At 36.5% G+C, this 1,153,433-nt stretch overlaps 3 protein-coding genes, 1 long non-coding RNA gene and 1 pseudogene across 12 annotated transcripts; 2 read left to right on the forward strand and 3 right to left on the reverse strand.

Annotated features, from left to right (window-relative positions):
* VCAN (versican) lies at positions 2,191–131,688 on the forward strand. Of its 4 annotated transcripts, none has more exons than XM_021081073.1 (15): positions 2,191–2,260; positions 30,805–30,880; positions 38,493–38,870; positions 42,259–42,433; positions 42,519–42,646; positions 58,903–59,196; positions 66,379–69,318; positions 88,034–93,271; positions 96,811–96,924; positions 98,225–98,338; positions 102,735–102,893; positions 104,704–104,786; positions 123,977–124,121; positions 129,373–129,555; positions 129,701–131,688. In XM_021081073.1, the coding sequence occupies exons 1-15, from the start codon at positions 2,213–2,215 to the stop codon at positions 129,826–129,828; spliced, it is 10,203 nt and encodes a 3,400-aa protein (XP_020936732.1). In that variant the 5' UTR covers positions 2,191–2,212; the 3' UTR covers positions 129,829–131,688.
* LOC100515881 lies at positions 145,056–151,255 on the reverse strand (annotated as a pseudogene).
* Positions 177,509–255,499, reverse strand: HAPLN1 (hyaluronan and proteoglycan link protein 1). 5 transcript variants are annotated; one of them, XM_005661538.3, is made up of 5 exons: positions 255,197–255,499; positions 216,620–216,745; positions 190,883–191,254; positions 183,156–183,458; positions 177,509–181,165 (listed from the first exon to the last, which is right to left on the reverse strand). In XM_005661538.3, the coding sequence occupies exons 2-5, from the start codon at positions 216,717–216,719 to the stop codon at positions 180,876–180,878; spliced, it is 1,065 nt and encodes a 354-aa protein (XP_005661595.1). In that variant the 5' UTR covers positions 216,720–216,745; positions 255,197–255,499; the 3' UTR covers positions 177,509–180,875.
* Positions 222,479–442,374, forward strand: LOC102165705. Its single transcript, XR_002341804.1, has 4 exons — positions 222,479–223,256; positions 241,735–241,802; positions 272,822–273,056; positions 441,152–442,374. It is a non-coding gene; the product is annotated as an uncharacterized LOC102165705 (long non-coding RNA).
* Positions 442,509–874,365, reverse strand: EDIL3 (EGF like repeats and discoidin domains 3). Of its 2 annotated transcripts, XM_005661542.3 has the most exons (11): positions 873,671–874,365; positions 755,593–755,721; positions 730,149–730,178; positions 680,423–680,551; positions 626,745–626,858; positions 593,955–594,136; positions 560,363–560,518; positions 558,388–558,532; positions 553,989–554,173; positions 470,408–470,563; positions 442,509–446,855 (listed from the first exon to the last, which is right to left on the reverse strand). In XM_005661542.3, exons 1-11 carry the CDS (start codon positions 873,735–873,737, stop codon positions 446,706–446,708), a joined length of 1,443 nt encoding a protein of 480 aa, XP_005661599.2. In that variant the 5' UTR covers positions 873,738–874,365; the 3' UTR covers positions 442,509–446,705. The 2 variants fall into 2 exon arrangements, with proteins under 2 accessions (XP_005661599.2, XP_020940173.1); XM_021084514.1 differs by lacking the exon at positions 730,149–730,178 and having other exon boundaries at positions 873,671–874,280.

Raw genomic sequence — 1,153,433 nt, forward strand, 5'->3', positions numbered from 1 at the left:
CAGCTTCTTTTTAAATCCAATTTAATGAGAGTTGCTCGATAAACTGCATCAAATGTAAAGGATAATAAAGTGAAAAGTCCTTCGGGGTCTCTCTTGTAGTCCAGCTGATGTGTAACTGGGTTTCTAAGTGACCCAAACTGAATCAACCCAATCTTCATTTTTTGAGATCTTACGGTCGACTGGGGCAGTGCTTTTTCACCTTCCAACTCTGGCCCCATTACTTTGTTTGTCACTCATAGTTCAATATAGCTGTTAGAGGAGGGGGAAGTGGAGGAGGAAGAGATGGGAGAGAGGAAGATGGGAAGGAGCCACCACAAAGTAAAGGTTTTGTTTCTCAGCTTTTAAAAATGAAAATGGACTGTTAGACACTAGTCTGGTAATTGTCATTTATAAAAGCCGTTTCCATGTGCTGGGCCTTGGGCACAGTCCTTTGTGTACATTATATCCGTCAATACGCACAAGAATCCTATGAGGTAAATAGTATGATAATCCCTATTTTACAGGTAGTAGATTGAAGACTACTCTTTTGAGGAGAGGGTAGAATTCAGTTACTTTTCCAAGTTTTTTTTAGCTAGAAAAGAGTGAAGTCACATTGCAAACCCAGGCAGTCTGTTGCTATTTCAACCTTTATGTGTCCATGAATAAGTTTTTAAATGATGACAAAATAGGTACACTGAGGATTTTATTTCAGTTTGAGAACCAAGAAGGAAACAAAAGTATCTCTGAAATAGAGATCAGATGCATTCTTCCTCACCAGTAATTTTTCGGGATATCTAGATGTCAAACACTGCTCCAGAAATCTGGGATACAAGGATAAAACAAAATAAGACAAAACAAACCAAAAAACCACAATCCTTGCTTTGTAGCCTTGTGTAATGCATGAATTGTAGCCTTCTAGGATAAATGTAAAAATGGAAGTACACACAATTTATAATAATTACCTCTTCTGAAAGGCAAGAGGAGAGTAAGGTAGGGGTGAGCAGAGGGACCACTTCAGAAAAGCTTCATGGAATACTGTAAGCTTAATCCAGGTCTTGACATTTTGGTCAGTTTTTTTCCCAAATAAGCCAAGGTAAGAATCAGACAAAGCATACAGGGTATAGAAACAACATAATCAAAAACGTCTTCAGGAGTTCCTGTCGTGGCGCAGTGGTTAACGAATCCGACTAGGAACCATGAGGTTGCGGGTTTGATCCCTGCCCTTGCTCAGAGGGTTGCAGATCCGGCATTGCCGTGAGCTGTGGTGTAGGTTGCAGATGCGGCTCAGATCCCACGTTGCTGTGGCTCTGGCGTAGGCCGTGGTTATAGCTCCGATTAGACCCCTAGCCTGGGAACCTCCATATGCCGTGGGAGCGGCCCAAGAAATGGCAAAAAGACAAAAAAAAAAAAAAAAAAGAAAGAAAAGAAACAACATATATGAAGGCAGGCTGGGTGTTATAAAAAAGCAAATGCTTTCAAAGGTAGAAGCCTCAGGGAATTTCACTTTTATGTCAATTTGTTATAAGAAAAATTATCTATATTAGAGTTGGAAATTTCTGAAATGTGAAAAGTGTCCATTAGGCTATTGTAATTTCCAGAAATAAACATGAAACTCATTGTCCTTTGTGGCCAAGTGGTTTAAAAAAAAAAAAAATAGATGAACTTGAGGAGGTTAGCTGTGATAGACACTTAAGGTCACAATGTGTGACCTAGGATTGCTAAGTGCATGGTATCTCTAAGTGGTATATCAGTAAAAAGAAAATAATCTGAGTCTGAACTAAACTTTTCCTGGTAAACTAAATTTTCCATGGCAACAAGACCACCTCAAAGATATTGAATAAATGAGCTAATGTTTATTTAAACATGTTTTACACACTTTATACTTTGCTGAAAAATGTCATAAACTACTTTTCTAAATCCCACTGTCTCTTTCTTTAGGAAAACAGAGCACTTGAAACACCAAAACTTTTAATGTTCATTTTCCCGTTACAGAGTCTTATTCTTATGAAATCGCTGTCTTTCTTTTGTTGGAAAATTTTAAGTCTATAATTTTTAGGACCATATAAACAAATGTTTCTTACTTATATTCTTAAATAATTTCTGGTTTTACTTTTATAGATTATTGACTTAGTTTGTAAATGTTATATTAACTTTAAAGAAACCTCCAAAATAGTTGCTTTTTTTTTTTTTTTTTTTAGGCCAGAATTTCCTGAAGATTTTGAAACTTCAGTTCATGTTTATTATGACTACCTCAGGGCCTGATAGGAGTCTGAGAACATGGGTAAGTTATTACAAAAAGTCCTATTGAGCTTATTTCAAGAACATTTCTATCTGTGATAGGGCTAATACCCAAGGCTGATGCTATCACGTCATGTTACTTTGAAGCATGGGGGAGAAAAAAAAAGGTAAAAAGAAGCATTTAATTTTGCAAAAGCGGTGGAACAAAACACCAATTGATTTTTTCTGTGTTCTTGCGTAAAACTAAATGAGGTAGAAGACAAATTATCAAAATCAAAATAGTATGTCCCAGAACAGAGTTTATCAGAATGTTCAGGATGGTAGGATTTACAGACCACTTAACTAATTCTGAGGCCACTTAAATGTGATAAGTAGTTTTGCCACACAGTTTCCTCCTTCTTCTTCTTTTTTTTTTTTTTTTTTTTTTCTTTTCTTTTCTTAAAGAGGGGGGGAGTAGGACAGTCCCTGTTCTGTTCAGCTTCAGTTTAGAAAAGGAAAAGAAGGTGGGGAAAGTGGCCCCCTATCTAAACAGTAAGAATGTCCTAGGAAAGTTAAAATAGGAAATTCACTTGCAGCCTTTTTCTAGAGCAAGTTTTGCTTCGAACAAGATGATGTCTCAGATCTGAGAATAAAAACAAAATGTGTCACAATAAATCCCCATTGTCATGTTCTCATAAGACATATAAGAGTTTGCTTGCTGTAATCTCACACCTGCTCTCTCTGCCCTCAGCCCCTTTCTCTAACTCCTCCAAAAACTGTATAAAGATTTATATGGTGTGTTGTCCATGGAATTAGCAAGGGGGATCTGTCGTATCTTGATTGCCTGAAGTAGTGTCTTTTCCCTCTGAACTTCAGTTTTCCCTTCTATATAGCTAGAATAATAATACCTACTTTTCACAGTGATTATGAAGATGTGTGTGGCTTATATTAAATGATCAACAGTTGGTGGGCATTACTATTTTTTTATTATTTTTACTATCATAATCATTTGGAGAATGAATGAAAGAAATTTAGAGCACATCTGAGATTGTAGCATCTTTTGCATCTTTTATGCAGACATTACCCTGGAAACCAAATATTTTGGCTTCCATAAAGAAAGATAATATTGTGATTAGATTTGTGACCAAAATAGAAGTTAGAAATCAGTGCCAGCCTTACACATTTGCTTTAACCAAGGAGGACATCCTTTTTCAAACTCATGGTGGTTTTCCTAACCAATTTAAAAACTATGATTAGCTGCAAACTTTCTGAATGTTATTTTACCCAGCATTTTAGGTTATAGTTGTTCCCAAATCATTATTTCAAGATGGCTAACAGAACTGCCCCATGCCAGCCATGTGAATCAAGCACTCTCAGAGGCCTTCACATCAGTCTAGGAGTCTTTCTGCTTCCCTTCTTGCACTTAGGAAGAACTGGAGACCATCTCAGACTTGCAAATGCAAGGCTAATTTTCAAGCAGTGTGAGTGTATTTGAAAGCACTTCTGCTAACACCTCGAGATATAGTAGATATGGTAGTAATATGATTATAGTAATACAGCACTAGTAGGGTCAGAAAACTTCTGAATCAGAAGTTCCCATCGTGGCTCAGAGGAAACGAATCTGACTGGGATCCATGAGGAGGCAGGTTCGAACCCTGGCCTTGCTCAGTGGGTTAAGGATCCAGGATTGCCATGAGCTGTGGTGTAGTTCACAGATGTGGCTCAGATCTTATGTTGCTGTGGCAATGGTGTAGGCTGGCAGCTACAGCTCAAAATCACCCCCTAACCTGAGAACCTCCATATGTTGAGGTTGTGGCCCTAAAAAGCAAAAAAAAAAAAGAAAAAAAGAAAAAGAAAAAAGAAAACTCCTGAATCAATAAAGAATGCTTGCTTTTAAGACTATTTCATTTCCTATAGAAGCTACTTGCACAAGAGGAAAAAATATGACTTTCCAAGGAAGGTGAAAACTTGTAATTTAAACTATGAATTTTAGGGTGTTTTTAGAAAAGTATCTCTTCGGTCTCTGGAGACAAAATTCCATTTTGCAATTGCTACTCTTATACACATGCGATTTAGAGCAGCTGGAAGATAACTGCAGAATATTGTTACAATCCATATAAAATTTTGACACTATTTTTCTTATGGCTGCAGAATTGATATGATATACCCTACCGATAAAAATGATACCTAGTACTTGTTTCCTTGTTACAGATTATTTATTTCCATCATCCCTTAACTACATCTTCCAGTTAAAGTGCACTTTTAAGTACTGAAAATCAAATTGGACCCTTCAAATAAATGAATCCCCAAATATCACATGTTCTAAATAAACCGAATTTGAATCCAGTATCTAAGCTTCCTTTCATAAAAAGTCTCCAGTCATTTATGTCAAAATTGGACCTCCCAAATGGAGTTCCTATGTACCTATTTCCATCCTGAAACCACTCATTTGGTTCACAAATCACGTAATTATGAGTACAAAGGGATCTTGGGAAGTGCAATCACTTCACTGGCACATGTAAGTAAAATATGGATGCTCAATTTCCATCTTAATGCATGCAAATGATAGACCTACACTTCCAGGCATTATCACTGTCCCTGTGCACAGCCTGTCATGTTGCCTATTGAATTTAAGGAGATAATCCTGTTACATGTTGAACAACATTCCGCAGAATTCTCTCCAAATCTATTTTTGTTTAAGTGTCTTACTTTCATTTCTAAGTACGTAAATATTGAATTCTAGTACTTAACGTAATTTTATCTTTTGCCTAAGAAGGTTGGTGTGTTACTGCATTTTATTTTATAATGAAACTATATTGTCCTCTGGAAATTCTATAATCTTGTAGGGCTTTGGATCTAGGCTTTGCTAAAGATGTGGCTTAACCTCCTGCAGCTTTCCTGTCCTCACTGGAGAAATGGGACTGTATTTGGGGCCAGCGTGTACAGCACAGAGGCCATGCAGTGTGCAGTGTGGAAGATGCTTACACAGATGAACACTATAGCTCATCTGTCTGGGTTAATCTTTGTAACAGAACCTCAAAATTAAAGTGGTAACAGAGCCTCAAAATTAAAGTGGTAACAGAGCCTCAAAATTAAAGTGACTTAAGAAGTCATAAATTGATTTCTCTCTCATGGGACAATCTGATTAACTGAATGTAAGCAGACCAGCACTAGGGCATGGCAGATACTTAGGACCCATGCTCCTTCTCCCTTGCTTCTCTACCACCACTGGGCTATTGTCCTTACACAGCTGATCCAAGAAGGCTAACTGTCACATCTACATTTCAGGCAGCAAGTTGAAGATAGGAGGGAAGAAAGGCCATGTTGCTGTTCTTGAAGGATATATTCTAAAATTGCTCACAATTTCCCCTCCCATCACAGTAGCCAGAATTTGGTCATGTGGTCCTTCTTGATTGCAAGAGAATTGGGGAAATGTTGTCATTTTCTCAGTATTAAACATCTAAGTATGCTATGAAAGAAGGGGTGACCTATTAGAGAGACAATTCGTTGGGGGGGTATACTCACTGTATTTCCTTCTTTCCTATGTTTTTGATGCTCTGGCATTTGGGACCTTGATCCTGGAGAGACTATCCTTCCTGGAGCTAGTTAATTCTAGAGATGAGCATGCCTTCAATTCAGAAACCAACTAATCCAAAGCCTATATGCCCACCCATATCCTTTATAAAATTATCACTTATCAAGCTAACACTAGCCTAAATCTTCTAAAAGCCAGAGGCCAGACAGCTATAGGTACCTCTACAGCCCAGAACCTGCCAAATCTATTCAAATGATCCAATCCCAAAGTCACTCAGTGTGCATACCTTGTCGTGCCCATACCTTCCCCCTCCCCAAACCACAAATAATAATAATAATAATAATAATAATAATAATAATAATAATAATAATAATAGTGGCTTTGGGCCATGCTCTGCTCTCACTCATCAGGCTTTCACTCATCCCTGATCCTTCCCCATGCGGCCCCGTGTGACATGCCACGCATCTATTTCTAGGGATCTATGAATACAAATTTCTTCCTTCAGGACAATCATTTCCATGTCGGCTATCTTACCGTACCTGACTAAAACAAGTCATGGGTACATTTTTAACATCAGGAGCAACTAGAAGTCCCTGCCAAGTCCCTAACAGGGCCTGTTACTGTCTCCCACATATATACATGGGGATAGTTCAAGGATTAAGTGACTAGTGAATACTAACTTTGTAACTTTGTAAATGCTAATGCTACAAATACTAACATTCTATACAAATATAAAGATAGTTATTCCACCCAAGGATGAAAGATCTTTAATAGGAAATTTTGATATTTACTGTGTCATGCAGTTGAAATTAACATCCCTCACTACTAACTTTTATTCCGATTTAGCAAATACTGTTAAAAAAAAAAAAAATGGCTGGATTTGAAATGTGGAAGATGAAATCTCACCCCAGTGGTTGATGGTGGAAGGGCAAGTAGAACCTAGATCCCCCCAATTTTAGACGCTTTCCAGAGAGTCTTGTTGTCTTCATTTTGGTTGATTGTGAGGATGATGATAAAAGAAATTTCTACCATGAATTACCAAAATTTCTTAGTTTTCCTTCTATGGTCTTTCATTTCTATCATTGAGCACACTAATGAAAAAACTTGAAAGACAGATCTCCCACTTAGTTGCCTTTAACCATTAACTGAGAAAAGGGTTAGGGTCTTTTTGTTTGTTTGTTTGTTTGTTTGTTTAATCCAAACTATTTCTCAACTGTTGGACTTCAAATGCACATGCATTGCAAGGAAAAATCTCCCAGCCAAAGCTACAGCACAAATCTAACGTGATTCATTGGTAGGACAAACTGGTTGTGTGGTTTACAAACAGTACAAATGGGAATGACCCAGTGTACTTGTTTGTATTGAACATTCCTGGATTACACTCATAGAAACTCCAATTTAGTAAGTTTGAAGAAAGGCTCAGACACCTGCAATTTGACAAGCATCACAATAATTTTTTAATATACATTGACTTTTTTGGGTGACACCTTTTGAAATATAATTCACACACCATACAATTCCCCCATTTAAGTTGTACAATTAAATGCTTTTTATTACATTCACAGAGTTATACATTGACCAGCATTAACATAATCCAGAGCATTTCCATTACCACAGAAAGAAACACCCTACCTGTTGGCAGACGACCCCATTTCCCTATACTCTTCAGCCCTAGGCAAATCCCTAGTCTTATCTTCTATCTCTATACATTTGCCTATTGTGGGCATTTCATGTAGATGAAATCATACATTGTGTAGTTTTTTGTGTCTGGCCTGGCTTGTTTCCCTTAGTGTAATATTTTCAAGTTCATCATGTTGTACCATGCTGTATCAGTATATCAGTCCTTTTTACGGCTGAATAGTATTCTTTTATATAGACGTGACATATTTTTTAATTTATTCTTCAGTCAATGTAGACTGTTTCTACTATGAGCTGTTTTGAGTAATGTTTCTATGAGCATTTGTATACAAGTTTTTGTGTGGACATATGTTTTCATTCTCTAAGATATACACCTAGAGTGAAATTGCTGGGGCAGTTGGGTAACTTTATGTCTAACCTGAGAAACAGCCAGACTATTCCCATCTCACATTCCCACCACCAGAATGTGAGGGTTCTGAATTCTGCATATCTCACCAAGACTTCTTATCTGACATTTGGATTCTGTCACCTTGGTGGTGTGAAGTGGTATTTCATTAGTATTTTGAGTAGTATTTTCCTTATGGTTAATGATATGGAGCATCTTTCCATGTGTTTACTGGTTATTTGTATACATTTGGAGAAATATCCATCCAGACACTGCTCATCTTTAAAAATTAGGTTATTGTTCTTTTCACTATTGAGTGGTGCAAATTCTTTATATAGTCTAGATACAAGTTCCTTGTCAGACAGATGATTGGCAAAAATTGTCTCCTAGTTTGTGGCTTGTCTTTTTACTTTCTTTAAGCACAACAGTTTTCAATGGTGATATAGGTCCATGTTTTTATTTTTCTGCTATTGTTTGTAATTTTGATGTTAAAGCTACAAATTTCAAATCATTTTTGGCAGTGGCACAAGATACACCTTGAGAAATGCTGACCTAATTGCAGATGGTCCTCGACTAGTTCCTTATTTTGGAGCCTGCTCTTGTGGGTGTATTGAGAGCTATCCTCAACGGTAGCTAGGAGGATTAGACTAAGCGCCCCTCTTACAAGAAAGTCTTCCATTTAATCATTCATCTAGTGGCTATTAAAGTGTTTCAGACATTGTGAAAATTAGAAAGAGGTGCCAGCTGTGGGAAGATAGAATCTTTGGTTCAAGTCTCAGTGTTCAGTTTGTTTCAGAGGTGGAAGATAATTTGCCCTGTCTTCCTGTCCAGTGTAGCCCCATGCTGTGTCAATGGCTTACCTAATAGACTTTGGGCACCATTTCAACATCTATTGATTCACTTGACTGGACACTTACATAGTGCACAGGTTGCACAGCTGTACCTGATGGTCTTGCCACTGTATTAGGTGCTTGTTTTACTATCTCATCAAATCCTGACATTAACACCTCTGTTGTGTAGATCTTGTTACTCTCATGTGGCCAGTGAGGAAAATCGGGCAGGTCAGTTGGCTTCCTCAAGTTCACAAGACTTGTACATAGTACAATAGAGATTTGTGCCCCCATCCTGTGACTCCAGTTCTAACAGTCCTTCCATTATGCTACTTCCTCATTTTCTGTGTGTCACTCAAGTTTTAAGACCTTAAGGCTTATTAGATTCCTCCATCTGAATCCAGATCAGGAACTATCTGACATGTCGGGAACTCATTTACCTCGCCAGAGTTCACACTCAGATCACTGCCACCATCCCAATGCTCTCCTGCATGAAACACCTGCCTTTTCAGTTCAGAAATTCCAAGGGCTTGGCAGTGTTCCTCTTTCCTTACTGCTGAATCATAGCAAGATCTCTCCTATCTTCATGAAGTTGCCAAAATGCTATGAATCAAAAGAAATTCTGGAATTTGGTATGAGATTGCCTAACCACTGGAAGCCTGGAAGATTTTTGTTCAAATGAGATGTAAAGATCTGGAACAAGAAGCTCAGGAACACACACAGTACATAAAGGCACAGATAGAAAGCCACCAGGTGATGACAGAGGAGGCAGGAGGAAAGGATTTTGTCATTCCTTTCTTTGCAGGCAAATCTTTTCTCACTGGTGACATACATATTTCTACATCTTTAGACAACCTGGCAATCCATTTTTCTCCTCACCAATATCTCTCATACTTCCTTCCACCTATACTATATTTCACGGGTTTTTTTGGTTGTTTGTTTTTTGGTGGAGAGAGCTGTTCATTTTCTCTCTTTCCTCAAGGGAGAAGTAAGAAGGAGGCTACAAGAGAATAATTCACAGAAATCGAGTATGTCTATAAGATGTGGAACTCAGGGTAGCCACCCAGGAAGTAGATATTTTGATCATTCTTATACCTACCTGAACAGGAACAAAGATATTTGGAGAGAAGTTATTGTAAGGACAGAGGGCACAGGTAGCCTTGTTCCCATATGTGATCTGGCAAGAATTAGGGGTGTTCTGATGGGCTTAATGATCAAACAGAAAGTAGCTGCACTAAGCTCTCTTGCTTATGTCCCAAAGGTGCCTGTCAGACTAGGAGACCACAGCACCAGGGGATATAGGCATATCCACCACGGTCAAGTAGAGGAGTGAAGGAAGCATGGTTGCATCTCCTATAGGATTGCAGCTGGTGGTGGTGATGGGCGGGGGGCGGGGGCAGAGGGTTGTCCCTTAAAGACCCTTGGAATGTGTATATGTGTCCTCTTAGTGGCCAGGTTTGGGACACCTGCCACTCCAAGGGCATCACTGTTATCCAGGGAAGCTTTAATAATCCCAAAGAGGATTATAACAGCAGCCAGTTAAGTAAGAGGGTCTTGTCTCTGTCCTTCGCCTAGGAAAGAACCTAGGAAAGAGTAAGAGCAGAGGTCCCACAGCAGCCTGCTCAGCCCCATCCTGTGCCTGAGTCAGGGAGAAGCAGGAAGACTAAAAAGGCAGACATCTGTTGTGGCTCAGCGGGTTCAGAATCTAACATAGAGTGGGTGAAGATGCCACTTTGATCCCTGGCCTAATTTAGTGGGTTAAGAATCCAGTGTTGATGCAAGATGTGGTGTAGATTGTAGATGCAGCTCAGATCCAGCGTTGCTGTGGCTGTGGTGTAGACCTTAGCTGCAGCTCTGATTTGACCCCTAGCCTGGGAACTTCCATTTAAAAAAAAAGGCAGGCAGACATCCTCCCCGCCCAAGTTAATGTCCCTTGAGCCACAGAAATAGAAGCTTTGATAGAAAAAAGCCTTAATTTGTATATGAGATTAGCACTTTATACAAAATTGGGTATAATTAATGAAAAGTATACAGGTAGTTATGGAATCTGCCAAGATTCAAGACATTTATTTATTCAGAATAGAACATCTGATATAGTAAAAAACAAACAAACAAACAAACAAAAGACAACCAATAATTTCCAGGTTTTTATTTTTTAACCTCACTGAGTAGAATCTGCCAGATAACCTGGTTTCAAGCAACCTCATTTTTTTACTCACCTTTGCTCTTTACTTCTCTCCCACTATTTTCCAAACATAATCTACTTATCTTTTCCCAGGTTAACACTGTTCTCTCTCAGGTTCTTTAGTTTGTAATCTGTACCTTCTGTCTGCTTTAGGCATCTCTGGGTCACCTCAAGAAATAATTTCTGATTGCAATCAAGGTTCTGGCTTATTCCTCAACTACGAGCACTCTTGGTCTCTACGTCCCCACTTCTTCCTCTTTAAAGATGCAGTTGGCATTCCTACAGTAGGTATTCTTTCCCATTTCATTTACAGCCCAATGTGCCAGTCTCTACTTACAAACAGAGTAAAATTATTCTTTTAGATCTCAGAATACATTGTCTCAAAGATTTAAGATCATGTGGAACTTACTAGATGGGAGTGTAGATTGAGGAGTGCAGAATTAATGGTATTAATTATTGCTTACAATCCCCTTAGGAAAATGCAATTACCGTCCTACTTGGTTTGCTGGGAATTTGGATTCCCTCAACTGCAAACGGAAAAGAAACTCTCTTGGCCCCTGGACCTGGGACCCAGGACCTGGGACCCAGGTGGGTCAAAGCTCTGATGGCACTTGGTGAGGGCAGATGGCCTGAAAAAGGGAAGCTGGGTAGGGATGGGAAGTTTCTCCCGCCTGCTACATTTTGGTCCCAGCCTTCCTTGTTTCTTAGCACATAGAACACACTCAACAAATGTGTTCATTCTACATCTATTCAACACATATTTGCACCTACTCTGGGCAAGTGCTGGGCTAAGGAACCACATGCATGGTATAAACTTGGCATCTAAAGACCCTGCTCTTACAGAGTTTCCACCAGTGCCTACCTGTCTGAAGCAAGAGGACTTTGCAGAAGGTGAATATACAGCCCTTCTAGACCTAACTTCCTTGAATTTAAGATTCATTTATGATTCCCAGGACAGTAGTTTTCAGGCCTCATCTGGCTAGTTCTTCCTGGCCATTGAGATATAGAAGGGAATTAAACTATATGGGAGGGAGAAAAGGCACTGAGATTCAGGCTGGGGATCCTGTTGATGAGGCAGCACTGGTTGTGGGAAAGGTAGCAAGAGGGATGATGCTAGTGTGGGTGGACAGTGGCCCTAGAAGGAAAAGTTGCTGAGTGCATTTACACTCCTTTCTGATGTCCTAAGACTTGTCAACTCATCTTGCCCAGCCAAGGTAGGAAACCCGTTGTTGCCAGCCCTGCACTCCTAGCCAGCCTCAGTGATGATTAAAATATTGAGAATGACAGCAGCTGCAATTGGTACCCCACCTGTATCTCTTCACCTTTATTATTTCTGTGTATGCTGGACCAACTTCTCATTGCAGACCCTGCATCATTTAGCCTGAGAGCTTTCTCTGGCCACCAGAGCCCAGCGGCCTGCGCACATGCAAAAGTGGCAGAAGAGTTATACCCCTTGGAAAGTTACACCTCTAGCCAGCAAAAGGTGTGTAACTACTCCAGCTCCCTCTTTCTCAGATAGGATACCTCTGAGGAACAAGCTCTCCACAGTTTCTCAGCATCCCTTAGGGGGAATAAGCTCCACTTGCCCATAGTGGCAACGTGCCTAAAATGCACCCTTAACTAGCCTCCTTCCCTGCCTTGTCTCAATCCCTACTTCTCTACAGATGTTTCTTAGCCTTGCCTCTCAAATAAACTACTTGCATTTGAGTCTTATCTCAGGGATTGCCTCCAGGAGAGCCCAAACTAAGATAGACATTGTGTTTTTCCTATTTCTGTGAAAAATGCCATTGAAACTTTAATAGGGGTCACAATGAAGCTATAGATATTTGGGGATAATATGGACATTTTAACAATATTGACTTTTCTAATGCATGAACACAGGATATCTTTCCACTTATTTGTGTCTTCTTCAATTTCTTTCCTCAATGACTTATAATTTTGAGTGCATAGGGGGTTTGATTAATTCTTTGGTTAAATTTATTCCAAATTAAGTATTTTATTATCTTTGATGCTATTGTAAATGGAATTGTTTTCTTTATTTCTTTTTCAGATAGTTGTTACTGTGTAGAAATGCAACTGATTTTTGTGTGTTGATTTTGCATCCTGAAACTTTTAAAAAAAAATCTGTGTATTTATTTGCTTTTTATGGCTGCACCCACGGCATATGGAGGTTCCCAGGCTAGGGGTTGAATCAGAGCCATAGCCTCTGGCCTACACCACAGCCATTCCAACACCAGACCTGAGCTGCATCTGCAACCAACACCACAGCTCACGGCAACGCTGGATCCTTAACCCACTGATTGAGGCCAGGGATTGAACCTGTGTCCTCATGGATCCTAGTCAGATTCGTTTTGCCGCACCATGACAGGAACTCCTCCATCCTGAAACTTTACTAGTTTATTAACTTGAATCATTTTTTGATGAAGTCTTTAGAATTTTCTATAAACAAGATCATGTCATCAGCAGACAGAAACAATTTTACTTCTTTTCTGATTTGGTTAACTTTTATTTCTTTTTCTTGGCTAACTACCATGGCTGGACCCTAGTACTGTTTTGAATAAGAGTGGTGAGAGTGGGTACCTTTGTCTTGTTCCTGATCTCAATGGGAAAGCTTTCAGCCTTTTACCTTTGAGCATGATGTTAGCTCTGGACTTATCATATATGGCCTGTTTATTATGTTGAGAGTAGAATGGTGGTTGCCAGGAGAAACATTGGGAGATATTGGTCAAGGTACAAATTTTCAATTATAAGATGAATAAGCTCCAGGGATCTAATGTATAGCATGGTGACGATACTTAATGATACTGTACTGTATATTTGAAAGTTGCTATTAGCATAGGGCTTTAATGTTCTTACCCTAACTACAACAACAAAATGGTAATTATTTGAGTTAAAGGATGTGTTAACCAACGTTATTGTGGCTAACATTTCACAATATGTACATGGATCAAATCACATTTTATACCTTAAACTTACGCAATGTTATATATTATTATTTACATCTTAATAAAGCTGTGGTGGGGAGAGAGATAAATACTGTGTCACATGATATGGAGGGAGGATGTAGTCAGAGGCAGCTACCACCAGAGAGAAAAAGAGGACCCACCCCCCAAAAACAATCCCCAAAGAAGTTGCAGAAATAGGGGATAGGAAGGGCCATTATACATTCTCAACTGCATTTTTGAGGGAAGCTGTATGTTCAATACTATATTTCACATCAAATTTTTTCAACTTTCTGATTACTAAGAAGAAAAACAATGTTTAGCACATTGTTCTTTTCTCTAATTTTCTACATTTGATACTTGTGCCCGGCAGCTAGAGACCCTATTATTCTTGGACTGATCAATTTCCTTGAGCTTCTTTTCTTGTTAGAATGACATTTAATGCTTTCCTTCCACCATTCAAATTTGGTTTGATTTATCAGCTCTGGAAGACTTTCGAAAACTTAAAATGATCTGAGTACATATCATTTAACCACCTATTTTTATTATGGGAAAATAAAAAGCACAATTTCCTCATCTATAACAAGATTAATGCTCAGGATTCAATATCAGTAGAATATGCTCATGGAAGAGATTTTCCAGTAAAGAAAATAGAGTTGTTGCGCTACCATTCTTTCCTGATCCATTTGTAGTTGGTGGCATGGTTTTAAAAGATGACTGAATGGACCAGCCAATGGACACACACACACAAATGTGTTTTTCCCTTTTAAGTTCACTTGTTATTATGCAGATCATAAACTTGACTATTCCAATGCATTAACTATTTTCCATAGAAATTATAAATTTCCTTAGGATGAGACTAAATTCTGACCTTTTGAATTATGCCTGAATACCTAAGGTCTAAAACAGTACATATAGAAAGTGCTCAAAGTGAATTGAACAAAGAAAATAGAAAAGAAATTGAGAGCAGTCTGTGATGAGTATTTGCTTATAGATATTCTTCTCTTCTTTCTTGTTGATGAGTTATAGCAAATATTTGATCCCCTTTGTATCACAGTGTTAAAATGTGATCACTCATATTTTGTGACAGGAGCCTAAAGCCTCTGACATTCACCTTGCCCTGGAATTCTTTTTTCTGATAAAATTAAAGTAGTTACTACTGTTACTTCTATGTCCTGTTCTGATACATGCACTGGAGTTCTCCAAACATTCTTCTCACTGTGCAGAACTTCCTTTGTTTCCTGTCTTGCTTCCACCTTTGCTCACAGGAGACACCAATGATGCCATATTGCTTTTTTGCCCCATCCATGGTGCTTTCATTAAGCTTCATGTCTCTGGGTCCCCGTCCACTCTAATTAAATAAATGGAGCCTAGTACTCGCTGAAAGTAAACACCACTGCTATAGTTTTGCCTCTTAAGAAAACCTCTGCATTGTTCTCTGTCCTGCCACTAGATTCTAAGATCTCTACCGCTTCCTTGTGTTCAGAAACCAGACTCTTTAGTTTGTCTTGGTTCAGTCAGACAAATGCTTTTTAAAAAATAATAATAATAACTTATGTTTTTCAGGCTGTGGGGAGAAAAAGAAAAGAGTTTGAGAAAGTGACTAAGGAGAGGAGTAAGTTTGCTGTCTTTGATTCAATTCAGTTGGACTGCTTTATTTATACTTTGATCTTTTCCTTTATAAAAATGATGGCATTTTTGATACTCTGCTCCAGGCAGCCTCCTCAGGGCGAGTGCAGATGTGCTGAGCCATTTGGCTGCTGTGTGGACCGACGCACAGAGCCTCTCTTTTCGTAATGAAGTCATCTCCTCTCAGCAGCCCAGCCTTTCCCATCACTCCATGTTGGAACTTGGCTTTGGCTGCATAGTTCCGTCATGATGTAGATGGTCTTCCAGTTAAGTTCTGGAGAAATCTGCCCAACCATGAACAGAACATTTACAGCAACGAGAAAAAAAAGATCTCTTTTATTGAAAGAAACATTTTACTGTAACACTTTGATTTAGAGGTTGGGGAGGAAACGCTTGGTATCTGATTTCTGGAGAAAATCACATTTTTCATGGCTTTCTAAGAATATTCATCTCTGTTTAATTTCTCTGAGTAATTTGTATACTTTAGGCTAACATGTAATGAGATTGTCACCAGTCCTTTGCCTTTGGTGGTGTTTCTTTTATTTTTCAAAGAAGGCAACAAAGACCTTATATTACTTAGCATTTCCTAGAAGCCAAAGAAGATATGAAGTGTTGGATAAAATGTCTGACCCTATCTGTAGAGTCAAAAAAAATTTTTCGTTTGTTTAAAAAGTGATCTTAGAGGGTTGGCTTCCTTTTTCTAGGGTCTTTGGAATTCACTAAAGGTACATTTTTAATCTCTCACCATCCAGAAAGGATATTTCCTTCATTGTGCCTAGGCTCATCCAGATCAGGGACTTGAAATGTGAACTCTGTTATCTGAATGTGGATGTGACTGCAACCTTGTCACTCTTCGTGCAGCAGCTGATAATGTGATGTCTAAGAATACTTCACCTAATCAATACAAAAAGGAGAAGATGGAAATGTGATCCTAAAGGACCTCAGAAGGGGGTTTAGATAAAGATAGTGAAATTCCCTGGAGGCCTACCTGACATCTACACCTTTCTTCTCTAAGTCATTGGCTGGCTGCCCCTAACCTCAGCCAAGTTCCTAAAGACCAGATCAAGGCAATGAAGCAAGGCACATAGCTTCTGGCTTCCGGTTTCTTGTAGACACCAGCAGTAGGTGTCTACACCCAGGACCATGGAGTTTACATACAGATTATCCCTAGTACAAGAACATGATGTAAAAGAGGATGTACAAAATGATATTTCAATTAGTGTTTGATTCAGAGGAGTGTATTGAGCAAGTATAAATTTAGTTATAAAAGCTACAAATATACATTTTCTCCTCCAAAAAATTCTGATAGTTTTTCAGACATGGAAACATCAGGAACAACTGCTCTCTCATTGTCTTTTTCTTGATGAAAGAGAGAGAGAAAAAAAAAAAATAGAAAGAGGGAAAGAGAGAGAGAGAAAGAAGTCTTCAAGGACAGATACTTAGAAATAATACAGTTGCAGACTCTATCCTGAATGTACCAGATATGCTTTTCTTTTTCTTCCTTTTCTGTTATAAATAGCCAGAGAGGGAAATCTGCCTTAGAGAAAGAAAGCAGATATTCAGGGGTGTCATTTTATTCTGGTTATTTGACAGCCTGAAGAAGTGTTTAATTTTCTAAATAATAATGTTACAAGCCAAAGTAAAGAAAAGGCATGTGGTATAAAGCAGTTCAACATTGTCCATGTTCTGACTAGCTATGTCTGCTTGAGAAAGTGACTTTGCCCTGTAGAACTGCTTGGTCAAGAGTTGTAATGTCTATGGATGTTACAAGGAACTATAAACGTTGGAGGGCTGGAGAAACACATTTGGCAAGATAAAAGAAAATATCTCAAGATGTAAGGAGTAGCTGACCCATAATTTTAATCATGCTCCATCATGCACAGATGGTATTATTTATAGTGAATGTTAACTATTAACATTTCCTTGAAAATAGATATTAATCTGCTATTAGTTGCTTGTCTTTGCTCTAGGTCTCCTTTGTAGAAAAGTTTTACTTAACTGTATCATGAAGGGAGAGCAGGGTAATGGAGAGATAATAAGCTTTTCAGATTGGTGGATCTACACTTAAAAAGTGGCCTTGGGCAGGATACTTAAAGTCTTTGGAACTCAGCTAGTTTTACTCAAAGTTGAGAATAATAATACATCCTTGAAGTATTTCAGATAAAGATCTAACCTAATGCCTCAGGTATACATTTCAATAAAGATTCTTTTATTTCATTTTTCTCTCTTTCTGAGTGAAGTTATCTTGATCATAAAGTTGCTGTGAGGAACAGTGGAAATACCAGTATACCAGGAGTCAAGAGTTGTATCTGGTAATAGCTCTGCTATTATTCATGTGACTTTAGGAAAGTCACTTTCTGGGCCTTCATTTGCTTATCCATTAAATGTAAAGTTTGAAATTTGATTCTGTTCTATGACTCTGTTACTCTAAATATAAATTTAATGGGATAGACTTTCAATGTTAAAAATGGTAATATAGGAGTTTCTGCTGTGGTGCAGTGGAAATGAATCTGACTAGGAACCATGAGGTTGCAGGTTTGAGCTCTGACCTCTCTCAGTGGGTTAAGGGTCCTGCGTTGCCCTGAACTGTGGTGTGGGTCACAGATGCACTCGGATCTGGTGTTGCTATGGCTGTGGTATAGGCTGGCAGCTGTAGCTCGATTTGACCCCTAGCCTGGGAATCTCCATATGCCGTGTGCGCGGCCCTAAAAAGCAAAAAAAAAATTAAAAACGGTAATATAATAACTATACTAAGAATAAATAAATCATTGTGAAAACAAACAAGATTTCCAAATTCTGCAATTAATAGTTACATCATTCACTGTAGTGAGCTGCTAAATAAAGAGAGAGAAAGAAGGAAAGAGTGAAGGAAAGAAAGGAAGAAAGCACATTTTGAGGACCAAAATTCTGACAAATCTTGTACATGTTTATCAATTAAAATCTATGATCATGCAGAACACAACTTGCAAAAGAAACATTATAACAAGAATCTAGGCTACTGTAAAGTGTGAGTTTAAGCCAACTGACTCAAAGAAATTCAGGGTGAAAATGGAATTTATCCTTTAATCATCACTGCTGTGATGTGTTGTGTTTGATATAATTTTATAAGTAGGGACTTCAGAGAGAAGAATTATCTCATTTTCCATATTTGGAATACTTCCATATTTGTATCGAAAGAAAATTTGCTCTTCCTTCCAATATCCCCAGTGTCAAATTAATGTGCACCTTGGATTTATTTTGTTCCCATTGTATAAACTCATACTTGACTTCAAAGAAAAGGAAGATACAAAGTCTCTCTTTTCTAAGGGGCTGAAATCCTTTGTGTCAACTGGTTGACCCCTGCTCTGTAAGGTCCCATTGGAAATCTTTTGTAACACAATGCAGGGGACTCTTCCAAGTGCTGATGTTGTTTACATAGTTGGGTGGGCCTGGCTGAAAACAAAAATCACATAAACTCGTGAAAGAGTATGGTCCCATTTCCTGACCACAAGGAAGATGTTTGATACATTCAAGGAATCTCTGTTATTCAGGGAAAAAAAATTAAATATTCTACCATAGGGGACACTTAGAAAGACTGAAGGGAGAAAAAGAGCAGAGAAAGCAGAATCTAGACTCCTGTAGGTTTGTGGTAAAGAAAGAGAATCTGTTTGAATCCTACAAGGGATTTGCTTCGGGGAATTTCCTGTCCAGCCCTTTATTCCCAGGGTCTTTGTAGATTGCTCAGTGACGTTGGGCTCCCCATTGGGCAGCTCCTGGCGAAGGCAGTGGGGGATTCCTACACTTTCCCTCTACGTCTCAGAAGGATCTCGTTTTCTAAGTGTCTCTTTCAGATTGGCAGAAGCCAGAAGACTGACACTTCCCTGAGATGGGACAGGCAGGCTCGGTGGCCGAATAGGCACTCTGTAACCAAGTTCTTCGCTGATTTTACAGAGTTTCGTTTGCTCCCAAGAAGAGCTGATGGTACTCAATTGTCTAGTGCTGGCTTGCCCCACCAGAGCCCAGGGGCTCCTTTCCCCTAACCCAGAACTAGCAGCACGGGGGGCGGGGAAATGGGGGTGGGGAGGGGTGGAAGGCAGTGGTTTCCTGGCGCACAGCACGATGTTACTTAGTAAGTCGCTGAATGGGGAGTGCTGCTGTCCCCAAGCCGATTGGTACTTCTTGTCAGGAAGAAACGCAGAGAGGTGGGAGTGCCTGGGGAGGGAGGCAGGCGGTCCCTACTGCAGGCGCGGGGAGCTGCCTTTCCGCCCCTCTGCCTGCTCTCCAAGCCTGGGCTTTTAGGAGTGGCTGAAGCTGCGGAGCGCTTCAGGAGCCGGTGAATGAACCCTCCTCCTCCTTCCTCCTCCTCCTCCTCGCTGAGTCTCCTCCTCGGTGCTGACGGTACAGTGATATAATGATGATGGGTGTCACAACCCGCATTTGAACTTGCAGGCGAGCTGCCCCGAGCCTTTCTGGGAAAGAACTCCAGGCGAGCGGGCGCAACAGCCGTGAACATTAGGTGCTGTGGACAGGAGCAGGGACCGGGATCTGCGGTCAGCCCCGCATCCTCCAGCACCATCCCGCACCCTCCGCACCCTTCCCCGGGCCACCGCGCTTCCTATGTGACCCGCCCCAGCAACGCCGAGCCCATTCGTGCAGCGCTGAGGTGAATTTTCCCCCCAAACTGCCATAAGCCGCCTTTCAAGGTAATCACGTTTCTTTTGTTCCCCCTTTAAAAAGAGAGAGGGAGGGAGAGAGAGAGAGAAACTTAAAGAACAAAAAATCGAGTTTAGAAAAAAGAAGTACATTGTAATTGGTAGAAGGCTTTAATTAAGGCAAAGAGAACTAGCTCTGCAGAGAAGTTAAGAAAATATATGCACTTTAAAAAATGCAGGTAACTTTTAAAAGGACGTTTGGAGAGAGGAATAAGGAATACAGGAGGGACCTTCGTGCTGAAAAAGATCCAGACAAAAGAAGCCCGGGGTGGGGTGGGGGTAGAAGGACTAATGGAATTGGGGGAAGGGAGGGAAGGGAATGCAGAGAACCCCTAGAAACGTCGTGGGGTCTCGAGAGGAGGGAGGGACCCGTGGCACCTTGATCTTTTATTTGTTGTTGTTAATCTGCTTGAGGCAAAAGTTTGAATGGGGACTCCCGAGACTTTCCACGTACAAGTCTCCGAGGCCACCTGGTTCCCGGCCCCTGGTGTGTGGTCAGTGCCCGGCGTTCCTGGAAAGCTGCTCCTGGGCAGCTCCTGACAGGGCGATGCAGGACCTGCGCGGACGTGACCCCTTCAGCCCGCAGGCGATCTGGGAGGAGGTCTGGTCGAGGGAGGTGCAGGGTCCCCGGTCCGTATCTCTTTGGCGACTTTGGGGCTGTCAAGGCTCTGTCTCGTGCCCCCTAGGTTCTTTTGTCCAGCGCGCGGTGCGCCAGAGCCGTCCAGGAGGGAGCAGGGAATGGGGGGTGGGGTTGTTGGAGCGCCGCGGAGGTCTGTTAAGGCGCCAGGGCGGGAAAAGCTTACCCCTTACCAACAGGGATGTGCAAGAATTTTATCTCATCCTGAAGAGCGAGGTGAAGGCTTTAGCTCCCCTCTCAACGAGCAAACCAGTGCTCAGAGCGCTCTTCAGACAAAGGTGGCGCGGGGACCCGAATATGGGGCCTCTAGGACCAGTCCTCTCGCCCGGACTATAACACTCCTCGTATTCCTTCCATTTTCCCACCCCCTCACAGCTCTTAGCCCTAGTTGAGCAACTTTACAGGCGGGTCTTGCGGCTGCGGAGAGCGAGTGCGGGTAGCTCCGGGGGACGCCCTGGGCTGGAGCGCCCCACCGCCCTGCAGAGGCGTGGGCGCCGCCGGGCGGCATCCCTGGTGCGTGCGGGCTGGGAAGCATCTGAGTTGTCCCGGCTCGCTGTCTGTGTCACTGGGCGTGGAGCGGTCAATGTGTTAGGCAGCGGAGAGCAAGGAAGGCAAATAGTGTCATAGCTTAAACTATTTGCTCTCGGATCCAGATGCGCCCCCAGAAAGTCCGACATATCCTGGGGAGATGCTACGGGAGGGAGATGCTACGCGGAGCCTGGAGAGCTGTCCTGCGGTGCGCACACCCACAGGCGGAAAGACAGTCTTGCTGTCCGTGGCCCTTTTCTCATCTTTGTCTCTTCCTCTCTGTCTCCATCTTCTCTGCCTCCCTTCCCCTCTCCCAGCCTCTGCTCAGTCTCTTTCGCTCCAGCGTCCCCTCCCCCACGGCTCACAAATGAATGGCTAGTGTGAAATCCCTGCCTCCCCTGTCTTTGGAGGCAGGCTTGGAGGGAGGAGCGAGGGAGGCGGTGCGCTCCTTCGGTTTTGCCCCCAGTTGGCGTGCTTAGGTCTTGCAGAACCCTGATGTCTAGGAATAGGGCGTTTTTGTGGCGGATGTGGGCGCCCCCTGATGGAGAAATATAGCACAGGCGGAGGAAAACGAGCCCTACCCCCCAAAAGCAACTGAGCCGCTTTCACAACCATGTATTCAAGGATGGAAGACCCTAGTTCCTTGGTTGTTAGTTCTCTACTTTGGAATCTGCTACGTAAATCTAGCGGTTTGGAGGACCCAGGAAGGAGATTACTCTTTGCAAAGGGTGGTGGAAGCGCCTTCTCCGAGTCAGCTGGGATGTGAGCGGCACTCTGGGCCGAGTCTGAAGTTTGGTGGACTGACACATGGTCAGGAGAGGATTCAGGTTTCCAATTTGGGGCGTCATTTTAAGAAAGATCAAATAGAATGCTTTATTTCTGGAAATTTTACTAAGATCCATGACCACTCGAAACCAATGCTGGGGCCCAGCCTCAAAGCATTGCCTAAGAAGGGCCCCAAATCCAACATTTAAACTTCCTTAGTTTCGAATGTGAGAACTTGGGAGGAGTGCGCCGGGGAGGTAAACCAGAAGGGAAAGAAAGGGGCAATGGGGAGAAAGGGAAGAAGAAAAGAACAGAGATGGGGTACATGCAAGCAAACAGCCGGGATCCGACCGGCTGGGTTCGTTTCAAGATTTTGGACTGAATTTCGCGTCTGCCACTGTTTTAATCCCCAAAGCGATAACAAGCCCCACTAAAGCAAAGCGTTGGGAGGGAAGGAAGGAGGAGCAACTAGCCCGGGGCTGAGGGCCCCAGCTGGCTACGCCCGCGCGGAGGGAAGAAACGAACCGGGAGCTTCCCGCTGCGCTGGGCTTCTCCAGCCGCCGCCACGTGGGCTGAGGCTTCAGCTCCCCGCCCGAGACGGGTGTGACTTCTTGGGCTTAGAGACAGCTGCACTGCTGGACCGGCAGTCGCACAGCGCGGACGCTGGCGGGGCGCCTCCTGGGTCCCCGCCCAGAGGCCAGTGGGGCGTGGCTTTACTCCTTCCGTGGGACCCGGGTGGAGGGGGCGGGAGATCCGAGCTGCCGCGCACCCCCGCCCCAGCTGCTGGAGCCTACCCGACTTCGATCTAGGCGCTAAGCACTCTTACTAAATAGAAGACCGTTTGAATTTTCTTTTCCTTGTTTCTTGGGAGTGGTAGGAGGAGTTATTGCCTTGCCACAGGAAAGAAGTAAAAATTTACTCTGAGAGAATTTTTTTTGGCAGAAATACCAGATCCATATCCTGTGATCCATATATTGACTTTTTACAGATCATCTTTAGTCAGTTACAGAATAATCACGTTCCAGACTGTCACAAGGAGTTTGTCTAGCATGACAATTGCTGTTGACAAGACTGATACAATTCTATGAGCGTACATCTTTTGCATCAGGAGCTTTAGCTCGGCCCGGCCCATAGTGGGAGCTCAGCTCATATTTATGAAATGACTGAGTGAGAGACCTGGGGGAATGTGGCACAGAGTACACACTGCCACTTAGAGCTGCGTTTTATACTCTCCTACTTCTTCTCTTTATCTTGGAAGAACAGAGTTTTAATGATCTATTCCATCTCCATTCTGACATCCAAGTCATCCACTCTCTCTTTCTTTTTGATTCCTTCTAAAAGCTATGACCTAAATTCTTTACTGCTTGGCAATTGTGGCGAACCCTGTGGTGAACATATTCATATTAAGACCTCAAGTAAGATGTTGTGAGTTTAATATAAAAATAGGAAGGTGCCAGTGGAAGAAGCAATTAGCTTTCTGAGAGAAAATCTATTCCGGTTTGGGGAATATGTAACTTGGAATGTGAGAGCATATGGAGCAAAAAGTCTCAGAGACTGACTTCTAGTTCTGAGCTCTACGTAAAGAAAGGATGATTTTATAATTGTATGCGCCTGTCCCAACTAACACTGCAAAGGGTCCAATGGATTTCAAAGTGATTGAGCAATTACTTCCTCCTGCAGGAAGTCCATAGTCCTTAATCATCTTGTGAGTGGTGGGAAGAGGGGTGAGATTCAAGGCAGTGGCTAAAGATTTGTGTAAGAACCCAAAGTTCTGTTTTGTTTTTCTTTAGTAGACAAAAAAGAAATTTCAAGTTTGCCCTAAATTCCCGCTTTTAAAATAAAGTTTGAAAAGAATACACCTAGATTTAGGCATATTTATAGAGAGAGGTTTTGTCTTTTTCCCTGTGCTTACTAACTGGAAGGAAATACCTCTGATATCCTAAGATAGCTATATCTGCGCCCTTGTAAATTCTGTTTGGAAAGGACTTAACAGAGTTAATTTAAGCCTGAATGTGATTAATCTTAAAGATATAGTCATTGTTCTTTCTTTCCTCACATTATTATGCTTAAGTACTTGGTGGTTAATGATTGCTCAGTAATTGAGCCTTGGAGGCTTTGAGGGCACAAAGAGCAACCAAAACTGTCTCCCAACAGCCATGTAACCAAGCTCTCCTTTTTCAGTGGGGTTTAAACATTTTTGTTGACTTTGTTCATGGGCAAACATCACTAGACGCTGTATTTAAAATGGGGTATTGCCCTGAGACTGAACAGAATTTCTCAAGACACATGGTTCTTTTGAGGAAAAGAATGAATGAATGCAGCAGGCTATTATTTCACCACCCACCTAGAGAAACCAGTTAGGACTCACAAACCCTCATTGTTGAGGGTTACTTGCTCTGGTATGAGAAAGCATACTGATTGTTGCATAGGTCTGTACTTTACCGGAAAACACAAGGCCTGTACTCTTCTGATTTGGAATCAGAACAAGGAGAAGTAGAGATAAATGTCTTGGCCAAGCTCCACTTTGGTTAGTGAACTCTTGTCAGTTTTCCCTGGTAGCCTAGACATGGTTAATTACATGTATATGTACACATTTATACATTCATATTATGTATATATTCTCTAGGGTTTTTTGACTGCCAGGTTCACTGAATGTGCCAGGGGTGATTCTATTTCAGTGGTCAGTGCAGAGCATCTTTATGTAATGCAGTTATCTGTTATGTTTCCCCGAAACTCCTGTGGATAAATCTATCATCTTTAAAATAGTATAAGTGCAGATCTCTGTTTAAATTTACCTTTTTTTCCTGTATCTGTATACTTTCTACCTCATTCTTCTAAGAATTTTAAGAGATGTTTATGTCTATAAAAATGAGATTACATAGTTTATGATAAACACATATATAATATGTAAGTTATAATTACTGAGTTGATATTACCTGTGGTATAGTGGAATGAGCACCAGGCTTGGAATCAGAAAGCTTGAGTTGCATTTACTTACTGAGAAAACCAGGTTAAGACTCAACTTTTAGACATTTGGTGTCAAAATCAATTCAACACATGTGCAGTTATAAATATCAAGAGGGTGAATATCTCCAGAAGGGATTTGATAAAGGAAAACTTCACAAATAAATATTCCTGGGTCTCATATTGGTCTAACTAATCATATGAAAGGTGGTTCAGCCTCATTTATAATTAAAGTATAACAGTTAAAACAATAATGATATTTTGCATCATTTTTCATCAACCAGAGCAGTAAAGACCAAAAGGTTCAATGAAAGTTTGTGTTGGTCAAATTATGGGGAGCCTGGATCTCTCATAAATAGATTCATTTTCTTTAGAAAGTAATTTGCTAATAGCTATCAAAAAAATTTTAAATGCATATACCTTTTGACCCAGAAATTCCTCTTCTAGATATTGTCATACAGCTATTGGTACAAATGTCACCCAAAACAAATGGTCAAGGAATGCCCTTTGCAGCATTATTTCTAGTAGCAAATATTTAGAAACACCGTAAAGGCTCATTCACAGGAACTGGAGAAAATAAAATGCTATATTCCTCTACGGGAAAACTATTCAGCTGTTAAAAATAACAGACAAATTTTATTAGCTGATTTGGAACATTCTCTGAGATACACTGTATTTTAAGTGAAGAAAGTAATGTACCAAATAGTGTGTGTGTGTGTGTGTGTGTGTGTAGCCTGATTACATATGAAATAGACATATTCATTCATTCAACAAATATTTACTGGGTGTCCCAGGCATTTTGGGTAGAGCAGTGAACACAACATCAAAGACTACTTTCCCAGAGCTTATATCATGGTGGGCAGAAAAAGGCAATTCCCAAATGTACATATACAATGGGAGATGTGCTATGATTAAAAAGAGAGCCTGAGAAAGGGAATAGAGGGTGCAGTGTGTTTTAGATCAAACAGGAAGGGGTTCCTAGGCAGGGAACAGAGCAATGACATGAAAAAGCTTAGCCAAGTCCAGGTACAGAAATCCAGTCACAGGTTGGTGGTATATTCACATGATGCTATTATTCTTGTGAAGTATATTCATGACACTTGATGTTTAAACCATATTTCTTGCTGCATTCCTCCTTTTAGAAAGCATCCTGTAGCAACATGATGGACAATGCTCTTTACATCCAGTTTGTGGCTGAGGTATCTTAGACAATTGGTTGTCTAGGGTAACTAATTCAAAAATTTTGGAAGACAAACCACTGTGTCTGCATCCTTAAGTCACCCTTTGCTCAGTGGAGCTTCCCCAAGATCAAGGGAGAATACTAAATATCTGTTTACTAGAACCTTGGCGCTCTCTTTTTCTGAGGCAGCCCATCCCTGGCATGACTCTTATCCTCTCTGCAGACACTTCTCACAATAGGAATCCTGTTGACCTTGTCTCTTGTGTCTCCCAGGCAATTAAACAGCCTCAGTCAGCTGTGACTTGATTGTTCAATGACTTTTTCCTCTTCTCATTGACTTCACTGGGGTAGAAGACTAAATATAGGCACTGGCTCCCATATCTCCCAGGTCTTTCTCTGCAGACAGACTTGTTATCACTAACAGATAATGCTTATAAGACAGATCCAGAAGGGCAGAAGAATAGAAATGGGGGTCAGAGTGGTGCTAAAAACAAAGAAGCTTCAGAAAGTTTCTCATTTAGTAAAATCAAGGAAGGCATGTGGTGTGCTTTATTAGCAACCATGAGCATGAACACAGACTTAGGAAAATTAGAGAAATGAAATGTATGTCCATGGACTCTAAGGAAGAGGCAGTGGAAGTGCAATTCTGAAGCCACAACTTTGGGCATTTGAGTTGCAAGCTCCGGTGACTGTAGGGAACAGGCATGGAGTGGAAATGGATGAGAGGCAAAGTGGGGCCAGTGATAATCCTGAGTGCACAGAATCAAGGCCAGAGGCTGCCACTTGCTTAGTGCTGATGATTGGCCAGCCAGAATATGGACCTAGAGCTGCTAGATCTGACTTTCCATATGAAGTCAGAGATCTGGGACTTAGTGTGAACACTCTGATTTTTAAATGTTGGCAGTTTACTTAAACATATTTGTGCAAATGTGTTTAAAACATAAGTGATCTTCTCATGTTCTTTTAATGCACTGGCTTCCTCCCCTAAGCCTTGTCTTAGGGACAGTCTTTCTTGGGCAAGTGATGAGTATACTTGTTATTTAGATGAAGGATTATCTCCCCACCCCATACCCCCCCAAAAAAAGAGGCACTTTTATAAGGAGAAAGTATGACACAAAGAGTTAGACTTTGGAGTATCTGTCTTGGATAGGAAATTAGGATGCTGAAGACTCATTCCTGGTTAGGATTACACCTCCTCTGGTTTTGTTGCAAGATCTGACACTCTAGATGTCAACAAACATCAGATATTATTGAGTCACAGTAAATACCAAATATATTTCAGGTGTTATTTAGCCTACTCACTCATGTTTAAAGAGTTTGTTGACACTTCAGAGAATGTTTCTAAAGAGGAAATGGAGGATTGGTCATTCATTTGGTCAACAAACCTCCCTCAATGGTTTACTCTGAAGTCAACACTTTAGAAAGATTGTAGGAATTAGTAAGTTGAATATGATACTGGTTTTGCCTTCCAGAAGCCTACTGTTCCATATAGGAGATAACATACATTTCTAAGTAATGATTTAAAGGACATAGCAATAACTTAAAGAGTGATATACTGTAAACCCAAAGTTATACACAACTATAGTGGTAATTCAGTTATTATTTTCAAATCCAAGAGCTTTAACTACTTTTCTTTTTACTGTTAATGATATAAAACCAGGAAGAGAACAGTGGTAGAAAGCTTGAGTTCAGAGTTCCCGTTGTGACTTAGTGGAAACGAATCTGACCAGCATCCATCAGGACATGGGTTTGATCCTTGGCTTCGCTCAGTGGTTAAAGATCCAGAGCTGCCATGAGCTGTGGTATAGGCTGCAGACACAACTCAGATCCTGTGTTGCTCTGACTGTGGTGTAGACTGACAGCTGTAGCTCTGATTTGACCCCTAGCCTGGGAACCTCCATATGCTGTGGGTAAGGCTCTAAAAAGGCAAAAAAAGAAAGAGAAAAAGAAAAAGAAAGCTTGAATTAGAAATTTTAATAGTAAATATTGAGTATTGAATATAGAGTGTGTTACAGAGCTATAGTTCAATGTATTATTTTATCAGCTCTCACAGTTATGCCAATAATTAGGTTATGCTTCTCACTATTAAATTGCCACCAGAAATGAGAGTTAGTAACTTACCCAAAAACCACAGAGTATAAGCAGAGGATTCAGAACTTGAATTCAGGGTTATGTGGCAATGGAGCCCAGACTTTTAAAATGATGGTTATAAAAATTTCCTGAAAAAAAAGAACAATTTTTCTTGAAGGACAATGGGGAATTATTGTTTATAAGCATAATTAAAAAAAGATTTCTTATTTGGATTCAGTTAGTAATCATGGAATGCATTGTCTTTAATAGCATTGTATAATACAGTCTAAAATTTCATTTTGCTGGAAACTTTAGGATATGTGAAATTGATATCTTAATTTTTCCCTGAACTAGTGTAATAGTATTGAGGTATAGGTATATACTTCTGGCTTGCTGTATATCTTACAAAAAATCCAGAAATGTATAAACCTAATTTCCCAGTTTTTAACAACATCTGTAAGCTTATCTCAGTAATTATATGATAAATAATAAACTTAATTATCTAGGTTAATTTAGGATTTTCAATTATATTCTTTTCATTGTGAGCTGTCAAATGGCCTATTTATGAAAAATGTGACATATATAATATATTAAGTAAAAAATGGTCTTCAAGAAATATATAGAAATTTATAATTTTATTTTAAAGGTTCTAACACTTATTTCAAGACATGTAAAATAATCAAATGGGGAAGAATATCAAGGAAAAAGAAATAGCTGTCATTACTTAGGAAATTGAATTTGAGCCCGTATTGGACTTGGATTGTTATAGCATTTACTTCTTTTTAATCTGGGTTTTCTAAATAATGCAGAATGTAGATCTTTTCTTTTCTTTTCTTTTTCTTTTTAGCGTCACACTCATGGCATATGGAAGTTTTCAGACTAGGTGTCAAATTGGAGCTACAGCTGCCAGCTAACGCCACAGCCACAGCAACACGGGATCCGAGCCACATCTGTGACCTACACCATAGCTCACGGCAATGGTGGATCTCCGATGCACTAAACAAGGTCAGGGATCGAACCCACATCCTCGTGGATACTAGTTGCATTTGTTTCCACTGAGCCACGATGAGAACTCCCTAGATATTTTCTAAGGAAGTTACTTAGAGTACCAACTCAAATATGTGTCAGTTAGGATGCCTTTAGATACAAATAACAAAAAGCCCTGATTTTATTGAGTTTAAATAATAGAGGAATTTATTATCTCATAGAAAAGGTTTGAGGATATATCTGGCTGTGGGTCTAATGCCTGAGCACTTCATCCCTTCCTCTCCTGCTTCTTTCTCAGCTTAATCCCAGAGGCTAGCTTATATATTCATGGATGTAAGGTGGATACAGCAGTTCCAAGAGATATATCCTATCTTGATAAAGTCCTGTGAAGAAAAGCAACCATCTCTTCCTTTTTTTTTTTCCTTCTTAAAATGCGCATAGTTTTCGCAGGAGCAAACCCTCCACCCCCTGCGAGATCCTCTCACATTTCACTGGCCAAAATTGCATCGTACACTCACTCCAAAACCACTCATTGGTAGAAGAAACAGGATCAGTGTAACTGACTTAGAATAATCAGGATCATCCCCTAGGGCTGGGGCTTGACCCAGGTTCTATGGCTTTGTGAAGGAGGTAGATGGCAGAATGGAATCAGAGTTTTGTTAGAAAAGAGAGGAATGGCTACTGGGTAGCCAACCAGCCATGGCTGTTATGGAGCAGTTCTAAATGTAACTGACAAGGAAACAAGTATGGAGATCAAATAAGTCTTCTGCATTTCTTTCGAGGCTGGCTCTTTGATTTCTAGATGGTCCCCCAAAATGGCACTTATCCTCCCCATAATGATAGCTATATAGAAATCTGAGCTGGAAGGGACCATTCAGAGACCTAGATTTTTAAATGTCTTCCCCCAAGTCACACAACAGATTAATAGCAAAGCCAGGGCAGAGTTTTCTTCACTCTCAGTACAGGGTGTTTTCTTTCATTCTTTACCCTTCAGACAGTTGGAACTGCTTTAAAACTCATGGCAAGCCCTGGCCTTTTCTGTAATTAACAACTCCTTATAATACATTTGTTTTGTTTGTTCAGCCCCCTAGAAACTAAATTGAGTCTGTGCTTTAAAAAGCCTGCTGAGGACCTTGGTCTCTGTTCTGGACCATGTGCATGAACCACCAACCACTTTCCTCCTACCTCACATTTGATGCAAATCCCTTGCTTTCAACATTTCTCCCTACTGCTTCCCTATTTTCTCTTGTTCCATCTATGACCAACTTCCTGTTTCTAAATAGATTTTGTGGTCGCCCCTCCCTCCTTGTGAAAGCTCCTAGCCACTAGTTACTTAGGCTGTGGTCTATATTGTTCTTCTAACAGCCTACCCCGTTGTGGTTGCCCCACACATTCGCATTGTTGTATGTCCCCAAATTGGGTTCTGGAATTATTTTGGTAACTACCACATTGGGCGAGAGTCAAACTAATAATTAAAGTGTTGGGACAACTTCTCCTATTGCAAGTTTCCTCCTGTTTTTACAATCTAAGAGAGCTGTGTCTTGTACTCTTGTTGCATATGATGCCCAAATAAGCATGTGATTTTTGGCCTCCCACAAACCTGAATGCCTATGATTTACTTTGTGTTTCTCTTCACTTCTAGGACAAGATGTTGATAACTATAAAGAGCATCTTATGGATGTGCTCTACCTTAATAGCAGTTCATGCGCTACATAAAGGTAAGTGTGGGAGTTCCTGGTGGCCTACTGGGTTAGGGACCAGTGTTGTCACTGCTGTGGCTTGGGTTACTGCTGTGCCACGGGTTTGATCCCTGGCCTAGGAAATTCTGCATGACCTGGGTTTGGCCAAAAAAAAAAAAAAAAAGTAAGTGTGGTAACAATTTCGTTAAGAGTAATTGAAGTAAAAATTGAAGTACTAAGGGATGGGATGGGAATATAGAATTATAAAACATAGGGTTAATTCTTCATCTATTCATTTCTGAACACTGTTAGCTAAAGTATTATTAGGCTGAAAACAGTAGTTTTTAAGTAAATCAATCATAACAAAATAATGAACAGCATATTAAAAAAGCAAGTGGGGAGTTCCTATCATGGTGCAGCAGAAACAAATCCAATTAGGAACCATGAGGTTGTAGGTTCGATCCCTGGCCTCACTCAGTGGGTTAAGGATCTGGCATTGCTGTGAGCTATGGTGTAGGTTGCAGATGCGGCTTGGATCCAGTGTTGCTGTGGCTGTGGCATAGGCCAACACCTGTAGCTCTGATTTGACCCCTAACCTGGAAACCTCCAGGTACCATGGGTGTAGCCCTTAAAAAAAAAAAAAAAAAAAAAGTGGCTTTCAGTAACTTCCCAGATTACTTTCAGACTGTGCAAAAAGGCTTATATGTGGCATTGGGCATATTTTTAAAAAATTTTGTTGGAGCATAGTTGACTTACACTGTTGTATTCATTTTAGGCGTACAGCAAAATGATTCATTTATACATATACATATATCCCTTCTTCTTTCCCATGTAGGTTATTACAGAATATTGAAGATTTTCCTGTGCTTTACTGCAAGTCTTTGTTAATTATCTATTTTATATACAGTAGCATGTGTATGTTACACCCATCTTCCCAGTCTATCCATCCCCCGACAGATTCCCCTATGATAATCAAACATTCAATTCCAACTTCCCCATCTCCACGCAAGAACTTTCCTACACTAAAAAAAAAAAAAAAAAAAAAAAAAAAAAAAAAAAAAGACTATCAAATATTCAGGAGGATAGAGTTTGAAAAAAGTCAAGAAGATAGAGGAGTTCCCTGGTGGCCCAGCAGTTAAGGATCCAGTTTTGTCTTTGCTGTGCCTCAGGTCACTGCGGTGGCACAGGTTCAGTCACCTGGCCCAGGAACATCTACATGCTGCAGGTGCATCCAAAACAAAACAAAGAAAAGTAGATGGAGAAAAGACTGAGAGCCAAGTTTTAGCCTCCATCTCCATTTCTTTTTTCCCTCTTCATTCTACCCCCCACCCCTTTTGTAACTGAATACATACACATGCACTGGGTTTTTTTTTTTTAGCTTTAAATTATATATCCACCTAATGAGTGTTCTGCGATTCCAAATTCGTGAACTCTGGTCCATAAGAAAGATACTGTTGAGTTTCAGTGGTCTGCTCCCATCTGGAGTCTCTCCAGACTCAGCTTCTACCTCTTTGTTACACTTACTCTGTGCTTTGGAATCACTGAAATAATTTACAATTCCATTCATAGACCTTCTTATTCCCTGTTTTTTCACATGCAGTTCCTTCTGCTTGGCAGTGCCTTCTCTTTTTCTTTACAGTTCCACTTCAGTTCATTCTTAAGAGTCACAGGTTAAGTTTCACTCCATCTGTTCACTCATCCATCCTTCCACCTATGCAGTCATTTATCCATCCATTGACAGTATTGGTTGACTACATTTGATGTGCTAGATACTAGTCTGGGTCTCCGGAGAGAGATCAGTGGATGAGTCATATATTGTCTTGGATGTCATTAAACTTAATCTCCTTAGTTACACGAGACAGGCTATAAACAAGTAAACAATCCAAGTGCTTTTGGATTGATGAAAATAAAGCAGAGTGACATCATAGAGAATGGAATAGGGCGGAGGGGTGGTGGTAAGGTCTCTTTTAGAAAGTAATACTTAAACGGACATGGGAATGAAGAGGAGGAGCCAGCTAGCCCAAGTTAGCCCAAGTTAGGAAGAAATGTAGTGAGTTTGAGCAACAGAAAAGTCACTGTAGTTGGAGAGCGATGATCCAGAAGAAAGCAGGAGGTACAGACAGAGAGGCAGAGATCAGTTCATGTAAATAGTAACAATATCTAACAATTAGAAAAGAGCTTCCTATGATGGGGAACAGTTTTCAGGGCTTAGCATTAGCTTTTTGAAACATTCATTACCAAGGTGCGATATAGAGGAAACTGAGGTACAGAGAACTAAAGCAACTTGCTCAAAGTCACACAACCAGTGAGTAGCAGAACTGGGAAAAAATTCACACTGTCCTGGGAGTGTGAGAGCTTTACCACTGTTACATCTCTTATCCATCTAGGGCTTTGCAGGCTTGAAAAATGACTAGATTTTATTCCCATTTTAACAGGAAACACCGAAGGAAATGCAGAAGGGTTTCACCAGGTGAAAGACAATTGATGAATGTCTTCAATGTTTGCTGTTCTAAGTAGATTTGGTTGTAGGAGAGCAAGAGCAGCAGCAGGAAGGTCATTTAGGAGGTCATTGTGGTCCCCAATGTGTGAAATGGGGAGCTTGTATCAGGTAGTGACAGGAGAGCTGGAGAGAAATGAACTGGATATGTGGAGATGGAGGATTCAGACCAATGGATGGATTGGACATGGTGTGGTGAGGGCAAGAGAGGAATTCAGGATGAGCTGACTTCTGAGACATCTGACTTCTCACTTCCCCACCTCTCATTCCATTTCCAGCCAATGTGGAAGCCCTTTCTCTATGTTCCCATTGTACCTTGTGCTATTATAGTCCATACCACTCACTTATGATAAGTTGTTCTTCCCAAATAGACTGTAGCTTTAAGAGAACTGTTTTTCATTTTCTAGCAGAGTTCTTGACACACTGCTGGCACTTAATTACTTGGGTGTTGAGTAAGTGAATAAATAAACAAACAATGTGTGAATACCATGAGTGACCTAGATGGTCATCAGAGTGTAGGCTTCACCAATCTAACCTCCCAGGAGCTATCTTCTTCAGCATTTTCAGGAAGTAAAGGTGAAGGTCACAGAGAGGAAAGGACAACAGCACCAAGTGAAAAAGAGGAAATAGAAAAGAGATAGTGAAAAGGGACTTGTTTGGGGTGGGTAGCAGTAGAAGGAAATTACAGAGAGAGTAACGGGAGAACCTTGAGGAACAGGGCAACCATCCCTCCACTTAAAGAAAGAACCCATACAAACCGGGGACACAAACATTCATAGTATGGCTCCTTGGTGGTATTTTAAAATAGTAATAATAGCTAACAATACTGAGTGATTTCTACATGTGAGACCTCTTTCTGAGTATTTTATTTACTTTGTTACTTTTCTTCATCTTAACTCTCCAATGAGACAGACGCTTTTATTCTCCCCATGTAGTAGATGAGGAAACCGAAGCACCAAAAGGTTTGAAGACATAGCTAAGGTAGAAGATCAGACAGCAATTTAGTGATGGACCCTGGAATTGAACCCAGGCAGTCAGGCTCCACAACCCATGCTCTCAACCACTGTGTTGTACTTTACCCCAAGCATCCAATTCTTTGTAAATCTGTCATTGCTATTAAGAGATGCCATTACTTTGGAGCTAAATTCAGAAGAATTTTTACTTTTTCATATGAAGGGTAAACACTGAAGATGTAAGCTCCATATGAAAGAGATTCACCAGGTTCACAGTGAACTGCAGAAGAGTAACTTGCTGAGTCAACACATGTATTTGCATCTTAAGGTTTTCTGTGTTTCTGTCTAGGCATTCAAAAGTCAATAACTAACTTTAATAAACACCTTGTCTCTTGGTTATTGGCTTTATTTTAATGCATAAAGAGCTCTTTGCTTTAACTATACACTTTATATTGATTATCTAGCATTGATCCTAGTTAGTTGGATAGTCCCCTAATATCTAATATCGATAAACAGAGTCATGCATAGTCATAAGCAAATGAATGAAGAAGAGAGTGATAGTTATCACTTGAGATGGTGATAGATCCCCATTTTTGCTCTGACATTTATTTGGCCAAAGTCTTTGTATGTGTTTGATCAAAGTGTGTAGATAGGATTTACATCATCTTTGCTCTACGGAATTTACCAACAGAGAATAAAAGGTAATTTATCATTTATTATTTAGAGATTTCTGCCTTACTATATTCATTTAGACCACAAACTATCTGGCAGATATAGTGAACTTTTTGTTAGCATTCATTTTTATTTCTTGTATTGTCAGAATTTGAGACAAATCTTAGATGTAGCTGAGTTTTTTTAAACATGCATAATCTATAAACATTATCCTCTGAGCTACGAAATTTCTTTCTTAAAATATTTGGATTTGGTAAACTTACCCAGTGATTAAGACCCAAGATTCTGTACACAAAAGACTTGGTCACACAGCTTTTTGTTAATCCTGTTGTTAGGACTGGATTCTAAATGAGATGTGTATATATTTATATCCAACTGAAGCTTTTAATTTTCTTGTATCTATAAACACCCAGAACAATAAATAACCCTTGGGAAATTACCTTTTGACATAATTTTCTTCAACTATATCTTTTCATTACAACACAGTTATTGAGCAATTCTCTAAGTCTCAGAAGCCTCCCAATTGGATAGATTGGTCTGAATCTCATATCTGCCCTTATTCCCCTAAAATTGTGAAAAGAGCTATATTTTAGTAAAAAATATTAAAGGATTAAAACTCACTTATCCTAGGAGTTCCTGTTGTGGCTCAGCGGAAACAACTCTGACTAGCATCCATGAGGACACGGGCTTGATCCCTGGCCTCGCTCAGTGGCCTAAGGATCCAGTTTTGCTGTGAGCTGTGGTGTAGGTCACAGACATGGCTCAGATCTGGCATTGCTGTGGCTGTGGTGTAGGCCAGCAGCTACAGCTCTGATTGGACCCCTAACTTGGGAACCTCCATATGCTATGCTGCGGATGCAGCACTAAAACAAACAAACAAACAAACAAAAAGTCACTTATCTTAAACTCATTTTTAAGGAGGTGCTAAAGAGTCTTATAATTTATACCATAATTAGGGTTGATAATAAAGATGTTTATCTGCCATTTAAAAAGCAGTATTTTATTTGTAAAGCTAATCATCTAATAATGCCTCAGGAAGGAAGGGAAATGGAATTTCCTAGAACATATGATGAATATAAATTAGGAGATTTTTAGATCATAGAATTTCCACACCTTCTCAGGACTCCCTTTCTTGGCAAAAATGCATATTTTTGTGTTGTCTTCATCTCCCTAGTGGGATCCAGTTTTTTTGAAGTTGAATTTTAATCTTCAGCAATAAGGAACATTTTTTTTTTAAAGAGCATAGTATCTTCATAATATCTTCTTGTGGTTTTCAAAATGACTTATCCCCAACTGAACCTATAGGGCTACACTGACATCTGTATCATTTCTGATGTGTGTGCATATTGAGATGCATGTTACTAATACTTTTGACCACTAACACACTAAGTGTTAGACACACATCATTTTGTTAATTAAGAAACATTATTTCTGGAGTTCCCGTCATGGCACAGAGGAAACGAATCCGACTAGGAACCATGAGGTTGCGGGTTGGATCCCTGGCCTCGCTCAGTGGGTTAAGGATCCAGTGTTGCCATGAGCTGTGGTGTAGGTTGCAGACTCGGCTCAGATCCGTTCAGACGTGGCTGTGGCTTTGGCTAGTGGCTACAGCTCCAATTAGACCCCTAGCCTGGGAACCTACATAGGCCGTGGCTGCAGCCCTAAAAAGGACAAAAAAAAAGAAGAAACATTATTTCACTCCACTTAGGAGTTACTATTATGGTTCATTGCATATGCATGAACTGAGAGTTCCTTGTGCATTGCATTAATAATTGTTTCTATTAGTACCAACAAATTGTCTGGCCAACTAGTAGAGACTAGACGATGGTATAAGAAGGAGAGGAAAGGTATAGATTCCTGTAAGAGTGAAAGAATGTTTCTTTTGCATGTAATGGGGTTAAGATGTACTCAGTATACTCTTATTAAAAGTTTAAGGGCTTAGGAAGTTCCCATTGTGGCACAGTGGAAACCAATCCATGAGGTTGCGGGTTCCATCCCTGGCCTCGCTCAGTGGGTTGGGGATCTGGCATTGCCGTGAGCTGTGGTGTAAGTTGCAGACACAACTCAGATCCCGTGTTGCTGTGGCTGTGGCATAGGACAGCAGCTGCAGCTGTAGCTCCAATTCAACCCCTAGCCTGGGAATTTCCATACGCTGTGGGTGTGGCCCTAAGAAGCAAAAAAAAAGAAAAAAAGAAAAAAAAGGTTTAAGGGCTTAAACAGAAAGCCATTCTTGGACTAGAATTTTAGGATCTGGTGTTGTCACTGCTGTGGCACAGGTTTGATCCCTGGCCCGGGAATTTCCACAGGCTTGGCACAAAAAAAAAAAAAAAAATGCAAAAAACAAAAAAACAAAAAGGCATTCTGTAGATTAACACTTCAGGAGGGTTTAGGGGAGGAGAAGCCAGGTTTTCCCCCAGGATATAATTGAAAGGTAATATTTCACTGCAGAGAGACTGCAGGAGGATTTGTCGTTCTGGTGATAGTCTTCGGTTCAAACACTGAACCATAGAGGGTCCTTCAAGTTGGACTTACTTCTGCTCCAGTTTACTGAAATCCTTTTTAAAGTTTCACTTCCCCTTTGAGTTTTGTTTTCATTTCCTCTAAAGTAATGTGGCAGTTGCCCATTTTTCCATCTTCTGACCTGTAGACTTAAATTTGTATTTCACCTGCTCTTTGGTCCAGTCTTTTAAATCTTTATTGCTGAGACTAGTCTCTTGCCCTTGATGGCTTACCTTCCTAAACTTGCCCTATTTTATCACTTATTTTGTTTGTATTAAATACTAAGTTACAAATACTTTAACTTGCTATTGGAGCCATTGGCATTCTTTTTTTTTTTTTTTTTTTTGTTGTTGTTGTTGCTATTTCTTGGCCTCCACGCATATGAGGTTCCAGCTAGGATGAATTGGACTGCAGCCACGCCTACCCAAGCCACAGCAACGCGGATCCGAGCCTCGTCTGCACCTACACCACAGCTCACGCAACGCCGACCGTTAACCACTGAGCAAGCAGGAGACGCAACTCATGGTCCTAGTCGATTGTTAACACTGCGCACGATGGAACTATTGGCATTCTTATTATGGCTCAGTAGGTTAAGAACCTGACATTGTCTCCATGGGGATGCAGGTTCCATCCCTGGCCTCACTCAGTGGGTTAAGGATTGGCATTGCTGCAAACAGCATGGGTCACATATGTGGCTCGGATCTGGTGTTGCTGTGGCTGTGGTGTAGGCCTACAACTGCAGTTCCAGTTCAGCCCCTCGCTTGGGGATTTCCATATGCCTCAGGTGCAGCCATAAAAAGAAATAAATAAAATAAAATAAATGCCATATTTTTAACACATGAAAAATGTGCATTATTAATCCCTGTCTTTGTTATAAAACATCACTGAAATTGTGTACTATTGTTTGTATATACAGCCATTCTAATTATTTCACATATTGAAGATGTAACCAAATCCTTCTAAGGCTTCTTATCCTTTCACATATTTAATAGACTCAAGTTGCTAATTTGATATTTTCTCTTTCCTCTAGTCAAAGTGGAAAAAAGCCCACCTGTCAAGGGCTCCCTCTCTGGAAAAGTCAACCTACCTTGTCATTTTTCAACTATGCCTACCTTACCACCCAGTTACAACACCACCAGTGAATTTCTCCGAATTAAATGGTCTAAGATTGAATTGGACAAGAGTGGAAAAGATTTAAAGGAGACTACTGTTCTTGTGGCCCAAAATGGGAATATCAAGATTGGTCAGGGCTACAAAGGAAGAGTGTCGGTGCCTACACATCCGGAGGATGTGGGTGATGCCTCACTCACCATGGTCAAACTCCTTGCCAGTGATGCAGGCCTTTACCGCTGTGATGTCATGTATGGGATAGAAGACACACAAGACTCCGTGTCATTGGCTGTGGATGGTAAGGCTTTGGGAATCTGTAAGAAGCTGGCATAACATGATACCTGGTTCAGAAGTGTGTTGAAACAATATTCAAAAGTAGCCATTGTTGGAGTTACTGTTGTGGCTCAGTGGTTAATGAACCCCACTAGTATCCATGAGGACGCGGGTTCAATCCCTGGCTCTTGCTCAGTGGGCTAAGGATCCGACATTGCCGTGAGCTGTGGTGTAGGTTGCAGATGGGGCTCAGAACCCGCATTGCTGTGGTTGTGGCATTAGGCTGGCGGCTAGAGCTCTGATTCAACCCCTAGTGTGGCCCTAAAAAGACCAAAAAAAAGAAAGTAGCCATTGTTCAGGGTTTAGACAACGGGGAAAGACATCACTCACCTCAACAGTCCATGTCTTCCACCAAAAATGAACTGTTTTTTGTTCTGGTGTCAAGGAAGGTGCCTTTTTATACTAGATATAATGAATACATATATATATGTGTGTGGGGGGTGGGGTGGGGGGGTGTATGTGCATATGTGTTTGTAGCTCAAGAATCATTAGTTATTTCATTATTGAGACCTATCAGTGATTATTTTCTAAGACTGTAAAGGCTGATCTACATTATGCTTTAATTTTTATAGGAGTGTGTATATGCATATACATGCATACATGCACACACGCACACACTTTTCTTCCTTTTTCTCATTGTTCTCATATGACTATTAAAATGGTTGAATTTGCTTTTAAGAAATATAAATTATATCAACTTACATTGAAGAAATAAGGCACCTGATAAGTTTCATGGTACATAGAGTGCCTTGAAAAGACTAGGACTCAATAAATATTTGAATTAGATCAAAAGAAGAACTTGGAGAATTTTTTTAAGGCCAGTACACTGGTTGTTATCTATTAAGTCTTGCTATGAGACAGTTTTCACCCCCTTTCAGTGGTGGTTTATATGTCATTTGAATTTAGGTTAGGAGACAAAGCAAAGAAAAATTGCTTTAATTGGGTACACACATAAGGCCATAGCTCTTGGAAGCAGAATATTTTGGCAAGTTATTAAGCAAAATTCTAATACCCAGACATGATGAAACAGATTTTTCTTCTAACCCTCCATTTCCCTATAAAATATTTACCTTTCAGAAATATATACAAAGGGTTTTATTGAAATTCTTTCTTGTGTAGCCAAAAGGAAATACTTTGAATTTCAGATGTGACAAATTAACTTTCTGAACATCCTTGTACATTCAGAATCTATTGTTCTCTTCTGTAAATCTATTTTTATGTTTTCCAGGCATCCACTAAATATCCTGAGCTCTTTGCTCTTTTCACCTGTTTATTGTTTACTTTGGTTAGCTTAGGATTGCTTTGTTTTACTGATCTCTCTCTTTTTGTATGCTGGAACATACATACATACATACAGATAGATATAGATAGATGTATATAATTCTTTGTATAGTGTAAAGTACATGTATATGTAGTATTAGATACATATTATATATAATTGTTTATAAATATGTATATATTTTTAAAATCCCCAAAGGAGTTTAACAGCTCCTTACAATTTTTATCATTAAAAAAATAGCAATGGATTTGCCTCTTTCCCCTCTGAAACAATGAAAATCCTCCACTTAATCTCCTTAGCCCCAGGAGGTCTTCAAATTATCCCAACAATTGCAGATACTTATACAGCCTGATACTCCCTGCCCTGGTCCCGGAGGCCCCTTTGTGCCCCCTGACTGCCAAATCTTCAGTGCACAAGGAAGATTTTTAATTACCAAGAAGGCTTTTTGAAGCTTTGATCAACATAAGACTAATTTCAAACCACTCAGAGTCATTATAAACTCTGTCTCATACTGACTAGATAGCACCATATATACTTCCTAGTAATTTTAGAGTTGTTCTATCAAGATGCAGATTTTCTAAAAGGGCATTTGATCAGCTTTTTTCTTTGCAGTAGCAGTAATGTGAAAATGAATGACAGATGTCAGTGCATCTGCTTGGTGCCTGTGCAGGTCTTTTTGTATTGACACTGATGAGAGGTGCTTATTTATTACATGGCTGGACTGTCCCCCGTAGATACTTTATTGACACTTGTTTTGGAAGAGAGAGACAATCTAAGGATAAGCATGTGGGAGACAGGCTTACAGCTAGAAGTCAGGCTCTGAGAGAGAAAAACTGTTGTCAACTCCAGGAAATTACTAGGAGTAAAAAGAGAGTGAAGGTATTTTGGAAACCCAAATTAACTCCTCATAACCAAAACATGGTCTTAAGTACATGATTCAATAAATTCTCATCCATAAACCCCAGTTACCCCAATTTCTATTTTCCAGTGACTGCCCAGGTACATTAGCTTGACTCACTTTGCTGTCTTATGAAAATCAGTCACCATATTTTCTCCAATTAAAAATGGAGACACTCTTGCTGAAGTGGGAAAGGGGACCAATGCTCCATCCCCTCAGCTGCTCTTTCCTCAGGCCTGTGACAGTTCCTTGACCCCCCTGGAGCACACAGTTCAAGGACCACTAGTTTATGCAACTCATAAAATACACCAAAATGGAATTTGAGGCACATGCCAGGATGTCTGGCTTCTATCCAGGAATCTGGAGGACTTTATTTCAGGCTGTCTTTGGGGTAAAAATCATACATTTTAACTGCCCTGCCAGAGACCCTAAGTTATGCAGATCAAGTAGTGAAGATGATAAACACTTATCATAGTAGTCTATCCAACATTTTAAAATCCTTTCCCTAACTTGACCTACATATCCATCAAATAACAAAAGAAATATTAGTTTCACTTTATGGGGGAGGAAATGAAGGCTTACATATGATTGAGGAGTAAGTTAAGGATTGGAATAAGCCTTCTCACTTATGCATAGTCCAGTGTCTTTTTTCCATTTCAGTACATTGTCTCTGAAAGTCAGTCTCTCCAAGTTTCATGTTTGGGAGATGCGGTATTGGTGAAGGTTCCTTGTGCTGCTGAGTTGGCCCTGAGTAAAAACATGGAGTAAAAGTTGATTTTGTGGCCCCCTGAATGCTTTGTATATTCTGAGGCACCTAATCCCTTTAGTTGTCCAGGGTCCCTATGATAGCCTGAATACTATCTGTAATTGGGACAACTAGTCACCATTTGGGATTCAGTGGCCTAAATATTTTTCTCAGATGGTTTGTGTGGGAACAGAAAATTCCCAGCTAGGAAACTCCCTAATGGGCCAGAATGGGACACCTGAATGTACAGTATTTCTGGACCTCCTCAGATCACCATCAGCATGCCTAATGCTATATAAAGTCCCAATAAAGAAGTATCATGATGTTGTTACCACGTTGGCGAGTCATTTGACCTGTTGCTCCAGTGAGAAACTGCACAGTACAGTAGGAGACTTGGCCATGCCCATAATGCTTTGCTCCTATCTTTGCAGGAGTTGTGTTTCACTACAGGGCAGCGACGAGCAGGTACACTCTGAATTTTGAGGCTGCGCAGAAGGCTTGTCTGGATATCGGAGCAGTCATAGCAACCCCAGAGCAGCTCCATGCCGCCTATGAAGACGGATTTGAGCAATGTGATGCAGGCTGGCTGTCTGATCAGACTGTTAGGTGAGCAGTCTGAGGGCAACCAGCTTTATTTCATTCATTTGAGAGTGAGAATAAAGTGCTACTTCCTAGTCCTTTGTTTCCCCAGATATCCCATCCGGACTCCCCGAGAAGGCTGTTACGGAGATATGATGGGGAAGGAAGGAGTCAGGACCTACGGATTCCGTGCTCCCCATGAGACTTACGATGTGTATTGTTACGTGGACCATCTGGATGGTAAGACGTTCAAATTCCTATAGCTTCATTTGGACTGAGAAAAACTGAGGTGAGACTGGGAGCATATTGGATAGAGTAAGTCTTCCTGTTTGTTTGAATTCCAAACAGCGACATTTAGTTTAAATGACTGTACGATTCTGTGGTGAAATAGGCTTAAATTAAAGTGGAAAGAGAAGGAGGGCCGTGTAAGTGGTTATGTAGGTTCGAAATGTCTTCAGTTAATGGCAGGTTTGCTTTCAGTCCTGCTGCTATTGGACTGTTTCCAATACACTTTTAGAGCATTAAGAATAGAAATCTGTAAGGGTGGTACCTATTCTTGTAAGAACTTCAGGTAAAATCCTGTGATGACAAACCACTCCGAATCTAAGAGCTGATAAACACCCCAAAGCAAAACTGAATAACACAAACCAGCCCAGGAAGGATTTTCATGCTTTGCTTCACCTCATGTTCACTTTGCTACCCTAATATTTAGAGCAATCATTCATTCATTCAATCAATCAACACATTAAAAAAACAAAACAAAGCTGCAGTAGGTACTCTGCTCATTGTAAGGGCTGTGAAGTGAGGTAAGATACAAGCCTTGCTTTAGAGGTGCTTAGAGTCTGGTTGATTCTGACACTACCATTTCTCACTCAGCATCAGTTAGACTCTTATTTAGACACCATTTTGAGTTCTCTTGTGGTGACTTTATCTAAGGACAAGATGCAGTTTTATTATAAGACAAGTGGAATGGAAGTTTCTGTGACTTTGGAAATGGAATTTTATTTGTAGCAACAGGTATCTTAGAAGCCTAAATATATAAATACAAGTTTTGTTTTTTTGAATTATACTTTTAATTTTGGCTGGGTGCACAGCAAAAGAATGATCTCAATTTTCTTTCAAAATGAGGAGGTTGGACTAGATAATTCCCATAGTCTCTTCCAACATTAAAATTCTATGATTCTATGAATTGAGTAAACAACCTCAGAGACTGAAAGCTAGAAAATAAGCTGCTTATATTTGCCGAATGCTCTGGCTAAATTTGAATAGGAAGGGCTGCTTCCAAAGAGGCTGCTTAAGTGTGCTTCTCTTGCATCTTAACATTCTTATTATAACTATCATTTAAGAATGATAAATTTATTTTCTAAACCAAAACTTCAGATACTAGTAATTTCCATTTTTTTCAGACAAAGGGAAAATATATGTAAAATGCAAGCTATGAGATATAAATAGATAGATAGGTAGAGTGAGCTTATCTCCTTCTCTTAAGTTTAAGTTTATTTCAAGTTTAGGTAACTTTTCGCATAGAAAAAGAGATAGTTGCTAGGGGAATCTGGTCCTAGGAAATAAATTTAGTTACTGCTATTTCAGTAAGATGGAAATTTGTATTCAAATTCAGTAAGGTGGAATTTGTTTTTTCATTGGTATTTTAATTTAGAATAGTATCTATTAGAGCGATAGTTATAAAAAAAAATCCTGGAATTCTGGTAATACTGGAACTAAACCAGAGATCATTTTTGAAAAGGTATACATAAGTTATAATTACCAAAAATATCTTTACCAAATATAATTTAAATAGAGGCTTTCAGGTACAAATCCGTGGCCAATCTGATCCCAATAAAAATAAGCATCGCCAGCCAGCCTCCTGATGGAGAGAGAGGCTTATTCACTTACAGTGCTACCAGAAGGAGCACCTAGGAGCCCCTGTGTGTCTTCTCTTCAGTTTTATCCTGATGGAGCTACCAAACCTTGCTCTCTAAGGCTACAGAATCCCTAACTTCGTTGAAGCTCAGAGGACTTTCTGCTTCTGCAGAAGTTCCAGAAATTCCATGCCCTCCACAAATACTGTGTGAGATACTTTTGGCAGGTCTTGGTGGTAGAAGCCCTGCCAAGGATCTCTCGCCATATTGTACCATTAAGAGCTGGCTCCCCACAACCTGTTTGGAGTATCATGTCTAGAGTTTGGGGAAAACTGAGCTCTGTCAGAAGAGCCACTCTGAGGATGTGCACATACAGCACAATCCAAAGGATTTCCAGTCACGTAAGAGTCCTTCTCCACCGCTGTAAACATCATCACTTCTAGGACAACAGTTATTGGTAAAGCCAGTCTCTGTTCCAGTGTAACCCAACTCTGTTTCATAGAGTTGTACATTTGCTTGGGATAAATGGTCCACAGATTTGATAACTGAAAACTTGTGATGTGTAATAGAGCATACTTTGGTTGGAATATTTATAACCTAGAAACAGAATTTGAAGCTTTTCATCTCATCACGTAAATGTTGAAAGAGAAAGATAAAGGAGTCAAAGATAAAGGAGAAAGGAGAAAGATAAAGGGTAAATACCAGTTCAAACACTGGCTGAAATTTGTGTCAGTGGAGTAACAAGGCTTTAATTTGTTTCATAGAAGGACCTTGACAGTTCCGGAGGATAGTTAGTATGTTTGCCATGACATTGTTCTAGAAATAGTTTCCTCCTCGTTCACTGTTCATTGGAATAATTAGCCAATTTTTGGAACCTGGTCTTTTCTCTCCTGACTTGAAATGGAACTGGTGAGGGAAGTGGGGTTAAAGAGACCTCTTCTGACTCTTGATGTGAAAGGAAAATCCCAAGGTGACACTCCTAAGGTCTCTTTCCTTACTTAACTGAAGTGTATGTCCTCCCACTGGCTAAACTGTGGTTTGATCAAAATTCTTGGGGAAATTTGACCACATAAAATTACATCTGATGTTTCAATTCCCATATTGATAAAAGGTTTTTGAAAGGGAGCCAGAGTTCTTCATAAGAGATGTTTATTGCTACATTCATGGGTATCATTCCCACCTATAATTCATTGTATTTTTGACAGCCAAGTGTGTATGCGAGAAGTGGTGGAGGCAGTGAAAATTAGAGCTATTGATGTATTCAGAATGCGTGAGGTGGAACATATATTCAGTTAGGAACCAAAGTTCAGTTACGTCAGATCAGAAGCCGTATTACTCTAGGAGGTCTAGTGAGAAAACCAGCTAAGTATAAAATGAAACCTCGTTCAAAAAGACAATTAATTTTGTCTTTATTTCGTTATTTATTGTGAGAGATGTTTAGTCGATGGAAAAAACCTTCTGGTTTTCTCCTTTTTTGTTTCATAATGTCGTATTCATCCTGACATACGTGATTTTAATAAAATTCAAATAACTCTACTAAGTTAAATCCAGCCAGTATGAGGGGGAGCAAAACTAATCTGGTTCTTATTCTAAGGTGTTGCCTATGTATACAATATTCAATTTTATCTGTGAAAGTAACCTAGTAAGTGTAAAAGAGTGTGAACAATAACTATATTCACTAGCAAGCATTTCAGTATTAGTTTATGTTCTTGGGAATGGTCTAGACATTGTGGAGGCTTATTAGCTATAATTTAGTAACAGAACACTCTTGCTAAGAAATTAATGGAATTAAGATTCATTCTCAAGTAGGAATTTAGATATTAAGATCCATAAAATTATCCTTATTGGGAAGTTTAATCTGTATTTCTTGGTAAGGTAGATTTGGAAAACATTGAGAGGATTTAAAGTAAAGTTGAGGAGTTCCCGTCGTGGTGCAGTGGTTAACGAATCCGACTAGGAACCATGAGGTTGTGGGTTCCATCCCTGACCTTGCTCAGTGGGTTGGGGATCCTGCATTGCATGAGCTGTGGTGTAGGCTGAAGATGAGGCTCGGATCCCACATTGCTGTGGCTCTGGTGCAGGCCAACAGCTACAGCTCCAATTAGACCCCTAGCCTGGGAACCTCCATATGCTGCAGGCGCTGCCCTAGAAAAGGCAATAAAATAAAATAAAATAAGATAAATAAAAATAGCCTTTAAAAAAATAAAAAAGTTGAGGTACTAACTAGTTTAGAAAAGTGGGTAAAGAATTGGAGTGGTAAAGACAGCACTAAGGGAGGATTCTAGGTAGGTAGTTAATTCTTCATAATTAAGAAGAAGAAGAAGGACATCAATTGAGTCCCAGTTCTGTCACTTATTAGTTATGAGATCCTAGGTAAGGCTTTACTTTCGTAAGCTTCAGTTTTTTCATCTATGAAATGGGGACAATATGAAAACTTACCTTTTAATCATGGTATGAAGATGAAATCAGTTAAGGTGTAAAGCTTTTATTACACTATATGGTGGCAAAGTTAAGTGCTCAATAAATAATAGCTATTAATATAAATATATTATAAATAATAGCTGCTATTATAGCTTATGAGTATATGAAAGGTTCTCAATTCCACCAAATTCGGAAAAAGAAGATGAGATAAATTTGCAACTCTGAGAATTAGGTTCACTATAAGGACAATTTTTCTGACCATGAATATTGTTAAATGTAGAAGGAATGAAGACAGATGATAAAATTTCATCTCTGGAAGTTTCTTAAAACAAGAATTGATCTGAGATGTTATGAGTGAGGGCTCTTCAAAGTCTCAGTCATGGCACTTTGGAAAATATAGAAAAAAAAACTGGAAATGTGTCACTCTCAGAAGAGGGGTAACTTTTATGTCAAAGCATTTTGAATACAGGTTGCTTCAACATTATTGAATAATTGAAAATAGCACTATGACAAAATAAGAATTCCTGTATTATTCCTCCTGAATTGTATGAAATCAGCTTGTTCTCTAATTAGAACATTATCTTCTTGAATCATTGTGTTTAGGAATTAATCTGGTGTCTGACTTCCTACAGAAGGTCATGGGCATATAAGCATATAATCCTGTTCACTTTACCACTGGAAGAGTTAAATACTTCTGAAAGTGCTTTGTGAATTCATGTATTTATGTGCCGAAAACTGGCAATTTAGTAGGAAGTATGTGTGTCTGGTTATATCCATAGTGACAAATAATCCCTGGATAAGATAGATAAGAAAATGTTGGAAAGAATGGACTACAATGCAAATATTTAAGCTTGAAAAAAAAAAAAGAACACTTAAATGTTTAAAAAATCCTCGATTATTTTTAATTAATAAACTGTTTATTTGGTTTCTTTATGATAGCAGGTACTTGTAAGAAAATAGTTTCTTTTATATAAGGGTTCAATTCTCCCTGAAGATACATCAGAGTGTAGATGAGGTCAGACTACCTTCTTTCTTCATTCTTTCTTTCTTCTTCTTCTTTTTTTTTTTTTTTTTTTTTTTTTGTCTTTTTTGAGGGCTGCATCCGTGGCATATGGAGGTTCACAGGCTAGGGGTCTAGTCAGAGCTGTAGCTGCCGGCCTACACCACAGCCACAGCAATGCAGGATCTGAGTCATGTCTGTGACCTACACCACAGCTCACGGCAACGCCGATCCTTAACCCACTGAGAGAGGCCAGAGATCGAACCCGCAACTTCATGGTTCCTAGTCAGATTCGTTTCCTCTGCACCATGAAGGAAACTCCCAGACTTCCTTCTTTGATGGTTGATCTTCTTAGTTCTCTGCAAAGGAGTCTAATCTTGTCCCCAGATCTGACAAACGATTGATGTAGAATTTCCTTGGCCATCACATGGGCAACTCAGGGAACTTACAACCTATCCTTCTATGGCTCGTGTTCTCTATGTAGCCCTACCCTTTGGGTTTTTTCTTCACCTGAAACACTACCACCCTGACTTTCATATAAGCTTCCCAGCACTTGGATGTGTCTGTATGGTGGGTCCTCACATTCATCCCATATCCCCTTCCTAAGTCCTCGTTGGTTTTGCTCACCTTTACCATCTCTGACCTTTGAGTGTATGACCATAAAGACTCTCCTGCAAATGTTTGCCTACTCCTCCTTCTCCTTCTCGCCTACTAGATTATGATTTCTGGAAGGAAAGGAATCATGTGTATCCCCACCATGTCCTTGGCACATAGTAGGTGCTCCATAGATGGAGTTGAATAAATGAGTGAATTAGTAAATTAACATCCAGACTATAAGTACCCACTCTATTTGCATTGGTTGACATTTGCCCCTTGGGGATCTTTACACCTCTCCAGGCTTCATCACAATTCTACTTCCCAGTTTTTCCTCGCTCCAATTTCCTTATTAGTTTATCTGACTTCATCTTTGCTCTTTTGTATGTAAATAAGTCAAATGCCTTGTGGGATGAACAGGGCACAAAAGAACAATCAAAAAGAGAAAAATGAAAATGGTAATGTTTAGCTGTACAGGTCTAGTCCCGAACTTTCTTCTGAATTCCATGCCCACATTTCCAGTTTGAGAATCATTTTTGTGTCTCTTCTCTGGTTTTGTGTCTCATCTCACAAATGCCTTTAACATGCCTTTAACAGTTCTTTGAGGGACCTGTTTTATGACCATCAGAGTACTTAAACACCCTGGCCATATCATTCCCCTACTCAACACCGTGTAGTGAATTTCCTGCTGCCTTCCTTCACAAGCACAAACTCTGCCTCAGAGCCCCTCAAACCTGGCTTGGCAGTAACTTATTCACCTGTGTTTCCCCCTCTTCTGTATGACCCTGCACATGTGCACCCGTCATCCACAGACACTCTGTTAGCTCCTGCCAGCTCCTGCCAGCAGTTCTGCTTTGATCTTCTCAGAGAACACAAGCCTCTTATCTTTTCAGCATCCTACTCTTCCCTGTGTCTGAAAATGGACTGCCTCCAAGAGCCCATCTTTAGCTCTTCCAACTTGCACTGACATTTCCTGGTTCTGAACTCCCACTTGGGGTTAGTTCCACATGTCTGATATTTAATTGTTCTCTGGTTGCTTTATATTTATCAGATACAAACTCTCACCTGTTATTTTTATTTCTGAAAACTTACATAAGCTCCTGGTAGAGATAAGGCCATAATCATCTTCTGAAACTCTTCTAACCACAATGAAGAAGCTATTCCAGTAACAGTCACATAATAGTTACTCAAGAAATATTTGGTGGTAATTGCAGTATTTCTCCAAACTTTGTCATCCTATCATTTCCATAGTACTTGGCAAATAATGCCAAGCTTTGTCCACCAAATTTACTAAGGATCTTTTTTTTTTTTTTTTACATTTATTGGATCACCATAATACTAGTTTCTCTCTTTGAATTCCTCCTCTCACTCTTTTCTGTGGCATCTCTTAGAAAAAATTTTTTCCTAAAGATAATCCTTTCTTTTTTCCAGCCTCTCATAGTCATTTCCCTTTCTTGCCCTCCCAGCCAGTTGTCTTCTCTGGGATTGGTTTCTTAGTACCTACTCACAAATTACAGGTTAATTTTTTTTTATTGCTTCCTCATGTCAAAATCCAGGATAGTTCTGTCACCTTTATAAAGTGTCTAATGCCTCCATGTCATCCTTGTGTCTGATCTAGAACTAAAAATAACCCTGCCTTTTTATCTAATGAGCTCCTCTAATGATGTCGAACAACCTGTCCTGTGTCTATTGGCCACTTAAATACTTTCTTGAAGAAATGTCTTTTCAGAACCTTTCCCCGTTTTTAATTGGATAATAACTTTTTTGTTACTGAATTGTAAGAGTTCTTTGTATACAATAGATTCTGGTATATGATTTGCAAGTATTTTCTCTCATTCTCTGATCTGCATTTTTTTACTTTTTTAATAGGATCTTTTGAAGCACAAAGTTTTTAATTTTAAGTCCAGTTTATCTTTTTTTTTCTTCTTTGGGAATTTGTGCTTTTCGAGTCATATGTAAGAAAACATTGCTAAATCTCCAGTCGTGAAAACTTTTGTGTTGTCTTCTGAGAGTTGTAGAAGTTTTAAGTTTTATTTTTGTCTTTACCTATTTTGAGTTAGTTTTTGTGTATGGTATAAGGTAAGAGTCTAGATCCATTCTGTGGCATGTGGATATTCAGTTGTGCCAGCACTCTTTGTTGAAAAGGCTATTCTTTCCGCATTTAATGACCTTGGTACCCTCTTGAAGTTCAGTTGATCATAGATATATGAGTTTATTTCTGGACTCTATTCCATTGATCTATATACCTATACTCATGTCAGTACCACATTATTTTAACTATGGTTGCTTTGTAGTAAATCTTGAAATTGGAAAATATCAGACCTCTCACTGTGTTCTTTTTCAAAATTGTCTTCCCTCATCTGGATCCCTTGAGTTCCGTATGATTTTTAGGATCAGCTTCTTAGTTTCTGCAAAGAAGCTAGTTAGATTGAATTGAAACTTCAGATCAATTTCAAGTATATTACCATCTTAACAATATTGCTTCTTCTGATTCATGAACATGGGATTTTTTTTTCCCTTTTTTTTAGGACTTCTTTACTTTCTTTCAACATTTTATAGCTTTTATAGCTTTCAGAGTATAAGTTTTACAGTACTTTTGTTAAATTTAATACTAAATATTTTATTCTTTTTGATGCAAATGTAAATGGAATTTTCTTTCTTTTTTTGGTTGTTCATTGCAAGTATATAGAAATATAATTGATTTTTGCTTATTGGTTTTATGCCTTGTATCCTACAACTTTGCTGAAATTTTTTATTATGAGTTCTAATAGTTTTTTTTTTAATAGAAAACTTAGTATTTTCTACATATAGTCCCTTTGACTTTATAATAGTACCTTAAATAAGTAGAAATATCTTGACATAAGCTCCTGGAAACATGTGATAGTCACTTGCTTTAAGATTTTAATGTCAACTTCTCTTGGAATTCTAAATCAAAAGAACTTCTTTAGAAATACAGTGGCTATTTACCTGTCAGGTCTGAAAAGTAAAAAAACTAGACTGACCCTCTTTTGTTGACCTGCAGCCACAGTGTGCCTGTCAAACCAAATAACACATTCAATGTCTTATATATTTTGAAGACTCAGACATCCAGAAATTTTTTAGAACCTTTTTCTCACTCTAATTAAAATCTTACTCCTCTGTCAATAGGAAAGAAGGAGATCTGACATCCTGAAAACCATAAAAATATGTTTAAATTTTAGTGGGATTTCCTTTGTCTTTGAAACTTTCAAAAGACATAATACATAAGATCTTAGGTATAATATATTGACAAATATGTGAATTCCTTTTCCTATGAATATTATCTGATTTAGAGAATGTTAACTATCACAGCAGACTGATGACAATTCTCTAAAATTAGTTAGAGGTTAAAATTTTCAAAACCCAAATGTCTATGCTTTAAGCTATACTATGATTCTTCTTCAGCCTAAGGCAAGGAGAAATTTGAAGGGTGCTGACCTGACTTTCTAGTCAGTCCCATTACCCCCAAAATTAGAAACATTGCTGGCCTAACACTAAAAATGGATGAAGTTACACCAGAGGTTTTCTTACCACTGTTAACAGAAAGTTGGTCTCTGTGCAAGTTCAGGACCAGATCTTAAGGGGGAATGACATGCTTTTGAGTTATCTATAGTAGCCATCAAAAGATTATATAACAGTGTATGTTAACTATTAACCAACCATGTACAGGCTTTGATGATCCAGAATAATGAGCATTAGTCTTTATTGCTTTCATCTTGTGCATATAGACACAGGCAAAAAAGAGGGAAAGAGGCAGAGAGAGAAAGAAAGAAAAAGAAAAAGAAATTTCCTTTGAAAAAACTTAAATGTCCAAAACTTTAAACTGAATAAGAATTATGTTGAATTGTCCTTATCACTATAATACTTGCCATATACTGTAAGTGGTTTTATCCAATGGGCATTTCATGGTGACTGCTTCTATCTATCTACCTTTGAATACGTTTATTACTTATAAATGTATCTACTTTTGCGTACATTTATTACTTATATACCATTTTGACCCAAATAACAAGGAAAGGTAATAACAATTACAAATCTTGAACTTCTTTATAGTGAACAACAACAAAAAAATCAGGAAGTTCTGTTTTCATATGGGCAAAGGGACTCATGATTAGCTTAAAAGAACTAATTTTTAGACCAGGCAGTTCAGGTTAGAAAGGTTATGAACACAAATAAGCAGAAGAAATATAAACAGGTATCACACTACCCATGAAATAGACACATCTAGATACTTATAGTGAGATCTCAGCTTTGTCTAGGGCAGAGAGAGGCCCATCACTTCTTTTCTGCAGTCCAGGAAAGAAGTGAATAATTATCTGTGATCTGCTGGTACCAGTTCCCCTGTTCACCTTGTGCTCTCAGGGAATTGCCAGTGGAAGAACAAGGTCCTATCTTAGCTTTGCTTTGGAACCAGGTGCTTTCATAATTTTTTTGAGTTACTCCTGGGCATAAACTCTAGCTTTTGAACAGTGTGGGTCATTTTCATGTTTTGATTTGTTTTCATCATTGCTTGCCATTTCAGTATGTGTCATTTTAAAGTCTGCCAAGAAACAGCTTTTCCACTTAGCAATCAGAAGTGTGGAAAAAGTATACGCATGGTCTACTTTCCAGGGAGTCTTTTAGCAGTTACTTGTCAAATTAAAATATTTTTTTTCCTTACTATTTCTGATGATGTTAATTCCCATGATTAAGACAAATTTAGATTGTGGAGTGTCACCAGATATTTTAGTCTTACTAGCCGCGTCTTTCAGTTTCTTCTAGGACATGCCTGGAAACTTGGAATAACAGGAATAATTCAAAGCCACAGCCTTTAGCTTGAAATTTTGGAAAAATAGGGATTGACACCACATATATGTTTTCCATGTGAACATGCAAATTATCCTATGTGTGGAATCCATTGTTCTGCATTATATTTTGTATGTGTACTAATATGAATGTATGTGTATTCATATTGATGGATTCTTTTTTTTTTTTTTTTTTGTCTTTTTGCTATTTCTTTGGGCCGCTCCCGCGGCATATGGAGGTTCCCAGGCTAGGGGTTGAATTGGAGCTGCAGCCACTGGCCTATGCCAGAGCCACAGCAACGCGGGATCCGAGCCGCGTCTGCAACCTACATCACAGAACACGGCAACGCCGGATCGTTAACCCACTGAGCAAGGGCAGGGACCGAACTGCAACCTCATGGTTCCTAGTCAGATCCGTTAACCACTGCGCCACGATGGAAACTCCTGATGGATTCTTATTTATAACAACTTGACATTTTATCCTGAGTCATGTGTAGTTTTGTGTATAAAGGATCTTTGTACACTTCTTTCCTAATATTTTATTCGCTCTCTGTAGTTAGAGAAAAATGAAAATGTTCTCTAATAGATAAATAACACTTAGAAAAATGTTCCAAATCTGTACTCTTGTTATAAATTTGATAATTAATGTCCTATAGATGTAGCTGCTTTGATGAGGCAACTTCTGGAACTGAATAGTGGACTCATTGTCAACTTTTAAAAGTGATGCTTGCGTTTCTGAAAGTAAAGCTAAAATAATTTCCATTGTTCAGTCACAGTATCCAAAAGTAGACCTAGAGTTTTGATCATGAATGGATGTTGTACATTGTCAAATGCTTTCTCTGCATCTATTGAGATGATTGTGTGGTTTTTGACTTTTCTTTTGTTAATGTGGTGTATGACGTTGATTGATTTGTGTATGTTGAACCACCCTTGTGAACCTGGGATGAATCCCACCTGGTCGTGGTGTATGATCTTTTTTATATGTTGTTGGATTCGGTTGGCTGAAATTTTTTAGACCACAGCCTTGTCTGATGCTAATAACAGACGTTTTCTCTCTCAAGGAAGGCTTTGCTCTCCCTTCCTCTTACTCTGAAGGTGATGCTGATAAAATTCAGAAGGAATTTTTATTACTTACATCAGAGGCTGAAAGGTGCCTTTAAGATACCTTCAGGGTGGGAACTTATGCACCCTGACCAGTGAAGTTGCATTGGAGCAAAAGGGAGGTTAAGCAAATGCACCGAGTTGCTTTGCTCGCCTTGTCCCGTTTTCTTTCTCTTTCTCTGTTCCTTTGGTTCCTGGTTTGGCTTTGCCTCTGGACTTTAGACTTGAACTCTTGATACATCCTCATATGATCATTCATCTTTGGACTGAGGCTAGATTTACATTCCTGTTACTGTCTCACACTTAGTTTCTATCTTATATCATTAATGCAATTAATGACTAATGTTATAGTTTAGACCATATAATTTGCCCTGTATGTAATTCCCCACTGTAGATTAAAAAACTGAAAGTAAATGAGTAGAATCTTTGAAAATCTTAACATCTTCCCTGGTTTTCTCAGTGTAAAAATGGGCAGTGTTTAGCCTAAAACCTGCCTTTTTCTGTGGCATGTGGGATTGAAAGACTAGGGCCTACAATTTATGACTAAGGAGAAAGCCTGCTCCTTTTATCTCCGGTACCTTGCTTGGCTTTTTGCAAAGTTAGTTTCTTACTTAAGAAAAGAGACCCTCCTGTGTTCAGCTTTAATACAGTCTTGGATACTTCATCAGGGTCCCTGCTGTGCCCTCTGCTTCCTTCACTTGCTTCTAGTCTTGGATAGAACTCTGGGAGGCAATGGGCTTCATGTTCCCCTTGCTTTGTACTCTAATTTTTTGGGTTCCCCCTTTGATTCTGATTCCCTGGTCTACTTACTCTGCTTCTGTCTTGAACAAGTTGATGCATAGGCTACCAGAAACTTAATGCTAAGATGATCAATTGAGATTCCTCTTCTTGATTGAAACACACATGTCTCTAGAGCAGTGTTTTCCAAACTAGTCCCTGAAACAGATCCATGGACTACTCATTAATATTCTATGGGAAAAAGAGATTATTCTGGTTAAATAGTTTACAAATCGTAACTTCCTTATGGGGACTCCCAGTAAATACTATAATATTAAATGCTCTGAGAAGTCTTACAGAAATGAAACCTGGTAGACAACTTGCATTGGTTTTCTCTATGCCGCTGTCCATGAAACCTCATTTCTTTGGAATATCTAATCATGTCTCAGGGATTACCAGTTTTCTGTAGAAGCCTTTTTGGAAATTAGAAGCTTTTAATAATGTAATTCTGATTTAAACAGCAGATCACCTATATTTGTGTTATGTTGGATAAAAAATATATAATGTAAAGATTATTTAAAACCAGGAAGCTAATGAACCAAAAAATACTTGACATGAGTTAGTTGTGTGTGTGTGTGTGTGTGTGTGTGTGTTTTGGCCATACCCAAGGCATATGGAATTTCCCAGGCCAGGGATTGAATCCAAGCCACAGCTGCAACCTTAGCCACAGCTGTGGCAATGCCAGATCCTTAACCTGCTGTGCCATAGCAGGAACTCCAGAAGGTTATTTTAGTTTTGTCAATAAAAAATAAAAAAGGATGTCTTAGAAATCATGGACACAGTAATATAAATTAAGTTCACTTATTACTATCTGTGTATTACCTATTAATTTAATCTTTCTTTCTGGTTTGGGTTTGAGTATGAAATGGATGCCAGGATATTCTGGCATTTTTGAGAAAAGTATTAGATGTCTGGCCTTAACATTTTGAGATGGATACATGGGAAGTATAAAGTTGGGACTTTCAGCTTGCTGCTTTTGGTAGAGATTGAGTGTCAATTCTAAAAACTTCAAAACACAGTAAGATAATTCCATAGTATGACTGCTTCACTATACCAGTAGATGCTTGAAGTGAACAAGGTAATGTTTATGTTAAACAATTATGATTTAGGGAGGCTTAGACATTTATTTTTGGAACAGAGTTAAAGTACAGTTTTTTTTCTTTTTCTCATTATTTTGAGGTAAAACAATTATGCCATATATGGTGACAAGCTACAAATTACCTTTATAGATGAATTGTTTTGATTCTCACCTTAAGGTAAATTCAATTAGCAACAGTTAAATCTTCCTTTCTTCATCTGAGTTACATGAAACCCAATCTCTTTCAATAAGGTTTTAAAATTTTATTTGCAATGTTGGAAAATTTTTACGTAGAAGTGAAAAGGAAAATAGGTGACCTTGGAGATAGCAGAATTTGATTAAATAAATAAAATCATTATTTTGTCGAGATTGGATAGATGAACGTTGTATCCTCCAAACAAGTGAATTAAATAATTATTTTGATATAAATTCAGATTTAACAAGGGTTTTTATATGAACAGTTCTATATAAGGAGATCTTAACTGATTTAATAATAGTAAGAGTATTCTCTTTTTAACCTGCCAGCACCTACTGAAACCTTTCCTTTAATACCCCAAACATGTTTGTTATTTAAACAGTTACCCAGAAAGTCATGCCGTCATTTTTCTTTATTAACCCTTTAGTCTGGCTGTATTTGGAGAAGGTGAATTCCCTTATCAGATGGACTAAAATTGCTGTTTGGAGATGCAGAGTTTTAGTCAATTAATTATATTTCTCTGCCCCGCTCTGCTTGGCTGATCAGTCTTGTTACTGAGCAGGACCAATAGTTTTGCCTTTATGTAGAAGTGCCTCGCGATGCAGGGAACGAAGGCCACAAAATTGATATTCCAGCTGTAATAACAAATCCGAGTATTCTACCTTGGAGGAAAGGGTGCTGGCACGCTGCCCTCTTTCACACTTACAATCCTTTCAGTCCAAATGCAAGTGTAATGGTGAGGTGTAAGAGGCTGCTGAGGCTGCTTGGGGCGACACAGTCTCTCTGTCTGCCTGTCCCCAGGTTGCCATGGGCCAGAACCCCAGGAGAGATGGATTGCCTATCCCAGCCAGCAGCTACCTAGAGCTCTGCCACAGGTAGTGCTCTGTAATGTGCTGCTTGGGAAGGGTGGAAGAAAAAGGGCACCTTGCTTCTGAACAAAAGCTTGAAATGCTTTTCATTTAATGGCAATTACTGAACACGTACTATGCAACTGGTACTTGACCCTTATGCTCTGAAAATGCCTTAAGAAGGGAGACATTGTAGGAATGATGAGGGAGAACTTTTGTTCTGAGAGTGTATTTTTGCATTTGAGATGACTGCTTTGCCAGCCTAGGTAATTAAGGACAAAAAACCCATGCTCACCCCTACTTTTTTTCAGTTAGGTAGAAGTCATTTTTCTTTCTCTTCTTCAGATAGCTCTTATTGGGATTTGGCCTAGTTTCATTGGTAGAAATTTTAGATTTACAGTGAGAAGAGCTGATATGTGTGATTTGGCCTTTTTCCCCTGCATAATTTTTCTTATTTTATAAGGCTATAACACAGGCACAGAGAGTAGTGGCTTTATTCATTTCAAACAATCACTTGTTCCATCAAGATTTAGTCAGGTGAAGAATCGCATCATGAGAGCTCTAGCAACTTAGTTGTCTAATACATCATAGGATCAGAGAGCAGCCTCAGTGAGGTGGAAACAGGACCACAGCTGCAGTTATAATGGGCTATTGATATTTTAGCTTCCTCTCCACTTCATTTTGTACTCCTGTTGCCTTTTGTATGTGCTTGGGTAGTCTCTAATTCTGCCTTATTTAGAGCCACTTAGGTGCTCATATGTGAAAAGCACCATTTAATTCACATCGCATTTATTTCAGCCCATTGCTATGTTAGTTACGCAAGTAAAATTCCAATTTAACAGACTCTCTGGCATTTCTAGAATGTTTTATTGTGACATGTTAACTGATAATGAACATACTAATTGGGTCTAATTGGGCCTGGCGATGAACAAAGCAAATGTTCAGAGTTTCTTTGTTAATCAATAAGAGTAGAGCCCCTGCTAGCACAAGTGGCGACTTTGTGAGAACCAGAAGAAGGTGCCCCTTCTGGGCAGACACACTGCAGAAGGTATCCATCCTGGGCAGTAAAAGCAGGAGAAGCGTGCCCCTTCCTCCAGGTGGCTTCAGTCCCTTTGGCCAGTTGAGTGGCAGCTGATGTTGGCCCCTGTGCACCCTATGTGCAGGCCATGACCTCTCTAACTATCAAGGCAGCCCTGTGCCTAGGCCAGGAAGGCAACAAACAGTGTTCCATTCTGCTTCTCTCCCTTCCCTCTCTTCAAACCTTGGAGGTTTTCTTGTTTCATTGCTTGCTTTGATGGGAGTTAATCCGTTTTGATGGTAGTGATAGATGAGAGGGTCAGAGACTTACTATTTAATTTTAGGATAGACAAAGAAAAATAACCTTAGTGACAGTTCAATGCAGCTTTCTCTTTCCAGCATGCAATGTTAATAAGTACACCACAGCCTCTTTCATTCAAGAGAAAACCTGTTTCCTGGACAGTACATCAAAGAGTCAGAGTTGGAAAAGTTTTATTCATTGGAAAGACTTCCTTGTAACTTTTTTTTTTTTAAATCAAGTGACTGCTTCTACAGCCTATGGGAATATATGTATATAAAATGAAACTTTCCTGATGTGTGTTATTTCTGTTTTTTTAATTGTGTTATTTCTTATCATACACTAATAATTAAAAAAACTAGGTAGCCACTAGGTTTTCTGTTTTAAAATACCAGAAGGCACTACCTTGTCATAAAAAAAGAATTATGTGCTTCCCCTCTCCCCCTGTAAACAAGGAAAAGATTGAATAGTAAAATTTAGACGCTTTTTCCTCTTCTTATTCCAGGTGATGTGTTCCACATCACTGCTCCCAATAAATTCACCTTTGAGGAGGCTGAAGAAGAGTGTGAAAACCAGGATGCCCGCCTGGCAACAGTGGGGGAACTCCAAGCAGCGTGGAGGAACGGCTTTGACCAGTGTGATTACGGGTGGCTATTGGATGCCAGTGTTCGCCACCCTGTGACTGTGCCCAGGGCCCAGTGTGGAGGTGGTTTACTTGGGGTGAGAACCCTGTATCGTTTTGAGAACCAGACAGGCTTCCCTTCCCCTGATAGCAGATTTGATGCCTACTGCTATAAACGTAAGTGTTCGATACCTTTTTAATCATTACAGATTTTTAAAAAAAAATGCTTCGAGGGCATGCAATTGATGGTCAGCTAGCCATTGGAATGGATTCCATGTCTTGCAGTGCGTGCATGGAATGGAAACAGTTCGGTGACTTTCAAAAACAAAGAAATGGAATGGCAGTGATATTACAACAACAAGAGATTTAACAAATTTTTTTTCTAGCAAAGATGAGGAAATGTCAGGTGGAGGCCTTCACTGTGCTATGTTCTGTTTTGAACCACAGAACATGTTTCTGAGTACTTATTTTATGTGAATTGCAGTCCTTAAATTCAATTAGCTTGTTGGTGCTATAATGCTGGGGCCAACTGTGGCTGAACTGAATCCTTGAATTTCGTTCATTTCTTCTTTCTTTGGTATCACCCTTTCAAATGGTGGAGGATTTGAATTTCAGTAATTGCAGGTGAGTACTGGGAGCTGGATAATACCTAAAAATGAACCATGCTATAAATAAAAATCTCATTTTATATAATTTTCTTTCAAGTAATGGAAATAAGTGTCCTGTAATGATTAATTCTCTAGTAGCACCCTGAAGTACAGTAGATGTTTCTTTTCAAGCTGTAACGTAAATAAGCTATCTTCAGTTAGGTTTACTACTTAAAATGGATTTTAAGTAACATTTCTTAACGTTCATGATATTAATTATTTTAGTTTTTCAGATGTCCTTAAATTATTTCAGCACTAGGAGTCACATATCTAGTGTCACACTTATAGAATGCTTAATTAAACAAGCAGGTATTCCAGAGTCTCACTGTGATATTTACCATAGGATCTATATTGTGCCAACAAAACGAAGTTCTCCTAGAATTTTGTGTGATCTTGAGTGCACTCAAGATAGAGCCATGTGACATTGAGATACAGTGAGAATTTTTTGCTAAGTTTCCTACGTATCTTATTACAGCAGTACATATACTCATCCCTCAATTTCCATGGGAGATGGATTCCACGATTCTCGGGGTTACCAAAATCCACAGACATGCAAGTCCCTTATGCGAAATGACGTTGTATTTTCATGTAACCTACACACAACCTCCTATATACTTTAAATCATCTCCAGGTTCCTTATAATGCCTATACCATGTAGTAGTATACAATACCAACTATGTGAAATAGTGTCCAGCACAGGACAAATTCCAGTTTTGCTTTTTGGAACTTTCTAGATTATTTTTTTAATCAGGAGTTGATTGAATCCTCGGATATGGACCCCGTGGATATGGAGAGTCAACTGTAACTGAAATGAGTAGAAAAATACACTAGCATGTTTTATAATTGGTTTCTGAAGTGAAATATACAGACATTCTTACTCAACCAAAAAGATAGAGACCTGGGATGTCTGAGTTGTTAGCAGAATAGATGTTAGTACCGTGGAGATATGTGGTTTCCCATACTGCTGTCTCCCAGCTAAGATGCCTCTGTTAGATCTCCTGTAGACTCAACTTTCTGAGTGTGAAAGCCACATGTTGTATATCAGTGTGATATGAGCTGGCCACGAAAAGCCATTGAAAATATTAGTTTTTGTTCCTAGGCCCTGAAACCATAGAAAAAGTTGTGATCATTTTCAGCAAAACAAACTACCAACAACAATAATAACAAAACCTTATCTCTAGAAGTAGAAAGACATCATTCCTTTAAAAGCCACATACCCATAACAGTGATTTTCAAGTAGTTCAAGCTTTAAAGTCAATTTTACATTCAGTGACTGGTGTAAGGAAGAAAATCAAATTTGTGTGTGTGTGTGTTGGGGATGGGGGGGCCCGAGCGGGTTAGAGAGGGTATGTTAAGGAAGGGGTTGAGTTATCCAATACGGCTACCTAGCTCGATTGTATTTTCTTGTGCTTTATAAACTTGGGACTAGAAAACTTTTGAACATTTTTCCCCCAAGGGTAAAATTTAGACAAAAGCTTGTATGTAGCCACAAAGAATTTATCCTGATGTGTTTTATATTATTTATTTAAATAAGGAATTCACATGAATGTATAGGGGGAAAAAGATACTTAGATTCAAGTAGAACAATCACTTACTACAAATCTATAAAAAATATGAATAAAATTGGAAAGTTTAGCAGTTCCTGTCATGGCTCAGTGATTAACGAACCCAACTAGTATCCACGAGAACGTGGGTTCAATTGCTGGCCTTGCTCAGTAGATTAAGGATCCGGTGTTGCCAGCGGTGTAGGTTGCAGACGCGGCTTGGATCTGTCTTTGCTAGGGCTCTGGCATAGGCCGGCAGCTGTAGCTCTGATTTGACCCCTAGCCTGGGGACCTTCACATGCTGCAGGTGCAGCCCTAAAAAGCAAAAAACAAAAAAAGATTTTTTGAAAGTTTAGGTCCATTTTTTCTCCCTAATTCATTTGAATCTATGTAACTTGGAAATATATAATTTGCAAATAAAATGGATTCAGATTTTTTATTTTTTCCCTACATAAGCTAAAGGCTAGATTCTTATTTAGTTCTTCCCTCAGACCCTACCATGCTCAAAATTTATTTAGCACTTAAAAGGTTAAGAAAGTTTAGTCATACATAAAAGCCTTTCGTTAACCACACACATGATGCCAGTAGCCTCCCCCAGATTTCTAATTCATTTTTCAAAGATTCTTTTAATATATATTTTGTAATTTGAAAAATATTCTCAAAATGACTTGCCTGCCATCCAGTTTTACCACATAGTTGAATAGTGACTAAATTCTGTAGAGATAAAGTTGCTAAGAGTTGAGGCCTTACAGACAATTCCAGAAGTGATTTTCAGGGTTTGTTAAATAGAAAAATTTAGAAATTTAACCATATTTTTCTTGTTTGTTTTTAGCAAGTGAAGAAAGTGTTTTAAAGGCCACTTCTTGGTGAATAAACAATATAGCTAAACTTACTTTGCTGTAATTCCCTTTTCCTTCTAAAAATCACTGAATAGAATGTTAATAATGACTTTCCCTTTTCCTTCTAAAAATCACTGTTAATAATGGCTGATGATAAATGTAATTAGAATCTGTTCTTGTTAAGTAGATTTGAAAAACAAGTTAAATTAATGGTCTTGTGAAATCAAGTTTTCCTGTCCATTCCCCCTTGATGATTAAACTGGGCACTTTTGCCTTTTCTTTGACTTCAGAGTTAAGCAAGTTCTGTGAAAGAGAAGGTTTTGAAGGCTCATCCATACTCCCCAAATTTCCCAAATTTAAGTATATCAAAACCATTAAAGACACATAATAACCTCTCATTTAATATTATGCATAATCTTCAGGAGAGGAAGATAGGGAATGTTTCCTAGAAAACCCATTCCAATATCCCATTACCATTAGTCTCAGATATTTTTTTTTTCTAATTGTCTAAGTCCTTTGCGAATGAGTCTAGGTTTCCTGCTTAAGTTGGAGATCAAAATCTAAATAACAGCATTGCTACTATTGAGCACAACTGTTGACTTATCTCTCAGTGTCTCCCTCAACTGAAACAATTTCCTTGTTTTGAAATTTTAATTTCTAGACCTCTAACCACTTGGGCCATCTTACTTCGAACCCACATTTTTTCTCATATCCCTCTGTTCAAATAAACTTGGAACTAGAAATTATAGGGCTAGAGAAGGCTAAATGAGTACCACTACTTCATATGCTATCTTACTTAAAACACTTGATCACTTGTACCTGCCCTTCTAACCTATGGTCAGTTTATTATCTTTTTTTGAGCCTTAGATCATAATCTGATCATAGGTGTCAAAACTTACCCTTCCCTAATTGGTGTTTTAAAATTTTTTCTTTTTATTGAATTTGAATCAGTTAGTATTCAGTTACTCATAGAACTTCAACAAATAGTTAGAATTCTAGTCCCATTGTTCCAAACTTACTCTTTTCCCAGCTATTGAACCCAGAAGCAACTTATTGAATATCTGCTCTATTTGTGAAGTCCTTGGGTAACACTTATTTACCTGTAAAAAAATTTTTAATATAAAAGAGCTATTTTAAACTAGTCATTTCCCTATAACATAGGCAGTATGGGTATAAGTTAAATCGACTATCATGCTGAATATCATTTGGAAAATCTGCCTTGTGACTCACAACAGAAGTGCTGGAGAAGATAGTCCATAGGATCTAAACTACCATAAGTACAGTGATATGAAACATCTGTGTGGCAGACAGCTGCAAATGTTGGAAGGGAGCTTTTGTGGGAAAAGAAGCCTGCTGATTTCTGTTGGCTTCCTCAGTAACGAGGTTTGGAGGGACACTGGTAGTTTTCCAAGACCAAAACTTCTCCATGTGAATTCTCCTTCTGGAGAGATACTTTTAGCATAATCTGGAGTTGTGTTTTCACCTTTGTAATAGTCAGCTTTGATATAGTGGCATTTATTCTGATGATGTTTCTTTGTAGATATTTCTGTGTTTTAAAAAATTGTTTCTTTTTGGGGAATGGTTGAACCAAATAGCACAGATGATCAGATATACTGAGCTATGATGGAAATCAGCTGTTAAGTTGACTAAAAAGCCACCCAACCCCAAAAGGAAGTCTGAGGTTTTCCATTCCAAAGAGTAGCATTAATCAACTTAATTATAAGCAGACTTTGAAACAGGGGTCTAAAATTATTGAAAACCCTTGTTTTTGAAAAAAAAGTCACATAAATCATAGCTTTGTTAAGGAGAGTCTCTGAGACATGTTGCTGTCTATTACTATGCTCTAGGGTTAGAGGAAGGCAGTGCCAAACAGTACAGTAATAACTGATAATGGCATCAGTTGTTTCGTTTTTGAAATCTGAGTCCTTCATTTTTAAGACACTATAAAAGTATTTTCATAGCGCTGTAGAAAGCTGTTAGCATAGAGCTTGGACTGGAACATAGGAAGACCTGATTCACAAGCCCTCTTTTGGCCAGAATGCATATATCACCTCCATTTATGTAAATTTCATCAGCTATGGAAATACTCAGAGGGAAAAAGCAAAATTAGCTTTTTTGTTGTTAATAATAATATGATTAAATTTTATCTAAGATGCAGTGTGCTAAGTGTTTATATTATGTTTCCATGGGAACTTTCTCTGTAGGTATGTTTTACTATTTCCCCAAAGAATACAGTTATAAAACAAGCATGATATTTGGCAGTTAAGTGAGTTAACCATTATGGAATTTCAGAGGATAGAGAAATGAATTAAAAAAAGAAAGAGTCAACTTCACTTTGGTTCCATAAGTTGTTCATGTCAATCAAAAGAGACCAAAGTTTCTTCCAGGAAATGAATGCAGAAAAAGCTTTTCTTAAAAATTAAAAAAAAAACAGAAAAAGGTTATTTAACATGTTTTTGAAGAGTCTAATTCTTTTATTGTTTACTTTTGTTTTAATATAAAAGGATAAATAGTGACACACTTTAAAGAATATTTAAATACATCGTAATATAAATGGACACCAAGTTTTCATTATACAGTTGATGAATCTGAGCTTTAGAATGTTCTGGGGCACAACCACAGCTAAAAACAGCTCACACCAGACAAAAAACAAGGAACTTATTACAGCTCAAGTCTGATTTACAACAAAATAACATCATTTTATCATTACATTTTTATAGTAGACTTTATTTTTTTAGAGCAGTTTTAGATTCTCAGCAAAATTGAGTGGAAGTTTCAAAGATTTCCCATATACTTTCTGACCCCACTCATGTAGAGCCTTGCCCCCTGTTCGACATCCTCCACCAGAGTGGTGCATTTGTAACAACTGGTGAACCCACATGGACATATGATAATCAAAGTCCATGGTTTGTACTAAGGTTCATGCTTTGTGTTGTACATTCTGTGGCCTTGGGCAAATATATAATGACATGTATTTACCATTCCAGTATCATACAAAGCATTTTCACTGCCCTTATATGATTAAGTTTTAACAGAGTAGGTGGAGTTAAAAAGTATCCAGGTTTGTTTTCCAAGGGCTCTGGTTTGGGAATTATTAACAGTAAGACATAAGATATTATAGATACTACCCATACTACAACTCTTATCAGGGGGAGGGGGCGTGCAACTAGTTTTAAATCATATAGGATGTAACAAAACAACTACAGATTTCCTTTGATCAGTTCCTTCTGAGTTTAGTGGCAACTTGATTTTAATATTTGAAAATTTAGATTTTTTAGAAAAAAAAGTCTTTATTACTAATCTGCCACATTTTCCCAATGTTGATCAGGAATCCTATCTGCAACATTCTAACTTTTGTACATGTTAAATTTCTTTAAAGAGGCGAGGCCATTCTCTGTCAATCTGAAAGCATTATAGTGTAGCATTTTATGATGACATGTTACTTTTTATTGCCTGAGCCCATTCTTTCTGATGCTCTGGGTTGTTTACAGTGATTTGTAATTACAGAGCTAAAATATATCTTGTGGGTACTTTACTTCCTGTTCTGTGTTTGCATTTCCTGCTAATGTAAGCCTGGAACCAAGACCCTTAAGCGTGTACAGAACATAGAACAAGACATAGAACTATAACAAGTGCCAAGCAGCCCCTGCCAGAGACATTTTATTATTTATTATAAACAAAGCTACACTGAAAAGTTGAAAGGAAAAGGAAGACAAATGTCTAACACCTGGGACCAAGTGAATTAGTGGTATTAAAAAGTTTAATATCCTGTTTTTATGAAAGCCTCTACATTATGGACAGTGTAATCACTGATATGTCACTCGGGTACATTTGATGTGGCTTTTTTGTTGTTTTGCAGTGTGAGGCACTCCCTCTCCCCTGAGACATTATGCAGTTAGAAAAGGAGGGGGAAAACTAGAGACAGCAGCCTCCAGAATTGTAGTACTATGTTCTACTAGGCTTCAAGTTGGTGCTATAGTTTCTGATAAAAAAACGTGTCTACTGCTTCCACATTTTGCATGTATTTATTGTTGTGAACTTCTCTTTGTCTTAAAAGAACATAATATTTTCCTCGACCAAGAGCAGTCATTCATAGCTACTGGTAAAAGCAGTGGTAACCCTTATAATATAAAACAAGTGATCAATTTGCGATGATTAAATGCACAGTTGTCTGACTTTGGCTTAGCTTAAGCATAGTTTTTAGACTCTTCTCCATCACAAAACACTTTTGGGTCACCCCAAAGGTACACAGAAGCACTTAACAAACACTGGACATACAACTTTTCTTTAGTGACTTGTCTAATCAACTCTTTGAAATTATTTTTCTAGCTAAACAGAATGTATCAGAGGCTACAACCATCGAACTGAATATGCTTACAGAAACTGCCTCACCCACTTTATCAGAAGAGCTTCAAACAGTACCCGACAGAACTACACCAATCGTCCCTTTAATCACCGAATTACCTGTCATTACAACAAAATTCCCTCCTGTGGGAAATATAGTCAATTTTGAACAGAAAACCACAGTTGAACCTCAAACTGTCTCACAGAGATTAGCCACAGAATCACTCACACCTACTGGGAGTACCAAGAAGCCTTGGGATGTGGACTATTACTCACCTTCAACTTCAGGACCTCTTGAAAAGCCAGACATATCTGAAATTAAGGAAGAAGAGTCACCGAGTACAACTGTCATCTCCCATCATGCTACAGATTCATGGGAGGGTGTCAAGGAAGACATACAAATTCGAGAATCAGTTACGCAGATTGAACAAATAGAAGTAGGTCCCTTGGTAACATCTATGGAAATCTCAAAGCATATTCCTTCCAAGGAATTCTCTGTAACCGAAGCACCATTTGTGTCTACAACAGTGACCCTGGAGTCCAAAACAATAAGCACTGTCTCTGAATCCGTGACCAAAAGCCGCTTTGGATTCACTTTGGGAGAAGATGATAGCGAAGACAGAACATCTACAGTTAGATCTGGTCAGAGTACCTTGGTCTTTAGCCAAATACCTGAGGTCATCACAGTGTCAAAGACTTCAGAAGACACCACCCACACTCAACTAGAGGATGTGGAGTCTGTCTCAGCTTCGACCATTGTTTCACCTGTAACTATGCCTGAGAGTGATGGGTCATCCATGGACAGCTGGGAAGAGAAACAAACTAATGGTAGGATAACTGAAGATTTTCTTGGCCGGTATATGTCCACCACACCTTTCCCATCACGGCATCATACAGAAGTAGAATTGTTTCCTTTCTCTGGTGATAAAAGATTAGTCGAGGGAACATCCACAGTTATTTATCCCTCTCCACACACAGGAAGAGAAAGTGTAGAAACGCTAAGACCAGAGATGAGAACAGTTACTTATGCTGATGAAGAAACACAGGAAAAGATCACCAAAGATTCATTTATAGAAAAAATAGAAGAAGAAGGCTTTTCTGGAATGAAATTCTCAACAGCTTCCTCAGAGCAAGTTCATCTTACAAAATCTTCAGTGGAAATGACAAAACCTTTTGACTCCCCAGCACTGACAACAAAAATAGGTATGGCACCAACAGAGGCAGCAGATGGGGATGAAGACTTTACAATAAGTCCAATTGGATTAGAAACACATGGCTATCAAGATACCACAAAGTACGATGAGGGTATTACAACAGTGCCTTTGACCCAAAGCACTTTAAATGTGGAGGTGGTCACTGTATCAAAATGGTCACTAGGTGAAGATAGCACAACATCAAGGCCTTTAGGGTCCACAGAACATATGGGCTTTCCAGAATTGCCCCCTGCCTTCCTCACCACTACAGGAGTGAGTGGAAGGGATAAAGAAATCCCAGGTTATACTGAAGATAGAAGAGATGAATTTACCCGGATCCCAGGTAGAACTCCAAAGCCATTAGAGGAGTTTACTAAGGAAGACACAACAGACCTTGAAAAATTTACACTTAAATTTCAGCCAACTCCTTCAATTGGTATTACAGAAAAGTCAACTTTGAGAGATTCTACAACTGAAGAAAGAATTTTACCTATCACAAGCACAGAAGGCCGAGTTGTTTATGCAACCACAGAAGGAAGTGCTTTGGATGAAGGAGAAGATGTGGATGTCTCTAAGCCTGTATCTACTGTCCCCCAGTTTGCACACACTTCAGATGTGGAAGGATCAGCATTTGTTAATTACAGTATTACCCCAGAGCCTACTACTTATGTAGACACTTCCCATACCGTTCCTCTTTCTGTTATACCCAAGACAGAATGGGGAGTGTTGGTACCCTCTATTCCATCAGAAGGTGAAGTTCTAGGTGAACCTTCCCGAGACATACATGTCATTGATCAAACTCATGTTGAAGCTACTATTTCTCCTGAAACTATAAGAACAACAGAAATTACACAGGGAGAAACTCAGGAAGAATTTCCTTGGGAAGAACAGACTCCAGAGAAACCGGTTTCTCCTCCTAGTCCTGACACAGCCAAGGAGACAATACCACCTTTGGATGAACATGAGAGTGATGGGTCAGCATATACAGTCTCTGAAGACAGACTGGTGACCAGTTCTGAGAGAGTCCCAGTTTTAGAAACAACTCCATTTGGAAAAATTGAGCAGAGTATGTCTTATCCCCCTGGTGCTGTCACTGAGCACAAAGCAAAAACAGATGAAGTTGTAACACTAACACCAAGCATGGGGCCTGAACAAAAATATGAAACAGAACGTACCAGTCCAAGGGAATTTGTATCACCTTTTAGCACTGGCATTACCCACCTTATAAAGGAAACTGCTGCTACTGAAAAAAGAGAGAAAACATCCCTAGATTATATGGATTTAGGCTCAGGATTATTTGAAAAGCCCAAAGCTACAGAACTCCCAGAATTTTCAACAACAGAAGCCACGGTTCCAAGTGATATCACTACTGCCTTCAGTTCAGTAGACAGACTTCACACAACTGCAGCATCCACTGAGAAACCGCCTCTTATTGACCGAGAACCTGGTGAAGAAACAACCAGAGATATGGTAATCATTGGAGAGTCAACATCTCGTGTTCCTCCCACTACCCTTGAGGATATTGTAGCCAAGGAAACAGAAACAGATATTGATAGAGAATATTTCACAACTTCAAGTACTCCTTCTACTACACAGCCAACAAGACCACCCACTGTGGAAGGCAAAGAAGCCTTCAGACCACAGGCATTTTCCACTCCAGAACCCCCAGCAGGGACAAAATTCCACCCTGACATAAATGTTTATATTATTGAGGTCATAGAAAACAAGACAGGTAAGTCTTTGCTTTCTAGACATACCAGTCAAGGCAATCAGCATTTTTATCTTGCAAATTACTTTTGGAAAAAAAAAAAATCAACATGCCAAATGCTGCCATTAGAAGATAACTGGAGTGTGAAAAAATTCTGTTATAGCTTCATATATTTGTACAAGAATTGGAAGAATATGGTAAAACAATTTGGAAGAATGTTAGATACGATTTTTCTTTTAAAAGTCATAAGAAGCCCTGCTTTGTCATCTAATATAACCAAATCATCACTGTTACATCACTTCAGAACATGCAGAACAAAGTGTTTTAATTTCAGTGTCTTTCCATGCGTTACTACTCAAGTGTAGTACTAGACTGTGTTAACATTCCATTGGTCTTTAACTATTAACCTGCAGTACTTACATTGTGAACCGCTCAAACCATATTGCATATCCTAGGGCTGATAGAAAGACGTCTAAAGGTTTGTCTTGGTTTTTCTCTTCCATGATTTACAGGCTTATTATACAACTTGTGGGATGGGTAATAGGTCTATAGTTTAAATGTTATTTTAAAGAAATTTCAACATATTTTTAAGTGGATATCCTTGGGCATTTTAATGAGGTTTTAAATATTTAGAGCCCATATGATCTAGCTCAGTGCTAGGATATGCTATAATTTATTGTATCAAATATAATTTCAGAAAGGGGATATGTCGGCATTACTTCTGTTTCCGAAAAACCAGGCTGTAATGTTACTTATTTTATGATTTAATTATTTTATCTCTGGGAATGTTCGTGGTACCTAGTATTCTGCTCAAATATTTTGTTTATTTCTCCAGCAAAATTCTTAAAAGCTGTTGTTTTACATTGATTAATACTGGCAGTTTTCATCATGAAACATAACTTATTCCTTCCTAAAGGTTAGACCACACTGTCTTCTAAATTTGGTAAGCTGAGTTGTGAATACACAGCATATACAGTTCAGTAGATCTATTCGGGTTTGTTTGTCTTTTTTTTGTTGTTTTGTTTTTTAATTTAGAAGTTAAGATCATTGATTTTAGTTAAGTTACCATATTTTAGTTTTAATATGTAGATTAAAGGAATAAATACTCATTTTTCTTTGACCTGGCTCTAAGAAGTTGGGCTAGAAGAATGTTTTTTTGAGCAGGTTTTCTTATTGCTGGGATAGTCCCCTCCATGTACCATTTTTCTCACGGGTGATGCTGTCCTCATTAGTCGGCTCAGGGGTGCACCTGTTGGAAACACAGGTTGCTCCAGTGGCAACTCAGCTAGCTTCCAGTGCTGTTAGATGCTAACTTGGCTTCTACTCCCCAGAATTTTCTCAGGGTAAGAGCTCTTGTGGGGCAGTGAATAGTAAAGAAGAGAACACAGTCCCAGACTATTGACATTAATCTCCACTTCCCAATACAGCTGAGCAAGGCCAGGACTGGAGCATTATTTTCCTGCTAATGATGCAGTTTCTTGGAAACCATAACATTGTTCCTCTCTCTTGTATTCCTCTTCTTCTTGGAACTGGAGTTGGAGAGAGGAAACGAGCTGCCAAGTAGTAGGGATGAGGATTGCTGTTAGTAGGATTGGAAGAGTGACAAGAAGATATGACTATGAAAAATAAAGAAGTCAAGAGAAGCAAAAAGGGATTACTATGCACGCTTAATCTGAGAATTAAAAAGAAATACTTGAATGATTAACTATACAGTTTTTCCCAATTTAGATTACTCTCTTTAGTGTAGAGACTAAGTTGAATTAAATAATGCAGAAAACAGTTAACAAAAAAAGTTCTTAAAAACTCTTCGAAATGGGAAACTGTGCATTAAGGTTAGGGTGATCAAATTACAAAATGGAAAAAGTGAAACTCCCTCTCTCTGGAAGAACTGGCAGTCACGAGGAAAAAAAAAAAAAAAAACACCTAAGTTTATAAATGGTTACTTGAAATGGAGGGTCTGAGTAACCTACCTCAGAAACCATTTATACAACGTGCGTATTTTTATTTGAGTTGTGACCTTAATTCAGCTGGATCTTAGAAACACCGCAATGAGGCGTTTCCTCTTCTTTCTTCCACTTTTAAGACATGTGACCATGACTTGTCTTCAAACTAATTTTTTATTCAGCATTGATAGCAATGGGTCAGAAAGCTCTGTGGATAGGGAGTACTTGTTACTATAGTAATGTTATCTCCATTAGCAGGGGATTGTAGTGAGTGTGTGCGGGAGAAGGGGAGGATAGAACATGTATCTGTCTAGTTCCCTCTCTCCATCTCTCTCTCTTTCTCCCCCACCCAGTCTATCTGTCAATCTTGTGTGCTTTATCTGTGCCATTCTCCTTAAGACTAAAAACACTGTTTATTGTCTTGATAAGACAATGAGGTTGACTCAGATCCAACTACTTACTGATACTAATGTTACTTGTTTTCTATGAGAAATTTAATTTTTCAAGCACTTTCACTTTGGTAAGGGAAAACCCTAAAACAGATGTTAAATTAATGAGTTTTAAGGCAGGTGTACATTAATAAGGAAATATATCTGCGCCTGGAAAAATCAAGTTTTTTATGTATCAAGGCACATTTTTCCAAAGTGGAAAATCCTTGGTACATATATGCGTGTGTATAAATCTATTCACAAACATAAAATTGACCTCTACACACACTATATATTCCCGTAAGCACAAATACCACCCATGCTACACTACACCAAAGTATTCATGGTTTTTTTTTTGCTGCATTCAGCAAGTCATGTAAATCTTGACTTTCAAAAAAATTTTTACTACTGTGAAACAAAACATTCTGTGCAGGACACGTTTATGTTATAGTTGCTCAAATGAATCTTAATAGCAACTTAGGGTGCTATAGCTGGAGGGCAAATGTAGTTAGAAGTTAAAAAAAATTCTGAAGGAACTTTTCAGCTCATAAAACTTTTATGAGCTGAAAAATGCTATAGGGTGTGTTTAACAGTGGTTCAGGGGATACTGAAAACATGCCTTCTGTCTATTTCAGGAGTAATTTGTACACCTGCGTTTTGAAAAATTATTGAAAGGTTTTCTTTGTGAACATGTATGAAGTCTACAGGGTTTAGAGGCATAGGGAAAGTTTGATCAATTATGGATTTTTTTCCTTTTTCTTAAAGCATGCGCCTTCTTGAAATCATCTGAAATGTCACAAGTTAGTTTAATAGGATTGTGAATGTTTTTAAAAACTAATGTATACTGGTAAATTTAACTTAAAGAATAATTTGGAAATGTATAGATAGTAAATTTAGAAATTATTATGCAAATGCTCACATAGTTATAACCTTAAAATACGCGGCTTCTTGATTTTATTTTAACACCATAATAGTGTAGTATAATAGTATGCATGTATAGTGCATACTATTTGTCAGGCCTGCTTGATGTTCTTTGTCTTGTCAGATGTATGTTTTTGCTAGTTTTGTAATTTATAGCTATCGAAATCTAAGTGTAAGACAAGAGTTAAGTCAATATTAAACTAACATGATATTAGTGAAATGACATTAAAGATAAATGACTTTTTAAGAAAAATAACTTTGACCTCTAAATTAGAGTTCATTTTGCTCTGTTTCCGTATTGACAATTATAGCATCTTATTGTTTACATCATTCAGAAACAGTCCCCATATGATTAATCCCATCTGCATTTTTGTTTGTACATTCAAGAAATGGACATAAATCTAAAGATTTATTTTCTGAATATGTTGATATTAAGGAGAGGGTAAGGAAGGAAGGACTTTGGCTCTAGGAACAGGATGTATGTGGTCAAATGCCAACATTTATATCAATTGCACCATCATCATTTTTTAGAAGGTAATGTTAGCACAAGATAGTTTCATAATTTTTAATTACATATTTTTATAGAGTTTATTATGTGGAAAAAATTACTTTCAGATTTCTTTATTATAGGATCAGATTTCTTTCTTTCTTTTTTTTTTTTTTTTTTTTTTTGGCTTTTTGCCATTTCTTGGGCTGCTCCTGTGGCATATGGAGGTTCCCAGGCCAGGGGTCAAATCGGAGCTGTAGCCACCAGCCTACACCACAGCCACAGCAACAATGGATCCGAGCCGCGTCTGCGACGTACACCACAGCTCATGGCAACACTGGATCCTTAACCCACTGAGCAAGGGCAGGGATCGAACCCGCAACCTCATGGTTCCTAGTTGGATTTGTTAACCACTGAGCCACAACGGGAACTCCCTCAGATTTCTTTCTTCAAACAGATTCTTACTCAGGGCCTCCATATTTTGAGTGGATAAAAGAGTGACTTCTCTGGTTAATGTTTGAGAGGGGAGAATAAGAACCCCAATTTCTTGGGACTTCTCCCTCACCTGCTGTGGTTGTCCCTAAAATAACGTGTCCCTCAGAACACAGAATGATATCATCTAGATAATTCAAAATAAAATAGCCACCTTCACATCATTCCTGAATGAACTGATTTTTTTTTTAAGTAAAAACATTTTTAAAATTGGTCTGATTATCCCTCGATATAGATATATATTTATATGTATATATAACAAATTAAGCAAATCTAGTTCAATTTTATTGTTGCCTATGTGTAATCAAGATCACATATAATTACATTTCAGGATATCATGTGAATGCACAGAGTGAAATCATCAAGCACACATTTAGGTCTTCGTACCTCCAGATCACTTCTTGCATATTTTATCGTGTTTAAACCTCAGAGATAATTTGTGAGACAGCTAGGGAAAGTATCGCGGGAGGGTAAATGGAGGCACACTGGGTCTGACACTTTGGCACTGGTCTGAGTCTTGGCGCTCCTTAGAGCATTTTTGCAGTGAGGCAATGCTCTCCCTTGATGAATTCACAAGAATAGTGACCCCCATTGTCTGAGGTGCTGTCCTGTCCATCAGTTTCTAAAGAACATGGACTCTGGAAAGACTGGCTTCTCTTGGGCATTCTATGGGCTTGTTAGGAGTAGATGACTTAGGTTTAGTTTGCTGCTACTATGAATATGCTATTCAGATACCTGCCTTGGCAAGAGAACAGCACGCTGAAATCAATAGCTCTGCTTCTGGGCTGCTTCTTCCTGCAGAATTTTGGAGCACATCCCCGAAAGTAGACGGGGCGGGTGCCTGCACACTTGAGTGGTTCCCTTTGCTGGGCTCCAGCCGAGGCTCCCTGCCAGAGGAGCACATTTTTTTTTTTCTTTTTTTTTCTGCAGGGAATTAGGATGACTTCCCCCATTCCTCCTTGGCTGCCCAAAGTCTAGAAAAGGATTAAGTTCTTCTGTTAGTCAAATAATGAAAAAAGAAGAGACGGTCTGTTTTCCTTCACTTCTATAGTATGAAAAAAAGAATTGGCCTTAATGTTTCTAAATTATTAATGCACCGCATTAATATATATTAATGCATTGCACCACAGACCAAAGGTTATCTTTTTACGAAGTCCTTCTAAGTGAACTATTTTGTATGCATAACACATACGCTCACATACAGACACACATATAAGCACACATAGAATCTCAACTTTTAAAATGCTCTATAAATGTTTTTTAACCCATTCATCTTAGGAAAAATGTAAGAAACTGAAATTGTGTTCCTCACAGCTTGAGGTTTACTAACAAAAGAGCTGTTCTTTAGATAGCTAAAAGGAACCTTGTTATCTTCTTCCTAACATGAATCAATGCCTATTCTTTCTGAAAATGGCATTTGCAATTACAACTTGCTGTTATCAAAACGACTCCTGAGGTGGGGCATTATCCAATGACAAATACCACTTAGTTCTCACCGACAGTGACCTTGAAAATAAGGCACACACTGTCTAACAGCAGAGTACAGTCCATCAAGGGTTACCTTCAGTTAAAGCTAGAACATATTTGTTCTTTGACAGATACTAAAAGGGGCACAAAATAGGCATAAACCATAGGCCCTGCTCCCAAGGACTTTGAATGCATTTGGGGAACCAGTATTAACACAATCAAAGATAACTGTAGTCCAGAAACACATCATTACACGCTAGGTATGAGGTACTGACTGAATAGCAGATGAAGTCAGCAAAGAAGGAATAAATGAAGGCAGAAGATTCAGAGAATAGTTCATGAGAAGGGAGAGATGTAATCCGGACCTTGTTGGAGAAGTACATCAAAAAAACTACCAGAAACTGTTAGCCTGCTTCCCATTAAAGGCTCACCAGTGGGGTAAGGAGCCCCAAATATGATCAGGCAAACATAGGGCTGGGATGACAGAGAGGGCCTGGCCTGTTTCAGAAGATGAACCTTCTTAGGATTCACCTGGAAATCTGTACAGATGTATGGAAACCAGAGAGATTCAGCCAACTTCCTCAGGAGGGAGTGTTCTCACCCTTTTCTCTTCTTCAGTGATTGATACTTTATTAATTAAGAGCATCTTCTGTAGGTTAAGTACTTTTAACTTTTCAAAATATATCCCCATGAAATATCGTGGTTTAGAGTTACACACCTGTAAAGTTAAATGACATAAAACTACTTTTTAAAAAGTGGGCTGTGTACTCTAGAAGGTGATTTCGAGGTTTATTGACATCTTAATTCAAGTGAAATTTGAATCAGTGGAATTAGAGAAGCAGGTGTTTTAAGGTGGGGAATCTAGAGTTAATGTCTCCTTTGATTCTCTGCCATGTGGACCCCTGGATTTCTTAAACCTCCTGTCAGAATCTTTTGGCAAGTAAAATGGATCTAACGGTGATTGTCATATGGAAAGAACAATATTTCCTAAACTCTTTTTTCAAAATCACAGGGATTATGAAACAAACATAAAAAATGACCATATATGTATGTGTATATATATATGTGTACACACAGATATATATCCAAACGTATATTTATATACATTTTTTTAATGAATACTCAAATATTTGCCATGGCCTAGATACTGTACTAGACCTGGATTTCTGAAGCATGTTCTGCCTGTTCTATTCTGAATAACCCTGGCGAGGTAGTTGATTTGCTCCATACATGGAAAAGGCAGTTGGTATAGTGGAAAGAACCTTTAGAAACAGACCTGGGTTCATGGTCAACACTATCATTTGCAGTCTGTTTGGTCTTGGGTCAACTGCTTTATCTCTGTAGGTCTCAGTTGTTATAACACTAAAAAATACGTGCTAATACTCCAAGCGTACCAGATTGCTTAAAGGAGAAGGAGATCTTTTCCAGGGCACATCGCACATCATTTAACACTCCTTAAGGGACTGGAAAGCACTGAGCACCGTGCCTGGCACTTGGCAATGACAGTACAAATTAATTCCCTCTCAGCTTCAGCAGTTAGTTCCTTCTGAACTTTTAAATGTAGGACAGTTTAGATTGTTTGGTACTAAGTAGGTAAAAATGGAATTATGTTAAAATTCAAGATGATTTATACCAGAGGGAGACAAACATACTATAGTATCTGCTCAACAGCAAGAGCTTGTTAAAATTTTAATCTTCTGCGGATTGTGTTTGTCTAGGGTGATGCCATTTTGGGTGCAAATCAGAAGCAGCTGCAGCCCTTATTTAAAATTTAAATATAGTTATAGTATTGGTTCTATAGTATCTATATGTAGAAATCATTAGCTTTCTGCTTTTTCATGTGTGAAAATTGGGCTCATGATTTTTGATAACTACCAATTTAATTTTCTTTTCAAAGAAAAGATCTTTTTACAAATTCTTTATAAATTTTTCCAGGTGCTAGGCCAGGCCTCTTCTTGCATATTCATAGAAAACATGGACATTCCCTGCTGTCTTTTTGTTGTTGTCAAGGAAACCCCCCAGTTCTCTACACAGGGATTACATTCTTCTTTCTTAATAGCTCTTAGATCATTCATTTGTGCAATGAATAAAAAATGTATTCATGGGCCCAGACAGTGTTCTGAACTTTTGGGGGGGAGGGGTGTAGCCAAGGGGAGAGTGGGGTGGTGAGAGAAGCAATGGGGATTTAAAAAACAAAAACAGAAAAAGACATGCTCTCTGAGGTTTCCTTTTAATGAGGTAAAGTGATGGTTTTATTTTTACGAAGGCATGGCCTATTTTTGTCAGTTTACACAATTTTTAACATGACACCTCAGTGAGGCCAGTTTGTCACGTACAAAAAGAAAAGCTGGTTAATACGTGGCTTTATTGATAGAAGATTTCCAAGAATGAGGTCCTGGTTGAGGGGGTGGAGTGTGTTTTGGTGAAAACTTGTATATTTTTTTCATTTTTATTGAAGTACTCTTTTTTAAAAAAAAAAAAAACACAATTGAGGCGATAGAAAATGTAAACTATTCTTTTACCCTGAGGCATCATGTGGACAGTTGAGAACCTGTTACACTGCATTAAAATTTGTGTTCCTTAGAGAGATAAGCCAGTGTTTAGACTGTCTGAGTAGGAATCAAGAGGGAAATACCTGTCTATTGGCATGAAGGCTATAATTATTCTTAATGGAGTGGCTTGATTTGGGGGAGAAGAATAAATTACGGTGAACCTTCTAAATACTTGCTGTAATTACTGTGATAATGTAGAAAGCATATTTCCATACATAATTTAAAGTCTAAGTAAGAGATTTTAAACTGGAAAGAAAGAATCTCTGGAGTGAGAGGAAAATTTAACTGTACTTCAGCATCCAGGTCTACAAAAACTTGACATAGTGTGTCACATTACCATACCCAGATTTGCTTGTACCTGCTGTACAATCAGAGCACGCTACCATGACTGGCTACTAGTGACTTTATATTTTCATTTCATATCACAGTATCCTTGGCTTCTAACAGGGTGAATTCGTTTATTCGGACATATGCCGCATTGTAGGTTTTGGTTTTTCTAAGTTGAGAGAGGGGAAAGAAAATACATTAATTCTGTAAAGTATAACGGAATACACTGTAATTATCATTTTTCACTATGTTGTAATCTTACTTTGCTCTGCTCTGTAGGGGAGCCATTTTACCTTCTGCAGATAAAACCTCTACCCATGTCTTCACATTCAGTCCCAGGAAATATGTTAAAGGTTTGTTGAAATAAAGTCATTCACTCAAACTACTCTGTGGATGGGGAAAAGAAATTACTATCATCTATAGTTTAGGTGGGAAGGGAACGTGAAATAACAAGTAAGCAAAAAGAGTATGTAATAAATGCCAGTTGCTGGCTTTTGTGAAAGGAAAAATGGAGGTAATATGCAAAAGTTGCTCTAAGAATCATTTTTGCAGGCATAGCCTCAGAATTGGCCTCACAAGAAACTCTAGGCATTCATCCCCTCACCGAACCACCATCCAGTTTCCTCAGGAGGACCCAAAGCTGCACCAGCCAGACCCCAGCCAGCTGACAGACAATGATGCCATTCTGGTGTAGGGGGCGGGTGTTGGTGGCACCAGCAAATTGCCTAGTGCATAAATATTGCTTACACTGTTCAACCTTGGCTCTGTATCAGAATCACCAGGGAGCCTCCAGATAAAAATATCCATTACCCCATCCCCCACCAGATAACTCGAATCTGAATTTCTAGTGGTGAGGCTCGGGCATGGGTATTTTTGGTTTCTTTTCTTAAATAGGCTTTATTTATTTTATTTTTTTAATGTTTATTAAAGTATAGTCGATTTACAGTTTTGTGTCAATGTCTGCTGTACAGCAAAGTGACCCAGACATATGTATACACACACATTCTTTTTCTCATACTATCTTCCATCATGTTCCATCCCAAGAGATTAGGTATCTCTATTTTTAAATGCATGTGATTTTGATGCCTAGAGAATGTTGAACACTACTGGTAAAATAAAGGCTTTCTGACCTACAGACAGAGATAGAAATGTAGACATTCCTGGGCAAGGGGATGCTTTAAACCTCTGCAAATTTAAACTGTACTTTACCAATTAAGGAGATAAAGAATGTGTTTAAATTAGTCTCCCCTGAGTGAAATGGTGGTCTTTGATCATGTTTTGGGAAGTGTAGTTTTTCTCACAAATGTGAAATGAACCTTGGCATCTGTAAGGAAGAAAATAGAATTAATATTTAATTAATTAATCTTGGTATCATTGAGATATATGTTTTTTAAAGTTTCAGAGTATTTGTAATTGAACCCAAAGTCATAGTGAAGGGTAGAGGATATGTCTTGAATTATCCACAACTGCGTGTTTCATTTTGTTGAACCCATATTTTTTCCTTCCCTCTCTCAACATGGACATTAAAAGGAATTAGCTCATAGCTTAAGGATTCTCTTGGCTATACTGCCAAAGTGAATTTGTTCATTTCACATTTGCATTTGAAAAAAGACAATGATTACCACCCTGAGACAAGCCTATATGGATTCTAGATTTGGAAAGAAAAAGAATGATAAAAAGAATATTGAGACTGCCTACACATTTAGATTATCTGGACTGGTATAACCATAAAAGTCTTTAATATTTGAGTTATCTGTATGCTTCTTTAGTTGTATCTAGAATTTAAGCTATTATCACGTACCAAAAACCCCACAATTTTTTGCAGTCCAAAAAATGTACATCTTTCAAAGGAAGTATCAAACTAGTAAATGTAAACTTTTCCATTCTTGGTGATAAATAACTGCATAGACATTCTTCCAACTAAATTCCCAAAGATGGGCTAACTGGCTAGAGTATGAAGAGCATTACATGTTTAAAGGATCCCTTCCCTTTAATTACGGAATATAGAATTTAGTAAGGTGAGTCAAGAATATAAAAACAACTAGGGAAATTATAAATAAGAAACGCCATGGAGTTCTTGTTGTGGCTCAGCGGGTTAAGGACCCCACCTTTTCTCTGTGAGGATGTGGGTTCCATCCCTGGCCTTGCTGAGTGGGTTAAGGATCCAATGTTGCTGCAAGCTGTGGTGTAGGTCACAGATGCAGCTCTGATTTGACCCCGGGCCCGGGAACTTTCATTTGCCACAGGCGCAGCTATAAGAAGAAAAAAAAAAAAAAAAAACACTATGACATAAGTCCTACGGTATACAATTAAAGATACAACTAGTTTGTGCTAAGAAGTTTTAGTGAAGACAGATTGGAGGATTGGAGGGCTGAGGGCTTTGGCTGGATCATGCAGAGGTGAAGTTCAAAGGAAGGTTTATGAAGCACTCCAAGTGTCGACAGGAGGAATCTTGTTGAACTGAAGTCTGAGATGGGAATGAGGAGGATATTTAGATGGGGGTGTGGAGCCTCTGGGCTCCAACTCAGAGATGCAGAGAATAAGAACAGAGAACGAAAGAAAGAGAATAAATGTGGGGAGCTGTTTGAAACACCCTGTTAAAGAGGTCAGGTAGAAGAGTTGAAAAGAATGGTCTGATTAAAATAAAATGGTGTTTGGTAGTTTAGTTTAGTAGCTATAATTTGGGGGCTTAGAAGTATATATATATATATGTTTATGAGAAGAATTTGTTTTACTTTAGTCAAAGGTTTTTACTTGAAATTTAAATCCTTGATTTTGGGAGTTCCCTGGTGGCATAGCTATTAAGGAGTTGTTGTCATCATTACTTTGGCTCAGGTTCGATCCCTGACCCAGGAACTTATGCATGTTGTGGGCATGGCCAAAAAAAAAAAAAAAAAAAAATCATTCGGACCATGGTATTTTTCTGACATTAGGACATCTGGTAATTATCTATGTGCCCGCCTATCTATCTATCTATCTATCTATCTATCTATCTTTCTATTGTCTATTTATCTATCTGTGAAAAACTTTGATGATCTTAGAGAACTAACATGAAAAAATGAGAAAATTACTGCATTCTGGTTGGTTTTTATTTGTTTTGCTTTCAGGAAAACACTTAAAAACAAAATAACCTAGCCTCTCTTTCATCCAGCTCTTTATCTTTCTGTTCAGAAATGCTTGAAGGGCCCAACATTACTTGATTAAGCTCTTCAGGAAAGCCTCTGCTCTTTAAAAATTGGAAGTTAGGAAGTCCCTGGGGCCTCTTCTGTAAGCGAGAAGAGCCGATGCTCAATGCTATCTCCTTAAGCGCACCTAGCCCCGATGACTGTATCTAAACACACTTTTTCCACTTGAGAGAACAGCATTATTAGAGGATTATCTGAAGTTGGGAAAAGAGATGATTCCCATTTATCATCCTCATAACATGTCTGCCTCAAAAGTGAGGTCATCAGAAACGCTTATATTGTTTATTACCCTTTCCGAGTGTAAAATTCGTGAATTGAGAAATACTGAGCTCCTTGCTCAGCAAGAGGGAGCTGTCAGTGTAAGATAACACGCTTGGGTGGTATACCAAATGAACCTTGGCTGGCAGAGCTAACAGGGAAGTGTGGGTCACAGAATCCAATATTGATCTCCCAGCCTTGATCTCTCATCTCTGGGGGTCGGGGGTTTTGATACAAATATCACACGATTTTCAATTATTAAGGTAATTAAGGATGCAAAAACAACTGACAAGATTTGAGAAGGATGCTTATATCTTTGGTTTTTTTGGAGGGGGCCCACTCGTGGCATATGGAGGTTCCAAGGATAGGGGTTTAATCGGAGCTGCCGCTGCCTACACCACAGCGACAGCAAAACCAGATCCAAGCCGCGTCTGCGACCTACACCACAGCTCACAGCAACGCCGGATCCTTAACTCACTGAGCGAGGCCAAGGCTCAAACCCGCAACCTTATGGTTACTAGTTGGATTCGTTTCCCCTGAGCCACAACAGGAACTCCCTCTGAATGCTTGTGTCTTGATCATTCATGTCAATTTTTTTCAACATCCTGAGCTGACACCATTTTTTTAGTGTCTCAGATTTAGAATTTGGGATGTCTGAGACAATCTAGTTGAAATTCACATTAAGTGGTTTTCTTTGCTTCATAAGGTGCCAGTTAGCCATTTTATTTTAAGAACATTTCAAAAGTGAGTGAAATTGAAGCATTTGTTTGTGTCTGGTTATTGGATTCATCGGTATGTGTCAGAAAACTTTAGTATCTTGGAGAACCTCAGTTTTTCTCTATTTAAATTCTATAAGCATTTCTCAAGTACTTCAGTATGACTGTCTATTGTATTTTTAAATAAGGAAACAAAACCTTTTTTGTTGCACATTAAGATGAAATCTGGAGTTCCCGTCGTGGCTCAGTGGTTAACAAATCTGACTAGTAACCATGAGGTTGCATGTTCGATCCCTGGGCTTGCTCAGTGGGTTAAGGATCCGGTGTTGCCGTGAGCTGTGGCGCAGGTCGCAGACGCAGCTCAGATCCACATTGCTGTGGCTGTGGCATAGGCCAGTAGCTGTAACTCCGATTCGACCCCTAGCCGGGCACTTCAAATGCCACTGGTGTGGCCCTAAAAAGCAAAGAAAGACAGAAAGAAAGGTGATCCTAATATATCTCTTCTGAGTAGATTGGTATACGCTTACATTTAATTAAAAGTTCTTGGAATTCCTGTTGAGGCGCAGTGGTTAACAAATCCCACTAGGAACCATGAGGTTTGGGTTCGATCCCTGGCCTTGCTCAGTGGGTTAAGGATCCGGTGTTGCTGTGAGCTGTGGTGTAGGTGACAGACATGGCTTGGATCCCGCGTTGCTGTGGCTCTGGCGTAGGCTGGCGGCTACAGCTCCGATTAGACCCCTAGCCTGGGACCTCCATATGCCGAGGGAATGGCCCTAGAAAAGACAAAAAGACAAAAAAAAAAAAAGCTCTTAAACTTAAATTGTAAAAATTCCCTATATGGAACATGAACTTGAGCCAACTGCCTGTGCATCTTATCAACTGTGTTTTGTGTCTGCCAGCAGTAGGACCCAAAGACTTGTGCTGCGTCTTATCTGCCATGAAGTAGTTAAAAGTACTTGGTGAATAATTCGAGGTCAGCTAGCAGTCAAGCTTTGTGTAAAATACCATTTTTAGAAAATCTATTAACCGTGATACCAGCATATTCAAGTCAAGCTGTTAAAATACATTCATATAAACATAGGAAAGATGATACATACACTGTGTAGCGTTCTGTGGCTTGACTGTTGCAATCCAAATAAAAGTTGTATCACCCTTAGAGCAAAATTCTGAAATAGAGCCATCTTTTATTAGGACTTGTTCGTCTAAGAGATGGAAACATTAATTATTCCAATAGGTTGCACCGTTAGTACAAAATAGAGCAGATCACAATTTTGTAATGAAATACCTGATTTTACAATAGCACAGGTGTCTCCTTGTCGCACCCAACAAAGACTTTTTCTGGTTTGCAGTCATTGTAGCTCTTGAAACTCTAACAACATGTGTAGTGGGTGGGATGGTGACAAGAAAGGGGGAATGAAGAAGTAATTTCAGAAACTAAATAAACAGAGAGGAGAAAATAGGAATATGGGTGAGATGTAGGTGGCAGTGGCAGGAGAGGATTCAACTGTCCATACCAGGTAGATTTCATGAAATTATAAAAGTATGGAAACAAACTAGCACTCTGAGAATAAAATGGAGATTTATCTGTAGAGGATCTGTTGGCAGAGAAAATTAACTTCAAAGCCCTCAGCAATGAGCGTTTTCCTCACTCTCAAACCAATGTTAAGAAACCTGAAGAAACCAATTGGAAGTTAACACGACTTATTTCAACAATAAATATTGGTAATTTAATTATGACAATATTCCTTTCAGAAAATGGAACAATAATTTTAACTCTCATTTTGTGTCATTTTATTTAAGAATTCCCATTTAGTAGAACATTTTTACCCTATATATCCCAAGAGCACTTTTTAAAACATATCTTTTCAGTCACTGTTTATTTTGATGCACTGATAGTTCTTTGGTCATTGCCAGCTTCAAGTTTCAATGAAAAGCATAAGATGAAATATCTTAAAGTATTTCTGTATTTTCTACTATTCTGAAAGCAAGTCAGATCAGATACTTTGGGAGGCAGGTGGAGCAGGAATCCTAATTTAAATTTAATGACTGGTACATTTGTAATATGTAAACTCAAAAAGTGTCCTTTTAAAATACAGAGAAAAAGTTTAGTAAGGCCATTTCCCTAACCTATTGGCAAGAGCACTTGTTTCAGAGAGAAAGAGAGAGATTTAGAAAATACTCTTGGAGGTGTTGAGTCTCTATAAAGTTGGTGAACATGTCTGCCATATAGTCTGATAGATAACAGGTACTCAGTAAATTTTGTGCAATTGCTTGGTCCTGGGGACATAACTTGTTTGGTTGGGTACCATGCATGGTTGTGGTGGTGAATTTAATATTATGTGCCCAAACCGGAATAATGCCAAGCCCTGTTTGTGAAGTATATGCAAAGATTACCTCTGCTGTGTTTGTAGCTGTTGTGATTGAAATATTGTGGTATTTATTTAAGTTAGAAAATGGAACATGCTGTATCTATAGTTGAGTCTTTTGGTGAAATAATCTAATATGATGGTCCAAAATGCTAAGGAAGTCCTCTTCAATGTATGAGCAATAAGAAATATTAGCATTCCTTATCCAAGCATAAAAGACTGAAATAATGTTATATTTTGTTCCTTGAACTAAAATTAGAGAATATGAAGTGAACATCAGAGTCTTCAACTAATGAATTAAGTAGACCTAACGAGTTGATAGTCAATGCAATTATTATTTACATTGTTGACTGACAATTAAGAGTTCTTTGTTTTCCTTCCTCGAAAAACATTTTATTTTACATTATTCATTCTTTTTTAAAACATGTAAATGAGCATCAGAGTGTCAGTTCCTTCGACAGGCTGGCATTTGACACACTGATATGCCTCGCTGTCTTCTCTCTGCTTTTTTCCACCCCACTTGTTTTTCGAGCTGTTAACATCAGGCTTGATGGACCCTCTATCTATAGTTATTCACTAAGAAGATCATGGGATACGTTTATTTTTAGAAAATAAAGATCATGGGATATGTTTATATCAGTTTTATTTTTAGAAAATAATTATTTTTAAAAGTAAGGCATTTATTTAGAAATCCACACACATCTACAATAGCATTGTTTTTTTACCCTATAGAGATTAGAAATAAGAATATTTATAAATAAAGAAAAAATTCTTTATTTATCCTTGTGTTTGGTTGGAAAAGCTTGGCTGAATTGTTAGTTTAAACTCTGCTACTTATAAAAAGGTACAAAATGTGTTGGGGATTTTTTATATGCTCGACACAGACTATGGCTTCTTATTGAAATTCTTTCAGTATTTAAGTGCAAGATGCTGTGAGGATTTAGCATCTGTGTGTGTGTGATACTTCTTAATAGTGAATTCTCATTTTATTTATACTTAATAAAACCCAATGAAAAGGGGTGTGTGTAAAACTACACTATAAGAAATTTTAAGATAGGCCTATCTTTGAAGTTCATGTTAAATCCTCCAAAGTTGTAAAGAATAGTGTAACCAAGTCTGGCTTAATTCAAATACATGCAAATAGTGTTAACAGTGAGGGACTACTTGATTTGGTGATTATATAAGATTATTGATATGATAGTTCGAGAGATTCATTTGTGCAAAAGGCATTTAAGGTGCATTCTCTCGTGTACCTGTATAAGTATATGCATCTATTCTCTCACATTCTTTTTTCTTAGTGAAAGGTAGACTTGAACATGGGCCATGTTAAAAGGTGTTTATTATCTAAAGATGTTTTCTTTTAAACCACATCACCACTTCAGTGATATAATATTTAACAAACTTACTCTTTTAGTTATCTTTTTATTCCTAAGAAAAGCTAAGGCATTGTTCATTTCTTTCAGTTTGACAATTAGGAAGAGTTATAACATCTATTGCAGAAATCATCTGTATTCATTTTATATTTTTATAATATACTAGAGTTATGCATTGATCTCCCCTCTCTTTATGGTAGAATATTTTTCATTTATTTGCATACCTCTACTTCTTTGTTTTCACAAAGAAGACATTCTTGAAAGGCCGAATGTCTGAGGTGGAGATATAAGGGATGAACTATAGTCTGTGAGAGTCAAACAGGGTGGTCTTATAATGAAGGCAGAACAATCCACTCCAGCATAAACAGTATTTTGTGGAGATAGTATGGTGAAGATGTGACAGGATACAGAGAACAAAGTGTTTTCTCTTTTGAATTTATTAGAGTGAAATGGATCAAGGTAAAGACAGTGTTATCTTCCAGTTACACTGAAATCTCGTGGTCTTTGTTTGCAGCAAACTATAGTTAAAAACAGAAGGAACTCCATAGAGTTTTTATTAATAGTTGATATACTTCTGTATTTATGTTGACATAAAAAATACAAACAATACTCTTACCTTTTCAGTAGCATTTTTTTTTTTTCTTTTTGGACATTAGTAAATGCTAGATGTGGATGCTTTTGTATGTGGAAAGGAGTGGTTTCTTGCAGCAGGAGCCATCTCCCTGCTGATATGAGGTAACTCTGTCATAATTTTTCTCCTGTAAGTTCTCACATTCAGCCTAAGAATGTGCACCATGGGTCAAAGCTAGGTTGAAAGCTAATTCTGTAACAGTATTCCTGAGCCAGAGGGTGAGACACTAGGCACCCTCTGTGCTTCTCTTTGTCTTCTTCCTGGATCAGCACACTCATTGGCTTCTTTTCACATTGCGGTGATACTGTGACCAGGACAGCTGGGTGGCAGGACCTTCTCCTAGGACAGCTGAATTCCACTCCGATAAAAGTGAGGATGGAGAATGTCCTCCTTTCTGGTGTCCAGAGAGGGACCTTTGCTAGTGGATTTGTGAAGGCAGAAAAGCCAGTTGGGCTGAGTGGTTGGTACCCTGTGCCAATCTGCAATCTAGGAAATGCTCTGAGCAGAGGTGTTATTTAAAATATATTAGTTCAGGGAGTTCCCGTCGTGCCCAGTGGAAATTAATCTGATTAGTATCCATGAGGACGCAGGTTCGATCCCTGCCCTCACTCAGTGGGTTAAGGATCCGGTGTTACTGTGAGCTATGGTGTAAGTCACAGATGCGGCTCAGATCTGGCGTTGCTGTGGCTGTGGTGTAGGCTGGCAGCCACAGCTCTGATTTGATCCCTAGCCTGGAAACTTCCATATGCCATGGGTGCAGACCTAAAAAAAGTTCAAATGTTTAGAAGTGACTGGTGAACTTCCTTTGGAGAAAATGTTAATTAAAAAAACAGTAATTGACTCAATCCAGATCATCTCTCATGAAGGGTAAAAGTGTAAAAGTATAGAGGTTTCTTCCTTCCTGATGCTTTTTGTGAACCATCCTTAACTGAACCCCTACCGCCGCCACCCCCCCTCCACCTCCAGCATGTCCTGCCCTTGTGTGTGGGAAGTGGCTGCAGCCTATACAGCTAAGTGTTATCTCACTGTTGCGCCAGGGTGGGGCTGTCATTGACTGTGTAGGGGCAATAAAAGAAATCTCTTAATTTTCTAAAAACAATCTTTTCTAGGACAGATTGTGACAAGAGGTCAGAAAGAATCTCTTCTCATTTCCTTATTGAATGGAGGGTATCTAAGCATCCCCCTACATAAGGAATAACAGTTACTCTTTAGGTATGATCTGGTGAAGTGGTCTTAACTTTTAATTTTTTTTTTCAGTTACACAAAGACGAATTCCTACAACTCACGATTACGTTGTGTGTACATGATTCCTTGTTTTATTTTAAGACCATTGCTTTGTTAAACATGTTGAAGGGCTTTCATAACCTGTGGCTACAATCTTAAATTGGATTTGTTTTTCCCATTGTTAGCATAAAACAGCAAATGTGAAGGATGAGAACCACATGTAGGAGGGTGGTGGCTCTTAATGTGAAAAGATTTGAATCCTTCTTTGTGTGTTGAGAGTGTGATCATCCAGCCTTGCTGTCGATTTCTTCTGTCATACACTGCCAAATCTTCTATTTAAGTATTGTGAAAACTCTTTGTTTTTTTCAGGTCGAATGAGTGATTTGAGTGTAAGTGGTCATCCAATAGATTCAGACTCTAAAGAAGATGAACCTTGTAGTGAAGAAACAGATCCAGAGCATGATCTAATTGCTGAAATGTTGCCTGAGATCATTGAAATCGGTATATACCACAGTGAGGAAGATGAAGAGGAAGATGAGGAGTGTGCCAATGCCACTGACGTCACGACTACCCCCTCAGTGCAGTACATAAATGGGAAGCAGCTAGTTACCACTGTGCCCAAGGACCCAGAAGCCGCAGAAGCTAGGCGTGGCCAGTTTGAAAGTGTTGCACCTTCTCAAAATTTTTCAGACAGCGGTGAAAGTGATAGTCAGCAGTTTGTAATGGCCAAAACTGGCTTGTCTACTGCCATGCAACCTAATGAATCTAAAGAAACAAAGGAATCCCTTGAAATTACGTGGAGACCCGAGATTTACCGGGAAACACCAGAACATTTTTCAAGCGGTGAGCCTGATATTTTCCCCACAGCCCCAGTCCACAAGGGAGATGCCACAGAGGGGCCAGAATCAACCACAGAGACAAGCCCTGAACTTGGTGATCTGACGCATGAGCACACTGAGTCTGTACCTCTGCTTCCTGAAGAGTCTTCAGGAGATGCTGCCATTGACCAAGAATCTCAGAAAATAGTCTTTTCAGGGGCTACAGAAGTAACATTTGGTGAAGAGGCAGAAAAAATAATCTCTACCACATATACTCCAAGTACAGTTCCAAGTCCTATATCGGTATATGTTTCAGAGGATGAATCAGTTACCTTGACAGGAAATCCACAGCCTGATGAGCCGATGTCCACGATAGAAAGCTGGGTGGGAATGACCTCTAGACAAGTTGTAGAGTTCTCAGGGAGTCCTTCAATCTCAATTCTAGAAGCCTCTGGGGAAGCAGAAGAAGATAAAGATAAAATGTTTGTCTTGGCCACTGGTTTATCACAGAAAAATACTACCGATGTCCTCGTTACTTCAGACACAAGCAAGATAATGATCACAGAAAGCCTTTTGCATGTTTCTGCAACCACCTTGCATTCAGTTTCTGAACCACCTTCTGCAGTAGTGCCTACCAACTTTGTAAGGGAATCAGACACTTTTGAGGGGGTTTTTAGTACATCTCTTGAGGGGAAGACAAGGGAAGATGAGGAGAAGGGAACTACAGGTACAGCTTCTACAACTGAGGCACATTCACCTACACAGAGATCAGATCAATTAATTTTACCCTCTGAATTAGGAAACCCAAATGAAGCTACATCTGGTGATTCAGCATCTGCTGCCACGAAAAGTTTTACGTTCTTGACGACACCCACAGAGTCTGAAACGGAAATGACAAGTTCTACTCTTGTCTTTGCAGAAACAAATGTCTTAGATAATCTAGGGGAGCAGACCACAGAGCCCAGCAGTAGCGGTCAACCTGGGTTTGAGGAAGGGCTGTCCACTATCCCCAGTAGCCCCATCTCTCTCTTTATGGAACAGGGCTCTGGAGAAGCTGCTGATGACCTGGAAACTACCACTGTTTCTTCATTTTCATTCATCGTAGAGCCTGAAATTCAAACCAAAAAGGAAGCAGCTGGCACTTTGTCTCCACATGTGGAAACTATATTGCCTTTTGAGCCAACTGGACTAGTTTGGAGCACTGCAACAGACACAGAGGTTGCTGAAATTATAAGCCAGACATCCAAGGCAAACTTGATTTCAGAGATCTCAGGAGAACCAAGTCAAGGGGCAGAAATAAAGGTCTTGTCTACAGGTTTTCCTATGGAGGAAGATTTCAGTGGTGACTTGAGCGAATACTCAACAGTATCTCAACCCATAACAAAAGAAGAAACAGTAGGGCTGGAAGGCTCTGGGGATGCAGCATTTAAGGACACCCAGATTTCACCATCCATAATACCTCCTTCAGACCACACTATTCATGTAGCTGACTCAGAACGACCTGACAGCACCTTGGTCAGCACTTCAGCCTTCCCTTGGGAAGAGTTCACAGCCTCAGCTGAGGGTTCGGGTGAGCAATTGGTTGCAGTAAGCAGCTCTGTTGACCAAGTGTTTCCCAGTGCTGTGGGAAATATCTCTGGTACAGATTCCCCATTTACTGATCAAGGACTGGGAGAAAAAGGTGCTATCAATGAAACTGAAGAAAGAGCCACCATTTGGCCGACAGCAGAAGCCAGAAGTACTAAAGCTTCAACAGAAAAAGGGGAAGTGATGGTCGATGGCACAGTTTCAGTGGACTTCCCCCAGACCACGGAGCCAGACAAATTATGGCCCCAGCACGAAGTCAACCCTGTAACTCAAGGAATTGAAAGTAAAATAGTGTCAGAGGAAAAGATTCAAGAACAAAGATCTTTTGAGTCCCCTCAAAGCTCTTTAGCACCAGAACAAACAATTTTCGATTCACAAACCTTTCCTGAAACTCACCTCCGAACCACAGATGATTCTGTACTGACAACAGAGAAAACTTATGGTACTGATGAGGAAATGGAGGAAGGCATTCCTTTAGCTGATGTGTTCACTCCAAATCTAGATTCAAAGGGCTTGGAGTCGTATACTGTTCTCCCTGAAGTTACTGAAAAATCCCATTTTTCCTTAGCTACTGCCTCAGTGACTGCATCAGTCCCAGCTGAAAGTGTAATTACAGATTCAACAACCAGAGAGCCAGAAAGTGTAAAACCCATTCCCAAAGTTATGAGACCAGTAATAAAAGAGTCGGATACTGATCTTTTATTCTCTGGACTGGGATCAGGAGAAGAAGTTGTGCCTGCTACAGTATCAGTGAATTTGACTGAAATGGAACAAGTCATTAGCACGTTGTCTCCCCAGACTTCTCAAGGGGAAACTTTAGAAACCAGTATCTTAAACAATACAACTGAAGACCATGAGGGAATGGAATATGTGACAAAGGAACTTAGACCACTTGTTTCCAAAACAGACAGCAGTTTTGAAGATAGTGAGACAGCATCCGGCACAACCTCACTGGAAATTTTAAGTGACAACAGAACAGAAGGACCCTCAGTGGCACCTCTCACTTTCTCCACACACACTGAACATCCTCAAAATCAGACACACAGTTGGGCAGAAGAAATCCAGACTAGTGGACCACAGCCTATGACGGATCAAGTCTCCAATGAAGATTCTCCAACAGAAGAAATGAAAGAAACCGCAACCCCTTCCACTGATTTTCTGGCTAGAACTTATGGACTTGAAATGGCGAAAGGATTTGTTACATCAACACCAAAACCATCTGACTTGTTTTATGAACATTCTGGAGAAGGATCTGGGGAATTGGATATGGTGGATTTAGTCCACACTTCTGGAACTACTCAGGCAACTAGGCAAGAAAGTGCCACATTTGTTTCTGATAGATCCCTGGACAAACATCCTGAGGTTCCAAGTGCTGAAGCTGTTACTGTTGATGGATTCCCAACAGTTTCAGCGGTGCTGCCTCTTCACTCAGAGCAGAATGAAAGCTCCCCTGATCCAGTTAGCGTGCTATCAAGTACCATGTCATATGAGAGGTCCACAGAAGATGCTACAGATAGTGTCCAAGACCATTTTGGGGGATTTGAGGATTCCACCTTAAAACCTGACAGAAGGAAAGCCACTGAAAATATTATCATAGATCTGGACAAAGAGGACAAAGATTTAATATTGACAATTACAGAGAGTACCATGCTTGAAATTCTACCTGAGCTGACATCAGATAAAAATACTATCATAGATATTGATCACACTAAACCTATATATGAAGATATCCTTGGAATGCAGACAGACGGAGATCCCGAGTTATCCTCAGGACCACATGGCAGTAATGAAGACAGTACTCAGGTTCAAGAGAAGTACGAGGCACCTGCTAACCTCTCTTTAGCGGAGGAAAACTTTGAGGCCTCTGGTGATACTCCTCTGGCTAACTACATTCAGGCAACACACAACGAATCAATGACTTCTGAACACACAAGTCACTTAGATCACGTGAGCTCTGTCTTCACAACTGGGATCCCCTTCCTTAGCGCAGAAACCGAAGGTGATATCTTGCTTCCCACAGCAACATCCCTGCCCATTCCTAGTAAGTCTGCCACAGTTACTCCAGAGACTGGAGAACCAAAAATTGAAGCCAAATCCCTGGATGACACCTTTGAATCAAGCACTTTGTCTGATGGTCAAGCAATTGCAGACCAGAGTGAAATAATATCCACGGTGGGCCCTTTGGAAAGGACACAAGATGAGGATGAAGAAAAGAAATATGTGGGTCCTTCCTTTCAGCCAGAATTCTCTTCAGGGGCTGAGGAGGCACTGATAAATCCTACCCAGTACGTAAGTGTGGATACTACTTACCTGATGGCTCAAAGTTTAACAGAGGTACCTGATAGGCTGGAAGGACACAGTCCCCCAGATTCCACTGATCCTTCAGCAGTTTCAGCTTTTGCAAGGCTGTCCTCTCAGACACCACCATCCCCTCCATTCACTGTCTACTTAGGCAGCGGAGTCTCTGAATACTCAGAGGGTCCCCAGCCAGGTGTTCTGCCAAGTATGGATGCCAGCACATCTCGAACACCTCCAGGAAGACTTGCGGGTATTGAAACGACTTCCCAACCCTCAAGTGAAGAGTACTTTCATATAACTGAGCTCCCATCCTTATCACCTGACTCAGAATTAGAGCCTTCAGAAGATGAAAGTAAACCTAAATCATTAGAGCAGCTGGAAGCTTCTGCCACAGAACTAATTCCTCAAGAAGAAATTGAGATTCCCCGAGATTCCCCAAACAAAACCAGTGTTCACCTTTCTGGAGAAACAATCAAGGTATTTACCAGTATCAAAACACCTGAGGCTGGGACTGTTGTCACAGCTGCAGGTGAAATTAAGTTAGAAGGTGCTACACTGTGGCCACATTCTACTTCTGCTTCTGTGATTTATGGGGTTGAGGCAGGTGTGGTGCCTCAGCCCAGCCCACAGACTTCTGAGAGGCCCACCATCCCTTCTTCTCTGCAAAGAAATCCTGAAACACAAGCAGCTTTGATCAGAGGGGAGGATTCCACAGTAGCAGCACCAGGACAGCAAGTATCAGCGAGAATTTTTGATTCTAATAATCAGGCAACACTAAGCACCGCAGAGTTAAATACTGAGCTTGCAACACCGTCATTTCCCCTTCTGGAAACGTCTAATGAAACCAGTTTCCTGATTGGCATTAATGAAGAGTCAGTGGAAGGCACAGCAATCTATTTACCAGGTAAGGTCACAACATTGATAAATCTGTTTCCAAACTTGGAAACAGTCCCTTGGTCCTAACATATATATGTGTATAGTTTCTATTGTGATGTTCAAATCAGTGAAGATTTTTAAGTTGTTCACATAACAGCAGGATAGGCCATAGTATTGAGTCCATAGTGAGATGCAAAGAAGTAAGTATAGACTCTTTGGGAGCTTTACAGGTATTCTTTGTATTTTTCTGTGTTTAAGAAATAACTTATAGTTGCAACATGGAAATCATGGAAATTGTTAATAGTGTAAAAATTCAGTTTGGTTTTACTCACAACTAAAGTATTGCTTTGCTTATGTCCTGTTGTTATGCATCTTAGTTTTAAAAACAGGAAAAAAATTGTATTTTTAAAAATCTCTCATGAATGAGTGCTATTCTGGCAATATCCGAATCTGTCAGGTCTTTAAAATTTGACAGTAGCAAATAACCAAGAAACATTTCACATAGCGTATGCAGTATTGTTTATCAGTTCATATTTTTATGCAATTTCCTTGCCCCAGAAAGTCAATGTAATGTTTCTAACACAGTGGCCTAGCCATAATGAGTATTCATTTGGTATGTATTCGAGCTCTGTCTGTTGAAAGAAGATTTTTTTTTTTTTTTTTTTAGTGATTTGACAGAAATCATGAATTTGATACAGATTCATATGAACTATCTCATTTAAGCTTCACGAAAAGACTATAACACACATAGTATTAACTCCATTTAAAAGGGCAGGACATGGAGGTTCAGAGAGCTTCTGCAGTTTTCCCAGGGTTTCAGCCACACATATGATGGCAAAAATGGGACTTGAACCCAGGTCAGCCCCAGAAAACCAAAGTATGTGATTTTCTCACTGCTCTTTGGTGGTCTCCTATTAATATAGCATAAAATGAATAATTGATATTTAATGATATGTCAACCATAAACCTTGGAATATTTAGTGGTAGAATTTATTTTCCTCCTAATCTTGCCTGATAATGTTGAGAAATTCATTTTGTGTGTGTGCGCGCTTTTTAGGGCCGTTTGTGCAGCGTATGGAGTTTCCCAGGCTAGGGGTCTAATCGGAACTACAGCTACTGGCCTACACCATAGCCACAGCAATGCAGGATCCGAGCGGAGTCTGCAGCCTACACCGTAGCTCAGGGAAATGCCAGAACCTTAACCCACTGAGCGAGGCCAGGGATCGAACCCACAACCTCATGGTTCCTAGTTGGATTCGTTTGTGCTGCACCACAACGGGAACTCCGAGAAATTCACTTTAGTAGTGTTTTCCAAGAACATTATTTAAATAACAACATCAGTGAAGTCTACAAGTAGCTAACGCCACCTCATTGCTACCTAGAAAAATTAAAAAAAAAAAAAAATCAGTATTCTAGGGCTATGTTGATTGAAAATATGTTTTATTTTAATGAATATGTTTTACAGCATGGCTACACGTAAAATTATTCTTCTGGTCTTTTCAACCTTATGTTTTGTGCTACCAATGCTTCAGTTTGTTGTGCTTCAGATAGAGTGAAATAGTCATAAAATGTAACTTTTATAAATGACTTGGAGTATTTCATGAATAAAATTGAGCGAAGGTGGTTGATGGAATCTTTTTTGTTGTCACTCTTTATTTAATCTGTAATGGTAACCTAGTAATCTGGCCAGTATTTATTCTTTTGTCATTTAGTTGAAATATACTTCAGGTTAAAGGAAATATGATAGAGAAATCACTGGTAATAGCTATACACAGAGAGAGAGCAAGGTTTGACAAATGAATGAGAAGTATGTACCAGTTATCCACACCAGTGTTTACTTAGAATCAGAGCTTGCGTCTCCATTGCAAAACAAGTCACTTTAGGCCAATTCAGTAAACAGCAGCTCCTACTGGATTACCTGATCTCTCTGTTGAAGAGTCAGCTTTCAGAGATGAATACCAACTGTTCAGGAAAGAACCAAATGCATAAAAATAAAACTGTTCTTCTAATCTAAACTACTTTAAATTCACAGAAGGACCCCCTTTCCTTGCCAAGTCCGTGTCCCATACGCTCGCATGGTGTCTTGTGTCTGTGGTGGGAAGAATGCTGTACTTCACATTTGTGTGGCAATGTCACAGTTTACCAAGCACTTTCACATGAGCGTCATTTAAATTTTGCACTGAAAGCAGCATGCAGATGTGTTGTTGATGAGAGCCTTGTCATCCAGGCAGTGTGCTTTAAAGAGCAGAAAAGTGAAATGGCTAAGGAGATTTTAAATATTTTTAGAACTGTAGGAGAAAGAGTGTTAGCAAAATCGGAATCGCTTTTGAAGAAATAATTGTATGCATCTGAATTAACCTAAATCATATCGAACCCACACATGCGAATGTGTATCTATCATGTCTTTCTAGTAGTCCAGAGTTTCTTTAACACTCAGAAAGTGTGACTTTGACTTTCCTGGGTGGGAAAGGTTCAGTTATCTTCTGTAGCAGTATCTGTTTATCTAAATATTCATGTTTCAGAAGTAGATATCTTTTCTTCATGTGCAATTATTTCAGACTTTCAGGACTTAAAATTTGTGAAAATATGGTTTTTATTCCATTTACAACCTATTTCTTTCAATTCTTTTGTAAAACATTTCACTCCATTTGGATTCTTAAACATTTGAAACAAACAATTCTGGAAAAGTATTCAAATAATATATATAAGCTGTTAGTGTAAATACAATTATCCAGGCAATATTATGGAATAATATATGTGCTTCAAGTAGTGTAAAAGCATTTGCATTTAGAAAATATATACTAAACTGTTTCTCCTCAGAAATTTGTATCTCTGGCCTTTATATTGATCTTCTAGGAGTGTCGATTTTATTTCGTGTTTTAATAAGAAAATTGTCATAAGAATTGGGGGTTTCATTTTAGGTGAGGTTTTTGTATTGGGGTTTGTTTTTATACAGTAGAGTTTAATCCATGTGTTGCTTTTCTTCAAGTATAGTTTAAAGGAGTACATTTGGAACGTGTTTTTGGAAAAAGCATATTAATGTAGCAGAAGAGACTTCAGTGCACACTTTCGAAGAAAAAGTTTCTGAGCATTAAGTGGTAAAAGGCAATAATAATTCAAATGATGGTAACAAGCCAATGCTAAAAAGAATGCATGTTCTGTGTATCCAGCCATTTCACATGAACTAACCTCGTTTAAAAGAATACATTTTCCATTCACTGTGCACATACGTGTAATCATTTTGACTAAAATCAATTGCCATTATCATGCCAACTAAATCTGCAGTAGAATATATTAGTTGCCAGATGCCATACAAAATACTGTTTACAAATAATGATGACTGAATCCCAGAAATGAATAGAATGAATAGTGCAATTTGTAACAATTAGTTATAATGCCAAGAAACACTCCAGAGAGTAAAATTAATGTTAATTTTTTATGTGTAGTACCTCTAAATTGCTATGGGAAAGCTTGTGTTATGGTAGCAAGAAGTGGCATTTTATGCTAAAATATGTGGAAACATAGAGATGAGTCTAATTGCTTTTCTTACTTCCCTGAATGTGGTAGGACCCGATCGTTGCAAAACCAACCCGTGCCTTAATGGGGGCACCTGCTACCCTACTGAAACGTCCTATGTGTGCACCTGCGTGCCAGGATACAGTGGCGACCAATGTGAACTTGGTAAGATGCTTCCGCCTGAAAGGCCAGAATACTTTTCCAGAAGATGTACTGGGGGAAATTTTATATTGCTTGAATCAGTCAGAGGGTTTCAGAGAAACCTATGTTTAGGGGAATTATATGTTAAATGAAATTAAAATCATAGCATAATTTAAGTAAGGTCTGGGAAATAGGGAGAAATATTTACTGAATTTTGTTAATATACTCAACTCAGTGATGCTTATGGAGGTCAGCTGTATCTTTTTGTGGTTTCTACTGATAGGCTTTACAAATGTGAAGTTGCATAAATATTGACAAAAAAGTTTAATCTACTCCCCCAAATCTGCACATCAATAAACCAATTTACATGCAAATTTTTTTTTTTTTTTTTTTAGAAAGCTTTTTAAAAGGTTGTGAGGGAAAAAAAAAGAGAGAGTGAGGTTTTGGTTTGGTTTTTGCTTTTGTTTTTGTTTTTGGCCTGTGACTGCAGCATGAGAAAGTTCCCAGGCCAGGGCTCAAACCTGCTTACCGCTTAGATTTGATTCCTGCCCCGGGAACTTCTATATGACTTGGGTGTCAAAATTATCATGATTATGTCTAGAGGATGACTGTCAACATGGTGAAGGACAAGAGTGGAGAGGGAGGGACCAGAGGCCATGAGCCCTGTTAGATGTTTTCGTTATGTCACATGTGAGGTCAGCAGAGCCTGAGCAGGATGGGGGTGGGAAGGCTAGGGAGATTTTTTTTTTTAAGGGCTGCGCCTGCTGCATGTGAAAGTTCCCATGCTAAGGGCTGAATGGTAGCTACAGCTGCTGGCCTGTGCCACAGCTACAGCAACACCGATCCAAGCTTCATCTTCAACCTACACCACAGCTCACGGCAACACCAGATCCTTAACTCACTGAATGAGGACAGGGATCAAACTGCATCCTCATGGACACTAGAGGTTCTTTACCTCTGAGCCACCACGGAAACTCCCTGGGAGATTCTTTATTGGTTTTAGGGATCTTGTAACTCATCTGTTACAAGATAATGGGGATAATGGCCCTACTCTATATGTATTTGGAATTTTCTTAGGGAAGATTTAGCAAATAAAAATATTGGAAGGTTAGTTAATTTTGAATTTTACATTAAAAAAAGAATTTTTTTTTTTTATTACAAGCATGCCCTCAAGGTAGCAATGGGACATAATAAAAAAAAAAAATTTTTTTAAATCTAAAATTCAAATTGAACTGGCTACCCTGTATGTTTCTGGCAATCTTACACTAAATAAGATCCCTTGACCTTTTTTGAAAGTACTTTTGTGGCCTTTTCCAATTTTCAGATTTTGATGAATGTCACTCTAACCCCTGTCGCAACGGAGCCACATGCGTTGACGGTTTTAATACCTTTAGGTGTCTCTGCCTGCCGAGCTATGTAGGTGCACTTTGTGAGCAAGGTAAGAGTTCTTACAAAATTTGTATGACAAACAGTATTGATACTTCATGTCAACTGTTACTTCTGAACATCTCTTTGTGATAATGATTTTAATGTTTTTTTTGGTTTGTTTTCAGTTTACCACACTGCATATTCTTTGCTGCAGAGGAAATTCACAGGTTGCCTAAATACATTAGATTTCCTGATGTGTCCATAGCTCACAACATTTGAACAATGATGTTGATTTGATCATCGTTGTTTTGCTGATAGAATGGAATTGCAGACAGGGCGCACTGAGCCGAATTTAAGGACATTTCTCCACAAAAGGGACATTATGTATTCTTCCTGGGGACAAACTAGGCATGGACCTTCACCCGTGTAGGGGCTCATACCTAGGAGTGTCAAATTTATTGTTAGTCGACTTTATTTTCTCCTCCTACACATGTAAGACTTAATGGGCTCATTGTTCATAATCATCTCTGGAGAATGACTTAATACAGTTGTGTGAATATGTGAGCCTTGGCTTGGCAAATACTGCAGAAAAGATACTGTGAATCAGGGTTTTTTTCCCTACCGAAGAAGCATCTACTTTTTCAGAATGAAAGAAAGGCCTAAATTCACTATGGCTTGCACCCCGTGATCCCTGTAGTTTGCATTTTATAGCCAACCTGAGGGTGTATGTTAGGGGGTTAATGGTAGCATTTCTGAGCCCATCCATCAGAAACAGCATAGTCAGCACACTCAGTTTTGGAACATCGATTTCCTCTGCTTAAAGTCATATGGCGGTTTGGCTTTGACAAAAGTGCTTAATGCCAAACTTCCATTCCACCAGACAAAACGAAAATGAGTGTCTATTGACTCAGACACATTGGTCTGGCCCCACATTCTGTTTTGCAGCGTTAATCTGCATGTCACCACAATTAAAGCAAAACTAAAATGTGCATGCATTGAATTGCCAATAGAAGGGGATGGGTAATGGTTGGGATTGGAGGGGTGAGATTCTTTCTCTTCATTCCATAGGATGAGTCTGCTTTGGAATTTTAAAAGATAAATATGATAATTGACCAAAGAGATCTATTATATGATATATGATATAATATATACATGATAATTGACCAAAGATATTCTGTTGAAAGATGCTATTTGTTGAAGAAAACAGAGTGAGATACTGGAGACATTCCTGTATGTTATAATGCTTCTGGCTTCCCTTAGTTCCAAGTACAAGGAATGATTCAAAAAATTATTTGTTCAACAAGTGTTTACTGAGCACCTACTGTCTTCTAGGCACTATTCTAGGCCCTGGAAATAGAGCTCTGAACCAAACAAAGTCTCAGAATTGGGTGACTCAGCATAATTCTTGGCAGGGAATAAAAAGAGATACTATTTGTTGGATACTTTTCAATTTACTATATGCTTCCAGGTTTCCAGGTACATCATTTCCTTTGGTTGACACAGTATTTCTATGGGTTAAGTGGATCAGAAATTGAGGCTTAGGAAGGAAAAGTGATGTGTTCAGGGTCACATGGCTAGGAAATCAGAGAGTAGGAAAAATGAACCTAAGTGGCCTTGGAAGCAAGCCCAGGTTTTTCTCAAAATCTTCACAGTTCTAAAGTAACTCTTAAAGATAAGCATTTTATGAATCTGATGGATTCAATGGTAACATCCCTGCAAGGGACTTAACCTTTTTCCTTCTCTTTAAAAGAATATTAAAAAGAAAAGATTTTCATTTTTTTCTTTCATTTCTGGTACCACCTAACCTTCAGGTACACGCTATTTTATCTTAAAGCAAAATTAACTTTCATCCAAATTGTTTGCTAAGAAACAGTTCTCCCAGTCTGTTTACCAGATGCAGCTGTGCTCCTGTGATTTATTGCCAGGACACAAAGATTTTTTTCTCCTCCTTTCAGGTTGCCTAAGAACAAATGTTTTCTTCATTAACAGCAGCATTATTGTCTAAACAGTTTTCTCTCCAAATTTTGGTGATGACTGTGTCATTGTTTCTTCAGCTGACCTTTTCTGTTCTCTGCTTTAGTAACTTCCTAACTCTCAGTGTCTGTGGAGTAGGGGATACATTTGGTGGAATGATGACAGATCTAAAACCTAAAAGGGGGTCTTAGAACATTGGGAAGACAGCTCTATACACACAGTATATACACACAGTATAGAGCTGTGTGTCAAGATACAGCTTGGCAAGATACAGTTTGCCAGCCAGAAGTGTGGAAGTGTTGACTGCTTCCTAAGGCTTGAGAGCTCTATGTCAGAAGTGTTGAAAACATTACCTATATAGCATAATGAGAATAGATTTTTGGTGAAATTGTTTAAAAGTGATAGTTTCAGTCTCTGTGGTCATAAGTGTTGTCATACCCTCCCTCACTGCTCTCCACACACACTGCAAAGCTAAACCTGGGACTTCGTAAGGCACTATAGGGGTTTTAAAGCATAAGAAGTATTTTGATAGGTAGATGATACTTAAGAGAACATCATCCAAAAGGATTGCCTGGTTTTTTTTCTTTTTTTTTTTTAATTTTATTTACAGCCACACCTGCTGCATATGGAAGTTCCCAGGCTAGGGGCTGAATCAGAACCATGGCTGCCAGCCTACGCCCAAGTAGCCAAAATATGCTTCCTTCTTGGGTGCTGAGTGCTACTCTTCTACCAAACCACCTAGCTGTGTCCTGGGTCCTTTCCTGGGAGATTTGGTTTCCAAACAACTCTGTAATACAACTCAAAACTTCCGGTGCACATCATTTAAATCAATTAGTCAGCTGGCTCTAACTAAACAACAGGCCTGATAGACTAAACTGAAATAAAGACTGCTTTCAGAGATAAGCTGCATCTGTTGTATGATGATGGTCCTAATTACAGAAGCCAGGAAAAAATTGTGTTTCACCGTGCATGCTTTCCCACAATTCCAGGAGGAGGAGTCAGTCTGTCTGTCAACTCGGCCACCAAGTCAGACATGTAAAACAAGCATTTATTTTATCTCCCAGAGTTTTGGTCTCTTTATGAGTCAGTAAAATTAAGGGAGGGGAGAATGATCACTAGGTAATAGAGAGTTTTCTCAGTATCTATAATTTTCTAAACTTGGCAGTTTTGTTAGCTTTTACACATAACTAGTTCAATATATTTGTGAGATGTTGGAGTTCCCGTCGTGGCGCAGTGGTTAATGAATCCAACTAGGAACCATGAGGTTGTGGGTTCGATCCCTGCCCTTGCTCAGTGGGTTAAGGATCCAGCGTTGCCGTGAGCTGTGGTGTAGGTTGCAGACTCGGCTCGGATCCCGCGTTGCTGTGGCTCTGAGTAGGCGGTGGCTACAGCTCCGTTTAGATCCCTAGCCTGGGAACCTCCATATGCCACGGGAGCAGCCCTAGAAAAGGCGAAAAGGCAAAAAGACAAAATATATATATATATATATATGTATGTGTGTGTGTGTGTATTTGTGAGATGTGTTTTGTGAAAGTGAAAATTATTTCCGCTGATCATTAGTTAATACGTAAAATTTAATCTCACCTGTGAGCAGGCGAGTCTGAGGGAAGATTGCCAATGAGGATGTAGTTCTGTGAGCAAGGCTACATTCCTATGAAATATTTAAAAACTTGCAACCTAGAAATATAGGTGAAGTTTACTGACCGCATAAAATTGACACACTTGAAAAGTGTTTTCATCTCACCAGATTATGGTGCGCTTGTTGCAATGGAGAAAAAAATATATACATATGCACATATACATGTGTGTGTATATGGCTTGATGGAGTGGGGTACTAAGTTAAAGTTAAGTCATTCTTGATAAACTTCAGGTCCTGATGTTTTTGCACTGGGAGTTACCTGTATTCCTCTCCTTTTAGGAAAAATGCTCACAGTCCTAGCTATACCCCAGAAGCTGCCTACTGATGAAAAATTGTTTTCTCTTAGCAAAGCTTACCTGAGAGCCTATGGCCATCTAGCTCTCTCTCCTGAAAGTGGGAAAGGACTACTTCCAGAGCCTTTGAAGTCCTTATATAAATAGAGCATTCAGAATGCTTTTAGCCAGAAATCTTATCACTTGCATGAAGCTCTTTAGAAAAGTTGTGTTGGTGAGGAGTTAGCCCCAATTCCTTCACGAATGAGTCCCTAGACAATGCTGCCTATGAGGTTTCTCGACTGGCCCCCTTTCCAGTTTTTCTCTGGCTGAAACTGGCTTTCATCAAGGAAATTGCATTTCGTGCCCTTCGTATCCTGGGATGCACTGCCACCCCACTTGGCAGGAATCAGTTAGACTCTTTACCATAATTTCTTTCTCATCGTGGCCAAACTGTGCCTCCCTAGCTTAGGAGATGCGGTATTGGTGTTGGTTTGGGTCTTCTATGAACACTGAGATGGGTGAACCAAGTTTGAATGAGGTAGGTGAGTTTAATAAACCCCTGCCTTGTTTATTCCCAGACACGGAGACATGTGACTATGGCTGGCACAAATTTCAAGGGCAGTGCTACAAGTACTTCGCCCACCGACGTACGTGGGATGCAGCTGAACGGGAGTGCCGTCTTCAGGGTGCCCATCTCACCAGCATTCTGTCTCATGAGGAACAAATGTTTGTGAATCGTATGTATACATGGGTTTTCTGAAGCTTCATTCATTCTCACCACCTTCTTAATTTTTCCTTTATCTAACTGAAAACAATTAGTGTTCTCAGTTGTGACTCAACTGAATGCATCACTGTAAACTACTTAAAATCATCTCTCCTATCTGAGTCCCCACTTTGAGAAACATGCACCTGTAACATGGAAGACATTTCTTGTTTTGTTTTGTTTTGTTTTTTGTCTTTTTAGGTCTGCACCCACGGCATATGGAGGTTCCCAGGCTAGAGGTCGAATCAGAGCTATAGCCAGCGGCCTATGCCACAGCAATACCAGACCCGAACCGCATCTGTGACCTGTACCACAGCTCATGGCTATGCCAGATCCTTAACCTACTGATGAAGGCCAGGAATTGAACCTGCGTCCTCATGGATACCAGTCAGATTCATTTCCCCTGAGCTACGACAGAAACTCCAGAAAGGCATTTCTTGATTTGCCATCAGTAACAGCTGAAATAGTATACCATAGTTTGAAACATATGCAATTGTTATTTGGTCATTTTTTTGACTTTCATAAATAAACACCTCTTATGTTTTCCATCTAATTCTTCCCATGCTTGATGGTCTCTATTTTGAATAATTGTCTAAAGTTAAAGAGAAAATTGCTTTCAGTTATTTTTATTCCACTAATTAAAATTGAATTGTTAATAGCACCCACATCTTATCCTCTGTGGATAATTGGTCCTCATCCAAGTTTCTAACTATTTTAGACCATAGAAAGGGGGCCTCATATTAAGAACATGAATAGGTGGAGACTGAAAGCTAATGAAAGTTACTATACTTTATAACTCCTTAAACTATAGCAATGATGAGGGCAGCTAGCTTTAATGTAGCAAACATATAGACATTTTTTGCTCATGAAGCATTGTTTAATGCTCTATTAAATATGCTCTCATGGGAGTTCCATTGTGGCACAGCAGTAACGAATCTGAATAGTATCCAAGAGGACAAGGGTTCAATCCCTGGCCTTGATCAGTGGGTCAAGGATCCAGCGTTGCCATGAGCTGTGGTATAAGTCACAGACATGGCTGGGAGCCTGTGTTGCTGTGGCTGTGGCATAGGCTGGCAGCTGTAGCTCTGACTCGACTTTTAGCATGGGAAATTCCATATGCCGTATGCTTTTTCTGGCCCCAAAAAGCAATAAATAAATAAATGAATAAATATGTTCTCAAGATGCCCGCCATGTTTTAGAAGTTTGATTCTTAATTTGCTGTCTGGGTAGAGGTTCATTTTAAGTTTTTCTCATGGTGTCTTTGCCTGTGATTCATTTTATGGTAAAAGAAATTATTTTTGAGGATGTTTTTCAAAAATGTCCAGTGTAGGTGTTCCCTATTTAATATTTTGAGAAGAAACATGTGGCTTCCAAAACGAGGATGATGTATCCTTGTACATGGATATACATGGATGAGATGTATCACATTTTATTGGTTCACTGAATTTTTGCCAGTTGCACAGCTTAATAAAAAAATAAATGGCAAGTGTCCATCATAAGTAAAGATGGAAAAAATACTTAATTGTAGTAAACTGCTAGGGAAATAATTGTCCATGTCTGATATTTTAATGTTTCACGATGTTTGCAAATTAGCTTTTTAGTTGAAAACACATTGAGCAGAAGAACAAAACATAGTTAGACCTATGAAAGATTTTTATGAGAAGCTAGACAAAAATCCAGCCAGAAAAGAGGATGCATGTTTCACTCCAAAAATAATTTTCTTTGATGCATTTCATCCATTTGTGGGAGTGGTATAAAAATGTCTGCGTTGTTCCCTTTCTCAGGTGTGGGCCATGATTATCAGTGGATTGGTCTCAATGACAAGATGTTTGAGCATGACTTCCGTTGGACCGATGGCAGCACACTGGTAGGTTGCTGATGAAAATGATAACGCTTCTGGAGCTTGGTACCATGGGTTGATTGCATGTTGCAGAGGCATATTGGACTGGAAACCAGTTAAACATCTTGCTCAGGGTCACATTGTGAAAGTGAACCGGGGAATTGAAATAGAGTTTGTTCCCTGAGAACCAACACAATTAGTGATGTTCCCATCACGGTGGCTCTCTTAAAAGAAGAGTGTATCCAATTTCCATTGAACCAGTAAACCACACCAAAAGCAGAATTGCCTCAGGTCTGTCTTTTAGATGATTATCTTTGCTTTTTTTAGCTTCAAAGCAAAAAAGGGCAATAATAAATGTAAGAGAAAGGGTCCTTTTAAAAAATACTTTTTCTACATAAATACACTGGGAATCTGCTATAAGGAATGGGTCATTTTCAACCAAGCCAAAATGCTCATTTCTTTATGTCTTAAAAAAAGACTGTGGAATTCTGATCTCATAAATTTCCTTCCATTCAAACTCTGATGACTAGTTTTATTTATTTATTTATTTTAGCTTTTCCTACTTAAAGAAAGGAGTGATTTGATAATATTAGCCACATCCTTGAGTAGGCCACAATAAGGTTCTTAAGTCAGGATAGGTGAAGCTGTTTTGAGTCACAACTGGTGAGTAAACATGAGTCTAATTCCTTAGAAATAGTTCAAGTACGCTTAGCTATAGTGATGGTTCTGGTATTGGCTATTCATTAGACTCACCTGGGGAACATAATTAAAAACCAGTGCTTATGGAGTTCCCGTCGTGGCTCAGTGGTTAACAAGCCCAGTTAGCATCCATGAGGATGAAGGTTCTATCCCTGGCCTCGCTCAGTGGGTTAAGGATCTGGCGTTGCCATGAGCTGTGGTGTAGGTCACAGATGTGGTGGCTTGGATCTGGCGTTGCTGTGGCTGGGGCTTAGGCCGACAGCTGTAGCTCCGATGGCACCCCTAGCTTGGGAACCTCCACATGCCTCAGGTTCGGCCCTAAAAAGAAAAAAAAAAAAAGAAAAAAAAAAAATGCAGACAAAGAACTGGGATCCACTGGGTTAGAGAGGTAAGTGTAAATTAAATTCCAACCTAGATAAATAAGAGGAAACCTTGAGAATAATGTTTAAACGCTTTTTGTGTGTGCTTAAATTTCATTCATTGTTGCCACTCATCTGGATTTAATGATTTGGCAAAATGTGAAATTCATCCTGGAACAGTTGCTGAACTAATCCCTCTCTTTTCAGAAGTCCTCTCTGTCTGTTCAGGAAAGCTTCTCTGTGCTCCCCTGGACATGGTGCTCAGTTCATCTCTGTGTCAGTCATTGTACTCAGTGCTTAGCATCCATTTATTCTCCGCAGTAACCTTTAAGAGAGGCATAAGGTGGTTTATAAATAAGGAATCAAATTAGGCTGAGCTAAATGCCCACAGTCACAGTGCTATTAAGTGTGGAGCCAGAGCTGGTACCTCCTTGACCTGAAAAAAAGTATCCCTGGAGTTCCCTTGTGATGCAGTGGGTTAAGGATCCAGCGTTGTCACTGCAGTAGCTTGGGTCACTGCCATGTCGAGGGTTTGATCCCTGCCCCTAGGAACTTCTACAGGTCTCGAGCGTGGCCAAAAAAAAGGCTATCCCTTATTACATTTTGCCTTTGGGAATCCTAAAATAAAGCCTGACTTGCCTTCTCTCTATCATTACTCCTTATGTTTAATCAGCATTGGTCATTTGTGTCATAAGTAGGTTCTTTGGTAAGATGCAGAAAAAGTAGAGAAAGTAGATTGTTGTTAAAATATATTCCCAGTAAAATGTATAATCCCCCCGTCCGTAGTCTCATTTTTTTCTGATTGTCCTAGATGGATGGTGTATCTTCAGTTGTTACATCCATATATTTTCACTTTGCTGAAATGAATAATAATTTCAGGGGGAGTGATTTTGGTCAGATTTAATAGTGATTCTATAGCATGAGTTCTTATATACTCATTTTAATTGAAATAGTTTTGTTTTTATCAATTTACTTTACAAGTGAACATAAAAATTGAAAGGATTCTGTATATAACTGTATATTACAGTTAAAACTGTTTTTCATAATTTGGTTAATGGATATTAGATAATATAGGCTTTTAGTGACTTTTCCTTGTTGAATGCACACTTCATTCCTGTAGGATAAATTGGATCTTGAATATAAACTATTAAGTCTTCCTCCCATAAACTTTCCCTTATAAATGGCCCAGTGAAAGTGCAGGTTCTTGTGAGCTCTGTTTCAAAAGCTAGGATGCCAAGGACTCAGGTGGCCTGTTCCTCTTTGTACTCACTTTCATCTTGCAGACCCGGACCACAGCATATCTCAGAGTGTACCTGTTGGCTGGGTGCCTTATGCTCCTGCTCTTGTGAAATCTGTCGTCTGCAACATAGGGACTTGATTGGACCAAGTCCCTGTTTCCAATCTGTTGTTGGTTATATAGAATTGATTTGTATCTCTCTTCATTCTTAACATTTATGTGTATTACTAGATGTTTGTCCTGGTCTGTCCATTAGCAGTTCAGCTCTTTAAAGAAGTGATTCTCTTATCTGCTTTTTATTTCTCCAAGGGTCTAGGATGAGGCCTTATACTCCCTGTGAGCCTGGTTAATGATAAAATATTGGCTTATGGCTGGCAGATAAGTGAGGTCTATAAAGTGTCTTAGGGAATTTATCTTGCCTATCAGGTGCCATTCAGAATAACTTGATTCCTCAGATATCATTATTCCACTGTGCTGAGGCAAGCCAACGCAACTTTTTTTTTTTTTTCCCTATATCCACTCATTTTGAATGGACCGTACTGTGAAAAAAATAACCTAATTGCCATTTCCATAGTCCAGATCGGTCCTAAACTTGGCACATAAGCAGCCATTGATTGCACTTTGTCAAAGGAGAAATATTGATCTTCCTCTGAAATTGTGCTAGGAAGATAACACGTAACATAGATAACTCTACAACATCAACAAGAACCTTACTCTTAATTAACTCACATTTTTTCATTGAAACCTAAGGGTTTTGGAGAGAGCCCCAAGTATAAGGGCCTCATTTTGAAGAAGGCAGCAAATGAATTACATTAACATCAAAGTTTCTCAAAGAAATGACACAAGTAAATCCAGGAAAAACTTCGACAGCCCCCTGGTTTCTTCTTAATTCACTCTTTGTGTAAAATAAAAGTGTGCTAAGGAGTGTCCCTTAACTTTGAACATTTTGGAACAGATGAGACCATCTGCCCAACAGCCTGTCTCCCTCCCATCTGACTGATCTCTGGCCCACTTTCTGCTTTTCTAACCACCCTTGCCTCCATCCCTTCCTTTCGGAGACAGCCTAGGTGTCTCTTAAACTCGTTTGTAGTTCTTTCTACAGCCACCGTCCCCTTAACAGGTTCCATATGTGCTCAGGCCTTTGAATAAAATAGTTCTCCTTTGTTTCACTGTTTACTCCAAGTGTCTTGCTTTTGAAAATATCCCTGATAGTAAACTCTTCATGGGGAAGAGCAGTATCTGCTTACACTTGGGAACAGTGTTAACTGTGTGCAATTTTAAGGACTTTGTTTATGTTTTAGAGTGATTTCTCCCCTCCCCCCACCCCCATTTTTTTGTTTGAAAGGTTTACTAGAGCTTATCCTTCTTGGGAGGTAGCGCAGTATTAAAACAAAAAGAACCTTTGATATGTACCATATATGATCTTTTGTTATTTAGTCTTACAGTAAAAACAAACAAGTTTATATTAGGCCTCAATTTCAATCCTTTCTTTTCTTGAAATAGTTGGACACTGCTTCCAATAACCTTTCAGTATACCATGTGTGATATGATTATGATTTATAGCTAGGCTAATTCAATTTATAGGCTTACACTAAATGAATAATGCTGTTTCGCCAAGTTATCTACATTGCCCTTATTGAGATTCTGGTAGATTTCTTCCACATTATTGGTTTCTATAATAGGAGTTTGATATCATTATATAAAATTCCAAATTCTTATTTTTGTTTCATCTTTAAAATCTTTTTTTATTATTTATTTGGGGTGTTTACCCAATCAGTTTCCCAAAAGTGTTGCTCCTGAACAAAACTGAGTCTAGGCTTACCCTGTGATTTCCATTAAAGCTATTTCCTCTGAACACATTTCAGTTTTCACTCTGTCACTCAGTTGCCTACTAAGCAGTCACATTCTGGTTGGTTTTCTCCTCACCAGTCATTCTTTAACTTGGCTATTGATCTCTAACAGCAAAATGCCCCAAGTGCTTATTAGAAACCCTGACAAATAACTTCAATAATGAATGACTTTACTTGCCACCCAAGTAATGTCTTCAAAGACGCCAAGTTAAACCATCCAAGTTAAATACACATTAAAGCTGGCGAACTTAAACAAACATTTCTTATCTAGCCTCTCTACTATTAGCTGACTTTTAAGTTCCTTCTTTAACCTATTGTTAAATGAATGACCAGTCTGAAGTGTTCCCCCCATCTGTTTTCCAGTGTCTATGACCTTCCTGTCCCCTTGTTCTCAACTAGGGTTACTCCCTTTTTCATTCTGCAACATCTTCCTCTAGCCTTCAGTATAAAATTCTGTAATAATTAGTGGGGCATACCAAGCCCATCGGCCACTTCCCAAGGTGTGTCATCTCAAAATACTTGCAGTTCATGGAATAAGCCATGACGTTTTTCACTTCTCCCAGGGTTGCATCCATTAGCCCTTAGAATGTTTAGAATACTTAGAATGCTACGCTAATTTCTTACCCTCTTACCCTAATTTCATTTGATTTGTGTTTGAATACCTTGCTTAGTTGAGTCTTCTTCTTCCAGGAAGCCTTCCTAGCTGGATGTGACTGAAAGCTCCTACAGAGCCCTTTTGGTGACCTCTTCCCATTCTACCACTGACCCCTGTGGTGTTAATTTCCTGACCCTGAGCTTTCTGAGGCAGGAATTAACTTCCATCTCCATTTTTTCAGCACCTAGCAGAGTGGTTGACAAAAAGAGATATGTGAATGATAATCAATATCCATACATTGCTCAACCGACTCACTCTGTTACCTTTTGAATCTTGAAATGACCAAATAAGTCTTTTGGATGAATCTCTATATGACAGTTCTTGTTTATCTAAATTAATATTTTATTTATGGGATGATATGAGAAAAAGAATGTATAGACAACTGGGTCACTTTGCTGTACAGCAAAAATTGATATAACATTGTAAACTATACTTTAATTAAGAAAAGTAATTTAAAGTTGTATCAGTAGGAAAAACAATAAAACATAATAGGTGGCATTTCAAATAGGATGAAAAGAAAAAAAATGTTTCTCAGAAACTAAAATATGTAACTGAGCATAATGCATCTTACAAAAGTTATTAACCCAAAGGAAAACAGATGTTCCTACTGGAAATGATGATACATTTGTCCATGTGGTTGTCCCAAGAACATATACGCTTTGTGAAGAAGAAAGCAAACTTTTTGAAGGTTTGAGTTATATCAGGGCATATTTTTCATGCAATTTTAGGAAACTGACAGTTACTCAGATCTTTAGCTTTAAAAAAAACCTCATCATCCAAATGCAAAATCCAAAAGGAAACCTCACTCCTGAATGTTATCAGTTCGTTTCATTTTTTAATAGATTGCTTGACTCAGGGTGACTTGGTTGCCTAAGGTTAGACAGGGCTTCCTTCATTCATCCACTGTCTTGAGTCTGTTCTTTCAAGCACGGAGGAAGCCAGACATTAGGGAACACTATGCAATCATTTATGTTTCCCCATCTATATGCATCCTGTCAAAATCATTTTCACTATAGTCTATGGTCTTTTCAGCTACAGACTATAGGGTGTCCATGGACAGCACAGTTAGGAAGGTACTAGAAACTGTTAGGGATCTTAATCACACTACTTTTTCTAACACACCACCCTAACCAATGGTTTAGAGTAAATCTGTGGAGCTCAGAAATTTTAAAACTTGCTCCCTTCTCTCTCTGACCCCCAGGAATAAAATTCTCACAGGGGGAATTTTCCTGTGGCCTGTGTTGCTCCTTTCTGGCTTCTCTTAAGTGAGTTCCTGTAGCACTGTCAAAGCTCACCCCTCACCACTGGGACCGGATGCTTCAGTGGATCAGATGCAGTTACTTCAAAGGAAATGTCACCTTAGATTGCGTTGTCCAGAGGTTGAGGGTTGAATAGAACTGACAATCCAGTTCCCTTTTTAACATGTTGAAGAGCTTTAAAAACATTTGATTTGTAAGAAAAAAAAAAAATCCTAACTTTATCCTTATACATTTAAAAAAAATTTTTTTTCTACATCTTTCACATTTTCCTTCTGTCATCTCTGTTTGTGAGCACTCCATGTCACCCTGGGCAAGGCTGCTGGCTTGTCACCTTCCTGGAAAGTAGTCATAGCCTCTGACTCTCCTGCATCCTGTTTGGGGAAAACAGAGAGATATCCTTTCCTCCTTTCCTCTGCATTTGTCTAAATCCAGTCAGAAAGTTCTCAACAAGTTACTCATTCACAGATCCAGAAATGTTTTCTTTTCTAGCTCTAACTAACTTCTCTTGCCCCTTGATAATTACGATGAAGGTAGATTACAAAGGCTACAAAGGCTAGTTGATAGCCTTTTGTGCTTAAGTCCTACTTGAAAAAAATATTTCTGGGAGGTAACTGAGTTTTTTTTCATTTTGATAAACATGATCCAGCATTGGCAAACAGGTATACTTACCCACTTGCCCTCCTGGTCATGATGCAGAATTGATGCAGGAAAATTACCCACCTGCTAGTGGATTTGACTTTAAATCCTGACACCCCCCTCCCAGCCCTTTTCTTAAATAAACACATCAGCCTGTCAAGCAAAGTATTGTGAGAAAAAAAAAAAAACAGCTTTTAAAACCAATAGAAACAATAAAGAAATAGCCCTTAACCCAGGAAGAAACACTTAAAAGGAACAGAGAAAAGGAGTAACAAATCGCAGGTCATAAACCATTATTCTCTTTTCTGCAGGAATGTATCATTATTACCCTTTTATAAACACAAAGGTTCGCGTCCTCCTCCCTCTCCCAGATGTCCTGGACATTGAAAAGAGAATCAGGAGTATGAACTAATTCCCTGTGTTTTCTAAGCTTCTTTGTAGTTTCTTGGGTTGAAGGGATCGTGCATGATTTGGCTGAAAACAATGATGCAAAACAAAACCCCTAAACCGAAAACTGAAGTTTTACTTTTTCTACCTGAAAATCCTAGAAGACTTTCTGTAAAGTGTTTGCAGCTGGATGTGTGTTGGCTGTGGTGTGGTTTTAGCTCCAAGTCAAATGCTATTTCTCTGTGAACAAGTCACACTGCATATCAACATTAATTTAATTATATTAAATCTCACAGGCTTCATTTGATTAACCTACAAGCCAAGGAAAACATAGGCTGTTGTCCATCCTTTAACACATTATTCAGGAATAGAAGCGTTTTCAGTTTCTTTTCCGAAAGACCACTCAGCTCTCGGTGAAAATTTTCACTTGTGTTGCGGTTCAGTTTGGTTGGAAGTTAAGAGCTGCTTCTTCTGCTTCTACACATGACATGGAACGAGCCGTAGAGTCATTCTAGAACACAAAACCCCTCTCCTCTGCCCTTCCCTTACTTGAATGCAGGTGGCTGGTGACAGGCACACAGCTGGAAGAACATTTACCTGCCACCAGCAAATCATTTCATAATTGAAGAGATCATCCTTAAGAAAAAAGAGAAGGATTTATCAACGCAGTAGTTCCTTCTCACAGATGCTTCTCCACCAGTAGAAACTTTACAATCACACAGTTACTTAAATTTAATTGCTAATTAAAGGCAATGCATAACCATGGAAAAGGCCAAAAAAAAAAAATGTTGAATGGGTTTGGCAGTTTCGCGTTGCATTTGGATAGTTAGCACTTCCTGACTGAAGACCTGTTCAAAGGAACTTGGGGGTCAAGGAACCCTCTGGCACCGTTCATGGTGGGGATTAAATGCAACTGGCTCGGTGGGACTGTGCCTGGGGCCCGTCTCCAAGTGGTCTCTCAGTGGGTGGAACTCACATCCTTTGGAAACTGCTGTTGATAATTACTACTTTGCCGGGCAGTGAGCTCACGCTATTACACAAGATTAGCACTGTGCTCCAGACCTGGCAGATCGTCTGTCCCCAGTGCAGAGATTTGCCAGCTAAGAAAATCATGGGCATGTTGCCACTTTAACAACTATCAGGAGACCCCAGAGTTAGTTTTTCTTCCCTTCGGCATATTCATGTTTGTAGGATCTGACTCCAGGCTGCCAGCCTAGGGCAGTGACACCGAAACAAATGTCTCTTTCTCCTTTAAAACAAAAGCTTCTCTTTTCCTTTTGGTTGTTCAACTCAAAGACAACAGCAAAACCATAACCTCCTTTAAATGTAAATAAACAAGGACTCAAACCAGAGTAACCCTAAGCAAGTACAGGGAGCAGAGGAAGGTCTATCTGTACCTTGCAGGGAGGTCATTTGCCCCAAGTTAAATACAACAAAATTAAATATAACTCCTCACAGACTGAAAACAAATGCCTATTGTGACCACAGCCATCTAGGGAAAAAAGGCATTTTCAAGTTACCAAATGTTTTGATTTCTATAATAAGTAGTCCTTCTAAGCTCCCAGCAGATAACCATTTGACCTGTGTTCTGAAAGCTGAGGTGGTGGTGGTGGGGGAGGTTTACATAGAGTGTTATTCTGAGTTCTTTATTTAGTGCAAAGGTGGTTTCTTATCAGTATATGTTCCGAGAGTGTAAGCTGGCCTCTTGGGACAGTGTTTTCTATTTGGAATTTGCTTTTATCCTGTGGTGGTTATCTGCCTACCCTTGGCATCAGCTGCATTTGGATGTTATTTGTGGCTGTTGGGAATATGACAGTGGCATCTCGGTCCAGGTGATAAAAGGAGTTTGAACCCAGAAAAGCTAGCTTTTAGCACAGGCTACATGCTCTCCACCCCCTGCTCTCCACCCCCCAAGCACTGTTACCTAAAACATGAGCTTTTACTTAAAAACAGACTAAATCCCATGCAGATTTGTGTGCACAGGTGTTTATTTATGATCTGTCCTGTTCTGAGAATTTTAGATGACTATTACAAATTTGGCTTTACCTCTGATGTAATTTCACCATTGATGTAAATCAATCATTTTAAGAGGCAAAATGGAGAAAAATAAACTACTGTAGTTGAATGTTTTAGTCAAGTAGAAAATTCAGATTATAGCTACATTGGCCTGTAACAGAGTAGAATGTAATGAGATTGGTAAATACTGTTTAGCTGAGGTCCATCTTTTAGCCAAGTGTTCTCTCTTTACTTTTCCTCACAAAACCGAAAGGACACATCACAAATAATCCTTTAATCTTTTTTTTTCTTTTTTTTTTTTTTTTTTTTTTTCTCTATATGGAGTACCTAATCATGGTTTGGGGGGTATTCTGAATTCTGTTAACAGGGACTTAGTTGGTCATTGGAAATATAAAGATGGGTGGATAGCGCCACCTAGTTGCCATATAGTATTTTTGTATTTCAAAACTTCATATTCCCAGAACTCCACTTAAGGTCTTTGCAGGAAAAATATTCTGTGAATTGGGTTCCTATCACTTTGAGTTCTAAAATTCTAGTATGAATTGAATTATGTTGTGAACTTGAAAGTTAAATGTGAAATGAGATGATTTTTCAAATGTAGCATGAAGCTAACGCATGGAGTCACATGCTTAGTAAAATCCTAGCAACTGAGGCAAATATTAGGGCCAGTCTTTTCCGTATCTTCACTTTATACACAATAATAGCAGCAGAGAGTTTTCCTTGGCCAGTTCCCTTGGCATGTAGACCTAGATGATATTTTTGGTTTTCTTATGAAAAATTTTTTTCTAGTGAATTAAATTAACATTGCTTGGGGGGTAGAGCGCAGTGATTGGACTGTTCATGGAAAAAAACCTCCAAATTATAGCTTGAAACCTTGATAAATTCTCCCAACAATTACAATAATATATTATGTCATAGAATGGCTTTGCTGAACAAATATCAAGAACAGTTTTTATCAATGGAATGTGTATGTGTTTAATTGTTTAAACATTCTTGGCAAAACCCATAAAAATTCTAAAACATAGAGGCTTTAACTGGCCATATAAGACAAACTAAATTATAGTGAATATTCAAGAATAAAAGGTAATTCAATCTAAGTTGAAAAACTCCAGGTAAATCTGTGGGTGGGTCAGTGATAGAATAGGCTCTGGGCAGATAGAGAGTCAAGATTTGTAGTTTCAGATGTACATGAGAGACTTTGAGGAGCCACAACAGGAAATAATTAGTGCATTTCTCTCAGGCACAGAGTTAACTGTACCCTGTGGCTGGCTACTGTGTAAAAATTGTCAGATGAGCTCTCAAGTTTGTCCAGTGGGCAGCCCAGTTTCCCCAGCTCAAGAGGTCTGCTGTTTTTTATTCTAGTAACCATTTAACCATTTGGGATCTCCTCAATTGTATGCATGGTGGAAACCTGTCTACCATAGGTCGGTGTGAATAGGGGCATTCCTGAAGTTCTTAGCGATACCTTTCCCTGGTGCCAAGAAATACTGTTTGTAGGTGGGTGTGTGAGAGAGAGAAAGAGAGAGAGAAAATCTCAAACTTAGGTCTTACAAAAAATTGACCTTTAATTGTATTGAGTGTGTGAACATTCTGTTTTCAAGAGAGAGGAAGAGAAACTAAAAAATTCTAAAGAGAATTCTTCAGGAGAACTAGTTAGTGCCCACTGATTATTCTTTGTAGTTACTTGACTACAAGTTAAGAAATCGTAAGATCTCAATGAAAAGAATTTGAAATGGGGCAAATATTTCAGAGAAGGGCTGGTTATCAACTAAGTTTTGATAAGGCCAGTTGCTTTGAAAATGTCTTCGTTTTAAAGATGCTGATAAAGGAGATTTACGGAAAAGACTCTTTCACGTTCTGGGAATTCTTTCTCTGCTGGAGATTGGAGCCTGACCCTGTTATCTTCAGAGTTTTGATTTTTGAATCAACATTATCTTTTAAAGACAAAAAAAAAAAAAGCGGGAGGGAGTGGGATGGACTGTGAGTTTGGGGTTAGTCAATGCAAACTATTGCATTTGGAGTAGATAAGCAATGAGATCTGCTATACAGCACGGGGAACCCTGTCTAGTCACTTCTGGTGGAATATGACTGAGGATAATATGAGAAAAAGAATGTATGTGACTAGGTCACTTTGCTGTACAGCAGAAATTGACAGAACATTGTAAATCAACTATAATATAAAAAAAAATCTGGAGTTCCCGTCGTGGCGCAGTGGTTAACAAATCCGACTTGGAACCATGAGGTTGCGGGTTCGGTCCCTGGCCTTGCTCAGTGGGTTAAGGATCCAGCGTTGCCTTGAGCTGTGGTGTAGGTTGCAGACGCGGCTCGGATCCTGCATTGTTGTGGCTCTGGTGTAGGCCGGTGGCTACAGCTCCAATTAGACCCCTAGACTGGGAACCTCCATATGCTGCGGGAGCGGCCCAAGAAATAGCAAAAAAAAGCCAAAAAAAAAAAAACTTACAAAAAAAGACAAAAAGTATCTTGAAGTGGAAAAAAAATACTAGGTTGGAATGGTGCATGCAGGCATAAATGTAAGTCATTCTACTGCACAAGAACCTTCCTCGCTCCAGCCTTTCCTTTTCACCACCCAACTGCTTGCGTATTTTCTCATAAATCCATCTTCTTATATATGTATCATGTAAAGGACCAGCTGGGATGTGACTATTACAGCAGTTACTAACTAATGCTAGATGATCCTGTTTCCTTACTTGAACTGAAAGCAGTGCTCATAGCTGAACCAATAAACCCCTTTTGTAAAGCAAAGCAAAGCAGAGCACCTGGTTTATTTCTAAATCTTGTGTCTTTCTGAAATATTGCTTTTTTAAATGGAAGGATAGTTTATTTATAATGTTATGTTTCAGTTATACTGAATTTGTTCTTTTTTTAGATTCTTTTCCATTATAGGTTGTTCCAAGATATTGAATGTAATCCCCTATACTGTACAGTAGGTCTTTTCTATTTATCTATTTTATATGTAGTAGTGTGTATCTTTTAATCTCAAACTTCTAATTTATCCCCTCTGCCTCAGTAACTAGCCATAGGTTTGTTTTCTATGTCTGAGTCTATGAAATAATGCTTTTTTAACCTTAGAAAAAAGATAGCAATCTATCTCTCCACCAGGAAAGTTTTATCCTCAGTTTAGTTTGTTCCTGCTCCCTGATGCTAGTTATCTGCTGAGATTTGGGCCACTGATCATGGTGTTGTGTATTTTAATGATAAAAGATCGTCTGGTATCTCTGAATGACAGTCAGGACTCCCAGACACTATATAAGCAGAGAGTCACCTTGAAAGGATGTAAACCCTGTCTGACTTCTGTAGGTTGCTGATAACTTTCAAAAGCAGAGACCCCACCCCATGCCCGGAACACACACATACTTTATCACACTGGGTGTGTTGATTGAATCAAGTTGGAGACTTGTAAAGAGCTGGGAAGGGGAAGATAACTCTTCAGCCATCCTGCCTGAGAAAACTCAGTGGAATCCCTCTTAAAGCTAAGTTGAGGTCACTCTGAGAGTGGAGAATGTTGGCAGGCAGTGGAGTCCTCTGTGCTTCAAAGACCTGCAGGATAACACCCTACTTTTATGTTAATGCAAGACAGAAATAAACTTTTGACAATAATATACAGATTATTTGGAACAAAATAATCTAAGCATTTGCAAAGTTTGATAGATTGTGATGAATAATTTCAACCCGCCCTGAGTTTGTCCTCTCAGTATTAGAATTAGTTCAAAACAAATTCTCTAGTTTGTGGAGACAATTTTCATTTGCAAGAATAGTACTCAGCTGTTGGATTTTGGCCAGGGATTTTAGAATCATTTTATGCTTTTGGCAGCTAACTTGCTTGAATCTGAGTGGTGGTGGAGTGGGGGTAGAGAGATGGAGAGAAACAGAAAACAGTAACTGAAAAGTTAATAAATCCAATTTAATTGAAAAGGTTGTCTTTGGGGCACTTTTTTTTTTATAGATATAGAGAGTTAATCATTAATTAGAACTGTAAAAGTAACTTTTTCATAAAATGTACAGTATTAAAGAGTTCATACTAGTTATGAAATAATTACCTCTGAATAAAATGCAATTTTGTTATAGAACATGCAGAAAAGTTTACAATCTGGACTGGCTTTCCTCTGCATCACCTGTTTGACTTTTATGTCATAGCTTTCTCCACCATCAGAAGAGAACAAAAATACAAATAACTTAAGGCTTTCTTTTCAGACACAAATTTCTTTTCAGAATTGATTGAATTCTGGTCTATGGAAGAAACAAGAGTTCAAGGTTTGGAATGGGGGAGATGAGCGTCTGAGACCCAGATAAACAGGCTGAGGTCTGATTAGCATTTATTTTTGCCAATGGTGTTAAAATGAATTCTCCCCAAGCCATGCTGCCTTTTTGGAATAATTTTTAGTTTGCCCATCTAGCCCTCGAAGAGGGTGGCTCTGGGCTCAATCACCCAGGATGTTTGCTTATAATCCCAGTGAGGAGAAAAAAAAAAATCCGGATGAGAGGGGGGAGTTTTTCTCTGCTTATGCCAAGAATCTACGTTTCTGTGTGGTTGAGACCCCATCCATGTGAGAGAGGCTCTATTACATTCTTATAACTCAGAATTGATTTCCTAAGGAGAGACCTTTTCCTAACATTTAATTTTGGTGAAAAAAAAAATACATTCTTAAACCTAAAAATCAATGATTTATTTCTTTCTACTCTTTTCCCCTGCAAGTGATATTAAATAAGGCTGTAAAGAATCCAGGAGGAAACAAAGAACGTTGTTCAGAAAACTGGAGTTTCCTTTGCTAAGTCAGTTTGGCAGTAACATGGAGCAAAATCAAAGCACCCTGGCCAAAATAAATCTGCACAATGGAGCAATCAGATATGAGGTCATAGTGTGACATGCCTGTGGGTATCAGACATTCTTGTAAAAACCACAGACCTAAAATTTGGTCCTGCACCATTTAAGCCACAGTTCTGCCAAGCAACAACACAGAACACAGGTTTTAAATCACTGTTGCAAGCCAAATGCAATTCCCACCCAAAACAATTAAATCTTTTACCAGAGGTCTGAGTCTGGGCAGCTTAAGGCCTGAGAATTACTTTGGTGGCATGGAATCAGAATCTCATTTCAGTGCGAAAATGAGATGGTTATTGTTCAGAGCAGGAGGAAATGTCAGCTGCAAAATACATGGCGATCAAGGGACTTTGGTGCCTTGAAGTGATGCTTGTTGAGGTTTGGTTAGAAAAGTGTTAGCTCAGAAACCAGTCAGTTTTTTCTGATTGCTCCATAGATCATTTTATAATGTTCATTTTTACTGATTAGAAAAATAATTCTTGCTTACTCTAGGGAAGTTGGAAAATGTGTAAGAATATATAGAATAAAACAATACCTTAGCCTCCTATCACGCAGATATCAGCTTTATGACCTTTTACTGCATTTCCTTTGGGTCTTTTGCATACACATACTCGTGCACATGTGTGCCCCGCCAGACACCTGCATCTGAGAGTATGTATAAAATTTGGATTATTGTACATTTTTAGTTCTTTGCTTTTTATTTTAATTGAACACTTCTTTTAGTATTTCCTATCTCCTTATGTAGTCTTCAAAGACACAATATCTAATGGTTATAATATTTGCTTTGGCCATACTATAATTTATTGAACCTATGTTTATTGATTTTTCGCACAGCTGGTATAAGCAATCTTTTAGATAAACTCTTGTTCACGTCTCTGATTATTTTTTAAGATAGCATTTTTTAGAAGTGGAATTACGAGGTCCAAGGGCTGGAACTTTTTTTTGTTTGTCTTTTGTTTTTTTTGTTTTTTGTTTTTTGTTTTAGGGCCATACCTGTGGCATATGGAAGCTCCCAGGCCAGGGGTCAAATTGGAACTACAGCTGCTGGCCCACTCCATAGCCACAGTAATTCCAGATCCGAGTCACATCAGCAATCTACACCATAGCTCACGGCAATGCTGGATCCCCAACCCACTGAGGGAGATGAGGGATCGAACCCAAGTCCTTGTGGACACCAGTCAGGCTCATTGCCAATGACCTATGCTGAGCTACAATGGTAACTCCCAAGGGCTGGAACTTTTCAAGGCTCTTAATATGTATTGTCAGCTGTTTTCCAGGACGGTTATTTACTTCCGCTGACTTTATGACTGTCTTGCTTACTGTTTGCTAGCAGCAAACAACGTCCTTGATTGGGGCAGGTGTAGATGGGAAAGAAGGCAGCACATTCTGTGGTTAGTTATTTCTAAATAGCACATTATATATTAACCAACACAAGCATGTGCCAGGCATAGCTGCTGGCACTGAGGATATAGGAGTAAACAAAAGAAGCCAAAAATCCCTGTTCTACATGAGCTTATACTCTACTAAGGAGATAAAATACAATAAGTAAAATGTATAGGATATTAGAAGATAGTATATGTTATGAAGAAAACTAAGGCAAAGAGAGATGGGAAGTATGGTAGGGACAAGGAAAGAGGGGCTTTGCATAGTTTACCCATGGCTTTGGGAGGCTGGAAAGTTTTTTACTTTTGAGAACATTTACTGGTTTCCTGGAAGAGGTTAGTTAGAAAGTAAGCTGCAGAGTTCCCTTCATGGCTCAGAAGCAATAAATCTGACTAGCATCCATGAGGATGCAGGTTCTGTCCCTGGCCTCGATCAGTGGGTTAAGGATCTGGTGTTGCTATGAGCTGTAATGTAGGTCACAGATTTGGCTTAGATCTGGTGTTGCTGTGGTTTAGGCCAGCGGCTACAACTCTGATTCGACCCCTAGCCTGAGAACCTCCATATGCTGCAAGTGCAGCCCTAAAAAGACCAAAAAAAAAAGAAAGAAAGAAAGCTGAAAAGTATTGAGCTCCAAAATCCAAATTATGAGGAACTCTGCAATCTTTTGCCGTAAAACATTACATGTAGATCTTTGTTAGTTTTAAGGAAATCTTATTCTTTTGTTTATTATTTTAATTTGATTTTTATTTTTATCCTACTTTAATTCATCTGTTAAAGAGAGCTTAGTTATACAGCAGCAGGCTGACGGTGACTTTTGTCACTGCATTGTCACTCCATTTCCTTTTCTGTTATCTGTTAAAGGAGAGTAGCAAAAAGAAAAAAAAAAAAAAAGGCTTGGTGGGTGGAGGGTGAGAGATGATAAGGAAAGGGTAGTAAGAAAAGAAAAGGAAAATAAAGAAATAATTAGAAACCCAGGTCAGGGAGTTCCTTTAGTGGCACAGCCGAAACAAATCTGACTAGTATCCATGAGGATGCAGGTTCAATCCCAGGCCTCACTCAGTGGGTCAAAGATCTGGCATTGCCGTGAGCTCTGGTGTAGGTCACAGACATGGCTTGGATCCCATGTTGTTGTGGCTGTGGCATAGGCCGGCAGCTATAGCTCTCATTTGACCCCTAGCCTGGGAACTTGCATATGCTGTGGTGCGATCCTAAAAAGAAAAAAAGAAAAAAAAGAAAAGAAAAAGAAAAGAAACCCAGGTCAGATCAAATGTCACTTCCTGGTCGCAGGAAGACCTTCCAGGCAGAGTGCTTTGGTGAGCATCTTCTCAGGGCCATCTAGCGGGTAACTCCATGGTACCATTCAGGCTACTGCAGTTGGGTTTAAATCCAAATAATTTCTGAATTTCCACCAGAGAAATAAAAACACCCTTAATTCTGTGTTTTAGGAAAAAAATCTCTATTAAGCTTCTCTTGGTTCTTTGTAATTCTGTCACTTTTCAAAAACTTCTTGCATAGCAGGGGTCTCTTTTCTCCTATATTAACTTTGGCATGATTTAGATGCATTGTAAAGCAAAGCTAAGCAAAAGATTGAAGGAAAAGTACAAGGTCTTGGAATTCCCATCGTGGCTCAGCAGTTAACAAACCCTACTAGGATCCATGAGACTGTGGGTTTAATCCCTGGCCTAACTCAGTGAGTAAAGGATCCAGCGTTGCCCGTGAGCTGTGGTGTAGGTCTCAGATTCGGCTTGGATCTGGCATTCCTGTGGCTGTGGGGTAGGCCAGCAGCTGCAGCTCCAATTCGATGCCTAGCTTGGGAACTTCCCTCTGCTGTGGGTGTGACCCTAAAAAGAAAAAAGGGAAGAAAAGTAAGAGGTCTCTTAATCTTGAGGTTTTCACAGTTTAGGTCTTCTCACAAATTATCAAAGAGCTAGGTTTTTACTCTATTTTCAAGTTTTGAGGTCCACATCTTTTTCTGAGAAGATAGAAAAATTAGAGCCGTTCTCTGGTATATTTATTATATATTTTTAAAAGACATAAAAATAGCTATGGTGCTTTGGCAGTAACTAGCAGGGCATGCTCTAAATTGAGAACAATTGCCTTAATGACAGTTAACCATTGTTTTATATACAGTATTTCTTCTAACTTCATCATTTTCAAATGAACTTCTTAACTCCTTGTTTCAGCCACAGACTTATTTTAAATTTAATTTGAAATGAAAGACTAACAGAACCCTAGGCCCAGAAGAGAGAGTCACATTTGTCATTGTCACATAAATATGAATCTGTATTTCCTCCATAGGAAGGCAGATTGTCTCCACCAGTCTAAACAGCATTAGACGTGCTATAAAATATGACAGTAGGCAAAGTGTATTGGGAAAGTGATAGTCAAGTTGAGACAGAAAGACACTGAACAAACGTGTTCCATTTGACATTCTAGTTAAGGGACAAAAGGCTAGGAAACTGTTGTCTTATTGTAAGCCAGTATTATTTTTATCTCACTAAAGTTTATTACTTTTGAGTAGGTCTTAGAATTTTTTTTTTTTTTTTTTTTTTAGGGCCCCACCTGCAACATATGGAAGTTCCCAGGGTCTGGGGTCAAATCCAAGCTATAGATGCTGGCCTACGCCACAGCCACACAGCCACAATGCAGGATCTGAGCCACATCTGCAACCCACACCGCAGCTCATGGCAATGCCAGATCCTTAACCGACTGAGTGAGGCCAGGGATCGAACCTGCACCCTCATGGTTCCTAGTCAGATTCCTTTCTGCTGTGCCACAACTGGAACGCTGAGGTAACAAAAAATTGAATGTAAACCTAAAGTGCTGGATGTTTAACCTTTCTAAGGTCCAAGTTACCCCAAGTTTTGCTGGATTCTTATAGAAGATATGCATACCAAGTACTTAGAAGAAGGCTCTATCCATTATAGGTGCTAAATAAAAGACATATGTTATTGCGATGGAAGGCAAAGCTATTTCTGGTTGAGTATCGCTACTCAATCTGCGGAATCATTAAGCATCATCTAACAATACGGATAGAAAGGTAACCAGTAGAAGAACAACAGATCAAAAAATGCTTTCAAATTTTCTGAATGTACATTACAGAAAGGAAAGCAAATAGGTATTTATAGTAAGATATATTTTTAAAAGCATTATCTTGTATATTAATATGCATAAATGTGGTAAATATTCCTATTAAGAGAAGACAATTTCCAGATTAGAGCACAAAGCAAAACACAATTGGATGATGCACGTAAGAATCACATCTAAAACAGAATTACTCAGAAAGTTTGAATATAAAATGACAGGTAGAGGTGTATTGGGTAAATACAAAAAAATAAATGTGGCAAATATAACAATATATATGTCATGTAACAATGAATTTGGATGAAAATGGTTAATTAGTTAAGGGAAAGAAATGAACTTTATAGTGGTAAAAATGTAAAAAAACATTTTACTGCACTATAATCACAATTACATAAAGTTATACATGCATGTAAGGGCTGGAAGAAAACATAATAGAATGATGAGGTGATGTTTTTTCTCTAGTTTTACTGCCATTAATGCTCTTAATAGTAATGACATGGTTAAATTTCTTAAACGGAGCATTGATTATACATTTAGAAATCTGGAAAAACTAGCACAAAATTCTTCAGATTTATCTCATTGCCAAAGGGGACAAAATTACATTACTCATTGAAAAGAGACTTTCAGATACATGTGTTTTTCCACTAAGAGTATAAAAATCTTTTTCTTTTCCACCAAAATCATTTCAGCTAGATGGTTCAACAGAAATTGTTGAGTCCATTCTCATTCAATCGTGATGTGATATTGCTGTCACTCTTATAATATGCTTCTCTTTGACTGTCAATAGTTATCTTCTCCCTCCATTTTTATAGCAATATGAGAACTGGAGGCCCAACCAGCCAGACAGCTTCTTTTCTTCTGGAGAAGACTGCGTTGTGATCATATGGCATGAGAATGGCCAGTGGAATGATGTTCCCTGCAATTACCATCTCACCTACACCTGCAAGAAAGGAACAGGTAATGATTACCCCATTAATAATGTATACTTATCCTGCATTTCAATTATCAAGTATATTCAGGAGGAATAAATATCGTTCTTTAGGACATAAGCTGGATGTCCTGATTGCCCTGGAATAGTTTACTTTTTCAATATAATTGAAAAGTTTCAGTAATGTTTTCACCTTAGGTTTCAAGTGCTTACGGTAACAATGTAGTATTTATGTAGAAAAACTACTTGGCAGTATTTTTAAGAAAAACAACTGCCGGCCCCAGGGCCTATGCACTTCTTTGTTTTGATGGGTAGCGTGTTAAAAAAAAGCAGTATTCAACATTAAAAAATTGGGATATATCATAAAATAATTTGTATTTTTTTTACCTTAACAACGACAACACCTGGTACCATTTGGCACATGTTCAAATTTATCTGTGGTTTGAACTCTTGCAGCTGAAAACCACTGCCCTCCCCTAGTGGGAATTGTGGTCTCCAGATCATTGCAGTCTTTATCCAGACCTTCCTTCCTTTTTGGTTAAGCTCCTGATCTTACAGGCATTTGAGTTTTTCTATCATTCCCTTAGAAGCTCAAACTATGCTCATAAACCATAGAACAAAAATGCCCATTCCTATATCTATAGTTGAATACCTTTAAGATGTGATAAAATAAAAATATTTATGTTAAGTTCTATAATTAGGAGAATGCTTAGTTGACATTAAACAGATAAAATTAAGAAATCTGATTTTAAAAAATGTTTATTGACCACTATGTTTCTATCCTAAGGCAGACTGTGTATACCTCTTCCTTAAAAAAATAGGAATTCCATAAATTTTTTAAACCTGTTTGCAATTGATAATGGTGTTAAAACATGAATAGTTAACCTCTAGGCCCAGACTTTAGCCACCTCAGATAAGATTACCAAGTACAAATGCAAAATACAAAATCCATTTGGCTTATTTTTGAGTATAAAAATAATAAAACTAAAAACACTCTATAAATATTTTAGGAAAGACTTAAACACCATTGTGAAAGTATCAAATGAAAGAGAACACTAAGATACACACACAAATCTCAGATGAAACTCAGCTGTTATCCGTGTCTACTCTGCTATTCTCTTCTCTAAAGTAGAATTTATTCTGAATAGCCTTTCTATATGAGCAGCTTTCCCCACTATGTACATTACTTCAGCATTTATGTGATGGAACTTGTGAAAATAGCAAATCAAGTTATTTGCTGTTTTCCCTGTTTCTAGTGTAAGAAGGCTTTAATGAACTGTTTGTCTTTATCCAAATGTCATGTTTGCCTTCTTAGATCTCCACGTGTTCCCTGGAGTCATGCTTTTCATTTTGTGATCCAAACATTCTTAAATTTCATATGTTATTTTTTCCTATATCAGTGTTTCTCAATGGCAGCACTAGTGACATTGTGCCTCAGATAATTCTTAGCCGTCGGGGGCTGTCTTGTGCGTTGCACACAATGTTTAGCCTCATCTCTGCCCTCTATGCACCAAATGCCAGTAGCATTCTTCTCTACTCCACATCCTCCTCCTTTGCTCTGGGATAATCATCCATATATCTATTGCCAGCTATCCCTGGGGAAGGAGGGAAAGGAGAAAAATTGTGCCAAGTTGAGAACCACTGCCCTATAGCTAGAAAGGATTCACAAAAGAAGCATCATGCTTGGCATTCCCCAGTGAAGAGGTTTATAGAACATTACTCTACCTCATTAAAGGAGAAAAAGCAAAACAAAACAATCCATATATTTTATCTCCTTACTGTCGTATTCTTTGTTAATCAGTACTATGGAGAATTTTATGAATTTTATAAACGTCTATAGACGTTTATAAAAGATAACCCTTTTCTCCTTTCAGACATTTTAGACATTTTTAAAGTTACAGACCTATGTAGTTTTAATTAAATACTTGCAAAGAAGGGTTATATTATATACAAAAGACAATTTAAAAAAAAAAAAAAAAAAAAGAACACCTTGGACTTTTCCTGTGACACAGTGGGTTGAGGATCCAGTTATGGCTGCTATGGCTCAGGTTGCCACTATGGTGCAGGTTGAATCCCTGGCTCCCCAACACTTCCACATGCCATGGGCATAGCCAGAGAAAAAGAAAAAACACCTCAAAGCATACTAATTACACATCTTTGGGGCATCCTGCAAGTTCTTTCCAATCCCATCTATTTCCTTCCCAGTTCCAGCCATAGGTAATGACTTAATGCCTTTACTTTTCCCTTTAGCATTATCACATATGCTTGTTTCTGTAAACAAATGGTTTAGTTTTGCATATTTTTGAACTTCAGGTAGAATCATACTGTTTGTATTGTGCCTTGCTTTTTTTTTTTTTTTTTTGTTCAGCATTATGTTTGTGAGATGTATCCATGTTAATGCATGTAGCTGTATGTCTTCATTTTTGCTGCTCTGTGGTATTACAGTATATGACTGTGCAACGTCTTATTTATCAGTTCTCCTGCCAGTGGACATTTGGGTTATATTCAGTGTTTTTGCTATTATAAGCAATGTTTCTATGAATATTCTTGAACTTATTTGTGGTAGATGTTTGCAAGTTTCTATAGGGTGTTTTTCCAGGAGTAAAGTGCTGAGTCATAGGATATACGTACCATCAAATTTATTAGAAAATGCCAATTATTTTCCAAAGTGGTTGTACCAGTTTGTACTCCCACCAGCAATGTGAGAGGTCCTGTACACCACATCTTCTCCAGCATTTGATATTATCGGACTTTGAAATTTTTGCCAATCTGGTGGGTATAAAATGTTATCTCTTGTGATTTAATTTTCATTTTCTTGGCTATATTTCCCTGGGTATCTTTTCATATATTTATGGCTTTTCTTTTGTAAAGTTTCTGTTCATGTCGATTGCCTGTTTCTAAAAATTTAAAAATTGATTCCTGGAGTTCCTGTTGTGGCGCAGTGGTTAACGAATCCGACTAGGAACCATGAGGTTGCGGGTTCGGTCCCTGCCCTTGCTCAGTGGGTTAACGATCCGGCATTGCCGTGAGCTGTGGTGTAGGTTGCAGACGCGGCTCGGATCCCATGTTGCTGTGGCTCTGGCGTAGGCTGATGGCTACGGCTCCGATTCAACCCCTAGCCTGGGAATCTCCATATGCCGTGGGAACGGCCCAAGAAATAGAAAAAAAAAAAATTGATTTCTTCTCTTTTGCATATTGATTCATAGGAGGTTTTTTTTTTTTTTTTTTTTTTTTTTTTAATGTCCTGGTTACTACTCCCTTGACAATTAATATACTGCAAATATCCACTCCCAGTTTGTGGCTTATCTTTACCCTATGGCTTTTTTTTGATGAACAGAGTTCTTCATTTTGTTGATTTTCCTTTATGGTTTAAACCTTTTTTGTCTTAAGAAATCTTGACCTATCCTAAAGTCAGAAAGATATCTTATGGTGTTTTCTAAATGTTTTATAGTTTTGTCTCTTGTAATTATATGTTTAAACCATCTGGAATTGATCTACCATGGATTGTCTGAGGTAGGGAACCAAGTATATTTTTTTTTCCCATATGAATACCCAATTGTCCAAGTGAAAAAACTACCTTTTCCCTACTGCTCTGCCTTGTTGCTTCCGTCAAATATGAAGCATATATATGTGGATGTATTTCTGGTCTTTTTGCCTGTCCTTTCCAATACCACACTCCCTGAATATTTTAACTTTATTATAAGTCTTCATTTATAAATAGTTTTAAAAGAAATTTGTACACTGTTTTCCTCTCAAATTTAAAGACACCTTTTACTTTGTCAGAATCAAGTATCAGAAGTTATCTAGTTGATCATTTTTAACCTTCTGTATCACTTTTATTTCATTCTATCCAATACATGTTAGAATATGGAGTCTAGTATAGACTCCATATTATAATAAAAGAAGTATAAATATCCAGATTTGGGTTGTCATTGAACAGTATACATAGGATAGATTATTAATTGAAAATGACATATTATTATCGAAGTCTCAATTTATCGTGTAGGAATTTGTAAAGATCAAATACGTGCACAAACACTTCCGATTTCTTAGTTATAAATAGTAGGACTTTAAAATCTCTTTTTAGGTTATGTCTCTCTGAATGACAGTTTCTTATGTGAATGAAAATATGTGCTTGGATTGTGTTTAATTAAAGAAAGTTTTGTTTGCTATGGGGTCAGGACATTCCAAGCTGTTTTGTCAGGCAGAAGTAAATTAAAGGAACTAAATATTGAAGTTAAACCTACATTTATCATTGCGAATGGATATCGTTGCAAACAGCCTTCTGAATATGTAAATAAATTTAAATTTGCAAACTTTTAATATTAGGATGTTTGTACCAAAGTTTCTGGTAATCATTCTTCCATTAAAGATTTGCATTGTTTCATGAGACAATATGACATGCTCTTGTAGGTCTTAGGATGGAAGTCTTAAAAGTAAATTATAGATAGGAAATGTCATTTTGGGAAATTAGATGCTGATTAAAACTGCAAATTAATATAAGTTCAGTTGAATCAATTTTCTCAGCTTCTTCAATTTCAAAATTGTAAAGCTTCTTTTACTGCTATTTCCTTTTTATTTTTTCTACCATTGCTAAGTTTGTTGACATTCAAAATTTTTACTGTAGGTTAAGAATGATAGTTATATATTCCAAGATTTACCTTCATTTACCCTTCTCAAGCATTTAAATTTATATGTATGAGGTAATTACAAAATTGAGGCATGAGTACTATGTCCCAACTGGCTCCCTATCTCCATACAGAAGACAGAAAAGAGCAAATAAACATAGCTGAATCTGGCATTATTTTCTTTATACTGAGGAGTCCATATTTTAAAGCTATGATATTATTATAGATTGTAAGTTTTTTCAGGGAGGTGACAGTAATAGTTAATTGTTACAAATCTATTATTATTTGAAGTGAAGGGGGATAATAAATAAAAACATTGAGATAGTGATGATGATAATACCAACAGGCCACATGATGGTATGAGACAGGTGGCATTCAGTTTGGAAATTTTTTAGTAAAGCGGCCCTTCCAAGTGGACAGATGAATGTATGACCCTAAAACAATACATTTCAAGGTGACAAAATCTGAGATTCAAACTAGGCCCAGAGCCTCAATATTTAGTTTTGTCTTGAAAGTTTTTAATGCCTTAATCTAAATGATTGAGGGAGGTGCTTGATTGGGTATCATAAAGAAGAAAAGAGGTAAAAAGAGTGACTCTTACTAATGTAAATATTTAGGGTATTTGGAAATAACCCAATTTACTTTCCTTTAGTTGCTTGCGGCCAGCCCCCTGTTGTAGAAAATGCCAAGACCTTTGGAAAGATGAAACCTCGTTATGAAATCAACTCCCTGATTAGATATCACTGCAAAGATGGTTTCATTCAACGCCACCCTCCAACTATCCGTTGCCTAGGAAATGGAAGATGGGCTATGCCCAAAATTACCTGCCTGAACCGTAAGTGGTCCTTTAGAAAGAATGGACAACCGTGCTATAACAACCACTAGACACCCTCATTTTACGGCTATGGTATTGGTAGTTTAGGGTATGGAGCAAGTAATATTGTTGTGTTTTCTTTCTTTCTTTCTTTCCTTCCATGTAGCATCCGCATACCAAAGGACTTATTCTAAGAAATACTTTAAAAATTCCTCATCAGCAAAGGACAATTCAATAAACACATCCAAACATGATCACCGTTGGAGTCGGAGGTGGCAAGAGTCAAGGCGCTGATCCCTAAAAATGGCGAACATGTGTTTTCATCATTTCAGCCAAAGTCCTAACTTCCTGTGCCTTTCCTATCACCTCGAGAAGTATTATCAGTTGGTTTGGATTTTTGGATCACCGTCCAGTCACTTTGGGTTGCTGTGCTCCCAAAACATTTTAAGTGAAAGTATTGGCATTCAAAAACAAAGAAAACAAAAATGAAAGCACATGAGGGCAGACAGTAACCATTTCCAGCCTATCTAATGTCTTTAGTTTTCTATTTGCCTCCAGTGCAGACCATTTTATAATGTATAACCAGCCTCCTGTACTATTTAAAAAGCTCCATTTCAGCACCAATGGCAATGTAAATAAGATGATTTAATGTTGATTTTAATCCTGTATATAAAATAAAAAGTCACACTGAGTTCCGGCATATTTAATGATGATTATGGAGCCTTAGAGGTCTTTAATCATTGGTTCGGCTGCTTTTTTCGTAGTTTGTTTAGGCTGGAAATGGTTTCATTTGCTCTTTGTCAGCAGGACTTAGGATGGCTTTTCCTGGACAACTAACAAACACACAGTTTAGTAGGTCTCTGCACCATCTCCAACATAGGCGCAGTTGGCTTCCACGTGATGCCGAAGCCTGGCTAATGGGATCCCAATGGAACTAAAGACTGCAATGTGGAACTCTTTTTTGCTGCATTCCTTTTTCTTCACTTACAAGAAAGGCCTGGATGGAGGACTTTTCTATGACCAGGAGCATTTTTTTAGGGGTCAAAGTGCTAATTATTAACTCAACCAGGTCTCCTTTTTAATGGCTTTCGTAACACTAACTTGCAGGATTACAGAACAACACGTTTCCAATGGATATAGACCTAGGGCTCGGGAGGGAAGGGGATTGTTAAAACAACAACACACATTCAAAGAAAGAAATTTTGTATATATAACCATTTTAATCTTTTATAAAGTTTTGAATGTTCATGTATGAATGCTGCAGCTGTGAAGCATACATAAATAAATGAAGTAAGCCATACTGATTTAATTTATTGGATGTTATTTTCCCCAAACCTGCAAATTGACCTAGTATGCTAGTTATTTTTCAGTGTTAGCCTTTATACTCCCTCACACAGTTTGGAACCATATAATCTAGATACTTTGTCCCTGATTAAACAATGTGGTGGATAGAATACATCAAGTGTTTATGATAAAAAGAGTGGAAAAGTGTATAGCTTTCAGCAATTGGTGTTTGCCCATTCTAAGCAAGGTGCTTATATACATAAATAGTGTGGGCATTTCTTCCTATTAGGTGGAGTGTATGTTTTGAAATTTCTCCCTATCTCTTCCTACTCTGTTTTTGCCCTTTAATTTGAATAAAGTGACTGCTGAAGATGACTTTGAATCATTATCCACTTAATTTAATGTTTAAAGAAAAGCCTGTAATGGAAAGAAAGCATTTAGGAGTCTTTCCCTAATTTTCGTTAGAACGATACTAAGAAGAGAAGACAACAAATAAAATGCTGATAGAAAAAGAGCAGACCCAATGTGGATTCTCTTTCATGAAACTTTTTTGGACTTAGAAGGAACTGCAGTGGCTACAATCATACACAATGTCTTTAGTCAAGTTCCTTTGGTTGTTGAATTAAACGTGATTCACCTTTAGGGGTTCTAGAGCACAGAACAACTCTGTGTCTACCTGTTAGGTTTTCATTTTTCCTCTTTTTCATTACAATTAACGTAATGCATTCCTGTATTTATATTATAACATGTATAGTGTAAAATGTGAATGACTGTTTTTTTTTTTTTTTTGTGAATGAAAATCTAAAATCTTTGTAACTTTTTATATACCTGCTTTTATTTCACCAAAGAAACCTAAACTCCTTCTTTTACTATACTGTGACTGGTCTGGTTATTTACAACTTTAAATCCTGATGTGCACAGCGTTTCTCCATCCTAGTTCTAGCATGGAAGTACAAGCTGCTGCCTTGGATGAAATAATTCTGTGGCTAGCAGAGAAGTGATTATCAGTGTCCCTGCGAAAGTTGAGATAGTAATTCTGATGATGTTTACATCTACATACTTACGGCTTAATCTCAAATACGAGAGAAACATGCAATAGGAAAAGTGATAGCTCACAGTTACAGAATTCTCCCTATGAACCAGGCCAAGTGTTTCATGTACATCATCTCCATATAAACCTAAGAGAGAGGCTATTACTTTCTGATTGATGAAGAATCAACTATAGAAAATTCAAGTCATTTGTCCCGAGTCACATAGTTTGTAGTGGATGCAGGCGATCTCCAGGATGCAGGATGCCTATATATACATATATAAAATATCATGTTCCCAATTATTATATACTTAGGAGGTTAATTTACTGGCTAGAAGCTCATATCTAAAAAATGATCAGAAGATATCAAAAACACCAAGTTCCTATCCATCCAGATACTCATCCATCCCTTTATTTTCATTTGTTCACTATTACTTAATACTCACTATGTATCAGGCACTATAATAGGCCCTGGAGATTCAGCAGTCAATACACTAGACAGATCTCTGTCAATATAAAATTTTTATACTGGAAGCATCCTATGGGAGTTATTTTCCAGCACATTTGATTCAATATCTTTATTGGTAATTTGGAAGAACAAATCCATTATATATCCTGCAGTTGTATAGAAGATATCACAAAGCAAAGGTGAGTGGAAAATTATTTTGAGATTTCTTTCTTGGAATGTCAAAAATATATGGGAAGTCGGGCATGAATAGATGCAAAAGAGATTCTTTTCCTTGCTGAGATTTTTCCTTTCATTGTGTGATCTGTCTTATCTTTATCCAGAGCTGTAAACAAATAACCCAAGGGAGTATATAAGAATTTGTATTACTTACACCTGTGTACCCTTATTTGATGTTTATAAATCATCAAATAAATTCTGATTGATCTAGGTGCAAATAATGAAGTCTATAGGATGTTCCATTATCCACAATTTTGGAACCATGAAAAGTTAAAGGAGACTTGGCACTACTCAAAGTCAGCCAGAGATGCTTTCCTAGTAAATTCTAAAGGATAGGTTGCATTTCAGGGGAAGAACATGCCCCTACCATAGGAGGCTGTATACAAAGGGGTGGTCTTCTGGGGGTGGCTGAAATGGAAAAGAGCTGTGAGAGATTGTATAGAGAGGAATACATCATTTTAATGTGAAAGCAAGTAGAACTTTGCTGATCTTAGGTGAAATTTCAGTACTGCACAGGAAATAGGAAATGGATTAGTCTTGAGCTAATAGTCCAGAAGTCACATATCATGCAAAATAAAATTATAGAATTTGAAAATGGACAGAAAAAATATAATAGTTTACAAAAAAGTTCAGAGTTGATTTTGTGCATGGCCTGTCCGTGAGTGTCTCCCAAGAAAAGAATCTCCGAGAGAAAATAAATTTTAGGTAAAAGCAAAATAGTTTTTTATCAAGTGGCTAAAGACTTATTGATGACCTCAGCATTTTTAATGTGTTTCTTTTTACGTTTCTCAGTATTACAAATGCAGTGAAGTGGTTTTTGAAGAAAAAGGCAGGCAGTAATGTTTTGTACTATTTGCGCATCTTTTTTTTTTTTTTTTTATTGTGCTGCAATTCCCATTTGCTAAACAAAACAGAATTCACCCAAATGACTCTTTTCTAAAACAAGTCTATATAGAGTGTTTATAAAAGTCTTTGAATGAGTCATTCATGATTGTATAATCTTTTCTCATTATTACTCATTTCTGTATGTTTGGATCCCAGCTGGACAAGAAAGAGCAAATGCCAAACAAGAACAAGAATGGTTTTTGTTGAGATGTTTACAGAATAAGCAAAACTTGGGTTTTAATAGGAATTTAATTCAGAATTCTGTATGAGTCCATCAGATGATCCCTGCTTAAGATGAAAAGGTGATTGCCTTAAGGCAATAATTAAGCCTTAAATCATTTTTGATAGTGTTTAAAATAAAATTTTAAACTATATGCCTATCATATTTTAAGTTGTCAACCAAAATATATTTTATCATAAAAGATAACAATTGTAAAGTATTTCATTTTGGCATTTTAAAAATATTTTCATTCCTAAATAAACATATGACACCACTCTTAAATATATTCATTGAGCTCTAAATGTCATACTTGTTTGATTTCCACTAACATCCATCTAAAAAAAAAAAACTGAAGAAAAATACTCTTTTAACAGAAATTTTATGTTTTTCTTTTCTCATTTTTGGACTTGTATTTTTGTTTCAGTTTCCCCATGGGATAATTTCCAAATATTATGCATTTATATGCTTGAAAGTCTTATACTGATTAAGCTAGCAACATATATACATCAAAATATGTACTTTCAAGTTGAAAATTGTTTTTCCTATAAATATGAACATAAAGGTGTAAAGTTAAAATCTTCTCCTGGCTTTGCTCAGTGGTTTAGGGATCTGGTGTTGCTGTGAGCTGTAGTGTACGTCGAAGATGTGGCTCGGGTCTGGCATTGATGTGGCTGTGGCATAGGCTGGCAGCTGTAGCTAGGATTTGACCCCTAGCCTGGGACCCTCCATATGCCACGGGTGCCGTCCTAAAAAAAAAAAAAATTCCGATTACCTTTTAGTTGACAGTGAAGTCGTTCTTAAATTTTTTTGATAAACACCTGACTTTTTTGGATTTGATTTGTACACTGTCTTCAGAATCATTCATTTTGATTTGTCCTTTTGTTTGCGCACAGTTTTTACATGTCTTGTCAATGTATCCTAAGGCTCAGGATGGATGAAAGTAGTTCGATGTGGTGGTTGGGTTTTGTAAAGTGGAAGTCTAAAGCCTTTGGTTTTCAAAACTTCTTCCCTGAAACGACAGCATTAGTGTCACCTAGGAACTTGTAAGAAATGCAAATCCTCAGACCCTACCATACTGAAATGGAAATTTGGGGAATGAGGAGAGCAACCTGGGTTTTTCACAAGCACTCCAGATGATTCTGAAGAATTCTCAAGCTTATGTGAACTGGTGTAAAGAAAATGCAAAAGTAAATCCAGTAACTTTCACCACAGGCATCTTCTTAGATGAATTTTATAGGAGAGAGGCCAAATAAAAGTTGAAGTTCTGGACATTGCCTCTTTTGTGTGCTCATGTACCACCCTGGAAAGTCTTGGGTACTCCCAGGGTAAGCAACCCTGATTTGGAGACCACTGCTTTAAGATCTACTGTCCTTAAAGTGTTTTTAGATTTTTTAGTACATTATCTGTGTTTATGAATATGTTGATGTTTATTTTCCAAATTTCGAATGGGCCTCTGGTTATACAAGAAAAAAGTAAGAAAAGCTTTCTCTACAGCGAAAACTGAATCAAGCAGTATGGTTAAAAACAATCATTTCTTAAAGGACAGTCCTGAAACAAAATTTGAACTGAAAGAATTAAGTCAAATTTGAACACTGAGAAATTGGGGCAGAAAAGATATAACTTCCCAGCAATAGCTAGCCAAAGGGAACTCGGATTCAGTGGGGAGACCTATGTGGGAGAATCCTTTAGAGTGAATTGGTCTCTAAATCACTGCAGTTCCTAAGTCAGATCACCCTCTCCAATGCCGTTAGCCAGACTGAACTCATCATTCATTCATAATATATATGGAGACTTAACCATGTGCCAGGCACTATGCTAGATATTGGGGATGCTATTATAATAAACAATGTAGGCCAAGTCCCCATCCTTCTTGGAATTTACTGTCCAATGGGAAAGATTATCAATGGCACAAAAGCAGGAAGTGATCTGATTTCTCAAACTTGTGCTAAAGCCTCTATTCTTGGCATCTCTTTGCTCTGCTTTCCATCTTCACCTGATTTCAGTCACAATCAGGAGCCTTAACTCATTCCTACATTGTAATTTACCATGTCTCTTTCTTTTGTGTGAAGGGTATATATCCAGCTGGTTGGATTTCGAAGGTACATTAAGTTCTATATGTCCCAAATTGAACTAATCTACCACTTCCACTAATCATCTACACATTTTTTTTTTTTTTTTAACTAGGAGTCTAAGTGTCATCCTGGACTCCTAATTTAATGCCCTAATTCAATCAAGCACTAAATTCTATCCATTCTACCTCCAAAATTTTCTCACATCTGTCATCTCTATCCCAACAGTCCTCAGTATCTCACATAGTATTACTGTCTCTAGATAGATCACTTTGAAATTAATCTTTTAAACTACTACAGTTTAAAATTTGTACATTCTTTCAAAGGTACTAATCAGAGCTTGGCATTCTACAGCTCAAAATTCTTCAGAAGCTCTTGCTTACAAAATAAAAGTTTTACATGCCTAGCAAAATGCTTTGGGGGGGACACAACTATTCTAGATGTTACATACTTGAGAATGGAAGAATTGATTTAGAAATGTTAAGTAAATCAATGTAATTAAATTTAATTAATTTAAGTTTTAATCAATTAAATTTGAGTTTTAGTTTTTGTCTTCTAATTAGATCAGTTTGGCTTTCTATGCAGTTGAAGATTAGAAGTCAGGCTCCCCTTGTAGCAATTGTGTACAAGGTAAAAATGGAAGACCAGAAATATTCTCTGATTTAATGACATTTAGGTTTACCCTTGTATTCTCCGCCCTTCTCCTGCTTCATACCCTTGGAGATTGACTGTAGTATAGTCTATTCCTCTTGGATTCAGCCATGAGGAGCAATGTAGGAGATCAGAACAGCTGGAAAGGAGAGTGACTTCATTGCGTGTGTCCCCTTGGTTCCCTCCACATCCTATGGAATTGCCCCTGGCTGCCTTTCTCCCTATAGCAAAGCCATTAGCTCCTTTCAGGCACCCATCTCCACATAGCCCTCTCTGCCCCTGGTTCCCTAATGCTCTCTCACCTTGACCTTTCCAGATTGAGGTAGGAAGAGCTCTCCACTCTCCTGGCCCAGAGGTACTGCACTGTAAATTGTGATTTCCTTGGACTGCCCACCTGTGCAAATAACCTTTTGTTAAACTCTCTTCAACTTATCCAGTTTGATTTTGTCATCTCTTTATTGCTGGATTCCTGACTAAGTGTTTTTAGATCCATTTCTTCAGGAAAATTATGGAAATAACCCGTCTGTATCAATCACGGATGGGCATGCTCTATTACTGTCTGGAAGCAACCACATTGTTTCTCCTGGTTTCTTCCATAGTATCTTATTGTGGGTTTTTATAAGATTACATCTTTAGTCCTTCCTTAACCACTAAATGCTAAACATGTGATTGTTGCAATTGCCAGCCTTTTTTTTTTTTTTTTTTTTTTTTTGGCATCAGCTATGCATAATCATACCCACACTGCAGACTGCTTGGTCCTGAGGCTGTGTTCTCTGGCTTGAATTTCCAAAATTAAATGTGATACTCCTCAGCTTGAAATCACAAGTTCAGTATTCAATGCTTGTCTTATTATAAGAAGCAAAGAAAAGAAGAGGTGACAAGTTGTATATGTACATGACTTTCTTGGAGACTAAAGGCCAATGTTTTTGAAATTTTATGATCACACATGCAGAAAGTGGGATGAGAAAGGAAGGGAGATTGTTTTTTCAAAGCTGCCAGACCACTTTGTTTCTCTGGATAGAGATACGACTCTCTCTTTCAGAAAAGCCTCCCCCACCCCTTTGTTTTTGGAGGAACCATTCCTGGGGGTCTGTAAGTTATGCAAATTTAAAACCAAACTCCTACTTTGGAATGAATTGGTAAAAGGAGGAGCTGAGTTGATCTGCACTAAAAAAGTAGATGTTATCTTCTCATACAAAATGTTCTATTGTTACAGTAAATTTTTACTTTAAGAAACATTCTGTTTATTTTCTCTACGCTCTTGATTCCAAGGAGTGGAAAATTATCGACAGAATTTTCTTGAAGAAGGAAGCTGGTTTCAGCAACCTGGTAGCAGATGTGCTGAAATGAAGAGAAACCTATACTGGTGACCCGTGGAGGGGCCTGTAAAGGGTATAAGTGGTTGATACTGTGCACAGTTTAAAGGGTTACTTAGCTGTGTTAGAAATCTTGACATTTTTCTCTGGTCCTCAGCATAGTTTTGTTAAGTTAGGGCTTAACTGAGCTTTTCAGAATTAAGGGCTGGGCCACGCCCTCCTGTGGGATGAGGGCAGATCAGTGGCCGTCTTAGTAAGTCAGGTACAAGTGACATGAGGTGGCCTGGAGTCATAGGCCTGGTAGCAGAAGACTGGCTGGGTCAGAACAACAAGTAAGGTGGATTTATGGAAGAGGGCATGGTGCCAGGAACATTTGAGGAAAGGAGCCTGCTAACGTTAAAAATTGTTTTATCAAGGAACAAAAAGTGGTAGTCTTGGGAATATTGTTTAAGCACTACAGGAAGTGCAATTTCTTAAAACTAAACTTGGGGACATCTATTTACAGAGGCTGTCTTATAAAATCTTCATCGTCGGAGTTCCCTTTGTGGCTCAGCAGTTAACGAATCCGACTAGGATTCATGAGGTTGTGGGTTCAATCCCTGGCCTTGCTCAGTGAGTTAAGTATTCAGTGTTGCCATGAGCTGTGGTGTAGGTTGAAGACGGGGCTCAGATCTCGCTGTGGCTTTGGTGTAGACTAGCAGCTGTAGCTCCGATTCGATCCCTAGCCTGGGAACTTCTATTTGCCACAGATGAAGCCCTAAATAGCAAATAATGATAATAATAATAATAATAATATCTTCATTGTGTAATATGTGGCTATACTTAGTTTTAACATGGCATCTTTTCTCCTTAGGATGTGAGGTGAATTAACAGATTTTTTTTTTTATTTTGTATAAGGATATATAGAGCTACATGAGTAATTTGGAAATTAAAAATGAACAACATAAGCAAGGGGTAAAAAGTAACCCAGTAAAACAAATAGAAAAAACTGAGCTGAGTAAATCTGAAAGAGTGAGAATAATACAACAATGATAAAAGCAAGACCATGCTTTTTGGAAAAGGTCTTAAGAAGAAGACTTGCTGGTGCTTTAGAGGTTGTACTAATCTTGGTAGAGCCAAAACATGTTATTAAAAATCAGGAATTGGGATTTGATGCTGCTCTGATTATGAAGGCGCATAAAAGGAAAATACTAATTACAACCTTTAGTAGACAGCATGAGGGGAAATAGAAATACTACAAACATACATGCTAAAAAGACAAGACAAGTTCACCTGGAACACCAAGCAATATGTGAAGCTCACCACCAATGGACAAAGATCAGTTGCTTGGGACCTTCTGATTATATAAGAATGAAAAGCATTTAGAATGCTTTTTAATTAAATGAGGGCTTGATAACACAAAAATAATGGTCCTATCCATCCACAAAGGAGGACGCTCAGGATAGAGACTGGACCAAAGGGTGAGAGACGCTGAAGTTATTGAGCATGAATGGGATATGGTGCTGAAACTGGAAAATATGCCTCTGGGCTGAAAACAGTGTAGGCAATTCATGTTTGTTGAATCATTACTTGAATCATAATTCTATCTATTAGACACCATGAAAACCCTTTTTAGGTATTTGTTAAATTATGTCATTGCTCCTTTGCTGTTAATTTACTACCTAAATAATCCCTGCTCATTGTAAATGCGTGGGAAATTTTCAAAAAACACAAAAGGGAAAGTAAACATTTAAGAGAATATTTGCTTGAGGTCACTATGTTTTTATCCACATGGCCCCAAAGGGTGCTCAATAACTATGTGTCGAAGGTACTATTTATTGGGTGCCAGTCACTCTCATAGGTGAATCCCCATCTGTTTTCTTTCATGAGAACATAAGCTCTGTGAGCACAGGGACTCCTCTGTCTTGATCATCACCATGTCCCTAACACCTGCAATAGACCCTGGCGTGCAGCAGGCACTCAATACACATGTGCTAAATGAATACCTAAATCACCTCTGTTAATATTCACATCGATTTCATTGTCCTTCCTATTTACCAAGGGCAATACAGAGGCACAGGGAGAGTGCACCGAGAGCCCCAAATCTAGGACATAAGCAGGATGTGCACCCAGAAAGGATCTTAGTGATGCATCTGGTTGTCTCTCCTTAGGTAGAGGGGGAGCCTGTTGAAACCATGGTCAGTGGGATGATGTTAACAATGCCATAGTGAAACTAGGACTGAAACTCCTTGTCTCCTTGCCTGAGATACCATCCAGAGCCTGTTCTGTTCCTTGGGCAGTTCTACTAATTAGCAGCATCAGAAGCTGAGAACAACAAAAGAAAAATGTGAAGCCATTGGTCTCTCTGTCTCTCACCATTCTTTGCTCCAGAAATATGCCATCTGCTGTTGTCTACGCCCTAAGTTAGTGGCTGAATGGTTTAGCAGGTGACAATTTAGACAGGCTGTTGGGATTTCTAGAAAATCTCATGAATGTTTAGAAAAATTCAGCTGCAATTTATGTCTAGCTAAGCCTGCAGAGCCAGAGTGAATGTCAGCATCATTTCACGCTGAATGTCAGTCCATTGTGACTTTCACTCTTGGCTATTTCACCAAAGTAAATATTTGCTGTTAGAACAGAACTAGAGGTGGCTTTCCAGCAATATGTGAACAAATCTCCATGCAGCCATTTAACTTGATCCCGGAGATCAAGAAATTATTGCATTAAATTTGCAGATACAGCCGGTATTACAGCATTCATAGTAGTCACTGATACACTTTTATCACGTGTGCTGAGACTGTTTATGTAAGTATGTGAGTCTGAATTTTTGAAGTGAATGTTGAGATTAAATAAAATATCTAACTTACCCAGCTTCTTGCTTCAAAGAAAATGTAGCAGAAAAAAAAATATGGAAATAATGTACTCCAAATTTTCACAACCCTTAAACATTTATTTACATTTAGGCTACAAATGTAAAAGCATGCATTTATTTATCTGTGTACTCACTTTTACATTCATTCGGCAAATATTTTCTGAGCAGGAACTATACTCCAGGAACCATCCTAGTTAATTTCTTGGATTCATTTCAGATTTTATTACGTTGTTCTGACAATAGCACAAGGCTTTCCTGGTTTTAGTAGTTGCTCCTGAAACATGAGAGTTTTCAGCTGTTCAGAAATGACCTGAGAACATCCTACACCTCTACTGACACCCTGAAGGCATATATGATCTGCCTCAGGATTAAAGATGTTTCAGAGTAAAGCAAGTTGTGTTGGCAACTAGAAATAATAGCCTGTGAGTTCAGAATGGGAAATAACTGTTTAGGGATAGGAAGGAATATTTGTACTCAAGCAATAAGTAGTTTATTCTGTGGTAAATAAGGATCCTTCTTCTTGAATATATTGCCTCAGATCCTTTTTTGTTTTTTCTTTTTTTGCCATGGTGTCTAGCAGCTTAATGTGGGATCTCAGTTCCCAGACCAGAGATTGAACAGTGAAAGCACCTAACCACTAGACCACCATGGAACTCCCTGCCTCAAATATTTCTTTAAAGTCATGTCTTCTGCCATATTGTAAGTAGATTTACAATGTTTTGGCTGAACCTTCTGTTCTTATGGCTCCCAGTTAATTGTTTGGGAGTTGGGAACTGAGTGCTTATGCTCCAAGTGGATGGGAGGGCCCCTTGCATATCCTGAATGCCACTGAAAGATCCTGAGTTGACCTTGAAGAGGATGCATTCATGAGGAGGAGTGATTGTCAGTCCATGAGAAATAGAGGCGGATGAGGTGCCTGAAATCCGAAGGTGTAAGATCAGGCCCCAGCAACTCCTTCTACCATCTAAGGGGCTTCTTGAGACTTGGTCCCTATGGGACTCAGTTTGTTCATGCAATGTCACTGGCTCCTAACTGGACCTAATTAGTGTTTAGGATCTGGGGATGTCGGATACACCATGAAGAGATAATTCTTAGGAATCACATTTTATGAATACATTTCTGTGGGGTTTTTGGTTTAGCTGAAAACTAAGGCAAAACTTTTACCTTTTTTTTTTTTTTCCTGGCGAGAAAGTGAAGTGACAGGTACCTACTCCATCCATGCAGTGCTCTCCATGGTTAGGGGGAGAAAAGCAGGGAAAGTTGAGTGGTCCTGGCACAGTGGGGGTGCAGGGGACAGACCAGACAGCAGTGTGATTGTTGAGACACCCAGAAAGATGACTTGAACCCCTCTAAGCATAGATAGAGGCAGAAGTCAGACTATTGTTGTTGTTTCCGCTGTTGCGATTCTCCCTGAGGCTGTTCCAGTGAAAAGGGCAGTTGATGAGGTAACTAGTAGCAGAAAAGTCCTTCTTATCATGAAGGCTTATTCCAAACCAAAGAAAAAAGAGGTCTCTGTGTTAAAATAGGGAGAAAGAACCAGGAGCTGCCTGCTCAGCTCACTCTAGGCATCTGTGTTTTTTACAGCTTCTCCAACTGCTTCTGGTTTGCAGCCAAGGCTGGGAACTGTGTCTTAGAGTAGGGTTTCCCAACTCAAAAGCGCCTGCAGATCACCTGGGGATTTTGTTCAAATGCAGATTCTGCTTCAGAATGTCTGGAATGGGTCTGGGATTCTAACAAGCTCCCTGGTGATGCTGATGTTTCCGGAAGGTTAAACCCACTTTGAATATCAAGAGCTTGGAGCACGGGTTCTCATACATTAGCAGGCATCAAAATCTGCCAGAGTCCTTATTAAAACAGAGTATTGTGCCCAGCTCCCAGTTTCAATGCAGTAGATCCAAGATAGGGCCTGATCATTTCTAATAAGTTCACAGGCAGTGCAGCTCTGGACATGATTGTGCAGGGCAGTGGGTCTTGAACCCGACCACACCTGTCAGATTTATAAAGCGCACTTAGGCTGGACTCCTTCCCCGTCCCAGTTTCCCCTGCTCTTACAGAATCTGACCTAAAGCCCCCTGGGTGATCCTAACATGCCCTCATTTGAAAACTATCAACAGAAGTCTTCATGAGTCACATAAAGAGTTCAGATTTTATTCTTTAATACCATGCTTTAGTTGTCCCTGCTTTTAGAAATAATTTGTGACTGGCTATAAAGGTGTTTGAAAGCAGATCACTGATAAAATCCTGACAACTGAACTATATGCCTTTATCTCGAAAGGTGAGGTGAATGAATAATCCCTGAGGCAGACACTGTCTTCATTATCTTTTATTTCATATAAGAGAGACTCAGAAAGGTTAGCTAGACAACCCTTTAATTTCTGTAGAGAAATATATTAAAAGGTACACAAATTGGCTAATTTTGAAATCTACTCATGTCCAACTAGCTGGATAGTTTTGCTCTCACTTTCTATTAAAAGTCTCTTCTATTATGGGTTATGTGACAGAAACTAATTATTGGGCACCTGTAATTTGAAGTGACAGATAATTGAAACCTAGGTTCTGTAGGAATATCTGTGTAATGCATAATACATTATTAAACACGAATTATTTAAAACACAAGTCAAGCCAGCTGAAGTCTGTTCCAGCAATTGGTGGTTCATAATAAAATGGAAAGTATGGATAATTAGCATCGGTCCAAAAGAGCTCATTTCAAGTTAGTCTGCAGAAATTATTTTTTGTCATTTGATGTTAATTATGACATGCTAATATGTCTAATTTTATTTAGCCCATCTATATTCACCTCATGTACTCAGAATAAAAGGCAGAACAAAATTCTAAATCAAAGAAAGAATGAAAATTATCTATCCCACACTTCTCTTAATATTTAATCTTCTTTACTGAATTAATACTCTGAGGCTGCCAACACAAACCTTAGTGGAAATAGTCACCCTTTTTTTTTTTTTTTTTGACCTTGCTCAGAGCATGTGGAAGTTCGTGGGCTAGGGATGGAACCCATGTCACAGCAGTGACAACACTGGATCCTTAACTACTAGACCACCAGGGAACTTGCAGAAATGGTGACTCCTTTTAAAAAATATAAAATTGGATTTTCAAATGGAATGTTATAAAATTTGATCACTTGATTTTTTTTTATCTAAATGGAAAAAAGTCTCATTAGAACAATAGGATTGTATCATCAGTGGTTTATGTATTACACACTATAATAAATATATAACATTTAAATAATAAAGTAATAAATACATATAAAATAAGTTGTCTAGCTTTAAATATATTTATCAATATAGATATTTTTTGCCTTTTTGGGGGCCACACCCAAGGCAAATGGAAGTTCTAGGGGTCAAATTGGAACTGTAGCTGCTGGCCTATACCTCAGCTACAGCCAGAATAATGCCAGATCCTTAACCCACTGATCAAGGCCAGAAATTGAATCCGCATCCTCATGGATATTAGTCAGGTTGGTTATCGCTGAGCCACAAAGGGAACTTCTTATCGATATAATTTCTCTCCTAGTCTTTTCTTCTAAAATTGTCCATCTGAAGCCTTGGATCTTGCAGAGTATCACTTACAATGATGCTTGTACAAGAGTAGAAAAAAAGGTGCAGATTTTGAAAAGTATAGTCTAATATCTATTGGTGAATGCGCCACTGTGAATTTCAGAAAAGACTGCCGAGTTTTGCCGTGTGCATTTCTCCAGCACAAATAATGGCATACTGCTTTGAAAATAACAACTCTAACTCCCTTTGCAACTTGAGGCCTGGGTGGTAAAATCCACTTGTACATATATTTACACCTGTAGTAAATTTGTTTTCATTACAAAGAAAATTGGCTTTATAGATTTTTGGTCTTGTAGAAAACGAAATACTGTGCTCAGGGTTCTAAAGTCCCTACAGGTGTGTTAATAGTTAAGAGATGGGCGTTCTAGAGCTAGATTCCTGAGGTCAATTCCAGGCTTTCCCTCTTAATTGCCTGTAATATTTGACAAGTTACTTAACTACTCTGTGCCTTAGCTTTTTCATCTCATAAAATGGGGGCATTTATAGTGCCTACCTCATAAGGTTATTGTGTTATCAAATAAGCCATTGTATGAAAGTACTTACAAAAGGATCTGCAATGCAGCATATACTTTAGCATAAATGTGAATTTTTTTTGGTCTTTTTGTCTTTTCTAGGGCCACAGCCGTGGCATATGGAGGTTCCCAGGCTAGAGGTCTAATCAGAGCTACAGCTGCTGGCCTAAGCCACAGCAATGTGGGATATGAGCCGCGTATGCAACCTACACCACAGCTCACAGCAACCCCAGATCCTTAACCCACTGAGCAAGGCCAGGGATGGAACCCACAACCTCATGGTTCCTAGTTGGATTCGTTTCCGCTCTGCCACAAGGGGAGCTCCAATAAATGTATGTTTTGAAGTCAATTACTTCTCAACACATCTAGAGCTGTTATTCTGCTCTACCACCATTTCTGCCTCTACTCCTAAAACTACCTACCATGTGGTCTCTAGGTATTCATTCTTACTGGGATACACAATCCATTCTCCACACAAAAGTCACGGTGAATTTTTTTTTTTTTTTTTTAAGGAAAGTTTGTGTCTTTATTGGCCGGCAGGCTACTCGATGGGGTTTATGAAGCCGGAGGAGTGGGTGGCCGTGCTTCTCCGGCTTGCAGGTGATGGAGAACTCGCTCAGGTGGTGGCCGATCTTCTCAGGCTTGACTTCCACCTGGTTGAAGGTCTGGCCCTTGTTGACACCCACAATGCTGCCCAACATGTCAGGCAGGATGATCATGTCACGCAGGTGTGTCTTCACCACCGGGGGCTTCTCCGTGGGAGGCACCTCCTTCTTGGCCTCGTGAAGGCATTTCAACAGGGAGTGCCCCTCCCTCCGGAGGCTGTGCGCCAGCGGCCAACGCCACGTTCAGCTGCTTCGGCAACTCATAGGACGATTCCAACAGCTGGTCGAGGTTCAGGCCACGGTAGGTGAACCTGAAGAAGGTCCACTTCTTCTCTCCCCCTTCTGCCTTCTTGTTGGGATGGGGGTGGGAGTGGGGCTTTGGAAAGCCAAGGTGAATTATTTTTTATAGAAATTTAATGTCACTCACCTGCTCAAAACTTTCCTAGATTTAAGGTAAGTTCATTCAGAATAAAATACCAAGCTTTTATCATGGCCCTCAAAACTTTTCATTCTCTGGCCCTTCCCTGCCATCCGAGACTCATTTTCTCGCTATGTTTTCTGTCTCGTTCTCATTCTCATCGCATGGCTGTTATATGTCATGTTTTCTATACCCATAATGTTGTTTCTCTAGCTTTCCACCCCTCATTTTTCAGGTTTCTGCTCAAATGTCCTCTAAAAAATTACTTTACTGATTATCACATCTAAACAGATGCACACTTTGTCCTTGGTCTCTAAGAAACATTTACTGTTTTATTTTTTACTTTACACTCTTCACCAGCTGAAAGTTTATGACTTATTTTGTTGTTTACTTGTTTCTTGCTGTCTCCTTTCCTAGCTCTCAGTGTTCATAACTGTTCCATATTGGAAACTCAGTGCTGATTTGTTGAATAAGTGGATGGTTTTCCATATTCTGAAAAATCAAAGAAGAGTGATTGAGGATGTTGGCTTGGAGAGGGCGAATTATCAGGGATTCAAGTGGAAAGGTGGTTTTTTGAGTTCCTTCACCTGTTCTTCTCTCTCAGGGATTGCTGTCTAGCACTGTTACCAGATATTTAAAAACCATTGTTTTAAATAGCTTATGATTTTTTTCAGTTATTTAAAACTGAAAAGTAAATCTGGTCCCCATTTCTCTATCTTGATGGCAACTAAACAATTGCACATATATGATTTTTGTGAGTCCAAATGGTTGTACTTTGTATGGACTTTTACAAATGGAGAACATCTTACATAAAGGCAATTCATACAGGCTATTCTGTACTTTTTTCCATTTGCCTCCAGGTCTTAACACCTAAGTCATTATGCTACCATCTTGAGATACTATGGGTAATGAAATTCTATGAATGCAAATTTAGAAGGGTCTAATAGCATTTCCTTAGTTTTTTTCCCTAGGGCTCATCTCTGTTATGCCATATCTGGTTGGTTGAAGATCCAGGATGGATCTTAGAGGAGGTGTTTCTAGGATACCCACAATCCACGACGTGACTGAGCCCTACATGGTGCTTTGAACAATGCTTGCTTATTTTTCACTAAACCAGAGAGGTCGTTTCAAATCTGAAAGCTAGAAAAGGGAACATGCTAAGTTAATATCTGTAAGAATTTAATTATTCTAAGCATCAATACAAGGCTTTTATTGTAAGAAGAGTTCCCCCTCCTCTTTCTGGAAATATTTTTAAATAATGAAATTGGATATATTTGGAATTTGGTTAAGTAGATGTGTACTTAGAAATTTGGAATATAGTTCAGAACAATAAGAAATATTTTCTATAGAAAATCAAGCCTCATTTAGATCAATTTCTAGGCAGAATATTTCAACTTAAATATCCTGGGGTTGTTTTTCTACAGACTGAAAAATGGACAATTAGATATGAATTAATCTACTAGCACTTATAGTTTCTATTTTCATTTCAAACAAAACAAATTTTCTCATGAGTTAGAAGACCAAAAATGGATGGCTTCATTACAGCATAGAAAATTCTGTTATTTAATCCTTGGTGTAATGAAAGGGAAAAACATAAAGAACTCTGAAAAAGACTTTGCTGTTGGTGATTGTACTGATGTGATGTGTGATGCCAGTATCTGCATTCAGACCTGATCTGAAGCCAAGAAGTTATATATGGATACTCAGTGTATTTGTATTATACTTATAGAAGTAAGGCATGAAAAATGTAATGATATCCTTGAAGGAGAGAAAAAACTAAGACTGAACAACCAGTTCTAATACAAATGAGGGATATCAACTTGTGAATTTTTTACACTGTAACTTGAGTTTAGATATACATGCATTATTGTAAGGTAGTATTCCACACTACTAGGTTAACCACAGTGGCTTGACATCAATCTCCAGCTTTTAGGTGCTAACTTGGGTTAAAAGTTTTGTTAAACTATATTGGTTAATGAATATTTAGAAGACTTGACTTGTGAAAATCTAATTCACTGGAAGTCTCTGGGAGATAGTTTCTATTCATTGGGTGGGAAAGAGAGGAACAATTATGGCAAAGAAGGAAAGGAAAAATGACTTTCTTAGTCAAACTTACATGGACCAGTCCCCAGATGATAAGTCCAAATTGCCCTAAAAATATTTTCGTGACACAGAAATAAGATGTGAATTTCACCCATTCATTCAAAAAATGTATAAATATGTGATATGCAGGAACTATGTTTCAGTCACTCTTCTAGATATTTTGAAAACATCACTGAACAACAACAAAATTCCCATAATTCCTGCCCTCTTAAAGCCTCGGTCCTTTTAGAAAGTAGACCCAAAATAAAGATAAACATAATAACTGAATATATTACAAAGTAGAGAAAGTGATAACAACTTTGGGAAAAGTAATAGGAAATGGTGTGGGGGCAGGCAAGTGGAATGTGCTGTCAGTAATGTCGGAGTAGGTCTCACTGCAAGAAGTAATATTTGATCAAAAACTTGTAGGAGATGAGGTCCTTAGGTAAAATGATATTAGAAGAAACAGTGTTCAAGCTGAGGAGTGGTCACTGCAAAGGCTCTAAGATGGGAAATTCTTTGAAGTCATTCAGAAAGATCAGGTAGGGCCATGTGCACAGAGGAGAATGGGCAAGGGGGAGGAATATTGGGAGATCAGAGAGATGAGGGAGCTAGAATTTTGGATTTAATTCTGAGGAACATGGACTGTGTGAACTAATCACCTCCCCATTCTTAAAACTATCCCAGGAGACCCTTTTTGTTCTATGGATCTAAAATTATGTATATCAGTCATTACAGCTGAGGCTGTCCTACTGCTGGTTCCAAGCACCAAACATTATCTGCCTTCCCAGAGCACCAGCACCATCACTTACATTATGTTAAGAAGTGATGTTAACTGTACTTAACCGGTTGGTTGATAAAGAAGTTAATAACCATGAGAGCTTCAAAAATTGCCATAGTCAGATTCCTTTTTGCAATGAGCTAAGACATGTGTCAGCAAACTTTTTTCTGTAACAGGCAAAGAGTAAACACTTTTTGCTTTGTGACTGTGTGGTGTCTGTTGCACATACTCAGCTCTGGCATGGTGGGGCAAAAGCAGCAAAAACAAATATGCATGACTGGGTTTCAGTAAAAAAATTATTTGCAAAACCATGTGGTGGGCTAGATTAGAGCCAGAGGCTGTAGTGTGCTTACCCTTATGATAGAACACAGAAAATATGTTAGCTTTGGAGCAAAGGCTGTTAGGTGAGGGAGGATGCAACATGGTGCAGGAGAAACAGCAGTCATTAAACTTTGGAATCAGACATACCTGTCCTTCAGGCTCAACTCTTCTACTTTACCTAGTGCACATAGCAGATGTAAAGAGGTGAATGCTTGTATCCCACCCTTGCAGCCAGCACCCCATAAAAAAAGCTTGTCTGTTGAAACCCTAACTCCTAATGTGATGTAGTGGGAGGTGGGGCCTTTTGGAGATAATTGGATTCAGATCAAGTCATGAGGGTGGGGCTCTATGATGGGATTAGTGTCCTTATAAGAAGAGGAAGAGACCAGAGCTTGTTTCTCTCCATGTGTGAGGCTATAGCAATAAGGCAGCCATCTTCAAACCAGGAAAAGGATTCTCAGTAGAAAATGAATCAAATCTGCAGGTGCCTTGATCTTGGACTTTCTACCCTTTAGAACCACAAGAAATAAATGTCTGCTGTTTAACCCAGTCTGTGGTATTTTATCATAGCAGCTCAAGCTGACTAAGCAGGCATTCAAAAATGCAAGCGAATATTTACCAGATAGCAGATTTTGGGGGAAAAATCCATAACTTTAGGATATAATAATGACTTCAGAAACAAGGGAGAATGGTAAATAGACCATTATCTTTCTAAATATTGATTCTGCTCCATTTTTTCACTCTTCTCCTTCCAGTACTTCAATTATGTAGCTTTGTACATTTAATTATGCCTTACCTCTCTCTTTTTGTTTCTTCTGTTTTTTTCCCTGCCTATGATTCTCCTCTTGCATATTCTCACTCACCCATCTTCTAGTTCACCAATCTGTTATACTATGTTCAGTCTGCTGGAAAACCCACCTAATGATTTCTTAATTCCAAATATTTCCATTCTAAAATATCTGCTTTTTAATAAATAACATTTTTGCCTAATTTCAATCTTTTCTACTATTTGACCAACTTTTTCTCTCTAATATCTGAGTCACTTCTGCACTTCTGCTTCTTTTTCCCCCTCCTGTTTTAGCAAACCTAGTGTATCCTCATAAGTTTGGATATTGTAGATAACAACAATAAAAGAAAAAAACAAAAAACTGAAGGGGTTCTGCTGATTTTTTTTTTCAAAGATAAATATTTTTTTATTTTGCCTTGTTCTGGAACCACTGGAACCTCTTTTTAAAAAATTTTTATTAGAGTTTGTGAGGGTATAGAGGCTGTGAACCTTTAAATCTCACTGTGCATCACATAGGGTAGATATACATATTCATAGACCGGAGCAAAGTAATCAAATAAAGATGAAGTTATTTTCTCTATGCTTTAAGACATTTAGGACATTTACGGTCAATTTTAAAATAATTTCTAGGAAACGCTAGAAATTTGGAGGCTAATTTTCTTATGGAAGATAGTCACTATCTCATAGAACTGTATTTACAATTTGTGGAAATGATGCTAGCTAGATAATTTATTAATTTATATTACACAGGCTGAAATTTTAGGCTGTTTTGTTATGGCTACCTGGAGATTTTTGGATATATGCATGCCATCTAGTCTATTAAATGTCTTGAAAATTAAAATACTTATTAGAAAGAAAAATAGGTTGTAATTAATTAATGAGTTTTGTGAGAAATGGTCTAAGTAAAATGATACTCCTATTTTATATATTTTCTTCAGAACCCCTAGTCATAACACAGTAGCCGTTGACCCTGAGTGACCTTGGGTATGTCACTTACCTGCTCTGTCTTCATTTCTCTCACTTATAAAATGATGATAATAGTGCCTGCCTCATTGGTTGCTATGACGCTTAAGTGACTTAGTCTTTTTAAAGTGCCTAGAACAGTGCCTGGCCTAGGACAAACATGATAACTATTTGTTAAATAAATTAAATAAAGTATTCCTAGCTTCTCCTTTTTAGTTTCTCTATTGTTTTGTGAAAGAAGTAGACAGGAATCCTTGATTCTTACCTCAGAGGTGTTATTGCTTAACTATGTGCCCTTGGTACGACAAATTTTTTAGTGTCATTTAGCTTTGGTTCTGCACCTGTAACATGAAGTACTTCATGAAGCTCATTTAATTGTCACAACTACCTCAAGACAGGTGGTGAAACAACCTCATCTGAGGCTTAGAAAAAATAATAACCTGCCTGAAGAAACACAGCTAGTAGATGTGGCATCTGGGAAGCCCGTCCATTTCCAGAGCCCAGGGCTCTGATTATTACTCTGAGACCATGAGCCTCACTCTTCATTCTTCCCCGGTGGATGCTTGGTTCTTACTTACAGTGTCTTTAGGCATTGAAAAGCAGGCAGGTCTCTGCCTCTGCATACCATCTGCAGTTTTAGCTGTGGGAGGAGTCCTTGAGATTGTCTCCTTGACGTAGTAGTGAGACATGGCCCATGCCTTCTGGTGCAGGCTGGGATCCAGCCCACTTTAGCAGGTCACTAGTCCTTTCTGGTGGACCTTTGTTTCATGGCTTTTGGCTCTTCTCTGTCATAGCTTTCTTTCTAGGAGGCATTTGCAATGGTAACAAAGAAATCCTGCAGACCTTCATGTCTCTTGAGCATTTTCTTTTCTGAATCAGGTTCTGGTTTCCCGTGGCAACCATGTAGCTTGACCCTCCACAAAGCAGATCTCCCTGTGGTATTAGCCTTTCAAAATGATATCCTGTTGTCAATGTAATTGTTTGTTGTCCAGAATCCAGACACTATCCTTTTAGTGGCCTTCGGGAGACAATATGTATGTGTGTCTTTGTGTCTTTTAATACTTTTGTTACCTTAATGGTGAGAGGAGCAGGCCAGGAAGGAAGCAAGCATCGCAAGAGGGCAGGGTAGCTTCTCACACAGCAGAATCTTGTGATACCTCTTAAGCCAAGCTGTGTGTGTGTGTGTGTGTGTGTGTGTGTGTGTGTGTGCGCGTGTGTGCGCGCGCACGTGTGTGTATGTTGGGAGCCGAGTGGCTTTTTCTATAATCTAGTCCTCCACTCTGGGCCAGTAGAATCATTAAATGTCAATGCTGGAAAGGATTGTAGACCATATTCTGGCCACCATAACGATGAAGAAATCCAGGCCATTAGAGGCGAATTGCCTTGTTCAAGGTCTCATGCCATCTTAACATTGGACTGGGACCAGCCTTCCTTATGCCAGTGCTCTTAACCCTGAGTGGTGTAACCTCCTCCACACCAAACTCATGAGTGTAGCAGGTGCAGATCCCAGACCCCAGATTCAGGTGTGTGGTGGATTGAGTTGTGTCTCCTCAAAAAGAGGTGATTCTGGTATCTGTGAGTGTAAACTTATATGGAAATGGGTTCTTTTCCAATGTAATCAAGGTAAGACAATATCATATTAAGGTGGATCCTGAATGCAATGGCTGATATCCTTCTAAGAAGAGAAGACACACAGGGACACAAACATAGAGCAGGCCATGTGACGCTGGGGATTGAAGTGATGCAGGAAGGCCAGGCACAGCCCAAAGCTCTAGAAGCTGGGAGGAGGAAGGGAGAGCTACCCCTAGAGGCTGTAGGGAGGACAGGCCTGCGGCTACCTTCATTTTGTGCATCTAGCCTTGGGAGCAGAGAGATGAAATACCTGCTATTTCAAGTCATCCACTTTGTGGTAACTCGTTATGACAGTCCTAGGAAACTAATACAAGGGGGCTATTAAATATTCTTTTAGTTTTCTATAATTCACTGTGATGTTTATTTTGTTCTTTATTTCTTCCAGGGGGTAAACACTGAAACCTGGTCCCTTTAGGTGCCTCCCGCCTCCCAGGGCTGTGCCTCAACTACAGTTGGGCCTATCTGCCTAGCCAGGTTGTCCAGGACCATGCCCTGTTTCTGTGCCCTTGGCCTCTACAGCTCTGATGTTGCTAGCCACTTCCAACTATTGCAAGGCATGAGGGTCTCAGGGAGTTTATACTCATGTGTGCACAGTTGGGGTACTTTGGACATTTCTGCAGTGAGTGCTCCATTGTCAAAATGGCTCTGCCATGGAGAAGAGCTTTCAGGCTTCTCTTACCAAGACCCACCTGTGTCTCTTTTCTCACCTTTACCCCACCTGCACAGTCAGGGAAAATTTTACCTGCTTCCCTCTACTCATTTCCCGACACTCTTCCTCTACTCTTTATCTATGTCTTGATGCTCTAACATCCTTACTTAGACTTTTGGGATACAAGAGCCCAAATACTTGCTGGCTCTTTCAGCTTTCGGTCTTGCCACATCCCTCCCCTGAGACACTGAACCCAGAATATTTGCTGCAAGGGAGGGGGCAAGGGAAGTGGAAAATAGCAGTGGAAAAATAAAGAACTTTCGTGGTTTATCAAAACTATTATCTGGATGAATGTGATATGGAAGAAAAATGTTCTCCTGAAGCCAGAGAGACATGAAATCAAATGCCAACAATACTACTTTGCGGCTGTAAATAGGCCAAGTTATATTTAGCCTCTGTGAGCCCTTGTACTCTCACTTACCAAAATAGGGAATTAAAAGACCTACCTTCTGAAGATGTTGTGAGGATTAAATTTAATGAGATAATACGTGCAAAATCATTGCATCTCCATTTAGCAAAAACACAAAGACAATACCAACTAGCCAAGCCAAATGAATGTCACAGAAATGAATTAAGATGGTGTTGATGTCCTAGTTCTTTCCTAGGGAGCCAGCATCCATGAAGACACCAGCTGTTTAGCCTGAAGATTCATTCTGAGTATGGCCTCCCACTACTATGCAACATGCTACTGTGGAGGCCCACTGGCTCCTTTAATTGTCTTTCTTATGCTAAGGAATAGCCTGAGGATGGGAACTAGCTTTTCCATTCTTCCATATCATCATCACTTTCAAGTTTTGGTGCACTTAGGTTTTTCTGTTTTCCTGAATCTAGATGAATACTCTGCAGACAGACAAATGCTTTTTATTTTAATCAACTTCGTTCTGAAACTGGAACACTGCTGAACCCTTGTGGGGAATGAGTGCTTTTTTTTTTTTTTTTCCCCTTTAGGATTTGGAGACATCCAGCAGAGCCTGGTTGACGCTGCCAGTTTTTCCTTCTCTGGCTAAGAGGTTGTCATTCAGATGTAGAGCCACTAGATGTCACAAACGGGGAAGGGTTCTTCCCTGCTCCCTGTGGTTTCTCTTGCAAGGAGAGATAGTGATGTACTATAATCCTTCTTTAAAAAAAAGTATATATATATATATATATATATATATATATATATATATATGCTCTAAAAGATAACTTTTTAGGGAAGTTTCAGGTTTCTAATGAAATTGAGAGGCAGGTCCAGAATTTTTCATGTATCCACTATTCCCAAACATATGTCGCCTCCCCTATTATCAACATCACTCACCAGAATGGTACTTTTTTTTTTTAATCAAAGATGAACGCACACAAAAGTCCATAGCCTACCTTAGGGTTTACTCTTGTTGTTGTACATTCTTTGGATTTGGACCAATGTATCATACATAACATCATCCATCATTCTTCTCTAGTTGCTACAGTCAGAATATCTGGGTATCCTTCCCACCCTACCTAACCCCCTGCACCCAAATTCACATGTTGAAATCCTAATCTTCAAAGGTGATGGTTTAGGAAGTGGGCCCTTGGAAGGTGCTTAGGTCATGAGGTGGAGCCCTCATGAGTGGGATGAGTACTCCTATAAAAGAGGCCCCACAGAGCTCCCTGGCCCCTTTTGCTATGTAAGGATACAAGGAGAAGTCAGCCACTCAGAAGAGGGCCCTCACCCTGCTGGCACCCTGGTCTCAGTCTTCTAGCCCCCAGAGCAGTGAGAAATACATGTCTCTTGCTTATAAGCTACCCAGTCTGTAATGTCTTGTTTCAGCAGCCCCAACAGAATAAAATGGTCATACAGAGTATGTTCACTGCCCTAAGGATCCTCTATCCTGTCTAGTCATCTCTCCTTCCCTCCTCGAACCCCTGGCAACCACTTAGCTTTTTGCTGCTCTGCATTTTCCAGAATGTCATATTGGTGGATTTATATAGTACTGTAGTCTTTTCATATTGGCCTCTTTCAATTAGTAATGAGGTTACTCCATGTCTTTTCATGACTTGGTAGCTCATTTCATTTTAACCCTGAAGAATATTTCATTGTCTGGACAGATCATAGCCTACTTATCCATTGACCTACTGAAGGACATCTTGGTTGCTTCCAAGTTCTGGCAGTTATGAATATAGCTGCTGTAAACATCCATGTGTAGGTTTTGTATGGGCAGGAATTTTCAGCTCCTTTGGGTAAGTCCTAACATGAGTGATTGTTGCATCATCGGTAAGAATATGTTTGGTTTTGTAAGAAACTGCCAAGCCTTCTTCCAAAGCAGCTGTACCATTTTCCATTCCCATCAGTAATGAATGAGAGTTTCTGTTGCTCTGCATCCTTACTAGCATTTGTTGTGAGCACACTGGGTTTGGGCCATTCAAGTAGATGCATGGTAGTATTTCATACATCCATTAGATGTTTTGATTTACATTTCCCTGATGACATATGATATTGAGCATTTTTTTCCCCACATGCTTATTTGCCATCTGTATAACTTCCTTTTTTTTTTTTTTTTTTTTTTGCCTTTTTGCCATTTCTTGGGCCGCTCCTGCAGCATTTGGAGGTTCCCAGGCTAGGGGTCTAATTGGAGCTGTAGCCGCCGGCCTACGCCAGAGCCACAGCAATGTGGGATCCGAGCCGCGTCTGCAACCTACACCACAGCTCACGGCAACGCCAGATCGTTAACCCACTGAGCAAGGGCAGGGACTGAACCCGCAACCTCATGCTTCCTAGTCGGATTCGTTAACCACTGCACCATGACAGAAACTCCTATCTATATAACTTCTTTGGTGAGGAGTCTGTTAAGATCTTTGGCCCAGTGCTGAAATCAGATTTTTTTTTTTATCTTTTTTTTTGTCTTTTAAGGGCCATACCCGCGGCATATGGAAGTTCCCAGGTTTGGTGTTGAAATGGAGCTGTAGTCGCCGGTCTAGTCCACAGCAATGCAGGATCTGAGCCTTGTCTGTGACCTATACCACAGCTCACAACAATGCCAGATCCTTAACCCTTGGATCGAGGTCAGGGATCGCACCCGTGTCCTCGTGGTTTGTAGTCAGGTTCATTAATGGATGAGCTACAATGGGAATGCCCAGGTTTTTTTTTTTTAATTGAGATTTAAAAGTTCTTTGTATATTTTGAATTAAAGTCTTATTATACATGTCTTTGTAAATATTTTCTTTAGTGCGGCTTAACTTTTCATCCTATTAATATCGTCTTTCACAGAGCAGAGGTTTTAAGTTATAAAGTCCGGCTCAAGAATTATTTCTTTCATGAATTATGCCTTTTATGTTGTATCTGAAAGCGCATCACTATATTCAAGGTCACCTGGATTTTCTCCTATATTATCTATAGTTTCATAGTTTTGCATTTTACTTTTAAGTCTGGTCAATTTTAAGTTAATTTTTGTGAAAGTGTAAGGTCTTTGTCTAGATTCAGTGTTTGCATGTGGATGCCCCATTGTTCCAGCACCATTTGTTGAAGAAACCATCTTTGCTCCATTGCATCCTTTGTCAAAGATCAGTTAACTGTATTTATGGTTGCCTATTTCTGTTCCATTGACCTGTTTTTCTGTTATTTCACCAGTACCACACTATCTTGATTACTGTAGCTTTATAGAATGTTTTGAAGATGGATAGAATCAGTCCTCCTTCAATACTGTCTCTTGCCCCTCCATAATGTTAGAATCAGTTTGCTGATATCCATTAAGTAACGTGTTGGAACATAGATTGCATTGAATCTATGTATCAACTTGAGAAGAACTAATATTTTGTGTTTTATGACAGTCTCAACTGTTAGATAAGCAGTGTTGTAGGTGGACCTGCCCTTATGGTTCTTATTGTGAATGCAAGATTCCCTCAGCTATAACCTTGAGGAAACTTAAAAAAAAAAAAATGGTTTATTATTTACAAGTCCTGGAAATTACATGGCACATCATGAGGTCACAGGAAGTGAGAGAGAGATCATGAATCTGAGTTTCTACTTCTTTTGTGGTAAAGGGCATGGGCTAGGGAGGGGGCCTAGGATTTTGAGGGTCTCACTTTACATTGGTGGATTTAAAACACAAAACTGGGAATTTAAAGCACAGGAAGAAAAGAAATACAAGTAGTACACACATGGCCAGTTATTTATATCAACCAAGATCTCTAAAACAAAGGAGTGTGGAAGAAAGTTGGGGGAGGGGACAGCCTGGTTCTTTATCTCCTCCTGTGGTTCTTACTTAAACCAAATCTGTTAGTCTAGTGGTTAGGATTTGGCACTTTCACTGCTGTGGCCTGGGTTCAATCCCTGGTCTGGGAACGAAGATCCCACATCAAAATCTACTGCACACCAGAGCTAAAAAGCCAAAACCAAAACCAAAACCAAACAAACAAAAGATGACTGAATGCTGAAGGAGTCAAGAATATGATTAAATGAGGGCAAGTGGCTCTAGAATGATGATAGGGCAGAAGGGGGAGAGGGCTGAGCATTTCAGGGCTTGGACTGGCTTCAGCTTGGTATTCCCAGGACATACCTTCCTTGATGTGCTCCTACAGCAGTTGACATCAGTGTCACACGAAAGGGATGAGGGATGGGGAGGGAGGGAGGGCAGTCTGCGATACATTGTCTGTGGAGAATGTTAAAACAATAATAAAATGGACTAAAGGTCAGCCTGCTTTCTATTATGACCATGCCTTGGCATTTCTAAACAATGTCAGTAACAAAATACTCCTTAATTTCCTGAGAAGTGCTTTCCCCTCTCACCTCCAAAACCCATATCCTTCTTTCTGCTTTCTGCTTTCACAGCTCAGTGTAGACCTTAACGATGGCACCTTGTATGACATTGTTTACCTCAGACTATGAGTTCTTTATGTCTTATTTAAGTATGGCTGATCTTTACCCCTCTCTGTCATCCCTTACTATCCCTGTTATACTTATTGGCCCAAAGTAGTCTACTGTTATTTAGTTGAGTAAATAAAAGGTAATAATTTAGTTCTTCTACATGTGAGAGTAGCAAGTTATTACAGAGATAATAAAGTCTTCTAGCCTTAAAGCTCAACCAGTGTCCCAAGTCAGTTATGATCCCCTCAAACTTGATTTTCTTTTAATTTTCCACAGTTATTAAATTAAAATCCTTGGAGTTCCCATTGTGGCTCAGTGGTTAACAAACCCAACTAGCATCCATGAAGACGTGGGTTCGATCCCTGGCCTTGCTCAGTGGGTTAAGGATCCAGTGTTGCCGTGAGCTGTGGTGCAGGTCGCAGATGTGGTTGGATCCTACAGTGCTGTGGCTCTGGTGTAGGTCGGCAGCTACAGCTCCCATTGGACCCCTAGCCTGGGAACATCTGTATGCTCTAAAAAGAAAAAAAAAATCCCACTTTTCTTACTACCACCAGCCTTTTGGAAAGATGAAGTTATGTGACAATAATAACTTAAATGTCACCAGTCCTGGTCCCTCCTTGCCTGCTCAGGGCTGCCAACTCCATTTATTCATGTATTCAATTGTGCAATGAATAAGTGTCCATGTAATGAATGAATACTGACTCTCATGTGCCAGGCTCTGGGCCAGCATGTCTGACATCTCGTTCAGTTATGTCAGAGAGTTCCAAGTAGATGCCTTAGCCTTGATCACAGGCAGAGTGAAATTGAAACACCCTTACATTTCTCTTGCTATTACTATTATTTCTCCCATAATGCAACTTCAATGTGTTATTTTATAACATTGTCTCTGACTGTGAATGAGTCTTTGCAAAGACTCCTTTCAGGGGGTGAGGCGAAGAGGGCCAGAAAAGAAAATTCTCCAGCCACTCATCACCCATCATTTTCCCAGTCTGTTCTTTACTAAGGTAAAGAACAGACTATCTTCAAATGTCTATAGAGAAGTTTGAGTCACTGTCTTCATCAAATCTCACCAGTGATTTCCTATTACCACAAAGTAAACCCCAAATCCCATGACATTTAAGGCTAGTTGAAGGATTAAAAACATGCAAATAAATGTCACGGAACCAAAATGACAAACATATGGGAACTCTCGGGTTTTTTATTTTCCCTGCCAGCCAAAGCATGGTCTGGCTTTGCCCTGCTTGGTTTTTTCTTTTCCTTTTTCTTTTGAGGAGAGTTCTCCCAGTGTCCCAGCACAGCTGCTTGTTGGTGGGTATAGTCTTCAGGCAAGAGGGAGGGTGGGCCTGAACTTCAGCATGTGCTCAGGTTACCTAGTGGTGCCAGATGACAGGCCTGTCTGCAGGTGGCAGGTTTAACTTATTTGCATGCAACTCCTACATAGCTGGCCTTTGTGAATCAAAATTGGGAGAAATGGTAAGAAGTCTGAATAAGAAAAAGGGAAAGGGGCCAGAGAGGATGGCTAGGACCAAGAAAGGAAGTTTTTAGGGTGGTTAGTGTGAGAAAGAACCAGAGCAGCTGTGGGTTGGGAGGGAAATGGATGGAGGAGAAATGGGATTTTAAGAAGTATTGCTTAAATAAAGAACCTGAGTTACTTTGAAATTTCTTTTGGTTGCTGGTCTCTGTTTGCTTTGTCTGCCATAGTGTTAGAAAAATCATTTTACACTCCTGACTTCACGTCTGAGTTTCACTAGTTAATGCAGGTCTGCAACTGCCCTCTAGGTCAGGGAATGTTGGGAGAAGAAATCCTCTTGTCTTTGCATTCATCAGCTGTTTGACTTTTTGAAAGTTAACACTTTTCTTAACTTGCACTTTTTCATCTGCAAACTAGGGTAGTAACAGCACCTGCCTCATGGAATGGTTGTGTGAATTAAGTGAACTCACACACGTTCAAAGTCCTCCGTGTAGTATTTGGAAGAGTGTGAATGCTAAATGAATGATAACATCCTGTTATTATTTATGTCGTTAGATAGAGAAACTCAAGCAGAATCTTTGGAAGTCCCCATGAGGAAGTTATGTGTCCTGGCAAACTGGGTGGGACAGAGTAACCCCGGGGCTTGCTCAATTACAATGACTGGAAGGAATCAAAGCATTCTAGTCCTTGCAGCGGTTCCTGTAGTCTGAAGACACAGCAGATTTTTATTTCTAACTAACATGTCAGATTTCCTCTAAGTAGTAGTTTCTTATGGTAAGCCTTCATATAATTTTAACATTTTTCTGCATTCTTTTGCTTAAGTTTGTTTTTCCTTTATCTCCCATATTCCATTTTGTTTGCTTTCTCCAACTCGATCCCACTTTTTTCTTTTTTTCAATCCCCCTTCTAATAGAAGGATTTAAGGATTGCAGAGTTTCTCCAAATTTGAATTGAAAAGGTGAATATAAGCCTAAGATCTCAGCTCTCTTCTCTCTAAGCCATTGCCCTCTTCCCTTCCGGCTCCCTACCCCGCCCCTTAGACACTTCTCCCAGCAACGAATTGCTCCTCAAGGTCTCAGCTCTTCCACCTTCAGGGGTGAAAAGGACAGAGGCCTTTAAGCAGCTGTATCTTTTTGTTTCATAAGGAAACAACAACAATAACAACAACAAAAAAACCACATTACTTCAACAGCTGGTTGTAATTATAAGCTGGATACAGAGTAAAATAAAATTCAAACCAGCAAACACTGGGACAAAGCTCTTTGAGCCAGAGTGATCCAAAGGGCCTATCTGTCCCTCATGGCTTTCTTTCACTTTCTCCTAAGGGTTTGCTCTTTGGCTATTGAATTATAGGAACCTGTCCTCTAGTGCCATTTTCAAAGGCTCAATGTTCTTAATCTAATACTCTGAGAATACCAGAATAAAAGCCTCTCTACTGGTATCATCCATGGAAGGGCTTCAAAGGGAAAAGACTCTTTATAACTCTCTTAAGGATGTGTGTGTGTCCTTGTACACAAGCTGAACATTTTCTGGGAGAAGGATCCTGTCTATTAGTAAAATCCCAAAGACCCCTCCAAAATTAGTCACAATTTGTAGGACTTTAATTGTTCATTCGAATACTTAAGTCCACTTATTTCCATTTTGTTCCTGCTTTTGTCGTTGCACTTATATTTTCTTTTTACACTAATAGTTCTGTGCAGGCATTTTAGATCTTGGAGCAGAAATATTTCTTCCATATTCACTAATTCTGTTGAGAGGATCCTTATTCACTCTCATTGGAGAGGATTAACTCCCAGTTTAGGGCCTATGTAATAGACTTTTCAATTAAAATGAAGTATTCAAAGAGTGTGGATGTACAGGAATACAAAAGGTCATTAAGCTTGGCTCCTGCTGCCCAGAGTCTGTAAGTATAGTGGGAAGACAGATATACTTAAAAACAATAACAGGAGCTCCCATTGTGGTATAGCAGAAATGAATCCAGCTAGTATCCATGAGGATTCGTGTTCGATCCCTGGCCTTGCTCAATGGGTCGGGGATCCAGCATTGCTATAAGCTGTGGTGTAGGTCACAGACATAGCTCGGAGCCTGCATTGCTATGGCTGTGGTGTAGGCTAGCAGCTATAGCTCTGATTTGACCCCTAGTTTAGGAACTTCCATATGCTGTGGGTGCAGCCCTAAAAAATAAATAAATAAAATAAATAAAAACAATAACACCACCACCACCACCAGTCATAGCAATGCAGAGTCATACAGATGAAGGATAGATGAGGGATTTCTTTTGGGGCTGCACCCACAGCATGTGGAAGTTCCCAGGCTAGGGGCTAGGGGTTGAATTGGAGCTGCAGCTGCCAGCCTACACCACAGCCACAGCAACGTGGGATCCAAGTTGAGCTACGCCACAGCTCACGGTAACGCCAGATCCTTAATCCACTGAGCAAGGCCAGGGTTCAAACCCATGTCCTCATGGATACTAGTTGGGTTCGTTAACCACTGAGCCATGACGGGAATTCCCATGGTTTCTAAACCTATCTGGAGAGTTAGGATAGGCCTGTTGAGGTAGGTAATATTCAAACGTATCTTGAAATGCTTTGAGGGATTTTTACAGGGAGAACGAGAGGAAATGAGCATTCTTGGCAGGAAGCGGAAGAGCAATTAGTTTGGGTGTACCTGGAGCCTGAGGTGAGTGGGTAGTTGTGGTGAGGCCTGTGATGGGTAGGGGACATTGGAGTCAGGTGAATGATCCCAGGTCGATTACTTGGGATTTCAGGTTAACTCCTTGATACCTATATATGGGGGGAAGGTGTGTCTTTATATATACATCTGTTGAGAGAAAATGTGCTTTGCCAAAAGTCTGCTCTTGCAGACTTGTTGAGAACTTCCAGGTTGTGAAAGATGTGGAGACAGAGGGTGAACACATACCATTTGGGAACTGAGGAGTCCAGGATCTGGAAATGCAGGTCCAGGTCCAGGGTGGAGGCGCGGGGACAGTTCCCTGAGACATGAAAGAGGACCTGGATATGCCAGAGGGGAAGGAGCCCAGCGCTGCTACATACACTATTCAATTCTATGAGCACTTTAAAATTTTTTTTTTTTTTTTTTATTTTTAGTGGTGGACTCATGGCATATGGAGGTTCCCAGGCTAAGGGTCAAATTGGAGCTATAGCTGCCATCCTACGCCAGAGCCACAGCAATGCAGGATCCCAGCCTCGTCTGTGACCTACACCACAGCTTACAGCAATGCCAGATCCTTAACCCACTGAGCAAGGCCAGGGATCGAAACCTTGTCCTCATGGATGCTAGTCAGATTCGTTAACTGATGAGCCACGATGGGAACTCCCTATGAACACTTTAAAAGGAACAATGAATATAGACCCTTAAACACTTCAGTTTGCTTGTTTAAACTGGGACCTTTCAGCTTATTTTATCAAGAAGAGTCTTATGTTTTATGAAGGGCATTGTGAGAAGTGCAGTGGTTTAGGTCATGCAGTTATGTTCCAAATAAAACCCTATTATCCACTGGAAAAGGTCAAGTGTATGACTGTTTTTGAAAAGGTGACTCTCACATAGTTCCTTTGCATTTTAATCTACAGTATGTTCATGAGTACTTTAGTCAGAGCACATCTTTGGTGTGTTGGCAAATAAGGCCATGTAATATTTTCACCGATAAACACATTAGTGATGGCAGAGCCTATAGACCACAAAAAGCAAGACTAAACATTGTAAAGTTGTTCTGAAAGAACTAGATGTTTGTATCTTTTGCCTAGGGCTGCTTGGAGACAGTTTAGCTGTCAAATAAAGTTACTGAATGGGCTTTTAATTTACTATGTACGTCAGAACAACAGAGGATAATGCTGCAAGTATCTGGAAATTGGCTTGTGGAAGAAGCTAAATTTGGCTGTGATCACTGCTAAAGGGGCCGTATTTGATGGATTCTTTTAGTTTTGCAGAAAAGAAATGGAGGTGCTGAGATAAATGAATTAAATTTAGTGGGCAGAGTAACTATGGAATTTTTTTTGCTCTGAAATGGCCTTTTTCATGATAAAGATAGAAAATTTTATAGAATGATATTTTGTTTTGTTTTGGTCTTTTTTCCTCCGTCAAATAATGTTTACTATTTATCTTTCCTGATGACATAGGCCTTGTTTCTTCCATTGTTACTCTTGATGATTTTGGCTTAGTGTGTTCCAGTCTTAAATTGAGAAACTCCAGGAATTCCTGTTGTGGTGCAGCGGACAAGAATCCTGCTAGTGTCCATGAGGATGCAGGTTGGATCCCTGACCTCGCTCAGTGGGTTAAGGATCTGGCGTTGCTGTGAGCTGTGGTGTAGGTCACAGGTGCGGCTCTGATCCCTTGTTGATGTAGCTGTGGCGTAGGCTCTGATTTGACCTCTAGTCTGGGAATCTCCATATGTCAGAGGTGAAGCCCTAAAAAAGGGGTCGGGGAAGAGAAACTCCAGGGTTCCAGCAGGGAGGAAAAAGGTGATGACATCATAGGGTATAGGATTTGTTAGAAGTGAGGTGGGAGGCGGGGGTTGAAGAAACGCCACCTGTAAGCTGCTTTCCTCCTCCCAAAGCCTGCAGCAGTTTGTAGAAATCATGACCAGTACAGTCACAAATAGAAAGGCCCCCATCCTGAGTCCTCCTAGGCACCTCCCGGCAGACATATTTACAGATGGGAATTAACAGACAGTGAACCTCTTAAAGTCTGGCCCCGCAGGGCTCTGCACATGCTATATACAGACTTCTTCCAGAAAAACTGAAGTGTGTTCGTAATGAGTGACGGCATTTCTCTATAGTTGGTCCTTAATAAAGGCTGAAAGATATTGAAAAAACAGTTTATTAGTCCCATCTGACACCTTGCTGTAACCACTTAATGAAGTTGCTGATACTCTACTTTGATTTTTAAAGCTTTACATATCCTTTGAATATGCAGTTGTGAGCTAAAAACATTTTGTCCAAAAACTTCACCAAGGTGGCAATTTAATTCTTTCCCAAAGTGTCTCTTGTTAAATATGAAACCATAGCTTACACTTTTATCTAGGAACTGATTATCTTGAACACATCATTTTAAATTTTTTTAAACCATGGATAGGTCTAGTCACGTAAAATTGTAGAGTATTATATACTTCAAAATGTTATCACTGTCTCCTAACAAAATTTAGTGTCAGCAATGCTATTGCACTGTATGTTTAAGATAAAACAGCCCAGTCTCTTGTTTAGAAAAGTTTTTCTCCTAAAGACTAAGATGCTGTCAGTGCTGGTTCAAAAGGATCAATTGAACAACTGGCATGTGGCATCCAGTGCCTAGACACTTTTGATGTAAAGATGATATGAGCCTAATAAATAAAAATTATTCAAATGAGCATATTTTTAAAGGCAATTAAATCGATGTATCTGGGTACATCAATTCTCTCTTCATTCATAGCCTGATTGTGGGTTGTTACCATGTTTGTTTTGAATCTCTGACTGCTAAACTTAATCCCATTCCTTCAACTTTCTGCTCAGCAGTAATCCTGTATTGTCATGAGGTTGTCACCACAATTCAAAGTTTAGAATTTGCTTTGAAATTTCAGTAAGTTTTCTTGCCCGCAACACTTAAAATATATATGGAAAGAAAGAAGATTTTAAGTTCCTCTTCAATGCATACAGGGAAAATTGTTTACCTGAGGAAGCCCTGGGGGATGGGAGTGAACAAGTTCAGTGTTTGATAAAAAAAGACTCCAGCTGATAGATACTTCAAAATATTGCACCGCATCGCGAATGTCTGTATTGTTTGGTCAGGTGGCAGAACATGGTTTGAAAACTGCTGAAATGCGTAGCACTGTCTGGTTAGACCAATTAGGAGACATTTCAGTCAAACCTAGAAGTGGGTCTGCTTTTAAAATTCGTAGGCTCTCACAAGTTCCAGTGGGACAACTCACACGCATTTTCACCCCTTTATTTAGCAAGCAGAGGAGCACCTGTGAATTTGCTTTTTTTGTTGTTGTTATTCTATTAAAGTTTTATTTCAGACACAGTGTACAAATAAAATCCATTCTAATGAATTTTCTTACATTTTTAAAGCTGCTGGATTCATTTTCTCTCACTAGTCATGCTTAGGTGCTTTCTTGAGATACATAATTATGTAATCTAAAAATAAGTGACATTTTGGATATTCTTTCCTACATGTCTTCTTTGATGAAATATGTGTTCAAAACTTTTTCTGTTTTTGTAGTTTGTATTATGCCGTTATCTTTTTTCACTGTTATTACTTCATTTACTTATTTTTATATATAATGATTTTTATTTTTTTCATTATAGCTGGTTTACAGTGTTCTCTCAATTTTCTACTGTTTAGCATGGTGACCCAATTACACATACATGTATAAATTCTTTTTTCACACATTATCATGCTCCATCATAAGTGACTAGATACAGTTCCCAGTGCTACACACAGCAGGATCTCATTGCTTATCCATTCCAAAGGCAATGATCTGCATCTATTAACCCCAAGTTCCCTGTCCATCCTGCTCCCTCCCACCCCTCCTTGGCAACCACAAATCTACTGTCCAAGTCCATGATTTTCTTTTCTGTGGAAAGGTTCATTCGTGCCGTATATTAGACTCCAGATATAAGTGACATCATATGGTATTTGTCTTTCTCTTTCTGACTTACTTCACTCAGTATGAGAGTCTCTAGTTCCATCCATGTTGCTGCAACTGGCATTATTTTGTTCCTTTTTATAGCTGAGTAGTATTCCATTGTGTATATATACCACTTCTTCCTAATCCAATAATCTGTTGATGGACATTTGGGTTGTTTCCATGTCTTGGCTATTGTGAATAGAGCTGCAATGAACATGTGGATGCATGTGTCTTTTTTAAGGAAAGTTTAGTCCAGATATATGCCCTAGTGGGATTGCTGAGTCATATGGTAGTTCTATGTATAGTTTTCTAAGGTACCTCCATACTGTTCTCCATAGTGGTTGTACCAGTTTACATTCCCACCAGCAGTGCAGGAGGGTTCCCTTTTCTCCACACCCTCTCCAGCATTTGTTATTTATTAATGATGGCCATTCTGACTGGTGTGAGGTGGGGTATCTTGTGGTGTTTTTTCGTTTTTTTTTTTTTTTTTTTGTCTTTTTGCCATTTCTTGGGACGCTCCTAGGGCATATGGAGTTTCCCAGGCTAGGGGTCTAATTGGAGCTGTAGCTGCCAGCCTATGCCAGAGCCACAGCAACACAGGATCCGAGCTGCGTCTGCGACCTACACCACAGCTCATGGCAACACCGGATCGTTAACCAACTGAGCAAGGGCAGGGATCGAACCCTCAACCTCATGGTTCCTAGTTGGATTCGTTAACCACTGCACCACAATGGGAACTCCTCTTATGGTAGTTTTAATTTGCATTTCTCTAATAATCAGTGATGTTGAACATTTTTTTATGTGCTTATTGGTCATCTGTATATCTTCTTTGGAGAAATGTCAATTCAGGTCTTTTGCACATTTTTCATTGGGTTGTTGGGTTTTTTTGCTGTTGAGTTGTATAAGTTGTTTGTATATTTTATAGATTAAGCCCTTGTCAGTTGCATCATTTGAAACTATTTTCTCCCATTCTGTAAGTTGTCTTTTTGGTGCACCTGCGAATTTGAAAGTGTGTCTCATGACCCTAATGTGTTTCCATATTTACCAGTACCAACACGTATTAAATTGCCCAACAAAACCTGAACAGGCATCAATAATGTTCTCCTGTTAAACAATTTGCTTTTCATTAAAAGCTACATGAAGAGGAGAAACTCAATTATTTTAAGATAAAACATTAGATCAGGTGGAATTCTGCAGATTTTCCAGCCATCTGGTTCTGCCACAAACTCCCCAGGGATCCTGAACATATTTGCAACTGAAAAGAATTTGAACTTGAATGACTTTTATTTTTTTATTTATTTATTTATTTTTTTTGGTCTTTCTGCTATTTCTTGGTCTTGGGTCGCTCCCGCGGCATATGGAGATTCCCAGGCTAGGGGTCCAATCGGAGCTGTAGCCACCAGCCTACGCCAGAGCCACAGCAACTCGGGATCCGAGCCGCGTCTGCAACCTACACCACAGCTCACGGCAACGCCGGATCGTCAACCCACTGAGCAAGGGCAGGGATCGAACCCGCAACCTCATGGTTCCTAGTCGGATTCGTTAACCACTGCGCCACGACGGGAACTCCTGAATGACTTTTAAATTGGGACATAAAATGTGGCAACCCAGACTATGCAAAGATACTTAGCAAGAACTGATGAATAGATCTATTTCAAGGTTTATCCTCCATGATGTTTTCTTTTCTTCAAAGATGCAAACATTTGTTAATAACTGAGTAAAAACTCTTTCCCTAAAATTAAACCATACCTGTGAGATAAATTTTAAATTCATCCAGAAAGTCTTCTGCTCTGAGTGACTTTTTTCATTTGCCAGTTTCCAAAGAAACACATTGTTAGGAGTTAAATTCTTAAGTAAAGGAAACTCTAGGAAAGAAAATCCAAAGTGTAATGTGAACTGGAGTTTGGCCTTGCTATCAGCATCTACATGGAGTAAAACATGAGCCACTGCAGCTCCCAACATGCAGCACCCCCTGAACAGATCTCAGGGTGGAGACCAGGAGTGAGGCACTCTGTGCTCTGGGAAAACTGGAAGAGCAGGTCTTCAGATAGTTAGATATTTTTAGAAGATTTTATGAGCCCACTTTTTGCATCTCCTCATGTCTAGAAATGGTGATGTCTGCTTCTTGTGAGTAGTAGCAACCTTCATGCGATTAGCAGCGAACTTTGCATAATGTGTACCTGGCTGCATGCCCCTCCCCCTTCACGTTTCTCACATATACACTGATATTATTTCCCCCTCCCTCTGAAATATCTCCACCTGGGCTATTCTTTTTTTTTGAAGATGCCATGGTCATCTGTGAGTGCAGCCACTCCCAAGGGTGAACCGGTGAGCCCTGAGGGAACTCAGGAAAGAAACAAAGAATACTGGACCATACCTGAAGTGCATATCAAAGGAGTGATTCCATTAATCCCAGACTTTTGCATCCTCCCATAGAATCACCATGAACTCCTCAACTTGAGGTATTGCTGCCAGAATTTGGCCTCTGTCTGCCTGTGCCAAATTGAAAGACAGAGACAGAGGTTTGGGTAAAGGAGAAAAAAATAGCTTTATTACTTTGCCAGGCAAAGAGGGGGGGTGTCACAGTAGGCTAATGTCTTAAAGACTGTCCCCCCCACCCCCTTAGAAAGAATTGCAAGGAGTTTTATAGTAAAAAGGAGAAAAACAGGTTTGCAGATAGGAATCAGGATTGGGACAAATATGCATTCTTCTTTCTTTGGGGGAGTCTTAGTCTTCAAAACTGCAGTCAGGTGATCTTGGCCTGATCATGGTGGTGGTCTTCCGGGTTATTGCCTAGAATAACAGTACTTGCAAAAGAGGCATATTGATCAGAAATTGTAGAACAAATTAGAAAGTTCCTAAAAAACATCATATGCTAATAATCTTTAACCCATAGGCAATTATGCCCAGGGTGCCTAATCCATAGCTTACAGGTGATTGTGTTTAGGGTGTAACTAAGTCAGGGAGAAGGACAAGGAAGAACTCTAGGCTGTTCAATTTTAAAGTATTCATTTCAAAAAGAAGCATAAGGAATATAACTTTTCTCTCGGGGCGCCTGCATCAGTATCTGGTTTTCTGCAATCTTTTTATGTGCTACCTGCCTATGTATCCTAGCTTCCCTCTCGCCTCCTCAGAGCTGGGACTCTAATCCAGCCAAAAGCCAGTTGGTTTTTATTTTTAATTTTTGCTTTTTTTTTTTTTTTAGGGCTGTACCTGTGGCATATGAAAGTTTCCAGGCTAGGGGTCAAATAGGAGCTGCAGCTGCCAGCCTACACCACAGCCACAAATGTGGGATCCGAGCCACATCTGTGACCTACACCACAGCTCAAGACAACGCCCAGATGCTTAATTCACTAAGTGAGGCCAGGGATTGAATCCCTGTCTTCATGGATACTAGTCGGGTTCGTTACTACTGTGAGCCATGACAATAACTCCAACCCACAGTTTTTAAATTAGAATTACTTAGTGTCTGGACTTACTGAGGCCCAGGTTCTTTGTCCTCTAGCACAGGAGTTTAGTGAGAGACAAAGTGATAGGCAAGAAATAGATTTATTAAGATAAGACGCTTGTGAGAGATGCAAGCAGGCAGGCAAGGAGGCTCTGCCGCAGGATTAGGTGGGGTGCATTTTTATAATGCAAGGGAGGTGGGGAGTGGGAAAAGACTGAGTCTTCCTCTTTTTTGGCGTAGTAGCTCCTCCTTCATATCTAGTATGAGAGTATTTGACCCTATAAGGTCAGACTAGGACTGGTAAGGTGCTTATTCAAATCATTAGAAGGACAGTCCTTAAACTTCTGCCCTTGGTCCTAAGAGTAATGACCTGAGGCATATCTTGTGCTTTTATTTGTGGTAAGCTTGCTTTGTTCTGATGGCTTTCTCAAGCGATTATTAACTTACAGTGATCTCACAAAGTTCCCTAGGTTTCCCTCTCTATCTATGGTCCCCTATTGAGATTTCTCCAACTACCCCGGTAACTATTCTACTCCATCCCTATCAGTTATATACATGACTTTATAGACTCTCTAATAACCAATCTCATTTTCATTGTGGCATTTTCTTCTTTTTTGTTTTCTTAATTGATAGGTATTTGGCATATAACACTGTACATTTAAAGTGTATCACGTGTTGATTGATACACTTTTGTATTGTAATGTGATTGTCATTGCAGTGACAGCACTGCTATCATATTGCATAATTGTCATTTCTTTGTGTGTGTGTGTGTGTGTGTGTGTGTGTGTGTGTGTGTGGTGAGAAGAAATTAAGATCTAGGAAGGGAGTATTCCCATGATCGCATCGGACTCACCTCTTCAGCTATCTCCCCCTCAGGCAAGTTGCACCTTTTTTGGGATCTGCAGTGAGCCGTATATGAGAACTTGGTGGTTGGAACCATGAAGGAAGTGGAGAGTGTGTAGGATATTTGATCTCAAAAGACTTGCAGGGTTTCTGTATCAGAATGTCACATATCAGAACACAGCTGGCCAAGTCCTATGTCAGAACACACCTGACTTTTGCTTTATAATTGTTTGCCTGGCAAGCATCAATTTTAAAGCTTTTAAGAATTGTTAATAAGAACCTTGCCCCCACTGCCTGCTACAACTCCTCCTCCCCCATTAACTACCAAAGTTGCATTTACCGCCTCTGAGGGACTTTAGTCCATACCAATACAGGCCCAGACAACAGGTGTTCTAGATGATCAGGTGAAGATGTTGCAAACCTTTTATACATGCGATTGATAGTGAATCATTTTCAGACAATTGATGCTAATTTTGAATCCTAGAAAGGTGATCTTTGATCAATGAAAAAAAAAAAAGCTTCACTTGTTGCAGGAAGATTTGCTAAGCTAGGAAAAAATATTTTCGGTTCAGATGTCGCTAGAATTAAATATTAAGAAAATCCAGTTAGCTCAGCCCATCCTGAAAACTTCCCCAACAACATATAGGACATAAGTTTTACATTGTATTTGATTTTTCAGTTTAATAAATGTCTTGGTATTTGTGAAGAACTTTGGTAAATTTTTTGAAAGCTACGTTGTTGTCAAGGACATAATCATTGTGTCTATTAGAAATATGGGTATGACTTGCAAGGCCCAAATTTTGACTGTGAGGCAAGAACTGTTTAGGTCTTAAATTGATTATTACCAGATTGAAGAAGGAATAACTTGCTTTATATAGAGCACGGCATGTAATAGACTAAAGGATACTTATTATAAAGTTGCAGCCTTGGACCTTTGGTCAAAATTGCCATTCAATAGACTGTGTTTAAAAAGGAAATCACTAGGAAATCACAAATGATGATAATGATGACTGATAATGAAGACGGCATTTATTGAACCTTTACTAGTGCCAGGTACTCTTAGAAACACCTAATTCATTTAATCAAATAACTTCAACCAAAGAGTAAATGCGAGATGAGTGTCTCTTGTAATCTCAGGTACTCATGAAAAGACTGATAAGATTAGGACGCGTAAGATATTAGAGTTGGATAAAGTATCCTGGGGCTTCCTGGAGAAAGTCAACCTTGACCAATCCCCTGAGAGGTTGTTGGTTTACAGAGGAGCACACCCATCCAGCTCAGGTGGACGTAAAGTCAGGAACTTGGTTGTGGCCACCTTAGCGCAGATATAACACACAAGGGGGCTTAAGGTCCCCTTGTATTCTGATCATCCACCTTGTAATAGAAAACTCAGGCAGTTCCTGTAAAAGGCACTGTTGCCCATCCTAGGACTGTAGGGAGTTTATTAAATTGATTGTAAGGGAGTAATCACTAGTAGTGAGTGACTGGAAGAGTGCAGGATGTTAAATGCCCTGAAAGATAAGATAATCTTACATAGCAAAGAATCATTTTATCCAAAATGCATATGGCACTCCTTGAGAAACACCACAGGTGACTCAGGTCCTTACCAAGAGGGATCCAGGGTGGCTTTATTGTGGCACACCTGGAATGGTGGATGATGCAGTGGGGAGGAGTTCATAGAATCAAATCTAGAACACTCTTTCCAAGGTTTTAGAAATTGTTATGTGAGAGTGTACTGATATTATGATATGTTAATTTGTTAAATAATTTTTGTATAATGCATCTTTGCTGTGAAAATTTCTGAAGTGGAAGGAAAAAGGACACCATCTCATGAGTAAGTTAGTGTATATCCTTCCAGGCTTTACTATATGTATTGATTAATTGATTGCATAAAGATAAGATCATAAAAACAACATTCAATTTTTTTCATCGCCATTTTTCAGTATTTGCATGGAAGGGAGTAAGTTTTATAGCCTCAGATCAATACCATATGCTTGTAATTTTTTTCTTTTTATGATTGCACCTGCAGCCTGTGGAAGTTCCTGGACCAGAGGTCGAATTGGAACTGCACCTGTGACCTCTGTCATAGCCATGGCAACACTGGATCTGAGCCACATCTGTGACTTCTACCAAACTTATAGCAACACCGTATCCTTAAACCACTGAGCAAGGCCAGGGATCAAACCACATCCTCATGGACATATGTCAGGTTCTTCACCCATTGAGCCACAGTGGGAACTTTTGTAGTTTTTAGAAGTTTTCAAAAGAATTCCATATGTGAAGAGACATTAAATATTTACATTTCAAATAGCAGTAATCTTTAATGATATTTTCAGTGTTTTATTTATCTTTGCGTTGTTCCAAACAAGTTTGGAAGTGGTTTCTTTACATTCTTTGTCAAAACTGACTTGTGCAGTAGTGCTTTCATCCATGAGATGAGGGGATTTCTGCAGACCTCTGTCATAACTATAGCTTTCCTCTGCGGACTCTTGGAGGCATTAGGCAATAGCCTCCAGACACTGCTGTGCTGCCTACTGCTTTGAGAATGTCTCAGTTTCCAAAGTCCATCCTGAACAGTGCTCTCCCACCAAACCCTCCAAACCCTAATGCCTGACCACTCTCCTCCAATGACCCTTTAGTAGGAAGCCAGTTCACAAGGGATTTGTCGTACTTCAATGATTTCCTCTACCTTTTTGGTGGCAGCTAATTGTTATATTGTTAGTGCATTTTTCTATATATATATATATTTAATATATATATTTTTTAATCTAGTCAGTTAACTTTTTCTCTTTTTTCTTTAGAATTTAGGATTATTTTTCTCAGTGGGGAGAGCACAAAATAGAACTTTATTTATTTATTTATTTTCCCCCCAGGCAGTATTCTGATAGGAAGCCTCTGTGCCTTGAGCCTGTAGTCTAAAGCCAGGGAGGGAAGACGCAGGTCCTACTAGCTAGGCTCTGTCAATGTCAGGCCATTGGCCTCTGTGTTCTGTGGAGGGGCTAGAGAACTATGGAATCTGATGGATGGCTAAAGGACATTTCCAGCTAATTTATTATTAAACTGTATTGTTCATGTCTTTCACTTGCCTCAGGGTAAGTTGTAGCTGACTCAAATAGCTCTATCAGATTCATAGGCTAATTTAGGAAATCACTTATAGTTGTATTAATGACATAACTTATACATCTTAATTTTTCTAGAATTGACAAATCAATTGTTTTAGCAAGTGTTTAATTAAAATCTATAATTTAATTTTTATTAAAAGCTATGATCTATTTTCATACATAATGGAAAATAGGACATTATAGAATTTAACAGTATTTTTTCCTCTGATTATGAGTAATTTTCACTTCCTTCTTCTCTATTTCATCAGCATTGTGTTGGCTTTTATTTTTTTATATATATATTTTGTCTGAGGGCCCATGTTGTAATGTCAAGTTCATGTAAGCATAGGCCATCATTTTTTCCTGAGATGTAACTAAATCTCATAATTCACTGACTTCAGTGTAGAATTTGAATTCTTGTCCCCAAAATGTTTTATACAATTACTGTTGTAGCCCTTGGATTTTGGTGCTTTAGATGGGAAAAAGTTTGCTATCAGGATAATACATATGTGGTTTAAAGTAGTTTTTACAAGAGTTCCCATCCTGGCTCAGTGTAAATGAATCCGACCAAGAACCATGAGGTTGCAGGTTTGGTCCCTGGCCTTGCTCAGTGGGTTAAGGATCCAGCGTTGCCATGAGCTGTGGTGTAGGTTGCAGATGGGGCTCAGATCCTGTGTTGCTGTGGCTATGGTGTAGCGACTACAGCTCCAACTAGACCCCTAGCCTTGGAATCTCCATATGCTGCGGGTGCAGCCCTAAAAAGAGAAAAAAAAAAAAAAAAAAAAAAAAGAAGGAAAGAAAAAAGAAAGAAAAAAATAGTTTTTACAGACGTGACAATAATAGGGCAGGCAGGCAGATAAATAGTTTACTAGAACACATTTGCTAATATAATGGAAACTATCACTAGAAGAAAAAGAGCAAATCAAATGAATTAAATATTTACATTTGAAGAATATTCTAAGTTTGATCAAATTCAAACCAATCACATCGTTTTTACAAATTATTTTTAATTGTGAGCTATGTGTATCAATCCAGTCTGTTGCCTGTGTATGCGGATAGAAAAAGAATTTTCCAGCACATCCAGGTAAAGAGAAATAAGAATTTATTGAGATAAGAGATGCTGCTAGCACAGCAGGACCACTTGCTGATAATCAGGGAGAGGTGACCCCAAAGAGAAAGAAGAGTTTGAGATGAGAAGTCCCACTAGCACAGCAAGACTACTTCCTAATGATCGGGGAGAGCCTAAATCTGGCATGTAGTCATGTCTGTTTTTATAGCCCAGGGAGAGAAGAAGTCTCAGGATACATCTGCTGACCTGCTGATTGGTTGGGAAAAGATGGTGTCTTCTGATACACTTGCTGGTTGGTTGGGATGTACCTTGCCCCTATAGGGGAGGGGTGAGGAGTGGGTTACATACCTTTCCTAGTAGGGAGTAGGAAGGAGTAGACCAGGTTGCTCAAAGCGGTGGGGTGCGTGGCAGTGTCAGGTAACATTACAATGAGAGGTCGGGCGATGATGGGATCTGGTAATTTTGGTCTTAGCCAAGGGCTTTGAGTTCTGTATCCTTGAAGAGACCTTGAAGTCCAACATAGTCATATATCAATGAAATGGCTTTGATTTTTTTTTCCTCCTAAGTCCATTAAGACCAGTGTTTCTCAACCCTGGTTACATATTAGAATTGACCAGGGGTCTGTGGGGTAGGTGTAAAAAATCCTGATGTCCAAGTTGTACTCTTGACCATGATCCACAAGGAAGAGACCCAGGCTTCAGTGTTTTTCTAAAGCTCCCTAGGTGATTCCACTATGCTTACAACTGCTTTAACAGGTTACTTAACTTTCATAGATACTGAGCTGAAAGGTTGGCTTTTAAAAACCATGCTTTTTTTTTTTTTTCCTGTTAGAATAGCAGAATTTGCTTCTTGGCCACTTGAAGTTTGGCTCTCATCACAAGAATAAGTATCTTCCCATGGAGCAAGGATGTTCAATTTGGCAAACCTCAAGTACAGGGAGAACCACAAAGGACTTTATTTATCTTTTCCCTGGGCTCAAAACAATCCTTACATGGGAATATGTTTATTTATCAGAATAATAAATGTGTGGGTTCTGCAGCTCTGTTTCAGATTCACATGCAAGATTCTCAGCATCTTCAAAGAAAGGCCTTTCAAAGCTCTAAAACCTAAAACTCACTTTTTATCTTTTTTTGCTTTCTGCGTATATGTGAGTTTTGGCAGGTAGGGTTTTCATTGGCCAAAATCAAAGGGAGAAACATTAAAAAAAAAAATTTAAAACAGCAACAAAATCCCAGATATTTCAAGCAGGATAGAGAGCTGGCAATTGGGCCCCTTTCTTAGAAAGAAAAATATGGAATACAGTATTCTTAGAATTTTATCACCATCCAAGAATCTTGCATTTGTTGATATAACTAATAGTTTCATTGTTAGATAATGGAGAATCTAAGCTTTCTCACCACCTTGGGGATACTCTTCTGAGTAAACAGAGCTCAGGCTACCGTCAGATATCAACTAAATGAAAGAGCCACCTTTTATTTTTATTTTTATTTATTTTTTTGTCTTTTTGCGTTTTCTGGGGCTGCTCCCGCAGCATATGGAGGTTTCCAGGCTAGGGGTCGAATCGGAGCTGTAGCCGCTGGCCTACGTAAGAGCCACAGCAACATGGCATCTGAGCTGTGTCTATGACCTACACCACAGCTCACGGCAATGCCGAATCCTCAACCCACTGAACAAGGCCAGGGATTGAACCCACAACCTCACGGTTCCTAGTCGGATTCATTAACCACTGCGCCACGACGGGAACTCCGAGCCATCTTTTAATAACAGAGGCATGTGACACTGAATAGCTCCAGTGGGGAGAGAGAAGCTGAGAAGGAAAATTATTTGATTTCAAAAAAGACATGGAGTTACCCTCTGGGCTGACCCATGTTATTTCAGATGATGAGTGGCTCTGGAGGTGACAAAACTTTATTGTTTTGAAAGAAATACGGAGAAAATAAATAGATTTTGTTTGCTCTTAATGAAAAAAAAAAATGTGTGTACAGTGAATTTCCTCAAGTTGGAGCAAGTTGCTTACTGTCAGCTTTGTAAATCCATCACCTATAGAGAAGCAGAGACTACAGAGCCATCTAAAGTTATGCTCCTAAATAATCCTACATGAAGGGCCCAAGAAATCGAGACAGGAAAACAAAGATCCTTTTCATGCACTTTTGGTGTTATTTTCTTTTTTAATTCCTCCTTGTCTCCCTCAAACTACCCAAAATGCTTTGCTGTTTTGTTTTGTTCTGAAGCTATCTTTGCATATCTGACCATCTTTGACAGGGGACAGGGTCTGTTTTATTCAAGAATAGTCTTGGTTTTAAGCCTTGTCACTTGGTAGGGAACTAAGGTCATCACATCTGAGTGGTTTAACTTGTTTTTATTTAAGCACTAGGAAACCCCATAGGACCCTTCAATATAGTACTAAGCATGTTTGTATATGACCAAGCCTTAATAATACAAGAAATCTGCTGGCAAAGGAAGATGATACCTTTTATCTGTATGAGATCTTAAACACTAAAAGTTGATTTAATTCCATATTACCCTTGGATATCCTTCTCCAAGGTGGTTCAATGCATTCCATATAAGTATGGAAAACTTTTAAAGTACGCTTTTCTGTTTGAATGTCAATGACTCAGATTGTCATAGATGTGATTGCATTCAGGTCATTGCACCCGCATAAACTTTTGCACCCAAGAATCCATTTCTAAATACCTGGAATGTATAGAAACTATTTTCCACATCGAAAAGTCAGGAAAGGATGGAAATAGTGAAAAATAGGTTCCTTGTTATTGGAGTGTAAAGTGCTAGAGAGAAGGACTTCAGTAAGAGAATTAAAATCTTTCTTTTAATTTTAGTACTACAGTACTGAAGTCCTACAGTATCTCAGGTATATTAATCTAATCAATGACACTACAAATTTCTGGATTGCTAACATGGGGTATAAAAGAAAGTATACTTTGAACCCTACAAAAAGGAAAAAAAAAAAAAACCCAGTAGATTTTGGGATAGTACTGTTGCTGATTTAACAACACCATAGGTATACTCCTTTTTGTTAACTTCCTTGTTGTTGTTGTTAACTTTGCAAAATACCAGGAAATGGGAATTGCTATATGTTTACAATTTGAACTCACATATATCAGAGCAAGGATGAATTCATTATCTTTTCTTGGAATAGTGTATTTATAGAGTTTGACACAAAGAAAAATAGCTAAGATTCTACAACTCAGAAGAATCAAGAGATACTGCAGTAACATAAAATTGACTTTTAATGTTTGTTTACCAGTTCATTGTATCTTACAGAAAATGAAAACATTTTTTTTTTTTTTTGGTAATACAGATTGGTTCTTCTCCTCAGATTTATACTCAATAGGTATTAAATGCCTTTAAATACTGACTTCCTTTTAATCAGGTGGCTTAATGACTTTTGTGTTTTTCATCTCTTTTGTTGTACATCATTGCTACACTGGCAGTAGTGAGCTATGATACAGTTGACTCTTAACAAAACCGTGTCAGTTATCCGTCGATATTTTTGATGTTTTCTGTTCTGAGAGCTGATGCGTAATTCTCTTTTCATCCTTCTCTCCTTAGTGGTCAGCTACTCCATGAGACCACTGTATTCTTTGGAGCACTGAAATCAAGAAACCCAGTATGGCTGCCAGCAACCAAATTGGAATCTCCTTTGAGTCTACTTCTAATTGCCAAAATAATAAGCAACTATATTATTGCATAAAATAAAACTTTAACAGGTACCTGCCCCCTTTCCATGAGAGAAAGTTTAAATGTACAAATACCATATTTGACTAGAAATTACTGTGATGAAATATGGCAGCAATCATTAAAAGATGGCTTCCAGTGTTAAGGTGACTAACTTGTTTTCATTCCTGTGCTATCTTCTATATGATTCATTTCTTTTTGCTTAGGTTTCCACATGTTGGTGTGTTAGTGAAATATGCAGATGTACTTTGTTCCTTAAATGGGCCAAGTGTTATTAGGGACAGAATGATCAGAACAGAACAAGATTTCCTAACTTAAGACTCCCATCTCATCCCTCTGCTATTCTTGGTAACCAAGCCTGAGGAGCAATTTCTGAACTAGCCAGTGTTGTACTGACTTTCTGTTAGGAATTGTGTTAGGCCAACCTTTCTTTTTCAGACGTGCTCAGTGAGCGATCTTAATGAAATAGGAAAAGTAGATATTTGGTGAAAAATGGCAAAATAAGAACATTAAAAAGAAATCCTTATTCAAGGAGAAGTCTAAAAGAGTATGGGAATTCTGATCTTTTTGGGGAAGTCAGAAGATAAAAATTCTGCCCAGCAGTATTCATTTTATTAAGATATATATATATATATATTTGTTTGTTTGTTTGTTTAACAAGCGTGGAAAAATGGTGTGCCGTCAGTATAGATTTTATCAGCTAACAGTCATTCCAGAGATTTTTGATCAGCACCAATTCCTATACTAGTAAGTATTCAAAAGTTAAGAAATGCTCCTATGCTTAATATTATAAAGGTAGAGTTCTGCAGCAGTAACTGAAAATTATATATCTGATTCAATAGAAATTTATTTCCACTTGCAATTCCAATAATATTGTTGTAACGTGGGTAGTAATCATTCAAGTATGGGCTTCCTCCGATGACCTAACCCCCATATTTAAGGTACTAGAGTCACTATTTTGGAGATAGTTCCTCTTTAAATAATATTTTCATTTTATCCTATACCGTTTAGGTATTTTTAATTTAGAAATTTGAGTTCTATTTGTATCAGCAGTGTTTGAGTTAACTCTCACAATCTCTTTGGATTTATATTTTTGAAGTTTGCATATATATCCAACCTAGTGTAAAAATGTGCATGCATACATTCTCCTCTTTTAATATTAAAGCATCTGAAAATTTACAGATATGCTTTTGATAAAAGAGATAATATACTTTAATTTACAGTATTCTGTCTAGATAATGTATGAATATAGTTATGGTTTCATGGACTTCCAATTGTTCTATACCTTCCACACACATAACTCTACATTTTATAGAGTGAATTTATTAGAGTTATTACAGAGCTTTGAATGCAACCACAATCAATTCAGGAAACAGATTTATTTGCTCATGTTCATGGGAGGAAAATCTACATAAAAACATTCATGAAAGCATACCAGCTATGTCATACTTGGATTATTATACTAAATCCCATTTATTAGAACTCATTGTGAAACAATGGGAAACCATGAAATGTAATTTGAATACAAATATTGGTCCCTGTGGGGTCTCAACAGTCATAAAAATATAAGAAAACCGAGCTTTATTTAAGAGTGAAGCTGCTAATGGGGAAAGTTGTTTTTTCTGAAGCTGGTCTTACCTTGCTTTTAAAACCCTGAAGATTTTAGTGTAAACTCTTTGATGACAGCTTCAGCATTTCATTTAAGCCTAATGATGATCAGCAAGGAAAGTGGCATAACTGACCACATTTTCTATATGGAGAAAGGTTTAAAACTACTTTGTTGACTTTTTTCCCCAAACACAGGCACTAGTTGGGCTTTCTAGTTTGTATACAAACAGGAATAATAAGAATTTTGAAAGTTGGGTTCTTATTTCTTGGTGAGGCAAGTGTATAGTTATTCATTCCTTTTATGATTTAAATTTTTTCACGTAATTGTAAATAAGAAGGAAATATTAAATACTTTAAAGTTATTTAATAGGACAATAACATTTCATAGGCTAACATAAAATCAAGCTGCTAAATTTTACAATTTTTCTGTCCAGCAGTTTATCTATATAACTGCCCTGAGTAAATGCTAAATGCTGCTTAGCAAATGACCCTTAGAATTTAAATAGAACTCAGTAAAGCTACTCAAAAGATAAAACAATGCTTCTCAGGCCTGTGTAATTTTAATTAGAAGAAGGTAGGAATCTCTCATTGGTTAAATATTATTGGCTTATTTTAGTTTCATGCTTCGTATAAATAGGGTCATTAAGAGGTTTTGACTGTGCTTGTTATTAATGCATTGGAGTCCATATGAATTTTTGTTTGTTTGTTTTTTGGTCAAAAAGGCAGGATTTTAAAGAGAAAAATATTCTGTCTATTGGAGACTTGAAAGATTGACTTTTAGAAAAGTGTAGATTGTTCCCTTGTGAAACTAAGTTTTGTGCCACCTCTCACAATCTCAGTTTATGTAAAGAAGCCTGTATTTCAAATCTGCTGCTCAAATTTGCTTATTATCATGCATTTCAAAATTGTACAAATGTGTAAAACTTGTGCTTGTGGCAGCTGCTGCTCTGAGTAGCTTTACTTTCCTGCATTTAATCCTAGCGATCCTCAAGCTATATTGCATGCCCCGCTCATGAAAGGATACTTGGTTGGGGTGATGTAGCCTAAACGGTTTGGCTCTAAAGCCTCCTTATGTCATGTTTCCCTTAAAATTATATTAATTTATAATATATATTGAATGATAGCTTTACAAAAACAAATTAATGAATTGGTCTTTATGAAAATGACTCTTTACAGTAAGTAAAAAAGGGTTCATCACAGTTTTGGTAACTTGCATGAGTTCATATTGAAAAAGAAACCTTTCACATGTTCTTAATGACTTTAAAACTGCCGTGCTCTAGGGGCACGCTCAGTTGTATGCTCTGAAGCAGTAGACACCATACAGCTTATGCTTTTTGTCTGGGAAACCCACAAAGCGCACTGCAGCCTCCGTTGGACTGCAGCGCCTTCTTGGCCTAGAGATGGGGTAGCGGACGCTGCCGTCCGCCAGCCAGCCCGCATCGCAGCGGTCATATCCCAGAAGTTTCCAGGCAGCGAATATCTGGCCCACTTTTGCAATCTGAGCACCATCATTGAGACAAGCTTGCACCGCCTCATCGTAGGTCAGCTTGGTGGGGTGGATCAGGTAGTAAAACCGGCCTGCAGAGGAAAGGAGAGATGGTCAGTGGGCCTGTCCGTGGCTGAGCCCCACAGAGGAGGATGAAGCCCCGAACAGAAGCTTTTCTCCACAAAGGGGGATGCAGAGCAGTATCTGTCAAGCTCCTGGAATGTAGGACTGTCAGTGAAAGAGAGTGACCCTAGGTCTCTCTCCCTAAATTAGTTTTTTCCTTGCCCCTTAATATGTGTTCAGACATGCCCTTTTAGAGCTGGGAAAAAAAAAAAAAAAAAAAAAAAAAAAAGAAAAGGGAAATGACAGATGCGGTTTCTCTTAGCTAATTAGTGGCTAAAAGGGCCCTTCTGTGGCACTAGAGAAGGCTGAATTCCATGTTAAAAGCAAGAGCTATTTAAATTCTAGCTGTAGCAAGACTGAACCCCAGCACAAGTTTCTGGAGAGGCAGAATTTGAATGTGAAAGGATCAAAACACATTCCTGACAGAAAAGTCCATTTAACAAAAAAATCAAAAGCCCTCAAGTCCTTTTCATTACAGGTATCAATAAGACATTATTCTTACTCAAAGACTACAGTATGAGAATGCAAAACATACAGGAAGTCACTTGCCATAAATAATACGGACTCAGAATGTGAACCAAAGTCTGTTCACTCACTGTTTATTTTCTGCCAGCTTCCTCTGTGGGAGCTCTGACACCTGACGGTTTCCGGATTTCACAAAAAAGAGCGAGTTAGTCTCAGCCACATATGGACTAATGTTAATGACTGAGATTCCTTCAGTTCATATTAAATGTGCATAAAATGTATATGATAGGACATCAACTGACTGAAGTGATGCATACCCATCAGCGAAAGATTTTCTCAGACTTTTAGTTTCAGGTAGAATAGAATCAGACTCTTAACCTGACTGTACATTGTAATGTGTTATCACCCTGTCCCTCATTAAATATAGACTATTAGACTATATAGACTATTAAATATAGATTATTAAATATGGACCATTGAAGCCTAAATTAATGCCAGTTCTTTCTAGACTAAGAGGATGGGATTTGGAGAAAGAGTAGAGGTCACTGGAACAGTAGAGGTCCCAGACACAGCTGAGATCTGGTATTGCTGCGGTTGTGGTGTAGGCCAGCAGCTGTAGCTCCAGTTCAACCTCTAGCCTGGGAACCTCCATATGCTGCCGGTGTGGCCCTAAAAAGCAAAAAAAAAAAAAAAAAAAAAAAAAAAAATCCTATCAGGTAGTTGCAACAAAGGCCATACAGCCCACAAAGCCATAAATTACTGTCTGACCCTTTACAGAAAGTTTGTGATCCCTGATCCCTTGTTTTTTCCCCAGGGCAAGACACCAGACCTAAAACACAAAATAGTGGGGCCAAGGCTTGCCTAATCGGCACAGTAACACAAGGCCTCACTCTTCATTTAATGCTCTACTATCGTCATTTTAAAATTCTTAATTTTTGAACAAGGTGCCCATATTTTCATTTTGCACCAGGTCCCACACATTGCATAACTGGTTCTGGATGGAGCAAGATAGGGTTGGGATCTCTCCCTTCCGTTTTTGCCTCCAGTGCTATTTCTACTTAATTTCCTTGCAAAGCTCTCTTTATCCTGAGCTTTCTGTTTATCCCAAGCTTTGGCGATCATCTGTGAATATACTGACATTGTAATTGAGAGAAGGAGAGAAGCCATCCTTATTTCAATGGAGAGATCTATATCTCATGGAGGGCACATGATGGCAGCAGCATCTTGGGCAGTAAGAAAAAGACTCCCTGCAACATGACAGTCAAACTGTTTCATAATAACAGTTGGATGCAATAAAACCTAAGGATGATGGAAATATGTACTTTTGCTCGATGTCTCTGGATTTTTAAAAATTATGACACTGAAGAACTTCTTACATCTGGAGCAACACTTCAAAGCTTTTTTTTAAGTAGATAAGATTAAAAGTTTAACGTCGTATCTTAGTACGTATTGGTCTGTGGGATAGGAAACGAGGCAGTGTGGTTAATATCTTACCATTGAAGTTGGATGTAAAACAGAAAACATCATATCTGCTTTTATCTTTGTCCCAAAACCCGTAGTTCCTGACGCCGGGCACTGTGTTCTGGCCTCCACAGGGTTCTCTCGGTTTTGTGATGGGATATTGCACAGACCCATCACTGAGCCAGCCAGCGTTGCACCAGTCCAGCCCACCCCGCCAGGCATCATACAGCTGGTCGAAGGAGGCAATCACAGCATCCTGGTCCAGACAAGCCTGCTGTGCTTCATGAAAATTGAGGTTGTAGCGCCCCAGTCGTGGAAAATAGGGGAATACCACACCTGGCCAAGGGAGAAGGCAAGGAATTGTTAGTGGCACAAAAAGTAAGAACTGTAAGCAGATCCCACTTGATGGGGAAAGATATAGTAAGCTCTCCATCAGATGAAGTACCAGTTTTTGTTCAACTTAGTTTTCTCATGGTCCCATTTCTTTTCAAAGAACCTCTCAGCTCTGAGCATCTCACAATTAGCCATGCTTTCTGGGAACTTCAGAGATTTACCTCTTTTGCTAATAGCTCAGCTCAAGCCTCACAATTCTCCTTTTTGGAACGATTCATCCACAGATTATAGTTTCCATGTAGTCCTCCCTGAGAATCTACCTTCTGCGCATCTAACAAAAACCTAGTAAAGCAGTCTTATTTCACACGAATAAGCTAGTTTTTTTATAGCGAAGCACCTCCATAAAAAGCACTGTGGGCTCTCTTCCCTGTTTGAACTTTTGTAGCTCTTACTCTTACTTTTTTCTAGCCTTGAACAGTGCAATGAAAATAAGGGCTTTCATTTTTAAATATTTCCATTACTGTTTTTCAGCTTCCATATTCATAGATTGCAAACTGAAACTAAGCTTTTAAAAACATGTTTATTGTAAATAGAAAAAGAAAAGCCTCCTGACGGTTGTCTTGTTCAAAGTAGGTACAAAATGCATGTCTGCTGATTAAGTAAAGCCCAAGAATTAAAATTAAGTAATTTAGAGGACAGAAACCCTCAGTAACTGTAAACTTTGTGTCTTGGCACTTGACTTTGGGAAGCTGCAACAGCTTTCCAAAGTCTTTCTTTTGGTCAATAATCATGGGAGGTGATTGAGCTTTCTCACGGCTTTCTGCAGCTTCTTTAAAGGATAAGGGTTACATCATGAGAAAGTAAAATGGTATCATTTTGTTGGACTTAATGAAGGACGACAGCATCAAAATGTCTCCCCTACTGTTGCTAAAGGACAATTTCAAGTGATTATTCAAGGCTTTGCCTTGGTTTTTTTTTTTTTTTAATATCATTAGAAATAATTCATATTTTATGTGGAATGTAAGAATTGTCCGACTGACACAGTAATTTGGTGGATTTTACCAAATGGGCTCCTTTATGAGTCTGCAGACCCTATTCAAGGCGGATGCACAATTCGCGAAGAGTATAACCAGTACACAGGAAATGTTTTCCTTTATAAATTGTCTTGGAAGACTCTACGAGAAGAAATTTCAATAGCCTAAATCAAGTCGCGTCCACTGAAGGCCTCTGCAGGACACATTTGTCCCCCAGGGGCAGTCCAGCTGGCACTGTCCACTAGAGGCTGAGATCCAGGAAGGCTTCCTGATCCCATCCTGCCATCTCAGGTTCTTGGCTGAGGGATCTGTACACTGAATCAGAGCCAGAAGTAGGGAGGAAAAGACTCTCTGGGTTGTCTTTGCCCCCCTGCAGTGATGGAGTGGGGGTGGGGAAAGCCTGGAGAAGGCTCCTTCTAAGAAGGACAGGGTGCCTGGGCATCCAGCTAAGGACCCAGTCAGCGCTGGGAAGGAGCTGCTATAGTGCCTCCTGTCCCTCAAGCCTTCATCCTCTTGCTATAGCACCCCCAGGAAAGCTGATGAAAAGGAAAATATTTAATTTATCCAGTAGAGATTTCTTTGGCAGCTAGACCTTATGTGAGAGAAAAATCACAAAGTATCTAAACCTAAATTCAACTCTTCAGGTTGAATTCCATTTCCCAAATGGCTCAAGATGGTAACAGCAGAGTATGTAGGATATTTTATAATCATTTTAAAGACCTAAAGACTGCCTTTGGTGGACTCCCATAGGTACTGGGAAAAGTTTTTCTCTAGTAATTTGTCCTTGATCAACCATTGAGTTATGTTTGATTCAGTTCCAAATCCAGTGTAATGTATTTTTGAGTTCCTTTCAAGTTTAACATAATTTCATGCAACATTTCTCAAAGTGAAACCCTATATTAAAATTTCACTCTTTTTCAATTGTAAGAATAAATGGTCAACTTATAGTAACTCAAAAGATTTACTTAGCATATTTTAATAAATGTTTGATGATGCTGGACAGAACACATTTCAAGTAAATCAAGATCAAGTTCTATGTCTCCACCAGTGTTTTAAAAGTTTCACTGCATTGTACATTTGGTACACACATTTCAACAATCAGATGTTTTGTACAAGTAGGGGCATTTCTGGAACTACATGTTTGTTAGTATTTATTTACTTATTTTACTTCCAGCTAGTTAAGATTTCAACATCTAAGACCAAAATTGCAGAAACCTTCTTGGCTCTGTGGAAAACTATGCAATTCCTACAGCTGAATTATGGAACAAATGGTGATTGCTTTCATCTGCGGTTACAAAAATAAGAAAATTTAAGCTTTCATGGGTGAGAAATAAGGGTATTATTATTTTCCAAGTATGATTATTTTATATTTATATGTCAAAATGTAATCAAAAGCTCTTTACTTTTCCATGAAGGGCTGGTATGCATCACTACCAAGGGGATTTATTAAGGCTGATATATCACACCACAGTATCAAATGATGTGAGTAGTGAATCAAAATATGTTTTAAAAACACATTTTTTAAGACTTAATTGCATAGTCCAATTTATCCTAGTTGTTGGCAAATATTAATCTGTCAGACATGGAAAGTATTTTTTTTTTTTTGGCCATACCCATGGCGTATGGAAGTTCTCAGGCTGGGGATAAAACCTGCAGCACAGTAGTGACCCACGCCACTGCAGTGACAATGCCAGATCCTTAACTCACTGCCCCAGAGGGAACTCTGAGGTTTTCATGTCATGGTACAAATAAAACTAAAGGAAATTTCAATCATTCCATAAAATAAATATTTTTAGTAATAAAGATCATGTAGCCCAAATTTACCTTCCTCAGTGCCTTTCATAGTGCCTCTCAGTACTATGGACATATCTAAAATTAGTTCTCTGTTTCTCAAGTTCTCAGACTGTATTTTTGTGTATTTGGCCCTATTTTCATCAATGGAAGACCAATACAGTGGAAGATTAGAAGAACGAATACCATGTTTTTCTTATCTATATCTTCATATCTTGCTGTGTTCATATAAGGCTTTCCTCTGGCTAGGTTCTATTTCTATAATATGGGTAATTAGTAGTAATCAGAGGGCTTTACTCTATTCAAGATTCTATATATTAAAAAATTGCATTTCCGGAGTTAATTCTAACTCAGTCTTTCAAAAGAGTTTATAATTTTTTTTATCAGTGTTATTTGAAAAACAATTCTTAAATCACAACTGAGAGCAAGGCATTGTGCTCAGTATTCTAAGATACCTTGAGTTTGTGGTGTGGCCTCTTCCTGAAAAGAGACTATGATTACACACGCACACACACACACACACACACACACACACACACACGCACGTATCTGAATCCAAGACAGAATAAAATCTTACATATACAAACCATACACTATTGGCATCTTAAGGAAGAACGATCTTTTTCCTAATTGGAAAAATTCTTTGAAGGACATAGTATTTAATCTGCTATTAAAGGGCCAATATGATTAAAGACATTGTACAATTACAGTTAGAAAGGCAACTTAATCATGACATTTAAAATGATAGGCTTGGAGTTCCCATATCATGGCTTAGCAGTGACTAGTATCGGTAAGGATTCGGCTTCTATCCCTGGCCTTGTGCAGTGGGTTAAGGACCTGGCATTTCCATGAGCTGTGGTGTAGGTCGAAGACGTAGCTTGGATCTGGCATTGCTGTGTCTGTGGCCTAGTCCGGCGGCTACAGCTCTGATTCAACCCCTAGCCTGGGAACCTCCATATGTCTTGGACTGCAGCCCTAAAAAGACAAAAAAGACAAAAAAAAAAAAAAAAGATAGGCTTCCCTGGTCTTATATATGCATGTTACAAGATTGACAAGGAGCTTGAATGGAACTTGCCTGACTGGTAGATGGTTTCATGTAAGGATGTAATTGATAATGAAAAAAAGTCACAACCTGGAATAAGAGCTAATAAATGGTAACCACAAGGTATCTCTCATGCTGCATAGGGTTTATTATAGCCTTCAAACTCTAATGTAGATAACTGCTGCACCTGGAGAATCCATCCCAGACTGTGTGGAAATTATCCAGTTCCTCACAATGCCCATCCTTAGATTAGCGGTCAATATTCCTCAGACTTTATTTTATAATGGTACCGTGGCTATCTTCCAAAATTTTGTAATTTTATTTTAAAATATAATTCGTATCTCATGTTGAAGTATATACAGATAAAATCCTGAGGTTTTCTTGAAGATTATCCAGTGACAATAGGTGTAAATAAAGCAAAATAAGATATAATTGGCTATGTCATGACATTTTTTGAGGCTGAATGATGATGTATGGAGATTCATTACACTAGTTTTTCTACTTTTCCAAGTGTTTAACATTTGTTGTAATTAAAGTTAAAAATTTTTATCCCATCCTATTGCCAAGTTGAGCCTTAAAGCAGTCAAGCTGGATGCTAGCTGTAGCATCCGTTGTTCACATTTGGGCCTTTGAAGAGTTCCTTCCTTCTACCTGTGATGCTGTCTTTCCTGCTTTCTCATGTTCTCTATCCTTAGAAAGAACCAGATCCCCCTTTTGTGATCTAACTCAAGTGTCTCTTCCTTTAGCATGCTTTCAACAGTCCCTCCATTGCGTGCAGACTCTTGTATTTGAAAGTATAAATTTATTGTAGCAAACCTGACTCACCTATAAACTATTTACTGAGTGCCGACTTTGTTTTTGGCATTTGACTGCATTCAAGTAGATCCTATTTAGCACGTGAAGACAGACAATTTTGCAAATATTTACAAAATGAAATATGATTGGCATTATAATGGAAATCTGTATACAGTGTTCTTTGAATATCATAGCTGGCGGAGGAGGGAGAGCTCAGGGTAGAGTTGGTCTTTGCTTTTATTCTTAAAGGATTGTTATTTTCTTCAGTTGTTCAGAAATGGATTCATATATGTCATATTAAATATTGAAAATGCCATTTATTTCAAGGCAGAACCTCTGGTGAATGGCTGCTTCTGCAGTACATGAGAAAGATGGAAAAATGCTCTCTGCAGTGAGGGGGATTTGAAACTGCCATGGGGACACCAATTCATACACTATATCTAAAGGACAGTCTCTAGGTCACTTCCCAATAATGTTGGGGCCTTTAAGAATCTTCAGAAAACATCAGAAGAACTGTGGCTGCCAAACACCTCTGCCTTCCCGCAACCTCCACCCTTCTCCCCAGCACACTTTCTCCTTCTTGCAACTCCCCAGATCATAGCACATAAACACCTAGGCTTCATTCACTACCCTTGGTGTCAAATGCCAGCTGTACCTCTCACTCCTAGCCATGTTACCTTAAAAAAGGAGCTTTCCCTAAGAGTCTGCTGTTAAGGGGGATTACTGAAAGTGAGCAAAGTAAATAGCACAATGATTAGAGCAATTTGTTTGCATCTACTTACTTTGCCCAATCCTTACCTTATTTTAAAGTACTGACTTTAGAAAGTATCTTAGAATCCTTAATGGACTATGAGATTGCTGAATGAAAGGAATCAGGATTTGGAAGTTTTCGTTTCTCATGTTACCAAAACAACATCTGTAAAAATATTTACCAATTAAATTGGTTTCTTGGACACATTTACTTGGCTCATTTGCATTATGTGTTATATGGTAGAGAACTGTTCCAAAAAGATGGAGAATTTGGAAGGATGCAGGGACTAGAAAGGAAAAATTACTCTTCTTATGTAGTTCTCCCTCAGCATCTCTAATTGTGTCTCAAAGTCTCAGTTTGACACTAGAGTGCATTTTCCTCTATCATATGCTAAATCTCTTTTTCCAACAAAGGGAGAACTTGCTTCATGCTCAAAGCCATCAGCAAGCAGGCATCCAGATCTAATTTAGAAATATCTTATATTCATTGTACCTATTTTCATCGTTTCTTTCTATTTCTGTCAAGTTATACTGGTTTCTATTTATTTAAAATTTATTTTAATAAATGTAGGGAGATAACAAATATAGCATATGAATTATTTTAAGTTTAGGAAATACTGTGGGGTATGAACATAGACTTTTTTTATGGAAACATAGACTTCTAGAAGAAGAAGTAACTTAACAGATAAGGTAGTTCAATTTATTATTCATAGATGAGGAAGCCAAAGTACAATAAGGATAAGTAACTTGCTCGGGTTACCAAACTTATACTGGCAGAGCTGGGACCAACAGAAGCATTTGGATATTACTAGCTCCAGGCTCTGTCCATTGCCTGATGCCCCTTTGACAAAAGAAAGTGATCCTCAATTAATATTTGAGGATTAACTATCTTCTCTAAGCCAACTACTTCTTTCATCCTGAATAATGCCAATGTTCATGGATGTTGAAGTGAATCAATAAAAACTTAAAAAGACAAGGTGATAGGCAGTCAGGAGCTGTGACTGAGAGAGACAAGGCCACAAAAATGTACTTTACAGCATTGTGCAATGTATCAGATACATAAAGCTCATAACCCTCATGCATGTGCTGGTGCTCTGTGAGATTCAGAGGGTGAGATCTTCAGTGATGTGCTAGTGCACCAAATAGATATTTTTCCCAAAGCTGCAAATCTGTCCTAGAATGTGGAAGGAGCTTCTAGTAAACATACACTTACAGTTTATGTGCATAAGGAAAGACAGTATTCTATTAAGGAGTCAAACTCCATCCTTCAATGTAAAGTAACACTGAGATTCATGAATATCTTGAGACACATGAGAAACTAAGGAGTTTCCCACTTGTGGAGTATAGAGGTTAGACTTTGGGCAGAGGGGAAACAAGATGGCATGGACACATTTTATTGTTTCGATTTATATGCATTTTTGTCTTTGAACCCACATATTTAAGAAATAAAACTTCCTTCAAAACACCTTGACCATTTGGTAATCAATTTCTAAGAGACTCTGGACTATTTTAAAAAATTACTTCTTTGTAAGAATATTTACATAAATCTAGAGGTTACTTTTTTGTTAAATTAAATTTTCACAGTTATTTTACAGAATAAAATTAAATGTATTTAATTAGCAGATGTCCTTCACAAAACTTGCCATTATTTTGAATCTCATAATTTTAGAACCATCATAAAAAAAGCCTCCACTCTGAATTTCCTAATAACTGTGTAATGAGATTTAAATTTTGAATGGCATAAGGCAGTTTTTGAATATTGTTAATTTAGTTCCACTGCACGTTTCTACTTCCAATAGCTTCGATTTTGCATATAGCCATTGTGTGCACATTTCAAATATGAGAGCTGGAATCGTAGAGTGCAAAATACAAAAGAACAGGAAGACATGCTTTATGTGGGACTTTTGGTTTAGCACATCAGCACTATGGTAACCAGTAGATATTACGTGTCATGAAAAAAAAAAAGCAATGATTAATTATCATTTCTAATTTTAACATGATTTACAGATACGTACCTTGTAAATCTAATGCTACCACAGCTGTATCATCTTCTAATCCTTCAATCACCTCACACTTATATCTCCCATAATCCTCCAGGGTAAGGTCTGTGATCACCAGAGAAGCGTCATTATCACTGCCTCCTTTCAGAAACACTCTACCGTGGTAGCCTCCATAGGTTTTCTTGTGGTATCCCATGGAAACAAAAACGTCCACTTCCTTGAGGTAATCTGAAGTTAGCTTGGTCCACTTAATTCGGATTTTATGGGTTCCTGAGCCAAATGCTGTAGGGTCTCGGAAAAATTTACACGGCAGTGTAACATTGCCACCTCGGTGTGAGAACACCTTGGCTTGTTCTGCTTCCACGAGTAGACGGGGGCCATTTTCTGCTGTAATTAAAAAGAAAAAAGAATGATTCATGCTTTTAGACTTTTTTATAAAATGAAACATGCCATGTACACAGGGTACCTGACAAAGAGTAGCAAGGAGTGATAAACATTTCTTCATGATTGAGCAGTGACCGCCTGTGACCACATGGCACCTCTGGTACCTCAAGGGCATCTACAAGGTAGTCGTGTCTTTCAAGCCACTGAAAAAAGGAGGGATGTGCCTTATAATCCATGTGAGACACTGGCTATAAGACTCTGTAGTCATGTGAAGTTTTAAGATTTCACCATAAACTCTATTTTCTTCTACATTTAAATATCAAAATTATAGAAACAAGACTAAAAGAACTGAGAAGAACCATGACTATTTCATCAATATAAACCCAAAAATTCAAGCTAGGTAAACTGATCTCTTCCCAGCTGAGCTTTCTTTTTTTTTTTTTTTTTTGTCTTTTGTTGTTGTTGCTATTTCTTGGGCCGCTCCCGCAGCATATGGAGGTTCCCAGGCTAGGGGTTGAATCGGAGCTGTAGCCACCGGCCTACGCCAGAGCCACAGCAACGCGGGATCCGAGCCGGATCCAAGCCGCGTCTGCAACCTACACCACAGGTCATAGCAACACCGGATCGTTAACCCACTGAGCAAGGGCAGGGACCGAACCCGCAACCTCATGGTTCCTAGTCGGATTCGTTAACCACTGCGCCACGATGGGAACTCCCCAGCTGAGCTTTCTAATACCATAAGTCTGTATTGAAATCTGTCCTCAAAACTTGAATGTTAAAAGTGTATCCAAAGTCACACTTATTTCCTAATTCACCAAATAATTATCTGTGTATCTCCTTAAACTTCTTTTCCACTGCCCTCCTTGCTTTCCCACTTTCTGCTGTGCCTTGTGTCGCAGAATCTTACCGCTTTATGTCTACCTTGCCTTGCCTTGCCCTTTCATTTCCCTCCTCCCTTCTCCAAGGACTTTATTGCCTTCCTGAGAGCACTGTGATATTCCTGGCCTGCCAAGTCAGCAGGGCCGCTAGGCTCTGGCAAGCCAGCTGTTATTTTCAGATCTTGGCTTTCCCTGGGGCTTCCCCTGGTTCACTCGTTGTGCTTTTGACCTTGATGAGGTCTTTTGAGGATGTGCAAGCTTTGAAAATGAGAAAGTGATATGGGAACTTCTGGATGCACACAACTTCTCATCCACACACGGCTTTCTAAGGCTGCCAAGGCTGTCTTTCAAGCAGCTCTTTGTGCTTCACGCCTAAGGTCCTGAGTAAACCTTGGTCACGAATCATTGAAGGTTCACAGGTCATCAGGAAGAGGAGCCAGTCAGCTCCAGACAGACCTCATAACTTAGTTATTTAATGGCATACATAGGATTCGGATTTTGAAGTGTCCAAGAATAGATGGAGTAGTTATATTTTTATAAAATTAATATTACAAAATGAACTTATTTATGTAAGCCCCAATCCTCAGAAACTGAAAAGTTTAACCATTTTTAAAGACATCAGTGCCCCCACTTTGAATAGATCATAAGATGAGAGGATAAGGGCTTAATTAAAATGAGTAACTAATCCAGCTCATTAGGAATTTCCTTTAGAGTCTATTCTATCTTCTTATTTAGGACCATAGAATTGTAAGACATAAAAGGTAAATCTATCCAACTCTATGCTACATATAATATGCCCCGTGCAATATCCCCCATAATCAAACCCATGTTCTACCTAAATATTTCTAGTGTCTTCTTTCTGGGAGGAGGAAGAGGTGCTGTTGACAAAATCTGCTCAGTGATGCCTGAGTCCCCAGGGAACATCTCTCTGCACAGCGCCTTGGGAGGACGCTTGTAACTGGGCCTTCCCAGCCTGGGACTTGAATTTAGACCTGACCCAAGAGTTCTAAGAGGTTACGGTTTCATGATCCTCTCAAGCATTTTTACTTCCAAGACAAAACTAATGTGCAAATGTCCTGGGCTAAGGAGATCCTACATTAGTTAGGAACAAGGGCTTTGATGTGATAGAGACCTAGCTTTAACCTCACAAGGTTAGAACTTGTGCTAGCTTTGGAGCCTTGAGCAAGTTGTGTACCCCTAAGCCCCAATTTCCTTAGACATGAATTAGGCAGAGTAACATCTATTATGTATAGTTAACCTAATAGATACCTAAAGCACTTAGAATAATAACGGACCCAGTGTAAGTGTACACTCACTGCTAACCTACTATTGCGTAGTTTTTCCCACTGTTCCTCATATATGATACTCTCTGATATTGAGTATAGTTTTTGACATATATTAACCTTCCATGGATGCACTGATTTATAACGTTTTGAACCATGTGGAGTAAAATAACACATAAAATGCCACCTGTGTTATGTAGGAAACTTGGAAATTATTGTGTGGTTTAGCATAATCATAAGGTTGTCCAGAATGAATACAAGGCCCGCATGTTTTTTAAATTAAAGAGTTAAAGCGAAGATCAAAACTCTTATATAAGGGACTGAGGCTTCTAATTTTTCTCTGAGGTTGACTGTAAATCATCCCGTAGTATTTTAGAAGGAAAAGCTTCTGGTGGTTTTTTTTTTTTTTTTGTTTTGTTTTTTCCCAGTTAGTTACTTATACTCCAGCATTGTGTATAGATGATGTCTTGTATGGTATAATGTTGAGAACTGAATAGACACCAAAAATCCACTGGCTTCCCGCAAAATAATTTTTCTAACAAGTCTACCAGAATGTATAAATTTTCACTATTCTTCTTTTTGGGGTAGCTGGGGTGTTGAGGTAATAGATGTCAGAAGGCCCTGCCTGAAATTCAAAGAACCCTAAGAAAGATGTGTAATGTGTAAACTTTGCATAACTGAGGACCACTAGTGTTCCTTAACTTAAATCCCCAACATGGCCTTTAGAACAGTCCTTAGTTCACTTGCTTTTAGAAGATCATCACTGCAGATGATAGAGCACTGAGCACTGCTGGTAGGAGTGGCCTGTTGCAGAACAGGTAAGATGTGGAAAAGAGCCCTGGCCAGAGAATCAGGAGCACTTGTTCTGTTGCAGACTCTAGCAGGGCTTTGCTGTTTGAGTGACAGGTCTACGCCATAAGACCACTGAGCTTGAGATGCTTATCCTGCTTCTGATGGCAGATTGTCAAGATAGGGATCAGCCAGGAAGCACATTAAGCTGAAAAGGGGGGAGGCCAGGGACAAGAAGCAGAAAATGGAACCGAGAATGTTGATCAAAAACTTGGCATGATCTTGCCTGGAGTCAGTCTTGAATCTGATCATTAGATTCAAAAACCTGGATCCAGGAGTTCTCATTGTGGCTCAGTGGAAAGGAATCTGACTAGCATCCATGAGGATGCAGTTTCGATTCCTGGCTTTACTCATTGGGTTAAGGATCTGGCGTTGCTGTGAGGTGAGCTGTGGTGTAGGTGTCAGATGTGGCTTGGATCTGGCATTGCTGGGGCTGTGGCATAGGCCAGCGGCTATAGCTCTAATTAGATCCCTAGTCTGGGAACCTCCATATGCTGCAGGTGTGGCCCTAAAAAGACAAGAAAGAAAAAAAAAGGATCGGTTTGATATTAATATTTAAGTCAAAACTGTTCAATCTATAGGGCAGTTGTAAGGCAAATAAAATGCAAAAGATAAAAATAAACTTTGATCATTAGAATGAGTGTTTCTTGTTTTCTTTTTCTAGAATCTTTTTTTTGTATTGAAATATAGTTGATTTACAATGTTGTGTTAATTTCTACTGTACAGCAAAGTGATTCAGTTACACACACACACACACACACACACACACACACACACATATATATACTTTAAAAAAATGCTCTTTTCCATTATGGTTTATCACAGATTGTTTTCTTTTTTAAGAAAAATATGGAAGATTAGAGAAAACTAAGCAGCATATATGTGCTTATTTTGGGAAGACTAAATGTTTTAAAAGTTCAATTTGTAAGTTACAGGAATTTCATTATTTCTATTAGTGAGTGTCAGTGACAGTGACTTGAAAAATTTAATGCCCTTCAAAGACATCAGTTGTCTCCAGGGAAAACAGCAGGGTTTAATTATTATTTTACAAATTCTGCTGTGAAACCTAGAGGACATCATTCAGCTTCACCAAATTATGAGAGTAATGGCATGGCGGAACAACTGGTCTTTGTATCACTCTGTAATTTAGATGAAGTCTTTTAAATAATAGGACAAAAACATTTGCAGAAAAACAATTTAAAAGTATAGTATTGAACTGTTACCTATTGTTCTTAATTTTATTGAAAGTATAATTATTTTTCAGGGGGTGGGCGGTTCATTGCCAAATCGAGGTGACAGAAAAAGAAAGAAAGTGCTATGGATCAAAGTTTGTCTTTTTAAAATAAATTGTGGATTGTGCAAAATAACCAGTTTTGGTGTTGGTTACTTTCTCACTGGTGTGTAATGAAGGAGTCTCTAGACAATTAAATTTCTAGACAGTTAAAATGTAAAAAGAACCCAAGCAAACAAAAATGAGGAATAGGATGGGGCAGGGAGAATTGAGAGTTTGGGATTAGCAAAGGCAAACTATGATATATGGGATGGATAAACAGCAAAGTCTTAGCATATAGCACAGGGATCTACATTCAATAGCCTGTGATAAGCCATAATGGAAAAGAATATGAAAAAATGTATATACATATCATAGCATAAATTAACATTGTAAATCAACTATACTTCAATAAAATTAATAAAGAAAAAAATACTCCCCTCCCAAGAAAAAATCCTACCACTGTATTTTTTTTTTTTTTATTGTGGTAAAATACACATAACATGAAATTTGCCATTTAAACCACTTTTAAGAATGCAATTCAGTGGCATGGATTACTTTCACATTGTTGTGCAGCCACCACCGTTATCTATTTTCTAATATCTATTTTCAATAATTTTTTTTTGGCTGCACCCACATCGTATGGAAGTTCCTGGGCCAGGGATATAATCTGAGCCACAGCTGTGAGCTACGCCACAGCTGTGGCAAGGCAGGATCCCTAACCCACTGCACCACAGTGAGAACTCCTCCAATAGCTTTTCATCACTCCAAACAGAAAGCTAGTTCCTCCCTTACATTCCAAACTGGCACGAAAGTGCCAGGAGACTCGCAAGCACCAGCTCCATGATGAGTCATTTGAAAAATCTGCACAAAGTTTTCAAAAAGGATCCTTATTTTCGTGGCATTCGTTATCACTTGGGTTGGTTGGGATGTGTTATGACTACACTTTGGAAGCTGTTACTTCCTTTAGGGTAGCCAAACCTGCTAGAGGGTGAGCAACCAGAATGGACTTGCCACAGTCTACTGAAAACAATCCTGTGTCTCCCTGGTCCACATCTTGTTAAAATGTTCCTCCAGCATCAGCATAGCCCCTGGGATGTAATAAGTATCCGTGACTGAAATAGACTGGTGCCGCCTAGAGCCTGCGCTCAGCTACGGCAGTAGACATGGATCCCTGCACTTGTTTTAGACCATAATACAGCTCTAAAATGAAAATGCTTTCTAAAAAACAACTAAATAAACACATTAAAGATACAGCATTTAAAAAGAATATGGGGAGTTCCCATCGTGGCACAGTGGTTAACGAATCCGACTAGGAAGCATGAGGTTGTGGGTTCGGTCCCTGCCCTTGCTCAGTGGGTTAACGATCTGGCGTTGCCGTGAGCTGTGGTGTAGGTTGCAGACGCGGCTTGGATCCTGCGTTGCTGTGGCTCTGGCGTAGGCTGGTGGCTGCAGCTCTGATTAGACCCCTAGCCTGGGAACCTCCATATGCCGCTGGAGCGGCCCAAGAAATAGCAAAAAAAAAAAAAAAAAAAAAAAAGACAAAAAATAAAAATAAAAAGAATATGTAATGTCAACATTTATCTCATAGCGTGTACATGACATTTAGGTAGGATACATAATTTAGGAAAAAATTAAGTATCTTACTCATTAACCTTTAACTGTTTATAATTACAGTCAGTCCTCCATATCTGTGAGTTCCTCATTTGGGGATTCAAAGAATCAGGGATGGAAACTATTTGAAAAAAAAAAAAAAATCCCAGAAAGTTCCAAAAAGCAAAACTTGGATTTGCTGCATGCCCAGCAACTATTTACATAGCATTTACATTGTATTTACAACTATTTACATAACATTTACATTGTTTTAGGTATTATAAGTTATCTGGAGATATTTAAAGTAAGGGGAGGTTGCTTGTAGGTTATGTGCAAATACTGTGACATTTTATATAGGGATTTGAGCATCTGAGCAGTCTAGAATCCGAGGGTGGTCCTGGAACCAATCCCCAGTGGATCTTGAGAGATGACCATATTTTGTTTCCTTTGGACTGGAATAAACCTAATTGTTTCTGAAGTTGCTTACTGGGAATCAGAAGCTCCCATCATTTGGTCATGATTCTGATGTTAATAGCTTTGCATGAGAAACTTTTATAAGAGCCCTCCCCACGGTCCTTTCCTTCTCCCTCCAGCCTTTACTGTCCTTTCAGAGGGCCAATTGCTTTTAATTTGTCAGAGACGGAGCTTCACTTTCTTCCCCAGCTTTTCCTGAATGCAAGGATTCTGAGCCTCTCCTCTTTGACTTAGCACTTTAGGAAGGGCCAACCTGAAGAGGGCAAGGAAGAAGCTTTAAGGAGTACCCATTTCTACCCTCTGCCCTCAACTAGACGATTTGAGTTTTGAACTCTGTTGGGTTTGTCCCTAGCCCATCTTTGCTTTCACCTGAAAACATCTGAGTATTGTGCTTCTTACCATTTGTGTAAATTCAAGAGAAATATGTATATTTGCATAAACTGTATCTGAAGATATCACTAGAAATCCTAGAAACCAGCAACTGTGGTAGCCTGTGGGAACATAATGTGGGTGTCTGGGTGGAGAACTCTTGGGAGATTTTCACTGGGTACACTTCCATATTTTAAAATTTTGGGGAGTTTCCGTTGTGGCTTGGCAGGTTAAGGACCTGATGTTTTCTCTGGAAGGATGCAGGCTTGATTCCTGGCCTCGCCCAGTGAATTCAGGATCAAGTGTCTCCACCAGCTGTGGTGTAGGTTGAATAGGTGTAGGCTGCAGATGTGGCTTGGATCCAGTAGTATAGGATGCAACAACCGCTCTGATTCCACCTCTGGCTCAAGAACTTCCATATGCTGCAGGTGCGGCCATAAAATTTAAAAAAAATATTTTTTTGGAACCATATGAATGTATCACCTATGCATGAACTAAATAGTAATAGTATAAAAATAAATAGTTGAGGGAATTTAATTGGCAAAATAGAAAACTTTTTAGTCTCTAAAAATAAACATAAGAAACTAGTATCCAGCATTGCAGTATAACATTGTCACTGGAGGTTTATCTTTTTAGAAGACCTATAGCTCTTTTAATAAAAATGTTATATCTTTAAACAGGTCTTCAAAAGTTGAGTTTTATCTCTCTCTCTCTTTTTTTTTTTTTTTTCAATTCCTTTAAGATACCAGTAACAAAGGTGCTGATTGTCATTAAGTTGTTTTTTAATTTTTTTTGTGTGTGTGCGTTTTAGGGCTGCACCCATGGCGTATGGAGATTTCCAGGCTAGGGCTCAAATTGGACCTACAGCTGCCAGGCTACACCACAGCCACAGCAATGCCAGATCCGAGCCGCATCTGTGACCTACACCACAGCTCATGGCAATGCCGGATCCTTAACACACTGAGTGAGGCCAGGGATTGAACCCACAACCTCATGGTTCCTAGTCAGATTCGCTTCCGGTGAGCCAAGATGGGAATGCCTTCAAAAAATGCAAATCAAGAAATACAGAAATGTTCAAACCTACCATTCTGTCACTAAAATTTTTGGAACTCAAAAACCAATAAGTTTTACCCTGGTTTCAAATTAGTGCTTAGGCTAGCTTTTGTGTAATTCAGTGTCCTTGTTTATTCCTTTTTTTCCCCTTTTATGTATTTATTTATTGCAATATATATATATTAATTGTTATTTCTCCAATACAATTTTTTTTCTACTATACAGCATGGTGACCCAGTTACACATACATGTATACATTCTATTTTCTCACATTATCTGCTTCATCATAAGTGACTAGACATAGTTTCCAGTGCTACACAGCAGGATCTCATTGCTAATCCATTCCAAAGGCAATAGTTTGCATCTATTAACCCCAAGCTCCCAATCCACCCCACTCCTTCCTCCTCCCCCTTGGCAACAATAAGTCTATTCACCAAGTCCATGATTTTCTTCTCTGTGGAAAAGTTCATTTGTGCCATATATTAGATTCCAGATATAAGTGATATCGTATGGTATTTGTCTTTCTTTTTCTGACTTACTTCACTTTAGTATGAGAGTCTCCAGGTCCATCCATGTTGCTGCAAATGGCATTATTTTGTTCTTTTTTATGGCTGAGTAGTATTCCATTGTGTCTATATACCACATCTTCCTAATCCAATCATCTGTTGATGGACATTTGGGTTGTTTCCATGTCTTGGCAATTGTGAATAGAGCTGCAATGAATATGTGGGTGCATGTGTCTTTTTTAAGGAAAGTTTTGTCCGGATATATGCCCAAGAGTGGGATTGCTGGGTCATAGGGTAGTTCTATGTATAGATTTCTAAGGTACCTCTATACTGTTCTCCATAGTTTAACTGATTAACAAATTCAGCAAAGTAGCAGGATATAAGATTAACATTCAGAAACTGGTCATATTTTTGTATCCTAACAATGAAGTATTAGAAAAGGAATACAAAAATACAATACCTTTGAAAATCACACCCCAAAAAATCAAATACCTAGGAATACTCTTGACCAAGGAGGTAAAAGACTTACATGATGAGAACTATAAAACATTAATCAAGGAAATTAAAGAAGATGTAAAGAAATGGAAAGCTATTCCATGCTCCTGGGTTGGAAAAATTAATACCATAAAAAAGGCCATACTACCCAAAGCAATCTACAGATTCAATGCAATCCCTATCAAATTACCCAGGACATTTTTCACAGAACTAGAACAAACAATCCAAAATTTTATATGGAACCACAGAAGACCCAGAATTGCCAAAACAATTCTGAGGAACAAAAACCAAGCAGAAGGCATAACTCTCCCAGACTTCAGGCAATATTACAAAGCCGCAGTCATCCGCAGTCATCAAGATAGTGTGGTACTTGTTTTTGGTACCAAAGCAAACATACAGACCAATGGAACAGAATAGAGAACCCAGAAATAGATTACTGCTATTTCTCACCAGGAATAGACCCTGCCTTTTGGTCTCACAGTCTACAAGAACCAACACCCCTCCACTGTCCACCAGGGCCTGCCTGCTCTCTATAGTCTTTATGCCCTGTTACTTCCTATCAATCTACAGCTGAACCAGACTACCTAAAACTGTGTTTTCAGTTTTCTTAAAAGGCATATGACCTGCCTTATCTGATGTGAGACATGCTGTGGAGCATTCTTTTAGGTATTGAGCACATCCATCTGATTGCTGTGTGGTCAGGCCACTCAAAGTGGTGGGTACTTCCCCTGCCAGACCGGTGCCTGCTTCACCTACCTCCACTTGCATGATTGACCTTCTGCCATACTTGCCCCCAAGCCTCAGTTAGGGGTTGTTCTGGCTTTAGATCAGAACATCTCTGCTTCCATAGCTTATCAAAGGCAAAGTAATGGGTAGTCCCCCTTTGCTGGTTTCCCTGGTAACTGGTGAGCCAACCTGACGTCAATTCCCCCTATGACTGGTAACCTCCCCCTCCCCCTGGAGTGAAGACCAATGCAAGTCCACACATACTGGGATGTTGCTCCAGGACCTTGTTTCAGACGTGTACGATGCCCTGTCCTTTAACCACTGCTGTCTCTGTTGTTGACTCCAGGTTCTTTGGTCTTGAAGCTGGGCAGGTATAGGGCTTTAGGCCTGTGTGGGTGAGCCCAGCACTTGCCTTAGAGCTAAGTTGATTCTGTGAGGGAAAACTGCCCAACATCAAAGCATGATATTATTTTGGCCAATGGTGATCATGAATGTGTACCATGTTATTATCATATCCAAGTTTCACAGTAAAAATGAGGATAAGTTCTAGTACTATTTTATAGCCTGGAGGTAATCCATAGCAATATGAAAAAAAAAATGTTTTTCAGGAACAATGGAAATTTTTCCCCCCAAAGGATATCTTAGACAAAACTCTGCCATATAAAAGGTAAACTTCTCTACTGGAAATGGGCATCAAGAGCCTCCAGATAGCTCTTGGAGGTCCAGTGAACACAGTTTAAAAATCTGTGTTCTGAGATATGAACTTGAAACTGTGTTACTGTCTTGAAAAATATTGTCTCTTTTTAATTCCTTTTTCTTCATCTTTTTTAACAAGGAAGAAGTAAAGTGTGGTGAGGGTGTTTGGTTCTGTTCTACTAAGTTCTTTGTGGGCTTTTGTCTTTCCACATTCATTATTATTTCATGTATATTATATTATTATCTACCTTATTCTCCATTCTTTTTTTTTTTTTTTTTGTCTTTTTGCCTTTTCTAGGGCCATTCCATTGGCATATGGAGGTTCCCAGCCTAGGGGTCTCATTGGAGCTGTAGCCACTGGCCTACGCCAGAGCCACAGCAATGCCAGATCCGAGCCACGTCTTCGACCTACACCACAGCTCACGGCAACGCCGGAGCCTTAACCCACTGAGCAAAGCCAGGGATCGAACCTGCAACCTCATGGTTCCTAGTCGGATTTGTTAACCACTGAGTCACCATTATTCTTTATTATATATAGTATAATAAAACTCAGCAGCTATAGTTTATTGGCTAAGCACATTGTGTCACTTAAGCTGTAGTTCTCAGTTTCCTCATCAGTATAATGGAGGTAAGCCTCCTTTTCCCAGGCTTCTTGTGAGGGTTAATGGAAGCAATATGCTGAGAACTTAGCCTTGTGCCTGGTACACCATGAGTGTCAGTAACTGTTGACTTTTACTAACAAACATTTACTGAGAGTCCAAAATGTACGAGGTGTACTAACCAGCTTCTGTCTTCTACATTGTCTTCTATCCTGTGCTCTTGCAGAAGGTACTTCCTGGAAAGTACTGGTTTCTGAAAATTCACATCTCATCAACTTTTGATGATGCTTCTAATTTAATGGTTCTTAACAGGACAGGAGCTCATTTCTGTATCACCATCTTAGAGCCTTTTCTAAAAAACCCTCTATCTTTTCAAGCCAAAAATTTCCTACCTCCTTTTCAGTTTCCTTGGGGGTTCCAGACAGTCTTCATTTGAGGGTGGGGGTGGAATGTGTGTAGTTGCAGCTGCCACCCCCACTTTGCTTCTCTAACTCCTCTTAAGAATCACCACAGTGGCCCGTAGGAAAAGTTTCTCCAAAGCCCAAGTCCAAATCTTTTTTTCATAGTGATTTGATTTCTTCTGGAACATAGTTATGTCAATTGAATGGAATAAAATGGGAGACATTTTTGCTCACTGCTTCACTCAAAAGTTTTCAAGAGAATGCCAAAATTCAGGCTATGTGGTTCCTATGTGTGTCAGGAGCCCAAGAATCACCCTAAGTTTGAATCTCAGCTTTACCACTTGATAACCATATACCAGGGGCAAGCGATGGAACCTCTCTCAGCTTCAGTAAGGATAACTATCTTTATTCTGGATGATGGTGAGGACTAAATGAGGTGGCTTAGGCAGTGCATTTGCTATTGTGCATCACACGTAGTAAGTGGTTTTGAATGTTAATTTATCAGTATTATTGCTATTAGTAAGTCCACAAACTAGAGACAACCATATTAGCTTTGACAACTCAGAGATGTCTGCTCTTGTTAATAATTTTTCAGAAATTAAATTTATCAATGTTATCAAAGATTTATGGGTAAAGAAAGAGCATTTTATTTCTATTATTTTAGATTTAGAAAAACCAAGGTGAACTATCATAGATATAGACAAATTAAGAAATATAGCATAAGAAAATAAATTTGAAGATTTCACTAATATAGGGAATGACAGTCTTTGTAGAGACATACTTGCCTGGATTTTAACTGTAATGCAGACTTCTTTCAAAGGGTCTGGGGAAACTGAAACATTAGCATGTGTCTTTCTTCTTCATTAGGCTGTAATTAACAACATACTCCCTAATTACTGGAAATGTGTCTTTATGTGGTAAAGGGGTAGAAGTCTACCTGTCTCTGCTCAGCCTCTGTCCACTTTGTGATGAAACGTAAGGTCAGGTTATCTGTAATTTGTAGAAAGAGCACTGTTGGTTTTATACATTCGTGTGGTTAGTGTTTTCACTTAGCGTGAAAGACATCAAGATAGTACTGTCACAGAGTCATCCTGGAGGCAAAAAGGTTCTTAAGAATCTTAATCAGCAATCATGAATTAATAGTGTATAATGTGTCAAGTATTAAGTTTAGTGCTGAAATGAAATGAAAGGTAAGTGGAACATAAATGGCCGGCTGGGCAAGGCTGAGGGAAGTGAAGGGAACACCAGGGTTCCTGGAACAACAGGGAGTGGAGTGGACCTCCCACTGTGTGGTACACAAGCTCCACATTAAAGGTGGGGCAGGTGCTGGTTCCCACAGATGCTGTCCAACAGGAATACAGACTGAAAAAACAGCAGGTCTTTGGATTTTTCAACAAATGCCAGAAATGCACATTTTAATGCAAAAATTTCCTCTTTTTCAATGGTTGCAATTAACTAAGTTTTTCTAAATTCTTTTTTTTTCTTTACTTCTTTTTTTTTTTTTTTTTTTTTTTTTTTTTTTTTTTGCTTTTTAGGGCCTCACCTGCGACTTACAGAAATTCCCAGGCTAGGAGTCCAATTGGAGCTACAGCTGCCGTCCTTCACTACAGCCATAGCCATGAGGGATCTGAGCCTCATCTGCGACCTACACCACAGCTCACGACAACAACGCCAGATCCCCAACCCACTGAGTGGTGAGGCCAGGGATCGAACCCACATCCTCATGGATACTTGTTTCTGCTGCACCACAAAGGAATGCCCAATTGAAGTTCTTTTAAAGTTACATGAGAAAAAATAAGTACCATAGATCATTGATCAAGATTTAGACTGTGAAGTGAGTATGTGGCTTCTGACTCCTCCTTCACCCCATCTGGTGATGCTGAGAGTTTCCAAAGCTCAGATGAGGGCAATCTCCTTGTCTCTATCTGCATTTCCTCCTGCTCCAGAAAGAAATAGAAATAGAGTCATCTAGTTTCATGGGCTAAAAATATTTATGGGCTGGTGATTCCAAAACGTTCTGGCAGTGCACTTTTTTTTTTCTAAGCACCAAGCTAGTAAATCCAACTACCTGCTGGTCAGCTATTGGATGCCAAACAGGTGACTTGAGTCCCTCTCTCCTGTCCAGACTTGCTCTCCTAATCACCCTCAATTCATTTTATGCCTCCATCATCCATCTTTTTGCTCAAGCCAAAATCTAGGACGTGTGTTTGATGTGCCCCTTTCCCATTTTCCCTAAATCTCATCTATCACCAACTGCTGTCTTGTCTACCTCCATTTCTTTCTTTCTTTTCTTTTTTTCTGAATTGGTTCATCTCCATCTACCTCCACTGCTACCATCTTGGTTGCCACCACCATGATTTCTTGCCTCAACTACCGTAAGATCCTCCTAAAGTCTCCTCACTTCTAGTCTTGACCCACCATAATCCAGTAGTCCTGTGGTCTTTTGTACATGGAAATCATATCACGTCACCTTGCTCACAATCTTTCAACTATTTTCAAGCACTTTTAGAATAAAATCTGAACCTCGTATTCTGAGCCACATAAAAAGTATGATGGCCTCACTTATGCCTCCTCTTCCAGTCTCATCTTAAACCACGCCAGGCTACCCATTGCTTTAGCATCTTTCTAGTTTGAAAATACCGTATTTGTTCTCATCCCAGAGAATTTGCATGTCCCAGTCTTCCTACCTGGAATGCTTTTAATGTGACTGGCTTTTGATGTGACTGGCTTCTGATCACTATTCAGGACTCAGCCTACAGAGCACTTCCACATCCCCCTCTAATGAGGGTCATCCCACTACCCCCAGAGACCCTCTCACAACATTTTCCCCCTTAGAAACACTTACATTTACTGCCTATGTATTAATTTTTTTAAATTAAATCAATTACATATGCACACCAAATAAATAGTTGTAAGAAAAGAGGCCAAAGCTTGGTTGGGGAGCACATTTTGATTTTAATGTATTGCGGGCAGTCTGTAAATAGCTGTTATTTTATTCATTTTTTAAAATAAGGTATTTTGTTTACGTGGAAACATCTCAGTGAAATATTAACCATCTAATCAGCTTTTCAGTATTTGAAGCTAATGAAGACCCTTTGTTAATGATTCTGTGATAAAAGACAAGGCAAAGTGAGGACAAAGAAATAATCATATGCAGATTTTGGAGATTTAAAACTTGTCAGCAAATTTTTGATACTTGACAAGAGAAGGCAAAAATTATTCATAACCCACATTGTACTAGGGAAGAAAACTTTAAAATTTACCTCTCTAGTCTTTAAAAAAAACAAAAAGCAGGAAAAAATAGAGTGTTATTTTTTACTAGCAATATTCTTTTTTTTTTTCCTTTTTACAGCTACACCTGTGGTATGTGGAAATTCCCAGGCCAAGGGTCAAATTGGACTGCAGCTACAGCCTACCCAGCCTAACACAACTACAGGCTATCCAACAGCTACAACAACACTGGATCCAAATCACATCTGCATTCTATGCTGAAGCTTGCAGCAACACTGGACCCTTAACCCACTAGGCGAGGCCAGGGATCGGACCCATATCCTAAGGGACACTCTGTCGGGTTCTTAACCTGCTGAACCACAACAGGAACTCTTTACTAGCAACATTACTGAGCCCAGACAGGTGTAAACCCATTGTGAAAAAATGTAGCCATATAAATGAATAAATAAAAAATGTATGTCATACATATTTTAATTTATAAGGAAATGTACCTATCTTAACTTACATTTCTTTTACCTGTTTCACCTTTGTCTTCACTACCATTCAGTAACTCTGAGCCAAACAGACAAATGTCATTTCCACTGCTTTCCAGGAACAAGGTAAAGCAAGGGAGCACGCAGACACCATTACAAATAGAATCATCGAGAAGTGGAAATCGTCTCATTTCAAGGATATGTTTTCAATGGTTTTTCTATTTTAAACTCACAATCCCTTGAAAGAGAATGGATGTGTGTATATGTGTAACTGGATTACTTCTATACAGCAGAAATTATTACAATCTTGTAAATCAACTATATTTCAATAAAACTTTAAAGAAACCATAATGGGAAATAATATGAAAAAGTGCATATATATGTAAAACTGAATCACTTTGCTGTATAGTAGAAATTAACACAACATTGTAAATCAACTATGCTTCAATAAAATTTTTTAAAAAGTGTTTTCTGAAAAAAATAAATTCACAATCTCTCTTTATTTATTTATTGGATATAGTGCTTTTCTTTTTATTCATTAGATCATAGTTGATTTACAGTGTTGTGTCAATTTCTGCTGTACAGCCTAGTAACCCAGTTATATTTATATACATTCTTTTTCTCATACTATTTTCCATCATGTTCTTTCCCAAGAGATTGGATATAGTTCCCTATACTGTGCAGTAGGACCTCATTGATTATCTATTCTAAATGTAGTAGTTTGCGTCTACCAACCCCAAACTCCCTGTCCATCCCTCTCCCTCCCCCTCCCCATGCCCCTCCCTCTTGGCAATCACAAGTATGTTCACTATCTGTGAGTCTGTTTCTGTTTTATAGATAGGTTCATTTGTGCTATATTTTCCCATGTAAGTGATATCATAAGGTATTTGTCTTTCTCTTTCACTTACTTCCCTTAGTATGCAAATCTCCAGGTGCATCCATGTGTGGAAAATGGCATTATTATTATTATTATTATTTATGGCTGAGTAGTTTTCCGTTGTATATATGCACCACATCTCTTAATCCATTCCACAGAATGGGAGAAAATCTTTGCAAATGATACAACAAACGAGGGCCTAATCTCCAAAGTATAAACAACTCATACAACTCAGCAACAACAAAACAAATAACCCTATCAAAAAATGGGCAGAAGACCTAAATAGACATTTCTCCGGATAAGATGTAGGTAGATGAAAAAATGCTTGACATCATTAATTATGAGAGAAATGCAAATCAAAACTATAATGAGATAACATCTCAAACTGGTCAGAACAGTCACTATTAACATGTTTACAAATAACAAATGCTGAAGAGGGTGTGGAGAAAAGGGAACCCTCCTACACTGTTGGTGGGAATGTAAATTGGTGCAGCCGCTATGGAAAACAGTATGGAGGTTCCTGAGAAAACTAAATATAGAACTACCATATCATCCAGCAATCCCACTCCTAAGAATATATCTGGACGAAACCTTCATTAAAAAAGATACACGCACCCCTTTGTCCATTGCAGCACTATTCATGATCCCTCTTCATAAACAAGATACGACTCTCTTATTTCTACCTCCTTCACCTAGTCTACATGCTTAATTGTAGTAAATGTTAATTTTATACATCATAGACTGTGGTATTTCTGTGTTTTTATCCATAATGTCCTTGTCTTAATTGAGCAGACCGTGTTTGGAAAAGGTAGCAAAAATTCTTGTTTAATATTGTCTAGTACATTTCATAGCATAATCCTCGAGCATATAAAGTACTTGGAGCTTGTACATGTGGTAATTAGTAGAGAGTAAGCTCTGAAGTCAAGTAACCATCAGGTTTAATCATTACAAGATTAAAATGGCTCCTAGTTGTACGGACTACTTGATAATCATTTTTGAGAACACACGTGTTTAGTGCTAATACATTGTCGTTAATATAAAATACACAAAAGGTTTTTGAAGTGATTTGTATAGAACTTTCACATTTCTTATACTTTCATTGCCTTCATTTTGAAATGAAAATATTTCTGTAACAAAGATGCTCCCCCACCTCAGATGTTATCACTTTGATAACCTCTTAATTAAATATTTTAAATTCTTAGCATTTTGGTAGATTTTTGTATTCCAGATTATATCCCTAAAAGAGTAATTTCCACCTTACATTTAAAATAAAGAGCACAAGCAATAAAGAACTCTAAAGCTATTCTTTCTTGCTATCTGGAAAAGTCAGAGAAACATAGCATGTTGAAATTATTTTAATATTAGGCTGCTAAGCTATAGGTCAGTGCTTTAGCTGAGTCCTGCAAAGCTGCACTGGAAGAAAAAGGCTTCTCTATTTAATGGATTTTTCTTGGGGGGAAAAAAAGCTTTGGGAAAGTTTCCAAATAATCATTGGCTTCCTGCATAATTTGCTGATTTCAGCATCCAGGATAGAACAGAAAGCAATAGCTGTTAGTGTGAATATGTTGTTACCTGAAAATGTTGTTAAATACAGGTATTTATACCTGGAAATGGCCCAAAATTCATTGTTTTAACAAATGCTTTATAGAATAAATAGAAGTCAGCATTTTAGGTTGCTCAATAATAAGTTCAGAAATGTTCTTAACCTGTATTTTATGGGTTTAAAAAATGAGTATGAATACAAAATTCTAAATAGTAAAATTTTTTTCTTTGGTAGCTGTTCCTCATATTTTCACCTCCATTTAAGACTATTTGTTTCTTGTCACCTTTGTCACCTTTGTCACTGTCATTAAGTTCCCTGGGGAGATGGTCTGTCCTTATACAGACAATAACTCAGAGGAGGGTTTTTTTTGTTGTTGTTGTTTTTATTTTTTATTTTTAAAATTTAAAAAATGAAAATATAGTTGATTTACAATGTTGTGCCAATTTTTTTCAAAATAGATTTGTTTTATTTTTATTAATGTATAGTTGAACTCAGTGTTTTTCACAAAGGCCAATATTCAGCAAATGCCTGAATGAGTAGATTATTGCAAAAAGACACAAATGCAAAGAAGACTTTGTAGATGCAAAGTCAGTATGAAAATACATATATTTCTGAATATAGATCAAAGGATTTATCGAAAGTATATATCAGCCTACAATCATTTCATTCCTTGCTTTTCCCTATGTGCAACCAGTGTTTGTGTGTATAAATATATATATGTGGGCGTATCTAGTGTAGCAGCTATATAGCTGAGGAAGATTATTGCCATGTTTGACTTAACATCTCTTATTTAAAGAAACTGTTTTGTTGAATGGCGGATACCACAATCATTAGCTCTGTATTCATAGTGATGCCTGCCTTGCATTAGACCATAACCTTGAAGAAGACAAAGATTGTGTGTTTTGTTCATAGCTAATAATAATTGTTCTGTTCCCAATGCTATTTAGATGCTTGCTGTAGAAATTGAACATTTGTGTCCCTTTCAAATTCATATGTCGAAGCCTGATCCCCCATGTGATGATATTTGGAGGTAGGGCCTTTGGGAAATGATTAGGTTATGAAGTGGAGCCCCCATGAATGGGTTTAGAGTCTTATAAAAGAGATCCAGGAGAGGTCCCTTGTCCCCTCCTGCCACATGAGCACACAGCCATCTGTGAACTAGGACCTTACTCTCACCAGACACCAAATCTGCCAGCACCATGATCTTGGACTTCCCAGTCTCCAGAACTGCAAGAAATATATTTTTGTTGTTTATAAGCCATCCAGGCTATGGTAGTCTGTTGTAACAGCCTTAGTAAATGTATATATGTTTGTGTGCAATATTTTTACACACACACACACACACACACACACACACACACATATGCCTATATATACATTTTCCTTTTTCTCTTTTGGGATTATTTATTATAGTCATATGGTGATTATCTTATGTCGATCAAATGACACGTCTGTGTTTAATGCAGTAAGTTCTTATTAGCATGTTTGTGTTCATGTCCTACAGTAAACTAATAAGAGTTCTTAGAATTAGGATGTTGTTAATTTTTATAATTTCATGATGAAATTCTCTGATATTTCATAGCCAATAATTTCTAGATAGAATTATCATCAATGTATGTAGTTAACCAAATGCAAGTTGGAAAATATACTTGCTATTCATGGATTTTACATATGTAGCTGCAAATGGTTTACTCTCCTCAAAAAGTAAATTATAATTTAACTTTTAATTTAACTTTTAATAATAGAGTCTGACTCCAAATGAGTTTTAAGCGGAAGAGAGAATACTAGATAAGTTCTCCCACTAAACTTTGGCTCTGTAGATGGTTTATGATCATACATTATTAAATTCACTTCACTCCTTTTAATCCTCTCTGCATCACCAGATCCCAACTCTGCAGATATTACATAAGGAACACGATAGCATTGCAGTGACCAAATCTAAATCAAATACTCTTCAAAGCTTTGTGCACACATTAGGGAGATTGCTGCACCCTGCCTCTGCGGATTCTCCTAGAATGTGAGATCTATGTGCAGTGTGGGAGCAATGAAAATGACTAAACCAAATTTGCTACCCAAATTCAGAATCCTCCTTATCTGCTGCCTCTCGTCCATGAACTGAAAAGTTTCCTGAATTTTGGAAAGTCTGACTAGGGCTTGATTAGGAAAAGTACCTGGATCTTGGTGCTGAATTTATTCAACAAAAGTATTACTCACTTCCTATGTGCCCAGAAATTGTTTAAGTGACTGGGATACAGCAGACAAAGATGCCTACCCTTGTGAACCTATGTTCTTTGGCAAAGATGGACATAATCAAATAAAAATGAGTTAAGAGCTGGGGCTACAGAGAAAAAGAGAAGAAGATAAGAGCTAGATTGGGGGGTGCAAAGCAGGTGTGGAGTGCAGTAGCCAGAATGAATTCATTAAGAGAGAAATGAGGAGTTCCTGTTGTGGCTTGGGGGTTAACAAACCCGACTAGGAACTATGAGGTTGCAGGTTCAATCCCTGGCCTCGCTCAGTGGGTTAAGAATCCGGCGTTGCCATGAGCTGTGGTGTGGGTCACAGATGCAGCTTGGATCCTACGTTGCTGTGGCTCTGGCGTAGGCCAGGGGCTACAGCTCCGATTCGATCCCCCCCTAGCCTGGGGACCTCCATATGCCGCTGGTGCAGCCCTAAAAAGACAAAAAGACAAAAAATAAAAAAAAATAAAAAAGAAAGAAAGAAAGTGAGAAATGAACCCAGATTGAAGAAGGGGAGGGGATTAGCCAAGAGAAACTGCTCCCCATCAGCCATTCAGTCTGGGGCAAGCAACATTTAAGTTCTGAGTCTTGATTTGCTCATCTGTAGGGTGGGATGTGGATCTAGATGCTCTGCACAAGTCCTTTAGAGTTTTTAAATTCTGTAAACTATGATTTAGCTCATGCCAATATTACAGAAGGACAGCAGTCATCTAGTTCATGTTCATTAGGCGCACACAATGTGTCATGTGCTGCTAAATGCCATGGATGCCATAGGATTTGAGAAATTTCATTATGATAGTGATAATTTGGAAGAATCTTCTTTACACTCTTTGATTTATTCAACACAGATACATTAAACACCTGCACTGTGCCAGGCACTACTGTATAGCTGGAGGGTTACAAAGCTACCGGTCTGATGAGGAAAGGGAGTCATATTAGTGAAAAGTAACACAGCGGGGATGGAAAAGTTATTTGAGACACAGGAAGGAAGAACCAACCACACCAAAAGGGTGGTCTCCACTTCTGCCAGGGGTCCTAGAGTGACAATATTTTTTTTATCCATAAAGATGAACTTCTGACAATTCTTTCTTTAAAAAAAACTAATTGCTTTATCTTTTGAGAAAGGTGACCTAAGTTTTACTTTTTATAGAGGGGAACTGTTTTCCTCTCTAAGATTTCCTCTTCTTATTCTTAAAAAAATTTTTTTAAAAAGCTTATTTATGTTCACCTAATAAGTATGTTAAGGGGTATGTTACTTAAGTTGGAAAGCTTCAGTTTCCCCCAGGAGAGTAAAAGTGATCAGATAATATTTGATACTATTTGGGGACTTTTTTTTTTTGTCTTTTTGGGGCTGCTCCTGTGACACACGGACGTTCTCAGACCAGGGTTTGAATCAGAACTGCAGCTACCAGCCTATACCACAGCCATAGCAACACAGGATCACAGCTGTGTCTGCGACCTACACCATAGCTCACTGCAATGCCAGATCCTTAGCCCACAGAGCAAGACCAGGGATTGAACCTGTGTCCTCATGGATACTAGTTGGCTTCGTTAACTGCTGAGCCACAGTGGGAACTCCCTCTTGGGGGAATTTTAAATTGTAAAATTAAAGAGGGAAAAGAAGGCAATTTATAAAATGTTTACCTCATGAGAACTAAGGTAGAGATATGGTTCTGCTAACGAATGAATTTGAAAAGCATGAGCTTTTCCCACCCATACATATTCTCCTTTTTCTATTTAAAAATCAGTTTTCTGTGACAGTAAGGAAATAATAAACATGGCAATAACAACCATCATCTACTGGGAGTGTATCATGCACTGAGTACCAAGGATTTTTTCATATATTATCTAATTTAATTCTCACAAAGCTCTGTAGTATAAACAGTGATGTTGCCTAATTTTATAGATGAGATGCCTGAGACTTGAAGAGGTTAAGTAAATTGTCCAAGATCTAAAGCCAGTAAGTGGCGTTAAGGGAAAAATTCTTGAACTTTACATCAGAAGACGTGCACTTGAAACACCAGAGACAGAAAACACTGGATCTCTGATGTGGAAAATAGCAAGGGGTTATGGGTTCAGTATAACTGTAACTGTTTTGCAACTGTTTTGGCTAACAGGAAAACAGTCATAAAATTTCTTTGCTGTCCATGTAAATGTTTTCTTAAAAGTTGAATCTTAAAAAGTACATTCATCCTCTCTGAACTTCAACTGGTAATCGAAAGTCTTCAAAAAGTTTTTAAACCAGATCCAAATAGTTTCAAAATTTTGTGTGACTTAGTACTCCATAAAAAATTCTTCCTAATGGTCTCCAGTTTCAAAGGATTTAGAAGCTGTTTGACTAGGCACATCATGAAATGAGGAACATAATCCATTAGTTGAGACTGTTATAGAGACACTATTAAGATCAGCTGTCTCTTCCTTTAGAAATATTTGAGGAAATTACTATTTCTCCACACTGCAGACAGTATATGATACATAAGCTAACACCGTGATTGCATATTTTTAGCATACTCCACGGATAAGTGAGGTTTCTTTTTCTTTTCTTTTTTCTTTTCTTTTCTTTCTTTTTCTCTTTTGGCTGCACATGGGGCATATGGAAATTCCTGGGCCAGGGATCGAAGGATCAAATCTGAGCCAAAGCAGTGACCTATGCCACAGCTGCGATGACGGTGGATCCTTAACCCACTACAGCGGGGCCAGGGATGGAACTGAACACTCACTGCCACAGAGACAATGTCAGATCCTTAACCCACTGCGCCACAGTGGGAGGTTTGCTTCCTTCCTTCTTTTGTTTTCTTTTCTTTTTTTTGGCTGCACATGGGACATATGGAAGTTCCTGGCTTAGGGATGGAAGGAACGAAACTGAGCCAGAGCAGGGACCTACGCCATAGCTGCAATGATGTTGGATCCTTAACCCACTGTGCCAGGCCAGGGATGGAGCTGAACACGCACTGCTGCAGAGACAATGCCAGATCCTTAACCTGCTGTGCTGCAGTGGGAACTCTGATAAGTCAGGTTTGCTTCCTTGTGTAAGCAATTGAATCAGTAAAAAAATGAAAGGAAATGAATTAGTACAGGTTCAGTGTTATCTAAAGGCATGACTTTTTCCATGGAAAGGTGGGAGATTTTCCTTTTTTACCCCTAGAAAAAGGCTTTTCAATAGAAATAATTGGCATGGGAATCTCTGCTCGCCATTTTTTCCCTTGGTAATCTCACTTTTTTGAAAAGCCAAATTAAAATTTTTGGCCTATATTTCGATAGAATCTCCCACAACAAGATTAAGAGGAAGCCTTCAGAAAATATAACTAGGGAGTTCCCATTGTAGTTCAGAGGTATCAACCCTGACTAGTATCCATAAGGATGTGGGTTTGATACCTGGCCTTGCTCAGTGGATTAAGGATCTGGCATTGCTGTAAGCCGTGGTGTAGGTCGCAGACATGGCTCGGATCTGGCACAGCTGTGGCTATGGCTGTGGCTGGCACCTGTAGCTCTGATTTGACTCAGACTGGGAACTTCCATATGCCACAGGTATGGCCTAAAAATAAAAAAAAAAAAATTGGTAAATAACTCAGCATGTTGTCAAAGTGTTCAGCATCTTTATCAAGGCAGTCAAGGAGAATTCTAGGATGATGTGCTTTATTCCCCTGGTGTTATTTAAGCCTGAGAAACTTAAAGTATAGAAATAAAAAAAAAATAATGAAAAATGGGAGATAGAAAAGATGTTTTTGTGGTAATATCAATTTTGAATAATTTTCTGTCCCTAACAGAAGCTCATACTGCTTATCAGTACAATTCAGGAATTTGAGATTCAGATTACTAATTTAATCATCTGACTGCAAAATTCTTATAAAATTTTATGAAAGTTTTAGCTTTCTTAATTCCTTCTGGGCCATGTTTGAAGTAAGTAGTATTTCAGGTAAGTAATGAAAGCTATCTGCTTAATGATTATCTGCTGTTGTATGTGGTTTATTTTTGTGTTGTGAAAGAAGACTGATATTATGGCAGGACGTTTGGACAGGTTTCTCTGAAGGACTGAAGAACATGAAAGTTCAACCTGAATACCATAATAAAGTAAAAAGGAAACTTTCTATTGGATAGAAATAATGGGAACAGATATTTGGAACAATTTTAAAATAAATGTCAGCTATGGTCATTGCATCATTTTAGTATTAACTTCCACAAACAAAATGTAGGTCTTGTAGTTTTATTACTTGAAAGCTCAGAGCAACTTTCTAAGAACATGAATTTACAATTAAAATGACATGGACGGTGTCTTTTTTAAAAAAATCGGACAGTATAGGCAAATAACCTGGATTATTCTGATACCTTGTGTCAGAAATTCCTTTGCACTGAATTTCAACAGATATGTGGGAATAAAAAGGCTGGAGCAACAGACATTTTCTTGCTGAGAAAACTTTAGTCTGACGCAGGCTTTTCCCAGGAGTAACTCTTAAAATGTTAATATACTTTTAAAATAATATTTTCATACTCTGGGTGAAATTTAGACAAAGTGATTTGCACAGAGTTAATAATAAAACAGAAATCAAACCTAGCAATAACTTGAAACTACTGCTTGAGTTTATTCTACATCAGATTTAAAACCGCTCTTGTTCACAATGACTAGATATTACTGTTTGGCTGAACTGAATTCCGCAACTTGACATTCAAAGAATGTTATCCTTCATCAGAAATCTCTACGTGTAAATATCTTATAGTCTCAGGGAAACAGCTTTGATTCTACTATACCCATTAAAAGAAACAGCTGAGTCAGCAGATTGCATAGTAAAATTTATGATTATATAATTCCTTTTTTTATGGTCCAACAGTGAAACGCATAAAGCTGTTAGAAATGAAGAGAACTGAAAGAGGTGTCTAAAATAGCCAGATGTCCAATTCATAATTCTGTTTGGGTAGTCATCACACATACAGCAGAATACTTTTGGCCAGACTTATGCTATCATTTGACCTTCACAAGTCACACTTTTCAATAGTGGATGCAATTTTCTGAGACTACCCTCCCGACCTTGAAGACAGAACTTGATCTTTTAACAAACTTAGAATGCCTCTGGTCCCCAAACTGAGTTCATCTAAAATTAATGTCATCATATGTTTAAACTGTTAAATTCCATAATTCTTATTTTAATCATTCAGCATACAAGGGCAAAGAGAGAAGCGCCAGCTCTTTTAGAACTATCTTTTTTTTATTGCATGAGTCTCTGAGCTTTCTTAATGCAGGATGTCCCTCATCTGAAGCCAGGATTGAGGAAATAGCTGCATTGTACTGCAGCCTCAAATCTTGCTACAGCTCTCAGGCTTAGCATTTAGCTGAGCTGAAAGGAAATATGCAGGGGAAATATGCATTGGTCTATGGGAACTAAAGCTTCACTGAAGGAGACTTTAATAGGGTAAGTTAGTTTTTTACTGAACCTCAGCTTGTCTGACTTTCATTTTCACACTGTTTTTCTTAATGATGACTCTAACAGAATGACCTTATATCCTAAGTTTTACTTCCTATTTCTCCCCCCTTTTGCCTTGCCTTTAAGTAAACTTTTTGCCCTCCATTCTACTTAGAAGGTAGCAACTGAAAAGCCTTGAACCATTGCATCAACACTCTGCAGTTGGACCTTAATTGTCTCCGATTTTTAACTGTACTGTAGTGCAAGAGCATTCGAAAGCCAGGGAGCATGTTCACCAATTAGCAGAAAGGAAAATAAAAAGTCAATGCAGCAGAACTAAAATAACACTAACCAAGCATCTCAACTCAAAGTAACTTGAAATGAATCAGACTTTCATAAGAGAAGCTGTGTTTTCTTACCTTGGATGTGAATAACTCTGTCATGATCTAGAGTATAGTTGTTTGAAAGATGATCAGCCCAGCAGACTGAAATCAGCACCAGAAGAAGTAGACTCTTCATCTTTATAGCCCAAAGAATCTTCTTCACTGTGAGAGCATCACATACAAAGAGGCTTGTGAGATTTGGAACCCTTTGGAGTGTTGCACTGCACAACTTATTACCGCCTTATCATCATAAAATGGGTCTGTAAAAATATTTAACCCAATCTGCTCAGAAAGTTACTGTAGCTGTCTTTGGGAGCTGAAGACTGCAGCTTTGAACAATTCCAGTTTCCCTTCTGTAGCCTGAGTCCAAATAGTGTTTAACTCTATCTTTGCAGAATTGTAAATCTAGCAATTTAGAACAGTAGAGTTTTGCTCTAGAGAGTTACAGCATGTCACAAAGAGATGTGGCAAGGATAGAAACAGACTTTTTAAAAAATACTTAAAACCTCTGAATTTGAAAGATAAGTCAATACAACCATTTGATATAGCTGCAGATGAATATTTATCACCTGGTTTGATTCAGAATTGAATCTTAAACCAGGGCAAATAAAGCATATTTGCCTAAAACTTGATATCATCATTCATTTTACATATGGCTTCCTAATAAGCAGGTTAGATTTGCTTGTTCTAAATAGAAAAGAAGACCAGAAAAAAAAAAAAAGCCCAATTAAACAGAAGCAGCACATTTGTTATAGATTCACTTACCATCTTAAACACTGCTTGGGTCTATGGTGAATAGTTGAAAATCATGGACAAACTAGATTAGAGTTGTGCATGCTACCACTGCAGTCATCCTGATTGATTTTTCATTCATTTCTACCTAAAATGCTGACGCACCAACTTGGAGTGCCAGGTAGGGTCTCTGCAGTCAGCAGAGCCACGGCTGCAGGGAGCATCCTTGCCAGCCTGGCAGGGCAATTAGGCAAATAAAGAGCTGAAATAGACAGCCAGGCTCAGCTCTGGTCCCGAGTAAAAGAGACAGAACCATCGCCTGGCTGTCCTTTATTGCCAGACCGATTGGATGAAAGGGGACACAGTGCCCCCCAAAATTTTGTCATTGTAAGACTCTGAAAGTGATTCTAAATGATACAAACCAGACGACCTTTGCAGTATTTGCCAGGCAAGAATTTCGGTGTCGTGCCTCTGTTTCAATGTGGAAGCTGAGGCAAATATTAACAAGGACTTTCTTTTTCTCTCATGCACACAGCAGCCTTAACAATACTTGGCTATTTTTAAAACTGAAATTGCACAGCACTGGCTTCTCACACTAATTTGTTTTTTCCAGGAAAGCCTGACTCTGTAGAATACTTATTAAAGAGCTCTTAGTCTGTTCCTGGAGGTCCTTGTGGGCCAGCCGCTTCCCCAGAGCCTAAGGCAGTACTCACAGATGGCCCCCAGGTCTCTTTTGGGACCACAGGACCTCTCTGCCTTCTCCCCTCTAAAAATCAGCATCATTGTGATTCTTATGGCTTCAGTCTCTCCTGTTTGCTTTAACCCTTTTCTTTTTCTTCATTATGTCACAGAAAGAAGATGGTGAATGAGCAAATTGAGAAACTTACTTCCCCAGGAAAGTAAAACTGTCACCTTCAAAATTCTATTTGAAGTTCACTTGCTTGCTCCTCTGAGGTTGTTTTCCAGAAAATGATAATTTTTTTTTTTTTGAAGCTACTGACTTATGTCCATAGAAATACTATTTACAAATATTACCTGTTTTCAGCCCAGAACTACACTTTGATGAACACTTATAATAAAGGTCACCTTTTGGAATTTGGAATATGCTTGGCACAGTTATAGACAAACACATCAGACAATGGGCAAACGGGCACATGAGGTGTCCTGTGCTTTCTGCTTGCCACAGGATTGGGAGGGGAGGGGGAAATGTGGATGAGAGAGTGTGAGAAAAACATAATTTTGACTGTTAAAGAAAGGGGTCAAGAAGAGCGGAGGCAGAGAATTTGCTACATTATTTTTTACATTAGGGTGGACATCTACTTCCCTCCAAACACACACACACACACACATAGATGCACGCACAGAGTTATGCATCCTACCACAGGATCCACCCTAACTTTTGCTTACTTTGACCTAAAATATATCACACGCAAATGTATCTATCTATTTTAATTCCATATAATAGTATTAAAAACTGTATCACTAAGGATTCCTTCTACTATGTTAAGGTGTTAAATATCCCAGTTTTAAAATGCAAACTTGGTGGGGGGTAGCTGGACATAAATAATAATAATCACAGCAGTTCCTTTTAACTGAATGTCTACACTCTGCCAAGGAATATGCTAAGCGCTGTGCAGATAATGGCTCATGCATTTCTTATAATAATAGTGTGAGACAAATATTTCCTTTTTTCCTGACACAGTCACCTTGCTGGAGGTCACACATCTAAGAACGTGGCCATCTTTGTATTTGCTTCAGGCCAAATCAACACCGCTTTGAGTTGTACTTATTTTTTCTGAAAGAGAATCTTAGTTATTTGCTTTGTTGCCTTTTTTATTTAAGCTCTAACTTGAACCTACTATGACCTTAAAACTTTGACTTGGAGTTCCCGTCATGGCTCAGCAGGAATGAATCTGACTAGCATCCGTGAGGGAAGGGTGCGGGTTTGATGTCCAGCCTCGCTCAGTGGGTTAAGGAGCTGTGGCATAGGTCGCAGACTCAGCTTGGATCCTGCGTTGCTGTGGGTGTGGCGTAGGCCTTCGGCCACAGCTCTAATTTGACCTCTAGCCTGGGAATCTCCATGTGCCTGGCACTTTTCTCAGAGTGGTTGTTGCCTTACCATGCTGGTGCCATGAACACTGCCGTGGTGGCTCACGTGTGGGCACACACATGTGTACTCATGCACACCTTCTTCAATTTAAAATAGCCGAGAACCTTCACATTGTTAGTGATTTGTGATTAGAATAGAGGCATGTATCACTAAACACCTCCAAGGACTCCACACTGGCATTAATGCAGGCCAGGCAGGAGACAGTGGAAGTGATCTTTGCTACCCTGGCAGAATAAGAGCCATCTCACCAAAAGATGTGGCATGGAAAAGCAAACTTTAGAGACACAGTCTTCTGCTATTTAAGAAAAGTAAGTACCTACAAGGTTCTGCAGACTAAATTGAGGTCTTGGAGGACAAAGGCTGTGCCCAGCTGTCTGTGTGCTGGTCCTCAAAGGAGAAAGCTGAATCCTACTTACTTGTATTTGTAATGATGTTTTCTCTGAATATCTAGGTATGTTGGGTTAAACATTTTCAGGGTTTTTTTTTTTCTTTTTATGGGCACACCCTATAGCATATGGAAGTTCCCAGGCTAGGAGTTGATCTAAGGCCTACGCCACAGCCACAGCAACACTGGATCCCAGCCGCATTTGTGACCCTTGCTGTAGTTTGCGGCAATTCCTGATCCTTAACCCACTGAGCAAGGCCAGAGATCCAACCTGCATCCTCACGGACACTATGTCAGGTTCCTAACTCACTGAGCCACAGTGTGAACTCCAAAAATTTTCAGTTTTTGATAGGAGCAAAATTTAGGAAACTTGAGGGCTTTTATACACCAGCTATTGCCAGCCTTGAGTTAGCACTCCTAGTTCACCTGCAACTCACATATTGAGGGTCTCTTTTTATAGCCTTGCATACCCCTCTGCAATGATGCTGTAGCCAACTTCAAGGTGACTTCAAATTGCAATGTCTGTGTTCACAGTCAAAGACATGATAGGACTATAATTCTGCAGTTCTGCTTTGCTGACAATTGAACCACTATTTGGAAGCAAGATATCTAGCCAACTTACAAGTCTAATTACTTGATAGACAGAGTAAATATACACTAATACCAACAATCATAGTGCCAAAGTGGCCAATTGCTATTCCTTAAACACCCATTATGTTAAAATTATTGTATTAGGCAATGGGGAAATAAAACCAAGTGGAAGGTGCAGAAATAGTAACACCATAAATCAACTATACTTCAGTAAAACTTTAAAAAATGAAAAAAAGAAAAACCAGGTGGAAGGCATGTATCTGATTTTCTGTGTCTTGAGAGCTAATGCTGCCTATGTCCTGAACTACTTACTATTAGTCATCCCTCCATATCCATGGGTTCTGCATCCTTGGATTCAACCAAACTTAGAACAAAAGTATATGGAAAAAAATTCCTGAAAGTACCAAAAAGAAAACCTTTAATTTCAACTATTTTTGTAGCACTTACAGTCAGTGTATTAGATATTGTAAGTAATTTAGAGATGATTTAAAGTATACAAGAGAATGTGCCTAGGTTATATGCAAATACTGCACCATTTTATATAAGGGATTTGATCATCTCTGGAGTTTGGTATCCACAGGGCATCCTGGAACCAGTTCCCATGAAGACCCTTGGGGATGAATGTACTTACTAGGTACTGTCCTTGAATCTTCACCCATTTAATTGCTACTACTCAGAACAAGTCAGTTGAAGTATATAAGTATACACATTTGACAGTTTTACACTGTCCAAGTGGTGAAATCCCCCTCATGTAAGGTGAGAAGGTGGGGATCTGGGCAGCCTGAGGTGACCCCAGAGCCTGCATCACTAATATCCTGTGTACCCTGAGGAAACCATCAGTTCTCACAACTCTTTCAAGCCTTCACACAGCTGGAATGCTTTTCCTCATCCTTCTCTCACTAGGGTATAGGTATAGTATCAATTACAGCTTCATTGTTTAAAGACGTAGAGTTCTGAGGCAGAATGCTTTCCTCACTACACGCCCAGCACCCAGAACCATCCTATGTCCCCCGAGGAAGGGTGAGTGGAAAAATGACCTGGGATAAACAGTTACAGGACCAAAGGAGCCAAGACAGAGTCGAGGTTTTACACCATTTAAACGTCCCATGTGTTACATAGAGGATGGTGAAAAATTGCTTTTTCCTCCATTGAGAAAAATAAACCATGTTTCAATTTAGCACTTGAAATTTAGTTCACAGACTATGAAAATCAATAATATAAAGGCTGCTAGAAGCAGAATGAGCAAACCATAGAATCTCATTGGACAGAATTATTTCACAATAGACTGAATCCTCCCCTCCTTGACATCTTTCCAATCTGATCTAGTTATTGGCAGAAGAGGGTCCATGATCAGTGGTGCCATGAAATGAAAAAAGACAAAGCACTGCAAAATTATGCTTTTTCATAAGGTTAAATTAATTCAACTTCTAAATATTGTTCTTTTTTCTGAAGTAAATTTTCTTACCTTTTTGCTGTTACAATGGCTTTCATTTCATGGAATTAGACTTTTTAGACATTTAAAAATTGTAGGTTATTTTATCCTTACTTAGCAATATTTTTTTTAATGACAGCCTTATGCTGGCTTATCACTTGTTTTGTTGTTGGTGGTTTGGCTTTGTTTCCTGTTTTGACTCTGCAGGTGTGTCAAATCCAGAAGTCAGACCGCTGACCCCAATCATGGCAAAAGAACTCAAACTATTGATGGATTTGAATTGTTCAGTGTCTGGAGGGACCACTGGGTCTTAACCTAAGCCCCAGGATTTCCTGCACACAATGGGGCAGAATGCAGAACTGCTTGGAATATACCCAGTGCTCAAAAGAGAAGCCATGACTGAAAATAAAATCTTTGTTCAACTATACAACAGCTCCCCTCAGGGAGTGAGTCTGTATAAACTTCAAGTGAACAGAGCATCCACTCTGTCATCTTGCATTATTCTATGAAAGTGCAAACTGGAGTTCCCTGGTGGCTCAGCAGGTTAAGGATCTGGCATTGTCACTGCTGTGCTGTGGGTTCGATCCCTAGCCCTGGAACTTCTGCATGCCCAGATCACGGCCAAAAAAAAAAAAAGAAGAAAAGAAAGTGCAAACTCCTGGAGAAACAAAAGGAAATTTATGATGCTCTGAATTAGATGTCCAGCCACAGACATTGTGATGACTTCCTACTCAGGCCGTGATCAGTGTCCTGCTTCCTTGGCATGACCCTTTGGCAACCTGAGAAGCTGGGAAAGGTCCTAGGTCAGGAGGAAGAGAACATGAGTTGTACTCCAGGTCTCATGATCAACACATCAGGTCTCAATTTCTTCACCTACAAAATGGTAATAATAATTTTCCCTAAGATGAAAAGTGTTTTTGAAAAAGTATAAAAACAGTGCAAACTAAGGCACTATTATCAAGCAGGTGTGCCTCACTTCAAACCTAAACAATTTTTATGGATAAATGTAAGAAAAATAGCAAACTAAAGACATCTCTGCCACAGAGACAGGTGAGTTCTAAATGATGTACTCTTTGGAGTGAGTGCACGATTCAAAACAAAGCAGGGGGCCTAGAGCAGCAATAGTAGCAGCACCAAGAAACGTATTAGAAAAGCATATTCCTGGGGCTCCACACCAGATCTGACTCAGAAACTGAGGGCGGGGCCCAGCCGCCAGTGTTTCACAAGCCCTGCCCCCTCACCCAGGTGAGTCTGACTCAGGCTCAGATTGGAGAACCACAGGTCTAAGCCTGTAACATTACCCGGCATTCTTCCTCTTGTGGTTGAGCTCCAGGAAGCCAAAGCCAAGCTGCCCAAGGATCATGCCAACTACCAGGAAGCAACAGACTGACCATGCCAGATGAGGAAGTCACCACGATGTCTGGTAAGCTTAAAGGCTTAGACTGGTTGAACCTAGAATCCTCTTGACTCTCAAGATAAGCTGCAATTTACAATTTATTAATGTTTCTTCTTCCTCCTCCCTACTTTGAAATGAGCCGATTTTATTTCCATTTCCCTCTACATTTTTCATTCCAAAGGTGTTTTTCTCTTTCTCGTGCTTTATGTTTTTCTCCACTTCCCCATTTGCTACCTACAAATCTTACTCATCCACTGTAACTTCATTTTTCTCTTCTCTTTCCCCTCTAGTTTATTATATTTATTACATTATTCGAGATCTGACGTGGTCATATGGTTTATCATCCAAACCAGGGCACAGAATGAACAGAAGAACGATTTATAGCTACATGGAACACCCATATCCTGTAAATTGGGGCTGTCCTAGGGAGATGGGGCACTGTGTAATTAGTGTAATGAAGAAAAGGCAGAATTTAGTTTTATTCTTTGCTTGGCCACTTTCTAGTTGTGTGATTCTAAGAAAAGTCATTCAACTGCTTCAGGGTCAAATTTTTTTTTTATCAGTAATTGGAATGGTTGATGAAAAATGTCAAAGTCTTTCACACATTTAGTGGTGTTATTATTATTTTCTAACTGGAGACATCAGGCCCTCCATTCTACTCACATTGCATTTTAGGACTTTCCTCCTCAGCAAACAAATTCATGGGTTTTTAAGGGGATGCTGTCAATAAGGCTTGTTGAAGTAGCTTTTTGATTCACTTTTTGCTTTTGGCTGGTTATTCTTTGCTGGCTCTCTTTTAGAAAAATCATAATAGCGCTTGGGAAAAACTCGGCGACTCTTCCCTTAATCAAAGCATATTTGCTCCTGCTGCTCATTGGCCCATCTGCACCTACTTGAGCTAATTCTTGAGGAAGGAATTAGACTTCTCCAAAACCAGCTTTATGAAAGGGTTCCACAGTGGTTTTGTTTGTTGATTGCCTTTCTAAAACAAACATAAAAGGCATATGTAAATAAAAATGCAAATTCTATGTGGTGTTTATGGTGTTCAGTCCTACACATTTTTATTGCATGCCTGGGGAATGTGGAGGAAAGTAGTGCATTTACACAATAATAAGCACAGTGAGTTATTTGGAACTTTTCCAGTTTCTGAGTAACTAATAGTCTGGCATTTGCTGCATGAATAAATGAATGAGGCACACACAGTAGGTTCTGACACTCCCAGGTTATAAACTCTGTGAAACTGTAGCCTTAAAGTGATGCTTAAGATCTGTGAACATTTCATCTAACATTAATTTACATGCAATACCTTCAACTGAAATTATATTCTCCAACCCAGTTCACATTGAGGTTCGGGATAGGATTAGTAAATATACAAAAGATAGTAGTGTATGTATATATATATATATATATATGTATGTATATATATATAAAACATCTTATTTGACTCATTTTCTCATTAGGAAGAATGTATGCAGCATAAACTATGCCTCTCCAGTTTTATGGGATAATACCCGTGGGTGAGTAGATGTCAGCATCTACTCATACGACAAGAAGGAAAAAAATAAGTTGTAACTATAGTAAAAATGGACTCTCTTGTCATTGTATGTTCTCAGTGCCTTTTGCATGTGTAGCCATATCACATGGGTGAGATGGCATGTGTACACAGAAACATCAATTCATTCTGACCTGACATACCTAAAAATATCTTTTCTCTGCATTTACAATGAGCAGTCAATAAGACTAAATTCCAGACTTGTTCTCAATGTATTCCAGTATTCTAGTCCTAACGCTACTGGATAATTCACAGTCTTTTGGAGAAAAAATTCTGTGAGAGCTGGTCAGGACGTGGGGTTCTCAAGCTGGAGTGTGATAGTCATTGGTGAAGTAGTTTGGGCTCTGTCTATGCGCCGTCTGCAGGCTCCTCACATCTACTCAAAAGCCTTTCAGTTAGAGATTTCTAGGTTTTCAGGGTGGGAGCGTGTCTTCCATAATTGATAGTCTGTTTCTTAACCAGATAGTTGTTAAGCAATACATCTTGATGATATTGTAAGATTAAAAGAAAATAAATCTTCTATTTTCCCTTCTGTTTATCTTTGGGGAACTTATCCTACTTTTGCCCCCCCCCCAATCATAGTTTTATAACAGAACTTTAAAAAATAGACTATAACCAATATGAATATCACATTGCTATGCAATTAAAAATGCATCCTTTATAGATGCAGAAAACATTTTCTGTCATTACACATAAAGAAAATTTTCAGAAATCAAATCACCTCAAGGGCAATTCTTAAAAGATGATTAAATATGTGGGTATATAAATTTACAATGCTGTCACTTCCCAAACTAACTCATAATTTCTTTTAGAGTTTTTTTTTTTTTTTGTCTTTTTTAGGGCCACACCCACAGCATATGGAGGTTCCTGGGATAGGGATCGAATCAGAGCTATAACCGCTGGCCTACACCACAGCCACAGCAATGCAGGATCCAAGCCACGTCTGCAACCTACACCACAGCTCACAGCAACGCCAGATCCTTAACCCACTGAGCAAGGCCAGGGATGGAACCTTCATCCTCATGTGTGCTAGTCAGATTCGTCCCCACTGAGCCGCAATGGGAAATCCAATTTCTTTTATAGTTTAATTGCTAAATGCCTCCATGGCGTATTGGCATTATAATTACGTTCAAGTTATGGGAATAATATGTCCACATGATAGAGGTAATTTTGACTAAAATTAAATTTTCACAAAAAGTTTGTTTCTGGCCTAGAATAATTTCCTCAAAAGCCAAACAAAAAAAGGGTGTAAATACTTTAGCATTGCTCTGAAAAATTTTTTTTTTTTTTTTTTTTATTTACCCAGAGTATACTTCCTAGACATACTTGTACAGGAAACATATCATTTTACAGATTCATTCTTTCTGGAGTCCATGGTCAAAATTCTCGGTAGTATCAACAACAAAGCATTATACTGAATAACATAAAATTAGACTTTGAATTTTTTTCTTAATGGATAAAATCAAATAACTGAATTGTCATTATCAGTAATACTAAATGAATTTCGAACACTGACAAGCTCTTAACACTAAGATGTCTACAAAGGTAGAGATTTCTTAGCGAATTGCAATTCAAATAGAACTTAAATGCAGGCATTTTAAAGAGACTGGAAGGCCGTTGTAACCAGTGATGTACGGTAACCAGTTTTTTTTTTTTCTGAAGTATTATAAAAGAATGAATATGCGTATATGAATATTAAGAGCTTAGATTACCATCTCCTTGTTTCCTAACTAGCATATAAAAATTCCAAATCAAACAAAAGTGAATAAAATAAAACAACTTCCATTTTTTATTGCTCTTTTACATCATTTTAAAACCATGGAAAATAACTCTCCCCTTCGTATTTTAATATGCAAATACAAATAAAATGACGTGTTATGAATGACTGCTTTTAAATGTAGGTTACATAAAAACAAGTTAGACTCTAACTCATATTCATACAACAAAATAAACACAAAACTCTTAGCTACAGGTTTTATAACTTGAAAGAAAACATTTTTTAAAAATAAGATATTTAGAAGTAGGGTTTACACAGATAGAAAACTGATCATAACATCCCTTTCAACTAAACTGCTTTTGGAAGTGTTCCTAATTTAGCTTGTAAAACTGTATTTTAAGAGTCTTGTTTCATTTAAAGTTTTAGCATTTCTTATAAAGTTCAAAATTTTAGCAGCTGTCGGTTAAACATTATACTAACACTGGATCTAAAAATACAACTGCAAATCATCTACAAGATGGCTTTGATGGCATCACAGATGTGACAGTAACAAGTTTTTATCATAATGCAAAATCCAACTCTTAAGCTCTCCACCGCATCCCACATGTAATTCTAAACTACTTGACAAACAACAAGAATTGAGCAACTCACAGATATTTTAAACGATGATCAGACTCTGAGAAGGTGTAGAAAGATTTTAAATATGTGTCAATTTGATTTTTTTTTTTTACTAAATACTGTGAAGAATTTTAGGATCAATAATTTCCTGAGGTATCTGATGGTACCAAGTCATGATAAAAACAAAAATAAATCCATCAAAGATCTGAAACTGTAGAAACTTTCTTCTCTCCTTTCTGCTTGATGCAGTCCCCACCTCTTTTGGCTGTCACTTTTAAGATATCTTCCAAGACCCTGAGGCAGGTTTACTATTGGTCTGTGTCAAAGCATGAGCTCATCAGAATTGAGTTCATTGGCCTTTGAGTAACAAAGCCTGTTCCAGCCCCAAAGGCTGCATCTACACTGCACAAAAAGGGGGGAGAATCCAGTATGCTGATTAACTTGGCAAATATTGACAGCTAAGCTCATTAAATAAAGTTTCCAAATTGGTTTTGTGATGCAAGACACAACCCAAGAACTCACCTTAATAGAAGTTTTTTTTATTAGAGTATAGTTGATTTACTTTGTTGTGTCAGTTTCTGCTGTATGGCATAGTGACCCAGTCTCATTCTTTTTCTTATACTGTCTTCCATTATGTTCTACCCCAAGAGAGTGGACATAGGTCCCGTGCTGTATAGTAGGACTTAATTGCTTATCCATTCTAAAGGTAATAGTTTGCATTTACCAACCCCAAAGTCTTAAGTTAGAGTGATATTTGAATGTTTTTTTAGCTTTTAAAAGTAAAAAAAAAAAAAAATCCTCATTTACATCTTCTTTAGCTGAGGAATTTGTTCATTCTGAAAACTAAGATCACTTAATCCACCTTTTTTAAAGGCACTGAAAGCTGCCTATAAAGCTTAAAACTGATTACACTAGATTACCCTAGATCCCAAAATTACCTACATAGAGTACAACTTTGTTTCATAAAGAACAACGGCATTTAAAATTTTATGTTATGTAAGTATTAGGCTTAACACTGAATTAGAAGTAAATAGTCATTATGAGTATAATGCACAAAAATCAGGGCAGTATTATTACAAGAAATAGGGAAAGGAAGTATACCTAAGTTTCCTTTTTTTTTTATACCCCAGGGCATACGGAGTCCCCAGGTTAGGGATCCGAGCCTTTGTGGCCTATGCCGGATCCCTAACCCACTGTGCTGGGCCTGGAATCAAACCCATGTCCCAGTGCCCCAGAGATACTGCAGAAACTCTTCAAAGGTTTTTCAGTGTACTAAATACCATGAAATTATCACCCCAACCCCCCACAGACTCTCCCTTTTAATCTGCCTGCAAATTCCCACTATTAGCGTTAGCAATGCAAAGTCTCCCAAGGTCTTTTCCACTTCAAACTTGACCAGAGTTTTGTAAGATATTTTGAAGAGCCTTAAGTCCATGTTAGTGAGAGCAGTGTAGAGGTGGCAGAGTTCCTGGGTGGGTACTGTCACCATTAAGAGGAAAGGTGGAATCTAGTTTCATAGAAATAAAGGGACTTTCCATGAAAAATTATATAAAAACCTGAAATCTTATCAGTGCAGGAAAAATGACAATTGAGGATTATTTTTGCACTAATGAAACTTTAAATAATCTCTTTCACCTTGCTAACCTTAGCAGGTGCACAGGTAAATCTCTATCAGTGATGTAATATATCTTGAGAGTAAAGGATCTAGAAAGCAAGGGAAGTGATAACGTTGCTCAACCCTTCAAAGAATAAACTGCCATCCAAAAATTGTAGAAAAACCTCACAAATTCAGCTGTCAGTCATCAGCTCAGGTGTTGGTAATAACTGCACACCTGAAAATAATTTCTAGCGCACACAAAGTCATGGGAAATGGATTATCAGTGGCTGATTTAGCGATTGGCTTCTAAAACGTATGCATTTGCAGACAATAGTTTAAAAGGCAAAAGCCCCTGCCTCTGAGAAGTGGAAAAGAAGAGGAAGAGGAAGAGGAGCAGCAGGAGGGAAATGGGGAACTAGGGGAGGAGGAAAAGAAGGAGAAGCAGAGGAGGAGGTGGTGGAGGTGGAGGAGGAGGTGATAGAGGAAGAGGTGGATGGAGAAGAAAAACACAGAAAAAAACACTGGGTGAAGAGCAGTGTTCCTCCGTGTTAAAGGACTCATGACAAAGGCAGCCAGCAGCACAGCCACTGTCAATGGGAGGAATGACCTGAAGGACAGGTAACCCAATAGAGGAAAAAACAGCCAGAGAGGCTAAAGGAAAAATCTGAGCGGATCCAGGAAGGGGAAAACCAGCCTGACATATCCTAAAGGTTCCTAAATCATGCACTGTGCCATGTGAAGCCGCAATTCAAGTAATGATCCATTAAGCACCACTTCCTGCCAGGCAAATAGAAAGTAAGGTTCAGCTTTAGATCCCAAAGCTGTCACCTTTTGGGAGGCTGTGAAGCAACAGACAGCAGGATGTGAAGTGCATCATGGCATCTCTGTAGGATACTATTGGAGAAAGGAGGACAGCTTTACTGTGCAGTGGGAACAACACCCCCTGATTGTGAAATGCAGCAGCCTGTCAGCCACCTAACCCTGGTGACTGGGAGGAGCTAGGAGGAATGGTTTCACAAAGAAGGTGATTGCTCAACTGGATCTGAAAGACAAGAGGGGGAGAGAGAAGGGAGGCACAGGTACTGCTCTCTATTAGAATAGCATAGGCTGAGGAAATGAGCCGTGAGAGGCCTTGGGCTGCCCATGGCCTGCATGGAGAGTAGGACAATCAAATGGACTGGCTGGAGATGAGGCTAGACAGGCTGGCAGAAGCAGGGACAAGAAAGCCTTGCGTATCGTGTTTGCATTTTTCCTGATGCTAGCAGGAAAACAAAGTGCTGCAACCACCACTAGTTATTTATCTTTACATATCTCACAATAATATCCTAAAAATAAACCTTATTAGAAGACGTTACTAAGATGGGTTTTCTTTTACTTTTTTTAAAGGATTAGTTGATTATAATATTTCAGGTGTAGAGCAAAGTGATTATTTATGCTTCTTCAGATTTTTTTTCATTATAGGTTATTACAAGATACCGAAAATAGTTCTTTGTGCTATATAATAGGTACTTGCTGTTTATTTTATATATATATATGTAATGTGCCTGTTTATCCCAAATTCCTAATTTATTCCTACCCATTCCTTTCTTGTAACAATTCGATTTTTTGTCTGAGTTCCTGTTTCATAAATAAGTTCATTTGTATCATTCTTAATATTATTATTATTATTATGATGATTTTGTCTTTTTTTAGGGCTGCACCCATGGCATATGGAGGTTCCCAGGCTTGAGGTCCATTTGGAGCTGTAGCCGCCAGCCTATGCCACAGCCACAGCAAGGTGGGATCTGAGCTGCATCTGCAAGCTTCACCACAGCTCACGGCAATGCCGGATCCTTAACACATTGAGTGAGGCCAGGGATCAAACCTGCATCCTCACAGATGCTAGTTGGGTTCGTTAATCGCTGAGCCACAACGGGAACTCCCTGTGTCATTTTTTAGATTCCACTTAGAAGTAATATGATATTTGTCCTTATTCAGTATGATAATCTCTAGGTCCATCCAAGTTGCTGCAAATGGCATTATTTCATTCTTTTTTATGACTAATATTCTATTGTGTATATGTACAATATTTTTCTTTATCAATTCATCTCTTGATGAACATTTAGGTTGCTAACACATCTTGGTTATTGTAAATAGTTTTGCTTATAGATATTGGAGGACATGCCTCTTTTCAAATTAGAGTTTCATCTTTTCCAGATATATGCCCAGGACTGGGATTGCTGAATCACATGTTAACTTTATTTTTAAGGAACTTCGATACTGTTTTCCATAGTGGTTGCACCAATTTATATTCCCACCAGTGGTGTACAAGGGTTCCCTCTTCTCCATACTTCTAAGATGGATTTTCTTAATCCATATCATGTATTCTCTGTTTACTGAGGGAGATGCATGCATAACACAATTTTAAAATTTCCAATTTTTTAAGAAAAATGTGAAAAATTTAAAGTGTAATAGGTTAACTTTTAGTATTGGATTTTCACTTACTCTTCAGGAAGGCCAGATTAACATAGATAGTGCTATAAATTCAATGGTCAGTGTAATTGTGGAACACATAAAAAAATTAATACATTTTCATATTGGGTTATAGCAAAAGACTGTCAAGCCACATACTTTAAAGTGGCTCTAGGAATACTTTATGAAATTTGAGAGCAGAATCCAGCCTATTGCATACATAATGGCTGGAATACCAGTCCCTAGAAAGTAGAAACTGTGTCCATCACGCTGTCCTCTGGCACATAGTAAGAGCTCAGGGGCACTGGTTTTGCTCTGTGCACTGTAGGATGAATGGCAGCCCCCAGTGTTGTATAGTGCACAATCTGCACAAGCGTATGCTGTGGCCACACATACGCACACACACCTACACCCTTTCTACTGAACAAATCGTAACATTTCATGCAAATTTAGACAACAATCATTTAATTTTCAGTTGATAAATGAAGTACCTAAATGTGTCTGATTCCATCCTAATGTTACAAGAGTTTAAACCTCTGAGGATAAAACACCATATTGTATTAGGCTTTATACTCCTGGCATGTAGTGAGTTTTTAGTGGGTGTTCAATGAATTATTTTTTAAAATTAAACTCAATGAATGATTTTAAAAGATTGGCCTTTCTGGATTTTCCTTCGTGGCACAGTGGTTAGTGAATCCGACTAGGAACCATGAGGTTGCGGGTTCGGTCCCTGCCCTTGCTCAGTGGGTTCAGGATCCGGCGTTGGCGTGAGCTGTGGTGTAGGTTGCAGACGCGGCTCGGATCCTGTGTTGCTGTGGCTCTGGCGTAGGCCGGCGGCTACAGCTCTGATTAGACCCTGAGCCTGGGAACCTCCAAATGCCGCGGGAGCGGCCCAAGAAATAGCAAAAAGACAAAAAAAGAAAAAAAAAAAAAAAGATTGGCATTTCTGTGGTTCTAAATACAGCTGATAGAGGGTGGATTAGGGTTAGCTAAGTAATTATTAGACTCAGTCACTTCATTTTTTTTGTGTTGATTGTGACCCTTTCTGGAGTGCCTCATCTTCAGTCATCTTTCAAGTTTGCTGCTCATTTGAAAAGATAATCTACTCTGACATTAAAGGACCACTTTTGGCTAAGAGCATACGACTGTCTTAACTTTCCTGCAAGGTTCTTGAAGAATTTCCACACAAGTTCTTGAAGTCCACGGTAGAACAATATAAGATTTAAAGGCATTTCCATGGACTCTAATTGCTAACCATCTACCTCTCTACTGTCATTTCCAACCCCCATCCCATGTTATCATTTGAATATTTTCAGACTGGAGAATAAACACAGTACAAGCCCCCGAAGGCTTTGTGGAAGTGGAAGTGATGTTTTATCAGCATGATATATCAAATATATCCTATTTGATATATTCATCTGGTACTTTGGAGATTCTTTGAAATTGTACTACTACCAATGGCAGAGTCAAAAGAAAAATTAGGAATGTAAAAGGAAGTCAAATGGGGGCATAAAAGGGAAAGAACAAGACCTGAGGCCAAATCGTCCATCTCTTTTCCTCTTACTTGCTAATTTAAAATTTGCTTAAGGATCATGACTTTGGACGGACTCCTTGCATGATTATCTGACCTCTGTCATGAAAAAGGAAATGTATGACAGGTAAAACAAAGCAGCAGCTGTTGCTAGTGTGAAAAGGTGGAAAAGGGAGCAAGATCAGTCTGTCAAATATAATTACCTCAGAGAGGATTTCTGAACTCTGCTGTCCTTTTCTGCCAAGCTAATGGAAGCCTCCCTTGGCTTAGAGGAGAGACAAAGATAGTGAAATGCATGTACTTTAATTCTTAACTGAGTTGGCAATAATAATAGCAGCCGTGAAGTAAGATGTCATGCTCAATGTCATTGGACTTCAGATGGTAATTTCTAGCAATGAGTGAATTCAGAGGGAACCATGTCACCTGTACATTCTGCCAATATTGACTGAAATGCATCAAATCCAAAGCCAGAACAGGCAGGGGCCCCATCCCCCACCCTACCCTGCCATTTTACTGGGTCTGAAAGTGAACTTGGGAAAAAAAGCTCACTCTGTCTATGATGCTGAGCCAAGGGGTGGGGGAAGATTGTAAAGCAGGTGGGGTGCAAAGTGACCCAAAACAAAAGAAGGTCATTTAAATTTCAGGAAGTTCAAGGGCAGGATAATGTTTGTTTTCTTCATATCTGGAAGGGTGTGTTGTTTTTTAATTCATTCCTGAATTTCAAGGGAAGAATTTCATTCTGTAAAAATGCCATTGCTTAAAAAAAAGTTAATAGGTTAAGTTGGCTCTTTGAAAGTTAAGGTAGTTAAGGTGACAGGTATGTTGGAATATAAAACAAAAAAGGAAATGTACTTAAAAATAATAAAATACATACAATAAAAGTAGTATAAGAAAGGCCACTGGTCATTAAAAAGTAAAAATAAACAAAAAACCCTTAAAACCAAACACAGGAAAAGAAGAAAAGACAGTGATCTCATTGAATCATTAATTTCAATGATCTGGTTTAGTCAGAATCAAATTTTAAGAACTGCACAATTGGCATATAATCTCTTAGTACATAATGAATGGCCTAAGGATGCATCTACTGTTTGTCCAATTGAGAAGAAGAGCGTGTCTCTCAGAAACCTCTTGACCATGATTTACATTTTTTAGTGATCATTTAGGAAGGTCTTTGCAAAATAACCCTTTCAGCAAAAGCATAAATTTCTATCTAGGCAGAATAAATAGCTACTAACTGGCATCATGGGCAAAGCAGTTGTTCAATAATATTTTTGAGGGAAGGATATAAAATGCAATCTATAGCCTCAAATGTCTCTCACCAGTACGGAATCCAAACCAATATGGAATCAAAACCATGGATTGCATTTGGTAGCATTCTGATACAATTGGACACTCAACTTCCCCAACTAGAATGCAATGGCCTTGATCACAGCAGTACCCACACTGTGTAACAGTCCTTGAATCTCCAGCACATAGGCTGGAAGAATACCCTCACGACTATTTTCCAATTTGCAGGGATCAATGTTAACATTTGGGAATGCCCATTTCTTTAATCTACACAATGTAAAGAAGGAAAAGAGAGGACTGATAAATTTTTATTTGTGCTCTCTGGTGTTGGAATATTTAAATTCTGGAAATATGTTTATATAGAACATTTACAGTTATTTCTCTTCAGCTAAAACACTGAAAGAATATTTTTATCCCCTTGGTTTTCTTAAAGTACAAATACGGATAGATAAGAATTTCTATGTCACAAAATAGGCCAAATGAAACAAGGTAAATTTGCTTACACATCCCTCCATATTTCTTCTTTTGTTTCTATTTTTTTTTTCTTTTTCTTTTTAGAAGATCTTGGTGTCTGGGACATTTTAGCTGCTCATGGATCTATACTTCCAGACCCCATCCTCAGACCTGCTCTCCTGACTCTCTCTTCCCTTGAAACCAATTCTTCCTTTGCCTTTAGTCTTCTGTTAATTTTTGATTCTTTATTCATGCTTTATATTCAAGGGTTTATCTTTCATAACAAACACACTAGGCAATAAGAGTAATATTTAGCCCAAGAAGTCATCCCAAAGCCCACTGAATCAAACCATCCACCTTGGCTCCCTGATTTGAGCCACAGACTCCATTTCTCTATATGCAGCAGCACAGTTCCTGCCTTTCTTTATTTGGTTCTCTTCACAAGTTAAACTTTTCAGTGCCCACAATGGATCTGGCATGAGCTCACTGGCATCGTCCCCTTTTAAGAAGTTCTCATTCTCAATTGCAAAATGAAGTTGCTTCAAAATACTAGCATACTTGGCGAATCAAATTCTCTCCAGTAATGAAATGCACATGAAAAGCAAATGGTTGCTGACCTCTTTTGTTGGCATCCATGATTTTGGATAATTTCCTGGGATGGTATTTGCCAAATGCAGATTTCAGTCTTTTGTGGGTTTTTTTTTTTTTTGGTAGTGGGTATTTTAGGAAAGCTTATTTAAATGGGAGACAGACAGTATAGCCTGGGGAGACAATAGCCCTGAAAAATGATGCATTCAGGGCAATGGTGGACAGAAGCAGGAACCTTTCTGTTTATGGGCAGTGAGAAATAGCCACTAACAACCCCACAAATAAAACCATAACCCAAGAAAACTAAGCTGAAGGCCCTGACAATATTCATTTGCTAGCCAATGCCCATTTGGCCAATAGCTGATGAAGCTTGGCAGCACCACAGGGAACTTAAAATCAATGTTCTGTACTCAGGCTTAAGTATAGTCCTTAGTGCAGACATTGTATTTACAGTCAAAAATGCCTGAATGAGCTTGCCTGAAGGATTTGCAAAGTCTGCAATAAATACAACGTCTACCTTATTTAAATTTGTCTAGTCCACTAGCCAACCATCCCATTTAATAGGTCCTTGCTTATAGAAGATTTTCTTTTTTCAGGACAGAATTCATTTGTCCATCCTTCCTCTTTGGGGTGGTGGGTGGAGAGAGTTTGGGGTGGTTGGATTCTGCCGTGGGCCAAATTGAACACTCTGAGCACTAAGTGGTGACAGTGTTCATTGTCAATCGTTAAACTGACATAGCCAGTGTGGTACTGAAAACCAGAGTCATGGGCATTTGAGTCGTGAAGTGACTCATGTTGTCAGCCTGTCCTAGGTTTCCCTGGAGGAAACAGCTGCCTAAATGGATATTCTTCAAGGAAATAAAAGGCTTCACAACTGAAACATAGTGTATGTGGTTTTTTTTTGTTTTGTTTTGTTTTGTTTTGTTTTTTACTGACCGGCCAAGAAGAGAAAAAAGGAGTCTCTGGAAAAGAATGGAGTGCCCGTAAAAGCAACTTCAGCTGCTTTAGTATTGTGCCCAAGGCGAGCTGTAATGGGGGATCACATCTAGAGAACACACAGGGTTGATTTTAGACCTGAAAGTGGATTCAAATGTGCAAACAAATGCTACGTAATGGTCAATTTTCTCAGAAGTGCTTAAAGTTCTTTATTTACCACATAACCCCAGATATTTCAGATTTATTATACACTGATTTTAATACAGATTGAGAGTATGTGTGTGTTTATTCATCTATATACATCTAAAAATAAGCACACCAAGTAGTTTACACAAACATGCACACACAAGGTAATAAATTAAACTTGGCTAATTCTAAGCCCAAATTTATTCATATCTTTTAAAAAACTTTTCTTCCATTGGATTTATATAGAATTTTTCCCTCTGCAAAGTTAGAGATAGAAAATTCTATATGAATAAACAAAAAACACTGTTTCTCTTCATCCTTTCTTAGCTTCAAAGTTAAAGGATTCAAGTTATTTTACATTTACAGTATTATTAGGTCGTTACTTTCTTCAAAGAACTATTTTTAAAAAGACCACCCAGAAGTTGCAACTAATTGAGGAAGCAATCTTCAGCTCAGTTAAAAAGAGAGGCTCCATGGGACACATTCCTGGCACCAGTACTCTGCCATATCTGTATGGGCTGGATAGAATGCAAAGGACAATCTTAAATTTTGAAAATACCCTGGTCTTTTCTTTTTGCCCCTAAAAAGCAAGAAAATGGTGAAAAAATTTTTAATACTTTTTTCAGAGGATTGTTTCATTTATTTGAGGTTTAGAAATGCCAGGGGGAAAAAAATTAGCCACCCAAGCAGATCATAAAAGTCAAAGTCACAGATGTAGAAACAGGTTTTTAGTAGTGTGATGAATTTCTGAGGTTGGGGAAAGTGTGAGATGTTATTCAAAGTGGAGCATTTGGGCCATGGAATTCTCATTAGCTGTTTGGTCATGAGAGAAACATCTGTAAAAGGGGACTAAAAGGTTTGAAGAAAAATATTTGAGGAATACATGGGAACATAGAATTAGAAAAATGATGGGTAATGCTTAGAATTAAGTTGGAAATCAATAAACAAAAGATGTGGAATATATACATATATTTAGAAACTAAGCTACAAGCCTCTAAATAACACAAGGGTCATAAAAAATCAGAAGGGATATTAAAAATTATTTTGAACTGAATGAAAAAGAAAACTCGACATATCAAAATTTGGGGGATGAAGCTGAAACATTATGCAGTGAAAGTTTTGTAGCCTCACACTCTTTTATTATAAAAGAATCAAGACAAAGTCTTCAGATCCCACCTTAAGAAATTAGAAAAAGAAGAGCTTATGAAACCTGATGTAAACAGAAGAAAGAATTATAAAGATCAGAGCAGAAGTCAATGAAGTAGAAAACAGAAACAATGAGAACATCAATGAGAACAAAAGATGGTCCTGTGAAGAGATCAATAAAATCAATAAATGTCTATCCAGGCTAATCTGATAAAAGATAAAAGACACTGGTTACAAATATCATGAATGAAAGGAAACACCACTACAAATTTTATAGATAAAAACCATAAAAAGAGATGGTATGAAAACTTCACCCTAATAAATTCAATGATCTGAATGGCCAAATTCCTTGAAAGATACAGATTACTAAAGCTCACGTAAAAATATCCATTACTTGAATAGCTCTATATCTTTTATAGAACTTGAATCTATAGTTTAAAACACTCCCAAGAAAACAGCAAAAAGAACAATAACAAAACCTCCAGGCCCAGAGAACATCACTAGTGAATTCAACCAAATATTTAGAGATCAATGCAAACTTTACAAAAACTCTTGGAAAAAAACAAAGAGATATGAGTATTTATCAGTTCATTATGTGAAGCCAGCATTAACCCAAAGACATTGCAAGAAAAGCAAACTACAAACAAGTACCCTTCCTGAACATAGATGTAAAAATTCTTAACAAAATGTAATCAAAGCTAATCCAACAGTATACAACATGAGTTATACAAAATGATATTTATCCCATAGGTTCAAGGTTTATCTTACATTAGAAAAATCAATTAATATGTATTAACATATATATGTAGACTAGATACGTAGATAAAAAATAGATTTAGACGGGTTTATATATGTGTGTGTGTGTGTATATTGTCAATATATATAGGAAAAGCATTTGACAAAATTCAAAATCCATCCTTAATAAAAACTCAATAAACTAAGAATAGAAAGGGCCTTCTTCATCTAATTAAAGACTTCTATGTACAACCCACAGCTTAAGGATGAAAGGCTAAATTCTTTGTTCCTGAAATTAGAAACAAGGCAAACATGTATGCTTTGACCATTTACTTTCGACATCGTACAATTGGTGTCTAGACAATGTTGGAAAGGAAAAATTAAAGCTTTATATCCAGATATCATGATTGTCTACACAAAAAGTCATAATGAATCTGCAAAAAAAGCTATAGTGGCCAATAACTGAGTTAGCAAGGTTGCTGGACACAAGATCAATGGGCAAACATCAATTCTGTGTATACATATGGGCAATGGATATACAGAAACTGAAATTTAAACCTGGGTGATGAACATTTTTATTAATTATAGTGATGATTTTATAGGCATATATACATGCAAAACTTATTTGTGCACTTGAACATGTATTGCTTATTTTATGTCAATTGTACCTTAATAAATGTTAAAAATAAATAGAGCTGTCTGTAGTTCCATCAGAGATTATTTTTTTCCATTTTATTGCATACCCATCCAAATATTTTAGTAAAATATAAATGCTTTTTATTTTTTGTTGAAATGGAATCAAATTACAGTGTTTTTTAAGTGATTTTTTAAAAATTGAGTATATGATGGGCACCTCTATTTCATTAAATCCTCTTTTACATCATTTTAATGGTATTACACTAAAATATTTTAATGTTTTTGGATATTTAAGTATATTGTTTAACTATTAATAAAACAACATTGTTATTACATAGCTATACATAAATATTTTTTTCAGCTAGATTCTACACAGACTACCAAATTAAATAGATTTATCTACAAAGTTGTGCAACTATTACCACTATCTTATTCTGAAACATTTCATCACTCCTAATAGAAACCCCATACTCATATGAGTAGACACTCCCTTCCCCCCCATTCTCTGGCAACTACTAATCTACTTTCTGTCTATTGTGGATATTTCATATAAATGGAACCATATAGTATGGGGTCCTTTAATGACTGGCTACTTTCACTGAGCATAATGTTTTCAAGTTTCATCCATTCTGTAGCATGTATCAGTACTTCATCTTTTTATGGCTGAATAATAATCCATTGTATAAATATACCATGTTTTGTTTATCCATTCAGCAGTTGATGAATATTTGGGTTATTTTTCCACTTTTTGACTCTAATAAATAATGCTGCTATAAATATTGATGTACACATTTTTACATGAATATATTATATACCTAGCAATGGAATTGCACTTCACCATTTTATACTGTACCAATGATGCATGAGTATTCCAATTTCTCCATGTCCTCACTAGCACCTGTTATTGTCTATCCTTTTAATTATATTCACCCTAATGGGTGTGAAATGGTATCTTGTTTTTTATTTGCCTCTCTGTAATAACTAATGATGTTGAGCATTTTTTTCATGGGCTTATTGGTCATTTATAAATATATATGCATATTTAGGAAAAATGTCTATTCAATCCTTTGCCTATTTTTATTTTTTAATGTTTTGGAGTCTAGTTATGGACAATGTTGTATTAGTTTCAGGGGTACAGCAAAGTGAGTAAGTTATATCTTATACATATATCCATTCTTTTGTCCCATATAGGTTATCACTGAATATTGAGTAGAGGACCCCGTGCTATACAATAAGTCTTTGTTAGTTATCTATTTTATATACAGTAGTGTATATATGTTAATCCCATCCTCCTAATTTATCCCTCCCCCTCACGGTTTCCCCTTTAGTGACCATAAATTTGATTTTGAAATCAGTGAGTTTGTTTATATTTCATAAATAAGTTCTTTTGTATCATTTTAAAATACTTTCCGCATATAAGTGATCTCATATGCTGTTCATCTTTCTCTCTCTTTTTTTTTTTGTCTTTTGTTGTTGTTGTTGTTGTTGCTGCTATTTCTTGGGCTGCTCCCGCGGCATATGGAGGTTCCCAGGCTAGGGGTTGAATCGGAGCTGTAGCCACCGGCCTACGCCAGAGCCACAGCAACGCGGGATCCGAGCCGCGTCTGCAACCTACACCACAGCTCACGGCAGCGCCGGATCTTTAACCCACTGAGCAAGGGCAGGGACCGAACCCGCAACCTCATGGTTCCTATTCAGATCCGTTAACCACTGCGCCACGACGGGAACTCCATGTCTTTCTCTTTCTGACTTCACCTCTTAGTACTATGGACCTTCACTTAGGTGCATCCATGTTGCTGCAAATGGCATTATTTTGTTCTTTTTTATGGCTAATATTCCATTGTGTATATGTACCACATCTTTATCCTGTCCTTTGTCAATGGACGTTTAGGTTGCTTCCATATCTTGGCTATTGTAAATAGTGCTGCAATGAATATTGTGGTGCACGTATTTTTTTGAATTATGGTTTTCTCTGGGTATATGCCCAGGAATGGGACTGCTGGATCATGCAATAGTTCTATATTTAGTTTTTAAGTAACCTCCAAACTGTCCTCCACAGTGGTTGCACCAACTTATGTTCCCACCAGCAGTGTAGGAGGGGTCCCTCTTTTCCATATCCTTTCCAGCATTTATTGTTTTGCAGACTTTTTATGATGGTCATTTTGACCAGTGTGAAGTGATACCTCACTGTAGTTTTGATTGGCATTTTTCTAATAATTAGTGATATTGCCTCCTTTATCATAGATTAATTGGCCATAGGTGTGTGGGTTTGTTTCTGGGTTTTTATTCTGTTCCATTGATCTATGGTGTGTGTGTGTGTGTGTGTGTGTGTCAATACCATGCTGTTTTGATTATCACATTTTACTTTATACTAATTACAGGAAATTGGTATTTTCCTTTAAAGTTTAGATTTCATAGTCTTCAAAAATATATTATTTTACCTTGAGGCAATTAATGCATTACCACTAATAATAACTATTAGACAAGGTAGGTTTCAGTTTTTGGTATGCCAAAACAGTTTAAGAATGCAAATATTCAATGATGGTACAGCGCTCTTTTCATTCTGCTGTCTGAAGATTAATTTGAAATTGTAACAATATGTAATGAAACAAAATCCCAATAAAAGACTGCAGATGATCAATGCCTTCTATTTTCAAAAGAAAGGTTTTCAAATCTGCTTTGACATTTATTTTCCATTCTCTGGTGCACTGGCTATTTGTTTAATAAAAGGAGACCTTTCCAGTGACAAGGACATTATCTTATTCATTTCAATAATTCTGTGAGCACTATCAATCAAGCAGTTTTCTTTCAAGTCATGTTAATGTGAATGAGGTTTTTCCTTTTACTCTTAGAATTTTGAGACTCAAAGCCTGTACAAGGACTATAAAGCTAATACTAAGAGTAATTGCATTGTAGCTTGGAAGCGAGAAGAAATAAAATGATCTACAGAGTTTGGAAGGATATGCCCCAAATAAAATTTTACAGAACAAAACATAGTGTTTTGCAGTGGAAATTAAATTGGTCAAATATGAACTGTGGAAGATATTAAACGTATTCAATGTAACTTCACAGGGCAAACTAGAACAAATGGATGGATGTTAAGGAAGCCGATTTTGCACCATGTCAGGAAGAACTTTTTGGTAAGTCCTCTAAAAGTGAAATGAACTGCCTTGTGAAATATATTGTGCTTTTTGCCACTGCAGGTGTTGAAGCAGCTCAACAAACATCTGTCAATTACATTACCCCAGAGATTTGGTGAGTGGGTGGACCACTGGAACAGATTAGGTCCTTTGAACTGTGATTTCAAATCTAACATTTCAGGTCAGAGTTCTTTAGGACATCAGATGGATAAACAATCACCTAACAAGAAAGCAAGCCATTTTGACAGTTAAATACAGCATAGCTCATAGGAAAGTGTGCTAAGCCATGGTGATACAAATAAAATATTGAGAAAGAATTGAAAGAAAAGAGTCAAATTCCAGCTAGCAGTACAATGTCGGGTTGCCTGGAGGAAGTGTTATATGAAGGTTCCTAGCAGGAGTCATATTTGTGGGGGTGGGGAGAGATAATAAGTTAGGGACTGCCATCTGAAAATAGTGTTTGAGCAAAGAATTAGAGGAGTAGAAGTCCATGAATGTCTGGGAAGAGAAGAGAAATATTTTGGAACTTTTGATTATCAGAATCTTTGTGATAAATTTGTATTTCCTTTGGCTACCAAGACCGTTTGCTTTTTAATGCTGTAAGCTAATAGTTATAATGTGGTAAAATATCCGAAAGAAGTCATCAACTTCTCAATCATTGTATTTATTTCCCCTTTGTAATTTAAAATAACATTAGTGATAAAGATAGATAGGAGCCTTCCAAATTGCTTCCAGAATTTTCCTAGATAGCAACAGGACTGTACAGCATCTGAGAACAGCCTGCAGGAACTGAGTCACCACGAAGGTTTATCTCAGCCCGGCTCCTTGGGGAACCAGGCACAGTGCTCTCCCTCTTGGTTTGAGGATTTTGCTCTCAGGGAAAGCAGGACAAGGAGATAAGACCCACCCAGCATATATCAAGCTAGCCCACTCATTTTTGATATTTTCCCAAAGTGAAAAGAAAAGCAACATTTCCAACTAGCTAATTTTCCTGCTTGTTAGTCTATCTGAAATTTTTGATTTTGGAAGCTTTTAATATTCTCTTTGTTTTTGTCAGCCGTTTTTCTGTACCGTGCCTGGCTGTGAGTTCTTTTATTTTTTATTTTCTGGTTTTCATCATGTTGGGCTTTGTAGTACTCCTTGAATCCATGACACAGGCCGTCACAAGCTTGTATTTCTAAAAGTTTGTTTCTGTCCCATTTGCTGTTTCTCCTGCTGGGATGCCAATGTCTATGCCCAACACAGCTTCTACTTTGCTCTCCTCCAGCATCTTTCATCTTTTCTCTATCAGGTTTCAGTCCAGTTATTTTTTTCAGAACTATTTTCCAGTGTACTAATCATCTCCTCAACGCATCTAAGCTTTTCATAAACTCATGTATTGAGTTCTTAATTTTAGATACTACATTTTCTCAGTTCTGGAGTTTCCATTTGAATGAGTTTTTTTGTAGTTTCCAATTCTTTGCTAAAGTTCTTAGGACCTAATTTCTTGAAATTAAACACATAAAATCTGTATCTGATAACTTTAATATTTAGATCCATTGGAGTTCCTGCTGTGGCTCAGCAGGTTAAGGACCCCATATTGTTTCTGTGAGAATGTGGCTTCGACACTTGTCCTTGCTCAGTGGGTTAAGGTTGCCACAAGCTGTGGCGTAGGTTGCAGGGGTGGCTGGGATTCAATCCCTGGCCTGGGAACTTCCATCTGCTGCAGGTGTGGCTGTGCAATGAAAAAAAATGTTTACATCTATTGATCTGTTTCTTAAGACCGCACTCTCAGCATATGGAAGTTCCCTGGCTAGCGGTCGAATCGGAGCTACAGTCACAGTGTAGTGGTCAGCTTATGCTGCAGCCACAGCCACAGCCACACCAGATCTGAGCCATGTCTGCAAACTGTACCACAGCTCACAGCAATGCCAGATCCTTAGCACATTGACCAAGGCCAGGGATCAAACCTGCATCCTCATGCGTTCTAGTCAGTTTCATTACTGCTGTGCCACAATGGGAACCCCTCTATTTTCTGTTTTATGTCTTAATTTTTCTGGTCATTTGATCCTGTCAGGTGGGATATTGGGTCATTTTAGATGAGAAGTGAGGCTGGAATGGCAAGCTAGAGTTGGTCACTAAGAACCTTGCCAATCATAGTAAATAATTTGGATTTAATTTTCACAGCAATATATAGGCATTAAATGGGTTTAAGCAGGCAAATCTTTTCTAGTTCACTTTAAAGGAGTACTTTAGCTTCAACATGAGGGAAGGCATTAGAAAGCAATAAGACTACAGACACAGAGACCAGTGGGTAAGGCTTGCAGGCGTTTGAGCAAGAGAGGATGATGATTTGGGGAAAGTTTATGCTAATGGAGATACAAAAGAGTGTGTACATTCAAGAGATATAGTTATGGGCTAGAATCCACATGATGGTTCCCATGTTGCTATTTCTGGAAACTCAGTAAAGAGGAAATGCTGCCATTTGCCAAACTAGATAGAAATAGAGGAAATTCAAATTCACAAGAAAGAAAAGGCGTTCATTTGGGACCTCTGGAGATTGAGAGGTTACAAAGACTTCCTAATTGTGAGAGGTTTGGGGTCTGGACACTCAGGAAAAAATTCTGAGACAGATAAAAACCTCTGGGAGTCATCACACAGGTGAGAGTGGTATTGACACAGAGGAGTAGGTGAAAGAGCACAGGGAGGAAAGGGAGGGTGAGTGCAAGGCATCCTGGGCAGACACTGTCAGAGCACAGAGCTGCGGAGGGGCAGGTGGGCTCTCGGAGGCTTGAAACAGAGCCTGAGATGGAGTTATCGAAGTAGTAGGAAACTACTACTCTGTCACACAAGCCAACAGTAAAGATCTTGAAGAGGGAACATGGTCACCGGCATTAAAGGCCACTAAGAAAACAATGGAAACAAATCACTGGTGACCCTGGTGAGGAGTGTTTCAGTGGAATTGAGGGAGAAAGCACATCGCAATAGGTTGAGGATTAGATGGGAGAAGGGTGGAGGGTGGGCACCAGGAGTTTGTGAAGTTTGGCTCTGAGAGGAAGGAGAAAGATTGGTAGATAGAATGAATGTGAGATTAGGGAAATGTGTATAATTTTAGGACAAGAAGAGTTGAGTGATTAAAGGCCAAGAGGAAGAAATAACCAGAGTGGGAGTGGCTGAAGAATACAAGAGAGAAAAAGACTAATTCAATAGGGACTATTTCTGAAAAGACTGGAGGATTTGTGTCCAGAGCTCAGGGAGCAATGTCTGCCTGAGACACTTAGAGGCAAAGGAAGTCCTTGCATCTTATTATTTTCTCTAACAGAAGGGGAAAAGGGTGCTATTGGTCAGAGATTAGTTTTGGTGGCAGGACAGTGAGAGAGTTCTTTGCAGATGGTTTCTCCTTTTAATATCAATTAGGGAGGCTTGGGTACCTGTTGCAAGGAATTTGAGAAGTAAAAATTAGGGTGAGGGGAGGGAGAAGGTGGCCTGGGAGTTTGGGGTTAGTAAATGCAAACTATGGCATTTGGAGTGGATAAGCGGTGTTATCCTGCTGTATAGCACAGGTAACTATATCTAGTCACTTGTGATGGAACATGATGGAGGATAATGTGAGTAAAAGAATATATATATATATATGTATGACTGGGTCACTTTGTTGTACAGTAGAAATGGACAGAATGCTGTCAATCAACTTACATGGAAAAAATAAAAATCATAATAAAAAAAGAGAAGCAGAAACTTTTAAGAAGTAAGGTAGGACTACCACATAGCATTAAAGAGCCAGCTGAAGTCATACACCATGAGGTTGTGCAGTGGCCCCATTCTGTGGGGTGATGGGGTGTTCCTAGCAGTTTCTAGCAGTTTGGGGCAACTGTGGAGGAAGTGGACTATTAGTTTTTTTGGCCATGCCATGGCATATGCAAGTTCCTGGGCCAGGAGGGGAACCTGCATCACAGCAGTGACTGGAGCTGCAGCAGTGACAACGCTGGATCCTTAACCCACTGGAACACCAGGGAGCTCTGTGAACTGTTAGATTTATCCTGAAGAAGGATTTGGGGCTGGTGGGTCCCTCTTCAGACAGCTGGACAAGTACATGGCTAATGAGAATGTTGGAAAGTGTGATGGATAATGGAGAAAAATTGAAGATAAAAGGGAGAAAATAGATGGATGGATTATAGAGAGTCTAAGATGGAGGATTCAGGTCAATTTGATGAACTGGCAGTCAGTGACTCCAAATTTTCTGGTTTGGGTTATTGGATTATGGGGATTTTCAGCTTACATATAAGAAGACCAGTTTGCTTCAGACTGTCTTGGCTTATTCCTGTTTTGCTGGATTATTTAGTAAGGCACTCCATTTCACTTTCAAAAGTATTTTATAATAAACTAAATAACTTGGTAGATGGATCAGACTTGGTAGAAGGAAGATAATGACCTTAATTTGGGACATGATGAGTTCAAGAGTTTATAGGAAATCGAGGTTAAAAGGTCAAACATAAAGGCAGATACAACCTATATTCACCCCTAAAACATACATTATAATTTAGTTATTATCTCTAGAGTGATTTACTCATCTGCAGATAATACATTAAATTCCTGAAAAGTATTTGCATTAAATACTTGAGGGCCTTTTCTGGGTAGTGAAATCTATGGTATTTCTGAATAAGTGAAAAATATTAATCACATAGGAATAATTTTAACATAGACCAAATTATCAGTCCCATACAATGTAGAGTTAAATTGGGTCATACCTCCAGACATCGCAAGGTGGCAGCACAACTACAATACGATGTAGTTAACAAGGGAAAAAATTCTTTTCAGATATTCTACAGTTAAAATATGAGTTTATAGCCATTGTACATTATATAATTTTTTCTAAACCTATGGTCTTTTATTTAAAAATAATTATTTGTTTTATCACTTTGCCAACTTGAAAATGTGAAAATTAAAGTTTTATTCTTTTAACATATACATTATTTTTAAGTATTTTAAATAAACTAAAACACATGATCACTGATACACATTTATGGCATTCTTAAGATAGCTATTAGTATATCACACAGTAGTTATAAGTATTTTATAAATTTGCATCTTGATCGGCATATTGTAGTCAGATAATTTTATTTACAGTTTGTTTTTAATACATTTATTAATATATTAGTGAACATACACTCAGTAATTTCTCTTGTTGACCTTTACAAGGAAAGTGTTCATAGTCTCAAGAAATTCTTGCTTCCCATATTGTAGCTATAGTAACACAATTTGTGTGTGTGGGGTAGAGTTATCTGATTTAGCCAATGGAAAATACAGAATATCCAGTTAAAATTGAACTTCAGATAAACAGTGAATAATCTCTTTAGTAAAAGTAGTACCAGGCAATATTTGGGACACGCTTATACTAAAAAGTACGCAGTTTGTTGATATGTGTTACAAGGCAACTCTAATAATGAGCAACAGGAAGGAGAAGAACTAGGAGAAAAAGTGAATTGCTGAGAAAACCTAAGAAATCCAGGATTCTGGGCTCCAAATCCAACCTAAGGTTTAGAGGTCTTCAGGACCAAGGAACTAGGAAAAGAACTGTATGTGGACTTGAACTAGGCTGCATTCTGTGGCGAACTTATTTATATGTTAAGCTAAACAACATGGGCTAAGGTTAATCAAGTACTCTAGTGAATTACCATCTACACCACACATTGATTACTGATTTTTAAACAACAAGATGCAACAACATATATTTAAAGCTAGCTCAGTATTGGACCAAATTGAATGAATAACTACAATTCAGACATTTTGGGGTCTTACCCATGTTCAGGGTTATCATTATGAAAATCTGTCATTAGAGCATGAAGTCTTAGAAATGCCACTTTAATTTGATTTAATTCAACAAACATGTCTGGCACCTTCTCTTTGCAGAGGACTAAGACCACAAAATATAAGAGTTATGAAAACATTGATGTCATCCATCTCAGTGGACATTTATAGCTGATAAAATGAAAGTTAAAATCGTGTATAAATAATGGGAAACTGATTCTTAGCAATTTTCCCCTGGGTTTTAGTTCTTGGTTAACTGTTTCTCCCTTTGTTCCTAGCTGGAATGATCACCTTTCTCTTCCATATGCTTTTCAGTTACCATTTTAATACCAAAGATTTCTAAACCTCAGTTCTAGCCATGACTTCCCCACTGTGCCTAAATATATACATTCAGTTCATATATAGGATCTTGGCTGTCCTATGGGTGCTTCCTAAATTAGACTCACCATTTTCTCCCAGAAACTTTTATCCTTCCTTTCTTCCCAGCCTTAGTCAGTTGCATCTCTCTTCATGTTACCTTCTGCCCTTGAAACATTCACATTCTCCTCGCCTTCTCCCCCCCATCCAATTAATATATCCTTATTAGATGGTGCCTATACTCTTTCAGGTCCATTCTAAACTCATTTTTTTCCCCCTCCAATCTCAATTTCCTTAAAGTGAGAGATTTATTAAAATTATCAATTAATGTTATTTACATCATTAATTTTATACCAATAATTATTATTTAAGTCTGAGGAGAGTTCATGAATTTGATGACACTGAAAGATACGAAGACCAATAAGGAAACAAAGGCAGAGTCAGGGACCAGCCTGGGATTGAGAGGTGTTTAGACATCTGAAATAGAGGCACTTGGAAGAAAAGGCAGGGAGACCCCCCTCAAGCCTCCTGTTTGCACAGCACTAGGCACTGATGAAACAACAGTAAGCATTTAGAGGGCACCTACTGAATGTTAGGCATGCATATCCCCCAGCTGGGTGAATAATGCAGAACAAAGATTCCTTTTTTCCAAGCTTCCGGGAAGTAGGGGAAGGAAACCAACTCTCTCAACCTAGGTCATTAGCCCCAACAATTTAAAGAGTGATGAACACATCTTTCTAAAACCACTGTGCTAGCTCTCCATGCTGGGCCCTTCTCTTTATACCATAAAAATTGATTCTAAATAAATCAAAAAGGCCACAGTGATGACAGTGAATATACAATGTTGCAAGATCCTGAGGTACCTTTTGAGTAATAGAAAGGACCACAATGTTCTCACCTCATGGTTTTTGCATTAGGAGTATTTTGAGCATGCATCTTTAAAATCATTTTCCCTCGTTGGCCATCTCCTCTCAGCCCTTCATTACCATGCCTGTGTTGCTGAGCCTGGACAGATAGAATACCTATAGCTTCTCATGTTAACTGAGCTGAGAGGACCCAAGCAAAGAGATCAGGAGGGTTAAGCAGACCACCTGGGAGACTCCTTGGGGTGGGAGAGGGGATACTCAGGGTAAAGCACTGTGGGGAGGGTGGAAGGACAAGTTGATCAGGCCCAGGTAAAAGGAGCCATGGGGTAACAGGACCCAAGGTCCTGCACATTTCTGGAACCAGGCCTTGAGGGAGTCTCTCTGGCCTCACCTGTAGAATGGGGATAGCAGAGACTGAAGACCATGGAGAATGAAATGGGCTTAATGCGGCACTGTGGGGGAAGGATGTGACAGCATCCCTCCACCAGATGCTTGAAATTCTTTCCACTGAAAACAAAACATTTACTTTAAAGAGATAAACAGCTTGACATGCAAATGCATGAGTGCAGCTCATTCACACGTAGGTGCAATCAGTCAGTCAAGAAGTCAATAAACAGAGAAGTTTCAGATCCTCTGGGGTGGGGGGTGCTTGGAGTGTCCATGTTTATGAGGTAGAGGTGAGTGGAAAGTTTGTCTAAGTGCACAGGAAAGAGACCCAGGGGACTTAGGAAGGCGAACTTCACCTACTTGGCACATTTTACCTGTGATTCATGACGTGTGTCTATCTGCCTTCTCCACTGGCTTGCAAACTCCTTCAGCCAGTTTGTCTATAACACCTAGCATGGAGCCTGGTGCAAATGGTCAGCACTATATCACTCTGTGCTCAGTTCGAATTTTAGTTCCAGACTGGTGGACAGCAACTGTGTGCAAATGAATTTTTGCTTTTCCTGCTCATCCATATAGGCAGATCATTGGAACCCTTGTCCTCCTGGGGTTCTGGAGTGTCAGAGCTGTCCCCACAGGCCCATCTGTGCCCACATATCCAAGAAACAAAGCTCTTATTCACTCAGCAAGGAGATGGCCAACAAAGGAAAATGATTTTAAAGATGCATGCTCAAAATACTCCTAATGCAAAAACCATGAGGTGAGAACATTGTGGTCCTTTCTATTACTCAAAAGGTACCTCAGGATCTTGCAACATTGTATATTCACTGTCATCACTGTGGCCTTTTTGATTTATTTAGAATCAATTTTTATGGTAAGGGCCCAGCATGTAGAGCAAGTGCAGTGCCTAGCCAATAGCAAATATTCAATAATTAAATAAAAAATATTTGTTGAATGAACAAATGCACGCATGAATCATTGATTGAGGTGATTCCCAAATTCCAAATAAGAGAGCAAAAATGAGAAAAATTCACATCGCATAGGTGGAGCCTAAGCTGAAACATCCATAAAACTTGGAGAAAAGTTTAGAGAAGTCTAGATTTAGCATAAAAATAATTGAATGGTATTTAACGTAACTGGATTTTGTTTAATACAGTAAATGGAATTGGAATATGGTCGTTAGAATTTAGGAACCAATCAAGTCAATTGTGTTCTCTTTGGGTTAAGCTAGGTTGGACAAAAGAAGAGATTTCCCCAAATATTTGTGTCTGGAGGAACAGAGCAATGAGAATCCACATATTTGGTCCTGAACCCCTTTAAATCAAGGTACTGAAGGCAGAAGACAGGGAGTTGCAGAGGGCAAACACAGAAATTAGCCAGCATGTTCAACATATGGGACAAAGATGACATCTTTTAAAAATGTGTGCTCAGGTACTTTACAATTGGTTTCACAGAACTTTTAACATCAATGCCGATTATAGATTTTGGAAAACTAACTGGAGGAAGAAAAGCAGTGAAAATTCGCTTTGACTTTATAAAAATAACACTGATCAAAATCATTCATTTAAATGTTTCCCAGTATATGTTTGACACACGACATAAGGATAGGCATGTTTTAGTAGTTGTTTCAGATTTATTTATGTTTTCTTTGATTACACTCCTTTGATATGCCACCATGATGCTTTGTGAAGTTCAGGGATATCTAGATTTAGCATAAAAATAATTGAATGGTATTTAACGTAATTGGATTTTGTTTAATACAGTAAATGGAAGTGGCATATGGTCATTAGAATTTAGGAACCAATTAGGTCAATTGTGTTCTCTTTGGGGTAAGCTAGGTCGACAAAAGGGGTGATTTCTGCTACCCTTACAAGACTCAGAACCCATTCCTGAACGACTGTGATTTTTCACTGTTTGTTTTGTTGGTTTTTGTTTTGCAAATAGCTTCCTGGCCTTCTAGCAATACCCCCACCTCAGTTATCACTACCCTATCCCCTACTGAGCTATATAACAATAGATAGAAGCTCAAAATAGCCAGCAACATTTGGCATTTTAAACAAATCTGGCTTCATCTGAACCTAGCTAGGACTCTTAAGTCCCAGCCAGCCCCCTCTAGGGCTCCACCACTGGAAAAAGCCTTTTTGTGGAGCTGCAATAGAGCCATGAACCCAGTAGCATCAGAGCCTCTCCCAGAGCTTGGCTGGATCTCTCTTGTAGAGTTTGTTCTTCTCTAAGATCAAGTCATTTGAAACCATTAAAACTTCTTGTGATGGTTTTCCAAGCCAGGACTAAATCTCTACTTTGAGGACCTCTGACTTTTAGGGAGTCTCTCACTAGAACAAATCCGTGATTCATGCTAAATCACAAGGATGATCAGATGAAATTGTTAGCAGAACGGTGTGTGTTTCTGGTGGATAATAACTCCAGGGAAATGAGAATGAAGATAATGTGCTTTATTTTACATGATTGTTGATGTTGATTCCAGACATTACCTCTGATCAATTCAGGCTATAATTTTGTGGCATTAATGAAGGAAGGCTTAATGAGCAGCTCTCTTTTCCCAGAGTAGGTCTCACTGCTCTACACAAAACCAGAGTCCCCTAAACAGGAAACTTTCATTCCACACGAGCAGGCCTAACTCGATTTGTAGATTACACCTCCAGGGCTCAGCAAGTAACAAATTAATTTTTTTCCCCTACTGAGGCATTTTTCCTTTCAATCTGAATTTCACACCTCTGTCTTGATTAATGCTGATGGGCTGGGCACTCCTGCCATTTAGTTATATATCTTGCAAAGAGCCACTTGGAGTAATAATTCATATATTTCCTGGGGAAAAGTTTTTCAAAAGTCTCAGGGCAATATTCTGATGGATTAGTCTTTTAGGATACCCTGATGCTTCTTTCAAATAGTGGGGTCCCTTGTAATTGTTCTTGCTTAAGATTTTTTTTTCTCTTATATCAATTTAATAGAATTGATGATCTTGCTTCAAAACTGCACATGAACCACAGGGATAGATGAAGTTTTTCCACATGCTGATTCTTAGTGTTTGAGAACAATATTTTGTAAAACATACTTCATTACCCCAAAGCAAGTTTTACTCCTCTCCTTTTATATTTAATTTTTTTTAAATCTGAAGAATATGTGATAATAAGTGCCAGTATCTGTGTGCAAATCATTATTTATCCATATAAATTAGTAACAGAAAATTTTACAGTGATTTATTTCCTTTTAAAAGTGATTCAAGATGCAAACTCTTCCTGCACTTTTTTGAGCTAGGTCCTGACATCTCTGTAAAAAACAAATCTTATATTAGAAGCAAGTCACAGTTATTAAGCCATATCCTCATGGAGGCAGAAAGTTGATGATGAATTATCAGTAAAGAGTAAACTGATTTTAAATGCAACCACTGGGAATTTAATCAACTGTTAAGTGGTGCCTTGGTTTCTAAATAATATAAAAGTCACTTGCTGTATTTTCTACTCTGAGCAACTACCCCCAAATCAGGACTGCAGTTAGTGTTCTGTGTCAGCAGAACGGAAATCCCAGAATTTTTTAGTAAGAGCCTGGTGAGAGAGCGTTCTTTGACTCATCCACTAGGTGGCACACAGGGACCATGTTTCACACAAGGAACCTCACAGACCCTCCCATTCATAGTGTAAATAAAGAGCTGCATTATTAATTTATACCATCGCATCCACTCTACACCTAATATTTCTTTAAGCAGCTGTTTCCTATAATCCTCCCTAAACACTATTGATTAAATCCTAAGACTATTCAGGTTTCCATTTTTCTGTAACAACATGTCAGTTACCTTTAAATAACATACTAAGTACATTTAAATAACATGGACTAAGTACTGTGGTTACTTGATGGATACAGGAGATTAGAAAATTAACTAGAGGCAACAGAAGAGTATAATGCAAAGCTTATTTTCAATTTTGCTTTGCATTTCGCTGGAATTTTAATTGGTAGAATACCACTATCTTAAAAAATGTAATCTGGAAAATAAAACACACACAGGGCAAAAGGAAAGGAAAAGAAACCAGTCCTCGTATTTTGTGAAAAAGGGAGTTATTTTCTGAATATGACTCTTGTTTCTCTTTACAAAGATGAAGTGCTGTGCTCCCTTAAGATGCAAAGACTTCTTCAACTCCTCAGAAAATACCGACATTCCACCTCCAAGATGCTAAAAGGCAGGACTGTTTAGCAGACCATCTATTCATAAAGCATCTTTCTGCGTACGCTGAACATATTTATACTGGATGTGTTACTGGCCCCAAAGGAAGGAAAAGGAAGTGAAACCACTAGGGATATAATGAATTGATTCTTCTCTGTGAAAGTATCTTCAGTTCTTCCAAATCACAGTGTCAGTCATTCCTCTGAGAGACAGGACCTAGCCAACAATAAATGGCTCACTTTATAGGAACATAATGTTCTCCTCTTGCTTGTTTCTCCTAGAAAGTCCAGGCCCACTGAACGCTTCTCTTTGCAATACTGGTTTCTGGGTACATTATCTTTGGAGACCAGTTGTCTGGAGGTTGTTGGTTTTCTCCTGCTCCTTTAGTTACATTTAAACAAAACTACTTCTCCTTATCTAGTTTTCTTATTTTTTTACGGTGTTTCCAACATTGTGAAGAGGTTACCCAAACATATAATCATTCTCTTAGCTTAAAAATTAAATTATTAACACCAGAGAGCCCTAAAGTGACTAAAGACTCGAGCTTGAATGCTCAATAGGCTGTTTGGCATACATTCCCTTTTTACTGAATGAAAGAACAACTTCCTTATTTGTAAAAATAAATGGAACTCAAGTTAGAAATTGATGTAAGGATTAAGAAATACCACACTAAAAGTTATCCAAAGAGAACTGCTATGGTATATTTTTGGTAGAACAATATTCCCACTTTAGGATTCCATTAAAATATTGAAGTCGCTGAGATGTGTATAAAATTATGGCAAATTTAGTACACTGAAATAATCAAATAGAAATGGTTACCAGAAACTACATTTGTAAAGGATAAATATTCCATTTCACTTAGAAATTAATTCACAGGTTTTATTTCTTAAGAACCGTTAGCTTCCAAGAAGCCAGCCAGTATGTTTGATTTTATGACATCACGCTGGAACATGTACAGGAACACTTTCCACCCTAAAAAACTCCCAAATGTACTGGCCACTTTGTGTATTTTTCCAGGGATAAATGAAAATAAAACAATTTATTTTCAAAATAACAAACCATCATATTTTGAACACAACAGTCATATTCAGTGGAAGAAAACAACCTCATTAAGGCCCCAAAGAGTTCAGATTTGCTCAGGGTGGTGAACAGTCTCAACATAAATAATTCCTTTGAGCAACTTTAAAAAAAATAATCTTACCAATCGTGACTTAAAGATTTTTAGTGTGTTAAAATTATCCATCAACATCATTCTATTTCTGAAAAGCATCATCATTCTATGATCTTCATTTCATCATTTAGATGAGAAGCCTGGACCAAATTGGTAACCCATCTCAAAGATTATCAATCTAACAGGTATTACCTATGATTACAGTAATTTCTTTTTCACATAAACCTACATATTCTCTAAAAGGAAATTCATAAATCTGGAATAGACATCCCCGCTTCACTTCTGAGCACTTCCTTCAGTCTATACTTTTTTTTTAAATCTCAGGTGCTATAAAAACACTTGTTGAAATATAGATGGAAAAGCCGCCACTTGGAAACCACATATCAACCAGATTTATAGTAGCACCAGCAAAAGAGAGGATACTAGACTTAATACTTGCCCCAATCTAGACTCAGCTTGCTAATTAGAGTACAGTATTTTATCTGACACTATGAATTTTTTTTAGGTTGAGGTCATGTTAAAATCAAAAGAAAATTAAAATAATAAGAAAAGTTGCTTTAATGTATACATATATTATGATATGTACTGCTCTCTGAAACCTTAGAGGCATCAAGGGTTGACCAAAAGAGTAAAAGATTTGTGGAAGTTTTACCTTGTCCTAAAATCCAGAAGTTCAGATGCTCTCAAGTCCTGCTGAAGTTGGAGCCTGGAGATCAAGTGAAGCTAGCGCTCTTTCCTCTCACCTTAAGTTTGTCTCTGGGCAAGTGTGTGTGCCCGTGTGTGAGTGTGTGTGTGAGTGAATGTGTGTATGTGCGCGCGCGCGCGCGCGTGTGTGCGCGCGCAGAATGTCTCTTTGTGGCGTTGGATGGCAGAGGTCCTGGTCCTGGGAAGAAGGAGGCACTTTCTCACCAAGAGCAGAAGAAAAGCAAAGCGTCACCAGGAAAGTTCTCCTCCCAGATCCCCTAATTACAGCCTAACGTGCACTTCATGCAAACTTCAGGGAGGAAGGGAGGGGCAGCTCTGTGCCCATACCCTGTGAAACAGCAGCCTCTTAGATGACTTTCCCCTCTGCTCAGATCCCAGAGTAACCCGCTCGAGGGTTCAGGCAAAGCGGCAGCTACAACCACAAGCCCCCACCCACACCACACCTCTTGGGTCGGTGTAGAGGGGATGGCGCAAGGGGCTTGTGGAATGACCGTGGGGGCAGCGGTGTGAGGCAGACAAGCTAGGGCAGTGAGTTTGCCATTTGCTTTTTTAGCCTCTAATTAAAAGGAAAATTCAAATGTAGGAGAGGTCCTTGCTTTCCCGCCTCCCTCTCTCCGAAGTAGATCCAGGGTAATCAGGTAGAAAGGTTAATTATGACAACAGCGGATAAATCTTCCTAAACTTGAGGTGCTCTTTGACCAAACTGCCAGAAGTGTACTTTCTGGACTCAGTCGATATCAATATTGGCTTTGAATCTCTGTTCGCAAACAACTGCTATTGTATTCCTGGATGCCAGATCTCAAAGAACCTGGATTTATTTATAGAGAGAAGAATGCGAGGGGCAGACAGGATGGGTGGGGTTGGCTTATAGATCCTTACCCAGGATTAGAACCAGATGGGCACAGGGAACGCGCGCGCGCGCACACACACACACACACACACACACACACACAAGCCCCTAAAATAACGACTGGGGAAGATGCTGGGACACGCGGGAAAACGCCTTCTGAACAAATAGACATTTATTTATAACTCCTGGGAGAGTATATAGGTCCATTGATTCCCGCCTTGAGTAACCAAGGGTTTTGGAGAGGAAATGGCTTCATATTTCAATAACAGAGCCACCTTTGATGGAGCCTAGAAGGGGAAAAAAAGAAACACGCCGCAGGAAGCAAACGGCTGTTGCAGCCGCCGGGAGGAGGGAGTGGGGCTGGCCCCGGGATGAGGACAGGCAAACAAGCTCGAGAGGCCCTCAGCCAGGGAGGAGGCGAGACGTAGGCTGGCCAGCTGGAGAGCCAGGAGTGCAGGGCACCCTTCGGCGCCGGGCGTGGGGCGCGGGGAGGAGTCAGGGCATCGCAGCCCCGCTCCCTGCTCTCGCCCGTCTGCTTGAGAGGCGCAGGCAGGACTGCGGGCTGGCTGGTCACGACTGCCACTGCTCAACTGGTGGTCTGGAGAGGCAAGGGGACAGGTGGGGCAGAGGTCTCGCGGCACAGAGGACTGAAGGAGCAGAGGGATTGGTGGGGCAAGGGTAGAGGCGCCAATGGGACAGTGGTGCAGGTGAGCCACGCGGGACTAGTGAGGCAGGGATGCTGGTGGAGCTGGTAATTTAGGGCAGACGAGCTCGTGGGGCAAAAGCTTGGAAAGGCAGGGGCAGGAGCTGCGCCCCAGGCGGCGAGTGGCGCTATTGTCTTGGAGATAAAACCCAAGCCTTGTTGGCTGCTTCCTCACAGAAGAGAGGAGGGAGAGAGGTGGCTTTTTTTTTTTTTTTTTTTTTTTTTTTTTCAGGCTTCTTTCCAGTTTCCCCTGATGTAGTTCACCGGTTCCTGCCCCGAGGCTCACCCTTGCTTTTCGTGTCTTTGGTAAATTAACACGTGCCTCTTGGAAAGATTTTATTCCAAAGACAAACCAAACACCCACAGTCTCGCTAAATGAAGACAGAGTCGAAATGAAATAATTAAAAATGAATCCTCCAACAGGCAATTCAACACCTTTCTTGTAATTCCAAAACCCTGGCAGGGCGCCCCTTTTCATTTTTTTCTGCTTGTCTTCACAGGGAACAGGCTCTCAAGGCTTTGCAATTTTAGGTCGTTAATTTACTGGCTATTGAGACAGCTGTTATACTGTAGGCCCCCACATTAACTGCTGATAAAATAAGATACATCTCTTCCTTTCACCTGCGAAGATTTTTTATGCTGTTTCTTGTAAATGTTCAGGATGGTTTGTATTTTAAGGAACATAAAGGAATTAGATTTAAAAACAAATATCCTACTTTTTTATATTAAAGCTCCATAAAGGTGGTGAGACTGGTGGTGTGTGGCTATGAAATCATATAAATAGAATTTAAGTACTGTTCTTGTTCCCTTGGTTTATACACTTAATCTGTGGGAGTTGCCTGGGAAGTAAATCAGATCAGCCCACTCATGGATGGCACTTGTTCTTTATTTTGTGGTCTGCTCCATCCACTTATTCCAGCAGAACATGAAGAGATTGAAATGCATTCTCTTCAAAAATTGTTTATTAGCCGTGTAAAACCACCTGTTTTGTGATTTTGTCAGACCACAGTGAGTTACACTAGGAAAAAAAACTGTATATGTATATATATTTTTAATTTCAGGTATAAAGCCTACCAATTGAAACAGGCTTCCAGGGTTATCTTGTCAGTCCTCCCTTACTCTTATTTCCTACTTCCCCTTTCCAGTTGTCTAGTTGCAAGTTGCTTGGTCAGGCCACTCAAGATGTCTGTTTTCTTGCTCTCTGTACCTCCCCTGCCTGACCAGTGCCTGCTTCACCTATACCCACTCACTTAACTGACTTTCCTACACGCTTGCCTCTAGACCCAGCTGGTCATTGTTCTAATCTTTACATCAGAACACCTCCACCTGGATAGCTTATCTGAGGTGGTGAGGGGTGTGATCGTTGGATGGTTTCCCTGGTAACTGATGAGCCAACCAGACTTCAATTCCCTCTATAACTGGTAATGGCCCCTTCCTCCAGGAGTGAAGATGGCTGCCATGTCCTGCCAACCGTCTGCTGCTCAGGCTGGGGTGTTGCTCCATGACCTTGCTTCCAACATGTAAGATCCCCCCCCCACCCCCGTGCATTAAACCCTTGTTGTCTGTGATGCGGACTCCAACCTCTTAGGTCTTGAGGCTATTCAAAGAAAGGTTTGCAGGCCTGTGGGGTGCAGCCCAATACTAATTTTTGTTGAGAGCTCTAGCAGTTTTTTAAAATCACAAATCCTTAGCCTGTTGACAGTGTGTGTTTAATTTTATTGGTATTGATATATTTATTGATATTATACACATTTCTACTCATTTTGGAGCTTCATACGGTGTATGATTATCTTAAATTTACGTTGGAATTAGCTTTAAAGTCTTTAAAAAAAGATCTTTTTGATTAATTAATGTACTTTCAACATTATAGAGGAATACATTACTTTGATCAATCATTATAATTATGCATCAGGGCAAAGTCATTACAATAAATTTTGGTTAAAAAATCAAATCGGGGATTCCCCTTGGGGTTTAGCCGGTTAAGAACCTGACCAGTATCTATGAGGATGCCGGTTTGATCCCTGGCCTTGCTCAGTGGGTTAAGGATCCCGCGATGCCATGAGCTGTGGTGTAGGTCACAGAACTGGCTCATATCTGGCGTTGCTGTGGCTGTGGTGTAGGCTGGCAGCTGTAGTTTGATTCGACCCCTAGCCTGGAAAGTTCCATATGCCATGGGTGTGGCCCTAAAAAAAAAATCAGGTAACTAAGCAAATATGAATCTGTTTTTATGACTAAATAATTATACAAAGGTGTAAATTGTAGAAAAATATTAGAAGATCCAATCTTTTTAAGGAAAACCATATCAAAAGGGTATTCTGTGTATGAAGATTCCTTCAATTGTTAACAGTAATGATTCATGTGGCAGTGTTACTTACTGAATGCAAGTTCATGTGCCTGATGCACAGTGAAGCCAAATAAGTATTAGGAGTTTGGAGCAGAGAAAGTTTATTGCAGGCCAGGAAAATGGGTAGCTCTTGGTTAAAAAACCTCAAACTCCCCAATGGTTTGCGGGGAGATTTTATAGGCAAAAGTTGGGGTGGGGGCTGTAGGATGTGTGATTGGTTGGTAGTAAGGTAGAGGGCAGCGCTTCCAGTAACTTTGCGCTCAGCCTGAAATTACCGTCCTCCACCTGGGTGGGGACAGGAAGAAGAACTCAAAGATATTGTTGAGGGGGTGGGGGGAGATGCTACCCCATTGCTACACTCTTGCCTTTTGACTGTCTTGACTGAGCCTCCTTTGTTTCTGCATTCCCTTACTTCCCTGGTTAGAATCTGCCCTTCGGAACTCAGAGAAGGTCTAGGAGGCTGAGTGAAGCCTATTTACTTCAAAGAAGAAACTGGGAACACAGAAAGGATTTGTACCCAGGAGGGGCCCACAGGGTCCTGCTCTGTTTCAGAAAACAGATCTTTGCTGGAATAATGAGGTATTTTGTCCGGGTTCTGGAGAAAGCAGGGAAACCAGCTTTCTTAAGTTTCAAGAAAAAAAAATGAACATTTTCTTCAGTATTAATTTTTAAATAACTTATGTGCTTAAAATGCGTGTAAGGTTTTACCTCAAATTACCTGGCTAAGTGCTAGAGACAGAGAGCCCAGAAATTAAAGTGGAAAATCAAGATTCTGGAAAAGCAAATACCAATTTAGAGCTAATGGATATTGAAAAGACCTTTAGCATAATGCAAAAGTATTTTTTTAAGAATGAAAAATTGGCCAGAATGGTGTTATAAAATGTAACTGCATTCTTTGGTTAATTGTAGGCAATTTGAGTAACCAAGCTGAACTGGACAAAATGGAATATTCAACCATTTTTGACTTGCCAAAAAAGGCAATTTCATTGGGCTTAACCTAATACCAACTTAAATATGTGCATAGTATAAACACAGCAGGAACGTTTTCAACATTTAAAAAAATATCCATATAAAATATCATGAATCTTTAATATGTAATACATTTGCAAGCAGAGTGGTATTCCTTCTGGCATATTACACTTCTAATGAAATATACATTTATATTCAAATGGAGATTACCTAAATTCATCTCCTTTTCAAACTCTGAAGAGGCTGCTCTATTATCTACCAAATTTCAGAGAACTTCCCTGTGAGTTTATATTTCCTGGAATTTTTGCCTCAGGCTAGTATCATACCTGGTTGAACATCTGCTAGGGAAAAGGTGCAGCTGTGTGCACTACCAGGATGGGGGTAGGGAGGAAAGCCATTTGACCTTCCCTGTCTGAGGGCTCACAACTTCATTAAAGCATCCCTTGGGATTGTGGGTATAACCATGAGAAAGACATCATTTGTAATTAAGTCCTTCCCACTGGCTATAATCCTGTTGAACTCCATGATTAAAATACAAATTCAATATTCTAAATGGTCACAAAGCATTTGATAAAAGGTTATTTTGCTTTTAATGCAATGGGGGGAATGCCTTTCCAAGGGCCCACTTTTTGTACTCTCACTCTCAAAGTGTCCTGCAGAGAGACTCCTCCAAAGGGCAAGTGAAATAATTAGGCAATAAATTGTTCAAATGTTAAGAGCGAAGCTGTTCCAAAAGCTAGTGAGGCCACATGAATATCATAGCAAGTGATAAATATCCTTGACTCCTGAGAAGTTAAGTGCCTGCATGTTCTTCCCCTGGTCTGTTGGATTGGTTTTGGTTTCACAGCACCTTTCCTGTAATCTATTGTTCCCACATTGTGTTTCTTTTTTCCAAAATGCCCAAACTCTTTAGTTTTTCTTCAATACATTGATGTTTATTTGGTTATTAACTAGGTTCTACTCATTTTCTAGTAGGGTCCAGATTGAGTTGTCTCTCCTTTGTTATGCTGTCTTTGATGCTCCATGTGTTTAGAGACTTCTTTGCGCTTCACAATCCCATGTTACTTTAAAACAAAAAACAAACAAACAAAAAAAAAAACAACAACAAAAAAAACTGGCTGCACCTTCAAATTGCAGGTGGAAATTCCCAGGGCTAGGGGTTGACTTGGAGTTGCCGCTGAGGCCTATGCCACAGCCTTGGCAAACCCGCATGCGTGCTTCATTTGCAGCTCCCTACACCACAGCTTGAGGCAATGCCAGATCCTTTCCCCACTGAGCAAGGTGAGGGATCAAATCCGCATACTCACAGAGACAGTGTCAGGTCCTTAACCTGCTGAGCCACAACAGGAACTTCCCATATTCCTCTTAAGGGCACTCATTGGCCAGTTTATTTTGCCTTCTGTTTTATTTACATTTTCATGTATTTACTTTTCTTTTTTAATCAAGTGTACTTTAAACTCTATGAAAGTTACTATATCTTTACATCTTCAGCTTCTAGCACATAGCATGTTGATAGTAACTTATCAAAAATGTTTATTGCTGATGTTAAAGATGACGGTATCTTTTACTTTCAGGAGAGAAAATAAGAACAAATGAGGAAAACTAGTTATTGAAAAAGCTAGTTCAGACTATTATGAACTAGCCAGTGGCATAAATAGTAAATCATCAGAGGTTGATTAATAATTTGTATCATTGTTATTGATCTCACGGAATTAAAGGAAACATAATACATATTTTTCTTCCATGCTCAGCTAATGAATGATTATATAAATGATAATCAACAGAGGTAAAATATTTTTACTCTTTTAGGAAACTAGGTTGAGCTTAGTGATAGAGTTACCATCTTAGAATTATGATAGCAGCCACTTGAATATTGATTTTTTTTGCTTGTATTTATAGTTACTTTAAAGTTAGACCAATTATAACTATCAATAAATGTAGTCCTTACTGTATTTTCTTCCTGCTTCTTATAACCTTGAGAGAAAGAGATGTCAAGTCTAATTGGGCTAGAGTGATTTATAGATAGTTCTTCTTAGGGTAAAATGGGTGAATTAGCTAATGCATCAAGGTTGACATAGGGCAAGACTGCTCAGGAGAGAGTAAAGTATTGGGATTATTGGGAAGTGAAGGACAATAGTCCGGCTTTGTCAGAAAGATGGAGAGAAAGACAGAATATATTGTATCAGAAGCCCATGAAGAAGTATCTCAAAGTTAAGTGTCAAGCTTAGAGGCAGTTCTACCAAGAGTGGAGAAGAATGTTAACTTAAATACTCAGAATAGCATGCCTCTTAGTAAATTTTGACTTAAGTGTTTTGGAATAAACATCGGGATGTTTTTGAAATTTTATACACCAGTCTATGCTAAACTTAATAGGTCACATCTATTTTTTTTTCTTAATATCACCAGAAATCCAGAATTAATTCTTTATTTACATCCAAGTTTTAGGCAAGTACTAGGTAATACTTAAAGCAGCCGATGTACCCATCTATATCTGCATATATCTGCCTCCATCATATGAGTGTCTTTTTTTTTTTTTTTTCCTTTTTCACTAAGGTCATTAGAAAGCTCTCTCGTAGTTTATTTTAAGCACTGAGGAAGTAAAAGTATTTTGGAAGTGGCCTTTGAACAGTGCATGTGGAAATAGCTTCACATGCATTTATCTTGTATTTCCTTTCTCAGGCTAACTCAGCCAATTGATGCTACTGTAAATAGGAAATCTGCCCTTCTTCCTTTACCAAAATCTAGGTTTTCCAACTTACAGCTAAATTAAGGCATGAAAGGTTAAATCGAAAGGAAGACTCTTATGGGTAAACAAAGAAAGGAAAAAAAAAGAAAGTATTTCTCCATCTTGGGTCTAATTGCCACCAGCCTTGTTGCTGAATGTGTCACCATTCTTCAGTAAGCCTTCCCTGATGTCAACTAGAATGTTCACTTACCGGTGCAAATGCCTGGAGGTGGATCTCGTTGGAGCTTAAAGGCCAGTGATTTGAGAACATAAAAAATTCTGAAAACATGCAAAGTTCAATTGACCCTATCTTAGCTTGTACATGAGAAGAGGAATGCCAATAACTTTAGAATCTGGTCATCTCTAGGAATTTTTTTCCCTATTCATGTTTGCTATGCTAAACTCTCCTTCCCCCCCTCTAATAGCACTTAAGTAAAAATAGAAAGTTTTTAGAATAAAAGGCAAGCTAAAATGATTTAATCCAATCCTTTACTTTCTGGATTAGTAAACTGAGTCTGCTGAGACTAAGGAATTGTTCCCAAAGTCACCCTTGTTATTTGCTATAAGACTGTGAAATGTCACAGCCACCCATTTTTATAAATCAGAATAGGACTTAGGGTGCAGTTGTAATTAATGTTCTTCTTCTAGAACATAGCTAAAGATTAATTATTCCTTGATTTATTACCTTATATTTCTTATGGAACTTTTGCATAGTTCAACTCATTAGTTGGGTATATATCTATCTCTTTTATTATACGAAGAGCACATTGCTTGTTCATGTCTAATTCATTCTTAAATCTTCCAGGATTGCCTCCCACCTCACCCCAAGGACAGTGCCTTGCACCTGTAGAGGTGGAAAAAAGTTTGTTGAATTGAGTCACATCAGCACCATAGGGAAATCAGGTTAGCAGGGGGAAACTGGAAAGTGAGTTCTAATAGAACTTTTCCAGTATATTGTCTATAAAAAAATAGTCATATATTTTGATTTAAAACCTGACTTGATTTATTTTTATATAGCCGTTGGTTCTTCCCTCTTCCTTACTCTCTTCAGCATCTTAATGCCTTGCCACACAAATGCTTGATCGTTCTTCTTAGTTGGAAATTACCATATCAGGAGTCTGGCTCTGGAGGGAAGTCTGAAATGTTTCTCGCACCCGTCACCTCTTTATTTGGAACAGTTATTTCTTGTTTGATCCCTCCTCTTTTTGTAGTATTATCCTGGTGCCTTCCTTAATTCAGCTCTCCCATGTTAGGGTCCACCTCTACATGCCCATCATACTACTTTCTTCTGTCAGTAGCTCTGAGCTTTGGCACTTCATCATCAAAAGTAATTTTGATAAGGCTTCCTGGAGAGCCGAGCTCTAAAAACCCGAGATGTATATTTGATTTTGTGACCTGTACACTAAAATCGACACTGCTTTTACTATACTTGGCCTGAGAGTGGCATTCTTTACTCTTGGAATTAATTAAATTGTTTGGAGGCTGTAGAAACTATCTTGGATCAATTTGAGTGAATACAGTCGTTCATCAGACTCTGAAAACTTCTAAAATACGTATTTTTTGATGATTAAGTTACTATGCATGAAAATTTCTTATACAAAACATCTCTGCTGAATGGAATTTTGTACTTCCATTTCATAGAGAGTCACTCTGCTCCATTTATGTATATCTAGCCTTATAAAATAATGGACAAATATTTGTAGAGCAAAAAATATACTTGATAATTTTGTATTATGGTATGATCACTTTGTGGATTTTCTTGTGGATAAAAGGCTTTGTGTTATTTGAGCATTACTTCTTATATGAACACTACTATTAGAACTGTGTGCAGAGAGTTCAGAAGCCCCTTCCCTCAACTGGACTATTTATGAAAAGGATCAAGCAAACAAACAGTGCGCATTGCTTTCTTGAGATTCTCTTTCTTTTAAAAAGACAATTTTTTTAGAGCAGTTTTAAGTTCACAGCAAAATTGAAAGGAAGGCATAGAGATTTCCTGATACTCCCTGCCTCCCCATATACATTGCCTCCCCCATTGTCCATACCCCCCACTAAAGTGGCGTAATTGTTACAAATGATGAACTCACGCTGACACATGCTTATCACCCAAAGTCCATAGCTTACATTAGGCTTCTTGTGTTGTACGTGCTATGGATTTGAACAAATATATAATGATGTGTGCCTGCCATTTTAGTATCATGTAGAATATTTTCACTTTCTTCACAATCCTCTGTGTTGCACTTACCTATTCCTCCTTCCACCTAACCCCTGGCAACCACTGACTGATACTTCATTTTTAATGCTTCTAGATAATTTAAGGAGCTAACAGTGAGCTTCTGAGAGATCCTATACTGAATGAAATTTATCTCCTTAGAAGCCACTTAAACAAAAATCAGCAAGCTTTAAATACATGTTATTTATTTTAAAATATGTGCTAATACTGTCTAGTTTGATATAGAAGGGGATAATAGAAGTTTTGAGGTGAAATGATTCAGTACATCAGGGTGTATTCCTGGCTCTTTGATAAGAGTAAAGCTTCATTTCTGCCTAGTAGCCTGTCACAGAGGCTGCCTCACTACTACTGACATTCCACAATTAACTTTCTTTCAATCTCAGTTAATGGTATTATTTCTATTTTGTGATTTTGCTATTAAAAATCATGAATTATACTTTAATCAACTACATAATTTAAAGTAAAATTAAGGTTTGTGCCTTTATTTTCATTTCAAATGTTATATTTAATATATGTCATTTGTGATTGCCCTTTTAAAAGCTAACTTTGAAAATGAATTCTTCGTACCACCATTTTTTTAAAATAATGAAACTCGAAGCACATTTTGTCTCACCGATCATTCAGTTTTGACTGTCAAAAGATCTTTTTCTCTTTGAGTTTAGAGAAAAAAAGACTCTTAAATAATGAAGTACTTCATTTTTAATTCCTGTAATCTTTCTGTATGCTGATATTATCAAAGAATAAGAAAAATTATAGACCCATGACTTTAATTTCCATTCTTTTCTTCACTTGACCTCTAGGAAGGGAATAATTTGATGCAATCCAAGTTTATTGTTTTGATGGGGTGACTGTTTTAGTTAAGGTTTGTTGTCTTCATTCCAAATGAAGTAGATTTTACTCCAAACCATAGACTAACCATAATTAATTGATCAATAAAATAAAATAACAGTAATTTATTCTTAATGCTTTAAACCATCTATTTTATGTTCTTATATCGAGATATTCATCAACAATTGTTTAGGCTATTTGCATTATTCAGTCATGCAAACAATGGAAATCATATTTATAGAGCAATATTATGCTATATGTAGAGTGTATTTGTGTGTGTGTATGTGTGTGTGTGTATATATATACAGTTTTATTCTGTGATTGGAACTTGAGGCCACAAACTTAGTTGGGCTTGGACTTTATATATTGGTGACATGATTCTCCATAAAGGTCTCTGTGTCTTCCTGTCCAAAAGAACACCTGTTCTGTTGAGGAAAGTTTTATACTTCTGAATCTTTTTTTTTTTTTTCCCTTGCTTGTGGTTTGTGAAAGTTCTAGACCAGGGATGGAACTCAAGCCACAGCAGTGACAATGCTGGATCCTTAACTGCTAGGCCACCAGGGAACTTCTGCGAATCTTCAGTGCTTGAAAAATATTACAATTGGGCAGTAAGTTTGCATTTTTTTTTTCCTTTTTAGAGCTGCACCTGTGGCATATGGAAGTTCCCAGACTAGGGGTTGAATTGGAGCTGCAGCTGCAGTCTATGCTACAGCCACAGCAGCACTGGATCCAAGCTGTATCTGCAAACTTTGCTGCAGCTTTTGGCAACAGTGGATCCTTAACCCACTGAGCGAGGCCAGGGATCAAACCAGCTTCTTCATGGACACTATGACCTGCTGAGCCTTGATGGTAACTCCACTATTGTGCAGTAATTTTGGAATCCTAATTGTCTTTATAGATAAATTTCTGTTGGTTTTTCTCAGAGACATGTTATGATTCTCTCTCACTAAAAAGTGTTTACCAACACATTGATAAAAGTGTTTTTTTTGCATTTGAGGAACAGATTTTGGAACAAACCACCTACTCCACCTGCCCAAATAGTGAAAGATTTCTGCTGTGCACTTTTAGAATTTCAGTCTCTATAAAATACTTTAATTGGATTAAGTTGCTATCATTGCAATATATAAAATTGCTGCCTACTGAGATCTAAGCATTTTTAGAAATTGAGTACAATTACTTAAGAATGAGAAGCAGGAAAGGGTCAGAATTAAGCTCTCTTTTGCTTCCGTTATTTTCTTAAGGTTTTTTTTTTTTTTTCTATGAGGAATAATAAATTATGGAAAATAAATTTGGAAGTGAATGATATCCAGATTTTTCCTCTTAAGAATGACAGCCAGCTGTGGCACAGTGGGTTAAGAATCAGACTAAATTGGTTCTGGTCCCTGCAGAGGCAAGAGTTCAATCCTTGGCCCAGGGCAGTGGCTTAAAGGATCTGATGTTGCTGCAAGTGTGCCTTGGAGTCAATCCCTGGCCTGGAAACTTCCATATACTATTGGTGTGGCCATTGAACAAAAAAAGATTTACAGCTTTAGCTCCTAGGTCATATACCCCCTTAGCATCCTAAAACCCTTTACATCATATTTTTATGACTTCCTTGATATCTGTCTTCCTTGGTAGAGTTGAAGCAACCTAGGGACGAAACTCAGTCCATTTTGTTCACTGCTTTATCTTCAGTGCTAACATGTGGTAAGTTATTGACAAATATTTGACAAGTATTTTAAAAGTGAAAAATAGAAAAGTACAAAAATGTCTTACCTAAAATTAGATTTCATGCCCAGGATATCTTTAATTGAATCTTTGAATGACATAAACACTTGAGAGAGAAATGTTTCCCTACCCTAATTTATATATCCCTCTTGACAAGTCTTCTTCCAGATCTATTAATAAAAAATGGTATTAAATTCCTTTGAGCTGGGATGTTCCTAGTTATAAACAGAGTGGGAGGCAATGTCAGTGGTATAATTTGAGGGACAGTAAGAGGGAGGTTTGTTCAAAAATAGCTCCCACCTGGTGGCCACAGTATTTGAAATCCTCATTGCTGGAGCTGTTCTGTTGTGAAAGGGTCTCCGGGAAGCCCATTTTAAACTTATTTATTCTGGTGGTTGTCAAAACAAAATGGCATCCTACCTCCTTTCTGGGTTAGGACTTGAAATGAGGAGTTAATATGTGAAAAGTCTCAAACTTTTGGTGAGTAAACTGACATATGATGTGCTATCATGCAGTTGAATAGGCAGAAATTTTCCACCTCAAAAACTGAAGAGAAAAAAAAAAATCTCTGGAAAGATCTGTTAAGCTCAGGTAAGGATTAGAAGCTACTCCTCTAAGGAGGGTAAGAATTTAAACAATATCAGCTATAAAACTATTTGTGCAAAATTTAAGGGAAAAAAGAAAAGGTCCTGAAGCATGGAAGAACCTTTGAAATGTGGACCTTCAAAATATTATTTATCTCTTTGAGTTATGACCCGGGTAGTTATGACAGGGACAGAATGGTGAAGTGCAGCAATGGATAGGCTATGTATGAGGGGAGGGAGAGGGGTTGCTTAGCAACACAAAGTGCATCAAGGCAAGGAGAGCTTTTCAGAAGAGATTTCCTTGCTTAAGGAATTGCCTTTTGCCCATTCACCTAAGCCAGGAAACAAAGGAGAGGTGGGAGATTTTACTTGCTCTACTTTTCTGTGATACTGTCATTTATAACCAATAAATCTTTGGTATTGGTCCTTATTTCCAGCCCAGAGCTCCTAAAATCCTTGGAATTTCCCAAGTGATAAGAGAGACAGAGATATCTTTTGTTATGTTAATGAGGCAACCTGGACCACAGCCAGGGATGGGGGGCTGGTGGTCATGAAGCCTACCAGGTAATTAGAGGTTGTACTTTGAGTCCCATCCCCTGACCTCCTGGAAGGGGAGAGGGGCTAGAGGTTGAATTAGTTGCCAATGGCCAGTGATTTAATCCCTCATGTCTTTGTAATGAAGCCTCCATAAAATCCCCAAAGGAGAGAACTTGGAGAGCTTTCTGGTTGGTCAACAGGTAGGGTTTGGGGAGAGTGGCATAGTACTGAGAGGGCATAGAAGCTCTGTGTTTCTCTTCTACCATACCTTGCTCTGTGGGTCTCTTCACTGAGTTAGATCCTTTTAGAAGAAACCAGTTATCGAGTAAGTAGAATGTTTCTCTGAGTTCTTTAAGCTGCTCTAGAAAATTAATTGAACCCAAGGAGAGGGTGTCAGGGAACCTCTGATTGACAGTCAGTCAAAAATGCAGGTAACAATCTAGACTTGGGACTATAGTTTGAAGAACAATGACAGGGTCACAGATAAATCTAGTCTGAAGGCCGTGAGTCACAAGGACAGATAACTACTTGTCTGATGTGGGAGGAGAGGGGCAGTCTTGTAGGACTGAACCCTTAACCTGTGCAATCTAATGCTCTTTTCAGGAAGATAGTGTCAGAAGTGAGTAAATTTCAGGACTCCCTGCTAGTGTCCTGGGCATTGTTTGGTAATGTGGGGGAAAACCTTCCCTTTCCACAACCATAACTGAATTGGATACTATATGTTGTGTGTATGTGAGTGTGTGTGTTGTGGTGGTAGGGGAACCTCCAGACATTTGGTGACTGGCAGTGAAGTATTCTGTGTGGATGTGTCAGTAGTGTGAGAGTAAAAGAGAAACATAGGGAAGGATGGGGTTTTCCCTACCCAGGTAGACTGAATGGAGTTTTTCCCATTCATCGACTTTCTTGTTGGACATTTTACCTTTTCTATTTTCTGCTTTTTTTTTTTTTTTGCTTTCTTTTTAGTAAAGTTGATAACTGTGTTCTGCAGTGGGTGGACGGCAAACTCAGGAAAGAAGGAAGGAAAGTAATTCATGACTTATTCCCATAATAAGTAGTCAGGCTCTTGAATCATTAGGATGATGAGTCATTTTGCCACTGTTTTCTTAACCCCGGTTTTTCTCCACTGAATAAATGAATGGTGGACAAGGAGAGGAGAAGCCACAGGATGAACCCACCACCCTTTTATAAGTTGTAACTATTTACATTCAAACCTGGGCGCCCCCTTCCCTAACAGTTGTCCCTCAGGCAGGTTATCTAATCTTTGTAAATTGAAATGTCGTCTACTCTAAGATGAAGATAATCATGGCTTCTGACTGCTGGGTTATATGAGGGTTAAATGAGCGTGAAAAGAGCAGAACCTGTGTTCACAAAGTGCTCAGCAAATGTCAGCTGTTACTCCTCAGGGGACAGACTGCCTAGCCTGGTCAGGCTAGAGTGACCTCCAAGTTGAAGATGACCCTGAAATTCTTGATGTATTTGGAGATTCCAGTTTGGACATCTTTCTAGCCAAATGGGGGTAATGACAGAAAAACAAAACTCCCCGAGGCTCCAAATTGAATGAGGAAGTAACTGCCTCCTTGTCACAAGTATGGGGAAAAGGAAACCTTTGATCTCTGACAAAAGCGATATTTTACTGAACCAATTTTCTCCCTAGAAGATTTGAATCATGAGTGGTTTATGTTTCACATGAAGTTAATGCTAACTCATATCTCAGTAAACAGAGAAATGCTCTGAACTGGAATCATGGGGAATTGAAAATACTACAGGCTAGATAATTGACTTGACAAACAAGTCATGCTGGGCAGACTAATTAAATACTCAACCTTTTGAACTTCCCTCTGGCATTTTACAACTGACTTTTTTTTTTTCCTTTTTTGGTCTAAACTCTGTCACTGTTTCACAATTTTACTTGAGAATCTTCTGACAGCAGCTTCACTTTTACAGCTTGACCACCTGTAAGTCTGGCTGCTGCCTTATCCACTATACTCTTGTCCTAAGGCATCTATAGTGTCTGCCTTAAAGCCAACAGATACTATTTGGTCCTCAGATGCTACTTTAATACTGTCACCCATATTACACGTTTTTCAGATTACTTATTCCTGTTGCCTTTATGATGATACTCTCTTCTTGTTATCACAAATTTCTAACCGCTGCTGCTTTTTTTTTTTTTTTTTTTTTTTTTTTTAAGGGCTACACCTGAGGCACATGGAGATTTTCAGGCTAGGGGTCAAATCAGAGCTATAGCTGCTGGCTTAGGCCGCAGCCACAGCAATGCCAGATCTGAGCGCATCTGTGACCTACACTGCAGTTCACAGCAACACCGGATCCCCAACTGAGTGAGGCTAGGGATCAAATCCGCATGGATACTTGTAGGTTTTGTTGCTGCTGAGTCACAATGGGAACTTTAACTCTGCCTCTGCGTTTTGCAGCTTTTTCCTCTAATGCCATCCCTCTATTGTTTCCAAGCTTCAGTCCTTGGTCTGTCACTCTTTTGTTTGTTTCTTTTTTCTTTTTTTCTTTTCTTTTTTTTTTTTGTAGTTGATTTACAATGTGATAATTTCTGCTGTCCAACAAAGTTACTCAGATATGCCTACATATACACATATCCATTCTATTTTAGATTCTTGTCCCCTGTAGATTATCACAGAATACTGAGTAGAGTTCCCTGTGCTATGCAGCAGGTACCTATTGACCATCTATTCTATATACAGTAGTGTGTATATGTTGCTCTTTTCTTTTTACATGCTTTTCTTAAATGATCTTGTTTCACTACCATCAATGTGTCAATCATTCCTAAATCTGCATCTCCAGAGTATAGACTCTAATTTCCATACTTAGGTCTGATTGTATGTCCTAAGTGAGTATCTCCACTTAAACCAGCCCTGTCACAAATATACTCCTCTTTATTTCCTACCTTGGCTTAGGGAGTCACCATCCCCCATTCACCTACAGCAAGAAGCCTAGGAATTGCTTGCAGCTATTCTTGCATATTCACCCATATCCATATCCAGTCTGATTTATTTCCTAGTATTCCTTTTATGTTATTTTCTATTTTTTTTTTTTTTTTTTTTTTTTTTTTGCTCTACCCATGGCATGTAGACATTCCCGGACCAGGATCAAACCTGTGCCACAGCAGTGACCTGAGCTGCTCCAGTGACAACTCTGAATCCTTAATCTGCTGAGCCACAAGAGAGCTGCCCTAGTATTTCTCATTTTTACCTAAATTCCTTAGTTGTTACTGACGTGAGTCACTGTGTATTATTTTAGTAGCTTTTAAAAATGCTCTTCATTCTTACCTTTTAAATAAGGATGATAACAAACCGTGAAGATGCAGTTAGGACATGCCAATCTCTCTTCCAAGTGCTTTACTCACACTAATTCATTTAATTCCGAAGCTAAGCCCCTAAAGCAGGTATTCTTATTATCTGCTTTTAACAGATAAGATCATTGAGGCATAGAGAGGTTCACTTGATCACAGAGCTGATGGAAGCAAGATGTAAACCCAGGCAGTCAAGCTCCAGAGTTCTCCTCACTGTTATCAGATTAATCTATACACAAGAAAATTTAGTATGTTTTACTCCCTGTTGCCCATAGCTCAAAGAACAAAGATAATGTCTTCTGTGGGACATAAAAGTTTTGGTCTCTGCTCCTCTGAATGGGTTCATTTGTTACTTTGCATTTAACACCGTGTTCTAGCCACATTTCCCTCATGCTGTACTTAACAATAAACTCAATAGCAATGATAGATTCTATGTTTGCATATCAACCATTCAGTTTGGCATTCATTTTCTCTGTTCTCTTTTGATACCTTTCTTAAACTCACAGTTGCTAATGCCGTAACATTTTAGCCAGTTTGTTGCAAGGACATTGTACCAGGTAGAATTCCAAGACGCCCCCTGACTCCCCATTCCTGACCCTTAGTGTACATGTACCTTCGTCCAGTTATTCAAACAAACACTAATCTAGGTATTACTATGAAGGGATTTTGCAGATGTAATTCAAGTACCACATTGGTTAACTTTCTAATAAGGACATTGTCTTAGTGGACTTGACCTAATCTCAAGTATCCTTTAAAATCTTTTTTTTTTTTCCCAGCAGAAGGAAGTTGAGTGATTCAAAGCATGGGAAATATTGAATGTGTTATCGCTGGTTTGAAAATGGAGGAGACCACATGGCAAGGAATGAGGAAGGCCTCTATGAGGTGAAACAAGCCCCTGGCTGAGGGTCAGCAAGCAATCGTAACATCAGTCCTACAAAGGCAAGGAACTGCATGGTGCTAACAGTGAGAATGATCTTGGCACTATTTTTTAAAGACAAGTTCAAGTCACCTGTGAGTAAAAATAGTTTTACTTTTTCCTTTCCATTTTTTTTTTTCTGCCTAATTCCCCTGACTAGAACTTCTAGTACAATGTTGAGTATAAGTGGAAAGAGTAGAATCTTTGTCTTGTTCCTGTACTTAGGGGGACAAAAGTTTATTTTGATTTTCCCCATTAATTATGATGTTAGCTTTGGGATTTTTTATAGAAGCCTTTTCTCAGGTTGAAGAAGTTCTCAAGTTCTCTTCTTAGTTTGTTGAGTTTTTTTTTTTTTTTCTAAATCATGAAAAGTTGTTGGATTTTGTGAACTTATTTTTTGCATTGATAGAGGTGATCATGTGTTTTTGTCATTTATTGATATGTTGTATTACTCTAATTGATTTTTTGATGTTAAGGTTACTTATTTCATTCCTGGGATAGTTCTCAATTGGTCATGGTGTATAATCCTTTTTATATGTTGTTGGATTCACTTTGCTAGTTTTATACTGAGGGTTTTTGTGATTCATAAGGAACACTGGCCTTGAGTTTTCTTTTGTTATCTTGTTTGGTTTTGGTATAATGATAGAATAGATCACAATAGAATTACATTGGAAATGGACAAAAGAACGGAATTCAGAAAATTCACAAGTATGTGAGGATTCAACAAAACAGTTGTAAATAATCATTGGGTCAAAAATGAAATTACAAGTGAAATATCATTAAAGATGAATGAAAACTAAAAACATGCTACAATGTATGTGAAGCAGCCAAAATAGTGCTTTGAGGGAAATCAATGCTGTATACTCCTATATGATAAGAGAAAAATCTCAGATCAATAATCTAATCTTCCAACTTAAGAAGCTACAAAAAACTATAAACTAAACCCAAACAAAAGAGAAGGATGGAAATAATAGTGAATGAAAATAAATGAAATTGAGAATAAAAAAACAGAATGAATACAATCAGTGTTGGTTCTTTGAAAAGAGCAACAGAATCTATAAGCCTTTGTTGGTAGAATGACCAGTAGAAAAAGAGAGAAGGCTTAATTTAGTGAAATTGGGGTGAAAGAGAGAGCATCACTATCTGAGCCCTAATTTCCTTATCTGTAAAATAAAAAATGATGATATATGCCTCATCAAGTTATTATAGATACTGAATGAGACATTACTGATCACCGTGCCTGCAATGTAATAGGGTATTGATGGGAGGTTGTTTTTCACTTTCTCTTTTGGACTTCTACTTCATTTTACAGTATTGAATTCTTTCTAAAGTCTAGTTTAAAAACCAGAAGTGATTATTCATGCTTTTAAAATCTACTTCACTGCTTATCTTCAGTGCCTTCCTTATTCTAATCCCAATTTACCTTTCCATTTATAGTCCTCCCTACACTTTGGCATTGAAGCTGAGCTTCAGCCAAGCTGTTTCACTCACTTTTCCTTGGGGTGCAGATGATGTAGGGATTTGTTCTTATGTATTTATCTCTTTATTTCCTGGCTCTGGCTTTCCCTTTATCTCTGCTCTTGCACTGGTATTCTGCAGGCTGTTCTTTTCCGCTCCAGCCCAAACCAGAGCAGAACCAATGAATCAAGACATTTCTTACTTGAGTGAAAGGCAGAAGCATTTGGCTATTGCTAGCAGAGCTGTTTCTGGCTTCCCTACTCCTTATATAAACAGCCTTTGGACTTTTCTCTGACTCTGTACTATATACCTTTCACAGGATCGCAAATCTTGCATCCTCCTTAACTTTTCTTTCATGCCCAGTTGGAAGTTTAGTCCATTTCTGCATGCTATGGCAATTAACTTACTCAACTATTGTATCTTTTGATGTGTTTAATTGCTTCATGACCAAAGCTTTAGCAAGGTGTGTATACCAGCAAATTGCTATGGTATGACCTTGGGTTGAATTACGAACATCAAAAGGAAACTCTCAAAATTTAAAAATGTCTGAGTATAAAAGGAAATAATATTTCAGAGAAGGGTTAATAAAAGAAGTTTTTATGCAGTTTATTCCTGAATAATTTTGCCCACAGCTTCTAAAATAAAAATAAGGCATCTTTAAAAAAATGCCATTGAGAAAATGTTCACTTGAGATGGAATTTACTGAATACCTGTTGTAAAAGGTTAGGAAATTAATGTACACATATTTTCCCACTTCCTATCAAACGACTTTGCCCTTTTTTGTCAGACATACTACTATTTTTTTTTTACATTTTTTAGGTTTATAGTCTTGACCTAACACAAATGGACTGCCAGTTATTTTCCCAGCAATGGGTTTATTCAAGATTAAAAAAAAAAAGAATTGTAGTTTGGGGTCTGCAACCATGGTGAGCCATGTGTAAGTCCTTGGGCAACAAGGAGAGAAGAAGTCTTTTAAAGGGGAAAAGGAATTTGGGAGGTTTGTAGCAGACAAAATGTCCCTTCGCAAAATTGAGAGTTCGAGGTATAGTGGCTTTTTATTGGCCAAGTTATGACAGTCTCTCATTGGCTGAGCCTTTGCTATTGCAAGAAGAAGTCTTCCTGTTGGCTTCTGCTATCATAATAGGGCATGAGAGTTCCCCCTTCTAGCCTCTTGACTTTAACATAAATTTCTGTTTATTAATCTTTATAAGCATATATAATTTTCTAAACTGGCCTTGTTTTGGGTCTTTTTAGGGCCACACTCATTGCATATGCAAGTTCCCAGGCTAGGGGTCAAATTGTTGCTGTAGCTGCTGGCCTATACCACAGTCACAGCAATGCCAGATCTGAGCTGTGTATGCCACTTACAGCACAGCTCATGGCAAAGCCAGATCCTTAACCCACTGAATGAGGCCAGGGATTGAACCTTCGTCCTCATGGATGCTAGTCAGATTCATTTCCACTGAGCCATGACAGGAACTCCTAAGCTGACCTTTTAAACTGAGCAACAGAATGTCTACATCTTTTTCAGATGGTAAATATATTTTTTAGCATTTGTTCTATACATTCATAAGAATTCTGTTGTATGGCTGTACATAAGAAATGAAACCTATGTGAAATTACAAGATATGTATGATGATTTCCACTTTTGTTATATAAGCAGTATTCTGATCATTTTCATAGCTATTTTACTTGTTTATTTTACGAAGATAAAACAAAGGTAAGTTTAAAAATAGAAGTCTGTGTAGTCATTGGCTATCATGTTGACCAGACATACAGGAATTTCAATTAATTCATGAAAAACCTACTGTAGTTCACCCGTAAAATTAAAATGTAATGTCTTTTTCCCCAGGGTTTTGAAAGTTGCATTTAGATAACATCTGTAAAAGATATGCTATCAAACAGTGCAGTATATTACTAATTTCACTGTTGAGGCAGTTTTATGAAATCACTGCCCCCATAGCACTGCTTTTATGCTTTATTACCTTTTGACATAAATGACTACTTACAAAAACTGAAAACACTATATAAATGTCAGAACAGTCCTGGGTTCCACATATCCCCGGCTTTACAGACTTTAGCAGATCCTGAGGTTTCCAAGTGTACTATCATTAAGAATTCCTAACACATACCTTTTTGGAAAAATACACGATAATGACTCTTGCAAATATTTCATTTACTGACTGTTGTATTCTAAATTATGAATCTAAAATTTTCACATGCATATTATTGTTCCCGAAATTGCAGTACAATTGCACCTGGTGTAGTGATGACATTTTGTGTACTTAAGAAAAAAATTGCCAGAGGCTTTGCCCATAAATGGCAAACAAAGAGATTAAAAGAATCATTCTTAGCTAGTTTGTTAGACCTTTCATAATATTTCTAAATAATAGACTGAAACATATGACTTCACAAAATGGGTTAAGGTTGGAGGAGATTATTTTTAAGCATCTGTCTCAATGTGTACTTAGGTTAAAGGAGAGGCAGTGTACACTGATAATTCAAAATGCAACCATTTATACTCGCCTAATTAAAAAAGGCTCTTCACTGCATCTGTTGAGTGGAGTGTCTGTATGTTACTAAAGTCTCCACATCATTGGCTTTGTTCTTCTTACTAGAAGAAGCAAATGCTATTGTAAATAAGCCACAGATTTGCAAGCGATAGACAGTTAAACACTTATTGAGATCCTACTATGTAGCGGGCACTCTGTTAGGTACAAGAGGCCCCAAGATGAATGCTTTGTGATTTTTGGTCTTGGAATTTACAGTTCAGAGGAAAAAATAGGCACACAAAGAGGTCATCTCAATATGATAGCTTTAAATTAGTATTCAGACAGAGGCATTTCAGGTATGTGGGGTAAGAGTATTGACTCTGTTTGGTAAGGTAAGGAAGATAATACCTGAGCTGAGTGTTCAAAGTTAAAAGCTAGCCACACAGAGGGCAATCGGGTGGACAGGAGCAACTTCAACTTGGTGATCTAGTCCCGCCTTAGCCAGTATGCCAACTGCATTGGGCAGGCTGTGCATGGAGGTTCAACCTAGGTTGCTCTGACTTTGCTCTTATGCCATTTTATAATTCATCTGCCTAGAGGAGGCACCTTTCTGCCATTGCTCTGTCCACAGTAGTACCTTTTTATATTTGTTCACTCAGAAGGGCCACTTGTCTGCAATTTTACAAAGGTGTTATATTTTAGCCTTATACTGTTGGTTAGAGAGCAAGGCTTTCTCTGCATATCATCTTTAACTCAGAAGTTTTCTAAACATCTAACAGTCCCTTATCCTCTCTTCTGAAAGCTTCCAAGCATCCTGAGCTTTCTGTCTATGGGTTGTCGACAGCTAGCTGATTAATAAACAGACAGGGATGTTGGTCTGCACTCTGGGCTATCTCTCTGTGGTCCAGATCAAAGTCAAAACGAACCAAAAGAAATGTGGACAACTGGCTGACTACTCAGGGAGTGGCTCTCAAAAGGGAACAACTGAACACTCAGTTAATTTCCAGAAGAGTGAGCTCCTGGGGGCTTGAGATTTCTCCATTATCTTTGCATTTTTACAGGTGCCTCCCTTTCTTTTTATTCCTTCCTCCCAACTAGTTGCTTCCATAGACTCTGCCAGTGGAAAACTTTCTCAGTCAAAAGCCTCTGAGTTGAATCTCTCTGTCTTACCTTGTTCTCAGGCTCTATCTTTCTGCAGTAGGTGATTCTGGTCTACCTGCCCCTGTGCAGGCAGATGGAAGAGGTCCCTTTGGGGGTGGGGAAAGGAAGAGCTCACTAAGTTCAGAAAAGGTGTATATGGAGGGAAAAAGCAGGTTAAAATTTAGAAATATGTATTACTATATGTGTATATGCTGCAAATCACTCTCCAAAGAACTTTTATGGAATACCTAGGCTATGATCAGTACATACAGCCACTTGCCACTAGTTTTATGACTCTTTCACTTGCGTAAACAAAGTTTCTGAGAACTAGGTCTGGCACTGGTACCAAACAGTGTCCAGTACAATATCAGAACCCCAATAAGCAAAAAGATGACCTTGGTCAGTTAGTATCATTGAAGTCATTGGGTAAATATTACAGCCATAGGTAATAAGGATGATGGTAAATTGTTTAAATTCCTTTTCTACTCCTTTGCAGGGACATCAGGAGGCCCCTAAGTGTATTCAAAAGCCTTTACATTTCTAATTTAGTATCTCTGAGATGCTCCTAGGAAAAGATCGCAAACTGGGAAGCATGACTTTGAACAGAAGTTGTGTGATCTTCTGGAAGTCCCAACTCAGCAAAGTCCTGCTTTTACCTAGAAATTGCACACAAAAGTCTGATTTGTAGCCAAGAAAACTAGCAGTAGTTGTTCAGCAGCAATCGATTGGCAAGTAAAATAGAGATTTTGGAGGGGAGAAGTGCTGGGATAGAATTATCTGGACAAATGGGAAGATGAGTTCATTGGATCAAGGCTCCAGGAGGATGTGAATATTGAGATGTGAGTGTGACCTAGAGAGATTGAACAGATAATGCCCCTTGGAGTAGGCAGGTTTGAGGTAATCTTGGGCTGGGTGGCCACAACTCTGCAATACTCTGATATCACCCTGTCCACAACCTTATTGCAATGCTTCATAGGTGTGGGGCTGAGGACCACTGGGGGCACGGTTTCCTGGGGTGCAGCAAAATGCCTGATTCCCAGATGCTAACCTGGTGTGACAGCATTGATGTCTCAGAGTAAAACTAGAGAATTTGTTTTTAATGACCCTGAGTATTTTATAGGTGTTGCCACTTAAGAATCATTGAGTAGATCAATCACTATGTCCTATATACTGAATTAATAACAGCATATAGGTATACGAATAATATGTAACAATATATACTAATAATATGTAGTAGTAATAACAATTGTATATGTACTATGTACTGTACACAATACTAACAGGCAAATATGTAGGCAAATATTTCAGGTAAATATTGCAAATATGTAGGCAAATATTGTAGTTTATACAGAGGCAAATGTTGTCTGTTTATGTAGAGAAGCTGCAGGAGTAAACTTTAAAATGGAGAAATTTCATGGTATGCAAATACCTTCATGGGAGGGCTACCTAAAGTATGTTGCTACTTTGAAATGATAGTTCTCCTACCCAGCCAATATGCTTCTCATTTAAGCTTTTCCTCCTTAAAAAAAAAAAAATTACAAAGTTTTTTATGAATGACCTGAGGATAGATAGATGAGCAGGAATGGCAAAAAAAGTCTGATGTTTACAGAGTAGGCTGCTTATAATTTTAGTGATAAATGTGGATAGGTAAATTGCCCTGAATATTTGGGTAGTATGCTGGTAAATGTTGAAGGACTAGCTCTTTGGGGGAAAAAGTCCTGAGTTAGAGAATTGGCTGATTTGGAGGGTATATATACTTCCATATTCATCAGTTTCAAGCTACCAATGATTTAACAACCTGCTAGCATAGTTCCTAAAATTTTAATACCAGTTTTTATGAACCCAAACTAGCCAGCTCTACTGATTTTATATATAGTTTATTTACATCTACTTTTCAAAGTTAACTTTTTCACTTACTGTATTCCACAGTACATAGTTTCCTGTCGAAGTCCCAGCCAACATTTATATGTCCATGTATTTTTTTCCCCTTGTGCTGTTCTTTTTGTATCATTATGACTTTTTGTATCATTATGTATCATTATGTTAACATGGCTAGTACATTTTTCACTTAAATTGTTTTTCTAGAATTGCACATCCTTAATGTCCTTTGAAAAGAACAGGGAGACCTTATAAAAGTAGTCGAAAACTAACTACAATTACTAGATGAAGTAAGTTCAAGCTATTTTTTAGAAGTATTTATAAAACTAAATGGCATCAGGAGTTCCCTGGTGGTGCAGTGGGTTAAGGATCTGGCATTGTCTCTGCTATGGTGTGGGTTTAATTCCTGACTTGGGAATTTGTGCATGCCACAAGGGTGGCCAAACAAACAAGCAAAAACCCAAAACAAAAAACGAAACCAAAAAAAAAAAAAAAAAAAAAAAACCAACAAAAAAAAACCCCCGCAACTAAATGGCATCAGTGTGTCAGATATCAATTGTTTTTGAAAAAAAATTCTCTTTTGCAAAATAGCTGTTTTCTTAGACTTGGAGAATAAAGAGGGTAGCTCATTCAATTGCTAAAAAAACTCTGTGCTTAATAGTCACTGAAAAGTGAAGGATGATGTACTCTGGGTCTGTCAGGGAAATATTTACTGTGTGATTTTCTGAAAGGAGAGTTAATGTGTGAGAGAAATCTGGAAAGCTCTTTGAATACTACCTACAGATATCTACACACAACTTTTCAGAGTTGAAGAGGTTAGTGAGAAAGACGGGTATATCTTGAGAAATCTTCCCAAGAAAGTTCTGTTTTAATTGTTACAGAACTGATTTAACTGTTAAAGAACTATTTACAGGCTGTAATTCCCACCTCTGACCACCTCACTCCCTTCAGAAGCACTTTTGGTAGGCGATGGCAAATATGATTGCAGTAACTCAGTTCTCCCTGAAAATGCTGTTTTTGTAGGAAATGAGGAATTTAATTTTTCAGAATGACATTAAATTGTTCTAATGAGTAATGCAGCTAAAGCCAAGTGGGCTAATTAGCAGGGAGGCATTTTTGTGGTGGCATTGGTCAAAAATGTCACCCCGTGGTGCAATAGGTTAAACATCTGGATTATATGTTGTTAGGGACTGAATTGTGTCCCACCCCCTATTCATGTGTTGAAGCCTCAACCACCCCAGTGACTGTATGTCTGCCTGCTTGACGACACATGCAGCTGCATATACAGAAACATCATTACTTGAACAACATTTTTGAACATCTAGCATTGGTACGAGGTAATCAGAAAGAGTAAATCAAAATTTGTCTTCCGTCTATGGCCATATCAGCCTGAACGCATCCAATCTCATCTGATCTCAGAAGCTAAGCAGGGTTGATCCTACCTGGGAAAATTTGTCTTCAATGAGTTTCCATCACGGTGAGAAAATTCTAATATCCTCTAGAGAAAAAAGTAATATAAATAAAATGTAGTTCAAGATTGAGATGGAAATAATTTAAGGCAGGACTGTTGTCAAATTATTTGTATTATTTTACTTTAAATATAAATTCCACTCTTCCCAAAATAATTTAAGGTGGATTTTCAAACAAATGTGGACATAACTATGATAGGTTCTTGTGTATATTGCTACGAGTGGGCGCATTAAGGATAAAAAGTGAAGTCAGGAATGACATGGTGAAGGCAAAGTAGTTCTCACCAGGGATGATGTGGTTTGCAAGCGTGCAATTAAATTGGTTCTGGGAGTCTTGGTTTCAAGGAAGGAATCATCTAATAGCTTGCATAGATCTCCCTGTTGGTATCATTCACTTTATCACTTTGCAGTACATTTCATTGTCCAAAGTCTGTTTAACAATTTGCTGTGGAACAGAAAGAGCTGATTTCTAAGAATGAATAGTGATGGATCTGCACAGCTTCATCAGCTTACTCAAGTGCTTTTTTCCCTTGTAGTGGCTAACTTTCCCCTACAGCTAGAATTGCAATGTCATATGTTCTGCCCTCATGAAAAGGAAGAATGGGCTGGCAACTGCCCTATATATATTTTTTAAAGTATCTATATCTAATATATATAAATATTTCCTGGCTAAAACAAAGGGTGACAAAGATGCTTCCTGTTTTTGCTATCTTTGGTCTCTTCCTGCATTCTTCCCTCTGGCTCCTTGGCTTCTTCAGATCCCCTGTCTTGGCCACTTGCTTGAACTTTGACCTCCCATCTGGCACCCTCAGTATTAGTCACGCTCTTGTCTCTGACTGTGTAAGATCCTTAGTATCTTTGAGGATTCTTTTTCTTTTTTTTTTTCTTTCATAGATGAACTACTCAGAGGTTATTTTTTAGTTCCAATAACTGGAATTCAATTTATTAAAATCCCAAGTTAAAAAACTTAGCATTTCCTTAAGAGTATGTATTTTTAGCTTACGAAAGATACCATTATAATTTTTAAGTTTAACAACTTTTAACCATTATTCTGGTACCATTTCAAACTTAGTTAACTAATAAACACCTTCAAATATATTGAGCCACATTTACAAATTAAATATTATGTTCAATATTCTTCTTAAATGTTTCAACTGTCCACAAGGAAAGACATGTCCAAAATAAAAAGATCATCTTTCTGCATAGTGAATGTTTGTAATTAATAAAAATACTTTCAATTTTCTTAATATTTACATAAAGCAGTATAACTTGAATTGAACGCTGTCTTGAAACACCTCATCCTAAGACGATAGGTGTCTGCTTGGTTCTAGATGGCTGTAATGCTGCTGCTAAGAATTTCCTTTTGGGGAAAATCCATCTAAATATGGATATCTCTCAGAGCAGTACCCTTCTTCAGTTTCTGCCTGTTTTTGTCCCTTTCCACTGCTTTTGATGAGTTTTTTTTATAATTTGTCTAAAATTTTGTGTTCTGTGGGAGGGTTCATCTGATAGCAACTGCTTTGTTATTCCCTGAAGTGGATCTCTTGAATCAGAGGCTTTGGGATTTGTTAACTGGTCACTGAATGTAAGGTGAAGTCTAGGGAAATAGAGGTATCACAGATAATTACCCAACAACAAATGATGTCTTCTCATAGGCAAAGCTGGGAAATTAAATGTGAATTCATACATATCTTGTCATACCAATCCAGTAAAATGTCTGAAATTTGAATCTGCTGCCAGCAAAGCTCTTGGTCTACTAACTAGTAAGACTAAAGAGAAGCTGCCTTTTCATTTGTGTGACCAGCAATGCCCTGTGCTTGGCACTGGCCCACAGTTGGTCTTTCAGAACTGTGCTGTAGAATCAGTGTTGAATTTTGTTCTTCCTCAAGTGGCTCTGACACCTGCCAAATGACAGATTATTGACCTTTTAGCCTGCAAGCAAATAATGGATATGCCTTGAGCACATTGAGGCTCTTAGAAAGACTTTGGTGACTGTAACTTCTGTGAGTTTAAACCTTGAAGAGAATTTGTCATTACTTCATTTGGAACTTAGATTCTATTAAAATGCCTCATTAAGTGCTATGGATAAAAAGTAGCAAGAAACAAGTATAGGGAAGGATGGTGGAGGAGAAGATAATTCTCGACAAAACATTACCCATAAATTGTTTCTGAGAAAAGTAGGGAGATAGGATAAACCATCTTAAACAAAAGAGTAACCTTTTTTGTGAATGAATCTAATCCAGTTTGTCTGGCAAACAGATGAATAGGCATGTGTGTGGGGCAAGATGCTCCCTTCCCACCTTCATGTTGTCAGGTGATATTTTATAATGAAAGTAAGTCTTAACCTCGACCCCAATTCTGCCTAATGTAGTAACATTTATTGGCAAACAGGAACAAATACAGTCATATAATCTGTTCTTTTTTACTTCTGGACCGTTCATCTCTGTTGTCAGCGCCTCTGACAGGCATCTATTAAAAGATCAACTAGAGGCCAGTGCAACAATATTCTGATGTTAAGGTCAGCCAACACTTATACTGGGGTCAAATGACAAAGTTATCTTTGAAATGGAGTGCCTGCAGCCATTGGAACCCTAACTCTCCAGTGATTCCCAATTTGAGTTTGTTGAATTTTACGCTTTCTTGATTTAGTCTCATATACTCTTTCTAAGCTGATCATATAGTTCAGAAACCATGCATTTCAGCAGTGAAAAGTACTGCTAGATTTCTTTGTGATGAGCAAAATTTCTTGTACGATTTTGAGAAAATATTTGAAGTGCACTTCTTGAGTATGGATTCCTCTTGAATCTATTTCAAATGCCAAATGAATGCCCCACGTAGAGGATTAGAGTTAACCTATACCTGTATATATTACACTGCTTACTGCTGGATTTTAAAAGTAATTTATCACACAGATAATGGCTCTCAATGACAATCGGATTTGTCTAGAAACCCTTAGTCCAGGTGAATAGTTCTGAATCACCACCTAGCGCTGATAGACACTGCTAATTAATAATTAACTGCTTTTCTTTCAGGATTAAATGTAGATTCACAATCTTTAGCAGCAAAGGCAGCTACTACCAATCAGAATTTTTAGTCAAGATGGGACTGTGTCATCCTAGCTTTAGTCCTTCCTCAGTTTAATATCAAACATTTATCTTTTTTAAACATCTGAGTACCAGCCAACATTTCCCACTTCACATATCATATGGCATCAGCTTCTGCAATACACATTTGACATTTGTAGTCATTAAGCTTCTTCTTTTTTTTTTTTTTTTTTTTTTTTTAACCAAAAGAGACGAATAAAGTGGGAGGCAGTTCAGTCTTGAGTATCACAGCTTTAAGAGAAGTCAACATTGCAGATGATTGCTTGGAAGCTGTAGCAGCAAGAGACCACCTATGAGGAAAATAGTGATAATTACAAACAACAATCACAGCTGTTAACGGCAGCACTCATAACACATCCGCAGCGTGAAAAGATTGCAACTAATGCATCAGATGTTCAGCCACACTCCATCATGGTGATGGACCCAGAGTGGAGACAATCTATGGACAAAGCCCACACTAACAGCAGGAGAGGTCAGAATTAAAGTCCAGAGCTTTCCTTGCATGAGAAATTTTTAATCATTTCAGAATGAAGGCCTAAAGGCTTAACTTATTTTGCATAAGAAATATATTACCAAAAGGTTACTTATCAATCAACACTGCAAGACTTCTTACCATACTTGAATTTTTCCTATAGATGGCACTTGAATCATTGTGCTTATTTTTTCCCAACTGCATAAAAAAATCACCCTGCCTGCAGATACTGTGCTGCACATTCTTCAGATCCAAAGCTCTTTAGGAAACACTTCATTGCTCTCAGACGGGAACATATAACTTTCAGTAGCCAAGGACTAAATTATGTTGGATTTTTCTCCAGAAAAATAATGATGAATTATTTAAGAATATTCATTTTTGGAAACACTTATTCATTTCATTTCCTGTGAGGCATATTTAATATTGGGATTGCTTTGTAAGTGTCTTTTATCCTCTAATTTCTTTTGCATTTATATCTTACCAAGCCCACAAAATAACCAGCAACCATGACAAGTCAAGTAATACAAAAAAAGAAGCCATGCATAGAAATAATAGTATAAGTCTGATAGGTTAATTCAAATTCTGATGAAGTCACATATAATTTAAGCCAACATAGTTCATGCTACTTTGAAATAAACAGCATAATCAGAATATATTAAAATTTATGAATAAGATAATATTGCCATCACCTCTTTTCTTTGTGTTCCAAATCTGCATATCCTATTAACATGAATGATATGCAATTTTAATGTTTATTGTCACACATGAAAAAGATGTGTAGTTTTTGGCAAAATGTTAGTATATACTATGTTTGCTTGAGTGCGGGGGGAATGTGGAAAAATATTGATGAATTTAGTTTTTGTTAATAGTGAATGGGGTTACCTGGTCTATAGTGAGATTTAGCTCGAAGAATCTATGTGAGAGAAAATCTTTCAGATTAGTTGCAGCCTTGGCCAGAAAAGGGGTTCCAGGGGGAATGTAGAGGGACCTCTCCTATCCTAACTACAGAAGAAGGCAAACAATGATGTGTGTAGAGTAAGATAAAAAGAGAGAAAAGGGATATTAAGGGAATTCCTTTGTCCTATCTTCTGTTTTCTCTTAGAGGAGAGGTGAAATCACTTTTAAAACCCCATAGTGATCATTTCTATTTAGAAGTGTGGACAGTAGCCTCATTTCTTTTCTAAACCTTAGTTTTATTCCCTCACATCTATTTTCCTGCCTGCTAATGGTGATTTGGGGGGTGAGGGGAACCTTATTAAGAAAACTTATTTTTTGCTATATTACTGAATCCACCTCAGTGTGAAGATAGAACTTGAATAAAGTGATAGTGGCAAAACTGATTTCCCACCTTCCTTCCTCCCATCTGTCATCTGAGTTGGTCAATCAACTCACTAAGCAACTTTTGAATATATTCACATGTGTTCTCCACATAGATTGGGCTTTCAAAGCATTGTCACATATAGTACTTTACTTGATCTGCACAACAATCCTAAAGGAAGGGAAGCCATTCTTACTATTAATAAAACACTAATGGCATCTCATATTTATAGAGCATTTTATAATAATACATAATTATAATTAATGTTTCATATAATTTTTAAATTATCGCTTCAAATTCTCTGGGTATCAGAACAATTTGCAGTAGAATCAATATGAGTAGTTAATAGGCACAAATGTTGTTTAGGGTCACTTAAAACCAAAGAAGTACAAATTAAAATGACCAAAAAACATTTTCAGCTGTCGAATAACCAAAGGAATGATACACTTAATTTTGTCAAGAGTGTGTGTTGGCTCAAGGGGCACTGTTACATGCTGCTGGAAAAGTTATAATTTGTTTCACCTTTTCTGAATGACATTTTGGTGCTAGGAATTGAGTCTGAGGAAATAGAAACAAAGGTTTACCTGTAACAAATCATTACAGAATTCTTCATGATATAGGATATTAGAAACCACATGTATCTAGGGAAATGTAATTTGAGGCAGTCATCTTGGAATATGAGATTTTAGAAAGGTAGACCATGTAATGTGAATCAAAAGTTGGAAGTTTGGGATCATAGCTGCCTTAATTGTCTGAACTGCCATCCCTAGAGTTTCATATGAGAAAAATAAAAAGCTAATGTAAAGCGCTGTTCTTTGGGGATTTGGGGATTCCTTCATTCATTACAGCCCAACCTGGTTTTAACTGGCATAGGTGTTCTTGCTGTCTTATGTATGGATGGATGCATTTATATAATACATAACAATATGTGTTAGGAAAACTCTGTCTCTTTTCTTATAAGCAGAGAAGCTGTGGGATTAAGGAAATTGTAGAAAGGAGCCCACATGGTAATAACTGGCAGGGTAGCTTATTGTCAAGCCAGTTGATACTGAAAGCCTGAAGTTATTTTAAAAACTATTGAATATATGTCTCTGATTAAACAGGATTAGATAATATCCTTTATTCTGCTTCTAGGACTTGATGATCCCAAGATTTCTTTTAGCTTTATGAGTCTATGGTTGATTTAGCAATCACATTTATTATTTGAAGAAAGCGAGGAAGATGGTGTTAAATGTTCCTCAAAGTGGAATTGAGCTTTTAATTATTATAGGTCATATGGGGGAGAGAGACACTGAACAGCTTAATTCCAAGCCTGAAAAATTTTCAGTGAATGTTTAAAGATACAACAGTGTGGCTATTCAACTAGAAAGCTGTTGGTGTTTGTTTGCTTTGACTGGGCAAAAATTTGACTGCTCAGGTCATTATAGCACTTCGAAATTAATAAAAAGAAAACTTTTTGTAAAGTACTGATTAAAAACTCCCTTAATTTTTACTTAAACAAAATCAAGTCTATAAAAACTAGGTAACATTGGCTAGGGCTGTATGTTTTGAGATAAAGGGCACCATAACAGTAAAATCAGAAACACTGATGAGTATATCGGGCTATAGGAAATTCTTAGATTTCTTCTTCTGAATTATTACAGTGAAGATGCAGATTTCGTAACTATTAAGACAACTTAATGCAGTGTCTTTCTTCTTCCACAGATGCTCTTTCAGAAGACTTAGTTTTTTTTGTTTTTCTTTTTTTTCCTTTTAAGTGACAACACTCAGAGTTCCTGTCACGGTGCAGTGGTTAATGAAACTGACTAGGAACTGTGAGGTTTCGGGTTTGATCCCTGGCCTCGCTCAGTGGGTTAAGGCTCTGGCATTGCTGTGGCTCTGGCGTAGGCAGGCAGCCATAGCTCTGATTAGACCCCTAGCCTGGGAACCTCCATATGCCGTGGGAGCGGCCCTAGAAAAGGCAAAAAGACAAAAAAAAAGTGACAACACTCATGCTATTTAACCCTTCTTTAGCATCTTATATTTATTATTTTATCTTTTCTCCCCCCTCCCCCTTCCTTTTTTCTCTCCTCCTTTCATTCACAGTTACTGAGATCAAAATGTTGGTGCTCTTCTAGGTAAGGACAGTGAGAAATTGTGGCTTTATTTGCACAGGCAAATGGGCCTAAAATACTCCCTGGAATGCATGTTCCCACTGGACCCTGGCATAGGTGAGCCCATGGGGCAAAGTACCTGTAATGGGTGTTCCCAGGACAAGTGGCTGCAAAGTTGAGCCTTGCCTTCTGGAAATGGCTTCTGCCCTTGGTTTCCATCCCATCCCAGCTCATTGTCCTGGTCTGCTCTGCCCTTTCTTTGTCTCTTAAATGAAGCCTCTTTGTTCACTACTGCCTCTTTTTTGTTTACCATGGAATCCTGAGGCTTGGATAATCCACAGGTTCCATCTTGTTCCTTATACCCACTTCCTCTGGGGCCTCTTTTTACACTTGTGGTTTCACCTAGTAGGAAGGCAGACACCCAATCTATTTCTCCAGTTCTGGCATCTGGGCTTCTCACTGGACATGAGTGCTAAAACTTGTTTTTCAAACCAAACCCCTTCTCTTTTGCCTTTACAAACCATTCCTTTGATGTCATATTTTTGCTACTGTATCAGCACTTTCCAGTCACCCAGACGCACAAAGTCTGATATTCTTTCCTCTAATCAGACATTCCTTTGCCCTATCTCCTGCATCCATCCTTTCCTCTCCCTTTCCACTGATACTAGGCTGGCTCCATTCACTGTGAGATCAATTGCACCAAATCTGAAAGACCCACACAAAGATTAGTTTATGCTCCCCATGTTCTCAGCCTTTCCCTCCTCCAGTTCAGCCTGTGTACATCAGTCTTCTCTAAGGTTAATCTCCTTTGCCTTTGGGATTAAATCCCTTTATGTTGCATTGGAGGGGTCACACAATTTACCTTTTATATACCTTTGGAGCTAATCTACTTTTCTCACACAAACCTTCCCCCTTCCAATCCAACTTAACTAATTGCTATTCCTTTAATTTTTTTTTTTTTAATCTCCTAGTCTTTGCTCTCTCATTTCTCCCAACCTAGACAGCTTCAGTACATTTCTCTACCAAAATTCCACCCTTTCGTTTAAGGCTCAACTTAATCTTCACCTCCTTTCAAGACGTCTCAACCTGAAATAACATACATTGCCTTTTAAACTCAGTGACGAATTTTTATAACACATTTTGTTACTTAGCAGTTTTATGATGTTTTGTTGCTTTATGTATATATATATATATTTTTTTGTTTGTTTGTTTGTTTTGTTTTGTTTTTGTTTTTTTTTTGCCCTTTTCTAGGGCTGCTCCCACTGGCCTATGTTCCCAGGCTAGGGGTCTAATCGGAGCTGTAGCCTCCAGCCTACGCCAGAGACACAGCAATGCAGGATGCGAGCCATGTCGGCAACCTACAACACAGCTCAGGGCAACACTGGATCCTTAACCCACTAAGCAAGGCCAGGGACCGAACCTGCAACCTCATGGTTCCTAGTCAGACTTGTTAACCACTGCCCACGACGGGAACTCCTATATATTTTAATATATGTTTTATTTCCAGTTTTAGATGGTAAGGTACTTGAGGGCTAGAAGTTTATTTGTATTTTCCACAGTTAATAGGAAGTTTTAACATATCAGTTTACTGATTGCTATCTGGAGATTATGTCATCTACTTACCTTCCTTCTTTCCATGAGTGGTTCTGAAAGTTATTATTCAGAATAGCTTCCTGCATAATGCGGCCTGAATTCTTCTTGATGACATGTGTACTTGGTTTTTTCCCCACTTGAATGCTGGTGTGCATTTCAGTCTATTACAATTTTGACAAATTCTCAGGGTCTTTAGAGTTCAGGCTGTTTTTATCTCTGGTATATAACATCATCATGCACAAAAGGAAATCAGCAAAACAAATTTCTTCATTGTATAACCACATGCAAACCTGCCAGATTTAACCATCTGAGAACAGGGACTCCCCCGTAAGATTTCTCTGTTAAAGTCCATGAAGGTTTGAAGAAGTTTCCAAGGCTAAAAGTCACACATAGTCAGGTTGGTGGGGGAGGTCCAACAAAACTAATGAAAAGACTTTGGTCAGAAAGAGAGTGGCGCTGTTGTCCTGGGATGTGATCTTTTTCTCCCTACACTCCCACCTCCAAATTGTGTGTGTTGACAATTAAGCTAAGAGTAGATAGATTCCTTTCAGCATTTGAAAGCAAGGGTTGGTAGCTGGCAGTAAGAAAACTAATATAATGACAGCAACTGCTTAATGCGAAATGCCACGCTGCTTACATTTCAGCATGAAATCAAAAATTTTTAAATAAATGGAATTCATGTTCTAAAAAGCAGTTCACATAATTTGCAGTACTTATACTATTCTTTTGCAAAAATGTGCAGGAGAGCATGACCAGAAAATAATGCAGTGGCTGACAGAGAAACCCTTTGTTCTCAAAAGTGAAGTAATTTTGACTTTTTTATGTATTGAAAGCAGCATTGAGTTACAGCCACCTTGTAGTTGTAAAGATCCATAGCATCCTCTTTTGAAAATTATTTGTATAGCTTTATCTATAAGCAGAATTATTAGAATCCAATTTTCTCTGAACTGCATCATCAATATTCATTAAAATGTTCCATGCATATTTCCCATAGCCTCTTTTTTTTTTTTTTTTCTTCCCCACTCATTCTCTTTTCCAGGCAAACCAAACTAGTAAGTGTTCTCTCGTGGTCTGATTCCTTATCTCTGAAACTCTATCATTGTCTTTGCCTCAGAAATCCCAGTGGATTACAGTGCATAGGCAACTGAATCTTAAGTCAGTTAAAACATAACTAACCACATCCTTCCTTGTAGCAGACAAATAAGGATTCAAGGTCATTCATAAGTTATATCACAGCCATGTAATACTGGGTAAATATCATCTTATAATGAGCAAATGGAGGACCTCTAAAGAGTTAAAATCGTGGATGTACAACCCACTCTTGTAGTATGAACAATGACCTTAGAAAAATATCACTGTCTCTAATTTTATGATCTTACGATAGTTGCTCAAAGAACAAGAACATAGAGTTTTAACATCTAGATTTCATTTTCAGGACTCCATAGAACATTTTTATAACACACCAAGTCAGCAATCATTTCCATGGCTGTTTATGGCCTCTGTCTAAGCCAGTTCAAGTGGAGGTTAAAGTTGACTGCTTCAGTGATGCTCCCTATTTTGAAGTGGACCAATTTTCTGTTCCTTGATGGTATGTGACTTTTTAGCACTTCAGTGTATTGCTCGCAATCTATATTTTGATTGCTTAGGTTTTCAGACTTGGTTTTGGGAGTAAGAACTTTTGATTATTTCTTTCAAAGTTCTAGCTTTAACTGATCATGTTTATCATGTGCTTAGAAATTAAAGAAACAGCCTCTGATTAGAAGCTTGAGAGATGGCTGAGAAACAGGCAAAAATATAACTTTCAAGTCAGTAGGTGAAATGCCTGGATTGAATTGGCTTATCTATGTAAGTAAGCTTCTTAAAATATAATCACTGAGAGTCATTGTATCAGGTAATTTGCTGAAATTATCTTGCTTTTTTGTCACTGTGACTCTGTAAAATAGGGATGAGTAAGGCATGAATAGCCCATGCTGTGGACATCTCCTACTTTTTCAACTGCTTTAGTCTTTTTTTTTTCAGAAACTACCCCTACCCCCATGTAATTCAGGTGTGCAGGAAGGAAATTGCACCTTCACTGCAAGGTGACAGAGGTCAAATCTGCCCCACTGTACTAATCTCAGTAGCTGAAGTTATTGTCCTAAGAGAAAGAACAGAACTCAAGGAAAGCTATCCCGAATCCATGTTGGAGATTATCTAGCTCTTGGAGGACATCTTGCCATTTTGTCTGAAGTGTCTAATGTTAAGGGTGTGTATACTTGGAAGTGCCCATCTCTGCTACTTCATGGGAAGAATCTTCCTACAAAGGAAGCCAAGTTGAGGAGGGTAGAGCCAAAAAAGTGTATGAACATATTTTATCTATATCTATATCTATTGCTCAATGTTTTAAAGCCAATTTTAGTAGCATTACTGACATTTACAATTACAAGAATTCTAACTAATACTCCCTTCCCATTTTATTACCCACAAAAGGTTACCTGACTTCACCATATACACACATCTAGTAAGTGGCAAGCCCAGGATTTGAGTACAGGTCTCTCTGATTCTAGAACCGTAGTCATGTAATGACTCCAAGAGTACCCCGGGGAATCTTGGTAATAGTCAGCTACTTAAAACATCAAAGATGGTTTTGGACTCTGATTCCAAACTGTGAAAAACATTTTCTTTCCCAGAGGTTTCTGTGTGCTCCCACCTGATAGGGGGCGTAGTTTTTGAAGGGCAGGTATAGCCCTGTGGATTCTGGCACATACAATGGCTTTTTGTTAGGACAGTTTTGCAGAACATTTGATTATCTTAACCTTGGCCAGTGAGAATGTTGTATAGCGATCGCCTCTTTACCTCTCTGAATGTTGGCTTGCACTGGTTAAAAATTCTGACATTTACTGTCATACAAATAGTCAATATAATTTAGAACCAAGTGATGGGAACTGCTGAGAAAATCCTTGCATTTGATCACCAACCTTTCCTGAGATAGACCTTTCCAACAGGCACTTTCATGGCCTGAGCAGAACTGTTGCTCCTCTCTGGCCCCACTGTGTTGTGATGACCCACTTGCTAAGAGGTCTTTGCTTGGATGGTCTGGCTATCCGTAACATGGGAAAGCTGCTTCTCTGATGTCTGAGTCATTTAGTGAAGTCTTATACTCCGGTAAATATTCATGGACCACTAAGTATATCACCTTGGGTTGAGATAAAAACAGTTATAGGAATTCTTTTCAAACAAGAAGATTGCAAAACCTGTTCTAAAAGTTCCTCAAATTAATATGTCAAGAAAGAAGTTACAGTGTTAAGATGGATGGCACAGTGCTTAGTTGTAAGGAGAATTGCCTTCATTTCTTCGTGAAATTTAAATCTCTTAATATAATTTATGGGGACAGGGTTGCAGGTCTTCAATTAATTTAAATGTCTGGGCCTTAGTGGATACAATGAGAACTTGCGAATGGTAGATTTTTCAGGTCGCATAGATGATCAAGTTTTGTTTATTTTTTTTGATTGTGTTTTTCTTTTTTTTTCTTTTTTTTTAACTCTTGTTCTGTTTACTCCAAAATTGAAAATTTTCAGTACATTGATTTCAAAGGTTAGGATTCAAATATTCAACATTTTTGAAAGTACGTGTTTTAAACTCAATTTACTCTGGTTCCAGGGCAGAAATTAAATTATCTTATAAAAATTACCTTAAAGTGGGTTTGTAATAGATGCAGACTATTGCCTTTGGAATGGATTAGCAATGAGATCTGTGTAGCACTGGGAACTATGGTCACTTATGATGGAGCATGATAATGTGAGGAAAAAAATGTATACATGTGTGTGTAACTGGGTCACCATGCTCTACAGTGGAAAATTGACAGAACACTGTAAACCAGCTATAATGGAAAAAAATAAAAATCATTATGTATATAAATAAATAAAAATAAAAACAAAAATTTTATATAAGCTGAAAAAAAAAGTGGATTTGTATTGCCCATTCTCCATTTATATCTAGTTAAAAAAAAGAAAAAGACCCCAACCATGTTGCTAGAAAATCAAGTGTTTTTGGATTACAGTAAATAAGCAGACATGACTAGCTTAGTCTCAGTTTTTAAAGTCTATAAAAGTGCATTATGAGATGCAAATTGGAAAGTTAAACACAGTGAATTGAACAAGCATTAGCTTCTTCACTCTCCTGAAACTGCAATAAAATAACTATAAAGGTATTTTTTTTAAGGTCATAATTAAACAAGGACAATGAGAAGGGAAGAAGAGGTGGCAGTAATGTTGGAAGAAATGTTGGGAGCTGAAAAACAGATGGAAGAGTCATAACTGACTTAGCAGACCTCAGCAAGCTGAGTCCTAATCATAGTGGAGAAAGCCAAGAGCAAACTGATTTACACCGTGGGCCCTGCAAAAGGCTCTAGAAGCTCTGATGGTGGATCATGCTGGGAGTAGAGATACAAGTGGGCTAAAAACGTGGGTCTAGGTTAAAGTTTAAGAAAGTTAGTCCTCCAGTTCTTCTTTCCTCCTCTCTGTGAGGCTTGTCACGGCTTCTCCCCAGTGTGGCCACTTTGTTCTTTATAGAAGGTCTCTCTGTCCTATTTCTCGTCTAAAGCACAGTTAGAACAGAATGCTCCATGTAAATAGGGAATAAAGTGAAGATTTATGTACTCTATGTTGCCAAGTTAAGCTATTAGGCTTATATCCTCAGGCAAGAATTAAAACTGCATCTGAGGAATCTGATTGATCTCCCAAGTAAAGATGCTGACCATCCCAAGTGGATTAATTCAGGCAGGCAACACTGAAAGGAATCCGCATTCAACACCCATCTTCCTCCACCACATGTAGACCTTCTAATCAACAGTTTATGGCTCAGTCATAAATTTGAGCAGTCCAGGATCACCAAGTATTTGAGAAAGCCTCCAATGTGAAAGACATAAACCAAAAACAAAGAAACAAAACAATAAATAAAAAGAGTAACTTGGAGGAAAGAGTTACTATGAAACAAGGATAAAACACCAATGACCCCAAATCCACTTATCTTCAAAATACTCAAAAGTATCAAGAAAATATGTCCATAAAGTAAAAACAGAACTCCAGGAAAATGAAATAAACACTTTCATAGAATATAAAAGAGCTCTTGGGAATTAAAAAAAAAATAGAAATAGAGTATTTAGTAGAAGAGTTGGAAAGTTGAAAAATTCCCCTAGAAAATAGTAAAAAAAAAGATGCAAGAAATGATTAAATAAAACAAGAGGATGAATGTAGGAAGTTCAGCATCTGAAGAGTAGGGGGAGGGCAGAAGTGGGAGAGCATAGACGAAATAACTCTGAAATGCTCAGCATTTTAAGTTGAGTTTCTAGATTTTAAAATATATATTCAGTTTGATAGAAGGAATGAAAAAAAAAAGGCCTCATACCTACACAAACTATTCTGAAATTTCACAACATTGTAGACAAGGAGAGAGAACAAGTTACTTAAAAATTCTGATGAGAAAATGGCTTTAATCTATCCAAACTATCACTCAAGATTGGGAATAGATTAAAGACATTTCCAGAAATGCAAGGCCCACCACGTTTTTGCACCCATGTTTCCCTTGCCACTGGCTAAGGGATATTAGTGATGTATATGCCTAAAATAAGGGACTAAACCGAGAATCAGAAAACACAGGATCCAGGGAAGACATCCAGCATGACAGAAGCAAAAGGAATCTCCAGGAAAAAATTCAAAAGAATAATTGATCTTTATTGAAACTTATTAGAAGGTTCTAGGAAATTTTTTTTTCTGGAAAATAAGTATAAGTGCCTAAAAAGTTTGAAATTAGAGGGGATTTAAATAATGAGTGGAGGAAGAGTTGAGAAGTTAATATAAGTTGCTGAGGAACAAAACAAAAATAAGATGCTTGTTAACAGTAGGGACAATAAATGTTATGTAGAAAAGGCAAACTAATCATAGTATACTAAATAGTATACTACTGCTGAAAAATGAGAACTATCTAATAAAAGTTATGTTTTGAAAATCTTGAGCAAATGGGAAATGGAAGTATGAATGCAGGTGATGGGAGCCTTGTCCACACAAAGAGAAGTCAATAGTGTCTAAAACTCAAAGATCAAGAAGCAATTTAAGAAAATTACGCTAAATTAAAATTTAAAAACTGGTAAACATGGAGTTCCCGTTGTGGTGCAGTGGTTAACGAATCTGACTAGGAACCATGAGGTTGCGGGTTCGGTCCCTGCCCTTGCTCAGTGGGTTAACGATCTGGCGTTGCCGAGAGCTGTGGTGTAGGTTGCAGACGCGACTCGGATCCCGCTGTGGCTCTGGTGTAGGCTGGTGGCTACAGCTCCGATTCGACCCCTAGCCTGGGAGCCTCCATATGCCGCGGGAGCGGCCCAAAGAAATAGCAAAAAGCCAAAAAAACAAAAACCAAAAACCAAAAACCAAAAAACTGGTAAACAATTTAAAAGTGATTGCCTCTGAAAAATCAGCCAGTGGTGGCATATGGAAGGTCAGAGGCATGGTGTTTTTTTAGAATAAGCTATTCTACATTGTGTTCATGGGTAACATTTTAAAAAATAAATGTTGGGAAAATTACATGCTGGGAAAATTTTTTAAAGGAAATGTAAGTATTTGGAATACTATTTTCATGACCCCCCTCACCATTTTATGCTATAATATGTAAATATTATTAAATACTTTTTTATGTCTCTCTATATATACACATGTGAATATATATATTCACATTTCTTTTGACTAATGAGAATAAATCTGTAGTGTACATTTTTTCCCCCCCCTGTACAGCATGGGGACCAAGTTACACTTACATGTATACATTATTTTTCCCCACCCTTTGTTCTGTTGCAATGTAAGTATCTAGACATAGTTCTCAATGCTACTCAGCAGGATCTCCTTGTAAATCTATTCCAAGTTGTATCTGATAACCCCAAGCTCCTGATCCCTCCCACTCCCTCCCTCTCCCCGCTGGGCAGCCACAAGTCTATTCTCCAAGTCCATGATTTTCTTTTCTGTGGAAATGTTCATTTGTGCTATACATTAGATTCCAGTTATAAGTGATATCATATGATATTTATCTTTGTCTTTCTGACTTATTTCACTCAGTATGAGAGTCTCTAGTTCCATCCATGTAGCTGCAAATGGAATTATGACATTCTTTTTTGTGCCTGAGTACTATTCCATTGTGTATATATACCACATCTTCCTAATCCAATCATCTGTTGATGGACATTTGGTTTGTTTCCATGTCTTGGCTATTGGGAATAGTGCTACACTGAATATGTGGGTGCATGTGTCTCTTTTAAGTAGAGTTTTGTCTGGATATATTTCCAAGAGTGGGATTGTGGGTCATATGTAAGTTCTATGTATAGATTTCTAAGGTAGCTCCATAACTGTTCTCCATAGTGGCTGTACCAGTTTACATTCCCACCAGCAGTGCAGGAGGGTTCCCTTTTCTCCACACCCCCTCCAGCACTTGTTATTTGTGGACTTGTTAATGATGGCCATTCTGACTGGTGTGAGGTGGTATCTCGTGGTAGTTTTGATTTGCATTTCTCTTATAATCAGGGGTGTTGAGCATTTTTTCATGTGCTTCAGCATTTTTTCACGTGCTTCTTGGCCATCTGTATATCTTCCTTGGAGAAATGTCTATTCAGGTCTTTTGCCCATTTTTCCATTGGCTTTTTTGTTGTAGAGATTAAGCCCTTGTCCGTTGCATTGTTCGAAACTATTTTCTCCCATTCTGAAAGTTGTCTTTTTGTTTCCCTTTTAGTTTCCTTTGCTTGCAAAAGCTTTTCAGTTTGATTAGGTCCCATTGGTTTATTTTTGCTCTTATTTCTGTTGCTTTGGGAGACTGACCTGAGAAAATATTCATGAGGTTGATGTCAGAGAGTGTTTTGCCTATGTTCTCTTCTAGGAGTTTGGTGATGTCTTGTTTTATATTTAAGTCTTTCAGCCATTTTGAGTTTATTTTCATACATGATGTGAGTATGTTCTATTTTCATTGATTTGCATGCAGCTGTCCAGATTTCCCAGCAATGCTTGCTGAATAGACTTTCTTTTTCCCATTTTATGTTCTTGCCTCCCTTGTCAAAGATTAATTGACGATAGGTGTCAGGGTTTATTTCTGGGTTCTCTATTCTGTTCCATTGGTCTGTCTGTCTGTTGTGACACCAGTACCACATGTAGTGTACATTCTTAATCATACAACTTTATTTATAAATATACACATACACATACTTACACATATATCCAAATAACTTTTTTCCTGATTTATAAATGAGGGTTTCCAGAAGGGAAAACAAGAGAGAAAGTCCCCAAATTGCACCAGAGCACCCTCTGCCACACATAAAGCATGGATTTTCATTTCTTTCCCTTGTGTTAGGTCCAGCTGAATGCCAGTTCTTTTATGAGCCTTTCCTGATCCATCCATCTGAAAATAGCCTGTATGTGCCCATCTCTTTCATTTCTTTTGGTATAAGTCACAGGTGATTTTATGTTTCTTCCCTTTAATTTTCTGTTACCAGTGATAGCTTTCTAGCTTTATATCTCATAAACTCAATCTCTTAGCAGAACTGCTTGATTATTTCTTTGATTCCAAATCCAAAACCAGCTGTGTCAGGTGCCTACCTCTATATCCAGGGCTTAGGATGGATTTTGTTGACCAAGGTGGCTCTTCTTAAGATGTTCATGTGTATGAAGGAGAAAGGCTGTTTCTGTAAGAAGATGAAGGTACTAGAGAGATGCTCCTTCAAGTGTTTTCTCCACTAGTGTTGATTATTACAGTTTTGGGAAAGAGATGAGTGATTATTGAAAAAATCATGTTGAGTCAAAATTGTCAGGGTGTAGGAGTTCCTGTCATGGCTCAGTGGAAACATATCTGACTAGCCTCCATGAGAACGCAGGCTTGATCCGTAACCTAACCAAAAAAAAATTGTTAGGATATGAAAGGAAAGGTATGTAGAGATTTGGTAAAGAAATTGGGCCATGTGGCCTGGTCTGGTGCTGCTCTGTTCATTAGATTAACTTGGTCCTTTGTTAAGTTTTATTAATATTGCATAACATTGTTTTTAACAATTTTCATTTTGCCATATATAAATATGGTAGTCAAAGTAATACTTTGATGATCTGTTAATTCTCATTACAAATAAAATTCATGCAGCATTGCATCTTCAGAGGAATATTTTAAATTTTAAATTTTTAAATTTTTTATTTTTTGTATGCTTTTTAGGGCTGCACTTTCGCCATATGGAAGTTCCTAGACTGGTGGTCCAGTTGGAGCTTCAGCTGCTTGCCTACACTACAGCCACAGCAACATGGGATCCAAGCTCTGTCTGTGACCCATGCCATAGCTCACAGCAACACTGGATCCCCAGCCCACTGACCAAGGCCAGGGATAGAACCTGAGTCTTCATGGCTGCTAGTTGGGTTCGTTACTGCTGAGCCATGACGGGAACTCCGCATATTTTACTTTCTATAGAAATTCCAGGTAAAGGTTAGGATGAATCACTTTGGAAAAGCTAGATTAAGCCAGAAGCTTTTCAGTAGAGAAGGAAGGGATGTAATTGTAGGAAACAAAAAACATTGAGGGGAAATGTGCTGCTGACCAGTTTAATGTAGCAATAAAACTGTCCAGCACAACCCATTGATTCAGGTATCATCATTGCACATCCTGTAGCTGAGCAACGAAGTATAACAATAGAGCCTTTAGAACATCTTTGCAAGATTTAGATTATAAAGAGAAATATCCGCTTATAAATATCAATGCATTTGAAGAGCACTCCGTGATTCTTGCAAATACCATATTCAGATTTGTTTTCATTTTGTGGTTCAGTTTTTAACACAGAAAATACATAGTCCTTTTTTTTTTTTTTTTTTTTTTTATCTGAACCTGTGTCTGTTCACTTATTTTTTTTTTATTTTTTTATTTTTTTTGTCTTTTTGCTATTTCTTGGGCCGCTCCTGGCGGCATATGGAGGTTCCCAGGCTAGGGGTCGAATCAGAGCTGTAGCCACTGGCCTACGCCAGAGCCACAGCAATGCGGGATCCGAGCCGCGTCTGCAACCTACACCACAGCTCACGGCAACGCCGGATCGTTAACCCACTGAGCAAGGGCAGGGACCGAACCCGCAACCTCATGGTTCCTAGTCGGATTCGTTAACCACTGCGCCACGATGGGAACTCCTGTTCACTTATTTTATTTTATTTTTATTTATATTTTTATTTCCCCAATACATTATTTTTTTTTCTACTGTACAGCATGGTGACCCAGTAACACATACATGTGTACATTCTTTTTTCTCACATTATCATGCTCCATCATAAGTGACTAGACATAATTCCCAGTGCTATACAGCAGGATCTCATTGCTTATCCATTCCAAAGGCAATAGTCTGCATATATTAATCCCAAGCTCCCCATCCATCGCACTCCCTCCCTCTCTCCCTTGGCACCCACAAGTCTATTCTCCAAGTCTATTTATACTTAGTACTTAGAGCAGAATGACTTAAACATTATCATTTTTTTAAAGAAAGTTTTATTCTTTCGAGAAAAGTTTCATTTTTTTTTTGTGCTTGCCTTTGTAATTAATGGATTAATCTTTAGCTCCTCTTACTTTTGCATGGGTATCTGATTGCTTATGTATTCAGCAGACATATTCCTAATTTAAAATACAGAACCTAATCATCCTTTTCCCCCTGCTTTGGGAGGCTTCCTCTCCCAGCTAACCATTCATCATTGGCCTTTAAATTGCTGTAGGCAAGCAGAAAAGGATTTCCTTCTTTACATTTTCTTAGCATATTTTCACAGAAAAGAAAATTAATAGAAAGGTAAAAGACTCCCTGAGAACTTTTGCGGCTATTGCAATTTAGAAATATTATTGAATTGGTTTTTTTAAAAAAGGGTGAAATAAGAGAAACAAAAGATTAGGCTAAAGAAACCTGCAGCTTTCATTTTTTAAAATATTTCTCTGATTAGAGACAGATGAGCAAGAAAAAAACTAAGGCTCAGGCTGCCAACCATAGACTTTCAAAACCCACAGCTAAGCAGGGACTCAGACGTTTTCATACATCATCTCACTAACACAACTGTTAGATGATGGTGGTAAATGCAGGCATACCCAATCTCATTCTTTTTATTTTTATTTTTATTTTATTTTCTCACTGTACAGCAAGGGGATCAAGTTATCCTTACACGTATACATTTTTCCCCCACCCTTTGTTCTGTTGCAACATGAGTATCTAGACATAATTCTCAATGCTACTCAGCAGGATCTCCTTGTAAATCTATTCTAAATTGTGTCTGCTAACCCCAAATCTCATTCTTAATGAAAGACAAGTAAATTACAACTACAATGAAATACTGTTTCTAGTCATCAGACTGGCAAAGAGAAAAAGGTTTGCTAATATGCTTTGAGAATGTGTGTGGAAGACAGCTTGCTACCCTCACACACTATTGGTGGGAATGGAAACTGGTACATTCTCCAGAGAGTGTGATTTTGCAATATTTACCAAAATATGCAATTCTCTTGGCCTAGAATTCTACTTCTAAAAACTTACTCTTCAGAAAATGTATCCACATATACGAGGATATTCATTGTGACTTTTCTTTTCACAAACAAAATAATAAACTGGGGAACACCTTACATGTCCATCCATAGACTGCAGGTTAAATAGATGATGATATATTTATGATAGGGAAATCTATGCCATATGCAAGATGTGTTATTATTAAGTGCAAAATAGCATGTAAAGGTGAAACACTACCATTCTTCTTTTTAGAGATTTATGGAAGGCTTCAGAAAAGCTCCCCAAGAAACTGGTTACTGAATTTGCCTTGGGGAAGGGAGGAGGACCCTGTTGTCTGTTTGAGGAGGAGCGGTGTTTGTTTCCATATATCTTTTTATGTTGTAAAAAAAAAAAAAATGATGCCAACACCACATTTTCTGTCTAGTTAAAACTTAAAAATGTCAAGCCCACGGGCTCACATTCCTTCTGAGCACTACCGCTCTAACCTGCCACAGATCCCCCTACATGACCAGGGGCAGGCAGCTCCTGAGGTGAAAGGAAAGTGGAAAATAGTTGGATGGAGCAAATATTGTGACAGGAGTAACATTAGGAACCATGATGTTACCTCACATTTTGTGAATACTTAGTATGCCAGGCGCTGGTCAATTTTCCATACATTAACCTACTTAATCCTCACATCTATCCGTGAAATTACACATTGTCATCATCTTCATTTTCTGGATGAGGTAGACCTAAGAGACAGAGGGGATGAGGAATCTTCCCCAAATCACATAATTATTAAATGACTGCTGACAAGTTCAAGGACTACCAGAACTGCACTCAGCAAAGCAAGAGGTCCCTGCCTTCCCACCAGCACTGTCCTGCCCTTGATGACCAACTGGATGCTCTGTCCAAAAAAATGAAAGGGTATTTTTTCTTCATCAGCTCCTTTTCAAAAAGGGAGACCTGTTTTTGTTCGTTATTTGGAGTTGCAAATATTTGCAGAGACTGTGTGGGCACCATTGACCAGTTAGTTCCTTGGAAATGGGAAGGCTAAACAAATAAAGGAATGAGTGAAGTATGCCACGCAAACACCAAAAGAAGGACAGTGGGTTGTTGACATTAACATCACAAAACACCATACAAAATTCATAATATGGGAGGAAAAATTTTAAGGATGTTGACAAAATATTATACTTCCACTGTGAAAATATCTCAATCATGAATGTTGAATCTTGAAATACACACAATTGAAGATATTAAAAATTCAAGAGGAAGTGGACAAAGCCAGTCATTGTGGCAAATTTTTTTTTTTTTTTGTCTTTTTGCCATTTCTTGGGCCGCTCCTGCGGCATATGGAGGTTCCCAGGCTAGGGGTCGAATCGGAGCTGTAGCTGCCAGCGTATGCCAGAGCCACAGCAACGCAGGATCCGAGCCGCGTCTGAGACCTACACCACAGCTCACGGCAATGCCGGATCGTTAACCCACAGAGCAAGGGCAGGGATCGAACCTGCAACCTGTGGCAGATTTTTGGTGCACATCCACATCTGTTTCTGTCACATCAAATACATTAATAATGATAATATCAATAATAATCAAGGAATAAAAGAAAAAAGGGAATTAAATATATTGACTGCCTTAAAATGATTTACAAATCTGGCTCATAAAATTTGAATGTGCATTTATTAAAATTTTTAGTGGTTTAGGGATTTTGATGCTAATGTAGCAGGGTGTCATTCCTTTCCCCATATGCTTTCTTGATGATAAAATAGATTATTTTAAAGCTAGGAAAAAATATATCATAGGAATTGCTCAGAGGCAGACACTGGTAGCATTCTTAGTAAGATGGAGAAAAGAGAGTCAATAAAGTAACTAGAATCATAATGTAAGATACTGTAAATCTTTTTTTTAACCAGGATATAGTTGATTTGCAGTGTTGAGTCAATTTCTGCTGTACAGATTGGGACCCAGTCGTACATATGTATATATTCTTTTTCTCATACTACCTTCCATTATGTTCTATCCCAAGAGACTGGGTATAGTTCCCTGTGCTATACAGTAGGACCTCATTGCTTATCCATCTTAGATGTAAGTTTGTATTTACCAATCCCAAACTCCCCATCCATCCCACTTCTTTTCCACCTCCCCCTTGGCAACCATAAGTCTGTTCTCTATGTCCATGAGTCTGTAAATCTTAAGGGTAAACAAATAAACTTGCTTTGTAGCTTTTTCCCCCTGATGCAGGACCAAGAAGAGTAGGATTCCCTTAACATCCTCCTCCCACAAACAGGATTTGACGTAATCATCAGGGGCAGGCAAATGACTGACAGCCTAGGTCAGGGCCCATGCCAAGGAAGCAGCAAGGTGCTGATGGGAAAGAGAGGATAAAGGACTATGGGGGAAAAAAATCCCTTTTCCGTGGATTGAGCTTTAGGATTTCTCCTGTGAATTGTCTAATCCTAATCTTATACCTACTTTATTTTATTTTTTATTTTATTTTTTTTCTGCTGTACTGCATGGGGACCAAGTTACACTTACATGTATACATTTTTTTCCCCCACCCTTTGTTCTGTTGCAATATAAGTATCTAGACATAGTTCTCAATGCTACTCAGCAGGATCTCCTTGTAAATCTATTCCAAGTTGTATCTGATAATCCCAAGCTCCTGATCCCTCCCACTCCCTCCCTCTCCCCGCTGGGCAGCCACAAGTCTATTCTCCAAGTCCATGCTTTTCTTTTCTGTGGAAATGTTCATTTGTGCTGTACATTAGATTCCCATTGTAAGTGATATCATATGATATTTATCTTTGTCTTTCTGACTTATTTCACTCCGTATGAGAGTCACTAGGTCCATCTATGTTGCTGTAAATGGCATTATGTCGTTCTTTTTTATGGCTGAGTAGTATTCCATTGCGTACATACCAATCTTATACCCATTTTAAAAGTAGATATTTATCTTTCACTTGTTAGTTTATAGAAGCTCTTTATATTAACTATTTCATATTCAAATTATATTTATTATAACCAAATATTTTATTATTTTTTTGTTTTTAAAATTTTTATTATAGTGGATTTACAATGTTCTGTCAAGTTCTGCTGTACAGTAAAGTAATCCAGTTAGGAGTTCCCGTCGTGGTGCAGCAGAATAAAATCTGAGGAGGAACAATGAGGTTGTGTGTTTCGATCCCTGTCCTTGCTCAGTGGGTTAAGGATCTGGCATTGCTGTGAGCTGTGGTGTAGGTTGCAGACGTGGCTCAGATCCTGCGATGCTGTGGCTGTGGTGTAGGCTGGCGGCTACAGCTCCGAATGGACCCCTAACCTGGGAACCTCCAGATGCCCCAGGTGCGGCCCTATAAAGACAAAAAAAGACAACAACAACAACAAAAAGTAACCCAGTTATACATATGTATACATACAGTTTTTTTCCACGTTATTCTTCATCATGTTCCATCACATAGAACTATGTCTAATCATAGTTCCCTGTGCTATATATATATAGCAGGATTTCATTACTTATCCACTCCAAATGCAATAGTTTGCATCCACTAACCCCAAACCCCCGGTCCCTCCAACTCCCTCCCCCTCCCTCTTGGCAACCACAAGTCCATTCTCCACATCCATGAGTTTGTTTCTTTTCTATAGATAGGTTTATTTGTGCCATACATTAGATTCCAAATATAGGTGATATCATATGGTATTTGTCTTTCTCCTTCTGACTTAACTTCACTTAGTATGAGAGTCTCTAAGTCCATCCATGTTGCTGCAAATAGCATTATTTTGCTCTTTTTTATGGTAGATTTTTTTTTCATTTAAAATTTTTTTAAAATTTTTATTTCCTCAATACATTATTTTTTTTCCTACTGTACAGCATGGTGACTCAGTTACACATACATGTATACATTCTTTTTTCTCATAGCATCATGTTCCATCATAAGTGACCAGACATAATTTCCAGTGCTACACAACAGGATCTCATTGCTAACCCATTCCAAAGGGCAATAGTCTGCATCTATTAACCCCAAGGTCCCCATCATCCCACTCCCTCCCCCTGCCCCTTGGTAACCACAAGTCTATTCTCCAAGTCCATGATTTTCTTTTCTGTGGAAAGGTTCATTTGCACTTTATGTTAGATTCCACATATAAGTGATATCACATTGTATTTGTCTTTCTCTTTCTGACTTACTTCACTCAGGATGAGAGTCTCTAGTTCCATCCATGTTGTTGCAAATGGCATTATTCATTCTTTTTTATGGCTGAGTAGTATTCCATTGTGTATATATACCACTTCTTCCATCCAATCCTCTGTTGATGGACATTTGGGTTGTTACCATGTCTTGGATATTGTGAATAGTGCTGCAATGAACATGTGGGTGCATGTGTCTTTTTCAAGGAAAGTTTTGTCCAGATATATGCCCAAGAGTGGGATTTCTAGGTCATATGGTAGTTCTATGTATAGTTTTCTAAGGTACCTCCATACTGTTCTCCATAGTGGTTGTACCAGTTTACATTCCCACCAGCAGTGCAGGAGGGTTCTCTTTTCTCCACACCTCCTCCAGCATTTGTTATCTGTGGACTTATTAAAGATGGCCATTCTGACTGTTGTGAGGTGGTATCTCGTGGTAGTTTTGATTTGCATTTCTCTAATAATCAGGGGTGTTGAGCATTTTTTTCATGTGCTTGTTGGCCATCTATATAGCTTCTTTGGAGAAATGTCTGTTCAGGTCTTCTGCCCATTTTTCTACTGGGGTTGCTGGGTTTTTTGCTGTTGAGGTGTATAAGTTGTTTGCATATTTTAGAGATGAAGCCCTTATCAATTGCACCATTTGAAAGTATTTTCTCCCATTCTGTAAGTTATCTTTTTGTTTTCTTTTTGTTTTTCTTTGCTGTGCAAAAGCTTGTCAGTTTGATTAGGTCCTATTGGTTTATTTTTGGTTTATTTCTGTTGCTTTGGGAGACTGACCTGAGAAAACATTTGTAAGGTTGATGTCAGAGAATGTTCCACCTATGTTCTCTTCCAGGAGTTTGATGGTGTCTTGTCTTATATTTAAATCTTTAAGCCATTTAGAGTTTATTTTCATATATGGTGTGAGGGTGTGTTCTAGTTTCATTGATTTGCATGCAGCTGTCCAGATTTCCCAGCAATACTTGCTGAAAGACTGTCTTCTTCCCATTTTATATTCTTGCCTCCTTTGTCAAAGGTTAGTTGACCATAGGTGTCAGGGTTTCCTTCTGGGTTCTCTATTGTGTTCCATTGGTCTGTATGTCTGTTTTAGTATCAGTACCATGTGGCTCTCAATATAACCAAATATTGTAATATTTTTATTCAAATAATTGGATATGTTATGAAAAATAGTAACATAATTTATATACAAATATATCTAGCATCTTAATATATTTCCAGTGCACTTTTTGGTTTATTTTTGTGTATTTGTATAGTGAAATGTGTTTATCATCTTCTCTTTGGCTTCTGGGTCCTTGTTTTGTTACCTAAAACTTAACACTCCTGAATGTAATATTCTTCTCAAAAATCAGAATTTCTAAACTTATATGCCAGTAGTTCACCTTACTTCTCTAGGAGTTTTAATTATTACATGGACATCCTTTAACCTCCTGCATGTTTTCCTTACATTAACTTTGAAGTTAAGCCCTCATTCAAAGTTCAGTTTGGAGAATTCCCTTGGTGACACTTCTCATCCTTGTTCCATTTCATTTTCATTCTCTTAGCCCTCTGTGTTATGCAGTCTGTGCTCTGTTTGGAAATTTATTTCCTAAAACCTGCCAACAGGGAAGAAATAACTATAACTGCCTTGACCCATAAAGAGTTAGAGAATATCTTTACTTCTGTGTCAGATTTTGTTTTTTTTCCTTTTGCAGTATTTAATTTAAAAATGCTCATTACCTAAGCAACACATCAGTAAGCATACAACCACATTAACATGCCTTTATTACTCTCCTCCTGTGGGATATCCTCTCTGCCACTTTTCTTCACCGATTCATAGCCCTCAGCTGGTGAGTGGCACCTGTGACCCAGTGGGGTGGTGTGTGCTGCCTCTGCTCTGCACCCCATATTGAATCTTGACACTCTTTGGAACTGCTGTGCATGGACTCTTTTCTATCTGCCAAGTATTTCTCTGCTGGTGACCATCTTAAATCTTCATGGAGCCATAGTTTGAAAGAGTTTTGCAGAGTTGGTGAAGAGTCTTTGCCCACTTTTTATTATACCCTTTTGTTGCAATTCAAAAGCTACCTTATTTGGACCCAAGGATACCTTGAGTTCAATTTGTATTGTAGTTTGGGCTCCTTAAAAGCTGACTCTGGGACAAGGACTTGGGAGTAGGTGGTTAAACTGTGAAGTATTCCAGTAGACATGGGTAAGGGAGTAAGGAGAGAGGGAGTGAGGAGAAGAAAGAAACCAACCGTAATCATGGAGAGAGAGAGAGCAGAGAGAAGCAAGAAACCATCCCTGATCAGTGAGTGTTCACCGCTTGTTATGTGGAGGAACCAAGGCTCCATCTGACCAGGGGCTGGCTGAACTACCAGGTGGAAAACACCTCAGAATTTTCCACTGAGTATCTAGGAAGCCTGGTATTTATTCTCCAACTCCCATTCCTTGTTTACTGAGAGATGCTCCTGGGGGTGTTGAATCTCTAGCTTTCTGACCTACACTGGGCAAACTCCCTTGGTTTTGCAGAAAGCTCTAAAACTGAGAAATAGTGAGCCAGCAGCCTGAACGTCCACTATAGCTGCCAGCAATGACGTGGGCATAGACAGCACCTGCCACAGACAAATCGCACCTTAGTTTTATACATAACACTCCTTTGCACCCCCGCTGCAAATGTACGTTCCAGTGTTTTCTCTGAGCCAAGTTCACTTTGAACGCTGCTGTCCTTTTTGAAACGTACTTGCTGTCAGCACTCTCCCCACTTTTCTCTATTTTCCCCAGATACTCTGTCAGCACCTGCCACCCACCTCCACCCCAGTTTTCCACACAGACCTGAAGATGCCGGAATCCCACACGTGGGTACAGGTTCAGTCATTTCCTAGCAGTTCCATAAGACTTGCATGTAAATAGATTTCGCAGTAGTTCACAAGCTGCAGCCTGTGCCATATTTAATCCCTCAGCAGTAGATGCAGCCTTGGTCAAGCTGAGAATCACACCACACAGTCTTAAAATTTAATCTTTTATGTCGTTTTTTTCTCTCCTGACCTCTGCCAACTGGTACTTGACTTATCCTATATAACATAACCTAGATTTACTTACCAACAGTTCTTGCCAAGTTTCCCTAGATACCCTTAGTAACTGGCTTCTTAAAACTCACCTTACGTGTGGACTTAAAGTGACAGCATTCCTTGAAGAAGGATAGAAAATCAGTTGGTTCTACAGTGTGTAGAATACCGCAGAATTGTTGCCTCTTACTTGTTATACACAGCCTCTTCCATTTATTTACTTAAGGGTTTTGGAAGAAATGCCTCAAAGATGTTTAAGCTGGGTAAGCGGCATTCTGTCAGAACCATTGCAAGGATGGAAGAGAGTGACTGGAGCTCAGACGATTACTCAAATCCTCCCGCTTCCATTGATTTGTGGTAAAGCCCCAGTGGGCAAGAAGGCCAGCTCCTCCCCGTTGCATTTCCATCAGTTTTAGCGTGGAAATGCTCACTTGCTACAGGACTCCAGCCAGATAAGCTGCCTGGCAGAGTGGGAAGCAGAACGACTTGACAGAGGGACAGTGTGTCAGAGTCTGCAGACTCTGGTTAGTAACTGATGTGAGGTGAGATTAACTTGTGTGGAAGGCGCCTTCCCAATTAGCCATGCATCGGAAGCAGCCTTCCTAGGCGAAAGCTGGTGGTGTTGGGATTGTATGCGTTCTAATATTGTTTTATGTGGGTGGCAATCTGATTGGTGTCTCTCTAGAGGACTTAATTTAGTGCTTTTCCATGGTGTGTCTAATAAATCCAGGTGATTATTGCTGTACATTGAGACTGTACTAAATAGCCTTAGACCCCATTTAATAATTTGTGTTCGGGGGAGGGGTGTGATAAATTCACAGAGACATGGAGCATTTGTCTTCTCCTGTAGCTATAGAGCTGAGGGGAAACTAAGCAATCAGTCCCTGTGTTCATTTCTCTCTGGTTCACATCTGTGTGTCTCTGTCTACCCCTGTCTCTCTCTCTCTATTTCACACACAGGCACACTTATGTATACACACACACTCAGACACTGTTTAGATTCTCTTTTCCTAAGGACTTCCTCACACTTAAAGTTAGTCCTGACATGTCTTGCCCCTTTGAGACCCATGAGAGAGGCAGTGTGGAATAGTGTAAGAGCTGAGGTTTTGACAAGAAACAAATAGTCTTGGACCATGGCTCAGTCACTCAGCTATATGACCTGCAAATCACACAAACTTTTTTTGAGCCTTAGTTCTCTGAAGTTGCAAACATTTGCCACCGCTTGCAATGAGAGAAGGATACATCATGCCAAGTGGCATGCTGCCTGGGGTAGGATCTCCCTGAGAGGATTAGACTTCCAGCCATTAGGTCAGCCTTGTTCCATGTATCTTGCTTGAGCCAATATAATGTGAACAGAAGTCTTAGGAACTGTGTTGTGGTTCCACTACTGGTCTTTTCCTCTGTCACAAGATTAGTACATCCTAGATTGGGATTGTTCCCTCATCTTTGATCCAAAAGAACAGAAGACATGGAGCACAGACATAGTGGATCCACAGCGGAAACCTGTAATATGAGCAAGGAAATAAACCCTTATTGTTATAAATCACGAAGACCACACAGTACCTTGGACTATAGTGATTTATATATTTCCTTAACTATACGATGGGGGTAATATTATCCATTCTGCAAAGATAATGTAAGACTGAATGAGATAATGTATGTAAAAGCTCAGCAACTGAATAGCTTGGAGATGGCAGTTTACAAGTTGTAGGGGCTGGAAAGGAGGAATTTCTGAAGCACCTAGTTCATAATTTTGGTTGGTGCTTCTAATGAAAGGATGGCACTTCTTTTTGGAAAAATCTTTCTTCCCATCTAGGAAAATATCTACATATAATTCAAGTCACAGTTCTAATTTCACATCCTCAATAAAGCTCTACCCAACCCTCTGTCCTGGCGAGAAATCAATTGCTTCTCTATAGCCATAACAACGTTGTATTATAAATGTTTACATGCTGAATTTCCCATGAGACTGTGCGGGCCTTTAGGGCAGAAACTGATTTTCATATCCAAACATCCAAAAAGCAGTGGATTAGGTAGAAATTACAGTGGAGCTTCATCATAGAAACAATTTTAATTTTTTCCAAGAAAGGCAACAAAATTTGATATGATGCTATTATCTCAGGCAGTGCCAAACTCTTCTAGTAATGTGCATTCAAATGATCAGGTTTCTACAGTAGGAAGGAGCAGGCACTGAACACGAGATGGATGCTCTAGAATTTTTCACCCTAATCTTCTCTGTCACTGGGGTTAGAAATGGAATTGTTTGAATGTGTGTGCACATTCCACATTCTTTTATTTTTCACTTTTTTAGTCTACTTTAATGGTTCTCCCAGTATACTCTGAATAAGAATGCCCGTGTGTAATACATGTATGTGTATTGTAGCTTAGGGGCAAGTTCATGGGTTTTTAAAGGAACATTTTAAATAATTTTAATCAGGTAAGATGGACATGTGATACACTGCACAGATTTAAAAAATACAGCTGAAAAGTTTTAATATATGTTTACACCCATGAAAGCATAATCACAATCAAGATAATGAACATATCTGTTACATTAGAAGTTTTTTCTTGTGACCCTTGTAATCACACCCTCCTTCCTTCTCCCTGGCCTGTCCATCCCTAGATGACCGCTGACCTGCTTTCCGTACTATAAATTAGTTTGCTTTTTCTGAGCTTTATATAAATGGAATCATACAGTGTGTACTCTTTGTTCGGCTTCCTCGCTCACTATAATTATTTTGAGATGAACATTTGGGTTGTTCCCAGTTTGAGGCTATAGCAAATAAAGCTTCTTTGAACAGTCATGTACATGTCGTTGTGGAGGCATATGTTTTTATTTATCTTGAGTAAATACCTAGGAGTGAAATGGCTAGATCATATTATAAGTTTATATTTAACTTTTTAAGAATCTGCCAAACCATTTTCCAAAGTGGTTGACCATTATGCATTCCACTTGTAGTGTATGTGAGTGCCACTTTTTCTGCATCCTTGTCAACACTCGGTATGGCCAGTCTTCTTAAGTATAGCCATTCCGAGAGGCATGTATCTTATTGTGGTTTTTTACATTTCTCTAATAGCTCACAATGTTTAGTGTCTTTGCATGTGCTTATTTGCTACTTATATATTTTCTTTGGTGAAGTGTTTTCAATTTTTTTTCCATTTTTTTTTTTTTTTTTACAATTGCGTTTTGAGAGTTCTTTATATTTTTTCAGTACAAGTCGTTTACCAGAAATATCCTCTGCAAATATTTTCCCCATCCGAGGCTTATCTTCTCATACTCTTAAGAATGGCATTTGGAGAACAGAAGTTTTTAATTTTGATAAAATCTACTTTAACAATTTTTCTTTTATGGATATACTTTTAGTGTCTAAAGAATTGGTTCCTAACCCAAGGTCATAGATTTCTCTTAAATTTCTTTTAAAAGTTCTAGAGTTCTAGTTTTTCTAATTAGTTCTGTGTGTCTTTTTATTTTTTTTGTATTTTGCCTTTTCTAGAGCCATTCCCTCAGCATATGGAGGTTCCCAGGCTAGGGGTCTAATTGGAGCTGTAGCCACTGGCCTATAACAGAGCCACAGCAACATGGGATCTGAGCCACGTCTGCGACCTACACCACAGCTCAAGGCAATGCCAGATCCTTAACCCACTGAGCAAGGCCAGGGATCGAACCTGCAACCTCATGGTTCCTAGTCAGATTCGTTAACCACTGCGCCACAATGGGAACTCCAGTTCTGTGTGTCTTTAGTTAATTTTTGTTATAGTGTCAGGGATCAAAGTTCATGATTTTGCACATTCATTATTTTCACCACTATTTCCTGAAAAAGACTATTCTTTCTCCACTTCTGCAACTTGGTTAAAAATCAGTTGTTCACACCTTAGTGATTGTGAATAATGCTGCACAAGGAGTGCAGATGTCTCTTAGAAATAATGATGTTGTTTCCTTTGGGTATATACTCAAAAGTAGGATTGCTGGATTGGTAGATACATTTTTTATTTCTTGAGCAGCCTCCATACTGTTTTCTGTGGTAGCTATACCAGTTTGTATTTCTACCAGCAGCGTTCCTTTTCCTGCACATTTTTGCTAGCATTCATTAACTCTTGTCTTTTTGACAATAATCTTAAGTGATGTGAGGTGATTCCTCATTGTGGTTTTGGTTTGCATTTCTCTGATGTTGAGTAGTGTTGAGTACTTTTTCTTGTACTATAGGCCTTTTGTAAATCTTCCTTGGAAAAATGTCTATTCAGGTCCTTTGTCCATTTCTTACTTGGATTTTTGTGTTTTTGCTATTGAGTCATAGGAGTTCCTTGTATAGTTTTTATATTGACTCTTTATCATATATGTGGTTTACAAATATATTTATATTAGGTTGCTTTTTCATTTTCGTGATGATTTCCTTTGCCATACAAAAATCTTTTGAATTTGATGTAGTCCTACTTGTTTATTCTTGCTGTTGATGTCAATTTAAAAAAATCATTGCCAAGAAAATGTTCAAGGGGCTTACCCTCTAAGAAGAAAATGTGACACCCACTCCCCAATGGAATATTATTCAGCCTTAAAGAAGAATCTTGCCATGCAGAACAACACAGGTGAACCTGAAGGGCTAGACTACCTAGTACAATGTTGAACAGAAGTGGTATGGGTGAACGTCCTTGTCTTGGTTGTGTTCTTGGGAGGGAAACATTCAGTCTTTTGCCATTAAGTATGTTAACTGTAGTTATTTCATAAATATCCTTTACCAGGTTGTGGGAACTCCCTTCTATCCCTATTTTGTTGAGAATTTTTTATCAGAAACAAATATTTGATTTTATCAAATACTTTTCTGCATTAATTTGGACATCACATGATTTTGATATGTTTACTTATATAAACAATACAGTGATTGACTATTTAATCAACCTTATAAACTCGACTTTGTCATGATTTATTTTCATTTTTTGTGTATTGTTGGATCTGATTTCCTAAGTTTTTGCTTAAATGTTTTTCATTTATAGTAATGAGAGACATTCAGCTCTAGTTTTGCTTATTTTTGTTTTAGTGTTTGTAATCCCTTTGGTTTTAGTTTCAGAGTAATGCTAGCCTCACAGAATGACTTACAGAGTAGTCCATTCTCTTCAGTTTTCTCAGAGAGTTAATATAAAATTGGGATGAATTTTTCTTACGTTTGGTAGAATTCACCAGGGAAGACGTTCAGACCTGGAGTTTTCCTCGTATGAAGATTTTTACCTACAAATGCAGTTTCCTGAATAGACGTGGGGTTATCCCTGTTATCTTTCTTTTCTTCTTGAGTGAAATTAGGTATCTTGAATCTCTCAAGAAATTTGCTCATTTCATCTAAGTTCATATTAATTGCATGAAGTTGTTCATAATACTGTTTTTCAAAATATATGTAGAATCTTTGGTGATGTGTTTTCCCTAATTTCTGATATTGATGATAATTTTGCCATCTTTTTTTCCTGATCAGTCTGACTAAAGGTTTATTGCTTTTATTGATCCTCCGAAAGAACCAGTTATAGATTCATTGTTATCTAGCCATTGACATCTGGCTGGTGGGAACAGGCACTATTCCCTGCTTGTATAAATTTCAGGAATTCTTCTCTCTTATCCTTATGGAAGGCTCTGTCCCTGTCTAGGGGTAGTTTCTTTACACATACGCAGTGATCTTCCCTCTCTGAATATTCAAGAGCAACTTTCCGCAGATTTCCAGTGATCTTTTCTCTGTGCGGTTCACTTCCCTCCAGTACTCAGTCTTGAAACTCTACCCTCTTGGTCTCCTCAGACTTTCAGCTTCATCATCTCTTCACCTCAGGGAGTCTACCAAGCTCCACCTGGCTTCCCTCTTCCCATAAAACCATATAGGAGCTCTTTTGAGGCAATAAGATGGGCAATTATAAGGATCTCTTCATTTGTTTTCTGTCCTCAGGGATCACTCTTTTTCTTTGCCTGATGTCCAAGGTCCTTCAATTCATTGCTTCAGATATGCTGTCTGGTTTTGTGATTGTTTCAGTCAGGAGGGCAAATCTGATCCCTCTTACTCCATATTAAAAGTCCATCTTAGGAGTTCCCATTGTGGCTCAGCAGAAACAAATCTGATGAGTATCCATGAGGATACAGGTTCTATCCCTGCCCTTACTCAGTGGGTTAAGGATCCGGGGGTTGCCGTGAGCTGTGGCATAGGTCGCTGACGCGGCCTGGATCTGGCATTGCTGTGGTTGTGACATAGGCCACTGGCTACAGCTCTGATTCAACCCCTAGCCTGGGAACGTCCATATGCCATGGGTGCAGCCCTAAAAAGACACACACACACACACACACACACACACACACACACACACGCACGTCCCTCTTCCAAGATGGCAGAAGTCCCTCAATGCTATTTTTGATGATGCATTTTTTTCACTTCATTAAATTAAATCTGGGCAAGTTAAGATTTGACTAAGGTTTTGCTACTAAATAAAGCCTTGCTAGGAAGTACAACCCAGTCTTTTTTTCATGCAATAGTCACTCTTTAACAAACGTTAGTTTAAAACGTTTGTGTGTAGTCAGATGTACAAATGCACAGATGCACAACTATACCAATTTTTGATGCTTGATAATTTCAAGTAATTCACAATATGCTGGTAAAAAATAGTGGGTGGTATAAAACAATTTTCACAAAGAACCTCTATTCCTGCCTGCATACCTACTGTTACTTTGGTGTAAATTTACCACTGTCTAGAGTTAGAGATCTAACAGATCCAATTTTACAGAGTTTTTCCAACACTCCACAATCATACAAAGCTGTCAGCTGTGAGCTATATGTTTATTTTGCATCCAGTATATCCTAGAAAGTGAAAACTTACATCTATATACCATGGCTTATATGCATAAAAAAATGCTTAAATTAACACATAGGGAGATTTAATTTCATTTACATATTTTAACATTATGAGAAGTTATATCTGCCAGATTTGTTGGTGAAAATGATGTAGTAGATTATTCTAAAAGTAGAATTGGCTTAGTTTTGCCTGTTACTGGCAAATACATAATATTAATTTCTTCCATCTGGGAAAAGCCCTAGTGCTGAATGAAATGTATCATCAGAGACTTTCTGGCAAATGATATATATATTCAAAATATCTTTATTGAATGAATGAATGAATACTTGCATATTTCTTCAAGTTCCTGACCATGTTTATTTCTTTATTTTTTTCACTTTTAAAAATTTTATTGAAGTATAGTTGATTTACAATGTTGTGCCATTTTCTGCTGTACAGCAAAGTTACCCAGTCATACACATATATACATTCCCTTTTTTATATTATCTTCCATCCTGGTGTATCCCAAGAGACTGGATATAGTTACCTGTGCTGTGCAGTAGGATGTCATTGTTTATCCATTCTAAATGTAATAGTTTGCATCTACTGACCCCAAGTCCTGATCCATCCCACTCCCTCCCCTCTCCCCTTAGGCAACACAAGTCTCTTCTCTTTGTGAGTGTGTTTCTGTTTTGTAGATAGATTCATCTTTAATTGTACAAATATTCACTTAGTGCTTGTTAAGTACCAGGCAATGTAGAAGACACAAAGATGAGTAAATTTTACTTGCTACACTTAAGGAACTGATGATCTAGCATATGGCATTAGCTAGAAGGCACATACTTTACAGTATGAGAAGGGGTGTGTGTGTGTGTGTGTGGTAATGCCATGAAAGTTCTATTGGGACTGACCATCTCAAAATCAGGGAGAGCTCACCTCTGTTTGGGAGAAATTGGGAAAATATACAAGGCATTTCAAAATACGAGTAATGTTTTGATAGGTGAAAGCAGGCATCAAGAAAATTCTAAGCAGGAAAGTAATGTGTCCAGAGATGTTTCATTTATCTTGTGAACAGGGAGACTGCAGAAAAAGTTGGGGGTTGAAGCTAGAGTGATAGGAAGGAGGAAGTGGCAGTTATATTGTTAGCAGCCATGAAATGAGCAGGAGAGTTTGCATTTAATGTCGTTAGACATTTGGGAGCCTTCACATGTTTTAGTAGGAATTTATTGTGTCATCAGAGCGGTGGGTATAAATATAACCTGACACCTGAACGTAGGAAAGAAGTGGGCAGTGGTGAGAGGTGTGGAAGCCCAGTTACAGTACAAGCAAAATAATTCTCAGAAGGAATAGTTCAAGTAATGGTTGGAGAATATTATAAAGATGTTTCAGAGGTAAAAAATCTAAATTATTTGGCAACTGAGTAAGCACAGTTATTAAAGTGAAGGAGAAGGAAGAGACTTAGCTACAAAGAAAGAATTTTATAGATGTACTCAATGTGTTTTTAGCTGATGCTTCCAAACAAGAAACCACAGGATACTGAACCCAACGATGAAGCATGTGTGAGAACACGGTAATTTGAGAGTAAACTGTGTCCCTAATATCTGTACACAGAAACTGAAGCCAGACAAATTAAGCCAACACAACGGGGTAAATATAGTTTTGAAAACTACTCACTTTAGTAGTTCTTCTCCTTCTCCTCTTCTCCCTTCCTTCCCTCTCCGCCTCCTTCTTTTAACAGGAATGACTTCAAAGTTCTGAGTTTACCTGGCTGGTGGAGTAGTCATACTATTAATTGAATCTGAAAATCAAGGAAGGAGGCTAATAAATTATTACCAATCCTGTGGTCTTTGACTCTGAGTATACTTGGACCACCAAAGGAAAACATAAATAATGTCTTTCTTCTTTTTCTTCTCCAAGAACAAAGTCATATTCAAACTACCAGATCAAAGACATGAGAGGGAGTTGCAGATTATGTTTCAAAAAGCCACATTTGAGTCTATTCATTGCAAGGCCCAAATAAAACTATGCAAACACCCAGACCTTCCCTGAATTAATGTTGACCTCACAGATACCAATGTGCAAGTATTTTTTAATTCCAATAATCACTTTTGTCTCTTACTCATTTTTTGAGGATTGCATAGACAGTATTTTTCTCAGGCTACATGTGAACCCTCTTTGTCTTTTAGAATTATTCCTGATTTCAAATAATTCATCCCCTACCCAACCATCACCATTTTTCACAACTTTGAATTATGTTACGCTCTTTTATTTTTAGTTAAAACATCTTTTCTTACCAGTACTTTTAATAGTTCCACTGAATTTTCATGTATCAAACATGATAGGATTTATGTTCATAAAGCAAGACAACAAACATACCATCTTCCAGCAAGTACTGTGACAGACAAAACTAAAATGAATATACACAGCTGCTGAAGGCCTCTGTTTGGGTGCAGAAATGAAACAACTTTGGCTTTGCCTGTGATGGTCAGTAGGTTGAGAAGTTCAAAAGTACAGGAGATTTGTATATTCTGTGGCCTCAGACCTTCCTATCCCCTGAGAACATACTGGAAATGAGTTAGTCTTTACCTGTAAGTCAGCCACGACAGTGTAAACAAAGAAAGCCAAGCCTTTTCTTTCTCTACTAAGTGAAGAGGCAGGCTCAGTATGATAAATACTTCATTAATGTTTGCACAGTATTTGAATTCCCCTATATGAGAAAATCACAAGAAACGTGTATGAAAGGATTCATATTAGGGAATGTGTCACTGAGAAAAAGCACCAGCTCACAGCTCACCAGCCTCTCTCTCTTAGGACTTGGGACTTTTGCCTGGCTCCCTTGGCTGTCATTTGAGGGTAGGGTGGGGACTTTCTTCTCACCTCCTGAAGTCTGTGCTGGGACAAACTGCTGCTGTCACAACACTTTCCCTCTCTTAGTATCTTAATATTCTCCTTGATTTACAGTCCTTTTTGCAAATTTCCTATGTTAATTCTTCCCTGTCCCCACACAATGACTACTTAAGTGTTACTTTTCTTCTCTAGGTTTCTCATTGATGCTTTTTAGGACTGAAGTTCCCTCTAAACTCTGCTTTCCCTTGCATGTCAGGAACCTAGAAATTATATGACAACAACAAAAATAGGCAAATTGTGAGACTGGAAATTAAACCAAATACATGTAGGAGAATAGTTTGCATGCGGTATAGTATTGATTACTGGGCCTTTGTTTTAGAAAGCAAAATTTTACCAAGTTACTTTCATATTTGGAACAATATAAGTTGTATTTTCCAGGTATTCCTCTATTGGTGATGTCAGAGAATTGGGTGAGGCTCAGTATTTAATCAGATTTCATTTTTCCTATTATGTGAGGTGGAAAATTGAGGAACAAGTCTCTTTTCTAAACACTCAGGTTTATTAATACAGAAAATAAAAAAGGGCAGTGTGTATAAATAAAAATTCATCTAGATAAATATGACTTCATTTTCTAAATCATATATGTTGGCGAAAATTTAGGCAATAGAGTTACCTATTGACAATGGTTAATATCTTCAAGGCAGAGTTGTATGTGGTTGTAGTGTTGTTTTGTGTTAATAGTTGAGGGTTTTTTTTTTTTTATTTTTAGAGTTGAACGACTAGTAACTACATGTTCAGAACTTGGTAGGACTGTCTTGATTTAAAATGGGGATTGTCAACAGTGGGTGGTTTTTATGGCCCCTGCCCCCTGCAGACAACAATGTCTAGAAGCACTTTGATTGTTAAACTTTCTGGGGAGGGAGAGTTGAAGCTACTGGCATCTTGGGGGGATGCTGATGAATGTACTGCAATGCACAGGACAGCCCCTGACAACCAACTTATCCAGGCCCAAATGTTAATAATTGAGAAAGCTTGAAGTAAAATATTGTATTTCATCATCTTTCTGCAGACGGATAAGTTCATGTAGTCTGGTATTTTTAATTTTATTCTTCAGTGGCTCCATTTAGGTCAGGTTTTAAAGCAAAAGTATGTGGGTTTTGTTTTTTTTTTAAATCACTTGTTCCATGTAAAATTGTTGCGTAACGTAACACATAAATATACTTTTGCTTTATCTTAACTCTGTATTAACATTTTAATACAGTGGTACAGGCGTATTAGGCCAATTATCCATGGAAAACACATTCTAAACTGACAAGAAAATGCTTCTGTAAACATAGGTCAGAATATCAAGTTAATAATTTTGCGTTATAGGGAAATCTAAAAAATGTAAATCAAGAATTCCAAGCTCTAAAATATGACTTTCTTTTAACAACATGTCATTTGCTCTGGCTTTCAGAACTGTATAGAATAGGTACTGACATTCTTCAACTTAGACTGAAGGTGAACTCTTCACCCAGTGGTTACAGAATGACTGAACGCACTGTTCCTCCTTTCCAGGCCCCGCTGTTTTACAAAGAGACCATTTGGGGCATCCATGTACCTGGTGGCGGCTGTACAGCTAGGACTTCTGAGTGCATGTGAATAATCTTTCTGTGGTTTAAGTTGTACCCAAGAACAAAGTAAGACCTGAGCCTTAGAATGCAGCCTCTGTACTCTCTTTTCAAGAGTTGTATTTATCTTTAGGTTAAATAACATTCTAGAATATGTAAGCAAAGTCCCTGAGGTACACAGGGTAGAGAACAGACTTCACAAAAGCAAAGCTTGTATCAGGCATGCTATGTGCCTTGTGCTCAATAGATATTCCAGGATCATGTGCATTTTCAAGAAAACGTAGATGTTCCAGCAACAAGATCATTTTTGGAGGGGTCATAAGGGTAATGCATATGGAAAATATAAATGTAAATTTGCATCAAACATAACTGGTCTGTTAAAAGGTCAACTGAATTATTACCTATTCTCTCATCCCAGCCACCTCCTTGGCCTTACTATCAAAGCTCTCTGTGTTGACATTTAAAAAATGAATGTGACAAAAATTTATTTCTTTACTATCCTCCCAAGTTCCTATTCTTTAGGGAAAACTAGTTGTCTTGGGTTGCTATCTTTTGATTCATGATACAGCATTCAGATGGCAATTGTGTGTTCATTTTTTTTCTATTTATTCAGTCAATAAGAAGATGGAAATATATAACCTAGAAACATCAGATTCGCTACAAAATGCACTCGATCAAGGCTAAACTATTTTATTGTTATTTGTGGAGAAATAAGCTCCATACTCTCAAATTTCAAAAATATACGTTATAAAATTGAAAATACAACATTGGTATTGCTTTTCAGTTCTAGATCACATTATCTTTGGAAGCCATTTACAATGTCTTAAGAGTTTTAACAAAACCAAGCCTGACTTACCTGAATAAGCACAGATTAAGTCTCATTTAAGATGAGTTTTCTTATTTGCTTCTTCTAAAAATCAAGCTCATTGTCTCTATGGGATAAAAGAATTGTGAGAAGCAAAGAAAGTACTGAGGATATATGGGACTATGACAGGGACAGAATTTTCAAGGTCCCTGTGGTCCAATATTTTCCCATTTCTTATTGGCAGTACTTCTCATGGGTCCTCTTCATTTTTTTTTTTTTTTTTTTTTTTTTTGCCTTCTTTTGGGTTTACAATGCTTTCTGGTTTTAGAAATTAACAAACACATAACCGAAGTCAACTTTTCTATGTTTATTCCACCCTTCCTTTATTGCAAGTATTTAAATATTCAGTGCAAGACAACAGAAGGCCTTGTGGGAGTAGAAGATATGAGGGCCTTGGTACTTGATACCAAAGAGAGCTCCGCACATCTGCAAAGCTGGCTGGCTAGCAGTTAGAGAGGTGCTAAAATACAGATTGCCCTTAAAATTTTGCCTTTGCCTGGGCACTGCCCTCCCTTTCTAGCATGACTTCAAATTTCCACCCTGAGAATTGCTATTATTCAGGGTTGCAAATTTACCTAAGCCAATTTAGCTGTTTAGCAAATGTCAGGTTTTTTTTTTGTTTGTTTGTTTGTTTTTTGTTTTTTTTTTTTTTTTTGGTAAATGTCAGGGTTAGGGGTAGGTACTGATTTTCTGCCACCATCACTATGAACTAATAACCTAACAACCAGAGGGTTGGTTACAGAGAACGCAAATCTGAGCCCAAAGTCTGCCGAAAGTACCTGCATTTATTAGCGAGCTGTCACAACAACTATCAGAGTCAGTTCTCAGAGCGTGGGGATATATCTATCCTCAAACCCTCTGACTGGTACCATGCATGAAAAGTTCACTTTAAGGAGGATGCAGTGCTATTGCTTTCCTTTTATTCTTATTAAGAGGGAAAATATAATCATAAGTATTAGTTTGCTGCATCTTGAGAATTTTATAGACCCATGTAACCACTGTTACAAATAAGATATAGTATGTTTCCATTCCCTGCTCTCCAGGAAAAAACCTAAGGCTCTTTTCCAATCAGTCCCCTCCCTGGTTTTCACCTCTCTATTCTAGTTTGTGCACATTTAGATTTCACATGGGCAATTGTACTGTAAACAACTCTGTAGTTGAATCAAGACAGAAGCCCTGTGAAGTGGGCTGGCTTCTTACACTTCCATCACACCAGTGATAAGGGTCTGAAGAGTCTTTCTAACCACCTACTATCTTAAATATCAGGCATTTCACAATTGAGGAACTATTTCCTATACTCAGTATCTTATTTAACAAATCTTGTGGCCTAGATTTCGATAACCACATGTAAATCAGCTACCTTGGGGCATGTGTTAAAGTTTTCCGCACCTATGTGACATACTCAGATTGATAGAGGAAGTTGTCTTGTGATGATCTGGCTCCTGCCTTTACCCCCAAATCCCATTCATCTTAAATGTACAGTTCAGCCTTTGTCCACCATCATAGCACAGTCTCTTATTTCTTCCATTTCCCAAGGTTCTTGGTATGAACCTTTATTGCAGCACATAAAACAATGAATTTACCCCAGAATGTGCTCTGTCTTCATTGGCATGTAGATTTTCTCTTTAGAAACAATATCATAAATATCTCTGTATTTTCCATGTAAACTATTTCATTCTCTAGCACAGAGTGCTAAATAAATATTTGTTGGAATGATACATGGCTGAAAGGATGATGCATGAATAATTAAAATACTCAAGTGTTATCTGGGGCTTTTTCAAAGACAAGTTTATCAAGAATTCATGACATTGTTGAGCTGTTGGAAATAGAATATTTTCATTGGGGGGATTTCAGCCAGAAATACTCTCCAGATAGGTGGGATGGAATGATGCTGCCTGATCAGGAAATATACCTCCCTGGGGAATTAAAAAGAGATAGATGATGAATTCTATAAAAATAGTTTTCTCTCTCTCTCTCTCTCTTTTTTTTTTTTTTTTGCTTGATTTTACCTAGAGTTTACATTGCTTTCTTGCCATGTCAATTCTCCTTCTTTCCTTCCTTAGTCTTTATAGGAGACTTATTGTAATATTATAGGAGGATATGAGGTTAATCGTGTCAGTGAACCAGCTAGAGTTCTTTGCAAGGTTTTATCTCAGAAACGTTGAGATGACTGGCTTAGAAAGATTCCTGGAAAACAGTGATTTGGATGCTTAGGACCATCTTCATCCTAGCCATCTAGCCATGACTTTTGCTTTCTTAAATCATAGATAAAGCCTTCCCCTGAACAGAAAGGCTTGTGTACTGACATATCTTACTGGGAAAAAACTCAGCCTCAGGTTATTTGCTTTATGATGCATCAGAAAATACTAAAATTCCCAATGTCTCTGGAAAGTTATCAATTAACTGATCCTAACTTGGCATAATCAAAATTAATTTTTTCTTAATTTCACATGTAGGCCATGTGCTCCTCTGTAAGTGGGGAGGAAATTTTTTATTGCCTGATAGATTCTTAGCACTAATTAGTGTTATACAATTAGAGTTCAGTGAACTAAAGAAGAATACTACTGAGAAAATTAGCACACTAGTTAGAGTTTTAAATATGTAATGGAGAAATGCCTTTATCCAAAGAACATGGGTCTTTTATCTGTCCTTCTAACTCAGGGAAACACTCGATTTCTAGATGCCTGCTCCTCCTCTGCCTCATCTTTCAGTCTCAGGACTCTCTCCTTCTGCCCTGGTCCCTTTTGAACTATTTTCAACCCAGAAGTCAGAGTGATTCTGTCAAATTGCAAATCAAATTATGTCACGCCTTTGCTGAAAACTTTGTAGTGACTTTCTGTCTCAGTCATCCTTAAAACCTATCACCACCACTTTATCCAAGGCTGTAAGAAAACCTGACCTCGCTGTGAAACAAGAAACTATTTCTTCCAAATCTCTTCCCTATATAAACATCCTCGAGAAAATAGCCCAGAACAAAGGCAGGCAGTACCTCTGATCACAAGATGTGTGGAAATGTGAGAGACTCATGGAAAATTATTTCTCAGCAACTGTGCATTTTATTTATCTTGTTTGCTCTCTATCTTCCCCCATTACATTTTAAACTGAGGAGTGGTTCTCCAGGATCTAGACGATTACCTAATAGTAGATACTTAACATATGCTTGATGACCAAATGAATGATTGGCTAGTTCTTCACCAAAGGTTGCAAAGGAAGCTGGCTGACAGCATCCTCCTCAGTTCAATGATGTGAGTATTAGCAGGTTTCTACCCTAGCTCATGATACTTGACCACTGATCGCATCTCTGACTGCTTAGAACACTCTCAGTCTCCTGGTATTCACTCTGCAATTTTTTGTTGTATATATATGACTTACTCTAGGAAAATGGATCATGTGATTACATAGCTGAGAAGTCCAAGACATGCAGTCAGCAAGCTGGAGACTCAGGAAGGCTAATGATGTTAGTGCCAGTGCAAATCCAAGTGCCTAAGAACCAGGAAAGCTGGTACTTAAGTCCCAGTCTGAGTCAGAATCTGAAGGCTGGAGGAGACCCATCTTGTAGGTCAAACATGGAGAAGAAGAATGCTTTCTTCCTCAGCTTTTTATTCTATTCAAGCCTTCAACAGATTGGTTGAGGCCCATCTACATTGCAGAGGGCAATCTGAGAAGGAGACTTCCTCTTTCCATTTGTTCTTAGTGCTGGGAGATTTTAGACAGGAGCCCCAACTCTCCAGCTAACTACTGCTTTCTTCATGACACCAAGTGACTCAAACTACACTGAGGAAGGGGGACAAGGGTCACTCTATTGCGTGAGGGTGGAAACCAAATCAGCCTGAGGGTATAATTAGGACTTCTTTATTAAGTATTGGTCCTAAAATATATACAAAGAGACCTAACTAGAAATGGAATAAAGGTTTATGTTTAGAAGTTAAAACCTTATTTGAAAAAAAAAAAATCTCATCTCATCTAGAAGCACCCTGACAGAGGTACCCCCAAATATTTAACCTGATATTTGGGAGTTGGACTCAAAATTGGTAAGTGCTGACAACTTGGCAGCAAAAGAAGAGGGACTATCTCCTGGAATGTAAATCCAATTGAGTTCAGAGAGAAAAATGTTCAAAGGTGACAGAGGGTTTGTCATATTTAACAGATCCTGACTGTGGATGGTGATATGAGCAAGCTCACGCTAAAATAACTGAAAATAATGAATTCTGAAATACATGGAAGACAAAACAATTATCTTTAAAAGGTAGGAAGGATGCCATAATGATAATCTTGATGTGTTTGATTGCCCATAAAGTTGACATAGTGACAGAAATAGAAGCGTTGTGCACTGAAAAAACAAAATCTACCTTATTTGTTCTTTTTAAGTATCTGAAGCCTTGAAAGTTCTGAGGTAATGGGATTCAAAATGGGAAAGTTCTGGGAAGATGAGAGTGAGAGAAAGGAGATTGTCCCCACAGAACTGGAGCATTGTGGAGCGTGTATCTGGATCTGGAGAAAAATGGGCAAAGACAATGTGTGGACAAACCACCAGTTTAGCTGGGAGCACTGCTCAGGCATAATCCAGCTGTCCTTTTTACTCACATAAAAAGTCATGAAATCTGCTTGCTTTCTAACACCTCTCTTTTTAAAATCATGGATGACTGAATTTTTTAACTCTCCAGATATCTCAATCAGAACTGTGCCTCATTTTATTGTTTTCCTGGAGCTTAGAGGCATCAAGTATTTTATTTGAGATTCTTTTCAAACATTCTTTTAAAGAAGGTGCTATTCAATATTTGATTTTTCCCATATAATACAGTAGTGCCAGAAAATAAGTCAGAGTGAAGCTCTAAGTCAACAAATTATTAGAGCTGTTCACTTTTTTAATTCAAGCGTTTGGCCAAGTTTCATATGTGCCATCTATTTTTTTTAAAGAATGAATTGCAATCATTATCCAGGTGTCTTCTAATAAAAAGTTTTAAAAACAGTCTGTACTCTTGCTTTTTCATTCTGCAAGAATCAGAATTTCACGTTGAAAATTATCCAAGATTAGTTTTCTTTTGGAAAATAAATGTTTTTGACTCATCAAACTCTCACAAGACTTCAATTCATTCAAAGCTTCAGCTTCCCTTTTTGTAACTTATTCATTACTTCCTGAGAGTGGCACACCTCCTAGGTAGAAATGACTAGATTTCTAGAAAAGGTGTCTCAGTGACTCATCATTTTGGCCTGAAAAAGCTCATTTCCAGGGGCAGAACAGCAGGGATGGTGGCACACCCACTATGAGACACTGTTAATAACAACTGAAGCATTTATGCATTAAACTTTTTTTTCCCCTAAAGTTTTTGGATGTAAAACAGACAAATGGAACAAAGTTAGGTGTGGCTGTGGTCTTGTGCTGTTTTGTGGAACAGGATTGAGCAACAGCAAACCGGCAGAGCTTTGGGATTTGTTCCCTGTAGGGTAATTGTTTAGCCTTGGAGTTGAGGTCAGACTTCAGGACTAGCCAAAACTAGTTATTAGGTGTCCGAACTGAAAATCCCAAGAGCCGGGTCTGATGCACTACAGAATTAGAATTGTGGGGGTTCCTGGTGTGGGACAGTCGGTTAGGGGTCAAACTGCAGCAACTCTGATTGCTGCAGATGCAAGTGTTCGATCTCCGGCCAGGCACAATGGGTTAAAGATCTGGCTTGTGTTAGCATAGTTTGCAGCTGTGGCTTGGATTCAGTCCCTGGTCTGGAAAACTTTGTATGCCATCGGTGCAACCATAAGATTTAAAAAATAAATACAAATAAAAAATAAAGAATTAGAATTGTGAATGAGCAATCATAATCAGGAACCAATAGAAGTGAGTAAGTTAGGGACTCAGGAAGTAAATATAAGACATTCTGATGAAATCTGGCTAATACAGACTTGCTGGTTGAATTGACTTAAAAATGGCTTCGTATGTTCCTTATAAAACTCAAATAATTCTTGTGGGTTTATATTTAAAAATTAAGGGGAGAAATGATGTTTTTGCAACATTAAGACTTTTCATCCATGAATATATCTTTGTTTATTCGTCTGTTTTTATGTTTTTCATAAAAGTATTATTCCTCTAAAAATCTCTCCATCTTTTCTTAGATCTACTCCTGGCTTCATGGTGATTTTGTGTCTGCTATTGTTTTCTAGAACTATTTTCTAATACATTTTTAATTAGTTATTATTGGTGTGTGGGAACTTAATAATCTTGATGTTGACCTTGTAGCCTGTCATTTTGGGAAATCTATTAGTGGAAATTCCACAATAATTCTATAGGTAGCCAATACACAAAATTTTACTTCTTTATTTCCAGTATATTGCACTGACTAATATTTATAATCCAAGAGAGGGATTATCTATATTAAATGTATTTTTTAAAAACCATAAGTATTGAATTTTATGAAATGTTTTTCTTTCTGCATCTGTGGTTATGATCATGTGGTTTTCCCTATCTGTTGACTAATATAATACTTAAGAGTTTCTTTTTTTTTTTTTTTTTTGGTCTTTTTAGGGCTGCACCTGCGGCACATGGAGATTCCCAGGCTAGGGGTCAAATCAGAGCTGGCGCCTCCAGCCTACACCACAGCCATAGCAACTCAGGATCGAGCCGCATCTGCAACCTACACCACAGCTCACGGCAATGATGGATCCTCAACCCACTGCATGAGGCCAGGGATCGAACCCTCATCCTCATGGATGCTAGTTGGGTTCATTTATGCAAAGCCACAATGGTAACTCCTGATATGGTTTTCAAATGTGCTTTAAAAATGTGGGTCTGTCTCTTTTCATTCCTAATAATGTTGGTGTTTTATTTTACTGAGTAGTATTGTTTCTTTTCTTTTTTTTTCCCTTCGGCAAATCAGGTTTTGATTTCATTGGTTATTTCTTATGTTTGTTTTATATTTCACTAAATTGCTTCAGCTTTCTTCAAATTTACTTTTCCTAGTTTCTAAAAAGCTTAACTCATTTAGCTTTTTAGAAAACTCAGTTTCAAAGTACTTTCCTTTACAAATAAATGAATTTGTACATTTTTCTCTGTAGTACGTTCATTGTCATTTGCTTCTAAGTGTGCCATAATTTCCATTGTAGTTTCCTCATTATCCTGTAAGCTACTTAGGAGTGCATTTTAAGGTTTTAAGTGTGTGTGTGTGTGTGTGTGTATGTATACATGCACATTTTCATATATGTTTACTCTTTCCTATCTAATGTAGAAAACAAAGTCTGTATAATTAATTTTTTGAAATATTTGAGATATACTCTATTCCCTGGTTTCTATCTTTGACTTGAGTTTTATGGTTGCTTCTACCTAGGCTTACAGTCCAGAAGTAATTTAAAGCTTCTTCCCTGCAGTGAGGTTGGAGGAGCTGGAAAATCTAGAGACCATTCATTCCTACAGGTCTCTTGACTTAATAATACTTGATCCTAATTTTATCTGTGGTCATTGCCTTCCTAAGTCAGCTGCTCCTTGGAAACAGTAACCCTAGGAAATGGTTGGGAGTCATTTTTTGTTGTTGTTTTAAGTGTGTTTTATGGGAGGGAAACACCTTTCCTGTCTGTAGCTTTAAGCAGTGGTCACTGACTCACCTGGACCAGTTTCCACCTTCCTGTTCTCAGGAGCTGAACTCTTGCCACCACTGCCTGCATTAAAGACACATGACTCTAATGAAACCAATGGCTTCAGACTTGCTTAGTGTCTTTGAGTTTTTTTTGGTGTGTCTATTTCTGATTTAAGAGAAGTTTTATTTTGCTTTTGGTCCTGCTATCTCATTTTGTTTTTTCCTTTCTATATTTTATTCCTATGTGTTTGGATCAGAAGCAGTGCCTCAAAGTATAAACTGCCCACCTGCTACTGACTTAAGTACTTTTATCTTTACAACATTTGAGATTATTTTTGTGCATGGTATAAGGTGAACATCTAACTCCTGTTGTTTCTCCTCTCTTTTCATAATGAAATAAAAGTATCTCATTTATTTGGTAATAAGTGATAATTCAGTCCATCCCATGAGGTATAGAATCCCATAGTTGGTGGCTTCTGGTTGTAATTAATTTGGAACTCAGAGTGCTTTTTTTTTTTAACTTTTGGAATTAAAGTCCTTTTGAAAGGGGCACTGTTTGTATAGTTAATATAGTCCACAACATTCTGTATTGTCTTAAAAATGACTTCACTCATTTCTGTAACTCTTCTGGCCCTAAAGCTTCTGAGCGTGCAAACTCTTAGGTAAAATGCAGTCCTTTAAGTTTCAAATCCATGGATGCCATTATCTTTGTCTCATTAGCATAAAAGGTTTTTGAAAAATCTACTTCTCAAAATATTCCACCCCCCCCTCACCTCACCCTAGTTTTACTTGCATATAGCTTTACTCCCTTTAGATGGCAAGTGCAGTATTTGCAGAAGAAATGATTAATGGCCAGTCTAAGATTCTGCATACATACTGGGAGCAATAAGTGATCTTTTAAAGATCACTGAACCTCTCTTGGCTTTAATTCCCTCATCAGCTGTAATGAGAGAAATGGATTATCTGACCTTTGAGATTCATGTAGGAACATGGTTGGGTCTATATTCTGGATCTGAGTTTTTAAAAAAAATTAATGATACTAAACAGCACTTGGGAGAACCTACCATATGGCCTGTAACTGGGTGTGATGCTATGTCTAATCCTGTTAATTTAAAATTCTTAAAAAATCGTTAGTGAATTGGAAGACAGGGTGAAGAACACATTCGTTACATGGGCAACTGATGCTACCTAAGGAGATGCTGCAAATGCGAGGGAGAAGAGAATGATAGATGTGGTTTATTACCTATGCTTGGCTAAGAGAGAGCAAAGGACTTGCTGACTGATGTACATATTATGTATGTTATTCTAGCACACATTTTTTTCTTAATGAGCCAGATTTTCCCATTGTTTAAATTTTTCCCCCTAATTCTTCCCGGTGGATGGAGCATCATGCTCTGGGGTGTCAAAACTGCCTTGATGTTACCCTGATGTCCCAACTGTTATACTTCTCAAAGTGTAGTTTAGGCAGTCGAGAAGATCTGATTCAATTTAATGTTCAGTTACCAGCGGCTTTTGCACAGTATGTTGCTTTGTCTCTGGAGAGTTATATTAATTGCAATAGGAACACCAAAGAGGCAACACACTTAGCATTATTTATCTCTGCATTAGGCACACGGAGGACCTATTTAGCTGGTAGGAGCATCACGAACATCATTTTCAGTTTCTAAAGAAATCAAGTCCTATTCCCAATCCATTGTATTTAGCAAACTTATCTGTAGCTTTAATGCTCTGTTCACCTTCTCAAAGGAATACTGAATATTAATAACAACATATCCCTAAGAAACCAACATTTTGTTGACTTCTCATTTTCCTAATTTTTTAGATTTGTTGATTGTGACATAATTTTGGTTACTTCTTTCATCTTTGCTGTTGTTGTTTTTGCTGCTACTGTTGTTGAACATCAGAGCAACTTGATTCCTCCAAGAATCGACACCAATGCGGCATTGTTTGGTCACAGCCTGCCCCTCTACTAGCTCAGTTAAAGGTCTCTCCCTTTATCTGTCAGAGAAACCTCAGATACAGTTCTATTAAAATATGTGTCCCATTTGTAACTCTAGAGTGTGTTTGTTGATTTGTTTTTCTGTAGCCTCTCAGTATCTCTGCCCCAGAGTCATTCCTTGAAGGCCAGGATCAGGTATCATAGTGGCTCAGTGTATTATCACTTAGAAAAGGGCTTCACACATGGTAGGAGTTGAATAAAGGAATGAGAAATAAAATAGGCACTTAAAGATATATTTATACATAGCCCATTTTATGGTTCTCTGTTTCTTTCAGCTGTGCCTTATATGATAATTTTTACTAAAGACTTCTAATAATTGATGGCATAAGACTTCCCCCATCTTCTTCTCTTCCCTTCCTCTTTTTTTCCCTTATGTTTACATGCTGCAAGTGCACACACACACACACACACACACACACACACACACGTACATGGCCACCACCGCTACTATCACTGAGCAGAGTAAGAACACTTAATAAGCATTCACTAATTTGGAAGGCTCCAGAGGCACAGAAATATAGATCTAGAATTTATAATATAAATATCAAACTGATAAGCTACAGTGTCTTCTATAATTTATTAAATTTTATTTAAAAAATTGCTCTAAAAGTAAATAATGATAATTGGAGAAAGAATTTTACATGAAGATAGAATGAAAGGAAATTCTGAAGGCTCAAAAGACTCTGCTACTTAATATGGATCATGTAGATGTGGCTGCTTTCAGAAAAGAGGTTAGGAACTTTTAGATAAATTGTAAAGGAATTGACTACAGCAAACTTCTTCATGATTACAGTATCACGTCTACTTGCAAACATGGGCCATGAATACCCTCATCTGTGTGCCTACTGAGGAGCTGTTTGTCTTTATGGGACTTTGCACAGCTGACAGCTAATGCAAGCATTTAAATGCAAAATCTGACACTGATGTTTTCCCCCAAATGACACTGTGATTCATAAATTATATGAATGTGGGAAGCACTATTCATTTATAAAATAATGCAACTATCACTTAGTAGTGCAATTCAAAACATCTTTTCACTTTATTTAGCCATTTCCAATCCCATTACATGTGACTATGAAAAGAATAAAAATTGATTAGACAAGGAGTGAAAAGTGGGCAAAAGCATTTCCCGGCATGTTGCCCGCCTCGTGGCAAAATGATGGAACCATAGCATTTTATTTCCTATTGAGGAGATGTTTCTTGCTTAGGTGGCCTGTTTCTGATTAAAAGCATCTTTGTAATACTGCATTTCATGTCCATAAAAAGAAAAATATACTCTGCCAGGAAAGAGTCTAGTACTAGCTGCAAAAAAAAAAAAAAAGATGTTAATGAGGCAGGACAGGATATCTGTGCTCCAAAGTTTGTAGGATGGCGAGTTTTAAAATCACATAGCAAATCATGTCTCTTAGCTTCTGATTTCTCTCTGTTGGGTTTATGATAAAAGTGGTAGTGATAACTATGATAGTTGCTAAGATAAGACTAAGAGCTACAATTTTTGGAACACTTTTGGAGTGCATTGTGTTATAGATAAACATGTAATTGTCAAAACAACCTTGAAAGGTGAAATTATTGTCCTAATTTATGAACGTGGACTCTGAGACTGAGCCCAGTTAAGTAACTTCTATGAGGTGGGCAGTGAGGGCCCAAGTTCAAATTGCTGCTGTCAACTTCTCTCTCATCCTTGTGCCCACACAATTCAGGGACTATTGTGCCTGTCGGTGAAAACTAGTAAGGCTCCCACTGACTGTCTTCCTTAATGTGGCTCATAGGTCTGTGTGATGGCTTGTTTCCATAAAGTTTTTAGACTTCTACATAAAAGTATTTTGCTGTTTAGAATTTTCCTTTCGAATTTTAGGGAAATGGTCTGGGTACAGCTCTGTTCTATTTCAAGAAGTGGGGGGAAGAGGGGGAAGAAGCCACGTTCATGTCCCCTGTGGCACCTGGGGAGTGTGGTCCTAGCAGGTCATCTTCATGGGAAGGCTAGGACATAGCTTCTGGTGTCCTTGTTCACAGGTGTTGGCTGAGAAGCAGCTCACATTAGATTTTGATGAAAAATAACTTGTTAAAGGACAGAGGAAATTTTTCCCATTTACTCTTCTGATACATGGTGTTAGGGAGGGGGACCTTGCATTTTGTGCAGAAGACTAGAAATTTCTCACACGACCTTTATCAGGAAGCACAAAACCAGTGAGCAGCACACAGTCAGAGGCACGCTTCTCAGGTGGCTTGTAAATTACATAGCCAGGTGGCCTTTGCTGCCCAAGGACTGTTCCAAAGGTATCTACAGTTTTTATTCATTCATTGCAAATTTTGCCATCCATTTTTACAGGCATAAAGCTTTTCTGCGAGGGGAAAAATCCATTTTAATGAGAAGAAAAAGAATAATTTGGACATTATTCATTTCATAGGAAAATTCAACCCTGTACATATAAAAAAGGGGAGAGTAGGTGCTAAGATAATATCTATGTTCAAAATATATTCACAAAATGTTTTTGCACCTCATTTATCAGAACTATTTAAGTCTTACGATTATTTCTGCCTCAGTAAGATCCTATGCTTTACTAGTAGCAGACAGAGCCCTATAGATTTAATGTTCCGTTTTAAATATAACATGAAGTTTATTGCATAAAACTGCTTTCCTTTTCCTCTTTTGGTGTATTTCTTTTGCTTAATCCCATAAAATCCTGATAGTGTGTATTTAGTCAGGTGGACTCTTTACCAGTTTTATGTAGGAAAAGGTATTGTGTTGGAATCTTGGGCTGAAAATTTGAGAGTTAGAAGTAAAAGGATTAAAGGAACCACGGTCAACACCAGAAAAGCTTTGTGTTAAATAAAGACAAGAAAGCCATAGAGTAATATCTATTATTACAAAATGTTTTTCTCATACTAGCTTCCCTGTAAATCAACTATACTTTAATTAAAAAAAAATCATTAAGAGTTCCTGTTGTGGCACAGTGGTAACGAATCCAACTAGTATCCTTGAGGATGCGGGTTTGATCCCTGGCCTCGCTCAGTGTGTTCTGTGAGTGTGGCATGGACTGGCAGCTGCAACTCTAATTAGACCCCTAGCCTGGGAACTTCCATATACCATGGGTACAACCCTAAAAAGCAAAAAAAAAAAAAAAAATTAAATGACAACAGTAAAAAAGATGTTTTTTCTTCTTTCTTTCGAATGTTTCTTCTTTCTGATAAGCTTGCTATATTGATATTCAGTATAATTTCTGAAGCAACAGTCATGGATGTATTATGGAATGGCAAAGGAAAATGAGTCAGGCCTTTTTTGCATTTATATGCCTATTCATTAGATCACCATGTTCTTCCCTCTGTTTGGCATAATCTAAAAGTGGTCCTTTCAAAACTCTGAACACAGCACAGAAGGTCTGCTCTGATCAGTAGGGCCTCTTCATCATGGTCCATGAGCAGATCATGTGTGTTCTACCTCTAAGAAGTTCATTCTCTTTTCTCTGTCTTCACCTGTGTCTGTTCCTGCCCTCTAGGGTAAAGCTCACGACTCTCTCTCTCTCTTTCTCCCTCCGAGTCGCCTCTGGGGAGCCCAAATTTTCCTGGCCTCAGAAAATCTGTAGCACTTAATTCCATGTTGTTGAGTCCTCTTCTCTGTTGCTCTCAGGTAGGAGTCTGTCTTCACAGCAACTAGACTGTGAGCCCCCCAAGGATGGGGAATCTGGCATCTGCATCCCCCAGCACAAAGCAGAGTGTCCACTGTCAGCAGGAACTCCTTGATTCAGAGCCTGTTTTCTGCTATTTTATTTTTATTATTTAATTGAGTGAGATTCTGCAGGGCCTAAACTATGCCCTTGAAACCAAGGCCCCTTTGGGAGCTGTGTTAACTTAAGGCACGTGGTCTTTATTTATTTAGTGTTTCAATATACAGAGGTAGCTTTACCACCAATCACACTATCTGACAGTCTTTAAAAAAAAATGTACTGCTTCTGCATCATTTGGCTTTGCTCCTTCTCTTATGACTTTCTGGAAGTGTGGAGAGGAATGGGAAGAGGAGGACTTATGTTCTGTCGGCCTCTAGAACTTAAATTAGAAAACTGAAGGATAACAAGAATTCCTTTTGTAATACCCCCTTTTTTTTTTCTTTTTTGCCCCCCCCCCCCAAGTGGCATATGAAGTTCCCAGGCTAGGGATTGAATCAGACCTGGAGCTGCAACCTACGCCACAGCTGTGGCAATGTTGGATCCTTAACCCACTGTGCCAGGCCTGGGATCAAACTTGGGTCCCTGCCACTGCAGAGACAGATGATCCTGTTGTGCCACAGCAGGAACTCCTATACATTAAAATAAAAATTATAAAGGAGTACCTTCTGGTAAGTATAGAAAAACCTAGTATTTCTTTTCACTCTTAAAGTTAGAGACATGGAATGAGAAGGTGTGTGCTTTCTTGAGGGTGGCATTTGTCCAGGTGGATCTGTGGCTATGTGCCTGGCTTTCCCTTTTCATTTAGAAGCTTTCTGCTTCCAGGGTGTCTAAAATGGCATGGATGAATGTTTGGGGGCTTGTTTAGGGGTGAGCCCTCAGGAACTCCCAGCCAAAGTACATTTCTAGTGGAGTATTCTAAATAGTGCTTTCCTGGCCATCAGGTTTTCTAGGAGCTCTGAGGTAGGAGGATGGATGTAGGGGCAATGAGATCAAAGTAAGAGGGACAAATTAATCCCAGAACAGAACCACTACAAAAATGGTGAAGCTAAACCTCTCAAAAACTTTGAGGTGTATCCAGTGGGCTGAAATGCCCACTGTTTGAAGGATGTCTGTGCAGAACAAACCTTTCTTAGGTAAGGAAAAGAGCTGGGTCCAGCCCAGGAGTAAGAGCTTGCTAGAAACGGTATGAAGAAATTAGCTTAGTGGCCACTTTGGTTGAAAAGACCCTGACCCTGGGTCCTAGCAGAAATTTAGGTGAGGACCCAGGACTTGGGTCAGCAAGTCATGCGGTAATTCAGATACACACGAAGGGATCTGACGTTGTCTGCTCTTACAAATACTCTGAAAGCTAAATGCATCTTGTAACCGTTGGAGCATGTGGCAGGCAGGATTTGTTGGCGGGAATTCTTATAAAGACTCCCGAGAAATCAGGCCATTTTGACTTTCACTTGGAATGGCATTAGAGTGGTCCCAGACTCTTGGGTCCAGTCTAGTTTCTGGGTCTGCCCTAGAGTGAACCCAAGCCTGCAGTCTCTGTATTACTCGGACGCATCTTCTGGCTTTCAAGACGACGGGGGCCTTCTCTGGGCAAGAGTGGACTCCAGAATTAGCCTCAAGCGAAATGTATTTCTTTGGAATCTATCTGAGATGGAAATAGCCTTCCCAGGTCTGCAGCTGTGTGTGGTACAGCCTCACTCAACCAGCACATTCTCCTTAATGTATGACTTCAGAGGGGAGGTGGGGCCAAGGTGGAAGCCTTGGGTAGAGGTTTCTCAGAAATGTCTGTTTCACAAAGCAGCTCTTTTTCTCAGTGGAATAACTCTGAGCCTAGTGCTTTCATTTTCCTCAAATATCTATCAGGACTTTGTGACTTATGAGCAAACAAACTGAAACAGAAGGCCACTTTTTAAGTTAATTTTATATTTGGTACAGGATTAGAAACTGGGCTTTGTTCACACACCAGCTATAGCCTGTAGCACAGAAATTGTGCCTGCACTTCCAACCCATTGCCGTGATACTCAGTTTGAAGGGGATTAAGGCTAAGGGGAAAAAAAAGGTCAGTTTCTATTTGTAGGTGCTTCTCAGTGTCTCCTCTCAGAATCTCAATTACCTTTCTGTTATTTTCTTTTCCATGCCTCATGGCCTTAAGACTCGTTGGAAACACTAATGTTCTGCTTTCTCATCAATAGCTGTGGATCATAGCGCCACTCACTAACATTTTACTGTGGTGTCCTGAGCTGCCCAGTCACTTCGTGCTAAATTTAGGGTTTAAATAAATAGAACATTTTAGTTGCAGTGCTACTAGAAAGCAGCTGGAATAAGGATAAATGAATCTATTGCTTTTGTATTGCTGTAATGGGAAGCACAACTTTGAGGGTTATTTTTTGTGTATTTATTTATTTTTAAAATTCCAAGATATTCTATGGGAAAACGAATAAAACTCAGGGTAGCAGTGGGAGAATAGCCTCTCAGATAAGTGAATTCCTTATTTTTTTTTAACCATGCAAATAGAGAAATGATTCTGAATGAATTTATATATATCATGTCTAAACCAGAAGTCCCAAGTTGAGACAGTGGCCATCCTCTTAGCCTCTTTAGCACCCTTGGCTCTTCAACTTCAAGTGTCTGTTGTTACTCTCTCATGATTCCTATGGTTGCATCTTGCCTCCCCAACAAGTACCTTGAGCAAAAGAACTGATGTTAGTCACCTCAGCCTCTCACATAGCACCTGCCATGGACTTGGACACACAGTGAAGCCATTAAAAAAATGTTTGCTAAAGGGATGTGCCCTTGTTGACCTTAAGGAAAACAACCAGTTATTTTACTAGCAAAATGGGACTTTTTAGGAACAGCAAAGAATTGCAATTTGGGAAATTCAATCTATGGGGAACCACAGGCAAGTACAGAGACAATGGAGAGGAATAGTCTTCTTTTAGAGAAGAGGGAGTTGGGATTGTTGTTATAAATGAAGAGTTCATTGGAGGAAACTGGGAGTTTCAAGTGTAGAGGCTTTTCACTGGCTGAGTTGTGAGAATCTCTCATTGGCTGGACTGTTGCAGGGCAAAGAAAAATTCTTCCTTTTCCCTGCTGGTTACTAAAGAAGTAACCTTTCAGTTGGAGTTGCAAAGGTATCTCTCTCTCTTTTTAGTTTGCATCTGACCTCAAGTGGCAGGGTGTGGAAACTCCCTTTTCTGATTTACTGACTCCATTTTAAGTGAGAATTCATTTTACTAATTTTCCCATCCTTAAAATGAAATTGATGTTTTAGAAATAAGACTTACTGTAAAAAAGATTTTTTGTTCCCTTTTTATGGCTGAGTAGTATTCCACACACACGCACGCACGCACACACGCACACACACACACACCATGTCTTCCTAATCCAATCATCTGCTGATGGACATTTGGGTTGTTACCATGTCTTGGCTATTGTGATTGGTGCTGCAATGAACATGAGAGTGCATGTGTCTTTTTCAAAGAAAGTTTTGTCTGGATATATACCCAAGAGTGGGATTGCTGGGTCATATGGTAGTTCTATGTATAGATTTCTACGGTACCTCCATACTGTTCTCCATAGTGGTTGTGCCAGCTTGCATTCCCACCAACAGTGCAGGAGGGTTCCCTTTTCTCCACACCCCTAATGCCATTTGCAGCAACGTGGGTGGAACTAAATACTCTCGTACTGAGTGAAGTAAGTCAGAAAGAGAAAGACAAATACCATATGATATCATGTATATCTGGAATCTAATATATGACACGAATGAACCTTTCCACAGAAAAGAAAATCATGGACTTGGAGAATAGACTTGTGGTTGCCAAGGGGAAGGGGGAGGGAGTGGGATGGATAGAGTGCTTGAGGTTGATAGATGCAGATTACTGCCTTTGGAGTGGTTAAGCAATGAGATTCTGCTGTGTAGCACTGGGACCTATGACTGGTCACTTATGAGGGAGCATGATAACGTGAGAAAAAACAATGTATGCATGTATGTGTAACTGGGTCACCGTGCTGTACAGTAGAAAATTGACAAAACACTGTAAACTAGCTATAATGGAAAAAAATAAATATCATTATATAAAAAAATAAAAAAATAGTTTTTTAAACATACACAGTACCATATATAAAGGCTGCTACAAAATACAAACTAAAAAGGTAAAGCTACTCTAACCTCTCTCTCTTAGTCACCCAGTTTTCTTCCTGACAGGCAAGAGGCTTCCTGCATAGCTTTCCAAAAATACCACGTTCGTTTATAAACACATACATAGAGAAATGTATATGTATAGATAAAATTCGAGCAAAATATGTACATTGTCATGCAACTGCTTTTTTTTTTTTTTTTTTTAAACAATATATCCTGGAGAATCTTCTGTCAACACAGGGAGCTAATGCATTTTTTTAAAGACCTGCATAGAATATATTCTGTGGTTGTACATTTCCCCAAACTTTTCACTATTATCAATTACATAGCAAGAATATATGTCATTTTACAAATGGGTAAATATAGCTAAAGGATAAATACCTAGAAATAGAATTGCTGCATAAAGGCATTGACAAATTGCTTTCCACCAGCTTTCTCTCTAACCAACTTACAATGCATGCCGTAACTACTTCCTTGACATGCCCTGTGATACCCAAATGAAGAAATCACATTATTAATGGCAAACACTTACATAGCACTTAGTCTGCATCAGGCATTGGTCTGTGTGCTCTACATATATTATCTCAAATAAGACTCTCAACAACCTTGTGAGGGAGGTACTTTCATTATCTCGAGTGTACAGATGAGATAAGACATTTTGCCTCGGGTCACCCAGCTAGGAAATAGCAAAAGACATTTGAGTCCAGGCTGTCTGGCTTCAGGAGTCACTTGTAAGCATGACCCTAAACTGCTCATCGTGTCAATTTTTAAAAAATATTCTGTATGAGACATAAGAATTTATTAAGAAATAAATGTTCAACTGCTGAATAAGGATTTCATCGGACTCTTCTACCATATGTACCCTCCTTGTTGCAATCTTCCATAGCAGCCTGAGTCCCTCTCATTCCTTGAAAGTGTCAGTTCCTGGTTCACTAGCACATTCTGTGGAATATCAGTGCTCATGTAGGTAAACTTTTCATTGTTCTGGCCTATCAATATCTCAGTCTCTCCCTCACTTTATCCTCCATCTGGCCTCAGCTCTCTCTTCCTGTGATGATAACCAAGATCTAGCTCTTGTCATCATAAATAACTACATCTTCTTTATAATACTGCCTTCAAGCATCCTATGTTTAGACACAGTTCCAATTCCAATTTTTCTACTCACTGTCTACAATACCCCTTACTCCATCAAACCCACTGGAGTCTGTATTCTATTGATGCTGTGAACAACAACAACAAAAAAAAAACAAAGAGTATCAGTCATGACCCTGTTATGTCAGGGTTAAATCACAACCCACTGGAGAAGAGAGTTGAGGATGAAAGATTGAATGAGATATTCTATAAACAGCCCCCAGATGAATTTCTCAGGAAAATTTTCAATGATCCTAGATTCTTGCATTTTCCCATACATAGAAAAGCACTAAAATTATTGAGATACCTGTTCTTTGTGATTAGCAGTAATTTTCTACCAAGATGTATGCTTGATTATATGTATTTCCTAGCCTACACACACCCCCCTCCTCCCTTTTGGACCAGTTCCTTAGAGCTGTCTCCTGGGCTATAGTCCTCAGTAAGACCCTGAAAAAAACTTAAACTCATCACTCTTATGTTGTGTGTTTTCCTTTAAGTCAATAGTCTTGTCATTTTCCCCCTGTCCATCACCATGTTGGTGCCTTCACTTTTCCCTTACATGGTAGCTTATATTTCACATTTCATTGCTACAGTCAATTTACTTAGATTATTGCATGGCTTCCTGAAAAATCTCTCCTTCCTTGCTCTCTTTCTTTGTATTTTCAAAACAGCAGGCGGCTATTAAAATGTAAGTTAGCTTAAGTTACTTGTTAGTTTAAAACCCTCCAATATCTTTCCATTCCACTTAGAAAAAGAGGCAAATTATTTTAAATGGTTTATAAGGCCATATACAGCCTTTCTGGCTGTTTCATACCACTCACACTTTTTCTCACTCTACTTAAGCCACATGTTTCCACCCCAAAGACTTCGTATTTGCTTTGTGACTTTGCCTGGAATATTTTTCTTCCAGATAGCCACAAGACTCCCTTTCTCACTTCCATATCCCAAGAAAAATAGTGCTCCAAGTATGATCAGTTCAGTGGGAAAAGTGTGCAAATCTTAACTTTTTTCCTTTTTTTTTTTTTAAACTACTGAGTTCAACATAGTGTATTTCCCTTCATTAACTAAACTTTAAATCAAACTTTAATCACTTATTGTTAATACTGGTGCAAAACTGGAAGTATCTCAGATTCCTTCTCATGAGTTTTCCTCATAGGTAATATAAATTCCTGGTTTTAGAGAAGTTTACTTAAAAGATATGACGGGGAAATGGGGATACGTTTGTTCCAGAGCAATAGACTTTGTCAAGACTGATTTTCACTTGAAGTTTATGCTTTGTATTTAATTATTTGCAGCTTTGTTTGTAACAACAAAGAATTGGAAACAGCTTCAATATTTTATAAGTGGAAAAATTCTATGTAGTCATTAAAAAGTAATGAAAATATATCTGAAAATACTGATGAGGAAAGATCATGTACCTGAGTGAGCAAGATATATAAGTGAGAAAATCATATAGAACAGTTCTTGTATATTTTTTCTGTAGATAGAGGTGAATAATAGAGTTATAGTTAGTATGATATAAATAAATAAAAATAATTCTCTGAAGTATACATAGGAAGCCACCGAAGGAGACTTAATTTTCATTCTATTTCTTTGTTTTTTACAACTTTATTTAAAAACCAAGCACATAATTTTAGTTGTGGTGTTTAAATTTTAACATACATTAAACTATTGAACTGAGTCATTTAGCATAAACTTATTTGTTATTCAGTAAAAAACAAACAACTTTGAGATTTGTACTGTGAGCATAGCACCATGCCAGGTGCTGGGGAGGCCATAAAAGAAAAAGAAGCAATCACCAACCTAACGCAACTTAAGATTTAATAGGGAAAATAAGACTCACAGAAACAGTAAAAGAGAAACATAAAAATCACATACTTCAGGATGATGTCTATAAAGTGGATGATGGGGATTATGTGAATTGAGACAAGAAGACAAGTTGCCAGGTGTCATCAGGTAAAAAAGATAGAATCTGAATTTGATGTTGAAAGAAATATAAGGGTTAGGTTAAGGGAAAGAAATGGAGAAGATAAGCCAAGAAGGAGTAACCTACATTAGGCAGCTTTACTAAGGTCACAGGTAACAAATCAACAAGGACAAAATGTTTTAGGATGGTGACCTGGCACCAGCATGAGAATCAACAGAAATGATTAGAGACTGGGGAGGAAATACCTTTGAAGACTAACCTAGAAACCAAAGCCTGAATATTTCAGTCTAAAGTGCAAGAATATAATTTGGATGCAGAGTAAAGCAAGTATCCAAAATATCCTGGAAAAGAAAAAAACACTCTTATATAGACCTTGGTTAAATGTAAACACTGCAAGATAATATTCAGAAAATAAATGTTTCAGAAAAAAAAGTTTGTTCTTTTCTTACTTGGGCACATATTGATAGAATATTATATCTGTCCAGTTAAGAGCTGAAGAATAGAAAAATAATTTTATAAAATGTCGGTCAGTATAATTACTGATAGAGACAAAGTAAGTATAAATCTATTTAATAAAATTGAATGTAAACTCAAGACTCAACAAAAATAAAAAAAACTTAATGTACTAAGAATAACCTAGATGCACTATTTAGATAAAACAGACAATACTGAGAAGCGAGGCAGATGGAATGAAAGAAAATAAAATACACTGCTTATTTTCTCTTGAGGGATCATAATGGTTTTATGTAACTTTCAATAATAATGTTTCAACCTTGACTCTAAACATAGGGAAACAGTGTAGTCTCCTGCTACTTCCTTTGAATTCACCCAACCCTTCAAGATGGTGTTAAGGGAATGGAATTCAAGGTTTAGACTGATTTGATTGCCCCAACCCTACATAGAGCACCAGAAGACTGAGCATTTGCTTTTGCTTAGGGGCCATTTCTTAATAAAGATTCCTTTTAAGCAACAATGCCATAGTAACTAGATGAGGCAACTTAAATGTAAAACTACATGATTTATTAACATCTCTTCCAACCTGGGTCAGAAAAATTAGCAATAAATCAGCAGTGCTCAGGTCTCTTTTAGACTTCTTTTGCAGGGGTCATGCTCTTCCCCTTAATTGACATCATGCTTGGTCTCCATCAGAAATCCTTTCCAAACCCTTCTCAGACCTTTCCCCCAATGTGGTACTCTTGAGGCCACATGTGGTTCTACCCCTAATTATTGTTCACTTCATTTGCACACAGGTTTTCTTAATAGCATTCACTTTTGCAAGGTAGGATACTATTGTCAGATCAACACAATAAAGCCTTGAAAACAATCGTTAATGCCACATGGTCTGATTTCTAATACATTCTCTCTTTCCCTTCTGTGGTAAGCTGAATAAAGGCCCCTCAAAAATGTCTACTGCCTAATCCCTGGAACTTGTAAGTAGGTTACATCATATAGCAATAGAACTGTCCAGATGTGATGAAGGTAATGGCTTTTGAGATGAAGTGACTATCCTTTTGAATATAATCTAATTGCATGAGACTTTAAAAGAGGAGACTCTTTCCCATTTGAAGTCAGACAGACACAGTGTGAGAAGGATTCAGCCCATCATTGCTGACTCTGAAGACTGAGAAAGAGGACTACAAGCCAAGGGATGCAGGTGGCATCCAGAAACTGAGAATAACACTCAGCTGACAGCCAGTGAGGAAACAGAACTTCAGTTCTGCAGCTGTAAGGAACTGATTCCTACCAACAAGCAAGAAGACGACTTCTTCTTCTTCTTTGTGTGTGTGTGTGTGTGTGTGTGTGTGTATTTTCCCTGCCAGGGCCTCCAGAAAGGAACTCAAGCAGTGCCAACACCTTGATTTCAGCCTCATGAGACTTTTGGCAAAGACCAGAGACACTTCACTTCTGACCCATAAAAATGATGAAATTGCACATTTGTGTTTTATTAAACTAGTCAGTTTCTGGTAATTTGTTATGGCAGCAATAGAAAGCTAATATACCTTTATCATGTGGTTAAGAAGATGCAAGTCATTCCATAGGTTTTACTTGACTCTGTTCTCATTTTCTTTTTCTCTCAATGTCTAGTTGATAGGCACATTTCTTTTTCATAATCTAACTCCCTCATTTGCTTCTGGCAAACTCTGATGCTCATCAATGTTTACTATTCAATAGATACATTTTTTTGATCAGTGCAACCCATCCAATTTAGAAATTAACTAATTTTAAATTTAAAAAATTCCACAAATAGAATTTAAAATATGATGCAGAAACAACAGGAAATATGAAAATAGACAAACAAGTGTCTATATGCCACAAATTAGAAAAAAAGAAAACAGTAAGCAAGCATTATTAAAAAGATAGAAGTCATTTTGCAAGACCAAATATTGTAATAATAAATGTAATGAGAGATGAGCCTCTGAAACAAAATCCAAATGACATACTTAAAGAAACACAAAATGATTAGGTATGAAAACAGTTACAAAAGTATATATAATGAGATGGGATTAAGATGGTGGAATAGAAGGACTGGAGCTCAACTTGTCTCCTAAAAACAACAAAATTCACAACTAAAGGCTGAGCAATCTTCAACCAAATGGACCAGAAACCTTAAAGATACCCTACTCCAGAAGACAAAGAGGAGGCCACATCAAGAGATAGGAGGGGTGATTACACAATATAAACAACCCCACACCTCCTGGGTGGGAAGCCCCACAGACTGGAAACTAACTGGTTCACAGAGACTCACCTACAGGAGTGAGAGTTCTGAGCCCCACATCAAACTCCCACATTTGGGGGTCTGACACTGGGAGAAAGACCCCCTGGAGCATCTGGCATTGAAGGCCAGTGGGGCTTGTATGCAGGGTCTCCACGGGACTGGGGTAAATGGAGATCCCATTCTTAAAAGGCGCACACAGACTTTCACATGCACTGGGTCCCAGGGCAAAGCCAAATCTCCATAGGAATCTGGGTCAAACCTGACTGCGGTTCTTGGAGGACATCTTGGGAAAACAGGTGACGGTGGCTTGTTGTGAGGGAATGACATTGGAAGCAAAGCTCTGGGGAATATTCAGCAGCTTGCCTTTCTCTGGAGGTGGCCATTTTGGGAAAACCTGTCCCCACCCATCAGCGCTGAGAAGCCCCAGCGCAAACAACAATCCAGGTGGGATCATAGCCCTGCCCCTCAGTAAATAGGCTGCCTAAAGGACCCCTCAGGCACACAGCCCCCCTAATCCCATCCAGAGACAAAGCCCCACCCACCAGAGGAATTAGAATCCGACCCACCTACCAGTGGGCAGGCATCAGTTTCTCCCTCAGGGAGCCTACAGCAAGCCCTCTGTACCAACTTCAGCCACAAGGGGGGGCAGCCACCAGAAGTAAGAGAGGCTACAACTCTATTATCTGTAAAGAGGTCACCACACCAAAAACCTATAAAAATGAAAAGACAGAGAACTATAACTCAGATGAGGGAGAAAGGAAAAACCCCAGAAAATCAGCTAAGCAATGAGGAGATTCTCAGCCTCCAGGAAAAAGACTTTAGAGTGTTGATGATAAAAACGATGGAAGACATTGGAAATAAACTGGAGGCAAAGAAGGATAACTTATAGGAAACATTGACTGAAGAGATACAAGATATAAAACTTAAACAAGAAGAGATGCAAAATACAATAACTGAAATAAAAAATTCACTAGAATTAGCTAACAGCAGAATACAGGAGGCAGAAGAGCAAATAAGCGAGGTGGAGGACAGATTAGTGGAAGTTACGGATGCAGAACAGAAAAGAGAAATAAGATTGAAAACAAAGAAGAGAATCTCAGAGAACTCTGGGATAACGTGAAACAAAACAACATCCATATTATAGGGGTGCCAGAAGGAGAAGAGAGAGAGAAGGGGACAGAAAAAAATATTCCAAGAGGTAATAGCTAAGAACTTCCCTCACATAGGAAAGGAACCACTCACTCAAATCCAGGAAGCGCAATGAGTACCATATAAAATAAACCCAAGGAGGAATACACCGAGATACATATTAATCAAACTGACCAAAATTAAAGACAAAGAGAAAATCTTGAAAGCAGCTGGGGAAAAGAAACACGTAACATACAAGGGAACCCCAATAAGGTTACCGGCGGATTTTTCAGCAGAAGCTCTGCAGGCCAGAAGGGAGTGGCATGATATACTTAACGTGATGAAAGGAAAAAACCTCCAACCAAGATTACTTCACCCAGCAAGGCTCTCATTCAGATTTGAAGGAGAAATCAAAACCTTCACAGATAAGCAAAAGTTGAGAGAATTCAGCAACACTAAACCAGCCTTACAACAAATGCTAAAGGAACTTCTCTAGGCAGAAAAGAAAAGGCTGCAACAGGAAACAAAAATACCACAAATGAGAAGGCTCACCAGTAAAGGTATATATACAGTAAAGATACGAAATCACTGATGAACAATTATGCCACCAAAATCAGAAATCATGAGAAGAGGTGGGTACAAATGCAGGACACTGGAGATGAACTTGCAATTAAGAGAACAACAACTGAAAACAATCTTATATACATATAGACTCATATCAAAACTTCAGAATAACTGCAAACCAAAAATCTACACTTGATACACAAACAAAGAAATCAACTCAAATACAACACTAAAGACAGTCATCAAACCAAAAGAGGAGAGAACAAGAAAAGAAGGGAAGAAAAAAGAGCAACAAAAACAAATCCAAAGTAATTAATAAAATGCCAATAAGAACATACATATCAATAATTACCTTAAATGTTAACGGACTAAATGCCTCAACCAAAAGACATAGACTGACTGAATGGATACAAAAACACGATTCATATATATGCTGTCTTCAAGAGTCCCACTTCACTTCTAGGGACACATACAAATTGAAAATGAGAGGATGGAAGAAAATATTTCATGCAAATGGGGATCAAAAGAAAGCTGGAGTAGCAATACTCATATCAGACAAAACAGACTTTAAAATGAAGAATATTTTAAGGGACATTTCTCCAAAGAAGATATACAGATGGCCAACAAGCACATGGAAAAATGCTCAACATCACTGATTATTAGAGAATGCAAATCAAAACCTCTATGAGGTACCACTTCACACCAGTCAGAATGGCCATCATTAATAAGTTCACAAATAACAAATGCTGGAGGGGTGTGGAGAAAAGGGAAACTCCTGCACTGTTGGTGGGAAATAAACTGGTACAACCACTATGGAAAACAGTATGGAGGTACTTTAGAAAACTATATATAGACCTGCCATATGACCCAGTAATTCCACTCTTGGACATATATCTGGACAAAACTTTCCTGGAAAAAGACACATGCACCTGTATGTTCACTGTAGCACTCTTCACAATAGCCGAGGCAGGGAAACAAGCTAAATGTCCATTGACAGATGAATGGATTAAAAAGATGTGGTATGTATACACAATGGAATACTACTCAGCTATAAAAAAGAACAAAATAAGCAGCATGAATGGAACTAGAGGCTCTCATACTCAGTGAGGTGAGAAAGACAAATACCAAATGATATCACATATATCTAGAATCTTAGATACAGCACAGATGAACCTTTCCACAGAAAAGAAAATCATGGACATGGAGAACAGACATGTGATTTCCAAGGGGGAGGGGGAGGGAGCTGGATGGACTGGGAATTTGGGGTTAATAGATGCAAACTATTGCCTTTGGAATGAATAAGCAATGAGATCCTGCTGTATTACACTGAGAACTATATCTAGTCCCTTATGATGGAGCATGATAATGTGAGAAAAAGAAGGTATAATGTATGTGTGACTGGGTCACCTTGCTGTACAGTAGAAAAATGACAACACTGTAAACCAGCTATAATGAAAAAAAATCATTAAAAAAAGTATATGTAATGCATTCAAATTATAGGAAGGCATTGGTCACAATAACAACATGAGACAAAAATTAAAAGCAAAAAGCACAAAAAAGAACAAAGGTCTTTTTCCATTTTAAACTGCATAATTTATGTGAAACATTAAGTCATATGAATCATCTTTTAAATACAATTTTACTGCAATATATAAAGTAAAAAGTTTTAAATGTAAGGAGGGATGAAAGAAAAAAGATTCCAAAATATCATGTAGTATTTGACAAAATAATAAAATAATGGTGCCTCGTGCTCTGAATTAAAGAATAAGGTTTATTTAAATACATTAAAATGTATGCCTTAAACAGAAACGAAACTTCTTTACCACTGCCCATTAATTGGCATGCCAATAAATTCCTGAAAAGAGACGTTTTATGAGCCATACTGCCTATGCAAAGTGCTTTAATTAATACTAGAATTTTGCAGCAATAAATTAACATTAAAAAATCTGATCATTTAGAAACCTTAAAATATTTTACTTTGCATTTATTGGTTCAGAGTAGAAACATAACTACAATGTAGAACATGTAGAAATCAGCCCATGGAAAAGTGTATGGAATCTGACCAAGGGAGTAACTCAGCGGAAAATTCATAGAATAATAACTGTATGGGACTAAATTAAAAAAAAAATAGAGAAGGAATTGCACTAAGGACCATAACATAATCTAATGAGAAAGATGGAAAGATATATTATGCTTTTCTAGAAAATTATAAATTACCCAAATTAATAGATCTGATGAAATAAAAAACAATGGAAGAATTCTTAGCAAATAATCACCTTTATGAAAGGCCCCTTGACTTACTCTAAAAACTGGGAGTTATTAATTGCATTCTATCAAACCATAAATTGATTTGATAGAACTATGGTTCTATCAAACCATAAGTCATAATTCCATTTTATCAAGAGGATGGGAAATGTGTTTTCTATTAGATGCAGTAGATGGTTTTCATCCGTAATTAGGTCTAGTCAGTACAGAGCAGACTGCTCTGATTGAAATGTATCCCCAAATAATGCACAGTATCCACCATAAGATAAACATTTTGCTTAAAATTTCAGCCGCCCCTAAAAGTTGTGAACCAGTAAGTCCCTTATATCTATGTGAGTTTGTCAAGTTTCTTTGCTCCACAGTGACTAGAGAAGTGAGTCCACATGGACCATTAATGTGGTTTTCAAAGCACGTCCTTGAACTGGCTTTCACTCCTTCCCCAGTTTTTTTTTTTTTTTTTTTTTTTTCTCTGCCATTTCTTGGGTCACTCCTGCGGCATATGGAGGTTCTCAGGCTAGGGGTCTAATCGGAGCTGCAGCCGCCAGCCTATGCCACAGCCACAGCCACACTGGATCCCAGCCATGTCTGTGACCTATATCACAGCTCATGGAAACAAACAGCTCCTTAACCCACTAAGCACGACCAGGGATCGAACCCACAACCTCATGGCTCCTAGTCAGACTCCTTAACCACTGAGCCAAGACGGGAACTCCCCTTTCCCCAATTCTTTAGTTCTTCTGCCCCTCATTCCTTCTCCCTGAATCACTCCCCAAACAATCTCCCACGTTGAAGCCTTTGTTGTATTCTCTGCTTTCCGGAGTACCTGAGCTAAAACCTGTAAAACCTGAGAGAGAGGGTGTGATGCCCTCAAAGGAAGGATGAGATTGTGGCTTACTTGGGTCTAGCTTTTTCTTTGGTGCTGGGAATGACTGAAGAGTAAAAACTTAAGGACCTAAATTGATACCATGTGGAATCCTACTACTTTGGGTGGATGGAGTGGGTTGAAGAAGAAAAAAATAATCTTCACTCGTTCACTTCTTTTGCTTTCACTCATTATTGTTACATAATGCGACTAATTTGAAAACCCCTTTACACATCCATAAATATGCTTTTCCTTATGCGAAAATACTCCCCTCCAATTTTTAAGAATAAATCTTGCCTGATGTTGTTACAGCTCATGAGTTTTACTGGTCTTTAAATATATATAATTTTTTTTGAAAGCCTTAGAATTAGAATAAAAGATTTGCAAAACAAATTTCAGGAAAGTCAGAGATAGAATGACAGAACCTTTGCATGAAAACCCTTTGGCATTCTTTCAAAATTTTAAAACTTACCATTCAGCAAGAGAAATTCTGTTTAACACCCTCTGTGCTTTCAGAGAAATTAACACTCCAGCAGATGTCAATGATGCTTTTTTTTTTCCTTAAGTGATGACCTTGCTCAAATTCAAGCTTTAGAGCAAATTTTCTATATGCACATCCATAAAATATTTATGGATTATAATGAAGATCTGTTGTAGGTAATGTCTAAATTACTAGTTTGGGGAGGGGAGGTGGAAAATTTAAAGCAAAGGGATGAAATTGATGAATGCCTGTGGTTGACATTATTGTTCACATTTTTTTTTTCCCCTCCTCAGATTAGAGCTTTCTTTATAGCATGCCACAAATACCTACTTCTATTGTATATGTATGTGCCCTTGTACCACAGGTGACCAAAAGGAGTTTTTCCTGTTGACTGCTGTCTGTTTTGCTTACATGGCTCAAAATGAACAGAGATGCAGACCTGAGACAGGTTATCTATCCTGGGGAGAGTAATCTGCTCAGAATTGAGGGGCTCTATTGCTCTGAGATTGATCTGGATCTGTTCAATTGTAATATCTGTCCTGTGAGAGAAGACTCAGAAACCAGGGAGGAAAAATAAGTACATAAGTTGGAGATAAATTCAAACAGTCAGAAATGGCAGCATGTTCTGACCTTGAATGATATTTTAGATAACTGCTACATTCTTCTTTTATTTCAGTGCAAAGAGACATTGCAGTTTTGTGGTGTACATTTTCGAGTCCATATGTGGCTGTGGGGAAAAGTGTAAGAAATCTGATTGGATTTTACACGTAGTTTTACCCTCATGAGTTTCTCCCTTATGGGCCAAAGGAATTATATATGAACTCTAGTTGTTGGGATCCACACTCTAATTTTCCTTTGGGTGGAGGGAGGGCACACCAATCGCATGAATTAATATTCTTGTTCTATAAGGTAAAATGATGTCCAAGAACCAAATTGTTTTTCTTTGATCACCAAAAATAATAAGATATCCAGCTGGCTATGTTTCATTACCAATTTACCTCCTAATGCAAAAGCTGCAGAGGGGAAAGAGTTAAACTTGCCCTAGGATAGAGGCAACACTATCCTATGGTCTGTGCATTCATAGCGTAGCACATACTGTATCTCTTCTAGACAGCCAGAGAGCATTTGTCGGAAGCATTTGATGGCATTTTCAAAATTCTTTACCATCTGCAATGTATGGGATTTCCTTTTCTTACTGTTTTCTATTTACAGAACCAAAAATCTAAACAGCCTGGCAGTTTTTTGGTTCATCCGATTATTTGAGACAGCCAGATTAAATAATTCAGTTCCTGACTGGAATAGGATCGACCTGGATGACCTGGTTTGGTGGTGTGCAATTATCCCGCTGACACACACCTTGCCAAATGTCCACTTCATGGCAGCTTTACCACCTTTGGAAACACTGCTTTAAGCATCAGTCCCATGAGACCTAAGCTGGCTCTTGCTGCTAATGAGTTTAGTTACACACATGTTGCCTGCTGACAATCTCCTTTACTGTCCCAAAATCCAGTTATAGAAGTTGATGGGAGAAAGTGGGATAGTTAGAAAATGTGGCTTGGATGGCATTTTGAAGGGTTAAACAAGGTCATGCCTTCTTAATGAAGGAGGAGCAGGAATATCACGGGAATTGGGGAAAATGGATCATTTAACCTTTGCCTCTCTGGAGACTTGAGATAAAGGAGCCTACAGATGCATGTGGCATTTTCAGTTACTGAGAGCAAGCTCCTTGTACAGTTCACTCTGATTGGGTCTAGTGTGTTTCAGGAATCCTTTTGGAGTTTTGCCTTGCAGAGTTCTGCGGAGACAGCAGGACTGCCTGGGAGCCCCACCTTCCTGGCATATTCTGGTGGACAAGGCTGCCAACTGGAGTGGCCCTGAGCCCAGGCTAAGTGGCCAAAGCCGCCCCAGCCTGGCTGTGGAGACAGGCGCAGTCTGCAACTCAGCAAAGCCCTGCTTCCAGGCATTTTTGGTCATAGATTTAATTTCTACTTTCAAAAATATCCCTGAAGCAACAAACAGTGAGCAGCCCATAAGAGATCTTCTGTATATATTTTTTCTCCTCCTTCTATATCATCCCCCTCTAAATAAGAGGATTTTTTTTTTTTCCCAAGCTTGGTTTCAAGTAGAACACTCCATAGGGAAGTAAACTTGTGGCATAAAATTGTGGGGAAAACTGCATCAGAGGAATCAAGTCACAAGATGAGCTTTTACCTCAAGAATTTTTCCTCATCACCACCCTTGGTATTGAAAACCACCCAGGTACACATAAAAAGGCATATTTATAAAGACTGAATTATTACTTCAACAAGTATCAGAAATGAATGTGCAGGCCTAAGTAATTTTAATCCTGTAACCAAGGTAAAAACCATATAACATCTTTATCTAAAATATAATAGAAATATGCATACACATGTATAAAAAGAAAAGCAGTATGTAAAATAATGAAACAAAACCAAAAAAAAAAAGAAAAAGAAATTACCTTAAATTGCAGACAAACAAACTTGAATTACATATTAGAAACTTTCTAATTCTAACTGGAATGTTTTATTGAGGTGAAACAGGGGTTTTCAGGGTATTTTTTAGGTAAGATTTTATTTATTTAAAAATTTCAGAACTTGTTTATGTAGAAGCAGAGGTAGGAACTAAATGATTTTTAGGAGCCCCTTGTAAATCTATAATTTAATACTCCATGTCCTGAAAGGCTGGCTGCCTGCCTTGTGTAGCTGAGGGACTAAAATACAAAATGGCACACTAGTCTCTTATTACTCTTTATTCTTTCTTGAATATTAGGAAAGGCCTTCTTGGCCCCATGCAAGAGCATTCAGTAGAAACTACTTAGGTTGAGAGCAATATCAAGAATCAGCAGTTAGGGCCATATTATGGTGACATGCTAGCATATACAGAACCTGGATTCCAGTATAATTGTCTTTTCTTTTTCTCCTGATCTCCCATCCCCATCCAGTCTTAAAGCAGTTTTACAGCCCCCTCATAATTATAACAGCCATTCTTAGGAGTTTGGATTTCATAGTCTTGAAAAGATTCTTTTTTTTGTTTCGTCTTTTTAGGGTTGCATCCGGGGCATATGGTGGTTCCCAGGCTAGAGGTCGAATTGGAGCTGTAGCCGTTGGCCTGCAACACAGCCATAGCAATGCCAGATCCGAGCCACGTCTGCGACCTACACCACAGCTCACAGCAATGCTGGATTCTTAACCCACTGAGCGAGGCTAGGGATGGAACCTGTGTCCTCATGGATGCTAGTCAGATTCGTTTCCATGGAGCCACGATGGGAACTCCTTGAAAGAATTCTTGAACTCTTAAACAAGGCTACAGAAAATGTTGTTTGGCTCAGGAGGGGAGGGGATTCTAAACACCTGAATGTGTCAGAAAGCCAGAGGGTCTTTATGATGCCCTGGGAATGGGAATTGCTTAGTCAGTATCACTCAAGGGAAAGGCTTTGGGAAAGATGACCCAAGTGGTCCCAGACATATTTCTCTTTCTGATTGGAATGTCTACATCTTATGTTGGCTTCCCAAATAGGCCTTGTCCCTGGTGTCAGATTGCTGGCTCCCTGGTATGTCAATTACTACCTAATTTTTTGACTAATTTTTACCCGTCTCTCTGTTTTCCACAAACCTCTGGAATCTGGGTCAACACGGCATGAATTACATACACTCATAGAGACTCAGTAGCTTCCTGAACTTCATTTCCATCTTACACTTTGTCCAGGATTGTGGCAAAAGAGAAAGAAACATTCATGAAAACAGAGAAAAACAGGGCTTGAAGGGTACTGAGGACACAGATACTGTGATCTAACATTAGATACGAACAAGACACTATTATTTAATGTTCAATCCAGAACATGCCAGAATACTCATCAAAATACCAAAACTTATTTTCCTTGGATTGTTATTTTATCACAATCAGACTAAATGAGACTGTCAGAAGCTCTGCATTCTTCTAGTAATTGCATATGCCATCTGTACTGTGATCCTTAGCAGTGGGTTGTTATTATTAAGATAGGGCTAACTTTAATGCCCAGCGTGTCCCCATAGTCTACGGATATTTTAAAAAGATATGCTTTCCATTCTGGCTGTCAAAGAAATCAGAAAACAAAAATTACATAAAAACAGAGTCAAAACCAAGTAAAAGTGACATTAACTTTCCTGAACTGTCATTAATCTTTGTGTTTGAAACACTCATGTTCCAATATATTTCTTTCGCTATTTTATAATCAGATGGGCTCTTGCAGGTGCAATTCCTAAGCATGGGTACGTTGCTGGTGTTTGCGAGTATGTGAACAGGGCCCAAAGTACAACCGCACAAGCTTACATTCCCCTGGGGACAAAGATGAGGTGTTTGCTACCAATACTTGACGTGTGTGTCACTGTCTTTCCAAGTTGCTCCCCTGGGCCAGCTTCAGGCAAAGATGTGAAGCAGGTAAAATGTGCTTTTGGTGCTCCAAGCAGTCTCATTTTTATTCCCTGGCATTCGTAGCATTCACTCCGTTCAGCATCTTAACCCTGTCAAAATTTACTCTCAGCAAAAGAGCTCCTTGAAATCTTTTTAAGTCTTGGTATGAAATTCTTTGTGTCACCTCTCCCAGGGTGAGTAGTATGTTAACTTCTGATGCTAATTATAGAATTAAATGCTCTTCTCCTTCTGAGGAAGTCCATGCATCATTGGACAGTTACAAAAGAGATTCTGGAGGGCATCAAGGAAAGCCTTTGCAGCACTGTGGAACATACCTGCAGTACACACACACACACACACACACACACACACACACACACACACACACAGAAAGAAAACACACAGAAAGAAAACATTAACACATATCCCCTCTTCCACATGTGTTAGGAGGCCCAGGCATAATCTTGTATATATTTCTCACCAAATTCTCTACTGTAAGTAGAGTCAAGCAAGAAGTCAAGTTATCTTGTCCAAGTTATACAACTATTCAATATAAGATCCAGGATATAAAAGCTCAGCCAACCCCCACCCCCAGTGTCTTTTCTCAGTATGTTCTAAACATTTTTTTGTTGACTTGAGTGTGTGCTGAAAGTGAGGCATTTTCTGAGCTTAAATGCACATTGCAATATGGGAGAAACCGAGTGAGAAAACTTAAATGGAAAATCTTCTCAGAAATCCCAGGAGGAAGCCAGACTGATTTTTCATGTCTGAAGTCTTCATTCATTTTTTTTTTTTTTTTGCCATGTCTAAAGAGACACTTCATTTATCATCTTTGTGTCATCTCTTGCTTTGGTTAACGGCTGATGTTCCTCTTTGATTACTGACTGATGTCTCATAACTTCTGGGCTGTGAGGCATGAAACATTTCACATTACAGAATATGGCATTTTCACCACGGAGTAACTAAATATTTATTCCCCAGGAAATGTTCAGCAGGGTCTGGGTGCTTTGTTTTTGCATCTTCCACCTTTTTTCCTTTTATTGATTTCATTACTATTATCAACCATTTGTCATAAAATTCTTTTCTTGAAGTCAAAAATAATTCAATACTCTTCATTCAAAGCTACTGCTTTCTCTACTCCCAATGGAAGTGTCCTACCATTAGATGGACTTAGAGGTACTCAGAACAGATAAGAAGCTCTTGATATTGAAGCTTCTCCGTGTTTAACATTCCTTCTGCATTTTCTGCCCAACAAGGAAAGGCCATAAACATAGTTTTGTACTTGAATTATTGCTGAATTAAGCAAAGAGTATTTTAAAATAATAGTAGCAATGCAGGTCACGCAGCTTGAAATTACCTGTTTTCACTTTTGCAGCAAGTATTAATGACCTCCTATATTACATGTGCCAGGCGCTGTTTTTGAGCTAAGGAAACAATGATGAGGAGAAGCTGTGGCCCTGCTCGCCTAGACTAGTGAGGGAAATGGGTATTGATCAAATGAGAATGCAAAAGAATGTATGATTACAAATGAAGATATGCACTTTGAAAGGAAGAAAGGGAGGGAGGGAACTTTCTATGTAACAAAGGAACCTGGCCTCAAATGAGCATGTGAGGAGGGAAGCTTCCAGTGTTCATATGAAGGAGTGGGATGGAGAAGAGCCTTATAGACACAATGATAAATCACAAGCCTGGCATTTGCAAAGAAAGTGGAGAATTTAGAAACTGAGAGAAGGCAGTTTGGCCTGAGCTCATCGAAAGAGAAAGAGTGATGATTACTGAGACCAGGAAGATAAGCAAGGGCCAGACCCAGTGGACATTTAGGCAGTGTTCTGTGGATGTTGCTCCTCAGTTTCAGAGCAATGGGAAGCTACTGCAGGATTTCATGCATGGGGGTAACATGATTGACTGGCTTTGCATTTTGAAAAGATGCCTTTTTGCTCCTGGCAGGGTTTCATCTTGGCGAAGGGGAACTCAATTATTGATTTTGTTCTCTAATATCTAATTATTGTTAATATTTGATGGGATGAAAAATGAGGAATATGTTCTATCATACTATTGAGGGGTTTGCTTTTCTCTCTCCTTTCCTTCTTTCTTCCCTTCCCTCTCTTCCTCCCTTCCTTCCTTTTTTTTTCCCCTTGGATTAGCACTATTAAAGCTCACTCAAATTAAAAAAAAAAAAAAGCTACTTGGAAAAGGCATTCACTAAGCTTCATTTATAAAAATGTGTAGAAAATTTTGAATTCTGATACACTGTGTGAAGAAAGAGTGATTAAATAATAAGCAGTGGTGAAATACAGATTTAAAAGCTAGGGCCAAATCTCTCTCTTATGAATATAATGTTGTGCAGGGAAGATGTGATACACTTACTTACAAAGGCATTTTAATCATCTTTGGAATGTTCTAAAAAATGTGGTGGTTTAATAGAAATATGGAATCTCTTAACCAGACAGAAGTGCACCACAATATACTGGGGAGATGTTTATAATATTTCTTTTAGAGTAAAAAAAGGCTCATAGTTGATTGATTCATTCACTATTAAACACACTTTTATGGATGTCAACCATGTGCCAGGTACAGATTTTAGAGACATAGCAGAGAACTAGAGATAGTTTCTCTAATTGTGTGGCTTACATTTGGGGTGGGTTAGATATTAAAGAATCATCAAGGGAATAGATGATAGATAATTTAAACAAGGAGGATAAGATTTCAAGACTGTGGTGGAAAGGTGTTTGTATATATGTATATATATATATAGAATCATTATCAGTAAGGTTTTCTCTCAATATGCATGTACACACACATATGTTTGTATACATACACTTGCATACGTGCATATATATATTGAGAGACAGTCTCACTGATGAGGTGGCACTTGAGCAGGTCAAAATGCTAACACCCTAAATCAAAGCACATTGGAGAAAGCCCTTTGAAAATTTTCTCTCCACCCATTGGTGAAAGACACACAGAGTCACCTTAATTGTTAATTTTTTTGAACATCATGATGAAATTTTCTTTGGTATTTGATACTGGCAGATTGCACCAGTGCAACTTTACATCCAACTCCACCCCCTCTTCTGCTTTATTCTTAATTGCTTATGGCTGATCTAGCTCTGTCTGGAGTGCCTGCTATTTGATGATTATGGATGCTATGAATAGCATGTTTGGGAGAAGATCCACTTCATTTGCAACACAGTTTAATTATAAAAGAACTTTTTAAACTAATGTTTTCTTGCTAATTCCTTTCTCAAACTTGGTTTCTCTCTTTTGTTTAGCAGATGTGTTTTCATTACACACCCATTTGGCAATTTTGAAACAAGTTCACAACAGAGCCCATTTTCTAAACAAATCCACACAAATATGCAAACTGTGAACCTGTCGTTCGGCTTTACAACTGAAACAACTGAAGGATAAATAATTTTGTTACATATTTCCATCACGAGATTGAAGATTAAAATTCATTTCAGTGGCGATATCATCAAGCACTATCACTTGTCTTGATATCTAGAAACAGAATGATGTCATATTTATTTGTAAGAGCAGTGATCTCCAAGTATTTAAGAATCTATTTCTTGAGTTCAATAGTATGAAAATATGTCAAAGTCAAATCTACACACATTTAAAAAATCACTTTCATGTAGATGCTTTAAGTTGTAAGTCCTGAGAGTTCCCTTCGTGGTGCAGTGATTAACGAATCCGACTAGGAACCATGAGGTTGCTGGGTTCGATCCCTGGCCTTGCTCAGTTGGTTAACGATACGGCGTTGCCGTGAGCCGTGGCGTAGGTTGCAGACGCGGCTCGGATCCCGCATTGCTGTGGCTCTGGCGTAGGCTGGCAGCTACAGCTCCGATTCGACCCCTAGTCTGGGAACCTCCATATGCGGTGGGAGCGGCCCAAGAAATGGCAAAAAGACAAATAAATAAAGTTGTCAGTCTTTCATTGTCTACAATAGCTCATACAATTGTTTAAGTGGATCAAATTGCTGAAAGTATACATATAAGGTAGTATTACAAACTATATCTGGTATGTTAATACATGAATTCATTGATAAAAAGCAATATTACTGAAATACTAATCTGAACTTTCCATAGAGGATATCAGATAAGGAAGCAAAATTACGAAAAAGAATATGGCAAGGCACATGCACGATTGGCATTAAAGTCTTCTGATTGAGTACAAGCCACGTACTCAAGAAACTCTGGTTATCACAGGGTCCCTGATTCGCTTTGCAGATCCTTAAGAGTCAGTAATAAAGGCAAATTTATTTAGGCTTACCTAACTTCCAATAATATCTGATATACTAGGTAATATATTAAGGAAAATCAATAAAGTTGACATCTCACTATGGTAGGGATGTTTATTTATCACCTGAAATTTTATTCTTTTATTTAGGAAGGAACTTATGGAAGTTTTTCATTTTTATTTATGTATTTTTTGGGGGGACCAGCACAGAGCTATCTGTGGGGCAGTTCAAGAACCTATATGAATTTACCGATGAGATTTAAATACTTTTATTTTCTTTTGTGGAATTCGGAAAAGCATGATGAAGAATGTTTGATTCAAAAACAGTTGCTACACCACTAAAGCAATCACTGTATTTTTCCAAGAATAAAATGAAGAATTTTAAAATTTTTAAGAAATGTTAAATATGGTATGTGTTAGGGTCCTGACTAAAAGTAAATTCACTCAAGGATTTGTGAAAGATAAATTATGAAGATGATTCACACATATACATTTCCCCCTTGTCCTTCTATAACTTATGTCAGAGTGAAAGGTAATGTCACACTGAAGATATTACTGTTATCCAGAGAGTATGGATATGGGACAAAAGCACTGAATGTAGTTTGAGTGATATTTAAAATTATGTAGGTGTTTGACTCATGGAAACTCACTGTTCCTCCTCATTCATAAGGTTCACAGTAATGTTATAACTTGCCCTTAAGCATCTATTAAATAGCAATTGATGATTAATTATGAGATTTTCCAAAAATTTCAATGGTTAGCTATAGGAGATAGCAAATACTATCTTAGCCCCTGGTAAGTTCCATTTTCTAAACAAATCTGCACAAATATGGTTTAATTCCATCTAAACTGAAATGAATAACGCACCTGAGTATGATAACATATTCATTTTAAAAACTGTCAAAACAGAACATAAAACATATACCACATTTAATTAAATTACATGTGATTGAGAAAAATCTAAAGTAATAACAATTAGGACATTCTAGTGAGTTCACCTTTTTCAGTTTGATCATGGACTTTTAAGTTCTTATAGCTGGATAAGAATGCTACTCAACATATTGCTCTGTGTGTATGCAGTAAACCTTACCAACATTCATTAGTAAACAGGCATGTCATTAGTAAACAGGCATGTGAGTTGACTCAATCTCTTCTTTAAGCTCTCTGTCCTTTTAGGGGCCCAATTTGTATAAATGATAGCACACAGCTGGCCCAAGAGCAGACCCAAGAAGACAGCTGGATACTCATACCACTTCTGTATTCCAGTGGCCACAAATAGCCTTGATTGAAGTATACACAAGGAATCTGACTTCACACAGGCAGTTGGAAAAGAAGGAGCACTTTAATAGCTTTCCAGATAGTTGAAAATATTCTTCTTTGAAACTAGGCCAATACTTGATATATGGTACTTTCTTAAAGATCAGTTGCAACGTAGAATTTGAAACCATATCAATAAGTTTTTTTCATACGCTTTTATATTAAAATCCATGGGTTTGTCTGACATTTTGAATAGATCTGTTAGACATGTCTGATTGATTTTGTAACATTGTACATTGATTGCCTGTAAAATATCAGCTTATTGAGTTATGCAGATTTTTCAAATGCTGACCTATTTTACTTTGTGATGTCAAGAGATCGCATTCATTAATATCTCCCCATCCTATCAGAAGCGTCTATAATTTGGGGACCTTCTCAAGTTTATCATTATGGATATAATTTTTCAAAGCAAATTTGCACTTGGCAATGTTATTTTATCACTTGCAACACATATTGGGAGTTGTTTTCCTGAACTGACAGATTCACTTAATTCACTTTTGAAAAAATATATGCCAAATACTTAAATCTGTGTAACCATATTTTGCTTCAGTCACTTTTTCAAATACAAAGAATGCAAAAAAAAATTTACTCAAGTGCTTTTCATGGAGATCACTGTCACACTTTTATGTGCAGCAGAAATGCTTTATGTGTACGTCATATTCAGTTGCATAGAATATTAAAAAGACGTTTACTCAAGAAGAAAACCTTAATAAATACAGTTCAGTTCATTTATCAAGTACCTTGAGTAAAACTGGCTTTTTCTTTTTTCAAACTGGAGGTGTGTATAGGTAAACAGTACAATGACCATTAGTAAAATTTGGTGCTGCTGTCCTGATTTGTGCTAAGACACCAGTAGATTCATCTGCAATTGCTTTTGCAACATCAGTGCAAATGTCAACACAATAAAAATAAAAATGACGTTGTAGTGTTATAGAAATAGATTTTACTTCTTAGATAGCCTAGAATGGTCTGGGGGACTAAGGGCTGTACAAAACACACTTTGAGAATTACTTAGTATTGTAAATCAGTGATATTTGTTTTACATTTAGAGTACAAACAAATAACATTGCAATATTATATTTCAAAGCCACAGTCATCAAGACAGTATGGTACTAGTACCAAAACAGACATATTAACTAATAGAACAGGATAGAGAACCCAGAAATAAACCCAGACACCTATGCTCAATTAATTCTTGACAAAGGAGGCAAGAATATAAAATGGAAAATGACAGTCTTTCCAGCAGGTGGTGCTGAGAAAACTGGACAGCCACATGTAAATCAATGAAATAGGAATATACCCTCAAACCATGCACAAAAATAACTCAAAATGGCTTAAAGACTTAAACGTAAGACAAGACACCATCAAACTCCTGGAAGAGAACATAGGTGGAACATTCTCTGACATCAACCTTACAAAATATTTTGTCAGATCAGTCTCCCAAGGTAACAGAAATAAAAGCAAAAATAAACCAGTAGGATCTAATCAAGTTGACAAGCTTTTGCACAGCAAATGAAACCATAAAAAAAAAAAGCAAAAAGACAACTTATAGAATTGGAGAAAATAGTTTCAAACAATGCAACTGAGATGGTCTTAATCTGTAAAATATACAAACAACTTATATACCTCAACAGCAAAAAAGCCAACAACTCAATTGAAAAATGGGCAAAAGACCTGTACAGACATTACTCCAAAGAAGATACACAGATGGCCAACAAGCACATGGAAGAATGCTCAACATCACTGATAATTAGAAAAACTCAAATCAAAAGTACTATGAGATACCCCACCTCACACCAGTCAGAATGGCTATCATTAATAAGTCCACAAATAACAAATGCTAAAAAGGGTATGGAGAAAAGGGAACCCTCCTGCACTGTTGGTGGGAATATAAACTGGTACAACCACTATGGAAAACAGTATGGAGTTTCCTTAGAAAACTATATATAGAACTACAGTATGACCAGCAGTCCCACTCTTGGGCATATATCTAGACAAAACTTTCCTGGAAAAAGACACATGCACCCATATGTTCACTGTAGCACTCTTCACAATAGCCGAGGCAGGGAAACAACCTAAATGTCCATTGACAGATGAATGGATTAAGAAGATCTGGTACATACACACAATGGAATACTACTCAGCCATAAAAAGGAATGAAATATAATGCCATTTGCAGCAACATGGATGGAACTAGACTCTCATACTAAGTGAAGTAAGTCAGAAAGAGAAAGCCAAATGCCATTTGATATCACTTACGTATGGAATCTAATGTATGGCACAAATGAACCTTCCCACAGGAAAGAAATTCATGGACATGAAGAACAGACTTGTGGTTGTCAAGGTGAAGGGAGAGGGAGTGGGATGGTCTGGGAATTTGGAATTAATAGATGCAAACTATTGCCTTTGGAATGGATAAACAATGAAATCCTGCTGTATAGCATTGTGAACTATATCTAATCACTTATGATGGAAGATGAAAATGTGAGAAAAAGGAATATATATGTATATGTGTGACTGGGTCACCTTGCTGTACAGTGAAAAATTGACATAACACTGTAAACCAGCTATAATGGAAAAAAATCATTAAATTAAAAAATAACATTGCAATATTGAGAAAATGATTTTAAAAAATATAGTGATAATAACACCTGCCATCTATTTAAAGCATCCAATATGGCAAGTATAACCCAAGTATCTTAGACACATTATCTTATAAAATCTGTACTGGAAAACAGCGAGAGATGTATTATTGTACCCATTTTATAAATGAGGAAGTAGATAAAAGGTTAAGTAGTTTTCCAAGTTTCACATAACTTATAATTTATGGAATCAAGAATAGAAATCTGGAATTTCTGACATGAATGCTAGTTATTCTTAAACACTAGCTTAACTTATTTTCAATAGATACACATATTGGAATACAAATTTAAGGTGGTTCATGGAACTAGAGAAGTGAATTAATATAAACAATTGTTGCTCTGGAATCTAGATCACTTACAAACATTCCAAAGAAGACTTTGTAAGATGCTCCAAAGAACAACATTCTTGTGTATGGAAGACTCCAAGTTTTGTCTTATCCACTGGCTCCTATTTTTTCATTACTTCTCACTCTTTGAAAATTTAGTCTCCCATTCAATGGAGGTTAATATAAAAAATTTTGGTGGAGAACATTTATGATGTCCTGTTTTGTTTTGTTTTGTTTCGTTTTTAAGATAAGATTGAATTCTCCTTCCCAGATAAGCCAGCACAACAGATGTATTACTTGTGGGTACATTCTTTTTTCTTTTTTTTTTTTTTAATTTTCTTTTCTTTCTTTCTTTCCCCAATACATTATTTTTTTTCCTACTGTACAGCACGGTGACTCAGTTACACATACATGCATACATTTTTTTTTCTCACACTATCATGCAAAGCCTAAGTCATTAAAACTGTTGGAATTTCAATAGTTCATCCTGGCTTGAGAGGCATAACTAACTTCCCTTTCCAAAAGTGTGCTATTTTCTTTCAGATACTTAGCCTGTGGAAACAGGAACTTATTTCATCCCTATGTTGTCTCCTGTGTGATATCACTGGTTCTACTCTTAAGTAAGACTGGGTGATAAGGGGGCGTCCCCTGCCAGGGATTGAAAACCTAACAAAGTCTCTTCATTTCCTAGTTGAGTTGATTCTTCCTTCTCAGATATTAAGGTCTTGGAATCTGTGGGAACAGTTCCCCATGAGTGGTAACCAGGAGCATAGTGAGTCACTGACTTCTAGGCTGAGAGAGTTGGGCTGCTCACTAGATGTAGCAAGTGCTAGAGCTGTATGAATGCTGTGTTTTCCTTGTGGATAGAAAGACATGGCTCATGGCATTGCATGGCTACCATTTACACCCACTCATGGACTTGAACTTGCAAAAGAAGAGTATATATTTGTGGTAAAAGCATACAGTAATCCAGTACTCTTACATACTATAGTCATTCATACTTCCATTCAGCAAATAGTTCCCAGGCGATTATTGCAGGCACAGTGTTAGGAGCTGGGAAGCATCAGGAAGCATGATAGCAGGTTCCTGCCCTCAGAAGGCTTGCTGTCTATGGGAGAAGTTAAATAGTCAATGTATAATTACACACCTAGTTACTATCTACAAGCATACATTTTAGCGGAGTTCTTAGCCTTGATTGGTTATAGGAAAAAACAATCTCTGCAAAGAGGAAAATTTCCCTTTTGGGTCAGGACCTGCTAAAACTCCTTGTCTGGTCTCATCCCAAGCCTCTGCTGTGGGCTACTAAGTTGCAGATACACAAAACTTTCTGATCATTCTGTGCCTTCCTTTGCTTGGAATGACTTTGCCCTCTTTCTCTTCCTTCTTCAGCTTTCCAGGCAGAGCAAACCAACCCCTCTTTTGTGTTCCTCAAGCACCAGTGAAGCCAGAAAGTGCACACTTCTCTTCCAGGCAGTCAGAATTCAGAATGCTTGGGTTTGAAGGCCAGTTCTATGTGATATGGACTAGTTGCCTAAACTCTCCAAGCTTCAAATTCTTCAACTTAATTATAGAGTAGGTTGACTCTACACATTGGTGAAATAACCTAGCACATAGTAAGCACTCTGAGCTTACTGGCTGATAATATGTTAGCAATTGTGTTCATTCTTTGATAGAATTTCATGAATCTGAACACTTAAAAGGTAAAGTTAGAGCCCTTCTCGGTCTGCTCTAACTCCTACCATGACTCCCCGCTCACTCAGAGTAAAAGTGAAAGTCATTCCAGTGCCTTAGAATAGGGCTTGAGCTAATCTGTTTTCTTTTACATCGACATCCTCGCCTCCCTCACTCTACTCGGCCACTGAGCTTCTGTGTTGTTTTCCACTTCAGGAGTCTCTGCCTTTGAGCCCTGCACTCCTTCACTTTACCTGGAATGATCTTTCCTCACGTGTCCTGGATCCCTCTTTTATCTCCTCCACCATCTTTTCAGTGAAGAGCCACCCACTCTAGTCACCTACGATTTCTTTACTACTCCTGATGTCACTCCTTAGCCCATTTTCTTCTTCTTCTTCTTCTTTCTTTTTTATGGATGCAGCTGCAGCATATGGAACTTCCTAGGATAGGGGTTGGATTGGAGCTACAACTGCTGGTCTACATACACCACAACCACAGCAATGGTGATCCTTAACCCACTGAGCGAGGCCAGGGATTGAACCCACACCCTCATGGATACTAGTTGGGTTCTTAAACTGCTGAACCACACAGGAACTCCTCCTTAGCCCATTTTCTTGCTTTCTTTTTCTTTATAGTTTTATTTTCCTTCCTAGCACTTGTTATTTCTCTGTATCTTGTTTATTGTCTATCCTTTCTACCATAGTTTATGAATTTGAAATGTGTCTTTTATTCACCACCCAAATCCTGACCATCTAGAACAGTGCCTGTGTCCAGTAGATGCTGAATAATTATCACTGAAAGAAAAAAGAAATCATTGGAGTTCCCTTGTGGCACAGTGGGCTAAGGACTCAGCATTGCCACTGCAATGGCTAGGGTCACTGCTAAGGCAAGGGTTTGATTCTTGGCCCAAGAACTTCCACATGCTGCAGTTGTGGCAAAAAAAAAAAAAAAAAAAGTTTTCCTCCTTGCCCTGAGTCCCTTCATAGTTTCATTTACATGAGATAATCAGTAAATATGAATTTTGTTTATGCAAATATCTTAAACTAAAGAAACTGAATTAATAGGCTACCTAGTCAGTTTTTATCTTTAAAAATGACCTTGAAAGAGGATTTCCTGTGTAAGTAAGTCTTCCTACACCACAGAACTATGGTTTTTCACTGCTCATATCAGAATCATTTTCAGAAACTCCTCACGGAAGTATTTATCATTTAATGTTCCCCTCCCACCAACATTCTACTGTTCAAAAGTGTAGAGAATATTATTTATCTGACATTCAGGTGTGTTTGTTTTGGTTTTTTGAGTCTGGAGGCTTGAAAGAAGGTAGAACTTATCTTCGAAGTTGTGAAATTTTTATTTGGTCTTTTGAATCCTGGGAATTTTTCATCAAAAGGTTTAAATCGCCTATGACCAGTTTTCACTCCAAGAAGCAGTGTTGTGTTTACAAGGGCTTGAAACGAATAATTAATCCTAAGGCAGTATCAGGTTGCAGCTAGCATTTATAGGAGCTGGCTTTCCCATCACTCCACTGCTACTACCATTCAATAATTAAATCAATAGCCAGGTTATGGCTTCATTCTTTTTCATTTGCTCAATATTTTAAAATATAAATTACTTAATGCTTTTTTTTTTAAATTCACTCTCTTAATTGTATCCGTTTAGAACATATCTTTCGTCTTAAAAACATCACTTTTTAAAATTGTGTTAGTGAAAAACTTTTGCCCAACATGCAGGTGTTGTGCGAATACACTGTGCAGAACTCCAAAAACAGAACTAAATGGCTAGAAAAGATGAATGCATACAGGTAGAATATAAGACTTCTTTGCTAGCAGGGGAAGTGAATATGGTCTAGTGATCCTTAGACCATGGTTACTTCAAGATCAGAGGTCTCCAATACTCAATTATTGAAGTGGCCACGGAGATTAGTGGTAAAGAAATTTGGGAAAAAACTGGATTAATTTTCTGTTATGTTCTATTATCGTTAGGAATTTTTGATCACTGAAAAAGAAAAAACAAACAAACAAAAAACACCTCTTTTACTGATCCGGTAGTCTAACACCAATTGCAAAATTGGTTATTAAATGTAAGGTGTAAAATACGTTTGGTGAGAAGTTGAAAAATTTTAATGACTCTAAAAAGCCCATCAGTGAGCCTCCATTTGGTTTGGGGAATTTGCAAATGCGGGGGTCAGTACCCACTGGGAAGTCTCTCCTCTTGGGTGCTCTTTCCTTTCTAGTGACCTGTTGGTGGCAGAAATGGCTCGTGACCTCCTGAAAAGCTGCTCTAGAACCAAGTGCTGTCTACTCAGCCTGAAAGTGAACCTTTAAGGTGATATATGAAGGCTGACTTTCTCATCAGGACTGAGGTTAGGTCTTGGGCTCAAACTAGTTACGCATGTCAGGAAAGATTATATATATCTTGTGTATGTCACCTTTAGTTTTGTTTATCTGGTTCATTCTCTAGTTATTGTCATTACTCTTATCTAGTTACTATTGAGCAGCTGTATAAAGAACTTTGTTACATATTAGAAAACCAGAGACTAGCATGGGTGAAACTTACAGGTATATTTTATTTCCCCAACATAATTTTATCACCCATTGAAGACAAGAAAATGTATTCCAGAGAAAATGGCTGTCCACTTTATTAGCTGTGAAACTGTGTTCAGATTCTTCTCTTTGGGCCTCAGTTTTCTCATTTGTAAATTGGAAACTGTTAAGGTGATTGTGAAGATTAAATGATTTCCTAAATGGAAAACATTTAGAATTATGCCTGGTTTATAGTATGTACTCAGTAAAGATTAGCCATTTTAGTGCTGGAGTATTTAAGGAACTTGATCTACAATACATCATCACAGGTGATACCATTGAAATTGGCCAAATGCTGCAAGTGGGCAATTTTGGGGAGTAAAATAATTCCTCTGTTACTTTAGCCAAATCCAGTTCTTTAGCTTTATCTCTGATCACTACCATCACGTCTTAGTGAACACATCTAGGATCTAGGGAATACTTCATTTTTCATTGGAAGAACTGCAGATATTTCTAATAAGCGTTTCTCAAACTTCACTATGCATCATGATCATGTGGAATACTTGTTAAACACTGATCTTTGAGCCCTGCCCCAAAGTTTCTGATTCATTTGCCTAGGGTAATCTCAAGAATGTCCCTTCCAAACAAGTTTCCAGGTAGCGCTGATATTATTGATGCTTGGACCACACTTTGGGAACCAAAACAAAATGAAGATGTTTTATAATTCTCTTTGTGTTTCTCCCTAATCATGTGTTTGTCTTTGCTTATTTACATCTAGAGCTATTGATTAAAAATTTTTTTTATTGCAGTATAGTTGATTTACAGTGTTTGTTCATTTACGCTGTACTGCAGGGTGATTTATTTGTATTTCTTTTGTGAGTATATATATATTGGCCATCTTGTGGCCTATGGAGTTCCCCAGCCAGGGATCTGATCCAAGCCAGAGCTGTGACCTAGCCACAGCTGTTGCAAAGCCAGTTCCTTAACCCACTGCACCAGGCAGGGGATCAAACCCGAGTCTCTGCTGCCACAGAGACACTGTTGATCCTGTTATGCCACAGTGGGAACTCCTATATATTCTTTTTCATGTTCTTTTCTATTACAATTTATCACAGGCCAGTGAATCTACTTCCCTGAGCTATATAGTAGGACCTTGTTTATCCACCTTATGTTTCATAGTTTGCATCTGCTAATTCCAAACTCCTAATCTTCCCCTCCCACCATCCTGCCTTGGCAACCATAAATCTGTTTAGAGCCCTTGATTTTAGGTTTTCAGAATAAAAAACTAGTAAAAGCCAGGTCCTAGGAAGCCTTGAAAGAGAAGCAATAATGGAAGATCACAAAAGATAACAAAAATTTTGACAAAATGGCATCCTTTACACTTTTAATGCTGCATTTAAAAAATATTACCTTTACTTTCCACTTTATAGTTGCTTTGAAAATCTTGCAGAGATTTCCTTGTATATGCATCTTGTAGGTTATAAGAGCACCATTTTTAGTCCTGTACAGCAGCACAAAACATTAGTAAAAAGGATAAATCAGTCTGAGTATTTCTTTCTAAAAAGGTTAAGGAATGTTTTGCTTTATTAATCGCTTGCTTTAGTAGAACTGGAGAACCTATATTGCCTAACAAATCAGGTTGGAATGTAGTACATATTAGACCCAATGTGTGAACTGCGATTCTGTTTTTAATAGCTATTTTCTAAGCTTTTGCGGCATATAAGAACATTATTGAGAGGAATGGCAACATCTCAGTTCTGAGAGTACTTTCTAAAAAAAATTCACTGGATAAATAATTTTCAGGCCGAATATTGCAATCTCAAGATGAGCCACAGTGTTCTTATTTTTATAAATATTAATAAAACCCTCCAACTGATGAAATTCAATAAATGTTGGACCATTTCAAATGAGCAATGGATGGGTGAAGAAGGATTTGTTCAGCTAATCAGAGACAGTATCTAGAGACTGTCTCTTCTTACAAGTAATTTGCTAGTTTGCATTCTTTTCAGAAGTGGCCATTGATACAAACAAAACCCTTTCAAGTCCAAGGATAAATTTACTCATTTAACATTATAGACCTTCCCGGTGGAGGTATGTTCTGTTTTCATCACGCCTGTAACTGAATTTTGACCTTGTGTTGGAAACACTTTGCCTTCTTGGGTATACACATTTTAAAAAACACTCATTTTAACTTGAAATATCTAATTTATTATATTTAACCCAATGTTAATACATAGTGACTCAGGAGATCCTCTCCCAAGACCTCAACCAGGAGGCCATTTGTAAGACATCCAGAGACAAGTGACCACAGGCATGAGGCCTGGGACAGGGGTTTGAAATAACAGCCAAAGAAAACCTATCTTGTTAAATGGGCATGTTATTTAGAAACAAAGTTGCCCTTTTAAGACGTGTACTTTTGGAATGGTTCCAACTGTGGGGTGACACTAAGCAAAATAAGAGTTAAAATGGAGTCCTTCAACCTTGTTGTCTAGTGATTTTGGAAGTTAGGCATCAGGCTCTCCTCCGGAGGTTCCATTTTAGGACTGGAACAGAGAAGCAGCTGAAAGGAGAGAAAAGTAGTTTGCTGAGACAGGATGTGCCTCTGTGCTAGCTCTCCACAGCTGCGTCCTCAAAAAGGATAAATGAGGGCATATTCACTCATTAATCAACCCAGAAGGATCACACACACAGAGAAAGGATCCCATCGAGTTGCTCGGATGTTTTGGTCTTTGAGCGCAATCACTAATTGCCTGGAAATGGGCCTGCAATTCTTAAAGTTGGCCCTGGTCCTCTCTCATTGTGAGTCCAGTCCGAACAGCAAGAACCAGCTCCCCAAAGCCTGTCTCCAGCTGGAGCCTCAGCTCTTGTCACCCTCAGCTCTCTCTTAGTGAATTTTCCGGAAAGAAAGTGGCACCTAGGTTGTTTTCTTTTCTTTTCTTTCTTTCTTTTTTATTTTTAGAACTGCACCTGTGGCACATGAAAGTTGCCAGGCTAAGGGTCAAATCAGAGCTTAAGCTGGCAGCTTATGCTACAGCCACGCGAAATCCTTAACCCACTGAACAGGGCCAAGGTTTGAACCTGCATCCTCATGAATTCTAAAGTTGGGTTCATTACCACTGAGCCACAAGGGGAACTCTCCCCCCCCATTTTTTTTTTTTTTTTTTTTTCTGTTTAAGTGGTGGGAGAGATAGGGCTTGGTATAAAATGGTGAGATAGTCCCTCTCCTTCAGAAGAATTTTAGTTAATTTTGTTCCTCTCTGCTTTTTATTTGTTTTACATCACATATAGCCTTTGTTCCTATAGGAGAGGGGTTGAAGACACCACATTTAACGAATGTCAATGAGACAGTGCAAGTCTGCTTACAGCTGAGTTCTGCATGAGTCAGAGAGAAGAGCAATTTCCAATTTGGAGTGAGTTATAAGACGAAGCTGTGCTATGGGACCCAGACAGCAATTCTTCACAGCAAGACTTTATTATTTAAAGACAAACTCAGAGATGCTTTGATTTGCTATGCTGTGAGGGGCCCTAGATTCAGTCTCAGATCTCACTCTTTGTTTTCCCTAAGAGGAAATGAGGCCAGAGAGGGGCAATAACTTACAGAGGTTACTCAGGAGTGGATCCAAGACAAGTTCCCATGGGTTTTGCTTCTCAACTACAGTACTGCCCTGAGAAGTGAATTTCCAAATCATTCATATTCAGATGTGAGAAGAACCAAAATACATTCTGAAGTGAAAGATAAAGTATTTTTTCCCAGAACACTTGCTTGTTGTGGCTTTTTTAGGAATAGTCAATTATTAATTATTAGCAATGTGTATTTTTAAAGAGGAAGAGGGAATCATAATGAAGGCAAATGCAAATCTATCCTGTAGGTATAAGGGAGATGTAACAATATTTTAGAAAGAATTTTAAAAGAGCTTTAGAATACATTAATAATACTCCGAATTTTGTGTCAGAATTAGGAAAGAAGAGGGAAGGTGGGTTTGGCTGGGGGATGAGAAGAGGCAAGATTTCATTATTAAAATCTTTTTACTCTTTTTCATGACTATGCTTCCCTTCAGCTCTCTTAATAAGACAAAAATATTCTTACATTCTCTAAGCCATATGGGCAAGTGTATAAGGTACATTTGTGTTGAATCTCCAAGCTTTGGGCAAACTGGATAAGCCTCCCTCAGGCACATGTGTTTTGCCAAGACTCTCAAAGACCCTTCCTGGGAGGAAGCCATCCCCAAAACTTCAACAGAACGATGATAACAGCCATAGAGATGTTAACAAACTTTTCAAAGATGTACTATGTGTATAATAGAAAAGGCAGGAGAGATTTTGCTTTTGTAGATTCTAATGTGATGGGCACATTTTCCTGAATAGTTTTTTGACACCATGGAGCAGAGTTTCAATGTTCATCAGTGAGCTTTGTTTTGGAAGTTTCGATAATGTTTACCTTTTTAGTGATCATAATTTTTCTTCAAGAATGTTATTTTTTTAATTTGAGAAATTACTGTATATCAAATCCAGGCTTACTGGTGTCTTAAAAGAAAGGCAGCATGAACCATACAGCACACATAAACCAGCCCCCTGACAATTCTCATCAATGGAGATCAATAGATCAATAGTAGGATAAAGGGGCTAAAGGATTGTCACTGGTAAATTAGCATCATTTCATTCCACTTCTTTCTCTTTCCTTCTCCTATGCTGTCAGCCATATTTACTTTTCAAAGATGGGCTTTTTGAGACTTCAGGATGATATTGCTGGTGGGGCTAAGAATAAGCATGGTAGATAGTTTTGGCAGGAAGCACAAAAGTTGTGGAGTGGACTAGAGCTGGCATATGCTATTAGAAAGGAAGGGATGGAAGCAGGTAGGGTCAGGGCTGCCTCAGCAAGTACCACTCAACTCAGCAAGTGGGTCTTGCACCAAACTCTGGATTTGGGGAGCAAGAAAGAGTGTCTAGGACTTCTCCTTTTTAATGCATCTCTAATATTTAGTAGTAATAACTTTTGACTATATTAAAAAACTAAAATAGATATTTATTTTGTTTAAAAATACGCACATGTCCATTGTCAAACCGTTTCATGTTAAAGTCCTCCTGCCTATTAGTCACTGGAATACAATTTCAGAGCCATGCCCAGGTGGGGACGGACGGAGAGGCTGTCCAGTGTTTAGGCTATCAGGGATCCACTGTCTCTGGAGAATTTAAGAGCAAAAATTAAACCTTTCATGGATCTGCTTTTTATTAACATCGTATGCCCATAAATCCAAACTGTCAGTAATAAAATATTCATCCTCTCCAAAGACACTTCTACTGTCTTGCCCTTGGTACACCATTTTATTTTTCCTTTGACAAAATTGGATCATTCTATACATACTTTTTCAATGTAAAATGAATCTTGAGCATTTTCTTTTATCACTAATCAATGTCCTTCTATATTATAAATTTTATATTTGCCTATCATGTTGTCATTTATTTACATACTCTCTGTTTTTGGTTAATTTTGGCAGTTTCTAATTTTTCTTTTATATTTAATTACTTGTAGTTTATTTATCTATTTATTTAATTAATTTATTTATTTTTTGTCTTTTTGCCATTTCTGGGCCACACTCAGGGCATATGGAGGTTCCCAGGCTAGGGGTCTAATTGGAGCTTAGCTGCCAGCCTACGCCAAAGCCACAGCAACGCGGGATCCATGCTGCGTCTGCGACCTACACCACAGCTCATGGCAACGCCAGATCGTTAACTCACTGAGCAAGGGCAGGGATCGAACCGGCAACCTCATGGTTCCTAGTTGGATTTGTTAACCACTGCGCCACGACGGGAACTCCTATTTACTTATTTATTTTTGTCGTTGGTCTTTTCTGCGGCCGCACCTGCAGTATATGGAGGTTCCCAGGATAGGGGTCTAATCGGAGCTGTAGCTGTGGGCCCAAACCACAGCCACAGCAATGCCAGATCCTTAACCACTGAGCGAGGCCAGGGATTGAACCCAAAACCTCATGGTTCCTTGTCAGATTCATTAACCACTGAGCCACGATGGGAACTCCTGCTTGAATTTTCAATTGGAACCATTGTTGAGTCAAACTGCATGGAAAAAATTTAAGACTTTAATACTGAGAATATTTCAATGTAGGCAGTTATTATTATTGACATTCCCACCAGCGATGGAAAAAAAAAAAATAGGTGTTTCCTAATAGCTGTGCAAACACTGGAATTTGGCATAAAACAAAACAAATATAAAAAAATAAACAATATAAAAAATAAACACTTGGTTACTTTGATAAACTAGTGATTGTATTTGATTGTTGTCATACTTTATGTTACTTTGACTAGTTGTGGAGCCGATCATTTTGTTGTGTTTATTACTTTTAATTCTACTCTTAGAGTCAGCCTCTTAATATCCTTTAATGATCTCTCCCTTCTTTTTAACCGAAGACTGTGTGTTTATATGTAGAGATTATTCATAAAAATCTGTGTAAACCTTCTTTTTTTTTGTATATATTGCGGATACTTTTTGTATATATAGTGCAGTAGGCAATTTATCATTTGCCTACTGATCTTCTCAAACTCTGGATTAACTAAAACATTTTTATTTAATACTATTCTATTCTATCTTAATTATTCTATTCAACATTTTCAAAAATCAGCAGTGGGATCATATACCCTCAGTATTTCTTCTAGTGCTTTTCGTCTTTAAATTTAATGTTATACTACATTCGGGAAATACTTTGGAGTAAAATATGTTGAATCGGTTGAGATGCCTTATTGTATAATCATTCCATCCTTTATTACATTTTAATTTTGTGTCATTGAATGATTTCTATTTTCTCTCTGACATAAATGATACTACTAAAAAAATACTGTATGTGTATTAGTGTATATAATTTGTGTACACATTTGAGGGCTTTGTTCTATATTCTGTACATTCTATATTTATAACAGTGTCACTCTGTCTTAATTACTGCTCTTTTGTAGCACATTTCCGTGTCACGTGCAGTATGTTCCCCTCAATATTCTTTTTTGTTTGTTTGTTTGTTTTGGCTTTTTAGGGCTGCACCTGCGGCATACGGAGGTTCCCAGGCTAAGGGTCCAGTCAGAGCTATAGCTGCCGGCCTACACCACAGCCACAGTAATGCCAGATCTGAGCCACATCTGGGACCTACATACACCACAGCTCATGGCAACGCTGGATCCTTAGCCCAGTGAGTGAGACCAGGGATCGAACCCACAACCTCCTTGTTCCTAGACAGATTCATTTCCGCTGCACCACGACAGGAACTCCCCCTCAGTATTCTTATAAAATATTTTCTTGTGTTTTTCTATCATTTACTCTTTAAAATATACTGGGACATCCTTTCAAAAATTTGAAAAAAATATTAGGATTTGTATTGGAATTATAATTTCTAACTTTATTACATTTTAATTTTGTGTCATTGAATGATTTCTATTTTCTTAATTTAATGAGGTATACCCAATAAATAATTCATGAATACTTAGAAGAATATGATGGTTTTTTGGTAGAATTATTACTCTGTTTCCTAAATTTTTGTATTTTCCTTCCTTTTTTCCCTATAATTTTTTAGCTTATTAATACTCACTTTTATGCTTGTTAGTTTGAGTCCTATGTTTCCCTTTATGAGCTGGAACACATTACTAATAATTTTTTATTTTTAAAAAAATCCAGGGAGATTTATAAAAGATCTTTATGATTTATAAAATTTCTTATATTTCTGGCAGTTTAGTTCCATTTATATTGGTATTTTATTAAGTGACATATAAATTTCAGTGATTGGTGTATATTTGTTGAGAACTATATCTATTAGCAATATAAAATATTGAATTTCTACCTCATTTAATACTTGTCCTTGAATTTGTTTCTTTTATAGGGTATTTGTATCACCACTTTCTTTTTACGTGCATTTTCTTAATAAGTCTGTGCTCACCGTTTTATTTTGACTCTTTTACCGAATTTTATTTGATACATCTTATATAAATAGCATTTTTGTAATAGAGGAAAACAGTTTAATTTAAAATCCAAATAGACTGAAACAGCACCTGTCTTGAGGAACCAAGGGAGGATATAGGAACAGGTGAGTAATTTGTATTCAGGGGGAAAAGTAAAATCTTTAGCTCCCTTGCATTTACATAGGATCATGGAACAGAGAAAATGACTAGTGAAATTTCAAAGCTCATTCTTCTCAGTTGCTAAAAGGTGAGACCTAGAGTAAAGGGTCTGTTTGAGGAGTGATACTAATAAGACTTTGGAAAAGCAAAGGCAGGATAGAAGATTATTTGTGGGTCAGAGCTAGATAAACTGTCCTGTTTAATGAAGGCAGAATGGCTGAGTTCTTTCCAAGCATGATGGTGAGCGATTCTTGGAAATCTGAGAGGCCTGAAGACACATGCAGGGAGTCTTTAGGATGAAAGAGGAACACACAATAGGTGACTGGCACCTTTCTGTGACCCCAAAGCCTCAGTGATGTCTACAACCCATACCATTGCTTGTCTAGGGAGTTGGGGTTGAGAGAAACCCAGGAAAGGGACAGGAGCAAGAGATGGAGAGATAGGAGGTCAGATGCAAGTGAGATTTAGAGTTCAGAAATTAACAGAGCTTGAATTCAGCAATAACTACAGAAATATACCACTCCAGAACATTGATCTTACTGGGAAATGAGAGAGAAGGCAATGAGTGTCTGTTGTTTTAATCTCATAGGAGAATATGACTTCACCTGCCATCTGGATTACATACACTTAAAATTTTTGTGTACCCTAGCCATCTATTTTTGCCTTTTGATAGAAAGCATAATCTATTAATCATCATATCTGATGTATTTGGACTTCTTTCCATCACATTGTTCTATGTCATTTTAATCCTTGTTACTCCATCCTACCTTTGCATTCCTACATATTGGACCTTTATTTTTTAATCTAACATATCAAATAGTTTTCAGAATGGGTACATGGGTGGCTGCATATTTTTTGACCACTTGACTAACTGAAAAAAAATTTTTAAATAAGTTTTTCATGTAAATAGAATCAAGGATGGATAAATAAATCTTGGGTTAAATTTTTTGTTATTGTTGTTTACTTTTCAAAACTCCATGAACGTCTCTTGGTTGTCTTCTGGCTTTAGTATTGGGAAGGCGATATCTAAATCAATTGGAATTTCATTATTTTATAAATTATCTGCTTTCCTATATGGTAGTTGTATGTCTCCCACTCCTCTACTGTGAAATACAACAGTCTTAACTAGGATATACCACAATGGTGTCTCTTCATTATTTAGAAATCTTTTAGATAAAAATTCCATCTTTCTTCAGTCTAAAATTTTTAATAATTTCATTTATTACTGATTTTGTAATTTCTTAAAAATGGTTTTTCTTTTTCCTTGGATGTCTGTCTGTAGTAAATTATCTGATTCTTGCCTCTAAATCTAACATATTTTATGGCATTATTTTCATCTTTTGGTCTTCCTTTTCTGAATTCTGCATTGATTTCTTGAGTTCATCTTCTACTACACTAAATAAATATGCAAAACCTAATCTACTGTTCGTTGTCATTATCAAGGCTGAGAATGTAGATAAATAGGAAGTACATTTTCTATAGAGACTCTAAAAATAATAATAAAACCAACTAAAAGTCACTTTGCTTTTTCTCATCACCATGTGCTGGCAACTATAATAATGCTGGCTTAGGATACAGGGTGTGTCTCCAGTCTTGGTAGAACTCTATATTTCTGCAGTAAACAGTGATTATAAAAATTAACAAACAGATCTTGAGTTATGTCAAATCTGTCTTTCTATGTGGCCAATGGAAGTTTTATTTGTGTTTAGAATTTAAGGCAGTGAAACAGAGTGTGAACTGTTGGTGTGATATTTTGGATTGGTAAGTGAAAGTTTTAGCTTATACATAAAACATCTCACTGCATTTAAGTACTATTAAAAATAAAATCAATTCTTTCAAGTGATAGTTTTAAAAATAAAAAATAAAGCAGTAAAATAATGATTATTGCTGATTACTACCTGATTGTGGTTCCTGTCAAATAGAGGAGGGGGATTTAAAGGATGATCTGCTCTGGTCATCAAGTATGCTAGTCATGTCACTGACAACCATAATGATAGTCAGCTTTCTGTAGCAGTTCACTCCATGAGCAAGTTTGATTAATAAGGTTTTCTCTTTGGGACAGCAATCTGTTCTTCAGGGAAGTCCCCACTTATTGATATGTTTTCCTTATGGCCATCTACTCTTGGTTAAAACCGTACTGACATTGACATTTTTGCTTGGTGTGACCATCTGGCCTAACCTGACCTCTTTTTCTTTCTCTGCACCCTGATCTTGTGAAAATGGAACTAAGTGGGATATTTTAAGTCTCCCATTCTTATTTTCTGGGAAAAAAAACCTGAGTTTTTGCAGGTCTCTATGCCTCTTTTAGTCCTGTTCTGCCTGCATTTCCTCTTTTTGTAAAAAATTCTTTGTCTTTTTTTTTTTTTTTAGGCCCCCTCTTGTGGCATATGGTAGTTCCAGGCTAAGGGTCAAATAGGAGCTGTAGCTGCTGGCCTAGCCACAGCCACAGCAAAGTAGGATCTGAGCCACTTCTGCAACGTATACCACAGCTCACAGCAACACTGGATCCTTAACCCACCAAATAAGGCCAGGGATTGAATCTGTGTCCTCATGGATACTAGTTGGGTTCATTACTACTGAGCCACAATGGAACTCCTGCATTGCCTCTGGAAGAAATTCCTCAAAGCTTTCAGTTTTTTATGGCACCCTGTCTAGTTTCCAGTTGGGTAGAAGTTTCCTCCATTTATGTTATTTTTTATTTCAATACACGTCAGTGAGGATAATGGAGAGATATATATGCTCATGTCATTATCTTTCCTCCAGTTTTCTGCTGCTTATTGATTTAAATTACCCCAACTCTTACTCTCATTAAATGCATTTCTGGAAGAGGTATTAATAAGCAGGCTGTATGTGTGTGTGCATGTAGGTATGTGTAGTGGTATGCACATACACGAGTGTGGATTAATTTTAAAGACTTACAGCTGTTGGAAGGAAGCTCTTGAGTAATTCTGTAATTACGGTGTACTGAATAGTTTAATGAATTCATGTAGTTTTTGTTTTTCTTTTTAAAGGCATTAATGTAAGAGTCTGAATAAGTGTATACTTCTAACAATTTTTTGACAGAATTTTAAAAGTTTATACATTACTGCATTCACAAAAGAGGAGACCCAGAAAAATGCTTTGACCAAATCAGGAAATATAGCCTTTATATTCCCAAAGAGGAACACCCACAGTAGCTTGGAGGGGTAGTAGAACAGGCTGAAATTATTGTTTTGAAGCTGAAAGTTCAGAATCAGTTTAGGGAATTGTGGTATACCTAAGACTTTAAAACTCTTTATTTCAATCCTATATACTTCAGAGCTGATGTTTTTCTACTCTTAGATTTATCCATTGTAATGTACCTTTGATAAAACAAAGGTGACTGAATCCCTGGCTTCTGAGGGAGTCCTAGCAAGTCTATAATATTGGCTGCAAGTATAGCAAGGATATAAAATTCCTGGAAAACATCAGAGGGATTTAAAAATTCATTTTAAAGCTAGAAGTGTGGGATTAATAGGTAGAATCATGTTACTGAGCTAGTATGATTTGCCAAGATTAATAGTTCATTTAGTTGAAAATTACTATTTATGATGTTTAAGAGGTAAGTCTGTTAAGAAAGGACAAAGAAAGCTATTTAATAATGGCAAATTTTTCAATGAGAATAGTAGCTTAGGGCAAGAAAGGGAAACCTTTTTGTCTAAAGGGTGAAAAAGGACATTTCAAATTCTGGTTCCTTCTGGGGTCTCTCTAGTTCACCTTCTGAGAGTTTAGGCTCTCATTCTCCCCTTACCACCCCATGTACACATTCTGCCATGTTATGTGCAATGACCTGTGGATTGTTTCCTGACACCCATGTCTTTGCATAGCACTCTTCCTTTGTATATACTAATCCCTGTCTTGGAATGCTTTCCCCATTCTTGCTTGCCTTTAAAACCCATCATCATGTATCAGAGCCCAGGTCATAGGTCTTCTCTTCTATGACATTTTTTCACCACCTATAAGTAAACTGTATAGGTTGCTAGGATCCCCTGCCCTTGCCCCTCCATCACCTTCATCAAGCCCAGTATTTTGATTCCACCAGCATCCACCACATTGTGTATAATGTTTGTCTTTTCATGTCTCTCCCTGCTGGACTGCATACTCCTGGAAGACTGAACTGTCTAGTTTTTGCATTTCCAGTATCTTAAATATTACCTCTCTTTAGTAGATGCTTATCTATGTTAAATGAGTGAAAGAGGGAAGAAAACAATCCTATAATGTTAAACTTACCACTATAACCCAGACTGAAATTAACTTGTTGAAGAAAGATGGACATATACCTGCATTTATTTTATTCAGAAATAAACTTTAAGTGCTATGCTTCTTCTCTGGGGAAACGGGCTTTCTAGAACATTGGAAAATTAGAGCTACGACATTATTCAAAGGTACCTGGACCCTTGACAATGTTTTCACCTTATAGTTCAGAAAGTCCCTATTTTATGCATTTTATATCCAGAACAGGTTATTTGTAAATAGTCTCTGCTAAAGAAGAATATAAATCACTGGTATAAGTTTTTCTGAGTTGGGATGAAAAAGGGCTAGGATAGGATGGGAGTTTGGGGTTATAGATGCAAACTATTAAATTTAGAATGGATAAACAATGAGGTTCTACTGTGTAGCACAGAGAACTATATCCAGTCTCCTGGGTTAGACTATGATGGAAAAGAATATAAAAAGAATATGTATATATATCTGAGTCACTTTGCTGTACAGCAGAAATTGTTTCAACATTGTAAATAAACTATATTTTAGTAAAAAAAGAAAGACTGAGTATAAAAAGGATATGGGCATAACATCTACTTTGCTTCATTCTTAACACTTAAAAGTGTCTAAAAGGCTAATCTGGAAGCTAAAAGGGAGACAAGAAAAAACACAGTAAATGTACTGTTCCTGCAGCATATTCTATAATGCCATGTATAAGCGCTTCATAAATTACGACTTCATAGTAGGTATACATATATGATCTTTCCCTGCCATCTGTGACCGACCTGCAGTGCTGCAAATTATTTATACTGGATTGCATGGATCACTCTCATCAGTACTGTACTTATCAAAGATTGACTATACCATAAGGAATGTCTTTGATTTCACAGAAAAATTCTTTAGGTCCCCAGTTAAGTATCAATAAAAATGAAGTTAATATGCACTTAATGTGTATATAAGTAAATAAGCGTCCACTTTTAGGGTGTTCACAAACATGTCTGCAGGCTGCTTAAGATGACATTCTGAGTCAAAATAACATGGTTAACCCATGCCCTAATTGATCTCTCTCCACGTGAACTCATCCTCTTCAAGCTTGTGCCCCCATCCTTTTTGTACACTAGCTCCAGTTTCTGATATCGGCAGCAATTTAAATGGAATGTTTCAGAATCTGCCTCTAGCTCACAAAACTCTGTGTAGGAGCTGATTATAGAGATTTGACATAATTATTGGCACTACTTGATCATTGTACTAAGAATTATTTGTGGGTCTATAATACCATGGTCTTAGGCTGAAGTACTGATTTCTTCAATCCACAGCATGGCAGAAAAAAGACCCAGGATGGCACCTCTGGTCATAGCAGTCTTATACTTTTATTCCAATCTGCTGGTCAAATGTGATCATTTTTTGTCTATACCGTCGTGTGAAAAAAAATTCAAGAAGCAATAAATTGCAGTATGTTGGTATAAAAACCCATAAGTTCTATCTGCAAGAGAAAAGCAAAGACATTGAGAGGATCTCAGAATAGTGGTTGGGAGCCTGGGACTTGATGTGCTGTGTGAGTTTGAATCCCTGGCCTGTTCTTTACTAGTTGTGTGGAATTAGACAAATTACTTGGCTTTGCTATGCTTTACTTTTCTTACCTGCAAAATGGCAATAATGATCCTATAGCATAGCCTATAGGATTAAGAAGATAGATTAATATAGCCAGAGTGATTAGAACTTGCCTGATATATAGTAAAAATGATGAAAGTATTTACTATTGTGATTTGTTTTCTTGGTGAGGAATAAGTTCAGTTATCATATAATAAGAAAAATTGTCTCTAGCACTTTGGATTCTATCATTAAGATACATTTATCTCCAATACTCCTTAAGCAAGTATAATATAATTATTTACCCTATAATATATATAGCTAAGGAATTTCCTTAACATTCTCATAGTCTGCTTGATATCACTGTGCAAGCAGAAATTGCTTATTCTGGATGAGTCGTATAAAAATTCAAATACTTTTTCCTTGTACCAGACTTAATGACTTATTAATGAGATAACGTGGTAGAGAGGGAAAAACGCTATTGAGTAGCAAGAGTTTGTTGGCCAGATAATTCAGCTCACTAGAGTATTTTACTAGGAAACATTGGGGCAGCAAACAGGACACTGGAAGTTCCATCATTCCTACAGGAGCAACCAGGTCGATGGATCACTGCATCTGCTTGGGAGAAGAACATGGAAATGGGCTCCAGAGCTTCAATATGTCTACTACATGGACTAAAGAATAGAATAGACACTACTTAAAAACTCAGAATGTGATGTTGACATCTGATTGATTTTTTTTCCTCCTCTGACTGTTCTCCTATACCCACATACCCATACACTTTTTTTTTTTTTAAGGACTTACCTTTGATAGATTGGTACAAGGCAGAGGTCCCAAGTAGATCTGAATTTATGATTTAATTGACTCAAAAACTATAAAGTTTCATATCTAAAAATGGGCAAAATGTGATGGTTTTAAGATTCTTTATTAAAACAATAAGTGTAATTATTATAGCTTTAATGTATAATCTTTTGATTTGTAGTTAAAGCAGATAAGGATTTAATATTTAAACACCATCTTCATTAATGGTACCCAAAGAATTGCTGTATACATTGGTACAGTTCAATGATCTGTCTATATGTGCTACTTTGAGGAATACAAAGATTTTTTTCATTTCATACTCTCAGCATTTTAGTTAATTTCAATCCAACACACATCTGATAAATCTATCCATAAACTAATACTGCGATCAAGCCACAAATTAATCACGTAGTTTATTCACCCCACTGCTGCAGATATCCTGCAGTACCCATTTGGATGCCTCGGAGAGCATGTTGACTGTGGAAGTGCACAAAATGGCATCTTAATGACCTGAAAGAACTAATACACTTCTGTAAGTGCCTTGCTAAATATCACAGAGTGACTTGGACACTGGAGAAAGCTTGGCTCATTATTCCACTCTGCTGAGCTAAATCACTTGGGCTCTCTTTATTTGCTGTTGGCCTTTCTCTTTTCCTCTCTCTGCTCAAGCATAAAGGATATTGATTTAAATAAAAGATACTGTAAACATGCACTTTGTTAGGGAAATCTGACTATGCAAGTATAATTTCAAAGGTCAGAGTTCTAGCAATGCTTGATTTACATTAATTTGTGCTTTAGGAAAATGCCTACTTGACTTAAAAAAAAAAAAGGAGCTTGATTCGCATATTGCGCTGTGTTTTTCTGTCATGTCCTCCCAGATTTGATCAAAGAGGAAAATCATATTTACGTAAAAATCTCACACTTGGGGGTCGTTCAGTGTAGTACAATATGTTAAACCTCTGGGGAAAATATATAGCCTGAATTTAAGTCTGAAAGAATTGGGGACCTCAATCTGAAAATGATTGCAGAGCGAAATAAGCAGCTTGTATTTTTAAAGATTATTTTACAGCTTTTTCTAGGACAACATTCTTTTTTAATTCCATAAAGATGTATTCCATAATGCTGTCTCAGGACCGACATAGAAAAACTGACAAAAATATTTCTAAAGTTGATTATATGTTCCATGTATTGCAAAAATGGCAAGTAATTTAACTCTTTAACATTTACTTTTTAGCGCTGACTTGCTTTTATTAAAATGTACTTCTATTAATAAGGTTACCGAGCATTTTGTTAGAGTACTATTCCTCTTATTGTCAGAATTGCTTATTTAACATTTTATTACTTTATTCTGTGTAGTCAAAAGATCAAAATGAAATAAAACTTTGTAAGGGAATGCAGTTGACAATAGTGTCAGAAACAAAAAACCCCTCTATGTACTATCATGTATTTTTTTTAAACGTGATTTTTTTTTTTTGCCAGATTAAGTTACAATTTACAGATTTACCTCTTACTAGCTGAATAGTGAAAGGATGGTAACAAGTACTGCCTTATATATTATTGAGAAAAATGCTGATAATACAAGTGATCATTTTACTGTGTTCACTCTCCCTGCAGTGTGTTAAAAATCGTATTGTTTTTCCATGTCATCCTTATGACAAACCTTTAAGGTGGGTAGCAATATTGTTACATTTATAGATGAAAAATTAGAAGTTAAGAGAAGTCATATCATACTCAAGATCACATACATAGCAAATGGTAGAAAATGGCTTGGAATCTTGGTTCTAACTACAGGTTAATTTTTTTTTTCTTCTTTTTGTGGCGACATCTGCAGAATGTGGAAGTTTCTGGTCCAGGGGTCAAATTGGAGCTGCAGCTGCTGGCCTGTGCCACAGCCACAGCAATGCCAAATCCTAGCCACATCTGTGATCTACATTGCAGCTTGCGGCAATGTTGGATCCTTAACCCACTGAGTGAGGTCAGGGATCAGACCTGCATCTTCATAGATACTAGTTGGGTTTTTAATATGCTGAGCTACAATGTACACTCTTTTATAAGTTTTTTTTTTTTTTTTTTTTTTTTTTGCTGTTAACCCGCTGAGCCATATGGAAACTCCAGTGGAGGTAATGTTTTTAAAGAACACAGTATATCATCTAGAATCTTACAGGAGGTTAATAATCGGTTGCTATACTTTAGGTATCATTATTGCTTTGATATTCAGTAAAAGACATCTGAATGATCAGAATTAAAAATTAATACTGGAGTTAATGAGTTTTTACTTGTTGTGGCAATTGAAATTCTAGACCTACCATTGACTTAGTTTATTGTTATATTCTATATCTTTTATTTTTAGGACCACACCCACGGCATATGGAATTCCCAGGCTAGAGGTTGAATCAGAGCTGTAGCTGCTGGCCTATACCACAGCAACACCAGATCCCAGCCACATCTGCGACCTACACCACAGCTCATGACAATGCCAGATCCTTAACCCACTGAGCAAGGATAGGGATCAAACCTGCATCCTCATGGGTGCTAGTCTAGATTCTCTTCTGCTGAGCCACAACGGGAACTCCATATTCAGTATCTTTAGTGGTATATACTTTGTACTTGAATTCTGACTTTAAGCCCAATGAGTCCCTTCATTGTCAAATTCTCTGAAATTATATATACTTTTTTAATTGCAGATTTATAATTTTTCAATAGACAGATGCTAATATAGCATACAGAATCAGTGTTATTTCTGTTTTAGGTATATGTGGGTCGTTTACCCTTCCATGCCCATAAGACTTCCTTAGGCTTCCTGTGCCTCATTCACTAAACCTTTCATTCATTTGTATTACTTCTATCCCAATTGACACCTCTGCAATTATGCTGGTGCTTTTTTCATTGACTCCATATTCATTTTCCCCCATAAAACTCTTACAGTACAGAACATACATAGTATAATTTTTATGTTGCTGTAATATTACTTTACTATTTGCTAAAATCCTCAATAACTTTTCCCAGGAGGAGAGTTTTGGAGCCCAGATGGTTCAGATAAGAACTTGCATATTTCCTGCATATTCTTAATTATTATTCAGGTATTTGTAGTCATTTTGTTCCAAGGTGAGCATAACCCTTTGTTGTTTCATGTTATGACTAATTTTTTTCTTTGCAAATGCCCAGAGTATTGTACACAGATATGGAATCATGATGAGATTTTGTGAATCTGAGATGCCCTTGGTGTTTTCAAATGAATGAGAGTTGTTCTGTCCTAGGGATATTACTGGTTATCTTTGTAAGAGTGAAATGAATGGTCATTGCTAGTTCTGGTGCTCATTAAATCATTATATCTTGAATTTTTTCTGGAATAGAGAGTGGGAACAAAGATCAAACGATTATTTGTTTAATCTCTGTAATGACATTAATCTCTCACTGCCCATCACATACCAAAAGTTTATTCATTAAAACACACATGCCTAAAAAACATAATTTGAACGAAATTATCTTATTTGTAAATATATATCTATTTATTTATATATACCTGTGTGTACATACACATAATTTTTTTCATACATATACTCACAAATTCTACAGAAATTTTATTACTATGTATATTGTATATAATAGAATTTATGCAATATATAATTCAGCTGAGTAGTTCCTTTCATTTAAAAGAACTAGATAATTAATATTTTGCTATTTTTATTTGGTTTCAATTATGTATCAAATAGCTCTAGTTTTCTATTTCTCTCTGTGCATTTGAGTATTTGTATGCATCTGTGGAGTCAATTTATTTAATGCAATAAAACTTTATCATAAAAGCTTTTCCTATATCATCTTTTCAATTATTTTAGGGTGACAAAATGTATTTTGAGTGTTCACTATGATACTGGGTAGTCCTCTCTCATTTTAAAAGTGAAAACTTGAAAAATGGATCTGTGTCCATCAATATTACATATTTCTTAATTACTTATATTGAGCAGTGGGTTTAACTTTATCATTATCCCCATATTTTTAAAATTAAGACAAAGGCCCAGAGTCACTGAACTCTCTGGGTCATTAAATCCAGATCTTCATCTTATGTAATGTTTTAAAATGAGCTTTATGCATATATTTTTCATAAATAAGAAAACAAAATACTTGATACTAAAATACTAGAAATTTTTGACTTTCAGAATTTTCTGTGACATTTTAATGAGGCAGGAAAAATTATCCATTACTTAGTTTTTAAGTTCCTCTTTAAAATTTTATAATAGCATCACTCCCTGGGAAAGAATCTTCAAAAATGGCCTGAAGTAACCTCTATGGAATAATGGTTTATAAATACATTTTAGTTAGTTCAGTGATAATTAGTGACACATGAGTGAATAACCATATTTTAAGTTCATGGATATTGAGCTTAGTGAATGATGTTTTGCTTTATAAGAGTCTGTTGGGGGCTGTTATGAATAATAATGAGGACAGAACATATATTTGCATCTACAGTGAATGCCCCCTGGCAAGAAGGCCTTGAGAAATCACACTGCTTGGGTTCCACTGTATGAGTGACATCCCAGACTACCCTCCCCAGCACAGCAAAGCTGCAATCAGTGTGTTGCTGCAAGGATCATTACCTTTTTGACACCACTTTCATTGCTTCTTTCATTCTAAATTTCTCTGAGAATGAGTTTTATTCATTCTATAACTATAATACATCTAGTTTTGACACTTTTTATCAGTAATTACAAAAGAATCAGTAGACTGGAATTTAGAGCAATTCAGATATTGTTTAACTCAACTGTAACTCTTGCTTTTGTAGAGCTTCCGGTATGCACACTTTCCTACTTTGTACAGTAGGGACCAGAGAAAGGGTATCTGCTGTGAATTCCCTCTTTAGAGGCAACCTTCAGACACCCTTTCTAAACCAACACCCTTCCTATCCTTCTTTATTTTTTTTCCTTTGCTTAGGTTCATTCTAGCACACATCACTTCCTGACATAATATTTAATTACTATTTTTCTCTTTCACTTTCCAGTGGAATGTAAGCTTTATGAGAATAGGATTTTGTCTACTTTATTTACATTTGGATCTTTAGTACTAGAACACTGGCTGACACATTTTTGTTGGATCAATGAATGATGGGATTATCAGAGCTTCGAAGCTGCTTGCATATCGACTTATATATATTCCTCTTATGTATTAATTCCAGAGAAGTAGTTTTCAGCATTTATCCCTCACTAATTTGAATTCTGACTATATGCCAGACATTAGGATAAGTGAAGACAAATAAGATAGAATCCCAGGCCACACAGAACTTACTAACTCCTAGAACATTCTACTAACCCGATTTTCTGGGGATGGGTTTTAAGACAGCGTAACTACAAAATCTTTTGCTTACAGAGTAAGAGGCTGAATGTCAAAGTCATGAAAGATACTCACTGCAAATCCCAGAATAGAGTTACTTTTATGAGTTAAGCCATTTGTTTGTATCAGCCATTATTGAATGCAAACCTGTTATGAGGGAGTGGTGATTTATGAATGCAATGGCACTTGCAGTACACATTTTCATTAAAAATTTTGCTTGAATGTTCTCTGTGCCAAGTATGTCTATGTCTGTATTCACAGAGTACCTAGAAAAGGCACAGGAGGAGATCAAGTTTGTGGAAAGTAGAGGCTAAGGGCTGAGAGAAGTCTAGATGGAGCACAGGGTTTTGTCAGGAGTCTCAGTCAGTCTCACGAAGGAGGAGGACTGGGACTTAGCCATGAAAAACATGAGGCCAAAGCACCCGGTAGGCAGGAATTACAGTGGAAGGGAGGTCAAATAAGGAAGTGAAGGTTTGCCAGAGAGAATTATGTTCATGATTTAAGCCTTTCCACAGAACTCTGTGGTAAGTTCAGATATTAGAAATCATCTAGGTCAACTCTGCTCCTTTTAAAAAAATTATTATTTTTATTGAATGAAAGGTTAAGTTCCATAATATTTTACAATGTTCAAAAGTTTCACACACATGATTTCATGTAATCCCATAATAACCCTTTTACAAAAAATTCCTTACTCCTATATTGTCCCCCCTCCCTTCTCTCTTTCCAGTGGTAACTGCTAGTTTGTTCTCTGTATCTGTGAGCCTGCTTCTTTTTTGTTTTATTCACTAGTTTGTTGTACATTTTAGATTCCATGTACAAATTATATACAATATTTTTCTTTCTCTGTCTGACTTGCTTCACTTACCATAACATGCCCCAAGTCCATTCATGTTGCTTGCTATAATTGGCAAAAATTCATTTTTATGGCTGGGTAGTATTCCTTTATGTGTGTGTATGTATTACCTTTTCTTTACCCATTCATTGGTTTTATATATATCTATATATATCTATATCTATATCTATCTCACCATTTCTTTATCCATTCATCTGTTGATGAACACTTAGGTTGCTTCCATACCTCCTTGACAATTGTAAATAACGCTGCTATGAATATTAGGGTGCATGTAAGTTTTTTGTTTTTTTTTTTCAAATATATAGCCAGGAGTAAAATTGCTCAGTCATGGGGTATTTCTGTTTTTAGTTTTTGAGAAACCTACAAACTGTTTTCCATAGTGGCTCTACCAATTTACATTCCCACTAACAATGTAGGTGTTTTTGCCACACTTAACCAACATTTGTTATTTGTGTTTCTTTTTGATAATAGCCATTCTGACAGGTGTGAGGTGATGTCTCATTTTGGTTTTGATTTGCATATCCCTGATGATTGGTGATATTGAGTACCTTTTCATGTGCCTGTTAGCTGTCTGCATTTCCTCTTTGGAAAAATATCTATTCAGTTCTGAACATTTTTAAATTGAGTTTTTTTTATGTTAAGTTGTATGAGCTGTTTATATATGTTGGATATTAACCTCTTATCAGTCATATCATTTGCAAATTTTTTCTCCCATTCAGCAGATTGGTTTCTGTTTGTTTGTTTTGTTGATGGTTTCCTTTGCTTTGTAAAGGCTGAAAATTTAATTAGGTCCTATTTCTTTGTGCTTTTGTTTCCATTACTGTAGGAGATGGATCCAAAAAAATATTACTGTGATTTATGTCAAAGAGCGTTTTGCCTATGTTTTCCTCTGGGAGTTGTATAGTATCTGGTCTTACTTTTAGGTCTTGAATTCATTTTGAATTTATTTTTGTGCATGGTGTTAGAGAATGTTCTTGTTTCATTCTTTCTCATGTAGCTGTCCAGTTTAACCAGCACTACTTATTGAAGAGAATATCTTTTCTCTATTGCATATTCTTGCCTTCTTTGTCATAGATTAATTGACCATAAGTGTGTGGGTTTATTTCTGGGCTCTCTATTCTGTTCCATTGATCTCTCTCTGTGTCTGCTTTTTTTTGTGCTAGTACCATACTGTTTTGATGACTGTATCTTTCTAATGTGATTATTCCTCCTGCTCTTTTTTCTCATGGTTCTTTTGGCTATTAAGGAGTCTTTTGTGTTTCCATACAAATTTTAAAATTATTTGTTCTAGTTCTGTGAAAAATACCTTTTGTAATTTGATAGGGATTGTATTGAATCTGTAGATTGCCTTGGATAGTATGGTCATTTTAACAGTATTAATTTTTCCAATCCAAGAACACAGTATATCTGTCCATCTGTTTCTATCATCTTCAATTTCCTTCATCACCATCTCAGTGTTTTATAGTTTTCCAACTGTAAGTCTTTAACCTCCTTAGGTAGGTTTATTCCTGCTTTTTTTTTTCTTCACTTTTTAGGGTTGCACCTGTGGCATATGGAGGTTACCAGGCTAGGGGTTGAATCGGAGCTATAGCTGCTGGCCCATGCCACAGCCACAGCCACAGCAATGCAGGATCCTTAACGCACTGAACAAGGCCAGGGATTGAACCCGCAACCTTGTGGTTCCTAGTTGGATTCATTTCTGCTGTGCCACGATGGCATTTTATTCTTTTTGATGCTATGATAAATGGGATTGTTTCAACCCTGCATCTTAAAGGTGAAGAAAATGAGGTCTAGAGAAATGTTTGGTGACTTGTCTAAGGTCAGTTGCTAGAACTGTGAGTATTTGATTGCTAAGATTTTATGACCGTTCAGTATCCACTTTTTCCTTTTGGTAGCCCTGAGTTTGTTTGGGGCTATGCCTTCCTAATATCCCCTGCTCTTGTGTCATAATGAACCCATTCACAGACTCCATTGGTGCAGTATGAGATGCCAACCTAAGCCAATTAAATAAGCCATCTCCCTCAATGGATTGAGGTCTCACCAAAGCTATATGACTCAAGTGACATATGTGACTCAAGCGACACATTGCTACTCCAAGTCTTCTTCTGGTCCCATGTGGACGTATTCTCTATTTCTAGCTTGACTCAAACTTGAAAGATGAGAGACTGATACTCCTTCAACCATCTCATTACCTCCAGGAAGAGCCTGTCACTGAAGCCAATGTTGAGGACTTGTGGCCCAGGAAGAGGGAAGATTCAGGGCCTGTTGTCATTGTTGGAACCCCTATACCAGGCAGTGTTTGGAACACAAAATACCTCCTGGACTTCTCAGTTTCCTGAGCCATTGAACTCCTTCCCCACCCACCTCTTCTAACTGCTTACTTAAAGGTTGAATTTGTTTTTGCCATGTAAATGTCCAAACTGGTACACTGGTAGATTTCCAGTTAAGCTCTTACTTGTTTGATGTTTGGTTGTGTTTCTTGAACCCTGACATAAGGAAGTCACATAAGTGAATGTCTGTGGGACTAGTTTTAGTTCTAGTAACAAGACCATTAAAAAATTTAGTGTAGTCCAGAGGTTAATAATACTAAGTTAGGAGTAGAAAACTAGGAGCTCAAGTCCCACTTCTAGGACTGTCAGTAATTTCCTAAAACTCACTTTTTTCCAGCTCTTTCAGACACACAGTAGAGGTAATAGTTATCCTTGCCTAGTGTGATCCTGGTGAAGATTAAGTGAGATTATATGCCTCTAGCAGTAACAGAGCCCAGCACGTGGTCAACACTCCAAGGTGTGTTATGCTGATTGATACTATGTTGTGTTAATAATTGCTAATTAGAGTCATTGTTAACTAGATGGAAGGTTGAAAGGAGATTGTTTTAACTTGGGAACAGAAAAATTTGATTTTATTCTCTCCTTTAAAGATTTTATTTTAAAAATCTCATTCTGGTCCTTTTTCAATTTCATAAACATTTTTAGGCGATTATTTTTTAGGCTCTCATCTTTCTCATTTTTCCATATTGTTCTCAGAAGACCCTTTGGGGACTTTATTTCCACCCTTGATTTCCTTCTGCATGGCCAGACTATTTAACGGACAACCTGCCTGTTAATAAAAGTTGCTCAGAGAAACTGGGTCTAATCTATTTATTTTGTTTCTAGTTTGTTCTTATGCAATTTCTAAAGATGCTACTTGAAAGTTTCATTTTCAGAAATCCCAATTGTTTTTTTGGGGGGAAGGGGGCTAATATTATTTTATGCTTCTGAAATGTATGTTAGACAGAAAAATAGATCTTTCGTGTATTTTCGGTTGTTATCTTCACAAGGTAAAGTTAAAACTCCTTTTGTGCTGATAGAACAATTTCATATCTATATGGTATTTAAGGTTTATCCTCATGTTTACTATTTACACTATTCAGGGCTTTGGAATTCTCTGATTATATGTTACCTATCCCTCATGTCTTTGTGTTAGCATGTACTAGAAGCATGGTTTTAAGTTAGAGGGGACCACATGCTGAGGAGAATGAGATAACTCAGGCAGTGAGAATTCAGTAAGTATAGTAACCTAAGATTATGCTTTTATTCTCCTTACTAGGTGATTCATGGGGATCTGTGTACATAAGGTAATGCTAAGGCCAGATTTTCCAATTATTTTCTTTTGTTCTATATAACAAAATTTTGTGTGTAACTTGTGCAAAACTCTAATAAGATAGAATTCATATACCAGCAAAACTCTAATAAGATAGAATTATTTGGAAGAAAATAATATTTATGGATCTTCAAACAAAACAGTCTCTACTGTGCTTTAAAGTTTGAGCTCCTAGGACCTAAACCAAAGCCTGCAACTGACTTAGAATTCAAGAATATTTTTTAGAGCATAGGAAAATCAACAGACCCTGTAGTGCTTCTAACAACCAGTGTCATGAATGGGCCACTTGGGTAAAATTCTATTAAATATTTTTGTCAATGCTACATAAAATACAATTTTTAGGATAAAAAATCTCTAAATCAATGTGATTCAAGAGCTTGAATGATAGATTTTTGTGAATTTAGTGCAATCTGGTTTGGGAATTAAGGTGGTGACACCCACAGTGGTATAGATTTATCTTCTAGTAAATTTCTCATTAGCATAAGTGGAGTGTCCGAGAGGGGAAAGGATACTTAAGAAATCTTGTTTCTTCCTGCAACATCGATTTAGTTCTCTTCCCTTGTTTCTATGTCCTATGATAAAATGGAGTCAGTTTATCAGTCAGGTTCTTAGCTGCAGAGAATAAAATCCATTCTAGATGGTTTAAACTCAAGGGATTATTAGGGCTCACATAATCATTGTTAGACCTGATAAAGCAGATCCTGGGAGTTTTCAGGAATAAATTCCTAAACTGCATAGCAGAGCAGGACTGCAAAAGGAGCAGAAGACTCTTCAAGAATCTGTTGAATCAAGACGCTACTGTGGGAGTTCCCACTGTGGCTCAGCAGGTTAAGGAGCCGACATAGTGTCCATGAGGATGTGGGTTCAATCCCTGGCCTTGCTCAGTGCATTAAGAATCTGGTATTACCACAAGCTGTGGCATATGTCACAGATCCAGCATTACTGTGGTTTTGGCTGTGGTGATTTGACTCCTAGCCTGGGAACTTCTATATGCCATAGGTTCCACCAGAAAAAGAAAAAAAAAAAGCTATTTCCACATCAGTCATCTCTAGGCCCCCTGTACTGCTGCCACCATCTGCATCAGAAAATTGCATACACCCGATTCCTCACCTATGAAACTTGACCTGGATTCAGTTCCATCTGAGTGAGAAAACCTACATTGTCTGGATTGTTAGCTGCAAAGGAATCTGGGAAAATCTAGCTTTTAGCCTCCAAGTCAGCTGCAGATGTGAAGGCTGGTAAAAGAGGATTGGGTGCCGCCATGCAGGGACTGGCGGTACTTGTGTTTTAAAAATTAAAGAATCTGATGTGTGACATCCTTAGGAGTGGATAAGTCAAGTTAAATTCCTAAAATGTGTGGGATGTCAATATCTTAACATTTGTCGGAGGTGTGTAGAGGGCAGAGAGAGAGATGGGAAGGAACAGGAAGGGGTTAACAGAAGCCATGGTTGTAAGCTTAGACTGATATCGGAGTCATGAGATCCTGAGATTCTTCATTTTCCTTATACCCCTCTTTGTCTTGCCTACTTGTTGGGCAGTTTCTTACATAAGCCATCTCCTTGCCTTACCTCTTTATCTTGCTCATTCAACCTCTTAGCAGAGGACAGAAGCCACTTATCTCCCTGGACAAGACAGAAAGCTTTTGTCTGTGAGTGAGGAATAAACAGTTTTCTCTGTGGCCCTTTCATTTTTTTATATAACTAACATCAGATGCACCATTAAATACACTGACATTCTCCCACCATCACCACTAGACAAGAAGAGGGTTAAACTGGTTCCTTACCAGAGATATATACTTTATGCATTTGGATCTTCCTTTGCCTAGCTCGGTGCTAAAACCAGCAATATCTGCTTGGGGAATGCTCAAAGTCTGGTGGAATTTGGCTTCAGTTCAACTACAGGGACTGGGATCTGAGATTTTAACAAGCATCTTATGGCCCCCACACCAAACTCTCAGTTTCCCAGCCCTGCTGAATTAGCTGCTTCTTTCCTCTCCTCAAGTGGTGGCATCTGGACAGGGTCTTCAAGATGAGAGGCATCTGTTTCCACCCTTGACTTTAGTTTCTCCCTGGAACTCAGACCCAAAGCTAGCACAAAGCGGAGCCCATCAGCAAGCTGTGTGTTTGAGTGGCAAATCGGGGTGTGGGTACTCCCTTTCTGAGCTGTTCTGCAACCTTTTTCCTAGTTGTGATGCACACAGGGTCCTTTGTCTGTGGCTCCCTATGGCTGGCTCTCTGCAGGCAGGGCTGCATTTTTGAAAGCACTGAGTTGTTTTAGAGTTTCCTTTTGATGCTCTTTTGATTCTAATTATCTTTAAGTATGAGAAACTATGATCAAGATGAAAAAAGCGACCATCTTCCTCCTCCCAACACTGCAATTACTGGGAGACAGATTTTCAGGCTTCACTGGAGTGTTTGGAACAAATATTTTCAAAGAATTACCTAGGAGTCCTTAGGAGAGGGCTTCTGAGCATTTTTGATTCCCTTATAAAACAAACAAACTAACAGGAAACCTATGTCAATTGTGACTTCAAAAATTCTGAATCCTCTGTGATTTTTTTTTTATAAGGTACCAGGCATATCAAAGGTCTAAATAGGCTATTACCTTGCCCACACGGATGACCCTGTCCTTTTAAATAATTCAGCACAGTTCGCTGGGTGAGTCAGTCCTATTAATGTCTGCTGTTTGTTAGAAAGTAAATGGTCATCTGAGTCTAGTAAAGGACGATAGTTATCTTCTAATAGGGACAGGCAATATTAAATGTTGGCTTTAATTGTGGAAGTGTCAACTGTATGTCAGGGCAAATGTTTTCCCAGTGAAAGAAAAATTCGGATGGTTAGAAATGTTTCCTTTTGCAGACTCTTAGTCCTCAAGCTAATAAAATTTAAGTTCAATAAATAGATTTATACACGAACGTGATGCTGAAAATCATCTTGACTAACACTTGACTACCATCAACTCTGATGGCATTTATAACAAATTGGCATTAATTAAAATGTTTTGCAACAATAATTTTTTGTGTCTGTTGGTGTTAAATGGATTTCTTTTGAACTAAATAGCCTTTGTAGAGGAAGCTTGGAGGTTTTATTTACTGTGAGAGGATGCCATCAATGTAATAGAAAACCTACAGATTATGAAATTCTGAATCCTGTTATTTGGACAAATTTGGGCAAATATTTTGCATCTGTTTTGTCATAGGTAATATGAGGATAATTATTCTGAAATTAAAATTTTATTGGGGGATTAAATACAGTCACTGATTCATTGGGCACCTTCTCTGTGCCAGGTACTAAGCTACCATTCTGAAACAACAAGATTCAGTACTGCCATTAAGAAACTGTAATCTAGAGTATGAAAAAACATTTGGATATATAAAAGATGTTAAATAAATACTAAAAATGTAAAGATGGAGTGATTATCTATCTTTGGGATAAAATATTCATTGCTCTAGTCTTAGTCCTAAAAATACATTAAATGGTAAACGTGTCATTGTTAGATCAATTTATACAGTGATTCTCTCAAAGAGAATCTCTACTTTTCAGAGACTATAACAAATAACTACAATCATAGTATCTTTCTAATCCCACCTCTGTCATGTGACTCTAGCAAAGCTTTTATTGTCTCACCAATAACTAATTTGCAACAAGACAACTCACTAGTTGAGCTCGTCATAGCCTGATTCAACTTTTGTAGTGCTTGAGGCATATACAAATTTGAGAGTTTCTTTAAGAACGTAAATCCAGGAGTTCAAGTCTTGGCTCAGTGGTTAACAAATCCAACTAGGAACCATGAGGTTGTGGGTTTGATCCCTGGCCTTGCTCGGTGGGTTGGGGATCTGGCATTGCTGTGAGCTGAGGTGTAGGTCACAGTTGCGGCTCGGATCCCATGTTGCTGTGGCTGTGGAGTAGGCTGGCGGCTATAGCTCCAATTCGACCCCTAGCCTGGGAACCTCCATAGCCTCATGTCCAGCCTTAGAAAAAGAGAAAAAGACCAAGAAAAAAAAAATCCAATATCAAATATGCAAAATTAGTTTCAAATGGAATATAGATTTAGAATAAAATATGTCAAATTATAAATACTTAGATGTGGACACCACGAAACTGAAAAATAATTCTTTATCAATTAATTTCCTTGAAAAGTAAGGAAGTTTTTCCCCTACAAATATGGCTGCCTTCTTTATCACCTCTCCATATGACAATAATTTTCTAATATCACTTTCTATAGAGACAATAGAATTCAATCTTTTGTCAAGCATGGCTAATTGAAAACTGCTTTTTATTAACTTAGAGATGTTTCTGCTTCATAGCTCTCTGTGGATAATGTCAGACACATTTTTAGGATTTCTATCAAATTTGGAGGAACATCTATCAAGTGTCTTTCATATGCCAATTATACAGCTTGGAAGAATTTTTTTCCTGGTTCAGACCATTTCATAGCACTTTGCTCTTCCACTGCTAGTACCTTCCAGGAATTAGAATAGAAGTTCATATCCTAATTTGTCCTTTGGCTCTGTACTTACATGTCATGGAGCTGGATGAGCTAGCAAAATGAGGGCTAAATATGTTATGGAAATCATTCCTATACCAAATGGTCAACAATAGCTGAACCGTACATGGAAATAACCAGAACTGCTTAATATGTTTTATTAATCCCAAGCTAAACATATTTTCAACTCCATCTCCCCTTAACTGTTCTCCCTAAATCCACGTGACCCTTCCTCCCACATGAAGGGAAGTGAAGCAAAGTGGAAGTAAGAGTAGAATGAGATACATAAGTATGTGTAAAGCATCCTATGTTTTTAAATATAAAAAGAATACCAATGACCTTGTGAACACCTTGCTGGAACTTCTCCAAGAACTGTGGAAGGAGCCTCTGCATGTGAGAAGGGCCTAAGATTATGCTCCATTATTTCAAGGGACAGTTGCCTTTGTGCCTAACATAGCTCTTTCCTTACAGAGCTTAGAATTTATTGGGTGGGTGTTATCCTTGCAATAGTATTATAGAAGGGTAGGATTTTAATGTTAGAGTCACATGGTTCCATTTTCTTGAATAGGGCCTTTATCTATTTTAAATGTTTTTATCAACTGCTAATGTGTTTTGAACCATTGGTTCCTAATTTATTCATGCAGTTAGTCAAGGACTGTCACCTATGCCAGGTAGTATGCATACCCTGCAGATGCTGAGATCCATGGAAGAGTTACTTGCAGCCCTTCAGGGGGTGTGGGGAGATTTTTCATAAAGGGTGCAGAATTAGTAAACTGATATTCCTTGGGATTCCAGCTTTTATCTAATATTTTACAAAATAATGCAGAAGAATAGCTGCTTTCTCAAAGGTCTCTTAGTATTTTTCTTTCTCATAACTATGGTGGTACATGTCTAATATTCTCTAACTTTCTCTATTTTTAAGTGGATAAGTCACTTCCTACCACCTGTATGCAGATTCCAGAGTCTCTCTTTCTCTGCTCCATGTAGGTTTTTTTTTTTTTCATATAATGATTTTTATTTTTTTCCATTATAGCTGGTTTACAATGTTCTGTCAATTTTCTACTATACAGCATGGTGACTCAGTTACACATACATGAGTACATTCTTTTTTTCTCACATTATCATGCTCCATCATAAGTGGCTAGACATAGTTCCCAGTGCTACACTGCAGGATCTCATTGCTAATTCATTCCAAAGGCAAGAGTCTGCATCTATTAACCCCCATATCTGGAATGTAATATACAGCACAAATGAAACTTTCCACAGAAAAGAAAATCATGGACTTGGAAAATAGACTTGTGGTTGCCGAGGGGTAGGGGGAGGGAGTGGGATGGACTGGGAGCTTGGAGTTATAGATCCACGTAGGTTTTTAATTAGATGTTATAACCATGTCCCTTGGCAGAGACTGATGAAGAACGAAAATCTTTGAACATTGCCAATAGTCCCGAAACGCTGTCTTGTTACTAGATACATGAGGCTAACACAGCGCCTCATTTCCTTGAGTTTTTTTTTTTTTTTTTTTTCCCAGCATTCTCCCCATGGTGAATAAATTTCCCTTATACTCGTTTTAATGTAATGGCCATCATCTTGTGTCTTCTGGCATGTGAGTTGGTGAAACAGAGATGCTGAGTGATGAAGTATTGGTAATGTCTATCAAGTATCACTGTCTTTCATTTCTGAGATCCCATTCTTGCCACTGGGCTACTTTAATTTTGTTAATTTAGTGATTTGTGTGCAATGGCTTCATGTTATATATGTGGCATACATTTTCTTTTTCTTAAAGAAGAGTACTTCAATTAAGAATTATACTGTTTCATCTGAGGAGCTGACATTGCGAGAATGGAAAGAACACTTCTGCACTATGAACATCAGAGGCCTGGGATGAACCTGTGAGGAATCCGTGATCCGGCATGATTATATTCTAATTAATCAAGATAGATTAAGAACAGTATTTTATGTTCAGAGAAAGCATCAGAACAATTTTTGTAGGTACCCATTACAGCTTTTATTCATTCTTACTCTCAGCATTTGGTTCATCTATAATAAGATGGCCCAATGGTGAGCTTTGGAAAGGAATACAGGTGGTTCATGGTAAGTGTTCCCCAAAGTGTCCCATGAATTAAAGTAGTGATATTGAGGCTTGGGGTTTTGAAAACCTCCAGTAGCTAACAGGGAACATGAGGTAAAGGACCCAGGTTTGCAAAGAATTCCTATTAAGACCCTGGAAACTCAGAAATCTATAAAAAAATTCATTGAGCCTTTCTACTCTCAAGTGCAGCTATACTTGTTTCTCAAAAGTACCTTCTTCCTCATTGAAATCTCTCTTCCACTCTTTGGTGGTATGCTTTATTTTGTAGGCACTTATTTTTTCAACCAACTTAATGTTCAGCATAAAACACTGAGGATCCAGAGATCTGCAAAGATCCACAGTCTCTGACATAAAGGAACCCAACCTAGGAAAACAATAATCATGAGAATATGTGTGAGGATTGTTGTGATGGAGTTTGGTTTACACTGGGTGGGGTATGTCAAAGATCTCACTAAATAAGGGACAAATGTGGGAATTTTACCCACCCTTACGGTACTGACATTTTAAGGCACCATTTCACATTAGAAAATAGAATACCAAGCCTTCCAAGGATGTGTGTTCCATTAAATTATATCTCCAAAATCAGAACAATCCAAATCTAGTAAATGGAGACCTGAACAACACAGTTCTTAAAAGCGATTCCTTCCAGACAAAGGTGATTCAAAGTCAGATTTCCCACTTTTACTAATGGATTTATAGGAAGCAACTTCTCGGTAATGTTATAATGAAGAGTTGATATTTTCTTCCATTTATTAACTTTCAGAAATATTGAGGTCTCATCTCCAGGTACTTACCTGTTCAAGCAAGAAGAATTAATTATTCAAAACATAAAGTCTGGAATCCATTTAAAAATGGGATCTGGGTTAAAATTGTTGTCTCTCTATTTTTTAGCTAGGAAAAACTTCAGGTCCTCATATGCAAAGTGGAAGTATCTAGGAGTATCCACTCTATGGAATATTAGATGAGATAGTACTTGTAGCTGGACAGAATGTCTGGTAAATGTTCAATAAATATTAGTCATTAAAAATAAACACATAGGGATTTCCTGTTGTGGCTCAGTGGGTTACAAGTCCGACTAGTATCCATGTGGGTATGGGTTCAATCCCTGGCCACCCTGCTCAGTGAGTTAAGGATCAGGTGTTGCCATGTGCTGTGGTGTATTTTGCAGATATGTTTCAGATTTGGTATTGCTGTGGCTGTTGTGTAGGCCAGCAGCTACAGCTCCAATTTGACTCCTAGACTAGGAACTTACATGTGTCGTGCATGTGGCACTAAAAAGAAAAAAAATACATAAAAATAAATAAAATTTTAGTAGGTAAAATTTTCAGTAGGTAATGAATGGCAGTAGAAATTTCAAGAATGTTTTGAGGCATTCTGAGTGAGAGTGGACTAGACTTGAGAATTGTATGTAGAATAGTGATTCTCACTCTTTTTATATTGTAGATCCCTTAAGAATTTGATGAAAGTGTGGATCCTCTTTGAAAAACACAGGTGCACAGTTTTAGGGGTTCTACTCTAACTTATAAATTGAGTTTCCCTCAGTTTTTGAGACCCTTTCCTTTGGGAGGCTTGCCAGTGCTTCTTTCATCAAGAATCCACATGCCACATAATTCCTGTTGGGAACTCAAGGAACACTTGAGAGTAAAGGAATCACATAGTTAAATATTTCTTTTATATATATATTTTTGTTGTTGTTATTTCCCCAATAATTTTTTTTTTCTACTGTACAGCATGGTGACCCAGTTACACATGTATGTATACATTCTTTTTCCCTCACATTAGTATGCTCCATCATAAGTAACTAGACAGAGTTCTAAGTGCTACAAAGCAGGATTTCATTGCTAACCCATTCCCAATGCAATAGTTTGCATCTATTAACCCCAAGCTCCCAATCCACCCCACTCCCTCCTCCTCCCCCTTGGCAACAACAAGTCTACTCTCCAAGTCCATGATTTTCTTTTCTGTGGAAAAGTTCATTTGTGCCATATATTAGATTCCAGATATAAGTGATATGATGACTGGATTAGGAAGAGGTGGTATCTATACACAGTGGAATACTACTCAGCCATAAAAAAACGAACAAAATAATGCCATTTGCAACAACATATAATAGCTAGATATTTCTGAATTTCCTACAGCTTTGGGTTTTGGCTTTAATCAAATCAACTGCTACTTTTCTGATGCCACTCTTGTTCATTGGCCTCATCAAGGCTCACCTTGGTTTTTGGAAGAGGCTCTTTGCTATTGATTCTGTCACTATTCCTGTACCGCCCATCACTCTGCCACATTGGCTGCCAAAACAAGCACCTCATGATAAAAAACCTTTGTTGGCTCCTCACACCCATATGCTCAAGCTCTGCATCATGCATTTGAATACCTTAGTCATCTTGCCATGGATCTCTGCAGTTTCATGTCCCCGAGCCCCATCTTCTACATCTTTATCAAATGCTCAGTTGTTTCCTTCTATCATGGCAGAACCTGAACACACCATCATGGTTTATGTCTCCATTCTTTGAATTTTTGCTTGGAATCGACTTTCATCTCTTGCTTTCCTTGTGAACTATTTTTTGAAGCGGAGGTCTATTCCCCCAAGAAACCCTCCTAGGCAGCACTAGTCATTTTCCCTCTGATTCATGGTATCTTCAAAAGAATTCTGTTGATTCCTTTATCATATCATATTTAAATCTTACTATTGACTTACTTAAATCGTCAACTAGATACAGGGTTTCCTGTGAGCAGAAATTTTTAATCTTTATAGCCCAGCACCATAGCCAGCATACTGTGCAACTTAGTTGAGAAGTGAAAAGTCATTCTGTTGGAAGTTTTTAAAAATCCATTTTATTTTTGAATCATAACATTTTGCAGAAGAAAAGATTAGTAGTCTATTTTAGCATTAATGTAGTAATACAGCAAAAGTTTTTTTTTGTTTGTTTGTTTGTTTTTTCTGTTTAGGGCCGCACCTGTGGCATATAAAGGTTCCCAAGCTAGGGGTCTAATTGGAACTGTTGCTGCCAGCCTACACCTCAGCCACAGCAACGCCAGGTCCAAGCCATGTCTGTGACCTACACCACAGCTCATGGCAATGACAGATCCTTAACCCACTGAGCGAGGCCAGGGATTGAACCCTCAACCTTGTGGTTCCTAGTCAGATTTATTTCTTCTGCGCCATGATGGGAACTCCACAAAAATCTTAAAATCATCCAAAAGCCAGTGTTAGAAAATGAGGCCTTAGAAAAGAAGATCAGGAATAAAGTAATGGTAGACCCCGCCCTAAAATGGGCAGAAAGAATAGGGAAAACACATACCATACATATGAGCACCTTGGGGCAGTAAATTGACAGATGTTTCTAACTATCACCTGGAGGCTGACCCCAAACTCCCAAGATCAATTTAAACTGCAGAAAGTTGGGGAATGAATGGCATGACTTTTATCTCAAAGAATGGCAGACTTGACCTATTAGAGCTAGCAAATAGCATTTCAAAATAATATTTGAGGCATTTTTGTAACTTAGTTGTTCTAATTAGTAACTGTCTGCCTGTAGAATTAGATCAGGACTATTACTCTAGTTTTAAAGGCCTTGCTTTGTTTTCTAAGTATTTATTTATTCATCCTGTTTCATTTATTTCAAGAGGTATTTTGCCCTTGAAATGTAGCACTTAATAAAAAAAAAATTTCCACTCATAAAAAAGGCATTCTTGATATTGTTGAAGTATCTTTACAATGCTATAATTATAGGACAGTTTCTATTTTATTTTGTAGTTATTTAAACCTTTATTTTGACCTTTTCATATTTCCTTGGGTATTTGTCTTTATGCGTTATTATTTTAAGGAAAACAATATAGCAGGTTATTAAAAATTTTAGTACAAATCAGAAAACAACCAGAGCAAAAGAAGAAATTTTATGCTGATGTGTTAGGCATTTGTTTTTATTTTATTTTAAATATTTATTTTGTTACATTTCTTCAGTATTATTTTAACAATTTAATTCAACAGCTGCCTAAATACATCACTAAATAAGAAGCAGAGTTGAAACTTTCTAAAATTTGAGTTGTATATACCCGGTATTTCATTTGGAAAGAAGGTTGGTAATAACAAAATATGATTATAGAATAAATATGAGGGAAGTGAAAAAATAAGACTTGTGGAGATTCTACTGAGTAATAGAGCAGGTTAACTTTTGGAACAGGGTATCAAAATGATTACTAGCTTAGATGATTTGAATGTGTGTATATACAGATGTATGTATGTGTGATTATAATTTTATATGTACAAATAAATTAATGTATTCTACATAAATTATATAATAGTGAATATGCAAAATTATCCCTTATATAAAAATAATATATATATAAATAGTATGTGGCACATATTTTAATATATAGTATATGTTTATATAATATAAATATAACAAAATAATGAAATATATATTGTTATTGTATATTTATATAAAATTATATATTTATATTCCCTGGAAGATAACTAGTGGAGTTGTTAACTTTATGTGAGTGGATGCTCTTTTTAAAAATTTAAAGAGAGCATGCATTTATGTCTTTAAATAATGCACTTGGACTGCAGTTACTTGATCAGTTTAAATAGTCCTTGTTGATCCCTGGCTATAACATGTGGGCCAATCAGGACATTAACCTTTCTCCCACCTTCTTTCCACCACTCCATCTCTTATTTTTTGTTAGTAATTTAAATTATTTATACATCTCAAAATTCCTGTTATTATGCTCCGATTTGCCCTTGGGAACAGAGCCTAAATCAAAAACTACTTTACTTAATAATGGGTGTTTTTCTCATACTATACCATATTGTTTTCTTCCAAAGTGGGAGAAAGAAATCTATTGCTTCTAGTAAAAAACAGGTAAAATCCATGAAACAACATAAATGTAAACAATCACTTCATAATACAAAGTGTCAAACATGGTTACAGCTTCATAAAATCCAAGTTCTTACAGGTCTCCGGAAACATCAGTGTTACTGACCTATCAAGTATTTATTTACTCCGTGAATGGCATCAGTTCCTTTGTCCTCTGAGGGTGGATTTTTAACCAATATATCTTTGAATCGATACCATTTTGAAGGAGTCACCAAGTTAATTTATCCTTTTAGTGTCTTCTCTATATAGATTGACAGCCAGGCAGACAGCAAGAGTGTAAACCTATGCTTCCTAAAGTGAAATGGTTTGTAGGGAATTCTAGGTCACTCTAATTACCATCACTCTAACTTAAACATAATGGCAGGTTGCCTTTTGAATCAGAGTCTGATGGTGTAAAGGAATTTGAAAAATGAAACAAACTTTTAATCAGGTGTGTTTGCAAAAGATTGAATTAACAGTCACATGGGCAGAAGAGACAATCTGTGAGATGGAAATAATACATCTTAATTTCCATTTGCCCATAATTATGATTGTCATGCCAACTAATCACAGACTATGTTGTGAATTTCTCAAGATTTAGGGACAGGTAAAATTAGAATAATGACTTTGATCAAAAAATCGTGTGTTAATGGTTGTAAATGAATCCATCCTCTTGGACCGTCTCGTGTCACACAGGAAGAAGGTTCCTGCTTGATCCTCTTGAGCCCTGTTTTGTTGGAGCATCTGCTTCCATTGACTCTGACAGGAGCACTTTCCTAAGGGAACCCTTCTTTCCCCTCTTCCCTTCTAATTATGATTCAGAATGTTTCTGTCCTTCCCTTAGCTTCCTGCATTGGTCCAAAGCTGTGTTCAGTGATTTCTCCGGAGACGGAGCACAGCTGACAACTCACCATAGGCAACCCAGATGCGACAAGGAGTCTTCTAAGAATTTGAAACTATAAACAAGAAAAAAATTTACCCAAGCAGCTTAAGCAAAGAGATTATCCATGTAAATATATCTTTCCTGATGCTTCAAAGACCTTCCAGAGAAGGGGCTTTTATTACCCTGCACCCAGTGTGTTCTTAAATTTGCATTTTGATACTACCAATGATGACTGTTGTGGTTCTGCCTCTTTAAAAGAATGATACAATGTAATAATTATAGCTATCTAGCTGCTGAATTGGATGACCTGCTCATTTTCTTGGCTGGTGATTCAGCGTTCCTTAACATTACCTGCACATAGAATGACCTGGGGAGGTTTGAAATATTGATGCCTGAATCCCATCACCAGAAACTCTAATTTACATGGGCCAGTGTGTAGCCTGAGTCTGGGGATTTTTAAAGTCTCCCAGGTGATATATACATGCAAGCCAAGGTTGAAAATCATTGCCTAAATTGTTTTTGCTGGCATATACTGAGCACTTATTTTGTTCTAGCTATAAAATGTTCTGGCCCTGTGCTAAATGCGTTACATATGGCATCTTGTTTGCTCAGCAAGATAGCTCTTTGAAGTTGCAAATGATATCTCCATTTTACAGATGAGGACACTAAACTCAGGCTAAGTGAATTTCTCAAAGTCATGTGTCTGGTGAGCAGCAAAGAAAGGATTTGAACCAGATCTGCCCACCATCCTGTACTATCAACCATCATCATTGGTGGAAGTTTTGTGGCCAAGATAGAACGGATGGCTTGTTTATTTTATTTTATTTTAAAAATTTATTGAATTATAGTTGATTGACAATGGTGTGTTGATTTCTGCCATACAGAAAGTAATTCAGTTTTGCATATATATATATAAAATATTTTTCATATTCTTTCCCATTATGGTTTATCATAGGATATTGAATCTACTTTCCTGTGCTTTAGAGTAGGATCTTATTGTTTACCCATCCTATAGATAATACTTTTCACCCGTTAATCCCAAACTCCCAATACATCCCTCTCCTTTTCTCCACCGTTGGCAACCACAAGTCTGAAGCAAATGGCTTATTACATGTTAGGTGGATTGCAAGGGCATTTTCTTATGGAGCAGGAGATTGAGCTGGCCAGAATTTTCCAAACTTCCAGAATGCTGAGAAGTTTCTGGAGTTCTTGGGCCTCTTTTCCAGAACCTGATTAATAAGCATTTCTGAGTTGGGAGTCCAATAGTTTGTTGTCACTGCTATTGTTAGAAAATGCTTTGGTTGATTCTGACTTTAGGGAAGCACTGGACTAGATGACTGTGTGGAATCCTGGGATTCTGTGTGATACATTCTCCAGATCCTTCCAGGGAAAAGTCAGAGGAACAATGCTTCTGAATCCTGTTGAAAACAGGTGAGAGGGACAATCTTTGTAAAACACATTCCTAAAATACAAGCTCTGCATGTAATCCTGTTCCCTGTATTTTGAGGCTGCTCTGAGTTTACTATGTTGGCCGTGTTGGGATGGATGCCTTTTTACAAGCCTTTGATCCCGATCCATCTTAAGAGTTGATTATGCTCATCGTTGCCCAACTCTTTTTTGCATTCAGTGATATCACGTTGGTAGTTTGAACTTGGCCATCATGAATTCTTAACAATTTTTAAATAAGCTTTTATTTTAGGATAGTTTTTGATGAGAAGAAAAGTTGCAGAGATAAAACAGGGATTTCTCATATATCTCTTGGTGGGAGTTTTGACACCACAGAAATCGGAAAATGTTAAAAAACACAATTTTCCTCCTGTCCCACTGACCTCATCTTCCAACCCATTTTTAAACCTTAAGTACTAACCAAAGCTGCTTACATAGGGTCTAACCCTTTCTGCCTGGAAAACTGAAATGTCACTTAAGAGATATTTTCTGATTTTTCATAGACTTTTGGTTTTGGTAAGATTCTACTTTAAAAATATTCAAATGTAGGAGGTACATACCCAAAGATTGAAAATGAAATACAATTCTACTTCTTCCTGATAAATTTTAAGTGATGGTGAACTTGATGGAAAAAGGGAAATGATACCAGTATTTTATCTCACATATCTAAAGAGAAGTACCAGATAAATTTGATCTAAAGAATTATGTAGAAGCCCAACCTAGGCTCACCCTAAACCTCAAGGTAATAATGTATTGTAATGCATTCATATTTTTTGAAGTGCTTACCTGAATAGAAGTTTCACCTCAACCCATGAGAGAAATTTACTTCATATTTTCTTCATTATAGTTTAGTATTTCTAAATTTCTGCCTTGGAGACCTAATGACCTAATGAAATATTTTCAGGGTTTTAGAGAGGGTCTCTATTTAAAACACAAAATAATACTTAACCAGGGATTTCCTGTTGTAGCTCAGCAGTAACAAACCTGACTAGAATCCATGAGGATTCGATCCCTGGCCTGGCTCAGTGGGTTAAGGATCAGGAGTTGTCATGAACTGTGGTGTCAGTTGCAGAATGGCTTGGATCCTGCATTGCTGTGGCTGTGGTGTAGGCCATAGCCTATAGCTCCAATTAGACCCCTAGCCTGGGAACTTCCATATGCCAGGAGTGTGGCCCTAAAAAACAAACAAACAAACAAATAAACAAACACCTACACATTATTACATGTGAAATCAGTGTGAACTTAACTAAATCAAACTCCTCAGTCAAATACAAGTCCATTTCTCACTTACTCCAAAATAACATTTCCTTCCCACTCTAGTGAAGAATGATTCTTCTGCCTTCTGATTTACTGTTACTCCTCATACTGCCAAACTATTCACTTGGCATTTAACACCAAGAAACCTGTCTCTGTGCAAGATTCATTTTTTAGATTAAGAGAACTTCTGTTTTGTTGGAGATCTCTTGCTTTGGTATTCATCTTACCATGCATGCTTTTTAAAATCTCTACTATATAGATTTCTTAGAATCTTCAGTTCCTTAATATCTTCTGTTTTGAAGGGATTTTAATGGTCTCTTTTCCGCCACCTGTTTGCTGATATTTCCTCATGAAACTTCCTCCTTAGAGAACAGACTTCTGGTTGCTGTGAGGGAGGGAAGGATTAGGATTTGGGGATGAGCAGATGCAAACTGTTATATATAGAATGGATAAATAACATGGTTCTATTGCATAGCACAATAAACTAGATTCAATATCCTGCGATTAACCATAATGGAAAAGAATAAGAAAAAATTCAATAATTCCTTTCACAAATGTTTTTTCTTTTTCTTTTTGTCTTTTTCTAGGGCCGCACCTGCAGCATATAGAGGTTCCCAGGCTAGGGGCTGAATTGGAGCTGTAGTCGCTGGCCTACGCCAGAGCCACAGCAACATGTGATTCGAGCTGTGTCTGCGACCTACACCACAGCTCATGACAGCGCCAGATCCTTAACCTACTGGGCAAGGCCAGGAACAAACCCTCAACCTCATGGTTCTTAGTTGGATTTGTTAACCTCTGAGCCATGATGGGAATGCCTCACAAATGTATTTTTAGCAAATATGTTATATGCAAAAACTGTACAGACATTAGCCCGGCCATTGGGAGTTACAGTCTACCCAAGAAATGGCTATTGAGCCAGAGCTGATTTCGAGGTATTGTGATCTGTGTGGTTACATGGGACTCTGTGTTTGGAAAGACCCTCAAACTTCGTTAATGTTAAGTCTTGGTGTCTTGAAATTCTTCATAGTTTTTGGACTCTGGGCCCTGAATTTTCTTTGGTGCTGGGCCTGTAAAGTAGGGAGCCAATTCTGCATCTAGCTGTTGGTCACTGACTCCAACTTTCCTTTCTTGATAAATGCAATTGCTTAGTTTGTAATTATTGCTTATTAGGTATTTTCTGATTGTATGGAAAAGATTCCCTGCAGGATCTTGCTGATCCCACCAAGGGAGATCAAATCTAGGGGTGAGTCCAATCTCTCTGAATGTAGAATGTTTTCACAGCGGAATTGACTTTTATTGTATAATTAAATGGTTTGATGTTAGACATAGAAAAATAGACTTTTCCAATAAATAGACATATTATATTATCTTAGGTAACTAACATTAAAGGCAATTTTTATAACACTAAAAATTAATGTTTTAGGCTTTGTGCACAATGTTGGTAATAATAATTTATACTAAAAATATAATAACATCAGGGATAATCCAACTGAGATCTCTTGTCTCATTTTCACTTAAGCCTAAAGTATTAAGAACACCAGTTGGCAAGTGTAGGTTTTGAATAATCAATTAGCAAAGCCTAACCCATTACTTAATGTTTCATGAAAATAAAAAAAAAAAAAAAAAAGAAAAGTAAAGAAAAAGATTTTTTCCCAGAGACTCAAACTGAGCTTGTACTGCTCAGTGGGAAACGTTAATCAGTTCATTATTGTGGTATATTATTTTCCTTCATTAGGTAAATGAATATGGAAGAATAAAATAATGAGCAAGAAAGTGGTCTTAGGTCTGTACCCTGAAAAACCAACGAAAGATTCACCAGCTATTTAAGCACAGACTCTAATAAAATTGGAACTTTTGATTATTGTATTTTAATATTTGTATGTATGACTGGTGAGCCTACATGACATAAAGAGAAATGCTAACACTGTTTAAGGTACTTCCTCAAATACTGAGCTTTGATCCAAGCAGTCTTATTTGTGCCATATTTTATATATATATATATATATAATATATATGGCAGATATTTATATATTTACCAAAAAAAATCTCATTATTTTTACATCTCATTTTTATGATGGAGAGTTGCATAATTGAGTGAAAGGAAATACTTAATCATATAGTAATGTTGTTGTAATAGTGTATTAACTTTGTAATGTGAGTAATAATACTCTTTTATGTTTAGAGAATGAATAGACTAAAAATCCTTGATATCTACTGATTTAATTTAGCTTGCCCTGAAATCATGTAATTGGAGGAAATTAGACTGCATTATATTTTAAAAACTGAGGCTGTCTATACACAACAGTAAACACTGCAGGGACAAAAAAGGCATTACATTAGCTAGCATTATTGTAATATTGAAAACTTGCCCTTTCTGACTGAGCAGGTAGTTTGCTATTCAAAATCCATGTTACCAAGTAATGGCTCAAAATTATCCCTTTGTCATTTTTATCTATTCGAGTTCCATGCCGAGAAATATTACAGAGTAAGTGTTCAACAGTAAGCATTAAAATGATTTCTACCTAGATGTGTACCTTGTCTAAAAAGAACCCATTTGCTTTGCACTGAAAAATATGAGATTTTAAGAGTTAGATTAGCTGTGCTATTCCTGTTAAGTGGATTGAGAGAGGCAGTGCTCTGAATTTTTAAAGTTAAGGAAAATTATAAGCTAATTTTTGGTTTAAATGTGAGACATTTCTCATATGGAAACAAGTAAAATATGCTGAAAAATAGTAACTTTAGAGATAAGTTAGTTGAAAGCTTCCCCTAAAATAATGCATTCTGTTTTAAAGAGTAATGATTCATATATTCATCAATTTCTGTGGTAGACTGTAACTCATAGTAGCAGGGCTAATGTTTGTACAGTTTTTTCATATATTTAAAAAAATATGTGAAAGGCATTGTTTATTTTTTTCATATTCTTTTGTATTATGGTTTATCATAGGACACTGAATCTGGTTCCTTGGGCTATACAATAGGACCTTGTTGTTTATCCATTTCATATATAATAGTTTGCATCTGTTAATCCCACAGTCCCAATCCTTCCCTCCTCTACACGCTTCCTTCTTAGCAACCACACCTCTGTTCTCCATTTCTGTGAGTCTATTTCTGTTTCGTACATAGATTCATTTGTGTCATATTTTAGATTCCACATATAAGTGATATCACATGGTATTTGTCTTTCCCTTTCTGACTTACTTTCCCTTAGTATGATAATCTCTAAGTCCATCCATGTTGCTGCAAATGGCATTATTTCATTGTTTTTTTCATGGCTGAAGGAATTGTTGAATTATTATACATGTGATAAAAACTGATAACCTGATGAAGCAGCTGCATAAATCAGCCAAGAGGAACATCAAAACCATTGGCGACGTGTGAAAAAGATGTGAACAGAAATGTTGAAATATTCATTTTGGCCTACGCGTTATTATGTGAAATACATTGCATGAAAATTTGTTGCGTTTCACTGTTGCACTGAGAAGTTTTCTTTTTTTTTTTTTTTTTAATAGAATCCTCAAGCTCCCCCTTGTTAGGAACCTGAGAGACTAGCTACTTCAGTAAATCTAATCCCTTGGATACACCTAACCTGCATGTCCAACATCTTCTCCATCATCATCCATCTGCAGTTTATCCTCGAATTTTATTTTTTGAAAGGCCGTAGGATGCTTAATATAAAATCATATTTTGTTGCATCAGCTTTTAATTTCCAGAAGTCACACAAAAGCTCAACGTTAGTAGACCGGCTGCTTGAGTAGGAATCTTGCTAATTCTAAAGGAAAGCTGATCCCTGCTAAGGCAGAAATGGAGGCCAGGCGGGCACGGGGGCAGGGCTTACTTCCTGCCGGGCTCAGGGACAAGCTATTTCACCCTGCAGAGCAAGAAAGGAGGAACCTGGAAGCCAGATTTTTGGAAATGTTATATGAAATTTGAAAACAGACTTCCCATGAAATGTAACATTTTCTCATTAAACTAATGACTGGAGAACAGCTGTTGACTTTAGTTCAGTGAGCTTTGGGGCATTCTCATATTGCTTCTTTCATAATGTACAAGTGTTAGTGGAAGGATAAAGTCTGGGGCCTGCAGTTAGGTGACCTGAATTCAGTTCCCTTTCCAGCACTAATAGACTATGTGATCTTCATCAAGACTTTCCTCTGTCATGCTTCATTGCCACTTATGAAATAGAGGCAATAATAAGGTGACTTTTAGATATCTTGTAATTTTTGTTTTAGCTATTATGTTGAAAGAGAAGCAGATCCACTACTTTTGTTAGATAAAATTCCTTGTCTTTTTCTTCTAATTAATTCATTCTCTATCTCAAGATGCATGTACACACACACACACACACACACACACACACACACACACATCTTGTGGCTAAATGGAAAATATTTGTGGCTAACCCTCTAGGCAAAGGTACCTCAGTGTTCAACATCTAAAATGTCTTTGTATAAGTCTTCATGCAATTTTCTGTCACAGTGAGTTTATTTTATTTTGCAGTTCATAGTCCCTACTCTGTATTTATAGGTATATACTGCACACACCCTTTGGTTAAAATCTCAGTTTACAGATTATTTTTGCTCACATCTCAGGGTCCATTAGTTCACTTCGGTTCATAAAAGTCTGTGTTTAATTCATAGGAAATATTTAAAGAATGTGACCTTTAGAATTAAATTTATCCTGAGCAAAAGGCAGTGTGTCAATAGATCCTTTTCCTGTGGTTACACAATGATACTTTTTTATGAAAAAAAAATTAGAGTATTTAATGCAAATGATTTAATGATTTTAAATGGCACACATCTTCTCTTCATGATAAACAGCGTGTGAAATGATTTTTATTCATTTATTAAACTCAATTTGCCTTCAAAATTGTAAGTTGGAGAAACTCCTCAGAATTCATATTTTTGTAGAAGGTAAATAAGGAAGGTCCTTAAGCTGCCTGGTTATTGGATTTACAGTGAAATCTCCTGACTAGCTTATGCTATTGCTTTTTAAAACAACTCAATGGACTCAATTATCCCAAGTACCTGGTTTCTTCTTGTTGTGGCATAAATCACCTTATTCCATTTACTAGGGATTCACAAAACTTAGTGCAGTATTGAGAAAGTAAGTGCATTTATCCAACTACATAACTTTCATGTTGGGAAAAAAAAACAAAAACAAAAAACAGTTGGAATAGGACCAAAACTACTATGAAAAAAAAGGATTCTGTTTTTAAAAGCTAGGATGTGACATTGGGTCAATGCTCATGGAAGTCACTGGTCTTACCATGTCCCCACCATCCTGAAGCAGCTGGTTTGGTAGAATGGTGAATTGGCCTCTTAAAGACCCAGTTATAACACTAGCTAGTTGGCAATACCTTGCAGAACTAGGCCTAAGGTTTTTTGTTTGTTTTGTTTCTGTCTTCTTAGGATTGCACCCGCAGCATATGGAAGTTCTCAGGCTAGTGGTTGCATCAGAGCTGTAGCCACAGACACCAGCCACAGCAATACCAGATCTGAAACGCATCTGTGACCTACACTACAGCTCACAGCAACGTCATATCCTTAACCCACTGAGTGAGGCCAGGGATCAAACCCATCCTGTCATGGATACTAGTTGGGTTCATTATCGCTGAACAACATTGGGAAATCCAGAATTGGGCCTGGGTTTTCCAAAAGGCTGTATATGCCTGAATCAGCATTGAAATCTGATGCTGTTTCTCCCATAGCCAGGATTCACAAGTCCAGGATCAAGGGGTAGAAATAGGAGTGGTACCATTCACTATCACCCCCAGTGACACATTAGAGAAATTTTTGTTTGTGTAACTTTAGGCTCTGATGGTCTACAGGTCTTAGTTCCAAAGGGAAGGATGCTTCCACCAGGAGACACAACAATAGGTCCATTGAATTGGAATTTGTGTCTGTCGCCTGGTCACTTTGGGCTTCTCCTTCCTTTGAATCAACAGGAAAATAAAGGAATCACTCTGCTGGCTACAGTGATACATCATGACTACAAAAGGGAAATTGGAGTACTACTGTACAGTAGAAGTAAGGAAGAATAAATCTGGAATACAGGAGATCCTTTAGATTATCTCTTGGTATTACCATGCTCTGTGAAAAAAATCAACGAAAAACTGCAACAACTCAATTCAGGCAAGATTGCTGGACCTGGACCTTTCAGTAATGAAAGTTTGGGTCGCCACACCAGGGGAGAATTACCACCACCTGAAGGACCAGCTGAGGGTAAAGGGAATCCAGATTGGGCAGTGGAAGGTGGTTTTACCATTTATGACCACATGACTAGTTACAGAAATGTGAGGACTGTAATTGTCATGGGGACTGTAATTCCTTATTTTGTGGTGAGTATGTTTGTACACACACATAATAATTAAATACATTTGTCTTCCTTTTTAAAAAATCTCTACTATGTAACAAGATGTGTTTGCTTTATATCACAGTATTTAAATATTATTAACTTGGCATCATAGTATTAAGTTATGAGATATCGAGGAGAAAGTAAACATTACCTAAGTGCTTTACCTCCTCTGCTGAGGAAAGGTTTGGTGTTTTTTTCCCGTTGTATGCAGGACATTTGTATCATGTTAGGAGGAAATATGACCATGCTTTTTGTCTTTATTTGGGGATTAAGTGTGGTTTAAGAAGATGTGTTGGGATCCCAAGATGACAAGAGGTGAACTTGTATTTAATTGTATGGGTCAACCTGGCTATGCCACAGTACCCATATATTTGCTCAGACATTATTCTAGATATTTCTGGGAAGGTTTTTTGTTTGTTTGCTTTTTGTTTTTTTTTTTCCAGATGAGATTAACATTTAAGTCAGTAGATTTTTTTTTAATAATGATTTTTACTTTTTCCATTATACCTGATTTACAGTGTTCTGTCAATTTTCTCCTGCACAGCAAGGTGACCCAGTCACACATACATGTATACATTCTTTTTTCTCACATTATCATGTTCCATCACAAGTGACCAGACATAGTTCCCAGTGCTATACATCAGGATACCATTGCTTATCCATTCTAAAGGCTATAGTTTGCATCTGTTAACCCCAAATTCCAAGGACATCCCACTCCCTCCCCCCACCCCCAGCAACCACAAGTCTGTTCTCCAAGTCCATGAGTTTCTTTTCTGTGGAAAGGTTCATTTGTGCCATATATGAGGTTCCAGATATAAGTGATATCATATGGTATTTATCTTTCTTTTTCTGACTGACTTCACTTAGTGTGAGAGTCTCTAGTTCCATCCATGTTGCTGCATATGACATTGTTTTGCTCTTTTTCATGGCTAAGTAGGATTCCAATGCGTATGTATACCACATCTCCTTAATCCAATCATCTGTCAATGGACATTTGGGTTGTTTCCATGTCTTGACTATTTTGAATAGTACTCCAGTGAAAATACAGGTGCGTGTGTCCTTTTTTTTTTTTTTTTTTGTCTTTTTGCTATTTCTTGGGCCACTCCCACGGCATATGGAGGTTCCCAGGCTAGGGGTCTAATCGGAGCTGTAGCCACTGGCCTACGCCAGAGCCACAGCAACGCAGGATCCGAGCCGCAGCTCACGGCAACGCCGGATCGTTAACCCACTGAGCAAGGGCAGGGATCGAACCCGCAACCTCATGGTTCCTAGTCAGATTCATTAACCACTGCGCCACGACGGGAACTCCACGTGTGTCTTTTTCAAGGAAAGTTTTGTCCGGATATATGCCCAAGAGTGGCATCGCTATGTCATATGGTAGTTCTATGTATAGTTTTCTAAGGTACCTCCATACTGTTTTCCATAGTGGTTGTACCAGTTTATATTCCCACCAACAGTGCAGGAGGGTTCCCTTTTCTGCACACCCTCTCTAGCATTTGTTATTTGTGGACTTATTAATGATGGCCATTCTGACTGGTGTGAGGTGACACCTTATAGTAATTTTGATTTGGATTTCTCTAACTATCAGTGATGTTGAGAATTTTTTCATGTGCTTATTGGCCATCTGTATATCTTCTTTGGAGAAATGTCTATTCAGGTCTTTTGCCCATTTTTCCATTGGGTTGTTGGCTTTTTTGCTGTTGAGGTGTATAAATGGTTTTTATGTTTTAGAGATTAGCCCTTGTCAGTTGCATTGTTTGAAACTATTTTCTCCCATTCTGTAAATTATCTTTTTTTGTGTGTGTGTGGTTTCCTCTGCTGTGCAAAAGCTTGTCAGTTTGATTAGGTCCCATTGGTTTATTTTTGCTTTTATTTCTGATGCTTTGGGAGTAAGTCAGTAGATTTTGAATAAAACAGATTACCCTTCATAATATGGATGGAACTGATCCAATCACTTGAAGGTCTTAATAGAAAAAGACTGGCTTCCCTGGAATAAGAGAGAATTCTTCCAGAAGATGAACTTGAACTACAACATTGACTCTTCCTGGGCCTACAGCCTGCCTGCCTAATCTGCAGATTGAGGACTTGCCAAGTCCCCGCAATTACATGAGCCAATTCCTTAAAATAAATCTCTCTCTACATATACACACTTCCTATTGGTTCTCTTTCTTTGGAGAACCCTGACTAATATAGACAAGTCTCCAATAAAACTTAAAAAACCGGTAATAACACTTTGCTGTCATAAGTAATAGAATGAAATTCTGCTAGAATTAAGCTCAGTGAAGCCAGTGGTTTCTTGATCACTGCTTTCTCTATCACCTACAATATTGGCTAGTCAGTTAGTAAATACTTGCTTGATGACTGAGAGGCCTGCAGATGAGGAATCATTTGGTAAATAAAAATCCCTATGTACCAAGTTTATGAAGAGATTAATCAAACCTGTTAAAAACTTAGTTTGGATTTTGACAGTTGTTGATAGAGGAATAGTCATAGAGGACTGATAGAGACAGGCTAATTTAACATTGATTTAGCATTCAGTTGAGAAATAGATATGTGGGTGTCTTTCAAAGAATTTGGTAATAAAAGTTCTTCCTCTATGCCTCACTTTCTCTCATATACGCATACATATATGCATACACACACCAAGTAACAGGTTGGCCATAGCAAGTTTTTTTTTTTTTTTTTTTTTTTTTTTTTTAAGGTAATTCAGTAGACAGTAGGGGAAGAAGAATCATTTACATTCGTTAGGAATAATTTTTAATAAGAGCTTTAACATCCAGTTTATGCACTAGCTAGCTAGCTGTTTGACTTTTGGAAAGTCCCTTTACCATGCTGAGACTCTGTTTATTCATCCATAGAGTAGATAAAATGATGTCTACTCATAGGGTTATAATTGGAGTTTAAAACATACAGAAATTCTCAGAATATTTTAAAATAACTTGTGGTCTAGCAGTTTTAAGGCTCAGCCATAAATTCTTTGACACTCTTTGAGATGTTCTCCCCACTCTAATCTGGAGTTGTTGTGGCTGGTTTGAACAGGAGTTTGTCAAAATTGATGCTATATGACTTTTGACACTGGGTCAAAACATGCTAGGCAGCTCCTGGCTTGTGCTGTTGGGTCACTGAACCATAATGTAAAAAATGCAGCTACCATGAAGCTACCCATTATTCTGGACAAAGCCTCTAGCCAGCAGCCCTAGCTAAGCCCTGTTTTCTAGCCATTCCAGCCAAAACCCCAGCATATGAGTGAGGAGACCATCTTGGAAGGAGTTCCCCACCCCAGCTTTTCAAATCCCCCCAAACAATTTTGGTCTTTCTAACTCCAACTCCAACATTGTGAAGCAGATACAGTTCTTACTTGCTGTGCTTTATTCGAAATACTTATCCACCAGATAGGTGATCATGGACAGTTATTACTTCACAGCACTAGGCTTGGAATGGTTTGTTATAACAGTAGAATCTGGAAATCAGGAATGTAGGTGGTTGCTAATAAGTGCAATAGGATAATAAGCACATTTATACCAGTAATTGTATGCTACCCACACACCAAACCTATAATGAATGTATTATTATTATTCCCAATTATTCTGTAGGGAAATCAAGGTATTGATATGATAAGAATTCTCTTTCTATTGTCATAGAATTAATAAGTGGAGACATTATTAAAGCTCTTATCTTTTCACTTTATAGTACCAATAATTTTAAGATCAGGAAAGAGGAAAAATTAAAGTGATAGAGGGACAGGGAGGAATGTGGGCGAATGTGGTATCTATATATGTGTGACAGAGGAGGAAAGGCTGGTTTTGGCCAAGAGCAGTGCTGCTTCTGGGAGTGAAGGGAGGGAGGCTGCAGTGATGGGCTCAGATGGAGCTGGGCGAGGGAGGAAGGGAGCTGTCATAACCTTGGTTTTGTATGTTTTGAGTGAGAGGCCTTAGAAGGGAGCCTATGATGGGGCTGAGAGGTCGAAGAGTCTGCTCATGATTTAGATTTAGACCACTACTGGGGGCTGTGGAGAGGGGACTGGCTAATGAGAGGCAATGAGATTACTGAGCAACACCACATTGTGAGTCCACAAGGAACTGGAGATGGAGAATTTGTCATGGCAGCAATCTATGTAGCACTGTCACATCCCCTTGCGGTGACATCAATGCAGATACAGGCTCTAAGGAGGAAATGTTTGGGCTTGGTTGAAGGTCACGTATCTGTAGGATCACTGTGCTGGGAATATGCAGTAAAACAGGAGGAAAGAATAATTTATTCAGTCATATTTCTGTCCATTACATGCCAGGCACTCAGTAAGTATTTGGTGGGGAGTCAAGAAAGCTGGACAGGTAAGTCTAGAGCAGTGAGGATGAACCTCCCCTGGGTCTAGGGAAGGAAAGTTTGAATGAGAACAGAAGGAAAGTTTGTAGGAGAGTGAGAAGGTGAGAGATCTTGACAAGGGGGAAATTGGGGTGAGAGTGGGAGATGTTCAAGTTTAAAATACCAAAGGAAGAGTCTATCTTGTGGGTGCAAACTTCTTAAAAATAGAGGAGCTACCTTTAATGAAGTGAAGGAAATGGGAGACAATAGGAATTCAAGGAACAGTGAGGCAAGGCACTGTATTTGCCCCCTCCTCCTGAACCTTCACTTTACCTGACACAAAGACATGGTGACTGTCAGGGGTTAAATATCTGTGTCACCTCAAAATTCAAAGTTGAAATCCTAACCCCTCGTGTGATGAGATTAAGAGGTGGGGGCCTTGGAGAGGTGGTTAGGTCACGAGGATGGAGCCCTCGTGATTCCGACGCATGTCCTCATTGGAAGAGGCCCGAGGGAGCTTGTTCACCATCATGTGAGGTTATGACAGGAGACATTCTTCTGCAACTTCTGGTCCAGAGGAGGGTCCTCACCAGACACCACCAGTGCCAGCATCTTCGTCTTGAATGTTCCTGTCTCTAGAACTGTGAAAAATAAGTGTTTCTTGTTGGAGGTACCCAGTTGATGGTACATCGGTACATTTGTTATGGCAGCTTGCGCTGATTAAGACCAACTTTTTAGGAGAGGGCTTTAAGGATGAGTGGGCTGCTTACAAATTAAAAAAAAAAAAAAAAAAGAAAGAAAGAAAGAAAGAAAAAAGGAAGTTCCCATCTTGGCATAGCGGAAATGAATCCGACTAGGAACCATGAGGTTACAAGTTCAATCCCCGGCCTCGCTCAGTGGGTAACAGATCCAGCGTTGCCGTGAGCTGTGGTGTAGGTTTCAGATGTGGCTTGGATCTGGCTTTGCTGTGGCTGTGGTGTAGGCCGGCAGCTGTAGCTCTGTTTCGACCCCTAGCCTGGGAACCTCTATGTGGTGCGGGCGCAACCCTAAAAAGACAGAAGACAGGGAAAAAAAAAAAAAGGAGGAATCTTATTGTCCTAGGAAACAGATTCCATAGATGACCAGAGATATGAAAATCTTTTGAGCCAAACCAGTCCAGCTATTGCCTTGAAGTAGTGGCAACAGGAAGTGTTTGCACTGGGATGGGAGGGGTTAAGCTGTTTCTTAGGCAGAGGTCCAATCTTTGTGTCAACTTTTCAATATACTTAGTAACACTAGATACTTGAGTAAGATCAATTTGTCTTTACAAAGTCTGAATAACTCAATTGCGAATGTAAACACATTTGATTATAAAAATACACACCAAGAGTGTGAAAGGTTACGTGAAAGTACATAACCCCTTTACCCTAAAAATGTGTTCTAAATTCTGATTTTCATGCACACATGAAATCCTGACTTCTGGCCAAATAGCATTAGCAGTGAAACATGAATGTACGTGCTTAATTGAGATCTTAGGAAGCATCAGACAGCTGGATGAAGGCTGTGCTTTTCCCACTATCCACCAAAGGACGTGAACCACGGGTTTTATGAGTTCATAATTCATGGTGAATTGTACTGTCAGCCTGAAAAATAACAGTATGGCTAGAATCGCTCTGTAGAATGAAGGGCCCCAAAGGCGATGTGTATGAAAATCCTACCACTAATTACTGCCTCTGTTCAGCATGCTCATAAAGCAAGCCCAAGCCTCTCTTGCCGTTTTGGGCTCAGGAGGGCACTGTGATACTGAGCAATGGGGACAGCCACTGGGTTCCCAGTGACCAAAGGGAATGTCAGTTAACATGGGATCACAGAAGAGGATTTGCCTGAAGTGGCTGTGCTCAGGCTGCTGCTCAGTGGAGCAATTCAGTAAAGTAGGCAGAAGCCAGGCTTTTGGCGACACTTGCCTCAATCCTGGATACGCCAGCTGCAGAGTCTTTCTGAGGTCTGGCCCGCATTGTTGTCCTCCTCTTCACTCTTTCTACAGTTACTGCTTTAATTAAAATCATCAGCCCACATCCAGGCAGAGAGAGGGTCTCCAAATGGCTCTCCTCCTCCCCTCCAGACACTTTACTCACTTTTAAAACTGATGTTTCTCAAACATGGTTTTGATCATTTCATTCTTTTTAAGGTGAACCTATAATTTAGCCAAAGAAGGCATTTCTCTGCTTTGCTGGTAGCCAGGTGTGGCCATGTGACTAGATTCTGTCCAAGGGGACATGAATTGATGGGTGCAAGTTCTGGGTTATGGATTTGCCAGGGAAAGGGCTATGTCCTCCTCTGCCCCTTCCTCCTTGCCCTGTTGGGATGCAGATGTGACCATGGCAGCTGGATCAAACATTGTAGGTACCTGTTCAGATGCCAGGGCAACAAGGGGCAAGAGGCCTGGAACTCCCAACAGCATGACACTTCCCTGACAGCATTGGGTTGCTTATGCCCAGATCTTTGTGTGAGAGAGAAATAAACTTTCATATTGTTTAAGACACCACTATTCAGGCTTTTACTTATATATACTTGTATATACTTTTGTAGAAAACTTTTATACTGCACACTTCGTATAAAATTTTCATTGACACCCTTCCCCATTGTTTTTTTTTTTTTTTTTTTTTTTGCTTTTCAGGGCTACACCTGCAACATATGGATGTTCCCAGACTAGGGGTTAAATGGAGAGCTACAGCTGCTGGCCTACACCACAGTCATAGCAATGGCAGATCCAAGCCGCATCTATGAACTTCGCCACAGCTCATGGCAATACCACATCCTTAACCCACTGAGTGAGGCCAGGGATCCAACCGGCATCCTTAAGGATCCTAGTTGCGTTAGTAACCTGCGGAGACACAATGGGAACTCCCTTCACTGACTTCCTGTTGCTGGAAGATAAGTCCATGTCTCTAAGCAGAGCATTTAGGATTCTTTCAAAGGTAGGTTCAGTCCATGCTGGCAATTTAATTTCCAGTTACTTGCCCTGTGTCACACTCCTCTAGCCAATTAGTCCCCTCTTTCTTCCAAAAATACCTTCATTTGTTACTTTTACATATACTGATCCCTATTCTCTCCATTTAGAAAAAAAGCTTCCCATTTGCCCTTCTCAAGGTCTAAAGGTCTGGTTCTAACGTCACAACCTCTGTGCTGCTTTCTTGGAGTTCTTGGAATAGTTTTCCCTGGCAGATTTAATTTCTTCTTCCTCAGGGCTTCTAGAGTACTGTGCGTGTGTGTGTGTGTGTGTGTGTGTGTGTGAGAGAGAGAGAGAGAGAGAGAGAGAGAGAGAGAGGAGAGAGATGGAAATTTTCTATAATTTTTTTGCATTATTTGTGTTTATCTCCCTTACTAAGAAGGTAAACTGTTTACAGGTAAAGTAAACAGTGAATAATCAGGATGGACACAAAACTGAGGAATCTGCCTTTCATGAGGAGTGGAACTCTAAGTGAAATTGACATTCCCTTAGCAAAGAGAAATGGAATGAAGGTTCAGAGGTACTTTATGTGTTTTATTTTTTTCCCAACTAGAATGCCTTTGACGATGGTGGTAGGGAAACCAGGAAATCAAACAGCATGGGGCAGATGGCTTTGATTACTGGACCAAGCTGGAAAAACAGTCCCTGATGGGCTACAGTCATTCCTGTCTGTTTCCAGAACTTTGAAAGATAAGGAGGAAATCTGCAGAGTAGCCCCATAAGGGGTAGGAAGGGAACTGGGCCATTGTAGTCCCTGAAAACAGGCATGTCTTGTTACACTGGATGTGGAGCTGTCTTCCTGTGTATCTGACATCCACAGCTGCCCTTTGACACTGCTGTTCTGACATATCTAACTATGGCAGTCCCACTCAGTGTGGACCACATGATGTCACAGCCAATGCATTCAGTTTAATCTGCTTTATCCCATGCTTAGCTTCAAACAAAGAATTGCTTAATTTCCTCCATCTTCAACATTTGTGAATGAAGAATCTATACATCTTAGCATTTTAAGTTTCCATTGAGAAACACTCTTTTCTCAGATGTACCCCAACTATCCAAGCCTTTTGAGAAGGGTCTGTGGACTAGACTTTAATGTATTCTGGTTATATGAAAGCAGGAGGCATTGGGAAAATAATGCACACACCTAAAGTTACAAACTGATTTTGAAAACAAACCTTGAAATGAAAACCAACAGTGTAATTTTTGATCTTTTTTTTTCAATGTCTGAATAAACTTATTCGAGTCGAGAAAGCAGAATGTGCAAAGAGTGAATGGAAGGTTGTCACTTAAACATAATGGTTGAGAACATGAGTTATGAGGTCAGAGTATATGCATGCATTAATAGCCTGGTTCTGTTCTACAGGAGCAGACTGCTTAAAACTGCTCGAGCTTCCTCATATTTAACCTGGAGATAATGTCACTGTCACCTCACAGGCCTCCTTTAAGAGTTAAATGAGATAAATATATAAGATCTTCCTTTAGTGCTGGCACACAGTAAGTACAATAAATACTAGAGCTCTCCCTTATTATTTTATGTAACATTCATTTGTCAATTATACTTCTTTTCCTTGACCTCTTACACAGCCTGAGACAATGGACTGTTGCAAAAATCGTATATTGCCGGCATTGGTGACCTTATAAAAAGAGAATGTCAAGTATTCTGTATCTTCTTTGGTGGCATGCTAAGACAGGAGTTGGGAGAATATAAGCTGATGCCTTAAGTAATGGCTTCAGACTGGATTTAGAAAAAGAAAGAGGTTTTATTATGTTGGTTCTTGGGAAAATGTGGATCGTACTGCAGATGATGGAATTTTGTAGGTAGATGTTTGGAGGTGGTAGTGGATAAAATCATAAAAGTGGTGGAGGAGAAGGGTTCTTAAAATTAACCCACACAGCATTTTTGGCACATACCTTTATGTTGGCCACCCCTGAGACACTGTGAGGGTTTAAAGTGGATTTATGCCCAAATTCTTCACGGCATAATTTAAAAGATTTGAAGCAAAATATGCTGCCACAATGAACACACGCTCTATGCTTTATGAATGGCCTGTTTATTGCTGTGGTTCTGCACAACTGGAACAAACTGGTCTAAACTAGTCAAATTCATGCAGAATCACGAGGTTCTGCTTTAAATCTATCCCTCACTTCTAAGTCCACTTTCCACTACTTTAATGTGTAGATATTGCCATAAAACATACGGGTTGTGCACCTTTTGAACGACTCTGTGCATGTCACTATTTAAAGTAGAGGCTAAAGGAATTTCTGATTCCTGACTTCAGTGTGTTCTTCCAGCCTGTGCAGGGTCTAGCTGCAGGAAATAGCAGCTCAATCTTTGAAGCAAAGACTTTTCCTCTGCCTCTCAGAGTAAATAGCCCAAGAGAGCTTCCTCACTCCAAGGAAGTGGAGATAAGGGTGTGATAGGAAGGGAGAGGGCTGTCTTTGTGTCTGTCAGAATGGCACCTGAAGGAAGGCAGCTGGCTCCTGCTGAATGATAAGGTTAAGGTTACTGCGGCAGAGATAAAAAAGCCCGCGTGGTCAAAATGTATTACACACCAAAAGAATACCAACAGGAGTTTTTAGCATTACACCCCAAGCCTTTTGCTGAACAGATGACAGTCTGTTCTGATTTTTTGGAGGGAATTTAAGAATTATACTTCCCTGAGTGGAAGGAGTGTAGGACACACACATACACAGACACACACACAAACACACACTCTACTGGTTTCACTAGCTGTAGGTGGCTGACCCCTTTCCCAGTGGAACACTTTAAGAGGAGAAATCATTACCAAGGACCAGAAAAGACAGAACAAAGGATTTTATTGCTGGAAGCAGGAACTTGTTATCGCAGACTTTGGTGCTGGTGGTTTTGGTGGTCAGGGAGTTCCAGGAAAAATACACCTAGATGTAAGAGCTGTGGAAAACCTCACTATCTCCGTACTGTTGTTGGTGTCTCTCAAATATTTTTGAGCTCTTCACTGCTTGTGAGAAACATGACCGTCTCAAGGACACCCTTCCCTTTCTCACTCTGGAGTATTTCTCTTCCCTCTACATCTCCCTCCATCCCACCCCAGTAGTGCCTCCACAGTGAAGAATTTATGGGGCCTTATTTTCTATAGTTTCTAGTCTCCCCCCCAAATTAGTTTCCTCTACCTGCAAAACACAAAATTATCCTTTCAGCTCTGTGAAGAACAGCCCCCACATGCATGGAGTTAGTACCCTGACAGCCTTCCTCACCCATGTGTAGTCTCTTAACCTTCTCCTAAAAAAAAATTTTTAAGACTTACAATCTCCCTGACCAAATTTTCCAAGATAAAGCACTGGAATAACTCGTGAAATGACTAATCTTGCCTAAAAAAGATCTGACAAAATATATGCTATTATAAGGAGTCTTAAAAGGATATAGTTATTACTTTCAATTTTTAAAGAACAAATAGACCTTCTCTCTCTTGCTAGTTTCTTCGAGATGCTCTGTCAACCTCTGTGTTTTTTTTTCCATCCCTCCTAGCAACAATCTGTAGTGTAGGGAGAATTGCTGAACAAGGGCTTGTACTTTGTTTCCCCATTGCCAAGTCAGATCTGTCTTACTGAGCATGGCCACCAGGGGAAGCTCTTTGAGTGAGCTTCCGGGAAGTTGGGGAGAGAGGAAAGAATTGCATAGGGTAGCAGATTTGCAGAACTAATACTTTCTGCGTGCCAGGGCCACGAATACCACCTTCCTTCCAAGTTTGCTAGATGGGAAAACAAGTGGCCCAGTAGAAATAAAGACGTGGTCACTGTTTAAAAGGAGAAAAGCATGGGGGCAATGCTTGATGGTTGGATGAGGAGGTGATTTTTGAGTACAGGAAAGTGGGCATTTCTGTTATCTCCAGGTAGAGTTTTTAGGAATATAGAACTATAAACATGGGTGAGAGAGGCCCTAGCAAAGACTGTGGCCTCAGGAGTAGGATCAGCACCTGCCATTGGCCTACTGATTGAGTAAGTAAGAGAGGTAGCTGAGCAAGAAACAAAGGATGTTTGTGTTGACTCTAGCACAGGGTTTGTTGGGGCAGAGTGGAAGAATAGCTGCAATGATACTAATGTGGAAAACCAGGTCAATTGGTTTTCAGAATGATGGAGGAAATGGCAGATGCCACAAGATGATAGAAAGGGAAGAAAAGCATATGTGAACCCTTTCCCAAATCGCTGTCAGCCAGAAAGGAGGGATGTGAGGAGACCAGAAATTCCAGAGATTTTGCTCCCAGTGGGTGAGTCAGATTTACTCTTCTGATGCCAGATTAAAATCCTATCATCTAGATGACTTGGGAGTCTGTTAAATATTTTGTTTGCACACATACCCATCTGGCAGTATCTATACATCCCTTAACAAAGACATTTAGAGCTTCAAATATAATTTCCCATTTCCACTATGTCCAAATTATGATCCTCCCCCACCTAAAAACCCTGTTTTCTTTGGTGAAACAGGGGTGAGAAAGAGCAAGAGAAAAATACAGGTGTAGGGTTTTTTTCCCTCTCAGATTCCCCAGGGGACAATTCCACCACAAATACCGTATTTACTGGTCACTGCACTATAGTAACACTGGCTATAGTCTCCCACGAAAACAGTTTCTCGAGAATCTTTCCATGTGGCTAAGTGGTGGCTTTCCACTTGGTGGAATAAATGAAGGGAGCGTCAGTGGCGGTTCTGACTTCAGATGCTGGTTGGCACAGCCCGGACACTGTGACGTTAGGCAGATGCCACCATGATGCTCAGTCCTACCACTCTATGAATAGCTCTTTGCAGGGGTGGCTGTTGCTGCTGGAACAAGCTGGACTGAAGGAGTTCTGTGTGCAGCAAGCTTTTCCAGACTGTGGGCTGAAGTGCAAGCTGCCTGCAAATTTTTTTTTTCTTTTGGTATGTTAAACTTGACATTTGAATTTTACCCCCCTTTTTGGAAACAATGGGATAGTTAGGGCAGATTAATGATTCCTTTCAAAACTTTTTTTGAACTAAAACAACAACAACAACAACAAATTAGGAGACTTATGGCTTTAGATGAATGAAACTTTTCTAAGTGTTATTTGATTTTCAGCCTGACCAGCTATTTCTGAATTTACAAATGGAAGAAGTTCAGAATAAGAAATAAGTCCAAGAGGAAGGAGAGGGTGTGAAATGGAAGAGAGGGGTAGAAGGAGAGGGAACTAGACAAACGGAAAGAAACAGAGTACAATGAAAATAAATTCTTTGGAGTTCCGTCTTGGCGTAGTGGTTAACGAATCTGACTAGGAACCATGAGGTCGCGGGTTCGATCCCTGCCCTTGCTCAGTGGGTTGATGATCTGGCGTTGCCGTGAGCTGTGGTGTAGGTTGCAGACGCGGCTCGGATCCCGCGTTGCTGTGGCTCTGGCGTAGGCTGGTGGCTACAGCTCTGATTCGACCCCTAGCCCGGGAACCTCCTATGCTGCGGGAGCACCCAAGAAATAGCAAAAAGACAAAAAAAAAAAAACCAAAAAAAAAAACCCACAAAGTTAAAAAAAAAAAAAGAAAAGAAATTCTTTGTGGTAATACTTGAAAGGTTAAAACAATTTTTCTGCTTTTCATTTATCATCATTTATTTATCAATGTCCAGTGCATTAAATTGTAACTATAAATGTAACAATCATTTCTTTTGGTAAATGTGAATCATTTCTCAGAGTTTTTGCCTGTAGAATGTAATTGCTAAGAATGTTCATGTATATTTTGAACTGCTTAATCTTACATCTAGTTACTAAATATAGAATTCCTGCCAATTCCATTTAAAATCTTCAAAAAAAAAAAAACCCAACCTCACAAAAATACTTGTCATAATTCATTGTGCTTTAATTCAATAAAACTTCCTGAGTGCAAGGGCTTTATCTGGTTGCAAGTTACTCAGATCCTTAATGTTACTGATAGACAGACTGAGGTCCGAGAGGTTTTGTATTTTTGTTTAAGCATATGGTTCAGTGATAGAGAAATTATTAATTGTTGTGTTCCTTTCTCATAGGCCTTCATAACTTCTATTGTTGTCTTCTTCCAATTCTTTAATTTCCAATACAAGCAGAAAAGCCAGAGTCTATGTGTTGCACACATTTGGGAAGAAGTCTGGCTGAATGAGTTACTTCCCATACACCTGAGACTCTCCAGGCTTGGTACGGAAGGAGAAAATGGTGGGGGAAAAAATAGCACTTTGGCCTTGGTCCAGGGTCTTCAGGGTCTGCAGGATCTGTCTCACCCTCGGTAGGTACTGTGATCACGAGCAGGAGGGACCTGCAACTCCCTGTCAGTTTAGAATGCGGGGAGTTGGGGGCTTCGCAAATGTACTTGTGTCACACTGCCTTGGGTACCTAGAGTGGAGGTGGCTGAATCAGGGTGCAGAGTGTTCTGAGGACAGCTCCATCTCTTCTTCTCTAAAGAGAATCTCAGAAGAAGTTGTATTAATTTATTCATTCATTCATTCACTCAACAAATATTTACAGGGAATAGAAGTCTGTGTAGGACGGAGATTCAGCAGCGCACGAAATCCCTCATGGAGCCCATATTCTAGTGACTCATCTCAGTCACTGAAAGAAAAGCCCTGTGTCAGCTCAGGCAGAGGGCAGTGGTTTGAGGAGCCATGCTAAAGAGTAACAGCTTCTGATAGCATAATGGAGCAGCAAGTGGCCCAGTGGAGAAAAGGCCACCGCTATAGATGGCAACAGAGGTGCATTAATACGACAGAAGGAATCTATATATGCCACCAGATGCTAGATAAAAAGGAGACCTGGGTATCCTGTCCCAGTAACTCACCTGGCCTTCTAAACATGGTGGCACTTAGGCTTCACATCAGGCTGAAAGACTGGCAGGAGGAAATTAGTGAATTTGTGGAGAAATGAATAAATTCATAAAATAATTTAGAAATCACTGAAATAACTGAGTTTTCTTGGAAATTACTAAATTACCTTTTTTTGGAGGGAGGCATTAGATGAAATACAAAGAATAACATTTTGGAATAAAACAGTTGTGGTCTGTGAAAAGTAAGCTTGCCACAGTAACAAAAGGAAAATCACATAAAAAAAATGAACTTTAGGAGTTCCCATTGTGGCGCAGTGGAAACGAATCTGACTAGGAACCATGAGGTTGCGGGTTTGATCCCTGGCCTTGCTCAGTGGGTTAAGGATCTGGCATTGCTGTGGCTGTGAGGTAGGCTGGCAGCTGTAGCTCCAATTAGACCCCTAGCTTTGGAGCCTCCATATGCTGTGGGTGGGGCCCTAAAAAGACCAAAATAAATAAATAAATAAATAAACAGAACTTTACTGAGCACCTATTATATGTGTGTGTGTGTGTTTTTCGTCCAGAGAAAAACTCATAGAAAGTGCCCCAGAGGTTTTAATACTTGAACTCAGGGATATATGATTCTCAAACTTGAGATTTCGTTTTTGGTAAGGGAAAGCTTAGGTTCATTAACTGGCCATACAAATGTTATTAGTCATTTGCACACATACGTGCCTTGGCTATATCAATGTAAGGAAAATATAACCACCAAATTGAAGAATTTGGCATTTGTCAGCAGACACTGAATGATCCTGTAGGATGTCTGGTGCACTCCCTAGGGATACAGTGGGAGACTTAGGTTTGTGAATAGAATTTACAATTTAAAGCACCAAACTTAAAATATGCTAATGATATTAAAATCTGTATGTTTCTGTTCTTTGAACAATATCAGTGTTTAAGCCTGTGAATTACTCTTTTTTGGGGAAATGAAATAGCAGAGGTAAAAATACAACTCTCAAATGGATCACTATTTTTATTAAAAGTTCACTCATAAAACTAACCATTCCAATGGAATGAATCTATTCTAATAAATGTTCTCTAAACTAAGTATCAGCTGAGCCAGAGTTATTATTTCAGACTTCGATAGGGGCCACTTACATTTTTATTTAGGCAGTCTTGTCATAAATTCTGGCAATACCGAAGGATATGCCAACAGAAAGAAATACACCTTATATTGGGAAACTATTGCTTTTATTTTCCTGGATTATCAGGAGTAAATTTACTTCAACCAGAAGCTAACTTACGAGACATGTGTTTTTAACATTTTAAATATCCCTTTAGAATATAAATCAGTGACTCTCATCCCCTATTAATTTATGGAAATGTTCAAGTGAAAGTTTCGGTGGCATTACCTAGCAATACAATGTTGCAAAAGTAAACACTCTGCCTTTCAGTCCATTTTTTTTGGCAATAATGCAATAGAGACCATAAACTATAGTGCAAACGTACAAATATTTGATTTCATTTGCATTCTTAAATTTCTGAGTAAAATATTCTAATTGCTTTTTTCCTGCTTTGAAAGAAAAAGTAACTCAAATATTTTGAAGACAGGATGAAAAGGTAAATTCAAAAGATTCAGTATTTCATCAGGTACAACATATTTTTCAGGAAGAGGCAGTAATAATGGTCTTAGGCACTTAATCTAAGGAGTCAGTACAATAAAAGAACTTTTACATGTGTGGAGACAGAGTTTGCATCAGTTCCTTATTCTGCCTTTGGTGCTCCAAATGCTATTAACATTATTAGCAAGCTCTCTGCATTCAGCAAAATATCAACTTAGGTATGTGGGTCTGCAAGTCAAGCTATATCGAGTAGCCACTTAATAGTAACTTATTGAATGAATAAATAAGATTCTACAATTTTTGTTTTTATTTTTCTCTCTGGTATGTCACTCACCTGATACATCCTTACTGTAACTATTCTAGCTGTTTTTAAAATTTTTTTATTAGAGTATAGTTGATTTACAGTGTTGTATCAAATTCCACTGTTGAGCACAGTGACCCAGTCATACGTATTTATATATTAATGTATATATATCAATGTATATATATTCACAATCTTTTTCTCATACTACTTTCCATCATTTTCTACCCCAAGAGTTGGATATAGTTCCCTGTGATATACAGTAGGACCTCATTTCTTACCCATTCTATATGTAATAGTCTGTATCTACCAACCCCCAGCTCCCCATTCATCCCACTTCCTCCCCCACTCCCACCTGACAACCACAAGTCTGTTGTCCATGTGTGTCTGTTTCTATTTTTTAGAAAGGATCATTTGTGCCATATTTTATATTACACATATAAGTGATATCATATGGTATTTGTCTTTCTCTTTCTGACTGACTTCACTTAGTATGAGAATCTCTAATTATATCCCTGTTGCTGCAAATAGTATTATTTGTTCTTTTTTATGGCTGAGTAGTATTCCATTGTATGTACATACCACATCTTCTTAGTCCAACCATCTGCCAATAGACATTTAGGTTCTTTCCATATCTTGGCCATTGCAAATAGTGCCGCAATGAACACAGGAGTGAATGTATCTTTTTGAATGAAAATTTTGTCCAGATATATGCCTAGGAGTGGGATTGCTGGATCATATGCTGGTTCTATATTTAGTTTTCTGAGGAACCTCCATACTGTTTTCCACATTCTAGACACTTTTTAAAGTACATACACACACCACATACATATATACACTGTCCGTAATTGAAGTATAGTTGACTTACAATGTGTTAGTTTCAAGTGTATAGCAAAGTCAATCAATTGTATGTATACATTCTTTTTCAGATTCCTTTCTCATATAGGCTGTTACAGAATGAGTACAGTTTCCTATTCTATACAATAGATCCTCCTTAGTTATCTAGTATATATACAATAGAGTGCATTTGTTAATCCTTAATTCCTAATTTATCCCTCCCCCATAAGTTTGTTTTCTAAATCTATGAGTCTCTTTTTGTTTAGTAAATAAGTTCATTTGTATCATTTTTTAGACTTTCTATATATGATATCATATGATACTGGTCTTTGACTTACTTCACTTAATGTGATAATTTTTAGGTCCATCCAAATATTTCTGCAAATCGCATTCATTTTTTTTTAAATGGCTGAGTAACAATCCATTGTATAAATATACCACATCTTCTTTATCTGTTCATCTGTTGATGGACATTTAGGTTGGCTCTTGTATATAGTGCTGTTAGGAACATTGGGGTGCATATATCTTTTCAAATTATGGTTTTCTTCAGATATATGCCCAGGACTGCAATTGTAAGATCATATGGTAGTTCTGCTTTTTTTAAGGAAACTCCATACTGTTCCCCATAGTGGCTGAACCAATTTACATTCCCACCAACACCATAGGAGTGTTCCCTTTTCTCCACACTCTCTCCAGCATTTATTATCTATAGACTTTTTGATGACAGCCACTGTGACTTGTGTGAGGTCATACCTCATTGTAGTTTTGATTTGTATTTCCCTAATAAATAGCAGGGATGACCATCTTTCTGGTACCTATTGTCCATCTGCTTGTCTTCTTTGGAGGAATGCCTATTTATGTCTTATGACCATTTTTTGGACTGGATTGGGTTTGTTTGGTTATTGAGTTGTACAAGCTGTTTGTATATTTTGGAAATTAATCCCTTGTTGGTATCATTGTTTGCAAATATTTTCTTCCATTCTGTAGGTTGTCTTTTTGTTTTGTTTGTGATTTCCTTAAAAGCTGTGCAAAAACTTTTAAGTTTAATTAGCTTCCATTTGTTTACTTTTGCTTTTTTTCCATTAGTTTAGGAGATGGATCAAAAAAAATTACTAAAATTTATGTCAGAGTGTTCTGCCTATGTTTTCTTCTAGGAGTTTTATAGTATCCAGTCTGACTTTTGGGTCTTTAATTCATTTTGATTTTATTTTTGTGTATGGTGTTAGAGACTGTTCTAATTTCATTTTTTTACATTTAGCTGTCCAGTTTTCTCACTACCACTTAGTGAAGAGACTGTTTTTCCTACCATTGTATATTTTTTCCTTTGTATATTCTTGTATTCCTTGTAAATTATCTGACCATAATTGATCATAAGTGCATGGATTTATTTCTGGGCTCTCTTTTCTGTTCCATTGATCTATGTCTCTGTTTTTATAATAGTACCACAATCTATTATTATTATAGTCTTATTGTATATATTAAAGTGTGGGAATGTGATACCTTCAGCTCTGTTCCTCTTTCTAAACATTGTTTTGGCTATTAGGAAGTCTTTTGTGCTTACATACAAATTTTAAAATTATTTGTTATAGATCTGTGAAAATTGCCATTGGTAATTTGATAAGATTGAATTGAATCTATCGATTGCTATAGGTATTATGGTTGCTTTAACAATATTGATTCTTTCAAGTCCAAGAACAAAATGTATCCTCACATCCATTTGTGTCATATTCAATTTCTTTCATCGTCTTATATTTTGCAAGCACAGGTCTTTTACCTCCTTGGGTAGGTATATTCCTAGGTATTTTATTCTTTTTGATTCAATGGTAAATGGAATTGTTTCCTTAATTTCTCTTTCTTATATTGTTAATGTATGGAAATGCAACAGATTTCTGTATATTAGTTTTGTACCCTGTAACTTCACTGAATGCACTGATGAGCTCTAATAGCTTTCTGGTGGTGTCTTTAGGATTTTCTATGTGTAGTATCATACCATCTGCAAACAGTGACAGTTTTACTTCTTCCTTTCCAATGAATATTCCTTCCACTTCTTTTTTTCCCCCTCTGATTATGGTAGCTAGAAGCTTCAAAACTAAGCTAAATAAAAATGTTGAGAATAGGCATCCTTGTTTTGTTCCTGATGTTAGAGGAAATGTTTTTAGCCTTTCACCGCTGAGTGTGATGATAGCTGTAACTTTGTCATGTAGGGCCTTTATTATGTTGGATTAAGTTCCCTCTATGCCCAGTTTCTGAAGAGTTTTGTTATAAATGAATGCAGAACCATATCAAAAAGCTATTTATGCATCCATTTAGATGATCATATGTTTTGATTGATTTGTGGATATTGAAAAATCCATGCATGCCTGGGCTAAATCCCACTTGATCAATGTATATGATACTTTTTTTTTAATATAATGATTTCATTTTTTTTCCATTATAGCTGATTTACAGTGTTCTGTCAATTTTCTACTGAACAGTATGGTGACCCAGTTACACATGCACATATACATTCTTTTTTCTCACATTATCATGCTCCATCATAAGTGACCAGACATAGTTCCCATTGCTACACAGCAGTATTGTTGGATGCAGTTTGACAGTTCGTTGAGAATTTTTGCATCTCTGTATATTAGTGATATTGGCTTATATATTTTTTTCTTTGTGATATCTTTGTCTGTTTTTTTACCAGCATGATGGTGGTTATATAGAATGAGTTCAGAAGTGTTACTGCCTCTGCAGTTTTTGGAATAGTTTCAAAATAATAGGTGTTAACTCTTCTCCAAATGTTTTGTAGAATTTGCCCAAGAAGCCATCTGGTCCTGGACTTTTGTTTCTTGGGAGATTTTAAATTACTGATTCACTTTAAGTGCTGGGAATTGACCTGTTCATATTTCATATTTTTTACTGTTTTAGTCTTTGGATATAGTACCTTTCTAAGAACTTGCCCATTTCTTCTAGATTGTCCATTTTATTGCTGTATAGTTGTGTAGTAGTTGTTTATGATCCTTTGTATTTCTGTGGTGTTGGTTCTAACTTCTTTTTCATTGCTGATTTATTGATTTGGACTGTCTCCCCTTTTTTCTTGATGAGTCTGGCTAAAGGTTTATCAATCTTGTTGATCTTTTCAAAGAACCAACTTTTAAATTCATTGCTCTTTTCCATTTTTTTCTTTATTCTCTATTTCATTTCTTTCTTTTCTGATCTTTATGATGCCTTACCTATTAACTTTGGGTTTTATTTATTCTTCTTGCTCTATTTGTTTTAGGTGTATGGTTAAGGGTGTTTGAGATTTTTCTTGTTTCCTGAGGTAAGCTTGTATTGCTATAAATTCCCCTCTCAGAACTGCTTTTACTGTATCCCCTAAGCTTTTCATCATTATCTTTTCATTTGCCTCTAAATAATTTTTGATTTCCCTCTTTGATTTCTTCACTGACCCCTTGGTTGTTTAGTAGCATATTGTCTAGCATCCATGGGCCTTAGTTTTTGTAGTTTTTTTCTTATAGTTGATTTCTAGTTTCATAGTGTTGTGGTTGCAAATGATGCTTGATATGATTTCAGTTTTCTTAAATTTACCAAGGCTTGTTTAGTAACCTAGCATGTGATCCATCCTGGAGAATGGTCTATGGGAACTTGAAAAGAATGTGTATTCAGCTGCTTTTGGACAAAAAGCTCTGTATATATCAATTAAGTCCAGTTGATCTAATGTGTTATTTAAGGTCTATGTTTCCTTATTGATTTTCTGTCTTGATGACCTGTCCAATAATGTAAGCAGGCTGTTAAAGTTCCCTACTATTATTGTGTTACTGTCAATTTCTCCTTTTATGTCTGTTAATATTTGCCTTATATATTAAGGTGTTCCTATGCTGGGTTAATAGATATTTATAATTGTTAAATATTATTCTTGAATTAATCCTTTGGTCATTATGAAGTATTCTTCTTTTTCTCTTCTAACATTGTTTTTTAAAAGTCTATTTTGTTATATGTATTGCTACTCTAGCTTTCTTTTTCTTTATGGTCACACCCACACTATATGGAAGTTCCTAGCTAGGGACTGAATCCAAGCTACAGCTGTGATTTATGTTTCACTTGTGGCAATGCTGGATTCTTTAACTCACTGCACTGGGCTGGGGATCAAACCTGCACCTCTACAGTGACCTGCAGTCAGAAACTTAACCCACTGCATCTCAGTAGGAACTCCCTGGTTTTTGTTTTGTTTTGTTTTGTTTTGTTTTTTTAATTTCCATTTGCATGGAGTAAAGTTTCCCATCTCCTCACTTTATCTCTTTATGTCTCTTTTCTCTAGAAGTGAGCATCTTATAGGCAGCATATATGTGGGTCTTGTTTTTGTATTCATTCAGCCAGTCTACATCTTTCATTGGGAGCATTTAGTCCATTTACATTTAAAGTAATTAGGGGAGTTCCCATTGTGGCTAGAGATAATGAACTCAACTAGTATCCTGGGGGACCCAGGTTTGATCCCTGGCCTCACTTAGTGGGTTAAGGATCCAGTGTGGCCATAAGCTGTGGTGTAAGTCACAGATGTGGCTCAGATTCTGCATTGTTGTGGTATAGGCCAGCAGCTGCAACTCCAATTTGACCCCTAGCCTGGGAACTTCCATATGCTGTTGGTGTGGCCCTAAAAGAAAAAGACAAAAAAAAATAGTGATATGCATGTTCTTATTGCCATTTTGTTAAATATTTTCTTCTTTATCTTCTCTTCCCTTCTCTTCTTTGTCTTTTTATGGCTGCACCCATGGCATATGATAGTTCCCAGGCTAGGGGTCCAATCAGTTCTTCAGCTGCCAGCCTACAACACAGACACAGCAATGCCAGATCTGAGCCATGTCTGCAAACTACACTGCACCTCACAGCAGTGCTGGATCCTTAACCCACTGAGTGAGGCCAGGGATCAAACCTACATCCTCATGGATACTAGTCGGGTTTATTACTCCTGAGCCATGAGGGGAACTCCTGCCATTTTGCTAAATATTTTCAATTTGTTTTTGTAGGTCTCTCTTTTCCCTTTCTTCATTTGTTCTTTTATGATATGATGACTGTCTTTAGTCTTATGCTTGGATTTCTTTGTGTGTGTGTGTATGTCTATTAGAGACTTTTGGTTTACGGTTACATGAGTGTTTTGTGTAGCAGTTTTATATCTATCTGTCTTAAGTTTTTGCTCTCTTCATGTCAAATGCATTTAAAAAATACTCTCTTCCCCTTAAAATTAGTTTTTTGATATCATATTTTACATCTAATTGTTTTGTATATCCCTTAACTGCTTATTGTAGATACAGATAATTTACTGCTTTTATCTTCTAATCTCCCTATCAGCTTTGTGTGTGGATTATTTAGTACTTTTGCTATATGTTTGCCTTGACTAGTGAGAGTTTTCAATTCATTATTTTTCTGTTTCTTATTGTAGCCTTTCCTTTTTCACCTAGAAAAATTCCTTTAACATTTTTCATAAAGCTGGTATGGTGGTACTTAATTCTTTTAGCTTTTGCTAGTCCACAAAGCTTTGATTTCTCCGTCAAATTTGAATGAGAGCCTTGCTGGGTAGAATATTCTTGTTTGTAGGTTTTTTCCTTTCATCATTTTAAATACATCATGCTACTCTCTTCTGGCCTTCAGAGTTTCTGCTAAAAAATCAGCTTATAGCCTTATGAGAGTTCTTTTGTATATTATTTGTTGCTTTTCTCTTGCTGCTTTTAATAACCTCTCTTTATTTTTTGTCATTTGATTACAATGTATCTTGTTACGTACTTCCCTGGGTTAATCCTGCATGGGACTCTACACTTCTGGACTTGGATGACTTTTCCCTTTCCCATGTTAGGGAAGTTTTCAGCTATTATCTCTTCAGATATTTTCTCAGGCCCTTTATCTCTTCTTTTTCTGGAACCCCTATAATTTGGATATTAGTGTGCTTGATGTTATCCCAGAAGTCTCTTAAAATGTCCTCTTTTCAGCCTTTTTTCTGTTCAGCTGCATGATTTCCTCTACTCTTCTTGTCATTGATCCATTCTTCTACATCACTGTCTACTATTGATCCCTTCTAGTGTATTTTTTCATTTTAGTTATTTTATTCTTCATCTCTGCTTAGTTCTTTTCATTTTCTACCTCTTTGTTGAAAACTTCTAACTTTTATGCTGTGCCTTCATTCTCCTCCTCAGTTCATGGATAATCCCTAAGACCATTACTCTGAACTCTTTCTTAGGTGAATTGCCTAACTTCACTTCCCAGAGTTCTTCTTCTGGGGTTTTATCTTGTTCCTTTGTCTGAAACAAAGGATTTATCTTGTTCCTCTGCCCCCTATTTTGTCTAAGTTGCTATTTATATTTTTACATATGTACTTGGTTAATTACATTTCTCAACTTTGGAGAAGTGGCTTTGTGTAGCAGACATACTATGCATCCCAGCATTATGTTCCTTTATCAACACCCAAACATTATGCTTAGGTTCCCTCTGAGAGGCTGCATGTGTTCTGTTGCGGCAACCTGACTATATGGGTGGTCTGATAGATTTGGTTGGCCTCTAGTTTGTTTGGTTACCAGGCCCTGCCTTTTATAGATGTTTCTGGCTGCTGTTTAGCGGGCCCTGGTCATGAAATGGCTGGTTTCAGAACCACAGAGGGTTTGTGGCTCCAGGGTGAGTGCTGTATCAGCGGTGGGTGGAATCAAGATCCTGAAGACTCTGGGACTCTTGCCCATCTACTGGCAGGTGAAACCAGATCCTGGGGTAAGTGCCAGGTGACTGGCAGGCAGCACTGATTCCTGAAGTCTGGCGTCAGGGCCCAGGGATCCCAGAGTTCATTGCAGATTGTTGGTTTCAGGAAAGTTGTTGATACAGTGGAGTTGGGATCTGATGTGTCCCAAAGTTTGCATTGGCCTGCTGTTGGACTAGGGCAGGGCCCAGGTGGTCTCAGGGTCAGGTCTGGCTTGCTAAAGGCTGTGGGATAGTAATTTTCTGCTTCTAAAATCTGCTCCTCTTGGGTGAGGATAGTCTAAAGGGTAGTGCATGTTTCCTGTTGGGAAGGGCTGGTATCTGCCTATTGGTGGTTGGAGCTAGAGCTGGGACTCTGATGGGCAGGGCTCTGTCCAGGGGCATGTCTGGAGGTGGATGTGGGCTCTGGAGTTTTTAGACAGCCTAACTGCTTATGGGTGGGGCTGTGTCCCTGACCAGTTAATTGGCTTGAGGCATCTCAGCACTGGAGCTTATTGACTACTAGGTTGGGCCAAGTCTTAGAGTTGATGATCCAAGATTGCAGGCACCAGTATCAGTGTTCACACATTTGAATGTTCCCCAGTATGTCTGCTACCAGTGCCCATGTTCCCAGGTGAGCATCAGCTACCCCCCACCTCTATAGGAGACTCTCCAAGACAGCAGGTAGGTCTGGCCCAGGATCCTAACAAATTACTCCTTTTATCCTGGGATCTGTTGCATGTGGGATTTTGTGTGCCACCTCAAAGAGTGAAGTCTCTCTTTCTCCCATTCCTGTGGGCAACCTGCAGTTAAGCCTTGCTATGGGTGTTTATCTTCCTGGTGCTGTATTCCTGGGCTGGGGAGCCTGATACAGGGCTCAGAACTCTCATTCCTATGGGAGAACCTCTGCAATATAATTATTCTCCAGTTTGTGGGTCACCCACTTAGGGGGGTGTTGGATTTGATTATATAACAAGTCCACCCCTTCTACCCATCTACTCGTGGTTTCTTCTTTATGTCCTTAGTTGTAGGAAATCTTTTCTGGTAGGTTCTAGTTTATTTTAACAATAGTTGTTCTGCAGATAGTTGTGATTTTGGTTTGCTTGTGAGAGCTGGTGAACTCTAGGTTTTTCTAATCTGTCATCTTGGCTGCTCCCCTCTTCTAGCCACTTTTAAAGGTAGGAATAAGGAGTAGAAAAGGTGCAACTTGTGATCTATAGCACCATCAGTGAAGGAGAGATTGAAACAAAATCTGGAATTTTCGCTTTATGCTTAAGGTTACACTAGGGTAGGCAATTTTTAGAATGGGCTAAATATATTGCAAAAATATAAAATAATGTTAGTCTCCTATACTGGAATATTGGCTTTAATGAAAATGTTAAGCATGGAGTTCTTGTGTTGCAGCAGAAATGAATCTGACTAGTATCCATGAGGATGCAGGTTTGATCCCTGGCCTCACTCCGTGGGTCAGGGACCCCGCACTGCTGTGAGCTGTAGTGTAGGTCAGAAATTTAGCTTGGATCCCACATTGCTGTGGCTGTGGTATAGGCCGGCAGCTGTAGCTCTGATTTCAACCCCTAGTCTGGGAACTTCCATATGTTGCAGGTGTGGCCCTAAAAAGCCAAAAAAAAAAAAAAAAAATTGTAAGCATGCATTGAAACTAATTAAGCCTCTGTCCCCAGAGTGAGATGCTAATTATAATTAGCAAAAGGAACCTCTTGTGGGAATATGATATACTCAGATTCACTTTCTGTGGACAGATCTTCCTTAGGATTTGAGCTTGCCAAATGGAAAAGGTGACTTCAGCCTGCACTCATATAGCTTGGCCTGTCCTCTTTGTGCATAGCACAGTCTATGTGAGCATACACAGATGCTGTGGACGTATATTTCATCCTTGATATTTTTATGGGTCCTTTTGTTTTGCCTTTAGTAGACTCTAAATAAATTTCTTAGATGAGAGAGTGCCTGTATAGCAAAATTTCAAAGCATTATTTACTGTGAAAATGGTTTTTCAAAAAGAAATAGGAATACATATATGACAAGGATATAAAGCAAATATTAGGGGTAAGATTCATTGGCCATTAAAAGTATTAAAGACTTAGGTTGTGTTATCCTTTCTTGAACACAGTGGATATTAGATGAATTCAACCTAGGGAATTAAACATTTAAACAAATGTATCCAGAGTTGATGGTCCTTTAATCCCAGTTGTCTAAGAGTCTTTCAGCTTATTCTGGTTCACTGATGAATAATTGACAGAGAATTGACTATTTAAATCAAGATATAGAAATTTCATTTATTAACTACATGAGGTTGCAGAAGGTTATTAGTCACTAGCTAAGCTCCTAATTCTGCTAATTGAAAAGTCACCAGGGAATGAAAAAAGATAATGCCATCTATCTATGATTAAGAAGTTGGTTCCTGAAATTGTGTTAGTATGCCTTCTTTATTTTCTAAAACATTATTCACTTCTCAGCTTCTCTGCTAGTTAAGAGTATGTTAACGCTTAAATTTTGGAAACTAGAACTCAAGAAGGAGTGGCTTAGTGTTTTTGTCTTCTTTCTGTTATTTGGGATTCTGTTTTAAAATTGAAAAGAACTGTTTTATCTATTGAACACTATTCTCAAATTTTTCTTAAATATAAATATTTTTGATTATTACATTAACAATTTCATACTTTATACATGGGGATAGACCACTTGCTGTGTCTTGTCATAATAGATACTGTGACATTTTGGGCTTATTACTCTCCTTTAAAAATGATACCATCAAATATATCTCTCAGTAGCCACTAGCTATTCACCATTTGAGGCTTTTCCTCATATATCCATTGGTAATCAGCACTTCCCCCACTAATCATTTATTCCTAAAACCTTATCAGGTAATCCTGATGTATTCAGTTTCTTAGGGCACTACAAGGAATTGCAGAATAAACAGTGACTGCTTTGTCTGGAGGCAAATCATTTCTGTTGTTAACATACTAGAAGGTAAGGAAAGATGTTTTCAGTAGTCTTTGAATTAAAAGAAGAAAAGGAGTGTTGCACTGGGAGGGAGATGTTATCAGACCTAGGTATAGACTTGAGCCCTGAAACCTGGGAAAATCTAACCCCTTTTAGCTTCTTTTTCTCATCTTCCAAAAGAATTATTAAGAAATGTTAAGTTAGTTAATCACTTCTTCCTGGAGTTGTAATAAATAGTAAATTGGAGGTTTCAGGGCTCATGCATATTAAACTAGAAAGTTTTAATGTCATTTCAGACATTCCTTCTCCAGAATGACTTTCCCGACCTACTTGATCTACTGGTATGAGTGCTTGTGTCCTATGTCTCTTTGTACTTTGAACATATTTTTGTCACCGTGCCCAATATGATTGTTGACTCCCTTGTCTCCTCCCCCTTCACCTCTAGATATTGAGTTCCTGAAGGTCAGAGTCTTTTCATCTTTATAGTTCCAAAACCTTACATAGTTCTCAAATTTTTCTCAAGGAATGATTTTTCAAAAAGAGGTTGGCTAATCTTAACCTTGCCTTACTATTATTTTCTACAGTGTTACTTATGAAAGAATTTAGCTTTTATTTTATTTTGTCCTCTTTTTTAGGGCTGCACCCATGGCATATGGAGGTTCCCAGGCTAGGGGTCCAATCACAGCTGTAGTCACCAGCCTATGCCACAGACACAGCAATGCAGGATCCAAGCCACGCCTACAACCTACACCACAGCCCACTGCAATGCTGGATCACCAACTCCCTGAGTGAGGCCGGGGATCGAACCTGTGTCCTCATGGATGCTAGTTGGGTTCATGGATGCTAGTTGGTTTTGTTAACCACTGAGCCATGACGGGAACTCCAGAATTTATTTTTCATATTTCCAGGGAAAGGGAAAACATTTCAATATTTTACAGGTTGTGAATTACAGTCTAATGCCACCATTTGGAGGCATAAGTGTTTGTGATATTAGGTTTAGGTAAAAAAAAAAAAAAAAAAAAAAACTCTCAAGCATGGAATTAGGAGTATGAATTTCTGAAAGATAGGCTTAAAAGGTTCGATCAAGGGTATATGGGGAGGGGTATCAGATTATGGGCTTTTAAACCAGAATTGACTATAGAAAAATCTATTTTAAAAAAGCATCAATTTTATTCAAACAAAACAGTACATAAATGTGCAATATGTTCAACCCCAAGTGCCAGGTCCCCACAGGTAGCCTCTGCTCATGCTGCAAACTCACCTTCAGGTCATACTCAACACCTCGGTGCATCTTCCCTAGCAGAAAAAAAAAAAAATGAAATGGAATAGCAGAAAACTTACTGTGTTAGAAAATTTTATGATGAAAAGGAAGAAGGGCTTAGTCCACCACAAAGAGAAGCATCACACAGTTCTCTGTGTAGTATTTTTATTTGTTTTCTTGAAAGTCTCTCAGGCTTCCAGCACCACATGCCTTCTCTATCCCCACCCAACCGCTAAAGCCTCTTATCGACAAAAATCCATCCAATTCTGGCTCTAATCTCACATCAGCCCCGTAGCATGCCAGGCTGCCAGGAGATGCCACCTGTTTAGAAGGAGGTTCAGGGACCATATTGCAGTGGTTTTCAAACTTTTATGGCTGGCTCAGAGTAAGAAAAATAATTAGTGCTGTGATCAAGAACACCTACGTACACAGTAATATAACTGAACTAAATGTGTTTTGTGAAAGAACTTTTACAATGGACTTATTCCTTTTTTTCCTCCCCCTCTGCTCTCTTCCTCTCCTAATGCATTTAAGTGAAAACCAAATGCAAGTCCTAACCCACCAATTTCTCTCCACTGGAAATTTGAAAAACATTTTACAATTGTTTAAAAGTCTACCTCCCAAATCAAGATATTAATATCACTAAAAACAGGTTCTTTTAGGGATGGGTCTTAGGTCGTTAGGTCTGCTAAAACAAATACCACAGCCTGGGTAATTTATATATAAACAGCAGAAATTGATTGCTCACAGATCTGGAGGCTGGAAAGTCCAAGTTCAAGATACCTACATGGTTGCTTTCTGGTGAGGGTCAGCTTCCAGGTTCACACCTAGTGTCTTACTGGGTAGAAGGGCCTGGGAAGCTCCATAGGGGCTCTTTCGTAAGGGCACTAATCCCATTCATGAGGGTTCCACTCTCATGATACCATAGTCCCAGCTACTACGCTCTCACCTTTGGGGATTAGGATTTCAAAATATGAAATTTTGGTGGAGGGACATAACTTCCAATCATAGCAAGATGCTTCTACTATTTTTTAAAAAATCCACATCATTACCTAGGAAACTTGAGAACTGAGGAAGTTAAACTGTTGCAGTTGATTATTTAGTGCTTCCTTTGTGAGTGACCATTTTTAACCCCTCTGTTCAATTCTTCTTTCCCAGATCCAGGTGGAAAATGCCATCAGGCTTGAGAAATGCTGTACTGATAATCTCTGCCAGAGCTGCTGGCTTGCTGTGGGTTCTCTTCTGGAAAGGCAAGGCCTGTTATTATTATTTTTCTTTAAATTTCTAAAAAGAGGTAAATTTATGAAATATGTACAAGTGTATCTTCCAGTTGTCATCTACGTCATTTATCACTGAAAACATTCCTTCTCTGTCATATGCACACAGCCTACTCCCAGTTGTCTTCCTGTTAATCCTCTATGGAAAGTGCTCACAAAGCTGATTCCACTCTGGCTGTGGGGGATGTGAGTTTGAATGTACCATCCTACTACTTCTTTTCCATGTGGCAGCAGGTTGAGCTTATGGGGCCATTCATCATCGTTATTGACATATTTATATGTGGGCATATTGAATGGTGCTATGGGGATTTTAGATAAATAAGGGAAATATGAAAGAGCGTGTGGTTCATGCCTTTGAGGATGTTAAATTACAGGCAGTCACCATATGCAAATGCTTAATCATGTCACATGGTGACCATTTACTGATGCTCCTATACCATATTTCCATAACATTAGTGTTCTCATATGGTGCAATAATCTCCTGCCAAGATATGCAAAAACAACTAAATGAGGAGCCTTTTCCAAAACGTTTTCATATTTCTGCTACCAAATTCATCTAATAGAAATAACTCTTTGAGTAAGTGCCACTTGCCTACTGTGGAAAATACTTTATCTGGTGGCACTGTTGAAACATTCAATATGAATTACAGGCACTTACTGCAGGGGAATCACGGAATCCTATTTCCCCCTTCCAAACCAAGAGAAAAATTGCTACCTACCCTAGGTATTCTTTCTTTGTAAAGACAAATGACAATGCATTCGCTTTCAGGGTAGTTCAGCTATTTCTCACCTAGAAGAGTGGTTTAATTCTCTATTTTAACTGCTCAGGTAAAAGGGTCCTTCTGCATCTCAAAGAAAGCTTTTGGCAATAATTTTCACAAAAAATAACACACTAACTCTATTCTTAATATTGTTTTAAACTTGCCTTTGGGAAGAGAGAAAGCATGGCATTTCTGACAGTAAACATGAACGTTTTACCAAAATCTTCGCTTTAATCATGTACTCAAAGCTGAAGTGCTGGATGTTTTAAAATTTTAAGTTATGTAGAGAGAATATTTTTCCTTCATTAAGTTATTCTTAAAAGATTTTTAAAACAAAGCTTCAACATGATCAGACTTTCTCCTTGGAATTTTTAAATGATTTTTTCATCTTAAATTGGTAATTTTTAAAGTCTCATAGTTGAGAAGTTTCTGTTGAATAATTATTCTGTTTATCATAATGCATTTTTACCCTGTATATAGATGTTGTTATAGTTCTTTATTGACTTATTGAAAAAAACATGTATAATTGCTTGTATTTAATATAAACACATTTGTGTGTGTTTGAGAAAATTAGGTGAGCTAGGGAACCCCATTGAACTATTCACATTAAATGAAGTTAAACAGGAACATGTATGAATACATAAACATATATGATAAGTTAGTACAAGAACTGTCAGTGATTCACTGAAGCTCAACTAAGGAGTCTACATTTAGTATCTCAGGTTTTTTCCCTAAATTTTTTGAATCCTAAGAAAATATCTAAAATGTGGGAAAGTATTCGGACTCAGTATTTTACCAGTGACTTTCAGAGAGGCTGAAACAGGGTTTATGAAGAAGCTAAGAATATTATTTTCTTTAAGCAGAAGCTAAAGTTACGTAGATAAATATATTATTAGTGTTTGTGTTATTGCTTACTATTGATTAGATCTCTTCATTATACTCTGGAGAATCATGTACTTAAAAAACAATAGAAATAACAGCAGTAGCATCTGCTTAACAATGGGCAGATCAATTCTGGAGCACAAGACTTTAAATATTCATGAGGCAAAAAAAAATGACTTTGGGTTATTAGTATTCTAATAAAATTTCCACAGCTAAAAGGAGCAGGAGAAATTGCATACATTTTAATAATTTTGAAAAGGCCGATTTAGTTGTTATCAATGTACACTTGAAGGCTATTGTGATTTTTTTTTTTTTGTACTTGTTTAATTTTCCGGTACAAAGAAAAAGTAAACCAGCATGTAGTTAAAGTAGTAGGTATTCACATTCAGATAATCTGTGTATTCTTACAAATGTGTTTGATTACAAGTGCTTCAAAACTATCCCAGATTTTCAAAAGTTTATTTTAACTTTGAAGACTAGACAAGGTCATACTGCTTTTACAACATCCTACGTGATTTAAGTATATATACAAAGAAAGAAACCAACATTGGAATATTACACAGCTTGAAAGTTTGAAGAGATTGTGTCTTAGTAATTTCAGTACTTACTGACACATCAGATGCCCGCAATGAATATTATATTTCATAATTTGTTGATTAGCAATTACAATCATTAGTACCCCAAGTCTTCAAAATTCACATCAACCTTTATGAAGCCATTCAGAAAGAGAAAGTCAAACCAAAACTTAGAATTAGTGATTATGGTAAATGCTTTTAATAAGATGTAGATAAATGGAGATGTTTAAAACTGTAATTTCATAGATTATAAAATTAGCATGTTATCCTCAACATGGTAGAGGCTAGATGACCCTTTTTTTTTTTTTTTTTGTCTTTTTGCTATTTCTTTGGGCCACTCCCGTGGCATATGGAGGTTCCCAGGCTAGGGGTCGAATCGGAGCTGTAGCCACCGGCCTACGTCAGAGCCACAGCAACATGGGATCCGAGCCGCGTCTGCAACCTACACCACAGCTCACGGCAATGCCGGATCGTCAACCCACTGAGCAAGGGCAGGGACCGAACCCGCAACCTCATGGTTCAACCTCATGGTTCCTAGTCGGATTCGTAAACCACTGTGCCACGACGGGAACTCCCAGAGGCTAGGTGATTCTTCTGTGCATTCAGGTTATAAGATTTTACTTGTTTTACTGTGAATTTATATATAACAAATTTGCTTCAATTCAATATCATTGATACAAATGACACAAAAGCTATATACTACTTCAAAATAATTGTTAACATTTCCACATGCGGGAATTCCTTTGTTGTCATTAATTTGGGGCATCATAGTATAAAGAGATATCCCATGATATGCCATGTTGCTGAAAAGCATAAAGCAAAGAAAAAATGTGCAAGAGAAAGCCATTTCAATGTATTTCTAAAAGTAACAAAATTGTAACAAATACCCTTAGAAAAATTGGTTTTGGGAAAAACTATCAATAAAACAATATTCAAAACATCATAGGAAGCCACAAGTAATTTTTTTTTTTTCTTTTTTGGCTATCCCTGTGGCATATGGAAGTTCTTAGGCCAGAGATCAAATCCTAGGTGGAGCTGTGACCTATGTCACAGGTGCAGCAATGCTGGATTCTTAACTCACTGCACTAGGCCAGGATCAAACCAGCATCTCCACAGAGACAAACTGGATCATTAACCCTACACTACAGTGGGAACTCCAAGAAGCCATACATAATTTTAAGAAAGTAAATTATCACAAAAACTTAGCCATAATTTTAAAAACACTCTGTTAAGAATCAAAAATTGTGCAAAGCCTACAAGGGAAAATGGCTAGAAATTTGGTGGGACAGTAAATTTTTAAAGAAATAGGGGCCATTGACTACACAATAAGTAAGTGTGTCTATATCTTTGGACCTAAGTAATTATTCTTAACAAGCCTGTGAAATTTAGCAAATTAAGTTTAAATTAGGAATTAATTTTTCTCTTAAAAAGGTTCTAGTGATGATATGACAATTTTGTTTTTGAAAGATGCTAAAAACTGATCACCATTTCAGATGCTTCAAATCAACTATTTTATAACAAGAGCCTAAAGTAGAAAGCATGTCGGCACAGGATAAATACATAGCCAGTCAGTCCATATTTTGTTCTTACTAAAAATGCCATTATGATTGACTTTCTCTTTAGATTCTTCACTGTGACTGAAGACCCCTCCATATATACATCATCAAGAAATGCTGTTAACACATGGACAGACAAGACAGTAACAGTCTAGTGGCTTTTGTTATGCAGCACAAATAATAAAGAAAAAATACTGAGCAGTGTTGCACAGGACCTTAACATTTTGTACATGTACCATACTTTCTTTTCCAGACCCTTAATTTAAAACCCCAGTAATTCTGGGTCTAAGCCTTATGAAACAAATAGTAGTAAAGCTTATAAATTAGATGTTGAGGACTTTGATGGAGGCAGTATGAACTTTAATTTGAGAGAATGTCAATGAAACCTCCATTATCAATAACAAATCGCTATGATAACTGCCCATTTTTTAGGACCTTTGAAGCAAAATAAATAGAAATCCATTTCATCTTGAAAATGATTTACTACTTTGTTATTAGTAAAATACTTCTCACAAATATCTACATACTGTGCTTTCCTGAGAAACCACCACCAGTTTCCAACCTCAATAAAATTCCAGTTTCAAAGGAAATATAGAGATGAACAAAAAATGATGAGTATGCTTGGCCAAGCTATGCAGCACTATGTCAATATTTGTGAAAAAAATTTAATATGCAAATAATTTATTATTCTATTATTTTAAAGATAAGGCTATGTAAATATCATCAAAACAAAGCTTTAAATTTTGTTTTAAAGAAATTTAATGGAATTTTGTTTATTTTGCAAAATGGTAGTACTGGGTTCTTTATAAAGGAAGTATTTAGAAATTATATACGTATAGGTTCCTTCAAAAACAAGAAATACTGAGCAGTGTTGCACAGGACCTTAACAATCTATTGGTTAAATATGATCAGCCTGATAGTCAATCATGTTTCATATTTTTGTACATGTTTCTGTGTGTATATATACATACACAGACACAAACATGGCACTTCCTTTAGGCAAATAATAGGATAAAAGTCAACTGGGAAGAATGTGGACTTATTTAGGCAATATGCAATATGTAGAAAATGGAGTACAACAAAAAGAAACAGATCACATAATCTCTGATTAGAAATAGTAAAGAAAGGAAATTATAATATCAGTTAGTACTGCATGTTACAGATTCTTCTTCAAAATTTGGTTATAAACACTGACAGTGTGGTAGGCACGGGGAAATAATTAGGATAATATAGAGTCAATACAGAAGGGAAAAATTATTGCTAACATTGCAGTATTCCTTTTATAAGAATAAGCTGAGTATTGATTATGAAAGCTGTAACAATTCTTGCTTTTATTTGATAACTATGAGATTTTTTTCTCCCTTGCTATCACAAGAGTGCTACTTTGCATAATATATTTCAGCCAGTATAAGTCAGAAAACAATGAGAAGAGTAATTCAGAGTTAATGAGTTGTTGCTTAAGAAATTTAAACTATAAAAATTAAATCAAACCATTGAAAAGGCAGGCTTAGACCTCCTTAAGAAGACAGCTGATGGCCTACCATAATCTGAGCATTATTCTCCTGAAAAATCCCATTCAGTTTCCTATAGATTTTGCAGAGTTCATTCCATGGAGATACTGTAGGGAAATGGAGAGGAGGGGTATGGGGTCTGGGGTCTCCTCACTCTTCCTCTGTGCAGCCCAGCAGCTCTGACCGCAGCGTGATCCTCCCATACCAGGACCAAGGAAGGATTCTTATGTGCCGTGCGTAGATGGGAGGGTCGATGACGTTCTTTCTGTGTGTATCATTGTCAAAATTGCCCTGGAAAACCTAGGAAAGAACAGACTATGAATCACATGACCTTCTTTTTATTGGGAATTATTGTTATTATTTTCTTGTTTAGAGCAGTTTTCCCAAACCTGAGATTTGATAACTAAGCATATGGTATTTTTCAAAATATGTTACAGATTTGGAGTTCCCGTCGTGGCTCAGTAGTCAACGAATCTGACTAGCATCCATGAGGATGCAGGTTCGATCGCTGTTTTTGCTCAGTGGGTTAAGGATCTGGCATTACAGTGGGCTGTGGTGTAGGTCATAAACATGGGTCAGAGCCTGTATTGCTGTGGCTGTGCCGTAGGCCAGCAGCTACAGCTCTGATTTATCCCCTAGCCTGGGATCTCCATATGCTGTGGATGCAGCCCTAAAAAGCAAAATATATATTATAGCTTGTTTTTAATGATCATTTTTAAATTAAATTATCAATAAATGTTTAAAGAGCCAAATAAGATGAAAATTGGTTGTTGTCTAAGGCAGGAAATACATAGACTTAGTTCTTTTTTAAAAACATAAAAATGCTATCAGTTTTTTTCTCTTCTTTTTATGTCCACATCTGCAGTATATGGAAGTTCCCAGGCCAGGGTCAAATCGGAGCTGCAGCTGTGGCCTATGTTACAGACCTGGCAATACTGGATCTAAGCCACATCTGCGACCTACACTGTAGCTTATGGCAATGCAGGATCCTTAACCCACTGAATGAGGCCAGGGATGGAACCCACATCCTCACAGAGACAACACTGGATCCTTAATCCACTGAACCACAAGGGGAACTCCAGGGCTTTTTTTTTTTAATGCAACAAATGGTTATTTTTCAAGGTAGTCTTTCCTAAGGAGTTATTCAGAGATGGTTGCAAATTGCAGTCATCATCTGCAACATGTGGCATTCACATTCACAAAGGGCAAGGAGAGAAAGACTATTAGATTATGCAGGATGTTTTTAAAAGCAAGGTACGGAAACAGCTTGAATCATTTCTGGATACATCTCGTGGATCTTAATTAACAGCATGACCTTAGCCAACAGCAAAGGAGGCTGGGAAATGGAGAGGAGCATGTGGCCATCTGGTGAGCAGAACGCTTGCTATCACAGTGTCTTTGGCTTACCTCTTACCTAGAGAACAAAATTAACCCACTAGCAAGAGAGACAACCTCAATCAATGGTACTTTTGAACAATTTTTTTTGGGGGGGCTTCTCTAATAATTTCTGGATCTGTTCAGTACTCTTGTGATCGTTGTGACCTGACAAGTTGGTGCTGCACAACTGTTGTTCGTTATTCTTTTGTTTCAAAGTTCTTTTGGACCTTTTGTGTCCATTTTTTTTTCTCCCAAGAGGCTTTTGTAGTAACTATGAGAAGTGCTTTTGCTTTAGAAAAAAAAAAGGCAAAATGGAATCAAAACACTGGGATTAAATTATAAATTTGAGAGAAATTAATGGACTGATAATATTTAGTTGAAGATTTTGCTATTTTAATCTGCAGATGCTGAACATTATTGAAGTCATTCCAAACTATTTTATATTTACATTTTTCTTCTAGTTCAACTAGGAGAGTGAAAATCTCTTTAAGGATTTCTCTTTTAGCTTGATGAGTCACTTAAAATTGGAAGATAATTTTCAGCTTGTTTGAAATCAAAACATGACTACATGGGCAGAGAGAGGGACCTGAAAATAAAACTCCCTGAAGGGAAAAAAAAGAAACTCCCTTATCACATGATAGAATATGTAACCCATATTTCTGAACTCAAAATTAAAGGAATGTTTTTAAAATGGCCTTCTGGAATAAGTTGGTTCAGTCTCACATGATCACAAAAGGTCCCCTGAAAGAGAAAAATAAAGATATTCTTCTCTAAAGCATTAGACAGTGACACTGATTAATAGAAGCAACAGACAAGATGGGATAATCTTTCTGCTGGTTCCATGGACAGATTATATGCCATTGAGGGCGAATGCAAAGCGCCATCCCCATCTTGCGGGGAATAATTTTTCAACCTGACACAAAATATATCTCAAAGACTGTTTCTGAATAAACATTTGCTGAGGAAGGGAATACTGAGCTCTGCCAAGTCTGGAATCATTCATTTAATATGGATTTTATCCTCAGCAATGTTCTGGCTTCACTGACCAAAGAGGAACTGGTTTTGGATTGGAATGTGTTATTCTTATAGCAAAAGCTCCCATGTATAGAATATACGATGCAAACACTCACCCCAAATCTTGAGATGTTGTCATTGCAACAGCAGAAAATAAGCACATTCTATTGTGTCCTGACATTCTCTCTGACATATGATGTTGGGTTCAAATGCTTCACTGGGGCTGTCGTGTTACAATTTAATAGAAATCTAAAATCCAATTTCATAGCCCTACTAGAGAGCTTAATGTATATCTTTGGAATAATAGAGTTTAAATTCATTAACTTTCATTGCAAGATCCTCAACAGTTCAAAATATAGTGTTATACCACTTCTTGGGAGGAAATACAGGAAGAAACAATTTTCTTTTAAGCTGTTGGTCTGCAGCACAAAAGTTTCAATAAGGAACTATCAACCCACAAAGCAGTAGTTGAATTATTATACTTACCTCTTGATACATAGTAGAGAATACATATAGAGAAACTACACCAGTTCTGAAAATACATACAAGCTATGAAATTTCTGATTTAATATTTCTGAAAGTTATATATTTGAAAGCTCATTAAAAAATTAAAAGAGAATAATTAAAAGCCCAAAAATTCCCACAGAAAAACAGCCTAAATCTGTATAAGAATCAACCAAACCAAGATCTAAAAGTACTGAAAATTTACTTTCATTTTGGAGGTCTCTCATTAATGACACAGCACAGAACACAAAGCACACATCTGCAAATTCTAGCATGATATCTTGTGCTTGCTATGCAAACATGTTGCACATGTGCTGTTTTCTTGTCTCCAATGCTAGAAGATCCTGCAGAAGAAAGCTGTTTCATTGCTTTACCTGGCAAAGGAATGCAACCTCAGTATTTTCAGTTACCTTTATGAAATCTGTAGGAATTAGAGGGAAGTGCTTTCACATACACTCTTTAGAGATTTAAGCACCTAGATTGAAATCAAAGTCTGAAAAGACTGATGGAGAACACTGAATCTCCATATAGATGGAGAAACACTGTATCTAAGAAAGAGTTGGATTTAGAAGTTTTTAGTACCTACCTATTCACAATAGCCAAGACATGGAAGCAACCTAAATGTCCATTGACAGAGGAATGGATAAAGATGATGTGTGAGTGTGTGTGTATTTTGTATATATGTACATATATATGTGTATATTTATGTATATATACATATTACAAATGTTACTTACAAAACAGAAATAGACTCACAGATATAGAAAACAAATTTATGGCTACCAAAGGGAAAAGGTAGGGGAGAGCTAGATTAGGAGTTTGGGATTAACTGATACATGCTATTATATATAAAGTAGATAACTAACAAGGGCCTACTGTACAGCACAGGGAACTATACTCTAAAATAACTATACTATAAAATAATAATCGATACTAATTATTAGAGAACGCAAATCAAAACTACAATGAGGTACCACCTCAGACCACTCAGAATGGCCATCAGCAAAAGGTCTACAAACAATAAATGCGGTGGAGGGAGTGCAGAAAAGGGAACACTTCCTACACTGTTGGTGGAAATGTAAATTGGTATAGCCACTATGGAGAACAGTATGGAGGTTCCTTAAAAAACTAAAAATAGAGTTACCATATGATCCAGCAATCGTGCTCCTGGGCAAATATCAAGAGAAAACTCGAATTTGAAAAGATTACATGCACCCCAGTGTCCATAGCAGCATTATTTACAATAGCCAAGACAGCAGCATCCTAAGTGTCCATTGGCAGAAGAATAGCTAAAAAAGATGTGGAATACTTCTTATACAATGGAATACTACTCAGCCATAAAAAGAATGAAATAATGCCATCTGCAGCAGTATGGATGGACCTAAAGGTTATCATACAAAGCGAAGTCAGAGAAGACAAATATATGATATCACTTATATGTAGAATCTTAAAATATGATACAAATGAACTTATGTATAAAACAGAAACAGACTCACAGACTTAGAAAACAAAGTTATGGTTACCAAATGGAAAAGATGGGGAAGGATAAATTAGGGATTTGAGATTAATATACACACACTACTATGTATGAAATGGAAAATTAACAAGGACCTACTGTATAGCACAGGGAGCTATACTCAATATCTTGTAAAATTTATAATCTATAAGGGAAAAGGCTCTGTAAAAGAATATATAACTTTGCTGTACACCTGAAACTAATACAACACTGTAAATCAACTATATGTCAATTAAAAAAAAGCATGGTCAAGTTTCAGTTTTAGGAGGAGGTCTATCTAATTAGCTGAAGACAAGTTTGCCAAAATACTCAAACATGGTAATGCTTAGGGGTCTCTCAGGCTTTTCCCAACATATGGCGCCTAGAAAAAAGGGCGCTCAAGGTATTTTGGAGACACGTCCACAATTATAACTATGAGAAGGTAAGAGAGCAAGAATGAAACTGCCTCGGTGTGACTGAGATCATGGATTGGGATTTTCTTCTGTCAACTCTCCTCTTCTTGCTAAAATTCTACTCAGACTCTGAGTCAAGTCTCTACACAGAGAGACTATCAGCTAAAAAAAACAAATTAAATGTTGCTGGAAGCGGAATTTTTTTAAGATGAGACTTGCCATTCTTTGGTGAGGACAATGGTCTACTCAGGCCTGAGTAGACATCTTTAGGGATCATGGAGAAAGGCAAGGTTATTCTCCATGACTCAGAGCTGGGGGCGCCTTGGCTTCTCTTAGCAGTCATGTGCTCTGATTCTGCCTTTCACAAATACTGAGAAATCTTTGGGGGATTGCTTGCCTATACTGCTTATTTACTAAGGCATCAGGTTTGTAAAGCTGTACTTCATTTTATTTGTCTTAACTCATTAAAAGTTTTAAAGAGATTCCCATTCTTCTAACCTTTTAGAATTTATATTCATATCATCCAAATAGCAAGCAGTTTTAAGCAATTTTTTTTATAGCTTCCCTGAGACTTTCAGTGCTAACAAGTCAATATTTTAGCGAGGTCTCAGGTGACCATCACTTTATTCCTGTGGCCTTCTGGTTGCACCCTTCTAGATTTCATTATTTATCTTCTGGTATATAGAGACTAGAACCATATGTGGGATTCCAGCTACTTGCAGAAATAACAGGGTTGAATCAAGCTTTCTCAAGTTTTCTCATTTGTGTTGTTAATACTGCCAAACATAGTATTGGCTTTGTTGACTATACCTGTACACTGCTCTGATGTCCTTAAGGAAAAAAAAGGACAAAAATAAAAACCCAATTCCCTAGAGCAGCATGTTTATGTATAGGTGGGTGGGGGCCTGGGGTGTAAAAGCTGAGAATTCTTTATTTAGCATACATAATTTCATTTATTTATCTTTTCATCCAGAGTGCATAGAAAGAAGTTGGAAAACAGTCTTTTCCAGTTCTAATGCCTGAGAAACTCCGTTTTTATCAAAATCTACTCATACAAGAATCTGAGATTTAGAAGAGAAGGCATAGATTGGCTAGAGTCAACCTCCCTCTCTAACATTTCTGACATGGAACTTTCAGTTTATCCATGGTAAGCCTCAATAAAATAGAGCAGGTATGTATTTAGACACTTTGAAAGTCTGTTGTCTTATCAGATTGAACCATTCCTCTAAGGTCCATCTATCAGTCCCAGAGCTTGATTCTCAACAAGCATAGAAGTCTAGATATCAAAAGAAATACACTCTAGGCAAATTTAAGAATAACACAAACCTTTGAAACTCAAATTCAATGCTTTAGGCTAAACATGTATGGTTCTTTAAAAATTCCTCAAGTTAGATGATTTTTAGACTTATCTTGACTGCATTCCATTGGATAGCCTCTGGTTCAATGTGATTCTTTTTAGGAGTGGTATTTGCTTGGACATAGTATGTAGTTATTATAACCAATGGCTCAGAAAATAGAGCACACCTTTGTTGTGGATACAATACTTCTATCAAAGCAGTATCTGAGATTTAAAGCTATCATGTTACATTTTGGGTCACAGTTGGTTGAATTATGGTCAAATAAACTCTGAACTTTTTCATAAAACGTCTCTTATGCCAGTATTTCCCCATTTTTTTGCTTATAAAATGGATTTATAGTTCATGTAGAAATTTATATTTATCCCAATTTCATTTCATTGAATTCATGACGTTTTAAAATTAGCAATTTATAGTTAAAATTATGAGCTATTTAAAAAATGGTGGAAATTTAGTGGAAACTATGCTTTAAGAGTCTTTTTCATAAAGTAACCATTTATATATTATGTGATTCTAAAATCTGATTTTTGTGGGTGACATAAAGCACTTATACTTACCAGTTTATGATTCAGTCCCATAAAACTCATTTTTATGTACTTAGTATTAACATTACTTGAATTTTTGGACTGTTAAAATTTTGAGTTATAACTTGAATCAATGCTATAAGTGATTTAATGTCTTAGGAAAAAATTCACAGAATTAGTATGCATGAATGACATTAAACATAATATTTATCCATACGAACAGTGTTTATAAGAGGGTCCAGTTGTTTCTGATCCTATGACTAGGTTATTAATATGATTTAGGATAAACTGTAATTATGCCCTACTTTGCCTTACATTGGAGCATTCCAAAAATCAAGACTTTTTATTAAAAAAGGGTAAAATAAAATTGTGTTAAAATGTATAGACAATTGTGTTTCAGTGTGTGGTACAAATCTACATCACATTAAAATAAATCTTATTGGAAGTTTTGCATTTTGTAAAACTTCTCTTAGTGATTGGATATAAAAAGTTTGAAACTAAAGTTTGATTCTTTTATCCAACATAGACTCTAGCTGTTACTCAGTGAATTCAATTTTCTAGGAAAATTTACCAGTACCCTGAAACCATTTTGTGATTGAATGGCTGGTATATCATTCTTGATGGTTTTCTCTGCAATCAATTCCACTAAACCAATGAAACTCTGTAACAAAATTAGTCTAAATATAAATACATTCTTTCAGACGTAATAAGGAAATAAGAAACCAGTTTCCAGGTAAATTCCAATATTCTTGGAAATGTTCCTAGGAAAACAGTACCTATTGAGAATCATACCAAAGAGGGGAAAAGGCTTTTGTTGGAGACAGTAGCTTGTGTTAACAGAACCTGCACTGATTATCAGTCTGAAGAAGAAGCTGGTACATGAATCCTTATTATAGGACATCCCAACAATGCTACAGCAAAAATCATAATTGGCAGAGAACAAGAAGCTGTCTAAGTGTCTTCTAACTCAAAGTATCCGGAATAAAATTATTGCCCTCCAAAAAGCAGATGAAGTAAGGCCACAGAAAACTGAAACAGGAAACTATATTTCTGTATAGTTCAAGATGTGTCAGATCTACTGCAGTCATAGTGTTTGCAGACATGGCATTACAGTGAGGAGTATAGAGTTCATAAACTTTATTTAATATGAGTATTCAGTGAAAGATTAACTTTATCCAAAAGTTAGGGGTGGTGTGTCTAACTTCTGCCTTCAGTTCCTGGAAGATAATCTCTAAATGCTTGGAAGATCCTGCAGGATAAAAATGTCTTTGTTAATAGTCCATGATAACAATGTAATGTATGCTGCAGATTTTGGCCAGCTTGACCACTGGAGGTGCTGGAGACCAAGGTCAGCCATGTAGGTGGTCAACCATGTCTGCATGACTAAGCTTCAGCAAAAACTATATCTAGAATATCTAGGCTGAGCTGAGCTTCCTTGGTTGGCAGTACATCATTGCTAAGAGGAATTACCACTGTCCAAGGCTCGTCCAAGGCTCCTCCAAGAGAGATCAACTGAAAGTTTGTGTTAAGAACCCTCCCAGAGTCTGCCTCATCTGCCTCTCCCTTGGCTGATTTTTACCTGTATCCTTTCACTTTCCTAAACTGTAACTGTGATTATGATAGTTTTAAATGATTCTGTGAGGACTTCTAGCACATTATCCAACTGGAGGTGGTCTTGGGGACCTTGGAACTCTAAACTGATGTCAGAAGTCAGGGTGAATGTAGGACCCCCCCCAACTTTGCACTGAGTAACTGCTGTGGAAAAGTTATAGGTTCCATAGGACTTTTTGATATTTGTGGCATTCATTTGTCTGAAAAAAAGACCTCATTTATCTGAAAGCATTGTGTCCAAAACTTCCTCAACTTCATCTGCGAGGCTTGTGACGGACCCTCAGGCTTGAAAATTGATTGTGAACATTTTTTTTCTAATTCTTTGAATAAATCCTGACATGAAAAGCTATTAAAATGTATTTATTTTGGTCCTGAGTACACTTACTAAATTCTCTTAATTTCTGTATAATATTTATTCTCATAGATGTAAACAATAAATATTTCAAACAACTAGTGTTAGTTGTCCTATTTTATTTCAATAACATAATAGTTCAACAACCTTATTCTGTATTTCTTTAATATCATTTCTGCCAAGTTTTATGCATTCTTTGGAGAACATTACTTTGGCCTTCTATGGGGATTGATTTGAAATTCCCTAAGAAATTAGAGTCAGGTTTTCTGAAACCTACACAGTATGACGATATATATAAATAATTTTGTACCATATTTCATGTTGGATACCAATTTTTGTCTGTTTCTTTTTCTTTTTTCTTTTTAGGGCCACACTTGCAGCATAGGGATATTCCCTGGCTAGGGTCTAATCAGAGCTACAGTGGCTGGCCTACACCTCAGTCACAGTAAGATCTGAGCCACATCTTTGACCTACACCACAGCTGATGGCAATGCCAATCCTTAACCCACTGAGCAAGGCCAGGGATCAAACCCACTTCCTCATGGATACTGTCTGGGTTTGTTACTGCTGAGCCATAATGGGAACTCCCTTATCTATTTCTTTTAAAATGTTGTTTTCTTCCATAAGCCCTTTTAAAATTCTGGACCTTGGTGCCTTCAGAGATTTCTTCACTTTCTAAAAACTTGAATGAAATTACAGAAGGCTTTCAAACTGCCTATCCAAATATTTAACTTCAAAGATTCAATTATAAAACATTTTTGTTTGATGCAGAAGTGAAAAGAACATGGACATGTCTTTCTTCCACCAGTGCATGAGTCATTTTAAACCGTTAAAATGTATATATGGATTCTCTGAAAAAATTATTTCCATTCCCCCCCCCCGCCCCGGTTGCTCTCTGGAAATTTCCTGTGGCTATCAAGTTGATGCTCTTTTGTAATTATGTCTTAGTTGGTCTTTGGCTTCAGGGGATGCTATTTTCCACTGAATTGATCCTGTTTTGCTTCATGCTCTTGGTATGTGTAGATCTCTGATTATATTCCAAGGAATTTTTCACTAAACCAGAAATTTTTCACTAAACCAGAATTCTTGCTGCCTTATTTGCCCTCTATTGTTCCTCTGTTAGACACTTTTTTCCCCCAAAATGCACTAATGTGAGATTCTAATAATAATTGGCCTCCAAATGCAAATATGTTGTCTTTTTCTCCCCCTACCCTCGCAATAGAGGGTCCCTTATTTCTTTTCAAATTGTCACACATTCTCCATCCTTTTTTATAGTTGACGTGAAAGCTCTTTGGCTGATATTTAATTCTTGATTGGGAAAGAAAGCTGTGATATCTTTCTAAAATGCATTCTTCCTGTATATTCTGGGGATTGAGAGTGTTGGAAAAGAAGAGGAAATGGCACATCTTTGGGGATATTTTTGAGAACTTTTTAACTTCTGGTCTCTTACAGAAGGACTCAAATGACCTCAGCTGGCATGAGATTAAGGGATATATAATGTTTCCACAGCAATATCAACCTCTGTATTACCGGCAAACAGACTTAGGTTATCCTGTGATTTCCTAGTCCACTGTGAGAGTGACAAGTTGAGCTAAAGGATTGCTAAGAAAATAAACAAATGGGGCCTAATTAAACTTATATGCTTTTGCACAACAAAGAAAACCACAAAGAAAATGAAATGACGATCTATGAAATGGGAAAAATATTTGCAAACAATGCAACATGAGCTTGATTTCCAAAATAGTTATCTCTCCAAAGAAGACATATAGATAGCCAATAGGCACATGAAAAGATGCTCAACATCACTAATTCTTAGAGAAATGCAAATCAAAACTACAATGAGGTATCACTTCACACCAGTCAGAATAGCCATCATCAAAAAGTCTATAAACAGCAAATGCTGGAGAAGGAATGGAGAAAAGGGAACCCTCCTACACTGTTGGTGGAAATGTAAACTGGTGCAGCCACTATGGAGAATAGTATGGAGATTCTTTAAAAAACTAAAAATAGAGTTTCCATATTATCCAGAAATCCCATTCCTGGGCACATATCCAGAGAAACTCTAATTTGAAAAGATACATGCATCCCTATATTCATTGCAGCACTATTCACAATATCTAAGACATGGAAATAACCTAAATGTCCTTTGACCAGAGGAATGGATTAAGAAAATGTGGTGTGTACACACACACACACACACACACACACTGGAATACTACTTAGCCATAAAAAATAATGAAATAATTATGTATGGACCTAGAGATTATCATACTAAGTAAGACAAAGAAGACAAATATCATATGATATCATATATACATGGAATCTTAAAAAAATGATACAAATGAATTCACTTACAAGATAGAAAAAGACTCCTAGACTTAGAAAACAAATTTATGGTCACCCAGGGGGAAAAATGGTAAGGAGGATAAATTAGAAGTTAGGGATGAACATATACACACTACTGCATATAAAATAATCAACAAGGGTCTACTGTATAGCATATGGAATTGTACTCAATATTTTATAGTAACCTGTATGGGAAAAGAATCTGAACAAGAATGGATATATATATATACACACACATATATATATGTGTGTGTGTGTGTATGTATCACTTTGCTATACATCTGAAACTAACAGCATTATAAATTAACTATACTCTAATATGAAATTAAATTTAAAAATATAACTTATATATGGAATCTTAAATGATACCAGTAAATGTATTTACAAAACAGGAACAGACTCACACACAAAGAAAACAAACTCATAGTTACTAAAGGGGGGATGAGGAAGGGATTAGCAGATACACATTACAATATATCAAATAGATAAACAACAAGTTTCTACTGTTTAGCACCAGGCACTATGTTCAACATCCTGTAATAACCTATAATGGAAAAGAATAAAGAATTCAAAAATGTCAATCAAGCCAGATGAGAGGGGAAAGGGACAAATTTCCATCTCCATTCTTTCTTTGGTTTTCTAGCATAACCTTGACATCAAGAATCAAGACCTTGAATCTTCTTTGGAAAGAGGCAGAGGACTCTGCTGGGAAATTCATATGACTTTTGGTATCAGGTGTTGACCTTGAAAAAGATCCAGAGAAAAATCAAAGCAAAAGTTTCTAACTCTGTCAACTGTTATCTTCCTCTCCCCACACCCCAAATGGACTGGCATTTAGGAGGCTCTCTTTAAAAGTCAGTAGTCAGGACATACCACCATATTTAACTTCTTTTATGATGAAAGTCTCCTTAAGTAACAAGAATATCCTGGGAAATATATCACATAGGATGATTGCCTATAAAGATTTATGAAACATAAAATATGCCATTCTAAACTGTGGCTATATATTTAAACTATCTGCTTTCTAGCACCAGACTTTGACTGCCCTAAAAAATATTCCTACAGAAAAAAAATAGAACTGGAAAATCTCTCCTTTTAAAAGATTTCTCCAGGAGATATTATCAGGAGTAGTCGGGGAGTAAGGCCATTTAATTTTTTCTTTTCAGTCTAATGTTGAAAAAGTGGAAATGTCTTTACCCTTTTCTGCAAAAGTACAGAACAGCCTGCTATTCTCTACTGAAGCTTAATGCTAATCTCTCAGAATTTCCTAAATCACACCAGGCATTTTGCATGTTATCAGAACAATCTGTGGTGGGTAACTCCAACCCCTTCATCGTAGATGTCTACATGATGTGGCAGTAGAGAAATTGGTGTCTGATAACTTCCAGCCCACATAAGGAACCTCTTCATCACTCCATGTCTCTTGAAAACTTTCACCCTATCTTGATCAGAAATGACTTAGTACAGAGCTCTATGTATGAGCAGAGCAGTGATTTAAGCATTCAGCCATGTGTCTTCTAAAATAGAATAGTGCTGAGTAAAAAAAGAGTGTTAGTGGGGTGGGAGAAGATAATCCCGGAGATGGATGAGGAGGTGGCAGAGGGGAATCTCAGAGTGGAAGCAGTGTGTGTGTGTGTGTGTGTGTGTGTAAGCACGAAAGGAAGGCACTCTCTTTTTTCCTCTCTCCTACTGTCTATTCTCAGGAGACCATCTGATCCAGCTAAAAGATCAGAGGTATCCTTAATGGAGACAGGGCTGCAAGATATACAATATGAGATATAATTATACTAAAAAATTCACTGTTTATGAAATACAAATTAGTAAGTATCCTGTATTTTACTTGCTAAATCTGGAAACCCTAAGTAAAGAGCATAGGGCATCCTAGCCCTGAACTGCACAGCTGCAAACTCTGCTTTAGTTTGAGCTCAATTCTGAGTCTTTTCGTCTCAATGAGTTGATGGTATATTGATTAATAAAATATACTTGAACTCATACATCAATGGTGAATTATTCTTTGACAAAGGAGGCAAGAATATATAATGGAAAAATTTATCTTGAAGTAGCGTTGGGAAAGTTGGACAGTCATATGTAAATCAATGAGGTTAGAACAGATACTCACACCACACACACAAATAAACTCAAAATGGCTTAAAGACTTAAATGTAAGAGATGACACCATGAAACTCCTATTAGAGATCATAGGTCAAACATTGTAAATTGTACCAATGTTTTCTTAGGTCAGTCTCCCAAGACAAAAGAAATAAAAGCAAAAATGAACAAATGGGATCTAATCAAACTTACAAGCTTTTTTTTTATAGTAAAGGAAACCATAAACAAGACAACTTACTGAATGAGAGAAATATTTGCACATGATGTGAACAACAAAGGCTTAATTACCAAAAAAAAAAAAAAAAAAAAAAAAACCAAAAAAACCAAATGGCCCATACAATGCAACAAAAAAACAACCCAACTGAGAAATGGGCAGAAGATCTAAATAAACATTTCTCCAAACAAGAAACACAGATGGCCAGTGGGCACATGAAAAGATGCTCAATTATTAGAGAAATGTAAATTAAAACTACAATAAGGTATCACCTCACACCAGTCAGAAGATCCATTATTAAAAAGTATATAAATAACAAATGCTGGAAAGGGTGTAGAGAAAAGGGAACCCTTTTACACTGCTGGTGGGAATGTAAATTGGTGCAGCCACTATTGAAAATAGTATGGAGATTCCTCAAAAAACTAAAAACAGAGTTGCCATATGATACAGCAACTCCATTCTTGGGCTTATATCCAAACAAAAACTATAATTCAAAAAGATACATGCACCCAAATGTTCACAGCAGCACTATTTACAATAGCCAAGAGATGGAAACAATCTAAGTGTCCACTGACAGATGAACAGATAAAGATGTATACACGCACACATGCACACACACATATACACACACTGGAATATTACTCAGCCATAAAAAAGAATGAAATAATGCCGTTTGTAGCAACATGGATAGACCGAGAAATTATTGTACTAAATGAAGTAATTCCAAAAGAGAAAGACAAATATGTATGATATCACTAAAATGTGACACAAATGAACTTATCTGTGAAACAGAAACAGACTTATAGACATTCAGAACAGACTTGTGGCTGCTGGGTGTGTGTGTGGGGGGGATGGATTGGAATTTGGGGATTAACAGGTGCAAACTACTATATATAGAATGGATAAAGAACAGAGTCCTACTGTGCAGCACAGCACAGGGAACTGTATCCAATATTCTATGATAAACCATAATGGAAAAGAATATGAAAAAAAATCTATGTTTAAGTGAATCATTTTGCTGTACAGCAGAAATTAACATGACACTGTAAATCAACTAAACTTCAATAAATAAATTTAAAAAATAAAATACAATTTATATCAGGAGGGAAAAGTCAACTCTGCTACTACTTACAGATATTGATGAATTACCAAAAAGAAGAAAAGAAATAAAGTACAACTGTGCTATATACAAGTAACATTTTCACTCACTCCTGAAGAATGTCTCCCTTTAATTATTAACTACTTAACATTCCATTTATCAGTACAAAATTAATTTTGTTTCTACTTTTATTGAAAAGTAGGAAATTAATTTCTTTGGCCTTTGGGGGTTTGGTAATCTGTTTACAGCTGAAGAAAAACTGGGAGGAATGCCCTTTCATGCAGGTATAATTGCTGGATTTATCCTTTATTTTTAAAGTTATCTTTTTATCAGCTTTTGTCTCAAATTACACCAGAAGCTTTATAATGATGAGAAATGCATTGCGTTTTTAATAGGGGCCCCAAAGGGCTTAGTTAGAGATGTGTGTCTCAAGAGCGCACTATACATATTAATATGTTTTCTCTTTGGGTTCCAACAAAAAGAAGTGTGTGAGAATTACTGCCAAATGGGTCATTTTATAGGCTGATGCAGATTCAGAAATCCTGTTATCGTGCTGTGACAGACAGGTTTCTTTTATTCTTTTTCAGATTTAAACTACGAAAGAGTAGGCACGAATGTTAATTCATTTAAAAAGTATTAGAGACTTTATTTGCTCAATATATTGCAGCTGATGGTGTGGTGGATCTAAAACTGGAATGTATACCATGGCCCATGCCCTAGAGGAATTTTTTACCTTCAAAATATATTAAATAGTCAAAATATGAGTTGCTTGGTAGTTATTTAGAAATAAAAATGGATTCATATTTTTTTACTCTATTCTAGCCAAAGGTCAATGCATAGTTTCAATAACCAAAACAATGACATGTTTCTGTCTTAAATCAATCAAGTACTCATTTTCATAATGAAGTAGGAATTACTACTCCCAGATTCGCAATAAGTAGGACCGAAATTTTTCTAATGAAAATACTAAAAATGTTTTTCAACTAAGTTCTCCTGCTTTTATCAGGTTCATCACTGCCTTTTAATGAATAACATACTTGCATTTTTAATGATTTATTAAAGTTCAATAGCTTTGAGCATTCTACTGGAGAGCTATCACCATTCAATATAATTTTTTAACTTTTGTCAAAACTTTTGTAACTTCACAACACTCAACAGTTTGCCTTTCACCTCTCCTCTAATGAATTTTTTTTATGTCTTCACATATTTAATCAATGCACAGGGTCTTAGTTTGTCTAACACTTGGTAGTCTTTCACAGCAACAATCCAAGCATGAACTAAATAAATGATTCTCTTCCACTGAGGAATATTCTCATTATGCAACTGTGTCTCCTAATAAGGTAGTCACAAATAAACACGAGATATCAAATTTTCAGTGAAGGAAATTTTTGTTTATCTTTGATGAGTAATGTTGGATTTAAATAAACAAAAATTAGGAAACTTAGGTTTTCTGGCATTTGAACATTGGGAAAAGTAAGGCCATAAGGCAGGCAATAATAAAAAAGTTATTATTTTCTACTTATACACATTTTACTTGAACAACTATATGGTATGTTCCTTGTGTTTTTAACACATTTTTTTTTCATTCATGCAGAAACATCTGTTAACAAGGAAGACTACATGGTTTCAGATTTTAAGGTAGTTTATCACATTTTCTGAAAATAAAGAAGTTGAGTTTTTGATACATATATAATTAACACAAAGAACAAACATATATCATTCCTCAGCACTGCATTGTTTCCGCCTTTCTCAATAAAATTCTGTTTTATTGAGAATGATGTTTCATAGCATCTGTGCTAGGATATTATCTGTCACTAAATATGAGTCACAATGGCAGGAATCTTTTTTTTTTTTCTTGCAACCTACCCCCAAAAGGGTGAGCTTTATGGATTTTGTGCCTGATGTTTGATTGTTTTTTTCTACTACCTGATGGTATGTCCTTAGAGATTCTGCTTTTGTTTTTTTGGTTTACATGAAGATTAAAAAAATCTAAATGCTTTCTAAGACATGTAAAGGTGTCATTGGCCAGAATTAACCATATATTTTACATTGCTAGTCTTTAATATAGTAGAATGTGAATTGACATATAAAGAATTTTCTTTGAAACCTCAAAATCAGTCCTTGAATTAAGACAACTATTCTGTCTCCAAATAAGCTGAATGCCTTCTTAAATCACTGGCTTCTCATTGTTCCTGTGGCTCATCTGTCACTCTAGCTTGTCTTTTATTTCTAGTGTGCAGCTTGTTACTTGATTTTACAACTGTAGTTCTTTACATTATTAACCCTCTCTCCCCCCTCCCCGGCCAATAAACCCCATTTCCTGTTCCTATCTTCCTTTCCTGCTCTTAAACCCTTCTTCATCCTGGGTTAAGGAACAAACATCTTCAAATAAGGATGACATTTGGGGCTCATGTTAAACAGAGAAATACAAGTCTTCCTGTAGCTGATCCAGCCCTGTTTGCCTCTGGGCTTGCATCCATCTTCTGGCTCATTTCTGACCCTAAGCCCCCACTTCACAACCAATTCTGAGTTCCCTTCATGTTCGTTATGCACCTTAACAACTGCTTTCACACTACTCACTGGTGACACTGTACTTTCCGAATTTAAATTTGTTCACTGTAGCTGCCCTTTCCCAATCCAGCAGGCAGATCTGGGTCTGCACACAACTTTCACTTTGATAAATCAATTCTTCTACGCTGGAATATTTCCTGAGATGTGGCCTTTTTGGTCAGAAGCCCTAGCAAAATTTACAGGAATCTCATTCTATTTTTAGCAGGAGCATGCATTATAGAAACTGCAAGGAATTACAATGTTTCCTTGAATTTTGCAGTTGCTGTATATAGATTATGGAAATAACTGAACTTTTTTCTTTTAACCCCTCAACTCCACACAGTTTTTATAGCATTAAAAGTAGAATAATGACATTAACTATTATCTCCCTCTATCCACTCCTGGGCAGAGCTATTTAATACAATTTAAAATTTTAAAAGGTGAGCTCATCCTTGAACTTTATATGCTGCCAAAATGGAAGTATTCTCAGGTGGTGTCCTAAATTCAAAACTCCAGTAACCTCCACATTTACGTGAGCACAGGCAATTTTGCATTCTTCACACTATGTCCTAGTCAGGTCCACAATAGTGAATTACGACAAGGAAGAAAGCAGATAAAACTGTAAATAACAGTTGATAGCAGATGGTGTTTATTTAAATAACACTGTCGTTATTTTTAGACAGTGCTGAAACTATATCCTCATCTCTTAGCTTCCAACTAAGTCACTCACCAGATCTCTAAGAAGTACACTACTGTGACTACATTATCAGTCTCTAGCAAATAGGGGCACAACTCACCTGCTATTTTTGAATTCTAGTGTTTTTTTGTATAAAGTCAATTAGTTCTTGGAAATTTCTTTCAGAAAAGCAGCTTCTTTTCCTTCCCTCCCTGCTTTATTTGAAAACAGTAAAAGGACCCTCAGAGTCTCCATGCAAGGTGGAGAGAATCTGTCTTTGATCTTGCTCCGTAGAAACATATCTGGTCCTCCTTGAAAGACTATTCACCCCCTTTTATTTGTCCCCGCCAGCATCCTCCTCACCGATTGTCACTGAGAATTCTGTTTATCTATTTCTTAGCCTTATTTTTCAGGTTCTAAATGTCTAATCCAGATCAAATTTCAAAAGAACAGCTTGGGTATTGACTGCTGGACTGATGTCTTGTTTAGTCTCCTTCACTGATGAGCTGGACTTTCATGGCTCTAACTATTCAAATTTAATTATATCTACTAGAGTGTTAGCATCAGCAGGAATGGCAGCATGCCCTGTGGCATCTGTAATTACTATTGCTTTGGAATGTATCCTCCAATACAGATTTGGAGGTTTTATTAATGAGGATTGTTACGTTCCTGCTTCTCTTTTTCACAATGATGTTGAGAAAAGAAAGGAAGTAGAGAAGGACCAGGAATTCTTTTATTTTTTTTCCCCTATTGGAAAGTCACAAACTTTTTGAAATGGACATCTATGTGTTACTTCTTTCCTAGAGTTGGCTTATCAAATAAAACACAGAAGATTATATTTTATTCTTTAAAATAAGCTGCCTGAATCAAGATTTTTCCACCTTTCCCAAGCTCCTTAAGACTGAGAGTTCTCTGAGTCACTACGTCATATCCAGACTTTTTCCACATACATTAGGCGCAGAGTAGACAGAATTGCCTGCTGAACAAATGATTGAACGAATACAAATGCCACATTCTCCTACATCTTCCCAAATAGTCTGTGTTCCTTTTTACTTAAATCCATTATTTCAAATTTCAAATTTGTCTAAAGCAAATACCAATTCATAAGAGAATTGGCAAACATATTAAAATCTAAGCTTACCTTTGGGAACATTGATTCATATCGACTTTCACTGACAAACTGAAGGCCAACCAAAGTCCTAAAGAATTATATGTAAATTCCCTTCTGACTAGAAAAGTACAAAACTATATGTATGACTGGGTCACTATGCTACACAGCCAAAATTGACACAATATCATAAATAAAATAAAAAAACCCACTTAGTTTCAAAGACTTAATTTGAGTTTTGGTATGGATTAGAGTCATCTTTCCCAACTTGCTTATTATTCAAATTAGCTTGGACTTTGGGCAACACTGAGATCCCCAGTTCATCCCAGAGAGTTTGAGTCTGGGCCTAGAAACATGTTATTTTTTAACTAGCTCCCCCATGAGGGTTATGAAGAGATAATTTTGGTAACACTGAATCAGAGAGTTCACCAAGATGTTACAGAATAGTTCTTGATGAATACATGGCATTCATCTTTTTAAGAACCAACAAAGTTTTATTGGAAACAAGGTTTTGGATTTTCTTTTACAGAAAACAACTAACATCAACAAACTGCACATAAGAATGCTGCAATTACTATTATAATAAATACTTTATGTATAAGTACAAAGTACAGGGCATGAACGTCTCCATTCCTACAGAGAAGGGGATTTTTTTGTTTTGTTTTGTTTTGTTTTTTGTCTTTTCTAGGGCCACACCTGTGGCATATGGAGTTCCAAGGCTAGGGGTCAAATTGGTGCTGTAGCCGCTGGCCTACACCATAGCTAGCCACAATTTTTTGACTTATGCTTAAAAAAAAAAAAAACCTGAATAAGTTTAGGGGAGAGACAAGATAGACTATTACTAACTTTTTTTCTTCCCCCAGAGGAGAAAGCTGACAGTGTAAACTCAGGTTTATTTAAACACCATGACATTATTACTAATATATTGAATGAGAAAACCAATTTTCATTTCTAATTTTTCCATATGAGTACTCGCCCTGAAATTTATTATTGTTTTACTTTGGTTTATAACATTAAAAATTAAATACAGAAAGTGTCTGTCAAATTTCGCAATTTTCCTGCTAACTGCAGTAAAAAGCAGCTCCAAGAGTATAAAAACAAATGTCACTTTCATGAGAGCAAAGGAACATTTGACTTTCAAATAAAAAATATATCTGAATCCATGTTGTAGAAAAATGGAAAAGTGATTTAAATGTTAGAAAATACTGTAGACTAGAAAGAGAAAAAATAAGAATGTAAGGATTGAAATGAGACAGTAATATAATCAACAAAAAAAGCTTTAACGTGGAATTTTGTCCAAAATAGAATACCAAAGAAAATAAGCATTCTTATGAAAGCTCTGAGAGGGTAATGAGAAAGTGACATCTCAATGAAGAGAACAAAGGATCTATTTTACTGCATTGACTTCTGGTGTATATATATAGACACACAAATATATATACATGCACATTCATGCCTATGTACATATATAATTTTCCTTTGGCATTTCTTTCCTGACCTTAAACTTGTTTCTGGATCTACATCAGACTTCCCCATCCATACCCATAAGACTAATTAGAGCAAGGAGTCAATAAAAGCAGAAAAGCACAAACAAGAAATTAGAAAGCTTGGTAAATATTTCCTTTTGAAATGTGCATATATAAAACATCTCACAGGCATATGTTTGCCTTGAAACATTCAATTCATTTATTATATTTTTTGGATGAAAGCTTGTAGTTGAATGTACACTTGTAAATATTGAAGACTTCTTTTCCCTTATGGAAAAGTTACTGCAGAAAACAAGACACCATGGAAAATAAGAAGAATCAATAGGAGATGGCTTATTCAACTTCGGAAAAATTAATTGCTAAGTTGTGTAGGACCTTTCAAATGAAGAAGAGCACCTCTATAAAGAGTATATAAAATTATAGCTAAATTCCTAGTAATAATAACAAAGCACAATTATATATACACACAAACATATTTTGACACAAACATATATATATGTAAAATGCCTGTATTTCCAAGTGTTCAATGAACTAACACAACCCATTTTCTCATTTATTTTAAGGAATCCCCTTCTCAGAGTTCCCGTCATGGCTCAGTGCTTAACAAATCCGACTAGGAACCATGAGGTTGCGGGTTCGATCCCTGGCCTCGCTCAGTGGGTTAAGGATCCGGCATTGCTGTGAGCTGTAGCGTAGATGGCAGATATGGCTCAGATCTGGCGTTGCTGTGGCTAGCTATGGTGTAGGCCAGCGGCTACAGCACCAATTTGACCCCTAGCCTTGGAACTCCATATGCCACAGGTGTGGCCCTAGAAAAGACAAAAAACAAAACAAAACAAAACAAAAAAATCCCCTTCTCTGTAGGAATGGAGACGTTCATGCCCTGTACTTTGTACTTATACATAAAGTATTTATTATAATAGTAATTGCAGCATTCTTATGTGCAGTTTGTTGATGTTAGTTGTTTCCTTCAGTAATAAAGAGCAAAGTTACCCAAGGCTTTTATTCAATGTACCAGTAAACTAGTTATAATATTAAAAAGAGATGGGCTAAATTTAATTTAAAAACTACCAGTTACATTAGATGAGTTTAACCACTGTCATATTTATAATATTACAATATTAAATTTGTTTATTTTTCATATTTATAATGTTAAATAGTTTATTTTTTCAGAGATTTTTACATTGGATAGATGATACTGTTACTTATGGTCTCACATAAGAATTCTGGCTTACATCCTTTTCACTGAACATGTCCATTTACTCTCAGGACATTCCAACTTGCCTAGTGGAAGTACCTAGTCTTTTTTCCTCCTTTACAATAACACATTTTGGAAATGGCAAAATCACGTTACAACAAATGTGGCTCCTAAGTACATGGATTTATAACTATAATCTATTTTGTTTGTGCTTATAAAGGTAAGTTTCTGGGTCTCTAATGTGAAGGTAGGCTTCATCAGTTTAAATGTACATTACAAATTCTAAAGCAGTCATTAAAATAACAACAAAAAGTACAGCAAATAGTCAACAAATTAACACAATAGAATTACTAAAAAATTAATTCAAAAGAAAGATGAAAGTAGAAGAAAATGAAAGAAAAGATGAGCTAGGAAATAAATAGCAAGACGGTAGATTTAAATACAATTACTTCAGTGCTCATATAAAATATAAATGGGCTAAATGCTTCAGGTAAAAAGCAGAGATAGTTGAATTGCAAAAACAGAAACTCAACTATATGCTGTGTAGAAGTGCATTTCTAATATAAAGTCAAAATAGTTAAACGTAAGAGAATGGAAAAGACATATACTACTGTTTTACTAATCAAAAGCAAGCTGGAGTATCTGAATAGCAGCAAAGTAGGTTGCAGAGAAAAAATATAACCAGGAATTTTAAAAAGTCATTTTCTAAAGATAAAAGGGTTATGTGATTTAGAGGACATAACAGTCCTAAGTGTTCATATATCTTTTAACAGAGTTTCAAAATACATGCAGCAAATACTGCTATAACTGCCAGGAGAAATAGAGGAATCAACAGTTAAAGTTGTAGATTTTAACATTGCTTCCTTTATAATTGATGGTACAAGAAGATAGAAAATCAGTGAGTATATAGAAAACTGGACCAACACTATCATTTGGCCAACTTGACACAAACACTTAAAATATATTTAAAATATTATATATATATATATAATATATTTCAGACTGAAATATTGCACTAACAAATGTGTAACCTATCAATTTAGGAAATTTAAAAATTATTCACAAATAATCACTGAATCATATGCTTAATATTAATGGCAACAAAGATGTGCTTTACTAGTGCAATGGCTTATACCTCTTCCTTAAATCAGCCTATGCAAGGATTTTGGTATTATAGATGCACCTTTTCAGTGAATATTACACATAGATTATAGATGAAAATACTTATCTGAAAATTAATTCCAAGCACTGTATAACTTATGAAGTTAAAAATTTCATCATATGGAATATATTTGCATTCTTCACGCATCAAAATGCCTACTATAAAAGGTGGAAACAACTAAATTAGTTACTTCCTATAAATTATAGCAGATACTTGTCTACAGCTAAAAAAATTGAAGATATTTTTACAAGATATCCCAAATTCATCAAAGGTGTAACTGATTATAAAACATGCCATTATTTTATGTTCTTCTAGAAAGTAGTAAGGGCTTCCAATTGAATTCTGACATTGAGCTATACCAATTTCTGAGATGTCGAAGTGCTATATGTGCATGTGTTTTGAGATGTTAAGTAAATGTGTTTGTCCTGAGATGCTAAATGGTTGTGTACTGAGGTGTTAAAAGGTAAACAGGTGTGGCTTTTGTAATCTAAACCTAAATAAATTTTGGGCAAACTGAATTCAAATGTTGTAGACTCACTGAAATGGACATTCCAGTCTTAGTATTTCCAGGAAAATTTAAATCCTCTACCTCACATACCTGAAGAAAGACATTCCCATCCTTTCTATTGGTTAATAATACAATAATAGTAAGGGAATAAAAGGGTTACATAAAATGTAAAAAAAAATCATTATTAATTCAGAAATGTTTAACGCACATGAAAGTATATTGTTTTCCCAAAAATCACTGAACTGAGAGACTTTGTTTCTGTTGATGTCTTCAGGAAGCTACGGTTCTCTGCACAAAGACTAAGCAACAAATTCATTCAACTTCATTAATCTAAGCCCACATTTTAACATCTGATCCAATTAGTTATTGATATCACTCTCCAGAACTTTTATTCTCTAGGACATTTAAAGAGTAGATACTATAAAAAGATGTTAAACACAGTAACAACTTTTAGAAAAACATGTAGCAATTATATGTGTAGAAGTTTAGGTGCATTGATATGCACTGATCATTATAATATTAAAATACAGATTACACAGGTCAAAAAAATTAAACAAACCCATGCATTAAAATGCAATTAAGGAAACTGAGCAGAGAAACATCCCTATTTTAATTTCAATGAGCTAGTATAATAAGCAAACCTGTTTATGTCTATAATTATAATCCTATAATCCTAGTTATCAAAACAATCAAGGAAGCAAAAATGTGCAATAACGTACCATCCACTTCTGCATCACCAGGATGACTTACCTTATCTTTTCTTTGCTTTTCATCCTGGTATACTGTCCAGTGCTCTCCATCATTGCTGTAAGCCAGTTTGTAGGAGCCTACAAACTGCACGTGACCAAAATCCTTAGCTCCTTGTGTAATAATGCCAGTCACTTTGGTAGGAACCAGAAGATCCACCTAAGAAAAAGAAAAGGTATAATTTAAATGCTGCAGCAGAGTCCATTATAAATACACAGTTCTCTTGAATCCAGGAGATTAAGAAATATCTAAGTTAAAGCCAAAAATCTACTTGATTATTTGTATTTATAAACAGATGACTGACTCTATTATTGGCTTGTAGTTTTGACTGTCCTACTGGCACCTAGTTTTAAACCTAAACAACCATTTTGAGCATTTTAAAATAAAATGATGGTAGAGTTCCTGCTGTGGTGCAATAGGATCAGCAGTGTCTCCGGAATGCTGGGACACAGGTTTGACGTCCTGTCCAGCACAGTGGTTAAGGATTGGGTGTTGCCACAGCTGCAACACCAACTGTGGCTTTGGCCCAGAGTGGCCAAAAAATTAAAAAAATAATAATAAAATACCACACAATAAAATAAAACGATGGTTATGTCAAACTACCAATCAATTTTATATTAAACTAATTCATCTCGTGTGAGGTTTTTGTGTAACTGAGATAGTACAGAACTGGCAAGACTGACCTTGAAACTAATCATTATCTCCCAGGGCTTGTGCTTATAATTCAATTTCTGACTTTACTGGTCAATTCAATAATAATAAAAATAAAATTGCAGCTGTGTACATATCAGGAACAAGAGTAATATTTGATGTTCCATAATTAAATAGGAAATATAAAGTCAACCCTGTTTCCATGAATTTTAAGCAGTTCAGTAACATATAATGAAAAAATAGTAATCATTGTCCAATGAAAATCCTTTTTCAGAAAACTACAATCCTAAAAGTATTGAATAGGAAGTCAAATATTCTTCATGAATAAAAGAGAATTAAAACATGCATTCCAGACTTGTGGGATCTGTGATCATAATGTGCTCATTCTTGCAAAATATATATTAAAGAGCCTAAGGCTCATGGTGATTTAGTAAGCATTAAAGTCATCAACTGCAAAATTGAAACACAAAAGATAGGGATTTTCATCAAAGAAGAATATATAATACTGACTAGTGTAGTATTTTCCCTCTTTGTTCTCTGATGCACGTGTCTTTTTCTTAAATTTTATGATGCTAATTAAAAGAAAAATTATAGGAAACTTTGTTTTTCATGTGGACAATTCTTAAAAGGCCTTTACAATTTGTTGTATTAATGTTCCTTGATCTATAGCTTCCTCTTTTCTGACAATAGCCACCTACTTCCTATGACTAAATGCCCTGCAACATCCTTGATTTTATCATTTTCAACTGTCATGACCCCATGTGTGACCTTGGTGGCTTTCAACCACTATGACCTTTTGTTTCTATTTCAGGTTCTTCATCCTGAGAGATGTTTGTAGCCACAAATAGACAGTCATGGGTCAGACACAGGCCAGGAAGGAGAAAAGGGATCTAGGGAGAATGTACTGAATAGACCATATTGAGTGATATAGATGTTCATCAATAAATAGATGAAAAAAGTTCCCAATGTTTCACAGCCGAGGTGTGTATTTCTTAAAAAATTCAAATGGGCTTTTTGCCCACTTTTTGGAACATTTGTTAAAGACATTTTGCTCAAGTTGGACAGTGGATTGAGACAGAAAACTACCTGTAATGCTTTATTAAAGTATTCTAGAAAGTTTATAAAAATTATAAAATATTTTATTGTCGGAATTTTCCAAACATGTATTATGTCATCTAAGATATCTTGGGTGTCCAGCAGCAATGCAGCCTGACAAACTATGATATCCTGGGAAGAAAACTTGCTGCTTTCCTATATGTCTTGATTCTGCTTAACACTCTTGTATGGTATGGTATTATCTCCACTTTAGAGGGAACAGATGCCTAGGGAGTTAACATAACATGGCGTGTGACCTAAAGATAAACAATAAAGGGAGGATTTCAGATTCAAATGCAAGTGTTTGATTCGAAATTCCACCACAAATATGAATTCCCACTGGATGATTTATTCCCATTCTCTGTGACCATCTCAGAAATTTCTGAAGAATCTGAAAGCCTTTCTTACCACACTCATTGAACTTACAGCAACTCTAAGTCCCAAATAAAAACAATCCTGGCTTTACAATATTAGGGGAGCCCTGTCTTTCAACATGAATTTCCTCTCTGTTCTTTAGCTGTCTGGACTTAAAAATATGGATTGCTTTTGGTGTCCTAAATCCAAATCTAATTGCACAGAAACTTCTAGACATAACCGCTGGTCTTCAAAATGCTCTTACTGTTGCTGACACTCAATAAATGGGGAAAAAAAAAAATCTAACAGTACTCTGAGTCACTGTGCTGTCGTCAAGGCTATAAACACACAGGAACTCAAACTGTCACCAGGAATACAAACACCTCCAATGGAGACTTCACTGCCTAAACATCTATATGTCCTAAGCTAAGATGACCCAATGAGGGGTCTTATAACCTCTTTTTCTGTGGTATTTCTTAAAGTCAGCTGGCTTTCCTACTGGGTGGAGATGTTTTCTCCTTCAGTTGTGTGTCTTGGCTCTTTCTAACAGATCTGTTTTTTTCCCCCACTCTAACTGCTCCCCTTCTCTAGCTTTTTTTTTTTTTTTTTTGATCTAGAAATGTTTTTCTTTTTTGTTCCAGTTAACTCCTCGATTTAAATAGTCAGCAATCTGTTTCAAGCTGGATTTTGTCCTAAAATTTGCCACATTATAAACTTAGAAGACCAGGCCTAAGCAAAGCTTCTTTCAGTATAAAAATAATAAGCGTCCCACACTTAACATGAGGTTGCTGCAACAGGGATGTACAGATCTCACTCCGAGAAACTGTGAAGGGACACGTCACTCTTGTGTTCAGCATGCAGGATTATCCCAGAAAAGCCCATTCTTCTGGACCTCTGCCTACCCTTGGCCTAGGACCACTCTGCCCTCTTGCAGCTTCTCTGAATTGAAGTTGTCCTGCAAACCTGCTTCTGTTATTTTAGACCCTCACTTCCTGAGACTTGGCTTGGATAGAGCAGGTTATTTAGGGCACAAAGCTGGCACATGGGTAGACATCTGGCTCAGTGCACTGCACTTCATGTCTGGATCTGTATTAAAAGTGCCTTACATGTAACAGTCTCTCAATAAAACTTTTGCTGAATTGAGCTGGAACTACTTCCCAAGTATGTTTTATGGACAAAACCCATCCATGCTAAAGATACTGCAATATATCATAGCAGACAATGCTAGCTACTTTTCTCTTATTTCTCTACGTGATGTTACTGGCCACGAAAAGTGTCATAGTTGTAACAACGATTTTTACCGGGAAGGCAACTAATTAAAAATCCTCTCCAATTTCTGGGAATATGATTATGACAGCCAGCCTATTCTAGTGGAGCTGAATGATCTGGGTTCATAAACTGGCTCTACCTTTACTAGCTAAATGCCCTTGGGCAAGCTACTCTAACCTCTCTATAGTGCAATGCCCTCATCTGAAAAAATGAGGATAATATTAAGAATCAGTTAATTTTATTGGATGTTGTGCATTTCCACTCAAATATTAAGATTATATTACAATAGGGAACTAGTTCTAAAATAATATTTAGAGAAAATTAGACTCCAAATAATAGTGAGTCACTTATTTCCTTTTAATGATAAGAGTGGAAAAAAAGGAGGATCTATAGAGAGAGAAGTTTAAGGATATACATAGAAGTAAAGAATGAAGTATTGCATGAGTGTTATGTAGGAATATGACTTTTTTTTTGTCATCAAACATCCCAAAATGTTCTAGCAAAGCATACATATTTCTAGAGTGTCTAAATTAGAAAAAGAATGTAGAAAAACTCAGAGCCTTTGTTTAAGAAAGGTCAAGGTAAACTATATGTCAGATAATCTGCTTAACACCCTGACGGGAGACAGGGCAGACCAAGGAAAGTCAGTTGATTTTCATGGAGACGTTCTTAAAGGGGTGAGGAAAATGAAAAGTGATACAGATAAATGATGCGCAAGAAAAGTGAACAAAAAGACCGCAGAGATGTAACACAGAAATATGCAAAATACTCAAAAAGAGATTTACCATAGAAATATGCCTTTCAGGCGCATCAACAATGTTCTAGTTTTTACTTTTATGTTATATCAGTTAAATATATCAGGATGACATGTTTTATAACTTCATGGAGCTTTGTAAAGTTAACGCATTAAACAAAAATACTTTAAAGCCAATATAATTATCTATTTAAAAATTGAATTATAGGCAAAATATTTAGACATTTTGGTTTCAATAAAACATTTTTACTTGAAAAGCCATGAAATTACTGCATATAATCCTAGCTACATTTAAAGCGCATGCTGGCATACTTTGTTTCATTGCACTTTGCAGGTATTGCGTTTCTTACAAATTGTAGTTTTTTGGCAACCCTGCCTTAAGCAAGGCTAACAGAGCCATTTTCCCAACAGCATTTGCTCACATTGTATCTCTTGTGTGACATTTTGTAATTCTTACAAGATTTCAAACTTTTCATTATTATCATATTCATTACAGCGATCTGTAATCAATGATCTTTGATGCTACTATTATGATTTGCTAAAGGCTCAGATGATTAGTAGTTTTTAGCAATAAAGTATTTTTTAACTAATATGCGGCATATTGTGTTTTGAGACATGACGCTATCACACAGTTAATAGAATACAGTACATAAACACAACTTTTACATGCACTGGAAAACCAAAAAAATCATGTTACTTGCTTTATTGCAATGGTCTGGAATTGACTTCACAATATCTTCAAGTTATACCTATAATTAATTATATTTGGCATTTGCACATTTTTGGTTATCATATATTGGTCACACTTTTCCTCATGTTTGCAGGCCTTCTAATTAATATGATCAACTCAGGATGAAATATTATCCAGCCCCTGTATCTGATATGATTTAGTATCCCTAAGATTATAGGTTCAAATACTATAAGATTATAGGTTACAATACAATAGAGGCCTGGGAATACACTTTTTCCAGCACCCATGATTGCATTCCTCCTCTTACTAAAAAAGTTTTAATTTCCAATAACATTTAAAAACATTTAAAGTAGCGATTACATTTCCCATATTGAATTTTAAAAATATGAACACTAATACAAAAAAAAATCCCATAAAATAACCTTTCAAAGGAGAGAGGGAATATTCTGGGTTTTTCTGTTTTATGGTGTACCTTTTACATGTAAAACTGATCATAGTACATGTATGGTGCTACAGTGCTATAAATAAGTCTTCTATGCTCAGGTGATCACTTAGGAGCATATTTTACAGAACACAAGGCATATTGTAGACATACCCAATATACAGGCATCATATGCCCTGGATTTAGGATTGAGATAATTCCCTATTTAACAATTACCTGCAATTATGATATGAACAACTGCATATGTCAACCTGAGCTGCACCCCATGATTGCTGTCAGCTCATGACTATTAACTTTTTAAAAGAATTTGTTTAGAGTCATGTAGGTAGTTAAAGTCTTTTTTTTTTTTTTTTCTTTTTTAGGGCTGCACTTGTGACCTACACCACAGCTCATGGAAACGTGGGATCCTAACCCACTGGGTGAGGCCAGGGATTGAACCCACATCCTCATGGATACTAGTCCAGTAAGCAACCCATTGAGCCACAACAGGAACTCCTCAAGTGCATATTTTAACTAAGGGTGGAAGATAGCATAACTATGAACATTTTACATTTAACATTTTTATTTTAAAAATATTTCTCAATATTAAATACATGCCATGAAGAAAATTGAGAAATACAGAGATGATTAAAAAACAACTCCTTCTCACCATTAGGTACAATCAATGCTTTTCATCCCCCGTAAATGTGGATATTTTAGACAAATTTGTTGTATTTGGCATTTAAACAATATTATTGGTTACCAGGTGTTGGTTACACTTTTAGTCCATATTTTCTGTTCATTTATTCTTAATATTTCACTAGAAATTCTCTGTCAATAAACTATTTTTGTCTTTTTTTCTATCCTAACAAGCCATTTTAAGAATTTACCACATTTTATTTACTGTAAAACATTTACTCCTCCCTGTATCCTTAAATTTTCTATTAAAATTAATACATTTATAAAATCCTAGTCTTTTCATTTGCTCACATATCTCATTTACATAAGATTAATTCATAGCATTTGGTCAAATGCTATTAATTCATAGCATTTGGTCAAAGAATTCTAAACAACAGTAATAAACAGTTGTATTTCAGATGGGGTGAAGAGATAAAAAATCCAGATAAAATAAGCAAAACTCTATAATCCAGAGTTAATTCTTATTAACCTCTTTATATTCATATTTGCAGACATTTCTTATTTTCATATAGCTTCATGAAAACAAGCTCACAATATATATGTGGTTTTATAACTTGCATGTAAATATTTTTATATTTAAATAATAATAATACTTCGTAATGGCTTTGTATCACTCTTACAGATATACAAAGAAACATGAAAATTATTTGGCCAGTCCCCAATTAGTATTACTTTAATTTGTTTCCAATTCTTTTTCATCGATAAAAACCAATAGAACTCCTATGTGTATTTATCTTTGTATACAGATATACAAAGAAACATGAAAATTATTTGGCAGTCCCCAATTAGTATTACTTTAATTTGTTTCCAATTCTTTTTCATCGATAAAAACCAATAGAACTCCTATGTGTATTTATCTTTGTATACAGATATACAAAGAAACATGAAAATTATTTGGCAGTCCCCAATTAGTATTACTTTAATTTGTTTCCAATTCTTTTTCATTGATAAAAACCAATAGAACTCCTATGTGTATTTATCTTTGCTCATTGCTTTTAGTCATGAAGGACCTGACATTGTTTCATTGTTTCATTTGTTTCAGAAAAATTGCCTACTTTCCAGCTGTGATATATGATTTTTTTTCTCTACACAGCCACTAATTCTATGTTTCATGTCATTTTATATTTTTAATAATTTGAAAAATGTCATTTTTTACATTTAATGCACATAAATGGTGACAGTGGCATAATTTACATCCCCCTAATTGTTCAGTCTCACTAATAATATGTAGTACTATTAATGTCTTTTTAGTATCCTTTATCTGTTAGTATCCTTTATCTGTTACCTCTGGAAGTAGAGATTTTCTTGTTGCTTTGTGGAATTATTTGGCTCCTGTTACATTTACATTTTTCTCCAGTTACATCCATATTGGCTCCTGTTACATTTATCTCATTTTTCCTAATTTGCTAGATTGTTTAATTTTTTTTTTGACATACAAGTTTTTAATTTTCCTATACACAAAGCTATCAATCACTCCTTTTGTGATTGCATATCTTTGAATGTCTAAGTTGACTTTTTACTTAGATTAGTTAATGATTTACATGTTTTCCTATAATTTCTTCTGGGTCTTCTAAGTTTTTCTTCCTCCGTCCTTCCCCCCCCAATTCCCTCCCTCCCTCCCTCCCCTCTTCTCTTTCTTCTTTCCTTTTAACATGTAAATCGTCTTGGCTTATGTATATATATGATGTGACATAAGGTTCATACTTTATTTTTTTTTATAAAAACATAATTTTCTCAACACTTTTTGTAGAATAATCCATTTATTTTTTTGTTTTTGTTTCCCCCCCCATCTGGTTGATAGTTAAAGGTCTGCCCTTTATTGTTGAAATTAATACTACAAATTATCATCATCATTATATACCAGGATGTCTTGGTGAGAGTATCTTTCACTGCTTTTGAATAGACTAAAGTGGATTCATTCAAGTTATAGACTCATTTGGGGGTGAGGGAGGTGTGCTCAAAAACTTTTCCTGTTTTATATTAAAATGTTGCTTCTGCTTCTTTTGGTGTCTCCTACGAGAAGGTCAATTATCTAAAAACTGGCTCTTTACTTCTGATTTTTCCTATTTATAATATTGTCCCATCCATCATTTTAAAAATATTGTTTTCCTTTGTATTTTCAGGGTTTCTACATTTTGTCCTCAATATTATGGATTTAATTTTAGTTAATGGAATTTCTACTGCTAAATTTTTAAATTTCCTTGAAATGAATAATTTAAGATCTGTCCCTCATCATCTCAGCATTCATCTCATTCTCTTGCTCAAGGAGAAAATACCTTTATGTATATTCTAGTAATCTGTTGTTTCTGTCAAAATTTTTCCACTTTTACAGTTTTATTCATACCTTTTAAATAATTTCTATCCTTCTCCGTTTTTGCATATTTTAAAGCCCAATATAATCCTGTTTTACTTTCTCTTACTTGAACAGAGAGAGAACAGTCCTGGTATTTGCCAGTACACTGGTCCTAAGTGTTCCCCATTGTCTCTCGTAATCTATCAGGCTGTCGTGTGAATTCTTTCTGACCTTCAGATAGCAACACCATCAAAGGCCTTGTTAACAGTGCCCAGCAGACATTTAGGCAGTAGAGCTTAGCTGGTCTGAAGGATGAACCTGTCTTACTCTTTGCTGTTTATCCTCTAAATGCCAGAAAGTTAACTTATTTTCTTGATAATATAAAATCCAAAGCCTTCTCTTACTATATGTAAAATCACAGTGGCAGCCAACTTGGTCTCTGTTGTTCACCAGTCACCTGGCAAACACAAGGGGTGTGTGTGTGTGTGTGTGTGTATGTTTTGAATGTAGGGTTTCATATTTTAGGATTCAGTGAACTAACATGTAGCCAACATGTTTCCTATTCCACTTTACCAGGTTTGTGTTATGGGGAAAATAGGTGTGATGGGACATTGGGAAGCAGAGTTCTGTCTACAGCATGCAGGTTCTGGCTATAGTAAGGTGACTTCTTGGTCTTCAGTCCTCAGGGCAGGTTCTGGGTCTTGACCATTTCTGTTCTGATTCAGATGTTGGAATCCTTACACTGTAGTTACAGGAAACTCTTCCCAGAGCCTGGAAAGTCACTGACTGGCTTATATTTGTATGCATACTTTATGGATGATAAGAAGGAAATCAAAGACTGCAGGAGTCACAGTTGAGAAGTTGATTATGATAAAATAGTGGAACTGATTTTCTGATAAGCTCACCATAGGCTCAAAGAAGGTCTGCTTTCTCAGCTCCAAAGGAATGCTCCAAATGTAGTTGTCATGAAAACATTTGAGAAAATTAACCCAGGTTTCACTAAAACTCTCTATGTAAAAATAGTTATAAAGCAAAGTCCATCCATCAGGATTTTCTCACTAAATCTCAAACAAGTTTAAAAGATAAAAATAAAGGTAGCGAAAAAGAAACTAAAAATCACACAAACATATGGAGAGACATATGGATTTGAAGAATCAGTATTGTTAAAATGACCATACTTCTCAGGGCGATCTATAAATTCAATGCAATTCCTATCAAATTACCAATGGCATTTTTAACGGAACTACAACAAATAATTTAAAAATTTATATGGAAACACAAAAAACCCTGAATAACCAAAATATTCTTGAGAAAGAAGAATGGAGCTGGAGGAATTACACTCCCTACTTCAGACTATAGTTCAAAACTATAGCCATCAAAAAACTATGGTACTGGCACAAAAACAGACACAAAGATGAATGGAACAGGATAGAAAGCTGAGAAATAAACTCACACATCTATGGTCAATTAATCTATAACGAAGGCAAGAATATACAATAGGGAACAGACAGTCCCTTAAGTAAGTAGACAGCTACATGTAAAAGAATGAAATTAGAACATTCTCTAGTACCTTATGCAAAACAACCTGAAAAGGAATTGAAGACCTAAATGTAAAGCCAGATACTATAAAACTCCTAGAGGAAAACAGAGATAGAACACTCTTAGAATAAATTGGAGCAGTATTTTTTTGATCCCTCTCCTAGATTAGAGGCAATAAAAGCAAAAATAAATGAGACCTAAGTTAAAATAAACAAAATGAAAAGACAACCTACTTCTCAGGGTGATCTATAAATTCAATGCAATTCCTATTAAATTGGAGATTAAAAGATATACAAAGTACTATATATAAAAACAGATAAATTGGAGATTTGATAGGAATTGCAAATGGGAGAAAATATTTGCAAATGATGCAACCAACAATGACTTAATTTCAAAAATATACAAAATCTCATAAAGCTCAATATCCAAAAACAAACAATCTGATCAAAAAAGGACAGAAGACCTAAGTAGACATTTCTATATATTCATGATAGAATATTACTCAGCCATAAAAAAGAATTAAATAATGTCATTTGGAGCAACATGGAGAGACTTAAAGATTCTCATACCAAGTGAAGAAAGTCAGACAGTGAATGATGAATATCATATGATATCACTTACATATGAAATCTAAAAAAATGATACATATGAACTTATTTACAAAATAGAAACAGACTCACAGATAGAAAAAAACTTAAAGTTACCAAAGGAGAAAGGAGAGATACATTGGAAATTTGGGATTAACACTTATACAAAGTACTATATATAAAAACAGATCAACAATAAGGATCTATTATAAAGCACAGGGAACTATATTCAATGTCATGTAATAACCTATAATGTAAAAGCATATGAAAAGTTGTGCAGCAGGCACGTACACCTGAAACATTGTAAATTGACTATACTTCAATACAAAGGTAAAAACAACTACAATTATAAAATTCACAATTAATAAAATAATATTACAAGAATTATATCTAATGCCCTTGCATTGATTTACTTAAATCCTGATGTATAAAGGGAAAATAAAATAACTTGATTTTCTTCTTTTTTAGAGTAGACTTTTGAAATAGTTTATATAAATTTTATTTTTTGGGTTGTTTTAAAAAATCATTCTCAAACAACTACTGTTACAAGTAACTAAAAGTGACATCAAATTAACAGATAAGCTATTATCCAATAATTCCAAATCCTATGTCAGAAACACAAAAACATATTTGAAGAAAAATGTAAAACTTAGAAAATATTTAGGGGAAAGGATCATACTTTTCTCACTGGGTTACGGAAAGTGAAGTTTTTGCTGCGTAAATAAAAAAATTAGATCACCCTGAGAAAGTAGAATCACAGATTTCTTTTATCTTTCAAGCCTGATTTTGATTTGGCTAGGAATTTTGAATTAGTCCATGAACAAAAATTCAGGGTAGTGATTAAGTGAATTAGTCTCTGAATTGTTAAAGTAATTATTAATTGATTAATGGAGGCTTAATACAAGTCTTTGATCAAAGAGCATGATGATATCCAATAAAAGTTATTTAGATACTTTAATTATAGCTGGGCCAACACCCAAATGAAGTAGAAGACAAAATTACCTGTAAATGATATGTATGTAATTTAGAAAATAATAACATAGCTTTTAAGTAGAAATCAAAGTAGTTTTTAGTGCTTTCTGAAAGCACAGTGAGAGGAGAGCCTGGGCAGAATCTGGGTCAGCATCTTGTTAGAAAGCTGGAGATTCATTGAACTGGCATTCACTTCAGTAGCCAGAATCTGGTTGATCCCTTGAAAGAGCTGTTGAATATATACATATCTTTGACAGCTGCTTTACTGAATATAATTTTATCAAAGGCATTTGTGTTCTCTATAACCATTATATATCTTAGAGACTGACATTTACAAGCACAAAACATCTATACCCAAATATGTGTGTCAATATGTACATTTACATAAATCTTCTGGTCCTGTGACAAATAAGTGAAAAATCACAAGAACTCTGAAAATAAAACATCCACAGCACACAGTATACTGCAATGGCAAATCACAATGCATATCTTAAATATTTAGAGGGTCTTGAAAGCTAGGGAAGTTGACAGAAACCACAACACATTTTTATGCACCATACTTGCTGGAGGAGCTGTGCATTTCATGTTGATATAAAACGTTGTCATCCCCACAATTTGTAAATCATCTGTAGAGTCCTGTATATCATTATGTTTCATCAGATCCCATAAGCCTTAATTCTAGTTTTTTCAGTCTTAACTGGACAGGTGATGTTTTATCATGATTGATTTTTAGGCTTAAACAACAACAATGCCAAGAAACCCAGATGTAAATTTTCCCCTCTCATCTTTACAAAAGAAAGTGGAAAGGGGCATGGCCTCTCAGGAATGGGGATGAGGTCAGTGCTTGGAATTGCTTTGGGAAAATGGACCATCCATGTCAACAATTGAAAAACAGCCCAGGTCAGCAGGGAGACAACCACCGGAGGATCACAGGGTTAATTAAAAGCCATTGACACAGAAAGTGGTCTGCCCTAAAGGGTGCCTTCTAAAAAAACCCTTTTGTCCAGAGTATATGTTTCATATGGATAAAAAGATACAAATTATTTCCATTCAAATGCATAGTCAGTCAATAACATTGTCAGCATTTCATTTGTTTAAGAAGCAGAAGCCCAGCTCTGGCAAATCTGGCAGGCAGGGCTACCTAGTTTATCTGAAGGCCAGTCACCACAAATTATAATTGTCCTCTTAGGGAGTCTCATTAGAAGCCATGGCTATAGAGTCCCTCATGGAATATGCATAAAATCAACATGTTTTATTTATTTAATATATTGATGGTAGAATATCTATGTTCTTTTGCTGTTTCTGACATTGATTTTCATTTGTTTTTTCCCAAGTGGAAATAAGGAGCAGCTGTTCTATCTTTGAAATCTCAGTTTCATCCTTTAGGTCCCAATATTAATGCCCTATTTATTCTCCTCAACATAGTGTCCAAGGTCTTTTGCACTTATTAAGTGATAAAATATAAAACTGGGTGCTGAACTGGACTTTATTCTGATAAAGATGGACACTCTCTGAAGAACATCCCACAGTACAATATAGCCTGGAGAGATCTATAATGAAGCCCCAAATAGGTAAATGCCTAACAGTTATAATGATATGGCTCAATTATAAGGTATATGACTTTCACAAAGTATTTCTTCTTGACTGCATGTGGACAATAAGATGCTTCTACTCTTCTTTCAAGAAGTGACAGTATGTTTTCAGGACTCTCATATACATGCTTTTCATTTCTTTGTGCATTCAGCTCCAAACAATCTCATGTTTTTAAAATCACATTCTTTGACTCTAAAACTATTCATGCACTGTATTTTCTATTACTGTAAAATAGCTCATAAACCACAGCTTTAAATTAGGTATGGAATTAATACATCCCTCAGGGCAAATTCATTAAACTTACTTAATTCTTTTGTGTACATATTCAAGATTTTAAAAACTCTCCAAGTTATATTTCACTTCACTGAAATCCCACTTATGGATTTAAGTGAAGAATTTCATGAGATATCCCCCAGTGGTTGAACATTTTTGTAATAACTGTCCTTGATATCTCAGCTAAGACTTAGGCACAAAGCTTCTGACACTATAAATAAAGTTTGAAAAAAAACAGAAGTAAAATAAATAGAAAATTGAGGTGTAACTCCCTTTTATTTAAGTGCTTAAGGATCTTGAAATCCAAAGATATTTTAATGAAATTCTAACACTGATTTAAAGAAAAGATGCATCATGTAGAAATTATTAGACATCAGAGCATTTAAAGTATGATGTCAGAAAGTTATTTACAGTGGAATCAGTCAGCAAGGAAGTATAAAAACAAGAAGAAAAGTAAAAAATATTCATCCTCATAAACAACTCACAAGATTTGTCTCTTATCTTGTGGCTTGTCATACCTAAACAGATTATTTTGACATGTTTTTCCCATCATGGAGAAATCTGGTACAGTTCAAGAAATGTTGAAATACCTGTTAGTTTATAAATCAGAATATAAGCTTTGACACATTTATATGGTAAACAAAAATCACTATATGTCTAACCCAAATGACTTTCCCAAGTCACCCTTTTGGGGACACGCAGGCCAGAGGTCACAAATAAAATTTATTCCCTTTTTAATGGTTCTAGGTACTTTTGCCATAAGCATTTCTGCTGTAGACATCTCTGCCACAAATATTTTTGCCACATAACTAACTGGTTATAAAGCGATTTTGCCGTAAAAGATAAAAGTAACTAAAAATAAGAGGGATATTAAAAGGGACATAAATATGAAACAGGAAAATGAGTAACAAAATTAAAAAGACTTTATTATGAAATAGAAAATATTTGAATATATTTACAATGTGTGTAGATTCATAGCAATACTGTGCAAATAACATTTTTTTTTTTTTTTTGTGGGTTGTACCTACACACTTATCTTCCAAGTTTTTCATTCATGGCTCTTTTTTTTTTTGCTTGATTTGTCTCTCTGTTGGTCATCACACTGTTTCTTTTTCACTAAAACTTAGTACCTTATTAAGAGAAGTATCTGTTTCCAAATACTGGAATGCATATTTGTACTTGAGCCTTTATCCTACTGTGAAAGCCTCTACATTGTTGCTGGTTCTTTACATGCCCATTAATAATTGTTCTAAAATTCTAGGGGATATGTGGTCAGCTCTGCACCTTCCAAGGCCCTTGGCCTCTTCCTACTCCAACATAAAGTTTTTCAAAATAAGGAACCAAATCTTGAGCAAATTATCCTCATCTGTCAGTTTGATAAAGCTATTGGCAATATTTCTACGTTGAAGAAATACTAATGCATTTCAACCAGTTGAAACCAAACTGTTAAATCAGTCAGTTTTTTTTGTTTCCCTTTCATGGCAAAATTGCCTCACAGCCAATTAGTTACACAGCAAAAACATTTGTGAGAAAAATGCTTGCAGCAAAGGTGTTTATGGCAAAAAAAAACTTATGGTGAAAATTTTGGACATGCTTTTTTTTTTCTTTTTTAGCTGTTCCATGGCACATAGAGTTCCCAGGCCAGGGATCAGACCTGACCCACAGCTGTGACCTATGTAGCAGCACCTCATCCTTTAACCCACTGTGCTGGGCCGAGATCAAACCTGTGATCTGGTGCTGCGAAGACATTGATCCTGTTGTGCCATGGCAGGACCTCCTGGACATGCTTTTTAATACCCTGTATTCTGAAAAAGTGTGGCTCTGTACTGCATTACCTCCAACCCCTGTGTAGAGTAGCACTTTTAACACGTGACAGCAATTGACATAAATGATCACGTAGAGATTATGCTTTAGGAGCAAGACATGTCACTACTGTTAGGGAGACTGGAAGTTAAATTGTAAAGAATCATTCTGAAACAATATATTCTCTTGAAAACTTTCAGGTCACAATAACATCTTGTATTTTCAAGATGGAACAATAATTAAAAGTAATCCAACAATAAAGGCCCAGACATTAGAAGAATATGACTGACATTTCTGCACTGAGAATGCTTTTTGATATAGCTTTTTTTAAAAAAAATATATTTTGTTAGAATGAGGACTTTTCCTTCTATTATTTGTTTAAGAATTTAAAAATCATGAATAGGTGTTAGATTTTATTAAATTATATATCTCAGACTGAGATGATTATACAGATTTCTCCTTTACTTAATTAATACATCATGAGCAGCTATGAACCCAAGAAACCTGAGAACTATAACATTGATAATACCTATGTACATGTGTTCCACTGTCTTTCTGCTTCTCTCAACTGTGGTTACTCAGTCCTATATTTTCCATTATTTCACTGCTTTTTCAAACACAGTTTCATTAGATATGAGTGAACATCTAAATAATATTTGGTTGTACTTTTAAAATTCATTAAAAAATGTGATGTGGTAATCTCTGAGGACTTGCTGTTTTCATTCAATGTTATATTACTAAGATTTCATCTACATTTGTTTATAAAGTATATTTTAACAACTGTGTAATATTCCACATGTACATATAAGATAATATATTTACCAATTCTACTTTCATGAATATTTGATTATTTCCAGTTTTGTCTTTTAAAATCAATGCTATGAGACTCACAGATGCAGGGAAAAAGCAAGTGGTTACAAGTCTGGAGAGAGAGGGGAGGGGCAATATAGGGGTGGAGGAGTGGGAGGGACAAACTATTGGATGTAAGACAGGGTACAAGGATGCATTGTACAACACAAGGAATGTAGCCAATATTTGGCAATAACTGCAAATGGAATATACCTTTAATAATTGTATAAAAATTAAAACTAAGAAAAAATTAATGCTCTGTACTTGTCTTCTGGTATATATAGTATTCAAATTTTTTTTGTGTGACTATGTACCTATGGGTGGAATTTTTGGGTTGTAATGTACATAAATGTGCAATTTTATAAATAAGCTGAATGAGTTCTAAAATGATTTTATTAATTTACATGCCTACCAGCAAGATACATACATTCTTTGTCTTCAATTTACTATCTTGGTGATTAACATTAACAGATTTTTTTTTAAGATATATCATTTTATGTGTGCCTGAGATAAATCCTTTATTACTAGACATATTTAAAGCTCGATAGATTCCATTTAATAATGTTCTATTTACAACTTTTGCATTTTACAAGTGAGATTTTAGTATTGTATTTCTTGTACTTTTGCCCAATTTTGTAGCAGGAAACAATAACTTTATAAAGGAATTTGGGAAGATGTATTTCCCCTCTATTTTTTGCGGAATAGTTTGTATAACACAAAGGAGGTATATTTTTTGAAAGTCTGACTTGATATTGTTAACAATGGTAAATCTATGGCGGGGGATTCTTTTCTTTCTCAGTTTTTTGTATGTGATCTTTCTTGACCAGTCTTGAGTAAATACATTTTAGTAATATATCTTTTACTATAAATATGTATATATGTAAACATATATGTGTATATATACATATATATTTATATATAGATATATGAAGTAAATATGGCACAATGTTAATTTTTGTTAGATTGGGGTATTGCTCTCTATAAATAACTAAAATATTTTATAATTTTAAAAAAGCACAGTAGTAATCTTTCTATTTGTTTTTGCTTCTTAAGTAGTGTGTATGAAGTGAAAACTGGGGTAGACTTTATTAAAAAATATCTAATTTTCTCCAGTAATATTGACACTATGCATTTAGTTTTGTAATATACCTTCAAATACATTCAATATTCAAAGGAAAAGTAGTATCTTAGGTAACTTCTGAATATTTTTGAAGAAATTCTGCTTGCCCACAATGTTGTAACTCTAGGCCTAACAAAAACTAGTATACTTAAGTGTTTAAAATTAGAGTTCTTTATTTTTTGGCTTTTCATATAACTTCCTTTTATTACTGCAGCCATACTATTACCACTGAGCCTTTCATTTTAAAGAAAGATTTTGTTCTCGTAGCTGAATTTATTTTTTATAATTACTTTTCATTTTTCTGCATTTTTGCTACCTTTGGCATAGCTATACCAAACTCATGTAAACATGAACTAATGAAATATTTCATTAAATCTGAAATATTTCATAAGTTATATTAAAAATCTAGGTTTTTCATAATGACAGGTAAGAAAAGTAAATATAATTATGTTCTAGGTTATTTTCTTATTATAAGCTTTATGGAAAACAAAATCTAATGCAGAGATTTAAAGATTATTTTTAAAATCATGTATAATAGTAACAAAATTTAATGAAAGTAATTAAAAAATATTTATTGCCTCCCTAACGTGAATTACCTCTGCCCCAATCCAGCTTTTCTTATATTGCATGATGCCTAGTACAGAACAAGATGCTCAACAGATTTTATTGTTTGTACTTTTTTTTCTTCTTTTTTGGGGGCAGGGTCTGTATCCATGGCATATGGAAGTTGCCAGGCCAGGGGGCTTACCTGTGCCACAGCAATGATAACGCTGGATTCTTAACTCGCTGGGCCACTAGAGAACTCCTTGTTTTTATTTTTTCATTACTGAATGGGCCAAAAATTAATGTCAATTAACATATCAAAATTAATACTTTACATCTGACATTCATCTGAAACTCAAATGTGAAGGGTTCTAAGACTTTTCCTAACTCTTGATCTATGCTCCCTTGAAGCTATTCCTCCATCAAAATAGGTATCCCACTGTGTTCACAGTAATCTGTTATGAATGTTGGTCCCCTACTAGACTCTGCACTCCTCTAGCACTCCAGTCATGTTTCAGTCATCTTTGCACCTTCCAAGTTAGTTGCAAGGTCTGCATATGTTAAATATCCAGGAATGTGATTTATTATATAGGTGAACACATAAGATGGAAAGAAACTAGATCAGGAACATGGGCAGGGGTTTGTTTTTAAAATACAGCAGGGTCTATTTTTCTTCATAAATAAGCAGCAAGGGAAAATAATGTGTAAATATATAAGGAAGTGTTTGCGTGAAGAAAAAGATTTTCCTCAAAGGGACGTTTTGAAGGCACAGTGTTTATACTCCTTGGAGCTGTTAAGTGGGCAGCAGTGGACAGTATAAACTTTGGCAGGGAAAAAATTCAGTTAAACTGACTCTAATGCTTTGTCAGTAATTCAAAATGAAGTAAAGCTCCCTAGATTCAAAGAGTGGTAATGAGAATGGAAAACCTAGAAACAGTCTAATAGGCAAAAAAGACATGGACCTGAGTGACAAAAGACAAGAGAGCTGCTGCAGAAAGTTGCAGATCTCTGAGAAGTCCAGCAATAAGAACTATATATGTAGAGTGAAAGAGGGGGTATTAAATAGGGATGGTAAGAGCTTTTGGAGATGTCTGGCAGAAGATAATAGGCAAGCTCCAAGCACACAGACACTCTGTATCATGGAACAAAGAAAAGGCATAAGACTGTCCCTTCGGTGGTGGATTCTGTTCTTAGGGAATATGAGTGAGGCTACATTTGGGAAGGGATGTAATATCATGTGGGCAATCAACTGGGAGACCAAATATGATTGTTGTCCAAAGCTGCATAAGGCGACAGAGAAGAACATCAGCAGTTCCAGTGATGCCTGATCCAGAGTTCCTATGACAGTGATTTATATGTCCACTGTCTTGGAATGAGATGAACTCCAAAGTGTGGGACTCTAGGAGGTGAAACTGCAAGTATGCCTGAAGTCCCCTCAATTGTGGGTGCTGGAAGTATACAGAAGTAAAAAGCCAGAGAGGTCATCATGCTGAGGATCTCTATCCACATCACAATGAAGAGCTGAGGGTTCTGAAAAGTGCTGCACCAGATGTCATCTCTTCCTCCACCTGTCCCTGGCATAAAATGCAACCCATTTACACCCAGACAGCTTCTGCCTATGACAGACTGGAAATTAAGATGAAAGGCTCCCTTGCATGTATAATACATCATAGTACTAGGCAAAGATGCGTTTGCATAGGCACAGGTGTGCACACCCAAAAACACACAGACACGCATGCTGACCAAGCAGAGTATGTTTCCTACAGTTTTTCAATTCCCTTGATTTGTTCCTAAAACATTTACTTGACTTCTCTTCTTCCACCCCAGACTAAGTAAAAGAAAGAATGCAGGAGAATGGAGAAGTTTCTTTCTGCTTGCTGTGTGTAGATTCTTTTTCATGCTAATTGTATGTTATAGTACCTGGTATGCTGATTACTCCAGAGAAAAATAATCAGAAATATATAATCAAAATTTCTCATGATCAATATAGGGCATTGTACTACTTTTCTGTTCTGGCATGATTTCTGTAATTTACCCAATCTTGGTATGGCATACCTGCTATGAAAAATTGAAGAACTGAAGGTATTATTATTATTATTATTGTCATTATCATTTGCTTTTTGGGGCTGCATGTGCGGCATATGGAAGTTCCCAGGATAGGGGTTGAATTGGAACTGCATGTGGCTATAGGCCTTCTACACCACAGCCACAGCAATGCATGATCCAAGCCATATTTGTAACCTACCCCACAGCTCATGGCAGGCTAGGGATCAAACCTGAATCCTCATGGATAATAGTTGGGTTAGTTATTGCTGAGCCACAATGGGAACTCAGAAGGTATCCTTTTGATTGGACAAGAAATTCTGTAAAGCCCTCGTTTTTTTCCTTTACTCTTAGTTGTGAATATAAAGTGTAGGTTTTTAGTGATAGAATATAATTGAATTTAATTGCAATGTCTGTATGTTGGTGCTATGCCCAGAAAGCTTTGGGAAATGGATAATTTTTGTATACCAGAGTAATAAATAAGGGCAATATACCCTCTGCTCTAAAATGTCTTGCTTATTCTTGTTCCTGAAATCATGTTTGGTTAGAAGAGAAAAGAATTCTACCTTTTTTAAAATAAGTAAATTGGCCTTGATTTGGTGTTTGCCCTTTTCTTGCTGATTTTTTAAATGTATTTTAGCTGTCTAGTGCTAGAAAAAATTATTTTTAAGTTCATTATTTTAAAATTCAGTAAATTAATTCACGTGATTTTAAATCTGCTTTTCATAGCTGTTGGACAGGCTTGTATTATTATTTTAGGTACTAAGATCTGTTTTTGGTCACCCTAATTTTTAAATGCATCAGTTCCAAAGACCAAAACAAAAACAAAAACAAATCCAAACCAAAACAAAAAAAACAAAAGGAAACAGCAACAAAAACTACTCCAATGATACAAAATAAAAATAAATCAATGATGTGTATAAAAGATCAGTTATCAAGTGCTCCCCAGTACCTGCAAATGTTTTTATATTTTTACATACTAGAAAATTCCAAGTAACCAAGACCTAGGTTTTTTTTTTTTTTTTTTTAAGGCCACACTCAGCATATGGAAGTTCCCAGGTCAGGGGTTGAATCGGAGCTACAGTTGCCAGCCTACACCACAGCCACAGCAATGATGAATAATTGACCCACTGAGCGAGGCCAGGGACAGAACCTGTGTCTTCATGGATACCAATCAGATTCATTTCTGCTGTGCCACTAAAGGAATTACCAACCAAAGCATAGTTTATAAAACAAAGGTTTTTTTTTTTCCCCCCCAAGACATGTTTTATGATGTATAGTTAAAATTATATTGCATGGATTTAAATCCTGAATCTGTTGTATACTAGCTTGGTAACTTAAGTAAGTTATATTAACCTCCCTGAACTCACCTGTAAAGTGAGAGGCATAGTTTAGAAGATTTTTGTGTTTCCTTTCTATTTGAAAATCTCTGCAATTATCCTATGCTACATGTTAATGAATAATAACTACTTCTATGAAATTTCCCCTTCAACGCTTTATCCAAACATTAGCCTCATGTTTACTGAGTACCTTCTAAGTGCTAAGCCCCCAGGTGACTAAATATCCCTTGGGGAGCTCTGGTGTATTGGGAGAAGCAGACCCAGGTATGTAAAGATGACAGTAGAAATATGGACTCCTTGGGGCATAGGAAGAAAGTGCCTGCCCTGCCTGGTGTGGGGGGCCAGCAGAGCCCAGGGGAGCCTGTATGTTGAAGGATCAAAAAAGGAGACCAGGAGAAGTGCACTTGTAAATGCACAGTATCCTGAAAAGCTTTCTGTGTTTAAGGAGAAGGAGGAGAATTTTCTTGTGGCTGGAAGATAGGAGAGAAGAACCTTAGAAGAGGGAGGCTAGAATGGAAGTTTTGAACAACCGGTGAAATGCTTTTCTGAGTCACTAGCCACAGTTACTAGATGAAGAAATTTACAGCCTAAGGAATTTAGATTTTAACTTAAATGTGCTAAACATAGCACATTTTTTTTTTTAAAGGAAAGGTTGGGATTTTATTATGTGCTCTACTTGAACAAATCCTTTAAACTCTCTGGATTTTAGTTTCTTTGTAAAATGTCTAGGCCTAGCCTTCAATACTTCATTTCTGTTTTCCAGTCTTCTAAATTTGGGCAGTCCCTAGCTATCACTTTTTATATAAACCACTTCATTTGCAAATGGCTTTGTTTCTTCTTGTTTCGGCATCTGATAGCATAAACGTCTATTACCAATACATAATTTGAGATCCAGCGTGCAAGTGATTAACATTTTATGCTTTTTTAAAAAAAGTACCATGTATTCATATAGAAGGATGTAAATTTAAATCTTTTGACTTAGCCAGACTACCAGATAGTATTCTATCTTTAATTTCTGATGACATTAGTATGCTGACTTTTAATGTTTACTACTTGTCAAAATATATAGCCAATTTTTCATCTAGGGAGAAATTTCCTACATCACCTTTTAGGTGTACTAGAGAAAAAGCAGCTTCTAAAAATCAATTTTCCATTTCCGAAAAGTGCAGATCCTTTGTGTATCTGGGGCTTATATTTCAAGGTGTTTGCTTCTTACAGCTTAATCTTTTAAATGGTCACTGCAACTTTGCCTCATTATCCATATACATGTCCAGAATATGCAGAATCATCACTTGCATCCAAATCTCCACCTTTGCGTTATAGTCTCTGAGGTGGAAAACTTACACATTTAACAAAGAGTCTGAAAAGAATAATATAACTCATTCTTTTCCATATTTCTTTGGGTTAAAATTTTTTGTTTTACAGATCATATCAGGGAGTATATATATATAGACATCACTATATATATCACACATGATTTATTACATATAATAATTAACTATATATCTCAGGGAGTTCCCACTGTGGCTCAGCAGTTAACAAACCCAACTAGCATCCATGACGACGCAGGTTTGATCCCTGGCCTTGCTCAGTGTGTTAAGGATCTGGTGTCACTGTGAGCTGTGGTGTAGGTCGCAGAGGCAGCTTGGATCCTGAGTTGCTGAGGCTGTGACTTTGGCATAGGCTGGAGGCTACAGCTCCAATCCGACATCTAGCCTGGGAACCTCTGTTATGCAGCAGGTGCAGCTCTAAAAAGACAAAAAGGCAAAAAAAAAAAAAAAAAAAAAAAAAAAAAAAAAAAAAAAACCAAGACCAAAACTCAAATAATGGTTGCTATAGTGTAAAAAATATACCCAAGAAAGCAAAATGGAACCTGGGCTGGGGTCCAAAGTGGGAACACAGTTGACATCTCCAGACTCTCCTAGACAGGGTATTGTCCTCTGACTATTAGGATACACTTGTCTGCAACTTGCAATTTCCCTCTGAAAATAACTCTCCTTGTTTAGATATTGCCATTTCAAGTACACACTAAAATTGATCATAAGGTATCTTTGTAATTTCTTTCTTCTCTTTGAGAAGAAAAGTAGCAGCAGCATTAAGGCAGCCAAAATCAACACATTTGTGTGTTGACATTTCCAGTGATTTATGTGCTTATCAGACTGCTCAATAAAATAATGCGTAATTACCACATCTACCAACACATAAAAGAACTAATCATATTTTTCTGACTCGGGCAAGTTCTTTTTCAAAGGTAAATAAAATTCAGTCAGTTTTATGTTTATTACATTTAAATATATTTTCCTCTGAAATTAAAAAAAATGATCAATTAAAACTATACTCCCATAAGAGCAAGAGAAAAACAGCCCTTCGTTAATGTTTTCCTCTAGATTTGGTATCTTTCCCATTTTGCACAGAGCTCATCTGTTCTAGCCAGGAAGTACATGGAAGAGTTTTCTCTGTAAAGCTGGCAGCCCGGATTCAATGGAACCTCAGTCATATTTTGCCTGCGTACCCCTGGACCATTATGTGTCCTGTCTGAGAGTGTTTTCTCTCCTCTAAAGTGGGGTTCATATCAAGTGTCCTTCATCTCTTCATATAACTGTTCTTAAGGTCAAATGAGATATGAAAGTATTTCTGTAAAAGCAAAATGCTATCCCAAGATATATTTTTAGGTGCTTTTCCTTTACATTTAGTCAAAAACATGTTTGTTTCTAAAGAAAAATAAAAACTGAGTTTCCTAGAAATTTAAAATCCAACATAAAGATGTAATAAAGAGCATTAACAGCTGTATCATGACCACCAAGAATGTCATTTCTTAACCCTTGATTGAGGGCAAGTATCACCACTTATGGAAATGATCAGCTTTTCAAATTGTGAATCCTTTGGGAAGGAGTACTTTTAAGTCATTGAAAGATGATTCCAAGGTAAAACTAAATCAAATATTAAGACCTTTATTCACAAATTGATTTAGGGTTACAAAGTAAACTTCAGATTGCTTACTTTCACTTCCATGTGGTTCGAGATAATTGAATCCCTAGCCATGGAGAAACCGTTCTTCCTTAGGCACTTAAACTCTAGGAACTGAGCTCATGGGGAAATAAAATTTCTCTTACATTTTAACACCTGCTAAGCAAAGAGAAGCAGCTCCTCCCCATCTGCTCTTCCTCTTACGGATACAAGAGAAGATTAGTCCCATTTGATAAAGATATGGAATCTTACTAACTTCCTTTTTGCTCCTCTCCTCCACCACATGCGCTAGGGTTGCCTCTGTTTCCACTGCCCAAATGTGAGGCTTTGCTAACAGCTCTGCAGAATGGAAATGGCTCCCAGCGAAAGGAGATATGCTGGCCAGCAACATGTTTTGCGCTTTTCCTTTGCTATGCTATCTTGAAATATGTCTTATTCCTTATCTTTTGGGAAGGGGAGATAGGATGCCCCTGATGGTTGAGTCTTTATAGAATGGATCGGTCCATGGAGTGAAAGGGGACCAAGGACACAAGAGGATACAGGATGGCTGATGTGATAAATGAATCTGTAAGACGTATTTGACTAAAGCATGGACTTTAGGTGTGGCGCATGGGCTTTCTGGTGTCCCCATGATTTCAATCTTCCTGATGTCCACACTGTAGGATATTCCCCTTCACTAAGTTAAGGCAAGACTTGTGACTTGCCACTATCCAATTAAATAAGATAAAGACACTTTGTCTTAGCAGAATGCAGCCAGAGATTCTCCTAGCCGGCTTGATAAATTCAGAAACCATGTTGAGATACTTACATGGCAGGAAACTCTGGGTTACCTCTGGGAGAATGTGGCCTCTAGCAACTAAAAGTGTCCTCTAGGATATGAGGGCAGCCTCCAGCTAATTGCCAGCAAAATAGCTGGGCCCTCATACAGCAACAGGGAAATGAATTCTGACAACAATCAACCTGGGTGCAGATTTTTCCCCAGTCATGCTTCCAGATGTGAGTACAACCCAACCGACACCTCAATTGCATCTTTCTGAGTCCCTGAGCAGAAGACCCAGCTGCTAGACTCCTAATACACAACAATTATGACAAAGTCAATATGCATTGTTTTAGTTTGTACTAATCTGTTATGCAGCAATAGAAAACTAATATACCAGATAATACAAAGTCAGAAAGATGACTTGGTGAAATGATTAGATGTCAAGTAATAGCAAAAAGGATGAAGAAGTAGGTTAAGTGAAGGGCACAGGTAAGCGTGGGGAATGGATAGCAGAAGTGTGTTCTGTATTATTCACAAAGAGTAAAGACCTATATTTGTGAATACAATATGAAGCATCACTTTACAGCATACCTTTAGAATGCAAAGTCATTTCAACTTATCCTATATTTTTCAGATTCAGATCTTCTTTTCCTATTAAACATTTATGTTGCTTGCTTCTTAAGTGCTATCCCTGTATTGCATACTTCATTTCACAGCTTTGTTTAGAATCCCTATAGCAACTGGTTTACTCCCACTTCCTTTCCTTACCTAGTCCAACTGCAAAAACTCTACTGTTCATAATAACATAAACAGTGAGATTTGGCATTATAAAAATCTCTTTTGTTACGGGTAAGAGTAAAATGAAGTAGTTAAATCCTTTTTTTTTTTTTAATTAGAAAAAGCTCTATGTACTTTCTGGTAACCAATCATTCTGTCTTACTGTATCTGCCTCATCGATTCACCATCTGCTTCCAAATTTCGTCCAACAACATGTTTTTCTTCTTGATCACACCTCTTATTTTCTCACTTTTATTTAAATTCACATGAACCTTATGAAAGTTAACACATTCATGCTCTCAACACTGCACACACAGTCATGGCTACATGGCTGCCCATTGCCAAGTTATCTTGGCCAGCTGTTAAGAAACACAGGGGACTTGGTATGTGGACAACTTGGTATCGATGGCATGGGGGGCAGTGAGGGGAACTGGAGTTGTACCCACAGTTACAAACAGCATCTCTTAGGTTTTGGCAGGATGCTGACGTATACTTTGACTATCTGCCACCCTCAGCATAGGCAGAATGTGGGTTTTCCTCACTGCTGTCTTTCCTCCTATTATCTTGGTGAAAGGAACCTATCTCCCCAGAGTTCCCCACACTAAACTGTGAGTGCACTCACAGTCTCTGCTTCAGTGAATCCATTTGTCATCCACATTTGGCAAATTTGTGGATTTATATACTTTCCATTTTATGCTCTGCAATCTATTAGTTGGCCTTTGGAGAGTTCATAAAGCCTAGCAGGTGCAACACATAGGGATTCAATGATGCAAGAATGATGATAGACAATAAGAGCTACTGTCATAGTGTTACATTTCTAGATGGCAAGTCTCTGCATGGACCTATAAAATCACCTAAAAGTAGACTGTGTGACACTCTAAGCCAGTTCATAACAGCAAAGAATTAAAGGAACATGATAACTGTGTTCAGAAGACCACTTTTTAATTCTTTAGATTAAAAAAATCTACATTTAGTCCATAGACACCAGCCAAACAAAATACTGATTTGGCCATTATCAGGATAATTTAGAAGGAATGTCCTATGAACCTTCAGAATGAAGACTAAACAAACTCTTAATCTTCAAAAGTAACTTCATAATACACCATCTTACAATGACCAGTTCAATGGAAGATTCAAAACATTTCCATCCAGATACTGGTTGACAAAGTAGCAAAGAAGAGATGGAGACAGGTAAATAAAGAGAAATTTTTGCAAGCACCTAACACTTAATATATGTTTATATTCAACTTATTTTTTTTTTTTTTTGTCTTTTGTTGTTGTTGTTGTTGTTGTTGTTGTTGTTGCTATTTCTTGGGCCGCTCCCGCGGCATATGGAGGTTCCCAGGCTAGGGGTTGAATCGGAGCTGTAGCCACCGGCCTACGCCAGAGCCACAGCAACGCGGGATCCGAGCCGCGTCTGCAACCTACACCACAGCTCACGGCAACGCCGGATCGTTAACCCACTGAGCAAGGGCAGGGACCGAACCCGCAACCTCATGGTTCCTAGTCGGATTCGTTAACCACTGCGCCACGACGGGAACTCCTATATTCAACTTATTAAATTAAGTTCATAGCCGATTCCAGTTTTAAGGCTCTTTATCAATGAAGATACTGCCATATATGCAAGTATTTCAGGTTTTTGTTTTTGTTTTTAAGCTATTCAATTATTTTAAACAAAGTACAGTCTAGAAAAAAATGAAAGGTGTTTTACATAAATCTATTCATTTTAATGTTAGAGAAATATTGACTAATATTATCACATTCTGAAAGGTATGACCAAAGAATTATTTTAAAAGTAAGATCTTTTGATTAATTAATGATTATTTACTTTAGTGTTCTTTTCTGGATTAATAATTACAAACATAAAGCTTTAAATTGTGATCCAGAGTGAGTTTCTACCCAAATCAACAATTGCTTAAGTATCTGTGGAAGCCCCAGATGCTGTTTTAGAACATTCAATATACGTAAATAAGAGAATATCTTTAAATAATCACTAATAGGAAACATTAGAGTGAATAATTCCAAAGAAGGAGGAAAAAAAGAGCCCAAGTAATAATAAACTGCCCCTTAAGCAAAACTGTAATTATCATTAATGTACTATTTCTTGCTTTTATGAAAGGCACATTTCCCTTTGTTGAATATGATGTTTCATATCCTTGTTAACATTATTTGAAATTTTATAAAAGCTCCATGAGAAAAGCAAAATCAAATTAATATGACAAAATGATGTTTTATTATAAGCCACACACATTCTCCTCTATTCCCCTCTAAAATAAGCAATCCTAGGGGTGCACTGCTTTCTCCTATTTGCATCCTTACGGTTTCATTTTTGTAAAGGATATCCTTTCATCACATTAAGAGTGAAGAGACTCTTCAGAGCACTGCTACTGAATCTCTTTGCCTACCTGCCACAAGACCTTCTTCTTAAATTCTAGACCAGGGGTTTTTTAGCATGCCAATCCTTAATTTTAACTCCAGTGGGAAAGAATTTTCTTTGAAAAACGAAATGAGAAATGATTTCCTTGCATATAATGTAGGTTACACCCTGTTTTTGCAAACATAATCTTCAATGGAAGCTAAATCTGTGAAACGGTGAAAGATGGACAATTTAGAGTGACTGAGGAAGGGAGCAAGGCTGCCCCAAACTCACTTGTTGATTTCTTCCTCTGCCTTCTAACACCCACCTGGCATATAAGACCTCCAAGGCAATCCTAGGGTTCTGAGGACTATAACTAGAAAACCACTAATTTAAGATATTTTTGGCATATTCTATTATGGCTCATATTGTACCCTTCCAATCCTTGGCCACTCTGCTCCCTAAAACTATCCATAATTATGCCCAGCTCCTTTAAGGGCAATGTTGTAACAATGTTTTATAACATGGTTTTGTTAAATTAGGACATAATTGGAAACCTTTCAAATTATATATCTCCATCTTTTTTGTATGTAAATATTTCATACTTCCTTTATGATGCAAATAGTCTTAGACCACTGCACATAGCTAAGGGTATTTAAACTGAATTTATACGATACTTTCAAATAACCATCTTTTTCAATAACTATATATGTGTTACACTTAACATTATCAGAAGACCACAAATGGAAGAAATTTTTTATTACTACTTTATCAAGGTCCTTTTTGGAAGAGAGTTTGAAACTGAACTTACAGAAATCCACTGGGAACAGTTTCACAAGACTGTTTTTTTTCTCTCGTTTCAATTATTTTGCCATTTCAGTCTATCACGTAAAGGTTTTTATTTAGCAAAAAATTGTTTCACAGGTTCCATGTTTTCTCTATACTCAGGTAACAAATTTAAATTGCATGAAAAGCACCCATTTAATAATTTTTTTTCCCCTATACTGGCTGATAGAAAGAAAGTGCTGAATAAAATTTTAAATTTGGAGTTTGGTAATTGTTATAGATTCTCTACTTTTTTGGCTGGCATTATGAGAAAAAACACTGTTTACCAACACCATATTGCTTAGTTCTTTCCAAATTACTTTTTGCCTGGAGAGAAAACCTGGACCTCCTGGATGTATTTCTACCTAAATTATGTTCAGAGAAAAACAGTTCTCATTTTGTTTTTCAAGGAAACTTGTTTCTCATCAGAATTACTAAAATTTTGGCCAAATCAAGACATATAACTATGTGCAAAACTCTTTATTACACAATTCTTAACTCCTTACTTATCTCGTTTATTTTTTTATATCTTATATGGATTTATCTAGACTGTTGGTAGGGGAAAGATATTATATCTTTCATTGCAGGTGCAATTGGGATTAAACACACACATAGAGTATGGGTTATCTTTTCTCTTTAGGTAGTTTTACTTATAATACCTGTTTATTGAAAAAAGACATAATGAGAAAATAAGCATGTAAGAATTCAGTGACACTTTTAAATGGATTTTAAGTCCTAATAGCAATTATATGAATACATTTTTTTTTTTATCCTGGTGACAACACTCAGTATATTGGGAATCTGAAGTACCCCAGCAAACCCTCCAGCTCTCCTCTCTGCCCCTGTGGTCCCTAATATAAAGTTTCCAGGACTCTTGAAAGGAGTTCATTATATTTGTATATAAACAGGTTTCAGGGGATGAAGGTGAGGACTCAGGAAGGCATTTATTCCATGGATGTATTTTCAGCAGTGTCTCTGCACCAATATTTGGCCTACAAATGATGAACCCTTGGCAAAGTTATCTCTGCATTGGTCTAAAAAGTAGAATTATCTGGCAATGATCATTAAAACTGCTGAGCTGTTACATGCTAAAAATAAATGTAGACTCTAGGAACCTGAAACTTTAATCCATTTTCATATACTCTTCAAATTTTTAATAAAATCTGAACTCTGTAACACTTACCACATAATCACCTTGGGGATTAAAAAATATCATAATCTTGCCTGATGAGTCATTTTAATGGTCAGTGAAATTTGTATGCTAACTGTGGTCTTACTTAGTGGATATGTCTCAATTTCTGCTTTATTGCATTCCATTACCATGTTTTATTCATTTGCCTATTCCTCTCCTGCACAACATTTCCAACTGAGAACAGAAAATGCTTTAACTTTTATGAAGGCTCATTCCCCCTCCTACCCAGTAAGCAAGGCTACGAGTCTGATTATGTTCTTGACAGACATATTTTTATCTATAATGAGCTAAGACAATGTGTACCCTAAATTTACCTTGGCTTCTGTAACTGATCAATTTGGAAGCATAAAGTATAGACACTACGTGCATATTTTCCCCTGACCAGTTTATGAGTAATCTTACACTTTTCCCATTTCAGTAGTACAATTTAATGATCCCTGGTAAAACTAAAGATATTTTGAGATGAATAGTATAGATGAAAAGAGGGCAAGTTATTTCTGATTAACTTCAGTTGTTCTTACAAAGCATGTTTCCAACATATCATGTAAGTGCCATCGGACAAGCACAAACCTTTCGAATAATTTTGGACAGAGAGTGATTAAACAGTAAAATCTCACACTACAGGACTGAGCAAGAATTTTCATGATGTCTATATTTCTGGATAATTATGGCTGTGTTTTCCATTTTGGTATTCAAGCAGAATCTACTCTGACTGAAAGGAAATTCAAATATTCCTCCTCTCATCCTAATGTGGGGGAGAATACAGAACAGGGCAGAGAATGTGGCTGCCAGAGCAGCACAGAACACTGACATTGCCAGCAAATGCATTCCCCATAGAAAATGCAAATATTCTCCAACCAAGAGCCAGCATCACAGGTAATAAAGGCTTATCTGTTCTGTGAGCAAAAGCAGACAGATCAGTAGTAAGGGCCAGGAGCCATATCAGTATGGGGCATGTGGTAGAGGATCCAGAGTGTCTGGGGTACACTGTGGTGTATGATGATGTTGTCTGTCCATGGGACTGTGGTAACATTACAACACACAGGCAGTATCACAGGCTCAAGAGTGCTGTGATACATGGGAACACTCCACCTGTTATAATAAAAGCAACTTTCCTTGAAAGGTCAGGCAAATCTTCCCAGAATGAATGATATCTGAAATGAATTCTAGAACCTTCCTAGTCAGTGTGTATTCCACCAGACTGTTGCCATCATCCAGAAACAATTGTTAGAAAGACAGGATCTTGTACCTAACCTGGACTCATTGGGAAAAAAAAAATCTGTAGTTTAACCAGCTCTCCAGGTGATCTGTATGTACATTAAAGTTTGAGAAGCACTGTTCTGGAAGACAACTTGTATGCAGCCGAGTAACAGGCAGGAAGACAGCCAGGCAGAGTAAATAATACTGGCAAAGGGCTGGAAGTAGGAAGAGTCTGGCATGTAATGGAAACTGTAGGAACATACTGGTGAGTATGGTCAGAAAGTAGAATTTAAGGGGAGAGGTCGCTGGAAATGAGGCAGGAGGTATGTGCACAGGCTGGATCATGGAAGAGAGATAATGCTAGATAAAGGCATTGGGCTGTCTGCAAGATAATGATCAAGAGGATTGGCTTTGTGTTTTAGTACCATCCCCTCAGCTATTATATGGAGACATTCTGGGTAGAGAGCAAGTGTTGAAATAGACTACTTAGGAGCCAAAGGTAGTATTTAAAGGGAAAAAGGATGATTATTTAAACTAGACAGTAGCAATGAGGGAAGAAAGCAGTGCACACATATACAGGATAGTAACATGAAAACCTGAATAGACTCAGGTTCTGAGCAGATTCAGTTTTCTGAATATAGAGAATTGAGAGCATGTGGGTATGAGAGATGGAGAAACCACAGACGCACCCAGATTTCTGGATTGGGCATTTGGGTGGTTGGTGGATCCAATTCCTGGAAACATGGACTGAATTTAGACAGAAAAAGTAACCAACCTGTTGAGCCTGTTGAGTTTGAAATATCCGTAGAACAATGAGTGATGACTTCTAGTAACTGATGTAGGGCTAGAGCTTTTATTTTGGGAGTCATCAACACATAGCTACTAACAAAGGCTTAAGAGTAGAGATTCTCATACTAAGTCAAGTAAGTCAGAGAGAGAAAGACAAATACCATATAAGATCACATATTGTGGAATCTAAAATATGGTACAAATGAACCTATCTACAACACAGAAACGGACTCATGGACATAGAGAAAAGACTTGTGGTTGTCAAGGGTGGGTGGAGTGGGATGGATTGAGAGTTTGGGGTTAGTAGAAACAAACTATTCTATTTAGAATGGCTAAGCAATAAGGTCCTACTTTACAACCTAGGGAATCATATCCGATCTCTTCGGATAGAACATTGGATGGAAGACAGTAAGAGAAAAAGAGTGTATATATATATATACATATATATATATATATATATATATGTATGACTGGGTCACTAGGCTGTATAGCGGAAATTGGCACAATGCTGTAAATCAACTATATTTTAATAAAATTTTTTTTAAAAAAAGAATAGATTATATCATTCAAGGGAAGCATGTAATTTGGAGTGGCAAAGAAAGCAGAAGTAGGGGTATTGAGCAACAGAAAGAACAGCCCTAAAAACATGCTGGAAAGAATTCACCAAACAGAAGAGAAATAACTTATTATTTCCACAACAAGAAGGAACTTTCTAACCATGTCAAATGCAAAATCTTCTGTTGCTGATACAGTCTTGCTGAAGTTTCCAAGAAGTGATGGGACAAAGAGCGAGTAGGAGGTGAGAAGAATGTGAAAAAAAATGAAGATAATGACTAGTTCACTATTAATGAAAAGCGAGAGACAGGCTATCTTGAAGTTTCCCATTAAAAAGCTGCTTTGGGGATTGTTAAATATACATATCTGAACTTGGATCCACTCAGGCTGTCTGTCTGTTTTGTTCCATTGTAAACTTTTTTCCAAAATAGGATAAATAAAGATAGCCACTTTTTTGTTAAAAATCAGCTTAATGAGTCTTATTTTCATTTGGGTTTGTTAATATTATACAAATATCATAACTGGGAGATGATAGAATACTAATCATTTGATACAGAGCCAAGAACAGACAGAGCCAATATGATCTCCTGACATTCTTTCTGAACCTGGAAGATTCAAACTGCAATATGATGAGATGGTGTTTTCACTCCCTGGGCCTTTTTAAGCCTTTTTAAGCCTTTTTCTGATGAGTGTTGGGGGACTATGCCCACGGCATATGAAAGTTCCCTGGTCATAGATTAAACATTCTCCACAGCAGTGACAATGACGAATCCTAACCCACAAGGCTACCAGGGAACTCCTAAGCTTTTGGTCTGAATAACAAGTATGTTTAACACATTGAAGTCACTATCAATCTGCAATATGATCACCTATAGAAATAATCTGAACATGCTAACATTATTGGGTTATAAGGCAAAATTCAAGGTAGATGAATGTTTAATTTAATGAAGCTAACATTTAACTTGTGAGATTAATGAATGACACTGACAAATGTCAAGAGCCCGCAACATGGTCATACATAGGCTGGTGCACACACATCAAAGTGAGATTTTCTAAAAGCACAAGACTTTATAGAGGGGATTAGATGGCTGGAGACTGAAAAGACTCTAGAAACTGGTGAAAACTGTGACTGCAAATCAAACACTCAGTGAGTACTATCAGTGAGGAGAAGGGAGAACTTTGCACTGACCAGGCAGGGCAGTTATCAATGTCACAAGCAGTCTTTCTGTTCACTACCTTGTCCCTGGCTGTGGCCCAGAGAGCAACCCACTACCACCAATGCAGACACAGTGTCAAGTTCTTTGCTAAGTTCTTTATTCCATGGGCAACCATTCCTTAGGTCGGATATATTTATCCCTAGTCCACAAAGGCAGAAACTGAGTTTGTGAGGTTCAACAGCTTCTTCAAGTCACACAGCAAACAGATGGTCTACCTGGGACTCAGAGTCTGGCAAATGCTGGGAATCCTGCTTGTAACCGCAAGGGTCCCACCTCCACGTTACTCAGGTGCATAGTTGAATTGTGTTGGAAATATAAGTTTAACATCCAAATTTCCCTTTTCCTCCTCTTTCTTAATACTAGGGTATGTCTGAGTAGCATCCATATCAAAGTAACCTTTTCCTGCAATTACCTCACATGCAATTCTTAATCAGCGGTCTGGGGACTTTATAACAATCATTCTTTCTTCACATAAAATCTCATTCTTTGTAACATTCTGCTTGTACTTTTCATTCATTATGTCAGGCTGCTCATTTGCTCCAGCTTTGTTTTTTTATGGGAATATGTTCTCCTCTCATTCAAAAGTATTATTAATTCTTCCAGATTACCTTTTCAGTACAGGGTCTATTTCCTTCAAAATGTAAATGTGGGGAGATCCTGTTATGGTGCAGTGGAAATGAATCTGGCTAGTATCCATGAGGAGGCAGATTCCATCCCTGGCCTCGTTCAGTGGGTCAGGGATCTGGCATTGCTGTAAGCAATGGTGTAGGTCACAGACATGGCTTGGAGCCAGTGTTGCTGTGGCTTGTGGTGTAAGCCGGCAGCTCAGATTCGACCCCCAGCCTGGGAACTTTCATCTGCCATGAGTGCAGCCCTAAAAAAAAAGCAAAAAAAAAAAAAAAAAAAAAAAAAGTAAGTGTGTAGTTGTAGTAGCTGTAGTTGGTTTTACAAACCTAAGGCACAGTTTCTTTCATATCCTTCTCTAGTTTCATAGATGTTATTTAAGGTTAGTAATGCTGTATACTGTTTAAATGCTTCTCAATTTACAAAGCACTGGCATTATCCCAATTAGTTATTCTCTTTCATTTACATATAAAGTACCCATCATTGTATTGCCAATTCTCTCATGTTCTTCATGCACTGAATATATCTGGGATTTGCTAGCATTGGGGGTTTTATAAATGGATGTCTAAGAGGCAGTTTACACTCAGAACATCATTCACTCATATTCTTCCCTACAGGAGAGAACTGCAGGTATGCTTGAAGCCTGAGGCAGCCAGGAGTGCTCCTGGGAAACAGATCTAGACTTCAGTTAAGAATAAATCCACCCCAGTGAGCAGGTGGCACGTAACAAGAGTTCCAGAAAGGTTGCGGCCGGGAGGCGGTGGGGGGAGTGATAGGGTACAATGGGAATAAGTGATCCCCCATAAAAATGGCTTCACATCATATTTCCATGTAGCAGGTATCCTCTATACCCCAGGGAGAATTTGGGGGCCCCGGAAGAGCCAAGCCTCTTGACTATAGCATTCTTTGCTACCTATTGCTTTATGTAACACTGTATTTTCCATTAATGACACTTCACATCATCTTTGTCTTTTTTTTTTTTTTTTTTTTTTTTGGCCACCACATGTAGCAGCTTGATGTGGGATTTCAGTTCCCAGAGCAGGGATCGAACTTGGGCTACAGTGGTGAAAGCACTGAGTCCTAGACCATGGGATAACTCCCTGTCTTTACACCTTTTTTTTTTTTTCCTTTGGCTGCACCTGCAGCATGTGGAAATTGCTGGGCTGGCGATGGAACCTGTTCCACAGTTGCAACCTGCTGCGGCAATGCCAGATCCTTAAGCTGCTGCACCACATGGGAACTTCCAACACTTTAGTCATCTATATCACCATCCACTATATGCCCACGAAATCCTCAACTTGCTCCTCTCCTAATATTTCCTATCTGGGTAATCAGTCAAAAACCTAGAAATCACACTTGATTTCTCTCTGCCCTTAAACCTTATATTCATTCTATCAAAGCTTACAAGTCCACCTTCGAAATTTATTCTGAGACTATCTCTTCCTCCTTATCTCCTTTGCTATCTACCAAGTTCAAAAAGACTTGAGGTTATATCTGAATATTGTACTGTTCTCTCAGATGATCCTAACTGGTGTCATTGTTTTTATTCTTGCCCTTCTGTGGTCAATTTCTTCATAGGTGCTAACATCATCTTTTGAAACCATACATAGTTCAGCTTACTTCCTCCTGGTTTTAAATCTCCACTAACTTCTCATCACACACAAAGCAAAGTGGGTGGCCTTGTATGGTCTGGGCTCTACCCACCACTCCAATCTCAGCTACACATGTTTCTGACTTGCGCACACTCCTCTAGCCATGGTGTTCTTCTTCTTCTCTAATATACCACAGCTTATCCCTGCCTTAAGGCCTGGCTTTTGCCTTTATCTTCAAGATCTTACTTTGCATAGCTTGCTACCTCACTTCATTTAAGTGTGTATTCCAACCTCAAGTCTTTAGAGAAGTGGTCTCTCTAAGTATCCTATCTAAAATAGCAACCCCACTTCCATGCACACACATGCACACTCACGCAGTTTTAACAGTTTTACCCTGTTTTAGGTTTGATTTTCACTACCTGGCATTATCATTAATTTAAATTCCTTGTTGATTGGCATCCTCTTCACTAGAGGGCAGGCATTTGGTCCACCTTAGTCTTCCCTCTATTCCCAGTGCTTAGATGATGTCCAGCACATGGAATGCACTCAGTAAATATTGGTTGAATAAAGTGTAATTATTCATATCCATTTTTTCAGGAAGAGTTCAGAAAGGAAGGCCTGACAGGGAGGGTTTTCTTGAGAAACAGCATGATAGGTGGTGAAAGATGATATTATTAGGGGTAGGCAGATTTGGACTTGGACTGGCTGGAAGGGCAAGTCTATCCTTAACTTGCTAACTGTGATCTTAAGCAAGTTACGTCTTCTCTAAACCTGTGTTTGTTTGTTTTTCTTTTTTGACTTGTAAATAGTGATGATGAAACTTACCTTTCATAGTTTTTGTAGTGATCAAAAATTATGTCTGTGGAAATCCTAGCACACTGCCTATCATTGTAATTGGTTAACTTCTACAGGACAGACAGGGTACAGGCATAGGGTCAGGACAGTGGCCTTATTCTGAGTTCAAGTGAAAAATATCAATTCAATAAAACAAACTATTTGGCTTTAAACAAATGTTCATACTCACATTAGAAATACAGTCCAATGGCATTTGGAATAATGCCTGTTTAATATTGACTGTACCAAGGCTTTTTAAACCTTGCATTTTAAAAAAGTACACAGCTTTTAGCAGAGTGAACCAGCTTCCCACTGTATTGAAAACATTCCATTTGTAACTGTAAACACAGTTTCTCAATTTGCTATTCTTCATGGCTTAAGGCATATTTTAAAATTATAATTACTCTATCCTAAACTATTGAAAGAGATGATAAAGTAATAAAAGAAATTCTAAATCCTTGCAGATATGATTTAATCTTTCTTCCCCCTAACTGAAGAAGCCAAGCTTATTACTCTACAAATAGCTTTCATTTTCTATGACTCTAACTGAATATATAAAATCTATTAGGTACATTTCCATTTATATGAAGATTTTACTGTGTTCAGATAAAATGTGCACTTCCAATCTTACTAGAATTTCCTCCTAATTAAGGAACATATGGCTGGCAGATTTAAAGAATTAAAAAATGTTTTAAATTGTCTTACAAATATAATTTTTAAATAATAAGAAAACCTTTCCATGCCTTCAGAGAAGAATTTTTAACCTATTATGCTTACTTTATTTCTAGGAACAGAAGCTTAAAAAGTACATCTTCCATTTAAAAATAATCTCATATGCGAGTACAATATACATTAAGGGAATTTCAAAATTAAATTTCAAATGTTTAATATAAAATAATAAGGGACATTATTCATTACAAAAAGTACTATTCTATTAAAAAACTGCAGTTGAGGCAATAAGAATCTTTTGTGATTTGCAGCAGAGATAATTAAAAGCTGGAATGACTGATAGTTTAGTTTTTTATTTTTTTAAAGAATTCTTTAATCATGAAGACTGAAACTATTTTAAATTTATCAAAAGGCTTCAGGGATATTATGCTGCAAAGCACAGAGAATCTTCTTTTTGGATGGTAATTGTTAATATATTAAATGAAGAAGTGTTTATATTAAATAAACGTATCATTCATTTATTCATTCTTTTGTTCACCTAACACATATTTACTGAGTGCCATCTACATGGTAAGCAGGGTTCTAAAGGCTGAGATACAGCAGTGAAGAAAGAAAAAATGTGGTATGTGGAAGTAGATGTTGCTCTTGAAATTTAAAGTACATGCTCGACCCAAGTCAAATGATGCAAAATATATACCTTTAGATGACAAAGCATTTTATAAATCGAATCTGTCTTTCAGGAACAAATAAAGTGGAATTAACAACATGCCAAAGTACCAAGTAAATTTGGTTGAAAGTTGGCCAATCGATGCTATGACATCATATAGGTTAAATTATAATACAATGAAAGCTCTTCTTTTGTTGTTCATCTGTTTTGTTTTTAATGAGACATGATGCATCTTAAAATCAGCTGTATCTATGGATATTGTTTTTGACCTTATATAAGCTTCAAAATCTGGAACCCTAATAATTGGCCCAGCTCTATTAACCCTCTCTGTATGATAATAATTCATTTTGTTAATAAAAAATCTTGACTTAGTTTTGCTTAATGGGATTTTTCAATATACTCCCTCGCTACTCTTCTGAGAGCATGGAACTGCCATATCCTACCTAGAAAAGTTAAGTCACTTTAGGAAAGTCTTTGATCTTATTTGTTACTAAAAATTAGACTCTATAATGAAATATAATGTGACATGAAATGCTGTCTTAACAAGAATCCAAGAAAAAAGGAAAGGAAAGAAAAACCAGCTAACTAAGCAAGGAAATTACTTTTCTCTGTCATAGGTCAGTTGACTGTGGGTTTTGGATAACTGAAGAACAGATAAGGAGCCCTGGATAACCAAATAATACCCTAAATTGGTGTGTACCGCATTTTGGCTATAGTAAGATTTGCAGCTAAATCAAAACTACCACCTCACACTGGTCAGAACAGCTATCATTAAAAAGTCAACAAATAACAAATGCTGGAGAGGATGTGGAGTAAAGGGAACCCTCCTACACTGTTACTGGGGATGTAAATTGGTAAAACCGCTATGGAAAACAGTATGGAGGTTCTTTGGAAAACTAAAAATAGAATTATCATATGATCCAGCAGTCCCACTCTTGGGCATATATATGGACAAAACCATAATTTAAAAAGATACATGCACCCCTATGTTCACAGCAGCACTATTTATAATAGCCAACACATGGAAAAAACCTAAATGTCCATTGGCAGATGAATGGAATAAGAAGATGTGGTACATTTACACAATGGAATACTAGTCCGCCAAAAAAGAATGAAACAATGCCATTTGGAGCAACATGGATGAAATAATGCCATTTGGAACAACATGGATTGAGCAACTAAGTGAAGTAAGTAAAAGACATATACCATACGATATCACATATGTGGAATCTAAAATATGGCACAAATTAACCTACCCACAAAAGAGAAACAGACTTAACAGACATGAAGAAAGAATAGATTTGTGGTTGCCAAGGGGGAGGGGGGAAGGAGTGGGATGGGCTGGGAGTTTGGGGTTAGTAGATGCAAACTACTACATTTAGAATAGATAAACAGTAAGGTCCTACTGTATAGCACAGGGAGCTATATCCAACTTCCTGGGATAGGCCATGAGTAAAAATAATATTAAAAAAGAATGTATATATATGTATGACTAAATCCCTTTGCTGTGCAGCAGAAACTGACACAACCTGGTAAATCAACTATAATTTAAAAAAATATTTTCAGCTAAAAACAGAAGGTGGTAGGGCAGATTGCACAGTGATTTCTGTACCATAGAGCAGTTTGGTAGACTTGTTTCTCCCCGTGAGTATGAAATAAACTGCTCTTCTTTTATAGAGGAATAACCCAGGTCACTTTGATGAGCTGAGGAGTGATTTTAGTATATGGTACACTTGGGACCCGACAGGGTATAGCTAGTGACTGCTTCATGAGCATGACTTTCTGAGAAGTGGAAAACACTCTCTGTAAGTGCAGCAGTATGAACTCTGAAGGGAAAAATCTAAATTGAAGAGAAAAGCAGGTACTTCACAATAATACAATGGCGTGTTAGCGCTGGATAAATAATATAAGATATCAGCTCTAAAAGGCAACCCAGTGAGATAACTACCTAATAGGTGGCATAGCTCAAAGTAAAATGCTAGATTCTGGTTTTTAGGCCCGATATGTTAGCATAGACCCATACCTTAATTCTAGAATTTACTCCTAAATTTCTTTTCTATTTTTTTTTCCAAAGAACTGCAAATAAGACCTTGGAATCGAGTAAAAACATCTAGTTCCTAAAATGGAAATTAAAAAAAATATATGTTTACTTTTACATCAAAGTATTCGTATTCTCCTAACAAAACACTCAATGTTGTATGAAGAAAAAAACTTGACTTGGATGAAGCAAATAATACTGTATATGATCAATTTATAGGGAGAAATGTCACAGAGTACATGGATCGGGACATGGCTGGCTAGTATTGAAAAAGAATGAGAAAAAAAAAAAAGGTTTTCATTAGCACTAAAAACTCAAGGAACTTTTATCAAAAAATGAACCATGTGGAGAAGACTCTTAAAAGTGAAAAGATTCATATGAATAGCACAAGTTCTCTTAAGAAGTAAATGTTAAAATTGTGGCAATAGCCTTGAGAATTTTTCTTTAGAATTACAGCTTTTTTAGAGCTCGGCATTTATTTTATACCTTTGTCATCTCATAAGTCTGTATATTGCCACGTGTGTCACAGTTTGTGGAGAAAATTTGCTCTAAATGGTGTGTGATGAGATTTGTAGCCAAAGAAGAATGCTTATGCCAAAGTTCAGCACAAGTCTAGTTTATCTTCATGCATACCAAAGCCCTGGTTAGCTCTAACAAAGCTCATCTCATTTATTTCTTTTCATCTTCTAAAGCTTTTTCTGATACCAGTGTTGTGAAATGTGTGGAAACTAATGTTCTGAATTTATATTCCCTACTGTATTTTCATATTTGATGGCTGCTGTAATTCATCTAGTTCAACAGATATTAATTGAGTGTAAAGGCTTTGTGTTAAGAATATGTGAGATAACAGACAATTTAAAAATCGTAAGATTATTAGAGCTGAAAAGGTTTCAGATTATTTGCCCAACCTTCTTATTTAAAAAATAAAGAATCTAGGAGTTCCTGCTGTGGTACAGTGGGTTAAGAATCTGACTGCTGCAGCTCAGATCCCTGCCGAGGCATGGGTTTGAGCCCCGGCCTGGTGCAGTGGGTTAAAAAGGATCTGGCATTGCCACAACCACAGTATAAGTCACAGCTGTGACTCATACTCAGTCTCTGGCCTGGGAACTTCCACATGCTGGAGGTGTGGCCATAAAAAAAAAAAAAAAAAGAAATTAAATAAAGAATTTGAGAACCCGCCTAAGACTTCTGTACTTGTTGGTAGGGCTAGGATTAAAATGGAGGCCTATTGGAAGTTCCCATCGTGGCTCAGTGGTTAATAAATCTGACTAGGAACCATGAGGTTGTGGGTTCAATTCCTGGCCTTGCTCAGTGGGCTACGGATCCGGTGTTGCCATGAGCTGTGGTGTAGGTGGCGGAAGCTGCTTGGATCCCGCGTTGCTGTGGCTCTGGTGTAGGCTGGCAGCTACAGCTCCGATTAGACCCCTAGCCTGGGACCCTCCATATGCCACGGGAGTGACCCTAGAAAAGGCAAAAAGACAAAAAAATAAACAAATAGAAAAAATAAAAATGGAGGCCTCTTGAATTCTGATCTCCTTTGCTTTATACTACATCCCAGCAGGCAAGAACCCCTGAACTCCTGAAGCTTATTATTTTGTAAGGATGATAAACCTTTTTAAGGTTGGCTTAAAGAAAGTTAGAATTACAAGATGCTATGGGGGCTCAAAATATTATGTTTGAGAACAAAGAAAACTTCAAACAAACAAATAAGAGCAGTGTGGACTTTATCCCAGTAAAGGTGTGTTGCCTGTAGTTTTTACTATCTGGATGGATATAATCCATTTGTTGTAAAGGCATTCGTTGCACTTGAATTACTATACTTCTTGCTGAAGGTTACCCATGTACTGCTAGAGAAACAAAGTTTGAATCAAGATAGGTAGTGGTCCTAGAGAGAACCAACAAGAGGAGTCCTGAAACTACCCTGAATGCTTCTCATATATAAAAATCCAGAGTTAATCCTCTCAAGGAACTAAAAGGGGTATCTTTAAAAAATTATAAACAGATGAGGAAACCTTACCTAAATGAGATTAATTAGGTTATCAAGGGTAGAAGTTTTGGAGTTCCCATCCATGGCTCAGTGGTTGATGAACCCGACTATACCCATGAGGATGCAGGTTCAAGCCCTGGCCTTGTTCAGTGGATAAAGGATAAGTCAGGTATTACTGTGAGCTGGGTATAAGTCATAGACGTGGCTCAGATCCCACATTGCTGTGGCTGTGACAGAGACTGGCAGTTACAACTCTGATTTGACCTCTAGCCTACGCCAAGAGGGCAGCCCTAAAGAGACAAAATACAGAATACAAAAAAAAAAAAAGTTGAAATTTTTGTGGAAGAATGTGAATTCATACTCAGAACTCCCTGTTTGAAACTCTATGCCCTTTTTTAATAAAAGAAGGGTTAAAAAAAGGTCCACACTCTTTCCACAATGTCATTTTGTCATTCAAAACTACTTAAAGTTATTTAAGCTTTCTTTATGTGGAAACAATCTGTGTGTGAATCCTGTAGAAATTCAGCTCCCACATGGGCTGGTTATCCACAGGTAATATGGGAAGGACACAGGGCGGGAAGAGGATGAAGGCACTGGACGACCCAGGCCTGACTCTTTCCTTGTTTACTTAGTCATTCCATATTGGACCTGACCCTTAATCATCATGAATCTCAGTTACTTCATGTAAAAAATGCTGGGGACAGTGAGCATGACAATATCTGCCCAACATTTTTCACAGTTTTCATGAGGATCAATGCAGAAAGTACTTAATAAATCTCTCTATTGATGTTCTTCCTCTCATAGATGACCTTACATTCAACCTAGTCCTACTTGCAAGATTAGTATTCTTTTCCTAAATCTAAAGTGCTATACAGCTCTTGGTTTTATTGATTTTTTTCTATTGCTTTTTTAACCTCTATTTTATTGAATTCCTCTTTGATCTTTATGATTTCCTTCCTTCTATTGACTTTAGGTTTTGTTTGTCATTTTTCTAATTCATTTAGGTGGTGGGTTAAGTTGTCAATTTGAGATTTTTCTTCTTTTTTAAGGGAGGCCTGTATTGCTATGAATTTCCCTCTGATAACTGCTTTTGTGGCATCCCATAAATTTTGACTGGTTGTGTCTTCATTATCATTTATCTTGAGGTATTTTTTAATGAAAATGTTGATTAAATCTAACTTTTATATTGTGTCCTTTAGGATCTCTGTTGCCTTACTGATTTTTCGTCTAGAGGATCTGTCCATTGTTGTGAGCAGGGTGTTAAAGTCTCCTACTATGATTGTATTCCCATCCATTTCTCCTTTTATGTCTGTTAGTATTTGTTGGAGGTATCTGGGTGCTCCTATATTAGGTGCATATATATTGAAAATTGTAATATCCTCTTCTTGAATGGATCTTTTAACCATTAAATAGTGACCTTCTTTGTCTTTCTTTATGGACTTCATTTTAAAGTCTATTTTCTCTGATATGAGTATTGCAACTCCTGCCTTCCTGTCTTGTCCACTGGCATGAAATATCTTTGCCCATCCCCTCACTTTCAATCCTTTGCCCTAAAGTGAGTTTTTTATAGAGAGCAGATTGAAGGTTTTTGCTTTTTTATCCAATCTGCCACTCCGTGTCTTTTGATTGGAACATTTAGTCCATTGACATTTAAGGTAATAATTGATAGATATGTATTTATTGACATTTTAAACCTTGTTTTCCAGTTGATTCTATGTTTATCTTTTCTTCTTTTCTTTTTTTTTGTTGGATGATTTTCATTTATTTTATGCTTGAGTACTTTTCTTTTCAGTTTTTGTGAATGAAATGTTCAGTTTTGATTTGTGATTGCCCTGTTTCTTTGGAAAGGCAAACAAAATTGACAAACCTCTGGCTAGATTCATGAAGAAGAGGAGAGAAAAAACCCAAATAAACAAAATAAGAAATGAAAAAGGAGAAGTCACAACTGATACTACAGAAATACAAAAAACCATAAGAGAACACTATGAACAATTGTAATTGTATGCCAACAAATTTGATAACCTAGAAGAAATGGACAACTTTCCAGAGAGACTTATAGCCTGCCAAAACTGAATCAAGAAGAAATAGATCAACTGAACAGACCAATCACTAGAAATGAAATTGAATATGTCATAAAAACACTCCCTACAAATAAAAGTCCAGGACCAGATGTCTTCATAGGTGAATTCTACCAAAAAAGTCCAACATCCATTCATGATCAAAACTCTTACCAAAGTGGGTATAGAGGGAACATACCTTAACATAATCAAAGCCATTTATGACACATACATAGCAAATATAATACTCAAGGGAGAAAAGCTGAAAGTCTTCCCACTAAAATCTGGAACAAGACAAGGATGCCCACTCTCACTACTATTATTCAACATAGTACTGGAAGTTCTAGCCACAGCCATGAGAAAAGAAACAAAAGGCATCCAAAAAGGAAGAGAAGAAATAAAACTGTCACTGTATGCAGATGACATGATACTCTACATAGAAAACCCTAAGGACTCAACCCCAAAACTACTTGAACTGATCAACAAATTTAGCAACGTAGCAGGATATAAGATTAACATTCAGAAATCAGTTGCATTTCTGTATACCAACAATGAAATATTAGAAAAGGATTACAGAAATACCATACCTTTTAAAATTGCACCCTCAAAAATCAAATACCTGGGAATACACATGACCAAGGAGGTAGAGGACTTATATGCTGAGAACTATAAAACATTGATCAAGGAAATTAAAGAAGATGTAAAGAAATGGAAAGATATTCCATGCTCCTGGGTTGGAAAAATTAATGTTGTAAAAATGGCCATACTACTCAAAGGAATCTAGAGATTCAATGCGATCCCTATCAAATTACCCATGACATTTTTCACAGAACTAGAACAAAATCCAAAAATTTATATTGAACCACAAAAGACCCAATTGCCAAAGCAGTCCTGAGGAACAAAATCCAAGCAGGAGGCATAACTGTCCCAGACTTCAGGCAATATTACAAAGCCAAGTCATCGAGCCAGTATGGTACTGGTACCAAAACAGACATACAGACTAATGCAACAGAATAGAGAACCCAGAAATAAACCCAGACACCTATGGTCAATTAATCTTTGACAAAGGAGGCAAGAGCATAAAATGGGAAGAAGAGAGTCTTTTTAGCAAGTATTGCTGGGAAACCTGGACAGCTACAGGCAAATCAATAAAACTAGAACACACCCTCACGCCATGCCCAAAAATAAACTCAAAATGGATGAAATACTTAAATATAAGACAAGACACCATCAAACTCCTGGAAGAGACCAGCGGCAAAACATTCTCTGACATCAACCTTACAAATGTTTTCTCAGGTCAGTCTCCCAAGGCAATAGAAATAAGAGCAAAAATAAACCAATGGGACCTAATCAAACTGACAAGCTTTGGCACAGCAAGGGAAACCAAAAAAAAAAAAAAACCAAAAAACAAACTGACAAGGGCTTAATCTCTAAAATATACAAGCACTTATATAACTCAACAGCAAAAAACCCAACAACCCAATTGAATAATGGGCAAAAGACCTGAATAGACTGTTCTCCAAGGAAGATGTGCAGATGGCTAACAAGCACATGAAAAAATGCTCTCCATCCCTGATTATTAGAGAAATGTAAATCAAAACTACCATGAGATACCACCTCACACCAGTCAGAATAGCCATCATTCATAAGTTCACAAATAACAAATGCTGGAGGGTGTGTGGAGAAAAGGGAATCCTCCTGCATTGCTGGTGGGAATGTAAGCTGGTACGATCACTATGGAGAACAGTTTGGAGGTACCTTAGAAATCTATATATAGAGCTACCATATGACCTAGCAATCCCACTCTTGGGCATATATCCAGACAAAACTTTCCTTAAAAAAGACACAGACATCTCCATGTTCACAATAGCCAAGACATGGTAAAAACCCAAATGTCCATTGACAGAGGATTGGATGGAAGAAGTGTTATATATATACACAATGGAATAGTACTCAGCCATAAAAAAGAATGACATAAAGCCATTGCAGCAACATGGATGGAACTAGAGACTCTCATACTGAGTGAAGTAAGTCAGAAAGAGAAAGACAAATACCATACTATATCACTTATAACTGGAATCTAATATATAGCACAGATGAAGCTTTCCACAAAGAAGAAAATCATGGATTTGGAGAAGAGACTTGTGGTTGCCAAGGGGGAGAGAGTGGGGTAGATTGGGAGCTTGAGCTTAATAGATGCAAACTATTGCCTCTGGAATGGATTAGCAGTGAGATCCTGCTGTGTAGCACTGGGAACTATGCCTAGTGACTTATGATGGAGCATGATAATGTGAGAAAATAGAATGTGTACATGTATGTGTAACTGGGTCACCATGCTGTACAGTAGAAAAAAAATTGTAGTGGGGAAATAGCAATTAAAAAAAATAAAAAAAAAAAGGTGCTATACAAGCAGAAGATATGACATAACGTGCCAGGCTGCACTGTAGGGCTTTGCCACTGATGAACCTGGTCTTTCAAATTTTTGCTTGTTTTGTTTGCTTTTGTTTTTTTAAATGTCTTTTTATTATTATATTTAAAGTATAGTTGGTTTATAATATTTATTCAAATTCTGCTGTACAATAATGTGACCCAATCACACACATTTCCCTGTGCTGTACAGTAGGGTCCCATTGCCCATCCATTTCAAATAGAACAGTACGTCTTTGTCATTCAGCATGGTCCATAGAAGGGCTTGGTGAAAGTAATTATTATGATTCTAATTCACTTTAAAGATGGTTTCACTCTATAAATATGTAAATACTTTATAAATATGTAAACACCACCTGATTTCATAAGGATCACAACCTCATGAGTTATTTTTTTAATTTATTTGGAAGCATCTTTTATAGGCAGCTGTATTTATTCTTATGCAACTGTGTGAGGATGAAAATCATTTTTCAATGTAGAGTTTATCTTAGTTTAGGAACAGAAACACATTGTGACATACTAGTGCAAATGTTAAGGTTTTTTAAAATAATGTTTTTAAAATAAATGTGTCACACATGTGGGGACTGCATTCATTGGGCAGGAATAGATAATGAAGCATGATTTGGAAAAAATAACAGGATGCACTCATTGGGTGATATGACATCAATTACAAATAGTACAAAATAAATTCATGCTGTTGTTTTCTTTTCAGTGATTACTTATTTTGTCATCTGTTAGTAGTAATCATAAATTGTGTCAGTTCCAAAAAAAGTTCCACATAAATCCAGAGGAACAAATAACACATTCCCAAAGAAAGCTTGTTTAACTCCACTCTGAGTCATCATGGATCTCACTTTTCTTTGACCATTATTCGAAAGCTGTCAGTGGGAGGAAAAAAATCTTTGGCTTATCTGTGCATATATTAGCCTTACTCTTTTACATCCAACTAAATCCTTCCTTCTCCTTGAAGTCTGGCTACCCAAGTCCATAGTCTTCTCTTTCTTTTGGAATTTTTATGGCACGGTTGTCTAAAGTGGGCAATTGGCAATCAGCATACAGTAACTTGCATTGTTTTGCATCATACTGAGTATAAATTCTGTCTCTACATTTATATATGAGACTCTACTATCTTATATACCTCCGCAACTTTTGCCTCAACATAGCATCTGTGTTATTAGGCATCCATGCATATCTCCTTGTTGAGATTCGTGAAGAACGGATGGTGAAGAAAACTTCCTGATATTTTAACCACTATTTTCCCAAGCAGACTAAATCCCTTAATGACAGGAGGGGTGTTTGTTTCCTCTAATCTCTCTGGGTTTAACACACTAGGCCAGATAGGCATGAGAGGCATGAATAAAATGCTCAATCAATCTTCCCACTGCTGTCCTTACACTCAGTGTTGTTCTCTCAATAACCATCAAGCAGCATCTGCACCTGGCTTCTCCCACTCACTTTCCCCATTCAAAGAACTGTTGAGGTCTGAGGCCAGCCTTTCTCCTGTGGTGCAGGAAAGTCATCAGTTTGCTATATAGCACAACTTGACAGAACAATGTAAAAAACTACAATAAAAAATTTTTTTAAAAGAAAGAGATTAACTCTGGAATTACAAAACTTCAAATCCCCCAAAGGCAAAGGGACACTGCCCCCAGGGCTTTCTTATGGTTATAATATACATTGCAAAGACTCACTCTCCTAAAATGTAAAAGAAAGAAGTGACACAGGGAGTCTAAAGCACCTTTTTTTTGTTTTTAAGTAATTACATGTGAAGGGTTGGATATGCAAGACCTATTTTCATCCTATTTGCTAGCAACATAAATTTAACAAAAAATCCAAAGTGGGCTAATCATTCCTGTCCTAGCTGAACTTTTGGTTCTGTATCTGTATCCTTGGGACTTGTGTTCTAATGTTAGTTTAGCTTCCTTGTAAAACCTTCCTGGGAGGTCCTGGGGTGCCCCACAGAGCACTGGTCAGGCATAAGTATTTTGCAACCAAAGAGCTCCTTGGCCAAACCAGTGTGGGGATACTACAAGGAATGGTCCCTCCCCAATATTTATGATGAATATTAGTGTATTAAAATGTAGATTTAACTTTGTGCAAAAAAATGCTTTCCTTTGTAATCACATGTGTTTCCTTCAGTGTTAGTCTTCTAAAGGTAATGGCTTTGTAAAATGCTATTTTAGTACATACAATATATTTTTGACTGTGATACATAGATAGAAAGGCATTTCTTAGATGCTTAAAACAGATTTACCTTCATCTGAGGCTTATACCCAGCTACTAATTGCTTAAATAATTTAGGGGACTTGACTGGTCTGGGAATGACTCAAATTTATATTCACCCAAAGGAAATATGGATTAAGAAGATTGCTTTCTTATGGGCCATTTCTCCGGAGATAGTTTGCTGAATTAAGGAATAAAATGTCAGGTCAAATGCATTTCTTATTACAATCTAGCAATCTAAATGGCAGCCATTGAGATAAGTCCTGAGGGGGTTACATTTACAAGGGAACAGGTTTATTGACTACTTAAAATCAATTCTTCTTTGCATCTCTTCAACTTTTAGAGGAATGATTTTTATGGGGTTAAAGTGGTCATTCTCTTTTAAAGAAATCTTAGTATGGCTAACTTTGCATGTAATGGAATGTAACAAGTTATACACAGACACAGACACACACAGACACAGACACACACACACACACACACTTCTTGTATAATGATATCTGTCCCAGTGACTGATCTATCTGTATAACTAGCTGCTTCTCTCAGCAAGAAGAGTAGTATTTTATGGAAAAGGTCTAAATATATACATAAATCATCTTCCCTTCTAGAACAGTTATATTACAGAAATACCTTTCTAATTCTTTTATATTTCTTTACTAAAGGAAAAGACTGCATAAGTATACCAGTAAACAGTAATGGTGTATATGCCAACAGTTTCTAGTTTTAGGTAGAATAACAAAAAATTACTTGGATTTTTAAAAAAAATTTAAAGTAAGTCAAGGAGAAAACAATGTCATTATGGGATATATGAAATCATATGTGTGAAACTTTTGAAAAATTTTTCAAGTGCTATAGAATTTAAAGAATCTTTCATATAAGACAACAATATTAATACATTTTTAAAATTAAAAAAAGAAAAAAGTCAAATGCAAAAGAAGTACATTAAAACTGAAGATAAATTATAACAAAATTAGAAGATAAAATAAGCGGATTTTAAAAATAAGCTAGTGAAATGACTGACAAATTTATTCTTTACATTCTAAGACTGAGTAAATTGTGGAGGTTATTGATGCCTTTTATACCATGGAAAAACGTATGGAGTGGAACACTAAGCCCCTTTTACAAATATTTAAGTTTACTTTAGTTTCATATGAATTTAAGAATAACTAGATATTGGACAGCACAAATTTGGTCCAAGTACTAGTAATGTATCATAAAATCTTGTCCTTTGGAATAAGATAGCTATTAAGCAATATTTTTACACAAATATTTTTACTGATTTAACAATTACAAGATTGCACAAGAAGTTTTAAGTATAGGCTATTTGTCTGCACATTGCCTCACACACACTGTAATAAATATGTTTAATGTAAATGCAAAACATTTATTTGACTATTTAGACTGTATTCAAATTTGAAGCTGAAGAGATGTGTTCTTTATAAGAACTAGTTGGGTTTTAAGGTCCCTATTACCCTGTCTCATTAAGCCTTTCTTCTTTATGGTGTCCCATGGACCCAATTACTTGTTGACATAGGGCAAAATGACAAATCATCCCATTATCAACCAAAAAAAGAGAACTCTGAAAAATTATTTCAAATATTTAAATCATTTGTAAGATTACAGTTCAAATGACACAATAGCATTGCTCAATTTAAACTTACATCTTTCTGGAGTTCCCGTCGTGGCGCAGTGGTTAATGAATCCGACTAGGAACCATGGGGTTGAGGGTTCGGTCCCTGCCCTTGCTCAGTGGGTTAACGATCCGGCATCCGGCGTTGCCTTGAGCTGTGGTGTAGGTTGCAGACACGGCTCGGATCCCGCGTTGCTGTGGCTCTGGCGTAGGCCGGTGGCTACAGCTCCAATTTAACCCCTAGCCTGGGAACCTCCATATGCCACGGGAACGGCCCAAAGAAATGGCAAAAAGACAATAAATAAATAAATAAATAAATAAATAAATTTACATCTTTCTGTAAAGCTGAAAAGCAGATTAAATTTGAATAATTAATTTTAATGTTTTCATTTATATGAAGTTGCATTAAAATTTTACTTGCTCTGAGCCATTTTGATGGCCTATAACCCAGTTTCTAAGATTTAGAGATTATTTGCACACAGATTAGCCTTGGTGCTTATACCAGGCAAACCTTCTAAGAGGTAATGAAAATTTGTAACTATACTTCAGTCCTAATTGGCCTGACTCTGGCATGCTATACTTAAGCAGACCTTTCCTGGTAAACTGTTCTCAAAGATATTGCAGCTCTTTTCTGGGAAATATCCTCTGTTAGTTAATTTTCAATCACTTTTTAAGTATAATTCTTTAACATTACTCTTAACAGTCTACTTTAAATCAAATATTAATTAGCATGGCCAAGAAAAATGTTTAAGTGAACTTCCTTAGTATCAGTATTTCATTTGATTTTCCCTTCTGTCCTCAAGTTTTTAATCATTTATTCATTCCTTTAGTGACTATCTGCTAAACACCCACCATGTATAATGCCCTGAGCCAGGCACTTTTCAGGGTATAGATGTTTATGTTCAGAACCTGTCACTTTGTAGTTTATTGCAATGGTGCTATAAGGCAGCATGGAAACACTTGGAGTAGGAAGAAAGGAACTGAACAGAGAGTCAGAATCTGTGGGTTTTGATCATGAACCTGCTACCTTTTAGCTGCATGATGCTTTAAGTTCTAAAGAGCTAAAAATTCAATCCACAGTGGCTTAAATATTTAATGAAATTTATTATTTCATATAACATGAAGTCTTAAAATAGGGTTCCTCCAGGATTGGTTAATTGTGGGGTTCCTTAGTATCCCTCAAGACACAGAGTCTTCTTATATTTTTTTTTCATCCCACCATCTTGAGAATGTTTATTTCATCCTTTCCACATCCCAAGATGGTTGTAACAACTACATACCATATTACGCACCAACTACATACCATATTACATACCATATTACACACCAACAACAGTGAACACTTAGTATTCAGCAAAACCATGTTTATTAAAGAAGAGAGTTATCCTTCCCTTTGTAACTATACACAAAAGGCTGGCCTTTTGCCACCTTGAGTTTATTATATGGCCCTTGCACCCTTTGCCACTTCACTCAAACTGTGAAGATTAGGTGTTTTTCTTTTCTTTTTTCTTTTGTCTTTTTAGGGACACACCCATGGCATATGGAAGTTTCCAGGCTAGGGGTCGACTTGGAGCTGTAGCCTCTGGCCTACACCATAGCCACAGCAAGGAATCTGAGCCACAACTATAATGGCCTACACTGCAGCTCACATGAAAATGCCAGATCCTTAACCCACTGAGTAAGGTCAGGGATTGAACCTGCATCCTCATGGATACCAGTCAAATTTGTTTCTGAGCCATGACGGGAACTCTAGACTAGGTTTTTCAAAGATATTTGGACTAAGAAATGGCTCATGAGTTTGGTCTAGTTGCCTGATGAAGGCATAAATTTGATTCCACAAGAAATCCTAGTACTACTCAAAGTGAGATCCCTGACCCAGTAACATTGCCATCACCTGAAAGCTGGTTAAACATGCAGAGTGTCTGGCCTCACTCCAAGATGTTGGTAGAATCTGCCTTTTAATAGGAAGACAGGTGATTCATATACACACTAAATTTTGCACGGCATCAGTCTTGTAGAATGTAAGATTTCATTTTGACCACATTGATGGTTTGAATCCAAATAGCTCATCAGAATTATGCCTACATTGATGCATTTTCTATGGCATAAGAAAGCATTTTCTATGGCAAATTGCTTTGAGCCAATTTAATTCTTTAATCAATTCTCTTTTCAGAGAAAATGTTTCTTTTTTATTTTCTTCAAATTATTTTATTGGATCAATTCTTCTCTAAGTAAATTTTACAACAATTTCAATTCACTCATCTTTTTATTTTTCACATAAAATTACAGTACTTAACCTGCTGCCACTATGCTTCTCTTTGGAGGGAGCATTTCTATTAAGTCGAATTTTCCTGCCTTAAATTTATCAGTTCTAATTTTTTTTTCTGAAATATTTGATTACTTTATTAATATTCAGTTAGTATTTGATTATTTCTGTCATTTTCTTTATGAATTAGAAAAAAAGTCTCTAAATATTTATATTCCAATCAACTAAACAGTTGCAGCTATCCTGATATGTTGTCTACTAAGGCCTTAAACAAATAAAAGGGTCTTTGGGTACGAAATGACTCATTCTTTGCTTTAGCTCTGATATAATTTGAACTCAAGCAGATTATATTCGTTTACGTCTGTACAATGTTAAGACATTATCACATAGGATAGTACGTGTTGGTTACTGTAAGAGTAACCATAAACAAAGATTCTGCTGGAATATAAGCTCCTCAAGAGAAGGGTCTATGTCTCATTCATGCATATTCCCCTGGGAGAAATTGTGGTACAAGTGTTCAAAACAATTGTTGAATTAGAGAGGAATAATTAACATACCAATCTTCAAACACATGCTCTGAGAGTTCAGAGCAGGAAAACTTGCTCCTATCTGGGTTATAAGACGTTGTCACAGAATAGTTGGTATTCTTTCCAGAAAGTAAAGTAAATGGGCAGGTGGAAAATGCCCAGAGCTTTTTCAGGGAGACTCTCAATTAAAAAAAAAAATTTGTTTGCTTTTTAGGGCCACCCTTGCGGTATATGGAAGTTCCCAGGCTAGGGGTCCAATCAGAGCTACACTGCTTGCCTACATCACAGAAACAGCAACGCAGGATCAGAGCAGAGTCTGAGCCCTACACCACAGCTCACGGCAAAGACGGATCCTTAACCCACTGAACGAGGCCAGGGATCGAACCCACAACCTCATGGTTACTAGTTGTATTCATTTCCACTACACCACAATGGGAATACCTGTCCATTTTGATTAAGTGTAAAACATGTATGAACCAGCATTAGAATATATATTTGGACAGGTGAGAAGACTTAGTAAACCTTTACTGAATGGCTTCCATGGCTTCACTGTCTATAGCATTGTTAGGTCTGGGATGAGGAGGCTAAGAGAAGATTCCAAAATGAATAAAATCCTCTGGTCCTCATTCCCTCATCAAATGCACTATAAAATTGGATTGTGATGACCACTGTACAAGTATAAATGTAATAAATTCACTGAGTAATAAAAAATAATAAATAAAAGCCCTTCAAAAAACAAAAAACAAAAAACAAATGTACAACTGAGTAACAGAGGTGATAGAAGAGGAAAGCAGACTGGCTGTGGGAAAATCAGAGAATGTTCCCTGGAGGGCTATAAATGGGACATGAGCTTCACAGTGCCAAATGGAATGTGGCCCTTTTAATCTGGTTTTCTGCCTTTAAACACCATTTCTGTGTTGTGATGGAAAGGAGAGAATATTTCGAGTTCGGTGGTAAGTTGAAAATAGGATGGGAGGTCAGAGTCAGTGCTGTGGGTGAGGACAAGGGGGCAGTTGAGGATGAGTCTGAGCATTCTGATTAGTGAAATAATTAGCCTTATAGTCAAGTGCACACTAGATAGAGACTGAGAGTGGAGAGTAGGATGAGAAGAAAGTAGTTAAAACCTAGAGAAATTCATGCATAGGATATTACAGAGGTAATAAGAGTCTGAAGCTTGAAAATAGGAACTGGAGTGGAATAAAAGGAAAGTACCAGGAGTTGCCCTCAAGCTCTCTCTTTGACATAATTAGCTTCTCTGATCCACTATTCCAGTATAGGATGCTTCTCTTGAGAGACGGCTCCTAACACCTACGCTTAATCCACTGTGCCACAGCAGAAACTTCAAGAACTTACAATTCTGCCACATAAATATCTAATATAGGAGAGCCCAATTAGATAAACAAGAAACATGAAAATATTTAAGAAAAAATCAATGGACGGTTTATTGGAAAAATTTTAAACTTCAAAGAATATTTTCAAAGGTGTCCTATATGTACGTATGTATGTGTGCATATGCACATGCACATATAGTTAAATGCATACATATATATTCACATAGTCTTTAGATACAGATTTCTTATGTATAATTTTAAATTTGAGTAAATAATGTTCATTTGTATTGATGTTCTAAACATAGACTATTTATATTCCTGTTTTGCGAAAAATAATAGAATGAAAAGCATAGAAATAAGCTACTTTATTGCTTACAGCGAAATGGAGTATTCAGCTTTCCTAAGATTAAGGTGATCTTTATCAAGATATATCTTTGAGAATTGCTTTGGCATCCTGCAGTTAGTTGGAATAGGAAACGAAATCTTAAAATTTTATGCTGGGGTATACTAACAACACGCAATAATTTGTTTCATCTCTTTCCTCTAAGAAATGTCACAGACTCCAACAGTGTGTTAATACAAAAAGAACAACAGTAAGAAAAACTTCTCTAGTGCTGGGCTGCATTAATTCAAGTCTGTGTCTGCAAACTCAGAGGCAGGACCATCTTCACAGGGCATTCTACCCATCTAGCTCCATACTGATTAAAACATTTGCAGAGCCTTGTGATCCTGAGGGCCACATTTAAAAAGCCCTATTAAATTAAAAATAAAACTGTCTTACTCCTCTGCCATAAAATATTCAGCCATAAAAAAGAGTAAAATAATGTCCTTTGCAGCAACATGGATGAAACTAGAAATTTTCATACTAAGTGAAGTGAGGCAGAAAGAGAAAGACAAATATCATGTTATATCACTTATATCTGGAATTTAGTATATGATACAAATGAATCTGTCTACAGAAAAGAAACAAGCTCATGTACTTGGAGAACAGACCTATGGTTGGCAAGGTGGAAGGGGAGCAAGTGGGATGGACTGGGAGTTTGGGGTTAGTAGATGCAAACAATTGCATTTGGAATGGATGATCAATCAGATCCTGCTGTATAGCACAGGAAACTATATCTAGTCACTTGTGGTGGAACATGACAGAGGATAATGTGAGAAAAAAATGCATATATATGTATGACTGGGTCACTCTGCTGTACAGCAGAAATTGATAGAACACTATAAATCAATTATAATAGAAAAAATAAAAATCTTAAAAAATTAAAAAAAAAACTGTATGGAGAGAAAGACAAATGAGTTGGCTAGGATTATCAAACCTTTATTTACAACATAAAGGTCAGAAAGTGGCCAGAAACTTGGGGATGTGTTTTTGAAAGGAAGAGCAACTTACTAATTACAATAATCCAGCAACGGATGGAGTGCCCTATAAGTGGAAATATCTAGGCACAGGCTTAATGATTGTATGTCTATAAAGCCTATGTTGAAGGAATTCTAAGCATCATATCTGACTCATCATGTCCAATTTTTAATCTGGATTACCTTAAAGTCTCTTTCTAACTCTGTGATGCAACTAGTAGGAAGAGAGACACATGCGGCAGAAAACCAGTTAATGGTATAAAAGTATTTGGCTTTTTCTTTTTTGTTTAAGTACTTAAAATATCTTATATGTGAAATACTTGATGTTTACACACATATTTCCATATCTAAATGTAAGTAATATTCTTTTAAAAGTGATAATTCTCAGAAAGCTTAAACCATTTATCTACAATTTTATTTTTTATTTATTTTTTTACTTCCAACCTTGTATCCTCTACTTCATAAGCATTAAACATGAGGTTAAATGGCTTTCCTTAAGGAATAGATGCATTAAGAATTGTTCTAAAAATATCTTCTAAGCAAAGCAATTTTCTAAGACACAGCTGGGATATGATAAAGAGCACAAGAGCATGTATATTGGATTTTTGTTTATCCTTAGGTCTGTGTTTTTATGTTCATAATACAGAAGGGTTTAACAGATATTTAGTTCAACATAGGTCTTGAAGCACTTGACAGAATATGTGGCAATGCTGTGGACTTTCAGCTTCTGGGATTTGGTTTTATCATGAATGAGGCAGCATTTTCTGTCTTCTCTAGGGTCTGTCCATATGAGAACACTGGAGTACCAGTTATGATTTGTAGAGTAGCAGTCACAGGCCACCTCACAACTGGGGTGCAGTCAGGGTCTATGAGCTAGGGAAGCCTGCACCTCCAGACTAGCCTTCCTTGAGTTTCTTACACAACCCTAACCATGGCTGTACTTCTATCATCTCAAAAAAATCCAGCAGTAGCTTGACTAGTTTCAGTAATTTTATTCATTTACTAGGGGTGCCAGACCAAGGCACCGCAGACTAGGTGGCAAAAATAACAGAAAGGGATGTTCTTACAGTCCTGGAGGCTAGAAATCTGAGACCAAGTTGTCAGCAGATGGTCGACTTTTCCCTGTATCTTCATGTGGGCTTTCCTCTGTGCATGTCTGTGTCTCAATTTCCTCTTCTTATATAAAGACACCAGTAATATTTGATGAGGGCTTTCATATATGATCTTGTTTCACTTTAATTACTTCTTTAGCCCCTGTCCCCAAATACAATCACATTCTAAGGTCCTAGAGGTTAGGACTTCAATGTATGAATTCAATTTGGGGGTGGTGGAGATACAGTTCAGTACATAACACTAATTTTAAAAATTAGCAATACACCAAGCCAATTTTTTAATAGGAAATACTTTTCTGCCAATTTTGTTCTCAAGCCTCGATTAGATGTTTTTGCATTGAGAGGTATTGCTAAATTAAAGATGGTAATTTCACTTTTAGACAAAAGTATGGATACTATTGGGGAGCTGTGATTTAGTTGGTAATTCTACCTGTTCACTACTTCTTACCAGAGAAGCCCTAACTAAAGATGACACAAAAACCTTTTTAATAACTCAAAATTTAACAGAGGAATTTCAGTTATAATTTCAGATTTGCTGGACTTATTAGTACAAAACTTCATTAAAGTTTGTTAACATCCCCCAAGAACCATAATAGAGAGAAGTGAAAAGTAGTATTTGAAAAGCATATTTGTTCTTTACCTATGGAGAGATGAGTGTTTTTTCTTATGAAAGAACTCAGAAAAGGATTCATTTAAGATTGCTGAGTGCCTTTCCTATTTAATTAAAAATAAAGTTTTATCTGAAATGGATTAAACACAACTACTGTTTAATTAAACCAAAAACCTCTAAGAGGATCACTCCAATAAGATCAATTAGCATTCTGTTCCATACTGAACATAATTAGAAAAGCAATTCTTGTAATCCACTGGCATAACCTTTAAAATACGCTTGGCCTTTACAGAATATATATATGGCATTTCCTTAAAAATGTAAGTAGTTAAACAGAAAAAAATATATATACACATACTAAGTTTAATGTTAGTGATCATTTTAAAATTAAAATTATTAAAAAAACAGAATAAACCTTATTCGACAACTGGTACTTCTGATTGAGAATTCTACATGAAAATACGTTTCCATAGGTGAGTTAAAGAGAATTAAACCTTATATTAGGGAACTGGAATATTAAGCAAATACAAGAATGAGTCTGCACATTCCTTTTTTAACTAAATAGTTTTCTATCAGGGTATTTGAAATATTTACTTTAAATTTCTGAGTCACATGGCTTATATACACATAGCAAAATTTTATTAATACCGCTAATAATTTGAAAAGCAAGGTTAAGCCGTATGAGTCAGGAAAACATTAAGAAACAGAAAAAAAAATGCATATCGAAGTGACCTCTGACCACTGCTGCTTTGTGGTATAGTGATTATTAATGGATATTTGAAAGTATGCCTGACACTTTAAGAAATATACATGACACTGCTTGCTGCCAAATACGTTCAGGTATATTTTTCCATTAAAAATATTTTGAAATGTGCTCTAAGATGGCTAGGTGAGTGGTTGAGGAGATGTCTGAGTGCAATACTCAACAACTCTCAGGTGGGTCAAGTAACCTTCAGAGGTCTGGCCTTGGCAGGCCCACTGGGGACAGCCAAGCTACTGGGCATGGTAGAACTTCCAAACTCTCGGGTTTGAATCAAATAGGAACCAAAGGCCATATATTCAGGTCTTCCAGGGCATGAGCCCCAGGAAGTGCACTTATTAAGGAACTGCTAGGAGCTGCCCTCAAGCTCTCTCTTTGACACAATTAGCTTCTTTGATCCACTATTCCAGTATAGGATGCTTCTCTTGAGAGATGGCTCCTAACACCTACACTTTCTTTACTATCTGCATATTGTACTGCTCTGCTCCTCGCTATTTTGGCGGTTCATTTCAACTTATAATTTCCTGTTCAACAAGCAAATTTGCATATGAAAACTCCAGTCACTTGACCAATAAGAATTAGTAATGGAGTTTCTTCATCTTTTCCATACTTTCTTAAAACATTTTTTTCTTACCTAAATTCAAAATTGATCTAAAGTGATCTACAAGATACAATTCATTCAAAACTGTTAAAACATTAACCAGTTGGCATGTGACACCAGAGAAATAAGATTTTGGTTAAAAAAAAAAAAGGTATCCAGGGTTCTGGTACAGCTTTCTGTGAGCCACCAGTCACCTCTGGACTGTTCTACTCTCTGTGGGATACACTAACTTAGTGATCTGGACTCTGAGTTATACTGGGACTACATTTTAACATGGTAGTCAGACAAAAGAGAATCTGTTTTCTTAATCCCCAGAGTTATCTTTCTGACACAAGAATAAAAGTTCCTTTTCTCCCTAAACAGTTCTCTCTGGAGGGGCAGCTTTTCTGCGAGGGAAGAGGGGGCACTTGCTGGCTCATAGCCACTCTCAACCTACCAGAATTCAGGGCAAGATTCTGAACCCACTGGAAAGACTCCAGGCAGTACTGTTGGCCATGAAACCTGTGTGCAGCTACTGCATGAAACTAGAAGACCAGAAATTTTATAGATAGTTAAAAAGGCTTCAGCATTCAAATTTACTCATTTTAAAAGAGTAATTTGTTCTGGAAGAATCAGGCTCCCTGACTTTGCACTATACTATAAAGCTACAGCCATCAAATTTGTATGGTACTGGCACAAAGAAAGAAATATAGATCAGTGGAACAGGATAGAAAGCCCGGAATTAAACCCACGCACCTCAGTCAACCAATCTATGACAAAGGAGGCAAGAATATATAATGGAGAAAAGACAGTCCCTTCAATAAGTGGTGCTGGGAAAACTGGATAGTCACATTTAAAAGCATGAAATTAGAACACTTCCTAACACCTTACACAAAAATAAATTCAAAATGGATTAAAGACTAGATACTATAAAACTCTTAGAGTAAAACATAGGCCCAACACTCTCCGACATAAACCACAGCAATATCTTATCTAATGCACCTCCTAGAGTAATGACAAAAATAAACAAATGGGACTTAATTAAACTTAAAAGTTTCTGCACAGCAAAGGAAACCCTATACTAAACAAAAAGACAAACCACAGAATGGGAGAAAATATTTGCAAATGAAGGAACTGACAAGGGATTAATTTCCAAAATTTATAAACACCTTCTGCAGCTCAATACCAAAAAAACAAATAACCCCACCAAAAAAGTGGGCAGAAGATCTAAACAGAAAATTCTCCAAAGACATACAGATGGCAAAAAAATACATGAAAAGCTGTTCGACATCACTAATTATTAGAGAAATGCAAATCAAAACCACTATGAGATACCACCTTACATCGGGCAGAACGGCTGTCATCAAAAAGTCTACAAACAGTAAATGCTGGAGAGGGTATGGAGAAAAAGGGAACCCTATTACACTGTCAGTGGGAATGTAAACTTGTGCAACCACTGTGGAAAACCGTATGGAGATTCCTTAGAAAACTAAAAATAGAACTACCATTTGATCTAGCAATCCCAGTCCTGGGCATCTATCCAGAGAAAACTATGACTTGAAAAGTAACATATACTCCAATGTTCATTGCAGCACTATATACAATAGCTAAGTCATGGAAACAACCTAAATTTCTATCGACAGAGGAGTTGACAAAGAAGATGTGGTACATACACACCATGAAATATTACTCAGCCATTAAAAGGAAAGAAATAATGGCATTTGCAGCAACAAGTATGGACTGGAAATTATCATGTCAAGTGAAGTCAGTCAGACGACAGTGAGACACCAACGTCGTGTTATCACTTATATGTGAAATATAAAAAAAAAGGACACAATGAACTTCTTTGCAAAACAGATAGTGACTCAGACTTTGAAAAACTTATGGTTTCCAAAGGAGACAGCTTGCAGGGTAGGGGGATGCACTGGGGGTTTGGGATAAAAATGCTATAAAATTTGGTTGTGATGATTGTTGCACAACTACAAATGTAATAAAATTCCTTGAGTAATAAAAAAATAAAAGAGTAATTTGTTATGTATTTTCTAAATAATTTAATCATTTTTACTAAAATTAGAAGAGCCGCACATCGCAGGTGCATAATTACACTTGCAATTAAACACAAACACAGATGCATGCAACAAAATTAGATGCAATCACCTCATTGAGAAAAGAATGGCACTTGTTTCCCATTTCTCATTTCTGATTCAAAAAAAAAAATTAAACTAAGCTTTGGTTTTTCTCAGAGACCAAAGGCTATGTTGTCACCAGGATTTTAATTTTTTTTTTCTACATTTTAGTGGGAATTAATGGTCAGGTCATTCTAGAAGTAGTGGAAAGAAACTTTATCAGACTGTAGGCTAGGTCTCCTCAACTATAGTCATGATAATCATCACCATGATATAGTAACTCTACAAGGAGGACACCACAAAAAAACACATGTACCTTCAACCAATCTAGAATGGCCCTTGTTATGATTTTCGTCCACTGTGCCCTATGGGGAAAAGGCATGGCTTATGTGCCAGGCAGCATGGTAACAACTTTCACAAATGTTCTTTCATTTCAACTCCACAAAAATCCTTTCAATTAGGTTGGCTTCATTTAGAGGATGGGAAGCCCTGGGGTAATGAATTCATTTGCCCTCTAATAAAGACAGTAAGAGGCAGAGCTAGAATTTTAACCACAGTCATTGGAATGCATCCTGGCCTTTCATCTCCTCACCAGTCAATACATCATCCAAAGACAAAGCCTTCTCTAAACTCGATAAGACTGACCATGTCACTGCCAGCAAGTCCAACCATATTAGTCCTGCAGGCCAAGTGAGTGACCCATCTCATTAGCTGACCTTTAGGAAGACAAAAGTTATGGTAATTTTCTGTGATATTGCTTCTTATTGTAGACTGTAAGACCAAACTGATGTTTCCTAAATTGAGTAAATTGAGCTTATGAAATTAGAATGAGTTTTTCACACCAACATGACCTTGGGAATGATTAAACTGAATCCCACGTCACAATTCTCACCGATATTTAATCATTTGAGCATCTGCATAAATAAAGCTTTTTATGCTAGACTTCATACAACTTTAAGGGCAACAAGGAGCAGAGTTCACCCTCATGTTGATATAATGACTAAATATCAGCAAAGCTATGCTGATTAATTCAGCTTTTTATGCTAGAATCATAATCATAATTCTCCTCACTGGAACTCTTATTATAGTAACTTTTTCATTTTAATATCTAATGATATGTTTTTAACTTAGCTAGAGGATTAAGAAATAAACCAGTTACATTTTTAAAAAATGATGATGACCCCTTAAATTGAGGTTAATTCATAAAAAATATTTATATGAATATTTCTTAAAATGGGGTCATTCATTGGTACAACTACTTCATTAAGCATCCTAAATTCGTTTTACTCGTATGTTATCAGATAGGTAAAATTATATGCAGAGTGTATATAGCGTAAGGTACAGACAGTTTGATTCGAATTGTTAGAAACTCAACTTCTTTCAGATTCTCATGCTTTCTTTTATCTCAATGATTACACATATTGTTCTTTTTGAAATATTCTTTTATTCTACCTCCCTTTTGCTTGCAGGCACAACAAACTCCTGCTTACCTTCTATGTTTCATCTCAAATATCACTTTCAGAGGATGTCTTCTCTGATTCCCAGGTCCAATCAGATTTTTACTATATGCTCTAACTATTTTCTTCTATTTTCTTAGAGTACTCGTTTTTCTTTTCTTTTCTTTCTTGGTTATAAATCTGCCTTTATGAACTATAAACTTCATAAGGTCAAGAACCTTGTATTTCTTCCTCACCTCTGCATCCCCAGTTTGGAGCTAGAATTCATTCAATAAATATCTGTTGAATGAGTGGGTGATACTGAGTAGTATTGCAAAAATGTGCAAATTTATTAAAAAATCTCATAGGATAGTACGAAGAAAATTATTGAAGGGATTACCATTGATCACTCTTTGTGTCACTCCTTCCTGAGAAGGCTGAACTGAAGATTCTGGATAATGATATTAAATATGCAGGAGACCCATCTCTCCTGGGGATGGCAACTGGGAACACAACATGTGGCTTCTGGGATAAGTATGTGTGGAGACAGTGCAATCAAATCTGCTTCTACGGAGGATTATCTGGGGGTCACTCAGCATCAGCTAGGATCTTAAGGCACAACTATGAGCATCATACTTTCTCTCCATGTTGGGGGGGTATCAATAAGACAGGGATTTTTATTTCTATTTCTGTGAAGATATCCCATCTACTTTAAAAATAAGGAAAGTGGGTTCCAGAAGAGGCAGGCCAGCTGCTGAGGGGCTTCTTGTATCTAGTGGCACAAACAAAAACTCCTTTATTTATCTTAGGGCTAACCTTTCTAGACACTTCATTTTAAGACATTTCTTTGGAGTCATATCATTTAGTCTGGGCCTAAATAAATAAATAAATAAATAAATAAAATCTTAGACAAGAAGGTATTTTAAGAAGTCCTGCAATCACCATTGATACAGTGGTAATTCCAAGAGCCACGACAGACTTGAGGCATTATAATACAATGCAATTGCAAAATTGTAAAACTTTAGTTCTGTGAGACAACTTATTGAGAGCTAACAGTTTCTTCACTCTTACTAAACGCATCTTTCTCTTTCAGATGTTTAGTCTCTCCTGGTCAGTAAAAGACCAATGTCTTTGACAGAGAAAGTGACAGGTTTAGCCCAATTTATAAGACCTTGCTTTCCTCAGCTTCCCTAGCTGAACCTCATCTCATTCAAAACTAGATCAAGCCTCACTTGAAGCAAGAGGTATGCTCCTGCTCTTCCTATCTGTCAGGTCACCTCAGGTTTGCAGTGTGTCACTCTGCAGGTTGTGTCCCACACAGGGAACCCAGCTGAGGGTATGAGACATGACTGAAAAGTGTCCTGGGCCCTGCTTGCCAAATGCCGAGCCTTGCTGGTCCACTCAGAGGATGGGGCACTTTTGCACAAAGGTACCCTGTGAGCATGCAGTGACCCAAGCTCACTCCTACTCTGGAGTTGTGATGTTCCCTTGTTTCTTCCTGTCAGGCTCCTGTTCTGTCCTCATGTGTCAGCTCCAAATGTCAGGTCAGCTCTTCTGAACTTATGTATCACTCTTGAGCCTGAAACTGGTTCTACTCCTGGAACCATGGTTCTACCACTAAGGTCCTCCTTAGTATGCATCTTTCCTACTGAATACTTCTCTCTTAGACACAAAACTTCCCCCAGTGTGTTCTAATCACTGTGCCCATTCTTTGTGACTCTCTGAGCTACTGTGTGTGTGTATGCATGTGTGTTGTCATTCACAATTATTTGTCTGACCTTTAAGTTTTGTTATCATTCTTTTCTTTCCTCCTCACATGAACATGCTTAGTGATTTTCCAAAGCTGGGCAAGGCTCTGCCAAAACTCCTGGTCCAAAGCCCCTAGCTTCAGTTTTTCAGCTATTTGGCATCTCTCTCTGTCTTAGGTTTTGAAATAGGACAGAATGACAAGAAGCAAATTACAAATTGAAGAGCTTTGTTTTCTCTAACTCATATCTTAAGACTGGGAAAAGCTGGGGGACTAGCTCTTCCTTGAGGTTCTTATTTTAAACTCAACTAAAATAAAAGTCCTTTTGGTCATCTTGAGCAAATGGAATGTCTTCACAGGCCTGCAGAGAATGAAGCAAATGACAATTTTGGACTAAAAAAGTAAACTTGAGTGGTGGATTGTGGTGAATGAGTGGAGCATATGCTCCATTTAGGCCATTCAAATTAGAGATTAAAAAGTACTCTGTGCCATCTGAAAAAAATTAGGCTGAATTTGAATCCAGCCCACTGCTACTCTGTCCAAACACTCTTTGCAAAGCTAGCTAATTTTGTGCAATTATTATCATTGATGCTATAAAGTTTGCTTTTTCACCCATTTCGTACCACTTCCACTTCACTGACAAATCTCTCTATTTGGGTGAGCTCCAGAGTAGCACTGCTGTGATTATCATTGTCAGCATCCTCCTTTTCACTAACTATTTAATGAGAATTTGCTATGAACAAGGCATTTTGCTGAGTGTTCTACCTAAATTATATATTTTAATGATGGAAACACCCTATAAATTAGTAAATACTATTACTCTTATTTTATACATTCTCTCCCCTCTGGTTTCCAGACGTTTAAAGACTTCCTTTTGGCTTCGTGAGATGCTGTAGCTGTCAGAGGAATCTAAGTGACAGTGACATCATGCTTCTGTGCTTAGTTTATAATGTAAATCGGGATCCACCATCTGTTTTTTTTTTTTTTTTATTTCCAAAATTTTCCACTTAGAAATGAGAAGAATCACTTTGCTCCCATTTATTGACCCAGGAAAGTCACATGCAAAGCCTGAATTCAGTTGGTGAAAAGGTTCATCCTTTTTCAGAAGGGAGAATTGTAGGAAGCGGCGGCATCAAAGTCCTTTGAACAACAATATAATCTTCCATCCTTTATCTCTTCAATAGGTATCATGTGTCTAGATAATCATGGGCTAGATTCATGGTTAGAGTACGTGGTACTCTAAAAATCTATAATTAAATTCCCATATGAAAAACAAACTCTTTAACATACTGAGTTATAGCCGTTTTACATTCATCCACAATGAATCACAATAATTTAAAAGGCATGAGGTCGCTATGACTGAAACTTGAAGGTTATGGATAGACCTGTCTCTCACTTAGCATTAACTGGCCAGTTTAATGCTATTGCTCATTTTTCTATTTTCTTTGTCATTCTATATGTATTTGGTTAAGTGGCAGAAAAATAATAAGCCTGATTTACTTGACTTTTACTATGTAATAATTGCCGCTTCTAATTTAAGTTGGAGATATTGAAAAGTAGGTAAACTTTTCAAAATTATAAAGGAAATACTAAGAAATAGTACGATAGATTTCTTTAATATGTTTCATATTTATTTGATCCATTTAAAAACCCATTTCTGAAATGAATATATTTATATTCTATATAAACTGATTTTAGTATATTAAAAAAAAACTGAGACTAAAACCTCCTAAAGAGATTCTATACTTTCTATATTTAAACCTAATTAGCAATTTAATTCAGGATATTATTTACAGAAAAGAAATTTCAAGCACTATTATTTTCAGTTGCGTTTTCTCCCCAAGACCTGAATAATGGGCAGAATACTGCTGTTTTCTATTACTCTGTTCCCTTAGATCTCCAAGGCCAGAAAAAAAAGCAAATAACACCCCCCCCATCAAATAATTTCATGGATAGACTTTTCCACTGAAGGTTTTTTACCATAAATTTTTCCTAAATACCAGCTGTATTCTTATAGGTTAGTATGGCCTGGCAGAGGGCAAAAAAGTGTTCATTAATATGAACAGTTAGCTTAAGAAATAGCAATGCATATTGGGATTCTCTTTTCCACTTAATACTCTTGGAGTGGTTCTGGGCACGTGACAGGTCAGGGACTATCTGCACTCAGCTCGATTCCCAAGTTTACACCTGAGAGTAAAGTGGTGGCTCCATGGCTGGGAGTTTTCGGTTTCCCTTTCAGCTCTCCACAAAGTCTAATAATTATTTTGTCAGAAATTATAGTGTGCTTGCTCTACAAGGGCAGCTCACAGAAATGTCTCCTCCTTCTCTTTTCACTTTCACGGTGGCAATTCCAACAGTGAAACTTTATCAGGAACTTCTAGATGCTTCCATGGAGAGCTTGGCTATGGCCAGTAAATGCATGACTGTGTTGGCAGGTCCTATTTCAAATACCTGGTGAGACTGGGATCACTCCTTTTTCTAGACTGATGAAATAATGGATAATCTCACAACGTGAGTGGGGCTGAGGAGTTCTATAGCATTTTCCAGGTCATTAAGTAGAACTGTTGTGGCAAAATTCAGGAGTCTAGGCAACTTTTGAAATATATGAAATAATCTGATTGAAACCTAGAGACACAAAGGATCCTGTGTTTCCTCCTTACTTTGTCTTGTGATTAAATATGAAATGACCACAGGATTTGGGGGTCAAAAATGGTTCCACTACGACTAATCTCTAGAGATTTTTCTTTAATGCTGAAGAAGAAGAAGGGAAGAGAACTAAAATGGCAGCTCTCAGCCTGTTCCAGGTACTTTGAATTATGGGTTTTATTTTTTGCTTTTTTTTTGCTTTATTTATTTATTTATTTATTTATTTTTGCTTTTTAGGGCTGCACTGGTGGCATATGGAGGTTCCCAGGCTAGGGGTTGAATTGGAGCTCTAGCTGCCGGCCTATGCCACAATCACAGCAATGCTAGATCTGAGCCGCATCTGCAACTTCCACTGCAGCTCACGGCAACGCCAGATCCTTAACCCACTGAATGAGTCCAGGGATCGAACCACATCCTCATGGATGCTACTGAGGTTCGTTAAGCACTTAGCTATGATGGGAACTCCTGAATTATGTTTTATATTGGTAGCATCTCATGGTCATTGCTATAAATATCTTTTATTGGGCTGTACATATCAAAGAACTAATTAACAAAAATCTGTGATAATTCAAATTCCATAATTTCACTAGAGCTATATCTATTTCATACCCAGAGAATTCAGTCTCCTGACAGCCCTGTGGAATGGCCATTTACTAAATTTCTTAGATGAATACACTAACGCTGGAGGTGATGGGGAGGGATACAGTTTCCAATGTCATTCAGAGGATCAAGGGTCAGGTCCTAAAGAATGTGTGTGTCTCATTATAATATGAATTCACTGAGCCAAAAATCTTAGAGGACTTTAAATGCCATCTAGTGGTAATTTCTACAAACTGTAGACACAATATCCTAAACATCATTAAGTAACTCAGGAGAATTCTTTGCAACTTCAACCCACTCCTATGATGGAAAATGTTATATGGAATCCTTATATATTGAAAAAGACTGACTTCCAGCATTCACCTCCTTGTTCCATGTGTAGACTTCAAATGGTTCAACTTATCCCCAGAAATCTACTAAACACAGTAGAGTCAGAATAAAGAATAGCTTCTTTTTTTTTTTCCCGGGAACAAAACAGGCATCAATAATTATGAAGTGGAGGTCAGTTTAATCATATTTGTCTGAGAGTTAATAAACTATTGAATTTCTAATATATATTCATCTGGAATATAAGCACAGTGCAGAACAATTATAGATAAGCAATTTATTAAAACCATTATTTATTGACTAAATCATCACTATATCAGCATCATAACTTAGTTCAGTTAGAGATTCCAGGGGAAGGAAGGCAAACAAGACATAGTGAAAATAGGATTCCTGGATTTAGCAAAATAAGATATAGGATGCTCAGTTACATTTGAATTTCAGACAACCAACCTTTTTTTTGGGTGTGTAAATACATCCCTTAAAATATTTGGGACATCATTATACTAAACAATTATCTATTATATATTCTTCACTAAGCATTCTAGATTTTTATTTGGCAACCTTAAGGAAAATGTGACATACATTTTCACTGGTAAGTGGTTCATTCTGATTAATAAAATAATAATAACAATTTTATAGTAATTGTTTTTAAGCATTTTATTTTGTTAATTCATTTAGTCCTTAACACAATCCTATAAGTTACTACTATTACTGTTTAGAAAATGAGACTACTGAGATACTAACAGGTAGAGTTGTTTATCTAGAGTCACAGAACTAGTTAGTGGCAGAGGAAGAGTCTGACCCAGGTAGTTCTGCTATAGAGTCTACTATCCTAACATTACAAACTACTGTTTCTGGTCAAATTTATCAATTAATTTAAAATGATGTCTATAAACTGCACACACATTGACATGTTTTGAAAAATATGATTCAACAGACTTTCAATAAGCACATACTTTAAACAAAGCTTCTTTATCAAACACTGCAATTAATACTCCATCTTCACTGAATATATTTTACTCTTTTCAAATATAAATTAGTAGTGTCTTAGGGTCATTGCTAGGAATACCCATTATTGCACTACATGTATCAAAGGACCAGTTAACAAAAAGGTGTGATTAAGTTCCATAATTCCACATACTAGATCTTAATTCTGTCTGTCTGTCTGTCTATCTATCTATTTACCTACCTACTTATCTATATCTTTCATAGCCAGAGAGTAGTAGAAATACAGAAACCAATATAGATCCTCTTTCTCAGAGTTTAGGTCTGGTTCTGCAATAAGGAAGAAAAAATATGACTCCATATTAGATCTGTTCCTTTTCCTTTAACTTTCCTTAAAGCTTTGTTCTCTTTCACTTGTGCCTAGTCATCCTGGTGCTGAAACTTTTGCAAAAGGATGCAGTCTATAGCCTGAAATATACAGGATATTCTTAAAGCTATCATCTTTAAGGATATTACATTTGCAGATAAAAAGTTGCAGAACAGAGAATAACATCTGTTGAAGGTTTACAGGAACATTATGACCTGACCTACAAGGACAGCCACAAAAACAAAGGATATTTGCAACAAGAAGTTTGCAACAACTAACTGCTTCCCCTCCCCTTTCCTGTATATAAGGGGCATAGTTCTTTGAGACATTAGTCTGCCATCTTCTCAGTCTGCTGGCTCTCCAAATAAAGTTATTATTCCTTGCCCCCAACAACTCATCTCCTGATTTACTGACCTGTCCTGCAGTGAGACGAGTGAGCTTGGACCCTGTAACAGTTCTAGGTGAGTATGTCTGATACACCTTTTTCCTACAGAGTTAGGAGAAACTAAAGATTTGTCATTGGATTCATTCATTTAATAAAAGTCAGATCAATATAAGGCTGAATTTTTGACTTCTTCGTAGTGGTATCATGACATTAATTTAATTTGAAGTGTCTGATTCTCTACTCTAAAGAGCAATTAAATTCATACTCAAATATTTTTCAATTTATCATATCTAAGCAAGTTCCATTAATATGGTAGCTTCTAAATAAATATGTTTATCAACCAAGCCATAAATTACCAACTCCTTTTCTCTCAAATTTCACCTTGTGCAAGAAAGCCTGGATATACATACACATTTTTATGCCCAATCTAGACTTAAAAACATCAGAATCTCTGGGGGTGGGATTTGGGAATCCACATATTCAGCCAGCTCATGCCCGCTGATTCTGATGCAGAGGGTCTCTAAATCACACTTTGAGAAAATGAATTTGACACCAACACGCAAGAATATACAGGGAGCTGGTGGTGTACTTTTTTCCCACTGAAGGCTTTAAAGTGGCTTTATTTTTAGATTTTCCCTTATTTCCCATGACGGAGCTCTGAAGCAGCTATAGAAACATACATCTATACATTTAGTGTTACATCCTAAGTACTCAGATCCATTATCTTGTCTATACAACTCCTCCCACATCATTAGGCATATGCCTGACAGAACAGACGGGTCCTGTAGTGCTCATGAAGGGCCATCAAATCCTACAGCTTTGGGGATTAAAATCCACAGTACTTCTCATGAAAGAAACAAAGGCTGAGCCTCAAATAGGTAGGCAGCAGGGAGAAAGGTGACTCAGAGTTTAACTGGAATAACAGTTACTCAATTACCCTTGCTTTTATTTTATTCATTCACTTTAGACCCTCTTAACCATATTTGGTTTGTTAACTAAGTTGCTTATAAAATGGTAATAATAATTACACAATTCCATAATATTTAATACAATTTTGAATGCAATCTATAAAATTTTACTTTATTTCTAATTTTAAAACTATAGATATCATGTAAACAGTTACTAATTAATAATGATTATAGGCAAATGTCTCTCTTACATGAGATATAAGAAGTCATATGAGATATAATAAAGTATCTCTCTTTCTTACATGAGATAACCTTGGATGAAATGCTTTTTATCTGCTTTTAGCTTTCTCTACCAAAAGCCACTGAGCATATAGAAGAAAAAAATATATGGGACAACAGAAATCATATTCAAAGAAACTGTATTCTGACTTCAAGGAACATATTTTTAGAATAATGATGCATTCATAGTTACTCAACAGAGGTGAATGCTACTGTGTGTTTAGTGTCCCATTTTACTGGAAAACAGTGGCTATCCTAATATGAATCCTAAGTTAAAATGTAATGCATGCCAGTTATGAAAGACTCTTTGGAATGAAGAGAGAGAACTTGACCCTGTGAATACAGAGAAGGCAAAGTCAAAAAGTATGAACGTTTGCAGAAGGACAAACTTTACAGTAAATTATTTTAAATTCCAATGAAAATCTTCTGTTATGTTAAGTGAGATGGAAACAGAGTTTTAAGTAAAATTATCAAATGTACTTTTAAACCAATGAGAAATGTTCTAAGCGCTTGAGTTGACAAATAACATTTGAGTGCTTATGTAAACTTTTCTAGCTAATAAGCCTCTTAGCTGACAGGAACTGTTCCTTAATAAGCAAAACTATTTACATGCTACCTTCCATGATTAGAGTGGTCAATATATAGAGCCCATTTTATTCATGACAAGGGTGGACTATTCTACAGGCACACCTGGGCTACCTGTAGCTTATGTGAAACATTCTTTCTTTTCTAATTTTATATTTATTTTTGGCTATGGCATGCAGTAGCTTGATGTGGGATCTCAGTTCCCCAAAGGGATTGAATCCGGGCCACAGCAGTGAAAATGCCTGAGTCCTAACCACTAAACCACTAAGGAACTATTTTCTCTGATTTGGTAGGTTGGTAGGTTGTCTTTTTTTTTTTTTTTTTAATGGTTTCCTTTGCTATACAGAAGCTTGTCAGTTTGATTAGGTCCCATTGGTTTATTTTTGCTTTTATTTCTGTTACCTAAGGAGACTGACCTGAGAAAACATTTGTACTGTTGATGTCAGAGAATGTTTTGCCTGTGTTCTCTTCTAGGAGTTTGGTGATGTATTGCCTTATATTTAAGTCTTTAAGCCATTTTGAGTTTATTTTTGTGCACGGTGTGAGGATGTGTTCCAGTTTCAATGATTCACATGCATCTGTCCAGGTTTCCCTTGCTAAAAAGACTGTCGTCACATTTTATGTTGTCTCCTTTGTCACAGATTAACTGACCATAGGCGTCTGGATTTATTTCTGGGTTCACTCTTCTGTTCCATTGTTCTGTATGTCTGTTTTAGTATCAGTACCACACTGTCTTGATTACTGTAGCTTTGTAATATTGTCTGAAATCTGGGAGAGTTATGCCTCCAGCTTGGTTTTTGTTCCTCAGGATTGCTTTGGCACTTCTGGGTCTTTTGTGGTTCCCTATAAATTTTTGGATTTTTTTTTTGTAGTTCTGTGAAAAATGTCATGGGTAATTTGATAGGGATTGCAGTGAATCTGTAGATTGCTTTGGATAGTATGGCCATTTTTATGGTATTAATTTTTCCAACTCAGGAGCATGGGATATATTGCCATCTTTTGAATAATCTTTAATTTCCTTGATTAATGTTTTACAGTTCTCAGCATATGTCTTTACCTCCTTGGTCAGGTTTATTGCTAGGTATTTAATTTTTTGGGGTGTGATTTTCAAAGGCATTGTATTTTTATATTCCTTTTCTAATATTTCATTTTTAGTATACAGAAATGCAACTGATTTCTGAATGTTAATCTTGTATCCTATTACTTTGCTGAATTCATTGATCAGTGGAGTAGTTTTTGTGTGGAGTTATCAGAGTTTTCTATATACAGTATCATGTCATCTACATAAAGTGACAATTTTACTTCTTCTCTTTCAGTTTGGATGCCTTTTATTTCTTATGCTTGTCTGATTGCTGTGGCTATGACTTCCAATACTATGTAGAATAAAAGCGGTGAGAGTGGGCATCCTTGTCTTATTCCAGATTTTAGTGGTAAGGCTTTCAGCTTTTCTCCATTGAGAAAGTAATAAATGGGTTTTATTAGGTTAAGGTATGTTCCTTCTATACCCACTCTGGTAAAGGTTGCAATTGACAAGGGCTAAATCTTTAAAATATACAAACAACTTATACAATTCAACAGCAAAAAAAAAAAAAAGAAAAAAAAAAAAAAAGAAAAAACAAACCCAACAACCCAATTGAAAAAATGGGCAAAAGACCTGAATAGACATTTCTCCAAAGAACATATACAGATGTCCAAGAGGCACATGAAAAATTGCTCAACATCACTAATTATTAGAGAAATGCAAGTCAAAACTACTTTGAGGTAGCACCTCACACCTGTCAGAATGACCTGCATTAGCAAGTCAACAAATAACAAATGCTGGAGAGGGTGTGGAGAAAAGGGAAACCTCCTACACTATTGGTAGAAATGTAAATTAGTCCAACTACTACAGAAAACAGTAAAATAGAAAACAGAAAACTAGATATAGAACTACTATATGACCTAGCAATCCCACTCTTGGGCATATATCCAGAGAAAACTTTCTTTGAAAAGGATACATGCACCTGTATTTTCATTGCCAGCACTATTCACAATAGCCAAGACACGGAAACAACCTAAATGTCCATCAACAGATGAGTGGATTAAGAAGACATGGTCTATATACACAATGGAATACTACTCAGCCATAAAAAAGAACAAAATAATGTCTTTTGCAGCAACATGGATAGAACTAGAGACTCTCATACTAAATGAAGCAAGTCAGAAAGAGAAAGACAAATACCATAGGCTATCACTTATATCTGGAATCTATTATATGGCACAAGTGAATCTTTCCATAGAAAAGAAACTCATGGACTTGGAGAACATACTTGTGGTTGGCAAGGGGGAGGGGGAGGGAGTGGGATGGACTGGAAATCTTGATTTAATAGATACAAACTATTGCATTTGGAGTGGATAAGCAATAAGATCCTGCTGTATAGCACAGGGAACTATATCCAGTCACTTGTGATGGAACATGTTGGAGGATAATGTGAGAAAAAGAATATATGTATATATGTGTGACTTGGTCACTTTGCTGTACATAGAAATTGACAGAACACTGTAAACCAACTATAATGGAAAAAATAAAAATTGCATAAAAACAAACAAACAAAAACCCACCAAGGAATTCCCTGCAATATTTTTTCTAAAGAGAAAATGAAAATAATGCTTTGAATCCATTTAGGCACTTTTACAGGCTTTGTTTGTACATATATGGGCAATATGTTGATAAAATTGTGATATTGAGTAGGTCTATCATAAAAACAGAAGAATGCAGTGAATTGGAAAATCATATTTCCAAATACACATATTTTGCTATATTGGAAAAATAATGGAAAAGTTCATGGGGGGGAAAAAAGGCTACTAAGGTTAGACTTAATTCTACATAATGTCAGATGCAAATAGCCATGAAAAAAATGGCACTCAATGGAAAAGAGAGATTGTGTTTTGTAATCAAGTTCTGATAGTTGCAGGATTAAGTCATATAACCCCATTGTTTTTACATGCTTTAGGACAGAATAGTTTACATAAATAATTCGTATGTGTCCAAATTACAATAAAGATATAGATCAGTAGAAAAGTCTTTTGAAAATAGCAAAATATTACAGAAATGCAATTTAATTAATACAGAATATTCTAAAGTGGTTCCTGGGCATGTTAAGGTACTTATTTTTAAAAATCACTCTGTGATCAAATAAGTTGAAAATCACCAAATAAAACAAATCTCTTTCCTATAGGATTCTTAGGCAACCTATGTTAATATTCATCTGAATAAGTAAGAACAGAGATGAACATACAGGCTTTACTAAATGTATTTTAGCATAGAATCTTCTTTTTTCTTTCTTTCCCTTTTTTTTTGAGAACCTTGTAGAAGCAGGGTTTTTCAGGGCACATTTTGGAAAATGCTGACAAAATTGATCATTTGGAGAGAAAGGGAATCTAATTTGCTTTAGAGTACCTGTATTTTTAGAATGAAAGAGTGATATACATTATCCTGATTTCATTGGTTCATAATCAGATTGAGAAGGAGAGGAGCTTTTGGAAACTCTGGGTCTATAGTCAGGAGAACTGGATTCTAGTAGTGGACCTATCTGAAGAAAAGAAGCATTTTGAAAAACATAAATTTTGAGTGCCAGGGCCATGAGCTAAGAGAACTAAGACTGAGCTCATCTATGGCAGCAAGCTGGCCCTTTGGAGCAAGGGCAGAGCTGAAACTCCACAGAGATGAGAATGAGCTGATGATAAATAGGCAAGCAATCTTCCAAAGGCAGGCTGGAGCTGGCATGCAAGAACAAAGAATAGATAAATCAAGCAAGAAAGCTCAGGTGGGCAGAGGGCACAAAAGGAGGGCAGTCACAGAGAATAGCGGGCAAGCTTGAGGGAGGGTGAGGTGTTGGAAATCTTGACAGACCTGGGCAAGGAGTCTAGGTGATGAGTTAAGAAGTGAAAACTCTGGTTGGCCTTGATACTGAAGCCACAATCTGCCCTGGCCAAGAAAATTGTTATCTATTTTTCTCTGACATACACACTAATTCCAGCAAGTCATTAATTGGAAGCTAATTAATTGGTAGGCAGATATGCCCATAGGCACATCTTCAAGGATATGAGAGAAGGTTCTAACCACAGGTTAATACAGAAACAGGCATGGCTGGATGGATCGACACTTTCAGGGAGACATGCTACACCAAAGAACTATAATAGCAGCATAAAACAAAGACACCAGAAACTTAAAAGTCACTTCACTGGGGCGTTGGTTTCCTCACAGAAATGCTAATTTAATGTGAAAGAGAAAATGAATGCAATTTTTGCTACAAATAATTTTATTTTATGTTGACATTAGCTAGCAAATAAATACTTCATAAAGGAAAGATACCTTAATCATGAATGTAAATGAAAATTGTACTGATCTAGTCATCATAGCAACACTGGCCTCAAAGAAAAATTACAAAGGTCTCTAGAATAAACCAAAATAACCAAAATAGGTGAGCCTAACTATGACCAAGAATGTTGGGCAGAAAATTGTTGTCTAAAGTGTGGTATGTGCACCAAGGACAGGCCATAGAGTTGCAGGAAGAAAATGCTAGAATTTCCATCCTATTTCCTATTTGCTTTACTTTATTTTATTTTATTTTATATTATTTTGTCTTTTTGTCTTTTTAGAACTGCATCCGCAGCATATGGAGGTTCCCAGGCTGGGGGTGTCTAATCAGAGCTGTAGCCTAGAGCCACGCCAGAGCCACAGCAATGTGGGATTCAAGCCGCAGCTGTGACCTACACCACAGCTCATGGCAATGCTAGATCCTTAACCCACTGAACGAGGCCAGGGATCGAACCTGCAACCTCATTGTTCCTAGTCGGATTCATTTCTACTGTGCCACTATGGGAACTTCTGCTTTACTTTAAACCAAAAAAAAGAAAAAAGAAAAAAAAATGACCTTTTCTGAATAGTTAACATATTTGTATTCAATTGTATGAGTATTCAGTTTTTACAGTGTGAAAACAAATTTAGAGGGCAAGCTGGATCCATGGAAATACTCCTTCAAGAAAGGTATAGCCATGGTTAGCATGGGGTTTTACAAGAACTTCCCAATCCAACACATATCCCCTGAAAAAGGAGTCACTTCGCTCACTCAACGGTCTACCAAATATTGTGGTAAAAATCGCTGGGTAAACTCCCTGGTGTGTCGAATTCCCCTGTACTGCTGTGCAGTCTATAGGAAGCCTTCCAGACTCTCTGTAACCTCATATAATGGACATAACTTAGTCACTGACAGGACTGCTTTAAAGACAAAATGAGATCACCAATTCAACCTGATTCCCATTTTATTTGAAAGCCTTTATAAATGCTTATCTTTTTGGAAACAGTATTCCCAAGTTCTAATTTTTACTCTTTGGCATATTTTCTGTACATATTTTTAGAAGAGAATAGTCCCTGTTCTTGTAGCTATATTCTGTTAATATAAAAGATAACTAATATGTCAAATTAAAATTCATTTGCACACAAAGGAATCAGAAGTCATTCAATTCTCATTATCATAAAAACATGAATGAGCCTGCTAGGCACGTACAATTTTTAGAAGTCCTGCTGTTCAGTTTTTCAGTGGTTTCAGATATGGCTTCTAGGCAGAAGTATCCAACTTCCCACATTTCTGTTTATTGCTTTTGGAGTGGTAAATCTATGACAATTAGGGCATTAGCAATCATATCTGCAGGCAGACACAGTGCTGAATATATCTTTCGGTTCCTTGCACCTGATATTATATTTTGTTGTTGTAGGTGTCTCAAAAATATATATTTGAATTTTTAAAATTATGAAGATGTTTAAAAGCACTTCTAAACCACAAAGCCTCTGTCCAATTTTTGCATACCACTGAGGCTTACCCTCTCAAAACTGCACCCTGAACTTAATCTAATCTATTCCTTCCTACCACCAGAACTATTACTTTGTGTATTTTTTATGATGTGCTGTATATAAATACTAATGTATTAGTACTTCCTAATGGCTTGATACATCTCATTGCCTTATTTTAGGGAATTCTTTCCTTTCAAGCTTGTTTATAGAGATATAACACAAAGAAATGACTCAAAATTAGGATGGGTAGAAAGGTAAGGGCAATATTTGGGGAATTGAGTAGATATAATATGCATAATATAAATGTTAACTTTTTAAAAGTTTATTTTTAAAGTTAAATGGCTATATCCCTAACCTAATTCAGTTATACAATGTCTTTCTGTTAACTTCACCAGAAATTGATCTGGTAGGCCTGGTAATTTTCTGATTACTTTTGATTTGGCCAATCATCATTTAGATACTATAATTTTAGCACTAAGATTATAGCATTGAAAAACTCTTTTTCTAAAATGTAGATATTTCGAAAAAGATAACTGCCAGGCAACCTTCCCCATTTTAGAAAAAGAGCAAAAACCGAGCCCAGAGTATTGATGTGATTTGTCAGCCTTCAAAACTACATTTTTGGAGTTCAAATTATGCACTCAGTACAACTACCCTGATGCTGAGAGCACTTTCCTTTGCTAGCACAGTACTTTCTGTATAAATAGCTTATTCAATTTTATTAGGCTTATTAAGTGTTTTTTTTCCTAATTGGATCATGGAGATTCCCTTTGATATTATAAAATTATAAAATAATTTAAAAATGCATTTATAATCCAAGCAAAGTATTGACATCCTTTGATTCACTTCATATACTCCAAATATATTACCATTTATGAAAGATGGAAGATGTTTCACAATCCTACACAAATTGTTTGTTTATGTGACCTCTTTCAGGTCTGCTTGATAACTGAACCCAAGCAGGCTTACTATTTACTATATATGAATTATGGAAATAGTGAGTTGGAAGTCAGAATAGCGCTTCACATTGCCAAAGGTTTCCCAGTGCCCTAGAGGTCCCTTGATCCTTAAAAACTTTTCCTTGAGCTCTTTGGTAAATAAAATTGTCCAGAGGGAAAGGAAAGTTAATGGTTTTAAAGAAGTTATAATATTTATGACTAGAATACTCCCTTTTAAAAATCTGAAATGGACCAAATTAAATAAGGCTTATTTAATTTGAAAACCTAAATTCAATTGCCTTCTTACATATTTCCACAAAATTAGTATTGAAATGAAGCTGTGAAGGGTCAGCTGCAATTTTGACAAAGGTCGGCATTAAAATGTACAGTCTTACAATTCTATTAATTCTACTAATTTTGTTGAAATACTATGCAGACTACTCTAAATTACCAAATATCTCATGAAAGAGACCAAAAGGTCATTTCCCAGGTAACACTGTGACATTTTTCTTCCTATTAGTTATATTATGCTACCCTTTACAAAATCTGAAACAAATTTTAGTAGACTCAATTATGGACAGTGACTTAGGCATTTTCTAAAGTCACCACCAATAAATTGGACAATGACTACATTATACAGGGTATTCACTATTAGAGAATCTATGGTGTCTTATTTCTAAAAAATTTTTAATCAATCTGAGTTAATTCATAGAGTACTCCTTGTTTAGCTGCATCTACTATAGCAAAAAACATTTCTTCACAATTTATAAGATTATCATCAATGATGCTCCTACTCCTGGTAGACAGTCACTCAATATCTCAACTCCATGCTGCATTTAAATCAGTTTGTATAATTTGAGCATAAATAAATTTACTCCTTCTGTTGAAAAGCCACTGAAAATGAACATTAAAAACACACAGCTCTGATTAGACTCCTAGCCTGGGAACCTCCATGTGCTGCGGGTGTGGGCCTAGAATAGACAAAAAAGACCACAACAAAACAACACCACCACCCAGCCAATCCAAAAAGAGTGTAATTTTAGTAGAGAACATTGCCAAATAACATAATGTTCATTTTAAGTTATTAATAATATTCTTACTCTTCTCAGGTAAACCATCTGAAAAATAACTGATGCTACCCAGATAAAAATATTTAAAATGTTTGTTTGCCAATGCAAATCTATGTAATTTATCAACACTGCTCACAGTTTGCAGCTGATCTCAGGATATATTACATTTCATAGTTTCATTGGAAATTTTCTTTTGGGGAAGTAGCAAAAATATATATGTACATCTTCATTCTTGGTTATAATTGGTGGTGTCAGCTAATGCTCTCCCAGGGTTTCAGAAGCCACCAGAAAGAGAAAGAAGGGAGTTACTCGTTGCTGGGTATCCACTGTGTGCTTCCTCTGTTCTGTCATTTGTTTTACTTAATCCCAACCAAATTTCTCATTTAGAAACTAACAATAAGAGATAACAATTGTTTGATTCTAAAAAAAAATTTCTGTAAATTAAACATCTCTTTATTTTACAACAGGACTTAAACTCTAGTCTGACCATGTATGAAGCATATCCAACTATAGGAATGATTGCCTTATGACCTTTCAACTTAGGTATAGGGAATAAAGGCAGAAACTGCAATTCAACTTATATAAGTTTTTGGAAAACACATTGGTAGAAACTTGTTTTTCAAATTTTAAGAGACCGTCAAACATAAGTGATGGAACAATGTTTTTTCAGAGGTCTGAGAAATACCATTTACTTAGGCCTGCCCGTGGACTTCACACATGTTTGCCATGTTTATATAGGAATAGCGAGTAAGTAGCTCAGGGAAGCTAACCAGTTAAGCAAGATCACTTCTAAAAAAATCCACAAGAAACTTCTCAGATTTTGACTGGAAGAAACATTAGCATGATAATAAGAATAAAATGTTAACTGATATTTGAATACGTAAGAATTCCTTAAAGGAATGTATAAGAATTCCTTAAAATATATCACAATTGGGTAAAGGGGTTTTTTTGGGGGGTTTCATTTACAATTGTATTTCCAGATATTACCTGATTAGGTTTTGGAAAAAAAACATCAAACTGAAGTAAAACTCTCATTATTAGAGTGTTACATGTATAGTTGGCATATAAAAGAAATTTCTTAAAATACAATAAGCAGGAGTTTGATCATTAAGGAAGAGAATTTATTTGTTTATTTATTTATTTTTTTGTCTTTTTTGCCATTTCTTGGGCCTCTCTCATAGTATATGGAGGTTCCCAAGCTAGGGTCCAATCGGAGCTGTAGCCACCAGCCTACACCAGAGGCACAGCAGCTCAGGATCTGAGCACATCTGTGACCTACACCACAGCTCACAGCAACGCTGGATCCTTAACCCACTGAGCAAGGCCAGGGATTGAACCTGCAACCTGATTGTTCCTAGCCGGATTCATTAACCACTGCGCCATGATGGCAACTCCGAGGAAGAGAATTTAAATGATATTGTTTCTTTTCTGAAGAACTATTTCTCAGAATTGATGTACTTTAGTTAAGAATAGAGCCAAAACTGATAAACTCAGAGGCCTCAGATAAGGATAACAATTGGTTCTTTATCAACAATTAAAATCTCAAATTCTCCTATACATTATCTATAAAAATATTAATCTTCTTTTCAACAAAGACACAAGCAAATATAACAATGTACACTTGAACAGATTATATTCTCTTGAGGAAAAAAATACTAAAATTAGTTACAGTTTTGGAGCATTTTTTCGCATGATGTCAAAAAAGAAAAAATAAAAATAAGTAAAGATGTTGGTTTACCTTGCCTTGGAGATTCTGAATATTTTGTGACACAACAAAAAGTAGACATATACTTGAAGAACTGGTCCTTGAATTGACAGAAAATCTGTCACCAACAGAATGAATCAATTTCACCACGCAAGTGACTTTAAGAAGACAGATGAAAAGCCATCTTAAAGAAAAGTGATGGATGGAGGTTTGCATTGAACATTACACTCTGATCCATGTACAAATAGTTGTTTTATTTTTATATATCTAAAGAAATTTGCCATTGGCAATACCTTTATGTGGATATTTCTAGAGTCTACCATCCTGTCTGTGTTACTTATGAGGTGTAAAATATTTTGTCTTATTCCACATGGCATTATGACTCACAAATAATGTTAGCCATGCCCAGTTAATCTGAAATATGACTGGAATGTTTCCAATTTTAAAAATATTATACAGTGGCAAAGAACAAGTTTAATTTCACCATTCAAGTCTAACAAACAGAAAGGACATTTTCCGTGGTTTCTTCTAATTAAGAATTTGAAAACTTCCTAAAGGCTATGTATTATAAAAATTCAGTTTCCTTTACTAAAAAGGTCAGACCTTTAATATGAACTTTTAGATTTCCTTTTCCAATATTTAAAAATTTGAGGACACTAGCAGTTAGTCTCTTAAACTGGGGACTAAGATTACATGCAGTATAGGCCCAAATCAATAACTTGATCAATACTTTGATCTATCCATTCATTTTTTTTTTTTCATTCAGTAGTATTTGCTGAATGCCTACCATGCCTCAGGTGTTGCAACAGGTATTGACAACAGACTGAGAAAATAAAGACAGACATGGTTCCATACTTCCTGGAGCAAATAATCTAGCATAAAACACAATTTCCAGTAGAGTATGATAATGTGGCAGCAAGAGAATTACAGGAGACACAGTCGTATTCAGGAGAGAACTGAAGCCAGATTTGCCAGCAGGAAAGTGCATCTAAACTCTAGTTGAAGGATTTAACCAACAGAAGGCTGGGGATGTTGAGGGCCGAGGTGCTCTTTCCATTCTTTTCCTCTAGGAAAAGGACATTTAGAAAGAAATGGGAAGAGAAAGAGGGGATTTGGCTCAAGAAACTGGTAAGAAATGAATGGGGCCAAATCATGCTAAGACTTTTGGGCTATATTAAGGAATCTGCATTTTATTCTAGGGCTGAAAGGGAGCAATTGAAGGGTTTTTTGTTTTGTTTTGTTTTTAAAGAGTAAGATAATTATATTTACACTTTAGGAAAAAAAAAATCACAATGGTTACAATTTGGGAAATAGGTTTTTAGAGAGTAAGACCAGAAACCAGCAGGCTGGTTCGGAGGCTTCTTGTGCAAAAACCCTGGTGTAAAAGGGGTGGTAGCCTGGATCTTGGAAGTGGCAGTGGGGATGGTGAGAAGTGAAATAATTTTAAAGTATTTGAATCCTTTCTTCAGTAGTTGAAACAACTGGGACTTGCTCAGTTTAGTTAACATGCGTGTGTGGAACTGGTGAAAGTGCGTGGAGTTGTCAGGTAGATGACAGGCAGAGGAAGGTGGCCTGAAGGACGGTGGGAGGTACCGGCTAGAAGGACAAAGAAAAATGAAGTATGGTGTCATGCACATTGAATAAAAGGAATGGTTTATGAAAGAGGTAATGTCCTAGGAACATGAACAGTGTGCTGTGCACTCAGGAGCCACCACTGTTTATCATGGTGCGTCACAAATATTTGTCCAGAGAATGATTTAATTTAGTAGTATTACTATTGCTACATATAAGACAAGGCCATGAGGCTGGGTTCTGGGATGATAAATATACTATCTCATAGAAGAGTAAAAGGAAAGAGACATAAACAATTATTCATAATGAGCAGTAATGAAAGAATTTAATAAAGCTTCAGATCAATAAATATCCCGATAGAATGTTAGGGGAAAGGAAAGAAAAAATGTGACCATTTCTGTGAGAATAGGAAAAGTAAGCCCAAGAAAGAGACTGAGAAGAGGAAATTTCAGGTGACTTGGTAAGAACAGTTTTGCACATAGCGAATCTGGTTAAATGAGGGGTAACATTTGCTATTTTAATTGTTTTCATGATTTCAGAAGTACAATGAAGCACCACAGTTCTGAAATTCATAAGTACAGCATAAAAATCAGTACGAGTAGAACTCCTATCTTTCAAATAAAATGACCTCATTATGGAATTAAGCTGTCTTACTCTTCTTTGCCACAGAAGACATTAACAAATTTGTGCATACTTGAAAGCACTCCACAAGTAAGTGCATTTCAGGAAGATTGTTTTAAAAAGCACTGAGTGTAACCTATTTCATTTGCAAATGATAAACAGACTCTGCAGCGTCTATGCTTTCCTTCTATAAGCAAGCTCTCTTATGAGAACGTAATCAAATCACTCCATTGCTTAGCAACCACAGGTAAAGAGCTAATAAGTCATGAGTCATGATTTTATGAGAACAACCCGTAGGTCAGTGACATGGTTTCAAGGCAGTTTGGATTCCTGCTGTGATGCTTTTTCAAACCAATATTGACACAGAGCATTAGAACAGATGAGAGTTCAAATGCAAATGGTCTCATAATCAATGAAACTGACCTATACATAGTATGATATGGTACACCCTTCTGCATCAATCTGACAGGAACATCTATAAATCAACATCAGAGTAAAAACAGCACAAAGAATTGGATTCATAAGGCATTTCTATTTTATCAATTTAGTTAAGCAAAAGAGGAAGGCACATTTAAATTAGTATGACAGTAATGATTCTGACATTCACCCAACCAAGAGGAAATATTCTAAGGAAGAGGAACAGTAGATAGTGAGACATTTTTAGAAAATATTACCTGTAACCATTGTGACTGGTCATTGTGGCCGGAGGTCCAGGCATTCACTTTGCCCTGCTTGTCAAGCCGAGCCTTCCTTGGTTCCCAAGTGAACATGTCCATATTGAGTGTTCTGAAGATGCTAGAGGCAGTGATCTGATAGTCTTGTATATGTCCTGATTTCATCCCCAGAGGCTCAGAACAGCCTGGAAGAAAATGAGAAGGGCTCCATGAGAAAAATGATTTATCACCCTGGAAGTTTTCTGCATTCATTTTGGATAGGCAAGAGAAGATTAAGCATAATGCTATTCATTCCCCCAAAGAAAGAGCATCTAAATTTAAAAAAAAGGGCTATAATCAGAAATAAATCTGGAACAAAATCGAAAAGCAAAATAGCCAATTCAAGCTATTTTGTCTGAATATATTTTGGAAAAATTGAAAACAAGAAAGACAATTCAAACTACTTTTCTGTGATAGATGATTTTGCAAAATGAAAACAATGCTGAAATGCTCTCTCCTGTCTCATTACTGATCGCCTCATGACTGTTCCCTGGTTTTCAACAGTTTCATTTTGTCTTTAAAAATGGAACATTTTGTCCAAAAGTATATTTGGTTTTCTCTTATTTGTTTCCATAATACTGCAAATGAAAATTCCCTCAGTGCAAAGGCATTTTTCACAAACTACTCCAATAGTATATTCTAAACTGGACAGCATTTTGTTTTCCAGGAAAACTATTAGTCATTATCATTGATTCCTATAGCACTAACAAGCCTTCTTGTGAGAGGTAGGAAGGTAATATTATTCTGTGTATACCATGTGTTCCACATTGTGCTAGTGTAGTATTTAAACTAATAAATAACAGAAAATAATAAGCTATTTCTAGTAAAGATAATTATTGGACAAGCCTCTATATAAACCATGTTTCAATCATACACAATAGGCTGTAGTGTTGACTATCTTTTGAAGATTCTCAGATCTGCCATATGTATTTTCAGGTTTGATATCTTGCAACATTTCTGTTTGAGTGTCCTTGAAAAACTGTGTGTGTGTGTGTGTGTGTGTGTGTGTGTGTGTTTGTGCATATACATAAGATTTCCCAATTTTGAATTGCAACTGTGGGAAAATTACATTCACAAGAGTTGTAATAGGAAGCATTACTCTATTATCATATTATCCAGTGGTTGAGCCTTCTAAATGTAAAATTTTATATTTTGACCAAGGAACATACAAAGTAAGTTTGATCATCAAGAAAGCCAAGATAAAAGAGGAGATTTCTCTTATCAATGGCATCTCCTCAAACTCTTCTGGTGCCCTACTTACTAGCTCTGTGGCTTTGTAACCATTATTTAATCACTTTGTGCCTCAGTCTTCTCATCTGCAAAGTGGTGATAATAATAAAAACTATCTCAAAGAAGTGTTCTAAGAAATTAATTAATAACATATTTGTAAACAGTTCTGGCATATAGCTAGCATTAAGTAAATGTTAGCTATTTTTATTTTTCAAAAAAGATCATTCCAACATATGACAATATTATGTCCCAAAATTAGCATATACATGAACACTAAAGAATATCCAATGACTGGCTGCAGTTTCTAAAACAAGACCATTTTAAGTCCAGGCTCTGAGAGAGGTGGTTTAGAACTCTTCATTGATAAAAATAATTCTTAACTACAATTACTTGTTTTCTGTCCTAGTCACTCTAGATCAAACTTTCCTTCTTGAGGCTTCTCCATGTTTACCTTCACCTCCACCTTCTAGGAAACTCCTATCCTATGCAAATTTGACAAAAACCAACCTGCAGGATTAGCCAACTGGATGTCTTAGATTAAATCTTGTAGAGTTGTAAGCATAGGAAACCTATATTTCAAGTCCTATGATATAAATAGTTCTAAATCCTAAATATAAATTCTCAAAAAGAAAAACTTCATGACCAATCTCAAAGATTCTGGAAAGTTCTAAAATGTTAATAGCATGCTGTCTGTCCTCAAGCAGTTCTAAGTTAACATACATTGTCTGTATTATGGATTTATGACTTGTTCCTCTGTTATTACCCTAAACCCTCTACCTAGATTACACCTTGCACTGGAATCTTTGTAAAACTGCTCGGCTTGCAGAAGAGACACAAGGAAAATAAAAGTTTTTGGTTTTGTTTGTTTCCCTTTTGTGATATAATATAATATTTGAAGTAATGGATAGATAAGGGATACCTTCACTTTGACCATTTCTTCTTAGTTATAGAACTCATTTCATTGCCCACTCTTGCCTAGCACTTAGCCCAGAGGAAGTGCTGAATAATTGGTCAAAGAAACAATTATCCCTGTACTAATTATGTTCATAATTCATTTCATTCTGAACATCTTAAGTCACCTCTCTTTCAGAGAATTTAGGGAATTTTCTTTCTAAGTGTTTGGGAAAAGATTAACTGCTGATCTTCTAGGCAGGCTGAGAGATCTTATAACAGTTTATTGAATACAATAAGACAGCCATGGGCTTTACAGTGGTTGCATGGGATTGTGGGAAATAGTTTGGCACATTATACTACTGTTTATTTCCAAGTGTTACAGCTAACCTCTCTGTCAATTTGCCTGACACCACAAGTTTCCCTTCTCATATGTATGATTTCATATGTATAAATTAACTCTTTTACCAGCATGAAGCAGCTGAACAAAATGAAGTATAAACAACAAAATTGATTATTTCTATAGTGAGGTGTCCTAGCTTTTAAAATCATTCATTGAGAGATATTATTCTCCGCATGCCCTTTTCAAAATCAATTTCTGGGGTTAGGAGATGGGGATCTGGCTTCTTTTTGAAAACATAAAAATCTCTAAATTGTCAAGTGTTACACTCTCATCAAACTTGAAAATAAAATATATTCATATCTTAGGGGTGTAACTGTGCCCTGTCTGAGAGACTGGCTCTTATGAATCAAAAGACTGAAAAATCGGGAAGGTGATGTTGAGGCAACTTAAAAGGCACAGGACTTGCAGCAAACCTCATCATATTGTGGCTTCCTCTTGATTGCTTTATGATGAATGACTTAGGGATGACACTGGGCTGTGGTGAAATAGTGACATGCAATATAAACACTGTACAGCAATAACTCTGCTGAGATTTATTGGTAGTCAATAAGCCAGTTTGAATTACCAAAATAAGGAAAACACCCCCATTAGGATAATTAATGGTACTAAAACTGTATGGTGATTGCTTCATAAAAGACACTCATATATAATATGAAACTGTAATTCATAAATCAGATTCACTCATGTGCCCAAATATCTCTAATTCCTGGATTCATTTAAAGTTCGGTTATTTTTCATAGGAACTTGTATTTCCTTAAAAGTCATTCCCTTTCTTAACATAACAAATAAAGCTGAGAAGGGAAATAGATACAAAGTGTACATTTTAACCTATATGCAACCTTCTGAAATGAATAAAAAGCTCTCAGTTGTCTCTTTGTAAGGATACATCCTCCGAATTTTAACTAAACAATATTTTTGTAAATAGGATAAAAGTCTGTCTTATCCTTGGAGGTTACACTAAAAAGTGGGTCACAAATGAATTCTTAGTTTTCCTAAAAACACAGAAGTTGAACAAAATTTCAGGCCACAGTCTCAGAGATAGTTCATAAATGTTGATGTTAGAAATATAGGAACAACCACCCAAAATATAGCACAGTGAAATGCCTAGACAAGATTTTCTATTTAGTTCAGAAACTAGCTGAATTGAAAGTGAACTACTATGAGAGCCACACATAAAATCTTCAAATTGATATCTTGTCCTGATACTCCAGGAAGATAAAGATTATTTAAATCTGAGTCCTCTGATAGATTATCTCTGTGTCTAAAAACCACTGTTTATACAACACCCAGGGTGCTGGATAAGAATGATATAAAAATGAATTTATAGTAGCAATCTTGGTTTTAACGTATTGTCTCCTTGGAAGCAATGACACATTTTCATGTTTCATAAAACCTAAAAACAGAACACAAAACCAAATTCTTGTGGTATACGTACAAAGAGAAAGCTTACTTTATCATGCCATATAGCCTAAATGTAACTGTAATTCATAGGGTCAGGCAGCTTCCAATTTTTAACCGAAATTTTGTCATAAAACATAAATCATAGTTGCTATTAAAATCAAGAAGACATTCAAATTTGACAAGTTTCCAGTGAAAATTTGTTGTACATTCTTTGACAACACTCGAAAAAATACATTGCCCCTCCTACATTAATTCTATTTTGTAGTATGCTATAGAACTTTATCCTACACACATTCTCTTTCTCTTTTTCACTGAACCAAGCCCAAGACATTTTTGTCACAGAAGTGCACATCTATGGATATGAAAAAATTGCAAGTTAGTTACAGACTACACACAAATGTGCTTCCCCCTACCCCTTTGAAATATGAGATTCACCTGACAGTTCACATCCAAGAAGTTCCATTCTCAAAGTGCAGTGTCTTCGACAAACTTGGGGATAGAGTCTTACATACTGAGCTTTTATGGGAGGCGTGAAAGAGTTAGCATAGGGTGTGTTGTTATCAACATTTCCACGGAATACCTGTGTAAAGAGATATTACAGAGTTTAAAGTTATTAACTGCAATAGTGCTTTTTTTTTTTTTAACCTACTTTCATATATTGACCCTATATCCTATCCAACATAATCTTTCAAAGACTGGATTAAATAATTTAGGAGCCTGGAGCATTGAGGAAGTACCTTGCCATCAGCAGTGAATATAAAACCCTATAGATAAAACGCCAATTAAAGCTACAAACCACTGTGACCTATGACTTAATCTGTACCCGACTCTGATGGCCTTAAATCTTTCAACTTAATCTGGGATAGAGGTCTGTCTATTCACTTTGCTGCTTGTAATTACAGTTTCTTATTTGTTTGTTTTGTTTTATTTTAGGGAACCAATCTTTGCTATTGGCTCCTATGCAGTTTCTTTAATGCTCTCATCAGATTTATGGTGTTTTAGGGTCTGATTTCTCAAGATTACTTCCTTATCAGTCTGTCCCAGATAAGAGACTCATAATTCTTTATATATGTCTCCAGTGAAAAGCTAATTTCTCTCTAAAATTTAAGTGCTAAAATGTGATACTTTTAATTCCTTTAAATCTCATTCTTATTTTATCTTTTATGTAAGCTGGTAATCAGAAAACCTATTTAAATTAATCTAAGAAGGTAGTTTAAAAAATCATAAAATTTATTAGAGTCTAGTCTAATGACTCAGTTTTAAATGCAACTAGTTATGATCCTGATATTTTTAAAATTACAAATTTTGGCTATAATTAATTTAAAAATTGGAAATACCATATGAAAAGGCAAAGGCAACACTGAATATTATATCCATTTCCTCTAAAATATTTTATTTCTGCTAAATAAAAATTTTTCTTCCACCACAAAGTATACAAAGATACATGTCTTCTTCTTTTTTTTTTTTTTTTTTTTTGTCTTTCTAGGATCACACCCACAGCATATGGAGGTTCCAGGCTAGGGGTCAAATCAGAGCTGTAGTCGCCAGCCTACACCAGAGCCACAGCAACATGGGATCCAGGCCGCATCTGTGACCTACACCACAGCTCAGGGCAATGCCAGATCCTTAAACCACTTAGTGAGGCCAGGGATGCTAGTCGGGTTCATTAACCCCTGAACCACAACAGGAAATCCTAAAGATACATACTTTTCTTTCTTTTTTTTTCTTTTTTCTTTTTTGTCTTTTTGCCATTTCTTGGGCCACTCCTGCAGCATATGGAGGTTCCCAGGCTAGGGTCGAATCAGAGCTGTAGCCGCCGGCCTATGCCAGATCCACAGCAACGCGGGATCCAAGCCGCCTCTGTGACCCACACTATAGCCCACAGCAATGCCAAATCTTTAACTTACTGAGCAAGGCCAGGGATCGAACCCACAACCTCATGGTTCCTAGTCAGATTTGTTAACCACTGAGCCACGACGGGAACTCCCAAGATACATATCTTTTCTGTAACTTGGTATTTTTCTTTTAAAATTATACTATTTCTTAAGAAATAGCTTTGATCTGTAGTTATTTGATTAGGAAGAGTGCTAATCTGTCAAAGCAATGAAACTAAGTTGAAAGCTAACTACTGTTAAAATAAAACCAAATTGTTATACCTGGGACTATGTCAGCCTTGTGATAAAGTGTTTATAGGATCACCAATTAGAGTCCGAGAAAGTCTAAGGGGTAGCCAATGTCCAGTTATAATTCCAGATAACTTTTACCCTCTCCACACCACTGGTCTAATTAAAAGAATAATAAATACATATCCAACAACATAAAGCTTCTGCCAAGAATCAGTAGTCGCTTGGTAATCAATGATCATTAGTGGGAATTTATTTTCAAATTAAGCACGTAATGTAAGTCTTACCATGTCTTCGTTGGTGCCTTTCACTTTGTAGGTTGCCCAAGTCTTTCCATCATTACTATAGGCAATTTTGTAGGATTTTATGTACTCTGGGCTTCCAATCCTTTTGGCTCCTTGAGTAATCACACCAGTAACTCTCATTTTTCTTTGTAAATTTATCTGGGGAGACAAGGCATAATCAACTATAATTTCATTGCTTTCAGGATAATGATGTTGACAATATCAAATTGAAAATGGAACATTTTTATTTATTAGTAAAGGTTTAAAATAATACAAAATGAGCATATTATCAAGCTTAGCTTCAAAACATCTTTCTCTAATGGTATACTATTTTTTTTTTAATAAAGCAATATCTGCGAACAAGCTTTGAAAAGGGTACTGTGTCCCCAAAACTTAAGTATTGAAAGCATTTGGTTGATCATGATGTGGAGGTATGATTTATCAAAGTGAAATATGAGAATATTATCTTGTCAAAATAACCTCAATGACTTACTATGAATAATGTCAATATAACTGTTAATGTGTTTCAACTGCTTTAGACTTCAAAAAATGTCCATTCAAATAGAACATGCAAATCTCTTTGAGATCTTTGAGTAATAGAGTAAGAAAAGGCAAAGACAACAACATGGCAAGAAATAAAAACAAAAAGTATCTTCAGTCTCTGAACCTTTATAGTATAGTCTCTGCCCTGGGTTGTTTAAGAACATACTGGTCATGGAGAATTTTTCACCAAATACTTTTTGTTTCATTATATGGAGATGTTCTAACTGATGGTTTCTCTCCACATTTTCTTGCATTCCAAATCACCCTGCAATAGTTTGCTGCAGCATAACTGTCACCTAACACATTTTTCAACATTTTTCTCATTTTTAAATAGAAATCTCCTTTTGATGCAATATAGCAATTAAATGCTACTATGTAAGAAAAATATTTTCTTCACATATGGAAAATATTAATAATTGTTCCATTCACTTTAAAATGCCTTTATGATGTTTATAAAATCTTAAGCTCAGTAGAAAGATACCGTTTTGATATTCTTGACAAATTGCCATAAAGCTCTCCTCTCACCAAATACAAATCAGAATAACCTTAATCTCTTCTATAATATTAAATTAATAATGAGGAGACCATTTCCAGTGAAAATCAGAAAATCTTCAAATTCATATAATTGATAAGGGTTTTTCCACTCTCTGATGGGAGTATGAGAGTGAATATTTGAAATGGGTAGAGGATGTGCAGGAAGAAACCAGCTCCTCTAGAATCATTTTTTTTTAAAAATATATTCATGTCACATATTTAAAAAGTCATTGGAACTATGAAAGCAATCCCTAAAGTGTTTCCACCCCAGGCAAACACAAGGCAAACTTATTAAAAGGCCTAAAATATTTTATTTCCCTGAATTTATAGATTTTTAAATGTTGGAAATGTGTTAAAGGTAATCCTGAATCTGCATGTCATCAATGCCCTTTCAAACTTCTAAAACTCTGCAGATATGGCTGGGCTCGACTTGCTCTCTATTATGAGTTTCCCAAAGTCTCATCTTCCGTCTCTGATGTTTCCTCGCCAAGCAGTGCTCACAAAGCAATTCTCTATCTTACTCAGGTATGAGGAAAACTTGGAATTTGGATTAGTTAAAAGAAATGTGGTGAGTGGTCTCTAACCTCTGGCTGGCAGGCAGGCCCATCTTTCACTCCTGCAATGCAAACCTATAAACACCATTTTTGCTTTAAAGTCTGGGTCTGTAATCTCTTTTTTCTCCAACATTGCCAAACAAATTACACAAGTTTGCTTTTCTCATTTCTGTGTTAGACATTTTATGTCCCATTCTTACTGGAGCCTCAAATTAAAGAAGAGCCACCATGAAGGTAAACTTTACTTTTTACTCTTTTACCTCAATTAGTTCCCTAAAGATTGATTTTGGAATTTTATCTGTGGGATTTGTCAAAGGTAAACTCCAAAAGGGACCTGATTTCAGTAATGAAATACTGAATGATGAGCACATTGCTACAAAAGAGCCATATTCTTCCACTATCTTATGTATAGCATTATTTTTTTCAAACTAAGACTCTTTAGAGTCTAAACCTTTCTAATATATATAACATAAACAGTGGACACTATGAATCATGTTTCCTCCCATTTTGGAAGCCAAATTCCATACATGATACTGCTGAACATTCCTTTTTCAATTATCTTTTATCTTGTTTCAATTATCTTGTTTATCCCTCTTGTAGATGGCCAAATTTTCTTTGCTAGAGTTTCAGCAGATAAGCTATACACTAATTTTCTAAAGCTTAAACTATATAACCATCCCCCCAAAAAATTTGAGTACACGTTTCTCTCTAAATCATCAGAAGTGATGTTTTAAAGGATTCCTATTTGCTCTAATATTTACAGTCTCTGAATATGTATCTCAAGGAGCTAGAACTCCAGAGACTAAAGCAGCACCTAACTTGGGTTATATCTCCTTTCTATTTTTTTAATTTATTTTTTGTCTTTTTAGGGCCATACTGTGGCATATAGAAGTTCCCAGGCTAGGGGTCTAATTGGAGCTGCAGCTGCTGGCCTACACCACAGCCACAGTCACATGGGATCAAGCCACATCTGCAACCTACATCACAGCTCATAGCAATGCTGGATTATTAACTCACTGATAGAGGCCAGGGATTAAACCATCCTCATGGATACTAGTAGGGTTCATTTCTGGTGAGCCACAAAGGGAACTCTTGTATCTACTTTTAGTAGTAAAAATCAATACTGCTTTCATCAAGTGAAAAACAGAAATCAAAAAGTGATTCAGAGAGTCACTGGCATTGTTTGATTTTTTTGGTCTTTTGTCTTTTTAGGACAGCACCTGTGGCATATGGAGGTTCCCAGGCTAGGGGTCTAATTAGAGCTATAGCCACTGGCCTACACCACAGCCCACAGCAATGCAGGATCCTTAACCCACTGAGTGAGGCCAGGAATTGAAAATGAAACCCCATGGTTCCTAGTCAGACTCATTTCTGCTGCACCACGACAGGACCTCCGACTGGCATTGTTAACAATTACTAGGTTTTAGGATTTTGAATTCTCGTGTACCTAGCACTATTAGGCTTGAAATAATAAGGAATTCATAAATAAAAGGGCTAAGATTTCACTGTCATGGTCATACTCGAATTTAGTACCAGGAATCTGTATTACTGTGAGAAATAAACTAAGCCTTGGAAGAAGCCTGTGGCATGATTTTAGAAACATCTCTACCACAAAGCTTGCTTCAAGTCATCCCCATTCATCCCAACCCAACCTTATTTTTTAATCTCTTTGTACAATAACGTTGGCTAAAATGTGAACTGACTCATATTCTGTTTATTCTGCCTGTACGAAGGTCTAAAGATACTAATGGTCTACTAAAGGGGTCTGCATCACAAATTCCAAAATCACTCCCTGTGACCTTGATGGATGTCTGGATATGCAATAGAATATTTTCACTTATTTATCTACTTTCAAAGAAATTATTGATTATTCCATTGGGTGGTAGGTACACAGTATGGCCTTAAAAGTATGTCCTAAGGTGTTTTGAGTGAATAATTCTCCCTGCATTGATGTAACTATTCAAAAACATAATCTGTACCTAGAATGCCTAAAACCCAGGCAAAGGCCAGGCAGAAGGCAGGTAAGTACTGACAGTTTCAGGCTTGGACTTTGTCACTTCCCACCAATACAATCTTGAACAACTTGTCTAAGCTTTCTGAAATTTAACTTCCTCCCTAGTAAAAGGAATTTTAATAGAATTCTTACATGGGAAAATTATATGATTTAATGCATGTAGCAACTGAATAGCACTTGTCACCCAGAAAACTCTATGGTTGCTTTTGGGGTTGATTTTTGGTTTTTGTTATATTTAAATGAAAAGGATCATTCCTTTTGTGTGTTCTGCCCTTATTTATGAGAGCCAATAATCATAATAAACTTCGAAATCAACTTCCAAAGCTATGTGCTAATAAGATATGTAGGGCTATTATGTTTAAGTGTGTGAGTATGTGTGTGTGTGAGTGTGCATGCGTGCATGTGTCTGTGTATTATGTCTGTGTAAATCTAACCATTAGCTTCAACATGGGGTAGAGAAGGGAAAAATTAATGAATTCCTGACAGGATCGTGAACTAGCATAGACAACTGGCTCTCTCCCTGAATCCAGCACTGGAGATATTCTAGGACAGAAAGTTGCTGAGTAGGCATTCATACCGATCAAACTCCAACACAAAAAAAGCCTGGGAAACCCTCAACTGAACAGGGGTTTTTGAGACCCCAGTGAATATTCGTGAATTAGGTTATGCAGAGGGGAGCTTCAAGAGCTGATGATGATGGAAGAGGCTTGGGAAGAGCTTTCTAGATGTGCCATTTCTCATTCTCATTCTCCTTGCCTGATTTACAGAGTTCCAGCCCACTTCCAGTGGGAGGCACTGGTGAGATATGGGTCAGGCTGCAATGAGGAACCTGTAGTCACTAACAGACCTGAGCTGTTCACCGTTGGCACAACACATTCCTAGTCTATGAACTCAAGAAGTAAAATAGGAGAATGGAGGTCCTGGTAGAAGCAGTGTCTGGGGCAAAAAGGGTCTTTTCAGGGAGAAAAGAGATTAACGGTTCAGTACAGCTCAATTCATCTCGAGTGGCTGAAGCTGGGGCACGAGTTTCACCTTTTCCTCTAGGTACATCACTAGCCAAAATAGTAAAACAAACTCTCATAGTGGTTTTGAATTGCATTTCTCTAATAATGAGTGATGTTGAACATCTTTTCATGTGTTTTTTGGCCATCTGTATGTCTTCTTTGGAGAATTTTGTTTAGATCTTCTGCCCATTTTTTTGATGGGGTGGTTTGTTTTTTTGGTATTGAGTTGCAGAAGGTGTTTATAAATTTTGGAGATTAATACCTTGTCAGTCGATTCATTTGCAAAGATCTTCTCCCATTCCGTGGGTTGTCTTTTCATTTTGTTTAGGGTTTCCTTTGTTATGCAGAAACTTTTAAGTTTAATTAGGTCCCATTTGTTTATTTTTGTTTTTACGGTCATTACTCTAAGAGGTAGATCTGAGAAAATGTTGCTGTCATTTATGTCAGAGAGTGTTTGGCCAATGTTTTCCTCTAAGAGTTTTATAGTGTCTGGTCTTATATTTAGGTCTTTAATCCATTTTGAGTATATTTTTGTGTATGGTATTAGGGAGTGTTCTAACTTCATTATTTTCTATGCCCAGTTTTCCCAGTACCACTTATTGAAGGGACTGTCTTTTTTCCATTATATATTCTTGCCTCCTTTGTCATAGATTAGTTGACTGTAGGTGCATGGGTTTAATTCTGGGCTTTCTATCCTGTTCCATGGATCTATATTTCTGTCTTTGTGCCAGTACCATATGGTTTTGATGGTTGTTGCTTTGTAGTATAGTTTGAAGTCCGGGAGCCTGATTCTTCCGGCTCCATTTTTTTTTTTTTCAGATATCTTTGGCTATTTCTGCAGCATCTTACACCAGCCAGAATGGCCATCATCAAAAAGTCTACAAACAGTAAGTGCTGGACCGGGTGTGGAGAAAAAGGAACCCTATTACACTGCTGGTGGGATTGTAAATTGTGCAACCACTGTGGAAAACAGTATGGCGATTCCTCAGAAAACTAAATATAGAACTACCATTTGATCCAGCAATCCCACTCCTGGGCATCTATCCAGAGAAAACCATGACTTGAAAAGATACATGTCCTCCGATGTTCATTGCAGCACTATTTTCAATAGCCAAGACATGGAAACAACCTAAATATCCGTCGAGAGAGGAGTGGGTCAAGAAGATGTGGTACATATACACAGTGGAATATTACTCAGCCATTAAAAAGAATGAAATACTGGCATTTTTAGCAACATGGATGGACCTAGAAGTTATCATGCTAAGTGATAGGACCTAGAAGTTATCATGCTAAGTGAAGTCAATCATACAATGAGACACCAACATCAAATACTTTCACTGACATATGGAATGTGAAAAAAAGGACACAGTGAACTTTGCAGAACAGATACTGACTCACAGACTTTGAAAAGCTTATGAATTCCAAAGGAGACAGTTTGGGGGGTGGGGGGATGCACTGGGGTTGTGGGATGGAAATCCTATAAAATTGGATTGTGATGATCATTGTACAACTATAAATGTAATAACTTCATTGAGTGATTAAAAAAAACTCTCTGTGTAATGTAAGCACCATGGTAATTGTAATAATAATAATAATAAACTAATATTAGAAAAAACTAATTTAATAGAAGTGACAGATTAAGACTAGAATTTTTTTAAAAATCTCTAAAAAGATAAAGGACTTTTTGAAACATAAGATAGAAACAAGCATATAAATAAAAACCAACTGTAAACTATTTAATTAAAGTTAAATGAAGTTTAAAATTAGGGTAAATAAAGTTCCCAGTTGGGGTGATAGCAGCACAGATGAAGAGTAAACTAGTGAGCAGAAAGGCAAGTTATGAAACTCTTTCCAAAAGGCAATAGGATGGGATAAAGTTATAGCCCATATTGATAGATGATATGAAAATTTACCTTGAAAATGCAAGAGAAATAACAAATAAAAATGAATTAAAAAGTGTTGCAAGTTTGCTTAGTATAAAGTCAACATATAATTAATCTAAATAGGCAATTATCAATAGGAAATATCATACAAATAATCAAAATAGTGTGATAGTGTAGCCTGTTTATTGATTTTGTATTGTTTTATTGATGGGTCTGCCTTTATATGTGCCACTATGTAAGGTAATTTTGTATATGAAATAAGTGGAATTCAGATCAGTGGTGAAAAGATAGAGTATTCAATAACTGGATTGGTGCAATTTGATAGACATCTTAAATAAATTTAATCAATATCTATCATCTTATCCTAGAGTAAATTCCTGGTAAATTAAACACAAGTTTTAAAAAAAAAAGAAAGAAGAAAAGACAAAAGACAAACTGGAATTAATATTTTTGAAATTGTATCATAGCACAGAATTGATTAATTAAAGAAAGTAGAAAATCTTATGTATTAATAGGTAAAACACAACACAATGAAAAAAAGGGCAAAGGATTACATTAGTTGACATCTAAGGTAATATATATGGATCTTAAACATATGAAAAGATAATCTTACTCATAATATAAATTAAATCTACCCCAAGGTACTATAATTCACCTTTCACATGAGTGAAAAGCAAAAAAAAATACATTATACCATATTAGTAAAAGTGCAAAAAAAATAGGTTAGTGTGTACATATGTGGTGGGAGTATAAATGACATGGTCTTTTATGAAGGACAATTTAATGATCTGAAATAAAACAACAAATGCGTATTTTCTTAAACTCCGCAATTTCATTCTAGGAACATAGCCCCCAAGTATATTCACACATAGGCAAATTGATGTAAGTAAAAAGTTGTTGCCTGTAGAGTTGTATATAATAGACCACAATTACGAATAATTTAAAATGTCTATCAATACAGGTCTAAGCCATATCATTATGGAGAAATCCTGAAAATGAATACAATTCAGTTGTAAAACAAAATAGCAAGAATGAAGTAGGCAGGGAAGGGGAAAGGGAGGGGAGAGAAAGAGAGATCCAGGGAGAAGATGTAAAAAATTACTGCTTGTCAAGTTTTGGTGTGGTATCAAAGAAGAGGATCTACAATTATCTGGAAATTATGTGGAAAGAGTAAAAGACTTCAGCAATAGGACAGTGTGCACTGTATACTCCTGTTCATATTACTAAAAGGGCAAATTATCACATATTTTCTCATATATAATTATTATGTCAAAGTGAAAACAAGAAACTGGTTAATGATGGTTCCAAAGAGAGAGGAGAAAGAAGAATTTTTGCTGCACTCTTTTGTGTCCTTTTAAATTTGTAATGTATAGATGTTTTATCTATTCAAAATACAAATACAATGAAAGCAAAAACAAGATTGATAATAAGATGTTATTTATAATAGCAAAGTAAATCACATATCTAGAAATTTATCTCATAAACAATATGACCTAATGGGGAATGCTTATTTATTTTTTTTTTATTTTAACTAGAGAACATTACAGAGCACCAGTATAAATTTCAATGGATGAGATGATATAATAAATTTATTCTTTCAATTGTGTTTGTAAATTCTGTGCAGTTTTCATCAAAATCCAGAAAAAAAAACACTCTCTGCCATGATAAATGTATTCTAAAAACCTGTATTAAACACTGAAAAATAAATTTTCATTAATAGATAGCCAAATGAATCTTGGAAAAGATGCTAAAAAAGGGGGGAATTTTCCATATATTAAGACATTACAAGACAGCTTTAATTAAAAATAATGTGATACTAGCACAGAGACAGATCAATACACTTGTGGAACTGGAGTAGGGGATCCAGGAAGAGGCCCAAATGTATACTCACACTTGAGTCAGGAGTACAAGTCAGTGGGTCAAGGATAGATTATTTAGCAAATGGTGCTGGGAAAATTGATTCTCTCTGTAGAGAAAAATGAAGTTGGATTGGAAGGTCCTGAAGACCAAATGTTAAAAGTAACACTATTCATCTAATAGAAGAAAATGTAGAAACATGTTTTTGTGACCTCAGAGTTGAAGAAGCTGTTCTTTCAAGACCAGCAAAATACAGAATGTGCAGGCAAAGTGGAATTGGCTCCAAAATTAAAGGTTTCTTACATCACAGGTAAGGTTAATAGAAAGGTGACAGCCTGGGAGAAGACATTTGTAATGTCAAAAACTGACAGGCATATTTAGTGCACTAGTTCTCAAAACTTTAAGGTCTCAAGACTCCTTTACTCTCGAAAATTATTGAGGGCCCCAAAGAGCAAATATGCTCACACCTAGTGTTGATATATGGATATACGGACGTATATATACCAATGTTTATTGTATTAGAAGTTAAAACTGACAAATTTTAGAAATATTTATTATCAAATTAACTTTATTAATCATAAAATAATTTATTAATTTAAAAATGACAGTAATAAACCTATTATAAGTTCCATATTTTTATTAAAAAAATTGTCCAAAGCCAAAAATTTACTGAGGCTATTTTAAATCATTCTAAATCTCATTAATATCTGACTTAAGAGAAGATAAGTAGGTTATTATAGTTTCTTCTACATCAAATCTATTGCAAAATATTTTTTTGGCTGAAGTATGGGAAGAAAATCCAGCTTCACACAGATGTGTAGATGGAAAAAGAAGTATTTTAATAACCTCTCCAGATACGTATTTATATTCTTTTTCACTACCACATCAAAAATTGACAACCAATATTTTTTTAAATTTTAGTTTCAGTATGGAATCTGAAATCTATCAGTGAACATCTCATGTTTGCTATGTTAAAATCTATTGGTTTATCTTGCCCTTTGAATGGATCTTTTACCTACACATGGTTTTTATAACATCATGTGTTGGTCATTTGGAAAATGTAGGCTCACTGAGCGATGTGGATTCTTTAAAAGGTTACATATTTTATTATATAACATAAAAAAGTCACATTCGTTAATATCACCACCAGTTTCACCAACAAATCTTAAAGTATAGAAAGCTCTCCAGCTCACGCTGGCAATTACATTTTTTCCAAAATTGGAATTTTCCCTTGAAATTTCAAATTTTATCTAGCAACAAATACTATCAACTGTTTTCCTTAATGTGGAAGGACTACTCGGCTCATTGTCAAGGAAATTACCTACCAAATACCCAGGTATGAATAGTCATGGTTTATCAGTTGTTCTTTGAAGTAAACAGGATATTCAAAAAAGGAGGGGTAGTTCAGCTCTCAAAGCACACCATCTCCCAAGTGCTTTCATCAGACTTAAGTGCTCAGCAGAACTGCTTTAAGAGTGAGTCCCATGTCATCGCACAGAATATTAAACACATAGCCAGCATTGGCACTTAATAAAATTAATGATCATTACTGTTTCATCAAGGACATTCTTAAATGAGCTGGATTTTTCTTTTTCTTTTTTTTTCCCCTTCCAACGTGTGCATGATGAAGGTGAATACAAAGACTACTAATTCAGCTTGCTGTTACTGTCCTGATTTGTGGTAAGGCTCCAGCAGTTTTATTCACCATTGTTTTATGATGTCAGTGCAAAAGTGAACATGGCAAAGAAAGTCTTATAGCTATTATGGAAATAGTGTTGACCTGTGAATCTCCTGAATAGGGTTTGGGGTCCCTGGCTTCACAAGAGATATGTGTACTATAAGTTCAGTTGAGAACTACTGGTCTGAAATATACAAGGGGTTATTACAAACACACATGCACATACACACACTCCAAAGAAACAAAGGAACTAATAGAAAATGGAGCAAAGCATATTAACAGGCAATTCAGAGAAAATGAAATGCCAATAAATGTTCACTATTAATTAAATAAATGCAGATTAAATGAAAGGTAACTTACAGCCAATGGAATGGTAAAACAAACAAAAAAGATAATATCAAGTGTTGGTGAAGTATTCCTCTCCTAAAGGTGATAGTATAAACTGGCATGGTTACTTTGATCTGTCACTTCTCAGTAAAGGTGATTAACCTATTCTTGGGTATTTTTCCATAAAGATTATTTGAATAGGTGATCAATACGAAATACACACACATATTTACTGTAGTTTTTTTTTTTTTTTTTTTTTTTTTTTTTTTTTTTTTGGGTGCATCAGCAGCATGTGGAAATTCCCAGGCCAGGGAGTCAGCCTGTGCCACAGCAGTGACCCAAACCATAGCAGTCACAATGCTGGATCCTTAACTTGCTGTGCCAGAAGAGAACTCCCTGTAGAGTTTTTTTTTTATGTTAGCAAAGAACAGCTTAAGTTAATGTCCCTAGTGGAAGAGAGATATAAAACATAAAATGTATGTATGCACATACCTATGTTTATGTGAGCTCTTGCACACATACACAAAAGCGTACTTTTAGAGAGTCTGAAGTGATGAAATAGATTTATAGTCTAAAAAAAGTAAGAATGTGTGAAATATACATAATGAAATATACATAATACCACTTGTGTAAATTAAAAACACACATATGCAGCAAAAAATCATGCATTTTCCAACAATTCACTTTTCTGAATCAACATAGGAAAAGTGAAATGAAAGGTTACACATTGGCTCTTCTAGGTTGCATTTCTCTAAGAGAAGAGGAATGGGCAGGAAGACAGGAAATGAGTAACAATGTCACGAAACAAGGAGGTTCATCCTCAAATCAGTGCTGACAAATTATATCTTAAATGGGGGAAGGGATCACTGGTTCCTCTCATTTCCTCCTCTATTCTTAAGGAAAGGACTTAAGTATAGCCATTTGATTTAAAAGTACTGTTGTATACAAAAGTACTTTCTGAGGCTTATTCCCTAATATAAAATACAGTGCTATAAACATTTCAAACACACTTATTATATCTTAAAAGTATTTATAGTTACATTTAGGCAAAAGCTAGTATTAAATAAGCAACCAGCTTTAAGAGTAGTTTATGAATAGCTAATTGTTCTTCTGTACCTCAAATTTGTTACTAGAAGTTGTGATATGGGTGGTGAATTCCAGCATGTGTCTAACTGGTAGTTGGTATCACTATATAAAAACAACACACATACAAAATGCAAACAATCCTACTTTGTCAAAAATAACTACTTGCTTCTTTCTAATTTTATTTCATTGAAGGACAAGCTTTCAGGTTTTTAAATGTAATGCATGGGAAGTGGAAGAATTCCTTTCTGAAGAAACTCTAGGAAGCATTTGCTAATTGAAGATAGTCAAAAGATAAACTGAGGCATATTAAAAACTTTAAGTTTATTTGAGCAAAAACTGATTGGAATGGGGCAGTGCCAAACCAGAAGTGGTTAGGAGGGCTCCAGGAACAGGAGCTGGGGCAGGACTTACAGAGAAGAGGGGGAAGCAAAGCAAAGTGATTGTCTTATTGGCTCTAGCTTAAGCAGTTGCATCATTTGGGAAAGCCTAGGTGGCTGTTTGTGACTGGTTGTCCTAAGGTTTCCATTTCTTAACCTTGGAATTTGTGAGCTTTGGTTTACATTTTCTTGTGTGATGTAGGCTGCTATGGCATGAAAACCAACCCAGTCTAAAATATATGAACAGCACATACAACTCAGTATCAGCAAACAAACCAAAATAACCCCAAACAACCCAATCAAAAAATGGGAAGAAAATCTGAACAGACATTTTTCCAAAGAAGACATACAGATGATTAAGAGGCATGAAAAGGTGCTCAGTATCAATAATTATTAGAGAAGTGCAAATCAAAATGAGATATCACCTCTCTCACAGCTGCCAAATGGCAATCATCAAGAAATCTACAAATAACCAATGTTGGCAAGGAGGTGGACAAATGGAACCCCCGTATACCATTGATGGGAAAGTAAATTGGTGCAGCCACTATGGAAAACAATCTGACTGTTCCTCGTAAAACTAAAAATAGACCCAGTAATTAATTCCACTCTGGAAAAAATGAAAACAAAAATTGGAAATGATACATGTCCCGCAATATTCATAGCACTATTTATAATAACCAAGATATGGAAGTAACCCAAGTATCCATCAATAGATGAATAAAGAAGATGTGAGATATATATATAAACTTTTTATATATATAAAAAGAACAAAATCCTGCCATGTGCAGCAACATGGATGGACCTCAACAACATTATGCTTAGTGAAGTAAGAGAAAAAAAATACTGTATATTTTAACTACTATGTAGAATATAAAATAAAACAAACAAATGTATGTAACAAAATAGAAAGAGACTCGCAGATATAGAAAACACACTAGTGGTTATAAGATGGAAGACGGAAGGTGGGAGGGGCATGTTAGATATATGGGAATATGTCTGTGTATAAAATAGTTAAGCAACAAGGATATATTATATAGCTCAGGGAATGATAGGCATTATCTTGCAATAACTTTAATGAGATATAAATGATAATGATACTGAATCACTATTCTGTACACCTGAAACTAATATTATACTGTAAACCAACAATACTAAAATTACAAAAAGTCAACTCAGACTAATGATCTCCTTGTTAAATTAATTTAATAAGCTCAATTCAAGAGAAAAATAAATGCCTGATTCATAACTTATTATTAGGGAAATCATGTTAAAATCCAGCATTGAATGCTTTATTTCATGATTACTGAGGCCCACAAACAAGGAGTAGTCTGTGAGTTGCTATAGAAAAAAATGCAGATTTGAAGACTAGATAGTATATTTCAGTAAAGTACTACATAAATAGTACTTAAATAATGATACTCTAGAGCAATCATTATGCACGCCAATGTTGCAATGTTTTGCACAAAATTTATTTAAATTTACCACCAAGTGTGAGTAAATAGAGATTTTTGAACCACTTATTTTTCTTTTCTTAATGATGAGGGTTAGGGATTATCATAAAAATATAAAAAGTATCAGGTGAAATATTAAGTAATAAAAGAATCTACTAGACAAGATGAGGCTGATATATGTCCATCATCACAAGTGCTGAAATATAACTTGATGAATTTGCTGCTACTGTGCATCAGATATGCAAACACTCCTGCATTGACTAAAAGACATGTACATTTCTCAAGCAAACAACTGAGCTATAACCACCTTTCAATTTAAGGAAATGAATACTTCACTTGAACATCAGAGATGTCCTTTTGCTGAATTAAAAACATTACTTTTGTATGATTATTATAAAATGTACAGCTGGACAGAATTAGAGCACTCTTGAAATTGTAAATCATCAACATTCATGATACTTTCATCTTAACAGAGATTTTATTTTTTGTACTAACATTCTATCTCTGGTGGAGATGCAAAAAGACATATATGCAATTAGCTCTTTTTCCTAACATTAGCAATCTAGAAGTATGAAAAAACCTATATGTGTGTGTGTGTGTGTGTGTATCTATTTGAAATTTCCAGATAACCGTTTTGTACTGATGGTATTTAAACTTCTAAATTTTTAAATGAATTTTTTTTCTATCCGCGATGTTTTTTATGCTTCTACCTCATTTAAGTATGCTTTCACAGGTCACAGGAAGGGCAATCCTCCTAGCTAGGAGGGCTATCTGTTAGGAGCTGGCAATCCAAATAGGCCTTAGGCAAAAAGACCAGGTAACCATCTCTTTTGTGTGATAGGAGAAGTAACGTGAGCCTCTAGGTCATCTCTAAACATATTGATTGTAAAGATGTCATTAAGGGGTTAGAAACAACCAGGAACATTATCACCAAAAGTGTCTGGGCTAAAAATGACAGGGAATGAGAGCTCCCCTACAATTCACATTATCTTATTGGTGTAAAGTATTTTATTGACTGCATCTTTAACCTCTTCTGTGGAGACTTGGGGGCAGGAAGCATTATGAACGTGCTTCAGGAGGAAGACTTTTGGGGTGTTTCAGGATGACAGGAGGAACTCAGACCAGCAGGGCATGGCTCATGATTTCGATGTGACTGGTCCAGTTATAACAGAATTTCTCTTCACCAGCCTCCATATCATCAGTAACATGGTCCACTGATACTCCACTCCCACTGCTAAACACACGTGCTGCTCTGCACATCCTGGCACTTTGGCTGGTCTCTGCCAGGCCCACTGACCTTGCTGCCAGCTGAACTGTGCACTAGTTGTACATCACTTGTACTTGTTCCTCAACCTTTTTTTTTTTTTCAAAAAAACTTGTTATTTTAATTATGTAATTTTATTAAAAATAAGTGTTAAAATGTGACTGGGAATGAAGAGTAGTTTTTTTTCTATTTTTTGGTATTTTTGGGGTTTTTTGCCTATAAAGATGTGAAAAAGCTTTGAAAAATATTGAAAAGGCAAATTACGGGAAGTAATTGATAATACTGGGGAAATGAATAATATCTGGGATTTTTTTGCTTGAATAATTTTGCTAGTATGATTAAGCAAAAAAAAAAAAAAAAAAACAAACAAAAAAAAAACAAAAACAAAAACCAACAACCCTGAAGTATCAATAATGATTTATGGGTGTGATTCATCTAAAAGATGAAATTAATTTAAATACTTTTTTTCCTTTTAATCGGTTTTCATGAACTAACCAAATACTTAGTTCTGTAGAGCCAGCTAAGAGGGCTTCTAAAGTGTTCTCCACTATCCTGAATGCTGGTCAGCCTTTAACATAAGTTCAATTACCTTAACTGTCTTCTTTAAAAAAACATGGGAAAAGAACATACATGAATAAACATAAAAACTATCATCTCTTTATGACTTTTTGCACCTGGTAAAATTTCCAAAGTGAAACACCTCATTCACTAAACAGCATGCAGCAGAAGCAACACAGCATCATGGGTGTGATCTACTGGTTCCCAAAGTCCTGGTCTGACATAACAATTTCCTCTGAATTTCCACCTGTTTCTGAAGGGCTTTCAATATATTATACTCTTTCCCCCCCCTCTTGGTACCGTCTATGGTTAATGTTTCTTCACATCCTTTAGCATTTACAGCTGCACATTCAGGAAAAAACTGAATTGCAGCTATTCTTTTTAAAGACTTCAATCTTACATTAAGTTAGATGCAAAAGTTTATATTAAGGTAGTTAGAAATCTCATAAATAAAGTTTTATGGTCTGAAGCATGGGTTTTAATTCATGTTCTCTTTAGATTTTTCTTGTCTTTTTCCTGCTTACATTATATGGCTAGGGGAAGAATTAAAGCAGACATTGTAAAAAGCCTGGCAAACAGAATAAATTCAGGAAAAGATGAAAGGAAGAAAGAAAGGAAGGAAGGAAGGGAGGAAGGGAAGATGGGAGGAAGGAAGAAGAAAAAAGAAACCTTAAATAACAGAACATGGAAAAGAAACAAGAGGAATAAAAAGTGAAAATGATGACAGCAGATGAGGAGAAAGACTAACTTCAAAAAAATACATTAGAAAATACTGTATAGCACAGAGACTATATCCAGTCTCTTGAGGTTAGACCATGATGGAAGATAATATAAGAAAGGGTATATTATCTAGGGTATATTATCTAGTGACTAGGTCACTTTTCTGTGCAGTAGGAATTGGCACAACATTGTAAATCAACTATATTTTTATAAAAATACATTAGAAAAAATTAAAATAAGGTCACTGCTCATCTCTATTTTGCAAAGAAGCCTGATATGGTACAACTAAAAAGAAAAAAAAAAAATCCTTGATGCTCAAGAAGGGGGTGGCCATGGAGGGGAGAGGAAGGAGGGAAGCTGTGGGTGAGAAACTGGACTTTCTTCAATTCTTATAGGTGGTCAGTGTTAACAGTAATAGATCATGTGTGGATGTGAAGTGGGCAATCACCTGTTCGACAAAGGGGGAGAGAGAGGGAGGGAGGGAGAGGAAGGGAGAGAAATAAGCCTGTTGAAAAAAATTTTAAAGTTTATCAATTAAAATAATTTTTATGACAAATATCAAGAGATGTACATTACTTCTAATAGGTGACCTAGGAACCAGGGCAAGGAATTTCACTATGAGGTCCACGTGAATGTTCTCCTGGGCTTCAACCATCTCCTTGCTAAGTGAACCTCAAAGTGAATGTGACTGAGCACAGTACTGAGTGAATCAGAAAAGAAGAAATAAAGATAGGCTTTCCTGTTATTTTAAGTAGAGTCTTATCTAAAGCTGAGATCTCCCTGCCATTCATATCCTTATCAGAATGACAAAAAGAGTAGAAAAGAATGCACGATCCCTTGTGTTCCCTAATTTTTCTTATTTTACTGTGTTATAGATAACAACAATGCTAACAGAATAGTGGGTTCAGAGTTTTGCTATGGAAACACTCTATATCTTTCCAAAGAAGATATTATTGGTAGTGGCAGTAAGTGTCCTGAAATTTAAAATGATGACATGGGATCAATTAAACATCAAAAGAGAAACGAATATCACGTAATAAAAACTTAAAGGGAAGCAGAGCACTGTGACACTCTTCATTTTTATGTAGTGAAAGGAAAAGTCTAAGCAAACATATGTTCCAGCACACAAAGTGGCAAATTTTCGAGGATATTATTTTCTAGCATTGAGCAATATGAATGAATTAACCCAAAAGAGACATCAGGGGGCTAAATATAAAGAATGGAAACCTCTGGGACACAGATGCAGCAGCTATTACCAAGTAATAACTCAAGTGTTCTCTATTCTGTGTGTTCTTCTGGCTTTATTTTAATCTAAATAAGTATGACCTTACATCTGTTTCAAAAATAAAATTAAATAGTTTTAGAAATTAAATTTCATTGTCACACTAGAATATATTAGCATATGTTGTGAGCAATAACGGAACAGACCCACTATTTCATGACTTTTTTTGAGGACAACTTCAGGATTCCTAACTTCTGCTTTTTTTGTTTCTTTTTGTCTTTTCTATGGCTTCACCCAAAGCATATGGAGGTTCCCAGGCTAGGGGTCTAATTGGAGCTGTAGCTGCCGGTCTATACCACAGCCACAGCAACCCGGGATCCGAGCCACATCTGCGACCTATACCACAGCCCACAGCAACACCAGATCCTCAAGCCACTGAGTGAGGGCAGGGATCGAACCAGCAACCTGATGGTTCCTAGTAGGATTCGTTAACCACCGAGCCACCATGGGAACTCCCCAAACTTCTGATTAAATAGACAAACTAAATAGTGCTTGGTTACTTTTACTTATTATAAAATTGTTATTCTAGATCTAAAGGTAGCTGCTAGAAATGCTATTACCTGAGCCAACCAGATAATCTAGTTTCAAAGTAAGTTTTTAATATGACTCAGAAATCGGACACACACTGGGAATATTCCATAGTATCCTAAAATGCAGCCTAATGCAAAAGATTCATTTCAGTTTATAATGAAGTTTTCTTAGAAGAAGCAAATAATAACTTTTAATCCTTTTACCTGCTTATACATTTCTAGAGTAAAGATTAATTTATAATTTGTGTCATATTTCCATGGAAATTATGGACACTTGCACTTAAAAAATCTAATTATTTTAAAACAAAATATGGAAGGTGAAATGTCTTACGCTGTTTTAATGTTTTGAATCCCTTTTTGAGCAAACAAACCCTGAAATTTGAAATCAGAGTTTTTTCAACAAGTCAAAATCTGGGACGGGATGTGTTGAATTTGGGACCATTTTCATTATTAGGTGTTGGGAGAATGATGATGCTTTGGGAACACTGGAAAGATGAGAAACAAGGAAAATCAAAAGCCTGCCATTGGAAGTACTGTACTGCATGTGTTTAGGATGTGAAGACAGACCCCTCCTTTTTAGGGGCTGATCAATGATAAGAATCACCAGGACCAGATACTGCACCAAGAGTCATTAGAAGGAACAACAGGAATTCAATTTCTTCAGGGTGGAAGAAGACCCCTGTACTTAAGACATTCTTCTGAAAACCCATGCTTGAAACCTGTCTGTGCCACGGTACTTCCTAACCTAGCCTTGGGCAAGGTCCATAAACCTCATAAAATAGAATTTCCTCACACATACAATGGTAATGAGATCCTATCTAACTCACAGGGGTTGTCTGAATATTAACGGTGAAGTTGGCCCTTGGACACCTAGCATCTTCAAGCAGTCAAAAATTGTTTGCTACCATTACTGTTCTTTCCAGGGAAAAAAGGAAAGCTGATTTTCTCATTCACAAATGTAGAAAAGCAATGAAACGAAGGAAAGGATTATTTAATTCACACTGATCAGGCCTATGAGACTCCTTTCTTTAATTAACTTTTACTTTTCAAAGTGCTTTTAAACACGTGTTATACTATTTCTTTGCTCTTTATGTTAGACCTAAGAAATAAATTGGACAATTCTGGTCTTCTGTATGGGCCACCAGGGGAAGATGATGGGGGAATTTGGGTCATCTCTGCTCCCTTAGAAGTAAGGAGAAGAATACACAAAGAGCAAAATTCTACTTGACAGAAAAAATTCTACTCTCTTGTCCAACATTTGCGCTTTAATAAAACAGAAAGACAATTTTTACATGTTTTCAAAGAAACACAATTTCACCATTAAAAAAAAATTATGGGTGGCAAAGAATTAAAGCATTTGAAATTTGCAAGGATGAAAAGAGGATATATCTCATTATTTAAAAATAGTAATTTTGCTGAACAGATGTTGGCAATAGGAAATCTTTAAAACATGTTATGATTTTATCATCCATAAACTTTTTATCTTTACTTCCCCTAATTAAATACTATAATACCATTTGATCTAACATTTTCAAAAATTTTAAAGAATAAGTTATTTTTAATGGAAGAGTATCATTCTTTTATATTTGTAATTTCATAGATTATAATCAAAATTTAGAAAACAATGTATTTTTAATGATCAAGAGCTACACATACTTTATCTCTAGCCAAATTTATTCATATAAAATTGTATCCATAACTCTAGTTTTACAGTTAATTTTATGACTCATGAATCAAACTATTTCTATATATTACATATATGCATTTAAAAATATGGATACATAACTATAATGGATACATAACTATATGGATACATAACTACATGACTTAAAAAGTGATATAAAATTTTTAAAATTTTCACCTATTGCAGCAGTCTGAAAAGTTATTGGCTCTTTGAGTCTCATTTTAAATAGCTTCCTTTGCACTTCATGGGACACTTAAATTTTTAATTTATAATGGATACATAACTATATGGATACATAACTACATGACTTAAAAAGTGATATAAAATTTCCAATAACAGAATACCATAATTACATTATTATGATATGCAAAATTAGGCAAACTAAATTATACTTGACTTTTTTTTTCTTCCCCTGGTGGCTTGAGGTATAGATTTTCTCTACTCTTAGATCACTTCTCTGTTTTCAAACTTTCAATAGTTCCCAACCACATGTATAGTAAAACATATATATTTTCCAGTTGAGCATGCACAAATTTCTATCGTTTCATAGCAACTTACATTTCCAGCTATACTTCCAGTTATTATCTCCCGTGCATCTAGCTCTTTATAATCATTAAATGTATTTAATTTATCCCATATTTACTGCATGTCTATAACTTACAAACACGATGACAGAAAAAAGACCGTAAATGGAAAGGCAGAAAAGATGTTTACATTGGTCACATGCAATCTAAAGAGGAAAAAGCACACAAACAACTAATTGAGAGAAGAATGTTCTAAATGATAAAGGGACAAATGTCTCGTCATGAAAATAAAGAGAAAATATCAATTAATAGTGACCAAAAATAGAAAACTAAGATCTAGAGAGGTCAAGTGTGCAGTCCAAGGACACATGACAGGAATGAATGGCCATCCCAAGTGCAGAGGAGAGCAAGAGAGATAGGCCAGGAGGTGGAGCACCCACTAATCTTTATGAGGGTCTGATAAGGCTGGACAAAAAGGTAATTCTTCTTATGCTATGTCTACCTATCTGGAAGACATTTTTCACCTATTGCAGCAGTCTGAAAAGTTATCGGCTCTTTGAGTCTCATTTTAAATAGCTTCCTTTGCACTTCGTGGGACACTTAAAAATTATTCTTATGACAATGATACATTCAGCCTTGGATCTAATATTGAACAGGCTATTTGCAGACTCCTATTAAGCATAGTTTGGTTCAGTTGTGAGTGACGAAAGCCCAAACTAACAGTGGCTTAAATAAGAAAGAACTTGGCTTCTTCCTTGTGTAAATGTGTGACTAGGCAGAAGGGGCTGATATAGCCTTGTTGCCACTGTACAGAACCCTGATCTCATGGTACAAGAGGGCAGCATCTGAGTTCTTGGCAGCAGGATGGAAGGAGGGATGAAGGGGAAGAGGAGGGCATTAGGTGTTGTCTCAAGGCCGATTCTCAGGAACCACCATATAACATTTTTGCTTATATGCTTCTGGTCATTTGTTAGTTACATGGCCACATCTAGTGGAACAAGAGGTTGGGAAACATAGCCTAAAAGACTATATTTTTATATAGGATATACAGAATATTCCACTGAATGAGATACACAGTCTTATACAGAATTAGACTCTATTCTGAGGTAAAACATGCTTATTAGCTAATAATGTTCTTGCCATGGAAATAGGTGAAAAGGATGTTGGAAGACAGTGGAAAGCCTTGGCTACAACTCTCAGTGAACATGTGTTGAATGAGTGAGAATGTACATTTATTAGTCACTTGCTGTGCAGCCAATACGTGACAACATCCATCATATAAGACAACAGTCCTAAAAAGTCACTCCATTTTTGTTACGACTTTATATATAAAGAAGTTGTATCTTCAAGGTGTTAAGTGACTTTGTTTAAAGTGATAGTGGCCAGTTGAATCCAGAACCACTGATCTTGAACACCAACCATATTGCTTCACCATAGAATATAACTGCTTAGGCAAATGTGTTTTATTTGTATTAGATTTACAAGTAAAGTGGCTTATCTTCACACTATTTGTTAATTTGTTTACTGAGCAAATAAAAACTACATAGTTCTTGGGGATACTGAAAAATTATGATGACATATTTATTCTTATTTATTAAAAGTTTAGTCTCTGGGATTGGTAAGAATACAAAGTACCAACAGACAGTACCCCTACTCTAAGGCAGCTTATCTAAATAAAATAATCGCCTGTATACACTTAAGTATAAACTGCAATAAGCACTAGGCAAAAAAGAACAAGAAGTTTTAAGAACCTGTATTAGGAGAACCATATCTAATCTGAGGTGAAGAAATGAGTCAGGGAAGTCTTCCTTGAGAAAGTTGCATCGAGAAGAGCAATTAGCCAGCACAAAGGAAATGTTCAATGAATATATTGAATGAATGAATGAATTTATTAATCAAAATGGAGTTGGAGGTCAGTTTGGAAGATGTTTTATTCTTTCTTCCTTCCTTTCTTTCTTTCTTCCTTCCATCCTTCCTTCCTTTAGGCTGTACCTGCAGCATATGGAAGTTCCCTGGCTAGGACTGAATCGGAGCTGCAGGTGCCAGCCCACACCACAGCCATAGCAATGCCAGATCCAAGCTGCATCTGTGACCTACACCACAGCTCATGGCAATGCCAGATCCTTAACCTGTTGAGCGAGGCCTGGGGTTAAACCTGCATCCTCATAGATACTAGTCAGGTTCATTACCACAGAGCCACAATGGGAACTCCATGGAAGATGTTTTTTCTAAGCCTAGGAAACAGGAGGATTTCAAGAAGTCCCAGCTGGCTGGAATTCAGTGTTAAGTTTCCACTCTTCCCATAGTATGTGGTTAAGAGTTCAATTGTTTAATGAATTAAATCAAACAGGATTTTTTCCCTCTCGAATGTCCACAAAGTGAAGTAAAAGTTTTGTGCATAAGAGCATCTAAAACGTTTAATTAACTTAAATAAGCTCTACATAGGTATAGAAAACTTGTGTACTGCCTAAATAGTTCTCCGTAAATAGGAGCTGCTGAATGAATACTAGTTCATCTACAGAAGATTTGAAACTAAGGAAAACCGTCTAAAAAATGTGTAATGTACTCTTCTTTCAAGTCTACATACATCTTTACAAATCTGGGTTAATGCTCCTAAGAAAGGAAAAGCTAAGATCTATTGGCAATATTAAAATGTCTTATTTGCTGTTTTGTTTTGCAAGACAATCACATTTCAGTTTAAGAGCTTCTTGGAAGCGGCCGTCATGTAAAAATACTGGCTTTGGTTGGGCTCCTACAAGGAAAACTAAGATAGAAAAGTGTACATCTCTTTTGAAACAACACTCTCTCTCTGAGCAGCACTAATATAATAACGAAGGAGACCTGAGTTAACATAGTTTTTTTTTTTAATCTGAAAAATGAAAGTATAGCCCGTTATTGTGAAATCAGAGAAAAAATACTTCAAAGCTATTGAAGCATTAACTATATAATAGAAGCAAGAAAGCTGAGAGCCCAATTTCGGGAGGGAAAAAAAGACCTTTGTTATTTTTTCAAGAACCAAAATCACAATGAAATTAAACAATCTATACGAAGTACACTAAAGTTAAGTTGAAACAGCTACTATTTTAATTAAATGTATCAATTCTGGGGAAAACAGCAGGAGCCATGGCAATAACAACATTAAAAGCAAATACATGGAGAAAATGTAACCTATATATAGTACAAAAATAAAATGTTCTGATAAAGGCAATAATATAGAATGGGGAGTTCCTGTCATGGTTCAGTGGAAACAAATCTAACTGGTATCCATGAGGACGCAGGTTTGATCCCTGGCCTTGCTCAGTGGGTTAAGGAACTAGCTTTGCCTTGAATTGTGGTGTAGGTCATCTTAGATGTGGCTTGGATCTGGCACTGCTGAGGCTGTGTTGGAGGCCAGCGGCTACAGGTCCAATTTGACCCCTAACCTGGAAACCTCCATATGCTGTGGGTGCGGCCCTCAATAAAAAACAGAAAAACATAGAATGGATACACTTATTCTATTTTTTTTTTCTTTTTACTGGATCCTTAACCCACTGAGTGAGGCCAGGGATCGCACCCCCCTCCTCACAGAGACTATGTTGGGTTCTTAACCTGCTGAGCCACAATGAGAACTCTTACACACTTATTCTGAAGTTCAAAGTTCAGTTCTTTACTTCCCAAGGATCCTCTGCAATGATGCTCCCAGGTAAGCTATTGTCTTATAAACTGGTTTGATGGAAATGGAAATAGGTGAGAAAGAAACTTTCAACTCTGTGGAAGGATATTCTATTTTAGAGTTCTCATCGGTCCTCTCGAATATCACTTTCAACTTTGTGTGGACACCACCTAACTTCCCATTCCATCGGGCATGGCCCTGTGACTCACAAATGGCCAAATGACAACACAGAAGAGTGACACCTGGCAGTGATGGCCACTTGACCCACTTCCAATCTGTACAGAGCAGTAAACTCACTTTTCCAACTGCAGACTCTATACTGTTATTTTCTCCGAGTCAGTAACTAGGGCTCCAGATATACGCACTATTTTCTAAGCAGACCAACTCTTTTCCTATCTCTCTATTTCTGCATTATGGTGCCAAAATCATGCTCAAGATCCAAAGCCTGGAATTTGATTTTTCTTATTTTTTCCTTCCTCCCCTCCCAAAACTCAATGACAATGACAATCAATGACACACCCTCAAACCATCTCACAATCTGATCTTTTATTTTTATTTCAACAGCAGCCAGTTTAATTCAGGCCCTCCTCTGACAGTTAGTTCTAAAAGCCCCTTAAGTGGTGTGCCTCCTCCTAGACTTGCTTCTGTAGTAAGTAAAACATTCATTCAATAAAATTTTACTAAATGCCTTGTAAGCCCTAGGCTTTGTGTTTCGTTCTCATAATACACACCACTGACATGCTGTCATCCTTAACTCTAGTTCTGACACTATTAATAACCTGCTAACACCCTTCAGGAGCTATCATGTGCCACCTTTGTCAACTGATGCATTTCACATTCTGGAGTCTCCTTACCTTTGCAGAATTTTAGCTGCCTAATACCCTCAACATACCCAACTTTTCAGTCCAGTAAACCAGTCCCTGAGGTACCTTGAGTTCCCCCGTCTCCCTTGTGACTTTGTTCATTCTATTTCCTCCATCTGAAATAACCTCTTTAATGTCATCCTTAAAAATGGTGAATATGCTAAATTCACCTTTAATAATTAAAATGTAAATGGCTTTTTGATGTTTTCATTATACTCCGGTTGCACAGAAAATAAACATTTCTTCCTTACAGACTCCTAAGAGCCAGCTGAGAATTTAACAATAAAACATTTAAAGCCTGGTCTTCTAGAGATGTGGATATTTTTACAGTCCTTTTACTATTTAATTATGGCTTAATTATTGAAGGCCTCATGTCACGGCAAAAATCCTCTGAAAACAATTAAGCATTACTATTTCCAGTTCATGGAGGAATGGGGGTTCCACTAAAGGCAGACAAGTGAAACATGCAGGTTAATAATCAAATATCAACAAAGCAGCTTAAGTCTTAGATTTGTGATGTCTTAATGCCATCCTTTACTTAAAATATTTCACACTGATGTTTCATTTTGAAAATAGGCTGTTATCCATCATCTTAATTTATTTAATTAAGTTTCTTCTAATCGTGAAAGGGGCATATCCAAGGGGAAGTATGTCTCTCTCGCTAGACTGTGGGCTCCAACAGGGTACCAACTATGACTTTTTTCTAAGGATCACCAATATCACAACCCACCTGCAGTGTCTGCTTGTTATGGCATCCCCTGGGTCACAACTCTGACCTACTAATTCAGTAACTCTAAGGATGGAGACAACATTTAAAAAGCTCTCCAGGTCATTGTTACATAGTTGAAGTTTGAGAACCACTGCCTCAGGCTAGAGGTGAATTGTTTGTTATGTGCAAATATAATTTTTATAAAATACGAGATACTTAACAGAACCTTAAGAAAATCCAAGACTCCCTCATATCTACTACGAGTACCCACCTTCAACCTCCAAAAAAAAAGGAAAAGGGCACTTCCAAGAGCTTTCAAAAAGAGGTTAGGAATGGTTTAGTGCTGGCCTCTCACATAAACTGCCTGAGTTTAAATCCCATCTATGCCATTTGCCAGATTAGAAAATTTGGACAACTTATTTTTCTGTGCCTAGATTTCCAGATCTGAATGCTGAGAATAAAGCACAATGCCAATTACTTGGCATTATGGATTCAGTACATTGCAAGTAGTTGACACAGCACATAGTGCTAGCTGTTAGATTATTTTAAAGCTAATATGTCACAGTATGAAGAATGAGATTCACCTGTAACCTAAGTATAAGTGAATAGAGTAACTTTTTCTGTACCTAAATTCAACCTCCTTCAATTAGTTTTGAACAATGACTAAATCTCCCAAATTGAAATAGTTTCAAATTAATTACTGTCTCAAGAAAATAAAGCTTTCAGAATCAGTCCAGGTGGCTTGGGATTCGGTCACATTTTCAACACAAGGAGGTTTTCAGTGAGGCCTTGGGGGCAAAACAAATTTGTTCAGTGTCTACAGTGGAAATAAGGGATTCCTTCAGCTCAATCCAAATAGTAATCCCACTAGTTCCCAGAAGAGAAACATGAAGAGACAATCAAACCTTTAGCTCAGACTCACTTTTCCCGTTGCTTCTCTGCATTTCTCACCCCTAGGGACTCGGACAGGCTGCCAACAGACCTTCTCTGCCCTTGCAGAAGGTGCTACAGGAGTCCTTTCAGGACAAACTGTTGCACTGGAGGCAGTAGCTGACTCTAATTTCATAAGCAAATATACCATGGGCAGGTCTCATAAGCAGGTTTAACATCTTAAGTTGACACTGGATTCACATTCACACGGACTTCACGTTTATGAGTGCATTTAGCAATACTGGAGAAACACTGCAAAAAGAAACTCTGGGAGATGATAGGAACTCAGAGTGGTGACTCCTTAGTCCTAAGAAATGAGGATATATAGACTAGAGGCCACTAGATGGTCATGTGAAGGGACATCAAGAGGGAACCAGAGTAAATTTGCCATGAAGGTTATCAAGGTAGATTGCAAAACCAGAAATATTAAATCTTGAATGTTTTATTTTTTTCCATGACAAGAGGGAGTTCTTATTTTCAATCAATTCAGATACTTTCCATTTCAATCCACCAGTATACACTAAAAACCAAACCAAACCAACCAATCAAACAAATAACTGGTTCATTAAATGAACCATTAGACATTTAAAATCATAACCTTTGTAAATGTGCAAGTTGCAAATGTTTTCCTGATGGCCAAAACGCACAGCACGTATGTATAATGAAAAAGTTTTTTACAAGGGTAGTTTAATGAATTATTTACTAAGGGTTTATTAGATGTTGAAAATTGTCTTAAAATAATTCCTGGTAACTAGTTTTAGTCTATATTTTATAAATATTAGTAATAGATGTAGTTCATATGTTTTTGACATATCTGCAAGGGTAAAAGTGACATAGCATAAGCTGGGGAGATACTAGTATTTAAACCATTTTTTTTTTCTATGAAGATACAGTTATTTTAACAACAGTACTGTCTAAAGTTTCAAACTCTGGTGGTATGATTACGATAACAAACAGAAAAATGTGCAAGAAGTGAAAACAAACATTTATTTTTTTTCAAACATTTCAGGAACAAAACATAAATGGGAAAGAAGATGAAAATTTTGGTGTCTGAGACTAAGGGTAATTAGTAGACTTCTTGGCAAACAACTTTATAAATATTACTCGTGCTCATAATGTTGCTTATAAGGGCGGTTTGCAGTGATTATGAAGGGAAGTATGTGCCACTGGGGTTACAGAAAGTTTGATTCTTCTGCTGCCCAGATGGGTGAGACATTCCTTATATTGCGAAGAGACATACCACATATGGCACCCATGGGATCAAGCCTGGATGGTAAAATTCGAATATAAGCATAAAACAGCTGAACACAGAGAGTAAGCTGAATTGTTTGGGCAATTTCAGTACCATTGAGGGCAGTATAATTACTATGTGAAAACCACTCTCTTTCCAATCTCTTTTGTTCAACAGTCTCTATTCTTCTATCAATCATTTGCATCTATCCAACATAGCTTTTCTTTTTTTTTTTTTTTTAAATTCAAGATGCTCTGGAAATAGATTTAAACCAGGTATACCATTAATCGTCAAGTGGCTTTGCAGAAAGGAAAACAAATATCCCTTTATGTTAAGTAATTTAGCTGCTCTGATTGAAACGTCAAGTTGGCAGAGTGGAAAAAAAGGGCACTATAGTCATGACTTTGGATTAAAAAGCAGAAATTCTAGGAATAATTTTTTTTTTTGTCCTTTTTTTTTGTGCCACACCTGCAGCATATGGAGGTTCCCAGGCTAGGGGCTGAATAAGAGCTGTAGCTGCTGGCCTGAACCACAACTATGGCAACACCAGATCTAAGCTGCATCTGCAACCTACACCACAGCTCATGCAACACCAGATCATTAACCTGCTGAGCAAGGCCAGGGATCAAACCTGGGTCCTCATGGATACTAGTCAGATTCATTTCCACTGAGCCAGGACAGGAACTCCTAAGAATCATTTTATACAAAATGCAATAAAGGAGGTGAATCTAAAGAAGATTGGTATGTGGTCAACAGATGAACCATTAAGTGTGTGTGCCTAACAACAGTAACAGAAAATAGCCAGATGAAGTTGAGCAACAGTAAGAAATCTAGATCAACAAGGTGCTGGGTGCTGATAGGGAGGAAGCAACTTAGAGGAAAGAGAAGAGAGTCTAGATGCAGTGCTTTTTATACTAGGGAACAATTTCTATCTGTTTAATCATATATTCTATAGCTCAGAGAATCTGGGGTTCAGATCCAAAACACTACCTTTAAAACAAATAAACAAGTAAGATGTACCATATTAGTATAACTGTGCTAAATGACCAAATAATTAGACTAAATATATTACTCTCCAGAACAGATGTATCCAGTCATTTTTACTTAATGCTAAGGGCCTTTGAAAAGGCATTTTAAGGGTTTTTAAAAGTTAGAAAGTGATTTTTTTGGCTTTGGCATTCAGCAGCTTGATGTGGGATTTCAGTTCTCAGACCAGAGATTGAACCCCAGGTCGCAACAGTGAAAGCACGAAGTCCTAACCACTAGACTACCAGGGCACTCCTCAAAAGTAACATTTTTAAGATAGACTTTGTGTGGATGCTCACTTCTAATAAGCAACTTAAAAAAATAGTAATTTTTCATCCAGGATTACTATTTAAAAAAAAGATGATCAGAAGCAATATATTAATGTCTAGATGTAATTAACCTTAGATGTTTAGTATGGAGAGGAGTGTATCTGAGAATGTAGTTTTTTTTCAGGAAAAAAAAAAAAACCCAAGGCTTAAAATACTTCCTATTTGAATAAAGAAGTAGTAAAGATAGATTTTATAGAAAATTATAGAAATTTTCCATAACTAGAAAACAAATTGAAAACAGAAAAAAAAATATACTTCTTAAATTCTATGTTTTTGAAAACAGATTTTATGTCTCAAGGAGCTCCAGGTGCCATAAGAAATTTTCACACACATTATATATGGGCTTTCAGAATGAAACAGATGATTACTCTATTATCTTGCAGCATTTTTAATACTTTGTTCACAAAGTTAAAAAAAAAAAACACCACCACCACGTACGGAATTTGTATTCTAGAAATGTGATTGTAACATAATTTGTGCTCACACAAGTCTCTTTTTAGCCCACATATTCTACACTAACTAATATTTTATATAAAACACAAAAGTCAAATGGTCTTGCTTTGGGCTATTTAAAATTTTCTAACAAAGAAGAAACCAATAGCCATTTAGGAACATTAACTGTTGAAAATACTTAAAAGCTTTATGAGTAATGAATAATAACTACTTAGGAATTGCTGCAAAGGCAGGATGTTCTTCTAATTAGGATATACAGTATTGTTCTGCCTCCCTTTAGAGACTTTTTGTGGGTCAGACAATTCTTACTATTTCTCCTCATTTTTATTCCCTGTTCTTTCTTCTCCATCCTTTTGTTATTACTACATGCAATTCCAACAACAAAGTGTCCAGATTATCAAGCAAAATTATTCCTGCATCTTATTCATTTATTTCTAATGTAGCTCAGACGGTATAAATATAGGCTTTATGAACTGATGAGACATGTTTTTACAGTACATTCTGAGGGTGACCAGCAATAAACAGATCTGTGGAACAATCCAGAAGTTTCTATTGAGTGACCCATGTGATTTCTGTGTACATTTAAGTTTGATAAATAACTACTTCCATCCCCCCCAAACTCTGTGGCATATAGAAAAGGAACATATTAAGATTGTATTAACATATTCTAAAAGGGTAATGATTTATTTAAAATAGAAAAATCAAAATCTATTTTCCTCAGTGATGAAACACCAGCACTGGCACAACTACTGGTAAGTTAATTTTCAAAGGAAAATTATGTCTTTGCCTTCGTGTATCCATCAAACAGATTAGCATGTAATATTATAGCTGTGTCATACTAAGTGTAATGGGAATTTCTCTCCTTTCTTATTCTATAAATATCATTCTAGATTTTAGTTTAACAAAATCTCTATTAAAAACAGACTGTCAGGATATAATAAAACATTATGGTTCAAATGAAATGGGTTAGCAGAAGATGTAAGAATCAGGACACCCATGTAATATTACTGTGTTTACCCTATTTACTTTTCTATATTCTAGATTCAGAGCATCCTAAAAAGCATCCTATATCCTAGACTCAGAGCATCCTAAAAGCTGTCTTTTTTCTAAGTGTCTAGTAGAGAAGAGACTGCAGAGTAGACATTCATTTAGTGAGTATCTGTTGAATGGATGGAAATCCAGTGAATATGCATTCCAGAAACACATACAAACAAAATTACCCCAGAAGTTTTTTAAAAAATGAAAAATTTTCTATAGGTAGCTATAAATAAAAACAAAACAACAGGAATGGAAAACAATTATCTTTTAAAATTAAATAATAATCACCATGAGTGACCTTATTCAGTGAGCAAATTTCCCAGAAGGTTTAGCTAAGCTTTTATATTTTCACTTGAGATAATGTAACACACATTTGCATAACTGCCCAAAGTTTTTATTTGTAACACAGCAGTCAGAAAGAAAAATTGATATTCCAGGATGCTAATGAATAGGTTAGTGTTTAAGATGGTGGTTATTTATTACTTGGAAAAAAAAATCTAGGTGAGGAAATAAAGGTCAGAAAAACTTAAAAAAATAGGTTTTTGTTTAACTGTATTTACTGCACTAACCCCTTAAATTCAGAACCAATTATGAACACTGTGGTGCTATCCATAATTGCATGCTGAGTGTGTAAATTTAAAATGGCAATTTCAATTTTCATTTCATCAAGACAAGGAAGAAAATGAAATTGAATACTAATTAGTGCATGTGTCTCGTACACCTGAAAGATTAGAGGAATACTGTGCTCATTATAAGTGAGTTTAAGCAAAGTACTCAAATGTTTCATTTGGAGGACTGAATATAAATAAAAGAATTAAGTGACAAGAGAAATTAATAATACTCAAACACAGAAAATTTGTACATGATTAGACTTCCTAGAGCCTCTTAGATATGGTTTTCCTTTGAGAAAGGGATACACTTTTTCTTTTTAGAAAAATAACTTAGAAAATAAGACATTATTAAGGAATATAATAACATAATATATACTCTCAGCACAATCATGAAGTATTTATTGAATAACAATGGTACATTTCCAGTCTTCCTTCCATTACATGCAAGACTGCTTCATTTAATATAAACCCTTTGTTTACTTTTACTGGTTTTCTCCAAGAGTTCATTATTATCTTCATATTAAAAGCAAAATAAGAAGAACAACAGTAATAATGCTAATGGACTGCCCTTAAAAGTAAAAAGAATACTTAATATTTCTACTTAGGCTGATCAAGTTATATTTAATCTAAATTTCTCTAAGTCAACTACGGTTCTGTTCCATTGAGTTATTTAGATCTATAATCACTGGGGTCAAGAAAACAAAATTCATTCATACTCTGAGAGAATGATGCATAGTGTTAAGTAAGTAATAAACTACAACAAAGTATAGTGAAAAATCAGGACATAAAATAATCAAAACATGTTTCTCAGAGAAAGCACAGCAAAAGTAGGGGGTTTATTAACACATAGAAATCACTGAAGCTCAGAAACATCATTTGCCCAGTAGAAACATTGGTGCCTACTTGTGACATCATCTTTCAATTGGTCTGCAATTTCTACTATGAATCTTAATTTCCAAAGTTTTATCATGACCTCAATCCTATAAATGCATTTCATAAGGTCAATGAAAAAAAAAATGATTTTTAGCAAACAGAATACAGGCATCTTTTACTGTCTTGTGTTATTTAAGAATTAACTGGAAATTCATTGGTCTATGATCAAAACTGTACAAATGTGCCATTTCTACTGTCTGGAATTTTCTTTGTGCATGTGGCTACAGATTATAAAAATCATGTGTAAATTAAGAAATAATTTCTACAAATATATGCAAATTAAATTCATAAAATAAAACTAGGATATCAGGTAACTACATGGACCCATATAGATAAAAGAAACACATATAGGATAGTAAAAATACTTAAGAAATTGAACAAAAAATACATCTAAAGGAGATTTTGGCCCTCTTTAGAAAGTATGGAAATCATAGCACTTGGCCTTAAGTCAATTTCCTTTTCTATCAACTGCTGGTAAAGTAGCCTCTGTCTTCTGCACCTAATAATGTCACATCATGGAGTCCCATCCTGAATATTATCTCTGACTCAAAATATGCAGTCAACAGAAAAAATAGATCAGGGAGTTCCCGTCGTGGCGCAGTGGTTAACAAATCTGACTAGGAACCATGGGGTTGTGGGTTCGGTCCCTGCCCTTGCTCAGTGGGTTAACGATCTGGCGTTGCCGTGAGCTGTGGTGTAGGTTGCAGATGCGGCTCAGATCCCGTGTTGCTGTGGCTCTGGCGTAGGCCAGGGCCTACAGCTCCGATTCGACCCCTAGCCTGGGAACCTACATATGCCGTGGGAGCGGCCCAAAGAAATAGTAAAAAGACAAAAAAAAAAAAAAAGAAAGAAAGAAAGAAAGAAAGAAAAAATAGATCAGCTACCTAAACAAAACAAAATTGTATAATAATTCCCTATTCTGATGGAATAAAGCTAAAGCCTCTTACTACCTCTTAGTATGAATCCTATGGCACACAAAACTCACACACTAAATTTGAACTGATTTCTCTGGCACTTAAACACAGGTCACAATTTTCTATGTGGCGTTGCCTAAATTCTCACCTAGCATCTTTGATCACGCTATTCCCTTGGCATGCAGTCTCTGGTGAAAGCTATCCTCCAAAGCCTATCTCAAAAACTAGCTTTCCTGCGAGGCTTTCTCATGAAAACTAATCATTTCTTCCTCTGACCCCAGTGTATACTAGATTTTTCCTCTCTTTGGCACACATGAATAACTTCTTATGTTATTAACACACTCCTCACTGACAAAAGGAGAATCTTCCATCAAAACTGTGGTTTGATCACTTTTTCTGCCTCCAGATATGTACTTTCCCACTTTTCTTCACCTAAGGGCTCAAAAAGTATCTAATGAGATAAAATATAAGATGCAGGCTTCACCACCATCCATCGTCTTTGGTAAATAATTTACTATCTTGGTTTGTCATTGTTTTCTCATGCTTTTATGAAAAATATCTGTTTCATGATAATAAATAAGAGTAGGAACTGAAACATTCTCAGCTATTGAAAGAGGGTGCAGAAGATATTTCAGATACTATCATAAAACACTGCATATTTTATATTTGCACATCTAGAACCATTTATAAGACATATAAGGAAAAGACACAATATTTATATACTTGAAGTACCAAAAATTGCTGCTAAATGTTAACACAGTGTTAATGAAAACAGTGTACCTCAAGATAGTAATATCTATAACTCAAGAATTTTAACATCTTTAACTCGGTTAATACATTTTAATGGAATGGAAATGAATGTTCACATTTCCCAGAGTTTCAGTTTTTATAGCCAGTGTGGACTCTAGCTAAATCATCCTTTCCTCTGTGACCATGAAGAAAAGTCACACTTTGGGCAAACTCACAATCTTCTTTTTGGAATGACTCTGGTCATTCCTTGGCAATAAACCTTGTCCCATCCCATCCCATCTGTTACCTGAATCCATGGCCATCTGTCATTTTCTGCAGCTGTCCAGGCATTTATAAGCCCCTTCTTATTAAGACGTGCATAGTAGGGATACCACTTCTGGAGTCCAAAAAGAGCTCGGTGGGTAGAGGAAGCTGTGATTTGCTGATTTGATATGATTCCACCTTCAATTCCCAGTGGGCCTGAGCATTCTGGGAAAAAAATCAGGGAAAAAAGTGAATGTACGAGAAATAATCTGTATAGAAATGCGGTTATTGGACTTGATGGAAGGTATTTTTAGGAGATTTTAATTTGGACCATCATACCATTTAAGCCCTTCATACTTTAGATTTGTTATTGATAGCTACATGAAGGAAGTAATTCTTACTTCTCAAGTTTCTTCTTTCTTGGCTTTGAATTTGGCAGCTGAACAGACATGACCCTCTGTACTAGGATTCTGTGTTGTATGGTGTTACTTTTGCTGATCATATCAACAAAAGTGTGATGTCCTTAAAAGGTCTATCCCATACATTATATTCCCATTAACACACCTCATAAATCATAATTCCTCAATAAATATCTGTTGATCCATTATTTCCTGACTTGTCTATATCTGAGTTTGGTATCAAAGTTATTTTCGTATTAACTTAGCATTTCTCACTACTGTAAGAGCTTAACTTAAATTTTTATAACCACTGTCAGTTATGCATTCACAAAAAGGGCAATATGTAAAATCTGTCAACATTTAAAACTATTATAATAACTTGTGATATGCTATAAGAAATAGAAAATAGGTAGATAAATTATTTTTATAAAGTAAGCAGGTATACTTTCTGGCATTATTCAGAGCAGTATAAATGTTACTCAGTAAATAAAATATTAATGTATTTACATTTCTAATATTTTTAATTCAAAATTCACAGCTCTAGGGATTCTGCACTGACATATTAGCTGTTTTATTTTTCTTTAAATTTGCAACTTGGAAATTCAAGAAAAATTTCCTAATAAAAATTTAAAATGCTAAGATTAAAGTATAATAAACTCACAGTACATGTTCTCAAATATAAAATGTGTCTAGATTTTAAACTTAGAAATGAAGGTAAATCAAGGTAAAAATTAGATAAGCAGTAAATATATATATATAATATGTATGATATATAAGATATATATTTGAATTTCCTAATTATTTCACAAAATTTCACCAGAAATAACACTTATATTAAGTTCAGTTTTGGAAATTCAAAGTAATATGATATAGTGAAAAATAATATGTGGTTTTCTTAATTTCATTAACATTTCATATATAACTATATTCAGTGTTTTGCCAATTTAGATTTGTGTAATAAATATAATAACCCTATTGAAAATACATAATAATGCACCAGAATTCCTGAAAATATGAAAGGAGTATATTGCTATTATTAAATGTTACTGTATATAAGTCAACTTGATCAGTATTTGCCATCAAGTATATTTTAGAACTTAATTACTACTGAAATCCAGCAATTAAATGTTTACACTCAGATTGAGGTAGGAAATATGAAAGGAAAATATGAAAATATGAAAGTCTGCTGCTAGGCTATAGTATTCGAAAAAATTTACACAGATATTTCTCACTGTTAACCATTATTTTCTCTAAGCATAAACATGTTTCTTTTTTCTATCCCATGCTCAGATAATAAGTATCTCTAAGCATATTACTTATTAACATTCCTCCATTGGATTTAAAACCTTTAAACACTTTGTAAAAAGAAAAATATGCGGATAAGTAGTCATCTTAACCAATAGTTATCAGTAAAGATGACTAACACAGCAAAAATTGCACCTTCGTGATTGACAACTGACAAATCATTCACTTGTTAAATTAAATGTGGATAGAAATATCTTGTCTAAAGCATGTATTTAGAACTCTTTAGCACTTAATAAAGGTGTACCATATCATTAAATTAAGAAAGCACTCATTTTTAGAATCTCTATATTGAGTCACAAATAATGATCTGATTTTCACATTCCAAAAAAATTAACATTGAAATCGCAAATGTTGAGTCTTTGAATTCATGCTTTGTTTTGCATTTCAAACTTCAAGATCTTTACAGATTTCAAAAAGCACTAAGAAACTTTCATGATGACACTTTGATTTTAAGCAACTGCAGGAAGCTGGCTTTTTAAGACTCTTGCCATTAAAAAGAGTCTCAAGGATGCTTGTCCTTGATTTGTACAATGTTTGGATGGAAAAATGCAGCAGGCAGGGAGGCCATTTATTGTAGGCCAGTCAGTGTAACGACAGAGCTAGAGAGCCAGTTTTGATTAATTAAACTGCAAGATAGCCTTAGAGAGAACTTTGTACCATTTAGCTGTGTACTGCTTATGAACTTATGCTGAGCTGGATATCCTCACTGAATTTGTAACCATTTTAAAAGAAATTAGACCTCACCGCACTATTAGTATGTCTATGTTGTTAGTACTCTTAACCTACCAATTTCCCCTTACTAGCTACCGTATTAGCAAACACAATGGCTGCAAAAGGCAGCATTCACACACTGGCCAAATACTACCAAGAAATTTAAAACATATATTTCCATTTTTTTTTTTTTTACTCTGCCATAAGGCTCCTAATCTTTATCACACCACCAATAGTCATTCATTCAAACAAAATATAATTCAAAAAAATACCCTGATAAGGTATATTTATATAGGGCTTCACAGCTTCCAAAGCATTTTCACATGAATTGCCTCCTTGTTGTGATGTCAAATGGATGAATATTTCTTTTCTCACCCTCAATTTCACAAGGTTTTTTTAAAACAAATTTTTGCAACATTCATTTACATACTCTATTGTATGTAGCCAATCAGAGAATCCCAGTAGTAGGAACACCACTCTATAGGAGGTTCTTAACCAAAGGGTGAGCATGTGAGCTATCAGCTTAATTCCTTAAAAATTGAGTGGTGCTCAATTTTTCTCATTTTAAAAACTGTGGTTATGGTGACACCTAATTCACCAACTGTGAGGTAATGAAAGGTAAACAGTACTTTGCCTTTACAAGAATAAATTGTTAATAATGAGCTTGGGTCTGCAAGGTCACTTGCATGTTTCTCTTGAGAGTAGGGGTGACTCTGGCCTTTTAGCTCCTGTGGAGCAGGCACTGGATCTTACACTGCTGCACTCTGAGATGATCACAGTGGCTTAGCTTGGATACAGGAAGAGCTCAATATATATGTGCTGAATATTCCTAAACACTAAACTAATAAGAAAATCCAAGTCTTACACTGTATTTCACACTGGAAAGTTGTCACAACAGCAGCTTTTCTTCACTAATCATTTGGACCACAATCAAATGGATGTCATCATAATAAAAGGTTCAAAATCCAATTTCCTTTTGCCTGTGCTATCCACTTCCCCAATGTCCTATTAAATACAGCAGTTATAAAAACTAATGAAGGCATTGCAATTCAGAATGAAAATGATTATACACCTAAGATTAAGTGACCTTAAGCGGTGAACAATAAGATGCTTAAAAAGAAAGGTAATATGGAGATGTGTGTTGCTATCACTATGAATAAATGAGGCAAGGATATGAAATAGTATCTAATGAAAAACAGTGTAAGATGAGCATTCTGAAGTTTGAAAAGTGCATCCACATGTGTTCTCTCCCATAATCAAAATAGTATTTCAAGGAAAAAAGTTATCATGTCTATTTCATAAGTGAAGAAACCTGTGAGGAGGGAAGTTAAACTCATAAAAGATGAGTCTGGAATTTAAGTCAGATGCTCATCTGTGCCAAAAGAAAATAATATCAAATGACAGAGTGAAAGAGGTCAGTCATTCTTTAAAAGTTGGTTCTGAATCTTTTCTGTCTGCTGTGATTTTATTTGGGGATGTGTGCATACACATACTAGGATGGAGGCCAGAATTAACATGAAGGAAACATGCAGGATATCACTAGTGGTACTCAGAGTGTGACACAGCTTCCATAAATTGGGACACACTAAAATAGTAGACAATAGTCTGCAGCAGTGGGTTACAGAAGTAAACACTGAGGTATTGTGGTGGTCTGTGTCTCTTTACAGGTGTTAAAAAAATTGACCTGCTACAACTATTGACCTATATACTGTTTATCTAATATGGACTGGCTTATTCAGTCCTAATTTATTGACCTTTTACTATATGCCCATCTCTACATTGATCTATTCATCCATTCACTTAATTCAGTTGTGAAAAAAAAGCCAATTTATTAAAGACATTCTATATGGGTGCTTTTCTAGGCAGAAAGCTCAGGTGTCAGATTCCAGTGGAGAGGCAAACTATAAACACTTAAATAAATAAAGGTGGTCAGTGAAGAAAAAAAGGATGAACCAGGTGAGGATGCCAGGTGATCAGAGAAGGCCTTTCTGAGGAGTAACACTAAATCTGATCTCTGAGTGAGAAGCAGGAGTTGGCTACTATACTAGTTTCCTGAAGGAGCTTTTACTGCAGTGGGAGAGACACACAGAAATAAAAACATTGTAATATAATATGAAGACACTGTGATGCTGGAGGCATGGGATTCAAGGGAGAATGGAAAAGGGAATTATAACCCAGTTTGGGCTTCAGAGAAGGATTCCTGGGAAAGAGAAGGCACCGATATAGTGAAGGAAAAAGGGGGACAGCCTGGTATGATTAGGAATGTGGAGGCAGTTCAATATTACTATACAAATTTACAGTAACCAAGACATGGAAATAACCTAAATGTCTATTGACAGATGAATGGATTAAGAGGATGTGGTATATATACACAATGGAGTACTACTCTGCCATAAAAAAGAACAAAATAATGCCATTTGCAGCAACATGGATGGAACTAGAGACTCTCATACTAAGTGAAGTAAGTCAGAAAGAGAAAGACAAATACCATACAATATCACTTACATCTGGCACAAATAAACCCTTCCACAGAAAATAAACTCATGGAATTGGACAAGAGACTTGTGGTTGCCAAGGGGGCAGGGGAGGGAGTGGGATGGACTGGGAATCTGGAGTTAATAGATGCAAACAATTGCATTTGGAATGGATAAACAATGAGATCCTGCTGAATAGCACTGGGAACTATATCTAGTCACTTATGATGGAGCATGATAGAGGAAAATGTGAGAAAAAGAATGTATATATGTATGTGTGACTGGGTCACTTTGCCATACAGTAGAAAACTGACAAAACACTGTAAACCAGGTATAATGGAAAAAGATTAAAATCATTAAAAATTAAAGGTGTTCCTTAAAGTTATCAAATATAAAAAATTTACTAGACTAAGGCAGGTTGGTCAGGGGATGGTTAAGGATGGAGTGAAGTTGCAGAGACACTAGATTATTTTGCTGAAGAGCTTGCTGAGAAAAACTTATTCTATTAGTGATGGGAAGTGTTTGAAGGATTCTAACTATGGTCATATTTTCATTTAATGCATGGGATTTAAGAGGGGACAAGACCATGTCCAAATGGCAAGCTGCTACCACAGTCCAGGTGAAAAATAATGCAGGTCTGAAAGAAAAATGGAAAAGAGGAAGAATTCAAAGCGTATTTGGAAGTTAAAATTGAGCAGAGGCAGTAATAATTAGGTATAGAATGAAGGAGAGCAATGGAGTACCTTCAAGGGTGACAGACAGCCAAGAGCAGAGAGCACCTCCCAACTAAGTGATTGGCCATGTCTCATAGATAAAGCTAATTCCTCTCTTAAGATTTTTATCAAAAAAATATTCTTGGAGTTCCCTCATGACACAGTGGTTAACGAATCTGACTAGGAATCACAAAGTTTGGGGTTCGATTCCTGACCTTGCTCAGTGGGTTAAGGATCTGGCGATGTTGTGAGCTGTGGTGTAGGTCACAGATGCGGCTTGGATCCTTCATTGCTGTGGCTGTGGTGTAGGCCGGCAGCTACAGCTCCGATTAGACCCCTAGCCTGGGAACCTCCATATGCTGCAAGGGTGCAGCCATAGAAAAGGCAAAAAGACAAAAAAAAAAAAAAAAAATTATTCTTGCTGTTGGATTCAATTTGAAAGGACCTGATTTTGTCCTACCTGCTATTGTTACGTAGCACTTGGCCAACTACATTCACGTCTACCAGGCAGCCAGGACTGGGCTGAAAGGTGAAAACCTGCTTCTATGCTGAAGCCACACCCAGAACTTCTCTGCCCTACCCACAGCTCCTGTATGTGTGTCTGTCTCTGTTGTCTCACAATTGCAGACCCTCCCCCTCCTTTGTCAACAGGGATTATAGCCCTCATAGTACTCAGCAGTGGGCCTCCTTTTTAGGAGAAAATTAATTTCTTAAAATAAACATAAAAGGCAAACAAATAGTAAAAAATACAGCCAACATCACATTTTACTTATGTCATTTAGTTTTCAATTAAAAAAGTATTTCATCTAGTCTTTCAAGAGTACACAGATACAAGGGCCTTTAGAAATTGTTTATATGCTGAGCAAAGAGGAAGAACATTTCTTCAGTGACTAAAAAAAAATGGACTGAGAGTTAAGTGGGTTACTTTATTTTCAACTAGTTGCCACACAGCAACCAAGGATTTCTGAAATTGTCCACTCTTACCCCTGGAGTGGGCCCAGTGGCAATCTGGTGACTGTCGAACATGGCAGTAGAATATGGCAGTCTACATTTTCTGACAATTAGATCTGTGTTTATGTATCTTTGGTATTGTGCTTGCTTTTGTCAGGTTCAACAATAATCCTAAATTAATGAGTCCCATCAACATCGATCACCAGAGGCTTTTAGGCGTCATTTACATAATCATTTAAATAACTGCTTTGCCTGAATTGTCTGAGTGGCCTGGAAATGCCTTCTGACCCGGGGCCCTGATGTTCAGATTAACTGAGCCAGTGAGCAATGTCACCTGGCAGGCTGAGCAAGAGCAGCTGGACCAGCTGGGGCCAAGTCTCATGCGCCCTCCCCTGAGAAGCTTCTCTGCCTTTGCCAGGTCCAGGCGAATAAAGGAGCTTCAAAGTAAAGTCCTTCTCACTCTGCGAACTCATTCTCTGGAATGTGGCAAAGGATGGCATCTGGATTCTATTGATCTTGCAGCTGACAAGGAAGCAGTGCCTCGAGATGTCTCACATCTTGTTCCTGAGTGTGCTGATGAAGCCTTTCAAATAAGGGAGATGCTCGGCTGAATCCATAAAGGAAGGTACTGCTGTCATTGATTCTGTCTCAATATCCAGACCTCTTCAGAATGAAAGGATTTCAAATTAAAGCCATGTAAGAAGCAAATCTTTAAACATTTCCCGTCCTCTCTTTTCTCTGAGCATCTCATCTTCTTGCAGGAGAGTGAGTCCTATGCGGTGCTTAGCGTAGCACGATAATTGTGCTGAGCACAAGCCCTGGCGAAGGAATTACTGATGACCTCCAGCACTGCAGAAATGAATGCTGATTCAAGCATAAACTTCCCTCTGTGCCACTTGGACCGCAGCCTTTCTCTTATTCCTAGTGTTCTATTTTAGAGTTGTCTTGAGAATAGGTTCTAAACTGATGAGGAGGGATCAAAGCCACTATTTCTCACTTTGGGGCCCAGGAGTTAAAAAAACAAAAAAGGAGCCCTGAAGGTTTTTTTCTTATAAGTTTTGTCACTTAAGTCCCCTCATCCCCCCACACTTGCTGATTTCTCTCATGCTTCATTTTTCTGGGATTAGGAAGCCCTGCCAGAGGAAAGATGACAAGGGACAGAATGACCACTGGAAGCATAAAAAAGGCTGATCTCGGGCATAGGGTTTGGATGCACTGGGTTGGTAGTGGGAGCCACGGGAGCTGGGAAGGAGCTCTCTGGACATGATGTGAGAATGTGAACATGGATGGACACACAACAGCCTTCCTTTCACTCACAACCTGCCTCCCACCCCACGTGGAGCATTCCTGGGGGTCAGCTGCCCCTCACTGCCTTGGGAATAATCACCTTAACAGGACTGAGTGTGAAAATGGCATTTGGTGATGTTTGTTTCTCTCCACACTGAGAGAATGCTTCTCTCAGTGTGGACACAGATTTCACATACAGCCGGAGTCATACTGCTAGGGGAAGCGAATACTTGCAAAATCATCAAAATAGTTTTCAAAAGTTAGTCAAGCTTATTTGGAATTCACAGAAAATGCATGTGTACTTTGGAGAAAATGCTCTTTGCATCAGAGGGGCTGCTTACCCTTGATAAATGCTAATTTTCTTCACCATCTTGAAGGCTGATTCTTCGATAGGGGGCCACTGAAGAATCTCCTCCATTCTATTAAGAACTGTACCCTACTTTTTTCAATATTGGGAAGCTCAGCAGTGCCCAAGACAAGTGATGAGCAACAACTAGTTCTACATATTTTTTCTCTTAGATAATGAACTTCTACCTAAAGGTAGAAGCCATGCCTTTTGCATTATTTATGTTTCCAGAGCACTTAGCACAGTGCCTTACAATTGGCAATTCTCAATATCGTGGGTTAATGTAAATTAAAATAAATCATTTCTTTTTTTGGAATTACTTCTCCTCCTGTAGTGAAACTGAATTAATCTCCTGAATGTGGATATTATCACTCTAAGGATTCAACATACTAGGTGGGAGTTAAAATCAGAAATATTGTCTTAGTATGCTGGAATGCTTGAAATATGTAAGAATTAGCTCTTGGGGGTAGGAGAAATATCATATTTAGAATGAAAACCAGCATTCACAAAGCTACCAGTTCAATTATCAGCCATCTATCTCTTTTCCTGTAAAAATGTGATTATGCTTTTTTTCACATTGTGTTATCTCAAGTCAATTATGATGTACTATCATTTTAAATCAATTGTTGTAAATTCAGGAAAAATTAAACTCATGAATAAGCTGAATTATAACAGGGAATTGTCCATTAATATTTCCCCAAGCTAATTTTTGAGCATAATGATACAGAATGATAGTGTTATTTAAATAGCAGAGCCTATGGACTCTAGTATCCAAAAGCCAAAATTTGTATTCAGATAATTCACAAAAGTCAAGAAAATCTAATACTATCATTCTATCACAGTTAACAGAACTGCCACAGGACAATCAAAGAGTGCATTTTATTTTGTTTAATATGCCTTCTTTCAAAAAAGGAAAGCATATGGGCTTTTCAAGCACTGAGTGTATTTGCAGCCAGGCAAGATCTCAGTAACTTGTACTCAGGATTCCACTTATACACTGCACAATTCATCTTCTACCAACTATGAAGATAACAACATGGTTTGATGAAACATTTGTCTGTAGAGTCAAAAGCCTGCAATTCAAAAACCTGCAGATGTATACCTATTCCTGGCTTCTGACAAAACATAATCTGCACAAGAAAGAACTAAAAAGGGGTATAATGCCAAGGTAAATGCTAAATGTGGGACTCCATTGCTTCAAGAAATATGAATCGAATACCAAATGTAAATATTCAAATACTGCTGTGCATAAGACATTTTTCCACGCTTAAAAGTTATTTACATCTGTTAAGTTTTTTGCTAAATGCCTATCAGGATAAGTACTGCAAGGCATTGCCTCTGATGTTTTGTTATAAAGCCATATGCCTGGCATGTCAAACACAGATTTTTATTTGAGAGATAAATCATTGTCCTAAATCCAAATATCAGCTATCTAGCCATTTTCTTCTGTGCAATGTAGCTATGCTTTTCTTCACATTGGATGTTATCACAGGTCAAGTATGAAGTCTCAGTGTTCCAAAGGTCAAAAGAAACTAAGCAAGAAGAGAATAAATAGGAAGCCACTGCAGATGACAAGGTACCACATAAGGAAGCCTCTTTAATGTTAGGAAATCCTTAGGAAAGTTGGGGGAACAAAGGATGGAAAGCAAAATGGAGCCTAGAAGTGCACGGCAGATGATCTGATTATGAATTTTAGAAATATCAACATGTACATTCACTCCTAAAAATATGGAGAGCTGTTTGTCATACAGAAAATAAGTAGACAGCACTCATTGGTCAGAGAGGCATTAGGGTTGGAGAAGGGAACTGCAAGTTCTCCCAAGTAATTTAAGCCCATATCACAACCTCAGCTTTTTTGTTTTTCATCTTTCCAAACTAAATAAAAAATAAAATATTTTTTATACTTCCAGTATAGAACTGAGACAGAGGATGAAGTCTTGAAAATAACACATTTATAAATTGAACATTCCTAGAGAATAAAGCATCACAAATGCTTTGCATATATTACTTGCAATGGTTTGGTAGTTCTGAAAGGGAAAATCCAACATAGAAGTTTAAACAAAACAAATGTTAAGGAGCTCCTGTTGTGGCACAGTGGTTAACGAATCCGACTAGGAACCATGAGGTTGCAGGTTCAATCCCTGGCCTTGCTCAGTGGGTTAAGGATCTGGCGTTGCTGTGAGCTGTGGTGTAGGTTGCAGACGCAGCTTGGATCCTGAGTTGCTGTGGCTCTGGCATAGGCTGGCAGCTACAGCTCCGATTAGACCCCTAGCCTGGGAACCTCCATATGCCACAGAAGCAGCCCTAGAAAAGGCAGACTAAATAAATAAATAAATAAATAAAAACAAAAACAAATGTTAAGCTACTAAAACAAAGCATGCTTTATGAATTTTATAGAAAAAACATTCCTGAAGAATTGAATAAAATTTGATAACAAACCTGTAGAAGCTAAGCCAGTTTTTCATATATTGTCTCTTACACAAGATTCATGTGAGATCTGTTTTATAATATAATGAATATAGGTCAGCCTATTAAAATAGGAAATTTAACTTCTGCTTCTCTTCAAAGTTATTATATATAATGATACATAGATTCTGATATTATGTTATGTTCAGGTTAAATGTTCATTTTTGTTGAACAATATTTGTAGAAAAAATAACTAAAGTATGTATCAGCTACTTAATAATGCACTCATACATTTCAGATAAGTAAAAGTATTTAAAAATTATAAATCTGGATTTGAATCTTTAGCTGCTGGAGTTCCCTTGTGGCACAGCTGGTTAAGGATCCAGCATTGTCACTGCAGCGGCTCTAGTTACTGCTGTGGTACAGGTTTGACACCTGGCTGGGGAACTTTCACATGCCGTGGACACAGTCAAAAAAGAAGAAAAAAAAATCTTTAGCTGCTGAAAAGAGTATGGACTACTAGCTATGTTCAACAAAATATGCATAATGGGATATATTGCTATTTTCTGATATGTTCAAACAAAATATATTATCATTATGTGGTTTGATCTAATGATTAAACAAATAAATAGGCTTCTTAAAAACTTACATTAAAAATCAATGACGAATATAAAATTAAACTACAAAAAATCCTATGACTGCCCATTAGGACATTATAAATCTTAAAAAACTCAAAACTAGAATCTCATGCTTTTTCTTAAGATTTTAATTAAAAAGAACTTAAAGTTTCTCTTATTTTGGAATTATGTGAAAAACTGGCTTCTCCAGAAGTTTTCATCTTACCATCTCATTCAAGTTGGATAGCTCACTATCCTAGTTATGTATTTACAAGATTAATCAGGAGTTAGTAAGGGCCAACAAGTCACAAACACAAAATACAGCACAGTCATTAACCTAAAATGAAGATGGAAAAATTATTACCTTTAGAATTTCCTGCACAAATGAGGAAAATAGTGACTTGCTTGTCTTAGGAATCCTTCACTTTATTCAAATGTGTCAAAAAATATTAAAAGCAGTTATTGTTATTTTGTAATTTAGTCTTTAGGATATAGATATTATTTTTAATATACAGAGGTGATATGTTACATAAAAATAAATGGAGCCAGGAATATAAATTTCTTTGCATTACTAAGAAAATATTTCATTAGTTGAATTTTTTTTTTCACTTACTAAAAACCTCATTAGAAATAGAAAAAAAAAATGACTATGTGAACTACAAACTGTTCATGTAGGGGGTTATGACAATATATCCTTGGTGCCACTATACTTTCAGAAATTATCTGCTCAGATGCAAAGATTAAAAAAAATTAGAACCACTCATTTTATACTAATAGATTTAAAGGTCTGTAATTTCATAGGACCATACAATTTGCAAATGTAAGTAATTTAGTCTGGGAAAAAGGTAACAATTAAGTGTACTATACAGGTGACTTGTGAAGCGTGTAAAGTAACTTATTGAGTCTTGGCAAATTTTCTATTATATCAGTTCAAGACTATTTTCATTTCAATTTTAGTTAAGGGCATGAATGAAAATGCTGTTCCAGATATCTGTATTTTTTAAAAATCTGAGTGATACTAATATATAGCAAAATATGGAAACTGTGAGTTAATCATCCACATTATTGGGAGAATAACACCCATCTTAGCGTTGTTCCTTAGGTTAGAAACAATACATGGTAAGCACATCATAAACCACACAGCAATCAATATGCCCTTACTGAATGGTGACTCTTACACTGTAGTTGCTATGGTTCTTATTTTGTTGTTTTAAAGCAAATGTTAGAGTTAAAAGTAATAGATGGGAGGTGTCGACTTCCACTATGACTTCTGGAAGATGCAAGATTTAAACCTACCACCAGTTCCACCAGATTTTAAATGCATTCACTTCTTATTCAGGAAATAAGAGTAGAACATCTATTCTCATTTCCCAGACAAAACAGTCTTGAATAAAAATTAAAATACATAATAAGCACAATTATTAATCACGAACAGTTTCTGAAATGACTCAAAATGTCATGCCACTTGGTGCCTCCTTAATACCGTATTCATCATCAGATAATTCTGTCACTAAAGCACTCAAATTGTCAGATAAATCTCTGCCTGGGGGAAATATAAACTATAGCTTCTGATAATGAATGAAAATGAAATGATTCCCCACAGTATATTCCCAGACTCACTGGAAATAAAAATAACTAATTAAATAATCTCTTTTTAAAATAGGTCTGTGTCTGGCAGGTAGTTTTCTTCATTGTGGTACAAAATAGGGATCTCTCCTATGGAAAAGTCTCCTATTAACACTCTGATAAACCAGATTACAGCTCTGAAAAGGGCCTTTATAATCAAGTTTTTTCTCAATTTAATATCTGAGTAATCCTATCTTTAGGTTAGATGGAGATGCAGTTTTAGCTGGAGGCAATTTTGTTGCAGTAATCAAAGAAATCTCATTTCCCCAAGTCCATAACTGAATGCAAAATAATAAACCATTTCCCCCCAAATTGAATAATATCTGGTTCCCATATCTTTAGCATAAACTTTTTTGTTTCATCATGACTTATTTTTCTGTTCCATGTGAAAAGAATGTTAATACACACTGTTTTAGATTTCTAAGGACACAGGGGGAATGAATTGGAAGAAAAAAAATCATGAAATGCCCCTTGGCACCTAGCCGACACTCTTTACGATCTGATTTTGAGATATAAGAAGACCATGGATGAATACTGGTTTCTTATGATGTGTCAAATAAACAAACTAAAATGAAGAGACAGTTTCAGAAGAAACTTCTTTGCTCCAAAAGTATAGATCTCTTCTCTCACAGGCATTCCTGAATAATAAAAATGAAACCTGTACACATTTACTGCAAAGAAAAATATGTCTGGGATTTCAACCTCAAAAGAACCCCATGAGAGTTCCCATCGTGGCTTAGCAGAAACAATTCCAAGAAGGAACCATGAGGTTGCGGGTTTGATCCCTGGCCTTGCTCAGTGGGTTAAGGATTCTGTATTGCAGTGAGCTGTGGTGTAGGTCGCAGATGCGGCTCGGATCCTGCGTTGCTGTGGCTCTGGCGTAGGCTGGCAGCTGTAGCGCCAATTCGACCCCTAGCCTGGAACCTCCATGTGCCACAAGTGTGGCCCTAAAAAGCAAAAAAATAAATAAATAAATAAATAAATAAATAAATAAAAAGAGAACCCCATGAAGAGTAGTTTCATTCCCAATTTTAATTAAGGCAACTGAGGCTCTGAGAGGGTAATTAAGTCCCCAAAAGTCACAGAGCCAAGATTTGGCCTCAGGTATACCTATTACAAAAGGGTCATCATAAACACTGTGTTACAATGTGCTGGGGGCAGTCTGTTTGCTGCATGTTTTAAGCAGTGATCAGAATGACAAGAAGGGCGCTTGGCCATTACCTTTATAAAGACGTAGAGTACTTATCTAACTCACTTTGTGCTCTTCACCACTGTTTCTGCCATGGCTTATAGACTCAAGGTTTGACATCAATTATTATTCATTCAATGTTTTAGAATTTGTTCGACCTCTTCTTTGTGCAAGGCAGAGGCATAATATTTCACACTTTGGTCTTTTAAGGTTCAACATGATTATACAGCTGGGAGTAACTTAGCAGAAACTAATTTAAAGTTAGCATCACTTTATAACTGGAGATCCATAGGAAAGGTCTGGTGAACTGCCTACCTGAAGGATTTCTACAGCTTTAATTTTCCTCTCTCCCTGGCTTTTTACTTTCTCTCTACAATATACAAACTGCTTTCATATTTGTGTTTATAAGAAAGCCAGTGGTGACACAGGGCATTCTTTCTGTTTAACAAAATGCCTCTGGCTAAATTGTGGAAGCTACTGTTTTCTGTGTTAGTGTCTTCAAACAAGAAATTAGCATCTGGGTAAGTATCACAACATTAATCTAATTTAGGATACAAAAATAAAAGTTTATAATTTCCAAAATTTGTGTCATTGCTTTCTCAAGAACTTTGTGTTTTAACCCCAGAAAGCTGTTGCAGTCGCTATTAATTTTTGTTTTCATTAGCTTGGAATTTTAGGTGTACAATAATCACTACAGAAATATAAACAAATACCAATTCAACATTCATTTGCACATACACGTGCATTCCCCAAGTATATTTCTCTTCTCACATATTCACTTTACTGTAGACCCAATATTTATTATCTGTGCTAATAGATTAAAAAGTAAATATGAAGAAATCAATTGATTATATTTATTTTACATACCTTGTAATCCTCTTAAAATTCAGTTTTAACTCCCATTTTTCATAAGTCTATGACTAATTTATAAGATGAATTATGAACTGAAATATGATTTTTTGCAGTATTTAACTTCTATCAATACTCTTTGGTTAGGGTAGAATACTTAAAAAAAAAAATCATTTTGACCAGTAATAAAAGCTTCCTTGTTGACAATTTACTTGGCTAGCCAGCTCCTGGAATTTCAAAAACTGTATGTACTATTATATTCTTGGGAGTAGAGAGGCTGTGACTAGAATGTAAAACAGTCACTCTTTTTTACTTTATGTGTTGTTAAAAAGTGTAAGACCAAGCCTATAAATTTTTGCAATTAAAAAAAAGTTCAGTTTTCTCTCTCTCTCTCTTCCCCTCTCCAAGATTATTTACTCTAGCTCTCTCAAGAAGTCTTAGCCACTCAACTGCCTGGGTTTGTCAAATGTCCAATCTATCCACAAAGGGATTGTAGTTGTTACAGAGACGAGGAAGGGAAACACAGTGAAGAGACAATGTCTATCCTTGCAAAACTTCAGATCTGAAATGGGATTTGGCCAACCAGGTACACCGAAGACATTCTCTACAAAGAACAAGGTAATAATAAATAAATATTGTAAGGGTAGCCTCTGGTGGCATCTTGCAACTAATGGATTTAAAAGGACTCCTTTCAAAAGAAAAAGAAATTAAAACTTAATTTTTTTTTTGAGTTTTCTTTTTAAATTCCGGTATTATATATATAACTATATATATCCGAGTATTCTTTTTAAGTTATATATATATAACTATATATGACTTTCTCTCTCTCTCTCTCTCTATATATATATTTATATATATAAATAAAATATATATATAAATATATATAAATAATATATATATAAATATATATATATAAATAAAATATATATATAAATATATATATATATAAATAAAACTTTGTAGTCAGAAAAAATTTTAAAGACATAAAGGTCATTCAAAATAATTGCAATGTCCGCAGTTTTTCAAGTTGTACTTTCGGAGATGCTATCACCTGTTGCTAAATGTACAGAGAGAGTCAACAGAAACCACCTAATGATACAGAAATGTGTCTAGAAAGAGGTAATGAAACCACTTTCTAATTAAGGTAGGGGTGTGTGTGTGTGTGTGTGTGTGTGTGTAAGAAATGCTGTATAATGATCTTATCAGTTTTAAATTCTTCTAAACACATAACTATATTTGGGAAGAATAATTAATCTGTGGCCAAATACACAGGCTTTTACAGATGGGGCCTGACATAAATAATACTAAAGTATTCTTACTCACAATAGGAAATAGAATTGGTTAGCATGAATGCATGCATCATTTGCTTTAGTATTAATCCATATTTTTATTCTATTGATTTAAAAATAAAAAATCACTACTTGCATGGCTTGGCTTAATATAAATGCTTGATGGCAGTACATTTTTTTGGAAAGGTAATGTTGCCTAAATCACTGTTTTGTTGTTAATTTAATAGATTTTAGTGAGACAAAGATCCCCTATTGTGTTCCATTTTCTTATGTACCATTAACATATCAATGATTTTAAGATGTATCCCAAATTCAGATGTTGATATGCTTCAATAGAAAGGCATGTATTTTAAAACTGGTGGAAATGAGGAAATGTATATGATTTATGTTTATTTTTTCTCTAAGGGGTACTTCTTAAAAAAAATTTTTTTTTGAAAATTCGGTTTTCCCATATTACTGGTACTTGGCAATAAGGCAGTCCTGCAGTTGATACAGTGAAACCAGAACCACAAAACTCTTTCAGGGCAGATTAGAAACAAAAATCTGAGTACTTATGACCAGACTGGGAAAACGATTTTTTTGTTGTTGTTGTTAGACTGGCTTATCCATTTTATTTGACAGAATTTTATACATTACTCTGTCATATTTTCAGGCAACAATGCCATTATCCCCAGAAGATAAAAAAGTTGTTTTACTTTTTATGAGTAGACCAAACACCAGAGCACAGTTAATGGTTCTGTGAGGACTTTTGTAGTGTTCTGCATAGTGAGTGAACTCACGCTCCTAGGATAAAACCCACCTGACTGCTCAAAAAGTTAAATGTGTATAAAAAGCTAGTATTTTGCAATGCTAGGAAAAAGAGTTAAGAGGCACTAAATGAATTGTTTTTCCTTCTCAAATACAATTGTAAGCTTATCACTTTTTTGGTGTTATAAATACCCTTTTCATGTGCAAGCCAGAGCACTATTTGCTACTCTTTAAAAGAAACCATCTCCAGCATTTTTAGCAACATGTATGGACCTAGAAATTATCATGCTAAGTGAAGTCAGCTATACAATGAGACACCAACATCAAATGCTTTCACTGACATGTGGAATCTGAAAAAAGGACAGACAGAACTTCTTTGCAGAACATATGCTGACTCACAGACATTGAAAAACTTATGGCCTCCGGAGGAGACAGTTTGGGGGGTGGGAGGATGTGCTCGGGTTGTGGGATGGAAATCCTGTGAAATCAGATTGTTATGATCATTATACAACTACAGATGTGATAAATTCATTTGAGTAATTAAAAAAAAATGAAAAAAATAAAAAAAATAAAATAAAATAGAAAAAAAAAATAAAAGAAGCCATCTCCAGCATTTTTAGCAACATGGATGGACCTAGAAATTATCATGCTAAGTGAAGTCAGCCATACAATGAGACACCAACATCAAATGCTTTCACTGATATGTAGAATCTGAAAAAAGGACAGATGGAATTTTGCAGAATAGATGCTGACTCACAGACATTGAAAAACTTATGGTCTCTGGAGGAGACAGTTTGGGGGGTGGGGGCATGTGCTTGGGTTATGGGATGGAAATCCTGTGAAATTGGATTGTTATGATCATTACACAACTACAGATGTGATAAATTCATTTGAGTAATTAAAAAAATGTAAAAAAAAGCCATCTCAAGTACAAATATTGTTGTAATTGAAGAATATTCAATACATTGAAATTTATCATTCATGTAAAGGAGCAAACAGTAAAAAATTAGGGAAAAGCAAAAATTTTATGAACATCCATGTGACCTGGAAACAGGAAGAGAGGGAGAATGGGAAAGTAAGACAGAGACTCAAGTGGTACATAAGCCTTCTTTATAGTTTTGGTTCACTTTTAATCTTGAAAACATCCCTCTTAATAAGGTAAATTGAGCAGATACATCTTTTCTATAATCACAAAGGCCAGAAAAATGTACATCAGAGCACTATTCCAAATGTCTTAATGTCAAAGACCATGCAGTATATGTTTTGATAATTGTCTCAGCATTGAGCATAATGCTACTGTCACAGTCATGTTGCAAAAGATCTAGGTTGTTAGATGACCAGTCATTTGTACCTTTTCATCCCAGTTCAACATCCAGGGATCTGTGCAAACTTATCCTCCTTAAAGAAAGAAGGCCAAGTAAATGATAGAATCATATGAGCCTGGGAAGCATATACTGCTTAAAACAAACCTAGGTATCAGTATATTCTGAAATAACAACTAAATTCAAAAACAGACTTAATTACATGTTTAGTGACAATGCCGTGATGCTCTCAAACTAATGTGAACATTGACTGAAAATAAAGCTGAATAGATTAGCATTCCTTTTGTTTTTTCACATGTAATGAGTAATCCACATATACTTTGTATTTGATGCTATGATTCTGGACCACTGGAAATTTTGGGTTAACTCATACACAAACTATCATTTTCTAAAGCAGCTGGGATTATGTCACTGGCAACCCAAATACCTAAATTGATTATAAAATTTTATGCAACTGGTTTTGAGAAAATTGAAAAGGTCCTGGTAAGACTGGATGTATTCCACTTCAGATCAGAGCCTCTGGGTAGGGGAGGAGGATAATTTTTTAGTTTATCTCTTTTCTCTCTGTTAAACATGGGTCACTGTTCATGTCTAACTCAAAATACATATTCTAACTCAGAATACATATTAGAGTTAGACATGAACAGTGACCTGTATTCTTACCAGCAGTGCAGGTCTTGTTACAAACTTTCTAAACCTGCACAGCTGATGAGAATCAGCAACGGGTTTAAAAAAAAAAAAAAAAAAAAAACCTCAACCCTGCTTATAAAAACTCCTGTAAACACAGTGACAAAAACATTGCTTAATAGTATCATTCTCTGCTATTTTCTTATTATTTTCGTATAAATGGAACTAGAGAACAACATTCAGAAGCAAAGCCAAAAGTGGACATCTAATGAAAATGGATCATTAATAGTTTTTCTTTCCAAAAGTTCCATCTCTATTACACAGGAAGGAAAAATATCTTTTGAAACCAGGAAGTGAATAATTCAGGGTTCTGAACTTTTTCTGCATTATGGACACTTTCATCAGTCTTGTGAAGCCTAGAGGCCCTTCTCAGAATAAGGCTTTTTTAGTCCATAAAATAAAATGAACAAAAGCACAAAGTAATTACAAAATATTTTAAAATGTGTGACACAATAATGCATGTGCTTATATATTAAAACATTACATAACAGAGGTGGTGGCAGGATTACTATAGCTCCTTATTAGTGAAAGATGTAAATGGTATTTCCAGCTCTGTCCAACAGACAATGTGGTATAAACATACCTGTGATGTCTATTAGTGATAGTCACTGGTGTTGCTAATGTGAGGATTGGCTGTTGCCTTTATTTGTAATGGATGGAAAAGCTAAGGTTCATGTAGCCATTAGTAAAAATAAACATGCTATTTTTTTTCATCAAAAAACATAGATCCCCTGAATTCTATACACCCTTGAGGGTCCTGTGACCTCGGTCAGAAACTTTGCATTAAGTACTTAAAGGGGTGGGACTGAGAACATCCTTTATATTAAACCCTGCAGGAAAGTGCCCATGTTTTGTTAAGCCGACAACTATTAACAACGGTAGAACCAGCAATAACTCTAATGGGAAAGGAAATGGCATTATTAAGTTACTGCTGAGTGGATATGAGGCAACATTTATACAGCAAATAGCCATTTTATGGATGTTTTAAAAATTGCATGTCTATCTGAGTATACCAAAAAAATGTAAAGTGAATTTTATTTTTAACAAACTACCGCAAATATCCTTGGATTTCTTGGAGCTAAGAGGTGAGGTTTCACTTCTTTGGTGTTTTGTAGTTAGATAATAGTGCTGAGTATTTATAGGCTCCCTTATATAAGTATAGTTCTATCCATTTTTCTTGTCAGAATAGTTTATTTTCTGTCCCTGCTCCTGTTTTCCTTGAATTTTAGGACTGAATTTACTGACTTTGTCTGGCTCTACTTCTTTTTATAGAACCATATTCTTCAAGTCAATTTATTTTTAAGTTGGATACTTTATGTGTCCATTCCCGTTAGAGCTCTAAAAAGAATGTGTATTATTGACCAGATAAAGCTATTAAGGTAACTATTAGGAAATTTATTTTTAGGTCCTTGGCCATCTTAACAGCTCTTTGGGGTTTAAGATAGGCTCAAAGTCGAGTGCACTATAACCTGGGAGGAGCTGCTCTGTGGCTGTTATTTCCTTCTTGGCACCTGCTCTATCTGGAATAGCTGCAATTTGGCATTCTCTCTACCACCCACCACAATTATTTAAGGACTATTAATGATGTGAGGCTCCAAATTAAAACGTCTTTTCTTAGGTATCCATTCCCTTGACCAGCTCCTGCTTGGGAAAGGTTATTTTCTTTGCCCCAAGTCTTTATTCTCTTTCTCTGATTACTCTTTTATTTAATTTGTGACTTATTTCTAGTTCCCTTGAAGACAGAATTTCTTTACCTGCCTTCAATTCTATCTATAGGAATCTTATCCTTTTTACTCTTTTTAATCTCTCCCTGGGCACTAACATTTGATCTTACCACTTCACCATTCTCATCCGCCTCTCGAATCCAAATCTTTGTTTTCTATGTTTCTGTGAGTCACCATCTGCATTTTAATAACAAGATGTCCTGGCTTATCAGGATGTGCCCAATGCACCTACAATTCAATATGCCAAGCCGGGAAAGAAATCCGTTGCACCTCCTTCCTTCAGTTGAATAAGAATGCTTTGAAGATGCACAAGGGGAGTTCCCATCCTGGCTCAGTGGGAATGACTCTGACTAGCATCCATGAGGACACAGATTCCACCGGTGGCCTTGCTCAGTGGGTTAAGGATCTGGCGTTGCTGTGAGCTGCGGTGTAGGTAGCAGACGCGGCTAGGATCTGGCATTGCTGTGGCTGTGGTGAAGGCCAGCGGCTCCAGTTCTAATTTGACCCCTAGGAACCTGCATATGCCCCAGTGTGGCCCTAAAAAGAAAAAAAGAAAGAAAGAAAGAAAAGCACTAGGCTCTTTGTGTTACATGCTGCTGGAAGCGATTACTTCTAAATCTGCTGAAGGAGGTGACAACTACAGCTAGGCGCGCCCCAGGGGTTAGTGTCTTAACCAGCTCAGCTCCACGGTTGCCAGTGAAATTTTACTGCAACTTTTTGAAACCCTTTGGATTTCAGGAAATCATGAGAAATAGTGCACATTTGGTAAAAGATCAGAAACTGTGTTCTGTTCTTTCTATTTGAGAAAAGCATTTATCTCTGCTATTCAGTAATTTGATAAAAGAAGAACCACAGTGATTTGTGGCCTATAATTTCTCCATTATGAAATAACCATCTCAGCCTCACTTTGATATTCGGACCCAAAACTTCACCTAAGCACCCAAAAATGCCATAGTAACATGTGTAAAGAATAATGACTAGCCCACAAATTACATTTTAACTATGTTCCAGCCTTTGAGTACTAGGATGACTTCTTTTCTAGTGTTTCCTTATAGAGAGATTTTTGTTTTTCTGTACTGTACAAACTTTTTGGGTTCTTTCTCATTTTTTTTTTAACAAGGGTGAGGATGGGGTGATGTTTGAAAAGACTGATATTTACAGTCTGAGAGAAATACAACATTTCTCAATTATGTACTATAGTTCTAAATGTTACAAGGATGAAATCAAGTTATCCTGTTCCCAAACTCTTCTGATCCCTATGTGCTATATCTTTGTTTTTGAGAGGAAATATTAGAGTGAGTTTTAGCCTGGAGAATAAATGCAAAACTAAATTTTAGTCCCTGGACATATGCAGGTTAGTGTGTAATGGAATGTTACATAATTTGAAAAGCAAGATCTTACTGGGTGTTTTGGTAATTATTTGTAATCAAATACAAAGCTGTCAAGTAATGATAATCTGATTCAATTTGTTAGATGTATTTAGTTAAGTCCTAGGAGGTCTATCTGAGCATCCTGCAGTATTTTTTCTGTCCTTCCTTTATTAGATTATCATTTTAAGGTACAGCAGGTGAATTTTCAAAGTGTGATATTTATGAATAAAATTGTTGGGCAACATTTGGAAAAATATACCCAGAGGCATCTATTTGAAGATCGAAATTCTGTGTCAGACACAGAAAATCCAATTCTGTTTTGTCATTCAGTCAATTTTTTGTGTTTATTGTTGCAAAGACTTCATCCTGTAGTAATGCTGGAATCGTTTCTTTCCTTGAGGGCTATTGATATACCTGCACAATACTCTGGTTTTGTTTGTTTGTTTGTTTTTTGTACTTGCTGTCATGTCTTTAAAAAGAATGGGAGAAATTAAGTTAAAATAATTATCTATACTCAAGTGTTTACAGCTATGGTACTTCCACTTATATCCCTCTATATATGGGTAGATTTTAAATGTTATGTATTTGGATTTACATTATACAATTAATTCTGAATATAAAACTTTCAACAACCCATGATAGATTTCTTTCTTCTTTTTTCAAAACTTTATAAAATTTTCATAAAAGGTGACAGCCTGAGGTTTGTTATCCTTCTCCTGTCCTATTGGAATTCTGGATTAATTCCTATTTTATGTATTCAAGGAAAGTAATCTTACATTGATATTAGGCAATGCTTTCTAAGACAAAAATCATCACTAAAGTATACCATTTCAAATTTCTAAAACATAGGAGATATTTTTTATCTGTAAACACCATGGCCACAGCAACATGGGATCCAAGCCACGTCTGCAGCTTACAGCACAGCTCAAGGCAATGCCAGATCCTTAAACCTACTGAGTGAGGCCAGGAATTGAACCTGAGTCCTCATGGATTCTAGTCGGGTTCCTTACCACTGAGCCATAATGGTAACTCCCAACGATTATTTTTCTTTGTTTTTCTTTGACTTCTTGCTACATTTGCAAAAATTAAAGTCTATTTGGGTATTTTAAAAATCCTTTATGGGGAGTTACTGATGTGGCTCAGTTTTAAGAAACCCTACTAGTATCCATGACGATGCGGGTTTGATCCCTGCCTTTCCTCAAGTGGGTTAAGGATCCAGCATTGCCGTGAGCTGTGGTGTAGGCTGCAGATGCACCTTGGATCTGGCGTTGCTGTGGCTGTGTAGGCCAGCAGCTGCAGCTGCAGCTCCAATTCAAAGAACTTCCAGATGCCACAGGTGCGGCCCAAAAAGCAAAAAAAAAAGTGTAACAAAATAGTATTGATGGATTATTAAAATATAAATATTCTTGCCATCAACAGGTCTTGATCTCATATTGTCAAAGCTAAAAGGGAAGTGATCATCCTAAAAACCTCAGCAGTGATTATTATAAAGCAATAAGAACTCATCCACTTAATATTAAGATTCTTAAGGACAAAGGGTCTGTATATTCTTGAGCACATTGTCCTTGTAAAATTCTTATTTCTGCAGGCCTCCCTGTTTGGTACCTACTCTATATACTCCTAGCCAGAGTTCAAATGTCACTTCCTTAAACTACCAAAACAGAACAGCTACCCCTGTCATGGTTCCCTCCTGTTTTCATTCATGCTCATCATATCCTGCAGCTAGGTATTATGTAATTCTTGTTTTTCTCTCCCACTAATCTGTACATTCCATGAAAGTAGAAACTGAATTTAACTGTCACTGTTGCCCCAGCTTTAAAGAGTGGCTACTGTTTGGTGCAATTCGGTGACTACATTATTTAATTCATATAGGTTCTGAAAATGTTGCGCAAAACTATATTAAGAAAAATTCAATATGTCAACCCCAAACTCCACACCATGGTATATGGAATGACTGGCCTGTGGGGACCTGCTGTATAACATAGGGAACTCTATTCAATATGCTCTGATAATCTATATGGGAAAAGAATCTGGAAAAGAATGAATGTGTGTATATGTGTAACTGAATCACTTTCTTGCACAGCAGAAATTATCACAACATTGTACATCAACTATACTTCAACAAACTTTAAAAAAGTGAAGAAAACTAGGTTTGAAAAAAGACAAATATTTGTGGCTAGTTTACTTATTGAAAGCATAATTGGATATATTCAGTATAACACTGGACTTATGCAATTTTCTTATTAAATTTATGTGTGTATAAATTCTTGTTTTCACTTCCTTATAAACACCACTTATTTTTAAAATTCTTTATTTTATTCAGAATCTCTTATATTTTGTTTTTGGATTTAAGTCATACCTGGATATAGAAGAATAGGAATTTAGTGTTTTACAGGATAAAACCTATAATCTTTGACCATCTATATTAGATGTGAAAATACTGGAATTATTTGTTTCACTGTTCATTTCCGTTCATCATTCATTAAAATACTTGATCAAAATAACAGTGTCTTACAATAATCACAAACATAAAAACGTAAAGAAATGAATTTAGGTATCTGTGGTTCAGAAGTATGTTATGATGTCATATTTTTCAAAAACTAACATAGCTCCTATCTTCTATAATGGTTTTGGTTAAATTAATAATATTTTTATTAAAATAATATTAATGCCACTAGTTTTCCTATATTTATATACTTGTAAAACATGGTATGCAAAGCATTAAAGTGACTTCTACGCATTTTGTTCCCAATACATAGTCATTTTCCAAAGACAGGCAATTTAAAGCTTTGAAATTTCACAAAATTTGACAAAAGAAAGATGGGAATAAAACTACCATTATCTTTTTAAATAACTCGAAGACCCTTGTGTCTACTTATTTATTTGTGCAATTATTTATTTACAACATGTATTGACATAGGTATTTTACTTAGGACTTGATATATGCTCTTAATTTTAATCTGCCCATCGATATAAACCAAGAAGTATCACTCAATCCATTTACAGATGGAATAGAAAGGGTAATTAATGTTGTTCAGACATATAGTTACAAAGACAAAAAGCCAGAATTTAAATCCCAAGTTTATTCCAGTGCAAAGTCTGTGCTCTTTCCTCTTACTCTGCAGCCACTTGCCAAGGCCACTCCTCAAGTGCAACTGTCCTACAGGTATACAGTGTAATAGACAGTGTTCCTGGGAGTTCCCATTGTGGAGGGTGGAAAGGAACCCAACTAGTATCCATAGGGATGTATGTTCGATCCCTGGCCTCACTCAGTGGGTTAAGAATCTGGCATTGCTGTGAGCTGTGGGTTAGGTCGCAGATGCGGCTTTGGGTCCCACAATGCTGTGGCTGTAGGGTAGGCCTGCAGCTGTAGTTTCAATTCAACCTTCGACCCCTAGCCTGGGAACTTCCATATGACGTAACTCTGTACCTAAAAAGCAAAAAAAAAAGAAAAAGAAAAGAAAAACAGTGGAACGGTGTTCTTTTCACACTTCAAGGGGTAGGATCGATCATGCTTGGGAGTACAGGCTCTGCAGATCCAATGCCTGGGATTAAGGTAAGGCCAGGATCTGCACTTTACCAGCCTTGTGAACCTATGCAAATTATTTCATCACTCAGTAGCTCAGTTTTCTGTGTAACATGAAGCCACTGATAAAAAGAATCTACCACCAAGTGTGTTAAGGGAATTTTAAAAATTAATATTCAAAGCACTTAGGATACCACTTGGTTCACAGGAAAAGCCTACATGAAAATCAATACTATCATATGACAATTGATGGCAAAATATTAAGATAAGCTGAGAGTTTTGATTTACAGATTTGTCTTTATAAAAGGAATAATTGTGTTGAGCATATAATAATGTATATAATTGTCATTTATTTATTTATAAAGTATTTTAGCAATTTTCACTGGATAAGTCTGCATTTATACAGATATACTTGACAGCACACATTGATATTGAAACAAAGATTACATATGTACATCTATATAGTATAACTTTGTGTATTTGTAAATATTAACTCATCTGTAATGAAGGCTTAAAGAGTTACAGCTATTTGAAAAATGAAGATACAGAAATATTTAATTTTTTTTATTTTTTCATCTTTATGCCATTTCTTGGGCCACTCCTGAGGCATATGGAGGTTCCCAGGCTAGGGGTCTAATCGGAGCCGTAGCTGCCAGCCTACACCAGAGCCACAGCAACATGGGATCCGAGCCGCGTCTGCAACCTACACCACAGCTCACGACAATGCCGGATCCTGAACCCACTGAGCAAGGGCAGGGACTGAACCCGAAACCTCATGGTTCCTAGTCAGATTCGTTAACCACTGAGCCACGATGGGAATTCCCAGAAATATTAATTTACAATTTGCCAACTATATTCACACGAATCATATTTTGTCCATATTACTTAACTGACAGACTTCTTAAAGAGCTATTGAATTATCTGGATTATTTTACTAGATTTTAAAAAGCTGGATAACTTTGACATTTAGAAACATCACTCTATCCTCAGTTGAAGATTTTAGTTTTCATTTCTAATAAAACCCTCTGAAATCATCCAAGTCTTAATACTTTCTGGCATAATAGTTTGGGGATGGTGTATTATAAGAGCTCCCTTGGTGACTATCTTAATTTCCAGAAATAGTATCAGTGACAGAAATGAATTTGAGTGCCATTCCTGAAATTTAATCATGTCACATTCAAACACCCAGGAGGCCACTGTCTATGGCTACTGAGGGCCACATAGCCCAATAAATGAAAACAGTCCTAGTTATTTCTAGATTAGTTAACTACAGTACTATCAATTTCCATTGCACTTCCTTCAGTTTTAAAGATCATGTTCTGTTAACCCTACATGGCAAAGCATATTTGTTCTCTTGAGAATACATTTCTCACTCCAGTTCCTCATCATTGTCCTTTCTAGCTGTTTATGCAAATGGATATCTGAACCCTTGAACTTATATTATTTAAAAGCAACAAGGGAATGTAAATGAACACTTTAATTAGAAGAATATCTGTAATACTGTGGAAGATATTATGGAAATATCTAGACAATTTTAACATATCAATCAAAAGTAGCTCCAATTAAAGTAAAAAATAATCACACTTAAATGTTCTGTGATAAATGAGTGAAAAATAGAACTAAAAAATAACTAAAAGCTCTTAAAATCAATGATAAATTGCAAGAACCATATATGGAAATCTAAACTGAAATTATTTAAATCAGCTGCATTATTTCCTTAACCCAGCTACATATATTAATTAGGAAATAATTAATGTGAAAATTACAGGCAGGTTCTTGGCCAAGTATTAAAACATTTGTTTTAAATATCTGAAATAATTATATTGTTACTGAAAGTGTTTAATAGGTGATTGACACACATAATAATTAATTCCACATAATTAGGCATTATAGCATAATAGAAAGGGCTCGATATAAATTTATTCCTTATAAAAGTATTTAATAGCTAAATTAGAGATGTACATTATAATAAAGAATTCATATACTTTAAAAAATAATATTAAAATAGCACCTCAACTAAATGTCTTGCCTTTAATTAACTGAAAATGAATAAATATACTTGGGTTTTTAAAATGCAGTATATCATTAATATTAAAAATATTTCATTTAATTAAACTGTCAAAGGTAGTCTTAATAAACTGCTTAAAATTGAAGGCACAGTAAAAATGAGAAGAAGCAGAGAAAAGGTTAATATTTGAGAAAAACAAATCTTTTGATGATAAGTAGACAGATATCAAGATCAGTTTGTCTATACCCTGAAAAAAGTAACCTCCAAAATTACTTTTATATTTTTAAAGTATGTTAATGATAGTAGTTAGTCAGATCATAGCATTCATATATCTTTTGATTATTTGAAATGAGGGAGAAACAAATAAATGATCTCAAATAAATTATCAAGATGTCCACATGTAGAAACAGCCTGAAATGAGAAAGAGGTCCCTCTCTCTACCTCTTTTATTTCAAACCCATTTGCGCAACCCCAATGCAAAATAGAATTTTAAAAGCTTTTATCAATTAAAGGAAAGCAATCTAACTTGCAGTATCTTACTGAGCACCAACTGATACACCAGATTGTATTTATCATACTAGCAATGTCAGTATTAGAATACTACTTAAAAAATGAAGTCAGGAAGTTCCTGTTGTGGATTAGTGGGTTAAAAACCTGATCTGAGGACCTAAGGATCTTAATTAAGGTTACTAAGAGTGGGTTACTCTCCATGAGAATGAGGGTTCAGTTCCTGGGCTCACTCTGTGTGTTAAAGGATCTGGTGGCTATAGCTGTGATTCGACCCCTAGCCTGGGAACCTCCACATGCCACAGGTGGAGCTCTAAAAAGACAAAACAATGAAAAGTGGGGTGAGAAATAACTTAATAGACATTAAGAACACTGAGACATGAGACGTCATCCTATACTTAAAAGAATTCCGAGTTCTAGCCTCATTCATTCATTCAACAAATATTTACTGAGTACTTACAGCTTGCTAGCCATTCTGGCAATTGTGATTATAACAGCAAAATCTCACCTTCAGGGAATATAAACTCCGTTGGAGAAATAGTCAATAAACAATATGATAAAGTAAAAAAAAAATGATATGTTAGTGATTAATACTAAGTAAAAAACTACAGCAGAGAAGGGGATGAGTGTGTGTTTCAGGGTGTTGAAAAAAGGGCATAGAGAGGCTGGGGAAAGCCTCATTGAGAAGATAGATGCCTTTAATGTAATGACCTGAAGCAAGTACGGGAGTGTTCATAACAAGGAATATGACAGAATAAGGGAGAAAGGAAAAGAAATGCTCTAGGGCAAGAATGTGCCAGAAGCAGCAGCTAGAAGGCCAGTGCGGCTGGAGCAGTGCCTTAGAAAGTGAGAGTTCTTAGCAGATGCGGTTGGAGAGGGGAGTGAGTAGGACAGAGCTACAGGGCTCCAGCAGGCGTGGGAAACAGGAGATCTGTCATTTTCACTCTGTCTGAGATCAGAAACCTGTGGCAGATTCTGAGCTAATATGTGATGGGTTCTGACTTCTGTTTTCCAGGCTTCCTCTGGCAGCTGAATTGAGAACAGACTGGAAGCAGCATGTTTAGAAGGAGGGGAGGGCTTCTCTTAAGTAAAATTGTCTAGTGGGAAATTCCACGTCTTTGAAAAATTCTATTTGTCACCTCCTTTGTTTTACAATGTCCCCAAGAATGCAGACAAATTCCACCCCCACCCCCAACCCTGGTGCGCGCGCATGTGTGTATGTGTGAGAGTCAGAACTTCGTGCGTGCTGCAAGGTTAGTGTAGAGACTGGTTAATAACTCTCACCCTTTCCTTTCTCCTCTTTTTTCTTTTCTATATTCATTCTAAAGTCTGCCAGCTAGCCTCTGCTCCTCTTTACCCTTTCACCCATTTCTGTTTATATTTTCTTTTGTTTCTGTCATCTTCCAGTTTTCACTGGAAATGACCGGGATGTGAGAGGAAGAATCTGAGAGGGGTGCATAGTCATTCCATTTTTTTCTTCACACATCTAATACTCTTATTAAATCCTCATTCAAAATAGAATTATTATTTTCAGGTCATAAAGTTACTATTTTTTTTTTTTTTTTGCCTTTTTAGTGCTGCACTCACCGCATGTGGAAGTTCCCAGGTTAGGGTTCAAATTGGAGCTGCAGTTGGCAGCCTATATACAGCCATAGCAATGCAGTATCCGAGCGAGTCTGCGACCTACGCAATAGCTCATGGCAATGCTGGATCCTTGACCCACTGAGTGAGGCCAGGGATTGAATCCTCGTCCTCATGGATACGAGTCAGGCTCATTACCACTGAGCCACAATGGGAACTCCAAAGTTACCAATTTTATCAGTTCAAAATAAACATAAGGAGAAAGATGGAGATGCAATTCAAATATCACATGACAAATAGTAAACTACTTCCTTTGAGGAAAGGTTCTGTTCATGTTCTTGCTGTTTTTTTGTTGTTGTTCTGTTGTTATGCTTTATTTTATCGAGTGGAAAGACATAATAAATTAAGGATAAGAAATGTTTATTTTTCGTGTTCATTGTAAATATTTCCCCAGTTTATCATTTATGTTTGTAGTTTATTATTTTTATGTAGATTTAAAAATTACTTCTATTTCTTTGAAACATCTATTATTTCTTATTTCAGGGGGCACTGAGAATAATTTCATTTTAAAATATGCCAGAACTTAACTGACCCATTATTACAAATAAGAAAGAGGTGGTACAAGCGATGTATGCATAAGTTGTAGGAGCCCCGCATTAGACCAAAGACAGTTTGGATGTGAACACAAGGATGATAGCATTTTGGTTTGGTTGTCCTCTAACTCACCCACCAGTTAGTCTCCATCATTCTCCCTTCCCTCTCTCACATGAATTATCTGCTCAAAAAATGGCTTCTGCCATTATTGCAGGTATAAGCTGACCTAGTGGTACCCCTGTGGGACAAGATACAGTGCCTAAAGAAAGTATATCAATCTTCCTTCAGAGTGGAAGTGGGTAAATTGGTTATAATCTATATAATGTCAACTCCCATGATCCTAAACTCAGTCAGCTTGGACCTGGCACCACCTGTAACACACAGGTGCTTCTATGTGCCCTGCAGTGAGTGAATGTTCTAAGTTCCCAATGTGTAATACTAAATCATCAGTTGTGACAAGAGGCACTTTCTTTCTCTGGATTTTTCTAAAGTTGCTAAAAAGCCATAGAAGAAAGCAAAACCATACCCCAGAAAACTAGACAAGGTGGAAGAATCAGGATCCTTAAATTATTACATAATCTTACAAATCAATACAAGAAAAAACCAAATACCCCAACAGTGACATATGTAAAGTGGACCTTAGGTGACTCTGCAATCTCTGTCAGGGCACAGAGATGAACAGAGTAAGTGGTAGGAGGTCAGAAAGTATGATAGGTTAAGGAAGACACTTCATTATCATTCATGTTCAGAGAGAAGTCTGGATCTAAATATAAATATTATACAAATACAAAACCAAGTTGAAGAAGACCAAAGAATCTTACATGCAATTGCAAAAACCGATTAGAAGACATTAGATGCAAAGTGGTAGCAATTAAGTTCAAGGTCTATTTCAATACGCCCTTCGTCATCAATAGGTTTCTAACTTCTCAAGGGTATTTTTTGGATGTGGTAACCTCAGTAAAATCTTTGATGGAGATATGAACAGGTTTTAGTCATCAGTTTCAATGTCCAGCTCATATCCAGCACTCCTTCCATTTTCAACAGATAGGCAACCAACTGACTAACCAGATGCTCCAAGGCCAGGGAGCAAGAGGTGACTACAGACTAGGCCATCCTCAAGTCACATGAACCAAAGAAAAAAAGATGCAAGATCTGGGCCTGGGTGGGCCAGGAACCAAATGAATTTACTTTAGCAGGTGATTAGTTACAGGCTTTATAGGAAAGTTGCTAGGTCAGTTAACTGGGTGGCTATTGGTATGTTTGGCTTTATGATTAAACTGCTTAGTGAGACAGTCCTGTCCTTCCATTCATCCAGGCCTGAAGCTCATGCTCCATGTCCTTCTCTAAATATTTTCAAGCTCAGAAAAATTTTCCCCAATCCAAGGCATTCCTTTGATATTCACAAGTTCATCATTTTCATGAAAATTTTCATGATTAGGGTAGTGAGAATCCCTAGATTTACCATTCTGTTTAAATACATAACCCAAATAAATTCATCAACAATTTTCCTTGTTTTATTTTATAAATTATGTTGTCAAGGGAAAAGGAAGAGGGAAAATGAGAAATGAAATTGTTATTCTGGCTAAAGAGGAAGGAGTATGTGAGTGTGTGTGTGTGTGTGTGTGTGTGTGTGTGTGTGTTTGTAAGAAAGAGTGGAGGTGGAGGGTGCTTTTGTGTTTATCTTGCTCACCTCTGTCCAAAGAGATATCTTGATTTAGAGAAAAATACACTGAAATGGGAATCATAGACCTGATTCTAGATTCCTTCTAGTCCTACTTCTTTCATTATCTGTGAGAACCTGTGCAAACCACATAGACAACGTGTCTCAGTTTCAGTGTTTGAATCCTCATCTGTATTTGCCTTCTGAATTTGTGGAATGTGAGGATGTTCTCATAGTTTTATATACGTTAAAGCAGTTGCACTATTAAGTTTCTGTAAGTGCCCAACAGTTATTAAGCTACATCACTATTTTTCTCATTAGCATGTATTCATGCCCCATTATCCTCCCACTCACTATAATCTTGTTACTACCTTTCCCTAATTTTTTGTTTGTTTAGGGGAAGGTGGGATGCTTTGTACTTATTTATAAACACTTCAGGCAAACTACTATCCTATAATTTGACCCATCATCCCAAGATCCTACTGTCCTAGGCTTCATAGAAGACTAATAAATAGCATGTAAAATTCTTATCAACGGTAGGCCAGCTCGACATGAATCCTCACTAATCTCTACCTTTTCTTTGTGGCAGAAGTTTTCTGGTTAGGATGTTCTGAGTTTATTGTTTGAACCAGAGTAATCCCTCTGGGAGAAAATGAGGTTATACACATACTCAAAAGACAAAATGAGATTTATGGGAGAGATGCACTTGGGTTTCAGAGGAACTGCTGACTTCCTGTGACACCACAAGATGATCATATCTCATGCCTACTGCGCTCTAAGTGAGAACTATCCTGGAGAATATATGTACGTTAATAACATTAACAATAACAAATATGAAATGTGCCATTTCAATGCATTATGATCTCTGGAAGCAAGTTATATTGACTTTCACCCAGAAACCATTAAAATGGAGGCTAAGCCAATAAAGGTACATATGAGTACTTACTGTATTGACAGTTTCTTCCCATGAATTCTCCTGGGCACTCACAGGAATAGTTAGCAACAAGGTCTGTACATATTCCCCCATTTTTGCAAGGCTCAGCTTCACACTCATTTATATCTGAGGAAAATAGAAAAAAAGAGAGGAAGAGAATTATTGGTGAAAAGATGATCAGTTATTGGAAGGTTTTAGGCATTTCAAATAAAACGAAGTCTAAATTCTGCTGTTACATTGTGTGTGTGTGCATGTCTCTAGTCAATAATACAAATGGTGCTTACAATCAACAATTTATTAACAATCCAGTTAAATCAAGTTCAGGTGAAATTCAGCATCTGAATGCAACACCAATAGAATTAAACTATTTTTCCAATTTTGAAAATAAATATGAATAGTTTAGGGAAATATTCAGTGTATCCATAGAATTAAATCAAACAAATTAATCCTGATAGAGAAATGAATTGGTATCACTTACAAGATCTAGAAACCTTCCCTGCAGCAACTACTGCCAATTAACACTGTCTCATTTCATCTTAATTCATTAAAATTCTAACTGACAGAGATGTTTTAGTTTCTAAATAGTTCTCCTTTGATGAATGTGATGAGAAGCAAATTAGAGTTAATAGCTAAAACTTGTTACATGTGAAGTATAATAAATGTAAATGATGATCACTTCCTAATCTCATTCAAGGGTTTCTAAAGTTAGGATAACTAAAGGGACTTACCTTTGATATAACATTATTATGCCTGACATAAAATCATCGGAAATATGAAACATTCACCAAGTTATAGTGATTTCCATACTAATTTTGGGTAACAGGGATAACGGATGGGATTTTGAATGAAAAAAGCAATAATGGCGAATCCAGCCAAATAGAAATCACTGATATTTGCAAGTCATTCCCTTTAAACCCAGCATCACGCTAGGTTCTGTGGGAGCTGGTGGAGTAGTTAGAGAACACACACTGCCCTTCAATGCTTTCCCTCCCCACCATCCCTCTTAACCGAACTCCTGCTCTGCTCTTATTCACACAACTTTCTTATATACCTAAATGGTGTTACTTAGGAACGTCTATCTATGTGCCTTCCACCCTTTCACCTTGTCAGTCTCTGAGCTTTATAAATGTGGTACCTGTCCTGCACTATCCTTTGTACCTCCACAAATGGCACACTCTATATGGAAGATGACTAGTGCCCAATAAATGTTTCTTAATAAAATTTGTAATAAAATAGTGGTGAAGGCAATCTGAAAAAAAAATTTTCAGATGTGTAATGTGCCTTCTGATACACTGCAACATGCCAAAAGGTATTCCAAAGTCCTGAATTTTCACAGTGCTTTCATTGAAAAAGATACATGCACCACTATGTTCACTATAGCACTATTCACAATAGCCAAGACATGGAAACAACCTAAATGTCCATTGACAGATGAATGAGTCAAGAAGATGTGGTATATATACACACAATGGAATACTACTCAGCCATAAAAAAGAACAAAATGATGCTATTTGCAGCAACATGGATGGAACTGGTGATTCTCATACTAAGTGAAGTAGAAAGAGAAAGACAAATACCATATGCTATCACTTATATCTGAAATGACATTTATGGCACAAATAAAACTTTCTACACAACAGAAACAAAATCTTGGACATGGAGAACAGAGCTGTTGTTGCCAAGGGTGAGGGGATGGGAGTGGGATGGACAGGAAGTTTGGGGTTAGTAGATTCAAACTATTGCATTGGAGTGGGTAAGCAATGAGATCTTGCTATATAGCACAGGAAACTATATCTAGTCACCTGTGAAGGAACATCATGGAGGATAATGTGAGAAAAAGAAAAAAATATATATACATATATACACACACACATATATGTACATATGACTTGACACAGCAGGAATTAACAGAACAATGTAAATCAACTATAAGAGTAAATCGACTCAAATCAAAAAAATAAAAACCTAAAATAATAATAACAATAATGTGATCAGTAAATTACCCCCTCAAATAAAACAAGAACAAAATACTAGAAAACCTTTATTTTGCCCTCTTTCCTTTAACTTCTTGCTTCTAAACAGCAACTCCTCCTGGAAGTGGATTTGGACACCCGCTCATTCTAAGTTTATGGCTAAATTTACTTAGAGAGGTGACTACTTTCTCTGAAAAAGCCAACCTGGTTTCTGGTCAACTGCTACAGCTTGAGAGCAGAGACAATTCATGACTATGTTCAAAAAATTTGAATAATTTGAGCATTCTACAATAGCAAATATTAGACTAAAATCAGAATCTGATAATCTCTAAAAAATAGCTTCTACTATAAACTATAATATACTCCCAAATATTTGACACAAAAACTCTCCAGAAAGAAATGAGGAAGGAAGGAAAGAAGGAAGGAAGGAGGGAAGGAGGAAAGGAAAAGGGAAGGACGAATGTGTCATTTATTCATTTTTCTTTCCTGATAAAATATTCAGTTTTGTTGTCTTAACAAAATTTTAGATGTTATATTAGACTAACATGCAAACACTAAATTTTGAAAGTGGCACAAAAGTCACTGTGCTATTTATTTTCTTGCCAGCTCAATATAAGGCAATGGCAATGGTTGGCTACTTTGGAACATGCCTAATATATCTTTTCTTCTACAATTTGTTTTAGGTGAGAATATGTCAGTGGATGACAAATCTGCATGTCTTAACGAATGCATTGCCTTATTTTGTAAAGTAGACAAAAGCTACCCTTTTATATAGTTCTAGAGAAGAAACTAAGTATTAATGTCTGAAAAATACCCCATAAGGGAAATAGGATTTCATCTTGAACTTGAAGGAAGATTAAGATTAATAAAAACAGGATGAAGATGGTGGTATATTTCCAAGCAGGGACCAGAATGAAGAAAGATGTTTATGGTATGATGGTATGTTCAGAAACATGAATAGCAGTTTTTCTGGAGCATAGAGTAGGAAGGGGAGTGTTGGGAGCCAAGTCTGAGGATGTAGATAGGGACCAAATTATCATGAACCCTTAGTGCCAGCTGAGGAAACTGGTCTTCATATCTGTGCACTGAAGACTTGGATCTGGCTGGCCTCTTAACCTTGTACTCTAGAAAGACCTAGTAAAACCATATGTGGATGGATTTAAGAAATAGCGAAGGAAGGCAGGACAAAGACCCACCGGGGACTTAATGCTAATAGGTACAACAATACTTTAATTCTCATGTATGAGGCTCAAAGCATTTCTCATTGTAACACTGAACTATATCATAAGTAAAATTGAACTCAGTTTTTGCTGCATTAAGATGTTAATAGAAAGAAATTTTCATAGTTGACAATGTGAGAATAATCAAGAGTTATTACATATACTTTTAAGGACAGGCGCTGTTGTTCTTTGCTTCTTTATTTCTTCCAAGTCTTTACACAATAAGTAGCAGTTAACCACGTGAATGTGAATTTAAATGAAACAGATCAACCTCTGAACTTTTGAACTTCTTTCTACTTGTTCATCAGGCCAGATCTACAATCAACAACCAAGGAAGTTATAATTAAGACCATTTGTTTCTAAAAATACAGTTATACCTTTAACCAGAGGTTAACAAGAGGAAGAAATTGGAATTGCATTTGCTAAAGTGAAAAGGCTTTCTATCCATACTCAATTTGCGATAAAAACTGATCTTTTATTTCCTGCGCAATTTTCAATTTTTACATTATCAAAAACTTCCTTAATCTAAATTCATACAAATACAGATGTTACATTAAATTAGTTACATACTTTTACATAGTAGCAACATAAGAAAAACATTTTTGCCTGTGCACACATCTAGTAACATGTAGGCTCAGACAACAGATGCAAATTACACAGAAACCTTTATATCTTAGTATAATGTAAGAGTTCTTTCAGCAGTGGAGGCTATTTGCACTGTGATTAACAATGCAAACAATCTAAATGGAAACAGACCTCAATTTGAATAAATCATGTTTAATTAAAGACTAGATATAAATGTTCACAGAATATAATGTAATGAAATGAAAATTAAACTTCTTTATAACAAATTACATACATTTCTCCTTTCATAGATTAAGATATTACCATTTCCAAAAAAAGTCTTCATCTATTTCAAGTGTACTGGAATATACTAAATTATTTTATAACAAGAAAAATGTTACATAGCAATCCTGTATAAAATAAGACTTTCCATATTTGGTCATTTTTATAGTTCATTTATCATAGGAATAGTTATCACTTTTTGAGGTTTATACATCTATGACTGCCTACTGAGAATTGTTTTTAAAAAATAACCTCATTCAAAACTGGATTTTATAGTCAGGACACCCAGCTGAATCCCAATTCCTCACTCTGAAAACATAAAACTTTGCTGACCACCTTCTAGGTACTGAAGCACATGATAACAGCTGAACATGGATTTCTAGATATAAATTTGTGATGTAGTTTGTGTGTGTGTGTGCATGCACACATATGCACAAGCATGCATGAAGGAATTAAAAAGCAAAGTACAGGAAAGAAGGAGAGAAAGAGAGGAGAGAAAAGGAAGTTGGTTATAATCACATGCATATCTTTGCATATCTTTGAAACAAGTACTCCACAAGTATTTCCAGACCCTATGTTCTGTTGTAAATACTTACACAATTTTATTCTTATTATATGCATAATTTAGTACCAGATCTGAGCTGCGTCTGCAACCTACACCACAGCTCATGGCAACGCCAGATCCTTAACCCACTAAGCAAGTCCAGGGATCAAACCTGCATCCTCATAGATACTAGTTGGACTCATTAACCACTGAGCCACGATGGGAACTCCAATAACCCCATTCTTTATTACAGACTCCACCAGCTGGTCAGAGATGAAATGGCCATTTTTGGAGTCTAATTGGCTAGGGCATCCTATAGAAACTTTCAAACTTAATTGGTTAATTAAACTAATTAATTAGTTTCCAAATTGTCTAACATTTGCAATCTGTGCAATAGGAATGATAGCAGGCTGTATTCTTGGGCCATCAATGTCCCTGTTAACACGGGTTTCCCCAGAATTCTTGAAGCATATGCTATCTGGCCCCAGTAGTTCAACTACATTTACTTTCCCAACTTGGTTTAGAGTATTTTGAATACTGACCACCATTTAGTATAAGACATCCAGTCTTTTTTGGGTTAGAAATCCATGTAACCTTCACTGGAGTGGAGAAAAAGACAACCCAAGTCCATCACAAAACATCTCCTTTTGATCCTCAACTGCATCCAGGCACATGAGCATAAGGAAAGAACAACTGAATCTCAGGGTGAGCATCCTCATTTTGATATATTATAAGGACATTGCAATTAAGCCCACTTTTTCCTTTTCAAAGGCATAATTTCCTGGCTTCCTTATTTCCTTCTCTGGGGTTGTCTTTTCTCCTGCAACATTGTTATTGACTGTTAATTAACCAGCAAAAGCTTATTTTCAAGCGTCTGCTGTTTCAGATCCTTAACAACACATCTTCCCGGGGCTCCCCATTAGCTATTAAATATTCTCCAGACCTCCCGTGAGTGATTGCCTTTTAAAATTTGACCTTTCATTTTTTTTTTCTATCTAAAGTCTATGGTTTTTCAATTTCTCTTTTAAGGCTGAATAAATTATGATGAACTTCTAGGAATTCCATCCTCCTACTCAGCTACTGAATTTAATTATGTCATAATCAGAATTATCTACAGGATTTCCCAAGCATTTCTGGGGCAAGTTAGTATATCTTTAATTTTGTGTGCTTGAACTCCATTTTGATCTGGCCTGCTGCCATATCACCAGTCATTCATTTTAAAGGAGCAAATTAAAATAAGCATTCTTTGATCAGAATGCCTCACACACAACTTTTATAATAATTTATTGATAACCTTTGCTTACCAAGAACAATAGTGTTAAAAAACATATCCAAGAGGTATTTAACCATCACCACTTACTAATAAATACTCTATCCTGGTCTATCCGTATTCTGGTCCTAAGATCTATTTTGAGATCCCAATTTTGTTGCAAAAACCTTTGCTACTGTTATCCAGATAGAGCCCAATACTCTAGGATGCTTCCATATAAAATTATTTCAGTAGGGCTTTATTTGCCTTAATCAGATAGTTGGCCAGCAAGATAACTATTCCAATATATTTTAAAGTCAAAACCAAGCCCAGATTTAAATCCACACACTTACAGCCAACTAATCTATGACAAAGGAGGCAAGAATATACAATGGAGAAAAGACAGCCCCTTCAATAAGTGGTTCTGGGAAAACTGGACAGCCACATGTAAAAAAATGAAAGTAGAATACTTCCTAACACCATATGCAAAAATAAACTCAAAATGAATTAAAGACCCAAATATAAGACCAGATACTATAAAACTCTTAGAGGAAAACATAGGCCCAACATTCTCTGACATAAACCACAGCAACATCTTCTCAGATCTACCTATCAGAGTAATGACAGTAAAAACAAAAATAAACAAATGGGACTTAATTAAACTTAAATGTTTCTGCACAGCAAAGGAAACCCTAAACAAAACAAAAAGCCAAGCCACAGAATGGGAGAAATATTTGCAAATGTAGCGACTGACAAGGGATTAATCTCAAAAATTTATAAACACCTTCTGCAGCTCAATACCAAAAAAACCCAACAACCCCATTGAAAAATGGGCAGAGGATCTAAATAGACAATTCTCCAAAGAAGACATACAGATGGCCAAAAAACATGAAAAGATGTTCAACATCACTAATTATTAGAGAAATGCAAATCAAAACCACTATGAGGTACCATCTTACACCAGCCAGAATGGCCACCATCAAAAACTCTACAAACAATAAATGCTGGAGAGGGTGTAGAGAAACTGTTGGTGGGAATGTAAATTGGTGCAACCACTGTGGAAAATAGTATGGAGATTCCTCAGAAAACTAAAAATAGAACTACGATTTGATATAGCAATCCCACTCCTGGGCATCAATCCAGAGAAAACCGTGACTTGATAAATTACACCTACTTCAGTCTTCATTGCAGCACGATTTTCAATAGCCAAGACATGGAAACAACCTAAATGTCCATCAGCAGAGGAGTGGATAAAGAAGATGTGGTACATACACACAATGGAATATTATTAGCCATTAACAGGAAAGAAATAATGGCATTTGCAACAACATAGGTGGACCTAGAAATTATCATGCTAAGTGAAGTTAGCCAGGCAGTGATATCCCAAAATCATATGCTATCACCTAGATGTAGAATCTAAAAAAAAGGAAACCATGAACTTCTTTGCAGAACAGATACTAATTCAGAGTTGGAAAAACTTAATGGTCTCCAAACTAGGCAGGTTGGGGAATAGGGGGATGTACTGGGAGTTTGGGATGGAAATGTTATAAAATTGGGTCATGACGATCATTGTACAACAATAAATGTAATAAAATTCACTGAGTAACTAAAAAAATCTATACTTAGGAAAAAAAAAAAAGTCAAAACCAGAGAAGACAGAAGAAAGATTGGGGGAAGGGTAATCAAAAGGCTGCTATGACTCAAATTTTGGAGTCCTTAAAAAATTTCATAAATAAAAGCTACATGGAAAACACAGCAGAAGCCAAAGAGAACCAATGCCTCTGGTAAAAAAAAAAACAAAACTGTGTTTACCAAAGAGAAAACCATTGCAAAGAACATTACCTTAAGGGCATGCAGCATAGTAACCTGACCTGCAATAAATATGTGTTGATTGGTAACAAAGAATTGAGACTATTAGAGACCTGGGGAATCACTACTTCCAGTGCAACACTGAGTCCCTTGATAGGGTTAGATGTACCAGCCTACTTGTAAAGAGCTGTTAAGGAAAATGGATTTAGAGCAATACTCCTTTTGAAGTTCCTGTTGTGGCTCAGCTGGTTAAGGACCCAACATTGTCTCTGTAAGGACGCAGTTTTCATCCCTGGTCTTGCTCAGTGGGTTAAGTATCCAGCATTGCTGTGACTCTGGCGTAGCTGGGTCAGCCTGGATCCTGTGTTGCTGTGGAATAGGCCATGGCTGCAGCTCCAATTTGACCCCTGGACCTGGAAATTCCATGGGCTACAGGTGTGGCCTTAAAAAGAAAAGAAAAAGAAAAAAAAAGTTCCTTTTAAAAGTTAGAACTTTTGAAATACAACAATGTGAAGGCCCCAAGCCAGAGATTCTGATTTAAATGGACTTGGGCGGAGTGAATGCATAAATATTGTTATATAGGAGTCCAGATTATTCTAAAGGTAGCTAAGGTTGACAAACACTGCATAGAACCTCCTTGTACGAAGCCAGATCATCCATCCATCTATCCATCCATCCATTCATCCTTTGCTCAGTGTGAGGTTCTGAGAACACAAAGATTAATATATCATGGCCCCTTACTTTGTCAAGGCTCTTACAAGACAGTAGATCGTCAAAAAAATAATCCATTATAGTACAAGGTGACAAGTGCTCAGACAGGAGAATGAATATACAGTTCTCAAAGGAACTTCAAATATCAATAACTAAACTCATCCACAGGTTGGAAAATGTTGAATTTTAGAGGTGCCTAGCTATCAGGGGAAAATGCTTATGAGTTATGTCAAGTTATACCTAATTAACCTATAAATTTATTTTTCTAATTAATATGAATCTCATTATGTATCTGAGTGACTCATTGTCTCATAGTTCTTAGCTCAAAGTACAAATATCATATATTTCCTAGTTTTCTACTTTTATTATGTATGCTATAATTTTATATATTCTATATATTCATAATCCTTTATTCAAAATTAATCACTATTCTTTCAGATGCATGTTAAAGCAATTCACTTTCAGCTCTCTCTAGTTTTAGTGGTCAATACTAATGATCAACTACTCTGTATTTTTTCTGCCATGGGTTTTAGAAATCTATAACTGGCTAAATGATATGGAACCCACATGGAAAGCATAGCAATGATTCACAAGATTGTTTTTACCCACCCATTCATTCCCTCCCTAATTCATTAAAATTTGATGAACATCTTCTATGAATCAGCCTCTGATTGGATACATCAGTGAAGAGGGATAGTTCTTGTTCTAAGAGGTCTCACCTTCTATATATAATTCTACTCAGAGATAATTACAATAAAATATAGGGAAACATGTGCCATATACCATTATGCACAAAATACACTGTGACCACCAATGTGGCAATGGCTTTGTCTACAGGAGATGTGGAAGACTGCTTCAAGAGGGTAATGTCCACTTGGTGCTTAAAGGGTTAGAAAGATATTTTTAGATGTGTTAAAATGGGAAAGGAAGTTAAAGGACACTGTGTTTTTGGAAAGAACTGAGCACTTTTAAATGTCTGACTATGCACAGTGACTATGTACATGGAACTACTAGGGATGGTGGTTACTAGGCAGTCTGGGACCAGATTCTTATAGCCTTAAAAAATCAAGCTAAGGAGTTTGAACTTTAGTCCTCAGATACTGTAAAGTTAACAGAGAATTCAAGTGTGGAAAGGGGGCATGGGATTGAATAGATCTGTGTTCTAAGGAGCTCATTCATTCTAGAAGCGCATTAGTGATAGCATTTTGGGAAAATAATTCAAAAAGTTGGAAGGGAAATTTATGTTGAGTCCTATCACTCAGCCCATATAACATGATGACCACAGTGCATGTATGGTTAAACACTGAGCTTGGTTTGAAATGCATAGACTTCTTAATATCTAGAGTTGCTGGATTTAGCAAATAAAAATATAAGATGTCCATGCAATATCTGACTCATTATTTTATCAAAAAAAGTTTATTTAAAATTCAAATTTACCTGGCTGCCCTGTATTTGAGAATTCTACTTGAATTGCCAACTAGAATGTGATTTCTTCATATTTTCTTTCTTTCCTTTCATATAAGCACTTTAATTTTCAGCATATGGTCATGCTTTCCATTTTGTATATTCAGCAGACCCCAAGAAAAACTACCAGTAGAAAATCATTATTGACAAATGAGTCCTCCTCAGACTTTTACTCAAACTAAAATTTGCTGCTTGCATTCTGCAAAGCAGTTCATAATCTTTACAGTTTACCTGTATGTAAGCGTCAATGTGTTATTTATACACATATACTTGTATATGTTCTTCGGGTATGTAAGAGCCAATGAAATCCATTTCTAAATAGATAAGCAGTTGTGGATTTCAGGAATAAAATTAGAAAAGATGCCCATTAAGCCCAAACCACTTACGACTTTGAGAAAAATTACTAAGTGAAATAAATAAATCAGGGAAACATTTGTATTCCTATCTGTAACACAATTCATAATAGTTTAGAATATAAAGTTATGCATGAAGCTTGCAATAATCACTTATTTTACTTCATGTAGAAGTTGTAAATAGATGGGCTTAACACCAATGTATAATTTTAAAATATATTTTTATCAGGAGGGGCTTTTAAGAATAAACTCAAACTTTCAATTCACCAGATTGAATTATTTTTTTCTTCCATGCTAGCGATTTAAAAAAAAACCCAAACACATAGCGATTTAAACTAAAAATAATGAACAACTGAAGCCATATAAGCAACGCCACATTTAAATAATGGGCATTGTTATTTACACAGTTACATTTTGTATATACAGGAAAATAATTTCACTTAGCTCCAGAAATTACTTCCTTAAAAATAACTCTCTAACTTATATTAAGTGTGGACAAGGAGCACTCAGGCTGATAACGGACTGGCAACAATTAGTACATCCACCCATTTATACTACGAGCCAAACATTGTTCTAAGCACTTTGTATATATCATCACATTCTCTGAGCTACTTACTATTATCATCACTGTTTCACAGATAAGTGAATTGAGACATGCAAAATGTAAATAAGTTGCCCAGAGTCACACAGGTGGTAAAACTGAGGTTAAAACCCAAATAATTTGCCACAAGAATCTATGTGATTCACAAGTTAATTCTACCACCACGAAGAAATACAAATACTCCTTCACCTTCACTTTATACTTGCCTTCAAGGTACCACTCTAGATGCTGAGGAAGACAGAAAAGGAATAATATGTAGTCCTTGACCTCAAAATGTTTATAATGTCCTAGTAATTTAGTATGAGTGCTCTAGGCCAAAGACTCCAGTCCTAAAATCTTAGTGTGGAATACTTGTTTTCACTAATTCCTTTACTCCTTTTAGTAATTTTTCTCAAACTCTTAAGTAGTTTGGCCTTCATGGGCATCTGTTCTAACTTTATCCTGAAATTCGCAATAGCTTGTCTATTTAGAAATGAATTTTTGTGGCTCTTACATTTTTTTCTACTTGACTTTTAACTTTATATTCTGATGAAAAGAATACACTTTAGGTTTGTTTCTTTATAGAGGACATGGGGAATATTTTATACCTAGACAGGTGAATTTTTTGTTTTTCAAGGTGATAATTCACATTATTTTAAAATCTTTAAGTGAAAGATACCATACACACAGAAAAATATACAAAAAAATAGAACTGACAGAATTATTGTTAAGAGATAACTTATGTAACAGCCACTAAGGTCAAGCACAAGAACAACGCCAGCATGTGAAGAGCTTTCTCATGTCCCTTCCATTCAGAACTTCCCCTCGATCTTCAGTGCTGCTTAATGTAACTGCTCTGCTGCTTAATGTGGCAATCACAGTCTTACTCTTCTTATGGTTTAGACATTTGTTACTTAAATGTGTATTTTTAAAGAGTATCCTTTATTCTTGCCTATATTTGAACTTTATAGTAAAAAAAAAACCAAATAATTTTGCATGTTCTCTTTTGTTTGTAGCTTCATACACAATGTTTTTATAGATGATTACAGTGAGTTCATTTGCTTTGAGTTACAGTATTTCACTATAAAATATATGACAATTCATTTCCCCTTTCTGTTCTTAATGGCATTTGTGTTGTTATAAATAAAGCATCCATGAGTGTGCTTGCACATTAGTATATTGAATTTTCCCTGGGTATACCTAGAAATGAAATGGTTGAATCATTTATATACTTAATTTAGTACATAATGCCAAACTGGTTTTTAAGCGGTTGCTCTGACTTGCATGAATATTCGCAATTTAATTCATATAGTTTTGAAGATATAAAATGTATGACATTTGCAGGTAACCACTTATTTCACTTAATATACAAGTTGTAAATTGAAGGGCTTAACACAAATATATCATTATAAGATATATTTTTACCAAGAGAGGCTTTTAAGGGAATAAATTAAAACTTTCAACTCACCAGGTTGAAGTATTTTTCTGATTTTTGTTTTAGAAACATAGACGGTGATTCAAACTAAAAATGATAAGCCACTGAAAGCATGTAAGACACACCACAGTTAAATAACAGGCAGTGACATAGAGTTACATTATGTATATACTGAAAAATAATTTCACTTAACTCGAGTACTTTCTTAAAAAGAGCTGTACAAATCAACTCTCGCCTATAGATATATGTAGACTCAGGTAATAAGAATACTTCTTACTTTTAAGTTTCAACTTCTTCAAAATTTTATATCATAGGTATAATTAAAAATAAATAAGGCTAGAACACACCCTCACATCATGCACCAAAATAAACCCAAAATGGCTGAAAGACCTAAATATAAGACAAGACATCATCAAACTCCTGGAAGAGAACATAGGCAAAACATTCTCTGACATCAACCTTATGAATATTTGCTCAGGTCAGTCCCCCAAAGCAACAGAAATAAGAGCAAAAATAAATGAATGGGACCTAATCAAACTGACAAGCTTTTGCAAAAGAAACCAAAAAGAAAGCAAAAAGACCACTTACAGAATGGGAGAAAATAGTTTCAAATGATGCAACTGACAAGGGCTGAATTTCTAGAATATACAAGCAACTTATATGAACCAACAGCAAAAAAACAAAAAAAACAAAACAAAACAAAAAAAAAACACAACAACCCAACAGAAAAATGGTCAAAAGACCTGAAAAGACATTTCTCCAAAGAAGATATAGAGATGGCCAAAAAGCACATGAAAAAATGATGAACATCCCTGATTATTAGGGAAATGCAAATCAAAACTACCATGAGATACTATCTCATACTAGTCAGAATGGCCATAATTTAATAAGTCCACAAATAACAAGTGCTGGAGGGGGTGTGGAGAAAAGGGAAACCTCCTGCACTGTTGGTGGGAATGTAAGCTGGTACAACCGCTATGGAGAACAGTATGGAGGTACGTTAGAAATCTATACATAAAACAACCATATGATCCAGCAATCCCACTCTTGGGCATATATCTGGGCAAAACTTTCCTTAAAAAAGACACTTGCACCCATACATTCATTACTATTCGTAATAGCCAAGACATGGAAACAACCCAAATGTCCATTGACAGAGGATTGGATTAGGAAGATGTGGTATATATACACAATGGAATACTACTCAGGTGTAAAAAAAGAATGAAATAATGCCATTTGTAGCAACATGGATGGAACTAGAGATTCTCATCCTGAGGGAAATAAATCAGAAAGAGAAAGAAAAATACCATATGATATCACTTATATATGGAATCTAATACACGGCACAAATGAAACTTTCCACAGAAAAGGAACTCATGGACTTGGAGAATAGACTTGTGGTTGCCAAGGGGGAGGGGGAGGAAGTGGGATGGATGGGGTGTTGGGGTTATTAGATGCAGACTATTGCCTTTGAAATGGATCACCAATGAGATCCTGCTGTGTAGAATTGGGAACTATGTCTATTCACTTATGATGGAGCATGATAATGTGATAATTGCTGTGGCTCTGGTATAGGCTGGCAGCTGTGTCTCTGATTAGATCCCTAGCCTGGGAACCTCCATATGCTGCAGGTGTGGCCCTAAAAAGACAAAAAAAAAAAAAAAAAAAAAAGACACAAAAAAATATTTACTATGAGGATTAAATGGCAATTTATGGAGAAAATAAATTATACGCTTTAAGGACTGTAAAAAACTATTATCTACGTTATGATAATATGGGTTAATCCATATTTATATTGTTCTCTGAGTGTTTCTTTGTTATGTGGCTGGATAAAAATGTAGGTAAATTTTTAATGAGATTTTCTGCACAAAGATACTTCTACTTTTGTGATTATCATCACAGCAAACAAATGGATAGGGTTTTCATCAATATTCTGCAGAAGAACAACCCTGCTGTGTAGAAGCATGAAAGATAGCATTCATTCTCAAAATTGCAAAGCTGGAGTTCCCATCGTGGCGCAGTGGTTAACGAATCCGCCTAGGAACCATGAGGTTGCGGGTTCAATCCCTGGCCTTGCTCAGTGGGTTAAGGATCCGGCGTTTCCGTGAGCTGTGGTGTAGGTCACAGACACAGACGCGGCTCGGATCCCTGGCTCTGGTGTAGGCCGGCAGCTACAGCTCCGATTTGACCCCTAGTCTGGGAACTTCCATATGCCACGGGAGCGGCCCAAGAAATGGCAAAAAGACAAAAAAATAAAATAAAAAATTGCAAAGCCCATGGGAATTTTGATCTATTGAACAGGATCATTCAACAGATACTATCAGTATATTTCTTTCTAAAACAGTGACTTTTACTATTTTTTAAACTAGTGCTTTGATTCTCCATACATTCGGCCTGAGAGATGGTGTACTCCACAGCTGACAGACATATATTATGGCTGGTAAAGTAGAGAAACTTCTTTTTTAAATTCTTAGGCATTTCAGTTTCCATCAAAGTGAAAGAGCTGGGTGGCTAAATTGTCCTCAGTTCCAGAATCTCACCTACATAATTATGGGAGGTTTTCTGGATTCCAGGCAGGGCTAGAGGCAGCAAAAACATCTGCTATAGTCAAGGCCACTGTGGAAGAATCTGCTTTCACAACCAAGTCATGCCTCAATGCCAGAAAAAGTGCTGCCTGCCTATAAGCCATTACTTTTTTATATTTTATTTTTTTCTCCCATATTTATTGTTAAGGATGGCATATCAGGATCCTGTCTTCATCAAAAGTGATAACACACTTGGATTCAAAGAACCTCTGCTTCTGGCCAAGGCATAGTTCAGGGACCAGATTTGCCCTCCTGCCTGAAACAACAACAACAACAAAAAAAAAGCCAACAAAATATATGAGACAACAGTTTCCAAGATACTGGGCATTAGGAAAGAGAGGAAAATAATAAACCAGGTGAGTTTTACAACTGCCTTGGTTCACTGCCTTAAGAGAGATTCCAGACCATGATGCAGTGAAGATGGAACCTGGCCAACTTTCTGAGTTATAAAGAGGGCTGAGAGTCTGGAGAGCATAGGAGGCTAGAGTTTGCAGGACAAGATGACTGAGAGGAGAGGGCTCTAAAGAGGCTACCCATAGGGTACTGCAGAACATGTGCAAAACACTGGATGCCCCTCAGGCATTCAGCACAGCACGTATCAGTCCACATGAGTGGGAAAACTCCTGAAGGGAGAATTGTCTAAATGGACTAGAGGGAGCAATATCTGGAGATTACACCAAGCCAGGAAAACTGCCACTTTCTTCCAGTTAGACTGAAAAATAAATTCCTAGGGCATGGAGCAAAGAATTCTCAGAAGGAACTTGACGCAATTGTGAGGAGTAAATTTGTCCTGGACTAAACACCTCATTGGTCCTGCCTAAGAAATCTTAAAAGTAAGCTCCAGAAGAATCAAACCATTTTCAAGCAATTTAACCATGTACAAGAACTAAGCTCATGAAGACGTACAGGAATACAGCAAATTGAGCACTCAACAGGGTAAGGTTCATGTTTGAAATTTGGTCAGGATCAATAGACATGTGAAAAAAGCAAGGGAGTTCCCATGGTGGCACAGTGGTTAACGAATCTGACCTGGAATCATGAGGTTGCGGGTTCGATCCCTGCCCTTGCTCAGTGGGTTAAGGATCCGGCTTTGCCGTGAGCTGTGGTGTAGGTTGCAGACGCGGCTCGGATCCCGTGTTGCTGTGGCTCTGGCATAGGCCAGGGAGTACAGCTCCGATTCGACCCCTAGCCTGAGAACCTCCATATGCCGCGGGAGTGGTGCAAGAAATGGCAAAAAGACCAAAAAAAAAAAAAAGGCAAGAAACAGGGCAGATTTTAGAATGACCAGACAGGGACATTAAAATGTTATTATAGCTATATTTCATACACTGAGGATGTTAAGTATATACATGAAAAATATATAAGAAAAGACCCAAAATGAATTTCTGGAATGAAAACTACAATATGTATGATAAAAATACACTAGAAGAAAATGAAGCAAATTAGATATTACAGAATAAAAGATTGGTAAATGTTTAAGATATAATAGAAACCATACAGAATAAAACAGACAAGAAAAAAAAAAGTCAAACTGGACATCAGTGAAAAGTGGGACACATATACATGGGTAGCCTAAAATAGATGTGATTGGAGTCCCTGAAAAGAGTGGGCAGAAAAATATTTGATTAGATAGTGGGCAAAATTTTTCCAAACATGATGAAAATCATATCCATAGATCCAGGCAATCCAACAAACTTCAAGCACTAGAAACATGAAGTAAACTATACAAAGGCACATCATGATTACAAAACATGTAAAAGTAATTCTGGAGATAGATGTAGTGTTTTCAACAAATGATTCCAGAGCAACTATTTAAATAACTACATGACAAAACAAACAAACCAACCAACCCCAAATTCAGGTCCATATCTCATACCATGTACAAAAATTAACTCAAAATTAATTGTAGACTTTAGTGTAAAACTAAAACCTATAAGAAATTATCAGAAGAATCTTGGGGAGTTCCCATCGTGGCTCAGTGGTTATTGAATCCAAATAAGAACCATGAGCTTGTAGGTTTGATCCCTGGCCTTGCTCAGTGGGTTAAGGATCTGGCATTGCCATGAGCTGTGGTATAGGTTGCAGATGTGGCTCATATCTGGCATTGCTGTGGTTCTGGCTTAGGCCGGCAGCTGTAGCTCCAATTAGACCCCTGGCCTGGGAAACCTCCATATGCTGCAAGTGCAGCCACGGAAAAGACAGAAAGACAAAAAAAAAAAAAAAGAAAAGAAATCTTTGGGGGGCTCAATTTAGGCAAAGATTTCTACACTTGATCTTAGCCAAAAGGCCCAAAAATGATAGGCAAAGATTTCTTAGATACAACATCAAAAGCATGAGCCACCAACATTGATATCTTACACATTAACGAAATTACAAACGTGTTTTTCAAAATCAATTTTAAGAGAATGAACAGACAATCCGCATACTGGGAAAATATATTTGCAAATCAGATATATTATAAAACACTTGTATCCAGAATATATAAAGAACTCTCAAAGCTCAATAAGAAAACAAGTAACACCAAAAAACTAGTCACAAGATTTCAACCTCAGAAAAAAGAAAAAATATATGAATAGGAAAATATATGAAAAGATATTTGACATCATTTGTCAATAAAGAAATGTAAATTAAAACCCCAAAAAGATATCACTATACTAATTATTATATGGCTGAAATTAAAAAGACTGACTCTAGAGTTTCTGGTGTGGCACAACGGGATTGGCAGTGTCTCTGCAGAGCCAGGATGCAGGTTTGGTCCCCGGCCCACACAGTGAGTTAAAGGATCTGGTATTGCTGCAGCTGCGGCATAGGTCACAAGTGAGGCTCGGATTTGATTCCTAGCCCAGGTTAACCAAAAACAGGGGGAAAAACAAACAAACAAACAAAAAGACTGTCTATACCAAGTGTTGGTAAAGATGTAGAAGAATTGAACTCTCATATACTGCTGGTCAGAATGTAAAATAATACAATTAGTTTGGAATATAGTTTGACAGTCTCTTCAGTACTTAAACATGTATTTACCATATCATCTAGCTGATCCACTCCTATATATTGATCCAAGAGAAGTAAAAACCTATGTCCTTATGAAGACAAGTATGTATATTCATAATAGCTTATTCGTAAAAGCCAAAACTAGGAAAAACACAACATCCATCAGAGAATGGCTAAACAAATTATATGTCCATACAGTTACTACTCAGCAACAGAGAAAAATGAACTACTGACACAGGCAACAACATGAAGGGTTCTCAAAATAATTATGCTGAATGAAAGAACACAGCCAAAAGAAGTATTTTAAAATTCTACTTATAAAAATTTCTGGAAAAACAAACTAATCTATAAAGACAGGAAGAAAATCAGTGGTTGTCTGGGATGAAGCTGGAGGGACAGATGGGAGGATTATAGTGGTGTACAGAGAAACCACTGAGAGTGATGGAAATGTTCAATGTCTTAAGGGGATGGTTTGATAGGTGCATGCACATGTCAAAATGTATCATATCGCACATTTTGAATATGTATATTTTATTGTATAGCAATTATGCCTCAACAAAGATGTTGAAGACAGCGATCATGTCAAGGTTCTTTTTATTATCACCCACTTATTTATCAGCCCACAAAATTAATGAGGGACATCAGCCTTCTCCAATTCGCATCAGAGAAGGTTTGTTTTCTTTTACATTTACACCCCAAAGTGAGAGCCATTCAGCCCAAATGAAATGAGGCAGGCCTTATTGGCAAGACTGAGTAGTTTAATAAAACACACTAATAGAAGGAGCTGTATTCATAAAAATGACAAAAATACTAATTTTTTCACAGTGGTTCACCTCCTGCTTTGCAGGTTGTTTTCATCACTCAAGAAAGCCTTTGCAGGAACCCTTAAATGAAGATGAATGGAAAAAAAGTAACGCAACTGCAAGATTTTCTATTGCTCATATATTTTTGGTTCCAAATTGCATTTTTTTCTGATATGGTTGACTATCAGAATATTGAATGTTATTAAACTATAACTGGGGTTACCTCTACCTTCCCTAATAGTTCTTATTTTCCAAACATTTTTCAGTTGTAAGTTCTTAAGTACATAGATGTGTATGTTTCCTGAATTCTTAGGATTTAAAAGGTTGTGATTTTCATATAAAAAGCATGGAGTAATTTTTTCTAGCTCTCTTTGCTCCTGTGTGAGAAGGATGACTTTAAACACACACATACACATACGTATTTAAAAGGTGAATTTTATTATTAATGTCTTTTAATATACACTAAGATTGAAGTCTCGATTCCATCAATTACTTACCATGTAATTTCACACTGTAAAAGTAAGCCTTCAGGGCAACAACTTCCATCATCTGCAATGAACCTGATTAAAATAATTGGCTATTTCCATAACAAGCGCTCTAACAAATGGTCCTGTGTCAGAGAGGAATGGCTCTGATTAGAAACTGCATTGATGTGGTATACTATTATCAGATTAATGCAGAAAAAGAATTTAGTTCCTTTTAATAAAATCCAATGACTTTTGAATTGGTCTAAATATCTGTTAAGACTAAGTATAAGTGTAACCCCATCTACTTAATTGTTTAATTTGGCCCTGAGTATAATGATTGGAGTTTATATAGCAACTTACTTCCCTACCCTTATTAACTCTCCTTCTGTGTTTCAGAAGATAAAGGAGGTCTCATGTAATCTCAGTAAAATGAATGACAGAGTTATCTTCAGATAACTGTAGCTGTAACTGATGTTAATATTTTCTCAAAGTTAGAAGCTATACACAAGACACCATGATATTTAAAATGTTTTGGTTAAGTTACGCAGAGCTAGAGAACAACCAAAATCTATTCATGGATCCATTTTACTGAATAAACATTTTTGAAATTTGTAATCTCTTTATAGGTGCTCCTACTAGAGATATTTAATTTATGTCTTAAAGAAATAAAGCAGTTATTATAATTATGCATAGTTAAATACAATTATTTATTTATTTTGGTATCTTATTTTTATCTACCTGCTACATGTATATTACATAATAGATATATATTATATAATACATATATAATTTTGTGGATGTACAATAATTTAGTCCATGGCTTTTATTCTATTCATTATTGATACTAATTTATGAGTTGTAAATGAGAAAATGATCTCTAAAAAACTATCTCCTCTTACTCTCGTTGCCTTCTAAATTTTCTTAAATATTTTCCTCTTTCTATTGATTATCTTTATAACCTTAACCAATTTCTTTAAAACTGATGTTTGTTTAGAAGATTTACGCATTAAAGCTATACAACTCTTTTTACATCTCTTCTTGCCTCTACAGTTCCACTATCAAAATTTTATTTCTGTTTGCAACACATTCTGTTATATGGTGGTGAACCTGTCAGTCAATGAAAACTACAGTTAGTCTGTACAACAGTGACGAACCTCCATGACACACAATATACATATATTTATTTCCCCAACTTCTGAATGTCAGTGAAGGGTGCTAGTGTCAGGAGATCTCAGGTGGGCTCCATGGAGGAGCTCAGCTTTGATCTAAAGATCCTGCTGGTCTCAGGTTCTCCCTGAGATTTGTGCTTGTCCATTCCCCATTCTGGGATCCATGCTGATATTGGACAACTATCTTTTGACATCATTATTTGACAAGAGGGGGTCATAAAAGAAAATGAAACATGTAGGACCTCTTAAAGCCTGGGATCAAAGTGGCTCCCTGTCATTTGATTTCATTCAATTGTCCAAACCAAGTCACATCTCCAAAGTCAAAGCCAAAGAATGAGAGAAATATATTCTTCCTTTCCAGGAAGACCCAGTCACATATGAGAAGGGTGATTATATATGCAGGGATGAAGAATTTGGGCAATAATGCCATCTGTTGTATATAAATTCTCCAATATCTTGTGTCTAATTGATTACAAGAACTGGAAAATGAAGAGCGTTTACAATAACAAAATAATATAAATGTTATTCACTATAGAATCAAGTAGAAAAAAATGTTACTGTGCTTTACCAAAAATGTGTCATACTATGGAGACTGTTCTAGGATCACAGTCAAATGGACTTGCTTTGACATATTTGATCAATTATTCAAAATCATGTCACATTTAGATGTTTTATATTTACGGAAGTTTTTTTTCTCTTTCATTTTTTTTTTTTTGGAATAGTTCATTGTTTTTCTTGTGAGAAGTATAAAGATTTTCACTATATGATCAGAAACTTTCCATATTGTGATTGAAATTTATTCCCATGCTTCTTGAAGACTTTTTTTTGGAGCACTGTGATTTCTTGTTCTAAGCTGGGCTAATTGCTTTCCAGGCCTGCTGCAAGCTACCTCCTGGGACTACTTTTCCTGCTCCCCCTTCTTTCCTTCCTTTCTTTCTTGGAGGCTAAGTTTTCTTTTCATATCCACTTTTCATTTGCCACATAGAACAACTTCAGGAAATTTTCATGAAAGGAATAAGAAAAACATTATTTTGAGCCTATGTCTTAAAAATTGTCCTCATACTTGAATAAAATTTGGCTGGTAATAGAAGTCTAATTTCAAATTCCTGTATTCCCAGAAACATAAAGATATGTTCATTTCTTCAGGGAATTTTTTATACTGTTGCTGAGAAGTTTGAAGGCAATGTAATCTTTGTTTCTTCACGGTTAACATGTTACCTCTCTTAGGGATTTGGGGATTTGCTCTACATCCAGATTTCACTAGAATTTATCTGGATATATCTTGCTTTGCATTCATTGTGCTGGTACTTATTATTTTAGTTCAATGTGAAGAGTTACTTGTTATTGGCTCCAATTTCTCTATTTTCCCTGGATCTACAAAATTAGACCTATGTTCAGCTTCCTAAATTGATTTTCCATCTTTGCTTAACACGTATCTCCTGTTTTCATTTCTTTGTATTTTGATCTAAATTTTGGAAAATTTCTTTGACTTTATTCTACTGCATTAAGTTTTCCCAATCATGTCCATAAACTTTTTTCAAAATGATATTTTCTAGTTTTATGAATATCTTATTCTCTTTATGTTCTAATTATGTAAATATCATGTTTTTTTATGTTTCTAATGAAGTTTTTTGTTTTGTTTTTGTATTTTTAGGGCCACACCCACGGCATATGGAGGTTCCCAGGCTAGGGGTCTAATTGGAACTGTAGCCACTGGCCTACACCACAGCCACAGCAACATCAGATCCAAGCCACATCTGTGACTTACACCACAGCTCATGGCAACGTTCGATCCTTAACCCACTTAGCGAGGCCAGGGATTGAACCTGCAACCTCATGTTTCCTAGTCAGATTTGTTTCCACTGTGCCATGATGGGAACTCCCCTAATTAAGGTATTTTAAAAAGGGTCTTTCTGTTCCATGAATCATGCTTGCTTCAAATTGTATCAGTTATTCTATGTGCTCATTTTGGATTTCTGTTTTGCGTATTTCACTTCAAATAGCCAGCGATTATCTGAATGGAAAACTAGATTGAATTACATACTTAATTGGTGTGGTTTCTTCCCTCTCTTTATATGTTTATTTTCACCAAGTCTTCTCTCCTGCATAGTTGGACTGATTGGAATGTGGAATGCAGAATCTAAGGGAGCAGGCAGCAAGGCCCTCTCCATGTACAAAAGGAGAAAGGTTTAATTCAATGATGCCTACTTTCACATCAGGAAAGCAAGCTCTCCCCGAAGAAACACTGATTAAAGATTTTAGACAGCAGTCTCCCAATTTTCGACTTAGAAATCATACTTTGTATACAAGGGGGAAGTGAAAGGGTGGACAACTATGAGCTCTGTTCCCAAGAGAGTTTTAGGAACAAATCTGATTTCTGTCCATTCATTTCCCTCCACCAACTGACTCCTGGCTTGCACTCTTCTGCTAAGAAAAACAGCCTTTGACACTATTTCATACTTTTCCAGATCAAGGATGTAGGTTTTTGGTCCCTACATTATTATAAGGAATATTATTCCTTTCCATATTCTTTTATCCAGAAATGTCAAAAATCATTGGGATTGTAATGGGCCTATCTCACTATTGTTATAACATTAAAAATTCATCCCTTAAAATCTTCACTGTCATTTCCATGAGATTTTGAGGATTTGAGAATAAAAGGGTGGTAAATATGTATGTTCGGTTTGTCATCATGAAAGTTAAATTTAAATAAATAATTAAATAAAAATTAGGTGGAAACATGGAAGCAAGAAGAAGATAATCCATTAGGTCATCCTTTGCTCAAACAATTTCAATAAAATGTTAACTATTTACTCTATTTTAACAGTGTAATACTTTACGTTATTACAGGGTTGTTACTAAAGACGCTTTCTTAAAGAAGCACTTGGAAACCAATCTCTTCCTATAGTTTCTTGGCTTAAAGATGGCCCTTTGGGGAGGGTGGCAGCCCCACAGAAAAAATCGTTCCTTCTGACTACTCTGTAACGTTACAGGACAGCATATTCCCTGAGAGAGCAATAAATTCAGTCCCAGAGATTGTTTAGAAAGCTTCAGGAGAAGGTATTCTTTTTTATTATTATTAAATCTAACATCCAGTAGATAAAAATCTTTCCGTAACATACACTCATTTGAAATATACCAGACCAGCGTACTATTAGCACACGGAAGAGAAGCCAAACACAACTGGACTTCCTCCTTCTCCAGTGCCATCCTTATAACTTTTTTTTTTAATGCCAGAAATTAACCAGGATCCAGAATTTTTTCTATAAGTTTCCTTACATGAAGAAAGAATAGAGGACTCTCAACAGAGCTATAAAAATAATTCTTTTGGCATATGATTCTAATAAAAAGCTGAAGAGTACTTGAGAGCAATTTCAATATAACATTTTTGGTTCTTTCTTTAAAATGAAGTGGGGAATTGACTTACATCATTGATTCTAAAACAGTTTTCTGTATGGTCCAGATGTGAAATAAGATGCCCAGAAAATAACATTCACATTACTATGGAGAATCAAGAGGAAGAAAGGGGTTGGCAGTTGTTGGGGATAACATACTAAAATCTTTTCAATTAAACACATACACAGACCCACACACACACAGTCACGCACAGACATAGTTACCTAGTTTCTGGCATTATTTACTTAAACTCGATTTTCTTGAAAATTCACATTCTGCACATTCAACATAACTTTAAAATTACACAGCCTGGTTCTATTTTTTTCCAAAATCAATTTCTTGAACCCTTTCCATTCTGCCCACATAATATAACTCAGTGTTCCTGGCAGTTGCAGAGCTGCCAATCTGTTGGATCTCTGTAAGGAGGCCTGTGGAAGAGAATGATCTAAATGAAGGAGATGAGAATTTTTTAATTCTTCTGAAAAAATTTTTTGGACAATTTCCTTTTCCTTTATAATTACTTCTTATTAAGATGCGTTATGAATTAAAAGTAGTAGCATATAGAAAGTAAATGCATAATTTACTAAACGCATAAAAGTTCAGAAGAGGTGATTACAATAAAACAATACTTAAGCCTTAGAATATTATTATTTTTGTGACAAATAAAAGTAGTGGATGTTTCTGAAATTTTCTAGACCACAATAGCTAGAATATATTACTGAACAAAGAAGTGTCACTATAATGAAGCAGCATGCTGCATATAATTAAAGTATTAAAATAGAATACAGACAAAACTGTCAGGCACAACAAGCTTCATTACATGTGAGGAAAGATTAAAAAAAAGAATAAATTTGTAAAACCAGATGTCCTATTAAGTAAAAATAAATTGAAATCTGACTGGTTTACAAATCTATCAATTATACTGGACAGAGTCAAGTAACTTTGAACATTCTCACTTTTCTTTTATCCAGCAATTCACAAAACTAGGTAATCTTAAGGGTTTTACCACTTTATCTCTTAACTCTGAAAGTGAGCACTGCTCTGATATTTTAAAGAATAGTATCAGCATTGAAGAAAATTAAAGTGAATACTCGAAAATAATTTATCCAATTCCCACTAGCAAAACACTCAAAAGTTCAGCTGCATTCATACATATCCAAATATATCAGCTTTTCTCAGAGATACGCTTTGAATTATGCTACAAAATAGAATACCTGGGAGATGAAAGAGCATTCAGAACATCAATACAGAAATACACTGATTACTAAAACATAATTTTAAAGTGCTTCCAGCATATAAAAGATATATTTATATTCCACAGTTATGTTGTGCATAGTCCTACCTTATTATAAAGTAATCTTTGTATCTATTTGCTATTTATCCCTCAATTATGTGGTAAAATTGGATAGTTAAAAACAGAAGACAGAAACAAAGAAATCTTTGATGTTATGTCCTAAAACCTTTTATCTTAAGATGTGCAGAAAAAAATTTATTTTGAAAACAAAAGTATTTTGTGATTTTCTATATCTAGGTGTTTACCTTAATTTTGAAATATTTCAGTCAAGGTACACAATTATGCCATTCAGTGCTTTTGTGTTTCAGTGTCATTCTCAGTCTATAGGATATTGATCTCATACTCTACAACCCCAAATATCTACAGTCATTTTATATCTCCCAAACTAATTTATTACAAAACCCATAAAATTATCCATTGTAGTGCCTATAACAAAGGAACAGAACAATAAAAAGAAACAATGTACACTTTTTTTTTATATTTTAATGATATCCTCGTTGCCTCTACATGCACAACCAAGTGGAAACATTTTAGCCACAGCATAAAATATATCTCTTGAGACCCACTTGTTGCCACTCTGCAACACAAATTAATAGCTAGAAACTTCAATTCACAAAGCAAGTTAAAAGGCAACTAGCTATCCATTAAAAATAAACCATGTATTTATGAGTTAGCTCCTCTTCAATACCTGTATGAAAGCTAGGGTGCAGACATTGTTACAAGTACTGTATTTCTGTTTTTCTCTGAGGACTGCCTAAATCCTTCTGATTGAGATTTTATATTGTTTCAATAATCCCAGGGAGTTCTCATTGCGGCTCAGTGGCAACCAATCTACCTAGTATCCATGAGGATGCAGGTTTAATCACTGGCCTCCCTCAGTGGGTTAAGGATCTGGAGTTGCCATGAGCTGTGGTGTTGGTTGTAGATGCGGCTCAGATTTGGCAATGCTGTGGTGTGGCATAGGCCAGTAGCTACAGCTCCGATTCAACCCCTAGCATGGGAACCTCCATATGTCACAGGTGTGGCCCTATAAAGACAAAAAAAAAAAAAAAAAAAAAAAAATCCTAAGTGAACTACAAATTTATAGATAGAAAATTTGCCTTTGGGTTAGCCAGAAGCAGAGGAAATGAGTTAACATAAGTATAATAAGACATTCATATATCTTACAAGTTCAAGCGTACATGAGCTTAATGTGCTGTATTTTTTTTCTTCCAAATATTTTCTTTTCTTTTTTTTCCATTTTTTCCCTTGTTTTATTATTTAATTTTCTTCCGCTGTACAACATGGGGAACAAGTTCCTCTTACATGCATACATTTTTTCCCCCACCCTTTGTTCTGTTGCAATATAAGTATCTAGACATAGTTCTCAATGCAACTCAGCAGGATCTCCTTGTAAATCCATTCCAAGTTGTATCCAATAATCCCAAGCTCCCGATCCCTCTCACTTCCTCCCTCTCCTCCTGGGCAGCCACAAGTCTATTCTCCAAGTCCATGAGTTCCTTTTCTGTGGAAAGGTTCATTTGTGCTGTATATTAGATTCCAGTTATAAGTGATACCATATGGTATTTGTCTTTGTCCTTCTGTCTCATTTCACTCAGGATGAGAGTCTCTAGTTCCAACCATGTTGCTGCAAATGGCATTATGTCGTTCTTTTTTATGGCTGAGTAGTATTCCATTGTGTATATATACCACTTCTTCCGAATCCAATCATCTGTCAATGGACAATTGGGTTGTTTTCATTTCCTGGCTATTGTGAATAGTGCTACAGTGAACATGTAGGTGCATGTGTCTCTTTTAAGTAGAGCTTTGTCCGGATAGATGCCCAAGAGTGGGATTGCTGGGTCATATGGTAGTTCTATGTATAGGTTTCTAAGGAATCTCCAAACTGTTCTCCATAGTGGCTGTACCAGTTTACATTCCCACCAGCAGTGCAAGAGTGTTCCCTTTTCTCCCCAACCCCTCCAGCACTTGTTATTTGTGGACTTATTAATGATGGCCATTCTGACTGGTGTGAAGGGGTATCTCATGGTAGTTTGGATTTGCATTTCTCTTATAATCAGGCGTGTTGAGCATTTTTTCATGTGTTTGTTGGCCATCTGTATATCTTCCTTGGAGAACAGTCTGTTCAGGTCTTTTGCCCATTTTTCAATTGGGTTGTTGGCTTTTTTTTGCTGTTGAATTGTCTAAGTTGCTTATGTATGCTAGATATTAAGTCCTTGTTGGTTGAATTGATTTAATCTATTTTCTCCCATTCTGTAAGTTGTCCTTTTGTTTTCCTTTTGGTTTCCTTTGCTTGCAGAAGCTTGTCACTTTGATTAGGTCCCATTGGTTTATTTTTGCTCTTATTTCTGTTGCTTTGGGAGACTGACATGAGAAAATATTCATGAGGTTGATGTCAGAGAGTGTTTTGCCTATGTTCTCTTCCAGGAGTTTGATGGTGTCTTGTCTTGTATTTAGGTCTTTCATCCATTTTGAGTTTATTTTTGTGCGTGGTGTGAGGGTGTGTTCTAGTTTTCATTGATTTGCTTGCAGCTGTCCAGGTTTCCCAGCAATGCTTGCTGAATAGACTTTCTTTTCCCCCTTTTATGTTCTAGCTCCTTTGTCAAAGATTAATTGACCGTGGGTGTCTGGGTTTATTTCTGGGTTCTCTATTCTGTTGCATTAGTCTGTATGTCTGTTTTGGTACCAGTACCACACTGTTTTGATGACTGTGGCTTTGTAATAGTGCCTGAGGTCTGGGAGAGATATGCCCCCTGCTTGATTTTTGTTTATCAGGATTGCTTTAGCATTTCTGGGTCTTTTATGGTTCCATATAAATGTTTGGATTGTTTGTTGTAGTTCTGTGAAAAATGACATGGGTAATTTGATAGGGATAGCATTGAATCTGTAGATTGCTTTGGGTAGCATGGCCATTTTTACAATATTGATTTTTCTAACCCAGGAGCATGTGATGTCTTTCCATTTCTTTACATATTCTTTAATTTCTTTGATTAAAGTTTTATAGTTCTCAGCATATAAGTCCTTTACCTCCTTCGTCAGGTGTATTCTGAGGTATTTGATTTTTTGAGGTGCAATTTTAAAAGGTATTGTCTTTCTGTATTCCTTTTCTTATATTTCATTGTTAGTCTGCAGAAATGCAACTGATTTCTGAATGTTAATCTTATATCCTGCTACTTTGCTGAATTTATTAATCAGTTCAAGTATTTTTTGGGTTGAGTCCTTAGGGTTATATATGTATAGCATGTCATCTGCATACAGTGACAGTTTTACGTCTTCTCTTCCTATTTGGATGCCTTTTATTTCTTCTGTTTGTCTAATTGCTATGGCTAGGACTTCTAAAACTATGTTGAATAGCAGTGGTGAGAGTGGGCATCCCTGTCTTGTTCCAGATTTGAGTGAGAAGGCTTTCAGTTTTTCCCCATTGAGGATTATATTTGCTGTGGGTTTGTCATAAATGGCTTTTATTATGTTCAGGAATGTTCCTTCTATACCCACTTTGGCAAGAGTTTTGTTCATGAATGGATGTTGGACTTTGTCAAATGCTTTTTCTGCATCTATTGAGATTATCATATGGTTTTTGACTTTTCTTTTGTTAATGTGGTGTATGATGTTGATTGATTTGCATGTGTTGAACCATCCTTGTGCACCTGGGATGAACCCTACCTGGTCATAGTGTGTGATCTTTTTGATATGTTGTTTGATTCGGTTGGCTAAGATTTTGTTGAGAATTTTTGCATCCATATTCATCAAAGATATTGGCCTATAGTTTTCTTTTTTGGTGGTATCTTTGTCTGGTTTTGGAATGAGGGTGATGGTGGCATCATAGAATGTCTTTGGGAGTGTCCCTTCTTCTTCAACCTTTTGAAAGAGTTTAAGGAGGATGGGCACCAGATCCTCTTTACATGTTTGGTAGAATTCGACTGTGAAGCCATCTGGTCCTGGACTTTTATTTGTAGGGAGTGTTTTTATGACATCTTCATTTCTAGTGATCGGTGTGTTGAGTTGGTCTGTTTCTTCTTGATTCAGTTTTGGCAGGCTGTAAGTCTCTAGAAAGTTGTCCATTTCTTCCAGATTGTCAAATTTGTTGGCATATAGTTGTTCATAGTATTCTCTTATTTTTTTTTTTTATTTCTGCTGTATCCATTGTGATTTCCCCTTTTTCATTTTTCATTTTGTTTATTTGGGTTCTTTCTCTCTTCTTATTGAGTCTAGCCAGCTCTTGATTTTATTAATTTTCTCTATTGTTTTTTGAATCTCTATTTTATTGATTTCCCATTTGATCTTTATAATTTCCTTCCTTCTGTGGATTTTAGGTCGTTTTTGCTCTTCTTTTTCTTTTTTTTTTATTTATTATTTTTTATTTTTTTGTCTTTTTGTTGTTGTTGTTGTTGTTGCTATTTCTTGGGCCGCTCCCGTAGCATATGGAGGTTCCCAGGCTAGGGGTCGAATTGGAGCTGTAGCCACCGGCCTACACCAGAGCCACAGCAACGCGGGATCCGAGCTGCATCTGCAACCTACACCACAGCTCATGGCAACGCAGGATCGTTAACCCACTGAGCAAGGGCAGGGACTGAACCCGCAACCTCATGGTTCCTAGTCGGATTCGTTAACCACTGCGCCACGACGGGAACTCCTGCTCTTCTTTTTCTAATTCATTTAGGTGGAGGGTTAAGTTGTCAATTTGCGATCTTTCTGCTTTTTTGAGGAAGGCCTGTATCACTATGTATTTCCCTCTGAGCACTGCTTTTGCAGCTCCCATAGATTTTGAGAGGTTGTGTCTTTATTATCATTTGTTTCAAGGTATTTTTAAATTTCCTTTTTGATTTCCTCATTGACCCATTGGTTTTTTAGTAGCTTGTTTTTTAGTCTCCATGTAGCAGGTTTTTTCTCATTTCTTTTCCTGTGGTCGATTTCTAGTTTCATAGCATTGTGGTCAGAGAAGATACTTGAAATAATTTCTATACTTTTAAATTTGTTGAGGTTAGCTTTATGACCCAATATGTGGTCGATTCTTGAGAATGTTCCATGCGCACTTGAGAAGAATGTGTACTCTGATTTTTTGGATGTAGTGTCCTGAAGATATCAATTAAGTCAAACTTTTCTATTATTTCCTCTAGGATCTCTGTTCCTTTATTGGTTTTCTGACTAGAGTATCTGTCCTTTGGTGTGAGTGGGGTATTAAAGTCTCCTACTATGACTGCATTCCCATTGATTTCTCCTTTTATGTCTGTTAATATTTGTTGTATGTATCTGGGTGCTCCTATATTTGGGGCATATATGTTGATGACAGTAATATCCTCTTCTTGGATGGATCCCTTAATCATTAAATAGTGTCCTTCTTTGTCTTTCTTTATGTCTTTTGTTTTAAAGTCTATTTTGTCTGATATGAGTATTGCAACTCCTGCTTTCTTGTCATGTCTATTGGCATGAAATATTTTTTCCACCCCTTCACTTTCAATCTATATGTATCCTTTGCCCTAAGGTGAGTTCCTTGTAGGCAGCAGATTGAAGGTTTTTGCTTTTTTATCCACTCAGCCACTCTGTGTCTTTTGATTGGAGCATTCAGTCCATTGACATTTAAGGTGATAATTGATAGATGATTATTTATTGCCATTTGAACCTCGTGTTCCAGTTGATTCTATGGTTTTCCATTCTTCCTTTTTTTTTTTTTTTTTTTTTTTGGTATGGTCTCCGATTATTTTCTGTTTTTTTTTTTTTTTTTTTTTTTTTCATTTTTTGCGAATGCAATGTTTGGTTTTGGTTTGTGGGTGCCCTGTTTTTTAAGTATGCTAACCCTTTCCTATAATTGTGTGTTTTAGCCTGATGGTCCTATAGGTTCAAACCCTTCATTACTATACTAAAATTAAGAAGAAAAACAAACAAAAATTTTTTAACAAAGAGTCTATTAATTTCCTTACTTCCCTTGCCCACATTTTATGATTTTGATGACTCTTTATTTCTTTTAAATTTTGTTTTAAACATGTTCATGATTAAATCTGTATGCTGGCTTATTTGAGTGACTGTTCTCTGATTGTGGTTTCCTCAATCATCCTTTATTTTTGGTTTAGAGAAGCCCTTTCAATATTTCGTTTAGCCTGGGTTTTGTATTGCTGTATTCTTTTAGCTTTTGTTTGCTGGAAAAAAATTTTTATTTCCCCTTCTATTTTAAATGATATTCTTGCTGTATAGAGAATTCTAGGTTTCATATTTTTTCCTTTTAGCACTTTAAATATCTCTTGCCATTCCCTCCTGGCCTGTAGAGTTTCTGTAGAGAAATCAGCTGATAACCTTATGGGGGTTCCCTTATAGGTAACATTCTGCTTTTCTCTTGCTCCCTTTAGGATCCTCTCTTTATCATTAACTTTTGCCATTTTCATTATACTGTGTCTTGGTGTGGGTCTATTTGGGTTCAACTTGTTTGGGGCCTTCTGTGTTTCCTTTATCTTGAACTCAGTATCCTTTAGATTTGGGAAGTTTCCAGTGATAATTTCTTCAAATATATTTTCCATCCCCTTATCTTTTTCTACTCCTTCTGGAATTCCTATTACGCGTAGATTCCAAATATTTTAAAATATTCTTCAGGCCTTTCTAATCATGGTCTCAAAACTCTTGATCATATATCATATACCTCAAAATCAAAATTTTAATTGAGGTATCCACTTTCAATGAATGTACAGTTAAGTATTTATAAATTATACACTAATGTGACTAAATGAATATATTTTGTACATTATAAAATGTATGTAGGAAACACACATTTTAAAAAGAATGAGGATGGCTACAATACAATTTTTAAAGCATCTTCCTGGTTGTGATGGCTTCATATTACCATTAATATATCAAAGCATGGTATTCACTCTGGGTGATTTCATCAATAATAATGCAGGATGTAAAGTACATTATACATTATGTTGATAATTTCTATTTGGAAGCCAATCTCTTGTTAGATTTCTCTAGAGTGACATGAATTTATAATGTTTTGTGCTTAGTTCATAATAGGAAAATAAACAGCTGTGATTTTCTTCTCTTCTTACATTATTGGGAATTTCTCTGATTTGATATTTCTCTATAGCTTTCTCCTTAGGTCAACTGTGGATTTGGTTAGGGTTAATTTAATTAAAATAGATAACATAAGCATCCACATGGTGCTGATAATGTGCTGCTTTGTAGAACTCCTACCTTCCCTCAGAACCTCTGCACTGATTTCCTTCTGACAGTTAAACCCAGGGAAGTGTCTACATATAATTGTTAAAAAGTAACTGCAAAATTAAGTTATCTTAGTTTCTTTGAACCTATCAGAAGATTGTGTCTTATACTCTTCAAGGGTATATGCACCTCAGTGTGGAAACAACTACACTATAGGTAAAATGTCTAGGAAGACAGATCTCAGGATTTATGTCCTATTTGTCTTTAATCATGAAACCATGTTCAACTGCTTATGACTCCTAGAGACTAACTAATGGTTAATAGAATTCCATTTTTCTTATTTCAATTCTCCCCAATCTAATGAAATATTCACAAGTTAAGAAAGAAAAAAAATCCTTAGGCTAAGTTTAGGACAATTACCTTTTTAAAAACTGCATTCAGTATGACTAATCTCAAGTCTATATATCTTGGACAGATGCTAACATCACAGGTTGAGTAAGAGAATGATTCACTCCCTACCCCACCCCACAAAAAAAAAACCCAAAATGAACACTGGGCTTTTGATTAACCAAAGAGTTTCCTAGTATGCAAGCCTGAAAACCAAACAAAAAACCAAACATCCTTTATCTCTACTATTAAATAATTATTTCTATCAATGAGTCAAATCCTGAAACAGCTTCTATGGTTTATCCTTGTTACTTTGGGGTAATAAAACTATCCTTAGCTTACTTTAAGTTAATAAATAGTCACTTTACATATTAAAGTAAGTCCAGTCTTAGAGCATCTAAAAATCTATAATCATATCCAATTTGGAAATTTCTTCCCCAGCTTAGGCATACATTAGACTGGGTATAAATAAGATGAGTAAGTTGTGACTATATCTTCTACATTTCTAACAATGTGGAAGACTAGGTTTGAAGTGAGAACCCCAGATACCCTAGAGTTCCATGAAACAAAGTGAGGAGCCCCAGGAGAAAGGACTTTCAAACCCCCTTATCAATGGCTACCCCAGCCTGAACACCCAAGCTCTGCCTTCCAGCCAGCCAACAGCTCCCCAATGGCATGTTCCTGAGCTGAGGGGTATGCATACATCTGACATGGTCCATTCATGGTGGGGCAGATATGAAGAGGCCAACATAGGCCTGAAAGTACGTTGTGGGCCATTTGGGTCCTTCTGGGTCCTAAGTACCTTGAATGTGGTCTAGAAGAGGGGACTCTGTCTCCCAGTGGGCATGCTCCTTGTGCCCATTGATTCCTTGCCCCATAGAGAGGGCTGATGCCAGGGGAAGGCCAGAGCAAGATCTCTAATGTGAAGTACAGGGCCTGGCCATGTCCAAGGAAAGCACTGGGAAGGGAGTTAGGGACACACTCTCTTTCATTCCAATCATCCTCTACTCTCTAGCTGTATTTTAGCCCTTCCAGTATCGGAGAAGATGAGATGAAAAGCTTTCTTGATATTCAGATAGAAATGTAGTATTGGTGACCTTGGATGTGGCAGATGTACAGTTGTGGGCTCATTATCTTGTGGGGCAAAGCTGTGGGTTCTTTGAAAATACCTCGTCACTGGGAATTCCTTGCCAGTTGCTGCCTTCACAGTGCTCTGCCCCTGCTTCCCTGTGGACCACAATGCTGGTGGGTCAAAAGCTTCTCTAGCTTTTCTAATTAGTCTCTGCTCCTTCCAAGTTAACACAGTTGCTTAATTTGGAGTCTGATCCAGAGGAAATCCACACACATCCTTCCCTGCCATATTCTACAAGTGCCATCCATTCCCCAAACAATCCTTTATTCCTGCTCTCTATCAGTTAGGGACAGATTCATTTACAGTCTCTGGTCTTTGGAACTCTCCAGGCAAGCATTAAATCACCATTATGTAAGTGAGTATAAGAAGTAATTACAAATAATAATAATAAAAATGAGTACTTTATTTCTTTTTGATTTCCCATGGTCAGTTTTTCCTGTATTACTGATAATATACTTAATACCAATCTCTCCCTTTCTTTCTTTCTTTTTTATTTTCTTTTTTTTTTTTTGCTCTTTAGGGCCACACCCATGGCATATGGAGGTTCCCAGGCTAGGGATTGAATCAGAGCTACAGCTGCCAGCCTACACCATAGTCACAGCAACCCTGGATCTGAGCGGTGTCTGTGACCTATACCAGAGCTCACAGCAACACTGGATCCTTAACCCACTGATCGAGGCCAGGGATTGAATTTGTATCCTCATGGATCCTTGTTAGGTTGGTTAACTCCTAAACCATGAAGGGAACTTCTCATGTTTTTTTAAAAGGAAATCTTTGGGAGAAAAGAGATTGTCTGCTTTTAAAATCCACCATGGCTCACAAGTTTCTTACTTGAGAAAATTTTAAGAATGAATGTTGGGAAAGAAATTTGAACCTCAAAGAGTGAGTGATCTACTTTCAAATGACAAAAACCAAATCATGCAAAGTCCCTGAAAAACAAAAAAAGGTTCATTTTAAATATACTCTCTGAACCATTCGAGAATGGCAGGCAATAAACTGCAGCAGAAAGATAGCTAGCAATAAATATTTGTCTTCAATTGCTCTGAAGAGGAAAGAAAAGACCATGTTCTCAGATAAAAATATCATTTACATTCTGACAAGACCACACTTAAAGAGAAATTGAAATGTTACATTTCTTATAAGCTTGAAATATCAATTAAAAAATAGAATCCACTATGAGTTAGACCCTCACAAGGAAATAAGACAATTTCACATCTGTTGAGTTTCTAATACATAAGACCATTAACACAAAAATATATTTTATAAGTTAAAAAAGTAATTGACAGTCCAAGAACTTAAAAGATTAACCAGTGTATCTAGAGGTAACCATCAGGCATCCTGAGTCAATCCACCTATATACATTAGCGTAATGTTTATAGTAATGCCTTAACATGGACATTGCATTATCTTTTACTGAGAGAACAATGCACATGGCAGATATGCAATGAACTTCATCCCAAATTAAGACATAGAAAATGATTCTAGAAAATGCTGGCTATATTGTCACCAAGTGATACTTTATTAATTTCTAAGTGGATGCCATGGCTTACTCTATTCAAATATGGGTAAATCATGTATACACAGCTTCTCAGAAATTTGGAGAAATTGCCCTGCCTCTAAAAAAGCTGACTTGGATCTCTGGAGCTGCCCATGAGGAATTTATCTTTATTGCTATACATGCTGTGCTGGGATGTTCTCATTATATATGCACAGCCAATTGGGAAACATTTGGAATGATTATTTACATTTAATATATACCCTGCGTTTTCCACAAAGTAGTTGAAACAGCTTGTGGTGAAATCCCTACAAATTAAAAGAGCTAAAAATAAAAATAGTTGTCCAAAACCGTGTAAAAGAATGGGAGCACTAGGAACTTAGGGTATAATACTTATTGGATTTGAACATTAATTTTGTCTATGTCGGCCAAGCAAAAAAGTTTTTATAGTTCTCAGTATCTTATAACATGGAATATCTTTGTATCTCATTAAAAAGAAACATGTGCTTCCCCGAATTTATATAAAGTGTATAAATAACACATTGATAATAAGTATCCTCACATTCATTCATTCAACAAATATTTACTGTACTGTATACTTACTATGTGACAGGCACCTTGCTAGATATGAAGGATAATTTGATATATAAAACAGATACATCAGAAACATAATTGCAGTCAGAGAAGAGACTAGTGGTAACCATGGGGGTGGCGAGAGGAAGTGGGATGGACTGGGAATTTGATGATAGTAGATACAAACTATTACATTTAGAATGGATAAGCAATGAGGTCCTGCTGTATAGCACAGGGAACTATATAAGTTTCTTGGGATAGACCAGAATGGAAGATAATATAAGAAAGGGAATGTATATGTATGTATGTATGACTGGGTCACTTTGCTGTACAGCAGAAATTGGTACAACACCATAAATCAACTATACTTTAATAAACAAAAACAAAACAAACAAAACAGAAAGAGAGCTCTTCCAAATAAAGGCAAGTAACCCTAATCTATCTAGTGCAAGGGGCAAAACTATTGCAATTATCCTGTCGCAATTCACCATGATTTTCTCTAGGTTTCTATTTTTGTGGTCAAACAATAAACAAGGGTTTACTGGGATCTTACTAATCACTCATTTATTCATTCATTTTTCAACTATATTTTGAGTAACTACCATGTGTGAAGCACATTTCTAGGTTATGATCAGGAATTGAGGATGACTCAGGTAGAAATAGTCTTGAAGCTGCCTGGGAGAAGAGAAATACACAAGTCAATACAAAGCAAGGTAGAAAGCATGAAGAAAAAGTGCCACACAAAATTAAAAGTAGGGAGGAGTTCTTGCCTGAGAAAGGAGAGGGAATCCTGGAAGTTCTCCTGGAGGACCTGGGCCTGGTATTATAGACAGTTGGACAGGGGAAAGGCTGCCGGCACAGAAAGCATATTGGCAGAGGGAGCACAATGGGCAGTTAAGGGATTTGAAGGCAGAATGGCAAGTGGCCCACTTGGGTAGAACTTTGGTGATAAAGGCAAACATGGAAATAGAATAAGGAAACTAGATTATAGCATGAGATGAGGTTTTGTTTACCGAGGAGCTGGTGCCCCCAACTGTGTCTCCTGCAACACAAAAGCTGGCAAAGGAAATACAGAGCTAGACTCGTGCCCTCAAGGACTGCATCCTCTAATGCATGTTTGGCAAGGGCAATGCAAGATTCTGCGTTTAGCTATTCTCATGTACCTTTCATCTATTAGATGATGTATAGAGTTCTATACAGAAAGGAACAGTTTTGGGGAGGGTATACATTCAAAGACATGTGATCTGTGACAGAATCACCTCTCACTGTGCTTACTGTTTATGTTCAACTCTGGGTTCTCAGGACCCCTTTCTCCCACAAGGGTGCTCTTGTACTGCATTCCACTCTAAGTGCTGCTGGAGCCTGCCTTACAATATTTCTTTTGAAGGATTCACTGTCTAGGCTGTGAGCTCACAAAGCTCTTCAGTTCAGTCTGAAGAGATGCAGTGTTAAAGCATACATGACCAGCAAAAGGCAGTGATGGCTGAGTTGGTAAAACGATACAGGAAGAAAACCGACCCTAAGAAAAACTGTGCTGACTGTAAACACAAATAATGGCAAAGACTTTAGCAGCCAAAGTGGCAAATGGCTCTCTAGATAGTCTTGATGGAATGCACTGCTCATCATTCCTTCACCTCTCAGACAAAGGAAGTCGCCACAAGCAGGGCAACATTAACAAATTCCCTTTTTTTGGGGAGAACTGTGAATACCGAATCAATGCTCATAAACAAGTGTGTGTTGGTGTATGTTCCTCCTTGTGTGTATTTGCATTAAAACATTAATATGTGCAGATGCAAATGATCCCTGAAATAGTCTTCTACCTCTACTGCACCCTTACATCCTACGTATTTACCATTCATTTGACAATAATCCCCTCATCTTCAGTGCCACTACCTCATTTTGTTTGCATCTGTCCTCTCTCCTATGCCTCAAGAGTAAACTCACCATTTGAGCTTTTGCTGTCACTTTGCTGCATATTGAGTTAAGTGATAGCAAACAACATTTTAAAATTATCTAACTATTGGAATTCCCATTGTGCACAGTGGTTAATGAATCCAACTAGGAACCATGAGGTTGTAGGTTCGATCCCTGGCTTTGCTCAGTGGGTTAAGGATCCTGCGTTGCTGTGAGCTGTGGTGTAGGTCGCAGACGTGGTTCAGACCCTGTGTTGCTGTGGCTGTGGCATAGGCCGGTGGCTATAGCTCCCATTCAACCCATAGCCTGGGAACCTCCACATGCCGTGGGAAGTGGCCCTAGAAAAGGCAAAAAGACAAAAAAAATTATCTATTAGTTATCAATTAAATTTATAATCAATAAACTGACAATCTATTGACAGTGTCCAAAAGGAGGAAAAAACCGTGTTCCTAAACTTATTTGGCCATGACATGTTATTTTGCTCCACACTAGTTTCACAAACTATTGAAGGCAAATACTGTTTCTTAAGAGATTTTGGGTCCACAGAGGCTAGCATCATGGAAGACAGAGTATTAGTAGATGATATATGAATGGGTTACTTGTTTAAGAGATAAATGGTTTAGGCAATCAATTATTTATTTCACAAATAATTACTGAGCACCGACTGTGAACTTTTTTAGGCAGCAAGAACAGAGCAAAAAACCAAAAGGAAACAAATCAAGCCCTTGATCTTAGGAACCTTGCTTTTTAGAGGAGAGAAAAATAATTTTATATATATATGCACACACACATATATATACAATACACACACATATTGTATATTGTTATATATACATACATACATATGTGTGTGTGTGTGTGTGTGTGTGTGTACACACAATGTCAGGTGGTGAGGAGTGCTAAAAAATAAAGAAGACTAAAAAGTTTAGAGAGTTGAGATGGCAGAGGAAGGTTTTACAGAATGACATTTATTCAGGGTAGTTGGAGAAAGGCACTCTGGAGAATGACCACCTGTGCATAGACTGAAAATGAAAGAGAAAGGTAGTGAGTTTTGTGGTTCATTAGGAAAGAGAGGTCAGGGTAAGTGAACAGCCAGGCAAAGGCCCCAGACTGGAAGCAAGCTTGGCATGTTTGAAAATAGCAAGAATGGTATGACCACAGCTGAATCAGCACCACATAGCATGGCTGGAGATAAGGTCAGAGATGGCTGGGCACAGAATGCACCATTATCTTTTGGTTGCTACAGGGCTTTGATTTTACTCCAAGTGCAGCGGAAAACCATGGAAGGCTTTATACACAAAAATGACCTAACAGGAGCTGTGTTTTAAGAGGATCACTCTGGTTGCTGTTTGAAAATAGACCAGGGACAGGTGTGGAGACAGCACAATCACTTCAGAGTATGTCTTAGTGGATAATGGTACCTTAGGGAAGGAGCGGAGGTGGTGAGAGTGATCAGAATCCTATACAGTCTTTAAGTGATCACAGAGCATATAGAAAACTGAGTACAGATAACTCTCTTAAGGAGCTTTATTGGAAAGCAGACCAGTGCAACCAGAGTACTATTTTGTTTCGTTCTCATGCTCTCTCTTTTCCCCTCCATTTCTATGTCTATCTCTACAATTGTGTTTATGTTCCTCTCTTTCTCCTCCTTCTTCTTTCTGTCCCTCTCATCCCAGCTATTAAGAAGGTATATATTCTCAATTACAAGATTTTGCTTTTTAAATTGAGATATCAAATAGTCCCTATTCTCTGCTGCCAGACTAGCTCTAGTAAAATCAGCATTTATTTTAGTATCAGTTTCTTCTATCATGATTATAAAGTATTTTGAAAACTAATCAGAAATAATGATAGTTCATGAATGTACAGACTTCTAGTTGCCAGCAACGCTTTCACATATATGAAATTATCTGGGCATCAATATTCTGGACATAAAAGTAGGCAAAGGGCCCTGTTATTTCTGTTTTACACTTGAGGAAACCAGGGCTTAGAATAATCATCAGTTGAAATAGATAAGACTTATTAATAATATAGAAAGAATTCAAGTTTCTGTCTCTTCTACTTTTAAATTCTCAACTCCAATAACAATCATGCTTTTGTTATACAAATAAATTATACTCAATATATTTAGCAAGAGTCAAAAGCAGTTCCTTTATTTACCACTAAAAGAGTTTTTTTCACATGGGTGGGGGAAAGAATACTCATTTAGAAATACTCTAGTTTAAGATGTACCTTATAAAATGATTAAAACCTCCTAAATAGCCAAGAAAAATTTACTTCCAAAGAATACATTGCCTCGAATTTCTCTAAACTCATAGACTGTGGCATGATTGCAAAATCAATTAGGAATTGTGAGAGCAAAATCAATCAAGTTATATTCTAAAGGCTGATGTTAGTAAATATCCACTCAGTACAATTGTGATTTCTGGATTTCCCATTAAAATGTAAATGATGTCCTCTTTTTCAAAATCATTACTGTATTTTAGTATGTAATTGTATTAGTCTTGATGTACATATCTCTTCGGTTATTATGTTTTCTTTACAATATACTGTCCTATACTATTACGACTCAGCTAATGTGAAAGATAAAGTGACATAATATATCTAAAGACAACAAATTTTATGAATAATTTAAAAACATGCACCTGGGTTGGAAGAATTAGTACTGTAAAAATGGCCATACTATCCAAAGCAATCTACAGATTCAATGCTATCCCTATCAAATTACCCATGACATTTTTCACAGAACTACAACAGACAATCCAAAAATGTATAGGGAACCATAAAAGACCAAGAAATGCTAAAGCAATGCTGAGGAATAAAAACCAAGTAGGAGGCGTAACTCTCCCAGACTTCAGGCAATATTACAAAGCCACAGTCATCAAAACAGTGTGGTACAGGTACCAAAACAGACATACAGACTAATGCAACAGAATAGAGAACCCAGAAATAAACCTAGACACCCACAGTCAATTAATCTTTGACAAAGGAGGCAAGAACATAAAAGGGGAAAAAGACAGTCTGAAATGCAAGTGATGCTGGGAAAACTAGATAGCCACATGTAAACCAATGAAACTGGAATACACCCTCACATCATCCACAACAATAAACTCAAAATGACTGAAAGACCTAAATACAAGACAAGACACCATCAAACTCCTGGAAGAGAACATAGACAAAACATTATCTGATATCAACCATACAAATGTTTTCTTAGGCCAGATTCTGAAGGCAACAGAAATAAAAGCAAAAATAAACCAGTGGGACCTAATCAAACTGACAAGCTTTTGCACAGCAAAGAAAACCAAAAAGAAAACAAAAAGACAACTTACAGAATGGGAGAAATAGTTTCAAATGATGCAACCGACAAGGGCTCAATCTCTAGAATATACAAGCAATTTATACACCTCAACAGCAAAAAAACCAACAACCTAACTGAAAAATGGGCAAAAGACCTGAATAGACATTTCTCCAAAGATATACAGATGGCCAACAAGCACATGAAAAAAGGCTCAACATCACAGATTATTAGAGAAATGGAAATCAAAACTACTTTGTGATACCACCTCACACCAGTCAGAATGGCCTTTATTAACAAGTCAACAAATAACAAATGCTGGAGAGGGTGTGGAGAAAAGGGAACTCTCCTATACCGTTGGTGGGAATGTAAATCGTAGGTACAACCACTATGGAATATAGTACAGAGGTACTTCAGAAAAATAAGTACAGAACTACCATATGACCCAGCAATCCCACTCCTGGGCATATATCCAGGCAAAACTTACTTTCTTTCCTTCCTTCCTTCCTTCCTTCCTTCCTTCCTTTCTTTCTTTATTGTCCTTTTGCTATTTCCTTGGGCCACTCCCGCGGCATATGGAGGTTCCCAGGCTAGGGGTCGAATCGGAGCTGTAGCCACCAGCCTATGCCAGAGCCACAGCAATGCAGGATCCGAGCCACATCTGTGACCTACACCACAGCTCATGGCAACGCCGGAACGTTAACCCACTGAGCAAGGGCAGGGACCGAACCCGCAACCTCATGGTTCCTAGTTGGATTCATTAACCACTGCACCACGACGGGAACTCCAACTTTCCTTGAAAAAGATACATGCAACCGTATGTTCACTGCAGCACTATTCACAATAGCCAAGACATGGAAACAACCTAAATGTCCATTGACAGATGAATAGATTAAGATGTGGTATATATACACAATGGAATACTACTCAGCCATAAAAAGAACAAAATGATCCCATTTGCAGCAACATGGATGGAAATAGAGATTCTCATACTAAGTGAAGTAAGTCAGAAAGAGAAAGCCAAATACCATATAGTATCACTTATATCTGGAAAGTAATATATGGCACAAATGAACCTTTCCACAGAAAAGAAACTCATGGACTTGGAGAAGAGACTTGTGGTTGCCAAAGCAGAGGAGGAGGGAGTGGAATGGACTGGGAATCTGGGGTTAATAGACATAAACTACTGCATTTGGAGTGTCTGGGCAATGGGATCCTGCTGTATAGAACAGGGAACTATATCCAGTCACTTGTGAGGGAACATGATGGAGGATAATGTGAGAAAAAGAATGTGTATATATATGACTGGGCCACTTTGCTGTACAGTAGAAATTGACAGAAAACTCTAAATCAACTATAATGGAAAAAGTAAAAATTAAAAAAAAGACAAACAGATAAATTAAATTCTCAAATGTTATTGAGTACTTTCCACATTCCAAAAAAATCAAGAGTTGAAAATTACCTTTTTAACATTATGTATATTTAAAGCATTGGTTATATGTGTATGTACATCCATGCATATACACACATTTTTTTTCTTTAAAATTCTAGATTCTATCATAATGTTGCTGTTCAAGGCTAGAAACAAATATCACTAACAAAGCATAATATAACAACATCTTATACTGCCCAAGTCTATGACATGAGCTTAAGTAAAAATAATTATAATGTTACTGAAAATAAGTAGGGCAAAACAAGTATTTATGACACCAGTGTAATCTCCTTGAAAAGGTTTTCCAAATCTGAACATTATTCAGCAACCCATAAGTCCTAAATGCACCTCAGTCCCAACCACCAGCACCTTGCCCCAACATGGCCTACTCTTTACCAGTGTTCATAGCTATTCTCCAAAGGAAAAATAGTTAACGTACTCTTGCTCTCCATTCTCCAAAGGTGCTCTCCCACCATTTCAATAAAATAAAAAATACTCTCTGTGGCCCTATATGGTTCTTCCATACCACCAGCCAGGCCTTCTTTCTGCCTCCCCTCCTCAACATTCATCAGGCTCCAAGCACATATACATCTGAGGACTTTAGGCTTTACTTCCACTCCCTCTGGTGTACTTGGCTGGCTTCCTGGCTTCATGCATTTCTTGGCACAAGTGCCATTCAGAGGAAAAAATTGTGGCCATGCTCTAAAATATCATTCAAACAACTCTGCTCCTTAGTTCTTATACCTGTAATACATATTACTACTACTGATATTATATGTTACTAATTTAGTACTATGTATATGTGTAACATATACTATATCTTACATTATCTTTTTAAATGAAATTTTTATTAAAATAACTGGAGTCAAATGCATTTGTAAAAAAATGATATAAGAACACTTTACCCAGTTCTCCACAATGGTTAATATTTTGCAAAACTGTAATATAAAAGCATAACTAAATGTTGCTATTACTATATAAATCTTATTCAGATTTCTCCAGTTTTACTTATACTCATTTGTGTGTATGTAAGTCATTCTCTACAATTTTATCACATAAGTAGGCTTGTATATTTATCATCCTAGTCAATGTACTAAACGAGTTCAGTACCACAAGGATATATCATGTTGTCCTTTTAAGACCACCCTCAACTTTCTCAACTCCCTCCCTAACACTCAGGAATCTGTCCTTCCTTTTAAAATTTTGTCATTTCAAAAATATTACATAATTGGAATCATCCAGTATGTTATTGCCTTGGGATTTTTTTGGGTTTTTTTTTTTTTTTTTTTTTTGGTCCACTTAGCTTAAGTTCCTAGAGATTTATCTAAGTTGTATTTGTCAACAGTTCCTTCCTTTTCCTTGCTGAGAAGTAAGTATTCCATGGAATGTACATACCAATGTTTGTTTAACCATTTACCTATTGGACGACATCAGGGCCGATTTTAGGTTTGGGTTATCACCAGCACAACCGTGATGAACATCCATGTAGAGACACCTGTATGGATTTAAGGTTTCATTTCTCTGGGATAAATGTCCAAGGGTACAGGCGCTAAGCCCTATGGTAAAGGTGTGGTCTCATGTTTTTTATTATTTTCTTCTCTATTAGAATGGAAGTCCTAGATACCAAGGGCTTGGTTATCTTTGTCTCTGCCCACAGGTCCAACTATACAGAGCTCCTAAAACTCTTGTAATTTCCTGGGTGAGAGGAGTGTTTTTTGTTCTAAGAAGGAAACTCTGGGTAGGCTTGGCTGGCCCCTGCGTGATGGCTGGTCACCACAAAGACCAAGCTATGATTAGAAGCTTGAAATTTTCAGCCTTGTCCTGCAATCTCTTGAGAAAGGAGTAGGATTAAAAATGGAATTAGTGTTTGATCATGCCTATGTGAGGAAGCCTCCATAAAAATCCCTAAAGTACAGGGTTCACAGTTTCCAGGCTGGTGAATATATCCATACCTCAATTCCACCAAAAGAAGCTCCTGTGCTCTGGACCCTCACAGACCTTGCCCCATGTATCACTTCATCTGGCCTGATATCTGTATCCTTTATCACATCCTTTAATAACTGTTAATGGTAAGTGTTTCCCTGATTTCAGTGAGCTGTTCTAGCAAATTAATGGCCCTTGAGAAGGGAACTTTCTATTTACAGCCAAATCTGATGGCACTTGTTGGTAACCTGGGGACCTACAACTTTCAGTTGGTATCAGAAGTAGGATGGAGGCAGTCTTGTGGGTCTGAGCCCTTAACCTGTGGGATCCAACACTATCTTCAGGTATACCAAGACAACAACAAACACAGATAAACAAAGAAAATTGATGGCTGTCAGAGGAAGGTGCTAAGAGAGTAGGCAAAATGGGTAAAGGGGGTCAAAAGATAAAATCTTCTAGTTAAAAGGTAAACAAGTTTCCTGGGGATATAACATACAATATGGTAACTACACTTTTAATATTGTATTGCATATTTGACAGTTGCTAAGGGATAGATCTTAAAAGGTCTCATCACAAAAAAGGATGCTGTATACCTGAAATGAATATAATATTACATGCCAATGATATTTTAATTTAAAAAAAGAAAGAAAGTAGAAGCATTTCAGGTAGGAGGTTGAGCATCTGTGTCCATAAATGGATGTGTGAGGCTGGGAAGAGCCCTCTGACACCCTAGCCTCAGGGGCACAGGAGGACCCAGTGTCATTAAAATGGCTCGACTTGGCCCGATGATTCCTCAGACTATGTGGTTTCTGGTGGCTGGGTGGCCACCAGCAAAGGAAAGAGTAGGTGGCACCCTGGCAATACTTTCAAGGTGGAAGAGGCAACAGAGCCAGGGAGCCGGTACTCCTTTCTAAGCACATGAGGCAGCCTGGCAAAGTAGTAACTAAGAGCTCAAAAATCATTTGTCAACTGTGTAAATGAGTTAATAAATAAACTCCTGGCCTGGGTGAGGAAGACTTCAAGAGAGAATGAGGCCCTACGGCGGCAAATGGTATTGGAAAATGGTAGCTAAGAGCAATAGGCGTTTGAAATTCAACGTTAACACCACCACAAGCTGAGAGGCCTGGGAAATTTGGATTACATGCAACGGATTTATTTTTTAAACTGCATTTGTGGCAACCTCTCTATTCCTGAAAAGATCCTTTATAAGACCATGAGTGACTCAGTTTTAGAAGGTCAGGCGTATTTGCATAAATACACCAACTTCGTGAGTAGAACCTTTGTGGCAAATTGAGTTTGACAAATTTTTGTTCAGAGCTTATGGTTTCCTGACAATCAAATTTCTTTTAATAAGTAACAAGAAAAAAACCATGTTTAACTGTCATTTCAAGTAGTGATTTTCACATATTTTGAGTTTGATAATACCGGAATATTTCATTGTAAAAATCACAGACTGTGCCTATATTTGAATAGCGTTTCTGTATAAACATCTATTACATATCTCTGCCAGGACAGTGCTCTTTGTGACGCTCCTGAAAAAGAGTGAAAATGAGAAAATGAAAATGCTTTGCAATTCTGACTACTGCAGATAGATTAAGGGATAACATATGTTAAGAACAGAAGCTAATATCCTCCTTTGCCCTGATTCTTTCAATCAGTTGAGGGTTCTCTCTGTAAGATGATTTCCATTGTAGTAGGTAAAAGTTGAAATGACAACATTCAATGAGGTTGCCTGATGATACACTTAGTATGGGGTTATATTCATGTATCCTGAACTTCCTTTCTCTTTGAGTATTTCTGCTGGGTTTCTTTAAGACAGAGGAATTACTCACAGTATGGTTCTAGAACATCGATTTCCAGCCTCGCCTGCACATTAAGATCATCTGGGGAGGTTTTAAAACTCCTAATGCCTAAACCATACCCCAGACCAATTAAAACAGAATCTCTAGGGTAGAAGCCAGGCATCAGTATGTTTCATAAGTCCCCAGGTGATTCTAATGTGCAACCAAGGTGAGAACCAGTGTTCTAGAATCGTTTGTGTCAGTTCCACTAGGGTAATTGTTAATAGTCAGACCTGAGTCCAAAATTACATCTATTAAATTGGAATCTCTATGGAGGAGCAAGAGGAATCTGAATATTTATCTGTACTCCCAGATGTTTCATATGCACACCAAGTTTGAGAACCTCTGTCTTACAGAGTTAAGGGGACTAACATTGACCTGCAAAGTTCTCAGCAAACAGGAAGATTTGAATTCTCAATCTGCAGTCAAAAACCTTTAGGGGTTGGAGGCAAGTCTATTTTGGAAGTCTCCTTAGAGGTCTTTATTTAGCCACTGTAGTTATATAGCTTGCAGGTGTCAGTAATAACTCCAGGTAAAGTCTCCACACAGCTTTGAAGTGCATACTTTATTAGGGCAAATTGATTCTCTAGTGGGAAAACTAAAATAAAGAGGCTATCGAGCTAAAATTAAAAAGAGTAATTTAATGAATTAATAATTATCTATTAGAATTAAGGGTGTAAGACAAGAATTCTTACAGAAAAGCATAAAGCTCCAAACTGGGCCTCCCTCTGCCCCACAACTCATTTTTTCTAAAATTGTTACAGTTAAAATGTTTTTAAGGGAAGGGAAAAATTAAAGACCAATAGGAATTCCCATTATATTTTAAAATATTCATCCATTAGGCACAGCTTACTCTTTAAAATGTGTAAAGTGTGTTCCGAAACATCTCGTCGTATGGTAACAAATATCCTATTTAGGGAAGCAGGACAAAGGATTATTAATTCCACTTTTACAGACATGTTATTTCCAGCACATAATACAGTGTGTCTTAGTATGTATTTACTGAATTGAATTATCATACAAGAAGGGTGAAGCACAGAACCATTAAGTACTAACTGACTCTTCATTAATTGATCAAGATAGATCTGTATCAAAAACTAGGTCTAAATCCACAGAGTGGGAGAAAATCTTTGCAAATGAAGCAACTGACAAAGGATTAATTTCCAAAATATACAAACATCTCATACAGCTTTACACCAAAAAGCAAAAAAAAACCAATTAAAAAAATGGTCAGGAGTTCCCATCGTGGTGCAGTGGTTAACGAATCCGACTAGGAACCATGAGGTTGCAGGTTCGGTCCCTGCCCTTGCTCAGTGGGTTAAGGATCCGGCGTTGCCGTGAGCTGTGGTGTAGGTTGCAGACGTGGCTTGGATCCTGCTTTGCTGTGGGTCTGGCATAGGCCGGGGGCTACAGCTCCGATTGGACCCCTAGCCTGGGAACTTCCATATGCCGCGGGAGCGGCCCAAAGAAATAGCAAAAAGACAAAAAGAAGAAAAAAAAAAAGGTCAGATGATCTAAACATATATTTCTCCAAAGAAGACATACAGGTTGCCAAAAGCACATGAAAATATGCTTAACATCACTAATTATTAGAGAAATGAAAATCAAAACCTCAATGAGGTATCACCTCACACCAGTCAGAATGGCCATTATCAAAAAGTCTGTAAGCAATAAATACTGGAGAGGGAGTAGAGAAAAGTAGGGAATCCTCCTACACTGTTGATTGGAATGTAAACTGGTGAAACCACCTATGGAGAACAGTATGAATGTTCCTTAAAAAACTTAAAATAGAACTATCGTATGATCCAGCAATCCCACTCCTGGGCACATATCCAGGAAAAAATATAATTTGAAAAGATACATGTGCTCCAATGTTCATTGCAGCACTATTTACAATAGCCAAGACTGGAAGTAACCTAAATGTCCATCAGAAGAGGACTGGATAAAGATATATACAATAGAATATTACTCAGTGATAAAAAAGAATGAAACAATGCCATTTACAGAAACATGGATGGACCTGGAAATTATCACACTAAGTGAGGTAAGTCAGACAAAGACAATTATCATGAAATTACTAATATGTGGAATCTAATAAAAATGATACAGAAGAACTTAGAAAACAGAAAAATACTGAAAAGATTTTGAAAGCAAATTTATGGATATGAAAGGGGAAATATGAGGGGGAAGGGTAAATTAGGGTTTTGGGATTGACATATACACAGTTATATACAAAATAGATGGGTAACAAGGACCCACTGTATAGCACAGGGTCATCTACTCAATACTGTATAATAACTTACATGGGAAAAGAGTCTGGAAAGGAATGGATATATGCTTATGTATACCTGGTTTACTTTGTTGTACACCTGTAACTAACACAACTTCCTAATCAACTATCCTCCAATAAAATTTATTTAAAAAAATGCTTCTTCCAGGATAATTTGGAAATCAAGAGACATTTTTTTATCCAGTAGTCCTCAAAGTTGGTGCACCTAAGGACTGTATGGGTACCTTTAACTATATCCAGGGTACCAACCAAAGATTCTGATTCAACAGGGCTGAGATGGGACCAAATTCTGACTGTTTAACAAGCACCAGAAAACACATGTAACTGCCAAATATGTGATTAATCCAATTAGCAGTGATTGTTAAAACAGAAAATATGACTGGCTAACTCAGAGAAAAGGGAAATAAGTAAGTGAGAAAAGTAAAATGACTCCTTGCCCCAATAAATATTTGTTGATTATATGGACCCATTAATTAATAGTATAAAATTAAGACCAAACTGGTTTACAACATTTAGCATAATATACAAAGCAGAAAGTTTTAAATTTTGTGGTTTTTCTGGTCAAATTTCTCAGTTTGAAAAAGGTATTAGAGAACATTTTATCTTGAGCTAATCTGGTAACATGGGCCCTTCTTGAAAATGGTTCTTTTCTTTTTTTAGGACTTGGTGGGCCCCAAGATCAACTCTCCTTCCTCAAAGAACAGGAAACAAGAAAACGTGTTCTTGTAAGAAATTGAAGACTGCAAAGCCATGCACAGGTAGGGAAGAAACCATAGAGTGCCTTCCTTCAGTGGTAGGATGGGCAAAGAGTTCTGGCAGTGAAGAAGCAGTCCTTCCCTAAGGCATTAGATTTGTTACTAGGCAACTAATAAAATATGATTACTTCTAGCCAGCCCAAAATGCAGCTCCTCAAAGAAAAGTGCGTGCTTAAAAATGTCTTCAAAGTCCAACAGCCAGACAATTTTGATGTTCAATTCATCCTATAATTTACATCTTATAATTTGCACACACACACAGTATACATTACCATATGACAGTTTAAGGACATGCATATAATTCTATATAAAACATAGTAATCATTATTAGTCTTATAAAGTTATTAACCTCATGCTATTTTCATCACCAAAAAAGCATATTAATAGCTACAATCTGAAACACTGACTATAGTAAATGCTTTTGAGAATATGAAACTCTCACTCACTGTTGGTAAGGATGCAAAAATGCTACAGCCCCTGTGGAAATCAGTTTGGCAGTTTGTGACAAAATCAAAGGTACTACTACCAAAAGCTCTGGCAATCACACTGTTAGGTATTTATTCAAGTAGGGTGAAAACATGTCCACACAAAAAAACTCCACATGAATTTTTATAGCAGATTTATTCATAACTGCGAAAAAGAAGAAACTAAGATGTTCTTGAGTAGGTGAATGAGCAAACTGTAGTACACCCATAAAAAGGAATATTATTTGGTGGTTAAAAGCAAGAAGAACTATCAAGTCACAGAAAGACATGAAGAAAACTTCCATATTGCTAAGTGAAAGAAATCAGTCTGAAAAGTCTACATATGGTATGATTCCAGCTACTCACTGTAGGATTCCAATTATATGACACTCTGGAAAAGGCAAAATCACAGAGACAGTTAAAAAAAAAAATCAGTGGTTTCCAGGAGTGGAGGGGAGGGAGGAAGAGAGGAATAGGCAAATCATAGAAGATCTTTAGCTTAGCCAAACTATTCTGTATGAGGCTTTGGTGGATTTATGATATTATGCATTTCTCAAAACCCATAGAACTGTATAATACAAACGGTAAACCCTAATATAAACTATATATTTTACTTAATAATAATGGATTAACATCAGTTCCTCAATTATAACAAATACACCATATTAACATGAAAAGCTAATAATAGAGAAGACTATGCAGGAGTAGACTATACTATATGCATATACTATATACTCTCTATATAGTAGACTATATGTAGGAGAAGACTATATGGGCAATATCTGCACTTTCTGCTCAATTTTTCTGTAAGCCTAAAACTGTTTTAAAAAACTAAAACCTAATTAAAAAATATGTAGGTTAATATTAAAGCTGGCACCAAAAACATTTTCTCTAATTTATAACTCTGACAAAATTGTTGTTAAACTAAACCTATGAATGATGTATTTGTCACTCTGGTATCATGAAACAAAATTCTTTAACTATTTAGCTATATTCCAAAACATATGTAATTCTCATTCTATCATATAGAACTAAATTAATAAGCCCCACTTATATATGGATGTCTAAGGAATTTTCCTTCAATTCTTTTCCCAAATGAAATGTAGATATTATATTAGTCCATCTCCCATTTTTGTTGATTTTCAGTATAGTTTTGATTAGCAAAAAACTTAACACATAAAGTATTAGGCTTATAATGTATTGTTATGTAACAATGCAGAAATTGCTATCTTCATCTATGATATGACTAGTTTAGCTACTGAAAACCTGTACAGTATTTATCAAACTTCAACACATGTGAGCGTTACCTGGGGATCATCTTGAGAAACATAGCTTCTGATTTAGTTGGTTTGAGGTGATGCCTTTTAATCTGCATTTCCAACAAGCTTTGGGTAATGCTGAAGATGCAGGACCACATTTTGTGTGGTAAGGTTCTAGAGTATATCTGAAGTATTACTACTGTGAAACACAAAACTCAAATCCCTAGCAGTTCTTGTAAGGGATTAAAAAGCTGTTTTTTTTTGTGTGTGTATGTCTCCCACCTGGAAACACTCTCAGGGCTTCCAGTGCTTCTAAATTTGCTTTCCCAAATATAATCCTTTCCAATTTTCTCCAGAAAGAGGAAGGCTTGATAACCTTTGAACAGTAAGCAAGCTACCCACTTAGTCATAATACTCTCCTAGCTTATATGAACCAAAGATCATTTATTTCTAGTTCAATTCCTCTATTTATGTGTCTTCAAGCACAGAAAGGTCAAGTGATTAGTTCAAGGTCACTTATCCAATAACTTAAAGGTCAGGTCTCAAATCCAGGTCTCTGACTCCAAATCCAGTCCCTTTCCCTCCATTCTCTGCTGCCTCTAATAATGATGCACTTCAGCGAATAGGGGCCAGTTTGTTTAGACCACAAAATCCCAGCTCTAAATTGAATCCCTCAGCCTTCAGCTTCCCATAAACCTTAAATATGGGTCTAAGGTCTTACAGGAGAGAGGGTGCAGTAAGAGGGAGTGTTTCTTTGCACTTCAAAATAAGCCTTGCAATTCAACATTAATAAGCTTATTTGAGCATGGAGTAAGGTACAAGAGAAAAGACTTGCATGTTCCACTGCAGAGATGGGAATAAGAATGATGTTCTATTTCTCCAAACCTGATGGTCCTCTGAAAAGCATTCACAGCCAACCACATGTGGGAGTCAGAAGCCAGTGGGTGCTTCTCCAGTACCACCTGTTCAGAGCAACCTCAATTATACTGGGACAAATGATGACTTGACATCAACGTCACTTCTAGGCTATTAAAGATGACAGAAACTAAACATGTCTTCATGATATGAAGAAAACACGGCTCAGAGATGTGAAAATAATGTTGTGGCATTGTACAGGTATTATGCACCAGAATTGAGAGTTTCTCAAGTTTGGTATAAGGACCAGACCCAATTTCACACAGATGTCATAAGTGACACTAGTGTTTACACATGCCTTTCAAATACTGTTATTCTAAGGACAGTATTTTTATCTTTGTTTTCACTTAACCTGGGAAGTTAAACAATATATGTCCACTTGTGATGATTTCTTGGATGTATGATTCGACATAAGTGCCCAATGAGTGGTGTGAGCTCATAACTGCTCTAGGGGTTTAGCAGGCAAGCAGAGAAGCCATGGCGGGCCATGGAGGGAAATGTTCTTATAAGGCTGCCTCAGGTGAACAGAGGAGAGGTAGGGTATTGATCAGAGGGAGGGGAACAGGGGAGTGGCGCCTGGCCTGGTGTGGGTAGTGAACATAGGAACCCTGAGTACTGTGGTGTCGATTAAGAACATGACGTCGAGAATGAATGAGGCAAAGTTGGATATGTCAGCCAGAGGCAGATTTTCAGCTACAGACAAAAAAAATATATACTGTGGCTCCTGGCTCTGAGTCTTTCAAAGCACTGTGTATTTTTCTGGAGACCTGCAATAGCCAAGAATTTGTGGAATTTCTGTAGAAGCCTGTTATAATACATATAACACAGCCTATTATAATATCTGCACATGGAATTGGTCTCTAAGAGCTCAGATCACCAATGAGGGACTGAGAAGCTCCTGGTTTTTCTCAGGCTGGGTCCAGATTCACTACGGATGATTTTTCCTTATTGTAAAATGCCTACTCAGCTTTCACACACAGACACTCAACCATCTCTGGAAGGAAAGAGATGGGGGCCCATAATCTTGGCTGCCTTGACCTTTACCCAATCACCTGAAGAGAATGTTGCTAACCTTACCTACCTACAAAGCTTTGTGACATAGTGTCAAAGCAACACCCAGAGAAAGACAGTCTGGCCACCCCACTTGAGCCCCATAATTCAGGGCTGTTTTCATGGAGCACACACATTTGGGGAGGAATCCCCCTTGAAAGAGAACAGAATTTTCATAATGGGATGTTGTCCAGTGTTTAGAGGTATAGATTACACCTAAGGTCATATCATCCTGATTTCTTCTTTTCTTTGCTGCAGGACTCCAGGATGGAAAGGGTGAGAAGGTTTAAAAGCCAGATTCTTACTGTTTAGAAAGAGTTAGAAAGGCAGTAATGTTGAATAATTTTTTCTTTTTTTTTAACTGATTGAATCATACTTCTAAGAAGAAATCATCACAAGTGGATATATTTTAACTTCAGAATGAATAAGAATGAGGATAAAAGACAGAAGGGCAGATGACACTTGTTGAACTCAAAGATTTTCACACTCAAAACGCTAACATTTAAGAAGGAGGAAACTGGTTCATAGAGAGGGCAAAGTGGGCAGTTTTCTTTTCTGGCTGTCATCTCTGAACTGAATCAATAGACAAATGTCTGGGAAGCTTGAAGAAGGTAGCTTTAGGACAAGTGTGAAAGGAAGAGATATCAGTTCGCTATAAAAACAGCATTTTGCAAGTATGGCTCAACAGTGATGAAAAGCACCAACAGAATTCTGCTAGATCCCACACCCCTGGGAGGACAGAAACATGGTCCAAGAGCCGTCAGCTGGGGATGTGATGTATTCAGTGGGTGAGGAGCAGCATTAGGCTACAACGCCCAGGGCTCTTTGCTGCTGGGAGATTCTATCAATTCCACTACAAACAAGAATGATAATGACTTGTGTACTTTGCAATCAATGATAATAAAAGCACGATGACTGTGGATGACTTACTGTGCTGACAGTGAATCCCATTAAATCCTCGGGGACATTTACAAACATAGCCTATGAATGTGTCCCCTCTGTACGCTTCACTTATTTCACAGGTTCCTCCATTATGGCATGGATTAGGAATGCAGGGACCTGAAAGATAGAAAAAACAAAACAAATGAAAAAAAAAATGCTGACTGATTCATATACTTTAAAGGTCAACATTTTGCAATTGACAGTTTTATAGAGAAAAGCACCTGGATGTGAGCAGCACAAGAAATGTAGTAGTTGTGTGGGCTCTGGAGATCAACAGCCTGGATTGGAATCCTGATTTCATCACTTTCTAGACTTTTCTTTCTTTTTAAGATTTCTCAGTTTATTTGCATATATATTTTTTCATTCTAGGGAGCCAGCTCTACTTCAGGAGTCCCCAGCTCCCCTCACTCAGCCAACATCCAAAACTAACATAGGAGGAGTTCCCACTGTGCCTCAGTGGGTTACAAGCCCAACTAGTATTCATGAGGATTCAGGTTTGATCCCTGGCCTTGCTCAGTGGGTTAAGGATCTAGTGTTGCTGTGAGGTCACAGATGGGGCTCAGATTTGGCCCCGTTGCTATAGCTGTGGCAAAGGCCAGCAACTGCTGCTCTGATTTGACCCCTAGCCTGGGAACCCCATATGCTTCAGGTATGCCCCTAAAAAGAAAACAAAACACCTCCACAAAACCTACACAGGAGACTGGGTCCTGAATAAACAATGCCCAGGACTCATATCCCAATCCCACAGGTTATAATTATGCTTGTACTTAAAAGGCTAAACATCATCTTGGATGATTCATCTAATCTCTCTTTACCTCAGTCTCATCTTATGTTAAATGCCAGTGCTAATACAATCTACTTCAAAGAGGGAAGATATAGATGAAAAAAATCCAGACATAGAAAATACCAAGAATAGACACATATTAAACATTCAAAAAGTATTAGCACTAAATGTGGTTAAAGGTCTCCAAATTATAAAATATTTTTGCATGTTTAAAAAATAATACTGAATGGCAATTTCTAGAGTTATGAACACTGAAGAGCTTTTGTATCCTGTTGGTGAAACTAGCATAAACTTGCAAATGACCATATCCACATAGGCCAAGTGAAGTAGATAGCTGGTTGCAACACTTTTATTGAGTATTTGTGAGTTTGTGGTAGGTGTGGCATACTTCTGGAAAACTATCATCTTTGCCAATGTATAGGAAATAGTTCATCGAAAGTTGCAAATACAGGGAAGAGACACTGAGAGTTATTTTTAAGCTCTGAGAAAGTACTTCCACCAGGGTGACTGGTACCTGTGACAGCCAAAAGGAGTGTGGTGCTCCATGTCCCTTGGAGAGAATCAGCTGCTGGCACCTGGGGGGAAGAGTGCTCCGGGGTGGGGGTCCTGCCTGACCCAGGATGACTTTTCTATTGCACATTCTTTACTCTATACTTGGGGCTGCCCCTTTGGTAAGGCTGAGACTTTCTCACTGGCCATAGCAGTCCAAGGCTTTTCGTTTGTAATCCTCCTCCCTTCTTTTCCTCCTTTCTTTTCCTCCCTTCAGAGCTGTCAGGTTTGTGTCACAGTCTAAAGCCTAATCCTACTTACTCTTGCTTTCTCTCCATTTTGTCCATCACAGTCATTCCCCCCAAAAACCTTCTGTATCTCTAATTCTTTTAAGTCTTTTGCTTGGACTCTTGGAGGATGCTAGTTGACTTAGGAAAGAACCCAGACTGTTCATTGTGAAGAAGGGAAGAGATAAGTTGAAGGAGATAAAGCTCTCCCTGGGAGATGAAGAAAGGCCAAAGAAAATATACAGGGCTCTTCAAATGGGCCTGCCTGCCTTTCTTTCTTTCTTTCTTTCTCTTTCTTTCTTTCTTTCTTTCTTTCTTTCTTTCTTTCTTTCTTTCTTTCTTTCTTTCTTTCTTTCTTTCTTTCTTTCTTTCTTTCTTTCTTTTTCCTTCTTTCTTTCTTTCTTTCTTTCTTTCTTTCTTTCTTTCTTTCTTTCTTTCTTTCTTTCTTTCTTTCTTTCTTTCTTTCTTTAATTGGAGAGGCCAGAACACATTGATGTGAAACAAATATCATTGAAGAGAAAACTAAGATGTACACATTAGAAAAGGAAAGCTTGGAGTTTCCATCATGGCTCAGCAGTAACAAACCTGACTAGGATCCAAGAGGATGAAGGTTCGATCCCTGGCCTCACTCAGTGTGTTAAGGATCTAGTGTTGCTGTGAGCTGTGGTGTAGGTTGCAGATGCTGCTCAGATCCTGCATGGCTGTGGCTGCGGTGTAGTCTGGCAGCGGTAGCTCCAATTCAACCCCTAGCCTGGGAACTTCCGTATGTTGCACGTGCAGTCCTAAAAAGCAAAAATAAAAAAATAAAAAAATAAGTAAAATAAATAAAAGGAAAGGAAAGGAAAGCTAGAGTAGTTAAACAAAGTGTCTCATCCTGTTTGTAGAGATGAATTCCAGCATCCTAGAAGGTTAGTCAAGAAGAGGAGCAAGCAGTTTCTGCAGAGACTAGAGAGAAGGTGAAATGTTGAACACAAAAATGGTAGAAGGTTGATAACCTGAGGCAACTGGGCAGGGGCTTCATCTTGGAAAGCTATTAAAGAGTGCAATCCTAACTCCAGTGGGGGTCAAAGACTTTTAAGGACTTCACGAAAGAAAAGGAAATTCCCCAACCTCCAGAAGGTAGTAACAGGAAGCACTGAGGGTTTTGGGCAATTGTGTCCTGCATTGAGGCTGGACTTTATAATACTATCACCTCCTACAGCAATTTCCCCCAGTTTAAAATTTCATGAAATCCAATGGTTATAGAATCTAATAACAATATGTATATTAAAAAAAAGATATGCACGGAATAGGAAACAATGTGGTAACGCTGTTGTCTAGATCTTCACTTCATGGTAGGGCTGACTTTCAAAAAGTGAAAAGAAATCAATGTATCTGTGACCTCTCTCCAGATATCTCCATGCCAATTAAAAATAATACATTTATTCAGGTAGGCAGTTCTGTGCTATGCAGTACTTGTCAATTAAATCAACTAACACCTGCCGTAAGGTGATTTATTGTCGATATCTGAGAAAAGAAGAGGGTGCAGCACCAATGATCATTTTCTTCCATCTCAAAAAATGCAGACCATGATACAGAATCCCTAGGTTCTTCTCCTCTTTCGCACTTTCTATTTCTTCCCACCTCTCAAATTAATTAGCACTATGCTGCCTGACAATTTGCAAATTCCTTTCGCAAAAAATAATTTCATTTATTCCTCCCAGCAACTAGATGAGATAGTTGTCATTACCATTCTCTTTTATTTCAAAAAAAAAAAAAAAAAAAACTGAAGGTCAAATGATTAGACAGTATTTCTCAAATGGACATGTACAAGTGATACATTTAGGTCCCAAACTAACACTACTCGATCCTAAAACCTAGAACCTAAATCCATGATTCTAAAACTCCTTATAGAATCAACCACTGGGGAGGGGAGAATGAACAAAAAATGATATTAGAGTTTTGACTCACTCAGAAGAAGAAAATATATTACTGAGATTTTTTTTTTAACTACTGGTAACTGATAGCCATGCATATAATTGCTAAAGAAAAAATACTAATAATTGTAGTCTAAGAATTACATAATTTAAACAAATGAGGTGCATTGGAGATCACCTAATCCAATCTTTCAATTTTGGAGATGAAGAAACAAGCCTAGTAAGAGTTCAGTGACTTCTCAAAAATAAAAACGGAAAATTGGCTTTAAGGAATTCTCCTGGAGGAAAAAAAAAATATTAAGACCAAAAATGATTAAGCTATTTCTGACCTTTCGAGATAGTAATGTAATTCATCTCATAAAGAAAAATATAGTTCCTGTCGTGGCGCAGGAAAATGAATCCAACTAGGAACCATGAGGTTTCGGGTTAGATCCCTGGCCTCACTCAGTGGGTTAAGGATCTGGAGTTGCAGTGAGCTGTGGTGTAGGTCGCAGACGTGGCTCAGATCTGGCATTGCTGTGGTGTGTGGTAGGCTGGCAGCTGTAGCTCCGATTGGACCCCTAGCCTGGGAACCTACATATGCCATGGGGTGGCCCTATGAAGACAAAAGACACAAAAAAAGAAAGAAAAATATTTTCCATGTTCCCTTCCACTTATAGACTTGGGTGAGGAGGGGTAAAAAAACCAAATGACTGAAATAGTAAGGCTTCTGCCAGTTCTTAGGATCAGTTAAAGCCACAATTAGGAGGAAGGTGGTCAAGGAAGTCAGTTTGAACAAGGAGCCAAAGTGAGGCTGGAATAAAGATGACTGTTAAGTCTGTCACAGAAAAATCTCTGGAAAAGTAGAACTGGCTAGAAGCTGAGAATGAATAGTAGTTCTGCCTTATAAAGGGAAGAACTTCGGAATGGATGGGGACAACCAAGGAGGGGAGACCCCCGCAAGCAGAACTGGAAGCAAACTGAGGTGTGAAGGGGGTCAAGTAACACGCTGTGAAGCTGTAATCTGTGAAGACAATTAGCTAGTAAGAAACCGTGATGTCTCAAGTTTAGGTTTAAGTTGTTTGCACAGCTGCGATGTGACCTGTCTCTGCTGGACTATCCAGATCTACATTCGAATCTGCTAGACACAGACTTGTGTGTGGTATTTGGGGAAATCAAGGGGAAGGGGCTAAGCTATTTTCTTGGCTCTTGCTGGCAGAAGGGAAGAAGCGTTGCAGCACATGACACCCAAGGGATTCCAGAATCCAGTGGGCACAGGAACCTGAAGACCAGTCTGACAGAAGTGTCTAGGCCCAGACACTCTAGATATTTCCTGGGGGCACAAGTGAAGTCTGTCCAGCAATCTTGGTACAGCCTCTGGGCTTCCCCAAAGACATGAGTTAGAGAGTTGGTGCTCATTTTATTTATACCCCTAAAGACATCATGACCTCAGGTGACATCTGGATTTCAGGAAAAGATTACCTGTTACAAACACTGTAACTGGTGTTATTTTTCCTCCTCCAAGAAATTCAGTGATTTTCATTTAGAGGGTAAGGATGAGCTAAGGCCAAGGCGGAAAGGATTTAATTTTTCTAGAGTACTTTATATGCTAAGCAACATGATATATACCTAGAATTCTTTATGGTGCTCCCTAAGAATTTATCTTTGTTCTATAAGCAAGGAAACGGGCTTGCTCAGAGAGGTTAAGTAGCATACGTAACTGGACAAGCCAAGATCTTTTTTTTAACATATTCTGCCTGACTACAAACCTAAGCCCTTTCCATTAAGCCATGCTTCCTGCTGTGTTAAAGATCTGTATATTAACATGTTAATCATGACAGATGCACACAGAATCATCATGAGCTCACTAAGCACATTCCTATAAATAATACAGGACTCCAAAACCTTCCTAAACGGAAATATTTCAAAGGATTTTCAGCAAATGGGACAGAGTGTCTTAGATATTACGAATATAGAGAGGCTCTGCTAGACTAAGTGTACTCCACTTCAGGTATGCTTGAAAGCAACTGTCAAACCTGAGTACTTCCCCACTATTATTTTGTCTTAATGTATTTGGTGTGTGTATACTGTTGCTTACATTGTAAGGATAAGAAATTGATCTGGCCCAAAAAACAAAAATTTTTTTTGACCCTAACAGTTATACCATGAAACCAATGTTTATGCCTTGCATATATGCTTTGTAAACACTCTTTTGGAGAATTCAAGACAAGAGTGTTGAAATGAGTGATGGTTTTTCCTCATTAGACCATTAATCTTCTATGGTAAGAGTCATAGTAGGTTGGCACATAGTAGTTTTGTGATATATTTTTAGTAAATAAGGATATGGCAATTATTGTGCAACGCCCATCATATCTTTAGGTTAAATTCCATTCAAGCTTATAAGGTTTATAAGCTATCAATATTTTTTGGCATCTTGATTAGTAATTGATTAACATACTTTATGTAACTTTTTGACACCTTTTAAGGTTCAAGTCCTTTAACCTTAAGATACTATAAGGTTAGTAATTTAACCTTAATCTTGATAGTTGGTCTCCAATATTTTTTACCTCTAATATGGTTTAAGCGTCTAGAGTATTACATCTGTAATGTACTATTATTTTAACTGTAAATAACAGATCATTGGAATCTAAACTTTTGTGTAATGATTACACATATCTTAATTCTCTGGCAAACATATAATCGAGAAAAATGTGACATTATATAATTCTATCAGTAGTATTTTGGTCTCCTAATTTAGTGATTCCTATGTAAATAAAGACATTCACTTAAAGTATTAGCAAGATAAACTAATCAGAATATAAGTTAGTACATAAAGATATAAAATGTAGGCCAAGATCTCAACTCACAAAATTTTCTTAGTAGCCAAAAAATTTTGTATTTGATATTAAACAGTGACAATTAGTATCAATAGTCAGTGACAATTAGTATCAATAGTCTCTAGGTTTCATTCTCCAAATGATAGGTGGACCAGTCATATTCAAAATCCTAGGAAATATTTTCTGTTTTTTGTATCCCTCCATCCAATAATCTCTATTTTGATACTGAAAGCAGGTGGGCATTATTTTAATGTCTTGGTACCCTGATAAATAGTAATCATCACCTATAGCTTATACCATCGCTCTTACTGTGAGAATAAGAAAGAAACTGACCCTGACATTGCTCAACATAGTGTTTTTAAATTTATTTTTTATGATTTCAGTTTAAATAATATTTATTCATTAAGCATCTCTTATGTGATAAGCATTCTGCTAGTAATTTGTGATAAATATTTTGAGTGGAATTACATTTGTCTGCAAGGGAAGCTTACAACACAAGGAAATACTTAGTTGTCCAGTTTATGCAAAAAGGTACTTTAATAGCTGTCCTCTCTTGCAAATATACATGCTCAGTATTAACACTTTTTTGTTTATGTAATGGTTTCTGAAATTTTAATTCTAGAATTTCTTTAGTGATATTGTATTAACCAATGTTTGTAATATGGCCACATTCTTAACTTTTGCTGCTAAAACTTTGGAATATTTAAGGAACCTCATATCTCTCTTACATGTCAGCACTAATCTAGAACTTATACATAGCTTTGAAAACAATTTAAGATCTGAGGAAAATTTGAAAACAAATGAGTATTACTCAAATATTCAGAGCTTGTAAAAACAAGGGCAATCTCCATTCTTTCCATTTCAAAAGTCTACTTCTCTTTGTATCACAGGTATAAAGAAGAAGTATACACAATGGTACTTAGAACTTCAGTTGTGATTCGTGTTCATAGAAGTTGAAATTATCTGATTAGACAAGACTTGGTAATTTCACTCTTAACATGAAAGTATAAGTGGACTTCCAAGATACAAGAGGCTTCAGGGAGTTTCAAAATCGATAAAGCTGTTATACTTTTGTAGGTAATCTTTAAGTAGCTCCTAAAACAACAGGGACAGCATATGATCAATATGAACGAACAACTGAAGTCAACAGCATGCTTTCCAGGCATTTTTAATGCAAGCTCATATAAGTATGTCAACAAGGTTAATTGCTCACAAAAGGAATCGATCTATATAGTTTGCTATGTTTTGCATCTACCATCTCATAATTATAACAATATGGAGTTAAAGTGATTTATGTATTGGTAACACAGCTAGCTTTTCACACATTTAGAGATTATGCCAAAAAATACAAATTCTTTATAGTGTATATGCAGATTATTAGAAAGTAAATAGGTTAATACTCTCCTGTGACAATACTGGGCCTTGGTTAGTTTTACAAATTATGCTCCAGAAACACTGGCATCAGTAAGATATTAAAAATGAATGTACATTTCAGATTATGTAATAAGGGAATGTCACTGAAACAACTGCAAAAGAATAGTTTCACCATTTGTTCTAGGAGGGCAATCAAAAGGGAATAGTTTGGACGCAAAAGTTCACTCCAAATTCTGGTGTGAAAAACATGTTAAAATTCTATTATACTGTTGCTTTTATACTTAATAAGATTTGAGCATTTTGGCAGTTTCCATTTTGAGCCATTGCCCCTCAGTTTCAAAACTAGTTGAAAAAGAAGGAATTTTTTTGGGAACGTTTGCAGGAGTGATACTTTCAAATCTTTTTTTACACTAGTTGCTTCTCCTCCTCTTCCTCTTCATCCTTCTCTTTTCTACTTCTCCATTTTAAATGTAAAGTATAAATTCAGCCATTTGAGCAAAGAAATTGTCTATATTTTCTGGATAATGTTTATATATCTAGAGAGGTAAACTATAAATAAATCTAAAACATTCAATTTAAGGGGGAAATCAGCAAATTTAACAAGATGTTTTTTAAATATAAAATATCTGAATAGATTATGAAAATTGAAATCTGGGGCTAAAGAGATTTTTTTTTTTTAATACCAGCTGATAAACTTTCTTACAAGAATTAACCCTGGAATCTTTATAAGAGATAAAGGCAATGAGATGACTTGGGGCTAGAAAGGTGTTTGGAGCTCTGTATCAGTTTCCCAGAGTGGTGCTAACAAATTACCACACACGTGGTGGCTTCAAACAACAGAAATTTATTCTCTCACAGCTCTGGAGGCTAGAAGTCTGAAATCGAGATGTCAGCACTGCAGTGCTACCTCTCCAGACTCTGGGGAAAATCCATCCTCATCTCTCCCACTTCTGGTGTTCCTTGGCTTGTAGCAGCATCATTCCACCTTCTGCCTCTATCCTCCGAGGTCTTCTTTCCAATGTGTCTTTGTGTTCTCTCCTCTTACGACAGTCACTGGATTCAGGGCCCACCCTAATCCAGGATAACTTCACCTCAAGATCCTTAGTTATACGGCAAAGACCCTGTGATGGGCTGAACTGCTTCCCTCCCAATTCATGTGTTGAAACCCTAATTTCTGGGCTGCATTCAGAGATAGGACCTTTAAAGAGGCAATTAAAGAAGGTCATGGAGGTGGGCCCTAATCCAATCTCCATTATACCCAGAGGATATCTGGGAGTTTCCGTGGTGGTGCAGCGGAAAGGAATCTGACTAGGAACCATGAGGGTTGTGGATTTGATCCCTGGCCTCACTCAGTGGGTTAAGGATCTGGCATTGCTCTGAGCTGTGGGGTAGGTTGCAGACGCAGCTCAGATCCCGTGTGGCTGTGGCTGTGGTGTAGGCCAGTGGCTACAGCTCTGATTCATCCCCTAGCCTGGGAACCTCCATATGTCATGGGTATGGCCCTAAAAAGCAAAAAAAAAAAAAAAAATCTGAACCCACAAAAGGGACTTCAATGATGTACCAACACCAGAGGAAATGTTGTGTGAGGACAAAGCAAGAGGTGGGCTGTCAACAACTCAAGGATAAAGGCCTCAGGAGAAACCAAACGTTGATCTTGCACTTTGGGACCAGTAAGGAAATATACTCTCTTGTTTAAGCCACCCAGGCTGTGGTATTTTGTATTAGCAGCCCCAGCAAACTATGTGGACCGTATTTCCAAATAAGGTCACATTCTGAGATGCCTGGTAGACTTGGATAGGTACAATTCAAACCTCTAGAGCCCTGGGTCATTGTTTCTTGTAGCAATAAAGTTGATTAAGGAAACCAGAGATCTCATCTATTGTCCAAGCTGGCTGACAAAGCCTCATGTTTATCAACAATTACCATCTTAGCTAAAACTAATTTCACTTGGCTCTCATCACAGAATGAATTTTGATCATTTTGGAGATCAAAAGAGCTGTTTAAGTTTGGAGCAGTGCCAAGAAAGAGTACAGAAGTGGCTATACTGGTGTCATCAAAGAGGACCTATCACGGCAAGATAGAAGGAAGAATTAAAATTTCTTGGGGTTGTAATGTAAATCAACCACATGTCAATAAAAATTTAAAAAAAAAGATTCCTTGGGGTTAATCTTTATCCACTTTTGTTTAGAGTTGGGCTTGCCAATGGCAGTATGTTTTTTAGCAAACACTCTGAGAAAGTCATTATACACATTATTTCTATAAATTTCTATAAATGTATGTAATCATTTGTGTACCAGCAGTCGATAAAAAGTGACAGCTATTAATGTAGCTCCATCTTATATTTTTTGTCCTCTGTCCATTTACCTAGCACACTGCTGCCAAAATAAGCTTCCTAAACCACCACTTGCATAATGGAAATTCTCAGCTCAGAACGTTTTATTACTCAAACAAGCATGTGTCTCATTAGTCTGTAGTCACAATGCATATACATTTTTTTTTTTTTTGGTCTTTTTAAGGCTGCACCAGCGACATACAAAGGTTCCCAGACTAGGGGTCCAAGTGGAGCTGTAACAGCCTGCTACATTCACCATGGCCACAGCAATGAGAGATCTGAGCTGCATTTTCAACCTACACTGCAACTCATGGCAACGCTGGATCCTTAACCCACCGCACAAGGTCAGGGATTGAACCTGAGTCCTCATGGATACTAGCTGGTTTTGTTAACTTATGAGCCACGATGGGAACTCTCATTTTTTAAAAAATCCTCCAAAACATGTTGTCTATTTTGGAGCATTTTTTAGCTAACCAATAATATATGCTAACTGACTGATTATGTGATCCTGTCATTCAGAGAGCAATATATAGTGAACGTAAGACAAAAGACAATGTTGCCCTTTGATGTTCTTTTGAAAGCAAAGGAAGCAAATTCTGGCATATTATGCCTATAAACATTAAAGATAGTATATAGAAATTTTTTGTAAACAATTGAATGCCACATGAAATTAATTATTATTGTTGAAGTTAGTAACAGAAGGCTTGTGTGTAGCTTAAAATCTTGAGTCAATAGGATAAAAATTCCTATAATCTAATGGAAATATGGATGTCAAAAGTATGGACCATCATGATAAGCAATGTTACGCTTTCCTTTTTTTCAGATAGCTACTAGAATCAGAGAAGGGATTTCCCTGTAAAAATTCCCATGAAAATTTAGAAACCATAAATGCAATCCAATCTAACTGATAAAGCAGACATTCAATAATTTTTTTGATCAATCTAGGGGAAAAAAAAATCTCTGCTTCTAGTGATTACAGTAAACAAACTCTGGTTATCTCTAAGAAATCATAACAATTTTTAATTCCTTAAAAAGCCTTCTTTAATCAGGGAGCTGTTTCCAAACAGAACTCTGCAAATCACTTGTTTGAAAAGTGCATCTGTCAGAACTCACATGCCGTGCATTGCAAAATACAATTTAAGCTCCAGAATATACATCAGCAGGTGGTGCAAAGTGGTAAGGTACCCTTCAAGTCAGAGCTACTTGGTTTGTTTCCTCTTCTACATGTCAACAGGACAGGGCATAGATTAAAGGCAGAGAGAGACAAGTGTTTTCCATGTGTATTATTATAAGCAAATATCTGAGCCCAAGTTTCAGGAGCATCAAGCAATCTCACTGCTTCACATGGTGTTTCCAGGAAGCTACAAAATTTCCATGTTCTTCATCAATCTTCCACTGACAGCTCTTCACCTTTTTCCAGCTCCCACTGAACTTTCTGCCTGTACTGCATGATTAGCATCTCACTGTATACTGCTCCCTTTTCTAATTATTAGATTGGTCTCTTTCGTCTCCCTAAGAAGATTACATACTGCTTGTGCACAGGGACCCATATTCCTTGTATCTTTCTACCCCATAAACCCTGAGAAAGTGCTAGATACCCTGATGTTGCTTCATAAATGTATGATGATTGACTAAAAATTATTATTAATTTTAGGAATTACAATCTATTACCCCAAACCCCTATCATAGTTTGTAACAAAAACCTAAAGCTTAGAGATTGAATGCATTTTTGTTTGTAGCCCTTTCTCATCCTTACTTAACAGACTGCAACAACCCAATTTTAACTCAGGAGGCCAGTTCAAATTTTTTTGGCTGAATGTTTTGGCAATTTGTAAAATATCAGATTGTGGATAATTATATAATTACAAATAGGTATTAAAAATAGGTGCACCATTTCCACTAAACTATAGCTCTTTCTTTTTAAATCTTGCAAAGTGATTTGATTTTGAAGCCAGTCACAGGAGGTGGGGGAAAGGATTTCTATTTTTACTTTTGCAATCTGCCCCCTGTGACTGCCGTCTTCACCACAAGGCAGTGAGATCTCTGTAGGAGTGGTTCCAGCTGTACTTAGATGGGAAGGGTACCTACCCAGACTTTACAGCTGAGAACACGGAAGCCCAGCTGAACAGGCAAAGTTAGTGTTTGGTCTGCTTCCTCAGGTCTCGCATGTGGCTTCTTTGTGGCAGACTTGAGAAGGCAGTCACAAAGCAGGCATGGATCCTGGCCAGCTGGCCATCTGTTCTTTCACCCACTGTGATAATTTGGTCTTGTAAAATTTTGTTAAGTGAGCATTAAGTAATGACCATGTCAAACAGAGTGCATAATGAATGCTTCTTAATCACTGGATGAAAGCTTAGGGAATGCTTTCCCAAACACAGAAAAGGTCACCAACAAAACCAAGGATTAAAAACAAGAGAACAATGGAAGAGGTACAAAATAACAATAATGAACTTCTTTTCTGTCTTCACTTTTCCTCATATGGAATCTATTCAAATGGAAGATGAAGGTCTCATAAGGAATCTAGGTAATAGCATCTACTACCCCACTATGCCTGTATCAAAATAAGGAAGAATTTTAAAACTAATGAAGTATGTGAAAGGATTTATCATCCTGACCCAAGTTGAAAGCACTTACGGTTATAGCCATTAATATCAAATTTTTCCAAATAATTCTCCAGAATGAGCTCAAGTAGTCAATGATTTGAAAAATACTTTTGGTGATGCTTTTTAAAGATCAATTAAAAGATTCTATTCTGAGAAAGAAGCTTTTCTTCCCCCCTCATAAAAAATACTTGAAAAATCATAAAACTTTTTAATCCCCCAAGTGAAACCAAATGATGTACACCATAAACTGTGTTATTAGGACAGTCTCCTACTGCCTGGTATTCTAAAGTCTGTAAGTTTGGACTAATCTTGGGCAGTCAATGTTACCTCCATTGTTCACAAAAATGAACCAGAATACTTCACCTGGTTAAGTTACCATCCTATCACCTAAAGAAGATACATACTATCTGAGTTCCTCCTGTGGCACAGTGGGTTAAGGATATGTTGTTGTCTCTGTAGAGGCTCAGGTCACTGCTGAGGCTCAGATTCAATCCCCAGCCTGGTATAGTGGTTTAAGGATACAGTGCCGCTATAGCTGTGGAGTAGGTTGCAGCTACAGCTGAGATTCAGTCCCTGACCTGGGAACTTCCACATGCCATGAACATGATCTCCTCCAACCCCCACAAAAAGATACTATCTATTTCTAAGATCCTGCTCATGCAGCTCCTCAGCTCGGAATGCCTTTCTTCACTTCACTGCCTCTTCCCAATCTCCCTATCTTTCTAAGACCTCTCCAAGTTTTATAATCTCCACGAATTCTTCCCTATCATTTATTCTTATTCTCTTCAATAAATTTTCTATTACTTCCTATTATAGCCATTTATTATTTCACAGGATAATTCCATTCACATTTAGAGTTCCTACTATGTTCCAGACACAGTGCTAAGTACTACGGTTGTAATGGTGAGCAAAACAGATACTCTTTCTGGGCTCATATAACTTCAGTCAAGTGGAATAACTGATAACAACCAAATAACCACATTAAAAACTCTTATTTTTAAATGAGTCATGAAGCAAAGGTTTACATTATCCAGAGAATCTCTTAATAGAAGGTTTCTGAGGAAGTTATGCATAAGCTAGAAGCTAAAAACTAAGTAAGAGCAAAAGTAAAGGAGATTAATTTTCCATTCACAGGTCTGTGGAAGGAGAAGCAGGGCAGAATAAGGGTCTCCAAGAAGGCCAGTGCAGCTAGAGTAGACCCAGCAAAGACAAAGAAAGATAGAGATTGGATAAGACAGGCTGTAAACTTTGTGTTAGAAAGAAAGAAAGGAAGGAAGGAAGGAAGAAGTAAGAGAGGAAAGAAAGAAAGGCATAATGGGATACATTGACAAGATTAAGCAGTAGGATAATATGATTTGAATTTCAATTTTATGGATAATCTGTGTGCTGCATGGATGATACTTTGGAAAGGATCAGCATAAAGGAAAGTAAACCAGTTAAAAGTCTTCACTCAAGTCCAGGTGAAGCATGACGGGAAACTTGGATTAGAGTGTTGGGCTGGCAGATATAGAGGGAAACAGACATATCTGAGAGTGAAGAGTCAAGGATAGCTATTATGTTAACCTTTTTACATCCCAGTGGATGAATGCTGGTGCCATTCCCTAAGATAGAAATACTGAGAGTCTGGATTGAAGACAAAACCAGGAAGAGACATCAAGAAGGCAGAAAACTGTGGCCTGGAGATATAAAGGTTAGTGTGTGGAAGTCGATGGGTTTGGATGTAGTTGACTACATAAAGACTAAAGTTGATACAGAGAATCCAGAACCAAGACTCAGGAAATGGCATGTATTAATGGTCAGATAGAAAATGCAATGTTCAGAGAGAGTAACAGTCAGAGAAATAGGAAAATAATTATCAGGAAAGTGAAATGATTGGGGCACTTAAGGGAGCATGATAATGTGTGAAAACAGAATGTGTACATGTATGTGTAATTGGGTCATCATATTGTACACTAGAAAAAAATTGTATTGGGGAAATAACTATTAAAATAATAATAATAAATAAATAAATAATATGTGTAATAAAAAAGAAAAATTGAAAAATAAAAAATAAAATTACAATATTTTATAAAAAAGGTATTTCTTTGCATTTTTAACAAATTATTTAATTTGCATATAGTTCATCATCTAAATAAATTTTATGGCCCCAGAAACGCATTTCTGTTTCATATTTTTTCTATAATTCACCCAGTATTTTATACATTTCCTTGCATACAACAAATTCTTGCTGGACGGATGTGAAATGTTTACAATATTATGGCTGAATATACTGGAAATGTATATTAGGGATTTAAGTGACATTATTTTATACCAGGAGGACATTCTGGTTGATCATTTTGTTTATCTAGGGAGTCACTTTCATACCACTATAGGAAAAGTCATGTTGGATAAACTGCCAACTCTTTTTGTTGCTTCCAAAAGGATTACTTGGTCTACAGGAGTAGCAAATGTTTTTAACAATCTCAATTCCCTTAAAATCCATAAGAGGAAAAGGAAATATGTGGACAAGCAAAAGCATGATATGAAAATGAAGACAGAAAAAAATACATGTTGAGAAAATACACTTATTTTCAGATTTACCTAAAATACTTTGGCTGTTTTTGTTTTTTCATGATCTCTGATGCTACTCTCAATGCTGGACTGTCATTTTGCTGACCTTAGACTACACATCTAAAACTGCTTCCTGTAAGATCTTTCTGAAAAGAGAACCCAGTATAAACTGCTTTACAATTAGGCTGAGGAAAGCTCTATCAAGATTTGCCCATGGGTCAGTGGGACAGGGTGCTTCTTGTGTGGTCTGCCGGAAACAGGGGCAAACCGCAGCAGTTATTCCTGATTCCAGAGGTGGGTATGGCCCACTGCCATTGGAGATATGTGAACAAAAATCACTTGCAGCCCCATTCACCTAAGGGTACCATAGAGGAGGGCACTGTGACAAAACATGACTTGGTGCTCTTGTACCCCCCAGAACACACCTGCCCTGCTGCTGTCACTGCCAAATGTTCAGGGAGTACCCACATGCCTGATCTCTGTCACTTCCCAGGATCCTGCATCTAGGAGCACCCTTTACAACACCTCATATGTGGACTAAGTGAGACGGGTTTCTTCATGCATGGTCTATAGGCAGTGGGGCAAACCACCGTAGTTATCACTGACTCTAGAGATGGTCATGGCCTGCTCTCAATAGGGGTCCCTGAACAGGCACCACCTGTGGTTCCAATAACCTCAGAGGAGGGCACTGCAATCAAACACAAGCTGTTGTTGTTCTCACTCCCCTGGGAACTCACGCACCCTGCTGTTGCTACTGCCAAATGCTCTGGTCACCTTGAAGATCTGTCTGGAGCTTATTACCACTTCCCAGGGCCCTGCAACTAGGAGTGGCCTGTGCAACCTTCCTGCAGGTCCTTGCTGCTATTGAGAGCCCAACGACCAGGCACTGACTGCTGGCCTTACCCATTGCCTCCTTTTCCCTGAAAACACACTGAGCAGTCTAAGAACAACAGCCTGCTCACACCAAAGAAAGAGACAGCAAATATTCAAACTCCCATACAAAAATAAATAGTAACCCCGCAAAAAATACAAAGGGATATTCTTGTATAGAAGTAGCCTTACATGACTACAGTTTGGCTTCCTCAAACTCACAGAAAAAGAAAAACACAAGCAAGATGAAGAAGCACAGAAACCATTCCTAGTTAAAGGAACAGGAGAATTCACCTAAAGCAGACAACAATGAAACAGACCTCTGCAGTATGAAAGACATTGAGTTCAAAAGGGAGGCACTGAAAATACTGAAGGAATTAAGAGAGGCTATTAACAGTAATGCAGATTCCTTTAGAAAGGAACTAGAAAATATAAGGAGGAGTCAAGAAAAACTAGAAAATTCATTTGCAGAGATACAAACTGAGCTTAAGGCAATAAAGAACAGAATGAATAATGCAGAGGAACAAATTAATGATGTGGAAGATAAAATAATGAAAATCACCCAATCAGCAGACAGAAAACCAAATGAAAAAACATGAAAGCAATATAAGAGACCTATGGGATAATATAAAGCGGGCCAATCTACACACAATAGGAATTCCAGAAGGAAAAGAAGAAAAGGGGATTGAAAATATATTTGAAGAAATTATGGCTGAAAACTTTCCAAATCAAAAGCATACTGATATCAAGATACAGGAAACACAGAGGGCCCCAAACAAGCTGAACCCAAACAGACCCACACCAAGACATATGCTAATAAAAACGGCAGAAGTTAAAGATAGAGGATTCTAAAGGCAGCATGAGAAAAGCAAAGCATTAATTATAAAGGAACCCCCATAAGGCTATCAGCTGATTTCTCTACAGAAACACTACAGGCCAGAAGGGAGTGACAAGATATATTTCAAGTGCTGAAAGGAAAAAAAATTGCAACCTAGAAGACTCTATCCAGCAAGAATATCATTTAAATTAGAAGGGGAAATAAAGAATTTCTCCAACAAACAAAAGCTAAAAGAGTACGGCAATACTAAACCCATTTCAAAAGAAATACTGAAAGGGCTTCTCTAAATTAAAAATAAAAAACAGAGAGAAAAAAGAAAAATAGAAGAATTATGATGGAGGAAAACACAATTGGAAAGCAATCACTTAAATAAGCCAGCATGTTACAGATCTGAACATGATGCTAAAAAAAAAAAAAAAAAAAAAAAAAAAGACAAAGACATCAAAATCATACAATGTGGAGAAGGAAAGTAAGAAAAAAATAGATTCTTTTTAAAATTTTAATGATGTGTCTGAGCCTATATGACTATCAGGCAGAAGCAAACAGATATAGGAAGGGCTTAATGTGCTTTAAAAACACGGCAACCACAAATCAAAACTGAACATTGCATTTGCAAAAACTGAAATGAAAAGTACTCCAGCATAAAATAAATGGCAACCATTCAACCAAAAAAAGAAAAGAAGAAAAGAGAAACATAGAATCAACTGGAAAACAAGGTTTAAAATGGCAATAAATATGCATCTATCAATAATCACTTAAACATCAATGGACTAAATGCTCCAATCAAAAGACACAGAGTGGTAGACTGGATAAAAAAGCAAAAATTTTCAATCTGCTCTCTTCTAGAAACTAACCTTAGAGCAAAGGACACATATAGATTGAAAGAGAGCAGATGGGAAAAGATATTTCATGCCAATGGACAAGACTGGAAAGCAGGAGTTGCAATACTCATACCAGACAAAATAGACTTTAAAACAAAGGCCATAAAGAAAGACAAAGAAGGACACTATTTAAAAGTTAAAGGATCCATTCAAGAAGAGGATAGTACAGTCATCAACATACATGCCCCAAATATAGGAACACCCAGATACTTAAAACAAATACTAATAGACATAAAAGGAGAAATCGATGGGAATACAATCATAGTAGGAGACATTAACACCACACTCAAAACAGATCCTCTAGACAGAAAATCAATAAGGCAACAGAGATCCTAAAGGACACACAGAAAAGTTAGACTTAATTGACATTTTCAGAACATTATATCCAAAAAAAATCAGAATATACATTCTTCTCAAGTGCACATGGAACATTCTCGAGAACTGATCACATACTGGGGCACAAAGTGAACCTCAACAAATTTAAGAGTATAGAAATTATTTCAAGTATCTTCTCTGACCACAATGGCATGAAACTAGAAATCAACCACAGGGAAAGAAATGAGAAAAAACATACTACATGGAGACCAAACAACATGCTACTAAAAAACCAATGGGTCAAAGAGGAAATCAAGAAGGAAATTAAAAAAATACCTCGAGACAAATAACAATGAAAACACATCCACTCAAAATCTATGGGATGCCACAAAAGCAGTGCTCAGAGGTAATTCATAACAATACAGGCCGTCCTCAAAAAAGAAGAAAAATCTCAAATCGACAAATTAACCCAACACCTAAATTAATTAGAAAAAGAAGAACAAAAAACCCCTTGGAGTTCCCATCATGGCTCAGTGGTTAACGAATCTGACTAGGAACCATGAGGTTGAGGGTTCAATCCCTGGCCTCACTCAGTGGGTTAAGGATCTGGCATTGCCGTGAGCTGTGGTGTAGGTCACAGATGTGGCTCAGATCTTGCATTGCTGTGGCTCTGGTGTAGGCTGGCAGCTACAGCTCCGATTTGACCCCTAGCCTGGGAACCTCCATATGCCATGGGAGCGGCCCATGAAATGGCAAAAAAAGACCAAAAAAAAAAAAAAAAAGACAGAAAAAACAAACAAACAATCCCCCCCCCAAAGTCAGCAAAAGGAACAAAATCATAAAGATCAAAGAGGAAATCAATAAAATAGAGATTAAAAAAAAAAAACAATTGAAGAAATCAATAAAACCAAGAGCTGGTTCTTAGAAAAGGTAAACAAAATTGACAAGCCTCTGGCTAGACTCACCCAAGAAGAGCAGAGAAAAAACCCAAATAAACAAATTAAGAAAGTAAAAGTCACAATAGATACTACATAAATACAAAAAAATCAGAAGAGAATACTATGAACAATTGTATGCCAACAAATTTGACAAGATGGACAACTTTCTAGAGACTTACAGCCTGCCAAATCTGTATCAAGAAGAAATAGACTAACCGAACAGACCCATCACTAGAAATGAAATTGAATATGTCATAAAAACACTCCCTACAAATAAAAGTCCAGGACCAGATGACTTCAAGGGTGAATTCTACCAAACATACAAACAGGAAGTTATACTCATCCTCCCCAAACTTTTTCAAAAGGCTGAAGAAGAAGGAACACTTCCAAAGATATTCTATGATGCCACCATCACCCTAATTCCAAAACCAGACAAAGATATCACCAAAAAAGAGAACTATAGGCCAATATCTTTGATGAATATAGACACAAAAATTCTCAACAAAATTCTGGCCAACCAAATCCAAAAACATATCAAAAAGATCCTACACCACGATCAGGTAGGATTCACCCCAGGTGCACAAGGATGGTTCAACACATGCAAATCAATCAATGTCATACACCACATTAACAAAAGAAAAGTTAAAAACTACATGATCATCTCAATAGATGCAGAAAAAGCATCTGACAAAGACCAATATCTATTCATGATCAAAACTCTTACCATAGTGGGTACAGAGGGAACAAAACATAATCAAAGCTATTTATGACGAACCCATAGAAAATATAATACTCAATGGGGAAAAGCTGAAAGCTTTCCCACTAAAATCTGGAACAAGACAAGGATGTCCACTCTCGCCACTGTTATTCGACATAGTACTGGAAGTTCTAGCCACAGCCATGAGAAAAACAAAAGAAACAAAAGGCATCCAAAGAGGAAGAGAAGAGGTAAAACTGTCACTGTATGCAGATGACATGATACTATACATAGAAAACCCTAAGGACTCAACCCAAAGACTACTTGAACTGATTAACAAATTCAGTAAAGTAGCAGGATATAAGATTAACATTCAGAAATCAGTTGCATTTCTGTGTACTAACGACAAAATATTACAAAAGTAATATAAAAATACCATACCTTCTAAAATTGCACCCCAAAAAACGAAATACCTGGAAATACACCTGACCAAGGAGGTGAAGGACTTATGTGCTGAGAACTATAAAACATTAATCAAGGAAATTAAAGAAGAGGTAAAGAAAATGGAAAGATATTCTATGCTCCTGGGTTGGAAAAGTTAATATTGTAAAAATGGCCATACTACCCAAAGCAATCTACAGATTCAATGCAATCCCTATCAATTACCCATGACATTTTTCACAGAACTACAACAAACAATCCAAAAATTCATATGGAACCACAAAAGACCCAGATTGCCAAAGCAATCCTGAAAAACAAAATCCAAGCAGGAGGCATAACTCTCCCAGACTTCAGGCACTGTTACAAAGCCAAGTCATCGAGCCAGTGTGGTACTGGTACCAAACAGACATACAGACTAATGCAACAGAATAGAGAACCCAGAAATAAACCCTGACACCTATGGTCAGTTAATCTCTGAAAAAGGAGGTAAGAACATAAAATGGGAAAAAGACAGTCTTTTCAGGAGGTATTGCTTGGAAACCTGGACAGCTGCATGCAAATCAATGAAACTAGAACACACCCTCACACCACGCACAAAAATAAACTCAAAATGGATGAAAGACTTAAATACAAGACAAGACACCATCAAGCTCCTGGAAGAGAACATGGACAAAACATTCTCTGACATCAACCTTATGAATATTTTCTCAGGTCAGTCTCCCAAAGCAACAGAAATAAGAGCAAAAATAAACCAGTGGGAACTAATCAAACTGGCAAGGTTTTGCACAGCAAAGGAAACCAAAAAGAAAAAAAGACCACTTACAGAATGGGAGAAAATAGTGTCAAATGATGCAACTGACAAGGGCCTAATCTCTAAAATATATAAGCAATTTATAGAACTCAACAGCAAAAGAGCCAACAACCCAGTGGAAAAATGGGCAGAAGACCTAAATAGACATTTCTCCAAGGAAGATGTACAGATGGCCAACAAGCACATGAAAAAATGCTCAACATCCCTGGTTATTATAGAAGTGCAAATCAAAACTACCATGAGATACCACCTCACACCAGTCAAAATGGCCATCATTAAGTCCACAAATAACAAATGCTGGAGGGGGTGTGGAGAAAGTGGAACCCTCCTGCACTGTTGGTGGGAAATGTAAGCTGGTGCAACCACTATGGAGAACAGTATGGAAGTACCTTAGAAATCCATATGTAGAACTACCATATGACCCAGCAATCCCACTCTTGGGCATATATCTGGGCAAAACTTTCCTTAAAGAAGACACTTGCACCCACACGTTCACTGAAGCTCTATTCACAATAGCCAAGATATGGAAACAACCCAAATGTCCATTGGCAGATGATTGGATTAGAAAGATGTGGTATATACACACAATGGAATAGTACTCAGCCATAAAAAAGAATGAAATAATGCCATTTGCAGCAACATGGATGGAAGGAGAGACTCTCATCCTGGGTGAAGTAAGTCAGAAAGAGAAAGACAAACACCATATGATATCACTTATATCTGGAGTCTAATATACAGCACAAATGAACCTTTCCACAGAAAAGAAAATTATGGATTTGCAGAATAGACTTGTGGTTGTCAAGGAGGATGGGAAAGGAGAGGGAGTGGGATTGTTGGGGAGCCTGGAGTTAATAGATATAAACTATTGCCTTTGGAATGGATTAGCAATGGGATCCTGCTCTGTAGCACTGGGAACTGTGTCTCATCTCTTATGATGGAGCATGATAATGTGAGAAAATAGAATGTGTACTTGTATGTATAACTGGGTCACCATGCTACACAGTAGGGAAAAATTGTATTGGGTAAATAACTATTAAAAATAGTAATAATAATTAATTAAAAAAGAAAAGATTTGCCCAGGGGAATAAATAGTGTGTGGGTGAAAAAAAAAAAAAAAAGAAAAGAAAGAAAGCCATTTAAAAATAACATCACACTTTATTTAAAGTAGTTGTCTGTTTGCTTCCTAGTAGACATGAAAATATAGGAGGCAGTTAAATATTTGAGAACTCTGAAAATCCACTTAAAAATGTGTTTAACAATTTATCATTGTTGCAAACCCAATTAAAAATATCAAGCTATTAAACACAATTCACTTTCTAACCCATGAAAATATTAAATGTATGCAGCCAAGATTTGCATTACTATAAAAATCCTTATTTCAACTTTTCCAGCAATATGCATTTAAATTCATAAATTCCATGTTACATTAATCACATGAATATAGATGGGCAATTTTCAGATGAGAGTTACAGTAATGACAGTATTCCCTATAAAAGAAATCATCTTGCTGACAATTTTGTGGTGAATTTTGTTAAAAACGGAGTAAATAGTTCATTAAGTGGCAAGGCTGCCTTTGCAAAAGTTATTAGATGTTTAAGCCCTTCTCAGCTTTATCAAAATAATAAAAAAATTAAATACTACACTTTAAGAGCACTATCTCTGGACTCTGACGCTATATTTAATACTACATAGAATATAGTCACATAACCATTAAAAGAAGTAGCAGTAATCAAGGTTTGACTGCACTGTGATTTAATATTTATAGTGTTTTCATGATCTAAATAAAGCATGCTGATTAAAATAATCAAGATGCCCCCATCTGGATGGACAAAGAAGCTGAGGTTCACATCTTTGGTATAAAATGCCTCAGGTTATTTCTGCCTGTCACCCTTTCTTATTTCCAACACAGTTTCTGTTAGATGTAATATTATAGTACAGAGAAACTATATACAGTAGAGAAGACTTCGGTCAATAAATGAATACTTTAATTAATTAATTAGAGGAGTTATTACCAATGTGCCATTTAAACATAGTAGGCCCGAAATTTAAATACAGCAGGTCATTCTTTAAGATCCATATATCAAAATCAGACAATTTTCAGAGTGATCAATAGTTACTAGAAGTGACAGAATATGTATCCGCCCCTTGGTCAATATGGTATATAGCTTTTAGTGTGATTTTTCCTGACAAAAAGCCTTTTCAAATAATTTATGAGTCTAATTGGAGTGGGTCACAAACAATGAGGGAAAGAGATTTATGATTGTTTATTTAGTGCTTAAAAAAATCAGTTGTAAATGTACAGACATGGTAATTCCCAAAGAAGCAGCTAAACCATATCTGTATATCATTGCACAAGAACACTCTGGTACTTTGATAGGAAGGACACACTGAATTTTAACAATGTTTGGCAAGAAGCAAAAATGTCTCTAATTTGGGTATTCAAGGATAACCATACTGTTCAGGATTAAATATCTCTTGGGTGTGGACTCAGGCTCACCCTCACAACAGTAGTAGGCATCTTATTCCACTGCTTTAATATTTTTCTGTCTAAAACAATTTTGATCATATGCTTTATGTCTTAGAGCTTGAGGGCTCCAATTTTTTTTTTTTTTTGATCCAGATGCCAGAGAGGAACCTGAAGTCTCAAGAATCTCGGCTGTTTACATGGGAGCTACCTTAGTCCACCTCTGGGCTAAAAAGTAGTCTTTGATTCAGACACCTGTGCTCATCAGGCCTCTCAGTTTCCCTAAGAGGATATCCTTCCCATCACCCATGCTGCCCCTTGGAACATAAAAGGGACATATGATTTTCCTTGCCTCCAACTCATTGGGAAATGCTGTTGGTTCTACCTTCAAAATATAAGTGAGTGGCTATAAATCCAGGAAACACAGATAAATACTGACAACAAAGGATATGTTGATATTACAATGCAAAACAGTAAAATCATTTGAGTCAATACAGCCTCTGTTGCTCTACTGAACATATCAGTCAGGCTTCTGTATCAGGAACTTTTCTACCTGAAAAACTCTTGGTCTAACTCCTTCACCTCTATCAAATCTTTGCTCAAAATGATGGTACCCACCTCCTATTCCAAACAGCAAATCATAACCCATGCCCAAATATTCCTATTTCTCCCTTATTGTGATCTGGTTTTCTCAAGAGTATTTACCACCTTCTAATATAATCTATGTGTTCTCTATCTATCTATCTATCTGATCAATTGATAAATCGATATGTCTATGATTTTGGTTTTTGCTTATATTCAGAGAGACCCCTTCTCAGAATATAAACTCCACAAAAACATAGGACTTTGTTTTCTTCACTGATATACTCTGAGTGTCTGGCAATGTTGTACTCAGCCTATCTTTGTTGACTGAATATGTCTTTGCACCAAGTGGCTTAAGTTTTCCAAATACTTGTTGCAAAATAGAATGTTAAACTTATTAATCTGCTCAAAAGCTGGATTATGTCAGAAAGGCCATTATCCCTGTACATAGGATTATTTTGACAAATACAAAAGTGCTTTTATAGGATTATTTTTGTTGTAATCCCAGTGACCTACCTAAAAACAAAACAAACAAAAAAGTTAGGAAAAAAACCCCACCCTGCTTTATGTACTGTCAGGAGTTATGTTATCCAGGATCCAAGGAGCAGTTACCTATGAACTTGAGGCTGAGAATAGTTTTTTTGTTTGTTTTTTTTTTTTTTTTTTTTTTTTTGTCACGAGTAACAATGTAGTTCATTCTTAGAACAATTTGAAATTATAACATCTTTCAGTCATCAGAAACCTATTAAGCAGCAGTTATGTGCCAGGCACTGGGTATAGTGAACAATCTCAAAAACAGCCAATGGCCTCAAGGATCTTATTTTCCAAAGATTACTGACAAGTAAACAGAAAACTTCAATAAAATGAAATGAGTGTGAATGCACGGCAAGTACAGAGAGCTCTGGGAGAATGTAAGAGGAATACATAACTCAATATTGGAAACTCAGGTATGATATCCTGGAAGAATGAACATTTAAAGCTGAGGTCAGGAGTTCCCATTGTGGTTCGGTGGTTAACATCCGACTAGGAACCATGAGGTTGCGGGTTTGATCCCTAGCCTCGCTCAGTGGGTTAAGGATCCGGTGTTGCCCTGAGCTGTGGTGTAGGTTGCACACTTGGCTCGGATCTGGCGTTGCTGTGGCTCTGGCGTAGGCCGGCAGCTACACTTCCAATTGGACCCCTAGCCTGGGAACCTCCATATGCCGTGGGAGCAGCCCTAGAAAAGGCAAAAAGACAATAAATAAATAAGTAAATAGTAAGTTAACCAAGGTTAATCTATGGCATGTTAAAAATGGGGCAAGATGTAAAAAATAAAAATTTCTTATAAAGCTGAGATCAAAGGGATGGATAAGATTAGGTTGATAAGGAGGGCAGTTTATAGCCCTCCAGGCAGAGGAGGACTTTATTGTGTACAAACATTCAAAGTAAAGAAAAGCATAGCCAATTTGTAGAACTGAAACAAATGTAGTATCACTGGAACCTGAAGTGCAGGAGGGAAACTGGCAGGAGAAAAAGAGAGATTAGCAGAGCCTGATTATGACAAGCCGCACAAGCCAAATTACAGATTTAGACTTTATCTTGAAGGTAATGGGAAGTTAAGAGTTTTAAGCAAAGAATGATTGATCAGAGACCCACAAACTGAATGCATAGGATCAGCTACTTGAGGGAGTTACCTGAGGGATGGTTTCTATTTCCTCTACAAAATATATGTTTGGCTCAATAGCAGAAAAGATAGTGGGAGGTTGTGTGATAGGGAAGGAAGATAAGCATTTTAAGTAGCAACTGGTGGGGTTTAGGAAGTATCTGAGAAGTCACTCAGAGGATTTGTAGCTAGTGTTGATGTTCAACTGGTGTTAAAGACTAGGAAACTGTAAAGGCACCACTCTCTGATAATGTGACCAGAGAAAGATGATGATATCACTAAGCCAGAGTGAGGAGTTTTCTAGTTGTTTGTGACTCCTCAATGACAAGGCAAAGAAAATGGAAATGTGTGCAAGAAAGTGGTTGTGATGATGGAATTTGGGGTCTTGGCTTGTAAAAGAGGGTGATCAGGCTTTAAGGAGCTGATAGAGAAGGGTGGAGGAACAACAGGGATTGGAGGTCTGGGAATAAAGAAAAGATACAGTTTAGGAACTAAATGAATCCTGAAGCTGAAAAAAAAAAAAAGGTAGTACTGAGTTGTTACATAATACATGCATCCATGTATTTTGAATATAACTTTATAAAATGTTAGAGATCTGTTAAATATTACCAGCACACTGAGCTATTCATCTTGACATGATCAGAATGAGTAAAAGAGAATTAGCATGAAAGTTACATCCTTTATAACACTGTATTCAAGGTTACTGACGTCTTCTTTGTCTACCACCTAAACTCATGCAGTGACAACCAGGAGTAAGTACCATACTTTTTGAAACATTGTGTTAAGACAAAGGACATTAAGATGAAGGACATTTTAAGATGCCTAACATGACATGGAATTTGTGTGCCACGGAATGGGGCTCTTCCATTTCAAGAACAAGGTGAGTAGCAGAAATGTGGATGTGACCAGAGTAAGCAGAGCTCTATGAGAACTTGAACTAGTGAAGATAACTAGCCAGAAGTCTTTCAGTTTCAGGAGCCACCAAGGTTTCTGAGATGGAATAAGATTTCTTGGCTGTAAGATTTCCAGAGGAATTAACTCCCAATTGTATTCTACTTGATGAAGAGACACAGCTCTGTATAAAGAGCAAATTGTAACCGGAACTGACTCTGCTTCTGAAGAAGTCTTTGTTGGGTAGGTGGTGATGAGATGGTTCAGTACATTGAAAACAGTGTTTTGAGAACAGCACCCCTTAAGGAAGGTATTTAGAGTCAAATTCATGGCTCACTGTTCCATCACACAGGTCTATGCTAAGAGGGTGCAAGCCCCTTAGACACAAATCTCACCCCAATTTCATCTTAATTTGACATCTTTAATTTTTTTTTTACCTTTGTCACATGTAAACCAGAAGGGCAATCATATTTCCCCTTTCTAACCATTTTTGGAAGGAGATGGAAAATCCTTATACTGAAAGTTCAAACATCAGTCAAGGGAAGGCCACAGACCCCAACACGTGATCCAGCCCAGCATGAACACCTCTGAGGTAGTTCGTTTGTCTTCCTTCCTTCCTTCCTTCCTTTCTTTCTTTCTTTTGTTCATTCATTCATTCATTCATTCATGAATTTGATCTCTTATACTTAGGCAGGTCTCTGCCACTACCTGGAAGCAAGAGATTAGCCATGGGAATTGAACAAAATGGCATATTTCAGAGCAAGAAAGGAAACATGGTGACTGAGACAGAGGAGCAAGACTTGGAAAGGAGGGCACTGATGAAAAGAACATAAAAGGTTTAACTTTGTTTCTTTTTTCCTTAATTTGAGGAACAGCCATATTCAGCATTGAGTTCTGCTGTTGTTGTGTCCTTTTTATTTTTTCCAGGGAGCCTCAAAACTCCAAACTTTTTTCAAGAGGAAGCTTTTATGTCAGTTGTATGGGAAGGTCTTTCCTTACGGGCAGTAAAAGGAAATGCCAGCTTCCTCCTATCACACCTCAGCTCACTTGAGAGCTCCATTAGCAACAGCATATGGAGGAATCCTGGATATTTATCTTGTGACCAACTACAAAGTCAGCAAGGGCAGAGAGCCAAGTTGAGAGCCGCTAAAGTAAATAGTATCTAATGACTGAGGAAAATAAGCCCTCCCCAAATCTATAGTTGTGGTATTTCTATAGTATATTGGTACAATTCCTCCAGAAACTTGAAAAAGTAGGGAAACGCAAGTGATTACAATCACGATTACATCCATGAATTGATTTTCTTGAATGAGTTTATTTAGAATATGAATTATAAATGTTTTATGATTTATATCTGAATTTAAAGATGCTTCTATGAAATCATTTTGCAAAAAGGCAGAGTATTAATTAATCAACCTATCTAATGAGTTCAAATTTTCTCAGGGATTAAACATGAGTATATGTAAAGATCTTCAGCACACATAAGCAATGAAGCATATTTGTTTTCAATAAAACAAACTGGACATAAAAGTTAATGAATATTTATGAGTAAATGAAGAAAATATAGCCTGCTTTCTTCCCAGTTCTAAAAAAAATAATGGCGAGTTTCAAGATAGGAATCATAACAATCATAAGATACATAAAGAAGAATAGCTATGGTATCTTAAATTATTACTTAACTGATGATATTTGATGAAATTTCTAATTTATAGGTAGGAGAATATTTTTATATGACACATCCAAATAATTAAATTTGTTACATAATTTCATGAAATATTACACTTGTCTTAATAAATCAAAAATTTAAGTGATTAGTCATATAATTACTCAAATGAAACTGAAATTCATTTTAAAAGAAATGAAAATAAAATTCTTAAGCCCATATTAGGCCAATGTTAGCAGCAGACGGCCATTACTAATTATGTAGACATTGACAGTAAGAAAAAAACTTCCTTGGAAAGTACTGGCATAATAGGAAAGAAACTGGAAAAGATTTGTCTTATAGGATAAAAGCCGAGTGACAAATCTTCCAGTTAATATAATTTCCACTAAAATTCATCTTCACAGGAAAGCCTAAGATAATTATCTATCAAGCATAAGGTACTCAAGCATGGAGCACAGTAAAGCTGAATGTTTTATAATATTTTATTAGGGTATATTTACTTGAGTTATGAAAAAATTAATTTACTGTATCTTAAATCTTAAAGAAAAAATCTGGATATGAATACTAATTCCCAAATATATAGCACTTGCATTTTGTGGAAACAGCAGATGAACAAATGGCTTCTAATCCACTTCTCTCCTTTTATCAGGGGTATAAACCAAGGGAAAGAAAGGCAGATGCTTCAGTTCTTTGTAAGTACAAAGATAACTAAACCTGCTAGCAAATATTTGCTAGAAGGAGAAACCTTATCTGTGAATGTTTTTAGCAGTTTATCTCTAGTTTTGGATTATTTACAGTAAAGAAATCTACAATCTCTGAATTTATAAGGCACGGTTCCATGGCAAATGCCATGTAAGCTATACAACTACATGAAGATAGACAATTGATTATCTAAACACCCCCTCTAGATGTGGTAATCCATGTGCCATACTTAGAGACCTTGGCTGTTTTTACTGGGTCAGACAGCCTGTGTATAAAGCAAGAAAGAAGCTCTCTGCTTCACACATGCCTCTTGACTGCCTGGACCCTTGAAATAATTGGTAAGCTTTGACATTGGCTAAGATCTCTGATTTATGTAAAACTAATCTGACAATCTAAGCTTTTGAGTTAATTTGACTCAACCTACTCAACCTTTATAGAAAAATCATGTAGACTAAAAGTGAAATGCTTTAAATAATCCAAATGCTCACAAGTTAAAGAGTAGTCAAACAACCTTCAATATAACATAATTATGAAGTAGACTAGAAAACTGCCACTTAAATTAAAAATATGAAAACAGTTAAGCTGTATCATAAAATCTATAGAGAATTCTGTTAAATGCAAAACAAGCAGTTTATGCTCCAATAAAGTAAAATGTGGTATAAGTAAAATAATAGGCACTGAAAGAATAGATTTCTTTAAATGGCAGGGTTATGATGGAGAATTCTGTTGTAAACAGTTTGAGGAAGGGAAGGTCAATGTAAGCAAGAAACCAGTGTACAATCCTTGTAATTTTCAGATTATAGTCATTAAGACCACACATATTCCAGGTCTCCTGATAGTAAATTTGCAGAGTTATATTTCCCCATCATTTCCCAAGTTAGTAGTGGCCATGTGAATTTTGTTGGCCAATAATGTGAGAATTAATGTGTGTCATTTCTGATAGATGTTTTATGGACTAATTAGTGATTCACCATGCTTGCTTCACATTGCTTTAGTGACTACAGTAGCAACTGTTGAGATGTAGGCTTTCTGGCCATCCTGAGTAGAATGAGCAGAGATCCCTTGTGTGTTAAGCCACTGAGAATTAGATGTGGCTTATTCCTAAAGCATAATGAAGTTCATCCTGACTGATTAAAACAAAACAAAACAAAAAAAGTGGAAGTCTAAAGCCTTCATTGTTTGACATTTTGCAAACCATAAACAGTTAAGCAAAGTCTGTGCAAACATAGATTTTTGAGTCCTACAGGATGTCAGTTGGGAGTACATAGGTACATAGTAGGAGATGGACTTAACAGTATTGCAGAGTAAGAACCAAATGATCACAGAAAGTAATGTTCAAGAAGAGAGTGAAACTGAAGGTGACTTGGGCGTTTTATGCCTGACAGAGAAATCGCTAATGCCATTGAGAGGGGTAACCCACGAGAGCAGAAGGAAGAGTGTTAAGAATATTCGTCTTTGAATGTAGTCCATTAGATGTGTCTAGCTGATGTCTAAAAATGGAAACATAAAATTCAGGAGAGAAGCCAGGGGAACAGAGAAGAGGAAGAGAAAGCAGGCTCATATATTCTATGATCTGGATATCCCCCCAGGTCTTTTACATATAATATCTCCAATAATAATTCCAAATTTTAGCATTTCACTGAACAAAACTAAGTCACTAAGAGGTTTAGCAACCCAGATTTGAGAGCACTACACTTACAGGAACTAACAGAAGCCTAGGAGAGAATACAGAAAAAGGGGCAAGGCGATAGTAAAGCTACACTTGAGAGGAGCCAAAAGAAATAGATCACAAAATAAAAACAGACATTTTTACATCCAAAAAAGAACACAGGGCCATGGGAGTCAAGGAGGAAATGCCAAGAGATAAAAGATGGTTGTTCATCTTGAGTATTGCAGAGAAAACTAACTAGATCCATCATCTTCAAATTACTGAATTTTTCTTCAAAATGGTTAACTTATGAGAGGCAAAAGCTGAAAGTATTCAGCTTTTAATGTATTAATATGCTGCAGAACATTAAGCTGCACAAATCTCAAAGATGGGGTGTTTTATGAGTGTTACACCTCATGTTCACCTAAATTAAAATCTGGGGAATTAAATAAATACTACCACTAGGAATATTTTTTATTTCTTTAGATAAAAAAATATCTCTAACAAAGATGACCCAACAGATGTTGAAAGAATCCTTAACAGGTCTAAAGTCATACAGGTAAATTAATTCCACAAACGGCTCTCAAAAGGAACTTGAATCTCATTGCTGACTTTGGTGTGCCAACAGCACAAGTTCCTGGTGGATCATAATGCTTCATAGAGCACAGGGACCTTCTGAATTTGATGAATCTTCAAAGTGATCTTCAGGGAAATTCGAAATTAGAATGTACTCCAATGATTTAATTGAAAGATCACATAGGTGACTGTTATAAAATCTGTAACATAATGGAAACATTGTACTCTCACAAGTAGCAGTTGACAATTTTAGGTCAAAGGCTCACTGCATTTTTAGACTTAGAAGATAATAACTCTTTACTTACAAAACATGTCCACATTTCTCTAAGGAAAAAAAATCTATTCTTTTTATGTAATTTGAGCTAAAATATCTATAATACTAACACTAACTATCTTAGAAAAAGAGGCAAATTTTAAGTAAGGCAAGCACACAGCTGTAGATATGTTCTTTTTCTAATACTTGGATTATTACATGCTTTTGCCAATTCCTTTGATGTGATCAACAATTTTTTTCAGATACTTAATTCTACCATTAGGAAACAGCTATGATTGACCTGTTTCTTCCACTTTTGTAGGTTTGTACTTTTATTACTTTTATTCTAAAATAGCTAGCAAAAGCAAAACATCCAACACAATTTTATCTTAGTAAAGAATGTTTACAGCATTTTTCAGATACTTAGTGAATAAACCCAATAATCAGTATCACAAAATTTATTTAAACTACTTCATGAGAGAGTTAGCAGTTGTCCATGGAAAAAGTATGTATTTATAAAGCCCTGTTAGTCAAATTCACTTTCATATAGTTCAGGGAATAATGTCCACAGTATGTTCCCTGAAACTAACAATAGAGAGAATAAAACTGATTTTAAAATTAAAATGCTTTGAACACTATCACAATTACATTTTGTACAGAAATTATTTCTTTCATTTTCATCAAAATGCAGGTAAAAATAAAACTACTGACAATTAAGATGGTATGTTTTTATATCCAATTCCATGTTTTTGATGTTCAGTCCATTCTTTATTTTAAAAAATCCTCCTTTTCTCCGATTCCATTATAAAATTTGTATGCATCTGCATTAAATGCCTAGTTTGAGTCATTATCCAATTATTTTCCACCTCTAGATCTACATGCAATCTGTTCTTCCCTTGTCTGCTTGAGTTCCAATTAACTTAGAAATTCAGCAGGCCCCTTATGACTGTGATATCAGTATCCTTCAGTTTTCTGCTCTTTTTGAAATAACATATTAGTGATCTCAAAGTAGTTTTAAAAGTTCTATCTTTTCTATTGTGACCATCTACAAGCATAATTTAATTGGCCCATGACCAAATGTTAAAAAATGGCTTCATGACTTAGAAATGTTATTTTTGTATAATTTTAAAATACAGTGTGCCCTATCAGTAGCCTTAACAATTAAAATAGTAAATTTCTGCATAATCATGTATGTATGTTTGTACCTATCTGTGTCCCACTTTTTTTCCTCCAGGAAGGATTACAAATAGCTCCCAAGTGATATAAAATAAGCTAGAAACATTCAAACAACTATCAAAATTAAGGATGAGCAGGAATTTGACAAAGAAAACAATGAAGCCTGATGTGTCATTGCAAAAGGCTACATCTCCTTCACAGAGGGAATATGAAACATGTAACAGTCATAACATTTAAAATCTTATAAAGAAGCTGAGTCCACTTAAAGAACATGACTCTTTGACAGAGGGTGAACAGTAAGGCTATTCTCAACTTCCATCAATCATAGGGTCAAGAAGTAGGCAGTGCTGTAAACACTGAGCAACAGAAATACATGTATTTATTGGGTATCCTGTTCACTGGTAAATAAAATGAAAAGAAATTCTGTTAAAATGTTTTCTTGAGACATTTTTCACAGCAATCTACTGTCATTTTCTCTCTATCCCTCAGGTTACTCAGTGTGATGATTTCCCAGTGGTTGTCTCCATATCACAGTGAAATACTTGGTTCTTGTTACCTGAATCTAGAAAGAGCTTAGACTTGTGTCTAAGCACATTCTAATTCATCCCTTTTTAGCATCACCTTCAAAGAATATTTTCTAGGTATTAAAAAATATATTGTCTTAACAACAAAATTTATATGTTAAAATTATCATAAAATTAAAATTTTAAATAGTAATAGTTTAAAAGTTCCTGTATTCATTATAATCAAGTCGATCTTGGGCTCCAAAATTGCTGAAATGAATTTGGACAACAAATTGTTCTCATTTGTCACAGTAAGTATTTGTTTTCTATTAAAAAATGATCACCCATATTGAGCTAATTGTTTTCTGCCAATAAACAATAAAACTAAAATAAAAATCAGGTAAGGTTTATTTGACATTTTCTCATACTGTGTTATTCTAAGCTGACTGGATAAAATAAACGCATTTTAGTTTTCTATAATCTGGGGCTCTGCTTTTCTTGTTCTTGCTTTTTTATAAATTAAAGAATCCAACTTAAAGTTGCTAAAACTGTAAAACCTCAGTTTTTATGTAATTATGAAATTATGTCAAAATATTTAAAAAGTTTGTGAATAATGCTTTTCTTCTTTAAAATGAAAAGAAGTGGCTTTATAATGTAGTTAAAATGTTACCTATTTCTGGATTTTTTTTCCTCTCCAGGTCTTTCTTAAACAGATCTGTATTTCAAATAACATATATATTAACATGGTTGCTATCTAATTCTTTCTACCTAGAACCCACTTTTTAGAAAATACAGAGTTTCTACTGATCTGGAGATCAGCTTCATCTTTACTGAATTATACTGGCTGAGGCTTTGGCAATGTCTATAGACTTTATGAAAGCTCTCTCTTCTGCTGTATTGAGTAAACTATGACTTCATGATTTTATTTTTAAGGCCAAGTTTTAAACCAGGAAATAAAAAATATTAGAGGTGTAAGAATCATCTACCCATTCTTGCAAATCTTTCATTATACATTAATATGTTCATTTAAAAATTTCAGGTCCAGAAAAATGACAACCTAATTCATTGTACATTTATTTACCACATTTATTTAACTGGTTTCTTCCCAAAAGATATGTCATAACTAAATCCCTGAGTCTCTGAATGTGACCTTATTTGAAAAGAAGGGTCTTTGAAGATGTCATTATGTTAAAGATCTTAAGATCAGATCATCCTAGATTAGCCAGGTAGGTCTTAAAGACAATGACAAGTGTCCTAATGAGAGAGAAGAAGAGAAGCCACAGGTAGAAGAGGAAATGGTGCTATCAATACAGAGGAAGAGATTGGGAGTGATGTGGCCACAACCAAGAGAGTCAAGGAATGCTGAGAGCCACCATGAACTAGGAGAGAAGTGTGTGTGGGCGGGGTGAAGGTGGAGGTGGTGGTTCTCCCCTAGAGCACACAGAGGTAGAAGGGCCCTGATGACGCTTGGCTTTCAGATCTCTGGCCTCCAGAACTAAAACAGAAAACATCTGTGTTGTTTTAAGCCAACAAGATTATGTTAATTTGTTATGGGATCTTTATGAAACTATCAGATCTATAAATGGTCAAAGTGATCAGGGAATGATATAAATCAAGAAATATGATGGCCATAACTGTAATTTATGCAAGTCAAAAAGGTTATGGTAGCTGCATAAGGGTACTATTACATAGCTTACATATTTTGTATATTTGAAAAGCACTGTGTTGTTTCTTCTTTTCTTTCTTTCTTTTTCATTACATTATGATCCCAAGGGGTGATGTGTATGTATTGATCACGATAGGAATCCATCTCTGATTCTGTCTTTAGCATTGCTGAGCAGACAAGAGAAAGATGAGTCATAGTCAAGAGTGAGTCCCCAGTCTAGGTGGAGAAGCAATTTCAACGCACATCCAGTACGTAACAGAGGAGCACAAAGCCCTTTAAGGACAGAAACTGACATCTCCCCAATCGATATTCTATCCCATCCCTTCTTTCATACTCATAGAAACATGGTTTATTTGAAAGGTACTAGTGAAGATAGAGAATGAACTCCTTTGCCAGCCAGGCTAATCTCAGTTCCTTGTCACAGAGGACATTCCTAAGAGACACAGAAATGACATCTGGGAAAAGAGACATCAATGAGAGTTATAACAGATGGGAGATGCGGGGTCTGAGATGAGGGTGAAAAGATGGATAGGTGTTGAAGATGTAAAAGAGAAAGGAAAGCATGTCCTGGACAGATAAATATGGATAAAAGCTTGGAAGTAAGAATGAGTGAGCACAGCATGTGTGACCGAGAAGAGTGGAGACTGTTTCTCAGGGAGAAGAACCCCGGGTGTGACAGGTTTCATGGAGTGAAATGAAACAGTATTTTGAAGAGACCAGTTTTTATTGGGTCTCTCATTTCGAGAATAAGAATAGTGTGAGGCAACAGTTTTCGCTATCTCCCATTACCCACCAAAGTGTCAAGGAACACAGAAATGGAATGATATTAAAAGAGGAGACTTAAACAAAAATCACAGTTCGAAAACTCGTTACTTAAAAATATGCTAATCTCCCTTTTCTGCATCTCTGTAAATTCTCAGAAATCTGCAAAGTTAAACAACTTGCTTGAGCATTTTGCCAGAAGAGTATCAGACTAAGGATTGGCATATCATGGGAACTCAAGATGGGCCAGAATTTTCAGTGGTTTCTTCACGATCTGATAAAACTTACTGCTGAACAATGTGTTTAGATAGGTAAAAACACAGAATATTAAAATTCTGGGAAATTTTTGATCACTTTTACTTTACAGAGCTAACTGTTTATATTCATAATTTAGCACCTGCTCAATACCTCCCAACACATTTTTAAATACTAAGTTATAGAATGAAAGAGACTTCAGAGGGTCTTGGTCCCAGACAGGTATTACAATCATTTACAAAAACATCTAAATCTTGGCACAAACTATGAGCTGATGTGTTTGATGGTTTTGGTTCCTTGTTTTCATTTTGGTGAACTGGACAGTTTACTCTTTTTCATGAGCCTCTAGTAAGTTTTCAAAACAATCAACAATGTTGTAATGCTATTTATATTAGATAAGAAATACTGAGTATTTTCTTTTCTTTTTTTTTTTAAATGTATTTATTTATTTTATTTTATTTTATTTTCCCACTGTACAGCAAGGGGGTCAGGTTATCCTTACATGTATACATTACAATTACAGTTTTTCCCCCACCATTTCTTCTGTTGCAACATGAGTATCTAGACATAGTTCTCAATGCTATTCAGCGGGATCTCCTTGTAAATCTATTCTAGGTTGTGTCTGATAAGCCCAAGCTCCCAATTTATGATTAGGGAAGCAGAAAATGAGCTGCAAAATAGGACACATATCTCTAAATCTTGGTGAATTCTAGCAGATGAAACTCTTATTGGATAAACAATTAGAAGCAAAAAGTTGTACTCAAGAATCTACATCCACCTATATTTTATTTTGTTTCTAAATGTCTTACTCCAAGACTTAAAACAATCTACCACCCATACAACTTTGAAAATAAAATCACTTGAAAATGTCTGTGGGCTTATTAGTGAGGCATGAATCGATAACAATGCAATACAGAGGAACTTATCATACAAAAAAATGGCAGACTCCTTTTGGAGTTCCCTATTGTGGCTCAGCAGTAATCAACCTGACTAGTATCCATGAGGATGCAGGTTCGATTCCTGGCCCCACTCAGTTGATTAAGGATCCAGCATTGTCATGAGCTGTGGTGTAGGTCACAGATGTGGCTCAGAACTGGCATTGCTGTGGCTGTGATGTAGGTTGGCAGCTGCAGCTCCGATTCGACACTTAGCCTGGGAACCTCCATATGCCACAGATGCAGCCATTAAAATAAATAAATAAATAAATAAATAAATAAAATTTCAGGCTCCCTTTCTGCTTGACCTGAGTGCCCACCCACTCTTCTACCCATGTATATGCTCAGCATGGATAGCCTTTGTTGTCAGGTTTGAAGCTTTTTTTTTTTTCCTTTTTTTTTTCTTTCCTGGCAATACCTGCAGCACTTGAAAGTTCCTGGGCCAGGGATCAAACCTGCACCATAGCAGTGACAACACTGGATCCCTAAATCACTAGGCTGCCAGAAGACTCCAGTTTGAAGCTTCTTAAAATGACTGCTGTGGCTTCTATATAGTAATGACTAACACTGGCTGAATTACTGACATTGTTAGGACATCACCCTCAAAGAATTACTAAACAGAATGCATTTTATTCTGCTGCAAAAAAAAAAAAAAAAAAAAAAAAAAAACCAGAAAAAGATCAGTGTAATGACTTTTCTCCAACAAAAGATTCAAGTAATTTTAAACCATCTTTAAGATTCTTATCAATTTACTACTGTTATCCTTTTACATATTACTTTCTTAAATTGGAAAGTACATCCATCATCGCCCTGAGACAGATAGGACCTGGGACACTTTGCCGCAGTGGCTGCAGTGCTTGCACCTGGACAAACATCTCCTCCAGCAACAAAATACAAAAAAACTATAAGGGACTAAAAATAACTGTGTACATGTACAGTTGGGACAAGTCATGGGCAAGAGGATACAAAAAGCCTAAAAACCCTACTGCCCCTTCTGAAGAGCTGAGAGCAAAAGCAGGACATCAGAAACAAAAGCAGGGTCCTACGCATGCCTGCTGCACACAACACCACAAAAGGGGTGGGTCCCACTTAAGGAACCCCTCTGGCCCACCCCCTAAACCTGCCCCTACATTTGCCTCATATAAGGAATGAGTTTGCTGCTCCTGGCAAGTAAGCAAGCAAAAATTCTGTTTGTTTTGACTCCCTGCTGCTGCAGCAGGGTCCCAATAAAGCCTTGCCTGAACTTACTTGTCTGGCCTCTTATCAATTTCTATTGATTAAGGAGTCAAGAACCCTGGACAGTAACACCCCCCTCCTCCCTCTTTTTATGTCATCAAATAAGAAAAATGTACTTGGGTTAAAAATGCTTTAAAATCAGCATTAAATAAGCGTGGCTTAATTTATTCATTAATTGAATTATACAACAAATATTCATTAATCCATCTATCAAACACTTGCTCTAGGACCTAGGGGTTCAGTACTGAATGAAAAGACCAAAAACATCCCCTCCTTCAGGGAGTTGATATTTAGGGCAGATAAAAAATAAGCAAACTACATACATACAGACAGTGCTAACATTAAAAAATAAAGCAGAGCAAGGGACCATGAGAAGGTGGAAAAAGTGTGACCTTTTTAGAGACAAAGAGAAGGTCTTTCTGAGAAGGCATCTTTAGGTCAAGATGAAGGACATGATGGAGGAATCCTGCAGGTACATGCAGGAGAAGCTGTCAGATGATGGATCTACGGAGTGCATTTCTGCCCAAGAAAGAAATGTGGTCAGGGTTTGTGTTTGCATTTGTTTTATAGAAAAGGAAGGACAGGGTGGCTGTAGAGGAAATCAGCCAGGAGGTAATGGAGAAGGGTGCATATTACATCCAGTTTTAATCCTAAATCTACTGAAAGGTTGAACAAGGGCTAAAATAGCCTTTGGGCTGAAGAGTGATGGGATCTCATGGCCTATAACAGAATCACCCTGGTCTCTCTGGTGAAAAGGAACTGCAGAAGGGCTGAGGGGACCAAGAAGAAGACCAATTAGGAGGCTACTGCATAATAAGTCAAGTATGAGAAGATAATGACTTGGACTAGGATGGTGGCATATGTGATGGAAGAAGTGTTTAGATATGGAGATATTTTTGAAGAAGAGGCTATAAGAATCTGGTGAAAATGGATGTGGTGGGGGTCATCAAAGTTGACCCTGAAGATAATGGATTGAGCCACTGAGATGAAGGAAGACTATAAGAGCAACCAGACTGAGGCAGAGTGTTTTTTAAAAATATAAATGCTCAGTGTGGATGAAGCCAGTCAGAGGGATTTCCATTTCCTATTTTAAGAAATGTCTACAAGGTCCATAAATCACTATAGTAATCAGATTGTCATTTAAAATAATAAGTGCAAAAACACATATTATTAGGCACAGCTTTATAATATAGGCATGACAAAAAACTTGAATTACTATGTATTACATTTACAAGTGAAGGACATATATGTTATTTAAAACTATTTATAAGTGAATAAAAAGCAGTTTGCAGCAGTAGAATAAGCACATGTTTTTCCAGAGAAAGTTGAATTTGAATCCTCCTTTTGTTATCAGCTTATTTTGTAACCTTGGGAATATTTCTTCATGCTTTAAAATTCAGTCTACTCCTTTTTAGGTAGGAATATACATATATATGATAGGAATATATATGATATATATATATATAGTGGTACAGCTAATAATACGTATGTTATATATAATTTTATATATATATATATCATTAGCTGTTCTGCTTTATCGTGAAAATTGAATACTGCACATAAAACACTCAGCACATTGCCTGACAGATAATCAAAATAATGTTAACAGTAAGACAACACTGATGATAGTGAAGGTAAAAACAATAGCTTAGATTCCCTATATTTATTATAGGATAGGCATCATGTGGTAAGCATTTTAATGCATCATCATCTTTTATCCTTATAGAAAAACTCTGAGGTGGGCACTATTATTAGACAATTTTACATATAATAAAAATGAAAATTGTAAAAGCAAAATACTTTACAGGTAGGAAATAGCTATTTATCTGAAGATAAAAACAGCTAAAGGCATGGATTCAGGCCTTCAGGTCCATGGGGTTTTATTCTACCCATCATGAACTGAAAATTTTAATGCCTTCTTTGAGCCAAGAAATGCCTAGAATATTAGATTAAAACTTTTCTATACTATGCTATTAATATTATCTATTATCTGATACTCCTCTATGTATAACAAATTTTGAAGTGAAACTTGGGACAGCAAAAAAAATTGACCCAGACAAGTGAAGTCGGCCTTAAAGATGAATCTTACCAATGCAAGGAGGACTAGAAATTAAATAAGGCTTGAAGTCTAAGTGTACACAAATGGGGGGGACGACATGTATTGTTATTAAACATTAGAGATTATGCTTGATCTGTTTGCCTGAAATTGGTTTGGTGAAAATTTAAAAATTTTGTGTGTATATCATTTTTATTCACTTTTTGTGATGTGATGGGCTAGACTATCGCACCCTGTTTCTTGCTCAAATGCTAGATATTACTGCGAAATGACTGTGTCGATTGATGTGATTTAACATCTACAATCAGTTGACCTGTTTTTTTTTTTTTTTTTTTTGACCACCCCGTGGCATACGGAGTTGCAGGGCCAGGGGTCAGATCTTAGCTGCAGTTGTGATCTAAGCCGAAGCTGCAACAGCACTGGATCCTCAACACACTATGTGGGCCAGGCATCAAACCTGTGCCCCAGCATGGCAGAGACACTGTAGATCCAATAATAATAATGATAATTATCATTATTATTATTATTTGTCTTTTTAGGGCTGCACCTGTGGCATATGGAGGTTCCCACGGTAGGGGTCGAACTGGAGCTGGAGCCACTGGCCTACACCATAGCCACAGCAATGCCGGATCCAAACCAGGTCTGCAACCTACACCACAGTCAAGGCAACTCTGGATCCTTAACCCCCTGAGCAAGGCCAGGGATCAAACCTGCATCCTCATGGATACTAGTCAGATTTGTTTCCACTGAGCCACGACGGGATCAAGCAGATTACCTTCCATAATGTTGGTGTGCTTCATCCAGTCAGTTGAAGGTCTTAACAGCAAAAACTGAGGTTTCCCTGAGAAGGAAAAATTGCCTCAAGACTATAACACAGAAATCCCACCAGTTTTCAGTGGGCCAGCCCCACAGCTGCATAAGACAACTACTTAATATAAATCTCTTTGTTTTATATATTTATATGTGTGCGTGTGTGTGTATCCTTTTGATTCTGCTTCTCCAGAGAATACTTGCTGATATGTTTTCCTCTTCCATTTCTAGAGCATTATTTTTTAAGTTCATCTTAATTAAATATAAAAATAAGAAACATGAATATGAAAACACTATCTACATAGAACAGAAATTCAAGTAACAATTAGGAAGTTTTGCTATATCTAAAAAAAAAAAAGTAAGCACTGTTTGGGATTTCTTCTTTATTCCACTGAGAATCTACAAATAATGACTTTGTATTTTTTAAAGATATGCATTAGTTTTTATATACTAGGTTTTAAATATTTAAGCCTGCTTAGCATATATTTATGAACAAGAATATACTTGATAAAATAATTAGTAAAGTTGCTCCAGGCACTGGAGGAAAAATGTGCATGTCTGTATGGAAAAGGAGAAAATCTGTAACAAATGTAAAGTGAACAAAGAGGAGGATGTGAAGCTTTACTTTAGACCCCCAAGGAAATAAGTGCTAAGATCAAAATGCAAAAGCAACTCCTGTTCATTAGAGAATAATGTGGTTAGATATCATTCCTTTTCAAAATGCATGAGTTGTAGAATAATTGAGCACAGTTGGCCATGCAGAATCAAATTCTACAAGAAAACAAGAAAGAAGATCTAAAGGAAATGTGTAGCATAATAAAGAAAATCACAAAATTCACCATAAACAGAAGCAATGTTTTTGTAGGAACAAAAAACTGAGCATTTCAAAAGTTAGCAAACAATACCTCATCACTGCATCCTTTGACTAGCTGAACAGATATATAACGTGTTTTTTTGTTTGTTTGTTTGTTTTTTGTCTGTTTTTGGGCTGCGCCTGTGACATGTGGAAGATCACAGGTTAAGGGTCAAATCAGAGCTGCAGCTGCTGGTATACACCACAGCCACAGCAACTCCAGCTCTGAGCCGCATTTGTGACCTACACCACAGCTCACAGCAACACTGGATCCTTAACCCGCTGAACAATGCCAGGGATCGAACCCATATCCTTATGGATAATGGCTAGATTCATTACCGCTGAGCCACAAGAACACCAATGCTGTCATTGGTTTTAAACTATACACTCATATAAAGTTTGTCTATAAAACTATAAATATATTTTTATATATATATAAATTAGAGCTTCAAATATTTATTCTCTTGGCCAATGTTCTATTGTATGGTTAGTTTATGGTTCGTAGGTGTACTTCCTCAATGGTCAAATCGATCATTTAAAAGATTAAACATATTAAAAGATTTATAAGGAACTAGTGAAAACAATGAAGCCCTATTGTGCCAAATCTCCACTGTCTCCACCTTCGATGGGCATCATAGAAGTCACAAGACATCCATTATAAACTACTATATCCATGCAGTAACCTCTATCATCACTAACAATTGGGATCAGATATTAAGTGAATACATAGTTTTATATTTCAGTAAACTCTTAAATTTCAACTTTATAAACATGTGAAGAACAGTATGGCTTTTGTTGTTTGGTGTTTTAACACGGCTGATTACTAAAAATGTTTTTTTTTCACACCCATCTGAATATTCCAGTTTTCTCATCATAATTTTTTGTTATTATGTGAGCTTATTCACTATTAATAGCTACCTTTATGTGAACTCAAACTCAGCTTCTTTCTTTGATATTAAAAAATGACAAATGACAATTTAAAGCAATTTAAAATATCTCCCCTTAAGCAAGAGAAGAAAACAAAAAGAAAATATTCAAACTTTGGTTTTGAAGTATTTTAAACAAAAAAGAGTAAGTTCTGGTTTGATTAATTTTAGTCACTGATTTATTTTACAGCTACAAGATCTCTACTGTGTCATTTTCAGACTGATTGATTTCATTCAACAACATTTTCCATTTCTGTTCCTATTTTAATTCTTATAATGATTTGATCAATTTGACAAATAAATGGTATTTCTAGAGAGGTAAAATAATAGCTAATAAGACAAAATAAATTAAGAGGATTGAAGAAATTCATATGAAAATAAGCCTAAGTTGATAGACCTTAGAGTTAATAAATTAAATATTATATAGATTAGTTCATTTGTAACAGTCAATTTTGTAATGTAAATGTCTTAATTTCTTAAAGGACACAGAAAAAGGCATTGGTAGAATCAATTTATCAAGTCTCTTAATATTATGAAATTTAAATAAAGGATAAATGAAAATTGGATTTGTGCAACATGGGAGAAGCAACTACTGTATTAAAGAGCGTTATTAAAGTTATAAACTGACGTGTATTTCACACCCAAGGATACACACACAAGGGAATACCTGCATGTCCTTGTTTCTGAAGGCCTATTTATTGGACTAATGTCAGATGAATATAGTAGCACAATTCTGAGACTATTAAAGGGAAAAAATGATGTAATATCTGAAGGAAATTTCAAAAGAGAGTTACCATATTTATTTGAGCAATAACAACATAATTGGATTACATACATCACATCTAAACATGACTCATTTGGAGGTACTATATCTGTAATGGTTGCTTTAAAAATATAAAGCTCATTAGTTTATAATTAGATCTTGGGATATACCTAGTTTGAAGGAATTTCCTGTATAGTTCATAGGTGTTTTTTCGTTTGTTTGTTTTTGCTTTATTTAGGAATCCTTTATTTATTTATTTATTTACTTATTTTAGTAGTTATTTCCCCAATACAATTTTTTTTTCTATTGTGCAGTGTGGTGATCCAGTTAAACATACAGGTACACATTCTATTTTCACACATTATCATGCTTCATCATAAGTGACTAGACACAGTTCCCAGTGCTACAGAGAAGGATCTCATTGATAATCCATTCCAAAGGCAATAGTTTGTGTCTATTAACCCCAAGCTGCCCAACCACCCCACTGCCTCCCCTCAAGGAAATTAAAGATGTAAAGAAATCGAAAGATATTCCATGTTCCTTGGCTGGAAAAATTAATATTGTAAAAATGGCCATACTACCCAAAGCAATCTACATATTTAATGCAATCTCTATCAAACTACCCAGGACATTTTTCACAGAACTACAACAAACAATCCAAAAATTCATATGGAACCACAAAAGACCCAGATTGCCAAAGCAATCCTGAAAAACAAAATCCAAGCAGGAGGCATAACTCTCCTAGACTTCAGGTACTATTACAAAGCCATAGTCATTGAGACAGTGTGGTACTGGTACCAAAACAGACATATAAACCAACGGAAGAGAATAGAGAATGCAGAAATAAACCCAGACACCTATGGTCAATTAATCTTTGACAAAGGAGGCAAGAACATAAAATGGGAAAAAGACAGTCTTTTCAGCAAGCATTGCTGGGAAACCTGAACCGCTGCATGCAAATCAATGAAACTAGAACACACCCTCACACCACGCACAAAAATAAACTCAAAATGGATGAAAGACTTAAATAGAAGACAAGACACCATCAAACTCCTGGAAGAGAACATGGACAAAGCATTCTCTGACATCAGCCTTATGAATATTTTCTCAGGTCAGTCTCCCAAAGCAACAGAAATAAGAGCAATATAAACCAATGGGACATAGTGAAACCAACGAACTTTTGCAGAGCAAAGGAAACCAAAAAGAAAAAAAGACCACTTACAGAATGGGAGAAAATAGTTTCAAGTAATGCAACTAACAAGGGCTTAATCTCTAGGATATACAAGCAACATAGACAACCCAACAGCAAAAAAGCCAACAACCCAGTGGAAAAATGGGCAGAAGACCTAAATAGACATTTCTCCAAGGAAGATGTACAGATGGCCAACAAGCACATGAAAAAATGCTCAACATCCCTGATTACTAGAGAAATGCAAATCAAAACTACCATGAGATACCACCTCACACCAGTCAGAATGGCCATCATTAATAAGTTCACAAATAACAAGTGCTTGAGGGGGTGTGGAGAAATTGGAACCCTCTTGCACTGTTGGTGGGAATGTAAGCTGGTGCAACCACTATAGAGATTAGTATGGAAGTACCTTAGAAATCCATATGTAGAACTACCATATGACCCAGCAATCCCACTCTTGGGCATATATCTGGGCAAAACTTTCCTTAAAAAAGACACTTGCACCCACATGTTCATTGCAACAATATTCACAATATCCAAGACATGGAAACAACCCAAATGTCCACTGACAGATGATTGGATTAGGAGAGATGTGGTATATATACACAATGGAATAGTACTCAGCCATAAAAAAGAATGAAATAATGCCATTTGTAGCAACATGGAGGGAACTAGAGGCTCTCATACTGAGTGAAGTAAGTCAGAAAGAGAAAGACAAATACCATATGCTATCACTTATATCTGGAATCTAATATAAAGCACAAATGAACCTTTCCACAGAAAAGAAACTCATGGTGTATTTTTAATACTCAATGATAAGATGTTTAAATACCTGAAGATAAGATTCAACTAGGATTTTTAAAAAAAGAAGCTTCTGGTATTACAGAAACAGGTGTTAGGTGAGGCTGCCCTAGTAACTCAGATGCTACAAACAAGTGGCACTAGGCTAACGCATCCCATCAGAACATTTGGTGATGAAAATCATACAAGTGGATGCTGGATATTCAATAAGAGGAAACCTCCCTTGAGGAGAAATACAAATGTGACATTTTATGCATCCCCTCTGGAAATCAACACAAAAAAGCACTTAAGAAGCATTTGCTTTTCATACTGAAATTTAGAGGATCAAATGAGAGAGATTAGGCATATTAGAAAAAAAATTCTAAAGGCAGAGCAAAGCATAAAAATATTGTAAACAGAATTATATGGGAAAAGTATGGAAGGATTGCTTGTCTTTTTAAAGATGGCAGTCATTCTAATTTTAAATATAAAGCAAGTCAAGTATTCTCCATTGTAAAGTGAAAAATCTATATAATTTTTGTAGCATTTGTATAGTTTTACACAAGTAGTACTATAATATCTCATTAATTTGTCAGTTATTTTGTCTCTTCCTAATGTTAGTCCAAACAGAAACGATTATTTTCTTGAAAAAATTCTGAACAAGGAGAATTTGTCATGATTATTATATTATAATTAATCTAATTCTGTGTACCTTTGGGGTAAAAGTAACTTAAATTTGTAATAGAATATCCATACATTTGAAACAATAAATAGCATCATTTAATAGTAGTATTAACTAGGCACCTAAATGTTTAGATAATCTATGTATATAGTTGTTTTAAAATTAAATTTAAATTTATTGTTCACACATTAACAACTAGTCATCAGGAGTGTGTGTCTGTCTGGCAGCAAAGAACACCCCCATATACTTTACTGTTTCTTCTACTGTTGAACTGTGAGGAATAGCAGGTCTCCTATTAAAAATATTATAATCATTTAATTTAAAGAAACTGAAGTATGTATTAGAAGAAGTTGCTATCCAATTAAGCTATGACTCCAAAGGAAGAATGTGAATGTCATATCCTGCAAATATATGAATGTTTAATTCAGGTACAATTTCTGTGGCAAGCAAAAGATTGCATTTCATTGATGATTTAAACAAATGAGACATAATAGGAAAGAAAGATAAATTAAAAGAAGGATCACAAAGATAAGTTAAAGGAGTCTGAACTTGGAAAAGATCATTCTAGATAAATTCTTTCTCTTTTTTTTGGGGGGGGGTGGTTGGCTACACCCGCAGCATATGGAGGTTCCCAGGCTAGGGATCTGATCAGAGCTACAGCTGCCAGCCTACACCACAGCCACAGCAATATCAGAGCTGAGCTGCCTCTGTGACCTACACCACAGCCCACAGCAAAGCTGGATTCTTAACCCACTGAGAGAGGCCAGGGATTGAACCCGCAAACTCATGGTTCCTAGTTGGATTCATTTCCACTACGCCATGATGGGAACTCCAAAGACAAATTCTTAATAGAGGAGATGAGAGTAAAAACAGAGAATATTAATAATATATTATATCTATTATAGATAATAGTTTTAAATAAAATTTTTGTTTCACTTATTTATTTTCAATGTTTCTTCTTGTCTGCTAGAAAATGTAAAATTCCATAAATGGTTTACATTACATTTCTTTTGGATAGTACCAACCTAGAGCACAGAAAAAATAATGCTAAATTTGCCCTTAAATCATCCGTAAGATAGAGCATTCTCCTTCCTATAGTAATTTTTCCCCGTTCTGTAAAATTTAATTGAAGAATAGTTGATTTACAATGTTGTGATAATTTCTATTGTACAACTTAGTGATTCAGTTATACATGTACACAATCCATTCTTCTTCAGATTTTTTTCCCATACAGATTATCACAGAATATTGGGTAGAGTTCCCTGTGCTACACAGCAGGTTCCCATTGGCTAGTCATTCCATACACTTGTGTCATATGCCAGTCCCAAAGACTCAGTGCAACCCCACCTACCTATCCCCTTCAGTAACCCCTTTTGTTTTCAAATTCTTTTTATAAAGACTACTAAAGGATATATAAACAGAATAATAAACATTCAGCTAAGAAAAACAATTATTTAAAAAAAATTGGGGCCAAGAACTACTAAAAAGAGTAAAACTCTACTTAGCACAATTGTTCATATTCCTTACGAAACCAAGACTTTACAAACCTCATAAAACCTTGTCAAAAGTTTTAATTCAACTATATAATAATACCCATTTTATTACATATTTGATAAAATTAAAAGAAAAGCATTTGCTCCCATCATCAGTTTTACATAAAATGAATGTTTGCTTTACTAAATGCAAATTTTCCTAATGTTAATAAAATCCGTATGTGAAATCATTTAGTTAAAATACTCCTTAAAAATACATTTGTTCTATTCTAATCAACTGTACTAAAACAACAACAAAAACATCTGGTCTTAGCTGAAAATGAAAATATTTTTAAAACATGGTTTAAACCCTACAATGTTCAGATAACTCTGGAATCAAATAAATATTTGGAGCAAAATATTCAGTTGTGTTTACCAAAAGCTTTTCTTAATAAGTATAGAAATTATTAAACTAATTTAAAAATGAGAAAATCAGACGAAAATTAGCTCTATTATAAGTATCATTTACATTAATTTAAAATGAATCTTCATCATGCAAAAACAGTAATTCTTTTGCAAAGCCACCAAAACTGCTAAGCAGGCAACATCACAAGGAATGGGGTATAAAAATATAAGAGGAATAGACTAGGCTAGGAAAGCATGGATGCTCACAAAGATTGGAACCCACAAAAGAAAAAATTCAATTAAGGCTGAGAAATACAGACTCTTTGAGCCACCTTGTCAAACTAAAACCTCAAGTCAAGGCAAAAAGAAGTCAGAAAACTAGGCAGAGGAAACTCATAACAACAGATAAGTTTGCTATTGAGTAATGTGATCAGGTTGCTCCCCAAAAGAGGCAACCCAATACTGACTAGAGTAGGAAGAAATTATAGGGAGTTGTTATCATCCAAAATCAGATTATGAACCATCTAACTATATTGTGAAAATGAAACATTAGTTGAGAGTTTATCTTATTCCGTGATTCCATTTCAAGGCAATTTTGACTATAATGCAATATGGCATCCTTGGAGTTTATCAAAGAAATTTGTAAGATGTCTATTTCATTTGCTTTCCATTGAACTTTTGATCTTTTGAACTCACTTTAACAGATAAAAACCCATGCTCAGTTTTACAGGTAGGTAGAAATCAAGAAGTCTCCCACCAGTTTAAATGTTAGTTTTATGAATTAAAAAGACCCTACTTTGTACCTGAGTTTCAATAACTAGGCTATGTTCCACACTTCCTGTAACATCAAGCTCCTTTGTCCATTAGTTTCAGTAATCATTTTTCTGCTCCTGCCTCTAACACCTAACTCCCTTCCTCAATTACTTTGGCTAGGAAAGAGGCTGGTGCTAAGGTCTGGTCTTTCTCTTCCAACAAGCTTCTAACCCTTTCAGCTCAGGGCTTCATCTCTTTGTCCTAATGCTGCTGGTCTGCTAGCCTGGGTTTTTTATAACTTGCTAACCAGATTGGCTGTGGTGGTGCCTACTTTATCCTTATAAATGTGTCTGGTCTTTAGGTTCCTGGCATTTCGTTTTCACCTATCCCACTGTCCTAGAACCATGTAGAAATACCATGCCTTCTCTACTATTTGTATCCCTCATAGTGTTTAGTTTAGACCTGAGCCTGTACTTGATAAATGCTGGAAAATGGATGGGAAACAGAGAGACAGGTTTCAGGAGGAAATTATAGGGAGTTGTTATCATTGAAAATCAGATTATGAATTATCTAACGATATTGTGAAAATGAAACATTAGTTGTAGCTGAAAGTTATACTATAAAAATTATTTTCTTAAAGAGAGTATTTGAGGCAACAGCATGATTTTTATCCTTAAATGAATATCATGTTCAATGTCAGTCATATATTTGATAATGCAATTCTGGAGTGGAAAGTCATATTCTGAAATATGTTTTATCATTTTCCTCTTTTTCATTTGTCTCTCCATTTATCATTTTTCTGCATTTTATCCCCCCCAATTTTATAATTTTTGGCATTTTTCTCAATGTTTTAATTTCCCAACTTTGATTAGTCTTTAGTGTTGATGTGATGTTTTGAGTTACAATTTCTTCTTTGACAGTTCATTTTCAATTACTTTATCTTTTCATTTAAAACTCAACCAACATCATTTAGTCTGGGACAGCATGATGGATCCAAGAAATAAAGCAAATAAATAAAACTCTGCCAATTTTCTGGTTTAAACCTGAGAAGATACATTTTAAATTGTCTCTATTACTAAGGACATTGAATTAAATTGCAACAATCTTTGCAATATAGGAAGTTTACCTGTTGAAGTTGGCCCTTCTTCATCTGATGCTATGGTAAAAGGAAAAGAGACAAAGTGGGAACAAAGAGAGGGAGGGGAGGGGGTGAGGGGAGAGAGAAGGGAAGAGAGAGAGAAATTGAGATTGAACATAAATATATTTCACATTTCTAAACAATGAATATAAGTCCCTGACTTGTAATTTTGTGTATATATTAGATATTTGTCATTACATATGTCATTACATAATAATATATTAATGAATATTTATATTAACACTTAAATACTGTTATACCTTAAAATGAATATGTATTAGAAAAGACCATTCAGTTGCCTACATTTGAATTTCCTGTCCTTTTGCAAACAAGCTTGATCTTTTTTAGTTTGCATGAATAATTATAAATCGCATTGTTTAAAGCACAAATTGTATATAACATAGAAATACCCCAACATCTCTGCTTTGTGGGAATATGCTATTAGCAAAGAAGAATCAAAAGGTTATTGGTGATAGTCAAAAATTTTGTTACATGGAGTAGAAATTATAAAGATAGGAATTATTAAACCTTAGAGTGACTCAGAATCACTTTGAGTATTAAACACAGAGATGTTATCTCTATCACATACATACACATACACACTCAACTCATGTGTGCCACATATTTTAAGATTTAGCAGTGGTGATTCTGTAGTGATACCAGGGGAACCTAAATTTTAAAAGTTGATCCCAAGGTATTCTGATAAAATATCCACAGCTCCCAAGTAGCTACATGTGGATATTATAAAAGGAGAGATCACATTATCAAAATACAACTTTATGCCAAAACAGTGGTTTACAGCCCTGAATCTATATGAGAATGCCAAACTAGGTGCCCCACCTCAAACCAATGAAGTCAGAATTCCTTTCAATGGCAGTAACTTATAGCCAGGATCAAGACACTACTAAGTAATGTCAGAAAAACATTTAAAATGAACTACAACTCAAAGTGTGAATCATTTTGATTTTTACTTTAAAAGGGGAAAATAGGAGTTCCCCTTGTGGCTCAGCAGGTTAAGAATCAGACATAGTGTCTGTGAGGATGCAGGTTTAAACCCTAGCCTCACTCATCGGGTTAAAGTTCTGGTGCTGCCATAAGCTGCAGCATAGGTTGCAGCTGCAGCTCTGATTCAGTCCCTAGCCTGGGAACTTCCATATGCGGTAGATGTGGCCATATAAAGAAAAAGAAGGAGAGAAATATTTCAGAGCAGCAAAACTCTAGGGCTAATGATCTGCTGTGTATATGTGGGGGATGGAGCGTGGTGGTTGCAAGAATGAAGCAGCATCACAATTTCATCTACAATCCACCTCTTTAACCTTCATACTAACAGGCATAATCTGTGAGGAGATATTTCTGCTCTGTACACAAGGGCAGTTTAACCAGAATTTTACTGTTGAATTATATTACTCTAGCCAGTAATATCATTTGATTCATGAAGTTTTAAAATAAAAATTTACTCAGCTGAATTGCTTATAAAGGAGCTCTGTTCCCCAGTGATTTTTTTCATCAACGTATCACTGTGTAACTAAGGAGTTGTCTCCACTCTTTTCCATTAAGGTTATATCTGCACAGAGTACACATTAGACAAGCATCCTTTGTGTCCTGACACAAAGTATTTTCCCCTCAGACTGTCTGGCTTGTCTCCCTGGCCTGCGCATGTGCGTGCGCACGTATGTACACACACACACACACACACACACACACACACACACACACACGGAGAAAGCAAACACACTCGGCACACATAGCGGGGAGAACATAAATATTTAAAAGCTGTTTGCTGCTTTATCATGTCCAAAATATATCACAACATGTTCAAAGAGGAAAACTGTCAGTAGCTTCCAGGAATTCCCTTATAGGAAAATACCATAGGGGCTTGTAGAAGTGCTGACTTAGATGGATCATTGTTAGTAAAAGTCTGGAGATGCAAAACGGAAAAAAAAAAAAAAAAGCTTACAAAGCTTACATCTATATCTGGTCACTTTGTGTGTGTCAAAGTAATTTATACAGCAACTGATGAGATGAAATATACCCTTATTTGATAGATGAAGATGCAGAGCTTCAGAGTGACTGCGCATTTGTCTAAGGTCAATTTGAATTTGATTCCACGTGACTCTAAAACTAAACTCTTTTCTCTATGCCCTCCTATCTCACCAAGTGCTGATTCAGTATCTGCTAAGAGAAAAAGGGAAAAGGGAGAGAGGGTCATGCAACAAGGACTGGCTAGATCTCTGACAACATTCCTTGGACTTAGCCTAAGGGAAAAACAAAAACAAAAACTGTATGAAATGGCTACAAGAGAAACCCCTTCAAGAAATGAAAGGCTCCCTTGAAAACTCCTAGTTCCTTACAATCCAGGAATAGACATAGGCAGGTAAGAACCTGACTAGGTTGTTAAATAAAACATCCTAAGCCTGTGATACCCAAGAAAGAAAGATTAGAAGAGCTAAGATTTTATTTCTCCGTTATACATGGATAAGAAAGAACAAGCAAGCACAGAATAAAGGCAATTCCAAACATATAGGAGCCACAGGAATTAGGATAAAACCCAAGCTCCTGGGGCAAGCAGTGCACTAACCTACACTTCAGCATGTACTACTTGAAAGCATGTTTGTAACAAATTAATGATATTAGAAAAGAAGCCACACAAATCTGCACAGAATTCTATTGCTATGCAATATCTCCAATGAGGTAGTTCCTCATGGTATGTAGATGTAACTACATCCATACTATTAACCACATCCTTCATATTATTAGCCAATCAATATATCATTAACCCCCCCCCCACAGGGTTAGGATAGGATTGGTATTAATTCACTGTTTCAGTTCTCCTTGGCCAAGATTGCTTTACAGGGTAACTGCAACAAACAAAGCATGATCAAATATTAATAGGTGGCAGCAAGAGTCCCAGGAGTAAAAATGAACCTCAAAGTGGACATTAGTGGTTTATTCATTGGCATTTAAGTGAAATAAGTATCACAGAAGTAATGTCATGAGACCCAAATGATTCCTTACTCTTCCTATTTGCTTCTTGCAAGTCATAAAATCAGCAAATAAAAATATGCATATATGTATGTACATATATGTTTGTGTGTGTGTGTGTCACATGCAAGTTCCTCTAATCCTGGAAATTAAAAACTCATACAGCAAGAAAAATAAAAACAAACTAACAAATAACTCTGTATTATTCTTCCTGGTCACAATGTGGAAGAATATACTGAAATTATGATGACAGAAGGAAAACAGAGTAAAAAATAAGTATCTAATATACAGAATTTAACTTGGTATGATCCTCCGACTGCCCATAACAGAATCACTGGGGTATTTGTTTAAATGCCACAGAGCTAATGGATTTGAATTTTGGGTGTTAGCCCAGGTTGTTGCATTTTTAAAAAGCTCAGTAAGTAACTGCTATGAACACTAAATGCTCAGAATTGTGGCTCTACTCATAGAAAGTTTGTTGCAGAGCCATGGGTCCAGTTGTTGGAACTGCAGCAATAAATTAGAAGGTTTCTAGAAAACCCTTTGCAATGTACACTGCAGCTGTTTCATGGTTTTCAATGCTCTTTCACTTATAATATCTTTAGGTTGGTTTTTCTGCATCAGTGCCTTAGAGGAAGATGACTCCTCCTACAGATTTAGAGGAAGTCTGTATCTCCGGATTGAGTAAATCTCTTCCCTTTTCCTGGCCACAGTTATTGGTTTAGGTAGGAATATGACCCATTTGGGGACAGTCATGTGCAAGATGGGTTTGTGTGTGTTTGGGTGAAGAGAAGCTCTTGGAAAGATATTTTCTTTTGAGAAAGTGTCTGCAAATAATCCCCTCTCTCACTCCTTTAGATATGGACAAGGGAGGCTGCGGCCCCAAAAGGAAGTTGGCAGACACCTTGTACCATGATAGGAGCCAGCTTTAGAATGAAGCTGATGCTCAAAGACTGTGTAGGTAAACAAAAGGAAATTAAATTACTGATGACATTATTGAGCCAATGAATCATATCCTGACCTCACTCTAGACTTCTAGCTCTAAGGAAAAATACGTGCACTTTATTGTTTATCTGGTTGTCCCTGAGCTTTCTCTTATTTGCAACTAATGGCATTTTGCAGCCACTGTAACTAGTTTTGTTGTTCCCATTTAAAATATATTAGAAGGCATAAGAAATTAATTATCTCTGAGGCAGGAAAGACTAGAAATTCATACATTCTAGAGCTGTGCTTTCAGAGGGCAGCTGGGTCTGAAAGCTCAGCTTTTAAATTTTTCCATGATTTGATACAATAAACCTATTCCTCTAATTCTGAAGTTGGTCCACAGTTTTTTTGTTTGTTTGCTTTTTTTTTTTTTTTTTAGGACAGTTTGAAAGGGTACATGTTCATGAACTGGGCTGATGCTTAGCCAAAGAAGAAGGCATCCTACATACTTTTTTCACTTTCTATATCTCCCCTCCCTCCCTTTCTCATTTGCTCATAAGAGATGGGAATAGTTATTGTCAAGAACGTAACTACCCAAACCCAAACCCTGATATACATGTGCTATTAAAACACATATATTTCTTCCTTGGCCAGGCTCTAGTCTCTTAATGTGAGCTCAGCAATTCTTCTATCTCCTGCTTTTGTTTACCTTATCCTGGAGTGTTTTAAGTAAATTTTTATAAATTGGAAATTCTATCTATTTAAAACAATTCTATACACAGCATGCCTCACCATCAAATAGGAAAAGCTCATTATGAGATATATGAAATACATTTCTTAGCACATTATAATGTATTTTACATAGAGATGTTATTCAGTTCTTATTGACTTATGGATCATTTTGTTTGCTATACTATAAATCTAGTTTATTATGTACTGAATATGCTTTGCAAATATACAATTATCTATGTAATTCATTATTTCCATGAGCAAAGCAACAAGAAATATGTATTCCTGTATTCTCACAACATTTTAGAGTGTTGTTATTCAACTGCAGTGATGCAAAAATAACAATGATGGTATTTATGCATGATTATTCATGCCTGCCCAGATGTTAAATGCTATCAGTGTGTGTGTGTGTGTGTGTGTGTGTGTGTGTGTGTGATTACTAAGGCAAAGAAGAGCAAATTACCATTTCAAATTTGTTAATTCAGTCATTTAACTAGGTTGTGGAGTTGCCTCTGGAAGTATTCAGAGAAGTATTTAGAGGTTTTGGCTTATATATTTTTGTTTTGACATATTGTTTGTTGATCTGTTCTTGGCCAATGGCCCAATGAGAACATACTGCAGGACCTAAAATAAAAGTTGCTATTACCAACCTTTTCTTTGTAAAGGTAAGAAGAGGAATGCTAGTCTCCTTGGCCAGAGACTTCAGACAGCATGCTCAGTGGTCAGTTCTACATTCTCAGAACTGCAGAACATCTGAGTCATGGTGAGGAGTAGTAGATAATGTATTTGCATAAAAAATGTCCAGAGATTTTCAAAGTGTTCTCTATTCTATTGATCTTCAATATGACATGCAATTTGATTCCTGTGCTAGGTTTGGAGGATGGTATCTACTTGAATAGAGTTAATAGATGCAGTACATAAAATACAATCATGTACATATGTAGTTAGCATATAAGTATTTATTTATTTGTATGTTTAGTAATCTCTTTCATGAGACTAGGAGTTTCATGAGGGCAGGGATGTGCCTCTTTTGCTTACCCTTATGACTACAGATTTTAGAATAGTATTTATAACACTGCAGGGCTCAATACATATTTCTCAAAAGAAAGAAAGGAAGAAAATATGTGTATATTTAATATAGTCCTCTGTGTTACTCAATAAAATTCAGTTGCTTCATTATGCTACATTATTAGACTTACCAAAAAGAAAGACTTATGTTATCTATGTTTTAGTTATGTAAACATTTATGTAATTATATATACACATTGTAACTTATATGATTATAGGTAGTCATTAAATAAGATTTTCTTTCTTGAGACATGAAAGAGAAAAGGAGTAATGCCTACAAAGACAATGATTGCTCTAATAACCAATGGATTACCTCCTGAAAAAATAAACCTGCGATTTTAACCCAAAAAGTATCAAACTATAGTTTATAATTAGATCCACCAAAATGGATTTACTAAATGCACTTTCTTAGTAGTAACAGAGCTCACATGACAAACTATTTATACAATGAATCATGTTAAATGCAATTAGCAGGGCATGTGTGATTTTCTCATTTTAGAAAGAGGTCCAAATGAGGAAAATCATGTATGTGTGACTGGGTCACCTTGTACAGTAGAAAATTGACAGAACACTACAAACCAGCTATAATGGAAAAAATAAAAAATCATTAAAAATAATAAATAAATAATTAAATAAAAAGAATGAATGGAAGCTTTGGTTTCATTTCTTCTACTAAGTAAAAAAAAATATAATTTATAAAACTAAACCAGAGCATAGGGTAGCTGGCAAGTTAACCTATATTCATATCCTAGCTAGTATTAAAGAGACTTTGAAGACATAATTAGGACACATTTTGCTACTTAAAAAAGCATTAAAGATCTTTAAGCTTAGTGATTTGACATTACAACGGCCTATAATTCAATATTTCATGTATTTATACAACTGTCCTCAAACGTCCTTTGTTTATTCAATGTGCCCTCCCTCCTTATTTAAATTCTTCCATTGTTGTAAAATGAATGCAAGTCTCATCACCTTCCATTTTTAGCATTTATTTTAGTTTCCAGATTTAGTTACCCCCTAACATCCCCCAGTAGCTTTGAAACTATAACCTAAACCCAGTTCTAAACAAAGTGGCAATAGTATTTCACAGTCTTATTCCCAAGCTGGATGTTATCTGTGGTCCTTCTACCAAGGGTAGTGGTTATGTTTTAATTTTGTGTAGTGTACGTAATTAGTACTGAGTAAATATTTTTAGAAAGCTATCTGGTTTATAGAGATGAGAAAAGGAAGCCCCAATAAGTGAATTTAAGGGCTGTTTTTACATTATTGTGAGCCATGTAAAAAGGGAATGGAAAATTAAACCTAAGACGTCCTGACAATTCATGGACAAATAAAAGAAACTTGTGAAAGATAAAGCAGGGCAGGAGTCAATAAATGATTGCTTAGATTTATCAATTTCCAATACAATTAATTCATAATCTTTGTGAAAAATTAATACAGGAGGTTGGAAAATGAAGAATGCTGTTTAATGTGATAGGAAAGCCCTGCAGCTGAGGTTATTTGCTCGTCATATGTGAACTGCAAATAGTCATGGCATCTATACTGTTCTGTTTCACAGCAACTGATAGAAGGAAGCTTATACCATCAGGCTCATGTTTGATGGATTTCTGCTTTATTTATGCGTGGGAAGCTCTTCACTTCAACTTCAATTCATTCTGTAAGTCTGGACAAATGAGCTAATCTGAAGAGTAAATCAGTTAAAACCAAAAGAACCAAAACCGAGAAAGTAATGGATAAGTCAGCAATATTGGCCCGAATCTCAGTGACAGCTTCCACTGAAGGAAACCACAGGATATAAATTGTTCATGTCAGAAGAGATTTTTGATTAAGAGGTTGGCCCAAAACCCAGTGTTATAATGGCTTAATGTTTGCATTAGAAAACAGATATATGTTTACTACATTCATTAAATCATCTCAATTATCAGAGTTCCCGATGTGGTGCAGTGGAAACAAATCCGACTAGGAACCATGAAGTTGTAGGTTCGATCCCTGGCCTCGCTCAGTGGGTTAAGGATCCAGCGTTGCTATGAATTGCAGACATGGCTCAGATCTGACATTGCTGTGGCTCTGGCATAGGCTGGTGGCAACAGCTCAGATTAAGACCCCTAGCCTGGGAACCTCCATATGCCGTGGGTATGGCCCTAAAAAGACAAAAAAAAAAAAAAAAAAAATCATCTGAATTATCAACTAAAAACACAAACTGAATTTTGAGGTTAAAATTCTTAAACAGCATACATATATATATATAAATAATATAGAGTTATAATTAAATGTTTATACTATAAATAAAAAGAATTATATAATATGTTCTATAACTTGTTTTCATTAATATATTGCACATATTTTTCTGTTTTAATACAATAAGTGAATATGGACAGTTTTTAATAATATTTTATTTTGTGGATAAACCATAATTTATGTGACTAAGTCTCTACTGAATGGTATTTGGAGGGATTCAGGATTTTTCTCTAAGAAATAGTATTTCAAGGAAATACTATTTGGATTCCATTTGAATAATGGTAGAACGATAAAACAAAAATCAATGATCAAATAAATATATTAAATAAATAAGAGCTCATAATCTTGAACACAACATAAACTATTCAATTTTTATAAATAAGGCTTTTAAAGAGTCCTCTTTTATGCTGTCAGCCTATCTTTAGTAACATACCTCTTAAATATGTTGGACAATATTGCATTTGTGACTTCTTCCTATGAAAGTTACTCCTTTGCACAGGAATTACTATTAATGGAGATTGAGTAAAAGTTACAGTGTCCCATGTCTGAGTAGCACAATACACAAAGAAATGGCTAAGCTCTGAGCTTGAGCAGATGCAGCCTTAGACTAATAGATTTCCCCACCCATCACCCTCAACTTACTAGGGATATATAGAGTTACATACTGAATATAATATTCTTACATTAAGCGATTTAAAACTTCCATGTTTTTTTAAAAAATTAATGACGACTATTTGAAGTCAGAAAATTATTACAAAATAGTGGCATATAATATGTGTATATGAACACAGTCAAGAACTTAATATGTTAGTTATTTCAAACATGACATTTATACCACTTTTGAAATTTGTGAAGCCTTTTAGTAAAATACCATTCCCTTTTTACTGCTTATATTCCAAAGAAGAATTCAAAAATTTTATCATGGCTTTGACATGATGGGTTCCCTAAATATAGATCCACACATTTGGCTTAATTAAAATATCTTTTGAAATTCAAAAGATGAAGGGGAAAAACAGAGGAAGGGGTAACTTGAAAAGAGCAAAGATATCTCTGGTGAATCTACCTGCTTCTCTTTGGCCAAGGGGAATTACTATTTTTTTTTTTTTTCATGTAGTTTGAACTCATTCCAAGGACACTAACTATAAGAGATAAAGCGCAGCCTCTGCTTGCCCATACAGAACTCGATTAATCTAATGTGCCACTGACTTATTCAGCAGTGAGTTAATGACTGCTATAGAGGGTTTTTTTTTTCCTGCCTGTTAAAATAGAAGCTAAAATTAAATGCTTTCTTTTTGGAATCATTAGGACCTTCTTTAAAAGGAAATAGTCAGTGTAGCCACATTCAGGTGTTAATCAAATGACATTGACAATGTAATTTCCCTGTCTTCAAAACTTGTCTCCCTAGGCTGAATTTTTCCTTAATTGGAATGTCTTTAAGGAACTCAACTGATAAAAAAGTGGACAGGTCTAACGTTGAGACAATGAAATTGAATAAAGGTACAGGGCTATTCTGGGAGGGCCCAAGGCCCATTCTTCTTATCTTTGAGGTTATTTTCAAGTTGAGAATGCACACTATTAACTCCTACTCTTCCAAACTGTTGAGAAACAGTCTAGAAAACAACCTGCTCAGAAAAAAAGGATGTAAAGCAACTTTGCAAAAGAGAATTTTAAATCCAAACCAAACTTAAAGGTCACTTAGTCCAATTTGCCAACCCAAAACCTAAACATTGCTTCAAAACGTTTAGTGCCAGGGAACTCATAATCTCACAAAAAAAAAAAAAAAACAACAAAGAAAAAACATGTCACATTACTCTCCTAAAGATAGCCTGTGGAAAACAATGGAATAATGTGACTTTCTTGGACATACTCTCTACTCAAATATTTGAAGACCAACTATGTTATCCTCAGTAAAGAGGAGATTTACTGACAGAAAATTCTCTACTTAATTTCATATATTGTGGTATATGATGTGGTTATCATTTTAGTTACCCTCCTCCTAATAAATGCAAATGTGTCAAGGTCTTTCAAATAGTGCAACAAGAATGAAATCTTTATAGCAACACTAATTAGATGCCCAGATGAGCTCTAACTATTATGAAATACAATGGCATCATTACCTGCCTTTTTTAGGCTGCAATGTTACAACTAATAGTCTAATGCTGTATTATGAACTAAAAGAGTAAATAATTAATTTATTTCCATTCTCTCCTTCCTCCTCATATTATAGACCAATTCTTAGAACACCAGCGACTACTAATCTTATCTCCTTCCTATTTAAAGTCAAGATTGGGCAGAAAAAAAGAGGAGGAGGGAGACATGGGGTGAAGTTCAAGGGAGAATAGACTGGCTTGCAAGCAATGCTAAAAGCACCTTAGCAATAGGAAAAACTGCAAAACTTTGAAACCAAGCAAAGCCTTAAAGGTATTTTTCCAGTCTTTCATTTTCTCTCTAGCAAAAAATATAGTTTGTTTGTATTTCATTTGTAGCTGATTAAGTTCACAGACAGGAAAACCAAACATTTGTCTTCACTGAAACAGTTTCCTTTGTGCCCAGGACTAGGTATCCATCTAGGAGGATATAAGTATTCTGTGATTTCTCATGGGATTTTCCACATGCCAACGGACATTTCTAGTCATAGAAGAGTATCCTGAAAACTATTTTTGAACTTTACAGTTGTTTCTTTCAGCAATTAATTTCTGGTTAGAAATTCTAGGTAAGAAATTCACATTAATATTAGTCAATGTCACATTCTTTTCCCAATCCGCTAATTACTAGACAAAGTCTTAATGAAAATAATCGCAATAATTAATGAATTGAAAAAGAGATATGTCTTGGAGGAAGGAAAAAAAGTAATCGAAAAAACAGCACATCTTAATCCTCAAAACAAAAGCCTAAATTAGTACTTAAAAATTAACACAAATACTATTCAGTTAAGACTTTTGTGTTTGGTTTTTATAATGTTTGTATGTTTCAATTATATATTAGCAAAAGAGATTACAGAATCATGTTCCTGGGATAATACTGTTAATAACATTGAAAACTATGTTCCCAAGAGTCTCATCTTTGTGATTTTTATCATCCTATATTTTGTTTAAAATGTTACCATGTAATAATTTTATTGGTGAAGCACATCCATTTCAGCCATCTCAAAAGCCATCTCACCCATCAAATTTGATCCCTATGTCTGGAAGTAACCTTACCTGCTCTTGACACCTAAGCACATTACTTTCCTCTTATTATGATTATTTTCTGAATTATGTAATGACTATTGATGTGTGGGTTTTATAGTCCCTTTCCAAGGGGCTATATCTTTATAAGTATCTCAAGGTCAAGCCCTTTATCCTGGGGTTATAGACAAAGGGGAGACTAGGCTCTGGGGGTCAGGAACAGCATATCAGCAATGTTCAATAATATTCATTAAGTGAAATATTTTAGTTTTCTTTTCTGCCTTTTTTTTTTTTTCCCCCCAGGGCCTCATCTGCAGCACATGGAAGTTCCTAGGCTAGGGGTTGAATCCAAGCTTTAGCTGCTGGCCTATGCCTCAGCCCCAGTGACATGGGATCTGAGCTGGGTCTGTGACATACACAACAGCTCACAGCAATGCCGGATCCCCGTCCCACAGAGCGAGACCAGGGATGGAACCCGCATCCTCATGGATACTACTCAGATTTGTTTCTGCTGTGCCACAATGAGAACTTCCTGGTCTTTTTCTGCTTTGTGATTCTATCTTTACACAAAGCCGTAAAGAGCTTATTGTTGATGTAGCACATCTAAGAACCTCGTATTAATATGTTGTCATAAATTCCAACTTGGTATTTATTATGCTTTTACAGGATTCCTATTTTGCAGTCTTGCAAAGAAAATTCAATTCATAAGTTATTTGCTATAAGCATAAGGAAAGCTGTATTCCTGAAAGGCCAATTCCTAATTATGCAAGCATTACTTACATTACTCATAATTTTCAAATAATAAAACATAGGGTCCTTTTTTTCCCATAAGTAGGTGATTTGTCAAATTATACACTGAAGAAAATAAAATTTTGAAAAATTAAAAGCTGACAGCTAAATTGCCCCCAGTTTGCATATTCAAGCACAAGCAGGACAAATCCTGACATAAAAATAATAGGTCAGGATTTATTGGACATTTCAACAATGTCATTAATGACTGAAATGATGGAAGAATATTCAGGGACTTAGAAGCCTAATTTCTGCATGTGACTTTTGAATTGTCTATAAGGTTTAGCTATTTTTATTTACTTATTTCATAAATCCTACATAGCTTTTATTCTAAGGCAGAAACTATTCTAAGAACCTTACATTTACTAATTCTCTTTAATTGAACAAAACCCCTTCGAACTTGGTACTATTATTATTCGGATTTTACACATAAGGAAGGAAGGCATCAAGAGATTAAGCAACTTGCCCAAAAGTAATAAAGGTAGTAAAGAGAAGAATCAGAAATTGAATTCAGTCTGGCTGAATTAGTTCTTAATCACATCATGATGTGATTCTTTAGAAAATGTGTTCCTAAAGAATTCTAAGTGAGCATGTTGAGCATGACAACACTGGAATTAGAAGTATTATTATTATTGTTGTTGTTGTTATTGTTATTATAGCTCCAGCTTCTCTCATTGCTTCAAAGTATCCATCCTCATATGTATAACAGGCACACTTTAATCTGGACACAAACACTGGACTGTGGAAAAGCATGGGACAAGATTTCAGGTTTGACACATATTCTGCCCATCTTTGAGCAGGAATCTATGTATGACCTTAGTATAATCATTGTGTTTATCACAGATTCACTCTCCCTTTTAACACTGAGATTGGTATTAGCTCAACTAATTCAAGATTACTACAAGAATAATATATATATATTAGCATTTTAATAGATAGAGAATGCTAAAAATATGAGATGTTACTAAAGAGAAAGGGGTGAGGGAAAAATATTCTTGGCATTATAGTGATTGGTAAATTGCATAAATGTCCCACACTTCAATTTCAGGACACAATGGCCCAATAGCCAGAATATCTGCTTGTGATGTGAGCCTTACCACAGAGGTTTTGGGTCAGGAAATCATTGTGGAGATAATGTAGCTCAACCACCATAGTTGAATAATTAACAAAAGCTGACCTCAGAGCCCAAAGCACATTCTGGGATGCACCCTGATTTATCCATTTCCTGCAGAGCCAATGCCACTGATTGAAAGAGACCTGAGTTGACACAAACATCTGTCTTGTTAAAAATATGTGAGAGCTACTGTGTTGATGAGTAGCAGTGATGAGCTCTGTACTCAATTGCTCTCTATGATTTCAATGAAGCACTGGGGTCAAATTTCTCCATTAAATTTTTACGAGATAAAGACATAATAGGGATTTCTCAACATTTTATGCAAAGAAGGTGCTAATTCTTACTTGATACATTTTCCTAGGATCAGTACTTAAGAAAACCCCCTTATTTGTGGTTCTTTTACTGAGGAAATGAAATTGGATTCTCCCTACTTTACTTTCCAAGCTTTGATTCTTTGATTAAAATAAATAAAGGTAACAGTAAATACTGATTGTTGTCCTTTTTTTTTTTTTTTTTTTTTGTCTTTTTAGGGTTGCATCCATGACATATGGAAGTTCCCAGGCCAGGGGCTGAATCAGAGTTATAGCTGCTGGCCTACACCATAGCAACACCAACCCTGGATATGAGCCACATCTGTGACCTACACCACAGCTCATGGCGACACCAGATCCTTCTTAACTCACTGACCGAGGACAGGATTCAAACCTGAATCCTCATGGATGCTAGTTGGGTTCATTACCACTGAGCCACAAAGGGAACTCTAATTGCTTTCCATTTTAAATCATAGTTTGGTAAATTTTATACCTTCAGAGGGAAAAAAATATATATTCTAAAGAGGATTCTGCCCAAATTCTCTCTCATTATATGACTGATTTAAAGAGTAAGCCATAAGGTAAACTATGGACTTTGAGAAGTAATGAAACCTCAGTGTAGATTCATCAGTTGTAACATGTGTACCACTCTGATGAGGGATGTTGCTAATGGAGGAGGCTAAGCATGTATGGGGGCAGGATGTAAATGGAAATTCCCTGTAGTTTCTGTTAAAATTTTCTGTTAACCTTAAACTAGTATAAAAATAAAAAGTCTATCAAAATAAAAATTATGTGTTGCCACTGTACTTTAAATACGGATGCCAGAATTTGCCTTCACATAAATACTTTGATATATGTTGAATAATAAATTGCCCTAGAAGACAAAGTTACCTTGAGGTGTCACCCAGTTTTCCTCTGGCTTCATGGACTGTGGCCAAATAAGACTTCACACACAATGACATGTACTTGAAGCTCCTTGAGGAAAGATGCATGCCTTCTATTTCATTGTAGTGACCCTTACGCTTTACTCCTGTAATTTCTCATGACAGTATGATTTTAGCACATAGTAGGTGCCAAGAAGATTTGTTGATCAATCTAATTTACTAACATTAAATTACTACAGGGGGGTTCTAATAATTTTAAGAAATAAATATCAACCTATCAAAATATTGTTTTCAGTGAATTCTTAATGCTTCATCTCTTTCTCTTCATTCTCTCCATTGTGTACATAATGCTAAGAGGAAAGCTGAGGACAAATATGCTGTCATTCATCCAATAACATTTCACTAACATCATATTAATCATTTTCCCACTTCCTACCTTTTGTAACCTTCTTAGGCTTTCTTTATCCAGTCATTCTAAGTGTGTTCCATGCTCTAGATGCTCCAGAGCCATTTTTAATGCTTCTTTAATGAAATGCCTGTTCCCTCTCTTAGTGTTCTTACCTTACCTTAACCTTTTCTTCATGGTTGTACAAATAAAACTGGATTTTCTATAGGCCTCTTTATAGTCTGTCCTTTTAAAATGATTTATGGCTTTATATAATAATTGCTTAAGAGAAATAAAAAGGGATGTAGTCCTCATATGCTATTTTAAAAATATATTTGATGGGACAACAATCTCTTCTTTTACTCTACAAACATATATTTTCTCCTCTCACACTAATCAAATAACCACAAATCTACATTACAGTGATTAAGAAGATTTAAGCCCATTAAGGTTTCTTTTCATTATAAATCTATCATGATAAAGTGTTTAGCCTTTTCCATACAATCTTTATGATATTAAAGGTTTCCAAGTAACTCTTATCCCAAACATTTACTTTTAAGAATTTAGTCTAAGGAGACAATGGTGAATATACACAAAATATAGTTAAAACAGTGTTTACCAATAAAGGAAATTTGCATGGCACTTGAATGTCCAAAAATAGTGGCTGGGTAAGTAAAATGAAGGTAAATGATGAAATGTTAACCTGATATATTATTTTATTTTATTTTATTTATTTATTTTTTTAGGGCCACACATGTGGCATATGGAAGTTCCTAGGCTAGAGGTTGAATTGGAGCTGTGGCTGCTGGCCTATACCGCAGCCACAGCAATGCAGGATCCCAGCCTCATCCATAACCTACAGCACAGCTCACTGCATCACTGGACCTTTAACCCACTGAGCAAGGCCAGGAACTGAACCTGCGTCCTCATGAATACTAGTCGGGTTTGTTGCTGCTGAGCCATGATGGGAACTCTGTAGCCTGATATTTTAAATAACTCCAGGAAAGAATTTTTAATGAAATGGAAAGATAGTAATTTCATATCCTAAGTGAAAAAAAGTGATCAAAGAATATGGTATGTATAAGTTTTATGCACTGTATATATATACTCATAAACACCCACATGCAGATAATTTTGTAAAAAAGGTGTCAACTTAAATTGCTATCACTCTTTATATGACTATGACTTTATATATATATATGGCTATATACAGAGATGAAGGATCTATAGATAAAGGTAAATGATTTAAAAAAGAGTGAAAGTATATATAACCTAAGGTTATGATACTTTTAATTTACTTCTTTTACTTTGTATTTTGTAAGTTTTATTACATTTGTAATCAAGAAAATCAATAAACTCTAATAAGATATAAATTCTAAAATTTGGCTTCAATATATAAAAGCAATATACACACTGTACACTCTTCTTCCTATGAACAGCATTTAGCAACTCAGCCTAAAGATAATTATGTTTTCATTTTCTTGTTTCCACTGTAATCACAGGAAGAACATTTTGCTCATTTTCTAGCAACATATCAATTTCCATGAAATAATAAAATTTTAATACCTTGTCATGACTGGTGAAAAATAATGTTATTTTTTAATTACTTGCTCTGTCTGGGATAACATGGATTAATGTGTACTTAATTCAATTAAAAGAAAACAAAAATAGGTGTAATTACGAAAATCAAGCAAGAGATTCATGGTGAAATTCAATGGAGAAGAGGAAATCAAGTAATAGTATGCAAGGTTTTAAAGATTGTTCAGCATGTTTTAACTAATTTATAAATCATTTTCATGTCTCCTATAGGTCTCTTTCCAATGAAATTGGAAGAGAAAAATTTGCCAGAAATTAACCCTAAATTTGGCATTTAGTCTGTCATTTTAAAGCAATAATTTTTATAAATGGATAGAACTGTGCAATTTGACAGTGCCACAACCAACTTCATGCCACTCCACTTGGAATATGAATAAAAAGGATGATTTGATGTTACTTTGTATTTTTCCTTTTCTAATGTTTTCCATGTATTTTCCTAAAACTAACAGAAAATAATCATTTTTCCTTTTTAAGGTGTTTTATTATTAAAAAAAATAGAGGATTTGATAAAAGTTAGTATTACTAAAATTTTTGAATTCATAGCTAGTGACATATAAATACACATCTACAAATGTATCTACATATTTACTAACTTTTTGCATTGCCAATAAAAACTGTAAAGAAAATGAAATGGAAAAAAAAGCAACTAACTTTCCATGGTAAATTGTAAAACTAGTTGCAAATTCTTCCCCTTCTTGCATCCTCACCTTTGTGATATGAGGTGGCAAATCCTCCCATCAAAAGTGTGGTTAGCTAGTGTGACACAGGCTAAGACTTGAAAAGTGCCTGTAATTGGAACTTGACTTTTCTCATTGTTCTTCAGATCTTTCCACCACCACTAGGTAAGGAAACAGAGACATGCCATTCCAGCCAAATCATCTTCTACGACACTGCACCAATCAACCAGAATACCTCTTAAGTAACTCACACAATTGTGAGATGAATTTGTGTCTAAACTCAACTTGTAATTTGTTAAGCATAAAAAGCTCAGTGATACAAATCTACATTCATTTCATTCACAAAAGTATTTATCCCTAATTAATAGGAAGGGTACATTCACAAAGGCATTTATCCTTAATTAATAGGAAGCGTATATTCTCAGAAAAAAAAATACAGTGGTTTAAATGGTACACATCAAAAAAATTTTTTTTTTTTCCCCACTGTACAGCAAGGGGGTCAGGTTATCCTTACATGTACACATTGCAATTACAGTTTCTTCCCCACCCTTTCTTCTGTTGCAACATGAGTATCTAGACATAGTTCTCAATGCTATTCAGCAGGATCTCCTTGTAAATCTATTCTAGGTTGTGTCTGATAAGCCCAAGCTCCCGATCCCTCCCACTCCCTCCCCCTCCCATCAGGCAATTTTTTTTTTTTTGTCTTTTTTGTTGTTGTTGTTGTTGTTGTTGCCATTTCTTGGGCCGTTCCCGCGGCATATGGAGGTTCCCAGGCTAGGGGTCGAATTGGAGCTGTAGCCACCAGCCTACGCCAGAGCCACAGCAACTCGGGATCCGAGCCGTGTCTGCAACCTACACCACAGCCCACGGCAACGCCGGATCATTAACCCACTGAGCAAGGGCAGGGACCGAACCCGCAACCTCATGGTTCCTAGTCGGATTTGTTAACCACTGCGCCACGACGGGAACTCCACATCAAAAAATTTTAATGTATCACAGTGCACATATGCCAATCCCAAGCCCCTAATCCGTCTCTCCCCCCACTTACATGCACACTGTGGTATATGAAGTGACTGTCTATGTATCACTGAATCACTTAGTTGTACAGAAGAAATTATCACAACATAGTAAGTCAGCTATACTTGAATAAAACTTAGAAAAATCATATGTTACATTGCCTTTTTTTTTTTTTTTTTGTCTTTTTAAGGCCACACCCATGGCATATGGAGGTTCCCAGGCTAGGGTATATTCTCAGAAAAAAAGACAGTGGTTTAAATGGTACAAATCAAAAAATTTTAATGTATCACATTCCCCACTGGAATGAGTAGCCAGTGGGGAACTGCTATATAGTACAGACAACTCTACTGAATATTCTGTGATAATCTATCTAGGAAAAGAATCTGAAAAAGAATGAATGTGTATATATGTATGTGTAATGTATAACATTGTCTTTTTTTTTTTTCTTTTGCTTTCTTAGGGCCACACCCATGACATATGGAGGTTCCCAGGCTAGCTGCAGGAATACACCACAGCCACAGCAATGCCAGATCTGAGCTGCATCTGTGACCTACACCATAGCCCACCACAATGCCAGATCCGTAACCCACTGAGCAAGGCCAGGGATGGAACTATGTTCTCATGGATGCTAGTCAGATTCATTTCTGCTGAACCACGATGGGGACTTCTTTTTTCTTAAAATACAAGTCTTAGCACAAACTGGCACTCATCTTTCGACTGGGCAAGAGAAGATTTCTGTACTTGATATTTTCTGAAGTTCTTTGATGCTCTCTATATTTTTTCTGGAGTTAGTATATAATCGTTAGGGCTTGGAATTGCAAGCTAACAAATTCTAATCATTGTAATTACCAATAAAGTAGAATCATTTTAAAAATAATAAGCTGGTTTATAAGCTATGTTATGGAAAATTTTACGTATATAAAAGAAAATTATTTTTCTGCAACATACACAAAATAAATGGCAAAACATTTCCCTTAAATTATTTCTGACATCTTAACTGTACATTTGTATGAACAAATGTATTTAATCATTTTTTTATCAGAAAAGCAAGTAAATATAATTCTGAAAATAATTCTCTTTGACTCTCACAGACTGGGAAATTTCTTAGCAATCATCCATGGCTAGCAGCTTTTGAGAAACTATTTTAGTCTATGCAGAAGAGTTCTCATTATGAAAATTTCTAGAAATATGGATTCAATCATGAGCTATCCTTCCTTAGTCCAAGAAGTAATCTTATGGGGAAAAAAATTGACAACTACTCATAACTTCATCTAAACATATGGATAATTTAACTGAAATTTACCAAAACTCTCATTTGGTAACCAAAGTTCAAAAATCTAAAAATAGCCTCACTCTACCCAAGAGATCTACTTAAAGCTTGTTAACATTCTGATATTTCAGGGTCACTAACAAGAAGTCTTTTAGACACAGTCAGTCTCTATTACACTCCTTGAAATTCTGACACTGATCACATTCTAAAAGCTAAACATGAACAAGGCTATTCTTGGGGCAAGATGGACAGTGGAAATTGGAGTGTGTTTCTGTGTGTTTAATTTTTATGAGGTACTTTGTGTTTTGGAGGTAAATGTAACCAATTTCTCAGAGTGAAATGGAAGCAGGTAAAAGATTAGCAGGGTTGAGGTTTAAAGGCCACAAATTTAAAAAAAGTCTGAATTTATGTGTGAAAAGGGATGTCAATTACCAAAAGTAAATAAGTTTTGACTCAATATGTAGAAGAGGGAAGAAGATAGGACAGGATAAAGCACCTTCATGTTTTGTTTTATTTTTTCTAAATGAGAAAACCTGCGAAGGCAATGCAGCTCCAGAGAGAATAAAGAGGAAGAACTAGAAAAGAAATAATATGCTAACTTTGTTATCCTGCACTGAGCCCACTCTCAAAAACACAGGTACTTTAAATTCCTTTCTAAAAGTGATGATGAATTTTAAATTATGACCACATTCCAATGGTTATATCCTTTGTTTTCAGACTGGTAGTCTGAATGTATGCTAAATATCAATGAAATAGCTACATGAGTCATCTAACACAGTTTATTCTTAGTAAAACACAAGCTTAGGTTTTATATAATATTTCCAAATCATAATGCCATTATAGTTCCATCTTAAAGGAAAAACCTCTTTTGGCCCCAATTCTTCTCTAGTTATTGTCCTCTCTCTGCTATCCTTGTACAATGAAGGTATCTCAGCTTCTCTCTCTGTTCAAACATCACCTGCTCAATCTTCCCCATAGTCCTATCCAAAAATATACCTCCTCTTATTCTAACTTACACTAGTCTTTATTTTTTAAATAGCGCTTACCATGATAATTGTAGTGATTTATGGTCTATTTGTGACCAGAAGTCTGTGAAGGCAAAGTCTCTTTTTTAATGATTATCTCCCTACTGCCAGGAAGAGTACCTACCACATACAATGTGTTCCACAAATATTTGTTGGATGGACAAATAAATAAATGAACAAATGTATGAATGTTTGTTATAGTGATTAAAGATTACTTTTTAGAGCAGGTTTAGAGTTACAGCAACATGGAGGAAGGTGGAGAGATTTGCCATGTAGACTCTGATACCACACATGCATAGCCTCCTTCACTATCAACACTCCCCACCAAAGTGGCACATTTGTTAGAGTGATGAACCTACATTTATCCATCATAATCATCCAAATTCTAGAGACTGCATTAGGGTTCACTCTTGGTGTGGTACATCTCATGCATTTGGACAAATGTATAATAACATATAGCCAATATTACAATATGAGACAGAGTATTCTCCCTGCCCTAAAGTCATTTTTGTGCTGCCTATTCATCCCTCCCACACTTCTCCAGCATCCAGCATCACCGAAAACATCAGAAGACACTTCAGAATCTGCCACCATCACCATCTCTAGACTCATTAATGACCATCATATATTTCCCCTTTTAAGCTCTAGCCTTATGGATTTTCTTTCAGTTTATGGAATTATTACTTTTTTTATCTCCTGGTTTTTTTTTTAATATTTTCTCTCTCTGGAATACTTTTACCTTTCTGCCCAGTAGATTAAAATTATTTTTAAAAATTATGTCAAAAATATTTTTTTCAGGTAGGCATGCATTCTCTGATACCTAGCTTACAGTAAGACACCTGCTTTAATTTCTCATGGCTCCATATACTCCATCACAACACCCACCATATTTATTTACTTACTTACTTATTTATCTGCTTTCCTAGCTAAACAGCAATTCCTGTAAATTTGTTTACTATTGCATCTCTACCATTAGTTAACTATTACTTAGTGTTCAATAAATACTTAAGAATAAATGAAAAATAAGGTTTTTATATTTTTTTAATTATTTTTTTTCTTTTTAGGGCCACACCTATGGCATATGGAGGTTCCTGGGCTAGGGGGTCAAATAAGAGCTGCAGCTGCTGGCCTCTGCCACAGCCACAACAACACTGGATCCCAGGTGCATCTACGACCTACACTGCAGTTTGCAGCCATGATGGATCCTTATCGCACAACCCATGCTGGATTGACCCACATCCTCACAGACACTATGGCAGGTTCTTACCCTGCTGAGCAAAGATGGGAACGCAAAGATTTTATTTTTTTAAAGTCAATCACTTATTCCATTCCCTTTGGTTGTATTACTCTGCTATGTAATTGGGTAGTAAAATTTATACTTGTTATTAGTTTACCAAATTACTCTGATAACATACAGAGGAGAATTACCCCATGGAACTTGGAGAATTTAATAATTCCCAATATTTCCATATGTGAGTGCTAGAATATTCAACAGCTATAGAAATGTTTTCTATGAAATGAGGGTGTCAACATTTGGCTCCAAATTACACAGTGCTCTCCAGGAATGTGAGTAGGTAATTGGGAAGTAATTTGGGGCTTAACTACATGTGCTCTGTCTACAAGCTCCCTGGAGAAAGTGGCAGCGTCCAGTGTACATCTGTGCAAACCCTGGTAAATTTGGCTGATGTTTTCAAATCAGAGTATGGGAACTAGAATTTTTTTTTCCCTTTCCTTTGATGACAAGGATGCTTTCCTATTTCCTTTTGTGGATATTAGAAGTGAGTCTTCATAATTCTAAAAGGCTGAGAATATCAAGGTGTGTAAGGTGTCATAAGCCACAGCCACAGCAATGCAAGATCCTAGCTGGGTCTGTGTAAGTGTGTCATATACAGATGTGGGAGGTGGGAGGAGCGGGAGTGAAATAGAAAGAGAGAGGCAGCCAAAGAGATGGAGACAAAGAGAGATAAAATATGGATATTGGAATACACAAACGTATCTATTAAGTTCAAAGAAAAGCAATGCTCTCTAGTGAATGAAATTCACAAGTCTGAGCAAGTTATTTTCTCCAAATTTCCACAGGTAGTGTAGGAATGTTAATAATGTGAAGATTGATTGCAAAGGTAGTCAAGTGTTTTGGGCTTATCTGGCATGAAATTCTTTGAGAGAGAAGAATAAAAGCACAAAAATTGATGAAGATTTCTTTACAATAAGTAACATCAAGAACTTAAAATAAGGCTACTGGCAAGTAATGAGATCTGAGGTAAAATCAAGAGGCGATGTTTATCTCTAAGAATACCATGCATTTGAAATTCTCTCTAAATGTACTACAATAAAGAGAACATATTTTTGATTGTAGAATAAATGGAGAAATAATAATTTTTTTTTTGTCTTTTGTCTTTTTAGGGCCGCACTTGCAGCATATGGAGGCTCCCAGACTAGGAGTCGAATCTGAGCCATAGCCGCCAGCCTAAGCCACAGCCACAGCAATGCAAGATCCTAGCTGGGTCTGTGACCTATATCACAGCTCATGGCAACTCCAGATCCTCAACCCACTGAGCAAGGCCAGGGATCGAACCAGCGTCCTCATGGTTCCTAGTTGGATTTGTTTCCGCTGCACCATGATGGGAACTCTGAGTAATAACTTTTAAAGTTAGGATAAAAACAAAACTTTTTAAGCCAGTAGAGACAAAATTATTTCTGCTTTCCTTTGGAAATTAAGAAGGAAGCAATTTAGAACTTTAATTTAATCACAATTTATATGGTTCAAAAGGTTAGCAGAAACCTTACACACATCTCCATCTTTGGGAGGATTAATGTGTAAGTAAAAATATTTTGTCTTTTAGATGTTGTATTAAAATACTTGTAGCTTTTGAGGGTGGGAGGAGTTGGTTTAAAATTCTACTGCACTATAGAAGTGGATAGTATAAATTGATTTGTGTAAAAATGGTTAGTATAAAACTCTTCTTAGATGCACTGGTGTTATCTAGCATCAGGGAAACAATGTCCCACAAATGTTCCAGAAAAGTAGTAGATTTTTTAAACTCAAAAGGCAGCATGGCCTTTAATGATCTAATGTTCATATACTGTGTACCAATAATTCATTTTAAACTATGAAAAATAAGGTAATCTAGAAATTAAAGGCATTGCTATTAAGAATATTTACTCAATAAATATTTGATATTCTCTGACTATATGTAAGAGTTAAAAAGAGGTAGAAAGGTAAGTTTTTTTTTTTAATAATATGGAATAATGAATCTAAGTAAAACAATTCTATAAGCATTTGATTTCTCAAAGTCTCATTGAACTATGTAGAATATGGAGGAATGTTTAGTTTTTAAAGTGTTGCTGCCTATTGTATCATTCTTCTGATAAAATGATAAATGTTGAATTAACATTTAAAAATATCACCTGAAGTCTTCAAGTATGTACTTCAAAATTCTAAAAACAGACTGGTCTCTTAGTTTAAACACATTTGCCTCTTCAATTTCAGATTTGTCTCTTAAAGCAGTGACAAAAATGTTATACACTACAAATCTAAAGCACTGCCAATCTGGGGTCAGGGAGCTTAAAATTTAACGCTAAACTGTTATTCTATTCATGCATTCATGTTAGGAATATTTATGACTCTAATTTTCATCAGAGATACAGACTTTGTGAGGATATGATTCTCATATTAAACTCTGAAACTGACTGTACATATTTGGAGATTGGGTCAAAGTGGTTACAACAGTTTTATTTCTATGGCACTGCATCAAATCCCCTAAAACAGCAGCAAGTTAATAAAAGCCTTAAAAGACAGTTATCTTTGAAATGAATCAAATGAACAAAGCACCTTTCAGCAATAATTAACTTTTTCAAATATAACACACTCATACCAATATAAAAAAATGCAAGAAAAGCACATTTTAAAAATAGCATACTAAAATGCAATAACTAGTGGCCCAAAAGAGCAAATTAGTGTTTTTATTTAATTATTCTTTCACTCATACAACCAACAGTTATCGGGCTCCTACTCTACATTAAGGTACTAGATTAGGTGCATTAGATACAATGATGAGTAGCTCAAACTCATTCCGTACTCAGACACTATTACTTCTTCAAAACTATTTTTTTTTAAACTATGGAAACCTCTGAGGTTTCCAAGGTTTACGCTGGCTGCCAAAAAAGTAATCCAACACATGATAGGTTTTCTTATACTGAAAATATAGTTTCATTTTTTTACTTCTTAGTATTGACATGAAAAAGATAAAATTGATTTCAAACTAAATTATAGTATGACTTTTAATCAGAGAAAAAATCTCTATAGAGTTGACATAGTGCTAAATTATTTAAAGTACAGCTATCTTCTTAATGGGGAACTATTCAGAAATTATGGAAATTTCCCAGAATCCCTGACTATAGGTGCCAAGCACTTTACAGATGAAAAACATTTTGAAATGTGATCATTGACTATTCAATATTTGTGAGCTTTTGAGACTTTGAAGAGCAATGCTGCTGGAATATTTTTTGTCTCACCATATATTACATTACATAATCTTAGAAAAATAATGAACAGAACAGCTACAAAATACTGGGGAGTACTTTCAGCACTCTATTTTATTTAGAGTTAACTATTTAATTTGAATAAATTGACTGAGGGATTATTTTCCAATGAGTTTAATATTTAAATGTATATTAATATTGGAAAGCTAAGACATTTATTATACTGAACTTGTATGTGTAGTGCCTTTAAAGTATAGTGTTAATCACTAAAAGTATTTTTAATTAATTAATTAATTTTTTGTTTTTGTGTTTTAAGGCCACAACTGTAGCACATGGAAATTCCCAGCGAGGGGTCAAATCAGAGCTGCAGCTGCCGTCCTTCAGCATAGCCACAGCAACACAGGATGCAAGCTTGTCTGCAACTTACACCGCAGGTCACAGCAACACTGGATCTTTAACCCATTGAGTGAAGCCAGGGATCAAACCCTAGTCCTCATGGATACTAGTAGGTTCATTAACCGCTGAGGCATGATTGGAACTCTGGGAACTCCCAATTTTTAAATATTTTTAAAATATTTGAGGGCACCACAAATAAAAATATAATTTAAATATAAAATAGAAATGATAAAATTGGGACACTGACAGTGGAATAACCTACTTAGTAACACAGAACAATCTCATACAGAACACCTATAAAGCATCAACATCCAAATTTGTCAGTCACTCATGAAAACAAAGAAGAAAACTATTGAAATGCTTAAATCTTGCACTTACCAACCTCCACAACACTAGAACAGTTGGGACCTGTGAAGCCATCTGGACACTTGCAGGAAAAGGAATCATCGGATAATCCTGACAAACAGATACCTCCATTTTCACATGGATTGGGCTCACAAATATCACCTGAGGAATAAAAAAATAGATACTGACTTTATTTTTTGCCTTAGGCACTGAAAGGTACTACTTCACATACCCTACTCATAGTCCTTCAATAAAGTCACTCTACTATTGAGATTTACAGATAAAGTAAAAAATAAGACGCATTCAAAAGCAAATGCTTCTAGGAGAAATAGCATGTAACATGGTAAAAAATACATTTTACAATTCAAAGACTGCAGAGTGAACTGCATATTAAAAGCTCTTAATTCAGTTTGAGTTTCATTTATTACATCTAAATGAAATTTTGTCTACGTTGTTAAAGAAGATCAACCAAAATATCTGTGGTAAACTTGTTTATTAATTGCTACGGTAAAAAACTGATCTATATCAACACACTTTGCTCTGTAACTTTGCAGTTTCTCTCAATAAAGGGATGAGGTGTATTTCTGGATCCCTAGAGGTTGGTCTTGTCCATGTGACTTGCTTTGGCCAATAGGATGTTAGCAGACTTGAATTCAGCAGAGGTTTTAAAAAGCACTTGCAAATGTCTACTTCCTTTCTTGGAACTCTACCACAGCCAGAAGAATAAATTCAGGCTTGCTTGAGAGAGGTGAGACAAACCTGATGGGAAAGAGAAATAAGTAGTGCCATAAAAAAGAACTAAAATATCTGGCCTTGGCTTTGGTACTGGTGGCAGATGGAATCTGAAAAAGCACTGAAAGCGGCTATAGGAGGCTGGGAGATTGGCTGTCCATGTTATGCAGAAAGAAGCAGTTGGTAAAGCCGTCACCTGAGGAAACTTGGGTGATAGAAAATGTACCTAATAAATTTCTGTATATGAGTAATGAGGTTTCTAGGCAGAGTGTTAGCATGTCACTTGGCTCTTAATAGCTGTATTTATAGTGCCTTTCCTACAAGAAAGAGATGTGCTAAAGAAAGAACTGATGGTTTGAGAATGAAGAGAGGAATATAGAGGGACCAGAACTTGTGACAGAAAATTTCTCAACTCTAGTCTTTCACACCACTGAAAGATCAAATCCAGAGCTTTGTCAGAAAGACATGGCCTCAACAAAATATCAAGTCAAGGGTGTGGCTCTAAGACCTTTGTGAAAACACTTAATATAATTCAGGCTCAGCCTGAAAGACTCTCTCAGCTAAATAAAAAGCGCTTCTAGGAATCTTAAGGGTATTATCCCTGAGCAGCCTGACATACCCAAAGTAGCCCTGATTAAGTCTGGAGTAAAAAGCAAGCTTTAGAGAGTCATGAGTGTGGCTTTATTGCACAAATAGGATGTGAATCAGATTTCAGATTCAGAAAAGCCCATTCAGTTTTTAAGGGAGCTTTATAGGTGAAAGTGCCACCTAATGGATTAAAAGAGAGTAAAGCTTTTCCAAATTTTAAGAAGCGTGGCCCCTACTTCACACTACCTTGTATTTTTTAGGAACTTTATTCCCTTATAGGAGCTTTCCTATGAATTATTTCATCTTTTTTCCAGACTGCTTTAAAATTTTGGAAAAATAAAAATGGAGGTTAAGCTATTTGTCAAATTTACAAGATAAATCATTAGCTACCCTAAGATGATAGATAAAGATACTACATTAGCACTAGAACAGCTTTTAGAATAGGGAGTCATAAAATTAGTGAACAAATGAATGAATGAACATGTTTGGGGAATATCATAGAATTGAGCATGGATAGACCCTGGAGTATTTGATTGGCAATGGCTGAGAAAGTATAAATATGTCAGATCAGGGAAGATTGTGACATCATAGTTTATAAATGAGGAGCAAATGTATACTTTTAACATATATTTTAGTAATCAGATCTATTTAAAAAGACTATCCTGGCAGCATTCCTTACAGTGCATTTGAAAGTGAGGATGATGCCTGGTAAAGATATTTCTCCTGAAATATTGATAGACTGTCTATCTCTTTATATATCTATCTTGCTGGCCATTCAACCATGGTTTGTCCATCCAGCCATTTATACCTTGAGTACCTATTTAATGACAGGCAGTGAGGTAAGTGCTAGACACAGAGAACTAAAGACAGTCCTCTGATCAACCAGTACAAAGCCCACTTTGGGAGACTAAAACAATAGGAATGATAAGAGTACACAGTAATTAGATCTGTGATTAGTATACATGATTCAAACTGTAGGATCACAGGAGATTTTTTAAAGGATTCAACACTTTTAAGTGATACAGAAGAGGGAGGAGGATGCAGGCTTCAACATTCCAGGTGAAGAAAATAACATATACACAGGAAAAAAAAATCACAGGTCATTCTAGAAACTTAAAAGAGGTCACTATAATTAGAGCATACATCTGTATGCAAGGAGTAGAGAGAAAGTTTCTCAGAAGGGTAGCAGAATTCTATAGATAAAGACTCTGTGTACTGTACCCCAAATTTTGAAGTTTATCTATAAGTACTGGAAAATCATAAAAGGACTTTACACATGAGACATTATATGATCACCTATGTGATCTGGAATGATAATGTGCGCAGCATCATGTTAGATCAAATGGAAGAGTCAAGGCAGATGGCAAAAGGACTAAGCGTTAAATTTTGAAGTAGTCTCAGCAAAAAAAAAAAAAAAAAAAAAAGAGGATTTTTCTTAAAAACCTCTTTAGAAGTGCTATAGACAGAGAGAGCAGTGGAGGCACCATTTAATCCCAGTTCAGTTAATAAATACGAGGTGCTACAATAGGAAATGAAAGTACTCCCAAATCACTACTCCCCTCCCTCCATTAGAAACAAAGGCATTACTGTTGAGATTTTCTAGAAAGAGTCAATCATCATTTTAAGTATGATCTTGCTTCTCTGCCTTTGGTATAAGCAAGGCAGCACAGCTTTGTACAGTCAGACTAACAACACTGCCATCTGCTAACTCTGTACAATGAATAAAGATGGGTATTAATATCCAAACATATTTTTGATAAGGTGTCAGTTACATTTTTGTGCACAAAATACTACAAAAATTAATACTACAAAAAGAGAAGTTCTACATCTCCCAGACCAGGATCTGTTGTCAAAAGATCAAGGAACACTGCAGATGTTTACATTGATTTATTTACACTGGCAGAAGCTATCTCCACAGGAGAAAGGCAAAGTGTGAACACTATCCTAGAAGCTCTCAAGAATTCAAGTTATGTTTTTATATTTATCCAGAATCAAGAGCTGCTTCTTCTTATCCCTGTCACTGCTATATCCAGGGTCCTGCATAATTTATTAACTGATATGAGTTTCCCCAGGGACACATGAGGCCAGGATGTCTGGTCCCTTTGGTTATACTATCCTTATGGGGATTTTGGGTGTCCTAAGCAAACTTTTTGGGTACTTGTGCTTCCCTTCCTAGGTGGTAATACTTAAACTAACAGGTTTTCTACTGTGTGTGTGTGTGTGTCAGTCATATGATGTTTCTGTGGTCAAATAATGAGACAGGATGATCCGTTCACCTCTCATTAGATCTTGTAGATGCCAGATACTGTTCAGCCTGACCTGTTTCCTCTCTTGCCCTTGTACTTTTTATTCTTTCTTTTTGCTTATTTTATTTTTAATACATTTTATACTTGTGAAAACCCATATTTTATCCCCATTGTTGATATTTAGTCAGTGTCCTTTTGAAAAGTGGTATTACCAAGAGGTAATAAATTTGGCCAAAATGTAGAATCATGAGGACATTTTGACCAAATTGAGGTAGGCATTGAGGGAGAGCAAAAAATCTGGACTGATTTCTAGAGCTCCTGCCTGTATGACTGTGTGGCCGTCTTTCATTGGGAAATATAATGGGTTTAGTGTCAGAAGAATTCTTGTGTTTAAAAAGTCTGTGAGACACCCAAAATGAAAACATTCCATAAAAATACTAAATAAGCAGGTAAAAAGTGGAGCACTTTTGCTGAAACATGGATTGTTAAGGACAGTTGTGAATACTATATTCCCAGGAAAGTCTTTAAATGCAGGGCAGAGGAGGGGAGTAGAACAGAGACGAAAGAAGAAGAGAGGTGAGGACTTTGAGCATCCTAACAAATAAGTGAGACAAAAGGAAGATTCTTCAAAAGAGAAAAAGGAGGAAATTAGTGTTCGGCCCTTTTCACTGCAGTATAAATGCTCAGTTTTCACTCAGGGACTAGTATGTTGAGGTCCGCCTGAGATTAATTAAGGCCCCTGCAGGTACCTGTGTGAGATGGACAATGTCAGCAAAAAACAACTGAGTCACTCAGTTGTCTAGCAGAAATTGGCACAACAGAGGACGTCAACTATATTTTAATTTAAAAAAAGAAAAAATAAATAAAAAATTTAAAAAACAGCAACAAAGCTTTGGCCATGGATAAAGTAGAGGGAATTCAATAGAGCCCATCAAACACAGTTAGGGTTATTAGAGGCTGTGCTGTCTATCTGTTTCCTCACATCTAATCACAAACAGCACCCTTCTGTCAGCTGGGTTCTCCATGAACAAAGAGTGCAAGCAATGTATTGAGAAGTAATGCCCAAGAAAGATAAAATGAGGAAGAAGGAGAAAAGGCCAGGGACAGCCTTCATCTTGTGATGCAGATCTGACACCTGCGAAAAGAAATGAGTGGGGGGATGGGCGTTAAGAGGATCAAGCAGGGAAGCCTCTGTCTATAATGCAGATTTGACAAAGTCTTAGTCCATCCACCAGGGAGCTCCAGAGCAAAGATTTCTCTTTAGAGAAATCCCTCAGTGGCAGAAATGACCAGAAACGAGTACTGTTACTGTGTTCAATTATTGGTTGGAGGAGGCCCAGGAAGAGTAAGGCTCTAAGGCCCAAGTGGGTCCTGACAAGCACTTCAGAAAAAGGTTGCCAGAAGCTAACTGCATTCTTTGCAGCCTAACAGCTTGTTCTTTCTTAAAGGGAGACTGGAGCCGTGCACCTCCATGGGTACCGTAGTTACATTTCACTTTCAAAACTGTTCTGGTTTGGATAAGTTGTTTAATTACTTTGGTCAAAACCGTCATATCTTAGCCTGCTTTTTTTCCTCTCCACACCCACCATCTCAATGGGTGATACAGATGTAGGCTGATAACCTTAAGTAGAAATAAACTTTCTGTGGCTGGAATTTCAAGTTCAATTAAAATGCACTGTAGGGACTTTTGATTCTCTGTCATTTCAATTAATCTGAGAAAGTATCAGCTCAGGTAAGAATCCTGATTAAAATGCAACTGATTTCTGGACTTCAAAGCAGTGTTTTGTTGTCTGTTTCTTCATTTCCCAGTGGATGTAGTGGTAGAGTCTTTTAAAACTAAGATGGCAATCAACACAAGAAAGTAGGCTCAGTAGAGGAAAATAGGACAATACATGCTTCCATGGTTCTGTATGTCACTGTCAGCAGGCTCCTAAAATATACCTCCGCATATTGTAATCTGTGTGCAGTGTTATACCTTGATGCTGCTTGGCTGGCTGGCCTCACCTGCTTTAGATTAGGACAGATGTGTTTAATTTGAATCTAACTATATCTTATGATTCCATCTGCAGTTTATGGCAGACTCAGGCAAATTAAGCTGATGCCGATTTGCCTCTTGGCAACAGAATGAAGCAATTACTTTTCCCAGGGGCAAGAAATCATTGCAGGCTAAATTTAACTTCCCATTTGCCTGCTCTTTCCTCCCACTCTCAAGGGTTCTGCTTGGACTGGGACCATCCCATCTGTATCCCCTTCATTCTTCTTACTGACCCACCACCTGTTGCCTGTGACCTCCTGTTCAAGGTGATTCAGGGATGTCTTGTTTCACTTTATTATCAATTTGCATGATCTTTCAGCCTAGATAGCAAAGTGTCTACACATCTATAGAATATGTAGCACTGCAGAAGATAATGCAAAAAATCCCCCCAAAACCTAAAATCTATACCATTATGATCATGGTTGTATTTTTTTCTATAAGCTCAGTATACAACCATGCAACCTGTAATGTCAAGTAGAGGAAAAAATTCTATGTTGGCACTACTGTGGGAATCAGGTGGATAGAATGGCTAATTTCTCTCACTGATATTTTCACTTTTAAATGGTTTATACATTCAGCTTTCTTTACGTATTATTGCCTACTTCCAGTTCACATATCAGAGAACCACTGATACATTTATCATGTACTGATACACCAGGGACCACTTCAGACAAAAGGACTACACCTTAGAAGACTCATAAAGCTTCTGCACTTTTAGAATTTATATTATAGTGGAATGGATGCATGATGAAAAACTTACAAGTAAATAAGCAAGCTGTCATCCACTGTAACAAAAGCCATCTTAGGGGTGGGGGTGGTGGTGGGAGGGGTGGAAAGGAGAACAGCCTGATAAGAAAGGCAGTAAGTAGAGCTTAAGGTAGCCAGTCAAGAAAAACTTCTCTGAAGAGGTGCCCCTTGAGCTGAAAGATGAACACTATCAGTCACATTAAAAACTAAGAAAGGGTCTTCTGAGCAGAGGGAACAGAATGTATGTGGCCCTAGTAATAGGAAAGAGAGTGATGAATTTAAGAAATGGAAAGAAGGCCAGGATACCTGGAGCACAGTAATAAAGTGCCCCTAAATGTTTTTTGTCAGTAGCATACATTTAGGGCCAACCAAGCTATAATTTAAAGACCCACATTTGGAGTCCCCTCTGTGGTGCAGCAGGTTCAGGATCCAACCTTGTCTCTGCGGGTGGCATGGGTTTGATCCCCAGCACAGTGGGTTAAGGATCCAGTGTTGCTACAGCTATAGTGTAGGTTACACTGAGGCTCACATTCAATCCCTGGCCTGGAGACTTCCATAAGCTGTGGGTGTAACCAAAACTTTTTAAAATAATAAGTCCCATATTTGATTCTGTCCTTAGGATAATCAAGGTCATTTCTGTTAAGCCTATTCTTACTATGTTATCACATATCTACTGAAAATATATTTACATATTAATGTATTAATGTATTTATATATTGATATCATTTACATATTAATATATTTACACAGTAGTGCTGATGTACTCCTACATTTACATAACATGGTAAAAATTTTCATAATTTATTTGGATGAGTGCATGCATCTCCATTCTCTGTGTTCCTCTAGAAATGCTAGAAGTCACCTAGAATATGCCTATACCCTCATCCTTGCCCTCTCTTCATTTCTGTTTTAAAATTAAAAATAAAAAAGTGGTAACATATCTCTAAAGCATGTTACTACATTAACAAGATATTTAATTTCTTCAACATCACTGCAAAATAAATGTGAAGGCTACTGCAATGTATATTTATATGTTGTAAAGTAAAACAGAGACCATTTATTTAGTTATGTTTGTTTTACTTTTGATATTTTTAAATGCAATTATAATTGACATACAACATTATATTAGTTTCAGGTGAACAACAAACACAGTGACTCAGTTATTTTTATACATTCCAAAATGATCACAATAAGTCTAGATACCATATGTCACCATATGGAGTTTTTACAGTATTATTGACTATATTCTCTACATGGTATATTTCATCCCTCTGACTTATTTATTATATAGCTAGATGTTTGTACCTCTTAATCCCTTTTACCCTTTTTACCCATCCTCCCACCCTCCTGCTTTATTTTCTTTGTTAATTTGTTTTGTTTTTTACTTTTCATTATTTTAGCCATGCCCACAGCATGAGGAAGTTCAAGGGACTGAACCCCCACCACAGCAGCAACCTGAGCTGCTACAGTGACAACACAAGATCCAAAACCTGCTGTGCCACAAGAGAACACATCTTTTGTTTTTTAGATTCACATTTAAATGAAATGGGGAGTTCCCACTGTGGCTCACCAGTAAGGAACCCAACTGGTATCTATGAGGATGCAGGTTCAATCCCTAGCCTCACTCAGTGGGTTAAGGATCCCGCATTGGTGTGAGCTGTGGTGTAGGTCACAGATGAGGCTCAGATCTGGCATTACTGTGGCTGTGGCGTATGTTAGCTGATGTTGCTCTGATTCAAATGCTAGCCTGGGAATTTCCATGTGCCACACATGATGCCCTGAAAAAAAAAAAAAAAAGATTAAATGAAATTGTATTGTATTTGTCTTGCTGTCTTCACTTAACACCGTCTTAGTCCAAGCTTACATAGTCAATTAATGTATGACAAAGGAAAAAGAATATTCAATAGCGGAAAGACAGCCTCTTAAAAAATTGTGTTGGCAAAACTGGACAGCTACATGCGAAAGAGTGAAAATGGACTTTCATACACTATATACAAAAAATAAACTCAAAATGGATTAAAGATTTAAATGTAAGACCTAAAATCATAAAAATCCTAGGAAAAAACAAAGGCAGTAAGCTGCTCTTTTACGTCATTCTTAGCAATATTTTTTTTGGACCTGTCTTCTGAGGCAAGGGAAATAAAAGCAAAAATAAACAAATGGGACTACATCTAGCTAAAAAGCTTCTGCACAGAAAAGCCATTGATAAAATGAAAAGACAACTTATTGAATGGGAAAAGATATTATAAGGGGTGGATAGCCAAAATACATAAAGATCTTATACAACTCATCGAAAAGCAAACAACCTGATTAAAAAATGAGCAGGGGATCTAAACAGACATTTTTCCAAAAAACAACATGCAGATGGCCAACAGGCACATGGAAAGATGCTCAACATCACTAATCACCAGAGAAATGCAAATCAAAACCACAATGAGATACAAGAGACCATTTAAATTCATATTCTACAACCACAACAATGCAGGTCTCTGTGTTACAACCTCAACTTCAGTTTATTGCTCTCCTATTGAACTTGGCAGCTATATTACAATTTCACTTAAAAACTGAAAGAAAATAAAAGCTTTGCCTTCAATCATACAAGTTAAAATTTGAATCAACCTGTAAGCAGAGCACTTGGCAAAATGAGCCAATTGTAGAACATAAGTGAGCAATAACTCTGGTTAAAATGAGATAAAAAGTTCATGAGAATTTGCATACTCATCCTGGTGAAACTCACTGAAAATGTTAGCACCTTGATGACTTACTGCCAGTGAAATGGTATAGAACAAAATAAATGTCACTTTTCAAATCAACAATATACTTTGGTACCTCTTTAGAGACCATTTGTGTTGAATATAGGAATATTATTTGTCGTACGCTCTAATGAGTTTGATGCATAGATATGGATTTTAAAGCCTTCTTTCACAAGCTAAAGCTTATAAGTGTGGTCAGTTTAAACTAAAAAAAAAAACAAAAAGTTTTATGTGACTGTTAGCTTCATTATGGGGTTTAAAACGAAATTTTAGTTGATATTTCACATCATCCTACAATTAGGAAGAGCAGAGAAGGAAATAAGATAAAAATGTCAATAAGACTGTTGATACAGGAGTTCCCGTCATGGCGCAGCAGAAATGAATCTGACTAGGAACCGTGAGGTTGTGAGTTCGATCCCCGGCCTCGCTCAGTGGGTTAAGGGATCTGGCATTGCCATGAGCTGTGGTGTAGGTTGCAGACATGGTTCAGATTTGGCACTGCTGTGGCTATGGCGTAGGCTGGCTGCTGTGGCTCTGATTGGACCCTTAGCCTGGGAACCTTCATATGCTGCAGGTACAGCCCTAAAAAAAAGCAAAAAAAGAAGGCTGTTGATCCACATTGAGAGGATCTGTCATTTTACCAGAAAATTATGGGATGTATTTGTAATAAAAGACAAGTACACAGTCAATTCTACACCTTGATGTCCACAGGGTCCCAAGATGACCATATTCAGCCATGAAAGACACAAATCTAATGAATGAGCAAAGAAATTGCTTAGACTTACTCAGTGCCACACTAAAGCTAATTTAAAGCAGGATGTTTCTCAGCTGTCAGCCAGTGGTTTATCCCATTATTTTTGAAGATAATTTTTTATTTTTAGATAAGTTCTTAAATACTAAGGAAATACAGTACTGAAGAGAATTAGAAGAAAATCAGCAATAATTCTTGAGTGTTGACTATTTGAATTTTATATCTTTTAACACACAGCTTCAATCAAGGCTCACTGCATGAAAGGACAGAAATATTTCGGGCTCTACATTTTGAAAAAAAAAATCTTTTGGCATATTTTGTATTTTAAAACACTCTGGAGAGACTCTTAAAATAACAAAATCTAGAGTTTTTAGAATTGAAGGGGACATTAGAGATGATCTAACCCAGTGGTTTTCAAACTTTGCTGTATATTAGAATCACAGGGGAGCTTTTAAAATTCCTGTTGCCCAGTCCAATTAAATCAGAGTCACTGGGATTGGAGCCTAGCTCTCCACATTTTACATAGCTCATCCAAAGATTTCAGTTTATTAAAGGAAATGAATAAGAGAAAGTGAGAAAGGAAAGAAAGAAATGAAGGAAGAAGGAAGGAAGGTAGGAGGGAAGAGAAGAGGGAAAGGAGAGAAGGAAGGAGAAAAGGAAGAAATTTGTATTTTCCTGCCTTCAATTGAGAGGAAGCCAAAAGAGGAAAGATATTGATTTGACTAGCTTTGTTAGTACACTATAAGTTATGAAAAATTTGTTTTCAGGAAGCTAGAATTGGTAAATTGAAAATAAAGGTACAGAGCATGTTAAGGAAGAGTAGAATAGATACTACTTACTAGTAGCATATATTAAATTTCCATGGAATAATTAAAATTTTATAAATCGCCAGAGAATTCAATCATATAATGTAATTACCAAGCATTTTTTGACTATATTACCTCTACCTCTGAAGAATATCCATCTAGTCATTCAATTGTTATTAACTGAAGCCCATCTATGTGCCATTAAGTGATAATTGCTACACATATTATGGGGCCCCTGATAGACAATTACCTGTTCGTTAGAGTCTAACAAAGGACATAAATAAGGTGACAGGTAGTTACCATTGCATGTTAGGTCTATGAGAAAGGAAATGCCTGTTGCCAAGGGAGCACAAGAGAGGGGCTCCAAACTCAGCACCATGAGTTAGGAAGCCTTCCCAAGGCAAGTGATCTCCAATTTAATTAAGGATTAGTGGAAAACAGCCAAGCAAAGCAATGGGACCAGAGATTCAATGCAGAGGGGAAAGAAAGCATTTGCAAATGCAGAGAGTGAAGCCAGGACACATGCTTAAGAAACAGGATGGAATCCACTTTAGTTAGAGGAGTAAACAGAAAGGGCAAGGGGCAAGACTGATGAGCAGGCACGGCCCAGGGAATACAAGGTGTTTGAGACAGTCATAAAGAATCCGGGCATTTCTCAGCATAAAGGACAGCCACTTAGGGGTCTAAGTAGAAGGGTGACATGATTTGGACTTTAGAAAATTCATCCTAGATGCCATGTGGAGAATGGATTACAAGGAGGCAAAATCTATGGGTGACAGACCAGTTAGGAAGCAGCAAAGTTTATTCTGGCACAAGAGACTGCTGGCTTGTACTAGAATACTAAAAATCAAGCGGCGAGAAGTGAATTCCAAAAGATATATTGAGACAAAATTTAGGAGATCCAATGTGATGACTGAAAAGAACGAGAAGAAACTCATGTATCAAAATTTGACAGAAAGCTCTGCCTTTCATTTTGGTACAAAACATGGCCTAGGAGCAACTGTGAGGATGGGGGAGGGGGGCCGAGTGATGAATTCTGATCTGGAAGTGCTTGAATTGAAGCACATATAGACGTCTGCACAGAGATACTTAGTGAGAAATTGATTTTATAGATTTGAATCTGTGGAAAAAAATCAGGTTAGAGATGGAGAAATTAGCATAGTTAGTCTCTTACATCATGGGAATGTAAACAAAAATTCTAAGTGTTTTTTGAAACATGGGTGAGGACACGTGTTTGCTTGGTAAACTCTCTAAAGTTTGGAGTTCCTTCAACTTATTCACCAAACTCTCCCTGTACCAAAGATCAGTATCTGGCATATAGTCAGTGTTATTCAAATAGAATGTCATCCAAGTGAAAATCAGGTGGGAGATGGTCTGTCTGGGATTTAAAACAGCAGAAACCTGATAGTTTTTGGTGCTGACCAGAAAAGAAGAGCTTAAAGATACAGGAGAAGGGGGTTCAGAGAAGGGTAGGGAGTGAGCAAACACGATGATGGATGGGCTTCAGAGTACACATGGAAGGAATCACCTTTGGCATGAGGAAGTGGCCAACATAATACAACGTCTAGCCTGGATGCTTGTATGTTTGTAGAGGCTGTTAGACAAATTGAGGGAGCTCCTATCTGGTGTTTTCTCCGTATATTAGGGCTGCTGACAGTGTGATGGGATCAGAGGCTTGAAAAGAGTAGCAAGTAAGTAATAGGTTCCTGCAGTCAATAGAAGGTTGCTGCCTGGAAAGGCAGAGAAAAAAGATTGAGGGAAAGCTCTTAGGGCCCAGCAGGGTTTGGAGACAAGAACTGACAGTGGCAACATGAACTCTATCATGTACCTGCTTCGAGGAAGGACAACAGTTGGCAGTTGTGCGAGAAGGAGACATACTGATCAAGGCTTGTTGTTTTACTAGACAGGTGTGATGCAGGTCCCCAGAGCAAAGGACCAATCAAACCAAAGAGCAGTCTGACTGCTTCGGATTCTTTTCTGTTTTTTCTTCTTCTTCTTCTTTTTTTTTTTTTTTTGAAAAATGCGTAAGTACCATAGCTTCTTAAATCCTCTGTTCTAGGAGTATATATTTTTATAATTCTGCAAAAATTAGAAAGCCAGTGAATTGCTCTTTCAGAGAATATTGTAGTTCTTCAGTTGACAGCAAAGGACAAACTAAAAGAATTTGGCTGCTGTGTATAAATAACGCAGCACATCATGACGATAACACTTAGTTCATCAATCCTTGTCAAGAACACAAACTCCCACTGACTTTATAAAAACAATCAGGTGATACAAAGAAGATGAAATCCAGTGCCATATCCAACTATGGAAGTCTTTCATTGCCTTCTCATTTACATCTTAGGTTGTGAATTCCTCTCTTTTTAAGGAAAAGTTGCATGGCCACACTAGAAACATAACCCCCAAAGAAAACGACTAAGAATACAAATTGGCTACATTGATGACTTATTAAGCATAGTAGCCCCTGAAAACCCAGAGGAAAATTTATCTATCACTAAATAACACATTTTATCAAATTTTTTTCAAGCAGAAAGGATATGCTATGTTAAAATTATAGAAAAAAATAGCAAAGACTAATTTTGTGTTTTATTTAGAAACTTCTTTTAAAAAGTCATAATTTATGATGGCAGTAAAATGTCACTTTCAAACCACAGCATGCAAAAGCTGAAGAAATATATTTCACTGTTTAAAGCCCAGCCCCCACTATTTATTGTTAGAATGTTTAAAGCAGTTAATCATCTCATTACATAACATGTTTATAAACTGCACCCCTGCATCTGACTATATATATATATATATATGCTCATCCATTTGGTAGATGGAGAAAACAAATCACAGAAATTGAAACTAGTCCTCTTTCAACTGGAAAATAAGCAATAGACACCTATCTAATTTACACAATGTAAGTCAGATTTTAAAAGTATGATTTAGATCTTGATTATATTTTGAAAAAAGTGAATGATTTCATTTTCACCTTTTATAGCAATATTTTCACATGAAAGCTTATAGAACAGCTGCTGAATGCTCTAATTCTAGATAATCCCTAACATTTCAGAATTTATATCTTTTGTCCATAGACAAAAACAGGGGCAGAAACATAAATCACTTTGACAGGCTACTGTCTGTAGACAGCTTACTGATAAACATGACAACGAATGAGCTCTTTAATTCTTTTAACAAACATGGGATCTGCTATTCAGATATGATGGCTATATGGCCAATGTCTTTTCTTAATGCTGGAAGTACCTGACAATTAACTCGATGGAAGTGTTCTTGCCATCTCTCCAGTTTTCAACAGGTATTGGGTTATTGCTGTTAGCAATCCAATTTGCATCTTCATAGGACAGCTTGAATGTAAGGAGGGAAGCAAGTACCCTTTCTTCAGGAGTTGCATATGCCTTAATGGAACTCAATTTAGAATATTAGCGCTTTCATACAAAAAAAAAACCAGGGAAATACTAGGAAATAACGTAGTGGGACTAAGTTATCAGTCTGGCCTATAGAAATGTGACTTGTTAAAAGAAGCCATTAAGCAGAGAAATGGACAATTCTTTGAGAAGTCGAATATACTAAAAAATACCCCACTGCCTCTGTTCTATTAATAGTCTCAGTTCTGCATTGGATCACACAGTGTGAGGCCTCAGCTGGTTGGTTTTCAATCTCTGCAACCCTCCTATTCTCATTGTTGGGATCATTTGCTACCAGCTTATTCCCAGCTCCTGAACCAGTCTTGATCTGAAGTAGGAGGGTTCTGTGGGAGAGTTTCTGAGCCTCAGGCTCAGAACCGAGCATCAGTTTATTTCTGCTATTCATGAGGCTCTGACTTTGGGCCTCTCTTTTCTCACTGGCTGACTCAGGATTATCCTGAGTCCCCAGATCACACAATCTGCTCCTGAAATTTTTTTTCTGATATAAATTACTGGCTTGCTTAAATTCCCAAATTTCATATATACTTGGATGCTTTCATTCCATTACTTAGCTGATCTGTTAGAACATTTCATTATTTTATAGTAATACTACTTAATAATTTTTGTTCCTTAACCATTAAAAAATTATAAAATTCAACATTTTACCTTAATTCTAAAAATAGTGTATGTCCTAGGAAAAACTGGATAGCCACATGCAAAAGAATGAAACTGTATCCCTTTCCTGCTTTTTGTCCTTGAACTTTAGAAATTAGCTCCTTCTTTTGTATCCTTTCTAAAATTAACAAATCAATACTCTTATTTATGTTTTACATAAATGAACAGAAATGGCACTTACACTGGAAATAAAAAACCTAAAAGTAGGTATACTGGAAATAGAACCTCAAAGGTAGTTATATGCTTCAAAAAATTTTACTGATATTGCCTAATAGCTTTTCAAAAATATGATCCAAATCTAGACCATCAATGAGAGTATATTGCTGGTCTTTGTGGTTCATGGCATTGGGTTGCAACTGTTTGTAAATTATCCTACATTATTGTAAGCGATAGACACATGATTTCTGTTCCTCTTAAACAGAAGCAGTTTATAACTTAGTTTCTGAAACTCTGAGTTTTTGTCACCTGGAAAGAAAAAAATAAAGGGTGATCGACGTAAGGGCATAACTAATCCAAAAGTAATACAAATTTGGAGGATTTTAAAGGCTTAATTCTATTCTGAATGTGGGCCACAAAGCTAGTGAGATTGTTGATGGCCATTTTCTTGGACCCACGATTAGGAAACTCAAGAGGCTTATCAGTAGACACTAAAGGGTCTCCAAAGGATCCATCTGCCATCCTTTCCCCAGTTCTCCCACCATGAGGTTAGAATAGCTCTTTAGAGGAGATCACTGGACTTTGTGAGCATGGCATCAGTATACAAATCCTGCTGGATCCTGTCAAGATTCTGCCTTAAATGAAAACACAGGAAATGTTCTAGTGAAAGACCGAAAAATATGTTCTGTTGAAGAGAGGAAAAGAAAGATCTGGAAACATAGACAAAGAGATCAAGACCCATCTCTAGATAGGGAGCTTATGTGAGTATTACAATATTCTTCATTGTGCTTATTTTTCCGTGTTTTCCACAGTTATGTATACTGCTTTTTTTGCAGTAAAAAAAATCTTAATTAAAAAACTCATAACATTTAAAAATCCAATTAGCAGCTAGGTAGGAGCAGAAAGGATAACTACCAAGGTTGAACTGAATGAAAAAGAGGTTAGTGAGAATTATGATGGGCCATGAATGTTTAATGTTTACCTAATGCAAAAAATATTAAAATGAGCTCTTTAGGAACTCAAACTGTTCTCATCATAGACACATTATAGGTATGAACTCTCAAGGTTTGTCACACCTGTTAAACTCATAAACCTGAGGAAATATGGATATTTGTCAGTAAATATGCTGACATTGTTTATTTTGTGCGGTATTCTTTGTCAACTTACATCTCTCTGATACAGTTAGTGCATAATCCAATTCTATATCATTTTTCACTTTGATATATATCCTGGCAGGTTAAACTTTTTATTTGTTTTATTCAATTTTATTTTCGAAATTAATACTAACACCAACTATGACAACTATTAAACACTAATATTATAAGTGTTGTTCTAAGCAGTTTATAGCTATTACATCGCATAAACTTCATAATAGTCATGTGACATGGATACTACTATTATCACTATTTTGATGATTAAAAACAAGTAGTGATTTAAAAAAAAGGTTAAGTAACTCACTCAAGATTCCACATCTGTAGAACACTATAAATCAACCATAATGGAAAAAAAAATCATAAAAAAGGATTCCACATATAAGTCATATCATGGGTATTCAAGTCCGTGCAAATTGATTTCATTTTTTTTTTTTTTTTGCCTTTTCTTCTTTTTTAAGGGCTGCACTTGCAGCATATGGAGGGTCCCAGGCTAGGGGTCTAATAGGACCTACAGCTGCCGGCCTATGCCACGGCCATATCAACGCCAGATCTGAGCCGTGTCTGCGACCTACACCACAGCTGATAGCAATGCTGAATCCTTAACCCACTGAGTGAGGCCAGGGATGGAACCCGCAACCTCATGGTTCCTAGTGGGATTCATTTCCGATGCGCCACAATGGGAACTCTAATGATTTCTTATGCTGTAATGTAGAACCTGTCAGAAAGAATGAAGTAATATCCACGGAGTAGGCAGACCTGAAAACATTATAGAGATATAAGTAGTGGTCTAGATCACTTATATTGCCCAATCCTGAGAGAAAAAGTATTAGTCATTTATCCATCCCTTGAGTAATTTAAAAATAATTCACTGTGTCCCTATTAGATTCAAGGCACGAGGTTAATTAGAGTGACTTAAATTACAATTTTATAACATGGTCTTGGTCTACCTAATGTGTTCTTCAAATTTTATCTAGACAACTTAAAATTGACCTTTGCTGGGTCTTCCTGAAAGAAGAGAAATAGAAAAAAATGGACTCGATTTGAAAGTATCACATTATTAATATGAACTTTAATGTGAAATTGGAATGCCCCTTTAACTGTCACTTAAAATTTCGAAAAAAGGACATAGTTTATTACAGAAGGAAAACTAATGCTGATGTTCAGAGGATCCCTCATGAATGATTTATATGAATTTGATTTTCCCCATGAAGCCACTAGTTCCTGATGTGTTGTAAGCTTGTAAGCTACTGAGATTTAGTTTACCTCTGGAAAGAGAATCTATTTTATGTTCATTTCAAATCCCTTATCAAGTTTCTCACTTTGATTAATATAATTATATTGCATGCTTTTTAAAGTAATTACTTAATTACTAAATAAGCTACATTCTAATACTATTGGGAGTAGAGTTCAATTTTAGTAACTTCATTGGTATGATAAAATCTAGAAGAATTTCCAGAGTTAATATAGAAACTCTTCAGGCAGGATGACATAATTCACAGCAGTCAAAGGAAATAGGCACTGCAGCCTCAACTGGGGAATTATTCATATTTCAATACTCCAATACCACTATTTTCTAAGAAGTATTTCTTGGAGCTTTTATACTTTTGGGGGGGTCTTTTTTAGAGTCGCGCCCACGGCATATGTAAGTTCCCAGGCTAGGGGTCGAATCAGAGCTGTAGCTGCTGGCCTACACCACAGTCACAGCAACACAGGATCTGAGCCACATCTTCAACCTACACCTCAGCTAATGGCAATGCTGGATCCTTAACCCACTGAGTGAAAGCAGGAATCTAACCCATATCCTCATGGATACTAGTTGGGTTCATTTCCACTTAGCTACAGTGGGAACTCCTTGGAGATTTTCTTTTTGATTTATTTTTTTTTAATTTAGTTTTGTTCTTTAAAAATAAAAGAAGGAAGAAGAAAGGAAGGAAGCAAATCTCTGATAAACACTCTTTACTAAGGGGATTTCTTTCCTAGAAGACTTGGGAATTTTCCCCACTACTTATTGGTCCTAATTGTGTGTATACAGTATGCCTTTCTGACTTGATTCCTATCTAAGGAGAACGACTTTCACGGATATCCTTAACCAGAACTCCTGGATCATTACTCAGCCAAAGTGGAAGGGTCTTCTTTTAGAACGAGGCCTGCTTGTGGGACAGGCAGAACACTATGCATCTTCTAATGATGAATCCACCCAGACTCCTGCGTTCTAATTTAGCTGGATTAGAATCTTCTTAATCTCTTGATTCCCTGACCAGTGTTTGTTTAATTAATCATTTAATTAATTTATTAATTACCATACCACACCATCTATCCCATATATATTTTCATTTTAGGAAAGGGAAAAAACTTCAGCTCTGGTGCTAACAAGGGACTAGGACCCAGTTTTAATAAGTCAAGCCCCATAATGTTTCTATAACCTACTACACCACAAAGTTGAGAACATAATAAAATTCACTCTCCCATTTACGTTTAGAAGAGCTTTCTTTTTGTCAAATGTGCAAAATAATTGACTATCACAAAAGTCTTGCACCAGTTTTTTGATTTCCTACTTTAACTACTCATTTGAACTCTAGTCGGTTCATTTAGCAGCACAGGAAGGAAATCAGAAGCATCTATATAAAATGTATTAACATACTCTTAGCAATCACTTTCAGTTATCTGCAACTTATAATTTGTGGGTTTCATTTACAAATTGAGTTCCCACTGAATGTTTTTTTCACTGATTCCCAACTGAACCAGTTTCGGTGTATGAGATCTGTTAGATAGTAAAAGAATACTCTGGAAGGTCTTCATTATTATTCTGAAGGTAATCTATAAAATGGCTGAGATGATAATCTAGAATACTTGCAGCTCTAATAAGCATGCTTAAAGAAACATCATTATCCCCAGACAGTGGATAGGAGAGAAGTATAAAAACTAGGCATATATATTAACTGAGTCCCTTGAGGGAGGTATTGAATGATTGTGACAAATACCTGCTCAAAAACAAAGATCTGGTAGGTAAAACTGAAAGTAAATCTTAAGCATCAACATTTTTCTTGTCAAATAGAACACTCAATACTAGCTCAGGGGTTTATTATAGCAAGAGTACAGCACTCTTTTTTTTTTTTCCCTCTCATTGGATTGATATATCTGTGGAGGGAGGTTTCCAAGTTTGCATTTTTCATGCATAAATATTCAGTAAGTTTTCCTCTTGTACTGGTGGGATCTCACTTTCTTACTACCCTAAGCCTTTTAAAGCCAGCCACTATTTTTCCTTTCAAACCTTTTTGGCTATTTAGAGTGTGGTCCTTTGCCATCTCATCCTATTACACATAATGTCTTTTGCTGGATGTTTATTCACATGTATCTGTTTGGAAAACGTTTGGTTTGCTTAGTTATACAGGGAATCCCCAAATAAGAAATATGGCTCTCTAGGTCCAATCCAGTTTTAGGACATTGAGGTGTGCCTAAAATTTAACCTCAGATAAATCTGAGAAAGTATTTATATTTTCATCTCTATGAATTTTCAATAGAAATTCAAGATGTATTTTCAGAATCTTTAGTTCTGGTTGTTTATTCTCTCCCATTAATCCTTAACCTTGCTGGATTATTTTCTGTAACATTTTAATCATTTCTTTCATAATCTGTTAAAATGAATTTATATGCTTTTTGATCTCTTCATTTTGTTTATCAGTGTCTTTATTTGTTTCTTGGAATTACTTTGGAGCTATACCTCTTGAATTTATGCTCAAGTCAAGTAATGTTGGTTTTACCCAGCACATTCTAAGGATAAATAAACTGAATCAACCACGTTTTGAACCATTTAAACTTTTAAAACATATAACCTGTAATAATCACAATTTTATTATTATTTGTCCTTGGCCCATTAATACCAGTAGTCTATAAAGCTCTTCCTCTTACATAAAGTAAGCTACTTTTTTTTTTTTTGTCTTTTTGCCTTTTCTAGGGCCGCTCCCATGGCATATGGAGGTTCCTAGGCTAGGGGTCGAATTGGGGCAGTAGCTGCCGGCCTGCGCCTGAGCCACAGCAACGTGGGATCTGAGCCACGTCTGTAACCAACACCACAGCTCAGGGCAACGCCAGATCCTTAACCTACTGAGCAAGGCCAGGGATCGAACCCACAACCTCATGGTTCCTAGTAGGATTCATTAACCACTGAGCCACGATGGGAACTCCTAAGCTGTTTTTAAATTAAGAAGTCGATGCCATTTTTTGCTTAATTAAAATTTCAATTATTGACTATTTACTCTTTTGCATTACACAGAGAATAACATTTATTTGTAAAAATATTACCATTCCTTTAATTTCACTTTCAAATACATAGCTATTAAAGTTATTAAGACCAGTGTTTCAAATATCATATACGTTTACTTAACATTTCATCAAACATATGACTGTCATAATTTTAAAATTCATTCATTTGTTTTACGTACATATTTCAAGTACCTGCCTGTGCCTAATATGGTAAAATAGCAATTTATAAGTGTCACAGGTATAGTTTCTACCATTTACATATGGATCTTGTAATATATTTTCTTTTTTCCCCCTGAAAACATTAACTAATAAAAATCACATTAAAAATGATTCTTTTCATTTAGAAATCAGTTTCAACTCACAAAACTGAACCCTTTACTCTGAAAGTTAATTCACATCATAATGTAGTTATTGAAAATAATGTATGCCCTTCTATTAGTACTAAGCCCTGAAGTACTATCCCTGAAGATTCAACCTTTCAATATCTCCAACAGCATGGCTACAATTCTAATAACACATGTTGTGTACAGCATATTTTCCCCAAATAAATCAAAGCAATTATACAAATCTTTTTTTTCCCTAATAGCCCATATCAATCACACAGTCTAGGCTGTTGTTCTGATTTTAGATAGAAAAGCTGTATGCAAATAGACACAAAAAGGAATGTCTAGAGTGATATTAAGGGTGAATGAGAGTTTACAAAACAAGAGTAGATAGATGGAAGGCAAGAACATTAAATGCAACAAATGCATAAGAAAGGATGCATGATATAACAGGGTGTGTGTCCTACGACATATGCCATTCATTCAATCATTTAAACCACTGCCTCTTTTACTAAAGAGAGTGGATGAACTTAAGCATATGGACTGGGTCTACTATTTGTGTTTCTAGCATCACAAATCTAGCATCACTCCAAAGTTATCTGGCCTGCTGCAGATGGATAGAGTCAAATGGGTAAAATTACTTTTTCAAAGACAGAAACTTACAATAAAGGCTGACAATTCTGATCTTCTCATTCTTTCAACACAAATTAGCATATTGAGGATCCACCATGTACCAGTACCATGCCAGGCACAGGAGAAAAGAATAAGACTGTCTGATGTCCCCAGTATGCTAAAGAACCATTAAAATACCTTTGAGTCCACTATTACTTCCTAAAACCTGTTACCTAAAAGAGACCAAAATTCTTCATGCAAAAAAAAAGAACAATGCAGCATGTCAGTACACCACACATTTGCCTTGCTCAAGGGCCTTTCCTAAGTAAATTCACAACTGCTGACTCCTCTCCTGGGGGAGAGGTCCTTCTACATTTCTCCTTGACATCTCTGACCTCAGTCACCAGTAAGGGTTGCTACACAGGTTTACTGCTCCCCTTGAAAGGAGGCAAATGACAACATTTCATAATACAAGGCCTATAGGCTCAAAGAACCAGATCAACCTCTTTCTCAACCTAGCTCTACTACTTTTAGCCTTGTCACCTTGGGAAAACTGTCTCTGCCTCTGTCTCTTTCTCATTCTTAAATTTAACAGACTAATGTATGTAAAGCAACTAGCACAATGCCTAGTACATAATAGGCATTCAATTCCTAAAAATTCTCTTCCTCTCTTCTTCTGGCGAAAGCAAAATTATTCAAATCCTGAAAGAGAATAAAAGTTATTAAGTCCAACTTCCTCCAGGGAGAAGGAATCATTTAAATATCTGTGGAGTCATCACATCAAAAGATTGTCTTAACTATTAGTAAATCCAATCAATAAGAAAAAACCAATACTCCCCTTTGAGAGGTTCCCTGGGCATCCCACTGACATACCAAAAATGGTTTTCTTATACTTTCCTCAGGAATCCTGCCATCTAGATTAGCATAAACACTGCAATCTACATTCTATATATGCGTTCTTTATCTGTATGCAATGGTATTTACAGAGATTACTAACACTGTGTGCTGCTAAAGCCACAATGGCTGATGCTTTAGGACCAGATTATGCTATACTGTGCCTATCTTAAAACTCTTGCTTTTTGTCCTTGTAGTCAAAGCTATTTGTCAAGCCCTTTGCTATTTCTTAACGCTGTCTCTCCAGCTCTACTTTTGGATGGAGGCTTTGGTCTGCAAGGATCTCTGTCCTTTGCCACTGCTGTCTTATTCTCCTCTTGTGAATCCTTACATGATCAGCTGCCCATAGAGAAATCACAGGACTGGAGTTTTATCAGCTGTTTCTCCCACCCTCTCTGCTGACACCTTCTCTTTTCCAGCTCCCATTCCAAAATTGTTTGACTCCTGTGCTGCTGCACGTTCTCCCAGACATACAGGAATTTTGTCCTGAAATAAGCATTCCTTTATTAAACACCAGTACTAGATCCCCTGTGTCTCTCTCCTGCTATTTAATGTACCATTGCTCAAGACGTGATACTGCCCAGTTTTCACAGAAGACCAAGCTGCACATTCCCATTGCTTTATAGTGCTTGACACATGGGCCACACTGCTTTTCATTCTTCCCACATGACTTGTATACCAAAAGAACAACAGCTGAGTGAGGGGGAGGCACAATGCAATGTTTTTGTCTCTTCACTCTCTACAAAATGCAGAGCAAAGAATTGTTTCTATGCAATAAAGGAATGTTTTGTAGCATCCAGGACTCATGTCCCTTCTCTGCTCCTTCCCTTTCTTCACTTCACCTTTACCAAGTAGTAAGGGGTGTCATTTAGAAACGTCATGAGTGATAACAAGAATCCTACCAGACCCAACAAGAACATGAACGACCAAAGAGCATGTAATATGTTCAGAGACAGGGGCCTGGGGTACACAAACTTATGTGCAAAAGCCAGCTCCACCAAGCATGAGATATACAACCTTGCATTGTTCCATTAATTTTTCTATAGTTGAGTTTCATGTTCAATGAATGACAGCTCTCATCAACTGTTAACTTTTCACGATCTAGTTAATAGATTTGGTGTGCATTCCCAAGTGTAATGTCACTTTTTTTCTTACCACTTTAGTCTCCTTCAGTTCTATTTCTTTCTTTCTTTTTTCTATTATCATTATTATTATTATTACTATTATTTTTAATGGCTGCACTTGCGGCATCTGGAAGTTTGCAGGGTAGGGGTCAAATCAGAGCTGCAGCTGCCAGCCTACACCACAGCCATAGCAACTTGTGATCTGAGCCATGTCTGCAACCTACACCACAGCTCACGGCATCACTGGATCCTTAATCCACTGAGTGAGGCCAGGGATCAAACCCGTGTCTTCATGGATGCTAGTCAGAGTTGTTACCATGGAGCCATGATGGGAACTCCCCAGTTCTATTTCTTATCTTTACTGTGATCAATGGAATTCAAACTGAATTTCAGGAATTCTGGTCTTCTATGCATAGGCTACCCTCTAAGTCAGTTTCAACCTGGAACAAGAAGTCAACTACAAATAGAGAAGGATGGAGTATATATTTTATGGCCTCACTTCATCACTAAACACATTGCTCACTTGCCTTTATTACTTAATGAATTATATTTGTAGTTGTACAATGATTGTCACAATCCAGTTTATAGCATTTCCATCCCACATCCCCAGCATATCCCGCCACCCCCCAAACTGCTTCCTTTGGAAACCATAAGTTTTTCAAAGTCTGTGAGTCAATATCTGTTCTGCAAAGAAGTTCATTCTGTCCTTTTTTCAGATTCCTCATGTAAGTGATTCCATTTGATGTTGGTGTCTCATTGTATGGCTGACTTCACTTAGCGTAATAATTTCTAGTCCATCCATGTTGCTAAAAATGCTATTATTTTGTTCCTTTTTAATAGGTGAGTAATATTCCATTGTATATATGTACCACATCTTGATCCACTCCTCTGTTGATGGACATTTAGGTTGTTTCCATGTCTTCGCTATTGCAAATAGTGCTGCAATGAACATTGGAGTACATGTGTCTTTTCGAGTCATGGTTTTCTCTGGATAGATGCCCAGGAGTGGGATTGCTGGATCAAATGGAGGTTCTATTTTTAGTTTTCTGAGGAATCTCTCACTTGCCTTTTAATGCCTTTCACTACCCATGTTCCCTTTCAGTAATGAGCAGTCCAATGGAAAGCACTTTAGGTCTTACTTAGATATGACTTTCGTTTTCTTCTCACTCTAATGCCATCATCCACATAAAACACTCAGCAAATCACTTATCAGTGGTTTAAAATGTTAGCTGTTGGTATTACTTCTGGGTGACATCTGTGATGACAGTGTGGAAATGGTTTGGTCTTTTCTGCATGGGTGGCTGTGTGTACAGACTTCATTCCAGCTTGTTCTCTTCCAGTTATGACAACCAGATGCTCTCTAGCCCTGACTCTGCTAATAATAACCTGGAACCTCAGGCAGTTCAAGTTCTTTTTTCAAATTATGACATATTTCAAGAAAACATAAAAGTGTGATTCATATAATCAACACCCATGTATCTATCTACCATCTAATTTTGCCAAATTTTAACACTGTCATCTCTTTTAGTATTTCAAAAAGAGCAGAGCATTAAGGACAGAATGGTAAGCCCCTTCTTAACTCCATTGCTTTCCTTTGCTCCTTCTAAAGTGGAAACCATTCATATAATTTTTATATTTATCATTTTAATACATGATTTATACCTCTGCTATGTAAGTTTGGATCCATGCAAATCTGGAGTTTAATATTACTCTCCAAACTTTATATGATATTATATACATATGTACTATATATAATACTATATACTATACAATAGTATTATGCTAAATGTACCCTTCCACATTCTTCTTTTCTTCTTAAAACTGTTTCTGAAATTCATTCATGTTAACCCACAAAACTCCTATTCATACATTTTAAGTGCTTTACTATATTCTATTTTATATATATATATATATATATATACATATATATGTATGTGGGTGGGTGTATACTGTAATTTACTCATCCATTTTCCTGTTGGTGGATATTTTGGATTTAGTTTTTTCCAGTTTTGCTTTTGTTTTTTTGCTATTACATTTTAGTGTGTTTCTTCTTAAAAACTGTGAGACTTTATTCTGTGCAAACTAATAGTTATAATATTTCCTTTCTTTATTGCTTTGGTTTGCATCTTCCTGATTACTGTTCAGTTTTCATCTATTTAAACTGAGGAAACTGATATCTGTAGTCAAGTATCCAATATATATATTCAGTAACTGACTCTCCATTATGTATTTTTCAGTCTGTTTCTTACACTTTTTGAAGAACTAGAACATATTGGTTATATTTTATCTATAAAAATTTGTTCATGGGATTACCTAAACAAATGTCATGCAGGAAAGAGAAAAGGGTATGAATGAACGATTTCTTTTTTTTTTCTTTTTAAACCAACATGTCATTGTTAAAAAGATAAGCTGGTGAAATTCCATATTGAGCTGGTATGTCCAGTATTAATTTATAAGAGCAAATATGAGGTATAAGAAACATATTAAAGAATTGGCTATAAATGCCCACTAAGCAGGGGCTACAGCTTCTTTCCAATTTTGCCATCTCATCTGCATATTTAATAAACAGCTGCTGATGATACAATAATAATGTCATGATGATAATCACTATAATAACTGTAAGATCGGTTAACTCTCCATGTTTATGTTCTAAGAGAAACTACTGTAATTATGGTTGACTGCTCTTGACAAATAAACAAATTTCTTCACCCTAACTTCACTTTTCTTCTATGAGAACAAAAAGCTCTGGTTTGCTGAGACATCCTTACTTTAAGTCTCCTATTTTTAAAGCTAAGTTTAACCCCATGCTCAAAGAAAGATCAGTTAAAAAGTAAACAAGATTAAAAGTCTTTTAGAGGTGCACTATTCACTTTAAAAGAAAAATCTCAATTAGTAAGAATTACACAAAACTTCCTATCTCCATTTCTGGCCAGACTGCACCACTACTTGCAATTCACAAATCTTTCTCCATCTCTCATTAACATTCAGCAACACAGAGCATTATTTCTTCTGGAAACACCTTTCACATATTATATATTTCTTGTTTCCTAGCATATATTCCTAGATTTCTTCCTACTTCTCTGTCCATTGTTTGTCTTTTTTGTCAAATGATTATCCCACCTCATATATCTCTATGGCATCAAGTTTACCACATTCAAAATTGAATGTACGCTCTTTCTAATGACCCCAAGTCTTCAGTGAAGAGCACAACCACTCATCAGCTACACAAGACAGGACCTTAACAGGAGCTTTTCCCACCCTCATTCCTGGCTTTTGACCTATGATCATCAAGTCCTGTTGATATTCTACCTTTTAAGTCAATTTGGAATCCACACCCTTCTCTTCACTTCCACTCCTAACGCCATTGTCACACCTCTTCACTTTCCTGGCCTTCCTTCCAAACCATTCCTGGTGAGACAACTCATCCCAGAAACTCTATGGCACGACTCCTATGGCATTGCAACCAGACTCTGCACCTGTTCTGTGTCCTTTATCACCAGCACCTAGAATGGTACACAGTGCAAACATCATGTTCAAAAAATATTTGCTGTAAGAATTAATTATAATGGATCTAATGAGATGGATATTATTAAGGAAATCAACCTTAGGATTACTGGGTTTCCTCTTGCTGCTTTTGACGAAGAAATGTTTCTGCTTCATGTGACAATAATGTTAACTTCTAAAAGACTTTAAATAGTTTTGTCCTAACATCGTAATTAAGAGCAATGCAATAAAAGCAAAAGCCTTGAGGAATTCAGACCAAAGGGCCTAATTGCAGAGAGACGCCACCTCTTATTGCTGGAATGCTACTTTTGTTTGCAGTATAAGAAAGAAAACACTGTTCCATTCCTTCCTGAAAGATATATTTTTTGATTAGTAGCTAAGTATCAGTTACCATCCAGAAGACAATGGGAAGAAAAATCTATAAAAACTATTATTTTCAGTGACATTCTGTGTACCTGAGAAAAGCTCTGTGATGGGTTGAAATTTAGTTTAACAAACAAACCAAACAACGGTCACAAGAAGTCAATATCTACAAGAATATTTCTAAAGGCATCTTCAGTGAATCTAAACAGCAGTATGATGAGAGTAAACTATATCATAATCTGTGAAACAATGAATTTGAACATTTCTGAATGAGTAGGCTACTTGTAAATGTCAAAAAGTCATGAACTCTCATGTACTCTTAAGGTTCACTGATTAAGAAAAAGCTTAATGACAAAATGCTACTTATGAATCAAATAAATTTAAATACTCTAATCCCAGTGGTGCCCACATGGCTTTCAAAAATAATATTGTGTGGGTGAACTTAATTTTCAAAACACTACTTGGCCTATAGAGACTTGTTAATCTGAAACCAATTGAGAGCTACTGATTCCTCATATATCAGCTTTACCAGTTAGAAAGCAAGGACCATGCCTAGGAGGCTTAGCATCCTTTATGCCTGGTACAGGGTCTGGCATATAGTAGATATGCAATGAATGGCCGTTTGAATGAAAGAAAACACCTTGTTTTTATAATGGTAAACAAATTAAGGTGGTTCATACTACCTGAGAAAAAATATATTCATAAAAGGAAACCACAAGGAAAAGTTAATTGCATGTTAGACTGAGGCATCTAGGTTGTTGAAAATATAAATTTCATGTGTAGCTAGTAAGATGTTTGGACCCGCTTTGTATGCATGACTGCACTTTCAAGGATAGTCACTGTTTTCGACATAGATTTAATGAAGCGAAGTGATGGACTGTGGAAGGCCTCAGATAGAAAGGCTGTACAGGAAAAGTGTCAGAGTGACTCTTCTGTCAGTGGCATGAGGGATCCAGTGGCACTGATTAATTTCAGCGCTGCTACTTTATATGGAAATGGGGAGATGCATGGACCACAAAATTGGAACTATATTATACATGGAGCCCTTTATCCCTGTTTGAACATAATTGTTGGCAGCCAGCATCCCAACCTATATGATTCCATAGGAGTTTTTTTCCATGGATCTTCCTAAGATGAAACTCTTGTCTGTATCTTTAAATTCTTGTTTTAGCTTTAGGCTCACTGTGAACTTTACAGTCAGACTGCATAAATATTCTTGAGCCATTCTTTGTGTGCCAGGCTCTCCAGAGACTGGCACAGGCAGGAGACTGCAGTTTAGGATATCAAAAATGTTTTAATTCTGTGATATCATGTATTTTCACAAAAACAGATGTGTGTTTTAGCTTGCTGCACTCTTTCTGTTCTATACTTTTAAAGGGAAGGGAAAGTAAGGAGTAGTAGCCTGCCCCTGATTTAAAAGAGAAAGAAATAGATATCCACAGAAAAGAACAGAAGATTTATTAATTGAAAGGAGAATACATATAATACTCCTTAAAATATAAAAAAGATGATTCAGCAGAGTTCCTGTCGTGGCTCAGTGGTTAATGAATCCTACCTGGAACCACGAGCTTGTGGGTTCGATGCCTGGCCTTGCTCAGTGGGTTAAGGATCTGGCATTGCTGTGAGCTATGTAGGTCGCAGACACGGCTCAGATCCTGCATTGCTGTGGCTCTGGTGTAGGCCAGAAGCTACAGCTCTGATTAGACCCCTAGCCTGGGAATCTCCAGATGCCACAGGAGTGGCCCTAGAAAAGGTAAAAAGACAAAAAAAAAAAAAAAAAGATGATTCAGCAATAAACCATCTGATTACAGGCTGATAGGCTGTGCTTAAGTTCTCATCAAGCCTGTATTGAAGGAGTTCAGCAGACAGCCACACTCTGGATCAAGGCAATGCATTTAGCACATATTCTTTGTGTGCTTGTTATATTTTGATGCACATAAGCTAGAAATCCACAACACTTTACATTCAGTTGGATTCTTTATACAAAGAACTCTTTATTGCCCTTTTTGTGTGTTTTAGATTGCCCTTTTTGTGTGTTTTAGACTTATTAGGTTAAACAGGGCAATAGAATAGACAGAGTGATGGAGAATCTATTTATTCTTTCAGAAGATTTCTTATACAATGCTTTCTCTATTGATGTTATTCCTCCTGTCCTCATAAAACAAGGCCTAGCACTTCAGGTTAGAATCAATTAGGCTGATCCTCAGCTGTTCATCACTTCCCAAAGAGGCAGCCCACACATGGTACCTGCTCTCTGCACTGGGGCTTGAAACTGAACTCTGGGGACTCTACTCACCCTGTAGGCCCTGCACAGTTTCTCAGCCATGCTAGTGAATAAGGTTAGAGAGGATGGGAAGAATCCTACTCCATGGTGAAGATAACATTTTATTGGTATGTATACCCCTTCCAGGTCTTGTGCCTGAACTAATGATAAAAATAACACAAGACAGATTAATAGGAGGAAGAAAACTCTCAAAATTTTAGTTAAGGCACATGAAGGTCCCACAGAAATGGGCCTAGGAAGTGGTCAAAGCAGGCAGTTTTTATAATTTTTAGACAAAAAAATCCAATAAATTTGTGACAAATTGACCAGACAAAGAAACTTAGATTTTAGGTGCCCCATTAGTGAAGAATCTAAGTAGACCTTAGGCTTGGAGTAGTGAATTAAAGAAGTGAGGAGATTTGTTTCTATAGGTTTCTTGGCTAGAATTCCCTAACTTTGGTGACAAGGGCGTCCTTCTAACTCCAGATGCTGGGAGTACCCATTTGACATGAGAGATTTATTTCCTGCTTTCAGGGAGAAAGAGGAGGGTAAGGGTATTCTTACATTAACTGTTTTCTTAAACAACTTTAATTCAAAATAATCATTATGTCATTGAGCCACACTATGGGGTAGCCACTCTGGACCCCAGTAGATGCTCTTCTAAATACAACCCCTACCTAAGACCTCTATGATTGAAGACCATCCCTGGTAATGATGGAGGAAGGCAGCCACCTAATAGGACATACAGACTTTTGGTTGGTAATGATTCACATAATATTGTTGAGTGATGTACTTTATGCATAGGTTTTATAAATTGTAGAGTTCTACTATTTTAAGCCTGTGTTTGTCAACTTGCCTTTCTGTAGGGTATACTTAGTAATCTAATCTCCACAGAAAAATATACTATTGTGATCATTTATACAAGCTTAGTTTTAGATGTGATACAATAAGTCAGATAATTTTCAACAGAAAACATACCATTAAGAATATAAGAAGTTGGTGTTTGACTTCCAAGGGTCTTATTTGTGGCATGGATTATTTGTGGCATGTGGATTATCATTATCCATGGCATTCAGATCATCATTAGAAGAAGTGGTTGGGCAGAAATGAAGAAAACAGTATTGCTTTTCATATCCTGAGTATTTGGGGTATAAAACTGGAGGGCAAGATCATCATGTAAATATTTGTTAAAATGATTTCCAATGTTGTTTGGAATTCAGGTTGAATGTTTCAATTAATCAATACAATCAGGAGTTCTCATCGTGGCTTCAACAAATGCTGAATAGCATCCATGAAGATGCAGGTTCGATCCCTGTCCTCACTCAGCAGGTTAAGGATCTGGCATTGCCGTTAGCTGTGGTGTAGGCAGCAGATGCAGCTCAGATCTGGTGTTGCTATAACTGTAGGGTAGGTCTGCAGCTAAACCTCTGATTCGACCCCTAGCATGGGAACCTCCATAGGCTGCAGGTGTGACCCTAAAAAGGCAAAACAAACAAAACAACAAAACAATTACACAGGCTTAATAAATGGGGATCAAAATGCAAGAATGTCTGCATCCTAGAAGGACACATATACAGGCCTGGTTTCTACATGGTCATATAGGAAAATAAAGTGAACCTTCTAAAACTGAAAACTGAAAACACTATTTAATGGAACAGCCAATTCTTAGTCTTCGTCTTATGTGACAGTTGAACAATGCCTCTGCTGTAAACTCTTTTCTTCACTTAGTTTTCAACACAATTCTTTCCCATGATTTTCTCCTACTTTTCTGGCCATTTCTTCTTTTCAGGCTCTTTTTCCCTAACTCTTAATTTTAGAGTGCTGCAGGGCGTAGTCCTCGGACTTCTTGTCTTTTAAATCTATACTCAGTCCCTTTGTGATTCCATTCAGTCTCCTGGCTTTAAATACCACCTATAGACTGATGACTCTTAACATTTCTACCTCCAGCCTGATACATCCCATTAAACTCCAGACATATAATTACAAACTCACTTGGATGACTAATGGGCACCTTAGATTTAACATGTCCAAGCTCCTGATCATCTCCCTCAAGCCTCCTTTCCTACTGACTTTCTTATCTCACTTAATGTCAATTCATCTTTCCAGTTGCTCAGCCCAAAAGCCTTAGAGGCATTTGTGACTCATTACTTTCTCCCATACACACGTCCTCTCTGTCAGCAGTTCCTCTTGGCTCTATCTTTGAATTACATCCATTAGCACCGCTCTTGCTAACACTCAAATTCAATCCATAATCACCTTTTGCCTTGATTACTACAATTACCTCCTAACTGGTTTCTTTTTTACCTTTGCCCCTTTCAGTAATTTCTCACATGTCAGCAAGAGTAGTTTTGCTAAAACACGTCAGATCATGTTACTCCTCTATTCAAAACTCTCCATGTAAGGATTATATTTGAAAACTTTAACAGGGACTATAGCATAACTTTGATATTTTGAAATAGATGCTAGCATCAGCCTAAGATTGGATCAGTGTCTACTATAATGATTCTAATATGCAGTCTCAAAGTGGGTGTATGTGTGTGTGTGGTTGGGACTGTTCCACATACCAACAAGCAATTCTCAGACACCAGCTGGGAATTCTAAAACTCAACTCAGTTCTGATAATATTTACCCAGAGATAACATCAGATCCCACAGGGGTTTAGTCCTACCAGACTGCCCCCTGCCCAGTACTCTAGAGATGCCCGTCACAAGTCTTGGTCATCACCTGTGCTTCAAACTGAATCTTCACTGGGTTCTATTAACTTGCTAGAGTGGTTCACAGAACTCAGAAAAACATTTTACTTATGTTATCACTTTATTATAAAAGCAAATAACTCAAAAACAGCAAGATGAAAGACATGCATAAGACAAGGTATGGGGGAAGCTGCAGAGCTTTCATGATCTCATGAAGTACACATCTCTCCTCCAAACATCCATATGTTCACCACTACAGAAACTCTCCGAACTTTGGGTTTTAACAAAGGCTCCACTATATAGTCATGGTTGATTAAATCATTGGCCAGTGGCAACTGATTCAAACTCCAGCCCTTCTCTCCTCTCTTGGGAGTAGGGGAACTGAAAGCTCTAATTCTCTAATCATGTGGTTGGTTCCATCCTCCATCTTTAGGTTACTTAAGGATTTTCCAAAAGTAACCTTATTAACATGACAAAAGACACTGTTATTTTACAGGAATTTCCAAGGTCTATGCCAGAAACCCAACAAAGACCAAATACATATTTTCTATTAGAAATCACAAGATTATACCCAACCAACTAAATATCAACCATATGCAAATTGCTTCCCAGCTTCTTCTTGTCTCTCTGACCTCGTTTCCCAATCTTCTTTCTCTCCATCACTCAGTTTGCCTCAGCTCATAGACTCCTTACTCTTTCAGAGATATTTCAGCCATGCATTTACCTCAGGACCTTTGCATCCCAAACATCTCCTCCCAGAATGTTCCTGCTTCAAGCATAAGAACGCTTTTTATCCTTACCTTATGTAGGTGTTTACTCAGATATTACTTTCTCAAAGGCCTTCCTTAACCACTCACCTTAAATTTCGTTTCTTGCCCCCACCAAAGGCATTTCCTTTATAATACTTATTGCCAACTATCATCCCAATTTTACTTATTTTGTTTATTGTCTCTCTTTTCCACTAGAATGAATCTTTAAAAAGGTAGGATTATTTTTATTTTATTGCAGTACCCATTACTTAGAACCAATCTACATGTAATAGGCACCCCAGAATATTACTTAATTTTAAAATTAAAGTTGAATGACTGAATGAATCAGTGAATTGGAAATGTACAGTATGAAGCTAAAAAATGCAGATCGAGGTTTAAAGATTGTGACTAAACCATCCCTGTCCTAAACTGGAATGTTTGATACATTTTAATGATATTTTTGTTCCTTCCAGGCCAACTCCTAAATTCAAGTTTACATTCTCTCTATTTCTAAATGGAGCTGGGCATATAAAACAAGCAGACAAACACAAATAAATAGAATAAGTTCTACAATGTAAGCATGGCTTTTGGTTTTAATGTTACACACTTTGTATTGTTTCTTATATCTTAAATAAATTAAACTTAGTCATTGACAATAATAGAATGTTTTGTTAAATATTTTTTTTAAATGTTTCTTTAGGTAAATAAATTGCTGCTTGAGTTTTCCACACTAGGTCTTCTTCCCACAACACTCTCTCTCCACCTCCTCATTGGTGAGCTGCTATACTTTTGTTGTTCTTTGATGTTTTCTTCATAAGCTCTTTCTGGTCAGCATGACACATGCTGGGGTTGTCAAATACACTTCCTCCCCTATGATCCATTCAATCAGTTCTTCACTCATGGGAGGCTCTCTCCAGTTCCTCAGCTTAATAGGAACCAAGGGCCATCTGGATGTGAATCTTGTGGGTATTCCTTGGTCCATATAATTGCTGACTGCCTGCCAGCAACTAACATGGCTGACCACTCTCTGATTCCTCCAACTCTTTTGATAGCCTTCACTCCCTTTTATTCTTCCATCCCTCTGATCTCTCTAGGTTATTCTCTCTGATGTTACTTCTTTATCAGAAACAAATAGATTAACTGGAGTTATTAATAACTATTTCAGATACTTGCAACTTTCAAGTCAAGTAACCACTTAAGCACTAAAATATATTGAGGAAATGAAAACCTTCATATATGAACTGTGTATACTCTTCCTGTCTATCATAAGTAATATCACTTTAATACCCCAGGGCATAATGAAAATAATTAAAAACAAGCTTATCCTGACTTTTAAATAATATGTTGTAGAAGATATATTGGTGAGCCTTTTATATGTTCCATTAGACAAAAGGGGCACTTTTTTTTTTGTTTTGTTTTTTTTGTTTTTTGGCCAGGTGGAGTATTAGCTCCTGAAAGCTCAAAACTTAGTTCCTCCTCAGTAACTGTGCTGGAAAACAGAGCTGCCTTAATGGAGACTGTCTCTGCTCCCTGGGGACAGCACATATCCAGTGATTGGTCAATGATGGAGAACAAAAACACAGACTCTGACTTCAATGCCAGACAATTTGGAAGGAACACCTCAGCTTTAGAGCTGTCCATGACATCACAAGACCTCTTTTCCAACCTCCTTATGGTCAACCTTTCCTTGTGCCCATGTCTGCTTCTCTTACTCCCTCCAAGTATTCTTCCTACCTGCAAATATCCATTTAGAGTCTGGTGTCTGGGGAGTCCCATACAGCATCTCTAATACTAAGATATTGAATATCTATGCTATTTCAAGCACCTCAGTTTCAATCCTTTAACAGACTGCTCACTGAACACTTGGCTATTTTTGCTTTCCTCCGACTGCAACATTTAAACTAAAAAATTCTCCACAAGAGAACATTATAACCAGGATAGCTTGCTCATACTATAATCTGCCTGATAACCCAATTTAAAATTCAATATACAGTAACAACAATAACAAAAAATACAAGGTAATGTCTGTCCAACAGTGAGGCTATGTGACATTTAGAATCATACAAGTTACTTGGTAGCTGCCTATAGAAGTGAACAGCACTGAAGAGAGAAAAGAGCTCATAGCTTTAGATTCAGCTAAATCAATTAACAGTTACTGTTTCTCCTAACTAAATTGATTTTCATTATCTGTACCAGGATGTTAGCCAAATGATAGAGACAATTAATTATCACTTAGCTCTATTTACACACACACACACACACACACACACACAGCGAGAGAAAGAGAGAGACACACACACAAAACAGGTTTGCTCAAACATAGTGAAAGGATACTTGAACAAAGGAATCATTTCATTTTTTAAGACAGAGGTTATCAGATAGAATTTTTGGAAATCCATCTTTAAATACACCTCTGGAAAGGGCAGAGAGTAAAACAACCTTTAAAGACAGAAAATAATATGATACTGTGTGTATACACACACACATATGTATGTATGTATATTAAAGAAAAGCAATATAAATACTGAAAATGGAACTTTAGACAAAAATCTATACAAGGATTATAAAAGTGACTATCAACCAAGAAATTAGAATATTCATTATCATGCATACATATAAAGACATACCCATGTACATAAAAAATACTGAAAAAAACATATAGCACAAAATGTAGGAAAAAATTAATTGTATTTTATAGTCCTCCCTCCACACATAAAAACACATACACCACTGGTTTTCTCAGATACAGTTAAAAAAAAAACTCGGAAAATATACTAGAACTTTAGTGTCCAATGTGGTAGCACTAGGTACAGTGGCTGTATGATTTTTAGCTAAAGTTAAAACTAAAATTCCAATCTCGATTCTTTAGTCACACTAACTAACCACATTTGAAATGCTCAATTAGCCATGGGGCTATTGAGTAGTTACCTTATATTCCTCAGACATAGAACATGTGCATCACAGAAAAATCTATTGGGCAGGGCTCTTCTGGAATATAGACCAAACTTTTAACGGATAAGAAAGAGGGATTGAGGGAGTCATTGAAGACAAATTTGCTTTTCACTGTTACCTAAATATTTTTAAATAAAGACTGTAGCCATGGATTAATTGTGTAGTTAAAGTTATTTTAAAAAAGGAATTATGACTCCTCACACAAACTGATAACTGATAACTTCAAAGAATAATTTTATACATGATAGTGTCTTGGGTAGTTACATTTATATAAATTTTGACCTACACCATGATATGTCACAACTAGAGAAAACTTACACAGATCAGACCAGTTAAGTGTCTTGATGAACTCACTGTTACGGCAACACAGAATCAGAAACTACACAGGTAAAAACTTTATGCAGAAACAAATATGCAGTTATTTGGGACCCAATTGTGTTTCCCCATATCCTAACTCCAAGGACCTCAGAATATGACTGTAATTGGAGATGGTCTCTAAAGAGGAAAATAAGCTAAAATAAGGTCATTCTGATCAATCCTAATCTAGTCTGACTGATGTCCTTATAGAGAGAGAAAACATACATACAGAAATACATGCACAGAGGCAAAACCATGTAAAGATGCAGGGAGAAGACAGCTATATACCAGCAAAGGAACAAAGCTTCAGAAGAAGTCGGCCCTCCTGACACCTTGATCTCAGGTTCCTAGGCTCCAGAACTATGAGAAAAGAAATTTCTGTTGTTTAAGACATAAATCGGTGGTACTTGGTTCTTCCTGCTACACCACGCTCTCTCTTCCACCAGTGGTTGTATCAATACTGTGATCATATTATTTAGGAAAAAATAAATGTTCAAAATTATTGTAACTTTCAAAATTTCGATCTTGTTTTCAGAATAAAATATTAAAAGGCACTCAGATTTTCAAACTTCATCTCATGCTGAATAGGATGTAGTGTTCTGGAGCCAGGAAAGCATGCACTCTTTATTAAAGCTTTTTTTGTTCAGTCCTCTCAGCTGTGTTCAGGAGAAAGAGGCTAAGAGCATGACACAGATTTGCACAGCATATTGTCAAGCCAACAACAATGATACGAACTCTTCATGGTAGAAGAGCCACTATCTGTGTTTAGATAAAAAGAGAAAAGTAGGCTAAAACTACATTCACAATATTTTAAAATACTTCTTATGTCTGGAATCTAATACATGGCACAAATGAACCTATCCACAGGAAAAAAAACAACTCATGGACATGGAGAACAGACTTGTGGTTGCCAAGGGGGCAAGGGAGGGAGTGGGCTCAACGGGGAGTCTGGGGTTAGTAGATGAAACCTATAGTATTTGGAGTGGATAAGCAATGAGATCCTGCTGTATAGCACAGGGAGCTATATCTAATCACTTGTGATGGAAAATGATGGAGGATAATGTGAGGAAAAGAATGTATATATATGTATAACTGGGTCACATTACTATACAGCAGAAATTAACAGAACATTATAAATTAACTACAATAAAATCTTTTTAAAGTAAAAAAAAACCCAAAAAACCTACCATTAAAATATTTGGCTCTCAGACTATATACTTTTAGTGATTTCACAGACTGATAAATTCATCTGATCCTAGAAACTCATGGGGCATGTTCATGCTGTGGCACAGTGGGTTAAGAATCTGCCTGCAGCAGCTTGGGTCAATTTGGAGGTGATGCAGGTTTGATCCTCAACTCTGCATAGTGAATTAAAAGATCCAGCACTGTAGCAACAGCTGAGGAGAAGGTCACAGCTGCAGCTCAGATTCATTTCCTGGCTTGGGAACTTCCATATGCCCTGGGTGAGGCCACAAAGAAAGAAAAAGAAAGAGAAAGAGAAAAAGACAGACAGACAGACTGACTCATGGTTATACTGAGTGAACCAAGTGTTTTGCTAACAACACAATTATAATTTTGTTATACTTACGTAATAAACACATAGCACTTAGCCAAGTCAGTTACCTTCATTTTTAATTCACCTAGCAACCCTCTAGGTTAACACTATCACCGTAACCAAGCAGGATGCTATGGGGCCATTCTGGGACACACCCCTCCCCTCAAGTCTTCTGCTTGCCTCTTGTTTGTGGACAAGTTGTAGTCTCTCCAGCTTCCCCTGAGTTATGAAAGCCTGGATCAAGAATTAATGATTGAAAGGATGTGACCACAAACTGACAAAAATAGCAGTTGGGCTAGGAAAAATGGTAACAATTTAAAGAGTAAATTGGCCATATAGCAGTCACAAAGTCCTTAGTTTTTCTCTTAAGTACCTAGATAATGGTATCTCATGCACATTTCCTGAGTTGTTTTGTGGATTAAAGAACCACCAAATGGAAATTCACTACTTGATAACCACAAGCATGTAGACCCCAGACCTACCGGAGCCTCAGCATCAATAATGTTAACCCTGTGATCAGCCCTGCTACCACACCATCAACAAATCAGAAACTGAGCATAAGCTGACTGCACACCCTGTGACCCCTCCTCCCTCACCTTGCCTTTAAAAATGCTTCCCTGAAGGGAGTGTTTTGAGCATTAGATGCTCTAGACTCCTTGTCAGGTGCCTTACAACAAAGGCTGTACTTTCCTCCACCACAACAGGGTATAGGTAGATTGGCTTTATTATGTGTGGACAAGGAGTCCTGAGTTTGGTTCTATAATACCATTACCCAGTTTTACAGTTGAGGAACCTAAGGAACAGAGATGTTGAACAATTGTCTCAAGGTAACAGAAGCACAGCAAGCATCTAAACTCAGGTTCTCCAGCCCTAGAGTCTGTGCTCTTAACCATTGTGCTTGTATTTGCGTGCAAGCTTCCCTGCTAATAATTGTTTTCAAGCAAAGACTCACCCATGTGTGGGGAAAATGAACCATGTCAAGTTCAATCCTCATGTGTCCCAGGAAAATCTTCACATAAAGGCAAAATTTAAAGGTAGCAAATCTATAGCCTTTAGGGATACATTTTCAGGTTGTAATGTGATAAATAAATCAAGAAAAGTGATTACCATACAAATGAAAATAATGTTTCCCTTGTGGATTGGGAAGAAGGAGCAAGCAGAGGGCTGTGGTTAGAAAGGGGCAACAGAGATGGTCTATCAGGGCTGGAGATTTTTAGACTAGGTGATAGACTACATGAATTTTCTTTTAAATAATCTATTCAGTCTGACATACATTTGTTTTTATTCACTGTTCTATTGTATGTAATTTTTCACAACAAAATGTTAATGTACAGACATACAAATACATTTTCTTTTGGGTTTGTTGGAAACAGAATAATGCTGTATATTCCCTCTGTAAGTGTTTATATTAGTCAAAATTACATACTGAAAAGTAATAGATTCCTTTTAAAAACAGCATGTACCATAATGACCATAAAGTAAGCCATCATCAGATGGAAATGCCATGAGATATTTCAAATAGTCATATATGTGACACAAATATTCAAAAGAAATTAAATGTTATGAAACTAATTTATCAGAGTTTAGTCTTTTGGCAGATGTACACATAAATACATACAAGAATATCTTATTCCAGTACTATATCAAGTCAAGGGATTCTTATTAAAAGCTATTCATATTATCTGAAGGCATTTAAAAAAGCCAAGTGGAGGAGTTTCCATTGAGGTTCAGTGGTTAACAAACCCGACTATTATCCATGAGGATGTGTGTTCAATCCCTGGCCTTGCTCAGTGGGTTAAGGATCCTGCGTTGTTGTAAGTTGTGGTGTAGGTCGCAGACAGGGCTCAGATTTGGCATTGCTGTGGCTGTGACACAGGCTGGCAGTTGCAAACTCCGATTCAAACCCTAGCCTGGGAACTTCCATATATATGCCGGTGGTACAGCCCTAAAAAGACAAAATAAAATAAGATAAAAGGCCAAGAGGGTTTTCCAGTTGGGAAATATATTAGCCAACATTTATTTGTTACTATTTACTGAATATTTACTAGCTATCAGATGGTGTGGTAATACATTATGGATCTTATATCCTTAAATGAATTGAGCACAATTATCATTCTCATCTTAAAGAACTTAGTGGTTAATAACCTGAACAGGTTGTACTACCAGGACATCTTGATTCTAGGATCTCGACCAAAGACGCCCACTTTCAAGGCATCACGTTGCTTCACAGAAGCAAGGCAAAACTGAATGTGCCAGTAAATTGAACACAATGTACTTTACGGTGTAATGCATTTTAGTATTTATACCTTTTAATAAAGTGGAAGTTTTTCTGGAGCATTTACCTAGTTTCCATAGATATTGTGCAGGGAATTCAACACAACCGTGGTGGTCAAGAAAGAAAAAGGCAGAAGACATAAGAGTCATAAGAAATGGAGACTTATAGTACTTTTTTATCTTTCCAAAGCATAATAACATAGAGGAAACTAAAGGAAAATATTGTGTATATAACTTTTAAAAATAACAACTCTGTAAACATAAATACATAGGTGTGTCTGTTCTAACCCATGTATTTAATTACTGTATCTTTTGCAGGAAACATGTTATCCCAACCTAGAATAATGCTACATCACATTCATATTCTAAGATTATGAACCATCAAAGGAAATCACCCAAAGTATTCAGACAATGGTATTTATGCACAATGACAAATCGAGCAATTATTACCAAAGCAACAGGTATTCTATCATTGTAACGGTGGGGTATTAAAGCATACCTAACATAAATATTAACTAAATTAAATTAAGACTTTAAATATTCTTTCAAATATTCAACATAGATTTCATGTGTAAAGTGGGAAGAAGGCAGGCCTATTAACTTTTCCTAAATTTAACAACTAATTTCTGAAAAGTGCAGAGTTCATTGCTTCATTTGCTGCCTGATGGGAGGGGGAGGGAGTGGGAGGGATCGGGAGCTTGGGCTTATCAGACACAACTTAGAATAGATTTACAAGGAGATCCTGCTGAATAGCATTGAGAACTATGTCTAGATACTCATGTTGCAACAGAAGAAAGGGTGGGGAAAAATTGTAATGTATACATGTAAGGATAACCTGACCCCCTTGCTGTACAGTGGGAAAATAAAAAAAAAAATAAAAAAAATAGCAATAAGAGTAATAATTAAGGATATAGCTCTTTAATTTAAATATATTACTCTTAAAAGACAACTATAAATTTTCCTAAATTACTTGCAACACAATAATGCAAAGTGATATTCAAATGCCATTATTATCTTAAAAAAATGGGTTGGATTACTCCTCTGTGTTTCTTAACTGTTACACAGACACCATTTACTATATTGTGATAGAAATATTTTGAACACCCAAAGACTTTGTCTCCATGTGAACACTGACTCAAGAGGTCAGCAATCATGTAGGAAATAGAAAGACTTATCATAGGTATCTGATAGAAGGTAGTGCATCTTTACTTCAAATTTGGGTTTTACCAATTTTCTATCTGGGCCACATTTGCAGCATCTAAGAAAGAAGGAAAGGAAACCTCTTTGAGTTTTAGTTTTCTCATTTGTAAAATGAGGACAATCAGAGTTACTACCTCGATTTGTTATAAGGCTAATTTTATAGGACATAGAAAGAAGCACACTTTGTATGTGACACATAGTAGGCAATTTAGACCTGTCATTTACTTTCTTCCAACTCTAGCAAGCATTAGGTAGTCACAGAAAAAAATGTTAAACTTCTTCCCTCCTTTCTTACCCCAGGACATTCATCTTCCTTTCTATATCCTTGGAGTTCCAGTTAGTAAAATTCAGACGAGCTAAGTAGGCACCTTATTACTGTGTAACATTTAGTTAGGTATTTTAGTGATTTTTAAGGATAAAATTTATATTCTAGAATAAGTTTGTTCTATTCTGTACTTCCCACAGAATCTAGGAGAGTGACACATACTCAGTGAACATTAAATACATATTTGGAAATGAAAATGAAACTATATTTGTATCACAGGAGCAAAAGGTATTTCTTATATTGAGAAACATCATGTGCTTTTTAAACTGATAAAACTAGTAATTCAAATTATTTTATATCCTCTAAATTTGAAGCAGAAGTAAAGTTTAGGTTGATGGTCTTTATCAAGGCCCCCAAAGGAGACCTATCACCACCAGGTGATGTCTGTCCTCTCTAATTCAATCAAATGGAGCAACTAGATACATGACTGGGAGGAAACTACTCTTACTCAGGGCACACAGAATCTCCAAGTTGTGAAAGAAATGGTCACATCCTTGTTTCCACTCAAAATGAATGTAACTGACATCTCCATCCTTCTTATATTTAAGGTAAGTAAAATACTTTCTGAAGATGTTGTCTCCTTGAGGCCCCTATTCCCTGTATATCTAAAAAAAATTTATATTATCATTAAGGCTGACCCAATATTTCTACATCCTTGAACTGATCTTTTTTTCCCTACAGCAGAAAATGTTTTATCAATCTTTGGAATCTAACCTCCATTCTCCCAATATAAATTTCACTGTATTTATATAGAAGTTGCTTCATTTTTTTAAATATAATTATGGTTTTTTGCTATTCTAATTAGTCCCAGGTTATTATATTTAGTTTCATGTGCAAAGTTCAATTTTTCTTAGAGTTAGCAATTGCCTTTTTAATTTTTTAAATTTTAATTTTTAAATTTTTTTTTTGCCTTTTGTCTTTTTTTTTTTTTTTTTTTTTTTTTTTTTGGTCTTTTTGCCTTTTCTAGGGCTGCTCCTGCGGCATATGGAGATTCCCAGGCTAGGGGTCTAATCGGAGCTGTAGCCACCGGCCTACACAACAGCCACAGCAACTCAGGATCCGAGCCACATCTGCCACCTACACCACAGCTCACAGCAACGCCAGATCCTTAACCCACTGAGCAAGGCCAGGGATAGAACCTGCAACCTCATAGTTCCTAGTCAGATTTGTTAACCACTGCGCCACGACGGGAACTCCTGCCTTTTGTCTTTTTAAGGCCACACTCGAGGCATATGGAGGTTCCCTGGCTAGGTGTCCAATCAGAGTTGTAATTGCTGGCCTACGCCACAGCAACACCAGGTCTAAGCCACATCTGTGACCTACACCATAGCTCACGGCAATGCCACATCCTTAACCCACTGAGCGAGGCCAGGGATCGAACCTGTGTCCTCATGGATGCTAGTCAGGTTTGTTAACCACTGAGCCACAACAGGAGATCTGCCTTTTTTATTTTCATGTGCTAGTGGTCTTTATATGTATACCTCCATTTCAGTTACATCTCAGAATGGATAGGGGGTGAACACAAATAAGTTAATCACCATAACCCCACAGAACCCATATTTTTGTCTATAGAGCAATCATTATTAACCAATACATTTGGAGCATTCTGTATATCATAACATAATGGAAATTAATGTTAATAACATTATATGTTTACTCTTTTAGACTGAATTTACCATCTACCAGTGTATTCATTTTCTACCATTGTTATAACAAATTACCACTAACCTGTGGTTCAAAACAACACAGATTTATTATCTTACGGTTCTGTAGGTTAGAAGTGCAGCATGTTCTCACTGGATTAAAATCAAAGAGTCAGCGGAGTTGCATTTTCTTCCAGAGTCTAAAGGGAAGAATCCGTTTGATGCCTTTTCTAGTTTCTACAAGCTGTCTGCATATTTTGGCTCTTGGCCTCCTTCCTCTATCTTCAAAGTCAATAGTATTGCACCTATCTGGCTATTCTGCAGTCATAGCTTCCTTTCTTCTGAACTCAGCTAGGAAAGGTTCTTTGATTTAAAAGGCCCATGTGATTAGGTTGGGTCCACATGGATATTCCAAGATAGTCTCCTCATCACAAGGCCCTTAACCTTAAACAAACCTACAAAGTGCCAAGGAAAGCAACATATTCACAGGTCCAGTATGTTAGGAAAGATGCAGACATCTTTGGGAGGCCATTACTCTGCCTACCACCCCAGAACTTTCTAACTGCACAATCTTATCAACAAAAGCTCTCAACAATGGGTATGTTGTATGACCTAAGGAAATTACTTCCTGAGTTAAATGTCTATACTTTAAAATTAACTGTGACTAGATACACAGAATAAAATGCATATCCTAACAAAAAGCACAGAAATCCATCCCTAAGAAATATTTGTTAATTAAGAATGAATGTACAGCGTGGGGAAAAAAGCCAATATAGTCAATAATAATGTGATATTTTTGTACAGTGACAGATGGTAAGTAGACTAATTGTGGTGATCATTTCATAATGCATAGAAATATCGAATCAATTACACTGTGCACCAAGAAATAGCATAGTGTTGTTGGTCAATAAGACTTTAAAAACAAACAAAAAAACAAACTCATAGGAGAGATCAGATTTGTGGTTACCAGAGGTGGGGGATGGGTGGAAGGGGAATTGGATGATGGTGGTCAAAAATGACAAACTTGCAGTTATAAGGTAAATAAGTACTAGGAATATAATGTACAACATGACTAAAATAATTAACACTGTTCTATGTCATATATGAAAGTTAAGAGAGTAAGCTCTAAGAGTAATTACAAGGGAAAAATTTCTTTTGGTAGAACCCAGACTAGAACTAGAATCCAGGTACGCTGACTTCAAGCCAATCATACATCCTCATAGGCACACATACACAGGCACATATACTTCTCATAAAATATTTTAAACACTTTACAGAATCATGTGGAATTAGAAGAAAATATCAAATGCAAACTCCTGAAGTAAAATGAATTCAACAGCACGAACTTCAAAATATGGTTATTATGACAGGACAAATTTTAGACTTGCCAATCTCAAAATAATCCTGTTAAATCAAGTCGTATGTAATACAGCATACTCTTATTCTTGTAAGCCTTAGTATCTGCCTACTGCAGTGGGCCAAGTACAGAAATAGAATGGTCAGATCCTTCCTTGCTAAAATACGTCAGCCTCCATCTTGTCATATAAATCACCATTACCATGACTTTAACAAAAGCCTATCACGCCTGTAGTAAAGAATGAAAACGACTACTGCAAATCATCAAGTTACATGCCACTGTGACTTACGACTCTGTGAAGCAATAATAATCAAATTCTACATTTTAAAAAATCGGCAAGACAAACTCTTTTGTGATGATCTTTGCTGATCTTTTCATGGAGTGTTCCTAATTCTTTAGTAGTAATTGGTCCAAAGTAGAAAAGTTAACGTGAGGAAGATGAAAAAGAAATAGGAATTCTAAGTGTTTCTTCACCTGGTGTTCAGATGTGGGTTTTTGGGGGGATTTTTTTTCCTGAATAGAGATGTCATAGTTTTCATTGTATTATCAAAACGGTGTGAGACACAAGAGGTTAAAATCCATCCCTAATGCATATAAATAGCTGAATAGCTGCAGAAGCCAACAATAAACTAATTTTGACAACATTTTCTCTACTAAGAGTAGTGACTATGTAGAGAATATACCTATATGATATCTCTCCTAAAAATCAATCTTTTAATGCAATTATAAATCTGATTAGTAACTTCCTGAGGGGTTTTAGTATTAATCATAGAGCCTCCATTTTATTCTTTCACTTCCATTTTTAAGGGTCACTCTTTTTTCTTGCCACTTACATTAGCGTGTTAATATTGGTACTGATTTTTTTTTTTTACTTGAAATCTCAATTTCTTTAATTTTAAAAGGAACCTTTGTATTCTGTAGCTGGTTAAGCATGGATTTACACTCTTCATTTCTCAAAAATGCCCATGGAAATGCCATTTTCCAAAGTGTTTCTTGTGTATGTATGAAGAGTAGAATAGAGTAGAATAGAAGTCCTATTAGACGTCCTCTATTCTAGGTAAACTCATCATCTTATCTGCTGGTGATTTTGAGCCCACAGGGACAATAGTAAGAACGAATTCAATGAATGTAAAAGGTGGCCACGTCTCAACGTTGTGGAGAAGACTGAGATTAGCTAGCAGGGACCCAATGAACATCATTTGTTTCTTTGTTTCTACTCATATAAAAATAGTTCTTTCAATGACTCCTGTGAGCTTTGAACTGCGCCATTATGTACAATATAGTCAGAAAACTCCTAACTGAGCCATCTCAGAAACAGAGGTAACTTCTTTTCTATACAGAATTTTTTTGCCTGCATTCTGGGTTTCATTTCTTGCCACACCTGCCAGACTTGTATTTCTGTAGCCATCACCTCCAGCACCTTAATTATTCTCTTATCATGAACCTTTCCTTTTGAGCTTTTAATTGTGCCCAGATCTTTCTTAACCTTAAAAATGAGGGATTGGATTTAAGCCTCATAACTCATCCAATTCCTCTGTTAATATATTCAAAACAGTGATCTCTATAGTCTCCGATCTCAATGCCCCATCTCAGGCCCTTTGAATGGAACAAAATCATTTAATCATCCATCAATGTACTCTATTCAATGAATAGGCTAGATATTGTGCTTATTAGCACTGACTCTGTCACAGTTTGTGTAATGAGCCATAGTGTCTCTAAAAGCAAATGAAAAATACTGATAATTTTCCTTGAAGCAATTTTCTGATAAAATCATGAAGATCTCTTTCAGGACAGTGTGGAGCTGTGCAGGTGAGGTACTGCACACCTCCAGAGGTGCGCTATAGAAGGATGAAAATGGTGCCAACTGTGGTTATGCAAGGTGGGGGCCTTGGTATCCCTCCTCTTTCACCTCTGTTACTAAATGCTTCCTCTGCCTTTCATAGGTCCTTCTTGGACTGGTCTATCGTTACCCGACCTGTTCCTTTACAAGCAGCTGGATGACAAAAAAAAAAGAAAAAAAAAAGTCATCTAGAATCCTTCTTGGAGTCATTGCTTATTTATTTTTTATTTTTTTAAATAATGATTTTTATTTTTTCCATTACAGCTGATTTACAGTGTTCTGTCAATTTTCTACTGCACAGCAAGTCATTGCTTATAATCTTTGTGTAATATCAAGATGAACCTATTCACTTGTTTATTTCTGGTATCCACTCTCTGTTCTCTTCTGTAGCTGTTTGGCCGGAATCCTCCCCGTCCCTATTTCTTTTCATTATATGTGACGTCAAAGGACTGGCTGCAGTGTATCTGGAAACTTACTTTCATTTTGATTTAACTGTCATCACATTCCACTAAGAAGACTAGAGAACCAAGAACTAACTTCAAGGTGAACACACTCTTCACCCTAGCCTTGATGGCCTAACCTGCTTTACAGCTGTTCACAATTAATTTAGTGGTTAACATCTCTGTGGGCACATAATAGTCAATATTTTCATTATATTTACATTTTATTGGATATATTTGACTATTAGTATTAATAATATAAACTGTGCTGTTTATATAATTACATATTTTATTATTCTTAGAGTTAATAATTTTTATTCAGTATAAACTTTTTAATAGTTAATGCTAAATTTCTATAGTATGGAAAAGTATATGACAACAAAATTTTTTTTTTTTTTTTTGCTTTTTAGGGCCGCACCCATGGCATATGGAGGTTCCCAGGCTAGGGGTCAAACAGGAGCTGTAAGCTCCTGGTCTACACCACAGCCATAGCAATGCCAGATCCCAGCTGTGTCTGAGATCTACACCACAGCTCATGGCAACACTGGATCCTTAATCCACTGAGCAAGGCCAGGGATAGAACCCACGTCCTCATAGGTACTCGTCGGATCCATTTCTGCTGCACCAAAGTGGGAACTCCCTATGATAACAATATTAAATTCTTTCTATTTCTCTCTCTCTGTCAATTCTAACTTCCCTAAGGCAACCACTTGAATGGGTGTGTGTTGAATGGGTGTGTGTCTATGTGTGTCCGTTTGGAAAATAAGTGGATTGTGCCATATAAACTGTTTTGCAACTAGCTTTTATACTCAACAATATATCTTGGGCAACTTTTCATGGCAGCCCATATAAAATCCATCACTTTATTTTTAATGGGTGCAGAGTAATGTATTCAATGGTGTGTACAAACTGTAATTCATTTAAAAATTTGACTCTAAATGCTTTTAGAAAAATCTGCTATAACAGAAAATATATGAAGATACACAGAAGTAGATGGTCCAATAAACAATATAGCTCATCATAACTATTTTCACCATTGAGAAACAGGGATATTTCCTAGGTACAAACTGAATTGGTAACAGAATATCTGGTTTTAACATAATGCAACAAGCCTGCCTACATTTTTTGGTATATGTCAATGGGACTGACAAGAATGTCAAACTTAGGATTTTCAATTCAAAGTCACCTAGGGTGCACCGAAATTGTGTTAGTTGGAATATGGAGCTTTCTCAATGTGTTACAGAACATCTGGGGCATTTCTGTCATTTAACTGACATGCATGACACACCACAAAATGCTGAATGCCAGCTTGTATTTTGTAGTTTTGGACCCGCAGCCTCTATTCTACTCTTTATGCTTAAGTAAGGTTGACACAAGAATGCCAGGGAAAAAGTTCTTATTCTATGTATCTTAAATGAATATTTGAAGCTAAAGCTTAGAATGAATTGTTATAAAGATCAATTAAGTGTACAGTTATGTTTTGAATGTTTATTCAGGATCTGATGAATGATACCTATTGTCTTGGGATAAGCCTCATTGAAACCCATTAATTAGTTTTCTGCCTTTATGATTAAACCTCCAAAAATTACTTCAATGTAAACAAATCTAAGCAGCCAAATAATACAACCAATGGATACAAGGCAAGGGAATCCCATGGATGATGAAAACTAGTATGTTTAGGAAAATAAAAATAAATAAAGCCAACACTTTGTATGTGGTAACAGGTTTTAGAAATGTGTCAGAAGCAAAGATCTCTCTCGTTGAAAATAAGAAACAAAAGCAGTCTTGAGCAATATAATCCCAGAGACAGGAAAACCAATTTTAATGTAATTTTAATGTAGCTAAAAAATAAATCTAAAGCTCTTAGGAGGGCAAAACGCTACATTAGATAGTGGCTTGGAATATTTTGGATAAACTGACAAACTAAAACAACTCTTAGTATGTAAGAAGGTGAATAAAACTAAGCAGTCAGAAAGCAAATCTAGAACTAACAAATCCAGGGCTTAAGCAGTAATTAAATAATTCTAATTTCATCATTCTTTAAGAAAAGATAGATTTAAATGCTATTAACATTTTTTTAATTTCAGCAATTTTCCCATGGGAACATATATTAACAATTATATTAACCACCTCCTCCCTCTCGTATGGTAAAACTGCTTCTTTGGACAACCTTGCAGCTATATTCTGTGCCTACGTTGTACATAATTTGTTCTATGAAATTTAGCTCTTAACAATTGTTGTGGAATCACTCCCAAAGGTGTGTATTAGCTCAGTTGCCCTAGGTCCCAGGAGCCTTTTCAGATATAGGCTATAATCCAAGAGTTAAATGAAGCAAAGTCTCTCAAAAGCTCTCGACAGAGTTTGATTCAGTGCTATCTATGCTCTACAATTCCAAGCTGTGAGTTCAATTACTTAGTACTTGAAAAGTAACTTTGATATACACTGTGTACTTGTTTTCTTTACTTTCATCCCACGCCCTTCAAATTCTCTGACCTGTGAATTTATTGAGCACATTATTCTTCAGATTTATTTAAGCAACAGAATTTCTTTTTGGTGATGAGAATTGTCATGTTCCAAATTTCTACTTTTTTAGACAAAAGCATCAAAGCAAGCTCAGGACATTATCCTAGGAATAGTCACTGGGCACAAATGAGCCCTTTCCTTTTTACCTTTCATTGTCGGCAGAAAGGGGGTAGAATCAACTGCCATGTAAAAAGATCATTGGCTTGGTTGAACATTGGCTCAAAAATTTAGCAGGAACACCAATCACAACAACATCCAGGCTGATGATGCATTTAGGACTATATTCATTTAAAGTCAAAGTTTGATTAATATTGAAAACAGTAACACATGAACTAATTGAAACCCAATGCTCATAGTACATTTCTAACATCAGAGCACATTTTATGGAACACACCAACTGGTAAACACTATTGTTATAAATAATAATTTATTCTTATATCCTACCTTCTATGAACTAAATAGAATCTTCCTTGAGATCTACAATTAGAGCAAATAGGTGGATTATATTCTACAGTCCAATTATCTACAACTCCCTGTTGACCAATACTGCTTAGATGGTATTAGAAAAATTTTAGAGCATAATGAGTAAGTTGGTCCTAAATCAAGAGCCAAGTGCTAAATACAAAGCAATTTCTAGTGAAAGCAATTCTTTCCCAGTGTTTTTGTTTTATTATTTTATTGTGTCAAAGTTGCTGGCAAAAGTTTTAGGGTTGTAAGTCATGTTCCCTGAACAAGTCCACTCCTGAGAAAATTTAATCAACAGTAGCCCCTTTAAGTCATGTAGCCCTTTTAAGTCATATTTTCCAAAGTCAGTTAGTCACTGCGCACAAGTCTCCAAACCTTAGCTTCATTACTCGACTGCCATGTGACTTTACTCAAATCATTTTACTCCCTGGTGACTTAGGTTCCCTAACTGCAACAGGAGAGTAATCACGTAAGATTTCAGAGGAGTTTTATGAAAAATATATGAGATTATTCAAGTAAGATCTAATATATGGCACAAATGAACCTTTACACAGAAAAGAAAAGCATGGACTTGGAGAATAAACTTGTGGTTGCCAAGAGGGAGGAGGAGGGAGTGGGATGGATTGGGAGCTTGGAGTTAATAGATGCAAACTATTGCTTTTGGAATGGATTAGCAATGAGATCCTGCTGTATAGCACTAAGAACTACGTCTAGTCACTTATGATGGAGCATGATAATGTGAGAAAAAAGAATGTATACATGTATGCGTAACTGGGTCACCATGCTGTACAGCAGAAAAAAAATTGTATTGGGGAAACAATAACAAAAAAGTTTAAAAGGATACCTTTTTATACAACAGTAGACACACAGTGAATACTCAGTAAGACTTAATAATTATTCATATGCTCTTCCAGTAAGCATCAACTAAGTATCCACCACTTGTGTATTAGGTACCAGAGGTGAAAAAAAGACATAAATGACATGATCATAACAGATATGCCATCTAGTTAGGGAAGTGTGATTAAAGAACAAAAAGAAACACGAGAACACATTTTAAAAGGCAAAGATGAGTTACTCCAAAGTGAAAGACAGGAGAGAAGTAGGGTTAGTCAAAAAAGGTTTCATAGAATAAGTGAACCCCATCTGTGTCTTGTGTTAAATGATATCTGCAGATTAATGGAAAATTGAGGAGGATGTTCTAGGCAGACAGGCCAATAAGACAAGTCACAAAAGTGAAAATTAACCACACAGATCAGTGCTGACGTCATCTGGATAAGGCAAAATTCAAAGGCCCCACAAAAAAGAAGGGATGTTTGGTAAAAGGTCCCACAAAACAGAGAAGTCATTTGTAGAAATGTCATATAAGCTACAGTTGTAAAAGAGCTATTTAACTAGCTTTATCTGTTTATACATGTGAGTAATAAGAAAAATTCACTATAGGTTCTGGACGAGGAAAATAACTTGTCAAAAATTATGTTTTAGAAAGGATATGTCAGCAGCTGTAGGCTGCATGCTCTGGGTTGAGGAAACATGGGAAGCACAGAGGTGGCATGTGAAGCTTCAAGAGCAAATGAACTCTCTCTGAGGGAGTTATTAGAGGGGGGAAAATAAAAAGCAAGGGGCAAGGCCAGACTTGACAAAAGTCCACAATTAGCTCCAGCCTGTACAGGAAAGAGAGATATAAAAAATAGAGGAGAAGAAGGGAGAAGGTGCTATCTATAAAAAAAAAAAAAAAAAAAAAAAAAAAAAAAAAAAAAAAAAAAAAAAGGTCTGGTCTCTAGTGCACAAAGCAGTGAAAAGGCAGAAGAGAATATAAATTAGGATGTGAGGTAAAGACAAATTTGTGTTTGAAAAGAGTGGCTAGGATAGAAAAGAAAAACAGAAAGGTAATTTGAGGCCAGAACTTGGTCTGATTCTTGCATTATTTTTTACTAAAAGATTTTAGACAATCTGATTAGATCTATATTTTATAGCAAGAATTCTGGATAACAGTGTAAAGGAATATACTGCAAGGCAGAAGAGGTCACCTGGAATACTCAGTGTGAGAGAAGTAGACACAGAAATAAAGAGGAGAGGAATTTAAGAGACAACTGTGATGTTGAATCAATCTGACCTAGTGGCCTCCTAGCTTTCTGGCCTTTATTACTAATAAATGATCCAGCTTGGGCAGAGAGAGGAGAGATTACAAAGTATGTTTTGGAAAGGCAGAGTGCGAAGGCCCTGTAGGATGTTCAATAGGCAGGTATGAATGTGTACCTGGGGTGTCAAAGGGAGAGGCAGTAGCTCTTTGTACACAGGATTATAAAGCTCAGGGTGGTGTTTACACATGAATATAGTCCTAATGTCACCTCTGCTAGCTCCCCAAATGAGGTCTCCTCCTAATCATTTGCAGGGCATTCTAAACTAGTGACATCCTAACTGCAATTGGTTTTTATATGATAGGTACATGCCCTATATTGTATTTTAAGTTAATTTGATTTCACGGAGAATTATTTCCTTGGCCAGGCATAAAGATACATTTAGTACTAGTTTTTGGCTAGCAATGTTTAGATATATTGAAAAAGATAAAAAGTAAATTCTTTTTTGTTGTTCTTCTTTGGCCATACCTATAGCATATGGAAGCTCCTGGGCCAGGGATTGAACCTCACCTGTACCACAGCTGTGGCAAGATGGGATCATTAATCCACCGCACTAGGCCCGGAATGGAAACTGTGCCACTACAGAGACAATGCCAGATCTTTTTATTTTATTTTATTTTTATGGCTGCACCTGCAGAATAAGGATGTTCCCAGGCTAGGGGTTGAATCAGAGCTACAGCTGAGGCCTACTCCATAGCCACAGCAACACCAGATCTGAGTCATGTCTGTGACTTACCCCACAGCCGGTGGAAACATTCGATCCTTAACTCCCTGGGCAAGGCCAGGGATTGAACCTGCGTTCTCATGGATACTAATCGGGTTCTTAGCCCACTGGGCCACAGTGGGAACTTCCACAATGCAGGATCCTTAACCCATGGTACCACAAGAGGAACTCCAAAAAGTAAGTTCTTAACTTAGGATTCAGATTGTATAAAATAAAATCTGATGTTCTATCAGGACAAGATTCATAATATGCAACTATTTTTATAAAGAGATCAATCTATTTGACATACATTTGATAGCAATTTAAAAACATTACGTTGATACTTGTTTTTCTAGTATATTTTTCAAATAAGGATTCCTCAGGAGATTCAATATAACCGTTTGATCATGCAAGTGGGTAAAACTCTAACATCAATCACTCAGTTACTTCATTTTACACCCATGAAAATAATTTTTTATGTGGTCTAAGTGATTTTTATAGGATACACAAAAGGAGATATTATATTCATATGTCGTGAAATAAATTTCTTTTCAGGTTTATATAAAAATATAGGATTTAATATGACTTAAATCCTTTCATGAACTATGTACTAGTGATACATATCGAAACCATGATTTTTACATTAGCTTAAACTTATATACCATAGTTATGATGCAGATTTTCTCCATTTACCTTCTCCTGTCCTTATATGACATCTTTATTTTTTAAAACAAAGTTGCTGGTTTGTTTCTCAAGCCGACAAGTCAGTACTTATCTGAGAGTGATACATGTTTTTCCTCAGACTTTTATGTCCACACTGTCACCTCACACTATCATTGCTATCCTCACCTCCAGACATATCTTACCAACGTCAAATAGGACGCCTCTGCTAAGAGAGAAAGATTTTAATAGAAAACAAATCACTGAATTGACACCGAGACTGCACAATTTAAAAGAATAATTCTCTAAAATCTTTGTCTTGACTAAGAAATAACTGAACCTTAATATCTAGACATTCTTTCAGAAAATCCTCCTTAGCTCAGTACCACTTAGTTACACTTAACTTACATTGCGCAGGATGTAAATGAGGATGGTTAGGACATATCAGAAACCTTCAAATTGATGGTGGTAAGTAATTTGCCCAAAGTCACTGAGCGAGAACAAATATATTTTTAAAGGTGGGGAAGAGTACATCAGGGCAGTGTAAAGTTTTAGGCCCTGCGATCCTTATGTACAAACCACATATTGTAACAGTAGTATGCTCCATTTCCTTTACCTTTAGACTGTGAAGGAAAGTTATCTAAGTTACAGAAAAAAAGTTAATTCTATTGCATCCCCCAAAGACAGGCAAATGTTGAAAAATAGTTATCTCAGCACGAAAGTAAGTGGCACAGCCATCTAGGGTGCTAACTATATCTTCTGAGGTCACAATTAACCCTTCTTTATGCTTCTACAAATATTTATGATGTCCTAAGGTCTTGCTCACTCAGGTTTCTGTCCTGTTAGGTTAAAAAAAAAAAAAAAATGTATGCACGTATACTCACACCCATGCATACATATACCTAATGTACTCTGATGGAAAGACAGCTTTTCTGTAGTGCAGAAGTCATGTGTGCAGTTCCATGTTTACACAGTTGTGCTCCCAGATAAAAATATAAAGCACTTCCACACTCTAACACATTTTCTTGGGCTGTGACCCAGTCAACAATCATCTCCCAAAGGTAACCACTCCTGTGAACACCATCATTATAGGTAAGTTTTGCATGCTCCTGGATTTCATGTAAACACAATGCATTCTTTTGAGTCTGGTTTATTTTATGCAACATTTTACCTGTGAGATTCAACCATATTGTTGCATGAAGTAGTTTTTCTTCATTGCTATAGAGTATTCCTGGCATGAATGGACCAATTTCTTTATCCTTTCCTCTGTTGTTGGATATTTGGGTTTTCTCCCCCCAGTTTTTTTTTTTTTTTAATTCATAGATAATGCCATTATAAAAATTCTCTTACAAGTCACGTATTATAAATTGCTTGGTCTTAGGTTATGTTTAGTTAGTTAACATGCATTAGCTGCGGTAGATAACAACTTCCAAGATGTATTCTTTTTTTCTTTTCTTTTTTTTGCCATACCCTGTGGCATGCAGAAATTCCCAGGTTCTAGGCCAGGGACCAAACCCACACCACACAAGTGTTGGTAAATTTCAGTGGTTCTCAAATTACACATGAGTCACCTGGAAAGTTTTTTAAAATTCCAAAGCCCAGGCCACACCTCAGACCAATTAAACCAGAATCTCTAGGGCTTGGACTTAGGCACCCAAATGAGTATTTCTTAAAAAGTATTTCTTAAAGCTCGCAAATGAGTCCAACTTTGTCACCAAATTTTAGATACTTAGACAAGATCCATATCTTAAAGGTACAGAGAATATATGGCAGATACCATTTAGTGGGGTTCAGTAGTTGAGAAAGGAAAAGAAAAGGAAAACCACAGTAGGATGGAGAAGGAAGTCTGCATTAGGACCAAGTAATCTGAGATGCATGGATCATGGGGAAGGGGGCAGAGCAGTGACTCCAGTGACAAATCTCTGCCATCATAACCAGGACTGGCTCTGCTAGGTCTATACAGTATCAGAAACATCTGCTTTATCTTCATGCTCAATTTGCTTTATCTTTTTCCTTCTTAATTTAGCATTTGACTTTCATATCATAAATGCATGCAAAGGCAAGTCTATTTTAGGTTAGAGAGATTCTTTTATTAATACATATGTACAGAAATATGTTAAAAGATTTCTTAGATTTCATAATTTTCACCATGCTAAAATTATTAGGCCAATTTACTTTGCAGGAAAGAACATCAGTCTTCCTCCTAAACACTTTGAAGATAAAATGGCATCATTTAAACTGTTCCATTCTTTCTCTCCTTTTCTATAATGTGAACTATTTAAAATATATAAAATATAGTTTTTCTATAATGTCCCAAAGAAGACATTATAGAATATAAATTTTTAAAAAGTCTTTAGGTCAATAACCTTAAAATCCACTCCTAATTTAACGACTATGTTTGCTTATTTGATTTTCTTAAATTAATTCGGTCTCGGAAATCAAAGAAATCTCAAGAAAATTACAAATTCTAACCTCATTTTTTTCAAGCAGTTCAAAAAACTTGGAGTATAAATATCTTTTGAATTTTATGCTTTTTATAGTAGTTGTAGAAACTGGATAATGAGGACTGTGAGGTGATATTAATGCTCACAATACAGGGATGTTTTTCTACTGCAATGTTGCCTTCTTTTTACGTCTAGTTAACAGAATGTATGGCAATGACTAGAAAGATGAAAGGTGAACTGATCTATTTCCAGTGAATCTGATCATCTAATACCAAGAACCTAACTGAAAATACTCATTATGTTTCTCAATGATGGATGTAATTGCCTGGACTCAACTCTGTACGTTGCTCCTTCACTTCTATATAAATAATCTAAAATCACACATGTGAGCTACCTCAACACTACTGTAATTATGAAAATTTTATAATCATGGTAGTGTAGGTCTGCAGAAATCCAGAGAAATCATGAAGCTCGTTCAACTCTTAGTTCTTCAGATTAAGAAATCGAGATTTCGATAATTTAAATCATAACTTATTTGTTATAGACCTGAGATTAGCACCTTAGTCTCATGTTTACCAAGTTCAGAGTTTTTCTCTGGTTTATTTTCTGTGATACTATGATATCTCCTTCCATGCCAGCATTTTTTTAAAAAAAGATAAAACACTTCACTGATTTCAGTGTATCTGTGACATGAACTATATCAGGCAGCTAATTAAAGACATTTAATGTAACGAATACTTCTGAAAAAGGTGCCTGGAAGTGAAACTCTCCTTTAGGTTCCATCAATAAAATATGCTAATTGAAAGAACTATTCTAAGAACCTTTTTAAAAATTTACTCTGCTATCTGTAATGCATTACTTAAAAATGTAGAGCAGCAGCAGTGGCATCACTTGTTAAAAAGGCAGAAACTCTGGCCCCACCCCAAATCCAGTGAATTCATCTCTGCGTTCTAACCAGAGCCCTGGAAACTGAAACATCCACTGAAGTTTGAAAAGTATGGCAGACAACTCCAGCTGCACCCAGCGCAAGGGACAGTACATACAATCTAGTCCCCCAGCGGGAATTTTGAAGAACCAGAAATAGCAGTTGAGACCTGCAGGCTTTATGAAGATCTCTCCTCTGAGGCTGAGTTAGAGCTGAGCCATTCTAAATCTCTTGCTCCCACATCATCCAATAAGTCCTGTGCAATACTGACTGCTTCTAGGCAGATCCAACCCTCCTTACTGATGGGAGAAGCACTGAAAGCAATCTAAATCTCAGACACCTAAACACACTCTGATTCCAAGCCATTTTACACCAAACATAGATGGGGGGAAAAAAAAGAAAAAAAAAAAAAAAGACTTCCACAAGGTTTCTTCAACATGGGGATGCCAACAGGAAGAAAAACTAAGACAATAATACATATAGTTGCCCCTGGGTATAAGCAGGGAGTTAGTTACAGGACCCTTGATGATACTAAAATCCACAGATGCTCAAAGACCTTATATGAAGTAGTCCACTGTACATGCAACTACACCATTTCATGTGGGTCTGCAGTTTGCTAAAGTTTTTGGTGGAAAACTCACATTGAGAAAGGAATTCTATTCTACTTTGCTGAGAATTTTTTGTCACAAGTGATGACTGAATGCTACTAAACTATTTTCTGCAACTATAGGTGATATGGTAAACACATTTTAAAAGTGTGAGCCAGTATATTCATGGGATAAATTCAGTTTATGATGTATTATCTTTTTTAATAGTTTTAATTTTTGTTAAATTTTAAAAATCTGCATTGACTTTTATGAGTGAGACTGATAAGTAATATTTTCTTCTCCAACTGTTTCTGTCAGATTTGGAGATCAAAACTATAAAAGCCTCAGAAAATAAGATGAAACATTTTTTGTTTTTCATTTAGGTTGCATGCTCTCTAAGCCATACATTTCCCTTTATTTTTAACAGTTTGAGGGGTTTCCAGATTTTTGCTGGCTGAATTTCAGCAAATGTATTTTTTAAGGAACTTGTTCATTTTATTTTTTTCCTATTCTCTGTAGTATCTGAAAATATGATCATATCTCTCCTCCAATGTTATTTATTAGGGTCTTGCATTGTCAGCTTATAGAATTTTTAGTACCTTATTTTAGGGACTTCAAAGAGCCAACTATTGATCTTTTTGATCCTATTATGCACTTTTTTAAAAAAATAATGAGTGGTCTTATCATTATTATCTCCTTATTTCTAATTTGCTTGGATCATTGTTATAAACCTAACTTCTCAAATATAATGCTTACATAATATTCACCTTTTTCTTTCCTAGTATCTCTATTTTAATCTTCATGATAACTCAAATGGCTATTTACTTCTAATTAGTCCTGTAATGCCCGCCTAAGTAGGACATGTGATATTTTTACTATTCATTTCGAATTTTAGAATTCTCACTATTATTTCTTTGACTCATGAGATTTTTTAAATGTTTTTAAAAATTTCCAAACAAAAGGAGTTTTGTAGGTATTTCATATTATTGATTTTTAGTTAAAATTATGTTCTGAGAATACAATACTGATTATAATACTGATTCTCTGAAATATGTTGACACATTTTATAATCTAGAAGACTGAGGATTTTTGGATATTACTTTATATTTTCTTGGAAATTGTTATGTATTTTCCACTTGTTGGTGGCAGTGTTCTATATATGTCTTTAGATCAAGTTTATGTTTTACAAATTTGCTATATACTTATTTTTTTATCTCCTTGTTCTATCAATGATAGGGATATGGAGTTTAAAATCTACTTTGAGGGTTGTCAATTTACCCTTGTTTAATTTTGGCTTTTTGAAAATTATTAGTAGCTGACACAAGGTCAGAAATAATATATATTGCCCTGGAGATTTAAGATTTTATCAATATGTCATAATCCTCTTAATCTCTAATAATGCTTTCCTTTAAGTCTATTTTGTCTAATTAAAAATTTGTTCTATTTTGGTGTATGCCTGCTATATAGTTTTTTCATAATTTTACTTTCAATATTTTTGTATCTTTGTATATTGAATGTATGCCCTGTATCTTGCTTTATTATTTTATCTGGCAAACTTTTCTTTGAACTAGAGATTTCATTCATTTGACTGAGATCACCTATTTGTTTGGACTAATTCTGCTGTCTTACCTTATGCTTTTAATTCATCCTGTTTTCACTTAGGTATATTTTTTCCTCTCAGTTATATTTACCAAGATTCTCCCCACACCCACCCTCATTCCATATACCACCTTGTTTAGAATATATATATTCCCATTTCTTTCCTTTTAGTTATTCTCTAGTTTTTGCTTTAGTTTAGTTGACTAGAAGTTTGAAAATCCATCTCTCTCTCTCTTTTTTTAGGGCTGTACCCACAGCGTACGGAGGTTCCCAGGCTAGGGGTTGAATCTGAGCTGTAGCCTCTGGCCTACACCACAGCCACAGCCAATGCCAGATCCAAGCCACATCTGCTACCTACACCACAGCTCTCAGCAATGCCAGATCCTTAACCCACTGAGTGGGACCAGGGATTGAACCTGCAGCCGCATGGATACTAGTCAGATTTATTTCCGCTGAGCCATGAAGGGAACTCCTGAAAAATCCATCTTTTACTTAGTCTGTTGGTAAATCAATATTTTTATCCTTTTTCAGACTAATACAACAATCTAAATCTTTACCTATGATCATCTACCCCTAGACTTAAGTGCAATTGCTTTCAAGGGCTTTGCTTGTAACTTGATTTTTCTAACATGAAAGAAATTGTCTATTTTTGTTAAATTTTATACAATCAACACTTGATTACATTTTCCTCCATGTTTATTATTTTATTTGCTCACTAGTCCTTTGTGCACTTTTCTAACACAATTATGCTCCTTCTTCTGGAAGTGTGTAATTTATCAGTTCCTTTAGGGCCTATCTGTTGGTATTGGATTTTCTCAATTTCTGTTTTTCTGAAGATACCTTTATTTTGCCTGTATTTTTGAATGTTAAGCTTAAAGGATATAATTTTAGTTTGCAAGTATTCATAGCTTTAAACTACGATTCACTAGCTTCTGCCTTCAACTATTGCCATTAAAAATTTAAAAGTGAATCAAATCTTTTGGTCATCTGTATTTTCCTGGCTATTCATAAGATTTCTTTGTCATTACCACTTTATAGCTTCAGACTACTGTATTTAAATGTGGACTCATTTTTTTTTTTTTGCTTTTGTTTTCTGTGCAACCAAAATCTTTCATAATTTCTAGAAAGTGGTTCAGCTCCTTTTATCTTCAATATTGTTTCCTCATCATTTTCTAAATTCTCTTCTTCACCTAGGCATATGTTGGAACTTATTTATCCTTTATTCTTAACTTACGTTTTTTTCTTCATTCTCTCTTTTTTTCTTCAACCTAGATGATTGCTTACATATAATGTCCTGTACCCAAAATATCTTTTTAGTTCTATCTACTCTTCAGTTTTTCAGTTTAATAAATCCATTTGTTGAAAATAATTTTAATTATTATGTTTTTCATTTCCATAAGTTCAGTTTAGTTCTGTTTCAAATATAACCGGCATTTTTATAGTCATTTATGTCTTCCCACACTTTCAACTCCATCATTTTTGGTTGTTTGTTTAAAGAAATTAAAGACATTTATTTTACATTCTGTATATAATAATTTTATTATGTACAGTTTTTGCAACCTTGATTCCTCTTTTTGTTTTGTTTTGTTTTTGCTTTTTAGGCCTGCACCTGGAGCATATGGAAGTTCCCAGGCTAGGGATCAAATCGGAGCTGCAGCTGCCAGCCTACACTACAGCCATGGCAACAGAGGATCCGAACCATGTCTGGACCCACACCACAGCTCACGGCAACGTCAGATCCTTAACCCACTGAGTGAGGCCAGGGATTGAATCCGCATCTTCATGGATACTAGTCAGGTTCGTTACCACTGAGCTACAATGAGAACTCCTGATCTTCATTTTTAAAACATTTTTCATAGTTGATTGTTTGTCTGTATATTTAGCATTATGTTGTTTGTTAATTCATGTTCTTTGAAGCTTTTTCTGTGAGAAGACTTAAAGTTGTCTATTTCATATTTTTCTCCCTATAGCATGGTTTTGCATTTATTTCAGTTACATGCTTTGGACACCAACTTCCCATGATCACTTTATATGAAATTTTAGGGTTACAGTTTTCAGAGCCATACAGTTAGTATGAATGGTAGTCCCCACACCATGCAAGGAATACCTATTGCTAATAATTCTCAGGGAGACACTTTATTTTTATTATTTTACCTTTATCCATTGCCTGACAAGATTAAGAAAGTGGGTCTCTTCCTACTTCTCCCATTAAGGGAACAGCCCTAATTCTTCTCAGTTTTATATGAGGAGAGTGTGTGGAGGTCTCACCAGCACAGAGGAACACTCCAAGAATGTATGGCAGTTGTCTGTATCTATTTATTAATTGAATACATGGGCGCTACTCAAAGAGAATTTATTTTCAATATAAAAGTTACCACTTCAATAACATTTATTCATGTTCTTTAGAAGTACTATCTCTTTTTGCTCCATTAGAGTGAGAAAAAGGCCAACAATGAGTAATATTTTTCTAAAAAGACAGGTAACACAGAAAGTTTTTTGAGACATAACTGTAGAAGCATGTCATGTGCAATTAAGCCTTTCAGCCCTTCTCAGTAATCCTCTTCTACAGAACTGGAAGTTCTATATATAGAACGTGTTTCTTAAAGCTGTATCTTAAAGAGGAAATCAATCCAAGCATGTAAGACTTTGTGACCATTTATGCTGTGGTGATACTGGCTATACAAAAAATTCTTCCCAACACAGCCTCTCACCTCTCCTCCATCTCTATTCTGTGACTCTTCAGAAAGATGTGTTTCCTGCCCTAAGAGAATGAGCTTTAATATCCTCAAGGGAATAGATCTTTGCATATCCCTGCTGAGCTGTGCCATTCATTTAACAATAAATGCTTCAGGTGACTTTTGGTTTCTGAAACTTGAATCAAATATTTCTGAAATGGATAGATGCCTCTATGCCTAGGGTCTCTTCGTGTATATTACACACGGCTCCACAAAAATATAAAGTTCACTCCACTATCTCCTTACTGTGGCTTTGCTGCAGTGCAGAAAATGGCAAATTTCTTCAGCTCAAAGAACACCAGGATTCAGCTGAGATAAAATGCCTCATATCATTCTATCAGTAAAAGAAGTGCACTACCTCGAATGAAGTAAAATTCAAGGAACTGTGGGTGGTTCATAATATCTCTCACTGCATCTGTAAGATTATTTCAGTGGGGAAAAGGAGAAGAGGCATATACTTGTAAAGTTTCTTACACAAGCTTCAACTTTTCCTCAGGGAACTTTCAATTTTGCTGTCTGTTTGACCCTTCAGAGAGAGATCATCTACAGTTCTTTGCCACAGTCATACCAGTGCTGAAAAGCAGGCAGCACTGAACCTTTCTCACTACTTAGGAAACTTTATTACCTGAATACGAAATGATTTTATGCTAAGTACCCTTTTCTTGCACATTCCCTCCTTATAATAAATCCAAGAGTATGCCTTCTTTGAGAACAGGAAATTGCTATTCGGTTTCTTCATCTTTTTTTATTTTTTTCTCACTAACAAGAGAGAGAAAGTCATGAAAAGGAAAATGATCACTGTTTTTTCTCTTCCATGGCAACTTGTTTGTTGAACAGCCTAAATGCCCTATCTACTAACTGCATGCTATCAACATCCTATACTACAAACAAGAGAAGTGAAGTGAAAGTTGGTCAATTTCGAGTAAACGTGTACTAATGTTTTTCTGTAATACTAATATTTATCTTGAATATTCAGGAAAAACACTAAGACTATTTTTGAATTTTGTAAATGCATGATAGATGCTCTTTAGATGCCTTACTATGAATAGATCTGTGCCTATTACATAGCACTTACCATGAAAGGCTCCCAGAGTTGTGCAGTTCCTCTGATTGCATTCTATGACATTGTGCCTGATGACAATTTATGTAATTTTCTTGGAAGTTAGCATATTGATTATACTGCCTGTTGTCTACATTGCTTCTAATTCTACATATGCTATTCTGTTGCTACCTCAAAATTAATAAATTATTTTGGTATTATTTTGCTTTTGCATTCTACTGTATAAACTTATCACCATTTTTAGAATTATGGTAAAGATAATTTTAAAAATAATAATAAATACAATGATAAACTTTTTCAAAGCAATTTCTTTCTTTCTTTCTTTCTTTTTTGCATTATAGGGCAACACCCATGGCATATGGAAGTTCCCAGGCTAGAGGCTGACCTGGAGCTGCAACTGCCAGCCTACGCCATAGCCAGAGCAATATGATATCTGAGTTGTGTCTGCAACCTACATCAGCTCACAGCAAGGCCGGATCCCTGACCCACTGAACAAGGCCAGGAATTGATCCTGCATCCTCATGGATACTAGTTGGATTCATTTCCACTGTACCACAATGGGAACTGCCTTCAAAGCATTTTCACATATACTATTCACAACAATGTTGACAAATAAGAGAGATCATATTTTCTCCTTTGCGCAAAAGAAAAAAATAGAGACATACTTATCAGGGGATTTGATCAAAATTATACAATTTGTATTTTTGTACACAATTACTTAACAGATTTTTAGAAGAAACTCCATTTCAGAGAGTGCAAAATTACCATCAGTTTGACTTCTGAATATCAAATTAAAATATCTAAATACCCAGATATTTAATTACCTACAGTTTTCATTGGCAAGTGAGTACATAATTTTCCAGTAACATATATTATAGATGATTATTAAGTTCTAATATTAACCTGCAAATAACTAATTCATTCCAAATAAATGTAAAATACAAGTAAGCATGATAAGCTAAAAGACTAAAATTCTCAGAAAAACTACCATTTTCCCCTGGAATAACTAGTTGCTTTCTCTATGTTAAGAGAAAAACTAAGAAAAAAAATTTAGTTCTCAAACTGATCTTAAAATGCTTGAACTCGGAAATGGAGTGAAATACATCCTGCTTCACTCAGATGACAATAAACAAGCATCAGTGAGACAGACAGGCAGATATAGGCGGGAAGGTTGCAGTGCACACCACACTGAATTGCAAAAAATGCTTCCTAAGAGGTACAACTCATCACATTAATGTTTAAGTCCTCAGATTACTTATACAACAAAGTCTCAGGATGGTTAATTTCAATGTTTAAACTAGTACAGTCCATATGTTCCATGTATGCACATTTTCTTTCCCTTAAAGTCAGAAAACTCATTTTATGAAAATAAAAGTGGATTTGTTAGGAAAGAATTAGTATAAGTATAGCTATAGTTCTCAAATTTGTAGTTGACATCTCATTTGTTTAATAAATTAAGGATATGTCTTATATATAGTCATGTCTATTCCCAGCCGGACAAACTGAAAAGTACAAATTTTTAAGACAGTGTTTTGTATTAATAGGATGCTTCCTCACATTCAGCTGTCTTCCTTTATCTGTCTTTAATGAATAGAGTCAATAAAAAATATCATCCAGATGAAGGTACAGGCATAAAAATGTGGTTAACGCTTCCAACAGAGGGATGAGTTATCAATAAAATTCCCTAGTTCTTTTGTTTTATTTATAATCCAGCCTCTCAGTTCTGCTTATCTTTTAAGTAGGTGGGGGCCTCTAAGAAGGCTCCTGCAGGGCTGCACACACGCCTGTGGTCCAGCTCATTCTCCTTGAGTAGCTAAAAGCAATCAAGAGCACGGCTGGTTCTGTGCCCCTAGAATATTGGGAGGCAATGAAAAATGGATCAGGAAGCAGTTGGCATTCTACCCCTTACAGTAATTTCTCTGTCACTTTTTTCATTTTGTTTCCTCACTGATATTTATCATCACAAGATTTTTTATCTGAACAGTTATATAAATGTTTCTCTCTATACTTTTTTTTTTCTTTAACAGTAGGGCCCATCTGAGTACAGAGACTACTCATTTACAATTTTTTTAACTCCTCCAGCACATATTCAGAATTGGAACAATGGATTTGCAGTCAATACTTGATGAAAAGAGAAGTAAAATGATTAGTCCCCCAAATTACCGAATTATTCACCTCTAGATTTAGGGACAAACTGGCAAGTGTATTGTATTGTATTGTATTATATTATATTATATTATATAGCTCACAAAAGCCTCTTTCACCAACCTGGTGGAGGGATATCATCTGAATGATAGAAAAGAAAATCTTATATCAGATTCTTCTAGGAAAATAAAGTGTATGGAGTACTTCAATGGAAGATTTTCTAAATCAGGTTAAGGCTGAAAGCCATTACAGAGACTTTCAAGATAAAGTTTGATTACAGACTTTTAACTTTCAGTACAAGATTTCATGAGCTGAACTGGCTATTTTCCCTACCACAATTAACAGGACCCCTCTTCCTGCATGGACATGGAAGACATGCCAGGCCCTCAACTGACAGAGACATAAACTTCTGAGAAAGGAGGACCCAGGGCAGTGTTGCTGTCTTACTATAATTGGTGTTTGTCAATGATCCAATCCACAATGTAATGGCAGAGGTAGAGCTTTAATAAGTTAACTCCACAGCTCTTCAAAAGACTATGAGGAAAAGAAAGAGCTTCATATGGAAGATTCCCTTGAAAGTCCCATCAGCCTATTGCAGAATGAGGGCAAATCCTGACAGCCTACATCTTTCTTATTGCATTGAGGACAAGGATAGTCAGGCTATGTTAAATCTGTGTCTGCACATTCATGCAGAGAGATGATGTAGGTAGGTAGTGGCAGGGGGAAGAGACAGAGAGAGAGAGGTGAATGAAAATGAGAAGAGTTGAAAAGTGTAGAGGGGTAGGGGGAAAGGAGGATAGCCAATAAGACAAGGGGGGATATGATAAAATTTAAAAATAATAATACTTGCCAAAAGAGGATACAGAATTATACCAAAGGTCAAGACTAACCTCCTACTGACATATGATTATGGAATTTGGTACTTCCTTACTATAGGCTGTGTTAGTACATTTTTAATAATTCATTTCTTATCATTAAGTTGCCAACGATACTGCTGATTACCAAGAACTGAAGCTATAATAAGAATTTAGCAACTAAAGCTATGCATCTCACTTGCTTAAACACTGTAATTTATCCCCACTTGAAAATTAACATAATTTGCCTTTTGAAAGTGAGGTTGAGAGAAGTTCAGGTTTTGATAGAGAAAATTAAGAAGAAAAACTGATTTGAGTGAAAAACAAATCAAGATCTCAAATAATAAATACATGCATTAACACATATTCTATTTGTTTAATTTCAAAGGAACAAGCTAATAATGAACTAGATAGATACAGCAAGAGAAACTTTGTGTAATACCTATTAAGTTCTCATCTTTTTAGAAAGGAATGAGATAAATTTTCTAAATATAAATAAATAATGACTATTTTTATAGGGACTTTTGAAGAAAAATTATTACATGCATTTAGAAACCATTAAAATTCAATAGTGAAATAATTGTAAACATTAGAATATCACTAAATAATATATTACTTATTTATGCAAATTGAAATTTGTATATAATAAGATAATAAAAAGAAAATGCACAGCATCATAGGGAGCAACAAAAGGAAGGTTTCCATGGGTCTGAAATGAACATTCACTGAGGAAAATGGTCCTGGGAAACTGAGATATGCATAATAAAGCGATTAGTTATGATTTCCTTAACAACAAAATAACACAAAGATCAAAATCACAAACTTAAATGGAAGAGTTACTTCACATTGAAAGATTTCTGTGTCAAGTAATAATGAAAGAGAAATTAAATTTTTTTAGAGCATAACATTCTCTCATGGTTAAACTTTTGTTTTTTAATCTTTGAAGCTTTCACTCTTCAGTAATCAATATGACTACAAGGTCTTAAGTTAAACTATCAAGTACAATACTAAAATCCATAAACATTATGCCAATATAGTCTATTTCTTACAAAAACTCAACAGGAAAAAGATACACAAAATTCTCCCTCAAAAATTAAGAAAAATCAGATTCTAAGTTCTTATTTGGGCAGAGTTTATAAATGCTGCCTGATAGAAGATAAAGAAAGGATACCTAGGATGTAACCTTTAGGTGCTTGGGGAAATGGAGCATCTGCCATGGCTTAAAAAGGGCAGTAACTATACAATATGTTTCTTTCTGACCAGAAGAACAGAAGTAGTTATCAGTAGACAGTGAATTTCTCCCATCCTGAGTCTTTTCATGTAAGAGGGATGTTCTTGAGCAGGTGCCATGTGAGATGAATGAAATATTTTAATCTCCAAATACTGCAACTAAAAAGAGGGAACAGTTTTTTTCCCTACAGTATAAGAAACCAAGTTCTATTACCTTCTCTATTTTAAACTTAACCCAAACATCTTCATTCAGAATTTGCTGCCAATGTGCCCTGGTTCACTCTGCTTTTTCAAGCTTTGGCTTTCAACTTTCCACCTGCCCTTTCAGAGATATATATCTATTCATTAATTTGGCAGATATTCATTAAATGAATTTTACGTGCTGGGCAAAAATGGTGAAAACAAACCCAATTCCTACATTCATCAAGTTTAAAGTCTCACTATAATGAAATCTCAATCTTTTTTTTTTTTTTAATGTGACTCTTCACAGGTTTTTAAACTTAATTTAGATTTATTTATTTAACTTTTCGCCTCAAGTTACATCTTCTCTATGACTTCCTAAAATAATATCTTGTTTATTTACTAAACAATTTTATTGAAGTAACAGTGGTTGATAACATTATCTAAATTTCACATGTACAACATTATAATTTCACTTCTGTCCTACACACTACAGTGTGCTCAACCACCAAAAGTCCAGTTTCCATCCATCATCATATAATTGACCCATTTACACATTTCCCCTCTTCATTTCACCTCACCCTTTCCCCTCTAGCAAAGAGTCAATCTCTTCTCTATGTATGTTTGTTTTTGTTTTGTTTGTTCATTTATTTATGATTTTTTTTAATATTCCAGGTATGAGTGAAAACATACAAAATTTTTCTTTCTCCATCTGATTTATTTTACTTAGCATAATATCCTCAAAGTCTATCCACACTGTCACAAGTGGCAAGATTTAATCATTTTTATGGCTGAGTAATTTTTTCTTTTTTTTTCTTTTTCCACAGCATATGTAAGTTCCAGGACTAGGGGTTGAATCAGAGCTGCCGCTGCAGGCCTACACTCACAGCAATACCAGATCCAAGCCACATCTAAGACCTATGCCGTAGCTTGCAGCAATGCCAGATCCTTATCCCAGTGAATGAGGCCAGGGATTGAACCCACATCCTCATGGAGACTACACTAGGTTCTTAAACCACTGAGCCACAATGGGAATTCCTATGGTTGGGTAGAACTGCATTGCATCACTGGGCACTTAGATTGTTTCCATGTCTTGGCTATAATAAATAATGCTGTGATAAACATAGGGAGTATATGTTTTTTTGAATGAGTATTTTCATGTTTTTTGGATAGTCATAAGTGGAAAAAGCTGGGCCATGTGGTAACTCTACTCTTGGTTTTTTGAGAAATCTCCATACTGTTTTCCATTATGGCTCCACAGTTTACATTCCCATCAACATTCTCTCTAACACTTATTATTTCTTGTTGTTTTGATAATGGCTATTCTGACAGTTGTGAGGTGATACTGTGGTTTTGATTTTCATTTCCCTGTTGAACATCTTTTCATGTCCTGTTAGCCATCTGCATGTCTTTGGAAAAAAATTCTATTCATATCCTCTACCCATTAAAATTTTTTTTGCTATTGTTGAGCTATTGAGTTCTTTACATATTTCAGGTATTAACTCCCTATCAGATATCTGATTTGAAAAATATCCTACTCTTTTGTTGTTCTCTGTTTTGTTGATGGTTTCCTTTGGTGTGCCAAGGCTTTTTAGTTTGACCTAATCCCATTTGTCTATTTTTGTTTTTGTTTTCCTTATCTGAGAAGACATCTCCAAAAAGAAATTGTTAAAATCAATAGTACACTAACCATACTTCTAGGAGTTTTATGGTTTCAGGGCTTACATTCACATCTTAAATACATTTCGAGTTAATTGTTGTGTATGGCATAAAAGAGTGGTCTAGTTTCATTCTTTTAGATATGACTGTCCAGTTTTCCCAGCACCATACTAAAGAGGCATTTCTTTTTCCATTTATGTTATTGTCTCCTTTGCTATAAATTAGTTGTCTATATATGTGGGGGTTTATTTCTGGGATCTCAATTCTGTCCTATAATCTTTGTGTCTGGTTTTCTGCCAATTCAATCATCTCTTCTTTTAAATCCTCCCTCAACAGACACTGCTTGTTTCTTTACATTCAAACTAATTCACTGATAATTTGATTAACATGCCCTTTTTGTGCAATAAAACTTTGAAATAAATTTGAGTAAGAAGACTTTTAAATTTTTTCTAGTTCTATTCTCCAGATCAGAGAACATAAAATAACTGGGAGATAAAGCTGTGGCGCAGTGGGTTAAGACTACATCTGCAGTGGCTGAGGTCACTGCGGAGGCACAGGCTGGATCCCCCTCCCAGCACAGTAAGTTAAAAAGATGCAGTGTTGCCACAGCTGTAGCTCAGATTCAGTCCTTGACGTGGGAACTTCCATATACTGCCGGTGCAGCCATAAATAAATAAATAATAAATACAATTTATATAAAGTAATTCTTATTACTTTTCATTATAATACTCATTTTTACTTCTCTCAGTTATAGCACAATTTAAAGAGAGATCTTACAACTTTCCAATAAATGGAGTTCACAAGTGGAACTTCCTAACTGCAAATACCAGCCGTATTTTAGTCCTATGAGGTGGTCAGGATAAGGAGCAGTGACTGAGAGAGAGGCCTTGTAGATGAAGACGACCTTGAGGAAAAGTCCAGTCTGTAATCACAGCCTGGCCTTTAAGCAGTTATTGACTCCCTAAACACAAAGCCAGATGCAGAGCCTCATTGTAATAAGAGCTTTCCACTCAAAAGGCATCTTCCCAGCCTAACATAAAAATCAAATAATCATGAATTCATTCACTGAGGTAAGGTTTTCCAGCAGCATGTTGGTTCACAGCTGGGCTTTCTCTTTAGATTTGAACTTGCTCCTCCTCTTACTAAAGGTTTAGCAACACAAGGGTTTGTCTTCTCTAAATTTCAGCTCCTTCTTCAGACAAGTGACAATAATGATGCTTTCTACCTCGGAGAGATACTGTAAGGATTAATGAGAGGTGCATGTAAATAACTAAACACAACTTCTAACTCATAAGTAAACCCCTGCAACTGTCAGCTCTCACCACTGTAACATGACACATTTCTAGTGATTTTAGAAGAAGCTGATTGTTTGGGAACATTTAGAATCTGTTAAACTGGACATTTTTAGATATATGGACACTACAAATATAAACTATTTTATAGTATTCGAACTATCTCACATGTGCACAATTACTTCAATGTAAGAACAGTAACAGTGACCGGCCCTTAGAAGTTCAGACCGCTGGCTGATCCATAGTAAAACTTACACTGTAGTAATAAAGGATGTGATATTTAATGACCAATACAGATCAATTTAAAAATTAAATTACTTTGGTTATTAAAAAACTAACAAATGACAAAAATCCTCCTGCGTGGGAGAAAATAAGAACAAGTATGATGGTGGGAAATCAAGCTCAGTCATACAAAAAACCTTAATAGATGAATGTGGAGAAATAACACTGATCTTACCTGGTCGCAAGACCTAAAGCTACTTCTGCCTAAGTAAACCACACAGTCAGTCCAGCCATCAAGCCATTGGAGCTCCTTCTAATTTAATCTAGCTGAGTCTGTGATGAATTCTGGTTCTGGGCTCAGGGGTGCTGATACTCTCACAGAGGTGGCCCGGCTCATGTCTTCCCTCCTCTGAAGTACCAGCTAGAGCTTGGCATCTTTAAAATGATGTGCTAGTGAAGGAGATTCTAATGATGATGGTTTCTCGCATCAAGTTACCTTATACATAACCTTTCTTATTATCTTCTTTCATGTTACCATTCACACACAAGAGGCTTGAATTTGATGTTTCACCTCCTGACTGACAGGAATAATGTATCTGAGAGCAAACCAAGACTGTAATCTACAATTTCTTATTCCATTTTGTTAGTAATTATGCAATTCTAGCAGAAACTAGCTATTATTTTTAAAAGGAATCCAAATTTCTTTACTATTCAAAATTTAATCACAATATTTCACTAAACCCTTCACAGTACGTTATTATTGCTCTTAGTTTACCCCATGACCATTTCTATTGCTATCACTTCTTAAGTCACTTTTAATTTTATGCTCTTGGTTTGTGACTTTGCTTATATCTTCCTCTGGCACAGCTGCCATATATACAAAATGTTTAGTCTGAATTTTCCTGTTCATTCTCATAATCCATTCACTCTAGATAATCTCTTTGTCTGCATTAAGGATTTTTTCAAATGTTACAAGTGTTCCCCTAAGAGCTTTGCAGCCTTGCTATCTGTTTAATTTGTCCCTTCTTTCTAGACCTACTCCTTATCCTCTTCCTGAACTCTTGTCACTAGAATCTCCTTTCTTTCCATTCTCCTTTTACTAGCATTATTATATCCTCCATTTTATCTCAGGTCATTTCTCCTTTTATTGTATCTGTTTACACCGGAAGGCAAGACCTAACTTAGACACAGTGTGTTAAGTAGTGCCAGTCATTGGAAAATGTACAGAACAGCAATTTTAAGGCATGTCTTATATAAGAATCTAAAGACATTTAAAAAAATACAAAACAAAACAAGCAAAAAAAAAAAAAAAACAAAACTATGGCCTTGGCTTCTAACTCAAAAGCGTACACACCAAATGGAGGCCACAATTTGTAAATAAATATAATACAAATGTCATTGTTATAAAACAAGAAACAGTTATATGCTTTAGGAAGGAAATGGAGGTAATATAAATGGCATTAATTGTTATAAATAAGAAAAGGGTGTATCCCTAGGGGCCAATGAATAGAACTGATTTTGATACAAAAATAGAAATTTAATGAATGGGTAAGAAATCATAGAAACTGGGTGTATAGCATTTGAGAGAGTGGAACCACCAAAAGCAAGGCAGTATTTAAAAAGCTCCATACAGTTGACGAACATGAAAACAGAAGGTGAGACTGGAAAATCAATAAAGATCAGATCACGAATGAGATTTATTCCTGTGAACTAAGATCTGTCCCTGCAGGACTTCAAGCAGCGGCTATCTGCACTGTAAAGGGACCGTATGGAGAATGCATTAATGAGATGGAAACATGATTCAGAATTAATGAATAGTAATTATAATAATGCAGGAAGACATAATGAGAGTCTGGACCAAGGCAGTGAGAATGGGGAGAGAAAAGGGGAGAAATATAAATTATTTTTAAAGAAAGGGCATTGGTAAAGCTCAGGAACTATGACTGGAAGGGGAGAGAGGATGAGGAAGGCAGTGCCTAAAGAATCCTTAGATTTAGAAGTTCCCTTGTAATGCAGAGGATTAAAGATCCAGTGTTGCCAAAGCTGAGGCACAGGCTGCAATTGCAGCACAGGTTCTATCCCTGGCCTAGGAACTTCTACATGAAGCAGGTGTGGCAAAAAAAAACAAAAACAAAAACAAAAACGGAACTCTTTGGAGTTCCCGTCGTGGCGCAGTGGTTAACGAATCTGACTAGGAGCAATGAGGTTCGGTCCCTGCCCTTGCTCAGTGGGTTAACGATCTGGCGTTGCGTGAGCTGTTGTGTAGGTTGCAGACGCGGCTCGGATCCCACGTTGCTGTGGCTCTGGCGTAGGCCGGTGGCTACAGCTCCGATTCAACCCCTAGCCTGGGAACCTCCATATGCTGCCTGGAGCGGCCCAAAGAAATAGCAAAAAGACAAAAAAACAAACAAACAAACAAAAAAGAATCCTTAGATTTAGGCTTGGTTCACAAAGTGTATGGTATTGTTTTTCATCTACATATATTTACTTCATAATTAAGTTGAGAGACTGCAAAATATTGCTATAAAGTAACAATGTTCTGTAATGTTACTTATCTAATACCAATATAGTTCTCAAACAAGACATAAGGACACATCTCCCCTATTTTCCCTTGAAGTGAGAGCATATCTCAAAACACTAATAATTTTTAAAAAAAGGGACTTGATCAATGTCACTTACTTAGTAAGTGGCAGGGCTGGAAATCCAACCAAGTTACTGCCTAGGCTGGAGTAGTTCTTTTAGTCATAGGTACTCCATACTGCTGCACCGGTTGTTCAGTGCACAGGGTACAAGGACCAGCAACCAAGGGGGGCTGAATTCCAGCCTACATTCCACTGGCTTAGCCCTGTGCTGACCCAAGCCTACATATAACACTTTAAAGAGGTGCCTTTAACCAATTCATAGAAAAGTCCTCTGATAACCAAGCTATGGACTCTCAGAGCTCTGTCTTCTTGGAGGGGTGAATTGTTCCAATTTGCACAAAGATACCAAAGCCACCTATGGTCTTGAGGGGGCTCTTGATCCATTGTATTTAAAGAACTTTCTTTATCTAGGTACACAATGATCTGCTTTGGCAAATGATATAAGGAAACAATCCCGAAGCTGGAAGCAAGAAGGGTGAGGATGTGATTCACTCTGAATTTTTACATACAAGACCATGGGGTTGGCAATTTCCTGCATTTAGTTCCAAATGGTAGGCACATCTCCAAATTGAAGAACAAAGGAAACTAATAATAAAAACTGTTCTTATACTAGTGTGACCAAAATTAATTACAAATTACATGTATGTTTTCCCTTTTTGTCCTGAAACTAGTGAGAAAAAAACTCCACATGGAGGGCCTGGCTCTAGAGCACATACACATAGAATATGACTCAGATATAACAAAGAATAAAAACACTTTTCCTGGCACTATGTAGGTTTTATTTTATATTACCTACAAATTTATGACTCAATGACTATATTCAGGCTGACCTTCAATATTTTACATAACTATTTTTGGTCATAGTAAATGATGAATCATAATCAGAAAAGTGATTTCTTCCATACCGAGGCAAATATTTCATTTTTACTATAGAACTATAATATTCAATTCCATACTGAATAAGCAATCATAATGATAAGCAACACTATGCAAAAGCTATGAGGTTGGGCTTTTTTGTACCATAACAAAATACGAGGCAATTAATCATCCAATTTACAAGAATGTGCATTTTCCTTTCTGTTTGCATCAAGCTTCTATGATTCTTTAAATTTTCAAAACTATTAAATACTGTTCTACATACTCAGATATATACATGTAATAGTCAAATAATTTGATACAAAAACACATTTAGAAAGCTGATTCTATTTTTTTACCTTTCTTTTTTAAAATGATTTTTATTTTTTCCATTATATTTAGTTTATAGTGTTTTGTCAATTTTCTACTGTACAGCAAAGGGACCCAGTCACACACACACACACACACACACACATATCTATATACACATTTTTCTTCTCACATTATCCTCCATTATATTCCATCACAAGTGACTTGATACAGTTCCCTTGCTAAACAGCAGGATCTCAATGCTTATCCACTCCAAATGCAATAGTTTGCATCTATTAACCCCAAGTATGTTAGTTCTAGATTTAGGTTTCTTCCCCAATATTTTCAGGTTAGAATCTCCATAACCAACCACCACTGGAAGTTATACACTAATTCTTGGGGAGATAAAGGCTAAGGAAACCATTCCTTAAAAAGACAACTTCTGACTGAATATAGCTGGCCCTGTAACTTACTTTGGCTAATAAAATTCAAGCAGGTGTGATATATGGAGAAATGTTAAAATATGCTTCTGTGCTTTGGTTAGCTTCTTGCACTCCTGTCATCTGTCAGGATAAGACTGTTTTTTGAAAGACAGGAACATATGAAGTAAACTTCAAGCTGTAGTCTGTGGTCAAGCTCAGACAACCTACAGCAGGAAGAGGCGCTGTCCTTCTGAGATTAGTCTAGATCTGAGCACAAGTTGATCCACAGACGTGTAAGCAAAACCCTGTTTTATGGACATGTGAACCAAAACTTAGTGTTTTATGTCTTAAGCTGCTGAGTTTGAGAGTGTTTATTATACAGCAAGTATTTGGTAATAGCTGACTGATACAGCAGCCGTATAACCTCGAAAAATGTATTTAGTTTCTCTGGATCTCAATTTCCTCATGTATAAAAAGAAAAATGATTGGCATATCATGATAATACCTAAGGTTCAATGGTTGTTGTAAACTAAAATGAGAAAAAATATGAAAAATCACTAGCATAATCCCTTAACTATCTTCTTTCACATGAACAGTTTAACAGGCAGATTGGTCCTGGCTATGCTCCATGTTGATACTACTGAAGCATTAATTTTATCCCTCTTTCTAAATAAGTTTTTATGACAAAACCCAACTTCATGGCAGTGAGGAAGTAACAACTCTACTCACTTTCATGCATTGTAAGGTCACATGACAGGAGAGACAGAAGAATTGAGAATAAAAATCCAATCAACCAACCGGAAACCTTTCCCTAGAAAAAGAGATTTACTTCATCTCCTTTCCAAGGTTAAGGCAGCTCCCCAGGCCTGGCTCCATAAACATGTGAGTTATGAAGTCATACAGTGTCTTGCAATCTTAAGTGCCCATCACTTGTTTTCATGTTCCTCTAATTCTGCTTTAAAAGTTTACATCATTTTTGAACAAAGAGCCCCCGATTTTCATTTTGCACTGGACCCTGAAAATTACACAGCTGGACCTGCTACTCTCATTTCTTCCTTTCGCTCCCTTTTCTCCCTTGCTTTTCTTTGTGCTAGATCTGCCGTAGGTGTTAGGGAGAGAGTTTAAAAAAATAAACAAAATAAGTAAGACGACTAGGACTTACCCTACCTTCCTGTCCTGTGCAAGAAGCTATTTATCAATCTGGTAAAACGCAAAGACTCTTGAGCCATGGTCTGTAGAATTAAATCTCATTCTTCCACTATTCACCTGTGTGACACTGGGAGATTTACCTAACTTCTCTGTGTTCCAAATCAATGTTCATACAATGGGGATAATGTAATGATAGCCTCTACATCTAGGGTTATTACCAGAGTTAAAGGAGTTGATAAAACAGATCTTGACACAGATCAAGCATTATATAAATCATACTGGTATTCTCAGTATCATTATAATTATTTTATGTTTTAAGGAAATACACTAAATTTTATTTCTTCCGATGTCTTCTCAGGCACTCTATCAGTCATCCTGTATCTTTGATATTTAATCTTCCTCTTAAATGAGTACCTTCTCTCTTCCTAGACTGGCTCAAAACTTAAGAAGTTTGTATAAGGATATTTTTCTATCTACTTATATGATTGACTTTTCCCTGAAATATGCTATATTTTAAAATGTTAGAATACTTTTTTGAATTTTTATAACATCCTATTTATTACCTTTAACAACTATCTTTATAAAAGTCCTACATGTTAATGTCTGATACACATGTTATTTAAGCTTAACTCTGGCATGAACCTAGAATGCACAATAAAGTACACTTGAAAGACACCTGCAATTGAAGTAACTTCTAACTGATGCTAAAAGAAAAAACTAAGAATTTAGGAAAGATGAAGAATGAGGGGCAGACTATCCTAGAGGGTTATTTTTTCAAATCTTAATCTGTAAAAAGATACTTAATGAATGAATGAATTCCACTTTTGTTCTAATCTTTAAAAAATAATGATTTTAATTTCTGTAAGTATAGAAGAAAATTTTAAAATACAATTTTAAAAAGAAAAATATTTTTAGGATGGAAGAATATGCACATCTTTAATAATAGTTGATTTTCTATGCACTATTCATAACTTTAATAGTTATTAATAGTTTAATATTAAATTACTAATAATAACTAATAATAGTTGATTTCCTATACACTGATGCAAAAAAACTGATGATGAAACAAATAGATGGAAAGATATACTGTGTTCTTGGATTGGAAGAATCAATATTGTTAAAAGGACTATACTACCCAAAGCAATCTACAGATTCAGTACAATCCCTATGAAAATACTAATGGTATTTTTTACAGACCTAGACAAAAAGTTCTAAAATAGGTATTGAAATAAAGAAGACCCCAAAGAGCCAAAACAATCTTGAGAAAGAAGAATGAGGCTGGAGAAATCATGCTCCCTATCTTTAGACAATATTAAAAAGCTGTAGTAACTAACACGGTATGATGCGCAAAAACAGACACATAGATCAATGGAATAGAATAGAGACCCCAGCAAGGAACCCACATTTATATGGGCAATCAATCTATGCAAAGGTGACATGAATATACAATGGGTAAAAGCCTTTTCAATAAATGTTGGGAAAACTGGACAGCTACATGAAAAAGAATCACACTGGGCTACTTTCTCATACCATATACACAAACTCAAAACTCAAAACGGATCAGATAATTAAATGTAAAAGCTAAAACCATAAAATTTTTAGCAGTATGCTCTTCAACAATTGGCCTTAGAAATTTTTTTGGATATGTCTCTTCACACAAGCAAAAAAAAAAAAAAAAAAAAAAAAAAAAAAGCCGAAATAAATAAATGAGACTTCAAACTAAAAAGTTATCAACGAAACAAAAAAAGCAGCCTACCGAATGGGAGAGATATTTCCAAATGATACATCCAATAAAGGGTTAATGTCCAAATTATACAAAGAACTCATACAATGCAACAATAAAACAATCTGATTTAAAAATGGGCAGAGGACTACTATAAATATTTTTTTTAAAAAAAGACATACAGGAGTTCCCGTTATGGCGCAGTGGTTAACGAATCTGACTAGGAACCATGAGGTTGAGGGTTCGATCCCTGCCCTTGCTCAGGGGGTTAAGTATCTGGCGTTGCCGTGAGCCATGGTGTAGGTTGCAGACGAGGCTCAGATCCTGCGTTGCTGTGGCTCTGGCATAGGCTGGCAGTTACAGCCTGGGAACCTCCATATGCCGCAGGAGCGGCCCAAGAAATGGCAAAAAAGACCAAAAAAAAAAAAAAAAAAAAAAAAAAAAAAAAAGACATACAGATGCCAACAGGACATGAAACGATGTGCAACGTCACCAACCCTCAAGGAAATGCAAATCACGACAGTGAGATACCACTTTACACCTGTCAGAATGGCTATTATCAAAAAGACAATAAATAACAGGTGTTGGTGAGACTGTAGGGAAAAAGGAACCTACGTGCACTGCTGATGGTAATGAAAATTGGTGCAGCCATGATGGAGTTCCCTCAAAAAATTGAAAGAATTATCACATGCTCCATCAATTTCACTCCTGGGTATTTATCTGAAGAAAAGTAAAAAATTACTTTGAAAAGATATATACATTCCTATGTTCACTGCAGCATTTTTAAATTAGCCAAGATATGAAAGCAAACTAAGGTCCATCAATAGATGAATGGATAAAGAAGATGTATATAAATGGAATATTATTCATTCATAAAAAGGATAAAATCTTGCCATTTGTAACATAGATGGTATGTTATGTAGATGGTATTGTACTAAGTGAAATCTCTCTTAGAGAACAAATACTATATGATTTCCACATAAATGTGGTATCTAAAAACCAAATGAACAAACATAACAAAACAAAAATACACTCACAGATACAGGGGACAAAAGGATGGGTCCCAGGAGAGTACAGAGTTGGAGGATGAGTAAAATAGGTAAGAGAGATTAAGAGGTATAAGTTTCCACTTATAAAATAAATGAGTCACTGTTATAAAGTGTAGTGTGTGGGGGATATATTAAATAATTATGTCCTATCTTGGTATGATGATGGCTTTATTTTTTAATTAAAAAAATCATTCTAGTCTTTCATTGATAATAAGAGAGAGATAAAACAGCCCAGAGGGGATAATTGGCCCTGTGCTAGTTTCCTTCAACTTACAAATCTCTTCTTACTGTTTAAGTCTGTTCCCCAGTCTCACAAACTTTCTTTTAGCCTCTCAAAGGCACCCTATTTTGTATTTACTTTGCTTGATGTGCTCCTTGACTCCCCATCCCAAACCCTCCCTGCCACCACCTCAGTCATGTCAGCTCCCTCACCCTTCATGGCTCAGCCCAACCGTCAACTCAGGGAAGACTTATCTGAAAGCCCACTTGGGGCTTTGCTATCAAAGCACTCAAGAAAAGCAGCATTTCCAGCCCCAAAACCTGCCTTTATGACATGGGATTCTCTTGGGCTGATTATTTATGAAAATCTGCAGACCCAGGAGCAGCTCAGAAAACCAAGTATCTATACCCTTTTATGAGAGAAGTTTACATTTATAAGGGAAATCTCCATTTTTAAAGGAGCCTCCCTCTCTGTGCCACCAGGCAAAGAAGGAGGACTAAAAGTTCTAGAAACACTTTATCAGTGATTTACATTGCATAACAACCTAACCCTTGTTTACTGTGCCCTTCCTGTGAACCTCCTCCCATAACTGGCCTTCCCCTTCCCCACAACACTTTTTGTCTTTAGTAGAGGACAGTACATAAGATGGGGCTTGGGCCATTTTGTAGAGTTACTCAGTTTTCCTGGGTATCTGCCACTCATACAGGAGGTAAACGTTATTAAACTTCTGCTTGTTTTTCTTCTGTTAATCCGTCTTTTATTATAGGGGAAGTTTCCCCAAGAACCTAGAAGAGTAGAGGGCAGAATATTTTTCCTCCGTTTCAGCACCCATTGCATTTCTTTTTCAGCTTGTAAAATTGCCTGATTAATGTTTATTTTTCCTGACAGATCCACCAGGCTTGGTACCAGAATACATCTTCTTGCTAAAATACATTCTCACAAATATTTAGGGATTTATACACATTTATCTTTTACCCTTCACATAGCTCAATATCTTACACATAGTGTGCACTCAACGTGTTTCAGAAGACTTAGACTGAGCTCCTGCTACGTGCAATATTCTAAATGGAGGGTAGAGCAGTCAACAACAGAAAAATCTTTGCACTGATGGACTTTTTATTCTGGTTGAATGGACAGCTGTTTGACATCTGTGCCTGACCATTAAAAAAAAAAGAATTCACAATAATCAAAACAGAGCTGAGACTCATAGAAACCAAAGGCAAGTCAAAAAAGTCTCAGGATTAGCAGAAAAGACACATGTTTCTAACATTCCTATAACGTTTGTTAAAGATTTCTGTATTTTTTTTTCAAGGTAAGCAGTTTAAACTGCTTCTATTGTCATTTATTGTAAAGGTCAGAATTCTCACACAATCATTTCAACTCCTTCTGAGACTAGTACCTAAAAAAATAAATTGGAGACCCAGAGCAAATTAATATAATCTAACATGGAGTCAACCAGAAAATTCATCCCATTAATTATTTTTTTAAACACTTTTCAATTTCTAGAGGATGAAGATGTTTTGAAAATATCCTCCCCCCCCCACTGGTGCACAAGAATATTTCATAGTAGAAACCCAACCGAGCATTTAAGTATAATATCCCTTCTATGTATCCCAGTGCCCCGTCATAACAAGGAACTTAATGTAAATATTATAGCTTATTTTAATATGATTTCTTTCTCCCCAGAAGTTCGATATACATTAAATACACTATCAATATATGCTTTTTCCTTATACCATTTTTAAGTATTTGATAAAAATAATAGCCTTTCTCTCATTTTTAAAGGTTTACCATCACTACGTACTCTCTTTTGGCCCTGAGGGGTGAATTGATTTCTTTTGTTTGAAAGGAATTTTATCAATAAAGGTTATGAACTGCCAATACTTAGCTTCCTAGAATTAAATAAGTCTTTCTTTCATCTAGTCTTTGAACACGGAACAGCAAGTCAATCTTTGTGTGATGAACTATCTTTCATGATTGTCAGTATTACATTTCAGTTTTAAGTTCGATTTAGAGTCAAGCTCTCTGACAGAACAATATTCCTCATTTTTCACTGTTTCCTCCTCACTATTAGAAACTTTCAAATTTCAAGAGCTGAAAGCAAACTTAGAAATCATCTCCCCATATATTTAGGCTCAGGCTTCCTTTCAAATCATGCTGGTATTTTTATAACAAAAGGATATATTCACTGAACTTCTTGGCTGTTAAGTAGCCTTGAGTTCTCTTTATATACCTTCCTTGTTTGAAGAACCTTCCTGTCCTAAACCAAGGTTCTTATAGTAAAGTCAGAACGGTTATCCTTTACTTCATCCCCTGGGCAAATATCTTTCCACTTTCTCATAAATTAACTCAAAATCTTCATGATTCTAAATCATAATTTTCTATATTTTCAAGACTCAGACTCATGGAAAATATGTATATTGAGATTCTGAATGGCTCACATGCAAGGAACAACCAGGTATTTGCCTATTCTTTAATTTTTCTAAGAGAGAAATTTAAAGTGGCATGGAGAAGTCATTTACATTTGGCCCACTTAAAATTTGAGATGTGCACTGTCTTTGCCTACTTATCTTTTTTAAGTTAGAAACTTTCATAAAATTTAGCACTTAAAAATTACTTGCTTTTCTTTTAACTCTAGCTGAGTTCTCAGTACATTAAAATTTTTTTTTTAAATGTGTTTGGCATAATTTCTATTCTTGGCTATGTTCCTAAACTGCTATAACAATGGGTCAAGTTTTTAAGTCCTTTTAACCTAAAGTAAAAATAGTTTTTTGACATTCATGTTATGTTGTTAATGAACTGCTTTTTTTTTTTTTTTTTCTTTTTGGAGGAGAAATAAAATTGTCTAGTTTTATCTGTTTTAAGGTGGACCAGCTCATCTGTACTGGGGCAGTAAGCACATTTGGACCCACTTTAATTTTTTTAGAAAATTGTGAGAATTAACAAGAGATAAAATACTTCCATAGGAACTTCTTTCTACTTTAGGATTTCAGAAAGCCAATTTAAACCAAGCAACTACTAAGACATACTCCATATATACTGCCTGAGTAGCTGTAAATTTACTTATATGTCCACTAGAGAGGAAGAATCAAGATTGAACTCTGTGGACTCTGGTTTATAACTCACATTCTCTAGCAGGCTGCTTTGGCTTGGAATAGAAGCTGTGAAAGAAGCAGAAGTGTCTTTCCCATGGGAAAGTCTCTAAAGTTGGTCCTAAAGGCCTGGTACCTCTAGCCTCCATCACTGAAGAGTCGCTCTGCAAACCAAGGCTCTGAAAGTTTCAGATGGAGGTCCCACCTGATTCTGACATCAAAGTTTAAGATTTGGAAAAACAGAACACCATACTTTACTCCTCCAATAAAATAATTCTATTAAAATAATGGAGCTCATCTATCAGCTGCTACCTGTGTTAGCAGAGGCTCTTTAGCTGTGGAAGAGGAGCCACTAGTTGGGGAGAAAAAAGGGAGGGGACCCAAAATGCCTACAGAACACACACTACTCAACTTTTTGTATGAAAATTTGTTACAATTGGTATACTGTAGATATTTCTATTCATATATTTTGTTATAAGAAAATAAATCATAAGTATTTGAAATTATTGACCTGTATGACTGAGTAATGTCCTACACCTGTACTGCCAGTGGTATGTGATAGGTCCATGTGGGTACTGAGCACTGAAATGTGGCTAGTGTGACTGAAGAATTTTTACTTTTTTTTGCCAATTTTGTGAATTTTAATTTAAATAAAAACCTAATACTGCAGAGATCAGAAAAATCTTTAATGTTATCAACAACTTGGAAATGTGATTCCCCTTTTTCATATATAATTTTAGGAAAACTAAATAACCAATGAGGTATTTTTGATGAAAATTTTGCATCTAGATTGAGATGTACTATTTATATAAAATGCACTCCAGATTTCAAATACTTAAAATACAGTATAGAATATAATGTATATCATTAACAATTTTATACTAAATTTTTAAATGAGAATATTCTAACGTATTGGGTTAGATAAAACATTCTCAGCTTTACTAAGGTACAATTCACAAAAGTGTCTAATATACGGCAAAAATGAACCTTTCCACAGAAAAGAAAATCATGAAATATTTTGGAGAATAGTCTTGTGGTTGCCAAGGGGAGGGGGAGGGAGGGGGATGGATTGGGAGCTTGGGGTTAATAGATGCAAACTATTGCCTTTGGAATGGATTAGCAATGAGATTCTGCTGTGAAGCACTGGGAACTATGTCTAGTCACTTATGATGGAGCATGATAATGTGAGAAATAGAATGTGTACATGTATGTGTAACTGGGTCACCATGCTGTAGAGAAGAAAAAAAAAATTGTATTGCGGAAATAACAATTTAAAAAAATATTTAAAGTGCACAATATGGTGATTTAATATGTATACATTTGAAAGGATTCCTGCCCTCCTTCCCAACTGAGCTAATCAATGCTATCAAAACATATGCTTACGTTTGTCTTGTTTTGGGGAAAACATTTCAGTTCTACTTTCTTTCGTAGGAAATTTCAATTATACAATACAGTGTTATCAACTATAGTTGCAATTAAAATATACTATTAAAATTAATTTAACCTATTTCTTTATATGCTTTTTAATGGAGCTACTAGAAAATTTTAAATTACACACATGTGGTTCACATCACATTTCTAATAAATAGAGCTTCCTTAGACAATCATAAATCATTTACTGTGTCAAATGCTAGGGTTCTTGATTTAAACATTTTATGTTGCTTTAAAATTATAATATTTTCAACCAACCAGTCATATCACTTACACTTAAAGTAAACTGGAGGTGCCATTCTAAAAATTCCTGGACTGATTATGAAGCATTTTAAAAGGATTATGTATTTTCATATAAACATTTGAATAACCAAGTTGTTATTCTCTCATCTTTTCTTGTGGCTTATTTTCTTGTTCCACACAGATAACACTCTACTAGCTTTACAGTATAAATCTATTCTGTTACATCTCCCCTTTCACCTCAGAGGTAACACCCAACCATTTAAATCTGTCTGTAATTACATTACTGAGTAATACACATGCCACTAATTTTCTTGCCATAGAAATATAGAACCCTACTAAATAGAGAAATCTGAAACACATATTCTGCCAAGGAAATGTCATTTGAATTCAAGTACTCACAAAAAGAAAGAAGAAGAATTACTCAAATATTCTTTTCAAAGTATTTACCATTCTTGGGATGGTTTTAAATGAGAAAAAGTAAACAATAATAATAATAATAATAATAATAATAAAATAGGATAACAAAAAAGCCAGATATTTTCCCAGTCTAAAGCAGAGGAGTTCCCTCGTGGCACAGTGGGTTAAGGATCTCAAGTTTCACTGCTCTGGCACAGGTTCAGTGTCTGTGTGTCTGGTCGGGGAACTTCTGCATGCCTTGGGCGCAAACCCTCCTCCCCCCCCAAAAAAAGAAAATAACAAAAAAAAGAAAAAAAAAACCCAAACTAGAGCTATGAAGTTTGGGGTTAGTAGATACAAACTATTACAGTTTGAATGGATAAACAATAAGGACCTGCTGTATAGCACAGGGAACTATGTCCAGTCTTTTGGGATAGGCTCTGATGGAAGCTAATACAGAACGGAAAAGTATATGTATATACATATATGCTGTATAGCAGAAATTGGCACAATGTTATAAAGTTAATTTAGTAAGAAGAAAAGAATCAGAGCTATGGCTCTTCAATTACAATGTTGCCAAAAGCTGATTTTGAGTTATTGTACAACAAAATATCTATCTGAGCATCTCCCACAGATGGTCTGCTTTTAAAATATATCATAACATTATTAATTGCTCCTTAATTAACTGGGACTCAGAATGGTACAGAAAGAGGAAAATATGTCTAAGTTTCATTTTTAATTTATATGGGTATATGAATGGTGGCCGGAGAGGAACATTTTAGTCATCATGAACATATATTCATAAACTTAACCAAGCATTTTACAAAGTTTTCCAAAATGATATGTAGTCATATGCATGTATAAAAAAAGATAAATTCCAAGCTAGTAAAGGCTGGTTCGAAACCTCTAAAAATAGGTACAGACGGAAGAATCTCACTCAGCAGATCCCTGTGCAACCACAGCAATGTTTCCGTAGCTACTGAAGCAGATGATTTAAGAAAATTGTCCACTGTAAAAGGTTCAAAAGGCACAATGTATGTGTTAAAAACTGAAGCTCGTACAACTTTTATTTCCCCTATTAAGTGCACCTACTTAATTCAAATTTTTCTCTTAAATCCTTATTCCGAGGTCATCAAACTTTTTCTTAAAAAAGCCAGGTAATGAATATTTTAGGCTTGAGGGTCATACTGTCTCTGCTGATATTACTCAACTCTGCAGCTGTTGTGCAAAAACAGCCAGAGACAATGCACACACTGATGGGCTTGGCTGTGTTCCTATAAAACTTTATTCACAAAAACAGACTGTGGGGGCTGATTCAGCCTGAAGGCCATAGTTGACTGACCCCTGTTCTACATCTTTGCACAAGTGATCTTACCAATTTATTTTTGCTTATCCTAGTGTTTATGTGACTATTTTCCTTAACCATATGAGTATAGTGTACATGTTTGGATTTGCCTGCTTGACTTTGATTCCTTGTCTTCTGTTAATAGCCCTCTGATGTTCCTTGGAGAACTCCCCCTCTCTAGTAGACTCCATGTTTTAAGTGGCTGTTGGCATAAATTCAGGGATGAGGACATGAAGCAAGGAGGACATGAGAACCAGTGATACTTATTGCAGGACTTCTGTGAAATTCTTCAAAGACAGAGCTCATCTCTTTCCTGCTAGGCTTGAAACTAATAAGCTAAATATTTAGAGCCAATGATAATCATCTTGCTTCTGTATGGGGAGAGACTATATGAGAATGAAACCAACACAGAACCAAAGGATGGAGTGATGTTGAGACCTGATGGCATTAAGTCCCTGGATCCAGCTGTGCCTGCAGCCAGAAAATTCCAATTACTTGAGACGAAGCATTCTCTTTTTTTTTTTGCTTGAACTGGTTTAAGTTTGATTCCTATCTTTTGCATGAAAGAAGTGCTAACAAAAGTATACTGAAAAAGTTATTATAATATCTTAGGTCTTCTAAGTCTAGCTCTGGGACATAAGATGCACAGGAATGCTTTGGCTTCTCTTATGACCTCTTAGAGGTCAGAGTTTGAAACATAGTGTCCCTTTGTCCACGGTTTTGTCCTAGGCAGCATTAAATATATATGATTGGAAGGTAATTAGAAAAACTGTAAATTTATTCAGATCCCATCAAATGCAAAGCTTTGTTTTCATCTTTTCTCTTATCAGAAAACTCCTATCATATTGCTTTAAATCTACAGATCTTGTATCACACAAAGCAGAGGACAAAAACTGAATATGTATAAGAGGAAAGAAACGTTATGCTCCATTTGGGAATAGCTAATTGACGTTTTCAGTAATATTTGCCTTTAATTTTATTATACTGCATTATGCTCACATCATTAATTATAGTAACTAAAACTAAGGACAGGTGACATTTCTATTGATCTTTTTTACCTAAATATACATAACCGTATTTTGGCTTTTTTCTTATTATCTCAGATACAATCTATTACTTCTAAAGACAGTGTTTGATTAATTATGGAGAAAAAATTTAGTAAATATTAAGATCTAAAATCTAATGGGAATAATTTAATCTTAAGTCACATATTGCACGAGTCTATCTTATAACCATCTTTTTATCCACCATCTTTACCCACATCAAATTGCAGTTTTCTGGAAGGCAGATATGTGTTTTACTAGCTTTAGCCCCTGAAGGGCCCCTCTAGTCTCTTCTATGTTGAAAGGAGTCACTATCTACTAAATTGAATTGCTTTTCTTTATAAGACGCATTTAAAATATTTGCTCACAGCTATGTTATAAAAACTTGGAATGCTATACGACCATTATGAATGAATGAGATAAAGACTGTTTGGTCTCCTGACAGTATAGACCCTGACACTACATTCACTTGGTGATGATTCATGGAAGCAAAGGTAGCCAGCAAAAAGTGCTTACTAAGCTGCTGCAGAGGATGAGCTAGGCTAAATTCTATGGGGGAAAATTCTGGGAAAGGTGGAAAATCTGCTTCAGAGAGTGAAACCCTTTGGATAAGAGAGTCAGGCTATTTATACAACTCCCTGCGATTATTGCTTGAAGACTATCCATAGGGGTATTAATTCTCTGTCATTTTCTAGAACTCTACCTGTTCTAGAAAAAGCCTTTGAGCATGGAAATAGTACGGCAGCTGGACATTATCCTGTGCACCCCAAAATGCTAGGTCTGCAGCATTTAGATGGGGATACTGCTAGCATCTGCTACACCCATATCATCTTTCTCCTTTCCACTCTTCCTGTGCAATATTCTAAAAAATACCTCCTTAATAAGCTTCCTTAGTCAAAAACATTTAGTGATTCTATTTTTTCCCAAAATCTAAAATCTCTCACCTGATTTTCCTTTTTTTGTTTGTTTGTTTTTTTTATATTCTTCTATGGCAAAACCAAACCCAAGAAAACCAAACAAAAAGTCTTCACAAAAAATTGTGAATCTTCACAAAGAAATTGTTGGATCAAAGGTAAGTAAATTTAAACACACTAATTATTTCCAAAATGTAGTAAGTTTTTCTCTCTGACTTGGTACACAGAAAATTCACCAACACATAGGTCATGTCTATTGTAAATACATGTATTCTAATTTTCTGATTTTTTCATAATATTTAAAATACCACTTCAAATCCTACAAAATTCATTTCTAGCTAGTTTGTTAGCAATGGTATACTTGATACATCTTACGTTTCATTAAGTAAAAATCATATTTCATTACTTCTTGAACTATGGAAATTCAATCATTATTTTAACAAAATAATACAATTCCCATTTATGATGTCACAGCCCCAATCCATAATATGAATAACTCTTGCTCAAAATTTCATCTAAATTAAGCTCCTTTATCTCTTTTCAGTAAGTAATATAGCAGCGTTTTCAAGTGATAAATAATACTCTTGTTAACTTCTATTGCCAAATTTAGGAACATGTTCTACTACTGTTATCTATAAAAAAAAGCCTGCTTTCCCAAGCATGGGTCTTGAGGCAACATTGCACCAGATATCTCTGAAGCCTGTGTTGTGGAAAATTCATGTTCCAGAGGAGTCTGATTAGCAATCAGCCCTTCCACCCATGTTCCCTGGCCCTGCTTGACCTGAAGCAGCTTATTTCTCCTTCCTACAGCTGAATGGTAAGATGGATTGTAAAGAAGTGATCAGCCAACTAACCATCTTATCCTAAAAGTTTACTAAGAGTAGTAATGTACTTAACCATCTGCTAACTCCAAAAGTACATAATACGTTATTGAGAAAGGAACTAACGTGACTTACTTTTTCTTTTCTTTTTTTTTTTTTTGCTTTTTAGGGCTGCACCTGCAGCATATGAAAATTCCCAGGCTAAGGGTTGAATTAGAGCTACAGCCGCTGGCCTATGCCACAGCCACAACAACACAGGATCCAAGGTGCATCTGCGACCTACACAACAGCTCATGGCAATGCTGGATCCTTAACCCACTGAGCAAGGCCAGGGATCAAACCTGCATCCTCATGGATCCTAGGTAGGTTTGTTAACCACTGACCCATGAAGGGAACTACTGTGACTTACATTTTTAAATATATTTAAATATAAATATTTTAAGTATTTAAATATTTTAAATACAATTTGATTTTATATTTACAGATTTAGGATCCTTTTGGAATCAAAACCAGTTTCATTTTTAATAAAGCAAGATTCAATTTTCAAAGGAATCATGTTTATATGCTTATAGTCATCTTCTATGAATACATGCTAAATAGAATAATACTACACATTACTTTGTTAAAAAAAAAAGAGCATCAACATTCTTTTGTGTCAATAAATACAGCTCATTTTTAATGAGTGTATATTATTTTATAGTATGGATATACCACTCATTTAAATTCTCACTTTTAATTTTTATACTCAGCATCACAGACTTTTATAGGTATATACATCCTAGCAAACACTTTTTAATAAACTTAGAAATACATATGTAATTTACTGTGTGTCAAGTACTGTTCCAAAAAACTTAAAAATATTAACTTATTTAATCTTCATAATAGCTCTATGAGGTAGCTATTATTTTTGCTTCACTTCCACAAATGAGGAAACTGAGGCAGAGAGGGGCTAAGTACACTACAAAATTATACAGAAAGTAAGTGGAAGATCCTAGTATCTAACCCAGATAGCCTAGCTCTAGGATTTGTGCTCTGACCCAATGTAGTAAGTTATCTTAGTGTACTTATCTCTCAATATTATATGACCAATGGTTATTTCTCAATACTATGCCTCAACTTTAGTTATTACATTAAATTCCTTCAGCTCTTATGTCTACCATCAAATTTCCCACCAGAAATCTAAACTAATTTGCATTCTCTTCAGAAATCCATGACCAATCTTTGCCTTCCTAACAAGTAGCAAAGACTATATTATACAATTTTAATTTGTACTTGTGTGTGCCTACTAGCAAAGCTGAGTATTCTTTGATATATCGATTAGTCACTTTAGATGGACACTGTACTAAGGTAATAAACACCTAATGAGTTTGGTTTTGCATTCATGTAAAGTATTAGGACAATTATATATACATATATATATATATATATATTTTTTTTTTTTTGTCTTTTCTAGGGGCTCACTTGCGGCATATGGTGGTTTCCAGGCTAGATGTCTAATTGGAGCTGTAGCTTCCTGCCTATGCCACAGCCACCCCAATGCCAGATCTGAGCCACATCTGCTACCTACACCACAGCTCACAGCAATGCTGGATCTTTAACCCACTGAGCGAGGCCAGGGTTCAAACCTGCAACCTCATGGTTCCTAGTCAGATTCATTTCTGCTGAGCCACGATGGAAATTTCAAGGACAATCATATGTATGTTTCAATTTCTCAAATTTGTATGTACTTAAACCACAGGCCAATCATTAATTTGCCTGACAACTCACAAGAGATCAGTAAGACTTAGGCCTGAAACAACAAAAATAATATTACTAATGCAATAGTATGCTATCATCTGGCTTTTTCAATAGTAGGGAGCCAGACCTGTCTTCAAAGGGTGGCCATACTATCTATCACTTAAACTTATAAACAAAATAACCCCATGGGTGGATGTCCTGCTTCTGATTTGAATATATACCATTATCTCCCATTCTCTCTTATTCTAGCCTGGCACTGCTCAGTAGAAATATAAAACAAACTACATATGCAATTTTAAACTTTATGGTAGCTACATTAAAAAGAGTTAAGATCCAAGTAAAATTAATTTTAATAAAAAGTATTTATTTTTCATTTAACATGAAATATGTATAAAAGTTAAATAAGGAGTTCCTGTCGTGGCACAGCAGAAACAAATCCGACTAGGAACCATGAGGTTGCGGGTTCGATCCCTGGCCTCGCTCAGTGGGTTAAGGATCTGGTGTTGCTGTGAGCTGTGGTGTAGGTTGCATAGGCAGCTCAGATCCTGCATTGCTGTGGCTGTGGTGTAGCCCAGCAGCTACAGCTCCGATTGGACCCCTAGCCTGGGAACCTCCATATGCCGCAAGTGCGGCCTTTAAAAAAAAAAAAAAATTACATGAGATATTTTACTCATTTGTGTGTTAACTCTTTGAAATCCAGTGTGTGTTTTATATTCACTGTACATATTGATCCACATTTAAAATGATCAATGGCATTTTTGTTGTTTGCTGAACTGGACAGCACAGCCACAGCCTTTTTCAGCTACAGCACAAGCACACATACACACACCCTTTTATCTTTTTAAAAAAAGAGAGTTTTAGAAAAGTGTTCGTAGGTCAGTGAGGGCAGGTGGTTCTGGGAAATTGTATGCTCCTTTAAGTGCTATTTGTATATTTTTATGTATTTGCAGATAACTTGCAGTATTATCTGATTCAAAATCTATCTACAATCTTTGGCATTATTTTTAAGACCTCTTGTTGGCCAACATGGTATTCTGACCCCAGGTATATTCCTAATCAGCTATGTGAATTTGTGCCACTCAAGCTGCCTGTTTTTCATCTCCATAGGAAATATAGTGCAGGCAACAAAAGAACTAGGCACTCAGTCCTAAAAAACTGTCAGGGCTCACATCCTGTCTTGCTAATGATGAACTATGTAACCCTGGGAAAGTCAGTAAAGCTCTCATTTTCACCATCTGTCAAACGGAAATAATTACCTAATAGAGCTGTTGTTAGACTAATATACCATTTTGATTTTTGGATTTTAGTTTTTCTTATTGGCTGTGCCCATGTCATGTAGAAGTTTCCAGGCTAGGGATCAAACCTGTGCCACAGCAGTGACCCTAGCCACAGCAGTGACAACACCACACCCTTAACCTGATGAGTCACTAGGAAATTCCTGGAATAATATACTATTTACTCCATATTGAACCTCAGTTATATGTAACATTTAACAATGAACAATTATTAAATGTTAATTCCCTCATCGACAAAATGAAGATTGGGTTTGAACCAGGATGCTCTCCAAGATTCCTTCCAATTAAAATATTCAGTAATTCAGTGAAATGAGTAAAACCAAAAACGCCTACCACCTTGGGCTAGGACACTGGGAAGCAAGCCACACTGGGGCCTCTTCCCTTCCCTTTCCACAGTGACAATCTTTGGAAACCAAGAAAGGAAGTAGGTTTCTAATTATTCTAAAAATATTTTTAAATGTCCAGCTAATCAATGATAATTAAACTATCACATAAAAAGGTACTTGAAATAATTAATATTTTCTTAGGCCTACCTGTGTTATAATTCCTCAAATATGTATAACTCCAATACACTCAAGACACAATTTAGAATTCCATTTCCTATCTTATATAATTTTTATATCTCAATTCACATCATTTTCTTATGAGAATTTTTATATCATTGTATTACCTCCAGGTTCAATGTTTGCCTCATATTTTTTAAGCACCTCATTAAAAATCACCTATCAAGTTCTGTTAAAATGATACTCTGGATATGTAGATCTCTGTATGAAAAAAAATTGCTTCCAAATCTGAGCATATGGCCCATTTATCTCAGGCAATATTAAATGTAATAATATTTGAGTACTGTGAAATTACATAGACAACTTTTAAGAACAATTTTTAACAAAGTTACAAAGTGTTAGGAATTATAATTTCTTAAAAAAAATAGGAAAACTGTAATCCAGTTCACCACCACTAGTAAGTTTTTTAAATGAATCAAGACATATTTTTAAACACACTGTCCTCAAAATTAATTTTTAATTCAGATACATTCATTCTATGAATATTTTAAAAATCTTAACCAATCACATAAAAATCATGTGAAATATATATTATTCCCAGATTCAGAATTTCAAAACAAGAATGGTGACACAGAGGTAATTACTGGGATTGCGTAAGTAGGAGATGCTTCTGCATCAGCGTATTAGCTTCCTATTGCTGCTGTGACAAATTACCACCAAATTAATGGCTTAAGACAAAATGAATTTATTATCTCAGCTACCATGTGAAAGACAAATATAAATGGGCTTCACTGGACTAAAATCAAGGTGTTAGCAGAACTGCATTCCTTTCTGGAGGCCCTAAGGGAAAATCTGCTATGTTGCTTTTGAGTGGCCTCCCTTCCACCCTCAAAGCCAGTACTGGCCAGTTGAGTCTTTTTCACAATCATCGCTGTGACTCTGCCTCAATCATCACATCTTCTCTGAATCTCCTGCCTTCCTCTTTCTCTTTAAGGACCCTCATCATTACCTTGGGTGAATCAGAGAATCCAGGGTAATCTCCCCAGGTCCAGATCCTTCATTCCCTCACATCTGCAACGTTTCTTTTTCACAGGTCTGAGGGCTTAGGACCTGTATATATATATATGCGTTTTTTTTTTTTTTGGGGGGGGGGAGCCATTATTCTGCTACCATGTCGGACAAAATACAGTGTTGATATTTCCTCTCCCATGTAATCTAAGATCGAACTGGTCATATTTATTTTCTTCTAAGAAATAATTACATCAATGATTCAGAAGTTGATTCTTCAAATATTCTTTCTTTGGCTTTTCTGGCTTTGAGAGAACAATTGTTCTGATGCCAGTTCCCACTTTCAGATGTAGCCCCACCCGCATTGGTTCTTATCTTCCTGTGGGTGAGATGGATGTATCTATCACTAGGAACACTGGCAGAGTGCACGCCCATTTCTTTTTCTCCAGGGCTGCTGAATCAGTTGTGGCAGCAACACGGAAGTGGGATTCACATCCAAAACCCAGGCTAACCACAAGAATCCTCCATGCAGCCAAGGAACATTCTTCACAAGCAATAATTAGCTCTGGTAAACCCTGTAACCTCATCATTTTGAGGCTTAGAAGCCAGTTCCAGTGAATGCCTTACACATGAAGACTGTGCTTTGGAAATACACTTGGCCTTCTCTAACTAATTCATCTTCTATTTTCCTTGGCCTTCTCTAACTATTTAATTCATCTTCTCTTTTCCTTAGACCCTAAGTGGGGCAGTTTTCTCTAATCATACATAAGCCATAAGGTCGCAGAAAAGTGTTGTTCATAATTGCAAATATCTGCAGTAATATGATATGAGCAGGTGACATAGAAGTTGCTCTAGAGCACAAAGATCCCTTTTGAAATGCTTTCATGTATTATGCTATAATAAAGAACTTAAACAACAGTAATTTTTGGTCATTTTAGGTTATATACAATTTGTAGAAGTAAAATTTACCTTGGTATCAAACTAGTTAAAGATAAAGCTGAGTTTGGGGACAGAAGGTAACTGTGGCATGAAAAACACGGTACTCATTTTCATACCATGGCTTCAGTGGCAGTTCCAAAAGCAGTTTAAGATACTATTTGAACCATCATGGCATAATTTGGAAAAAAAAAAAAAGAATAAACATCTCTGGGTGATTACTTTGAAGGAGAATACTCAGGTAGGTATGGGAATTGGGGTTTACTAAAAGTGTTATCTTTATGTTTCTGCTGCTCTATTCCATACAAATTACCATTTACATTTTATAGGCTGTAGTTTCAGTATAAATGACTTAAATATGAAGAATAGAAATTTTAAATCAACCATTTGATTGATTAAAACATCACCAGTCATATCTGCCTCTTTAGCATTACCATTAAATGTGCAAGGCAGCTATACTCAACACAGAAAGAATTTGGATGTGTCCTTTCTAGTGCCCAACTTTTGCTCAAAATTTAAACAGATAAGTATTTAATTAGATACATAATTTATTATAACACAGTGCTGAGTCATTAAATAAAAGCCCAAATTGTATTTCTTGAATATGCAATTTCAAGAAATAAATAACACACTCAAGACTTTAAATTTCAACATTATAGCCTGCCCTCTAGTTACATGACTCATGCATACTGAGGTGACACTTTAAAAGAGATTGGGAATCCCCTAAGATCTTAAAAATCTGAAAACTAAAATTACCAGCAGATTGTTAAATTGTAATATCCTAACAGATAGAATAATTTGGCTTTCTGGACAGCAAGAGTTGACATGGAACTAAGGGAATGTATAATAATATCCAAAGAAAGAATATGTCAGTCAGAGTGCTTTGGTGCATGACCCAAGACTGGGGAAAAGAGGTTATTCAGCAGTGACAGCACCCAAAACTGAGAGGGATAAAGGCTAACTTGGCACTGCCCACCCAAGCACTGGCACACGACCAGGAGAACAGGGGCTGCACCACAGACTGTGGGACAGGTATATCTTTTTTGTGGTTAGACCATCTTAGCCTCAGACCATTAAATATTCAAGATGTCCAAATAACTCCTCTCTTCTAAATCTATGATTGACAAGGAATGAATGACCAGAAGCCTTCTGTGTCTTTTTGTATCCTCAGAGATTAAATTACCATTATGAAACTTAAAAATTCATATTCTGATATAATATTTTTAAAAATTATATATACACCTAGGAGATGAATCTGTTTTCAGTGCACTGACAAAACCATGTTTCTAGGACTGAAATACTAAACACCACTACTACCTAAGGCTGAATGAATACCAAATGAAAGCACCCAAGGCCTGGGGGAGTAGATTCCTCACAAGAGAGTGGCTAAGTTAAGGGGAAAATGATATAAGCTGAATGGAAAAAAAAGGGTAGGTAAGAGGAGGGTTAATTAAAAAAAAAGGTGAGATTTTAGAAGGTCAAAGAACAGGTATTGCTGGGGTAACTGAGAAATTCGAAATCTAATTGCTTTGCAGCAGTTTGGACCTTACGGAAATGTGTGAGCAAACAGAGGAACAACTATTTGTACAGCCTTTTCTGAATTCAATTAATTCAGTAGGAACCCAGATAATTTACTTAAAGACTGAAGTTTGACAAATTAAAGGCCAAGGTGTTTGAAGCCTGGGAATAAATTCACTGCCCCCCAAAACATCTTTTAATGTGAAGTGAGTAGATAAATTGAATGCCCTTTATCAGTCATTTCCTATTAAATTAGTAAAGAAGAAATAAGTAATGCCATCACTTATGTAGGTTACAACCTCCAGAATGGTAATTATCTAAATGAGAACCTCAGTAAACACCAAAAGGAAAAAAAAAAAAAAGACCTAAGCAAATTTCAGAGTAATGGAATAATGCTTGGTATAGATCTGAGAAATCTCATTGCAGATAAGCATGGCAAGAAGTCGTCTTTTAGAAGATTTTTATTTCATCTCACTGTAATAATATGTGGTATATCTAAATCATAGGAGGAGACTGGATATAAATATACTGCTAATAATGGCCACTCAAACAAGAAGAATGCAATCCTTTGACAATAATTCAATCTAGCATTTAATTATCATAGAAAGCAACAAAAAATAATTTACTTGGGGAGTGGCTTACAGTTAAACAGTAGGTTCTTTTAGGAATATTTTTTCCTAAAATGTTCTGGGCACCATATGAACATATTTAATAATTTCAGATGTGCTGGAAAGGTGCCAGCAATGAGCGGCTTAAAAGCATTTTTCTTGCCTCTTGCATTTCAGTATAACTTTGGTCCACTTTCCTAAGTTAATTCTGCAAAACAAGTGGTACTAGAAAAGACAGACAATTGGTGGGTTTTGCTTAGCCTATTGTATGGAAAATTACATTAGTTTGGACTTGGTTTAAGAGATCTAGGAGTTCCCGTCGTGGCGCAGTGGTTAACGAATCCGACTAGGAACAATGAGGTTGTGGGTTTGGTCCCTGCCCTTGCTCAGTGGGTTAACAATCTGGCGTTGCCATGAGCTGTGGTGTAGGTTGCAGACGCTGCTCGGATCCTGCGTTGCTGTGGCTCTGGCGTAGGCCGGTGGCTACAGCTCCGATTGGACCCATAACCTGGGAACCTCCATATTCCGCGGGACGGGCCCAAGAAATAGCAAAAAAAAAAAAAAAAAAAAAAAAAAGAGAGAGAGATCTAGTCAGAGCAAAACCTTTCCAGGGATAACACCTTTCTGGGACACAATATACTCAACATGTAAACACACACACACACTCTTACACTTTAAGCTTCTAAAGCAGGATGAAGCCTCTGCACAATGTTTTGGTGCCTTGGAAGCCTGACTATTCTGTAAAAAGCTACAAAGGACTAAACTGAAATTTTCTTTACAAATAGAAGAGGCATCTACCTACCAAAGGTGGCTTAAGTGCAATCTTTATTTCTAGGAGAATAAAATGATTACAGGTAATTCTAAATTTCTCTAATTCCATCAACTGCCTCCCAGGACCTTAAAGATTTTGTTATTTTAGCTTTTAATAGGTTTGATGCAATGAATCTTAGTTTATTTTTCTGGAAACTTATATATTTACATACTTTAAAAAAACTTTGTTATTTGAAATGTTGATTTTTTTCTAACAGCATTGCCATGTTATAAAAATATTAATAAAATGTTTTTCTCATTGTAAATCAACTATATTCTAATAATAAAAATACAAATAATTTTAAAAAATGGTTTTGAGGGAAATTCAATTTTTCTATCAAATATATCCTATTTACAGAGTGCTGTTTTAAGTGCTGTGAAGTATCCTGTGGTGCTGAATAAGCTCCAGTTTTTATACTTAATTACTGTTTTAATACAAGGTAATATATGAGTAATGTGATAATCAATGTGACAATATTTTATATGTTATAAAACTCTACAAAGATAAAAGGAATTCATACTTTTGTTAAATATGGATCCATACAGATATAAATGAATACATATAAGATCTTAATTGATTTTAAGATACAATAATATTGTTAATATGGCCATTCCCCTCAAGGTGATCTATGAATTCAATGCAATTTTAATCAAAATCCCAGCAGGTTTTTGAAGAAATGGACAAGTTAATTCTAAAATTTATATGAAAATACAAAAGATAAAGAATAAAAGAAATTTAGAGGACTTATATTACATAAATTCAAGTTTTACTATAAAGCTACAGTAATCAGGGGATCATGATTTATTGTGAAGATAAAGGGATTGAAGATACAGAATAGATAAGACCAAGACACCAAGTCAGTTCTACAGAGAAAGCAGTCTTTTCAACAAATGGTGCTGAAATAGCTGAATCTCCCTACGGAAAAAGATAAACCTCAATCTGTACCTGTGATACATGTAAAAATTAATTTTAGAAGGATCATATACCTTAATGTAAAAATCATAAATAAAATATTTCTGGAGGAAAAAATAAGACAATATATTTGTGACATTGGACCAGGCAAAGACATTTTAGGACATTAGAAGCATTTACTCTAAAAGAAAACTATAGGTAAAATGCACTTCATCAAAATTACTAAATTCTACATCAAATGACAAAACAAAGAGATGAATATCAAGCCACAGATTAGGAAAAGTGTGATATAAATATATTGCAAATATTTTTTGCTAATATATATATATATATATATATATATATATATTCAGATGCATACACGTATCTGCAAAGTACTGATATCTAGGATATATATAGAACAAAGTTACAAATCAACTTTAAAGTACCCAAACAATAACAAAAGTAATATTTGCAAAAGATTGAATGGTTCACAAAAGATTAATTAATATGATGAAAGATGAAAGAAACTCATCTGTCATCAAATCCTTAGTCATTAGGAAACAAATCAAAAATACAGTGAGATACCATTTCGTATCAGTAAGAAGAGCTATGATCAAAAGACCAACAGCTGACTCTGCAACGCAGGGGTTTAAACTGTGTGAGTCCATGGTTAGGTGGAGGCTTAGTGACCCCAAATCTTTCATTGTTCAAGGGTCAACTGTAGTGACAAATTTTGGTGAGGATATGGGAACAAGTGAACCCCTTATACTCAGTTGCTGGGAAAACAAAATTACACAATCACTTTGGAGATGTGCTGAGTATATTTTCATCAAGTTCACATATATCTACCTATGACTCAGCAATTCCTTTCCTAGGTATTCACCCAAGAGAAATGAGATCATAAAAAAACCTATAAGATTTTTAAGATTATCTTTATTCATGATAGCTAAAAACTGAAAAAAACCCAGTTATCCAAATTATTCTATATTTATAAAAAATATTAAAAATAAAAAAGGCTTGCACTAATTATCCATGCATTAACAAGGATAAACACAAAACCCATCGTGCCGAGTGAATGATGCCAGACTAAAATACTTTTTCTCTCCACCCTAATAATGGTATGAAGTTCAAAAACAGACAAAAATTAATCTATGGCAACTGAAATTCAAAAAAAAAAAAGATGTTGGAGAAAAGATGCTAAGGATGGAATTTGACTGGAAAGAGCATGGGAGAATTTTCTAGGATTATGGAAATGTTCTATATCTTGTTTTAGGTTTTACATCTTGTTTTCAGTAAAGGGGCATAGACAATTTTGAAATTGTCTATGTATTTTTTTTTTTTTTTTTGCAAATCAAAATGTCTCCAAAATGTTTAGTACCATTTTGTCACTGCATATATATCAGTGATTTCCATAAACCCAAAGAACAAATATTGACCATCTCAACCTAAGTTTAATAACCTAAATTGGAAGCCATAAAGAGACACAGGTTACACAAGACTTTTCTGTTTGTTGTTCCACAGCAGGAGCTTGAGTAACAGCACCCTACAATAACAAGCTTATGCATAAACATAACAAAATGAACTTATTGGAGGAGACATATAAACTAACCTCCCAAATGAGCAGTGAAGCCAAAGGGACCAAGTTTTAACTATAAACATGTATTAATAGATTTCCTGAAGTGGCTTCCACAATTTCTGGATTATCAGCTTTAAAAGCACATAACAATAATATATTTTTGCTTTACTACACACCTTGGTTATTACTCCAACAAAAGAAACAGCAGTGTTTAAGTTCCTGGAGTGCAACCAAATTATTCATCAATTCACTTTGGTTTTATTTCCTTTTGCAGGAGTTGGGGAACCAGTGAACCATCTGAATAAGCTGTAAACTGTTAAATTGTATCTTCCTCATAGTCAGTGTCTTCCCATGATTTCTTGAATCCAAAAAAAAAATAATAATAATAAAAGGTTGATTCAAGCTACACCAGATAAGTGTTATTTCCTTCTATTAAATGTTACGGAGTGATGGTCTAATTTCCTAATGCTGCCAAATGACTTAAATATTAAGTTTTCTGCAATGCAGTTACATGTTAAAATGCATATTTTCTGTTTGACATACTAATATAAACGAGCCCAAGAAGTCACCAGATAAACTGTGTATGTTCCAATTGCCTGGGCTCAGATTCTAGGATTTGCTCCTAGTAAGTGGCTTCGCAAACAATTGAACCTGGAAGAATTCTTCAGGCCTCTTATTATCCCAAAGTCAGTTGACTTGATTTATAACATATTCCCAATTAAAGTTAAATCAGCAACCTGAAACCTCAAACCCTAGATTGCTTTACTGTGTACTTGTGATCAGTAATAAAATTTTAAATATTTCAAGATACACTTGAATTGTGGGAAACATAAAACTAAATAAATAACCTCTTTAAAATAATCAAGAAATGTTACTTCAAATTGATCTATACCACTTTCCAAAGAATATAGAGAAATTATTTTTTAGCAACAATTTTGCTTATATTTTTGTTTTCCTATTTGTAAATCTGACTACTGATTTTTTTTTTTTTTTTCCTTTTTACAGCCACACCCATGGCATATGGAAGGCCCTAGGCTAGGGGTTGAATTGGTGCTGCAGTTGCAGGCCTACGCCACAGCCATGGCAACACCAGAATCCAAGCCTCTGCAGCCTACTCTACAGTAAGCAGTTTGCCTACTCTGCAGAGATTGAACTTTCATTCTCAAGGACACTAGGTTGAGTTCTTAACCTGCTGAGCCACAACAGGAATTCCAAGAATATGTTTTATTTTAAAGTAATCATCATGTGAATTCATTCTGTCACTAAAGTGGTCATTTATTGAGGCAATTTTCCTTCAAACTGATTTAATAATTTTATAATAAAGCATTAAAAATTTCCATATATATAATAAACATTCACAGTTACTAGGGGGAGAATCCTAAAAATGTGATTACACTTTGGTATTGGAATCTAAGCTAATTTTTATATTGAAAATTATCATCAAGAAATTACTCAAAGTTATGGTTTATACTCCATATATAATTTTGAAATGGAGCTTTTTAGAAACAAAATAAAACAAGTTTCTTTAAAAACAATTCTATAACACTAGTGGACATATTTTAAATAGAATCCTTGCTACTATTTTTAAGGAAATTTGTATTAAGCTATTTTTGTGGACTGGAACTGAGACCAGAAGAGGCTGAAGTTACTGGCAGGTACATTGCAAGAGAGAAGATGAGTCTGGTTTTTGAGGTGGCAATTTTGTCAGGAGGGTGAGAGAATGATTTAACTTTTAAACTCTGGCATTTGCAAACCAGAACAGAAAAAAACAGAATTCTCTAAGCCAGCCATTCTAGATCTCAATCCAGGATGAAACAGGCAGGTGAAATCATGGACATGCGGGAACACCAGATATGAATATGCCCATTTTAACATGTAAGAGCTATCCATGGTCTAAGCATCATCAGTTAGGTTTTTGTAATGGACCAACTACCTATATATCATATCTGTCATCATTTCTAGTCTATGTTCCTTTTCCAAAAAAATTGAAATCAAAAGTTTTCATGACACCTGGATGTGTTCAGTTAAACACACAAAAACAAATAAAGGGAGTATCATATAAATTGGGAATCACTGTGACTTCCAATACTACCTGATTCTATAAAAGTATAAAAAACAAAGCAAGGATTGGAAGCTACCACCAAAACAATTTCTAGGACCTATTTTCAGGTTCCAAAATCATTCCCTGTATGTTGCTTCATTTTCATTTTGATCATTATAATAAGCCAAAAAGACAAATAGTTCAGAGGCTACTATGTATTTTTGCCAAATAAAGACATCAAGGCTCAAAGATTGGAGTTTGCTCAAAGTCACAAGGCAAATACTTGGTAGTGCTAAGATTAAGTCTATTGTTACCTGAACTATGGCACCCTCCTACAAGAGAAGGATGATATAAACCTGTACCTACATGATATTGTGTATAAAAGCAATATTAGGATTCTGGTCCCATGATCTTCACCCCTTGATGTTATACCCATTAAATATGTTATAGTACATGGCAAAAAGGACTTGGTAAATGCAATTAAGATTGCTAAACACCTGGCCTTAAAAGAGATAGATAATCCTGAATCTGTATTTTACAACCATTCCTTTATGGAGATACTCACATAATTCTCAGAATAATGTTTTATGACTTGATTTGTAAATCATACATATTTTTTTGGATAAATCCCAACAATTTTAACCATGTAAATATCATGTGGAATTTTGCTTTCTTCGGCCATCAGCTAATTTTAGTTATAAACGTTACTTTCAAAATGAGTACAAATTGACCTAACAGTCTGACACCTTGATTTCAATTGAAAAAAGTCTATTTCTTAAATCAATCCAATGGATTCATTCTGTAGGAGACCATGTAGTTCTACACTAATTCTTAAAACATGTTTGTATATCTATCTCTTTTATTTAATTTAAAAGTCTTCTCTGAAAGGTTTTGTTTTGTGTCTTTTTTCCAAAGTAGGGTGATAGTAGTAAAAGTCAATTCGTTAAAATGCAAACAGCATTATTTTATTTTAAAACTTTTAGCCTAACATGAACTTAATGTTTACTTATTTTTGAGATAAGATAAATAACACAAACATAGTGTTTACTCAGTTTTGAGAACTGCTGAGAGGTAAGAAATAATAGTTTTCTGAATACTAAGTACTGACTGACCACAGAGATCACCAGTAATGAATAAGTATATTAAAAAAACTTCATGCTGCCAACTTCCTTAGATGCCATGTTTACAATTGAGATCTGTACAGCAAAATGTGAAATAAGGGTAGGAATTTGTATATTGCATTACTATTTAGCTGATACTACATGATATTAAAATAGCAATGTGAAATAAGAATAACCTGATGTATTTTAGAAGTTTCTGTTATAGGTTATAAATCAGGTCACAATTTACAGTCAAAACACAGAGTAGGGAGTAAGTGCACCCCAGTGGAAAAAAATATAAAGGAAGCAAAGACCTCCTGGTGAGTTAAGACCCACTGGAAGCCATTATAGTGTAGACAATACTATAGACTGTTTATGTCACCTCAGGATCTTTATCTTGAAACCTAATCCCCAATATGATGGTCTTCAGAGGTAGGGCCTATGGGGGTGATTAGGTCATGAGGGCAGAGGCCTCGTGAATGAGATTAGTGCCCTTAATTTAAAAAAAAAAAAAAAAAGCCTCAGAGAGCTCCCTGCCTCATGGACCACAGAAAGTCTCAGTGAAAAGATGACCACCCCTGATCTAGGAAGCAGGATCTTACCATACACAGAATCTGCCAGGACAATGACCCTGGATTTCCTGGTCTCCAGTACTGTAAGAAACAAACCTCTGTTTTTCATGATTCACCCAATCTATGGTATTTTTGTAATAGCAACTCTAATGGATAAGACAGTTAAATACTCCCAAATCCAGTAACTTAAAGCCAGAAACATAATCAACATTTGTTTAATATAAATTCAAGAATCGCTAAACTTTGTTGATCAACCAATTGATCAGATTGATTCAGGTTTCCATCCCCTCCTTATACCATTCCCTTTTAGAACATGTCCTAAGGTAACTGTCACCTTCATAGAAAAAGCCACAACCACAATTAAGAAAATAATAATACCTAGTATTATTTGAGAGTTTATATTGTGCCACCATCTGTAAACATATTACATGGATTATACCTTTTAATCATTATGAAAAACCTATTACATTCCTACTGCTTTTTCCACAGTCTACAAGCTAGAGAAACTGTAGCAGCCTTCAAAATATGGATATATGTTACAAAATAAATTTAACTTTTTGCACAGTAAACATAATAAAGACAAATGAAATGTGAGACAGCATACTTGTAACATGTAAGTCACTTCTTCAATGCTTTTACAGAGTTAGGCCTGACATAAACACCCTACATAAAAATGAAATTCATTCCTGAAAGTCCTACCCCCTTCTTTTAACCTATAAAATAATTTCCTTCATTTATTCTGTTCCCCTGCATTAGAAAGTAAGCTCTATGTGAGCAAGGATTTTTGTTTTGTTCATTGTTTGTAATTCCATAACCCAGAACAGCAGCTATGGCTCAAACTCAATCCCTGTCCCGGGAACTTCCATATGGCCTGAGTGCAGCCATTTAAAAAAAAAATCTGAATAAATTATAAAACTACGTGGTATGGTCAATTTTATGCTTAAAAGCATGACTTTGAGATATATATTTATTGAAATAGTCTCTAAATATAAACACCGAAGTGTCACCATTACAACTTTTTTTCCATGAATACATACTTATAGATTCAAAAATAATTAAAACTTCAAAAGAAGGATGAGGAATTAGCTCTCTCACACACACACGCAAAAAGCACCAAAGTTTTTTCCTATTACATAAAAAGGAGAAAAGTATTAGATTTTACAATTTGTATGCTACATAATTGTTTGCTGTTGAATATCATTTTGGAAAGACATGTCATTTTCAGAGCTTTTAGCCTAGGAGTGGAAATCACACAATTAGTGGGGTCACAGGCATACAAATTGTTTCAGAACCACCAATGCATTTAAGGAAGGAGAAAGTATAGTTGCCCAAAGGGGAATAAAGATCAGTCTGCCGTGACATAAAGATTGTCATTACACAAACAACTCTAAACAGAGCTGTTTCAGAGGCACTTGGCTCCTGGGCAGACACAGCACCCAGGTGCTGCCTCTTCCCCTCTGCCAAGTACATCTGGGTTCAGCAGGTGTGACTTTGTAGTGGGAGGAGGGAAAGAAATTATGTTTGGAGAAATGTTATTACTGGTGGTGCCCATGGGAGTAAGAGCCAGGGCAATTGGCAGATCAAAGAGCTACCTACCCTCAACTCCTCCCTTACCAAGTGCTTGGATTTTGTGGCATATATGTTTTTTGTCAATTCTTGATACTAAAATGACAGTCTGAAACTTACTGTCTTTCATCTACAATTATAACTATTTTAATACAATTTGCTAATTTAAGGTAAAACTCAAATCTTGATTTTAAAGTGTTTATAAATTAGACACCTATGGAAAAAAAGTAAGTAATTTATTTAGTCAGCTCTTAGAGTTTGCCACTACTTGAGTATTTATTGCTTTCTAAAAATGTATCACTTGTGCCATAAATCACAAGTCAAGGCATCAGTGCCTCAAGTAGATAAGAATTTATTAAATGAGTTAATAGGTATATCAAAGGAATGCATTTTTTTAACCCAGAGAAAGATTTATACATCAGCTGAGCTATATTTCATTCATGTTTTTCATTCATTTATGCATGCATAAACTCAGCCAATAAATATTAATTGAGTGCCTACTTGTGCAAGGCACCATGTTTGGAGTTGGATATACACATTAGGGAACAAAGCAGATGTTTTTCCTGCCCACATGGAGCTTGCAATACAGTGGAAACAAGAGAGAAAATTTAAAAAGCTAATAAACAAGTGATTATATAACTGGCTTTTGAAAAATGCCATCATTTCAAAAGAGGAAAGAGTGATAGAGACTAAGACAGGGGTATATTGTGTGTATATGTGTGTGTGTGTTGAAGCCTCAGTTACTTTGAGGCGATCAGAGAGATTCTCTTAGGTTGTGCCATTTAAGCTGAGGCAAGAGCTAGAAGCAAAAAATGGAAACATACAAAAGGAGATAGATGGAAATATAGAAATAGGAAAAAAACACAGAAATAGAGATAGTTGATAGTTGCAAGAAGATAATGCGTAATTTAAAAACCTCAAAAGAAATTAAATATGGAAAAAAAGCTAAGGGTAGGAATTTGTATATTGCATTACTATTTAGCTGATATGTTCATGATATTAAAATAGCAATAAATAGCAGAGTGATGTAATTTTCAGAAAAGAAATCAGGTTATTCTGAGATTCTGTGGGCAGGGAATACATCACATAGTAGTAACAATCATTATACTAAAGACAGAATGAAGAAAAATATAAAGTTAAAACTTCAGTGAAAGCCAATGCAAAACAAAATTATGGAAAAAAGGGCATAGATAAGTGTTACTTGGAAAGAGGTGGTCTGACAGAGGGAAAAAACAGCAAAACAACAGATTAAAAATTAAGAGTATATCTGCAAAATTAAAAAGTACAGACTAATGTGTGCGGCATCATTTCAAGGAAGCACGTCCCTGGAATTCTCTGTTGAGTTTTTGGCAAGCCTGCCGCATAAATATGTAGGCTACTTGGACAGATTCCAAATGAAACCAATAAAATGATGAAAGAAATGACTTACAAGGACAGATTAAAGGAAAAATATGTACGACTTGAGCATGTCAGAAACTAAAGAAGAAACATTATGGTTTACAAATATTTGAAACATGTAAATTTGAGGAAAAAGAATTCTTTGTATACAAGGTTGCACCCGTAACAAGGCTGTTAAAAAGGAAAAAAAAAAAAAATTCCCCTAGTAATAATGTTGTTTTCCAGTAAGAACCATTTACACAAATAATCCAAGGTGGGCAAGGATTAAGGTCACCTCACAGACACAGACATTCCCAGGAACCTAAACTATGTAGACCTCAAAATACACAGAGACCCATCTGAACAGGACAAAGTAGGTCAAAGCACAACTGCAGACATCTTCCTATTCTCCAGCAGGGCTTTAAATTTAGAAGGGATCCTTCCTTGGATTTAAGTCTTTTCTCTGTAATTGTGCTATTGTGAAAGAGTCCTGGACTTGGGTCTACAAAGCCAAGTTTTAAACGTTTATCACTAAGATTCATTTTCAGTCCATACCATCATCTGTCAATGGAGATAATAATAACCCCCTAGGTTTTTGTGAAGTTTCAAACAGTAGTTGCATATGAAAACATACTTTATGTGCTTAAACACATAAAATATATGAATATATCAATTATTATAATGAGCTCAATGTGTCAAAAAATGTAGGATGAAAACTATCAAAGAGCATGATGCCTGGGACAAAGCTATTGCAACTGTCTTACTACTCTAGAGGTAATCAGTTCTCCTCTGAGTCACTGTTTACCTTTCAGCCTCTTAATTGTTTTTCTCTCCCACAGATTCTAGGTGTGATATGTGGCAGGAGTCCCTCTTAGTCCTCAATGCAACTTCCTGGACATTTTCTCCTTCCTCTCAAAAAACAAACAAACAAACAAAAAAACCTGCCAACCCAATTTTAATTTCACTCCATAAATCTCTGTTCCTCAATACTTCTCCTTTATTTCAGTTATCTCCTGATCGCTTTACCACATCCCCTTATTTTTTGAAGATTTCTGCTCCTGTCATTCTTTCCAACATTTTCCCTGGTATCATGTTTTGAGGATTTCAATACCTGTATAGACGGTTTTTCCAAATGCCTTAACTCTTTTCCTCCAATGGTCTTTTCTTCTATGCTCTCTCAACTGTAACTCCAATAGCTATACTCCAGAATTTATAATTATCAATAATTGTAATTATCATTGCTGAAGTGCCCCAACATATTACTCCTCGCACCATCACTTCCTATCTTTCTTAGTCTATCCCTTTTGGACCCACAACTCAACCTTTCAAATCCACCAGGATTTCCAATGGTGCCTATTACCTCTTGACAGAAGGGCTGTTTTCTCATCATCAGTGAGGGGAAAGGGACTTTGGAAATTAATTTCAGACTCAATGAAACAAAAATGATGAAAGCACCTGGGCTGAGAAATTCACAAATGGTTGAAACCCTCTTAAAATGGATAGACAAAAAGACAAGAAGGATTGAAAATTGGAGCAATGACAAAGTGGGTTCAGTAGGAAAGAAGGGCAAGGAGAGGTAGAAAGACAGAAAATTCTAGTAAGAAATGGGAGGTCTGAGTAATTTAAAGTACTGGTAAGTGAGCAAATCACAGGACGAGCAAGTCTAATGAACAGCATTGCCACTGGGTACCTAACAGTGGAGATGGAGATGATCCATATTGGGAGCTTCTTAGGAAGCTTAACACCAGAATGTTAAAAGAGTCACATGTTTTTAAGGGGACAAATGATGGAAAAGAAACAAGATTCTGAAGCCTTTGAGGAAGTTCAGGATGTTGTGATGGTTAGAAATTGGCTTCCAAGAGGAAAGGGGGTATTATATGCTGAGGGCAGCCAAGTGTTAATGCCTGTTGAAAGGCAGTTAGAATAGTTTCTGAAAAAGCCTGTAGTATCCCAACTTCAGCATCTCATCTTCTAAGTCCAAGAACTAAAAAAAAAAAAAAAAAAAGCACCAACTGTAACTACCCTCAAGCAAAGGGGGAAGCGGAAAGGAAGAAAAAATACATTGGAATCAGAACACATGGAGGGAAGTTCAAACTTTATCAGTGGTTGCTTGAACTATGGGACATGCTGAATTATAAGTGATGTGACATTTTTGAAACTGAGATTCCCTGTCTGTTATATGAGGTTAAGAATGCCTTTTTGGCTTATGTTTCCTTGAATAGATATGGGAAATTTTTAAGAAATTTAAACTATGGCTTTATATCATTATTATTTTATGGGAATATATATAATAAAGCACGTGGAGATCCATTTCAACTATTAAATACTATACAGATGTATAGAAGATATTAACAAGGCAGTCTCATATTAGACCATGCAATTTTCATTATTTGTCAAATACTTAAAATTAACCCAATTGTAGTTGTTTTTTTGGTTAAATAACTGTTAAAGGAAACCAGAAAATGTAATCTTCTATGTGATATGGTTTGAGACTATTTGGTATTTTTGTTTGGCTAAAATTTTTTAATGAGGTTACAAAGAAATAAAATTAAATGAGGATGGGATGTAAGGCAAACTTCATTAGACTATTAGAAATAAAAACCTTGTTAACCTACAAAATCACTCTCTGCTATATTAGGTATCTGTTAACCTTTAAAATCACTTTGTCCTACATAATGTATCTGAAAATTACAGAGAAAGCATGCTCGTACATATCACATTAAATAACAAGGGAGAAATGGAATCCTAGAAAACTGAAATAAATTATACAAATCAGGTTGAAATCAAATTGAATGGCAAGATTTTGATGAAAACAAATTTTAAATCATTTCCTAAGTACCCTTCTTTTTCCTGTCTCACTACTCATACTAGTGACACATGATTTGGAAAGACACTTTAGCTCTTTCTAACCAAACATAGAATACTCCAGCCTTTATTTCTGAATGTGAAGAGACATATGACACTTTACCAGTTAAAGTTGAAAATTAAAAAAAAATTAACCCCTTCCAAAATATCTTACCAGTTAAATAAAAATAGGATATGATGTTTGTGTTCTACAAATAAGAAAATCATTTAGCAAAGTAACTCTATGATATACAGGATGTGTCACTCATTGAAATACAGCCTAGTTCAGTAAAGGAAGTAGGCTTCAGATTTAAATTGGATTATGTTTCTAACAAGTTACTGAATAGATTGATTTGGTTGATTATTTAACCTCTCTGTATTACTGTTTTCTCATTCATATGGCAAGAAATAGTAGTACCTGTCTCATAGAATTGTGAGAATCAAAGATGCTACTTAGAAGAAGGGAACACATAGCATGCACTAAATAAATACTAGACTTATTAACTTTACTTAAGAAAGATATCAGAATGAATCCTCCTTATTAACTGTCTAGCAAGATGCTTAGACATGGTGGCAGCCTGCAAGAAAAGAAAAGGAAAAAACAAACTGTCTGAAAAGTTATGTTTTCTAGGTTAAAATTAAAGTTAGCTGGACATGTCAGAGTTTTGTAAATAAAGAAGAAATCTTAGAGGTAGTTTTTCTTCCAACTGACAATGCATAACAAACATAGATAACATGTCATATCATGCCTGCATGTTGGTATTGTATGTTTCACAATGCTCTTGCCAGAGTACTGAAAAGTATTTTCAAAATAGGTTCAGTCAGTCTACAACATAGATTTAAAAAAAAAAAAAAAGAGAGAGAGAGAGAGGTGTTTATATAAGCAAGTGAGAAACAAATGTTTTAAAGTTTCTAGAAGTGATTTTGACTTATATTTTATAACATACCACTGTTTAAAGTATGTGGGTACTTCTTATAAAACAATTCATTTTGGTATATACTGAATGTTTTGGGTTTGTTGCTGCTGTTTAGTTGTGCTATTTTGCCTAGCTCTGTTCTAAGCACTGGCTCTGTAGGAAACACAAAACATGAAACAAGAATTTATAAATAAATATTAAAACATTCTGAATAGTAATTTGCATTTTCTTTGGCTATAGACAATATTTCAAAAAACGTAGGGCTGACAATACAAAAGTTAAACTATAGAAAGAAAAAAGATGAATAAACACACAAGAAAAATATTGTGGGAAAAATTAGAGTTCAATTAGCATTGGGGGTGAAAAAATTGAGGGGAATGAAAAATGTGAGGGGAGAAGGGTGTCAGAGATGTGAGCACAGATAAGACAGATGCCTATAAATCTGGAGACTGCTCTCCACTTCCAAAAGGCCTTCACCAAACTTATTTCAAATGAAAATTTTCTCCAGTGCTCCCATTTGACTCTTCCAGTCTTTTCTGCTTAAGAGTCATGAGCTCATTTGACCTTGGCTATCTTCCTAAAATCTCCAGTGACAGGAAAATGTAAATGGTCATCCCACCCTCAGTACAAGAAGAGATGTAAGAGGATTATTGTGCATTCCCAAAATAAATGCCTTTATCAAATACCAAGCATAAACCTTAAAGAATCATGGTGTCCTAAGCCATTTAGATATTACTTTCGCATCACAGACGAAATCATTTGACAAGCGGTTTAAACCTTGGTCTTCCCATTTGTAGACTATTTTACTATATCTAATTATTTTTAAAGAGATTGACCAGTTTTATATAGACCTGTTTTAGAAAATAGAAAAAGTAAACCTTAGATCTAGAGTCAATCTTCTTTCTCCATAGTAACAATCACATTCAAAAGTGCTTTAGTATTTAAAGATCCTTCACTTAAATTCCTGTACTTAAATCTTCCATCTACTTCATGCACTATTAAATCTTCAGTTGAACAAATACTACACAGTTACTATTACCATAATAATGCATATTTTAAAACAAAATAGCCATATATTTTCTTCTAAAATATAACCAAATAATTGCAGGACATCTTATCTGCATTCTGAGATCTACTTCTTTTCCACAAAATAGAGTCATATGTTTTGTAATTTGTACATTCATTTATTATTCCAGTAAAAATAAATCAATAAAAATATATAACATTTTCTCTGAAATGATAGGAAAATAAAGTTTCAGACAAGCACATTCTTCAGAACTTTCAGCAGGTTTTCAAACTAAATTTTTCTTTTTTTTTTTTTTTTTTGCTTTTTAGGGCCGCATTGGCAGCTTAAGGAGGTTCCCAGGCTAGGGGTTGAATTGGAGCTGTAGCCACCGGCCCATGCCACAGCCACAGCAATGCCGATCTGAGCTGCTTCTCTGACCTACACCATAGCTCAAGGCAACCCTAGATCCTTACTCACTGAGCGAGGCCAGGGACCATCAAAACCATATGGTACTGGCACAAAGACAGAAATATAAATCAGTGGAACAGGATAGAAAGCCCAGAATTAAACCCACGCACCTACAACCAACTAATCTATGACAAAGGAGGCAAGACTATACAATGGAGAAAGGACAGCTTGTTCAATAAGTGGTGCTGGGAAAACTGGACAGCCACATGGAAAAGAATGAAATTAGAACACTCCCTAACACCATACACAAAAATAAACTCCAAATGGATTAAAGACCTAGATATAAGACCAGATACTATCAAACTCTTAGAGGAAAACATAGGCCAAACCCTCTCTGACATAAATGACAGCAACATCTTCTCAGATCCACCTCTTAGAATAATGACAGTAAAAATAAAAATAAACAAATGGGACCTAATCAAACTTAAAAGTTTCTGCACAGCAAAGGAAACCCTAAACACAATGAAAAGACAACCCCCAGAAAGGGAGAAAATCTTTGCAAGTGAATCAACTGACAAGGGATTCATCTCCAAAATTTATAAACACCTTCCGCAGCTCAATGCAAAGAAAACAAACAACCCCATCCATAAATGGACAGAAGATCTAAACAGACAGTTCTCCAAAGAAGACATATACAGATGGCCAAAAAACACATGAAAAGATGTTCAACATCACTCATGATTAGAGAAATGAAAATCAAAACCACAATGAGGTACCACCTCACACCAGCCAGAATGGCCATCATCAAAAAGTCTACAAACAATAAGTGCTAGAGAGGGTGTGGAGAAAAAGGAACCCTAGTACACTGTTGGTGGGATTGTCAATTGGTGCAACCACTGTGGAAAACAGTATGGAGAGTCCTCAGAACACTCAAAATAGAACTACCATTTGATCCAGCACTCCCACTCCTGGGCATCTGTCCAGAGAAAACCATGACTTGCAAAGACACATGTACTCCGATGTTCATTGGAGCACTATTTACAATAGCCAAGACACGGAAACAACCTAAATGTTCACCGACAGAAGAGTGAGTCAAGAAGATGTGGTACATATACACAATGGAATATTACTCAGCCATTAAAAGGAACGAAATACCGGCATTTTTAGCAACATGGATGGACCTAGAAATTATCATGCTAAGTGAAGTCAGCCATACAATGAGACACCAACATCAAATGCTTTCACTGACATGTGGAATCTGAAACAAGAACAGAATGAACTTCTTTGCAGAACAGTTATTGACTCATAGACTTTGAAAAACTTATGGTCTCCAAAGGAGACAGTTTGGGGGGTAGGGGGATGCGCTGGGGTTGTGGGATGGAAATCGTATAAAATTGGATTGTGATGATCATTGTACAATTATAAATGTAATAATTTCACTGAGTAATAAAAAAAAATTAAAAAAAAAACCCCACAACCTCATGCTTACTAGTCAGATTTGTTTCTGCTGTGCCACGATGGGAACTCCAAGCTGAAACATTTTGACCAAATTTCTTCAGTGATGCAGACCCCAAAATGCAGACCACCCCCAAATTCATAACCCCCCTCAAATATGGAACATACTGTGGTAAGTCTTTGTCTAGGATGAGAGATCAATATTAGCATCAATTACTATCATATTTTCTCACCAGATGATGCCTTTTTGCCTTTAAACTTAGCCCCCTCACCCCAAATAAATGCCCCTAGTTTTTTTTTTTTTTACACTTAAGGCATCAATGCTTTTGCATATATGATTTCAATCTCCTTTTTGTCTAATAGCTGCCATGTTTTATTGCTCTGAGTAAACCTGACTTATTACCTCATATGCCTTTAACTTTTTGGATCCAGTTTATAGAGAACCCAGGAACTTAAAATCCAAGAGAAATAGACTTTTTAAATATGACTTAAGGCCTAAGTGTATTATCTAATTTAGGTGGTCAGAAGTTTCCAATGCTTTCTCCCAGGTTCTTGGTTCTGTGCTACAGGCATAGCAAGATACTTCCCTTCAAGTGGGGTGGATATAAATTATTGCCCGGTCGATAGTTTTAGGCAGGATGCTGTGATTAAATCAAGGTGTAACATCCTGAGTTGCTCCATAATTCAGATCCTAATTTATTTCTTTTTTTATTTTAAACCTCAGGATTTAGTAGTAGAGGCTTCACATTATCATTTTCTCTTTTTTTTTTTTCCTTGAAAGAAAGTAAATCACAAATTCCACAATGTTTTGGATATTTGCAACCTTTAAATAATGATGACAGAATTGTTCAGTGAATGCTGTGTTTTAGTCTGTCCAGAAAGGAAGTGTGCGTGGGGGGTGGGTGGGTGGGGATTATTATTTAAAGAGGACTGAGACAGAAAGGATACCACTGGAGACAGACTACTTGCCATGGTATCAGTGACTTTCTAAAAAAGAGAAAAAAACTGAGAGAACTGTAGAAATGATGTCATGATGAATTTGTAACAATGTTTTAAAGTCTGTATCAGCAGATGCTAGAACTAATTTGCAAGCAAAGGTTATGGGTAAAGGTTCAATTAGAAACAAACAAGTAACATCAAGTCACTGACAGCTATTGAAACACAACAGGCATATACATAGGATTAATAACTGGCTGAAATGGATAATAACGAAACATTATTATGTCATTTTGTCCCTTTTGGCCACATGACTTATGTTATTTAGAAACCTGCAAGCTCCAGGAAACAAACACTTTACTGTTGCGATGGAAAAGGATAAGTAGTAATCTTTTCCAGCACTATATACAAATATGTAGTTGAATATACATCCATGTAAATCAATATAATGGAATTACTACTTAATAAAACCTACAGTTGATATGGAGAATAAGTGTAACAGTTGCCCAATATTTCAACAATCATTGCTTGACTGTAGGTAACTCAGAGCTCTACAGGCATTTCCTTGGAAGGTACTCAGGAAATCCATGAAAAACAGTGGTTCAGCTTAGACAAGCACTTGTTTTGTGTGTGGTTCTTAGAGCAACTCTGCTTCCAACGGAAGATCCTATGGTATAAGAATTAGGTGCTTACAACTTACTCTCACTTCCTCTGTTTTCCAGGGAAGCACTGAAAACTCAATTAATGACCTCAGTTTTACATAGAATAGAAAGTCACTTTATGAGGATTTGCTGATTACCATTTACTAGTTTATTTCCCCCTCCCTCATCTTTCCTTTTAAAGATCTCCATTGATTATCCTGACACCTGCTGGCAAGGGCACAGTTGATTCAGGTCTAATTTTCCCTTCAACTACTCCCCCCAAAGCAACACTTTTTTCCAGGTATTTTCAGGAACAATTAAGTGGTAACTCATTCAGTTTAAGTATTTAGAGTCCTTCTATTCTAGCATTATCACTCACGCAATTATGAGAAAATTTGCAATAATATGATTCACATAGTCAGCCACTTGAGTCTTAATAAATAAATACATGTTTGCTTTGATTAACCAAAAGATATTGTCATCATTAAATGGGCTAAGATTTAAAAAAAACAAAAACAAAAATATGCTAGGCATCTTCCTTAAAGTACAGATAAGAATTCAATAATAGGAGAGACTTGGCTTTGGTTTTCTACTATTTTTTTATCATAATAACATCAGTTTGCAAACTACTTGGTAAATAAACTCAAGAGTAACTGTTTAGTATGAGAGAATCCATATCATTACTTCCACTTTTTCAAAAGTTGCCATTTGTTTCTCAGTACCTACTTGTTCTGATTTACTCTAATTTGAAATGAGTGCTGAAACCTGCACTGTTTTTCATGGGTTTCTTTATTTGGCAAGGAATATAATGAACCTACCACATCATAAATCATACTCAAAGCTATTGTGCTTGCAAGTATGTTCGCTAAACAGCAAATATCAGACTTACGTTCTTAGGCTTTAGGAAACTCTCAAATCAGGCAGTTTTTAAAACTGTACACAAATGATAACATATACAGTTCATCCCACCACTTCAAAACCCTTCAAAAGATGCAAAGTTTTCAAAATAAACTGCCTAATTAAATGCCTTACAGTAATTACTATCAATGAAATTAAGAGTTGGGACCACTAATTTAGAGTCTAAAAACTGTCAGATATATACTTTGTAATGGTTTTAACTAACCAAGCTTTTTTCTTTTACTCATGTATATTTTAGCGCTTTCCTTTACATTTCAATAATTTAGTGAGAAGGAAGGATTACATATATCTAGCAATAAAGGCAAACTTTATTAAAATATTGATTAAAAATATCCTACATCCTGAATACAGGTTTTATATAAACACTGATCCTAAAATATTTGAGAAAAATAAAAGAGTTTTAATTTAGAAAGAGTTTGGAAGTAAAATACATTTGCCTGGTTTTGAACAACTTTGTAAATTCAAGGCTACAGAAGGGAGAACAGACCACCTTGATTTTTATAACCATCAATTTGTATTATTACACATATTTTCCCCACATCATATGAATTTAAAACAAAATACATTTCAAGTCTAAGAAGACATTTCAAGAATAGTCAGAAAAAAACTTTTTCAGGACCAGAGGGGAAAAAAAAAACTTGTTTTGTGTCATGACAGTGTATGGCATGGCCAAGGTTTTTCACTAGTGTCAAACTGTCACAGCAAGACACTTTATTCTCACTTATTTTTAATTCAGGATTTTAAAATAATTTTAAAATGATTCACCTGGAATCTGAAGTCAGCACTTTAAAAAATTATAAAATTAATAATCATTTAAATCGGATAATGAAGGGACTATTATCTGTGTATAAATGTGTAATTTTTTTTAAGTACAAAAACTTGTTATTTCAGTATAAATATTGCTATACTAATTATAGAAGAATGAGTGTTTTTACCTTGAGTGAGATTGTTCCAGTACTATTTGAATCTCATGCAGAATTAACTAAAAATCGCCATTGATTAAAACAGGAAATGCAAACGTCAATGATTCATAGTATTTAGGACGTGTCTAGACATTTTTAGGCAGTGCCATTTGCTTAAAGACTTCAGGCACAAACTGCAAGTACAGGGACAGATTGCATAAGATGTCACGTGCTTGCTGCAACTGTATGCATGTTACTGGATTTTTTAGAGCAACCCATAACGATGAATAATTTAAGAGTTAATAAAATATTCAGTCTGACTGATCCATTGGTTTCATTTTAAAGATGACTAATAAAAGGAATCACATGTCCTTATCAAATCCTAGTCATTAATGCACATAAATTGCAACCCACATAGGGAAACACCAATTTCTAAAAGGTATACGTGAGATAAATGATGTCTGGGGAGGTCGGGTGGCTGGAAGCTGTGTAAGGGAAATTCGCATTGTTAACACCAGCTTCAATAAGTTTGCTCAAAGTTTAATTGTTTGGAGCTGCAGGCAAGCAGCAGTCTGCCTTTCTGTAGGGCTGAGGGAGAATGAATTAAAAGGGTGCAAGTTTTAACAAATGAGAGCTCATGGAAAACTGTTTTTTCCTAAAGCTCTCTATCCCTCTCCACATAGGCTGGCTTGAAAAAAAGGGAGAAATCTTCTGAAGAATGGGGAGTACACAGTGCCTGAGCTTTGTCTAGAAGGCAGAAAGAGACACTGCCAAGGTTGGATCCCAAGGTGGAGTAAGCTCTGCCCTAGGCATGGCTATCTTTAGAAGGCAGAGCTCTAGGCTGCAGGGAGCCGGGACTCACAGGAGCCCAGGGCTTCTGCAACCAGACCTAGGGAGGCCAGCGGCCACTCTTGCCAGACGCGCGCTTTCTCCTCCTCCATCAGCACCGCCCTCCACCTTGGGTGCCCAGACGAGGGTGGAGATGAGGGAGGCAAAGAGTAGGTGCCTGTGAGTGGGTGAGTGTGTGTTTTCGCGTTTGGGGAAGGAAGGGAGGCGGGGAGGAGAGTGCCTTCAGCTTTCCCATTCCTTTCCTGCTAAGGGATCAAAGTGCAGAAGGAATTCAGAGGCGAAATGAGATAAAGGAGAAATATCGGTAGCGGAAGCACTGTCTTTTCCGTATAGCTGGGAGATTCGGCGGTGAAACTACGAGTCATAACCATTCCTTAACCTTTAGTAGAGTGCGTGCCTCTTCCTGATAACTGGAAGGGCACTTTGTAAAGGCAGGCGAGGCACACATTTACACACAAGCCTACACCCTGGGGAAAATAGCCACGTTCTTGGGGAGGGAAGCCGAGGAGAGGCCCAGCCTGGATAGCTACTGGCAGGGCACCAAGGGCATCTGGCCAGGAACACACGGCTTCCTGGGCTAACGGTAGCCCAAGACTTCACAATTTTCCTATGGAACAAATAGATGGATGGCTGCATAGATGAATGATGTAGAATATTTATGCAGTATCTAATTGCAAATAGATTTGAGTCAATGCATTTTTAAATCCAGCAACACTTCTTTTAGAGATGCAGTATTTTAAACACTGTGGTGCATTCAGCTCTTCACTTGATGCAGCCTGCTGAGGGGTTCACTACCGGTGGACTCTCGCTGAAGGAGCTCAAGTCCCCATCGAGCAAACTGCCCAGAGTCCCTGCTGCTCCTGCTGCCCTTTCCCATTGCCAACTTGAAGTCCAGTGCCAGCAGAGCCTTGGCCAGGACCAAGGCTTGTATAGACAAGCCCTGCTTCCAAAAGGACGCGGTAGTCATCTATGCAACTCAGCAAGAGTTTTTTTTTTTTTTTTTTTACACAGACGAGTTTATTTCGTGCAAGTCGAGGAAACCACCACCAGACCAGCTCTTCTTTACAACTTTTCTGCTCTCGGGCGGGGGCGCCAGGGGTGTCTTGCAAGGTACAATTCTCTATTACCAAGAGTTCCGCTTCTACCCAGAGGGAGTGCTAAGCAAAGCTCAAGGGCCTTAGGGTTAAAGGAGAGGAGGGTTGCAGGGGTTTTTCCGTTAGGATGCTGCGCGTCCAGGATTGGGAGGCAGGGGAAAGCTGAACTGACTTGTCAAACCCATCACCACCTCACCCTCAGCCCAAACTCCCAGCACTCGGTTCGGATTTGCAAACTGCTTAACATGGGCCCAGAAACATAGCACAGAACCTTTGGGGAGGACAGCCCTGCGGCTCTCCAGCCTCTTCTTTCCCTGTCAACTCCTCCACGCCCTGGCACGCTGGCTTTCCTTGCTCCCCAGTGAAAGCCCTGCTTGATGCTGGTAACTGGCATTCCCCACACTGCCCCAGAGGGTTCCTGTGGCAACCCGGTGGCCGAGTGAGACCTGGAAGGTCTGGTTTCCCTCCTTCCCCCCCTGAGTCCCTATCTTTCCTCAGTTTGATCTCCAATCTCATCTCCGCACCCGGAAACCTTTTTCCCGCTCGGCCCCACACTCCGCTCTGACTTTGTGAGCACTTTTCCGGGCACCCAGGGCGCGCCGCCTCCTCAATGCTGGCCGCCTCCTTCTTGCCGCCCCTGGCACTCGGCGCACCCAGGGGACCGCCTCCATCCCCGGGTTCAGTGTTTCCCAGGGGACTCTCCTCCTGTCCCACAACCTGGGACGGGGTCCCCACAGCCTCACCTTTGCAGAACTGAGGGACACTGAAGCTGAGCCCGACCAAGAGCCAAGCGGCCACGGAGTGCTTCATGATCCGGTCTCTCGGACGTGACCCCACTGGAAAGGGGTCTTAGCGGATGATAGTGTCGCTGAGATGGCACCGCAGGGTAGCGGCAGACCCCGCCCGATAGAGGATTCAAGAAGATGTCTTCTTCCTGCAGCGTTTCCTTAAACAAATTCTTGGAGAGGGTGAGATAGAGTGGTGACTAAAGAGAGGAATTTCTTCCCCTTTTGCCTCTGCTCTGGCACTGGGAGGTGGGCGAGCTCTGGGGAGCCTCCAACCAGCTCAGCCTCGGTTGCGGGTGGGTCCCAGCCTAGCAGGCGGGCAGGGCGGGGCTCGGGCTCGCGGTGACTCTGGGTCACCCAAGCCGGGGGACCCGCAGACTGGGCGCTAAGCTCAGCTCGCGCCTCCGCGGCTCCGGGGCTTCTGACTTGGAGAACAATGAAGCGTGAGCAGGTGGGGAGCAAGGGAGCTAGCCGGCAGCCAGGAGCTCACTGTGTACAAACAGAGGCGGCGTGCGTGTGAGCCTGAGCCTCGCAGGCGTCTGCCCGCCCCATGCGCCCCCCTCCCTCCTATTCCAACCACCAGTCTCCCCTTCTCCCCTTCTCTCCCCCTCCCTCTTCCTCTCTCTTCTTCTGTCTCTCTCTCATGGCTCCTTCTGCTGGAAGAGAAAAGGGAGACAACTGCAGCCACACCCTGGCACCTGCCGATGGCTCTTAAGTTCCTACAGTGCCTGTACCTTTTCCAGACAAGCCAGAGACTCTGGGGTTAAGGGAAGCACCACTGGTGTTTGAGATTCTCTTGGTTTCCAGCACTGACTTTACAATTAACCAAGTTAAGGAATCCCCCGAAGTCTTGTTCTCAGTACAGGCAGGAAAAGAAGTTAAGAGATTTTGAAAAGTGGCTCTTGGGGCACTGCTTCTGCTTGAGATCCAGAACACTGCAAAGTGAATTGTCCCGGATTCTCATGAACTGCAACCTAGTCAGCAGCCAGACTCTAATCAACTAAAACAGGCTGCTCTGCTGCTGTTCCCTCTGCACTTTACTTAACAGAAGGGTTGGGGGGAGACTGTTGTGGGCTCATCTATTCACCAGGCAAAAAAGTAAAGGTATGGGGCAATCCAGTGGGAGACACACATCTCCTTAAGCGGGACATCTACTTCAGATGAGGCATAGTAAGGTGAGTGTGGGGAATGGGCAAGAAAATAAGGCAAGGACAAATTCTTGAAGCATCACTACAGTAGATCAGATTCCCCTGCTACCCACCAAAAACAATGTAAATGGACTGGCTTTTGCAGTGAAAATGGGTGAACCAAAAAACAAAATTCATGGCTTACGGCAGTGCTTTCTCCTCTGTTTTTCAGGTTAGATTATTTGCTTAGTGTACATGGATTCAGTTCTAGCAGTTGCAAATACCAAAATGAAAAGCAGTCTTTTTTTTTTTTTTTTTTGCTTCTAGAGAGGGAGGTAGGGAGAGACGGAAACACAGACACAGAAAAATTGAAGGAAACATTGCTGAAGGCATTCTCATTTAAAGGGAGAATGTACTAAGAAAAGAATGTACCAGCAGAGGACAATTGGTCCTGCAACTTCATCTCCTTTTGCCTCCTTGAATCATTTAAACTTCAAATTCTACCTTCCTTTAGAATTTGAATCACGGATGCAAGACTGATGGAAAAGTAACACTGCATACTGCTACCTAGAAGTTAAGGTATTGTACCCCTGGCAAAGAAAGAAACAACAGCAACCACAACAACTATTTCAAAACAAGGTTTGCTTAGATCTCATGTTTGGTAGGATGGTAAAAGAAGCTTTTTAAAAAGAACTTTTAAAAAAAATAACTTTGCTATTTTCTTGCTTAATAGTACAGATGTTTGAATAAGATACCGTAGTCCAGAGCTGTAGCAAAGCAGTTTTCAACAAACTCCAACTCTCTGGCACATCACTGTTAACTTAATTTTGAAACTATGCCTTTAGTCATGCTGTGGCATGTCCATCATAAAGTATCTGTTTAACTTTTAGAAATGAAATGTTTAATTTTAGTTTTAAAGTATTATTTCTAAAACGTAGTACTAAATCTCAAACATGTAAAATCAGAAACCAGTGACTCTGTGATGAGATATTAAATGAAAAAAAGAGTGCCAAGAGTTTTGTTTATTTCCACTTTTCTAAAAATATATGACCTCACTTAATACACATGTTAAGAAGTCAATTTCTTGCAATAGTGCACGTTGCTAAATTTTTATCATTCTTTTAGTTTAGGTTCTTAAAAAAAAAAAAACTCCAGGAGAGCATAAAACTACACTAAAATGCATATTCTGTGAACAAATACCTGGAAATGTGACTGCAAATGCCATTTTCCATTACCTGGCAAAATATGTAACCAGTTTAATACCTCTACTTTCATAAGTCCCATTTCTAATATAAATTTAGTATACAGTCTTAGATTCATACTTTTCTGTACATAATTACTCCTTTTTTCCCATCTATTGATAATGATCATTTATCAATAAGCTTTTCATTTTGAAAATTCCAGGCATTTTACCTAATTGACATTTATAGGAGTCATTTCACTCTTACTGAACTCATATAGCTTCTTCAGAAGTAGAATGTAAGAAATGATAATAACTACAATAGACGTTTTTAAAAAGGAGAAGAAAAAGTAAAAGGTGAAACTCTGTTATGAAATTTTACTTCACATAAAGTGCTAAGGGACATTTATTAACCACATGTGATCCAACCTACAGTTTTATAGCTTCTCCAAATATATGCCTAATGTACCCATAATGAATATATACTTCACTTGAGGACAGCACTTCCCCAGATATTTTCTGCAGGCTTACTTTCTTCAAGATGTTAATTTTTTTTTTTTTTAAAGTCTGTAGTCAAATAATTTTGGGAAACAGGCAGGTTCTTGAAGATTCATAGTGAATGTTAGCATATTAAAAACTTTTAAAATTCCGATGATTAAGAAACTTTTCCAAAAGTGTTAATCCAGCATTTTGCAAACTTTTCTTCTTCTTCTCTCTCTTTTTTTTTTTTTTACTAAGGTAATTTTTTTCTCCTAACACCTGTTAACATATTGTAGTTAGTGCTACAAGGAAAACCACTTGGGAAGTGTCTAAAAACAAAGGAGAAGAAAGTACAAGCAAAATATAAAAAAAAAGGGACTGTGGAAAGTATATTGTTTTCAAGAATCATTCTTATTGGCTCAGTGTTTGGATGCTGGAGCAGAACATATCTGAATTGGAATACTGTTTCTACCACTGGAACTCTTTTAACACAGGCAAGTCAGTTAAGCACCCAGTCTCAGTTTTCATCTGTAAAATAGTATTAGTAATAGTACCAAACTCATAGTGGTAGATTATTGAGGTTACAAAAGGGCCTAGGCCAGTAGTGGGCACACAGATAGTGATGGGGGTGATGTCATGACAATCATGATGCAGAAGGAGGAGGGACGAAGAGGAAGGGGAAAAAGACAATAATCACATGGAGAATCCCAAAAGAATTTTCCTCAGTGACTGATTATCGCCATTCCCCACTCCCAACCCCATTAAATTATCTGGAAATTTTTTTTTTTTTTTTTGGCTTTTTGAGGGTTGTACCTGCGGCATATGGAGGTTCCCAGGCTAGGCGTCTAATCGGAGCTGTAGCCGCTGGCCTATATCACAGCCACAGCAACACCAGAACCCAGCCACATCTGCGACCTACCCCACAGCTCACGGCAATACCGTATCCGTATCCTTAACCCAATGAGCGGGGCCAGGGATCTAACCCACAACCTCATGGTTCCTAGTCGGATTTGTTTCCGCTGCGCCATGATGGAACTCCTATCTGGAAAATTTTTACTTCAACTTTTAATTTCTCAAGCAGTAAATAACATAAAGGTATCATTCCATAACCCTATAATTACTGATTGCTATTTATAAATAAACTAGATATAGGAAGAATCCTAAAATTATTTGAACAAATTACACTTAGTAGTACCATGAATTTTTAAAATTCATTTTGTGTTTAAAAACTTTGCTTTGCATTTCAAAAACTTTTAATACTCAAAATGCTCCTGGATTAAAACCTCAGCTTTGAGAGATCCAAAGCAGAAAATCCAGTCAAGCCCACCTGGACTTCTAACTTATAGAATTGTAAGATAACAAATTGATGTTTTAAACGGCTAAATTTTGGTAACTCGTTAAGCAGCAAGAGAAAGGAAATACAGTAAGTCACTATTACTATTCAGAGAGAAGGATTAAAGCCAGGTTGGTTAGGTAAATTGCCTCTGGTCTCTAGTTAGTGTTAGCGTGAATCCAGAAACCATTTTACTCTACTGGCAACAACTGTGAAGCCTCAACCCGATGCTAAGCACTGACATATTTTTAAATATACTGCTTCACTAAGTCATCCCAATACTCTTTAGGAGGTAAATATTATTATTATTTCCATTTAAAAGTTGAGGAAACCAAGGTTCAATACATTGAAGTATTTTGTCCAAAGATTAAGGCAGCAATGAACGATGGAGCCAGGAGCCATGATTGGAGCCCTGGTTCAATTCCAGGAACAATTTTCATTAAGTGTTACATTGTGGCATCCATTTAGCCTAGCTATTTCATTTATTTAAATTTTCAGTTTAAGTGGCTATAATTGTGATTGTCATTTTTAAAGTACAGTCTGCATTCTCTCTGACCTTGATTTATCATTTTAGAGTATACTTTGAATGTAGAGTTCCAAGCACATTAAAAAATTCTCTAAAATATTTGCATAACTCAGAACACTTTTTTTCACAGCTCTCCATAAACACCAACCTAATTCTTTCCTTCAGCCCTCTGCTCATGCTGTTATCCCCATCTGAAAGGACCTCTTACAAATTCTACCAGCTAAATCCCTGTCTCCATGTAAGACCTCCCAAATTTTGCCAGCACCGCAGAACCAAGATTTCTTAGAATTAACACTTTTTATTTTTCTCTAGTTGTTTCCTCGGTGTTAGCCTTGTCTTTCCAAATAATTACGTACAGTTCTCACCATGAAGAAGATAACGGCATGCCTTAGACATAGCTGAATATTGTATTTTAAACTTCTTTAATCTTTCCTTAGTGTTCGCTAGGGAAAATTCCTTTTTAAAACTACACATTTTAAACCACATTCTGAGTTCCCAGGATTGTCCTGCTTGATTCCCTGATGGATACTAGTTCCAGAACATATTCAGGGTCATTATACAAGAATGAGCTTTTGCTTTCAGTCAGACCCTGCTAAGAGAAATTTCTAGCGCCTCTAATTCCTTCCCTCCAGTTTCCTGCTCAAACCATTTAGTGACTTGTTTTTAGCTCCCTAAAATATTTTTTCAATAATTATTGCATGTACGTAATAAAATTTCAAAGGTACTAGTGGGTGTACAGGGAAATAAAAGTTTCCTACTTGATGGTATCCCCTCCTTATTCAGGGCTGCCTTCCCAGGACCAATAGCTGGTAGTTAGTAGCTATTGCTATGTGTCCCTCAAGAGCTGTGTGTACATATACATACACATATACGAACACACACACATATATCTGTGTACTTCGAGTATATATGTGTATACATACATGCTTTTCACAAAAATTGCTAGATTATATAAATTTTATGCATTTTCTTTTTCATAGGGAATTATATATTTGTGAAATTGCATCAAGGTCTGGCATAGCATTTAAGTAACATCAATCCTTTCTGATACACATTTGTTTCAATCTTTGAGGATTGCAAGAAATGTTGCAGTCATTGCAATGTGTTGCAGACACATTTGACACACATATGTAAGATAAACTCATTAGAACAGCTTGCGTCAAGTATTGTTGGTTGAGGGTACATGCATTTAAAATTGGTATTGCCAGGGTGTCATTCATAAAAGATGCATGAATTCATCCTTACACCTATAATGCATCAGAGAGCTTGTCTTCCTTACATCTTGGATGATGCATTGTGTTTTCCAAGTTTTAGTCTTGTCAATCTTACAGTTGAAAAATGGTATTGCTTAGCTTTGAATATTTTTATCATGAGTGGTTTTAGCAACTTTTCATATATTTAAAAACAATGTATATTTTCTTTATGTAACCTACATTTCATGTAATTTACTCTTTTCTCTACTGGGTTTCTGACCTTTTGCTTGATTGGAAGGAGCTCTGCATATAATAAATAAATTAGCCCATTGTGTGTCATGTTTATGTCAGCTAGCTTACGGCTGTTTTCTTTGACTTTGCTGTGCTAAAATGTTTAATATTTGGAGTGATGAAATTTAACCATCTTTGCTTTATGATTTCTTGGTTTTATTTTTTGCTAAGATAGACTTACACTTTTGAGTTTATAAACAGATTCTCTTATATTTTCTCATGGTATTTTTATTGATGTTATGTTTTTATGTGTGTATGTACAATTCTTATTCAACTAAAACATTTTTGTGTAAAGGCGTAGTATAGATCTTACTTATTTTACAGGAAACTGCCAGTTACATAAAAACCATTTATTGAATAAATTCATTTCTTCTTTACTGATATGGCATGCCACCTCAGTCACCTCGTCACATATACTTGGTTTTACTAATTGCTTTTATAGACTGTTCCATTGGGTTATCTTTTCACGTGCCAGCACTATACTCTTAGTTATTTAATAACATTTTTAATAGGTGCTAGGGTAAAATACCTTCATCTATTTCATTTAAAAAATATTCCTTAATGACATACATTTATTTTATGAACTTTGGGATGAAATTGTCTAGCTGAAATAAGAGAATATGCATATTTATAATATTATTCTTACCTATATATCTAAGTTTTCTTTTATGCTCCTCTTGTTAGTTTTCTGCCTAGATATTTTACCTTTTTTATGTACCTATCAATAATGGAGGGTTTTTCTGTTATACTGTGTGACTGGCTGTTTATAAGAAGGCTATTTGTGTGTGTGCTTATACCCAGTCACTTTATCAATGTCTTTTACTGTTTTGTTTAGTTTTGTTTTGTCTTTTTAGGGCCACACCAGCGGCATATGGAGATTCTCAGGCTAGGGGTCTAATTGGAGCTACAGCTGCTTGCCTCGACCACAGCCACAGCTACGTGAGATCCAAGCTGCGTTTGCGACCTACACCACAGGTCACGTCAACACCAGATCCCTAACCCACTGAGCAAGGCCAGGGATCAAACCCATGTCCTCATGGACACTAGTCAGGTTTGTTAACCACTGAGCCACAGCGGGAATCCTCTTTTACTGTTAGTCAGTTTTTTAGTTGACTCTTTTGGGTTTTCTATATAAAAAACTGTATCATCTGAAAATAACACTAGTTTTCACCCCTCTTTTTGGATTTTCATAGTTATTTTCCCCATTGAATTGTTCCAACTCCTGCCAAATAAATGCTCAATACATAGACACACTTGAATTGTTCCTGACTTTAATGTGACCACCCTTGTAGCCTCTTGTGGCACAGCATATGGCCCTCTTCTGGGTCCCGTGCATGTGGTACGGTCATTTTCTATACACCAGCATTTGTTTGAAAAATAGCTATATGGACTAGACATTACAATCAGTGTAGAAAGGAAGTAAGTATTCATGAATGCAGAGGATAGGACAACAGAAAAATTAATGTTTGTTTTAGCAAGAAAGAGAGGCTTGTGAAGATTCAGTGGGAATTTGAGGTTGCCTTTGAGAAAAACCTGCAATGTCTTCTAACTAAAGCAAAATTATAGAAACAACTTTCATGCCCATATGGTTACCTGGGGAAAAATGATATTATAACAGTGCAAAGGGTGATTTCAGACTATCTCCTCTTTTCTATAGTTTACATTGGCATTTCCCTTTTTATCTATAGATTGATTTATTCAAAAGATACAAAACAAAAATAAAAGATACAAGACTTCCAGATTGATACATCAAGCATAATAATTACACCAAAACTAAATAAAAGTTAGAGAGAAATGTTTGTCTCCACAAACAGATGAATACACAAGATCCTCTCCGATTTTCCTGGTTCCAAAAGGCTAAAAATTAACAAGAAAACTGTCGGTAAAAAAATTTCACAGTCATGTTTTCATTAAAAAAGCAGAAAGTTCAAAAGGAATATATTTAAATATATGGTATTTTGGAAAATGCAGTTTAAGTATGGTTTGTTTCTTCAGCCATGGGAGAGTAACATTTAATTTTATGTGTATAATATTGACTTTGATTCTGTTATGTCTGGGGATAAAATACTCCTAGCATATTCCCTAACATACATAGTAATTTTAAATATTTTACCAAAATAAAATATCATGCATGTCTCATATTACTGTTACAGTTTGTCTAAAATTATTGCATTAACAAAATATGAAATACTTGAATAAATGGTTTGGGGGTATGTGCCCACAGCATGCAAGATTTCCTGGGCCAGTAACTGAACCTGTGCCAGAGCAATGACCTGATCCATAGCAGTGACAACACCAGATCTTTAGCCTGATGAGCCCCTAGGGAACTCCTGATTAAAAGTTTTTAACCCAAACTTTTCTTATACAGACTTACACAAAACCCTAAAACTTATATTAAAGTTGGAGAATGAAAGAAATAGCATGGTTCTCACCATGAGGAAAATGATAACATCTTGACCTTATGCCTTTGCAAGTGAGCAAAACAGAAAAAGTAAACCAAGAGATTTTTAATAAGGTCTTGAAAACAATGACAGCATGCTTTTCTTATTTTATTGGATGATCTTAGGGGCTTTACTTCACAGGGAATCTTTCATTTTCAAGAAAAAATTTTTAAAGCATATATAAACAAGACAGACTTTCACCATTGTCTCACTAAATCCCTAGCAAATTCAGAGATTTCTAGTTTGATTCTAATCACTGTATCTTTCTTATGCATATATAGCAACACAACTTGGTTTATAATGCAATTTATGATCTGAAATATAATGAAATGGGTATTTTGAGTGGAAAAGTTAGAGCTCATATAGTAAAGTCCACTGCAATGTGGGCCTTCAGTTATCCAATCATCAAAAAATAAAACTGAAAAAATTAATTTTACATTTAGCTGAATTATTTTTGCCATTCTATTGTAATGAATAGATGACTGAAAGTTTTCTATAAAATAATATGATGAAAAAATTAATGTGAATGTGAAAGTAGACATTATAACTCAATCTAAAAGTCAGTTTTTTTTTTTTTAATGATGAGTTTAGAGGATTCCTTAGACTGTCAAATTGGGGTTGAGTAGATTTAAAGTATATCCAGAGGCCAATCCAAAACCCCTAGTCCATCCCTCCCCTCTACCTGTCTGTCGCCTTTGGTAACCATAAGTTTGATTTCAAGATTTGTGAGTCTGTTTCTGGTTTTTAAAAAGTTTGTCTGTATCATTTTTTTTTTTTAAATTCTACCCAATGTTCAGTGATACCTATACGGGAAAAGAATCTGAAAAAGATTTGGATATGTGCATAGGCATAACTAAATCTGTTTGTTGAGCAGCAGAAATTATCCAAACATTGTAAATTAACCATACTTCAACAAAACTTTAAAAATGAAAAAAAAAAAAAAAGCACACTGAAATGGAAGGACAATAGGCACTCTTGCAAAAAGTTTTAAAGTTACCTTTTCTACTTTTAAAAATAAAATTAGCAGGGATATTGTTGTGTAAGCTATTTTCTAGTCTTCCTGTTTGTGAGTGGGAGACATCACAATAGTGTTGGGTGAAGGGTGGAAATGTTTCTGTCATTGCCAATGATCTGACTCAGCATCAGCTGAAAACACTCTTGTATTATTTTAACATTTTCCTTTCCTGTAGAATAATAATGTGTCACTCTGGGCAATGGCTCGAGCTGGTGACTCAGTTCTGCCTAAGACTCTGCCTGGGAACCTTGAGCAATGACTGAAAATGCCAAGATGTTTTCTCCTTGGAGGAGCCTTGGTTTTGAAAACTTAAGTGCAAAAGCTATTGATCCACAGCTTTTAGCCAGCTTACAATAAAGGGAATTGCTAGGCTCGTTACTTTTAATATTTTTAACCATAGCAAAAATTCTACTGTTTTATATGCTTCATATTCTACTGTACTCATATGTTTATTATTATAATATTTCTTTTAGCTTTTTTAATTTTTACTTTTAAAAATGCAGAAGAATAATCTTATGAATTCTCTGAACAGGTTACATCCCTAATAAGGGAGATGGCCAGTCTTTTGCTTCTAATTAGTTCTGCACAATCCTTTTTAATGCTGTAAAACAGATCTCCTTTTTAGTCTCAGATGGTACCTTTGCCCTAAAAGGCAGTCTTGTGGAGGAAGTGTGGAGGACAGGGCTTAAATCACTGCTCTTGTCAGTGGGCTCGGACTGCTGGCTGAGGATTCCTTCCCCAGGGAGCAATAAGCACCAACTTAGAGACAGCCCAGGGTAGCTACTAGACTATTGTTGCTTTCCAATTTCTAAGATCCTTCGGTCCTTACTAAACGAAATCCATGTATTAAAGATAACTTCCTGACAGTGACCCAGGCTTTCATTCAGCCCATAGTATGGGGTGAAAAGGAAATTGGAAATCATCATAATTCCCTTTATTTTACTTACTTTGTCAAGCACTCCCAAACAAATCTAAATAACTCTCCTTGATGTGAACTTCCAGTGAGAAGAAGTTCACCACAACTACAGTGCCAGAGGTGTGCAAACATGAACAACAGAGAGAGGCACATTCTTAGCTGGCTCTTCTCCATCCCCTGAAGGAATCTCCTACATACCTGAAGCTGGTAAGGAAGACAGATCTTACTTCTTTATATAAATCTTTAAAAAGAGTAGTGAACAAAATAGTGAACAAAAGTCTATTTGAATAATTTTGTAGGGAAGAGGTCTAACAAAGGAAGTTAATTTCTAGGTTCATTTTTTGCTTCTTCTTTAAAGAAAAGGAAAAGTAGATAAGGAGGATGGGGCAGGGGAGGGTTGAATGCATCAGAGTCTTCCCAGGAAAGACAGTGAGAAGGATTCCTCTCCTTGGTGAAGGGTATGCTCAAGGATAACGTTGGACATATGGATAACTGGAGCTCAGAGTATATACTGGGATGTGAGAAGTTGGCAACTGGCACAGGGATAGTAATAGATGGACTGGAAGTGGGGCACACAGTAGAAGTTAGGAAGTCAAATACCTGGATAGCATATTACACAGAGTGGAACAATCATAAGAAAAAGAATTGAAATAAATCAGAAGTGGGCCTTAGCCTGCTTTTCACTTGTAACCTAACATGTAAGATTTTATTATTTTCTGCTTATTGAACTTCATTCTACAGAATGAACCTCTATGAAGAATTCTTGCAAATATGAGTTTTGGTTGTTTAGTATAATGTGTTTTCCTAAACTTTACTCCATTGTCCATTTGCCAAGCGAATTTTGATTCTCTCCAAAAAATGGGCCAAATGTACTATGGATATATCTCTTAAGATGAACAGGGAGTTGTTTTTACATTGACCAGCTACCTTGCAAAATTAGACCAATGTAAGGGGTATAAGCATTACACCCTATTTGCTTAATTTGGAACATCACTCAATAACATTTTAATCAATTAAATCTTCTGATCAGTGTCTGTTTCTCTGATCAATCTGCAGAGTTAAACTCATGAGAAGCATCACCAGCTCCTCTGCTACCTGGCACTATTTTCCTTCTCACTTACTCTGAGCTCTTTCTTTTTTTAGAAGTTTGAATTTTGAGTTGAGTTCCTACCCTCTGTTAATCTCCAGTTAATATCAGCAGTGAAATCTAACTGTGGGGTGGCAACCATTCAGCTACTTTTTTCATAATTCTGTTAAAATATTAATTTATCTTATACTATGTCTCAGGCATTAAACTAAGCAGTTTACTTTTAAATTACTAAATTTAAGACCTGTGAAATGTTAAGATATTTTTATTGACTAGTGTAATTGTGAATCCCAAATAATCCACTAACCAATTGGTTTTGACTAAATTCACAACATAACCCCCAAACTCCACTTATGTTCCTGTAACTCTGGTCAGCCAAGCTACACACCCACTTGAACTCAACAGACATTGGGATCCATTCAGCTCCAGACATGAGACAAAGCACAGTTTCATAAGGAAACCAGAACCTAGATTAATTCTGATATGTCTTCTTTGTAAAATCTACCTCATTTATTATTTAAAATAAAAATTCACACTAAATGCCTAAGGTGTTGAAATAGGCAATAAAGGAATGAAACAGACCTAACAGAACACAATAAAGAGTGGTGGCAAATTGGGAAATGCATGCCCAATTGAAAAGGTGTAGGAGCTACCCAACTGTAGTCGGTTGTTCCCTTAGGAACTGAGACCAGAACAGCCAATTTTTCAAAATCTGAAGTTTAATATGAAATCTCCCAATTTTTAATATGCCAATGTAACATTTCTGCAAATCAAAGAAGTATACTTCTAGTAGTTGAATATTTTTTGAAAAGAAATAAAAACTTCCATTTGAATAACTGCTGAAAATAAGTTAAAAATTGATTAACAAACTAATCAGCTTTATTGTCAAACAAAACTTAGGTCAATATTTTAATCTAATTTTGAAAAAAGAAAAAAATAAAATTTGAAAGCAGCAACAAATTTCATTGTCTACATAAAAAAAAAAATCTTCTGTATGTCAAAAAAAATCATGAAAAGAATTAAAGGTAAATATCAAAGCATGGAGAATACCCTACTGTGATGACTGACGACTGTCTTATATTGCTAGTGGGAATGTTAATTGTTCCTACTTTCTCTTTTTTTTTTGTTTTTTGTTTTTGTCTTTTCTAGGGCTGTGCCTGCGGCACATGGAGGTTCCCAGGCCAGGGGTCTAATTGGAGCTGTTGATGCCAGCCAGCCTACACCAGCAACACCAGATCCGAGCTGCATCTGCGACCTACACCACAGCTCACAGCAACGCCAGAACCTTAATTAACCCACTGAGTCAAGCCAGGGATCAAACCTGCAACCTCATGGTTCCTACTCAGATTCATTAACCACTGAGCCACAATGGTAACTCCCCGTTCCTACTTTTTAAGAAGCAAATTTGACAATATGAGGGACTTAAAATATAAATGTTTTGAGTCAGTAAAGCAATTTCTAAGAATTTATTCTAGGATCAATTTAATACAGTTTTATATATATTATTATAATTCAGTTAAAAGAGGAGTAATTATAGAATATTTATTAGATCAAGTACAATATATATCACATTACTTATTATATCATATATCTGAAACAAGTTAAATGTCCACCATCAGCTGAAGTAATGTTAATTCAATAAAAACAATTTTATATCTTTTATAACATGATGGTTTTAAATAATTTTAGGACATTGATGTAAATGCTTACACTTAATTTAGATTTTTTTTAAGTACTAGAAAAATTCACCCATAATTGCATCTCTGCTTAATGACTGCCAACATTTTAGAATACACCTTTCCAGAATGTATCCTAAATGAATACTAACAGGGTATATAAACAATATACATTACATATCTCTCCCTTTCTCTTTTTCTATTTTCATCATTTCTTCTCATTATGCATTAAACAATATATCAGAAATATATTTATTGTTCGTTACATAGCTAGTGTACTCTAAAATGGTTATGAGTATTTTAATTTAGAGTAAACAAGATTATTTTTAAATCTTAAAAAGCTGAGATATATCTCAATGTTGCAAAGATTACAAAATAAAACATTTTAATATAGCCTGACAAATGTCTTATATTCTATCATCACTTTTTTTGGATGTATCCTTATTGATCACTTTTTCATTTTAAAAAATTTAAAATATGAGTTTCTACAGAAAAAATGGAAAAAAAAATTTGATTTTTTCTCTAGCATGCCTAATGAAAAAAATCAAATGAATAATTTATTTAAGCTTCTTTATATGTCATAACTCCTAGTAATGTCAAAACTTTTAGAATTGATAAAGGCTGATAAAACTCTATCAATGTTCTTTTATAAACAAGGTGTAACACTTCAAGGAATATTCCACAAACTGGATCTCTGGATCTGTTTGTTAAACTGTGTTTTTTCTCAACTATCCACATAGAGTTGGGTGCAGATTACATTCTATTGAGCCTAGCCCTGTATCTTGTCATAATAGCCCTGGGTTGGGTAGGTAAGTGCTGATAATATTCATGGAGTTACTGCTACACTACAACAGTGAGCAGTTAAGTAAAAGCGACTGCAAACCATGTAAATATACACTGTTAAACCCCAAATAAGTATGTTCTAAACTCCACTTATTCATACCTACATCCCACAAATTCCCACAGCCCCTCTAATGCCAGCTCTTATAAAGGAAGGTGCTGACAGAGGAAGAGCTACACTGGAAAGAGACTATGGTTAAAACCCTCCTTTTTTCAAAATTTTCAAAAGCACATGGCCATATCAACACATTGCTAGCTCCCTCTTAGGTCCTTGGAAGAAGCTGGTGCAAATCAGAATCCCTGAAACTTAAACTTCACTCTGATCAAGGTCTGCTTACAACTGTGATCAACACATAAAACCACTCTTTTCTTTCTCAGAATACACTAGTGAGTTTCTCAGTAATTTGTGGAATAAGTTGTGCTTTTTGCTATCATTTTGGAAAGAAAAGGTTGAATAAGTGACCAACTAATGCTAGAAATTCTGCTTCATGGTAGGCATCATATAAACCAAACTGCTTAAGAAAGGTAAACAAATGTGAGTCTTATTAGAGAGGGAAAATTTATCCTTTCCTTCATCAGAGCTTTGTGTCTAAAAGTTAATAAATGTTCATGTTAAAAGTCTAATTAAATGTAAATATTTGACTGATATAATGGTACTCCCAGCAATGGGATACATGAGATTCTTGTTATTGTATCATAGAAAAAAAATTCATTAGTAGAGAAAAATAATCATAAGTCAGTGATCAAAAATGCAACTTAATTATTATATAATATGACATAATTATTATATGACATCTGTAAAAATACATTGAGAGTTACATTGAAAGTTTTCTCTATCTCTAAGGATGTCATTAGAGATATTTTGAAATTTAATTTTAAAAATCTTTTAAACATTTTAAATGTTAAAGACATTGCTTTTTGAAATAGGTTGTAAAATTTTAAAAAAACTATTTTTATTTTAAAAACAATAAAATGCATGATGCTCAGTTTGCAAGCCATGCAATAGCAAAAAGTTTTCAGATAATAGGAAACTATTTTGGTTCATATAAACCTCCTATTATTCAAGGATTATTTTTATACCACTTTTTTGACTCTAGCATCAGTCATACAGAATTTCTGTACATCCTGACAAGCCCATGGGTTTTCTACCTTTTTTGAGCTTAGTCATGATAAAGCAGATGATAATCTGAGGCTTGCCTGCTATACTGTGAAATCCCTCTGTGCTTGTAATAAAGGCTTCATCTCTACCTCAAGTACATGTCAAGAGCGGATAAATAAAACTCCTTTTAAACACAGAATAAGGTAATACTTATTTAAATTACTAGTTATTTATGTAATTCTAAATGTATCTTTAAGATAGCATATTAACTATTTCTATGCATTACTTATTTTATTGCCAAGAATACACCAAGTCTTCCAGTAGAATTTATTTTATCTATTTTCAAAGATAAGGAGAAGCAATAAACTTTGAAGTTAAAAGGCAAGTGAATAATATAGATAAAATAGAATCAGGCTAGTATAATTCTCGGAGTGTATATTTTATAGTCTATGTTGTGTGATTGTTTAGGAACATGATGTTACTAATCTTTGAGATACTGTAGCCAGTGTGGCCTGCAGAGTTTAGCAGTCCAATTTATCTTATCTTTGATATGGATTTGTGGGCTCTTAGGGCTATCAGCTATCCTATGAAAGGGCCTCCTCTGCTACTTCTATTTGTCATTAAATTCTTGTTTTCAATCCTTCAGCACACTTTTTATTGAGTTCCTATTTTGTTAAAGCAAGACTCTGAGGAAAAGGGAAAGAATTTAAAAATCACAACCTGCCCTTCAAAAGCTCATATTTGTGTGAAAGTGGAGAGGCTGTGACATTTGAAGATAATTAAGAGAATTTACAAATACAAATTTAGCCATGAATATTGAAGGTTTAGGGCTATTGTCATCTTTCTCTGCTTGTTTTTGTGTTTTTACCAAGAATAGAATATAAAACTTAAGTGTCCAGAGATAAGAGAGGAGACAGGGCAGTGATTAATACACCATGTATATCTGCAGCATGGGTGGAAGTATTGACTGGACATGGAAAGAAACAAGAAGGAAATACCAAATTCTGGAAGACTTGGCAATGAATCTATTACTGAAAATATTTGGTGAAGACTGAGCTATTGAAGCCTCAGAAATTTTTCTGAATATCTATCAATTAGCATTGGTGTATGTTTTATTTTATTTTATTTTATTTTAATTTTTATTTTTAGGGCCACACCTGTGGCATAGGGAAGTTCCCAAGCTAAGAGGTGAATTGGAGCTGTAGCCACTGGTCTACACAACAGCCACAGCAACACCAGATCTGAAACGCATCTGCAACCTACACCACAGCAACACTTGATCCTTATCCTCCTGAAGGAGGCCAGCGATTGAACCTGCATCCTCATAGGTACTAGTTGGGTTCTTAACCCCCTGAGCCACAACAGGAACTTTAGCCATGGTGTCTTTAACTTGCAGGTAACCAAAAACTCAACCCACATAGGAATTTCTTGTTCATGTGATTAATATCCAGGGATCTTTCACAACCTGGCCATGGCTGGGTTCAGAGACTAAAGACTGTTATAAGCCCTAACTTTCTCCCACCTCTTGGTTCTTCCTGCAACTGTGTTGTCTCCAGTAAGACATACATGTTCTGTGCAGTAGAAAGATGGCCACAGAAGTTTCAGCGTCATATCATCCCAGAGTGTAGAACATGCAAACATGTCTTCTTCCACAAACTTGAACAAAATGCGATGGTGAAAGCTCTCAACAAAGAACACCCATCCCTAAACCAGTCTCTCTTGAAAAGAACATGAAATGCACTGCATGGCTGAGGCCTGTATCACATACATTTCCCTGAAATAGGGGATGGATCCTGCTCTACCAGTGCAGGTAGACTGAAAGTAAGGGCAGACCACTCCCCAAAAGGAAGTTCCAAGGAAGTGAAATGGTTTTTAGATTTAAAAAAAACAGTAGGCTTCTATTTTACAGACCAAGATAAATACAAGCTGGGGGCATTGTGGGGCTTCAACTTTAATAATATTCTAATAATATACATATAGTTGTATGTTTTGTATAAACATATGGAAAAATATTAACAAGGTAACTAGAGTATTTAAATATTATTTAAGATTTCAGTGTTTGGAAGAGTGTTAGGAAATAAGCACAAATGTAAAATGATTTTTTAAAAATCTGTAGGGAAACGACAGTAAATATCAAAACTTTTAAAACTGCTTCACCATTTCTCCTAATAAATTCATATCTTGAAATTTATCTTAAGGGAAAAATTTGTCAAGCACAGAAAATAATAATGAATAATAAAAAAATAATGGAATAAATTTTCTTCCACCCATATAGTCAAATCCTTTGGATGAACTATTGTAATTTGTATTTGCTTATTTGAAATATTGCATAAAATGAACCAAGTTAAAAAACAGTAGATGTAGTATGAGTATATTTATATATAAAAATTCTTAGAAAAAGTTTGCGAGTATATGTACCAAGAAATTTTTAAAAATTGTTAAATTTATATTATAAGGTTCAAGGCTTTTTTCCCCTTTGGCTTAGCTATATTTTTTCTCCTGTAAAATAAAACATTTGTAATTTTAAAATAAATAATGGTAGAAAGAAGGACTGGAAACTTTCCTTACTTTTTAACTTACCAAGTAAATCCCAACTTGAATGATATAAAAATTTAGTTTTATTTCTTTAAAATATATGAAAAATGTGGTATTTCAGTCTCAGAAAGAAAAATGATGCAGCCTATGTGTGAATGCTTGTTTATATATGTGTATATAAATATCTTTACCAATATCATATATGCATAACCCTCTATTTTAAAACACTTTTGGATTTTGTTTTATTGTTAGTTTTATCCAAATACCAACTTTTACTTCCCATGACTAAATCACTGACTTACACAAAATGTATAAAATGGAGCAACGTCATTGTGCTTTAGTAATGTAACTGTATACATTCACCAAAGTCAGGAGAAACTTGTTATATCCAAGTCAGGAGAGACTTACTAGCATCTAAAGACTTTTAGTCACACACTGCTTACTTTGAAATCTAACACTTGATATCAGCATAAGAAGACTTTAAAGGTTTATCACAGGATAGTGACAGTATCTTGTAGAGTAAAACACACCATGTTTCCAAATATTTATAATACCTGACATGAAAAATAAACACAACTAATTCAACTATCTAAAACCAGATAACTCTTGTTTTAAAAGGAAAACAATTTAAAGAGATATGTGGGAGAATCACATAATTTTATATCTGGAACAAGTAGGTCTTAGAGAACATCCAGTTTTAACTGTATTTTATAAATATGAAAAACAGTATCATAATGTAAAATGATTCACCTAAGAGTCTATAGTTCAGTGAGGGAAAATCCAGGGCAAGCTCATCTGACTTTAGCCTTTTGTTCCTGCTGCTACGCTATACTTTTAAAGCAATCAGAAACGGGCCCAGAACTTGAATTTTCCTCAGTGTAGGTCTGGAAAAACAATGACTGGCCTTGTGGTGTCAGGGAAAGGGTGAGATACTCATTTAAGCAAGCTGCTCTTTTTCACAATAATTAAAAAATCTTGCACATGTTAGCTACATTCTCTGAGCAATGTTTTCTTCATCTCTTAAATGGGATGAATAATATTGACATGAAAGTGTGATGTTTGTAGGTCATATGTATGAAGAGCTTTAGGTATACCAGGTTTTGATCAGACTGTCCTATTGATTGTCTTTTTTAACCTTACTATACTATCATGCTCAGGATTAAATCTGATCAATCTCTCACAGTTTCAGGAATAGAGATAAGGTGGTTGCCTTCAGTAGTCTACATTAGATGACCCTTAGAAAAATTTTTGTCCAGGACACATATGCTGATTCTTAATTCTCTATTTACTATATTTAGTTATCTCCTTTATTTTGAAAGAACCTGATTTTTTTTTTATTAGAATAAGAAGGGAAGTTTCTTTGGCCAATGTAAGAAATAGGATGACAAAGGAATTTTGTAAACCATGCTTTTGTCTGAGTTTCCACAATGTATATCTGACTTTTTCATTCTAGAAGTTGTGCTTATCTGAGTATTCCTTTTATGAGGATCATAGTCATTTAAAGAAGCTTAATTTACTTATTAAAGATATTTATTTTATTATTTTAATTAATTTAGATTAAGGTATATGTTTCACCATATTTAAAGATATATATATATATATATATATATATAATATGTATAAGTATAATAAGGTAATAAGCTTTTACCTTCAGAGGGATTTTTTTCAAAAATAAAATCTCAGATTAACTTCTGATAAACTACTTCTTCAAGAAAAAGGTATATTAAGATATCCTCTTGAGCAGTTAAAGTTAATATGTAACTGATAATCTCAGGCTCTAACCATCACCTCATGGGTGTTTATAGCCCATTAGAATCAAGGAAATAAGCCAAAACCTCATAGAGACCTAACAAATATGATACCCAAAGCAAAGGACATTGCCCACAATCTAGGGAACCGTAAGAATTTTTTCCATGATTATCAGACTTTGCAAAATCCATCAGAATAACCACTGGCACCAAGACATCATTTCCACACAGAAAAAATATATTCCATAAAATGAAGAGAGTTGTGGGTTCTGTTCTGGACTGATCAATCCAGAAAGTGCTTAGGTGAGAAATTCTAAAAAGAATTTACCAGAAAGCAGATTTCAGCCCTATAAAACAAAGATGATTTTAATATTCAGAACTGTGCAAAGCTGCCAGGGAGGTGGTTTGTTCTTTGTCACATAGTTTTTCATGCAAGGATTGATATATTTAAACATGCTCCATTAGTTCCCTAAAGTATGAAAATCCCCTTATTCATATTACTGCAAGGCAAACATGACAAAGTATAGTTTTTGAAAATTATACTTAGATAAGTTTAAAATCTTCATTATGAGATTAAAACTAATTTCCAATATTAATATATAATGCTGTTTGACTTGCATTTTAAAAATCAGCTATTGACTCAGGATTTAAAAGTAAAAAGCTTTATGTTTACCTGTGTGATGATATTTAAAATTATGATCCTTACAGATGTTTCTCCTTGTATTGTTTAAAACTAAAATAACATTATGTCCTGTTGAATCAGTCAAAGACAATGATAAAATTTAAATTAACTTCTTAGATCATTCTTCTGCAGTGACATCACCAATATTAAATTCATGTCATTATGTATGTGTTTCTGGGCTGAGCACTTATGTGCATGCATACATGTGTTCTGCAGTTGAGTTACTGAATAAATATGAGAAATTCTTCATCTATAATTGAATTAAAGAAGGAATATATGATGAATTAGAATTGCAGTGCATTCTTATTTAATTAATCATCCTTTCAAGGGAAGGTCTATCAAAAATAATGGTTTAATTTGGTTGGCTAAAATTTTGCTGAGAATTTTTGTGTCTATATTCATTAAAGACATTGACTTATAATCTTTTTTGGTAGTATCCTTGTATGTTTTGATATTATGGTGATAGTGGCTTCATAGAATGTCTTTGGGAGTATTCCTCCTTCTTCAACCCTTTGGAAAAATTTAAGAAGGATGGGTATAAGTTCTTTTTATGTTTGGTAGAATTCACCTGCGAAGCCATCTAGTCCTGGACTTTTTTTGTAGGGAGTGTTTTTAATACACATTCAATTTCATTTCTAGTGATTGGTATGTTCAATTGATCTATTTCTTCTTCATTTAGTTTTTGTGGGCTGTATGTCTCCAGAAACTTGTCCATTTCTTCTAGGTTACAAATTCTTTGGCGTATAATTGTTCACAGCATTCACTTATGGTTTTTTGTATTTCTGTAGCATCCAATAAGATTTCTCCTTTTTCATTTCTTATTTTCTTTGAGTTCTTTTTCTCTTCTTATTGGTGAGTATGGCCAGAGGTTTGTCAATTTTGTTTACCCTTTCAAAGAACCAGCTTTTTGTTTTACCGATTTTTTTCTATTGTTTTTTGAATCTCTATTTTACTGATTTCTTCTCTGATCTTTATGATTTCCTTCCTTCTGCTGACTTTAAATTTTGTTTGTTCTTCTTTATTCTTTTAGGTGGTAGGTTAAGTTGTTGATTTGAGGTTTTTCTTCTTTTCTGAGGAAGGCCTGTGTCACTATGAACTTCCTTCTAAGCACTGCTTTTGCAGCATGCCATAGATTTTGAATGGCTGTGTTTTCATTATCATTTGTCCCACAGTATTTTTCAATTTCCCTTTTGATTTCCTCATTGACCCATTTGTTTTTGACTAGCATGTTGTTTAGACTCCATGTAGTCAGTTTTTTTTTTTCTCATTTCTTTTCCTATAGTTGATTTCTAGTTTCATGCCATTGTGGTCAGAGAAGATGCTTGAAATAATTTCTGTAGTCTTAAATTTGTTGAGGTTAGCTTTGTGCCCCAGTGTGTGGTCAGTCCTTGAGAATGTTCCATGTGCACTTGAAAAGAATGTATATTCTAATTTTTATGGATGGAATGTCCTAAAAATATCAGTTAAGCTTGACTTTTCTATGGTATCATTTAAGATCTATGTTGCCTTATTGATTTTTTGTCTAGAGGATCTGCCCATTAATGTGAGTGTGTTGTTAAAGGCTCCTACTATTGTTTTATTCCCATCAATTTCTCCTTTTGCACAGCAAAGGAAACCATAACAAAAAACCCCATACAACAGGAGAAAATATTTGCAAATGATACAACTGACAAGAGCTTAATCTCCAAAATATACAAATGACTCATACAATTCAACAGCAAAAAAACCAAAACAACCCAACTGAAAAATGAGCAGAAGACCTAAATGGACATTTTTCCAAAGAAGGCATATGATGGCCAATAAATACTTGAAAAAATGTTCAACATCACTATTAGAGAAATGTAAATCAAAACTACAATGAGGTACCACCTCATACTGGTCAGGATGGCTATTATTATTAGGTCTACAAATAACAAATACTGGAGAGGGTGTTGAGAAAAGGAAACACTGCTACACTGTGGGTGGGTATGTAAATTGGTAAAACCTGTTTGGAAAACAGTACCTCAGAAAACTATGCGTATAACTACCACATGATCCAGCAATCCCACTCCTGGGCATATATCCAGACAAAACATTTATTCAAAAAGATAGGTGCACCCCTATGTCCATTGCAACACTATTTACAATAGCCAAGACATGTAAACAACCTAAATGTCAATCAAAAGATGAATGGATTAAGAAGATATGATATATATATAAACAATGGAATACTACTCAGCCATAAAAAGAATGAAACAATGCTATTTACAGCAACATGGGCTCCATGACTAGTTTTTTTCAGCTTTACTGAAATATAACTGATGTAACTGATGTGTAGTATTGGGTAAGTTTAAGGTGCATAATATGGTAATTTGATACACATATTTATTATGAAGTGATTATCACAATGTTTAGTTTACACACCTCACAGTACTACCACTTTTGGTGTGTGTGATTAGAACATAAGGTTTACATCAAAGTAGAGATACTTTAAAGTTAATTCGAATCACAATGCAGTACATTGGACCCCCAGAATTTACTCATCTCAGAGCTAGAAGTTTGGACTATTTGGCCAACATCTCCTGATTTCCCCAATCTTCTAGTGCCTGGCATGTACCATTATATCCCTCTGTCTCTAAGAGCTTTTTTATTTAGATTCCACAAATAAATGAGATCATACAGTATTTCTCTTTGTTGAGCTTATTTCACCTAGCATAACACTCTCAAGGTCCATCTATATTGCTATAAATTGCAAGATTTCCTTCTCTCTCTCTCTCTCACACACAACTTTTTTCTTTCATCCATTGACTGATTCTTAGATTATTTTCATATCTTGGCCGTTGTAAATAATGCTGCAATGAAATGTGGGTTCAGGTCTCTCTATGAGATTTTGATTTTATATTCTTTGCATGTAGATCTAGAAAGAGAACTGCTGCATGAGAGGGTGACTATTTTTTTTTCTATTTTGGCCACCTCCACAGCATATAGAATTTCTTTGGCCAGGAATCTAACCCATGCCAGAGCAGCGACCTATACCAGAGTTGCAGCAACACCAGATCTTTAACCCACTGTGCTGGGCTCAGAATTGAACTGGCACCTCTGGAGAGGCAAGCTGGATCATTAACCCATTGCATCACTGTGGGAACTCCTATTTTTAATTTTTTAAGAAACTTCCATTCTGTTTTCCAAGTGGCTAGACCAATGTACATTCCTACTAACAGTGCAAAAGAGTTCCCTTTTTCCCACATTCTCCCAACCCTTATCTTTTTTATAATAGCCATTCTAACAGGTGTGAGGTGACAGCTCATTATGGTTTTGATTTGCATTTCTCTGATGATTAGTGATGTTGAATATTCTTTAAGTACATTTTTTGGAAAAGACATTCTATTCAAGTCTATTCAGAGTTTCTGGCCATTTTAAAATCAGATTGAGGTTTTTTGCTATTGAATATGAGTTCCTTACATATATTGGATATTAGCCCCTTATCAGACAGGTAGTTTGTGAATATTTTTTCACATTCCATTTTATTGATTGTTCTTTTGTTGTGCACAAAGTTTTGAGTTTGATGTATTATCATTTATTTTTGCTTTTGTTGCTTGTGATTTTAGTGTCATATCAAAAAAAAAAATCATTGCCAAGACAAATATAAAGAAGATTTTCCCATATGCTTTCTTCTAGTTTTATGGTTTTGTGTTTAAATCTTGAAACCATTTTGAGTTAATTTTTGTGAGTGGCATATAATAGATGTCTAATTTCATTCTTCTGCATGCAATTATCCAGTTTTCCCAAAAGGATTTATTGAAGAGACTATTATTCCCCCATTGAGTATTCTTGGTACCCAATCAAATCTTAGTTGACTGTATATCTAGCATTTATTTCTAGCCTCTCCATTCTGTTCTATTGTTTTATGGCTATTTGTATGCCAGTAACATATTGATTACTATAGCTTTGTACTATGGTTTGAAGTCCAGCACTGTGATGCATCCGGCTTACTTCTTTTTTCAAGATTGCTTTAATTATTAGTTCCTTTCTAACATGAGGATTGTTATTTCTATTTCTTTGGAAAATGCCATTGGAATACTGGAGTTGATAGGGTTTGCACTGAATCTACTGATGGCTTATGTAGTAAGGACATTTTTACAAAATGAATTCTTCCAATCTATGAACATATCATATCTCTGTGTTTTATTAATTTTTTTTTTCATCAATGTCTTATAGTTTTCAGTGTATAGTGCTTTCACTTCCTTGGTTAAATTTATTCTTACATATTTTAACATGTTTGATGCTATTATAAATGGATTGTTTTCTTTATTTCTTTGAAAGGTATTTTGGGGAGTTCCCATTGTGGTTCAATGGGTTATGAACCCAACTAGTATCCATGAGGATGTGGGTTCAATCCCTGGCTTCACTCAGTGAGTTAAGGATCTGGTATTGCCATGAGCTGCAGTGTAGGTTGCAGATATGGCTCAGATCCTGCATTGCTGTGACTGTGGTGCAGGCAAATAGCTGCAGCTCTGATTCAACCCCTAGCCTGGGAACTTACATATGCCACAGTTGTGGCCCTAAAAAGAAAAATTAAATAAATAAATAAATAAAGGTATTTTATTGTTAAGGTAAAGAAACACAACTGATTTCTGTATGTTGGTTTTCAACTTTCCTGAATTAATTAATTAGTTATAATTTTTTTGGTGGAATCTTTAGAATTTTCTACATATATTATTTGCAGAGACACTTTAATTCTTCTTTTCTGATTTGGCTGTCTTTAAATTTTTTATACCTGACCAGATTGCTCTGGCCAGGAATTCTAGTATTATGTTGAATAGGACTGGTGAGAGTGGGCACTCTTTTCTTATTCCTAATATATAGAGGGGAAGATTTCAGACTATTACCATTGAATATGATGTTAGCTATGGGTTTGTCAAAAAGGCCTTATTATAGTAAACAACGTTCCTTCTATACCCAATTTTTTTTAGTTTTTTTTTTTTTCATAAAAGGATAAATGATTTCTGATATCTACAGAGAGGATTGTTTTTATCTTTCATTCTATTAACATGGTGCATCACTTTTATTGATTTTGTATGCAAGGATCATTCTGTACCCTAGGCACAAATCCCCTTGGTCATGACATACAATCCTGCTAGTGTGCCTGTATGTTGCTAGAATTTTGTTAAGAACATTTTCATTTATGTTCTTCAGGGATATTGGCCTATAGTTTCCTCTTATTCTAGTGTCCTTATCTGCCTTCGGGTTTTAGGGTAAATCTGGCCTCACAAACTTAGTTTGGCAGTGTTCCTTTCAAGTTTTGAAAGAGGGTGAAAAGGATTGCCATAAATTCTTTAAATGTTTGTTAGAATTTACCAGGAAACCTTCTGGTCCTGGGTTTTCCTTTCTTGGGAGGTTTTTAGTTATGGCTTAAATCTCCTTATTCATACTGGTCTATTCAGATTTTCAATTTCTTCATGATTCAGTCCTGGTAAGTTGTGTGTTTCTAATAATTTACCTATTTCTTTTAGTTTATCCAACGTATTGCCATGTAACTATTCATAGTGGTTTCTCATGATCATTTATATTTTTGTGGTATCAATTGTAATGGCTCTTATTTCACTTCTGATTTTATTTGAATCCTTTTTCTCTTTTTTTGGTTGTCTAGCTAAAGATTTGTTAATTTTGTCATTTCAAAAAACTTAGTTTTATTGATCTTTTTTATAGTTTGCTGGTCTCTGCTTCATTTATTTCTGCTCTGATTTTTGTTACTTCCTTCTGCTAACTTTGAGCAAACTAAGTCCTATTTTTTCTAGTCTTTTGAGTCTTAAAGTTGTTTGAGTTTTTCTCTTAATGTAGGCCTCTCTTTTTTTTTTTTTTCTATAAACTTCCCTCTTGGAACTGATTTTGTTGCATCCTATAATATTTGGTATTATGTGATTCCGTTTTCATTTATTTCAGGATAATTTTGGTTTCTCTTTTGGTTTCCACTTTGATCCATTTGTTGTTCAGGAGTGTGGTGTTTACTTTCCCTGTTTTTTGTAAATATTTCAGTTTTCCTCACAATTTCTATTTTCATACCATGTGGTCAGAAAAGATACAGGTATGATTTCAATCTTCTTAAATTTGCTAAGAGTGTTATGTGACCTAACATAATTGCTACTAGAGAATATTCCATCTGGGCTTGAGAAGAATGTGTATACTGATGATTTTGGATGGCATGTTCTGTTCATGTCTTTTAGGTCTATTTGGCTTCAAGTATAATTGAAGTCCAAATTTTCCGTACTGATTTTATGTCTGGATGATCTATCCATTGTTGAACATGGGGTATTGAATTCCTCTGCTATTACTGTACTGTATGTTTTTGCTTCACATCTATCAGTATTTACTTAAGATATTTTGATATTCTGATGTTGGGTGCATGTATAATTACAATTATATCCTCTTTTAAATTAATCCCCTTATTATTATATAACAGCCTTGTTTTTGTTACAGTTCTTGAGTTAAAGTCTATTTTGATGATATAAACATAGCTACGTCTGTTCTCTTTTCTTTTCCACTTGTATGGAATATCTTTTTTTTCCTTTCCTTTATTTTGAGCTTCTATGTATCCTTAAAGCTGAAATGAGTCTCTTCATATACAGATAGCATATAGTTGGATCTTGTTTATTTCTCCATTCAATTGGAATGTTTAATCTTTTTACATTTAAAGTAATTATTGATAGTTAAGAACTTCTTTCTGCCACTTCGTTGTTTACTGCCTATTCGTTTCTTCATCTTACTGCATTTATTTGTGAATTGATTTTTTTAACATGGGTATGTTTGGATTTTTTTCTTTTTGTGCATGTACTATAGTTTTTCTTTTTATTTTTGCTTTGGGATCACCATGAGATTTACATAAAAAATACCTCATAGATATAACTATCTGTTTTATGCTGATAACTACTTCAATCACATATAAAACTCTAATCCCTTTCCCCCTCATTTTTATGTACTTTATATCATAATTCACCTTGTTATAATATGTATATGAAAGTTATTTTATATGTATTATCTTTAATACTATTATCCTTTAACCTTGAACTAAAGTAAGTGGTTAACATAGCACCATCTTACAGTATTAAGGGATTATAAATTTGACTGTATACTTTCATATGTTTTAATGTTGCTACTTAGCTTCCTTTTATTACAGCTTGAAGAATATCTTTTAGTATTTCTTGTAAGTCAGGATTAATGGTGATTCACTCCTGCAGCTTGCGTTTGCCTGGGAAAGTATTTAGGTTTTCTTGGTTTCTGAAGGATAATTTTTCCAGAAAAAGTATTGCTAGGGGGCATTTTTTGAGCATTTGAACATATCTTCCCAGTCTCTCCTGATCTATCTTCTTCTTCTGAGAAGTCCTCTTATAATAGCCTAATGAGGGTTTCTCTGTAAGTGAATTCTTTTTTCTTGTTGCTGTTAATATTTTTTTGTCTTTGAATTTTTGAAAGTTTATTACAATTTAAGAAAATCTTTTCGATTTGAATTTGTTGGGACCTGTGATCTTTATGAATTTAGATATCCAAATCTCTCCCCAGATTTGGCCAGTGCACAGGCATTATTTGTTTAAATAAGCTTTCTGCCCTTTCTCCTGCCATTCAACTTCCTGGGACTCCAATAATTTGTAGATTTTTTTTTTTCTTTTTATAGTATCCATAGTTCACCAGGCTTTTATTACTCTTTTCATTCTTTTTCTTTGCTCTCCTGTGACTGGATAATTTCCATAGTACTATTTTCTAATGTATTAATTCTGTCTTTTGTTTGATTACTGATGTTGATGCTTTCTATTGCATTTTTTTTTTTCATTTAACTACTGCATTCTTCAGCTCTAGAACTTCTAGTTGGTTCTTTTTTAAAAAATAATTTGCATTCCTCTGCTAAACTTCTTTTTGCTTGTGTTTTTTTTCTAATTTCATTAAACTGTCATTTTGTGTTTCCTTGTAACTCATTAACCTCTCTTGAAATATTTATCAGGTAAATTGCATCCCTTCATGTTTTTGTGGTTGGTTACTGAAAAATTATTGTTTCCCTTTGGTTATGTCATATTTTCTTAAGTTTTGGTATTCCTATATGTCTTCTGATGCTATATTTGCATCTGAAGTAGTAGTTACCTCCTCCAATATTTAATGATTGATTTCAGAAGAAGAATCCTTCTGTCAGCCCTGCCTGGGATTCTAAGGCTATGGAAATGCTCACTCACACTTCTTCCTCTTTCATGGCAGAATTCTCAAGCATGTATGCCTTCTTTCAATCCAGTCAATTCATCATAAATGCTGACAGACCTCTTTCTGCTTTCTCAAGGGCCTAAAAATCTCGTTTGGGTCTTTCCCAGGTCTGCACATTCAGGCTGGATTTTCTCACATGCTCACTACTCATCTGAAAAAGTTCACTTGCACTGCTGTTAGGTGCACTCAAAGGGAGCCAGCTAGAGTGGTAGAGTATGTGAGTCAGGTGAGCAGAGAGATGGGAGTGACTATGGGGCCGTTATGGGAATCCACAGACCAGGCATCCCCAGTGGCCCATAAACAGATATCTCAGTTGAGTTAGTATCATCCAAGTCACCGTGATACATTCTATTCCATGCTCTGGTTGCTTTTCTCCCAGCCACTCACCATTTCCCAGTTGTGCAGCCCATGACTTAATACTCTGGGTGGGGCAAAAGAAGAATAGGCCTATTTGGAAGCATGCTGTATAGCTGGAGAAGCCAGGTGCCCAATCTCATGCTCTTAGTTTTCACTGTAAAATAAATGCAATGAGAATGGCTCACTTACCCCTGCGCTCTGATGTCTTGGGAAGAGGTGGTGTGATAAAACTTGAATTCTTCTTCTTCTCCACTCCACTGTGTCCAATTTCAGATTTTTTTCTGTTCCAGTGGTGTGTTGGAAATTCCATGCTGGACATTTCCACAAAGGGCTCTCTCATCTCTATGTCACTGTCTAAATAATCATTCTACAGGAGCTCCCAAACTATAGCCAAGAGGGGCTGGAGCCATTTGATGAGCCACTTCAGGGTTCATCTAGGCTGAGTTCTATATAGCTATTACTCAATGTTTAGACAAGCAAGATTCTTCCTTGGTCTCTTTGCCTATGGTGCTGGTGCAGAAACCAAGTCAAAGAGATCTGTAGTCAAGTTTTCAGGGGTACAAAACTGCTTCCACATCTATAACCAGAACCACAGTTGGTGAGTCAGTCACTTGAGTATGAACAGTCTCCTTGACTCTACCATGGTTTCCTAATCTCCGACCTGGATCTCAAAACTCCTGCAAAGGTACTTTTGTTTGTGGATGCCAAATTGTTCTTCTTGAGTTGAGAGTATTAGGGAGGGTTGCTTATTTGGCCATTTTGCTAATGTCACTTATCCCCTCTGACTTTATTGTATGTTGACTTTTTCCAAAAGATTATTTTCTGGGTACTAGTATTTTAACAGACACATACAATTCCTGTCACTGACAAAGAAACTTTCTAGTTTGAAATGTGCACATTTAATTTGCAGTTTAGATTATAAAATGTGTATTCTATTTGAATGAATTTATGGCTTTTAATGTTTCCAAAAATTATTCTCATATTTGTAATTAATTGATGATTCCATGTTGTAATAGCAACTGTTAACAATATATTCTAATGAACAACACCTCCCTGGGTTCATGTCTCTTGGTAATGTGACATGCTGAGTTGAGTCTGTTTCTCTAACTACTTGTACCTGGGATGATCTTCATTCTTTCTTTAGTCAACAGAATTTGACAGGTGTAATTCTGTGTGAGTTTCAGAGCCTAGGACATAAGAGGCTTTGGGACTTCTGCTCTATCCACTTCAGAACCCTGAGATCACTAGATTGGGAAAAAGTAGAGTCAAAATTTCTCAAGGATGAGAGGCCAAGTGGAGGAAAACTTAAGTACCTCAGCTGATAGGTGACTTCAACTTCTAGAAACATTGTTGAAGCCATTTGGACCATCCAGCCCAGCTACTCTCCAGCTGAATGCAGCCATGTGAGTGAGCTGTGGCAAAATCAGCAGAGGAACTGCACAACCAACTCACAGAATAGTGAGAAATAGCCAGTTGTTCTTTTTTTAAGCCACTAATATGTAGGGTGTCTTGTTACATAGCAACAGATAACTGATACATTTCCTTGGTCTTACTATATCACATACTGAGTTGGACACAAGATGCTATAGTAGATGAAAATCAATCCAGAATTCATTGATTTTCAAAATAACACCATAAACATGTTACTTTTCTGAAATGCACAACAACAGTCAAACGGAAGCTATCCATCAGCCAAATGGAATTTGAACAATTTCATCAGCTTCATAAATAAGATATTTAGTCAGTATTTTTGAATAAACAAAGTGTATAATTAGGTATATACTATTATCTCTGACACTTATGCAGAATGTCTACAAAGGAAAAGTAAAGTAAAGGGTAAAAACAAATATCCTATTAAAGCAAATATTTCAAAGCTTCCTCAATTAAGGAAACAGAAGGGACATAGAAAGAGCCTAGGCCATCAGAGATTTCAATCATCGTATATTATATGAATTCTGATTCTTTGAGAGCTGAAATATGACTTCTTATGTTAAGGCAGAAAAGCATATCTTTGTTTTTATTATTACTTAGTGAATTTTATTATATTTATAGGTGTACAACAACCATCACAGCCCAGTTTTACAGCATTATCATCCCAAACCCCCAGGGCATCCCCCCACCCCCAACCTGCCTCATTTGCTATCTTGATAGAATTTATAATCTTTCTTTTTGAAGATTCTAGGTCCTTTATGATTTAATCCAGCAAATGTTGATTCCTACTTATACTTGTTTTCAATGTATGATAGAAACCTATTAATATTTAATCAACGTTTTCTAGGTACACTGACTCTCACAATTTACTTCTTTCTAAAGTGAATGTTCCCTTCTCATGGATATTAAGGGAACATGATAGAATGACTTTCACTTTCAATTTTCCAAACATTTTGAAGGCTGCTCCATGGAGGCACCACTGAGACCTTGAATATCTCTGAGGCCTAGGAGCGATCTCATTTATCACTGTGTTCCCGGGGCTTACATTTTGCAGTTCTGTGGCAGAAGGAGATTATTCATTAAATGTTGGCTTGCTCAATGAATGATCAGAGCATAATGGCTAAATCTAAATATTTATAATCCACATTATTGGTAGCTGTATCATTCTGAGCTCAAATGATCTGCCTCCCCATGTCTTTCCCAAAACACAAGAAAAATACTGACATGCTCAGTTTGCCCAGGCAAACTGAAATATATTACCTGATTGTCTTTGAATAAAAACCAAGAGATAAATTATTCTTAAAATATATGCACCGATTTTGTTTATCAAAACTGTGACATACAAAGACATTATGGGAGGAGAATCAAAGTGGAAAATGGGAGAGAAGCACATCTAAATTATAACACTTACACCGGAATGTAAAAAATCTCTGCAAAAAGTTCAGAATGGATTAAAGGAAAAACAAATGTTATTCCAGCTCTGTTGCTGTTTCCATGGACATGTTCTCTATCTCAGCATTACTGGGATTTTTTTCCTCCATTGCATGGGCCACATACCTAACCACTTTATCTCCAGGAGGAGAGAACACAGGGGCATCTCAAAAGGAAAGAAAGAGGAACCTCCCAATGCCCATTATCTTCCATTGTCCTTTGACTTTGAAATGATTTCCCCTCTGGATAGATTTAAAAATATTTTTTTCAGAACATATTGATTTGCAAAAGCACTTTGTGGTTTGCTTGTAGAAAATGCACTTGTTACTAATAGCATGCTTACTTCTTGCCCCTGACAAAAACAGGTCATTTTTCCAGAAATAAGACATGTTTCTATTTTGGAATAGATAGTATTTTTCCTTCTGTATATTTATATTTGGCTTGAGGCCTAACATTTTTTAAGATTATTTATTTAAAAGAAATTATTTTTCAAAATTAAAAATTGAAAATAAAAAGAACAATAGTAATTCTAATGAACATGACTAAACATAATTTACAACTGTAATCAAATATATGACAATTATCTTCAGATGTTGGGACATAAGCTAATTGAAATATACATTCAAAATGTCTTCAATGATGTATAAACTTTATCAATTTAGACCAGTGCCCAATATAATAATATAAAAATATATATCAAACATTAGATATGCGTGAGTTATGCCATTACATGACCAATTTTGCTGTTTGTGAGATTTTTATAGAAGAAATCTCTGAGTTAGGTATTTGAATACATTCAACAAAGCAAAGGTATTATGAATTGCCATTTTCTAGAGTAATAGTTTCCAAGTTCCTCAGTTTGAAGCTATAACTAATCACATAGAATGTACTTCTTAACCAAAATGACTAAGGAAGAAATCCATAAGTATAATTACAGAGGTTCCTTTCCCTTCCTCCCTTGGATTTTTTCATCCTAAGGCAATTAGGTGGACAGAGTAAAGACGGCTTTCATATGGAGGGGAAGGCTGGCGCAGGGAGTCAGAACCTGGTCCATAGAAAGAAGCTGTCCTGCTGGGGGCAACATGCAGCACTGAAATATTCAAGAAAGAGGAAAAGTTCTTTGTCCTGTAATTACAACTCTTCTGTAAGTTTGAGATATTTTTTAAAATGATGCAAAGAAATACAATTACAGAAATTTGGGCTTGCTTTACAGAGATAACATAAAAATCAATCTGAACATTTTCAAATAATTATCTAGTGATTAGATTGGATATGTCCAATAAAATTTCTTTTTTCTTTTTTCCAAAAGAAGCCCGACTATGTTTTCAAATACTCTTTTAGATTCTGTGAAGATGGTAGAAATCATTATTTTGCCTGGATTTTTATGTATCATTGAGCCAAAGAAAAATAACTCAGTGAATACTGACTGAAAATCGTAAACTGTTAACTTTCAATATTAAATGAAATCGAGTAACATCACTCTGCAATGCAGTTATGGCACAATCTTTTGGAAAAAATCTAATCACAACCTTCAACTTAGAAATCTATCTCTTTTAGACAGTCTTATTTTCTCTGCCACTTTATATTCCATATGTAGTAATAAAAGTGTTGTAATGATTAAGAACTTAAGAAATGGGTTAAACTAGGTCATTGTAGTATGAGCTGATGGTCTTGAATGAAATAAACTACAGAAATAAATATTTAGCATGGGTAGTCTTGTTGAATTTGAAGTATTTTAGGAACATAGCATCATTCCTCTCTCTCCACATTTGAGTAAACACCAGTAAACACCGCTCTACAATCTTTCTCAAAATAGAGCAATTTCTCAGGAGTCTGACTACTTAACCAATCTTTTGTTATTAGCCTACATATGGACCTTATATTTTTCGAAGAGTTCAAGTGTCAACTGGTAAGAAGCTTAATAAACTCATTTTGTTTGTTTATTTATTGTCTTTTTAGCGCTGCATCTGCAGCATTTGGAAGTTCCCACACTAGGGGTAGAATCTGGCTGCAGCAACCGGCCTGTGCCACAGCCACAGCAACAGGATCTGAGCTGCATCTGTGACCTACACCACAGCTCACAGCAATTCGGGATTCTTAACCACTGAACGAGGCTAGGGATCACAACCTGCATCCTCACGGATACTCGTTGGGTTTGTTACCACTGAGCCATGAAGGAAAATCCCGATAAACTCATTTCAAAAAGTGATTTTTAGGAGTTCCTGCCATGGCTCGAGATTAAGGAACCCGACCAGCATCCTTGAGGACGTGGGTAAGATCCCTGGCCTCGTTCAGTGGGTTAAGCATTGCCATGAGCTGTGGTGTAGGTCGCAGATACGGCTCAGATCTAGGGTTGATGTAGCAGTGGTGTAGACTGGCGGCTACAGCTCCAATTAGACTCTTAGCCTGGGAACCTCCATATGCCTGCCGCCAGTGTGGCCCTAAAAAGACAAAAAAAGGGGGGGAGATTTTTAGCTTTATCATTTGTTTAAACATCTTTAATCTTAGAGTAAAAACAGATGAATTAAACTCTGTACTAAAGCATGTAAAAAGACACTATGGACTTGAATAGCATATATTGGCATATATGTAAGATACAGTTAATGGAGAATTTTTATTGCTTCTTTCCATGACCATAATTCCTTGCTTAGTATGGTAGATTAGATTTTCTTTTCTTTCTTTTTTTTTTTTTTTTACCATATATTCTGTGCTTCTTATTCATACTGTCAGTAGAGAGTATATTTTTCAACCCCAAACAAGTTGGGTTAGTTATATGACTTTATTTGGCCCATAGATTATTAGTGTATGTGATGCAAGTGAAAGTTTGAAAAATGTTTTGAGATTGAGCTTGCTTTCTTGGCTTTTGCCTTCTGCCATGAGAACATGCCTCAGATAATTGCTGGCCCAAGAAAGATGAGAGTCTTGAAAAGCAAATAGGAATATATACCTCCTTACTTTAGATATAGTGATAAAATTGAAATAAAGTTCTTCAACAAGCAAGTACAATAGTATAAAAGTACCATAGGGAGAAATAGAAAAATTGGCAAGGGTGAAGAGAAGAGAGGCACACTAAGTGAAGATTATAGAAAAATATGAATTTGTATAGCCTATTTACTATAAATGAGTAAACTATATTCCTATAGGTTGAGTCTTTTCATGGGATAGTAAGAATTTAATGATATTGCAATTAAGATGCTCATCAAATCACATAAAGCCTTGATGTGCCTGGATAAGTCCTTAATTGTTGATTAAAAAGAAGGGGATGTACAGATAAACAATAGAGAATGCCCCTTAATTTAACAAGCTACTAACAACAGACTTTAGTGTCTTATACAGTTTATATGTTATTATAATAAAAGGGAAATCTCACTGAAATTTTATTTATTTTAAGCTTTCATAATTTGAAAGTTATACCTATTTCTGAGACCTCAGCCAGCAAACACTCAAGCTTTTGTTTGTGTACACCTGCCAAGTTACTGTTGAGGATAGGACGGGTGAGGAGATATCCTTCAGCCACCCTGCCAACATCACAGTACTAAAAGGTTTTTACAACTTGATATTATGGCTTCATATTCATATATCAGAGAAAAGTTCATATTTATATATCAGAGTAGATATTATAAGGTCATCAAAAAATAGTTTTATGCTAGGAAGTTGCAGAAAAACATTACTACATAATACAGAATAACATGATAGGTTCTAATGACATGGCAGTATATAAAATTATATTGACATTTATGTCATTTCCTTCCCTTATACATCTAACAGTATTAACAATGTTGATGCTGATCTAGTTGTTTACATAATCTATGTAATTATTTTAACACCCCACTCCAATTTTCTATTAAAAATCTAATTAAACTGCAAATGGAAGGGGATACATATTGACACTAAACAGAGTCTGCTTTGAAAACTTGGTTATGTTGCTATCTAAAGAACTAAAATAATTATGTATGATACTGAAATTTAATATAAATATTGTATTATTCTATCATTACATTACCACTTAAATGAGTCTGAATCGAATTCATTAATTTGATGTATAGGGTTTCTTTGCAATCTGTATATTTTCAACATTTATTGAGAAATGGTATATTCCAATAAATATAATCTTTATAATGTATACAAGTTCTGAAATTTTCATGTCTTTACACTGTTTGCAGGCTTTTCTACAACTTCTAAAGATTCTTCTAACATTTTTTTTTTTGGTAGAATTTTAAACATCAAGTTTCCTGCTATAGAAGACTGAAAAAGATTAACAAATAAAATTATTTTATTAATTAAATTAAGTGCATCAATACATCATTCGATTTTATCATTGATTTTGTAATGGCTTTAAATTAGATTTATACATTCATTAGCCAAATAGTTACTGACTGTCTTTTAGGCATTAGGCATAACATTAGGCAGTACAACGAAATGATGAGCAGAAAAGTGTAACATTTACTTTCATGGAACTTAAAATTAAAATCAAGGTAAGGATGGATAATTAACCTCAAATTTAGACAGATGAATGAAAAATTATGCATTGATGAGTGCCACAAAGGAAAAATACAGGGTAAAAAGAGAACACTTAGACTTAATTAGGGAAGTCAAGGAAATCTTTCATGAAATGATAATGCAGCTGAAATTTAAAGGAAAAGTATGTGTCAACAAGTCCTAAGAGGAGAGGGTGTAGTACCAGAACAGGAAATCATAAATTAAGAAGTCCTATACAGAGGGAATGCTAAGATATATGCTGTGGAAGTGAGGAGTAGCTACTACTTTTATGTGTATTTAATGACAATATCTTCAACCATAAATCCAATAAAAAAAACCCATCACTTTCGTGGTAATTTCAGGTTATAATCTGGTGTTTACTAGAATTGTAGACTAGAGCTGGTATCGTCTACAAAGTCAGAATTACACAGTGTAGGAATTACCTCAAGTCAGAAGACTGCTTAGCTCATGAGTCTGAGGCATTTCTCTAATTCCAGCTGTGTGGGACAAAGAAGATTTTTGAAGTATACAACGGTGGATCAGTTGTTTATTGCTAAAACAACACTGCATAGCAAACTGCCCCAACAACACAGAAATATGCATGTAGGCTAGTTGCTTTTTCTGGCTCCAAGTGGGCTTATTCATAAGTCCTTAGTCAGCACTCTATCTGTAAGAAAGCTCTTTTGGTCTTGACCAGGCTTATTTCTATGTCTGTCTGCTGGAGTAGAGGGACCTCTGATGGTACAACTGGGGAGATTGGGCTCTGCCTCAGTTGCCTCATCTTTCAGCAGACTTAGAAGAACCAGCAAGGAAGTGAGAAGGCACAGCTGCTTTCCCAAGCCTCTACTTTTTGCTAATTTGTTACTCTCCCATTGGGCAAAGCAACTTACAGGGGCAGGAACAAAGTCAGTGTGGAAGACCATTAACAAAAGGCACGGGTGAAAATGACAGATTTTGTTCCAAAATGAAAAAAATTGCAGTTTCCTGAGTCCCTGCCCTGTCATAGCAAAACATTGCGATAGCAGGCATTCTCCAAATTTATTAAAGCAAAAGTACATTTTCAAAGAGAGAGTGAGATTGAGAGAGAGAGAGAGCAAGCACATGCATGCATACACTTAAAAAAAAAAAAGAGGGCCCGCTTCACTTTACAAATGTTTTTACATCCCCATGCCCTGAACCTGAGTGGAAATCCAATTTCTACATGCCCAGTTCCCCTGAGCTGAGTTTAAGGGCTGAGTGTTGTTTGATCTCCATATGGGGCATATTTGATTTTCTGATTGGTCTCTGGAAGGATACCTTTATTTGCATGGGGAAGAGGATATTTAGAAGTGGGGTGAGGAATGGGTAGCATTTCTTCCCTAGCTGGGAGTGAGCTGCTCAGGTGGGGGGAGGGGCATTACAATGAGACACGGCCAGAGACTTTTGAAGGGGACTTAAAGTATATAACAAAAAAATGGGTGAAAAATTGGGAGCATTAATTCAAGCAATTATCTACCCATGGCATCTGGAACAGCAACTATGGCATCAGGGAAATAGGAGCACTCTGCTTTGGGAAAGTTTTCAAAGAGGCTTCAGTGCCTGACAGAAAAACCCAAAGGTCAGTCTGCCTGAGGTACAGAAAGTTAAGCCCAGCACAAGCGGGGGTTGGAGCCAGACAGGTTCATCCTATGGAGGGCCCTATTTTTTAGCTCAATTATATAGTTTTTCTGAACAAGTGAATGACCAATAAGCTTCTCCATTAGGAATAATTAGATGACAATATCATAGAGAAACCAAAATTAGTTTCTTTGGCATGTAATTTTCAAGAGAAACACTGAAATTTAAGCAATAATTTTAATAAAACAAAAAATTATAAAAAGCTTACTCTAATACTTAAGGACACTATAATTCAATAACTTAATATACATTTAAATATATGTTCTTACCTAATTCTTTGATTTTTTTAATGGAAAATGATTTCCCTACTCACTTCAGTACAAAAGTTGATTTTTTTTTAAATTCAATAGTGTCTGTTTTTCATTTCTGTGTTTAAGATAAAAATTTGATTACATGGCTTATCCCTCTTCTAATTTTCATGAAGTGTACTATTCCAATTTAATATTTCTTTTGATTCTTAACCTTTGCAATGTTTATTTTGTCTGATTTCAGGAAATTTTCAAAATGTAATGTACATGCAGAAAAGTACATAACACATTTGTGGAAGAGCTCACTTCTCAAACTGAACATAAATAACTGTGAAGGAACACCTAGCTCAAGAAAGAGAATATCATCAGTATCTCAGACACTGCTTACTCATTCTCTTCCAAGTACTACGTCTCCCTCCCCAAAGACAAGCCCTATTCTAATTTCAATCACCATTAACCAGTTTTTCTTGTTTGGACTTTTATAAGTAGAATTATGTAGTCTGATTTATCTTGACCAAGTTTCTGATTGTGAGCTTAACTCATGTTGCATTATAGCAGTGTTTTATTGATTTTTAAATGACTAGAAAGGATCCTATACATGAAAACACTGCAATTTATGTATTCCATACTGACTGACAAATGTTTGGTAGTTTCTGGTTTTGTGGCTATGACAAAGTGGTGCTCTGTTGGGAATCTTGTATGCCTTTTAGTACATACCTGTGCACATTTTAAATAGTTACCAACCTATGATTATATATTTATGGGTACTGCATTTAGTCTACAAGTATGTAGCTAAGAGGACTGGGGGACACACCCAGTATGTAAACCTAAAAGTATTGGGAAAATAAAAGAACAGTATATCTACCTTTAGTAGATAATGTCAAACAGTTTTTCAGAGGGTTTGTACTGATGTTCTCTTCCTGCAGCAACGTATGCAATTTTTACTGCTCCGACTACTCTCAAATACTGTCACTGTCTTTGTATTAACCATTAATTGTATCCATTCTGATACATAAGTAGTTGAATATAATTGTGGTTTACTTCCTAATTCCCTGTCAAGTAAATAGGCTAAACACCTTTTATTTCTTTATTTTTTGGCCATTTGGATATGCTCTATTTTGAAGCACTATTGTGTCCTATGTAAAATCTATGTAAAATAATTATTGTGTCCTATGCAAAATCTTGAGGAATCTTGAAGATAGTCAATATTTTTCCTTCAGAACTTTAATATTTTACCATTCACATTTATCTTATTTTTTTTCAATTAGCTATAACTGTACTTTGGATAAACCTCTTTGACTACAATATTGCCAAAGCACAAAGGTCCATTCACATTTAGATTTAGTCTGTCTGGAATTTACTGGAGTTTTTACATATATGATCAGGTCTTCAACAGGTAAAAAATTTGTTCCTTCCTTTCCACTAATAATTTCTTTCATGTTTTATTACACTGGCTAGGATCTGTGGTAAAATAGTAAATAAAAGTAGGAATAATAGTAATCCTACTTTCATTCCTTGTCTTAAGGAGAACGCTTTCAATTTTGCCCCTATTTCTAATTTGCTTAAAGAAAGTTTATAAAATCATCAGACTTAATTTTTTCAAGTTTTTTGTATATTTATTCAGATTAACATATGATTATCTTTTTTGTTTTATCAACAACACCGTGAAGTACAATAGAAATTTCCATTCTGCTAAATTTTAAAATTTTACACAAATTTTGCTTTCCTGAAGTAAAGTGACCTCTATAATATATTTAATACATTACTGAATCTATATTATGGTCTCCAGAGAAATAAAATATGTATACGAATGTGTGTGTGTCTGTGTGTTTGTGAGCACTCACATGCATTGTTCTCTCTCTCCCCCTGCCTTCCTCCCTCTCTCTCTGGTGACAGCCAAACAAGGGATGAGAGGGGGGAGTTGGGAGAGAGAGGGCGATAGAGAGAGAGGGCGATAGAGAGAGAGAGAGAGAGAGAGAGAGAGAGAGAGACAGAGAGAGAGAGAGAGAGAGAGAGAGAGACAGAGAGAGAGAGAGAGAGAGAGAGAGAAAGAGAGAGAAGGCAAGACTGAGAGGGAGCTACTGATTCTAAATAATATTTTACAATTGTTTTCCTTAAAAATCAGTTTGCCTATGACATTCCCCATAAGTCTCATGATGCTTTCTAACAGTATTTTTCCAGACTTTGGTATCTGAACTGCAGTGATATATGTTCACCTCCTCTTAACACTAAGAAAATTAACTCATGGACCCAAAATTTCATATTGTGTTTCAAAATCTCTTTATCCTCCTAGCGTCATGACATCTGCAACTATGCAGATCAGATGTAAGGACACTTTTAACCTGATTAAAAGTTAGTAAATTAGTGAGTTTCACATACTTTCTACTCTCACTACTTTTTCAGGAACAATGGCAGTCTACGGCAATCATAGAACATTTGCTTTGTTGTCCTGATATTTGAGCCGGCCGCACATTCCTTAATGAAACCATTAAATTATTTCCCAACACATATCTTCTTTTTCATTAAGACAGATGCTCTACATCCTGTTTCTCATTATCTTTAGTGTATTTCCCAGTGTTATTCCAGCCTACCACTCAAGAAAGCAAAACAAACAAAAACCCATTAAGTAATTTTTCTTTTTTTCTTTAAAATTTTGCACAAAACGTACTCTACATGTTACTCAATTTTCCTTTGATTCATAATCAAAGGAAAAATAGGTATTTTTGATACAGATTTTTAAAAATCAATGAAAATCTAAAATAAAAGTTATAGGTTTTATGCTTAAATTATAATAAATGGAAATGTTGATTAATCCAAGACCATTTCCTAGTGAATCAGAATAATTTAGTTCATTTAAAAATATGTACTGGTCATAACTATTTTTATAAGCACTTAAGAAAATAAAAGATGAATAATATATGGTTTCTGCCCAAGCTTATTATCTAGATGATGATACAGGTATGAACAACTAATATAAAAACATACTAACAGTTATAAAGTGTTAAAAGTAGAAAGATAAAGGGATATAATGAAATCAGAAAATGAATAATAACCCTAATATTCTTGGCAGCCAAATTTTTATACCAATTATATACAACTGCTGCTAAAATTTTCAGTCATTCCATATTAGACAAATAGATTACTTCAGCTTACTTTTGTCTCCTTGGCTCTCTTGTGAGGACTATATAGTCATAATCCTTTTTTCAGCTTTCAGAAGATAATTAACACACCCATTAAATGTCTAATCCCTGAGCCTGTTTTCCAAATTTCTAAAAATATCAAACATTTAAGTCATGTTTTTCTAGAAATAAATTAGAAATTATCTTTGAGCAGCTGCATTTTCCCCACATCCTTCAATTTGGTTTCAAATATTTAAAAATTAACAGATGCTTTTATTTCTCAGCATCTCAGTGAAGGAAAGAAGAATAAATGGCAGTTCTGCAGTAGCCATTACTCTTTACTGTATTTTAAGACCAAGTTTTTATATAGAAGGAACTATTTAAAACTATCTTGATTTCAGAGTTCATTATATTCTTTATTCACATATATTGACTTCTTTTTAGTTTTAATAGGATGAATGAAATCTTATTTCTAAAAAAATAAATGTCATTAAAGACAAGGCTACAGTTGATTCTTTCCTTCACATGTAGGTAGAAAAAAAGCAAGTGAATCTACATAAGCAAGAGAGGACTAATGGGGAAAAATAATCTAGAATGTTCCAGCCATCACTGTAGACATGCCATTTCATTTAATATCTACTGTGATCCTTTCAAACAGGTATTATAATGCCTAATTTTTAGCTCACACTCCCATCCTGATCCAGAAAAGGCAGCCTTTTCACCACGTAAGAGTATGATATAGCTTTATTGTCAGACACTAGGAAATTTGTCTTTCATGGCAAAGATCTTCATCTTCTAGGTTACCAGAGATAGATTGTTCTTATACTATTTCTTAGTAGCTCAACCCCCTGTGATTGACTAAAATTTGGGCCTACTTATTTTCCTTTTACCCTAATAGTTGCCTTAGATTGTACCTCATAGCGCTGTCAATGCCAATACCCGTGTACACACCAACACTAGTACAAGACCAACCACGTTATGAGCACCAACACCTCTATGAACACCAATGCCAATGCCAACATCAATACAGTTATAATGCCAATGCCTCTACTTTATTTCATATTAACAACAGTGATAATACATTCTATCTGTATTAACTTCTCACAATAAACATAAATTGCAATTTTTAGTAGTATTCTTACTTTTTAATATTATGGCATCACCCATGGCATATGGAAGTTCCCAGGCCAGAGACTGGATCCAAACCACAGCTGCTACCTACGCTGCAGCTGGATCCTTTTAACCCATGGGGCCGGGTGGGGAATTGAACTCATGCCTCTGCAGCGACCAAGCTGCTGCAGTTGGATTCTTAACCTGGCAGGAACTCCAGTACTCTTATTTTAAAATGAGGAAATTGAGCCTCAGAGAGGCTGAGTAATTCACTCAGTGTGTTCAAGTTAGCAAAAGGCAGAGGCAGAACTGGTTCTCAATTCTGTCACTGCTGGAGATATAATACACTGAAGTCTTTTTTATGCTAGTTCTGAATCTTTCAAGTTAACAGTGCATTCTCCATTTCCCTCCATTTTCAGCTTTCAGAAAAAAAAGATCAGGTCCATTAATTTTAATTTTCTAATCAAATTGCAGAAATATCCATTGCTGATTGAAATTTTAACAATATTCAAAATGCTTATCTAGTCTTTTGCTGTTTCCAATGTGCCTAATTTCTTGTCATAGTTGAAGAATTTATTTAAATATTTTTGAAGAAACACTTTAATGCTTAGATTGTTAGCACTGGGATTTCAGGTTAGAAGTGCATTTTGGCGATCTGCCAACACATCCAGCTATTAGCTACCACATGAATCTCAGTCACCACAGCGGTACAAGCCTCACTGTCTTTTATTCTAGGCATATATTTTTTTTCACATTGTTTGGCACAGTCAATGCATTTGGTTTTGCCTCCTAATTCATCTTGCATCTTTGAGGCTTTTAAGTGTTCAACATCTCCATTTTGTAAAAAATATTCAAGTGTCCTTGTATTCCCATTATCTTTAAAAGTTCTCTGAAATCAACAGACCACTTTAATGGTGTGTAGACTCATTTCCTTTATTTATCTTATATTAAACATTTATAACATAACAAAGAAGAAAAAATATTGGATTTCCAGGTGCACGGACAAACACACATTGATTAGATCAAATCAAAGTAGGAACCTCATGCTTTGCTATGTTAAAGCAATCTCATAAAGACATTTACTCTAGTGTGATCAGCTCCCACTATGGTCTCCACTTCTATTGTCCACCTAATCATATTTTCCTGTCTCTAATGCCCACTGACAATTGGATGTAGTCCCTATTTTCACTTATTTCTCAACTTAACTAATAATTAACATATTCTTTTGGGATTTGCTCTCCTTTTTGATTAGTATCCTATTCCTCTCTTTGCTTTTATAGTCCAACTCCTTTTGAGAGTTGTTTATTCTATCTCTTTTTTTTTTCCTTTGGTATTTTCTAGGGCCACACCCATGGCATATGGTGGTTCTCAGGCTAGGGGTCAAATTGGAGCTGTAGCCACTGGCCTACCCATAGCCACAGCAACGCCAAATCCAAGCCAAGTCTGAGACCTCACCACAGCTCACGGCAATGCTGGATCCTTAACCCACTGAGCGAGGCCAGGGACTGAACCCCCAACCTCATGGTTCCTAGTTGGATTCACTGCTGTGCCATGGCAGGAACTCCTCTATCTCTACTATTAAAACAACCCCTATTCAGTTCTCAAACTTCTCAACCAGGATATGACTCCACATTTTCTATGTCCTACTTACTCTTTTTTCCCCTTTATGGGGCTACTTCTCATTTATAATTGCCAGATCATCTAATTAGTTTAATGCCAATTAGTAAATATTTCTCTCTTTTTATTAGATAAAAGTTTTGCAAAGATAGAGATCTTCTTCCCTGACAGATATGTTAATCCCAAGTATCGAGAATAGTGACCAACACAAATTAGCATTCAATTAATATTTGATAAATGTTAGTGAATGGATTTCATCCATGTCTTTCTATTCATAAAACTTAAAAAAATCATAGTAATATGTTACTATTTCATACATAAAATATTAATAATATCAATAATAATTAGTAATCAATGAAATATAGCGCCATCAATTCTATGGTAGTAATTTCAAGTAACATAGCAGGTCCAAGATCAAGAGTTTTTGTAGCGTGTGATAGTTCATAAAAGTTCTCACTCAGTGATAGAACTGTGATTGGCAAGATTAGGAGTGAGATTTGATGAATGGGTTTTATAGATGGAAAGCGTTTTAGGTACTAGAAATAGTATGAGTCAATATGGAAAAGTGGATATGAATGTCACATTCATAATGGTGATGAGAAGACAGGATTGGAGGGTAAGTGTTGCACAAAGTGGAGGTATTTTTAGATAAATGGGGGGGGGGGGCAAAATTTGAAAAGCTGTGGCGTTGGAGCCAAAGCTTGCATTTTAGAACATAAAGTAAATGAGCAAATAAGCTCTTTATTGTGGAAGAGGAACAACAAAAGACATATTTTGGAAAGATTAAGCATTAACATCATTTGCTATTTATAACTGGAAATGCGTGGGGTACTAATATAAAATGCAATTAATACATGATTTTTAGCAATGACTTTATGCCAGGCTCTATCCTGTGTGCTTTGCATATTTTATTTAACAAAAATAAGGCAGGAGAATAATGTTATTTCCTGCAAAGTACCTTAGTTTTCTATTACAAGCAAAATTAGTTCTAATTTTATAATATACTACATTTGCAGATATGGTCTCTTGATTTCTCAGATATGTTTCAGAGTTTCATGAAACTGCTTTAAGTATACTGATAACTATACTGAATCACACTTTTCTTTTTACATTTACCAGAATAGATGCTAGACTGTCCTATATATGAAGACATTTAATGTTTCCTATATAAATAATTTAGTTTGCATTAAGCATATATATGTGTGTATACACATGTAGACATATAAACATCAAGAAGTATATCTATTACAGTATATTAAATTTTTAGAAGGTGTCAAAAGTATAAAATTATAAGATTGAATTAGTTAAGATCAGCCAAATTTTTATGTTATATTCCATGCATACACTGTAGACACTAGTGTTCTACTAATCGACACTGTAGACAGTTGATAGGTTATGTTAGCATGTAACAGTAAGTTCAATAATGACAATGATAGAAGAGAGCAGAGTGACACTGTATCAATTGATCATTAAGGTGATTGTCTGTCTTCTTCCAATCATTTCCTGTATACTTTAAAAATAATTGGGAAAAATGATTTTCTTAGACATATGACTATAATTTTTGGCTGTTTTTCAAAGCAATATAATATTTGCCCTTATTAGTTTTTTTTATTCAGAAAATAGGTGCATATTTTTGTCTCTGTCCTCTAAAAACAGTGCAAGAGTTGTAAGTTAGACATAAAGAAAATATTAGGGACAGTGTGAGCTATTATACTATGGAATAAGTTATAACAAGGGAAGGTTGAGGACTTTAAAAGTGGAATGAATAATCTTCTTAACAACATAGCATAAAAGAACATGAGAAATGTCATTCAATATCAGATCAGTTTCTGTTTACCTGCTACCATATGAATACTTAGAATGTAGTAGTTTCCTTCTCCAATATTCACCTTAAAAGAATATAACTCAAGTATTGTTAGTTTCATTTAATACAGTTTGTGAGGATTGAATTTAATCCACCTTGGACATATTCATTTCTATCCAGCACAATCTCCTTAACATATCAAAATAATTTTCCTTATTCTTTTTTCTACCTATGCCATTCAGGCTTTGCAGGAGAGACTACTATTAATTAACTAATGCATTAGTTCATTCATCTGATAAATATACTTTGAAACATCATGCATTAGAGTTTACAATATAAAATGATCTGAGTTATGTAATGTATCAACTCAATATAAATGGCATCTTTTCAATCTGGTCTCTCTTTTTTATCAGTTAAGAATTGCATTTGGTTGTAAGAAATGAGACCAATCAGTCACAAATCAAGACAAATAATTCTTTTTCCAAAAAATGTACAAAAACACACTATGAAGTCTGGGAATAGCACAATTCCATCAAGACTCAGGAGTCTTCTATTCTTCCACTTAGCCTTTGGTAGGATGTACTTATCACCTCATGGTCAGAAGAGACCAGCTAAAGCTCCACCCTTCCTATTTGCATTCCAGAAAGGAGGAAGGGGAAAGACGAAGCGTAAACATTGCCTGCCAGAAATCAGTCTCCTTTTAAGAATCTTTGCATAGCCTACCGAACAAATTTCAACAGAACTAGACATGTATACTGCAAGATGGCTGGGAAATATCAGTACTAATTTGAGTACATTTCTTCCACAATTGAACCAGAGTCCTGTTAGTAAGGAAGCAAACTAATGGATAGCAAATAACAAATGAAAAGATTAAGTTCTATGCCACATTCTCTGAGTGTGCACCTTATATTCACTGTATTGAAATTTCTCGCCATTCCCACACTATCTATATTTCATATTTCCTTACTTTAGCTTGTTTTTTGCTGCTTACTCCCTCTGACTAAAATGTACTTGCCCTGTTCACAACTAGTTCAAATTTTAACTATTTTTCAAAGTACATCTCAATAGTCCCTACTCTGTGAAAGCTTTTTCATCTTCTTCCTCAAAATTCATTATTGTCTCTTCTACATAAACTCCTAAAGATTTTCTTCTTATCATACCGTGCTTACTCAGAGTAATCTGAATTATAACAGTTTTACATGTTGTATTCGTTTTGGATACTTTTAATTTATAGAGATCAGGACATGTTCTGCTTATTCTTGTGTTACACATCATGCCTTATATGTAACAGTTACTCAATGTATTTGCTGAATTAAATATACAGGTCTCACCTTCAAGAGTTTAGTCAGGGAGAAAATCTGCTTTTTAAATAACATAATAAAAGAAAAATTGGGAATGGCCTTAGAGAGAGTTTATTACATTTATATAAAGTTAAGTAGAAGTTATTTCTGCAAGTTTGTTAAAGGATGATGCTTAATATATAAATTCCCCATTGTCTTGATCATTTTAGACTTAAATTTGTCATTGATGAAGCAGTTCCTGACTTTAGTTTTTAGTTTCTTCAACTATTCTCTTTCATCACATTTTCTTCAAGCACCTTTAATTTATGTCATCTTTGTTCATAAATACGTAGTATTCTCACAGTAAAACTAGAAACGTTTTTTTCCCTTGACTTAATTTGCTTTTCAGTCACATACATTTTTACTCCTATGTTTACCAGTTCTTCTGGTTATTTTCTGTTTGTCGTCCCACTATGGATGTATTACATCCATGGGTTCCCAAGGCCTTACCTGTCCCTTAGGTGTGGCAAAGAGGAAACTAGAGGGATAACAGAGACAGAAAATGTAGTAGTCATTCTTCAAACTCCCTCCCTAGGAGTTTAGTTTAGTCCCTTGACTAAAAGTCACTACTTCTCTCAAGATACCTGGGGTTCCTGTAACTATTCTATCCTCCTATTCTTAGGGCCTAGAAATGGTGACAGTTTAGCCATGGTTTCCCCCAAGCCTGCTCCCACCATCATAACCATTCTCTTTATGAGCAAACTTTAAAAAAACCTTAATGGGAACTTATTCTACCAATTTTCTCATCGTAAAATCCTTCCTTAACACTTTGCAAACTGGAAGTTTCCATTGTGGCCTGGCAGACACAAATCTGACTCGTATCCTTGAGGATGCGGGTTCCATTTCTGGTCTCTCTCAATGGGTTAAGGATCCGGTCTTGCCTGCCTTGAGCTGTGGTGTAGGTCACAAGTGTGGCTCAGATCCTATGTTGCTATGGCTGTGGTGTAGGCCAGCAGCTGTAACTCCAGATTCAACCCCAAGCCTGGGAACTTCCATATGCTACAGGTGCAGCCCTAAAAAAGCAAACAAAACACTTTGCAAACTTGATTACCTTCTCTCTCTCTCTTTTTTTTTGTTTTTGTTTTTGGAAAACCATTTATTGCTATTTGACAATGAGGACAGACAGAACTCTGAAGATTCATTCCAAGATAAATATCTTTCCCACAAGAAAAATAGAGCTTATTATAACCTTTGTGAGAGAGGATATGGATGAAAGCCTTGGATCAGGTCATAAGTATTCGACAAAACTGGAGGAAGATTAACCCTATTATTTATCAAGGAAAGCAAAGCAACCTGGTCAATAGATTTGAAAAAATTTAAAGCTTCTACACTAACACGTTTGAATTGGATGCAAGCATGTTCATATATCCTATGAGAACATGTTCTTTAAAAATTAGCACTTGGCTGTCAGACCATAAAGATCAGTCAAGAAATTGGTGACTTTATTAGCATATGTGTCATTTAATATTATATTCTATAAAGTGATACCCTTGAGCCCTGGCAAGATTTAAAATTGTACATAAATTATACACAGTGCCTAAATAATGTAAGAGTTAAATATCTTAGGTAATACTATATAAATGTTTCATAAGTTTTAATTCTAATGTACTTTTAAATTCTATTGAATTTTCTTATTTAAATAACATAACAAGCTAATCACCAAAATGAAAAATATAAAACATTAACCTGTGGTTAATTTTATGGTATATTATTTGATGGCACTGGATATTATAACTAAATTAACTGAATAACTTAAATTTGAAGACATTTATCCAGATTATTCTATATCTCTAATTGGGCTTTGGAATAACAGTGAGAATAATATAAAAGTAAATTTGAATCTTGAAATGTATATATGGTCACTGTAAAACACTTGTAGGAGATACGATAAAGACTAATTTTTTAAGTCCTCTTTTTACATTTTTCATCAAGATAATAGTTTCAGGCTAACTGACAGCAGTCTTTAACTATTTTAACTTGTCCTCTTATTTCTCTTGTTCCCTCCTTGAGAGCGACATTAGGAATGTACCTTGGGAACAATACATAAAAATGCATGCAGAATGTTAATTTTAGTTACCTTTGGGAAGTAAGATTTCAGATTTTTTTTTGTCCATTTTATTTCTAATTTTACCTACAAAAAGATATATGGTCCTTGGGAAATTAAAAAGAAGAAATAATACCAAATCCTGGAATGCTAATTTTATGAATATCTTATCCCAATATTATACACATGAAAACAACTTAGAACTAGACCTGAGTTGTCTCTTCTTATTGAAGTCAATGTTTCAGTTTCATTAATTTTAGAATATACTTGCATTTGATTCAATTTAGTACACACTGATGAGTACCTGTTGAGTCCTACATTCCCTGCTAAGCCTAAACAAGAATGAGGAAAGATGTAGTCTCTACCTTAAAAGCAGCCAAAAAAAAAAAAATATGATGAGTTGTAGTACAAGGTCATCAGAGAATGAAGTCATAGAGTCTACTCTAGGATGTACCAATTAAAGCAGAGACAAGGCTATTATCTACTTTTTGGAGGTGAAGGATTTTTAAAGAGAGCAGTATTATTTGGAATCTTTAAGCATGAGTGAAACTTGAGCACACAAAAAGGATAGACTAGAATAGAAAGGATGTGAGGGTTTTTAATAGGACAAAAGAATATTCAGGTAACAGTATATTTTAGTGCCTTTCAAATATGAAAAATGCCTATTATGTGGAAGAGAATATAGATGTATTCTATGTCGCTTTAGCTGGCAGGACTAAGGCATATCTTTGTTTTTAATCAGCCATTGGTTATGTCTGTGATTTAAGTCAATGCCTTGAGAAAATATAAAACTTACAAAACATAATATAGTTAATGAAGAAAATATGAGCCAATTTGTAAATATCACGTTTTGACATGGTTTCCAGGAATTCATTTTGCTTACAATATCAAGGTTGCTTTTACATATCACGTAAATTATACTAAGCTTCCTCGGTTTAATATGTTTATTAAGAGAGTGCATCTTTGCTGTTACTCTTATGTGCAAAGTAACATGATGTCAATTATCTGTAACATTATGGACTGTAAATGGATGAGGAAAACAAGAAAATTGGAAATTGTTATTGAGTAAAATCTACTGAACAATTTATGTCAATAAATGTAAAGACAGTCTGGCAGATTGTTTTCTGCTATTTTCATCAATGAACTTAATAGAGAGTGAAATCAGAGTCAGAAACTCAAGCGTAGAGATGAGAAAGTTTACTACAGTGCAAAATCAACTACAAAAGTTTAATCCTGTGTTTTGATGTTCATGAACAAATGAAAGTTTAAAGATTATAAAATACCCACGTTTATGGACCTAAGCTTGAATTTGGGAATCTGGGTGATTTGAGAGCCTCCATTTGCACCTTTTAAAGCTGAAAAAAAAAACAAAAAAACAAAACAAACAAAAAAAAAAAACAAAAAAACCCAGAGTCTACTTGGAAGTAAGAAGAACCCTACAAAGGCTAAGCTGACTCCATGGAAACAAAGTGCTTGATTTGAATGGAACTTATTCAGGTATTCAGTCTGCTTTGTTTTTATTTGCCTCTTGTCAGAAAGGTTTCACAGTCTAGGTGATATAAAATAAAAATAATATAGCTTTTGGGGAAGAGAGCACTTCCTTCAATATCAATTACAAATAACCACAATTATTGAACATGGATATGTTAGAATTCCAATAGAATGCAGTGCTATAATTTTTTTGATTGAAGTTCAACTTTTCTGTCTTATAAATCTCTTAATTATGATTAGAAAATATCCTAGAAGGACAAAGCTAATTAAATTTGCTGTTAGCTAATATTATTAGAGTAACTGTAATTAAGTATCTTGAATATTCAAACACATTTATATTCCATAAATTTTGGCAAAGAATTACCATATGTTGGTACTATTCTAGGTACTAAACAGATGAGACAGGGAATCACATAGTAGATATCAAAGGAGAGTACCATAGTTTTAGAAGGCATTAGAGATCAGTCTGAATTCATTCAACAGTTACTTATGGGTTGCTGTATTCTCATCATTGTTCTAGGTGCTGGAAACAGAGTAAGAAACAACACTACTGAAAGAAACAGAACAGATGAACTTCATGAAACATACTGCTAAGGGAAGAGTCAGAGGGCATTGGAAGTAAAGAACTTAATTTGATTGCAAGGGGATTAAAAAAAATATCTTCTAACCACTAACATTTTCTCACAGAAATAGAAAAGGAGAGGAGTCCCCATCATGGCATAGCGAGAACAAATCCAACAAGGAACCATGAGGTTGTGGGTTCCATCCCTGGCCTTTCTCACTGGGTTAAGGATCTGGCACTGCTGTAAGCCGTGGTGTGGTCACAGAAGTGGCTCAGATCTGGTGTTGCTGTGGCTGTGGTATAGGCGGCAGCTGTAGCTCCAATTTATACCCCTAGCCTGGGAACCTCCATATACTGTGGGTGTGGACCTAAAAAGCAAAAAAATAAGAAAAGGAGAAGATGAGTGAGTGTATAGAGAAGACTGTTGATAGTGTGAGGACGAAAGGATGTGAAGTGCTCATCTGGGATGGGGTGGTAGGCCTGACTAAACATGCTGAAGACCTATTTAAGGTTCATGATCATAAATTGACTTCGGGCATGCTCATATGTGTTTCTTCAAACAGATGTGGAATACAAAATTAGATTATAGCAGAGTTGAGATCTTTCTCAGAAAATATAATGGAGGGAGATAAAAAAAAGGTGTGGAGAGTCTATGCACAAGAGTAATAATAATGACTACTGTGGACCCTAGGTCAGATAAGGAGGGAGTTGAGGAATGAAAAGATGGTAGGATCAATGAACTGGAAGAATTGGATGGAGTCAAAGAATTACTGTACTCAGCAGACTAGAAAGAAGGGAATTAGGAGAGAAAAAGTTAGACATAAGAGTTGGATGATTTAAATTGAGACTATGGAGTTCTGGGTAATTATTAGTAAAAAGAAAGTTCTAGAACCTGATTATGGGAATGAATTGGCTGAGGAAAGGAGAAGAACAATATCATTTTTGATGAGGAAGTCAAAGCAGCCGAAAACTAGGATTTTGCCAAGATCAGCCACAAAGAAGTTGGGATAGAAAGTGTTTGCACTAATTCTAGGCCATACTTTGAGAGAACTGATATAATGTAAATCTCCAAAATTTATATAACTTTACACATTATTTTTTTCTTAAAATCAAAGCACACAAAACTATTCTAACATACTAGGCATTTGAATCCATTAATATATATGCATATACATATATATGACTCTCAAATACTATGAGGTGCTCTTTTTTCTTGAACCAAATCTAGTATCAGCATGGGAATACATGCACAGGGAAAATCATTCTGACTCTGGAAACCTTGTAGCTTATTGTAACGCTTTAATCTATATTTTCTTAAAGAATATCACACAGAAGGAAGTACAGCACACAACCCTCATTAAAAGTTCCTAAAATTTCTCTTAATTACTTTTTTGTCCATTCAATTTTTCCTAACTTCTTTTCCCATCTATGCTAGTTCATCTCTCTTTTTTTAGATGTCTAATACACTTCTCTGCGTGGTTTTCTTGAAGAAGCTTTTAACCAAACTGGGGATCCTGATACTTGTGCTATTTGTATCTTTTCACTTTTTACGAAGTGCAGATTAAAGGCATGAGAGGAAAAAAAGTTATAAGTAAGCACTTACATGTTCACTTATTTAGTCCCTGTCAAATGTCTTTAAGTGTACCTAATATGAATGTATATTTATTTGTATGTCTCGACTTGAGAGTTTATTTAAAGAGATAGGATGCACTAATTTACCTCAACTGTTGAGAATCAGAACTGTGGGGAAGGAAACTTTATTAAATGACAGATCTTCACTGGCTGTATATTCAGTTAAGTTTGGGAACATGACTGTAAATAAATAAATGAGGAATCAAGTTTGACATTTGCATGATGAAATATGAAGCACATTTTCAATAATTTCAGTGATCCCCTAAATATCATTCAGAATGTTAGCTGACCTAAATTTCCATTTGGCTAATGACTTTCTCTGCAAAGTATACGACAAGCTGTCACTGCTATAACTCTAGTAATACATCAATAAATTCCACTGTTTCTGAGTTTTTATATATTTATACCTAAAGCAATGGAAAAATCCCTGGGTAGAATAGAAATTGACACAATCTCTTATAGAAACAAGAGAGAATATTAACATTTGAAACATTCATGTATTTGAATATAATGCAAAATGTAGGGCTGTATGTGTCTAATAAAGAACATTTAATTATATCCTATGCTTAAAATTTCCATTTATTATTTTTGGGTGTAAACAAACTAATCTTTAGAAGTTTACAACAACGTTTTCCTGTAAAATACTTGCAAAGCCAAGAGAATTTCAATAGGCAAGCATTCTTTTTTTTTTTTTTCTCTTAAGCACAGTTAACCCCCTAGTAAGTAACACTAATGGATTTCTCCCATACCTGCTTTGTTTTCTCAATGGGAAATTATTAACAGGAAGTAGAGGAAGAAAAAAAATCTTGAAATATGTATTTCAATTTTTAATTTCAATGCTTTGAATTGAAATCCTTATTAACTTATATACTTGAAGAGCTATTAGCTCATAATTAGGTGTCTGATCATTGAATGAATGACATGAGATCCATTTTAAACTGATCTTTCACAAATGGTTTGGCATTTGCATGGAAAATCATGCTGAACAGTTAAGGGTCTCTTGCTGTGGGCAAAGACTATTTGATTTCAAGAAAATGAAGCAACACAAGGGAGCTCAAACAGAAAAGAAGAAATATTTTGCAGGTGCGTACTGTTTCATCTAGAAGTGCATAAAGAACCCTGATCTCCCCAGGGCCCAGGGTTAGGTAGTTGCCATTCATTCACAACTTTTCTTTCTCTTGGTTATGCTTCTGCAGCCTTATCTCATGCTTAATAGTCTCTCAGCTCTGCTCAATTTTACACATTTCCTTTGTTCACTGTCTCTTTCTAGACCAACTCCTTTAGGTTACTCACAAATGAATGGCTCACATATGGCTGTCCTAGTGGAGGCTTTTACACTGCCTCTTGTTCAAGGGCTCAAAAGAGTCAAAGTCAGAACCATGAGTTGCAAATTCAGCAGCTTACATCAGGCAAGCAGCCCAGAATCATGAACTGTGATGTGGAGAAGGACCCATAGACATGGGGCAATGGAGGAAAGTCACGTTGGGAGGATACTCTTCCAGAATGGCCCAAAGACAGAGGCACAGAAGGCAAAAATACCATCTATTTTCTCTTTTGGCAAGGTGTAGAAAGTCCCTTGTGCCACATAGCCTTCCACATTTGCCTTGAACTCCTCAGGATTCTTATTCAGAAATCAATTCCTTTTCTGGGAAAGCAAATTCTCTTAGAAATTTAAAAATCTTAGGGGGAGAATACATGTGTTAAGAGAGAACTGAAAGATAATTGAAGGAACTCAGTCATATGCTTATAAGAGTTATAACAGCAAGGGACCTGAGCTATCACTTAATCTCACTATTTTATAGAGGAGGGAAATAAAGTGAAGAAGTTTAAGGGCTTGCCCAAGTCCTCGTGGCTGCTTATTTTTTAAAAGTCAAGGCTAGAGTCCAGTTTTATTAACTCCAAGTCCAATATAATTACTACTGTGCTAAGTGTTTTCTTTTCTTTTTAAATTTTTAGGGCTGCACCTGTGGCATATGGAGGTTCCAAGGCTAGGGGTTGAATGGGAGCTACAGCTGCTGGCCTACACCACAGCCACAGTAACGCAGGACCCAAGCTGCCTCTGCAACCTACACCACAGCTCCTGGCAAGACCGGATCTGTAACCCACCGAGCGAGGCCAGAGGTAGAACCTGCAACCTCATGGTTCCTAGTCAGATTTGTTTCCGCTGCACCATGATGTGAACTGCCTAGTGTTTTTAACAATTCTGTTTGACCAGTGTACCAAGGAAACTGAACTTTTATAGTATTGTAAGTGCCTGTTTTAGCTTTCTATTGCTACTGTAACAAATTGCAACAAATTTGTGGCTTAAGAATTAAAATTATTATCTTGCGATTCTGGAGATCAGAAATCTGATGTCGTTCTCACTGGGCTAAAATCAAGGTGTTAACAGGGCTGTGTTCCTTTATGGGGGCACTAGGGCAGATGCTCTTTCCTTGCATTCTGCAGCTTCTAAAGGCTGCCCACACACTGTGTGTAGCCCTCTTCCATCTTCAGAGCCACCAATGGCAGGTTGAATTCTTCCTCATCTAAATATTCCAGTCTCTGCATCCATCCTCATCTCCTTCTCACCCTCTTCCAAAATTAAAGACTGTTGTGATTACATTGAGTCCACCCAGATAATCCAGGAAGATCTGTTTTAAGGTCAGCTGATTAATAGCGTTAATTCTATCTGAAACACTAACACCCTTTGCTATAGAATCAAATGTATCCACAGATTTTGGGGGTTAGGGCTTGAAAATCTTTGGCAGGGGTGAGATGGGGGAATGAAGGGCCAATTATTCCACCTCAAAGGAGATGATCCTTGAAACGGGTCATAGAGATGGAGAGATGCTTATCAGGAAATGGGGAGATTGTTTGGAAGACACTTTCCTTGGTTTCTGCCACACTTGCTGTCTGGTTCCTCTTCCAGCCTTCTGAATTTTCTTTATTACCTAAGCTAGCCTCACATCCTTCTACTATACATCCTAAATATAGGCATTTCTCAAGAGTCAATTTCAGGCCATATATTAAGATACATTTTCCAGAAAATTTACCTAATTTCAGAAGGTTCTTCTACACCCTTATCCAGTCAGTCATCAAATCCTATTTATATCACTTCTTATTACTATTTCTTTTTTCAAACCACTGACTCTGATTCTCTCCAGTTATTTGTGGGGAAAATTAATATTTCTATTTGTTCATGTGGAAAAACAGACAGATAATTGCTTTGGTGATTTCACATAACCTAAAGCAACAAACAGTGACATAGCTGAGAATAGAGTTCAGTTCTGCAACCTTCAATTCCTATTTCCTACAAAGCATAACTCAACAACAAAGAAAGAAATCCCATATGAATTAAACATCCTTCTTTGAATTGAAATAGTTCTTCATTCCAACATCAACAGCTTCACCACAGGATGTTCTGTGAACTGAAAAGAAAGGCTCTGTGCTGAAGCTGTGTCATGCTAACACTTCAGCAGGCATATTAACTTCTTGTTGGAGAGCTATTTAACTTGAATAGAATCTGAGTGGTTACAATGGTAGAAAGATTTTATATAACCCTCATTTTTCTATTAATGAGAGCTCTACTACCTTTAAGATTTGAAAAGGCAAGACCTCTGCTATTAAAAAAAAAAATCAGTTATCTGAAAGACATATTCAGAAGCAGGGTAGGAAATTCTGCACTGGCTTTTACATGATACTAGGCCACAGAAACGGTGTAGTGATGAGAACAGGGAATTGACACTGTATAAGTTGAAAATAATATTGATCATTCAATGAATGATTAAACTTAAAATATATGAATACTTTCCACTTACATGTTAAAGCTTGGAAGGAGTTTAAATTTCAATACAGAACATAAGATGTAAAGGAAAGAGCCAAAATTTTAGCTAAAATTCAATAAATATAATTATCTTGCCATAAGGGTAATTAAAGTTGCAGCACTTTTATTTCAATTTTTCATTGAAGTATAGTTGATTTACAATGTTGTGCCAATTTCTTCTGTGAAACAAAGTGATCCAGTCATCATCTGCAGATATATATCTGCATATATATATATATATATTATATATATATATCTGTATATCCAATAACCCTAAACTCTTCTGTCCATTCTACCAACACCCTCACCCTTGGCAACCAAAACTCTGTTCTCAATGTCTGTCTGTTTCCGTTTTGTAGGTAGGTTCATTTGTGCCATATTTTATATTCCACAAATAAGTGGAATGGTATTTGGTATCATTTCATATGCTATTTGTCTTTCTCTTTCCGACTTAATTCATTTAGTAGAAGAATCTGTAGTTGCATCCATGTTGCTTTCTTTCTTTCATTTTTTATGGCTGAATAGTATTCCACTGTATACATGTACCACATCTCGTTAATCCATTCATCTGTCAATGGACATTTAGGTTGTTTCCAAGTCTTGACTATTGTGCACAGTGCTAAAATTGCAGCACTTTTAAAACAAGAATTTCATATTTAACTGCTTTTGAGTTGGAAAGGATCCTATCAATGTATAATTTGTCCACTGAGAACAAGCGAGATTATTTGCTTTCACTCTGAAAGCACCCAGAGTACTTTTATAAAGGTTGCATTTTCATGCACAGAATACCTTGCCCCTCTGTGTAAATAGAGAGACTTGCAACCTTTCCTTCACCCATTATAGGATGACCACATTTTATTTTTTTATTTTTTATTTTTATTTTTTATTTTTTTTGGTCTTTTGTCTTTTTGGGGCTGTACCCACAGCATATGGAGGCTCCCAGGCTAGGGATCCAATTGGAGCTGTAGCTGCTGGCCACTGCCAGAGCCACAGCAACACAGGATCTGAGCCGTGTCTGCAGCCTACACCACAGCTCACGGCAACGCTGGATCCTTAGCTCACTGAGCGAGGCCAGGGATCGAACCTGTGTCCTCATGGATGCTAGTCAGGTTCATTAATAGCTGAGCCATGATGGGAACTCTGGATGATCACATTTTAAATTGCTTTAAATGACTTAATGTGTTATGATAATTCCTATGCTATGATTTTGTCATTTCAACAGATGGCCAAGTTCTGGTTGAATTACAAAGACTAAGTTGAGTTATTTACATTTTCCATGTTTACATGGATAAACATTTTGAAATTGATATACTAATTTGAACTTTACCATTCATTTATAGCAATGTGTTGAGTGTGTTTATTCTATTCATTTGCCAGGTTCCAGAGAGCTAAAGATACATAAGATGACGTGGGTAGAAAACATATACAGGAGTAAGCATTCATTAATGGAAAACTTAGAGGCAAACATAAATAACCTGAATCTTTAAGACAAAATAGCTTGTAGGAACTATTCTACAAGATGAAGAATGGGATAAAAGTTCTCATCTTGAGAAACTTCATTTGAAGAACCTGGAAGACAGGACACAATGTAAGGTAGTGTGGAGCACTATTATCTTAGTATTTATAATAAATTTCAAGCAGAGAAGAGTGAAGATACATCTGGAGAGACAAATAAATCCAGGTCAAGATAAATTAGCAGTGACATGCAAGGTAGTTTGAACTTCATTCTGTAGGAACTAGGGAGACAATGAAGGGTTTTAAGAGATAATTTCTGATTTAAATCGGATACCACAATAATTGGGTGGAGAACAGACTTGACGGCATAAGATTAGAAGAAGGGGAATTTCCATCATGGCTCATCAGAAATGAATCTGACTGGCATCCATGAGGACACAGGCTCAACCCAGCCTTGCTCAGTGGGTTAAGGATCTGGCGTTGCTGTGAGCTGTGGTGCAGGTCACAGACACAGCTTGGATCGGGAATGGCTGTGGCTGTGGCAGCTATGGTCATAAAATGACCAGAAAAAAAAATTAGAAGGGAAATCAGGTAAGAGAATGTTGAAATGGTTCAGGAGAGGGATGTTTTGAACCTCAACAATAATAGTGGTGCTAGTGATGAAGAGATGGGGAAATTTTCAAGACATATTTAGGAGATAAAACTGCCAAGACAAGGGGCAACTGCCAATATCAACAGGCAGAGAGAGATAGAAGAATCAAAAGTAATTATTCTTGGATTTTTCATTCTAGTGACCAGGTAGACAGTGTGGCATCAACAAGATTAGATAATAAAAAAGATGACATTTGAGAGAAGGAAGAGGACAAGAGATGAGAGGGAGGGAGGAGGGAATTTTTACTGATCATTGCACTTGCAGGCAAACTGGCTCTTTTACATTAGTGGATGCTGAATAATAATGTAGTGACATCAGAAGGTGTTCATTATATTTGAAGAATTTTAATACAGAATGTGTATTCTCAGCTACATTAGCATATTTATTATTTGATTTCCACTTTAGCAGTTGGAATACTAGAACATTTTATTAGAATTTCTATTTTTCAAGTGTTATTCGTAAATGAAAAACATGATAAGCTCATACTTTTGTAGAGAAAAACAACAGGGAATTTAACTGATTTTTCAGGAATTCCTTTATTCTTTCCCAGGATCAGCCCTTAAGATATAATTTTAAAAGTTTAAGGATATTTATCAAGCATCTGTATATGTATTAATGAGTTAAGGATTTATCAGCCTTACTTCCATTATTCCGTGGAATTATGGCTGAAATAAATAGATAGCTCAAGCTATCCATCTGGTTCATGTTTACTAGGAAATTAATGTTCAGGTTTCTTAGACTTGGTCTTACTTCATAAGTAAGATGCAGTTGGTAAAACCTAACCCAAGACCAAACAAAAAATGATTTCAAAGTCTGCCTGTGTGTAAATAAGAAAGGCCTGTGTTCTCTTAACCAACTCTGGAAATATATACACTTTTGTGCATTTTTCATTCAATAAAAAATTACTAAAAGGCTATAAATATTATATCATATGATGATATAAAGATATGATGACAAAAAATTTATAGCAATCCTAAAATAAAATACCTTTAGATTTCTCATATTTTTGTATCATCGAACACTTAAAAATTCTTTATACACATTTGTAATACTATACTCCATAGAATTATACTTGCAATAAAATGTTAGGAAGTAATTTATACCATTATCTGTTATGTATATGATGCCAATGATTAATTTTTGTTATGCTACAGTTTCTTTTCACTAAAAAGTATTATCTATATGGTTGGCACAAAGGTGGTCCATAGTAACAAAAGCTTTCTAAACTTCTAAGTTATGCCTTTTAATTTTTTCTAAGTTATTATGGCTATAACATATTAGATGATACTTGGGTGACCTAAAATACATGCTTTCCTAAGCACTTAAAGAGTACTACACTTTGGCAGTGGGAAAATCTGGCATTTTATGTTTAACCAATTACAACAAAGGATGTTCTTCATATTTGTTGCTGATTTTATAAATAGTCTTAGAATACTACTTAAGTCTCAAAGGAATGAAATACCATCTTCCAGAAATCATTAAACTGCTTAATCTAAAATGACTTAACACCAATGAGCAACAGGAAATGGTCTATCTATACAACTACACCTTGTCAGGACACTTTAGTGGAAAACTGGTTTAACTTCTTAGCACACTTCAGGTTAAGTCTTTGGGTCATGAGTATCAGAATATTTGAAATATGGTGTAGACACAGATGTGATTTCCAGTTTTCTTTGTAAAGCAAGTCATAATTATTTCATTTTCAGACTTTGTTTTGTAACCATTGCCTTTGTAAAAATTGTGCTCAACATTATATTTTTTTTTTTCCTGAACTGGTTTTAACATGTTACTCCACAGCTGTTTGAGAGCAAGTAAATTAATATTTTCTCCAGGGAAGAGAAATAGTAATCTTAATATTACCATGAAAAGAAACAATGGTTCTAGGGCATCAACCAGCAAGGCCAATATCCCTATAATCCTACTACAAGGGTGATATTCATTTAAATGAGTGTCTTCTGGGAAATTTTTCAGCATCATTCTGAGACACTTTCAACACGAGAAATAACATACACTTGTTAATTTTCTAGTTACCAAAGGGTCAGATTAAAAAGATTTGTTGCAGCTGAGGGATTTTTCAAGGTTATAGCCCATCAAACATCAAAACATGAGATGCACAAGATCCTGAAAACAATTCAGTAATGTTCGTTTTTATATTCAGCGGTGAGTCCCTGGGAAGTAAGTGGATGTCCTTGACACTGTACTATGGTTAGTTTCTGCTGCTCTAGGCATTTTGCTGAGTACTGTTTTTACCTTTATGGTCATGCAGTCATAAACAGTGCCAGGGAATGGTGAAATAAGTACGTGAACTTATTTGGTCTTGTTTACAGTACGAATTCAGAAAACATGGGACTCTAACGATTAGAATGAATGCTTATTGCTTTTTGTGTGCTTAAATAATAGAATATGGTGGTTTTTAATAAGTAGAGTGGAATAAACTTGCAGCAAAAATTTTTTTTGGCTTATGACTAATGTTTGGTTTTACTTGAAACTAAACTATTAGACTTGAAATACAGTGTGTTGTGGAAGTCCAGTTGATTATTTCTTCACAGAAGTAAATCTCCATATCAATGCAAGTAAGTCTTAGAATTTTAATATTGTTAAAGCCAAAAATGTATTATGGTTCATAATTTATGATTTCACAAGTGAATTTACAGTAATTGCAAAGAATATACAAATAGTCAGTGAAAGGACAAGCTCCTTGGGATGGAAATATGCCTCATTAGTATTCATTACTGGGAGACAATATAAAAAGTAAAACAGCTCTCAACAACTGAATTAATAATATATCTGTATTATTATAAAAAGTTACTGTTAAGTATTTTTTCTATTTGCATTCCAGAGACATGTCTGATTTTAATAAAGAGACGAATGTTGTCAGATGTGGTTCCAAAGTTCATGCTTAATATAACACTGACAAAAACCTTTATTTTGCTATTAAAATTTTTCCTGAGCCTAGTATCTATAAATTGAAGTGGATATTTAATATTAAATGGGAACATTAGTGCTTTAAAGGACTATGTCATTCGAATGTACTCTATATCCCTCGTCTGTCACATGGTAAGATTTCTCTAAATGCTCATGGAGTGACTTGATGATTTCACATACAAGCATCCTGAAGAATCTACAATTCATAACCCTAGTGTACATTATCTCATTAGCTGTGCAAAGTACTTTGGCACATTATGCATTTGATATAAAACTAGAACTTTGAAAGTTCTTTTAGATATAAATTTGGTAACTTTTTGGATCTAAAATTTAGATAGCTTTTAATTTTGCAAGGCAAAATGACTTGCTGTATCCTTAGCATGGACAGCAAGAAAGAGGTTTTGACAGCTACACCGTGCTCTCCAAATACACATCAGATGTTAATTTACCTTAAAGATTCATTTTTTTCAAAGATGGACATTATTTCTTATCAATTAAAATAGTCACTAAATAGGCCGTTTACTAGGTAACATAGTGGAAAATATTACCATGGAAAATAGAATCTCAGATGGGTTTAGTGCCTTAAGATTCATCACAGGGAATGAGAACGCCTCAATATACATACCAAGTGAAAATTACTTAAAATCATAAAAATGTACATGGTGTAAACCAAAGTATTATCTTGCTTGATTTGTATTTAACAGCATTTTAGTAAAAGCACATTACCTTTAATATTTTGACCATTTCACCACTATTAAATTCCTCATGGGGGAGTTTCCATCATGGCACAGTGGTTAATGAATCCGAGTATGAACCATGAGGTTGCAGGTTCGATCCCTGGACTCGCTCAGTGGGTTAAGGATCAAGCATTGCTGTGAGTTGTGGTGTAGGTTGCAGACGTGGCTCAGATCCCCTGTCACTGTGGCTCTGGCATAGTCTGGTGTCTACAGCTCTGATTAGACCCCTAGTCTGGGAACCTCCATATGCCATGGGAAGGGGCCCTAGAAAAGGCAAAATAAATAAATAAATAAACAAATTCATTCCTCATGGGGTCTTGTTTCTCATACAATATGGTCATTGTAACTCTAATATAATGAAATGTAGCCACTAAGGTGATGGCAAAAGATTATACAATTTTTAACATAACTGTAACAGTAACATGAAATTTAAAAAGAAAGCTGAGGAAATGTCAACCTCAAAGTCTATTTCAACACAGCAATAATTAACCTCCTTAGCCTCGATTCCATTATTTACCAAGAAGGATTAGAAAAGACACTTACAATATCTACTTGTATTCTAAATATTCTTTGCATATAATGCATTTGTTATGATTACCATTATCACTATTTCTAACACCATTAATTTTTTTGACCAAATGCTCTAAGAATTTAAGATTAACATTAAGAAATCGGTTGCGTTTCTGTACACTAATAATGGAATGCTAGAAAAGGAATATACAAATACAATACCTTTTAAAATTGCATCCCAAAGAATTAAATACCTAGGAATAAATGTGAGGAAGAGGTGAAAGACTTATATGCTAAGAACTATAAAATATTAATCAAGGAAATTAAAAAGGATGAAAAGAAAAGGAAAGATATTCTATGCTCCTGTGTTGGAAGAATTAATTGTTAAAATGGTCACACTACCCAAAGCCATCTACAGATTTAATGCAATGCCTATCAAATTACCCACGACATTTTTCACAGAAGTAGAACAAACAAGCCAAAACTTTATATGGAACCACTGAAGACCGAAAATTGCTAAAGCAATCCTGAGAGGAAAAAAAAAGAAAAAAAAAGAAAAAGCAGGACGCATAACCCTCCCAGACTTCAGGTAATACTACAAAGTTGCAGTAATCAAGGCAGTGTGGTACTTGTACAAAAACAGACATAGAGACCAATGAAATAGAATAGAGAGACCAGAAATAAACACAGACACCTATGGTCAATTAATCTTTGACAACAGAGGCAAGAATATAAAATGGGAAAAAGACAGTCTCTTCAGGTGCTGGGCAAACTAGAGAGCTGCACATAAATCCATGAAACTACAACACACCCTTACATCATATACAAAAATATACTCAAAATGGCTTAAAGGCTTAAACATAAGACAAGATACCATAAAAATCCTAGAAGAGAACACAGATAAACATTTTCTGACATTAACCATATAAATGTTTCCAAGGCAATAGAAATAGAAACAAAAATGAACCAATGGGACTTGATCAAACTTGCAAACTTTTCCAAAGCAAAGGAAACCTTTAAAAAAAAAGAGACAGAGACAACCTATAGAATAGGAGAAAATATTTAAATATACAAACAATTCATACAGCTCAAGAGCAAAAACAAAAAACCACCCAATTGAAAAATGGGCAAAAGATCTAAATAGACATTTCTGCAAAGACGACAATACGGATGGCCAACACATGAAAACATGCTTGACATCACTAATTATTAGAGAAATGCAAATCAAAACTACAATGAGGTACCAATGCACATTGATCAGAATGACTGTCATTAATAAGTCTACAAGTAGCAAATGCTGGAGAGGGTGTGGAGAAAAGGGAACCCTCCTACACTGTCAGTGTGTATGTAAATCGGTATAACCACTATAGAAAACAGTATGGAAGTACCTCAGAAAACTAAATTCAGAACTACAGTAGGACGCAACAATCCTACTCCTTTTGTCCCACTCCAGCCAAAACTTTCATTGAAAAAGATATATGCATCCCTGTGTTCATTGCAGCACTATTCATGTTAGCCAAGGCATAGAAACAACTTAAATGTCTATCAAAGGATGAGTAAATTAAGAAGATGTGGTATGTATACACAATGGAATACTACTCAGCCATTAAAAGGAACAAAATAATGCCATTTGCAGCAACATGGATGGAACTAGTGACTCTCATACTAAGTGAAGTAAGTCAGAAAGAAATACAAATACCATATGATATTAATTGTATTTAGAATCTAAAATATGGTTCAAATGAAACCATCTACAGAATAGTAACAAACTCATGGACATAGAGAACAAACGTGTGGTTGCCAAGAGGGAGTGGTGGGGAGTGGGATGGACTGGGAGTTTGGGGTTACCAGATGCAAACTATTGTATTCGGAATGGATAAGCAATGAGGTCCTGATGTATACCACAGAGAACTATATCAAATCACTTGTGATAGAATATGATGGAAGATAATATGAGAAAAATAATGTATATATATGTATAACTAGGTCACTTTGCTGTACCACAAAAATTATCAGAACATTGTAAATCAAGTATAATAAAAAACAAAGTGTTTCACTCTCCAGTAATGTCTTAAGCATTTTATTACATTGGAATGCAATTAATATCAGTATTTTTTCCTTGTTAGCAATTTAGTTTGCTTTAAAAATTGTTTCAAGATATTTATTTATCTATTTATTGTCTTTTTAGGGCATGTGGAGGTTCCCAGGCTAGGGGTCAAATTGGAGCTACAGCTGCCAGCCTACACCTCAGCCACAGCAACACCAGATCCAAACCATGTCTGTGACCTACACCACAGTTCATGGAAACGCCTGATCCTTAACCCACTGACTAAGGCCAGGGATGGAACCCGTATCCTCATGGATGCTAGTCGGGTTTGTTAACCACTGAGCCGTGACAGGACTCTTTCAAGATATTTAAATAAAAGAAACTTTGAGGCATCTGTGTTTTAAAATTGTATTTTCAGGAATTTCATTTTGACATATTTAGGTCTTTATAACATATCTGTCAAACTTTAATTTACTGTGATGGTGTCAGGGTATATATACATATACACACACATATATACATATACACACACACAACACACGCGCACACATATTTATATATATATATACACACATATATATTGCTATGATTCAGTATTTGGTAAGATGTTCTACATGTTAAAATCTTCCATGCTACAAAAACACAAAAGTTAGAACATAATAGTGGGTAAATACGACTTCAATTTTTTTCTAAAACGTTTATGCTTAAAAAAATAATTTTCATACCCTTGAAGGAACATGGAATAAAAGTTGGGTCAGATGTTCTATAATTAGTGATCCAATGGTTTTCAAACATTTTAGCCGTGTATTTCTTTCCAAAAAATTTAATAAAGTGAAGTTCCCATTGTGGCTTAGTGGTAAGGAAATTGAATAGTATCCATGAGGACACGGCATCGATTGCTGGCCCTGCTCAGTGGGTTGCGGATCCGGCATTGTTGTGAACTGTGGTGTGGGTCGCAGACACAGCTCAGAGCTGGCATAGCTGTGGCTCTAGCGTAGGCCAGCAGCTGTAGCTGTGATTTGACCCCCTAGCCTGGGAGCTTCCATATGCCTTGGGTGGTGGCCCTAAGAAGATAGATAGATAAAGCAGAGGTGGAACATAATTTTAATAGAATTGCCTTTTATGTTGTGTATGTGTGTGTTACCAAAAAGGCCTGCCAGTTGCTGACTGAAAGACTGGATAATTCAATTCCAAAAACTAAACTTCTTCATTTTTAAAATAATGTAATTATTAGTTTACTCATGGAGTAGCTATGACAATTAAATGAGGTAGTACTTTGTGTAGATTTAAAAACAGCTTTTATCATTCAGAAAGTGATAGCAGTAATTACAAATGAAATAGGCGAGTAGCTCTGGTGAAGCATAGGTTCGAGTAACTAAAGTCCTACTCTTTTAGCTTTATTCTTTTTTCCTTCTGGGCATCATTAGTGGTTCAGAGGAGGAATCTTAAATACTTTCTCCTCCTCATTCCCACATTAAATTGAAGATTTCTCTACAACCTAGAAAACAGTGATTCACATATGTGGTAAGTATTTTTCTTATTATATGATAGATTCTTCTCTACTATCTCATTAAGACATAGAATCAGGATAATTTTCTTGAGCAGAAGTGCCCACACATTAGAGTGGCTTTAGAATTATAGTATAATGTGGAACTAACACTCAAAATGACCCCTGCTTCATACCTAATGGCTGATATTGGTGGGTGATATTTTAATTGTAACTCCTAGTAAGTACTAAGGGAGGGGAGGCATTTTCTATTGACTGGTCTCCATGGAGCATGAGGAAGTGTATGATTGTCTGCTCCCATTTTCTAATCTTAGGAGATAACCCAAGTGTCATGAGGGCAAGAAAGGAAACTTGCCTTTCGATACATGACAAGCTCCTGTGTCTTGTTTTCTGAAAATATTCTGCCTCATTATCTCAAAAACTAGCAACCAGAATAATTTCCAAGGTTAATATACCCACATATTAAGCACAGGGAAGGTTTTATGTGACAACCTGAGCATTAGTCTAGGCATAAATGGTATATTGTACCTAGCATAGTAGAAGAAGTTGTAGGCTGGCAATTAGTACTCTGCCAGGAAATTACTCTGGATACAGCTTGACTGCCTCATGCATCTGTGGTCTACAGGTGAGTAAGAAAACCCTTTTTCTTAGGTGACAGGAGCAACTGAGTTATATGTTCCTCATATTCTAAAAAGGTTATTCTGTACTTAATCTCATCCTTTCTAGAAGCAAACATGCAGGATCCCTACCATGCCAGGATTCCTGAAACTCTCATCCAATTGTGGTACCAGGCTCAAACCCTGGCATTTGTAATCTATATCTATTTCATATGCAGCTATGAGAATATACTTCCTTCTGCTCCAGAGACCTGTGAAAGATATCTAGGTATTTCCCCTAGACCCCAACAGATAATTGAGAAACAGGAACAGAAAAAACTACATAGGGGTTCCCATTTGGGAAGGAAGGTGGAGAAAAGGAAGCTTTAGTCACCGGCCCATGACAATTCAGATATCCAGTGAGACAAATGATACAAGAAAACTCCTTTTGGAAGGAGTGAATAACAGTGGTCATTTTTTGCAGTCTACCCTATTCTAAGAAGAGGGAACATTTTTTATTTAGGGTCTGGCTCTCATCCCTGGAAATCCACTTCCCCAGCCCATTGTTTTGCATGGCTTTCAGCTTTAACTTTTGATATTCTCTCACTTCCACCCTTCTTTGCCACTTCTGAAGATGGTATTAGAAAATATCTATTTTAAGATTTTTTTCCTAGTATAGTTCTTGCTCAAAGAAACCTAGGGGTCAAAGGTCTTTTCTCCTTTAACTGCCTCAGTCCCCTTTCATCCATGCAGGCAGTGGTTTTGCTAATATAATTCCCTTAAAAACTTACAATGAATTTTGTTGTATGAATTCTGTTCACCAAAAGCCATACCTTCAAATCTTTTCTACTTTGACTAATCAAAAGTCCTGTAAGGCTCTGTGAGAGTCTTAGAAACACTTTTTTTTTTTCCCAGTTAAAAAGGTCTAATAGACATTATCTGAATTATTTCAAATGTCATTAAAAAGAAAAGGTGCCTTATAATCATACCCTTGATTTAGTTATTCCCCATATCTTATTTATTTTGAGAATATATTATCAGTTAAATAAACTGCATAAGAAAAAAGAAAAAAAAAAAAGGTTTTTATTTTCCGACCACCCAGCATCAAGCAAATTAGGCATTCCTGTTTCTAAGGTCTGGCTAGCCTTAGAAACAGGACATGAGTATCATATGCTCCAGCAGGAGAACTCTGGTCCTGTTCACATGGCAAAGTCACAGTTCTAAAAAGGAATAGAGGCAGCAAGGCCTCAGAGCTGGTACAGGGTCACCTCCACCACGTTCTAACGACCAGCTCAGATTCAAGAAAAAATAGCCTCTGCCTCCTTTTAGTAGGAGTGAATAACAGTGGTCATTTTTTGTAGTCTCCCCTAGGGATGATAGCATGAACTGTTGGTTGGATTTCATGGAGCATCAGGAACCTAGAAATTGATTCCTACCATTGTGTGTTCTTTGTGAGCATCCTATATACCATGAGAACCAAAAATAAACAGTGAGTGGACAAAGGGAAGTTTCTATTGCCATCATCTGTTAAGAATTCTCTCAAGTAAACTATACTTCAATAAAATTTAAAAAAATTCTCTCATTTTATCTCCTTTTATCTAAAAACCAAGATCAGGGAGTTCCCGTCATGGCACAGTGGTTAATGAATCTGACTAGGAACCATGAGGTTGCGGGTTCAGTCCCTGCCCTTGCTCAGTGGGTTAACGATCCGGCATTGCCGGGAGCTGTGGGGAAGGTTGCAGACGTGGCTCGGATCCAGCGTTGCTGTGGCTCTGGCATAGGCTGGCAGCTACAGCTCTGATTCAACCCCTAGCCTGGGAACCTCCACATGCCACGGGAGTGGCCCAAGAAATAGCAAAAAGACAAAAAAATAAAAATAAAAATAAAAATAAATAAATAAAAACCAAGATCATTTCCTTGGGGTACGGAACCAAGGGCAGAGCTTATATACCATCCTGGGCATTAGAAATGGTAAATGCAAAATATTATGCACAGCATAACTGTGAAAAACAGAACCTCACAAGACACTGATAACTATGACTTTTTGATTAATGGAGTCAAAAGTTTTCAGAGGAAAAATACAAAGATCTCTAAAGAAAGACAATAATCAAAATGGCTTCAGAGTTTTATATGTGAAGCACATCCTATTATGCTACACCTTCAAGAAACATTTTTAAGACAAAAGGGTAAAGTGCAGAGCGTTATGTAAAGTTAGTTACCATTTTGTTAAAAAATACATATTCACATACACATCTACATGTATGCAATAAGACAAAGGTGCATAGATTTACATACACATACACATATATGTACATTCTACACATAGGCAACTACTTGAATGTTTTTTAATTTTATAAGATCTCCTAGATAATTTTTAAAGTATTGGTAAAATTGGTAATCTCTGAGGAGAAATACAGAGACATGAAGACTGAGGATGGAAGAAGCACATATTTAAATATGAATTGTTTTATCCTCTTTGCTTTTGTACCACATAGATGCCAATTATTACATTCAGAATGGATAAACAATGAAGTCCTACTATATAGCACAGGGACTACATCCATTCTCTTGGGATAGAACATGATAGAAGATAATACGAGAAAAATAATATGTGTATATGTGTATATTTATATATGACTGGGTCTTTGCTGTACAACATGAATTGGCACAATATTGTAAATCAACTATACTTCAATATAAAAAATAAAATAAAATGGCAAACCTCAAAATTAATAAATACAAAACTAATTAACTTTCACTTAAATAATGAAATTATATAAAACTGCAACCCTATGGAAGAACTGAGGTTATCATGTGACTCCTTGCTCTGCTCTGCAGTTTGTGTCACGGCCTAATCTCAGCTCAATGATGTGACCTCTTTAGGAGCCTCAGTTTTCTTACCTGAGATTCAATAGTATTTTACCTAATAATATTTACAATTCATGTTTAATTTATATTAAAACATGAAATACTTGTATAATTTTCTGTTTTATGTAACACAACTTTTTGTTTTTTTGTGCAATTAAATAAACCTGAGAGCACCTAGAACAGTTTCTGACAATGACTGGACTACACAGATGGTTGTAGAGTGAATGACTGAATGGAAATCCTCTCAATTATTATTAGAAAAATGTGCCAGGAGTCTGACATTGTAGGTAGAGTTTGAAGCTGGTTAAGCTCTTAGTACAAGAGAGCTCTCATTAGAAGTGCATGATACTGAAGTGTTCACCTGGCTTGAACAGTCTGGAAACTAAGGTTCTCAGACTCAGACAGAAGATGTTATTGATGTGTCTCATCTACCCTCCCTCAGTGGCTGCAGTGATACACATTTAGTCCTGAACTTACTTGTGATTATTTTTATTATTATTCTTTGGCTACACCCATGGCATGAGGAAGTTCCTGGGCTAGGGATCGAACCAGCAGTACAGAAGCAACCACACTGGCTCCTTAATCTGCTGTGCCATAGCAGAACTGAACTTATTTGTGATTAGATCCTAGGCATCATTATTCTAATTATCATCTGTATCTCCAGAGAATAAGTGAAAAGTTGCCTTATAGTGTTATAATTTACAACCTGAAAATTTCAGATTCTGTAGAGAAAATCTACACCAATTTGTCAGAAGAAAATCTGATGTATTTGTTAGAGTTGGAAATCATTTTCTTTTATATTTATAATATATGTCTGTTTCTGATTCAATCTGAAAAAATATACCCCACCAGAACTTGACTATGAGGAGGTTTAAGTGACATGAACTATTTTTAGCTTATTAATGAAAAAAAAATATACTGCAAGAAATATATCAAAAGCCTAATTAAATGTTCATCTGTTCTGTAACTGCTTTTCAGTGGGTGATATTTGTGATGATTAATTTTTCATTTCATAGAACACATAACTTTGCAAAAAGTTCTGAAAGCTACATTCAAAAGTTATGATATGAGGGGAAATAATCTTAAAATTGAAAATATCATTAATTCTAAGGTTGAAAATTTTTGTATATTTGATCTTAAACTACCAAGCTTTTTAAATATATTTTAGTAGAGGAGAAATTTGTATTATAAAATTTCCTAGGCTAATACTAAAATAGAAGAACTAAAAATACATACGTATATTCATTCATTTACTCAGCAGCTATTTAGAGTTAAGTATAGGCACTATATTCAGTGTTTGGGATTTTTAAATATGGATTACACATTAATTTTTCTTGAGTCTTGATGACTTAATATATATGAACTAAAATGAATATAGGCAAGAGTTTAATTTTTTTATCATGCAAATCTAAACTGTATACCCAAGATAATTCAAGCAAAATTTGTTCAAGGGAAAAACTCCTAAACACGCATGACTGCAATATCCCTAACTAGACTGATAAAATTCAAATCCATCCCCTAGTCCATCTACTTTCCAGCAGGTCATTCGTTAAACCCTTCATTCCAGAATTGTTTTAGGCATGGGAGATCTAGCAGTGAACAAAACAGACAGACGTTTCCATCTTCATTGAATCTAATCTCCTATGGAGCCGCAAAGCATGGAATCAATAAAAGAATTAAATGAAGGCACAGGGCTTCCCTGGCTGGGTGAACTTGCATATTGCCCAGCACTGGAGAAAGATGAATAAATGGTCAGTGTGCTTTGCCAGCACGTGCTATCAAGAAGCTGGAAGTTATGATTAAGCCATTGCTATGATTAGGAAACAAAACCCTTCCCACTTCATACCCTTGCTGCATGACTCATTCTCAACTCTCTGATCAGCTGACTCTTCTGAATCACTTCATCTGAAGTAGTGCAGCTCAGCCCTACCGCTCATCGCCTGCTTTGCCCCACCCAGCGCTAAGCCCTCGTTTATGTCCTTCATAGAACTCTCACAGTCGATATTTATCTTGAATTCCTGGTTAATCTCTATCTCTCCCAGGAGAAGGCTGGTCTATGAGAGCAAGATATTTCTCTGTCCTGTTCACTGCTGCCAAATACAGTTCTTGGCATATAAAAGAGTCTCATGCCATACTCTTACATTTACAATGAATAAGGAATGAGTTCCTACTGTACAGCATGGGGAACTATATCCAATCTCTTGGGAGAGAGTTTAGATATAGTTGAAAGGAAGTATAAGAAAAACTATACACACACACACACACACGACTGATATGACTGGGTCACTATGCTGTATAGCAGAAATTGACACAACACTCACTGTAAGTCAACTATTCTCTTATAAAAATTAAAAAAAAAAAGCAAAAAGAATCTCAGTAAACAATGAATGAACTGAGTTATGGAACTTTTAAGAGATAGAATAGAGAGTGAGAGGCCTGGAGGTTGTTGAGTGGAGAACACAGCTGATGTAGAATATGGAAGTCAGGTTAACACTAATGCATTGGAAAGGGAGATTATAATCTTTTGCATTTAACATAGAAAAATATTTTGAACCCATAATACTGTTTCTTCATGAGACTTAGCTTGATTATATAGCCTATACTTAACTTCTTTGAAATTTATGGCTCCACATAAAATTCCTTATCTTTAGCTAACCTAGATGAGGCTCTCTCAGAGTCAAATAATGTAACCAGTCTCCTGGCCATACCTTATTTGATTCATGACTTGCTCCCCTAGAGACTTGTGCTACAATATCTGTGATATAGGATAACTTTAAAAAAATCTTCTCCTCAGAGGGCTGACATACTTTTCTTAACAGTATTAAACCCGTAAGAAATGAAATTATTCTAGATTTCGTGAAAAGGTTTACCCTGGTATAGTAGTTCACAATCAATTCAGATGACAGTGATTATCTTGTATGTGATCAAGAGACATCAGAATATTTCCTGATAGTCATTTATATCACAATCATAAAACCACAATATCAAAGTTGGGTCTCAATCATCAGGAAAAGAAAGCAATTTAATGAAATGTAAAAAGCTTTTTAGCTACACTGAGCTCTACTGAGTTATTCTCATCTGACAGCCAGTTCCAGTTATGAGGCTTAACCTCTAAGGAATTTGAAAGTTTGTTATTTTAGAGATTACCTATCCTCTCTGTGGCTACACAGTGGCTGAAGATTGCTCCATTTTAGAGATAACAGACTCTAATTTTATATTTAGGTACTTAAAATGGAATATTTTATCAAGTGCTCTACATTCTAATGGAACTTCTTAGCATCGACTGTACTGAGGGCTAAACATTCCACTCATGAAACACTGAAGGTATTTCTGGATTTACATAAACTTCAGGAAAATTTTCCATAAATTTATTTCTTTAGGACGTTTGGAGGATTTGTGAGACCTGTGACTTGCATATAATTTCAGAGATTAATTTTTATAAGCAAGGAGTGCAGGTAAATAACATTGTGTTAGTATTTTCATGGCTAAAACTTACAGACTTTGCATACATAACTGAAAAGAACACTTTTGAGTGAACAGTTTTGTATTTGCAGACCTGGTATAATGAGGAAATAAATGGTGAGCATGTTTTTAGACAGCTTGGTTCTAGTTAGGGCAGATATGGCAGCTGTAACTGGGTGAAATGAGACTTCTTTCTCAAAGAGGGGCTTGGTTCTCCAAGGCAGGGAGATCTTATCCCTTTGGCAGGAAAGGAGCAATGTTCTCATCACCTCTCACACGAGTATACCAAACTTACAGGGCCTTCTCCCATGTCACTAAAGATGCCTCTTTTCTATTTCAGGTCTATTTTTTCACGTGGGTTCTGGATCCAATTCAGTCATGCCTTTTTAGAAACATTGAATTTGCAATATTTTTTTCTATAATTTTTCCTTTAAAAACTCTATCCTCATAGAATTAACTTATATTTTATCTTAAGAGAATTAAGTTAGTAACACTTCAAATTATTTTAGAAATACAAAAGGACTTACCCCTTAAGCATCAGCCTATAAATAACCAGATCTATCTTCTATCCTAAGAACAAATAAAACCTCTCCTGGCCCAGTAGTGTGCATATAGTATATGCTAGCACAAGTTGAATAACCAATTTACTGGGGAGCCAGGGAAAAGGAAGCTGATTTATAGCATTTTCCAAAGCCTTTGTTATAGACACTCTCAGCCTGGCTGATTTCAAGTTACCAGCATGATGTCACCAACGTGGAATTGGGAAGAAATTGTTATAAATAGTCTTTCCACAGTATGAACAGTAGATATAAATAATCTGAAGGGCACATGTTGAGGGAGAATGGTTGTGTGCTTCCCCCAAATTCATATACTAAAGTTCTAATCCCTGATGTAGCGGTAAAAGGAGGTAGGGTCTTTGGGAAGTAATTAGGTTTAGATGAGAAAATGAGGGTGGGACCCCTCGATGTGATTACTATCCTTTATGAGGAGATAGAGTGATGAGAGTGCTCTCTCTGCCATGTGAAGACACAGGAAGAAGGCAAACTCAAAAGAGGGCTCTCACCAGGAACCAAACAGGCTAGCACCTTGATGATGGACTTTCTAACCTTCAGAACTGCCAAAGGTAAATGCCTTTTTTGTTTCACCTCATTATTATTGAAAAAGATGCTTTCAGTGATTTCTATCTTTTTAAATTTATTGACTTTTTTATGGACTACCATGTGGTTTATCCTGGAGAATGTTCCATGTGCAATTGAGAAACATGTGTATTCTGCTTTTGTCATTTTTTGATAGATTATTTACATTTAATATGTTTCAGTATACAACATTATGATCACAAGAGCAATGATTTTTTTCTTGTGATTAGAAAATTTAAGATCTAAACTCTTAGCAGCTTTCCAATATGCAGTATTAAATGTGCTAGGGAATATTGAATATCTCTTGTTTAAGCCTCCCAGTCTATGGTATTTTGTTATAACATCCCAAGATGATTAAGACAGAATATATAACAGGAAACTGTTGTAAATATTGGGAATACATGTAGTTTATTATTGTATTTTTCTTCCTTTTCATTAACAGCTCCTTGAGATACCCATACATTCTGCCTAAGTGATCTTCCCCAGACCCACAGTTTCAAATCATCTTATGTAGAATTATGAGTCACAAATCTCTATCTCTAGTCTTTATTTCCAAACCCCATTCACCGCACACTCCACAGTCATGTGTGCAGCTGCCTACCTGACTTGTATATTTAACAGGCATCTGAAATTAATGTATTTGAAACAGAACTCTTATTTTTCCATAAAGAATTTTATTCCTTTAAGGACCTTATATCTTTTTAAATTAATGTTACTACATTGATCTAAGTTCCTTCAATTCTCTTTCCCTAACCTCCCAGATTCAAGTAGAGTAGATTTGCTTTTCAAAACATCCATTCACTTCTAATATTACCATCTTCATCCCACCTCTTGCTGGGGACTTACACATCCCTCTTTTCCTCCTGCCTCACCTCTTCTCCTTCTAAAATATGTTTTACAAACTTTAAAAAAAATGCAAAACAATATAATGTTTACATATTTATTAAGTGCCAGACATTGTTCCAAAGTACTTTAAATTTTAAACTCAGTGAACCTCACAGTGAACTTATGAGTTACAGTATTATTGCTATCATCAGTTAGAAGAGGAAATGAAAGGCCTAGATATTTAAAATTCATAGACACATGTCATACAGCTAAAAGTATTAATGAAAAATTGATAGAGGCCAGAATTCAACCCCAAATGTCTAGCACTTGAGCATGAGATGATAAGCAATATTTACCTGCCTTCATGAAAAATCAGACCATCTCTGTCCTGTAACAGTCAGCCCCTCATTCTCCACCCCCAACTCAAGTCCTCTTTTTTTTCCTTTTCATTAGATAAAATTCTTAACTCCTTATGCCTTCTTTCAATGTTCTAAATGATCTACCCACTGCTTATCTCTCTGTATTAATTTCCTAAGCCTTCAGTGACAAATTACCCCAAACTGCGTGTCTTCAAACAACAGATATTCATTCTCTAGCAATTATGGAAGGCAGATGTCCAAACTCAAGACGTTGGTAGGTCCACAATCCTATAAAAGCTCTAGAGGAAAAAAAGCCCTCTTTTTTCCAGTCTCTTTCAGCTCCTGGTAGATTTCAGGATTCCTTGGTTTCCTTAGCTTGTAGACACACTGCCCCTAGCCATTCTCTGCCTTTGTCTTTGTTTGTCATTTTAGGGCCACATCTGTGGCATATGGAGTTTCCCAGGCTAGGGGTCATATCAGAGCTGTAGCGCTGGCCTCTACCACAGCCAGCAACACCAGGTCCTTAACCAACTGAGCTAGGCCAGGGATCAAACCTGCATCCTCATGGATCCTCGTCAGATTTGTTTCGCTGATCCAAGACGGGAACTCCTTTGCCTCTGTCTTTGTATTGCCTTCCCATCTTTCTCTTATGGAGATAATTATCATTGGATTTAGAGTCTACCCAGGCAGTACATGATAATCTCTTTCTAAGATTTATCCCTTGTATCTGCAAAGACCATTTTTCCCAGTCTGGTAACTTTCACAGGCTATAGGGCCTTGGACCTGGGCATACTTTCTTGGGGGCCACCATTTGACTTACTGCCCTTTCCAATCGTATACTGTACACTTAAATTTCTCCACTCTTGGGCTCCAGGTACACTGACTTTATTTCCAGTCTTAGGAAATAATTAGCTAATTCTACTTCAGAACTTTGCACTAGTTCTACTCTTTGCTTGAAATGATTTTTCACAGAAATTGAAAGACTGCTTGCTTCTCATTATTTGGATCCCAGATAAACTCTCACTCCCTCAGAGAGGGTTCTGTTCCCACCCAAATTGATGTAACCACTTTGTCATATTACTTTGTTTAAATTTCCACAAATCATTCGCCCTCATCTGATGTATTTGTTCGTTTATTTTTGCCTCACCTGCAGCATGTGGAAGCTCCCAGGCCAGGGATGAATCCAAGCCATAGCAATGACCCCAGCTGCTGTAGTGATAACATCAGATCTTCAACCCGCTACAGCACAGGGGAACTCCTGCTTGCTAATTTTTAATTTGTTGGTTCATTCATTGACTAAAAAATAGTAACAGTAATAATAATTGTTCCCCACTCTAAAGAATAAAAGTTTAATACAAATTGTGATCTTGCTTGCCTTGCTTGCTTGGTGATTTCAGGGTATTCAAACTGTAAATTTTCAAAAAATTAGTAAGTAAATGACTATATTAATTAATGTTGTGTTTTATGCTGAAGGACAGAATTGTTCTCTTCCCATCAGAAGTAGAGTAATAGCATAATATCTAGATAATGTATTAATATCAGGTAGAAATTTGGTGAAGTTCCTTTCTAGATTTCTGAGAAGTAGTTTGAAAAACATTTTTCCTTTGTGACGGCACAGGTTACAAAGGAAATGATTAGCTCTCTGTGATAAACTATGTCCTGGAGGAGAAATGATTGAAAAGCTGAGTTTTAAAGATTTATTTCCCTCCTCTATTGTCCATCTTTCCCAGATTCACAAGGCAAATCAGAGGTAGTGAAATGGGATTTAATCATGAGAGCAGAGAAGAAATGTTTATGATCCAATTAAGTCATTACATAAACAATTAGTATGAATTAAATGTCTTTTTTTTTAGTTTAAGAGTTCACAACTTCATTATCTTAGAGCCCCTCTCCCTAAACCTACTCTTCCATCTATTATTGCAAACCTGGGGCAGTTGCATGAAACTACTAAGTCAACCAAAAGCATACCCTCAATTTTTTCTTTTTTTTTTTTTTCTTTTTTTTTTATGGATGAACCTTTGGCATATAGAAATTCCTGGGCTAGCAAGTCGAATTGGAGCCACAGCCATGGCCTGTGTCACAGCCACAAAATGCTGTCTCTGAGCTGCACCTGCGACCTAGGCCACAGATTGCTGCAATCCCGGACCCTCAGGCCACTCAGTGAGGCCAGGAATCAAACTTGTACCCTCACAGAGACAACGTCGTGTTCTTAATCTGCTGAGCCACAACAGGACTATATTCCTTTTTGCAGCATCTAGGAGGAGGCTCTTCACGGAGTGAATGACTCCCAAAACAATGTGTAATTTTTTCCAAAGAGCGTATAAGGTAAGTAATTCATAAGTATGGGTGTTGACCTAAACAAATTACCAGTTTTCTGGGGAATCAGTATCCTCATTCACTCCAAAAAGGTCTAAACCAGAGATGACCAGGGTCAGGGTTAGGGCTGGGGTGGAGAGGGTTGCAGAAGCTGATAATTATAACCGCTAAAAATACTTTTTAAGGCTCTTAAGTCTGTATCTCATAAAATTGGTTGATCATTTTGCTGAGCAGATATGAAAAAACTATTGCAGCTTTCACAACTTTGGGTGCATGACTGTGGATACATACATATGTCTCCTCAAGATTTTTATGGAAACACTAAGCAGTGAATAATTAATAAGAGGAATATGAGACAATAGCCTTGGCAACCAAACTATGTTCTTTCTAAATTAAAAAAAAAAAAAAAAAAAAAAGACACAAGCAGGAGGGAAGGACCACTGCAGAATTCCAGGAACTATCAGTGACTATGTCAAGAAATCATTAACCCATAATGATTATAGGTAAACACTGTTGGAATTCCCATCATGGCCCAGTGGTTAACAAATCCGACCAGGAACCATGAGGTTTCGGGTTCGATCCCTGGCCTCGCTCAGTGGGTTAAGGATCTGGCGTTGCCGTGAGCTGTGGTGTAGGTCACAGACGCAGCTCGGATATGGCATTGCTGTAGCTCTGGCATAGGCCGGCAGCTGTAGCTCTGATTAGACTCCTAGCCTGGGAACCTCCATATGCCACAGAAGCGATGCTAGAAAAAGGGCGAAAGACAAAAAAAAAAAAAAAAAAAAAAAAAAAAAAAAAAAAAAGACGACATTTCGGAATTGTTCAGGCATTCAGAAAATTAAAGAAAAAAGGTTTGATCATTCTAAGAAAGCTATTAAGGAAAAAAAAATGAAACAGAAAATATATGACATTTTCTAAGAATATCTGTAAATTAGGTAATAAAACATAATGGTTAATATTCAAAGGAAAGTACTAAGTGGAAAATAGCAACCCTGAATCACACTGGACATGAATGGGGCAGGCACTTCTGAAGAGAAAACAGACATGAGTGGGCTCCCCATGAGCATATGGTGTTCAGTCCTGGCTGTGAAGGCACTTGTGGACTAGAGGTAGATGTTTTTGAAGCATATAAAGCACTAAATGCAGCAATTAGAGTGATAAGAAGCTATTGATACCAAAGCAGTCTACTTCAGACCACATTTTGACATCCTCTGCCTCAGAAAAAAAATCAGCCTTAAAAAACTGCTCTCTTAAAGCCTTTTCAGGCAATGAGAAGGCGATAGAAGGAGGTCAATTCAAGAAATTATAAACAAGCCTTGTAACATATGGTTAGAAAAGCTATAATGATGTAAATGTTGATCATCTTCATTTTCTAAGCAGATTTTATTAAAAATGACGAATATTGAGTATTTTGCTATCATTATAGCTTAAGGAAACTTGTCTCAAATGTTGTTCGTTATGATTTACTATAGCAACATTTAAAAAGTTACATCATTTTTTGGGCAATAATTCTTTTAAGTACAGTTGATCTTTGAACAATGCAGGGGTTAGGGGTGCTAACATTCCAGCAGCGAAAAACCCCCATAATCATCTAGCTGGTCCTGCATATATGAGGTTCCTCAGGATCAGTGGCTCTATATCCATGAGTTCAAGTAACTGCAGATCATGTAGTACCATGTATTTACTACAGGAAAAAATCCACATACAAGTAGACCCACAGAGTTCACAACTATGTTGTTCAACGGTCAACTATACAAAGCTTCTTTTGCTTCAAAACCCATCAAATAAATATGCTATAAAATTAATAATTCAGAGTTCCCATTGTGGCGCAGTGGAAACAAATCCAACTAGGAACCATGAGGTGGTGGGTTCAATCCCTGGCCTCGCTCAGTGGGTTAAGGATCTGGTATTGCTGTGAGCTGGGGTGTAGGTCACAGACACAGCTTGGATCTGGCATTGCTGTGGCTGTGGTGTAGGCCGGCAGCTGTAGCTCAGATTAGACTCCTAGCCTGGGAACCTCCACATGCCACAGTGAAGCCCTGAAAAGCAAAAAAAAAAAAAAAAAAAAAAAAAATTCAACATCATGCTTTTAGCGAACTATTTTCCACTTTATACTTCTTTTCTAATCAAAAAAGTTCACAAGGGACCAAACAAGTTTGGTCTCATATTTGGATAAACCCAAATGGTGTACTATGTACCCATACATTAAGCAAGAGTAATTAAGAGGTAGTAATTTCCTTACTTCCAAAGGTTTTGAAGTGTTCTTTTGTTTTCAGTTTGGTTTTATTCTGCTGTATTTTTTTTTTTCCTGTGCTACAGTACTGCTTTAAATCTAGTTAGAAAGAACAGTAACCAGGAGCCCCAAGTGGTTTTTTAAAATGCCAATAAAGAGGACTATATCAATGTTCCTATCATGGATCAGCGGTAATGAACCCAACTAGTATTCATGAGGACATGGGTTCCATCTGTGGCCTCGCTCAGTGTGTCAAGGATCTGGTGTTGCTGTGAGCTGTGGTATAGGTCACAGATGCAGCTCAGATCCTGTTGCTGTGGCTATGCTATAGACCCACAGCTGCAGCTAAGTTTCGACCCTAGCCTATGAACTTCCATATGCAACAGGTGTGGCTCTTAAAAAAAAATGAGGACTATATCTTTCAAGGAATGACTGTTTACTTCTCCTTTACCATCTAGAATCACATCTTCTCTTTCTCCTGGAAGGAGTACATGTAACAACCATTTTCCTATTTTTTGTATTTGATTCTTGAACATCTTGGGACCTTGTTGAACAGAGAGAAACTGCTCCTCCCAAGGTTAGTCAATTGTTAGAGACAGTAAAGCACATCTTTCCCATGCAAATCAAAACATTTTAAAATAGGACAAAGCTACTTTATGCCAGTGTTTTGGGACACACTGTGTTTATGTTTAAATTTTTGATAATTATGTATAGAAATGCATCTTCATTGGTTAATTGATGTTTTGAAAATATTTGGATGTCATATTGGTTTGGAGAGAATCATGATATATCTCTAAAATTAATGAATTTACTAAAATCAACTAAAAATGGATTGAAGATTTCAGCATAAGACCTGAAACCATAAAGCTTCTCAAGAAAAATATAGGAGAATATAGGAGATAAGTTTTTTTTTTTTTTTTTTTTTTGCTTTTTAGGGCTGAACTTGAGGCACATGGAAGTTCCCAGGCTATGGGTCAAATCCAAGCTGCAGCTGCCACCCTATACCACAGCCACAGCAATGCCAGATCTGAGCTCTGTCTGTGACCTATGCCACAGTTCATGACAACTCCAGATCCTTAACCCACTGAGTGAGGCCAGGGGTCAAATGTGCATCCTTATGGATACTAGCTGAGTCATTACAGCTTAGCCACAATGGGAACTTCAGGAGCTAAACCTTTAACACTGGTCATGACAATGATTTTTTGGATTTAAAACCAAAAGCCAAGGCAACAAAAGAAAAAAAAAATCAACAAATTGGACTATATCAAACCAAAAGCTTTTGTACAGCAAAGGAAACCACTGACAAAATGAAAAAGCAATCTATGAACTGAGAGAAAATATATGTGAATCATATGTCTGATAAAGGGTTAATGTACAAAATATATTGAAAATTTCTACAAGAGTAAAACCAAACAATATGATTTAAAAATGGGCAGAGAAACTGAGTAGACATTTTTTTGCAAAGAAGACATACAAAAGTCCAACAAGTACATTAAAAGTTACTCATTTTATGAATCACAATGGAAATGCAAATCACAACAAGTCACTTCACACCTGTTAGAGTGGCTGTTATGAAGAAAACCGGAAAAAGAAAACAGTGTTAGTAAGGATGTGGCGAGAAGGGAACACTTGTGCCCTCTTGGTGGGAAGGTAAATTGGTGAAGCCATTATGAAAACAGTATGGAGTCTTCCAAAAAAATTAAAAATAGAACTACCATATAAGTACAAATTCCATTTCTGGGTATTTAACTGAGAGATAAGTCACTATCCTGAAAAGATACCTCATCCTCATATTCATAGCAGCATTATTTACGATAGCCAAACAGGGAGCAATGCACACACAAACAGAATATTTTCAGCCATAAAAAAGAACGAAATGCTGCCATTTGAGACAAGATGGATGGATTTTGTGGGGATGGATTTTGTGTGCATTATACTGAGTTAAAAAGGTCAGACAGAGAAAGATAAGTACTAGGTTCTTAAAAAAAAATCTCATAGATTTAGAGAATAGTTTGGTGGTTGCCAGAGGTGGGAAGTGGACACAAGGGGTAAATGTGCTCTAAGGATACAAACTTCTGGTTATAAGGTATATAAATCCTGGGGATATAAGGTACAGCACAGTGACTGTAGTTAACATACTATACTGCATATTTGAAAGTTACTAAGAGAGTAGATCTTAAAATTCTTATTACAAGGGAAAAAAATCACTATATGATGTGATGGATGTTAATTCAACTTACTTTGGTAGTTATTTTGCAATATATACATATATAAAATCATTTTATTTTATACATAAAAGTAATACAATATTATATGTCAATTATAGCTCATAAAAGTGGGGGTAAAAGGGCTAAGGTATTTATTTTTGAAAACTAGCCTGGGTTCTATGTTGTCTATTAAAACTTTATGAACCTACTCCTGAAGTACAAAACATATATCCATTTTATATAAAATGGATATAATACTTTCTTTATAAAATGGATATAATACTTTCTTGAAGAGGTAACCAATCTCTCTTAGACAGTAAAAAGTAGGTATGATTTTATTACTGTCAAGAAATGGATTATTCTTTAAATTCATGAAAACATTTTTCCTTCCCTCCCTCCTTCCTTCTTACTTGCCCTTAAGTCTTTCCTCCTTTCTTCCTTTCTCCATCATCCAGTCCTTCCCTATCTTCCTTCCTCTCTCTGTCCTATTTCTCCCTCTTTTCCCTCTCCTTTTGCTCCCTCCTTTTCATACTTTCTTCTCATTTTCTCTCTTTCTATCCCTTATTCAGTCAGATAGTTTTCCCATTAAGTGTTTCTCTGGTGCAACATACTGTTCCTGGTCATGAAAATATGTTGGTGAACAAGTTTATCCCAGTGGAACTCACAGGCTTCTGGGGGTGGGGAATGGGGGTAAGAATTAGCAGGTAATTTAAAGATAGTTGGTCAATTATCAAAATAAGATCAAAGTGTTTAAGAACTTGTAACAGAGGACTTGATTTGGACTAGGGTTCAGAAAACTCTTTTCCCGAGGTCAAAATCATTTAACACATAGAGATATAATCATATACAGCTAAATTAATTTTATTGATTCTGAGATTAAATTTTCACATTAGATAACTTAATATGACTTTGAAATAGCCATTTCTGCAGAACATTAGACTGACTTAAGATTATTTTAAAGATGTATTCAAATTTTTAATTTATATTAAAATTAAGACTTTAGAAAACAACACTAATCATACTTTTCAGAACTATGATAATTTTATATCCATTTTTTCCTTCTGAAAATGTAAAATATCAAAAAATACTTAACTTACAAAATATATCTCTCACAAAAGCAGTCTTTTTAGAAATATGTCCTGTTGCATAGGTCAAAAATACTTTAAAAGTTGGCCTGGACATCAAAATCATCATGTGTAAAATAGTCCTCATTATGTTGTTGAGTGAGTCACAGATACTATTACAGTTGGAAAAACTGAAGGACAAGTGATTTTTTGGGGGCACAGCACAGAAGTCATATTTTCATCATATACTTGGCCTATTATTTCTATGTAATCAGTCCCATGGGGCGTTTGAATTGGTTTATCCAGTTGAAATGGCATTATCTGAAATGAATGTATTGAAGATATATTTCATAGTTTGTAGAATTTGAAAATGAAAGAAAATTTGTTTAATCTCATAGGAGAAAATCAGGATGTGACTTGAACCTACTGCATAGAGGGCATAGAGGACAAAAATATATTATTAGCTTCCAACCACTGATTTTATGGTCATTTTTTTTTTAAAAAATAATTTTTCTGTTTTCTTCTTTGGGCTTGATTATGTGTTAAAGTCACAATTGTTTAATTTTGCTGTTTGAACTGGAAGGGTAAGTAGTGTTGAAAGTGAAAAGAGTGGTTATTTAATGACAATATGAGGATTATGCAAATTTATCTGCAATTATTTTCTCCCTACAGTAATACAAAGAACACACAAATGAGTTTTTATAATTTAATACCAGAGAAACTAGTTGTAGGTAAGTATATTAGTTTACTATCGCTGTGTAACAAATGACCTCAAACTACTGGTGAGAATAGATACAAATTTATTCCTTTTGTTTGCTTGAGTTTGGAGTATGAGTACAGGCTTTCTCTGTCCACTGCTCAGTTGTCACTGTATGCAGATGACATGATACTATATATCAAAAACCCTAAGAACTCCACACAAAAACTGTTCCAACTGATCAATGAATTCAGCAAAGTAGAATACAACATTCAGACTGGTGGCATTTCTGTATACTAACAATGAAATATTAGTAAAAGAATATAAAAATACAATGCCTTTTAAAATCATACCCCCCAAAATTAAATACCTAGGAATTAACCTAACCAAGGAGGTGAAAGACTTATATGCTGAGAACTATAAAACATTATTCAAGGAAATTAAAGAGGATTGAAAGAAATGGAAAGATATCCCATGCCCTTGGATTGGAAGAATTAATATTCTAAAAAATGGCCATACAACCTAAAGCAATCTACGGATTCAATAAAATCCCTATCAAATTACCCATGACTTCTTTCACAGAACTAGAATAAACCAAAAATTTAAATGGAACCATAAAAGACCTAGAATTGCCAAAGCAATTCTGAAGAACAAAAACCAAGCTGGGGGCATAACTCTTCCAGACTTCAGACAATATTACAAAGCTACAATCATCAAGACAGTGTGGTACTAGTACCAAAACAGACATACAGACAAATGGAACAGAATAGTGAACACAGAAAGAAACCCAGACACCTATGGTGAATTAATCTTTGACAAAGAAGTCAAGAATATAAATGGGAAAAAGATAGTCTTTTCAGCAAGTGGTGCTGGAATAACTAGACAGCCACATGTAAATCAATAAAACTGGAACACACCCTCACACCATGCACCAAAAAAACCTCAAAATGGCTTAAAGACTTAGATGTAAGATGAGACAGCATCGAACTCCTAGAAGAGAATATAGGCAAAACATTCTCTGACATCAAGGTTTCACCAGAATGAAATCAAATTTGTCAGCCAGGGCTGTGATATCATCTAGGGCTTTAGGCTCTTTTCTAAGCTTACTGGCTATTAACGGAATTCAGTTCCTTGAAGCTCTAAGACTGAGACCCTCAACTCCTAGAAACTGCCCACTATTCCCTCTTGAGGTCCCCTCTACAACCTGGAAGTTTACTTATTCAAGATCAACAGGAAAAAGACTGCTGTTTTGAATCTCTTTGGTTGATGACCCATAGAATTTTAATTTTTCTTATTTTTAGTGGATTCTGATTAGGTGAGGCCCATTGGGGTAACCTCTAGAACATTCATTGTTTCTGCAAAATTCTCTCACTTTCTCCATGTTACCTTTTCGTAGGAGTAATATTTCATCATATTCATTGGGCCCACCCACAACTTAAGGGAAATGAATTATACTGAGCATGTACAGCAGGGGCCCAGAATCTAGGAGGCCAGGAGAGCATCCTGACTACCACAACAGCCTTCCCCAGGATAACTGCAACCTCTATCTTTTTCAACTTATGATATATAGAACTGTCAGGAGAAAATTGATACTATTCTAATTATACAACAAATGACATGTGTCTAAAAAAATGAATACAAAATAAAATTCTTAGCAAACTGTGTAATTACAGAAATATAAATTACACTAAGCACTTTTAATTTATTTTTTAAAAATTCAAACTGCACTGAAATATTACACACTTTATATTTTTGGTATAAAATACAAATACTATTTTTATGAAAAGGTATTTCTGTGTTCTATTAGGGCCTACTTTAGTCACATTATTAGTGAAATGAATTTTTGAATTAGGATTTTCAGTAAGATTGTTCCTATACTTTGCCTTCATTGTTGCATATTAGGAAAACTGTTTTACAATGGTAAACTTTCAGAATAGGGAGGAAGATGAAGGAAGATTGACATCACAGTGCCCTCGAATTGGGTGGTTCCCCAAATCATCAACCATTTCATCTTAGGTTGCTTACCTCCTACTTGTTGGAAAGCAGTGGATATAATTTTGTACCCTTTATTTGTAATATTCTGATTTCTGTGTATTTCTTTTGAGTGGTTTTAGAACCATGACTTTACATTTAAAATTTCTTACTGCCTTATATCAAAGTAAAATACATTTTTGCAAAATGAGCGTTAAATATATCAAAACAATAAAAACTTCATGAGTGTGTAAATTATACAAATAGAAACTAACAAAAATAATTCAACCAATGACATATATCATCTTGAGAATTAGAAATGCTCTCTGGCATCGATACACATGTAGAGCATTAGGGTTCCTATTTTATTCATGTGTTATGTTACATAGAACATGCAACTTTTTAGCGGCTCAGTCCTTGAAGAACTAAAAACAAGCTAAGTCTTTTAAAAAAGACTTTTCTTAAATATGTCTAATAATAATTTCAGAAAAAACTATTCCTGGCCTCTATTGTATTTTTACTTTTACATAGATTTATTTAGTTTTAGGGAATCCTAACATCCCTATGAAGTCAAATGCAGATTATTTGTGCTGTACCTGATCAAGTCTGTTTTGCGGAGTCTTCCACAGGCCCATGACCCCACTGTGATAATATTTATTGAACTGTGTATGAACTTATTTTAGGCCATGATGCAGTCTTAGCACAAGCATTGGAATTAGACAGAATTTAAAGGCAATCACTATGGCTCAGATACTGTCCAACCAGTCATCTTGGCCTGTTATTTAATACAATTTCTTCATCTCTAAAGTCAGATACTAGAGAAATTATAAATGAAAAATGATTAGCATCACATCTGACACAAATTATGAGCTGAGGAATAGTAGTTAATACTGTTGTTACTAGAATACAGGCATCCTATATTTTCTGATAATCAAAAGTGAATTTTTGATACCAATTTTTGCTCTTGCTTTATGAAGCATTGAAAACAAATGTTAATAATACTTTAAGCCAAACTGTATAAGAACTCATGCTCTTGCAATAATGTATTACTGGTTAAATTAATTAAAGGACTATGTTTGACTCTCTCTTTATCAGTCACAAACTGATCATATTCTACATTGTTTCTGTGATTTGAGAAAAGGAGAATCACTTCAATGCTTTATGTTAAAAGTTGGGAGAAATCTTACATTGTGTTAACATGACTCACTTCCAGTTTAGGATCATTATATTTTGGTAGTATTTGTGTTTTTCCCTAAAGTTTGAGGGGGAAAAAAAAAACCCAAACAAACAAAATGCAGTACATGTAACTGAAGATTTGAGACAAATTAGAGAAAAATCACTTCAAATTAAAAAAAAAATCCCTCTATTCAGGACAGAGATTATTTAAATTTTGCCAGATTTTACCTCCAGGGGATATTGGTGACATTCTCAGTCTGCCATGGTTCATCAGAACATGGTGCGTCTTTAGCAAAGACAGATGTCTGCTTGACCTTCTGCACTAAGTGCTCATACCGGCTTTGCACATCTCCTGCCAAGCACTTGATGTTCACACAGAAGTCAATGATCACTGCCACTTCTGTGCCAAAATTTCCTTTATGCAAAAACATTTACAGCTAGAGCTTCTGAAATCAATATACTATGTTCCGATCATCACTGTAGCTAACTATTCTACATTACTAAGTGAAACAATTTTTCCAAAAAATACTGCTCCTTCATGCCTTGAGACCGCTCATGTCCCACCAAAAGAAACAAATATATTACTAAGATAATGCTCAGAAAGTGGGCTGATTGATTCATTGACTCAGTCAATACATTTTCACTGAGAGCCTACTCTATTTACAGCATTTGAAGAAAACTGGGAAACAAATGCTTTTTGCCTTTGAGAAACTTAAAATTCTGTTCAGAAATTTAAAATCTAGTGTCTATAGAAAACACTAATTCAAAAATCAATGCCCGTCATCCAAATTATTTGTCTTTCCTTCTTTTTTTTGTTGTTATTTAAATTGCATTCCTGTTCCTTCACTCCTCAGGCTTTATTTTTAGTTTTTCTAGTTATATGACCTTAGTTCATTAACCTATTTAAGCTTCAGTTTCCTTGTGTGTAAAACAAATATAAATGTCTTTTACTCAAAAGTTTTTCTGAGGAAAAACATGATGATTGTAAGAACATCACTGTCTGGTAGAGGAAAAAAGCTAAATAAGCACCAGGAATGAGAATCATAATTATGGTTGACTGAATAATAATAATCACAACAGTAATAAAAGTATAATAATAGTTTTTTGTTAGCTGTTCATGATTGAATTTCTTTGTTTTAATAGAATTTCATTGTAATTCATTTCATTTCAGAACAAACATCACATATAATTATAGTCTCAAAATAACAGAATCTTGGCCTTTGATTGAAAATAGGAGATCAAATACTGCAGTACTATTAGTCTCACAGATGAAGATACTGAAGTCTGGGAAGGCCATGAAACTTGCTTATTAGGGATGTGGGCCTGGCTTTCTGCATGACTCAGAATTACAATTATAACTTGACAATTACTGAACACTTACTAGATCTAAGTAGTGCACTAAAGGTACCGACATTATTTCATTTAATTTTCACAGCAATCTTGTCATGTCTGTATATAGCTGCTACTATCTCTATTTCTATCCATGTGAAAACAGATTTCTCTGTTCTGGGTAGCAGAGTTGGATATGAACATAGTTAATATAATTCCAGAAGCCAAATGTATAACCTTTTTGCCATGTGTATGAAATTGTATATATGTCTGTCTCTGTGCGTGTTTAATTAGACAAATGGAATATACAAGTTAAAAACAAAAATATGGTGATTTTTAAAGATTTTCATTGTTCACCCACTTCCTGAGGCTTAAAGGGTATATTTAACTCTTAAAAATCTTTTAGTGTTCATTTGCAATGATGGTTCAGAATACGACAGATTAGATGATTTAGGGGAGGGAATTCAGAAATGTTCCGTGTTCAGCTAACCTTCAAGTTAATGCCTTCAATACAAGAAGAAAAATCAAACTGACCTGAATAAGTAAATCCAGGATAGTGTCTAGTAGGAAGATGTTCATGTTCTTTAACTAAAATAAAAGGAAGAAAAAAAGCAAAACAAAAAAAAAAACAGAAAATGGTGCAAACCAGGAACTGGAAAAAGTGTTTTTTTTTCTATAAAAAAGTTATATTTAAATATAATATTTTAACACAAGTTGAATATGGTATAGTAACATTTTTACAAGGATGTAATATATAAGTTCAGTGTTAAACAGTCCACAATCTATAGTCTACATAAATCAATCACTAATAGCATCCAAAAAAAAAAAAACACATTGTAAATACAATTTTAGAAAACGCTACACATCTATGTATAGCAGTTAATGGTACTAAATCTCTACAGTTTCAAATATATCATTACATCCATTATACCATCACATAATATGTATTCATTATTTGAAAATATTATTAATGCAATTGAACCCCTTAGTATGAATTAGAGGCAGTTTTGATTGTATCAGATCACTGCAATTTTCACCTATTTAATCCTGAAATGGATACAAGATGGACATGAATACATACAAGAACTGAATGTGGAAAACATGGCTGTTTCTATCAATGTTGTTGAACTGAGTAGCTATTTGGAAACAGTGATGGTGGATACAAATCTATCTGCTACCTTATGTAACATGTCAATAATTTAAATGTAATGAACCCAGAAATGTCCAACAAGAAAGAACTGGATGAGTACTTCATAAACCCAGAATATAGAAGGATGTTCTAAACAATGATACCACACGAAAATCTCAAGACAATCGTTTTATCTAGTGATTAATAAATTTGACTAAAATAGAGACACACATGCTAAACATACAAATGACAGAGATTATACTATAAGCAAAGTCAAAAACCAAAAACTGGTAAAAATTTGCAATTCATATTATATAAGAAAGCCTAATTTTTCTAAAACATATTTAGTTAAGTTTGGATTTCTCAATCTAAGATCATATAATAAGTAAAGTCAAAAAACAAAATCAAACTGGTAAAAATTTGCAATTCATGCTTATATACAAAGGGGAAATTTTTCCTAATAGATGTTTAGGTAAAATTGAATTTCCCAATACAAATTTACAAACTATTAAGAAAGAGACATACCATGGATTTAAACAGAGAATTCACTGACAAAGTAACACCAATATCTCTAAAGCATGTTATAGATGTTCAAACTCACCCAAGAGAAAGGCACATTAAAATTTCGCTTTAGACTAATTTTCTAATCTACCTGACTTGCAAATATTTTGCTATTTCTTTTTATTTGCTGAAAATCTAAATTTACAAGGACTTAGTCATGGTGGCATCATCAGTAGGGTGGTTGTGGTATGGAGATACACGATGCTGATCTTAATCTCCTTCTCTGGATTGGTCACTAGAGAGTAAAGTTTCTATTGCAATCATTTTGACCCCTGTAACCTTAGCATAGCACATGCAATGTATAAGGTACTTAAAAATGTGAACATTGAAAAACCACAGCGGTGGCAATTTTTATGACAGAACATGGTAAAGGCCATGATGCCCACAGAGGTGCCTTGTTGAGGGGTCCAGGATGTCATTAAATCTGCTCTGTTTTCTCAGTAGAAATTATAGAGTGGGTGGCATACAGAGATAAGACAGTGGCAGCAAAGAGATTACAGATGCACACGTTCAAATGTCAGTATCATTTGACATATTCTCATCAACTAGAAGGGACCTCGAGTTGAACTATTTAAATTATAGGGGTGAGTAGCATTGTTGGATAATATCTGAGATGTAGCCAATAAGAAACAATTGGAGGAGAAAAATAAAATAATCAAAGACAATTAGAATAATCTCTTGAAAATGTGATGACATGCTTTCACCAATATTAAGAATAACAGCTGCCATTATGACTTTTTTATCTGTTAGATCATGTATTCCCTAATGTCTAAACAGAGTGAAGATTTGAATTCCTGCCAAAATATAAAAGATTTCTTTAAAGGACAGTTCACTCCGTATAAAGAAAATCTGTTGCCCTTTTCTAATTTAAAAACAAGTATTTTTCATATATGCTTTTTAAACATTGCAAAGTAGAATTTTTGGGGGAAAGGGTAATTCCTGGTTCTGTTGTATACTCTAGGATTCTGTATGCTCCAAAGACTGCAAATTATTTTCCCTGTTAAAGTCTTTAGAACTTGGTTAACTGTCACCTTAATGTCCATAGCTCTTCTTTAGGTCACTGAAGTTCTCTTGTAAAAGTGTATATAGGACTGAGTAGATTTCAAGTTTAGGATGTGACAATCCATATTTACCAGGCAGAAGTAGTCTTTCAGAAACTTATAGAGCTGCCAATATTTTAAAATATTTTCTTAAAATTTGGGGGAAGCTATATATACCACATTGCTTTCTAAGATCTGGTTTTCCATGTCTCTAGAGGGAAAAAATAGATAGAAATATAAGTAGAGAAAGAAAGAGGTGGAGGTTGCCCTCTCTTTCCCAATATGTATATACAGAATGGGATCACTGATGCCTGCTAATTTACAACTGAGTTTTGAGCAAACATGTTCTAAAACCTATCTGAGTATTCATCACATCTTCCTCTTCTGCCATTTTTCTGTAAACTGCCCTTGTGTTATTTCCTTTAAGAAAGGCACAACCCACTCCTTCCATACTCCAGGAAAAAGGAGGCTAGAGAGTGATGGTTACCTGAAGCTGACTGGAATTTTTTTTTTTTTTTCTTTTTAAGGCCGCACCTGTGGCATATGGAAGTTCTCAGGCTAGGGGTCCAATCAAAACTGCAGCAGCAGGCCTACACTGCAGCCACAGCAGCTCCAGATTCGAGCCATATCTGTGACCTACTCTGCAGCTTCAGCAAAGCTGGATCCTTAACCTACTAAAATGAGGATAAGAATGGAACCTGCATCATGGGGACTATGTTGAGTTCTTAACCCACTGAGTCACATTGGGAACTCCTAGAATTCTTTCTAACCAAAGCACTTGTTTGGCATCAAACTAAAGCACTCAAAATCTTTTTTGCATAGGTTACTTATCTAAGGGTGCTGCCTTGAGGATGGCTGAAAAAAATTTTCAGTTGCCCATTTTGTTCAACAGCTAGGAGAGAGTGGGTTTCTTTTCTGGGGGCTGATGAGGTGTTTTCCTCTGCCTTGCCATGTTTCTGTATTGATGGTAAGCTTCATACTTTGAAATCATTTCCATGGGTTTCTTGCCTGGGATCTTTGCAAATTGTCTCTCAGGACTGACAGGAAGTTGTTATATGTTGTTGAAGGATAGTTTGTAGTTAGAACCACTTCACTGAACTTAAATTATAGTATTCGGAGTTCTTTCTTGCCATATGGAGCAGTGTTGTAAAATATTTTGATGTATATCACTGGATGTACATCATTTCAGAAAGTGATCTACCCCTTCTGTTTGTGTTTAAAATATTGAGAGGAACATCTCTCATTTCCTTCTATGTTGCTATACATCCTTTTAGATTTTTATTCTCACATGTATCTTAATGTATACATTTTACATGCATGCTTCCTGTACATATCCATCCATATATATATATATGTATATACATACATGGGTATATACATATATGTAACAAGAAAAAAAACTTCAGAAAATAGGTAAAACAAATATGACACATGAATTCACTGATTTAAAACATATATTGAATACAAAACATGTCAAAATCCAAACTTCGGAACAAGATACTAAAAAAAAAAGAACCTGAAAAACCATAGTATTTCTCTTCTTTTAACCCCCAAAGAATTGAGGAACCACTGCTGTGTTCAGAGTACTTTTCCTTCTTTCGAAAAAGCTTTATAAAAGGCCAAGACACAAGATGAAAACTCTTTGATTCTATGTAAATGGTTGTCCTGTGGGGAGCAAAGTCTTCTCCAGACACAAAGCCCCAGAAATCTGTCCTCATTAGAAAACACCTAGGGACGAGCTCCAGAGAAGCAAAGCTTCTGAAGCCTGCTAGAATCTCCTTGAAGTAGAAGAAATGTTTCTCTTCTGAATCACCTTAGAATTTTTAGTTCTCATTTTTTTTCCTTCAACTTCCATAATTTTTGTGCTATTAGCCACTTTAAGAACATGTTTAGGATTAAGACATTAGAGACATTAAAATCTTTTCTTTAGTAGGTCTTATAAACTGTATCTATTTAAATTTCTGTCATTCGAAATGTTTTGAGAACCATACATCTTGATGTAACTACCAGAAGTCTGTTCTGGAATAGATAGATTAAAAATAAAGCAACACGGTGAAAGATAAAATGTAAGAAGAGATGAATGAATTATGAGTCCAAAAAGAAAGAGAAAAGCAGAACTGAAAGATTATAAGCTGGTTATTTTAGGAAAAGTAATGAAATATATCACAAGAAATATATTTCAGAAATCAAAAATTACAATATATAATTAGAAATATCAAAAGGAATACAGCAAGAAATGTAAAGATTTTTTTAAAAAAGAGATTATTACATATTAAGATTTAATTCCTAGGACTTCTAAGACTTGTTATCTTGCTTTGTATTGATCCTAGATCAAAAACCACACATATGAACTGAATAGGAGGAGGGAGTACCAGAGCTGCTGCAGGAGATTCACCAGAGAGGTAAGTACAGACCAACACACTGGTGATGTCCCTGCCAAGGGAAGATGATGCCAACCTAATGCTCTGATGGGTATGACGCATCAAGTGGGAAATAAAGGTGCTCTCTTGGGTATATATTTTGGTGGGGGAAAGGTGGACAATTAGAATGGGATTCCAGTGCAGTGGGATAAGCAATACCTTGGTGATGAGTGGGGTATAGGAGAGGAAGCCCAGTACATGGAATGATCAGAATGGACCTTCTCTCAGTTTCCGTGTGATGATGATGTAGGAACCAGGGAAAGATGAGAGATGAGACCTGACGAGGTAATCAAAGCCTCAAAAATGAATCACCACCACAAAAATCATCACCTCTATCTTTCTTTTTCTCTTGAAGCAATCATTTGGGGTGTCCTTAATCTTACAGCATGATATGGGCTGTGACAACACTCACCCCAGTTCCTCTGTGGTAGAGCTAAGACTTAAACCTATATAACTTCACTCCACATTCCACACTTGAAATCACCATGTTGTGATGTCTCTTTAAAATGACATGTGAGACTACTGAGTCAATATCTAGAATAATTTGTGGAACTGGCATTCACTATCCAGTATCTTTAATCCTTACAGTGCATATTTGAGTACAGAGTATAATATGGCAGAACCATAGCACCTAGAACAAGGCCTAGACCATATTACTGTTAAATAAACATTTGTTACATGAATAAATCTATCATTTAAAAAGAATTACACAATGTATAGCTGTCAAAATAGTTGATTATCATGATTTATTATTTGATTTTTTACACAGATGTTAAAAAAACTCAAGAAAATGAAGATAGCAAAAGTGAGAGCTCTAACTTTCTCATCTCTAGCTTATGCAATTCTCTTTTCCCACTTAATTTCTCTCAACCCTTTAAACTACAAGTCTGAGTTCTTTTTTTATGGGTTAATTAGTGTTCACTACTTGAATATTCCTAGATCCTTATTTACTCAGTAACTTTCCATATTTTTTTAGAGACATAAGAATCAGAATGCCTAGGTTTAAATCTTTACTATTGAGAACCGGGTATTAATCAGACTAGTGACAGACCAGCACACTCATGGGAAAATTTACTGGAAGGCAAGATGCTATACATATGAAAAGTAGATATTGCGGTAAGGCATATTTCAGTGGGTCTCTTATTTCCACATATTTCATAAGCAGAGAGTAAGTGTCCTTATATTCCACACTACCTTTTCAGTGATGCTTGTTTATAGTGAACAGTCTTGGAATATAGACTGTCTCCCTCTGGAAATGAGTAAAGAAAGGAAAAGAAAGTCGTCAGTAAAATAAAAACAAAGTCCCTCTCCAGAGGATAGCAGGGAACCTTATTGCCTTTTATAAAACATCAGATTATCTAGGTTAGGGTTTCCTCGGTGGTAACACAGACCCACTGTGGGCAGAGAATCCATCTGGATCCCTCTGTGTTCTGGACATGGGACTTAGGGGCAAAGGAACTGACATAAACATTAAACTGATGCTATTTTCTGTGCAATAAATAACAAAGACTTTTGTCTCTGATCTAGACTTGATGTCTTTTGCCACCATCTATAAAACTGTGCAGACTAACCCGTTAGTTTGTAAACAAGGTAAATTTTAGAGCCTTCACAGTTATTCACAGACCCCTCACTAAAGTAATTAAACCTTGCCACTTCTCAGTATTTTAATTTGCAAAATCAAAAGGAATGTAGGAATAATCCTACTCGAGATTGCTGAGAGGATTAAATTAAATGATACCTTTAAACTGTCTAATGTAGCTCACCATATAGTTATACTCAATAAAGAGTAACTAGTATTATCTAATACTTATATGTTATGAAGCAACAGTACTTTAAATTAGGAACACATAATTGACAACAATCTTTTCCTATCAAAACAGAAAAGACAACTCCCTTTTTGGCCCACAATTTTTGTTTTTGGAAAACTCTGCTAAGTTCTTTAAATTTCTCCATAGACACTTTCTCTATGCTGCCTCAGATTTTCCTATTTATTTAACACAGCTTAATAAACATTTATTGAACAGCATTGGGAATACCCAGTTATAGAATTTATGACACTCAGTAGAGCAGATAGCAAACTGTTTACACTTATGTGACCTCCCTTAAATCAATTTTTTAATAATTATATTGAAAAAGTCAAAGCAAAACAAAACATTTTTTCACCCGTGGAAAGTACAGGAACCAAGTGCATCTTTAACTGCACATACATATTCAATAGTGATTTGAAATCAGAATGTCCTTATGCCTCCCCAGCCTATGGGTCCACTCAGGTCACACTAATATCAATTTCCAAATATGGCTGGCTTATTTTTCGCCTGATTTGAGGAAATCAATGTCTGCTTCAAAATCCCTCCCAGTTGTTTCTGGGAATCTCTGGAATGCATCTAAGAGCAATGAGAAAGAAATCTGCTCTAGTTCTGTGTGTCTTTTTTCTTTTTTTTTTTTTTCCTTCAGAGCTGCTCTGCTGCTGGGCATGCCAATGGCTGGTGTTGGTCACTGACATTCTTTCAGTGGCAATACCTCTCCTCTCATGACAGACATGCTCACCCCTGAGGTACCAAAGCTGTGCAGATGCCTGGAACAGAGAGTGGGGCTGTTTTGAAATTGTACATGCTAGACATGCTATGTACTAAAGCTGCTACAACCATAGGAGGAAACAATAACAAGGCCTCAAAGGAAGAAGTGTGTTATAGTCAAAGGTCTCAGAGAAGGGAGTCAGTGCATGCCTCCCAGGGCCACAGATAAAGACACTAGCATAGGTCAGGAGGCAGCAGGGGAGGGGCAAGGGCAAGTTAGGGCATGGATTTTATTGAGGTTTCTACAGGAGGAGTGAGGCAAGGCATGGTAAACAGTTTAGGATTGACTAATTTGAATAATTCCAGCTGGCTTGAGCTACAAATGGTTTCTAGTTGTCTGGGACCAGGCCCTGGGAGATGAAGACAGAGGGATATTGCTTCCTGGATATGCCTGCTGCATGGGCTGGGGAGAAGACATATAGCTCTAGATTGACTAATTTGTTTATCAGAGGCACGTTCCCCACTGGGCCCTTCACTACCTAAGAATTGTCTAGACAGGAGGGATAGTCTTTTCCTGGCCAAGGTTATATTTTTGTTTTTAAGATTTCAAAACATCATAATATATACAAAATTTAAAAATACACACAATGTAGGGATACAAGGACCACTTCTCAACTCTAGATTATATATGTCAGCATAAGGGCTCAGAATCAGCACTGTTCGTGTCAAAACGTCAAAATGTCTGTTCTGAAAACAATTGTTTTACCTTCTTCCCTTCTACTTTCTCCCTGTAGTGGGCCACATTTAGTCCCTGGAGTCTGGTGAAATGAAAGCATTCTATTATCTATCATTTTTCTTCTTCTGTGACATATTTCCCACATCGCAAAATTTTGAAAGCTTTATTCCCAACATCTATGTCATCTCAAGCAATAGATATAGCTATTTAGAGCACAGCAGTTTCTCAGAATGAATTCTAATTCTATTAATTAGTCACTAAGTTTGAGGTATAGAGGATCACCTTCCTTTTAGATTATTAACTTATAGCTTAAGAACCCATCAGTTCTTTTTCCAGAACCTTATGAATTGTCAAGTATCCTAATGACTCAAGTAATTTGCAGGTGGTCAGTTTAACTCCAACAGATAAACAAAAAAAGACCTGAAATCTCATTAGCCCACTCTTGATATTATTTGGATGCCAGAGTGTACCTTAAAGATGATAAATTTTATTGGAATTATGTATTAAAATATAAATTTAAAATTAAAATTGACTAGATTCATAAACTAGATTTATGAATTCCCAATGATAATAAATGTAATATGGATTTTAAAAACTAAAGTAAATACTAGTGGTCTTTTTACTGTACCTGAACATTACTTACTGTGAAAAATATATACCTGGTCAAATATTCTAAGATTAATCTCATATAGTTTGGCAAGTTGATGAAAAGAAACCTGTTTTCAGAAATCTACTTTTTGGGAATTTCCTCTCTAGATTTGATAATCAAAACTTAGTGATATACATTATTTAAGAGACTTTTAATAGTTAACAGGTAGTAATTTCTTAATGTAAATAAAATACTTTTAAATAATAGCTTGGGAGTTTTTTGTTTTTTTTTTTAGTGTGTCTGTGTAAAAGGACTTGAAGTAAGTCCTGAAGATATATTTTCTGAGGTTGCAGGAAATGCTAATTATATTTTTTTCCCTCATTGCATCTCACAGTGTTTTATCCCTTTTTATTATTTATATACTTTCAGACTTGACTAACATTAGAAAATAAAGGATTATTAAGTGGTAGTGCCTTTGTAGTAATTTGGAACTTGGGAATTGACTTGGGAATAATTTCTGCCATGACAATGATTTGTGTTCTCAGACTCAACTGTATCTCTCACACCCAGGGGCTATATCACTTTTCAGCAAAGGATCTGTATTGACCTTTACTCTGTTAGGTCCATTATGGATACAAAATTGAACAGTTCAAATAAAAAAATCAGAATTTTTTGGTAAGAACATAGGAAGAATGTTCAACATTCCGAGGTAAATTTATACTTGCTCTAAGTTAAATATTAATTTAAAGCATAAAATATCAGTCAATGGGTCACAACAGTAATGAGGAGGTGTTTAAAAAGTATGGCTGTAGTGTAAAATAAGTTGCTTTAGTATTTACTGAACTTGTATTTTCATATTACACAAATAGATGAAGTTACCTATTTAAATAAATAATTGCCTTCACTTTTATTAAAGCAATGATAAAGACACAAAACAGAGGAATCCTAGTAGAAAAAGCACAGAGCTAGGACTCATAGTCAACCTGCTGGTGGATTTGAGAGGACTTTCTACTAATTATAAGCAGGGTGATTCTAACATAGGTAGACCTGGGGCAAGAGTATAAATGAAAACCTCACAGACTATGCTCAATTTTCTACCCCTCCATATATCCTTATACCTATGATCTGAATTTGTAGCTCCTTTCATTAAGAAGTAGAACCTCTTTTCCCATCATTTGCACTTGTTCTGAACTTTTGACTTTTTTTTTTTTGCCAACAAAGTGAGTGGAAATAATATGTAGGTAGTTCTGAGACTAAACTTCAACAGACCTTGCATACATCTGCTTTTTCTGCTCAAATTGATACCAGCAGCCAGCTTTTGTTCCTGAAGAGAGCTCATCATGTCAGTTGAGAACATTCTAAGCCAGCTAGCTCCCAGCCAATGAACTAGTGACCACCTACAGATCAGCCAATCCTGGCCCCTATCAGGAGAATTACCTAATCAACCCAAACATTTTGGAGAAGTAAGAAAGGGTCATTATTTAAGCCATTAAGTTTGGGAAAATTTGTTATACTGATAACTAATTAGAATATAACTATCTAAATATTTAACATCATAAGTAAAGCCACATGTTAAAGAAAATGTTTTACCTTCTCACTATTATAATAATAATTTCATAATAACTTGGAGGGCCAAATTTAACTTTAGAATTCTCAAAACTTTTGTTATTCAATGGCATAACTTAGAAGCAAGTGGAGAGCCTACCTCCTGATCCAGTCCCCAGCCAGTGGCCTGCTTGCACTTTGTCCTACTACTCTCAGTGCCCTTTACCTTCACTGACCGCCTAACGCACACACAAATTCTTGTAATAGCCCACAAATGCAAGTTCTGTCTTCTACAACTCCCTACTTGTGTGTATAGCCAGAGTCACTGCTCTACAGAAGTATGTGCATACTGATGCAGTCAGCCATTTAAAGGAGCGACTCATAAAGAGGTCTGTCTTAAAAACTCTACTAAGAGGCTGGGGGCTACCTGGCAGGGATTTACAGGTGCAAAGTACTCTGTGCCTGGTCTACAGAGTGGAGGGCACAAGCTCCAGGTGGGCATTTTACTTTGCTGTTGCAGACCCTTGACCTCTTAAAAGGAAAATTGTAAACTGTGGAGTCAAGGACAAACCTTTCTCTGGACCAAATCTAAGGAGGCTCCTGACTACAAGATCAAGAGAACCTAAGTAAAAACACCAGTTGTGGTCTAGCATAAAATAGAACTTTTCTTTCCTACCTCTACCCCTTCATTATAACAAAGTTTTAAAAATTAGACTGGTCATAAACTCTACAATTGAATGGATGTAAATTCATATATAACCATATGTAAGCTACATTTTGGTGTTGTTCAAATATTCTGTATTTTTACTGATTTTTCTGTATCATCTATATCATTTTTTTCCTGTTGAACACAGATATTTTGTTAAAATTTCCCACTGTGATGGATTATTTTTCTAGATTTCCTTTTATTAATGTCAATTTTTACTTTGTATACTTTGAGTCTATCTAGCTGGTGATAACACATTTAGCATGTTGTGTATGAAATACTGTAGTGATAACTTGAGGCTATGGTTGAGGCTATAGTTGATGGTTACATTTGCTAGAAAGGAATTATTTCGTTTGTTGCAGGCAGTTACACTGAAGAAAGATCCAAAAATAATGTTTGAACAAATTTAGGCCAAGTCTTTGTGAAGAGAAGTATATAATCCCCCCCCCCTTTTTTTTTCCTGTTCTTATATCTTATTCCTATTGAGAAGTTTCAGCTTTTTGTTTGGACTGGTACATCCTTATATTCCTTTACTTCTAAGATAGAGAAGTTTCCAGCTAAAAATCTGGAGTATTTTCCAAATACTTTCCTCTTTGCCAGGTTCTTAATTCTATTTTGTGTCTCCTAGCACCATTCAACTCTCAAAAATTGTGCTCAACAGCTTAACGTCCTCAACAGAGATATCAAATTTGCAAACATATCAAGGGAGAGATGGGAGAATGAGAGCCAAGTATTTGGAATCTTGGATTTATATCATTGCTATTTTTTTCTGGTGGATCTTTATTCCTCAAATCTGGTTGCCATTATCTAATTTTTTTAATACATGCTTTTTATACTTTTTAGAGCTTCTTGATGTGTTTTCTGCAGAAGGATCTGATATAAGCTAACTAACCAGAGCTAAAAGTGAAAAAAGTCTTATTTTCATTCAATTTTATCTGTGACCTCACCTTCCTTTTACACATTATCTCATTGAATTTTAGGATTTATATTTAATAAATTTTCATTCAATTTTCAATCATTTTAATTATGTATTTACTGTTTTTAAATTTATTTCAATGCCACTGTTTCCTGCGTCCTGGAAAGCTGTATATAAGAACACAATTTCTGAGTGTTTTTATGGATATATGAAAACACATTCGGTGCCTTTTCTAATCTGCATCTATTTAATGAAAATTAGGTACACCCAAGTATAAAAAGGATAAGAGTAACATTCTAAAAGTGTATACCATTGGGTGTTTTAAGGAAAGCTCAAATGACAATAGATATTTGTTTAGCTTTGAAAATATAGCCTCTAAGCTCAAAACTCACAAGAAATTATCTTGAAAAATAATCAAGGTTAACAAAGTACATGTGGAACTGTACATGCTAGTTAAATCATCTAACAAAGGAGTGGAAAAGTTACTGAATGTTCAGTATGTTTGAAAGTTGAATGGATGATTTGCGAGAAGATACAGGTTAGAAAATAAAAGAGGTTTAGTGATAATATGGGGCATTAGAAAAACTATAGTTGTCAGATTCTTCCTAATAGAATTTCCCAGGATTGTTTATATGCATCCATTTTAGGATCTCAATTAATATTTTCTTCCAACTTTTAAGATTTATAATGCTTTTTTAATGTTACAGAGTAAGTAGCTAAATAATAAAAAAAAAATCTTAATCATGTAATTTCTGAATTGGCCATATGATGTATGTTTTTTTAGATAGTTTTTCAGATTTTTTTCAATTTTGCCAATTTTTTAAAAATTTTTTTAATTTATTTATTTATTTATTTTTTGTCTTTTTGCTATTTTCTTGGGCTGCTTTCGTGGCATATGGAGGTTCCCAGGCAAGGGGTCCAATCGGAGCTGTAGCCTCCGGCCTACACCAGAGCCACAGCAACGCGGGATCTGAGCCGCGTCTGTGATCTACACCACAGCTCACGGCAACGCCGGATCGTTAACCCACTGAGCAAGGGCAGGGACCGAACCCACAACCTCATGGTTCCTAGTCAGATTCGATAACCACTGCGCCGTGATGGGAACTCCTAATTTTGCTAATTTTAAAAGATGATTTTTAAATGTGTTAAAAATCTATTCTACAGCAAATTGAGTTACAGTTTTAAGATGACTGAAAATGCTAGATTAACAATTTTTTGATTTAATGTTTTTATTTCTTAGGTAGTGTTTCTGTTATAACAGTCAACTAAAAAATAGTATTTAATATATTCCTCAGTGAGTAAAAATGCTGATAAATGGCGCAACATCAGAAAATGTATTAGGCTTATTATAAACAAACTATGTATTTGACACATCAAATATATGCCTGAGATGATACGGAATAATTTAATCATTTGTATATAAATCTTCCTTTGAACACTTACCAGTTTCATGATTTGCCATAAGCAAATTTTATTCAGTTCATTCATATCTGTCTAAATTATTCTTGATTCCATTTCCTAAGTATATCATTTTAAGAATATCTGTCATTGAACAAAGTCAAATTCAATATGTTTAATGACACTGAAATCAATTTCTTTCAAAAATGATTTTCTTACAAAAATATGACAGTGATATGTAAATTACACTTATAATGTTTTAATTTTATAGTAAAAAGTCTGTGATACCTGTTTTCAGTATTTTAATAATTAGAAATATAAGTGAGAATATGGTAATTTATAAACTATTTTTATTAAGCCAAACATAAATCTTTGAATATTTTAACATCCTACAGTTGAAGCTATGACTCATTTATTATACATATTGTACCTTAGATTCTATTTTAATTTTTTAAATTGTTTTAAATTGAAATGCACCAAAAAAAAAAAAAAAAAGGAGTTCCTGTCGTGGCGCAGTGGTTAACAAATCCGACTAGGAACCATGGGAGGTTGTGGGTTCGATCCCTGCCCTTGCTTAGTGGGTTAATGATCCGGCGTTGCCGTGAGCTGTGGTGTAGGTCACAGACACGGCTCGGATCCTGCGTTGCTGTGGCTCTGGCGTAGGCTGCAGCTACGGCTCCGATTAAACCCCTAGCCTGGGAGCCTCCATATGCCATGGGAGCGGCCCAAGAAATGGCAAAAAGAAAAAAAAAAAAAAATTGAAATGCAGGTGAATACTATTATATTAAACTCTTCAAATTGATGTCTTTTTTTTTCCGTTCACATAATGTACTCTGTAAAATTCCATTTATATCACTTAATGTAAACGAACTATTGACTGTGGCAAAGCATATTGTGTTTAGTCCTGGGAGCCATACATCAAAAGGATTTCATGCAGTCTAAAATACCTCAAATCAAGGAAAAATACTGGGTGGATGAAAGTCTAGAACTTATGTTACCTTAAAAATCATAAGCAAGGCTGCTTAGCCTGGAAAAGAAATATTCAGGGCTGTCATAGAATTTATATTACTTCTGCATGGCCCCATTATATAAAATATAGAATAAACTAATGTATTCCACTAAGAAACAGAATTCTACATAAGAACATTTATTCCCTAATTTATTTAAAGGTGAAGTGAATCTCTTTGAGAATTCCAGCACCAGATTTATGAGGAGATGAGAGTAGATATGGAAAAAAGTGTAAAGGGCTTGAAAGTCCATTCTAACACTTATAATTTGCTATAATAATGATTATAAAATCTATGAACAATTAAATACAGTTTTAATTACTACTGAAGTTCTGCAATGATTTATGTACTAACAATGGAGTGTCACTATATTACCATGTTTTTAACACTAAGAAATTTTACAGCTTATCCACTCTAACTCTCTCATGTAACAGATAAGGAAACTAAGGCCAAGACACAAAGCACTATGACTTGCTCAGAATTTTTACGTAGTTAGAATAAGAGAGCACAGCTCCTGTCCATAGACAATGACAAGCTAATTAAGTGAACTTTGGCTTTGGAACTGGTATGAAAGAAGACCCACTAAAACCACATTAAATTTTGAGATCTTGGATAAATTATTTATTTATTTTTTCTTTATAGGGCCACACCCATGGCATATGGACATTCTCAGGCTAAGTGTTGAATCAGAGCTCTAGTTGCCAGACTACACCACAGTCATAGCAACACAGGATCCAAGCTGCATCTGTGACATACCCCACAGCTCACAGCAACACAGAAACACAGAAACCTTAACCCACTGAGCAAGGCCAGGGATCCTTATGGATCCGAGTAGGATTCATTAACCGCTGAGCCACGAAGGAGCTCCAAGTTATGCAATTTTTTAATTTTTTAAAATTTGTTTATTTTTGTCTTTGTCTTTTTAGGGCCATACCTGCAGTATACGGAGTTCCCAGGCTAGGGGTCCAATTGGAGCTACAGCCGCTGGCCCACGCCACAATCACAGCAGCATGGGATCTGAGCCACGTCTGTGACCTGCACCACAGCTCACAGGAATGCTGGATCCTTAACCCACTGAGCAAGGCCAGGGATCAAACCCTCAACCTAATGGTTACTAGTCAGATTCGTTAACCACTGAGCCACTATGGGAACTCTCTATCTAATTTTTTTAAACCTTAGTTTCCACTTAGATAAAGCTGATACTGGAGAAAAGAAAATTTTTATGAAGCTTCCTCTGAATATAAGGAGAGATAAATAAGAAACATAATATAGTAGAGAAAATTGTTAAAGGATGGTTTCATTTCCAAATTACTGCATTGTCTTTCAGCTTTATGGAATGTCTCTGTTACTGTTTCTGCTACTTTAATATTTCTTTTGCATTGGTATGAATTAAAACACTGGTACTAAAAAACATCGTTTTATTTCCCTATTATTTGTACAACTTTTTAATTTTTGCTGTCTTTAGGCTGTGATAGTCTTATAAATGGTTTAAGTTTATGGATTATCACATAACTTACCGATTTTATTTACTTAGTAGTAATTTCTTTTACAGTTCTTTTAACATCAGGAAACTTTTGTTTTTTTTGTTATATTTTAATTACTTCTAATAATAAATATATGTAAGATTTGAACATTGTGTGTATAATCATAAAGCTAAAAGAAAGTAATACATTTTAGAGATTTCTAATGATACCAAAGGTGATTTTCAATAAAAAGTGTGCTTGAAAATATACTATTTATGATTTATCTAAAAACTCAAGAAAGGCTATGAATTAACAGAAAAATTTGATATTGACTAAGTACAATTATATTTCAGATAGATTTTTGACATCCTAGACTAATTCTATGTGGCCTGAATTCTTTATAGTAAATCCCACATAAAGTTTTGGTAAACTACAATTATAACAAAGCTATAGCATGAATTTTGGACCATCTGTGAATAACAACACTTTTTAAAATATTTAATGATTTAAAAATGCCTGAATACCAATGCAGTACATGAGTTAGTCTAGTATTACATCAATATTTTTGACTTCTCATGAAATCATTAACCTTTCAAAGCAGAGGTATTTCTAATAGCTCTTCCCAGAAGAATGATGAAAGTTCCTCCATGATTTGAATATATTATGAAGTGGTTATGTGTTGGTACTTGAACAAGTTATGTTATTTCATGCCTATAGAAGAAATATGTACTGGGCTTCCCTAACACAACCAGGTTCATGATACCTCCTAAAGTATTCCTGATGATACTCTGTTCTATTCTTTTTATTAGAAATATTTATGCCTTTCAGAACTTTTTCCATCATATTTTTTAATAAAGCAAATAAAAAGATTATTGAACTTTCCAAAGTTACTTATAACCTTGAAAATGATATTTCCCTTATCACTAAAAAGAGCCTTGAACATTGTTTAATATTGTCAGTGTGCCAACATCAGGAACTTGATATTTCTTTAATTCATTTGACTTGCCTTTACTTGTGCTAATGAAATAAGTAGCTTTGGGAAAATGAAAATCATTTTAAAAATTACTTTTATAAAAAGAATGCATATATTTTCAATTACATTAAAGAAGTGTACACAGTGATTTAAACTAGCAAAATAGCTACTGAGTTAGCAGTGGGTATTCTGAAGATTTACTGGTATTTTTAATCAGGGAATACATGAATATCCATCCTGATTTTCTATAGTAGACAAAGGCATATACCTTACTGACAATCAAAACAGATGAAGCTATCATGATGAAAATGACCATATTGAAAACAAAATAATAAGGACCTCAGTTACATAGCTATTCCTCGACCCAAAATGAAGTAAAATTTCAAATGATTTTTAATTTTTTTTAGTTTTTTGAAGAACCTCCATACTGTTTTCTATAATGGATGAATAAATTTTTATTCCCACCAGCAGCACACAAGGGTTCCCTTTTCCCTACATCTAACATTTGTTGTTTCTAGACTTTTTGATGATGGCCATTCTGACAGATGTGAGGTGATATCTTATTATCATAATTTGCATTTCTCTAATAATTAGTGATGTTGAGCATCTTTTCATTTGCCTATTAGCCATCTGTACGTCTTCTTTGGAAAAATGTCTATTTAATTTTCTGCTCTTTTTTTATTTTTTTTGATATTTCATTATATGAGCTTTTACATATTTTAGAAATTAATCCCTCATTGTTCATATCATTTGCAAAAATTTTCTACCATTCTGTAGGTTGTCTTTTCATTGTGTTGATGGTTTCCTTTGCTGTGCAAAAATTGTAAGTTTAATTATATCCTATTTATTTTTTATTTTACTTCTTTTGCCTTAAGCAGAAGATGAAAATAATATTTCAATGATCCATGTCAAAGAATGTCCTGCCTATGTTCTCTTCTAAATGTTTTATGGCTTTAGGTCTTACATTTAGGACTTCAACCCACTTTGAATTTATTTTTGTATATGGTGTGAAGGAATGTTCTAATCTCATCATTTCACATGTAACTGTTCAATTTTACCAATACTACTTGAAAAGACTGTATTTTCTCTTTTTATATTCTTGCTCTCTTTGTTGTGATTAATGGACCAGAGATCCATGGCTTTATTTCTGGGCCCTCTATTCTGTTCCATTGATTTCCATGTCTGTCTCTGTGCCAAAACCACATTGTTTTGATTACTCAAGGATTAGTATAGTCCTTGAGGGTGTTACCTCTAGTTTTGCTCTTTTTTCTCAAGATTGCTTTGGCAATTAAAGGTCTTTGTGGTTATATTTGGATTTTAGGATTATTTGTTCCAGTTCTATGAAAAATACCATGGTTATTTTGCTATGGATTGCATTTAAGCTGTAAATTGCCTTGGGTGGCATGGACATTGAAACATTAATTCTTCCAATCTAAGAACATGGGATATCTTTCCATTTTTTTGCTACATCAGTGTTTTAGCGTTTTCACAGTTCTATCTATTATCTTCTAGGTTAAGTTTATTTCCAGAACTACCATATGATCCAGCAATTCCACTCTTGGGTATATATCCAGAAAAAAACAAAAGCATTAATTCAAAAATATATATGCACCCTGATTTACACAGAAGCACTATTTACAATAGCCAAGATATAGAACAACCCAAGTGTCTATCTACAGATAAATGGATAAAGAAGATGTGGTGTGTATATACACACACACGCACATGCACACACACAATAGACTATTACTCAGCCATGAAAAAGAATGAAAACTTGCCATTTGCAGCAATGTGGGTTGACCTAGAAAATATTATGCTGAGTGGATGCAAGAGGGAAAAAGTGTAGGGGGACGTGCTTAACCTCTTCCACAAACACACACAAAAAAACCCACATCTACATGTTGAACAACTCACACAGAAAAGCAACTAAATGCTAGCAGAAGAACTTAAACCTACAAAAATGGCAAGAATCTCATGACGTAACTGGGTAAAACAAGAGAAAAGAGGAGAATGAGAGAGGGGGAATCAGGACTGGACTGGAGCTCCCAAAAGGGAACTGTGAAGGAGAAAGGGAACACACACCCTGAAAAGTCACCTAACTGATGGAAAGATCAACTGAGTGGAGGGATCTCCAGATGCTGAGAAGAGCACAGCAGTAGGTCTGACATCTGAAAAGCAGAGTGAGAGCTGAACAGATCATCTGAACTACTGGCACAGTCACCAAAAACAGAGATGCTTGGCTTGGGGCTGGGCATTGAGACCTCGGCTCTGGTGGTTAGTCCCTGGGAGTGGGCTGGGATTGGCAGTGTGGAGACAGCTGAGGGACTAGGAAGCCATTCATCAAGGGTGGAGGGAACAATTCGTAAGGCCTGTGAAGTGGAAAGCCACAACAGAGGGAACCTGGGAGATCTGGACCCACAGGACAGACAAAGTGCCAGTGTTGGCGAGGGGAGAAGAGGAGGGGCAGGCCTTCACAGAATACTCCTTGCACCCCAGTGAGCCTGCTTGCCTGCCAGCTAGCAGAGAGCAGGGCTTCCCAGTGAATCCCCCTCCCCTTCCCTGCACGTGCCTGACCTGAGGTTGCCTGCCATCCCAGAGGGCTGGCTTCACCACTGGTGGGAAGCCAACCACCTCTGGGGCTTTCCCTGGCCTGGCCTGCCTGCCCTCTGAAGGGGCTACACTCCCATGGAGCAGCTGCCCAGCACTGCCCGTCCCCTGCAAGAGCTCTGTGGCCCAGAAATGCTGAAGCAAGCCCTGCCCAGCTATGGGAAGTCTGCTTCCATTGTGGGGCAATCCTGACAGTCCTGTCTGCCCTGGGGAAGCACTTCTTTACCTCCCAGTGGCCCAGCTAGCCACTGCCCTCCTGAGGCACAGCACGCCCGCGGAGCAGCTCCCCAGCACTCCCACCCCCTGGAAGAGCTCCGCAGCCCAGAAGTGCCAGGGCAAGCCCTGCCTGGCCACAGGAAGTCTGCCTCAATCGCGATGTGGTCCTCCTAGTACCACCTGCACTGGGGAAGTGCTCCTTTGCCTCCCAGCGGCCTGGCCAGGCCCAGCTGCCGTCAGGAGGTGCTGAACTCCCATGGAGAAGCTGCCCAGCACTGCCCACCCCCTGGAAGAACTCTGCAGCCCAGAAGTGCTGGGACAAGCTCTGACCGTCCATAGAAATTCTGCCTCCATCGCAGCGTGGACCTGCCAGTCTCGCCTGCACTCAGGAAGTCCTCCTTTGCTTCAGAGTGACCCTGCTAGCCCCACCCACCCTTGGGAAATGCCCAGCTGCTTCAAAGAAGACCAGCCAACAACATCAGCCCTCAGGAAACACTCCACAGCAGCGCCAGGGCAAACCCTGCCTGGCCACGGGGAGTGCACCTACACCAAGAAAAAGAAAATAACAAGCAAGATGAAGAAGCTCAGAAACCATTCCCAGTTAAACCAACAGGAGAACTCACCTAAAGCATCAACAATGAAACAGAGCTCTGCAGTCTGACAGATTTGGAGTTCAAAAGGGAGATACTGAAAATACTGAGGGAATTAAGAGAAGATATGGACAGTAATACAGACTCCCTCAGAAAGGAACTAGAAAATATAAGGAAGAGCCAAGAAAAACTAGAAAATTCATTTGCAGAGATACAAGCTGAGCTAAGGGCAGTAAAAACCAGAATGAATAATGTAGAAGAATGCATTAGTGAAGTTGAAGACAGAATAATGGAAATCACCCAAACAGGACAGCACAGAAAACCAAATGGAAAAACATGAAAGCAATATAAGAGACCTATGGGATAATATGAAGCAGGTGAATCTACACATAAGAGGAATTCCAGAAGGAGAAGAAAAAGATAAGGGGATGGAAAATATATTTGAAGAAGTTTTCACAGGAAACTTCCCAAATCTAAAGGATACTGAGTTCAAGATAAAGGGAACACAGAAGGTCCCAAACAAGTTGAACCCAAATAGACCCACACCAAGACACATTATAATAAAAATGGCAAAAGTTAATGATAAAGAGAGGATCCTAAAGGCAGCAAGAGAAAAGCAGTCAATTATAAGGGAACTCCCCATAAGCTATCAGCTGATTTCTCTACAGAAACTCTACAGGCCATGAGGGAATGGCAAGAGATATTTAAAGCACTGAAAGGAAAAAGTATGCAACCTAGAATTCTCTATACAGCAAGAATGTCATTCAAAATAGAAGGGGAAAATTTTTTTTCCAATAAACAAAAGCTAAAAGAATACAGCAATACAAAACCCTGGCTAAAAGAAATATTGAACAGCTTCTCTAAATCGAAAAAAAAAAAAAAAGAGGAAGAACTAGGATGGAGGAAACCACAATCAGAGAGCAGTCACTCAAATAAGCCAGCATACAGATCTAATCATTAAGATGTTTAAAACAAAATAAAATTAAAAAGAAAAAAGAGACATTGAAATCACAAAATGTGGACAAGGGAAGTAAGGAAAATAAATAGATTCTCTTTTTAATTTTTTTTGAATTTTATTACAGTAATGAAGTGTTTGAACCTACAGGACTATCAGGCTAAAACACACAATTATAGGAAGAGGTTAACATACTTTAAAAACAGGGCAAACACAAATAAAAACCAAACATTACATTCAGTAAAAATGAAAAGAAAAATACCATCCAACCAAAAAAAAAAAGAAAGGAAGAATGGCAAATCATAGAATCACCTGGAAAATAAGGTTTAAAATGGAAATAAATAATCATCTATCAATTATCACCTTAAATGTCAATGGACTGAATGCTCCAATCAAAAGACACAGAGTAGCTGAGTGGATAAAAAAGAAAAAACCTTCAATCTGCTGCCTACAAGAAACTCCCCTTAGTGCAAAGGACACATTTAGATTGAAAGTGAGGGGGTGGGAAAAATATTTCATGCCAATGGACATTACAGGAAAGCAGGAGTTGCAATACTCATATCAGACAAAATAGACTTTAAAACAAAAGCCATGAAGAAAGACAAAGAAGGACACTATTTAATGATTAAGGGATCCATTCAAGAAGAGGATATTACAATTGTCAACATATGCCCCCAAATATAGGAGTACCCAGATACATACAACAAATATTAACAGACATAAGGGAGAAATTGATGGGAATACAATCATAGTAGGATAATTTAACACCCCATTCACATCAATGGACAGATCCTCTAGACAGAAAACCAATAAAGCAACAGAGATCCTAAAGGAAACAATAGAAAAGTTAGACTTAATTGACATGTTCAGGACACTACATCCAAAAAATTCAGAATACACATTCTTCTCAAGTGCTCATGGAACATTCTCAAGAATTGATCACATATTGGGGCACAAAGCTAACCTCAACAAATTTAGGAGCATAGAAATTATTTCATGTATCTTCTCTAACCACAATGGTATGTAACTAGAAAACAACCACAGGAAAAGAAATAAGAAAAAACCTACTACATGGAGACTAAACAACATGCTACTAAAAACCCATGGGTCAAGGAGGAAATCAAGAAGGAAATTAAAAAACATCTTGAGACAAATGATAATGAAGGCACAATCACTCAAAATATATGGGATGCCGCAAAAGCAATGCTCAGAAGGAAATTCATAGCAATATAGGCCTTCCTCAAAAAAGAAGAAAAATCTTAAATTTACAACGTAACCCATCACCTAAATGAATTAGAAAAACAACAAAAAAACCCTAAATTCAGAAGAAGGATATCATAAATATCAAAGAGAAAATGATAAAATAGAGATTCAAAAAACAATAGAGAAAATTAATAAAACCAAGATCTGGTTCTTTGAAAAGGTAAACAAAATTGACAAACCTTTGGCTAGACTCACTAAGAAGAAAAAGAACCCAAATAAACAAAATTAAAAATGAAAAAGGGGAAATCACAATGGATACAGCACAAATACAAAAAACCATAAGAGAATACTATGAACAACTATATGCCAACAAATTTGACAATCTGGAAGAAACGGACAACTTTCTAGAGACTTACAGCCTGCCAAAACTGAATCAAGAAGAAACAGACCAACTGAACAAACAGATCATGAGAAATGAAATTGAATATGTCATAAAAATACTCCCTACAAATAAAAGTCCAGGACCAGACAGCTTCACAGGAGAATTCTACCAAACATACACAGAGGATCTGGTGCCCAACCTCCTTAAAATTTTCCAAAAGTTTGAAGAAGTAACCTTGCCAAAGATATTCTATGATGCTACCATCACCCTAATTCCAAAAGCAAAGACACCACCAAAAAAGAAACCTATCAGCAAGTATCTTTGATGAATATAGATACAAAAATTCTCAATGAAATTTTAGCTATCTGAATCCAACAACATGTAAAAAATATCATACACCATGACCAGGTGGGATTCATTCCAGGTTCACAAGGATGGTTCAACATATGCAAATCAATCAATGTCATACACCACATTAACAAAAGAAAAGTCAAAAACCATACGATCATCTCAATAGAGGCAGAAAAAGCATTTGACAAAGTCCAACATCCATTCATGAACAAAACTCTCACCAAGGTGGGTACAGAGAGAACAATCCTTAACCTAACAAAGCCATTTATGACAAACCCACAGCAAATATAATACTCAAGGGAGAAAAATTGAAAGGCTTCCCACTAAAATCTGGAACAAGACAGGGATGCCCATTCTCACCACTGCTATTCAACATAGTTTTGGAAGTCCTAGCCACAGCAATCAGGCAAACAAAAGAAATAAACGGCATCCAAATAGGAAGAGAAAAGGTAAAACTGTTACTGTATGCAGACAACATGATACTATACATAGAAAACCTACGGACTCAACCCAAAAACTACTTGAACTGATCCACAAATTCAGTGAAGCAGCAGGATATAAGATTAACATTCAGAAATCAGTCACATTTCTGTATACTAAAAAAAAAAAATAGTAGAAAATGAATACAGAAATACAATACCTTTTAAAATTGCACCTCAAAAAATCAAATACCTTGGAATAAAGGAGGTAAAGGACTATATGCTGAGAACTATAAAACAATAATCAAGGAAATTAAGGAAGATATAAAGAAATGGAAAGATATTCCAAGCTCCTGGACTGGAAAAATTAATATTGTAAAAATGGCCATCCTACCCAAAGCAATCTACAGATTCAATACAATCCCTATCAAATTACCCATGACTTCTTTCACAGAACTACAAAAAACAATCCAAACATTTATATGGAACCACAAAAGACCAAGAATTGCCAAAGTAATGCTGAGAAACAAAAATCAATCAGGAGGCACAACTCTTTCAGACTTCAAGTAATATTACAAAGCCATAATCAACAAAACAGTGTGGTACTGGTACCAAAACAGACATACAGACCAATGGAACAGAATAGAGAATGGAGAAATAAACCCAGACACCTATGGTCAATTAATCTTTGACAAAGGAGGCAAGAGCATAAAATGGGAAAAAGACAGTCTATTCAGGAAGAATTGCTGGGAAACCTGGACAGCTACATGCAAATCAGCTAAACTAGAACACATCCTCACACCATGCACAAAAATAACATTAAAATGGCTGAAAGACTTAAACGTAAGTCAAGACCATCAAACTCCTGGAAGAGAACATAGGCTAAACACTCTCTGACATCAACATCATGAATATTTTCTCAGGTTAGTTTCCCAAAGCAACAGAAATAAGAGCAAAAATAAACCAATGGGACCTCATCAAACTGACAAGCTTTGGCACAGGAAAGGAAAACAAAAAGACAAGTTACAGAATGGGAGAAAATAGTTTCAAATGCTGCAATGGACAAGGGCTTAATCTCTATAATATACAATCAACTTATACAACTCAACAGCAAAAAAGCCAATAACCCAGTGGAAAAAGGGCAAAAGACCTGGATAGACATTTCTCCAAGGAAGATACACAGATGGCCAACAAGCACATGAAAAAATGCTCAACACGCCTCATTATTAGAGAAATGAAAATTAAAACACCACCTCACACCAGTCAGAATGGCCATCTTCAATAAGTCCACAAATAACAAGGGCTGGAGGGGTTGTGGTGAAAAGGGAACCCTCCTGCACTGTTGGTTGGAATGTAAGTTGGTACAGCCACTATGGAGAATAGTATGGACGTACCTTAGAAATCTACACATAGAACTACCATATGACCCAGCAATGCCACTCTGGGGCACACATCTGGACAAAACTTTCCTTGAAAAAGACACATGTACCCGCATGTTCACAATAGCCAAGACACAGAAATGACCCAAATGTCTATTGGCAGACAATTGGATTAGGAAGATGTGGTATATAAACACAATGGAATACTACTCATCCATAAAAAAGAATGACATAATGCCCTTTGCAGCAACATGGATGGAACTAGAGACTCTCATACTGAGCGAAATGTCAGAAAGAGAAATACAAATACCATATGATATCACTTATAACTGAAATCTAATATACAGCACAAATGAATGTTTCCATAGAAAAAATCACAGCCTTGGAGAATAGACATGTGGCTGCCCAGGGGGAGAGGGAGGGAGTGGGAGAGATTGGGAGCTTAGGGTTAATGGATGCAAATTATTGCTCTTGGAATGGATTTATAATGAGATCCTGCTGTGTATCTTTGAGAACTATGTCCAGATACTTACATCGCAACACAACAATGGGAGAAAAAATTATGTCTACATGTATGTGTAACTTGGTCCCTATGCTGTACAATGGAAAAAAATAAAATTTGTTTTCAAAAACAAATAAAAGTAATCTTTAAAATAAATTTAAAAAACAAAAATATTGTGCTTAATGAAACAAGTCAGAGAAAGACAAATACTGTATGATATCATTTTTATGTGAAATCTGAAGAAAATACAAATGAATGTATATGAAAAACATAAGCAGACTAACAGATACAGAAAAAAAAATTTGTGAGGAGTTCCCTTCATGGCTTAGTGGTTAATGGTTTCGACTAGGAACCATGAGGTTGCAGGTTCGATCCCTGGCCTTGCTCAGTGGGTTAAGGATACAGTGTTGCCGTGAGCTGTGGTGTAGGTTGCAGACGTGGCTCGGATCCCACGTTGCTGTGGCTCTGGAGTAGGCCGGCAGCTACAGCTCCATTTGGACCCCTAGCCTGGGAACCTCCATTTGCTGCAGGAAGCGGCCCTAGAAAAGGCAAAAAGACAAAACAAAAACAAAAACAAACAAACAAAAAAGAAAATAAACTTGTGGTTACAAAGTGGGGAAGGAAAGGATACAAAGTCAAATAATGGGTGTGGGATTTAGAGATACAAACTACTATGTATAAAATAACATGGATATGTTGTATAGCACAAAGAATTATACTTATTATCTTACAATAATTTTTGATGCATTATAGTCTAAAAAAATACCGAATCACTATATTGTATACCTCAAACTTTTAGTGATGCAAATACCAATCAATGGATTCATATAGTGACATCTTTATTTACTCATCATGAAATTTCCCATCAGGATTTTACTTTTTATAGGGCTTAATTTTCACTAGTAATCATTGCATAGACCAACTTCGGTACAGGTTAAAAATGGTGATTTTTAAATTACTCTTTTAACTTTTGTATCTGGAGCTCTGTATTAATATTATGCTTTCCTTCATCAACTAATTTATCACACTGAAAGAAAATACTTCTAGGATGTTAGAATAAATGATTCATTCTTTGCCTAAAACACCAAATGGCAGAAGAGACAATATGTAGATGGCCTCATTTGGGTATCAATTTAATTGACATGCACCTAAGGAAAGAATTAAATGTGTACATTTATATTTAAACATGTATATACAAACACACTTATTTTCAGCTGAAAGACTGGTTTTCAAAACACAGAGTGAATCATCCTTATGAATTGGTAAGGACTTAAACGCCAAGATTTTACGTTATGAATGAAATCACTACTCTTGTCATATTGCTTGCCAGTTTGAGGAAACAGGGAAAACCTGTCTCCTTTTCAGTGTATTTAATAGATCCTGTTCCTGCCAATTCTTCTATTTTTACCTCAAGTTCATATACCCCAAAGGTAAGTGTCTAGGTTGATTCATTACCATTCTCAGAGCTTTTATGCTTAGTCACTTATCCAGGGTGATCAAATACATGGACCAACTTGACAATTACCATGTAAGAAATCACTTACAAATAGACTATATAGGCAGTAACATGAATCAAAGTCAAAATATCTGAGTGAAAGAAGTCAGACCAAAAAAAAGTAATATTTGTAGAAACTTTTAGAAAACACAGCTAATTCACTGTGTTTTCTAAACACAGTGAATTAGCCGACCAGCAGTGGAGGAGAGGAAAAAGACAGTGGGGGTTGAAAGATGGTCAGGTTTACTACCTTGATTGATCATTATATTGATGGTTTTACAGTTGTATTAATATGTTTAAATATGTCATATCATATGCTTTATTTTTTATTTAGGTAGAGTTGATTTATAGTGTTGTGCCAACTTCTGCTGTACAGCAAGTAACCCAGTCATACATATATAATTCTTCTTCTCATACTATCTTCCATTAGGTTCTATATCAAGAGATTGTATACAGTTTAAATATGTGAAGTTTGTGACATGATATTTAATCCTGATAAAGCTTTTTAAAATGTTGGTCATCAAGATAGAGACCAATCTGAGGAAAAGATCACTCTAGTGGCTTGTTAGGACACCAAATTTATTGAAATGACCAAAAAAAAAAAAAAAAAAGAAGGTTTAGAAGTACAGGGCTGCATTAAGAAATCAGTCTAAGACTAGGTATCCTAATGGGGGAATTTTAGAAGCACAAAATAATACAAGAATATTTGTCTTCTAACCAATTTATTTATTTAAAAAATTAATCTTTATTAAAAATAAAGCATTTCAATTTTTGAATATTATAATCAAGTACAATATTAAAATATCTACATTTTATATTACATGACATTTAATGACAAAGAAGAAAAGGATGGGGCAGAGAAACTGTAAAAAGAAACTTGAGAAGGGAAATTCAGATGGAAATAAAAAGGTGTACATGGGAGAAAGAAATACGGACAGGAAAAAGAAGAAAGAAAAAAAGAAAGGAAAATACAGGCAGGGAAGAGAGACCAAACAGGTTCATGTCACACACATTGTTCATCTGGTTAAAAAAGAGATAATTTCTGAACTATCAATGAACCTTCTCCTAGTTTTAAGTAATCCTTTCTTTAATAAGATTATCTTATTTTCAATTACCTATTTCTATTTACTTTTAGCACAATTCTAGAAGTCTTGCATGTATATAAAGGATTGACTTGGATTTCTGAAATATATCTATAAGGGAAATATTTTAGAGGTAAACAAATATACTTCAAGTTATCAGGTGATACATACAGGCCAATGTGTTACCATCATGGCTCATCATTTAACGAACCGACTAGTATACATGAGAACATGGGTTCCATCCTTGGTCTCGCTCAGTGGGTTAGGGATCTAGCATTGCCCTGAGCTGTGGTGTAGGTTACAGACGTGGCTCAGATCCCCCCTGTTGTGGCTGTGGTGAAGGCCAGTGGCTACAGCTCCAATTGGACCCCTAGCCTGGGAACCTCCATATGCCGTAGGTGCAGCCCTAAAAAGACAAAAAGACAAATAATAATAATAATAATAAATATATATGTATGAGTAAAAAAAGAACCCAAAGTCATTGGCTATATGGCTAAAGTTGACTTACTTGCTAATCTTTTTTTTTTCTTCAAATAAGAAAATAACCAATTTAAAACTATTTTTTTGTAATTTGGAAAATCTGTTTGTTCTATTTACATTTAAGATTTACTTAAAGCTAGCAATACTGTGGGACATTACTAATGGTGAATGTGGTACTATAAACGTTAGTGTTGAAGTAGAAGCTTACAAAATGATTTTGTGATTGACAATTGTTTCTAGGACTAAACAAGACGTCTTATAAGGGATATGATTGTACAGAGATCTGAAGTTATTTTCATTTATGTATTTTTACACTGTTGCATTAAAGTATAGAAAAAGTCAGGGGTAACAGTGACATGGCAGAAGAATTAAATTCAGAATAGAAGAAAAAATAATGTATATAACGTGAAAAAAAATGGATGTAGATATGAAAAGCTATACACAAAAGAACGTTTACAAATTGTGATGCCCAAAGCTGGCAGAGGACCAAACATGATGTCGGGTCAGAGCTTAAATGGTTTTCAGATATGGAGAAGCTGGAACAAGGAGCTCACGAATGCAAACTACTTCAGTATGGAAAAAAACATGCAGATGAGGCTTCAATTTTGTTTGGATCTAGCACAGACTCTGATGATAGCAGTTCATGAGTCATTAGAAGCCGTTAAGTATGGGGAGAGTTGGGCCATAGAATCTGACATATTCTACAAAGCAGACCTAAAGTCTAACAGTATGGAGGTGGGTAAAATGTAAAGTAAGAATTGCCCTAAGACATATTAACCATCTTTAGTGTGGTCTTATTTTAATAACATACCATTTTTATGAAAGCACTTTCATGATGGTGAACACTGAATATTTACTGCTAAATAAATATTTTTTAAAGATTTATACACTAATTATATTCTCTAAAAATCCCTTTCTCATGTTATAAACGAGGAATGTGGAGCTTAGTGGCTGTAGCTGTACTAAAATCACATTAATTAGTAGTAGATTCAGTTTTAAGACTTTTTGTTAGAGATGGGTTTTAATACTAGCAACCATGTCTTAATCTTTTGGCAGTAGGATACATATAAATAAACCCCAGAGGCAGTAACAGCTCAGGGCTTCATGCAAGGCACTCAATTCCAAAACGGTAGTATAATTTAGGTGCTTGTAAGGTAGGGACGTGGGGCAGAATTTTGTTGCTAGAATCCTATGAATTCCTACTGCCTTTCATAGTTTCATGCAGGAACACTCTATATACAGGATTTGATGGCCAGTTAGAAACATCCAATCCTAAATGCAAAGCATGTCTAGTATAGTACTGCTAAAGAAAAAGGCTGATATATTTATCACGGTTTTGCAGTATTCTAAAATCCTACCCAAATTGTGAAAACAATATATTTCTAGTTTAGATTAATGCAGAAGCCAACACAATTTGCCTTCAATTTTTAACAGAGGAAAACATCAGTGTCTTATGATTTAACCCAATACTCGTTCAATACTCCACCATATCTGAAGCTAAGTTGTTCTTGCAAATCTTTGTGAATGATGTAAGGTATTTAAAAAGAGCAGAAATGTAAGGTCCAAAGTAGTGGCATGAATTCTAACAAGTGTAGCTCTCTGTCCTCACCTTTAGTTCATCCTGATAGTCATTCTTCTTAGAATTAAATTATGGTATCCATCTAACGATTCTTCTACTTTACGTCAAGTTATCTTGAAGAGTGAAAAGATTTTATTCCTAAAGAAGGTTGTATTAAAATGTATTCCATTTTAGCTTATATTTAATCCTGCCGTTATTTGACCTGGACCTGAATGTACTTAATGAATACTGAGCAGACAAATTCTTACATAGGACAATCTCTTGATTAACTTGATTCTTCAGCAAAGTGTTACACAAATTGAAACCACACTCCAATATGTAATATACTTGAAGTTGGAGCTGGTTATTCTATTACTGTTTACCGAAAAAAAAATAGTTAAAAGTTACTCTATGCTAAAATTTTACTTAAAGCTTAAAGCATAGTTCAATCTTCCACTTCTGTCAAATTCTTATCTAAATCTGAGGACATAATTTGTGTCCCTGCTATTACGTTCATCTTTTTGTTTTTTCTTAGCTTATGGATGTTCCACACTATGTATAGTTTCTAATTTTTTCCACAGTTTTATTCTGTATCACCCATATCCTCAATGTGTTGTGTCTGTGTTTGCAAGGAAGCCTATTTGAGACTGAGAACAGGTGTAGATGCAGCAACTGGTGAGAAGCTGTAAGAGTGTACTCCAGGACTGGCATTAGCCTTCATGATTTCTTCTGATTATATAAATATAGTAAAACATTAAGTGGCTGTCCATCTATTTTACCCTCAGGAACAAATTCACCCATTGCTATAGATGCTTGTGGGTCAATACAGCCTAGTTGTCACTTTACTCTTGCTGCCCATAAATTAAATTACATCTACCTGAGGCTTACAGCTTTGAGTTCACAACTGCCTCTCCCATCCTGTTTTACCATTAGACTCTGATATTTGACAGGAGCAGCCCTTCCATCACTGCCAGAACTCTAGCGCGCCGCTTCTACTGAGCTTGTCAGTGATGCTGGTACCACCATCATGAGAGCACTTCTCTCTCTGTTTTTTTTTTTTTTTTTTTTTTTTTTTGCTATTTCTTGGGCCGCTCCCACGGCATATGGAGGTTCCCAGGCGAGGGGTCCAATCGGAGCTGTAGCCACTGGCCCAGGCCAGAGCCACAGCAACGCGGGATCGAGCCGCGTCTGCAACCTACACCACAGCTCACGGCAACGCCGGATCGTTAACCCACTGAGCAAGGGCAGGGACCGAACCCACAACCTCATGGTTCCTAGTCGGATTCGTTAACCACTGCGCCACGATGGGAACTCCATGAGAGCACTTCTCATCTCCTTAGTGAAGGCAGTGTCCTAGGCAACTCAAGGAATAGAGTGAAGTGATGGGTTCCAAGGCTGTATATTATTTCATTCCTAACATTCCCACACCCAAAAGCCTCCTTATGAGGAAGGGAAAAGGATGCAAAAAAGGAAGGAGAAAATATAGAATAAGAACTATAAAGAAAGTCAAAATATGTAACATATAGGTGTAGCTGAATGTCTACTTTAGACGATCAGATAAGGTCTCCCTGTTGAAATGATATTTAATCTGAGAACTAAATGACATAACAGAGCCAATCATTTTAAATTAATTGAAGAAAGATTCAAGAAGAAAATGCATCTATGAATTCAGCTATTATATGTTTCCTTACCTTCAAATTTCATATTATTAATTTCTTTTGGATTTCTCCACAATGACCTCAAATATAACCAATAAAAATCTGAATCAGTAACATCTCCTCTCCCTATCAAAATCTTGCTTTCTATGTTACTTTCCTAGGTCTTCCATAACAAATTACCACAAACTAGGTGGCTTAAAACAATAGAAATTTTTTTCTGTCACAGTTCTAGAGGCAAGAACTCCAAAATCAAATTGTTTTCGGGGTTGGTTCCTGCTGGAAGCTCAGAGAGCTAATTCATTCCATCATTACATCCCTCTTTCCTTGTGAGGGGAGATCATGGTGTTCTTTGGCTATTAGCTGAACCACCTAATCTTTGTTCCCCTCCTCACATGGCCTGCTTTCCATCATATGTCTCCATGTGGCCTAGCCTCTTCTTTAAGGGTATTAGTCATTGGGTTTAGGGTCTGATCTAATGCAGTATGGCCTTAACTTGTTATTTGCTAAAACTCTCCTTCCAAATAATAACACATTCACAGATTTCAGAGGTTAGGGCTTCAAAATACCGTTTTGGGGAATACAATTCAACCCATCACATTTATCATCCTGTATTCCCAAATTTAGTAATGGAACACCTGAGTCCATCATGTTCCATATTTTGTCACCAAATACTTGCAACTGAACTTCTTTAGTATTTCTGAACATATCTTATTCTAACCATACCTTGTACTATTACTTTAATTTATATCATCATTACTTTTAGAGCCTTTTAAAGACCCTTCAAAACATCTCTCTGCCACCAATATCGTCTTCTCTTACTCATCCATTCTTTCTAAATCCATTCTATAGCCAGACCATTTTAGAATCCCCCCGAAACAAAGTAAAAACAAATGGAACAAAAAACATATCAAAAAAAGTAAGATTTTTAAATATGTGTTAGGGTAATAATTAAATCCTGCCTTTGAATTTTCAATACCACTTCTTATGCACAAGGTAGTGTCAGTGGTTACTGACTGTATGAATGAATTCATTTTTTTCTCACTGGTTAAATGGGCTAAAATAATTGGCCAAGCAGAATTGTAAGATTGTTATGAAGAACAAGGGCTTAGCTTGATTCCTGGCACACTGCAAAAGCTTAACAAACACAATTCCCATAGGCGACCTCTCCAGGTTCTTGTGCAAGTCTAATACAGAAATGAGGTTAAGTTGTGAGGTCTCGAATGACTTCTGTACTTTTCTTTTTCAGAGTTAAGAGCTGGATTGTGAATTGTGATACTAATCATGAGGGTTTTATGTGCTTATATTGGGAGTGCTCTGCGACTTTCATTTTTAAATAGGGTTTGGGATGTTGGAACATTTAAATAAAGAGTTATTGGAGTTCCATCATGGCTCAGCAGTAACGAACATGACTAGTATCTATGAGGATGCAGGTTCAATCCCTGCCTCTCTCAGTGGGTTAAGGATCTAGTGTTGCTATGAACTCTTGTGTAGATGGTAGGTGAGGCTCATATCTGGCATTGCTGTAGCTGCGGTGTAGGCCCGCAGCTGTAGCTCCAATTCAACTCTTAGCGTGGGAAGTTCCATATGCCACAGGTACAGCCCTAAAAAGGAAAAAAAAAAAAAAAAAAAAAAAAAAAAAAGGACAAAAAGAGTTATTAATTAACAAAATAAAAATAACTTCATGCCAATCTCCTCTATCTCTTTGCCTGGCGTGCTCATTTAACAGAATGCCTTGCATCTCTACCTTGTACAATCTACTCCTTGCCTTTGGCCTTTTCACTTGACTTGAAAAGCTATTTAACTCCCCACTTTCAGTGGGTTAATTTCTTCACACATCTTTGATCCTGTTGGACAGATATCAGCCATACCAGGAAGCTAGATTTGACTTCTTGGTCTTAATTAGATTTCTCCTTTGTGTACATTCCTGTCCCAGCATTTATCAATGTCAATTGTAGTTGTCTTCCTCCTTTTGTCTGCTTTGATATGCTATCAGTCCTTTAGTACAGGGACCACATCTTATGCTTGTGTCTATCCACTAGCACCTAGCCGAGTGTTCCATGTTCTTGAATTATGTGAGAAGATGAAGGAATGTTAGTTGAACGTATTGATTTATCCTGGAATGAGAACAGATTTATATTACTAGAATTAAGCTCCATGAGAGCAATGACGTTATATACTGAGTTTATTGCTGCATCCTCAATTTTGAAATAGAAATACACACGTAGTAATATTCAGTATATACTTGTTGATTGCTGAATGGGTGAGAGACATGCTATGTTTAAATTAACAAAGGCAGAAAGGTATTTATCAGAAAATTTAACTCTTACTATAAACAGTAAACAAGTATAATCCAAATCAAAAAAAAAAGATGCAGAGCTATGTTGAGGAATAAATGTCTATTACTTGGCATAATGCAAAAGCACTCATTTGGCATCTAGGAGATCCAGCAACTATCTCTTGGTGTGGTGATAGAGATATGTACTTGGGACTGGTTTCTTCATTTTCTTTAGGTCTCAGTTTCCTCCTTTGAGACACGAAGTTCTTAGATTACCTCTAAGGTCTCTTCTGTGCTTAAATTCTTTAAATTTTAGGTAAGCAAGTCTTATCTAGAATCAGTAAAATTTGATTCCATAGTATTTTTCATGAGATATGTGAAGCTAATTTACCTATATATCCTTCATATTAAAAATAAGTCCTGTTATTTTTGCAGTTAAAAATTAACAATAATTGTGTCAGTAAAAATAATATATAATATTAATTGTAATATGTATTTATATTGAATATTAGTGATTATGTAACATTATTATATAAAAATATTAATGTTTTGGCATTAGGAGAGATGCGAACGCAAGTTTCTAAATCCTTTCCCTTTGCAGATAGAAGAGTAGAGTCACAAAGGCAGTACATGGCTCAACATGGCTCTCCAAATTAACCACAAGCTTATTTCAGGGCAGCAAAATTTAAGAATCCAGTCTTCCTAACTCCTTCAGGGAAGCTCTTTCTACTACACTAGATTTTCATATCTTCAAAGCCTTTATTGATAATCTAATATCACCAAGAAAACATAAGCTATCAGAAAAACATCACTGGGAGTTCCCATCATGGCTCAGTGGAAACAAATCTGATTAGTATCCATGAGGATGAGGGTTTTATCCCTGGCCTCTCTCAGTGGGTTGAGGATCCTGTATTGCTGTGAGCTGAGGTGTCACAGACCTCAGCTCATACCTGGCATTGCTGTGGCTGTCATGTAGGCCAGCGGCTACAGCTCCCTAGCCTGGGAACCTCCCTATGTGGTGGGTACAGCCCTTAAAAAAAAAAAAAAAAAAAAAAAAAAAAAAAAGTTAAAAAAAGAGAGAGAGAGAGAAAGAAAAAGAAAAATATCACTAAGCACCTACCACATCTACCTAGCTACCAGCATATGTTCCTGGATAATCCTTACTCTGACTTCACTTCTATTACTATGGAAGGACTCTCTTTGCTCTACACCAAGGTAAACTCCTCCACTTGTGCCTAAGATCCTTTTCCCTCTTGCTTACTCAAAAATATCATTCAAAAGCATCATCAGTTTTTTTACATTGCAGAGGATCATTCCCATTAGCGTACAAACATTCTGTTATTTTTCTCATGTAAAAACAGTTTGATCGCACTTTTCCTGAACTGTAATACCTCTCTCTCTCCCTGAGTTTCTCTTTACAGTGAAACTTCTTAAAGAAGTTGTCTTCACATCTGCATTATTTCAATATCTCTTCTCTTTTTTCTCTTTAAATTTTACTCCAAGCTGTTGCTAAGGTAAACCCTGTTCTGCACATTGCCAAATCCAGTGGTTTGTTCAGTTCTATTTTACTTGGCCTATTAACAGCATTTGACACACGTTTCACTTGCATTAATGATATCATATTCTAAGGGTTTTCTTCCTACCTCCTTGGCCAGTACTTCTTTGCAGTCTTCTGCTTGTGCTCCAAACTCTGATTATTGGTGTCCCAAGGTCTGGAGATGGATGGTCTGAGTGATAAGGAATGAGAGCAGTCTTTTTTTTTTTTTTTTTTAATTGTCCTTTTAGGGCCACATTGACATCACATGGAGGTTCCCAGGCTAGAGGTTAAACTGGAGCTGTAGCCTTTGGCCTACACCACAGCCACAGTGACACAGGATCTCAGCTGCCTTTGAGACCTACACCACAGCTCACAGCACTGCCATATCCTTAACCCACTGAGCAAGGCCAGGGATCGAACCTGCAACTTAATGGATACTAATTGGTTCATTGACTGCTGAGCCCCCACTGGACTCCAGAACACGGTCTTTAGGAACTGAGAATTACCCTTAACTGACAGCCAGCAAGAAAATGGGAACTTCAATTCTACAGCAGCAAGAAACTGAATTCTGCCAATGATCTTACTTGCAAGCATATTTTTCCTCAGAGTCATGAGAGGAGAACTCAGCTAAGTTGAACCCTGTCAATGTTATTTTTTTTTTTTTTTTTTTTTTTTTGAGATCAATACACTTTACTGAGGGGCTTTGGGGGAGGGTCGAAAGATTGGGAGAACAACGAGATCCGACGTCCTCCCGGCCGGGATCTCCTAGCTTCACAGTCGCTCAATGTTAATTTTGTGTGTCAACTTGCCTGAGCTAAGGGATGCCCAGGTAGCCAGTAAAACATTTCTGGGTGTGCTTGAGAGGGCCTTTGTAGAAGAGGTTAGCATTTGAATTGGTGGACTGAGTAAAGCAGATGCTCTCCCCATTGTGGGTGGGCATCAATCAGTCCACTGAGGACTCCCTCAGAACACAAGACAGAGGAAGGGCCACTTTCCCGTTCTGTAAGCTGAGGCATTCATTTCTCTTGCCCTCAGACATAAGTGCTCCTAGTTGGTGGCTTTCAGAGTATTCCCAGAGTCATACCATCAGCTCCCCAGTTTCTCAGTCCTTTGGAGTGTTATTCCCTAGATTTTCCTGGTTCTCTGGCTCCAGATAGCAGACTGTGGAATCTTCTCTTGAATTGGCTCAAAATCATGTGAGCCAATTCATATAATACATCTTCTAACTTACGTGTGTGTGTGTGTGTGTGTGTGTGTGTGTGTGTGTAATACTTTGAGAACCAAACTAGAGAACTCTGGCACACCATGCCTGGACTTCTCATTTAGAGAACTGTGAGCTAATAAACGGTTATTTTAAGCCACTTTGTTAGTGGTAATTTGTTAAATAGCAATAGTAAGCTACTACAGCACTCAATAAATATGTGTTGAATTAATATTACATTTTATCACTATAATCCTTTCAAATAATTGATGTTTTCATTGTGCCATAAATGTTGATTTTATAATATATAAACAATTTTTCTAGTTCTTGAAACATCTTTTTGTTTCTGATCAAATGTATGTTCTTTTTAAATTTCAAAGCATTAAAAATAGCTATTTGATAATATTAGAGATCAGTATGCATTTTTTTAGGATTAAATTATGCTACATTTTCATTAAAATTTTGTTGGTCCATGATGTGTCTGAATCTTGAAATTTAACTTATAAAGATGGGCTTAATTTTAGTCTTTTTACAGTCCTGAGGTCAAATGTAGTTTTTTTTCCTTCACACTACTGGATCCTAATAACAGCTGTTCCATTTTTACTTTAGGTGATCACAATTTGAAAATGATTGAGCATGGCAAATTAGAGAGCATATGCATAATAAGTTTTCACCTAGCACTTACTTTCCAAATTCCCATCTATTCTGCAGTCTCACTAACAGGCAAGTGTTACATTTTAATCACACTTTCTGACACAAGATTTTCCCTTTTCTGTTGAAAAATAAATTAGGTCTTCTTCCCATCTGCATATCCTTTCCTAAAGACTAAATGATATCTTACTGTTTGATATTAATTTGATATGAAAACTATCATTCTTTGATGATGTTTTCAGTTTGCACAAAATCTGCTAGAAATTTTTGGCTTCTTATGTAGTTTTAGAAATGTTTCTCATTAACAGGTAAACATAAAGATCAATTTGAGAATAGGCTTAAATATTCATATCATATGAAAAAGCCAAGATAAAATGTGATAGTATGTAGCAGAAATTTTTTTCATCATTTTCCAGAGAGTAAAAACATATTGTTCAACTGTTCTAGATGTCATCTGTTTGTAGAAAAAATATAATGATACAACTAGTAATGTAAGAAATAAAAAGATTCATGCAGAAGATGCCATACTGAGACAGAGGTAGTATGGATTTCATTTCTTAAATTGTTATTACTTTTATTCCATCATTATTTTTATTTCTGATCAACTGTTATTTAGAGTTCTCTTTTTTGACTACCTATGAGAACAATGGAAATGGCTTTCCCTGGATAACTGCTATTACTCAGTAGGACAAACTGTAGAATATGCAACTAAAAAGAACTGGATTTTTTCCGGAGTGTTGATTAATGAATGAATGAATGTAGCAGAAAGCTTAATTTGAAGAATACTGTTTGGTCAATTACACTGAAATCTGATGTGGTTTTACCTGTGAGTAAATGTTGCAAAAAGTAGAAAAATGGAAGGTCAGAGGTCTTGCTCTCAACTACAGCAGTAAATCATGTTAAGACAAGCATCATGGAGGCTTGTTTTATGACCTCACTATATTTTCCCTTCTTTCATTTCCCCTGGAAAAGTGCTTTCTGTTAGGACAGAGAACTCAGGCTCCCTGCTATTGGGGCAAGAGCTTTCTTATACTTAGGGTTTTGTGTGATAGGCCATGTAGTCTGAAGGAAAAAAGGAAAGGGGGCTTGGGAAACAGGGAAGGAGGATTTAGGTCATTAAGTGTGAATTTAACAATCCTTTTGACCCTAAAGTTTTTTAGCTCCTTGAATTATCTTGGTCCTGGGGCCTTCATCCCTGCTGGAGTCTGTTTTTCCTGTTTGTTTGGTATCTGGATCCAGGTGGAATCTTGATGGTATGGTTGTGCTACATCCTCCCCTGGGTATTCTCCCTCCAGTTTATAGATACCACTTAATACTTCCTCTCTTCTGACATGTTCTTTCTCTGTGTCTTTTAGCAAATTAATTCAAATCTTTTGATTAGAATAGGTAAAAGCAAACACTGTCTTATTCTTCCTGAACAAGCAACAAAAAGTAATGAGGAGATACTTCAACTACCAGGCTAGATGTATTACAAGTTTTTAGCATTTTGCTTATGTATTTTTTCCCCCATGGGTTGCTGTTAATGAGCTATCCATCTATAAGACAGAATAAAATACTTAGTAATTTATCATAAAAAAGAGAAATGTCTACTTTTTCTTTAAATCAGGTATTTGGGGGGATACTTTTATATGTTTTGGGGTTCTTTTTGGACAACTGAAAAATCTTTAAAAATGTCAGGGGGAAACCCTACCAATTATTTTTTAAATTTGGATTCTAAAAATTAAACACATTCAAAGAAAGTATGAAACATGCTATAAACAGTTACCAAGTTTAAAAAAGAAAACAAGTTAAAAATTTGGGTAGTGAGACTTGGAGTCTCACTTTCTCTATCCTCAAAATAAAAATGGCATCTAGTTTTATGACATTCTGAAATCCCATGACTTTGCTAATAAGTTTATTCTTCTGACAATTTAATATGCTGAAAAGTGAACTTCTTTAACACATTTTTTACAGCTTGAAGAAATTCTTTAATGTATCTTTGTTATTGTGCATTTATTACAATAAAAATGAATTATAATACAATAACAAGGCAGCTAAAAGGCATACTTCTGCAGAAGAATAAAATTTAAGATGCATTTGTAGCTATGCTAAAGACTGCTTTGATGTACCTAGAGCCAATAAAAGGAAAAAAAATCTCTAAGTTTAAGGCTCCAGAAACATGCCTAACAGAACTCAGACAGTTTGGCAGAACTTACATGAAGCAGTAACTGCATAGAGTTATGAGAGCCATTACAAGAGAAATTCTTCTAGTCTTTTAGCTGATACAAGTCAAGAGACAAAAATATAAAGTGGACCAGGGAAGGACTGAGGTTGAGTGAGTGAAGGTGAGTTTTTAGGGGCAAGTGCTGATATTTGGGAAGCTAAGAAAGGCTGAATAAATAGATACAGGGACAGGTCATAATCTTCTTTCTTGGGAAGGTGAAAAATCACTTATAGGCTCATTCTAGGCGAAACCTAGGGTCAGACATTTTTTGTCTGCTCTGAAAGTTTTTGAGTGCCTCTTATTTCAGAGGTTCACTTTATAGTGGGTGAATAATCCTATAATTTAAGGGTTTTGATTAACAAAGAGACTTTCCTGTGCTTGAGAACAGTGGCTTTTCTATGGAAAGTAATGCCAACATTATATCTCATTAAAAAATAAACAAAAGCAGCTTTTCAACAGTTTCCCAGAATGCCAAGCTGTGGTACTAGTTAGGGGTGAGAGAGGAAAGAGCAGGAATAGGAGATAGGACTTTGAAGAGACAATTTGCCAATAACACCGCAACAATGAAAGGCTCTTGGAGAAAACTTGTTTTGTCTAATTAATTTACTCAAATTTTCTGCTAAAATGCCATTTCTTCTCAAGAGTATTTCCCTGCCCATGCTCTTTCCTCAACCCTAACTCCTGGCTGAAATTTCCATCCTCTAAATTTTATCTTACACATATCCTCTTTTAGCACTTCTCAGAAGTGTAATTATTTTTCACAAGGCCATATCTATCAGAAGGTTATATAGTTATTTGAGAGGAAGTGGTGACGTCTTATTGATATCTCTGTCCTCATTGCCTGAGCCTTTGTTAGTTACATTACAGGTATTTAGTACTTAAGGGGTAAATGAATAATTGCCAATACAAAAAAGCATTTGTCATTGCAGCTCTGAGTAAGGTTTACCTACTTTATATGTAAAAACTCAGTCTCATAGGACATTCTAATTTATTTTTTTAACTAAAAATTTATTTGGTGTGAGATATTATCCAAAGAAATTCCAGAAACCATGGATGCTTATCAAAACCCCATGAAATCTTTAGAGATACACTTACCACTTAATTGATAAATCTAAAACCTCCCTCAATCTACTTTTCACTGTTTAATATACACAGAGATAGCTGTATTAACTCTCGGGAACTGAATTTATTATAGACTTCTGAAATGACTATTTCCAATTACATGATTTAATTTTGTCCTGTGGTTTATTTAAAGAATTAACAAGCATATTTTCAGAATGCTTAGAAAAGGTCCATCATACTTAAACGGTCTTTTATTAATTATAATGAACTCTTTAAATTTTGGACATTATTTTAAAGTCTACCAGGTAATAAAAATTTAATTATCTTTGCTAATATGACTGGCATACATTCAGGTGTCAAAGAATACTAATATTTATCAAACTAAAAGCCTAAGAGTCTAAAACTAGGCTGTTACTCAATGTAAATTTTTAGCCAGGGTTATATGAAAGGGCAACCATGCATTTATGTGCCTTGGCAGTTATTCCTGGAAGCTACGTGATTCTTCACCCCTGAAGAATTTTATCATGAGGTGTATTTATCATGAAAGTCAAAAAAAAAAGATTCTTCAGAAAATCAGGCCAGCCATTCTATTGTAATTGATAATAGCATTCCTGTATATCCTGGTTTTGCCATGTATGTAAAGTTATTTAACCCTATGCCACTCGGTATCTTGATCTGCAAAATTAAAGATGAAATATTCGCAAGATTGTTGCGACTATTAAAGGATCAAAACATAATCTCAATAAATGTTGAATGTTATTATTGCCTTACTACCTAATTTTCTTTTTTCTTTGTGTTTTTGTCTTTTGCTCTTTTCCCTTCTCCTTTGCCAATTTTGCTTTGATTTTTTATTATCTTTTTAGGGCTGCAACTGCAGCATATGGAAGTTCCCAGGCGAGGGGTCAAATCCTAGCTGAAGCTGCTGGCCTATGGCACAGCCCCAGCAACACGGGATCCCAGCCATGCCTACAACCTACACCACAGCTCATACCATCGCTGGATCCTTCACCCAATGAACGAGGCCAGGGATCAAACCTGCCTCCTCATGGACACCAGTCAGGGTCCACTGAGCCACAATGGGAACTCCAATTCTGCTTTTAATTTTCTTTTATGCTTACTTTCTCATGTTTTCTTTTTACTTCCTTAGGTTTGACGGTGATCCTGTTAATCACTGCAACTCCCTCCAAACAGAATTTGGAGTTAAATATTTACTCCAAGTAAGATACAAAATTAAAATAATAACAAAAAGATCTGGAAATCTTGCTGTGGTGCGATGAGTTAATAATCCAACTGCTGGAGTTCCCGTCGTGGCTCAGTGGTTAACAAATCCGACTAGGAACCATGAGGTTGCGGGTTCGGTCCCTGCCCTTCCTCAGTGGGTTAACGATCCGGCGTTGCCGTGAGCTGTGGTGTAGGTTACAGACGTGCCTCAGATCTTGCGTTGCTGTGGCTCTGGCATAGGCCAGTGGCTACAGCTCCGATTGGACCCCTCGCCTGGGAACCTCCATATGCCGCGGGAGCGGCCCAAAGAAATAGAAAAAAGAAAAAAAAAAAAAAAAAGAATCCAACTGCAGAACCTTGGGTTGCTGTGGATCCAGGCATGGGTTCGATCTCCACCAGTGCAGTGGGTTAAAGAATCCAGTGTCTCCGCAGCTGTGGTAAAGATCACAGCTGTAGCGAACATTCAGTTTCTGCCCCAGGGACATCCATATACCACATCTGTGACCATAAAATTAAAAAAAAAAAAAAAAAAAAAAGCAAACAACAAGAAATCTAACTTTTGACTTTGTTCATCTTTCTCATCTCAAATTCTCTCTTTCTCTCTCTTCTCTCTCCTTCCCCTTTTACAGTTCTTTTAATTAGGAAACAAGGAGGATGTATGAAGTGACAAAGTTGAAATTAAGGGAGATGCTAAAGAATATACTATGTATATCACAAAATGAAAAAAAGATTTAACAAGTTCTTTGAGCAAAAGATTTAAGGAGCTGGGGAACCTTCAAATTTTAACATGTTTGTATTTCATGAAAAAATGGCCAAATGCCAAGAAAACAGATGGGCTCAATACAAAAAATGAATTCATAGACTGAAGGTTCCAGCAATGAGGAAAGCTTTTATTTGAGCAAAGTGGTATCACCAATCAGAATTTTAGCTTTGTCATTTTAGCCCTTGTCATGATAGTCTTGAAGTACTTCCAGGGGGTTTCATTTCCTCCTTATCTAAATATTTTGCCAGGTAAAATGCAGAGAGCAATTTATTCTCAGTCTGTCATTTCCCATCTCTTCTTCTGGTTCACTGCTAGATCCAACACTACAAAGACCATATATAGGAGGAAGAAACAAATTAGGTATTTCTAAATTACATGAAGGAAGACTGTTTCGAAATTGCAGCTTTCTCCTTTCTTCTATATTATGGAAGTTATACTGGTGTATCTTCCCAAGCAGATTAAAGCTATAGGAAGTCAATCAGATTCACTGGGTGAGGTTATGGGAAAGTTACAGAACTACTATGCCAAATGGATTTTATCAGACTTTTGGAACGGCTGTTCTCAGGAAACTCCAGTGAGATTAGAAAACTAATTTTTACTCATTTTAACTAATCAAAATTACATCTTGGAAAAGTGTATTGCTCATCATCATTATCTGAAGCCATAATTTTTCACTTGCCACTGATACAGGATGTTTTCTCTTAAGTTTACTTTAACTTGGTTGATGACAGTCTACTTTATACTTTTGGGAGACAAATTTTTTTATTGTCTATCTCTTTATCAACATCGTGATCAAAGTGGAAATTATCAAAATAAATAGTATAAAAACTCGAATATTACTAAAGATATACCTGTGTAAATAATGATTTAGGAGAATTAAAGATGGTGGGGAGGATGGTGAGTGCTTTGAAGAGAGGAGTTACTTAATCTTTCAACTAAATACAGTGCTTTATAAGTTGACTTTGTGAGAGTCAACATGTCAGAGCAATAGCAGACATTTTAACCTGTTCTGTTATTTTTAGTACTTTTAGACCCTTACAATTGTTTATCTGGCCAAACATAAAAGGTGGAAAAAATAATGGACCATTGACCTTCCAAACCTTTAACTGTAAATTCGAGGTATAAGCAAAGGTCAACAGCAGTTTCTTTAGGCTTACAGGTAATTCTTGACAAGTTCAAAAGATGTCAATGTAGAAAATATGTGAGTTTATATTTCATGAATTTACTGTGGTCCAGTAAAACTTTTATTTCTGGGGATTCCTGAAAGAAAGTTAAGAGTCCCTCTGATGAAAAGTTTTAGGGATTAAAATTTGGACCTTTGAGGAAAACACAAACATAACGTAAAACTGTATTTACTTATGGGAGGAAAAAATGCTAAAAGGTAAGTAATATATATTTATGATCCTGTTTTATACTGAGATTTCTAGAGATATTATCCCCGTTTTCAGATGAGATATTTGAGAAAAAAGAAGTAGGGCAGGTAATTTATACAAGATAACATAGCTAACAAAACACAGGACAGAGTCCAAAATCAAGATGAGGATGAGGATAAGGAGGCCATGAAAGAGTAGCTCATCAAGGTCAAGCAAAGCCATGTGTATTCTCAACAGATAAACACAAAAGTTACACCAAAGGAATGATTTCATGAAAAGGGAAGTCGGAAATTTCAAGTCTTTGAGATAGACCATTTTCTCTAAGTATGTTTTGCAATCTGTCACCAAAATCTTTCAGCATTATTATTATTTTTTTTCTCTTTTGGTTGCCTGGCAGCATATGGAGTTCCCAGGCCAGGGATCAGATAGGATCTGCAGTTGGGACCTAATCTGCAATTGTGGCAATGCCAGATCCTTAACCCACTGTGCTGGGACTGGGCTCCAACCTGAGTCCCAGTGCTCTCAAGACATTGTCATTCCTGTTTTGCCACAAGGAGAATTCCCACCAAAATCTCTTGAAGGTAAAAATTAAACATTTCTTTCTGAGGGGCAGTAGCAGTAAGACACAATCCCATGTATTATGTGCAGCAGATAAGAGGCACATGGAGCCCACTACCTTCTGAGCACTACAATACCAAGTGATCAAATGTAAGTGTCATCAAAGAGAATCTACTGCTTCCAGGGTGAGCACCCCACTCCTACTTAGTCCTCCTGAGGCCAAAGTCAGGGTTGGTCTCCAGACTTAACAGAACTTGTCCAACTCCAGGACTTGACAGTTCAGCAGAGATAGCTATGGCGTGAGCACTGCTTTTGTGAAAGTAACAGAGACTTCTAGATGCTGCCAGTACCTGAAACATAACCAGCAGCTATTGCTACTCCAGTTTCTGTAGGCAGCACCTCTAGTGAAGAAACCACATGATCCCCAGACTCTCAGAGCAGTTGAAGGTGATTTTGTATCATCTAAGATATATGGAACTGATTCATTCTTTCACTCAGTAGACAGCAATTCTTCACCCTCTTCAGCTATTCTACAAATTTTAGCAACATTATTGTCAGTAGGTTTTATTCCCCATATCCCACTAAATTCTATTTCATGAAAATCTAAAGTGAATTCCTTTATACCTATCCTTCATAAAAATTCAGAGTCTTTGTTCAGTGAGTTTTTCCAACCCTTTCATATATGATAATGCATGCTGAATAAAATTCAGTTTTTTTCTTAGTTATGCATCAGTATTTAGGCTTAAGATTCTTCAGCTTTTAATTTTTGTCAATGAAGCTTTTCAAACATCCAGTAGTTCACATTATTTCCTCTTTCTCAATAATATATTTTACAACATACATTGATTTTCAAAATAGTAATATTCTATCATTATCATTTAATATATGATGTATAACTCCCAATACTTTAGTCTCAAATTGCTAAAAAATAATAAGTAATTCCATTTTTTAGGATTTATTTTCTTTAAACCCAAAATAGTACTATTTATTTTACTTTGCAGAAAAGCCAACCTGCCCTGGAAAGACCACTCACCAAATTCCTTTTTTTTTTTTTTGCTTTTAAGACTGCACCTGCAGCAGATGGAATTTCTCCATATAGGGGCTAAATTGGAACTTCAGCTTCGGGTATGTCTATGCCACAGCCAATGCAGCACCAAATCTGAGCCACATTTGTGACCTATGCTGCAGCTTGCAGCAATACCAGATCCTTAACCTAAGTGAGGCCAGGGATTGAACCCACATCCTCAGAGACACTATGTTGAGTTCTTAACCCACTGAAGCCACAATAGGATCCCCACTCACTAAATTCTACTGCTCTGCTATAGCAAGGATAAATATACTACAAATTTTATAATTCTATGGAATTACAAAAGACCTCCACTAGTCAAAGAAATCTGGAAAAAGAAGAAGAAAGTGGGAGGAATCATGTATCTTGATTTCAAACTATGCCAAAAAGCAACAGTAATCAAACAACATGGTACTGGCATAAAAACAGACCAAGAGAAAAGAACAGAGAGCCACAATAATATATTATCAAATTATGACAAAGGAACCATGGATATACAGAAGAAAATAGATAGTTTCTTTAATAGATGATGCTGGGAAAACTGGATGGTACATGCAAAAAGATGAAAATGGATCATCATCTTATACCACCAACAATAATCAACACAAAATGGAGTAAACGCTAAAATTTAAGACCCGAAACCACAAAACTTCTGGAAGAAAACATAGGCAGTAAGACCCTTGACTTTGTTCTTATCGATCATTTTTTGGATTTGACATCAGAGGCAAAAACAAAAAAGCAAACATATATACATGGTACTATATTAAGCTAAAATTTTCTGCATTCCAAAGAAATAATCAACAAAACACAAAGACCAACTATAGAATGGGAGAAAATATTTGCAAATCATATATCTGATAATATATTCTAAATTAATTTCTAAAATATATAAAGAACTCATACAACTCAATATAAAAAAAATCTGACTAAGAAATTTGTATAAGTATAGATATTTTTCCAAAGAAGAAATGCCAATGACCAAAGAGCATATAAAATTTACTCAACTATCAGGGAAATGCAAACCAGAACCATAATGACACATTACCTCCCACCTTTTGGAATTGCTATCATCAAAAAGCTAAGAGATAACATCATGTTGATGATGGTGTGGAGAAATGGGAGCTCTTGCACACTGTTGATAAGAATACAAATTGGTACAGTTACTATGGAAAACAGTATGGAGGTCCTTCAAAAAATTAAAAATTGAACTACCATATGGTTCAGACGTTTTACTTCTGAGTATATATCTCAAGGAAATGAAAACAGGACATTGAAGAGATATGTGCACTCCTGTGTTCATTGCAGTATTGCTTCTAATATCCAAGAAATGGAAACCATCTAAGTGTCCACTGATGAAGGAAAAAGAAGATGATACTGTGATACACATACATACATACACACACACGCCCACACAAGAATACTATTTGGCTTTGAGAGAGAAGGAAATCCCACCATTTCAGCCTACAAAGACAGAACTTGAGAATATTATGCTGAACAATACAGCCAGACAAAGACAAATGCTGCATGGTGTCACTTTTTATGAGGAATCTAATAAAAAAGTGATTAATACAAAGAGCACAAAAGTATTTACAATAGCTGGGTGGTGGGAGAAATAGGACAAGTTTGATAAAAGGGTATAAACTTTCAGCTACAAAATGAATAAGATCTGAGGAGCTAATATAAAACATGGTGATTACAGTTAAAAAACACATATTGAAAAACATATTTGCTAAGAGAGTACAACTTAAATGTTCTTACCAAAAATGAAAAAAGAAAAAAAAAAAAGATTGGAAAAATGTTGCAGTTCTGTTCCATTGCTGACACTGGGCGTATCAATTTTCTGTTGCCACTTTAGCAAATGACTACACAGTTCAGGGCTTAAAAATGCACATATTTATTCTCTCACAGTTTCTGCAGGCTGAGTCGGGCATGAGTGAGTTGGGTCCTCTGCTCTCAAAAGGCTGCAGTCAAGATTTTGACAGGATTGAGTTCTCATATAGAGGCTCAAGGAAGAAATAATCTGTTCTTAGGATCATTCAGGTTGTGAGCAGAATTCAGTTCCCAGCAACTATGTGGCTGAGGTCTCCTGCTTCTTGGGGCCCTCTCGGATCTTAGGGGCTGCACACAGTTCCCCTGCCATGGGGTCTTTTTTTTCCTGGGTATTTTCTACCACAGCCTCCTACTCCTTCAAGGCCAGTAGTAGAATCTTTGGCTCCAGTCTGCTAAAACAATATTCTATTGAAAAAGAAATACTTGGGGCATATTTTATTGTTTAGAAGCAAGTTACTTCTGCACTCTAGATGAAGGGATCATACAGGGATGACTCATGGAGAGAAGTGGGCACCTCAAGGGTGTCTGTCATATCTTCCTAATCTCAGGATTAAATGACCTGGTGCAACCACTTGTAAACTAAACATCTATTACTTAACATATCCTGTGAGCATTTTTGCATGATGCATCCCCAGATGGTTCAGGACATATTAGCTGACCTTTGTTTCAGTAATATTCTTTTAAACTATTTGAATGCAAGTACTACAAAACTACAAAAAAAAAATAAAACTAATTTAATGTGTTTTATAAGAATAACATGCCACTTAGCTTACAATTCAATTTTTTCCTTTCTTTTATTCTTATTTTCTCCATTTTGCACTTATTCATATCCTGGGGTCTTCTCTTTTTGTGGCAAAATGAATTTTTGATCTTCAGTAATGGTTTCACCTACAATATTTCTATTTGTATTTTCTTACAAAAAAAGAAAGCAAGAGAGAGCGAGCTCTAGAGCTAGCAACCAAGGCACTTGGAATAACAAAGACAGGCATTGAAAGGCTTGGCTAGATTGACATCAGCAGCAAAAACAAAGCATTATTTATGAAGCCTGCCTGGCTAAAATATTCCAGGGGTAATTTTTATTCACTGACTCATTCCTTCTTTAGCATACACATTTAATAAAATCATTATGGAACAAAACTCAAAAGCAATCTGATGCCAAAACACACTTAAGTATTGCTTAGCATGATAAAAAATGTTCTAAGAACAAATCGTTGTGACTGGGATATTAATGGGGCAAGCTATGGCTTCAAAGTGACTGCATGTGTAGAATTTGGTACACCAGGTAAACAAAGAAGCAGCTTTGGCCTTTATGTAACACAAAAAGCCATGCCCTTTTCTAATCACCAGGCTAGACCTTACCCCTTCTAGGTCAAACTGTGGTGTTGGTATTTGGAGGCAGTTTTCCTGTGGAAATTATCACAATGAACCTGATAGCTGAGGTAATGATGTAACCAGAGTTACTATTTCACTGCTTGCATTAGCAAGAAGATTATATAGTTAATCAATTCACAAATACTTCCTGAGTTCTTACTAAATGCAAGACACACATTGGCAAATGCGCCTATAATCAAAGAGGATAATGCAAAGGATAGCATACTATAAACTGTACATCTCCATTAAAATGTGAGTTATGATTAGTCAAAATAATATACATTATTATTAAACTATTTTGCAGCCTGACCCTCAAGAAGCAAGACAGTGCTTTTATCGATTCTGTTGACAGTGACCCAGAAAGATCTGGACTGAAGTACATTATGCTTCAAACCAAGCATACTGGAAACTGGGTCAAGAGGTTAATGATGATAGATGCTAACTAAATGTATTGCAATAATCATTTCAAAATATATGTAAATCAAACCATTATGTTGTACACTTTACACTTATACACTGATGTATATGAATTATATTTCAATAGAACTGGAAAAAACTTTAACAGAAAGTAAGTCCGATTCTTAGGAAGCTGGCCTCAATAGTCCATTGTTTTCATTATATATAAGTAATAATATACATGTATGTGTAACTGGGTCACCATGCTGTACAGGAGAAAATTGACAGAACACTGTAAACCAGATATAATGGAAAAAAATAAAAATCATTAAAAAAATAATAATAGTATAGAGTCTTTGCTCCCTACTGAATAAATGACCCATCTTGGAGAGAGAAAAGTGCATTTATGAATGGCCAATATTCCACACAAAATCTAATTTATTTACTTTTTATTTTTTAATTTTTTTGGCTTTTTGCCTTTTCTAGGGCCGCTCCCGTGGCATATGGAGGTTCCCAGGCTAGGGGTCTAATCAGAGCTATTGCTGCTGGCCTACGCCACAGCCACAGCCACGTGGGATCCGAGCCACATCTGCAACCTACACCATAGCTCACGGCAACGCTGGATCCTTAACCCACTGAGCAAGGCCAGGGATCGAACCCACAATCTCATGGTTCCTAGCTGGATTCGTTAACCACTGCACCAAGATGGGAACTCCCTAAATCTAGTTTATTAATCAGAGCTCTAAATTAACAATGTTTTTCTGCTATGCAATGTGCAATAGGCCTCAAAACCATCATGCTATCATCACACCTTTGATTATAAAATTATAGCTTGGCATAACATTGGTACATTTTATACATAGATACATTGAGAAATGGTTTTTATACATTTCAGTGGTTATCAAAGAAAATTATGATTTAGCCTTAAGCCCACTTCCCTGCCTTGGGCTCTAGCCTTTTTTCTTATTTTCTATTTTCTATTTCTTTATCATTTACTGAGCAGTTTCTGTTATTCTTCATTTCTCTTCCACAAATAGAGCCCTGAATTCAAAGCAGCATTTTTAAGAGACAGCACTAATCCCACTTACTTATTAAGTGGATTTTGAGTATCTATAATTCAATGCTACCTCTTTGACTTGGCAAGTTTGGTGTTGCCTTCAGCTGGAGGGTAAGGAACTTCTTTTTTGCCTTTCTGCTTTATAGTCAGTGGCAGTAATATCAGAACATAGACAACCAACAGTTCTCAACTTAGATGGCTTCTAGTGCTGCCTTTAGGTTCTTAAGCAAAGGAGGGTGAGACTTTGCAAACCATTATAATATCCCTTCGATCTGCACATTGCCATCTTGATGCTAATGCAGTTTTCCTAAAGAATATTCTGCTAACTGCAAATTGCTCAACAGATGCATTCTCCTGACATTTCTCTTCAATTCAGAGGCGTTTCAAATTTAAAGACACAGTAAAACAGTCTTCTTGCAGTGAAGGCACTTGTTTCTGTACTTGCCAGTTAGAATTGTGCCTGTATAAAGGACGAGTTAATGTGTCTTGACTTTAATTTTCTTTTTTTTATATAATGATTTTAATTTTTTTCCATTATAGCTGGTTTGCAGTCTTCTGTCGATTTTATACTGTACAGCATGGTGACCCAGTTACACATACATGTATACATTCTTTTTTCTCACATTATCATACTCCATCATAAGTGACTAGACATAATTCCCAGTGCTACACAGCAGGATCTCATTGCTAATCCATTCCAAAGGCAAGAGTCTACATCTATTAACCCAAAGATCTTAATCCATCCCACTCCCTCCCCCTCCCCCCTTTTTAATAATGTTTCCAAGCTAATAATCAAGGTAGTCTTTATTTAGCACTTATTATTTTTTTAAATGTAGGTAAGTGTGGATCTTAATATCTTATAAATTCTGAATAAAGGTAACACACTCTAGCAGATACGGACTGAGATTTAATACTTCAAAATAGTCTTATAAAACCTAACAGTTCACCTGTCCAGTGATCACTTGGCCAACTTTTTACAACCAAACTTTAAAATCCAATGCAGTTTTGGCTTGAGGAAAAGTGTCCTACAACATGAGCTATTCCATAGTAATTTGGCACTTTCCTCAGGGTACCTTGCTATTGGAAAGTTCTTGATCAAGGGTTGTAGTTTTGAGATGCAATCAGAAGAGAGTAACCAATTAACTGGGGTCAGTATCACAAAGCTCAGTAAGTAGAGAAAAGAATTAAAACTTAGAAAGAAGTAAATACTTCCAGAGACTTTCTATTTCAATATAAAACATGTACATTAATGGAACAATTTTGTAGAATTCTTCCATAGTGTAGTGTAGGAATATATAAGGTTGTTGGACGGTATCCATCCCACAGGCCAACAAGTCTTGTGCTTGCCCAATTCAAAACCACTTTGTTCTTATAAATTTATAAACTCCAGCATATTTTAATTATGGAGTGGCACCTCATATTCTTTTGAACTTAAATGTCTGAATGACAGATAATTTTCTCACATACATTATGTCATCATACCATATTTTCAAACTTGTTATTTCTTTTAAATAATCAGCCAAATGATTTCTTTTATTTTTTAATGACAGGCGAGTACATTGCTAACAATTTGTTCAATTTAAAAGGTTGTTAGAAAGATGTTATTAAAATTCTGAGATAATTCTGCATTAACACGAATTTATACTGATTTTGACAGCTTTTCAGTAACATGATATGGCTGTAAAATTAATATAAATCACACCTTAATGTTACTTTTAAAAAGTCCCAGATATGAATGATATCATATGGTGTTTGTCTTTCCCTGTCTGTCTTACTTCATTCAGGATGAGTCTCTAGTTCCATCCTTGTTGCTGCAAATGGCATTATGTCGTTCTTTTTTATGGCTGAGTAGTATTTCATTGTGTATCTATACCACATCTTCCTAATCCAATCATCTATCAGTGGACATTTGGGTTGATTCCATGTCTTGGCTATTGTGAATAGTGTTGCAATGCACATGCACGTGCATATGTCTTTTTTAAGGAAAGTTTTGTCCGGATATATGCCTAAGAGTGGGATTGCTGGGTAAAATAGATGCAGAATATAGCCTTTGGGATGGATTAGCAATGGGATTCTGATGTGCAGCACTGGGAACTCTGTTTAGTCACTTACAGTGGAACACTTATGTGAGAAAAAAGAATGTATACATGTATGTGTAACTGTACAGTAGAAAAAATATATATATATAAATAAATGATAAAAAAAAGTCCCGAGCCTATTTCTGAAATAACAGACGTTTCCCTAAATTGCTTGGGTATCATTAAGGTATAGAACTGAGCTATAAAAACTATGATTTAAGTGGGCTTTTAGTCCCATGTCATATTCATTCACCCACTGATGCAGTGTTCTAGTTTCTTTTAATGCCTTTCATCATTTGGTGATGAATCCAAGCAGGACCCCATGGGGACAAATGGTCTCCATTTCCCCCATTTCTAGTTTGTAGGGAATAGATTTCACATAGCCTCTTTGACCTTCTGAGTTTAAAAAGGCAGATTGAAAATGTTGTTAATCAGGGAAGGGAGGGAATGCAGAAACAAGGGAGGAGAATCAAGAAAAAGTACTGTGACCTTGGGGCAAGGACCTGGTTCCTCCCGAAAGAATATACAGAACAGTATCTTTGAGCCCTTCTATAGTATCTAAGGCCCCCACCCATCTGTCTGAGCACAAGATTCCCAGAAACACTCCCCTTTAACCTCGCCACCAACAAATTAGAAGAAAGCCACACACCTTGCTGCCCTCATCCTAAATTTCACAGATTAAAAACTTTTCTAAGACCATAGGGGAGTTTGAGGCTTTTGGACATGAGCCTCCCATTCTCCTTGCTCGGCCCTGCAATAAACCCTTCTCTGCACCAAACTGTTGTTTTGGTTTATTTGGCCTCAATGTGCACTGGGCACATGAACTTATGTTAGGTAACAGCAGCTTCTATATAGATGAGGCTCCACCCCCAAAACTCTCTTACTGAAATACTGTACCCTCTAAACACATTATTCCTTTGCTGTAAAACATGTCCTTGTCACATGCTATTGTCACATCACATAGCATCTTTGAGACTGAATCCATGGATCCCATGACTTACTATCAATTCTTCCCTACTCTACTGCCCCCTTATCTCACTTATTTTTTTGGGGAGGGTATGCTCATGGCACACGGAATTTCCCCAGCCAGGGATTGAACCCATACCACAAGAGCTACACAAACTGCTGCAGTGACAATGCCAGGTTCTTAACCCACTGCACCACTAAGGGAACTCTAATTCCATCTAAACTCAGTCCATCATAATTATACTCACATATACCTCTGCCCTTCCTTTACTTCTTGTCTGGAACCATAACCATAATAATTTTGGTGAAACTAATCAATCCAGAACAAACAAAACCCCACAAGTGGGGAGGTTGATTTCATTACAATTGCAGGATCATCTCCTTAATACCAGTGAAGTGTACTCCCATTTTCTTCTCTACTACTGCCACTAGCTTCTCTTTCCTGATGTCTTAGCTGTATACTTTTATTATCACCTTCCCTGCCCTCTAATCTTTGACCAACTTTTATGACAATCTTTGTAAAATGAAAATCATTTTCCACTACTCCCAAGCTTAGAAAAAGGCTGTAATGGTTTTCAGTTGCCCTTAAGTAGTACCCCAAACTGCTCAAGGAAATTTAAATACATTACACAGCTCTATTATCTGCCTTTTATTATCCTAAGAGGCAGATAATTCTTAGGCTGTCTTTCTCTTCAGCACAATTTAGTTCACGAAGTCCTGTCACATTTTCAAACTTTCTCACCCAGGTCCTTATTCATTTCTGCAAGTTAGGCTGCTAGACAGCCTTTTCTTGCTTTCAGATAGGCCTTCCTTTGTTTCCAAATCTAAAATAGATTCTCCATTCTCACCTCTCAAAGAATCTTTTCTTTGAATCATTTTTCACCATGTGTAACTACATTTTTGTATTTTTCTTTGCTTAATCTCTGCTTCTCCAAGTAGAATCTATGTTCCAGGTAGCATGGTACATTACCATATACCCATTACATAGCACAGTGTCTGGAACAGAGACAGTGCTTCCTAAGTATTGGTTAAATATGAAAAAATGAAAGTATGAATGAAATGTGCTGTTAGTTGATAATACAGTAATTTGGGAAGACTATATTTTATTTATTTATTTATTTATTTATCTTTTTAGGGCCACACCCAGGACATATGGCACTTCCCAGGCTAGGGGTTGAATCAGAGTCCCAGCTGTTGGCCTACAGCAGCCATAGCAATGAGGGATCAAGCCATGTGTGTGATCTACACCACAGCTCACAGTAATGCCAGATCCTCAACCCACTGAGTAAGGCCAAGGATTAAATCCATGTCCTCATGGATACTAGTTGGATTCTTTATCACTGAGCCATTGTGGGAACTCCAATCACCTTATTTTAAATACTAGAACATAAGTCAAGAAAAAATCCATTATGGTTTCTTAAATCACCAGTGGATTAACATGTTTTCTGGAAAAAAGTTCTATTAATATGTGATTTAACTTTAATAAAGTATTCTTTACTAATTCAACAAAGCCATAATTGTGAGATCATCAGTTTTTGTATTCTTAATGTGGTTTTAATCTAGCCTTATTATACAGAGGCAGAAGGCAGAAAAAAAGGGCCACAGAATTTAAATAAATCTCTTAACTCCACACAACTTTTAAGTGGCAGAACCTGTACCAGGATCTGAATGTAAACCTTAAATCTTCCTTTTTGTAAAGTGTAATGTAAAAATCTTCCAAACATTTAGGTTTTAGCTACTTATTTAAAATATGATGCAGAGGATTTTAATAAGGTCCTACTGAGTTATCTTCGCTCTTGTGTTCTATGGAAGTTAAGTAATACTTTTTAGGTCAGTGGAACCCAGTGTTGCTTTCCTGTAATTGGTTTTCAGTGAGCTGGGACATCTGCATCTTTGGTTATCTTTGTTAGTGCTCCACATGGAGATCTTCCTGCACAACTGATACCTGTTTACTAACAAGCATACTAATATTTAAGTCCCATTTAGCTTTCTTTAGCTGTCACTTTAAATAGTTAAATTGCATTTAGTTAAAGTGCATTTAGTCTTGATTGAAAGCTAGAGATAAAATCAGATCAATCAGCTTCACTGTTGCCCCCAAAAATACCAGAAAGGAATTTACAGGAGAAATACAAAGAGACAGGTTAAATTGAATCTCTATTCATGTAGAGTAATCAAATAAGGTAAATGTGTTATAATTACATTCCATTCTAAATTGCATTCAAAATAAACTTATTTTTTCCAGTCCAGTGGTTAATACATCTGGACAGTAAGTTTTATTTTGCTTGTTTCCTTATCACTACATTACACTTTTCCCAAATCTCTCCTATTCATGTCTCATTGTTTCTTCTTTCCAAGGCACATCTTTCAGTTAACTCACACAGATATTGAGACTTCGACAGAACAACTGTCAGAGAAGGGTTTCCAGCTAGGCAGTTTCATTCAATTAAAATAAAGTGAGCTGTATTTCACTGGAATAGGTAATGTTGTAGCGTTCCAAGGCAGAGATAATAGCATCCACAGGTCATGCTGCTTTTATTTATGGTTTTATTAAATTGTACTGCTTATTACCATGTACAATCCTAAACCCATACTCATTCTGTTTTCTTTTTATTTTCCTTTGTTCCTGAAGAATAATATGCTTCTACTTCCATTTCTAACTTCTCATTCATAGGTTGTTTTATATGGCTTTTCCCTTTGGTTTATATTGTGATTCTTTCTACTCTGCAGAACCTTTATACAGAGATCCCTGAGAGCTTTAGCAAGAGCTATTTTTATCTCTTGTCTCTGAATGTAAAAAGGGTGCAAATACAGTCTTCACTACAATAAGCCTATTTTCTTTCATCTACAGACCTATCACATTGTAAAGCTCTCATCTGCAAGTGGTATGAACCTCAAAAAATACAAGCTTGATATGCTGGGCAAGTCAAACATTTAAACGTCAATTTCTTTATGGTTAGCAATACTGGCCCTATCAAATCCATTAATTATTGTGAAGCTCAAATTAACTTTTATTAGAAAGCAATTTATAATAGATAGACGTAATAAAATGTGCTATCATTATGTCAGTATTCACTAAGTCACAGACAGAAATACAGATATGTGACTGTTCTCCAGTGATAAACCTCCACAGGGTTTTAATGGTTTTGTCATCTTCCTAAGCCCCTCTTCTATTGAAAGCAATGGCAGTATGGAGCTCACAGTTGAAGGTGAACTTTTTCTGTTTTTTTTTTCTGGCCATGCTGTGACATGTGGAAATTCCTGGCCCAAGGACCAAACCAGTGACAGAGCAGGGGATAGAGCAATTGCAGGGACAACACCAGATCTTTAACCCACTGCATATCAAAGGAACTCCAAACATTTTTAATTTCTAACTGTTAAGTAAAATACATTTTTTGCTTTTTTTTTTAAGTCAGATTGTTGCAATTAATGCAAAACTTTAGCATGTAACTTAATGACGCTGCATTTTAATTTTCCCAGCAGGTCCATTTTCATCCATGTTGTTTTAAAACTGTGTACTCTTCTCTAAGCTATTTTTCTTGCACTTAGCATTACTATTTGTTTGATGGCTTTAATATTGTTAAGGCCACAATAATCTCATCTACTTGGATCCTATTTGCTCAAGCACTGGAATTTGTATGTTCTCTTAAAATTATTCTGTTAAGTTGCTGAAACATTTTTTATATTAATAGGTGGGTATTTTTATTCTTATGAAATTCATTTGGAATTACTTTTTTTTTGGGGGGGGGGTGCTGTACCCATGGCATATGAAAATTCCCAGGCTAGGTCAAAATGGAGCTGCAGCTGGTGGCCTACACCACAGCTACAGCAACACCAGATCCAGCCAGTCTGCTGCATCTGTGACCTCCGCAACAGCTCACAGCAATAACCAACAGAACAGAGCCAGGGGTTAAACCCACATCCTCATAGATACTTGCTGGGTTCGTTACAGCTGAGCCACAATGGGAACTCTTGGAATTAACAAATTTTTAAATATATTTCTTTCAAAAATGTAAATTACACATATGTGTTTGAAACTTTTTTTTTTAAGTGTGTTTTTTTTTTTTCCAAATACATTGGGGATTAATGTATTTTTGAGAAAAAAAAATTGGACGTTTCAGACACTAAGCAGCTGATGAAATAGTTCATTTATTGGCTTTATAGATTTCTGACCTAACATTCTACAATCAATAAAATTCAAAAGAGACTTATTTTATCAAAGGTGGTTGGCAAACTACAAAAAGAAGAGATTCACTGTGCTTGTCAGACTTTACTGATAATCCTTAGCATCACTAGCTGTGGGGCAACCCGACATTGTCTTCTAATATAACGGTTGTTCTTAAATGTAGCTGTGCATGAGAGATTCCTACAGAGCTTTGAGAAAAACAAAAATGAAAAACAAACAAAAAAAAAGCATGCTCTGTTCACTCCTTGGATCATACATCAGACCTCTATATCTGGGGAGGCGCTTTTTTTTTTTTTTTTTTTTTAATTCTCCCAGGTGATTACAGTAAGCAGACAAAAATGAGTACCAGTTTTGCTCAATTTGAATATGATCAAGCCTATGGAGACAACTTCTGTTTGGAAATACTTGCTTATCTGTATTAGATAATTCAAAGGAATTAGTGTTAATTGTATAAGGCATGATAATGGCATTGTGATTGTTAAAAAAAAAAAAAGGTCATTATTTTTTAGAAATTCAAAGGAGTGAAATGACATAGTGTCTGGAATGAACTCCTAAAACATTTCAGCAAAGAATAACAGAAGAAAAAGTGATGAATAAAGGAAATGTGGCAAAATCTTTATAATTGATGACTCTAAGTATTGGGTATGTTAGACTGATACATTATATTCTTCTGTTTGCGTATGTTAAATATTTAAATATAAAAAATGTTCAGTTGGTCCTCATTATTTGTGCAATCAGTATTTGCCCAGTTACTAAAATATATCTCTAACACCCAAACCAATGTTCTTGGCCCTTTGCTGTCATTTGCAGACATGCACAGTCTTGAAAAATTTGAGTTCCTCAACAGCATACTTTCTCATCTGAGGTCAAAGATTACACCCAGCCATCTTGACTGAGCTCTCATATCAATTTTTTGTGCTATTTTGTGTCATGCTTTCCGTATTTTTGTGCTTTTTGTTGATTTTTGCTGTTTAAAATGACCTGGTCCACCTCCAAGTTTACTGCTAAGTTCTGGCTAGTGTTCTTAGGTGCAAGAAGGCCATGAGGAGCATTAAGGAAGAAACATGTATGTAAAATTGACAAGCTTTGTTCAGGCATAAATTACAGAGCTGCTAATCTGGAATTCAATATGAAGCAACAATACATACTAAATAAGGGTTTTTAAACAAAAATACATGTAAAATGAGGTTATGAATTGGTCTACTGAAGAAACATTTTGCTTGTAGGGCCTGAACCCTGTATTTTTTCCCTAGGAACAATTTTTCCCTATTTGCTAATTTAGTGTTTGTGGTGAATTTATAGCACTAACTACTGCTAATAACAAGGATTGACTGTATTTATGCCTGTATTATTCACTCAAAACTTTTCAAACTCTCTGAGGAATCAACACATACTGTAAAATAGAACATGATTTATTATGATTTAAGTGACATCAATAATAGGAGTTAATGATGACCAGAAGAAAGTCAAAATGGCTTGGGGTGTATAAGGAACCCAGGTGAGAAATCTGTGGACAGACATTTACTACTTTTACCCTATCATTCTTTAACAATAAATCACTATTTCTTCCAGACATTAGCTGTTAAATAATGTCTCTACATTGCATCATCTCTGGACTTCTTGAGTAATTTCCTAACCATTCTTCTCATGTCCAATATTGTCTTCCTTACATCCATTCTACTGACAAAGGCTATCATGATACACTGCTTAAAATGCCACTCTAGTTAAAATCATTCAGTGACTCCAAAGGACTTAACAAGGATTTTTAACCTCGCTTCAAGAGTGGTGTTCAGGTGATCAGGACCTAATGGAAATGTATGCAAAATGTTAAAATACTTCTAAGTGATTCTTGCCCCCCTGAAGAAGGCACACAGTCTTATATTCTGCAAGAACCCTTGATCACATACCAAAAATAGAAAATCCAACATCCCTGACAAAGTCTAGAAAGCCTTCCATGATCTCATTCCTGCTACCTTTCTAGAGTTTTCTCTCATCACTCCCTGTTGCTGCTGCGGGAACATGAAACTGATTGAAGTTCCAACACACACCATGATTGTGCTCATAACTACTACCATGGAATGCTTTTTTTATTGCACATTACTATACTTATTTATGTGCTCCTCATTGTTTAGGACACCCTTGCCAAAATTTGAAAGATATTAGATGGGTTAAAATAAGTAAAAAGATCAGTGTATCTAGCAGAGTGAAAGGAGATACAGTGGTATGAAATGATGTCAGAATCATTTCACTGAGGTACTGAGGAACCAGATTATGTGGATCTAGGAAGTTTGAATTTTATTCCTATGTGAGAGCTGTTAGAGAGCTGCAGTAAGGGAGTCCAACATTAACTGGTTCCCTATTTTAAAAACATCATTCTGATGTGACCAGTACAAACTGTAGGTGAAGTGATGAGCTGAAATCAGAAGACAGACTAGGAGAATATTGTTTAATAAGCCATTCAAGATTATGGTAATCTAGCAACAAAGGTAGCCATGAAGATGGAAAAAAGTAGACTTTCTGGACTTAGATTGGGATATGCTTTGGAGGTCAAATTTACGGGGTGTACGGATGGACTGTATGTAGGAAAGAAAGGGAGGACTCTGAGATTTTTTATTCTTGCAATTGGATGGAGCATTGTACCACTTACAGAGGGAGCAGAAGAAAGGAAGCATGATTCCCAGTATTCTTGCCTGGAAGACTGAGTCTGTGGCAATAAGCATGACGTAGATAAATAATCCGTAAGGAAGAACAGGTTTTCTATGGGATAGATTGGGTTTATATTTAAACATGTCATGTTTTAGGTACAGGTGAATATCTAGTTCTAGAAATATATCCCTAATTCTAGGAAAGTTTTGTTTTCAATGAAAAATTAGGAAAACTAGATTTAAATCGATATTCTTACCTTGATGATATTCATGATATAACTATGTGGACATAATAAACTATTACGAAGTCTCGTGAACCCATCTGAAAAAAGATTTGTATTTAATTAGAATTGTCTATACAATACTTCATAAAGGGATTTATGTCCACCTTAACCTGAATGATTACAATTAATCCATTTTAAACAACTGACCTTCTAATAAAATAAAATCCTTTAAAGATCACTGGCTGCAATTTAAAAATATTGACAATGAAAGAGGACAAATGGCTGTAATTCAGAATCTTGAGTAAAGATGACAGAATACAGTCTTTCATTTTTCTTGGAAATGTGGAATAAATACCTTCAGTTCAACAATATGCACTATGACTCAAATTCAGTTACCTCATAACGATACTACTTTTTTTCAGTTATTCATTTTTTCTGCTCCTTGGGTTAAAATTGCTGCACTATGTGTCATCTTGACATCTTGACTCCTCTCTTAGCAGTCATGTATAAAATCCTGACTCGTTGTCGACATTTCCAATTGGATGTCTAATAGAATCTCAAGCTTCACTTGGTCCGCACAAGCTTTTGCTTACTTGTAGAAATTGCTGCCATTTCCTCTCCCATGGGCCTCCATTCACTCAAACTTTCTTCAACTCACTCATTTAAACACTCTGGCCAACTCCCCATTTCCAACTGCCAGTGCCCGCATTTCTGTGCCTGAGAACTCTCTTCCAACTGTAGAGACCCACTCTGAAGCCAAAAGTGCTTCAGAATCAATATCATCCAACCAGTGATTGGGAGTGGATCAATATCTCCACTTTCTCACTGCCAAGGATAATTCAGTTATCTGCAGTGCTCTATTTCCTAGAGTTTTCTCACAGTTCTAGGCTTCAGACACTGTCAGCTAGCTTAGTAGAACATCCACAGTAGTATTTTTCCTTTCCTTATTTCAACTCCACACTGCCCTACTCTTGTTTGTTAAACTTCCCAAATAAACTTCTTGTACTCAAATGCCGCTGTGTCAAGAGGGTCCACATTGAGATGCTCCCCCACCAACTCATTCTTCCTGGAGTCTTTCTTATGTCAGCTAATGGCAATTCCAGTTCTATCAGCTGCTGAGCCAAAGTCCTAGCTACCATTCTTAACTCTTTTTTTTTTTTTTCCCACACCTCAGATTGGCTTTATTGTAAAATCATGTAACATACATTTAAAATCTATCTATAATTTGACCAATCATCTCCACCTTTAGTGACTCTATTAGTCAATGTTCGGATTGCCATAACAAAATATCATAGACTGAGTAGCTTAAACAGCAGATGTTTATTTTCTCACAGTTTTGGACACTAGATGTCCAAGATTAAGGTGCAGGCAGGATTGGTTTTTTCTGAATCCTCTCTCTCTCTGCCTTGCTTTTTTACTCTGCCTCCAACAGGTCCTCTTCTTTGTGAGCACACATCTCTGGTGTTTTTTGTGTGTCTTAATCTCTTTTTTATAACGACATCAGTCACGTTGGATTAGCGTCCACCCTGACTACCTCACTTTAACTTAACTGCCCCTTTAAAGGTCCCATCTTCAAACAGTCACACTCAGAGATACTGGGGGATGGGGCTTCAACATAGCAATTTTAGAGGGATTCGTTTCAGTCCCTAACAGTGATTCTACTCCTACTGATCCCAATTTGGTCCAAGGCATCATCATTTTCTGCCTGGAAAAGCAATAGCCTCCTAACTATCAGCCCTACTCCTTACCTTTTCTCTTTTACAGTTAATTCTCAACGTGACAGCTAAAATTTTCCCAATTGACATTCTGCTCAAAAACCTCTACTAGTTTCCCTTCTGACTTAGATGAAAATTCTATGGCCAACATAGTCTACACTGGCTCCAGTCCTTTCCTCTCTGGAAATCAGATTCTATATATCTACTCCCCACCTCAACCCTCATCTAGCCACACTGATCTTGCTGTTAATTTAGGCAAGCTTGGGAATTCCCACCTTAGGGGCCTTCATGTTGTCCCTTTACCTAAAATGCTATTTCCTGCAACATCTGTATGGCTATCTCCAGTTCTCCCTTCAGATTTTTACTCAAAACTCATCCTAAGGAAGAACATACTAGTTATCATACATAATATTTCAATGCCTCCGTGACACTTCCTTACTGTTTTTCCTACTTCTCAGCACATATCAAATCTATCGTCTTGTAGAATATTACATTTTATGTATTTAGTTGGTTTATTTTTTGTATGCTTGACTAAAATACAAGCTTCTTGAAAGCTGGAATATTTGTCTGCTTTATGCAATCTTGATACTTCAGCACCTAGAACAATGCTGGCAACATAGGTGTTTCAAAAAGTATTTGTTGCATGAATGGCCTTTTTTTTTAATTGTTATTTCCCCAAAAGCACTTTTTTTCCCCACTGTACAGTATGGGGACTCAGTTACACATACATGTATACATAAATTTTCCTCCCATTGTTGTGCTGCATTGTAAGTATCTAGACATTGTATTCAGTGCTACACAGCAGGATCTCATGGACTGGATTTGCATGAATGGTCTTTTTAACCTACTAGTAAAAATAATTACAGGTATAAAAATTCAATCTGATACTGATTTGAGGGTTCCATAGCCCTTCATGCATGTCTTTATCATACCTCTTATATACACTAGGATGAAAATATCAGAAAATAAAAGAGCACATTGAAGGGCAGCAAACTCAGACTGGCCATTTCAGAAAGGATTCCCAGAATAACATCACCATTTTGATGTTTAGGGGAAAATAATCATTCATTCGGCAAGGATTTATTATTATTATGAATATGCCAATCACTCATTAAAAGCTAGGGTAGAAAGATAATTAAGACCTTGGCCTTGTTTAGGAGAGCTGTATAGTACATAGAGTTTTCCCTTCTACCTGATCTGAAGTTGTATTTCCAGTGTGGTTGTGAGGGAGAGGAAGGAAAGGATGAGGAGGAGGTAGAAGTGGGCAAAGATGAGAAGAGGGAGGAAGAGGAGGATTAATTACTCACATGTTAGTAGAACTAAATGTCTGAGCAAACAGCAACATAGAAAGCAATGGGTTTCTTAATGGTTAAACAAGGACAATCTTCTCATGATGAAAGAGATGAGGAAGAAGAGACCTTTCTCTAAAGGCAGCCCTAAAATGATGTTTTGAAACTTTCTTCAAAGGCCTATATGTCTTCCTTTTGTTCTGGCTTTGACACAATTGATATCCAGTTTATTTTAAGTGCAATAGCATAGGATCAAGCAACCATGACTAGGCTTCTGCTCTTCCTACAGGTGAAAGGAATATGCATTCAGTATAAAGAGATTTCAAAACTAAGGGCAATTCCATATTTACTAATACAGATTTCTTGATGCATGGTTTGCTATTCTAGTGAGAATCCTGAATTTGATTTTTTTTTTTCTGGCATTCTTATGTGGGGAGGGTGGGGACTAGTTGCAGGAAGAAGACCAACTCGGGTTTGGTTATTCCAGGCCCACTGTTTCCTCACAGGCACATAATATTTGCTGTTAGAAATGTACTTTACCAATGTTCAAAACTATAGCATAAGTAAAATAAATGTTTGTAGATATCAGGCCTTACAACCAGTGGAAATGAAACAAACATTCTTAAGTTGCTCCTTAGAGATGCACACAATTAATTGAAGACAGATAATTGCATGTGTAATGGCTTCTTGTACACTAAGTACCTGTTTACAAATCGAATTATTCAATTTAGAGTCTCAAGTGTGTGCTGTCTCTGCTCGATTAACCCCTGATGACTATGCATAAACACCTAGTTTGTGATGAAGGGGTTTTTAATATTTTTAAGATCATTTAAATTATAATTCAAATTTAAACATGTGAAGTAAAAATCTATTATCATTTCCTAAGTAAAGAGATGCAACGTATCAAGTATTGCTCTCAGTCATTTGCTGTTATTGTTTGAAGCTTACATGTTTATTTGTAAAACTTGTGTTTAAACAAGTTGTCTACGCAAGAGATTTCCAATCTAAGAGATATTAAGACATGCCTGATAAAAATCTGAAAAGGCAGTTTTCTAAAGGCATTGAGAGTCATAACCAAGCTTTTCTAAAGAGCTGCTGCTAAGCGTGAAAAGTAGGTGTAATCATTCATTCATCTGAAATGTCAATCGCACACAATACGGAAAGAACCATGGAAAGTGCACACAGAAAAAGAAGGTATTCCAGCCCGTGACACGTTCTTAGGAGCATCTGATCCATAACCCTGAAGCTGTGGGAGGGGTGGGCACAGTGGTCAACTCAAACCCTGGAGTCACAAAGACTTTGAAACCAGTTCCATGCCTCAGGAGATGAGCAACAAGATTTTCGTCATCACTTTTAGCCTTAGTTTTCTCATCTCTAAAAGTGGACCAATCTAGTTCTTTGCTTAGGTAGTAATGTGAGAATAGAATGTTTAGCACATTCTAAAAACTCATAGAAAAGCCAACTCTATTGCTCTGTAAGGAAATTTTTTTTTTTTCTATTTTGCTTTCACGTAGTATCTATTATCTCCACAGATGGGTAAAACAAGAGAAAAAAAAAAGACATAAAAGGGTAATGAATGCCACAGGTAAAGTAAAATCCTTTTGTAGGGAAGGAAAAAAAAAAGCACGGTTAAGATTATGATTCATAGAGTGAAGTTAGATTGTTCCTTGAAGGTTATGTGAACATATGGCTAAATAAATAGCAGAATAATAGGGTAAGAGGCAAATTGTAGAATGTTTGCAGTAGATAAAAATTACATGTTACTGTTTTATGTATGTGAAGCTGGTTTATAGATTTGTGTTTCAGAGAAAAACAAAAAACACCTCTGATGTGAAGAATGGTAAACATTAGGAAAAAAAATTTGGTTTTTAATTGTCATTTATTTGGTATCATATGTTCCAACTTGAGGAAAAATCTGAAATGATTCTTCTCTCTAGACAAAGGAAAATCATTATATAGTACTTGAGATGAATATAGAACACATACCTGTGTTATTTTTATACTGTCCTTTAAATAGGTTCCGTACAATAACAAAATTCAGTTTGCTTCTTATGGGTACTAAATAAAAATAGTATCCCTAACCTTAAATTTCTTCGGTGGAGGAGACGATAAAAGGCTGCTAACTTATTTTTTTTACTATGACTGCTTTTAGCATTCATTTTAGTGACTGAATAGCCAGTGTTTGAATTGGGAAAGTTTGCTAGTAATCTATATTCAATTTACTTGGTTTCTGAAATATAATTGGATTATATGTGAGGTTTATAGGCTCAGGAAAAACAAAGCATTCAAATATGATTTCTTTTCTCTTTTGTTTACTCTCTTTCTCCTTCCCTTCATTCCCCCTCCCTCCTCTGTCCTCTCATTCCTACTTTTTAACCTTCCTTTCTTTCTTCCTTCTGTCTTTCTCTTCTTCCTTCATCTCTTTCTCCCTCTCGCACTTCCTTCATTTTTTTTTCCCAAAGAGGAATAAGCAGGGTTCACTATTTATACTGTTTTCTTAGAAGAAAAAATCCTTTAAAAAGTTGGGGGTTTTTATTATCATTATTTGATGACTATTTCTATGATAAATTAAATAGAAAAGACTGGACCTTTAATTACAAAATAATCATGAAACTGCCACACTCTAGTTACTATGTCCCTATTTTTGCAGTTAGATAAAGAACACACGCAAAATAACCATACATCCACAGCACACTTTGTACTACTCTTTGGGAATTATGTTTCCTATGGTAATAGCACATTTTCAGCAGTGATTAGAAGCAGGCTTCTATGGCCTTTACACCTCACAGACTTTTCTGACTGTAAAAGACAGTCTTTTCTCCATGTTCAGTAGTCTTTCTCATGAATGCATACAGTGGTTAACTAAAGTGTTATATAGTCAACACTAGAAAAGGAAATGATTGTAATTCCATCAGATGTAAGAGGATTTATAAAAATATTACAAATTGATCAAGTATCCATTATTGGAAAAATGATATAATATAGTAGTTACTCAAAATTAGTAGTTTGTGGCTTTGTTTCTTCTGAAATAATGGGAAAGAAATGGGAAACAAATTTTCATTTATTCCATCTGTCTCATTTAGCACCCATTCCATTTGTTTGTAGTATTATTCATTTTTTCCTTGTTTTTGCAGACAAATGTTACTTAGCACATGGTGGTAATGTAGAGGAAAAGAGTGCATTTGAGAAAATTGAGGCGTAAAAGTGACAAATAGCTGTCTTAAAAATATTGTGAAAGAAAAGATGGTTACATGTAGAATATTTATACCGGCAGAGCCAGTATGTAAGATATGGCTCAGTTTCCCAGAGCCAGAAAAATGTGACTTGTTGCCAAAGGTGTCATGGTAATCTGCATATTATTAATAAATATAAGACAATTTGTAGAAGCAGTACAGAGTAATGGGAAGTGTCTAAGTTTTCTAAATTAGTGTGGCATCACATAATCTGCTCTAATTTTTGTTTCCTTAATGTGCCAATAGTATATTTTCTTTATCTTTTTTCCTTTTCTGTCAGTTTTGCTGGTGAATATATAAACAACATTTCTTTCTTCAACATAAAGAGAAAACATTAACATATCTAACCTACAGATGCCAACTTATTTATTTTCCACATTCCCCCAAAATTAAGAAATAAAATTTAGAGTTCCAGTTGTGGCTCAGCAGCTAGCAAACCTGACTAGTATACATGAGGATGCCTTCCATCTCTGGCCTCGCTCAGTGGGTTAAGGATCTGGCATTGCGATGAGCTGTGGTGTAGGTGGCAGACATGGTTCAGATCTGGCATTGCTGTGGCTGTGGCATAGGCTGGCAGCTGCAGCTCGGATTCAGCCCCTAACCTGGGAACCTACATACACCGCAGGTATGGCCCAAAAAAGACAAAATTAATTAATTAATTAATTAAGTGTATATTAAAATGTTTATCTACAACTTGTTGTGTGTCAGGATTCCTTAGTCCTATGATTTATTTTGCAACATGGCAATGTTCTGTGTTTATGTTAATGTGGAAGAAATATCTGTTTTAATTGAAAGTCTTTCCAACACATGAGCCACGGTGCCTGTGCTCTGTGTTTCTATGGTCAGTGATGGCTTTGGATGACTTGTATTGTGGAAGTCTGGCCCTCATCAGACTTCCTTTAGACAAGGTCATGCATTGGCATTAGGCTGGCTCTGGAATGCCTACCACCTTCTGAAATGGAAGATTCGATCACTAAACTTGATCCAATCCCCATGTCTGAACAAATTGAGCTAAATATTAGAGTAATATCAACTGAGTACCTGCTTTATACCATGTACTCAATGTCTCGGTCATTTGGTTCTACTTTTTTGTTCTCTTTAGGTTTTCAGTAACAGGAGAATTTTAATTTAAACATGGATTATTAACAGCAAACTCCCTATAAATTCTAGTAGAATACAAGAATTCAAACAAACAGGGTAAATCTGTATAGAGAATCCTGGGACAGTAGTGAGGCAGTAGGAGTGAAGGGTTGCATACAGATTCCTGAATTCTAATTCTTATCTAGATATTCAGTTGAACCCATTAAACAGCAACCTTCTGGAGGGGAAGCAAGTTATGTTTATTTCCCTAAAGCATACAAAACAATGCAATTCAAGTAGTGGTAGTTGTAGATATACTGACATAATTGGAGAAATGCTAATTTTGTATATATTCTGGGAAAGGTCCTATTAGGAAAACTTTTCTGGAACTTTAGTTTTCTCAATAAAGTAGTGGTATTTACTATCTACATTTCCAGGTCTCCAAATATAGTAAGATCAATCTAAGCTAAATTTTTCAGAAGAATCAAAAATAAGGCATCTTTGTTAATCAATTACTTTAGGGTACAGACTTGTATGATTTTTCAGGTATTAGATATATAACACAATACATTTAGTATTAAAATTTTAGTATGAAAGATAAAGTTGCATCAGCAAAATTACAGTTTAAGCTCTTGGAGTGCTTGATGGGTTATCATTAAAAACACCAATTACTGACACCACCATCACCCTAGTTCCAAAACCAGACAAAGATACCACCAAATAAGAAAACTATCAGCCAGAATCTTTGATGAATATAGATACAAAAGTTCTCAACGAAATTTTAGTCAACTGAATCCAACAACATATCAAAAAGATCGTACACCCCAAACAGGTGGGATTCATCCCAGGGTCACAAGGATGGTTCAACATATGCAAATCAATCAGCATCATACACCACATTAACAAAAGAAAAGTCAAAAACCATATGATCATCTCAATAGATGCAGAAAAAGCATTTGACAAAGTCCAACATCCATTCATGAACAAAACTCTCACCAAAGTGGGTACAGAGGGAACATTCCTTAACATAATTAAAGCCATTTATGACAAAGCCACAGCAAATATAATACTCAAGGGAGAAAAATTGAAAGGCTTCCCACTAAAATCTGGAACAAGACAGGGATGCCCACTCTCACCACAGCTATTCAACATAGTTTTAGAAGTCCTAGCCACAGCAATTAGACAAAGAAAAGAAATAAAAGGCATCCAAATAGGAAGAGAAGAAATAAAACTGTCACTTTATGCCAACATGATACTATACATAGAAAACCCTAAGGACTCAACCCAAAAACTACTTGAACTGATCCACAAATTCAGTGAAGCAGCAGGATATAAGATTAACATTCAGAAATCAGTCACATTTCTGTATACTAAAAAATAAAAATAAAAAAGTAGAAAATGAATACAGAAATACAATACCTTTTAAAATTGCACCTAAAAAAATCAAATACCTTGGAATAAAGGAGGTAAAGGACTTATATGCTGAGAACTATAAAACATTAATCAAGGAAATTAAGGAAGATATAAAGAAATGGAAAGATATTCCAAGCTCCTGGACTGGAAAAATTAATATTGTAAAAATGGCCATCCTACCCAAAGCAATCTACAGATTCAATACAATCCCTATCAAATTACCCATGAACTACAACAAACAATCCAAACATTTATATGGAACTACAAAAGACCCAGATTGCCAAAGCAATCCTGCAGAACAAAATCCAAGTGGGAGGCACAATTCTTTCAGACTTCAAGCAATATTACAAAGCCACAATCAACAAAACAGTGTGGTACTGGTACCAAAACAGACATACAGACCAATGGAACAGAATAGAGAACGGAGAAATAAACCCAGACACCTATGGTCAATTAATCTTTGACAAAGGAGGCAAGAACATAAAATGGGAAAAATACAGTCTATTAAGCAAGAATTGCTGGGAAACCTGGACAGCTGCATGCAAATCAATGAAACTAGAATACACCATGCACCAAAATAAACTCAAAATGGCTGGAAGACTTAAATAGAAGAGAAGACACCATCAAACTCCTAGAGGAGAACACAGGCAAAACACTCTCTGACATCAACCTTATGAATATTTTCTCAGGTCAGTCACCTGAAGCAACAGAAATAAAACAAAAAATAAACCAATGGGACCTCATCAAACTGACAAGCTTTGGCACAGGAAAGGAAACCAAAAAGAAAACAAAAAGACAAGTTACAGAATGGGAGAAAATTGTTTCAAATGATGCAACTAACAAGGGCTTAATCTGTAAAATATACAAACTACTTATACATCTCAACTGCAAAAAAGCCAATAACCCAATGGAAAAATGGGCAAAAGACCTGAATAGACATTTCTCCAAGGATGATATACAGAGGGCCAATAAGCACTTGAAACAATTCTCAATATCACTGATTATTAGAGAAATGCAAATCAAAACTACCATGAGATACCACCTCACACCAGTCAGAATGGCCATCATTAAGTCCACAAATAACAAGTGCTGGAGGTTGTGGAGCAAAGGGAACAGTCCTACACTGTTGGTGGGAATGTAGGCTGGTACAGCCACTATGGAGACCAGTATGGAGATACCTTAGAAATCTATACATATAACTACCATATGATCCAGCAATCCCAGTCCTAGGCATATATCCGGATAAAATTTTCCTTAAAAAAGACACATGCACATGCATGTTCATTGCAGCTCTATTCATAATAGCCACGACATGGAAACAAACCAAATGTCATCAACAGACGATTGGATTAGGAAGATATAGTATATACACACAATTGAATACTACTCAGCCATAAAAAAAGAAAGACATAATGCCCTTTGCAGCAACATGGATGGAACTAGAGACTTTCATCCTGAGCTAAATAAGTCAGAAAGATAAAGACAAATACCATATGATATCACTCATATCTGGTATCTAATATACAGCACAGATGAAACTTTCCACAGAAAAGAAAATCATGGACTTGGAGAATAGATATGTGGTTGCCTTGGGGGAGGGGGAGGGAGTGCGAGGGATGGGGAGCTTGGGGTTACTGGATGCAAACTATTGCCTTTGGAATGGATTTACAATGAGATCCTGCTGTGTAGCTCTGAGAACTATGTCTAGATACTTACATTACAGCATGACAATGGGAGAAAAAATTATGTATACATGTATGTGTAACTGGGTCCCCATGCTGTACAGTTGATAAAAAACAAAAACAAAACTACAAATTATCCTGTTTTAATTCAAATAGCTGAAAATATGTGATCATTTATGGAGTCTCATTATATGGCAAATAGCATGTAGATTTACCTTAGTGGAACTAAATAGATGTTCATTATTTTACTTTTATTATTACGTCTCTAGAATTCAACAGAAATATTTTTTTCACAGGACTATTTATTTTTGGATGTACTAGTATTTATTGCCTTTCTCTAATATTTCTTGAGACGTTCTACATTTTTCATTTCAGTACTTGCATTTTTCTTTTTGAAATACACTTGACATAATATATTAGCTGTACAACATAGTGATTCAATATTTTTATAGGTTATATTTCATATAATTATAAAATATTGACTATATCCTCTGTACTATACATTAACTTCTTGTAACTTAATTTTATACCTAGTAGTTTGCATCTCTCAATTTCCTTCACTGATTTCGATCTCCCCCTCTTTCTCTTCACTGGTAACCTCTACCATGTTTTCTGTATCATTGAGTCTCTGTTTTGTTATACTCATTCCTTTGTTTTACTTTTTAAGATTCCACTATCAGTTAAAATATGCAGTATTTGTCTTTCTCTAACTTATTTTACTAAGCATAATACCTTCCAGGTCATCTATGATGTTTTAATGGCAAAAATTCATTCTTTTTTTTAATGGCTGAGTAGTAGTCTACTATGTGTATGTATACAAAACCTTCTTTATCCATTCATCACTTAATGGACACTTAGGTTACTTCCACAACTTCATTATTGTAAACAATGCTATTACGAACATTGGGGGCATGCATCTTTTCAAATTAGGATATTTACCCAGGAGTAAAAGTGCTGACAGCCCTATTTTAAATTTGAGGAATCTCTATACAGTTTTTTGTTATGGCTGTACCTTTGTACTGACTATCAAAGTGGTTGATATACAGTCCTTACTATGTATTTGCCTTTACCAGGGGTATTTGCCCCTTCTTATAATGTTTTCTTATTTCTTGTTCACTTAAAGAAGACCCTTTAACATTTCTTATGAAATCAGTTTAGTGTTGATGAACTCTCTTAGCTTGGCTTGTCTAGGAAACACTTTATCTTTCCTTCAATTATGAATGAAAATCTTGCTGGGTAGAGTATTCTTGGTTATAGGCTCCTTTCAGTAATTTATATCATGTCTGCAAAGCCTTTGCTGAAAAATCAACTGATAGCCTTATAGGGTTCTCTCTTATGCAACTCTTTTGTTTTTTCTTACTGCTTTTAAAATTCTCCTTATATTTAACTTTTTTCATTTTACTTATGATATATCGTGGCAAGGATCTCTTTAGGTTCATCTTATTTGGGACCCTCCGTACTTCCTATACCTGGATAGCTATTTCCTTCTTCAGGTTAGGAAAAGTTTTTGGCCATAATTTTATCAAATACATCTTCTATCCTTTTCTCTCTCTTTTCTCCATCTGGGACCCCTATAACGTGAGCATTAGTACACTTGACAATTGTCTGAGAGGTCCCTTAAGCTATCTTCATTTAAGTTTTTTTTTTTAATTGCTGTTTTAAGTTCTACTCTTTTGTCTTTCACATCATGTATGTATTCTTCTATACCACCTAATCTGCTGTTGATTCTTTCTAGTATATTTTTCATTTGTTATTCTGTTCTTCAGCTCTGATTTTTATAATTTTGCCTTTCTTTGTTGAAATTCGCACTGTGTTCTCTATTCTTCTTCTCCCCAAGTTCAGTTAGCATTTTTATGATTATTCCATTTGACTCTATCAGGTTAATCATTTGTTTTATTAGGCTTTTTTTTAAGTGGATTTATCTTCTTTTATTTGAAACATTATCCTCTGTCATCTCCAATTGTTTGACTTTGTCTCCATGAAATTAGTCAAAATGTTTACCTATCTCCATCTTAAAGGCATGTCCTTGTTGGGAGCACCCCCTGTGCAGTTGATGTTTGCCTAGTAACTTTGGAGGAGAGCTGGATTTCAAGTGAGCACAAGTTATCCTCTGTTGTGTCTTGTAGCCACTGCTTTTGGTGGGAGGTAGATCTTCAATCAGAAAGGCTAGCACCAGAGCCATGTTCAAGCTGTGATTTCTTCTAGGCTCAATGGTTGCAGCTCTATGGGGCTGGGTGGGGAGCAGGGAGCTGAGGCTGGGTGGGCTGTATCAGGAACCCTGAGGGTGTTGAGCTTCTTTCTCCTAGCATAATGGGAGTCTCCTCCTTGGTTGGAAGCATAGCCCAGGCCATGAGCCTGAGAAATACTTCCTAGTTGGCTCCATGTTTACCCCTGGTGTGCATTCTACTCTGGTTGTAGGTGAGCTTGGAGGCTTTGGAATTGGAGTTTACATCTGAGTTGGCTTTTCTTTTCCCAAGTACATGTGCATGATACCAATGCCAGTCTCCAACTTAGAGGGGAGCAGTGCAAGAGCAAAAGGTGCTGGAGCAGAAGCCCAGCATAGGCTAGGGGTGCACTGGCATGGTCCTGCCAAGCTGACCAGAGCACTAGGCAGTTTTCCATCTCTTGCCTCTGTTCTGGGACTAGGAGCAAGTAAACATGCCTGCATGCTCCTCAAAAGAGGAGTCTCAAAGTTCCCATTATGGCGCAATGGAAACAAATCTGAACTAGGAAACATGAGGTTGTGGGTTTGATCCCTGGCCTCACTCAGTGGGTTAAGGATCCAATGTTGCCTGGAGCTGTGGTGTAGGCGGCAGCTTGGATCTGGCATTGTTGTGGCTCTGGCATAGACTGAAGGCAACATCTCTAATTAGACCCCTAGTTTGGGAGCCTCCATATGCCACGGGTGTGGCTCCAAAAAGACAAAAGACAAAAAAAAAAAAAAAAAAAAAAAAAAAAAAAAAAAGAGGAGTCTCAATTTCCTACCACCCTCCAGTCAGACTTAATGACTTTCAAACCAGCTAAGGGGGTTCATCTTCCCAGTATCAGGCCCCAGGGCTTCAGTGCATAATATGAGGTTCAAACCCCTTGCTCCCTAGGGAGGATCCCTGAGCCTGTGAGAACCCCTTGCTTTTCTGGGTCATCATTTATGGGTGTGAGTCCCAAATAGAATTGCTCTCCCCACCTCCTATCAGACTCTGCATGGTTCTTTCTCTACAAGCTTGGTTGTACACAGGACATTTTACTAGTCTTCAGGTCATTCTCAGTGAGAGTTGCTCTCTATATAGTTGTAGTTTTGACATATCCCTCGGCAGAGGAGAGCTCATAGTTCTCCTATTCTGTCACCTTGATTCCATCTCCATTTTTTAATTTTAAAAATAAATGATATAATTCTTTTATAGAGTTTTAACGGGGATTTCAAATGGAAAAGATTTATTACTGACTTTTCTTCATTGATTTTAAAATTTCCCTCAAACCTCCAAATGGTTATGAGAATAAAAGCACTGCTCAACAACCAATGGTTTAGGTAATGGTGCTGTTTTTCTACATTTTATTTTGTATTGTTTAACTCGATGATTTGCAGAGTCGATAATGCTGAACATTTTCAGGGGAGAGTATACTTTCTGCATAATGAACAGATTCAATGAGGTGGGCTCATCAAGATGAAAATATGTTGAGAAAATAAACAGTATATTTTGTTTTTGACTGTACCTAATATGCATTTACAATCTTTACACTCTTAAATATTAATCTACTCTCTCCCAGTCATTCTTACTCTATTCTGCTAACATCAGATTATTACCATTTTTAATATTGTTTCCTCTGAAGATATTTTATATCCATTACTTTTTAATATTTGGAAAGCAATGTAATTCTTTAATGTATCAAATAAATATTTTTTGAAGAATAAAAATCCTCTCTTACTTATTTTCCAGAGGAAAAGCAGAGGTCAATTGTATTCTAAACTGTTTCTATGAGTCATGAAACAACCTGATAACCTTGAAGCCTTAACAGGGAATAAATAAAATGAACATAATATCCTTAAGGTATGACCTATTCATCACCAACAATTTTTTATTAGAAGCAACAGTGGCAGCTGAACAAGTGCATATAAACAAACTGTGAAAATGGTCTCTGAGAAATACTCTGTAAACATTTGAGAAAGAGAGATGTACACATGAAAGTATAAGTCTAGTGATTAATTGAAAGAAAATGACTGGCAGTATCCTAAGAGTAGCTAGTTAGCTAATTTATGATTTTTAGAATCCCTGAAATCAAAGAGAAGCCTCAGGGGCAAAAAAAATCTATGTCCATAGACTTTCTAGAGGGTACAAAGAAACATCTGAATCTGTATGTGTGCCCTATTTTGGATTCATTTTTTTTTTAATTTACACTTTGGGTTTTCAGGATTTTTCACTTGCATTCTAATCCATTCTTTCTCATACTTCAGAAATATAATTATCACATTTTTAGGGCCACACCTATTGCATATGCAAATTTCCAGGCTAGGGGTTTAAACACAACTGCAGCTGCCAGCCTACACAGATCTGAGCTGTGTCTGTGACCCACACTACAGCTAGGGTAGCACCAGATTCGTAACACACTGAGCGGGCCAAGGATTGAACCTGCATCCTCAAGTATACTAGTTGGATTTGTTACTGCTGAGCCACAACAGGAACCCCTAATTATCACTTTTAAAAGAAAAAGTTCATGAACCCATTGTATAGACATAAAATACTTAAATTACAATAGTACCTACAATAGTAATTAAAATGGTAGAAAAATAAAATCAAAGATGCTTATACTTTTAGCTTTTGCAAAATTATAATGCCAAACAATTTTCAAAGTTAAACTATAAAAACAGTAAAAATTCAAATTAATGATACCTTGGATAGAAACTGGTACAACATTGTAAATCAACTCTACTTCAATAAAAAAAATTAACAATATTAATTTTGTTTGACAAATAATGTTTTGCTAATATTACATTGCCTTTTAAGATGCGAATAGTAGCTTTTAGGAACTAGCTCTTCCAAACCATCATACAATTCTCTCTCTCCCTTTTATTTTTTTATGGCACGCCTATGCCATATGGAAGTTCCCAGGCCAGGGGTCAAATCAGATATACAGTTGCAACAATGCCATAGCCACAGCAATGCTGGATCCAAGCTGAGTCTGCCACCTACACTGCAGCTCAAGACAATTCCAGGTTCTTAACCCACTGAGTGAGGCTAGGACTGAACCCACTTCCTCATGGATACCAGTCAGATTCTTAATCTACTGAGCTAAAACAGGTGCTCCCATTGTAAAATTTTCAATTTCAAACTATACTAAGATTTTTATATGTGGAGCAGTGATAGCATTTACTGTTCTCTTGGTGTGCGTTGTGTAGTTGTGTTATGGTTTACTCTTTTTTTCTTTTTTTCCCCTGCTTATTTACTTGCAACCTAGAGGAACTCAGTCACACAGTAAACACAAAAGTAGCCACTCTAATGTAATGATATTTAGTCTCAGGCATGAAGATGATCTAATATACACTTAAAATGATTTTTTTAGTGTTTTATTATTGAATAAAGAGAGTTCTCCAAAAATATGTTTGGAAACTCTTAAAGAGTCTCAGAAATCAGTGGAAGAACATTACATCAGATATGAAAAAAAAATACTGAAAACATATTTTAAAAAACTACCACCTATCATACTAAAAAAAATCAGTAGACAATGTCACAAAAAATAAAACAGATAAAATATAAAAATGAATGGAATTCTCCAAACATAGAATACCAAAACCAAGAGAGAAATTGAGGAAAAAAATGTTTGAAGGAATGAGGAATCTGAATGTATAAAAATAAAAATTATGAAATTGCAGATACAATGCAGATCCCTTTTATTTTTTTTCCCTTGGAGAAAGGAGGAAAAAAGTGGTATTCATTTCAGGGCTAATGCTAGAAGGAGAATGGAGTCCAAGTGAAGCTGGTGGTTAGGACCTATTTCAGAGTAATTAGAGCTCAAAGTCTACTTCTAGTCAATACAGAGACCAAAACAAATTAAAGTTGGAAGAAAAGGTCAAATAAACTCAAAATTATTTTTTGAAGATTTAGTTTTGTTTGGCAGCCAAGTCTTTGTCTTTTATGTAAATTGACTTCTCTCTAAACTTGCTATGATTTTCATTCTCTTTTATATATAATTATATTTAGCATCATAAAGAAAAATCCTTTCCCTATTTTTGCCAGTGGAAAAGGAGCTGTCTTACAAGAGAGAAGGAAGGGCCTTAACTATGTGATCTTGCTGCTGAGAAGCAGGACTGTGGTGGAAGCCGAGCTTTCACGGTGTTCTGCAGGAGGGTTGTCTCTGTCTTAGCCCACATAGGTTTTTTTCTTCCACAAATCCAATTGTCAAACATTTCACGGGACAATTCTAATCCCAAATTTTTCTTTTAAAGTAAAAGGTAAGGTAATAATAGAAACTTGAGAGATGTTTATCTGTCTGATATTTGCTAAATGTGAAAACTTCTAAAAATAGATTTTTTTCCTAACCTGTGCCAATACATTTCCTGTTTGTGATAATAAAAATAACCATAATAATACAACTATTATGTTTGTTTACGCCCCATGTGTTGCTTAAATATATTTATCGTAGAAGTAATCTATGTCCTTGAAATTCAGATTCCTATGAACAATATATCATAAGCAGTTTTCATTTTGCTATTTAGCTGTTTTAACCAAAACTAATTGATATTACTAAATTTTACTATATAATATTAGGTTATCAGAGAAGCCAAAACATATTGAAAAGCTAACCTAAAGCCCAAAATATAACCAGATTTCATCATTGTTAACATTTTTATTTATAATTTTTAGACTTTTCCTAGAAATATGTGTATATATGCATATTTCTAAGAAACTTCCCTAGTTTCCTAAAATATTCCCTAGACCCTCACTGACACATGTCCATGACACATGCCTGAAAACCCTCTCCCTTCCCTAGGGAACAGTCCTTGGTCAATAGTGATGGGAAAGAAGAGATGAAGAACTCAGCTTTCTTAAAATTCAGGTGAGGTGATTCTTAAGATACTGTGATGGCCCAACCCTATGAGATGTAGAACTGGCGAAGGGTAACTAAGGCCAGAGGATTTGCTATTAGCCTGACAAAACTCACTGAGTCTCTTCTTATTCAATCCTCCTTCCTTCCCCTCTTTTTGCCTTGACTTTCACTCTGGTCTGAGCATTCTTCCCTCTAATTCCTCCCCCTCAGTCCCTCTATTCTTCACATATAAATAAATCTCTTTTATCTAATACTAATAGATCTCTTTTATATCTAATCCTATCGTGCATGCTTTTAAAAAAATCTAAACAAAGTAGTGTCAGGAGAATTTAGAGAAAACAAGAAGTAAGATATAGTTTTGAGATGGGCTACCTGTTGATCCTATGGGCAAAGAGGATACCATTGGCATGGCAAGGAAACCATTAAACTATAAGTTGCAGATGCAGGGTATTTTGGACTCCAGGTGGAGAAAAAAAAATTCACCATCTTGGCCAGAGTAGTAGATGTTCATAGACAGTAGGTTGGGCTTTTATACAACTGGCGCATGTAGACATATATATGAAACCTGGGTGATCCATACGTGCTCCTCAGTACCATCATACCTATTTTCACTGTGAGGGAACAGTTTTAACAACCATGGCTCAAGAAGCCATGATTGACAAGGGCATAGGACCTCAGGAATAAAGTTTGGGGTTACAACACAAATTTAGTCACCCAAACCTTGGGTGAGGGGATCTTAAAAGGTGAGTATGACTTTTTTTCTGTCTTTTGTTAGGGCTGCACCCATGGCATATGGAGGTACCCAGGCCAGAGGTCAAATCAGAGGTGCAGCTGCTGGCCTATGCCACAGCCATAGCCATCAGGGATCTGAGTTGCATCTGCAGCCTACAGCACAGCTCATGGATACACCACAGATTCTTAACCTACTGAACAAGGCCAGGGATCGAACCCATGTTCACATGGATACTGGTCTGGTTCACTAGCTGCTGAACCATGATGGGAACTCCTGAGTATGACTTAAGATCCCAAGACATATTGTGGTGGTGGGTACTGCAGCAGGCATAATTGGTCCCTCTAAGTCCCCCTTCTAGATAGGAAGGCCATGGCCACCATGACAGAGCTACTTTTGGAATTTGCACTGAGAATTAGATCTGTGTAGTGCAATGAGTGGAATGCAGAAAGTACACTTTTCAAATCTTTTGCTGTAGGGATCATAGTTGACCGAGTTCCTACTGCTGCCTTTATGGATTGCACTTAGTCTGCAGCCACACTTCTCTAGGGTTGCTGTAAGTGAACTGCATTTAGTCTACAACCACACTTTCCTAGGGTTGTTCCAAGTGAATGACTAAGCATGGTGGCTTACTAAAGCCAGGCCTTTTTGCATTATCTAGGATACTCCACTGAGTACTCCCACCGGACCTGAAACTCAGAGCTGCACCGCACTGGTCTTTGAAACTCTTCCAGGCAAATTCTCTTTCCTTTCCCTTCTCCTTTCATAGGTGCCATAACTACATTGTATTCCACATGTTTATGCTGACTTTTCTTTCCTCCTCCCTTTTATTCTTCATAGGAACTTCTCTAATAATTCTATTCTTAATTTAGTATCAGCTTCTCAGAAAAACTAACACAGGCCTGTTTCAAATCCTCTCCCAGAGGTTCTCCAGGAGAAGCTTAGCCTAGTTGTCAACAATTATTAACTTGCATATGAACATAACCTGTTTTGGATTCTTTCCATTCTGTGTTTCATATCCCTGTTCCTTAGTCAGAATTCCTAAGATGGATTTAATGTGATGGTTTTAAAATAAATCCATAGGTTTTGAAATTCATGTCAAGAGTTGGAGCCGAAGCCCTCTCCCCTTGGGGATAAGCTAGAATTTATCATGCAGGTCTAATGAAGAGAAGGTAGGAGAAGTGATGGTATGTTTTACTAAAAGCCAAAAAGAAACTAATGCCTCTTAACAAGAGCTATAGATATGAGACTATTTGGAAGGGGTCCCCTCAGTTAAGTCTTCTGATAACAGGTTGACATCCCAACTACAACCTCAGGGGGGACCCTGAATCAGAAGTGCCCAATTAAATCACCTCTGTACTCTTGACTTTCAGAAATTATGTGAGACAATAAATGTTTGTTGTTTTAGATGCTATGTTTTTAGAAAATTTGTTATACAAAAGATAAACAATACACCCTTACATTTACCACATGTGCTCAAATCCTTTTCTCAGGATCAGCTTTTGCAGGATTATATACATGGACACACACATTCACACATACAGGTAAACGTGGGTTTCTTATACAAAAAAAATTTAGTAATGTGCGTTTATTTTTTACTATAATATTTTGAATGATTTTCAAAAACATCCCTGAACATAGCATCATTATTATCACTCCACAGTATTGTATTATTCGCATGTTTCATAATATGTTTAAGCATGTTCTTTTTTTATAAGAAATTGAGGATATTTCTCACTTTTAGGTTCTTGTCAACTTATAAAAAATAAATATACTAGTTGAAAGCCACTGATTGAAAAAGTAAAACATTTAAATCACTAGTGCTTTATTCTGTGGCATAATTCATAATTATAGTTATATCGCAATGATAATTAGAGCAGAGGACAGATGTTAAAGGTTTAAAATGATATGTTTATTAAAATTATGTAGGCTGCCAAATAATTTATCACCATCACAAGTGTCCATTCATTAGCTACTCCACTGAGACAGGGTTGATGAAATTTGAAGGTAGACAGTAAGTAATGCTAGTGTCAAAATAGAAAGTATACATTTGCTACTAAAGGGTCAGCAAACAATGTCTTGGCCAACTGTAATAGTGTTAGAAAATTGTATTCTATGTAAGATCAAACTAAGTAGTTACAGAATATTTGTTATTTTTCTACAAAGGAGTAATAGAAGATAAGTTAATAATGTAGATAATATTCTGGGTACATGTACGTTTATCATATTATGTATGGCTTCTTTGCTTGAAGGTAGACCTAGTGCAAATCATTTTAAATTCAAAGAAATTTTATTATGAGATTATTGGAAAAGCTCCTGGAAACTAAGGAGAAGAATTCACTAGACACAGAAGACAACTGAAGTCAAGGACTCCTGTGCCATTCATTTATTTATTTCTTGACTCACTTTTTTTCTAGAGGCTTACACTGCTTTTTGGTCTATAATATTTCTAAGCAACAATGAAACAAAAATAACAGCATAAACAACCATCAGCTTAATAACCAGTTATTGAGTATGGACTAAGTGCTGGGCATTCTTTCTATATTTTATCCTATATAATACTCACAGAAGACCAAAGAGGTAAGTACTTTTATTGTCACCTATTTACACATTTGGAAACTGAGTCACAAAGGTTAATAACTAACCTGCAGTTACGTACCTTCTAACTTAACTTTTTGAGTACCAAGTTCAAATTCATAAGGAATGTACTCATTTCCCCAGTTTGGATCATATCCATACACCTAATCCAATCATCTGTTGCAAGAGGATTGGACCAGGTTGTGCTCAAATAGAAGGGGAGGCTCTTTCTAGATACATGTAAAAAAAAAAAAAAAAAAAGTGTGTGGTAGGGTATGGAAGAGAATATAAAACTAATGAGGGAATATGAACAAATACCAAGTCTTTCTTGATTTGGAAGAGTCAATAATGGCAACTTTTTTCAGTTTTCAATGAAAATTAGTACACAAAAAGAGCGCTGGGGGATCAACAAAAGAAATGTGCTTTTTATCCACAAAGTATAATGGCAGAAATTTTATTTTAAAATGTTTTAAAATGATTGTTTTAAAATCAGGAGATATTCTTTGCTATGGCTCAGTTTTAAATTATATTTTAGAGTTGGAGAGCACAATTCTGCATAATATTAAGCATCCTAAAGAGTTACATTTGATGCTGGATACAGCACCTGTATGAGGATTCCATATAAATTTATGGCTTGATAGAAAGTTCACGGAGGATTACAGCATAGTACCTTATTTCCACTTACATAAATGTCTATTTTCAAGAACACTTTCTAAAGTAGTGTACGTTGTGTGTCAACACAGTCATGTGCTCTCCTGTCATTTCCATTATATTTAAGAGTACATAAAATTGTTAGCACAGGTTAGGATTCCATTTTGACCACCAAGAGAGAAAAATTGGTGCTTAGAAGAGTTGAATATTACATAGGAAAATGAAAATTATCTGTTTGGTATACTCTTGATGTCTTTTTTCACTGATGATAGCTAAGTTTATTTGGTATGTAGTGAAATTTAATAGCAGTATAGACAGAGTTCATATATAGAGAGATTCTAAATTAAATAGTCTAAGATTTTTTTTTGAGATAGAAAAATCCTAACATTTTTGACACATCTGAGATAATCCAAAATTGAAATAAAGATAATGAATCCAATTTTTTTAATTAATGCAATTAAATTTGAAAAGCATAATAACTTAAGATGAAAAGTTTTTTTTTTTCCAGTATTTCTTCTTGTTTTGGGAGATCAAGTTGAAAACTGTGTACTATAGAACTAATATTCCAAACCTGTGTAACCCCAACAATTTCTTCTACTTACAGTAAAAATCAAATGTAACTCAGACTCAACTATAACCCAAAAATTATTTTTTAAGTACCAGAGTGTGCATTGTATATAGCAATTTATTTGAAGTATGGTTGCGTCAGTTTTAAACCATGGCCATGTGTAGAGATTATAACTTTGTCATCTCATAATTTCTTCACAGTACCCCTGAATTTGCACCCAAGGTAACATTGCCTTTTTTCCCCTATGAGTCTTCTACTGATTTTCACTTTTTCACTCTAAGTTACTGTTATTTGAGTCCTAGTCTCCAGATTCCTATCATATTCCTTTTTATTCTTACTGTAGTAATTATCTATTGCTGCATTACAAACTTAGTAGCTTCAAACAACACACATTTAGAATCCCACACTTTCTATGTGTTAGAAATCTGCCATGAGCCTTCTGGTTCAGGGTCTAGGAGGCTACAAAGTTCTGCCTTGGGTCCAATTCATCTAGGTTCTACTGGATAAGGATTCCCTTTCAAGATCACTCAGGGTTTATTGGCAAGATTTCATTCTTTTCAGGCTGTTGATTGAAATTATCAGTTTTTTGCAGGCAAGGGCCAGAGGCCACCCTTGGTTCTTTGCTAGTAGCCCTCCCCATCAGAGAAAGCATTTGAGAAGAATGAGAGAAATCATGCCAGGAATATGAAAGTTGAAGTATTTTATAACTATGTATGGAGTATACATCCCATTACTTTTACCATATTCTATTGATCAGAAGTAAATTACTAGTTGCAACACATATTCAAACTATATTCCAAAGCTATAGTATTCAACAGAGTATGGTATTGACACACAAAGAACAAAGGAAAAGAACTAAAAGTCCACAAATAAATCTGTGCTTATATGGTCAATTTATAGCAAAAAAAGCAAAAATATACAATGGGAGAAATACAACCTCTTCAATGAATGATGTTCAGAAAACTGGACAGCCATATGCAAGGGGGTGAAACTGAATCCTTACACCATACACAAAAATCAACTCAAAATGAATTAAAGATTTGAATGTAAGACTTGAAATCATATAACTGCTAGAGAGAAACACAGGCAATATGCTCACTGAGGTTCGTCTTTGACATCAAAATCAAAGGCAACAAAAGCAAAAATAAAAAAGTGGAACTGCATCAAATTAAAAGCCTTCTGCATGAAAAAGGAAACCATGAACTAAGTGAAAAGGCAATATATCAAATGAGAGAAAATATCTGAAAATCATCTGATAAGGGGTTATTTTCTAAAATATATAAAGAACTCCTATAACTCAATAGATTAAAAAAAATCTAATTTAAAAAAATTGGCAGAGGAATTGAACAGACATTTTTCCAGAAATGACGTATAAATGGCGAACAAGTACATAAAAAGGTGCTCAATATCACAAAATATTGAAAAATGCAATTCAAAGCCATAATGAGATGCAAACCTGTTAGAATTACTATTATCAAAAAGATAAGAAATACGTGTTGGTGAGGATGTGAAAAAATGGGAAATTTTGTGCATTGTGGTGCACTAATAGGAATGCAAATTGGTGCAGCCACTGTGGAAAACATTAAGGAGGTTCCTCAAAAAATTAAAAATAGAGGGGGTTCCCGTCCATGGCTCAGCAGTTAATGAACCCGACTAGTATCCATGAGGAAGGGGGTTCAATCCCTGGACTTCTCAGTGGGTTAAGGATCTGACATTACTGTAAGCTGTGGTGTAGGTGGCAGATGCAGCTTGCATCTGGTATTGCTGTGACTGTAGTGGAGGCAGGCAGCTACAGCTCTGATTTGATCCCTAACCTGGGAACCTCTATATGCCATGGGGTGTGGCACTAAAAAAATAAATAAATAAAAAATAAAAACATAACTATGGTAATATTGAGCATTTCCACTTCTGGGTATCTATGTGAAAGAAATGAAATCACAATCTTAAAGAGATTTGTACCCACAGCAGTATTTATAATAACCAAATATGGACACAATCTGTCCATTGACAGATAAATGTATATACATACAACAGAGCATTATTTAGCTATATGAAGAAGGAAATCCTACCATTTATGATGGCATGAATAGACACTAGGGATGTTATATTTAGTGAAATAGGTCAGAAAGAAAAAATCAAATACTATATAACTTATATGTGGAATCTTAAAAAAAAGAATTCATAGATACAAAGAATAGATCATATTCAAATATCACAATTTTTTTTTTTTTTGCTGTCCCAGGATTTAATCAAGGATCTTGCACTGCATTTCCTTATTACTTCTCCCCCTACAAAACCTGAAGTTATCCTGAGCCACCCAAATGTCCTAAAAGTATAGAAAAAAATTTTCATCTAATAAACAGAAAAGTTTCAGATTCCATATTTTATGAGAAAGAAACAGAACAGAGAGCAGAAATACAGCAGAAAAATTTGCTTGTAGATCAAATGAAAACTATAACCAAATACTTCAAAGTGATAAAAACTAATTTTAAAATGATAGATGCTATGAAAGAAAAAATAAATCAATTTAGAACTAAAGTGATTAAAAAGAGGTTTGATGACTGAAGATGTAAAATCAAATAAAATTCATTTTATAAACTGAAACTAAATTAGAAGTAACAATAGTAAAGAAATAAATGGATATGTAAAGAAAAAAGATTAAAAGTATGAAAAATTTAAAATAAAGAGAAAACATTTAGATATAGAAAACAAAGATTACATAAGTGAAATATATATTATGAATGCAGTATATATGTATTAAAAATGCTGTATAGAGGGATGGAGAGACATACAGAGAGATATTGATCAATTCTGAAGAAAACCAACACTAAAACAATGAAACATACCAAGAGTAATTATAACTCAAGAAAAATTTCCTGATGTAAAAGACAACTTGAAGCTACATACTCAGAGTGTATCGTTAAAATCAAACAATAATGGCAAGATATATTACTGTCAAACGTCAAACTATGAGATTTTAAAGAAAAAGCAATGTTTTGGGCATTCAAGCATCAAGAGTAAGACATTTATAAATGAAAGCACTTTATATTGTGATTATATTTTTCAACAGCAACACTTTATACTAGAAAACATGGAAAACATATTTAAGACAATGAAAGAAAATGTGAGCCATAAATTTTTTTATGTAGTCAAAATGAACTTTCAATTGTAGGCTTTCAATAAACTGAATTGAATATACAAAGAGATTCCCAAAATTCTTAACTGAAGAATCTACGAACCTCAGGCAACCACACATACAAAAAAAAAAAAAAAAATGGAGAGGTATTGGCATTAAATAGGATGATGTGCATTAAATATACTTTTACCTCTTTCTCTTAAATTACGGCTATAAGGAAGATAGTCTAGTATGCCACACTGTAAGCCCTGCCAATATGTGTATATGCTAAATTTGTTAAAATTGAAGGAAGAAGAAGGTGGATATTAAATAGGATAGTAAGACTGTTTCTTCAGCTAAGATATTCGGGTGACAGTGAAGTGTAAAAAATGTTAGTAGAGGAAAACAAATCTGATTCCATATTGGATCTGCTTCTTTTAGTTTATCTTTGTATTCTATTGGTTTGGCTATAAGTTAATCACTAAAGGGATGTTGCCTCTAGTTTAAGTATACATAATTGTCCATGTCCTGGAAGACTGCCTCCCATGGTTGAGTGTTAAGCCAAAATACCTTTGCTAAGTTCACAGGAATCATCCTGACCAAGTACACCAGTGAATGGCTGTGAGAAAGAAGAAATTAAAACATCTTCTCCAAGGTCTGAGGGAACCAGGAAATATTTGCAACATTTTGTCACTTTTTTTTTTTTTTTTAAGACTTTACCTCCTCAACTCATCCTCTTTGTTCTATAAAGCATCCAAACTCGGGCAAGATGGCTCTGTGGGACACTGGTTCACCATTTTCTTGGGCGGCTGGTTTTCCAAATAAATTCACTATTCCTTGCCCTAACAACTAGTCTTTCAAATTATTGGCCTCTTGTGAAGTGAGCATTATGGGCTTGGGCTCAATAAGAAAAATATACTAGCTCATTTCAATATACTAATTCATTTAGGGAGCTATAAAAGAAAGATTTAAGAATATTGCACTTTTAGTATCAAATTAACAATTGGAACAAAAAAGAAAATCTTTCTTAAAAGACAAAATATATACATATATACATAAATATATGTATATATTTATGACACTCCTCAAAAGGAGAGAGAAAAATTAAACAATATGACCTAAGTGACCAAGTATAACAATGTAAGTTGGTTTATGCCACTTAATAAATAAGATTTTATGACTGGTAATTGGTTAACAAAGCTAATTCAACATTCTGCTGTTTATAAGAGGCTCACTTAAAGACGTGCTAAAACCTTAAAATGTTACATTTATATTAAAAAGATATACAAGGAAATGCAAACTAAGTGAAAGAAGAGATCACAAATACTACTATCTACACTTGATCCTAGACAAAAGGCCAAGGAGTGATATAATACTAATATCTGATAAGACAAAAATCAGACAAAATGTATTAAAAGAAACAAAGAGGGATGTGATATATCCTTAAAGTTTATGTTCACGATGAAGATGTATTTGTTAATATTTACAGGGCTACTAACATATCAAGAATATTCTTAAAGCAGAAAACAAACCATGCAACGAAAAATAGGAACCCAATAATGACAGGATAACTTTTCTCAATTTAAGCTCAAGCACGTGAAAAAACTTTAGTTAGCTTGCAGATGACCTAAAAACAAAATCAGTGACATAGATTAATAGATATATAACTGATCTTGAAAATGGCTGATATAGAAGTTCCCGTCATGGCACAGTGGTTAACGAATCCAACTAGGAACTGTGAGGTTGTAGATTCGATCCCTGGCCTAGCTCAGTGGGTTAAGGATCCAGTGTTGCCACGAGCTGTGGTGTAGGTTGCAGATGCAGCTCAGATCTGGTGTGGCTGTGACTGTGGTGTAGGCTGGTGGCTACAGATCTGATTAAATCCCTAGCTTGGGAACCTCCATATGATGCAGGTGTGGCCCAAAAAAGACACACACACACACACAAAACAAAACAACAACAACAACAAAAAAAGGCTAATATAGCCTAGCCTATTTTCAAATGTACGTGGGACATTCAAGAAAATGCTGCATATTTTAAGCTATAGTAAAAGCTCTGTATTGTGTCAGTATAAGCTAGAACTACAATGCCTTTTCCTGGATGGTTCTAGGTTAGGATTAGCCACAAGAAAAATACTGTCAGAGGTGGGATGAGGAATTCAAATAGCAGCCGTGATTTCGCTCAGGTTAGGGTAGCTTAAAAGCTGGCCTGGGATGTGCTGGCTCACTTTGTTGCATTGGGGTAGCAGCTGGATAATTAAGTCTTCCAGTTCACACTGGTTATGCCACTTCCTTTAGCCTTCCTAATTCCTGGACCAGTCTGTATATAAGACTTTGGCAAATCATATCACCATCTCTGCACATCATCAAATTTAGAGTCATGGAAACAGTGAGAGGTTTATGTACCCTCTGAAGAGAGACTGATATAAGTTCTAGGTCACTCTGAAGTTTCTGGCTCATCCTTATAGGTTTCAGTGTGTACCTACACTTGCTTACTCAAATTCCATGTTGTCTTCCAGATATGAGGCCTGCAGGTGGACTCAGGATCCCAGATTTTATCACCCGCTTAGGCTTTATACTACAATTATTTAAGTTCTAATTGATATAACCAATCCCTTGTACCCCTCCTAGAGGTTCTGTGTGATATTTCATTTTCCAGAAATGACCTTAACAATACTTCCCATCGTAAATGCCCTTTCAGAATCTTGTTAGCAGACTCTGTCTCTGACTCTCCTTTAAACTAGGAGAGGTCTCTGCTATTGCTGCAACAATTTTTTATTTTTATTTTACTTTAATTATTTTATATTGTTTTATTTTATTATTTAAATATAATTTGATTTAATATGTATATATAATTTTATGTGATTCTTTTGATGTAATTTTATTTTAAAATAGGATATAATAGACTACTAAGACTTCTGACGTTACATCACACAAAGTGATAGAGCTTCTGCTGACTCTTTGGATATTTGATCTTAAAATCCAGCCACCATACTATGAGCACATCTAGGCCACATAGAAAAAACCCCATGAGAAGAATGAAGACCACATCCCTCAGTCCACGTTGGGTCCTCAGTCCTATCCTGAACCAACTTGCCAAGCATGTTAGTGACTCATCTTGGAAGTACATCCTTCAGTTCTCAGGCGAACAACCCCAGATAATGCTGAAAGAAACACGATGAGATTTCCCTACTGAGTCCCACCCACGTCTCATATTTCAACAAAAATAAATTATTGTCATTTTAAGTCACTAGATATTAAGGTAGTTTATTACACAAGACTAGATGATGAGAACATTATGTGATATTGCTCTAATGAATCAGCCTACAATTCTTTTATCTATTTCATGCCATGTTTGAATCATCATATAATTCCAGTAAGCATTAGTTCGTTCTGTTCCTCATCCAAAGATGTGTTAGTAGGCAAAACAAAAATGCTCAATAGCAAAAGATGCTGTATTTTAGCTGGCAAGGAATATTAATATTTTTATACCTTACTTCTCTATCCTCTGCCCTCATTACTGGGTCTTTTTAATATACCTTGGAATTTGGGAGGGATTTGATCAAGAAGGTCTTCTCTGGAATCAGTTTGCACGTAGGAAATGTAGCAGCCCTTCATCTCTCTGATAGATATAGTAGTAGTCTCTTAAGAAGACAAATTGGAGTTGTAAATATTTTCACCTGACCCAATTATCAGTCCAAGAGGTTTCTGTCATGTCTCTCAGTAATACTTTTGTAGGAATTAGAAGCCCTTTTGTGATAACCAAATTTATCAACTAGAGCTCTAATTGATATCACTATATCTACTCAGAAGTCATACGGAACAAAAGAAAATATTTCATAATTTATGTCTGTTGATTTTTGGAAAATAAAAACTGTAACATGAAATATACAAATGATTCAGTGGGAAAATTAGTTTTTTTTATATATGTTTTTGCCAGATGTTTTTAGCAGGCAGCATTTTATATAATATGAGCTATGAGAATTAAGAAAGATACAGAACATAGTCACGTATGATATATCATTTCCAATAAAATTTGGAATATTGTCATAATTGATTGTTCAAGTAGATCATCTCAGTTTTGAAGTTACGAAAGGTTGGAAACTTTTTATGTTTTTACTCTCTTTCCATAGTTCATTTCCCGTTATCCATTTGAATGTCCCTAAAATAATTCCCTGTGGCATAGGCATATATTAGTCTTAAATAGTATCAATTTAATAATGTTTCCTAAACTAAAACACACTATTTATACTGCTATCATTTTTCATTCTAGGTCACTAGAAAATTTTAGCTTTTCCTAAACAAGCTCTGCAATTCACAGAAATCTCAGAGAGTTAGAAAGTTAATCAATGCTTTATTCATCTCAAGTCATGAGAATTTAATTTCTTAAAATTTTTTTCTCCTTATTTTTGCCCCTTATTCAGGAATTAGAATTTCTGAGAAGTCTTTTTACTTAGACCCTGAAAATTTTTTTCTTAATAGTACAGTACTGAGTTGACTCCTTGTTAATTCAAAGCAGGTCCTGGGCATGTTGCCTTGAGGTGAAGGTTGTGGTTGGAAATCATTCCATGGATGTTTCTAAAAGCTTCCACTGTATATTACATAACATATGCAGAATTTTTGCGGAGGCTGAGGCTGGGCCAAGAGGCGAGAGACACCCCGTTACCAACTTCAGACTCTAAATACTCATTTGTCTCTCTTTGTATTTATACATGACAGGTAATCATAAAAAAAGAAAAAAAGCATAGACTGTCTCTCTGGAAGGTAAAGGTTCACAATTTTCTTCCCTTGCGATGAGAATAGAATCAAGTTATTGGAGGATTTTTTGTGTTAGACTTTGTATCAAGTAGTAGAGGAAAGAATGGAATGTAAGTATAAATAGGACATGGGCTGGCTTTTGAGAAACTCACTGCCAAATGAAGGAAAAAGACATATACTGTGGTATACTGTAAGAGGAGTTCCAATGGAGAACAGAACATGCTCTATGAAAGAAGGAAAATTTAGGAATTAAGTGCAAGAACATTTAGGGAAGACTCTCAAGAGGAGAAAGAGAAGAATTAACCCATTATAAAAGAAAAAAAAGGTAAAATAGAGAAAACTCTATATTCTAAAGATAGGTGGCTGAAGTTAATGTTGTAGCATATGGATACGTAACTGTAAGACAAAGTGACTTTATATCCACTTTGAAATTTAAATGATCCAATGATTTTCTTGATTCGTATATCATAAAATTTCAACATCTTATTTTAAAAAATAGGGCTTCAGGTTTCTTTTAACAGCCTAATAGGCCTTTCCATTTTTCTAGTGTTCAGGTCTGTTGTTCCCTGTACTTCAAACTTAGGTCTGTCAAGCTTTATTTTCTCCACTTATGCTGCTGCACCATGTATCTTTAATTGACATCTTTTATATGTGTAAGTATAAATCAGTGGCTATGTTCCCCTTGCAGACTCCTAAAGGTATTGTTTACCACAGTGAGCACACCTTTATCTTGTCAACAACTCCCAAGTCTGCATATAGAAGGAAGGGAATCTAACCTCAATGGTAGTATATCAGGATGTAGAATACAGAAAATAACCCTTAAAGGGACCAAACATTAATATTCTCACACAGAATTGTAAATTAAACTGAAACGGAAAAGGTGATTTGGGTAATACATTTCACCCAACAGCAATTTTCCTAATAGTCGACAGAAGGTAAGTTGACAAAAGTTTGTCAATAAGTAACAGTACTTACTGTGAATTAGCTTTCCCAACAGCTTCAGGAATCTTATGGAGATTCTTTATTCACTTTGTTTATACACACTACAAAATCCTAGTGGTAGGAATCTATCTTAGGATGGGGATCAAATTTAAAACAGTAGCACAGCTAATGTGACACATTCCCATCATTGGCTTTGTCAGAAACGTGTCTGGAAACCTACCAGAACAATTGCCTCATTGTCATTTGCAATAATCCAGATGACAGAGTCTGTCAGTGAAAAAAATTTTCCCAGCATGTGGCAGCAGAATCAGCTGCTCCAATATGGACTACTTTTACAGTAGGGAACAGAAATGTTTATCTTTCTTTTTATGCACTGAAAGGTAAACTGTATAATCATAGTATATGTATTTTTTAGTAAGCAAGAACTTTGAGACTATAAGAAAATACAACAGAATATAAGGTTTTAATATGGATATTGATAAAAAAAAAAGAGGTGTTAAGTCAGAGCAGAATCAATCCATCAGTCAACTGAGCACAGGAAGTGTGGATAATAACATCATATAGAGGAGAAGATATAGTATAAAGAACACTGAGTCCTATATTTTGAAAGGTAGGTCTACTATATGTTATAATTGCTGAATATAATCAGCATTCCCACATTCTGGGTTTAGTAATCCCAATCATGTTACTATTTACAACTGTCCTTTCATATTTGAAAATAACTTTTGAAATATCCATTATTATCTCCGTAAATACCTTGTGATCTTACTTCTCCAATATGGGAACTGATTTGCTTATCAAACTTTTTGTGATCCTGAGAAAGTCACTGACCTCCTCAAGATCGCATGGGAAAGAAGGTATACAGATCGCAACCAAGCACAAGAAAAGATGGTCCATGACATGTGTCATTAAGAACTCCAAATTAAAAAAAACAATGAGATACCACTGCATATCTATTAGAGAGGCTAAAATTCGAAACACTGACAATACTAAATGCTGGTCAGGGACATTTTTTCCAGGTAATTTTTCCATATACTTATCACACATTCAGGTAGAGTTTGTATTGAAAAAGATTTGCAATGCCTGCTACTGGAAGATATGAAGTGCTTAACCTGTGACTTATATTCTGACACAGAATTATAAATTAACTTCCATCACTCTTTTGTGTATTTTTAATTCTATAAATTCTAAACTTCACTCTAGATTTCACTGGTGCCAATCTTACTTTTGATGTACAGTTATTTAGAGTAGGTAAGATGTAATCAAATGTCACTGAGACTGTAGTTGAGTTACATTCAGATGTTGCTTAAAATGTTTGCGTATCAGTTTTTTCCTTGTACTTAATAAATCAATAGGTAAGTAGGATAATGCTAAATGAGACTGGCTGATGAATAATAGTTATTAACTCATTGATGTGTGATGGGGGAAAATGTTCCCCTTGAATAAACATGTATGCCAAACATGGATAACGATCACTTTGATTTTCCACCAGCATACTGTGAGACTATACAAAGGTCTTGCAACTTTGATTTCATGTTATTCTTGGGCTGCCTTTAATCTTACTACATTAATCACTGAGATGCACCGCACGTGCAGTTAATGAACATGTTACAAGTTCATTATGTCATTGTATGCAATAGGGAGGGACAGTCAAATATAACTGCTGCGAAAGATTTAAATTTGGTCTTTTACATGAATTAGTTCACATGGTGTCTATCCTAAGGGTGCTTGGGAATGAGTTTTTTGAGGCTATCCTTTTAGAAATAGTCTGATTTGATTATTATCTAACTGCTGATTCCATTTAGATACAATCATGAGCTAAACCATAGCTATTTTACTGCTCAGCAGTCTAGCTTTAGAAAATCAAGCTGTCTTTCTACACCCTTGAATACATGGAACTATCATGGTGGGTGAACTGAATTTCAGTAATCCATGTGGTGGGGATGACATTTCAAATAAAAGCTTATGATTTTTGAAACATAAGTCACATCCTTAAAAGAAAAGTCACAAATTATTTACAAGATACTTTTAGCATATGGGAATAAGAAATGAAAACCCATTCCAAATATTTCAAATTTCAGCTTTATTTTTTAGTGCATTAAATTTCAATTTTTTAAATATATGAGGTAATCTATATATTTCATATATTCCTATTAGTGCCGTTGTGTGATTTATTATTTATGTCAAAAACTCAAGTTTCCATAAAGCATATAGTTAAGGAAAGGAACTTCTGATATTCTTTGCACAGATGACTGAATGCCTCAGAAACTTTCTTGAATACTATTAGGAGTAAATAAAAAGCCTCATATTCTGCTTAAAATTCTAACCTAGAAAAATAGTTGATATTGTTTTAATGTTCTTTACTCTTAATTTGGACTACCTCTTGTTATTTTCTTGATTCAACAATTTATGACTAACATTCCTGTACTGACTGTGGATGTGTGTTCCTTCGGACAGGATGCTTGAGTGGTAATGATCAGTAGAGTAAGCTTATAATATGCCCCCATCCTGATTGTTGTATCTTTAATGTGTATCACCTGCTGACATGCCATGATAAAATCTATCATGCTTGGTAATTTGCTTTGTTCTGAAAACGTTTCATTGTCTGATATACTTATTATGTTCCTATAATGGAACTTAGATAAATTTAGGCATCAGTATGATGGGCTTATGCTTTTATCTATTCTTTCTGCCTCCAAAAATATGTATTACAAGTCTTTTCTAGACATACCTTTGCTATTGAATGTCCTTGAAGATGAGAGACTGGATATTGTTGGGGCCTAACCATGATTCCAAGGAATGCTGCAAATAACTAATAAAATATTCATTTATCTGATTTTATTACAGAGCATAATGTTTCTTGCATGAAAAAATCTTGCGACTGAGTTTAATTCTAAGATACATTAAACAATAAGATGAAACACACACATACACACTTCTTGGTCTAGAATGGCCCAAGAACTTGGGAAAAAACACACATGGAATTACATGTAAGAGAAACAGACTTCTGAGTGGACAAACACATGAAATATTTGAGGGGTTAAGTTTGCCTCAGTGACCAATACAGGAGAAAATCCTGGTCAAAGACTTCATATTTCTCACATCCATTTCTCTACTGAAGAATAAGAAGAAAAAAAAAAAAACACTTTCCATAAAATTTCCTTTTATGGCAGAAACTTTACTTATAAAAAACTAAAGCCAAACCTCAGCTCTTCCACAATTGAACAGATAATTACAGCTAAATGAACCCATGATTTACCACAAAGTATTTAATGCTACTTCCAAGGTTTAATGGTAAATTTTTTAAAATTCAGCTATTAAAATAGAAGCTTCATAAACTTGAAGTCCAACTGCATTTCAAAACACATATTTTATTTTTAATAAACAACAATGCATGGATGTCTGTCCTGTATAATATTAACTACCATCCATATAGGTAAAGTCTCCTAAAACCACCTACCCCTAAATCCACTCCCCTTCTTCTCCATATTTAATTCAGATCTTAAGATATAATAAAAACTAGAAAGCATGTTATTAAGGTTGAAAAAAACATCCACTCAGTGGAATAGGCAAGTATGAATTCAAAGCCTTTTTTGATAATGCTAAGCTATGTGTTTTAGGGCAAATCTCTCAGGCTCACTGAGTTTCAATGTTAAATGTAAAATGCAGGGTAGGTATGAGGTTTTTTTTTTTTTTTTTTTTTCTCCTTTTTTTGGCTTTTGTCCTTTTAGGGCCACACCCATGGCATATGGAGTTTCCCAGGCTAGGGGTCTAATTGGAGCTGTAGCTGCTGGCCTACGTCAGAGCCACAGCAATGCCAGATCTGAGCCATGTCTGCAACCTACACCACAGCTCATGCCAACACCGAATCCTTAACCCACTGAGCAAGGCCAGAGAGTGAACCCACAACCTCATGTTTCCTAGTCAGATTCAATTCTGTTGCACCATGACAGGAACTCCGAGCAGGTATCAATTTTGAGTGAAAATGTGTTATGTGTCTATTATGTACTAGGTGTAAAATAAAGATGTACTAGGTGTTAATTTATTAAAGAATCTACAAAAGCATTAAAAATCCAAAGACAGGAGTTCCCTCTGTGACACAGTGGGTTAAGGATCCAATGCTGCTGCAGCTGTGGTAGAGGTCGTAACTGTGGTTTGCAATTGATCTCTGAACTGAGAACTTCCATATGCTGTGGATGCAGCAAAGAGAGAAAAAAAAACCCACAAAAATAAACTCAAAATGGCTGGAAGACTTAAATAGAAGACAAGACAACATCAAACTCCTGGAAGAAAACATAAACATTCTCTGACATCATCCTTATGAACATTTTCTCAGGTCAGTCTCCCAAAACAACAGAAATAAAAGCAAAAATAAACCAATGGAACCTCATCAAACTGACAAGCTTTGTCATAGCAAAGGAAACCAAAAAGAAAACAAAAGGATGACTTACAGAATGGGAGAAAATAGTATCAAATGATGCAAGACAAGGGCTTAATCTGTAAAATATGCAAACAACTTATGCAACTCAACAGCAAAAAAGCCAACAACCCAATGGAAAAATGGGCAAAAGACCTGAATAGACATTTCTCCAAGATAGATATAAAGAGGGCCAACAAGCACTTGAAACAATGCTCAACATCACTGATTATTAGAGGAATGCAAATCAATACTACCATGAGATACCACCTTACACCAGTCAGAATGGCCATCATTAATAAGTCCACAAATAACAAATGCTGGAGGAGGTGTGGAGAAAAGGGAGCCCTCCTGCACTGTGGGTGGGAATGTAGCTGGCACAGCCACTATGTAGAACAGTATGGAGATACCTTAGAAATCTATACATAGAACTACTATATGATCCAGCAATCCCACTCTTGGGCATATATCTGGCCAAAACTTTCCTTAAAAAACACACATGCACCTGTCTGTTCATTGCAGCACTATTCACAACAGCTAAGACATGGAATCAACCCAAATGGCCATTGACAGATGATTGGATTAGGAAGATGTAGTATATACACACAATTGAATACTACTCAGCCATAAAAAAGAACAAAATAATGCCATTTGCAGTAACATGGATGGAACTAGAGACTCTCATTCTGAGTGAAGCAAGTCATAAAGATAAAGACAATTACCATATGGTATCACTTATATCTGGAATCTGATATATGGCACAAAGGAACCTTCCCACAGAAAAGAAAATCATGGACTTGGAGAATAGACTTGTGATTGCTAAGGGGGAAGAGGAGGGAGTGGGATGGTCTGGGAGTTTGGGATTAATAGATGCAGACTTGCCTTTGGGCTGGGTTAGCAATGGGATCCTGCTGTGTAGCACTGGGAACTCTGTCTAGTCACTTATGGAACATGTAATGTGAGAAAAAAGAATGTATACATGTATGTGTAACTGGGTTACCATGCTGTACAGTAGAAAAAAATAACAAAAAATTTTAAAAAAAATTTCCAAACACATAGTGAAATATCAATGACTCTGACATGAAGGCAGAGGAACACAAGTTTCTTAAGATTATTTAGGTATTCTCAACCAAGAAATTAGAGATGAGTTTTCCTGATGCTACATCTATAGAATGAATTCCAGAGGTGGTGGATCACATTGCTCTGAGACACATGTGTGCTCATCTCGACCAAGAACCTCTTGAGCAACAGCCAGGAACAATAAAGCAAACAAAAAAACAAACAGGAAAACCCACAACAACAACAAAAACAAAATTCCTTTGTACCAAAAACAAAATGAGCAAAGCAAAACAATTTCTTCCCCAGTTCTCTAAGTGTAAACTTTGAGTCATTAATACTATAGAACTTCTAGTTTTTATCATTTCAGAGAAAAAATCAAAATTAAAAATTGTATCTATTTTATAAACCCAAGTTAATCCTATATTGACTGCCTTATTTTAAAAATATTTTTACTAAGGGGAATATGATGACAAAAACATATCCCTGAAAATGTTTAAATAAGGTCACATAAACCTCCTTGAATGTAGGATGATGCTAAGCCTATGGCTCAAGTGTCAAAACCACTGTGAACGTGTCTATGGACCAGGTTTGTACCAAATCCTAGGAGAACAGCATCTCAGAGATGGCATTTGTTATAGTACCAAGTATGTACCAAGTACCAAATCCTTCTACTTTTGTAGTATTAGGGACATTTTAAACCAATTGCTTCCACTTTGAAGCTGGTTCACGTGCAAATGTGAAGAATATAAGATTTAGAAATGTTACTATTCTGAGAGGAGGTTGGATAGGAGAGAGAGGAGGAAATCATTTTAATGTCTATAAAAAAATCATTGATGGGAGTAAGAGGACTTATGTGGCGAATCCGTTGCCTCTCAAATGTATTATGATGGCTTTTGTAAAATCAGATTGACAAACTTTCAATTCTGAAGGGAAGGAACAAGAGCATATATATGACATAAAAAAAATTTAAACAGAAAAAAGGATAAACTGGGTGTTGGATAAATAAATGTTAGACTCCTTTGAAAGAATGCATTTCTAAGAAAATAAATTAACACCAAAGAATAACAACCTGTAAAAAGCGCACGTTTTTTATGACAGATATTATATAGATTTTTTTAATGTACAGTCTAATTTTAATCCCATGTGTCCAAGAATTATGGTCCTCTTTTCCTAAATGCATCTTAAATTAGAATGAAGCTTCAAACATATTAAATGTTTTAAACAGAATCATCCCTTAAGGGGCTATTCATATTACTGTGCTATTGGCTCATTCACTGAGTCTCCATATTTACGTATTCCTTTAATACAGTAAGTATGAACTGAAATGCAACCAAGAATCAAGAAAAATAATTATGTCCTCATTTTCCTCAATCAATTTAAGAGCAACATTTAATATTTTGATAGGCATCCCACCAAAATCTTATACAACAAGAAATAGGAAAGCTTCAAAATGTTTATCAGTTCAAATGCTAATTTGAACAAATACTGCAAGGTACTTTATGAAATGTTATCAAAATAACTAATGTACATGTACTTCTACTGTAGAACTTAAAATCCATGGCAAAGTTTAACTTAATTTTCTTTCTTTTACTGACAGACTGTAGGAGTTCAGTAAATACAGACTTTTCCCCATGTTATGCTAATGTATTTATGAGTCTATTTTAAATCAAAAAGATTATAAGTATGAAAAATATTTATAAAAGGGGAATCAGAAAGCTTATTAAATATTTATACAGGTCTTATAATAATAGATAAGTATTTTAAGGTTTAACTAAACATGATGCCATGCTCTATTTTTATTTGTGCTCTGTTTATGTTGAATAAGAAAGAACCTATATACACATAGACTACTTTATCTAGATCTTTCCCACATGCCCCCATTATTTTAAAAAGCTGTTTTCCCCCATTAAATGAATTTTAATCATTATGTAATAGTCATATTATTTTTAAAACTGTTTTATTGAAACCAACAAGGTTTGGACAGGAACCACTGCATATTGACTACCAAGATTTCTAGGATATTGATATTTTCTGGCTCTCTTTAAGGAACATCCTGAAATTCCACGAAGCCCTCAAATAATATATCATCCAGGCTATTAGCAAAACAATTTTTAGTTTTGGTTGTATTTTCAGGAAAGATTAGGAGTAGCATGATTTGGATAAGGTATAAAGCAAAGTATGGATGTGCTAGTTAGAAGAGCAACTGGAAACTTTTTTTGGTTGGTTATCCCCTATCTCAGCTTAGATTTTACTTACGTTACTGTTATTTATTCCGTATTTATTTATTTTGGGGGCAGAAGCAATTCTACACGCTGCCTTGGTGGCCAGAAGGAACAGCTGGCATTTGCTATTCTTAAAAGAGGTGCCAAGGATAAAAATACGTGAGTAACTGGCAGTGTAAAAGACTTTGAAATCTGTCTCAGCAGCTGTCACTGGGATAGGCACAGTGCAGATACACACAATGCTGCTCTTCACTGCCAAGGCCTTCTGGACTTTTGGCAATGTACCTGCAATGGTCCTGTGTGTTGTGTGGCTGCCTTCAAAGTGGTAGGGCTGTGTGGGTCAATGAGTAGAAAAATACTGGAATTTTCATTTCATGTCATGTTTGCCAAAGGAAAACAAAGGGAAGGTGTTGGTATCTTTTTTTCACTCATTTCATGTAGGTCACTTAAATTGATTTTGTTTTAATGGTCAAGTAAACTTTAAGAAATCTGGCAGTGGTTTTGAGAATTTTGCGGTCCTTAAGAAAACATGATTTGAAGGTGGGAAGGTAAATCCTTAGGTACAAGGTCAGCCAGGTGGCTCAGTTGTTTAAAGATAATTTCGCATTTATTGTTTCTTCTCTGTCTACAATATCACTGCAAAAACATATTTCATGAGCTTCAAAGACCATCAAATGGGAGAATGTAAATGACCTAATTTTTACATGCTATTTTTTCTCAAGTACCTTTGCAATATATCTACAGATAATTAGCATATAATTATAAAAATATGGTAAGGAAAATGTAGATAGTACCAATTTCATGATATAAGCAGAAGATTTAATTTAAATAGATCAGGAGACATTTAGATTGCCAAAGTAGTGACTGCTGTAAATAGACACTTTAATGATACCACTGGTTGGTCCAATATGAGCTGGAATTTTTTGGAGAAGCTGGGCACTTAGTAAAAGCCTTTTGAAGGCTTGACTCTGTAATGGGCTTGCCCACACCTCTCAATGTATTCCCGCCCTAATTTCCTTTCCAGTTGCACCCTTGTCCAAATTTACCATCTTTCTTTCCCCTCCTCACATTTGTTACACCTTCCTGCCTCCTGGTCCTTGCTGTCCCTCATTTGTCTTACTTTTCCCTTTTCCGATCTTGACTTATCAAACCAAGGCCCTCTATCTAGGCTCTACTTAAATACCAGTAACTGGTGGAAGCAAGAGTAAGGTGCTGTAATACACATTTATTGGGCTATTAAACTTGAATAGGACACATTTTTGAGTGCATTATATAAGGTGTGAGGAGACCTTTTATATTCAACAAAAATGGCACAGCTTTGACTTAAGCATTTTATATTGAACAAAAATGGCACTGCCTTTTTCAGCACACTGTTTAGGGAATTATCTGGAAGTAGACACTGATACATTTTGGGGAACGAGATGTTGAGTGGAGATCAGTAACTGTACCCGGGGTGGGGGATACAGAAAAAGGAAGAGGAGAAGGAGAAGGAAGGGGAAGATAAGGAAGAAGAGGAGGAAGAGAAGGAGGTAGAAGGATTGAAAAAAGGTGAAAAATGAATGGCTATTACAAAGCCACAGGAATCAAGACAGTGTGGTACTGGTACCAAAACACACATACCCACCAACGGAACAGAAGAGAGAACATGGAAATAAATCCAGACACCTACAGTCAATTAATCTTTGATAAAGAGGCAAGACTATGAAATGGGAAAAAGTCTTTTCAGCAAGTGGTGCTGGGAAAACTGGACAGCTGCATGTAAATCAATGAAACTGGAACACACCCTCACACACATGCACCAAAAGAAACACAAAAGAGCTTAAAGACTTAAACATAAGACAAGACACCATCAAACTCCTAGAAGAGAACATAGCCAAAGCATTCTCTTTATCAACCTTACAAATGTTTTCCTCAGGTCAGTCTCCAAAGACAAGAGAAATAAAAACAAAAATAAACCATTGGGACCTACTCAGACTGACAAGCTTCTGCACAGAAAAAAAAAAAAAAAAAAAAGAAGAACTTACAGAATGGGAGAAAATAGTTTCAAATGATGCAATTGACAAGGGCTTAATCTCTAAAATATACAAACAACTTACACAACTCAACAACAAAAAAGCCAACAACTCACTGGACATACAGGCAAAAGACCTGAATAGACATTTCTCCAAGGAAGATATACAGATGGTCAACAAGCACATGAAAAAATGCTTGGGCTTATCAGACACAACCTAGAATAGATTTAAAAAGAGATCCTGCTGAATAGCATTGAGAACTATGTCTAGATACTCATGCTGCAACAGAAGAAAGAGTGGGGGAAAAACTGTAATTGCAATGTATACATGTAAGATAACCTGACCCCCTTGCTGTACAGTGGGAAAATAAAAAAAAAATAAAATAAAAAATGCTCAACATCACTGATTATTAGAGAAACACAAATAAAAACTACTATTAGGTACCACCTTACACCAGTCAGAATGGCCGTCTTTAATAAGTCCACAAATAACAAATGCTGGAGGGGGTGTGGAGCAAAGGGAACCTTCCTACACTGTTGGTGGGAATGTAAATTGGTACAACCACTATCAAGAACAGTATGGAGATACCTTGGAAAACTATACATAGAATTACCATAAGACCCAGCCATCCCAATCTTGAAGGCATATATCCAGACAAAACTTTCCTTGAAAAAAAGCCACATGTACCATTATGTTCATGGCAGCATTATTCACAATAGTCAAGACATGGAAACAACCTAAATGTCCATTGACAGATGAATGGATTAAGAAGATGTGGTATATATACACAATTGAATACTATCAAGCCATAAAAAAGAAAATAATGCCACGTGCAGCAACATGGATGGAACTAGAGATTCTCATCCTGAGTGAAGTAAGTCAGGAAGAGAAAGCCAAATACTATACGATTATCACATATCTGGAATCTAATATATAGCACAAATGAATCTTTCCACAGAAAAGAAAATCATGGACTTGGAGAATAGACTTGTGGTTGCCAAGGGGGAAGAGGAGGGAGTGGGATGGACTGGGAACTTGGGGTTAATAGATGCAAACTATTGCCTTTGGAATGGATAAGCAATGAGATACTGTTGTATAGCACTGGAAACTATATCTAGTCACTTATGATGGAGGATATTGTGAGAAAAAGGATGCATATATGTATTTATGGTTGGGTCACCTTGCTGCACAGTAGAAAAATGACAGAACACTGTAAACCAGCTATGATGGAAAAAATAAAAGTCATTTAATAAAATTGAATGGCAGGTGGGTCCTCAGGGTCTTGGCCACCACAGGACAGCCTCTGGAGTGGGTGTGGTAGTGCAAGCTCATGTTGGCTGTGCCTTCACACCACTGCCTCACCCACTCATTTGAGGGAAGCATAGCATTCAGTGAGCAGAATCTTTGCAACTCAGGCAGATTCAGAGAAGCTGGCAGGAAGCCGTTTCAAGGAATGTTTAGGGTATATTCCATGATAGTAAGTAGTAGGGTAATAAATCACTAGATCTTGTGATTTTAAAAAATTTATATAAGTAATAAAACTAAGTGCTATTAAAACTCTTATGTCTTAATTCGTTGCCAATGGTGTTTTTTCTTCTAACTGGTATAACATTATTTGTCACACTTTATAATAATTTCAAGTATAATTTATTTTTAGAGAATTTTAGCTTCATATCAAAATTGAGTAGAAAGTAGAGTTCTCACATATCCCCTCCTGACCGTTTCCCTATCTCTCACTTTTACACTCATACATACAGCCTCTCTCATTATCAACATCCAGCACCCAAATGGCACATTTGCTACAATCCATGAATTTACATTGACACGTCATCACCAAGAGTCATTTTCTACATTAAACTCACTTGGTGTTGTATATTCTGTGGATTTGAATGGATTTATAATGATATATACCTACCACTATAGTATCACACAGAACTCTTTTATTGCTCAAAAAATCCTGTGTTATACCTACTCATCTGTTCCTCTCCTCTAAGCCCTAGCAACCATTGTTCTTTTTATTGTATCTACAGTTTAGCCTTTTCTAGAATGAAATATACTTGGACTCCTATATTATAGAGGATTTTCAGATTGGATTCTTTCACTTAACATGTATTTAAAAATATTTGCTGTATTTTCCTGGCTTGGTAATTCATTTTCTTTTAGTGCTGAATAATACACCACTGTCTGGATGCACCACACTTTATTTAACCACTCACTTGCTGAAGAACATCTTAGATGTTTCCACATTTTGGCAATAATAAATAAACCTGCTGTACCATGCACATCTATGTGAAGGTTTAACATTACATGTGGACATAAGTTTTCGACTGACTTGGTTCAATTTACACTTTTTTGATGAAATATGATGCTGAGCATCTTTTCATAGGCTTACTTGCTATGTAGATAGCATCCTTGGTGTTAGGTGTTCTTCTGTTAAGGTCTTTAGCCCATTTTTTTAATTCAAGTATTTTTTTATAGTTGAGCTTGAAGGGTTGTTTGCACATTTTGAATAATATTCCTTTATCACATATGCCTTTTGTGAACATTTTTGCCTAGTCTGTGGCTTCTTTTTTCACTCTCTAGGTAGAGTTTTTCAGAGGAGAGGATTTGAACATTAATGAAATCTGGCTTATCAGTTATTTGTTTCATGGATCATGCCTTTGGTATTATATCTAAAAAGTCATTGGCATACCCAAGGTCATCTAGATTTTCTCATTTATTACCTCTAAAAGTTTTACAGTTTTGCAAAAGACCCAGAAAAGCCAGCACAATATTGACCAAGAACAAATTCAGAAGACTAACACTTTCTGACTTCAAGAATACTATGAAGCTACAGTAATCAAGGCAGTTTGGTATAGGCAAAAGAATGGACAAATAGATCAGTGGAATAGAATAGAGAGCCTAGAAATAGTCTCACATAAAGAGTCAACTGATTGACAAAGCAACAAAGGCACTACAATGAGGAAAAAATAATCTTTTCAACAAATACTTCTGGAAAACTAGATATTCATGAGAAAAAAAGAGAATCTAGATGTAGAATTTAAAACCTTCACAAGAACTAAAATATATATTTTAGACCTAAATATAAAATACAATTATCTTCAAGACAACAGTAATCTTGTTTAATATGCCTGACATTTTTTCTGCCCCTTTGCCCCCCCATTTAAATCTTTGGAGTATTTCTTATAACACTGGGATTATCTTGTTCTTGAACATTTGACAGGTCTCTCAGTAAAACTCTTGGGGCTTTTCATTTTGGCAAAGATTTTTAAAAACTGTTTGCTATCTTGAATACTTACAGCCGATCTGGCATTTCCTTTACCTTGAGTCCATTTTAGTAAGTGATTTTTGTCTAGAATATTATTTGTACAAACTTTTCTAGAATGCTGTTAACTTCTAAAATTTTGCTCTGTCCACAATTATCCTATCTTAATTTCTGCTAATATTTGTGCTATTTTTCCTCTTTAAATTCTGAATAGCTGTATTATTTTTGTGTATTAACCTGGGTTCTACTCAAAGACTCCAAAATGAAATTAAATATCCAGGGCTTGATAAAAGGGAAATGCCTGTTTAAGGGAAAATAAGGAGGAAGATGGTGAAAATATGAAAGAGTTGCCAGACCACAAGGCCTCTATGATCCCAAGAAAAGAAGAGAAGAAAGAAAGGCTGGCTAAAGGGCCCCAAACTCTTATTCAGTCTAAAAAAGACATGGGAAGGCCTTTAGAAAGTCCTTGAGCTAAAGTTTACTGCAAGAGGAGCCCCATGTCTTCCAGGATCAGCCTTGTATTATGACCCCAGTTTTGACTGGGAGAAGCCCATGGCCTTACTACAAACAAGATAGTGATCTCAGAGCATAGCAGTTGCTTCTGTTGATACATTACATGCTTATAGATGGAGGTATGTGCGGTGCATTCTCTATGCTGCTACCATTTGTTTTTGTAAAGAACTAGTTTTTCGGTTTATTAATTCTATTTTAATTTCATCAGTTTCACCTCTAAACTCTATTTTCCTGTAATATAGCACCTGAGTTAGCATTTTCTTTTAAGGTATCATTTTTGCTCCATCTCTCTGAGTTTCTACATATGAAGCTTTCATTATTCAATTTTTAGAATTTTCTATTTTTTGTTATGATTTCTGTTATGATCATTACCTATTTAGAGACTTATTCTTAGCTCTTACTACTTTTTTCTTTAAAGTTATTGTTTGGTTTAAAAGTTAATAAATATCTTGAAAAAAGCCACATAAATTCTCAAGTTTTTGACTCTTCCGATAGTGAATGCTTGATAACTCTGTAGGCTAATTTTTGGTTACCTCAGAGTAGTGATACCATTGTGCTCCTTTCATTTTAGATCTCATGTCCTCAATTCAAATAGGCTAATGCTCCAAGGAGAAAAAACTCAAGAATTCAGAGCTCCCATCAATGTGTCTTTCACTCTGTTCTTGACTCTTAGGTCTGGCTCTTTCTTAATCATTTTTAACTTTTCTCTACATGTTTATGTATGTATACATGTACACATGATATATAATACTTATAAGCAGAAATTATACATATATTAAAGTATATTATATTTAAATATATGCATTAAAACATACTCTACATAAGCTATTATATATATTTTATATTCATATAAACCTGTCATCTTTTTTGCTTTTTTTTTTAGTGTGCTAGATTTTGATTTTTTTTATGATTTCTATTTTATCCATTATAGCTGGTTTTTAAAAGCTAATTCACATATCTTTTGATATTTGTTTCTCTGTGGTTTTCCAAACACAGACCATTGTACTGGATGTTGATTCTGGAAGTTTTGCAGGATATCTCTTACATTTTAGAGTCATATTTCCTCTCTCAGTTTTCTAATTTATATAAACATCTACTGTTTTATCTAACATTCTCCTTGTATTGTCTACTGTGGGGAGCTTAGTTTGACTGAGGTTCTTTTATTTTTTTAATTTTTCATTTATTTTTATTTATTTATCTTTTTAGGGCTGCGCCCAGAGTATACGGAGGTTCCCAGGCTAGGAATTGAATCAGAGCTGTAGCTGCTGGCTACACCACAGCACAGCAATGCCAGATCCGAGCCAAATCTGTGACCTGCACCGCATTTCATGGCAACTCCATATCCTTAACACACTGAGTGAGGCCAGGGATTGAACCTGCATCCTCATAGATACTAGTCGGGCTTATTACCACTGAGCCACCATGGAAACTCTGATCTTTTAAGTTTTGTAAATGCTCTGATTTCTGACACTGGGTTTGGAGGTGTGTTCTAGATAATTTCTTCAGTTGTTATAGTTCACTCATTTTCTCATCAGCTCTTTCAAATACCTTACTTCTAAGTTTCTAATGGAAATAATTATATACCCATATTTTCATATCTGTGTTTTACTTTATAATTTCAAAAACATTTTATTGTTTTGATTACCTTTTATAACTATTTAAAAATATTGGCAGATTAATTTTGCATTGCGTATCCCAAACTTTCAATGCTTACTAATTCTTGCCAAAATGCTGTGCCATCCTACTAGAAAATAGAAAAAAATACTTATTAAAACAAGTAGAATGGACTACATCTGCTTGACTACTAGCCAGAAAAGTAGAAACAGAAAATTTTATTTAAATTAGTATCCTTAAATACTTTCCTTGTTAGTATGTTGCTGTAATTAAAAGCATGTAAGAATGATTAATCATCACTAGGTGAAAAAGTACTATGGTAGGTTGCAAAGTAATTCACAGATTGTGATTCAAATTTAACTTAGAAATACGTATGTATACATAGAGAGAAAATTACTATCCTATGTGTACCAAAAATGTATCTTGGTGTAAAGGAGGTGATTTTCTCTTTATAGTGTATAGTTTTATTTATAACTTGTATTTTTATTTGTGAAAAAACAAAAATAATTATATATAAGCCTTTTAAATAAAGTCTTTGTGAAATTTTTGATGTAATGTCTGGAGGATGGATACTGGATTTCTGTATTATTTGCCAATGAAGTGCTTATCTTCCCTAGTCAAATGAAGATAGTATGGGACGAATATGTATTTGATTAATATATTATGTGTAATATAATAAATTAATGAATTATCCTATGTGCATAATGCTTTGGAAAAGACATAAATGATCTGTGCACTTAAGGAGTTTATATTCTAGTAATATAACAATATACCAAAAAGGAAATAGAGTAAAAGACTGAGCAGATGCTAGAATTGTTAAGATGTGAGGCAGTATCTTCTCTTAACTCTGCTATAACTAATGAACAGAGGTAAGTCAGTTAACTTCTCTCTTTGTCATCTTCCTCATTTGTTAATGTCATTACCATCCTATCAAATTCACGATGTTGTGAGATAGAACTGGGCAAAGTAGAAATAAGTGCTTTACAAAAATCACAAATATTGGTATCCAGTGGATACATTACTAGCATTATTCTGGCAGAAACGTGACTTTTTTTGGCCATGCCCACAGACATTGGAAGTTCCTTGACCAGGTATCAAACTCTCACCACAGCAGTGACCTGAGCCACAGCAGTGACAATACCAGATCCTTAAATTGCTGATCCACCAGGGAATTCTGAGAAGTAATTTAAGTGTTACTTTTTATCTCAGATAGTGAAACTGAGTTAAATGAAATTACTCTTTTTAAATAACTTTATAGATACACATAGAAAACATAACAAATGGCTGATAGGTAGTCTCCCTGTTTTCTGTTCAAAGACAAAAAGTCTAATTTCTAATGCTGATTTTGGAAATTTTTTTAATTCTAAAGGAGACTGGAGAAGATGAAAATATCAGCATTATTACTATAAAAACAATGTGTCTCTAAAACTGTATGTGACTATATAGGGTTTTTGGGGCTTGGCAAAATTGCACCAGACCACAACTCCTGGTCTTTAGGGACACTCTGGGAATGCCTAATGGTCAAAGAGCCTCTTGAGAGAAAAGGATTGATAGTTTCCCACTTTTTTCCCCTCAATTTCACTTTCATTGATATATTTTAGTGATTGGCAAGAAAGGACTTTACTGACATTAATAAGCAGAAAAGGGTACAAAAGGGCCACTATTTAAAAGTCTGTGAATGGATTTTGTTGTCATGTTATGGAAAGGGCATTATGAGAAGCATGACATTTAGATAAATCCTGAAGTATTCCTGAAAGCTATGGGTAATACATTTATTTTTTATCTTAAAATATGCAACATATTGTACAGTGCATTTGGGTGTACACAAGTCCAACTGTCCTTCAGTGTCTGCAGGACATACAAAAGCAGGAAGATTCACTTCTATTATTTGAAATCGAGAAAGAGTCTACAGATGGGATGGCAATTTAAAAGAATTAGATTTTAAGACTTACAATCTAAAAGGTGAATAGATTCTGATGACAGAGACATAGGACAAGGCAGTTATGATTGAGGACAGTAGAAAACTAATGAGAGAAGATATAAAACAAAGAATGGATCTGGGTAACTACGTGTAGTATTTTTGAAAAAAGATGTGAGAGAAACGAAAGGATTTAAGGAAGGCGTGTGTCAGATGACCATATACCTTCAAAATTTAGATAAAATTAAGATAGTCATTCTTTTTATAATCAGGGAGTATAAAAGATATAGAACAGTATAATATAGCATCATCTAAAACTAGGCTTGGATTGAAGATAGTTTATAATCAGGTCGATCCATTGGAAGCCTTCCTGTCACTGTTTAGATAACAGACAATAAATTTGGGAAAAAAATAGGGCAAGTGGAAATGGTGAGACCAGTAAAGGTGAAGCAAATTACAGAGAAGGAACTCAGCAGCTATATGGTTTATACCGCACATAGCCTTTGCATACTCATTGTCTTCTGGATTAATTATCTTTTCCATTCTTTTGTACCCTTTTTTGTTTTTTATTCTTTGGCATGGTTGTATTACCATATATAACTTTGTAGCTTTGGAGAAATTATATTTAAAAACAAGAAGATATAAAACATAATATATTAGAGCTAATCTATAAAAATGTGGTTTTCTAATTTTCCTAAAACATAAGATAAAATAAAACTAAAGTTTGCATTGCACTGCCCTCCTTATTGTAATGGATAGAAGTTTGATATATTATGTAATTCATTTATCTTTAATATTTGATATCTCTGATGTAAATTTAAACATACGTGAATAGAATCGTCTTATCTTTTTTTACCCAACATTCAACAACAAACTAAATCACAAAAATGTTGCCTGTGACCCAGAAGTTGGGCTTCTTGGTATTTAAACATAGGAGGTGAAAACATGTCTACAAAGAAACTTCACATATATGTTTATAGCAGATTTATTGGTAATTTTCAAGGCTTGGGAATCACTAAGATGTCCTTCAGTAAGTGAAACTATGGTACAACTAGACCACAGAATATTACTCAGTGCTAAAACAAAATGAGCTTTGAAAGAAATCAAAGATGAAAAAATAGATGGAAAGACATATCATGCTCTTGGATTGGAAGAGTTAATATTATCAAAATGACTATACTACCTAAGGCAATCTACAGATTCAATGCAATCCCTATCAAATTACCAAGAACTCAAACAAAATATTTTAAAGTTTGTTTGGAAGCACAAAAGACCCAGAATAGCCAAACACATCCTGAAAAAGAAAAATGGAGCTGGAGGAATCAGGCACCTGGACTTCAGAATATACTACAAAGCAACAATCATCAAAACTGTATGGCACTGGCACAAAGATAGAAATATAGATCAGTGGAACAGGATAGAAAGCCCAGCATTAAACCCACGCACCTACAGCCAACTAATCTATGACAAAGGAGGTAAGAATATACAATGGAGAAAGGACAATAAGTGGTGTTGGGAAAACTGGACAGCCACATGGAAAAGAATGAAATTAGAACACTCCCTAACACCATACACAAAAATAAACTCAAAATGAATTAAAGACCCAAATATAAGACCAGATACTATCAAACTCTTAGAGGAAAACAAAGGCCCAACACTCTCTGACATAAATGACAGCAACATCTTCTCAGACCTCTTAGAATAATGACAGTAAAAACAACAATAAACAAATGGGACCTAATCAAACTTAAAAGTTTCTGCACAGCAAAGGAAACCCTAAACAAATCGAAAAGACAACCCCCAGAATGGGAGAAAATCTTTATAAGTGAATTCACTGACAAGGGATTAATCTCCAAAATTTATAAACACCTTCTGCAGCTCAATACCAAAAAAACAAACAACCCCATCAAAAAATGGGCAGAAGATCTAAACAGACAGTTCTCCAAATAAGACATACAGATGGCCAAAAAAACACATGAAAAGATGTCCAACATCGCTCATTATTAGAGAAATGCAAATCAAAACCACAGTGAGGTACCACCTTACACCAGCCAGAATGGCCATCATTCTGCAAACTATAAGTGCTAGAGAGGGTGTAGAGAAAAAGGAACCCTAGTACACTGTTGGTGGGATTGTCAATTGGTGCAACCACTGTGGAAAACAGTATGGAGAGTCCTCAGAACACTCAAAATAGAACTACCATTTGATCCAGCACTCCCACTCCTGGGCATCTATCTAGAGAAAACCATAACTTGCAAAGACACATGTACTCTGATGTTCATTGCAGCACTATTTACAATAGCCAAGACATGGAAACAACCTAAATGTCCACCGACAGAGGAGTGAGTCAAGAAGATGTGGTACATATACACAATGGAATATTACTCAGCCATTAAAAGGAACAAAATCCCGGCATTTTTAGAAACATGGATAGACCTAGAAACTATCATGCTAAGTGAAGTCAGCCATACAATGAGACACCAACATCAAATGCTTTCACTGACATGTGGAATCTGAAACAAGAACAGACTGAACTTCTTTGCAGAACAGATGCTGACTCACAGACATTGAAAAACATAAGGTCTCTGGAGGAGACAGTTTGAGGGGTGGAAGGGTGTGCTTGGGCTGTGGGATGGAAATCCTGTGATATTAGATTGTTATGATCATTATACAACTACAGATGTGACAAATTTGAGTAATAAAGATAAAAAAAATAAAGTCTATTAAAAATAAAACATCCATACATGCACACAAATAATGACATGGTTTTAAGTCTCAATTGCTGAGAGATGATACAACTCGCAAAAATATGTTAAAAAACAAGAATAGAGGGACAGGTTTGGATGAGGAACTGTGTTGACAGTTCATTTGGGGACCTGTTAAAATTTATCTGCTATCAGGACATCCTAGTGGAAAAGTATGTACAGCAAGCAGGTAGGAAAGTAAAACCCAATTGTCAGAAATATATCAGAACATGATGGAAATTATTCTCAAGTAGAAGTGACTACTGAAGACATTAAGGATTTTGTATTTTAAAACTACTGCCTTAAACTTCAAAATTCTCCCAGACTTTTTTTTCTGAGACTCATGACTGAAGGAAAAAATCAAAGCGTATAAACTCCTGCAGGGTGTTTTTATGTGTTTTAATCAAAATTAGGGTCTCTCTAAATTAAGACCAGAATGTTTAAATTTTTCTGCTCAGTTTTAAAGTGAGGAAACATTATCATTTTTATCTGTGCTACCAATGTCACAATAAATGGTTACTTTAAAGTAGAAATTAAAAGCAAATTATATCCTCAAAATAGGAATTCACACTGCTTTAAAAATATTATTATTATTTAACAGGGAAATTTCCTTTCTTTTTTGCCTACATGTAATTTGTTTTCACTTTTGTGCTTTTGTACCAGACTTCAATTAAAATTTTATTCACAATCAGCCACATCATTTTAAGTTACCTATTTAATCCACACTGAAGAGTGTACCCGAGAAGCCCTTTCCAAATAATTAGAAAGTGTCTTTAGTTTAACCTAGATCAAGTGCTTATATTTTAAAACTCATGTGAATAGGCTTCCTACCAATTACCTGAAATCTGTCCCTGAGCTTTTGACATTAAACAATTAAGCTCTATTTCTCGACTTTCAATTAGTATATTCACTATCCCACTCCATATTTGATAAGTTGATTAATGAATCACCAGAGCAATTTCAACCCTGTCAAAATAACAGAAAATTCATGCTATTTGTTCTTACTAACTAAATTTAAAATGTTAACTCAGGCTCTGAGGCACAGTTAAGTACCAGGATCATAAAGAAACATGTAGAGTATGACAGAGAATGGTAAGCATCTCTAGCAAAGTTCCAGAGATCCTGTTGGTAGGAGAGGCAAGTGTGGGCAGCACCAGAGAGCCCACAATACTGTATGCAATTTCTTTATCTTCCTGGTAAGGTTATGTAATAGTTTTGATTATTGAAATGTTATAAAAATATTTGGTTCTGAAATGTCTCCTCCATTTTTTTTCCAAACGCAAAGAGATGCTTTCATTATTTTGTTTGGACATCAGATGCTACATTCCTCAGAAACCAATTATTCCTGCTGAAACATTTGTTTGCTGTCACGTAGGCAGGGATTAGGTGACAGAAATAACAGAATTTCAAAAGATTTGCAGAGGAAGGGGGGAAAAAAAGCACCTTTAAAAAGGGGCAAACATGGAAACAACCCAAATAGAAAAATTGAACCAATGATGAAAAATTTCTCCTTTGATGTTGTTCAGAGTCAAATAAAATGTGGAAATAATACTATTCAAAATAAATTTTATTTTGTAATTGTATGAAACTACATCTACATAGGATTATATACTGTATGGGATGAAAAGTAAAATAGAGTGTGTAGCAAGCATTTTATCACTAAGTCATATTAACTGCTTTCACATATAAGACAGAGTGCCACTAACTATTTTGGGAACAAAGAAAGTCTTTAGAGCATAAATATTAGAAAGTCACCTTAACTTAAAATATTTAAAATGTAATGAATGTGAAAGATGATTTTAAAGAATTCTCAGCCTTTCTTTGCTGCTTTGGGATTTTAGGAAAGACATGTTTTATAGCTCACTGTAAAGTCACTATAGTCATTAGTCAATCTTTCTCTTGCCCCCTAAATATTTGAGGTAAACTTCCATTTCCCAGGACAGCCATAGTTCAACCTTAAAAGTCCTACCTGTCACTCACTCTGTCCACTTCATCAACATTTTGTCATCCAAACATTTCAGTTAAATGGAAACCACTCACCCTTCCATTTTTATCAAGAACCCCTTTTGGCTGGACAGTTTTTCTCCTATCTATCCTCTAGCCAACTCTCAACTTCTAGTTGTCCTTGTTCACTCCTGGCTAAATTTGCCCGTTGACACAATTCTAGTCCTTCGCTCTTTTCTCTGAATTGCCCTTTCTTCTGTGATGAGACTCTCTACCCACTTTTCTCTGCTGCAAACTGGGGAACTTAGCATAAATGAGCAAAGTCTCTCTGCCTCACCTCCTATCTTTGGAGAATGACATTTCTTTTCCAGAAATATACTTCCCATCATCTATTTCATCACATCTCCTTGACTACAATCAACAATCTCTCCCAAAAGCACTTCCCCAGAGAACTGCTCCAAGAGAGGCTTTATTTTGTCTTACAGGCCAAGTTTCCAAAAGAGAAAGCACAAGATCCTGGTCCCTGTTCACCAATTCCAGCTCACTGCTCTATTTTAGTTCCTCAAAGGATTCACTATTTTTGACATCCCAGGTTCTACACTAGAGTCAGACTCTAAATTTCAGACCATAAACATCACTGCTTTGTCCCTATGTACATCACCAGATTTCTTAATTTCCATAGAGCCATTTACCTACTTCACTGTAGCACTTGAACTTACTTTTCCTCTGTCTCATTGTCCTAGTATTTAATTTATGTATCATTCACACTGATGGCAAATGATGCACTTTGATGGATCAAGATCTTTGATTAAAACTCCCCATTATCCTTTCACACTCAGATTCCAATATCTTATTTCATACCCTCCATTACCACATATTAATATAATTTAACTATTTTCCTCCTCTACCAAATATCTGCCTTTTCAATAGTTGGTCACCCCTAGCACTTCAGGTCTAGGAAATCGCACATACTTCCCTAATGCACTTTTACCATTATGTTTTGCTAACTAGACCCATCTAAATCCATACAACCTCCTAGCTGTTCTTTTATTTATTTCTTGTTTGCTCCTAATTGTATTCTCCACAGTGGCTGTTTCATATCTTTGTTGACAGTACTTGGGTGTGGAATCAGAGTTCATGTACTCTCCATCTTTCTTCATCTTTTTTGAGAGAGTAATATTCTTGTAGATAATTAAGATCATGCTCTCATCAGATCTAACAATCAGAACCTCTCCACAGTGTCTCAGAGTATCTGTGTATCCTCACTTAATCATTTTCTATCACTTCTCCAAAGAAAAGTCCGCACTCCTCTGCTTCTATGATATGACCTGTATGCCTCCTCCCCACTCCCCTTTTTTCTCCTCTTGTATGCTTTTATGTGACCTTTTTCTAGGATGAATGTTGTGTAGATGTAAAGAACATTGAGATCTGGTGCTAGGCTGCCTGAATTCAAATACTCATGCTGGAATTTATTAACCACGAGAACAATTATGTAACTTTCATTTGTATTAGTACCCTCACCTATAAAAATGAAATGATAATAATGATACGCCTCTTATAGGCTTATTGTAATAAATGAGATAATATATTTTAAATGTTTATATCTGTGATAGTCCCAGTGTTTCCTGTTATAAAACATTTTCCCTAATTCCTGCACCTCCAAATTTTGTACTCTGCCAGCTTCTTTACTATAATATACTAAAATGGTCAGATCACCAACATTTTCTTTTTTTTTAATTCTCCATGACTGGCAAGTATAATTTTAAAAATGACATTATAAAATACTTATCAAGGTTTGTGCATTTCCTTTTTTATGGATTTAGCACCATAATGTTTGTAGGATATAATGTTTTTATAGCAGTATACAGAAATTACAGTGTTTTTTAAAGTATTTTCAATAAATGGCATGTGTTTTATTTAATCTAAATATTAACAGTTATGATTGGTGGAAATATAATGTAGTCTACCTCTTAATGCTTTGATATTACTTTGATACTACTAAGGAACATTCACATATATTTAATACATCTATAAACAGTTCCATGGGACTTTTAAAAATTACTTTCATTTTTGGTTACTGGAAGGAGGAAATATATTCCTTTTAGTTATTTGAATTTTGTATTCTTCTGTTCTGCCTCTGATAAAGAAATTCAAGAAATTGAATCCTTATTGAAGCATATGAGCTTGTCTGTTAATTCCAACTGGGCAGATGTTTACTAGACTCTCTGCTTCACAGTTGCTACTGCTATCTGGCTATGATATTCTCAAGAGAACTCACAGGGCAATTTTCAGAGTTAGAAGATTCTGTGGGGCACCCAAGTCACTCTGGAGGCTACTTTGTAGTTTGTTTCCATGAATATGTTTTTATTCTTAAAAAGTAATGAACCTGTGCATGTGTGAATATTAGATATGCAAAGTAATACATGAATGGAAATGCAAAGAACACTGGAAAGCAAAAGTTTCCCTGTTGTGAAACTTTGCTATGGCTTAAGATATATAAGCAATAGTTTAAAGCCTTAAGAGGTCATTTGCAATTCATACTGAAGCCTATAGCTCTATCACAGGCATTTTAAAAGGTTTTGTGCATCAGAGTAGAAAAATAAATTGCTTAATCTAAATATGGTCTTGCTACAACTGTCTGGGAAAAAAATATGCAATTCTGTTCTACATTCTGTGTGTTCTGCCTTTGACCATTATTTACAATACCAGTGCACTGTTTCAATAGTACATAGGGATTCAATGCTTAAATCATTAAGAATCACAAAAATTATATGCTATGACAAGAAAAAGTCATGGTGAATAGTTTTAATGTCTAATGAGATTTGTCTTAAACTATTTAATATGTTTTTATTTAAACCTAAGCTAAAAAAAAATAACTCCTTTTAGCAAAGTTTCAGCCTAGATGTACATGAAAGGTTTCCCTAAGAAGTAAATAATTAAACTCAAAAGTTGAAAATGCATATTTTTCTAATTTAAAATTTAATTTTAGTGAAATTCTTACATTAAGCTGCATTCAAATGTAATGAAAAGTGGCAACTAATTGTAGTAGAATAAAATGCATGTCAAATTTAATTGTCTTCAGTAATTCATTTTCATTAATTTATAATTGAATTAGAGTTTAACACTCCAGGAAAATTTTTTTTTCCTGTGTAGCAATTCTAACATTATATGTTCTCATATAATTTCCTGATCAGAGACTTGTTTTAAATTTCAGAAAATAGATAAATAATATAAACATACAGCATTTTTTTTTTTTTGTCTTTTTGGCCTCTTCTAGGGACGCTCCTGCGCAGCATATGGAGGTTCCCAGGCTAGGGGTCTAATTAGAGCCTACACCAGAGCCACAGCAACATGGTATCTGAGCTGCATCTGCAATCACACCACAGGTCAGGGCAACACTGGATCCTTAACCCACTGAGCAAGGCCAGGGATTTAACCTGAAACCTCATGGCTCTCAGTCGGATTCGTTAACCACTGAGCCACTACAGGAACTCCAATATATAGCATTTTTTATAGCTTGGATAATGGCACATTAAGCAACATTATAATCTTATCAATATGATGGCCATGCATTTATTCTTTACAAAAGAATTGACTGTTTTATTTACCTATGTACTTAGCCTGCAATGTGAAGGACACTGGCATTTGATCAGGCGCATTATGTAGTATCTGTTTATTTTTTTACCTTGTTTATTGAGACTATGGAAATTTTTAAGTTGTCAAATTTCCTTTATTTACGTAATTTAAAATATTAATGATAAGTTATAGTTACAGAAACTTATACAATTATAGAAACTTACATAGTTATAGAAAGTTATAGTTTTAGAAAGAAAAAGTCTTTCTAGTTCACTTATTTTCTTGAAGGCTTTCACAGTGTGTCAGAGAGACTAAAATATTTAGATAATCATGATGACAATCCATGGTATTCCATAGACATTACAGTCCTGATCACTTTATCCCTGCTGAATGTTAGAGCTGAGTATAATTCCTATAGTTCTCAAGCAGGGAGAAAATATAATGGAAGGTATTAGATTGTCTAAGTATTCTAGTATTTAATAGCTCTTTAATAAACAGACATTGTCAGTGAAAAGACAGATATATTCTTTAACTTCAGCAACATGCTCTGTGAATTCACTGGTTAAACACAGAACAATGTATAGATTATATAGGTTTTCAAACTCTTGACATGAACATTCTTGAGGAAAGTACTGCTCCCTGTCCTTTTTTCTTTCAAAATGGTTTTTTGTGATATTGAAGTTGTCATTTATGTTAATAGCAAGGCTGTGTTTTTTTTTTCCTTTTGGGACATAGGTGAGGAATGTATGCATAAAATAATTTGGGGAGGTCTATTCAAAACTAGCTGCCAAGGGCCTCATTTCTTTAGCTTACACTTTTCTTAATGAGGAGAGATGCTTGACTCTTTCCCACCCGTTTAATTTTCTGCATTTGGCACAGCACTGTTCTAACAAATGCCCAACGCAGTATTCATTGGGGCTCTACTGCTCATCTCCATGCAACATTAATGAGTCTTTATGGATGTTGAGTTAGTTATGATTTTTCTCCTGATTGAAGAATAAACTCTGATATGGAGAATAGTCATGTGATCATTGTTGTGATCCACTGGAAAGTGCTTGCCTTTATAACAGGAATTCAGGAATCATAGGAAAGACATGTGACTATCTGAAATGCAGCCCTTTCTCTGGCTTAAATTTTGCAACCTTGGAACATGGCAAACTCCTTTAATCATGTCATCTTAAAAAGCTTTAAGAGTGAAACATCTCTAGTAACATTCTTCCAAAATTTATACTAAATGTAAATCTGTGAAATCATGGAAAGAAAGGAAAAGAAAGCCAAGTGGCACTGATTTTGTAACACTAAAGAAAGGAGGGGAAAAAGAAGGAATAAAAAGGAGATTGAAATCAATCTATATCTTTAAAGAAAAACAGTAAGCATAGACTTGGGAGACCTGTTAATTTTCTTTTACTATGCATTGAGTTTTGGGCAACCAGGTGATTTTCTACAGTTGTTAAGTAACATACCATCTTAATAATAAATCCCTTTAGGTTTCCCTTTCCTTGATCAGACCTTCAGCATGCCTTAACAGCCAGATGAAAATACTTTTTTGAAATTATACTCTTCAATAGGCAATAGAATACTAGTCAGCCATAACAAATAACAAAATAATGGCATTTGAAGCAACATGGATACAATTAGAAATTCTCATACTAGGTGAAATAAGTCAAAAAGACAAAGACAAATAGCAAATGATATCACATATATATGGAATCTACAATGTGGCACAAATGAATCTATCTACAAAACAGAAACAGACTCACAGACCTAGAGAACATACTTGTGGTCGTCAAGGGCGGTGGGTGGGGGAGAGTGAGATAGACGGGGAATTTGGGGTTGCACCTGCAAACCGTAAGATTTAGAATGCATAAGCAATGAAGTCCTACTATATAGCACAGGGAACTATATCCCATCTATTGGTACTGAACTGATGGAAGAGATAGTACTAGAAATGAATTTTTATATATGTATGGCAGGATCACTTTGCTGTACAGAAGCATTTGGCACAACACTATAAATCAACTATACTTTAATCAAAAATTAATAAAGAAAAAAGAAAAAGAAAAAATAAAGGATATGGGGGGGGAGGCAATAGCCAGTTACTACACTGGTATGTGTGAAAGTATAGACTTAAAACTATTAATATTTGTCATTGCTCTGATGGGCAAGGGTTGAACAATGTCAATGAAGGAGAAAAATAAGTCTTTGAATGATAGAAGAACATTTTAAAAAATAGACATATCTTGCAAATATTTATGACATAGCAACGTACTAACTTGCTTTCATCCTCTTTGCCCTCTTCCTTCAACTTCTCTCACTTTCTGTCCTCTCCTTTATTTTTGTTCAAAACACATTATCAGTCTATTCTATTTTCCCTTCTCTGAAGCTATAAGTATTAAGTGGCATCTCAACACACCTAAAAAGTTGTTTCCTTTGAGGTTTGCTTATGTTTTGTTTTCTTCCTGACAGGAGCATGCCAAGAGAAGGTAACAACATAATCCAGGCAACAGACACTGATCTGAAATTTTGATGGTTAATTAGTGGATTGGGTATCAACAGCAAGTGTGTAATTATTATGATATGTGAAAATTAAATCTCTTTCTATGTTCCTTACCTATTATTTAAGCTGAAGCACGTGGCTATAATGAGTGCAATGTGTAGAGAGCCCATTTCTTAGCATAATAAATAGGAATCAGATACAATTATTCTTGATGTTTCACAGAGTTGTTTTGAGAGCATGTGTTTAGCCAGTGATGCTCTGCTGAGTGCTTTTTGTTTGGAGGCACTAGAGCTTCTATTATTAGAAGGCTTTAGATTATAGCTCATTTTGTATTTAAGCTATTGACAATAATAATGGCTATTGCCATCAAGATAATCTGCAAGTGACAGTAATTTTAATGCTCCTCTTCTTGGTTAAAGTTGGCATTAGAGTTTCAGGCCATGTAGTTAACAGTGTGACTATCTGGTTTCCTTCTTATATATGTATTTTGGAAAATATTAAATGTTTAGTGGAATAATACGGTACTCATTATGCAGCAAATTTAGTCCTATAATTTATATCGAAGCAAAGGAAATTTTAGCCTTTCCTTTTCCTTTCTCCATCCAGACTTTTCCACTTAATGTTCAAAAATAAATAACAAAATGTTTGAACCACCCCATGATATTCTATTAGTAAATATTTATACCTTAAAGCAAGAAGAATTTCCTCTCTAAAAGAAATTGCCTATAGGAGACCTAGGAAGCAATTTCTTTTGAGCTGAAAATTTAGGAATGTCATAGTTAGTCCCACTAAGTAAATGAAATGTGTTTGGAGGATGAAAACTGCTGCTTTCTTCCCATCTCACCTAACTGTAATTAAATGGTGTTAACTGGGAAATAGCCAGTCTCAGCATTTTTTCCCTGCTAAAACAAAACTGATTTGCTAGAATGTGAGATAGTTTACGCCTAGTAAATTGCAAGTTAAAAAGACATGAGAAAATTGATTTTTAAAAAAACACAGGGAACTCTACTTAATACATGTAATAACCTATATGGGAAAAGAATATGAAAAGGAATGATATATGTATATGTGTAACTGATTGACTGCTGTATACTGAAACTAACACAACATTATAAGTCAACTACAATGATTTTTTTCTTTTCTTTTTAGAGACTACAGGAGTTCCTGCTGTAATGCAGTGGGTTAAGAATCTACCACAGCAGCTTGGGTCAAGCCCAGACCCAGCTCAGTGGGTCAATGATCCAGTGTTGCTGTGGCTGCAGTGTGTGTCTCAGCTGCAGCTGGGATTGAATCTCTGGCCTGGGAACTTTTGTCTTAATTTTTTTTTGTTTTTTTTTGTTTTGCTTTTTAGAGCCACACCCGTGGCATATGGAGGTTCCCAGCCTAGGGGTCTAATCAGATCTCCAGCTGCCAGCCTATGCCACAGCAACGCCAGATCTGAGCCGCATCTGCGACCTACACCACAGCTCATGGCAGCGCCGGATCCATAACCCACTGAGGGAGGCCAGGGATCAAACAGGCAACCCCCATGGTTCCTAGTCGGATTCTTTTCTGCTGTGTCATGACGGGAACTCTGAGACCAGGGAACTTCCATATGCTTTGGGTGTGGCCAAGAAACATTTTTTTTTTTAATTAAAAACTTAAAAAAGACTGCAGATAAAGCAAAGTGTTTTTTACAAAAGTTTCCATTTTAACAAAAACAAAATTTCTTCTTATTATCTTTTCTTACCAACTGTGTCATTTGAGGGTCATTGGTTAAGAAGCTATATGTAAAATAACCTGGAAATATGTAAATCATTACCAGGGTCCTCATAAAGGAATGTTCATAGGAGGTAAAATTGGGCTTTGGCCTGTAACTGGGAGAATAAAGATCAACTACCAGAAGGGAACAAAAATGTAGATGAAAGAAATGACAGTCTTGGTTTGACCAAAAGCATTAAGGATGAAAGATGGGAGATGAAAGCGCAATCTTACATGTCTAATATTACAGTTTCTAAGTAGGCTATAATCATCTCACTTTATATATTAAAGTCAGCATGTCACAGAGTTTTCCAACAGCACTTTTTTTCTCCTTTTTTTAGTTTCGTTTTAAATCAGATATGGCCATCTGGTGGATGGGGGACAGGTATGGAGCAAGAGCATTACATTTACTGAAGCTGAAAGTTAAGAACTCTGAAAGATAGTCAGTTTAACTATGTGCTCCTAATAATTTTTAGCAATTTTGGAATTTTCAGACACTCTCCTCTCACTACCTCATAATACACATATAACTCCGTATATAATTATATATAATCATACGTGTGTATTACACACATGTAATGTATATATTGTATATTAAGTTCATGCATAATACATGTTAATATAATACATATGCATTTATATATTTACATGTACATTATAAATGTAATATATGTTAGGATTAACATGGTTTCAAATTCTTAGCTCTTCACAGGTAGGATATTTCGGCTTGTTTTTGTTTTGAAATAATTTCAGTGTTAAGAGTGTTAAATTTCTATATAAAATGGTTTGATGCTGCTGACATTAAACGATGTTTCCTAAAATGAAAATTAGTCATAATATTAGATTCCAAGTCAAATTTATGTCTTAACATGGTTTTGTAAGTATATACACATTTTATTAAATATACTTAAATATATCACATTTTAGAAAAAGACTAAAGTAAATTTAAAAATTTGAACCTAATCATGTGCACATATATGCACATGTGTCTTAGAGAGAAGAATGAAATACAGAAAAAGAAAAAAAGAAGACGCAAGTGGGTGAAGAGGGAGAAACGAATCAGTTTATAAATCATATAATTGAAAGAAAAGCATCATAATTTTTTCAGTTCAAAGTATAGCAAATATTTCTTATAAGCTTATGGCCTCTAAATATGGAAGATCTATTTTGGACTTGCAGGAGTAATTTCAGTGATCTGCTTGAGGGACAAGTTGACTACTATTAAAAAAAAGTGTTCTCAAACTTAATTTTAAACATCCAATGAGCTCTCTGAAGTTGTTAATGGGGCATGACACTATAAAGTTGAGAACCTCAGTATATGTAGTAGTCTTGCTCATGTAATTTCTAGTTTACTGATTCCTAGCAAAGAGAAGTTTAGCAATGTTTAGAGAATTTTATTATGAAAATTTTAAATCTGACATAAATCTCTTTCCATAAAGTTGAGTATATTTAAAGTGTAAATGAATATAAAATGTCTCCAAATACTTTAAACTATAAATCATGAGTTCCCATAAGTAAGCAATTTTTGTGGATATAAACTTAGATTATTCGAAAATGTTTTCCTTCCTACTTCTGAGGAAGACAGAACATCTAGGCAAATATGGGACATTAGAGCATTGAGCAAAGGTAAAATTGATCTAGACTTTTTTTTTTTTTTTTTTTGGCTTCTGGGCCCAAGGCATACAGAAGCTCCTGGGCCAGGAATCCAACTGGAGGCACAGCATAACAGCACTGAGTTCCCAATCCCTAGGCCACCAGGGAATGCCTATCAACGCACTTTGAGACTGACATATATTCTACCTAAGAGTTGACTTACAGTTTCTATCTTGAGACTGCTAAGCTATTATGAATAATTGTTCATGATAAAAAGATATAGATATTTGATCTTCATGATAAAAAGATATAGATATTTGATCTCTTTCAATAGAAAGTGTAAAGGTACATAAAACTGTGATATACATTAAATGTTCAAAGTTAGTGTTTTAGTAGTTTTTCACGTTGTCTTAAGTCCATAGGATTTGCTAAGTCTTAGGCCAGTACATCTTTATGCTATTGAAACATATGTTTAGCTTGACAGTGAAAAAAACATAATAAAGTCAGATGTGTGGATTCTATGTCAAATGGATTTAACTTAATTACTGTCCCCCAAAAGTGTGGACTGCTAGGCTGGATGCTATCTCCTTTGTCCATTTAACCAAACTTATAATTATCCTTTAAAACTAATCTTAAATATCACATTTCTGCAAGTTTTATTTAATGTCCCATCATCTACTAACCCCTCCTCTGAGCTTATGTAACACTTTGTCCACCTCCAACATTTGCAGAATATTATAATTTGTTTGATTTCAATAACTGCCTCACTAACCCACAGATAGGAAAAATGTCCAGCATATGAATTTGTCAAATGTATAAATGGGTGAAATACATGTCATGATATTAGGAGAAACACTTGCTCTGTTTTCTGAAGATGGTCTCTCAGAACGTTAAGTCACAGAGGAAGGTCTCCAACTTTGGTGTAGTACCAGGGTCAATGTTTATGATGCTTGTCCTAAGAACCCAAAGTATGGTCCTTCTGAACCACCCCTAACTTTAAATTCATATAGGCTGGCTCTGATTGACTACTGTCATGAGACCGTGTCCTTGTGTATATCTTCTGATGTACACTAGTATGTTTTATTTGTTATGTACAGAAGTGTGTACTGTCCAGCCTTCCCACATCCCAGGACCCTCATCAAGATAAGTGATCAATAGTGCTATGAAGGTTTTGACTCAGAGAACCCTGAGCCAGAGATATGTTGCTGCTTGCTCGTCTTGGCTTTCTTTTCCTCTGAGACTGATTCAGTCATTCCTGGTGGATAAAGGACCAGAAGGAGACCAGTGGATGGACAGCATGCAAAATCATGAACAATTGAGAAGCTTGTCCCCAGAGGTTTTGGACTTGTCCAGGAAAACTCCCCACTCATTCTTACTCAGGTCTCCTGAAGGATATAGGACAAGGTATTTTCTACCATACAATGAAATGTGTTTGTGAAGTCTCATTACGAGACTAGGGTAATCTGGGATTTTTTTTCTTTTTCAGGTTTTCTTGTAATCTAACAAACTATTCCACACTGTTGCTTAGAATAATTATATTTTATAATTTTTCTGACTCTATGGGCTGGTTGAGCAGTTTGTCTTTTGGTTTTGTCTAAACTGATTCATGCGAACATGTATGACAGTAACACTGCCTGCTGGCTAGACCACCTTCTATCTCCCCCACATGCCCTCTTATCCTCCTGTGGTCTAGACTGTCTTCTTTACATAGTGGTCCCAGGGGAGCACTCCTGGAACTCAGAAGTCTCACTTCTATCACATGCAGTTGGTCAAAGCAAGTCACAACATAAGCCTAGATTTAAAAGGTGGAGCTATAGACTTCATTTCTTCATAAAGGAACCATAAAATAGTGCAGCTATGTTTTCAATCTATTGCATAATTCTGTTGCACACTTAGTGGTTTCCAGTATCTAATATCACAGTCATTCTCTTAAGGTTGGCTACTATTCATGCATAGGAATTAAAATCATGTAATTTCCTCTCATTGTGCTTAGTTTTTTTTTTTTTTTTTTTTTTTTAGGGTTTTCCCTATTCACTTCCATGAATAATTTGTTATGACCAATTCACATTCTGCTATTTTCCTAATTCTGATTATTCTACTTCACATCAAAAAATGGGGCCATGTTGAAACCTTTACTTATTTCTTCAATGAGCAATATTCATTTTAATTAACATTTTATTTCTAAATACTCCTATATAATTATGAGAAAATGATAGAGGAAAAATACAAAACAATAGTATAAAGCACTTGGAAGAGGATGTCAAAGATTTTTTTGCTTTATTAGAAAACAGGAAAAAAACAAAACAATTTCCCTGAAGAACCCTAAGTAAGGAAAACATGACATATTATTCTTGGACCATTACTCCAAAGATAGCTCCAAGGGATTATCAGACAATTTTTCTAAATTTACTAGGACATCACAAATCCTGCTATTTTTATACCCAATAACCAAGCCAGTTTATTAAATGACCATAAGAAGGCAGTTCACTGAAGTATGGGGTGCTTAGGGCCTCTGTTCTATAGGTATGGTAGCTAGAGTCATTTTGGGGGTTTTTTGGATACAAACTGAATGGATGGGATCCTACTGTACAGCACAGGGAAATGTGTGTGATTGGGTCACTTGGTTGTACAAAAGAACTTGACAAAACATTGTAAATCAGTGATACTTTAATGATAATAATAATAATAATAATGAAAATAAAAGGAAAACACATTTAGCAGAAGTGGGGTGGGGGGTGGTGTGCAGTGAGAGGCAGGGTCCCAAAGAACCATTGAGTGAGGTTTCATCTAAAGGATTTCTGGAGTAGTTTCCCATCAAGGAAAAGAGAGAAAGTAGCAAAAGTGGAGCAGCCTGCACTCCTGCCATGTGATTTTCCATTGGGCTAGGTTGGTGGTTTGAAAGGAAACCAGTATTGAGCCAACTTAAAATTGAACCACTCAAAAGAGCAACTTTTTCAGAGTAAGGGAATTTCTGTAGTAGGAGGTTCTGTGTACACTGCTGGGAACAGGCAGGGAAGGAGGTTGGAAGAGGTTAGGAAATTTCATAGAACAAGACCCACAGGACTTTGATGGACCTACAGAGGTAGCTTACATGACAGACTTCATGGGACACCTATCATAAAGAGGATGTCCATGGCCATATCACAACAGAAAGAGTGTTATAATCATCTTGCTTGATGTCTACTGATCTTCTATTTAAACAGAAACTCAATTTCCTTTTCAACTTTTAAGCTACTTAACATCTGTTTTATTTTAAGAAATGATCAGTAACAGATTTTACTAAGATATAACTTAGGACAGGTCTGTCTCCTAGTTAAAGGCAATAACCTTTGAGCTTAATAAACTGAACAATACCTCCATTCCTTTATGAAGTTCAAACACTATCATTTCAGATTCTTCTCTTTTATGTGGAGAGTCAGTACATTTACAAGGAGTTATGACAGATATAACAGCATCAGTCTAAACACTGGACCATAGCCTGGCGATAAAAATAGACTACGACATTTACAGAATAAAATTTTTCTAGCTTTTCACTCAAAAGTATTCTCTATCTTTAGATAGGTTTTGTAAGCACAATTTCAGGGCTTATATACCTCTCTTCCAGGAGCCATTTCAGCAAGTCTAAAGGATATTATCTCTTGTTGTCATTTATCCAGAACAAAAGAACTGAAACATGACTTTGGAATTACTTTGGACCTTTAGTTGGTTTTCCTCCTTTTCTCCCTTGCTTTCCTTGCTTCCCAAGCCCACATTGGCCCATGTGTTATTCCATTTCTCAACTGCCCCCTTCCTTTCTGCTGCTTTGTAGCTGCCCAGCCTGGCACTAGGAGTCGCCTCACTCCCTTCACTTTGTCCTAGCACCAAACTCTCCGTTAGACTTCTCAGCATTGCCCCACCTGCCATGGATCTCAGATCCTCTGCTCCTGGCATGGGCTCAGGCATTTTAATGCTCCTAATACACTATGCTTGATAAGTTCACACTCAGAAAATGGACAAAATATGTTCTGCAACTAGAGATTAACATACTAAGTGAATCAGAAGAGAAAGACAAATATCATATGATATCACTTGTATGTGAAATCGGAAATATGGTGTACCTATCTACAAAACAGAAACAGACTCATATAGAGAACAGACAGACTTGTTGCCAAGGAGGAAGGAGGTAGCAGAGGGACAGACTGGGAGTTTGGGGTTCGGAGACGCAAATTCTTACATTTAGAATGGATAAGCATTGAGGTCCTACTTAAAGCACAGGAAAGTATATCCAATCTCTTGGGATAAGCCATGATGAAGATTAATATAAGAAAAGGACAAAATTACATATAGACACACACACACACACGACTGGGTCACTTTGTTGCAGAGCAGAAATTGGCACAACATTATAAATCAATTATAATAACAAATGTAAAAAAATATTCTATTCACAGATTAACACAGAAGGTATTTAAATAACCCCAGGAGGTTCACTACACTGTAATAACATTTAATGATTTTCATGATTTTTTAGCCATTTATTTTGCTGTTCCAGGATTTTTTTGGTTACATATTTATTGAGAAATAGTTAACATACAATAATTCTTAAAAATTATAATACTCCCACCTAATAAGAAATGCTCAGCCACTGGGTTTATTATTCTACAGAAAGCCAGATTCACAAGTGGTAGTCAGGATGGCCCCTGCAGCAAAAGAGCTCTTATGAGTGACTGCAACTCTCAAAACCCAAGGGTTCAACTCCTGACTTGATTCAGAAGAGGAGAGAATGAGCCTCGAGGGAGCTTGCATCTCTGATTTAATGGGTGATAAAAGAGGGAAGAGCCGGAGGAACAGAATTTTATTGTAGAAAAGTTGGTTACTATGTGTATTTAATTCAAGGAATCTCTTAATTGAAATGGATTGTGGAGGTCACTGACTCTGACCCTCATAAGTTCATAAGTCCTTTCAATAAAATTACCAGAAAGTGGTCATTTGATCCTACTTGACTAACTCCAGTAAAAACTCATTAAATTTGTGAGGAAGACTTTTAAGTAATTAGAGCTTTGTAATTTTTCTTTAGATATGACCAGTCTACTTCAGCGTAACTTTTACTCAGTTCTCTCTCTACACCCCCAACACACACTCAGCTTTTATCTATAGACTTTCAAGAGGTACAGTTTTATTACCTGTTTAGACACTTAAAACATATGTGAAGATTAATGCATTCCTGTTAGTACCAATTACTTCAGGGACATAAAGAAAATATAAAGCATTGCTGTGTTACCTTCTCTTTTGTCATACTTCTGTTTTAAATACAATAAAGGAATGAAAAATTTTTTCGGTTTACAAAAAGAAAGATAAGCAATTCTCTTATAAGCAGGAAGCTATCCGAATTAGTAAAATAACTATCTCTTCCCCCAAACAATGGCAGCGATGGCAACATACAGTATGTTCAGCAGTTGTCTCTGTGCATGGCTTGCTATATATAATTTCTAAATATAATTTCACCAGATCCAGAAACTGAAGTACAGATAGGCCAGCAACCTGCCCAAGATCACACATCACACAGCTAAATGTTAGTGCCAAGAAAATCTTACAAAGTAAGTTTCTGTATAGTCACCTCCCCTAAAGAATGAATGGTCTCTGACTCTATGAAATCTATGTAAAACAGTGCTTATCACAAACCACAAACCTATATTATAGCCTAAAAATGAGTTTTAAAAATAACAGTAAGAGAGTATGTGCCAGATTTTTCTGCTGATGAATCACATTATTCAACATTTTTCTTGAAATTGAAAGTCAATCACTAATTATGTTGGGAACACTTCTCTCGGTTACTAATTTTTTCTCAGTTTATAAAATAAATGTTTCTGGAAGCTGCATTAATGTTTTCATGTGATCATATCACTGATGATTAAGAAGTTAGTATCTTACTACAGGAAATTCCTGGTAATTCTATGATCCAAAATAGAATATTTAAAATTTTTTTCATCATCCTCTTTATCCCCCCCCCCAAATTCCATCAGTAACATCATCATTCTAAAGTCATCCACATATGCCAAACACTAAAACCACATTTGCCTATTCTCTTTGACTTGTAATTTCCCACTACATCAGACGTCATATTGCTCACTGATCCTCATTCAATTACACTTTCACTATAACTCACACAAATGTTCTCTCATCACTACTCTCATCAGAGTTAGCCTACTCCAATTAATTTATTCCCAGACTACTCTAATGGCTGTCTCATGTTCTTCCTGCCCAACCAGCCAAATCCTTGGTTCAAAAACTACCAAGATAAAGTTCTGCCTGCCCTCTGTTATTGAACAGAACGATAATGATACGAAAGTTTTAAAACTTTGCAAAGTTTAAATCAGTGTATCTAGTTTTCTGAATGCTAATAATTTTGTTGTGTATTACACTAATTTTATTTCATCTTATATCTTTGATTTATTAACTACTCAATTTTTCCCAATTTGTTTATAATCATCAGTGAATTATATTTCCTTCACCTTCTCCTAAATTCAGTTTGAGGGATAAGTAATTACATGAAGCCACCACAGATCTATGATACAGTTTCTTCATGTTAAAAGCATGATGGCAATCATACCTGTCTCAATGTTACTAGATTAAATGAGTTAATATATGTAAACCATTAAAATACTGCATGGCATAGATCCTTTCTCAGGATAATATAGAAATAGGGTAGTATTAAAAATTATTTCTCAGGGTCTGTGTATCATTTACTTGAGTTATATTTGGCACTTACTTTCTGCCCATCACTTTATACTTATAATCTACAGTGTCAGTGTCATTTTCAAATGATTCTTTGTGATCCCATTCAATTTGCAAGCTGATTTACATGCCCCATATCTGTAGAAAATGCCATGATATTTTCAATCTGTTCCACTTAACGAATTTGTTGCACAGTAGGAAAGCTATACCAATAATTCTTTCATGATAAAAATTTCCATAGAAAGGAGATGTCCATGTCAGTTTTTGAAGGTTGTGAGCTTTACCCTGATCATTCATGGAACAATGTCAATAAGCAAATTTAAAGTACAGTATTTCTGACCTTTTACCCCTTTTTATTGTTTGTAGAATTTTAAATGCATACTGCGTTAAGCGCAAACCAAAAGTACATCGCAGGGATATTAGGCGTTTTGAACAAATGTATACATTACCTTTAGAATTCACCAACATTAAGTATCTTGCTCATATCAGAAGGAAATACTTATTTGTCCTCTTCCCTACCTTTAGGGATGTGTATTAGAAATATAAACTGTCTATGAACAGAGATATTCTGTATTCTTGATCTTACCAGACATCATACTTTCAGCTTCTACCACTGCTTTATTGCATTTAATCTACATAACAGTCCTCAGAGTTGGATATTTCTATTGCCATTTTTAATGAAGAGGAATGTGATAGCTGGATAAATTTCATGACCCTACTAAGATAGCACTTTCAGGATCTGAGTTTGACTCTTCCGTGTATAAATTCAGGTTCCTTTCCAAGCACTGAAACAATGGGTTCTATTGAAGACTTCTAGGTAAGGAACATTATAATCAAGAGTTTCCTTGTAACTCTTCCTTGTGCATATATTTGTCCATTCATAACCTTTGATAATTATCTTAGTAAAGTTTTAGATCTTTATTCTCTATTTCCATGCCTTTTCACTTGGAGAAAGCTATTAAAATAACAATATCCACATCAGAAATTCACAATACAGTTGAAAATCCTGTAACCTAATAAAGTGAGATATACATGGCTTCTTTGTATGTGTCTAGAGAAGTCAACTTTCATAGGATGTGACTTTAGAGGCAAACAAAGGCCTTGTGATATTTCATAATTTAACTTCACACTTTCATCAACATTAAAATGATTTTCTGTATTTGAATATTTAAATACTTATTATTTAATTTCTACATTGATATAAATGTGCAGTAGAAGCTGATAAAAAGTTGAAAGATAAAAGCCTAAGGAAACAGGTTATTCGAAGACTAAAAAGTTTAGTGCCTGGGATGGAGAAGTTAACCTAATTGACTGCTAGAGGAACCAAGATGAATGCTACTTAAGAGAGCCTTGCTAAGGACAGAATGGAAATTAAGTGATGACTACATGATAAATGCCACATCTCTGTAACTCTAAAACACCATCAATTTAATAACAACCTTTTAGAAGTGATGCATCATAATTTTTGAAATGTTAAACTATGCAACTCAGGGGGGACAGAAACCCTGTTCTTAAAATACCTAACTACTTTACAAAGGAGCATGGTAAATATTGTGAAACTCAGGCTAGAATTCATTTACCCAACCCTTCCAATAAGTTTGTAAATACCCAACTCCCATGTTAAATCTGCCTCCTTTTAAATTACATGAATTTATTCCTATTTTCTTTACTAAATCTAACTGACACAGTGCTCGTGCTAAACATGTTTTCTAGCAATAGATTGTATTGGGTGGCTTTGGGAGAAAATGGTACACTATACTGAAAGTGCACAGCATAAGACAGCTAAAGAGTTTCTTAGATTATCTTATGTGGTCACCTGGAATGAAGTGCCTTCTAAAGACAAAGCATTGATGAGCCAAGTGGCTATTGCAACAGATCATTAAAGTTGGAATGATGGTTCTAAGTGTAGCAAGTTTTGACTGCATCAGAAAACTACAAGAACATGTTCTCATTAGGGTTTAAATTCTTGACTTGAGAAATATGCACAGGACCAAGGAGTTACTATGACTAAACTAACACAAGCTCTTACCTCTGTAGTCATAGAAACTGATGTAAACCACTATCAGACACAAATTTAATTCATATTATTCCAAGGTTTCTTCTGTGAAATATAATCCATTAATTAGAAATGACTAAAGATCTCAGAAATAACATAAATGAAACGCAGGGTAAATTCAGATGACTATACACCACCTGATTATTTCAAACTAGTGAATTAATACTGAATTCTTTTGCAGGCAGAAGCAGCCTCTCACTGTCTATCTCTCATGCCCCCATCTTTTGAGGCTGGACCTGACTTGGCCTAAGGTCTGCAGATGATTACACCTGACAGCAAGCTTGAAAATAAATTCCATTTTCCTTCATGCTCCTTCTGTACTCTTTCATTTCATTCAAATTTTTAAGTAAAAACAGATACTAGTGTGATGAAAGAAGCAAAGACTTAAACATCTAAAGAGCTGTGAGTATTAGTAGAATGGTGAAGAATGTGCCTGGCCATTATGCACTCAGGAAAAAGGAATATGATGTTTAATCTACTTTATCTATATGGGTGAGATTTCTAGAAAAATCTAGATTTAAAGACATGGCTAGAATGCTTTGGAGTAGTGGTAGATTTGATTGGTAGATTAACTGAAATTTAACTCTGGCTTGGCCAAATACCTAAAAGCAACACAAATAACACATGTTGGGGATGATGTGGACAAAGGGAAATATTTGTATACTGTTGGTGGGAATGTAAATTTGTGCAGCTTCTATAGAAACAGTTTATAGTTTTCTCAAAAACTAAAAATAGAACTACCATATAAGCTAGCAATTCTACTACTAGATATATGTCTGAAAAAAACAAAACAAAACAAAACAACACAACAAAAAAAAAAAACCCTTGAATTCTAAAAGATACCTGTACCACAGTGTTCATAGCAGCATTATTTACAGTTGACCAGATAGGGAAGCAACCTAAGTGTCCATCAGTGGATGAATGGGTAAAAAAGATGTGGTACATACATACAATGGAATTGTAACTGAGCCATAAAAAAAGGATGAAGTATTTCCATTGGCAGCAATATGGGTATATTTGGAGGGCATTATGCTAAGTGAAATACATCAGATGGAAAAAGACAAATACTGTATGAAATCACTAATACATGCAATCTAAAATTACAACAAACCGGTAACATAACAAAAAAGAAACCATCTCACAGATATAGAGAACTGTGGTTACCAGCAGGAAGGAGGAGGGGACAATACAGGGGTAGGGAATTAAGAGGTATAAACTATTAGGTATAAAATAAGCTATAAGGACCTACTGTACAATACAGAGAATATAGCAATATTTTAGAATAACTATAAACAGTATACATAACTTTAAAAACTGTGAATCATCATAATGGACACATGTAAATCATAATATTGTACAGCAACTCTACTTTGGTAACAGAAAAAAATATTTTTTAAAAAACCTAACTATGACTATAAAAATGGATTTGGAATCCTAAAAATTCATATATTTAGTGTGGATGCAGGAGTCCAAAACTTTACGAAGATAATGCAACTCACTTTCCCATCACTTATTTATTTCCTGAGAAGGTAAAAAGGACATTTATTCTGCCAATGCACTAAAAAATACACCTGTGTCTCAAGTCCTAGCATTCTTGAATCCCACCATGGTGTCTGTCCTCTTTCAACCAGGGAGGCAGGTAAATAAAGGATGCTACCATTGAAATTTACAAGTCTATTTCAACGCACATAAGAGACTCTAGAAAGTAAGAAAACAAACAGCAGCTTCATCACCAGGAGAACTATGAGTGTGATTTTCCTAATAGGTATTACAACAGGAAAAAAATCTGAATGAGATATCAACAGGGATAGCTAAGGTAGATAAGTAGTCCACAATTCTTGTGGGAATATGACTATGTCCTCTCATACTATCACGCTGAATAATATATTCACAACTGTTGTCTTTCTGTCTCTGTGATTTAGAGGTTATCTGCATTAGGCATCTTAATACTCAAAGTCAGAGTGAGTCCAAAAAGATAACAATTATTCTCTCTTGTCTTTTGGACTTCGCTATGATTCAGAACCCACAGATTGATTTTTAAAAGTATTAATGTCAGGATAGGGTGATTGCTTCTAAATATCAGAGAAAAATATCATTACTGCTACATATGGGAGCAGGGGGGAGTATCGTGCATCTTTTTTTTCTTTCTTTTTTTTTTGGCTGCACTCACAGCATACGGAAGTTTCTGGGACAGGGATTGACTGTGAGCCACAGCTGTGACCTATGCCACAGCTACAGTGACACCAGATCCTTAACCCACTGCACATGGAACTCCACACGCATATTTCATAAGCAATTCTCTGGGAAATTTCTCATGTGTACACACTCAGTGACAAATTTAATGGAAGACCATTGCAATGTATAATGCCAAGTGCTCATAATTCCTAATAATGAAGCTGAGGATATCCCACTGGCACAGATGCACAGTGTGTTAAGAATTCAGCTGCAGGGGCTCAGGTAGCTGCAGAGGCGTGGGTTTGATCCCTGACTCAGCACAGCGGGTAAAAGGATCTGGTGTTGCTGCAGTGTAAGGTAAGTTGCAGCTGTGGCTTGGATTCAGTCCTTGACTCAGGAATTTCCATATGCTGTGGGTGTGGCCATAAAAAAGATTACCAAGCTAATCATGAAAAGAAGATTGATCAGTTGAGTCTCTAGATGCAGGTCAAGGGTATGAGAAAGGATTGAAAGGTGAATGTTATGTATGACGATTCGGGCTATGCCCTCAAGATTGTTTTCACATATGAGGACTTCTACTTTTAACAATGTCTTATTTCTTGCTGTTTTCTCCCTTGCTTTATTTCGTTTCTTATCTCTAATATTCATACATTTAACAACTTTTTCCTCTCTTTCAGTGGCTTTATATACTGTATGTGTACAGTCATTAAATTCATTATTTACTCTGTAAGTGACAAGACATAAAGTCATTTTTTGGCTGAATAGAAGAGGGATGGACATCATATAGAAATGAATAAATTTATTATTGGTACTTTGTATAGCCTATATTTGGGATGAGGTGGATGTTTTTATTTGGTGATGCATCATTTTTTACTTTAGGTAAGACTGTATTGTTATTCCTACAGTTTCAGTTTGGAAGCGTTAAGTCAATGCAGCTTCCCTGATATACTAGTTTTGCAGAGCTCTCAATTACTCCTGAGGTGCAGACTAGGGCCCATTTCCCCATTCTTTCCAGTGGTTACATAACAGGGATTTCCTGTATTGAATCCCTCTTTGACTAGCACAACTAGAGTAGTTTTCCCATGTTGAAAATTAGTTAATGTCAGGATGGACTTTTTCAAATGAAAATCACATTTTTCTACTGAGCTTCTCAATAGATTTCAATATGCAAGAGTGTATTTTGAAAAGAGATTAGCAGTAGGAAGTAGAGGAAGATAATGCAAAGAAAATAATCTGAATTCCTGGGAAATTTACAGAATAGAAATGACTGAGAAGTAATACATTAGCTAATTGGCATGAAAATGGAGCAACAATTTAGAGTAAAATAAACTAAAAAATAGTTATGGTGGAGTGATGCCTGAAAGAACCCCTATAAGGTTTGTTTACTATCTGCACTGATATGCTTGTTTTTTTAAAAAAACAAGTATTTTTATGACCCCTCTCTTCATCCCCTCACCTGTGGGAGGAGTATAGCCAGGTATAGAAGAGGGAAGATGGAGTTCCTGTTGTTGCTCAGCAGGTTGAGAACCTGGTGTAGTGTCCATGGGGATGTGGGTTCATTCGCTGGCCTTGCTTAGTCATGTAAAGATCCAGCATTGCCACAAGCTGTGCCACACATCAGTGATGTGGGTCAGATCTGGTTTAGCTATGGCTGTGGCTGTAACCACAGCTGCAGTCCCAATTCAGTCCTTTACCTGGGAACTTCCATATGCCACAGTTGGGTCTGTAAAAAAAGAAAGAATAAATAAATAAAAAAAGAGAGAGGTGCATGATCAACCAGAGAGAACAGTGTTTGTAAAGACAAAGGAGTGTAGCAACTGTGCATAGTAGGTATGGCTGGATAAGAAGGTCAAAGTTGGGACAAAAGGACTGATGCAGATTAGCCTGGATCATTTAGAAAGAACCAGATAATGAAAGTTTGGATTTTATCCCTAAGGCAATAATAAGCAATTAAAAGATTTGTGTGAGAGTAATATTAGGTTGTTATATCAAAAATACCTTGAAATGTCTAAGATCAGAAACAAGGAGGTCAGTTAGTAGTATGTCATAATAATTCCATTGTTATTACTAAGGGCATAGAAATAAGTTGTGCCAGTGATGATGAAGGTGGTTTGCAATTCTAGAAACACTACTAAAGTAAAACAGATGGATGTAATGATTGACATGAGTGAAAAGGAAAGCAAAGAGCCAAGGGTAAATCCTAGGTTTTCATCTTGCAGTTAAGAGTTGATGAAATGATGGTAATAATAAATATAAGATTACTGAAATAAAAACAAACAAGCAAAAAACCTTTCTGCTCCTAATAATTTTTGAAATTAACTGTTACACTGGACTAAAACATTAAACATAAAGATTTTGTGTCCTTAGGGCTGTGAAAACATTTCATGATAAATTAGCATGCAAACAATTACAGCTGCCTCATCTTTTTAAACACTTAAATCCCAGTAGGCAAGTGTGTTTTCATGTGTAATAAATGTCCCCTCCCATTAAATCACTGTCTATAAGGAACCAAGTCCAGTTTTATTATAGACAGTGTACTTACAGCTTAATGAGTTACAGATATGGCAATATCACACACAACTATTAAAAAAACAGTGGAAGTAGGTATATAAGATTTAATTGTAAGTTATATTTAATACTAACAGAATTCATTCATTCATTCTCAGGGGTCATATTTGGAAAAATTCCTCCACATCATTGCAAGATTATGAATCAAGATAAATTTAAATTGGAACAGATTTAGATGAGGAAATGGCCAAGAAATACAGTAGGCATTAAATTGTTAATTAAGTCTCAGGTAGAGTAAACAAGAAGCCGTTAATACTCCTTTCTCTATAATAACGAGTAAAGAGTTTTGTTAATGTGAAAAATACCCTTTCTTAAAAAATGGAATTAGATTGTGATGTTTCAGAGGAAAACAATTCAGTAGCTTTGGAGAGTGTAAATTATTTGCCAGGTAGAGAAATCAGTGACACATGACACTCACTGGTGGAAGAACTGAGCAAGAGTCTGAGAGCCTACTTTTTGCTTGTTCACAGCCTAAAATCTCCATGGAATGTGAGACATGAGTAGAGAGACATACAACTGCGCATCCAAGTCAATTTCAGATATTGGCCTGGAATGCAGATACAGGGGGAACCTAAGATATTTTTCTGTAAATCAGGTAGATGTGTTCTATTAGACAAAAGAAATTTAAGGAGCTAGGTACATCATTAGAGGCATGCAGACCTAAGGAATCCATAAGGAGAACCCATAAAGTTCATCTTCTTGTGAAGGCCCTTGCAGTCATCTTCTACCTTTTGATAACTGACAAATGAAAACAGCATGGTAGCAGAATACAAACTTAATATATAGAAATATACTGCATTTCTTTACACTAACAAGGAAATATTAGCAAGAAAAAAAAGATCCTGTTTATGATGACATCAAAAATATATAACATTTAGAAATAATCCTAACCAAGGAAATGAATGACCTATATGTTAAAAACTATAAAACATTAAATAAAGGAAATTTAAGATGGTTCTAAGAAATGAAAAGATATGACGTGTTCTTGGGTGGGAAGAATTAACACTGTTAAAATGGCCATACTACTCAAAACAATCTATGGATTTAAACAATTTCTATCAAATTACCCATGACAGTTTTGAAAAGAACAAATGAGACTAAAATTTACATGGAACCATGAAAGACCCAGAATCACCAAATGCAGTCCTAAGGAAAAAGAACAAAGCTTGAGGCATAGCCATAAACCTCTCAGACTTCAGATAATACTACAAAGCTATGGTAATCAAAACAGCATGGTATTGGCACCAAGAGAGAGGTATAGATCAATGGAACAGAACAGAGAGCCCAGAAATAAACTCACACACTAGGGTCAATTAATCTTCCACAAAGGATGCAAAAATATACAATGTGGAAAAGAAAGTCTCTAAGTGGTATTGGGATAGCTGGATAGCCTCATATAAACTGATGAACTTAGAACACTCTCTCATACCATAAACAAAAATAAGACAGCGTAAAGGCTTAAATATAAAAACATGACACCATAAAACTCCTAGAAGAGAATGTGGGTGAATCACTCTGTGACATAAATCCTAGCAATGTTTTCTTAGGTCTCCCAAGGCAAAATAAATAAAAGCAAAAACAAAAAAAGTGGGACCTAATTAAAAGACTTTGTACAGGAAAGGAAACCATAAAAAAATGACAGCCTCTAAGTTTCCTAAATGTACATCAACAGAGGACTGGATAAAGAAGATGTGGTACATATATACAATGCAATATTACTTAGCCATAAAAAGAATGCCATTTGTAGCAACATGGATGGGCCTAGAAATTATCACACCAAGTGAAGTAACTCAGACAAATATGTGAGATCATGAATATGTGGAATCTAGTAAAAATGTTACAAAACAACTTACCAAGCAAAAGCAAACTCAGAGATTTCAAAACCAAACTTATGGTTACCAAAAGGGAAGCATGGGGGTTATAGATAAATTAGGAGGCTGGGTTTCATGTAAATACACTATTGTATGTAAAAGAAAGAGGTGGCAAGGAACTAGTGTATAGCACAAGGAAATCTACTTAATACTGTGTAATAACTTATATGGGAAATCAATCTGAAAAGGAATGGATATACATATAGGCATAACTGATTTACTTTGCTGTACATCTGAAACTAATACAACTTTTTAAGTCAGCTATCTCCAAAAAAATTTTTTAAGACAACCTACCCACTGGGAGAATGTATTTGGAAACAATGCAACCAACAAGGCCTAATCTCCAAAAATATAAACACGGTTCACATAACTCTGTCAAAATTAGGCAGAAGATGTAAATAGACATTTCTCCAAAGACATACAAATGGACAATAGGCACTTGAAAAGATGCTGAACATCTTTAATTATTAGAGAAATGCAAATCAAAACTATAATGAGGTATTGTCTTCACAACAGTCAGAATGGCCAACATCAAAAAGTCTACAAATAATAAATGCTGAAGAGTGTGCAGAAAAGGGAATCCTTCTACACTGTTGGAGGGAATGTAAGTTGGTACAGCTACTACAGAAAACAGTATGGAGTTTCTTTTTAAAACTAAAAGTGGAGTTCTCATATGATCCAGCAATCCCACATTTGGAAGTATATTTGGAAGAGGCAAAAATTAACTCAAAAATATTTATGCACTCCAGTGTTCATAGCAGCAGTGTTTACAATAGCCAAGACATGGAAGCAACCTAGGTGTCCAGTGATAGATGAATGTATAAAGAACATGTGTCTGTATACACACACACGTGTATATATGTGCAACATATGCATATATGTAATACATATATGTGTATATGCATACAATGGAATATTAGCCATCCATACAGTTACATGAATGGACCTAGAGATTGTCATATTAAGTGAAGTCAGAAAAAGACAGGTATTATATAACTGTAAAAAATAATACAAATTAATTTATTTGTAAAACAAACTTACAAAGAAAACAAACATGATTAATAAAGTGGAAAGCAGGGGAGAAAGAATACACTAGAAGTATGGGATTAACAGATAAACACCATAATATTTAAAACAGATCAACAACAAGGGATAGCAGAGGGAGCTATATATCCCAGGGAACTACAATATAATTATATGTAAAAATATAGGTTGTATAATTATATATATTGTATAATTATTATATATAATTATATATATATTGTATATATGTGTAGTTATATATAATATACATGTAGTTATATATATAAATTGCTGAATCACTTTGCTGTACAGTTGACAATAATATAAATGAACTATAGTTCAGTATAAGAAAAATTTTCTATGTGGTACTGGGAAAATTTTAAATGAACTGGAATTTAACTAGTTCCTCTCATATTAGTTGTACCTATTATTATTGACTTTTATATTTGAAATGCAGTTCCATCTTATGAAAGCTGACATGATAAAATTGCTTGCTTCCATTTCATAGTTTCTTCAGGGCTCAAATGGAAGAAAGGGTGTTGACCTAGTCCGTGGTCTACAGCATACAGGCTAGCGGCCATTATTAGTGGTTGGAACAACTTATGACATGGGAAGCATCAGAGGGAAAATATGGGAAATAAATAGGAAAATTAAGCTTTCCAAATGACTAGTAAGTTAGTGGACCTACACTTAGAAGAGGAAATGGTAGATATTAGTGTGACACATTCAATAAACATTCTTCTGAGCAAGACCAGGAGCTTAGCGTTATGAATGCATAAAGAAAACCTATTGTTAATGATTCTGCAGTTTGTTAGACAAGCAAAATAAGATATCCAACGATTAAAATCAAGAGTTTCAGTGTGAAGAAAGTACGCATAGAGAGTTATAAGAACCCAGAGAATGGGACATTTATCATCCAGCAGGGAGAAGTAAGAGTAGGGGGGTTTAGAACATGATAAAAAAAAATCTCATAATTTACACAAGTACAGACCTTTCTCACAGATAGGCATCCTTATTTAAAACTGTAAAGAAATTTATGTAAACAGTGAGTAAATGCTACATGAGAATGATGTTTTTATGCTAATTACAACCAGAATTATTAGTTAATGCTTGGTTCCTCACGTTTTTCCCAAATTGCATCTTAGATAGATAGACCTAGATAGACAGTGGCCAACCAACCACTATCTCGTGCTTGATATTCTCTCATTTGGGGGGCTGGGGGAGCATTCAAATTCTTTTGTTTGATCTACTTTTATGTTCTTTTATTCTTAAGTCATTCTCAGATCCTGGCCATTCCTAGGGCTTCAGCTTTGGAGTTCATTCTCTTATCACCCTATACCACCTCATAGATGTTTTATTCATTTCATGGGTTTTACCACATATTAATTGACAAATAAACTCTAAATTCTTCTCTTAGTTTCAGGTCTTAATATCATCCTGCTCAAAATTGAAATTTGCTTCCAAACAATCATTTTGTATTGTGTCTTTTCACTGAATTGTTACTATTCTTAGTCTAATAAAAACTGTTATGCTGAATTTTTCTCTCTCAGCCCTCAAACACCTTTCATAGTATAAGATTCTCTCTCTTAAATCTCCTTCCAGCCTTATCCTTACCTTAATTTTCACTGTTATTGCCTTAATTTGTGTCTTTATTATCTTTTGGTTAAAGAGTTGGAATAATCAATTACTATCTCCAACATCATTCATTTCCACTTATAATCCATCTTCCTTCTTTCACAAGTTATCTTAAAAGTCGAAATGCTATTCTGTCTCTTGCTTGAAACAATTAATTGACTCCCATTTATTTGCTAAAGTGATAAATGCTAAGTTCCTTAGCAATTCACACCAGATCCAGGTCATACATAAACTGGCCACCGCATTTCCTTGACTATCTTAGATCAGAACCTATCTTTGCTGCAGGCCCCATTGTAGTTTACACGCTACCAAATTTAAAACATACAGTAATCCCTTCTTCTCATTTTAGTATACACACACTTTGACAGAAGACTTTTATTTATCACCTTGGCTTTGATTACTATTCCTTTGCTGATAACTCCCAAACCTCCATCTCCCTCCAGCACTTATTTCTTGGGATGCAGACAAGGATATCCAACTCAAATATCTATTTCTTCTCAAGTGTAGCACAGACACCACAAACACAACATTTCTACAGACTGGATTTTTAATCTTCATCCACAAACCTACTGCATATAGCACTTTTAAGGATGTCTAGTTATTTTGGTGAAATCCACTGTTATGCCAATACTTCATCTTAGACATGTAGAAACTTGGTATTTCAAACACCCTAACTCTAAGTAGATTTTTTTAAAAAAGAGCATGAATTGTGTCCTACAATTGAAAGCACAAAGTCAAATCATGAAGGGCTCAAACAATCACCTTTAGCCTACCTATTACTCATTTTCTGTCTCTTGGTCTCTACCATTTGATTTAGAATTTTTCTGTGTTTCCTCCTTCCTCAGATAGGAGTTCCCTTTGGGGTGCAATGCAGCAGCCCAATGCTTTAGATCTGCATCATATCCTTTCAGCAGCCATCAGATAAAAATAAAACTTTTCTTTCCTAATGGTTAAAAAAAAAATCTCCCATGGAAAAAACGTTGGACATGTACTGCTTTCTGAAACAATTACTGTGACCATAGGGGTCGGTTATGGTGAGATATATGTTATCCCAGAAGCCAAAAGATGAGATTCCAGTAGAACTTCAGGGACTGAATAAATGTTTGGGGTCATTCTAGAGACAAAGGTGGGGAATTATGACAGAGGTGGGGAGAGATGAATGCTAAGTAGGCAAAAGCAATAGCAACTCACTCCTTGTTACTCAGCAAATAAGTAGTCTCAGGCAAGGACCCAAACTTAGGCCATTTAGCTCCCACATTACTCTTTTTATGTGCTACAATGAATATTGTCAGCTGTAGCTTAGCAACTGGAGACAGAAAAATGTAAGACATAGTCCCTGTTTCTAAGGAACTGTAAATCCTATACTGTAGGTCGGGCAATTCCAATCATTTCATCATCAACAATTTATAGGGTCTCTTTTCAAGAAAGGTACAGTTTAAAAAGCCTTCTAAATGATAGTCATTTCATACTAATTGTGTATAGGTATTTTATTAAAATAGTGTATACTTTATTATTCAGAAAAGTTTGAGGATTACTATTTTTAGTCAAGAACTGCAAAGAGTGGTGAGCTGGGACATTCCTTCTGCCCATGAGATAGGTGCCTAGCCTGTTTCTTCTGTGCCTCCTAAGTTTATCTTTCATGTTCCAAAGAATACACATTTCTAGTCCTTAACCCAGTAGTCATTAGCTAGAAGGTGATTTAAGGAACTAACTTACTACAATGTACTGTTGATCATTAGGGCTCTTCACAAATGTTCTGTTCCTTCTCATTCTGGGTAGGAGTGTACTTTTCCCAATATTTTGAAGTAATACATGATCATGGGACTCCCTCTCGTTGACCAGCTTTGTGTAGTAGTATGTGCTATTCTCTTGAGGAATTATGAAAAGCCTGTGTTCAATCCACTAGCTTTCTTTCTCCTGTTCCAGCAGTAATGGAAAAAAAAAAAAAAAAAAGCTGAAGATATAGGGTTTCCTTTACTCTCATCCCTGAATAAATACAATAGCTAAAGCCACCTGCCAACCCACATCAGACATCTAGAAAGAGAAAAACACATTTCTGTGTGTGGGATTAATCACTAAGATTTTGAGGGCTATTATTATAGCATAATGCATCTTATTCTGAGTGAATGGAGTGTACCTCCTTGAGGGGTATTTACAGTGTTAGAATATGCCTGGAGAGACAAACCAAAGGAAAGAACATCTAGTGGTGGAATTTTGGAATTTGAGAGACCTAAGCAGTGTTCCTATTTGAAAGGCTTCTTATTAAGCCAATACTCTGCTTGCTAGCAAACAATAACTAAAAAAAACTAAAGAAAAACAATCACAAAATTTGAATCTGCAAAAAGACACATGGGACTTTCATTTATTATATGAAGCAAATATACATGAGGATGTACCCTCATGTACGGAGTTGTCATTTACAGTAACCTCTCTTTTTTTATATAATTATTTTTATTTTTTTCCATTATAGATGGTTTACAGTGCTCTGTCAATTTTATACTGGACAGCATGGTGACCCATTTACACATACACGTACACATTCTTTTTTCTCACATTATCATGCTCTGTCATAAGTGTAATTTCTAATTTATTAATGCCAAGAACATTAAAACAAAGTTTTCTGTCCCTCAGTTTCTGTTTCAAATCCTGTCTGGATGAAAAAAACATGACAAACTGCCCTTGAAATGCTGTGAAAGGGAAATAAAACTTTATTATCTCTTTCCAAAGTTAGTTAGGGAAGGTTCTTCAGCTTGTCATAGGAAACTGGGAGGAAGGCTGAAGTTAATGAGCTGCTTGCATTGTGATGGGCTTCTTTGAAAGAAGCTGTGCTTTCCATAGTGAAACTATCAGAAAGAAAAAGAATCAGCATGGCAGCAGGAAGCATAATTAATAAGGAACCCACAACAGAACACTGTTTAATTTGACTACTAGGAACTGTAGACAGTAACAGCATGAGTCTTCATTTACGAAGCAATCTATCACTCTTCCTCCGCAGAAAATGAGAAAGTATCAATCTCTTCCACAGCTCAAACTTAAAATGCCGTGGAACAAAATAGTGTTTTTTTTTTGTTTGTTTGTTTTTAAAAAAGACTAGTGTAAAAGATGTGGAGACAAATTTGAAAGAGAGACTTAATCTCTGTATCTGGGATGCAGTAGACAGTGGAAATTTCATTCACCATCTGTGACTGAATATTCTAATGCCAAACTTCTACTCTCAGTAGTACCTTTAAGTGGCCTGTGGCTTATTGTCTAAAGATTTGGGAATTATAAATTCCCTCTAATGAATTGGTAATGGAGATAAAGGATTACTTTAAATATTTCTTGAGGGAATAACTGATTAGTCAAGGGGAAAGTTTTCATTCCTCAAATTTGCCTTCTGAGAATATAGGAACAAAGGACTCTAGGAAGTTAGAGTTCTTTCACAACCTCTATTCAGGAGTCCAGGTTTATTTCCCTCTGACATTATCAATTTCTTTCCCTACCCAACTTTTATGTGAGTCCTAATGATACACTTTACTCAGAACGTACAAAGTCAGGGGTTCCTGTTGTGGTGCAGCAGAAATGAATGTGGCTTGTATACATGAGGATGTGAGCTTGAACCCAGGCCTCTTCAGTGGGTCAGGGATCTATCGTAGCTGTGAACTGTGGTGTAGGTCACAGATACACCTCGGATCTCACGTTGCTATGGCTGTGGCAATAGGCCTGCACCTGCAGCTCTGATTTAACCCCTAGCCTGGGACTTTCCCTATGCTATGGGTGTGGCCCTAAAAAGCAAAAAAAAAAAAAAAAAAAAAAAAGGCAGCTCAAAGATTATCAAAAATATGGTGTGGACTTTCACCTAGTTTAAAAGTTTATTTTTGTTCTATATGAACTAAAGGGACAAAGATAAGAAAACTTGGTATATATGGGGCAATTAAATTTGTTTTTAAGTATTAGTAGTAATTAAGTCATCTAACAGGGAGCTTAGGTTGGGAGATTAAATAGACAATGAAATATTTTCTTGATGTAAAGACCTCCATTATGGACTATCTATTAGATGTTTAACCTTCATTTAAAAAAAAGTTTCACAGCACATATTTTACATGAAATTCACTTGCAAGTGGAAAAAAAATTAAATTATTAGAAAGTTAGAGAAGGTTTAAATGCTACTAAATGAGCTTTCATTCTTGCCAATAGCCATTAGAAAGGTAGGAGGTCAGAAAGAGTTTTAAGTACCACACTTTTAAAGTTTTTCTTTCATTGTCTGTATTTTCAGAAGTCATTGTTTTTAGAGTTCCCTGTTATAAAACTCTTCTCAGGAAGAAAATTAATGTAAAGATTTCTAAAGGTCTGTCAAACTTTTAAATAACAAATTTCTAATTACTTCTAGGGAAGCTGAAATTACAAACAATTTGCAACATGAAATAGGAATTTATAAATATTTTCATAGTAAATTCAATACTAACACATTTACTATTTTTCCACTTAGTTTTATTTCACATACCTAATGCTAATTTTTTTAAACATGTGTGCATGTATATACAAAATTGTTACTTCTCTGCTTTTCACATTATTCTTATATGTAGTTTCATCATATTTCCAGGTTATTAGCCATTCTGATTTTGCATTTGAAATAAAAAGACTAAGGACTACTTCAATGACTTTTCTAAGCAACTGAACATATGGTAGTAAGACTGTTGGAACCTCAACATTTATGATACAAAGTTTATGATGCATTTATATCTTTTCTATTGGTGCTTCCTTCAGATATTAAACTCTGTACCATATATCTTATCCTGTAGTGTAGATATACAAAAGTAATTTTTTTCATTTCATATTAGTTATTGGATATGTCAAGATAATTCAATGATTTTGAATTAAGGGGGGAAATATGTGGAAGGTCTAAGTATAAAAGTATTTTTTTTAATTATTGTAAAATACATTAGAAAATTATCATCTTCTCCTTTTTCAGTGATAAATCAGTATTGTTACATATATTCACATTGTTATGAAACAAAGCTCCAAATATCTTCATCTCATAAATCTAAACTATACCCAGTAAACAACTCTCCCTTTCCTCTTCCCCTTAGCATCCAGTAACCACCACTTTACTTACTGCTTCTATAAATTTGTCAACTTTAGATACCACAGGTCGATGGAAGCATACACTGTCATTTTGTGACTGGCTTATTTCACTTAAAATAACCTTTCAAGGTTCATCTTGTTATGGCATGTGAGAGGATTTCTCTCCTTTTTAAGTATGAACACTATTCCATTATATATACCACATCTTGGTTATTCATTTGTCCATCCATGGACATTTCAGCCACTTCTTAGCAATTGTGAATAGTGCTGCTGTGAACATGGGAGTAAAAAAAAATCTCTTCAAGACCCAGGTGTCAAAAGTTCTTTTGGCTATGTGTCCAGGAGTGGAATTGCTGCATCATACGTAGCTCTCATTTTAAGTCTTTGAAGAGCCTCCATACTATTTCCACAGCTCTTGCACCATTTTACAATATTACCAATAGTACCTAATGGTTCGATTTCTCCACATCCTTGTCAACATTTTTTATTTTCTGTTTTTTGAAAGGTAGCTAGCCATCTGAATGGATATCAGGTAATATCTTTTTGTGATTTTAATTAGCATCTCTCTGATGATTAGTGATGTTAAGCATATTTTCATGTGATTGTTGGCCATTAATACATCGTCTTTGGAGAAATGTCTATGCAATCCCTTTATCCATTTTTAATTCAATTATTTGATTTCTTAAGTGGTAGTTCTTTATATATTATATTAACTACTTCTCAGGTATATGACTTGCAAGTATACTATTCCAGAGGCTGTCTTTTCTGTTTATTATGTCATTTGAAGCACAAATGTTTTTACATTGATGTAATTCCATTTTGTTTCCTGTGATTTTGGTGTCACATCCAAGAAATCATTGTCAAGTCCAATGTTATGAAGCTTCTCCCCTATGCTTTCTCCTAGGAGTTTTAGTTTTAGCTCTTACATTTAGGTCTTATTTCAGTATGAGTTAATTTTTGTATATGGTGTAAGAATACATCTTCATTCTTCTGCATGTAGAGGTCCAGTATTCTCTAATAAAGTTGTTTTGAATAGACTATCCTTTCCTTTTTAAGTGATCTTTGGAACCTTGTTGAAGGTCATTTGACTATATATATATCTATAGATATAGAGAGAGAGACAGACAGAGACAGACAGAGAGACAGAAAGAGACAGAGAAAGAGAGGGGTCAGGGAAGTGTTTATTTCTGAGCTCTCTATTATACTATTAAATTCTTTTGGTTTATTTGTCTGTCTCTGTGCCAGTATCATACTGATTTTTTTTTTTTTTTCCTTTTTAGGGTCAAACCTGTGACATATGGAAGTTCCTGGGTTAGGGGCTGAATAGGAACTGTAGTCGCAGGCTTACTCCACAGTCACAGCAACATAGGATCCGAGCTGTGTCTGCTACCTACAAAACAGCTCACAGAAATGCCAGATCATTTAACCCACTGAGCAAGGCCATTGATCGAACTTGCATTCTCATGGACCCTAGCTGGGTTCTTTATCTCTGAGTCACAATAGGAACTCCTGATTACTGATATTTTATAGTTTGTTTTGAAATAAGTAACTTTGAGTTTTTCAATTTTGATGTCCTTTTTCAAAATTGTTTTGTCTACTTTGGTCTGAGATTCTATATGACTTTTAATATGCAATTTTCTATTTCTGCAAAAATTGTCATTGGGAATTTTATATGGAGTGCACTGAATCTGAAGTCTTCCAATATATGCAACAAGGATATATATATATTCCATTTATTGGTATCTTCTTTCAGTAATTTTTTTTTTGTTCAGCGTCTAAGTCTCTTGCCTCCTTGGTTATGTTCATTCTTAAGTATTTTATTATTTCTGTTATTGTAAATAGAATTGTTTTCTAAATTTTCATTTCAGATTGTTCAGTATTAGTGTATAGCAATTTAATGGACTTTTGTGTGTTAATTTTGTGTCCTGCAACTTTGTTGTATTTGTTAATTAGTTCCAATAGTTTTTTTTTTTTTTCCCTAAATCTTTAGGGACTCATATATATAAGATCATATCATCTATGAGATCATTTTAATTCTTAAAAATAGTATTTTCAACACAAATTTTTCAACTATATGAGTTTTATACTCATTGGTTATGTAACATAATTGCAGCGGCCTTAGGAGTTCTAAGAAATATGGAAATATAAGATCATCACTAATATTGGGAAACTAGTCTATGTAATTTGTTCCTAGCTTCAAGTATTTTGTAGAAGCCTTAATCCTCTGTTAACTTCTTTAATTTTACTTCTTGTAATTACTCACCTATTGCCAAAAACAATGTTTCCGTGTGCTTAATAGTTACTGACATTTTAAATCACATTTCTTGGATTTTTCAATTTTCAAAGAACAGGTGAAAATAAAGTCTGAACCACACTAATCCTGCCAACATGAAAGCACTATATATGCACTTTCATATATTAATATAAATTGTCAATTATATAAATCTTGTATTAGTGACAACAATACTTTATGATCCCTCTTATGGCCCTCATCTTATACTGATGTGTTTTACACACCTGATGCAGTTTTATTCATTTACTACTATATGAAAGAAGAATGAATTAATATCCTGTAATATGAACAAAATTAAGGCATTTATCCATGGCTAGGAGTTTTTTTTTTTTTTCAAAATCATAAAATCTTTGGAAGATTGGCCAGTTTCTTAAATTTGCTGGGACATAATTAAATAAATATTAATGATGGGAATTAGAGTAATTTATAATATCACTTCAATATAAAATAATATGTAAGATTATATAATCACATAGCCCATGATTAAAGAACTGTCATATACAGAGTGTTGATTATAGTGCAAGAATCTGAAAACTATGTATGTTGAACAAAGTACAAATTCAAATAAAAGTTATTGTATGTTTTTCAGCATATAGTAATATTGTTTCATTCCAAACACCTTTCTATAAAGCTTTTACAATAAAAATTTCTTTAAAAGCTACTTATTTATGTTATTATGTATTCAATCATATCTGAAAACAGAAATACTACTGAAAAGCTTTCAAAATCAGAATAATCGAATACAGATCAATTATCTACAAAATACAAGTTCCCATTGTTTCTCAGCAGAAACAAATCTGATGAATATCTATGAGAATGTGGGTTTGATCCCTGGCCTTGCTCAGTGGGTTAAGGATGCGGCATTGCCATGAGCTATGGTATAGGTCACAGACATGGCTCAGATCTCATATTGCTGTCACTGTGGCAGAGGCCTCAGCTGTAGCTCTGATTCAATCCCTAGCCTGGAAATTTCCATATGGTGCAAGTGTGGCCCTAAAAAAAGAAAAAAAAAAAAAAAAAGAAAAAGAAAACTGTAGATCTACTTATGTGTATCATTTCATTCTACAGGAAGATTGACTTTAACCTAAGTATTTAATTTGGTTCCATAGCCCTATATTTTTTTGAGTAAGACAGGTCAAAGCATCATTCCTAATTATTATTTCAAAATTAAAAAATAGATAGTGCTAAGAGCCAAATCAAAGTAACTTTAGTAATAAGTGGATTTTGTCTACACTGATATGGATTTTGACATCTTTATAATAACTGAACACCCCTGCATATATATATTCACAAACACTATATTTTAAATTTGAAAATTAGGTAGACAAATTTGTTCTTCCAATATACGACATAGTATATTTTAGTAGCATTCCACTCTTATTCTCATTTTTTGTAGTATACAGAGTGAAAGAGGGAGCACAACATGGTCAATTATGCATCTACTCTTTGGCTTCTTTTTAGTACAACTGTAATGCTTAACACAGACCCTGTAGTATTTAATAATGCATTCATGTATTTATTCATCCACCCATTATTCAAATGTTAAACACACTGAATATTCATAACATGCCAGGAATTATGCAAAGTTTCTTAATTTTAAGACAGACGCAAAAATTAAACCTCTGCCTACAAAGAGCTTATAGTCTAGTGACAAAGAGATTTGGTGGAAAAGTTCTATCAAAGTATCTGTATTAATTATAAGACAGAAATTAATATACATACAGTAGGAGAACAAAGTATATATCTGTGCTAGTGGATGGAAGGATGAGAGGTAAGAAGACTCAAGGAAGAATAGTAATAGCAGCCAGGAGAGCACAAACATATGCATTAAGACACAGAGGCATGGAACAGCATTGTTTTTTTGTGAAACTCTCAACATGTTGCCTTGAAACAGAGAGTGGTGGGATTAAGAGAAGAGTGTAAAATAGAATGGAAATTACTTACTAACATGAGAGAGAAGATTAAGATGTTAAGTCTACGGAGGGTCTTATATGGTATAAAGTTATTTGGACTTTCTCCCATAGGTGAAGGTATTATTTTCACAATTGTTTAGACAGACTATATGATAAATAGATTTACATAGGTCTCTTCTGCAGCAAAGGATATGAGTTTGCTAGAAAAAAAAAATAAACAAAGCTGATAAAGAATGGGATCAATAGTTGAAGAAATCAAGGAAAACATAGAAAGATGACAGAGCCTGGGCCAAACTGGCAAATAGGAATGCATACTCTATTACCTATATACAGTTACTATCTGGGAGGGCCAAATTGGATTCTAACCTTCCAGAATGCAAAGTAGAGAAAGAAAGGCAGACAACTGCAAAATCCACAATATCAAATGGAGAGCCTCCCAGATGAAAAATAGAAAGGAAAAGGAAGCTGGCTGCCAGATTCTAAGCTCAAAGAGAAAAAAAAGCAAATAGCCATAGAGAATGAGCATTCTCTAAAGTATAGAAGAAATTTCTCCTTAGGATGTTCTTAAAGCTACTGTATAGGGAGTTCCTGTTGTGGCTCAGAGGTAACAAACCTGACTATACTCCATGAAGATGCAGGTTAGATCCTTGGCATCATTCAGTGGGTTAAAGGATCTGGCTTTGGTGTAGGTCAAAGAGGCAGCTCGGGTCTGGTATTGCCGTGGCTGTGGCTGGCAGCAATAGCTTCGATTTGACTCTTAGCCTGGGAACTTCCATATGCCCCAGGTGTAGACCTAAAAAGCAAAAAAACAAACAAAAAAAAAAGCTACTATATGATACACTACAAGATATTCTCAACAGCATCTCCACAATAGGTCTAATTACTAGTTTACAGTATCTCCTTTTCTTCATGCCCTTCAGTGTTGACTGGTAGCATAAAACCAAAACTCAATTTGATACAAGTAATTAGACCAAAGACTCAAAAGGTTCAATTCAAATCCAGGGCTTTTTAATGTTCTAGTCTCATCCAAGGATAAAGTTGGTTTTATCCAAGGAAATGGATACACTGAGTATAGTGGTACAACACAGGTGTCAAAGCAAATTCCTTCTCATGTGGAATCATCCTCCCAGTGGTTAGGGATGTTCATTTATTAATGTCATTTGTGATTTGTCTAGAATACAAAAGCTTCCATTTATAAATAAAAATCTTCTCTCCAAGTTCCTTTTCTTCCAAGCTCTAAGAAGTATTTCTAGGCTTTCATCTGCTTTCAATATAAAAGGAGATACTGTCTTGCTAAGAAGGAAGAACCTGTGCTCCCCATGTAGTCTCGTTATCATGCGGTGCCAGGGAGAACTGCCCCTCATAAAATGCTTAAGCCTTGAAAAAACCTGAGGTAAATACACAGAAAAGCATAAGACCTAGGAAAACTGTCAGAAAACTAAATGCTAGATTCACTCTCTCAAAGTGAAACATAGCTATAAATCTTAGTATAATCAAAGTATTGAAAATTAAAGAAAATATTATTGTAGCTCAAGTTTTAACAAGCCTATTTGCTTGAGCCCTTTATTCAATGTATCACTGTCAGGCATTGTGCCAAGTGCCACGATTTTGACATAAATAGAAAGACATGAATTGTTTTTTTTTTTTTTTCTTTTGAATGGGTCACTAATAAATAAAAAATAAATAAACATGGTCCTGACAATGACTATGGGGAAAATACTGATTATCAATACACCAAGTTGAACTTACTATTAGAATAAGGAAAAGTGTCAACACAGAACCTAATAACTTGAATAAAGATTCTCAAGTTGCTAGTTTATAATTCATTTTAGGCCGGGCCTAATTTTGCTCAGGGCAGAAAACCTGCAGGTCTCCTGTAATTTGCATGACTGAAAAAAAAAATAAAAAGAAAAGAAAGAAATCTTTCACTATCTCTTTGAGCATGATAAAAAAAATATCATCTGAAATTGTTCTCTCTGAGTTTGCTTCAGGCCGAACAGGCAAATAATAAGGTAATAAATAAGACTTTATATGAGTTCATGGAAAGAACTCATTGAAAGATGACTGTATTCCACTCCAGAATTTTCTCCTAGGTAGTTTGAAAAATAAAATTTCAGATTTTAGATTAATGCTCTGATGTGAGAGCATGGTCATATTTGTGATTCAGTATATTATTATTAAATAAAGTGAGATATGAATTTATATTTAAATATTTTTCTCTCTTTAACAATTCTTCAGTGAACATAATTGTTAATTTAAACTTTATTTTATTAAGTGATATGTCTATCCATGTTTCAGTACCAACATAGGTTTTCTCATTTTCAAAGTCGATTTCATTCAGATTCTCTAAGGGGAAAAAAAAAACCCTATGATTTCTCTTTTTTAATGTGAATTCTACCAACATGAGTAGGGCCTGTTTACCGATTTACTATGTATGAGCCCTTTTTGTTCTTGCAATACCCACAAAGGAGCATTTTCTGTGCTTCATAATTGAGCAATAAGACATCGACAGCAAGTGCAGTAAAGTGATTTCAATCATCAGAACAGTGCAATAATCTCAAAGGAAAAAAAAAATACTTGCAGTCTCTTAATGATATTAAAAATTCAAAAAACAAAAATGGGAACATCTGCAACTACTGCATCCATTCACTGGGTATTAATTTGGGGATGCTGTTTTTGGCAGCAAGTCAGAAAATTCCATTTGTGTTGAGTTTTGAAGCTATCTCACAATGAAAATTTGTTTTTTTCTCTATTGACATTCTCCAAGAAAACGGCTTATTCCTGCAATTCACTTGATAGTAAAACTATGCAAATATATCCCAGGAGGATCCAGTAACTTTGAACAAAGAAGCGTATCTCATTGATTATTTGCTTGTTTCCAGAACTGGAAGCTGGAGAATGAGACTCAGTCTCTGATAGAAAACCCCCATTTAAATTTTTTTCTCTTACTTATCCTGGAGGTGCCAAAGTCTCTATTTGTCATTTCCCTTTCAAGTAAAATACCTAAGTGAAATCATACTCTAATCTACATATAGTCATTATTAGCACATAGTATGGGGCATAAATCTGAAGCTGTGTTTGTTTACTGAAACTGAAATAATTCAAATGCAAATCATTTGAGAGTATTTAAAGGATTTAAAGAAACATTCACAGATTAGGCCAAAGCAGATAAAAAATAAATAAATAAATAATAGCAAGACAAAATTCGTGTTTATCAAGATCTTTCCAGGAAAAAAAAAATATTTTTTGCAATTTTACTTTTTCAATTAAGTGCATGGTTGTCAGAGATGATGATAGTTTTATGAAAAGCTGTTTTGCAGAAACAGAAATGTGCAAGATTAAGAAGGTTTAATTGTCCTTACATAGTCCCACTAATCAAAACTCTACCAAGCCCATGAGAAGCTTGAGGCCCTGGGTCACTTGGCCCCTCCAGGAAAGGGCAGGAGTGATTTTCTTCTTTTTTGTGAATACAGAAAACAAACGATAGAGTTAAAGAACATCAAACACCACCCTCTCACTGAGGAAACTTAAGATATATGGCAGGTTTACATTTAGCATTTGCAAAGCCTTGAGCAAAAATGAAAATATGGAAGCTTATATACCTAAGCTTTTAAGAGCTATGAATTAAGTCACAGATTTTAATAAAACATGTTTTATCTTTCTACCTGGACCACCTATAAATGTCAAAATAATCATTTAATGCCTATATTTTTAATATAAATTAAAATTGGTAAAATAGTCTAAACAAGTTGATTTAATGATGATTACCCCTATGGAGGTAAGCTCTAGGTGTCTGAATGAATAATGAAGACATAATTCATATTTTTCTTTTATACTTAAACTAAGTTCTTTAATTTCAAATAAAATCTCTTCTTGCAATTAAGATTTTCCTGTAACTTGTGCTTTGAGAATAATGACAAATCAGAAAAATCTTTGAGTGATTATAGTCCTTAGATCTTATTATTTCAATATGACAAAACACTACTGCGAAAATTGCAACTTGAAAAATCTAAAATTAGCATAGCTTTACCTAGATTTGGAAAATGCCATTCATTTTACAATGAATGTTAAGGGCTCAATTCTATAAGATTGCCCAATATTAAAACATGTAAACATTGTAATGGGTTTCTCTATGGTAAATTCATTATTAAAGAAAACATTATTTGAATTTCTTCATATAATTGTCATGTAACTTAAAGAATCTTACTATTTCTGGTATCTTTTCAAATTTTAGTGATAGAATTTTATAAGGAAAATTTTAAAATTCAGTATGTTCATCACTTTATTCAAATAGATTTTGTTAAGAATATACCTGGATTTATCTGATATTGTGCTTTATATTAAGAAATACCTATTTGATTTTCCTCCCTTTCCTGGCACAGGCCTCTTCAAAACCTTGAAATTTTCCAAACTGGTGAGATTCATAAAGTTGTCATTTTTAATGATTTATAATAAGCCCCTTTCACCATATCTGAGTTTAAGTTCTTGAGGTGACTTTTGGAAACCCCCTAAGGATGGGGCTGGTTGCCAGGAAAACTAACCATGTGATTGGAGGGCTTTAACTTTCATTATACCGCTCACAACAAGGGAACAAAGAGGGAATGGAGACTGACTTAATCATCAATGGCCAATGATTTACTCGTGTACTTTTAATGACTCTTCTCTAAAGACCCAAAAGTTCAGGGCTAGAAGAGCTTCCAGATAGGTGAACATGAGGAAAGTACTGGCAAGGCAGGCATGGTAGTGAGCCCAGAGAAGGCATCAAAGCTCTGCCTCTCTCCCCTTGTTCTTTGCTCTGTGCATCTCTTTCGTTTGGCTATTCCTGAATCGTATCCTTTTAAGACTAACTTGTAACCTGGCAAGTCAACTGTATTTTCTGAATTTTGTGAGCCACTCTAGCAATTAATTGAGCCTAAGGAAGGGGTCATGGGAACCTCTGATTTATAGTCAGTCCATCAGAAGCACAAATGACAAACTGGACTTGGAACTGGCATCCAAAGTGGTGGAGGCAGTCTTCCGAGACTGAACCTTTAACCTGTGGGATCTGACATTTCTAGATAGACAGTATCACAACTGAATTGAATTGACCCATCTGATATCGAGAGAGTTGGAGAATTGTGTGGTGTTGAAAACTCACACAGTTGATGACCACAAGTATCAAAAGTGAAGTATTCAGGGTAGCACTGTGAGTATAAACAATGGGTTTTCTCTTTATAATATACAATGATAAAAATAATGGTGTATATTATTATATATTATATATACAGTAATTATATATACCATTGTATATAACAATTTAATAATTATTGTATACATATTATATATAGTAATTATTTTTAGCATTACTTGAATGAGAATTTTCTCTTCCATATTCAGAGAAAAATGTTTCCTTGCTCTATTTTCCTTAGAGTAGAAAGGAAACTTTATCACCTGTTACTCTGATTTTTTTCTAAACAGTATTTTCTCTAAACATGTTGTACACAATTATTAAGTGCAATTATAAAGTAACAGATATGTTTGACAAGTTTTCACTACTATTAATAAGTAGAGGTTCATATCCAATGACAATGTGTGGAGGAAAATGAGCATAATTTATAGTTCATAGAAGGTGTTATTTGCTGTTAATAATCATCATTTCTGTAACTTCCTTATGCGCCTTGATACATTTAATCAAAGTGCCTAACATTGTTTAGTTGACATCCATATTTCGTGTCTGCGAGAGCCTGTAAAATCAAGTTATGTATTTTCATTTGTCAAGCTATTTCATTTTTGAACTGATTCAGAATATATTGTATTAAATCTATGCATGCGTCCAAAAAACATCATCATTCTAAACACAACTGAGGTCATGACTCCTATCAGGAAATTTAAACTAAATGTAATATATGGCACATACACACACATAAAATACGCTTCTGGATTTGAAGCCAAAGTTCCAACAAAGCCAACACCATTGTCTTAAGTCCATGGTTAATAAAATTTTAAATTATTTAAAATAATTGAGTTTAAAGACTACTTTTCTTTTTTGTCTTTTTGCCTTTTCTTGGGCCGCTCCCATGGCCTATGGAGGTTCCCAGGCTAGGGGTTGAATCAGAGCTATAGCCGCTGGCCTACGCCAGAGCCACAGCAATGCAGGATCCAAGCTGCGTCTGCAACCTACACCACAGCTCACGGAAAAGCCGGATCCTTAACCCACTGATCAAGGCCAGGGATCAAACCCGCAACCTCATGGTTCCTAGTTGGATTCGTTAGCCACTGAGCCACGAAGGGAACTCCAATGCTACTTTTTAATTACATTTAATTTTACTAGATACAAATTAGTTTTAGTTACAAATTAGTTTTTAGTTCCATTGTTCAATATTCATCTAGTTAATAATGTAAAGATTGTGCAAAGAATCAATGTTTGCACATGTTACATCTAGGCATGCATATATATACACACACACACGAATTTTAAGAATTACATAAATTAATACCAAATATTCTTTAGCCATCATGTGCTACTATTGAGAATGTGCATTAGTTTGTTGCACTTCTAGAACCAAAAAAGAAAAGCAAAAAAAACAGATACTTAATACTACTTGAAAATGACACTTTGTGGAAGAGGCTACTGCAATCAAACCCTGTGAAAGGAGGAATTTGACAAGTTAATTTGTCTTCTATTTATGCATTTCTCCTATTCAAATTCTCCCTACACTCTGAGGCAGTGTCCATCTGCCACTTTGGCAATGACACAACCTGCACATCTTCACCTCATTTGAATACTTTGTCAAAGTCATAGGACAGGATTTGCAGTGAAATGTTTCTGGCTTTCTTTGAGACATTTAAATACCTCTGATACTAGTGGCGCAGGGCAGGGTCTCTAAGCAAAACTACCTAGGAAAGGTATTTAATTTCTTACAGCCAATTTGCATTATAATTTTCCTGGCAAATACTTTTTTGAAATACTGCACACTTGTATTTCCATTCTAAAATCTTTATGAAAATATTTTAGTAAATCCTATAATTTTGTCAAAGAAAGCATGAGATGAGAATAGTAATCTTTGCAGACACTTTATCTAAAGAAACTTTACAATAAACTACATGTTAAGGCTTGGAAAAAAACACAGTATTATAGTAATTAAAATTGGCATTTCATACATTATTAATGTTGCATGCTATTAAATACATAAAATAAAGAAAAAAAATTATGGGAGAGGTGGCCAGTGAATTGAGTCAAGAAACGTTGATTTTAATCTCATCTTTATATCTGGGAACTTAAACATTCTAGTTTTCTTAGGCAAAACAAGAAAACAAAATTTCAGTTTTTTTTTTTTTTAAACTCTACAAGCCAAAGAGTATTTTATAGTTTATGGGTGATAAATTTAACAAGCAAGTCTAAGTATAAGGAAGAACCATTACTGACTTATATGTTGGCAGTGAAATTTCTCTTCAAAATAGAGAGCTACTGTATCTCTTCTTCCAGAGGTATGTTTTCCAGAATGGGGCCCTTAGATAAAGCATCATGTGCATTTTCTGAGAGCTTATTGGAAAATTAAATTCTCAATTTGAGAACCACTGCTCTAGAACCAGCAGAGAACCCTCTCAAGATTCATTCAGATTTATAAAGAACTTCAGAAAGAAAGTGATAGAATTTGAAGTGAACTAATTACAGAATCATGGTGGCAGATGTTGAAGTTGAAAGCTCTAAGTTGTTTTTAAGACACTTAGTGCCTTCATATTAACAGAAGTTGCTAATCCTTAAGGTAATTCAAAAGTGACACTGCTCCATTTGTCACCAAAACCCAGAATGCGGCAGAGTGAATGTAGAAAGCAAAGTAAAGGCCTGGATAACTTTGATTGAAATACTCAAAGAGGACCAGCACTCATCAACCATTCAAGGAATAACAAATGAAGAAAGCAGCCAATATTTGCACATTTTTTTTAAAGAATGCAACATTTTCAGAGAAATTAATGACTTCACTTTCAACAACAAAACAATAAGACATTGCTTAAGAAAAGCTCAAGAGGTAAGGGATCAATCTTCAAAGGTAAGAGGCAAATATCCAAGACACATAACTTTTAAGGGGGACAGCGTTATTGACACCAGATTCTAGAAGAACATCTGGACTATCCATCTTTAATTACATTTGGGTCTATCATTAGTTCAAATGAGAAAACAAAGCATCTAACAATTGTGAAAATCATAGTGTGTTATAGAGAAGAAGGCGTAGGAAACTAATTTTACAATGTGTTTCTAGTCATTTGATGCTAACTACGGAGCATCTTAATAAAGACACAAGTATGTAAAGACCCTTCTAGATATGGTTATTCCTAAACATATGAACTGCATAGATGCTACTTGGTTATTTTAGTTCACAGAGTCCATGAACAGAATAGCACAACAAACTTATTTCTTTTTTTTTTTTTTTTTTTTTTTTTTTTTTTTTTTTTTTTTTTGTCTTTTTGCCATTTCTTGGGCCGCTCTCGCGGCATATGGAGGTTCCCAGGCTAGGGGTCTAATCGGAGCCGTAGCCACCAGCCTACGCTAGAGCCACAGCAACGTGGGATCCGAGCCGCGTCTGCGACCTACACCACAGTTCACGGCAACGCCGGATCTTTAACCCACTGAGCAAGCGCAGGGATCCAACCTGCGACCTCATGGTTCCTAGTCGGATTCGTTAACCACTGCGCCACCACGGGAACTCCAACAAACTTATTTCTTTCTTGCATGTTGTATGCTATATGGGCGTCGTGGTATAGGAAAGGGACAAGTTAAAAAATATATTTATGTACCAGGGACTAAGAATGGAAAATATGTTAAAATAGAGATAACTTTTTAAAAAATATAATGATTAGAAATTCTGGAATACCCTCATAAGCCACTTAAGAAATATTAGAGCATTTATTCCAAAAATTTAAGTCTTATTAAAAACTAGATAATTCTAAAGTCATTCAGAAAAAAAATAAGGAAAAAATATAATATGGACACATTAGAAAGGAGTATGTAACATATATGCATAATTTAGTTTTTAACAAAAACCATTAGAAGTTGCAGAAAGAACATTTGCTCTATTTGAAGTATAAAAAGAATAAAAGTTGTTATTATTCCATAGTTTTCTTTTATTAACAAAAGTCCTATCAAACTAGAATCCTTAAAATTAAATTTTTGCGTAGAATGAAATTACTAGTTAAAAGAATTTAATCGTTCACTGATATTGAACTCTAGATCAAAAGTATTATATACTGTATGAAAGTCAATTAATATTAAGCAAAGTGTTTCATATAATTATTCTATATACTAACATTTGGATTGAGAACAAAGCTTCTTATCAGTGATGATGCTTTCTAGTTCATCAAAATATTCTTAAGCAGCTCCAGATTCATCATTTCATAAAAATTCAATATTCAAATTCAGAGAAAAATAAATTCATTGTCACATTTCTCAAGCTTTCTACTATCATAACTATAAACATGTCAAAGAAGAATTTCAATTTCTTTTAAAGTGTAGTTCATCACTGCAATTGCCTTTATATTAAAACAGACATTAAAAAGATATTGAAGAACTTCTGGTTTCCTGTCTGACAGGTAAGAAGCTTAGAAGTTCCTCATTAGTTTTAACAATAAAAAGTTGAACAAACTGAAAAATCAACAACACTTCTTAGATCTCTAAGAGAAGTGAGGTAATAGCCCATAGAACTTGTCCCCAAATTGGAGAAACAGTCAGATACAGCCATCACAACCTATGAGAAAAGAAACACAGAAGTAGAAACTTTTCTGGAAACCAATGCCATGTAGGAAAACTCATACTGTAACTACCTGTAGGAGGCTCAGCACGCACAATGTTGAGAGTAAAAACTCAGGGGGTATCCAGTCACAGGGAGGGCTCCACAGTTTTGTGTGTTTTACCTCCATGAACTTGAACTAGTTCTCCAAATAAATATCAGAGAAAAATCCACTTATGCTTATAGCAGAAGATGAGGAAAAAATACAATTAAAAAAAAAAAAATCAGAGGATTCCCTTCTTAACAAGGCTTGCCCTCAGGATAAACTGTTTCACCAGAGCCTAACTTTCTGGAGTTTTATCAGAGCTTAATAACACTGGGGTGGAGTTCCTGTCATGGCTCAGTGGTTAGCGAATCCAACTAGGAACCATGAGGTTGAGGGTTCGATCCCTGGCCTTGCTCAGTGGGTTAAGGATCTGGCGTTGCTGCGGGCTGTGGTGTAGGTTGTAGATGTGGCTCAGATCCTGCATTACTGTGTCTCTGGCATAGACCGGTGGTTACAGCTCTGATTCAACCCCTAGCCTGGGAACCTCCATAGGCCGTGGGAGTGGCCCAAAAAATGGCAAAAAGACAAATAATAATAATAATAATAATAATAATAATAATAATATTAATACTGGGGTATGGGGATCTCTAGCCCACTCTAGCTGTCCTGCCCTCCTAAGGGGACAGAGGAGAAAAAGAAGTTCTTGTAAAGTTCCAAGCCCAGAGGTATAGGCTCACCAAAACAATGAGTAATGGCACTATCAAAAGAAGAAAGAAAAACAGAAGAAATTATCAGGGATAGACAAAGGCATTATGTGATGATAATGGGACAAATGCGCAAAAACAGATAAATTCTTAACCTTGTGTGCATCTAAATATAGAACAAATAATGTGAGGTGAAAACTGAACAGACAGAAGAAAGAGAAAAGCTGACTATTAGAGTTAGAGATTTCAACATCCCTCTGTCAGAAACTGATGCATCTAGTTTGTAAGAATATATTGAACTCAAACCATCAATCAACTGGGCATAATGAACATCTATAGAATACTTGATCTAACAATGACAGAATACACATTATTCTCAAGCTCACTTTGAACATTCACCAAGATAGACAACTTTCTAGGCCATAAAACAGGTTTTTTTAATTAAATAATTCATAAAATATCTGCTCTCAAAATACAGGATTATTTTTTGATGCTTGAACAACATGGGTTTGAACTCTTCAGGTCCTCGCATGTGGATTTATGTATACATATTACAGAACAACAGGATTTGCAGTTTGTTGAATATGAGGATGCAGAGTCTCAACTATAAAGATAGATGTTAAATTATCTTTGTAGAGTATTGGGACCTCTAATCCTCACTTTAAGAGTCAAACTACAAAACTACAACAGAAAAATCGCTGGAAAATCCCAACATTTTTGAAAATTAAATAAGAACTTCTATTCAGCAAATGTATCAAAAAAGACAGACATTTCAAAATATTTGGAACCCAACAAAAATACAGTTATCAATTTGTGGGATGAAGTGAAATGTATGTAAAGGGAAATTTATAGCATTAAATGAATGTATTAGAAAAGATGGAAGATTTAAGAAAATCATCTTATCTTCCACCTTAGGAAACTAGATAAAGAGTAGATCAAATAATAAAAATTAGAACAGAAATCACTGAAATTGAAATCAACAGAGAAAAATCCATGAAAAGTAAAATCAATACTTTGAAAAAATCAGATTAAGATGGCTCTCTCCATGCTAAGTAAGAAAATAGAAGTTGCATAAATCAATAATACTAGAAATGAGAGGAAAAGACTATAGATACCATAGACATTAAGCAAATATGGAAAGAATACTGTAGAGCAAGTCTATGCCCACAAATTCGATATAAAATGTGATGGACAAATTCCTTGAAGTACAAAACCTGCCAAAACTCACACAAGTACAAAACCTGCCATAAACTCTGAATAGGCTTATATCTACTTTAAAAATTGAATCAATAATTAATAACCTTCCAAATCAGAAAGTACATGAGTTCACCAGTGAATTTTATCAAACTTTTAAGGAAAACTTTCCACCAATAGTCTACAATGGCCTAAGAAGACAGAAGCAGAGACAATACTTCCTAACTCGTTATCCAAGGCCACCACTGCCCTAAGACCAAAACTAATAAAAGCCATTAAAAAAGCAAAAAACTATAGACCAATCTCTTTCATGAACAAAGATACAAATATCATCAATACAATTTTAGCATACTGAATCCAGCAAAAAAAAATTACACACAAAAATCCAGAGGAATTTGTCCAAGTATGCAAGACTGGTTCAACATCTGAAAATCAGTTAAAGAAATTCATCACACCAAAGGCTAAATAAATCACATGATTATATCAACAGCTCTACAGAAATCGTCTGACAAAATTCAGTGTCCAGTCATAATAAAAATTCTCAGTAAACTAGAAATAGTGGAGAAATTTTCAACTTTATAAAGAATATCTACAAAAACCTATGGCTAACAGTATTTAATGGTGAGAAACTAGAAGCTATTCCATTAATATCAGAAACAAGGGGAACGCTGTCTCCCTCTCATAACTCCTTTTCCACATTGTACTGGAAATAGTATTTATTGCAATAACATAAAAAAGGGGTTGGGGAAGGTATATAGCTTGGAAAGGAAGAAATAAAACTATCTTTAGTCACAGATGACATGACTGACTCTCTTTAGAGTATGTCAGAAAGAATAAACAAGACCTCCTGGAATAGGTGATTATAGCAAGCTTGCAAAATTCAAGATCAATATGCACAAGTCCATTTCTTTCCTATGTACCAGTAATCCGGTAATAAAAAAGTGGCATTTGAAATTAAAAACACAGTATCATTTGCATTAGCATCTCCCAAATGAAATTTATGTCTATAAATCCAACAAATGTGTACAACATCTATATAAGAGAAACTACAAAACTCTGATGAAGTCACTAAAGAACCAAAGAAATAGACATATGTTCCATGTTCACAAACAGAAAGATTCCATATTGTAAATCTGTTAACTCTTCATGACATTATGTATAAATTCAATCCAATCCTGAATCATATTTCCAACATGTCACTTTGTGGATATCAAAGGTATTCTAGAGTTTATTTGGGGAAGCCAAAGATGCAGAATAGCAACCACAATATTGAAGGGAAAGAATAAACTTGGAGGACTGCACCCACCTGACTCCAAGACTTACAGTAACACTATAGTCATCAAGAGCATGTGAAATTAGTGAAAGAATAGACAAATAGATCAATAGAAAGGAATAGATGGCCCAGAAGTAAACTCACACAAATGCAATCAACTGCTATTTGGCTAAGAAGGAAAATCAGTATGATGGAGCAAAGATATTCTTTTCAACAAATCGTGCTAAAGAAACCACTCATCCACATGTGAAAAAAATAAATCTAGATGCAGAATTTACACTCTCAAACAAAAAAATAAACTCAAGATTGATTTAAATGTTAAATGCAAATCTATGAAGATATCATAGGAGAAAACCTAGTTGACCTTGAGTTTGGTCATACCTTTTAGATACAATACAAAGGCACAATCCATGAACGAAAGTACTTATAGGCTAATTGTGTTAAAATTAAGCATTTCTGCCCTAGAAAAGATAGAATGTCCAGAGAACGAATAAATAAGCTGTAGACTGGGAGAAAACATCATATGTCTGAGAGAAAACTGACATATGATAGAGGACTGTTATCCAATATATAGCAAAAAAAAAAAAAAAAAAAAAAACCTTAAAACTCAAGGGTTTGTTATTATAAGAAAATCAACCTGATTTAAAAATAGCTCCCAAATTTAAATGTCATCTCACCAAAGTTATACATAAGGCAACAAAGCACAAGAAAAAATGGTACGCATATTATCAGGGAAATGAAGCTTAAACGATAAGATACCTCTACAAACCCATTAGAAAGGCCATAATATGGAATATTGACAATACCAAATGCTGGTGAGTGTGAGGAACAAAAGGAACTCTCATTCATTGCTGGTGGGAATGGACATCAGTACAGTTACTTTGGAAAACAGTTTGTCAGTTTCTTACAGCATTAAACTTACTCATACCGTATGTTCAAATAATCACACACCTTGGTATCTACCCAAAGGAACGGACAACTTCTGTCCACACCAAACCTGTACATAAGTATTTATAACCACTTTATTCATAATTGGAAAACTTAGATGCAATGAAGATATCAATTAGTAGGTGAACAGATACCTAAACTGTGGTACATGCAGAAAATAAAATGTAATTCAGCACTAAAAACCAAATGATCTATCAAGCTCTGAAAAAACATGAAGGGACCTTAAATGCATATTATTAAGTGAAAGAAGCCAGTATGAAAAAGGCTGCACACCATATGATTCCAACTATAAGATATTCCATGAAAGGCAAATCTACGAAAACAGTAAAAAGAGCAGTAGTTGCTAGAGGCTGGGGGAGAGATAAATGATTAAGTGTAGTACAGAGGATATTTAGGGCAGTGAAACTACTCTGATACCATAATGCTAGCTAGCTACATGTTATTTGTTCAAATCCATAGAATATGTAACACCAGAAGTGAATTCCAGGATCAGCTATGGACATTGAGTGACCATGATGAGATTATGCAGGTTCATCAATTATAACAAATGTACCACTCTGGTGACAGATGGTGAAAATGAGGGTGGCTGTGCATGTTCCTAGACAGGGGATAAATAGGAAATCTGTATCTTCTGCTCAATTTTGCTATGAACGTAAACTGCTCTAAAAATAATCTATTTTTAAAAAAGATATCAAAAGATATAACAAAAATATTAACTACTTTTCTCTGAAGAGATGGTTTAGGCTATGTTTTTAACTAATCTGAACTCTGAAAAAGTGGAAAACTATATTTTAACTTCAGACCTAAAAGAAATCTAATGTGAATTAAATAGTGCAACAGAAGACCAAGTGGTAAAAGTATGCCATTTAGTAGGGAGATTTTAATTTCTTAGCTCTTATAACCATGGCTAAAAACATAATACCAAGTGTATCTCTGCTATTAAAATATGAACTTATCACCATCAGACATCAAAAATGAAGTGAGATGTGATGTTCTATATTATCATTTCTGATCCTTGTTTTCCACTTTGGAATGCTAATAATTATACAGATGTAGATGTGCAATTTGAAAAAGAAAGTAACAGCTTTTATTATATGAAAAGTTTGTCTGCTTGGGAATTTTTAATTTCTTTTAATTTTTTATAGTTATAATACTTTTTATGGCATTATTTTAGGAAAGATAAAAATTTAGATTATAATTTATAGACGTACTCTTTAACAAAAGTATTCCAGGCATTTTAAAATATCATAGTTAAATATCACTATTACATTAAATATTTATCTTTACATTCCCACCTCTCATACAATGGGAAATCAACTTATAAGCTAAATATATAAATGATGTCATGTGAGTTTTATATAAATCTACATTCAATATAGTCTGGAAAACCAGACAGACAATAGTTATGGAAGCAGGAGAGAAATAGTTTTTTGGCACCACAATAGAAAAAGGAGAAACTACTGGCTTCCAAGCTCCAAAGCACTCAGAGATAATTGCCATGATTGGCAAATAAAACATTTGCACATGTTTTATTTTTTTCTCTTGCATCTCTCAAAAATTATAATGGATTTGAGTATAGATCTTCATATTCTTATCTCCTTCACTGTGTTCTTTGATATATTCTTTGTTGTGGCAGGACTCAGATGTTTTAAATTATAAAAATGTCCTTGAAGTTGGGATTCAGAAGCCTGGACTACAAACAAGTAAATGCTCAGGATCATCAACTTAACCCATGGTCTGATTACTGATGCTGGTAATGTTTATTGTACAACAATGGCTAGACTTTGGTTTCTGGCAAAAATGTTAACTTCTCGTCTCCCACATTAGTGACTAAACGAAGTTAGCAATATTTTTTTTCTTCTGTCTCATTGTGAAGTTCTTTTATAAAAATATAAACAACATTCGGAAACAATTAGAGATAATATTGAAGATATTTTAAGAGAGAAATCTAATCATTCTTCGATTCTAGCTGTAGTAATTGATTTCATATTCTCTTGGAAATCTTCTCAGTTTTACTCAAATATTTAAGCTCTAATTCCTTTTGCTGATAATTTCAGAAGTTTAAACCTTTACGAGTTAGAATTTCTTGACAAGCCCAAGACTCCTAGACAAAGGTCAGCAATGTCTATTCAACTTGATACAATTCTGTTTCTGGAATGATTAGGACATTTTTGTCATTTCCAACACAACCAAGAACAAGCATTGTTAAAGTGAAAGAGAAGAATGAAATTACTCAATGTTTTCATCAGGACTAACTAATGACCAGGTTTATGGTTCTTAATGTTTAAAAGTATAAAAAATATGGCAAAAATACCATCAGCTAATTGGAGCAAAATATTTTATTAATCTATACAGCTTTATCCAAAAAAATCCACTTCTTAGATGGTAGATACTAAAGTATGAACAAATTTTAGGGAAATGACAACAAGATATGAATCCTGAAAATTCAGATAAATGTGTTGCATTTTTTTTATTCTGAGTAGAAAACTTGGTCTTAATGACAAAGGAAAGTTAATAATGTAAAACAGAATAAGCAAGAGGTCTGAAACCACCATGGAGAATAATGTAATAAAGGGACACATATAACTAAAAGGATCAGAAGGGATTCTTAAATTACTTCTGGTAGCCAGACCACCAGTAGCCAGACCACCAGAACTCACCAGATTCTTCCATCATGACTAATACAGTGATTGACTTAGGTACCCAAATATAGGTGCTTAAACAGGCCCTAAGTAAAAATGGAATTTTTTGTTTACATATTCTATTTGTAATTGAAGCTCTCCCAGGGTGCCTTTTGATGATCCAAAATAATTTAATATGAAGCATAGAAATCTATGCTTCAGATAATACACTTTTGACTGGGATGTCCTGTTCTAAATCTCAGTAGACAGAATGCAAATGACAAGTAAAAAAATAATTGAGTTCTTAATGATGATTTACCATCTTTATATGACCTTTCATATTAATTTAATATCTTAAATGCAGATTTTAAGATTAGTTCAAATAGTATTTTATCTAGGATCCTTAGTGCCTAAGTTCAAATAAAATTGTCCTGTAAGAATGTTAGATGCAGAGGCATAACTTTTTGTGGTGTAGAGGAGGAAGGTAAATTTTTTTTGGTACCTTTTCTGCTTTGGATATTTTCAGGGTCAATGCAGTATACTTACCAGGAAAGGCACTGAAGTAGAAATTGGAAAGATGATCAGCATAGAGAAAGACTGGTGTTTTAACCTGTTTTAGAATTCCTCTGTATAGGAGTTCCCGTCCTGGCGCAGTGGAAACAAATCCAATTAGGAACCATGAGCTTGTGGGTTCAATCCCTGGCCTTGCTCAGTGGTTTAGGAATCTGGCATTGTCATGAGCTGTGACGTAGGTCACAGATGTGGCTTGGATCTGGCCATTGCTACGGCTGTGGTATAGGCCGGCAGCTGTAGCTCTGATCAGACCCCTAGCCTGGGGTAGGGGCTCTAAGAAGACAAACACACACACACACACAACAAAAATAAAAAATAGAATCCCTCTGTATAAACTTACTGGCCACACTGATTAATTGATTAAAATATCGAGAAAGACCAACTTGCCAGTGGTGACTGCGGAAAATTTGTGGCTAGAAAGAAGGGGTATGCATGTATCAGATCACGGTTCACTTCTCTGGGAAAAGGCATGAGATTTAGGCTCCCTATCTGCCTATCTTTCCACAACTATACAATTCTCATGGTGACATCAATTTTAAATTTTTGTTCCCATGTCAAGCTATTCTGCATCTGAATATACATATGTTTTCAAAGATTAAAAACATCCTGTGAAAAGGGAGATTGTTGGAAAGATTATCAAGATTACCTTGACCTATCGGGCACCCTCACAGAATTTTCCTGTCTGTGCTTGCTCTGATTTAAGATACCTTTCACAGGTAAGGATCTTGCAAACGGGATTTCTATTTCTCCACAGAACAGCCTCTGTAAATTTCCTAGGAACTCCAGCAGGTTAATCTCTGCTGTTGCTGTTTTGTGGTAGGCCTCTCAGGTCCTAGATAGGTAATCTCGGATGATTCATTCTCCTCCAGATCGCTCACATTCTGGTCATGATGAATGTGCAAGAAATGCACTGATGCTCTGCCCTGATAATAAAGTTTTTGGACTGGTTTTGCAAATCTTTTACTTTAACCAAAGAAATACTGTAATATTCAAGTGCCAGAAAGCATCACAGTCAAATTAGATTGTCTAGAGCTGGAAAGCAATTTTTGCCAGTAAGATATAGGCTGACATAAATGAGGTGGAAGACAAATGAAGATACACATGTTTTCTATTTAAGGTGTATATTAACAGTTTTGATGTAGGGTTTTCTTTGCACGGCTTTAAAAAATGGATTTTTTTATGGTTTTAATATAAGTAGAGGTTGGGAGGACCTATAGAAGATAAAAACAAAACATTTGAGTAATTGAGTAATATTCAGACAAACCCCAACAATGAATAAAGTGGTGAAATTCAGTCAGATCTATGAAGAAGTAGAATAAATCTTTAAGGCTTTCTTTATAAATATTCATTTACACAGACTACACCAAGTACTATGTATGTTCATGTGTCTGCATATCTATTAAATGCCAAAAGTCCACTAACAAATCTCCCTAAAATATAAGCCATTAAGTAATTCCTCCCTCAACTTTAAATTCAGTTCATTAATTATTAGGTAGCCATTTGTGTTAGTTCTTAATAGTGTATGTGTTTGTGATCCTGGGAATGTAATAAGTTGTATTTATGCTGTTGTTCTTGTTTTCAAGGATTACTTGTTTATTCAGTGTTTAGTAAATGATTGCTATATGAAGACAAGAAGACAGCTGAAACATGAATGGAGCCTAACATGTAAGGAGCTATAACCAAAAAGGGGGTTTAAAGAAAGTAACAGCAGAGCAACAGTGCAAAGCACAACTTTAAAAAAAAAGTGTATAGGAGTTCCCGTCGTGGCACAGTGGTTAACGAATCTGACTAGGAACCATGAGGTTGCAGGTTCCATCCCTGGCCTTGCTCCATGGGTTAAGGATCTGGCATGGCAGTGAGTTGTGGTGTAGGTTGCAGACGCGGCTTGGATCCCGCATTGCTGTGGCTCTGGCGTAGGCCAGTGGCTACAGCTCCGATTCGACCCCTAGGCCTGGGAACCTCCATATGCCGCGGGTGCGGCCCTAGAAATGGCAAAAAGACAAAAACAAACAAACAAACAAAAAAGTGTGTAGAGAACCTTCTCTAAAGTACTATGCAGTTTCTTAAAGTGAGATTTATGCTTAAGTGATTAAAATAAACCATTTAAATATTATTTGAACATGGTGATACTTCCCAATGACATGAAAACCACTCACGTGATATCTATACAATTCTTTATATGAGTGCTCTATACATGTCTATCCATATGCCTCAAATGACATGTTAAATTTGGACTGCCGCAGTTCCCACTGTGGCTCAGCAGGTTAAGAACACACTGTAGTCTCCATGAGGATGTGGGTTTTATCCCTGCCCTCGCTCCTTGGGTTAAGCCAAAGGTATGGCTTGGATCCAGCACTACTGTGGCTGTGGGATAGGCCTGCAATTTCAAGACCAATTCAACCCTTAGCCTGAGAACTTCCATATGCCACAGGTACAGCCATAAAAAAGAAAAAAATTTTGGATTGTGTTTCAAATTTAGTTTAGAAACATGGATGCTTTATGAGGGAACTGAACATCCTTAATTTTGAATTAAAATCATTAGGAAAGATTCCATTCCACTTCCCCTTAAATCCAGAATTATTCCTTACCACTAATTACTCTTGTGATTTAAACAATAGGGATTTGCTTCATATTGGGCCATTCTCTCTCAAAACTTCATTCTCTTTGTCGATGAACTACTGCTTTCAAGACACCACATAAGAATATTACAAAAATTAATTCAAAAGATTACCTATTAGTATATCTACCTTCTTTACTAAAGGGAAATGTGTTCTTTTATGTGAAAGGATAATTCCACAAAGCATTCTATACTACCTGATAATGGAAAACTAGGAGGAAGCTGTTTCATACTGGAGTTTGAAAATAAGTATCAGTTTATTGCATTAAACCCAGTTATTTCTGTAGGGTTCATCATTGTAAAATCTTTATTTCACTGAAACGTTATCTATTTGAATTAAAGATTCATATTTCTTAGTTTGAGCTATAAACAAATTTGATTTTGAAAAGAAGGCCTAAAATTAATGAATCATTCTATATACCACTCACAGAAATAATATGGGTAAATCAAAAAGCTAAGAGACACTTCCATTCAGATACAGGAGTGGGTTACTCTATCATTTCTCAACTCTTAATTTACCTAATTCTTATTCAGATCAACAGTTGAAGCTGTGAAGCTCTTCAGTATGTTTGCAGTGTGTTCACATAAATGAATAAAAGAAATGTTATCTGTTTTCAATTCAGTTTCATTAGTTAATACTGGCTTATTAAATTGATGTCCAGATATGTTCATATTATCATTACACTTCAGACTCAAGTAGATGGTTCACTATTTGACATAGTTTCATATACAAACACACATATATGTGTGTGTTTACATACCAGGCTTCGTATATGAATTCACATATAATTACTGTTATGGTCAAAAACGATTTGGTTTTTTCAAAAAGTTTCTGAATTTATAAAAATAACTTTTTCTGTAATGATTCGTTACAAACCCATATGAAAAGATAAGGGTTTTGCACAAAGATTAGATAAGGTTTTTCTCTCAAATGGTAGAGCAACACATCATACCAACAGAAAAAGAGATAGTCTCTTTTAATTTAAACTCTTACTTCAGCAGACTTATATGGAATTTATATAGGTTTATGCCTCAATTTCCCACTCAGGATAGAGACTATTTCCATAACCCCAGAAAGTTCTCATGCTTTTTTTCAGTCAATCCCCAGAGCCTCCACTTGCTAGACAATCACTCTGTTGTTTTCTATTACTGCACATTAATTGTGCTTCTTTTAGAACTTCATATATATATATATATATATATATACACACATGCAATTTTTTGTTTCTGACTTCTTTTGTCAACTAAATGCTTTTCAATATGCATCCATTTTGTATTTATCGGTTGTTTATGTTTGTTTATTGTTAAGAAGTATTCAGTTATATGACAAAACTACAAATTGGTTGATCCTTATTCTGCTAATGAATATTTGATTTTCTGCTTTTGGCTCATAGAGCTATTACGAACTTCTTGTGTGAATTTTTTTCATTTATCATGGATAAATAATGAGCAGTTGCTGGGTCATAGTTATATGTTGACAATTATAAAGAATTTTAATTTTTCAAGGTAGCATCTTGTGGTTTTAATTTCCATTTTCTTGATGATTAATGATGCTGAGAAAATTTTTAAAAATGTGCTTACTGGCCATTTGTATGTCTTTTTAAAAGTACCTGTTTATGTATTTTGCCCTTTTGGAGGGCAGTGAGAGTTGTGGATCTTTTTATTAATGATTTCTAAGCATTATTTATATTCCCTGAAGCAACTCTTACAATGTCAGACACACACACACAAACACACACATATTATGGCTGTTTTCTTCCATTTGTAGTTGCATTTTCATTTCTCTCTATGGTGTTTTTTATTAATAGAATTTTTTTTTTCTTTTTAGGGCTGCACTCTTGGAATACAGAAGTTCCCAGGCTAGGGGTTGAAATGGAAATATAGCTGCTGGCCTTCACCACAGCCACAGCAACAGCAGATCCAAGGTGCATCTGTGACCTACACAACATCTCATGGCAACACCAGATTATTAACCCACTGAGCAAGGTCAGGGGTCAAACCTCATGGATTCTAGTTGGATTCATTTCTGCTGCACCACAAGGGGAATTCCCAGAAAATTTAAGTACAATTAGTATTTTTCTAATACTTCCTCTAAGACATATTTTCTAACTCTAAAGCCATAAATATATACCTTTTAGAAATTTTATAGTTGTAGTCTTCATATTTCTGTCTAAAATCCAGGTCAAATTAAAAAATACATGGCGTGAGATAGGGGTTTAGGTTTATATTTTTTTTCATCCAGGGATACCCAGGTGTAAAAGTGGAAAAAAATTCACACTTTCCTTAATGTTTATATTAGCACATTTGTTGGAAATAAAAATCAACTTACTGAATGTTTATTTATACACCATCTGTTTTGTTACCTTGGTCTTACTGTCTATGCATACTCCTGATTTTTGTAGCTTTATCATAGTTCTTAAAATCAGATACTTTATCTTCCAACTAATAATTGTACACATTGGTTCCAGATGCACCATGTCATAGACTACAGTGTATCTCAGATCATCGTTTTTGGTGGTTATTCTTGAAAAGCTGCCTTTCAAAAATTTAAAAAGAATAAAAGAGCTCTAATCAAAGATATGAACCTATACCTAGAAAAGCACATTGATTAGATTTTTGTGTGGCTCAATTAAAGACAAATGCTTGAGTAATTATCATAGACCCAAAAGAGACTACTTTATTACTTAATCATAGCAAAAATAATTATGTTGTAAGATCAAGGTTTTTTACTATTGTTTTGGTCCCTAGATTTCCTAAATTAATTCCCCAATTCTGAATTCTAATATGCTTCACTTTCATGGCCCTCATTCCTCTACAGACATGTCCTTCCTCCCAAACCTGGTAACTTTAGTTTGCCCCTTTTACAAGCTTATTTTTAACTTCCCACTTTACTATCTGTTCCTTGTTCTTTAGAAGAAAATATTTTCAAATCATACATGCCTAAAAAAAAAAGATAAAACAAAAAACTAACCTTTCCTTATTAAAGACTCAACCATGTCCACAAATTTTTTTTTTTTTTTTTTTTTTTTTTTTGCCTTGTGTCTTTTGAGGGCCGCACCTGCAACACATGGAGGTTCCCAGGCTAGGGGTCTAATTGGAGCTATTGCTGCTGGCCTACACCCCAGCCAGAGAAATGCTAGATCTAAGCCACGTCTGCAACCTACACTACAGCTCAAGGCGATGCTGTATACTTAACCCATTGAGTGAGGCCAGGGATCTAACCTGCGACCTCAGGGTTCCTAATTGGATTTGTTTCTGCTGCACTGTGACGGGAAATCCATGTCCACAATCTACTGTCTTATATCTTCACACTCCACAATTATATTACCTGAATTATCAAATTATATTTATGTATACCATCTACATAATCGTATGTCCTTTTCCAATTCTGTAACACTGGCCAATGTCCCTCTAGATATAGTCTCTCTTCCTTTTTCCCCTCAATTACTTAATTTGTCATTAGACCAGGTACTTTGGAAATAAAACTAAGAAGTTGGTCATAAATATGCAGTGAGAGATTTGGAAAACTGTGTATTTTAAGTACTAGGTGAAACCCATCTATATGTATATATATATATATATATATAAAGTTTTTTTTTCAGTAAATAACATTAAATAAATTTGAGTTCCAAAGTATTGCAATATGATCAATAAGTATCTTATTGCTTCTATGATCAATATTTGTCTTTTCAAAAAATTAAATTTTAAAAGTTAGATTTTTTAAATTAATGAATCTAAAACAAGTTAAAACGTATATGGATGCATAAGAATCGAGTCTAAGGTTTAAACACCCCACATTTTTTCCGACTTAACACATTAAATTTATTCATTTAACAAACATTTCATCCAAGTGTAGCTAGTCCATGAATTCTGCTTTAACTGTAAATAAAAAATGAAATATGGCCTTGTTTTAAACAAGTTCACACTCTAATAGAGGACTAATTTAGATGTTTGAAACTGCTTATTTAACATTACATGTTTAATATTACATATTGAATTTACTTGTGACAATATCTGAAGTGCTATAACAGATATGCAATGCAGCAGAGGTCAAGTAAATTTGTCAATTGAAAAAGGAAAAAGAAACTGACCTGATTCTTGATGGATAGTTACTTTTATTCTGGCTGATTAAAAGGTCAAACAGATGTGAAAGCAGAGGACATAGACACAAATATATATATGTATACTCATGAAAGAGAAAGACAAAGAACTATAAGAATATCTGATAACTTCTGATAATCTACTAGAGTTTGATTATCAATACAAGACAGAGTGTGTGTGTGTGTGAGAGAGACAGAGAGACAGACAGACAGAGATTCAGGTTTCTCAGGAAATGATGGTCAGAATGTAGCTTAATATCAAAATGTGTAAATGCTTAACAGAAATTTTTAGGAATTTAGAAGTATACCATCTTTATTGAGGTATTTAAACAAGAGAAGAATCAGAAAGCTCTAAGATTTAAATTTTTGGTGAGAGGAAGGGATGAGAAGTCTGATAGAAATGTAGACAAAAAACTGAAGTTTTAAGATAGGAGGAGGAAGTAGATTCAGCACATGTTTAACAAAGGGCTACTCAGAGCCCTGCCTTTAAGCTTATTACCCAGGGCTTTGGAGTGAGGCCAAAGGATCTGGGGTTTGACAATTTCTTTATAGCCATGGACTTTCAGAAAAGAGTGAATGGGGAAGTATTTTTTTTACCACCAAAGTGGAAAAGTGAGCAAATTAAACTCAAGCAGTGAAACCAGACATGCTGAAGGGATTTCTCTCAAATATTGGTTGTGAGATACAATTTAAGAACTGACATCTGATTTGATGTAGTCAATTACATATATGTGATAAGGAGCTGAAATTTCTTCCAGAAGTTGTAAGTCCAACTATAATATTGGCAAGTTCTCTGGTCTTTTTTCTTAACAATTTCCCTATCTACTTTGTTCTAGTTATGCTGGCCCATTGTTTTTCAGACACATTCCCATTTCAAGTTTTCTATATTTCCTATTGATTGGAATTCTCTTTCCTGAGTTATCCCGTGCATGTTCCTCAGTATCATTAAAGTCTCTGCTTATATGTCACTTCATGTGAGACTTGTGTCACCATTTCACATAAAATAGCACCTCCATGCTTCTCTTAGTATTCTGCTTTACTTTTCTGTGTATTATTTAGTTTAAGTTGGTACAAGGTGGATGTTTGATAAACACCTGGGTAATTGATAATTAATTCTAATACATGAAATATAAGGACTATCTTAATCTTTTAAACCCAAGAGAATGAACCTCCAACTTTGGCATTTCAGGCTCCTTTTCAGGTTGGAAGGGAGATAATTTTGGGGGAGACGTTCTTTATTGAACAGTTCAATCTCCTTTGTTGAAGATTTACCTACCATAGATGTGTAGGCTCGTTTCTGGGCTCTCTATTCTGCTGCATTACTCCATCTGTTTTTGTGCCAATACCATACTGTTGTGATTACTGTAGCATTGTATCATTATCTGAAATCTAAAAGTGTTACACTTACGTCTGGAGCTTTATTCTTTTTCTTCAGCATTCTTCTGACATTGTCATTTATGGTTCCATTATTAGTTCTATTTCTGTGAAAAATTTCATGGGTAATTTGATATGGATCACCTTAAATATGTAGATTGCTTTGGGTAATACATCCATTTTAACAAATATTAATTCTTCCACTCCAACAGAATGGGTTATCTTTCCCTTTGTTTGAATCATCTTTTTCTTCTTTTATGAATGTTTTATAGGTCTCAGAATATAAGTCCTTCATCTCCTTGGGCAGGTTATTCTAGCATTATATTTTTCATGTTATTTTAAAAGGAATTTTTTTTATATTCCCTTTGTGATATTTCATTATTAGCGTAAATAAAGGTAACATTTCTATAAATCTATATCCAGCTACTTTTCTGAATTCTTTGATCAATTCTAGCACTTTTTTGTGTGGAATCTTTAGGGTTTTATATATGTGTGCATATACATATATATATATATATATATATATATATATATATATATTCATGTCATCTGATACAGTGACAGTTTTACCTCTTCAAATTTTGTAAATTTTATTTACAAAAAGAAATTTTTTTTCTTTTTCTCATCTAATTGCTATGTCTAGGATTTCCAAAGCCATGTTGTAAAGAAGTGGTGAGAGTGGGCATCCTTGACTTACTCCAGATTTCAGCAGGTAGATTTTCAGCTTTTCACCTTTGAGTATCATGTTGGCTAAGGGTTTTCCACTCATGATAAAAACTTAACAAATGTTTTTCTCCATCCACGAAGATCATGTGATTTTTGTTTTTTGTTGATGTGATATATCACATTGATTGGCATATACTGACTCATCCTTGTGATTTGGGATGAGTCTACCTTGACTGTGGTGTATGATCTTTTTTTATGTGTTTTTGTATTTGGTTTGCTAAAATTTTATTGAGAATGTTTGCATTATATTCATCAAAGATTTTGGCCTGTAATTTTCTTTTTGGGTAGTACCTTCTCCTGGTTTTGATGTCAGGGAGATGGTGGCTTCATAAAATGACTTTAGGAGTGTTCCCTCCTCTTCAACCTTTTGGAAGCGTTTGAGCACTTTCAGTATATTTTCTTTGTATGTTTGAAAGAATTCCTTGGTGAAGCCATGGGGAACTGGACTTTTGTTTGGAGGGAAATTTTAATTTTTCCATGACATGTGGAAGTTCCCAGGCCAAGAATCAAACCCATGCCACATCAGCTACCTGAGCCACAGCATTGCCAACACCAGGTCCAGTTTTCTAGTTGATTTTCTGTTCCTACATGGTTCCTTTTTTTGGTTTTATGATTTTCTCTTTTTAGTTTTTATGAATCTATTGTATGTTTTTGAGCTATTGTGAATTTTTGTGCATCTATTGTATGTTTGTGATTAACCTGTTTTTCAAATGTTAACTCCATTACAATATCTACTTGCTTTAGACTGGTAGTCCAATAGGCTCAAATATATCTTAAAAACCAATCAACATTTTCTTTGCTCATCCCCCACTTTTTATGATGTCTTCTTTTACATCTTTGCATTTATTCTTTTGCTGTTCCTTCTCCAGGTTGGGGAAGTTTTCAGCCACAATTGCTTTAAAAACATTTTTTTTTTTGTCTTATTTTCTAGAGACACACCCATGTCATATGGAGGTTCCCAGGCTAGGGGTTTAATCAGAGCTGTAGTCTCCAGCCTATGGCACAGCCTCAGCAATGTGGGATCCAAGCTGCATCTGTGACCTACACCACACCTCACAGCAATACCAGATCCTTAACCCACTGAGGGAGGTCAGGGACTGAACCCACAACCTCATGGTTCCTAGTCGGATTCACTAACCACTGAGCCATGATGAGAACTCCTCCCAAAATTTTCAATCTCCTTTTCTATTTCCTCTCCTTCTGAGATCCCTATCATGTATAGATTGGGTTGCTTTATGTTATCCCATGGGTCTCATATGTTGCTCTCATTTTTATTTTTCATTTGTCTTTGTGTATACTGTAATGAATAGGTGATTTCCAATATTCTTTTTCTTTCTTTTTAGGGCTGCACCTGCAGCATATGGAAGTTCCCAGGCTGGGGGTCAAATTGGAGATACAGCTGCCAGTCTGTGCCACAGAAATGACAGATTTGAGATGCATCTGTGACCTAGGCCACAGTGCACAGCAATTCAAGATCCTTAACCCAGTGAGTGAGGCCAAGGATTTACCCACTTCCTCATGGATTTTAGTCAGGTTCTTAAACCACCTAGTCATAATGGAACTCTGGTTTCTAATATTCTATTTTGCAGGTCACTTACTTATTCTTCTCCATTATTCAAGTTTGCTTTTTATTGCCTTTAGCTCAGCAAATTAGCTGTTGTTTTTTGTTTTGTTCAAAAATTTTTTGGTCTCCATTTTGGGGCTACATTTGTATTATATGCAAATTCCCAGGCTAGAGGTTAAATTGGAGCTATAGCTGTCATCCTACACCACAGCCAAGCAATGCTGGATATGAGCCACCTCTTGACCTACACCACAGTACACAGCAATGCCCAATCATTTACCCCACTCAGCGTGTCTAAGGGTCAAACCCACACATCCTCATGGATATTAGATGCATTTGTTACTGGTCAGCCAGGACAGGCACTCCCAGGAAATGAGTTTTTTTTATTTTAATCGTCTCATTATAGTTTGTTTTTACAATAATCTGCATTTCCATTGATATCTTAATTTTGCAGGATTTTCTCAGGGTCTAGTAGTCTTGAAAGTTCTCTTTCATTGTTCTTCCAGGGGAATTTTCTTGATCTTTTAACTGGGAGTGGTTTGTCTGCTTCTTTTACTTACCTTTTTCTGATTCTGTGAATTTCAGAGAAACAGTTACCTACTGTGATCTTGAAGTGCTAGTGCTATGTGGTTATGTCCCTGTGTAGCCTACATGACTAATATTTTCGGTTCAAGGACTGTTTTTATTGTGGCTGCTTGCCACATCTCTCCTCAGCATGTGCTATTATCTTCTTGATATGGGGTGTAATCGGTATTGCAGTGACCAAAGCCTGCACTAGAGGTTAATTGGGACCTACTCTTTGTTCTGTGGTTGTCATAGCTCTGTTGGGGGCAGAGTCTGCTCCCCAGTGGTTGGAGTAGATGCCCTCAGATCCATTCATGAACAATGGTGTGAGGTAGGCAAGCCAGCAGTACTCCCACCAGGAGGGGAGCCACTGAATATTCCTCCACAGGAACTGTCCATAAGTAGGTACACTTTGTGGTGTCACCTGTCACCCACTATATGAGCTTATCAAGTACACTGCTCTTAACCATGGAAATTCAGGCAATTGGCCAGGGTGTCCCAGATACTCTGTTCACAAAACCAGTAGCACAGATCTCCTTGTTCAGAACCTCTGAGATCATGCACCTAGACTGCCATAATTGCACACCTGAACCCACACTGGAGGCTACTCAATCAGCCCAGATGATAGCTCTCCCTCCAGGTGTGCACACAGGCAGAGTCAGTGGCCGCTTTAACTGGACCCACACCAATCATGGGAACACCAGGAATTTGCTCAGATGTTCTATAGGCACTTAGTTTATAAAGGCATTGGCAGTGGCTGAATAAATCTGCAGATTGCATGCTTCTGAAGTTTCCTGGCTTCTGGGGATAAGCTTTCATTTTAGTGTTGCCTCCATGTTTTGGCAACCTGCTGGTGCTTACACATTCCTAGAACTCATAGAGGCAGAGCTGCACCAGCTTTAATCACACAGAGAATAAGCCTGCTATGGCAGGGCCCCACTCCTCCCTTCATGCCCTTGTTAACAATGGGACTTCAATGGTAGACCCAGAATCTTTCCTGTGCACAGGTCTGGTTGTGGCTTGGACCACTCTCCAGCCTCTAGTACTGTCTCCACCCACACAACCCCATTCCTCTCCCTGGGTCTGTTCTCTGAAGCCTGAGTTTCAACACCCAGCCACCAGCACCCCAGCAGATGGGTGTCTTGAGCTAGGGAGGGAAGGGAGGTGGACAAGACCCTCTGTGAAGTTCTCGCTGTTCTTGCTGCCACAACCCAACTGCTGTACTCTCCTCTGAGCCTCTGAAACTCCCTCTCTCAGTGGATTTCTCTGCCCACGAAGGTGAGGGAACTTTTCCTTTCCTCAGGAACACAAGTCTCAACCCAATTCTTTTTTTTTTCTTTAATATCATCCTAGTTACATGAATCTTTCCTGCAATTTTTGTTTTATGGGAACTTCTACCATCATTCAGCATGTATTCTGTGAGAATTGTTCCATAGGTAGCTGTACTTTAGCTTTCTTTGTGGGAGGCATGAGCTTGATCTGAACTTCTTAATGTTATTTATAATGTAATCACTGTGATATAAATTGGCCCTTCTACTGAATTATCCCTAAGAGTTAAACTATCAGTTTCAATCTGACTCCTTTAAAACTTTGTTCCATTTTTTTCAGTAAATCTTCTTAAATTAAAATGATTCTTATGAATTTTCTGTGAAATAAGGGTAGATTTGTTATCACTTTTTAAATAATCCTGAGACTCAGTTTTCTAAGTATGTCTGTTCTGTGGAAAACCATTGACCTCACAGTAGAGATGCCAAACTGTGGTGTGAATAAAAGATGCAATGTGGTAACTTGTTCTGAGGAGCAATGAGCCAGAATTTTTCAATTTCATGTTAGAGTGTAGGCTGCAACAGTAAACCTCCTTTTAAGAAATGAACTACATAGGGCTGATGACAAATTTTTAGAAAGGAAATCACCCACAAAAAATTGGGACAATACCTGCAAAATCTGTTATGTATTTTGATATATAAATTTATACTTGTGCTGCTTTCTCAAAAGCCAGAAATAATAATACTTTTGAGAGCCAATGTACTCTATATGGATATATTTTCAAATATAAGATGTGTAAATTGAAACTGGCTTTATATGGTACCTGGTACATTTGAACATAAATAGAAAATCTCCTTTCGGGAAACACTCTAAATATGCAAATAATGTTTTATAAATAAAACCCTCAAAGTGAAACTCAGTTGTATAATACAAAATGAAATTTTCATATAATGCTACAGTTCTCAGAGTAAATTTAAGCAGTATTGTTAGAGAAAGAGAAAAAATGGGGCACAAATCCATATTCTTTAAAAAAAAAGTTTTAGGAACTCATTCCAATCAGTACCAAGTATTATTTTCTTTATACAGCCAGAATTAACTGAGAAGATCTTTAAAAATAATAAATTATCTTGTATACTTTCTATTGAGAAAGTATTCGCAAGAAGAAAACTTGGTAGTAAATATGACGACAATGATATTTTTTATGAGCCTGAGATATAATGAATGCAGTCATGGAACAGAAAATAGCAGAAATTAGAAAAGAGGGGCTGCATAGAAAACTGAATGGCCTATGTATTAATCCTGAGTCATTCATTTATACACTTACTCACTTACATAAATATTCAACACATCATCTAAGTTTAATGGCCTTATAGTTTTCACAGTCCTGCCAAAATATTGTTTCTACTGTCTTAGAAACTCAGATTATATATTTGCCTATTTCTTCATGGAGAGACTTTTTTACTTCTGACCATGATGAAGCAATTATAGCTGGACTTTCCTTTCCACCATAAGTAACTGCAAAACTGAGTTCAATATATTATTAAGTTACCATTTTTAAGCATTGAATAATAAGAAATACAAGACTCAAAGTACAGATTGACAGCAAACACATGAAATGAGTTTAACACATGTTTGAAGAATACTAAATAATGGAGGTTAGTGATAATACACATATAATGATGAGAAGTAATTGAATGGAGATTGAATAACCTCATTATTTTTGGAAGTAGGACAAATTGCCAGAATATTATATAAGCCCATTTTCAAATGTAAACACACAAATATCGTAATACCAAATTTAAAGGATGTTGGCATTACCATGGCTCATATTTTATGTTATTTGCAACACTGTTCCATTAGCACAGACAAATACAACGTCTTCCATTAGCACGGGGGGCCAAATGTCTATGGGGTTGATTTTTTTCCTTGTTGGTTTCATCCTTAGTGTGTGAATAACCTTCCAGAGCAGTGAAAAACCTACCAGGTCCTTCTCCAACTCTTTTTTAAGTAAGCAGGCTTTAAATTGATAAAATCATCAAAATATGTGGTTATGGTTTAAATTATGGTTTCCAGACTATTACATATTGGCTTACATTGGTTGTAAGAAAAAAGACGAAGAATGTCAAGATTTTTTTGAGAACTATACTTGTTCACATTCATTAACCAATTCTTATTTGCAGAACAGAAACAGTCTTACAGACTTTGAAAAAGCTATGGTTACCAATGGGGACAGGTGGGAGAAGGGCAGGATAGACCATGAGTTTGGAATTGGTATATGCACAGTAAAGAATACGGAATGATTGGCCAACAGAGACCTCCTGTATACCACAGAGAACTCTACCCAATATTCTGTGATCATCTATGGGCGAAAAGAATCTGAAAGACAATGTATGGGTGTGCATGTATAATGATCACTTTGTTGTAGAGCATAAAATCATAATATTGTAAATCAACTATACTTCGATAAAACTTTAAGAAAAAAAGGAAAAAAATCCAATTTTTCCATTGCAATAATAGTTGGTATGGGGAAAAATGCTCTGGAATACTAGTTATCACTATATAAGCATGTCCGTAACACAGAGGCCCACATACACACATATACACACAGTGAATTAAGTATGGTATACTTCAGTGATAAAGAAGGGTTTTTGCCATTATTTGATAGTTACATAGATTGAATATGCATTCTAACTGCCTTTGAAAAAATGTATTTTGCATATACTAGGGAGAATCCCCACAACCACACTCAACTTGTACATAGGAAAACTTTGACAGATATTTTAAAATTTACTCCTGAGTAAACCTTTATTTTTCAACTTCCGTAAAGAGAAAAACTTAGTTTTCATTTTAACGAAATACAAATGATACTAAGATCAATACTATCAGTTTAAATTTACGTATTTATTTTGCTTTTTAGGGTTATGCCTGTGGAATATGGAAATTTCCAGGCTAGGGGTAGAATCAGAGTTACAGCTGCCAGGCTATGCCACAGCCATAGCCACACAGGATCTGAGCCATGTCTGTGACCTACACCACAGCTTACGGCAATGCCACATCCCTGACCCACTGAGCAAGTCCAGGAATCAAATCTGCATCCTCATGGATACTAGTTGAGTTTGTTACTGCTGAGCCAGAACTCAAACTCCCTACATTTTTTACTTATGTTTTTGCACCAGTTACTAGCACAGTTAATAAAACATTAATCCCTGCAAGACATTGATAGTCTTCAAAAGAAGAGAGATCTACAGGTGGATGCTATCCAAAATGAAGGACAGTAAGAGAGGGCTCAGTAAAGATCTGTAAGGGAATCTAGCTAGGGGAAATGTCCTGTTCTGTGTCAAACCTAAACACTTTTGTTTTAACTAATGCCGTGGTGGCAATATGAATTAATGACTTGGCCATTTAAAGAGTATTTGTTAGAAGTTCTGAAGCAAAACTTAAATGTCTTAACACAGAACATAATTTCTAGAAGAAAATTGTTAATTGAATAGCATTTTTCAATAGAACTTCCAGTCTGGGAAATGAAGGATTATTCAATTTAGATATATATTATCAACATTAAATATTGTTGCATAAAGCATTTCAATTGATGTTCCATGTTCATTAGTAATAAACTGATAGATGTTCACTGATTTCACTAAAATAACTTTCTCTTAACTGTGACTTTGATTTTACAAAACGATATATAAAGTTCTTCTTGCATGTACTCCTCAGTTTTCTAACAAAAACTATAGCCTTTTTTTTTGTCTTTTTAGGGCTACACCCACAGCATATGGGGGTTCCCAGGCTAGGGGTTGAATTGGAGCTGCAGATGCAGGCCTATACCACAACCCAAGCAACACCAGATCTGAGCTACGTTTGTCACCTACACCACAGACCACTGCAATGCTGACTCCTCAACCTAACCAGCGAGGCCAGGGATAGAACCCGTGTTCTCATTGATGCTAATCAGATTCGTTTCCACTGAGGTATGATGGGAATTACTTTATTCAGTATTTTTGTGAGGCTATTTTGACCAAAATATTTCGCAAGTACCAAGAAAAGAGATAAATCTGATAAGCTAAGGCTAGCATATAGTCCACCTACTGAAAATTTTTTAAAGATGGTGTGGGTGAAATACAAGGTGCTGGATGAGTGAACAACCAGGAAGAACCCTAGACCTATTACTGTGGAGCAAGAAACGTTACCTTTAAAATTGTTATTCTCAAAATGCAGGTTGTATCAAGAATAGGGCTGCTGATGCTCAAGTGGTGGCCTCAGCTGATTGAGCTGAGTCAAGGCGAATCTGAGCCTAAGAACTAATTGTAGTATGAGGGAGTCAGAGCAGCCTGCCTTTCGATCTTGAGGGGAAACTGGAGGTTTTTAAGACTAAAGTGTGCAAAATTATTTTCTTTCTGATCAAAGGAGCTTCTACTATGAGACAGAGAGATCAGATTTAATGAGACAGAGGAATTTATTTTGATCATTGTTGTATTCACCATCTATATCAAAATGCATGGTCACAGAAGACTTAATTATCGACACCTTCAATGAAATAAAGAATCCCAATAAAATTATAGTAATAATTGCTGGATTACTTGAGTAACCACTTCTCAGTTTTTCCACCTCTAAAATACACAGCTTAAACATGTGACCATTTTCAAATGTTGTTTTGAGGATGAAATAAAATATGAACATGTATTCTAAACTGATATATAAATCTGCCTTGTGTCACCACTTTTTATATAAGCAAATCAATACCATATATGGTTAAAATATTACCAAATATATCACTGATGTCCTATTACTAATAATACGGCTAATCAAATGAATTGAAAGTAGTGAGTATTTCAATTATCAGAGTTAAAAATTGTTTGGATAAAATACAGAAAATGTTCTCCAATTTCTTAACATCAGTTCCTGAGAGATTATATTAATGATTCTTGTGATAATCCTTTTGAATTAAAAAACAAAACAAAAACAAAACCTTTTACTAATATTGACAGAAAAATCTGACATTAAGACTCTTCATGATGTCTTTGGTATAGATGCGTAAGAATATGTAATAGGACTGATTCTGTGGATAAATAATATATGCAAAATAATGAAATCGTTCTTTAATTTTTAAGCTAAAAATAGTTGACTTACAATGTTGTGTTAGTTTCAGATATACAAAGTGCTTTAGTTATATACATTCATATATACTTAGAACATATTCTTTTCCAGATTCATTTGCATTATCAGTTATTTCAAGATCATGAGTGTAGTTCCTTGTGTTATATGCTAACTCCTTGTTATTTATCTATTTTACATGTATTTATCTGTTAATCCCAAACTGCTAATTTATCCCTCCCTCCCCCGCCCTCTTTCTCCTTTGGTAACCATGTTTTTTCTTCATGTTTGGGAGTCTACTTCTGTTTTATAAATAAGTTCATTTGTATCATTTTTTTTATTCCACATATAAGTGATATCATATGGTACTTGTCTTTCTCTGACTTGCTTTACTTAGTATGATAATCTCAAGGTCAATCCATGTTGGTACAAAGGGCATTAATTCATTTTTGTGTGTAAAGGTATGGCATTGTGTGTGTGTGCACACATCTATCTTCCTTGTCTTAGCTATTGTAAGTAGTACCGTATGAACACAGGGGTGTATGTATTTTTTTGAATTAAAAGTTTTCTCTGGCTATAGGATCATCGTGGGATTGCTAGATCATATGGTAACTATTTTTCGCTCTTTGAGGAACCTCCATACTGTTCTCCATAATGCCTGCATAAATTTACATTTCCACTAAAAGTATAGGAGAGTTCATTTTCCTCTATGCTCTCTCTCCAGCATTATATTTGTATACTTTTTGATAATGTTCATTCTGACTGGTGTGAGATGATACTTCATTGTAGTTTTGATTTGCTTTTCTATAATGATTTGTGTTGAGTAACTTTAGGTTTCCTTGCTGGCCAACTGTTAATACACTAAGATTCTTGAAACTTTTATGACTTATTTACCTTATAAGCTTTGCCAGTGCAACCATACTAATTACATGGAATATGTGTGGATGTGTATTTTTAAGTTTTTTTTTAATGAATGAAAACATTACAAAATTCTGTTTAGGCCCTTTTCTACATCTTCCAGGTCATACCCTGCTGACAGAATTTCCTCCATTTCTCTAAAATCTACTTTTAGTTTAATAATCTGCATTACTTCTATTGTTGTATTAGAATATTAAATTTAAATATTTTGTTATTCTAGAATAGGTAATACATGCAAATTGGATAAAATTAAAAAGGTACACACTGTTATTCAGTGAATTATATGCCTCTTTTTCACTGTTCCTCAGTTAATGAGCTTCCTTCTCTAGAGGCAGTCATGTTACCAGTTTCATGCTCATCTTTATAGAATTATGTTTATACAAATTATTCTGTACCTTGATGTTTTTCTCTTACCAATTTACCTGTAACAGAGATTGGTAAACTACAGCACACAGTCAAATCTAGTTTATCTCTTGTTTAACTTGAATAGAGCACCTCTCATTCACTACTGTATCACTTATGATGGTGACATGCTGCAACAACAGAGGTGAATTGTTACTACAGAAATGCAATGGCCTCAAAACACTAAAATACTTATTCTCTGGCTTTTTACAGAAAAAGTTTTGCCATCCCTGATTAGTAAGGTCTCCCTATTGATGGATACGTAAATTCATAAAGGCACGTAATGTTTTTAACATTTTTATAATAGCCCACTGGGTTAAGGGGGCATGGAAAATTTGAAGCTTCTGTTATACTATTACATGATGCCTTTAATAAAAGGTCCAAAAATAGATCTTTTGATTGCTTTCTATAAATAATAATGAACATAATGCTTCCCCTAAAATCTGCTTCCTAACGTGCTTTCCCTCTACCATCCGATTTTAACTGCTTACACTTTTCTAAGGGTTTACCTCTGTAATTATAAATACACTTGTATCTCACTACTTTTGTTATTAGCATGTGATAACATTTAACCTCAAGGAATAAATTATATACATGCATAAATATTCTCTCTCTCTCTATATATATATATAAATATAATCAGATATTTAACTTTAAACTGGGTATACATATTTATATATATATATAATATATTACACCTATACATATATACTCATGTATACATACACAAGTGGTGTCTTTTCAGGATGATATATTTATGATATGAATATCATTTGCAAAGGATGCTCTGAACTACATAGATAAAACTGGACCCACTATTTTGTGACAGTTTTTGTTGTCTCGAATATAAATTATATAATTATTTCTTTATGCATAGATTAAAATATTTAAATACATTTCCAGGTAAATATACAAATTAGGTAGTTTTGCCCTCTAAATCCACAGCAAGACAAAGTATTTCTTAAACAATTCTGAACAAAGATAGCAGAAAGAGCTTTTGACTCAACTGATAATCAAACTATATTACTTAAAATTTTCATGAATCACCATTTATTGCCCATATTGAATGTGAACCTGATACTAGTATGTATTAGCAGAAATCTTAAGAAAGTATACAAGAATATATGTCAAATGTAATCAGTGTTGTCAGAGCCACAGTATCGACTCTCAGAGATTAGACTCCACATTTGACATTTCAGTAAGATTCTCAACAGTCTTACAAAGTAATTCTAGTTAGTTAATTACCCTAAATAAATAAATAGAAACGGTATTTCTCAGACTTCCTAGCCCACCTTAACCTGGAATAAAACTTTGAGCACAGCACTTAAGTTCTCCAGGCTTATCCCTATGGACTCTTTAGAAAGACTAGGTCATAACAAGACTTCCCTAAGGGCTTTTTTTTTTTTTTTTTGCGCCATTTCTTGGGCCGCTCCCGCGGCATATGGAGGTTCCCAGGCTAGGGGCCCAATCGGAGCTATAGCCACCGGCCTACACCAGAGCCACAGCAACGCCGGATCCGAGCTGCGTCTGCACCCTACACCACAGCTCACGGCAACGCCGGATCGTCAACCCACTGAGCAAGGGCAGGGACCGAACCCGCAACCTCATGGTTCCTAGTCGGATTCGTTAACCACTGCGCCACGACGGGAACTCCTTTTTTTTTTTTTTTTCTTCCCCCCAGTTGTATTAACTTTCTGTGCTCAATACTCTCAAAAATGTTAGAGAGATTATCTTTTGGTTCATAGACCTCTAATTACTATATTTGACCTGATTCTATTGAACCTATTTGAGAGCAATGCTGATAGAGATAATCAGACTTCTTCTAGGATGCTTACTTCTGTAGCATAAACCATGCTTAAGCAGCTGCTAAGTCCTTCTATATAGAACCCTTCTCTGCATTACTGTCTTCACTGATTCCTTAAGACATTATTATACACATCAAGGTCACAGTCTAGGGCCCCACAGGATGGCTATGTGGTCTTCTAAGTTTAATATAGACCATTTGAAGAAAATTCCATATTATTGAGCAAAGACAAAACAAGTTTGCCTCAAAAGTGCATTTTAACATTTCATGCTAAAATTTAAGGTATGGTTGGGTTTTTTACAAAGTCATTATTGAGATAATATTTACTAGATTTGGTAAAGTTTCTTAAATTATTGAGAGATCAGACAAGATAAATTACTGAGTATGAAAGCATAGATAATTATTTGAAAATGTATAATGCTAGTCTGCTTAAGGAGTATAAATCCTACATAGGTAAAGTTCCTTTCTCTAGAAAATTAGAATGATATTACATTAATTTCTTTACAGCATTTTTTATCTGCTTAGATCTGAAATGCCATATTGGAAAAACATCATTGGAAACTGCAGCTGCTAAACAGAAAGTTATTCACAAGGCCAGTACAATCTTATCTATTTTCCAATCTCTGAAAATAAATGACTTGAAAAGGAAAATGAGGGGTATTGTGTTTAATTATACAACATTGACATCACTCTTCAAAGAAGGTGCTTCTCCCCCATGAGAGGGGTTATAGTAGAATACAAACTAGGTATTTCACAAATTCTGCCACGTAGCTAACCCAGTCCTGCTTTCCTAGATCATTTCCAAGAGCTCACTAAAAGCCAAGTTTCACATATTATGCTAAGCATGATTTCTCAAGTGCTAGCATATTAAATCCTGGTGGCTCACTGCTCATCCACCCCATTTGATACTGTGGTCTTGGCTTACAGTGGCTAACATAAGTCAGCAACTTGTCAGATAAATGACATTTGTTTAATTTAAATGACACTCGTCATGCTGCCTTTTGTTCTAAAGCACTATGAGGTTAATTGAGCAGATATGAAAAATTAGCCAGGCTAAAATTGCCTCTGCTCTAAATCAGAATTATTAATCCACTTGCCTTAATTTAGAGCTTCTCTATTTTCTATGATAGACTGAATCATGTAGACTGTTCCAAGGAGAAATGCCAGTGATAATAGCCTATTTTTTAGATTGTTCATTTGACTAGGAATTTCAGCATAGTCAAATTGAACAGACTTCAGATTCTAACCATGGAAATACAGTTATTAGAGCTAACTTATTTATGCCATTATATGGCAAAGAAAATGCGAGAGTAGGTCTTATCAGCAACTTTTAATTTGCAATTTTGCTTATGACCTTCAAAACCATTTCACACTAAACATAATCTTACATTTCATGAATACACAGTGCCTTTCCATTTTATGTAGCTAAAAATGTTCATGCAGACTTCCTATCTTAAAGCAGAGTAATTAAGGCCATATTCATTGTGTTTCCATACAGTAAGTCATTACTGAGGTGATTGGAACATTTCTGTAGAGGATTAGTTTAATTTATCATGCATTGGTTCTTGTGGAATAAATGATCAGAGATACCCTTCAGTCAAATTTTCTTTCCTTCTCTAACCATGGAATAGCAATGGGATGAATGGGATGATTTACTATAGTCCAAGGAATCCATGCCCTTGAGTTAGGGTGGCTTCCAAAGCCACCAAAGGTCCCAAGTGAGCACCACAAGGGAAGACTAATGGCCCATGGGGGGGAGAGCACTACTTTCAACTGCATTGCCTTCTAAACTGACTCTGTCCAGTTCCCACATATAATTAAACCATCTATTATGCATAAATTAGGCACTAAATTTGGCTGTTTTTCATAGAAGAGATTTCAAAAGTACAATTCTGACTATTTCAGACACAACCTTTTAATTCTTTAAAGCATTAATTTCTTTCATTGTGTTAATGTGCTATCATTTGTTTAGTAATTATTTTACAATTGCATTTCATTCCATGTGTATGCTGTATTTCACAAACATATTTGTGTATATATATATTTTTTATCCTTATGCAGAGAATCAAGCCACAGAGAAGTAAGGCTGCAGGCCTTCTAAGTGCAAGTACATAGTGAAGTCTATCTACAGATGTCATGTGATATTAGGAATTACCCATAGGTAATATTCCTACAAGGATAAGTGATATTCTTTGAAGCTACCTGGATGAATTCAGTGATGAATGGGAGTGAAAGGACACAAGGAAAAGGAAATTTTAAAAATGTTGTCTGCACAGGTATTACCTCTATCAGTGTTAATGTCTACATTTGTTGAAATCCAAGGCAAAAATAAAAAAAATACAAAATCAATCTTGACCTTATCCAGAGATTTACTCCAATTTTGTTACTAATTTACTAGGAATGGAGAGCCACTAAAGCCAATAATCATCTTTTGTGAAATTCTTGTGAACTTCATGTTTCCAGATTCATGATGCAAGTTATGTTTAGACAATATTCTTATCATCAGAAAATATCAGTGTGGTCTAGTTGTTGAAAACTTTGAAATTATGGAAAATCTCCTGTTTTGAATACATTTACATTTCCTATTTTACAAAACAAATCCAAGCCAGTGGTCCAGTTTAATATATTTCATCAACTTTAGAACTTAGACATCAATGGAGAATATGTTCATGCTCTCGACATTAAAGTCTAGACAAATTCAATGGTGTAGGTGTACCTGGATATTAAAATAGGAGAGATGTCAACATTGTCATACTAGTATTAAATATTGCATGCTAAAGAAAATATCAAACATATAGAAAGGCTAGCATTACTTAACTTTGCAGAAACTTATGATCAGATATGGACTGTAAGTAGATGTCATTTGGCTCCTTTAAAATGCAGGATTTTTATATATACAGACAATACAAAGTTAGATGGTATAATACAAGATTTTATATACAAGGGAAAATGTCAACTAGATTTAACTGTAACAGAAAATATTAGGAAGGGTAGGGAGGGGAAAAAACAAATACACAATTCAATACAACACTGCTCAAAGCAGCAGGACTATAGCTGAATAAAAGGTATTTCCAAGAAAGATGATGTTCCAGAATAGAACGATCCAGACTCCACAGAATGTCAATGGTCTCCAATACTATTATATTGAATTATAAGTATTATTCAAGCACAATGAAAATTGCATGTTTTTCTGGAAGCTAGTCAAGTTGTTTTAAGATTCATATGGAAGAATAAATACGCCTTAAAAACACTGAAGATCAGTAGAAAAGGGTTGAAGTGTATTTTAAAATATATTAGAACATATTATAAGGTTCTATCAATTAAGAGGTATGGTTATAAGCTAAAATTTGATAGATGGATAAACAACTGTTACACTAAAATATTCAAAGTAGATCTAAATGTGTAAGGGAATTTATGATAAAGATGAGAGGAAAGTTCATTTATAGATATTTACAGGTAGTGCTGGGACAACTGCATATCTAGATGGAAAAGTATAAAATTACATTAAACCCTATCATCCAATAGTATAAATATACAATGCATTGGCAATCTAAAAAATAATAAAAGCACGAGTTCTCATTGTGGTCCAGTGGAAACGAATCTAACTAGGAACCATGAGGTTGTGGGTTCAATCCCTGGCCTTGCTCAGTGCGTTAAGGATCTTGCATTGCCGTGAGCTGTAGTGTAGATCACAAACATGGCTTAGATCTGGCATTGCTGTGGCTGTGGGGTACGCCGGCAGCTGCAGATCCAATTAGACCTCAGCCTGGGAACCTCCATGTGCCGTGCGTGTGGCCCTAAAAAGGAAAAAAAAAATTAAAAATAAAAATAAATATAAAACCTGGCAAGCACCACATATTGATTTATTTAGATAGTCAAGGTAAAACTTT

The sequence above is a fragment of the Sus scrofa genome, chromosome 2, assembly GCF_000003025.6.
Source record: "Sus scrofa isolate TJ Tabasco breed Duroc chromosome 2, Sscrofa11.1, whole genome shotgun sequence".
Classification (NCBI taxonomy): Eukaryota; Metazoa; Chordata; class Mammalia; order Artiodactyla; family Suidae; genus Sus; species Sus scrofa.

Excerpts from the sequence above, each read along its gene's own strand:
- HAPLN1 (XM_005661538.3), bottom strand. The coding sequence starts at position 216,719 with ATGAAGAGTCTACTTCTTCTGGTGCTGATTTCAGTCTGCTGGGCTGAT. Across the intron at positions 191,255-216,619 it reads CAGAGTTATTCACATCCAAG|CAGAAAATGGCCCCCGTCTA; the intron begins GTAAGAAAACAC and ends TTTTAATTACAG. Across the intron at positions 181,166-183,155 it reads TTTTACATCCAACTTCAATG|GCCGGTTTTACTACCTGATC; the intron begins GTAAGATATTAA and ends TTTCCTCTGCAG.
- EDIL3 (XM_005661542.3), bottom strand. The coding sequence starts at position 873,737 with ATGAAGCACTCCGTGGCCGCTTGGCTCTTGGTCGGGCTCAGCTTCAGT. Across the intron at positions 594,137-626,744 it reads GGGAAGAAACTGTCAATACA|AATGCTCAGGCCCACTGGGA; the intron begins GTAAGTACTCAT and ends TTTTTTTCCCAG. Across the intron at positions 470,564-553,988 it reads ACCAGTCACAATGGTTACAG|GTGGATCTTCTGGTTCCTAC; the intron begins GTAATATTTTCT and ends TCTTTTTCTTAG.
- VCAN (XM_021081073.1), top strand. The coding sequence starts at position 2,213 with ATGTTTATTATGACTACCTCAGGGCCTGATAGGAGTCTGAGAACATGG. Across the intron at positions 38,871-42,258 it reads CGTGTCATTGGCTGTGGATG|GAGTTGTGTTTCACTACAGG; the intron begins GTAAGGCTTTGG and ends CTATCTTTGCAG. Across the intron at positions 42,647-58,902 it reads TTACGTGGACCATCTGGATG|GTGATGTGTTCCACATCACT; the intron begins GTAAGACGTTCA and ends TTCTTATTCCAG.